We start from the raw sequence: 1,007,165 nt of genomic DNA on the forward strand, positions 1-1,007,165 counted from the left end.
TCTCACCAACTATACACTGGATAGGCAGCTCTGCGCAGATCTGCTAATTGAAGCGACTGCGCGGCCATATTCGGCTATTCAATTCAATAGCATTTTCCAATTCATTGGTTTAATGCCGTGCATAAATGCACTTAGTGAATGGACTGAAGTTGGAGGCAATTGTATTGAATAGCCTAAGGTATTCAAATTTTTGAACAGGGGTTGAAATTTTTGGTAAACCAAAATGTAACTTAGACAAAAATCTCTCTGGTCAGACCAATCAAAACTTCTGGGTTCGGACAAATCAAAATCTCTCAGGGAGGACAAAAGTCTTTCGAATCGGAGAAAAATAACTCGGGTCGGACAAATCAAAACCTCTCGGGTCGGACAAAACAACTACCCACAATCGATCGGCTCAACATCAAAAACCGCATTTAGGTTGGCAAGATCGCTAAACCCTGAAGGCTCAACGATCTCGCTACTGTTTTACATACCCTACGGATTCCCTCGGTTCTCTTTTGATTGTTAGAACCTAACTTGGAATAGAGGGTTGATTGTGGTAAAATAGATAGAAAGACTTGTTTCACCATTTATAGGAAGACAATCTAACCAAATAAAATGGAAATACTTTCTAATTTTATAACCAAATACATATACTATAAAAAAAACGCGATTCGATTTAGAAAACAAGTGTCGAGAGTCTGCCGCCTCCTCCAAAAATCAGCCCATCAAATTTGTCTCGACAAATTAGGTCTATACGATCTAAATAAAACGCATCACGCCTTCTCTACTGTTGTCAAACACGTACCAAAGCCACGTGCTCGTTGACGTCTCAACATTGGACTACGTTGCCGACTGCCGCGACACGCCTAAAAATTTAGAACCGATCCAAGAAGAATTTGTAGACGAAATTTACCTCTTTGGCTTTGTATCTCGAGAATCAATTTTGGAAGTTAAAGGCCAACTCCACCTCTTGCAAAGCGAAGAACATCGACACACAAAATGATCGTACAAACTATGTCGCTCGCCTTTTGTAGTATTTGATGTACACTGTCTCACGAAAACTGTCCACGTGTCTTACGCAACGAGCGACGGTAAATTAGCGAAAACGATACTTGCCAACAAACACTACGGCGATCTGGTTGAAGCTTAGAGAAATTTCCAGAAGCTGCCCACAAAACAAGAAATCGATCGTGCCAAAAACGCGAGCAAAAATTGTCCAATTCCAGTATCAGCCGTTGTACCCTACGCCTACTATCCAGTGCCAGGAGTTCGATATCTTGTTCCTCGAGAAAATCATCAAATACTGTTCCTACGTATACACACCTTCCGAAACGTGTTGCCGTTTTGTTTTGTTTTTTGTCTCTGGTCCAATCGACGTGTTGCATCGTTAGACACGGTGTCGCGTCGTATTGTATAGGTGGTCTGTCGACCGAATGCAACACGATCGGGTTGTATCGAATTTCTCTTAGACCAGAAACAAACGACGTCCAAGGATCAATCGCACGCAAACTTGTTCGATGCAACATAGTATGAGATCGGTGTTGACTTTGGAACAAACAATTTTGTGGGTGATTTTTTCGGTTTGTCTATTTTTAAAACATGTTTGAGTTTAGAAACTGATATTAGATGGTCGTAGATGTCGATCCATTGACTGTTGGCAAAAAGCATCGTTGGATTTTATATGGGTGTGTTTTCAGATAGGTTGTTTACTGCCATAGCAAAAAAGATCGTTTTCAAAACAAGTTTGTTTTTTAGATTGTTTTCGTTTTTGAGATGGTCTTGTAGAGTAGATTTTTGTTGTTAAGTTTTTCGTTTTGCTTCGTTTTGGAAGATTTTAGTGATCTTTTAACGACAACATATAGATCGCCGGGAATTTTTTTGAGCTTTGATCCTTTTTTCACAAATCCTAGCAACATATAAAACATGCCTTTTTGTGCTTCGTTTTCATATTTCGTATAGTAGTCTGTCGTTGAAATTGGCGGCACGTTGCAATGTTGTAGAATGTGAAGTCCTTACAGAAATTGTAGTTATTTTTTCTCGAGATAGACTTGTTTTTCGATCGTTTCTAAAAGTCTACATCTAGCCTGTTCTTGTCGGGCAAGATTTTCTCTGTTCGTCGACCATGCAATTTCTCGTTTGGTTTCATATATAGAACTTCTGAAAATTGTTGTAGGTGCCGTTTAGAGAATGTATATATTTCTGTTTCTTCAGCTCGTTCGATTTCAAAAACAAAGTTGTCGTTTTGGGTAGTGTAGGTGCCTTGCTTTTTGTGGTCGGCTTTTTCTCTCCAAACAAGACTGTCTAATGTGCGTGGTCGATGGCCAAAAGGGTTCAATGTCGGGTCTGTATTCGCGAACGGCCGTCGGTGCGTTGGCATTGCAAAGAATCGTCGTAGGAAAAAAATCGGCGGTGTATGTTTTCCACTTTTGTGAAAGACTTTTGCGTGACCGACAACTACACATTGTCGATCGATCGTTTGGGCTAGTTTCGACCAATGTTCTGATCGGTCGAGCTTTCAGGGTTTAGAGATCTTGCCAACTGAGATGCGGTTTTTGATGTTGAGCCGATTGATTGTGGGTAGTTGTTTTGTCCGAACCCAGAGGTTTTGATTTGTCCGACCAGAGAGATTTTTGCCTGACCCAAGAGGTTTTGATTTGTCAGACCCGAGAGATGTTCGTCCGACCCAAGAGATTTTGATATGTCCGAACCGAGAGGGTTTGATTTGCCCGACCGGAGGGATTTTCGCCCAACAAATTGTCTAGTTTTTGTTACATTTTGGTTTGCCAAAAGTTTCAACCCCTGTTTAAAAGTTTGAACAGGGGTGGTCGATTTCTCCCAAACTGAGATGTCTGCCAAATAGATACTTTGGAGCTTGGAGTGAGATTTTGGAGTTGAAAGGAATGAGGCAGAGGGTCTGGAGAGGCTGAGCAAGCCAAGGGAACCTATCGGAAGGGATATGGGAGTTAGCGACCGAGATTTTGGAGTATCGATTGGAAAATATAATAGAATAGAATAATAGTCTGGTGGGGTCTTTTGACAGTCTACGCAAACGTAGCATTCGCTACGTCTAAAGCAGTTTTCACAATCGATGTTGCTTATTGTTTTTTCTTTTGGTCTGACATCTCGATTTTGGGTTCAATGTTAGATCTATTCTTTTTTTGCCCTTGGAGCCTGAGGGCGCATGGATTGCCTTTTGGTCCTTGCGCAGCGATGTTTTGTGTGAGACTTTTCATTATTTTAGGGTTAAGTAGGTACCCGAGGAAAAAGTGGTCCACAATTCTTCATTTCCTACTACTCTGTTGACTTGCATGTACTCAACTGTGGCCTTGCAAGGTAAAAGGACAAGTACGTGAGTACATGTTGTTTAGCGCCCTCAAGTTTTATGTTTTGTCTAGACAGCTCGTTAGTCCTCATAATAATATTCAGATTCAATTACCCTATGTTCCTAAAATGGGCTGCTCAGATGAAATAATTTGTGTGAGATATATTGCTCTGGCTCTGAACACCGTTTAATTAAAAATTTATTAACCCTAACAGTCCAAAATCTTCCAATTCCAATATGGTTGTACATAAACTTCAGATAAACAAAAAATCCTGGTTGCAGAGGGGGCCAGATTTTAAAAGAGAAATTCGCCTCATGATGAAAAATTCATTAACCCTAGCAGTCAGAAATTCTCCGATTTTATAATAATTTTTACATACACCTTGGGGTTAATTTTAGAGCACAAACTGCTTCGATACAAATTCCTGTTTAAAGATAAAAATTGACATATTCTAAGCTGACCAACTATAGAAAAATTGTCACGTTTTTTTATTTTTAACACCCCAGAGGATTCTTCTAGAGCAGGAGCCATACTTTCAAACACGCTTGGTTAAAAACAATTTCGAAATGACATTCTATTTTAAAAATGGGGTCAAATGTCAAAGACACGTCAAAGCTCATCTTGACTCTTGATTCACAAAGCTCAATTCCCATAACATCAGTGAAAAGAGCATGTTCTTCTGATTATTTTGGCACCACATATGCATATATTCGATAAAAAAATGAGAGGCTTATGTTTCTTTTTTACTAAAAGTTTCGATTTTTAGGTGAAACAGGTCCATTTTTGTCCATCTCTGCCCTGAGCACATGGACGGGCGGATTCTGCTAAAAATTGGCAAGTATTTATTATTCAATAATGTCTACAAGCACAGCATTTTTTATCAGATTCTAAAGACCTAAAGTCAAAAGGTGTGTTGGAATGATCCATTTGTGTCAGTTTATATTTAGAATAATTAAAATTTGTAATAAATTGTATCTGAATGTGTGAAGCCAGATGGACACAGGCAGCTTCGCGGAGTGAAGGTGCTACAGCTATCAGTGAGGGTTCCACCCATAGAAATAACACAATTATTTCAGGAAAGGTGCCGTTGAAAAAATTCAATGGTAATTAAAAACAAAACAGATAACATATTCGTATGACTACATGACAGTTTATACCCTGCATGTCAACACTTTTTAAAGATAATTTAAAAACAAATTCTTAACTATTTAATCATATAGGCCTCAATAGAACGTGAAATATGGCTACTTGCGTGAACGGTTTAGTGTTCTTCATTAAGACGAGTTTAAACCCTTTCCCAACTTTTCAGCCTTTTGAACATTTTTGAACAAAAGCAAACAGCCATACTGCCGGATTTTCGGCATATCCATGCACCCAGCCACAACGCAAAGCAACCTGCGGCCGCTAAAACTACCCCCACATCCAGCAGGTTTCTCTCGACAAAGCCAAGGCGGGCGCCTCGAGGTTGCAGGTGCCCCCCACCAAACCTGGTCACATGGCTGATCCAGTGGGCAGCCTTATCGGTGGGGATCAGAGGTTCGTCGTGGAGAATTCCCGAAAGCTTCGCCACCTTTCTTCGAAAGCTGAAGGGGAGAAACCGAGGAGAAAAGTAATGATTTCGGTCGATTCTAAAGATTCCAGATGGCCCAGGGGCTTGAGAATATGTTTGATGAGAAGTTACCAGGAGATATCTAAATTACCTCCCATTTCTGACAAAAGGTGAAATTTCTTATCTTTGCAATCCCCCGCTCTAGATACTGACGAAGACGAACGAGACAATGGCCTAATTCAGCGAGTTTCCAAGAGGCTATTTGTCCAGCTTTCTGAGACATGTTGCTAAATTGTAAGGGGAGTTGAGGACAATTTAAGTTTAAAAAACACAGAAAATATGCTGTTGGGAAAGAGAAAATAGGAAATGCTGTAGGAAATAATCACAGAAATATCCAAGAAATGTGACAAGTGAAAACAGTCTGAGGTTCAAAACTGCCGATTTCTGAACACGACTTTTGATGCAGGTTCCAATCAATTGATGCAGAAAGCAAAACATGAAAGAAAAAACACCTTGGATCGTCTATGACGCGGTTGACTGCATGATGGAGACTTTCTTCTGTCATGTCGAACAAATCCAACGAAACAGCTATGCCCTTACACATCGCACGGCCAATGTTGTCGAACTGGTCGCCAAACAGTGGGATACCAACAACAGGTAGACCAAACCAAATCGCCTCGTGAAGCATACCGGAGCCACCATGACACAACACCGCCTTCACGTTTGGGTGGGCTATTGTGAAAATAACAACATTTTGACGGTTGTTACTATATACCCTGCACACTATCTAATTTAATTCGACAGGTATCGAATGGTGCACGCATGCGCCGTATGCAGATGCTAACGTCTTGCGTTCAAGTCCCATCTGACCCTGCTGGTGAGCTGTGCTCAGCATCTCTCTGACAGTGTTACATCACTTATATGCAAACTTAGTCTTGGTCCAAGACATTCTTTGTGCGGCTGTGTTGTGGACATATCAACACATAGACGACCAGGCTTACGCGTATTTTTTTAAAAAGCCTGGACGACACCATGATTGGCAGTGCGCTCAGTGCGAACTGCGCTTGACGCACTAAGATTGCACGTATTTTTTTATAAGAGCTCATAAAAAAGACGCTCTTTTTTTCTTTTGTACTGCTACCGTGCTTTCCAAATGTTGCAACCGTACTGTTTCGAATCTTCATGGCCAGTTTAAGTAAACAGAGGATTTTTTTCACAGCTGTCGAAAAATGGGTTAATAGAATTTTTATGGCATAAATTTCCTATACCGAGCGGTGAATTTACCCAAGCTTTAGTCTGGTGCCGTCTCGGCCACGGTAGCCCGCCGTCCGTCTATGCATAGAGGAAGGACACAGAAGGAGTTTGAACAGCCCGGGCTGTAACATCTGGCCAATTACCACTTTCTGGCATGCCCGGTATGTCCATAGCAAGAGCGCAGGGACGCTTGCTACGCACCATCTGTTTCACGACCACGAAACCCCTTTGTACCCTATGATCGCCGCCGCAGTTTGTCGATGGTAATCTGCATCCTTAAAACTTCGTGTACTGAGGTATAGGAAATAGAATATTCATGCCTTTGTTGGCCCTTGGTATGATCTCATGACAACATCAAATTTAATGCTTGCGCAGTTGCTTACATTACGCTGTGTGCCCTTGGCGGGTTGTACATGTAATACTCACAATAACTGAAGTTCAGCTGGCTTCATTGCCAGATTGCATGGTGCGAATGGTGTCGGTATCCCCTAACAGATTGTTACACTCGCTCGCAAACAAATTCAGCGGTCTTGGACGCCCCCTGTGGTCATCGCTGCTTCTCGCAGCTCCCACATTTGTGTTCTGCATGTGATGACTGCCGTCCTCTGCTCCTGTGTACGCCAGGAATTTCAACTTCGGGCGCACGATATCTTCGCATCGGCTGACAGTCATAACGGCAGCGAAGAGACCAAAAAGCACCATTGACACACACCCCGTAAGATACATGCTGCCGCGCGTCTAACAATTAACGAAACGAAGTTGAATGTTCTTCAGGGGAAGCGAAACAGTCGGCCACGGGACTGTACTAATTTCTGCATGTGAATTGTCCCCACCAGCACATATCAGAATACTTCCTCTCTTTTCCACGCTCAAGTGCAGATGAAATGCAATGTTTGCAAAACAGCCTTAACACAACAAGACTTTACTGTTCTCCCATTACATGTACTAGCATAAGTTCAAGATTCCTAGACTAGAAAAGAATAAAATAGCATTTTACGATACTCGCAACAATTGCTGTGAATTGACCGTTTGCCACTGTCCACTTGCTGTCTGTCAAACTGTACACGTAGACAATTTTGCTGGTAGGCCCTAAGCCTACAGGAGTATGGCACACCAGATGTCTTAGTTTGGGCTATAACCTCGTTGTAAACATTCTTCCTTTTGCTACAGAAATTACTCTCTTTTTTGAAAAGCCAACAGTAGTAATGTAAGCGCCTAATTTTCAAGACTCGCGTGCGGATAAGCAAATAGCGCCCTCTTTCGATCGAGAAAAATTCATCATTGCCGTTGTTCATTTTAAGTTGTTGTCGCTGAAAGCTTTTTTCAAGTTATCCAGAGAGATCGTGTCGTGTAAGTTTCATTTCTTTATTTGCTGTATTTATTGAATTAACTGCTAAAGAAGGCACCGCTATCCTTCCTGCCGCTTCCTATTCTGCGCTATTCTCCTTGTATACACAGGGTCTCTTCCCTGCGACGCATCTATATGTGTAGTCATTGCCCTTAATGAACTCTTTCTTCTGGAATTATTTTGGGAATGAATAGCCCCAGCTGTTTACAAGATTTTGGGTTTTGTTTGAATCATTTTTATTATGGCGTCTGTACAAAAGCGTATTCTATGAGAAATCGCTCCCTGTGATGAAATAGCGCATTTTATTCCTTATGAATTAAGCTTTTCAGTAGTAGTGAACGTTTTGTTGGCCAGTCTTAGCCAAATTCGTACCCAGTCTTTGAACACTGATGTATTGGACAGAGAAGAATAAAATTACAAACTTTGCATGGATAACAGACAGTGTATCAAAATTTTAAAAGTTCATTTACGATGGCAAAAGTAGGTCTATTATCATGGATTTTTCTCTCTCTTTTTCCTGGTCACATCGATCATTTGTATTTACCCCCCAGCAAAAAAACTAAAACTACAAGTATTGCTAGGATATTACAGGCCCCGCTTGTCCAGCTAAGATGGGGGGGGGCAGTAATCCGGCATTTTTGGAATGTTTTCTATTATTCGTCTGACTCGGCGGCGACCATCACTGATCACTTTGAAGTGCCTGAGTTGCAACTCCTTTTACCTTCCGCTATGGTCTATGTGTTTATATGTCTGTGGCCGTATCCCGGCGCTCCGAGCGGAACAAAAGAGGGCTTTTTTCATAGTACTCACCCACCTCGTTCCCATGGAAACGACCTTGCTGCGCCACGATACTCCCCGCCATCCCTTGCGCGATGTGAAGGAACGCGCACGCAACCCATGGAGACGAGGATGATACTCACCGCATAGGCGCGCGTTCATAATGAGATGAATAGCTCGTTTGACGCGCAGCACGCTGAGTACGCGTAACGACTTTATTCCTTAACGTATGGTCTTTGCGTATACGCAGACCGCGTTCAAGAACCAGTTGCTTAGACAACTACTACACCTTATAAATATTCAGGACAAGTCGGAGCGCTTCACTGGCCAATTCCACCTCTCGTCTGGGAAGTAGAAATGATAGGCAACCGTGTGAGCATCACTGATCTCTATACACTGGACAGGCAGCTCAGCAGTAAATGACTATGTGTGAATTGAAGTGACCGCGCGGCCATCTTAGGATATTCAGTACAATGGCCTCCAACTTCAGTCCAGTCACTAAAGTGCATTCATGCACGGCACTAAAGCCGATGAATTGGAAAATGCCATTGAATTGAATAGCCGGAGATGGCCGTGCAGTCGCTTCAATGCCCAGAGCAGATCCACCTCGGTGCCGTGCGGTAGCTTTTTTCCCGGAAGCACCGAAAAATCCCTCTGGAACCCGCCGCGCGCGTTAAAATGAACTCTGTGTTATTTAATCTTTACAGAACCAGTCTTGAGTTGTATCCTAATAACTATCACAGTAAAGACCCAAAACGTATGTCAGCACCAGACTATTGTAGCCTTGTTGCTATACCCAGCAAGAAATGAGACCGAGGGGTACCCCCCCCAACACGTCCAACCCCTATACACATTCCAGACTATTGTTACTTAACACATCCCCCCAAGGTGTCTGAAAGGAATTCCCCACATTCCGGCGAGACAATGACCAACACAAAGCAGGGGGGGTTCTCTCCGTCTCATACCTTGCTGCGTATGCTTGTTGCTATGTGCATCTGCACTCGACTATGCATTGAACGGAAATTTAGCAGCTGAGAAACAACAATGGCGTCTGCGAGTACAAGCAACAGTAGATTTCCGTCTTTATCGATAATGAACGTAAACTTATTGTGCTGAATAAAGACGCAAAATCTACGAAGGCAGTTACTGACAAGGCAGTTGGACTCCTGCAAAAATACTGTCAAGACAAAAAGGTGGATTTTGAAGAGGTTTCTCAGTCCGAACTTGCAGAATTGAACATTTTAATTGAAAGCAATTTATGAGGTGTAGCAAAAGAAAATTTAGCATGGTTTATTTCGGGAAAATAGTAAGAATTACTGGTCCCTCCGGGCCAGTAATTCCCACTACTTCCCCTCGAACCATGCTGTATTTGTATACTATCATCAGTCTTTCTTTTGTCGCTTGGTTGTGCACTTCAACTTAGGCCGGATACTCGGCTCTGACCAACTGTGCGCGTGCAAATTCTTTGCGCGGGGCGCTTCATGTACAAGTCAGGTTTGTGAACATGTACGCAACGCCCTCTTGCAATGATTTGGATTTTGTGTGTATCACAGACATTATAAACGCATAGATCGCCAGGTCTTATTAAAAACTACAGGGGTTTTCGTGATCTTCGCGGCGCCCGATTGAAATTTTATATCTAGAAGCTAATACACCGACCCATTATCTTCTGCATTGGCATCCACTGCACAACCTTGGTGTTGTTGCCTAGGGGGAGCTTCGACGTGTCACCAGGGAAATGCCATACCACTCGCTGAGGTAGCTTGGCCAGGCTCCGCGCGAGCATCTCAGCACGTGTCACCTCCATCTTATTCACGTGGGTACCGAGAGAGAACAGGACCACGCCGGCGTCGTTCGCGTCATTAATAAACGCCAATTGATCCTCCGGTATCTTCGGAAACAAGACCAAATAACAATGCGAAATGTCGCTGTCAATGAGCAAGAATGAATGTTTGTGGCTGCAGCGATAAGTACGCTTAATTTTGTGAGGTAATAGAGTGAATGTTCTATTCTACAATGTAGAGGAACTTTCAGTCTGATACCGAATGACATTAAACGAATGAGAGACCAGTGTCCTGGTTCACAAGACGACACCAAGAGGCAGAGTGTGGGGAGTAATTCGAAGAGACGCCATACCTGCAGAAGTGCCGCACTCACACGCACCTTCTTAACCTTGACCCGCGCGTGCATTTTGGCAAGTCACAAAACACTACAATGGGTGCGTTCGATTAGCTTCCCTGAATACACCAGTGTTACACGCAAGGGAAGCCTCGAAATGAGGCGAATCGAACGCTGCAGTGTATTCGCCGCCACGTTCCATCATGTCCATGCATGAACAGTTCATCTGTGACGTCATTACACTCGGGCAGCCTCCACAGACCCGCTCGCCAGCTTGGGTAGTGGTGGCTCACACCAGAGCAGGCACGAAGATCACGTGATGGCTAAACTAACGCTCTTGTGTAAGTTTGACTTACACATGTAAGCTAATCGAACACACCCCTTATTAGTCGAAAAGGCATATAACGTGTGCGTTCCACCTGTCCATGCACAAGTGTTGCAATTATTTGTGATTCTGGATGCCACCAAGGGCACCCTTTTTATTCTATGGTTCTTATAATCTTTTTGAACTTGAGGGAGGGTCGATCGGTCGAAGAAAGGGTTTCCCCCAAAAAATCTGTTCCCCTCCCATACGGATGACTGAATAAGCCAGGCAGAGTGCACGTACATGTACGTACTTGTGCCTTGTTTTAATATTTAGCCCCGTGAGTGCTTTTCCTTCTAGTTGGAACTAAGAAATATTCTTTGAGTAAACATACAGTGCTTGAATTTTCAAGAACTTGAGAACAATTTATGGAACAAGCGTTACTACGGTGACTAAAGCGATAAATTTGTCTCAGTCTCACTATTACTGTATACCAAGAATGCAGGGTGGTGTTGGGGAGGTTTTGTGCTTTTCTGTATTGACATTGTTCACGTTAAAAATTTTGTTACACAGTCATCTATTTCATGAGAAAAAAAGGTAGTTTTCTAAGGGGGGGTATGTTTTTACCCAAATCGTTAGGAAGAAAAATCTGCTTGACTTTAACAAGTCAAATAAGAAAGAATGCCGCGGGTACCATGCTGCTGTCAACAGCGTAACTCAGCTTGTTCGAGTCAGTGTCCAGACGTCGTGTTTGTGCTGATCAGTGTCTAGTACATGTATACGAAACTCCGTTCATGCTGCACGCTCGTTGTGATGTGGTATTGATGCTGTACCGTGGATTTCGGCTGTCGTACTTTGATGTTTGGGCTGAATCATAATGGCTCATGTCCATTTTCAACACTGTTTTTGTACTGACCCAGGTATTAAATCACAAGTGACGTTTTTGGGGCAGGATCTTCTCAGTCAGTAGAAAAATAGTTGTTTTTTATAGGTCGGAGGCCAAAAAATACAGTCGGTCGGAAATAAGAACCATAGAATTAAAAAAAGGGGGTGCCCTAATGCATCTCACGTGCACGAATATCGGACTTCGTGCATCCCCTGTCGGACATAAATCGAGGCTGTGATTGGTCGAAAGATCACTGACCATCTACTGTTTTGCTCTTACAGCGGAGAGTTCGTTTGCACAGCAAAATACACTCACCTCCTGATCGCCGAGCAGGCCGATGGACGGGTGCGCTGTGAGAATTACGTTGGGTTGCAGCGGTCGTGGGAACTCTAACAAGAAATCCATGGACATTATCCACAGCTCTGCCCCCGCCATCAGCTCAAGAGTGGATGTGTGGGTAGCGATACCGTGCTTCTCTTGCAGGCGGGAGTAACCCTGTATCTGCAACCAGTAGAGGCCTATGTACAGCGTGCTCATCAGCGTGTTGCTAACTCGCTGAATAAAAGTCATATTGTCCGTAAAATCTAGCTGGCGCTCCGGTATGTGAGCCGGGAAATTCGGTAGACCGTATCTTCAGGAATATTGAAAATGGGAAAAATGAATAACCGTAAACATGAGTTCTAATTAAGCTGAAAGTGAAAGACTAGCGAATCAGTCATTTTATAACTGATCAAATACATTTCGAGTTTTTACATGACCTATCCGTTTGCGAGTTAGCCACGCCTCTGAGGCAAACCTATGGAATTTTGTAAAGTTTGTCTGAGATTTTGTGCATCACGTGTCCATTTTGTATTCACAAACTGTGTTGATTTTTACCGCCACAGAATAATTCCATCGATCTCCTTTAAAATCTTTTCAAATGGAGATCAATGGTCAATTTGTAAGTGGTCAAGCAGTTCGTAAGTGACCTCGTCCTACATGACCAGGCACCAAGCCACTGATTACTTACAAGCTCCCCTTATGAGATGAACACCAAAGTTACGCTTTAACTCCCAGTTAAATGGTACCGTGTAACTCTATGTGAAGTGGACTTGGTTTAAAGTGCAGTGACGTCACAGAACTGAATATGAAAGTGCACCAGTAATTTACTCGTTAATGAAGTCATCCAATCACTCAAGCTACCTTTATGGTGATCCCTGTTTATTGAGCTATAAGCCATCGTCGAACCCGAAACATGATTGGCTAAGTAAAAACTGGAATTGTGAGCCAAAAAGCGCCTTTTACAAATCTAGGATTTAGCCTTTTCTGGCTGGCTTCGGTTTAGCCCCATAGGGTCATTCTACTGGACTACCACAGAAGTAGTCCGTCAGACTGGCCCTAGAGTCAGGGGCTACCATGTACGTCCCAGACTATGCACTTAATGGTGGGTTGTACATGTAATGCTCACAATAACTGAAGTTTAGCTGGCTTCATTGCAGTGGACCCATACAACACAAACCGGATCCCTAGCTTCTTGGCAAGTAGTGGATTGCACCATGTGAGATCATCACCAATCAACATGTCGAATCCTCTCGCTTGCATGGTGCGAATGGTGTCGGTATCCCCTAACAGATCGTCACACTCGCTCGCAAACAAATTCAGCAGTCTTGGACGCCCCCTGTGGTCGTCGCTGCTTCTCGTAGCTCCCCGGAGAAAAATCTTAAAGACACCCAATAGACTGCGCATTTCCCCCCGCATAGCACGGAGTGAGAACTCCTCTGAGATTTCCCGGCGTTGGTCGGGGGTAAGAGAAGATCGGTAGACGATGAAGTCGAAGAGACGAGAATCGCTTGTGTGGAGCCATTTAGTGCAGCTGCTGCTGAGCAGGAACGTGACCTCGTGTCCTTGCTTTATCAAGCCTTTTGCCACATCTATGTTCTGCATGTGATGACTGCCGTCCTCTGCTCCTGTGTACGCCAGGAATTTGAACTTCGGGCGCACTATATCTTCGCATCGGCTGACAGTCATAACGGCAGCGAAGAGACCGAAAAGCACCAATGACACACACCCCGTGAGATTCATGCTGCTGCAAGTCTAACGAATGACAAGAAGAAGTTGAATGTTCTTCAGGGGAAGCGAAACAGCCGGCCACGGGATTTCTGCATCTAAATTGTCCGCACCAGCAAATATCAGAATACTTCCTCTCTTTTCCACGCTCAAGTGCAGATGAAATGCAATGTTTGCAAAACAGCCTTAACACAACAAGACTTTACTGTTTCCCCATTACATGTACTAGCATAAGTTCAAGTTTCCTAGACTAGAATAGAATAAAATAGCATTTTACAATACCTGCAACAATTGCTGTGAATTGACCGTTTGCCACTGTCCACTTGCTGTCTTTCAAACTGTACACGTAGAAAATTTTGCTGGTAGGCCCTAAGCCTACAGGAGCACGGCACACCAGTTGCCTTAACGAGGGCTATAAACTCGTTGTAAATATTGTTCCTTTTGCTACAGAAATTATTCTCGTCTTGAAAAGTCTCCAAAACAAATTAAGCCAACAGTGGTAATGTAACCGCTTAATTTTCCAGACTTGCGTGCGGAAAAGTAAATAGCGCCCTGTAACGGTCGAGAAAAACTCATCTCGCCGTTGTTCATTTTAAGTTGGTTATCGCTGAAAGCTTTTTTCCAAGTTGTCCAGAGAGATCGTGTCGTGAGGTTCACTTTTGTTCAAATCATCGAATGATCGGGTGTTTTCATAATCCATTTGTGCTATTCAGCATACTGTTGGCTCTCAGATTATCGGATATATGTACACATGTGACAACATCTTGGAATCTCATTGAGCAGGACACATGAACAATTAACTGTTCACCGGGTTGATGTCTGGTAACAACCTCCTGGCTTCTCCTGGTAGCAAACCCAATTGCAATAGACGAGTGGTAGTGCCTAAGACTATACTGGAGTGGAGTGAACCTGTTGAAGGAGACGAGAGACTGCGTCTGCCTTCAAATGTCCGACAAGTTGACTGACCTGGGAATTTTCAGCTCAGTCAGCGGTAGAGAACTGGAGGTCCAGAGACTAGACTTCAATTTCCAAAGACTGAAAATAGATTGTTTTGCTTTGCCGACTGGCCATATTCTTTGCGCAATCTTAGGCTATTTTTGTGTGTTCCTTAATTAAGCAATCTTTGGATCACATCCTTTTGTATTAAACTATTATTGTAAGTTGATTGAATTGTTTCGCCAAACGAATTTGTTGTTAATGAAACAGTAAAACCTGATTGAACATCATTTTATTGGTATTTCTCTTTATGTCCTGCCCCAAACGGTTACTGTATGTATTAACATATCGAAAAACGGTTTTTGCCTGACTGGAAACATTTCAAATCTAAGTAAGTAACTAATGCTTTAAAATGAAAACGCCAGTGCCGTAAAATGTGCTGGGAATTGGGGGAGAGGAAATCGGGGCTGGGGGAAAGGTGGGGGATGACTTGCCCGGCTATGCAGATTTGAAAAGCGGGGAGGTGACACCATATGACTCCATAAAAAATCGATGTTCATGAGATTGATGTACATCTGTAATTATGTACATGTTTAAAATTGGGCGTTTGTAAACTTAGAGACCCTCCCGTCGTTTTATCATTGTACAAAGGAAGTCGACCTGCAAAAGAGTACAATCTGGACAATGTTCTCTTCATGATGCTGACGCCATTTCTTGTGAATTTAGATCGATAAATTAGAAGAAAATGCGCCTTTTTATCTGATTTTCCGACATTGACACGGACCTTGAAGTAGCCGTGGTTGTTTTACCCCAGAATTCCCCTCATAAATCAAAACCGTAACCTCTTTCCACAAAATGAATCCTACAGTTATCAGCTTGGAGACATCGTAATCTAGTAAGATAAGGTTTACAGATTGACGGTTAATGTTACAAACGCCCAACTACCATTCAGAATCTTACATATCGGAATGGCATGTACAGTACATCCAGAAAATTAAACACAGTGGCTGAGTTCGGGCAGCTTGTTCTCGTTTGTACACGAACAGCTCGATTTGTTGTTCGTGGGTCGATCGCTCGAACGCCGGAAATGTACAACCGGTTATTAACGCTAGTAGTTATTTGTGGCAAGCAACATGCAACATGGCAGCGTCTTTGTGCATTCTTCGGTAGTTAATGTTGGATAAATGGGCTAAGTTCTTTTCCATAAAAAAAATTCATTTCTGTCAAAACTTTCCATTGTTGTCGGCTTTGTAAAGCCATTATTGGTACTTTTTCCGGCTGTTCAAAAATCAAATCTCACGCGCTTTTCCGTGTGCTTGTGTGAAATCCCGACGAGGAGGTGGTGTGTGAACCTGTTCCGAGAACAGTAATCTCGGGTCTTGTTCCCGCCGTTCGAGCGCGAGAACACGAAATCCGTGTCAAGAACGGACCGCCTGAACTCGACCAGTAAAAGTTAAATTCGGTAGAGGGCGCTGTATACAATCAGAGGAAGACAGTAAAAGTGGCGACCATCAGCACGCCACATGCGTTGACTTACACTAGCGGGTGCCGCGCAAACCCGCTAGATCATCATGGGTTGAGCTGAGACGTCAGCGCCATGTGGCAAGAAACTAAATGGAAATAATAAGTAATATCTTTTGCGATTACACCACAATTTCCGGATGTGGACAATTTTCAAACATAATGCTCAAGTAAAGAAACCCTACTTTGCGCGGGGAGTGACCCCATGGAAGTGTAGACAAAACGAGCATTAAAAAAATAGGAAGCAGTATCATTTCATGCCTTCCATTTTGGGGATATGTCAGCTGTGTCAGGCCACTCAAGATTGACAGGAGTAAAGTCTGTTGGGTGCCATGTTCTACTCAGCGTTCTTAGAAAAGGAACAATTCATTGAGCCTGAATATGAATAGAACACAACAGACAAAAATACGCTCAGTTAAAACTACGTATATCCAAGACTGTAACAAATGTAACGATGTTAGCACATCTCTGAGTACTTTTCATATGTTAGCCTCTGGGTGTGGAAGGCCCATTAGCGATTTGAGGTATTAGAAATGGTGTGTACTTAAACGGAGTTCTGGAGGATGTCTAGCTAGCCCGGCCCTTGTTTAAGTGAGGAATTTTAGGACAAGTGTGGGGGGGAACAAAATTTGTAGATGACAGCATAATGATTTCCAGAAATCTCGAGCTTAATTTTGTCTCAAGCAACCGTTAACGTTGTTTTATTGACTTTGTTACCACTTTGGACTTCTAAGTTTTCAAAGTTGTTAGTGATTTTTGAAGTACTTTGAGCACGAAATAACTTGATCGTTACATATACATGTACTAATGTTTTTCAGCTTTGTCTAGCAAATAAATAATGGAGGAGGGTTGATGTGAGACGTCATTGTCATGTGGCAACAACCTAAGTAGATGTAATAAGTAATGTATTTTCCCTTTACACCACAATCTAGGGATTTGGGCAATTTTCAGACTGATAAGACTCAAATAAATAGCCAACTTCGTGCGGGGAGTAGCCCAGTGGAGTGTAAAAAGAGCCTTCAAGAAATCGGAAGCAGTATGACACCAACTAATGCCTTCTTTTCGGAATATTTCAGCTATTCCAGGCTACTCGAGTTTGATGGGAGTAAAGTCTGCTGAGTTGGCCGTTCTACTCAGCGTCACGATGGGAACGATGTATTGAGGCAAATGCAAATGGACGCACCGTTTCGACATAACACATTTTGTTTACCTTTTCAACAGTGAAACCTAGACGTTGTCCGCATCACAATACGACATTTAAAAGTAGACCACTTGAGTGTACACGCGTCTACATGCGTTGTGCCTGGATCTGGTCGCAAGGAAACATACAAACACACTTGGTGGTTCAGCCTGGAGTCAAATAAATCGATATCAGGTGCGGGGAAAATGTCTATTATTTTCTGACAGACACCCGGGTCAAGTTTCCATTCCAAATCGTCCTTGAAATGACGGGAAGCATAATCGGCTCCAGTGTTTTGTGAGCCGGGGAGGTGTGATGCAGTAAGGCAGATATTGCGATGCATACACCAGAACCAAATTTCCCTGGGTAAAGAATTCAACAATTCGGATTTTGAGCCTCCAAAGTGTTTCAGATAGGCTACTGCCGTGGCATTGTCTGGATTAGATGAACTACGATTCCATTTTGGCCGGCAAAGAATGATTGTATGTCTAGGAAAGCAAGCCTTAAGTTCAAGATAATTAATGTGATAAACAGTTTCCCAGCGGGACCATTTGCTCCCACCAAACGACTGGCGCAGTGAGCACCTAAGCCTTAATTTGAGGCATCAATTTTTATCGTATAATCAGGCGTGTGTCTATGCATCGATGACGGTAGGGTTATTGACCACCACTGTAAATCAGAGTTGGCTTGGTCAGAGAACACCATTTTGGCATCAAAGTTTCCTCCACTGACGGCAAACATTTTGTTTTTCTCATTTTCGATGGTAAGTCTGTAAAAGGTCCAAACGGAACGGCTAGTTCACAGGACACTAATAACCCAACAATTCTAGTAACATCCCGAATTTTCGGGGACTCCATCTTAGTAAGTTGGCGGATTGCTGCAAGGGTGTTTTCCACCTTGCATGGAGGAAATGATATGGTCATGCTTTCTGAATTAAGACGAAAACCAAGAAAAACGATATCTTGGGTTGGTGTTAAGACTGATTTCTTGGTATTGATCAAGAACCAGAGACGTTGAGTGAGGGCAGCTCTGGCTTGCACATTGTCAGCACATTCTTTGGCCGTTAGCCCTACAAGTAGCGAGTCATCTATGTAGTCACGTTATTCGTGACCCATTTGTCTCAGATACGCTAGCATAGGCTTCATGACCTTTGTAAATACCCAGGGGGGTCAAGCCATAGGCCAAAAGGGAGGCAGGTAATTTCGTGAACTTTGTCTTACAAGGTGAATCGCAGGAATTTGCGCTGCTCTTGGGCAATCGGGACTTAAAAATAGGCATCTTTTAGATTGTAGGGGGCGATTTTTACGGTTGGCTCGGGTTAAATGGTTACATCAATGTCGTAATTAAAAGGAATCGGAAGGCACCCTACATTATTTTTTAAACTTAGATACGGGCCCACAAGCAAAGACGCACTGGACAGATATTTACGTCAACAAACAAAACAAAATAAATTTATTAATTTAATGCAAAAGAATACTAGTCTTGCTTATGACGCACCACAGTCCCAGGATATCTCGCTGAACTCTTTAAGGTCACAATATAAACAGCGTGTACATGAGTACGAGTATCACTCAACGAGGGCACGGTGTTAGCTGTGATCATGGTTTATAAGACACGTTAGGTGGGCCAAAATTTGTAACAAGTGGTTTCAACTTACAAAGAAACTCCGGAACGATATATGGGTATACGCTATCAGGGTACTACAATATTTACAATATTAAACTCCACCAAGATGAGGTACGTCTCGTAATAGGCACATGCAAGAAAAACGGCATGGCAGAGTTTTGAGCACACACCAAAAAAAAAACAAAACGAATAAGACAAAAAAATGAGAACAATCAACACTTGTCCGATTAGCTGCAGTCCTCTAAGATGTCCGAAGAATGTTCGTTGATCGAGATCAATCCGGTGAGTGGTCCGAAAGAAAAGGCGGTAAAAATGATTAAGCGGAAAGTTCGACGTTTACACCGCGACAAACAAGAAAGACGACAACCGGAGAACAGCGTCACTCAGCGGGAAACGCGTGTATCATGGTGGTGCATCCAGCGAACAGTGGGTCCGGCACTACACGAAAACAGCTACATGAAGACGACTCCAACAACAGTGCAGCATTACAGGAACGAGAGTAGCGAAACTTGACACTCCAGCTACCGCCAAATCACAGTAAAAGTACGTACGTGGTACGCGCTGGTCAAATCTTCTCCAAAGTATAGGAAGTTCACCTCCAAAAGAAATTCCAATGGACTAGTGCGCAAAGTGGAAACGGCAGTACACTAAACAGGTTCCCAGACCGGGCTAATAGTAGGCGAAATTTGCGGATAAAAACGGCACAATGAATAAACTGACCGCCGGCCGTGGTGAGGTGAAAGCGAGAGAGAGGGGGAAAGTGTGCATACTCGGCCGGAGAGGGTGCGTGCAGGGAAAAAAACATGTGCATAAATATAGACTAACAATTCGGGAGCTGATTGGATAAACGGAGGGAAGCTAGTACATATTCATAAGGAAGTAAATAATCATAATAAAGGCCAGCTCCCGGGTGAAGAACAGAATGCGGCTACAAGGTTATATATCGTCTGGCTTCTACAAGATCAATGGATGCCATGTACTCCTTTGGCCGAAGTAGTTGAATAGCATCCCGAATCGTTTCCATTTTGAAATGGTGGTAAGCTACAGAAGCATTTAAGCCTTCCAAATTAATAATGGGGCGAAATGACACATCTTTCTGAGGCCTCAGAAAAATGTTAGATAAGAATTGTTCGTGTTGGATGTTTCGACAGCCAATAGCCCCCTTTTGGAGTAATTTCGCAACCTCATCAGTTATCATGGTAGGTTCATGCTCCGAAAAGCATATTTCTTTTGGTAAATGCGTTTGCGCTGGGAGTGTGGCAAATTCAATGTGGTAATGTTGGACAGCGTCCAGAACTCATTGGTGCGACGTTATTTCGCGCCATTCGGCGACAAAGTTACCGAGTCTACTGAATTTTGAGTGATAAAATCACATTGGTGCTTACTCACCCTGTGCAGGCGTGGCATACATAGTGTGGACCTCTGCACAAAAGAAGTTCAATGTAGGGTATGAGGGCGTTGTGTGGACTCGCACACGTCCACACTATGTTTTCCCCTCTCTGAAAAACAGTTTCTGGGGCATTTTTGGGGTAAAGGTTTATATCTGTGGCAAATTGAAGAGGAACAGTCCAGGAAATCTTCATCGAAAATCCAGCTCGAAGGAGTTATCCTAGTTGGAGAAAAAGGAGAATTTTCCTCAAGTTTCCTTAACCACAGGAGAACAAAGGAATGTCCACACTTTGTATGTAAAACAGGTATAACAAAGGTTGCTTGGGTTTACTTGGTCAAAGTTGGCCGTCGCCCACCCGTCGGTTTCTTTCTCTGCCACGTTTGAGGGCGCGAGTAGTTTAAATAACCCTGTCGAGTCTGACCTGATGGGCGGGGTGATTTTGCATCCCGTCTGTAGCGCTGTTTTGAGTGACTTTGCTTTGGATTAGTGAAAGAACTTTTCTGCTTGCCAGATTTTTGGCCAAGTTTATTCGTCTTTTGAATGTCTTTGCATTGTTGAGAGAGGTTATCACCGAACAGCAGACGCTATATGGGCGAACAAAGGCTGGTAAACTGGTGATTCAGGTCAGGTTTAATAAATTCCTGGCGACGGAGGTTTAGCTCGTATTTTGTGTTACCGATTACAGCCAGCGAGTCTCACAGTTTTGTGATGACAACTGTTCGTTCTCTTTCTGATTTTTGGATACCGGAAAAGCAGATTTTACCAAAGCTGTTTTTCTCCTTTCAGGTGAGCAGAAAGGTGAATCGAACGTTTTCACAACCGTGAATTCCACTTTTCTGCAAATTTTACATAGGCAGCCAAAAAGTTACCACCTGCTTTTCTGCTTGGTACAACATTGTACAATCTAAATGCTGGGATGAAAAATACTATAACAATTTCCGATTTTACAGCTGAGAAAGTGGGCCGTCATTGATTTCTTCTTAATTAATTAAAAACCTTGAATTGAAAATGAAGTAGACGTTTCTTCCTGGGAACTTTAAAGTAAAAATAATATAGCAACAAAACAACAGCTCATTTCACACATTCATGTCAGTTTATATTTTGAATAATTAACACTTGTGATAAATTGTATCTGAATGTAAAAGCCAGATGGAGACAGGCAGCTTCGCGGAGTGAGGGCGCCACAGCTATCGCGGGGACACTCGGCTTCGTGGAGTGAGGGCGCCACAGCTATCAGAATAGGGTTCCACCCATAGAAATAAAACGCCTATAATTTCAGGAAAAAGTCACTGGTAAATATAAACAAAACAGAAAACATATTCGTATGACTACAAAACAGTTTATACCCTGCATGTCAACACTTTTCTTTTTTAGATAATTTGAAATCACATTCTTAACTATTTTAATCATATAGACCTCATAGAACACGTAAAATTTGACTACTTGAGTTAACGATTTATAGTGTTCTTCATTTTATTAAGGAGAAAAACCGGAGGCCTGTTTAAATCCTTTCACAGCATTGGACATTTCACAGCATACGGACGGGTGGATTCCGCTACAAATAGGCAAGTATTTATTATTATTATTGATAATGTCTACAAGCTCAGCAATTTTTATCAGATTCTAAAGACCTAAGGTCAAAAGGTGTGTTGGAATGATCCATTTGTGTCAGTTTATATTTAGAATAATTAAAATTTGTGATAAATTGTATCTGAATGTGTGAAGCCAGATGGAGACAGGCAGCTTCGCGGAATGAGGGCGCCACAGCTATTACGGGGACACTCGGCTTCGCGGAGTGAGGGCGCCACAGCTATCAGTGAGGGTTCCACCCATAGAAATAACACAATTATTTCAGGAAAGGTGCCGTGGAAAAATTCAATGGTAATTAAAAACAAAACAGATAACATATTCGTATGACTACATGACAGTTTATACCCTGCATGTCAACACTTTTTAAAGATAATTTGAAAACAAATTCTTAACTATTTAATCATATCGGCCTCAATAGAACATGTGGAATTGGCTACTTGCGTGAACGGTTTATTGTTCTTCATTAAGACGAGTTTAAACCCTTTCCCAACTTTTCAGCCTTTTGAACAGTTTTGAACAAAAGCAAACAGCCATACTGCCGGATTTTTGGCATATCCATGCACCCAGCCACAACGCAAAGCAACCGGCGGCCGCTAGAACAACCCCCACGTCCAGCAGGTTTCTCTCGACAAAGCCGAGGCTGGCGCCTCGAGGTTGCAGGTGCTCTCCGCCAAACCTGGTCACGTGACTGATCCAGTGGGCTGCCTTATCGGTGGGGATCAGAGGTTCGTCGTGGAGAATTTCCGAAAGCTTTGCCACCTTTCTGCGAAAGCTGAAGAGGAGAAACCGAAGAGAAAAGTAACGATTTATCGTGTCATTGGGGTGTGATCCCTGGCTACATGGTGTTTCAGGTTTAATGACCTCTTGCTAGCGCCCCCCGAACAGATCTTGGGAAGAGCCACCAACGTAGGGCTGGATTGCTCAGGTGGTAGAGCACTGGTACAGTATTCCAGAGGTCAAGGTTCAAATTCCACTCCAGTCAATTTCTTTGCTTATCTTTTTAACAGTTTAAAGTAGAAAAAACAGTTAGACAATCTGCTGTTCAAAAATAGAAAACAAAAGGAAATACTATAGGAAATAATCACAGAAATATCCAAGAAATGTGACAAGTGAAAACACTCTGAGGTTCAAAACTGCCGATTTCTGAACACGACTTTTGATGCAGGTTCCAAAAGCAAAACAGGAAAGCAAAAAAAATACCTTGGATCGTGGATGACGCGGTTGACTGCATGATGGAGACTTTCTTCTGTCATGTCGAACAGATCCAACGAGACGGCTATGCCCTTGCAAACCGCGCGGTTCATGTTGTCGAACTGGTCGCCAAACAACGGGATACCAACAACAGGTAGACCAAACCAAATCGCCTCGTGGAGCATTCCGGAGCCACCATGGCACAACACCGCCTTCACGTTAGGGTGGGCTATTGTGAAAATAACATTTTGACGGCTGTAAAAATAAATAGCAGGAAGTGAGCTATCGCTATCCGTCCCGAATTGACGTGCACCCCCCCCCCCCCGCGGCAAAAGAAAGACAGATGGTAGTAAGTTTTCCAAGTGGTTTCTTGCACGAATAAGTACCATAGCCTTATAAACACATAAACTGGCGGGGCATCCTCCACTCCGTGGGCTGCGTGCGCGTTCCTTCACTAGCCCTGGTCGTGTAGGATACGAAAATGACGCTGATTGGCTGTCCGGTTCGTAAGTGTCACAAAGGCGGAAACGCCACGATTTGCAGGCTCCCATTGACTGAACGTTGGCTGAAGTTGCGCGTTAAGTTCCGGTTCCATGGTTCCCTGTAAATGCCGGAGTAAATTAGTTACGCGTACTCAGCGAGCTCCCCGTCCAAGGCCAACGTGCATACTTGTGCGCCTCCTGGCGCACCTTTGCGGTGAGTGCCAAAAAACATGCCTTCTTTCGATCCGCTCGGAGCGGATAGGGAATTTATGCGGATAGGAAATTCCAGCTATAAAATTCTATTAAGCCGTTTTTCGATTGTTATTGTTTACTTAATCTGGCCCTTGCCGATTCTAAACATTGCGGTTGCAACATTTGAAAACAAGAGATATCAGTACCAAAGAGCAAAAAGGGAAGGTATTTTTGGAGCATGTGTAATTCGCACGATTCGCGCGATTTGCACTGAACGCGTTGCTGCCCATTATTTCGCCAACTGTTTGCCCACGCTTTTTAAAATCACAGTTATACGCACAAGGTTGGTGGTCTATGTGTTAATGGCCGAGTTCGGGCGGCTTGTTCCCGTATGTTCACGAACAGTTCGATTTGTTGTTCGCGGGTCGGCCGCTCGAACGCCAGGAACAAACAACTGGTTATCGCTGGTAGTTAGTGACAAGCAACATTTAACGTGGCGGCGTCCATGTAGGCTACGTTATTCGAGAGTTAATGTTTGGATGGGCCGATTTTTTTCTATATAAACAGGAACATTCATTTCTGTTTTACGGAAAATAGTTAATGTTAAATTTTGCAAAACTTCCCATTTTCTATAGCTTTGAAAGCCATCTCTCGCACGAGAACAAGAAACTCGTGTCAAGAACAGGCCGCCCGAACTCGACTATGTGTCTGTGGTGAGTACCAAAAAAACGCCCTCTTTTGTTCCGCTCGCAGCAGATACCGCACATAATTAATATCTCATTCGATTTGACAGTAATCGAATGGTGCATGCATGCGCTGTACACATATACTAAACGTCTTGGGTTCAAGTCCCATCTGACCCTGCTGGTGAGCTGTGCTCACAAGCTCTCGGTGACAGTGTTTCATCACTGGAGTGCTAACTTAGTCTAGGTCGAAGACGTCCTTTGTACGGCTGTGTTGTGGATCGCGATTCATCACCTCCACCGCGATTAACCGATAGAGGGCGCTTCAACGTGAACAACTGCAGAGCCATTCGTGGTTGCAACACCATTCCAAATATGCGCCCATAGAAAAGAGTGAAAAATCCGACCGAAAGAGCGCCGCCTGTCCACTCTTGGAATGAGGTTGGCCTCCGTTTTTTTTCACTTGGAATTCAAGATAATGGCCAGAAAATAACTTTTAATTTCAATTTTAAGGGGCTTATACAACCATTTGGTGGAATGCATCCTATAATATCACCTCAGTCGTTGGTGTCGCTGTAAAAATGGATCAAAACGAAGAAAATCTATTTAAAATATAGAAACATTTTCCAAAAATTGAATACGCCTTATATATGCAGTTTGTCTGTTACCACTGAATGCGGCAGTGTTTTGTGCGACAATCTTATTCTGTAATCATATTTTAACGCATTGCAGTATCGATACCAGTTTTCCGAATTCAAGTGTACCATCGATGGTTCCCGGCGGTTAGGTGTTTATGTTTGTATGGTTGTTTCAGTGTACCAGTTAAACCTAGTAGACCCCCATAAAAACACGCAGCATAGCAGGCGTGATTTGCTCTCTTCTCGTTTGTTAACGGTTTAGTGTGTGTATTAAAAGCGCGGGAAACAAATACGGTACTCAAGTGTGAGTTGGACATAGTAGTGCAAATAATCGAGGCATAGCCTAGTTCACCTTACTGACTGCTAATCACATTGTCACGCTCATATTAGTCAATTTTAATGATTGTCCATTTCAAATCCTAAAAGAATCAGTAATTCACATTCATTGTAAATTCTTAACGTTGTTGTGCCGGAGAACGGTATAGCTGTAACTTAGGCGAAGCGCCTTTGTGAAGGCGCTTGTCGTTGGGAATAAAGAAAAGGTGTGGCCCTGTATGAGCTGTGTCTGCCCAGTTCTTATTGTCCCCGTTCGTCGAGGATGAAACTGGCGCTTGGGTGTAGTTGCTGCGAAGCGCTGTGCTGCGGGCCAGGCGGTAAACTGTTGCCAAAACGGATCGGCGTCGCCGGCCTTCTAAAGCTCGCTGACGTGGGCTGGCCCGACCGGGTAGCAGTATTTTGCATTCATATTTTGTATGATCCCTCCTGATTATGGAATGTCTTATTGTAAAAAACCCTTGGGATCCCCAAATAATAATGAGCTCGCGCGCAGAAATACCACCATTTGGTGAAATGCGGCTTATACTGCTCTGGCCAACCTCGTTCCCATGGGTACGAGCTTGCCGCGCCATGTTGGTTCCCACCTTGCCTTGCTTGATCTAACCCCTGGTATTTTTTATAATTTAAATATCTTACTATAATTTGTGATATTTAAATTAGGTCTTTAGTCAGTATGTTTACGCACAACGCAGATTTACGCGTGCATGACCTGCAGGAGAATACAGGGGCGCGAGCGTGTAGCTTTTGAAATACGCGTGCGATTGACTTAGATTGCGTTTATGTGTATTCATTCTGAATGCTCTTCAGCTTCACACGATCAGGGGTTAGTGAAGGAACGCGCACGCAGCCCATGGAGTCGAGGCTCTGGGCTCTGGGCAAATTCTTTTTGCGGGGCGGTTCATGTACAAGTCAGGTTTGTGAACATGTACGTAACGCTCTCTTGTAAACAATCCTCTATTTATTTCAGCTGGCCCACAGGGATTCAAAACAATGCGGTTGCAACATTTGAAAAGAAGATAAAGCAGTACCGAAAAGCAAAAAGGTGCACGTATATCGAAGCGTATGTAAACAAATAACCTACAGGCACTTTAAGTGCGTTGCGCGTACCGCGCACTGGACGCGCTGTCATTCACCGTTTCGCCCATTGTTTGCCCATACTTTACAAAATCATGGCTGTACGCGTAAGACTGTGGTCCCTGAGGTGTGTATCTATGTTTGTGAGTGGCGTACGTTTGCGTAACAGGTGTTCAATGTGTGTACGGGTGCACTGTATGTGTGGGTACCAATGCAATTGCAACGTCGGTCTTGCAGGGTTAAAACGGCGCTAAGAACGTCTTGTACCAAGACTAATGCAAGCCTCCTCAGTAAATGCTCCTACTGTAACTTGTGTAGGACAGTGGTTCATATCAACCAAGAGAAGGGTCAGTGGCAGGACATCAGTAAATAGGGACAGCAAAACAGCGACCGCCACCAACGGGGAAGGGTAAAAGTTAATACACCGACCCATTATCTTCTGCATTGGCATCCACTGCACAACCTTGGTGTTGTTGCCTAGGGGGAGCTTCGACGTGTCACCAGGGAAATGCCATACCACTCGCTGAGGTAGCTTGGCCAGGCTCCGCGCGAGCATCTCGGCACGTGTCACCTCCATCTTATTCACGTGGGTACCGAGAGAGAACAGGACCACGCCGGCGTCGTTTGCGTCATTAATAAACGCCAATTGATCCTCCGGTATCTTCGGAAACAAGACCGAATAACAAAGCGAAATGTCGTTGTCAATATACAATATATAACTATTACTTAGTATTTGTTTTGCAGGTAATTTGCATTAATTCATCACTCTTGAAAATTAGAAAATGTGTTCTGAACTTACAAAATCATATGAACTTACAAAATTACATGTCAGATGTGATAGGGACACGAAAACATTTCTTGAATTTACCCATTTACTTGTCCCTTGTTTTAATATTGATCCCCATGAGTGTTTTTCCTTCTTGTTGGAACTAAGAAATATTCTTTGAGTATACATACAGTAGTTGGATTTTCAAGAACTCGAGAACAGTTTATGGAACAAGCGTTACTACGGTGACTATAGCGATAAATTTGTTTCAGTCTCACTATTACTGTATACTAACAAGGATGCGGAGTGGTGTTGGGGAGGTTTTGTGCTTTTCTCCATTGTCAATGTTCACATTTTGTTGCAAAATAATCTATTTCACCAGGAAAAAAGGTGGCATTCTAAGTGGGGGTATGGTTTTATCCATATTGTTAGTAAGAAAAATCTGCTTGACTTTAGCAAGTCAAATGTGAAAGAATGCCGCGGGTACCATGCTGCTGTCAACAGCGTAACTCAGCTTGTTCGAGTCAGTGTCCAGACGTCGTGTTCGTGCGTGCAGTGTACATGTATGCTGATCAGTGTGTAGTACATATACTGTACATAAAACTCTGTTCATGCTGCACGCTCGCTGTGATGTGGTATTGATGCTGTACCGTGGATTTCGGCTGTCGTACTTTGATGTTTGGGCTGAATCATAATGGCTCATGTCCATTTTCAGCTCTGTTTTTGTACTGACCCAGGTATTAAATCACAAGTAACGTTTTTGGGGCAGGATCTTCTTAGTCAGTAGAAAAAAAAAGTTGGTTTTTTTAGGTTGGAGACCAAAAATACAGTCGGTAGGAAATGAGAACCATACAATTATTCAAAACAAAACAAAAAACCCCTTGCCCTGATGCGTCTCACGTGCACGAATGTCGGACTTCGTGCATCCCCTGTCGGACATAAATCGCGGCTTTGATTGGTCGAAAGATCACCGACCATCTACTGTTTTGCTCTTTATACAGCGGAGAGTTCGTTTGCACAGCAAAATACACTCACCTCCTGATCGCCGAGCAGGCCGATGGACGGGTGCGCTGTGAGAATGACGTTGGGTTGCAGCGGTCGTGGGAACTCTAACAAGAAATCCATGGACATTATCCACAACTCTGCCCCCGCCATCAGCTCAAGAGTGGATGTGTGGGTAGCGATACCGTGCTTCTCTTGCAGGCGGGAGTAACCCTGTATCTGCAACCAGTAGAGGGCTCTGTGCAGCGTGCTCATCAGCGTGTTGCGAACTCGCTGAATAAAAGTCATATTGTCCGTAAAATCTAGCTGGCGCTCCGGTATGTAAGCCGGGAAATTCGGTAGACCGTATCTTCAGGAATATTGAAAATGGAAAAAATGAATAACCGTAAACATGAGTTCTAATTAAGCTGAAAGTGAAAGACCAGCGAATCAGTCATTTTATAACTGGTCAAATACATTTCGAGTTTTTACATGACCTGTCCGTTTACGAGTTATCCACGCCTCTGAGTCATACCTATGGAATTTTGGAAAGTTTGTCTGAGATTTTGTGCATCACGTCTCCATTTTGTATTCACAAGCTGTGTTGATTTTACCGCGACAGAATAATTCCATCGACCTCCTTTAATTAAATGAAAATCAATGGTCAATTCGTAAGTGGCCAAGCAGTTCGTAAGTGACCTCGTCCTACACGACCAGGCACCAGGCCAATGATTACATACAAGCTAACTAAATGGTACCTTCACATAGTTATGTGAAGGGGGTTTGGTTTAAAGTGTAATGACGTCACAGGATTGAATTTGAAAGTGCACTAGTAATTTAATTACTCGTTAATGAAGTTATCCAATCACTCAAGCTACCTTTATGGTGATCCCTGTTTATTGAGCTATAAGCCATCGTTGAACCCGAAACATGATTAGCAAAGTAAAAACTGAAAGTGTGAGTCAAGAAGCGCCTTTTACAAATCTAGGATTTAGCCTTTTCTGGCTGGCTTCGGTTTAGCCCCATAGGGTCATTCTACTGGACTACCACAGAAGTAGTCCGTCAGACTGGTCCTAGAGTCAGGGGCTACCATGTACGTCCCAGACTATGTACTTAATGGTGGGTTGTACATGTAATGCTCACAATAACTGAAGTTTAGCTGGCTTCATTGCAGTGGACCCATACAACACAAACCGGATCCCTAGCTTCTTGGCAAGTAGCGGATTGCACCATGTGAGATCATCACCAATCAACATATCGAATCCTCTCGCTTGCATGGTGCGAATGGTGTCGGTATCCCCTAACAGATCATCACACTCGCTTGCAAACAAATTCAGCGGTCTTGGACGCCCCTTGTGGTCGTCGCTGCTTCTCGCAGCTTCCCGGAGAGAAATCTTAAAGACACCCAATAGACTGCGCATTTCCCCCCGCATAGCATGGAGTGAGAACTCCTCTGAGATTTCCCGGCGTTGGTCGGGGGTAAGAGAAGATCGGTAGACGATGAAGTCGAAGAGACGAGAATCGCTTGTGTGGAGCCATTTAGTGCAGCTGCTGCTGAGCAGGAACGTGACCTCGTGTCCTTGCTTTATCAAGCCTTTTGCCACATCTATGTTCTGCATGTGATGACTGCCGTCCTCTGCTCCTGTGTACGCCAGGAATTTGAACTTCGGGCGCACGATATCTTCGCATCGGCTGACAGTCATAACGGCAGCGAAGAGACCAAAAAGCACCATCGACACACACCCCGTAAGATTCATGCTGCCGCGCGTGTCTAACGATTAACGAAAAGAAGTTGAATGTTCTTCAGGGGAAGCGAAACAGCCGGCCACGGGATTTCTGCATCTGAATTGTCCGCACCAGCAAATATCAGAATACTTCCTCTCTTTTCCACGCTCAAGTGCAGATGAAATGCAATGTTTGCAAAACAGCCTCAACACAACAAGACTTTACTGTTCTCCCATTACATGTACAAGCATTAGTTCAATTTCCTAGACTAGAATAGCCTAAAATAGCATTTTACGATACCCGCAACAATTGCTGTGAATTGACGGTTTGCCACTATCCACTTGCTGTCTTTCAAACTTTACACGTAGAAAATTTTGCTGGTAGGCCCTAAGCCTACAGGAGCATGACACACCAGATGTCTTATATAATTTTTAATGTGGGCTATAATTTGCCACTGTCCACTTGTTGTCTTTCAAACTTTACACGTAGAAAATTTTGCTGGTAGGCCCTAAGCCTACAGGAGCATGGCACACCAGACGTCTTAATGTGGGCTATAACCTCGTTGTAAACATTCTTCCTTTGGCTACAGAAATTATTCTCGTTTTGAAAAGTCGCCAAAATAAATAAAGCCAACAGTGGTAATGTAACCGCCTAATTTTCAGGACTCGCGTGCGGTAAAGTAAATAGCGTCCTCTAGCGGTCGAGAAAAACTCATCTCGCCGTTGTTCATTTAAAGTTGGTTATCGCTGAAAGCTTTTTTTTTTCAAGTTGTCCAGAGAGATCGTGTCGTGAGGTTCACTTTTGTTCAAATCATCGATTGATCGGGTGTTTTCATAATCCATTTGTGCTATTCAGCATACTGTTGGCTCTCAGATTATCGGATATATGTACACATGTGACAACATCTTGGAATCTCATTGAGCAGGACACATGAACAATTAACTGTTCACCGGGTTGATGTCTGGTAACAACCTCCTGGCTTCTCCTGGTAGCAAACCCAATTGCAATAGACGAGTGGTAGTGCCTAAGACTATACTGGAGTGGAGTGAACCTGTTGAAGGAGACGGGAGACTGCGTCTGCCTTCAAGTGTCCGACAAGTTGCCTGACCTGGGAATTTTCAGCTCAGTCAGCGGTAGAGAACTGGAGGTCCAGAGATAGACTAGACTTCAATTTCCAAAGACTGAAAATAGATTGTTTTGCTTTGCCGACTGGCCATATTCTTTGCGCAATCTTAAGCTATTGTTGTGTGTTCCTTGATCAATCCTTGGATTATATCCTTTTTTATTATACTGTGATTGTAAGTTGATTGAATTGTTTCGCCAAACGAATTTGTTGTTAATGAAACAGTAAAACCTGATTGAACATCATTTTATTGGTATTTCTCTTTATGTCCTGCCCCAAACGGTTACTGTATGTATTAACATATCGAAAAACGGTTTTTGCCTGACTGGAAACATGTCAAATCTAAGTAAGTAACTAATGCTTTAAAATGAAAACGCCAGTGCCGTGAAATGTGCTGGGAATTGGGGGAGAGGAAATCGGGGCTGGGGGAAAGGTGGGGGATGACTTGCCCGGCTATGCAGATTTGAAAAGCGGGGAGGTGACACCATATGACTCCATAAAAAATCGATGTTCATGAGATTGATGTACATCTGTAATTATGTACGTGTTTAACATTGGACGTTTGTAAACTTAGAGACCCTCCCGTCGTTTTATCATTGTACAAAGGAAGTCGACCTGCAAAAGAGTACAATCTGGACAATGTTCTCTTCATGATGTTGGCGCCATTTCTTGCGCATTTAGATCAATAAATTAGAAGAAAATGCGCCTTTCTTACCTGAGTTAGCCGATTAGCAGCGGGAGGGTATCAGCATTGAACCTTTTTGTTAGCAGAAATCTGGGAGGAAAGTCCTTCAGTGCTAGTATAATATCTCGGTAGAATTATAATTAAACTTCAATTTCATTTTGTTTAATTAGGGAATTCTACCTCGCATCACATAGCACCTCGAACTTACTTGAGATGTTTAGATCCTCTTGAACTGCAAACAGAATCGAGTACCTCGTATCCAAATGACATTAATTAATCACTCAAAATAACTCTGAATGACTGCAATTCATTTAGCTGATGCTATCTTTTTTCTCTCTCCGAATGGCAGAGAGTGTGCCATTTGAAGTCTCCAATCGGTTTAAATATCAGGAATACATGCAAGTTAAATCTGAAGTGCAAATTTTCCAATGTAAGTTCAAATTATTATGACATTGATTATGTCAATCAGAAGTAATATACTGGCTCCAACTGAGTAGTACATGTAGATGTAGATTTAGCTCAGCTAATCTGTAAATGAACCATACGAAAATCATATTGCCGGTCCTTACATGGCATTTAACAAATAGGAAATATGTACTAGCGTCGTAATTAACCCTGGACTTACATCGACTGTACTTTCAGCAGTCCATATAGAACACACATGCACCAAAGTACATTATTTAACTTCCATTGGTGACCTGTCTAGTACATTTACACTTGTATCGCTTGCCAAGAACCGCATCTGCAAAGACAGAATTATCAGCAATACTCTTTTTGTATCTGACGAATGTGGAACATTTCGATCAGCCAGGTGTTCTCATTAATGTTTCCACTGGCACACCGCATCGGAAAGCGGTACTACAGGATGCTGATCTAGTGCTATGTGCGGTAAAGTGCATTGTATCAATACCTGCTGCTTTAAGAGTACCTTTGATCCAACGGCTTATAGTTTCATTTGAAGCAAGATATGGGACGGAGAGAACGCCCTTGCCTTTGTGTTGGTCATTGTTTGATCGGAATCTCAGGAACTCTTTACTGACTTCTAGGGGGATGTGTTAGGTAACAATAACCTACAGTGTGTATAGGGATTGGACAGGTAAGGGGGGTACCCCTCCGTCCCATATCTTGCTTGGTATATATAGTTTCAAAACCAACAGCCTTGTGTGGCTTTACGTAGCTTAAGAACAACTGTCTCTCGGTACTTCAAAGAAGTTTTGTTTGTTTGAGAGTACGTTTTCAACACATCGATGACACAAAACGAGGCATTGTGGGGGTATGATGTAAGGCAGATACTGACATGACGCTTCCCAATTTTACTCGTTTTAATAGTGAGCTTATCAATTGTAGATGTGACACCAGAAGTGGTAACATTAGCATAATCCAAATCATTACATTAATGCTAAAGTCTGACAGCGTTACCCCGACACCAAGGTGATAAGCAAAACCAATTTCATGGTAAGCTCCTTAATCTGGAGGTCTTTACTGAGTCCCGGGGACCGAAGATACTGCAGAACAACAGTCACATCCCAGGTTTGCGAGTACCGTGGAGTTGGTTGCCTTAGGTTGAATATCCCTGCTAAAAGTCCCTTGACTAGGGGTTGTGAACCCATGGTAACGCCCCCTCAGTCTAGGTGGGGTCACCGCTGATATAGCACTCCGCATGGGGTTGATACCGCTGTACTCTCTGAAGTTACATCTGATCAAACAGGATCAGTCTCTGTTTGATTACAGAAGTAAAGCCACTTCCGTAACGCAGACTTGTAACATTTCCTTGTGGAATCTCGCCAAGAGGCGAGTATGATCTGGGTAGCGTCTCTTGAAACTCCTTGGTCTCAGAGGGTTTCCCCGATAAGAGGCCAGGCCATCAATCTGAGACGATCCCGTAAAGGATAAAATCTGTCTGAAAACAGGAGAGAGAGAGCAGGTCAGTTCGAAAGGGGAGAATGCATGGTTTTCTCAATAACGAGTCATTTATGCAGTCACATGATTCGTGACCCATTTGTCTCAGACACGCTAGCATAGGCTTCATGACCTTTGTAAACACCCTGGGGCACAAGCTATAGGCCAAAAGGGAGGCAGGTAATTTCGTGAACTTTGTCTTACAAGGTGAATCGCAGGAATTTGCGCTGCTCTTGGGCAATCGGGACTTAAAAATGGGCATCTTTTAGATTGTAGGGGGCGATTTTTACGGTTGGCTTTGGTTAAATAGTTACATCAATGTCGTAACTAAAAGGAACCAGAAGGCACCCTACATTATTTTTAAATTTTAAATACGGGCCCACAAGCAAAGGCGCACTGGACACTAGAGGAGAGCAAAGGAATGTCCACACTTTGTATGTAAACAGGTATAACTGAGGTTGCTTGGGTTAACTTGGTCACAGTTGACCGTCGCCCATCCGTCGGTTTCTTTCTCTGCCACGCTCGAGGGCGCAAATATTTTAGATTACCCTGTCGAGTCTGACCTGATTTGGGATGATTTTGCATCCCGTCTGTAGTGCTGTTTTGAGTGACTTTGCTTTGGATTAGTGAAAGAACTTGTCCGCTTGCGAGATTTTTGGCCAAGTTTATTCGTCTCTTGAATGTCTTTTCATTGTTGAGAGAGGTTTATATCACGGAACAGCAGACGCGTTGTGGGGCGTCTGTGTCCAACAAAGGCTGGCAAACTGGTGAGGTTTAAAGAATTCTCGGCGACGGAGGTTTAGCTAACCGATTACTGCCAGCGAGTCACACAGTTTTGTGATGACAACTCTTCGTTCCCTCTCTGCTTTAGCTTTTCGGATACTGGAAAAGCAGATTTTTACTAAAGCTGTTTTTCTCCCTTCGGGTAGGCAGAAAAGTGAATCGAACGTTTTGACAACCGCGAATTCTACTTTTCTGCTTTTTGGATACTTGGGGAAGCAGTTTTTACATAGCCGGTCTAAAAGTGACCATCTGCTTTTCTGCCTGGTACTCGTACGATCTAAATGGTTGGATGAAAGATATTATAACCATTTTCGATTTTACAGCTGAGAAAGTGGGCCGTCATTGATTTCTTCTTACATAAAAAATTAATTACAAACCTTGAATTGAAAATGAAGTAGACGTTTCTTCCTGGGAACCTTAAAGTAAAAATAATATAGCAACAAAACAAAAGCTCATTTCACACATTCATGTCAGTTTATATTTCGAATAATTAAAGTTGGTGAATCTGCATCTGAATGTTTGAAGCCAAATGATGACAGGCGGCTTCGCAGAGTGAGGGCACCACAGCTATCAGAATAGGGTTCCACCCATAGAAATAAAACACCTATAATTTCAGGAAAGGCGCCGTAGAAAAAGTCACTGGTAAATATAAACAAAACAGAAAACATATTCGTATGACTACAAAACAGTTTATACCCTGCATGCCAACACTTTTATATAATTAGATAGATAATTAGAAGAATTAGATAGATTTTAAAATAATTTGAAACCACATTCTTAACTATTTTAATCATATAGACCTCATAGAACACTTAAAATTTGGCTACTTGAGTTAACGATTTAGTGTTCTTCATTTTATTAACGAGAAAAACCGGAGGCCTGTTTAAATCCTTTCACAGCATTTCAGCCTTCTGAACATTTTTGAACAGTAGCAAACAGCCATACTGCCGGATTTTTGGCATATCCATGCACCCAGCCACAACGCAAAGCAACCGGCGGCCGCTAGAACAACCCCCACGTCCAGCAGGTTTCTCTCGACAAAGCCGAGGCGGGCGCCTCGAGATTGCAGGTGCCCCCCACCAAACTTGGTCACGTGACTGATCCAGTGGGCTGCCTTATCGGTGGGGATCAGAGGTTCGTCGTGGAGAATTTCCGAAAGCTTTGCCACCTTTCTGCGAAAGCTGAAGACGAGAAACCGAAGAGAAAAGTAATGATTTATCGTGCCATTGGGGTGTGGTCCCTGGCTACATGGTGTTTCAGGTTTAATGACCTCTTGCTAGCGCCCCCCGAACAGAGATATTGACAAATGGGAAGAACCACCAACGTAGGGCTGGATAGCTCAGGTGGTAGAGCACTGGTATAGTATTCCAGAGGTCCAGGTTCAAATCCCACTCCAGTCAATTTCTTTGCTTATCTTTATGTGACGGACCGACTTGAATCAAGTCTAATCTTGGAATATGTTATGAGTTTGGTAGCCATCCGAACAGTCATAATAGTTCCCACCCTGCCATGCTTGTGACCAGTATTTAAAGAGCTCGATGGGATATGAAATGGTCAGTTGTTTGTAACTAGTCATATTGCTTGATTTATACATGTATGAGGCTGGATTAGCTCAATGGTTATATTTCTACAAAACTTTGACGCATTATTATTGCGCAACGTACTTTGCCGTGGCGTACGTGCGATTCTCCCTCTCTCCGATCGAGTTGTGTTGGCGCATAACATTTATTCAGAGGAGAGAGGCGGGTCCGCACAATGCCCTTGGGAATTTATTAAAAGTTAACGTATAATGCCCTTGGGAATTTAGTAAATTTTAATTTACAATCACCTAGAAACCAAACTTTATATTCTCAACTCTTGAGGAGTCTCATCTTCATAAACAAATACACTTCTAGTTATTGTCATACTCACACTTTAGATCTTCCTCCATGTTTATATTATAGTGTAGCCTATGCTGTCTCATAATTGTTGGATTGAATAATTAAATCTAATCTGATATGCAATCACGGAACATCATGTTGTACTGAATACATATATTATTCTTTGATTAATCTGTGATCACTTAGCAGTTTCCTGTCCTCAATTTAAAAGTTGAGCGGACCCACTACGTCAAGGTGGCAACACCCCCCACGTAACCGTGACATTTATAACAATTTAAAGTAGAAAAAACACAGTTAGAAAATCTGCTGTTTAAAAATAGAAAACAAAAGGAAATAATGTAGGAAATAATCACAGAAATATCCAAGAAATGTGACAAGTAAAACAGTCTGAGGTTCAAAACTGCCCGTTTCTGAACAGGGCTTTTGATGCAGGTTCCAATCAATTAACGCGGGAAGCAAAACAGGACAGGAAAAAAATACCTTGGATCGTGGATGACGCGGTTGACTGCATGATAGAGACTTTCCTCCGTCATGTCGAACAGATCCAACGAGACAGCTATGCCCTTGCAAACCGCGCGGTTCATGTTGTCGAACTGGTCGGCAAACAACGGGATGCCAACAAGAGGTAGACCAAACCAAATCGCCTCGTGAAGCATACCCGAGCCACCATGACACAACACCGCCTTCACGTTTGGGTGGGCTATTGTGAAAATAACATTTTGACGGCTGTAAAAATAAATAGCAGGAAGTGAGCTATCGCTATCCGTCCCGAATTGACGTGCACCCCCCCCCCGCGGCAAAAGAAAGACAGATGGTAGTAAGTTTTCCAAGCAGTTTCTTGCACGAATGAGTACCATAGACATAATATATACACGTAAACGGCGATCAGTGCACATAAGTCTATCTGCAGTGCATGTGCAGTGGGCGTGATTTAAAACTGAAGTGACGTCACACTTATGAACCGGATTCAGGATGAATATACATGAATGTAAAGTCAGTCGCGTGCATATTTCAAAAGGTGCGACCTCGTACTCTCTCGCATGTCACGCACGTGTAAATCTACGTCGCTCGTAAGCACGCTATGGGAACGAGGTTTTACGGCGGGGCACCATAGCCGAGACGGCACCCGACTAAATCCAAAAGCGTGAGCAAATTCACCCCTCGGTATCCACCCGAGCTAGCTGCAGTGCACCATCAATCGGCGAAAAGAAAGACAGGTGGTTACAACTTGCACACGTTCTGCGTACGGTAAGCAAAAAACCAATAAATGCCGGAGTAACTTAGTTACGCGTACTCAGCGAGCTCCCCGTCCAACGTGCATACTTGCGCACCTCGTGGCGCGCCTATGCGGTGAGTGCCAAAAAACCATGCCTTCTTTCGATCCGCTCGGAGCGGATAGGGAATTTATGCGGATAGGAAATTCCAGCTATAAAATTCTATTAAGCCGTTTCTCGATTGTCAATGTTTACTTAATCTGGCCCATGCCGATTCGAAACATTGCGGTTGCAACATTTGAAAAGAAGAGATATCAGTACCAAAGAGTAAAAACGGAAGGTATTTTGGGAGCATGTGTAATTCGCAAGATTCGCGCAATTCGCACTCAACGCGTTGCCGCCCGTTATTTCGCCAAATGCGCGGGAAATAAGCACGGTGGTCGTGAAGTGTGAGTTGGGCATACAGTAGTGCAAATAATCGCGGCATAGTTCACCTTACTGACTGCTAATCACATTGTCACACTCACATTAGTCAATTTTAATGATTGTCCATTTCAAATTCTAAAAGAATCAGTAATTCACATTCGTTGGAAATTCTTGGGTGTGATCGCCGCGAAGTGCTGTGCTGCGGGCCAGGCGGTAAACTGCTGCCAAAACGGATCGGCGTCACCGGCCTTCTAAAGCTCGCTGACGTGGGCTGGCCCAACCGGGTGGCAGACTCAGAAGAAGCTGAGACCACCACAATATTTTGTATTCATATTTTGTATAATCTCTCCTGATTATGGAATGTCTTGTTGTAAAAACCCCCTGGGATCACCAAATAATAATGAGCTCGCGCGCAGAAATACCACCATTTGGTGAAACGCGGCTTATACTGCTCTGGCCAACCTCGTTCCCATGGGTACGACCTTGCCGCGCCATGTTGGTTCCCACCTTGCCTTGCTCGATCTAACCCCTGGTATTTCGTAATTTAAATATCTTAATATTATTTGTGATATTTAAATTAGGTCTTTAGTCAGTATGTTTACGCACAACGCAGATTTACGCGTGCATGACCTGCAGGAGAATACAGGGGCGCGAGCGTGTAGCTTTTGAAATACGCGTGCGATTGACTTTGCATTTATGTGTATTCATTCTGAATAGCTATTCAGCGTCACACGATTAGGGGTTAGTGAAGGAACGCGCATGCAGCCCATGGAGTCGAGGCTCTGAGCTCGGGCAAATTCTTTTTGCGGGGCGGGTCATGTACAAGTCAGGTTTGTGAACATGTACGTAACGCTCTCTTGCAATCATTCAGAATGTGTGTGTATCACAGACATTGATCTCCATTATAAAGACTTTGGAGATCGATCAATGATCACAGACAACATTGATCACCATTATCTTGCACCAAGACTAGTGCAAAACCCCTCAGTAAACGCTCCTATTGTAACTTGAGTAGGACAGTGGTGTACATCAACCAAGAGAAGGGTCAATGGCAGGGCATGGCACATAGGGACAGCAAAACAGCGACCGCCACCAACGGGGAAGGGTAAAAGTTAATACACCGACCCATTATCGTCTGCATTGGCATCCACTGCACAACCTTGGTGTTGTTGCCTAGGGGAAGCTTCGACGTGTCACCAGGGAAATGCCATACCACTCGCTGAGGTAGCTTGGCCAGGCTCCGCGCGAGCATCTCAGCACGTGTCACCTCCATCTTATTCACGTGGGTACCGAGAGAGAACAGGACCACGCCGGCGTCGTTCGCGTCATTAATAAACGCCAATTGATCCTCCGGTATCTTCGGAAACAAGACCAAATAACAATGCGAAATGTCGCTGTCAATGAGCAAGAATGAATGTTTGTGGCTGCAGCGATAAGTACACTTAAATTTTGTGAGGTAATAGAGTGAATGTTCCATTCTACAATGTAGAGGAACTTTCAGTCTGATACCGAATGACATTAAACGAATGAGAGACCAGTGTCCTGGTTCACAAGACGACACCAAGAGGCAGAGTGTGGAGAGTAATTCGAAGAGACGCCATACCTGCAGAAGCGCCGCACTCACACGCGCCTTCTTAACCTTGACCCGCGCCTGCATTTTGGCAAGTCACAAAATACTACAATGGGTGCATTCGATTAGCTTCCCTGAACACACCAGTGTTACACCAAGGGAAGCCTCGAAATGAGGCGAATCGAACGCTGCAGTGTATTCGCCGCCACGTTCCATCATGTCCATGCATGAACAGTTCATCCGTGACGTCATTACACTCGGGCACCCTCCACACTCCCGCTCGCCAGCTTGGGTAGTGGTGGCTCACACCAGAGCAGGCACGAAGATCACGTGATGGCTAAACGAACGCTCATATCGGTAGCAAGAAAAATCTGCTTGACTTTAGCAAGTCAAATGTGAAAGAATGCCGCGGATACCATATGCTGCTGTCAACAGTGTAACTCAGCTTGTTCGAGTCAGTGTCCAAATGTCGTGTTCGTGCGTGCAGTGTACATGTGTGCTGTGTGTACAACATGTACATGAAACTGCGTTCATGCTGCACGCTCGTTGTGATGTGGTATTGATAATGTACCGTGAATTTCGGCTGTCGTACTTTGATGTTTGGGCTGAATTATAATGGCTCATGTCCATTTTCAGCTCTGTTTTGTACAGGTATTAAATCGCAACTGACGTTTCGGGGGCAGGTTCCTTTTTAGTCAGTAGAAAAAAGGTTGCTTTTATAGGTCTGAGGCCAAAAAATATAGTCGGTCGGAAATGAGAACCATAGAATTAAAAAAAAAACCAGGTGCACTAAACCGTCTCACGTGCACGAATGTCGGACTTGTCGAGCATAAATCGCGGCTGTGATTGGTCGAAAGATCACCGACCATCTACTGTTTTGCTCTTACAGCGGAGAGTTCGTTTGCACAGCAAAATACACTCACCTCCTGATCGCCGTGCAGGCCAACGGACGAGTGCGCTGTGAGAATCACGTTGGGTTGCAGCGGTCGTGGGAACTCCAGCAAGAAATCCATGGACACTATCCACAGCTCTGCCCCCGCCATCAGCTCAAGAGTGGATGTGTGGGTAGCGATACCGTGCTTGTCTTGCAGGCGGGAGTAACCCTGCATCTGTAACCAGTAGAGGCCTATGTACAGCGTGCTCATCAGCGTGTTGCTAATTCGCTGAATAAAAGTCATATTGTCCGTAAAATCTAGCTGGCGCTCCGGTATGTAAGCCGGGAAATTCGGTAGACCGTATCTTCAGGAATATTGAAAATGGGAAAAATGAATAACCGTAAACATGAGTTCTAATTAAGCTGAAAGTGAAAGACTAGCGAATCAGTCATTTTATAACTGATCAAATACATTTCGAGTTATCCTCGCCTCTGAGTCATACCTATGGAATTTTGGAAAGTTTGTCTGAGATTTTGTGCATCACGTGTCCATTTTGTATTCACAAGCTGTGTTGATTTTTACTGCGACAGAATAATTCCATCGATCTCCTTTAAAATCTTTCCAAATGGAAATCAATGGTCAATTTGTAAGTGGCCAATGCAAGCAGTTTGTAAGTGACCTCGTCCTACACAACCAGGCACCAGGCCACTGATTCCTTACAAGCTCCCCTGATGAGATGAACACCAAAGTTACGCTTTAACTCCCAGTTAAATGGTACCGTGTAACTCTATGTGAAGTGAACTTGGTTTAAAGTGCAGTGATGTCACAGAATTGAATATGAAAGTGCACCAGTAATTTACTCGTTAATGAAGTTATCCAATCACTCAAGCTACCTTTATGGTGATTCCTGTTCATTGAGCTACAAGCCATCGTCGAACCCGAAACATGATTGGCTAAGTAAAAACTGGAATTGTGAGTCAAGAAGCGCCTTTTACAAATCTAGAATTTAGCCTTTTCTGGCTGGCTTCGGTTTAGCCCCTCAGGGTCATTCTACTGGACTACCACAGAAGTAGTCCGTCAGACTGGTCTTAGCATAGGGTTGTAGCTCTATGGTCTTAGAGTCAGGGGCTACCATGTACGTCCCAGACTATGTACTTAATGGTGGGTTGTACATGTAATGCTCACAATAACTGAAGTTTAGCTGGCTTCATTGGAGTGGACCCATACAACACAAACCGGATCCCTAGCTTCTTGGCAAGTAGTGGATTGCACCATGTGAGATCATCACCAATCAACATGTCGAATCCTCTCGCTTGCATGGTACGAATGGTGTTGGTATCCCCTAACAGATCGTCACACTCGCTCGCAAACAAATTCAGCAGTCTTGGACGCCCCCTGTGGTTGTCGCTGCTTCTCGCAGCTCCCCGGAGAAAAATCTTAAAGACACCCAATAGACTGCGCATTTCCCCCCGCATAGCATGGAGTGAGAACTCCTCTGAGATTTCCCGGCGTTGGTCGGGGGTAAGAGAAGATCGGTAGACGATGAAGTCGAAGAGACGAGAATCGCTTGTGTGGAGCCATTTAGTGCAGCTGCTGCTGAGCAGGAACGTGACCTCGTGTCCTTGCTTTATCAAGCCTTTTGCCACATCTATGTTCTGCATGTGGTGACTGCCGTCCTCTGCTCCTGTGTACGCCAGGAATTTCAACTTCGGGCGCACGATATCTTTGCATCGGCTGACAGTCATAACTACAGCGAAGAGACCGAAAAGCACCAATGACGCACACCCCGTAAGATTCATGCTGCCGCGCGTGTCTAACGATTAACGAAAAGAAGTTGAATGTTCTTCAGGGAAGCGAAACAGCCGGCCACGGGACTGTATTAATTTCTGTATCTGAATTGTCCGCACCAGCACATATCAGAATACTTCCTCTCTTTTCCCCGCTCAGGTGCAGATGAAATGCAATGTTTCAAAACAGCCGTAACACGACAGTGACTTTACGGAATGTTCTTGCATCATTAATATTAGTTCAAATTTCCTGGTGGTTGTTTCTCTTTGTGGGAGAAGATCAGTCTCCACCTAGACGGGTGTAGCCTAAAATATCATTTTACGATACCCGCAACAGTTGATGTGAATTGATAGTTCGCCATGGTACACTAGCTGTCTGTCTCGCAGGAGTGCAGTCACTTTTCATAAGTCCAAATTTTACAAAAGGAAAATTTGCTGGTAAACATTCAGGAGCATAACAAGTCTAGGCTATAACCTCATCATAAACATTTTTCCTTTTGCTACAAAACTGATTCTCGTTTTTGAAATTCTCCAAAGCAAATCAAACCAACAGTGGTAACATAATGGAAAAACTTTTTTTTTTGCTTGACTGTTAACATTTCAAATCAAACTGGAAGTAACTAATGCTACTGGTATATAAAAACGTCAGTGGCGTAAAATGTGCCGGAAATTGGGGGAGGGGGAATAGGGGACGGGGAAAGGTGGAGGTGAATTGCGGGGGGGGGGGGGGAAGGTGCAGTGGGGGAAGACTTCCACACCCCTTCTGTGGAAACAGGACTCGCGAGGGCGCTGTCTTCTTCAGGAGTGCTACGCGGACGGCACCGTGACGAGCGGCTAGAGACGTGTCTGTTTGGATAGAAGTATACCGGCCGTCCCAGTACAGAGGGATCCCAATACGACGCTTTTAGCGTCGATCAGCGCACTTCCGCGGCGTTTGAAAACGAGGCTGTATGTGTCAGCTTCAATTCTTAATACGATCAGATGATTGAAAGTAAGGAGTCAAGACACAAAATACATAAAGGTATGTTAAATTAAGACTTTTCAGGCTGAAAAGTTTTGTGGAAGAGTCTTTCAGGATGACTTGACACGTAAAATCAAAAGAAAAAATTGACCGCGAACTAACGTACCCGCGATGGTCGTGTATCTTGTGCAGTGGGCGTGGTTTAAACTGAAGTGGCGTCACACTTACGAACAGTGAAGCCTGAAAGGACCAAAGTCGAGTATTGGGAAACGGCCCTTGATCGGGCCTAGGCAATCATCGGGTCTGGTATTCAGACTGTACTGATTCAAAAATTAAATACAGTAGAAGTTGAATTCGGCAGAGGGCGCTGTATACATGTACAATCAGAGGCCTTGGCCCTTTTTCAATACTCGACTTGGGCTCCGTTCAGGCTTCGTTCCCAAAACCAATCCCCGATTGTGGGCCTGAAGCGTTTAAATTAAACTTGATTACTGTAATTTCTGATCTCTTGCATCTTATTTGATGTTTCGTGGCACTGTTAGACTAATTAGTGCGCTTACAGCTTCAAAGTCAGCTAGTTAAAAAACAGTTGAAGCCTGAGACGGAGTCGAAGTGGAGTACTGGAAAATGGCCCTTGTTCGGGCTTCCAGAGCTACGGCTGGGTCTATTGTCTGCACGTCTACACGCATTTCCAATGGAACGAAGACCTAGACCTAACTCTAGACAAGAGATTCGGATGCAGCCTCTAATGACTCTGAGGAAGTAAAAATGGCGACCGTCTGTACGCGACATGTGTTGACTTATGCCAGGCAATTGACAAATTCTTTTGTTCAGAGGAAGTCTTTACCAGTAACTCGAGTAGGTAAGTGGAATTGTCGAATTTCATAGGCCTGAATGTTAAACTGCTAGTTCTGTCCGCGGGAGGATAGACTGAAAGCCTGCCCACATGTGACTTCGACCTACCACCCAAGTTAACTAGTACTCCCTTTCATAGTCAGTACAAGCATTCGTACAAGTGATGGGATTTCAACAAATATTTTTATTCTCAGAATTAGATTCAGAATATAAGGCAGCACAAACATACCCTGAGATTGTCGGTGAAAACAACAGTAACAACTTAGCGATTTCTATTACGACAAAATTTTAAGAAATATATTTCAAATAATTTTTAAATACTTTATTATTTATTAAACTTTAAAAAAATATATAAAATAATTTGTTTTTTATTCTTTAAAGGTAAAGCATATCTCTTTTTGGAAAATGTGGTGGCCCTGTTTGGTTTGATAGTGGTTGCCCTGAAATTGAAAAGTGCCGTTTGGTTTGGTTGTCCTACAGTGCAGGACCATTCAGGTGCTTGCACTGTTTGCAGGTAGAAAGAAGCTCGGACGTTGTCAGCTTCCCAACCTGGTACTGCTGCCAGATCTTGATAAGCTTTGCCTGCATTGTCTTGAATCGATTTTGCTGGTACTGGCGAAGCTTGGACTCCTTTACCAACCTCACCTGCAGGTGTCCCAGCGATGCCTCGGTGTGAAGGAGTTGCACCACAGATTCAATGTGGAAATTCATAGGGTACGAGTTGACTTGGGTACGGCTTGATGTGGGTACGACTTGACTCGGGTACGACTTAACCTGGGTGTAAATTTTGGGGTACGAGTTGACCCATTACTGGCTGTAGTGGCTCTCTTTTACAATCTGTCTCTTATCTGTCGCCACCACAGCCCTACTTCAAGGCATGTCTTAAATGCCTGAAATCCAAACTGCAGGATTGTCACAAACTTTGAATTCTAATATCTTCCGAAATGAGAATGACTCAACAATTTTACTTACACCAGCGTATTCCTGTAGTATTACTTGCTGACCATGGGCGCCACCATTTTGAAAAACGAAAGCGGCACTTCTTGCATGGGATTTCAAGGCACCTGACAGGCGCTCTGGTATACGTTGTACTATACAAAACTGGTTCCCTGTCATACCTTGCGTGACAGACGAATAAGGAACCGGTGAAATTAAATTTGAATAACATTAATATGCATGTGCTGTATCATGCTCCACACGTGCTGTGGGCGGACTGTACACAAAAAAGTGCGTGCACAACCTAAGCAATACTGTGACAACATGAATTATGCATCTGCGGCACCTGTCGGGTGCCCTGACTTCGGGTTCTTTTTAAAACTTCAACATCTAGTCTAGCTATCTGTCCATTGCTCTAAAATCCAACTTGTCACTGCCAATTACCAATGCAGTCTGCTTATTGTATGTTTAGTTTACGAATAGAAAAAGGAAAGGCCGATCAACAGCACAATTTGTGCATGATCGCCACTTACCGCACCTGCGCGCGCCAGTACCGCCTCTGCATACTGTGTTCCCGATCAGCAAAGCTCTCGTCACTTGTTCATCACACTCATCATGCCCGCAGTGTAATCGTCTTTTTTTTATTCCTCAAGTATCAGCTTCATTTTAATAAAAATCTGATTACCACAATATTGTTTATTTATACATCTTTAACCAATAAAACTCTACAAACAAATTAAACACTTCAAAGAAAGATCATTGATGAACTTACATGTATTCCCGTTCAAGAGCCCTGCATATACACAGCCTTCTACACTAACCGAGGTTATTCTTATAAAATAGCAAGCTGTGTTGCAAATTTATGTTTAAAACTGAAAAATAAAGCAGAACAAAAACTGAACATTTTAGGGGTAACCAATAGGAGGTTTAATTGGTCAGTCTGAAGCCCCCGATCTGACAAAACAGAACTGCATTTTTTATATCGGTTCGACGGCAGGCGGTACCAGTCACTGCCTCCGTGTAGCAGGCAAGCAACAGACCTTCACTGGAAATCGTGCACGCGTAGTGCATGCATGCAGTTCGAATTCCTGTACATGTGTGCACCCTACAACTCAGGAACGGATGAATTACATGTACATCTACAAAATTAACGTTGTTTCTCACTTATTTTCCTCAATTTTGCATTCCATGGTTCGTTCTGAAATTCCTAAACCCCCAGACACATAGATAAGGCCACAAAGAACTTGTAAATATGAAAAATTAGTTTCTTCAACAAGGTAAACCAAGAACAAATTAGAGCCAAATTTGTGGTCGTTTTGTACACACGTCTTAGACCCTGGACATCAGTCGTAATAAAATGAAGACAACGTCCAAGTCAACGTCTTTTGAATTTTGGAGAACTGTTGTCACTTCACTATATGTAATGTCGTGGAGCGTTAGTATGACCGATTCCGTCCACAATCGAAAAATAGGAATACTAATGCTCCACTCAGTAGAGCTAACTTAGACCCGTAAACAGGGGCCCGACTACTACTACTAGTACTACTCCACAGACCTTCCATTACTGCATTTATCTTTTGGATGGTTCCGTACAATATGGCATTTTGAAAAGTGTTCTGCCATGGTCAGGTAGTTGTACCTGGAGCAAATCTACCCCTAAAGACCCTCATACATGCACATGTCATAATGAACTTCTATAGATATCGAACATCCATGTTCAAGCGTATTTGTAGAATTTGACCTATAGTATTGTCAAAAAATGAGTTTTTTTCTACCATCCTCACCTCACATCCCTCGACGATCCGTACACATCTGCATTCTCTTGTGGCCGTACGTCACGCGACAAAACAGACGCAGTGTATTTGCCTAACGAACATTTATGTTGCTTTGGATACCAGTCCCGATAATTCTGACTATTGTCGTTAAGATTATGTAAAGAGACGTCTGGGAAATCTGTGGTCTAGGGACCTACACTAATCACATATCAGCTAATTAATCACATATGAGTTGGGCTGTCCCAACTACTGTATAACACTCCAGTTGGGACAGTCCTAACTGTAGCTGGGACAGTCCTAACTGTAGCTGGGACAGTCCTAACTGTAGTTGGGACAGTCCTAACTGTAGTTGGGACAGTCCTAACTGTAGTTGGGACAGTCCTAACTGTAGCTGGGACAGTCCTAACTGTAGTTGGGACAGTCCTAACTGTAGTTGGGACTGATGCTGAATTTGGGGGAAGCAGGTGGCCCCTAACATTAGCCCTAGCCTAGCCCAAGTGGACTCCCTGACCATACTGTACTTTATGAGAACTCAGAGTCACTAGCGAATCGGCCAGTTTGCTTTGGGTTTGGACAACTCGACCATTTGCCAACTCGACTATTGAGACAACTCGATCGTTGAGACAAGTCGACTGTCTGACCGTTGAGACAAGTCGTCAGTTGAGACACGTCCACTCAGCCCAGCCTGCCTTCGTCTGCTAAAACAACCGTGTAAAATAATGGGAGGGAATTTCATGTAGTAGATAAACGAGCCTAATTTCTGAGGTATTATAAAAATGGTGGTCGCAGTAGGTGAATCTTTGCACTATGAATCGATCTTGCACCTGTGCTGACCTAGCCATATATTTGAATACATGTATTACCTGATCACAGTTGTTTTCCTAGCTCCGGATTTTTCCTAGTTCCAGATTGCTTGAAATAAAACCTACAGTGCCTCTGTTGTGTTGTTCTTCAGTTCTTCATGTACATTCTCAGACAAGTGCCGTTTAAAATAAAAGATGAAATGTAAGCTTTTTGTTGTACAACACTTGTTCTCTGAAATTTCTAGAAAAAGAATTTTTGGCCAGATTTCCGATTCGCACCTTGACAATTTTGAACTGTTTGTCAAAAGCATGGAAGCGAAAAAAAATTGATAAATATTTACAGGGCAATATGTCACTCACTACGTGTGATCCCAAATCCTTTTTTTTTCATACTCAATGACTTCTAAGGTTTCTGTTTGATTAAAACTGGCCGAAAACTGAATGCATATTTTTTTTTCTAGTTTCCGATTGCGCATTAACTGCACACAATATACATTACAAACTCAACTTACATATACTACTATGTGGATGTAGCAGAAAGGTATGTGATGTAGTGGGTTTGTCAAGTGTGCGGCGAGGGGATAGTATCATTAATAGCTAAAAAGTCAAGTCAAAATTACACAAGATCCACTTTTTTAATTCATTGGAATTAAGAAATTTTTCATTAGAAAATCAGCTTTTCACAATGTTTCTGGCTGAAAAATGGATTTCTCGCATGGTACATTAACAAAATGGATTTCTCGCATGGTACATTAACTTTCCAGAATTGGGTAAACCAATCCAGAACAGGGAAAAGTGTTGTCGCCTTTTTCGTTGTTTTTGTATTTGCCCGAATTAAAAGCTTAGAATTTGAAAATAATTCTGTGGTATCTTTAACACACAAGGTGGACTACTGACCACATTTCACTGGAATTTAAAGATCTTTTGTAGCTGCAATCTGACTGAATATTTTTTGCGATCCGGAATTAGGAAAATGACTGTATCCACCCTGAGCTGAAGTGCACCCTCACCAGAGAAAGAGAGACGGATGATTCTAAGTTTCCCAATGGGTTCTTGCATTCGTTCAGTGTGCTAAGTTCGTTGCGTGAACCCAGCATGCTCCATGTCAAACGCACATAAACTTGACCTAGATGAAGATTCTTTTGATGTATATTGATGAAATTTCATATATATTCACAGTGGCTGGGTCAGGTAACCAGACAGGAAACAAAATGGTGTGGTCTGACTGGGTAGTTGTCTTTAGCCAAATTCGGGTAACAAAATTGTTGTTTTCTTGCTTAAGTATTGGCAAAAATGGATCCTCAATGTCTAAATGTCACTTACATATACATGTAGTTTGAAGAAGTGGACTTTGTTTCCTTATTATACGAACAGGGTGCTAAAAGTTATGAACAATGTCCGAATAATAAAAAGACATTTTCTGCCATTGGTTCTACATGTACATGATGTTTAGTGTGGATTTTTTATAGGTGTTTAATCATAGAAATACTACTCCATTTGGCAAAAAATCCACTAGTACGTGTACATGTAGGTGGTTTACAGGAATGAGTTGCGTATGCAGATGCCACTGGACTACCGGTGCCCATGCCTAAACCCTTTGAGACTTGTCTGAAAAGTTCAAAGTGTTTTTTCAGTAAACAACTCGGTATTTTCCCTCCTAAATTTTGAGCTTTTCTGGACATATTTTTGCTTTCTGATGGCTATTAAGTCACTGTGGGAAATGATTTAAATACCAGCATTCGTACATGGAACTCTACCCAGTTTACACGCCTGTGTTTTGTGTACCATTAAAATAGGGTCGAAACCATACTGGTTTTACACTGTAGACATAACCGTGATGACAGAAATGGCAAAATGAAATGTACAGATCGACCTACTTTCCAATCAGCATCTGAGAGTTACATGTATGAGGTTCACATGTGTACTTGTGAAGACAAGCCACAGCCAAACGGTTGACTTTGGCTGCAATTGATACATGAACACAAGTATATGGAATTTGGCTGCAGCCGCTTCCCATAATTTGTAGTCTTAGCCACGACTGACCTGACTGGTTGAAATGGCAGTTGGCCATAAAATGGCATGCTGGGTGTCACATGGACCATTTACAGGGCTCCACATTATTTATGCCCAAATGGCAGGAGAGAGGATTTCACACTTGATCCTAAGGTGGAAGTGAATTGCTGTTTGCTACATGTATTTTCATCATCAGATGGGGATCTACTGGGATCATAGTTTGGGTGTAATTGCATCAAGAAGCACGAGCAGCAAATGCCAAAGAAAACCCAGTATTTTGAATTTTTTTAATAAATCTTTTACTTTGCCAGTAAGCAGTTGCAAACCTAACAAAGAATTATTGGACGTTTCTTTTACCCTTTTCCAGAGGTGAGGTACCATGCCCGCTGGTTCGCTCCATTCCTGTTTGCACTTCAGAGACAAATCAAGGCTATCAAGCAGAAATATGGGCCGGAAGAAAAGAAGCCCAGATCACATCAAGAAAACTGGTCAGTCTGCTTCTTACATTAAAATTTACATCACCCCTGCTAGTGTACAGGTTCCTGCTGCAGCATTCGATTCATTGTGGCCCAACTATAGCGTCAGTCCCAACTGTAGCACTGCAGTTGATCTGACTCAACTATTGTTACATTCAGCATATTTCTCACTTTCTCCATGTTTTCATGGCTCACACCTGACAGAATTAACCAAAACTACATGTACATGTATCCCAAAATACAAAATGCCAATCTGGCATTTCATCCTTGGTACAAACCAAAATTAGATTCTGCCGGCTTGTGCTGCCCATTCATACATGTACATCCAAAGTGACACGTGTCGCATGCTATGGTACACAGAAGTGCCTTGTAACAGCTGGGTTAGCCTAACTGCAGTACCATTGTTGGGACATTTGGGTTTTATCCTTGATTTTAAATTTTTGCTCATCAATATGCAAACTTGCCTGGACTCTGATTTTGGTTCATGAATATGCCAATTTGCCTTGATTCATATTTTTGCTCATGAATATGCAAATTTGCATCACAGAAAAAAAATGAAAAGGCAGCAATGCAAAAAAGTAAAATTAAAACTTTAAAGTGCCTGCATAAGGATTGCATTAAGGGAAAAATATACTTTGTGGGCTTTTGAAACCTTAGGGACTATGATAGTGAACTCTATGCTTTTGGCAAGCGTTTGGGTGAGGATTTCACAGATGCCACATTGCGAACGGCCCTGACCGACCAAAGCTACGTGGAGCAGGAAGAGACGAGGCGGGAGGAGATGGGAGTGACGGGAGACTCGGTCAAGCTGGAGATTGAAGACAACCAGGAACTGGCACAAACCGGTGAGCAGACATGAATGGGAGGACACTAGGTGCCAGTTTATGGAGCTGGGAATGTGCGGGAACTTGCTACCCACAGGAAATGTCTTATCAAATCCCACTGAACGAGTCTTATGGTCAGTGCTGTAGTAAATCGATTTCAGCTGACATTAGACAGAGAAAACTGAGCTCTGTGATATGATGTGTTGCTCAGTCTGGCAACCGATGAAAATGGATGGTTTTTGTGTCTTCGACAACATGTAGGTCAAATTTGTTGCTTGCCATCGACATGTACAGAATCATGTGATGATTACAGCTGATGGGCGTTGTTGAAATGTGGCTGGATATTGATTCAGAAAGCAAATGTCAGCAATACTGGGCAGTTAGCCAATAAAATCCCCCTATGCTTCCTTAACCATAACTCCCCTCCCCCTTTTTGGCCCATTCTGCTAAGATTAATCCTCAAAATCCTCCAACTGCCTCCAGGTAAAGATTGGATACAGCTTTATAGTCCTCATAAATCATCTTTTATTTCTAGAATGTGTTTCTGGGAGTGCTGGCCACTGCCTCAATCCTTCAAAATCTTCGAAAATAGTGAGGAAGATTGAAGTAAATTTGAATACCGGTTTGTGAGCGAGTTGAGAATGTGGTCTTTTGCCTTCCACCCTTGCCTGCAGGTGGGGTCTTTATCTCAGACTACATCAAAGCCTACTTGAGGCGTGTCTACCCAAAACTTCCTGACGAGGGAATCTGGTAAGTCTGTGGGAAGAACCGTGCCCAGCATAGGCTCTGCATATTAAAGGGGGGGGGTGCTTTGGGCTGAGTCCAACTTACTTGAAAGCAGCTTGAAAATACACAGAAGTTTGTGGCAGGGGTCTCAGCCAGGTCTCATAGAGTCATGTGTCATTTCAAGCTGCAGCCAAGTGATTCTGACGTAGCCTTTGTCACTTGGAACCCACGTGCCGTTTGAGTTCGCTTGCTTGTCCTGTATGTTGCAGGATTTGCACAGGTTTATCTAGAAATGCTTGAATCCATGGAGTTTAGTCACATGGCCACAATGGCGATTCAGGTGTCAGCCAAGGAGAGGCACCATCACAGAAGGAAATCTTGTCCAGCATGCATTCTACAAAGCAATCTTCCAGTGTTTGTTACGACTGCGTTCTTCACAAGTGTTGTAGTGGACCCCCAGCTCTTCCTATAAATCATTGTATATCCTTAGTTGTTTGTGACCGGACTAGTCATAGACTCCGTTGCAGCACCGCACTTAAAACAGTGAAGTACGATAACGCCTTCAGTGCGCTTGTAGCCACTGGCCAGTATTCCTTGAGATTTCTCTGCACAAAATGTACCAAGTTCATGTGGTATTTTCAGGGTGATTGCATTAAAATGTCAATACAGCATGTTTTGTGAAATTAACACAGTATTGGTCTTTTGCAACACAGTGCAGTTAGTGACTATCTGACAAGACCAGAGCTTCTAGTGCATGTCGGCAGCCATCTTGGTTTGAGAGACATCATTCTGTGTGCAGTAAGTGAAGAATTAATTTTTCCTTGGCAAACCCATCCGAGCTTCTTTCTCTGAGTGCGATTTCTCAGGTTTTTTTCCCAGATTTCAGTATTTGCGATCCAAAATTTTTAGATTTGCAGAGAATAATTCAGGCTTTGCCACTTTCTGCAGAAAAAAAAAAAATCAACCACGTGTAAAATTCGCATAATGAAAGCCAGTTGGGAGAGAGGTCATGTCACAAGCCCCGAAAAGTCACACTGTTATGTTACCGTCATCGTTGCAACCTCTCTGCCCAATTTTTTTGTGGATTTTTCGTCATCCCCTAATCTCACCCCTGCGAGAGCTGCAAGGGTGTCACTGTTTGTTTCATTCCTGGATTCACTTATTTTCAAATCGTCCCTCAAGACAAAGAGTTTATCATGACAAACAGACATGTCCACTCTCCTGCTGCACCACACTTCTTGTCTTCCAACAGGGTTTCCCTACACCCCCTGAAGTCGCAAGCTCTGCTCTTCAGGCCATAGTGGGAGCCATACTTCAAGACACTGTAAGCTGGCTCTTTGACACACGTCTGACGACATTAAGACAGGGAGTCGTTTTCTGATCACAGTTAAAATTTGAATGGCCACCCCAGTGGTTTGAAGAATTTCTTTTGATGGACAATCTTGAAGATGTCCACACAGACAAATGGAATATGACGGGGATAAAATAACTGGAATTTTTTTTTTCTGTCTTCAATACATGTGAGTTCAGTAGGAATGTGTGGTATTTCTTGCCACTGTAACCTGCGGACGCGGCCCTAGTTGTTTTAGAGCACTCGACCTGCTCTGGGAAAATGAGTCATAAGGCTATTCTCGGTAGTCGTGCTTCATTTTGCATTAGACACAGCATGCTGAGCTTTTCATGATGAAAATGGACATTGGTAGGTGAAAAATGTTGAGGGTCCCCATTGATTTCTGTGGTGCAAGGTTCTTTCCCTAGCCTGTGATTTCGTAAGTGGCTCTGGTGACTTGTGACTCTCTTTTACAGTTGATCAAATGCAGCATTGATAATTTCAGTTTTTTTGTATTGAAGTGGGAGTCTGGTTCCCATTCACCGTACTGTATTTCTGAATGGGGGTAGGACGCTGGTGTATGGAGCCACGGTGTAATTGGCAGTGCTTGTGTTATCTACTTTCAGAGTGCCGAGAGGGCTGGTCTCTTTGTACGCGATTTCCTCCTGTCCCAGTTGGTGGACAAAGACATCAATGAGCTATGGCCCATCACCAATCCGATGGGCTTGCTGGTGGAACTGCTTGAAAGGGAAGGCAGAGCCCCACCCGAGGTCAGGTAGGTGTGGATGGGATGTGTGGGAGGGGGTTAGTAGCCTAGTTGTTTGGGTTCATGACTCACTATCACGGGTCCGGGGTTCGAATCCAGCTGCTGGCCATGTGTTGTGTCTTTGGGCAAGCAAAGCAGCCGAGTCCCTTTGATGCAGTATTGCCCATCAGGCTGGTGTGTTTATCACCAGCTTCCTTGGCATTGAATGACTGAGAATATTTTGATTCCCACCAGGATGGGATGCCAGTCCATTGCAGGTTGCTCACCAGTTAATGGTGGTACCATTTATATAAACTGTACTCCTGGTTGAAGAAAGGCCATTGAGGCAAAGAGGCTTGCATCTTTTAACTTGTTGGCAAAGGTCAGGTGCATAGATATCTAATCTTTAACCAAGACATAATATCCAATTAAGACAAAACATAATGTGCACCTGATGTTGTAAGTTTCGGTCAGCAACACAGGCAGTGTCGACAGTCATTTTGCAATATTTGAACATGATTAATACGCCCTGTAGCATTCAATGATGGCATGTGTACATTTTCCATAAATCTCTCTGATCTGTTTCCAAAGTGGCACTGGCGTCTAGCTGGTCACTTTACCATGCCATCTGCAAGAGTTAGGGAAAATATTTTCCACTTGATGAAACACGTGGTTGGAGGATCGCATTCCTTAGATAAGAGGAGATTGAGGGGTGAGAAAATGTAGTGATCTCAAGTTTACCCTTTGACCTCATTCACATGCTTTAAAATCAGTGCTCTGAATTTCAAATCACAGGTTTTATCATCACAAGTAGATGATAAAACCATTTCTATCAAAATGGGTCACACATTGTGCATTTGAAAACAGAAAGTCTCAGTAGAAACCCCAGGAACTAATTGTCCATACATTTACCTATTACAGGTTCTGAGTGAATCACACTGATTGTTTTCTTGAGCTTGTAGTGTTGCTTTCTGTCTTGTTGCTTTCTAGACTCCTACGGCAAGTTGGTACATCGACCATAATGCCTCTGTACATGGTGGGAGTTTACAGTGATAGAAAGCTCTTAGGATGGGGTGAGGAATTCATGACCTTTTGATTTACATGTATTTAGGTTTTATATAGATTTAATTATTTCAGTAAAACAAAAAGGGTCAAATGAGCAAAAAAATTTAGCATCAAAGACATTGAGGTTAATTAATGGTTAACTCGCAATGTGAAGACTGGTCATTTTTCCCCAAAGGTTTCTTGCTAATATTTCATATCAGGACAATAATGTGGCTGCCTTTCTATCTCAAGGTTTGGAGGAAAATTTTAAGTCACAGTAACCATACCATCTTCAAGTGTTCCAGAGACACGCAAATGCCTTCAACTTTTTGTCCAGGGGTAAATTAATTCAGCAGTAGGAACAATTTGCACATGACGGGCAAAGGCATTTTGGGAAGCATACTTTTTCTTTGGAGGTGCATGCTTTTTCCAATTTGGGTATTTCTGTTGGCAATTTCATGCATGCCAGAATTTAGAGAGACCTCCAAGGTGCACACTTCTGGGCACATCTGTGTACATTGTACGCTGACTGAAATTCTTGTATAAGCAGCGCATGTGTAGAATTCTTTCAGTGAACCATTTAATGCAGCAGGCTGTCGTTATGAATGCAAATCAAGTGTGCACTAGTCTTTTCTCAAGCACTGTTAGTGCTATGTGGATTGTAGTCCTCCTCTTGACTACAGGCTACCATCATTGGGGACCCCAATGGACATCCTGTCATCCCGCGCTTACATCGGACCATTGACCTTGTGCAAAATGACTGTCTGTGGCCTCAATGCCAATGATCTGCTCTATTATCTCTATTTTTCAGGCCCTGGGGAGACATTGGCCATTGCTGAGGAAGAAGCAGCGCGGGTTGCCCTCAAGCACATCTTTGGCACCACCGAGAACAGTCCACCCCTGCCTCTGGACTCAGTGAAGTTCAAGCAGTTGAACGTAGCAGTTGTTGAAGAGGTTCGGCGGGGACGACTAGGCGGTCAATCTGCCATTTCACAATGAGAAGAGTTAGGCAAAGCAAACTGTGACTTTGTTTGCGGGACGGTCTCAACAGTGGACAGCTATGCAGTGCACATTTTGTTAGTACTTCAGACTAGAAAGGGATGGGTTATTACCTTTGGGTTATTTTTAACATTTGGTAAACATTTCCAAATGGGTAATTCCATGAGGTTGGGGCACAATTTGTGAGTGTCCTTGTTACATAGGTAACTTTTACCACCTGTCATGATGTGTAAACTTGGTCATTTACTCTGTAAAAGTAACATTCACCACTTTATTCAGCCTTGCAAGATGGAGAATTTGGAATCCACATGCAGGCAAATAGCTGTTCATTTTTACGGAACCCACGAAACAATGGACACCGTCACAAATGGTGCCCCAACCTCATAGCATGATCCAAATGTAAAGGTTGAAACTAGACTGGCAGGTTGTTTCCAGAGCTTCTTTTGCATAGTTCCAATCATGGTCAGACTTGTGTGCAGTGGAGAGAGTGGCAAGTTACAGTTGGGAAAATTGAGTATTGTGCTTTACATTTAAATGGACAGTGTACAGTGTACATGCATTAACACCTCTCATTTTTATTAAGTGTCCAAGGAAACAAAGTTTTCGTAAAATCACTGCATCTTTTGTGGTTGGAAATCATTACTATAACAATGTTACACATCAGTGTTTCAACGGTACCTTATATTTACAGTGTATGAGAATCAAGAATAAACATCCATAAAGATGAATGTCTGGTCGACACACCCAAAGATGTTAGTGTGGGGGAAAAACACTGGCTATTTTGAAGTTTGTCACAGTAATTTAAAACGGATTGCTACAAGTTACTGTTTTTCTTCCAAATTGAAAGTTAAACCAAAAAAAAAGAAACCTCTAGACACTGGAAATTTTGGATGTTGGCCACATAAATTCCTTGAAGTTCATGCATGTACTAATGCATTCTGCTTTCCAAACTAATCAAGAATTACAGATTTTATAGACATTTGCCTTACAGCATCTTTGGAATAGGAAACCACTGATCTTTTGACATGTATTTTAGTTGAACAGAATTTTTGTTTAAGCTGTTCGATCACATGTGCAATGCAGGAGAGTGCTCTGCTGAATGTTGGCAGCAAGACTAGCATCTAGTGGGTAAACCAGCATTGCATTGTCTACAGGAAGTGAACAAGATTCTTGGGACCTGTTTTTAGAGGGTGCACTTTATTAACCCCTTCACGCCGGGACGCTTAAAATGCCGTAAAAATTGAGATCCTCTGCCCGCTTTTCAGCTATTATTCTCGGCCCACGCTCAAGCGAACACGGTGAAAGAAGGCAGACCCTGGCTCTTGTGTATATGGTAGTTGGTCTTTGTGTGTAGCCCAGAAATGAAAAGACCGAATTTGCATCATAATCACCAGCTTCACAATAGTCCCTACTTTGAAAAGAAGCAACGGGAATGTGGAAGCTTGAGTAGAGCCGCATGCCACCGAACAATCAGCCTTTGCACAGTGTAATTCAAAGCGTGCAGAGCACGCTGAGCCACAAACCGAGATTTTGCAGTTTGGCAGGTGGCCTTCGTGGCCAAGCGAGGCTGGAATTCTTGGAGTCGGCTTTCAGAAAGAAATTCCCATTGAGAAGGGGTTAACCCCTTGACGACAGCTATAGCCGCTTCCCGGTGCGAAGGGGTTAAATGAAAATACACCGACATTGTACACGTAAACATTTATAAGCTGCACATGCAAAACTAGCTAAACAACCTCAAAAAGCACACTTCCCATGATGATATTTACACACTTTTAATACAGTCAGCTCTCGTTATGATGAAGTTGTAGGGACCAGAGAAGTTACTTTGTTACAACCAGGACTTTGTTATCAAAGGAGTAGAAAAACAGAATGTGCTCGTTTAACACCATTTTATTATATCAGTGTTCTTTATACATCAGGAGTAGACTATTATTTTTTTCTTCAACTGTTTCTCAGTTGCTGAATTTACACCATTATATAAGATTTATCTTTGCACTATAAAGAGAATAACCAGATCAGAGGAATTCACATTTCGCACAGTAAACTGACTGTCAAAAAAAACTGCCCATACAGGAGTGAAAACACTGCAACTTCCAACTAATTATCCAACTATGAGCTCACAAACCAGAGCTGTGGCCAAGATAAATGCAGGAAAAAAAATGGCCAGACTGGTGACCAAGAAATGTTTGACATTGTTCATTTCAATAATTTGTGACTGGACTGGAATTGACTTGGAGCTCCTTTGGACTCGACACTGTCCTCAACTACACGTACATATAACATTTGGCATCACCAAAATATAGAGTGCTATTTTAGCATTTCTAGAATATTTACACTATGGAGATAAAAAATTAGAACGCAGTTTTCACTTCCGCAAATTGGAAGTCTTCCAAGACAAAAAAATTTACTGTGACTGCACAATGTGCACCAAGCCTTCAAAGTTGGCCACTCTGTTGCCACTCTGCAATAGCTGCAAGATTACGTCAGCAGCTTGTACTTCGTGCTCCGGGTGACTGAGAATGATCCGATGGGTAACTTCTTGCATTTCTGCTTGTGGCAAGTCCTCCGCAGCTACCACGGGTAGCTCCTGTTGGACAGCTTCTTGCATGCTGGAGTCTGCAATGGTCTGGTATGACCCCTCGGGATTCCCGTTGGAAACGTCCACCTGCATCCCCCTCTCCGTGCTGTCCTCTGGGGTCTGGTAGGAGACGCCTTCAAGTCCAGGGATGCCTTGGGGGACCCCTTGCAAGTTGGGCTCCAGCGCCACTTTGTGGGTCCTCTCGTGGTTCTTTCTGGTGCCCAGGTGAGAGAAAACTTGCTTGCAGTATCGGCACTGGTATGGCTTCTCTTTGGTGTGGACGCGCATGTGCGTGGTCAGGTGGGTGTTCTGCGAAAAAGCCTTGCTGCACACTGTGCATTTGTAGGGTCGCTCCTTGGTGTGAACCCGCTCGTGGCACAGCAAGGCGTTGGCATGGCCAAAGGTCTTGGGACAGTACTGGCACATGTAGGGCTTCTCGTTGGTGTGGATGCGCTCATGTCGTGACCGGACAGCACTGAAGTGGAACACCCTACCGCAGTGCCGACAGGGGTAGGTCGGCCTCCTGTGCACATTTCTTTCGTCCAGGTCCGACTGGTGTTCCCTTCTCTCGTGCGTTATCAGCCGGGCTCTGTTCTCAAAGACCTTCCCGCAGTAGGTGCAGAGGAGATCAGGCCCCGCTGTGCAGTGCAGCTGCTCGTGGCTCAAACGGTAGCTGGTGCTAGAGAAGAAGGAGTTGCAGCCGATGCGGCAGGGGTAAGGCTTCTCCTTGGTGTGGGTGCGCATGTGGCGCTTCAGCGTGACAGGTCCCTTCACAACCTTCTGGCACACCTCACACTGCACGTCACGGGTGTACCTCTGCATGACGTGTATCTTGTGGTGGTTCTTGAAGGAGTACCGGTCTTCAAACGTCTCGGGGCAGGAGGGGCACTTGATCACCATGTCCTCAGCCTTGGCGTGGAGCTGCTTGTGCCGCGTCAAGTGAATCTGGCGGGAGAATGTCTTGGGGCACTCCGTGCAAGAGAATGTCTTGGGCAATTTAGCCCGTTCAGGCTTTTCCCGATGAGTCTTCTCGTGCCGTTTGACATTGAAGGGCCTGGCGAACACCTTGTCACAAACTTTGCAGGACCGCCTTTCAGATGGATTGGCCGGGAGGTGGTGACTCTTCCTATGGCGCCCAAGTCGGTACTTGTTTTCAAGAACCATCCCACACGTTTTGCACTCAAACGGCTTCTTTGTGGGCAACATTCCCTCCTCCCGTTTCTTGGACGCCGTCTTCAGTTTGTTCTTGTGGTGTTGTTTCCTGTGTCTCTCCAGATCCCTGACTCTGCGGAAGTCCTTCCCGCATTCCTGGCACATAATGATGTTGGGAGGGGCCTTGGCATCTTTTCCCCTCAGCAGCCGCCGAGTTTTCCTGGACAAGGTGTCTCCTCCAGTTGTCTTGGGCTCCTGCTCAGCTTGGACCTCCCCCTTTTCTGTAATCTCCTCTTCACTCTTGTCCTCATCACTTTTGTGGGCAATCATGTGCCGGTCCAGAGACGCTTTCTGAGTGAACCTGCCGCCGCACTTGTTGCAGGTGAACTTCTGGCTTCGGGTACGGAGCTGGCGGTCCCTGCCCTGGCTAGCTACCTTCCCTTGCAGTGACACCTTGGACTTGTTACAAGCGCAGGCACTGTCAGATGGTGCTGGTCCCTGCTCAGCAGTGCTAACTCGGGTACCAGTCTGAGGCTTGCATCGGAATGTCTGCCCGTGCACGCAGATGAAAATGATCTCTTCACCCGTCCCGTCTTCATGGGTGACAGTAAGTGTACACTCCCCATCTGTTGTTGCTCTGTCACTGCTAAATGCAGTCTGTTTGCTGACAGTGTCCACTGGACCTTCACTGACTCTCATGAGGGTGTCAACAGCTACCACCTCCACAGCTTGATCTGCTCCGCCTCCAACACTGGCTCCGTCTACCACTTTCTTGCCTGCAAGTCACATGACAAATCAATAGAATAAATCTCCCGGCAGGCTATTCGTTCTTCTCCACAAATGTTCACAGGCCTCGAAATAGTGCTTGCCCAGCGTACAAATTCTAGCAAATTCTAGCTTGCTCTGGGCTACCTAAACTTGGTTCCTTGGTTGCCCAGCGGGCTAGTGAAAAATTCAGTGTTAAACCCACACAAGTGCATGTACCTGTTAAAGTTAGATCAAAATATATATGCTTTCAGTGATAATAAATACACAATCGCAAACACTGAGATGCGAGTGCATTGCTAAATGTAGTCGTGACTTTTCAAGTGCGGCCACATTGGCATGCAGCGGTACTGTATCGCTCATCACTGGAGTGCTGCAGTGCTTTTGTCCCTGTGGGTATCAATGCTGCAACCAGTGGTATACTGTTTCAAAACAAAGACGGATTACCTCCACTAATGCCAGCTGAAAAATGACGGTAATTCCCAGCAGCTCGGTCTTTTGTTTTGAGTACGGCCTTCTGTTACAAGGCCCAGCTACTTTGTCCGATTTTGGGCACCCCGGCTACGTGTACAGACCCAAAAGGCACCCGGTACAGGGAACCCCAGCACCAAGTGGTTAAATAACATCATCACTGTCTTTAAAAATTATTAACCACATTTGTTTGGAAGTTTTGCAAGCACAGAAACTCTGGACTTGTGGTCATAACAGCAGTCATCCCAAAAACCTTCACATCTGTGAAGGAATTTAAAGAAACACCATTCTCATGTGGCCTTGTATAGGACATGGCAAAATAGTGAATGAATCGGATGCTGATTCTCATGTTACTGAGTTGGCATCAAATTCATCTGGGTTAGATGAACCATGATACTTTTTAAGCCGAGACCGTAATGTCAACCAGAGTTCCAGAAAATGTTTATAGCCTTGCACTTGTCTGCTGCAGGAATAGTACAAGTACATGTATGATCAATGATTAGAATTCAAACATATGAAACCAACTGGATCGCAGAAGAATACCTGCGGTGTGTAGGGTGAGGTCCAATGCTTGTAGCGTGGGCTCACTGACCGTAGCATCAACCTCTCTCACATCACCTGTGGTTAAACTATCGCCAGTCATGACCTTGTTGCTGCTAGTTTTGCCTGTCGCAACTGCACTTTCGCTGCCTCCATTGCCCAGTATGTGCTGAGCATCACCTGTTGCAACAACCACGGTGCCGCCAGCTTCACTTGTTGCAACAACAGTGCCCAACTCGGCTTCGCTCGCTGCGACAACCACGGCGTTGTCGACGTCACTCGAGGACACCTCCACGGCATTGCCGGCCATCATCTGCTTGTAGTCGGAGATGACTATGGCGTCGGTGCCGTTACTCGTCACCAATACAGCACCCCCAGCTTCACTCGTGGTGATCAGCACCGCGTCGCCAGCTTCGCTGGTTGTCACCACCAGGGTGTCACCATCAGATTCGCTGGTGGTCCTCACAATGCTTTCTCTTGCTTCAACCAATGAATGTTCACCTGTCTCGAAGATGTCCATATCAGGTGCTTGGTTGACACTCTCCACTACCACATTAGTGGAGCTTGAATCTGGTTCCATAGCTGCTGTTAAATACCTTCGACCAAGAAGTGGTACAATATTTCAATTTGCTGATTAACTTCAAACCTACATGTAACTCTGACCCTGCAAGATCTATAAATTCCAACTGGCAATTTTAGGTTTTGCCAAATAAAAAAAAAGAATGCATAAAAAACAACCAGTCCAAACCCTCTTGAACTGCAGCAAAATAAGCGCATGGTAATGATATTTACATTAAAAGTGTGCACTGCACATGCAATGTTTGAACGAAGCAAAACAATTTTTTATTGCATTTGGGTTTTCGGAATATCCCCTTTGTACTAATGTACAAAATGTTTGAACTGGAAATCAATCGCCACTGCACAGACCAACAGCACTGATGTGAAGTTAGTTCTACATTCGATGTTCGACATTCAGTGTTGAACAGGGAACCGTTTGATATTCAACATTGAATAAATAACCATTTTGACATTCAGGACGCACACCCCTAAAAACGATGGAGTGCAAAAGGACAACCAAAAAACAAGCTGTGCCACCATGCACATCCACTCACATGTAGCTTATTTACAAGTACATCGTACATGGCAATTCACACACAACCTTCTCCCAGAGAGGCCAACTGGGACATCAGGTTTTGGGGGGTCAATGGTCAAAGAAGCTCTCAAATGTAGGCGACAGATTTTTACAGCAAACTAATTAATTTAGGAAAACTGACTACTAGTACATTTAGGTGGTGATAATTATAAAGATGAACAAAGAAGTTGATTAGAGCGGGATCTGAACCTGCAACCACTGGAACACTGTACCAACGCTCTACCAATTGAGCTATCCAACTCTATGTTGGTGGCCCCTCCCATTTTTCGGTACGCACTGGCTTGAACCCTCCCCCTTCTGTACACATGATGTACACAACGGCACCAACCCCCTCCCCTCCGTGCATACATATTTTATGGACGGCCCCGTAGGTCCTGGTCGGGGGTGTGAACAGGTGAAGTTAGTTCCTCGTTCTTCATTTGACATTCGGTGTTGATCAAGTAACTGTTTGATATTCAACATTGAGTAAGTAACAGTTTGACATTGGCAAGCTCTCAGGATGCTCATCCCTAAAAATGATCGGGTGCAAAAGAGACAAAAGAAACTATTTCTTTTCGTACCGAAAATTTGCCTCTAATGAATCTTCATATTAATACACTTTCTCATAGAAATAAATACCAGAATCAGCTTTTGTTCATCAAAAAACCATTCCAGCCCAGTATCCTTCACTGTCCAGCCCACCATTTACATGTGTCCTCCCCTGCCAACGCTCCTTGTTAGTAAACTGCAACATACTCGTCATACAGAAACGACCACTGCCCAGCGTCTTCCAGAATGCGTATACATGCATACAGGGGGTTGGAGCCATTGCATACGCCGTGCATACAAGGGGGGGTCTGAAAAGTCAACATTTCATACATACATGTACTTTATGGACGGTCCCTAGTACAATGTACGACTATCACCCTGACTGTTCAGCCTCAAATTTGGCAGGGGACATACATGTATGTACATGAAGGGTACCACTGATGGAAAGAGTTCGGAAAGAATTCAATTTTCACTGAAATGTTTACACTCTCAGCCATCACAAAGTACTAAAAGGCCCCCTAACATGTCCTAAAAAGTGAAATTTACCCGAGAAAATTCTGAAGCATGAAGGCCTACTGAGAAAACACTTGCTTCGGCCAAGTAATAGTATAGGACCTTGCTCTGATCACTGATCAGTATCATGTCTATGGGCCTGGGCTAGCTCTACTGAGTAGAACGTTAGTACATGTAATAGAATTCCTCTTTTTCGATGGAGTAATAGCGGAATACCCCGCCTCTCGAAAATGACCCCCTTGAGATCGTTGGCTACAATGTCGAAGTGGGCGTAGTGCGGCGCAGACCAAGCTGCAAAATCAAATGGGTGCAGTTGCAAGCGGGCAATGAAGCAACTGGGCGAAATGTACATGTAACTGAAGGGGATTCCAGATGGGGATGCACAGTCAATGAATGTACGCTGAATGAATGGTGATAGGAGAATAAAAACGAAGTCCAAACCAAGTACCCGGTAGCCCGCTACAATGTTGCAAAGGCGGCAATCCCAAAATGAGGCAACGGTGAAAGAATGGGGAGGGCGTGCACAGTTCTGCCCAAAGCAAGTACCCCGCAGCCGGCTACAATCTTCCCAACCCACGAATACAGGACTCGGGAGAAAGTCTGATTTGAGAACCTTATTTCCCTTCAAAAAATATCCTCCAAAGCTACGAATATAGGAGAAAGTCTAATTGACCGATTAATGAATTCAGCCGCCTATTCAAAAACGGGCAATTCGAACATGGGCAGTTCTAATTCGGGCACTTTATGATTAGGTCATGTACATGTAGGTGATGTGCTTATTTTGTGTGAGCGGTCAAGCGCAACATCGTAGCTGGCTACGATGTGGAAGAGGTGGGTGGCAGGGTATTCCGTAGCCCCACAAATAGGGCTGCAGTGGCTCGCTTTTACAATCTGTCTCTTATCTGTCACCAGTTTACAATCTGTCTCTTATCTGTCGTCAGCGGTGGCGACAGATAAGAGACAGATTGTAAAAGCGAGCCCCTACCATGACTACAGCCTAGTATTTGTGGGGCTAGGTATTCTGCAATTGTGCCTTTTCGATTTTGGACGGGATCGGTCATCTTCTACTATGTCCCTAGGCTAGAAACTACTAGGCCTATATCATGTATATGGGCCTACTACAAAGTACTACTAGTACTACATCATGTACTCGGCCTAGGCCTGCTTGGGCATGTTACATGTAGCTAAGTGACTTTTTAGGTAACGTTTATGCACAGGGGCATCAAGCATTGTCTGGACAGTACATAGAAACAAGGACATCACTTCTAGTTCTCTGCATAAACCTCATGCCCTGGTCAGCGGTACAAAGTGGGACCCGCACCAAAAATTAAAACAGCAGGCTACCATACTGTAGGAGTAATGGCGTTTGGAGTACCGTACACATTTTCCAAATGCGGCGCATTTTTACTAGACTGGTTTGTGGTGCAACACAACAACGAACCTCACTTTGGCTCACCAAAATTACGGCCACTATAACAGCATAATTCACACTTAATAGCGACCATAACTTATTCCAGTCGATCTCTGAAAGTTGCCTTAAATGAAAACACGCCCCTCTAGACACAAGAAAGTTTACAGTTTGGCCAAACTTACCCCTAAATTTTGTCCACAAAATACCTGCTCACGGACCATCACCAGGACAGCACACTTCTTTGCACAAGACTTCAAACGCCATTCGACTGGTTTCCTGTCCCAGATTTGCATGCATCAAAGAAGAAAGCACGGTTGTACTGGTACCCGTCCCGATCGATCGCCACCACAAAAGGGCGGGCAGACACAAAAGTGCGGGGGGGGGGACGCCTTAAAACTTATTGTGGAAGTAACATACGCATGCTTCACAATCTGCAGGGCCGATTTTATACATGTAGAGCTCTTAAACACAGAATTTGCTTAAGCGCGGAAAGGTTATCAGCTCATAAACTTGTATGTGATTGTCATGCTAACCAAAATTGTGTGTACCATACCAAAACTATAATGAACATCACAAGAAGCTTTGGCTAGTAACCTGGCTCGCCAAGCAACGTTTTTTCACGCTTAAACAAATTTTCACTATGAAATTGGCCCTGCAGACGTAAAGCATGTTTTCCTTCGAGTTGCTCTTTATAGTTAGTACAATGTACAACATGTACCAATTAGGGGTGGGGCATAATGGGGTGGGTGGGGTGAAACTGACACTGTAATTTTACCACAAAATGAATGGGAAAATGTCCGGCAAATTTATGAAAGAGCATCAATTTTAGAGTGCTCGTGATAAGTAACATTTTTGTTTTAGCTGCACAGTTCAACTCCAATGGTTTTTAAAGCCGCCCCTTACAAATAAAAGGCCTGCGATAAAGAGATTGATAAGTAAAATAACTTTCAAAACACTCAGAAATTAGTTGCTGGTGAGTGTCAGTTTATTTCATTTTCTAAAACTTCAAGAAATGCAGCCGGTACTTTCAAAAGAGCGGCAATGCAAAATAAAGAATTACAAGAAATGTAAAATATTTACATATACATGATTACTTTGAAAATGGATCATTTCCTTCCTAAAACATTCCAGAAATTTTATTGCCAGTTCATCATTTGTAAGGAATAAAAACCCCAATTTTGATGTGATCACGTTGATCTACTTCAAACTATGCACACCAGTTTCTTTCCACCTGTTTTTCTATACTGTTCTCAATTCTTATTACTTTCTTATCCTGACAGTCACATGCACATATACCCAACAAGATACGGAACGGAGGGGTACCACCTCCCACATGTCCAATCCCTATACACACTCTATTGTTACATGTACATGTACCTATTAAACACATCTCCCTAGACGTCCGAGAAGAATTCCTGAGATTCCGATCAAACTATGACCAACCCAAAGGTGGGGGTTGCTCTCCGTCCCATATCTTGCTTCATATACAACAATCACATTTGGTAATTGTTCAATCCTTGCAAGTGTTTTCTCAAACCTCTGCTCTTACAATAATTCTGACCTGGTTGCATTGTCTCATTTCAAACCCTGGGGCTTTTCTTTACATTTTCTTACATGTACAACATGTGCCCCACGTCATCTCCATGCATGTTTTACACTTGGCCAGGTTTTTTGGTACCAGATTTTGTTCAAAGCAATACCGGCGATTCACAATAGCACGCCACCAAGAGTTTGCAACACGCTGGCCAATCATAACCCAATGCGTGTTTGGAAAGGGTCGACAAATTTCGCGCACTGTGGGGGGGGGAGCGTTTCAAATTTTTTGGTTACTTGGACATGTTTGTACTTACTGCTTTTCCATGCACATACTAATACAGTGGACAGAGACTTTATAGTATTATGCACTTTAAAAGAACTGTTTCTATTATTACTTGCACCCATAAAAATGTTCTTTCAACCACTAGACAAAGTTCCCTCTGCTTGTACTTTTTAGCTAATTTGAAGTCAACGTATGGCAGGCGAAATAGGAGGGTACTATTTGAAGTTTGCAAATTTGAATAAATACAAAGACTTCACCTAACCTAAACTACCCCCTCCTGTTGTGTCCGTCATAGTTCAAAATGTTCATGGAGTTGTACACGCATGAGTTTGTGACAACAGTGGACTAGCCTCATACTAATCTCCCAGTCTCAGCTTAAACTGTTACTACACGCGTAATTTGCCCAAGATCTACTTGACAACTCTACCAGCTTCTTGTAGGTTGGATTCAACCAGATTACAAAATTCATACGATCACAGAATTACTGTCATTCACACCAAAGTAACAGCATAATCCAAGCAATTCATTTAAAACCGTTTCTGTCTGATATCTAGTAAAACTGACTGATTTCCATGGGTTTTATTTCAAGAAGTGTTTTTGAACTAAATGAACATGAAACTTTAAATACCCCAACTGAGCCTATCCCTGATACTTGTTTTATGTTATGTGCCACATACCATACATTCTACCAAGTTGAAGATACATGTACTTGTATACATGGGCATAAAAGCATGCATTAAGAGAAATCCGTCAAACAAACCTTGATGGAAAACCTGAAATATATCAGCAATTTTTTGTAAGCTAGCCATGAATATGTTCAGTGTTTTTACTACTGCATATGAATTAAGAGGAAAAAAATGAAGAGCCTGCATATGTGCTTCTTGCCAAACACTTTGGTATATACATGCATATTTGAAGTACAGTACATGTAGGTACATAAATGTAGCACTTATGCAGGTGCGGATCCAGGGCAGGGGGAGTCAAACTGTCCCCCCCCGCCCCAAGACAAAAACCGAAAAGGTTAAACAGTATGTGAAAATAATAAAATAACTCAAGTCAATTCAAAAACATGATAACATTTAGCAGATTATGTGTACACCAATACCACTGTAAGCAGTGTATGTCGTGTGATGTTTCATCATTTCCACTTGTCTGCAAAAAGAGGCATTAAAAAATCTCCGGCCTGACCTCCCCCCGGGAAAAATTCCTGGGTGCGCACCCGTCATGTTATGCTAAATTATTGTGAAGTTTCATTTTTGAGGAGTGCAAATGCCACTCAATGTATATACTTGGAACAGCATGTTCAAACCAATTTAGTTTGTCATATTTACAATTTAATACAAATTGTCTACGATTTCAATCACATAACCGTAAAATCTTCAATCTCCTAAGTACATGTACAACTTTTGAATGATTTTGAAGGTAATCCCTTCAGGTTTGTACCTTGAAAAAAAAACTGATGCCGAACTTTGACACAGAGTAACTTAATCAATTGTTTCAGTTTCTGGTTGAACAAAGAAAACTTTGACAGTGAAGCTGAGTTTGAAATTCTTATGGTGGGAATGTTTTTGCTTTGTGAGTTTGGGCAAAATCTCTGGCCTCACAGAATGAAAAGTGTTAGAGCTGCCAACTGAGTGTCCTAGAACAAAAAAATTGAAAAAAAAAAAAGGACAGAAACTGCCAGAATAGAACAGGGTAACTCAGGCAGTGTTTGAAATGGGCTTCCAGAGATATGGTTACACCTACTGTCAGGATGTCTCCACATATTATCAATGGGGGACAAATCTAGACCTAGCTCTAGATTCTGACACAGCATTATTTGGCAGAGTTTCAGCTCTTTACGCATGATTGTGGCTGTGCACAGTCTATGAAGGCTCTGTGTAAAATGTGAATATAAGATATTCATATTTTTTTACACTGCTATGAAAATCTTTTTAATGGGACACACTGCACGTGCATCGGGATATGTTCGGGTATGGCACAGACAACGTATGACTACTTTTATTGGAATGTAAGGTCTTCGCATCGGTTCCTGGTGCCTTGTTGAAATGATAACCCACCAGTCCCAACTTCATTAAAATACTGACATCCTGCAATGGATTTCCAAAGAGTGGGGGGAAAAGATGAAGTCACTAATAAGGTACTGCCTGAGAACAGCTCTTGAATGATAAAGAAATTAATGAATTACTAATGAACAGTTTAACTTAGATCAAGGACTATGAGGATGCCATGTGCACCAGTCCTTCAAAGTTTGATACTCTACTGCCACTCTCAAGCAGCTGCAAGATAACGTCTGCCGCTTGTACCTCATGCTCGTGGTGGCTGATATGAACCTTGTGTGGTACTGGCTCAGTGTCATGATGGATAACTTTGATCTCGGGGTGCACCACCACGTGGTGTTCCTGCTGGGGCATGTGGAATTTGGCAGCTGCCTGCTCCTGGGGAACGGCTGGTTGCGGTCCGGGTTCAGTGGTGCTTTTGTGGGTCCCCTCATGGCTCTTCCTGGTGCCCATGTGAGAGAAGGCCTTGTCACAGAAGCGGCACTTGTAGGGTTTCTCTTTTGTGTGGACGCGGATGTGGGTCTTCAGGTGAGTGGCCTGGGAGAATGCTTTGTTGCACTCTTTACAGACGTAGGGCCTCTCTTTGGTATGAACCCGCTCGTGACACACCAGGGCACTGGCATGCACGAAGGCCTTGGGGCAGAACTGACACATGTAGGGCTTCTCATCAGTGTGGATGCGCTCGTGGCGCTTGCGACCACCTTTAAAGAAGAAGACCTTGCCGCAGTGACGGCATGGGTACTCGGTGTTTGAGGTCCGCTGGCCACCCACCAGGGGCCCAATGCCGTGGTACTTGCTCTCGTGGTAAATCAGCCTGGCCTGGTTGGAAAGAACCTCCCCGCAGTGGGTGCAGAGGTAAGACGGGCTCAATTTGCAGTACATGCGCTCGTGGCTCAGCCGGTTGCTGGTACTGGAGAAGGAAGCATTGCAGCCGATGCGACAGGGGTAGGGTTTCTCCTTGGTGTGGGTGCGCATGTGGCGTTTCAGCGTGGCGGTTCCCTTGACCGTCTTGTGGCAGATGTTGCACTGGACGTCCTGCAGGCTCTGACGCTTCTTCTGGCAGGTCATGCGCTTGGTGTGGACATTCAAGAGGTACTCGTGCTTGAACTTCATACCGCACAGATCGCACTGGTACGCTTTAACGGCATGGTTCTTCACGTGGACGTTGTAGGAGAACCTGTCCTCAAACGTCTCAGGGCAGTGGCTGCAGTGCAGGACGGCACCCTTCTCCTTCAGGTGCAATTTCTCGTGCCGCATCAGGCTGCGCAGGTTGGTGAACGCCTTCTTGCAGTTTTTACAGGACAGGCTCTCGATCTGCTCGGACGTCAAGTGCTCCCGTTCGTGCCGCAGAAGTTTAAACTTGCTGCTCAGGACCACATCGCAGTGGCTGCATTTGTTGTGCTTGTTCCTTTTACAGTGCAGGCTCTCGTGTCGCTCTTTGCTCCTGATGGAGTGGAACTTGTTGCCGCACCAGGTGCACTTCTTGCGATCGCTGTCTGTGTGGGTTTCCATGTGACGCTCAACGTCGTACATCCTGGTGAACTTCTTCTCACAGACAGTGCAGGACAGGTTTTTGGTCTTGTCTTCTTTTTGCGTAGGGTCTTCCTCATCCAGGGACTGGTTCAGTTTCTCCTTTTTGTGTTGCCTCTTGTGGGCTCCGAGAGCAGAAAGTCTGGAGAACACCTTCCCACAATCTGGGCAGGCCTTTTCTTCCTGGGTTGGTTTCCTCCGCTGGGCCCTCCCCTGCATTGTCACCACTTTTGTTCTTCGTTGGGTAGTTTCTTCATCGGCCTTGTCTTCTTCATCTTCACTATCTTCATTGTCGTCATCTCCATGAGCGACCATGTGAAGGTCTAGGGCTTCTTTGTTGCTGAATCTACCCCCACACGTGTCACAGGTGAACAACTGTTGCCTATTGCGGAGTTTCCGAGCCAGTTTACCCCCCTTGACAACAGCCATTCGAGATGGTCTCTTGACCACAGTGGGGGACTTTTTTATCTTGCTGCAGGCACAGGTTTCCACCGGCGATTCCTTGACTTCATCGTCCACTGGGATGCCGGCTTGTGGTCTGCAGCGGAAAGACTGGCCATGAATGCAGACAAAGATGACTTCTTTGGCCTCCTTACTTGCTTCCTTCTCTCCTTGGCCTCCCTTGGGCAGAGGAGTATCATCAGAAGGGATACTTTCAACTTCAGCAACAGCATCTTTTGGTGGTTCACTGCCTGTCTCCACTGTGGCATCGGCATTTTCTGCTTCGGCCCTCTCGCTCTCGGGATTTGCATCAGCCATGGACAAGAGCAAATCATGGTCTGGCACCTGATGGACCTCGATGATTACATCATGTCCATCACTGGCACTGCTCGTCTGCATCTGGTCTGGAACACCGTCTACCTCGACACCTGCAACTTAAAAATAAGAAAGAGAAACAGAAACCGACATGAACTGTTGTTTGTCATGACCATTTAAATAGTGGCCATTCCCAAGGCTAAAGTAAGATATTCCTGTGTAGACTAGTATCCTGTAACTGCTCACCATACCATTTGGAAAGGCCATTAAAAAACTTCTGCTTCCAGTTTCCCGACCGACTCTAATTTTTCGGTGTGACCCTAACATTCTTACCAGCAAGTACGAAAAACAAATTTTAAAAAATCAAAAACTTCTGTTATCTTTTCTTTCTTCACAAAACACCTTTCAACATCTCTTTCTCACGTCAAAATGCTTGTATTTATACGTTTTCGTATTTACATTTGAAACTTTTCAAAAGAAACTTCCATTATTAACACAAGTTCCCTTCGCATTTATTGCTATTGATGTGGTTAAGGGGTCTACGGGCAAGTTCACTTGGAGGGACTTTCCAAATAACCTCGTCTTATGGTGAACCTTGTGTAATGCCGGCGCACATTGTCAAACTGTATTAGGTTTACCTTTGACCTTGGGTGCATCATTTATTCATCTGTAGGCCTTGCCTATCGAGGCACCAGTTCTTGGCCTGCGCGTCCAAAGTGTATACTTACCTAGGTCACTGTGAGTGCATCATGCTGTCTGTACATGTATAATGTATTCACATGTGTGGGTTTAGACACGTGGCATTAACCACAACTCCTGAGATGTGAATCATGCTCGACATTTTGTTTTCTCATTGTTGGGTATTGCAGCAGAAAGCCTCGACGATGTAAGCCTAAATTAACGTTGTTAAGTGACTAAGTTGTATGTATGTAGCTTGCAAGAGGCCAAAATCAAAGAAATTCGAAATTCTGCAGAACATTCACCAGATCTCAATGAAAGCACCGACTCTGTCCAGTGACTTCTGATCAGTACCAGTGATTTGCAGTGATGTACATGCATACCCATTTCCCTTTTCTGGTTAAATATTTGACTTAAGTGTACATGTAAGTCACCAACCGTTCTAGGTCAAATGTAGAACATCTCAGGAGCTAAAATGGCACCCCAAAAAATCATGAGTAAGGACTCGCTGATAGTGGGTTTTTTGTTTATTCTCCCCTTGATTGTGTAAAAATTTGTTTCTCCACCCAAATTTTGGCCAGAGCCATAACCAACAACCATGCTATATCATACCTGTGTGTTGTTTCAGTGTTTAGCCTTGGTGTACACATCAGTGGATATTAAAACTGTACACCATGGTATAATGGTTCTGAATTAGGCCCCTTTATTTTTTGCTTGTCAGTGTCATCATAATGCTAATCAAATGACAACATGATGAGTGAATTTGCTGATCAATTTTTTTTTCTTATTTCCTTCAGTGCGCTCCATCAGGATTTACTTGGATTAAACTTTTGAAGAGGCATTTTCAACTTTACTTGTAAAAATGCCACAAACAATGGTTTTGGCACTGCGGGTTAGTGCTCATCTTGACGGTATTCTCGTCTTTGCACAGCTCGTATTAAGTTTTCTCTCATAGGAATGTGTAAATTTTGAACGGGACTGAACAAATATGCTCATACATGTAGTAAGCGCGATCTCGTCTCAAGCGTGCTCGTTTTAATCCTGTTCGACTGTACTCAGTGTTTGCCCCCGAAGGCTTGTGAATAAACCACAAGCGTACTCGGGTGGGATTCGAACCCGAGCTCGAGTTTTTTGACTAAAAAATATTTTAACAAGATGGCACAAACTGTGAACACAGAGAGAATGGCAACGAACAGCAAGATGTAAGAAAGGGATTCCCAAAATGGTTTGACTACGGTCGTTCAAGTGTGATGGCACTGTGTGTGCACATTCTTAAGAGGTCAGCTATAGTTGATGCTTGAACTTGCCCAGGATATGCTCAGCAGTATACTCGGAACTTTTCCCTACCTCCATCTGGTGTGGTTTGGCTGATCACATGTCCTTGCTGGAAATTACCATCTATAGGCACATCTTGCCCCTCTGGGGCCGTTCTGGACATGTCGACCATAACATGCTGCGAGACCACCCCTGGTAGGCTCTCAACGACGGCAGCCACTTCGTGCATGCCGATTTGCTCTGCTACATAGGCTGGCTCCCCGTCAGTGGTCTGGCCAGTTCCCATCACAGAACTCTGCACTACCACTGGCGCTGAACTACTCGTCATGCTCTCTGCGGCGGCGACCTGGCCCCCGGCCTGACTGATCTGCATGGCCAGCTCAGGGGACACAAACTGCTCGCCGGAGATAATGCCCTGGACAATCACAGCACCCTCTGCTTTTAAATCCCCACTAGTGGACGGGGGTATAGGCTCGACATCTTGAGCCAAGGATATCTGAAATGTGGGCTGGGCAGTGCCATCCGTTTCTGCCATCCTGTTTGTGTGTCTCCCAAGCAAGACTCCTTAAAACAAAGTGGGTGTGTGCTGTGGAGATAATAATAGCAAAAAAAATTAAATTTGGAAGAAAAATAAGACAAAAAACTGTTACTGTGTTTCCCAGATAACTTCACTCTGGTAGTATACTTTTGGGAGTTGACCTTGTACATGTGCAACCCAGTTGAGATTTTCCAAATGAAATACATGTTTGGTACTTTTTGTCATTGGGGTGAGTGTTAATAAATCAAGCTGATGTTACCTGAAATATTGAAAAGTAAGGTTTCATTTGAGCTTCCATTTCCAGATTGTTTTCTGAGTGGCTGAATTTTTAACAAAACAATATACATGTAGTTGAGTTCCTGAACCGTTTGATTTCCCATTTGGTCAGTCAGTCTCCTCAGGTATACGTATTCAAATTGCAATCACTGGAAAGAGGTCTATATACGGACGCCAGTACATGTAATTACTCCCTACAGTGACCTACATGTATTAACCATCCCAAAGCAAAAACATGTCCAAAGAAGTTCAATTTAGGAGAGAAAATACAAAGTTGTTATTTAGAAAACACTTAGAATTTTTCAGACCAGTCACCTGGGTTTGTGCACAGGGTGTCAAGTGGTGTCCGTATATGGAACTCTTTCCCACTCACTGATTCCAGTAAGCTGGTACCACTAATGTGCATAATGTGACCACAACACACATGAACCACTGTTTCTAAGGATGGATTTCTGTGCCAGGGAGATGTTAATTAATTTTGGATTTTTTTTTGGGCCCTGTCTGACATGAGTTATAACACTGTATACTCTGGGTAAAACATTTCCCCAGCGTGTAAGCCATCCTTGGAAACAGTTGTTCGCACTACCCACTGCTACATCTGATTCGAACCAACCAGCTAACACCGGCAAACTCAGTGGTCGAGTGGTTACGACGTCTGCACTAGTAAGCAGGAAGTCGTGGGTTCGAGTCCCACCAGAGTACGCTTGTGGTTTTTCACAAGCCTTCGAGGGCAAACACTGAGCATACAGTGTTTTAATACAAGTCGGGCAGGGCAAAAATCCAAAATTAAACATGAACCAGTCATCATTCAGAAAAAAAAGTTGCCCTCCAGATGGGAAAATGACTTAGACTAAACAAGTTTACTAAAACTAAAACGAGTTAAAAGCTGACTACAAGTAAAATTCCACTAGAAAGTGAATTAAAGTTCTTGTTTTTCAGGGAGCTTTAATGACACAAGCTCTTGACATTAATGAACAAATAAATGGCTAAGGCCGATTAAAATTCCTTGTTTATCATCACTCAAAGTTATATTTTTGGGCCAGGAGGACCTTTGATCATTTCAAGTTAGTATTTTCCAGACTTCTCAGACAGTCTAAAAATACCTTTCTTCTAAAGTCTTTTGACTACTCAATGAATGTTCCATATCCAGTTGGGCGGTGATGTTAAACAAGGAATTAGGGTTATAGATAAAGGTAGGGGTATTGGACCACATAAGAAAAGCAAGAAATATGACTAGCTGTGTAGTTTTTTAGTGCAGTTGGTCGAATTCTCCTCCTGATCAAAAATTCCTGCTCTTACCCCACACTTCATGCACCAAACACATCAGATAATCCTATAATAAACCTTTTTGACATTCGCAATGCATTATGGGTGTGGATGACAAACAAGCAATGCATTTTATGCACAACCCTATGGGGGGAAGTGAACCAGTCAAAAATTAAGTTAGTTTTCTGCTAAATATTTTTTATGTATCAGCTCATCAACTCACAGATGCATGCGTACTGTCAGATTATACAAGAGAGATTGTCAAATACATTTTCAAATATTTGTCAAAACAAATCATCCTTAATTGCCTTTTTTAAGGGCATCAGTCACTTTACAGGCTGAAAATGAACGTGACTGGTCAAAGCGGGATGAATGACCTGCAATTTGTAATTTTGACTGGACAATACTAGAACATCTATTATTAACGAATTAGTCAAAACACGGGCCGTGACAAAAAGTGGTGTTGTTGGAAGGAATTTTCCTTCTCTGCCAAGCTTTAAACTTCGAAGTTTCTGAATATCTTCGTTCCAAATCAATAATGCAACACTTTGTCAGAAGGGGGTGGCTTGAATTGGAGTATGAAATAAAATGGAAACAGATTAACATTTTGCGGGTACACTTCTCCCATGGGGTTGTGCATAAAATGCATTGCATGTATGTCATCCAAACCCAAAATGCATTGCGAACGTCGACAAGGTTTATTAATACACCCCCTTTGGGAAAGATTCACCCTAGGAGTAGGAGTACAAGAGGAGGATCAGGCGTGTTGCAGGATATTCTATTCCAAATCGGGACATGATCATGTTAACACACAATTATATAACCTTTTGTATTCTCTCTCCGCTACAAAAGATTATAATTGTGTGCGTGTGCGGGAAGGGTTAACTTTAACATGTTTAATATACCCCAATGAAGATATATTTTGAGTGCAATGTTGCAGTTAGAGTTGCGTACAGGTACTTTGCCGAAATGTGCAATTTACGCCCTACCAATGCCTGCACAAAGTTGCACAAACAAAGCCACTTCCGAGACCAAAAATCATGCCAAATAGGCCCCGATATACTAACGGTCAATCCTAGGCTAAATATTTATCGAAATCAACGGAACTTGATGAAATTTGACAGAAGTTATGGTGACATTCCTTACCCCTGGAAATCGCAAAAACAGTCAACGTCGTGGCGTCAGTTAACAATTGCTGGTATCCATACGCAAAAAGTCACACAGCGTCTTGGCTGAAGAGCAGGAATTGCATGTTACCGGTTACCAGCTAAACGAAGCAAAATCGGTCCAACCGCGAGAGGGCAGAATTTAATTTTATTTTAACTTCCGAAGTTAAAAAATTCTTCGCATATTTAAGTCAACCACTGTGTCTTTTCTAACCAACGAACATTAGGCTTAGGGGGGGGGCGTTGGGTTGGGTGGCACTATTAAACTAATTACTGCGCTTACAGCTTCAACATCAAGTTGAGGATTGGAAAACGGCCACAGAGCTACGGTACGTACCGTTCACACTTGACAACTCGTGTGGCGCGTCTGTTCATTTTTGTCTTCTACGGTTGTATTATCCATGTTGTTTATTATTTCGCTGGTCATAATCTGGTAAAGAAAGCAGAACTGCCGCATGGCCCACCCAACCCAGCAAGGATACTAATCCAGCCCGCCAAAATAATAATAATAACACATTTCTTATATAGCACATCACATAGCACATCTCGATGCGCTTCACAGTAATATTATGAAATAAACCAATTAATGAAACAGGGGAGTTTTAAGTAGTGACTTAAATTCGTTTTCATTTTTGACAGTTCTGATATGGTGTGGGAGAGAGTTCCACAGCGATGGTGATGCATACTTGAATGAACGATATCCATATCCATATCGTTAATTCCAAGGACTTGAGAAAGTTCGAATCGCGCCCTGCTAAATACATACATTTTTGCGACCCATAATATATATATATATATTTTTTTTTAATTTTTAGTTATGGTAAGTGAGTGGAGGTAATAATTATTTACTAGTTTATCAATTTTCGTCTAATTTTTTTGTGGGATTTTCTGAAAGTTTTTGATGATAACGTTCACATCATTCGCTCGACACCCAGCCGCCTGATTCAAGGTGCTGGGTGGCGAGCAAATTCATATACCAGGCCAATTTACGACAAGCCCTGAATATTGAAAACTGAAATGTACCAATCTTACATGCATCCTTCGGTTCGCGACAAACATGCAACTTGTTCAAAAGCACATTATGATAGGCCTTTGTATAAAAATATGTATTCACAGCGCCAAAAGTTCCCCTTTTGGGTTTGACGACAACCCCCCCCCATCTCTGGTCAGCCAACGGCGGGGCCTGAAATTCTACAATTAATTTACATCACAGGCTGTTCGAGTAAACGGGTCAGGCCATTAGGCACGGGCAAAGCTCGGGCGTCCACAAGTGCACTCCGCTGTTAGAGGGAACCGTGGTCTATATGCCAACCCACGGCCGGCCCCCTGAAGGGTCCCCAAGGAATTGGGTATCTGGAACGCGGTATAGTAAGTCATTGGTAAAAGCAGAGCAAGGAACAGAGTAACTATGGTAGAAGACACTTTGCTTCAGGGGAAGTGCTCCTACGTAGGGGCGTTCTAGTCTGCTGCGACTCAGTCAAATTGACCGCCCACACCCGCCCCCAATTTTGTGTAAGGCTGCCTCTGCAGTATTTCTACAAGGGAACAAAAGTGAGCAGACTTCACGTGATAATGGGTATAAAAATATTTTTCAAAGATTCGAATTTGTTTCCCAAACGCCTTGGGATGCAGAAATTTCCCAGCATTAAGCCTGATGCCCACGGCGTGACACAACGGGCGAACGGTGGCTCGTCTCCGGCAATAGACATAACTATTTCAAGAACGCTAAATCCGCCTTCAAGCTACCACGGTACCTCCTCCATCAAACCGGCATGGAATTTCATCGTTTAGGTTTAGTCCTATAACTCAGAAGAAATCCCTTTGAACTTTGTGTTAGAAATGCTTAAAATCATAATTGTGTTGCATGCTTCTACTAAAGGTAGGTTTCGTGACGTAATACCGCCTCGAGCAGGACCCCTCACGCGTGCATTTCACACGTGAGGCAGGTGAACCAGAAAATTCCAGTTCCGACCAAAGGAGCCTCCGTTGCTAAGAAAATTGCGCCCTCTCTTGGTTTAGATCGAGGCTCACATGGAGGACGGGGCGAATTCAGGATTTTTGTTGGGAAGGATTTTTCGATTATATTTTCGTTTGGGGAGGGTTTACTGTATTCGTCACTGTTGTTGCAGCCATTTAATCTGTTTGTTTTTTCATTAACTGGACACGCAAAATAAGACCCCTACAGAGTTTATTTTGGTATATTTTTATTTTTTCACTTTTTTAGGGTGGCTTGCAACCTTTAACGACAATGAGGGGGGAGGGTTGAACCCCCTCCCCCCCCCCAAAAAACACCCCGTCTGGATCCGTGCCGGGAGCAAAACATTCCTGAAAAACATGCATGTGTCTTTCCGACATTTCACTTCAAAGAAGATTCCATGAGCTACACGCAGGGCTTGCTTAACTCACTGGAAATTCAGGTTCACTTCTAACCATGTCACACCACAAGAGATGCCGATTCTACCGATTCGCACGATATGAAAATTTGCTGCTGTCAAAGAGCCACCCTTGAGATTTATTTCGACAGGAGAAAATGCGGTCTGCAGGAAAGAAAGGCAACATGAACCCAACAAGGAACCCAACAAGGAACCAACATTCAGCAATAATGCTCGAGGACGATGGCAATAACTAATGTAAAATGCGATCCATGCTTAAGCTTTCTGCCGACGTGCCACGCTAATACGGACAGACCCAAAACGACTTTGATTTTCAAAAACCTTTTAACAACCTCTGGCACAACATTTTGCCATACGCTGCCGTACAGACCCATCCGTCATTAATGAGTTCAACATACCAAAGTTCACCTGAATCATTCGTAAGTGCCGGCCACCCAGAAAACCGTGACATCAGACGGCTGGCATTATGGGTTGGGCTTTTTAATGAGCGACTAGAGCTTTGTGAAGGGGGCGTAGCAACATATAAACTGGAATTGCATCGAAGGGTCTCCTTGAAACTCAAGAAACGGACTACTTTTACGGCGTAAGTAAAGAGCGATTTCTTCGGGGTCTTCAGATAAATTTCACAAGCACCGGGGATTAGAAAATATTGGAAATAAATAAGGATGTGTTTTTAAGGCACAGCTGAAGCAGAATACAGATACAAAATGAGCACACCGATCGGACAGAATAGGTGATCGCCGATCAATAAAATGAAAATGGATATCTTACGTGGTCGATCTTCTTTGCTTATAAAAGAGCGTGGGCAATTTCTGCCCATTATTGAAAAAGAACATTTCGCATGATGAAGTTTTCAAACAGTGGTGGCTTATTTCTCACATCGATTTTACATGAATAAAAAAGAGAGGCCCCTTGTTGTTCATTCGCGTAGGCCTATATAGAGCCCGAAAGTTGACCCCTGATGGCGCGCTTCCGGAACTATAAGATAGGAAAAAATATATATAATAGTTTTTCGTTCAGTAACTTCTTAAAAAATCCAACTCGGAAAAAGGGGCTTTGGAAAATATTTGCTAGTATATCAATTTATAGAAACTAAATAAATCACCTGACCTAAAGGAGAAATATCCTGCCAAAAATTTACCTATCACTTCCGAAAATCTAAAATGCACGAAGAACAGTGCAATGCGCCAGTCTTGTACTCAGATGAGCATTTACAGTTTGAAATTTTATGGCAGTCTTTCAGTAAAAGCCAAACTACAAATAGATCGAAGTGTTTAACACTTTTTTACTTATAAGGTGGTATACTTAAAGCAGTAATTTACTGATAATGATTCTAATAATTTATCTGACTAATTTGCTGACCAGAACTGCGCCATGTCAACTCAATGGAATCTAGAACCTATCATCTGCAGGTATTGCAATGCTGTATAATCTCGTTTTCACGTAAGCACGGGGAGTAAAAACAAAGTTGCGTGAACAAGGAGACCTAGGTACAATGCCACCGGAAGTGAAAGGTCGTTAACGAGATTCGTTTCTTACCCATCCCCAGGTGAGTTTTCCTAAATATTACTTGAGGAAAACAATGCTAAAATTCTAACATGAGTGTTTCATGGGGTGGTTTCAGTTAGGAATCATTCTTCTAAAAATTATCGTACGTGGTGTAAAATCCCCATAGGGTTCCGGAAACTCGCTGCGTGACCTTTTACTTTCATGCTCATCTTTGATATGTCCACCTGCGCACGCGCAGATTGAGATGTGGCGTCCACACCGTCCGTTCTGTTCATGCGGTCGGGGACAGCGGAAGTAGACGGGGTCGTAAGAGTCTGTACGTGGTAGAAAGTTATGTTGTCTGATTTTCCCAGGACATTAACACCCATGTAAAGGAAGAGAACCCGGAAGCTGGTTTTGAGGGTTTGTGTGCTCGGTTAATAGACCTCTATATGCATCTCCTCCGAAAAGAAATCCCTCTACTCGGCCTAAACTTCTTCATTTCAAACCTGATGTTGACTGAAGAAATAGAAAAAAATGAAGAACTGTAGGCCTATAGTTATACCGAGTAACTCGAGTAACTGGAAACTAATGAAACAATTAAGTTACTTTAAAGAGTTCCCACTCGTAATGGGTCTTACACAAAATTATTTTTAGGGGCGAGTTGTACTCTTCGTCGCGTCGTTACTTTGAAAGACAGGAATGAGACGTGATCGAGTCCCCAATAATGTTATTGGAAGATAAATGATTGGCTTGCTAATTCCAATACATGCCAATAAGATGATTTGATTGCGAGCGTACTGATGAATTTGGAGCTCAATGCTCCAGGGAACTTTTGGAGTTCCCGGTGTCATGTCCAAATGCCTGAATTTGTTTACATAAGCCGGTGGGCTTGGCTTCAAAGACACCCCTGCGAGATAGGACTGTCGTTCTCTTGTCACAGCTAAAACGGACGAGGTCTCTGGGCTTGCTCCAGGATTTAAAGGATATGGCTTTGACAAGCATTTTTGAAAACTTGATTGAATTCTTTCTGATAGAGAACGCATCAAGAGTTCGTGAAAACAATGCCGTATACGGAAACGACGATTATTAAGAAGGGATGGGACAAACTGCAGTAGGTATTCAGCGAATTGGATGATATCTTACAGTATTATTTATAATTTCCCAAAATTATCTGCTTAGCCTGTGTGAGATTCAAACCAGGGCTACTCCATGACAGTTTTTAATACGGTAAGGGCCCAGTGCCTACATACTATAAAAACCACCACCCCTAGTACCGCCCCAACCCGACCTTTGGGTAACGTGGCCACCTGACAACACCACACGAATCTTCAGGGAGAACCACATGGAATTAAACCAAACAGAGCCCACATGGAATTAAATCGATCAACAACCACGGGCTTTTACCAACAGCATGAAAAGTCATGTTCTGGTCGCGGTGTTCACACCATCACCTACCGGTATATACAGGGGCCCGGGATGGCTTCCCCCTTCCCCCATCCCTTACAACCCAGGGGCGTATATCACCAGAATTTATTAGCCCATTGCAAAACAGATTGTTCGCCCTGTTTATTTCCATCTCATAACTATTATAGAGTCAACCATTGCAAGATGAAATCGATATAGGGATATATTTATGACTCGATATTCAGTTCTTTTAGGAGATGTTTTCATCTTTTCCATCTTTCAAAAGCAATCGAGTGTTTTACTGAAGAAAGTCTGAGCTTCCGCCGTGGATGGCTCTGAACGCGTGACGGGAGAGGGGACCCGTGGGGTCTAGGCACGGCCAACCCGTGCCACGGCGCCTCCAGTCATAGCTATGTGCACCCGCCGATTTTCACGTAGGCCTGCCTTAATTTAAATGTACTAGTAATACAGAAGCAAGTGTGGATCTATTTCTGATGCGTTTAATAAGAGCGTGCTTCACTCGGCACTTTAGATGAAACATTGTGCCCACTTGTAGAAGCATGTTTTTCAATTCTGCTGATTTTCCTGTGCAAAAATATGGATTTCATAAAGGAAAATTCGAAAAAAAATCACTCTAGAAAATGTGCTGTTGTCTTCATGAAACGGATAAGTTTTTTCAATTGAATTGTCGAGAAAATTAGTGTAACTGGTCATTTGGAGCATAAATTCAACAGAAAGGTCTACAAAATTTGTATTCTTCAACTTAATGTTTAGCCTAAAAATTTTGATTCAATTTGATAACATCGGAATACGCCACGCTGACGAAACAGTCACCATCCTTCAAAGGGTTGTTTTTTTAAAAGACACCATGCATTATTTCTGGAAAATTCAATTCAGTTTCCCAAAACCGGTGCGATGTGATGGAATTTACGTATAAGGGTGAAACTTCTTGAGACAGTTGGAATGCCCCTTTTTTCAAGGGGGGACCAAAAGCTTATAAATTGCGGCTTTAGTTCAAACGGGCATCCAGGGGTATGGATATCGACGGGGTTGGGTGCGCAGATGCGGATCCATGCAGGGGGACAGCCCCCAGCCCCAACTCATTGTCAAGTTTCAGGGGCTTAAATCTCATGATTACATCTATAAAGGTTAGAAGCCCACTGAACAGCATAAGCCAAGTAGGGTCTTATACGGTCAAGAACAAAAGAAGATCAAATGTCGTCACCAACGATGACAAATACTCCAACATGTAGTAACACTGTTGTAGTCGAGTAGTTTCCGAGTACCAAGCTCTCTACCAAGTGTAACTAGTTAGAAGGGAACAAAGCTGAAGTATACGGGCCTCTGATGGTACATGTTTAAAGGTAAGATTACACAGTAAAATGACGACTTTTGTCCTAAAAACTTAAAATAAATTTTACAAAACTTGGAGTGTCTTAAGTCGTACATTAAACTTCCCTTGTGTATGTACCATCAAATGCCTGTACTCTCCAACTTTATTCTCTCTTACCCAGTTCAATATTTGGCAGAGAAGCTTGGGACTCGAAAAGTACTGGGCTACGTGTAGTAACCCTCCTTGTACGCACCCCTCCCCAAAAAAACCCCAACCCCTCAAAATGGATCTGCTCGCTCGTAGTACCCGGCCTCCTTCCCTCTTGTAATTTCACCACTCAATGTACCCTGTAAAAACGCTGGGCATATTTCGCCCAACACTGGATACCAGATGAATTGCCTAACAGTTGGGTATACAGATTACCGTCGCATTGATTCTCTCCCGATACGGGGAAAGCCTGTGCATATCATTAAAGTACCCAAAGATTTATAGAAAACACTATTTGCAATACCACTTTTTTTTTACCCATTGCATGATGTAAATCCTGGGAATGGGGCTTAGCTATTGAATTTTCTGCCACCTATTTGTTCGTGATGAAGAAAAATTAAAGCGAAATGGGAAGAATTGTTCGGACTTTCCAACAACAGAATGTATTCAATAGCGCTTAAAAGGGAGAGTAAAAAAAGACTGTAAAATGCTGTTCTTATGTAAGACTGTATATATATTTGTATCATGAACATCGCCCCTATAGTGTCATGTTGTGTCAGTCCCCCCTCCCCCACTTTTCAAATTTCCATGACCGGGCAAGTCCACACCCCCATTTCTCCACCCCCATCCCCCAAATTTCGGGCACAAATTCGCGCCACTGATCTTATTGTCCAACAATTAAGCGATTCACCTGCACCATGCGCTATTTTCGGCAAAAGCGTTTTCCTAGGCCTAAACTTAAAAATACCTAAGGACGCAACTAAACAAAAGAGACGGCTGGAGGCCCTCCATCCCAATTTGACGCTGCGACCCGTACCCACTAACCCTCGCGTCCGCCCAGAACTTGATTTACCAGAAAAGTATAGGACGCGGTGATCAAGTCTAATCCTCTCCTTCTGTAATGGACCAAAATAATTATATACTGTGGAAAGGCGAATGAATAAAAAATCAGTAAGTTTTTGATGGACTGAACAAGACAAAACAAAACAAGACGAGACGATAAGACAAAAGAAAATAAAAAAAATTGTAAACTTTTTGTTACATTAACCACTTTTTGGGGATGGCAAAACACAATGTCAAAATTTACAACGCCAACACCCATACTGGGGACACGCCCCCTGTTTTTAAACCGTGAAATGAAAAAAACAAAACAACATCAAAACATAGTTGATATACTTTCGACGCCATCGTAAAAAAATGTGTGTAATCTGGGTTCTCCTCCCCCAGAACGTTTCACCCCAAATACGCCACTGCTAGCACCATCATGGATTGAATATAAAAAATAACAGGAATTCAAAGATAAAATAAACAATTTTTTAATATAAATTATATATCGATATAAGTTAGAAGATAAACTGTAATAATTAATCTCGCCAGGGTGAGATGGGGGATGTCACCCTGCTGTATGCGCCATTTAGTCCAATCTCTTTTGGGCAAGGTGTGGTTCTCTTAATAAAAAAGAACCAGTGAGTGTTAACTCGACGTTTCGGCCAGTGTGCTCTGGCCGTCCTCAGGAGAGTGTGCCGGACTTACTATGTGCCGATCTTATTCCTCAAAAGATTATTACCCCATCTGCCCCTGCCCTTTAACTTGTCCACATGCTCCGCATAATATCTGTGTATGTCGATACAGGTTGCTGTAACTGTGAAATTAATGTTATGGTTTAATTTTTCTCTGCAGTTCTAAAACCTTTCTTTTCTCACAACATGCCAGCGAAGAAATCAGTAAGTTCACTAAACTGCCATAATGGGGACACGAGCAACTTTCCCTGTGGGAAATTTCTCTGAAACTCGAAAAGAAAGTTCGGAAATAGCGCGCTTCATTTAACGTGACGTGATAAAACTCTGCGCAAAAGGGGGGTTTCTCTTTCGCTGGTTCCACGTGACACCGTCCGATGACAGTTAGAGGCAGATAGGACCACGGGTACCAGTCTAATAAGAACTCTATTGCGATTTTATTTACTGAGAATCGGGGAGAGGGAATGAGCTGATAGGTCAAATTTCTCGTACATTTTCCCCTTCAAACCACGATGGAACAAGACGACGTATTGTTCCCAAACGACGAAGACAATCAAGAAGATGTGGAAGACACAGAAGGTAAGATTTCCTGTCACGAATTAATGGATTTGGGCCACTTTAGGTGGGGGACAACCCAGATGTTTGGATGACCCCCCTGTACGTACGTTCACCGTGTCTGTGTGTAATCGTATGCCGTGTGACCCTCGCTCGTTCCGTGTGTATGCGAGAGCGCATCGTCGGTAGCGTTGTGGCCGCCGGTCGGGGGTAAATGGCTATTTTAACCTGGGGGAATTTCTCAGCGTCAGACCCTCACGCGAAACTGACAGAGCGGCTCATGTTACGTCCACATCTCTTTGTTTGTGACTTGTAAGTTCCTATAACGATAATTTATGACCACTCTTGTTTTTTGTCAATGAAGCCATAAAAAGTTCTGTCGTAAGCCTTCATGAATAATTGAACATATGAAGATCAGCCGACAGCCATAAGTTATACTTATAGAAACTGCAATCATTTAAATGTTAAGGCTCCCTCCCATTGAAAATATGTTTATTTTTATGTTACATGATATTGAACTCCTCTTACTGTAAGTGATACGACAGAGATTATAAACAAATACCTAACCATTCCTAGTAATTGAAGTAAAAAAAGTAAAGTTTGTTGTGCCAAATTTTCTGCCTCATTAATTTTTGTATTGAGTGCAGCCATGTTAAAAAGGAGTTGCAAGGCCAACATGACAGTTCATGTACAGTGTATAATATTCGTTGATCATAAGTATTCAGATTTTTTGGAAATAGTGGAGATGCTACTGGGCCTTTTCGTTTTTTGTTTTCCAAGATTGCCACTTGTACATGTACATGTAAGTTGTAGCTGGTATTTTTATAAGTAAGTTGTAGCTTGTATGTATTGTAATTTGCATTCAAATTGCCAGCAACTTGTGTTCAAAATGATTGTTAGGTGTTTTTTTTTACAAGGATCATGAACATTGACTTCGGGTTTCATTGCTGAGATGGAAAAGATGGGGGTGGGGTGGGATTTATATTGTACGAATTCCTCTTCACATCCCAAGTGAACTGCGGGGGCCAAAGTCTGATATATAGCACTAAACCTGGCAGACAAAAAAGCTTGAAAATCCAAAATGCCAGTCAACTTATTTTATGGCCTGTTTGATAAACGATTTGTGACTTTATATTATTGTGCTAACATGTAAGATGTCATCATTTTGTCGGGCCATGACAGATTCATGTATGAGGGTGATGTCGCTGTGGGCATCACACAGTACACATAGCTGTTTTTTGTTGGTCACAAAATCAAAGTTATTTCCTTTTTTGCAAGTCAGTGTGACCATGGATTCAATGGGAAATTTATCTGAAAAATGCACATTATTTTTGCTTTAGCAGTATTAACAAAGATTTTTAGCAAAACCATAGACTTTTGGGTAATCAAAAGTTTAAACTGATGCGACTTAAAAAACGTTGAAACATGTGGGGATGATCAACTGATATTTATTACTCGGCTTATTTGACAAAGTTTCTCAACATCATCATTTTGTACTTAAAAAAAAAAGTATGACTGGTAGTAGGTAAACTTTGCTTTGAGCAAAACATAGTTTGATTGACAGTGTGTTACAGTGCCTTCAAGAAATCCACAGAAGTAAAGAAGTTGATAAAAAGTATCCTGTTTGGTCTCAAACCTTTAATTAAACTTGAAGGCAATAGAGCTTTTTGTAATCTTTGAGGCACTGTAACATTTAAATAGATGTAGATCTGGAAATTAATTTTCATACAATTTAAAGCATTATCAATTCATCTCATTTGTTAATTTCTGTTTTTATTGTTAGGCTGAATTAGGGTCATTTTGTGAAGCCAGATCAAGGTTTTTTGAAGGTACAGGTAGTGCATGGATAAAATACGAGGGTAGTCTAACTTTGAGATTTTTCATGTTGTACGTATTCGTATGAATCTAAACTGGGTCATGTTGTAAAAAGGAATCCCTTCCCCTTGCAGTGACAAAGTTGAATACTCACAGGTTTTACATGCTGGTGTACAGTATGTAAAACAATTGAAAAGAGTAAAGGACATTGTGCTGTAGCACATGTCCTAAGTACGTGTAGGCTCTACATTTTCTGTTGTTCACTATTTGCCTGAAGATGAGACCAGCTATTATAAAACAGACAACCATGAAGTGAATCCTTCAGCTTGCGACAGCATACAGCATTTTCTGTGTGTCATAGAGTGTATTTGAATGCTGTTGCTGTATCTGCCTTCCCGTCTTCAGCAAGCACCAGTGTGGTCAAGGGGCGTGTGGCCTTCCTTCCTGTTACTAGTGTTAGCTGTGTGGCATGGAAGTTACACCAAACAGTCTGCCATCCGTTGGTTCCAGTTTGACAATGCCACCAGTTCCCATCCCTGTAGAATAGAAAAAAACAACTTGTCCTCGTGTGACCTTGGCCTGAATGGAGGAATATTATGCAAATCCCGGCCTTGTTCAAAAAGCTTGGGCCCGTCTTTTCTTTTCCTCTAGTGGGGCTGGTGAGGGCCCTTGGTCCCCCCAACTGTGTGGCCTAGCCCCCCTTGGTTTGGCCTGGCCCTGGTGCCAGATTGCAGGCGGCGGAGGGACTAGTGGGAAGGACTAGGACATGGGCTTGGGGTCACAGGGTCATTTGTGAGGCGTTTCCCCCACAGCTTCCCTTCCCCACAGGAAGCGTACACGGCAGAAAGAAATATAACACTGACTGTCATTCGATAGCAAACAATCATTTGCTGGCTATAGATTACACACTAGTCTCATTGTGTGTGTTTGTTTTCCCCATTTTGAGTACAGACCTCAATGGCTAATATGACAAGTACATGTAACAATAAAGCTATAAACGGCTATTGTCATGTGGATAATATTCAAGGCCTTCCACCCCAGGACAAGGCTTTTCTTGTATTTACTTTAAATAGTAATTGGAAACAATAGGATCTAACTCGGCAGAGTGTGCTGTTTCCAAGGCAAAAAAGTTTGCACAGTGTTAAATGGTAGGCTTTTTTTGGGGGGGGGACATCCAGTACATGTATGTACAGTCAGCATAACTTCTGAGTCTGTCCACTTCTTTCTGCTGTTATATTTTTAGTCTGTATTCACGGTAAATGCTGAAGTAATTTTACTTTTCGTTTGCAGTTCAAAGAAACAATTCTTTCAGGAAGTGAAATTCAGGAAGTGATATAGAAACTAAAAGCTTTCTTCAGTGAGGCCATTTTGAAATTACCCTCAGTTTATCAATTACCCATTCTAACTTCTTTATTCCATTTAAAGTATGTAATTTAACGTTTCACTATACACTGGAGACATTATGAAGGGAATTTCTTTGACTTCTCTTGCATTTTTTTAGGTTTTGATAAAGTGGCTAGTATTCTACTAAGTTTGATTTCCAGATGAAAGTGTGCCAAAAATAATTCAGGTGTTTAATCTGTACCATTGTACCATGTTATTTTTGGTTTAAATAACATTGCTGGAATCTCTTGTTCTACCATTGTTATTGTGGCCAGCAGTGATTTGGAACACATACTCCATATATTCATTCTGAAAGTATTCGGTTTTGCTCATAGTGTAAACCAAGAAAACTCCAACGTAAACTGTCCTTGTGTACATGGTGTGTACGTACATGTACATTATTTCAGTGTTGAAATGTACATGTACAGGTTTTTTTATTCTGTGAGAATCTGTTAGATGAAATGTAGATACAGGATTTTGTAGTCCATTACAACATGCCAAATGGCCAAACTGTTTTTTTTTCCTCTGACATTTACATCACACTCACATTCTTAAAACAGAATTTCTTGCCAGTACACAAGGGTTGTGCTTAAAATGATAATAAAGTTGGCCTTTCAAAACTTTGGAGCCTTTCTTCAGTGTTGTTGGCACCCTCTTTGTCAAACTCTGACCATCAGAAGACTTGGAGACTAGTTTAAAGTTTTATTTTATGCAAAAGCCAACCTGTGAACACAGCAGTTTAGTTACTGTAACACCATTTCAGAAAAAAAGGGAAACCTTGAAAGAAATTTTGGGCTGCAAAATGTCTGGATGGTACAAGTACATGTACATTCCTGCCGTGCATTCCTCTCTCTCTCTCTCTCCTGTTCATGATGCAAGATTGTTCCCCGTTCTGCCAGTTTTGGCAGGGACTCCTCGAAACCTGCGGTATTTTGCCCTTGTCAGAGATTGGGTAATATCCAAAGTCAGACTTGCAGCACTTTTTCCCTCAACATCAGTCTGTTTGATGGAATTATTTCAGAAAATGCCTTGCATGTACCATCCCCTCCTTGTCGAGTGAGAGTTTTCTTTAAATTATATTTGGCATTTTCCCCATTTTATATTCAAGGGCATTTACCCCCCAATATGTTGTGTTTTGTAGGATGCATTGCAGGTACCGGTATTTTCATTGGTTTTTTTTATGTTAGTCTTTTTCAGTTATGATAAATCTTTCATTTTATCTTTCCAGTTGGTTTCCACTGTCCTGACAATTCTTTTTCTGGAAATTTTGTCTATGTCACAGACCCACCCACTGAACTTTCAGCATTGAAGGGGTTAATATTTAGAATGTGTTGAGTTTGCAAGGCCTAAATTTAGTCAATAAACAATCATAGGCTGCATCCCAGCGCAATCCCAATCTACTGCAAACAAGACAGGGGTCATGTTTGTTTACATAAATATTGAGATTTGTTACCCAGTTTTAAGTAGTGCAAATTTTAAATGTACTTTATTCATGATGTTCTTTGTTGTGATAAATGTTAAGAAAAACACTTAGTGTCAGATTGGCTTCCAAATATATCTGAAACATGCCCCTTATCTGGTAATTGCAGTATATTCATGTGACCGGTATTTTCTCTTTGTCGCGTGCATGTAACCGTACTGGCTAGTTGACACACAGCCTTGACACTGTATTTCAGTATGTGGCAAGAAGCTAAAATGTTTGCTTAGCAAATTTTCACGAGTCACAAGCAACATACACAGAGTGATTATACGACCAATTTGCCAATTTTGCTAAGCAAGTATTTTCTTTTCTTGGGAAATTTATGTGATAAACATTTGTAATTAAAACTAGTTGTTTTGTATCAGAATTGAGAAGTCTTACTCATCCTACTGGTATGTGTACCTGTACGTACCTGTCCTTAATTAAAATAAGGAAAAAAATTGGACTTGGAGTTGTTGAACGTTTGTGTATCACATCCGCACCACATTTTGGACTTTGATCTGCTCAATAACTTTCATGCAATGCATGTGTGGACCCCACAGCTACTGAGCTGGCCAGTGTGAACTGGTAGGGCGTCACATCAGTTCTCAGTGCCACAAAAAAAAAACCCTTTGCAAAACAGGGATTTGGATAAATACAAAGGGGGCAGCCCCTTATCATGCCCTAGATTTTTTCTATGGGTGCTCCGGCTATTTTTAGCCTGACCAAACACTTCGCTCCTTACCCCCACAAACAAGATACTACCTCCTTGAAGTTTGTACCCCTTTTTTATCACAGTTGATGGGCGTACTTGCTGGCTTAATTAGAAAACATGGTTTCATGGAGGCATCGTTTGTAACCTTGTTGGCTCAAGATAATTTTTTTAAAGAAAGGGCCATAACCACTGTCATTTCTTTTTTTTTAGGAGGTAGTTTTTGTTTTGGTCTGATTCCCCCCCATTGCTGTGTACATGTAGGTGCAACAGGTTTGTTGGACAAATTTATTTACAGAGTCCAAAAGTCTTTGTGCACCATTGATCTGAAAACACTGGGTCAACTTTAGCAGGGCATGGATGCAGGTACCTGTAGTTCTGGTCAGTTGGTCACTTAATCTCATAATTCTATCCCTTGGTTTCCTGGTCTTATCAGTTTGTCAGATGTTAGTAATGATGTACTCACCCTATTGTCACAAAATCCTTTCCCTTACATTGGGGGTTGGTTCTCTGGTACAGACTTTTGTACGGTAAGCCATATAAATAAATGTACCGGTAGGTGTCTTTGCTCTGGAGACTAGTAATTTCCAAGTTTTTCTTTTCTCTACTTCATCCTCAACCCCCCCCCCTTAATGAGTTGCGCCTTCTCAAATTTATGTGTGGCGTAGGCAGTGGCACCTGCTCAAAGTCTTCTGGGGTTCAATCGGTTTGGCAGCGGGGGCCCCAGCGCTAGTACTAGAACAAGAGAAACCCCCACATCATTCATTTTGGTGGTGTTTGTCAGCAAGCCACTCTCATTATTGCCAAAGTCATATCGGTTTCCCCCTTGCTCCTCCCCCGCCTGATAAAATGTGGTCTCTTGAGTGTCGCAACATTATAGTGTGTTATGGAACAGAAAGAAAAAGGCGATGATATTAATTTTCTTCCCCTCTCAGAAAGATCCTGATTTTGAAAGATTTTGGGAGGATGTCACTTTGTACTGAACAGAATTAGCCAATGCTGTCTTTGCAAGTGTCTGACCACGCCCACAAACGGCAATCTTGCAAGTATTGAAACATGCATGGGTAAATCAGCTGTCAAGCGGCTGATATCCAAGTGTGCTTCAAATTCAAAGGGATCCCTTTTGAGGTTACAAACATGACAAAGGGTGGTTCGCGTCAGGCCCTACTCTCTGTAGCAAATTGCATCTGTAGCCAATTGCACCAAGGTGGCATCCAATCGCCATAGGGTCTTTTCATGGATGACACCCCTCAAAAAGTTACTCAAAGCTTCATGGCAGCATATAAGCTCATGCCCTGTGTGGCATTTGTAAGTTTTACAAATTGCCTCTTGTGCATGTATCAAAGTACAATGTTGTCTTTCACACTGTGACAAAAGCATTTGTTGACTATTGTGATGTACCGTACATGTAGGGGCAACACATGGATCTCAGAGGAAGCAATGGGTCCATTCTCCCAAAGTTGATTGTCACGGCGAGTCTGCTCGGCGAGTCTGCTCTGGGCTCGCTGTCACCTGGCTTCAGGTGCACTTGGGCGGTAATAGCCCATAACTGTTTCAGTCTTTGGTCATTGAGCATTCTGGTGTTTCTGAGAAACTGACATTTTGGCCTTTTGTTCTATTCATGGTCATAACACTGGAATTGTTGGGAGGGTCAATGAATAACGACGACATGCATCAGATGGCGAATTGATTACAGAGTTAGGTGTACCGAGTATGTACACAATGATGCTGGTGTGATGAGAGCATTGAAGTACATGTACTTAATAGGTTACTTGCCATATGTTGATCAGCAGTGTAGCCCACCAAATTGTTTGGCTAAGTTTCTTGGCTCAGTCTAATAATAGTCTTTAACTGGCATTTTGCTAGAAGACTGTATGTTGTGTTTAGTTATACCTCTTAAATTCACAGACCCTTTCATCGGGGGCTGAACTCTGCACAAGCAGGCACTGAAAAACTGATCTTGAATGGACCTCAAGATCCTGACATACCTGCTCAACAAGTCAAAGAAAACATGTTATGGGGACAGGCCCCTTGTTAATATTGAAAACTGTTTAGTCCATTTTCAATTGAGGACAGTATATTGTTAACGGTCACCCTTGCTTTTTAGTTTAATTGAGAGGACTTCCTTGCACAGATCTTTTCACAAGCGGCCATTCAGTGTTGCTGATAAGGTTGGGGGGGGAGAGGAAGGAAGAAACCAAAAATCTCCAAATTTCTCCCCGTCTCAAGCAGGCCAAATCTCAGGAGTGCATGTGTCACTCAGCGTAAGCCGAGAGCATTGTAATTCTCTGTCTGATTAGAGGAGAGGCTTCAATTCGGAGAGGCGGGCGGCAGGTGGAAGATTGATGTGGATATGTCGGTGGTGTCACATGTCTAATTATCAAGTTTATACTTGCACTGGGGGAAGGGGGTTGTGAGTTGGGGGGCTGGACCTGGCGTTTGGAAAGAGGGATGGAGGAAGAGGCCCCGTAGCAGGTGCCAGGTGCTGATGATACATGTATGTCTGGGATTGTGCTCTAAATTTTGTAGGGGAGGAGGGTTTGTTGGAGATGAGAAAGTTTCCTAGGGTGCAGTCAATTAAGCGTTGTAGGAAGCATCTACAGTACATGTAAGGTACATGTACACTATGTAGTACTGGGTAGAGTTTTGAAATAGCAGTAGGAGAAATGGCCTTGACTCTTACCGCTTGGTCTGGCCTATTAACACTGCACTGTCTTTTGTGCATTGATATTTGTGGGGAAGTTCTTGTTGGCGGGTTCTGTCCTGGGAAGTTCTGAGCCAGCATTGGGGATTTAACACAAATTGGGGATTTAACACTTATGAATGTCCAAATCATTCGTTTTCATGTACCGGTTTTTCATGTACCGGTTCACGTGCAAATGAAGACTCCCCCACTTCACATCATTTGGCATCTGTCTCGCAAAATTTTGCCAACAGCAATACAACCAGGATGTAATTGGGACGAGTGCGTGTACATGTAGACATCAGTTGTATCGCAAAATGGTGTGTCCAGGTTTGCCCAAACTGAACTTCCACATAAATTTAGCAGTAAAATACACCTATATCAGTACAGTAAATTAGAAAACATACTGCAACAAATTTGCTCAATGCATGTACCTGTTAATTTTTCTTTTTCTCTACTTGTACAATGGTTTGATTTGGTGAAGTGATTTCAAAAGAGGTGCAACAGCACGCAACTTTTTACTGGAAGTGTGTGGTTACAGGCATTTTTGGATCCAGGTACCCATTTTATGTCAATATCAGGTACATGGAAATGTACCTTGGCACTCTTAATCTATAAAGAACATTTAACAAATGATATTGTGCACAATCCTGGCAGAACATGTGCCCAAAACAGGGCTCTGTTTTTGTATATATATGCAGCACATTGCTCTAAACGTTAAAGGGGAATCTCCCCCACCTTTTTACTAAAGGAAATGTTACCTTTAATTTGTAACAAAAGTACACTGTAGCTCTGTCGATCTTCTGTGGGTTTTTCACCAGCCTGATGATTTTTGGCAATTCTACCCTTTGTTAAAAAAGTTCGCATACATTTTATACACGGAATTGTTTTTACGGGTACCTGACCTGAAAACATGGAACCTTATCGATGGGCCGGTACCCAGGTACCCAGCACAGGCCTAGTTTTATTTGAGTTTACTTTAGCTGCCACCTGTCATGTTACATGTACTTTTTTGTGGTTGACCTTGTCACCAAATCTAATCGAAATGTAAAAAATACAAAAAAGGGACAAACAAACAACCCCCCCCAAAAAAGACTTAAGAAACCAAGTCCTGTTGAGGAGGACTTGTGAGCAATGACTGCATTCCAATTTACACCACTGCCAAAGTTGTCTGATTTTTGTTTGCTGTTTTGATCGTTGGGAACTTGAAAACCAGAATGTCTTAGTTGTAGAGGTTTTCTACATAGGCCTACCAGTACACGTTTTTACAAAATGGCCCAAATACTGCCTGGATGGTGTCCAGACACCCTTGGTCTCACACACTGACAGTGTACTAGTACATGAAGACGTAAGCTCACTGGCGTTAATGGTACCGGTACTCTTCACATGTACGTGTATGTAATCCTCCACTGCTTGTTTTTTATGGTCGTGATGTGCACATGCATACTGGTATACATGTACATGTATACATGTACGTTCCTAGTATGGTACATGTACATGTACCTTCCGACTCTACTGGGCATTTAACATACAAGAGGGGATCCAGTTAATCAAAATATTTGGAAACTTCTGTAGGTAACCTTTTATGTCCACTCTGAGGGGTAAGGCTAAATTTTGGAGTTTTTTTTTTTTTTTTACCCCTTTTAGCAGGAAGGAAAGTGAAATACATGTAATCTAGAGCTAAACTTCTTTTCCATGGCCCTTTTCCCATCATTTTTCAAAAATGCAAAAAAGTTTGCTGAGGGGAGGCATCACGCACCTACTCACTCACACCCAAGTGTGTATTTGCCTGCAACTGGGGACCCCCTATTGTTCCTCTTTTGTTTGTACTTACTAAACTATTTTAGAAGACCACCCATATGTTTTGTACACAGTTGTCAATCGGGGACCCTCTGTCAATCGGGGACCTTAATGTCCTCTATTGTTCAGGGTCCCCAATTGAATGCAGAAACAAACTCACGGGGGGTGGGGGGGAGGGGGAGATGGCTCCTGTTGTTCCCCCTTCTAAACCACCTGTGATAAGGTACATGCCGTACAGGTCCGTTGTAGGGATAGGGGCAATGCTCTCCTGTCCTTCAAGCACGAGCTGCCAGTAAATCCATCACGTTCCACGCCACAACATAAGACCACCCTAGATTTAAGGATCGGTCCAGCTCTCTGATGGTACACTGTTAAGACTTGCAATGAAATACTGGAAAGACAGAAAGATAGAAAGAAAAAAAAAAGAAGGCTTGTTTGTGTCTTATGGGATGGGACATGACACCGACTGTAATTTTCAGTCTTTGCAATGTGATATGATAAAGCTTCCTAGCGTAATAAACTGCCCCTATTCCATAGCAGTGCTAAATGTATATCTCTCCAGACCCCCAGGGATGATATTGTTACATGTTATTCTGTTGACCCACGATGCATAAGATTATTACTTTTCAAGTGTCGATGTGACAATAAAAAAAGGAGAGGAGAAGAAAGGAAAAATTGGACAAAATCATAAGTCTTATATCATGGCAGGATTGTGAGAGGTGCCAGATTAGGTCAAGGTTCACACACCTGGGCCTTACTGTACCCCAGGTACATGAATATGTATTACAATTGTTTTAATCTTTGTCTGTGTTTGCTTTGTTAAGATGATGTCTGTATATTGGGACTATGCTGCCGAATTCCAACATAAAGGGGTGATGTGCAGTTTTGGAAAAAAAATGGTGAAAGTTGCAAGGGAGAGATTTGGAGTAACACTCTACTGTCTGTGTGCACACAATAAACTGTGCATGTTGAGATGTTTCCCTGAAATGTGTGGGGTCAGATCTCCGCCTCAGAACTGAGTGGTGAGCTACATTCTGAATCTCCCCCCCCCCTGCATCTTGTGCATGGCATGCAACTTGAGAACTGCATGTAGCTCTTGCCAGAAATGCTTGCTGCACATAGCCTGGTAGCCTGCAGGGCTGCAGGCCAATTTGAGAATGTGCATGCCAAGTCTCTATTCAGAGACCTCTTATCCCCCCCCCAAAGAAAAAGGACCAACATTTCCCTTTTTTGGCTTAAATGGCAATCATCACAATTTCTCCTTCCTCTGAATTTTGTTTCGTGTGTGTGTGTGTGTGGACACTGTCAACACCGGTAAACTCCCCAACTTTGGTCAAGTCACGGCAAAGCTGCAGGCTAGCACCTAGCTCGCTGGGTGTAATATTATCCCCCATAATCTCGGTTCTCCCTCATCTAAGAAGAGAAGGGGCAAGAGGGGACATAGTTGGCATATCGTGCTCCCCCAGCAGTCCTCCGGGCCAATGGCATATTTTTTGAGGTCAGAAGAAGTCTGCGGTTTCATACTTCTATTCATATAGTTTTTTGTTTTGTTTTGTTTTGTTTTGAGTAAGGGAGCGCTGGTTTTCAGTGGGGCAGGGGGCCGAGGTAATGATCCTCATGCGTGGGTGTGTTGTTTTGTGTCACTGGTTTCCAGCAGAGCTTTTTTCTTATGACAGAAAGTCATATTGACATGCACAAGGACTTCTCTTCTTTGTATCAGGTACATAGTACATGTGTACTAGTACATGTATGTTAATAGCTATTGCCACATTTGAAGCTGCCATGTACATGTATTTGTGTTTGCATGTATATTCAACTTGAATAGTTTTTATGGGGTATGTGTAACATTGACCTCTGACATGGTGACATTACATGTACAACATCAACAGGATGAGATCCCACTGATAGGAGTCACAGCGTTCACCTAGACTACATTTCCCAGCAACAATAGTCACTTCTCCCTGGGACACAAAGTTTCCACCACTTGTCTGTGGGTTCGTGTACACGTGTATTCATGTATAAATGTTCCATTCATAATTGCATCATAGCACAGTGGTTTGCACCGAGGAAAAACTCCTGGGTCCAGTTTGGTGACAGTGTAGATGGGGGGTGTCTTAGCTTATGATTACCAATCTGTGCCTTAAACAGGCTCATTCCTTAGAAGTCCATCACATTGAAAAGTCACCCAATCTGAAGCCAAGTCAAAAGCATTCGTACGCATATGTATTTCATTGTCCAATTGTGACTGGTCTCGTGAAAGGACTTGTGACTGGTCTTGTAAAAGGACTTGCAACTGGTCTTGTGAAAGGACTTGTGACTGGTCTTGTAAAAGGACTTGCAACTGGTCTTGTGAAAGGACTTGTGACTGGTCTTGTGAAAGGACTTGTGACAGACCAGACTACTACACACCTTGTGCGCATGTATATGGTAGAAGGAGTGCATGTGTACTCACCAGTAATGTTGCAGGTACACATACAGTACATGTACAAATGTAAGTAGCATTTTGATGATGTGTGCAGTGGAATAAGTGGAATTCAAGGTGGGCCTGGCCTGACTGTGTGTCACACTTGAGGGCGTCCGTGTGCACGGAGGCTACTGTTTTTGACTTGATGATCCCAAATGTTTACCGTAGCAAGTTACAATGTATCCAACAGAGGCAAGTCTCAGTCCCTTTTCCATTTGTTCAGTTAATTTTACAAAGTGACAATCTATAAACTGGAGAGGTTCAAACATGTTCACCCATTTTTGTACCACAGTTGTAGAGACATACCTGGTGCACTCATCTCTTCACCTATTTTCTGGGGACTGAAACTGCTAGGGGGACAAATTGTCCCGACAACTTGGTCCTGAATTTCCCCTTAAACCTTAAGCCTTCCCCCAAAATTAACAAGGGGGAGCGCACATTTCTGGGAAAACATCAGCTACAAAATGCTGTGTGCTTTAAATGAATTTGCCGCGACGCCCCTGACCCTAGTGTGCCAGCCTTGGCAGCTTGGTAGCAGGTTCCAACAGGGGGGCCCAGCTTGGTATTGTTTGGTAACAGGATATGGTGCGATGTGGCCGTCTAGTCTTGCTTGGCTCTGGCTTTGGTTGTGTAGGCTGACACCCCCCCCCTTGGAGAATTGTCTGGCAAGAAGGCTTCAAGTTGACTGGGGATATCAGAATTCACTCTTCATGGTTTGAGGTTGTCATGTGATTACATGTATCAAATGATGTCATCGATTTATAATTCAAACAATCTGCCTCCTCTCTCAAGTAAAAAGCCCCTCAAAGAATAGAATACACCAGTGTTTGCACTTCGCTTCGTTTAATTAATTGATAAATCTGATCTCCTTTGTCAAATATTCACAGTCAGCTTACATGTACCATACTTTAGGATAAGACAGTCAAAACAACTCAGGTCAACTAGTAAGACCTGCAGGGACTGTATGGCTTCTATAAGTTTTGTTCATGTAGATAAAACAACATCCACCAAATTTGATGCACCTTAAATTATTGTTTTACATGTAAAACAATTTTCCCAAAGTTACTTTAAAAGTGGGAAGCCATGTGCAATTTGTACAGTGTAAAGAGTAAACAGTTGATTAAGAACAAACATTTTCGCAACTGTTTCTGGTAAAACAAAACTAAATTCATGGCAGACACTTGACATCGATTTGCTTGGAATTATTTGAGCTTGTTAAACTTTCTATCTTCCGTTTTTGAGATGTGGCACTCCACTCTCCATTTATGAGCGTGCATCCAGGCTTTGAGGGCTGGTGTAACACCCCAGAAAAATCACTTTCTGAGTCGAATTTGTTAAATTGAATTGAAAAAGTGATGAAGCCTCACTCTGAAACTTTGCTCAGACAAGTTGACCCTTAAAAACTGACAGATTGAACATTCCAGCAGCAAGTACTCAAATATCAGGTTTTGTGAGTAACGCGTTCATGGAATAAATACAGAAGTTTCTGGAAGACCAAAATACACATGTACGCCAAGTGATAGCTGCATGTACAGTAGTACATAGTTTTTCGTGTTTGAGTTAACAGATAGAAATCCACTGTGTTTCAGGCAGCAGTGGCTTTAACCACTGCTCAAACTTTCAGTATCCCTGGCTAACCCCAGACCCTTGCGTGACTTCCTGATTGTTTGATTCCAGGGGAGAGGGAAAGGAAAAAAAAAAGTCACACGCACACAAAAAAGTCATATTGCTGGAAGCACGTCTGTCTGGGGTTTACACATTATCAAACAGTATTGCCTGCAGTGGGTGTGTGGAGCAGGGTACTCTCTGCAGTCACGTACGTACATGTAACAGACAAACCATTTATTTTGTAAGAGGGCATTGCGGAACTTGGTTTGTACACGTTAAGGTTCACAACTTGATCACTATCAGCGTGGAGCTATAAAACACATGTTTGCAGCGAGTTCTGCTGAGGCCTGCATCCCTGTATCCGTACAGATGCAAACAAACCTGGTTGTTGATGTTGAGAAATCCAGAGCAGTTTCAGTTAATATACAGAATTTGATAGTTTCTCAAGTCGTGCAAGGAGATAAGAAGAGAGTTTTTGTCTCAAGACTTAACAGGCTTGTAACTAGTCATGTGCTGAGTGGAATTGCAACATACATGTATGCTGACTACCTATATGTACATGTGTACAGGTAGTGCATGTACATTGTTCATAAAGTGCAACTTCTGAAGTGTCATGATAAGCAAAAGTTGACCGGCTTGGATGCACTGTTTCTCTTTTTTCTCTTTCGACTCTACATCCATGTATGCACAGAACCGTTTACCCAGGCACAAACACACGTACCGTACTGAACCTGTATTGTAAACACGATCCCTGTATGCTTAATATGTCGTGTTTAGGTCCTTCCTGTTGATTCTAGGAAAAATGCCAGTGGGATTCAGTTTTCAAATATCAGTGTAACACGTAGGATGTTTACCTTTAGTGATGTGATATTACAGTCGAAACTGGAATAAGTCCAACCAGAAATCATATAGAAAACAGGACAAATTTGATAGGTAAACGTGCACCTCGAAAAAAGAAAATAAAAGAAGCAGCCAGGATGTGACTGACACGGGGCACTTCCTGCGCTAAAACAAGGACACCTTGGTTACTTGATTCCAGTCTTGGTGAGCACTGGCTGGCTGCCATTGGGCATGCATACTTATTAGAATGCTTCAGGATGAATGTCCAAGAACCCCCAGAAAAATGCTGTCATGTTCCCAAGAACTCCAGAGTTAAAAGACTGATCATCACCAGAAACGAGGGTTCCCCCTAACCGAAAAGAGAAAGAAAGAGGAGGAGACAGAAGTGTTTGTCCAAACAGTTTGCCCACCATAGTTCAGCTCCTCCAACAGCCCCACTTCCCTATCCATATCGCCCCGGCGTGAAACAAAAACCCCACTAGTCCGCACCGGTCCTGGGCCCCGGTAAGGGTACACCCGATACACCGGCCAAAGAGATACGCCTCGGATACCTTCCTGTCATGAAAGGTCGATACCACGGTGTGGGAGCAGATCCAACAACGGTCTCTGGTATCTGAGCACCGATGAAACGAACACCGTAAGCCGATACGCGCAAGCCTCTTAACCGGCGCTTGTTGCGAGGGGAAAGCGAGCCTCGCAAAGCGTGCAAGGGTACACCGGCGAGTGAGAGGCCGTAAATTTGTGCTGGCTCCCACATGTGTGCTCGGCGGTATTGGGTTTTGTCAGGGGCATTAGTCATTAACCTAGATACCTCATCGGTCTCCAGACTGGTTGGCAAGGAAGGAGAAGGGGATCTCGGTCCGCTGGTAGTCGGCCAGACAGACCTACAAATTTATAGGCCAGTTTGACAATTAATCTGGGGACACAGAAGAATGGGAACAAGTGCAGGTTTATAACAAACTCGTGAAAACATATGCGAAAGTTCCGGTCAGGTTGTGATTGCACAACGTGGTTGTGCACTGTTATGTCAAGTTAAAATGAGCAAAACCAAATAACTCATATGTCCTTAATATCGATAGCAGGTTGATAAAGATGAATTACATGTATTTAAGTGTCAATTCAATGTTAAGCCTAAAAAAAACTTAAAAGCTAATTCCTTACAAATTCTTTACAACTGCAAATTCGTTTTCTCAGGTTACCCTATATGTAAGTACATGATGTAATTCCTGAAAAGCATAACTGCTGAATCTTTCCCCTGGGTAATGATCCAGATGGATGGGATGGGATGGGAAACGGTTTCTTTCAGTGCAACATTTATGACAACAAGGATTGAAACATGATCGGGAAGAACTGGGCACAGTCCTTAATACACTGGATTGGTTCTTTCACCAGCACATTCGGTATTTAGAAGAAAACTAAGAGAGAACCCAGCAGCCATGACTGGCAGTTGGGTTTGAACTATTCTCATGGAAAACCTGTCAAAGTTGTTTTGTGCATTTTAAGGAATAAGACCACTAACAAACTCTTCCAACCACTTACATACATGGACATGTACGCTACAAGATTAGACCATGATCCAGGTTACATGTCCTCTACCCACATTTGGTTGGACTAACATTTTGCTGTTCGATGACAAGAACGCCGTAATATTGGAGTGCAACTGAGACCCCGACACCCACACACTGGTGAGACAATTGATCAGGCTGTGCAATGCAGCTTTGAACACATCCCAGAGTTGGTTGGTCTGATCATCATTTTTCCCCTCTCTCATTATTTCTGTTTCCCAAACTGTGTGTATCACATGTCACCAGACTGTGCCCCCACCACATGCAACGTGCACCGGAGCTGATGATGTTGCCAGCAAATGCAACTTGCACCTGTGAGACTTGCTCATATTCAAGCCGAGTCGCTGCTTTATGTGAAATGAGTTACATTATTACATGAGTTACATTATTACATGTACATGCGTTTGAAATGAATTTAGTGTCATGCATTGCATACATGCGTGTGCTGAATATTTCTGAATTACAGAATTCTCCTGGAAAGTAGATCTTTTGGTATATCTTTTCGGTGAAAGCGTTCCAGGTACATGTGTGGTACATGTACATGTAATTGTATTTGTAGCAATGTTTGAAGTTCAGAAAGACAATGGACCACGGAGATGTCAACCGGAGACCTGTTGATAATGGCGTGCGTGTTCTTGTGAAAAAAACACCTTGATTTTGCGCACTTATCAGCAAATCAGCATTGTCCCGTGAGCCCAAGTTTGTGGAGCCGTCTTGGCCCAAAGTATTACCTTGCAAATGTGTTTGCTCTGGAAATAAACTTTGTGCTCAAAGGATTCAGTGTGCCCAGCATTTCAACGTAACCAGCCTTCATGTGTAGGCCTACAGGTTACAATGTGTGTTCCCCACTCTGCATTGACGTACATGTACATGTGGGCTCCTTGTGCCAGACTTTCAGCCAGCACAGCACATGTACTGGTAATTGTGGTAATAACCCATGAAACTTGGAGGGAAAAAAACCTGAAGAGTTTGCTTCAGTCATCCAGATGTGTAGTTTGCCTCCTGGCTGCCCCTCCCCCCTGTAAGTTTGTCTTCAAGCCAGATGGTGGTTACAAGCACGGTGGTGGTTGGTTTCAGGTTGTAGGGAGAAGGCGTTGGTGTTGGTTATTATAATTTGGCAGAATCTGCAGTATCACTTTAAGCCAGACAGGGATGTCTGTTCCTGTATCGTGTTACGTGTTACTGTAGACTTGTATTTGAAAATCATGTAGATTGGTGGAGAGCTGCGAGGCCAACATACAGTGTTTGATAGTCTTAGTTCTTCACGCCCCTGATTAAAAACTCATCCAAAAGTCATACCGCTGTGACGACTTGTCGAGCCCTCCCCACGAACGCGGGCGCTGACAAGGCAAGCGGGCTTCATATCAGCACCCAAGTGGACACATATCCGCGCTGCCCCACTTGTTACAGTATTGGCTACAGCCGGCCCCAGGCGCTGCTCCGGTTCTGGTTTCGCCGCACAATTTGCCGAGTGCGTCTCCTTCCGGCGCCGTCGGCAGTGCGGGCCGCTTTAGGAAGCAAGCCGCGCGGTGTAAATGGCGGACCGCTGGGCAAAGTGGGCCCTAGACTCTCCCAGCTTCTTTTTTTTAAGGGGGGGGTCCTTCATCCCTCGGAGCATTCCGTGAGGTTTGAGAACGTGGACGCAGCGATGATGACTTGACATTGCATGGTTTTGATCGAGTCTTTTAAAAACACCATCTCCCCCCCATCTCTCCACCTCATCTCTTGTTCACCAAAAACTGCAGAGTGGTGGCAAGGCTGCAAGCAATGTTTTTATTATCATTGGTGCAGGAATTTATTTACAGGCATCAGTTCAGGGTTTGAAGGTGTACATAAACGTCAGAGGCTACATGGAACATCAAAGGAAACCCAACAAACCTGGTGAGTTTACTCCTTCAAAATGCCAACACGGACGGGCCATATTTTTGAAGAGTAAGTAAAGAATTTTAGTTGGATGGACTTGGAATTTTTATCAGGGAGAGGCACTTTTGTTGGCCAGGAAATGATGCCCCCTATCCCTGAACTGAACTGCGGTTTTGAGTTTGGATAACTGTTCCATTGTTTTGTGTTCTGGGAAGCAGCAGTGCATGAACATATGCTACACAAATGTTACAGACTATGAAGCTTGTCCTTGTCCATGTATGCGTATTCACAGAGTTCATATCTGTGCTCTCAGTATGCAGGAGTTGGTGGTGCTTCACATTAAATGGGTACTCAGACTGGGTCATCTTAGCAACTCGGCACTTGTTGGTGTTGACATTGACCATAACCGTAACAGATTTCCAGTCTCTAACTACACTTGTGCATGTACCGTATGTTGTATGCATACAGTAATGTACATGTAGGTGAGAACTGGGGGACCAAAAGATATGTCGGCCATAAGGGGAGGGGAAGAGACGCAAAAATTTCCTCACACATCAGCTTGGTCTGCCATTTATTAAGGCCAAATGGACAGTCATGTACAGCGTCATTATCTTGGTCAGACAAACAGGCCAAGTGGTTGGAAGACGTCAGGTGTTCAATCCTAATTTCTCCCTTTGGGAGGTTGAAATAGTTGATTTTGGCATCTAGAAGTATCGTAACTTTATCGATTGAAATGTGGGAGTCCATAAAGTAGTTCCATTATCTGCTTGGTTGTGCAGCGCATTTGAGTATTTTTGGAATAGAATTTGCGCTTAATTCATTCATTTAATAATAATAATAAGTATACGCCATAGGATTCAGCAATATTCTTCAGCAAGGCTGAATGTAGTTTTACTCTTTGTGCATGTATTTGAATGTTGGGGGGGGGAAGCAGGACCAGAAACAAGGGCAAATTGAAGTTATCAGTATTGGCTGCATGAGGCTGGTACGGTAGGAGAAATGGCTGCTAAAGTACAACACGAACAGTCAGTCGGGCTGGCATGTTGCCGTTGGTGAGTATGCACACCAAATTTCAACCTGCCCCAGAGTTTTCCCCGATTTGCGACCTGCTGAATGCATGCACCATGACTCTTTTTCCCACAGGGCACCGAAGATTTATTTTGATTTAAAACAAAGTGCATGGCAGGTACCCGTACATGTATTTTCTTTCTGCTTCCTGTTTGAAGTTGCACCTGGGGTGACCTTCTGTGAGATGATTATTGGTCCTCTTCAAATAGAATTGCACTGGAAAATTGCCAAATCATTCAGAAAGGTTCACAGATGTGTAATTGAAATTTGCAAAGAGTGAGCATTGTTTTTATCCTTACCAAATGTGGATGTGCGGAGAAGGTAACAGAAACTGATGTACATGTATACATGTTCCCGCATGATGCGTCAAATTCATTTTAACGTCTAGTCTCAGTACTTTCACCCATCACTGGATGTGCATGTAGGTCAAGATTTCTCCCTCGCAAACTGTGGTCTTCATTGAAAAAGTGAGTCCTCTTTTCCCATTCACAGAATTGATGTCCGTCAGAAATTGGCACATTTATCATTCTTCACTGCCAGCCTGGGGCAATGGCCATTATTACACCGATAATTATATCATTTCAGCATTGGCAGCTTCAGGGAATCACCGGGCGTCCACAATTACACATCAATCACTGAGCCATTTTACAGATGGGAATCTTGTCGGGGGAGGGATTGTATCCAAAAGGCTCGGGGGTTTGTGTGCGTATATGTGTATTCATGTGTCTTCGTTTCGCCCAGTGGTGATGGACAGACATCATTGGGAGAGTTGAGTTAGCAGGCATCAAGTACAACGCCAACAGGAATACAGGGCTCTGGTAGCAGTAGTTACATCAGCTCTGGCTGACGATGCCTGACCAATGCACTGTGCACATGGTGGGTTGGTTATCTAAGGAAGTAATTGTGGACAGGGTTAGCCTTGGAGGCGCAAAAAGCAGAGAGGAACATTGGCTTCTGGTGGAACGATCTCATAGCAATGTCAGAACCCAAAAAGTACAGCCTGGTGGGTGTGCGTGTGTGTGTGCCAGTATTGCCCATGGCTTTTGTATGCGTAGTTAAACAAGCAAGAGAGCCTAAAAGATCACTGGTGGCAAGCAGTCAGCTTTTGGAGAATTACTTATTTTTACTTTGGCCACATGACTGAATGACGCAGCATTATGCCGTTCATCTACATTTAGGTACAAAGTGCATGACATTTTTAATGTTCAGAGGGCTGCATATTTCATGACAAGGGAATCTGTGAAACTTTAACCTGCCAGGCCCTTCACAATTACCAGATGGGGGAGAATTTGCAGGATTAAGGAAGGCACGGCTACAAAGAATGTGCCATTGGGCTGCTGCAGAATGGTGGATTTTGAAGGATTTGGAAAGTCCACCGACAAATACAGCTGGGGAGTACAGGTGAATTCAATTATACCTGCACACTTAGGGCTGAGAATGTCACAGATCATGGAGGCCACGGCCTTTTAAATTGACCTGGTCTTGGCCTCCTTCTGTCCCCTCTAGAAACATTTCCACATGTATTCACACTTGCTGGAGCAAGTGCCTTCTTCCAAGGCACACAAGGTCTCCCCACTTCAAGGGCACGCATTACCAGCCAGGCTGTTGTGTGTGCAAAGCTCGGTGATTGCCATGGATAGGGCAGTCTGGCCTTATCAGTCAGTCAATCAATTAAGGTCTAATTGTCCCATAACTGTCCTCCCTAATCCCCAATTAACACCTGTGGCCTGTGTACACATCATCCCAACCCCAACTGTATAATCTGGTCACATAGTATGGGTACATGCGGATTAAATGGTGCATGATACCCATCAATGAATTGTACTGCAGGGTACATTTCATTGAATTGGCAGAACTGTTGTTAGAACAAGGTGGTGTGGTTGCATGTGTTGGGGGAAAGGGGAGGGGAGACACCTATATATGGCCAATTTTTGAAGTGTTGCTGAAATTCAGCAACATTTTGAAACTAGCTGTTGTCGTATGAAAAAGGTTATTGCACTTTAAAGCTAATGCAGTCTTTTTATCCCCCAAATTCGAAAGTAGGCGTACATGTAAAGTTCATGAATACTTCCCGCATTCTGTCCTTTGCAGTGTACCGGTACAACTAATTGTTTACTGTCTAAACACTTGTTTTTGCACATGAAAAAAAAAATCTAGTCAGAAGTGAAATCAAAAGTCAGGTTTCTGACAATCAAAAATTTGGAAATTAGATGCCTGAAATGGTTGGTAAACTGAAAAATGGGGCAGTTTTGCATTGTTTATGTATCACATTTGGTCAATCTGAGCCTCGCCTTTGACATTGTCTCCTGTGCTCCAAATAAAAAGGGGGATAATTAACCTGCAGTAGTATTGATGGTTGCTGTGGACAAGGATGGAAAAATGGGCTTTGTAATCTAGACATGGCCTAAAGGCTTGTACATGTACGTACATGTACTTAACAAAAATGCCGGTTGAATTTGATGTCAAGCAGTATCTGCCCCCAAACTTCATCAGGGCATAACTTACATGTACATGAGTACTTGACATTGTCACCAACCGCACTCGATGTCAGGGGTGCATGGGGGGGGGCAACAAGATCAGAGGTGATTTTTGTTTTGTTTTCAGTGTGTTTCCTCTCTTTTCCTTCCACTCTACGTGTAAAAGCAGCAAGCTAGGGTCTCAACCCTCAGAAAGGGCATAAGAGGCTACATTGAACAAAAATTCCAAAATGTTTCGCCCCCCCAAGAAAAGAACTTTGTCTCCTTCCCTGAAATGTTGTTTCTGGATCCACCTTCACTGACACATCCGTATTGAGCACTGAACTGTTCACATATTATTGAAGAGAACGTGAATCTATTTTTTTGCTAAACATGGCAGTAAGATACTGTCAGGGGGATGTATCCACATACCTTCATCCTGTCCAAACATGACCAGTCACTGTCCATTCAAAAACTGCTAGTTTCATGTCTACTGGAAGGATCCCCGTTATAGCCACCCACCTGTCATTATCTCATATCCTCCCTGGGGTTCAATAACGTTTTTTAACTCCCTTGGCAGCGTTGACCAATTCCTTTGGAATAACAAAGTTTGTGCCCCTCTGGTGAAACTCAATAGAATAATGGGGATTGGGGGACACTACGGATCGTACATGCATCTTACCTGTATGCACCAGCGGTCAGTGACAGTGAATTGGCCACCTGTAATGAAAAACTTGGTAGATTTAAAAAAGAAAAAAAAAACCAGATAACATGTTACAAATTTTATGGTGAGGCATTTTGAGCTCCGTTTTGGTTGTTAAGTGTGTTGATCAACATTGCATTCTGGGTGTAATTTAAAGCAGTCTTCATTTATCTTAAAAGTGTATCACGTGTACAGGGAAGTTAAAAGAAAATTCCTTCAAACTTGCAAGAAACTTGGCGTAGAGTGTCAACTTGGGTTACCGATGCTATTAAACCAGTTGTCACCAAAACCCAAGCCCTGTTTTTTTGCAAATAATATAATCTGGTTATGTCAGAACTTGAAGTTTTTTTTTCTTCCTCCGTGTTGGTTGCTTTCTGGATCTTCCCTCCTCCGTAATGGCGACGGCTTTTCGGTTGTCCATATTGCATCCGATACATGGCTCTCCAAATTGCCTTAATTTCCTCGACCATCGGAGGAGTGTGAAGAGTTTCTTAACGGGAAGGTAAGACTAATAGCCCCTCGGGGCTGCCTGTGGCGCACTACTTTGAAGCTAAAGACAGGTATAGCATGGCACACCCTATCCCAAGCTACCGTCCGGAGCTGTCTCTTCAGACGCTTAGCCGTATAGATCACTAGCCAGAAATTCTGCAAGTGGCCCATCCTAAAATTTCTCATCCAACCGGTTCTTAATCATATCGCTTTACGTCAGACAAATTTCACCAGAGAATGCGATCCCGGGCATGATACACTCCCGCGCCGGGGATATTTAGTAAAACAAGGTGGCAATTTCTTTGTTGGTTGGTTGAGACGGTGGTGAGCGCTCGGGCCCTGGCACGTGACGGCGGTGGAAGACAGATTTACCTACTCGAGCTGAAATGATAGATTTGTTTGTCGCAGGCCGGTGGTAAGATGAGCAACCCTCGTTTGCGGGAGAGCGATGATCACAGATTTGTTTCATTTTTTGGTGTCCACGCTCTGCAAGTATCTTTCTTGCCATCTCTGTGGACGCCCGACTTTTTTTTTTGTTTTTTCCAAGTGAAGGTAATGGTTGAACACGAGTAGGCCTGTGATTGCATCCCATCAACCCCTTTGAGTGACTAGCCAGTCCGTACTAAAGCCTCTCGTGGCACGTCGTCGCGTTGCACCGACTGACGGGACTCAGATCGCCCGACGAGGGAGGTTTTGTCACCTTGACGTGCGGAGCCTGCCAAATTGACAGCGTGGCGAAGGACACGGAGGCTAGCCAGAAATAACAATTAATTTGGCCGGGTGGAGTGTGTGTTGTCCCTCTGAATGAGTGCGTGCTTCAACCACCCGCTGCTCCTGCAGGGACTGTCGAGGATCTGGTTTGGACTGAATCGTGAAATGATGCGGTCACATGTGGGTATGTATGTGTCGCTGTGTCATGAAAAGTTCAGAATAAGTGACTGAATGAGTACCAGAAAGCTGACCACTAGCTAGACTGGTAGGATATGGTATATGCAGCTCTCCTGATGAAAAAACAAACTTGTTGGGGAAGTGTGTCATTGAGATACATTTATGTTTACAAACTCGGTGGACGTCATGCTTTACATGATAAGTGTTTGTCACTGCATTTTTTGCCTACTAAGTATCATTCATTTGCAACCGCATCAGCTCACTTCTTCTGAAGATAGAGACAGTCACACTTTGTCAAGGGCATATCCAGATCCAAATTTTCCAACAGAGCACAACTTTTCTTCGAGGGGTGAGGCAAAGAATTCAGATCTTTCAAATGTTCGCCTTTTCGGGGAGGGTGGCTGAGGCTACATTTTTGGGGCTTTGTACCATGCTTTTGGAAGTAAGAGAAGTGAAAAGAGTCCCCCTTCCCCATCACTTGTCTCTCAATTTTTTGACAAAAAAAAAATTTGGGGAGAGGGGCTTTTTGGGGGCATTGCCCCCATGCCCCCTAGATCTGCCCTTTGTATTTTGTTGCCATCTGTATAAGGAAACTACCACACGTAAGTGCACTGCTTCGGAATGTGCTTGGTAGACAGCATGCAAATTAGGGGGGTTAAATGCGTTTCTTTGATCGTGGGGTTTGTACAGAGAGAGTTGTTGTGTGGTGCTCGAGAGGAAAGAAAAATCAATTGATTGGAAAATCAAGAAACTGACAACAAATGTATTCTGTCTGTTAAATAATCTGACTCCAGTTTCTTGATGTACATGTAGTAGTCTTGTGATACTGTTGCTGCGTCTGTTCTGTTGTGCTTTTCATGTACCAGTGGTTGTGTATGCGCTGCCTTGTTCATTTGTTGATGCTCTGTAATTTTTTGTGGAACTGTCCAGAGAAATGGAATGTAGAGTGATTATTCGAATGTCTTAAGTTGAGCAGAGCACATTGTTGTGGGAGCGTGCCCTGTTGGAAACCTATCTATGCTTTAATGTTTGATCTTTTAGCAAGGAATGTGTAGCCTTCATCACATTGTCTTTGAGGTACATGTACATCTAGTAACAGGCTGTTGGGGAAAAGTTTAGGTATTAAGTAGTAGAGTGCATGAAGTGAAATACTGTCGTTTGTACCAAATATTAGTGTTATCCGTAAGAGTCAGTTCTGTCACAAGAAAGTATTGGTAAGCTAGTTTAGTTTTCAAACAACATGTGCCTAAAATAAAGCATGTATTCGGGACCAGCAGCATGTGCATGCGAGGTCTGTGCTCTAAGCACGGCAATGTGCCGACGGGCAAGTACATGTACATGTATGCTTTCTTCTCAAATGCCCTTCTGTTTTCTTTTCGAAACACCAAACTGGCTCATTGTTCATGTTCATCACTATTATTGTCAAAGCCTGGTTCCTGTCACATACTGGTACATGTACATGCACGGTGACTATTCACTTAGTTACATGTACTTCATTGTCCAACTCGCGTAGCCCGTGCTTTGCAGAGGAGTCACTGGTGTCCCCAGTTGGGAAACCTTGTATGAACACACGGCACCGGCCCCTCCACGGCAGGAAGAGTTTATTTCTTTACTGTTTGTTGGCTGTACATGTATGTCATTATACCGGTATGTTGACACATTTCTATCAGTTCACCACTCGTCAACAAAAACAAAAGATGATGTTACACAGACGACTGTGATTGGTTAAATCAATGCTAGTACCTGCACTTGTGCATATCTAGCATTTTATAGCCCGTGGTTCAGATGTTCAGTTGGTTGGTACGACCACAAATTGGTGTAGCTGATGGGCCTGATCAAATAATCTTTGCAGTCACCCCATATATGAACAATATATGATCTTTCTTTACAGTCTGTTGATAATTTCACGTTTAGACAGTGGTATTTTCTGTCTCATTTACGCTGGTGGAAGATTGTTTCAAAAGGGAAGCAAATTTGCAGATTTCAAATAAACAGGATTGACTGAAAGCACAGTGTGATGAAGTGATTGTGGTGATTTGACTGATCATCGTGCTCAGTATATATTCCCAACATTCCACTGCAAGAAATGGCAAGTGAGGTTGTTCATTCCACACTTCAAAAAACAAATTGATAATATGTTTTTGTCGGCACAGAATAGGCCGTCTGGCCATGATGATACGTTACTCTTTAGCTGTGGATTATTTATTAAAGTGGTAACTTAAATTACAGTTGCCTCACAAACTGTACCAAGTAGCACTGGTTGATAAAGATTCAAGTTGGCCTTTTTATGTTGGTTCCTTTTCAGGATCCTTTTTATTTGTCCAAGTGTTGATGTTTTCCTGCCCCATTTTCCTTTTTGTCGACCATCTTTTCTGCAGGTGGTACATTTTGGCCAACCTTTCTCTAACCTCTGTCCATATTGTACATGTAGTACTTAAAGGTTATGGCAGGTCACATCAACCTGTCGGCATTTCCATATCAGTCTTTTTTCTCTCCGTTCCTTGGATGCAAAGTGCTTTGCCGTTAAATGTCTGAAAAATGGCATTTTCACAGCTGTGCTCCAGAAACCAATCCATTTCGTTGTGTTTTGAACCAGTATTTGGATAGTTTTCTTTTTCTTGTGCTGTAAGAAAATTATTCTGAGAGTGGACGGCCACATGCACGAGATAAGGTTACGGTGACATGGTGTAACTAGTATTTATTCATGTGGCAGTCCATCTAATCCCTGTACGCAACTTGTGGTCTCAACGTCTACAAATCTCTATTGATGAATTGCATACAACTTTGGGATGGAGTAAATTGTGCAATCTCATGAAAGAATGCCTTCGAAATGTTGAGTCTGTTGCTAGAAAGGTGCATTGAAAGCACTGTTTTGTCTACGGTTACATATATTTGTATGAAGCAAATTCAACTGCAATGCATCGTTCGTTTTCCAAAGTGATTGGTGACAGAATAACAGCTTTTCAAATTCCAAGTTTTCAGTGGACGAATCAGTAATATATTTTCTCTTTCTTTATAAATGCAGATGACAGTACTATAAACCTAGAAGCCAAAGATATGGACCTGTCCAAAACCAAAGTGACCAATGCATCCACAGTGGCCAGACCACCTGGCCTCTTGGATGACTTCCGGAAGTGCATCGCTGGCTATGATGACACTGATGTGCTGAAGGAGGAGAGTGTCCCCTTTGGTCTGCTTGAGGCCAAGTATCCGAGGGGAACGGGACAAGATGTGGGACCGGCCACGCGGAAGCGTAAACACGAGAAGGAGGAAGGCTTCCGGGAAGTGACACGCTACAACATCTTAGATGGTACCATCTCGCACCACACGGAGCTGAGCGGCCTGAAAGCGGCCTTGCTGCGGCAAGATGCGCAGGCCACGCCCTCGGATAGCAATGTCCTCAGAGCGCTCCTCCAGCAGTCTGGCTCCTTGGTCAGGCCTCGAACTCCTGATGTCGACAGCGTCTCAGCGGGGAGCCCCAGCCAGGACCCGGAGTCCCCTGAGAAGTTCTACCCGTGCAAAGTGTGCAAGAAGAACTACGTCAGCAAGTCGAGTTTGCGGAAGCACTTTTGCATGCCGGGCGTGGGGCCCAGCAATGCCCCCGGCGTGCCTTCTCAGCAGCTCAACGAGGATGAGATGAGTCCCAGCACAGCGATACATGCCAAGGACGAACAGTATATGATGAATGGCTCTGTGGGATCACCAGCGCTCCTCACACCAGTTCCATCACCCTACGACGATGCAGATAAAGGAGATGATATGGCCGAAGATGGTTCCCTGACTCCTGGGGAGTTAGCCATTGATACTGAATATGGGAAGAGAATCGAGGAAGATGCCATGGGACCCATCTACTCATGTCCCTTGTGTAGTATGACATTTAGGTAAGTCCAATCAATAAAAAGAGACAGAAAATATCAACAATTACTTAAATTTAGAAATAAATTTAAAATCTATAAGTTCAAAAAGGCAAAAAATAAAAGGCCAAAAAAAAAGAAAAGTGACCCTAATTTGAAAAGATTATTTAATGTATGTGTACTGTATAATGTATATATCCATGAAAGCATGCCCATACCTGCCTTTTGCAAATATTTAAAGATTGCAAGCGTGTTCTGCAGCGGAAAGTCCTGCCATATTGTTGCCTTCAAACCTGTAAACCTTCCCTTTACTTTCATCCCTAAATGCTGTGCTCTTGATGATGTACCACACAGATAAGGGTCATGGCTGTTTTTATTTTCCAGAGATAACATGTAAATTAAACTGATGCCATTTTAGAAGTGGGTGTTTTGCATTGATTTTAGAAGAACTTGATAGGAGGCAAGATGCTTTATTCAGTCAAATTTTAATCAGTGACTTATCAATCAGTTTGCAGTTCAAATACATGATGTAATAAGAGGCAAATCAAGTAAAATTTTAGAAATTGTGTACAAGTTACTCGTCACATTTAGTTCTACTTTTGATATTTTCCCAAGGCAAGAGATGAAACTGAGACGAAAGTGTTTATCATGTAAATTGATTGATGACTGTGTCCATGTATATTGTCTTTCAGGCATACCAGTCAGTTAATGCGTCATCGTCGCACTCACACCAACGAACGTCCCTTTGAGTGTGTAGACTGCCATCAAGCCTTCCGACGTAAGTGCCATCTCAAACGCCACTGGCAGCGCATCCACAGTGGTGAGAAGCCCTTCAAGTGCGCCATCTGCGGCAAAGCATTCAGCGACCGGGACCACCAGCGCCAGCACGAGACCATCCATGGCCCCGAGACCTACCCATGTTTCCACTGTCGCTGCGTCTTTCCCTCTGAGACGTACCTCATCCAGCACCTGTCTGAGAACCCCGACTGCAAAGCGGCATTCGCCCGGGACGGCGAGGCCCCGCCCAAGCGCACACGGGGCAAGCACAAGGGCATGATGACGTCTTACAAGTGTGGCCTATGCTTTGAGCAGTTCAAGAAGCTGCGGCAGATCCAGACACACCAGCGGGTGCGCCACCACGACGTCTTCGAGAAGAAGTACAAGTGCAACCTCTGCGGGAAGGGGTTTGACCTCATCTCGGACTTGACACACCACCGGAACAATCATGCAGTCCGGAGCAAGCTGGACGTGGACAAGAACGGAGACACTGGCTACCGCCCCCAGCCGCATCACCATCACCACCACCATCATCACCAGCCCTCCTCAGCTGCAACAACGTCCAAAGCTGTGCAGAACAAGGCCGAGCTCCTGCAGATGTTGCAGCAGCTGGAGAGACGCATCCAGCAGCAGCAACAGCAGGTCAAGAAGATCGAGAGCCAACAGGAAGAGATCGAGAACGAGGATAGTGACGGAGAACAGGCCAACGCTGAGCCTCAAAACCCTCACAGCCAAATCCGCTACATCTTGGAAACATCCCGCTTGGGTGAGGGCCAGTATGGCCGCATCGACGGCGAGGGTGCCGTTTACCAAAATGGTCATAGCGAGGCCCGGGCCACCGCCCCAGTCTCCCCGAGGTCGGAGGCGGGAGCCATGGATCTCTCTCTCAGTCGAAATGCCTTAGAAGGAGGGGAGGACCACCACAGTCCGCACGGCAGAGCCTCCACTTCCGCCGCAGACAGTATCCCCAAGCCTTCCTCCACCCTGCTGGACCTCATGACCAACAACCGCCACAAGTGCGAACAGTGCGGCATCTCCTTCCTCCTGTACTCGGAGTTCCGGGCTCACCGGAAGCGGCACGAGAGAGCCCGGGTGGCCATAAAGCAGGAGCCCATGGAGACATCCGAGTACCTGGACAGCAACCCGGACGCCGACAAGAGCTTGTGCCGAGACTGCTGCAATCAGAACGACCCCACCAGCTCTTCCCTGTCTACCAGCACGAGCCCTCCCCATTCTCACATCAGTAATTCTGCAAGGTGCTTCCATCACCAACAACGTAACACAGTAGCCAAGACTCAGGAGGCCAATGGTCAAGAACTACACTACCCCCGCACCAGAAGCAGATCAAGGTAAGTCACCTGTTTTTTTTTATATTTCAAAGTTTGTTGAAAATGAAAGACGTGAGGATTAACCACTTCCTGCTGGGTGGAATATTTGAAAATGCGGGATGAGTTCCGGGGCAATTTTCAAGATTTACCATGTTCAAAAATCTTCAAGAATTCATAACTTTATTTACTGGACGTTTTCACCCACACGAATGACAGTGTGGTGGCTACCCCGGTACTCTAATCTGACGGGTAACATCCATTGACGCCCGAGTATTGCAGCCAGGCCTGCTGCCCAGTAAAGAGAGCCCAGATTGTACGGTGTTACGTATTTTTCTTTGTTCTCGCAATTGGTCCTGAATGGCAGTGGCATCTTTTCAAATGTGGCTGGTTTAGTGTACAGCTTCCCTCACCGCTGGAGCGCTTTTGTCCACACTGCCAATCTGCTGGCACTGAATGCCACAAACAGTGGTATACTGTTTCAAAACAATGACGAATTACCTCCGCTAATACCAGCTGAAAAATGATGGTAATTCCCTGCAGCAGGCCTTCTGTTCTGAGTACGGTCTTTTGTTACAAGGCCTAGCTCCTTTGTCTGATTTCGGGCAGCCTAGCTATGCATACAGACCCAAGGAGTCCGGTACCAGAAACCCCGGCACCAAGTGGTTAAAAGCCATTTTTAAAAGTTTATCATTCTTGAGGGACCTTTTATTGAACTTGGGGAACACTCCCGACTGTCAAACCTCCAGAACTTTTAACATCCCAAGATTTATTGGAAATATTTATTCACACATGTATGTACAAGATATCAAATTGTGTGTATTGAGGGAGTACTTTTGCTACAATAATTTGCTGTTCTTAAGTCTCTCAAATTTGCTGAACAATTTCAAACCGTGTGGAAGTGCGATCATGAAATGTCACTCAAGTCTGAAGGAAGTTTTATTGCGGTTCATTTTGATTCCCAGTGGAGAGGCTTATTCTCAACATACCTAAGTTTCTCTGCGGCAATACTCGAGATCTCTTTGTATCACTTCTATACACGGCTCTGCATTCCCAGGTCATGTGACATGATGCCCTTGTCGGATCAAAGCCGCGATCAAGAAAATAAGGCCCGAGCCGCCCAGTCGCCGAGCCACGACCGAGTGCTATCCTGTGAACAGTGTCTGCTCCTCAAGAAACAGCTCGTCAAGGTTCGTAGACCCCACCCAGCCCATGCTTTGTCAACAACGTATGTGAGATTCTTATCAGGAGTTGCCAGTGGCTTACAGTCCCTTTGCCATCCTTAAAAGAAGATTCATGATGGGCACTGATGTACATGTAGCTTTGCTTGGGCGTCTTATCCTAAACGGCACCTTGGGAGTGAGTTTAAGACTGAAGATGTGAGGCCCACTGAAATTAAAGTGATGCACCGGATTCTTTGAAATTTATCGCAAGTCTCAGGGGTGCACCTTACTGAAGTATTAACCATACATGTGCTTCAGGCTCATTCCCAACATTTTATTCACATGTTGCCACCGTACCTGTGTTCAGACTTTTCCTGTATACCTGAAATTTCACACAAAAAGTCTTAGCCCATTTATCGCCCTGGCAGCCCCCGAATAACACTTTAGAAAATGCCGTTACACCAACTCCAAATCTCGGGAAATTGTTTTTGTTTATTTTTTCACAATTTTAGGGACAATACAAATACAGGTCTTCAGTGTGGACAGCAAAACTGAAATATTTTTCTGAATATAGCAATCTTTCAACAAGTTTGTCCATCCATTCAAGAATTGTCAAACCTCCCCCCAAAGAAAGCTGAAAGTACAGTGTATCATTTCCAAAGTAAGGATGCTTTCAAGAAAAAAAAAAAAAATTGGCAACATGGCTCTGGGGTGGGGGTCCTGCCCCTCCCTTGCTGCCTTTACCCTACTGTAGACAATGGTATTGGGGGGGGTGTTACACAGTTTTATAAGTATATTTAGCCCCTTCCCGTAGCTGCCCTTGTGGAGAAAGGCAGGGATCTTCTGTGACTCTGCTGACTTGCTGGCATATGGCATGTTTTTCAGGAACGGAACGACAAGAAGGCCATGCGGATAGAGATCGAGCGGCTTCGTGAGGCATTGGTGAGTTTTGCCGAGGCCGCAGCCAATCATGCATCGCCGCTGCGAAGCAGCAGCGAGCTGATGGCGCTTTTCAGTAAACACATCGAGAGAAACATGGACGAGAGGGAAATTGTGTAAGAAGAATGAGGCTTCCATGGACACCCTCCCTCCCTTAAAAAGACAAGAAACGATTCCAAAACAGCGTTACTGCTGATTTACAAGAGGAAAGCAATTTTTTTAGGAAACCTTTGCTGTGCTCTGATCACGGTTTTTGGATAGCAGCAAATAAATTTTGCTGTAGTAGTGGGTATTGCAATGTAGCATTTTTAGGAAGTTAAAAGGAACAAACTGGAGTATTTTGCAAGAAATAAGTAACGAGGTACTCTGTATTAATGTGGGCCGCCAGCAACCCATGCCATGATTTGTACTATACTTGTTTTGAAAATACATGTACCAGTAATTGTTGGAAATCTGTGGTTGCTAAGGATGGTCGCCATTGTGAGCATGGCATGATGGGATAGGTGCAAGATTATTTCTTGTCAAATACACTTTTATATATATTGCCTAAACAACAAGTTTATATCAAGAAAGTATACTATAGAAAGTAGCTATAAAGCCGTACAATTTTTTTAAATAAGAAAAATTCCATAATGGATTTTTTTCCATTATTTAGTACTGATATAAAAAAGTTGAAAGAAATATTTTTGAAATACAAAGAATTTTTTAAAAAGTATTAAACTATAAATATGTTGCATTTAGTTAGCAAGTACACAACTAACATGCATTCTTTAGTACAAAAAAATGCAAGTTTTTGTAAGAGTCTCTTTTTATGTTAGTGAAGTAGTGAATGCAGATAATATTGTACCAAAGAAGTTCAAAATACACGACTCAAAATAGTTAAGGACCGCTTTTTATTTTGCCATTTGACTTTTCCCTAAAACTGTCCATTTTGATAAATGTGCATTCGATGTTTTGAAACATTTCTTAAATTTTTTACTCCAATGAGACCACCATCTAGACAAACACAAGAGTGAATGAACTAGACTCCACTCATTGCTTGGAAAAAAAATTACAAGTTAAGAAAAAAGGGGTCCTCAACTTTTTTGGAGTTGTATGCTGTCAGATTTGTGCTTATGTACCAGAGTGTTTAGAGGTGTCATTTAGCTTGACTAGAGGTCAAAACTTTGTCCTTCGGTTCACCTTTAATACATGCGAGTCACTGATTAACCACTTGCTGCCGGGGTGGTTTGAAAAATGTAGTGCGCACAAACGGGACATTTTCAAGATTTTCAGTGTTCAAAATTCTTCAAAAATTCATCATTTCATTTAATGGATGTTTACACCCACACGAATGACTGTCTGGTGGTACTCTAATCTGACAACATCTATTGATGCCCGAGTATTTCAGCCAGGCCTGCAGCCTTGTAAAAAGAGCCCAGATTGTGCGGTGTTATGTAACTTTCTTTTGTTCACCAACCTGGCACAGTGCGCTGCTGACCTCTTTTCAATAGGGACCAGATTAGCTAACAAGTGGTATTGTGTAGCTTATCACTGCGGTGGTGGAATGCTTTTTTTTCGGTGGTAATCCGCTTGCGCTAAATCCCCCAAACCCTGGTATACTGGTTCAAAACAAGGCTGGATTATCTCCACTATTGAGAGTGAAAAAACGTTGGTAATTGCCCAGTAGCCTGGTCTTTTGTTACAAGTACAGTCATTTATTACAAGGCCCAATACCCTTTGTCTGATTTCAGAGACCCCGGCCACACATATAAAGCATACATGCCCAGTACCGAAAACCCCGGCGGCAAGCTAGTGGTTAAAATGGAGAAGGTTTTAGATTTTCTCTCTCTTTTTTTGTTTTGTTTTGAGAAAGGCTTGAAGAAAAAGAAGTGCTATTGCCCTAACTTTTGTGCACAAGGTTTTTCCCCAAAAGTGCCCTTTGTAATTGACAATGATGCCATCATAATATGTATAGTTATCGGAATTTTAATTGTTTTTGCCTTTTTGAGAGATAATTTTCCAGCTTTGGGTTAGTTGTTATGACTTACAAAGACAAGTCACATTAGTAGATCCTGAGAAATCTGTAGGTTGTCAAACATTTGGAAGTGAAAATTTTCCACAGTGGGAAGAATATGAGAAGATGTTTCTGTGAAGACTATGGAATACCACACGCCCGCTACAATCTTAGATCAACTTCCTAATAGTCTCAACGCATGCCCTGTGAGTTGTGTTGCTTGTCAGTGCATGGTGTCAAAGGTCATCAGGTCATAGGGTACTTTCATGACATTCTCAGCAAAAGCCCCGTGACGGGTGTGGTTGACAACTTGATAAAATTTCCTCTGAGAGGTCTGCAAAGATTGATGCGGTGGTACGTAGAGTCAACGTGCCAGCCTTCTGATTCGACCTTGCATCCTGCACAGGGGGATATAATCCATTGGGGTACTTTTCCAATTTTAAAAAGCGGAGGTACAACTAATTTTAGAACTAAAGAACAACGTCCGGCATTTCCGCGCATTCTTACCCTGATCTGTGAGTTCTAAGTAGAGCATATTATATATTCAGTCCAGTACTTTTACTTTAGAAATCTACCATTCTCCTGTTACTTTTATAAAAACAACATGAACTTGGGTTAAAGAAATGTCTGTATGTAGAAATGTGTACTGCCAGGCCATTATAACTCTTGCTACATGTACAGTACTTTGCTAGAGTACTCTGGTTTTATAGACAGTTGAAAAGTTCCAACAGTTGATACAAAAATCTGCTAAAAATGAACTGTTTTAAAGATTGAAATAATATTCAGTGATTGACTGCTGATTTGAAAAAGAGGATGTGGACTTCTCTGAGGTCAGCTTTAGCCAATAATTGGAGAGCTCAAGAACTTCTGTTGACAGATTTAAATTTTGATATTTAAGACCAGTAGTCAATGCCAAATGACACCAGTTACTGATTGAACAGTTATTATTAATTAATTAATTGAACAGAAGGATTGTAAAATGGATTGTGTCCTGTTACAAAGAAAACAGACTGAGAGTCAATTTATTGACAGAGGAGGAGCTTTACTCATTTTTAGTTGCTGAGGTCAGCCATTGATTGAGGTCATTAAGTTATCAACATCAGTGAGTTATCTGTAAGGTTGGATGAAATTATTGTTGATTATTGATTACTGATGGATTTGGCTATTGATTAGATGTATCAATTGGCATGACTCAATAACAATTGAATCACTATTTTGCCAACCCAGATCAGGGTTTTTTTTTGCATGTAATGGTTGGCCATTGATTGATAGCCTGCCATTATACGGATTGAGTCAAACATTTATATCAGTTTTCTTGTCATCACAACATAATTTCCAGAATCCGGACACCGTTCATTCCTGGAACACTGTTCACATTCAGTAAAGCCTTTGAAGGTCACCTGTGTTATCCAGGGACAAAAAGGGGTTAAGTGTACTACTGTAGCATGTTTAAAAAGAAACTATTTCAGCATATTGAATGCCACCAATGTAGCACACCGCAACTTCATATATCCCCTCGCTGATATCAAAACAAAGGGAGAAAGTTGAACACCTTTCACAAGTTGACAAAATTGTGGAACCGAAATAGAAGACATAGCTGAGGGAAGTTCTGATCATTGTTTGCAATCTGGGTTGTGAGAACTTGCTTGTTGTGATTGTTCCAGTTCACTTATTTATGTTTTTGTTTTGTTTTTTATTCAAGAGAGAAGAGCTAGAAATAGTTTATTATAGAGTGTGAGATGGTTGCTTAGAATTCTGAAATAAGGCTGTGTACATACCTACCAAGAAACCTCTTGTAAATGCAGAAAGTTTACACGTGTACTCAACAAACAACAAGAAACAGGTCAGATATCGGTTAAACCATGTACATGATCAAATATCAGGGGACAACGTCATCAAGGGTTCCGCCTCAGTCTTTTTGATTGCTGTTAGTGGAAAGTCTACCTGCATTTTTGCATAGCCATTTGCCACCCCCCCCCTTGTTTTTTCAGCCTTAGGTCCCACCTCTTTCTCATCACTTGAGAAGGGCTTGGGTTTTGGGTGTTACGTTTTGACATGGTTCTCAAGTGAATGGACAATAGCACTTCCCTTGCTAGGGTTATTGGAGGAATGCAGCACCAGGTTTTATAACATGTTCTCTGCCTAGCAGAAAGGCATAATTGTTAGCCATCTGGTGCATTGTCAATTATGTCAAACAAAAATTGCCCTTCTGCTGGGCACACCACAGAATGATAGGACTGATTCTTTTCTCAACTAAATCTGAACTCCAGTGTAACTCGTACTCATAGTTGGCCTGTTTGTAAGTTTTAAGAATGCAGCAAATTTAGGGTTGCTCGTTGACTTAAACTGTTTATTTGAAAAAGTGCATTTCCATTTCTTATTTTTTTTTGTACTAAGCCTTTAATATTGAATTGAAATAGCCACTTTTAGGTACTATTACAAAGCTATAATTACTTGTACATAGACAAATTTATATATTGCAAAGGTACATGTAGTGAAATGTTCTTAAGGAGATTTGAAAGGAAAGGAGTATTTGTAGATTTATTCTTTTGTTCTTTGTTGTGATTTTTGGAGCAAACATGGCAAATTCCGTAAGTGAGAATAATTTTGTTTATTTTTCCACTATTGTAACATCTCCGTGACTTATAAAGAGAGTTTAGTGCTAATTTTTAGTGGAATCTGTTTAATCTGTCAACTCTGTGTTTTGACCTGATTTTTGACGGTCACATTTCTTGAAATTGCAAAGATTATACACTTAACATAAAAGCATGTTGCCATACGTAAAGTTAGTCCTTAACATAAATGTTGTTCAATTTATTTTTGTGGTTTTTCTTTTCATGTATTTGGAACAGAACAAAAGAAATCAAGCAAAAAACTGGGAGGTGTACTTTTTCAACTCCAGGGGGCAGCAGACAGCTTCGGGTATTTCCCACTGCTCTAAGACAAAGATAATTTTACTTGGCAAATTTCATGACCTCATCAGCAGACCTTTGAAATTTGAATATGGTAACTACATTTGTTGGCCATGTTAAGAGTGTCCATAGATATTTGCTAATTGGCAAACATTCTGACTGTAATTGCTGCACTGAGCAGAACTCAGCAGGGGACCAGTCACAAGCACAATTCTTGATATGACGTTTTAGCTGGGCACCTATTTTTGCCAAGCCGAATCAATGTTTAGGCAATGTCTGTCATCAGCAGCTTCAGGAAATTAGTCCCTTATTACAGAAAGGTGGGGGAAAGCAAAATTAGGAATGTAAATTCTGTCCTCTGGAAAGTGGCGAAAACTGAATTGTCTGCTTCCTCCAGATGCCAAAATTGTCATCTATACTCATTTTTTTAATCATTTTTCATTGGATGTGTTTCTATGTTTTTCATCGTGTTTTTTTTTGTTTTTTTATTTTGTAAAAAAAGAAAAAACAAAAGTAAAAAGTAAATCATAGAGCCAAAGAATGAAAAGGCAATAACTATGTTCCCAATTTTCATTGAGTTTTTTTTAGGTCGTTGACATGATGACTTGTCTTTTGATGATGAAAGCTGTGTACAGGACTTTTTGCAGTGTCTACATGGATTCAATATGAGTCACAGCTGGCCTGTGGTTGACACTGTGCTTACGGCTTCTGAGTAACTCCTGACATTGAGCAACTCGGCTTGAATACTATGTTTGGTCCAGTTTGATTTCTCAGACTGGTTTGACTGCGCCAAATTTGGAGACCTGATGTTGGCGTGCATGTTTTGACACTTCAGCTCATTAAACATTGTCACTCAAGTTTTCAAACTGTTTTTCATTTCACACTCTAATAATCATTCCTAATTCTAGTGGCAAGTGCCCGTTCATTTTGCCTTAAGCCCCACCCCTAGGCAGCAGAAGTTCTATTTTGCTGCCACAGAAGAAATGAGGAACATCCATTCTGTAGAAATTACTACAAATACTTCTTTTTTTTGGTATATTTTCAGTCAAATATATCTATAGATATTAAGGTACTCCTTTTTGATAACTTATTTATGTACTGTAATAGCTGATGAGGCATTTAAATGAAGTGCTGACTGGTACCCTGTGAGGTTGGGGCCAGGGTGAAATGCAAGGTCAGCTCTTAGCCATTGTGATAATGTACTATGAATGAGTTTAGTATTATGATCGTAAAGTTGGTTTGAGAATAAAAAAAAGAGGAGAGATCACGAGCTGGCATTTGACTGTTGGTTGGGTGTGTGTGGGGGGGGGTTGGTTCACTAGAAATGGAGAACTCTTTCTGGAAGCGGCATTGTAGTTGCCCCAGAATTGACAACCTGAAACCACCCACTGTCCTTTCCACCTGTCATGCGTGGGCGACTAAACAGCAGGTCCCCCTTTCACAAGTTTCCAATTCCCCACCCCTGGTTCACTAAAGGAAAACGAGTCAGTTGTGCAGAAAAAGTTTGCTTTGTTGAATAAGTAACCAACTTGAAAGACTGCAAAATTGAGATACAAAGGTATTTGCATGTGTGTGAAAAGTTATACCTTTTCAAATCAAAACAGGTTTCCCCCCATATTCCCAAATTTTTCTGTAAACTTGTGCCTCCCACTGCCTTTGGGACAAATGAGTCAAACTGAGTCAAAAAAGCTTGGTAGTTGGATAGAACTATTTGAGCCATGAAGAACCTTTTTCAGTTGTTAGTGCTCATTGACAACTAACAGGTTGAATGGAGCACTGTGTGCCCTTTGTAAAGCAACATTTGATTTGTTGAAATGCAAAACCAAGTTCATTTGTAATCACTGCATTTTTTTAACCCCATTTGCGACTAGTTTCTATACAGGTCATGTTAAAAAGTCAAATGTTTTAACCTGCAGTCCAAGAGTGGATTATCGCATCCAAGAGGCTAAAATGCAAGAAACTTAAACGAACGAACCTATTTTGACAAGTGTTTTTAAAACAAGTCAGCTGGAGCACTTAAGAAGATTCATGAACAAAGAAATGAACATTGCACTCGCAGATGAGACACTTAGATCACAATTTTATTCATAAATAGTCTGCTGCCAAGTCAGCTTATGTACAGTAAAGGCTACTTAACGAGGAGGATCTCAGATTACACTGAATCAGTAATTGGGTGCTGCATGATACAATGTGGCAAGCTGGCCTCACACCAGAGGAAAGACCGCTTGAAGTGAAACCCTACCGAGGGCAAAGTCTAGAATTACAACGTAGGAAAAAACAAACATACAGGTACACTTTGTGGGGGGAAATGAACACTGTGTCAGCAGAATTAGAAAAATACATTTTCTTATAAATGAATCGCACCGTTGATTTTCCATTTCAGAGAGATTAATTTCCAATTGATTTATAATCATTCTTTGAAGCATTTCTTCCCTTAAACCAACCTGGCAATATTGGCTTTACCCTCAGTCTTGTGGGTCTTCAAAGTTGTCAACGAAAGACATTACTGACCACACGTCCACCTGCAAAGTTCTTCCACAGAATTACATGCAGAAAACCCAACCCGACTGCAACTTGACCAAAACTAATTTCTGATGTTATCTCCATTTTGGGAGTTTCTTGCCTTCGTACAATCCAAAATACACGGCCTGTTTCCTGAGCCAGATTCCATTGCAGGAAAGAGATTCCACTTCTTTTGTTGGTTTTTTCGCAACTGAAAATCAAGCTAATGACAAAAGATGTGCAGCTAGGGCTTTCTCTTCACATTGCAAAATAGAATTTTTGTCTCATTTATGTTACATAAGAATATTAGCCTAAGGAGACAATACAAAGATCACAGTCAATTTGGAAATACAATGTAGTTATGTAACAGTATGCTGTCATACAATGCAATGTCCATTGTGTCTCACAAGTTTGGTATTACAGATACATGTATAATTATGATCAATTGTTACTATCCCAAATTCGCACTTATCATCAATTAGCTGTCCCAATTTTATTTCAAACAACGTTCTAATTTTGCTTTTTTAATTCTTCAGCTCATTACATGCTGCCACTAGGCACCCTCTCTAGCCAATAAATGACCCTTAACCCTTGCATTACAATGTACACGTATTTATACCCCAATGTATCCATTAGACCATTAGATGCTGGGGCAGGTTGGGGCAGTACCACAGTACGGAAAGGAATCAGTGAACAAGGAAGCCACTTCTTAGACATTGACAGATTAAAAACAGCTGTCACTTCAACAGCAAATGTCACAGTGTCAGTCCTCTGCAGTGTGAATTGTGGGTAAGTACCAGAGACACCCATTGGTCAATGTATCATGTCATAAGAAAACCCCTGTCACAAGCAAGCAGAAAAGATTTCTTTATGCAGCACGACTTCACGTCCAAGAAAGAACAATTTTCAACAACACCTAAGGAAATGTGAAGACTCTCTATTGATGGAAACGCTATACCGATAATGTATTTGTCTGAAAATAAACACATTTTGGTCATTGAAACCAACTGAAAGATGCCAAGAATAACCTTTTACTTGATAAAACTAAACTTTAAAATGTTATTCTTTAATCTGTTCCGAATGGACGGTAGTGAATTTTTTGGCTGGAAAAAAAAAGTTAGCCATTATCTGGGAAATGTGATCTATGATATCCCTAGAGGGCAGTATAACAGTAGTGAAACCATCTATCAAGACACAGACAGCATCTCTAGGGTTTTTGTTGACAGGTGTTGTCATGACAATCACACCCCGAGTCACATTTTTCTTGTATCCCTAGGTGGGAATTCCAAATTGCACATGATGAGGCCCACCTTCAGCATTTCCATTAAAAAAGAACCAAGGCTCTGATTCTTGGTCAAAAGTTTACCACATTTTACGGTCTCAAAAAAAAGACCCAAGTTAACACTCTCTGCCTCAGATATTGGATGCTTGGTTTCACTTTTCAGGCAAAGCAAAAACATTAAAAATAGAACACCTCTCTTAAAAACCTCTGAACCTGAACTAAAAAAGACCACCAAAAATGGAAATTTGCTCTGAGAGCAAAACACACCTTTTAAAATCTTTTGTGTTTGTTTTTTTTTAACGATTTTCCGTGACTCAATTTTTTTTCTAAAAATAATGTCAAGGAAAGAAAATTTAGTAACATGACTCTGCTTTTTACAGACAAAAGAAGATGGGTCACAGCGTGACCTTTAATATTAATAATTAATATTAATTAATATTAACTCGGATTGTGAACGTTAAGACATGGAATCAGGTCTCTGGTAAATTCAATACTACATTGCTAGGGTTGTCCCTGCTTAGAAACATGACAAAATAAAGTTAGACACTGAGATTCATGTACTGTTTCAACATGGAGGACTGTAAGTCATTACAAACTCCAACACTGTTCTTTCTCTGGTCACGCCAGCTTTCAGTGCCCAATCCAAAACGAGTTTTATGGCATTGTCCCGTCATTGATAAACTGAAAATGTCTACATCACTTCAACTTGACCCTATTCTTCCATATTTTCGGGGAAGTACATGTGCATGTAGAGATTCAATAGTCGCCACGTCGCCATGCCCTGTTGCAACGAGGGACAAAAAGGTGACGAGTGGGGCGCAAAGACGGCATCTGAATCTGGTGCTCAGATCAGGCTTATCTCCCTGACGGTTCTTTTCACTGCTGTTTGAAAGTTTTGACGTCAGCAGCAATGCATGTAGGATTTCAGCTGCCAGATTATGCAAAATGGGATAACCAAAAAAGCTTGTGAAGGACTTTGCCAAGATTGACGGAGGACAGTCCATGAAGTCAGTTTTGCCGGAAATGCAGTGTTGTACAATTCCGCTGATACAAAATCCTGAGTTGCAGCTGTCAAATTTTCACATATCACAAGCACTGAAATTAAAGATTCGGCATCCAATTTCGTTCAACTTTCCTTTCCTGTTTTGAAAGCATTCAGAAACTGTTTCGAGTACATTTCCAGAAAAAAAAAAGAAATGGCCCGTATGAAATTGGTTTTGTCTGACTAATCCAAAAGTGCTTTGCAGCTTCATTTGCGGTGTTGACATAAACAAGCACCAATGTCAATTCGTGCTCCTCCGACAGCTGAAGTTTTGCAGCCCCTTGTTCCAACTCACTGGTCCGGGTTGTGGACCTGATTGTCCCCCTGTCTGTCCTGCGGTCCGTCTGTCTGCCCCTCCTGCAGTCTGGCCTCTTGTTGGTCCTCTGGTCTTGCACCCTCGCCGCCCCAGTCAAACCCCCCAGGTCTCTCCTCCTCGGGGAGGGGGTTGTAATTTGCATCCTCGGGGTTCGCATCGAAGATCATTTTCCTGAGGGGGAAGGCAATCATATCTACATAACTGTCAGGTGTTTGAAAGTTTCTGGGCAGCGAACCCATGAGGTGTTTTCTATATATTTCTCACCATGTGCGCTGCTAAAAAATGTACCAAACACCAAAAACATCCGTGCTGATGCCTGCTTACCCATGGAAATTCACAAACCAGCAGCCGATTTCACGAAACGCGGCATAACTTTAAACCATGCATAAGCCTTGTGCCACAAATTTATGCCGTAGCTGCCCAATAATATTAAATTTCTTGCATGAGGACAAAAACGGCTTTTACGACGGCTGTTCTTTACCAATATAACAGCAGTCACCAAACAGTCCTTGAATCACATCCGCCCACCATTTTGAAAAAGTTCTCGTCTTTTCTTCGTCGGAACCGGACAAAAAGTTTTCTCACAGCCAAACAAGTTTATTATTACCTTCTGGAACAAAGTTGTTCGTTTCTCGTATAATCCTAAATAATTTCAGCAATGACGAGGCTTAACCAGACTTGATAAGCAAGTCAAATCGGTCATTGTCGCTTCGTTTGACACAACTTATGCCATCTAAAATGACTGTGTAAGCTATGCCATAATTTGTTGCACAAGTGTGTAAGTTTCGTGAAATCGGTCTTAATTTGTTGCACAACTTACACAATAGAATGTGGCATAAGTGGAATTATGCCACTGCGTACAGTTTTATGAAATCGGCTGCAATACACTAGGGCACTGTTCGTGACATAGACCTGCAGCTAATGTTCTGCAAGTCTAGCTAAATAAACTTTACATCAATATGGTCTATGTCATGTTCATTTTAGTTTCTCTCGCCAACATAAAGTAAAAGGTAGGGGTGGAATGATCCACTGGTCCACTCACCTGGTCCAAAAAGGGAGATATAAACCCCATATCCTGGGGATTTTTGAGTAACTTCAAACTAAACAACTGATTTGAATGACTGAAAAACTCACAGAATTTTGGGTGTTCTAAGGATTTTGAAGCCGCCGTGTTGCTGAGGGAAAACGTCTTCAAGGAAGAAGTAAACATGACCGACAGCAATGCCTGGTAAGAGCAAAAAAGTTTTAAAAACCAAATCTGTAAGAGTTATTTCTATAATATGCAATGTTTTGTAAGATTCATTGACATCGAATCCACATAATATTTCTACATTCTATTCGGTCAAACTATACTCAATTTATACTTTTTTTTTTACTCAACAAAACAATCATCATTTGCAAGTCTGACTGGTGAAATCAGTTTTGACGGCATCTTGTAAGAATGTCAACTGCTGTTTCAACCTTGCACGGTTATCATGCCTTCAACGCCAGAGCAGGTGGGTACATGTATGTGTACTATTGAATTTTATTATCAACATAAATAATACCTTCAACCTATGCAAGACCTGGAGATCAATTTTTTTGAAGTTTATGGCACTGAATGGTAGAACAAGGGCCACTCTATGGACCTGCGTCAAGTCTTTCTTGGTGTGAATAAGAAACTTTTACTGACGATACATCGGCCTCAACGATGTAGACATGTTCAAGTTTGACTCTATCGCACAGGACAGAACACAAACGATACAAAGATGCAAGTGGAAACAGATATATGTGTCAGTGTGATACTCTGGATCTAGGTTTGTCCTTCTAGAACCAACGGTGCTACATTGTGAGGTACAGAGGAAACAGAAGTTACAATATCTAGAGGTGGAGGAAAACCTGAAATATGCATTCTGGGTAAAACCCAAGGAATCAGGTAGGGACTGAAAACCCAGTCCACGTGACCGAGCTGGGAATCGACTCCCGGACTGTAGAGTTGAAAGGTGAGGACAGAAACACCTGACTCCCCTCCATACCTCCTCCACTCTTACGCATAGATGCTTCACAGAACCATCTGCATACATGTATCTCTGACTGCACTCACCGATGAAGTCGACGATGATGGAGTTCCCCAGCAGCAGGGAAAAGCCCAAGAGCACCCAGGGCAGATGGGGAGCCTGGAAGTTCATCAGACCCAGGAAGTTCATGCGGACGAAGGGGTTCCTCCGACTCCAGACGTACACCAGCATGATTGTGAAGGCCTGGCCAAGAAACACCAGGTTGACAAAGAACGAGATGATCTGGGAGGAATCTGGTTAAGGAATTTGTGGCCCAGCAATAAGAAAATGCCGATTTCTTGTCTGCCAGGAAATCCCCGGCAGGAAGTGGTTAAGAAGCTGACAAGCTTGTGTTTAGTTTGCCTGGTAGAAGGGTGTAATTGAACAAGATGTTGCAGTGTGAGCTGTTTGAGTAACTGCCTGAACAACCTTTTGCTAAGCACAAGATGAGATGAAAACTCATAGGATATTCATTGATTATCTGACAGGGTGTTTGGGTGACGAAAGCTGAAGCAAAATGAATTTGGCAACTTCAACAAGGCATACACAAGTATATGCAAATTTTCTTCACCGCTAAAATGTAAGTAAATATTGGCCCTGGCATGTTTGCAGAAGACATTCCCGAATCCTACAAAATCCTCCATCATATCAATATAATCAATTGAAATCCATAATTCTAAAGAGGGATAAGGATTGTAGTGGAATTAGGGTTCTCATCAGCAAAATATAGTCTGCCTCTCGGAATAGCAGACTGTAAGGTTGTCCTTGGATTCAGTGATAAAAGCAGTGTTCTGTCCTGATGTGTTTAAGGATACCGTCATGACAAGACCTCCGCAGAAGAACATGAAGAAGAAATCTGCTGTCCGACCCCTGAATGACCCCTCCTCCAACATCCGACAGTAGCGATACGTGAAGATCATGTTGAATAAAAAGTTGAAGCCGATTGGTCCAAAGAAGAGGAAATTGGTGATTAATCTCCATACCTACAAGTTAAAAATAAAAAAGGTAGGCCTATATTTTAAAACGGTATGTGGACCGTATGTATGAATTTGTTAACCCCTTCACGCCAGGATTCTTTTGACGGCGACTGCTGGGCTGTGGTATGCCCAGCATGCAAAGCCCTGTCCAGCAGCAGGCCCACATTGAAACCGCAGGTGCATGATGAATAGAATGTATGTGTGGTATGTACTAATCCTCACACAAAGCCGCGGCTGTCGACATCTCCCGGAGCGAAGGGGTTAATACTGATTTTTTTTCGTCAGTAAAACAGATCCTGAGACTACTGATTCAACAGAAGATGAAGGATTTTTTCTTACCTGATAATGGTTGAAAATTAAGTCTGGGTTGAAGTACAGCTGGAAAGGTGTAATGATGTCCAATTGCTGTTGAAAATAACAAAAGGGTCTTGGATAATCAAGTTATACCAGAATGTCCATGGAAAGCTGTGGTGAGGACCTTCAAGGAGAAAATTCTAGATTCTTCACAGGTCTCACCACGACAAAATCCTTGAAAAAAAACGAAAGAAAAAATGACATTCTGAAAGGAAATCCTAAATTACATTGTAGTCGAAAGCATTTTTAGATATCAATGTCTTTATTTGAAATTATTTTTTCCAGCAAGAAGGTGAACCTAACAACCACTGACTTCAAACATTTGAATCTGAGGCTACAACGTTGCAGACTTGTGCAAGTTCAAGGTTAGCCCAATTTAGGGAGTAAAGCAATTTTTGCTTTTAACGTTTAAGGGCCATCAAGCTCAATGTAATGTCCGTGTTGTGGCAGCTGGGCTCTACCGTCCTGAATCTTCCAAAATCCTCCAAGAACTCCTGACAGATTTTGAAAGATGGGAATTTATGGCTGAAGAGAGATAGTCAGGCTCCTTTTTGCAGAAAACTCTCAATTCACTTGAAACTTACCACCGCAAGTGTTGTTAGCACACATGACGTGCAGTAAGCTCTGGTGATGGGCGGAGTCTGTAGATACTCCTGTTGGAAGGTCTGATATGCCATCGTCGAGAACTTGAGGTAAGTCAAAAATATAGGACTTGGACTGTGGTCCTTGTTTTATCTGCAGACCAAGTAACAAGTAGGAAAAGGAGAGTCAAGTTGGTGGAGTGGTACATTCCTTGCATTCCCACTCAGTGGCCAAGGTTCGACTCCCACTCAGGCCGACATGTGGGTTTAAAATACGTGTAGGTCTCAGCACTGAAGATTGCTACCCATGCTGCGCCTAGCAGCAGCCACATGCAAGATGGCACTTGCTCCATTGTTGACACTGCAACGGCACTCACACGCACTTGGACACCAACGGCTGTTGCTTGTCCTTTTGCCATTTGGGCATAAATAATGAGGAGCTCCGTGATTGGTCAGTGTGACCCCCAGCGCGCAGCAGCTAACTGCTACTCCAACCAGTCAGAAATTTTCCGCCAAAGTCGGAAAGGTTGGGAGGTCTGTTTCACCCCACTACAAAAGATTTCCCTCCTTGTAAACTCCAGCTAACATCCCCTACCTATTCTGCCATGCCCCCTCCTGCGCCGAGTCACAGTTTACCATGTCCATGCAATACTGTACACTGCATGTGCATGTGATGTACATGTACGTACATGTATGCTTTATGGTCAACTCGGTCCAAAACCAACTCCGTCCAAGTCAACTCGGTCGCAAGTCAACTCGGTCCCAAATCAACTTGGTCCCATTTAGGGATTGCAGCCAAGAAGGCCACTTTTCAAGCACGGCGTAGATAGAGTCGAGTCTTTCAGGCTATAGTGTAGATGGATAAGAAGTGATGGCTCTATCCCATACAGAGACGCTCTCTCTAATAGATTGATTTTATGAATAAACTTTGGGTGCTTTTGAAAAAGACATTTATTTGAGGGTGTCATTATAATAATAATCTTATAAAGTGCCAAATCTATTAAAGAAAAATGTTCAAAGCACTTTCCAGGAACTAAATAATTAGTTAAATAATCCAATCAAAGTAAAATTTCTAAAAAAATTTGTTACAAAGAATTACATCTAAACCGAAGCCAAAACCAAGGTAGTTAAAACTTTGGACATATCATTCAATCGCATATAAAAAGATTAACTCTAAGAACCAGCATTTAGAAATCATAAGGACTAAAAAACACTAAACATAAGTTTAAAGGGAATTGAGCAACAACCAACGAACAACAGTTGAACAACCAACACCCCCCCAAAACCACAGACCAAAATTATAAAAATAAAACAACTACATTACATTAAAAACCTTCAGATAATCCAAGTAAGAAAAGATACAGAATTAATTTATATAGCATATACGAGGACCTAAAAAGCATTACAGCATCTTATCAAAAAGGTAGTTTATTCTATGAAAAATAACTACACCATAAAATAAGCAGGTATAAAAATCACTGACAAACTACAAACAGTCAACTTAACAAGAGAGACCCCACCCAACACAAACAACAGCAACAAGACATTCCCATTTAGTTTTAGACTTTGAACCTTGTTTTAACAAAATTGGTATATCAAAATAAGAAAACAAATGGACACTGTCATTTGACAAAAAAGATGTCGATCATGTTGTGTAATTGAGTTGTTCGTTTTGGGGAAATGGAGCAGCATTTCTATGGGTAAACAACCAGAATAAAATCCCAGTTCGTGCTCTGTTAGTGTTAAACGTCATGTAGAGCCTATGGCAAAACAGGCTTGTTTTCAAGGAGGACGTTGGACCCCACAGTTCTGGGCATGCCAGGTGTATACAAGCCCCACAAGTAGGGATGTGGATGGCTCTCTTTTGAAATCTGTCTCGTTTCACCAAAAATGGTCGAGCCAAGATGCGGAGCGAGCGCGGTCACTGGTGGGCTCAACACATGCGCAGTCTGATAAACACGAACGACATAAACAGCGTGACAGTCAATGGGTGGAAGCGAAACATTGGTGAGAAAAATCTCATTTTTTTTTTCAAAAATACTCCATCCCATGTTCTGAAACTTTTGTTATCCCTTTTTAAGGAGGTATAGATTAAGCAGGTATGCTGACGGTACAATTTGATTTAGGCCTATAGCTTTCTTACAGCTGTGCACCATTTCACCACAAAAGTTTGACTCCAAAACCCAATAGCGTTAGGACTCCATGTAAACCTTGTCTCCTCTAAGTCACACGGAGTATCACAGAGTTATTGACTTAAGAGTTCTTGAAGTACATCTACGGCACCTGTCAGGTACCTTGACTTCCGACGCACGAAGCACTGCCTTCGTTTTTCAAAATGGCAATGCCTATGGTCAGCATATAAATATCACAGGCCAGGTTTTTAGGGCTGTGATGGCGACAGATTTCAAAAGAGAGCCATCCCAAATGGCACAGCCCCTATGTGAGCAAGGTGTGGGGCTAGGGTAGCCTTATTGCTGATACCGCATGAGTGATTTTGTACAACTGTAGAAAGGCATTATGGGATGGGAAAAGGAGCAAACATTGCCCCCAAACATTGCCCCCTCTTCTTCCTTTCCACACTGCCTTTCTACATTAGTGCAAAATCACTCATGGGGTATCAGCAATAAGGCTTGGCACAGTAGGCTAGGCGTATGTACGCATATTTTTGTATACAGCCTACATAGGCCTGTTACGCCCCAATTATACCATAAGTCCCAACTATAGTTGGGACTGTCCCAACTGTAGTGCTGCAGTTGGGCTGGCCCAACTATTGTTGACCAATGTCTGTGGCAAATGTCTCAACATACATTATCCAAGTCAATGTGTCTCACACTTGACACAGTTTATCTAAAATGTGGTACTTCATCTGGCCCTATGATCAATGACATGACATTTGTAAACAATATCTTTGGCACACCATGCACACAAGAACTCTCTCCCATGTCTCCTGTAGTTGGGCCGGCCCAACTAAAGCACTCTAGTTGGGACTTAAGTTATGGCATGCTATATCTTACTAGTACTAGCTTATAAAGTTATAGGGGCGTTAGGCTACATCAGCAGCACGCACGATGATCAAATGGTATCAATCAACAAAACTCACCTAAGACTAAGTAATGCACTAGAAAATAGATACATTCTACAGCATACTTCCCAATCAACAAGTAAAACGTGGTTTTATTCCTGTTCCAGTTGATAAAATAACCACAACACTAGGTAATGTCTTGTAGGCTGAGCCGGCCTAGGCTACGTGTACTTACTTCCCTCGTATGGCGGGCGCCAAATGCAGCCGGATATGGGGCCTGCATTATTCGTGCCTGCTATCTGTAGCGCTACAAACCCTACACGACTGGTATCCTGGTTTTGTGTGTATCAATTATATTTCCAACCAGGAACCAAGGAATGGTCAGCACCTCTGCGCGACATTGATATATGGAACTATATCCAGAGAATAAGGTACCAGACCACTCTCTGCATGCCAAGCCACGTGTTTATCAAATTTAAGCCTTTCTTGTTGATTGGAATTTTATATTGTGTTGAATGTGTGCGTGACAAGTAAAAAAAACAACACAAGGTCTGACCATGGAGAAATAAAACACATTATTTCTCCATGGTCTGACCCATTACCTCCAGTCGTGGCATTCTTTGCACTCTGTCATGCACTGTTGCCATTCACAATTTTGTAAAGTAATGGAAACTAACGTCCACTAGTGTGTACATTAAATGTTTTGAACAAAGTTGTTCCCGTTGCCGGTTTTTATTTGTTTTTTTATTTTCTACTTTCATAGAGTGTGGTCTCAAAAATAGAGATCCCAGGTCTCCCAGATGTCTGCACTAATGTTCCACTTCGTGGCAAAGCCTTTTGCCAAGCACATTGTACAGTGGCAGAAAAGTCTGACATCCCCACTGGAATCCGTGAATTCCTTAAGCACTGTGGTGTGCAAGTTGCTGACACCATTAAATCAGGTTGGTGTATTGTATACTCTTAAATTGTATTTAATGTAAATGTCAGTAAATTTCTGCTTGGCAAGTCTTAACCACTTGCTGCCTGAGTCAGTTATCAATGTTGACGATGCTGGACTGGGCTAATTATCTTTTTTTTCCCAAAATTCTTTGAAAATTACTCTCTTCATTTACCGGAAACTTGCACCCCCACGAAGGACAGACAAAATCTATTGACACCCGAGTATTTCAGCCAGGCCTGCAGCCTTTTAAAAATCAAGTTAGATTATCTCCACTTTTGAGAGTGAAAAAATGTCGGTACGTGTTTGGAACCGGAATCCCTGGCAGGAATTAATTAAACATACATTTAAGACCGATTCAGGAGAATGGATGCCTTTAATCCTTGAGTTTTCTTCTGTAAGATGGGCCAAGTTCATTTTTGTCTTAAATGCCTAGTACATGTATGTCGTGGAGTAAAATGTAGTCAATGCATGATTGAACTCATATGTCTTCGTTTTAGAATTTCATGTTCCCACCATCCTGCTCATGTTATGGCGTATTCATTGTGTAATTTTTTCCTGATGAAGCTCCATATATTAATCTGGCGTGCCATGGCACATTTTGAGCATTTAGTGAGATATGGTTGAATAAAATTGTCCTTTTTGCAATTGCCATTGTGCTTTTATACATTGGTTATTTTCAAATTTCAGCCCATCAACTCTCAGCTTGCTGAGCACAATGTTAATACACGGTAATATTGTGCAAATTTAATAGGCAATTGTCCCAGATAAATTTTTGGTCATTGACGTTTGAGATATTGTTATCGTAATATTGTCAGATCTAGTACATAGCAAGATATCCATGTACCTGTTTGACTGATACATAATTTTTTTAAGCGCATGTATGCAAAGTAGTACATACAATTATCAAGACCCACTGCCATTGCATTGACACATGGGTGATTTTCTGTTCTACAGATACTCAAGAAGGCAGAAGTCGGACACATTTAGATGTTGAAGACAGAGGTATGCAATTTTACATTAACTTTTCCTTTTTTATTTTTGGTTTTGGTTCACTACATAATGCAATTGTGCTTGTTTTTACCACCTCACTGTTATGTAATGATTTTTTAATTGTCCATTGTACAGACAATTTAAGCAGTTTCCTTTCAATGCATTGGCATGAACCTTTTCAGATATTGCTACGGAATTGATGTGTCACTTAAATGCGAAATGGAAAATCTACAGTACAATTCCTTTTTTGTCATACTTTTTAGATTCAACCCACGTCGATGAGAGCGAAGAAGAGCTTGAATGTTTGACAGACTCTCCAGTTGAAGGTATGGCTCTCTTGTTACCTGTTGAAATTTACAAAAGTTTCAGAAATGCATGTTTAATGGAATATGGATAGTTTCTTTTCTTTGTGGGTCATTTTACTCGAGCTTATAATAAATGTATTGTTATGATTATTACAATTTCGGTTAAGCTATTAAAAAAAATGAAAAGTACAGTCGATAATGGCGGTACAGGGCCAGGCATTGAGGATGAAGGTGTTGTAGTTAAAGATAGAGGAGCGTTTTTGTGTAGGATTTATATGGAGAGAAAGGAAAATGTACTTCATTTAGTTGTGAGTGTAGCCAAATTGCCCAGATGGATTACAAGGGAAGGCATGAGAAATTAGTCAAGGTAAACTGCTGGGATATTTGTCAGAAACATGCAGTTGCTGTGAAGGGAAGGTAATAGATACAGCTGATTCTAAGGTGGCCAGATGTTGTAAATACATGTATGCTGCAGATTTGTGCAACAGATGATACCAGGGTTGCCGGCGAGGTAAATGAGAACGTCCATAAGTACCATGGTTTGGCAAAGGACATGTCAAAGTTTTTGGACTCGCGCATGAAGGTTATTCGGTTTGTTGTTGGTTTACTTGGTACCATTCTCAGATATCTTGAGAAACACTTTGACGAGATAAGCACAAATGTGATAGTGGAAATGTTGCTGAAAGTAGATTTTCTTGGCCACTGTTCGAATACACTTAAGATATGAGGGTGGGTGATCTGCCCTGTATATATTCCAATGGTATAACAAATAATTGACCGAGATGAGGGGCCTATTTGTTGAAAAAGGTGCCAAAAATCCGTGGAGATTTTTATGGTTTTATGGTTGGAGATGAGCATGGATTGTGAACTTAGCATCATGGTGAAGGGGGATGATCCACAGAGTTTTCCTCTTAAAGATTGATCAATTTGGGCACTTCAGATGCTTGTACTGGTATGATGTTGGAGGCTTAAAGGGCATAGTATGTTTTGTCCATGAACAGTGTGTTTGGTAATGTGAATTTTCTTTTGAAACAGGGAACAAATACAAATCTGCTGCAAATTGTTTGCTGTGTCCCAATATTTCTTAGACTTGGAGCAAAAACATGGAACTTCATAGTGATGTTGTGCTTGTACATCAATATCATATAATGTGCATACGTGCATGCGTGTATATGTACATTTATGAACTGGTACATGTGCATGCATGCACATTCATATGTACAGTGTACATATACATGTACATACATGTACATGTGTACATGTACAAATAATACTATTTGAAGATCATGGATTTTTTGTCATGGTCCGGTCTCACCCCTGTGTAAAAATATATGTATCGTTATCGGCCCAAAAAATATTGGCGGTGCCTATTTTACCATCTAAAATGAATTTTTGGTTGGTTAATATCACCCTTTTTCTGCTCATATGTAACCCTGAATTTTAGTTATTTATGGATAGGAATAGTTTTTCTTTTTATGTGTTGTCTGTGATATTTGCTTCACCTTTCTGGTTTGTCATTTCAATTGCTTTTCAGATTCAACCATCCGTAATGTTGACGCTGTCCTTTCCAGTGTGAATGCCAGTTTGGATGGGTTATCTGCTGTTGATGCTCAGGGTATGTATCTTTGTTCCCCAAATGCAGAATTCAGTTTTTGACCTTCCAACATTGACCATAGTTGTGAGTCCCAAGTGAATTTTTCATTTTTATTTGAAAAAGTTGTTGCTTTTGTAACTTGTTGGCTAGATAAAAAACTGCTCATGTGGTTCACTTTACTGTTAAACATTTTTTTCCCAAATATTGCTGTTAACTGTCTGTTTCCTGTCCTCAGCATGTTTCCACTACCCAAAGGCATTAGGCCTCCGTGGTTGTCTGTAGTGCATCCCTGTTTTATCACATCCACGACTTATAGACACATTTTTTTCCTCAAATTTGAAGCTTTTACTAGTAGAAGTAGCAAGTTAACTGGATACTTTTGCGGCCATGCCATGGATATTTGTCTTTTTGAATATGGAGGGTTTTGAAAGAAGTGAGTGCCCATTTAAAACCACTAAATAATTGTCCCTGTATGAGATTTCACATAATACATGTACACGAGACTACAGATGCTGATGTAAGTAGTTTGACAAATAATGCGCATTTAAACATACTTACACACACCTGATTTTTTTTTTCCTCTACATCATCACTATGCTTTCAATGTAGGCACTTTGAGTTTCCTAGAAGAGAACTCTCAACAAATGCCTGCTATAATGGCTGGTTGTGAAGAAGAAAACCCGATGTCATGCAGAAAGGATACTGGTGGTAGGAAGTCACTCCAGAAATGGAGCCGAGGACACTTGTTCATTGTCTGTGCTGGTGGGCACATTGAATACTGGCAATCCTTGTACAGGTTAGTTTCAGATTATTTCTTGCATGAGTAACCGAATCACTGTATATCATGTTTGTTGTGCCATAGTGTACGTGTGATTATTAGCTGTGTCTTTTTAATCACTTAAAAGAGATGCTGCAAACATTCCTTTGTGTTATTTGTTCCTTATGGGTAATTGCTTAATGTTGATACATGCCTATTCTTGTAATGGATTTAAAGTCCTTAACAATATGTACTTATGCCTAACACAAGCTCTAGTTTTTACTGTGGTGCTGTACTGTAGGTGAAAGGTGGGGACAACGGTCATGACATATAACACAGGCTAATGCTATAACCATACCAATTCCACATTGCCAAAACATTGTAAACAAATTGATTGCCTGACTACCGTGAGCTAAACCCATCACAAATATGGAGGGCCAGACACTTTAATTTGAGCACAATCTTGCTGAAAGGCAAGAGCCTTGTATTGGTGTTTGAAAGAAGAAGGTAAAAGACAGAGACCACTCTGTTTTGAATCTCAAACTCGAAACAATTGGCTGGCTTTCTCACTTCAGTAGTCTTTGTTAGCAGCTTAATTGCAAAGAATGAAATGAATTTAAAAGAAAACTGAATGTGACATCCCAACGAATAATACTCTGTTCTTATGGAGCGAATACTACAGTATGTCTCTCATAACATTATCCCTCAACACTGGGTGCCCATCATCTGAACATTCCTGATGCCATCTCTAGTAATCTAGTCTGATGCATGCGTACTCGCATGACATTAAACATGCACCCTTCAAAGCACAATATATCCTGAATTGTTTGTCTGTTTGGTTTCAAACATTGGGATATGTTGAAGTAGATGTGATAGTGATGAATCTCGACCTGATGTGTTGATGACAAAGTGAGGATAAGGGTGCACTATTTACAGCATGTTATGTCTTGAATTACATTTTTCATTTTTCTTTTTGTTGAACTTTAACAGAAAGCATTTTAGAGATGATAATTGACATGAATACAACATTGTAAAATTGTCAATGTTGAAGTTAATAAATTGTTCAAGGATTAATTAATGGGTCACAGTTCATTGAAAGTACGTGTACATGTTTCTGTTTGTGAAATGTGTTCCTTAGCTTGCATTTCCTTTTATTTTCTTAAACTTCAGGTGGGAGTCTCCTTGCCAGGTGATTTTAATTCTTCTTGCCTGGTTAGCAATACACCTGAAGTGTATATCGCCAACTGAGTGGAGCAAGTTATCATTAGTGTATGATAACATGTGCCATCTAGACAACATGAGAGTGGCAAGAAAGCCCCTTCCTCTGCCCTGGCCTTGGTCGCATATGTGGATGCTGCCTAAGAAATGCATCGATCATTTACAAATTCGCAATCATACAGACAATGGGTGCAAGGCCAAGTACCATCCGGACAATCATCTTGTAAGTGGTGACAACACTCTATGCTGCGAACAGACTTTTGTTTGGCTCTCTAGATATAAAAAAATAGTATGTGCCATGCCAAAATCCCACCACCTTTTTATCTGCATCGCATGGTCTCGTGTAGAAATGCATATACTAATCTTTGTTACTTGAGGGGATATAACCCCATTTTGCCTGTAGTGAAAAATGCTAAAACCACTTAATAACCACTTATAAATTTGTGTGTTTCTAGCCATGTGAAAGACCCCCTCAATGGGAAACATGTTTTCTCTAATGTTATCTGTTCAAATAAATATGGAAGCACCCAGATCAGAGGCAGTATTAATTGTCTTCAGAGCTGAATTGTAACAAGCTGAAAGTGTGTTTTTTTCTGTTAATGATAATTATAAATGTTCTTAAATAGCATCATTCGTAGCAGACAGTGAAAATATAAGGAGCCCTTGCCCTGTGTTCATAGCTACCATGTATTGTTGTTGCATAAGGTAGGTTCCCCTTGTTTTGTCCCAAAGACGCAATTTACATGCAAAATGCACTACTTGGCATGAACGGGTAAAAGCCCTTTTAGCTTTTTATAGTTGAGCCCTGAAGACGAAAGACACTGTGTTGGTTTTGGATGCTTCCACATTTATAAGAACACATGAAATCAAATAAAACATGCTTCCCAGAGGTGCATCAGTTCAAAATCTTACATCATGTTGCTTGCTCGTAAATGATGTAATATGTTTTGGTCTTCTTTCCCATTTGACCTTATGCCATATGTCAATGTGCAAGACTTTCTTCTGGGTTATGTTTTGCACGAGTGCACATTCCATACATTCTTTCCCTTGCATGGCATTCTTAATGACCTTTTGTGATTTCTTTCATGATTATGAAGTTTGACCACAGTTCTCAACTTAACTCTAAATTTTTTTCTGTTGTACTTTTTCCTAATTTCAACGTGGTAAACTTTCATTGTTTATTGAATGTTGAATGCCTTGGGATTTGTTTTTCATGCTTGGTTTTTTTTGTGCTGATTTTGTGCACAAGATAACCATGAACATTCTTTTTTTTGTCATTTGATAACATGAAAATTATTGTGGAATTCCAATTGTTTATGTACAATTCAGACTTGTCTGTTGACCTGATGTGTCATGGCACAGATGACCACGTTAGGAAATGTCTTACAATACTTGATCTAAGTATTTAAGTCCAATTCCGCTGTTTGGTTTGTAAATATGTTGTTACTAAACGTGTGCTCCTTCAGCAGTGAAAAGTTGTGTAAAGTTTATGTATTATAAACTTGGACCATCTGTGTTTAAGTGTATTTTGTCTCTACGTGTTTTAGTACACTTTATGTTGTGACTTTATTTAATGACGCGAAATTTCCTATGTTCATACATTTGTGACATTGCTGCATTTAAAGATTATTTGAAAGATTTAATACGGATTTAATATGGAAAATGGTCTGTTGACATTTGTTGGGGGTCAGTTCGAAATTACTAGGGTAAAGGTCCAGCATTAGAAACCTTAATTCGTCAACACAAACGAGTAGTGTGGTATTATGTAAAGTTAACTTGAAAGGGGTAAACCTAAATCATTCTCTGTCAATTTTTACATTGGAAAAATCATAATTCCTTAACAATACTATTAGAAACTGGTTGGAATCTTTCATATAATTATTTCCCAGAACATTTCTTTGATTAATTTACCTTAGTGACCAATGTTAAAACAGTGTCTTGTTTGATTGATATTGTGTGATATTTAATCTGTGTCCAATCAGTGTTTTATTCTTTCCATTTTTAAGTTTTGAATATGAAGTAACTTCGTGCGTTCCCAATTTATCAGTTTCATTATTCTGTTAACATTACCTGACTTACTATTGATTTTGAGATTTTCAGATTCTAATGAATACAGTTATTATTTAAAGTGCTGTTTTGCCATTTCTTAAACTGAAATCCAATTCTCACACAACCGACCTATGTTTGTCAGTGATTAAGAATATTTTTAATTGTTCAGCAGACCCCTCGAGGCACTTGCTTATGCCGTGCGTGTTGCAACTGTTTACAATGGTTGAGATATTTACAGATTTCATAAATGTGCAAAGTAATTATGAGTAATAGATGTCTGTGCATTCTCAGCAATATTACATGTTGTATGTTTAATATGATCGTAGACTAGGAAAAGCTGACCAATTCATAGAATATATCCTTACGATATATGGGAAGGGGGACCCCCGTGTGACTCAAAAGCTACACCCTATTGTGCTTCTAACCGCCAAAATCATACAGGAATTGCAAAGCTTCCGTCCACAAAAAAATACGACAATAGAGGTGGGGGTTCATTTTGCCAGGTATCGTACACATCAAATGATTAAATGTCTCCAGCATAGGCCAACTGAGAATGATAATCGTGTCCGGTGAACAGTAGTGGGTACCAACAACATGGCAACGTGTTTTGAATGTGTTAGAAACAATTAAGCCTCGTGGGGGGATGCTGTGCTGATTGATGCTAATTAACCACTTCAGGTAACCCGATTTGGCTGGCGCTATTGTTTTTGTAGGTTGCTTCACGTTCACAAATCGATGCGAAAACACCAGAGAACAAGATGGGTCAGCTTACACTTACAATTACTCCCACAAGGAATGACTTCATTTGTTCCCACAGAATTAACCACTGTGAGATTTTGTTACCACTGGACTTGTGTCTGACAGTGAATAAAAACATCTTTTGCAAATATCTGTTCATTAGTCATTCATTTTTTTTCTTAATGTCCAAACCAACTGTTGAAATTTTACCCTCAATTTCCCACCATACATAACACTTTCTTTAGACCTGAAGTATTTCATTGGAATTGATTTTAGGCATTATTATCAATATTGAAAACAATTCAAAGTGTAGGGCATTGATGACACCATTTATTTCAGCGTTAATAGCTGAAGGTACACTTTAGATCAATGCAAGTCTATCATGGTTTTGACGTCCTTTAAGCACGCAAAATTATTTTTACAAATATGGACGATTGAAGGGATAAAATTCTTTGGACACCTTTTACCATTTTCAAAATTGGAATCACCAACATATTCTCCAAAGGCAGAGCGGAAGTCATAACAACTACGCCGTTGTACAGAGATTGGGGTTGGTGATGACTGACCTGTTAAATTTTTTTCCTTTAAATTTCTGTAAGAAATTTCATTTTTCTTTTGATAAAAAGTTCAATTTACCAACACCGACGCAAACTTGCCTAATATTTCATTTTAAAGAAGTGATATACATTTAGGCTTTAAAGAATTATTACCTGGTTTAATGTTACCGATTGGGAACTCAATGGTAATGCACAAATTTATAAATTTACATCATTTTGTGCGCCAATTTTTTTTCCATGTATGTCATTTTGACCACATAGAATTTTAATTAAAAAGGTGTATATTCATGAGTTTGTGCGGACTGTTCACCGTTTGTCAGTTAGGATATCTAACCCTATATTATGATTAGTACTTTTCTCTTTCAGTTGTTTTCCTAAGGGTTCATTGTTGCCCAGTATTCACGTTACTGATGCCGGATTAATTTTTATTATCATTTACACTAGCCGAAATATTTTTTAGCCAACCTACGGACGGCACAGGCAGTGTTCGAGCACAATGTGTCTGGAATGAAAGGCCGCGTCTTGAGTTCTCGGAAACCTACACCGCGATAATTAATTCCGCCGGTGGTTAATTTCAATTGCGCGCTCCATTTTGGTAAAGTCTTCATGAAATAGGTGAAAAGGCAAAATTTTGTCGACCCTTCATTCTGACCATGTTTGTTTCTCCTTGTGTCGGTATTATTTTTCGCTTATTATATTTCTTGAGAACGAGATTGTAGGCTTGCCCAGATTTTCCCATCTGTCAGTGTACAGTGTACGATGCTCAATGAACGTACATGTAAATGTACACGAGCCACTGAACACTCAGCGTACGGGCAATGGGGCGAATCAGAATAAGCGTGTATTAACTTTTGGCAAAATGAGTGGGCAGAATTCAGATAAATTGCATTTACTTTTATATGACAGTAAACGAATTCAGGCGCCCTGTAATGACGATTCAATTAAATTTATCCAAGGAGTAACAACGAACGTACGTCCAGGTGACGCAATGTGCCTTCAACGCTGAAATGTTTTGTTTCCCTTGACACAAAGTTCGCCTACAAACATGTTGATTATCGAAAAAAATGACGGTGGCTTTTTTCTTCAAATAAAATTGAAATTTCAAGTTAAAATTGTGAAGTATTTTGTTTGTCTCCTGCGCTTGAACGCAACGTTTACACTAAGAGGTTCAGGAGATATGAGGTACAGAAAGTTGAAATCAGCGTTCAATCTGCAATCTTCCAGGCGTTTGGGATGCGGTCGTGTGGGACGTGGCTGAGCGTAAACTTTACAACACAAAGTCATTTTGGGTGATTTTTTTTTTTGAATGTGGATTTGGCTGACTTCACAGCGTGTGTTGTTATTCTACTTATGATTAAACTTAGAATTGTCTTAAAGACGGATTATATTTGGCATTCTGCCCTGGGAAAATTTTTCTAACGCTTCAATCATTTCGATTTCTTGGCTTATCAGTCTTTTTATTTTTGACTGTTGGAGTTCAAATCCTGTTTATCTGTGATCATGTCGCCTATTCCTTATTTTTAATGGTGCTACCAATAATTCACTTAATACTGGAGGCTGCCAACCAACCATCCGAAACTTTGCCTTCTACTGGTACTTTTCAAATATTCCTCAGAAATGTTTGTCAATTAAGGTATTGATGACAAAACTGAGAGGTTTGCCTCCTTGTTTAACGAATTTACCATTCCCGCGTCCACACAAGTCGGTTTAAAATTTTTGGCGCCTCTACAATCATAAGGAGCCCGGTTTTAGCACTAATGTTGCTAGTTCGATCAGTACAAGTCGTTTTTCAGCCATATTTTTTAAAAGGTTTGCCATATTATAATCAGTTGGCTGACGGTGGCCGATGACCTGCTTCACCGGTCTTGCGATTTTGCTTTGCAGGTGTGACGTTTCTCTGCATTTGATTAATTGCCGGGTGGCTATTTAGAGCTATCGTAATTCTGTCTGTCTCCATATTGTACTTCTTGATCGTTATCTCTTTGTTACTTCCATGTGAAGTATTCTCTTAAATGGACCAATTTCTAGTCCTTGAAGATGTCTACATATTTCTGTCAGGTTTTAGAAAATTTGAGGAATTTTTTTTTATTTCATTTGAGTTTGAGTTTATGTGACTCCTTGCTCAGGTAGTATTTGTGGACTGTAAATTTTTTAGGTCAGTGTTAAGTGTCGTACTGAATTCATCTGCCTTCTTAAATGTTCACATAGCTTTAGCCGGTTTCAGTTAGAGGGGACAAATTTGTTTTCAATCGTATTGCTTTTTAACAATAGTAAGTTACGGGTGGGTAATGAATTATTTTATGTTTCAATGGTGTTTATAGACCGTACTGTGTGCATCCATTTTGGCTTTGGTTGCAGAGATAAATAATTTAGCGTCATAATGAGCAAAAAATATATTCAAATTAGAGAAACGTCAAATAAATCTGTTCTAAGGCTCTTTTGGACACCAGAGAAACCCACCATTATTTATCTTTAAAAACTTTGGGCAGTCAACACGAAATCTGTCAATGTTCACTTACCACCACGGTTATTTGTATTAAATTAATTGTCGAAATATTTAAATCCTCGGCGACAATGTTACTTATGCTTGCCCAAAACGCACATATTGCGGCAATATCAATCCCGTATTGCCTATAGTTTTTTGTCACCTCATTCAATCTAAAAGTGCATTAAGTCTGACTCTTAAATAAATTGCCTTCACTCTGTATGGACTTACAACAATTGAGCTTGAAATATAAATGCAACAATTCAAAAGGCGGAGGGTTGGTCACTCGTGGCAGTGATGCATTTTATGCTGTTAAGTTTACAGTGAAAACGATTGCTGCTAGTGCGAGACAGCTTGCAGTACCCTTTCAGTTATGAAATCTCTCCCATCGCTATCATCTGAGAACTTATTAGGTCATGTGACAGAAACCGTACCGATCAGGCAATTGATACGCCTCGTAAAAACAGAGTTAATGCGGCACGTCTCCATAGAAGCTCCGAAAGTGGATTAAATGTTTGGAGCCCTATTTTCATATCATAATCTCATTCAGTGCCGGAACAAGGGTCACGAGAAGTAGGTTTGTATTCAAAGCCGTCTGAGTCTTTTAAAGACTACGAACTTAATCTGAAACAGACGATACACTTTGTATCTTCATTTTGAAAACTGATGTATGCCTAGAACGAACCTGTTTCAACTTACTCTGTGCGGTGATTGACTGGCCCTTGCTCAGTATTCTTTCTCAAGATATTATGCAGCTCGATGTTAATCAGTCAAATGTTTATGCATACTTGTGTAAGATTATTTCCCATTTGTTTAATTCCTTGTAAAAAGGCTTTCATAAATTACGTAGAATTATCGTGCACCGCGATCACCAGGGTCGTTCGGGTTGCCACCAATTAACGTCATTCTTTCCGTTTAGTTGACCTTGCGGTTGTACGTGTGGATTTGACCTTGCATTTATCCAGGCCTTGCCTTTTTGGTGTTGTCAGAGTCCATTTGGATATGAGTCAGAATTTAAACGATATTATGAGGAATCCACCAATTAAGTTTGTAGATGAGTGATTTAGTCCCAAATGTGTTTAGGCAAGTTTTGATCTGAAATAAAGATAATGGTTGGAGTATGTATGGTGGATCCCCGTGCACCCCCCTGAGAAGTTATGTACACCCTTAGTTTTAAGGTCCTGAAACACATTTTAGATGTTAACATAGGAAAAAACGATGCTCTGAGGATATCGAAGATGGGGACCAAAATGGCCACCAACTATGGTTCAAAATGGGAAAAGGCCTATATCAATCCAGCTTTTTAAAACAGCTATTAAAATTGTTATTTACATGTTTTATACCCTGCAAAATTTATTTTTGGTAATCTTTTTTCTGCCCCAAATTAAAGATAAAGGCTTTGAAGAAAAACAATCCAGACCAACTGTCAAAAATCATGTATTAGTCAAATTACATATACTACACACGCAGAATAAATTGTTCAGAAAATGTTGTTTACCGATTAAATTGTTCTCTTGTCATGTTCGTGTCCTTTTCCCTTAGACATCGATATTGGCACTGCTCACGCCTGAATTATGGCAGCCCAAATAACTATAATTGAGAAAATTGTGTGTACCTACCGTGCCAGAAATGCAGTTGTTCTTTCCAGATTTTACAAATTCATTTCTTTCTGTGCGGTCAGCCTACATGAAAATTAACATGTGCCATGCTTCAGTTCCTTTGATATAAATGATCGCAAAATTAGCTGTACTTTCTGATAAAATACTGGATGGGAGGGGGAATGGCATTTGTAAATCGTTTTATTCATGTAATGTCTCGTCTTCTGGACATCCATATTTACGGCCTTTTCACACTGAAGAACCAATCCCCAGGAAATAAATCCCTGGGAAAATCCCATGGACTTTTACCCCATCAACACCCCTGCAACCATCAACACCAGGCCCATTTTGTAACTGGCAGAGACACTATTTCAGAGGAACATCAGTTGCTTTTCACCAGGGAAAATGTTCAACCTGGGTTTTCCCCTTTAACCCCACTCCCGAGCAGGGTTAAATATTTTGCGGGGAAAAGCTTTTCCCCGGGAATTTCTGTGGTAGTGTGAACAGACGAACAGAAATTCCCCATCAATTTCCCGGGAGAATTATACACGTATGGGTAATGAAAAGGGTTTGTGGCATAATTTTTGTATCTTCTGTTGAGAAATTGCATATGTTAGACTGTTTCTTTTTTTAAAATTTAATAGTCCATTTTGTATTTTTGCAATTATAGGCACATGTATGCACCTAATTTATTAACTCCATGTGACTTGAGCAAGTATATTCTACCTCTTCTGTAAAGACAGTGAATGTTAGTTAAGTGGCAATCGTGGATTCTGAACGTATATTTCGTGGTAACTTCTTAATCAATCAAAACAACACTAGATATATGTTTCGGTAATTAATAACACTGTTACTATTTAGAAGGTCGGTTTGTCAAAGTTTTGTAGTGCGAAAATATGATGGTACTTTCCCATTTAGTAACACTTCGCCCCTGGCGGCTGGCATTAATTACTGATTGGAGTATGCCAAATTTTGGGTATTTCATGTCCGACAATTGGCCTATGGGTGAACATAAGAACATGACTAATTTTTCGGTTCGTCTCTTGACTGGTGCGTGTTGAGGACTGTTTTTCCACATCCTCTCGTAGCCTGAGCGTTAGCATGCTTTTGTCCCTTCGTGTAGGACTCCTCGGTTGCATTATGGGTGATTCTAGAGACGGAATTGTACAAACTCGCAGGTGGTTAGGGATACATATCTAAATACTAAATATACTAAATATATCAGAGCATTTTTTACTTTGTGCACAAGTCCTATGGAGTAGTGATTTCGGCCCGTGTAGGAACGTGTAGCGATTTGTTTGTACACGGTTCTATGGTGTAGGGCTTGTAGTGATTTCGTCTCCTCCGAAAAGAGAGAGTTTTTTCACTTTGCGCAGAGTCCTATGGAGTAGTGATTTTCGGCCCGTGTAAGAACGTGTAGCGATTTGTTTGTACACGGTTCTATGGTGTAGGGCTTGTAGTGATTTCGTCTCCTCCGAAAAGAGAGTTTTTTACTTTGCGCACAGTCCTATGGAGTAGTGATTTCGGCCCGTGTAGGAACGTGTAGCGATTTGTTTGTACACGGTTCTATGGTGTAGGGCTTGTAGTGATTTCGTCTCCCCCGAAAAGAGAGTTTTTTTTACTTTGCGCAGAGTCCTATGGAGTAGTGATTTTCGGCCCGTGTAAGAACGTGTAGCGATTTGTTTGTACACGGTTCTATGGTGTAGGGCTTGTAGTGATTTCGTCTCCTCCGAAAAGAGAGTTTTTTTACTTTGCGCACAGTCCTATGGAGTAGTGATTTTCGGCCCGTGTAAGAACGTGTAGCGATTTGTTTGTACACGGTTCTATGGTGTAGGGCTTGTAGTGATTTCGTCTCCTCCGAAAAGAGAGTTTTTTTACTTTGCGCACAGTCCTATGGAGTAGTGATTTTCGGCCCGTGTAAGAACGTGTAGCGATTTGTTTGTACACGGTTCTATGGTGTAGGGCTTGTAGTGATTTCGTCTCCCCCGAAAAGAGAGTTTTTTAATTTGCGCACAGTCCTATGGAGTAGTGATTTTCGGCCCGTGTAGGAACGTGTAGCGATTTGTTTGTACACGGTTCTATGGTGTAGGGCTTGTAGTGATTTCGTCTCCTCCGAAAAGAGAGTTTTTTACTTTGCGCACAGTCCTATGGAGTAGTGATTTTCGGCCCGTGTAGGAACGTGTAGCGATTTGTTTGTACACGGTTCTATGGTGTAGGGCTTGTAGTGATTTCGTCTCCCCCGAAAAGAGAGTTTTTTACTTTGCGCACAGTCCTATGGAGTAGTGATTTCGGCCCGTGTAGGAACGTGTAGCGATTTGTTTGTACACGGTTCTATGGTGTAGGGCTTGTTGGGATTTCGTCTCCCCCGAAAAGAGAGTTTTTTACTTTGCGCACAGTCCTATGGAGTAGTGATTTTCGGCCCGTGTGGGAACGTGTAGCGATTTGTTTGTACACGGTTCTATGGTGTAGGGCTTGTAGTGATTTCGTCTCCTCCGAAAAGAGAGTTTTTTTACTTTGCGCACAGTCCTATGGAGTAGTGATTTTCGGCCCGTGTAGGAACGTGTAGCGATTTGTTTGTACACGGTTCTATGGTGTAGGGCTTGTAGTGATTTCGTCTCCTCCGAAAAGAGAGTTTTTTACTTTGCGCACAGTCCTATGGAGTAGTGATTTTCGGCCCGTGTGGGAACGTGTAGCGATTTGTTTGTACACGGTTCTATGGTGTAGGGCTTGTAGTGATTTCGTCTCTTCCGAAAAGAGAGTTTTTTTACTTTGCGCACAGTCCTATGGAGTAGTGATTTTCGGCCCGTGTAGGAACGTGTAGCGATTTGTTTGTACACGGTTCTATGGTGTAGGGCTTGTAGTGATTTCGTCTCCCCCGAAAAGAGAGTTTTTTACTTTGCGCACAGTCCTATGGAGTAGTGATTTCGGCCCGTGTAGGAACGTGTAGCGATTTGTTTGTACACGGTTCTATGGTGTAGGGCTTGTTGGGATTTCGTCTCCCCCGAAAAGAGAGTTTTTTACTTTGCGCACAGTCCTATGGAGTAGTGATTTTCGGCCCGTGTAGGAACGTGTAGCGATTTGTTTGTACACGGTTCTATGGTGTAGGGCTTGTAGTGATTTCGTCTCCTCCGAAAAGAGAGTTTTTTACTTTGCGCACAGTCCTATGGAGTAGTGATTTTCGGCCCGTGTAGGAACGTGTAGCGATTTGTTTGTACACGGTTCTATGGTGTAGGGCTTGTAGTGATTTCGTCTCCTCCGAAAAGAGAGTTTTTTACTTTGCGCACAGTCCTATGGAGTAGTGATTTTCGGCCCGTGTAGGAACGTGTAGCGATTTGTTTGTACACGGTTCTATGGTGTAGGGCTTGTTGGGATTTCGTCTCCCCCGAAAAGAGAGTTTTTTACTTTGCGCACAGTCCTATGGAGTAGTGATTTCGGCCCGTGTAGGAACGTGTAGCGATTTGTTTGTACACGGTTCTATGGTGTAGGGCTTGTAGTGATTTCGTCTCCCCCGAAAAGAGAGTTTTTTACTTTGCGCACAGTCCTATGGAGTAGTGATTTCGGCCCGTGTAGGAACGTGTAGCGATTTGTTTGTACACGGTTCTATGGTGTAGGGCTTGTTGGGATTTCGTCTCCCCCGAAAAGAGAGTTTTTTACTTTGCGCACAGTCCTATGGAGTAGTGATTTTCGGCCCGTGTGGGAACGTGTAGCGATTTGTTTGTACACGGTTCTATGGTGTAGGGCTTGTAGTGATTTCGTCTCCTCCGAAAAGAGAGTTTTTTTACTTTGCGCACAGTCCTATGGAGTAGTGATTTTCGGCCCGTGTAGGAACGTGTAGCGATTTGTTTGTACACGGTTCTATGGTGTAGGGCTTGTAGTGATTTCGTCTCCTCCGAAAAGAGAGTTTTTTACTTTGCGCACAGTCCTATGGAGTAGTGATTTTCGGCCCGTGTAGGAACGTGTAGCGATTTGTTTGTACACGGTTCTATGGTGTAGGGCTTGTAGTGATTTCGTCTCCCCCGAAAAGAGAGTTTTTTACTTTGCGCACAGTCCTATGGAGTAGTGATTTCGGCCCGTGTAGGAACGTGTAGCGATTTGTTTGTACACGGTTCTATGGTGTAGGGCTTGTAGGGATTTCGTCTCCCCCGAAAAGAGAGTTTTTTACTTTGCGCACAGTCCTATGGAGTAGTGATTTTCGGCCCGTGTAGGAACGTGTAGCGATTTGTTTGTACACGGTTCTATGGTGTAGGGCTTGTAGTGATTTCGTCTCCTCCGAAAAGAGAGTTTTTTACTTTGCGCACAGTCCTATGGAGTAGTGATTTTCGGCCCGTGTAGGAACGTGTAGCGATTTGTTTGTACACGGTTCTATGGTGTAGGGCTTGTAGTGATTTCGTCTCCTCCGAAAAGAGAGTTTTTTACTTTGCGCACAGTCCTATGGAGTAGTGATTTTCGGCCCGTGTAGGAACGTGTAGCGATTTGTTTGTACACGGTTCTATGGTGTAGGGCTTGTTGGGATTTCGTCTCCCCCGAAAAGAGAGTTTTTTACTTTGCGCACAGTCCTATGGAGTAGTGATTTCGGCCCGTGTAGGAACGTGTAGCGATTTGTTTGTACACGGTTCTATGGTGTAGGGCTTGTAGTGATTTCGTCTCCCCCGAAAAGAGAGTTTTTTACTTTGCGCACAGTCCTATGGAGTAGTGATTTCGGCCCGTGTAGGAACGTGTAGCGATTTGTTTGTACACGGTTCTATGGTGTAGGGCTTGTAGTGATTTCGTCTCCCCCGAAAAGAGAGCCTTTTTTACTGTGTGCACAATTCAATGGAGTAGTGATGTCGTGCCAGCTCATGGTGTCGGAATTACGGTTCTTAATATTGAAACCGCACGTGTAGGGTTGTGTAGCAATGCGCAGCATGCATGGTGATAATGCAGGCCCCAAATCCGGCTGGGTATAGCGGGCGCTGTGGTTTAATGGTTTAGACTGGTGCTCAACTCTATATGGCAATAACATTCTTGTTTTGCATACCCCCATATGGGAACCCGATGCTTTTGCTTAGTCTTCTTCACCAGTAAACTCGTTAACCTCAATTTACAACTGGTAAGTATGGTAAGAGACTAGCCAAATATGAGAGGTCAGTGCGCATGGTCAGTCATTGCAGGTGTGAAAACAACACACTGTGCCTGGCTTCTGCCTCGATTTTTCCGTCTACGTTGAAATGCACGCATTGCGATCTGTCGCCGCGCCGGACTATACGAGTAGGATTTCAGCTGTGCAGTGAACGAGAGTGCACGCGACGTATCGTCTGTATTTTTTCATTTTTGCAGCTCGTTTTCGGGCAGTAAAATGGTATCTACCTTGTCAGGAGTGACAGTGCCGAATGGGTTTGACCCAGCGTTTGAGTATGAATTCAGTGACGGCGAAGACAGCAAGAATGTCTACCAAGAACAGGAGTCAGACGAAGGTGTGTTTTTCGCGAAATGAATGCAGTCCCACGCTTGAGCATGTTGAGACTGAGGCAGTGAGAGCTTAATTGCCGTGTGTACAGTGTTGACCACACCGTGCTTCAAAACAGCACTGCAAAACCATCTACAGCTCTTTCCCGGCAAACTCAGTGGTTAAGTGGTTTAGTGTTGGGCGTGACTATTTCGATAGCTTGCGATAGCTCAATTTTTGTATGATCTGTCAATTTTATTGCATAATTTGCCGATAACTCTCCCATCAGCTAATTGCCTTTTCTGTCTTATTCGCGGCTTTGGAACTTGTGAGATATTTTCCAAACAAAACAGAATCAATATTCATACAAAGCTGCTAATGTGAAAGTACCTTCATTTGCAGTTGCGGACAGTGGAGTAGCAGTGTTCAGCACCACATGCGGGGGTTATTTTTGCAAAGCTGTTGTAGTATAAAATGTAATAGGTCTTACTGTTTGTCATTGCAGACACTGAAGATGCCAGCGAGACTGATGCGGCTAAACTTGAAGAAGAATTCACAGAAATGAAAGAACAGTAAGATTATGTGTTCAAATTGGAAATGTTATCCTGAGTTTCTCTGATGTACCGTTTGTAATGCCAACTGGTCTAACCCTCATTCATTTGCACAAGATGTTGTCAGGTTATGTAAGTACATGTGGAACCCAGAAGTGGTTACTTCACACAGAATTTGATGTCCCAGGAAAGTTTCAATTGCAAAGGGCATGGATTTGTAGGATTTGGTTAAGGCTCATAGCAAAAATACCTCAGGGTCGGATCTTGTGACCTTGCAGACATTAGACGTTACAAGTTCAATGGGGAAAAAATATCTTAAGGTGGCTATTGAAAACTTGTCTTTGAATTGTCTTCCCCCGTTGTCAGAATGTACAAGGAGAAGCTAGCCTCGTTAAAGAAGCAACTGCAGAGTCTGAAGGATGGGTCCCATCCCGAGCTGAATCGCAAGCTGAAGAAACTCGAGCAAGTTAACAAGGAGCGACTGCGCATGGCAGAGGCGGCCCGAAGCTGCGAGGTAAATCATTTTCAAAGCAAGACCAATTCTTGGACCATATATTCATCGTGAAAAACAGCATCATGGTTTCCCTTGTAAAAGAATTTCACAACAAAATGGAAGACTCCTGCAACTATTTTTTACCTGAAACCAAAAAGTGGACCGTATAGTTATGTGGAATGCTCAACCTTGGGCATTTTTTGTGTTGCTTTTTTAATCTAGTTTATCAACTTCTTTGGTGGCATGTAGGATTTCCTTCCAATCGTAGGATTTCCTTCCAATCGCAGGATTTCAGGCTTCTCAAAGTTTTTAAATGCAGTGGCAAAGGGTACATTTACATTTGATCAAATTGCAAGCAAACTTGTCACAGCTCTACAAATCTCTAGTAGTTATGACGCTGAGGATTAAAAAAATCACTCCTCTGAATGTTGCAAGCAATGCCAAACGACAGCAGATTGATAAAATGTTCTTTTGTTGTATTTATGCACAGATTGAAGCTGTGGAGCGTGAATACATCCGAGAGAAAAAGAGCGCAGTGGCCGATATGGAGGTCAGGAAAAATTCCTTGTTTTATTTTTTTTAAACCCTCCTGGTGGATGTGGCTCGTTCCCAATCCGCTCTGAGCGGGAACAAGAGAGGGCATTTTTTCACACGGAAACGATGGTCTTTTGGGGGGAACTCACAGTATGAGTGTGCAAGTTTTTGCACATTTGACGTGGGGCGCAGTGAATACCGGCAACCGACTTATGTTGGAATGTATGGAATCTGTGTGTGCGCCCGGTGCGCGCTTGAGCCTGGTTGGAATAGGCAGTTCAGGTGATTTTTAAATACTTTTCATAAAACTCTAAAACAAAGATGAAGCTAAAGAGCATGGCATCTACATTCAAAAGGTGGAATTTTTTTCTAAATCAGCCAAGCGGTTCTCAAGATATACTTATTTCAATTCCGGAAAAGCATTTTGCTGTTATGACTCATTTATGGTGGGTTCATTTTGATACAGATTTTAAACACAGATTATAAATGCATGTATTTATCATTTAAAGCAATGTTCAATAAAAAAAATTGGATATTTAATTAGTAATTTGCATAATTAATTGTCAAACTATTACAAAATAAAGGGATTTTAAGCCTGTTTGCAACTGATGTGTCTTTTTTGGTTGCAGTTATCAAGTGGTTCTCGCAAACTCATAGCTGGTTCAAGAGATCAGTTGACACAGACTTAATTTGCATAACTAATTACAGCAAATTATCATGAAAGTACATACATTGCTCACTTATCCTATCTGCTTTGCAAAATCTCTGAACTTTTCAACATTTCTGTTACTGATCTATGGCTCATGTTTTGACACAAAGCTGTTGCATGGATTAATTACCGGTACAAGTCGAACAGACCTTACTAATTAAAATGAATTAACGCAAGGACAGTAATTTCTCCATTTGGAAAAATGTGTGCAATGCTATAGATTTTGCGCAAGAATGTTTTGAACTTTCTCGACAAGTTTTAGACGTGTTAGTGGAAACTTTTATTTCCTGTGTAATAATTATTATATGGAAATCGATTCATGAATAAATTGTACACTACATTGAATGTCATGTTAGAGTTACAGTGTACATGCCAGAGCTAAGATTGCCCATCTGAATTTAAAAAGAAGGAAATTCGTGTGCCTTGCAATCAAGTGTTGCAGGGCCAATAGTCGTATAACCTGAGAATCAGATGTCACTCCCAGCCTTCATATTGCAATGCATGTATGAATGAAAACAAGGTAAAATCCAATCCAAAGTTTCTCATTCCCTAATGAGGCATAGAAATATGCACGATTTAGGCTGTGATGCGTAAGGCTGACATGTCTGACTAAAATAGAATAAGTGCTATGCCTACGTAAAAATCAACCTGTCAAAAACCAAATATATAAACATCACTTATTAATGTTTGGATTGAGCAGCAGTTTTCAGTATGTTAAATAATAATAATAACATACCTTCCTCATACCAGCAAAAGAAAATTGACCTGAAGGAGAACCTGCTGATTGAACTGGAGGACAAGAGGCGGATGATAGAGGGCGACAGACTGACCATGGAACTGACGTCGCGTGAGTTGCGCTGCTTCCAAAAGTTTTTAGGGTAGTGCTCTTTGCCTGTTGACGCTAGCAGCTTTAGTATTCCATTGATGCATGGTTACTTTCGGCCACAGGGGATAATTCTGGGCATAACCTTAGCGGCCAAAGGCAGATCCAGCGTTTACAAGGGGGGGAGGTGGAATGCATCCCAAATTGAGCAGGAGTGAGATTCGTCAGGAGTTCTCCTGATTTCAGGTTTTTCTCATCTGGATTTTCCTGATTTCAGGATTTAGGAAATAATCTCTTTTAAACTGTAGGGTTTACCATTAAATTTCTTTTGATGAATAAAGTTGATGTTTAGCACAAGAAATGGGTATTTTAACCACTTCATGCCGGGGCATTGGATTTAGGTTGGATTTTGATAGTAGAGGGAAGCTTACTGCCCTACGGATTCAAATATGTCGGTTGTAATCGTAAGACAAATCCCAATGGTTTTCTTTCCTTTTTAAGTGGTGGACCCTTTGGAGGTAAAACCTGCCAGCACTCGCAAGCTGAGACGGCGACAGAACGAACCGGTTCCTCTACCCGAGAAGAGACGGAAACCATCACCAGATATCCTTGAAATTAAAGTGTAACCAAGGTTACATCTCACAAAATCCTACAGATAACGAATCCCGAAAACCAGTCAACATCTCAAAACACCTATTAATATCAACCTATTAATGACGACCTATTATCGTATCAAAAGAAGTCTGTAACCCTGACTTACAAAACATAAAACAATACAGTAAAGTTATGAATTAACAATTGTTAAGATGATGGCAAAACAGTTTCAATCCTCCATCATCCAACAAAATCCTTGGGATTCAATTTAAAATATTGAAGTTTTGTTATTACACTCAGTAGCTTCTTATATTTATATCATAGGAAAATTTTGTTTTGGATAGTGGGGTCTTGTCTTTAGATTTTGAATCACAGTGTGAATAATGATTTTAATTTGACAAGAGTCATCTCTCCTCCGAAGCCAAACTGAATACTTACACGGGGGAGAATTCTGGATTTGATTTCATGGATTCAAGCAAACATTAGATAGATTCCCTTGGATTCAGCAGAGTGCCTTGAGACAAATGGGATGATTAGTTAAATGAAGAGGGGAAGTTGTGTCCAGACTTACGGCACGAAATTCAACCACATTATCGTCATTGGTTGTCCTTAACCGGCCCTCACCTCAGTTTTGCTTTCTCTTATCTGACGAAGAGATCGCCAGCGATATGAAAGCTTTGAACAAAGTTAGTACCGGTAACCAACAGTTCAGGAAGAAAAAGGTTAAAAGTCAAGCTCCTTCGATCCGTTAATTGGGTAATCTGAGATTGCACTAATAATCGGGGATCCCCTTGAAAGTTGAGGCTAACCACCTGTTGATCTTGGCGTCTGGTCTAAAGGGGATCAGTTGACAAAAAAAAATGTCAGAGTACATCCCAGGATTTGGGGACAAGCCTAAACTTTGAGGAATACCTCCAGTGTAATGCTTGCTTCATCCCCACCTCCATCCCAGGGCGCTGGGAAGGGCAGCTGTTTCAGGATGCATGATGTCGCTTTTTGGGTTGAGTAGTCATTAGACCGAGTAACGAGTCATTACCTATCACTGTACGTAGAGCAAGTACACTGAGTGTGCACGTGTTGCAAATAGAACAGCACGTAACCCACTTTGCTTTGCGCACCTGCATCTGTGACATACTTCCTTCTCTAAATTCTGTGAAGGATACCAACCCTTCCTAACACCCTGTGAGGACAGTGGGGACGAATAAACACCCAACACCCCTAGCACTGATCCCTGGATAACAGTCTTGTATGCCCTTTCCTTGTGTCACACTTTTCACTGACACTTGACAGTTTGACTATGCACACTTCATGTTTACCTGTTCTTCACCTGTTCTTTAACATCTGATCTGGTCACACCCACATCTGAATGACCTTAGGCATGCTACATTTTTGGCGTGCAGTGTTGGAATATCAGACTGGCTCATTGAATCAAATGTTACTATTGCATGATTAGTCATCACATAGCTAATTCATCAACTGTTTACAAATTAATTATGAATTCGGTTTTAGAAGCCAATTTGAGTGTATTCAATCGTATGTTTGTTTCAAGAAATCTAAATCTGTGGAATCCATATTTAAAAAACTTGATACCTTCGTGCTCTCAACCCCCTAGTTTTATTTTACACCAAAACATCTGCCAGGCTATTTTATTTTCAAAGCATATATTGCACTGTAGTAATTAATGGCAACCTTTTCATCCGTCAATAGCCTGCACTTACTCATTTCTTTAACCTCCAGTAGTTTGTTCGTTTGTGTTCCATGTTTTCAGCTCAAAATTCTTTGCTCACTGCATCGCTTATGAGGGACCAGGGTGTTGGCTTAATCGAAATGTTTTGAAGGGTGTGGAAGTTTCACTTCAATGTTCACCAAATGGACGTGGGTCTTTCCCTCATCCGTTTCAATTAGAGGTATTGTTATAATATTGTTTTCTCCCAAATTTCTCATGATCCTCCAGCAAATCAAGGCAGCCTCCAATAAGAAATCTTCAGGTAAGATTTGGGTCGTAGAATACTTGCTCCACTCTCTTTTGCTAAACAACATCCAAAATATGGATTTGAATGGGATTTATTATTGTATTCACATTGTTTTGGACTCCCTTGTAATTCTGTTATCCCATTAACTGCATTCAAATCCTGCCAAATAGGTTCAGTTGGTTACTTGAATGACAGTAGATTTGTTGGAAACACAGACATTGAGGGAAACATTTTAAGGGCCTTGGTATTTTGAAATACGGTTGTTAAAAGTTGCTTGCATTTAGAAACAAATGGACTCATTCTTCATTTCCTCTTTTTCCACCCCCCCTCCCCACCACAGTTGCCCCTAACAATAAGCCCCACGCACCAACCAACAACAACAACAGCAACATCCCCAGCGGCAGCACAGCAAGTACCAGCAGCGCCCCCACCCAGCCCAAGTATGTCGTGCGTATCGCCGACAGCAAGCTGTTCTACGAGAAGCGTTGGTTCCACCGCGGCCAGAACATCTACGTGGATTCCAAGGATACGGGCAAAGTTAGCGCTGTCATCAGCTCCATTGGCACAAATGAGGTGAGTACCTGGGCCAATTTAACGCAAAAGGATCCCTTAAGGTCTGGAGTCTTCTCTCATCCAGAGAGGGGTGGATTCTACCACCTAAGATCTGGACTATCCCAATCTTGTCGAAATTTGGCCTGCGTGTATCCATTGTGAGTATTTCAGCAACCCCGCACTAGGACTTGCCCTAACTGTAATGCTACATAAACACTTATGCAGCGATCATGGACTGTGCTAATAAACGGACATCGCTGTGTGACTTGTCAGTTACACTTCTTGCCAGCTGCAGTGCAGAAGTCAATTTTTTTAAAGCAGACTTATGCAAAGGATTTTGTTGTGCTTTTTGTGGAAAATAGGACCTAGAGTAACACGTGGACTTGGGCAAAATGACAACTTATACAAGCCGACTTAGAATTAAACATTTTTATGGAAATGCATTAGAGACGATCTGGACTTTTGTAAGACTGCCAAGTTGTACAATGTTGACTAAGCCAGAGTTTACGAGATGTCTGATTTAAAAAAATGTCAATGTGACCACAACACTTCAGCATAAAAACTCACAAACAATTTTGCTCGGCACTGTAAAAAATGTGTTGGGGTGATATTGGAGATATATTGTAAAGGGGGCAGATTCTGCCTCGTCCCACCCCGGCTATTCTAGGGTTAACTTTCACCCAGATCACTCAGTAGTAGGTCTTGGGAGATCCAAAGGAGTGAGAGGGCAGAGCCTAGCCAAGGTGCGATAACTTCTCAGTGAAGGAAGGCTTCTCATGAGCAATTGCTTCCCCAGCACTGGAGTGTGAGAATCAGATGATGGTTTCATGTGCATTCGCTGTTTGCAATGCTTTATGGGCTTGATGAGCAGGGGTAATGATTTTAGTACCTGTGTTAGTAGTGGACAAGTTCACTTCATCAATACGTGTTATTACGTGTTATTATAAATGCATAACAACTGCCAGCAACTGCATAAAAATACAAAGATTCACTATTTGTAAATTGAGTATTGTCTTTGAGAATTGGCTTGCCATTGTGAGAAAATATTTTGACCTTTGTCAGTATTGGCTATTTTTGTTTTCCTGTAATTCATCCCACAGATTTGGGTGAGGAAAACGGCCGACAATCAGAAGATGAGGATCTACGTCTCCCAGATGCAGAAAGGCAAATACAAGATCCGGAAACGGTCCACCTGAGACGACAGCTCCTCCCCTGCACTCAACCCCTCCCTGTTTGCATGGACTCTCATCCAAGTCCAATGCCACCCCAGTAAGAATACATCCCAATTTGGAATACTGTACAGAACTTTGAACATTGTAAATATTATATCAGTGGTTAGGTGAAAAGTTTACATTTTTAAGATGTGACCTCAATAATAAGATACCGGTAACGAGTTTGTACAGAATTTCTGCAGTTTGTTATGAGAGACAGTCAACACTCGAACATTAACTGCAAAGATATGTGAAATAATGGGAAGAAGGCTCCTGAAAAGTCGAGAGTTTCCAGATGAAGTTGTTCCTTTTTTGAACCAAGGCAAAATGGTTGAATTTGAAGCTCGTAAAAATGTTCCCAAGTTACAAGTCTAAAAGAGCTGGTAGTTTTTGGAGCATCTCACAGCTGAGGGAAGGAGGATTTCACTCATTCCAAGATCTCGGCTGCCCAAGCCTGATCATGCTGAAACTTGGCATGTTTGTAGACATTTCTTATGTGTACATCTATGAATTTTCAATTTAATCTGAGTAATAGTTTTATGGTCAGTTGGTCAGTGCTTCACATTTATTGCCGAGTGCGCTTTGAGCACGTCACTAGGGAAAAGTTAGCGTGTCTGGTTCACCCGTCGTGGAAAACTTTGTGTCAAATGATCACGAGTCATTACTGGGGAAACTCTTCAAGGTTCAGCCCCAAAGCACAGTATCAGGGGAAATGTTGAGGCCAATACATAACTTTTTGGGAAGTCCAGAGCATAATTTTTGTAAGGAACAGAGACCTGCAGAACTTTATTTCCTGTCTCAACTAAACATCATTCCACTTCAACTCAGTCTTTTTTTTTCAGCCATGCACAATTCAATTTGTTGCTGAAAAGTTTCATATTTGGAACTTTTGTCATCCTGCAGAAAATGTGAATTGTGTTCATTTATTTAAAGGTATTGTTGGCAATGACATGGACTACAGATCTTTTGTGGACAGTTTTTTTCCATGGCATTATAAACATAGCCACATCAACTTGTGAAATAAATGATTGTGTCTAACCACAAATTCCGTTTCCATTCAACTAAATTTGTATAGTTTAGAAAAGGTGTCTGTAATTACCATGACTTGTAAGGAAAACAACTTCAAACAAATCAGTTAGTTCCATTATTGATTTTAGTTAAAGGTACTTGTCTAGAAGTCAAAGTTGTTGACTATGTTGGTATGTCTTAAAAGACAAAAAAAACACAAACTGAAATTTCTTAATAACCTTCCTGGTTTCCTGTTTGAACTTGTAGACAACTACTTCAATGAAACCTCCTTTAGACCTAGAATTTGATTCTGATCAGTCAATGAAAAATAATGACTGATTGTTATGGAAATAAACCCTATGTCTTAATATAAGTGCTAGTAACTTTCAATGAATTCTTGAACTGTCAGAACAAAAATGCAAAGATCATTTCATATTTTCAGTCTCAATACTTGTATTTGAAATTTTCAGATTTCAGATTTAACATTATCCAACTGCATGGTGTGCTGCATGAAAGTCCTGTCAACTTATCTTCATTAACCATATGCTGCCGGGGAGTCCGGTTTCGGGCACATAGGCTTTACTCACAAAACCGGGGAGCCTAAAACCGGACAAAAGACCTGGGCCTTGTAACAAAAGACCGTACTCGGAACAAAAGACCGAGCTGCTGGGAATTGCTAACATGTTTTCAGTTGTCAATAGCGGAGGAAATCCGTCCGTATTTTGAGAGATTATATCACTGTTTGTGGCATTCAGCACAAGCAGATTACCACCGGGGACAAAAGCGCTCCAGTGATAAGCGATATGATACCGCTGCACGCTAATCTGGCCCCTATTGAAAAGACGTCAGCAGCGCATTGTGCCAGCTTTGGGAACAAAACAAAGTTACATAACACCGCACAATCTGGGCTCTTTTTACAAGGCGGCAGGCCTGGCTGAAATACTTAGGTGTCAGTAGATGTTGTCTGTCAGGCTAGAGTGGACACCAGACAGTCCTTCACGTGTTTGTAAGTGTGCTGTGTGGTTCATCGCTGCGGTGGTGGAGCGCTTTTGTCCAGGGTGGTAATCCGCTCGCTCTAAATGCCCCCAACCGTGGTGTACTGATTCCAAACAAGGCTGGATTATCTCCACTTTTGAGAGTGAAAAAATGTCGGCAATGCCCAGCAGCCTAGTCTTTTGTTCCGAGTACGGTCTTTGGTTGCAAGGCCCTGTTCCATTTGTCCGAGTTCGGAGAGCCCGGTCACACATATAAAGTATACGTGTCCGGATCCGGAATCCCCGGCAGAAAGTGGTTATTAAGGCCACAAAGCTGAAACTATTTGTGACATCACTCATTTTAATTAAACCAGGCGCCCTTCGTGGGCAGCGCTGCTTAAAATAATTACAAGGGGGGGGCGATTTAAGAGCCTGGGAGAGAGTTGGCATGAACGTATGATCTGTAAAAATAGAGACGCATCACTGTGACTTGTAACAAATGCGAGGGTACTGATCGTATGAAACAACGTTACTTGAGGTCTGAAGAGCGCCTGACAGAATGTAGTCGGGGAGCTGGAAGACTTACCGTTGAGTAAAGTAACGATACTGGGCGTTGTACTTGTAAGGCTTGGACCGTCCTCTTCCCCTGGGTACCAAGAAAAAAATACAAACATGGAAAAATTGAATGAGCCCAGAGGCGACAAGTGTTCTCCAAGAGGAAAAAACTTGGGCATGAAACTGGATAGGTAAGAAAAACATTGTAATTCGTAATAGTGCAAGATTTGGTTCAGTGGTTCTGAACTTGAAATGGCTTAGTAAAACAGGACGTGAGAAAGCCTCAAGCTTACCCATTCTTTTTTGATCTAGAACCCGTCAGGTGGGTAGTTTTCAACATGATAAAAATACCAAAAGGTTAGAAACACTTCCGTTTTTATGAAATTTTGATTCTTATTATATGGGACTGTAACCGTCAAAAGTCACAATAATTATCACGTAGGCATGCGTACGTGCCCTATCACACTTTAATGTCTTTCAAAAAAGCTCTATGCCTCATAAAAAGCAATCAACAATTTCTACGAGCTTTAGATCTCAACACTAAATGAAAAGTCGATCCAAATGCCACTAAACCCTGTCCCCCCCCCCCCGATTCCTAACTCCGCCTCCTCAATATACCTGGTCAGTCTGATGAACATCTTCTCCCGGGCAAATTCAGTGGGGCCCTCCGCCCCGTCGCCCTCCCCCTCCCGTCGTGTCTCCACGTACACGTCAAAGCACATGAGCAGGCGTTGCAGCTGACTGGACAGCAGGTAGTCGTGGGACTTCTCAGTGACTAGCTCATCGTAGTGGAGATTCAGTTCTGATTCTAAATCCTGGTTTGAGAGGAATATTCGCCGTTCAACAAAAAAATACCTCCATCATCTACCTATCCTGACCATAAATCATCATACAAACTACTGATTCAATTTAAAGCCGTCCTGTTGAGGGAAGCTCCTTTAGTATCTCAAACTACATTCTGAAGTACTGGAATCCTTGCACCCGTACCTAACTTGAACTTGTTTTGCAAGTTTGGAGGAATATACCACATTCAGATGAACACTGAAAACTATTAAACCCCGACACCATTAAAATCTCAGATTTGACATTATGGCTCCTTTGTGCCACAATGTAACAATGCATAAACAGTCTACTGTGCTTATTGGACTCGTACAATAACCAGGAAGACTGCATTCTTTGAAGTAATTTGACTTTTCTTGTACTTTGTCACAATTGTGTGCTCTGAGAAGGAGTCAGAAAGGAGCATTTTTAAGACTGGCTGGGCTTTGGAAGCTGGTAATGACACGATCGCAAGTCCAGCTGGTTTCAAACGTACTTGTTGGAGACTGGTCAAGTACGTATTTATTTGGTGGAGTGTTAGTACAGCATCCTGGTCAATGGTCCCACTCACCCGGATGTCATTGTCATTGCTGTCATTGTGCTCCCCAGTCAGCGTGACACCAACAAGGATGTGAGGAGGGCATCGTGGGTAGTCCACACTCAACAACACAGCCGCTTTCAGAATCGCTGTCAAAAAAAAACAACAATGTAGTGGTTTACAGCAAGGAAGTTCGTCAACTCGTACTTTTGTTCAAGTTTGGGGCACATGAAGAATGAGAAAGGGAAATCCTTGGATCAGCTGATTTCCTCATTCTTCACTTCACATTCATGCAACTGAAAATTGAAAAACACTGTACAAAGTCTTGCAAAGACTGGAATTTCCTCAGTTTTTTTTTTTCAGTCAGAGTACAACTTGCACACCTTGAAATGTCAAATTTAAATGAGGGCTCTAAAATCCCAGGCAAACATTCCCCCAAACACACATTTGTAGAAAATACTGTAGGTTATTTTTTTCCCATTGTAGTGAACTGTAAAAGTTTGTCACGTTTTTCGGATGATTTAAAAAATCAAAATTAACCAAATCCATATTAGATGCCCTTTTTTTAGATCTGCTATTTATTTCTTCTGAAATGAAAACTAGGCTTTGTCTGTCTTCCGGCTTTTGTAGCCAACATTTGAAATCCAGGAATCAGGCCAGATCACAAGTGTCAATGACAAAGGGGTTTGAGTGGAATAAAAAAAACTCAAAATAGCTGAAATCGCAAGCACAAAGCATATATGGCACAGGGACAATTTTGAGATGTTGATGCCCTATGGTGCATTTTACAGCCTCCTGGTGTAACCATTGATGTTTTTTTCTTGTAATTTAGGCAGTGCATATTTTTAATTTTACTTTTTCTTCATATTTGTCTGAAATTCCTGAAGAGGTACATACATGTGTACGGACAACACTAATTTTTCCTTTAAAATATTATAACAGCTATCAGAAAGTGAAAACTTTCTAAAAGTGAAAAATAGCTGAGAAAATTCTGAAGCATTTACATGTACTTAGAAAACAGGTTCTTTTTTAAGAAGTCTCGTAGGTTTCTGCACAGAGGCATGAAGTGTTGTCTGTATATGGAACCCTTTCCAAATGAACTAGTAATAGGTATGCCAAAATTGTAACTATCGAGGTTTGTAGAGTGAGTTGGCCCTTTTCCCACCTGATCTGAGCATATTTTCAAAATTTCAATTCTTGAAATAATACACATCGCGTGGGTACGTCATGTACATCGCATGTCCAGGCATTTGGATTCTCCAGGTGCGGTCCGCGCCATGTTGTGTTGCCTGCCCATCACGTCTACGGTTCATTTCTACGCTGGATTTCAAACTTGAGGATCGGTCTGATCAAAGGCTCTATCCAAGTCGGAACCTCTTTGGACAATTTGTACATGTGTTGCACTGATATCACGATGAGTTTATGTCCCAAAATTGTTTGAAAGCCCATACAAAACGATGCGAAACCGCTCGAGAATGCACAACCCAAGAACCTTCTGTGCCCCTTACCAGTTGTCACCAAGCCCTCTATCACACACAGAAAGCAAAAATTAACTAACCTTACTTCAAGCCGCAAAGTTACAATGAAATTTGTATACTACCATCAGTTATAGTGGAGCTTGTTTGCCACTACTTCTGCTCACACAAAAACGGCTGCAACGAGTCCCACTGACACACATATGAATATTGATATTTCATTGGCAGCCAATCACAGCACAATGACACAATGGACCGGGAATGCTGTTTCAACACGAGGCTTTATCCGCGCCAGATGCCCGTACACAGATCTGTATACACTGTACGTATGGGCATGCACGTACATGTACAGTGTACATGTACGTTGTACAGTAGATTCAGTCGCATGCATTGCGGTGCTCCAGTACTGCTCTGTATCGGTTTGGCCTGACCATCGCATCAATAGAAACAGAAAAAAAAAAATGAAAAAAATGGGCACTTGCAAAAGGAAGAAAAACAACGAAATCTGGCCCACCAATAGCTAGACAGCGGAAAATTAAATTCAGCATTTTCAAGAAAAAAGTAGAAATCTGCTAAAAAGCGGAGATTTCACACGCCTAGACATGAAACAAATACTTTTGTCATTTTCCATTTGAGTAGCTTGTGACTTGCGATGGATTAGCACTCACTTCATGACAACTCTGACTCTCCAAAATAACTTATCCGTTGTTTAAGTATGGCCAACTATTGTTTGTAAAAACTGTGGCAGATGACAGAACCACTGAAGAATCCTTGTAAACATACCTGATCCTCTTGAACAAGTCGCCAGATAAAAATGCTGGTAGTCTTCGGCGAGGTCTAGGGTCGGAGAGCCCTTCAAGAAGGGTAGAGCCTGAAAAACAAAGTCACAGAAAAACCTGGAGTTAGAGCAATATGTACTACATGGTTCAGCCATCTTGGTCTGGCACCCAGAAGTAAGTAGATACTTCCTGCCTCAATTTCAGAATACTCTGCCTGCATTTGCTGAAGGTGTGGTACCATCTTGCAGTGTTATATTCGAGTCCATCACAAGGCCATTACAAGCCATTCAGTCTTAACCCCTTCACACTGGGAGATGGCTGTAGCCGCATGCTACACATGCAACTGTTATTCAGTGTACGGGCACATCTGTAAAATTTTTACAGGGAGCTTTGCATTGAATGGAAATCTGGGGCAACTTGGAGAGTTGGTTGATCCCTGATATTTAGTAAATGGGAATTTATTTTTTCATCACAACACCCCACTGTCTTTGATTGAATACCCTGGGTGATCTCCATGGAGCGTCGCTCGAAGCAGCAGTCTGGGCTCATGCAACACGCTTTGTGTGGGCTCGGAGCGTGATGAATACAGGCCATTGACATGGTGTGCGCGCGATTGTTTACGTCCCTGCTGGGCTCTGAACACGTGGACAGCACCCCAGCACCATGAACTAGACAGGCTAATAGACAGGCCATTGTTCAGCATAATTGGGCATTTGTTTTGTCACAAAGCAGCGTTTTCTGTAGTGCTGGATATATATTTGCTCGGCCATTTCCTGATCCTTCAGTTGCATTACATGATGTCTTAAAGTGAAGAGGAAACTCTAAAAGTGACTAGTGGTTCAGATTTCACGTCAGAAATTGAAACTAGTGACAGCGATTCTAATGGGCAACCACCGTAAGCGAAGCCTGCCAAGGTCAAGACTTCTTCGTCCATTCAATGGACGGATGATGAAAACATCTCCTGCCAACACGGCTTTCAAGGCACACCGGGTGTTCAAGTGCAAGAACTGGACAAGAACAACACTCTTCTCGAAATCTTTGAGCAGTTCTTCACCCCAGAGCTGACGTTGCCCAATTGCCAACGAGATGTACCGCTATGCCGCTGAACACGCAAAAAATTTGTCTGGTGCTTTTCTTGTGTCTGTTTATTTTATAATTATGGAGAAGATTATTAATTTTTCATGGAACGGTTCCAAGTTTACTTAGAAGGGGCTGTTTTATACCATTACATTCAGAAAGGGGATTTGAATACACCTTGCAAAAAACAAAACTTGGAATTGTGTGAGAAAAATTATGTGCGAACTTTGCACAAGATAAAAAACAGGCAAATTTTACGGGTAATGTTAACTGGGTATGAGATAAAATAAAAACTTATGAAGCGCACTCTATGTATAAGTGGGGGCTGGGCATTGATGCTGGGCATGCATAGACTACTGGGGAGCGAGCACAAGAGCCACAGTGCCCGCCTGTCGCAAGCATAGACCGTGTGAACTTAGCGGGTGCAGCACGCTCTGCTTTGGCCGAGCGTCGTTGGGTAGTTAGTGTTGTTACGTTGGCAAGGCAAGTGCTGGGTGTCTGGTATTACGTTGGACGGGATCCAAATACCCCAGCAAGAATCATGGCCACACAGAGCCGGGCTGTGTGCAGTGTGTGACCCAGCAAACTTGGCAGATAAGGCCTGGTGGCCAAGCTCGGTGTCTGCAGTTGCCGTCAGCAAAATTGGGAAATTAATCCCGGCAGGCAGGCAGGATGCGGTAAAAAAAAAAACCCGCCGTCAAGGGGTTAAGCCAATTAAAAAGCTATTCAAATGAGCTAGGACACAAGCATTCTTTGTTATTATTCACCCTTTTACTTGTGACTGGCCTTGTGACTGGCCTTGTGACTGGCCTTGTGACTGGCCTTGTGAATGGTCTTGTGAATGGCCTTGTGACTGGCCTTGTGAATGGTCTTGTGAATGGCCTTGTGAATGGACAGGTGATGGACTCGAATGCAACACTGTCGTCTTGTGAATTTGTCTTGGTAAATGACTGATGCCGGAGACGGAAGAGAAAAAGGATAACTTACTTGAAAATCCTCCTTGGTTATTTTCACCCACGATGTTAGCCTGGCTGCAATCTTGGCCGGGAACAGACCCACAGACTGGGCTGGTACTGGCACCGTATTATGCTCTGAGAAATGTAACAAATATGTAAAAAGAAACATGAAACTGAATATAAAAAAAATCATCTGTGTCAACAAGTCTCCCCAAAAATGAATCCCTAGAAAACAAGTAGCGGTACACTTGATAATTAGGACGAGTCCTAAGCTTGTAAAATCTTTAACATGTTCTTGATATGCGAGTTGTAAAACACTAATACATGTAGCTTTAATGAGACCTGGACGATTTGGCCGTACCTAAAGAGGTCAGTTGCTTTGTCAATGCCAGTCTTGCCCGAGTGCGGGATCTCAAAGCTTTCAGGGTGGACTCCATGTGGCTAGTGCTGACAGCTGTCATGGCTTTGGTCTCTTCTCTGTCCTCCGGAAGGAAATCCAGGCCGGCCAGCCACTGGGCCCAGCGGTATGGGTGACCTGTCTCGCTGATGTAGGAACTCATGGAATCCATGCTACACAAGGAGGCATAATAAACAGGTGACGTGAATCACTACAACCAGCAGTGTAAGCAGTGAGGTGGAATGCAGACTCCATGCAGTTAGAGGAGTTCAATAAGTGAATAATATCTAACTTTTCATTTTCACTGGGAAAAATTTTTTGAAGGTCTGTGTAAATTCCTGTTTGAGATAAGAGACTCCATGCTGTAAAAGGAGTGATTTCCCTCAAAAAGGTATTACATGGATGTATGTTGGGAAGTGATGGAGCACAGCGAGCTGCTATAGTGCTAAATATTGAAAAGGGAACCAGTCTGGCTACTATGGAAAATTCCTAGAATCCATGCAGTTAAAGTGAGTGGCAAAGTAAAATCCATGCAGTAAAGGCAGGCCTGGTTCTTAGAGTTCAAAAGGTAACCTGTGCCCCAGCAGCCGATTTCACAAAATGTGGCGTAACTGCCTTAGCTGCACAGTATGCATACGTTCGATTTCACGTAAAGTTGCATAGCTGCGCCACATTATAATAATATTAAATTTCTTGGATGAGGACAAAAACGGCTTTTACAACGGCTGTTCTTTACCAATATAACAGCAGTCACCAAACAGTCCTTGAATCACATCTACCCGCCATTTTGAAAAAGTTTTCCTCTTTTCTATGTCGGAACCGACAAAAAGTTTCGTAGCATTTTCACAGCCAAACAAGTTTATTATTACCTTCTGGAACAAAGTTGTTCGTTTCTCGTATAATTCTGAATAAGTTCAGCAATGATGAGGCTTAACCAGACTTGATAAGCTAGTCCAATCGTTCATTTTCACTTCGTTTGGTGCAACTTACGCCACCTAAAATGACTGCATAAGTTACGCCATAATTTGTTGCGTAAGTCACAGACTTACACAGTGCATGAGTTTCGTGAAATTGGTCTTAATTTGTTGCCCAACTTACGCGACAAAATGTGGCATTAGTGGAGTCACACCATTGTGTAAAGTTTCGTGAAATCGGCCACAGAAATTAGAGAGAAATACGGTGGCCAGTAATTCCTAGCAAGTACAATAATTTTGTTGAAGAAAGAAAAAGAAACACACACGCTTAGCAATATGTGCTACTGTTCTCAGGAATCTTACCCCAGTTTGCTAAACTGGTAAGCATTGGATGCATTGGGCGAGACTTGTCCAGTATCTCCATAATAGAGGCAGCTTAGCAGCTGATCAGGTGACAGGAGATCACTGCTGAAGAATGAAAATATGAAAGGCAGAGGAAAATTTAATTTACTTCTAAACAAAGAAATCTAATAAGCATAGATTGTAATAGCTGAACAAAAACTGGTTACCAGCTAATATATAATAGCGTGTATATTACTTTTGATCGGTTCTCTGCTGTTATTTTCTTAAAGCATTTCAGTTTTCTAAGCAATACTTTTTACTGCGTTGGGTCTAGTCTTGCTTATGGAATGTCTCATACTTAGGACGGGCAGTAAGTCTTCATTTGGGACACCTTGCTCTCATTCTAGGAATGGTTGATCATTCTATTTGGAATACGGCATTCCCATAAAAACGCTGCCTCAGAATGGTCTAACACAAAGTGGACGGTTGCCACGTTGTGATAAGCGGGAAAAGAATGCTAGAGTTTTCCAGTGGAAATGGCCCAGCAGATTAAAAACGTAACCTAGATGATAGATGATCTCTTACTCCAAAATGCAAGGCTTGCTACTCCATCAAAACAGGATAAGGTGGAAATGTCTTTTTATACCAGAGGTTAAGGGGACTAGATTAATTCTTGTTTAACAGGAAAACTGTTTGTCTCAACAACTTTGTCTGAACGTTAATAAACATAATTCAAAGACCATACAATCCATCATTTGCTCCTTCATGGGGATTTCAATTGCTGCATTACACCTTGAAAGCAACGTCTATAATTTTGGTTTGTATTAAGGGTTACTTTTTAGAAAATTCCTAACTGCATCAAATGTTCAGCTATTCTGTCCGCAGTTCTCACATTTCGAAAGAAATCATAAAAATTGTTGGAATGCTATATACAGCAGCCTAACTTCCTCCCTTGCATGTTGGTACAATATTTGCCGAGTGCTTTTCAATGAGTTGTCAAACAAATGTGTTTCAGCACTATCAACCAACCTAGCAACTGCAGGGGTCTTAGCCACAGGAGACAGTTTCAAGTCGACGCCAACCGTGACGATGTGAAGCGATGTCAGGTAGGAGAAAGTCAATGTCAACACTGAGCCGTCTGTGGATAAGAGGATAAGAAGATTAGACCCAAATAACAGGTCAGACAGTCAGGGGCAAGGGGAGGGAGAAAGGGCGATAAGGTACGAGTACAAGTTGTAAGTCAACACAGAGAAGTTTGGAAAGGAAAGAAGAAATGAGTGAAAAATTAAACCAAGAACGTACTCTGCTTCTGACTCCTCCCCAGCTGATATTTATTTGCTCAGCCAGAAAAGTTGTGAGAAACTTATGGCTCAAATAACAAATTGTGTGGTTTCAACCAAATGGTCGCATCTATGGATTAAACCTCAGTTATTCCAACAAATGTCCAGTAATCCGAATAACTGTTCTATACGTTTGACTGTGTAACATAACACCAAGATGCCACATTCTCTGGTCCTATTAGGTTTCTAAATGTTCAAATAGATCAACATCAACTCTCACTCAAAAGAGTCTTTGGACAGAGTCTTTGGACAGAGTCTTTGGACTGATTCTTTGGACAGATTCTTTGGACAGATTCTTTGGACAGGCCACGAGGTCTTACCCTTAAACTTCAGGGTCATGATGACCTGCAGAGGGTGCTTGGCCAGTAACTTCTGTCTCTTCTCTTCCAGCTTGTTTCCAATCGTCTTCCGCCGCCGCTTCTGCCGTAAAAAAAAATTCACCCAGGACAGAAATCTCTTCATAATCCTCAGTCATCTCGGTTTCCTCCTTAAAAACAAGTTTGGAAGCACGCTCCCCCCAAAACAGTGTAAATAGTCACTTTTATAGAGGGTGTGCTTTTGAAGAGCAAAGTTACTTCAGCCCACCATTCAGGTTGTATGGTAAAGTTTGATACCTGTTTTGATCTAAGATGAGAGTCCTAGGAAAGTGATAACAGGAAAGTAACTGATAAACTCGCTATGCAACACATTCTCTTTTTAACCAAAAATCTATTTTTTTCTTACCGATTGAGTAAGACTCTCCTCGTTATCGGAGTCGCTCTCTTCCTCAATGACAGGTGACGCAGAGCCAGCAGAAATCACAGCATCTTTATCACCTTCAATCTTCAGGGACATGGAGGAATCTAGCAGAAACCAAAGAGTTGCTGACTGTCATACAGAAACGCTGAGTTTCGACTTCTACAACTTCTATAACTTGTGTTATAACCTAGTAACTTCAGCTCTTGTAACTTAACATCAATTTCCACAAGTTTTGTAAGTTCAACTTGCATAAATTTCATAAGTTTGAACTTTCACAACTTCTTTCAGCTTCAAAAACTTTCAACCAAAGGTTCATGAGGTAGATCAATAATCCCTTCACCTTCTCAATTTCAAATGACACAGCAAATTACTTTGAATGATTCCAAATTATTAAGCAAAACCGGGTTGAAGTCAGTTTCCTTAAATGCACACTGCCCCCCCCCCAAACGCAAATGACTTTTCAACTGCATAAGTTGTGCATTTAGGTTACTTGGCTCTACCATCATTCCACATGTGCAAGTGCCGAAACCCAACTCAGAACAATACCCATCTCTGTTCTTATGTTACTAAAATCTCATTTGCCAACAGAGGGTGCACTACTGCCTTACCTCTAGCCTCCTGGTAGGCACTGGCCTGGACATATAGGATGTAGAGTGGTCTAGGTAACAGCTTGGCAGTCTGGTGCTGGGCACGGATCTCATGGATGGGCATGGAGAGGTACTCCTGAACAGGTATGGTGGCCTGGTGGATGGTAAGAAAGGTCATAGGTTACAGATCAAAGGACAGTGACAAAGTCAATATAAATTGCAATGTGAGTAGGCAAATCTACTCTACCACTTGGGGAGGTATTGGCAGCATACCAGAGATCAATGGAGGGTCAAAGATCGCAGCTTGCTGACAAGGTTAGCAGATGTTTTGTTCATACACAGATTCAGAAAGTTTTCTGCAAAGGGAACAAGGGGCTTAGGGTCAGGGCTAAAGTCATGGCCATCTGAGGTCTTTACACAAGTCAACTAAAAGTCCTTCCCCAAGTCCCGTGACAAAGCCCAGTCACAAGTGGCTCAGTCACAGTTATCTAAATAACTTCTGACTTGGTTCAAAACTGGACGACAGACTTCTTACAGTATTAGGATTAATCCAAAGATTCCAATTACCTGGAGGATGGTGGCTAGCTGTGGCTGGAGGCTGTCCAGATATTCCTCCTTGGTGTTTATCTCTCTTGCCAGGATATCGGTGTTGCTCTGACAGTCTTTCAGCTTCTCAGCTAGCCTGAAAATTAAAAAAAAGAAAGAAACTTCCTTAACGCAATCTGCTGTGACCCTAGTTTGGTCCTCTCCATACAATCTTTCAAGTATCAAGCATGAAACTTGCAGGAAGGAGTGGGACGGAAGGGCACCGTTGGATTTGTTGATAAATTTCTTGAGCCTATTTGACACCGATTTGGTAAAATTTAAATGAAGCACTGATAATGAAAAGATTCAATGGCTGTTCATAGGAAAAGTGCTGATGTACCAATGGTGGGAAATACATAATGGTCTTCAGCGTAAAGTGCTTTGTCCAAATGTGTTTAAGCTTTGCACAGGTGTCAAGCATGCAGGTGTCTAGGTATGTGCAAAGTTTCAATCCAATCTTTTCCCTGACCTCTTCCTCTGCTCCAGCTCCCAGTCCAGCCTGGCCAACCGCTGCTTGTGAGGGTCCTTCTTGGTGGCATGGGGGGCCGAGATCTCCGACGGAGCTTCACGGTAGAAAGTCTCAACGTCCACCAGCTCAATGTCTTCATCCTTGGATCTGAAAATTGAGGGTGTTGTCCCGAAATATCAAAATTGCTGCCCACCAAATACATCCCACATTGGTTAGTTGTTTCAATAGCGGAACAGAAAAAATGTTAAATTGCAGAACCTTCATGCAAGTTTACAAAAAAGACTGGCAAGGCAAAATGCGCCCCAATATGATACGTGTATCGCTAATCTTCCATTACAACGATGAAGATATCTCATTCTTTGTTTTCAAAGTAAACAGTAGGTTAAATTCTGCTGAAGTTTTAAAACTATTAAAATGAGTTTAACGTTTGTGTCAGAACTCCAAATCACAAAACGTGAGGCATGAAACTTTAACAAACTTCAAAATTTATGGACATAAAAACAGAAATTCAAAATAATTTGTTATGAAGGTTGGCGGGATACAGGTTTAAATTCAAGAACTGCCGCAGTCGTACTTGAATTCCCGGCATTTCTTGATCTCCTTCTGCAGGTGCATGACCTCGTACAGCAGGTTCTGCAGCTGCAGGTGCAGGCTGTCCACCCGCTGCTTGCCCCCCATGGTGGTCTCCCGCACCGCCTTGCAGCGCAGGTGGGCCACGCGGTTCAGCTTCTTCAGGGTGATGAAATGCAGTGAGGCTTGCATGCGTCTGCTGGCTATGTACTCATCCTGGGGGTAGAAAAACAGACCAAGTCACACTCTGGTTTCTACTCTTCAGCTGCCACCGACACTAAACTTTGGCTATAGCAATGAGCAGTTGGTTAAACAGACACTCTATTGAGCACAGCATAAAAAGTAGCTAATTAACCCTCCAATGGTTTAACAGCACAGATATGCATGAATGCCCACAGTCACTCTTGTGCATGTATTTTCTACATGGAACACAAATATGCAGAGGTTCAATGTCCATACGGTTGGTTGCCGGCACAAAATGACCCTGGGTCTTTTGTGCAGTCCTCTTCACTGCATTTGGTTTACTGCACAATTATGCACATGAAACAGTGAAGCACAGTTGTTGGGCAGCACAAAAGTGCAATCTGATATTCCTGTGTAGGATACATGTAGTTGGTGCAGTGCACAACACGACACAGCTGTGCATCTTTGTGCGGCTGATTAATTGACCCAAAGAGTGACTTCAGCATAGGAAGGTTAATATGCATGTAGCTAAAATTTTGGCTCTTATTTAAAATTCATGAGCTGGAACACTAACACCACCAATCCCTGATGATTTTTGGAACAAAACTTCTTGTTTGTAAGTTTTGCAACTTTTGGCCCTTCTACTGTAAAATCAAAGTCGTATCACCGTCAAACATGATAAAAATTAATTAGATTTTCTTCTGTGGGGGTTTTTAATGATGATTAAAATGTAATTAAAGAGTTCAATGGTAGATTCCCACAAAGAAAGATTCCGAAAGGTGTTGATTGGCAAAGCCTTTTCCACAGAGAAAGACACTGAAGAGCCTTTGTGTCACTGAAGCAAACCTTGAAGCTTTCTATTGGTTGAATGACAAGAAATAGCAATCTCAATTTCAATTCTGAAGCCTGAAATCTTAGCTTTTGAATGAAAAACCCATCCCAAACACACAAAAAAGGGAACAGCCATTTTCACAGTTTGAGCTTTTTTCCTTGTTCTTGACAAAACATTTCCCACCTCTGGTTATCTGAAGAGAGATACAACTTAAAATAAACTGTAAACATGACAGAGAACCCATCTATCTTGAACATGTGCAGTATGTGGCACTCTGTCAAAACGTTCCAGCATCAAAACTGCAAATCAAAATAACAGAATGTGAATTGGGCAAAACATTTGTGATTTGTCAACACAAAAATGAGCTGAAAGTCAGAATTTTAAAAAATTGAGATATTGGTGCTTTTAAATTCAGCACAAAGGGAGCTTTCCAAGGGTCTGCACATGGTACACTTAGGGTGAGGCGAAGAGACATTATCATGGCAGCTTTGTGTCTTTGTTTCTGACACTGTTTCAACATTTCTGACCGGGCACAAATAATGCTATCAGAAGAAGTTCTGAGAAAATGAAATTTTTAAATATATGATCCTACGAAATATTTACATACATGTAGGACATGGATTACTCTGTCCATATTTTTTTTTTTAAAATGGCGTCCACTTCAATATGACTTTGAACCCTCAAAATAGGAAACAGCAGGATGCGACTTTATGCTCATTTTGTCATGACAGGTCACATTTTTTTTTTCAAAATACCTACAAGGCTGTGATGCATTCAGCCCAGAAGTTGTACCTGATTTCAACTGTTCAAATATGAGTTTGTGGATACTACCAACCTTATCTTCAGCACCGCTCTGTTTGGCAGACTGAATTTCTTCCATGATCTGCCGTAGCTTGGCGCACTCGCTGCGATGGAGTTCCAGGTCTTGTTGGCCATCACGCTTCAACACTTCCTGTTCCTCACTGTAAATGGACACACCAGCGGACTCCTGTTGGATAAATGCCAAGAGAACTAGGACCAAAAATGTAGTTTTTTTGCCAAACTGAAATATTCCGGTTTCAAACCCAGACTGGCACCTCTGAATTCTCATAGAGCACCTTACACATGTAGGAGACATTTGTAGCTATTTTCATCAATCACTGTCACTCCACACCACAATTAATCAATTAACGGACGCCAACCTGCATAAGGGCAGATCCAGAACCAAACATTTGGGTGGGGGAAGGAGGACAGGCCCAAAAAGTTGGATAGTTTTTACTGTAATGTGCATGTTGGTATGGTCACCACATCCCTATGGTTGCCCCCGCAGCAAAGAATGGTTGTATATCTTAATCAGTTGTTATTTAAGGTCACAGATTTTATGATAAAAAGTCTGCCTACTGATTCACCAATTACAGTAGGTTATTCTGACCTCACGCTTTGCATAGCGTTTTCCTGCCTCAACCAATCCTGCATAAGGAAATGAACTCTTCCGACCGTTCAGGCAACGGCATGAACCTGCGCACTGCATGTCATTCAAAGTTTGGTCCCACCTAGGTCCTATAACAGTTGCGTTGCAATTTTTTCTTCAACTTTACTCCGCTATGTAAGTAGATCCTCTTGAAGAGGCAGTAGATAGGATTTTCCAAGTGTAATCTTATTTAAAATGCTGTAATTTATTGGGGTGACTTTGTGGTCGGTGAAACTCTGATGCCTGGCGAAATTAAGGCAGCTGGAGAAAAATTATAATGCGCATATTTTTAATGAGGCAGACCATGCGATGTAAGCGTATCAGTACATGTACATGCACGCCCAAAAACATGCCATACGCAAGTAGGCTTTTCTCTAACCATAATCCCCATAAGAACTGTGGTTCCCTTTGTGAAATTTACTTCCTACTAGTTCCCCTCCCTCAAAATATGACTTTGTCCCATGCAGAACTCAAATAACCAAGATTTTCACTCGCTGGTATTGCCAAGACTGAGCCATGGCTGTGGCACAGGGTGCAATTTATTTGCCCAGGGTTTTATGAATGAAAATGAGGCTCCGCCCACAGCAATACACACGACTCATCATTTGGCTTCTGTAATATAGTTCCCCCTCCGTTTTCCTAGAGGAGTATCAAAGCGTTTGCACCGATTAAACTAAAAAGTATGAAGTTGTTAACTGTACTATTGATTTTCAAGAATAACAGGCACATTTAATGTAATGGTGAATTGACACACATGCGGCCCTAAAGTCGCCACCTAAGCATGGCCAAATTAAATTTATCATCAGAAATACATCATTACATCAAGGAAGAATAAAAAACCACATCGAAATGGAAGAAGATGTACCAAAATATCTTGTCATAGCCACGAAACAAAAATACGTGATTGTTACGATTTAGGCTCAAGTGCAGATTTGGGCAGCGACTATACCATCAAGCACATCAGCCTTAGAGTAAAGCTTGCATTTTCAGTGCCCTTTACAGACACGTTTTGATGGGGAACGAAATGGACAAAAAAATGTCTTTCCTTTTTCAAGTTTTCTACAAAAAAATTGGCTCCTTGGGCAGGGGATGGAGAAACTTATTGTAATTCCCCTGGCAGTTAATCATTCTGAGGGTATAATACAGTATCATAAATATGCCCCCCTTCAAAAATGTGAACCTTATTTTCTGCCCCACAGAGCTGAACTACTTTATCATATGCATGATGTCGGAAATGCACGCGCTATTGTTAAGCCCTAGGCCGTGTCGTGTTTCACCATATGAATTGTGATACACTGACTGTGTAGGCCTATCACCATGTACACAATCGAACCTGCACTGCAGTGGGTTCTTGTGCTCGTTTCAGCTTCTTGGAATCTTTGGGCGGAGATGTTTGCGAAGATTCTACCTCCGGTTTACCCCCAAGTCTTCGCTTCTTCTTCACTGAAATGGCTGCACCTGACATTTTGCGTTCTTCTGGACTCTATCTAGGCTTATGGTACGGGGCGACGTTATTCCGTTATTCGCAATAACGCTGACAATAATGTCTATGATAAACTCCATGCATATGAGGGAGCCCAAAATGCCCTTTTTTATTAGGCTTTTTTCCAGCCAATTAACACCGACACTAACTCCACTCTGACGATTCAATTTGTACACAGAGAGCTCTTGCGCTAACTTCTCAGTCTCCGCGCAGAGAAAATTGACGCCCTCCTGGGCGTAGACTTTTTGAATCCATGTGCGTGCTTGTAGAACATTCAAAATCAGATAGAATATCGAATTGTGTATTCTACTGCAACGCTCAATCAATACAACATACGCGAATGTCAGCTAGTGCGTCTTTTGAATAAGATGCACACGCACTGGGCAATGGCACATGTTAATTCACATCTATAGCTGATTATAATGTATTTTAAAATGAATGTTTCCCTAACATTCAAGCAAGGGCGTCTGATTTTGTATGCATGTTTTTCAATGGCTGTCTTTTGATGAACAAGTTCAGCTATAAATTAAAAAGTCATTCCCCGCTGCGCGACACTATGCTATCTTTGGTGTTAAAGGACTTGACTGCTCTGAAGTGGCAGGTGTCGTACGCATCGGGCACCGATAGACTGTGATTAAAAAACGTCATGACAAAATTCAGGTGCAGTGCATGCATGCACATGCGTTTGTGTTTTTTGCGAAGAGCAAATTGAAATGCTTATTTACTGATAGTTCAGGTTGTTTGCGCAACGGCTTTGTTGGGCTATCACTTTAGAATACAGATGAAGATATGATAATAGCTGTACAAAAGCCGTACGTGTACCTTGGATCTACTCGAACAAAGTCTAACAACCGGGCTTTATAGGAAATTCTTCCGTAGTCGTATGTGATATTATCCTCAATGCATACGCGGGCATTATTGGCCTCTTGAGGGCGCTCTCAACATTTCCGCAAGTGACCACTGAATTATAATTTTGTAAATAAAGTCTGTAATTAAAGTCTTTATTTATAATTCAGTGCAAATGACACCTTGCCACGTCTCTTTTTTATGGTTAATAAGGTTCGTTTTGTCTCCAGTGGCTCTTCAATTCAAAAGTAGCCGTAGATTTACACCAAATATCTTCTTCTTCTTAGTACTGTAATGCAAACAAACTCATCAAACGGGATATACTACTGTTGCAGGTGTCTATCGAAACACAAGATAACTGACTCAACGAGGAAACATGGCAGAAAGTGACAGCCTTGAGGCTATCGACAGAGACTTAAAAGAAGTTGTGGATTACTGCGAGTCTGCTGGCCTCGACTCAGAGCAAGTCGCCGCAGATGCGAAGCTACTGTTGTCCGCAGCACAAAAACATGAAGACTCCTCCAGTTTTCAAACATTGACCAAAAAGGTTTTATTTGTAACGGTCGCTGTTACTTTGGTAGCTTTTTTGCTGCAGAATGCATGGACATTCCGGTGGTTGTCGGTGGCTGGGAAAACGTTCCAGATGAAGGTAAAATCAAAGGGGGCGTGGTAAAGCCATGAAAAGTGAAATAATTGAATGTCATTTGATAACATCAAGCCAAAGCCTACTTTTTTATCACCCAAAGAACAAGCGGTTTGGATTTATTATGGTTGGTTGCAATGGTTAATCGACATGATTGCCTGTTCGTGTTGCAAGATTGAGAAAGAGTTCCATATGGAACACATTTGATGCCCTTCTGCACAAACCTGGAACATGTCTGAAAACATGTTTTCTCAGTAAATGCTCTGAATTTTTTAGCTAAATTTTACTTTTTAGGACTTGTTATCACTTTTTGATGGCTGTTATAATGTTTTTAGGGAAAATTAGTGTTGCTCTGGATTGGTCAATCCTGAAGAAAACGGCGGTAAGCAGTTTTACTTCCATTTTTTCAAAACAGTCTTTCACAGCTGCGACTGTGGTGAGTTGGTACAAAGAGGCAATTTGCTGATGGCAGAAATATTAACAAATCCTGCAGTAGCCATCAACTAAGATTGAGCAAAGACTGAACCAAATTTTGACTTCCTTTTTTTTCTCTCAGATTTTACCATACTGGGACTGGACAAATTTGTACCATGAAGAGTGCATCGTCGCTAACCCATATATGGTGGTAGAGAAACTTACTGAAGAAGATTGCGAGGTGAGACAACAACACTGGTCATTGTACTTCCATATCCAGCCATCTGGATTCTTGAGTAATGATAATGACGTCAACAGTAATATTGTTATTATTCATTAGTAATCGTTTCTGGTAATGACACCAAGGATTCACCAAAAGTGCCCTAGGTACTGTAGCACACAAGCCTGAAGCAGCGTGTAGGGAAGAGACGGTGAGAAGCAGTTACAGTTTTAGAGGCGGGAGGAAAACCCCAGAGGAATATTCTGAGTAAAGCCCACGGAATCAAGTAGGGACTGAAAACCATATCCACGATTGGACTGAGCCAGGATTCGAACCCGGGCCAAAGAGGTGGAAGGCAAGGAAAGAACCGCTACACTAACCTGACTCCCCCCTGAATATGACCCTTAAGAAACTTGTCTTCAGACCATTTCATTTTCCCAAGCTGAATGGACTTATCTTCAAGGCTGAGTTATATGTGGTAATGTGGAGTTACTTTGATGGCAAGTACATGGTGGTTGGATACAGAACGTTTGCCCATTTTGGCCATAAATACATCAGCTGTTAGCAGTGCTGTCCTTCAGAGGGCCAAAGAAACATCTTGCTGCTCCCAGACAGTCAATGGAATTCAAGCTTCCACGCCATCGTGTTACAGCCAAGAAGTATTTCTTGCCCTTGCGCCGTTATTAACTCATGTTGACATTTAAAGCGCCCTTCTGATGACTTGTGGTCAAGTCTATTACAAGTCTTTCCACAAGGCCGATCGCCAGTAACAAAGGACTGTTTTTGTCCCTGTTCATTGGAATACCTTGTGACTTGAGAGTGGATGGCTAGTGATGGATGTATGTGTTTGTTAACCCAACAACTTCCATGGGTTGTCAAAGTGAAAAGCCTGCTCAGTGGAGCCAGGGCCAACTAGTCAACTCTCCCCATGGCTGAACTGCCTCTTAGTCCCAGCCTACCAGCCACCACAAGATCCACAACAGTGACATTGTTCAGTGGGACGAGCACTTTTCTCTCAGTAAATTGGCGCTTAATGCTGCTGTTGACGGCCTAATGCTACAAAGTGCCACTGATTAGCAAACTTGCAGCACCTTGTTCCATTTTGGTTGGGTTGGGGTTAATTTCAAATGAATCACTGTTCACCACTATTGTTGCAATTTTCTCATCTTGGGATTTTTTGTCCTCCATAACAGGTGTGTGAGACCTACGACGAACTGGATGTTGTGCACAACATCAGTATCAAAGAGATCACTGAGGATTACCTGTTTGACAATATTCCATTCATCGTGACGGATGCCACCCAGAACTGGAAGGCATTCAAAGAATTCAACTTTGACTCCTTTAAAAACGTGTGCATCATATTGGTTTTTTATTAAAAAATTTATTGGAACTTTCATAGTCACACTGTAAGCCTCATTAGCCATTTGGATCTCCATTTGCAGTTTCCTAAACTCTATCAGCACCTTGTTGTAAATAGGTGCCGTCCCATCAAATGTGGGTGCAAACTTCAGACACATCATTTTGATATCGTCACCAAACTAGCCAGAGTGTGAAGTCATACATTTGACAGACGACCCTCATCTCTGCTAGGTTTCACTGAAGTTGGCATACATTTAAAGTCACTTGCAGCATTGTAGTCTAGACCACTTAAGACCTTCCCAAGACCATGCAGGACCAGCACAAGACCTCCAGTCTGAATTCAAGTCACAAGCCTATCAAATCAACTGCAACAAAAGCATTCCTTTGTCACTGTTCAACCTGTTACTTGTGACTGGTCTTCTGACTTTTCTTGTGCTTGATCTGGTGTCTGGTGTTGTGATGGTCTCGACTGCAGCACTGGTCACTTGATCAGATTTCTTCATGTTCCATAGGATGCCCTTTTGAGCTAATTAAATTGGCAAGTAGCACCTCCAGGGATGGAAAGAATGTAGTACTTTTGATTGTAGATTTTTCATTTGGGAGTCTGGTAGGCCTTGAAATGTTTCACATTTAAGGACAAAGTCTGTTTATTTTAGTGATAGGTTGAACATGTGTGCTGCATTTGTCCTTTTACCCTCACACTGTTTGTGAGTCAAATTTGGTTTTCTCCCCAGTTGTATACGACAAACGAGGTCCTTAGGTCACATGACGTCTGTGAATATAAAGAAAGCAACAGTCAAAGACTGGCTGAGATATTGAGATGTAGCGATTGCCCCTTCCATGCCATGTGGTGAGTAAAGCAAATGGCTACGTCAACCGTGTTTGGTTGAATTTGACAGAATATTAGGAATGAGCAGTGTGAACTGACTCCCTCTTTGTTGAAAGAGAAAAAAAACATGTTGCCGAGGCATTCTGTCAGATTTATGGTTCTTAAGATGCAGTCTTTTGTTTTCCTAGGCTTAACTGTAAGCTGCCAGCCATCAAGGTCTTTCGCAGCTTCTACTATCGGCCCTACTTCCTCCCGCCGATGGTAGAATCGGCCCTCGAGAATTTTGTGGCCTTCTCGTCTGGTCGGTCTGAATCGTCAGAGGAGTTCTTGGTAAGAAGAGACACCGGGACATTGCATTTGAGCGAGATTGACCCAGTAGTAGTTACTGAATCTTCCCCTGCAGTGACCCAGGTTCAAATCCCACTCGGGTGGATAGATGGAATGAGGATATCAGTTTTAGCCCTTGCTCTGTATGTTTCCAACACTCCTTGGCCTTTCTGCATCCCCTGTAAATTTGTTCAACCTTTCTCTCAGGCAGGCCAAAAAGTTAATCTTTCATAGACACTGTATTTAAGAAACTTAAGGTGAACTTAACTGTAAGTTCACATTGTTTGCCTTTTTTTTAGATTTACTATACAAGCGACGACTTGACCTGGTTTGCTCAGATTAGAGGCACCTACCTGATTCAGCTCAGACCCAAGGCCCCTTGTGAAGAATTATGTGAGACGCTGGAAATCAACCTTCAAGAAGGACAGACAAGTATGTAGGAATGTGGAGCAGGCACCAGCATTGTTGTCGAGTCCACCACACGACCGACAAGTCCATCACAGGTCATCCAGTGTCTAGCCAATTCACTTTACAGACTATTCCAATGAGCTGTTCCTTTGTCACTGCTCATTACTCCTGGACTTGTGATGAACTCGACTAAAACAATGGCAGGCACTGGGATTAGCCCGGGATCTTAAAGAAAAATTCATGTCTTGATGTTCTGTAAGGTGTGTTTTGTAAACTCTAATGCCTTAGGAAATGTTATTAGGGACCTGCCTGACTTTGCTCCAAGTCTGGCTCATTACAGTAGATGCTGATGTCATTGCTGATGTCATTGCTAATGTCATTGCTTCAGCCTGTCCGTTTATTTTTCAGTCGTACTGACCAACGAGATGTGGGAGTTGTGGTTTGCGCCATCCAATGAGTCTCCAGCAATCGCCTTTGGATCAACAGGAAGATGGGACAGCTAAGAAACAGCCTGGAACTGAAATCTCCGATTGAGAAACCCATCAGAGAAAGTCGTTGGCCCAATGGGTGGATCTCCACTCTCGGCTCACAATGCCATGCTGTCTCATGATCATTCGTTTGCACTGTGATCAATTGCTTGCAGAGTCAAAGATGGACCGGTGGCTGCATACATCCACTGATAGCACAACACTCTCAACTGACCAACAGCCCAAGTACACAAGCCACTGTGGAGTTTGTGGCCTTCAATAGAATCTTGTACAGTATGAATCAAAATGGAACTCTCAGCATTTGTACTTTTTTACCCACATCATGCCCATATTTGTCATAATACAAAGTCATTATAATAAGTACTAATGGAAAATTTGTAATGCCCCGTCAGTCAAACCAAACTGCCTGATACATCCAAAGAGATAGACTGTTAATTTTCATCAGTGTCATCGTTTGAAGTTTTGTTCTTAAATATTTTGTCACTCTTGTCTGGTCCTTTATTTATGTGTTTTATGTTTATTTAATCATTCTAATTAAGAACTATTGATTTGATTACTATTTGACATTTTATCCAATTTTCATATAGAATTCCGTTGGACTATTACCCAGTTTGTTCATTTTCCTCCTTTGTTTTAAATTGTTTTAAATTGTTTTATATTAATTTTTGAGTTTGATCAGGGCCCTTAAGAAAAATCGTTTTGTTTAATGACAAAGCTACCCTGTGGAAATAAAACAGATATATAAAGTGCTGTTAGTTATTTCTAATGCCAGCTAAAACGAAATTTCTGGGGAAAAAAGCCTCGGGACCCCTGTGGGATGCAGTCAAGTAAATGTACTTCATAAATGTAATAATGTAGAGGAGGTGATTGCCATTGAAACAACAGGCAATATATCAAAGGCCAGTTAGATATAAACCACTAGAACTGAATATGCATGTTTTCTTGCATAAGTCTGGTATACTACGCAGCACAGTCTTGGAAGTAATCAATTAACCCTAACCCTCCTCAATCCTTCACCTGTTGGAGGACTGAGGAGTGTTAGGGTTAATATGAGTCTTTAGAAACGTTTTCTTTTTTTGTGGTATTTTTTGCTTTGAGCTTCAAAACTTTTCACGGTGAAGGTAAGTTGGGTAGAAAGGTTTCTGGTAGGGATACCTCTTTTTTTGAGTGTGTGCTTATCTGGCTCTTTTCAGAGCTTATTAATTTTCAGCTGCGAACTCCTGTTGAAGTAGACGATTAGTTTATTGCTGAAACATTAAGATGGTGTGTATTATTTGAAATATATCACAAATGTTTCGAAAGCTAAGATCTATCATCGCAGCAAGAGTGCAGTACTAAGTTAGGAAAGGGTTTGTAAACACTTTATCAGCATCTTTAAGTTATTTTAGTTGAAAGATAACGAAGGTTGTGGTAGATCCATGCACACGTTTTGCGTTTCTGATAACTGGAGCTTAAAAGCTTCCAAAACGATCTGTTTGTCTTCGGGAGTAACAACTTCACAACTCACAGATATGATCTGTGCATCTGGTGCCATGACACTTTGTTACTCAAACTGGGTAGACATTGTTGAGTCTTACACACCCCGTTACCTTGCCAGAATCTAACACACTGCTTTCTAGTCTGATCCTGTGTGGAAATAGCTAAATGATATTAGCCATTGTTAATGCATTTCTTAAGGTGAAACAATTTAAGCTTGTTCCTGTCAAAGCAAAGACACGGATTTGTGCTGAGAACTTTGAGGGATTGATGGGGAAATTTATAAATTTCTTGGATGCTAGGAATTTAAAAACGTTCACTTGGATCATTTGGATGAAACTGACCTACTGCAACTCCACTACAAATGCACAAAGTCGACGTTTGATTGACAATGAAATTTTGCAGTGTTCTCTAAATATCCAATTTCTGAAATTAATGTCTTTTCTCAGCCAATTTGTACATTTGCTTACCACCTCTTCCCTTTTAAATTTACCATTTTTTAGAGGTTCAGTAGAAACAAGAGACTTTGATGCAATCTTGTATGAAATTTCTTCTCTTGCCTTGTTTCAATTATGGCAAAAAAATTTAAAATACTGATACATTTACCAAAGGTAAATTTCGGTTATTTGATACGAATGTGTGTTTGATCTTGTTCATGCATTTCTAAAAACATGCCAAAAATGAGCAGTTAGTATTAAATTCACCTCTGGAAATGATTGGAATTTCAAGTCAGTGACCACGTGTTTTATTACTTTTTTTTCAAAGAAACAAGGAACCAGGCAGAATTCACATGAAATCCACCACTATTACAGAGGGCTAAATACATGTAATTCTTTCACATTGTCTGCTGCTAGTAAGTATGGGTGGGCCTAGTTTGCAGAAATGTCACCCTTGGTTTGTGGTAGATTGTGCCTCAAAATATACATTTGCTTCACAGAGGGGCATACTTTGATGTAGCATTCAGAAGTACTGTTTATTATCCAGTGTTGTGATAGCTACTTGAGATTTCTTAACATGTTGTGGAATGTGCATTATACCTCTGCTGTTGGGCTGGAGACCAGCCACGGCTTACCAGCCAATGGTAGGCAAAAAACAGAGAGGTCTAGTCATCTCAAGTCTGCATGTGCAAAATGTGTAAGTACGTTCCAGTGTCAGCTAGTCTACAGAGACTTTGCATGCTAGCCATCTTGCAGGGCAGTTCTTTTGTTCCACAGGGAAACCTCCTTTGTGTGAACCCTGTGGAACAAAAGCCCTGGCCTGCAAGATGGCAGCCGTGCAAACCCTCTATTGGCTGGAAAAGGTTTGCCCTGAGACTAGAACATGAAAGAACTACGTTGCAATATCAAACTAAATCCTTCATGTAGGGTTTTCCTGGCCAAAATGACACAAGACACATTTTACACTTTCATTGGAAGCAACAAAATGTTCAGTAGTTTTCTCAGAAGGTTCTGTGAAGTTGCAACCATCCACATAGCACAACTAACAAGGTGATCCTATTTTGGACAAGGACAAATGATACCAGCTTGCCGAACAACCAACAAATAGATACTTGAGGTTAAAATTGCCCAAACCTTCCCAACAAATTGCACAATAATACATACTATAATCCAAACACTGGGGGCATCAGTCCATTTCATCCCTGACAAGAACAAACCAGCTGCGATTTTATCCATCAAACTGATTTCGAACCCACCAAGATCTTGGACCCAATACCGCAGAGCTGCAAAGCAGAAAATCTCGCATGACAACTGTATTTGCTAAGCAAAAACTGGCAATGAACCAGTCACAAGCATATACAAACCATGGCTTTTTTGCCGATAACCTTTTTTTTTGCTAAACAAATTCTATCTGTGCTTAGCACACTCCCAGTTCAGATCTACAAAATTGACTCTGAAACAATCAAGTCCAATTTCACAAAGCCAATAACTATAGTCAGATTATCTGGACTGGACAAATTTACAGGCTTAGCCAGAATAAGTTAAGATTTGGCCACGACAAGTGTAGTCACACGGTATTTGGGCTAGTTCAGCTCCGACACGTTGGCTGGAAGTCAAACATGCAGCAATGCACAGTGGTATGGCTACACACTCAGTGGCTCACATAAGGGTACATGTTATTTCCAGTCGCATCCACATTTTCCAACCAGGGCCTTTTTCTGCAGCAGCTCTTTGGAACAAAAAACCAAATTCAACACAGTTCCTTCACAGACTTCACCTGGTCTGGTCTCCGGGCCTCCTTGCGCATAGTGAAAGGCTCAAGTCGCTCCTCCTCAGGGAGGACGTTGTTGAGCCTCTCCATCAGCGGGATGAGCTGATTGAGGTTCTTGGTCACCTTCTGCAGTGTGAAGGACATCTCGTTGATCTTCTGAATCCGCTCCGCCACCTTGGAGTACTTCCGCTGGCGTTCAGAGAGCAGGTTGGCCATAGCAACAGCTTCAGTGTCCACCTGGATGCAAAATTCAAAAAGTTAATTCAAGAATTAGCACATTGTACAAGCCACAGGTTTTGTGACACAAAGTTGCTAAGCAACAACAATACTTACTTAGCGAATACACCTTACCTTGGGAGCCAAGAAGATCAGTGTATTATATAGAGGTCACCATTATTGTCGAGGATGGGCAAATCACAACTGCAACCTTATTGGTTGCTACATGTGCCAAAGATTCGTCCTGATTTCCTGCACTCTGATTGCCTGGCCTATTTTGCTCCTCTGACTTGAGCAAAAGTGACAGAACTTAGGGTAGAGGGAATGGTGACCTCTCCCTCTCCCCTGAGCAAACCCCCAGGGACGCATGTGTCTTGTGAACCGTCTCTGAAGGCTGCATACTGTAGAAATGGCTTGGACATATCCAAATTAACCCCTTCGCGCCGGGAGGCGGCTAGACATGCCGTAAAAATTGAGATCCTCAGCCCACTTTTCAGCTATTATTCTCGGCCCACGCTCGAGCGAACACGGTGAAAGAAGGCAGACCCTGGCTCTTGTATATATAGTAATTGGTCTTTGTGCGCAGCCCAGAAATGAAAAGACCGATTTTGCATCATAATCACCAGCTTCACAATAGTCCCCACTTTGAAAAGAGGCAACGGGAATGTGGAAGGGTGAGTAGAGCCGCATGCCACCGAACAATCAGCCTTTTCACCGTGTAATTCAAAGCGTGCAGAGCACGCAGGGCCACAAACCGAGAATTTGCGGTTTGGCAGGTGGCCTTCGTGGCCAAGCGAGGCTGGAATTCTCTGAGTCGGCTTTCAGGAAGAAATTCCCGTCGTTGAGGGCTTAAAGAAGAAAGTTCTAGACTTGCCTCTTTGATTCTATTGACCAAGACATTCTGGTCAAAGGACACAGCTTCGCTGCACTGCTTTAGATGTTGCTGGTATCTCAGACACAAATGGAGAAGTTGCCTGCAACAAAGGAAATAAATAAGGTGTAACATTGTATCTTGTATTTGTTGTCCACTCTTTGCGGAAAGAAGAAATGGATGGTTAGAACAACAAGTATGAAGGTGAAGAAAATGTAAGTGCTAGGGCCCAATTTCGCAAAGCTGCTTAACAGCTAGCAGGAAAGTCGTACTAACTACAGCAAATTGGTCTAACCGTAAGCACTATTTCATGGCTGTGCTTGATGTGGTGGTGCTTAAGGTTGCATGTGCATGAAGATTTCCACTGTTTTGTCGCTACGTTAAGCAATTATTTCCTCCGAGTTATCTTGCCTTTTGCAGTGCTTAATGCTTACAGTCTTCAGGAAATATGCAAAGCATAGAATGTTGTGCTTAGCGGCACTGTAAGAGTGCCAAAATTTTAGCAAGTCGGCTAAAAACTCTAGTGACCTACCCTCCAAAAACCCCTTGTGGAGAACACTGCCTGATATGCCTAAAAATCCTGCCCCATCCTGATAAATGCCCCCCCCATTTCTTCTTCTAACCTGTGATCCAGTTTGTCCATGGCGCCGGTCTCCTCGAGGCTGGACAGAGAGGGTGTGCTGCGAATCAGGGGTGTAAACGTTGGGATGTCGCGCATCTTTTGTAGCTCCGATGCCAGGCGAGCATCTTCACTCGGTGCGGTCGCCTCGGCAACAACAATGATGTTATGGGCCGGACTGCCTGTAGCATTCTGGCCTTTCAACTTTGGGGATGATTTAGCCGGGGAGTTGGTTTTACCACTGATCTGTGCATAGTCTAAAGCGGGAAACAATACAGAACTCTAACAATAGAGATTTTGTAACATACAGCCTTGAGCGATATTTGCCAGGAATTTTAATTATCCAAATCTGAACTGAAACAAATTCCACACTGCAACTTGCTGTTCATCCCTATTCTATCAAAATCCCACAAAACCAGATGTTGGATTTTTACAGATATTATTGGATTGTTAGGGGCAATCATCTGGATATTAGGCTCAAAAGACTGTACAGCTACAATTTTAAAAAAATCAAGAAACAAAGAGCACTCTGAGGAAAGACAACGTAATATAAAGCAAGATTTGTCAATAAGCCTTTTTCGCGTTTATGATAATGACATTGCGTATTAACATTTGGAGAATGAATGCTCGCGATTGTTATTATTGTAAACAATCTGTTCCCCTGTAGCTTTGTTCACTTTTTAAAACTCGCACAGGGGCACTAAAATCAAGATGGCGACGGAACGGGAAACAGAATGGGCAGCATGTAGTCTCCAGGCAGGGTATGGTGAAGAAGCAAGTGAAGAACTCCACCAACAAGACTTGTAAGTTAATTTTGTCAAAGCTGTTTTGACAGTGGAAATCTGCCTTTGCCCTGTTGAAATGGAGGCAATTGGGTCACTTAAGTGTAAAGAAGCGAAGTTTAGAGCCGGGGCGTGGGATTGATGTACATGTATATCATTTCGATTGACTGAAACAGTAATAAGTATATAAAGCCAACTGTTTTTTTCCTCTAATAATTAAAGTGCCATAAAAAACCGTCGTCTACATGTCAGGGTTTGTTTGACCCTGAAGAACCCCATGCCCTGCCTAGGGTTCCCTCTATGGGATAGAGTTGTTTGTGTATTGTGAAATGGCACGTACAATGTAAATAGGGTACATGCGAATGGATGTGCACGGGGGTGGAATGTGTTTTTTGGTCCCTTTTGCACTCCATCACTTTAAGGGATGTGCATCCTGAATGCCAAACGGTTACTTATTCAACATTCGAATATCAAACAGTTACTCGTTGAACCTTGAATGTCGAACTATGGAGGAAGGACACAGTCGAATGTCAAACAAGGAACGAACTTCACATCAGTATGGGAAATTGGCTTATTGGGAAAGAGTTCCATACATCGGACATCACTTGACACCCTGTCATGCCTGTGCACGAACCCTATGAGCCTAGTCTGAAAAGTTCTACGTGTTTTCCAAGTAAATGATGCAATATTTTCACTACTAAACTTGACTTTTGGGGGGCATGTCATCACTTTCTGATGGCTCATGAACCACTGCAAGGCAAAGTGATATCTACCTGTATAGGCCTAGGCCTATACACATGCAACTCTCATCTTTACCGACAAGTACAAGGCCTCAATTGTTATAATTCCTCTAAAAGTGGAAAAAAATATGTGAGGCTAAGGGCACTTGTTAAATGGCGTGCTGAACTCATCAAATCCAAAAAAATACGTCAGTCATCTGGCCCACCTCCATGTCTGGCCTAACCTGTCGAGGTCATCGTGGTCACAGCAGAATCAACATTATTTTTTCAAACACATTCATATACCTCTCATTCCTTGCCTGTCCACAGAATAGGATGTATAGGGGATCTCATCATTTGGATTGGGTTGCCCTGACAAGGAAGAATCGGCGGATGTCCCACTGCCTTGGCTAGCTCCCATTATGAAAAACACATTTCTATCCTTGTTTAGCAAGGCTGACACTGTGCGAGCTAGCTAATCACTGTTGAATGGACGGACTAGGACAGCAAGTCTAATTTGTGATCGTGAAAGCGGTGACGAGTGACCATCGACAAATCATCCCTTGTAGTAAGATCGACTGATCGCGCCCAACACGCGTACGTATGTCTTGTTCTAATTCAACGTCTTCCGATATTTGCAACAAAACGTTGAAAAATCGCCTTTCATTTATTCACAACTTTTGAGAAATATAAGAATTGTTCGTTCGTTTGGAGACTGTAGATTTCGAGACGAAACAGAGTATAGGAAATCCCTGGGGACGAGGATATACAGGGTGTCCACATAAAAGGTATACCGAAATAAAAAAAATGGCAAAACTACTTTATACATGGGAAAGAGAAGCCCGGAGGCTGGGGGTTCGTTCGAACCCCCCCCCCTCGCTTCTGAGTTCTGCTCGTTGGTGTTTTTAGGTTTTTTTAAATTATTATTATTATTTAATAAATGTTTATTTTGATACTTAATACCCGGTAATTTTGTGAATAAGCCAACCACGCGTGCAAGCGGGCGAACTGAGCTTAAGGCAGTCATGTTTGTCATGTTGCCGTTTACCTTTTGCCTCTGCTCACGTGTTGGAATGAAGAAAAACAAATAATACACGAAGTACCGTCACACCTCATAAATCGTGTTTTGCGTCTGTTCGTTTTTCTGTCTTTTACGGTTGTGTAAGCCATATTGTTTATTACTTCATTGGTCTTTTGATAACTGTTTAAAAAACGAACTGCTACATGGGCCATCCAGCAAGGACACTAATCCAGCCCACCAAGATTGGTAATTTTGACGGCTTGAGAAAGTTTAGGTTTGACGACAAACTCGTTCGCGCGCTGCTTCACGTACCCGAGAGTGGCGTGGACCTTAACGTTGGGCACTTCGAATTTTCGCTTCTGACGTTTGTGTATGGAGCAATATTTTACCTCCAATCTCACAAAAGGTGAGATTTAATCAAACTCCAACTATTCTGATTCATATATGTCAATTTCATATACAATACCCGCTACAAAAGTTCCGATGACATTTTATTTTGGCCCGATTTTCCCGAAGTGCAAAGTTCAAAAGTTCCACTTTTGGGTTTGACGAACCCACCCCAGCCTGAGTCTCTGGTCAGGCAACAGGCCTGCAAAATAGACTGATGTTATAAGGGTACTAAAATCGGCAGTCTGACAAGTTTGCATATTTGATTAACAATGCTCAACCGTGCAAGTGTGCAGAATATCAAAATTAATGCCTTTGCTTTAAGAACACATTCTTGAAAACAAGGAACGTATCTAAATCAATATGATCTGCTTTGTTTTCGCTACTTATCTCACAAGTTCAATGTGCTGTGCCCTCCACATGGCCACCATTCCTGTCAATGCACATCTGATATTTTTATGCAATTTCAATCTCAGTACATTTTTATGTGGACACCCTGTATATTCCCCACCGGGATGAGCTATTTCTGGTTATCAAAAAATTAAAGCGGATTGTGAAGAATTTTTCAGACATCCATCTGCTAAAATGAGTTCAATATCATTCAAAAATGGGGGAAATTTAGAAAGCCATAAATATGCCGTTCTGAATACATATTATAGATGTACACCAATATCATGAACCCCGACCTCTATAGAATCATTATGGTGTCAACCCCCACCCCCCCCCTTTCAAATTTTCATGGCTGGGCAATTCAGGTTTCCCTTTCATCCAAAAGCGTGTAAAAAGCCTTCAATGGGCGTGACCACTTCCACCCCCTCAGAAAGGCTATCATAAAGCGTTACATAAAGAAATTCCACATTATTTTTAACCCTCTCCTAATAAATGTGAACCCCTTTCGACAGTGTGGCTCTGGATCTGCCCTTCATCACCCTGCGATCAAAAAGTTATAATAAGCCGTGATCGTGTACATGTATGTGTTAATTGATCCCAGGAGACGACGATGGGACCCGGATGAGTTCCTCCCGTTCGCTACATCTGCGCACAGGTGCACCCCTCGGCTTATACGGTGAATCACCTAATGATGCTAGGCAGGGAAGTTAACTGCCTCGAGCAGCAGCACCCCCTCATTGGTAGAAAAGAGTCGCGTTGGTCGGGATAGACTGGTCCCCGTCCCTATTACATGTATTAGGGACCTGTAACTAACTGCTTAATGAGCACGATTAGTCCCTTCAATTTGGATGCTGAATAATTTGTCAGGCCTTGGTGGCAAGGATCTCTAGAAATGTACAGGGGTACGATTTGGATCATTCTCAGGTTTATGGCTTTGTTCAGTTTTTTCTTCAGAAAATCCCATTAAGTCGTTTTGCTATCAGTTTCTAACCTAAGCGGGATTTTTAGCGCTTTGTAAAAAGACTTCACAATCGTGATTTTTCCTGTGCGCACGAGATTATGCGGGAAAATTCCACTAAGATTAGAAACTAATAACAAAACGATTTAATGGGATTTTCTGTAGAAAAAATCTGAATAAAGCCAGGAAACCTGAGAGAAGATTATCAAAACCGCACCCCTGTACATTTCCAATGGACGTTGCCGCCATTTGTGCGCATTCGTGCATAGCTTTAAATTTATTAGCGAAGAGTTTTAATACACGATGGGAGGTGGTGTGAACAGGGATCAAACCAGTGTTTATTGTGTTTAATTTTAGATAAAGAACAATTTATGGTGAAGTTATTTCGGGTAACGAAGACGAAAAGGCAAAACAGTCTATCAGCTCCTGCTTTATTTGTACAATGAGCGGGCATCGTTTCTCCGTTTACATAAAACCGGCAGGATTCTGCTGGTTTCATTACTCGCTACGCAAGTGAGCCCTACGTTCGGAGTGAACCAGCGAATTTTAGTTCCGACCAAAGGAGCATCCATTGCTAAGAAAATAACACGATATTTCGGTCCAGCTCTAAGCCCCAGAAGGTGATCCTGGGCTGGCTACACTTTGCAGAGAACCTGCGTGGGAACATGCAGACGGCGCACTAGAGGGCCCATGATTGTCTCCGGAAGAATGCCCAGGGAGACAGAAGAGGAACTATGCGTGACCGCCCGGCGGCTCAGAGAGGTTTCTATGAGGGTCGATTCGTTTAGCTCTTTAATCAAGCAAAACAAAAAAGGGCGTGTCCCCAAGTCGTTGCTTGTGGGAAGGTCTATGGCTATAATTGTTGGCCATCAGATTAAATGTGACATTCCGCATTCAGTTGCTACCAGGTACATATAGAAAACCTCGTGACGGTGCGGTATACCATGATTAGCTTAAACCCCTTTAGTAACTTCGGGATACTAGAAGAGAGAGTCGATCGAGGTCAATCATAAAGAAACCTAATAGCAAACCACCTTATGTACATACAGCATGCTATATGCCATTATTCACATGTACAATGTACACACTCATTACCGTTAATACATGCTTGTTCCCATCCTTTTTATACTAGCTCCATGTTCACATTTAATATGTACAGGGACCACATAGGATTGTTCCAAAGCCAGACAAAACTACTGCAAAATAATCAAATCAACATAATTTATTAGAGAACAGTGTTGGATCTACGAAAATATTTTCTTTTAGCCTTGAGGAAAAAAGTTTTCTTTCTTAGGTTTTGTTAAAGCTGGTCTGTAAGAAGACGTTCAAGGCTTTTGCGACATTGGCTGGTTGGGAGTCTAGTCCAATTGACGGAAGTCCCACCAATCTAGCGCTCGTACTCTGCATGCCCTATTTTCCCAGTCAAAATGACGTCATGCCCTGGGAAATCCCTTCGTTGAGCAATGTCGATGTCACACCGGGGCCGGATTAAGCGCACGACTGCTTAAACGAGTGCATTGTGTAGGCCTGCGAGCGATACCAGCAGTGAATAGGGTGAGCGTAAATTTTCTTTTGAGTACAGGGTTTTATGCACTTGTGTGGCTACTGCATGATTTAGTACATTGCACATTGGGATTATGCCTCGGTTCAAATTACCAATAAGCTGCCTTGATTTCACAGTGAACTAGAATTACGTTTAGACTAGGACGAGACCCGAGATTCAGCGTTCCCGAGTTCAACTTACTTCAGCGGTTCTATTAGGCAATATATTGCATTGGCTCTGTATTTTCATCCAGACAAACCTGTCTCTTAGCCTTGAGACAGCTTTATTCTCTAGCCCAAGGGAAAAAACTAGGTTCCGGAGATTAGCCTCACTCGTGTTCTACAAAATGCATGTTTCACCTGCACCATATCTGGTTTCAAACTTGTACAGGATCCCCCAATTGTAGGCCTAATACGATTGAATTAAAGCTGGGCATCCGACTATATAATGCCATCACCTTTTCAGCACAAGTGCTTTAATTTTCAGCTAAACAATCATGTAAATATTCATGTATTGCATGGATTCGGTTAAATCAATGTTTTAGTACACTCTGTTCCCAACATCCTAGATTATTGGATGGAAAGCAATTAATTTATCAAGTAAGCCGGCAGAATTGCTTAGTTTTTTAGGGGTTGCTCGGGCTCAAGGTTTGACAAAAATGATCCATGGATCGGGTCAAACTGATCAATTTGTCAATTCATTTATTTTACAGAAAAACGAATTCGAATTCAGTGCAATAGACATTTATTTTGAACTCTCAAATAAAGCGGTACCGAAAGGGGAACTAAAAGAAAAAAAGGAGGCAAGTACCAGCATTAATAAAATAATTCACTGAAACTAATTAATGAAATTAAGGTTAATAGATGGGGAAATGAGAAAAAGAGTAACATGATACTTCATAAGTATAATAATTTCACAGAGCATTACAAATCCATAACATTAACATTTGTTAATGGAATTTTGAACCACATTAAAATTAATTCCATTTAAAGGAAGATTTACAGCAAAAACCAAGAAACAGTTGATTTCACGCACTATAAAGGATGATCGATGTGGAAAGTACAAAATGTGTTCCTTAATGAACAGGCTTGCTGACAGAGTGCCTAAATATCACCCTGGTATTATTGTGTAAAGATCCGACTAGAGACGGGGCAGAGAGGGTTTCCTTATTAGTTTTTCTACTCGGGCTTTTTTTTTATTTGGTTGTTAAGAAAAGAATGCGCTTTTCATTTTATTTTATGTTGCAGACTCAATTATGGTGTTATTATGCCCCAGCTAAAGCAAAAGCCCAAATTAAGACTTGGATATAATCCCAGGTATATGTACGTAGTGCGGCAGATGGTGTCAACTGTTGACGATCCCTCTCAGGGGAATTTAGCAATCTTGTCCAGTTTTTCACCACTCACAGCTAAGCTTATCCAGCCCTTGACTCCACAGAGTTCTCATGGCAGAATTCATTAACAAGACAGATATGTGCTATTTCATTATTGCAAGTCAAGTCTTTAGATACCCTGAAGAAATGGCCACTCCGGCGGGAGCGCATGCTTCATACATCAAGCAGTATCTACCCACAGCATTTCCAGCTGTAAGTTTATGTCCAAAATGTATGAATGTAACACAATTGATAATGTGGTGTAGGATCTTTCAATGTATCAATATGTCCCGATTATTCGATATCAATTTAAATTCAATACCACCAATACCAAATTTTTTATCACATTAATAAATCAAAATTGTCGATATTGTGATGAAACTGAAAATGTTGAAAGCAAGTCAGATCATTGACAAAATGAATATCCAGTTGAAGTTAATATGGTTGTCACATTAACTCTGCTTTTAAAATTAGAGTGCAATTTAGTGGCAAATTAGGGGTATGACTGGAAATAAAAACATTGGAAAACCAGAAGCACTTATGTCTGATCCGTGTTCTTCATGGCCTGGAAATCAAACATGCGCTGCCCCAGTACCCAATCAGGGTGCCCGTAGGTGCATAACAAAATTCTTATTGGCTGAATGGCCACACGTAGGCCTACACGTACTATGTAACAAATTTTCTTCTGGGCCCGAGCAGGACCAAGAGAGAGCGCAAATTTCCTAGCAACAAAGGCTCCTTTGGCGGGAACTGCACTGCGCTGGTTCACTAACGACTGCCCGGTTAATGCATGCTTGTGGTCGGATTGCTACTGACCAAATGAGTACCAATCAACATAGCTCTTCTAAATAGACGAGGGGTGCTTCAGCCCAAGGCAGATTTACTCATGACAAGTTGATCTCTTGGTAAACGAATGAATTTTCATGTCTCTACGTGGATGCTACTTGTGCCAGTACAGCCCAAAGGGCCACTGCAAAGAGTCAAGGATTGCAGGCAGAAAATAGGGTGAGCACTAGCCATCGATTGATTTGTCCAATCTCATGTGCACACTGTATTCAGGCCCAGCGTGAGAGGACGAAGTGCACTATTAAGGAGTAAATCATGAACTTTTGCTATCTGTTTCTGTCTGTCACCGTTTCAATGGCAGGTTTTTTTTCATATTAGTCAAAACGAGGCGGTACCAAGCAGGCCTTTCAAGTTACAGGTATACCGGTATTCTTGAACATAATATCCTATTATCTTGACATTTCCAGTCATCCTGTTTTCAGTTAATGTACATGGGAAACATTTTATACATCAAAAATACTTTATTGGATTCCCAATTTGTAGATGATCTAATCTGATATCAACAAACTTCATAGCTTGTGGTGTTTTTCTTGCCAAACAGCTCTTTCAAATGTCTTTCTACTTGAAGCATTCCTTTCACTTAACATGTCAAGAAAAAGAATCATTTTGCACTGATCTTAAATCTTCAGAAAATTCTGCTAGGAGGACTCCAAAATTTTGTGCTATTGAGTAAAATCACGTCCTCCGTTCACTTTAAGGCCTTCTCTTTCCATAGGTACTTCAGCTACATGTAGGGTTTACCTTCCTCAATCCTCCTTAACCAGGATCCAAGTGTGCATGTATAAGTGTTGAACCAAAACTAGTAAATCTAGGAGGCTAGTGATGGGTCTTAGGTTTAGTAAGGTACCAATTAAAAGTGATGAAGGAGTTAGGATTAAGGAGGGTTGGGCTGCTGGTTAATAGTCATGACACTTCATCTTGGTACAGTACCAGAGGCCGGCAGAAACGGAACAAGATGCCTTACTTGTCTTCTCAACATTCAAGGATGTCCGACCAAAAATGGATACATATGGTGAGCTCATCACTCAAGCTCAAGTGGACTGTTTTTGCTGGTCAACATTACACCACAAGTTGCTACAATGAAAGTTTGCTCTTAGTCCTTGAATTGCGAAACTATTAACTGTAATTTGACAAGAAATTCTTTATGTGTGATATTGACAGCTTTATTAGTGGCTTATTTGAACATTTTTTACTTTTAGTTTTCAACGATGGATCGCAGAAAACACTACTGTGTATTGATGGCACTATCCCCGTCTACTACAAAGGTGGGCGGCGAATCTCCCTCCATATCAAACATTCCTTTTATATGTCATAGGTTAATGCTGCATAGCAGACATTGGGAACTATTTTGAGATAGAGCACCAAGTCCTCGGTAACTGGGTGTGCTTTTTTTTTTACAAAGCATTGCATTATGATCTTATTCGCTGCCTGCAATCAATTTTGTTGTAATATTCAACACCTGTGTTTACTTGGAATTAATAATGTAAACATGCGTATCACGTGGGTGAGATTATTTTGGCCGATTCTTTGCACGGCAGGCATAAGCTACAACATTCCCATCTGTATCTGGGTGATGGATACGCATCCCTACAATCCACCCCTCTGCTTCGTCAAGCCCACCAAGGACATGCTTATCAAGCCATCCAAGTATGTGGATGCCAACGGCAAAATCTACCTGCCCTACCTCTATGACTGGGACTGTGTGAGTTCTGTAATGAGTCAAATGCATACACTACTGTAAATATTCTGGCGTGAACAGAGTATTTGGGAAAAAGATGAATGTACACGTACATTAAAATTATGTTAATTTGACCATCATGTGATGTGCTTGGAGTTACTTGTGATACCCAGTTTATGATGTGCTTGAAAAACAAGAAGTATTTAAAGGAAATCTATAGAAATCTCTAGAGAAAACCAAATTTCTTTGATGATTTAGAGTACTTCAACACATTCTAGAGCAATATTGTAACACAAATAATCGCTTGCAAGACGACCATGAAGTTAGAATCGCCCTCTTTGAAGGAAAAGGTGTTGTTATGGTCCACTTAAAAATTTAATTGTTACTATTGCCTGCAGTGTCTTGTCATAAATGGGCCACTTTTTTTTCAACTGATAAAATTTATTGGTACATTTCAGCCTATTCAGTGATGAACCAGTTTAACAATATGTTGTGCCATTTCTTTGGTCACCATCCAGCCATCATCGGACCTGCACACGCTGATCCAAGTCATGTCAGCTGTATTTGGAGAGAGTCCACCTGTGTTCAGCCAGCCCTCCCAACCTAATTCTCCGCCAAACTGAGCTATCAGCCCAGCAGACACAACCAGCTGGCCAAAAGACACCTAACATATCATCTGGAGGACAGGAATAGCAGAGGCCGATTGAGATAGGGAAATGACACTGAAAATTGTATCTTTTGTAATGTATTATTCTAAAAGGTCATAAAAGCTGTCATGTAGAGAGTCTAATGACTAGTTCTGTACTGCATGATGCTAGTAGTGCAATGATATTGAAATCTTAACCCTCAATGCACTGTATGTGCAGTCACTCAGTTATTTGTCGACATTATGTAAATACAAAACTTTTGAAAACTTTTTAAAGTGGTAAATCTGTTTTTAACTCTATAATTCTATCTAAATTTTTCATTGTATTTGTAAAAAGAAAAAAATTCAAGTCAGTACCTACATGTTGCACACAGACTGCAGATCCATTAAATAATTCGTCTTTTTATATCTTAAATCGATCATCAGAAACTAAGTCAAAAAATCTAGAACCTGACCTTAGGAATGCCTATATTACCCTCCCCCCGAAAATCTCTCCCCTCCCCTAAAAAAACTTGTACTTGGCCTGAGCAATTCCTCTATTTATACTCAAAAAATACCCACGGATTCAATTTAAAATAATTATTTTTCAAAATAAAATCCTGCAACAACATTTTCTGATCATGGTGACAACTTTCAAATAAAAGGTACAATTCTTTCAAAACCCACATCGCTGAAACCAACAAACATTGCTACTTTCTGCAAACAAACAACCCCAAACTACACAAACTAGAAAGCCACTGCAACCAAGAATTCTGAGTAGAAATAAAAACTTAGAATATGAAGTAAAAGTAGTAATACAGCGACAGATATTATCTGACACCACCCCCAAAACAACCTTGTAATCCAAAATCTCAATCACTCATCAGTGACATCAAAAATAATCTCCAAACGATACTCTCGAAACTTAGTGACTATCACCACCAACAAACACGATAGTTAACATCAGACAAACCCATCAACCTTAGGAAATTTAGTCATAAATGTCATCACAGCACTATAATCGCCAAATCCCCGATAAACAATAGAATAACCCTATATAATCAATACATTATCTGCAAACCTACTATAGAAAGAAAGAAATCATTCCCTCACACAAATTCAAAACATTCCCCACAACTTCCATGTCAACCAACGATGTCCAAGAAACCGTAAGTAAGGCCTCTCCTCCATTCACACACAACGAGCTGAAGACTCCTGTCAATAAAAGATATCATTTGTTAGTCCATCCTAGTAAAAATTGTTAACATTCCCTACGACATCCACATCACTTAAAACAGCTGAAAAGAAATTCAGAACATCACCATAACCAAAGGCATCATTATCACAATATTACTGAGACAAAACACATCAATGAATATAGTAGACATTTATAAAATACAGCGGCCTTGGAAACTTTGACAGATGTGTAAAGTCTTTTCACCTAATCCAATCCATCAAAAATAATTTCACAAACTCTATTTAGTTAAGATAACTGTCCACTGGCCAATCTAACCTTACATGTGAATTTCTTCAGCCCTGGATTCCACCCTCCATTGAACTGTTCCCTGAAGTAGACAAACTTATGAACACCAACAAAAAGGAAGACTGATCACAACTTCCGCATAGTTGGGTTACTTCCCCCTCTGAAATAATCCTAGGACTCTACTTAAATTGAAATTCTTTGCAGGCAAATTTGTCAAATCAAATTTACCTGGCACATTCCGAACAGTCCCTGATCATCGATTAGTCAAATCAGGTCAATTGACACTAATTACCGTGATGATTTTTCTTTAATTTGGTTTGATTTTGAGACTTAATAAAAACTACACCCCGAGGTTGCTGATTGCCAGTATTTCATTCAAAGTTACTACCACCTGAAAGTGTAATATATGTACCTTACAATAATTATACACATTGGTCTCTGAACAATGTGCAGCTACAGTAAAAACAAATCAAGGTTATGGAATGAAAATTACTTTGAGGAAAGACAATGAGTTAATAAGTAATAGGAATGAGGTGTTACGTTACTTTTCATGAATATTGGAGCAAACAATAGATTCAAACAAAAGGTGATTTCAAAGTTGATTCAACTGTTAAAAATGGGATTTCAAAAAGTGTATTTAAATCAATAGTAGGCCAACAATGTGCATGGAAAACTGAAAATATGCTTGCTTATTGGACACAAAGCAATAACATGAATGCATGAATAAACAAAGTCACTAACTTGAGAAGTTGACTCGCATTATTTGCAACTTGTAAGTTATCTTGTAGTACTACTGTACCTCGCATTCCCTACCTGTCCGCAGAGTTGGATGCAAAGATCGTGTAGCGCCGCATAGCGGCGCAAGATGAAGAACTTCACCGCGAATACACGTAAAACGTTGTAATCGCATAGGGGCCATTTGAGCAAGCGATACACCTGCGCAGGCGCCGCGGCAGGGACGTGCACCTGGCTGGTGACCCTGCGCCGAAGCATTACCGTAAACCGCGCAGGTGTATCGCTCGCTCAAATTGCGCCCATGGTGATTACACCATTTAGGCAGAGTTAGCCATCAGTCTTGCACCTTCGGCGCTATAGAGGGATCCCAGTACGACGCTTTTAGCGTCGATCTGCGCATTTCTGCGTTTGAAAACGAGGCTGTATGTGTTAGCTTCAATTCTTAATACGACCAGACGATGGAAAGTAAGGAGTCAAGGCACAAAATACATAAAGGTATGTTAAATTCAGACATTCCAGGCTTCAACTTTAAGAGTCTTTCGGGGTGACTCAACACGTGAAATCAAAAGAAAAAATGACAGCAATTTACCGCGAACTAACAAACCTGCGATGGTCGTGTATCTTGTGCAGTGGGCGTGGTTTCAACTGAAGTGGCGCCACACTTACGAACCAGATACTGCATGTACTGTGTCGACTCCGCAGGCGCGCGCGACGAAGTTCAACATAGGGTGCGTTCGATTAGCTTCCCTGAACACACCAGTGTTACACTCAAGGGAAGCCTCAAAATGAGGCTTATCGAACGGTGCAGTGTGTTTTCCAAGGCATTCTGGGATAAAGGTCAAGTCCCCGCCACGTTCCATCATGTACGTCCATGTTCTAACAGTCTATCCGTTACGTCATTACACTCGGGCAGCCTCCAGAGACCCGCTCGCCAGCTGGGGTAGTAGTGGTTGACACCAGGGCAGGCACGGGGATCACGTGATGGCTAAACGAACGCTCTGGTATAAGTTTGACTTACACGTGTCAGCTAATCGAACGCACCCATAGAGAGCCTCGTTTTCGATGCGGATATGCGCAGATGGAGCTAATGTGAAATCCCTCTATACGATCTTTGGTTGGATGTACATGTACATGTGTGTACATGTACACGTACATGTATATCCGCCCCGGTGAAGTGCACCATCACTCGCGAAAGAAAGACAGGTGGTTGCAAGCAAAAATCGTGTAGCGCCGCAAAGCGGCGCAAGATGGAAAACTTTAATGTGAATACACGTAAAACGTTGTAATCGCATAAGCACCATTTGAGCAATCGATACGCGTGCGCAATGCACATTAATGCGCAGGCGCAGCGCGCAGGCACGTGCACCTGGTGGGCCTCCGCTAAAGCATTACCGTAAACTGCGCAGGCGTATAGCTTGCTCAAATGGCGCCCATGGTAATTACATCTTTCGGACAGAGTTATCCATCTTGCGCCTTCGGCGCTATACAATCTTTGGTTGCAAGCGGGTTCTTGCACGCGTTCTGCGTTTGCACGCGCAAAAACAATACATGCCGCAACAAATTAGTTACGCGTACTCAGCGTCATCCACGTCAAACGCGCATAATTATACTTACGCACCTCTTGACATCTTGACATCCTTTTTTGTTCCGCTCGGAGCGGATATATAGAGAGTCTCATCATTTGGATTTCGTTGCCCTGACAATGAAGAATCTGCAGATTTCCCCCCATCGCTTTGGCTATCTCCCGTTATGAAACCATGGATGAAATGTATCCGGCACCCGTGCAGATGTGGGTTTCGTTATTCGCAGCAGACAATGAACGCCACAGTTCAGGGGTATCCGGGTTCGTAAGTGACTTCGTCATACACGCGGATGCACCACTGATCGCAGGCTCCCATTGAACGAACGTTAAAGTTGCCCGTTAACTTCCGGCTCCATGGTTCCATAGGGCCTGGTTTAAACTAAAGTAACGTCACGAACCGGAGAGCATGCACAAGTCAACAGCATTAGCGCAAGAACAAACGCGTGAACCAACACGTACGCCAACGTACTCCATTCGTTTGCACGGCACTTCCTGGTTCAAAATGAAGTCACAGGGGAGGTATCCGAATCACTTGGCTACGGCTGCAAATTACACACAACTCTACGGGAACTGGCCGCGTAGCAAAGTGATTCGGACACGGAGTTTGTAAGTGTGACGTCACTTTGGTTTAAACTGCGCCCACTTCACTTAGAAGTACTTGAAAAATTAACCACCTACGTCATATAAAAAATGACGTCCGTGCATATGGAACCAATTGAGCCGTTTTCCAATACTCGACTTGGGCTCCGTCTCAGGCTTCAACTGTTTTTTTTTTAATTTCCTGACTTTGAGGATGTAAGCGTAACAGTAAATCTAATAGTGCCACAAAACATCAAGTAAGATGCAAAAAGAGCCAAACATTACAGTACTTCAATTTAAGTTAAACACTTCAGGCCCACAATCGGGGATTGGTTTCCTTCACGAAGCCTCAGACGGAGACGAAGTTGAGTATTGGATAACGACCCAAGGAACCGCAAGGTACTAAACGCGCAACTTGGGTGCTCATCCAATGGAAGCTTGCGATCAGTGGTTGATAGCTCCTCCGCTTGGCTGATCGCTGGGCCGCGGGCCGAGGCTATGTTCACACTCGATGAATGGGCTAGGATAGCAAGTCTAATTTGGGACCCAGTTTTGTTCACAACTTTATAAATAGACCAACTATTCCCCTCAAAGAATATTGGTTTAGTTTGAGTGAACACCTTACGGCACGAGCTTAAATTCAAATCTAACTCAAATGGGCGTTTTCGAAACGAGTGGATTCAGCTTACACTTCGGTTTCGCTGGTTTCTGTCTGAGTTTGAACATGTGGTTTAGAACGCCGCTTCGAAACAGATGGAGCCAGCGCGACCAAAGTCTAAGCTGATCGAATTCACTCGTTTCGAAAACGCCCACAATTTACGAAACTTCAACATCTTTCCGACGCATGCAGTTGCGGAGCTAAAGACAACTTTATTGAGTTGTGACTGCCCGACCGTAAGTATGTTTCCAAAAACATGGCATCTGATATTACAACCTCGTACTCCAGTCATGCTTACCAAGAACGACTTCATTTGCTACGTCGCGTCCACGAAAAGGTTGCACCTTTGTTCATGTTAAAGACGTATACGTGCGTACGTTCGGGACAAAACAAGTGATCACTGATATTTTCGGCAAAGATTGTGTAGCGCCGCGCTATACAATCTTTGCTATAGGTGACTCAATGTCACGGACCGTCATGACCGTTGCGCATCACCGTGTGTCGTATGCGGGATTCCCGATGGAGTTGTGAAAGATCAACCTTTATTGCCACACGTTCAGAAATAGTACAGTTTAGTGTTTGTAGATTTCAAGACGAATAATTTGATTCCGTGAATATTCTGGGAGAGCGAGTAGGAATTTGCATAAATTTTCAAGGTCTGTAATTCAATCGCAGCATTTCTAGTATAAAACTCGTAGTAATCGTATAGGAATTGTACATGATAACAGCTGGGCACCCGACTAATTTATCAGGGTTTTTAGGCCTAGGCTAGTATTAATTATGTTCAGCGCAATCTTGACTGTGTTTTACTCCTCTATGCTTGACTCTTGCAGTTGTACAAATTTATAAACTTTATCGCTAATACTGCAAGAGTGATTTTGCACAATAGTATAAAGGCATCATGGGACGGAAAAAGGGGCAAACATTTCCCCTTTTCCCTTCTCACAATGCCTTTCCACAGTTGTGCACAAATCAGCTAGGCCTATGCGGTATATTTATTTAGGGCAGTTATCCAATACTCAACTTCTTCTCCGTCTGAGGCTTCGTGTAGGAAACCAATCCCCGATTGTGGGCCTAAGCATTTAGCTTAAATTGAAGTACTGTAATGTTTGGCTCTTCTGCATCTTACTTGATGTTTTGTGGCACTATTGGACTTATTATTGTGCTGACAACCTTAACCTTTAAAGTCAGGAAGTAAAAAACAGTTGAAGCCTAAGTCGAGTATTGCAAAACGGCCTATTATATAGCACCATTCCTTCCTTCCTCCATGCTAGTACTATTAGCAATAAGGCGTATTGTAGGCCTACTCCCTCCAAAGCTAACTATCCTATGAGTGGATTTCATTCAAAAGCAGATCAAGGCAGGATGAAGTATTGTAAATTTGCGCTGAGCATTAGATTCAGTTTAATAACATCATTGTACATGTACTGTCATATTCATGGATTCCGTGAAATTCATTTTTGTGCTTTCCTACATCTGAGACTTACTGCTGATGGCAAATTAATTTCTCAAGGACGTTTGTCAGCCAAAGCATTGCTTCATTATAAATAAATAGATGGGCTCAAACTTATCTGTTTATCTTTTTATTTTACCATCAAATTCATTTTCACCATCAAATTCATTTTGTAAAAAATGGTGTGTTAATTTGCCGTTCTACAGTTCCAGTCCTACTACATGAAATTATCAGTAGATGGATGTATTTTATCAAACCCTTTTTTTTTAAATAGTCGTCAGATTACCCTGAAGAACCATGGCCACTCCGGCAGCAGCGCATGTATCATACATCAAGCAGTATCTACCCACGGCAAGTCCAGCTGTAAGTTTAGTGTCAAAATATGTGAATTTCACTATTAAAAGGTTTCAGAAATAGAAAACATTTAGTTCGCGTGAATTTTTTCAAATAGCAATAAATGCATGACCATTTAGAAATATCATAAATTTAATGTTTACTCCTTTAATTGTGACCGCAGAATGAGTGTAAAGATCCTGTGTTTCCCTGCCCAATAAAAATCCCCTTTTGGCCATCCGCGCTCCCAGGCTGATTGGATGAAGTCATCGCCAGAACATGCATAGCGCACAGTACATGTAGTATCGCACGCAATAGACCACGTTGTGTTTGATGTAGCTTAGCCAACAGGGCAAACACTGTTTCAGTTCAAAAAATACACGGATGGACTGTGTCTTATAATTTCTACCTTTAACTGAGACGGTGTTTGCCTTTGGGCCAGGCTACATCAACGACAACGTGGTCTATTGCATGCGATACTGCATGTTCTGTGCGCTATGCATGTTCTGGTGATGACATCATCCAATCAGCCTGGGAGCGTGGATGGCCAAAAGGGGGTTTTTAGTGGGCGGGGAAACGCACGATCTTTTTATTCATTTTGCGGTCACAATTAATGGGGTGAACATTTTTTGTAACCCTTTAACCCACAACACAGAGTTACATGTATATATGTCGTTAGTTTGATTTGAGAGATTTGTAGAATTGAAGAAGGTAGAAACCAGCCACCGTTTCCTTCCATGGAAGTTGAAAGCCCTTGAAAGAAGAGTTGCACAAAGCCTTGATTGCCTGAACAGCGGAAGATTTTTGGAAGTTTCAGTAAGGTGCCCAGCAAAAATTAATAGGGAGTGAAGGTTTTAGGATTGTCTCCAGCCCCAATACTGTGAGGAATCTGAAAGCTCTATTAATCATTCCACTTCAATTGCTACAGTACCAGAGGCCGGCGGAAACAGAACGAGATGTCTTACAAGTCTTCTCAACATTCAAGGATGTCCGACCGAAAATGGATACATATGGTGAGTATTTACCAAAGCTCAAATGCACTGTTGATTGCTATTTAAACTTATATCAGGTTTCACTTTGAAAAGTTGCCCTCAGTCGGTGAATTGACAAAGAATTGTTCATGGGCAGTGTGACAGATTTGTTAGCAGCTAACTTTGGACTTTTTTACATTTAGTCTTCAACGATGGATCAAAGAAAACACTGCTGTGTATTGATGGCACCATCCCCGTCTACTACAAAGGTAGGTTAACAACCCAAAACAGGCAAAAGAGTTGCTGAATCTGCATCCATGTTAGACCTTTTCTGTCTGTGCTATTGATTAAAGTTATATGAGTGACATTGGAAAATATTTGGTCAAGTCTGCTTCATGAAATTAACTCCCTGATTGCTTTTTCCCATAGCATTTCATAAAATTTTCTCATCTTCTGTATGGGTAATTGATTTTTTATATGTCAATCCCCACATGCATGTTTACTTAGAAAAATGACATGAGCACACGTACCAGGCAGGCAGATGAGAAAAGATTATTTTGGCTGATTCCATTGCATGGCAGGCACAAGCTACAACATTCCCATCTGTATCTGGGTGATGGAGACGCATCCCTACAATCCACCCCTCTGCTTCGTCAAGCCCACCAAGGACATGCTCATCAAGCCGTCCAAGTATGTGGATGCCAACGGCAAGGTTTACTTGCCTTACCTCCACGACTGGAAATATGTAAGTTCTTCAAGTCAATGAAAGAATTCGACAAGAAACTGACGACCTTTACCACGTTGTTGGGCAGTTTGGTCATACAAACATTGATTGCAAAGATGATATGTGCAATATATCGAACATGGAGTTGAAAAGTGCCTATTTTTATGCAAACCTATGCTGTGATGGTGCACGATGAAAAATCATTCCTGCTGCCCTCGTCTATGATAAATAGGCCACACATTTTGAAAAATTGGTTAAAAACAACACAGGCATGCATATTTTGGCCAATTTAGTGATGAAGCACTTAATAAATTGTTGATTTCAATTTCTTTGTTCTTCGTTCAGCCTTCGTCGGACCTGCATGAGCTGATTCAAGTCATGTCGGCCGTGTTTGGAGAGAGTCCCCCTGTGTTTAGCCGGCCCTCCCAACCTAACCCTCCACCCAGACCCAGCTATCTGCCCGGAGGGCAGCCGGCTGGCCAAACACCATACCCCTCAGGTAATACCATCTGGATTGCACAAATAGCTGAGATAGATTTGGATAGGGGAAACAAGACTCAAAAAATTGCATCAGTTTGCAACGTGTCACTCAAAAAGGTCAGGTTAGCCGTCATGTACAAAGCTTCATTCATTTGTTCAGACAAATAAGTTAATATCTGGATGTGATTTCATCTCTCATATGCCGTACTGTCCAGAATGTTCAACAATTTGACACGGGACAAGTTTTCTAGAATTCAATATTGAAATACACAGATGTGTGACAGAGTCTGGGACTCTGGAGAGAAATGATAAGCATGTTTTTAGGTGACGTCTATACTTGTCCCAATCCTTGAGTAATTCCCACTGAGTTTGTTCTCACACAGAGACTCAAAATAGCCTTTTTGGCGTTGAGTGTGTGTGTGGAGCCTTCAAGCAGCCATGGGCCACAGCCAAGCATTGTAGCAAATGTAGTTTTGAGACATCGTTTCAAAAAAGCAACAGTGCAGTACAAAATGACACACAGATCTTGAACAAATGACCACTAAGCGGTGTTATCCATCACAAGTCCCTTTCAGTCCATCACAAATCATTCAGTCTTTCCTAAGCCAATTCACAAGCTATGCAAAGGTGTTGTGACAAAAACATTCTTTGACTAGCCTTGTGAAGGGACTTGTGACTGGACTTGTGAAGGGGCTCGTGAAAGGCCTTTTGATGGACTCAAATACAACACTGCCAATAATGGTCAGCATTTTTCGAGTCCAACAAATGCTGTAAAGGACAGCGGTTGTGGTATCCTGTCATTTTAAAAAGTCAGGACATTCAGCTTAAAATAATACCCTATCTTTGACAAGCTCACTTTGGAATAATCTAGTGGTTAACACTGACTCTAAAATATGTTTCAGGGGTGAGATTTCTCAGCTTTTTAGCTGATTTCAGCTTCTTTTGTTCTGGATTTCAGCTTTTGTTCCTCACTGGCTGTGTACAAAAGTATAGGAGATTTTCACAGTTCAGCTTCCTTATGCCTTTTTTCAGCTGTTTGCAGCTATTTTTATCATTGGTCAATCTCACCTCTGATTTTTCCAAACAAGCACGCACATTCTAATCAAAGAGTCTTTTTTTTCCTCCACTCTCTTGTCTAGGCGGATACAACATGCCCATGCCTATGCCTCCTAGCACCCAGCCGAGTTACAACCCAGGCTACCCCTCCTCCACTTCCTTCCCAACCCCTAGCCAGTATCCCAACAGCTATCCCAATACCAACTACCCGAGCTCTCAGCCCCCATCGTACCTCTACCCACCAAGCCAACCTCCAGCTGGGCCAGCATCAAGCCAGCCTCACCCTACTGCCTCCGACTTACCGGTTGGTGAGTGAATGCCAAATGCATCTCTGTTTATTTTGGGACAGTTTATTATGATGTGTAGGTTGAACAGAGTATTATTTTTTCCTCTGTTCTGCCTTGAGCAGAGGTGCCCTCTCATTGGTTGAAAAGATGCCGCACTGGTCGGGAGTGTTTATTGTGTTGGTAGCAATGCAACTTAATGCATGGATGTCATAGTCGTTTGTGAACCAGTGAAGGTCAGTTCTGATCAAAGGAGCCTCCATTGCTAAGAAAATAGCACCCTCTCTTGGTCCAGTTCGAGGCCCATTCGGGGCTCAAATTTAGACTCTTCTTTTTGACATATTTCAAGAGTTGTACATAGTAAAATGATCCAGCTCAAGCGGCCATTAAGTGAGTGTAAATATAATCTAGAGCCATTGCAGGTTTGTCACTGACCAGTCACCAGTCCTCCAGAAGCTATTCAGTTGAACTGTTTCAAAATGAATCTTTGCATCAGAAATGGCCAGTAAAGGTCTTTGGTTTGATGTGACTCTATTTGCTATTGTAGCGGGGCGCCACTAAGGGTGAAGGTGCCAAAATAACAAGAACACCAACACCGGGGTTCAAGTCACTCCATTTCTTCATAAGCTGGAAGGACCAAGTGGTGTGCGGGCCAGCGGCAAGGGAGACAGCACGCTTGGGAATCAATTATACAATCACAAACATCATCACAAAAGGAGAGAAAAAAAACAAGTTCAGTAAAAGAGTGAAAAAGTATTTCCGAAGGAGATCCTATTACCTGTACCTGAGTTTAAAAAGCAGTTGTAAAAGCATTTCATCAGTGAGAATGTGTTGTCGAGGTGTGAGGGCACATCCCCCAACTTAACGCAAATCTCTTTTGGAAACACAATTTCATCACAAAAATTTCAGAATGTCCAACCAAACCGTGATGACAAAGAATTAATTCAAATTGTCATTATACAGTGTGATAAATCAAATGTTTACAGTGAAAATAAAGACTGTGGATCATTTACCCACTGTAACAAGGGATTTCTCTCCAAAATCAATTGCTTCAGAGATTGAATTCACAATGTGAACGCAAGATGGCCGCCATCAAGAAATATTACTAACGGAGGACGGAAAGAGAGTTCCAATTTACAATAAGTTTTACTGATTTACCCCATTTCCCAGCCCCATTTTACGATGCTACAGTCCCTAATATAATGGATTATTTATGATTTATGCATAACCACTTGATAAGAAAGGAGAAATTTTACCTGGAAGGACCAAATGGTGTGCAGGCCAGCGGCAAAGGAGACAGCACATTGGGGAATGGCCTGTCATCGCTTGGTGGCGCTATCACTTACCGGCGTAGTATGATTTTGGTTGATTTGCAGGGCCGGGTTCCTGCACACCCTTACACTATCCTTATGAAAATGGACTTTATGTGGGTGAGATATGTTGGGATTTGGGTAATTCCATGAGGTTGGGGCACAATTTGTGACAGTGTCCTTGTTACATGGGTAACGTTTACCACCTGTCATGACCTGAAGAACAGGTCAGCCTTGCAAGATGTATAATTTGGAATACACAGGCAGGGAAATGGCTGTTCATTTTTACGGAACCCACGTAACAATGGACACCGTCACAAATTGTGCCCCAACCTCATGAAATGACTCATTTCCTATTTATTTACACTTTGTTTGATTCTTGTCAAGGCCTTTTAGGGGCTCTGGGAATTCCAGACTCATCTTGCCAGGTTCGGTTACAAATGATCTATTTCTCTCTTTTTCCTGTCTCTAATTGCATCTCTCTTCTGCTTTTTTTTTGCAGGATCAGGTGCAAAAAGTGCCGAGCTGTCTGACGATGAGATAAAAGCATCAATCAGATCTGCAGTGGAAGACAAAATGAAACGTAGACTGAAGGACATATATGAAGGACTTCAGGTAGAGAAACTTGACAGCATCCTGATCTTACAAAGGGCAGAACTGAAAACGATAATTCAATATACACCAGTAACATCTAACAATAGCCCCAGGTGACCTCGTTCTTTACAACTTTTCTGCCTTCTCATATAATTTGATATTATTTTCATATGTCACTCAATCTTCCTATATTTAATAAGATGCTGTTTCGAGTTTCACATTGATACTTTGTTGGCTACTCTTAAAAAACCTTGTTTGTGACCCCAAAAGGTAAAACTGTCGATATGTCCTTGTGAGTTGTGCACAAAATACACCCAGGGTAGCAGGCAAACTTGACCATTAGTTGAAAAATTGTTGATCGAACTTGCCCTTGCCTGTAATGCGAACCGCTCGAGTGGCATGTCGGATAGCATTGGACACACTCTGTCCGGTTTCATTGTGCAGGCTGAAATGGACTCACTGACAATCACAAAGGACAAGCTGAAGTCAGGACATCAGCAGCTGGAAGACATGATCAACAAACTTGAAAAAGAGCAGGTGAGTGCCCGAACGCTCCTCGCATTAATCTGGAACAAACTTGACTAATGCAATTACAAATCAAACAGTCCACGTACTTCACAGGATGTAAGGATGAAAGGGATCATTCACGTGTAGGAAATTGCATTTTGGCCTGAGGTTACTCTCTGTCATACCTTTAATACAGTGAACTCTGGTTAAAGCAAGATTGCTGATGCCAGTTTTATGAGCAGAGCCGTGCTAAAATAGGACCCAGAAAACAGAAGAACCAAAGAATTCTGGAAACTTGCCCATTACACTTGTAACAGTACAAAATGACTGTAAATTGAGATCAGTCACTGAAATGTGCAGGGTTCAAGGTTCATAGCATAGGTGTCGAAAAAGATTTTTTAAAAGTTTCAATTTGAATCGGCCAGCCGATGGTTTTTCGTAGAAATGGCTCCTTTTTCCCAACAGGTTGATCTCGAGAAGAACATACAACTTTTACAACAAAAGGACGAGGAGATCCAAGCAGCTCTGAGTAAGATCGAGGGACAGGAGGAGATGAACATAGACGAGGCTATAGTACCCACTACTCCACTCTACAAGCAGTAAGCAGTTATGCTACCCAACCTGCTAACCCATACCTGCCAACCGTTCTGATTTAACGAGAATGGACTGCGGAACAATTGGGACATTCTGATTTCCATATCTGGCAAAAGAGGGCACTATTTGCAGAGAAAAGAGGGCGCTATTTGCAGAGAAAAGAGGGCACTGTTTGCAGAGAAAAGAGGGCGTTATTTGCAGAGAAAAGAGGGCACTATTTGCAGAGAAAAGAGGGCGCTATTTGCAGAGAAAAGAGGGCGCTATTTTCTAAGGCACAATGGAAGTTGTGACACTTGTATGTATGGATATGTAGTGGTAAATAGTTTTTTCTCGCATTCCTACTTATTTTGCTATGGGCTTGTGAAATAGGTGTTCCAATTCCCAACTTTTCAGTGTTGGCTGGTATGCTACCCTCTTCTCCCATTCTGTTTGTGTGTATCTGCTTCACCCTGTCTGTCACTGTCAGCTGGATTGTGTATGTCAGTATTCTTGCATCGAGCAGGTTCCCATGTCTTAATTACTATGGTGCATAGTAAAGTGTGTGGTTTCTTTCACAAAGGAAACTGGCTGTTTTGTAACTGTGTACATGGCACAGATTATGCACAGCTAAGGCTGTGTCCAATTTACTTGGCTATGGCTGAAATGGTACATGTTACCATGGAAGCCTATAGCTTAGCCACTGTTGCTGTTTCCCTTGTGTTTAATTTACAGCCTTACTCAAGTTATTCAAACCGGCCTTAATTTTCATTTGAATGTGTACAAAACAATTACTCTTGAGGGGTCAATATTTTATCCTACCTCAGGTTGCTCAACCTCTTTGCTGAGGAGATGACCATTGAAGACACCTATTATTACCTCATGGAGGCCCTAAGAAAGAACACAATAGAGTTGGAAGCTTTCTTGAAGGTGAGACTGAGGATGTGACCTTTGACCTTGACAGGGTTCCTCTTACAGTATCTGTCTTTTTCAAAATCTTGGCTTTGTGTCTGTGTTTAACTTCATCTCAATCTTCAGAGTTTCTTTCAATCATTTACCGTTGGAACCAAATTAAAGCTCTTCAAAATTTGGCCTAACATTGAACAGTTTCGTAATTTGGTGACAGAAAAATGGACCTTCATTTAGCCTGGGGTCTGTCATCAGAGGACAATAACAGGTGACTAATAACAGAGGACGATAACAGAGGACAATAACAGAGGACGATAACAGAGGACGATAACAAAGGACGATAACAGAGGACGATAACAGAGGACGATAACAGAGGACGATAACAAAGGACGATAACAGAGGACGATAACAGAGGACGATAACAGAGGACAATAACAGAGGATGATAACAGAGGACGATAAGAGAAGACGATAACAGGACAATAACAGAGGACGATAACTGAAGACGATAACAGAAGACGATAACAGAGGACAATAACAGAGGACGATAACAGAGGACGATAACAGAGGACTAATAACAGTGAAAGCTGAGATTTGGAAAACATCCCTAATGAGTTATGGCGTACAGCATTGGATGGCTAGTATGGTTAAAACAGCTGCACAGCATCAATGTGCCTGCTTTACATTCAGGATGGACACGTGAATTTGAATTCCAAGTCAGGTCCTGCGAATGTTTCACTCTGTGTTTTTCAGATATTTTTTAAATTCCAATTTTTGCAGCATGTCCGAGAGCTGTCCCGTAAGCAGTTTCTCCTACGAGCACACATCCAGAAGGTGCGACAGACAGCCGGACTAAGGGACTTAGTCATGTGAGATGGCGGAAAGACTTACCACAGCATTGTTAATGGGTGACTGTGGAAGACTTATACAAATGAGACATTTGTGGCTAGGGCTTTGGCTAGTTGTTGTGATGTGGCAATGGCGGTAGTCAATGCCACAGAGAAATGCTGGAGTCAATACCGTCTGTCCAATTTGTAGATTCTCATGTGTACATCCTTTATTGTAGGACCCTTGCCTGTACAAGTCACTTCATTCCTGAGTCATCCATCTTGAATTGAAAGTGAGGTTAACCTTGCAGATATGTTGAAAACACCGAATACATAAATGTAAATACGAATGGATCTGATGCTTTTAAAGACAAATGTAACACAACCTAAGAAAGTGAATTAAAGTCAGCATAGCCACTTTTGAGTTTAAAGCCTGGAAAACAAGATTGCCTAAAGAGGAACCCTGAACATTTTTCACCTGCATTATGTCCATATTCATCAGATTGCCAAACTGAGTGATAAAGCTTTTAAGAGCTCAAAAGGCAAACTTAGACAGACTAATCGAAAAAATGGCCTTCGAGTCGTCCGTGTGAGACAGTCACAGTGTTTAGACTAACCTTGTATTACTTTAGTCCTCACTTTTGGATAAAAGTTATCTCCATTTTCCAATTTGAAAACTATTTTTGAAAGTGAGGCAAGCCTGCCGTCATTGTAATAATGGTCTACCACCTTCCTGTGGAAGAGTGCAAAGGAAATGGGGTGGATTTTGGGAACATGATCAAAAAAGGCCATCTTGCAAATAAGGCTGAAGGGCAGCATAACCGTAAGCCAAAGTACTGTTGTATTTTTTTTTGACAAAGAGTGTCATTTTAACGGGATGTGTCTCTCTACCATTGGTAATTTGAAGTTCTTTGTTCCAGCTCTAAATTCCAATTTTTTTTTTGATTTCGTAAGAAGGGTAAGAACCTAGATTATTTGCTGTCAGGGAACTTTGGAAAGTTAGGATTAGTGCGCCAAGATGTAAGTGAAAGTAAGGCTTATAAATGCTATTTTTGTGTGTAAATATTGTATATTTTTTACGATTCTTTTACCATGTGCAACAAAGTATATATTAACTTGTTTTTGGTATTTTAGAATTTATAGACAGCTGCAAGAAAGAGTACGCTTTGATTTCCAAAGAGACAAAGGTTCCTTTAAATCAATTTGCTTTTGTTGTTTATTACTACATGTAATCCTGGATGTAGTGGGTTTGGAGCCAGACAAACGTGATGCCACGCCTCTCAGACAAATCAGAGAAAAATTATTTACAGAAATACAGAGGACAGTCTGTAATGGTGTCCCCCCAACCTCCGTGTTCTGCAGTTGAATGATTACACTCTTACATCACATCTCTTCCATATTCTCATGTCGTGACTGCCACGTGCGTTGCTGCTGAAAAACGCCACTACATGGGAAGTCAACAACACGCTGCAAGGAATGCCAAGCCAAGTCTTTGATTTCAATTCACTCCATTCGTTATCTTGCTGATAATAAAGAGGGTATTGGCATATGTAGCCGATGGGCCCGAAAATTTCTCCAGGAGGGCAAGAGATAACTTTAGTTTATCACTGATGTGTTCACCAGTGGAGAGGCATGAACTGAAGACCGTTTGGTCATGGGTGCGAACCCTACCTCGCAAGCATTGGAGTTATCCCTCCCAGGTGAAATACTTGAGCTCTCAGGTCAATAATGCATTATGAGGAATTCAGATAGGCAAAACCTCTGCCGTATGATTTCCTTTGAAAACATTCACCCTTGTGTGCGTTCCAGACTGTAGAATCCATTGAGTAACATTTGCCTGATCAGCCAATTTGGGTGGCGAATTCTTTTGTTGTAGATGTCCTTTGACTGGACCGCCTTTTCCTAAAATTTTTTGAACATAAAGCACACACTAGAACCTGACATGATGTGTTTATGCTTGTACATTGTATTATCCTATATTTACATGAAAGCTTTTTTTTTCCAATCTCTCAAGCCATAATCCCCTTCCATAGATTTACAGTCAGGGATAATCCCTTTGTTGCACAAACACTTTTAGAGCATTTAAAATGTCTAATTTCTAAATTTCTAATTTCACAATCGGATTTATACTACTTTCTTTCTTGGGTTTAACCCCTAGGGTGTATGTAAAATCATATTGAAATCGGAGGATTTGGGACTGCTAGGGTGACTGGTTGTTTGCCCTACAAGTATTTGAATGTGTTTTTTTATTTGGGAAGTGATTCAATTTTCTTCAGAAATGTACAGTAATACGCTGACAGCAGTGGTTGGGCTTTGGTATGAAAAAAATATATTAATTGTATGAAATTTGTGTGCATATATTGAAATTGTTTTCATATACTACATTTTTTAAATTTTAAAAATTCTCATACTATGTCATTCTGTATTGGGGTGGTTGTTTTGTCATCGTTCAACAAAACACAGATCTAGAATTCCACCATTTCCACGCAGTTCATAAGAAACAGTAATTCACACAGCAGTGTAATTAGTGATAAATAATCTTATCATTTAATTACATCATCATAGACAGCACAGGTAGACATTACAGACTGTTTACAAATCTACAGGGGTAAGGTATGTTTTTGCTCTTTTGTTGTATTAAGGTTAGTTTTGTGTCCTTTTCAAGGTCAACATCAAAATATTTGGGAGGTAACTCCTCTGAATTCCCAGCTATTACCGTTTGCTGACAGTTAAATCCAATTATTTTTAAAATTATTTTTCGTCATCCAACCAATCCACACTTTGTCTGATAAGATTCTGAAATTAGATCTGATTCTTAAGTAATTTGATAAGTATAATGCATTTTTTTAAACTTACGAAACAGCACCTCCACTAAACATGAGAAGACGTCAAACCAAGAAAAATAATCCTTCGCGTTTCAATTGATCTCTATTTACATCAACATAAATCCATATTGGTAAATACATTATCGATATAAATATTGTTCATAGCATGCCCAGCACGTTTCTATGCATTTACTCTTAACTTCTTTTTACATCTGTATCAAAACTGGCTCTTGTGAAATTAATATTACGTAAATACCTTCCCTAACGTTACGTAATTTCTAAGCCCTTGAATACTTTAATACAGCAATTCAATGGTAAACCGTAACCCTCTAAGCTTTTTTTCGAGGATATTGCCCAAATTCAGTTTTTACAATAATGGAAAAGTACACCATTTAATGTTGTATTCACTTACTGGGGCTAATCCGTGCAGTCGCATATTAATGAAGGACGCAGTTACAGTGAGTTGGTTGAGCCGAAGGCATGTCGAGGTACCTTAGGCAGCTGCCAAATGACCCATATCTGACCGGAGCACAACCACAGATCACAAATGTTGATTTTCGGGGAGAGAGGAATATTGGAGAACCCTAAGAAAAATCCTCCTTGCACAGGGGAAACCATTGAGCAAATCTACTCACATATGGCCGTGCTGGGAATCTAACCGAGGCCACCGTGGTGATAGGCAAGTGCTTCGTGCATTAGCCACCTGTGTCACCCACATAATACCAATTGTGGATATCAAGACCCATGTAAAGTCATACAACCAGGTCTGTCCTTACTGGATCCACCAAAACCCATCAAAGGTTTTAGATTATACCAGCCTTTGGAGTGTTAAGAGTTTAGATAACTTGTAACCTTATTAATTTTTTCACAGAGATTGTTTCATTTGTTGAGCACGGCTTACTTATTTAAAAATGTTCGTCAAGCTTTACTACTGGGATAAAACATATCAAAAAAGAAAATAAACTTCACACTTTTATAAAATCTAAAATCATTCCCAATATCGTTTGTGTTAACTTTTCTCCACTGACTGTCCTGACAATTGGCCCCCTTTTTGTTTCTTAGCAAAAAATGTTGATAGGCATATTTGATAAGCAAAATTCAGCCAGGAATAATGCAGCACTAATCTATTTCAATCGTTTTCTCTGGTAAACATACTGAGTCATTAAAAACCTTGTATTTCTACTACCATTTGACCCAAAAGACTTTTTTTTGCAAACTTCTTCAAAATTCAGTCTCACCTTCAATATCAAGCTGTGGCTTCGTGACCTGATGTCCGGGTCATAGTTTGCACGCTGTCTTGACATACTTTTAATGAAGGATACAGATCCACAGCTCTACCCATCAATGGGTACCATCTAACTTGGTCCAAGCATTCCAACTTTCAAATGACACTAGCAGGACCGGACTTTTCAGAAATTGATAACAGACAGATTTCATCAGTGGATATAACAATTGATAACTTACAGATTTCATCTACGGATGTGATAATGTATTCCGTTATGGAAAACACTAAAAGCAATTTTTGAAATTATTCCTCATACAAACCATTCTCTACAATAAATTTACCCACACATCATCGCTGCTGGTGTTTTAAGTAGAGTACTTCGTTTATCTCAAAAATTAATCTAGTAAACATTGTCTCTGTTCTTTAGATCCTGTGGTGTCGGCAAAAAGTCCAGGACTCATTGCAATAATTCCGATAGCTGTTCATATTCAACTTCCACTTGATTTAAAACTTGACTTAGAACTTTTTGCACTCTTGCCAGGCATGCTTTTCCTTTGAAAGCTTCCATTTGCTGCCAAGTCTCCCTCGAAAAGGCCAGGATTTTACAAACTACTAGAAACACCTCAAAGTTTGGATTTCCACCTCTTGTCCTGTCTTCATTCATCAGCTTGCTGATTCAGCCCATTCCAAGTTTTTCCATGCTGTTCCATGCAGTACCACACCATTTCTGGTATGATTCCTTGCCATTTCCATGTTTCTCCTGATTTTTTTCCGCCCGGGCACTAGCAAGAGTTTTCTGTCGCTTCAGGGGGGACAGAAAGAACTATTAGGAAACGAAGGCACAGACAAAGTCGGTTAACAAAATATCCCAGTTTGTTATCACTAAAGATATCAGAAAAAGTCTGTCGTTTTGGAATTTTTTCATTCTTTTACAAATGTATTCTGCATTAATTTTGCCTCCAGCAACAGAGAAAGCTGTATTAGATTGCTGAGAAAGAACAGAAAAGGAAAGTGAAACTCGAACAACAGTGGAAGCAGGCCTTAGCTGTCAGCAAGGATATTTTTTAACTGACTTGTATTTGGTTCATGGAGACGAGTTCAATTCTGTTGTGCCAACTAATTCAAGGAAAGTGGGAGACTTAGGAAAGACCATATAGATGGGGGTAAACATTTTTTTTAATATGAATAGCAGCATTCTAGCTTTCAAAACGATATTTTTGTGTCAGTAACTTAATTGACTTTATAACTGACAACCTCATCATTTGAGTCAAAAACAAAATTTTAATTTTCAAAGCTACAGAGCACTTAGAGAACCTAAGCTGTAGGTGTCATTTTTAACTACTGTAGTTAATCCAGGCTTGTCAAGTCAGCATTTTAACAATGTCATCTTTCAGGAACAGGGCAAAACAAAAAAATAATAAATAAAAACAATGGGCTGCATGTCTTGGTTTTCTCCTCCTAACTGGATGAGAAACAAAGGCTATCATACTGAGGAACCCACTGCAGGTCATAACTGAAAATCCAGTCATTACAGTGCCAAAAGTAAACATCTGTGTATCCCAAGGGCCGAATGGTGAGAATCGAATCACACACTAAGAAAGTCAAAAGTGTTGAAGACAAATAGAAGCAGGGAGAGATGGAGTAAGGAAGGCTAGAAATAAAGAGTGTAGGTAAAAACAACTTGCAGTGGAAAAAACTTTATTAATTGATAAGTGTAGGCCTACTTACTTGTCGTTGTGCTCCATGGGTTTGGTCTCAAAGGTGTTAACGCGAAAGAGTCATTCTCTTGAACAACTAAATGCTGCAAATGGACAAGTTTGAATATTTCTATGAATGTGGTAACCTTAATCAGTGGGGGGGGAGTACACCGAAAGAATAACTGCTGCTTTTATTAAAAAAATAAATTCTACTTCAAGCCTACCTTATTGGAAGAACAATTTTCAATGTTAGAAAGACCATTGTTTCTCGTTTCCCGTGGAGGGAGTTTGTCTGACCAGTCCTGATGATGATAAATAAAAAGAAAAGAAAAAAGAAGAAAATAAAATTTTGTTCCTGACTTCATGAAATCGAACATAAACTGCCTTTTGGATGAAACAGTAAAAAACTCTAGCAAAAAAAGCTTAATAAATAATATTGTGATAACATATCTCGCTCTGGGACAACAGCAACTAACTGATATCTGCTCTACTGACATCTGCCCAATGTCCTTATCAACACTTGATACTGCTTCATAACGCCAATTCCAACCTAATGCATTATTTCCCATTTTACGTTGCAAAAGCAGTCTTGGTTCTTCAGCGAACCGTAGAAAGATGCACCCCAAAATAGACAACAGGCCTGAAAACTGTTTTCGATACTCACCAATGTGGTCCTTCCCGTCTCCTTTTCCCGCTTCTTGTAGAAAGACGGCTTGTGCCAAACGTGCTCCACAATGACCACCACAAAGGACAACACGGCCCCAATGATCAGGACGTAGAAGGCGCCGGCAATCTGGTCCAGGTTGATGTCGGCCCGGGCGGCGCGATGTTTCGTATTCATGCTGTCCGTCTCATCCAGGCAGCTGGATTCCCGGTCGAACCACTTCTTACGGAGTTCTTCTAGTTCGCCCCTCTCTTGCATTTTTAAGATTCTGCCAAGAGAATGGATGACAATTACACTCAAGAATTTAGACAATTAGGAATAAAGGTTCGAGAGTTGTTTTCATTTGTTTTTTTGTTTTTACGGTCATGAAACCAAGGATTTACGAAAATGCCACAGGCACTGTAGTCATTAGATCCAAAGAAACCAACAGAGAGAAGGCAAAGGACGAAATGTTTAGGTTTGTATAAGTTGCAGGAAACCCATCGCCTTAGGTATGAACTGGAAATCAAATCGACATGCCGACCAGGAAAGTGTAACTTCTACAATTGTGAAATCATCAAAGTTGTGTCTTGTAGCTTACACCATTGATATCTCGTCTCTCCATGGAACCCCCCGCGGCGTAGCAATTCCGTATCCCTTCAGGTTGAAGGGCTTGCCCACAGTCATGACGTCACACTCCTCCTGCTTGATGTAGTCTAGGATCGGCGCGTCCCAAAAGAAGGCGTAGTCCTCTGTCTGGACGCGCTTGTACCCCGCCTCGGCGTTGGGCACCCAGGGGTCGATCTTGGAGGTGGACATGAAGTTCCACATCTTTTCGTAGATACCCTGATTCTTTCGCTTCTCGAAGAAGTCATGCAGGCTGCTGTTAAGGATGGTGCCGTAGACCACGGTTTTCTGCGTGGCCAAATCCTCTAGAGAGTTGATGGGGTTCTCCATGCGGGTGACGGTCAGGAAGGCGGCCAGGTTGGCGGTGTACGTAGCGGTGATGATGAGGGCGAAGAACCACCAGAACGCGCTCAGGACACGACCAGAAATGGACAGCGGGGAGGTGTCGCCGCCTGCGTGAAATCGAGTTATTTTGTTGCGTTTATTAACTTTAAACTGCTAATTTAAAAATACCAATAAACTGCTAAGAACGTAAATATTAACAATATCAATCTATTAAAAACTCAAGCCACTGAGTGGTTAGAAACAACAGATGACCAGCCCTAAATATCCTTGTACAACGAAACCGACATTTTTATAATGATTTAGTACTCACGCAAGTGCGCTGGTTATGTCATGAATACTGTACATTTGAAAGATGTCACGAAACTGAAGTCATGGGTGTTGCCATGGGGTTTTCTGGGAAACACCCAATAACAGCAAACTGCAAAATCACTAACAGTGGAAAGGGGTAATTTAAAAGCAAACTGATGATTTCAATTAACTGTTGTCATTTTTTTCTTTTCTTGTGATTTCCCCCCCCCCTTATTTTTTGGAGGGGTGGGGCTTGAAGCGCTCCTTGCACCGCCCCCCCCCAGCGACGCCCACTGCTGTAGACGCATATAATTGCGACTACATCAGACACCTGCACTATGCTGTAAAGTAATTTCGAATTGTACAAACACTTCGCATCAAAATTCCCGTCCCACATGACTGGAATTGGTCTACGTATTGTTCGCTTTTTAAAACATTAGGCCTAGTAATTTGAAATTGGGGCTTCCCTTCATGTTAGCAGACCTACATAGCAACTGAAGTGGACGTGCTGGGTTGATACCGAAACCCTAAGGAAACATTGACTTTTTAAGACTGAATATATTTATACAGCAATTCGCCCTTTCTATTCATCAATAGTAATTTGTAATAATAGTAACACATGCCATTTGGAACAGAAACAGAGATGCGGCTAACATCAAAACCAGGAGAGACCATTATTTGCCATTGATGGGATGGCAACGGTGGATGGCTTAGAGCCCAAGCCAAAGTCGAGACATTCAAGATCGGTACATCAATCATGAACATTTTCCGAGATCAAACGAATTCAGTGGGGAGAGTGTCACGGCTGATTATTATACCCTGTTGCATGCAGGAAGCGAAGGCAAACCACATGCTGTTCTTCAAGTCGAAGGCTTCCGGGTTGGGACTGTTCTCCCGCCGGAAACTGCTGTAAGGGCTGAGCCGGTCCACGATGTAGATCAGCACCCCGACCACGAAGAGGGAGGCCAGCACGCAGCCCCAGACCTTGATGTGGAGCGGCTCCAGGAAGGCGAAGATGTTGGCCTTCTTCTTGGGCTTTTGCATGAGGATCCCAACGCCGTAGTTCATGAAGGGCTTGGTGAAGTCCACCACTTCCTCGCGGTCGGAGTTGATGACCATGCCGGCCACCGCTAGGTCCGCCCTCTTGCGCACCACGGAAATGAAGAAAAATGGACTTTTTGAAAGATAAAAACCTGAGGTGGATCCGGGATTCCCATACCCGGAGGTGGATGCAACATGTTTATGTAAGTTAATAAATACGAACATACAGTGTGATATCCTTACTACGTAATATCCGGGACCAACTGAAATGGTTTCCGAAAAATCAGATACCAAATAGCCTTTCATGCAATCCAACCTCACGGGACACATTTTTATATTTTTTTTATATTATGAAAAACAGTGAACTTTCTCAATTTGCCCTCTTGCAAAACACTGCTTATGCATAAATTTGATTTCTTTTACCCAAATTGGCGATGTATAAAAGGTAATAGGAAGCTCTGATGCTCAAGCACTGTGATCTATGCACATGTACCAACTGAATGTAAACCAACGCATAGAATATGTGGCAAGATGCAAAGCGACGCATCCCTCCATAAGTTTAATAAGCCTTTTAGAGCAGGTAAACATTAGGGAAAGGTCTAAAGCAAACTCTGAACACAAACCTGTGGTGTTACGAAAAAAAACATTTGCACCACGAATGTGCGAAGAGATTTTCTGTGTGGGTCAGGTTCGCCGGTAATGTTTCGTGTAGTCGCATTTGCGAAAGCGTTTGCCTTTACTTGAAAATGCACATGGGTGTTTAACGAGTGCATAGGGATCTGTATTGTCTCGGTGTGACCGACTACATTGGAGTTACTGCCACAATATGTTTCTGGTTTTCCTCTTCATTATTGTGACCGAATGTTTATAATCCAGGTGAGTATAAATGAGATGAGAAAATGACTTCACATTGAAGCAAATTTTAGCGTTGCAGCAGGTGCAGTAATTGACGTCACAAAGTCTCGATCCAGCTTAGTAGGAACTGGCCCTACATGGGCCAAGTGACAAGATCACGAGGTAAACAATTAAAAGTGGGAACGTACGCAAAATCGATTTTTTAATTGACGTCACCAATTCGCGTTCCCGTTTCCTCTCACTGTGCCGGGAATGGACCGGCATAAAATTGCTAATTGGGGGCAACGGAGCCATCCCCCATAGGAGCACATTGGTCTATTTTCCTTCTTTTCACAGCTTGTAATAGACCAAAATGTAGCCTCAACCCTCACAAAGACAATAAAAGGTTATATAAAAACTTTCCAAAATTTTTGCCCTCCCCAACGATCCCCTTCGAATAAAATGGTTCTGAATCTGCCCTAGGACGACTATAGACTCTTATGTGATCACGCTAGTATATTCTACGGATGGACTGGTCCTCGTCCCTATTATACATGTATAGGGACCGGTAGCCAGCTGCGGTTTAACGAGTGCGATTAGCCCTGTCAGTTTGGGTGCTGATTATTTAAGTTTTCGTCAGGCCAACAGTAGCAATACTTTAACATAAATTACGTTTCAACCGACGGGGAGGCGAGTAAAACACAAGTACCTATCCTTGCCAAACCTCTGGTCAGTCTGGTGATCATAGTGTGGTAATTTCTTTTTCAATGATATCGTCGATAAATCATTAATGTCTGGAGACTACGTACAGGACAGGAACCAGTTTAATTCTACAGACTGTGCTTTCAATCCATGTTGGTTCGCTTACACCATAATAAACTTCCCCAATCAGGCCATTCCACGTTCCGTCGTCGTTCTTTCCTCCGTAGTTTCCATCCGGTACAAGGTACAACTCATACTTCAGGTTCAACTCCTTGGCGATTAGTTCTAACATGTCGATGCAAAACCCCGAGTACTTGTACCCATTCACTGTCTCGTCCCGATTAACGAACGGCGCCTCCTGCAGAAATTTTCCACATTAATGACAGTTAATATTACTGACATTGTTTGATCGGACGATATGTAAAAAAAATGCAAATAGAAGATTTGTTCTTTTTTATATTTTATCACCCAAATTCTTCGGTTAAAGACAAAACATTTGGAAAAGAACCTTTTCAATCGTGGGGTCATTTGCTATGTGCTTACCACAACGGTTACAATGCGAAATGTGGTGTTGTTACTGATAAAAGCAGCAAAACCTCTTGAAAAGGGTGTTTTGACCAAATTTAGACGATTTTCCGGATCCCAGCCGCCAATCTGTAAACAAAAAGTATATTATTACATATTTGCTGACACATTACTACGTAAGTATAACCTAGGCAAATCATTTATCTAATCTGAATTAAGTTGTATCAAATGTTGTAATCTTTAAAAGGTGAAGTGAAATTGATTTAAATTGCAATAATTTCTTCAACTGGAAACTTTTCAACAAGGAACCATTTCAAACAATTTGCGCAGGCCCAACTTTTTGGAGACCTGTTTTGCCTACCAAATCTTCTGAAATAAATCGGTAAGGTTTCCTTAGAAATTTTCGACCAAGTTTTGACCACCTGAAAAACGTGAAGAGGCATCAAACGAAATTACATTTTTATCGAAGCCGTCAAGGTTTGAAAGAGGACTAGATAAAGGGGTACGAATAAACAAGACGCATGTTTTTACCTTCCATGCCTTGGTCTGGTTACGGCCACTTTCTAAGGTAATGACATCCACCGCTATCTCATCGTTCAGACTACTGTGATTAAACCGCATCCGTCCCATCAGCCCAGTTGTTTCCGTCTATCCCCAAAACAAAAAAAATCCTTGTCAGCCACGCAGTTCTTGCTTTAATTATAATACTCCACGGTCATTAAAAATGACGAATATGTTTTAACTGTTTACCACTAGTAAATTTAAGAACCACAGTATCAAAGGTGTTGACTAATATTTTGTGATTCGCAAAACGTTTCTAAAAATCGATCTTATTTTGCTCTATTTCACATAAGTTCTCTTCGATGAAATTCTTTATCAATGAATGACGGGGATATCTTTAAAAAAAACAATAAAATGATCGCACTCGTTCACGTTTTCATGTCTTTGCCATGTGAATTTTCACAAAGGAATATAATATTATATTGGTCAATAACCAATAGCTGATAATCAATAATCAGTAAGCAGGATTGATTACCCTGTGCAGCATCTTCCGGAGGCGAATGCCCCCTTTCCATGATTTGGGTTTGTTGTCATAGCAATGCTGTATCTCGGGTTCAATGTACTTGTCTCGCTCAACCTGTTCGTTCAAGGCAACTGCCAATACTCGTACGGCGTCGTACATATAGGCTGCTTTGAACTGTGATGTCAGGGGATAAAAACTGGGAAAATGTTAGTCTTGTATCTTTAAAGGTAATTCACAGACTTAGTCGGAACACATCGAGGTGCCTATAGAGCAGTCTTACAGACACAACATACTCTTTAGGAAAGGGAAATTTCGTCAGCAAAAGTCCAAGTAATATGTTGAATTCTAACATTGATTCAGGCCCATATCAAATCCCCTTGCCTGAAGTGGAAGGCTTCCTTAACAAAAAAGTGACAATTGTAAGATCAGAAGAAGTTGAATGAAGTTGTATGAAGAAGTTGAATAAACGTTTGTCTCAAGTAGTATATGACTATACGAATGCAGAGGTTGGAATTAAAACTTGTCACGATCTAACCGTATGCTGTGACAAACCTTCCGGGATTTCATGTAAATCCCAATTCAGTCTTGTTTTTCCGGAAATCTTTTCTAGGAAAGCTCATGTGTGATTGTTAACTTCTTACTATAAATCTGGCACTCCTAGTAAAATCATACGCATTGGGAGACGTTCATTCTTTGGAATAGACTTGCCGTTTCTCTATTCGAAACACTGCGTTACATGTTTTGCTATAACAGAGTATATACAGAGACATATGTTTCGATGGTTTTTCCTTTCGATTATCAAACCCCGAATGGTCAGAATTGGAACCCTGTGAAAAATTCATGTTAACAGTTTGCTTTATGTTACGAATATGGCTGGACGTTGCCTTTGAGTATTGCACTTCATAATTTTAAGAGGAAAGACGACACTTCATCTAAATTTACATGCTTCCTCTTACATTCTCAGGCAAGGTCTGTTAAAACCGGCAAGGCTTAATTCAACCCAAGTTTTGGTGCGCAAATCTGGATGCTTACCTGGATTGTGTTGAGATACCCCGGCGACAAGTAAGTGGAGTTAGCGTCCTCCTCCCTGTCGATGTCCGGGTAGAGCATCTGCCAGGCGCTGTAGAACTGCAGAGGGTGGGTCTGAACTTTGACCTGTTGCTTCATCAAGGTGATGATGCCCTCGGAGCCATTGAGGAATCTCATGCCCTCTTCCTCCGAGATGTCCTGTAATTTCATGTAATTTCATGTAATGTCACGTCGTATAAAATATATACTTTTAACATCTTTAGGCCTATATCATGCTGTGTTTTCTTTGTATCAGTTTGATAGCCCCCATTTGATCTGGTAAACAGTCTTCAAATGGCACTTAGAATTCAGCCGCAGTGTGACTTTTAAGAGAGGTTATTGGAATGACAATTTCTGCGTGCCCAGTAAGCTTTGAAATGTCTTTCTGTAATATTCAGTAGTGGAGCTTACTGAGGAAATTTTGAGTTTCGTGCATCGACAATACCCAGAAATTAGCGCTACATGTCATTGCCTATATGTCAGGGGACCAGACAAAAATGAACGTAGCCTCGTTGCCAGGCAACCTCCCAGAGAGGGCATCATGCCATCAGTTGGTCCCAATTGTTATCGGACACATCAATCACCACAGAACATGTAAGCCTTACCCCGCCAGCCGTCGTGAAGCTCCCCGGCTCGCCATCTCCCATCATGTCCCAGTCCTGTAGAAACACCGAGCAAAGTATCAAAAACACCGCGTGGAAAACTGTTATTATGGCGACAGTTTGTTTCTATGATTGAAAGCAGTTACCTTGGTGACCTCAAAGCAACACCTGATACGGGGGAAAGGCTATTGAGACGGGAGAAATGTGTGAGAGGTGTGTTGAGGGTAAGACTGGGAAAATGGAGGACAAACCGGCAACAGCTGTTGTTAACGATAATTGTGTCCCTCTGTGAAAAGTGAAGGAGGAAATCCACGAAAAATGAGTGGAATCGGGGAAAACGAACCCGGCTAAAGTGTACACGTCCATGGTATTCCATAATCACCATTCACTGATCCCTGCAATATCAACTGAGCTCAATACATAATGCCAAATTATTAAGAACAAAATTTAGTTTCTCTCATTCCCATTTACCTTCCTTGATATTTTTGTTTCTCGATATAGAGCCTAAATAAGTACGAATGCATTTTCAAGAGAGTGATCAAGCTGAAATCGGTCGACGTTAAGCTTTAGCTCTCACGTGACATGCATGATAAAACCAAGATTTATCATCAAAAACCTGGCAAAACTGCTAATACTATATTGTAATTCATCATGCTAAAATTACTTAAGGGTGGAGGTTTTATCGATTTTATTTAAGCAAGCCTGGGCGTAAATTTTGGGGGATGGGGGTATGTATCCCCCTACTTTTTTGACCGGAGGTGTGCAAAATCCCTTTTCCGTGGTGAGAACAAATTTAAAGTGTATACTGAAGAATTTTTTGGACTTCCAAACAACCAAAATTTATTCAATATAACTCAGAAAGGGAAAACAACAAAAAAGCCATAAAATGTGCCATTCTGATGTAAGATTCTGTAATCCATATTGCACACGTATATCTGTATCATCAACATCATCCCCACCATCACATGGTGTTAGCCCCTCCCCCCCATAAATTTCCGGCACAAATTTACGCCACTGTGAAATACACCCGGAAATGGAAAAAAAATAAAATTCATCGACGAACTCCTGCTTTCACGAATGCCGAGGGTAATTGTTCACCTGTACGCCACACGGCCAGTGCTCTTTTAATTATTATTATGATTATTAATTCTTCTTCTCCAATTATTCCGCATGACGAAATGACTATACATTGCACGTTCAGGCGAAAATGTCCGGCGTTTATTCATGGCCTTCGTACGTACACAGGCCGGAGGCGTTCTTGTTGGAAGATTTCGTGTTCATACATTGACTATTGATAATCAACCGTGTAGATATTGTGTTATCTGTTTTCCCTATGCTCTTATGCGTCCAATCAGCAAATCAAAATGACGATGTACCCTAACAGGACGCAGACAATATCGCTACATAAAGCCGTCAAAGTTTACCTCGGTTCAACGTTCATCACTGCGCAATGCATTGGATGCCGGAAGGTGCATTTTTAAGACCAAAGGAAATAGTGCAATTGATCAGAGTTTTTTTTCTTCCATTTTTCAGCTATTCCTTATTCAATAGCACAGGCAAGGAGCGAGAATTTTTATCAGCTTTAAGTATTATAAATTTAAAGGAAGTTACCCTAGCGACAGCCTATGATTTGAAAAATTTATCGCCAATTTATCATATAAATCGTGCCGATAACGATGGGGAAATGGTTTCTTTGGGGGTTTATGTGGAACACTTTTCGTGCGTCACAGTGACGTGAATCGTTCAAAGATTAATCTGAAGGAACGAAAGTGAGCGACGAGTTAGAGAAACACAAGCAGACGTAATTCCACCATCCAATTAGCCTACGCCCAGTTGTGTCATCATTTTTGTTTTCGTTACTTCCAGAAAATTTAAATCTGACCTTCTTCATGAAGGTGTCAATACAACCCAGAAGGACAGAAAGCATAATCAATAGAGAACCGACCTCGGAAGATGTGGTGTTATTATGTAAGCAGAAACATTTTTTAAAAAAAGAAAAGAAGAAAATTGAAAGTAAGGAGAGTCAAGACTTGCCTGAGTGCATAACGTATAAATAATGCACATTTAGATTGTGTTCCTTAAACACATACGCATCAAAATTAGGTGCACAAAATCAGACAAATATGCAAGCACCAACTATTTCCATTTGACTCTTGAGTAGATGCACAGGAAACATTCTAGACGCACTCAGTACAGCTTCCTGCTTCACCAACGACATGGTTGGAATCCTCAGAGCAAACAAATGCTCAACACAATGAAACAAACATCATTCCACTCTGTAACCCGACATACATCAATGCAACAGAGCATTGTACATGCATGGAAAACAAGAAGACGTGGGCTGTTACAATACACGGTCACTCCACAATGTGCACATCTCCCCCTACGGAATTAGGTCGACCGGTAGTGTTTTGCAGGAAAAGCATTTCCCGCCCCCTTTCCCCACAAAGCGACCCGGGCCTGACTGCGCAGAGCGTTGTAGGGCATCACAGCGCAGTAACATTAGCAAAGGGTGCCGAATTTTCGCTTGAATCAGTACGACAAATATCGGGGGAGCGAGTTTCGGCAAAGGTTTCATGATTAAAACCTGGAGCATAGAAAATGTAGCAAACACTTCTGTCTCTCGAGAACGCATGTACCGCGTTTAACGTGAGGTCGTTGCTAAGGGTGGTTGTTGTTAATTCTTTGGTTCTAATATTTTACTTCAGGAAATGTCGGCCCGTCGAGGAGAAAAAAACGGGTAAAACTACTGCTTTTTTCTTGATAGGAAATGCGAGACAGCATACTTTTTTTTCTCATTCGGAGCCAAAAAATAAGGATCAGTCGGACTTTAGGACCTTAACATTTATCACGGAGCCCCAACAATGCCCCAGACAATGGAAATAAACTGTGACTAACAAAAACAAAAGGAAAAGACCTAATCACATCGTCAAATTTCGATACAAAATGCAGATCTAAACGAACCAATTTGTGTGCTAACTGCAATTGACAAACTAAACGTATAAAACGTATAGGTACATTTACCCCAATTATTAGAGACAACATTACGGACTCCAGAATCCATATGGGTCATTCCATGAAGTTCGGGCACAGTTTGTGACGGCGTCCCTTGTGACATCGGTAACTTTTATCGCCCTTTATTTTCACATTACAACAGATTAAAAGTCATAATATTCAGCAAAGATGAAGCACACCACAACAAGAACCTAGAAAGATTTAGAACAATGTCAATCTAAAATCCACATGCAGGGAAAAAAATGCTTATTTTCATTGAAGTAACATGGGACGCCGTCACAAACTGTGCCCGAACTTCGTGGAATGACCCATATCCACAAAAATGCATTCAGCACGGTGATAGTTGTTCCGCACAAATACTGATTAGTGGTTAACCTTTTCCCTAATACAGGCGTTTCATAATAGTGCACCCCCAAGAGTTCGTAACGCATTGGTCAATCACAACGCGTGGAATCTGTCAACCCTTCCCAAAATGCTCACTAGGTCGACACATTTCGCGCATTGTGATTGGCCAACGCGTTGCAAACTCTTGGTGGCGCACGATTGCGAAACACCCGTACTGATTTTCTTACCTGTGTTGTAATAATCCATTGGTATTTCCCCACGGCCATCCCAAAACGTGCAGCCTGTACACACAAAACAAACATGGTTCATGTTTCCTGCTTTGAAAAGTAATCTAATGGAATCTGGACGCCAGGAACCCTGTTTGGTTGGTAAAACACCAGTTTTGTAAATCTGTACGGTATTTTGTCACCGAATAAGGATGACATAATATGCACCAACTTGGTATGATATCCACTCACTGCCTTGATGGAGATGATGGACTTTTCGAGTATAGGCCTAGATATCGTACATCTTTTGGGTAACACACTGGTGAAAAACGCAGGACTATGGTAGAGAGGATTGGTCACAGGTGAATTTGGTGTCTTCAGTTTTTGTATGTACACTAGCAAAATGGGAAATGAAGGGGGTGGTGCCCCAATCCACCCAGCTTCCCTAACGTCGCGCTGATATTCATGCCAAGAGCTTACCTTCTAACGAAGATTTTTCAAACCTCTTACTTCCTATATTAGATCATTGCGCTCGACAAAGTTTGGCCAAAAATGGGTCTCCATATTTTACCAAATGTCTTTTCAGACCATTTGATCACAAATGTCATTTAATCGCCAACCAAAAAAAAGAAAATTTGGTCGAGTCATAAGTTCACATATTCGTGGAGGTTAGTTGAGTGGAAGGTGATATTTCGTTATGCCCTCCAAATTCCCTCCGAAGTGGGATGAGGGACCCCTCCTCATTTTGGCTACACAATCATAACTCTGATTGGACAAACCATGCCGTCTGTATATTTCTGCCAACCCACCATCAGTCCCACCCACTGATCTGCCCCAGCCATCACTGGCCCCACCCCTATTCGCTACAGACCTACCAAAACCCGAGGCAATCAATCATCCGCCCGTACACTCTTACCTGTCTAATCAGCCTCATGCTCTGGGCTCTGTCGCAGAAGGTGATCATGTGTTGGACGTCCGAATCCTTAGCTTTGTGCAAGATGTTAATCATCCCAAGCGCGCCGCTGGCCGGGTCCCTATCGTCCACCCGGTACAGCGTCACCTCCAGCGGCTTGCGCTCCTCCGATTGCGCCGCCAGATGCAGGAACTGCTGCACGTTCTTATAGGCTAGCGGGGGGAAAATGAGGTCACGAAATTGAACATTAGCGTGATTCGAACACCACTGGAGAGAGCTGGTTAATATCGGTAAAAGCGGGTGACGGGCATGTAGGATACGCCGAACGGAAATTGAACTTTGCGTGAGGCCAGAAGGATTTAATGGTGTTCTGATTGTCTCGGTGAGGTTTGAATTGGAAATGATGGGGCCTATAGATACGTATAGACTACCGGTGCAAACCTACCTTCTCCCGGGCTTAAGGTTGAGGTAAGGTTGAGGCAACTAATTTTCAGTAAAAGCTTTCACAAATATGAGGCTGAACCGTAAATCGAATGTTATTCATGGTCTGGCACAATGCCTCTATTTTGTTCCGAGAGGTTCCTACCTTGTGTCTGAGCTAAGCTTTGAACCTGACAAAGAGTAGGGTGTAACAGTGTATCACTCAAGATCGATGAAATTCATTTAAAATGTCACCGTCGACATGTGCTTATACTGGTGAATGTGTAACTAGCTAGGCCTACATTACGATTAGCGCGCAAAAGGCGTAATTCTCACACAGTGCTGTTGACCGGTAGATTACTGAAATGCAGCAGAATCACTGACCATGACTAAACCAAATCTACTTGGCACCCTCCTCAAAACATTTTATCACCTTTTGTCTGTGTGTGTTGTATCAACTAGTTCCGGTTTGGTTTGTATACTTTTTATACAGATGCCATCCGATCCGCACTGACGGTTTCAGCATTTGAGTCAACCTCGTATCAGTAATAATTATAAGGGAGAATTTTTTTAAGCTGGGTTAATTGGATAAAAAAAACAGAAGGAAAGACATTAAGACAAACATGAAATGGTTTACCGCTCTCTGAATCGTAGAACATAGAGACACTCTTCCATTTCAGCCACCATACCAAGTCCAGAACCGCTTCGCTCAGGTAGACTTGACTTGGTCGCACGTTAACCGTAAAACTGTTATGCTTTTCCGAGAGGCATTCCTCGCCGGGCACAATAATGTGGGGCACATCGAAAGAATTCGCCAGCGACTGGAGAGCTAGGCTCGTCTCGCAGCTTGTAGAAGACACAAGTGCAGCGACAGTTGTATTTAACATTGAGCATGCTGTAAAAATAAAATAAAGTTTAATTGAATTTAGACAGCAGTGCGTTGTAAAGATTCCACGAGAACTCCGTGGACGGCACAGATGATACTGACGTAGGGCCTATATATAAAAAAGTCTTCCAGGTTTTTACCTCAAGATTCACTTTGACAAGTTTGCAGGCCTATTTGATTAAAATTGATCGTGGATAGATGGGAGCACATTTAACTCAGATAGGTCTACTAAGAGTTTTTAATTGACGTTGAGAATTGCGCGTTCAATCAACTGCCAATATTTTCCCGGGAGGACTAAAAACAAGAAAAAAATCGTAGTTGGCTTGAGTGGTCACTGAAAAACGCAAAGATGCCAATACCCATCGACTAAGAAAACTTTTCTCGATATTATTCATGACAGCTGCCCCCTTTCAAAACGCCCCCATCCGTTTCCCACCCAATGTCGTCAGCCGTGACGCCATCGACGTGGACGGTCACCCCACGCACCGACTTTGAATTCTGTTATTGATTGGAACGACGAGAAGAGAAAAGAAGGAGGGAAACCAATTCGCCGGGAGAAACATATGCTTCGGACTATCAAGGCTTGAATTCATTTTGCTAGTAGTGTTTAGTTCTCGGGACCCGGTCTTAGTATCGATGGCTCGGTATGCCTGAAGGGCAACGCTCGCTCGGTGGCAAGAACGCCCGTAACAAATGCTTGCTCAACAGCTCTGGCTATCACCGAAAGGTGTCGTGCACTTTACACAGTAAAGGTTTGCACTTAGTATGAATTTCGTTGGTTGTAATGGTATGGAATCTTCAGTTAAAATCTTACTAAGCGGTTGATTTTTTTTTTTCTTCCGGGGGTTTCGTTTAAATATCAAAGAAAATGACACAAGCCACTTTGAAGCCACAATGTGAGCTCAAAGTTTGTACTAAAAGTTAGCTCTCGGCCTTTGAAGAACTTTTCTTTAAATTCGCTTAAAGATGTTGTATAGGTTTCTATGTACACGCATATTTATAATTATTAATTCCTAAATTAGGGAATGTCACATTTCTTAATACCATCGAGAAAAGGTGTCTGCGGAACGACGGATTAATTTCCATCGCCTTGTCATCCATGGGACAGTTTTCCTGCATTTATTTCATCAAATGTTTAAGTCAGAAGTTTGACCCGAAACTTTAAATGCAATTCATTCAATAGAGCCCTCATTTAGCTCACGAAAGTCATGTTCATTCAAAGGATTACTCTACGTAGACCCTTTTTCCTTTTTTTAAATTCAGTTTTTACATCACATCTGGAGTCTTAATCCGCCCTGAGCAGAAGCACCTCCCTCATCGGTTGAAAAGCGTCATGTTGGTTGAGAGTGTACCTTTGTTGGTAGCGATGCGTTTGCAACGTTTCATAGGCCTTCATGAACCAGCGATGCGTATAGTGTATACCATACAAATACCAAAGGAGCCCCCGTTGCTAGGAAAATTGCGCCCTCTCTTGGTCTAGCTTGGGACCCATACATAGTATTAATATTCGCGGTCGTCTGTTTCCTGGCAAGTCTTTATATGCATCAACTATAAATCGTAATTGAATCGGCAGCTAAAACTTTCACCACTAAGTATGTGATGGTGAGGACTGAGAGCAGTCACCTGCATTATCTAAACAGGTAATTATGCCCGGGAAAGGACTCCCAACAAAATGATTTGGTCATCCTTTAGCCATCGTTAGGCCTACCACTGTAATTTTTGACTGTTACTTTGTTTAAGAATCCAACATTACAAAATAGTATTTATGGTGGGTAGTCGATAACCCAACTTAAGGATAACAGGTGTTTTAAAACCCCTAGTCCCGATTCTCTCTCGTTTAATGATAATATGACAGTCGTTTTGATATTAATGTGATAGTCACACGCATACCAGTAATTAAGGCGCATGTTTGGACACCCAGCCCCAGGCTAACAGGTGCCAATACAACGCGGTGTATTCTTTGTCCCGTGGTTAGAACAGCTGCCACTCCATCGTGCTTCACTCGTCTCTCTAAGTGCAATGGTCCGGGAATCACGTTGTCATATTACTGGTAGCCGCGGAAAAGTAGCAATACGTTCTCTAACTCTCTGGCCACTTGAAGTGGTCATTTCCTCTGATGATGCTTTGGTGGAGCTTCCCTCTATTTGCCTTGTGGTAGCATGGATACAAGTTTTACCAGCTAACTTGGCAGTATCATAACATGACAGGCTTGATGACAAAGTGGCTGTTACTCATGTGGAACATTTTCTTTTTGGTCACTGAAAGACGACTGCATTTCACTCTGCGAACATTTGGCCGACAAAAAACATTGGTTCTGTGAACCAAGTTTGTGTGAACGTTGGGAATTTGACGTGGTTGATGTACGATGTTTTTCAGACCTATTTCGCTCTGAAAGTAATCATCTCAGGACAAAATTCAAAACTGCAAAACGATGTTATAGCGGGCTGTCTTTCGAGACCAGTCGTCTTGCGTATTGAGTGCCACACGGTATTCATTCAAGCTTCAAAATCGAAGTTTTGACTTGCATGAAAGGCCAGTTGGCATTGTGGGCAACGTGCTCATGGCTTACGAAAACTTTGAGAACCTACATACAACAGTGTGCACACGCCCATCGCAGGAAAACGTTTCATCGGCTCGATTTTTGGAAAACTTCACACTGGCTACTGCAAAGCTTCGTCAAGCGCAGCATTAAAGTTAAATACAGGGCTCCAGCCCAAACACTTCAGCTCTGTGAATTGGCGCCGTACCGAACATGAAGCATAGTAGGGAGTCCATAGAACTTGGGCTTTAGGCTTATGGAACACTTGATCCAGCCCCGCGTGCATCCGGCCAACTTAAACACACAAAAACCGTATTTAAAGTCAACATACACAAAAATATATGTACTCAAGCGTTTTGGAACATTATCAGACTTCAGAGTGTTTGATCGCTGGGGAGAATCTCAGGACTTGTTCGTGACCCTTAAAAACAAAATCAGGTGCCAGCTCTCCGGAGACATGTCCAATCAATAGCTGAGATACAAGAACCCTGGAAAATAATCTTCCAGTCGACTGACTCGGCATTGCTGCAATTTTACCGCCTGATTAACGCCGCGATTGACCCGGTTAACGTCATCGGAATTCTCGCTGGTCCCTATCAGGGTCTTCCTGGTTTCCAGCGATCAATAGAAATGAAATAACTTATGCAATTAGCCCGGAAGATAAACATTTATGGGTTGAATGCGGTGCCAGTATTATATAAAACGAGAGGGGGAAAAGAGAATAGCAGAAAAAGAGACAAATAGATCTGCTAAAACTACAGGCTAAGACTATCGATCGGGTGTAGTTAGAATAGAAAGATGGACAATAACCACAAGGCGTACATCATGCAGTGAGATTATGGTAGTCCATGAACCTGCGGGAAGTAAAATCTGCTTCACCTAACATCGGACTCTATTTGTAAATGGCCTTGACCATGTTACCAAATTTTGAATTATGCACGCAAAAGAAACAAAAATGTTCCCCTTTCCCCAAAATGCCCGTCCTGGTCAATGTCAACAAACTCAAGAAACTTAAGAAAAAGAGAAGTACAGAAATGTACATAGGCCTACAGTAAGGAGATGAGGAAGCGTGCGTTTTTGTACATGACCCATTGGACAAACGACAGGTTGACAAATGACAGCGCTGAATAAAATACAACGACAGACAAAATGGAAATACCTTTGAGCTATTCGTTATTGTGCTGAAATAAATTGAGAATAAGAGCTGTACAGTAATGTTGTGAATTTTATGGCAAGTGTAGAGAGAAAAAAATAAGACGACCATGAAAACTTCTACTAAACGTAGACCAATCCCACGAAACAAATACCACTATTGATTTCAATATTGTATTTGGCTTTAACATGTCTGCAGAATGACAATTAAACTTTATAAACGCCAGACAGACAGCGTAAACCCGGACTAAATCGAGCTTTGTTCAAAATCGACTTCACGAAATCAATATATCGGGAGATGAATTTCAGAGTACATATTGAATCTTCGATGAAAAAGCATATATTGCACTGAGACTGTCAAAACAAGCTGAGGAGAAGGTGTCTGGAAGCACCTTTCCAGGGTCCGACGACCGGAGAAGTACATCCTCCAGCCCGTTGGGTATTGAACGCGGGAATGAGATCGTCGTAAACAGTCGATAGATGAGACTGGTAACCAGGCTTCAAATCTACAAACACCAGAATTCAATTCGACCTTCGACCAATTCGTCCTTCAGCAAATACACGTGCTACAGCTGACTGACGAGATGACAACGGGTCAAGTTACTGGTATCCAGGACCAGGATTCATAAAGTTACCATCGCAGGTCTGAGAGGAACCAGTCAAGAACCCGTCTGAAGCTCAAAGCTGAAGGCAATTTCGTAAATTTTTACAGCTTTTAAGTGAGTGTCTCGATGTTCGCTTGGCATTCCCGGTCGTTTCTGTTAGGAAGCACTGTGATAAGAATGCAAAGGCATAGGCCTAACAACAATGATCAGAGAACGATGCTGATAGCTATGATCGTGATTAATTACAGTTGGACTGAAACTCTTTTGGAAACCAAATTCCACGTCGCCTCTCCCCACAAGAATTCTCAGCACACCAGGTGGATTGGTCCCATCCCTGTAGCCAGCTGCGGTTTCACGTGTGCGATTATATAGCCCTGTCAATTTGGATGCTGAGTATTGAAGTTTTTGTCAAGCCAATACCAATGCTTTGATGTTAACACGTTTCAGCGGTGAAGCGAATGAAACACAAGTACCTATCCTTGCTAAGTACCTCCCCTCTGTTGATCACATTGTGGTTATTTATTTATCAATGATTCTCGTGGATAATTCATTTTACGGCAATTTATTTCAAATCAGTGGTTACTGTGTTAAAGCTTAGATAAATGAACTATTTACGGTGAAAGTTATTTTCGGTAACGAAAAAGAAAAGGCGAAATATGCCATTAGCTCCTGCTTGATTTTGTGCATTGAGCGGACACCGTTTCCTCATTTACATACACCCGGCAGGATTCTGCCGGATTCATTACCTGCTACCGGTCCCTACGTTCGGAGGACGTCTGTAAGACGTCTGGAGACTACATACGGGACGGGAACCAGTCTACGCACTTGGTTGTACCAAAGCCCTCACACGCTCAAATAGCTAGTCCGCAAAGGGACTGCCTCAAACCTGTCTTCAAGCTACCTGCCACCGGCATCGACTTGAGACAGCCTCAGGGGAGAACTTGAAGCGAAAAAAATGGCCATCATTTGGTAATGAATTCAGATCTCTTAAGATTCTGCACATTCAAGTGCGCCGTCTGGTTTGACGTGCTCGCATAATGCTCAACTGTGGTGGCATTTCTCCATTCCCACCCACGCGAAAATTTCACTTCAATCTTACACTGCAAAACTGTGGAGTTCAGTTGACACCGGGCTGCATTAATCTAACACTGCACTCAAAAAACACACAATGATAAACACTGAGAAGTATTTTTTCTTAGCGTAAAAAGTTACGGTGCACCAAAAATGTTATTTATTTCGCTCGTTATTTCCGTCCTCGGTTAAAATAAGATTTGGAATATGATGAGATATCGTTTAATGCTATACTAATCCGGTTCAGTGTGCTGATGGCAACGCGATATCCGCAAGCAGGCAAAATAATTTACACTAACCTTCCACTAGCCGGCGCGTTATAACCTGAAAATTCTCATGGCCTTTGGAAGCCATCTCTTATTTACAGCATCTAGCTCCCAACGTTGAACTCAATTTGATTTTCTGCCAAACTTGACGGTTTCAGGTGTCTGGCGCAACACTTTCCCTGCTCGTTCCCAATCCATTTCAAGCCGTTAATTCGGGAGACGGCTCTGTAGCTTTCAAAAATTAACGCTTGAATAGAGACTAGCACGAATAAGCCGTCGTTCTGGGTGAATGAATAACTAGACTTCAAATCTTGGGGGTTACTGGAATAAAGTATTAAGTTTGATAAATGAACAAAGCTGAATGAACGTAAAACCAGTCTACCAAAAAAGAGGAGCTGGCAAAATTATGTCAGTTGAATCTCAAACTGCTTCTCCATTTTTACATTTTGTATGACATATCCGCGTGAAATAAATGGCTTTGATCACAGACACTGTCGCTGCATTCAATTTTCTCTGCAGTATCTTTCGTCCTCTATACAGAGATTAGAATATTTCAATCAAACAGTGCATACACACGACACTATTTATGACGTAAACTTTACGAAATTATAATTTCAAGTTTTCATGACATTCTATTTTCGAAAACTGGAGGTTTGTATTTTCAAAGACAATATGCCCCCTTCCGAAGAAAAGAACCACATAAATTTGTCTTTGTATCCCCAATCGATCATTTTTGCGTTATTTTTTTTTTGTTTTTTGTTCTTGTTTTGTTTTAGCTTTTTGTTTAGTTATTTTCCATTTCCTTTTTTTTTTTGTTCACCTCCAGTATAATTTACAAAACCTTAGTGTCCGTTTATTTTCATTTTAAGTTTAATGCAATGTCATTGCAAAGTGCCTCAGATGGCCTTTGGGTTTCATGCATATTTATGAGCAAAAAGTGACGTCATCTTATGTAGAAAATCTCAGGTACAGCGTCAGCTTCTAAGGTTGCCAGAAACGACGTTTTTTTGCTGTGGCTAATTTTGCATTATTTTCCTGAATTTCCCTGAGACTTAGACAACCAAACTAACAGTATAAGAATCATTTCGTGATCTCTTTCAGAGTTGCAAAAAGTAACAAGTTTGGTCTCCAGACAACCTGACGCAGCTCCAAATTTCATCATTCCTGGTGACCATGTTGGGCGCCAACTGACCAGCTGTGTTGACTTAGCCTGGTCTCCAAAACCAGATATCGTATACCAGGAGGCACTCAGCTCCAATCTAAGGTTCAAATTTATGGCATAACTAAAGAGACGAAAAACCGAGGGGAAAGGTGCTGGTAATGAGATTGGCGTACCGTGCGGCTTTAAGGTGGTTCCGGAACTTGGCTGGGAATCGATACCCGGATGCCGTGGATATAACGATTGTGTCACCGTATGTGATTATAATTTATAAGTGCGTCAATCACAGGACTTGGTCCGATGGCCTTACCCATCTTATCGATTGGCGATAACGTGGATTGCTTCGTCACTTCAACCGCTCCCTGATATCATGGTGCTGAATGCTAAACAGGGGAACTAACGGATATGTTCAAGAATTTAGACGATCGCGACCAAATTGGTAAATACCATACAAAAAATTGAAAGAGACTCTGTTGTTGAGTTCTTCTACCAAAATACTGGCCGAATTTTGCTCTTTAAGTCGTCCTGACTTACTCCCATCTTTCGGAACTATTAAGGGTCCCATGTGGGAGGGCACGACAGACTCCCCCTTATTCATTATACGTGGGTTATTTTAGAACGTAATATATGAACTGCATGGTATAAAACATGAATGCACATAAGACACACATTTTGATAGTGTTTGAATTACTTTTCGATTAAATAAAATTTCCAAAACAAAGGGAGAAGCTTCTGTTTTAGGAAAACTAATTATCTAAGTAAAGTAAATACGCATGTGAGCCATTTTTGGATGAGGGATTGTAAATACTTCACGGTTGAGAGAAATAATCTTGAGGCCTGAAGAGGTATCGTATATCTTTGGTTGTGTCATGCTGCATCGTTTTCGGCTCATCTTTCGCATGAGATGTATCTCCTTGTCCGACATACCACGGGTTCTTGTTATTCCTTCTTGTAAGAATAAACAATTGTTTGAGGAAATTATTGTTTTTATTCTAAGAAAAAAATATGCCCTGTAACAGAAGACAATGTCATCAATATTGTGAGCAAATTCCCAGCCCCGCGTTTGGTCAGAAAGCTGGTTTAGAATTACGCGTTGGAAAATTAAAGTTGAATTTGACAAGAGAAGGAAAGTATATTGCACTTATTTGTGAAGGGATTTTAAGTATACCTATAGTTTTATACAGTTATTTGAAAATATTTACGAACATACGAAATGCATTAACTTGAAGAAAAACCAAACGTAAACTACTTATACTAATTTTCAATGTGTAACCTTGGGTTCTTGGTTGAACAGTTATTTGACTACATTTCTATGATTTGAAAGGTAAACAGCCTTAGTGTGCCCTCACCCGTTTCTGATGATTTCTTGTATGCGACGTGGCAGGCTGGTGATGAGGGACTGGTAGAGGTCCGTGGAGACTTCCTCTTTAATGGATTCGACCAGTGCCTTGGCATTTGTTTACTGTTTGTCAGCAACCTTATCTTTCACAACCTCCCACAAATTTTCGATGGGATTAAGATCAGGACTATTCCCCGGCCTGTCAAGACCTATGACATTCTTTGTCAAAAAGTCCTTCACCATCAGTCTTCTTGGATTTGTGACACGGAGCGCTATCGTGCATGAATATTTCACATTTGTGCGCAATATATATGTTTTCAGCTGATTCCGCAGGAGTGTGACATATTTTGGACCATTCATGTGTTGTGGTGATAGTGTTGGGTGATAGGAAAACAGAGCAGAGGTTCCAACATGGTACTTGGCACCCCAAATCACCTGGCTTAGGGATGGTCCGTGATCCACTACGTCTTCGGAAATGGACTCTGCGTGATACAAACTGTTGCACCATTGATTCATCTGTCTAAAAATAAACCTTCATCTAGTCTTCTGCAGTCCAGGACTCAAGGTTCCTGGTAAAGCTGAGCTTCTTTACCTTCACTGCCATAGTCAAAGGGGGATAGGGGAAGGTTTGTGTGACAAGCCCAAATTCATTGCTCAAACTATGAGAGGTGCTGCTTACACCAGCGAGAAAGAAGGAAATAAAAAACAAAATTCCGGGTCGTCTTAAATCGTTTGTAAATGACTGCATATGAATTGCCTTTAAGGAACTTATAATTTCAAATTTCGTGATGTTCCTTATTTGCACGCATAATTGAATTTGGAAATTTGTTCATCTGTACTCTTATTGTAGACACAATTAAATAAAACATTAAATACAACTAGGGAAGGATAGAATGTGCACAGGTCCACAAACTTCGTGACGTCCAGACTGGCTCTGAGTAACCCCGTTTGTGTTCCCGGACTTTCTGATGAATCAGGTTCGAATTCCAGTTAACAAAGGCTATGCATGTATCATGAAATTCTAGCGCAATCGCGGTTTCTTTGCGATCAGTTGGAGTCTCCTTTTGCGCATTTAATATTCACGCACAATGAACGGGAACTCAGTTATATACATGTACCAAGGTATTAATCCCAATGCCCGTGTCTTGTAAAACAGTTGCCAATTTTCCAAGAATCCCTCTCCTGTTCGGCGCTGTAGACGTTGATGCCAACAGGATGAAGGGTTGCACGGTCGGGTATCCATGCAACCAAATGGAACCGAGTGCATCTTTCGGGATGAAATATTACCCGAATCCCCCGGCACATCTGGCGAAAATTGGAGCAAATTCGCCTGTGATACGCACTCAAGCGCAAGCGTAGGAAGTGTAAAAGTTGTCTCGGTAATTGAATCTCGCTCACAGCTGTGTTGGTATTACCTGGGTTGCCCCGTGGTTACTGCGCGCACGCACGCCCATAGAGATGTGCTCAATTGTCACCAAACGTTCCCGCCATTTCACTCGACAAACACGCGCAGGCTCGTGGCTTCACCGTCCATCGCAACGGTATAATGCTCAATGGAAGTGGAGGCCGATGCCAGACCGTATGGGTTAAGTTGTTTAATTGGGTTTTATTTCATTATAAGCTGCAAGCCAATCAGCAGGGGAGTTTTATTCGGGGTGATTTGGCGTTGCCGCTCACACGCTCTTGCCCAACACTTGCATAGCCCCCGGGCTATATTTTTTAACGTCAATTTGGACATTTACCAGATTCAACGTGAAACGACAATTTGGACATTTTACCAGATTCAACGTGAAACAACAAAAATAAGTCTTCACTTTCTCCGAAACTGGATTTCTTGCTTTCTTTCATTTAAGAATTAACTATAAATCTGTAGGTTTGTCTTGCTATATAAAATCTAGCACAGGCCATGGTGTTACACCGGAGTATAATAAAGAAGTTATCAGAATACGTGTCCAGACTTTCTGTAGAAGTTTATCATGAGCAAGGCCTAGGAAATGCAAGTCATTTTTGTGACATTTTGCAACGGCGGTGGTTGTGCCTCCATTGAAAATAACTTTAAAAATCGTGGGGGCTTCGTTTTAAATGAAGTTGCTCCAAAAGGACCCACATGCTTTTGATCAAGACTGCTTTATCTTACAGTTACAAAAATGTTACACCTGACACGCTGTGCCTGCCATGGCACAGGTTCTCATGTATTTAGTACATGCATTAGGATCTCAGTCATTCAAAAGCAGCGCAGTTCGACAGCTGCACTAACATTAAATTGATCATTAACTACAGCTTTGAGAATTAAAAACAAATCCTATGCGTTTCCCTTTCACAACATTTCACTCGCGACAAGCCTTTTTTGTGTACAAGGGGTAAACGCCAACAGGCGAGCTTTCTTACCCGAATCTTTGAAAAGGCTATGCGTGACTTTAACTACTTCGGAAAAATTCTGTCAATAATACTCACCCAAACCTTAACAAAGCCATATTAATTTTAATGGCATTTGCCCACAAGAGAGAAGTAGTCTTGTCATAATAATCCAGTAATAAAAAATTCAAGAACAGTGCAATATACGTACGCCATATACGCTTGCTAAACACTGAATGGGAACCTTCAAGTTATGCAGAGATTTCACAGAATATAAATGTTCAGCATTACCAAAGGAAAAGGAAACATTGAAGGAATAGGGACAGCGAGAGTTCGCTGGGAGCAATACGCCAACGCGCCTCCGATCCGCCAAGTCATTATTAGGCGCACGAATACCGAGTAATAATTATTCAAATAGCCTCAAGGGCGGAAGGATACGGGAGAAGGCGCTCGGTGATGTGCCTTTTAAAAGATCGTTCGGGGGCAACACGGAGTAAAAGTGGGGCCAGCCATCGCGGGTTTGTTTTAAATTCCATTTTGGTTGTTGACACTGGGCAGGTCGGAGGAAGGATTTTTGGGTCCGATATTGCCCCGTCGAGATGTTGTGAGAAGGAAATGTCCTTCCAATTGCTGGAATTGACTCCTTAGACAAGATATAAAAACAAAACCCGACCTGTCTGTAATGACTTAGGCCTATGCACGTAAATCTGGGAGAAAAAATCTTGGGCGAGTATTGCTCCAGGTTTTGACAGCTCGGTGTGTGCCGGCTATATGGGTTTTAACTTGTTTAGCGCACACAGATCGCAGCTTTTGCCATCTGAAAGGTATAAACATCAAACGGCCCAGGGTTTATCCACGTACACTGAAAAATGCAGTTTTAAATAGAGCAGTGAATTTAATATTACGGGAAAACACAATAACGGAGTTAAAAGACTGTTTTATATTTCGATTTGTCAAATTTGAGTAAAACATTACATTTTGTGAAACCTTTAAATTCCCTGTCATTTTTCATTAGTGAGTCTGTGTAACGTTGACGTTTGTTTGTGCCGGTGCTAATTTTTGTTTTAACGTGACCGAAATGCGTGTATACCCACACTCAATAAAACAGGGCGTCAGTCTTGTCCACATAAAACAGCTCTCGGAATGAAGACGCTACGCAAAATGTTTGCAAGCTGTCCTTTGGTTGACTTAGCATAAAAAAGCTCTTCTTTCACTCTAATTGCTTGATGCCGATTAGGTTGATGGCAGAGGCAAACTTAATGGACTTATTAATCAATGTCACAATGTCACAGACATGTAATAGTTTTGTTGTGTGCTATGAGCAAAACTGGCTTAGGTCAGGCAAGGAGTACATTATCTTTTAATAATAAATTAGGTTGTGAAGTGATCTCGATACTCATTTCTAGCAAACGATCAGAACATTCGACTCACTGTGTCTCCGACCATGGTCAAATGGATTTGAACTATACTGCCCCTTCGGTTCCTATGGTTACGGGCGCGAAACTTTAAGGTATTACGTCAGGGGGTATGACCATAATCATGAAAATAGGACCAGCCAATCTCAGTTCTAACGAGCTTTCTGAAAAGAAGTCCGGGTATGTACACAGTCAGTGGTATGTGGGTCTATATACATTGGTTAAAAAGCGCTTGTAGTATGTAGGCCTATATACATTGGTTAAAAAGCGCTTGTGGTATGTAGGCCTATATACATTGGTTAAAAAGCGCTTGTGGTATGTAGGCATATATACATTGGTTAAAAAGCGCGTGTGGTACGAGTTTTACCTGTATTTACATAGTTTTTATTTCAAACATTGCGACAAGTTTATAATTAGCTCTTTACTTAAAAAGCACTCGCCTTTTCACGAGATTTGTGTTTCACGCTCAAGATTTTTAGCTGTTTTTTCTCTTATTAGTTTCAATAACAATACTGGCAACAAAAAGTGGAGGAAAGAACTCTTAGGAAAATAATGATATTTATCGATAACTTAACCCATACTTTGAAGTTGAACTTCACTGAAAGTTTATTCACTTAGTCACGATTTTCACGTCCCAGCCTGCCTTTTCAATTCTAAAACATCCACTTTTGTTCCAGGTCAAAATCACCCCGGCCATATCTCTGAGGAAACAGCGACAGCTAATTTGATTTGATGCCGCTATTTCCAGGGCCTTTCGGTGTTTCTACACCCGATATCATTAGCAGGACTCGGCCGCCAACAGATCGGTCCCTGGGGGCTCACATCGCCGATGAACTTGAGACTGTGCATGTGTCCTTAAGAAAAAATCATCTCCGGACTTCCAGGATTGAATTTCATGAAAAAAAAATCATTTGTCCCGAAGCAAGTGACCTTATCAGAGAACAAATTTGATTGTGTAAATGGTGGACGACCAAATCTTCGTAGTTCTTCAGAGGTCTGGTAGATCCGATCTTTTTAGCATTAACATCTCAAAGACAGATGGTCATTGCCGGCCGTTGAAGTTTTTCAATTCTAATAAAAATTCGATTGGTGTTATATTTTATGGAGAATATCCATTTCCAATTTTTTTTATAAGACTAACCGACCATTTAAGTCTTCATGCCATATTTTTCAAACACATTTTAAAAATACAGAATGTTAAATAATGCTTTGTCCGTGCTATTTTTACTGCAGAAAATTTCTGAGCTACAATCAGCAACATTGCATAAAATTGATATTTACTCAAAACTTTATTACTTGTGTGTAATTAGAATATCAAATAGACTCCAGGAGCAGTGATCCACACTTAAAACTGAGATGCTACTTTTAAGGAAAGTTTCTATGTGCATCTGCGAGGGATGAATCTCAAATCAAATCATTGTTTGTTTCAATGGAGGGCTATTCCAATAGGGAACTTGAGACACTTGGTGGCGGCAAACATACCGGTCCTTTGTAGCAGTTCTGAGCATGCGCGCGTTGTTTTGAGCGCGCGTGCATAGGTTCTGAGCGAGCGTAACACTGTGAAGCAGGACCGGTATATGTCTGTGATCTACTCCCACAAGCGTCTGAAAGTCTCTCATTCGGTCATGACTGTAACATGTGCAATTAAAAGGAACCAATTTGAATAGGCGGGCTTAATTACCTGCTTTAACGGCTGCAAAGGGATCTGTGGAGGCTATCCTTGCCACGGTATAATCCAATCGGGTTGACGGTAAGATGTTCCCGTTTTGGTTTATATGTTGGAATGAGAGTCGAATCATCTCGTCCTCATCTGACGACGGCTGTTCTAATATTACACCTATGGAAAATAAAATACATCATGTTCATCATGGAAAAATGCATTCTCTTTTAAAGACAACTGAATTGTAATAATGAGCAATCATGAAATAGTCAAGCTTTTTTTTTATAAAAGTATAAATTTGAATATTATTTTGCTTCTTTATTTAACATGTTTTGCGTGACTATTTTCAAAAATTGCAGAATGATTCCGTAAAATGAATGAAGTGAAATAGGTAAGATATCTTACTGTCTTATTATATTAAGAAACAGGAAAACAATCAGTCATTTATAATGCCACTCGGAAGGCTGATACGATCCCTCACAGTCACTTAGGACGTGATACCACAGTCTATTCACTGTCAGACAACTCTTGAATTTAAACTGTGGTCGACAAAACTGAGAAGTGAAAAACAAAATTTGTATGTCAAATGAGTGAAAAGGGTGCAACGCCTGGCATCGCAATGAGCAAATCACACATCTCTGGTCAAAGTTGGAGCCAATACCTTTGACAATTCGACTGATCAAACGCAGACCCACACTGTAAAAACTCTTGTTAAAAACAACAACACTAACAGTTTCGAAATAACACCAAAAGTGTTAACACCGGTGAAAAGTGTAGGAATGGTCCTGTGATAACATTGGGGTATTGCGGTGCATCCTTCATCCACTCGTAAACCGCCGACGTCAGTCACTTCCTAACCTATAACCACCGAAGGTTTGAAATGAAACCCCAACGTTTTGAGAGGAACATAATCTTGTAAACTGATTACCATGATTATTGTACTTTGGCAAACCACTCGTTAATCTCTATATAGACTCAGCATAATCTAACTAACTGGAATATCATCGGCGGATTAGGCAAGACAGTTCCCCCAAGTGGTTCCAGACAACCGAACTGTTACAAATTTGCGTATAAAATATGATAATAAAATTATGAAATTAGGTCCGCTTCCAGTTAAAGATATGACGTGGCCTCTACGACACGTGCAGAATCTACCATCTAGATAACCAAACATTAAATTAACTAAAACTATACAAGATGTGACTTATTTTCTACGCCAAAATGGAACAAAAAAGCGAATTGCACTTGCATAAAAACACATTAACAGTACTGCACGTGTTTGATAAACTGGAGCAAGGCAACGATTTTAACACGTTTCTTTATAAATCAAATAAAATAACAATTTTATTACAAATTAAATAAAATAAAAAATAAAAATTCAAAAAGGGAAAGTATAGAAAATTGATTTGAGCGTTCCGTGTATTCACTAGCTTGTGTCAAAAAGAGTTATAACATCCACACCAGTCACATTTCATCGTTTATTTGGTCTTAATTTTTTTAATTTCAAGTTATTTTACAGTACTTTGCGGTCGTTTGCATTTTAAGGAGCGGATTGTCGAAATGTTCAAAAGGAATCGTGTCAAGCTCTTCAAAAATTTTTGCTTTCCGGTAAAACATCATGAAAATGATAAACATTAAAACCAAGAAAGCACGTTATTGCGAAATATCAAACTTTGATTTGAACACAACACAGTGCTGAATCTTTTCAATATTTTCGTCCACTCACACTAGACTGTTGACTCCCGACCTGACCATTATAACCAATAGTCCTCGCGCAAGTTGCTTTGATTTAAGACCAAAGTCAAAGTGTGACAAGCGCTATTCAGCGCTCGAGTTTCACCAAAGGCGTTAAAAACAACCCCTTCTTCGGTTGAATGCCATACGGGCGGTATCCAAGACGTTGTCGGAGCGACTAGTCTTACCTTCAAGGAGTCCGAAGTATCACCAATGGAGCAGATGCAAACAACGTAAGTTTTAATCATAACCAACCAAGTATTTGATCCCTTCCACGTTATATCAAAGGGTCATTCTCACAAGCCGGAACCATCACAGCCTTCCCAGACAGTCATGTGATCTTAAATAGATGGCGTGTTTTGATTCGACGTGTCACCAAACAAGCTGACAGTTCGGCTAACAGACTGTATTCATATGTAACAGCCATCTTGAATTAAAGTGATTGGGCCTATATAGCTTGGGAATCTGAGAGTAAAATAGCAGCAGTGAAATAAAAGTTCACCGCAAGCTTAAATGAAGAATAATTTTAAATTTGTGATATCTTATATCCAAATGTTTTAAGCCACATAAAAAAAGCTAAAAGTGAGGCTTGGAATCCCAAATAGTTTGGCACCACCCTTTGCAACAGATTACCTTGAATAAATTACAATAGATTCACGGAACAAGATTTAAGATTTGTGAATTAGGTCTATTCGCTCGTCGCTCACCTTCCGAACAGGATGCTAGGAAGGGCTGATGGCTTTGCACTGTGATTGGCTACACAGTGGGGACCTATGACCGCGAGGTTATCACTTCCTGTTAGTAAAGCGTTATTTAAATGTTTTGGTTCGGCAATGGCAAAGTGTCGGCCATATGATACAACCGTGGCCTTGGTGCAACCACAGTGTGGAAACTTATCTTCTCACTACGTATCACTGATCACGTGTCTTTTGGAGATATAATTTCAAATCATCGGTTATCTTGACCAGTTGTTGATGAACGAATAACGCGTAGTGAGAACATTTTCAGCAATGAGGAAGAAAAAGAAAAATATGCACCGGGCAGATATCTACAATGATCTGAGTGTCGTCAGCTGTGACCCAAGTATTTCCTTCACCAAAATCTGTGCAAGGCCATTAGCCCTTCCCAGTGCCATGTTCGGGCCCTGAGTGTCGAGCGAATTAGGGCTGTTACTCACCCCTCACTATAGCTTGGAATGTGCATATAACAGTAGCCTTATGTTGTACCAATGCACAGTGTAGACTGTGGTTTATTAACAATACTAGGTGGGGCGTATGGGGTAGATATCAATTTGTTCACAGTGAAATCACACGATGTCAGGGATTTTCAAGCGGACTACATAAAGAACGACAGCATCCATCACTTTGCGACAGCTGGTACACGTAGTTTGCATACTGTTGAAAGTATTCAAGTACCAGCGAATTACTCGAGTTTCTCAAACGTGAAACCAACAAGTCATTGGACGATTGATTGGGATGATATTGATGACGATAAAGGAGTGGGTGACGTCTTGCCTTTGACTAAACATACTTGATTCTTAAATCCATCCACATATTTTGATTACCGCACTAGCTCTTAGACAACACAGCAAATTAAACTCTCTCCCGAGCTTTTTGAGAGAAACTGTCTTGGATTTGTTTACTTGTGAAGCTGTCGCGATCTTCGTCCGTCGTGGACGGAAAGCTGTGGACACGCAATTCCAATTAAGCATTCGTACCGCTTTGTCAGGTTGTGTCAAGCTGTGTACGACTGGACAGGAAAGGAGACTCTGCGGGCTGTTCTTGGCCAGTATAAGTTTGTCCAATGAAACTGCCAAGCGGTACCTCCACTAATTAAAAAGATTTACCCACCGCCGACAGTGCGCGCTCATCACACGGCGACTTCAACACCCACTCCACCAATGACTAAATTTGCGTTCTTGTTAATGTAGCACTACGGACAATCTAAGGTATTAACTTCATGTTAAGTAGGCCTATTAGCCTGCTTTTGTTCGTTAACTGATATCGTCTCGATCTGTGCAACATTGTCTTGATTTAGCAATTTAGTAAACCGCGTTATTTTACAGGGACTATGCGCCAAATTTGACGGTATAGTGATAAACAATATGTGCATGGCAGAGTGAGATCGAATCTTACGCAGTCCTTAATTTGCCGATCTCTTGTAAACTAAATTGTCTAAAGTGAAACATTTGTTAACCCCCTTTAACCTCATCCCCAGCCCAATCCCTAATTTCAATCAGCCCAGAGGTACATTGTGGATCGAATGGATTTAATTTACTGTGAGGTATCTGCTTAATTGCTTAAAACGTGTATATGTTATAGAAAACGATGACGTCTTTGTCGACTTTCTCAGAAAAAAAATCTGCTCGCCTTACCCCCCACGGTCATTTTTGTCTTAATCTAATATGATTTTGAGAGAGCTTGTCCTTGGTCTGGAAATATGCTTCATTAAACACAACGAGTACATTGCGCTCTACTTATGTTTTAAGGATTTAACGTCACCCGACATCGCTCACTTGGCGGAGGACAGTGTCCGAGCAATTATAATAAGTCCAACTTTCCGGGCCGTGATGACGGGCCCACTCTCCTGTAGCCTCTAAGTCGGATGTGTCCACTCTCTTTACCCGACATAAATTCAATGATGAGACGAGACGCGGCGATCCTTAATTTAATATTCCTTATACATGCCGCGATATTGGATGAACCTTCCAGAGAAAACAGTATCGAGAATACCGGCAATTATGACATCGGGTATGTGAAAAAATGCAGGAAGAAGTATTGCGTTTGCAATTATACAAGATGTTACACAAATAGGGCGAATGGTGGCGACAGGGGATTTTATGTAACAGCACATTTTTGGAAATTGATGTCGCGTGCAAATACCGCCTATGTACCATTAACTGTGCTGACTTTGATATATAGTTTTTCACTCATATTTTTGTGACACCTTATGTCGCACATATTACCTTTTAACAACAACGGCATGGCGTGTTCATATTTCTTTTAAAATCCAACTAGAAACCTCCTCTGGTCGACGTACTTTCCTTGCTTAACGGTAGCTTTTGAAGGTCAGTAGAATTTAATGAACCAACAAACGTGACAGTTACAAGCATACATGTTAGTTTTAAACAATAATTGTTTTCCTTTGACCCAGACAAGGGTTAAGCCTCACACAGTACCCGGATTCTGGATCAGTCTGACCCGGAAGCTTTTAGAGTATATTTGCTAAAAGAGTCATCTTGTTATGCCAGTCTTACGCAGTTCTTCATTGTCATCATCGCAATGATCATCATTTGCCAATGAACAGAAATTAACTGAACATTATACTGACATTCAGTTGTACGTATTCCTTTTTTTATTTTGCAATGATCTTGTAAAAAATATTCTGGTATGGTAATTTTTTAGCGACTGACTGGAATATTTGATAACAACACGTACAACAGCAGAACGGTTGATCAAAGGCTGGTCGTGGTCGCTCTGCATTCACCAATTGGTTGAGAAAATCATCAAGATGCACCTTTCAAATTATTATTAAACGTCATGTCTACAACTTATGTAAATTCGCAATCCGATCGAACCTTAAGTCCCAACCTCCGTCTTAGCCGTCATTTCCGCTTCCTAATTGACATTTCAAAAGGGAAAACCAAAATTCCTTAGCCCCCCAAGGGGAAGAATTCGCTTGCCCAATTTGCATGGACCAGTGTCCCCTTTCAAATCCTTCAACCGCTACGGAGTTCGAAGTCGGTACCAAAGATTCAGCGGACCCAAATCTCCACGACGTAATCTCTCAAGACCTCGCGACCACCAAGGTTTCCCTTGCTGCAAAAGTGGACCGCCGTTTATCGGAGGACGGGTTTTTTCCCGTCTTTTATTAGCCGATCGCGTAAAATCTGATAACTCGATTATGGCACGATATTATGTATGGATACGGAACGCGGCGAGAAGACTTCGCCCGTCCCAGATCCCTAGGGCGCCCGTGATCGGTTCGAATGACAAATTGGTTTGGCCGAAGCACACCACGCGATATAATGTGGAGCACCATTCTGTTGTCTCAATCGATCCAGCGTTGGCCCCGTACAACAGAGCGAGGAGGCTGTGGCGACCAGGACTTGAAATGAATCCATTATGATCGGCAAATAAGTTCTGGCTTCTGCAAAACGTGCACTTATACATCATCTCTTCAGAGACACGAACGATCTCGTACCCACATTTTCTTCGACTTCTATGGCGTTTTTAGCCCATTTCTTGGCTTATATATTAGATTTTGTCGGTTCCACAGGCACTGGGGCTTCTGTGTCAGATAAATTTCTCAAAATCAGAAATTATGTTTCATGAAATGAACCTCAGGAAGAAGGGATCGCTCAGAATGTTAAAATTAAATACGGATACCTGCTTTAAAAGAACTGTCCCCCCATGCCAACTGTATTTGTCAGGTCTTGAAGCTTTGCCACGAAGGCAAGTTTAGATAAACATTCTGTGTGAATTTATGAATAATGTATGTTGGGGTGAACCTGCAAAATTACACCAATTTAAGACAGTGAGAGACAAATACGGTTATATTGCATTGGCCCAAAAGTCTTCATTATGTCAATATAACACAGAAGCTGATGACGTCATTTTGATATCGATGATTTCAACACCAAGTATCGAGCAGATTCTCAGAACCGTTAGGGTCAATGGGTGTTAATCAGTGAACTCCATTTCGAGTACAGGCGCATGCATATTCCGCGTCTGGAAGATGCCTAGCAAGTTAATTTGTTGCCTCCGGACGTCCAACATTATGTCAAGGAGGAGCGGCAAGTTGGGAGAACGAAACCGGATACCTCTTAGACAACATTCGCTTGTAGATGACGACAACAGCAGGAAATATGAGACTGGTATCGATTAATTAGACTGTGCGGTATCGAAACAGTTAGGGCCAAGTCGCTGTCCCCGCCCTCACTAAGGTGAGCGTTAACTAGTTGTTAGTGTTAGAGTCCTCACCGACGGTGACGTCATCGTCCCACCCACGTTTCGGTTGAACTTTATTCACTTTGGATTTAAAAATACTACTGTAGCCTAAAATCGATTATTTTTAACTAACAGCATATCATTGGGACCGGTCTCGTTTATGAATGTAACCTGTTTTGTCTCATCCTTGTCGGAAATGAATGTTCTGCAGCTTTCCAATTTTCGTCTGTACGTTTCATCATCTTTTTGCAACGCAGTGATAATGAGAATGGGAAAAATATAAAATAAAACAATGCTCACACAAACTAGCATGTTCCCCATTTGGAAATTTAGTACTGGGTGGTGATGACGAATTTTTCGTTCCAAGACTGTCACAGCAATTTATCATGCAGCGTGTCACAGTTTTGTGGATCTATATTAATATCTTAATATTTTGTTCCATTTCTCTCGTTAAGGTCAAGATGACGTCACCCCCTCTCCCATGTCCCAAGAACGGGGTTCTAATTGCACTTTTCACAAAAAGGCAAGCTCGTTTGGCAAAGCCAAAATTGTTATTAGAATATCACGATAGAGAAATAGCCAATTGAACACCGAAATTCCTTCTGCTCTGAGGTCAAAGACATCATCCTTCTACACGATGATGGGTGGACAGGGTCCCCCTTGAGCAGTAGCCGACAGACCACCGTAAGATGGCGTGGAGAGGCTAGTGAGTGGGGGGGGCGGGTGGTTGGCGGACTTTGGCCTGGCACGGACCCAGATGATGCCGGTTTGTGCTGAGGGTAATAACAGATAATATGCTGAGATGCTGGCAGCCCGCGTCGAAGCCTATCTTCTGCACCTGAAGATTGGTTGGGACGGGGATACATAAAGGAGGAGATGCCGTTTACGAAGAGACACACAGGGGACCGGAAATGCCCACTCGGGTGAAATAAAACAAACAACTTATAAGCAAACTGAAAACATCGGCGGCGAATGGACCGTTTGTACTCTCCCGGAAGACGCGACCATCATTCCCCCTCTTGAAAAGAATTTTCGAGTACTTAACAACCCTTGCGGTTTTCATTAAATGTTAACTTCGAGTCGCAAAAAGAAGTTGGCTTTAGATTTAGGTCAAATTGATATGACCGATTCACGATTCGGTTTATCTGTTTAAAGAGAAATTGAGAATGCAAATGGGCACAGGGTGGATGTGACTTCATTCTTGAAAATCACAGTAGTACTAATGTTAAGGGTTAAACAGTTAATCCCGCGGCAAAAATGGAAGAATGTGGGCTAACAGTTAAAAAGTCTTGGAAAGACTACCGGTAATGAATTTAAAGTCTCTATCTTTTTACTTGGCTAATTACACATTAGCAAGGATAGCACTCGATCGTATGACATTAAACTGTCAGTGATCAGTGAGCTCCGCTGTTCCGGACGTCGAAGATTCAAATCTTGCTCTGGTCAATTTCCGTATTCGACCACGTCTTTCTCCCCTGAGCAATCTGATTGAGAATAGACATTCTGCGTGGATACAATAAGTGGTCCTATTTTATAGATTTATGAATCGTCTGTAGAAAAATAATTATGCAAATAACTGATACGCTGAAAATAATGATTAAAACAAAGTGATTGATTTGCCATGCAGACGTAACTGCTCCACAGACGGGACTTCGACGTGCAGAGAATGCAACGTTAAAGGCCTCAAGAGTACAGCATTTATACTGCACTTTGGTGCACACGACCGTGACCATCTGCACTTCCATAGGTCATTATAATACCTCCATTGCCCATTATGGCTGTATCATTTTTCCTTTATTACACTCATTTGTTAATATTTTATCCCCAAAACTTGTGGTTTTTTGATCTGCAGAACAAAATCGAAATGAGTCGAAATTATCATCAGACGTAGCTGCCAATGGCAATGATAAAAGATTTAGGTGCGTAATAACAATCACGAAATTTATTTTATTTTACTTTCAATCTTATTCTCCCGATTGCGTGTCTTTTTTCAAACTGCTGGGTTCAATTAGTTCGTATGGATTGTAGGAGACGAAAGCTCAAGTCTCAGATGTCCCTCGCATATTAATCGTACGTTTTTGTTTTATAGATTTTTGGGTTTTAAATTATTTCATTTTAAAAAGTGACACAATGTTTTCATTGCAATGTAATGGTTATTATGTTACTAGAGCTTATGACTGGCAGCCATCTTTCCAGTAACTGCTTGTGTTACGAGGAATAGCACAGAAGATCTACTCATGTGTATTCCTGTGGAACAAAAGCTCTTACCCAAAAAATGGCTACCTTGCAGGACCTCTATATCCAGACTGCTGTTTGTACAAACAATAGGCATACAAACGTAACAGAGGCAAAAAAGCACGCGCCATCTGTAGCCGAAATATCACTCAAATAATTTTACAATATTTACAAATTCTCACGTCACTCTGCACCACCCACGAGTGTTGTACTTAACATCATCGGCATATTACTTTGATCGTTGGTGCATTTCATGACGCGCGGTCACATTAATTGAAGTTCGGACCCCCCACCCCACGGGACAAACACGGCACACCCCAGGGGATGCATCACTCACTGCGGGGGAGGGATGCTCATCGTGTTGCAATTTTTTTACACGTCGGTAGCGCAATATCGACGGTCGAAAACTGCGACCGAAATGAACATGAGCGTCCGCACATAACCAGTGAGAGGCGACCGAGCACCGGTGAAGTTCACTGCATTGTGGAGTAACCAAATCTGGCGCCCAAGAGCAGCAGCAGGAACGTTATTACTGGCTTGGATCCCGCGATGAGAAATTGACCTGTTCCTCGAAACCAGTTTATTAGATTCACTGGGAATCGAGTGACACAAATCCTGCCGATATTTGGTGTTTGGGGATTCATTCTGAGGTTAGACAGATGCGGGTTCGTACTTGGATTTCATTTTAAAAAGGGTGGGGCCTGGCTAATGAGTCTTTTATCAATATGTTTCGATTCTTTGGCCTCAAAGGATGATCTTGCCCGATTAAAAAACCCAAAAGGCTCGGGCACGCTAATCTGTGAAACATTCCTCTCTGAATGTTACTCTATACGCAAGTTGATGGCGTCACTTTTTTTTGAATTCCCAAAAGAGCACAGTGGGACGGATAAAAACCTCTAAGAAATTATGTGAGGTTGCTGACGGTACAGGCTTTGCAACAGTGTTTCAGAGACTGTACTGCTAAAGCTGTCTTAAGACTCTCACATAGCAGATCCCTGGAAGGGCCCGTGGCATTGTGTAGGGCTTGAGGCTGTGATGTCATTTCATGAAGCCCCTGCTCATGTTGGGTTTTTTTTGTTCAAACTGTGAACCAACAATTTGCTTACCGAAAATATTTATGAAAAAAAGTTGGTCACTGGCCTATTATTGTCTCGTACTGAAACAAAAATGAATAAACAAAGGAAAATTAAGACAGCGAAATAACATTTCTGACAAATTTGGTCCTGAACAACTGTGGTAATGTTGGGCCTCTTTCTGAAATAACACCACACTTTTGCTTGTAGGTATTCATATTTTCATCGTGTTGAATGAAACAAAATCTCCGGCAAAAACTATGGTTAAATGTAACAAAAAGTGCATTTGAAGGACTACCGATAAATTGAAATACATTGTATGACCCTTTAAATGGTCGAGTACTAAAGTTTGGAGTAATAACAACTCGATTCTTTTATTATCAAGTACTTATATTCTACGAATCGCGCTGTGTCGTGTGATTTCAGTGTGCGGTAAGGCTTGGTGCAATTGAAGCGTCGTGGCGTAGGGCCTTGTCGTGTCTCGTCGCATCATGGCCTGGACAACTGTGTTAATTACAAAGTTTAGTTTTGGCAAGTCTATCTCCCTGTGACTTTGCATAATCATGAGCTCCTCCGTTTTGTTCTTTCGTGAAATCACATTATTTGGCGTACATTTTGCTCGGGATTTTGATAATAAACCTGGCTGAAGATTTTGACCGCTGTGATTGCGTTCGCTGTAATCAAAAAGGTTTCATACCAAACCACTTTAATATGAAATTATCCAAATAAAACGAAAACGTCGTCCTTGTGGCATTTTGACTAAGTGGCCCAAACTATTTCCCACTTTTCCCCTGTATCTGTCCCCAGGCTCTTTTTTTTTAAATCTCGCTGAAGCTGATCGGTGCTTCGATCCCCGTTGGTTGTCCAGGGCCTATGCTGCTTACGCTTGCTATTTGCCGGCGGTAATTACGGCATGACGCTCCCGCGAAAAGGCGCAATTAAGTGAGATATATCATCCCGATGCGAAAATATCAGCTGAGATGTGGGCTCTGCTCTCTGCGTTCACTGAACCTGAAGGCGAGATGGACAAACTGAATTCTCCCATCTCATTTATCTTGAGAAGAGCAAATATGAGACTCGCAGACACCCGAGGTAGACAGGGTACATCGCAGTCTGCAGGTCTCCAGATGGGTCTCGACTTTCGCCTTTCAAGAAACATGGTGGAAGTGTCTTGGTTTGCGTCCTAACAAGTGTTACATCTTGCCTGCATGCAACCTGTTTGCGTTGCGGATTACGAGACCTGTTTTATCAGATCTCGTGATCTGAAATCTCCCCCTCTATGCAGTTGAGTTTTTAAAACCGGTTTAGAGAGGGAACGCGTGTATGATTTACCTTCAGGTCGGGTTTCGAATGTCATTATCCTTCGCACTTCTTGACTTACACTCTTAATGTTGACGTAGCCATCAAAACTATGCATTTTCGAGGAGTAATTTTAAACATTTTGACTTGGAAAACGGAAACTTGAGAACTACCCTGAGTTCCAATTTTTATAAATTCCAAACATGCAAAGTATAAATGAGAAAATGGGGGCAGTTGTAACTCCGCCACATGTCTATATCAAATCGAATTTGTCAATTGGTTCAATATAACAGTGTTAACACTGCAATTTACACTGTTATGCCAACCAATTTATTTTGCTTTCAAACGTTTGACTTCCCGGGCATTGCTGGACCCCTGAGATCTCTATTATTTTATGTTCTCCGTTGATTTCCCTTACTTTTCACTTACCAAAAAGCATGAAATGGCAGAGTATACTCTTAAATTTGTAGCAGTGGCGTTGTGACAAGGGGCTAAAGGGGGACTAAGTCATGTTTGTGGGAAGATCTCATCACGAAGCCTTCAACACCAACGATTAGCGCCGAGTCAGAAACAACACACTGCCTAGTACACCTGACGAATCTGTTGTATACGCATTCAGATGTGAGCAATTCGACTTCAAGAACTGTCTTTACTGACTATGATAAGGCATTTGACAGATTCGACCACAATGTGGCAATTGATGAATTACTAAACCTGGGCGTACGTGCATCCATCATCCCATGAGTCTTCCTTCAGGATTGGCAGCAGTGTGTCCGCTACCACCGCACAACTTCCACCTGGCTTGCAGTGAACGCTGGTGTCCCACAGGGCACCAGACTTGGCCCAGTTATTTTCATGGCGTTGGTCAATGATGTTGCTAATGGCGTTTCGTCAAACCACTGGCAGTATAAAAGCTGGATCAATGTCGCGTTTCTTAGATATAAATTAAATCGTTATGGTTTTTGAGCTAGTTTAACACATCCTGTAGAACATAAGAAAAACCATAACAATTTAATTTACACATTGATATATGTAAATACACACATGTATCGGCAGTATGTTGATAACCTCACGCTGGTAGAATGCCTGACCAAAAATCAACAAGGCCACATGCAAGAGGACCTTGATCACATCCATCATTGGTCATCAGCCAATCATATGAAACTCAACCCCGGCAAATGCAGCGTGATGACTGTCAGCTAGCTTCACAAGACAACCACACAGACTGGAACAACTTCACATCTCAAACAATGTTCTACAGGAAAATATATCCCACCGCATCCTGGGTGTCATAGGGCAGCTCAGGCGGACCTTAGATGGGATGCACACGTCCAGAATATGACATCTCGGGCCAACAAAAAACTGTACATCTTAAAAACACGGAAACGGGTTTGCTTACCTGTCAATGATTTGGTGTCCGTCTACCTTGGCTACATTAGGCCATTGTTAGAATATGCCACACCAGTATGGAATTTAGCCTTACGTTGAAACATATTAAAGCTCTGGAGAATTTCCAGAAGAGGGTCTGTAAAAGCATCCTTAACAATGAATACAATGGTTATGATGATGCACTTGTTTCTTGTGGCTTACCTACTCTCAGTCAGAGGCGAAATCAGTTGTGTATTAAGTCAGGTCGATCTCTACTAACCTCAGAACATTTTAGTACTTAGATTCCTCTGACTCGTCATCAGTCACATGGTCGTCAGTTAAGAAATTCTACAACTATAACAGTGCCTTTCTGTCGCACAAGAAGGTATCAGAACAGCCCTCTTGTAGGATTGATAAAGTTGCTTAACAGTGTGTCTAACTAAACTCATCAGCTCCGTGTCCAGCTTGTTCCGCTCACTGTATCATAGATCTTCTGTTACTCCACTGGTTGATATTTTTAAGTCAAGCTTCCTGCTTGTTTGTGTATCAACTCCTTCCCTCCTTCCCCAAAACAGCTCACCCCTCCCCCTCCCTTTGACCCCTTCCTGGCCATATCCAATATTTATGTCTCCGTCTCCCTCCGGCGCTTTCCCCTCATCTTCATTTAATTACATGTGTGACGTTTTGTAAACGACTTTGTTTTCCGTCAATTTGTATTTTTTTTTTCAATGTTACCCTTTTTGTATGTATTAACTGATATCAATGTGCTTTTTATTGCAGGGTATTGAAGGTATCAAAGGCCGTCAGCTTTCTTATAATTTTTAAAATGTACACATAAATCTATATTTATCTGTTTTTAATTTGCATGTAAATGGTATTCACAATTCTGCCACTGGCGGCGAGGAGTACAGTTAAAACTAAACCAGTAATAATAATAATACCCCTAGAGCGCCCCCTACCGCAAAATGTAGATGTATTTATGATATCTAAAAATGGAGGAATTCCTGTCACACCTTGTTATTACTCAGACCCATCAACTTATTAACCCTCTTTCTCCCCTGCATTCAGAAGTCAACCCCGATAAAAAAATGCTTGCAAAAACAAAAATGAATTGAAAAGTTTTCCATTCAGTGGAACCTTCCGTCGGCATTTCTAATCAAGCGGTATTTGCAGACACGGTGTACAGTCCATCACCGCGTATCGGGTTTCTTCATGATACGAAGTGGTTAACCTCCCAACTGGTACGAAAATTAGAAAGCATCTCGTAGCCTTTAATCGAGGCTTGTAAACATAAAACCCATTCAAAACCCCGGTTTGTTTTTCTTCAAGCTATCGAGGCAAAGTTATCGCAGATCAAAGTGTGTAAAAACAGATATGCAGAGACTGCGGATAATCGTTGGTGAGTGTCTTGCCATAAAGCATGTGTTCCTAGTCACAATATGCTGGGAAATGGAGAAGAATAACCGCGATGTTGTCGATTAAGAGAACGGGCGATGCCAGACTTGAATCAAGTCTAGGCAACGAAGGCAATACAGCCCTCGTGGTTTGCTCACGTTGTCTCGTGTTTCTTGGCCAGTGTAAATCAGTGTCATTTCCTCATACGTTGGATACTGGCGCGAGAAGTCTAAATAAGGTGACATTTACTCAAGTGAGATCGCACGAAACTATACGAGGTCCGCATCATTTGGTATACCAGGCATGACATTTTTAAAAAAATTAGTCTGAAAGTAGAAAATAATTGACCGTGTTGTAGGATACGTTCAACATATCGTTCATGAGGTTTTCCCGATTTGTCATTTTGCTAATCATGAATAATACACACTGCTTTTGTTACTAATACCTCTGTACATCTGAGAACCAATAGTATCCTTTACCGCTGTTGAGAATGTAAAGTTCGTGTTTCGAATTATAGCTTTGTGCCTTCCATATTGACACTCGGGTAATGAAAGTACAAATTGTCGTGTTTTCCACAACGAGATTCCGCATTGCATTTGTCAATGTTCCCCTTCATTAGAACAAAACGTGGGAGTAATTATTCTTTCTTGCAAAACAGAGGACGGGCAGACGGAGAAGCCGCGCTACTATCACTTAAAAATGCGACATCCTTCAATCACGTCACGGGGATAACGCCATAGATTCATCAGTGAAGGTGGAGGTGACAAAAAGATTTACCGTCATGTATTTTTATATTTAAATCATAGGTTTTCCACAAAAGGCGTCATTAATTATGTTTATTCTTAACGTCTTGGGGGGTCGCCTGTGTCACCACAACAATATAACGTGAAAAGCGTTCGCTAAACGTAAAATATTCAGATTTTTGAGTCCATGGAGATGGGAACATATAGTACCGCTATATTTCAATGTAACCTAATTACCCGGTATGTCACTTTCGGCTAGTTCACACTGGTTGCTTCATGCACCCAATTATTTATTTACATCAGATCCTAGGACGATTGCGAAAGTGTTTCAGTCCACCTTCAGCATTCGACCTTGGATCATTCGCGATCAGTCGCGTGAACTAGTATGCACACTGATTACGAATGAAACGTCAATCTTATACACTGACGCAAATATCACTAGATTTGTATACTAAACTAGAGCCGTTGTTTGTAGATGTGCTATATTACAAGTCTGCAGGTGCTGTTCTCGTCGTGACAAATGTCTTTCTCATCTGTCACAGAAGCATGTATTTGGCACCACTGTTAATCATCTTCACGGGCTGCGATTTGTCAATTTCAATTTCTGGGCAAAGCTGGATGGCACATATTTCACCGGACGACCTCACTCAGCCCCTAGTGGAAAGAGATTTTTGTACCGCTATAAGAATACAAACCTTATTAGTTCTAAACCCCAAGGGTGTATTTCAAATCATATTGAAATAGGAGGATTAAGGACTGAGGGTTAAACAAAAGGAACGGATTGCAAAGACTGCGTTTTATGTTTTACACAGTTCATTAAAGCACTGTGATTCAATAAAGTTTATTTACATAAGCAACCAGTAAAATTAAAAAATGATCATCTCTTGCTCAAAATAAACCAAAATTATATAGGTGATTACAAATAATTCTATATTTATGAACAATTAATGCCTTTCAGATAAGACTTGAAGGTTTTCATGGTGAAAGAAACTAGATGAGTAAAATGATTGCCGTTATACCATATATCAATCTCTTTCTTGAGTATGTGTGGTTCTGAGAAGAACCGGGGAATAACTTCATTTGCCCTTCATTTGGTAAAGCGTTAACATGCTATCGTTATGGTCGTTCCAGTTTTGTCTTATGTCTATCCTCCACGCAGAGTACCATAAATTATCCAGACTTAATTCTTACGTTTAAATTTCAAGTTTATACAACAAACTCAATGTATGGGTGAAGTTTTATGGACGTACAATGCCGGACCAACAAATGTCAACAGTTTTAAAACTATTTGACCGGCGAGTGTTGATCCAGATTTCTCCCCAGAGTGCACGGCAAAGAGATTTAAAACACCACCATAATGCAGACTCTTTGTCAGAATTTGAAATGCTCGATGCTGGTCTACCGTTCCCTGGACTTTTTACCCAGGAGATTATCTTCTTATTACGTATCTAGCTTCTCTCGGCTTCTCCGCGCTAATTCACTCCCTCACGCAGTGCCCTTCCTGCAACCTTTGTGTGGCCTTATATTTCTCCCTTGCACCGATCAAGTACAAAAGTGTCTGCGTTATCACAGACCGGATCGAGCCGGGGGCGAGGTAGCGGATGGATATTAATGCGCAGAAATAGTGCAGTACCTTCCGTGTTGCTCACATCAACCCAGCACTGAACTATGACCATTTTCTTTATCCTTTCTCTCCTGTTTGGATCGCTTCTTGTCCCCGTTACAAGGCTGATTTAAAAGGTCCAGCGATAGTGCACGTAGCTCTCTTTGGTGATACACGGTGACATTTATTCGTTGTTTTATCTCCCATATCGGTGCCACTCGTCCTCCGATTATGATATCTTCCCAGTGTATTTATTTTTATATTTCATATTAAGCCTGAATTTTGTATCCCTTCAAAATTTCAAATTACGATCTCAGGCTGATAAAGCTCACTTCCCTAAATACTGCCCTCTTTAAAGAAAAAACTGAAATGTCTGAATTACACATGACATACAGTATGGGACATATAATTTTGTCCTGCTATATAAAGTGTAGTTTGTATAACGTCTTGACAATCAATCACAGCTCTATCAGCTCATACACAAAAACTTTGGCAATCTGTGGCGGTCCCGATTTTCCAACTAACTTGCGGCCAATTTGCTCATTGAGGCAAAAATAACAATGTAAAATAATACATCTCCTTGCACTGAATTTTTTTATCGTGCAAGGTTTCCCTTACCATGGTGACTTCGTGAACCAATTAAATTAATGTCAAAGTATCCAAACTGAGAATCAGAAAATGGCACCAGAAATTGACAGCATTTCTGTATGTAATACGCACATCTAAAATTGCCCATGTCAATTCTGGCTAATAAGGTATGTCACAGATGTTCCGGCTCACCCCAACAATTGGTTTTCTTTCAAGGTGACCCGTAGATATCTTTGTAAAGCCACTTCAGTGGCGCGTGCGTGATGTCCGTGCTCGTTTCTCGACCATTATGCAGCAAGGTCGTACCGTCATCATAGCGTTATGGACGAAAGCAATATTGGCTGCAAATGATATAATATTTCCAAGTCAGGAAGCGCACCAGCACAGAGTTTTGACTGTGTAAGGATAAAAGTACCGCATATTGTTGCAGTATGGCTATTGTAAAATGAACTTGCAGGATGCCATTGAATTATTCAATTACTACATTGATTTACCTCGGGCGATGAAATGTATTCTTGTTTAAAAACCTTTTCTCCGGTGTACAAAAGGTCTTTAGCGTTAAGCTATAGCTTCTACTCATGCAATCACAACATTTTACAAGTGGATAACCCCATATGCCACTGTTGGCAAAAATGCCATTAGTTTATTTCATCATCGGTCGGCAAGGGAAATTTACAGTAAATTAATCATTCTCATAAATACAAAACTAAGACAGACTTGAGAATTTAGCAGGACACATTTGTAAGTGGATTTTATCGCAAATTATTGCTGAATATTACATTAGTGGTATTTTAAAGGATTTTCTTATAACTCAATCATCTAAAACCACTTTGTTAGTGTCTTAAGCATCAGAAATGATATATACTTTTTCTTCCTGAAGAGCCTCTTTCAAGATGATGGACCCACGGAATAATTGTGTTCGTCAAATAAAGGACATCCCATCTGCTTTATGAACTTGTGCAAAAGGTCACGATACTTATATACTTTTGGAACCAAGCGTGGAAGACGCAAGCTTATATACCACGTTTTAACACTTTATGGAGACTCCTTGACGTTCATGATAGGAACTCAGTATTTGTAAAACGCTCACTTTTTTGATCATACATTATGAGATGGTCTTCCATCGATCCTGAGCATATATGAACATCAAACTCGCTACTTTGATAAAATTTGAGAAGAACAGTTCATGCTTACTTTTTAAATCCCACTGCTGGAAGCAACGAACGAGAAGCAAAACGAAAAAATAAACAAAATAACCCTCTAAAAGTGCTCAGCAATTATTTTAAGCACGATCTTGTTATCACTTTGTAAACATGTTTAGAAGCTAAACATAATAATGTCCGATAACTTCTATGTTTAATAGCTAAACGCTATCCATTATTACTGTAAATGTTTACAAACTGATAAGAAAGAAGTATTTAGAAATGTGTTTACCCGATAAACACAGTTTTCGCAGTGAAAGCAAAACGCCAATGAAGAATATATATATTTTTAAATAGTTATGAAATCTCTCCTGTATGATTTTTCCAAAAAAGGTGCAGCCCAAATTGTTTCTACTATTACAATTTTCAGAAGTGTAAAAAAAATCATAAAGTTTCCGAAACTGGTTGTCCAAAACATAATTCTAGTATCCCAGTGTTCTCACACTGAAGAATCCAATCATCTAGTGGAAACGTTGTAATTGCTCGTTGAAGGGCATTGGGTAGGAAAAAAATCCTGGTCTACTTGATGTTGGTGCCATTATCGGGGCATATTCCAATTCTGGATATGTCTCTTACAATGCAGAAAGTACAGCACTCGCTATCACTGACTATAGGATGAAACACGCAAGAGAGACGTCAGGGGAATCTGACGACTAAAGTATCGATCACACTAGCAATTTGCCTTCATAGGTTTTTATTATAATTAAGTGTGGTTGAAACGTGATACCAAGTTGTTAAGCAACAACACGAAACTCATTTGTAAGATACTTCACTGTACTTTCTGGAAATCTTTATGCTTTCGTTTTTGGTTTGACTATTTCACTTTAACAGCTGCTTGTTTGCAGGATTTGCGTTGGAAGAAAAACGGGCAGTCTTATCGAATTGTACTAACAACCCGTAGCATCTCCGAAATGTGTAGGTTTGCCTCACATCCACGTCACACGTAAGCTAGCCTATTTTTATTTAGAAATTGATAATGAAACATGATTATGTATTGATATCTTTAATTGAAAGGGTTAACTTTCTAATTAGCTACAACGTCATTTCATGTCACACAATGCGCTGAAAAACGAGAGAGGAAAAACAAATAATGAAAGAAATAAATGCGACATAATTCGTTCATCGGGCAGAATCTGATGACCTTCAGCAGTGAGGTGTTAGCTGGACCTATAAATAATGGTAATATTGCCGTTCTCTTAATTGGAGGTTGTTCAGCACGCCGACGGTATTTGGTATAAACAGTCAGGCTATTTACCTTTCAACACGAAGTGGAAGCAGTGTACATTGTGATCGATGGAGTCCAGGCTCGTTGAGGAGCAAGGCGGGAAGAGTTCGCGCCACAAATGCACGTATAATCCATGCATGCGTGTTATTTCTGAAGTTCCTCACTTAGAATCAATATTTACGAATGAATTGAATACTTTGAAAGACATTTAATTAATGGATAGTACTGTACATACTTTTACTTACACTGAAAAACTGCCTGGATTGAAGTAACGGTGAAAACTGAAAAAACTCCTACAATTGGCTGATGTGTCGACCCAGTGTAGGTAGAATCAATTTTGAAGGGACTTCTAGTTTAACAACCCCTTTTTTTGGTTTGAATGAATGATAAATCAATTTTTTAGGAACAGTTGGATTGACATGACACATTTTTTGGTAGTTGCGTTTTTCATTCTTATGCTTAAGTTAAAATGTAACCTTACAATATCTCAGTGTATGAATGTATAGCATTTAGAATAGCTATATCCCAACACTGCGGTTTGAAGGAATAGGTCAACAAAGTATTTTTCATTCAGCGACTAGGAAGGAGTTACTCGACTCGGGGTAACCAACGGTGGACCCCACAGACGGTTGTTTCTAATATGGAACACAAGACGATCATGATGGACGCATAATTTACCACTTCACGAACGACTAAAATCCCATTAGCCCTAAGTCAGCACACTTCAGCATGCACGCTTCATCACAACATCTAGTGATCGGTTTAAAGTTCAAGACTTATCCTGATCGCCAGATGATACGCAGCTACGAAGTCAACAATATCGCGTCAGCCACACACTTTCTCGTGAGAAGACAATCTGTTTTGCGCTATCGCCTCTGAAGTTCATTGGGAGATCACTCGGTAATAGAAACCCTGAACGGCATCAGGAAACGGGCCGTGTAATAATCCACATCCATCACACTCTCACCAACAAAAGTAGACCGAATTCCCAATGTTTGTGGGGCTGGATCCATTTCAATATATTGCCACGATAAGCCCACCTCTTCCTCCGGGCAATTTAATATTCCAAAAAGGAGCAAAGTTGCAGATCCCTCTTCGCCCAACAGAGAGAGAGGCTTGGAATATTTGGGCGCTTCAAATGAGGAGACCCAATTTCAACACACGGTTGTGCTCTGGCGAAGTCGAGAGTGAATGTAACAGCAATGAAAGAAATATGCCACCAATAGCAGCTTTTAGATCATTCATTCTAGATGCGATGGTCCTGTGAGTCCTCTTTTCATTTTATTCCTCAACTTAATTATTGATTAAGAAATTTGTCAGAAATACTATTTATGTATCCTGTGGAAACAGAGGGCGTGTCAGTCATATCTGCGAGTCCTTCACGTACATACACTTTGAGTATTTGGAGGCATTTTGTACCGAAACTTGGTAGGCCTACGAATTTTATTTGTGTCTATTAAATATTATTATTGTTCACATATGTTGACCTCTGTTTTCGTTGAAGTTGCAGACTAGAAATTATATTAAGTACGTATTGAAAAAAAAGTCAAGCAAATGATGCGAAGGTGAGGTCCCTCGATAGGTCTCACCAGAAGAGTGTTCATGGGAGCTCGGCTTGTATGCCATGTACTGTTTAGCGCAAAATTAAGGCTACTGGCAACCGTGACTTGGTGTGTGGGAGCGGAAGGCGATGATGTTACAGCTGTCTTTGGCAAACACGGCACCACGCATCCATGTATTAGATAGCGGTCTGCATTGCCCCTCATTTTTACGGGCGCGAGTTTGACGTCGGTCCCCCCGCGTCAGGGTTCGCGTCTCGGCGAGCAAACTCAGTAAAAGCTGCTGAGCGCGTCACCGGAACACTTACAGTTATTTGCTCAATTAAAAGCGATGGGTTTTTATGAGGGCAGAACCATGATACGAGTGCAGGATAAGGTTCGCGAACTTGTGAGCGGATTTGACGGCCATGTTCAGAAGTTTGTGGAGGTGGGTGCATGCATGTGTTTTCCAGTCACAGGATGCGGCGGTAGTTTATAACTTGAATTCCGATTGGCTGATTTCTTTTAACGTTTTACATGAAATGGATTTACAGAATTCTATGTCTTCCCGGACAATAATTTTGGAAAATGTGTACATGAGTCAGCAAAAGAAGCATTGGATTTCGTGTGAATTATCAGAATGATCATAATAAATTTCTATCTCTATTGATTTAACAAATGATAATCCTTCTTCCATGAGGGTGCATTCAGTCTTTAGCAAAATTTTAAAAAATCGGCCTACGATTTGCCAGGTGTGCTTTGAATTTAGTATAAATGACATTTTTCTTTTAGCTCGAAATCGGAGACACATGCAATCGTTCCTTTTCACATATCATCAATCTATTTCGCTGAATGTGTAAACCAATTTCTCGTGCATGTGTTATTCAACGCATGTCTGATCAAACACTGAAATCCATTTATATGTTAGCAAAAGCAACATAAGTATGAGGAATATTTGAATAGAGGATTAAATGTTTAAAATACTCAAGATGACTGAACTAAAACGTAAGTGTAGCCTATTTCGCTAAGCGTTTGCCCAAATCGCATGATAGCTAAGTGTCACAGTTCACATGGGTTTCCTGAAATATCCAATAATGGCTACCAGTGATATATACGATTGATCTTCTGGATAGATTATCATTTTGATATATTGTTTGTTGCATTTCACATGGGTTTTTGTATATCAGAACAAACACACTAATGAAATGATACATTGACCAATGAATGAATCCGTCAAACTTGTATTAATTAAGATGTGTATGAGGATTGCAGACTTTATTTAAATTGAATGCAAAATTTTCAAATTAAGTTAATAATGAAACAAGTTCAATTCAGCCTTGGTCACAATAAACAAAATTCAACGAACTGGATTGCACATTCGTAAAAGGGCCTAATTAGCAATGCATACGTCAAACCGAAAGCCTTATCACGTATTTTAATCCTTTAAATGAAATGGTATGCGCATTCATTTGTTTAAATGGCTAAAAATGAAATCGAACTCTAGTTATTGCGAAAAAGAAACCAGGATATATGTCGTTCTGAATTCAGCGCAAAATTGATGTACATTTTACAATTCAAATGCAAATTTTCCAAATTTGTGAGAGAAAACCAATACTACAAAGCAATATTAGATAATTACTTTGAATATTGGATAGGCTCAACTCTGTTTACTGGGTTTGTACTAACATACTTGGTCTAATATTTGGTGGCTGAATAACGGTACAGGCCAGCCTATGTATGACCTATTATTTAAAAAAAAAATTCAAAAAATTGAATGCAAGAAAATGCTGGGATTCATGAAATCGGTGTCACTTACCAACTTTTATGACTGACGGGAAAACACGCCTCTCAGATGTGACAACGCCTTCCAGAATATACATGAGGAGGAGACAGGTTAAAGCTATCCACTGTGGTATTTCCATGGTAACCAAATATACAAAATACCACGCAATCCTCGGTACAACTGTTTGCCCAGCAAGTGCCTCCAACGACAAACAAAATTTAGCTCTCGGGAAAGGAACACCGTTCAAAGCATCTTCACGTCTGTTTTACACGAAGAAACTGATTTTGCCGGTAGTAATCGCACCAAAGGTGGCTCTGTTGTCATTCAATTCATAACGACATCAATCCAGATCATTCCCATATTCGAAAATCAGTTCGCATCTCCTTCGTGTCCACCAGTTTCTTGAAGAAATAAAAGTTGAAGGCTTATCTTCAAAGAATTATTTGATGAGGAACTCCTGTTTCTGTGTGAGCAAGCACAGGCTGTAAAATACAGATTGACTCGTGGAAATTTCAACTCCAAAAGCACCTAAATAATGAATCCTGTCAAAGCATGAAATGACAAAAAATATGCCGATATAATAAGGTTATTAAGAACTCTACACGGCGACATCTTATGGATTTGGTTGCAGTAAGGGAAAGCGACACGCCCATTCTGGTGGCCAATCTATCCGTCCATCTCTGCCAATTACCCGTGTCCCTTGTGTAACCAGACGCCGGAACTTGTCGGAGATGGCACTTGCAAGTAACGCAGCTGACTACACGCCTCTCAGCTGACAAACTAACGAGTGTGTCCCGAGCTCATATGCCAACGAAGACCGTGGGCTCGTCTACTGCAAATTAAAACCCCGCCAAAACCTGAGAACACGACTAGTTCCCAACCTTGCCTGAGATTCTTGAAGTATGAATCCCCGATCGTGGACAGACGCACAAATTGTTCCAGTTACGATTACTGCTATCCTCCAGCCATCACACCGAATCATTCCTGCTCGGTCTGGTGCGTAACCTTTCCGCGGGCCAGGTTGTGAGCACGCCGCTCGGCAGTCGGTAATTAGCGACGAAGTTAATTACACGGATCAGACGGGGCGCACACCAACTCCCATCCCTTTAAAAAAAAGAGAGAGACGAGGACAGTAATTAGGAGTGAAGTATCATCACCATCCAAGGAATTTTCATCAATTCCTTGTCAGAATCCCAGTTGGTGGGGAATTCTGGCAATGTGAACAATTCACACAAGGAGGTACTTTAAAAAGATATGAGAAAGCGAATCGCACGTATCGTGCAGCGGGCGTGTATCGCACCGACAAAGCGCAATATCGTGTGTGTGTGCGTCAAGAGTGCTGTGGCAGTACACGCCAGAAATGTGATTCGCCGTGAGACGAGAGCTGTGATTGGCCAGAGCGGTGAAGAACACGCGCAAAGACATTTTCATTTATCATAGCCATATGGTCATTGGATAAGGGATGTCCCATGATGTGCTAGCACAAGTCTGTCGTTTCGAACAACTTTAGGACTCACGGTCCCTAGCTGTCCACGACGGAGATCTCAAACAATGTATGGGTGTTGTTAAGCGAATACAGCCTGAAACTACTTGCAACTATAACGAATTGGTCATTCCGCTAGACAAGCACATTCTGGGTAGTATTCGGCCATGAAGACACGGACTTGAAAATCCCCTCGTATAATACTTTCTCATAGCCTAGTATTCGCGAGATCGGGATGACGTCACTGATTCTTAATTCTTCTCTCTGGCTGGTCAATTGGTGGCTATTCCATATTTCACACTCAAAACTCAAAGGGGCAAAAATAGTGTTTCGGTCTATGGGGAAAATCTGAATTATTGACTAAACTCTTGACCTTTACATCAAATGTGCCTGAAATTTCAATATTTATGCGCTGTTAACATCTCCCACACTGTACTGAAAAGGTCTTAGTTATTTTTTTATCATATTGCTGCAAAAAAGAGGAAATTTGCAAATCCTTGTAGAAAGTGAATGGAGAGTTGCCCCTTTGTCCAGACGTCGAATGCAAAAAAATGGAACCGCCGACCTCGAGAATTCTTCTCGTTGAGCAGCATTGGCGCTTCAGATTTGGGCTGTTGTTAGTCACCATTATAACAAAACTGTGCTATCAACAGTTTTTAGAACACCCCCTCTGTAAATTTTCAAGGAAACAATACAAGCATACAAATTTAATGGTAGGTGCATGGGCTTGCAAACAATGCTCAGTGTACCTCGAAAAGAAACAAACTTCTACCATGTACGTTAATTTGCACATGCTTCCCTGTCAACTTTTAATTGGAGGTCGGCAGAGCGGGACACTCAGGGGCATCCGGGTGTCACGTCAGATTTTAACGCAAACACTGTGTCTTCTTGGATTTAACTGCAGGCATATAAATTGATCACACGAGCCCGGTGTGAAGAACCTAATACCGCACTCAGAGAGAGAGAGAGAGAGAGAGAGAGAGAGAGAGAGAGAGAGAGAGCACTCGGCGGCCGGGCAATCTAGCGGGTACAAAGGGCGATCATCGACCGGCTACTGGCTAGGTTTACCCCGGGGGAGACGGACTTGTTTTACGCCTATCTTGGCATGCCTTGCGGTGGGATAAGCCTGGGTGGGAATGATCGATCGTGTAGAAGCAGTGATGTAGCCATTTCGCATCTGCTACAAGGGGGAGAAACTTCATATTGGCTTTATGATTTCAGAGGAATGCGCGAGAAAAACAAAACAAACATGAAGTGGACACCGAGAAAAAAGGGGGAATGAACTGCTCATAAGATATAATAAATTCGTGAATGGTCGAAGGACACACTTAGAAATCTTTCAACTCATGAAATGTCGGAAGAAAAACTGTATTTCCATGTTTTAAAGCTGACTGACTCCATAGTGACGTTGAAGGAAGAAGCTCAGCTTTTATTATAGGTTGTTTCTTCAGTTCCGGTATAGGCTCTGTAGACCATTGTGATAAAACGGAACGCAGAGCTGTGATGGTGACCTTTTTTGGAAGGGGACAAGGTGATGCTCAGTACATTAGTCTCGTTTCTATAAGTCTTTGGGTATTTCAAGCCTACCACAGGCTACAGGTCATAACCAAAACATAACGCCACGAACACTGAGTGGTTTTCAATGCGCCGAACAGCCGCAGGATGGCACTGTGACAACATTTCCGCAGAGGCAAAACTCGAACCTGATTTTATTTTTCAGCAAACTAGATGGCCAAATCGATCACAATAATTCAATGTGATGAAAACAGTTTAAATTTGGGGGGCGGGGGCAATTTTTTTCGGAGGCAAACAAAATTGTTGATTTCTTTGAGCGATTACGGCATTGCTAAGCTGAGGGTGAGGCTCAAATGGAGGGACGTTTCAGAATGTTTTGGGCAGAGAGAGGGAAATTAAATATTCCCCCAAACTGCGTTTTCCTCACGGTCTTCGCCCCTTCCCCACGATCCGCCATTGCTGTCTAAGAATGATTGCAGTGAAATTACGATACGCAAACGCTAAACCACCGAGAACAGTTTACTGAAAGCTTTAGAATTTGCTCCATTTCTTTGGTCGAAGGTACGAATTTCCTCATTTCCATCACTCTCTTTGCTTCTGAATTACCTTTACGATTTTCCACCTAACCACGTTCGACATACATAGCCAAGCCGTCTCCACGCTGCTTCAAATAATTCAGTCACGAAACGCGCGAAATCCAATAAAGCCGTTGATTTGGCGCTCTGTTGCCATGCCACACGTTTCCCGCCACTCGGGCCCGTTCTGTTGCGCAGTATATGATGCTATCAACCCCTCGGATTACCGATTAAATGTCAATCCGGTTAAATCGAGATTGTAAAGGATTAGCAACGATACGGTACGGCCAACCGGTTCAGTAAACATTTATTGTATTCGGAAATGACAAGAGTGGGTCTGCCTGCATATAATTTTCCGCAAAAAGTCGCTCGAAATATCAGGTTTTTGCCTCGTGTTAATTTTGTTTAACACAATTATTAGCCAGTGAGAGTTTTGATACTTTCTTAAGGGCTTGATTGTAGGCTTTTGGGACGGAACTTGAAATACTTCTTAAAGCAAGTTACAGATGTAACAAATAATGAAAACGGTGATTCACTCAGAGGTTTTCAGGACACCACTGATTAACAAATCAACGACCTGTCGACTCGTTCGTGCATTGACGTACTATAACAAACAAGCACCCAGTTTTAAGATGGTAATTGAATTGCGACATTTCGCAATCTGAGAAACGGACAAATTCATGCATTCATCTCAGTTTTTAGGAAATGTCAATAAATCAATGGTTGTTTCCATTTTGCCGTAGCAAACAAGTTTAGCGGCATCCGGCTGACACATTTCCACTGGAGTGGCGGCAAGATGCAAAGGACATTTTAAAATCCCACGATCCTATCGGGACATCTTTATTCCCTCTCATTTAGTGGGAAGCATTTCTAAAAGGAAGGCGGGAGGGTTCCCCCATAGTGCCTTGAGGTTGTATTATCACAATTTCTTCACTCTAAAAAAGACAGAAATTGTACGTTGCTCTTCTAAGTACTTTTTTATCCACCGTTGATAAAACTTTGATATCCACCTGCTTTGACTCCTCTTGGGCATTTCCTCAATTTACACCTTTTCAATGAAAATCGACAACATAACGAGCCTTTCACATTTTTTTCCTGGGCAAAAAACTTAATTGTTTCTTTCACTAATCATTTTTGATTTTCCAATAAAGTTGTAAAAGCTGAATTTGGGACATTTTATGCGCATTTTGGAAGGAAAAGAAATAAATTGATACATAAAGTAGGCCTGTCTCTTTTTTAAAAAAGGCTAAATTTAGGACGGGCCATGGTCCCACCCTCCAACCAGTGATGCAGTGATGGGATTTATTACGGCCACAGTCCATAGAGTTTGGGTCTATACAGAAAAAAAGAGGGAAGTAAACACCACCAAAACAAAAACTGGAAAATTGCCTGTACAAACTCGCTCTTGTTTGTCTATTTTATCATTCTTTTTTATAAAATTGATAGTTTTACAATAATCAGAAGGATCTGGTGTAAAAAAAGCAGTTATATCTGCAAAAGGAACTTGCATCGTGGGAATTCAAACCTTGTATACCGCAGTTATCAATATGCATACTTTGGCTTTCCGCGGATCTGTTCAGCCCCGCATTGCGTCATGAAACTTGCGCCGATCCTCACCTGGGGCAGCTGTTGTCGTTTATTGATGTCCCTGGACAGCTTAATTGGCCCCGTGGACCTAAATCACCCATCGAAAGAGGGGGAAAACAGCAAGTCAGTTCAGGGAGGTCGAGTTTTTAAAGCATGCAAAATAATGCTAAGAGCTCTTCCTGTTTCACACATGTAAACTACTGTCGATTGCCGATGTGAAGAGTTGGCAACAAAGTTCGTTCCTCAATTTGTTGATTTACATTGGTTGCTTGTGTACGTGTGTCAATTTCTCTCTCTCTCTAAATAACGAATTTTTGAGTTGTGAGGTTAACATCATATTCCATCAATTTCACTGCTATTTTTAAGAAAGGCAAAAATGTGGTTATAATTCATAAGAATAAGGCCGTATTAAACTTTAATCTTGTATCTGTGGAACTCTTAGGTGGTCCTTCATACGCTCCTGTTGCCTTGACAAAACAACAGAGGGCGCTGTTTCAAAGATTCGTCATAGACGTAATCTGGCAGAGTATCGGTAACGTTACAACAGAGAGTACTAGGCTGCAAAATTGACTCAAAATGGCAAATATTTCTGCCGAAGGAATAGCCAGCAAGTTGAAAGAACATCTCCAAGCATCACATGTTGTGAGTCTGAAATTCTAAGGTCTTGAATATTATTTTGTGTGTCCCCGATGGCATCTGTTCGTTCCATGCATGTTTGTCAGGGTTTTAGGCCCTTAACCGTGGGCGTGCTCACCAAAGGGGGGCGGGAGGTTGTGGATAAAAATGAGAAGACCAGTTGAGGGACTAAACTTGAATCAATTTTCAAGCAAACACAGCAAACAGAATGAAACTCCAACTTTCATGACTGTCGCAAGGAATAGCCAGAGAAGTATCCACCATAGGGCCTTTACCTCTCGGAGCTTGCACAGCTCACCACGTAGTCTAGTGAGGAGGTGATACATTTCTTCAAGTTCTTCAATTTCTTGAGCAGTAATTAATTGCACCTTGTCATTTTGTCCATTCGGAAAGGGGTCATTCCATGAGGTTGGGCACAATTTGTGACGGTGTCCTTGTTACATGGGTAACTTTACCACCTTTCATGACCTGTAGAGTAGGTTGTTTGCTCTGTGAAAATAACACACATGGTCTCTGTATTCAGTCTTGCAAGATGAACAAGTTGGAATCCACATGCAGGGAAATAGCTGTTCAGTTTTACAGAATGCACGTAACAAAGGACACCGTCACAAATTGTGCCCCAACCTCATGGAATGACCCAAAGATAAAGTTTCATTTGAGGACGTCGCTACTTTTTTCCTACAGAGGTATCCAGAAAGCAATAAATTACCAAAGAGGCAAATTTAGCATTGAAAATATTGACATTTAGTTGGGGAATATTTTGAAATTTTCAGACCAGTCTTTCAACGTTTGTGCACTGGGTGTCAGGTGCTGCCCATGTGGGGAACTCTGTCCTGTCCACTCCCCGAACCCAATGAGGATTTCTGTGTTAGCCATGTTTAGTCTACTTGTCTGGGTTTATAGAAATTTCTCGGCCATATTCATGCAGGCCTATCTCCATCATACTCCCTGATCTATGGTGTTGACTATTCCACAGAGCAGCAAGCCGCAGTAATTCCAGGGATAGTATCCACGTCATTCAGAAACCAAAGTCTTTGTGCGATACGACGGCTTATTTTCTGTTTTCGTTGTTCAATCCACCAGGAAATGGTTGATGAATCTGGGGGTTGTGGGGCCAAGTTTGCTGCAGTCATTGTCTCCGATGTCTTCAGTGGTAAACCTCTTCTCCAGAGACACAGGTACGAGTCTTCATTCTTTTCTGTCCTCAGACCTCAGTAATCAAAGACCGATATGGGCACAGACCTGTTTGAAGACTGACACAGTCATTAGGGTGGCTATGGCCATTTGTACCTTAAATGACAAGAACAAGGTGTGCACTCTTCAGGGTTTCAATTGGCAAATTTGAAGTAACAGTCAAAAATTCAGCTAAATGTACTAATATTAATTTGGAGCCACCAACTGAAGTGCTGTAAGTGTATACAACTTTTATCTCCTCGGTCACTCAGGACCACGACCAAAATTTATAAATATTTGCCATTTGGCAAGAATAGTAAGTGACAGCTTGAAACCTGACTCCCTGGGTAACAGAGATGCTTTAAGCAATATTATTTGCCCAGTGAACAGGGGTAATAATGGAAAAGTGCCTTGAGCCCCAACAGATGGTTATTTGCGTGTTACAAAGACCAATCCGTACATGTTCCTCCAAAGAAAAATCTTGTATTCTGGGAAATAACCACATCAAATACATGTAGGTATTGCCATACATTATGAGGTTTGTATTTGTACCAGTGATGTACATTCTGATGTTGAAATGTTTGACAGACCGGCATATGAAAAATCTAAATATTGTTGTTGTTGTAGTTATTTATTTTCAAAGTTTCACAGTAATTAGAACAATCTCATTGTCAAGCATTGTACTCCCAGTTAGAATTTTATTTCTCTCATTTGAAAGGATGGTTAATGAATGTTTGGCTGAGGAACTCAAGATCATCCATGCCTTCTCCATGAAGACGTTAACCCCAGAACAGTGGACAAAGCAACAGAGTAAATGACCCAGGCTTACGCAGTGGACTGCTCGGCTCAAAGCGAGACAACTAACATATTTGAAAGAAGCTGCTCACCCTCAGGAGTTGGCAACATTTTGAATGACAGAGCCTGCGCTGTCTGAATAGATTTTCCCATACTTGTCTTGTTGGATGACCTTTGCTTGTATAAGTTGAAGGAATGTATTGCATCTGTGTCCAATCTTCCACAGGGCCAAGATTTCAAATATTTAACTCCAAGTCCTTCAGGACTGATGTGGCTTGGAGGTTTCTGAATCCGTCAGATTTCCAGCTTTACACTGTCTGCCGTCAATCATTAGCTCAGTCTTTCTCTGCAACATCAATCCCTTCTTATCAGGGGACAGTGGCTTGGCCGTGCACATCAATCAGTGTAATGCAAAATTCAGGAAAGGACGTTGATGGGCTTAGTAGAAGAAAGACTTTTGAACACAGAAGGCCTGACCGCATGCATTTGAATGATTAGTTGAAAAACTTCGAGGGCCTGACTTCTTGATCCTTGCAGAATCTTTCTAGTTTGGGCCGTTTTCCAATACTCAACTTCGTCTCCGTCTCAGGCTTCGTTCCAAAAACCAATCCCCAATTGTGGGCCTGAAGCGTTTGGATTACATTGGATTACTGTACTTTTTGGCTTTCTTGTGTCTTATTTGATGTTCTGTGGCACTATTAGACTGATTACTGTGCTTACAGCTTCAACGTCAACTAGTATAAAAACAGTTGAAGCCTGAGACGGAGCCGAAGTTGAGTTTTGGAAAACGGCCCAGATTAGTGAGTGCCTCACTTACTGGGTTGTACACGTTCATGTATACTTCTCAAATACAACTACAGTCAACACTGATAAAAGAGCACTCTGCACCACCATGTTTACAGCAAGGACAATTTTAAGTCATTGTTTTTCTTTGTTTTCCAACACTGATAATAAGAGGTACTTGATATAAGAGGGAAACTTGTAAAGTCCCAACGACCTTGTTGCATCAGTGTGTCTCTGTATGTTATTTGACATTATGATAAGATTTACCAATCAGTGTTGACAAGTATAGTTTATTTTTTAAGATTTTCATATAGGCAATTCAAGTCTTGTAACGGAACATTCTTTGCAATTTATCTTGAAAGCTGTGGACAAAGAAATTGTTCAAATCCTAAAGGTGACATTGGAAAGTGTCATTCCATGAACAAGAAAAAACAGAAGTTTAAATATATGAGACTATTAAGCTGAACCCAGCTTACGAAGTAATGCATGAACGGCCTCTTATTTAATCTATTTGCATGTGTGAGATCAATTGTAATATGCCTTCAAGGCATTGAGGGTCATTCATCTGGTGTGCCAAATTTTTTTCCTTGAAATAATTAGATGTTTTCGGGGACAGTTAATGAGGTTGTTAAAGTGCCGGTGCGCCGTTCTCTTCACAATTATGCAAGGCTGTGTCTTCTAGAGATTCAATCGGCTGTAAACTCGGCCCCTGAGGGAGGGGTCATAATTTAATAGTTTTATCAGGCAATATCTTTGATTGCCAGCCGAGGTTTTGTAGTCTTCGAGGTCAGTCCACTCTGATTTATGCAGATGACAGGCCCCTAGCTTCAATGTTAACGACTTGGGCTGATATTTGATTTTAATTCAGACTCAATCAGGTATGAACTTTAATCAGAAATGTCATGAGTAACACGGTTATCTCAGGCATGATTGACTTCCCTGAAAGTGGTGAAATATTTTCATGATGCAAACTTGTCAATCTCCTTGCATCTTGTGATCTTGTGCCAAAGGCTGTATTATTTAACACGCTGCATTGACCTGGTTTTTTCATCAGTCAGCAGAAAATTTAGTGCATACCAGGAGCATCTGCTTACTGTTAGCACAGCCTTCCATATGATGCAAGCTATGCAGTGAAGGGGGACCCCCCCTCTGTTGTGTCTTCTTTTGTGTTGATGGAATCTTTGGAATTCCTTTCAGATTTCCAAGGGGGGTACAGTAGGCACAATAGCCTTAGGGTATACAGCTTGCGCCTTACATTGGGGGGTGACCCTTTACCACGTATTGTGGAGGGTATTGAGCATTTCTGTATCAACACTGTAAGCACCAAATGGGATTTAAGCATAGATTTACACTGGCAGGACCCTGGTTTGCAATTCCTGGAGGAAGTAAAAATTATGACATGTCCTGCAGGGGGTAACCATGGCAACCATAAAATATGTTCATTTTTGTTTTTAGCTAACAAGGCCCAAGGTGTTGTGAAGCATGCTCTAGGGTTTGTTATAAAGAGCAAAAAGTGATAAAACCTGGATTAAACTTGTCAAAACCATGCATTTTGTGTAAAAAATCCTGAAATCTGGAAATACTGTGAGAATCACACCTAAGTCACAACCGTGGAACAGACCGGGCCTTACAAACATTACCTCTCTTTAAAGACAAGTACTGACTCAGCGGTGAAATCAGAATCCAAGACCATGGACAGATTAAAACCAAGTTTTGCCATTTTTTTAATGCACTTTGAAGCTAACGCTGACAACATGTTATCACTACAAGACAGTAACACTCAGTTACAATAACATCAATTAAATAATAATGTTTAATATGTGATTAGATGGAGGAATTTTAGAAATTTCAAAATAACAGTTTGACCTTTAGTATGGTGTTAAATAGAGAGACTGATAACGTGCGAGAGAGTTTATCATGGCTTGGACCAAATATTTACTTCGACGACGAAGTAGTTTTGTTTTAGCTCTTGTGTGAAAAACTTCAATCCAGGTTTTTGACAAAATTCTCAGGGTTATTTTCCCAACGATGTTAAACTGAAACAACTTGACTTCTGACTTCACTTCAGATGTTCACACTTTTTGAATATTGATGAGATTCAGTCCCTGACAGAATTTAAAGTCATGCTGTGAATACACGACATATTGCAGGTAGAAGTTTATGTACTTGCATTTAACCAAGCCCTTGCCTGATGGAAGATTTTTGTTAGGTTAAATACCAAAATGAATTATGAATTATGACATTATGAATTTCGAGGTTATACAGTGTGCTTCACTCACTGAATGAACCAGCGAAAAATACCCTGCTGTCTCTCTTGTTAAACAAGGACATTTTTATAAAATATAGCACCACAAAACAAAAATTGACCCAAATTGTCGACGATCTTCCACAATCCATCAGGAGGTTTTTAAGGATTCTGTAGGATTGAGGAAGGTAGAGCCCAGCTGCTTTTACCATACGTGATACTTGATACACTTGAAAAAAAAAGAATGTTTTTGTTTTTTAGTTTATTTTGCTTTTTTGTAGGGAGTGGATTTTGGAATATTCCGCAAAAAAATGTTCTGGGCCTTTGGGTTACAAGCAAAACCCAATTAAAACTTTCAGTACTGTAGGGATAAATATGACTAGCACTTTCGTGAAGGTACAAATGCCTATTCTATATTGAAAAAAAAAAGATTAATTATATACTGACCGATGGAAAAGTACATTACAAAAACAAAACAAATTTAAGCCTCTTTTCGTGAAATGTACATTTAAAACATGTACGGGATGTGATGCCTGAAAAACAACTGAACTACGTTTGCCCGACCCTAACCCCCTAGGGTGTATGTGAAATCATATCGAAATCGGAGCATTAAGGGCAGGGGATACCAAACATGACAAGAAATGACAAAAGTATGTGTCAAGGCTTGGTGTGTGCAGTGAAAACAATTTCCTTGTAATTGCTTCAAGTAGGGCCAAAGTAATTAATAAATGAACAGGATTATACAAAAGCAACAGCTATTACTGAGCAAAAGCATGATTACATTTCAGAAATGTTAACAGAAAAGTATAAAATATTACAGAATACGAAAAGCGTGATTAAATAATCTTTAAAATGGCTTAGACAGTCACAGTACTGTACATGTTTGTATGCAGCTACGCATTCTTAGTTGCTACGACACCCAGATTCTAAGACAAGTTGCTACACATCAAGAGGCACGTTTCAGTTTGCTGTCAAGTCACGTGGTCAGAGTCACAGTACGATCCTTGAATACTACAAGGCCAGTTTTCCTCCATGGCTTCAACTCTTGACAAGTGGTCTGCGACGAATGTTGTCCAACAAGGTTAGGGGGAGATCTGTACTTTTTTATTTTACTTGCATAATGAGCTCCTGAAATCATACCTTCCTTCATCTGTTGAACAAAACCAACAAATGCAAAGTGGGACTGGTAAAAAGAGAATTCTGAACTGAAAGGAACATGATTTATAGAAAAGCAACACTCATCGGTTGACTTTCAATCAGCCTAGGTCTATTTGATTAAGAAGAGCAAATGGATCCATCTCGGATCAAGTAAATGAGCTTAAACTGCAGGCTTGTAACCAGGTCACGTCAATGAGCAAGTTTGGTACTTCAAAAGGCAAGTTCATTGTGAACCAAGTACGCATGGAAGTGGCTGTATTAATGCCCTGATAGGGCAGACCTCATGCATGTTAGTATTGCTTTTTTTCAAATGACCTCAGATAGGCTTCATTTTGGGCATGCGCTGTCGGAGCACCGAACTTGTTCACGATGGATCATCCTTTTCAAATGTCACTCTTCAATTCTGTGAATCGTGGACTAAAATACAGGGTCTTTTGACTAATTGGACCCCTTTTCTCTTTGACTGACCAGTCCCCACTGCGGGTCCGCTCTTCTCAGACATCAGCATTGGATGCTCCTTGCTGTGCCTGCATCTGGGCTTGCATCTTAGCTAGCATCTCTTGCATCCGTTTCAGCTGCAAAAAGAAAGAGGACGTATTACTGCCAACTCTTCTTGTCACTTCAAACAGCGTGAAGACCTACTGCCAAAGGTGACCTGATCCGACATCAGCCACGTCTCAATTACTTGGCTATGGCTAGGAATAATGCACGTGCCTATGGACCCAGGCAGCTAATGGCTTCATCCATTTCCCATAGGTTGCTCTGCTATTGACAGCCACAGCCACAGCCACACACATGCATTAAGCTGCAAGATTTTGTCGCTTCGCCCATACTGAGAATGACCCCTAAATCCCACTTTGTCTCTGGTGTGAGTTGCACGTCTCAACTCCAAAAACCCACCTGTGAGATAAACAATGCATCCTGAGTTTGTGAGTGATTGCATGCTGAGCTGAGTCTGTGATTAGGATTACCGAGTAAGGGACGAGTCTTTCACATACCTCATTTTCTTTCTCCTGTAGCATCTGGTCTTTGTCAGAGATATCGCCTCTCCTAGATCACAAAATAGAGCAGTGCAAGTTACACATTGCCAAATAAGGATCAAAGTAACATGAGACTTGTCTGATGACTTACAATGTCCGATGAAGCATGGCTCTAAAAGTTGGTGGGATTGGCCACAGCCTCAACAAATTTAGTTTACTGGTCCCATGAAACAAAGCACCTTGTTTTAATGTACCAAAAAATTCCAAAAAATCAGAAAAACAAAACACAAGTTCTCAACCATCCACACAAATATGAAAAAATCCCTTTGACACTTGTCAGAATGTTTCTTATCCCCCCGCAAGCAAATTTTTCCAACTGAATACCTGTGAAATGCACACTGAAGCTTACCCATGCCAAATATTCTCGGCAATTTCTAATGGATTTAATCCAGAACCACAACTGATCTTGGCCTATGTTTTCAGTCTGCACCCGCATCACTGGTGATGACCATAGCTGAATGGCTGAAGCATGGACTCCAACCATAACGGCAAGGCCTATTTATAAAGTGCAAGTTTCCCGATGTACTGCTTTTCAATGTGCTACTACCCTCGTTTATCATGCCATGAGACCAAGGCCATTTTCCAATACTCAACTTGGGCTCCGTCTCAGGCTTCAACCGTTTTTTTAACTCCCTGACTTTGAGGTTGTAAGTGCAATAGTAAGTCTGATACTGCCACAAAACATCAAGGAAGATGCAAAAGAGCCAAACATTACAGTACTTTAATTTGAATTAAACGCTTCAGGGCAACATAAGAGATTTGATTTCCTACATGGTGCCTGAGACGGAGACGAAGTTGACTATTGGAAAACGGCCCAAATTCAGCACCCAGTATCAGTGCATATCAGCCTCTGCCTGGGAAATATTCTCAGGTAGAGTAAAGTAGGGGTAAGTGACTTGCTCAAGCCACGACTGGTGCCAGCAGGATTCGAACCCCCTACCCTATGAACGGAAGTCCCAAACCCTAGCCACAAGGCCACACATTACTGCATTACACATATCGTTGAGATACTGAACTACTGGTGTGATAGCTAGGGTTAACAGTGAAGCATGATTTCCATATCGATGGGAGAAATACAGAGAGCAACGCAGTCAAGATGCAAACTCCAACACAGCCATATGGGAACATGTCAAACCAAAGTATCGCTAAAAACCCAGACATATGCAAACCAACTTCAGACAGATCGGCAAAGTTGAGCCCGGTTCAATTTTGCTGACTCTCTGCGTTGAGTCGCTGAGTAGGCCTATACAAACATGCACGCTGGCATGACGGGCGTACAATGATGTTTCTCTCGCTCAGTACCACTCATGTTGTCCATTTTCTCCTTATTACTAGCATATGCAGCCCCAATCGTCAACAAAATAGTTGACCATCAACAAATTACATCAAACTGGAGGCGACATTGCCACCTAAAAAAGGCATTTTGGTGAAAGTTTTCAAAGTTTCGGACCCTATTTTGTTTAATTTTTGGTGGAATGACATCGTGCAGCGTCTCTTCCACAACTGTCTGCCTCTTCATGTCTTGCGGTATGTGGTCGACATTGGTTACCACCACGTGGAAACCAGGCTGTACAGTTATAACAACTCCTAAAGCGAGGCAGAGCTCCTACCTGGGTGGTGGGGGAGCACGCTGGGCTGGCCTGCCCGCTCGCAGATCCTTCTCCCCGCTTCTGGCCAGCTTCTCCGAGCGGAAGTTTTCGTAGTGGACCTCGTGGGTGACCTCCTGCAGATCCTGCATGTGGGTGCTGCAAACGGACAACAGGAGATCAGCATATTCCGTAGATAAAATTACGGAAGGGTTCAAGTTAAACTTTTGAGTCCTGCAGTTGAATTCTAGTCTAGATATACATGTACACCCTGTGAATCAATAAAGCTAACTCCTCGGGAACATTCTGCTCGTAGCTTCCTTGAATCTTGCAAATTCCTCTATTGAAGAAAAAGAATGATGCAGTCTTTGTACTTTTACTCTGAAGCAGCATCAAGCCCCCACATAAACAAACAGTGGCTGGGCTCTACCTCCCTCAATCCTCAACAACATCCAGATAGATTTTGAAGAATGTGGCAGGGTTCGGCTTCATCGGTGATTACAAATGCCAGATGTATTTTTGAATTATACCGTCACATTTTCAAAAAAGAACAGGCATGTCCAACGGATAAAAAATACATTGTGATTTTTGTTGGGCCTGAAGCTTTGATGCAACTGCATGATTTTTGTCCTAAGATTGTTAACAGTTACAAAATCTTAATCCTCGATAAACACTTAATTTGAATTGGCAGCTTATTCAAGCAAAGAACTTACATGAGCATACTACGGAGCTTGATGAAGTCACAATGGTCTGGGTTCTCAACTACAAAATTAAACATCGACATCAATTGACTCATCAAGCAACTGACATCTTAAACATCAGAAAGTCAGCGAACTACAGACTAAAATTCTGTTGATTTTGAATGGCTTCATTCCACTCCACAATTAACTCTCTGCACTGCTGTGAGCAGACCTTATGAAGGGTGCAGACCACTAATTCAAGCCTTTGAGAATTTCTGACCAGCTCATTAGCATTAAAAGTGCCCCCCCACAGCATCTTTTGCAAAAGGAGATTGTTTGGCCCCCAAAATGGTGAGATTGTGTAAATCGTTGCCAGGATCAACTCCCTGGGTCTTTGAGCTTTCATATGAGGGCAGAAGGGCTAAAAACTACGGTTGAAAAATGGTCCTAAGTGGCCGAGAAAGTTGAGGGTTGCCACTTGAAAAATGGCTGCAATCAGACTTCGGAAAAATCACTTTTTGGGGGGTGATTTTGTTTTGTGGGAATAATTAAAAATGTAATTGGTTAACCCACAAAAAATTGAAAAGAAATTGAAAGATAAGTGACCAGACAAGAATTTCATTTGTGTTTCAGAAATCTCAGGGATGTTGGCGTGCATGCTATTGGGCCCTGAACGGTGCTGATTTTACACTGTTTTCAATGGGGCTTGAATTAGTGGACTGGACCCTTATTCACTTGGAAGCCATTTTTTAGAATCTTGTTCCCTGAACCTATCCTATTCAATGTAATCTGTCACGCGGGGTGGTGCCAGACTATTTGGGGTTCCCAACCTCACTTTTTTTCTAAATGTGACTTAAAGTATTTGGATTTAATTTATCACAAATTTTAAATTACTCTCAACAAAAAATTGCAGGAATTTGTGTTGAACTTTAATTTTGTTGTTATTTTTACCCTCAGGCTCCTACAAAATAAACCGTTTTCCTTCACTTTCACTTCAAGATGACCAACAAATGGATATAGTGCATTGTGAATCAGAAACAAATTAAGCCAATGACTAACCTTCGACTACACCCCAAGGGTAGAGTCTCCCTCGAACTTTGCGACCTTTGACCTCGATCATCTGACTTGAGCCGCAAACAGCGAAAGGCACACCAGCCTGAAAGTAAAAGATTCAGGTTTTCATTACTGAGGTGAGCCAGGAACCAAGCATGTAAAGACAAGTTGCTCCCAGCTCCAGTAAATTATAACATCTATAAATATCCCACTGGCCAAGAACTTAGAATTCTTTGCGTGCATCACCTATGGGTTTTGATCCCATTCAGTAATATTCAATTTTACTGGTTCCATTAGTGTTGTAGTCGAGACCACTTAAGACCTTCCCAAGACCACACAAGACCAGCACAAGATCTCCAGTCTGAATTCAAGTCACAAGCTATTCAAATGAATTGCAACAAAAGCATTCCTTTGTCATTGTTCACTGTTACTTGTGACTGGTCTTGTGATAGTCTCGACTACAAGACTGTGTTCCATGTACTGTGGGCCTCTCACCTTGAGTTGCTTGTTCTGCTCCTTGAAATCCTCATCCTCATCCGAGTCTGAGTCCGGCATCTGATAGATTCTGATGTGGTTGTCCTCAATCTCGCTCATGATCTGAAAGTCACGATAGGTTGCAAAGTTGACAGTAGAATCAGATGTAGTCCATCTTATCCCAAGATCCTTGCTAAGTTCAGTCTCCCCGGGTATGCTACTTTTTTAAACATGTACATCGGTGCCCTAGATGCGACCATCATCTGGGGACGATTTCTACTGCTAGGAAAAATTGGATGGAGCTGTGGGGACTTTTACTGGTCCCCCGCCTATGAATTAAATATTTGTGAACCAGCTGAATGGAAATGTTTTATGCTTGGCCCAAGATGCTTGGGTACCAACTGTGGTACTTGTACCGAGTGTGGACTGACATATGGGCCACGATATCTGAGCTCCAAAGATATCAGACCAAAGTGTTTTACACCCCTTGATGACACACCATCTTGAGAAGTCTCCTAGGGTAATTCCTTCACCATGTCTGTTGTGAAAAGGAGTCAGGTTGGCGCAGTGGTTCTTTCCTCGCCTTCCACCTCTGCGGCCCGGGTTCGAATCCCGGCCCGATCCACATGTGGATTGGGTTTTCAGTCCTTACCTGATTCCGTGGGTTTTACCAAAATATTCCTCTGGGGTTTTCCTCCCACCTCTAAAACTGTAACTGCTTCTCATTGTCTCCTCTCTACAGGTTTCTTCAGGCTTGCGAGCTACAGTGCCTAGGGCACTTTTGAGGAATCCTTGGTGTCATTACCAGAAATATACAATACTAATAAAGAAAGCTCACCTTAGACTTGAGGGTTGCAATCTCCTTCCTGGTGAGGGTGTCAGCTTTAGCGATGACAGGGACGATGTTGACTTTGCTGTGCAGAGCCTTCATGAACTGCACATCCAAGGGCTTCAGACTGAGAAATGAAAGTAAATATGAAAGTAAATAAGGCAGGGTGCAGGGTTATTTTGCTCTGTAGTCGTGGCTTCTCTCACGGGCACACTGCTTGAGAAAGTCATAGCACAGACCAGCATAACCACAGTCTCAACTAACACACATCTTAACATATGCAATACAAGATTTTGAAACACGATTCATATACCTGGCAAGATATGGGACGAAGGGGTACTCCCCTACATGTCCAATCCCTATACACACTCTAGACTATTGTTACCTAACACATCCCCCTAGATGTCCGAGGAGAATTCCTGAGATTCTGAACAAACAAAGACCAACACAAAGGTGTGTTGGGTGGGGTGCTCTCCGTCCCATATCTTGCTTCAAATGCCACCCTCTTTAATTGCTGTCGCATGCCAGATCTTTGTCAAACTTGGCAGACATCTGTTATAGGCTTCCATGAAAACCTTCCATTAGATCTGACATGGGGTTTTGTTGTCAGGGTTGGTCATAGTTCAACCTTTCACATGTGCTGTTGGCACATGCATTGAACACACGTCATAGAAAACAAAAAGTTGTGACTGAACAATTTCGAAAATGGGCATTTTGCATGTATTTCCAATTTGTCATGAAATCTGAAGCAACCTTTCTGCCAGGTTTTATCTAAAAATTTCACGAAGGCCCAGCGCACAATAACACATGTACTGCAACAATTCCAGAAAAGGATGAGAGTATCTTCAGATTTAAAGAAATCTGGTTCCATTTTAAGAGCTCAGAGTAATCAAAGCTTTACAGTTTTGAGGAGTGTCGAGAGGTGTGTTCTTACCCATGCCCAGTAGGGGAGATAAAATAGAAACAACAGTGGACCCTGTTATCAATGATGTTACGACGATTCAGGCCACTCTCGTCATTCAAGTAACGCTCGTATTGGTCGTCAATGTAGTGCAGGATGGGATCAAAGCTGAGAAAAAATAGTCACTCTTCCTGGTTACTGATTTCAAAATTACTTCATGGAACAAACGCCAACAAATCAGTAAACTTGGCAACAGTGAGGACTTGGTGCTTCTTTCAAAGTCAAACAGACAGAAAAAAAGACAGCTTTGTGCAAGTTTGTTCATGCTGTGTCCAAATATTCTAATGATTTTGTCATGAACCTCTCTATTCTCTACACACAGTGTGAACATATCTACGGAATCCCCCTTGGGCAGAAGCACCCCCTCGTCTGCTGAAAAGAGCCACGTTGGTAGGGAGCATTCATTTTGTTGGTAACCATGCAACCATAAGGAGTGCATATTGCAGTCATTTGTGGCCCAGTGAAGGACAATTCCCACCAAAGGATCCTCTGTTGCCAGGGAAATTGCGTCCTCTCTTGGTCCCGCTCAGGGTAGACGCCAAGTTGAAACTTCCATTTTTTTTTTTGGTGCACAGTTCTGAGCACTCACTTGAACTAATCTTTACAAAAATGCAGCTACTGCTGTTTCAACATCAGTGCTCAGAGCAAATGGCTGCCCAACTCGTGTGGGCCAAGTCTGCCATGTTCTACACTCCAAATAGGCAGAGACCTCCTACTCAGTCACGGACACAAAGTAATGCCACAAGGAACTACTTTTCCAAATGCCGTAAGTATCACCACTCACCAGTCACTGTTATTGATGGCATCTCCATAGCCCGGAGTGTCTACCACAGTAAGTCTCAGCTTTACGCCGCGCTCCTCAATCTCTACTGTCGATGCATCAATGCTCACAGTTTTATCAATTTTTTCTAAATATTGGAGATGAAAAACAGGCATACATTGTAGTATGCACTCAGGTAACTTTGCTTTGTTGGATAAAGCAGTAGTCTGTAAATCCTTCTTTCAAATGGAATTAACTCATACTTCATTCTTTTCATATGGAAATAAAAATGGCTTTATGGAAATCAGAAAATAAACAAAGATTTTGCCATGTGGTCTGGTACCTGATGCACTTGGTATATGCCTCTCAGGATAGAGATCTGTGAGGAACAAACTGTTGATCAATGTAGATTTCCCGAGACCAGACTCTCCTGAAAATTGAAAACAGACTGTATGGCTTAGGATGATAAACACGTTAGTTCACCTAGCCATTTGTGTAAGCACATAGATAACTCAACTAACAATTGCAGTTTGTGTACAGTACTTCAATGCCTTCAATAACAACTGCACAAAACCTCAATGGAATTATTTGCAGATTGCTGATCAGCTATCTACGTAAGTATTTGTTACTGACATCACCGCTCTGAATATTAATTGAATTGTACTAGTGTCAGTGACATGTTATGTTTATTGTCATTCCATGGCAACTGGTAACAGTTCTGCTACTTACCAACAACCATAAGGGTGAATTCAAACCCTTTCTTGACTGATTTCCGATGAACCTGATTGGGCAGATTGGCAAAGCCAACATACCCAGGAGTCTCTGGGTTGGAAAACTGTATTAAAAACAATTTTAAAATAAAGAATGGATAACATGCAGGTAATGAATAGTCAGTTGGTGTACAGGCAAAACCTAGTATAAAAAAGTTACATCCTTGATGTAATGCTTAATTAATGTCAAGTGTGAGAAAAAGTTGCTTGGGAGACATTTGTTTACAGTTGGTTTGCACTTTTAAAACAAAGCCATACCAAACTCTTTTGACTTTAACTTTAACCCTAACCCCCCAAGGGTTGCTGGCCCTAACCTTCCCCATTCACACAAAGTTAAACACCCATATGGGACTTTGTGCAGAGGCTGTTGGACTTTGTTTTTCTGAGGTATGCCAAACCCAATGCAAAAGCCAGCTGTTGTGGGCCTACCAAACCTGTCCCCACGGAATTAAACACTTTACTACTGTTTAATTCTGTGTGGTTGTGGAAGATTAGGGTTAAGAAACTGCTCCAGGCCCTCAAACTTGGACAGGGGAGCAATTTGGCAGACACAAGAGAAATAATTTGACCAACTGAAATTACAATCTACTCTGATTGGAAGCGCAACATCGCCAGAGACAGCTTGGTGGGAAGTTTTTCAATTGGGCTCATTCATGTGCATGGCGCACGCTCAAAAACTGTGCATTTCATTGCAAGTCATGCAAATTGGTCAAGCGTGTTCGGCAAATGCACTAAAACCGACAAATGCATGTGGTGAGTTCCACCAACCAGGGGACCCTCTTTGTTACTTCAAGCTTGTCGAGAAACTTGAACTGAAGTATGTCTTCACTCTTTTCAAATTCACACAGCTAGCTCGGGCCTGAAGTCAAATTGGATGATGCCTAACAGTGATGTCCTGTCAACCTTCCGAGTCCCTGTGATGAGGTTTCCTGAGGAAAATTGTTTGTGCTCTAAGAAGATATGCTATTGCTAAAATCAACGGGAAGCGTTCCATGTACGGACGCCAGTAATTATTCCCTAAAGTGACCTATTAGCCATCAGAAAGCAAAAACATGTCCAGAAAAGTTCAATTTAGAAGGCAAAAACCGAGTCATTTACTTAGAAAACACTTAAAATTTTTCCGACTAGTTAGTTTCAAAGGGTTTGTGCACAAGGTGTCCAGCGGCGTCCGTATATGAAACTCTGCCCAAATCAATTAAAACAACATGCAATGTATCAAACCACAGGTACCGTGTAATTCGCTACATAAAAAATACTACGTATTACGGCGGTCATGCTATTTAGCGTCAACAAGCGTCAACAAACACAAGTAGTGTCAACAACTTGAAAATACCCTCTACTGATTTAAAAGTGGTTTCATGATAGTTTAAAGACTCTAACACTTGCCACTGTATGAAAGAAACACTGAATTTGCAACCAGTTCCAGATTCTCACAGGAAAAAGAAAATTTTTCGTGATGTATGGGGACCACCATCTTTCTTTCCTCTGCTGTCCACGCGAAAACAAGATGGCGGCCGGTCGGACTGCACAAACAGGTCCAACTTTGTCGCTCAAATTTCAACACTCAAATATCATTTCACATACATTGAATTTGATAATATGTAGGAGCATAATTAGGCCCCTAAGATCTGAACATTAAGTATAAAATCTTTGCAAAAATATGCTTGAATAACTTGTTGATGCTTTGTTGAGGCTAATTGGTGCTTATTGACACTAAATACCATGACCTGATGACCCTATGGTATTAGTATTACGTACCTAGCTAGGCCTACAAATATTTAAATACTAGGCCTAGCCTATTTGGGGGAAAACATAAATAAAAGGAGACCTAAAGTAAAGTGAAAACTGACAACCGCGTGTCTGTGCTTGAACACAGCCACTGCAGTAGCGTAAGCCTTAACATGCAAAATGCTGCCTGCGAAAGTCACAATGAAACCCCTACCCCCCCCCCTTAGTTGAAACCATGGAGGAAGGAAAACAGATGCCATCAATCATGTTCATGCTCAACCTGACGCCTGATGACCAGACTAGGAGGACCACAAGGTCGTTATTTTGGCATTAGAATATCTCTCATCTACCTGTGATCTTGAATCCTTTCCAGACATGCTTCTGTGACTAAGGGAGACACAAAAGTATGGTGCTGTTTCTACTTCAAAACACCGTCTTGAGCGGGGACAAAAGCGACAATTAACTGGCACTGGCAGACCGGACAATTCCTCCACCTTTCACAGATTTTTACAGATTGAGACATCAACCTTGTCCCAGACGTTTCCAACCTTCCACAGTAATACACGTACAATACTGATAACGAGGTTGAGATGAAACCGCAATTGACCATATTTCCCAGACGTCTATTTCGTTTTTCCATACATATCCCTATATATCTCCGCGCACCAGACTGGTACTTGTCTCAAGTGACACATTCCATGAGTTCTTTGAAGCTGACAAGTACACTGTAGCTGCCAATCAAAACAGTCGTTTCCAAAACAGACACAAAAGCGCGCCTCTGGTCTGGACATTTTTATGCAGATTTTAAAAATAATAACAACTAGAACCTTTTTTGACTGAAAAAGCAATTCGTGGTAATAGAAGTGGCACCAGCTAAAAAAAGTGAACTTCGTGTATAAACTGCAACGGTGTAGGTCGTGCATGTAACGTAAATCGAGAATTGTTTTCCGGACTGGCCTACTATTGTGACACTAGGGGAAGAGGAAAATGTAAGGAAATCCTTACTTTTAGAACCCTGATATTATACTGTGACATTTTCAACTACAAAACTGGTAAGAATTAACTTTGTCCCAGCAACGTCCTCCCAAAATGACTCTTTGTATGGAATTCCATATCTGTCGTCGCCCGTCGTCCGTCGCATTTTGCTTTTTGTTGTGTCCCAATTCTGCCATTTACCAGTTCCAAACATGCCATTTTCCGTCGTGCGTCGCCCGTCGTGCGTCGTCCGTCGTGCGTCGCCCGTCGTGCGTCGTCCGTCGTGCGTCGTCCTTCGTGCGTCGCCCATCAAATGTGTTGCATAGGACCTGCAAAAGCCTTTGTTTAACAAATGACAATGTGATGATTCCATTCACTTCTAAAGATCTTTTCCGAATAAGGCAAGTACAAATCCCACCTGCAAAGCATAACTAGTCACATAATTAATTCCAATAATGCTAGACTACCCCTGCCCCTTGACAAGAAAATATCGCCTCTCTGAGAATTCAACCAAATGTTTTTTTGGGAAAAACATTTTCAGCAAAAATGTTCCGGCCAACTTATCCACAGTGTTATTCTAATTTGCATACTGTAAAAATGTGCCGACTTGTTTTCATCAAGTTCCAGGAAAAAATCTGCCAACCGATACAGATAGGCCTATTCTATCTTGTCCTCTCAATTTCACCTTGAAATCCAGAAATACTAGACGTGCTGTGGATAACAAACTGTTTATTAAATGTATTGTTTAGGGGCAATTACCACTTGGTTTAAGTTTCAGAAAATATGACGTGTTGGTTTTTGTGGGTGTGTGTGTCATGGTGGATAGACCAATGAGAACAGGTTGTCCAGCACATCAGCATTATTTATGGGGCTAACAAGTAACGTTACTGTTTAAAAGACTTCTGTGAGCCAACCTGCAAATAAAGTCATGTTTAATTTGGAGTATACAGCAGATTTCATCATAGGTATACCCGCCCTCAAAATAATGTTGAATCAGTTCGTCTCTTATGAAAACTATTGGGAATCAAACATTGTAAATAATCTATTATTTACATTCTGTTCTGTGGGATATCGTGCAGGGACAGACAGAAATATCACATAGGCGATAGACCTAAAGTCTGGCTGTTAACGAGTAAAGTTACGTCTAGAGTAATTAAGTTATCGAGGAAAAACAATCTGTCGTAACAAAAGTCTATCTTGTTGATTTATTTATGTAACCAAAATTTCATATACACGTTACTTAGCCGATGTCAGGATATTATTTCTTCTTTCAATTGGAGTTTGGTGCAACTGCAAAAACGAATAGGCCTACATGTACATCTTCTAGTTCTATTGCTAAAATGAGAGTCGGGCATGGTGGATCGATCGAACAAGAACATGTACATGTGAAACGATCAAGGGTCAAAGTTAAAATACCACTGCGCAATTGTGACCAAAAAAAACCACGGACGACGCACGACGGGCGACACACGGCGACGGGCGACGCACGACGGCAGATATGGAATTCCATACTCTTTGAGCCTTCACTTAATTGTGCCCAAAATATAGGTTTGGCCCAGACTGATGTAGGCTTAAACTGTGTAAAAAATAAAAACACGGCGCAAAGCAAAGGTAGAGTTGTCCTAAAATAAAAAAAGTAAGGATTACTCAATCTAAGTCTGTTCCTTTCCGTCGTTGAGGGTGTAACCTGATATTTATTTACAAGTCACGCTGACTGATACAATTTTGAAAATTACATGCATAGGCAGCTACATGGTATGTCTAATTTCTGAACATTGCCAACCTGATTACAAACTGGTTCGAAGTAACAAAACTAAGGAAGCTTAAATAACCATCCATGTTACCGCGTTACTGAGTTAATTTATCAGAGGCGTGTCCCGGTCTCAAAAGAAACCCCCCCCAAAAAAAGACTATTAAATCTTTTTTTCACTCGTGAAGAAATTGGAGTTTTACCCCCCCCCGCAACATAATTCCCCCGCTGTCCAGGGACAGTGCCCCCGGGCGTCAGACTGACCAAGGGTGATATATCCCACATGAACAAATATCGGACAATTTTAACAGGGCCTGGATTTCATGAACAATAGAGGTAATTGAGGGTGCTTGTGAAAAAGACTTTTTGCTGTCAAGGAAAAAAAACAGCACAGCGCCTATCGCCCAGGTTGGACGCTGTCTTCATTTCATTACGACTAACGTCCTGGCCTATCGATCCGTCGGGGGGGGGGTTACGGTCAGGCAGCTCAGGAGTCCACCTGGGCTACATAGCGCCCTCCTATGGCTAGCAGCAGCCGTGTGCATATTACAGATGCCATAGTGACGTTTGCGCGTCACTTGGGTACGGGTTACTTTGACGAAGGAGAGAAAATCTTATGAAATGTGATGTGAATGGACCAGTTTTATCGAAGGTACGTATGCGCATCATGTCACTCAATTTTCGATGTTTTTAGGAAAAGTATGATAGTGCATCAGTGGTTTGGGTTGTGATTTTAGGTTTGTGTCGGAAATAGAAATCTTCAGGTTGGTATTGCGTGTTATGAACCGCCTTGTCAACACGGTTTTACAGTCACTTGCCCCATATTCAGGGCCGGGTTTACCACTTTGCCGCACCCACAAGCTTTTTGTCCATTTGCCACTTCACCCACGCGCCGCTTCGCCAGCACAATATTTCACGTGGTAGCCTAACAATGCACGCTCTGATAAATTTCATAAGCACCTAGGCCTAGGCTATGATTAATTAACAAATCTCTGCATCTCCCTATGTCCCCTGCACAAACACCCTCCAACAAGGGTGTTTGCGCAGTATGGAGAAGCAGAAGCCTTACTGTGTTACTTCCAGGACTGGAAGGCACTACTCTGCAGGCCATACAGATTTCTGACGTTTGATGGTTCCTTACCAAACTGCATTTTGCAAAAATCCCTACAATAATAGGCCTAATAAATAATAATAATAATAAATTATATAGCGCAAATTAACTTAAAAATAAGATCAGATGCGCTTTACAAAATTAATTATATAAAAATTACAGATAAGATCAATAAAATTCAAACTAAAAATTAAAATATCACGAATATGCTCTCGTAAATAAAAACATTTTAACTAAAGATTTAAAACAATTAAAATCTTGTTCAGCTCTTATATCATTGGGAAATTGGTTCCACAGTGCAGGGGCTGCTGCAGCGAATGATCTGTCGCCAAGTCTCTTTTAAGTGGCATGTGGTGGAACCAAAAGTAACTTGTTGTTATATCTCAAGGCATAGTTGGACCTTTTTTTTATCTTAATTAGATCACAAATATGTATATAGCCCTCCAAGTTATGTCCCAAACTGCTCTTTCTCGATCAAATCTCCCAAAAATCTAACAGACTACATATGTTGTGACCTATTGTTTTAGGAGCGTGTAACCCACTCTTGTGGCCAAAATCAGAGCTTTTTCATACCAACCTTGCCTCTCATCACAAGACGATCCACCCACACCTGCATTCTGTTGCCGTTACATTTGCCCGATACGTCACACACTCTACACGTCTCAAAAACAGGTGCAGCGTAATGAATGTTCAATATTAGTCTGGATACCAGACCTGATGATTCCGACTATGTTGTCTCAGGAGTGGCTTGGGTATTCCATGCTATTCTTGCTACATGCACAGGTGCCGCACCTGCTGTTAGCTTTGCATCGGTTTACATCAAAGACAACCTCAACCGTTTCTAAATCCATCATATCCTGATATTGCTAATATTTGATCCTTTTATCTTTCCTGGCATTCTGGATGGATTCGGGGGGAGTTGGGTAGTTCTATCAATTTGTCTTCCTTTCTTTTCAGTGTTGACAAAGGACATGGGCAAAGTGGTCAGTGGGTAAAGTGGTAAATGGGCGAAGTGACCAACACCGCCAACAAGGTGTCAAAACTTTTGTTTTGTTGTCTTATTTGAAGATGGCGCACATGCTTGGTAGTGAGTATTGCATAGAGAGCCTGCAGAGTGACGTGCGAGACCTTCAGTCAGCTGTCCTTGATGTGTCGTCCAGAGCTGGTCCCATTCGTTATCCATCATGGAAATTCCCAGACAAGGTGAAATTGAAAAATAGGCCCTATTTATTTGGAACTTAGCAGTGACTGTTCTTTCATGTTCAAGGCTGTTTTTTTTTGGCTATAATTTTTTCTTCAACATTTGTGACAGATTTCCAGTGACCTGGACATTCCTGCGTTGCTGGAGGAGCACAGCTTCTCAGATGACACTGAGGACAACCAAGTTGCTCACATCATCCTGTTCGAACTTGTGATTGACAGGTTAGCCAAGTCACATGACACATTCTGTCCTATTTTTGCCGGCAACCTTCTGAATCCTCTAAAACCATTTGCAGTGAAGAAAAATGATGACAAAGATTTGTACTTAAAACTTTCAAGCGCATTTGTCCCATGCGAATAATAGTGGCCAGGATGTACCATCCTTAGTCCTACAAATAAATGTTAGTTACTGCTTAGCAGCATTTAGTGGAAATGTCTAAACAGCTTACAAGAAGTATGTATTTGCATATATAACATTTTTACTGGTTATCAATTCTGCTTAGAAAACTTTGCTATGGATACATAGTGATGTTTCTTGCTTGCAAGCTCTCTTTGGAGTTGTCCCAAGAAATATTTCCAAAACTTACCCAGATATTGCCAAAGATTCAGTAAAACTTCACTGTCAGACATTTCTAATGTAAAGAAATGTTTACAGATTTTCAGTGGTTTGAATTGTTGTCACCGTAATAAATGATCATTTTCCAGCTCCCTTAATATATCGCCAACAGACTTTGCAGAAAAGTACAGTATTTTAGAATTCTGGGTCATTCTATAAATTGCGGGTTTCATTTTTGTGAGTCTCTGTCACATCCGACATATCATTATGTAAGTTTTGAAGTCATTCTTTAATTTCAAAGAGAACTTACATGATGCAAATTAATTGCCAAACAAAAGCGAAATATTTCAAAGCCAATTTCAGTGATCTCTGTGTATCTGTATTTCCATGTCAAATGTACATAGGTCAGGTGAAGCAGGGACACAAACATGTCACACTTTTGGACACCCCAAATTTGTAGAACGACCCTACTCTCTATTTTGGAGCCTATCTGCCCCCCCCCCCCAAAAAAAGTCTCAGGTGTCTTGTCAGGAGCTGGCTTCAGAAGTGGCAGGGCGATGCAGCTTTCTTTTTTTACCCTTACTTGTTTTTTTTTCTGGAAATAATGTACGTATAAACATGCGATTTCTATCGCGATTGCTTGTGCACATAACACCGGCATTTTCGAAATTGTACATGCACACAGGACAAAAGACCACCTCATTTGTCTGGTTCTCAGATGTAAATGTATAAAACAGAACTGATGTCATCTGTAAAAGAGTGCCCAACTAAATGCATAGAGAACTAGAGGGACTCCTTTACTGTACATATTACTCAACCATAACCCATCAAAAACACGTTATAATTATGCAGTAGCAGGGTTCCAGTCGATTAAGCAAGTTTCGCAGCTTTTTGACATTGTTTTATATGCGCTGACAAGAAACCGGAGACTCTTTTTGCCTTATGTGGTATGCTGACTGTCATTGACCATCAGAGAAATTACCTGCATAGAACTGATCTGGAAGTAAGATTCTGTTGATACATTTTGTTCCTAAAATGCTCCTGCTGCAGAATGATGCTGCTTCTGCAAGGCTTCACCCGATTCGTCGAGATGCTACTGTCTGGTTCCCAAGGTCGCCCACCGACCTCCGGCCTGGTCGTGGGCTCTCAGATGTCCATCGGCCTGGTCATCAAAAAGTTCTGGAACAAGATGGTCCAGCTGAATAACCTGTGCCAACAGCTTCAAGCTGAGGTAAAGAGACAGTCATTGGGTACGGGAAAACAACTCCCTTGCCATTAGAAAACATATCTTGAGTTGTGACCAAGCTGGCATACATATTTCACATGTCCTTAAAGGTGAGGATGCATTTGAAGAAATAAATACGCTGTTGGTCCTGAGACCTGTATGTGTTTAGCCCTTGTACTAAAAGAGTTAAGGTAGCTTCTATTGGGCTGTTTAAATTGATCTCAGGAAAATTGTAGTGAACATAAGTACATTGTATTTGGTATTCTCATTAGCTACCGTATCTCCTCAAATCACCTTTCTTTGTTATGACTATGGGAAAGACGTGTAATGACTGAGTAGTATACAAGAAAATAACAACGTATTTCTCCCGTCATTTTCCTCAGAACAAAGCCAAAAGTAAAACTGTCAATAAATTGGAAGTCATCAACCAGGAACTGCAACTCCAAAGTCTTGAAACTTCCAAGGAATTAAATCTTAACAGCACTGGTGATTCCTTGAAACCCACCAACCCCAAGACTTCAAACTCCCCTCTTGCAAAGTCGCTCAGTCCTGGATTTGGTGGTTTGTTGCCGCCCAACTCCAGCAAGGATCATTCATCCGTGCCTCTTAACTCCGGAGATTCCCACAGTGCAATAGCCAAGGACATACGGACGGTTTCCTCTCAGACACTGGAGACTGCTTTTGTGCCATGCGAAGCTTGCGCCTGTGTCCAGCTGAGCTTGAAGCAAGTGGCAGACTTGATCACAGAGGTCTGCAGCTCCCAGGGGCTGCAGTCTTCGATCGCCAAACACCGGACCCAAGGAATCGACGTCACCATGACAGCTGCGGACGTGACGCGGTGGACGACCCAGCAGGGTAAAGATCTCAACCAGATCAAGCAGTGCCTTCAAGATCTCCTGGACCAAATCGACCCACTGAAATCGGACCTCTCCGCCTCCGAAGCAGAATGCTCAGAGCTGAAGAAAGGCATCAGTGAAAAGTCCCTGGAGCTCAAGAAGGAGAAGGAGGCACGGGAGGCACAGCGGAAGCAGCACCAGACCAAGCTCAAGGAGGTGGAGAGGCAGCACGCGGAGTCCATCGTCATTGTCCATCAGAGGTTGGAGGAGATCAAGAAAGGCAAGAAACGAGATGAAGAGGAATTGTCAGCACTCAAGAGGGAACTGCAGAAACAGTGCGAAGCACGACAAGTTTTAGGTTTGTAAAATGCCAGTGTTGAAAGAGTCGTAAGTTTTTCCTATCTTACAACAGAAAGACGCTTCATTGTTAAAATCTGTTCGGCTTGCCCTCCAGGGTTTGAATTTCATTTAAAAAGTCGCTGGACTAGCGATTGAGTAGGAAATGAAATTTACTGGATAGAAACCACTTTTAAAGACCACTGCATTACTTCCTGAGAAAACACCATCTTTGCATTAGCGGCCCTTGTTTTGGATTTTATGGAATAAACGAAGAATGATTTCTGTTTGATTGCACCCTCACACGAGAAGAACGGGTAACACCAACGCTGGAATGCATGGGTGTTGCTAACAAGGTTGATTTTGTACTACATTTATGTTCAATTTTAGGGATTTTCTAGAGTTATTCAGCCAAATAACTTTTACCACTGGCTAAAAATACCAGATCACTCCACTTCATCAGACTGACATCATAATCAGCGAACCCAGTCCTGTGGTCCAGTGCAAAATTCAAACCCTACCCTGTGAATTTGGATAAACGTTTGCCCTTTTTGTGCCATATACCCAAAGAGATTCTTAGGCCATGTCTGAAACGGTCTTCGAGAGCTATGGCTATGTCTGCCGTCAACATGCGGCCATGAGACCTAGACCTAGCCCTGGCCATAGGATGGGACGTTACTTTTCTCTCAGACTGTGTCTGAAATCAGATGTCTGGAATTTGGAAAAGACTTAGACAAGATTCCGATATGGCCTCGTATTATTTTTGTTTTTGCAGAGGAAATAAATCAAAGACTGACACAGGAAGCCGAGGGGAACACCTCCAATCGAGCAACCGTGCTGAGACTAGAGAGCCAAGTGCAAGAGCTGAGCAGGCAACTGCAGACAACCAGTGAAGAGTTGCAGAGTACCAGCAAACAGCTGGGCAAGGAGCAGGCTCGGAATAGAAGCATTGACAAGCACGGCCAGGTAAGTGAAGGTTCACTGTATGGAACTGTGCAGCGCTCAGATGAAGAGTAGAACTGTACTGCAAGGGTCGTGAAGGATGGAGCAGGGGATTGAAAAATTCAAGAAAAGGGCAGTTGATATGATTTCAGGAATGTGTATAGGCTCAGTGAACAGGGGTAATAACGGGCACCTTGTGGTGTTGTACCTTAAACACCAATACTTGTGGATGTGTGAGCTTATAAATAATGATGATAACAGTTTTTATGTAGTACTTCTGACTAAGATCAAAGCGCTTTCCCTTATTATCACCCCTGCTTATTGGGCCATTGGATCATTCCAAATACCATCTTAGTTCCCTGGGAAGTATACAACCCGACGAGCCACTCTATTATTATTATTATTGTCATTTTGTAGTTTATAACCTATCCACTGGGTAAAGCCCAGAGCCCAAATTTGGCCTGAATTTTGTCAGCTTAGGCAGCAGTGAGTGACACAAATTTCTCTGTTGGGCCCTTTTCCTTCCATTTTGTTTTAGTCTGCAAAAACTAGGTGAACTTCTGTCTGTCCTAATTATTTTATTTGGCAAAATACTTGCATTTTGCTCCCTACACGTAGTCTACACGAATGTTGCACTCTTCACAAGTGTTTGAAATTGTTGTGACGTGCTCAGTACATTGTGATTTTCCGATCTCAGTCAATGCAGAACAAGCATGATGCTCTGGTAAGACGAGTGGATGAACTGGACGAAGAGTGCACTGACCTCCGAGACTCCCTAGCTGAAGCAGAGGAGGGGCAGGAACAGCTGATGGAACAGCTGAAGGAAACCAAGAGGGAGGTGGAAGAACTGAAGGAAGAGCTGCAGAAAGAAAAGGTGAAGATCGGATGGTGATTTGTTGTTGTTTTGTAAACGTTCAGGATTTTCCAACCTAGAAAAATTTCTGAGGGAAGTAAAGGGTTGAGGTGTTCAGACGCGAGATTCTTTTGCCCTAAGATTTGCATTTTCTGAAATTTTGAGGTGGCTTGACATACAAGTCTCTGCTAAGATAAGCCAGGAGCACTGATCCCAGTTTTAAAATTTTTGCATGACTTGTAATTTTTTTTTCAAAAAAGGGTTGCTTTGAAGAAAATGTGCCACATGTTGATTCATTAAGGTCAAACCTGATCTAAGTCTGTTCGTAAATTGTTAATTGGTTGAAACTTTTTTCAAATGTATTAAGAATTAAGCTTCTATAGTTTTATTGCTATTCTTAAATGCCAAAATATACAGCTAGGAGCATTTTGACTTGGGGAAAATCTGCATTACTTCACAGTCAAACTTGAAATGCAGCAGGAAAAAACATGTCCTTTCTTGCTCTTTTTCTCTTTTCCCAAGGCTTTGGCTGCCTCGATCCAAGAGGAGAAGCGATTCCTAGAAAGCTCCATCTCAGACCTGCAGACGATGATTGTGACTCTAGAGAGGCAGCTTGAAGACGCCCAAAGCAGGGAGAGGATGTTGGTGCAGTACCCTGACATGAACCCTGGGATAGTACCCCAGGGTCCTGTACCGACAGGTGTGGACATTGCATGCAATCTCAACACTAAGAGTGTCATTTTACTGAGGACCTCCAGAGAGAACGTATTTTTGATAACTGATGGGTTTACCTTGGTGAAGGGAAATAATTACAATTATATCACTGCTGCTCGTGTGGCGTTCAGGTACCTTTTCCATTTTGTGCATATGGGTCATTCTATAAATTTAGGGTCCAAAAAGTAATACATTTTTGTGTCCCTGTTCACATGACCAGTGTTATTTGATATGGAAGCTGGATTTGAACCCCAGACTCTTCACTCACAAGACCAGATTCCCACTCACTAGTCCATTCCGGTTGTAGGAAAACCATCAGAAAGCGGACTGACCTGGATTGGAACCCCAGACCCTTCACTCCCAAGACCAGATTCCCCCTCACTAGTCCACTCCGGTTGTAGGAAAACCATCAGAAAGCGGACTGACCTGGATTGGAACCCCAGACCCTTCACTCCCAAGACCAGATTCCCCCTCACTAGTCCACTCCGGTTGTAGGAAAACCATCAGAAAGCAGACTGACCTGGATTGGAACCCCAGACCCTTCACTCCCAAGACCAGATTCCCTCTCACTAGTCCACTCCTGTTGTAGGAAAGCCATCAGAAAGCAGACTGACCTGGATTGGAACCCCAGACCCTTCACTCCCAAGACCAGATTCCCACTCACTAGTCCACTCCTGTTGTAGGAAAAACATCAGAAAGCAGACTGACCTGGATTGGAACCCCAGACCCTTCACTCCCAAGACCAGATTCCCACTCACTAGTCCACTCCTGTTGTAGGAAAAACATCAGAAAGCAGACTGACCTGGATTGGAACCCCAAACCCTTCACTCTCAAGACCAGATTCCCACTCACTAGTCCACTCCCATTGTAGGCCAAAAAAAAAAAAAGCAGACTGACCGACAACGTGACCAAGTTTCAGTAACTTTTGAAACTGCCCCTTTAGGTGAAGGGGACAACCCCTCTGACATGCAGCAACAGGTGCAGTCCAACAACATCCGCATCCAAATACTAGAGGAGCAGAACAACCTTCTACGCAAAAGCATCACTAAGATGCTAGCTGAACAGGACAGCCCACAGCAGAGAGCGCAGGTAAATAGAAGGATTATTCTCGGCTGCGATTATGCTCGGAGATGAGTTCTCATCCCAATTTCGGTCCCAATATTTGGAATGGAACTTTCTTACAAACCTGTCACGTGGCATTGCCCAACCAGTTTGGAGGTGACTTTGCCGTTGTTGACCACTTGTTTGAATGCAAACTGCTGTTCCCCAACAATGTCCAATTTGGATTTTCATCAATGTGCTAGGCACAAGAAATAAGCAAGTTCTGAATCATTTTCCAGGTTAGGTGCTCTTGGAAAGGGTCACTCTCTATTGTTTATCCTAACATGACCCATGAGAATAATTTTTCTTTTAAAAGACAACGCCTTTACATATAACGCCTTAAATATAGTAATTTCAGAAAGAATATTGCACTCATCTTGGCCTATTTGGCCCCCCTCCTTTGGTGAAAATAGAGAGGATGTGCGAAAATCCTCTGGGTTTGTGCACATCATGATGAAAAGTTATGCACGCTCAGAACCATAGTGTACACACAGTTTTTGCTATTGCTCAGTAACAAAGGCTCCTATCATTTTGTCATGTACAGAGTCCATACACTATCGCTTAGATTTTTTCCCCAGTAATTCATTTGATGAGTTACCAAGTTATTGAAAGTGTGCTGTGGAATTTCGAGAAGATTCAGTGATTACTAGCTGTTGCTGTCATCAAAATCATACCAAGGGGGCCTCACATCCTTGTAAGGTGGGCCAAAGATAACATGGAGCATCACTGATTTGCTAATAGGTGTCTGGCCCGGCCATTCCACTTTGGCAGTCATCATCGACGACGCTGGCAAAGGATCATCATGACAACTCCAGGAACAAGACTCCAGTTAGTCAACAATTTCAACAACACTCTGAGCAACTATACACGTACAAGTGAGAGCATCTCCCCCTCCCCTTGCCCCCTCCCCCCCCACCAATCACCCCCATCCCAGACCAACTTAGTACAAACTGTGGAAAATCTTCTTATTTGGTCATCACGGTATTAAACACTTTCCCGTAGATGAAGGATTTAATTTATAACCGTTAAATGAAAACCTCTAAATTTATCTGCTTATATTCATCCTCATTTCTCTTAGTGAACACATATTTCAATAAATAAATTTTCCTTACAGTTACAAAAGAAACAGTTTTCTCTTGAAACAGGTTTCCATCTTATTCTGAATATTCACAGGAGTCCAGCCTTCAGTCCAGACAGTCGTGCAACCACTAAGACTCTCTCGCCAGAGAGCCAAGCTGCCACTAAGCCAGGAAGCACCAGCTATCATTCCAGGAAACAGAGCCCACGCAGAGAGGTCTTTCCCAGCCACGGACTCCAGAAAACCACCCTGGTAGCCAAACCACCCCAGAAGGAAGGCCGAGATGCTAGCAGGACAAAACAAGGTTGGTTCTCTTGTGATTTGATACTTAGGCTATAGAATACTGCAGGACCCAAGTTGCTTTTTTAGGATACAGGAGGTTTCTTGTCGATGTGCTCTGATTTTTTTTTTAATATGACAAGAAATCTACTCTAAAATGATATGAAATGTTAATTCTTTGCTCCACAGAGAGCAAATCTTCTTCATAGCACAGTCTCTAGTCTTTTCTCCAGATACTAATTTTGTTCAACATATCAAGGAATAGTCCCAGAATTGATAATGATATTTGGTTTTGATGGACTTGTAGGAGGGAAGCAAACCAGTAGCAGCAGTAATGTAAATGTTGCCAAGTTGGCCGCAGCAGGAGGGAACACAAGCCTGAGTGCATACGTGAAACTAAAGCAGAGTGGTGCAATCACTGCTGGAGAGAAGTCTACAAGCAGAGCCACTGATGGTGAGGAAACAAACTCTCCTTTAAAAGGACTTTAGCATAATGCACTGGGTTCACAGATCGGATCATGAATAGCTCAGTTCCATGATCTCAGTAAAATGCAGTGTCTAAAATTGGGTGGTCATAAAATGAGGAAGAGAAACTACGGTAAAATCCGTTAATGGGGTTGTTGTGAGCTGTTACATTGCCTCGCGACCTACGGGAAAGGGATGAAGTGGCTAGGTGGCAGCATCCATCGATGTTTTCAAGAAAGTCAGACACCGTCAGTCTTTACAGGATAACTTTGTTCTCTCCCCCCATCACCATTTATAACAGCCACATTAGTCATAGTTTCTACCCATTTATGGAATGCACACAGGCAAGGCATCGTCCAATAGCAGGCCCCCTCTCAAGAGCAGACAAGGCTGGATTCACAGTGAATATAACAAGGGCTCCCATAGGTCCCAGGAGCATTACAGTCCGCTCAACACGTTTGTGTGTCCGTCCTGCGACAAGATGTATACATCGGAGCAAGACCTGGAAATCCACCAGTCCTACTGCTATAGATGAAGTCATTATGGTCTTTTTACACTACAATATTCCATCAATTATCACATGAGCACGAGTCAAACACAGAATAACGTAGTACATCTGTGTCCTGTATACCAGGAAGGCCCTACAGACGCTGCACACTATTCCGTGTCCCATAAGTGTGAGTATGATAACGAATTTATCTCCAAGCAAATTTGACACGCAGTAAAAGTACGTACACAAACGCACCACCTTTGAATTTACAGTGAATTTTGCAGCTTTGCATTTTGCTTTTAGCGTCAACATAGCGCAATGCGTTGAGTTGGAATAGCGCAGTGAACAGTGGCAAAGGAATGCTTTTGTCAGAGTTCATTTGAACAGCTTATGACTTAGCCTAAGACTAGATGACCAGTGATGGCTTGGCAGGGACTTGACAACAGCAATGTTATGTCTGTGCTGAAAGATTTTGTAAATAAAAGAAAAAGGAAATGAAAATGAAAATATCGAAAGGCTACTCGGGTTTGGAAATTCAAAAAATATTTGATGCAGCTTGGCTTTTGTAAATCAAGAGTGGGTGAAAATGACAAGGAGTCATAAGGCAATCTTCAAGGACATAGGACTGCTGTTGCTCGTGGCAGCACTCAGGTGTGATCTCTCAGACAAAAAATGCAAAGAATTTGTGCACATTCAGTTGAAAACTACTTCAGGATCTGTGCATGCGTATGGGTTTTGTCCTCCACTGGCTCCTGTGAGCAGTCTATGCAGTGCCTTCTATAGTTCTTGCCGCCGTCTTTAGGGCAGGGAGAGGGTGTGGAAATTCACCAGTTAAAAAAACTAAAGTGTACTTCTGTATGTAGCTTTATTTTTCACGTCACGATTTGTGTACATTTCAACTGTATAAAACAAGAAAATTATTTCAAAATTTTTTATGTAGTATAAAGTACTAAAATGCTTTCTGTAGATGAAATAAATTACATCATCTTTTGTAGTTTGCCCAGTGAATTCTCCGTCCATTATCTCCTCATTACAGAAACTAAGTTAAATAAGAAATGATTCTTATGTGTGAGGAATGTGCCTTTAATTGTATCAGCAGTCTCCAAATGATAAATTCGTTTTATTCATAAATTTATCAGAGTTTAAATTATTTCGTGCGTCATTTCGAAATAAAATATTTCATTCATTGAAATGATTGATTCTCAGAGAGTGGTCTTCTCTGTGTCTTGTGAAAACGTACTTCAAAATGATCCCTTATTCCTTTCTTTCAAGAACTAATTATTTTGTAATGTAATGTATTTGATAAATCTTGCGTCGGCTGCTCAACACCCCCCCCCATAAATTTCTGATAAGTGATGACCAGTGCATAGAGGGCGCTCGAAGAATGACACGGACGAACCGTACCGGTGATCAGCATTCAATAGCAGACGATACTTTTGTCTGTGTATGTTTTTGTTCAGTTAGAAAATCATGTTCGGAAAGATGTTCGTAGGAGATCTCAGTTATTACTGCAGCGCGTTTCATTTGTTAAATGGGTTGCTGTCAATATCATTTTTGGTTTTGAGGCTGTTTCGACCGTTCTGTAGTACGCTGTTCGCCAATGCAGACACGCCATGCGGACTTGACTGGGTGAGTGTGGTAATTTGTCACATCCGGTTTACTGACCGTCGTGCATTTTCGACACACATTGAAGTCCCAAATTTTTGTGGATGGCGTAGGCTCTAGCTGTCTAAATTCCACCTGAATACGAGTTCTTCCTCATGAGTATAAATTGACAATGATAAATTTATACATGGAAATGCCATGGACAAAAATCAATTCCCCAAAACACTCAATTTGCATAAAGGCCTAATTCTGTAATTTGCGTTTCAGCGAAAAACAAAGAAATAGGCCCCTAGGCCTACTACAAATACTAGCCTATTCTCACGGTTGGGATGACGTCACTGAGTCTTGAGTCTTCTCTCTGGTCAGTCAGTCGATGGCTACTCCACATTTCAAACTCAAAACTCTACGTGGTCTATGGGGAAAATCTGAATGATGGACTGAATTCTTACATGTAACCTTTACATCAAATGTGCCTGAAATTTGCAGTATGAATATATCCCACACTGTACCAAAAAGGTTTCACTTCAGTAATTTTTATAATGCTGCAGCAAAAAAAAGAACATAACCCAAATCTGGTACACTGAGTTCTTTAAATTCACGTGAACATAACTTGAATTCTCCTTACTAAAACCACTGTTGCTATACCTCGTGATTCGGGCAAGCTTTTGCTTAGTTACATGAGAGACGCCTTGCAACAATACACTGTTCTCAATGGATAAGGAGGGTAAAAGCAATCAGTCCATTCCAAAGATGGTGGTCGCTATGCGACGGCTTGCCCCGAATCATGAGGTATAGCAACAGTGTCTTTAGTCTGGGGACTTCAAATTGTTATGTTTATGTGCAGTCAGATAACTCGGTGCACCAGATTTTATTCAATTTAATTCGCAAATGGCTTATTGAGAGTTGCCCTTTGCCCAGACATGTTCTTTTGAGTGCAATAAACATGACAAATGGTGCAACCTCCGACCACGAGAATACAGCAATAGGTATCTAGGGTCAATTCAAAGTCTACTCCCAGAACTGTAAGGCAAACTCTGTGTACCTCACACTTTCAAATTTTCATTGGGTTGAAACGCCATAGGATTTTGAATGTGCCAATTTATTCTGCCTAAAAGCGCACTTTGTCAATCAAATCTTCCTCCCCCCCCAAAAAAAAGCCGCCCACACTAAATGGGTCAGTGTGGACATCCATCCACCCCCGTAGGGCCTAATAATAGGACCCCTTGCATTAACCCTAACCCTCCTGAATCCTTCACCTGTTGGAGGATTGAGGAGGGTTAGGGTTAAGGCAGCATCAGAGGCTATTCTTCATTTAATATCATAACAGTGCATGCACAAAAGGTTTACTTCCGCCTATCCTGGAGGAAGAAAGAATTTCCCTCTAGCGTGAAGTCATACGCAGGGGATATATATCTTATAAACACATGCTTTATGGTTTTTGTAACTGGGTCATGCTATTTAGCATCAACAAGCGTCGATGAGTGTCAACTAGTTATTCAAGCATAATGTGCAAAAACTTTATAGTTACAATATTAATTAGACTCCTACATATCTCATTCAATACATCACAGTTTCATGTAGGGCCTATCTGAAATGATATTTGAGTGTGGAAATTTGAGTGATAAAGTCGGACCTGCTTGTGCAGCCCGACCGGCTGCCATCTTGTTTTTACGTGAACAGCAGAGAAAAAAAGAATGGCGATCCCATACATAGCGAAAAATTTTCATTTTCCTGCCAGAATCTAGAAGCAAATTCACTTTTTCTCTTCCACTGTAGCAGGTGTTAGAGAATGTAAGGTATGGTAAAATCACTTTGAAGTCTTTAGAGAATAGTTGTTGGCATATTGTTGACGCTACTTGTGTGTGTTGACACTTTTTGACGCTAATTAGCATGACCTGTGTAACCAGCTATTTTTGGCAAAATCCAGACGTTTTACTTATGATCCTGCCTCTCTTTGCCAACGATCTGGTTCCCATCCCGTCTAAGCCCTCCAAACGTATATGATAGGGACAGCGACCACTCCAGTGATGAGGGATGTGTCGCATCATTGGCAACCTTAACACGTCTGTGTGCACATTCCTTCACTGGGAACCAACGTAGCGCGGCAAGATCATACTCATGGGAATGAGGTTGCGTTAGGTATGTTTGGAGAATCAGGAAGGGACAGGAACCAGCCTTCTTGTGAACGGACATGCCCCACAGTATGCTGCTCAGATACGGTATATGGATCGTTGGTAAAGAGAGGCAGGATATTAAGTCAAATGTCTGGATTTTGCCAAAAGTAACTGGTTACACGGTCCAAAAACCATCATGCATGTTAACCATCATGTTAAAGAGAGATTATTTAGTTTTGATCCGATTGACAAAATGCAGTTTGGGCAAAATAAATGGCCACATTCAAAATCCCTTACAAACCAATGAAAATTTGGACCTGTGAGTCACACAGAGTGTGGCTTACAGTTCTGGGAGTATTCACAGTCCAGCATGCACCATCTACCTGTAAATTATTATTGAGCTAATCAGATGCGTGCACGATGCTGAGATAATACTATGTATTTTAGCAGTACTTGGTTTTTGTACCCATTTCAGTGATGTTCTATAAATGAAGGGCCTACATCTTTTCTCTTTAGAATGAAACCAACGTCTTGTTTTTCCTTGGATGTATCCTGGTGGTCAAGAACCGGAAGCTGCCATCGTTTCGAGAGTACCTTGCGAAGATGTTCATGTTTGGAAAAGTGGCCAATGCTGTGCTCTTTTTCTATGCAGACTTCAGATATGCAATTCTGTATGTCGTTCTGGCACTAGGTGAGCAACAATGATTGTAAGCCTGACGTGTTCAACATATATCCGTCATGTGTGCATTTCTCAATCCTAAGACAACGAAATTCTTTTATTTACAGAAGTTTTATATGGATTGTGTGGTCTTAATTCATACTGTGTCATCTCAGTGAACAGAGGTCAGGAGTGAAATTTCATTGAAGTTCTTCTTTTCTTGTCTACAGTTGTGCTGATTGTCTTTCCAGAACCAATCTACTGTGGCCGTCAAAATGTCACATATTTCAACAGCAGTACATTAGAAGTAAGCTGAAACCAGACCTATTTACCCTAGCCCCTGAAGTCCAGTGCAACACCACGTAAAAGCTTGCCAGATTTGTGGTTGTTAATATTATTTTCAAATATTGAGGGAAATAACCACTTTGAATATTTTTTTAAATAGCAGTCAAATTATCCCTTGGGCAGTCACCAGAATTGTGTAAATTCAGTCTTACTTTTTTGTAGAGGAAGTACGCTCACAGAAGTGGGAGGAACCTTACCTTAACTCCCTCGGAAATTTGAATCTTCCAAAATGCTACATGGCATTCAACCAATGGCACGTTCTATGAACAGACACAAAGCAATAATGGCTGGGCTGAACAAACTCGACAAAACCACTTTCCATTTCTACAAAGTTTCTTATTGTTTAACATTTAGGAGAACATCAGCTTATAAATCAAAGAAGGCTAATCAACTCCATTCAAACCTTTTTTTATGCCAAAGATTGATCACAACTTGCTCTTCCATGTTTGCTTCTATTGTAGGAAGAACTAACTTCATCCCCCAGAGTAACATGGCTCATTGAATTCTACACACCGTGGTCAGGTAGATGTCAGAGATTTGCACCAGTCTTTGCTGACCTGTCACTGAGGTAAAGAACTATTTTTATCTGTGATTGTTGCATCCGTGTCACTCAGATTCTGATGGTGCTACTTGGAAAGGCCTACTCTCAGGGCAAAATATCAGTGATTTATTTTGACGTAGTTTTCTATTGAATTAGTGCTTTCTCTTTCTTAATAGAATCTAGTAATAAAGGTTCTGTGAAAAATCCTTTTGTCTGAGCAAAATATTAATGAATTTGTTGAATGCAATTTTCTTTTGAATTAGTATTTTAAATTTTTAATAAAATCTGGTATAAATGTTCCATGAGAAATCCTTTTGTCTGAACAAATATTGATGAATTTTGTGAATGTAGTTTTCTGTTGAATAGTGCCAACTTTTCTCTCTTTCAAAAGTATCAAATATAAAAAAATCTATGAGAAATCTAATGTTGAAATGCTGTTAATAAGATTGGCACAGTGTCTCACATTTCCCCACAAATCAAGCCACACACACCTGCTAATCTGAAGCATGTGGAGCTTCCTCAAAGAGGCCCATTCTGAGAAAAAAACATGTATGCAAATGGTCAACTATTGGAAAACGACCTGGGAATTTCCATGTAGGGAGGGTAAATGACAGTATCAACATTGCATGATCACATTTTGATACTTTTCTTGGACTCATGGACTAAAAAAATTGCACAAGGCCAATACAATTAATGTCAAGTTGCATCGATGTTCGGTAATGATAGTCACAATTAGTTTATCTACTTAAAGTTGTGTACTTTTTTGTTTCCAGCTACTCTCACAATCACCTGAAGTTTGGTAAAATTGACGTAGGCAGATACACAGATGTAGCCAAAAAGTAAGCCATGAGTTACCCACTCAGAAGCTCAAATTCCTTAGCTAATTTTGTTAGGAATATTGTGAAATCTTCATAAATATCACTGCACGGAACCCCAAGAGCAATGTCCCTTGACTTCTGAGAATCCTCTACAATCTCTTGATGAATTTCAAAAGACCTGACAGAGTTTGGATTAAGCAAGAAATCTGTTTACATGATGCCTTAATCTATTCTCCATAGAGGCTTTGCATGGGAGCCACCTTGTAGGGCAGTCCTTTTCTTCCACAGGGAAACTTCCCTGGTGGATACCCCAGTGGAACAAAAGCACTGGCCGGCAAGATGGCAGCCGTGTAAACCCTCAATTAATTTCTTCTTCTGACTTACATGCTTGGGCAAAATCTTGTTGACAATGTGTATTGGAAGTAATCATAATATACAGTTTAAAGAATCTTGTTAGAGCAATACACATAAACCTGAAGATTTTACATCAGTAACCCAACATCTCGAGCCCCTGTCAGCAGCATCTCTAATTGGATGAATTCCCCAATCTCATCGGACAGGTACAAAGTGGACGTGTCGTCGTTATCACAGCAACTACCCACATTGGTGCTATTTGAGGGAGGGAAGGAGACACTGAGAAAACCGGGCAGAAACAGCAAGGGAGCAACTGTCAAACATCATTTCACGAAGGTGGGTTAGGTGGGAATATCTCTTTAAGGTAATGCACAGCATTTGCTTTAGGTTACATGTGATAAAATGGACAGATTGGAGGATATGACAGTTGTAGCAGCTGTCATTCCGGGGATGAGTTCCCCGTTTTGAGTTTACTACCGGGAGAAAAACCCGAAGAAAAATGGCATCTGCTCTCAAATATCAAAGTACAGCTCTGTTCTACCCTGCGGATAAAACCCATAGACCACAGCTGTTCCTGGGTGCATGAAACACACAACCACTGTGTGGCGTGCGTTCCACTGGAGTAATACAACATTCCTGTTTTCTTGAAAATAGCAGCACCCCAGACACAAATTTACACCACACTTTCTAAATTACTTTCCAATAATCTACTTCATAATTTGGCAATTCCTCTTTTGTTGTTTGTGCAAATGGTGTATTTTACCACTTTTGGTAATGTTTTTGTATTTTTTATTTAAATGTTGTAGCTTTTCTCAGTGTCCATAAAATGGGTGTATTTCCCATTCCAAGCTCAGATACTCTCCAACCTAGAAAGGAACATTATGAAAATGGTCTCACATGTCTTCTTTTTCGCTTGATAAAGGAAAACATCATTAGTGATTACAACTTGGAGACCCTTTATCAAACCACCAAGAGCAAAGCACAGAAAAAGGCTGACAAGGCAGAAATGTCCAGTGATAAAAAGACCAACTGAACTCCCTAGATAACTGCATGCAATAGTAAGTAATTCCATTGTGAAACTTAAAATTTTGTTTCATGGAAAGAGTGAAGTGGGACAGGCGAAAAAAAATTATTGTTACAGGAAAAAAGCTTTTTAAAAAAGGTATTTTTGCCATAGTAGTTCCCTTGTTGATAGTTATGATTAGAGTTTAAAGATTTGTATAAAAAAAAAAAATTGCAGACACTGTCAAACGTAAATTTACATGAAATATAACTTTGTGGCAGTTGAGAACTCTTTATTAGGATCTATGCTCTGCAGTCATCTCAGTTCAGTCACCCCTTTTTAGTGATTGGTCCCATGTTTGTGTAAAGTTGTAATTGGTGCTTGTTTACAAAGGTGTTCACACAACAAGTGGTAGAATGCCCATTGCTCATCGTTATTAAAATGCAAGGTACTTAAAGAGCCTTTCTCAGGGCAAGGTTTTGATCCTGGCTTTGTATAGAGTTTCATCATTGCCCGTAGCTCAACTGCTAAGCATGATGTGATTGTACCGTTTGGATGACAGTACATCTGGAGTGTGCATTCCGACTGCAGACAAAAGTTTGAGATTTTGAAATCTGTTTTAGTACATGTCTTGGTATAGAGCATTCAAATCTATCGTGATTTATCACCATTTACAACATTGTTCTATATGAACACTGAGAAAAGTGTTGTCTGTTCTGGGGCCAGCCATTCTGCCGAGGCCAGGGGTACGGAGGAGTGTACAGAGCTGCATTGCCAAATTTTATTTGCTAAGCAAAAAAACCCCGCTTGTATTCTTGTGCTGAGCACATTTTTGTACTCGGCTGTTTCAAGAAGTTTGGTTGTTTGGGCAACAGAAGCCATGGCTTGGCCCATGCACCCTCTAGTGTTGCCGTTACCTCTACACTGTTAATTTGTTGTTACTGTAGTCACCTGAACTCCATGCCACTATGGGCAAGTCGGTACATGCACATGCTTGTCTTTTGTATTTCTAATACAATCAAATGTTCTGTGACTGACTGGTCAGTTATCTTTATCGGTTGTCAACTGGGTTTAAACTTTTGTTGTTTGCATAATCGTTTTTGCAGTCAGTTCAATTCTGAAATGTGCCCATTTCAAATCCCACTTTTTGTAAAATTAAAATTCAATAATAGAGAGGTTAATGGATTTTTTTAAAGATTTTGTCAGCTTGCTGTAGAATCTGATTTGCCCACGGCATGTGTCAGCTGGTAAATTGCTAGTCAAAATGCTTAAAAACAGCAGTTACAGAATGCAGAAAATCCAGACTGCTGGCAAGATAACCTAACCCACGATTATACTGTATGATACATTCTCCGTTCTAAATTATTTCAGTTGTTATATATGTAGCTTTTACAAACTAAAATGAAGTAATGTAAAATAAATTTGATTACAAATGAAACATTGAGAGTACTTTTGTCAGTGAGTGAGGGAATTCATTTTCATATTTGAACTGTAACTCATTGAAATGGGATTTCTTCACTAGGATTTTCCTGATTACAGGGATTTCTTCACTAGGAGTTTCCTGATCACAAGGGTTTCTTAACTAGGATTTTCCTGATTACAGGGATTTCTTCACTAGGATTTTCCTGATTACTGGGATTTCTTCACTGGATTTTCCTGATTACAGGGATTTCTTCACTAGGATTTTCCTGATTACAGGGATTTCTTCGCTAGCATTTTCCTGATCACAAGGGTTTCTTCACTAGGATTTTCCTGATTACAGGGGTTTCTTCACTAGGTTTTTCCTGATCACAAGGGTTTCTTCACTAGGATTTTCCTGAATTCAGGATTTTTTAAATAGTCTTTCTCAAATTTTGGAAAATCCTTACCTTTGATATAAACCGTGAGAAATGGGTATTTGAACTATTTCCTGCTGGGTGCTTTTAAAAATGCAGTGCCTACATTTACATACGGGTGATTTTCAAGATTTTCCATTTTCAAAATTCTTCAAAAATTCACAATTTCATTTAATGGATGTTTACACCACATTGACTGTCTGGTGCTACTTTAATCTGACAGACAACCCCCATTGACGCTTGAGTATTTCAGCCAGGCCTGCTGCTCAGTAAAGAGAGCCCAAAATTGTGAGGTGTTGCATAATTTCCTTTGTTCCCAGTGAATGCCAGTAGCGTCTTTTCAAATACGGCTGGATTAGCGTGCAGTGGTACTGTATCACTCATCGCTGGAGTGCTTCTGTCCACGGTGCTAATCCACGGGTGCTATGCTGAAAATTGTGGTATACTGTTTCAAAACAATGACGGATTACCTCCGATAAATGCAAGCAGAAAAATAATGGCAGTTCCCAGCAGCTCGGTCTTTTGTTCCGAGTACGGTCTTTTGTTACAAGGCCCAGCTCTTTTGTCCAATTTTGGGCTCCCAGTTTCGTGTATAAAGCCTATGTGCCGTAACCGGGTTCACCGGCAGCATATGGTTAAGGGGTGCCTTCAGGCAAATAGATCCTGTGCTGCCAGCGGGCCTTAAAACCTCTGGAGATTATTTCATAGATATTTCATTTTCTCCACACTGACCACGAATTAAATGAAAGAAAGCTACTGACCATCCCAACGAGTGAACTCATTGTCAAAGAGCTTGTTTCTATGTCGAAATCTGTATCTTACAGAGACAACAATAAGTACACGTAGTAACAAATTTTCCATCAAGTCATTGTTTTCCTTTTTAGGGAGGTGCAAAAACATTGCCCACATCGTCGACATTAAACAAAGAAATACACCTTGAAACCATAAAGATGTGAAAAAAATCATTGTCAAATTATTTGTCACCTTGAACTCCCCATGTTGGGGAAAAAAAAAATTACGACTTGGTGATGTGATAGAGTTCGCCGAGCTGGAATTTCAAATAATCCAAAGCAGAGATGGGTGGGTACTTGTTGCTCTTGTCCACACACTCGATGATGGCATCGTTGTCAGGGCAACCAAAGAAAGCGATGGACTGACGAGATTTCTCTTTTTCTTCTGGTGTGTTGTCCATGAAATATGGAGGCATGTGAAAACAAAACAGAGGGGGGAAAAAGTTAATTGGTTTTTGTGTACATCAGCCTGTGAGCTGAAGAGATGATGTACTCTGAGCATGAATTAAAGTGTCGTGCAGCAAGCATTGAGTGAAAGTGAATGGCAAAAGCCGACAATCCGTCTGTCCTCATTTGCTGATAGCTGTTTACATTTTGGAATCATTGTAAAAATAATGGGAGGTTACGGGCTGTCCGTTAATTATTAATTCATAAACACCTCAGACAGTCTCCTTATTCAACAATGTGCAACTTGACCATGTATTAACATATGATAATGCCCGCAGCATAAACCACTCTCTGGTACCTGGATACAAGACAGTACTCCATCCCTATTGGTTATGAGTCTGTGTGCAATGCAGCATGCATATACAAGGAGATTCTTTTGGACAACTTGCAAAAGGAATATACCATACAAAGAAGGGGGGAGTTCGAGAAAATGAAAATAAAAGTCTAAAACAAAATCGAAATCCATCATATAATGACTTCTTTTGACTCGCCGATTAAACGGTATTTATGAATGGCAATAAATATGTGGTTGGCCGGTCTCAAACTAACGTCAATGACTGGAATCTCGGAGGATGAGTCACCCATGATAACTGACTGGGGTCAGGTTTGTCCAGAGACAGACGGTAGGCACTGAAGTCAATGACTGGAATCTCAGAGGATGAGTCACCCATGATAACTGACTGGGGTCAGGTTTGTCCAGAGACAGACTGCTCTGAAGTCAATGACAAGGAATCTCAGAGGATGAGTCACCCATGATAACTGACTTGGGTCAGGTTTGTGCAGAGACAGACGGTAGGCACTGAAGTCAGTGGCTGGAATCTCAGAGGATGAGTCACCCATGATAACCGACTGGGGTCAGGTTTGTGCAGAGACAGACGGTAGGCACTGAGGTCAATGACTGGAATCTCAGAGGATGAGTCACCCATGATCAGCTAAAAGGTGTCTGGTGAATAAAGAAAATTTCAGAATAAATTTGTGACAATTTTCAAAACTACAGTATATATATATATTCACTGAGTGGTTACCGGCCCCCCGATTTTTGGAGGGGTGGAGACAATCCTAGGTGTGTGTAATTTGCATATTCCCTGCCCACCCTGCAGTACCTGACTGATTAAATAGGGTTTATATATGCAGAGTGTATCAAAAAAAGTATACAGTCAGAAAATTAACTGCAAAATAAACGTGAACATTTTTCGAAAATCTCTTCTCCTACATGGGTTGATTAGAGTATCATGCTGTTCTTAAACTTGTGATCATGAACAGATTTTCATGCCTGACTGACCTGGAGCTATTTTCCTAAATCGCTAAAAAATTGGCTCACGCAAACACTTGCTTTGCTCAGAATTGGATCAAAAGAAAACAAACTACAGTTTGCACAATATAGGCCTGTCACCAAATTCTGTATTAAGGGTTTGGTTCGTGTGCAGGTAACAGGCTGCACACTGCACGGTATGTAGCCTTGATCATGGAGAAAGGAGCGCCTTGGTCAAGGTTGCCTGGCAGAAAGTATACCTGTACATCGTACAAGTACTGATGCATGAGTGTACCTTGACCAATATTTAACATTAGACTAGCTCCACATTCTATGATGCTCAGTGGACCATGGGCCACACTCCAGTACTCCCAGTCAGCTTATAAGCCCCACTCTATGTCGGCATCTCTTAAGTCTCCTGACGACGGACAGAGCATACTGTCCGAAACATTGAGTTCCTCACGGTTCTTTTCAGAACCATACAGACTCACAAAAGAGATCGTATCCTTGCATGGTGCTACCGCAAGCTTTCCACCTTAGTTGTCTGTCACCATGAATAGCTTGAAATCCCCTCTACATAGTTCAAGTTGAAGGCCAGTATTCAGCAAATGCCGGTGGCCTGACGCTAGGCCTCAATCAAATTGCCTGCAGGGACTAGATCACAATATGCGTGACTTAATTCTCCCAATAGAGGGTTTGCTACCATCTTGCAGGCCACTGCTTTTGTTCCTCAGGGAATGCACCAATGGTACGCAAGAAGGTGGTTTCCCTGTGGAACAGGACAACTACCCTTCAAGATGGTTGCCACGCAAAGCATCAGTTTATGGCACTTGGACTAGATGGTTGGTAAATAAGCTACATGTAGGACCGCCAAATTACTTTTCGGGAAATTGTTTCAATCAATATGGCCATGGAAGAATCAGCACTTTCCGAAGTACAGGCAGAGATCGATGGGCTGCACTGGCCGGGCGGGACAACTGTGATTCTGGTCTTGGATGGCACCCAAGCTTCCTAACATTACGTTTCCAGGACGAAGTGTAGGCTTTGGTATTGGATGGGAGATTTGGCAAGATAAGAAGTGAATTTCAATTGACATCTGGCAAGGAAATGGAGATCTGGGCCAGCAACGCTTTGGGTGATTCTATTCCAGCTTTCTGAAGAAAAAAAAACCAGACAACCGGTAATAACCAAACAGCTGCAGCTGAAAAACTTGCCAGGGTTAAATGTTGAACTAAGGGAGGGTGAAAACTGCAACCAGCCAATAGTTTAGGTTGTTTCAACCCAATTTGGGAGATTGAAATTAATTTCTGGTTTGTTTTAACCAACAGTGGTTAATATCGACACATTTTGTGGGTGAAAATGGAACAAAAGTAATTCTCTTCCCAAAATTGGGTTAACGCTGCCCATATTTGGGTAGTTGCAGTTTTCACCCTTCCTTGGATTAAAATTTAACCCAGGCAATTTTTCAGTGTGGAAAACCTGGGAACTTCGCAAGGGTAGGCGAAATATTGCATATAAGTCGGTAAATAAATATTGTATCAGTAGGCATTAATATTAAAAGCTTCATACTGGCGTTGCACAAAGTCAAGCAAGCGTAGTGCGGCGTCGGCTTGGCGCCCGACACCAACAATTGCCAAAACCCCCAAACGTGGTCCGGGAAGAATTAAAGGCTGCGTCGGAATCTCTTGTCTAGAGCTAGGTCTTCACTCCATTAGAAATGCGTGGAGACGTGTAGACAGTAGACCTAGCCGTAGCTCTGGAAGCCCGTTTCGGACACGGCCTAACTGTGGGCGCAACGCGGGTGTTGGACGAAGGTCTCCTCCTTCTGATCTAAATGACGATGCGAATTATTCCGGGCTGGGAGGGTTGCAAGAGCGGGGTGAGGTTGCTCGACTGAGAATGCGAGCTTGGCGTTTATTCTTGAATGATTTATACTTCCAAGCGTGCAAAGAATTAGCGTGCTACAAAAGAAAAGTCGGTAAACGCCGGGCCCGGAGATGAAGACATGATAACGTGGACTACCTAAACGGAGAAAATAAAAGTTGTAGGATAGTCATAATCTTTGTTTTGAGTGTTTGCTAAAAGTTCATGCGTAACCAGAGTTTTTGAGAAGAGAAGGGTGTTTCGATTAGTTGCATTGAAATATGATATGGCCTATGCACTTATCGTCAACAGAATTGGACAGGTGTTTTGAGTCAAGACTTTCCCATTGGAGGGGGCGGGACAGGGGAGGATTGAAAGAGATCGCAAAAAAATGGAGTACATCGCTCAAAAATAACCTGAGAAAAAGGACTTCAGCGTTAGTCATATTCCCAATAATTAATATGTGAAGAGACCGTTAAGATGCACCAGACCTTAATTCAAGGTAAATCCTAATAAGTGGGGACAAGCGAGTAAACCTCGGCTTCAAACATTTGCACCCTATTTTTTAAAAAGTAGTTTTACATCGCTATGATGCAATGCACAGCTTCATCCAAACGTTCAGGCTGTTAAAAAGGTGAACTTAAAAAGTCTATCCCTGTCCTTCTTTGCACACGCGGGTGGGTTAATAATAACAATACATCAGGGGGGGGGTTGAATGAGCTTGAGAAAAGGTCTCTTTTAAAAGTAAAAAAAATAATAAAATGCAATGAGAAAAAATACACTAGTTTAGAAAAAACGTATCTACAAAGGTTTACCTACATTCTAAAAAGTCATAACCCAAAATGAGATTTAAACTCACAATCCAAAGTTTTTATGGTACCCCTGTGTCCTTGTTTCCGTTGATTTTAGTACCGTGTCACCCCCATTTTCTCCTAACCGAATTTTTTAAGGCCCTTTTCCAATACTCGACTCGGGCTCCGTCACAGGCTTCGTTCCGAAAATCAATCCCCGATTGTGGGCCTGAAGCGTTTAAATTAAATTGGATTACTGTAATTTCTGGCTTTTTTGCATCTTATTTGATGTTTTGTGGCACTATTAGACTAATTACTGCGCTTACAGCTTCAAAGTCAGCTAGTTAAAACAGGTGAAGCCTGAGACGGAGCCGAAGTTGAGTATTGGAAAACGGCCCCAGTGTTTTGCGCAGATTTGAATAAGGGCGCCAAGCCGAACAGCACGTGACAACTGCGCGCCATTTTATAAAAATACGCCACAACGTCGTGATCACCCTTGAAGTGCGGGATCGGCTTCAGTTTGGATGCAAGGATTCAGAGTTTAACTGCTTCAAACTTGATGTTTTATGTCCTGTTGTCTACCAACTTGCGTTTAAGAATTGCCCACTAGAGGTAGGTACACGGACACTGATAAAAAGGATGAGATTTTCGACCAAAGGCAAAGAATGGTGCATCCTGACTCCACTTCAGCGGTTTTGTAGTCTGGTACAAGCAAGAAAATTTTCAAAGTAGGGCCTAGGCCTATTTCCATACAAAATTGTTAATTTTTCTCAATCAAAATTCATGTCCTTTTCAGCATTTCTGCAATAACCAACCTTTATTGAGTTGATGTGTGATGAAACCAGTAGAGGCAGGATGCCACATTCTTTCCACACAGTTTAAAATTGGTGCTTTCAGGCAAATTCTCTAAAGACTAAAACTATTTTTCTGCCCAAACCTGAAAGTAGGTTCCAATGCCCCAGCTAAAATTCTAAAGCTCTGTATATGTTCAGTAGCCAGATTGGGAGGGGGCGTAATAGTAATAGAACTGTACAAGGAAGTTGTGTTTCGAAAAGGTTTTTGAATTCCCATTCTGCAGTCATGTTGAAAATAGCACCAACATGTGACTGACCAAAGCCAGTCGAGGGGAACAAATATTTGCAAATTCTACTCGTATATATGACTGACTTATTATGTCAGTTTGCAAGTGGGCACTAAACTTTAATAAGAGGATTTTGCAGCAATTTCTCTATGGTCTAGTACTAGTAGCAGAGGCATGAAATATCAGATTTCTCTCTTGTTTTTGTTGTGCCAAACAGGCCAAACACTTTTAGTTTTCTCACTTAAAATTAAATCTTAAGTATAAATAGGGCAGACTTATACAAGAAAGAGGAAAGACTACATCAAAACAAAAACTCAGCAAAGCAAAAAACAGAACAGAAATTACTCAAAAAAATCGAATTGAAACCAAATCAACACGTAACCTGAAAAATCTCACAGTCTTCTTCCAACACATCTGGTATCCCCTGAACTCCATTCCAGCAGTGGCAGTGAAGTAAGGTAAATAAAATAACTAAAATAATAACAAAGTAATTAATGGGAGGGGGAATGAGAGTAATCCATAATGGGGGGGGGAGTTAATAAGCATGAGCGATTGGATCTTGAGGGAACATTAAATCACACCAGGCATTATAGAGGAAGAGTATGTGAAATTGTCCCAAAATCTAGGAAAAACTATCGGGAAAATTTCAGGGAGTTAGCCCTGCTATATTGTTACCTAAACATAGCACCCTCTGGGTTTAAAAGGAACCTCAGGCCTATCTGCAAAACATACACAGGGACCACCTGTAAGTGGCACAAGGAAAGAGTTGATTGCATTGGCATTTTGTAGCTTTCACCACGAAATCGCCAGTTGTCTCCTCAAATGATTTACAACTGAATATCTGGGCTGAAGGATAAAGACAGTTGTTTATCAATTTATATTTGAACTTTATACACAGTAATACATTTATACCAAGGTTGTTTCTCAAGGGGTCGTATAGCATAACATCTTTAAAAATGAAGAATCACAAATTTAAATTCTATAAAAAAAAAATATTCAATGTGCATGCCAAAGTATAAGCAAAACTTAAAGGAATAAAACAGTATAACGTGTAATTGGTAACAACAGCAAAATAAGATAATCAACAGAGCTGTGTAAATCAAACTCACTTCACAAACAAGATCAGTAAAATGCATTTAAAGAATTAATGTCACTTGAGTAAAATATTAAATTCTACCGAATACAGTATTCATTTAAAGTATAAGCAAACGATATAGAATGAAGAAAAACAAGAAGTATATGTTTAAATTCATTTAAAACAACAGTTACTTATCAATGGAGTTCAGTTACTGATCCACTTTGAGATCTAAATTCCGGCGAGGAGGACGAGGACGATCATGTACCTTGATGTTGGACATAAACCAACTTTTTAAAACATGACACTAAAACATACACAAAACAAACCTTTGTAAATGACTGCCTTAGGATTAGAAAGAGGGTAAGAAAATCTGCTACCTGCAGTCAGCAGGGGAAAAAATTCAGAAAGAGTTCCATATCCGGTCATCATTTACACCCTGTGCATTGACTCTATGAGATTGGTCTGAAAAATTCGAATTAATTTCTAAGTAAATGCTTCAATGTTTTCACTGCTAAATTTGACTGACTTTTTGGGACATGTTATCACTTTCTGATCGCTAATAAACCACTGCAAGGGAAAACTAGTTATGTCTGTGTGGTTACCAAAAAATTCAATGCATGCATTTTTTTAACTTTGATAATGTATCCTAAATTAATTGTGATGTCAAAAAAGAGGCTGGCACCGGCACGTTAGGGGAAACTTGCAAACGTCCAAAATGGCCATTGAACTGCCAAAATAGGTATGTTACATCATCATAATGATCATGACCTTTTACGGAAAAACGAAATCAATTGTTAACCAATTTTTCCATCTTGATTGTAAAGAAATCAGCCAAAGACCTTTTGTTAAGCTTTTATTGTGCAGGCTTGCAAACTGGCACATTAGTCAGTTTATTGAGAAGAATTTGTATGCTCCTTGAGCACCCCTTCCCCCTTTGTGTGCCACCGATATGCACCTGGACAAAAGTACCTTAAATAACTCCCTCAAAGGTAGGGCACTAGTTGACATTTTGAACACTTGCCTTGGGGGATTTAGCTCTTTACTACATAAATTGATGTCATAAATTTAACCCTAACACTCCTCAGTCCTCCAACAGGTGAAGGATTGAGGAGGGTTAGGGTTAAAGACTTTAAATACCCAGGTTCCTAACCCAAACTCCATACGGTCATGTTAAAATCGGAGGATCGAGGACTTTAGAGTTAGAAGGAACAGAATTTTTGAAAAAGAAATTGAATGTTAGAATTTTCTTGGTTTAAAAGGAGTAGTTCTCAAGTGATAAGCAGCAATATATGAAAGTAAACGAACCTTTATTTCAACTTTATAAGTAAGTTTCAATAAAACTGAATATGTGAATTTTAATTTTCACTTTCACAGAATCAAGGAAGTTATGCCAACCGCTTGATGTGGAATTCATAGGAACAGGATATTTTACAAAAAAAGTTTGCATGTTCACTGAGATATAACCAATAATTGCAGCTGTGAACATGCTCAAGATCATTGACTGTATGATTCTGTGGAATTATAGATCAAGGAGCTGGCGTTCTGTGGAATTATAGTGCAAGGATCTGTGGAGTTCTGTGGATTTATAGGACAAGGATCTGTGGATTTCTGGAATTATAGTGCGAGGATCTGTGGAGTTCTGTGGATTTATAGTGCGAGGATCAGGATGGAGTTTTGTGTAAGCAACATTACTGCATGTTCACTGAGGTAAGGTAACCATTTGTTGCAGGTGTGAACATGCACAAGACCTGTGGATTGCAAGATTCTGTGGAATTGTAGTGCAAGAAGCTGGATTTTTTGGTGAAAGCAACAAGATTTGCATGTTCACTGAGGTAAGGTAACCATTTGTTGCAGGTGTGGACATGCACAAGACCTGTGGATTGCAAGATTCTGTGGATTTATAGTGCTCTGGAGTTCTCAGTGTGCAATTATAGAGCAAGGATCTAGAGTGTTCTGTGGAATAGTGCGAGGATCTGTGGTGTTCTGTGGAATTATAGTGCGAGGATCTGTGGAGTTCTGTGGAATTATAGGACAAGGATCTGTGGAGTTCTGTGGAATTATAGTGCGAGGATCTGTGGAGTTCTGTGGAATTATAGTGCGAGGATCTGTGGAGTTCTGTGGAATTATAGTGCGAGGATCTGTGGTGTTCTGTGGAATTATAGTGCGAGGATCTGTGGAGTTCTGTGGAATTATAGTGCGAGGATCTGTGGTGTTCTGTGGAATTATAGTGCGAGGATCTGTGGAGTTCTGTGGAATTATAGTGCGAGGATCTGTGGTGTTCTGTGGAATTATAGTGCGAGGATCTGTGGTGTTCTGTGGAATTATAGTGCGAGGATCTGTGGTGTTCTGTGGAATTATAGTGCGAGGATCTGTGGAGTTCTGTGGAATTATAGTGCGAGGATCTGTGGTGTTCTGTGGAATTATAGTGCGAGGATCTGTGGTGTTCTGTGGAATTATAGTGCGAGGATCTGTGGAGTTCTGTGGAATTATAGTGCGAGGATCTGTGGAGTTCTGTGGAATTATAGTGCGAGGATCTGTGGAGTTCTGTGGAATTATAGTGCGAGGATCTGTGGAGTTCTCCTACTGCATGTTCACTGAGGTAAGGTAACCATTTGTTGCAGGTGTGAACATGCACAAGACCTGGATTGCAAGATTCCGTGGAATTGTAGTGCACAGAGCTGGATTTTTTTGGGCGAAAGCAACAAGATTTGCATGTTCACTGAGGTAAGGTAACCATTTGTTGCAGGTGTGAACATGCACAAGACCTGTGGATTGCAAGATTCTGTGGATTTATAGTGCAAGTTCCCAGTGTGCAGTTATAGTGCAACGACCTAGAGTTCTGTGAAAGCTACAAGATTTGCATGTTCACAAAGGTAATTAGGTCACCATTTGTTACAGTTCTGAATGTGCACAAGACCTCTGGATTGCAAGATTCTGGCAAAGTAATGCTGCCGAATGAATGTTAATAAAGTTAGTGAACACAAAACTTAGGATATTTTTGTCTATAAACACTATTGGTATTTCTTTACACCGGGATTTTGATTGGAGTGATCAAAGTCCCCAAATCTTTAATTTTAAATGTCTGTTTCTTCAGTTTGACACATCCTGGGAGAACAAAACTCCCAGTTTAAAATGGTCTGTATAAATTTTCAGCTAAGAAGAAAAAGATTCCCTTGGATGTTTTGAAAGAGTTGAAACTGATGTCCTTTATTGTCTGTGCTGCTAGGGGCATTTTGTTTATAAAGGAATTTTTAGTGAGAACTTACGCCCATTTCAGTCAAACTTCATTCACAGAATTTGAAGAAAGTTGATTTAGTAACCCTTGACGGTCCTAACAAAATCTTCCGGTTCCAAAATAACTTTTCAAAACTCTAGGTTGATGGGGGGGGGAGTAGGGTTCAGTAAATATGCTGATAAATGTGTGTTTACCCAAATCCCCAAGTACATGCACACCACATTGCCACAGATAGTTTATATAGGATTTTCTGAAATATGTTCTCTATCTTGATGACACCTTTTGCTTATTTGTAATTGCATGTTTGTGATATCCTGCAGGTTACCAGGCTAAGGAGCATGTGTGAAAGGGATCTTTTTATCCCTACATCCTGATGCAGGCTGGGATACTAGGGCTGATGGGATCTGCTTTATCCCTGTGCCCTTCAGATCAGGATGGACTTTGGAATCAATTACCCCTACACCTGATGCAGGACCACTTTCAGCAGGACTATGGGATCTGCTTTATCCCTGTGTCCTTCAGATCAAGATGGACTTTGGAATCAATTACCCCTACACCCGATGCAGGACCACTTTCAGCAGGACTATGGGATCTGCTTTATCCCTATGTCTATCATTTCTCCATCGATCGTTCAGCTAGTACACCACCTTTAGGGCATAAATGTGATTTCCACAAGGACTTCTATACATAGTTGGCAAGCCACTTGGGGGCTAATATTTCCCTGAGTACGCTCATTACTTGTAGCTCATTAGAGGGATCTGTTATATCCCTCTGAAGACTGTGACTATGGGATCTCCTATATCCCAATGTCATTAGGGCTTAGCTAGGTGCAGGAATATAAAATGGAAGGAAAACTTTGGAGTTTATTCCAGTTTGCAGGATGTGCGGTGATAAACATCCATGACCGAGGCTCCGATGTGAGACGTGGCTGTAAACCCAGAACATGGTGAAAGACAACGGACGCCAAGACGCCCCAGATGGCTTCTCATCAGTTTAATTTTTATAACAGCATACAGGTACTTGCATCTATGCATAGGAATGGGGTATATTGCACCTCTATGAGGTGTCTCTGGCATGTAGGAAGCCCTGTTGGTATGGTTGGCAATGAATCGCTACCTTCCCAAATGTCGCTACATCATCCTGGCATGCAGTGGTGATTCAACTAACTAGGTACCAACTTAAAGCAAACAGTTTACCCTATTCGCAAAATATTTCCGCCGGAATATACCAGATATTTACAGTCAAGTGAAGTGAACAGTTATGATCTGTCCAGAATTAGCCGCTTTCTGAGAAATTTCAGTTACAATTGAAAGAAAGCCTCAGTGCGCAAATAAGATTTGAACCAAATAAGAAATATGAGAAAAAATTTCTTTACAGCGAGGAGAAAAAAAATTGTGACACTAAAGTAGTAGGCAAAGTTTATGGATTCAATTCTGAAATGTTTCCTTTCCAAAGTTGGTTTTTTAAGACATTATTACCTATGTTTGGATCTTTTTCCCTGCACAGCTTTCATTAAGGAACAACCACAAGGCCACAATATATGACAAAGATGAGAGCTTGGTGATGGCAGCAATGCTAGTAAGTACTTTTGTATACTCTTTGTATTCAAAACTACTAAACAGTTTCAATCCAGTATTTTCTACTATGAAGGAAATTTCAAAAGCAATTGGGAGAAATCCAAATGAGATTTGAACTAAACAGGAAATACAGGAAATTTCTTTACAGGGAAGAGAACAATTTGTTTCACTAAAATGGTAGGCACAATATGCATCATATTCCCAACAGTAGTGCTATTAAGACTTAGTATTTCATCATTTATTTCATAGTTTATCCCTACAATTTTCATTGAAGAACAACCACAAGGCTATCTTGATAACATACATGATAGCATTCAGCATGGTGCTGGTAAGTACTTTGTACTCAAATGAAATTTGAGCTCAATAAGAAATATGAATAATTGGTGTTATAATAAAAACTTGTATTGCCAAAATAGTTGAAGTAATTCAGTTCTGGCAAAGGAACATGCATTTCCACTCTTCCAACCCTAATGATTTCAGAATCGTTTTCTTTACGTCATTTTTTTATGCATACAATTTTCACTGATAGACACTGATGACAGCAATGCTTGGACAGGACCAAACACCGAGACATCAACTTTGGACTTCTGCATCTCCACCCTGCTGCCACTTTCATCCTAGACTTCAGCACCTTCACACGTACCCTCACTGCAATGACATTCAACCTCACCTTATCACCACATGCACCACTCACCCTTTCACCGTTCACTTTCACCCTAGACTTCAGCACCTTCACATGTACCCTCACTGCAATGACATTCAACCTCACCTTATCACCACATGCACCGCTCACCTGCACATCAATTCATGCCTCCACCACATTCACCTCCACTTTTGCACCATCACATTGGCAGCAAACATCAAGTTGTCAACTCCGAGCTGCTGCAGTTCTTCCAGCTTGGAATCTGCTCTCCTGATGTGGTCATTTCCTCCTCATCTGTCCGAGATCTGTAGAGGTTAGTAAAGCTGCTACTACGATTGTCAATACCACCAATTTTTTTTAACCCAAACCTTCCCCAACTGCACAGAATTAAATAGTAGTAAAGTGTTTAATTCTGTGGGATAGGTGTGGTAGGCCCATAACAGCTGGCTTTTGCATTGGGTTTGGCATACCTCAGAAAAACTAAGTCCAACAGCCCCTGTGCACAAAGTCCCATATGGGTGTTTAACTTTGTGTGAATGGGGAAGGTCAGGGCCAGCAACCGTTGGGGGGGGTAGGGTTAAGTTGAGACAATATAGGCAGCATATTCTTTTATCTCCACTTTTACTAATGGAAAATGCCTATTATGTTTATGAGTTCCAAAGAATGAAGTTGTAAAGGCATGATTAGTTGTCACGACAACACAATGTAAGTTGCAAGTAGGCTTTTTATTTTGGATGAATGTGTTCTGGGAATTTGATTTCTAAGTCCCGGAAGTTTTGAGGTTAATTTGATATGCCTTTTTTCGTCATCTTGCACCTCTTCCAGATGGACTCCGCACACTTACAACATGAAAGTTCCTACAACATACATGCAGGCTGGACACGTTCATGAGAAATGGATTTGCGAGGATTGTCTTTCAGGAGTTGAAACTACTCAGGAGGTCGAAGCAAAAACTGTTGCCAAGTGCCTTTTTTTCCAAATCTTCACAAAACTGATGTCCCTGATGCTCTCTGTTGTCAGTCTTGCAAGAAGACCTGAACCCAGTGCTCATACAGAGCCGTATAGCCAGGAACTTGAACTTCTGTGTCATATAGCAAGGACTGGACTTGTGTATTGTTGGAGTGGCAATGCTAGGCTTTTTGGAACCAAATATGGAATTCAGTCTGCAGCTTCGACTAGAACTTTTCATCACCCTAACTGATTTATTTTTAAAGTGTAAATCTTTTTGCAAAAATGGTTTTTGTTTCGGCACAATTATTTTTATGTAAAGAACAGTTAAATATAACAGCTGATGTTTAGGCCTAGAATTCTGGGTTTTTTTTGGTAATGTTTCAAAGTTGAACTGGAAAGACAACATTGAATGAGGACGAAGATCCAGTTTACAATCAATGGTAATTACCAAAGAAAGAAATTTATCAAAGCATTTTCAGATTGCTAGCATTACTTCAATCTAAAAGTTACTGAAACGAATGGTTTACAAGTTCAGTCCCAACCATGCTTTGAATTTACATCCAATTTTATATCCGTGCTGTTAGCACAGCGCCCTCATTTTCATGCCCCAAAATACTGCCTTTTGGGATTTTTTTTAATGCTCATAATCACTACAGCACCTCTGAATAATTTATTAACTCACAGGTGCATCACCTTGTTTCTTTAAATTTGTGAAAGTGATCACACACTTATACATGTATATCCAAGATTTGGAAAAGCTGCAACTTGCGTTTGAAATGCCATTAAATGTTGCAGGGATGCTTTATGAAAGAATTGATATTTTAATAGTAAAAACAAGTGGATAGAGCATCGTTTCTTTTGGTTCATCGGCATAGCATTAAGTGACTGCAACTCCCATACAGATGGAGGCATATTCATTACAACTGCAGACAACCTATACAAATTTCCTCTGGCAATCAGTACCACAGAAAAAGGTGGAGATTTTGACATCTGTGTTAATGCATCTCATGGTGTAAAGCATTCAAAGCGTTAAAGATATCAACTTGTGCTGTTTAGGTCAACTGTAGAGCATTTTGAAAAATGCAAATTTATCATGATTTAGAATTCCTCTGCCATTGTACGGGAACACTGAGTGAAGTGTTGAAGAGTGTTCTTGTAGGGAGGAATTTTTGGTCGTTTGGGCAAAAGAAGCCATGGTTTGGCCAATGCAGTCCTTTATGACTCGGACTTTGAGGCAACAATCCTTTGAAATCTTGTAAAGTCACTTGTGGATATTGGAAATAAGATAGAACAAAAAAGAAAACGGTATTATTAAATAACGTTGACATTTATCTCTACACAGTTAACTTGTCCTTACTGCAGTAAACTGAAGTCCATGTGCTACATTTTGCAAACAAGATCGGCAAGACTACATGTCCATGCAGGTCTTTTACATGTATAGTACATGTACAATAAAATGTTCTGTGAAGACTGACCGGTCGTTATCAATCTGATTTATAGTTTTATTTTTTCAATTTGGCAGTCAGTTCACAATTCTGAAATACGCTCATTTCAAATCCCAATTTTCAAAAAAATCACTATTAATTAACCCTTTACCAAATGTGACTTATTTCTCAAACAGGCAATCCAAAAATTTAAGAATAGAGATGTTATTGCATAAATTTCATTTCAAGGATTTGGTCAGCAAAAATGTGTCAGTTTGTAAAATTCTAACCAAAATGCTTAAAAAAATGCTGGAAGGAAAATGTGACAAGTTACTGGACATTTCTTCAATTTCAATTATTTCACTTGCAAGATATAGATTTGGCAAGATAGCAATGAAATAAAATGAGCAAAACTGACAAATTTAGTAAGTGTCCGAGCGAGGGAATTCATATTTCGTCTCTGAACTGGAACTTAATGTCCACAGAACCATTTAAACATGAGCAAAATACGGTAAGACAGTTTGTAGCTCAAATGAACATGTCCAAGGCAAAATACGGAGGTGTTTGCTTTCATTGACACATATGTACAAAATAAATACTTTGTATTAAATGACAGAAAGCTGTGGACCATCCTAACGAGTGAACCTCAGTCAAACAGCGCGTCTTTACGTTGAAATCTGTGACTATAACGCCCATTTCAGACAGGCATTCTGGGGTCATGCCGAACCAAATAGAATTAAGAGTGACTCGGGTCGACCCAATTAAATGTTAGTTTCCAGACAGACAAATTTAATACATACATACACATTTGCAATGGGTTTGGCCTATGAAAAGATTGACGTCTGAAAGCAAGTCGCTCTGGTGTCGTTCCGAATGCTTCAAAGAATTGATGATTTTTTGCCCGTTAGTATGCTTGGTTGCTCCTAATTGTTTCAGGCATCAGACTTTTTTCATACTTAATTCAAACTTGCTTTTAATTTGGTTCAGCATGACTCTAGAACGCCTGTCTGCAACGAGAGTAAATGAACCAAAAAGACAAAAGTAACAACTTGTGCTGCCAATCCACTGAGACACTTGTAGAAGTATACATGTACACGAATGCACTCTCTTTTAGGCAGTATTGCTCAAATTGCCGAAATTAAAGAACTATACCTCTAAACCATAAAGAAGTGAAAGAAAAAAATCCTCTTCAAATTTTCTGCCAAGGGTAAACTTGCCCCATTTTGAAAAAAAAATTACGACTGGGGAGTGTGGTAGAGTTGATTGAGTCGGAATTTCAAATAATTCAAAGCAGACATGGGTGGGTACTTGTTGCTCTTGTCCACACACTCGATGATGGCATCGTTGTCAGGGTAACCAAAGAAAGCGATGGACTGACGAGATTTCTCCATTTCTTCTGGTGTGTTGTCCATAAACACACAGTGCTTCTGAAGTATCAATGCACGGGAAAGCAAAACGGACATTTCTTTGCATTATTGCATGTATGCTGTGACTGGTCAAAACCATGTGGAGGGACTCGGTTTGGCCAGTTAGCTACATGTAATGAACCATTTTTCCTCTCAATTACAGTCCAAACTTCAAGTGAATAAGAGTATAAGGCTTCACTGAAATGTGGTGTCAAGTCTACGCCGTGTACATGGGGACACAGATGTTAACAGAGGCCTGTATAAATAGGGCTTATAATTCATTTACTTACAGTGGCAGGGTACATGTCTGAAGTCCATCGTGCCATCAAGCTGCCAGTGTTGATCAGAATACCGGCCTCGACCATGGGCACTTTAATATAACTGCCATCGATATTTCGAACCTGTGCAGTCCCCAGAAACAAACTCATAATTTCAGGAGGTATTTCAACAAAGATTGTACGTTGAAAAGCTGAGCTTGCATGTTTTGTGGGGGGGAGAGGGGAAATCATGTTTAGCCCTCATCATGCTCAGCTAAAGCCAACAAGGTATGGCAATAGACCCTTCTATGGATGTATGCATGGCTGATGGGGAGAGGCCTATGAGAACTTTTACCCACACAATAAGTTGTGTTGGAAACTATCATTGCTGTGGACAAAAAGTTGTCTAAAAGTCCATGATGATGACATTAGGATGATATCCAGCTCTCCTTACACCCTTCTGTGAATCTGCGGCCATCTGTTTACCAACACAGAAGCTATAAAAGCAGAACTTGACCAAATTCTGCAATCATTCAGAGTTAACATACCAGTAATCCTGGTGTTTGTTGAAACAGAAGTGTGACTGAGCCAAAGTCTGAGTGTTCACCACATCGCACCTGCTGCTCCTTGACCTTGAAGCTGCTGAGTGGAGGGTAGTAGAGTGTTCTCAGAGTCATGGCACTGTCTTTCCCGGCCTTCTGGTGGTGCTTTACAAAGTACAAAGGGTCCTATAGGCAGAAAAGGTATTCGTAAAGCTAATATTAATTGGCCTTTAGAACTCTGCTTTCTTTAACATCAGCTGAGTTTTGGTGAGCTAAATTGAAGTAAATGGGAGCCTAGAGACCTTTTTCCTGTGATGTCACAATTGTGCTGGACCGTGATGTGTTGTGATGGTAATCTACCTATTCAAGATAAACTAGTCAAGCATGCAGTGTTTGTATGTGCACTTGCACCGGGTTGAAACTGCCCATAGGAATGTATGCAATCACACGTGGCCATGGTGGTCCCCCATGGTGGTATTGTTCCATCTCATGCAATCAAGTAACATGGGTGAAAAAGGTCGATATGTAATATCAATGCCATCTGTTGGCTGGGCAAACCACCTCCAGCGGGGCCTGGGGAGGGGAGGGGGTTTCCCTTATTTTTTGGTAACAAAAGAACAGGACCAAGTGACAGGAAGCCTCTATGGAAATTTCAAGTTAGAGGGCTAAAATGCATGTATGCATGCTTATGTGTACTTGTACATGTTCATACCTAGTACATGTAAGCAGTCGTTTGTCGTGTGCTCGGAAGAAGCTCGTAAGCACTTACGACCTTCTTCTGGGAAGCATAATCGCTGCAAAAAATATTCCTGACAAAAGAACGTAGGTAAGCCACTGTTTCATTTTAATGAAATATAAAGATTTCTTTGCAAATAGTTCCAAAAACATCTCCCAAGTTGTTTGATAACTTGTTCAAAGGTTGCTTTTTGCACAGCCTCTGTTGATTTTGTATTAAATTTTATCCATTTTTGCTAAATAAAGAGAGTGTTTCTTACGCGCTTTTACCGGGAACATTTTTTTCTACTGTGATCATGCTTCTGGGCAAAAGGCGGGCACACGACGTGTTGATATGAAATGTATAATATACAGAGCCTCTGTATGCTGAACAATGCCTCTCCCTCGGTTTGGTGTTAGCCTCTTGCCCCCCTAGTAAATTTGATACTGAAATTTTGGAATGCAGTTATTTTAGGCATAACACAGCGATTCCAAAATGTTGAACTTACGTGTAAGATCAGAATAGAATCTGTGTCAGACTCTCAGGTTGATTACTTTGCCAAAAACCAAATGCCACTCTCAACACACTCTACAAAAAAATTTAACCAAGCCTACCTCAAGTTTGAGTCCATGTGCCATGATCTCCAGGATTCTGTGACAAAGAGGCAGGCACAGGCCAAAGAAATCACACATCGCGGTCTTGAAGCCAGGACAGTCTGATTCCGAGGGCCAGGCCTATACAGGAAACATTGAAGTCTAAAAACAATGCATCAATTCAGTTGTATCTTTTCAGGTGTCCACTTTAAATTTCACCTTATCCGTACGCTAGCTGGCAATCGTAAGCCTAAAATCCTTAGCAAATTGGAACACAAAAGTTTTTGTCCTTGAGTTCAATTTCTTGCAGATTGTTTTTACAGTTGAAATTACGTTGGAAATACGTACAAAGTGGAAATGCAATACATCACCAGTGGATACCGGATGAGCTTCATTTCAGGTTGCATTAAAGAGAAAATCAATAGAATAACCATGCCGCTACCAGGTATAAGTTACATGTATCTTATTGGGGTTATATTTATCATAAAGCACCCAGAAATGAAATCATTTTGTTAAGAAATTAAAATAACCTAGTAAACATGCACGCATGTGAAGGAACACGTACCACCAGCAGTCAACTCGTTCTATCATGTCTGTTACTCTAGCTACCAATTAACTTTCAACTTAATATCTGGTGCTTTCCACAGCTCTCCCCTAACCATACTTACAGCACCTGCTGTTTGAGGGCAGTAGTTGAAATTTTCTTTGAGGTCACCATGAGGTCGGTCAGGATTAGTGCTGCAGTTACAGGGTTGAGAAGTGAAAAGGGCATAGTGAGGGATAGTTTATTTTATAATCTGCTGTGCACCAGTGGAAAACACCAGGCTGATTTAACAGAGCTACTATAAAGAATATATTACGTCTGTAGCAATGTCCATCAAATGGTGGGTCACATTAGCTATGGGACAGCGCATCTTGTGGCCATGAGCAAGGCATTTTACCACAAGTAAAACTAGCTAATCAATCAAATATCTACAAGGGCATCTGGTGTTATAATGATTGCCCTTGGGTTTTTTTATAATCTTTATTTTATTGTTCCATGCACTTCATTACTCTTCAAGATCCATGGATTTGTGTGAAATGCACCTGCAAACACATGTGAACTAGCTTAATGTAATATGTACATTGTATTATTAGTAACAAAAGTCTTCTTTGGTAACCCAGAAATATAAACCAAACCACAAAAAAGCTTGATGGCAGGGGGAGGGGTAGATTTCCCCCACCTTATAAAAGGTAGTCATTTTCCCCCCACACTTTATAGGCCTACCAGCCGTTGGAGGCACATTGTAACTTCATAATTGTATTCTTTTCAATCTAATGGCCAGCGCTCCCCTCCCCACACTTTTAAAACCATTCTGATGCTGTGGGGGGGGCACTTTAACCCCTCTCTTCCCAGAGAAAATAATTTGGGAAATTAATAATGAAAAAAAAGTCCCCCCTCTGAAAACTGCGGCTGAAGCCCATATTCAACCTATTACTTGTATGAAATATTTCAGTAAACACTACCGATAACAGGACTTACCACTCGTTGTCTACTTTCACGTAACCATGGGCAGAGCCTTGAGGGCGTGGACATTGAAGCTTTACTTCAAGAGGCAGATCAAAATATTGCTTAGAGACCTTGTACAACTCCTCCACCTGTTTTCAAAAAGAGTATGAAAATTGGTTCTCCAAGGATCGTGAACCAGTATGGGTCAAAAGTGTCAGTCCCAATAATTTTAGAGACGGCCCAAAGTATAGTTCTTTATCACCTTGTCCTCAAACCCAGTTTGGCTAAAAGTCAAAGTTGTTTTTTCTTCCCCCATATCCTGTACCAATTAAGCGTTACTTCATTTGAACCAGGAACTGCATAGCCAAACGGACGGAGTAAGTGCCCGTATTGGTTCACTTTCTTGCAACTATGCCTTTTCAGCAATTAATTGTGCAGATGATGGATACTATTTTGGTACTATTCTGTCCTAAGTATAAATGTAGACATGATAGCCAACAACAACCCCTTTTGATCTACTGAGGGGCTTTTGGTGAGGGAGAGAGGGCACCTATATATAAAACCTAGCTTTTATGGCCTTTCTGAGCAGTGAAGCTATATTTTGTGGCTTTAAGCACGTCCACACCAAAACAAAATTCACCTTATCCAGGTTATCTCTCAATCTCCTCCCCCCAAATACAAAAGAAATGAAGGAGCTCCTTGGGAGAGGGGACATGGCCATATCATCGGTCCCCCTGGATCCACCCTCACCCCACTTTTTATTGAGTTTCTACATGTAGCTAGAAACTGGATCAACAATTGGAGCAGACCTTATCCTGAGGAAAGTCAGCGTTGACGATGAAGAAGAAGCCAATGGTCGTCAGCGCATTGTGTACATCATCAACAAGCTTCTGAAACTGACTGGGGTCAGGTTTGTCTAGAGACAGACGGTAGGCGCTGAAGTCAATGACAGGAATCTCAGAGGATGAGTCACCCATGATCAGCTAAAAGGTGTCTTGTGAATAAAGAACAATGTTTAATACATTTGTGACAAGTTTCAAAAGTATACGGTACGCGGTTATTTTTGTAGGGCAGGAGACAATCTCAGCTGGTGTATGCGATTTACACTGATATACCCTGCCCATCTGCACCGTAGCTGACTGATCGGATGGGTTTCACATAAATGCCAGTGTCCTATCCTCTTCATCAAGATTGCTAATTTATTGATTATCAAGAAAAGAAAAATGAAGACCACCAAATCAATATGGTGAGTTGGCAATCATGCTTGCATATACATGTATCACCGTTAGATCTAACCATGCATACATACACAGAGCACTGAAAGAAAAATGACATTCAACTGAAAAGTCTGCAATAAAGAAACATATGCAGAACCTCAATTAATTATAACCTGCCTCTGTTCTTGTTCACTTGATCAAGCTTGATCTTGAGAATTTTGCAAAGCTATGTATTGCAGACGATGATGCAACTTGATGTACAGATCAATATTACATGCTCACACAATCAGACTGCAGTTGGTTCAGTGTAATGTAAACATGTATGCTAGTGCAGTATGCAGGCCATATGCCACACTCAATGTGTACACAACACCGCCACAAGGCCACTTGTTACAGCTATATGTGTCCCAACCTGTTTACGCTGTATATGTGACAATGGCTTTCTGTCGATTTGCACCATGGAGTGACTTCAACCGTAGAATCTATATATCCCCAACTAAAGTTTTGGAGTGGGATTCAAAGATCAAGACCTCAGTGTGGCTTGACAATAGAACAAGTGCTCCAACTGTGCAAAATTGGCCGTTTCGGAGTGGGAAAAATTAGGCAGCTTCAAGGAGAAGCACTGGCTACAGCTACAAGAGCTTGGAACAGGAGAGGATCTATAGTTGATACAGGTTAATAATTGATGCATAGACAAAAATGGTGTTACAAACAACAATCTTCTAATGGTCCATATGGATATTGTTGAGAAGTCATATATTGGTCCAATGTGGCCCCAACTCGTAGCTCAGCTCGCTCAGTTATTAAAATCACAAGAACACCCTGAGAGTGGTTATTTCCAACCTGTACAGACTGGCTTGTACATGTAGTTCACACATCTTTAAAAAGGCAATGCGTGCATGCATGCACCCACGCACAGGGAAAGATTATCACAACATTAGAAATGATGCACTAACCTTACATCTAGATGTGGACCCTTGGACAAAAGAGGCCCGCATAATGAAGGCTGTAGGAACCTGCGGACTTAAAGGACAGAGATCCACACAAGGTTACACCCCCCTTTCTAGAACAGTTTTATGAGCATTGTGCAAGGTTCAAATTATCTGAGGAAAACGGAAAAGGTAGATGGCAAGACCAACAAACATCCAGCTTCAAAGAGGGTTCACTTTGCAAAGAAAAAAGTATTTTCACCAAGTTCTTATGGTACATGAAAATAAAAAAATGTCCACTCTAGGTAGTAGGTAGCGTAAACATCTACCTGTATGTGCACAATCTCAGCAGGCACGGCAGGGTAATATGTCTTGATATAATACCTTGTCCCCTTCCTGTTCAATTTTTGGAACGCATCAGGTACACTCAGTTGCTTTAACTGCGTGGCTGTTTCTTTGAAGTAAGGTGCACCGGCTTGATTCCGTGCGTCTTTACTCAAACTTTCTGACAAAGATGTGCTGTGCTTGTCTTCATCTTCTCTAATAACTAGGGCTGTGCCGAATAGTCGAATAACCGAATATTTGATTGATTGTCAAATATTTGAATATTAATTTTTTTCAAATTTGAATATTCGAATGTAAAATTCATGAAAATGAACGGAACTTTTCTTTTGTTTTTTAATAAGACAAATTGCACAATGGAGGCTTGTTTCAAGCATATTCAAATGAAAAAGTGTCAGAAATCTTACAAAGATTTAAAACGTAAATTATTCGTTAAACAATTTAAAAAATACAAATTTTCAACAGGACAAGAAGTCTTGTTCATCTCTTCATCATGCTAAATTGTGACTGAAGATACTCCTAGATGTGAGAAGCTATTATATTGATCATAATGTACAATTGTGTGTGCTACTGCAACTGATTTTATATGTGGTTTGTTCATCAACAATCTGCCGGTCGGTGCGACCGAATATTCGATCAAATTGAAGGTCAAATATTCGAATAGTAAATTATTTGAATTGACTCTGCCCTACAAATAAGGATTATCCCAGCTATTTTAACCATCAAGACCAGTAGACCGACAGCCCCTGATAAATCACGTGACCTAAAGTGGGTATCGACCCCATAGCAACGTGTGTTTTGAGTGTTGTTAACAAACAATACAGCCAAGTTACGGTACTGAACCAGCACATCAACAGTCTGAGTACGGAACCTACCGTCGGCTTTATGTTTTGGTCTGTTAGCCACATCCAACAACATCACAGGGGCTGCTCCCTTATCACCTGCCCTGACTCATGTACAGATGTAAGAAACTGGGTGTCTAGCCTAAACCATAGCTGCTTGAACATCTACAAACTGTCATCCGCACTCTTTATACTTTTTCTTTCATTGAAATAACACTTGATTATTTTATTTCTCAAAGCGTTTAGGCAATGGTATACATAGTCAGTACAACATAGACGTGATCTGGTGGTCGGAACTAGAAAGCCATTGCCACGCTGGTACCACACTTGTGAGCAGGTGGTACGGATATTAAAGCCTCTTCAATAAGCTATTTCCGAGTTAAATTTGAATAAACTCTGCCACACTGAGTTATCTGACTGCACATACACATAACGATTTGAATACCCCGGACAAAAGACACTATTGCTATACCTTGTGATTCGGGGCTTTTGCATAGCGACCACCATCTCTGGAATGGACTGGTTCCTTTGTGCCCTTCTTATCCATTGAGAACAGTGTATTGTTGCAAGGCGTCTCTTATGTAACTAAGACAAAGCTTGCCCCGAGGTATAGCATCAGTGGTTTTAGTAAGGAGAATTCAAGTTAATTGTTATGTTCACGTGAATTTAAAGCACTCAGTCTACCAGATTTGGGTCTAAGTCACTTGATGCATGATATGTGGCAAAGGGGGACCCCCTCTCTATTGTGTCTTCTTTTGTGTTGACAGAATCTTCGGAATTCCTTTCAGGCAATAGCCTTAGGGTATATAGCTTGAGCATCTCATTAGGGGGTCCCCCTTTGCCACATATCATGCTGGGTATAACCAACCGGATTTTACGACTTGCTCAAATCTTTAAGTTCAAGTTTAAGAATGTGCACGAGTGTGGTTCCAATGAAGTGTTGTCATCACCTTAGATTAGTCTCTAAGAAATGAAATTCTTTCTACACTGACATTACCTTCCCTCATATACTTACACGTCAATGCCTATAAATGTACCTCAAAATGATACTTTGAGAAAAAATGTATTCGTGATTAAGTCTTCAGGGAGATATAAATCATTTCAGTACGTAGCGCTGTTTTAATTGTTACAAGACATGAACTATTACTAAAGTGGTCTTAATATACCCTTGATACAAGAAGTTTGGAACCAAAGGTCAATGAGAAATTATAACACCATTCAACCAAATGTACATGTATTTGCCTGATAAACAAATGCGATGTTTCTGACATAAAAAAAATCGGGTTGAATGTGCCTCCAAGAATACAGCGAGGATTAAACTGCAATGAAATAATGAGATATAGGCAACTTGTTATTCCAATTTAGCCTATCAACGGATGTTAATAAATCTTGCTGAAGATCATGTTCATGTAGTCCAAGCTGGTAATGGGTGGGTACTTGTTGCTGTTGTCGACGCATTTGATGACCGCATCATTGTCTGGATGACCGAAGAAGACTATCGACTGACGTGAAAGTTTCCGCTCCTCTGGGGTCTCGTCCAAGAGCACACAGTGTTTCTTGAAGACAGAACAGTTTCAGAAAAATGCAGTTATTTCCAGTAACTCCAATATATTCAGTCAGAGTTGAAATCCAAACATTGCAACATGACGAATCAATAATGAGCCAATCTTAGGTCATACTGTTTCCAGTGAAATTGCAAGCTACTCAAACGAATGCAGCCATATCACTGTTTGTGCCCCGTTGCTTCAAATGATAGTAACTAAACTTCACATTAACTCATGATCGGCTCAATTTATAGAGCCATGCACCCAAGATGCTTCTCCTCCCACAATGCTCCCTTCATCGTTCCGATAGCTGTTGACTTACTGCAGCAAGGTACACATCTGCCGTCCAGCGTTGCATGGTGTCGCCAATGTTCACCAGTATGGCACCCTCTACCATGGGCACACTGACATAGGTCCCGTCACGTTTGCAAACCTGGATCAAAGGGGAAACAAGAGATAAAACAGTCGAACAGCCCCATTACAAGTCTGCTGTCCAAGACTCTTCATCTCCCAGAATATTATCCTTCTTTGACTATTTTGGCTTTCCATGCCCCCTTGAAACTTGGCATGCACATAACGACATGCAGAATAAGTACATCTGCACAAATTCAAGATTTTGTTTGGGGGTCATTTATAGTTTATGATCTAAAGCGAGTCGACCCGCTTGTTTCAATACATCTATGGGAAAAATTTGTGGCTGTTTGGGAGAATGGTGTGAACAATTTTCATAGAAATGGTATGAAAATGAATGACATTACTCGAAAAAGCTTGAAGGCTCGGTGTGAAAAAGAAATTACACTGTGACCATATCAGAGAAAATGCAGTGGGGGGGGGAAGGCAAATTCGAGGGAGAATAAAAGAATACCTGTAGTCCCCTTCTTTGTTGGAACAGCAGTGTGATTCCTCCACCGTCGGAGTGCTCTCCTAGCCGTACCTGTTGGTCTTTGACGGTGATGTCCCTCAGGGAAGGGTAGAAGAGGCTTCGTAAAGTCATCATACTGTCCGTCTTGGGTTTGGAATGGTGCTTCACAAAAAATAATGGGTCCTGTAGACAAGACATCCAGCATAACCCTCCTCTTCAGGTCATTTGGGAACCCACAAAAATGGGTGTTCAAACCGTTTTTCAAAAATTACGAGCTCTTTGTTTTCAAGTTCTTCTCATTTTGATAAAAATTGGGAATTACTTAGGTGAAAAATGTTGCGGGTTCCAACTGGTTTACAATGGGGAAGATTCTCTTAACCGCTTGCCGCCGGGTAAAACAGTCCCTTGAATCACAAGCTGCTGCGCAGTGCTTTATAATTTTGACTTTAACATTCGTATTCACCACACTTGTCCCCATTGTTAAAGTCTATTATGGTAACGGCTTCTTTGTTTGCCTTCAGCCCCCAGGAATGACAAACAATGGGCGGGCTGGACGATGCATTCGTCGGCCAGGCTGGCCTAGAGCCCTGTGGTCCTTCATGCCATTGTACTTTACAATACCATTACAGCCTATGGTGACTCATAGCAGTCATTCCTGTCCCCAACTTAGGCCACCCGGCTGTGTGAATTAGAAGAACGTGCTCACATTCGGGGACACCCAGCTCTAAGTGGATAAAAAGCCTGGCAGGACAGTGGCTCCAGTAACTTGTGACTAACCAATTTACTGCATCCACAAACTGCAGTAGCTATGACACATTGAAAAATGCATGCAGAACATCAAGACCTGCCATGCACTGCCTTGCCATGAAAAATAACATTTGTGTGTACACATACTTATCAGCGGGTGTAACAAAACAAAATAAAAAATTGTATCAGAAAAATGACACTATTTGACAAAAAACTATGGAACAGTTTTTAATAATCTAGATACTGAGTACACAATTAGCTCTTCATTTCTTGAAAAATGTTGCATAATTGCTTCTAAAAGTCCAAAATGGCCCTTTTTGTTCACTCTACCTCAAGCTTCAGTCCATGAGCCATGACTTCAAGCACCCTGTTGTGGATCGGAAGACATAAGTCGAAGAAGTTCCTGAACGTTGCTTTGAAGTTTGGGCATTCTGTTTCCAGGGGCCACACCTTTATGCCAAATACAATGTAGCATGGTAAATATATGTAATAAAGATTGTCAAATGGATGTGGAAGTGGCCAAGGGTAGTTTGCAGAGGGGGCACACCAAGTCCCTCCCTAAAAGAAACCTAACATTTTTCTTTATTGAAAATATTAAAAGGTGATTTTTTTTTGGTCATTTTATTTCTCTTCCTTTGAAAAGCGCATAAACAGCCCCCAAATTAGCCTCATCCCTCAAAAAGCAGGTCAAAAAAGGTTGCTTGAAAACTATATCCAAACTTTTTGGTTTCCTAAAAATCAAGTCTGGCCCCCTCGAAAATTTGGTTCTGGATTTGCCCTGGGGAGTTCGGTGGTGTGAGGCTACGAATTGCTAACAAAAAATTAAAAAACCTTACATCACCAGCAACCATGGGGTTAAAGTTGAAACCTTCCTTGAGATCACCAAAAGGTCGCTTGGGATTGGTGCTGCCATGAAAAAGTAAAATAATATGGCCAGGCATTAATTTCATAGTCACTATTGCACAAGTTAAGAAATGGCCGCATAGAAAAGGCCACTTTATTTTCAGAAAATGCACACAATTGTATGAATTGCAACAAAATACTCAGCTCACTTTTCCCTCTCAAGATGTACGTAACCATGGCTACCTCTGCCAGGGATGCGTGGGTATTTCTGTTTGACCTCCAGGGGAAGATCAAAAAATGCCTTGGACACCTGATACATTTCCTCAACCTTTACAAAAAAGACCGGACAATAAAAAACCTCTTACCAGCAGTCACAGAAATTTTGAAATCAAACATGGAACTCTGTTGCTTATTTACAAAAATGTACTTAATTATCATCATTTCAGATTGGTTTGGAATTTTAGATTCAATAGACTGGTACTTCACAAGCTGTGGATAACTTAATTTGTTTTTCTTACATGCATAATTAGTACAGATCAATTAACATATTAATTAGACTGAACTCTCGAGATGGACTCGTAGGTAGTGAAGGTAAGGGAATAAGCCTTTTTGCAAGTTAAATTTGAATAAAATCTTGTACGCTGAGTTCTTTAAACAATTTGAATTCTCCACACTAAAGATACTTATGCTAAACCGTGATTCGGGGCAAGCTTTTGCACGGGGACCACCATTTCTTGAATGAACTAATTCTTTTGTGCCCGTCTTATCCATTAAAACAGTGTATTGGTACAAGGCATTTCTTATGTAACTATAAGCAAAAGCCTGCCCCGAATTCAAATCTTCTTCATGTGCAAGAAGATAACTCAGTGCACCAGATTTGATTCAAAATCAACTCGCAAAAGGTCTATTGAAGGACATTTGCTTCTCTAAAACATTTTGAAAGTTGTGTCTCGGACCAGGTACAATTACCTGTTATTGAGGTTTACAACATGCTCCCCACTCACACAAATGCACGCTTTTTCTGAAGCTGTGAGGACTGCACGTGTTGAATGACAATTATTGTAGAAGCCCAAGACTTTGTGGGGACATGGCAAAGTGCCCACAACTTTGTTCAAAACTTCGAATCTAATGACAGAAGTCTCTAAAAGACATGGTGATGGGCTGGACACAAGCTGGTGCAAATCAAGGATTTTTTATTGCCTAAAACTTATTCACACTTAGTTCATCATGCTCTGTACCTCCTCAACCACTTGGTGCCGGGGTTTCCGGTAGCAGCTCCTTGGGTTTATGCGCATAGCCAGGCTGCCCCAAATTGGATAAAAGAGCTGGGCCTTATAACAAAAGACTGTACTTGGAACAAAAGACTGAGCTGCTGGGAATTGGCAACATTTTTTCAGTTGTCAGAGGAGGAAATCCATCATTATATCCCTGTTTTTGGCATTCAGCTGGAGTGGATTACCACTGAAGACAAAAGCACTCCGGGGATGAGTGATACAATAATGGTTAATATTTAGGACTTCCTCAATCGGATCTATGTCTGCACTTAAAAAGGATTTACTTTGTGTCTACCCTCAGTTGACACCAAATGTGCATATTCACACACGCAAAGAAACATCCCTTCAGACTTCTCCCTGCAACTCCATACAAGTATGTCGGAGACATTTCACAGTAAGCTGTGCATGAGAAATACCAGAAAAGAATTAGGCTTCACAAAATTGTACTGGGTCATCATTTCTGACCTTTTCCTGAGGAAAGTCAGTGTTGACGATGAAGAAGAAGCCAATGGTCGTCAGCGCATTGTGTACATCATCAACAAGCTTCTGAAACTGACTGGGGTCAGGTTTGTCCAGAGACAGACGGTAGGCGCTGAAGTCAATGACTGGAATCTCAGAAGACGAGTCGCCCATGATGAAAGAGGTACTGTATCCGGGAAGAACCAACGTAAAATAATGGGTAAAAGGTAATTTCTCTCTAAATTATTCATATGTAATACCAAACCACTGCAGAATGCTTGCTGACTACAGTGACCTAAAATACAAATCACAAAATATGGAGTGCCCGACGTTTCGATCCCAGTAGAATCTTTCTCAATGGCAAAATGACAAGTGGACAGGGCAAACAAGCAAGTGGGAAATCAACCCGAGCATGGATGTCATTTTGCCTTTGAGAAAGATTCTGCTAGGATCAAAATGTCAGGCCCTCCATATTTTGTAAATTATTTATAGTTATCAAACCTTACATTTCACAGTAGAGGAAGGTGCTTCGAGTAGAATGACTGCATATACATGTATATTTGCTTACTTTCAGTTAACATCATCTTTATGTGCATGCAGTTTGAAATGGTAACTTGAAGAAATTGCTGACTTGCTATGGAAACACAGCTTCGCTTTATAGTCTGGGTCATTTGTGAAAAAAAACATATTTTTTAGTTTTCCTCTAACTTCTCAAGTGTGAAAGGGGGCAAAAGAAGTCAATTTTTAATTACAAATTTAAAATGGACCAAGCACTACGGAACTTTTCAAATAAACAAAATACATGTATATCAGTGAGTTGTGAAGGTTTATGCACGGTGTGGAAGGAGGGAATGCCAATACTGATTTAATTAGTTGGCTCTTAATTGGCAGTGATTTCACTCCAGATAGATGGAACAGACTGTGATTTAGTTTGCTAAAACAAAGATACCTACTGAAAGAATCGCATATTACTTAAATACTGACCTTCCCTTTCCACTCACAATTTCAGTCAATGATGCACTGAGCAGCTGGTCTATTCACTCAGTCCTAACTGAAGACAGTGTGCGATCATCCTGACAAGTGGCATAGCGAACAAATCAAGATAGTTTTTCCCAATAAGCCATTTGCGAGTAACCTTTAAAAAAAATCTGGTAGTCCAAGTTCTCCAAATTCATGTGAACATAACAAGTTGAATTCTCCGTGCTAAAGACTCTGTTGCTAATGCTATATCACGTGATTTGGGGCAAGCTTTTGCTTAGTTACATAAGAAATGCCTTGCATCAATTTACTGTTTTCAGTGGATAAGAAAGGCACAAAGGAATCAGTCCATTCCAGAGATGGTGGTCGCTATGCAAAAGCTTGCCCCGAATCCGAGGTATAGCAACAGTGTCTTTAGTTTGGGGACTTCAAATTGTTATGTTTATGTGAAACATGAAAGCAGGACATGCCCAAATGTTAAAAGGGGGGTTTGTAGAGTCCAAGTTACTCGGACTAAGGCACTATTCATGTCTGGTCAAATACTCCTCCTAAACACCGTCAGGATAGTACACCGGCATAACCGGAAATCACTCGACACCATACGCAAAACCCCCTAAAAGACAAGTCCGGAAAAAAGCTAAGTAAATGCTTCGATATTTCCCCTACTAAATTCGACTTTTTAGGACATGTTTTTGCTTTTTGAACAGCTACAGGGGCAAATAAGTGATGTCCGCAGGGCCTAGTAGTAGAGGATTTTGCTTACCCGGTGTGCCAGATCATGAAACTTATCGCTCGCTATTCCTCCATGCCCTGTCTATGGTCAGTTCACGGAGGAATAAATTACACTGTCAGTTTGCACCTGGTGTCTATGCTGCGTCCGAATGGTGCCCCTTCCAATTTCCATATCAGTTGGCATGGCAGTGGTCATACGACTCATGTACCCAGTCCGGTGACCGGTGATACACGGTCGGTCAAGGCCGCTGCTGTATCAGCCACCTGTGTAGATGTACAATACATGTATGCCTAGGCCTTTCCAAGTGTGTGAGCGTGTATGTGTATCGCGGCCTCGATCGCGGACCACGTGTAGACTTCTTCATTTTTTAGGAGAGGGTTGTGAAGAAATGAAGTGTTTTTTTTTCTTAGTTTTTACAGCTGTTCCGTTGCATTTTGCTTGTACCAACAGCAATATATGTGTAATATAGGATTCACTGCATTTGATTTAGAATCGTGTTGTCCGTACACTGTACCGAAAAAGAAAATTCATACCAAACCCCACCATATAAATGGATCGGTCCCGGGATTGACCTGAGAAGGTCAAGTCAACAAAATACAAAGTTTGTTTGATATGACAGGTTTTGCGGCATGCGGCAGGCGGTGTTTGTGTTTTTTCATGTCGTATCGTGCATGTAGTAGGTGGAGAGCAAGATAAAAATGTTCAGAACTGAGCGTAGGAATTACTTTTGTACGTGTTTTTTGACAAACAACATTTTCATACAAGAATATAACCTGCATGTAACGTATCACAGTGATGAACGCTTTCAACAAGACTGGAAAAAGGTGGGTAATTAATTTGGCCCAGTTTCCGGACGGCATTCTCGCTGTTGGAGGTTGTTCCTTTTATTCATCGCACTCATGTCTGGGCGAAGGAGCAGCTCTACATTCACTTTGTACAGGGATTTGCATGTTTTTCTCTTTTTTTGCTGCAACATGTTAAAATAATTGAAATCTTTTCAGTACCGTGTGGGAGATATTCATAGTGCATAATAAAAGTGAAATTTCAGGCAATGGGGCCTATTTGATGTAGCCTAAAGATTAAGAGTTTACATGGTTTAGTCAATAATTCAGAGTTTCCCCATAGACCACAACATTATTTTTGCCCCATTGAGGTTCAAGTTGAATTTAAAACATGAATTATTACTAAGTTGAATGCCCCCCTAACATCAATCTACATTTGGCTGATTATATGCATTGTTGGTGAACCATGTATATGTATGCATAAACACTTAGCCTCTGTAAAGTGTTGGCTGAAGGTTAAATTGTACGGAAAGGTGTTGTAAATATTTATCAAATTAAGCACAGTTTCTCCACCACAGTGGGAACAGCAGTAAATATGTCCAAATTTACCTTTCCTTCTCACCACTCTGGCCCAGGTTCCAATGCCACCACAAGTCGTCAATCTCTCCCCCGGCCCCATATATTTATTTAGATATGTACTGCTTAATTGTTACAGATTTTGAAAAGAAAAGGATGTAGCGAGCAGCAGTGGGAAGAGATTCTTCAAAAGGTAAGAAGCATGGTTTCATCTATTATCTGCCCCTAGTAGGACCATAGAGGGTGGAACTTTCCCAGCAGTAGAGCCGTAGCTGCATTTCATTGGTTTACGAGCCACTATGAAAATTTTGTTATAAAAGTAGCATGGAAACTCCAATTGCACCTTAGGTCATTCCATTTCCCAGTGCGGGCTACCACAGCACAGTGCTCCCTACGTCCTGTGTTATCAGGTTGTGCACCACCTTTACCAGATGCCCAATTCCTGAACTCGACCTCATCAGTGCCATCCTGACAAATCCATGTACCCACATTACCTAGCAAACCAATACACCAGCAAAGAATACAGAGTCCACTAGGTTTCTCCGGTGGTGTGACTTGGATAATATGGGAGAGTGCTGTTCTTTCATCAGTTAATTGGATATTGAGCCATAACATTTACCCCTTCTCCAAAATAATGCAAAATTAATATCCATTCCAACAAACCTGAAGGCCTTCTTGCTGAAGATCGTTACAATTGATCCAAAACTTGAATGGCATCAGACACAGGAGGAAATTAGTTTCCTCTTGAGACTGTGGCACAACCAAGGCACCTCCCGTCTTGTTGCACTAATCTCTTGCTTCTAACCATGTCAGCTTCTTCATAATGGCTTTGTAACATTTGCCACACCACTGGATCCAAGGAGGAGGACATGCCTCTTTACGACCAATTGAGGCCTTCCACATCTCATGACCACCAGTAAATGTACATGTGCAGCCATCAAATGAAGGCTGATCAAGCAACAGAAGAGCTGTTTGGGCAGCATCATGTCTTTGGTTTTTAATCGTCTGATGTCTAGTGATGACATGATCAGCCTAGTTGTCAGTACGGAACTTTAATTTTCGAAGGAGGAGGTACAACAGGTTTAAGCTTGGATTTTATACTATGATGAAACCATGCTGTGAATTGAACAAAAAAGAGATCAGAAGTTAAATTCCCCTGCAAATTGAACAAGATGTTTGATCTACCAAATGTACATGTGTGCATACCGGTATAAAACTATGTGTTTTAACCACTTCCTGCCGGGGACTCCGGGATCGAAGACGTATGGTTTACATGGGTGGCCGGGGTCTCCGAACTCGGACAAAGGAAACAGGGCCATGTAACAAAAGACCGTACTCTGAACAAAAGACCAGGCTGCTGGGCATGACCGGCATTTTTCACTCTCAAAAGTGGTGATAATCCAGCCTTGTTTTGAAACCGTATACCAGGGTTTGGGGCATTGAGAGCGAGCAGATTACCACCGGAGACAAAAGCGCTCCACCGCAGCGACGATGAGCCACACAGCACCACTGCACGCTAATCTGGCCCCTATTGAAAAGAGGTCAGCAGTGCACTAAGCCAGGTTCGTGAACAAAAGACAGTTATACAACACCGCACAATCTGGGCTGTGTTTACGAGGCTGCTGGCCTGGCTGAAATACTCAGGCGTCAATGAAGGTCACCTGTCAACTTAGAGTAGTGCCTAAAGATTACTTGGTGCGGCTATAAACAACCGTTAAATGAAATGATGAATTTTTGAAGGATTTTGAAAACGGAAAAAACTATAGTCACGCCGGCCCAGCATCATCAACATTTAAAAATGCCCCGGCATGAAGTGGTTAAGGAGGTGGATGGGAAAAAAGGAAGCAGGCAGGAATGAGAAACTTTTTTGAGTGAACTAGCAGATTAGCTTGTTAGAAACTTTTCAGTTGGGAAAAGGGCACTGGTAAAAAAAAAATTGAGCCTTGCGATATGTGAGTTTATTCTTTCTTTTTGGTGGTTATAAATGAAGGTGAAAACTGAAGTTGAGAGGAGGAAACGACTGGGGGATGACAGTCTACGGAGACAAGAGGTCATCTCGGCAAGCTACGTGCCTCTTCACCAACACGTTTATACATTGCAGGTAACGGCATACTTCAGGGTGTAGCTACAAGGGGGCATGTCAGTGGATGCCTGTGCCCCCCCACCCCCTCGGTGCCCCCTCCCCATTTGAGATCTGTGAATAATCTCAGTTGTAATGCAGCGGCAGCTCCTTAGTTTCCTGTGTTTCCATTGGGCCTACAGTAGTTACGCGGACAAGTGGTAACAGCATTCTGCATTTCAAAAAATGTTAAACGTTATCGTTTTAATGGGACGGTTCACACCCGGAGCAAAGAAATTGTGCTGCAGGGTGACAAACCACTGTATTTGGAACCCTGAGCAGTATGTTAAATGCCACATTGGCCAAGACAGTGCATTCTAGCCAGTCAGCAATCTCCTTACTCGATAGATGTCATGTCACTGGCTGACTATGGCATGGGAGACTTTTGGAGCGAGAGTGAGCGTGCCTTCCATTCTTCCTATGGGGCTTTATTGCTTAATTGGGAAATCAGTACAGTAATGCTTTGCATATCAAATCAAGTTTCTGCCTTGTGTGTACCATCAGACTGGCCACTTACTGACTGTAAGATTGTCCACATCACTTGGCTGCGGCTACAAATTACTAGGACACACGAGTCTATGGTAGTTGCAGCATACACTTCCCATAGGCTCTGGTGTAATTTCAAAGTGACTTGGATGGGACTCGGGGCTCATTGCTTTATATCAATACTTCTCATTACTGCTCATCTGTGTAAATGGTCCCTCACAGATATTTAGTTTCATTAAAAACTCAAACTTCCACAAGACTCGATCATGGGGCTAATTCTGGTATTTGGATTAAGAGATGGGAGGATTTTTCTTTTGTTAAATTGGCTGAATCACAGATTGTATGGTTTATTTGATCTTCAATTCATGAAGTGAACTTTTCAAAGTGGGAATGATCGTTAGTGGTGTACAGAATTTTTCTCAGTAGACGACTGCTGTGTGAACTGAGAATGGACTTTTTTCTATATATCCTCAATTTAACAGAGGAGTTACTTTACATCAGAGTTTGTCAGCATTGTGGAATACTGCAAAAGTGAAGGGGCAGATGTGGCAGGACTTGTGGAAAAGTTACATCAAGAAAATGGTAAGAGTAACTAAATCAGGAGAGGCTAGGTCATGAAAGTTGATGAGAGTATTCAGTGCATTGCTCTGAGAACCAAATCGTTGTCCTGTTCCTCGAATCATTTCTGCTTTGGGTTTCATTCACAGCTGAGAGGGTGTTCTCGTTTCCCATCTTCACTCGCCAGTTCTGCCAAGATTTCATCCAAGAGATTTGTCATTTTGAGAGCACCGACTTGCCCAAAGGACGACCCAACACCATGAACAACTATGGGGTGAGACCATGATACACGAAACAGCACTTTTACGATAAAACTAGTTTATGGTGGTCAGGCTTCAAAACATCTCAGAGATTTTACCATTAGCCGTGCACATTTTAGATCAGGACACAGTTGTTTGCAATGTTACCTGTACCTACAAGATTTGCATGCTATGTCCAGTAGCGATTACATTGATGCCACTCCATCTTAACTAAAAGTCTCTGTGTTAACCCCTTCGCGCCGGGACGCGGCTAGAAACGCCGTAAAAATTGAGATCCTCAGCCTGCTTTTCATAATCACCAGCTTCACAATAGTTCCCACTTTGAAAAGAGGCAACGGAAATGTGGAAGGGTGAGTAGAGCGGCATGCCACCGAACAATCAGCCTTTTCACCGTGTAATTCAAAGCGTGCAGAGCACGCAGGGCCACAAACCGAGAATTTGCGGTTTGGCAGGTGGCCTTCATGGCCAAGCGAGGCTGGAATTCTTGGAGTCGGCTTTGGGAAGAAATTCCCGGCGCGAAGGGGTCAAGTAGAGATAAGTTTACATGCCCATGAAGAGACAGCCAAGTGCCCCTCAACAGTGAGCAACAAAAAGGCTATTAAGCCAATTGACCATCTGGTTCCCAGCTGTGATAAGAGTTAGAACGACAATTGAATAGAACTTCCCTGATTAACCCTAACACTCCTCAATCCTTCACCTGTTGGAGGACTGAGGATTGTTAGGGTTAATGTCTACACAAATGAAAATAAATAAAGTGTTACTAGATGTCACTGGGGAATCATGAGTGACATGACTAGACAGAATGGCTTAACAGTTACAACATGCCAGTGCATAAATGACAGCACACTGTAGGCATAAATGACAGCATCTATGCTTCATCACATACTGTAGGCATAAATGACACCATCTATGCTTCATCGCACACTGTAGGCATAAATGACAGCATCTATGCTTCATCGCACACTGTAGGCATAAATGACACCATCTATGCTTCATCGCACACTGTAGGCATAAATGACAGCATCTATGCTTCATCACACACTGTAGGCATAAATGACAGCATCTATGCTTCATCGCACACTGTAGGCATAAATGACAGCATCTATGCTTCATCGCACACTGTAGGCATAAATGACAGCATCTATGCTTCATCGCACACTGTAGGCATAAATGACGGCATCTATGCTTCATCGCACACTGTAGGCATAAATGACAGCATCTATACTTCATCGCACACTGTAGGCATAAATGACAGCATATATGCTTCATCGCACACTGTAGGCATAAATGACGGCATCTATGCTTCATCGCACACTGTAGGCATAAATGACGTCATCTATGCTTCATCGCACACTGTAGGCATAAATGACGTCATCTATGCTTCATCGCACACTGTAGGCATAAATGACAGCATCTATGCTTCATCGCACGCTGTAGGCATAAATGACACCATCTATGCTTCATCGCACACTGTAGGCATTTTGTGCCTGCAGACACGTCACATAGTTGGAACTTCAATGTGAACCTACATGTGTTACACACCATTCACAAGTACAATGCAAGGCCAAGTTCCTTTCTGTTCCATACGAGTTCAGTACAGTAACAGCATCATCAGAATTGCAGGAACTTTCCTTGGTAATCACCCTACAGAATCATGTGTCATCTTCCAGGTTTTACTGAATGAATTGGGCTTCAATGCCCAATTCGTGACGCCTTTGGTCCAGGACTATGTGACACCAGTGACCAGACTTCTGTACCCAGAGTGTGGGGGCACTTCCCTGGATTCCCACAAGGCCTTTGTTGTCAAGTACAAAGTGGGCGAGGATCTGTCCCTGGCCTATCACTACGACAATGCAGAGGTGACTCTCAACGTGTCGCTGGGCAAAGAGTTCACTGAGGGGTCATTGTACTTTGGAAACATGAGATGGGTGAGATGGTTGATCCTGAACTGGTCTATATACATGTAGTCCAAATTCCAGTGGGAAAAAGTAATTATTTCTGTCACTGAATTTTGTGGTCCAAATTAAATTGAAGTTGATTTCACTCATTTGTTTGCACTTGCAAATATCTTCACAGCACTTTCAATCAGTAAAAACGAAGAAGTATGAATCAACTCAAAATGGGAACTTTTTAATGCCGACTAAAAGTAGAAAGCTACCGAGCGATTTGGGCGTCATACAGGTAGTAGCCTTTAGTCAAGGCGATCTCCGTGATCGTTGATTTTAAGTCTGTCAGGTTTCATTTCATATATACTGGCCACAACTGTGAATCCAATTTGCAGGTCTGTTTTTTTTTTCAAGAGCTGTGTGTTGTGCATATTAACTAAAATTATTGCTGCAGTTTCCTTAAAAGACTCGAGAGAGGCTAGCCGCAAACTTCAAATATATGTAGGTGTTGCAAACAAAGTGGAAATATCAGACCCTCCAAACGTTCACTTTAACTCATTTTAGCTTAAGGAAATCACGTTAGGGAAATGCACAAACCTCCATGATCTCAAATGCCCTCGCATGTTTCCTAGATTTTTAAACCTCTTTAAATTTGTTACAACTAGAACATTTTCTGATGGTAACGCTAGTAGATTTTGGACATACCGTACACGTAGGTACCTCTGCACGAGACAGCCTGCTCAGAGTACATGCACAAACCGACCTTTGCCCTTCTGCACAGAGGTCAACACATGCACGGTGCCCTGCCAATCAGCAGCGGTGAACGCTACAACCTAATCATATGGATGCGGTCATCACAAGTGAGGAACAAGCGCTGTCCGATGTGCGATCAGAGACCGGAACTGGTAGAGACAGTAGGGTTCGGAGATGGGTTCACACAAGAGGAGGAAACCGTCAACGTGTGTGCTACTCTGTGATATCACCTGGGTTTTGAGACAAGATTTCGTACATCTGCCTCGTGATCTGCACTGGGTGTGATCCAAGTGGACGACCACTGAAGATCAATTTCAAAAATTGGAGCAAATTCTATGTTCATACTTTTATGCGAAACTGTTAACTGTTACATTTTAGGAAGAACCTAATTCAACTGTACACTCATTGCTTGAGAAAACTTCTACTCTGAAAGACAAATTTTCAGTTTTGTTACACTCGGACAAAATAGGCCATCCATTTTTAATCTAAAGAACTGAATATCCCACAAATGTCCAACACGTACAGCTACCACATCACAAGCCTATATTTTATTACTTTTTCATGACTCCATGTAATTAACTAATAATTGCAATTAATTATCAAAAACATGAACAGGTGTATTTTGGGTAGTGAGAGTTATTTTCCTGTAGAAGCTGTAGAAGAACCTGTTGAATCTTTGTTGAACATCAATCTGGCATCAGAGCACCTATGTGGTTAACAAAGACAAAGGACTGGCTTTGCCACAAGTCATTTGATTAGCTGTTGAGTCCACTAGAGGATGGCTAGTGAACAGCCGTGCGAGGACTTGTGAAGATATCATCATAACTCGTGATAACAGTAAGGAGCAGAGCCTCGTGCATGTTACAGCCAAAGATATCTTTCCTGGTGTTTTTCAGACATTTCAGGTTATTTCTGTAAAGGTTTTGCGGCAGTCCTCCTAATATTAGCTTCACTACAAAACTAAAACTGTAACAAGACCACATAAGTAAAATAAAGACAGGGTTTTAAATGAATTGTATCAAGAACACAGTTTCAAAAGAAATATTTACATTTGATGTTTATGTTCATTGAATTGAATTTCCTTGTCATTGCAGTCTGCTAAAACACCCGTGTCCAACAGGGGTGTGAGAATCCAGCTTTTTAGCTGATTTCAGCCCTTTTTGTTTAGATGTTGACCCTAAATTTTAGCTTTTTTGTACACCTGGTCTGGACAAAAGTACGGGAACTTTTTACATTGCAGCTTTTGTTAGCTGTTTTCAGCTTTTAATTTTAAGTAGCTACTCACACCCCCTGTCCAAGTTCACAACCAGCCCTTCATTTTACAAAAATGAACGGCTTGATATTGGTTAGCTGTGGCTCTTCATTTAATACGGCCGTTTCACAATAGTGCACCTCCAAGAGTTTGCAATGCGTTGGCCAATCACAGTGCGAGAAATTTGTCCACCCAATGCGCGGTTGAAAAGGGTCGACAAATTTTGAGCGTTGTGATTGGCCAATGCGTTGCAAACTCTTGGAGGCGCACTATTGTGAATCGCCCGTGTTAACAAATGTTACCTTTTCTTTTATCACAACATGAACAGAAACAGAACAACAGTCAGTCTTTAATACTGAAAACCTGGTTTTGATCTGGCTTTCATGGAAATGGTGAAACAGTAATAAAAATGGAACTAGAAGCATTTTGCTTAATAAATACATACACTTACTGTGCAAAAATCGATAGAAATTGTTATTAAACTATTAGAATGTATGCTGAGATGAGCATCTTCATTGTACTTTATTTTCATTCAGCTTGGGTTTGCCTCGCCAACACAAAACAAAAGTGCATTCCAGCTTGCTGGAATCCTTCCTGATTTGTGCCCCCCTTTGTGGTGTAAATTTTAAGCCTCTGAGTTCTGACAATACACGCATTGCATCGAGAAAGTGTTTGGAGCACTCAAACTTCAATGCATATGATACCCTGATGGCGCTGACTTTTGAATCAGTGTCATGTCTCCTTCCTCTTGGCGTAGTGGTGTCGCAGGTGGTGCCAAATGCCTTGACACATGCAGACTAGTCTGGTGTCCACATACTCTGTCTTGGCAGTAGCAAACTTGTACTGTTGTCTGCGCAAAGAAATTATTTCGTATGTAAACCCAACACACTCAGTGCTCAAGCAGGGTTCCCAGCATTTCATGATAACAAATTCCCTGATTTTTTGCTGATAGAAGTTAACAATTCTAGGATCATTATTTTGGCGTAGTCTGATGGTGTACACTGTAGGAGTTACGTTACAGGTGCACCACAGCTAAATTGATACAGAGAGTAAGAGGTATTTATGACAAGTGCACTAAGCTATACCACAAAGCCGCCATAGCCATGCAATCATCCAGAGGATCTGCTGTTTGGTATGGACACGAGGCGAGAAAGTTTGACCACTGGACAAACAATATTCCCTGCTTTTTCCCTGATTTGAGGGACTTTTTTCCAAATTGCCTGGGTTTTCCCTGACTAGAAAAATGGAATGGACCTTGGAATCCCAGGCGCTATCCACAAGTACCCCCTCACTGTTAACAATAGGATATGCCGTGCCGACGAGGGACTGACTCCATGGGTACCAAATACAGCATGCACAATCTGAAATCTCAAAAACTCGGCATCACACTGGAATTAATGAGTGCACACTCGCAGTGTGTCAACCCCCAAGGGTATGCTTACTAGGCAACAAAGTGCCCTCTCTCGTGAAACATGCCATTCAAGGAATGAAACCAATCGATCTTCCAATTCTTACCTGACCAGACTCTTTGCTTTGGCCAACTTGCCCCTTTGCATGAGACTCAATGCAATGTACAGCAGGCAGCGAGACCTCAGCATGGCATCTCCTAGGCATTCCGCTAGATACAACTGTCGGAGAGCCACCCTGCCAGCCTCCAGAGCCTTCAAAGGGGTAAAAATGAGTCAATTATACTTAAGAAGAGGCCAAATTCCTTTCAATTTTCACACATTTCAAAGGGATTTGAAAGTAACTGTGCTCTACCAAGCGTGGACAGCTATTTAGTAATACAGAATGTCCTATGAGCCTTGAGCTTGGCCAAGAGAGGGCGCAATTTCCCTAGCAACACAGGCTCCTGTGGTAGAAACTGCACTTCACTGTTCACAAGCTACTATGAATTGATGTATTACAGTCGCATCCCTACCAACAAAATGAGCACTCCCAACCAACACGGCACTTTTCAACCGATGAGAGAGTGCTTCTGCTCAAGGGGGATAGGGAGAAGTAGATTTATCCACACTATACAGCCAACATACTGAGATACACTCTATCCCTACATCGAGGAGAAAGCTCCGCCCACAGATATCAGTTACATACACAGTTATACATATTGTCGCCCAACGAGGAGTAAGCTCCGCCCAGAGTGGACAGCCACGAGAAGGCTTCCTCCATCTGCACTCGCCTGATCCATTGAGGCAACATCCGATCACTCCTGCAAGAATTAATGAAAGAATCCGAAAGCTCCATACAGTACTGTGATAGAACGGAAACGTGCAGAGGAAGCTAAGAAACTGATGAAGTGAATGATGGTGAGCGTTCAGAATTGATTTTTTTTTTTACCATGACATGCCTCCATATCTAGGAAAATGCTATAATAGAAGACTACAAACTTTCAGGTCTTCCAAGGTTCCCAATCAATCAAGTAGGGTGGGGGCCAATGCAGTGTACTGGCTGGAAGGAAGCTGAAAATTCTCAGCTCATTCAAGACGTTAACCACTTGCTGCCGGGTGGAATTTGAAGTTGCATGATGTATAACCGGGATATTTTCAAGATTTTCTGTTTTCAACTTTTTTTAAAAATCATAATTTCATTTACTGGACGTTTACACGTACACTCACACGAACGACTGTCTGGTGGCTACTCTAATCTGACAGACATCTATTGATGAGTTGGTCAGCCAGGCCTGCCGCCTTGTAAAAAGTGCCCTGATTGTACAGTGTCACATAAGTTTCTTTTGTTCCCGAAACTGGTACAGTGCGTAGCTGGCGTCTTTTCAATAGGAGCCAGATTTGCAAGCAGCGGTATTGTACCGCTCATCACTGGAGCGCTTTTGTCCCCGGTGGTAATCCCCTTGCTCTGAATGCCACAAACAATGGTATAATCTTTCAAAACAATGACAGATTTCCTCCTCTGACAACTGAAAAAATGTTAACAATTCCCAGCAGCTCGGTCTTTTGTTCTGAGTACGGTCTTTTGTTATTAGGCCTAGCTCTTTTGTCCGGTTTCGGGCTCCCCAGTTTTGTGTATAAAGCCTACATGCCCGACACCGGGCTCCCCGGCAGGAAGTGGTTAAGGATTGAACAAAGGTCTCCTGTGGGCCTTCTACCTCCGTTTCATCCATGAAGACTTTGGGTACGTCACCCTTACTGTTTAAAAATAACCAGTCCTTCCTGTATTTGCCCTTACTTGAAGCATCCCATCACCGGTGATGAAGAGAAACGTCACAGTCGTTGCTCTGAAAACTTGATTTAGCCAAGCAAATTGTACATGGACTTGGACCACCCTCTTGCATTATATCACAGCACTGTCACTGATACACCCATCCATTAAGCCCCACCCATGGTCTCTCATCCAATCACAGAGATGATTTACATAATGTATGTCTAGCATACAGGCACAAAAGTTTGTTTGACATCTGAAGCTGCTATGTGCAGTGTGACATAAGAGAGAAGCACATGTTGATTGCCTACTTATAAAGTGGGCGGGGCTAACTGGATCGGGCCATACTAGGATAACATAAATGGAAACGAAGTATGAGGGGACAACAGTTCTGAAAAATTACCATCTGATATCAGGCTCCATCTGGAAATACTTTCTGGTTCTGCTCAGCCATAATCCCAGGTATAAATGCCTACATACACAGCACTCGTCGTCTGAGGCCAAACCATAGTCTTGTTCCTTTCTCCTTTGTATCTGGAATCCTCCATTGTCAGCAGCTGCTCGTGAGTGTATTCTGGTCAGCAGATAGCATCGGAAAGAGGATGCAAAACTTCTTGATCTCCGTAACTCCATTGTAAGACAGGATGCTAGCATTGGGTCCATAGCCACGTTAAGTGTTAGACTTGCACAAGTCCCATCATCATTCTCTTCAGGATCTGCTTTGGAGTCTGTGTCTGCCAAACTGATTGTTCCTTGTGACTCTGCCAATTTTGGTACCTTGAAGGAATTGGTTGTCATGTTCCATAAATGCTTCACTTCTTGAGTGTGAGCCTTGCTCTCAGTTGAGAGGACGAACAGTTGGGACCTCCACCAATGGTCACATCCTGGCATTATTAGACTGTCTATGACGTTACTTCCACCACACCTGACTGTAACAGTGATGCACTGAATATCACTTTTATCAGGCGGTGAATCTTCAGGGGCATCCATTCTCAACTAAACAGATACCTGGAAGAAAAAAAATTGAACAAATTGATTTGCTGACAACATCATGTCTTCAAATTCCAAACAACCAGGAAATTCATGGATCAATCTCTTTCTTGAGTATGTGTGGTTCTTAGAAGAACCGGGGAATAAATCGACGTTCCGAACAGTGTACTCTGTCCGTCTTCGGGAGACTGCAGGATTCTGACTGGGAGTGGAGCTTATATGGTGCAGCATCCATTGTTCCCGCCTGCACTGTTCCCGCCTCAACGCTGCACCGAGCTAATCCCTACATCTGGATCCCTCTCTACACCATATAAGCTCCACTCCCGGTCAGAATCCTGCAGTCTCCTGAAGACGGAAAGAGTACATTGTTCGAAACGTTGAGTTATTCCCTGGTTCTTCTCAGAACCACACATACTCAAGAAAGAGATTGATATATGGTATAACGGCGGTCATTTTACTCATCTAGTTTCTTTCACCATGAAAACCTTCAAGTCTTAACCAGGAAATTCATTTTTCTGCAAATGTAATGATGTCTTTTTTCTCCGTGGCCCTTGCAAAATAAATCTACATCATTTTGCCCATACTGTTGAGGTAAATGTGACGTGACCTGAATGAAATTCTATAACAAATTTTTTGCACGGAAAATCGAATTCTAGGATTGAAAAAATTTCTTCTCTATTACCGTGCCCTGTATATTAAGAATGTATGTGCAAAATCCACATGGACAACAATCTACATGTTGGGCACAAACCCCATGATCACTCTGCACAATTCGTCAATCCTGTATGAAATTTTCAACGTCACTGCTCTTTCTTGAAACAATCTTCCTCAACCGTGAAAAAGAAAGTAAAGGTGATTGGCTGATGGAAGACTTCTGGACAAACTGTGCAACAAATATTAATGGATCAAAGAATGATGCGTGGAGACTTGGATTTGACAGATCAAGCCCAATATCAAAGTTGATTACCTTCCATTAAGTCCTGTTGTGTGTCACACCAAATCAAAACAGGACTTTGTGGGACTTACAATGTACATGTAACTAGTTTTTTCTCCTAGGAATGTTCATGGCATCATTTACAAATTTCCCAGCGCCATGGGCCATTCTTCCTAGGGCTGTGCCGAATAACAGAATATTCAATGGATTATCGAATATTTGAATATTATTTTCAAAATTTGAATATTCAAATGCAAAATTCATGAAAAGGTAGGAAAATTTTCTGTTGTTCTAAATGAGAAAAATTGCACTATGGAGACTTGTTTCAAGCAGATTCAAATGAAAAGCGACATAAATCTTACGATTCAAAAAGTAAATTTTCCTTTAAACAATTTAAAAGGAATAGAAATTAAAAACAGGGCAACAAATATTGTTCATCTCTTAAATCTTCCTAAATCGTGGCTGGAAATACTCCTAGATGTGAGAAGCTATTTGATTATAATGTACAACTGTGCGTTATTGCAACTGATTTTGTATATATGGTTTGTTCATCAACAATCTGCCGGTCGGTACGACTGAATATTCAGATATTTGATTGAATTGAAGGTCAAATAATCAAATAGTGAATTATTTGAATTGACTCGGCCCCAATTCTTCCATATCTGCATAGACCTCATTGCAAATTGTCTATTGCTTAAGTGATATGAAAATGAAAAAGGTTTTGTAACCAGATTGTTTTGCATTCCCACAATACCTTCACACTATTATTATGCGAAATTCCCAAGTGGCATTTGTGATATTAAAAACCAAGTCAGAGTAAGGACTCTATATGAATAATGAATCACCTCTTTTAACGTTTGGACATGGTCAGTGTTGTCAGTGCCAAATGTTGAAAGACGCAATTTGTGGAGTCCCATTTACTCAGACTAACTTGAACCTGACTCCTAGTGATACAAATGCTTCAAAGCTCCAGCCCCTGCCCTCCAACTCCGCCTTTAAGCTTAATAACGCACCTAGGCCCAGGTCATTTGGGCCTTGGCCTATTGTGATAGGCATGAAAGTTACTTGCAAGTTGCAGAACTCCGAGTCACACGGAGTAGTAGTGAGTAGACTCGAACATGCCGAACTCAAGTAGGCCTAACGTTAGGCCAAGCTAAGCAGGCTTAAGTAACGGGAACTTCCATGACTTCAGTCTAATGCTGTCGAGTTTACGTTTTACTCAAGCTAGGCCTACAGTATATATTTCTCTTTCAGTAACTTACATGTACTTGCGGCGCTAGCGACAGTATACAATCTTAGGTCCTCAGTTTCAGAACTAATTTCAATTGGGTATCACAGCGATACTTCATTGGTTGTCAACACCTAAGTACGTGTAAGCCCAAAGCATGACGACGTACCAGCGAATACCTACCTAAACCCAGATATGGAATTTGACCGTTTGCAATACATGTACAAGTTCCGTATGTTCCGCTCTACGAGGAGGGGGGCGTGTGGTGTTGACATATCACGGGGAGAGAGATTCGGAGATTAAAGGCCGGTTCCCAAGACCCATTTCGCCTGTTCTACGTTCGTGGTTGCCAACGCAGGTGTTTCCAGTCAGGTTACGCCCGTTGTTGACTGACATCACTGAGTATGAAGTCATTGATGGGTTGTAAACACAACAGTCGTCACTTTCAGGACTAGTCTAGTTTGTTATGACCGTCTAGTAATACAGGCCTATGTCTTACCCTTAGCTCAATAGTTTAACCCTAACCATGCTGAACCCAACAAGGTTATGCAGGATTTCAATAGTCCCTAGGGGCTTATAAGGCCTACTGTGAGCTGTGCAAACTCTGTTCCACCTTCTGTCATATCTGTATCATCATCATGGTTCTGATATTCAATCTCTATTGTTGATGTATCCTAACTTGGCCACGCGGTGCATTGGTGTTACCCCTTATGTGGCACAATTTCATTTTTTGTTTCTTGTGTTTTAACAAAAATCATTTCTAGCTCAAATTACACAGTAGGCCTAAGTGAAGTGTCATCAACCTCGTAATATTTTGATTCATAAATCTCAATTTAGGTGCTACAAATTTCAGATCAAATTTTATTTTCGCCCAATTATCTTATTGTTTTCCAACGTGCGGAATAAACTGTTTTAAAATGTGCCCCAAAATAGGAAAAGAACTTTCTGACAAACTAGTGGATGGGTATTTGAATCTCTCACATTCAAAGGATTCTGTAAATGTTTATGTGGGATCTTCGGAGATTCTTTTCAAGTGCGCCATGTTACGGAGCACGTAGCTGAATTTGAACCCAATTTCCGGACGCCAACAGTTTGAATTTCAGAATAAATTTCATGACACTGAACTTGTTCACAAATGTTCAACACCAGGTATCATGAAGGCAATAGTACCACTTTTAACGAAATGAGTTTTTCAGTTTTTAAAAAAGAGGTTTGGCAACGCTGTGGGAGGAAAGATAAGTAAATGTCGAAGTGCGCCACTTTGGGGACTGTACTATATCTTATATGTTTTACTTCAGCCCCAATGCTCTCAACACTGGGAAATTTGCTACTTTCCTAGTACGATTACTGTTAAGGCTAGTTACCCAAGCCTACTACATTTATATCTCCCTGTTAATAGTGGTGTCCTGTCGACACCCCATAATTCAAGGAGTAATCTTTACATATTCTGCTCATATTGAAAATCAAATACTTCATTGTAGTCAAGTCCATGACAAGTCCCTTCACAAAACCAGTCATAAGTAATAGGATTACTAGTGGCAGAAGAATGGTTTTGTCACAGTTTATAAGATAAGATGGCTTATGAAGAACCTGTGATGGGCCCAGCTATGACATCAGATCGTAGAGTATTTTGTAGTTTGCACATACAGTGAAATACTTTTAAAACCTTCTTAAAATGCAAGACTCGTATGAGTTGTGTTTAAACTGTCATTATTGTTGTCTTGGGTGAAAAAATTTAATTTCAGAATTTGTTTTTAGTTGCAGTAAACTAGCCACCATGTGGACTTTCAAAGCAGCTGTCTTGGGATCTTATTTTGTGTTGATGACTTCGGCCATGATAACAGACAACAGTGTCTTCCTGAACAGCCAGCTACCACAGATCAGAATCCCCCCAAAGCCGATGCTCTACCCAAGAGAATCGGAGACCCGCGAGATCAAAGAACTCAACGGACTCTGGAAGTTCCGTGCCGATGACTCCCCATCGAGGAATGAAGGCTTCAGCGCAAAGTGGTATTTACAGCATCTGTCAGAGGTACAGTTTGGAGTCTCAATTTCATGGACAGGTTGCTGTTGGCTGTTATACGCATGAACTGATCATTAGCTTATGTTCAGTCGTTAGATCAATGAGTCCCTATTTTGTAACACTTACACAGTGTTTTAGACTGCCAATCACGGCCACCTCCCTTGTCTTGTCATTTTTTTTTTTGAACAGTACCACCTGGTGTGCAAACCTCCCAACTTCTCCCATTTAATCGCAACCGTTCCGATTTTTGAGTTTTCAAAGGCTTAAAAATTCATGTCATGGCAAAAGAGGGCACTATTTGCAGAAAAAGAGGGTGCTTTTTGCTGTCAAACTGGCTGCTGTCACATATACGGGTGAGGCTATAAGCCTGCCTGGCTCCAATCTAGTGCCCATGTACGTATACCCAATGTATCTCATCGTCGTGCTTTTTACAGACACTTATGACTTACCAGGTTCTTGTGTCTCGGACCCACTCTGCACCATTTTTCCTTCAACTGAAAACATATTTGGTGAAGAAAAACAGCATTGGAAAAAGCAGTTTCAGAGGGAATCGAACTCAGGACCGTAAGATCTATGGTTCAACTCGCTATCTACAAGACTATTGTGGCAGCTTGCCGACAAGAGTTCTTTCACATGCTTGAAGGTAGTGAAAAAACGTATGTCCGTCATGCCCGTGCTGTAAATGGGTTTTCTATGCATTTGAGAGTTTTACATCTATGCACGGAGTGCCTGGCTTCTAGCCTCACCTTTACATATACATGTACTTAACTTGTTTGTACATGTAAATGTAAACAGCTTCCTTCGCATGGCTGCTTGTTTTACTGTGAGCTCCTGAAAGGAGTGTTTGGATTTTTGACTTTTGGTTGGCAGGTATGGATATGCAGTGTCCATTGACATCTCTCTTGATATGCAAGAAGTTTCAAAAGCCGTTAATATCGAAACACCTTTTGTTTTGTCATGTTTTGTTTGTTTATTTTTTTTTTCAAACAGACAGGGCCTGTGATTGACATGCCTGTGCCCTCCAGCTTCAACGACGTGACTCAGGACAGAACACTAAGGGACTTTGTCGGATGGGTGTGGTACGACCGGGAATTCTTTGCTCCGATTGGATGGAGAAACCCTGATGTTAGGGTAGTGCTCCGATTTGCCAGCGCTCATTACAACACCGTTGTGGTGAGTTTGGGGTCATCTTGAATATGGAGTGGATTTGACATAAGGGCGTGCTGTTAGTTTTCTCTGCAATTTGAGAATTTCAATGGGAGTCCCATTTGGAGTATGTCAATCTTAACTCCCTAGTAATCCATGCCAGGAACCCCTTCAAACTTCCTTGTTATCTTACTCACAAATGTCATCCAGACCCATGAAGAGAAGTAGTGCTTCAGCCCAACTTCCCTCAATCTTGCAAAATTCTCTTAACCACTACCAGCCGGGGACTCCGAAATTGGAGCCATATGGTTTATATGCGTGGTCGGGGTCTCCAAACTCGGACAAAGGAAACAGGACCCTGTAACAAAAGACCGTACTCCGAACAAAAGACCAGGCTGCTGGGCATTACCGGCATTTTTCACTCTCAAAAGTGGTGATAATCCAGCGTTATTTTGAAACTGTATACCAGGGTTTGGGGCATTGAGAGCAAGCGGATTACCACTGGGGAGAAAAGCGCTCCACCACCGCAGCGATGAGCCACACAGCACCACTGCACGCTAATCTGACCCCTATTGAAAAGAGGTCAGCAGTGCACTGAGCCAGCTTCTAGAACAAAAGACAGTTGCATAACACCGCACAATCTGGGCTCTGTTTACAAGGCTGCAGGCCTGTGGCTGAAATACTCGGGCGTCAATGAAGGTCACCTGTCAACTTAGAGTAGTGCCTAAAGTAGTGTGGCTATAAACGACCGTTAAATGGAATGATGAATTTTTGAAAGAATTTTGAAAACGGAAAAAATGATAGTCATGCCGGCCCAGCATCATCAACGTTGAAAAATGCCCCGGCACGAAGTGGGTTAAACCTGGTGGATTTTGTGACCGGTTACTGTCTCACCTTTCTTGGGCGCTCTAAAGTGGTTCACTGCTACCCTCACAGAAGGATGCTGAGAGAGTCCGATCTATTTGAAACTGATTATTCCTCTAAATCAGTGTGATCATTTTTAAAGATGGCCATTCCCATTATCTGAGCACTTATAGAGTATGCTTACAAGCCTTACCGTGCATGATAACTTGGGGAAAAACCACTTTAACACCCTTAACAACAAGAACTGTGGTGGCCCATGGCCCACAATGGTGTCATGCCTTCTTTGTTTTCAAATGAAGCAGTTTTGGTTCTTTTTCAGTGGCTGAATGGAGCTCAGGTTATGACCCACGAGGGTGGTCATCTACCATTTGAAGTGGAAATAACCCAAGGCGTGAAATACATGGCACCCAATCTGATTACGGTTGCAGTCAACAACACGCTGAGCCCAACAACGCTACCCCCAGGAAGCCTGACGTTCAAGAATGATCCAAGAAAGTAAGAGGCCTTTATCTCATCCTGGTTTTCCAAAGATTTGTTAGTCCAAGGGTTCATTAGTCAGAAAGTTCATTGGTCTGGGGTTCAATGTTCTGACAAGTCAGTAGTTTGAAAATAGATAAAGGTTAAATGATCCCAAATTCCTGTAGTCTGAATTGACGGTAAGGTTCAATAGTCTAAATTGACAATAAGGTTCAATAATCCAACTTGGTGTTGGGGTTCAACAATCCAATTTGACAAAAAGGGTCAATACTCAAAATGGGCTTTGAGGTTCCATAATCCAAATGGGCATTGAGGTTCAAAACTCCAAATGGGCACTGAGATTCAATAATCTAAATGGGCACTGAGGTTCGAAACTCCAAATGGGCTCTGAGATTCAATAATCTAAATGGGCACTGAGGTTCGAAACTCCAAATGGGCTCTGAGGGTCTAAACTCCAAATGGGCATTGAGGTTCAATACTCCAAATGGGCATTGAGGTTCAATACTCCAAATGGGCACTGAGGTTCAATACTCCAAATGGGCATTGAGGTTCAATACTCCAAATGGGCATTGAGGTTCAATACTCCAAATGGGCATTGAGGTTCAATACTCCAAATGGGCATTGAGGTTCAATAATCCAAATGGGCACTGAGGTTCGAAACTCCAAATGGGCACTGAGGGTCTAAACTCCAAATGGGCATTGAGGTTCAATACTCCAATTGACAATAAGGTTCAAATGTCCTAAAGTAGTGGCTAAGTCCCAGTTCACACAATCACCTCCGCTGACTTGTGTGTGTGCAAAATGAGTGTTAAAGGTGATGATTCACCCTGTCACCTGCAGCTGCGGAGACACTTGCCAAGATTGGTTGATGAACTCTCTACGAAACTATCGCAGAAAATTGTTTGGGGCTTATACATCCTGTGGTGTGTACTGATTAAGAATCCAGGAAATGAATTTTTCTTAGAATCATGGATATGCAAATAGCATTAGCATAAAACCCAACAAATTTTAAATCAGGATAATTGAAACCCAAAGATGCAATTTCAAGGGTTTTTAGTAAAATTTGTAAAAAATATTCCTAATTCCTGGTTCCTTTAAAGATTGTCGATTTGCGACATATCTTGGACCTGTAAGTCTGTGCTTACTCAACATGTCCTGCTTTCTTTAGTTACCCACCAGGTTACTTTGTCCAAAACGTCCAGTTTGATTTCTTCAACTACGCTGGTATCCATCGCTGGGTGCATCTGTACACCACCCCAAGGGTTCACATCAGCGACATCACTGTAACCACTGATTTTGAGGGCTCCACAGGTGAGTTTATTGTCAGTGTAAGAGTAGACTGACAAGCTATCACATACATCCCAACATGGCAGTAAATTTACTCTTTGTTGTCAAGTCTGAAGTGGGGGGGGTTATGATTGCATGCATAAATGCGTATCTCTGCTTATTTGGCATTATTTATTCTTATCTCAAATCAGGCAAAGGTGAATCAACTACTTTACAATACACATCATTATATATTGGAAAGAAATCGTCAAGTCTATTGCTGTGTGTAATTTCCCCTCTGTGTTTGTGACAACTTGAAACTCAGTTCCCAGTTTCTGCCTTCATCATTGAAATGTTTTTACTTTTAAGGGACGTGTCGCTGCCTGAGTTTGACGGACAGATTATGAATAGATCAGATGAACAAACGTCTTGTTTTTTTTCCTCTTTATTTTCCAAATCTTGCAGGCATAATGAACTACACCGTTTTGGTAGGCGGGTTAACCAGTCATTCCCCAGCAGCCACTGTTGAACTGAAAGATCCAAGTGAAGGGGGACGCGTCGTAGCTTCCTCCAAAAGTCTGTCTGGGGTCTTCACCGTCAGCGACGTCAAGCCATGGTGGCCTTACACCATGAGCAACAATTCAGCCTTTCTGTACACATTGCAGGTAGAATGCAACATAACAACCACCCATTCTAGCTTACTTTCTTACATTTTTGGCCGACATTTTTGCATGCAGAGTCTATGAACCAGACTGGCAACAATTGTTTAGTGGTTTGAAATCGCCTTTGCATGCTGCAGGGGACTAGACCAATTTGTTCCAGATCTGTGGATTTTTATTGCTCAAAACGGTGAGATTCCTTGTATTACAGTGATCAAAACAATTTATGGCCATAAAAAAAAACCAACAGTATCAAAATGTTGAAGCATTTTTTTTAAAATCAAGATAATTTCAACTAGAATTCACAATTCACAACGTCTGACTTATCAGTAAGGTTGGAGTTAAGCACCCGTATTGCACACTTAGACGAAACATGTTTCTATATTTTTTCTCTTCACTCAGCGCATACTTGATGTTATCGACCCATTTCTTTGACCTGTAAGATTCATGGTCTTAGATGTGTAGTTGTGTTTTAAAGATCTCTGTGGAGTGGTCTTGAATTATCAAGCTTTCCATCTACCAATGTCAAGGGATGTTCGACATCACTACCAATAATATTCTTTGTCATTTTTAGTGATTGGCTCCTTATCTTTTTATTTTTTCCAAATGAGTAAGTAAGTCCATGTATGCCTTTCACTCTTTCAAACACGAACTGTTCTCCACAGGTATGTGTACGAAACGGGGCCACCTCTGATGTCTACCGGTTACCAGTTGGCTTTCGCACAGTGTCTGTCAACAATAAGAAGCTGTTTATTAACAACAAGCCGTTTTATTTCCATGGCGTCAACAAGCATGAGGATAATGATGTAAGTCTCAGTGGTCATTTATCCTCAACCAAAACTTATTGCCAACAGTAACAGGGAAACATGTTTACTTTTCATGTGCTTTGTGAAGCTAATTGTGGGACCGTCACTTGAGTACAGTTACGCTTGCATAAGCATCGCCCTAGCTGGGCATGAAAAGATGAGATGTGAAAATAACATAGCGTGGTTTATCTCGGTTGAATAGTCGATGTCAGCTCCCAATCGTTGTGGAGGTTGACAGACCAGATTCCTCACCTTTGCCCCAGGGCTATTTGCTAACTTCCTGGAGCTAACATCAGCTATTCTACCTCAAACTATGCTATGTTCATATCATGTATACTGCCCTAAACTGCACACTTTACATGCCTGAAGGAGTCTAGTGAGGAACTATTCACCAGAAATTGCACATGCGCACTACTCGACCTTAGACTGTATGTGATTGTGCATTAACCTGGTGCGATGCTGAGTAACCCATATCTAACCACAAAAACACAGACATAGATCTATTTGTTTAGGGAGGAAGGGGTTATTACTTGAATCTTTTGCAGATTCTGCCACAACCAGTCTAAAAGGGAAGCACGGGTGACCAGATACAACAGTCCTGTACTTAGAGTCAAGTTTTAAATTGAACGGCAAAGCAGGAGTGCGGACACCATGTCTAAATTATTGGCTACAGTTGGAAATAATACACACTGCTATGAGAAATAAATGAAGCCGCTGCCTGGTGGACTTCATAAATGTACATGTATGTGTTAGTACATGTAGTAGTCATAGCCAAGCAATGCCAACATAGCCTTACATGGTAAAACAACAGACCAACTTTTGGTTTGGTTTCGGCTTGAAAATGTTCACTTCTGCAGTTTACCTGTTTGGAATGCAGGTTCGTATTCCAATAAATTCCATCAAAACCATTCCCTAGTTTAGACTCTTGTAGGGAGTGTTGTGTAATTCACTGAAGGCAAACTGGGTGAAAAATCAACAAGAGGCATGTTTCAAGAGTAGTGATTGATATTATGCATTGGTCAGGTACGAGGGAAGGGGCTGGACTTACCTCTCACCATCAAGGACATTAATTTGATGAAGTGGATGGGGGCCAACTCTCTCCGCACCAGCCACTACCCGTATGCTGAGGAATTCCTGGATCTCTGCGACCAGCACGGCATCGTGGTCATTGACGAGAGCCCAGGGGTCGGAATAAAACTGTGAGATTCCACAAAGCTCAACATTTCACAGGATTGTTACTCAGTTGAAAAGGGGAACTTAATGCAAATCTGTCATCTTTTATTTTAACTCTAACCGCCAGCCTACCTTTCCAGACACATGCAAAGATCCAAAGATCCAACAGGTCAACTCTCCCCAAGGCAAGACAGCCTGCAAGTCTGTTTACCTGTCACCACAAGATCCAACAGTGACATTGTTCAGTGAAACTAGTTCCCATTGTCTCAACATGGCCAGTTTGTTGGGCTGCTGTTGATTGCCCAGTGCATCAGACTTTTTCCCCCGATGGACTGTGCTGCATCTGGAAGGGTTAGGTTTAATGCAGTTCTTAATTCAGTGCACAGAAATGCATGTCCCAGTGGACCAATCAAGATGTGACTGCGCTGGTCCGGATAGCAAATAGCAAAACAAGGTACAGGGAAACCCTGTGATGCACTTCACAACTCGTAGGAGGTGATGTAATCGGAAAGAGACTTTCACAATCTTAGGCTGCATCCGAATCTCTTGTCTAGAGCTAGGTCTAGGTCTTCGCTCCATTGGAAATGCGTGGAGACACGCGACAATAAACCTAGCCGTAGCTCTGGAAGCCTGTTTCGGACACGGCCTTAGGTGAGAAAATCATTAATCAGTGAACTGCATCTGAGTCTCTAACATTGCAGTGTCCTAATTTCCCTGTTCCAGGGAGAGCAACATGGGACCTGTCTCCTTGGCTCATCACCTGGAAGTCATGATGGAGATGTACCAGCGTGACAAGAACAGGCCTTCCGTCGTCATGTGGTCAGTCGCCAATGAGCCAGACTCCACACTACCTACTGCACCGCATTACTTTGGGTGAGTGGCACCTGGCCAGAGATCAGAGCAGTTCTGAACGTGGGGGGGGATTATGAGATCATAAACGAATGTGGCGGGTCCAGAAGTGAATTTTCAGGGAACACCTAAATTATTATTTCACTATTTCATGACCTTTCTGCAGAGCAAGGCTACATTTTGGAGCTTCATACACACTTCTGAAAGAGAGAGAACTGAAATAAATGAAAAAAGCCACCTTTATCTAATTGTTAAAAGACATATTGTTTGTGCTTTTTTGGAGGAGTTTTGACTCTGTTGGTCCCCGTGGACCTGCCCCTGGTAAAATAGAAAAGTTTGGGGTTTACCCATATACAAGGCCCAGAGTACACTATTCTGGGAGCCATTAGGATGGGAGGAAGAGTTGATGCATTCAGTCCATACCCCTTCATACATTCACTGTTTCTTCCAGGACTGTCATTAACTTCACAAGGAGCTTAGACCCAACCAGACTGGTCACCTTTGTTCTCGGCGGAACGAGCGTTGAGAGGGAGAAAGTGGTGAGTGACCGATCATTTCTTTCTGAGAATTCTGGCAAAGGGGCTATGCGACCAAATTGTGCAGAATACCCACGACAATACTCGCACACGTCCTGGATGAATTTTGAGATGGACTCCTTGATCTCTGCCACACCTCACAGGCTCAGTGGTGTGACGTCCTGTGTCTGAACACCTACTTCTCCTGGTACAGTGATTCTGGCCATCTGGAGCTAGTCGAGATGCAGTCCAACACCAGCCTGTGGGACTGGCACCTCAAGTTCAACAAGACCATCATCCAGTCGGAGTACGGTGCCGACACCATCCCTGGACTGCACATGGTGGGTAGTCAGGTAGTCGTTCAGCTGCCAACGTGCAGTGGTTCCGGATGATCATTTCTAGTTGACATTTCCGTCTGTAATCGTTCCCTTTTCCAGGACCCACCTCAGATGTTCACTGAGGATTACCAGTGTGACATGATGGCTGGGTACCACGCGACCTTTGACATACTCCGCCATAACTTCCTGACTGGGGAGCTGATATGGAACTTTGCTGACTTCATGACAGTACAATGTGAGATACGCAGAGCGATTCATTGATTGGTCAATAGTTTTGCAGCTAGAACTATGAAATTGCAAAGCAAGATCTGCCTAGTAGCAGTAGTCAGACCTAGACCTCGGACAGCTCATTTGAAGGTCTCTCGGAGTGTAGTTTATTCTCCTCTGTCTCCTGGGTGCATGGGGGGTACTGGTTCCCCTCCCCCATGAAAAGAGGAGGAAATTTGCTTGTAAATACCTCGGAATTGACCCCGTTCTTCAGTTAATGGTTGATCAGTTTGCTGCTAGTGCTCTCCCCCCCCCCCGGAAAAATTCTCACCACGCCCATGTTAAGGGGTCCTTTAAATGAAATTCATAATGTGTAATGGTTCTGGGTCGTTCCGTTGAGTGTTCAAAATGGGGATATTTATGTTAGGCCATCAATTGCAGCACTTTTTTGTCTATCATGTTGCTGTGGTATTGTGTTCGCGTATCATTTGTGCTTTGTTTTTTCAACTTGGATGTTTGTAAACTGGCTTTGCATTTGGCATCGACGTCAACAAATTCCATCACCTTGCTTTGCCTTGTTACTCTACAATACTAGGGGGGGGGGAGTTACCAAGATGTTCTTACACCAGATTGAACATGTTCTCTTCACGTTGATTGTTTATCTAAAAGTCCCTGCTCTGATTGTGTTCATGAGACTGACCAAAGTTTGGATTTATTCCTTGTGACTCGTCCTCTGCTTTATGTTGGTGTCTTTGATTCCCTTGTCACAGCCGTAACCAGAGTAGTGGGCAACAAGAAGGGTGTTTTCACCAGGCATCGTCAGCCGAAGGCTGCAGCTCATCTCCTGAGGAGGCGTTACCTGAGCCTTGCTGAGGAATCCAAAGTGTAACGATGGTGAAACAGGAGCAGTGGTGGTTTAAGGAGCCAGATGGTAATGGGAGACACGAGGTGAGCGTAAACATGGAAAGGCTGCGTGCATGTCTCAGAAGGGGATCCAACCCTGGAAAGTCTTTCACGCGCAGAAGAACTACAAAACACAAACATATCTCAAACAATTGAAATTGCCGCTTTCATTGTTTTAGTTTTTTAATTCACTCACAAGAAGATTCCTGCGTTTGCACTGCAAATGATACAGTCAAAAAAGCAGAGTCACATTTGACATTTATGCACTTTGAGAAATTAACTCTCTTTTTTGATCCCAGAGTAAAGAAGGAAAACATTCGTTTTATTTTTTAAAAACGGGATTCACTTTAGTGAACCTGAAGCATTATTACTCAACCACATGGTACCAGATGTCGTGTAAACACACACAATTTTCCTTATTTGTTACACCGAGGACATGTGCACTTGTTTAAGAATCCTTCTATTTCTGCAGTTGCTGCATACACATCCTGCTTGGTTGGGTCAAAGCGCAATTGCAAGATTGCAGCTTTTTCGGTAAGAAAATCCGACTTTAATGGGCTGTAAACCTTCTTGTATCTTCAAAAATCCAAACCAACTTTTTAAACAAGATGCAACAACCACAGTTCTTTACGAAGTTGGACTGAACAAATACTGACCTATGGGCTGATGGTGGTTATTTGTTCAAGATTTGTCATTGTCACCTTTTTCACTCCGAGACATTGTTACAGACCAATATTTTGCTACAATGCCCAGCCATGGATGCTCAAATGCTTAAGAGTTCCACGCACACTCAACTTCCATTAGTATTAAGCCCTCACTGTGTTCAGAGGACAATTTCTACCGTTAGGAACGTCTGGACCGAGTTGTTGGGGCAAAAACTTGTCCCCATAATTTTGTTTGGTCCCCACAACACAAATCAATATGTAGTACCACCAATTATGAAACAAGCATGGGAGGACTTTAAGCCTCTCTGTGTGTTTAGAAATGCTGAGAATCACCCAAGTGTGGTGATGCTTGGATATCATCCACCACCGCATACAGAAATTGCCCGTGTAACTGGCACAGAAAACAATTCTTACGTGTTTTACATGTCCTCTGGGGTCAAACATCAAATCCCCATTGAGAAGTCAAGGCTGTAACGGCCACAAGTCCACTGAAAATGCACGTGCATTGAAACTAGCTGTTAGATTTGCAGTAGTTATGGTTTGATAATGAAGCATCTTATGCAATACATTAATATTCATCACAAATAATACAATCCTGTTATAATAATCAGCGTTGTATTAATCCTCAATACATTTTCTTTTTTTTAACTAACAGTGTCGTGCATATTGAAACTGAGAGGCTGGAGCATAGAATTTATGCAGTGGTATTTTATTGTGTAAACTTAACATTTTGTTACAGATATTTTTATATACCCAGCAAGAAATGAGACCGAGGGGTACCCCCCAACATGTCCAATCCCTATACACATTCCAGACTATTGTTACTTAACACATCCCCCCCCAGATGTCTGAAAGGAATTCCCCAGATTCCTGCGAGACAATGACCAACACAAAGCAGGGGGGGGGGTTTCTCTCCGTCTCATACCTTGCTGCATATGTATTTTTAAAAGCATCACTCCACATGCACTAGTTGTGGTTTTTGTGTTTCATTTTGAATGTACATCAGCAATGCACAACGCAATCCAGGTATTCCAGACTGTAAAGAATTTCAGCAACTTAACAGTACTTTCTCAGATCTTATTGGAGGAACTGAAATATAACATGCTTAATCAGGTTTGTCAAAGACAAATTTCGACTTCCTGTTTTAATAAACTCTTTTCTGCAGCACTTTTTATTGAATTATCTGATTTTTATTTCCATCGTAAGTTTGGCCTTTGAGATTGTGATCTCTATTGAGGATAAATGATTTCTAAAGTGTTTATAAAGAAACTGTGAAGGTATGTTTGTCAAAAATATTTTGTAAGAGGGATTAGAGGGGTGATTTTAAATAATAAACATTAGAAGAGAGAACTTAGTCATAAAAAGGATCTTGTGGTAATCACTTTTCTTGTGTCTATCCAGACTTTTTGTATAAATTTTGATACCAGTTCTTTCATAACCAGATTTAATGAGTGACTTGATTGAAAAAATGAACACGTACTCTGCAAATTTTTAAAGATCTATGCACTTCTAAGGAATTTAATTTTATACCCGTTAAAACAGCCAATTTTGTGAAAGCTTAGGTGAAATTATTCTGCCAAGAAAACCAACCGTTTAGTCAATAAACAGGTGTATTTCAAAAATGTTTGCCGTGATTGTTGCTGTGATTTATAATTTCCACCTAAGGAGTTTTGAAGATGGAAGTCTTGCATCTTAAAGATGCCATTCAGACTGACTCCAGACAGCAGCATGAGAGTTTTTCTGCCTCTCCTAGCCTGCCCCCCCCCCAAGATGAATGAATCCCCCACCAGTGTTCTTTCCCATGTTTGACTCCAGCAGGTGGGATTGAGTCATGCACAAAAAAATCAAAATAAAGGTTTTTCCATTTTTGGGGAGGGGGGGCACATTGGGGAGGGTGAGAAAATGACATCAGCGTTGACATCAGAACCAGCAGTCAGAACAAATACATCCAACTATACAAACTACATACATGCCGTCCACTGCTTTACCCTGATCCTTTTCTTCCAGCTTATAATGCCGCTGTACTTCATATTTACTGACCATTGGTGCCATTACTTTAAAACTTGCTTGTGGACATCGGGAGGAAAGGAAAAAAAAGCTTGAAGTGACTCCAAACTCGCACTCGGTTTCAAATACAGACATACAGTCTTGACGTTGGATTCAAATACTAGACTTGCCTCAGTCCTTTTACAGTTCAAGCTTGACCTGGTTGTTGACAGCCCAGTCTGTCCACTGTGTCTTGGTGAGTCTAGGGATGGAGCACGCAATCACCCTCTTTAATTTGCTGCAACGGGATAGGCTAACTAAACAGGTGTCTAACAGCTTGTGGCATCCGGAGACATTCAGATCTGGAAAAGAAAGAAGATTTCCAAGCAAGCACATTCCGTCAAGTCAATAAAAATCATTCAGTTGAGAATCTTCCCACAATATTTAAAAAGGAAGTTTAATCACTACTGCTATGTATGTGATAATTTATCTACAAACATGTCCAAGTTTGTGTCATAAAGCCATCAAATTGTACCTTTCCAAAATTTAATATGTATTGCAAATAACCAGGATCCATCTCTTTCCAGAGTTGAACCATTCAAGATTTTGAAACACATTCAGGTGTGGTACCACACCTCCATTTGCATCTTACCTGTGAGAGTGTTAATCAGTGGGGAGTCTTCTGACAGCAAGGTAGCAATCCCCTGACTGGTTATCAGCCCGCAGTAGCTTAAGTCCAGCTTGGCAAGCAATGGTGTCTGCTCTACCAAGACCTCCATGCTCAAATCGGTGATGTCGCTACCGGCCAACTGCAGATCCTGCAGCTTTCGCAGCTTGCTGCGATCGTCCACAAGTCCTGGGTGGTGATCCTTGATCGGTGAAAGCAAGGCCGCCAGGTGACCGTCGCACAAGCTGACCCACTGGAGGTCCAGCAGACGCAGCTGTGGACAGCTGGCCGAGCAGAGGGCCTCGGTGGCCTGGAGCTTCACCTGGGCCAGGCGGAGCTCCTTCAAGGAGGGCAGGCGAGCCACTAACCAGGTTAGCTGCACTTTGGTCATGTCCGAGCCGCTCAGATCCAGGCAGACTGGCTGTCGACGCACGACTCCTGCCAGGATGTACTTATCCAAAGACATCTTGGAGACACTGACGCTATGCCAGAGGGAAGATTCATAACACCACCAGTTCCAGGTCTTACAGACGCGCAGGCAACGACACAGGTCACTTTGACTCAGCGTGCGAAAGACTCTCATCCAGGTGCCCCTTGAGAGGCAGTGGTTGCTCCCGCTTGTCAGAGCAAAGTACTCTGGGGGCTGGGTGGTCGGGAGGGGGCGGACCACAAACTTGGGGAAAACGGTAGGCGTTTTTTTCTGCATGTAAACAGTCTCCTGCTGTTTATCCGTGGGGTCGCCATCATTTGGTGTGTTCTCTTGTGCTACCGATGTCTCCGTTGGAGAGTTCTGGTTGACGGACTCCCTGTTGTCTCGGCTAAAACGTCGCTGCTTTCCACGAAGACTCTGCATTCTGGCCTGCCGGACTTTCTGCTTTGCCAGTAGCTGCTGTCTGGTACCCAGACCCGGTTTGTAGAAGCCCATGGTGCTGCCATACCCACCAAGCCCTCTGCTCATGCCCAGCTGTTGAAGCAAGACGTAATTGTTTCAGTTTTCAAGTCATAAACATAACCAGGCAAAAATCAAGCAACTGGGAACACACTTCTGCTTGTTTCTAAAACCAAAAAAGGTCTTTATTGCTGAAATTCAGGTCCTACCATCAACTGACAAATGATGGCTTGTATGAAAACATGATATATCAAAAATCTGCACAAAAGTCAGAGAACTTATCACAGCAAAATCCAAAAATTAACAATGTTAAAGATCTACATGTTTATCAAATTGGCTTATCTGATGAGAGTTCAATAGCACACTATGTTATGGTAGAAAAATTTACAAAACTTAATCCATTGGTTCAGAGGGTATTTCTGTCCTAATGTGATAAATTTCTTCTAAACCAGAATGAAATTGAGAGAGCAATAAAGTATCTTAATATGTTCAATACATTCTACCATGTACTAGCTGTCTGCTTAAATGGAAACGTGGGCAAGGACATACTATTCCACAACATGAATGGACCAATGACATCATCACAGCCTATAACAGTTGGTTGTGATTGGTCAATGACGACAAGGCCAATATTATGCAGCTGTTTTGGTTTGATGGAGGTTTGCTCTGGTAGAAAAACCACAATGCTTTCATTAATTTTATGGCCTCCATGAGCTTTGCATGGTTATTTTCGGGGGGGTCCCAAGAAAATTCCAACCCCCAGAGATACACATGTGACCCGCTCTGCAAAAAAGGGTAATAAGTCGCGCAATGCCAAAACATGTTATGATTGGTTCTATTTGGAGAGGGCAAAAATTCTTCAAAAATGTAATTTTGTGGTTTTCCTTTAATAGCTTCTATAAAAAATTTGTTTTTTAAAAATTTGCGACTACAAACATTGATACTGATGAATACAGATGACAAATCGATCATTTAGTAAGAAATCCTTCATAGCATTGTGTTTACAAGTGCTACACTTTCTGAGCTTTTTCTTGAAAAGTGCTTCTATTGAATCCGAAAATGTGGACATACAAATGTCCATATATCTCCAGAATGCAGCACACTACATGGGTCATTCATATATCAAATTGTAGCTTTTGATGTACATAATCCAGCCATATCAACAACTCATAACCTGAATCTGGCGACTTAATACCCATTTTTCTAGAGCCGGTCACATATGGCATGCATCTGCTGTGTATATGACATACAGCCTATGACTCTTACAAAAGTATTGTCTCTTTCAGGATAAAAGTGTGCCTCGGCAGTGACAAAGTCGAGCCGCACCTGCACACAAGGTTAGTTAAAACGACTTGCTGTCAACTTGGTACACACATCTAGGTCATGCTCTCTAACAAACTTTGTTCAGTGGTGCCCAAGTGGACACACAGTTGCTTCAAAATGAATATTTTCATTAACTTAAATGATCTTTTGCTTGCAACAGTTGAGAGTTGTAAGGTGGGAAAACCCAGCCCATATTTAATCATTACAACGCATAAACATAAACTTCAAATTAGCTTTAAGAATCTGTCAGGGGTAAGCAGAGTTTTCCTTACTTTTGTGACCCAAATAACAGGATTGGAGAACATGCTATGACAAATTAACCAAAGTTTCTGGTTCTTGTACTGAAGTTTTCCTGCCAGCTGGAGGGACTCCTTAATTTCTATAAAAGCCATGTTTAAGATTACAGTTGTTTCCACTAGGCACCTCATTTACACAAATAAATGCACTGCACTTTAAGCTACTGCGTTGCAGGGAATTTTGTTGTTCTAATCCTCTGTAAGTTTCACTTGCCCAGCAAAGACCATTGATACATAACAGCAATTAAACTGTGTTCCCAGTTGCTTTGGATATCAACCAATCAAAGACCTACTCCTCATAAATATTAATGAGCTACCACATCTACACCATCACTGACTTCAATTTATGGACATAATTCCCCTACATTTAGTTCCTAGGGTTAACCTTTTCAAAGTGGTGTGGCTGTTTAGTGGAAGAGAGAGGAAGAAAATGAATGGGACCAGTTTATTAAAATATCCTTTGTATCCTGGCTAAGTCACAGTCATGACCCTGGCTTGGTATCGGCTTTCGATTAGCAGCTTTGGAAACATCAACCACGACAACGATGAGGTTTAGAAAATTGTTACATTACTGATGACACAATGTTTAGTTTGTGGAAAATTCCTGCCATAAAAGTATAAAACAGGCTTTAAAGCTCACGCAACCACTTCCAAGATCCGTCAAAATTCACCAGGTTTGATGAAGGCGCACGTCAGGCACTTTTCATGGGCCTTCAGTATAAAGAAAGTGCCAATACTTTTGGCGCAATAGAGGATTTTGATAGTTTTAGGGATATCGCTGGCAGCAATGCCTACTATATGCTCAGAGATTTAGCATCACCACAGACCTGGATGAGGTTAAGGTAAGCTTCACTGGTTATCTATCACTTATCGTTTACAAACTAAGTGAAAAAGACTGGTCCCACAGTTCACATTGATCACTGTTCGAACCTTTACGTCCCATGTCAACAAAGGAGAGATATACTAAGCAGTAATCCACAGAACATGAACTCCTGAACTTTTCCAGTGCAATCCAAATAGCCACCACCAAGGAACCAAAGAATGTCATTCCTTAGTAAAAGTAATTACTGGAATACGGAACTACGAATAATACTGGTCCTGATTCCAACTCCGAACTTTTTCAACATTCAAAAAATGCAACCCAGCAGAGCCATCATTCTACCAATTTATACAAACATTCCAACCATCTCTAGTTCTGAAACACCAAATCAAACATTACAAAATGGCCTTGACAGTAGGAAAATATTTACAACTCTGTACAACGGAGTCCTCTTTGGGTAAACACACCAGTAAAGTATTTAGCATATGGATGACCATCTGTCAATTTCGCAAGACTCAGTCATGAAGCAATATACATTGTACCCTAAGATGGCGCTCTTAATGGGAACACAGATGGAGGTGAATATATTTTAAGAGCTGCATTTATGTTTTCAGGGCACGGACACTTCCGTTTAGAAGTTGTGGATTAAAAATTAACATGACAGAATATTTTGACACAATTTGAAAAAAAAAATCAAGAATATGAACTTCAGTGTATATCTCCAATATAAGAGGAAAGCGCCCCCAAGTGGGCAGGCACACAGACAATGGAAAAAGGCTGCCTTGCACACAAGTCGTTCAACCAGTTCAACTCCAAATTCCTGCTTCGCTCAAATTTCCTCACCCAACTTCAGTAATTCCCACTGTGCTTACACAATCTGTTGGTTTCTTGTAAAATTGGGCAGAACTGTTTTTGTATTTCTTTCGTGTGCCAATTACTGTGACTTTGCCAAACTGGAAAAGGTCCTCAAACTTTCCTTGTTCACCTGTCAACAGACAAATTGGCAAGCACATAGTCCAGAATTAACAGTATCATTGTCAACTTTTCTTCAACAGCAGAGTAAGAAAAACATTATACTTCCAAAAACTTCACTTCTGTTCAAGAAGTTTCTCTAAGCATGAACGGGAGTTTCTGATGGCCCAAAAGTACCTCATGGCCTATTTCAAATTTAACAGTTCCTCAGAAAATTGATTTCAGTTTTACTACAAATCCTTCCAAAGGAGCTAATGCATCATAAAATCTGCGTACCAATAAGCCACCGCTTTCCAAAGTGGTGTGTGCTATATAGAGGGCGTGCTTTACAAAAAAAAAAATGACCAATGCCTAGGGGCACAAAGAGACCACTGGCTGTAATCAACTTTGAAATGACTTTGCTCACAGAGTGAGGGAGGGTCCCAAACCAAGAACACTTGAACAAGTTTTGTAGACATTACAACCTGCTGTGATTGGGAACGGCTTGACTGAAAGACGACGTCCAAATTACTTGGCTATGGCTTGAAATTACACATGAGTCTGAGACAGTGCGTTGAAGCCACTTTACATAAAGTCATGTATTTTTGAGCCACAGCCAAGTAAACTTGGACAAGCCCTTCAGCATAGGGCTTTGCTAAGCCCAAGAAAGGTTTGGTAAGCAAGAATAGGTTACCAGCCAGGATGCCATGTAGTGTACAGTGGCTTGTCACCGACTACCAGCTGAGTTTTACTTTTAACACCAAATCTGCTAAGCCTTGCAACTCGGTAAAATTGTACTCATGTGTTGTTAATGGGAAGCCTTTGGTCATTTGTGACCATACTGTGTAAGAGAGAGACCATTCCCAACATGTTCATATAGAGAATACGCTCCATTCCGAATGGAGAGCGGTTTGAATTTGGAGACTCTCCCTTCATTTGATGTAACTTAAATATCTTGCTCAGGGACATAAATGGCCTTGAGCCCACGTTCGGAAGACTGCCAGGATGTCTCAGTTTTGAGACATGGACTACATTACAGTATGCTGCTTGACAAGTCTGCTTGTTGCCAGCTTTCAAACTCCGGCCTATCTGAGGTATTTGTTTGGTGTGGGTCGGCTTTTCAGCCTTGGCCTTACCCGACTGCTCGACTTGACCTCTGCCCTGTGCAGCGGTGGCCGACCCTAGGAGAGATAGACAATTTTTTAAATGAGTTACAATATAATATGAATAAGAAATTTGTTTAGAGAGCCAGTTCTGCATAGTAATAAAGTAGAAATGTGATAACTGAAGCTTAAAAATATTGTTAACCTTCAAGATTTAAACCTGCAATCGATTTTGGAAATCAAAATCCATTTTTTTTTTCCCACACACCAGCAACTGACCTATCTCAGTAGAATTACATTGACGTAGTTTGTGGTTTAATTACGTGGTATACAAAATAGACACAAGATGCACAAAAGCCAAGACAAACAAAACTCAGCATATAAACTTCCCAAGAGTTGTCTTGGAGGTGCGGCTAACTCGCAAACAGCGATAGGTCAATAAGCCTTTTGCGAATTAACTTTGACCCAAATCTGGTAGGCTGAGTTCTTTAAATTCACGTGAACATAACAATTAACTTGAATTCTCCTTACTAAAACCACTGTTGCTATACCTCGTGATTCGGGGCAAGCTTTTCCTTAGTTGCATAAGAGACGCCTTGCATCAATACACTGTTCTCAATGGATAAGAAGGGCACAAAGGAACCAGTCGATTCCAGAGATGGTGGTTGCGAAGCAAAAGCGTGCCCCGAATCACGAGGTATAACAACAGTATATTTAGTCTGGGGAAATTCAATTGTAATGTTTATGTGCAGTCAGATAACTCAGTGCACCAGATTTTATTCCAATTTAACTCGCAAAAGGCTTATTGCAATTCAGAGGTATGACCGGCAGGATGAAAAGACATGCAAAAACATCCAGCAAGACAAAGAAAGAAACGCTGTGATTTTGAAGGATTTACAATGGCTAATAAGGCGTGGACTCTCTCTAAAATGGATCTGACTGTGTGAATCTCACATTTGGATTTGTTGTACAAAGTACAAAAACGTAGAAAAACTTGAATGATTTAACCTCTAATAATCCACCACTTTGGGGTCAAAATCCTTTTAAAAAAATTCTACAAAGATCTTTCCAATGAATTTCTGTTCATCTCGATTCCTGAATACCTACCCTCTTTGGTTTCTCAAGGGGCTTATCTTCAACATTAGGCTCCTCCTGTCAAAGGAACACCAAATCTGGTTGGTTTAATATTAAGATACCATTACATTAAAACTCACTACAGGACATTTACACTGGACAAGGGGTGGGCGAAAACTACTGCCAAAACACACGTCAAAAGAAATCCCTGTTCCTGACTTCCCTATTTGAGTCAGAACTTGTTCTTGTGTGTAGAAAGTCAAGTCGAGTAGAGTGAGGTTTCAACCACCGTCAGTGCTGTGCACCTGATAACCTTAGTTATCCCATCCCAAAGTTACTCTGCTCTGATCTTCCATCTGGCCACAGCAAACATGCAATCAATAACGCATGTGCCATTTGGGGTCAACTGTATGCTCAGTCAGAAGAGAGGGCTGGATGTTTGTCAGAGTAGAGGACAGATATGTTTTTGAAGTTGCTGCTGCCTACATTTCATGATGTAGGCCTCAAAACTGTACAAATGAAATTTCAGGATTTTCCAAATAGCTTTGTACGTAAAATTCTTGGCACGGGCTGTTATGTGGACACTTTTCCCTGGACAAAATAAATGACAGTTATGACCACTTACGTTCTTCCTTTTTACTGGTTTCTCATTCTGATTTGACTCTTCATTATCTTCACCCTGAAAAAAAAAAGGAACAGAAATTGTGATTTACAAAACTCAGTCTGGTCAAAAGTGGGTCCACCTTTTTAGCATTAAATCACACACACGTTTCTTCAATCAAATTTGCCCGTAAAATATCCTGAAAGTTTACATGCTGGGTTTTCCCTTCTCATACTGATGCAAGTCAAACGGCCCCTCTTGACAAAACTAGTCTGATCCCTGGGATGCAGCAGTACACTTGAATGCATATTCCAACCCCAACACTGGGGCACAAGACAACAATGGGGTAGCTACAAACCAACTTGAGCACAGGGTCACTGTACATTCAGGAATGGCAGATGTAGTCCTAGCCCACGGTTCTTATGAATGGCTTGCGCAAATACCTTTAACATTGCTGGGGAGCCTTCTGAATATACATTGTTAGGCATCTATGGGTCAACTATGATCTTGGTGTGTAGGACGTACAAATGTATGGCATGACTGCTACTGATTGGAACTCTAATACATTTCTATTATATCAAACCCTCTGCCATATTCCTCCTAAGTGAAAAAGAATACTACGAATTTGTGTACATTCCGCTGAAAGCATACAATCTACATACTATAATACACTTTTAAGCAAAACGTCAACCATGACTCTTGTGATTAAGTGGGGTATACAGCATGATCAGCAGTTCCCACAAAGAATCATGAAATCTTGTCTGAATCAGGTGTGTCTGTCTATGGCTATGGCTATGGCTACCGGCCACGTGCACCTAACACTCAACAGCCAAAGCCGATGATCAAACGCATCCGCCTACCTGGGTCTCTTTCTTGGCCACACATTTGGGGCACTGCCAGCTGTTGGCCAGGTCTTCATTGATCACGCCCTCGTACTCCGACATCAACTGCTTGGCAAGGCAGTCGGGGTGCACAATCTCATAGCACTGGTGGCACTCCATGAGGGAGCTAACCTCCGAGTCCCCTTTGACCCCCGACGACCCCAGCCGCTCCTCTCGGGTGCAGATGGCACACACGGCATTATGGGGCAACATTGGCTGCAAGAAGAAATGGGCACATTTAGTGTAGTGGTCTTCCACTGAAGACGCAGAAAACGATTTGTTTTATTCAGGAAATACCCCCCCCCCATATTGGAAACAGCTTGGGAACAAACGAACGAAATGTTCCCAGACGGAAACGGTGGTGAATGCCTTTACAAGCATCACCTAAGGACAATACTTTCATATAAGGACAAGCAAACAGCAAATTTCAAAAGAAAACTCACTGTTTTCACTCAAAAGGAGCATTCCAGTTCAAACAAACACAGTCTGAATTCTGAGACGCTCTCAGCTCGCCTTAGAAGCAAAGAATTACGCTTCGCTCAGCGAACATCGTCTGTTCAATGTGAGTAATTTTTCCTCATTCAAGAGTCATATATAAAAGAAGACACAAATAGCACAAAAATGGAAATCACAAAGTATGAAGTAATTCAAGTTTTATAAGACATCAAGCTGCGGGTGATGGGTGTAGCCGCTTGCAAGTGGCTTCCCATAGATGCACGCACTGCTGAAGCTGTAGCCGAGTCATTTCAGACACGGGTCTAGCACTCACATAGAGGCACTGTCTGGCCACGCAGGACTGCTTCATCCGCCCGGGCCCCCCATACTTCTTCATGTCCCTGCAGAAGTGGCAGTTCCGGCAGTCCTGGCTCAGGCAGTTCTCGCATTTGCGGCAGCGCGTCCGGCGGCGCCGGATCCCGTTAGACAGGCGCTTGGAGACGGGTCGCATGCCGCAGGACAGCTTGTGCTTCGGGGTTTTCTGTGACAGGAACAACAGTGCAAAGCTTAGTGAGATTGTTATCACTGATGATGAGATCAAGGACTCCTCAAAAGTGCCTGTGGCATGTAGCTTGCAGGCCTGAAGAAATCTGTGCAGGGAAGAAATCACTCAGAGCTTAGTTTTAGAGGTGGGAGGAAAAGACGTAGCGAATTTCCCAGGTAAAACCCTTGGAATTGGGTAAGGAGTGAAAACAAAGTTCACATGTTGGCCTGGACGGGATTCAAACCCAAGTCACAGAACTGGAAGGTGTTGGAAGCAATACCGTACCAACGTGTGTTTAACCCTAACCTTCACGGGCACTTTGGATAGAAACCCTGCCAGACACATGCAGTCTGCATCATTTATCAAAGTGGCTTGCCTGCCCAGTGTAACAAGATCCAACAGGTCAACTCTCCCCAAAGCAAGACAGCCTTGGAGTCTGTGGTGATTTTTACCACAAGATCCAACAGTGGCATTGTTCAGCGTGACTAGCTCCCGTTGTCTCCACATGGCCAGTTTGTTTGGCTGCTGTTGATTGCCCAGAGCATCAAAGTGCGTCAGACTTTTTCACCTGATGCATTTTGCTGCGTCTAGCAGGGTTAGGGTGGGAAAGAGCAGTGTTTACCTTCCTATTTTAAATAAAGTTAATGCCAGTCGACACATCCAACAGGGGATACACTGACAGGATGCAAAAGCTCATCAAGACATGTTTGCAATCACTATAGATGGAGTGAGTTGCAGAGGCTTTACATAAATGTAACCATCATTCTCAAAATAAACATAATTCCCCACGCCTTTCCCCAGAAACTTTCCTTAAGCCCATGAAATCCAACACTCCACAAAATCCTAATGACACATTCTTTGTGACTCTTGTTTATACGAGGGCCTTGGGACTACCAAAATTAGCTTGTATTATCCGGACCTCGTCTTACGCAAAAGCTGCCATCCTGCTCGACAAATGTATCACCAATTGACCGTTGGTAAAGCGTACATGTGTACAAGTATGCACAACTTTTTGTTTAAAGGCAAGTACGTTTATTTTATGAATTTGATTTCAAAAAAGTATGTTTAAGAAATTGAGATGTATATGTACAGTATAATGAATAAAGACTTTGTAATAAAGAATAATTATAGACGGACTTTCAACCAGTCATGTTGCTTTTGAGTGATTCTGTATCAAACATCCTTGGCCCCGGACGCCGTGATGAGATCCACATGCAAGCACGCAGTGTAAGTACATTAACATGTGAGTTGGTAACCAATACCAGAGCTGCGCTTGTTGCACATAAAAATGGGAGGAAACCAGCTATTGGTGGTGTGGACAGCAGAGGGCGAATATCGTATTTTGTTTTGGAAAGGTGTGTGGGTTTGGTGAGAAATTATTAGCGAGGGATGCACTTTTTTCGTCAAAATTTGTGGACGTTATTTTCTTAAACATTTTTGGACTGAAAGCCATGGTTTAGTCATGATTTTCTTAAATTGAGAATTTACAGAAATTTTAAAATTGGATGGGTGATATTTTCATGTTACGGTGGGGAGCGGGTAATGATTTTTTTTACAGAGGTGGGCAATTTTGGGGGCCAGGTGCTTGGTTACAGAACACAATTTTTATTAGTTTCCTTGGTCTTGGGGGAGTTTTGGGGGTGGGGGAATCAAACAAAAGATTTCTTTCGTTCACCACTGTCCTAAGTATTGTAGCGCTTTTGGGAGCACTCGCTTGTGATCAGGCAGCAGAGAGCTACCACAAAGAATTTCTATGTTGAGTACAGGAACTGCAAATGCCAACTGATCATCTCTCTTGCGGCACCGGACACAAACAGTTTGATTTTGTGAGGGAAAAGAACAGCACTGTACTACTATTAACGAATAAATTACAGAAGCACCTTACAAAATTGAATGGTCTGGCGGATTGACAAGTCGCCTTCAAAAATCACTTGTGCTAAATAGACAACAATAGATAGATAACTAACAATAGATTAGCACTCTGCCGGTGCGCTAAAAATGCTCATCTTAACCAAAATCTTGGAACAACCGAGCTCCTTTATGCATTTTTGCCCTCATAGGAATGTGCACAATTCAGTTGAGACTGGCAAAATATGATCATTTAACCTGGAGTCTCGTCTTACTCGAGCTCGTAATACCAAGAATCAACTATACTAACATTTTCAAGAGGCACTTGGCCTCAAGTTGAACAGTAGCGACTAAACTCCATCTTAATCAATCCTGTAAACTCCTCCAAATCCTCCAGGATTGAAACTTACATGTACTCTGGCTTGGACAGACTTTGGGCATTTCAGGACTGCCTCTCCTGTGACAGCCAGCGGCTGGGAGTCATCCAGATGTTCAGCTAGCATCTCCTAGAAATGGAAAATAAGAGGGTTCATACAGTCAGCATTAAAGATCTTTCTCGGTGCAGGTGCATGTTCTCAGTGCTGTTCATTCCAGGTTTTCCAGGACCACTCGGTGATGTTTCCAAGATCCCTTCAGGGACATTTACCTTTGCATGCTGTAGCAGAGAGTCAGGGTCTGTGATGAGCTCTGGAACACTCCTCTTGTTGGAAGGCAGATTCTCCAACTGATGATGTAGAACTCTCAGACCTATCAACTCATGCCGGCACAAGCTGACGTGCGGTCGCATTGGCCTCTCAGTTGATGTGCCTTCCTCTTCGTCAGGCTCTACTTTAAATTCAGGCTGTTCTGACTCTGTCTTCACTGTTGGCTTAAACGAGTGTTCCGATCCATCTGCTTCACTCTGGTTTTCATCAGGGAGGTCCCTGTCTGGAGGTTCAGATTTTATTTTCAGACCGTTCATGCTAGAGGCGCGGTTCTTGGAAGAGCTCTTTGCGACTGGATGGTGGTCCCCATTGGTCAGCATCCCACTGCTGCCACCGCTTTGGTGGATATCCACTGATACTTTGCACATGCTCTGCCTGCCGTCATTTTGATCCTCAATGTTCTCGGGCTCAGTTCTCTCAATCTTCTCTAAGTCCATCTCCTCCGTTTTGTCTGTGTCAGCCGGGGAGGCAACATCCAAATCTCCCGTCTCCTCCGTCAAGGATGCAATCTCACTGTCCTTGCCACCCACATCCGAGTATGCATCGTCGTCGCTCTGCTCCTTTTTGATCTGGAATTTCTTATCCACCTCCATGTCCTCTGCCGTATCCTCGGCCTTTACTTCACTCTCCACATCCATCGAATCATTTGTTCCTTCATCTGAGTTGTCCGGGACAGGAGGAACCATGGACTGTTCTGCCTTGGGCTTTGCAAGAAATGATTTGCCCGTCAGGGTATGAACGTAACGCTCCAGGGCATACCAGTTCATCTCCCAGAAGAAAGGGTAGCGAAATTTGAATGGCACCTAACCAAGGAATAAAAAGAAAGTGAATGATATCTGCTATGCTGTCAGGGGCAATTAAGTCCACAAATCATTTCAACTTCAAAACTGCTATCTTCTCAGCTGACTAACATCGCATATCAGAAAATACAAGCTAAATATAAATTAATTCATCATAGAACGTACATATAATTGTATGTATCAGATGCCTTTGGAAGGAACTAAAATCGATATTAAGAAACTGTGTTAATTTCCAGTAAAATACCTCCAAACTACTCTGACACAAAACTTTTTCAACAGCAAAGCTACCGGTATGCTATGTCTAAGTCTTTGTAGAGGTTTTTTTAACCATATCACGCCGGGGTGCCCGGTTTCGGACAAGTATTCTTTATATGCACAGCCGGGTTCTCCAAAATCGGGGAACTGGGCCTTGTAACAAAAGACCGTACTCGTAACAAAAGACCAGGCTGCTGGGAATTACCAATTTTTCACTGTCAATAGTGAAGATAATCCAGCATTTTTTTGAAACAGTATACCACGATTTTGGGCATTCAGTGCGAGTGGATTACCACTGGGGACAAAAGCCCTCCAACACCGCAGCGATGAGCCACACTACCGCTACACGCTAATCTGGTCCCCATTGAAAAGACATCAGCGGTGCACTGTGCCAGATTTGGGCACAAAAGAAAATTACGTAACACCGCACAATCTGGGCTCTTTTTACAAGGCGGCTGGCCTGGCTGAAATACTCGGGCGTCAATAGATGTTGTCTGTCTGATTAGAGTAGCCACCAGATAGTCCTTCGCGTGGGTGTAAGTATCCAGTAAATGAAGGTATGATTTTTTTAAGAAGACTTAAAACAGAAAAATATCCCGGCCCAGCAGAGTCAATATTTATAAATGTCCCCGGCACGAAGTGGTTAAACTTCAACTCCAGAGCTGAAGACTATTTAACAGAAGACTAAGCCCAACTTACATGTGTTCTGTCCTCAATCTGGGCTACTCGTAGTTGGCGGTGTATGTGGAAGCTGTGCAGGATGTTACCACCAAATACTAACGAGTCCTCTGGTGTGTACACGGCATGTATCCAACCTGAAATACAAAGTGTACGGGCAAGACAGGGAAACTTGTAGATAAGCTATATTGGGGCCGATTCGACTGGTCTAAATGAGCACTGTTGGCAAGTTTAGGCAGAAGACCCTTGACCATTCAGGCAGCCAGCCCCCTCATTACTGACAAAAGCACCGTGCTGGCTATCGTTTATAAAGTCCGCGAAGGGCTAGTTTCCTACAATAGCTGACACAATGCTGCTGTCATTACCTGAGGTTTCTAAAAGTGCAGTTGTCAAGTGTTTTTATAAATTATAGTCTACTGGTTACAAGGAAGTTGGATGTAATTTTTATGCACCTGTTTACTTCACTCAGAAAAAAGCAAATTTGATCGAGATACATATTTCCAATTCTAGGCTGACTTCCTTCTCTCCTCTTTTCTGAGGCAAGAATACGATAGAAGGGCCGGGAACCAGCTCATCATGTTCTACTTTGGCGACAAATCACCGTCTGTGCCATTCAAGGACAAAGCCCGCAGGCAAGCCAAATGTCTAGGTTGAGAAAGGAGGTGGGCTACAGGGAGGTTGACCTCACCGCTGGGTATCATGAAGGTGTAGCCAGCCTCCAGGACAATCTTGGTGCATTCTCGGACCCTGTCCCCGAGGAAGATGTCGGCCTGCTTGCCAGACAGGACCCAGTTCTCGTACAGTTCTAGGTTGTCCTCGCTCGGTGGAATCAACCAAAACACCTGGAAGGAAAACACCAGTGAGGATAAGAGGGAATGAACAAAAATCTTAACAGTTCTAGCTGTTCAGCTGGTAAATGGGATGAATATCTGACAAACCAGGGATTGGCCTACCGCTCTGCTTTTGAATCTTATGACTACATTGCTAGCAGTGGCATACACCAAGCGATATTATCTTATTATATTTCTTTCACAGCTTCAAGAAATGAGAGGGTTTCAGTTTCATACCAATGCAATGTAACAAACTTCATTAGTTCTTGGAGACTACAAGAGAATGACTACACCTTCTGACTCACCTTCTGACCATGAAGGATGTGGTACCAGACTGAGGTGCCACCAAAATCAATGTGGAAATCCGTGTAGCACCCTGCCACACTCATCAAGCAATACCTAATGATAAAAGAGAATATCACGATTTACACAATGGATCAGCTTTAAGCAGGAGACACAATTTCAATGAATGAGGGCAGAAAAACAAATTTCAAATTTCTAACATGATGTTGGGTTGCAAACTTCCCTGGAGACAGGTCACTCATGCTTACCAACAAGGGCAGACGTGGAGTGCGTCACGTATACTTGATAATAATTGGAACTGAAGGAGCATCTCCATAAAGTCGGAACACTAATGAACGTTCCAACAGTTCCAACAAGAGCACTACGTGTTCCAATGGAAAACACCCACTGCTCTGGGTCTATGGGTGTGCACAGTGTGTTTCCAACAGGAACGCAGTAAATCCCTGATGAAAACACAGTGTTCCCAAAGGAGCACTCCAGTGGGAAAAGGAACATTCCCACTTCTGCAACACTCTCCAATTTGCCCCAACGAGGTTGTAAAACTACTGATAGTCTCTACCAACATAATTAACTGGAAGCAACTCAAAACGAAATCAACCACAGGCCTAAAGGTCATTTACAACATCACTTCAGGGCCACAGCTAATTTGTAAAATAGGCTAACATACAGAGACTTATATTTATAACCCTTAGCCTTCCATGAAATTCTGAGCAGTTTACAGGAGACAACTTCAAATCTGTCTCATTCTTGCACCAGAAACTAAACCATGTGAACAGCATTATCTGCTTACTTTTGCACTTTGGGATATTTCATCTCAGCTAGAGTGTTGGTGCTGTCACGCTGATCCTTCTTAAGGTGCTGTGGCCAGACAATGTCCACCCAGTCCATTTGACGCACCTAGACAGATCCAAAGAAACACCACCTTCAAATGTGGTATCAATTGTAGGGGTCAAAAAGTTAATTGGAGACCACTTTAACAAGAAAATTAATTACAAACTCGCTATTTTCTAGCATGAAAGTCAGGATAGATAAAGCCCTAGACTAAATATTTTGGGGTTAATCAATTTTTTTTGGAGGGGGGAAGTACAGTCTGAATGATTTCCAGAGAAGCAGTTATATTTCTCTTCTGAAATCAAGACCAATTGTGAACGACTTTGGGCTGAAATGGTAAAGAAATCTTGAGAAATTTCATTTCAGAAATTAGAGCAAATTAATTAAGGAAAATTATCTACCGGTTGGGCAGTTGGGAGGGTGTGATGCATTTTTCAGGCAGTCCCCAAGCTTGGTTTGCCTGTGCAGTTGATCAAAATTCTCCCAGATATGTTAATGACCAGAGAGTCTGAGATTCAAATCTAGCTGCTGGCCATAAGTTGTGGCCTCGGGCAAGTCACTTCAGCCCTACTTGCTTCTCTCCACCCAGGAGTGACAACGGGTACTGGCATTAACAGGGGAGCAACGTGCCACGGTCTTGCATCTCATCCATCTGGGGAAAGGACATACTTGCAGCTATTTCGTCCCTAGGAAACCAGAACTCTAGGCCTGATAAGCCAAGGTGGCTCAGGACAGACTTGGCTTCACAAAACTTAGCACAGAAACTTTGTGATCACTTTGAAGCCTCCTTACGATACTGGGCGCCTGGACAAACTCCTCTAGCTTGGTGTGGCTGAACTCTAGACTAATGACGTTGTAGAGCTGGTCCCGCTCCTTGCTCTCATAGTACTTGGCAAACTGGGCCATGCTCATCTCCACTCCCTTCTGGGTGTTGACATCCATTACGTCTACCTGCCGCCGACTCCCTGCGTCAATTGAGCGCATCGTTATGTAAGCCCTGACTCATCCAGTAAGACCCATTCTCAACCGTCTTTTGCGCCCATAAGGAAATTCTTTCCACTTTTCAACAAAAATGGCTCAACAAGTCCCTGTAAAGGTGGCTTTAATATCCAGTGATCACAAGAATCAGGCTAGACTGGGTAACAGGTTTATGTCTCCCATCTCTAAATTCTACTGTAATGGTGGAAAACAGACCAAAAAACGTCCCTAGGTGATGAGGTCTTACTAACAAGAATTTTTAAGTAAATAAATTGATCATTTCATGAACAGACCCTCCAAAACTCTATAAATAGACGGCATCAGATTTGCTACAGTCTTCTGGGTTGAGCTGGTTTGACACTACAAACTACAATATGTGTACACAAGTGCTCTGTACTATCAACTGACCAATCCATTTTCACTCTCATCCCTCTGACAGCCCTCATTCAGATTCCTGGCACATCAAAATGACAGTAAATCAGCTTTACTTTCATTTGTATGGACACTTTTTACAAGCTTGGTCCTGGCACGCACTGAACATGCTCAGACTGGCATGGTGGCAGGTGCCTCGTTGTCATAATGACCTTGCATTTTTGAACTACTGAGCTGGCTCACTGACACATCCCAACTCACCAACATGCAGCTTGACGTCATTGACTGTGAAATCCTTGCCTGGTACCCTGCGAGTAGAACATAAAGAACGAGAAACATTCATCCACAAACGTAGCACCCATTAAGCTCTCAGCATATACCCAGTAATAATCAAAAGAGGCTGTGTTGGCCCAGCTCATGCCTTTGTTTCCTGAAATAGGACCAGTAACATTTTTTTCACTTACTGTAACCCGAATCCTGCAGAATCCTCCAATTCTGAAGTGTTACAAGCACCATATGACCTGAATCCTACAAAATCCTCCAATGACAGTACAGGGCACAGCTGCCTGAAGCCTCCAAAATCTTCTAGGATGGTACAAATTACTACTTCTGACTAGGGCACTTCCATTGTTACTCGTACAGAGAACAATAAAGCCATGCATTCATAGTGCTACAGCACTGTATGGTACGCTGTCTTATCTTTTGTATTTTATGACTTCAGAGAACAATAAGGTCATGTCCTCATACACACAGCAGCGCTGTATGCTACATCTTACTACTAAGCAGTAAGGATTAAAAGACATGTTACAAATAACCTAAATCCTCCAAAATCCTCCTGTGGTCCACTGAGCTTAGTAACCTGGATCCTATGTATTCTTCCAGAGACTGACATTCCTTATGTCCACAATCCTTCCTAATCATCCAATGCCTTGATTCTCACGTGCCCTCAATCCACCATATTCTTCCAGTTGGCTATGCGGATTTTGGAGGATTTGAGATGATTAGTTAATATTTCACTATATTTTGAGTCGCTTGTCAAAGTTCTTTTTCTCCATCAAGTGCATGTACTTCAGCCCAACTATAGTTGGGCATGCTCCCAGTGGACACTGAACACAGTTGGGACATTGGACACAGTTGGGACCTGACAAACCTGTTACCAGATGCTAAATTGAACATTCTCTTTCATATGCGAGTTAACAGACTGCTAAAGAGGATGGATTTAAAGGATGTGCAACTTGTAATGCCAGGTGACTTACTTCATGCCAAGGCCTTCGGTACTCTTAAACAGCATGGGGGTATCAAATCCCCCTTCTTGCAAAAACTTGATGGTAAAATCTGTAAAGCAAGCACATTTCAGATAGTACAGTGTATTAGGAGAACCCTGTTCACAGATATTGATGTCAAATTACTTTAACACTTCTATCAATGTTTGAATTATGAAGAGCGATAGGCGTCAACAAATGGGTTTTATCACATTCATCAACGTTCCAAGTGTAAACAAAAGGAAAGAACACATACAAAGTAATAAATCCAGAAAACTATCCATGAATGCAATAATTATACATCAGTCAACACCAAACCCAGATATTAAATTAAACAAATCAGTAATTTTATCATTCCTCAACCCATTAACAGAGACCCAACTTGGTCAGTTGAAAGATCTATTCATCTGCTACAGCAGACATGGTGTCTACAGTACCTTGTCCATTCATAATTTTGACCCATTTGGTGGTGAACTTTTCATCATTGATTTTCCTTTCCAGATTCCAGGTTCTTTTCCCTTCAATCTCATCATCTTGGTGTTCTCCTTCATTGTAGTGCCGCCTCGCCTTCACACGCTGAAATTATTTTGAAAAAAAAAAGGTTACGTTTCAAAACAAAATAAACGTTTGTCACTTCCTGCAATTTGAAGGACTCTTGCTCAATCTCTCCAAAGTTGTGAGCTGTTCAATTCATGTCCATTTTCTAGGTTGAACTTTTACTGTAACCCCTACTGATTAGAATTTCAAGCTGGCTTTGAGAGCATGTAGAGGTTGGATCAAATTCTGGCAAAGACAATATCAGTAATCTACAATTATTTTCCTACCTCAAATGTGCCAATGTCTTTCCTAAATCAACTTTCCAGTTAAATTCCAGGATTCCGGATTGAGATTTGTCACATGTAAAATGTACATGTCCACCCAAATACTCACTGCGTATGTTTAGTCACAGTGCCAGCAAAGAAACAAAAGCAAATCAGTTTCAGTATGATCAGTTCAAGGTCAACGGCCTTTTAGGTTTATGTTAGAAAGTACCCATGACCATGTGCCTGAGTATTTTAAAGTGTTAATGACTGTGAATCACATGATACGTGTGTATATCACATGACACTTCTATTTTATTATATTACTTAAAATCAGGCAGTCCTTACATTTTCAGGATACCTAGTCTGAACCCCAAGCTCTAATGTTACAATACAATTTTCTTTGGTTTCACTCCTAAATCTCAATCTGAATCACGTACTTAGTCAGCAAAGCCAAAGGCCATCGTCAGGAAACACCACACTAACCAAAAACTCAATTTTTAGTAGGGCCTACAAGTTACAACATGTACAATGCACATTCACACAGTCCAAAGATAACTCTGCAGCCCATGACCATCTTCCTTTACACAACTTATACGGTAGCTGGTCTTGAAAGTAGGTAATGCCCCAAATGAGAACTCTGTAAAATGCAGAGGACGAATCTATTTCTTCTAATTTGTCCGGAAACTGGCCAGTCCATTGTGAATCGACTCAGTGTAACGTTACATTTGTCCATTTGATCCGAGGCCAAACTACATAAAGTTCATGTAATGAGCTAAATTTACAAATAGACATAGGGGCTTCAATTAAAAACATACCAGACTTCTTCCGGTGTCTTTTGACGAGGCCATTTCAGCTCATCTTCTCATAAAATTGAGAAACAAGATGCACAATCAAAACAAAAACGCAACCTTATGCAGGTCACGCACGGTCACGTACACACTTTTGCTTTGACATTAGTCTGTAACCAACAATGCAATACGTTTAAATAAACTTGAGGTAGGGACCAGACCTCATCCTTTGAATTTACTCGTTCCCAGATTTCAACGTTTAAAAGAAAGTAAAAAGAGGTTAACAAATTTGAAGAGAAATGGGTCACGTCGTTTCGTTTCCACTGGATCCTTAATATATAAAAGCATGATTTTTCATCACCTAAAAGGCAGGAAAATATGGTACCTAACTTACCTCACCGCGCGGTATTCACCAGTGCTCACGGGTTACTCTGAGAACGAGAAAGTTAAAAAGAACATGTACGTGTACCTAGTACCTAGCAGCGCATGTATTATACGTGTATTTAACTAAAGGCCGCGCGCCAGCTGCACCGTTGTGTAGCTCGTCACGTTATATGGCTGTGTGTACTTGCGACACCTGCGGAAAAAATCATAACAAAATACATAAAAAAGTTTCTTCCGCGTAAACTGAAAAGAAACCCATTCATCCAAGGACCGCAGTGGAAAGAACCAGCAGGTCAGGCGTTTAACAAAAGCAAACAAATATCAGTGCACTGGCGGCTCGTTAGTTTCGAGTAGACTCTTTCCCAGAGACCGCTGAGCCAGAGGCCGACCGGCCAGCCACAGTGAACTCTCTCGACGCGGCCCCCATCACAACCCGCCAAGATTCAGCCCAACAGCAGCTACTCGGACTGGGTCTACCGCTCCTATGTGACCGAGATGTCCAACCAGCATTCGGTACAGGCGCTGTCCTGGCGGCGCCTGTACCTCAGCCGGGCCAAGCTCAAGGCATCGAACAGGACGTCGGCATTGCTGGCTGGTTTTGCAATGGTAAAATAGGCCAAAATATGCATTTCTGAATTTTTTTTTTAAAAAGGCCTACAACAGGAAGTGAGACGTCTATTAATTCATAGATTTATCTATAAACGCATGCTATTTTTGGAAAAAGAAAAGGAAATACAAGACAAAATATTGGTTGTATGCAGGGGAGAAATTTTATAGTTGAATCTTGGATATAAAAACAATAGTAATTATTTAAGAATTAAATCAGCAACAGTGGGAAAACTGAAGTGGTTGTTTATTCTTCGATTTTGAAGTCAGAATCACAAACCTTTTGTCTCCAGCCATATTTCTTTTTTTTCTGGTAATATCAACTTCTATATCTCTGTATAGGCTACATGTAACTCGCAGTTGACGCTAAAATCATCTATCACAAGTTGCGATTTTACATAGGTTATGATAAGCGTTAGTCTTGGTCAGTCAGTTTGGTTTTACTGTTTACATGTACAAAGTTCGCAAGATCCAGAAAGAAGGACAGTGAGAGCCATCATGCTTCTCCCTCTCCCCCAACAATAAAGGGGGAGGGATGCAAAATTTTTTTGTTTTTGAAATGAGAAAGGTAATTTTAAAGATAATTTTCTGCCCCAAAAGTGTGTAAAGAGTCCCCAAAACTAGCCTCACCACTTACAAAGGCCTTACAATTTTCCGAGTTTTGTTCCCCAATAAAATATTAGGCCCCCTGAGAATTGGGTTCTAGGTCTGCTCTTGATGATGGAAGCCGTGTTGCTATTTGTGACCAGTTACTTGAAGGTGATCGCATTTCTTGATTCAGGTTGCACTAGTGGAGATTCAACTTGATGAAAAAATTCCAGATGGCCTGATGATTGCATTCAGTGTCTGTACAACCATGCTTGTCGTCGTGCACATGTTCGCCCTGCTGATCAGCACCTGCATCCTCCCGAACATCGAGGCGGTCAGCAATGTCCACAATGTCAATGCAGTGCACGAGTCGCCACACGACTCCCTGCACTGCTACATCGAGATGGCCTGGGGCTTTTCCACCATCCTGGGCATTATCTTCTTCCTGCTTGACATCATCCTGCTCTGCTGGGTCAAGTTCCACAACTACAACAACGCGGCCGTGGCATCCACCGCCATTGCCGTGCCCGTGCTTGTCATCCTGTGCGTCTTTGCCGTGCACTTCTATCGTCGCTTGGTGGCGCACAAGTACGAACGCTCCACCAGGGGTCTGCAGGAGTTGGAGAGCATGGCCACTGAATTGGACAATGGGGGGAAGTGCGCAGCGGCGGCAGCTGTTGGCGATGAATCGCGTGTCGTACAGAATGTATGAGGGCACTGAAAAATCACAGCAGTTCTCATTCTGATTTTAGTCTTGTCTGCTGCTTGTGTATGTGTAGTTAGAATTCATTTATTTATTGCAGAAAAAGCAGAACAAAGCAAGTGAAATGGCATGTTTTGATCATTACGATGTTTAATTATCAGTCGCATGAAGAGTGCACTCTTTATCACGTTTGAGTTAAAATTTCTAATAGTCATTTTCAGGAAAAAACTTGGGGGAAAAGTTATTGTTTTATTCAGTGCTTGTCAGTTTCACATGTTTGCAGTGACTACCACTTGTCCAACACTTCACTGATATCCTAGAGGAAATGGTTATCAAAGGATAGTGTGAAGTATTGGTGCTTCACCCGATTGGTGAAAGTCAGGCATTGGCCAAAAGTTGTAGTTGTGGTAGGCAACAACGTGTACCTGTGGAAGCGAGTGGCTGTGGCCACTTCCCATAAACATGTGCGTTACGCCTTGCCACAGCCAGTTGATTCAGACACGGCTAAACACAGACACTGCCTGATACCCATGATATCCATTGACCTTGGTGGTACTATTACAGGTGTGTTACTCAACATGCACACAACACAGATACACTTTTTGATGTTTGGCAGCATTTGCTGTTTATTTTTATTTCTCTGTCTGAAGTTCTAATGAGGTGCATGAATTGCAGTAGTTTTACTGGTTGTTGTATTCTATGCATGTTTAACACAACAAAGCTTGTCATTGGCACAGTTCATGGACCAAAGTGTTCTTACATTCCTTGATACCTTCTTGTACTTTGTTTTTCACTTTAGTCTCTTGACACGATCAGACTAATGGATTTTCCAGAATGTTATAATTGCACCGTTTTCACCCTCTAAATCTGTGTATGCTTTCATTAAGTAAAGGGGTGGAATTCTCTGCAGTTTTTTTGAAGTTCGTCAACATGTAGAATGCCACAACCCTGTTGAACTTTCATTTGGTACAGAGGGTAACACTATTGATGTTGAATCTTTTCTAACCATTCACGTTATTTGCAGGGAACAAAGTGTTAATGCCACTACATGTGAAAGCTCATCTGACCTTTCTAATATGTTTAATTAGGGGTGAAAGGTGTGCGGCCTTTTTATCAGAGTTTGAAATTAGACACATAAGTGCTTAGGTAGTGTCGCCCTTTGCTTTGCCACATTAAGATCACATTACCAGTCTACTTGAAGAGTACCAAGTTCTTTACTACTAATGCATGTTACTGAATGTGGTGTGTCACTGTTGTAGCAACTGTTTACCAGTGTTTGGAAATGGTGCTGGTCACTGATACAATTGTTACTTTGCTTTTGCAACTTCTTTTAAAAGAAATTTGTAAATTATGGACAGATTTATGGTGTTTGACTTTACTTTCTCCTTCTGTGTGTTTCTTTACAAAATTATGCAAACTTTGCATATTTTTGCCCAAAGTAGATCCACTTAGTCTTGTGCTATCTTAGCCTTCAATCTATAAGAGCGAGCGGCGCTGAATGGGATAGAGCCATCACTTCTTTTCCATTCCACCTGACAAGGATTGATTAAATTTGATTTGAAACAGAAAAGTTTTCTTTAAAAATATGTTCTTCATGTGGCTATTTTTATATTATGTAATAGATAACTAGTGAATGGTTCTTTTCAATTTTCATTCCCTTATTCAATAGTTTTCCATTTTTATGAGCTGCTTTATTCTGTTTTACTGCAATTCAAATGTCCAACACAGCAGTGGGGTTATGCATGTACCTTGAAATGATGACTTGATGGTCTTACTGATTTCAGCTAAGTAATGCACTTGGAGCTGCTTCACTCTAATTTGAAAAAACATTCGTTAGATTTTGATTCATGCTTCACAGTGAAAGGGGAACTTGCCTAAACTAGCACTTGTATCACTTACAAAATGCACATTTTCAAATAGTTACTTATAAACTGGTTCAGGGTATCATGTGCCCTTAAAACACAGGCACCTATTAGTCCAGGCCAGCACAGTTAGATCAGTTAAAGTTTGAAGTTTTATTAATTATATTGAATTTTATTCGGTTTTTACATTGTGTGCTTACATAGGTTATTTCGGTGCCAATTTTTTTCCCCATGGATTGAGAAAAGTAGTTTTTGACAAGTTATTGAAAGGACATCAGTGGAGCTGGGATTGCAAGATGGAGGAAGATCTCTGGCCCAAAGTGGGGATGCTAGTGCATACTTACGTAATTAATTTCCACTATATCCCTTACATAAATTGCTACTAGACATTTAAACAGTACTGTGCCTTAAGGAATTAATGGTGTTCTTGTAGACTGACGTCATCAATATTTTATAAAGGGTTATCTGTCTTTTGTTTTCAGTTTACACAATATATTATGAATTTGTTCTACTGGTTACATGTGAAGGACGATTAATTGCTTAATCAGTGTTATAAATAGACAAAAATGAAAAAGAACTGAAATGAAATGAATAAATTAGAAGGAAAAAAACAGTCGTACCTACACCATTTGTTTTGTTTGTACAGTTAAGTTGCCAACTTGTGTAGTTGATGGGATATAACATTGTTCCGGACCCATTGACCTTTGGTGATATTTGACGCACTCACACTAGTTGAGCTTTTTTTAGTTCGTCGGCTGACTTTTTTCGCGCATTTTTGGACGTCTCTTTCCCTCATCTTTTTACCCTGGGAGTCTCATTTTCGGCGAAATTGAAATAGTGTACGCTTGGCACGGGCTTGAATCCCGGGGGTGGGAGTATATATGCCCAACTTTTGGGGGGTGGGTGGGTGGGCCATTGAATCATCCCCCACTTTTTGGTGGTGAGAAAAAGATTCAAGGAGATTGTGAAGAATTTTTCAGACTTCTCCGCAACTAAAATGCATTCAATATCACTCGAGAAAAGGAAAACAATTTTTTAAAGCCATAAATATGCCATTCTGATGTGAGATTCTGCGTGAATGCAATACACATTACAGATGTACATCAATATCAGGAACATCGACCTCTATACATGTATAGAGTAATATGGTGTCACCCCCACCCCGCTTTTCAAATTTTCATGGCCGGGGTCATCCCCCTCCCCACAAATTTCCCCATCCTCCGATTTCCGGCAGAAATTTTTACGCCACTGACGCTTGGTTCTCAGGTATTTCGTCAACCATGCACAAGAATTACAAATTCGTTCCCAGACTAAACAGATCCCACGGTGTGTACCACCCGTCACCACAATAAAACCAAAATTTCGAGGACAGGAAAAAACCTTAAAATATCCCGTACTGATAGATCATTTTCCTACCTCCATGGATAGATCAATGATCAGATGGGGTGAGAGGGCTGTATACGAAAAATGGGGCTCATAGGAAACGTTTTTGCGAGTTCTCCACTTTTGGGTGAGCCGTCGTGGGCCAAGGATACGTAGGTAGTCCAGTAGACTGGTCCCAGTTTGGGGATAGAAAAAATATATCTCGAAAAATCACATTTTGGAAAAACCGTATCTCGTAAAAAAAAAATTGAAAATATACACTCAGTCACTTTTTCAAAAAATATACTTGATGGCATTCCGGGGCTTTCGTACAGAGCCATTCTGTACACGTTGCGTCAGTTTGGAAACTGCAATGGTTTACAGACAGTCAGAACGCTTGCCATATTCTTCCGGTCGGGAGCACCATTTCAGAGCTACACCGTCCTGAGTATCGAGTTATAGAACATTTGCTTACAACATTTAATGTTAGATGAGACTTGAGGCTATGCATGGTGGAAGTACTAACTATGGACAATTTTGCGGTGACACCATGTGGATATATTTCTCTTTTGTGAGTGTGTGTGGTTCGACGTTTCGGACAGTGTTCTCTGTCCGTTTTCAGGAGAAAGAGTGCCGAACTCTTGCGTGTGTGGCTTAAGTTAAGTAGTGGTTGGGAGGATTGAGTGTAGTGAGAACTCGTTGAGGCGGAACAGCTTAACCGGTGCTTGGATCCTGATCTTGTGGGTTGCTGTTGGTGGGCTCGGTAATGGGTGTCACTGTTGACGTGGGTGTCGTGGGGAGAGGGTTGTAGACCGTGGGTATAGAGGACCCATTGGTCTGGTCGGGTAGTAGGGGGCGCCAGACGTTGCTTATGTTGTGTCTGCATATCGGATGGCTTCTCTGATGCGTCTTGGGTGCCATCTGTTGACAGGAACGATGTGTTCTGCTGCTTTCAGTCGATGATGTGGTCTTCAGCATGTGAGTGCTTCACTATGGCCGATTTGTCATAGTCTCCTCTGCGGCCGTGGGCAATGTGCTCTTTGGGTCTGGTAGAGACTCTTCCAGTCTCGCCGAAGTACACCTTCCCACATTCGCAGGGGATCATATACACACCAGCTTTGGTCTTGTGGTCTTGCTTGTCCTTGTGGGTCTGCAGGCTGGCTTGGATTTTCTTGATCATTGAGTGATACACCTTGATGCTTGCTTGACTGAGGATCCGTTGGATTTTGTGTGACGTACTTCCTATGAATGGGAGGTTGACTATGTCCCTATAGTTGGGGGGTTGACTTTGGGTATAGGAGACCCGACAGTCGGGGTGTTTTTGAGTCTTGACTTGGTACGTGCCGATGAGATTCGATGAGCTGGAGTGTCGTTGAGATGTGCTGGAGTTCATCTTGTAAGTGTTCTTGATCGCAGATCTTGTGTGCTCGTTGGATCAGGGTGCGGATGACTGAAGATTTTACTCTGGGATGATGGAAAGACGAATTGTGCAGGTACCGGTCTGTGTGGGTGGGCTTACGGTAGACGGAGTACCCGAGGGAACCATCTGCACGCCGGTGGACCTTGACGTCAAGGAAGGAAGGAGATAGAATTCCCCTCCTCCTGTTCCATCGTGAACTTTATGCTGGGGTGTTGGTCGTTCAAATGGTCCAGGAATGACTGGAGGTGTTGGGGTCCATGCGGCCAGATGATGAAGGTATCGTCTACGTAGCGAAGCCAGGTACCCGGACGATGATCTGCAGAGAGTAGTTCCGCTGTCTCGAATTCCTCCATGAACAGGTCGGCTAGGACCGGGGATAAAGGAGATCCCATGGAGGTCCTTGGAGTCGACTGCTCGAAGAACTTGTCTCCCCATCTGAGGCTGGACGACGAGACGCAAGTTAGCAGCAGGTCGTGGATTTGGTCGGGAGACTCAGAGGGGTGTGCGCTCAAACAGAGTGAGATCATTTTCGAGAAGCAAACGAGGAAGTCAGAAGGGAAACCTGCCAGGGATCCTGATGTTGGGCGTTTACGGACGGGCGAGCAACACATTGTCAACCCGCACCCATTTCGGTTCACCTTGCTCAACCCGGATGCCTGTGCGAGTAGAAGCGACGCTAACGGGAACCTTTTCTGCGTTCTGCTAGTCAAGTGCTCTCCCTCCGAGGTCCTGGATCGGAGCCAGATCCGGCAGATCTGGCGTCACCGAGGTCCTCGGAAGACGTATTCTTACGATGTTCCTCATTGGCCAGGAGCCGGGGTACTCCCAGGAACAGTTGGAGAAGGAGAATGGGAAGTTCCTCGACTTGATCCAGGAGGAATTTCGGGAACACTACCACAACCTGACGTACAAGAACTTAATGGGTCTGAAGTGGGTTACCATATACTGTAACCATACAAGTTATGTGCTTAGCGTAGACGCCGACATGATGCTTAACATTGTTACCCTTGTCCGTCGTTTGATCGACATGCCCCGGACATGGGCTTTTCGGAAGGGCATCTTCGCAAGGAGGTCCTCCCGGCCAGGAACACCGTTCCAAGTGGTACATCCCTCCAAAGGATTATCCCGGGCCGACCTACCAGCCGTTCATGAACGGGTGTTGCTACGCATTGTCGCGGAATGTGGCCGTGCTCATCTTCAAAGTTTTCCCCTTCATACCGTTCATTCGGCTGGACGACGTCTTTGTGGGTTTCGCCATGCAGCGGGGCGTGATCGTGCCCCGATATCCACCGCTGTACGAGCAGGAGACGCAGAACTACACCCAGGCTCTCATGGATGGAATTGGAGTCGAAATCCCCCACAACAGGAAAACGCTGAACAAAAAATTGCTACAAGTTTGGCATGATGTCGTTGGATCAAAGTTTAAAGAGACAGTATGCAACTTACTGACACCTCCTTGAAGATGTCGCTTAATTTAATAAACCGAAACCGTGACTCTCTTGCAATAGACATGCATGTTATTGTTTGACACCACTGATGCCTTATGCAACGAAAGGCATCGCATCTCTATAGACCTTTTTCTTATGATGTCACAATCGAGCTGGCCTCTATGTGTTGTGATAGCAATGAGTGTCTAGTGCTGTGATGATAATCTATACTTATTCACGATAAACTAGTCAACCATGCAGTGTTTCCACGTGCGCTTGCACGTGGTTGAAGCTGCCCGTAGGAATATCTGCGATCACCGAGGCCACGGCGGTCTATTGTGGTGATATCGTTTACATTTAGCGCAATCCAGTCACGTGGTGAAAAAAGTCTATTGTCGGCACTCCTCGTTCAAAATTCAAAACTTACACAATTCCTAATTTAAATTAAATCTGAAGGTTTTTGGGGAGGTACGTCTAGAAAACCAAGACTTAGAAACATTGTTGAACTTGAACTCTCCTTCAAGCTGGCGTCAATTGGAATGTAACTTAAGATTTTGCCGTGCCACCTTATTGGCGGTCTTTACTCGCGCAGGACCGATCAACTTTGAAGTGGCGAATTTTCACCTGCACGGGTGCACGTTTCATAATCTTCACAAACTAGGCTAGGCCTACAGCTAGCACTGAAGAGTGTCACCACTTTGAACCAAGTTCCTCCTCTGACAGAAGATGTTTTAGTATAATATGCTGGTGTCAGGAAAATGTGTCTCAAAATAGAATTAATCATTCGTACCGTAGTCAAAATATACCGCCAGCTTGTGTTCGTATTATGTACATAATAAGCAGTAGACAAGGATTTTTACATGGGTGATTGAGACATTGAGATTTTGCCTTATTGAATTGGGAATTGTTATTGGTAGTAGTTAATGCTGGACTTAATTAAGTATTTCCTCCAGATATGTGCGTGGATAGGCTTGGTTCATGCAAGGGGCAGGGGCAGGCCAGATTCAAAAGGAGAAAACTCAGTTTGGCATAGCCCCCGTCCGATAATTCAGCAGAATTTTTACCATGCGAACGAAGAACCTCGATCTCGTTATGTTTTTTCATCTGCATATGCACGTCGGCCTGCGTGCATTATGTAATAGGGCTACCCATGCATCGAGATTTTCTTCTCATAAGAGGTACATTACATCACTGTAAACAATTAGTAGTTAGTTATTTTGCTCAAAATGTCCAATTAATAAGTCGGGTCTCGGTGACTTATTAAATCAAGAGAGGACTAATATTTAGTCAACAGTGACTGCCTTTGGTCAAATCAGCGACTAATATTTGACTTATGTTTGACGAATAAATGTTAGTCATTGACCTGTCTCACTAATTGAAATTATTTATCGGCATTTCTGACCGTGAATTCGAAGTAGTCCTTTTAGACATAGAGCTGGACTAACCGTCAAATTGACTAATTTTCGTTTACAGTGATTATTTCTCCAAGAGCTTTCATAATTGTATTTTAACATTGTCTTTAGTGTTTCTTATTTCGGCTCGGGAGCCCCTCGACAGAGACTGTGTTTATTTTTGGTAACCCAGCGGGAGCTGCGTGTATATCCTCAAATGCTTGTGGCATTTTTGGTTATTTTAATGTCAATTTTTCCTGAAAAAGTATATAACAAAAAATGAAATAAATCAAATGAACTTCAGTACTGTCAATGGGAAAAGATTACACTTTCTCGAGAATACGTCCTATTCCCATCGTTAAACATATCAAACAGCCTATTTGCGTCTGATCTCGACTGTATTCCTGTACACTGCACGCCTATTTTAAATTTTGACACGCGATCCGGACGCGTGGTAAAACCAATAGATGGCGCTACAATCAGGAATCTATCGACTGGTGCCTTCAAGAATTTCGTGGCGTATCTTAATACAAAAGCTACATACTGGGTACCAGACGTAAATAGTTACCATGGACATGGAGCCGGAGAAGACAGCGCTGTGAAACTCGTCTTCAGTTTAAACTCCAAAAACCACATTCTTTGTAAGAAATTTGATCGTACGTACATTACATTTTGTTAGATGTCAGGGGAGAATTCAGTTGGAGCCTTTACCAAAATAAAATCTCTCTAATTGTTTCCGGTAGCATTTTAGGCTTCAGTTCCAAAACAATGAAAACTGCAGTTCCAGAATGCTTTCCGTACATGCACAGTCACTCGGCCCATTTACATTTCGCCGTCCGTGGTCGAGTGTGTTACAGCTTATAAAGCCTCTTTAAGAAAACTCTACGGCATTCACTAAATTAATGTCGGCTGTGTTGCCCCTATGGTAAATTTATACATGTGGTTGGACTAGCATTGGGTTTATTTCTCAACCTCTTCAAGTTTATTTCAAAGCAACACACACAATTCTGTTCACATCGTTCCTGTAATTGTTGACGCATCCCAGACAACCGTGCCTGGGCGATTGGATAAAGCTCGGTACGCAGGAAATTTTGTGGAAACATGCTCGCTTCATGTACGAGCAAAACAACCTAAAATTAAACTGATGAAATATATAAATACACACACAGACAAGATACTAAGAATTAACGTGAAGAAATTTTGCAACATCGATGTTTTTTTTCAATGCGTTAGATCACTTACATGGCAAGTTAGCATGTTACCAGGGTGTAGTGAATAGCATGTGTCCCGAGAGCTTACATATAATGCTGGGTTCGATTCCCAGGTATCTCCTTCATTTTGTCCCCCAAAATTAATTGCACCATTTTATATTGAGCCTCGGTTGTGTCCTGTCCGTGTTTGAAATTAAAAGTCTGTTTGTCTTTGTCTGCAGTGTCCTTCTCTCGGAGAAAAAAATGCCTTATAAAAAAGTGCCAAAGAAGAAGCAGCCGCTGTGGAAAGACTGGGACTACAAAGCCCAGAAGAAAGGTGTAAGAAACACCGTGTATTCAGTCAATGGGGATGAATATACAGGAGAGTGGCTGGATAACAAAAAACATGGTGAGTCAGGTTTTTTTTGGGGGGGGGGTTTCTAAACCTCAGCTCTATTTTCAGGCTTTTACAAGTTCTGGCTTCAATTTGACGCAAGCGGAGCCCCAAGTTAACCTCTTGCTGCCAGGGAACCCCGTTTCGAGCACCATGGGTTTATACGCTGACCCAAGGTGCCCGAAATGGGACAAAAGAGTTGGTCTGTGTAACAGACCGTACTCGGAACAAAAGACCTGCTGCTGGGAATTGCCATCATATTTCGGCTTGCATTTTTCGAAGGTAATCCGTCACTGTTTCTAAACAGTATACCACTGTTTTGAACATAGCTTGCCCAAGGATTGGTACCACGGACAAAAGTGCTCCAGGGCCCCATTGATGAGCGACACAGCATGCTAATGCAGCCGTGTTTGAAAAGACGCCACTCACATTCACTGAGGACAAAGGAAATTACGCAACACCTCACAATTCTGGCTGAAATACTCAGGAGTCAATGGAGGTTGCCTGTCAGCTTAGGGTAGCCGCCAAACAGTCATTTGTGTGGGTGTACACGAAAATGAAATGATGAATTTTGAAGAATTTTGGAAACTGAAAATCTTGAAATCGCCTGTATGTGTGCACTGGGTTTTTAAAAGCACCCAGTAGCATGTGGTTAAGACCCTCTGGTATGACTTAGTTCATGTTTGGCCATCAAAACCTAATGCCAGGTATTGCGACATTTGGCTGAGAACAGGTGATTTTCCGTTCAGAGGTGTGCGGCTTGAATTTGCTTAACATTCAAGATCAACATTTGCCTGAATACTGCTGGCAAGAGAGCACGTTAACAGTAGAGGTCCAGCAAATGGGCCACATTCAGGAGTTGGCTAAAGCCAAATATGTAAATGTGATACAAGCTCTTTAAATTCAGGCAGAATATGCGTCCATGTGTTAAGCTGCTTTGCCCCAGGCACATCTGTGCCAGCATGGTGGCTGCAAAGCTGTTGTTAATATGTTGTTGTAGTATTTATGTCACAATTTTGTAGTAAATTTGTATTGTGCTGTTACGGGAAGAGGCGTTTTGGGGCTTATTTCCAATCAGTCATTCACAGGTGTCAACCAGTAAACTGTGCATGACAGTGCTGCAACCCTTTGTTGTGGTTGCAGGTTATTGCATGTAGCGATAATGCCTGCACCTGTTGTCACAGAGTTGAAATACTTCTGAACTTTTAACCAATCTAATTAGGAATTTGGATGCCAAACCAGAAAAACTGCATTTGGTGATCCTAATTAGTTTCTCTCAAATTAAATCAACAGCCTGATATAAAGAATAAAATAAAAAAACTGTCTCTTACGACCATTTTCTAGGCAAGGGAACACAGAGATGGAAGAAGACAGGAGCCATCTACGACGGAGACTGGAAGTGTGGCAAGAGGAACGGCTTTGGCACTCTGAGCTTACCCTCAGCGGAGGGTGGCTTCATACGAGTGTACTCGGGAGGATGGAAGAACGACAAGCGACACGTAAGGCTAGTCTGTCAGACTTTGGTGATCACAGTTTTCATGAAACGTGGATGGGGAAAGCCATAGCCATAGGTACCACCGGCCATTTTCAGCAGTCTAAATCTTGACGTAACTCACTGTCATGTTTATAATGGTTTCGTGTACTGATGGTTTAGGGTTCCATGAGGCTTACTAATGACTGTCCAGTGAGAGGCACTTTATGGTTGCTACCTGCGCCTGTGGCCCAGTTAAAGTTAACGAAAATTCATTAGGATCTGTCAGAATACCTCAGCTGACAGTGAACCGAATGATTGATTAAATGGTCAACTCCTTTCCTCTGGCAAAACTGGACTTTTTCATTGCCTGACTCAACTCCAGACAACTACTCCATCGCTTGGCAATTGGTCCCATCAAATGTAAAGACAAGTCGTCCCTTGGAGACACTCAGAACAGTTGAGCTAGGAGACATCGATCAGTTCCCCTGACTTAATACTGACCACATTCACACAGCTTGCCTAAATTATAACAACTTTGATAACATTATAGCACTACAAAATAATCTAATGATGATATGTCCACCCAGGTTATATCAGCCGAGAGAATTTTGTATGAGTTGAGTTGTCTTTGTGTCAAAGTCAAGTGGTCTGAATGGTTGACTTCTTTTGACAGACAAGTTGTCTGAAGCCACGCTGCATGATCAACAGAGGAGTTGTCTGACATACTTTCCTCTGTCTTGCCCCCCAGGGCTATGGTACCAATTTCTACTCAGCTGAGGAGTACTACGAGGGCGAGTGGTACGGTGATAAGCGTAGTGGTTGGGGTCGCATGTACTTCAAAGATGACAGCATCTACGAGGGCGAGTGGTACAACGATCAGCGCAGTGGTCAAGGCATGCTCAGATTAGGTAAGCTCATTGAAAAATGACTGCGTACGCAACTCTCCAACCTACCAGGCAAAGACTTCAGGTCACTTGGAAGTATACGCAAGCCTAATGTACTTTCTCATTTCCCTGCTGTTAAACCATATGCTTCCGGGTGCTTTTAAAAGTGCAGTGCCTACATACAGGCGATTTTCCAGATTTTCCATTTTCACAATTTTTCAAAAATTCATAATTTCATTTAATGGACGTGTACACCCATACAAATGACCGTCTGGTGTCTGCTCTAATCTAATCTGACAAGCAACCTCCGTTGATACCCAAGTAGTTCAGCCAGGCCTGCCGCCCTGTAAAGGGAGCCTAGAATTGTGAGGTGTTACGTAATTTCCTTGTTCCCAATGAATGCTAATAGCGTCTTTTCAAATGCGGCTGAATTAGCGTGCAGTGGTACTGTATCGCTCATCGATGGGGATCTGGAGCACTTTTGTCTGCGTTGCTAATCCGCGGGCGCGCCATGCTGAAAACAGTGGTATAGTGTTTCAAAACAATAACGGATTACCTCTGATAAATGGACAAAAGGACAAGGACAAAAGTCTAAATTTTGATTCATATAATTTGTCACAAACCAGAAAGGGATAAATTCGATTTCCTTTTCACAACAGAATTCTGCCTTGGAAGCTAAACACTATAGTCTGTGTACAGCACTACTCGTGAAATGGACAAAAGCCGGTTTGGTGGTTCAGGTTTTTTTTTTTCTCAGAACCGGTTTTTCTATGACATATATTTCCTGCGCACAGCTGACGAGAACAGATACGAGGGCTCTTGGAAGACGGACAAGAAAAACGGCCCTGGCAAATTCTTCTACCTGGACAAGGGACAAGTGTACGAAGGAGTGTGGGTGGATGATATCCCCAAATGTGGAACCGTGGTGGACTTTGGAAGGGAAGGAGCACCCGACCCCACCCAGTACCCAATACCAGAGGTGAGAGGTGAAGACTTTGTAACCCAATTCAGACTACTGCTTTGGGAACCAAACCCCACCGAGTTCACCTTGCAGTTAGGGGTGAAGATGTTGTTTCTTTGTTACTCTGATGGAATCAGGCTTTGGACATCTTAAACAAAAACCAACTAATCTCAATATACCGAGTGGATAGCGTGCGCCCATTTTGCCGTGGACAAATAAATGATGCCTCCATGGATATACACACTTTGATTTCAATATTTCTTATAACAATCCCAAGCCCGCTGATAGATTTCTACCAGTTTGCAAGTGTGTCATCACTATTTGTGTCTTACATTTTTCTGTCCTAGGTTACGCTGTACGATCCAGCAGGTGTCCTACAAGAGGCAGAGAACATGTTCCTACAGGAGCAAGAATGACATCCATGCACCATCACAAGAGAAGTTCACGTCAGGGACAGTTCAAATGTGTTCAAAAGTAAGACTCAACTATGGCCAATGCTAGAGTCATCCTTTACATTTTGCTAACAAATCCCAACATTAATTTCTGTGCATACCAAATACAACATATTTTCCTGTTCGCCACAGATGGTTCATTCCACAAAAGGTAAGTTTGTTTTAACAATCCTGGCGTTTCTGCTTTTCTTCATGAAGCCATTGGGACATGTAAAATGATCAAGTTACTCCTCTGATGAAACCTTCCCTCTGTTACAATGCAGTCCCATTACTTTTGGTTTCAATACCTGTGAAATCAGTTCACTGCCTGAGTGAAATTAGGGCCGTGTAAAATATTTGTGACTTTGATCTCTTCCAGTGCCCATCATGTTGCAATATTTTTGTGCCTGTTTTTCCTCTTTTGTGATTTATGTATACTTGGAAACAAAACTTCAAATAACTAACATGTAGACAATCGTGGACAATTAAAAAGACCTTCCTGTACAAAAGTAAATATTTTTTATACAATGTACATAAAAATGAGCACTAGGCCAGCTGTCTGTTTACGGTTTGAAGGTGAAGTTTGTTGTATGAACTAAAGTTGAAAATGTAAATTGTGCTAAATTATGACATTCTGTTGCAGTCGTAAGAATTGAGAATTTGGTCATTCCATGAGGTCGGGGCTTAATTTTTAACAGTGTCCACTGTTACGTGGGTTCCGTAAAAATGAACAGCTATTTCCCTGCATGTAGATTCCAAATTCTACATCTTTCAAGGCTGAATACAGAGGTGTGTGTTATTTTTACAGAGTAAATGACCTATTCTACAGGTCATGACAGGTGGTAACAGTTACCCTTGTAACAAGGACACTGTCACAAATTGTGCCCCAACCTAATGGAATGACGTTTTGGTCAAAGATAAAGATATTTCCAAGTAAACTGATTTTTGGATAGTTTCATATATATTTGTAAATGTATAGCAAAACTGATATTATAAAATCTCATGCATCATGTTTCTGAAAGTGTAAATGTAAAGCTTCTCTTGAAATAAATCATTCATTTCAAAAATCTGTTACAGTACCATGGTTTTAATATAAAAAGGAGGTGTCTGCCTTACGTGACTTCATGGGTCTGATAGTCTCAGCTCAAGGCGAACTCTTGATACTCGGTGATTGCAAGGGAATGTGTCACTAGGATCCATACAACAAACCTCTGCCAAGGCCCTACGTATCGTGTCCTATCAACAATGATGCAATCAGCTGGTAGTGAGATATGAAAACAATGTCATAAACCATGAAAAAAGACCAAGGCCAAATAAAAAAGAAAAAAAAAATGTTTGTCACATGGCAACTCCAAACCACTCAGTAACCACTCCCAGTTTTAATTCCTCGCAATTCAACGTACAATATCTGGTTACAATACAGAGCTCCTCTTTTGCATATGAAGAGCACACATCGATTGTAAAAATTGTTGAATTGTGCACAGCAGTGTCATTTCCTTTTTTTGAAGCATGGACTAAAGGACATCTCCATACGCAAGCCACCTTAGAGGTACTTTTAGCAATTAAAATTCAGTACGTGTATTAATAAATGCATGAAAACCTTGCTCCTTACTAAGTCCATCAGACAAAAGCTTTTGCCTCCAAGATGGCTGCAACATTTATAATGTCCATTGTATTTCACAAAAACAAAACACAGCAGCTGAATAAAGTACACACTGCTAGTACAAACAAATCCAAAACTTAATTTCTGAACAAAATGTTGACTTCTGAAATAGCTGCATACAAATGATCGATGGCACAATAATTCTTTGGTTGTCACTCTTTTAAGTTCAGGCATGGCTTGACATGGTTCGATACTTGGCGCTTTTCAAGCACAATAGTAATTACCCCAAGCCAATGAAATCCAATACCACAATTTTCAAGATTTCACAGAATTTCAGAGCCTTGCTGTATGGCTCTGCTCACAACGAAATTTGGCATCCACAATCATTTCTTTGCCCAGAACTTCCGTGTATGTGCACTTACAGATTGAGCATGGACCATAATATCATATCATATTCAAACTCATATTATGAGTTTGTGCATTTCGGCACAAGCCGAAATTCATTGGTGTTTAACCAGTGAGATACGCTCACTGTTTATAAGGTAGGTGGGTGAATTACTTTCTCAGCATGCTGAGCCCAGAAAAAATACTTGCTTACCATTACCAGGTTACCGGCTAAAAGTGTCATACAATGTATATCTCCTGCGACCGGTTCTCAGCTGATTTTTTTGGCTTGGCACATGAATATGCCAAGTACTCCTTTCTGCTTTAGAAATCTATGGCATTGGGCCAAGAATGTCATTAGCAGACGTTCTCCAGCTGAAGTAAGGAACGCCATGATAACTAGCCCAGGTTCTGGCCACTAGCAACAGGCTCAAAAATAAACAAATGTTGGTTTCAATAGAAAAATGGTGCATACCGTTTGTAATACCTCACTCACAGACTCTGTATCCTGATTGGCCTCGAGCCGGTCACATGGCATTCACTATTTTCTCTATCTTGCTTCTCAGGGCCCAGGAATTATACCCATAGCTACCAAAGAACTGTACACATGACCACTGGCATTGTGTGTGATTGTATACGGCAGTGTGCGCTGCGTATGTTCCAAAGTGGCAACGCAACAGAGCTGGGCTCAATCAATTCATGAAGGGGTAGTTTGGAAAGACGCTGGTAAATTTTCAACCAGTTTCTTATACGTATTTAGATCAAATTAATCAGTTACCCTTTAAATAAGCCTTTTGCGAGTTAAATTTGAATAAATCTGGTACAAAGACTTCTTTAATTTCACGTGAACATAACAATTTGAATTCTCCACACTAAAAACACTGCTGCATTGATTCAGGGCAAGCTTTTGCTTAGTTACATAAAAGACGCCTTGCACCAATATACTGTTCTCAATAAATTAGATGGGCAAAAAGGAACCGGTCCATTCCAGAGACGGTGGTCGCTATGCAAAAGCTTGCCCTGAATCACGAGGTACAGCAACAGCGTTTTAGTCTGGGGAATTCAAATCGTTATGTTTATGTGCAATCAGATAACTCAGTGTGCCAGATCTTATTCAATTTTAACTCGCAAAAGGTTTATTAAGCAGAATCTGTAAGAGAGATTTAGAACACAAATATTGACTACTTTACCCAGAGTGCTCTGCAGTACCTCTTGGGGTGATCCATAAAGCGTTCTATTTACCCCCAAGGCAAGCTCAAAGCAATTATTATTTGTTTCCTATACAAGTCTCAGTTTCTCAGTTGATTTGCATCTTGTTACTTCATTTGGCAGCAAAAAAAAGTAACTTTGGAAACCACTGTTATCAGATAACCACATCTTCATTGTTACGAGCATTGACTGGTTGACCAATATCATCATTGTCAGTCTGGTGGGCTTCAGTCTCCTGACAAGCTGGACAAGAAACAGAGAAAAAAGAAGAGTCTTACGAACATCTATTGATGTTAAAACTAATATATGAACTCTTCAAGCAAGAAAGTCTGTCCGCAGGCACTGTGGTTAATCAGGCCCGTGTTCAATTCCGGTTTTCCTTGGCATGAAGTGACTGTGAATATTTCAATTTCCGCCTGGATGGGATGCCAGTCAATCATGGGTTGCTCACCAGCTAATGCCGGTACCCATGTATGTTAATGGCTGGAGAGAGAGCGAGGCCAGTAAGGGTGAAGCGACTTGCCAAAGGCCACAATTTACGGCCAGCAACTGGATTCAAGCCACAAACTTTTACCAAGAAAAATGACATTCCTGGCTGATTTTTGTATAACACATAAACTCCCACGAGTAACTCCATGAAATTGGGGCTTGGGCATTACTCTTCTGCCAAACACAATGATTTACTGGGAGGAAACACAGAGAAAAAATTCCAGTTTCGAGGAAGAAGGGGGAGAGGACTTACCTTGCAATGTTTCCTGCATGTGTGCCCGGTCCCGCTCAATATACAGACTGGCAGCCAGGAAGAACCCCCCACCAATGACGGAGAGGAATACGGCCATGTAAAGGGAGTAGGCAAGACCTTGGTAGCGTTCCAAGTAGGTGGATCCATCGCCTCGGATCAAATCAGAAACCTTCGTGATGGTAAAAATGGTTTTTTTTAATAGTTATAAAAGTAGAAATTTAGACACAACCCCAAGCTACAATTATGACAAATGCAGGGGACTGGGAATGATTTATTACAGACCTTCGCTTTTCCGTTTCAAAAATGGGTATTTTTCGTTTTAGGAAAAAATTAATTCTCCTTCAGAGTTTCAAGTTCTGTTGCAAACTTAAGCATTAAAAAAGTAGAGCAAGTTGCAAACTATGCATGGAAACTGTTTGTCCAATCTTAGTTCAACCCCCCCAGAAAAAGAGAAGAAACATATACCCTGTTTCAAAACATTCAGCAACGTTTCCAGCATTTTTAACAAGAATTTTCTGATGTGAAAATTAAAAAACTACTCAATAGTTACAAACTTATTACTTAACCCCTTCGCGCCGGGACGCGGATAGAGCCGCCGTAAAAATTGAGATCCTCAGCCCGCTTTTCAGCTATTGTTCTCGGCCCACGCTCAAGCGAACACGGTGAAAGAAGGCAGACCCTGGCTCTCGTATATATGGTAATTGGTCTTGGTGCGTAGCCCAGAAATGAAAAGACCGAATTTGCATCATAATCACCAGCTTCACAATAGTCCCCACTTTGAAAAGAGGCAACGGAAATGTGGAAGCTTGAGTAGAGCCGCATGCCCCCAGCCTCATCTCACGGCGTTCATGCAAACTCTCAGATTAAATTCCCTGTGTGCAATAAGCACATGTGTAAGCATGAACCTGTTTGCGCCTTGACTTCATTGCTAGTAGATGTACGGTGCACGTGTGAATGGCCAACGGGTGCACCATCGTGCTGTGCCGGCTGCCTCATCGCGCATTGGGCTCACGCATGCCATGGCATGTAGTTCAAATATCGGCATCGGCCGACCCGACCATGTGCTGGGGTGGAGCAATTTAGCATGTTTCCAGCACAAATCATTAATCAAAAGCAAACATTTTATAAGGATTGGGTAGGCATTTATTTTTAGTGCTGTGGGGAATTTTTTTTTTTACTTTTTATACCATGTTTACTGGGAAATTTTGCAAGTTCCGTTTCAAGCAATGGATTGAAGCATTGATTCCATCCATTTTCCACAATTGCGGAAAATTATTGGCTCTAAATATGCTGATTGCTTCACTGCTGATATGTTCATGTACCAGCTGTATTTGATTGGTGTGCTGATTAACTGCAACATTCAGTAATTTCTTGTTGGATGCATCGATTCATTAGTTGCTTAGTGGGAGTGTCATCCTGCTATTGAGCACAATCTGACTTAAAAAGGCATTCCAAAATTTCACTATTTTTGTATCAATCACTGGACCTTGAAATTTATAAAAAATTCAGTCAAACTAACGCATGTTAGGGGAAATACGGTCAGATTGGACAATAAATTACAGTGGCCATTTGATTTAATTTTGTGGAATGCCTCGCGAGGTACCAAATGAATGTTAGGCCAGTTTGTTTCGTGAGGACCCGGATTGCGATCAGTGATCCGTCGCTGGTTCACTGACACCAAAACCCGCCTAACGGATGGTGTGAACCAGTGATAGGATCACTGATCGAGATCCAAACCTGTGTGAAACAAACTGACCCATAGTCTAGAAACCATCAACAGTTGGATGATGGTTTGTTTGGCCAATAAACAAATTGATTGATATATGGTGATCTAATTTATCGATTAAATATTTACACATTGACTGATGTACTGAGTTGGCTTAGCATTCTCGAGAAAAATCTTCTGCCAAGTTGCTCTATAAAACGGGACCATCTCGTGACGTAAATGTTTCTAGATGAGCTTAATTGCAAATTCAGTTATCCTTGTTGTAAATGCATATCTCGTAAATTTAAGGAGTTCCAATTCAACATTTCTAATTCTTTACATTTTGCCTGTCGCTACCGGATTGACGCCAACAGAGGGCGCCATCAGTGTACTTACAGCACCGATGATGTACGGGCTTAGAGCGTCACCAAAAAGGTGTCCAGACAAAAGCTGTATGCCGTTGCCCGTTGACCTCCGCACGGGTATCAACACTTGCTGAAAAAGAGACAGAAGCCATGGAGCTGTTTTCACCAGTTGTGGACGGTGTTAGCTTTTGGCCCCAAAATACTGATTTCCGAAAAAAGCAATATACCATGGCCAACTGTTGATACACAGCCCAAAGCCAAAAACATTGTTTCAACAGGGTCATTTGAACAGTCTTTGTGTGGTAGGTCTTTCTGCATTTGTCAACATTCTAGAGTTCACCCACTCAGTGGCCTACAACCAGAACAGACCACGTACTGTGAAAATGTTCAGGTTCAACGCAAGATCTTCCTCAACAGAATTTTGAGACTTTTTTGTTTGTGAACCAAGTAAATGCAGGACAAGCAAATTTCAATGTCAGCAGGGTGTGAATTGAGGCGTGTTTGACGTTTTAACCCACCAGCCAGAAGATAGCCAGAATGTTTTTAGATATCCTCTGGCAAGAAGTGGGGGAACTCCAGACTTGAAAATAGATTGTCTTGCCTCTGTCTTGCATACTGTCTGTTCTTGGCCCAGAAAGATCACAGGACAGGGCGATATGTCTGCATATCGCACTCACTGTGAGACATCTCATTCTGACTACAGCACATGCATGCACTCGCGCACGGGACAGAAGAAAGAGCTTCAGGAAGCTCGCTAGTGACCGTTGTCACTCTTTTAGTCAGTTTTGCGCGGTACCCATAATACATTTTGTGATAGATTACCAAGGAAGTTGATCAATGGTCTTGCTCGAATAACAGACTTGTTCCCGTCCCTGCAGTGTATAAGGTAATACAGGGACCGCTGACCAGACTACACGACATATGAACTTGTACCCACTGGTACCCGCACTGCCTTCACAATTTAGGTTATGCAATTAAAGTGAGGAAACTGTGCATACACAGAAGATATTGTTTATGTCTGTTAGGTTAATTATACAGTTTGGCAGTAGGCCTATCGTCTTCTGAACTTCTGAAATTCAGAGCTTGTTTCTTTGGATAAATTCCTTAACCTCAACATAAATGAGATAGAGGTATGACAAAACAATTGTTGATGGCTATGATGTGGGATATGACCTTTTGAACACCCGAGGGACACATAGCGCCCCGACAACTTTGCTTAAACAATCTGTGTGGGAAAAAGTTTACAATTTTGCTTAGAAGAGAAGGGAATGGAACTAGACTTGATTGCTCTCACCATCAACATGTCAGGAACTAGTGCCCAGTTCAGGAATAAACAAATCTCTCCCAGGAGAATACAAGTCTGTAAGAGACAAAAATGGAAAAACCTTTGAAATTATTAATATTAAAACACCACCACTTTGTGAACAGTTTCCTTCTGAATATTGCTGTTTCTGGTAAAAAAAAGTTTTACTTTATGAGCACAAAGTCCATAATTTTTAATCATTACCCTACGGACCCATCTTACTTATGCCCACATCCGAGTGTTTTGTGTGTATGTCTTTTGTCTGTTTTAGCAGAGTAGATACAGGAATGACTCGTTTGAGGTCTTGTTAAGAAATCTATGGTTGTGTTCTCTTTGCAGATGGTCGAGCATGTCTTTCATCCCAACAGCAGCATTAATGAGTATAACCAAGAAAAGTATTGTTTCAAGTGTGTTTGTAGTCTCTATGCAAGAAGTATTCCAACGGACACAAGTAAATGTGACGCAGGGCCACGTCTGAGTGTGAAGCTTAAGTTTGATTAGCTTGGCTTCTTGTACATACCCATCCCAGCCCTTCTGACGTTACGGCGAAGGTCAAGCCGACAAAGAGAAATGGTGCGGCCAGTAGGTTCCCCCAGGCGCACACCAAGGCGTCGGCACGGGGGTTGTAGCGGCGATATATCTGTGCCCCCACCGTCCCTATGGTCACGCCGCTGAAACCTGCTGCAACCGTCAGGCCACCAAAGATGAAACTGACACTGCCGAAGACAATTGTGACAATGCCAGTTATGTACCCACTTTTGATCTGACTCTCACGTAGCTACTCCTCCTGGCTCAAACATGGCCCAAGTGACTGACCCGCCATGTTGGCAACTTGGGCATGTCTAACGTGGCAGCAGTAGGAAACTGAATGACAATTGACACTCTTGCAAATACTTGAGAATATTCATCACTCAGAGCATAAAAATGGGCTTTTAAAATTGTCCTGCTGAACTGTTTACATTCAAAATGGCAGCACTGAGTAGCATGTTTCCCGAGGACGTAAGATTCAAGAAGTCCTCTCTTCGTTTCATCAACTGATCACATGTTTAATTACGACAAACAATGATCACATATCTGAAATTAAATCAGAAAAATTTATACAGCTACACTAAAGCCAGTGGAGAAGGTACACTGTAGCTAGCACTATTCACTAAAGATGGTTGACGCACAGTTCAGATACTGTGAGCCTGGTGAGCCAGGGCATCGTATATTGATGGTCATTTACGATTTCTATCACTTACTTTCTGTCATCCTGGTGGTGATAGTCATAGATCAACTCCATCAGCTTAACGAGCCACAGGGCCAGACCTCCAACTACCCATGCAATGGATGTAAAGCCCAGAGTGGTGAACAAGTATGTCTTACTAGAAGATGTGAGATAAAAATACCGTAAGAGGACACAAGCCAAATCTGAACACAAACAAGTACATGTAGCTAATGTTTCCCCTGTGGGCATTTTTCAATCTGCATTTCATTCTCATGGAGGCAAATCACTGCCATGCCATCTCATGGTGAAAATGAGAAAAATAACCTTTCGGTAAGAGCAACCTGCATGCCGTTGGCTGTGCTCACAAAGAAATTTGAACATACAAGGTCAAGTGCAATTAACTTGAGCCACATTCTTTGCCAGCATTCTCCATCGGGTGATTTCTTACCGTGACCAATCTTGCAACCAATCCTGTGCCAAACTTAACTTTGAAAAAGCTAGAAAAACTGGACCTTTGAAAACCTCAAGAGAAAGCATACATGCATAATATTGAAGTAGCACAGCTAAGGCCAAGACTCCATCACTCATTCATGAACTCACTTCTTCAGGAGGGCCTTAAGGTCCTCTATATATCTCTGGCTCGAGATGGTATGGTTCCCAGTCTCCGCTTGGCCTCTGCTTGGTTCTTTAATGATGAGCATGACGCATATCACACTTGCAACCCCCAAGGCTGGAGTAATCTGACAGTAACATTGTCAAGAAAAAGCCCGTCAGTGAGGTGGGATAACACCTTACGAATAAATTTAAAATCTACCATGTCTACACATCTCAATACTGTCTTTGTCATGCAACACACTATCAACATTTGCCCTTTGTACATCTTGACACCTGTGTACTCCAGCATTATATGCCAGTTGACAAGAAGCCAAAACCACTTGAGAATCTTCACTCAATATATCTACCTCCTTGAGTACTTTCGTTCAATATATCTATCTACCCCCTTGAGTACTTTCATTCAATATATCTATCTACCCCCTTGAGTGCCTTCATTCAATATATCTATCTACCCCCTTGAGTACTTTCATTCAATATATCTATATACCCCCTTGAGTGCCTTCATTCAATATATCTATCTACCCCCTTGAGTGCCTTCATTCAATATATCTATCTACCCCCTTGAGTGCCTTCATTCAATATATCTATCTACCCCCTTGAGTGCCTTCATTCAATATATCTATCTACCCCCTTGAGTGCCTTCATTCAATATATCTATCTACCCCCTTGAGTGCCTTCATTCAATATATCTATCTACCCCCTTGAGTGCCTTCATTCAATATATCTATCTACCCCCTTGAGTGCCTTCATTCAATATATCTATCTACCCCCTTGAGTGCCTTCATTCAATATATCTATCTACCCCCTTGAGTGCCTTCATTCAATAAATATATCTACCCCCTTGAGTACTTTCATTCAATATATCTATCTACCCCCTTGAGTACTTTCACTCACTATATCTATCTACCCCCTTGAGTACTTTCATTCAATATATCTATTCCCATTTGTATCTTCATTCTTAATACTCCATCGTTTTTCCGTATCTTCAGCATATTCCAACACCTTGAGTCTCCCTGGTCAATATGCTATAAGCCCTGAAATATTTCCACTCAAATATCCTTATATGATACCTTGGGTATCTTCAATGAATACCCCTTGAGTATCTCCTGTCAATGCATTTCTTTCCCTTTGAGTGGCTTCAATCAATATAATCTATCCCATTCGACATCTTCTGCACTCACCCTGAGAGCCCATCGCCAGTCATGAAAGGCCGAAGCAATTCCTTTACCACCGATGTATCCCAGTCCACTAAAGACAACCAACAACAAATACGCCAAAGTTCTATAAAGCAATTAGGCTAGACTTTCTTTCTTTTCTTTTTGTTTTCAGATTGTAACATCTCCTAATGTTTAACTGGGCCAAGAGGGGAAAAAAGAGAGATACAAGTTTGACCAACATTTATCTATTTTGGAGGGCAAACTTGAAACAGTCAAAAGAAAATCAAGCAGTAAAATGTTGTAACCAAGTATCACGGCTCAGAGACAGAAGATCAGCTTCCCAGAGGTCTTTTTTTTCCAGTCTAAAGCCAGTTTCTTATTTACCAGCCAACAATCCGAACACTAGCTGTGCTTGATTCACGAGTTAATCTCAGTTTATTTCGATTTTGTCCCTGGCATTGCCTCCTTTAAAAAACAAAAACCCTACAGTCTAGAAATATGTCTGGCCCCCATCTTTTTTACATACAGCCGAACCTCGTTAATAAAAGCACTGTTAATATAAGATTCTGCTTAAGACAAGGAAATTATTAGGTCCCAATCCTTTCTTTTTCATTGTTTTCATTCCTGATAATACAAGGTTCCTGTTATAACAAAGTAATTTGCAAAGTCCAAAGGACCTCTTATAAACAAGGTTCAACTGTACATGCACAGTAAAAACCTCAAAACCCCAGCAGAAGGTTGAAATGTGTACAATCATTTATTGAATCCGCTAGCGTACCTGCCAACTGGTATTGCAAAGAAGTAGAACATCAACATTTGAGTACGCCGGTTACCAACAAACAGGTCGCCAATGATGGTGACCGAGATGGTGATATAGCTGGCTTCACCGACCCCCACTAAGCCCCTGACCAGGACAAACAACCAGAACATCTGCATAGTGAAATAAAAAAAATCCCCAAATTATAACCAAGTAAGTACAAATGAGAGAAGCACAAAATTCATAGCAGCTGCTTTCAAGGCAAACACGCTACTTTGCAAATTACAGGGTAATCCAAAATGTTCAGGGTTACTCAAAAAGTGCATGCATCACTCTCTGAAATACACTGAACTGACTTCTCTTCACTTAGAGGGTTGTACTTCTTCTTTGGAAAGAAACCCTGACATAAGGTAAGAACTCACGTTAGCAGGGATGAAAGAGCCCAGCAATGTCATGCCTGCCCAAAACAGAATCCCTGAGGACATGATGATCTTGCGAGAGTAGCGGTCGCCAAGGTAACCAAACATAGGTGATGTTATCATGTATCCAATGATGAAAGCCGTCTGCACCAGGCCAGCTGCTCCATTGTTGTCGTCAATGCAATATGTTTTCTGGATTGCTATCAAATTAGCTGCACAAAGGAAAATTGAATTTGTAAATTGTGAAAACAGAAATGGGACCATTGGAACCCACTTTCTCAGGAAGTTTTACTGAAGTCATTGAAAATTAATCCTTAGATTCGCACTCATGACTGGAACAAAATTGGTTTGGAAGGAAAATACTGTGTGGTGCCTAGAGTGTTTTGTATTGATACAACATCAACCTGTCATGGTTCCAGACTATACGATTATGTAAGGCATTAGCACAAGTAAGGCTGCGTCCAAATCTCTTGTCTAAGCTAGGTCTTGGTCTTCGTTCCATTGGAAATGCGTGGAGACACGTAGACAATAGACCTAGCCATAGCTCTGGAAGCCCGTTTCGGACACAGCCTCAGGCTGCATCCAAATCTCTTGTCTAGAGCTAGGTCTAGGTCTTCGTTCCATTGGAAATGCGTGGAGACGCATAGACAGTAGACCTAGCCGTAGCTCTGGAAGCCCGTTTCGGACACAGCCTCAGGCTGCATCCGAATCTCTTGTCTAGAACTAGAGCTAGGTCTAGGTCTTCGTTTCATTGGAAATGTGTGGAGACGCGTCGACAATAGACCTAGCCATTGCTCTGGAAGCCCGTTTCGGACACAGCCTAGGTCAGGAGCCATGACAGCTGTAGTGCTGTGGGCATGCATCAACATCCTCAGTCCTTGTTTTAACGGCCCAAGTGAGCTTGTGAATTTTTTTCCAGGTTCTGGGACAAACACAGAGTATACAGTGTGATGAACATACATCGGTGTAAGGGCAAAACCTGTCATTACAATTAAAATCCTCATGTCGTCCAAAATCCTCCAACTTCCTAAATGTAAAATTAAATAAATCCTCAACGGTAAAAAAACTTCAATTAGTTTTTTAACCCTAACCCCCTAGGCCTTTTTACTAGGAACCATCCTGAATCCTCCGAAATCCTCTAATTCTCAACATCAAAAAATTGCATTCAGCCCAAATCCTCCTAAATCCTCTAAAATTTCTTGAAAATGTCATTTGGAGGTGTGCCTAACTGCCCAAATCCTTCAAAATCCTCCGGTAATTCCTATTATTATGTTGAGGCAGTGCGAATGGCACTCTTGAGCTGTGCAGTTGATTAAAAAGAAATATCGGGCCGAATTTGTGCTTGACTTAGCACAAACAACATAAGGTCTAATCCACGACCTTCACGTATGGCATCCTTCGAAATCAGCCATGCACACTTACCATACACCCTAAATCCTCCAAATTCCTCCACTTTGCAGAGAAGGATATTGGAGGATTAGGCAGGGTTAGCGATAATGTGTTCCTTGACAGGGTGAACACCAGTGTTGGAGTACTCGTACTCGAGTGCAACTCTCGGAAATTGTAGCACTAACACGAACGAGTTCATGCTCCATGAGCGTCATAGTTGAATTTGTTGGCAATTTCTGATATGCAATTATTTCAAGCCTGAAAGCTTGGCTCCAGTTTTTCAACTGAGCCTAATTTTCCAGTGTGACCCTAAAATTTTCATTGGCAAGTTAGGACAAATAAAAAAGAAAAGAAAAATTCAAATAAAACTGTTGCCTTTTCTGTCTTCTTTTACTACACCATACATGTACGTCACACAGCTCTACAGCTGCACGTTGTTAAAAAAAACCATGAATGTTGCAAGAAGATTTCTGCAAGTTAATTCACAGAACTTGATCCCTTACCTATGTATTTTCTGTGTCCATGAGGTTGTATTGCTTGTACTTAAAGCGAGCATGTTTCCACAAATTTCCTGCCACCTCACAAGTTTATCACCGCCCCCTGTAGATGCACCATGCATGCTTACCACGCGATATAATAACACTGTTTGCCACTTTCCTGTAGTGATTACCTGACTAGTATGGTGTACAGTGGTGTGACTGTTCAGAATTCTTGAGCATTGTCAACTGTAGAAACACATATGTTTACAGGTGAATTGATTCAAGCAAGTTTTTACCACTTTTTATAAATGTAAACATTTTTGCACAAATAAAAGTTGAAAGTGCTAACTACTTAGGTAAAGGCGATAGTTGCATGGTGTTGCAAGTATTGACCATGTAGATGTGTTCACTTTTGCATAACATTTGTTTAAACCTTCTTGGTATTATACATGTACTGTACTAGGACTTCGGTACTTGGACTCAGCCCAGTATTCAGTCCAGTACCTGGCCTTGAATGTACTCGTACTCGGTGCTTTGGACTCAGACGTGTTACCAGTGTACTTGTACTTGGTTCAGGACTCGGGACCTGAAGTACTTGGAATACTCTGTACTCAGAATTGAGGACTCGACTCCACCACTGGTGAACACTACCTTAATCCTTCAAAACCTCCAGCGATTCCTACCATTGTGTTGAAGCAATGCCAATGATATTCTGTAGTAGTGTGGATGATTTCAAGCATACTCTGGGTCTAAATTTATGGATGAGCTTAAACAACAAGAGGTAAAGGCCTTTTGCATCCTTTGATATCTAGCCACAATTGTTTTTGCTACATGGCCTAATCGCACACCTAACAACACTGGAAAGTCAGGAAACAGAACACCAAGTGTGTGTGCAATGGGGGCACCTTGACACAAAGCCGCTACAGCCGCAGCCAAGTAATTTAGACATAACCGCTGGAGATAAACCTTTCCCAGTGGGCTGTACTATTGTGGCAGTGGGGTTGAGCAATTTTAGACATTTTTCAAAATTTATTTTTCTTCTGTAAAACTGGAAAAACCTGAATAGTCAGAGTTACTGGCCTTTGAAAAGTTTGAACGAGGTTTGATTAAACCTGAACGGCTGGCAGGTATAAGATCCTTCAAAATTTAATTGGAAAGTTACGGGACCAAGTTAAGCCATCAATCACAATGATAAAAACTTGACAGTAAGTTGTCCTGAATGCACACAGTTTTTACCTGCAATGGTATAACGGTCTATGTAGTTGAGTAGGTTGATCAGGAAGAGTATGATGGTGGATATGTAAGCCCTCACGCCAGGGCTCGTGATGGGCTGATCCCTTGCAGGGTCCTGTACCTCTGTCCTGGGCTGGACAGAGCCGTCGGCATCAACAAAGCTAGGTGAACAATCGTCAACTGCTGGGTCTAGAGGCTTCAATAATGGTTCCTGTTCCATTTCATTGCTGGCCGGCATGCTGACAGCAGTGTCTGAAGCTGAAATGGTGAATATCCACAGCCAAGAGCCTTAATGCCAAGCTAATCTACTGACTTGTCCTAGAATAAGGCTTTTAAATGATGTTCAGAAGGTCAAATGCTTCCATTGCACTACCACCTCTTGAATGCATGAAGACCAGGGATAACGAATTTTGTGAAGGATTTCGGAAATGTGAAGCACTTGTTATGCACCTGTTTGGTGCATTGGAGTATCCCGCAAAAATTGGCAGAGGGGGCAGCAGGAAATGAAAACACTCTTAACTTTACCTCTACTTTCATTTTTGCAATCACGAGGATGTGATGACAAGTGCCTTTGGATATTTTCCGTTCACAGTTTCACATACTGTAACATACAGCCAGCTTCACCACAAATGATTTTGAGAAACTGGGACTGAAATTTATTTAGTTGAGATTTCCTGGTGAGAACAAACAATTCTGGTAGTCTTGTGGGCTCTGGCTTCTTTTCCTGGCTCCATTTCTGGGCTTCTTCGGACATTTGGTTGGAAACAGAAATGATGGTGTGCCCTCCAGAAATATAATAAAGAAATAAAATAAAATATATTTAAAACAGAAGTGTTGCAGCAGTGATGCCCATCTAACCATGACAACCGTCCTTTTGTGACGGACTGTGGATTGGCCGAAGGCTTCATTTGGCTGATGGTAGGCCTCGAAATCAAATGCCCTGTACATGTACATAAAAGATCAACACTAACAAGTGACGGTGTGGTGCAGTGGGTCAGAAGACTCTGAGTTGAGATGCATCCCTTTGCTGCCAAATGAACATGCTGAAGATTTGTCATGGTTTAAAATTTCTTATTCAGTCACAAAACCCTCACTGGTCACTGCACTTGTTCATCAAGTGCTGTGCCCATAAAATAGACAAAATAATTTGGGGAATCAGAGTGAGCATGGAAGGTAGGTAGCGGATGACAAACCCTACAGTTCTGGGGGTAAATCCGATCATGATGAGATCATGGTCAAACGTGTCAAATAATAAATATCCACTTTCTGCTGATTCTGTCTAAACAAATCTTCAGCTTTGAAAATAAAGATTTACAATTTCCAAGCTATGACCGTTAGTATAATGAGACACATGTCATTTGACATGGTAAATTTAAGGCCTTTTTCAACTTTAATAGGCCTATGTTCACACATCTGTGTTTGCCTGTTCTAGTAATCGATATATTAGGCCTACCTTATCCCTGGCTTCCTTGTCTGCTTTTCCTCTTATACTCTAAGTTACACAAAATGTGACAGCATTTCCTCGATATACAAGTTGAAAAGTTACGTACGCTGCAGCAGCGCAGGCAACCTCAACAGGAAACTCGTCAAAGCAAGTCTTGGCGTTAAAACAACAGTACCAGGAACTAACGTACATGAACTAAACTTTCTAATGGCCCACAATGCAGAAATTGGGTAGCTAAGCTTCGTGTTCGCGCGTCACATGATGAACGCATACCCGGACGTCATGTGACTTGTAAGTGCGCCTGGGTCGAACGTCGTCCGATCCTCATCTACATGTACTTCAATGGCTTGATTCTTTCGCCGTGACGGTGACACGGAAGGCTCAGATTGAAAAAAACACACACGTTAGGTTTTGATGTTGAATTTTCAGATAAAAATACTTATTATTTTTGCCCTTAAATAAATAAAATCTTGTATTTGGCCATAATTTCCAGCATTTAATGGAGTAAAATGTGCTTCCTATGACCGCCTCTTAAACAACTCCAGAATTTAAAAATAGCCAGTGTCTTTCAACCTGTCGTTTGGTATTCCGACTTCAAAGGAGTGTATCGTGTAACGACATTAAACATTGACACCGACTATTCCAGTCAACGTTTGAACAATTTAAAGGAGCAATCCCGTATTGAAGTTCACGCTCGCGCTCGGACTTTTGAAATGCTATCTATTTCTACCCATGATGGCGTGAAGTAAAATAAAAGTACTTCATGTTTGAAACTGCTGAAAATGTGATTAAAAGGGGTGACATAATATCCTGGATGGACCGGTATTTCAATTCCAGAACAGATGGATATTTACTGCCTTTAATATTTGTAGTAGTCTGGTTCCCAGGGTCAATTGAAAACAACGTTCGATTTGTAAACATTATGCTGGGTGTATGACTAACCTAATTTCCAGGCGCTTGCGGCAGATTTGAAATTGTTGAACATGTCGAAAATGGTTTTCTGTTTAATGTAATTAAACTTAAGAATTTGCGCCGTTTTGAATAACTTTGAGTAAATCAAGTGCAAGAAAAAATCTCCCAGATATACTGCTTAATTTGGTAAGCTTAAGTTAAAGTTACATCTCATTACTTAGCCCCGGGTTGCCGGTATGGTACGTCATGCCGCGTGCCGGTTGCTGATCGTCATGATCGTGTACAAAATTGTGCATTAGGCTATTTTGATCATGATCATGATGTGTAAGTTTATGCATGGAGAAATAAAACAGTGCCAAGTGCAGTTGCAATGTACATGATATATCATGTACAAAGTAGTAATTGTTGGTGAGTTCACTAGCGCTGGCAATTGGCATTCACTGGACTGGTTGTTTCCTTGAATGTTGGTCAAGTCGTCCCCAAGTCATGTCGTCCCGGGTCAACTCTTCCCCTAGTCAAGTCGTCCCCTGTATAAATAATTAAATTATAATTATAGTTTTATTGCGACAATTTATTTTGGGGGATAATATTTTCTTAATTAGGGCCTACTCCTCAAGTTTTTACTGTGGCAATTTATTTTTGGGGGGAGGGGATACTTTATTTATTTTCATTTTTACTTATCAAGTTTTTACTGCGGCAACTTATTTTTTGGGGGGATAATCTTTTTTATTTTTTACTTATCAAGTTTTTTCTGCAATAATTTATTTTGGGGATTTATTAATTTTTTTTTTACTTTTCAAGTTTTTACTGGGATAATTTATTTTTTCTTTTTCTTTTATTGACTTTTTTTCTATTTATTTTATTTAAGTGATTTATTTTTATTTCATTTAATAATCATTTATCAGACAGGACTGGATTATCTCTTTTGAAAGTGTGTAAGCTCTGAAAAGAGCTTGTTGAGGGTGAAAATGAGCCCTAGAAAAATTTGCATGACAAGTAGAGTGCGTCCCAACGCAGAGCGTCCCCAACTCAGTTGTCGGCCCGTACGCCACATCTAAAGCTGCCGCGAAACACTGCCTCCGTCGGCAAAACGTCAAAAGGGTGGCCATGCGCATTGAGTCTTGCTGATGTGGAACCCCAATTATACCCTAATTGATTGATAAGCAACAATTACAAGTAACTTCATTTTACAAGAGTTTTATTATAAAATACAACTTTAATAGAATTCTACAAGATTTCCTTCACTATACTCTTAAACAATCCAGTGAAAATGTTAACTGATTTTCCTAGTAATTCAAAATACACGTAGTTAAAATTCATTTCTCACATTACTGATTCAGAGAGTTATTCAAATAAACTGGAAATGACTACTGGAAGATTTGAAATGTAAAGATGTTCAAATTGCTTTGACAATTCAAACAATTGGCCTATGTGCTCTTACATTGGCGCACACCAGGAATGGCCCTTTTAATAAATATATGTTGCACGTCTTGGTCACCATAGATTTCGAAAGCTGCCATGTAGGAGTCTCTGTCTTGTTTTTCTTCTCTTCTTCGTATGGTTGATGCACCTAAAAAGAAAATTACATGCACAGACAACGCTTGTAAGAACTAGTGGGGGATGACCTGACCCAGGGACGATTTGACTTGGGGACGATTTGACCCGGGGACGACTTGACGCGGGGACGACTTGACCCGTTTCTGTTTCTTTCCTGCATGGACCGAGTGAGTGCATGGTATTAGTAGGCCTAGGCCTACCCCAAGTTCTTTGGAGTTTGTCATCTCATCATCCATTATCTTAATTATGCCTTTCTTAAGTTATTACGCTTGGGGTTTTAGTTTAATTGTTTGATTTGTTTAGTTTTCGTTTCTCCATGTCAGTGTGTATTTTTCGTTATTGTTTTTAAGTCAATTGTGCTGCTTTCTCAATTAGTTTTATTCACTATTAGTCTTTGTTTATGTTTATCTTTCTCATTGACTTTGTAATTGTGTGTCTATACTTACTGTTTTCAGCTTTTTCCAGTTCTTCACGTTTTCTCGTTTTACAAAGTAGTAACCAACACCTTCACAAGATGCAATTCAGAATACAATTCATTCACATTTCCTTTTTTTTTCCCCTCATTTCTCAGCTATGACTTTGATTTGAATGCCCACGTCACCAAGTTCCAGAACTGCTGTAAGTCTAACTCCTGCAGACTTCTCGCCAACTTGCCAAGATCTCGCATATGGCTGGTTCCCACCATCGACGCCGGCATCCATCATATTACGCAAAGCGTCGCAGACGTCGACGTCATCACCCTTACCATCCGAGGAACCAACTTTCTGAGCAGCAGCAGCAACAACAGCAGAATTCTTCCGGGTAAGGGACAAATAGTTGCCCTGATCATCTGTCCAGTGGGTAGGCCAGGATGTGTGCCGAAACTGTCAATTTTTGGTGGGTAATTTCTTGTATCGCTAATGTGCAAAACAGCATGAATGTTCGTAAAGTTGTTTTTCACACAGAAAGAAAGGACAGACTTTTTTCTTAAGAATTTTTTTTTCATTTGTAAATAGATGCAGCATGGATGAAAGTGAAACCGACGTCTACATCCCTGTGCCTGTGCCTCTCTTGGATATTGGCATCACGTCTTGGCTTCCTCTTCTAGAACTGGGGGGAGCTTGGAGGTGGTGTAGTGACAAAGTCACTCAGGTCAGTTGGATCAATCTTGAAGCAGTACTATTCATCCTACAATCTGCCAAAAATTCAGGGCCAGATTTTGTAGGATTTTGATGAGTTTGGAGCTGTTGAGTGCTCATTCATGGTCGCATGACTCGGAGTCCTCATGCAACGCTAGCTCTGTTTGATTTCACTTTTATATGCCACACACGTTGGTACTGCTTAATGGTAAGAACTTTGCCATTAGAACATCACATGCACTTACTGTAATAGTCTATTGCATGCATCTGCTCCATTAGACAGGTAGTAGGGACGGATCTCACTGGAAATTTGTAACCAGTTTGTTTGCTGCTGTTATTATTATTGTTGTTTTGAATAGCTGAATAATTTTAATCTTTATTTTGATTTTACTTGTGTATATGTTTGTATGTAATAATGAATGTGTAAAGTGTTAATGTATGTTTTTAAGTGAGAAATCAAAGAGATTTTTACTATATGGTATATTTTCTAATGTATATGTAACAATGCTAATCAATCAATCATTGCACAGATTTATTACCAGTATTGTGGTCAAGTTATTTTCCAAGTCTATAAGTAAATATGAAAGGATCGAGGTGATGTACAGCGGAATATGAGTGTTTGAACACACAGCTGACGCAACTGGGCAAGACCTTGACAGGTTTTTCGCCAAAGTACTCAGACAAATATTTGTATATTTGGCACAAGCCCAAAAGGAGCCTCAAAAAGCTTTCAAACAAATATAATTTGAGAATTGAATTTTGGTACTGTTCTCCACTTCAATCTGCTCATCCCAGAATTTCATTTGATAACTAGAGCCTTGACTGGGTAAAAGATGCAGTCTTCCCCTCCAGAGTCTACCAGAGGGAACTTCAAGAAACCAAAGATCAGCTCCGGCTGCTGCATCAGCAGATAGAACAACTCAAGGAGCAGACGCTTAAGGTATCGCAGAAACACCAAATCCAGAGGTTGTTCCTTTCTATTTGTTTCCTTGATCTAGATCAAGCATGACACCTGTCCCAGTGGGAGCATGTGGGTATTTCCAGCGGGCCACCAAGCAGCATTTCTGTTTGATGTATTGGTTGGACCTGGTTTCACAGCCCTGCTTGGCATTAAGCAGATTGGTTTGCTAAGCACAAAAATTGCTTAACAGTGAGCATATTGTGGTGTGCTTAGCAGAAAAATTGCACAGTTATGCATAGAGATTTCCATTGTAACGTAACCCAGTTAAGCTAATTTTTCCTGTGGGGTTAGCGTGCCATTTGCTGTGCTTAATATTGCCACCATGAAACACACAGAGCTTTTGTTAGTGTAAAATCCAGTACTTAGTGTCGTGAAATTGGGTCCTGGCGTTTGCAGGACAGGAAGCTGTCCTTATTGGAATGGCCAATCCTTCTGAGCTTTGAGACACTCCCCAAAGATAACTTACTTTGTATTATCATTTCTTCATTGAGAATGGGTGGCTAGAGAGTAAAATGCTCACCTCTGCATACTGTGGCCTGGGCTCAATTCCTTCCTTGGGCCATTGTTGGTTCTCTCCTGTGCCAGGAAAGGTTTTCTCCAGGTTCTCTGGTTTCCTTCCCTCAGTAAAGAATGAACATAATCTCAAGCTATGCTCCGTGGTCCAATGTGGATCATTTGACAGTTTCCTGAGGTGCATTTAGGTGCCTTTGGCTTAAGCAGTTTTTGTGTCTTTATTGTAAAGTTCATTTCAACATGAAGGATATTGATTAAATATTTAAATGATTAAGTTACCATTGGGAAAAGGACATGCGTGTAGTTTTCTGGTAAATGTAAACATTTCCAAACTTTTTTATCTTGTGGCAGATAAAATGCAGCAAGCCAGCTCCAGTCTACAAATGCAACTGTCAAAACTCAATGCAAGTCAATCTGAGCAAATCTCATGTACTGCAACCAAGTGGACACAACCCAAAGCCCACTGCCAATAGAAGGGTGCTGCCTGGGGAGAGCATCCCCCCACCAGTGCCAGCCGTAGCCCCGCCCCCACCACCCCCACCACCTCCTCCTCCAATCACCCTGCCAACGAAGGCGCTGGTCTTCAAGAAGAAGGGAGCAGCAAAGGTAGTGTTAACCTCAAAAGCTGACAATTTGGACTGATGGGATTAATTTTTAACAAAGCCCGGATACTTACACCGAGTCCAGGAACAGATTTATGACCTCATGTTTGGTCCCAGCTTCGTCCAGTGTCCACAGACATACATGTACATGAGCAGAGTGTTATTTGTAGGCATAAATAATGCAGTGGCTGAGGGATTTCAAGGAAGAAACCTGCCATGAACAAGCCAACTGATATCAAAAAGATGCGAGGGCAGTGTCTATCCTTACATGCATTTATGGGGAGAGTTTGTTAGCCCGACCCTCTTCTTGTAAGCCTTAATCCTGCTAATTAGCCCTGACCTTTTCTGGATACTTTGGCAAGGAACATTGCCAGATGCATCGATTGGCATCTAAGGTCAGCATGGCTTGCCTGCCTAGAGCAGCAAGTCCAGTGGCCTGAAGGCCAAACAGCCTGTAAGTGTGGTCACTCTGCCACCACAGGATCCCGGAGTGACATTTTCAAAGGTTTAATGAGAATCTATCTTTGCCTGTGATAGTCCTCCAGTCAAGCTAGCACCGGCGATCAGCGACCCCTTGTTACACTGTCAGACATCATGAATGTGAAGCTGAAGAAGGTGTCTGACCAGCAATCTAAGGTATGTAAATCTTGTGTAGACAAATCCGAGGAGAGGCCATTCCTGCGGGACCATCAAACTCGCACACAAGTTTAACTTGAACATATGTGCGCAACACACAAGTTTTAACTTGAGCATATTTGCGCATCTTGACAAGACACAACCCCCTTTTGGTCAAAGAGGAATGTAACGCGTGCGTCCCACCAATGTTCAAACAGGATAGCCCTTCAGTGATGGCTTCTAAATTCCTGTTGCCGGGTTAGTCTATAACCTCGGTAACATCAGCTTGTTGCTTGTCGTGGCTTGTGGCAAGGTTTGCAATCTCTTCTAAAAGTAGCCTGTGACAGGCCTCAAAATCAAATTTCAAAGTTCCTAAAAACTAACTACTTTAACACATCAGAGGGGGTGTGGCCAAGGGGTTAGGGGTCGTGACTCCTGACCAGAGGGTCTGAGATTCAAATCCACTCGTGTGTTGTTACTATAGCAACCAACCTCAGATGCATCAAACCAGCGTGCTGTTGTAACACTGATGGACATCATGAATATCGAGCTGAGGAAGACTTTCAAGGACAAAAAGGTACTCACAGAACTGGCATATTTCTGTCTTAAAACGGCAGGACTCTTTTTGACTCATGTTCAGGTCTCAGTCATGCAACAACAGATTTTGTTGAAACTTGACTTGGAATCATCCATGTTTTGTGCACCTCTGAAGTTTCATTATAATCAGATGAATTGTTTTCAATTATAGTTACTAGTATTATACACATCAACAGCTGGGAAATCAGCGCTTTTGCCCATGTAAAATGGAAAACTTAAAAACCTGCACTGAAAATTTGACCAATATTTTGCAAAACTGGGTATGAAAAGGGTTTCAAAATAGGAATAACACATCAGTCGGTAGCCTCATGAATGTCAAGAACCAACTTGGAGTAGTGTGTTGCCTCTTGTTGAAGTTTACAGTACTGCCAAAATGAGAAGTCTTTGTTTATGGCTTTAAAGATTAAATTATAATTTTTTTTCTTTGGTTTTTGTTTTTCTTGGTGTCATCAAAGACTGGAGCCAGTGGTCAGCATGAGGTTGGAAACGGTGACCTCAAGGCTGGCAAGTTGAGGAACAGACGATCCCTGCATCAAAACAATGATGAGAATGTGAATGGTATGGTGCTAAGGAGTAGGTAAGAATCCTTGCCAGGGGTCTGAACTTTGTATCAGCGGACATTCTTTTGAATACAAATTTCCAATTTATTATTAAAAAAAAACCTTCCTTGTACTCTTGCGTAAGCTTTAACCCCTTCGCGCCGGGAGGCGGCTATAGCCGCCGTGAAAATTGAGATCCTCAGCCCGCTTTTATTCTCGGCCCACGCTTGAGCGAACACGGTGGAAGAAGGCAGACCTTGGCTCTTGTATATATGGTAATTGGTCTTTGTGCATAGCCCAGAAATGAAAAGACCGATTTTGCATCATAATCACCAGCTTCACAATGGTCCCCACTTTGAAAAGAGGCAACAGGAATGTGGAAGGGTGAGTAGAGCCGCATGCCACCAAACAATGACCCTTTTTACTGTGTAATTCAAAGCGTGCAGAGCACGCAGGGCCACAAACCGAGAATTTGTGGTTTGGCAGGTGGCCTTCGTGGCCAAGCAAGGCTGGAATTCTTGGAGTCGGCTTTCGGGAAGAAATTCCCGTCATCAAGGGGTTAAGTATACAGTTGAATCATGAAAACACAAGACTGAAAATCACAGAAGCTGTAAAATCAAGGGAAAAAAAACAAACATGAAACAGTTACAATTTTAAATTCAAACTCATAAAATTGTTCCCAAGTGATGAGGAAACCGTTTTTACATTTTTCTGCCTGGTAGGATTTCTGAGGAGGCACTACAGTATCGAGGCTGCCTACGGAAAGTGAGCATGGTCCGTAGTCCAGGTGGGACACCGCTGCGAAACAAACCGAGCGAGAGTCAGGGCACCGGACTAACGCCGCTCATGACCAAGGCTCTACGTAGGAAATTCAAGGTTCGTCTTCGAAACAGAATAACAGTGCCAGCACTGTGTGAATATCAAATGTACTGCCTTTTGCAATTCAGAGATATTTGCCATGACCAGGTAAAATGTCTGGAAATGAGACAAAGAGTCACTGCTTTCCATACCGCAAAGTTGTTCAAAGTTGTGTAAAGTTTCCAGATTCAAAATGTCTGCTTTTCATGTAAGTTTGAAATTTCTCAATTTTTCTTGTATGGAACTTGTAGCTGTTGTAGTGATGGAAAAGATTTGTTCGTTTTGTCATTTATCAAGCCTAACAAATCCCACATTTTTTTCTACATGACAGTTGGTGAGATTATGTGAATTTTTCTGTAGATGCTCGAAAGCAAGAGTACGGAAGACTGCAACTGAGCTGATTTTTTTGCCAAATTTAGCCAACTTATTTTCAACCCCTGTGGTTGTTCCAAGCAGTATTCCTCGGAATCTCTCTTTTATTTTCTCTTTCATCTTGTTTGTACAGACAATTCGGACACCATCCCCATCAACGCAACTCGAGTCCATCAGCCCATCATTTAACACGTCAAATTAGTCATACCTGTAGTCTTCAGAGAGTGCCAAATGAAGTTCTGCTATGCACCTGTTCATGTGTTAACAATACATGAACCTTGATTGATTCCACCTGACCTTCCAGTTAGTTTTGCTGACAACAAATGCAGAATGGTTTCAGAGTGACAGTGACCTCAAATATTATGCTAGGAGGTAAAAGCAGGTGTCCAAATTGAGTATTTTTTGGAAATGACTCAGATTTTGGCCATTAGCAAGTAGCAGTGAATGACTTCAGCCCCCAATAATGTTGCCCATTTTGGACAAGACCATTAGACTGTAAAAATATTCCTAACTTTAACCCTAACCCTCCTCAATCCTTCACCTGTTGGAGGACTGAGGAGTGTTAGGGTTAACATTGTCAGCTTCTGATCTTCCATATGCCAAGGGGGACATGCTCCGTCAAGAGTAGTGTCTAATTCTTTGAATGAAGTTCAGAATACATTTTTGGTTACAGTATACCTGTTGTCGTAGTTCTTGACTTCACATTTAGGCAGCAGCGTAGCCAGAATTCTGAGCGGAGGGGGGGGGCTTCACGTATAAGTGGGGGGGGGTGACTGAATGTTGGATATATACATGTACATAATCTCGATCGCATCAAGTGCAGGGGCGAGGGGGACATTTTTTTCATGGGGGGCATGCACCCCCCCTTAGCCACACCGCTGCATTTAGGTATTACGTTGTACAACTCGACTCACACAAATATGACCGCAGTGTTCCCCCCTGTGGCTGTTATCATGAGCTACTGGCTTCAATAGTGGGGTCCTGCAAGGCTGTCCTGAATAGTGGTGCATTTTTTAGCTCATTTGCGACCCAACCCCCCAAACGAGTCACAAGTGACCAGAGTCATTATCAAGCTAACAGGCCTGGAAGAGAATCTGGCTCAGTGTATATAGCAAGCCTCAACACATGCACTCACACTTCATCAGGATGCTGGACTGGAGGATATTCAAAGCCAAGAGCTCAGTTTGCTCTGTTCAACGAAAACTAAAGATTTTTTTTTTTTTTTTTTTTTTTTAAATGGCAATAAAACTAATTTTGAGGGATCTGGTGACATCTCTTCATGGTTGGTCACTGTGACAACCATAGTGACGAGATAGTAAACTTATAAAACCGAAAATAATGAAGACTGGATTAAAAGTAAATAAACACGTATGTACATTTGCAGTTAGCCCTTTTGAAAATGGACAAAATAGGAGGGCGCTATTTAAAGAGGGTAAAATTTGGAGTGAAATACAATAGATTTTTAGGAACCCAATAGCACCCTCCTGGTGTGTCTGCCATATCTCAAATAGGCCAATTAAGCATGGACCACTCATGCGTAGAGTTGGTTGGGAAAGCTAAGGTTTGTGTTGAAAACTGCTATAACTTACGCTCTGCAAAACGCAACGTGGATAGGCACAGACCCATTTTTATATAATACTTTTTAGTTTGTTTTAAATTCATTTCTGGTAACGTCTTTTTTTATAAAGTTGTTTTATTTCTCTATTGGCAAATGTAAATATGCACAGTGTAACCAGCGGCTGTATTCACATTCTGTGGATTAAAGGTTAAGGGTTAAGGTTGAATTTAACTAATACATATTACTAACTTAGATTATATTACCAACGAGAAAAAAATGATATCGTATTTTATGCTTGTAAATCTGATATTATAGGCATTTCTGTTGTGAGAGAAGGTTTCAAGCTCTGCCAGAAATAGATTGCAATTTAGCTATGCCAACCCTTCTCCCACACAATTAAGATCCAAATGAAGGAACTTGGCATCAAATTCGAGGCTAATCCTCAAGACCCTTCAAGATATACCCGAAGGCCTTGGGAGGATTTTGTAGGATTGAGAAAGGTAACAATTCAACCACTCTTAAATTTTCCAGATATTATTTTACAATACCTTTAATACGGAGACTTGGTCATTATGATTTCTAGTCAAATTCTATAATAGGGCGTATTTCCCTTTAAAACAGAAAGCAATAAATGCCTTAATGAGTCTGAGTGGTTTGAATTTCACAAAAAACAGGAATGGTTGGATGAAAAAGACAAGGCACAATTTTCAGCCACTAACATGATTCATTACAATGTTTTCAGGGTCACCCATAATAGTCAAATAGAAATTTTCTGTTGTGCATGATAGAAAATATACTCAAAACATTTAACTTTTGATAGTTTCAGCGTAAAAAGCAGTTTACTCATTTTTACGGTGACAAACTAGCACTTCCAAACGTCTACTTAATAGGAAGAGAAAAAAACGTACCTGTGAAGCACCTATCTGGGTTTAGAGAAACAATGGTGGAAAAAAGACTTGTTTTAGGGACACAGGAATTCATGGTCCCCTGCGCCTGGTCATGAGTCCACATGAAATAAGGGAAATTGATACTCAGCATGACATGGCAAAGGGGGACCCCTCCCTAAAATGTAATGCCTTTAGCTATACGCTTGGGGACTGTGTACTGCATCCCTCTGAAAATCCAAAAGGAATTTCCAAGATTCCTACAACACAAAAGAAGACACAAAAGAGGGGAGTTCCCGTTGCCGGACAGTGGAAAATTTGCCGACATGAGACAGTTGGAAACCTTTACAGTTAGCTCAAAGTACTGCACACTACTTGCTTTGCATGAACACAAGCTTTGCAACACTATCACGGACGAATTGTCAACCAGTGGTCAATTTAGACTGGTAACCTATGCATGAAATATATACCTGACACCAGGCAAAATTGACCAGTGGTTAAAAAATTGTTGCTGATCGAGCTTGTCCATACAGGTATGGAGAAAGAGGGGTGCTTTTCACTGGTTCACAGGTGTTGCTCACGTCATCAGATAACAAATCTATGCATGAACCAATTAAGGTGAAATCTTGCCTTAGAACAGCAGGGAAGTCTGGAATTTGAAAGATAGAAGTTATACTTCTTACCAGGCATCCTGCAGTTTTCCAGATCTCGGCTTTATGTGCTTCATTTTCATGAGTTTAACCTGCAATGTAACTTTTCTTCCACAAAAACAATTTATCTTCATGTGACAACAAAGGTTCAATACTTCAAGCTTAAGCCAGGGATAAAACCACACTTTGGAAAAAGACCCCAGTGATTTGTGAATGCCATCAATACCATTATTACCATTTGCAATCTTCGCATACCAGGAAAAAGTTGTACATTCCCAGAGATTTTTGCATTTTGACTGTTGAATATCCAATGGCTTCTGGATCCATTTTCCTGAGCTATGATCGTGTTAAGAACCCCTGAGCTGGGAACCAGTCATAGCCAATTTGCATTACATGACATTTTGGTTCATAATCTGTTGTTTGCTAAGCAGATTGTGCCGAGTGGCCTCATGAAAATAGCCTCTAAATGCATTGTAATCTGGAATTTTTGGTTTCAAATGGAAGCATCCTTTCAAGGAAAGATCATCCCATCATTTCAATGATTTCTTCAGTTCCATCCGAGCTATCGCCCTCCGGTGCACCTCGTCTGGACCGTCTGCCAGCCGTAGGATCCTGGCCCAGGAGAAAAAGTACGCCAGAGGCCAATCGGCACTCAGTCCAGCTCCTCCAAAGGCCTGGATGGCCCTGTCCACTACCCTCTGGGCCATGTTGGGTGCCACCACTTTGATCATGGCAATCTCTGGTGCGGCAACCTGAAAAACAAAAACAAAAAACTTCCAAAGTGGTGCCATGTGGGTGCTCAGGAATCACAACAATTTTAAATCTTTTATGGCCTTTCAGAGGGGCGGGGCTAAATCTTGAGGTTTTTAAACATTTCAGGAAAAGGTGGAAAAGATAGAAGTCCTCCAGAACAAAAACCCACTTTTTTCTTCATTCTAAAACTGACACAAAACAGTTTGTGGCCCCTTTTTTTTTTGGGGGGGGGTGCATGCCCCCACTTGCTGCCCCCAAGAATCCATCTCAGGGGTAAGAGTTAGCTGATTTGGGTTAAGATTTATGGGAATTACAGGATTTGCTACAACTTGCCTTGTTGCCAACTGTGTCCATCATGTGAGCTGCCTTGAGTGTCAGTAACCTAGCCTGTTCTATCTCTATCCGCGACTCAGCTATAGCCTCTTGTATGGTCCCCTGCTGGGCCAGGGGCTTGCCAAAGGCTACACGGTCTTGTACCCTGCTCACCATGAGCTCTAAGCACCTTTCAGCCATGCCGATTAAACGCATGCAGTGATGGATTCGGCCTGGTCCCAGTCGACCCTAGCAACAGACAAAGAAATTATGACACATCAATGGATGATACTACCCTCTCATTTTCATTTTCTGTCGCTTTGTAAATATACACGAGTAAAGTCAAATATCGCATAACTGACCTTACTGGGAGTGATTTTTTTTTATGATGCAGAATTTCTAATCCTCCATTTCCATCACGTACATTCAAAAATTAATAGGTTTTTTCCAATGTTAGATTTTGCTGTCATTTTCTCTGTTGTATATAAATAAAAGATGCTAAAGAAAAACTCATGATGATTTAACTAACATCAAACACAAAAAATGGTTGCATATTTTCCCTTTCTCTACTCTTCTACAATTGCAGTTGTTATATTTTTACAAATGATGGCAGACATGTACAGCAGTTGACGTTTTTCTCAGCTCTTAGTGTCTGTCGGCTTGACACCATCATTTTCAAGGAAAGTATGGTGAATCCACTGAATTTATCCAGGTGCTACTTGATCGCGATTCATTTGTGGCCAAATAGTTTCTGCTACCACGGCAACAGAGCTTCAGAGCTTCAATGGATCAAAGATGAACATGGACCATTTACCCAGGGATGTGCAACCGCGAGCGGCCCCAGTGCAAACATGTGCGACCTTGGTTCCATGCGTGTTACGGATTGTTATTACCCCCGCAGGCGCTCTTGACTTTCTCGAAAAAAACTCGCGACCTCATGACACGCGTTGCAGCATGTACAGTGCAGCCGTGGTTCTGCCGAGATGAAGCACCGATGCGGTGCTTAAATCTATTCATTTTGACGAATAAATCTTCTTCACTTATCGATTTCAAGCAGAAACAAAGTTTTAATGAGGCAAAATTCCCCAATTTTGTGGTACACTTTTCTCAGAATGTATAGGGTGAAATATTTTGAGCAGCATATTTTTAGACTTAAAATATTACAAGAAAACAAAGTGGTAGACAGGAATATACCGGTATGTTTTATTATTAGAGTTAATCCAATTCAATTTCTGCTTTGATATTGTGCAGGCCGTAACATGCATTGAACCAGCTCTGAGCTTACGTGCACATCCCTGGGTACATGGTCCGTGACCTAATTCGCTCTTGTCTGACTGGACTGTATGATTGCTTCACATGCTGAATTTCAATTGTCAGTTATATTCCAAAGCTCTTTGATATGACAACATGGCAATGCATCAATACAATTGTCTGCTGATTGTGCCTGTGGTCTTTTAATGGGCAGCAAAACTAATGATCCCAATCACCAATAACTCATTCCAAATTACCGAGAATTTATCCAAGTAATGCATTAATCCAAAGTGATGCCGACTCCAAAATGCCTCCAGCTCTTCTTTCCAAATGTGGACGCCCAAGTTCCAGGGAATGATCAAAGGGGGCTAGATATTGGTCGTCTCATCATATCCCTGAAACTGGCCCTTCCCTTTTGGAATTAATTAATTCAAGTAATTAATTAGCAATATGAGTAAATTGACAGGACATTTGCCAGTATCTGCAAGATCCCTGATTTCCTTACCAGTTACTTTTACATGTCTTCATTTTGCAAACTTGTACATGGGATGGGGTGAGGGAGGGGCATCTATTACCACTTGTATGGCCCTTCTATACTGTGGGAGTGTCTGACCCAGTGGCAGGCCTTGCAATTCCTGATCAAAGAGCGGGGTTCAAATCCTATTACAGGGAGACCATTGCAAGTCACTTACGCCTACACGTACAATGTACCTCTCTCTACCCACGAGCACTAATGGATGGAGGACGCACAGAGAGTTTATCTGTGGTTGATCACCCTGACAACACCGGTAATGGTTTGTGGAAATGTTTTGCCCCGGTCAGCAGGGATAAACAGACGTGATGAGCGCCCAAAACCCACCACATACTGGATTGCACAATATGAATAGCTGTCATCAGATTTTAATTCATTAAACCATTATTCCACTGCAAACACAGTGAAGCGTAGAGCCCAATTGGTTGGTTGCCATGGAGACTGACACGTTTGTTGGTTATGTAGCATGATGGAAGCACCATAGTTGGGGAGGGAAGGGGATTTTATTTGGGGGCCCATTAAAATTAAACATTTCTTTAATGTGACCACTTATTAATTGCTTTTATGAGGCCGAGGGTGAGGCGAAAGAACTTTGAACTACTTTTGAAAGGAGTGGAAAGGAAACACTCAAGAAAACCAAATTTTTTGGTCCCATTTTTTTAGGGGGGGTGGTACATGGCACCCGTTTTCCCTCTGATGAGTCAATAGTTGGAAGACATGCAAACTACATGGCAAAAAAACGAACAAGTACGTAATTAACCACTGTGTTGTTCTCTTTTTTCTGTCATTAAAGAGTGAAAATACACCCGAAATAGTAGCTCTTCATAGAATGCAGAAAGCCTGCAGCAAAGTAGTCCTTCTGTCAGTTATCCGTTTGAGTGAATAGTATTCACAAGTTTCCATGAGTGGGGGGAAATTTTTCTCTGGGGGGACGAGGAGGGCGATGAGCCACTTACTCCGTCCCCCCAACAGGTTCAAATGCAGTCTGGAGTCCATGTTCAACCTGCGAGGTACTGCTCTTACGCAGGCTTTGGTTCAATTGTACACAGAACCAGATTACAATTTGAAATTGTCCCATCTGCAAATAAGGACTGAATATAATGTGCTTTTTCCTTGCTTTGAAAATCTTCACAGTACTCAAGTGATTTATAGTAAAAGCACCAAAATAAATCAGATTTAAGAAATAATTTATTTCAATTACAATAACATCAAGGTGAATAAAACTTGTTCTTGACTTTTTCACAACACATAAAATTGTACATCTATGATTCTTCCACCATGGTTGATGAATGCACATAATAATCAAAATACGAATTACAAGTTACAGAAGAAAACGTTACTTTGCTTCCCTATCATTTGATCTCTGCATTTCACTTTCAACCTATATATCTACATGTAAGCACCAACACATTCCAGCTTTCTAGTTTGATGGTTCAAAGACAGTCTTGTGGAACTTTTATCCGAGTGAAGAATAAAAGCAATTGCAATTTTAGATCATTCTAGGGCAAAATTCCATCAAAAGTTATCTGTAAACAGAGATTTTGGATTTTGAAATGTTCCCACATAAAACATCCATTGAGAGTACAGTATATGCATAATTTTACCCAAATTGTTTGGGATGGGAACACTTTGTATTTTTAAACTTTTGTTTTCAAGCAGCTTAAAACTTTCAATGAAAGTTTAAATCTTAAATAAGAGCTACTCAATTGAATGAACATGTCTGCATAATTAAGATCTAGTCTAGGGATGATCTCACATTTCTCACTGTACATGAAGGTGCTGTGCATAACTACATTCTAAGCTGTAAGCACTCTCACCATTTCCACAAGGCCAAAAATTGTGCAAGCCTAACCGTATCAATTTCTTGCAGCCAAAAATTCAACTGCAAACTTTTTCCTTACGCATCTGGTCATTAAAATAAAGTGTACAATTACCACTTATTGATATGCATTTACTAACCTATTAAATAGAATTAAATATATTGGTTGGTGTAAGTACACTTGTTTATACATGTATATATCACAAACACTTCAATGAATATCATTAATTAGGCACACATGATCAGCCGTGGAAAATATTTTTAAGAGAAAGGTACAAACACAACATTTTTTAAAACTTGCCGCCCAGTAGAGTATTGACCAGAAACAATTTTATTTGACTGCAGCATTAAGGCTGAAGAGCCATTTTAGTAAGGCAGCTTTCTTTTTGTGCAAAAAATATGTACAGGTTTGTGCACATTCTGCTGAAAATGAGTCCCTATTTTGTTCAGTTGCAGTCAAGATGAGAAAAAAAACAAACACGTTCCTTCTCTGAAATACAATTTGATGTCATATCTCTGTATGTTTATCAATTTCTCACTTATCTTTGATTTTTCAGGAATAGCCCACAAAGGCTCTATTGCTGTGAACCATACAACCAGCCAATCCCAAAAACAAAGTTGTCTCAGAAATACCTCCTCAAAACAAATCAAACAATTCATTCCGCTACACCTTACGCTACATGTGCATCACGGCATTATCCTAGATATACATGTAATTTGAAGTGTGTGCAATCAATGCAGACCACCGGCGTATCCATGTTTGCTGCAAATCCAATGTGATGTAATGATGTATTATCTTTTGTACTGTAATAATGTAATGGATACATCGAAAATTATTTTTTTCTGCTCCAAGCCATTAAAACATAAATGGAGCAATGGTCAGTGAGAATATGAAACAAACTCGTGATCGATTGGGCAGACAGTCACAGAGTCAGGGCAACCATCGATTCAGTATGGAACTTGCTGGAAATGTCAGATTTGGCCCTCTTGCTGCCTCTGTTGTTCCCTGGCACACTCTGGAGGATGTGGCACGTTCAGTGCCTCCCTGGGTGGGCGCCTGCAGCCGAAGGCCTCAAGAAATGCAGCACGGTACTGTGCATTCAATGCACCATAGATGAATGGATTAACAATGGTGTTAGCCATTTGTGGGAAATTTCTCACCCAGAACTGATTGGATTGCAGGGCCATGTCAATAGGACTAGGTGTCTCTGCTATGCGGCACATCCACTGAACGATTATGATGGCGTGATATGGTGCCTGGCACAGGAAGAACACCACCCCATTGACAATGATCATGACTGCTACTTGTCTTTTTCTTTGTTGGACCCTCTGACTTACGCCCAGCCTACTTTCAGTGGCCACCTGCTTGACCAAAGTGTGTATGAGCCTGATGTACATATAAGTGTTACAAAGCATGACGAGGAACCAGAGACCACTTCGAAGCATTGGACTGTAATATTTTACCTTAGGCTTCACAGCGATGCAGTCGGCAACTGTTGATGGATATTCTTGATACTCATCTCCGTCGGGCCACTGCACACACCACGTGCGCAAAAGGGACACTTCTGGTATTGTAATACACACAATCATCAAGCTGACCAACCAGCAGGTTAACACAATTTTGTAGACTCGACGAGGACCCCGGATACGGAGATGCTCAAAGGGATGGCACAGAGCCAGGTATCTCTCATATGTCACTGCGGTAACAAACGCAACGGATCCACAATATCCAGTCCTGAGCACAATAAAGTAAAGGGAACAACTAGCAGAATTCACAAATGGATAGGTAAACACTGCCGGAGAAGTGACATGCCTCCAGAGTAAGAGCGTAGCAAACAGGCTCAGATAAAGCAGGTCAGCTAGAGCCAAACTCGCCAGGTATACATTTGTGTTGGTCTGCATTGTCTGACCGCGGAGCAAGACAAACAGAAAAGTCAAGTTTGCGCTTACACCAACGCATAAAAGTACAGGAATACCGACAGTGATAAAAGTGACATCTGTTGGGGTGTAAAGCCATCGAGGTGCTTCAGCTTCACTGATGTTCCGATATTCACTGCACTTCACTGATGATATGTCTGATCCCATGGTCAGTTCAGGAAAAGGTCGTGTAAGGAGGCTCCACAATCTTTAATGACTGATAAATGGCTTAGTATTCACAGAAATCCAGATGAGAGGGTTCCCAAGTCAGTTTTGTTTTGATCTACTTGCCTGACTAAACCTCTCATGTGCATGTCAGAATGATCAAAACACTGGGCAGTGAGTGGAATTTCAGCCTGCTGAGAAGCGACACTTTGTATTGCGTACTTGAAGTTGATTGAACGAGGGTCTGAGTAGCAATCCTACATATATCACAGTTCAGGCATTTTGGACAGGTTGTAAACCAAACAATTCTCCAACAAGTGAAGAATTGTGGACGCTCACGGTTACGATGTGAAGAGAACTGGTAATAAAGGGAACACAGGTTTCAGACGCCCAATGACATCAATCATAAATGAGGCAAATTTCTGGTGAGTGAGATTGAATGCTATTGCGTTTGCACCAATCATCGGGGATACCTTAATGGCACCTGAGGGCAATGCTGGAAGCAAATGAATGATACTTCAGTTATTAAAATTCAGGAAAAGTAAAAGATGCACCAATCATCGGAGATACATTAATGGCACCTGAGGGCAATGCTGGAAGCAAATGAATGATACTTCAGTTATTGAAATGCAGGAAAAAAGTAAAAAGATGCCATCGAAACATCAGGTTCAGTTAAGTAGAATCCAGACCTATGATTACAGTATGTGGCCCACTTACACAGCACGTGATAAAGGATATTCCATGGGATAAAAAAATTAAACACGGTGGTTTTTACTATGGAACAGTTTATGCCGAGTGTGAACAAATTTGCTGATAGGGAACTAAAACCAGGGATTTATAAAACCGGAGCAATATTTAAAAGTATCTTGCCTTCTGCCCAATCATCAGTCTCCTTAGGTTTGTGCCACAGACTTACTAGCATGACTGAATGCATCCTTACAATGCCTTCACTTCATCCTGCGGGGCACCAGTGTGATTGTAGAAGCCATTTATTGGCATATCCAGCAGTTTGTGCCTGGTTTGTGAATGTGAACAGCAAACACTGCATATTGCTTTGAGTTTCCTTTGCTTTTTTTTTTAGGTACTTAAATGCAGGTATCCTGCTAGAAATCGGATTATGAAAGGCAAGTGATAACGACAAATGCCTCAAAACAATGAACCAAAGAGAGGTGGCCTGACTAGAACTTGTAAAATTTGTCAAGATGTTATGCCTGATTCCATAGTGACAAGTACTATGAGTAAGTAGGCCTCAGTGAACCGCCTCTTTTTAACATTTGGACAGGGTCATGACGTCCAAATGTTAAAAGAGGTGATTCCTAGAGTCCTACTTACTCTAAGTGACAAGTATTTACAAACTGTTCCAACAGACCCATTATCCTAACTCTTGAGTTACGACTGCAACCTGTCTGGTAACATTAGAAAAAAATTAGGGCTAACTTCTATGCATTACAAACTGTTACTCTGTGAACATCTACATGTATCAACAATGGCATTTTGTGGAAAATGATTCGTTTGAAATAGAAAAACAGGTAAGCAATCCCACAAATCAACAACGACCATATCACTACGGCCATCAAGTAAGTACTGTTCATCGCTATGAGTCTAAAGAAGTATCAAGTTCCAAATATCAGATTTGGTCCTCTCGCTGGTCAAGGTCTTCTTTTGCAGGAGGATGTGGCATGTTCCATCGATTCATGGGTCTGCACCTGCAGCCAAAGGCCTCAAGAAATGCAGCACGGTACTGTGCATTCAATGCACCATAGATGAACGGATTAATGATGATGTTGAAAAGGTAAAAAAAATTTACAAACCAATATTGATCAGATCTGGGGGCAATGTCAACAGGGCTGGGTATTTCTGCTATCAAGCAGATCCACTTGATGATGTTAAATGCATGAAAAGGTATCTGGCACAGGAAAAACACCGCACCATTGACAATGATCATGACCGGCCACTTGTCTCTTTCTTTGTTGGGTCCTCCCGACTTCTGCCAAACCTACATGTACTTTCAGTTGCTACCTGCTTGACCAAAGTCTGTACGAGTTTGACACACATATAAAGGTTACAAACCATGACAAGGAACCAGGGACCACTTTGAAGCAGTGGACTGTAGAATATTACATTGGGCTTTACAGGAACACAGTGAACCACAGTTGACGGCAAGTCTTGATACTCACTTCCATTGGGCCACTGCACGCACCACTTGTGAAAAAGGGCTTCTATAGGTATTGTGATACATGCCAGCATCAAGCCAACCAGCCAGCAGGTTAAAACAATTTTGGAGACGCGTTGAGAACCACGCATTTGGAGATGCTTCAATGGATTGCACAGAGCAAGGTATCTCTCATGCGTTACCATAGTAACCAATGCAACGGAACTATAATATCCAGTCTCAAGCAGGAGATGAAAGAGGGTGCAACCAGCAGAATTTACAAATTGAAATGAAAACACCACCGGGGAAAAGGCATACCGCCAAAGGACGATTGTTGCAAATAGGGTCAGGAACAGAAGATCAGCCAGAGCCAAGTTTGTCAGGAATACATTTATGTTGGTCCGCATTGTTGGAACACGGATCAAGACAAACAGAAAAGTTAAGTTGATGCCTACACCAATGCACAAAACAATTGGTACACCAATGGTGATAAAAGTGACATCTGTTGGGGTGTAAAGCCATCGAGATGCTTCAGCCTCACTGATGTTCTTATGTGCACTGCACTCTGCTGCTGATATGTCTGATCCCATCTTGTTGACTGACTACATCTCTCATACGTATGTAAGAATGATCAAAACACTGGGTAGTGAGTGGTATTTCAGACTTCTGAGAAGCGACACTGGGTACTGCACACTTGAAGTTGACTGGACGAGGGCCTGCAATGAGTAGCAATGATGTGTATACCGCAGTCCAGGCAATTGGGAGAGCTTGTAAGCTGAACTGTCCTCAATTCTCCAAGTGAAGAATTGTGGACTCTCAGGGTTGATTATGATGTGAAAATAATGGGTAAAAAAGGAACAAGATTGCAATGAACCATTCAGACAATTGAATGACATTTATCATGAAAAGAAGTAATTTCTAGCTAGCGAAATTGAATTATTGATTATTTTGAATGCATCAGTGCATTCAGACCAATCACCAGAGATACACCCTGTACCTTAATGGTACCCGAGGGCAATGCTGGAAGTAAATGAATGATACTTCAGTTACTAAAATGCAGGAAAAGTAAAAGATGCCAATAAAACATCAGGTTCAATACAGCAGAATCCAGACCTATGATTTCAGTCTATGGGCCAATTTACATGTACACAAATTAAGCATATCTGTGGGATAAAAAAAATCAAACACAGTGGTTTTTACTTTGGGAAAGATTATACTGACTGTGAACAAACTTTGTCATAGGACAATAAAATGCAGTACTGACAAAATCTAAGCTATTTTTCAAAAGCAATTTCCCTTCTGGCCAATCAACAGTCTCGTTTGATACGTTGTCACATACAGGCTTGACCAAGTGCATCCTTATCATGCCTTCACTTCTTCTTGTGGGGCACTAGCCGCCAAAAGCAGAAGCACCCACTCTTTGGTCAAAAAGAGCAATGTTAACTGAGAATGTTCATTTTGCTAGTAGTGATGCGACCCTGATGCCTTCATTTTCACAGTTGCTTATGAACCAGTGAAGTGCAGCTCCATGCAAAGGAGCCTCCGTTGTTGGGAAAACTGCAACCTCCCTTGGTCCAGGCCCTGGGCTCATTGTAATTGTGGAGTCAATTACAGGCATATTCAGCAGTTAATGCTTCGGTTGTGAATGTGAAAAGCAACACGCTGCATTGGATTTCATTTGTTTTTCAGATAAATACATGCAGGTAGCTGAAAGATGATCAGATTGCACAACTATGATGTGATGTGAGGACGACTGCCTCCAAAAAAAATGAACCGGAATTAGGAATAAGTGGCCCAACTGGGAGTTGTCATTGTTGAGATGTTACGACTCTTTCCATAGTGAGCTTTCCGAGTAACTAGGACTCAATGACCTGTCCTCTTTTAACATTGGAACATGGTTAGAGACATCCAAATGTCACAAGAGGCGATCTACTCTGAGCAGATGATGAGAATGTACAAGTTGGTCCACCAGACAAACTCAAAGAATAAGTTTGCCCAAGTGTTTCAAAATAGTCACAGTGTTGTCCTAAATAAATTACTAACTCTTGAATTCAGCAATACGTCTGGCAATGTTGGCATAAAATTGACAGCTGATTTCTGTGCATCACAATTTGTTTTTCAGTGAAATTCTAACGTTCCAACACAACAAAATTTCTGGGAAATATCAAGTGAGTGGTCCCCTAAATGAAGAATCAACACATCACTCCGGCCATCAATTAAGTGCTGATCACGCAGTGAGTCTAAAGAAGTGCCTTGTTGCACATGTCAGATTTAGTCCTCTCACTGGTCTGAGTCTTCCCTCGAACTCACAGGAGGATGTGACATGTTCCGTTGCTTTCTGGGTAAGCTGCAGGCCCAAGAAATGCAGCACGGTAATGTGCATTCAATGCGCCATAGATGAACGGATTAATGGTGGTGTTGAAATTTGCCAGCCAGTACTGATCAGATCTGGGGGCAACATCAACAGGGCTGGGTTTTTCTGCTATCAGGCAGATCCACTTGATGATGTTAAATGCATGAAAAGGTGTCTGGCACAGGAAAAACACCGCACCATTGACAATGATCATGACTGCCACTTGTCTCTTTCTTCGTTGGGCCCTCCGACTTCTGCCAAACCTACATGTACTTTTAGTTGCTACCTGCTTGACCAAAGTTTGTACGAGTTTGACACATAAATAAAGGTTACAAACCATGACAAGGAACCAGGGACCACTTTGAGGCAGTGGGTTGTAGAATTCTACCCTGGGCTTGACAGGAATGCAGTCCACCATTATTGATGGCAAGTCTTGATACTCATCTCCATTGGGCCACTGCACGCACCACTTGCGGAAACGTGCTACCTCAGGTACTATAATACATGCAAGCATCAAGCCAACCAGCCAGCAGGTTAAAACAATTTTGGAGACGCGCTGAGAGCCACGCATTTGGAGATGCTTCAATGGATTGCACAGAGCAAGGTATCTCTCACATATTACCATAGTAAGCAATGCAATGGAGCTATAATGTCTCGTCTCAAGCAGGAGATGAAAGAGGGTGCAACCAGCAGAATTTACAAATGGATTGGAGAACACCAATGGAGAAATGGCATACCTCCAAAGGATAAGTGCTGAAAATAGGGTCAGGAACAGAAGATCAGCCAGAGCCAAGTTTGTCAGGAATACATTTGTGTTGGTCTGCATTGTTGAAACACGGATCAAGACAAACAGAAAAGTTACGTTGGTGCCCACACCGGTGCATAAAACAATTGGTACACCAGTGGTGATAAATGTGACATTTGTTTGGGTGTAAAGCCATCGAGTTGCTTCCACTGCACTTGGTAGATGATATATATTTCAGTTAAACAACCTGCAATGCAGTTGATACGACAAATCTTCAAGGACTGATTAACTGCAGCAGTTCACAGCATTCCCAATTTGAGATTTCCTTAGTCAGTTCTTATATCTTGGTCTATCTTACTGATTTAAACTTCCATGAGCATGCTACAATGCTCAATGCTTACAGCTGTAAATGCAACACTTCATTAAAAAGACTGGACAGGGGCTGGAGAACCAGTCATAAATAGCTGTCATAAACTACTCGCTGAACAGCAATTTACTCAAAGAATTCAAATGAGTAGAGTTACAGAGACAGCAAGATTGGCATGATTCAGTGGCCTGGATGGTTATAAACACAACAGGAGCAATTATCAGTAATTGGAACTGACAGCATGTGTACATCACTGCATAGACAACTAACTTCAGCGATGCCCATCTCAGGTCTAACGACCTGACAGCAAAGCTTGACGCTAAGACACAATAGCTGGGTTATTATCATGCACAATAGGCAAGAGACTGCACAAAAATTTAAACTGCCGCACTGTAGAATCCTTGCATCTAATTATGTGCCACGGGAGGGTCCCTGGTAATGGCAAGTGCACAATTATGGCTACAGTACAAATCAAGCAACGACGGTCTAAGGGTTACAGCAAGTTCATGCCACAGGGTGTGTAAATGCAATCTGGCCATCTATATACACAGGCACAGCTGACAAACTGAAACTGCAATTACAGCTCCAACTCATCCACTGGTAATCTAGCCTGCTAGTCTAATCCCCCCCCACACAAAATCCAAGAAAACTGTGCAACAATTGAGAGGGGGACCATTTAAACTTGTAAAATTATCCATGCTTCCTGAGGGCACTGTACTGAAGGTGAATAATATGCGTACGTGCAACTTACAAAAATGATTTTCAATGTACAAGCCATGAGGTCAAGACGACGTTTGCTGGTTTTACAAGTAAGTGTTCATTTGTACATCATGCTGGCCGTTTTCTGCATCATCAATGTTTTTTCTTGCTATTATGGCACAGGCTGGTTGACTGCGAGAAGCCTGTCTTGGTTGCTGTATGCATTGGAATGCTTGACGAAAGGCTGCCCGGTAGTTTGCATTCATGGCGCCGTAGATCAATGGATTCACAAAACAGTTTGTCAGTTGAGGAAGAAGAACAACCCAGACTGAATAGCTCCCGCCAAGCGCCATGACGAGAGGATTTTCTGGGATCCCTGCGACAAAACAGATCATGTAGGAGATGTTGACAACCCGAATTGGTGTCTGGCATATGAAGAAAACAGTACCATTAACAATCAGCATGATTGCAAACTGGTTTCGGACTTGTAGAACCCTAGAAGGTGTCTCATTTGCTGTGGTGTTAGTGATGTCCTTGCGTTTGTCCAAAGCACGTACAATTTGAACAAACATGTAAATGTTAGCGATCACGAGAACCAGCCACGGGATGAGCACCAGTGGCTCCACATAGTAACCTACCCAGGGATGTACTGGGCCACAAGACGCATGAACTGATGGGAATGCCTCATACATGTTGTCATCAGGCCAGTGAAGACACCGCACACTGAAAATTGAAGTGCCAGGTACTATTGCACAAGAAAAGAGGAAACCTGCCAGCCAGCAGATTCCAACCATCTTGTATGTTTGCCGTCGACTTCGAATTTCCAGATGCTTCATGGGATGGCAGAGGGCAACGTATCTCTCCCAGGAAACCATAGTTATGAGTGCTACGGATGCAAAATAGCCGACATTGAAGGCAGCATAGAAAGTGACACAGCCAGCAGAATTCCAAAATGGGAGAGAAAATGCTACTGGAGAAGCCAGATACATCCAGAGGTACACCATACAATAAAAGCTCACTTGCCAAAGATCGGCAAGTGCTAGGTGGGCCAACAAGATGTAACTCTTGGATCTCATTTTGGACAGTCGCAAGAGGACAAACAAGAAGGTTGAGTTTGTAATGACGCCGATGCCCCAGAACACTGGAACGATGATTGTAACAAAGAGGATGTGTGTTGGAGTATATGACCACTCAGAAACAGTCTCGTTGGTGATGTTCACGGTATCCTGGAGACTGCACTCGCCAGACGTTATGCTTGATCCCATGGTAGAAAAATGAGTACAAGCTGCTTATTACCAGATGTCCTTAAGTTGGGATTTACATCAAGTCTTTATTCTGATTGCTTACATGTACACACCCAAGCTCTTGAGTAATGCCTGAAATGTTGAAGGGTTCCCAACATCACATGTGTAGAATTCGTTTTGTTAAGTGTATCTCACCATCTTTTTGATCAATGGTTTCAGGAACGCTGCATCTTTACAGTAGCTTACAGCAGGCTCTATGCCGTGAAATGCAGAACTGGCTAAACCAGAAAACAGGCTGTCTCAGGGAAGATTCAAGTTGTGTCGTCAGTTCCAGTCTTGTACATATGTATACATGTGTCTTTTGACGTTTCCAAAGTGACAATAAGAATGAATGCACAGCGATACTTTCATCTGATCTTTTTGACCAACTGAACTTCACATGTACATGCAAGAATGCACGAACCCAAATCACGCTGTCAGGGAAATTTCCAATATACATGATATGCGCAGTAAACTGCAAGACTGTGACGCGTGCTTGAAACTGATTGGACGAGGGCTGATATAACAATTACACATAAATGTCACACGTCAGGTAGTTTTGACCACTTTCAATGCTATAGAAACTGGTCACAAAAGCAACATGACTGTAATGGTTGATTCAAAGGCTTAGATGACATTAAATATGAAAGCAATTTCCAGTGTGTGATAATTGAAATATCAGTGTATTGCTACACATCACCAGAGATACCCTTCATGGCGTCTGATGACAACACTCAAAGCAGCTGAGTCAGTTACATGTATTACAATGCACAACAAATCACAGATGTCACAGAAACAGTAGCAGTGCAGCAGAATCCAGGCTTGTCATCATAGTCTAGGAGCACAGAATGGGATAAAGGATATTGTACACAGAAAAACAGAACAGTTTTCAATCGGGACAGTTTACACTGAGAGTGGACAGACTGGAACATGCATTCGGAAACTTGGACAATTTTTCAAATATGTACATGTATCATGCGTCTGGCCAGTCAGCCTTTGGTGAATGAACAACAGCCATTACATAACTAAAACTACAATAAGAATGCTGATCACTTCAGCAAGTCTGATCTGGTCCAAGTGCCTGGTTGTGTCCCATGTGGCTCTTTCTAGTAGTGGATTGCAGAATATTACATATGGGCTTCAGTCAGGCAGCCATGCAGGGTACTGATATGTGTGAGGTGGTCAAACAAATTTGGACAAATTTCCAGAACCTAAAACAAAAGAGAATGTATTCAAAGGCCTAAAATAAACTCCATATAGTTTCATAGTACATTCACTCAAATTTCCCCTCTAAAATAGATCAATCTGGCATTCCGAGTCCTTCTTTACCATTCCAATGATTTAAAACCGATGTATTTCAAGACATCGAAGTTATTTTGCTTTTCCCTTTCATCTTTGTCTATTTTAAGTGTGAAGAGGTGAAATTCAGTAGAAAAGCCTGAGGTGGACCACCTCACACATGAATAGGCAGGGGAAACCCTTGCTTCACAGGAACACAGTAGGCCGCCATTGGTAGCAATTCTTGGTACTCATCTTTTGTTCAGCCACTGCACCTAACCTTTCTGGAAAAGGGTTACTTCAGGTATTATGATAGATGCAACCATCAAGCCAACCAGCCAGCAGGTTAGGATAAATCTGTAGACTTGACAGCCACAGATTCGGAGATGCTTCAGGGGATGGCACAGGGCAACGTATCTCTCATGATGCGTTACCATAGTAACCAATACAATAGAGGTATAATATTAAGTCTCAAGCAGGAGATAAAATATGGAACAACCAGCAGAATTTACAAATGGATAGGAAAACACCACAGGAGAAATGGCATGGCTGTGTGCTTGCTTGAAAAGGATTAGACAAAGGCCGGAGTACCAGTCATAAGATAAATGTCACAAACTACATGTAGCAGTTGAACAGCGATCAATGAGGAGAATTCCCTGAATAAAGTGACAAAGACAGCAAGACTGTGCTAAATGATTCAAAGGCCTGGATGGTTATTTACATAAAAAGAGGCAATTTCTAGTGTTCAGGACTGAACGCATCCGTGCATTCTGACAAAGATATCCTTCATAGCACCTGACCCAATACTTACAGTAAATGAATGATAATTCAGTTTATATTAGAATGTGCAAAAACGGAAAAATCTACAGAAGCTTTCATTGCATGACAGTAGAATCCTGTCGCATGGCCGCTGTGTTGTCTTAATAAAAACTACTAAGCCCTGATTATACCTGCAATATGTCTGGTCATGTGCGAAAAAAAATTACGGCTAATTTCTGTGTATTCCAATTTGTTTGTCTGTGTACTTTTACATACATATACAGTTACACAGTAATGATTTCTGGGAAATAATTAAGTTGGAAAGGAAAAAGCCAAGTGAAGAATCTTATAAACACAAACAACGCCTTGCCACTACAGCCATGAATTAAGTCCTGGTCATCACAATCAGTCTAAAGAAGTGCCTCAGTGCAAATATCAGATTTGGACTTCTCACAGAGCTGAGTCTTCCCTCGAACTCACAGGAGGATGTGACATGTTCAGTTGCTCCCTGGGTCGGCGTCTGTAGCCGAAGGCCTCAAGAAATGCAGCACGGTACTGTGCATTCAATGCACCATAGATGAACGGATTAACGGTGGTGTTGATAAGATGTGGGAAATTTGCCAGCCAGTACTGATCAGATCTGGGGGTAACGTCAACAGGGCTGGGTATTTCTGCTATCAGGCAGATCCACTTGATGATGTTAAATGCATGAAAAGGTGTCTGGCACAGGAAAAACACTGCACCATTGACAATGATCATGACCGCCACTTGTCTCTTTCTTTGTTGGGCCCTCCGACTTCTGCCCAACCTACATGTACTTTCAGTTGCTACCTGCTTGACCAAAGTTTGTACGAGTTTGACATACATATAAAGGTTACAAACCATGACAAGGAACCAGGGACCACTTCGAAGCAGTGGACTGTAGAATATTACATTGGGCTTTACAGGAATGCAGTGAACCACAGTTGACGACAAGTCTTGATACTCATTTCCATTGGGCCACTGCACGCACCACTTGTGAAATAGGGCTGCTGTAGGTACTATGATACATGCAAGCATCAAGCCAACCAGCCAGCAGGTTAAAACAATTTTGGTGACTCGTTGAGAGCCACGCATTCGGAGATGCTTCAATGGATTGCACACAGCAAGGTATCTCTCATATGTTACCATAGTAACCAATGCAATGGAGCTATAATGTCCAGTCTCAAGCAGGAGATGAAAGAGGGTACAACCAGCAGAATTTACAAATGGATAGGAAAACACCAATGGAGAAATGGCATATCTCCAAAGGATGAGTGCTGAAAGTAGGGTCAGGAACAGAAGATCAGCCAGAGCAATGTTTGTCAGGTATACATTTGTGTTGGTCCGCATTGTTGGAACACGGATCAAGACAAACAGAAAAGTTATGTTCATGCCTACACCAATGCACAAAACAATTGGTACACCAATGGTGATAAAAGTGACATCTGTTGGGGTGTAAAGCCATCGAGATGCTTCAGCCTCACTGATGTTCTTATGTTCACTGCACTCTTCTGATGATATGCCTGATCCCATGACGATTTTTCTAGTTCCACAAATCTCCAAGGACTGATTAACAACAGGTGTTCACAGCACTCCAGAATTGAGTTTTCTACAGTCAGTTTCTGTATCTTGGTCAATCTGACCTTGGGTCCTCGCTCTATGGTCTCGGCTGACTTAAAGTTTGTGCATGGCAGAATGCTTACAGTGGTAAAATGTAATGCGACACTGTATGTGCTCGCTTAAGAAGCATTAGACAAAGGCCTGAGTACCAGTCATAAATAAATGTCACAAACTACATGTAGCAGTTGAACAGCGATCAATGACGAGAATTCCCTGAATAAAGTGACAAAGACAGCAAGACTGCGCTGAATGATTCAAAGGCCTGGATAATTATAAACCTAAAAAGAGGCAATTTCTAGAATTCAGGATTTAGCGCATCAGTGCATTCTGACAAAGATATCCTTCACTATGTTCACAGCACCTGATGCCAATTGCTTGAGGAAAGTGAACAATAATTCAGGTAATACCCCATAAAATTCCACAGAAGCTTCCATTACAGTAACGCAGAATCCAGGCCCATATTTACTATCCTTTGGCCCATTTACACAGGGTGCCATGGAGAATTATATTCTTCAGGATAAAAATTAAGACAGTACATGTAGTTTCCTATGGAACAGTTGATATTGCGAGTGCACAAACTCACCCAATAGGGCAATAAAATGTTATTTTCCAAAGATATCATGCATCTGGCCAATCAGCAGTCTTGATAGGTATGTTGTCACGGCTGACTGGCATCACTGAGTGAATGCTTGTACATTTGATTCTTCCTGTGCATGTGGTGCCTTTGATTGGAACAATTTCGCTTTGTGTGTAAATGTGAAAAGCAATCCACTGCGGGTAATTTGGGATCAAATCTTTTCTTTTTCAAGTAGTTGGATACAGCTTTGAGAATAATTGATTTCAGGATGTAACTTCAAAACTAATCGAACTGATAAAATGACTTTCTCACAACATATTTAGTATTCTGCGGTTACAAGCTGTTACTTTACAGCAATGGTTGTACCACCATCAAATAATACTAGAAGCAGAAATTACAATGTAAAGAAGAAATTTATACCTAGTGTTATCTCATCTCATCATTTGATTAAAAAGTTCTGACACCTCTTGTGTAACTTTAAATCTTTTGGAAGTGAAAATTCCATCTTGAGTTATAAGTACCCATACATTTCAAAGTTGAACAAAGCCAGCTTGAAAAAAGATGAATCTTGCCCCCTAAAGAAATTGTAAGATTTGACAAATACCAATTCTTGCAATTCAAGCATCATCGGCTGTTATGATTTTGGAATTAATGTTTTAAAAATCCATAAAAAGAGTATATGTGCATGCATTATTTTAAAGAAATTTGTTCAATGTAAAAAAAAATTGTAAATATCTAAAAAGTTTGCCATTCGAGTAGCTTAAAGATCTTGAATAGAAATGCAAAATTTTAAACTTTAAATGAATTGGAAACAAAATGGTGTTGCAATAATGTAGCCTGAGACAATTTTGCAATTGTTGCTACGTACACATAACTTCCCTCTAAGCCGTGTCAATTGTCACTGTTACTGCAGGGTCTAAAACTGACAAACTTGATGTTTCTCAACACATTGAAAATTCTTTGACATGTTTTATAATTAATATAGGGTGTATGATAACAATTCATAACTATACCTTGAGAGAGCTTAACCATTCCTATTGGTTTAGGGCCCATCAAATGGGTGATTTTTATCAGACAAATTTACCGACTGGATTTAACCACTGCCTGCCGGGGACTCCGGGATCGGAGACATATGGTTTATATGCGTGGCCGGGGTCTCCGAACTCGGACAAAGGAAACAAGGCCCTGTAACAAAAGACTGTACTCCGAACAAAAGACCAGGCTGCTGGGCATTACCGGCATTTTTCACTCTCAAAAGTGGTGATAATCCAGCCTTGTTTTGAAACCCCATACCAGGCTTTGGGGCATTGAGAGTGAGCAGATTACCACCGGGGACAAAAGCGCTCCACCACCGCAGCGATGAGCCACACAGCACCGCTGCACGCTAATCTGGCCCCTATTGAAAAGAGGTCAGCAGTGCACTGAGCCAGGTTTGCTAACAAAAGACAGTTATATAACACCGCACAATCTGGGCTCTGTTTACAAGGCTGCAGGCCTGGCTGAAATACTCAGGGCGTCAATGAAGGTCACTTATCAACTTAGAATAGTGCCTGAAGATTACTTCGTGCGGCTATAAATGACCGTTAAATGAAATGATGAATTTTTGAAGCATTTTGAAAACGGAAAAAATGATAGTCATGCCGGCCCAGCATCATCAACATTGGAAAATGCCCCGGCACGAAGTGGTTAAACATGTTCAACTCCATTTAGACTCATGACAATCATCTCTATCACGTAGGCAGGAGTCTGCAACTTTAACATAGAGTTGGAATTTCACTTTAAGCCTGGTTAGCTGCATTCTGTGTTTGCCAAGCAAACCAATTTCAAATGGAAGGAGAATTCCATACTGTGTGCGAGGCACATACACATGCCATGGACATGGCAAAAGTTGGCACATCATGCAAAAAAAAGACAAAATCATTTAATCAGTATGAATGTTCACCCTTTCAAAAAAAGGTATACTTAATTAGATGTATAAAAGGGCCAATCCATTCAGCCCAATCCCATTATAGGACGTGCAAAAAGTGGAGGGGGCATGCTCTCCAATCGAAAAAGTGGGATAGCCACTGGCCCCTTGCCTCTGCCTTCAGTGGTCTAAACAAACTCCATACACTCCACATACGTGTATAACATGCCCTTTTGTGGCTGTTGTAACTTCCTGCAAGGAATTGATCATATATATATTTTCCAAATTTAAGTACAATTTAATACATGCCACAACTTCATGTATTACGTGTCAGCATAGTAAGGCAGTTCTCGGCTTGTGGGACGATTTCTGAGTGAGAAAGATGCAAAGTCACCTTCGTCAACAGCAGTAAGTATTCCAACATATCTACATGCCCCACTGTCTACAAATAATCTTTGTTTCCAAGAACAATACCTATTTGGAACAACAACATTGCATCAGCTACTTCTGCTCCATTTTTTCCAAACTCAAAGCCATCCTCGGCATAAAGGGAGCCTCCCCGGTTAAAAATGGTTAAAGTGTTGTCTTAATAAATTAACTACTAACTCTTAAGTTATGCCTGCCCTATGCCTGGCAATGTAAAAAAAAAATTGACAGCTTCTTTATGCGTATTCCAGTTTGTTTTTCCGTGAACGTCTATGTACACGTACAATAATATTTTCTGGGAAATGATTCGGTTGAAATAAAAACATATTTAATTTGAGCAATCCCATAACTGAAAGACAACTATACCACTGCGGCCACCAATGAAGTGCTGGTCATCGCGATGAGTCTAAAGAAGTACCTAGTTGCAAATATCAGATTTGGTCCTCTCGCTGCTCCCGGGCTTCTCTTGTACACACAGGAGGATGTGGCCTATTTAATTCCTTTACGGGTTGGAGCCTGCAGCCAAAGGCCTCAAGAAATGCAGCGCGGTACTGTGCATTCAATGCACCATAGATGAACGGATTAACGGTGGTGTTGATAAGATGTGGGAAATTTGCCAGCCAGTACTGATCAGATCTGGGGGTAACGTCAACAGGGCTGGGTATTTCTGCTATCAGGCAGATCCACTTGATGATGTTAAATGCATGAAAAGGTGACTGGCACAGGAAAAACACCGCACCATTGACAATGATCATGACCGCCACTTGTCTTTTTCTTTGCTGGGCTTTCTGACCTCTGCTGTTGGCCCCTCCGCTGACTGTTGGTGCCTGCTTGACCAAAGCCTGTATGAGTTTGACACACATATAAATGTTACAAATAATGACGAAGGACCAGGAGCCACTTCGAAGCAGTGGGTTGTAGAATTCTACCCTGGGCCTGACAGGAATGCAGTCCACCATTGCTGATGGCAAGTCTTGATACTCATCTCCATTGGGCCACTGCACACAACACTTGTGGAAACGTGCTACCTTAGGTACTATGATACACGCAAGCATCAAGCCAACTAGCCAACAAGTTAGGACAAATTTGGTGACTCGTTGAGAACCACGCATTCGGAGATGCTTCAATGGATTGCACAGAGCAAGGTATCTCTCATATGTTACCATAGTAACCGATGCAATGGAGCTATAATATCCAGACTCAAGCAGGAGATGAAAGAGGGTGCAACCAGCAGAATTTATAAATGGATTGGAGAACACCAATGGAGAAATGGCATACCTCCAAAGGATGAGTGCTGAAAATATGGTCAGCAACAGAAGATCAGCCAGAGCCAAGTTTGTCAGGAATACATTTGTGTTGGTCCGCATTGTTGGAACACGGATCAAGACAAACAGAAAAGTTACGTTGGTACCTACACCAATGCACAAAACAATTGGTACACCAACGGTGATAAAAGTGACATTTGTTTGGGTGTAAAGCCATCGAGTTGCTTCAGCCTTACTGATGTTCTTATGTTCACTGCACTCTGCTGCTGATATGTATGATCCCATCGTGGTCTTTCCAGTTCAACAACGGGTAACGAAGTTGCTACGACCAATCTCCAACGACTGATCAACTGCAGCAGTTCACAGCACTCCAGATTTGAGTTTTCCTGAGTCACTTTTTGTATCTCGGTCTGTCTGACTGAATCAAACTTCCGTGAGCATGCTACAATGCTTACAGCTGTAAATGCGACACTACATGTATGTGTGCTTACTTGAAAAAGACTGGACAAGGGCTGGAGTACCGGTCATAAATAGATGTCATAAGCTACCCGTTCAACAGCAATTCATTCAAAGAATTCAATTATGCTTAGTTACAAAGAGACCAGGACTTCCAAGAATGATTGAAAAGCCTGGATGGCAATAAACATGGACGCAGCAATTTCCAAAAATTGGGACTGACAACATGAGCAAAAGTGCATTTCAACAAAAGATACGCATCATAGTTAGAAATACCTGATAACAATGCATGATGCTAAGAAGCAATTGTCATATACAAAAGGCAGGAGACTACACCAACATTTTACAATGTACCTACATTAAAGTAGAATCCAAGCAATTAAATATGGGGGGGAAGTCCAGGTTATAGCAGATGAATAATTATGGTTGTTGTACAAATCAACCAGCCATTGACAAGTTTCTGAATGCTTTCTACCATGAGCGGGACCCAGAGATGGCAAACTTTTTCTTGCAACAGATCGAGACTCCTTGGTAACTGCACTTTGCTGGCTCACAAAGATTATGAAATGCATTAAAAACTCATCATGGCCAACAAAACCATGGCTCTTTTCAACCAATGACGGGGTGCTCCAGTTCAAGTTTCATGAATGATGATATATAAATATTACTAAGTCACTAACTTGCATCTGCCGTGTTTAAATAATAAACATTGCCTACAGCTGCTGAGGCTCATCGAAAGTAAACCAATAGGGCTAAGTCAATTCAAATAATTCACTAATTGAATATTCAACCTTTAATTTGATCGAATGTCTGAATATTCGGTCATACGGACTGGCAGATTGTTGACGAACAAACTGTATACAGAATCAGTTGCAGTAATGCACAGAATTGTACATTATGATCAATATAAGAGCTTCTCACATCTAGGAGTATCTCCAGCCACGATTTAGCAAGATTTAAGAGATGAACAAGACTTCTTCCCGTGTTGAAAATTCTACTCCTTTTAAATCACTGCATGAATAATTTACTTTTAAATCGCAAGATTTCTGACACTTTTCATTTGAATCTGCTTGAAACAAGCTTCCACAGAGCATTTTTTCTCATTTAAAACAAAAGAAATTTCCATTTCCTTTTCATGAATTTTGCATTCAAATATTCAAATTTGAAAAATTATAGTGAAATATTTGATAATTGATCAAATATCCAGTTATTTGAATATTTGGCACAGCCTTATAAACCAAGTCTCAAGTCTCCCACTGAATCTTTATTGTATGCAATTATTACTGTCTCCTATTTTGAAATATACTTTTGAATTACAACCAGCATGGTTTACATTACCTTTTAGTTGACTCAGAGGGACCCTTTCAACCACGATGTGCACATCTGTTCATTGATAGACCCATACTGTTCCAAGTTAGATAAGACTTGAAACTTTGCATGGTGGAGATAGACTAAAGAGAGGGCTTGCAATAATACCGTGTGGACAGATCTCTGTTTTAATAAGAACCATTAAAGTGTGTACTCACAGTCAATAAGAACCATACCTCTTCCAAGCGAGATCTATCTACATATTGTTACTGCAAGCCCTCTATTTAGTAGCGTAACGAGTTACTGCAAGCCTTCTATTTAGTAGCGTAACAAGTTACTGCAAGCCCTCTATTTAGTAGTGTAACGAGTTACTTTACCAGCAGTGAAGCCAGGATTTTTTCAAAGAATGGGATCTGCATTTTAATTGGGAGGAGGTGCTAAAATATTTGTTTTTCCCTATTTATTTTCTATTTTTCTATTTTTCAAATTTCTAGGTGGGGGATAAATTAGGGGTGGATATGATCACAGTAAATCAGGGTGGCCCCCAGTAATGGTTGCTAACTATCATCCAGAAAACTACCAAGGGCAAGTCCTTGTGTAAGGTAACTGTCATTGTGCATCTACCCCCAGTACCAGGGGTCTTCCTGACGTGGAAAGTGACTGTAGGCCTGGATTCTCCTGTACTGCAACTACAGAAATTCCATAGCAATGTCTGCTCCTTCTACATCAGCATCAATCATTTCTATTGGATGCACAAGAGCAGCATCACTGGCGCTTTATCTGAATAAGCTGGTACATCAGTCCTTCACACCAGAAACTGTTCTTAACACCATCCAGGTTATTGAATTATTCATTGTAGTTTTGCCATTTTTACAACCAGCAGATTTTTACTTCATTACATAACGTGCAGAGAGAGCAGTGAAGTAGGCCTCTGAATCAATCACAACAGTCATACTGCATTTGTTACCCAATGGGTTTTATACCATCAAAAGCGGTCTAAATCACCTGTTGTGTGACATTTGTATGCGATTGTTCCTTTAGCCCTCATTTAATCAGTTTCAAGCACGCAGCACACAGTGGAAACAGCGCTCATAGCGTGATTTGGGTGAGTGCATTCTTGCATGCACGTGCGAGGTTCAGTTTGTCAAATGGATCGGATGAAAGTATCGCGGTGCATTTTTTCCTATTGTCACCTTGGAAAACTCAAAAGACACCTGGATATAAACTGGACAGGAACTGACAACATTGGACTTGGGGGACTTCCCTGAGACAGTGTGTTTTCGTAACTCGAAAGCTTGGGTGTGTATATGTGAGCAATCAATTTAAAAACTTGAACTAAACCCCAACTTAAGGACGTCTGGTAATAAGCAGTTTGTACTCATTTCTCTACCATGGGATCAAGCATAACGTCTGACGAGTGCAGTCTCCAGGATACCGTGAACATCACCAACGAGACTGTGCCTGAGTGGTCTTATACTCCAACACACACCCTCTTTGTTACAATCATCGTTCCAGTGTTCTGGGGCATCGGCGTCATTACAAACTCAACCTTCTTGTTTGTCCTCTTGCGACTGTCCAAAATGAGATCCAAGAGTTACATCTTGTTGGCCCACCTAGCACTTGCCGATCTTTGGCAAGTGAGCTTTTATTGTATGGTGTACCTCTGGATGTATCTGGCTTCTCCAGTAGCATTTTCTCTCCCATTTTGGAATTCTGCTGGCTGTGTCACTTTCTATGCTGCCTTCAATGTCGGATATTTTGCGTCCGTAGCACTCATAACTATGGTTTCTTGGGAGAGATACGTTGCCCTCTGCCATCCCATGAAGCATCTGGAAATTCGAAGTCAACGGCAAACATACAAGATGGTTGGAATCTGCTGGCTGGCAGGTTTCCTCTTTTCTTGTGCAATAGTACCTGGCACTTCAATTTTCAGTGTGCGGTGTCTTCACTGGCCTGATGACAACATGTATGAGGCATTCCCATCAGTTCATGCGTCTTGTAGCCCAGTACATCCCTGGGTAGGTTACTATGTGGAGCCACTGGTGCTCATCCCGTGGCTGGTTCTCGTGATCGCTAACATTTACATGTTCGTTCAAATCGTACGTGCTTTGGACAAACGCAAGGACATCACCAACACCACAGCAAGTGCTAGTGAGACACCTTCTAGGATCCTACAAATCCGAAACCAGTTTGCAATCATGCTGATTGTTAACGGTGTAGTGTTCTTCATATGCCAGACACCAATTCGGCTTGTCAATCTCTCCAACTGGATCTCTTTGGTTGCAGGGCTCCCAGACAATCCTTTTGTTGCAGCACTCGGAGGGAACTACGTAGTATGGATTGTCCTTCTTCCTCAACTGACTAACTGCTTTGTGAATCCGTTAATCTATGGTGCCACAAATGCAAACTACAGGGCAGCACTTTATCAGGCATTCCGGTGCAGACAGCGATCAAGACAGGCTGCTCACAGTCAATCATCTTGTGCCGTGACAGCAAGCACCAGCTACGATAACACAGTGGATGCCCAACATGATTCACAAACTGACACTCCGCTGTAAAAACCAGCATGTCGCTTTGAAGAGTGAAAAAAATGCTTTCAATGTTGTGGTACTTTTCGTTCTATCAACGTATTCACAGCATTACTGTTTTCAGTCATACAACTCTATATGTACTGTATGTGTTATTTATGAGTGGCAAATTTGCAATGTTAAGTTTGTTAAGTTCATTTTTTTTTTAGCATTTAGTGTCATTTTGCAATGGCAGTGCAATTTAAAGTCACGTGTCTGTAGTATACCTGACTCACTAACCATATCCAACAACCCTTCCTGAATCTTCTAAACACCACCACTCTGTATTGTGCCAGTACAAGCCAATGGCACATTCTTTGGACTGGGACTTACTGTGGTCATACCAAGCCCACATATGAAGCAGAAATGGCTGGAGTTCTCCTGCCTTGGTCCTACAAACCCTGCCCCAAACACTGGGTGGATTTTGAAGGGGTTTGGTTTGACAAATCACATTCACTGAACACGGTAAAGGGCACAGCTGTACCAATTTGTGATTGGTCCTCTTCTGTTGTATCTCCGAGCCGGAAAAATTCTAGCCTTTGGCTTAGCAGTTTGAACAAGGTAGTTAGTGATTTGTGTCTGTACGGTTTACAGTCATGAACATTAAATTTTGGTCTGTACTTGTCATTTTAATAATGGTTATTATCCCCTCTGTAGTAAATAAAATGATGCCACTCTCCCAAGTTGGAATTTATGTTTTATCTTCACATTTACGTATGTACATTCCTGCCAACGTGAAGTTGGAAAAAAAAAATCACAAAGAAGGGTTGCCTGATTTGCATTTTTGAAACCCTTGGAGAAGTTGTAAACACAGTGACCTATACATCTGTGGTGATGTAAAAATCTGATTGCTTATCTACAATTAAGTCGTCTCTTGGTGGCTGGCTATGTTTGCCATCGTATACATGGATTTCTATCTCTTGTGTTTGGATCTCATGCGTTCCTCTTGAGCTCGCTGAATTTCTTTCTCGCAGCTTTTTTTTTTATTCATACCAGAAAAGAGAAAGAAAGAGTATAAAGAGAGGGGAAGAGTAGATAAGGAAGACAGATGGGGAGGGAAGCACAGAAAAAGAGACGATGAGACCCTTGGTGGCAGCAGTCAAATAGGTCGTTTTTGTCCTTTCTGGGTATTTGCGCACAGTTCAGGGATTGCGCTGTAGTCCTGAATAGGTGGGAATAAATATGCGCTTGGCTGGTCGTAGATGTTCATTTAAGACCAGCTTGGGAGAATGGATAGGATTGATGTTCAATCTCCCGGTGAGGGGCATTGAATCAGTGTCCATTTTCCTTTAGCAGTTTTAACAAACAGTTAAGGCTGGCAAAGCACATACATATGTATTCCCATTCAATAAAATACATTAAAAAGAATCAAAACAAGTTAAAAAGAAACTAAATTCCCAATGATATTGTTCACGGAGTTTACTTTAATTCATTTTTCAAACACCCCTCTGGCCAGTGCCTCTATACACTGGTGCTTTATGCGGGTGAAAATATCCTGTTTTGTTCAGTAGATAAACAGAAACTGTGTTAATAAAAAATACTCAACAATTAATTAATATAAAAGAAGAAATGAATGGTGTAACTTCACACTTGTAATCCAAGTACCTGTCCATGAAATTTAATGACAATTTCATATATTAATATATGTATATTTGATATCATATTTGATATATCCCTGTATTGTCACAAAATTGCCTATTTTTCCCCATGAATTTACAGCTAAGAGGGGAAAAAATCATGAAACCAAAACTGTCCTTCACTGTAATCAGGACAGGTTCACAAAATAAAGGAGACCTGTGGGCAGAGTCAAAAAAAAGTTTAAGGGAGAATTGAGAAGGGCAATGGTGGGAAAATGACGGGAAATTAATTTGGACAGAGAAATTAGATACAGAAGAATAGAGGGAAAGGGAATAAATCTGATAAAAGCAGAGAGAGGAAAATTAGATCTAAAAGGCAGAAGAGAAACTGGACAGAGAAGAGAGACAAATGAGATCCTGACAGAGAATACTCCATGTTGCTGTAACTCTGAAGTTTTCATCCGTACTATGTCAAGGCAAGTGCTGTAGTGGTACCTCTCAGGAAGCATGTCACAGACAGAAGTTAGTTCGCTTTGAAGATCTTAAAGGGTTGTAGGTCAACTCGCCCCCTGGCCGACTCACCCCTTACCAACTCGCCCCCTGACCGACTCGCCTCCTAGCCGACTCGCTCTTACCAACTTGCCCCCTATCCAACTCGCCTCCTTACCGACTCGCCTCCTGACCAACTCGCCTAAGTTTGCCAAGCACGTATGGCCGGCCCATTCACCATTTAAAAAAAAATACAATCAGTCACAGATGGAATCGGTGATTGCTGCCCTTAAAAATAGGTTCTGGGGTTTGCAGCTGGCACTCAAAGTTGAGTTTGTTTAAAGCTTGGTGGATATTCCCTTTGTGTAAAATTGGGGGTAACAATATATTTTTTTTATATTGGTAAAACTAATTCAGTATTATCGTGTGTATGGGCCATGGCGCAGCGTTTCCTGAGTATTGTCTATGGGATTTAGTGCGCCACAACACCAACACCCTACCATATTAATTAACTTTGCAAACTATTTCAGATAAAAAAATGGTACATATTAGGCATAATGCCCGGCGACGCAAACCTACGGAAGTGTTAAGGAGACATGATTTATGACAAAGGGTGTAACGGTCGCTACACACTTTCAGGTTCCGATAACTTCACAGGATGCATTTATTAGTTAACAATTAACACTAAATACTGATTTATTCGGCGAGTAAAATCATCAAGGATCACATTGTTGATCGGCCATATTGAATTATATCCCAGCATGCACTGTCGGTGTCATGACGTCAGGGGAAAAAAATCATGTCAACTGGTGCCCGTTACTTGTAAACAAATTAAGAGCACTCTCAGAGAGATTCAATTCCAAAAAAGGAATAAAAATTACACAAATAAAAAAAATTAGTAATGGGGCGTTAAAAATTGACATTAGTGTACAATGTACCACTATGACTTTATACATCACACAAAAAGCGTATATCCAAGAACCTAAATCAATTTTCGCAGTATATGTGAGGTCCCTGTTGAGTGAATTAGCAAAAGAACACTATAACTAACTAACTAACTGGATATCGGGTCACTTCAAGAAGATACAGTCACATACCCAAATATTAATGGGACGGAGGGTTCGAAGTTGTTGATCCTGAGGGTATGTTGGATGTACAAATAACCTAATCAGACAGTGGACGTAGGAAGCATTTGAATAAATAAGTGATTAGTGGTGAGGTCCGTGAGTCGTTCGTGTCGCGTCGTTGGTTAGAACCATTTTTTAAATACATTGGGCCGGCCATATTTGCTTAACGTTCCAAGGGGGCGAGTCGGTCAGGGGGCGAGTCGGCCAGGAGGCGAGTTGGTAAGAGGCGAGTCCGTCAGGGGGCGAGTTTGAAAGGGGCGAGTCGGTAAGGGGCGAGTCGGTCAGGGGGCGAGTTGACCTGACACCACTTAAAGCTGTGTTTCCCATGTGCTCTGCAAATATATTTGCCGGTGTAGTTCAGTTTAATTCACAGTTTTACAACTGAGAATTCAATTCATTATTTCGTTGTCACAGTCACTCCTTTTAGCCCCATCTCAGACTGGAGACTGGTTACCATGGCAAAAGTTTCCCTGAGCCTGTGTCAGGTTGATACTTATCTGGCCATGGTGGAGAATTCCAGAATTCCCGCTGTCCCTAATCAATTAGTTTATTGGTTGTCAGCTCCGCCCACATTCAAGACAGCTCCATGGGTCCATAAAAGCATTTTGCACAAAAGGGAACAGGAATCACTTCATGCAAAATGTTTTCCACACTCATGTTGCAAGTCAAGACAATGACACTGTCTTTACAAGTGCAGATACATTTTCCTGTCGTCACTCAAACAGATCAAGCAAAAATGTTCAATCACTCTTCTTGTCATATTATTTCAGTACCAGCTAGGCAGCCCTTAACCTTTGAAGACACTAGATAGCAGTCAGCACTGAAACGGGTACAGGTGTGCTGCCGAGGCTCATCAAAAGTAAAAAAAAATAAAAAGTCGCTCATAGTCTGCTGAGCTAATAAACTTGTTATTACTACATATAGGGTCCAGTCCACTAATTCAAGCCCCATTGAAAACAGTGTAAAATCAGCACCGTTCAGGGCCCAATAGCATGCACGCCAACATCCCTGGGATTTCTGAAACACAAATGAAATTCTTGTCTGGTCACTCATCTTTCAATTTCTTTTCAATTTTTTGTGGGTTAACCAATTACATTTTTAATTATTCCCACAAAACAAAATCACCCCCCAAAAAGTGATTTTTCCGAAGTCTGATTGCAGCCATTTTTCAAGTGGCAACCCTCAACTTTCTCGGGCACTTAGGACCATTTTTCAACCGTAGTTTTTAGCCCTTCTGCCCTCATATGAAAGCTCAAAGACCCAGGGAGTTGATCCTGGCAACGATTTACACAATCTCACCATTTTGGGGGCCAAACAATCTCCTTTTTCAAAAGATACTGTGGGGGCAGTTTTAATGCTTATGAGCTGGTCAAAAATTCTCACTTGAATGAGTGGTCTGCACCCTATATGAAAGATACCAAAAAATGGCTACATGGACCAGTCTACTGTAATCAGTTTGGAACCCCGTACAGCTATGAAGGTTGAAATTACAAGTAGAAGCTAGGAGAAAACAGCATGGATGGAGATAACACCAGTGCTGCCTCAGCGCAGTCAAGAGTGAGTGTGTGGAACCAACACCAAACCTTTTCATATTCTCGCTCTGCACAGAGAGGTAGGAGTTACAACAGGACAGCATTCTGTGTACTGGGAGTCAAGTCTTTATTGGGTTGTATGAATAAAAACTAGCAAATGCTATGAAGTTCAAGCAAACAGCAAAAGCATTTACTGAGAAGTAAAAGTATTAAGAATATGCAAATGCTTGAATTTGTAGGAATTAAATGTTTCTCTTACTATTCAGCATCTACTAATCATATTAGCAAATGCTTTATGCTTGTGGCCGACTGCACAGCCGAACACTTTTTGTACAATAGGGTTTTCGTTGCAGCACGGTGCTGTATCTTAAGACCTTAGCATGGCAGATAAGCACGATGGCAGTAATATTGATCGCAAAAACCTTGATAAAGAATATTGCTCTGCCACTCTCAAATCACTACAGCCGCCCGCATCTGGTTTCTTGAGATTCCTTCCTAAAGGCATACAGCTTGTCCTTTCGAATGGCATTCATGAACGCTGCCATTTTGAGCATTAGTAAATGCTCCTCGTTTTCAAGCTTGCCCTGACCCAGTCTTGAAAAATGTCAAGTAAATACTCCAATTCTGTGGAACTTACTCATTTTAATTCATACAAAATGAAGCAACTGCTTATTGTCAAGCGCAAGCTTAAAGAGTAAAAAGTAAATAACTTTTACGTTTTAGCAATTGCACTAAAGTAAAAGCTTTTGCTTCATTATTATTTATACAAACATGAGTAAATGCTTCAAGAATGGTAGTAAAAGCGAATGCTACTTTTTTTAGGACCCATTGATAATCACCTGGCCAAATGCTTGAAGCAGTGTTAAACCAAAAGAAAGAATTCACCAAGAATAGCCAGTTCATGCCATAGCTGATGTAAACACAAAATAGTCAAATTTCTCACCTATAAACAGTTAAACTACAAATTGGTGTATGCCAAGTGCACATGGTCTGTTCCTAAATTTACATCAGGGCAATTGATTGGAGCTCTAAAAAGATTTGATTGTCGAGGGTCTTGGTGGAACTGAAGAAGGTATTCCAAAAATTGATGACAGATTAAAAAGCAATTGACTGCATAGGAGGTTCTTTAAAATTAGGGTGAGGCATCAGAAACTATTTTAAAACTGTTCATTCGAAAATGTTTTGATCGTCAGAAAATGGCAATCGTTATAGAAATCACTAATAAACTGCAACTATTCTTAGAATACCTTTTTCTTGTGGGAGGAGCCAGGGGGGGAGAGTGATGAAACCCTACAGACCTCTGCAGCATCATGCCTGTTTTTCTACTGATGAATTCAAAGCCAAGTCATATTTGTGTCTTGATTGATTTGATGCACTGGTAGAGTATTACATGCACTTTCAATCTTGACTTTGCTGTCATCTGCATCCTTGTCTTCAGGTTTCCTCTTCCTGCAGGAAAGCGCTCGCAAGAAGGCAGCCCGGCACTGTGCATTGATGGCACCGTAGAGCAGGGGGTTTACTGCACTGTTTAGCAGCTGAAAAACAACGCTCAACCAAAGGGAGCCTCTCCATGCCGCTCCTGGTTTGGGGACCCCAGTGAGCGAAGCAACGAACACAGAAACATTTCTGATCAGTGCTGGGATCTGGCACATGATGCAGATGGCTATGTTGCTGACAATCATTCTCGTCATTTGACGTTGATTTTGTAACACTTGTCTCCTTTTATTGATAGCCTTGCGTTCACGTAGTGCACGACTGATGCGGATGCACATGTACACAACTGCAAAAATAACAAATAGCCAAGGCACAGTGAAGAGAAGTCCAGAATAATACACAACATTTGGATGGGCTGGAGTACAGGCTATGACCACTGTAGGTAATTCTTGATACATGTCATCGTGAGGCCACTGCAGACAATTCTTTTGAGCAGTTGAGGAATCAAGTGCCAATGACACACCGCCAAGGAGTCCCACCAGCCAGCAGCCTACAGTAATCCTGCAGGTTCGACACCAACTGTGCACTACACGATGTTTCAAAGGGTGGCAAAGGGTGAGGTACAGATCGTACAAGGCCATAGTTATCAGTGCCACAGAGGCAACAATGGAGGTGAAACGCACGGTAAAAAAACTCATGCAGCCACCCGAGTTTGAGAATGGGAAGTGGTGAAATACCGGAGATGCTGCATATGACCAAATGAAGTATGCCGAGGTTAGACTAAGGTATAGTGAGTCAGCCACTGCCAACTGTGACAGGTAGACATAAATGCCAGATCTCATCTTGGGCACACAGAACACAACGCACAGGAAACCCAAGTTGGTGATGACACCGAATCCACAAATGATTGGTATGATGATGGTGATAAAGACTCCGTCGCCTTGGGTATAAAGGAACTGAGAAACGTTCTCCTCACTGATGTTCCAGTACTTATCGCATTCCTCAGGCATGATGTCCTCATCACCCATGTTGGGAAATAAAGATTAGAGTTCCCTGATAAACAACAGCAACCCTGGCAATGAAAATGATACACAAATACACCTCACCAGTTTGCAGCTGTAAGAGGCATAATTTTTTCCAAGTTCTCAATGACAAGGATAACTGTTTTCTGACTGAATGGACGAGCCAGATGCCACTTCCACCAGTGAAGTAAATGCACAAGACATCACAGCAGTTTCAGATACAGTTTGAGTTTTGTACCAGGGCCGTTTTCCAATACTCAACTTTGTCTCCGTCTCAAAACCAATCCTCGATTGTGGGCCTGAAGCATTTAAATTAAATTGGATTACTGTACTTTTTGGTCCTCTTGCATCTTATTTGATGTTTTGTGGCATTATTAGACTAATTATTGTGCTAACAGCTTCTAAGTCAGGTAGTAACAAAAACAGTTGGAGCGTGAGATGGAGCCGAAGCTGGGTGTTGGACAACTGCCCAGGCAAAGAAATCCCTTCACTGAATCCCAGTTTTATTTCCTTTCTGCATTCACTGTATGCCACTACTTGTTGATCAATGGGTTTTCAGAAACACTGCGTCTTTGCTATAGCTTACCGTAGGCTCTACACCGTGAAATGCACAATTGGCCAGATCAGAAATAAAGCTGTCTCAGAAAAGCCTCCTAAAATTCATGTCATCAGTTCCAATCTTCTAACCATGTGTCTTTTGACTTGTCCATGGTGAGAAGAGAATCAGATAATGATGCAAAGCTACACTTTTCATCTGCTCTACTTTCCAAACTGAATCGCACAGGTACGTTTGCAAATGTGATAATTCCATTCTAATGAGCAGTGAAATGCAAGACTGTGCTGCGTGCTTGAAACTGATTGGACGAGGCCTGGAGTAACAACCACAATTAAATTTCATTCATCAGGTGATTTGGACTTACGATGGAATACAAACTGACGACCAAAGCAGCATGACTGTAATAATTTATTAAAAGGCTTGGATATGAATATTGAAACATCAGTGTATTAGTACAAATCACCAGAGATACCCTTCATGGCGTCAAATGGCAATGCTTGAAGCAAATGAATAAGCTATTATAATGCACAAACAAAATTGAAAATTCCACAGAAACATCAACAGTACCAGTAGTACAGCAGAATCCAGGCCTACGATAACCGTCTATGGGGCCTGAATAAAGGATATATTCTACACATTTCAAAAAAACATGCAATCATTTCCTCTTGGACATAGATTACATACTAAATGTTGACAGACTAGTCAACAGGGCAATAAACAATGATATTTAAACCTGGAAAATTTTTTCAAAAAGGAAGAACGTGTTCTGGCCCATCAGGTGTTGATAAACTTCTTGGCCTGCATTACGATTTCTAGCAAGCAAAAGTTGTCTAAGAATTAAATGAATGATAACATAATGTCGCATAGCTGTACAGTGAAAGGGGATACAGTGAATTTGCATAGGAAGGCATGTATACTTGAAAGGTGTTAACGCAGCTTTTCCAGCTCGTGATTCCTCACAGCCAAGATGAACTTCAGTAGGGTCAGAGTCATTTCTAATGAAGCGTTACTGTTTTTGCTAGAAGCAACAAAGGTTATCCTGAGTCTTTTGCTCACTGAGTTTCATCTCTGCATTTTTCTTTTGGTCCGGTGGCCATTTGTTAATCTGAAATGAGACGGGTATTGATAAAGCTTCAAGTCTAACAAGAGTCAACAACTGTCGGGCATTTGTTTCTGCTTGTTGCCCTGTTAACATTCACATAAAATTCAGCTCCATTTGATGCAGGCAAGCTATACCCTATGAAAAGTTATACAAAGACGTGTCTCTCCTGGGTGTTTTGGATGAAGGATTAATAGAATAGATATGAGCGACGGTCACCACATAACTAAACCCTCAATAAACATGCTGATCACGGCAACAAGTCTAATAAGGTCCAAGTGCCTGGTTGTGTCATATTTGGTCCTCTCCCTGGCTCAGGTTTTGTCTTGCGCACACAGGAGGAGGTAGCATGCTAAGCTGCTTCCTGGGTCGGCGCCTGCAGCGAAAGGCCTCAAGAAATGCAGCGCGGTACTGTGCACTCAACGCGCCGTAGATGAACGGATTAATGATGGTGTTGATCAGGTGTGGGAAGTTTCCCAACCAGTACCCGTTATCTTGCATGGCGCTGTAAATAGGACTGGGCATATCCGCTATCAGGTAGATCCACTCGATGATTTTAAGGGCGTGAAAAGGGGCCTGGCACAGGAAGAACACCAAACTGTTGACAATGATCATGACCGCCACTTGTCTCTTTCTTTGTTGGGCCCTCTGACCTGTGCCACTGACCCCTCCGCTGACAGTTGGTGTCTGCTTGACCAAAGTCTGTACGAGTTTGACACACATGTAAATGTTACAAATCATGACGAAGGACCAGGGGCCACTTCGAAGCAGCGTATTGTAGAATATTACATTGGGCTTGACAGGAATGCAGTCCACCACTGTTGACGGCAAATCTTGATACTCATCTTTGTTGGGCCACTCCACGCACCACTTGTAGGTTAGCGCTACTTCAGGTACTATGATACATGCAAACATCAAGCCAACCAGCCAACAAGTTAGGACAATTTTAGTGACTCGGCGCGACCCACGGATTTTGAGATGCTCCATAGGATAGCAAAGAGCAAGGTATTTCTCATATGTTACCATAGTAACCAATGCAACGGATGCAAAGTATCCAGTTTCAAGCACAATGAACAGGATGGAGCAACTAGCCGAATTTTCAAATGGATATGAAGATACTGAAGGAGAAACTGCGTAACTCCACAGATTGCTGGCGGCATGTAGGCTGAGGAAAAGCATGTCGGCTAGAGCTACGTTTATCAGGAAGACGTTCGTTGTTGTCCACATGGCTGGTACGCGGAACAAGACAAAGAGAAAAGTCACATTGGCGCCTGCACCAACGCACAAAGCAAACGGTTCGCCGATGGTAATAAAATTGACAAATAGTGGGCTATAAAGCCATTGGGGTGCTTCAGCCTCGCTGATGTTCCAGTATTCACTGCACTCCGCTGATATGTCTGATCCCATGGTGGTCCTTCCAGTTCAACAACGGGCAACGTAGCTGACACAACCAATCTCCAACGACTGATTAACTGCAGCAGTTCACAGCACTCCAGATTTGAGGTTTAATTCCAAAGTCAGTAATGGTTTTGATCCATTTTGACAGGCTTAACTTGTACTGGTATGTACAACACATCTATAACTCCATCCACCAAAGATCATGAACAGAACAGTGTTTTCATAGTGAGGTAAGTGTTGATAAGACAAGGGGTCGAGTGGCAATCATAAACTGCATCATTGCTCTCGGCACTGAGAAAGTAAGGAGAGCTATTGAAGCCCAAATCTGCTGGTACATAGAGGTCAAAGCTACGATGAATAATTCAATCATCTGGACGGCACTGAAAAGACAATTTCTGTTGTGTGGGACGGATGTACCAGCACCTTATACAACCTCTACCAAGAGAAACTTGAAAAACAGAACAATACTAGAAATGCTTGGAAAAACTGATACGTTGGCATCCTTCCATTCAGGGATGAGATTGAATAATGATAAAAATAGCTAAAAGCAGCCCAAAAAGGGCATAGAGAAGCTGAACTGTGATAATCTCCTATACTTTTGTACACAGCCAGTGAGGAAAAAAAGTTGAAATCCAAAACAAAAAAATCTGATATCAGTTAAAAAACTGAGAAATCTCATCCCTGTCCATTAAAATTCAGATCCCATACTTGTCCTCCCCACAGTGAAAGAATCCTGACTACACTGCTCGATAAGTAACTTGTTACTGTATTTACACTTGGGTCTCTATCAGTGAGACAAAGGCACATTTTTGTGGCGTATGAACATGGATAATGGTTGACAGGGTCCCCTGGCAGTGGACTCTGCTACCCTGGTTGTGGCTATTCCAGTAGTTCAAGATGGTTTTGAAGCATGCTTTAGAAGACAATAAAAGTTGCAGACAACATGGATTCAATGGGACACTTTGAGACACTTGGTGGCAGCAAACAAACCAGTCCTTTTCCACAGTTGTGCGCGTGCTCAGAACGGCGCATGCTCAAAACTAAGTGTGCATGCCCGGAACTGACAAAAAGGACCAGTTCATCTGATGCTGCCACCGTGTGTCTTAAAATCTCCCATTACTCTGAAGGAGCCAAGATCTTATGGCCAAGCCACATGTGCAATCTTCTCAAAATTGTCAAAAAACATAGCTTACTAATAAAAAGACTCAATTTTGGTTGACAAATCAGAACTCCACTGTTTAAGAGGTGTACAGTAGCATGAAGCACACTTCTTCCATGACTCACTGTAAAGACTTTGTCTTTGATATACATGTATATACATTTATACACAGAGAAAGTCACATTTATATATGACGCTGTCCACCATCGATCCACCCACACTACATGTAAATCCTTCAAAATTCACCATACTTGGTCAACTTCTCCCAGTGTTATTTCATGAAACATAACTTTTGATATCCCAGAACAAGTAGTTTGGGTGATTTTTCTTTTTAACCGAATCATCCAACTGCAAGTAATTGCAGCCAAACGCCTCAAAACACTCAACCAACATTCATGGGAGAGGTGGCCCAATGGTGGTTTTTGCGACTTTATGTTTGACCCAATAGTGATTAAAGAGCAACCCCAACGGAGGTGAAAATGGGGAATATAGTTTAATATCCTCACGTGGTATCTAAGTAATAAGTTACACATGTAAAGTGGCACTGTGACTTCTGAATAAATAGTACTAATGTGATAAACATATGGACCAATTCTGCTGGTTTTTCAATAACTTTCCACATTTTTACCATTGGTGTGCCACACAGAAATACTTTTCTGATGATGTACTACCTTGGAAATGAAAAACATCGTGACCTCCCAGGACCTGGCTTTGTGGATATGTTTTTGTACAAAGGCCTGCATGCCTGAGCTGCCAGTCTGGCCTGACGCTGTTTTTCAGAACATCGAACACATCTGTCCTTCACTCTGAACTTACCAAGCCGTATTTATCAAATGATCTTGGTACCCTTCACCACCTTGTTCACCAGCGGTGGCCCCATCGCCAGCCCGATTGGGATCCCGTTGGCACTCTGGGGGCACGATGGGATCAAAGCGGTATGGCTCTGCGCCTTGTACTTGGGACAGTGTATAACTGTAACTTCACACGTGACCGCGCCCGCTCAGTGTGTACAAGCACAGCTGGAGAACCGTTTCCATGGTGCTACATCGACAAAATCCTGGAAAAGCCGTATTCATGAGATGTAAATGAAGCGATGACCATACGCTCCTTTCACAAAAGCTAGCCATGGCACTCAGCAGAAACGGGTCTCAAAAGTGAGTTTTTTAAAACCCAAAATATTGCTGAATCTGGGTTTATGTGGCATAGATATCTATAATGGGATCCAAGTAAACATCCTACAGCTAGATTTCTTATTTTCTTCCACCGTTGGAGTTGCTCTTCAAGTAAATAAAAGCTGCGTAACCAGGCACAGTCAAGTTACAAGTTAGCTCAAGTTTTTGAAAGTGACTACAGTATTCAAGGGCGAGTCCAGGAATTTTTCGGGGGGGGGAGGTCAGGCCCCTCAGTTTATCTTTTTTATTTTTTATGTCGAATTGCTGCCAAAAGCTGGACACATTTTGTATTAATTCATTACATCGTTATTGACGTACAATTAATAACCCTTACAGGATGTTATCTTTCCATAGTTATTTGAATTGTTATGTGATCTATTTATTGTTTTATTTTCTTTTGGTGTAAGAGTGAGGGGGGAGGGGACTATCTAGATCCACATCTGGTGTTCTTGCTGGTGTTGTTATGTCTGCAATGTCTGGTAATGTAATAAAAGACAGATAATGTTTGTGTATTACGATTTCTACCTTTTATGTACATTAAAAAGGCAAGGATACAGTGATATTGCCTAGCAAAATGATTCAAGCTGAAATAAAACAAACAAGTGAACAATCCCACTAAAGAACGACAGCAATATCACTACAACCATGGAGGAAGGACACAGAAGGAGTTACAACTCTGGCACATCAAAGTGCTCGATGATCATCGCCGCCCGGTCAGACGAACAATAGTACACATTCCAAAAATGCCTGATTACTGCCTGCAGCTTAGCTGGACAAGTGGGGCCAGTAATATCGCAACAATATTTGTGGTGTTTTCTTTGGAATCAACTACAACCTATCGCAGTGACCAGGAAACAGACAGAAAAAATATCTAACGTTAGATTTACTTTTGTCATTTTGAATAATTTTTTTAAGGAGTTTTGATGCCCTTTTCCATTATCCATGCATATGTTTGTAATTTCATTTTGTCACACCAAAACATCAGTTTTCAAAGTCTTTGTATGAGTTTGGCTAAGACTGGCTAACATCATGTTGAACACCACAGGACAGTTAAGTTCACGAAAAACAAAATGCGCTGTTTCATCACAGGGAGTGATCATGAGATCTCATAAAATACCTTTTTGTGTCAATTCCGTAATAAAAATGATTCAAATAAAACCCAAAATCTTTCAAACAGCTTAGCTATTTATTCCTAAAAGAAGTCCAGAAGAAAGCGTTCGACAAGGGCAAACAATTGCACATGAACACTTCGGGTATACAGCCTGATAAAAGCAACTGCACAAGCACAAAATTTGATGTTGTTGTCAGATCATACCAAGCAACAACAATGGCATGAATATTCAACTTCCTATACTGCAGTACACAACGTTTTAGGGATGCAGATTACCAGTGAAAAATTGCAGCAATGATCATGGGGTACAAAGGGGGCTTATGGATGCAAAACGGGTGGTGAGTAGCAGGCGTGTGCTGCGCTCTGGCTATGGACATACCAGGCATGCCAGAAAGCGGTATTTGGCCAGATGTTATAGCCCGGGCAGTTCAAACTCCTTCTGTGTCCTTCCTCCATGCTAAAACTATCACTGAAATGCCGGTCGATCAGTCACAATGAGTCTAAAGAAGTGCCCAATTGGGAATGATAGTTTTGGTTCTCTCTTTGGCTCAGATCTTCCCTCGAACTAACAGGAGGATGTGACATGTTCAGTTGCTCCCTGGGTCGGCGCCTGCAGCCGAAGGCCTCAAGAAATGCAGCACGGTATTGTGCACTCAGCGCACCGTAGATAAACGGATTAACAATGGTGTTGATCACCTGTGGGACGTTTTTCACCAAATATTGACCGGATTGCAGGGCAGTGTTGATGGGACTGGGCATATCTGCTATCAGGTAGATCCACTTGATGATTTCAAGGATGTGAAAAGGTGCCTGGCACAGGAAGAACACCACACCATTGACAATGATCATGACTGCAACTTGTCTTGTCCGATCTTTGGCCCTTTGACTTACGCCCAACCTACTTTCAGTTGCTACCTGCTTGACCAAAGTTTGTATGAGTTTGACATACATATAAATGTTACAAACCATGACAAGGAACCAGGGACCACTTCGAAGCAGTGGATTGTAGAATAGTACATTGGGCTTTACAGGAACACAGTGAACCACAGTTGACGGCAAGTCTTGATACTCATCTCCATTGGGCCACTGCACGCACCACTTGTACAAGAGTGCTACTTCAGGTACTATGATACATGCAAGTATCAAGCCAACCAGCCAGCAGGTTAGGACAAATTTGGTGACTCGACGAGATCCACGGACTCCAAGATACCCTATGGGATGGCACAGGGCTAGGTATCTCTCATATGTTACCACGGTAACAAATGCAATGGATGCATGGTATCCAGTCTCAAGCAAGACATGAAACAGGGTGCAACCGGCCGAATTCACAAACGGAAAGGTATACACCACAGGAGAAATGGTATACCTCCACAGTGTGATTGTTGCATATAGGCTGAGGAACAGAAGATCAGCCAGAGCCAAGTTTGTCAGGTAAACATTTGTTGTGGTCCGCATTGTTGGAATACGGATCAAGACAAACAGAAAACTTACATTTGCAATTACACCAACACACAAGGCAACGGGTATGCCAACGGTAATGTAAGTGATATACGTTGGGGTGTAAAGCCACTGGGACGGTTCAGCTTCACTGATGTTCAGATATTCACTGCACTCGGCTGATGATAAGTCTGATCCCATGGTGGTCCTTTCAGTTCAGCGACAGGTAAACTAGGAGGCACACACCGATCTCCAAGGACTGCTTAACAAGTGTTCACAGCACTCCCGGTTGGAAGTTTCCACAGTCAGTTTTTTGTCTCAATGAATCATTCACTACACCTCTCATGTGTATGGTCGAATGCTTGCATCAAACAAAACCTTGCAGTGAAAGACACATCCACAGTTAGACTGCTATCAACATGACGAGCTGTGTTGTAAGCTTGAAACTGATTAGACAGGGACCAGGAAAGCAATCACAAATAAATGCCACAGACAAGGCCAATGGGAACTGCAATTAATAAAATGAAATTCTACAGGTAGGAAAGAGAGCAAAATTATAATAGAAGTGAACGATTCCTGGTCGGGATGGCAATGAACAGTAAACAAAGTAATTGGAATTGATGACTGCATCAGACTATTTAAACAAAACTTTGATGGATAATGCTTGCTGATGGATAAAACGTTGATGGTTCTGTACAGATGATGGCAGTGATTAAAAGCATGAACAACAATTCAGTTTAATATCATAAGAAACAAAAAGCAGGCTATTCTATAGAAACTCTAGATGCACTGCAGCAGAATCCAGGCCAACAATCACTTTGTACATCAGGAACACCACTGGTACTGGTTGATGCACAGTGACAGTTACCTTGCACAAGGACTTGCCCTTGTCAGAATACTGAACTGTAATTAACAATGCTCCCGCCATTACTGGGGGCCTCCCTGTGAGACTGTGATCAATTTCAAAGTGCTGCTTAGTGTGTGATTTCAAACTAACAGAGACCATAATGAAATAGTGCTTAAAGTTAGACATTTGTTTTTGCAAAAGGTAGCATGACTTTTTTGCCAACTGTTAAAATGGTGCCGTGAAATTGGGACCTGGCCCGGATCCACCAATGAGCTGTTTGAGTTTCTATGCAGTGGTATTGCCAAGGGGTTGAGGGTCACATATCCCACAACACTCTCCCCCCGGAAATATACTGGCCAAATGTTAAGAGAAAATAAAGATATTCTTTTGAATTTCCCACAGTCAAAATGAAGCAAAAGTAGTATAAAAAGTACAAATGGCACCATTTTGATGTAAGTACACACAACATGTACATCTGATCACTGTCCCTCAGCCCCCAACTTTTCAAATTTCCACAGCTAGACAACTTACATTATGCCCATTGCCCCTATGGATTTATGCCACGACAGCCATTGTGCTGAAAACCAGACTTGTCAGTTATGACAGCATTGATTTGGGTAATGCTACAAAAATGAGTTATTGAAATGATTTCCACGAAAACAATTTCCAGCTTCTCCATCAACAAAACACGCAACAAAGTCGCACTCTGTGGGAGATGTCATGTTTCAATACAAACGATAAATTAATCCTGTCAGCATTAGTACAATGGAAGCGACAACTCTAAAAGGTCCGACAACCCATCATAAAATGATCACACAACTGGTTACACGTGTCAGATTTGGTCCTCTCTCTGGTGGGAGTCTTCTCTTGCACACGCAGGAGGACGTGACATGGTCTGTAGCCCCTCAGGTCGGCGTCTGCAGCCGACGGCTTCAAGAAAAGCGGCGCTGTACAGTGCACTCAGTGCACCATAGATGAATGGATTCATGATGGTGTTGATCAGCTGGGGAAATAACGTCAACCAGTTCTGATTGGAACCCAGTTCAACATCAACAGGGCTGGGCGTTTCCGCTATCAAGCAAATCCACAGGATGATTCTGATGACGTGGGATATGGTGCCTGGCACAAGAGAAACACCACACCACTGACAATGGCCATTACGGCAACCTGTCTTTTTCTCTGCTTGGCCCTGTACACAAAGACTGACCTTCGATCATTTCTGAAAAATTCTTGACAATTATTGACTGTTAAGACAAGGGATATGATATTTTATCACCCAGGGGAGTCATAGGCTTGATTGAACAATGGCTGGAGTACTGAAAGATAAGTCATGAAAATTTCATGGGCTGTGTGATTTGAGTCTCCAGTGACTGAAGTAAAATCAATCAGTTTAACCAAAATGTTTCCACCCGGACGACAAGAAATACGAAGGCAGCAAATTTCTGCTAATTGGGAGGTAAACGCATGACTGCGTTTGGACAAAACAATAGAGTTACACAGATGTACCCTTGATGGCTCTGTGGACCCCCATACAATACCTGAAGCTAACAGGCAATTCTTAATACACAAAAGAAAAGTTTCCTAGAAGCTTCGGCTGTAGCACAGCAGAATCCGGGCACATAGTACCTGAACCTTGACTGGTTTCCTGGTGGTGATTGCAGCTACATGTATACCACACATATGTACTGGTACCAGGCTTCCCGCTGTAAGAGCAGTTTGAAATGGGGGGATTTGGCTTTGGTTTTGCTGGTTCTAGTCTGAGCTTGAACACATGGTTTCGGAACGCTTCTTCAAAATGGCTGAAACAAAAAAAAAGTTTCAACTGAATCCACTCATTTTGAAAATGCTCTATGACACTACCATTTACAAACTTCGGCTGAAATGCGGTTACCACGGTAACACTTTCTATCCAGTGCACACAAGGTTAGACCTGTGGGGAGAAAATGCGGGAGTAGGAGGGCAAGATAACAAAACAAAAGGTAAAATGATAACCACCTGTTTTTTTCTGCCATTTTGTCTTAAATCGGTCCTCTCTGCATTGTGCTATTAAAAAACAGCTATAGCAACCAGCAGCACAACTAACCTTAGTAGGCTGGTCAGCAATTGCTGACGAGACTAGTCCAACCGTCGTTGACTAGTATACTGAACATTGGAGCAATTGCTGACGAGACTAGTCCAACCGTCGTTGACTAGTATACTGAACATTGGAGCAATTGCTGACGAGACTAGTCCAACCGTCGTTGACTAGTATACTGAACATTGGAGCAATTGCTGACGAGACTAGTCCAACCGTCGTTGACTAGTATACTGAACATTGGAGCAATTGCTGACGAGACTAGTCCAACCGTGGTTGACTAGTATACTGAACATTGGAGCAATTGCTGACGAGACTAGTCCAACCGTCGTTGACTAGTATACTGAACATTGGAGCAATTGCTGACGAGACTAGTCCAACCGTCGTTGACTAGTATACTGAACATTGGAGCAATTGCTGACGAGACTAGTCCAACCGTCGTTGACTAGTATACTGAACATTGGAGCAATTGCTGACGAGACTAGTCCAACCGTCGTTGACTAGTATACTGAACATTGGAGCAATTGCTGACGAGACTAGTCCAACCGTCATTGACTAGTATACTGAACATTGGAGCAATTGCTGACGAGACTAGTCCAACCGTGGTTGACTAGTATACTGAACATTGGAGCAATTGCTGACGAGACTAGTCCAACCGTGGTTGACTAGTATACTGAACATTGGAGCAATTGCTGACGAGATTAGTCCAACCGTCGTTGACTAGTATACTGAACATTGGAGCAATTGCTGACGAGATTAGTCCAACCGTCGTTGACTAGTATACTGAACATTGGAACAATTGCTGATGAGACTAGTCCAACCGTCGTTGACTAGTATACTGAACATTGGAGCAATTGCTGACGAGACTAGTCCAACCGTCGTTGACTAGTATACTGAACATTGGAGCAATTGCTGACGAGATTAGTCCAACCGTCGTTGACTAGTATACTGAACATTGGAGCAATTGCTGACGAGACTAGTCCAACCGTCGTTGACTAGTATACTGAACATTGGAGCAATTGCTGACGAGACTAGTCCAACCGTCGTTGACTAGTATACTGAACATTGGAGCAATTGCTGACGAGACTAGTCCAACCGTCATTGACTAGTATACTGAACATTGGAGCAATTGCTGACGAGACTAGTCCAACCGTGGTTGACTAGTATACTGAACATTGGAGCAATTGCTGACGAGATTAGTCCAACCGTCGTTGACTAGTATATTGAACATTGGAGTAATTGCTGACGAGATTAGTCCAACCGTCGTTGACTAGTATATTGAACATTGGAGCAATTGCTGACGAGACTGAACAATGGAGCAGTGTTACGTACAGTTAAGTTACGGTTAACTGGGGTCCTTCATACAACTTGCCCACATGTGACCATTGACATTGCTGGAAATGATGGAACTTACACCATCATTGGTTTTCCGTGTTTTAAACGCAAAGAAACTGGCATTGCTGAAAATGTAACACTCCTGATACGGTAGGAGAATGAGCCATAGGTAAGAACACACATGTACAGGCAAACAGGCAGGGAATACACTCTTGCTCTATGTGGCTACTGAAGAGAATGCTTTTCACGATCCAAGAAAGATACACAGGCAACATTTTCAGGCCTTTGGTACTATTAACAAGATTCTACGAGGGGATGATCTTGCACACGCACACACATTTACTTTGTTGTAGGTAGAGTGAGCATTTCTTTCTCTTATTTCAACTAGATTTTTGTTGACAGTTTCCTGACCTCTTCTTTCCCTTTTTTGCTACAAATAAACCTGACCCTAAACTGTCTCTCAAACTTTTTCAAAGAGGGCCTGGCTTAGTGCACACCAGGTTAACACAAACCTCCATTATGTGGACCTGTTCTACTCTCATGCCTACACAAAAATGGCAAGGTTGGCACACAAGACCGAAAATGACATTCCAAAATATTGACCAATGCTTCTATCCCAAGCGTTACGTACCATTTTGGAAAGCTCTCTTTCTGCTGAATTCAAAAATACCAATATCTCAGTTTTCAAAATTCCAACTTTCAGCTGGTTTGAGGCAACAGGTCACCTTCCCAAGGCGTGTGATAGCCCTCAAATGTGGCAAGGAATTCCTGAATGTTGCTACCCACCCCCCCCCAAAAAAAAAATTGGTTCTTGGTGAGATGGTATTATAAAAACTTATATGGTGCGCATGAACACAGTGCAAACTGTGTTTTTCAATGCAACCACACATTTGGAAAGAAACTCTGGGGCTTTCTGGATTTTTCATGTTAACAGTCCCACAAGACCGGTAAATGTCATCCGTTGCAAAATATTAGTGCGTACGGCCTTGTGTAGTAATAGAAAATGAAATCTCTCTCTCTCCACAAAGGATTAAATTGGTACCTGTGAGGGCAGATATGGTTATATACTCCCCAGGGAGCTGAGATGGTTTCAGGAATGTTCAGAGATTGTGAGCCAAATGTGCAGGGATAATAATAAGATATCTATGCCTTGGAAGTACTGTGAGGTACCGTGTGCACCTTATAAATACCTTGTTATTATTATTAGTATGACCACGCATTCATTTGTCAACAAGTCACCATATTCGCCCTGCCTGTGCATCAAAACACACGCATCATTTAATGCCTGAAGAGAGCGTGCAACAAACGCATGACTTGCAGCATCACTGCTGTAATGACATCTCTACATATTAGCGATTCAGTGGACATGAATGCCCACTCAATCACTGAATAAGGTCACACAGTTCTGACTATTACAAGTGATTAATTCTGGGAATGAGTCAAATACTACATTGAATGACAAGAATCTGAATTTTGGGGGGGGGCGGGCAAATGAATATTTGAGAGCAAATTGTAGTAAAATAAACTGAAACACTTGAAGTTTTTCCCTGCTCCCACTTTGTTAATTAATCCTTCTTTTATGGCCTAGCTCCATTTCTATGATAAACAACAAAAAAAAAAAATTGGACTTCTGTCTTCAAACAATGATTAATGCGCAATATTCTCTGAAATCAAAAATCCTTTCAACATTAACTGCTCCTTGTATTTGTTTTCCTATCCATAAGCCACTTTTTGAGAAGCCACTTGTATTATTTTCTGAGTCATCAGGGAATTGGCAACGTTAGGGAGTTCAATAAAACATTCTGCGATATTTTCAGTGGCGGGTAAACCCATAATTTTACCAGGTACGGGCTATTCATCAAGAGAGTTTCAGCGAGGCTCGCTTTGTGATTATTCCCTCTGGCAGTGAAGGCAACAGAACAGTGTGACGCACAACTAAACTCAGCCATGCAAAGTTGTTTTTGTAGGCCAGCAAACAGACACTCTTGTTCCCGGGCAAAGTCACCCCTACTGTAATGGATTTCTAGAATTATCCTTAATCTTATGGATTTCCAAATTCCTCAATTTTTTATGTCCCTTACAACAAATGGAGAAAGAAGCCGTTGTACAAAAAAGTCCTTGATAACAAGTTTTGACCTCATGAATCATATATCCCTGAGCATGTGCTAAGACCACTAGTATTCATCTGTTCATTCAGACGGAAGCACAATGCGTGAAGTGATCTGACAAGTGTGGCCTACTTTTTCACTTTTATAATTCACGTACCTAACCAGATTCACAATCATTTCATTTTATTGAAAAGTACCTACATAACCGAGCGTTTGTATTTGAGTTACTGATCTTGCTCAGTAAAGCCATGAAAAATGCTCGCTTTGCCCCAAAAGTGTACGCATCCCTCAAATTTTAAATATTAAGTGCCCAAAGCACGAGGGGTGAAGCCACTCAGAGTGGGTGCTTATATGTACAAGTAATTGAACTGGCATCAGAGAACCACACAATAAGGCTATTCAACAAAGTTGGATTGATTATTTGGTGGGGGAAATTCTCCACTGTTTTTCAAAAATAAGATGTGATTAAAGCAAACTTGAGCTACAACAAATAAGAATGTTGGCAGTTCTCCCATTCATGGGTTTTGCAAGGGGGGGTTGAGACATGCTATTAACATTTTTTATGAGGCCCAGTTCTTTTGTCCGATTTCGGGCACCGCGGCTATGCATACAAACCTAAGGTCTCTGGTATCAGGAATCCCGACACCAAGTGGGATCAGCTTTAGCTGACGAGTGCTTCTCCATCCCTGGGAAATTTTACCACCCCCGCCCCTGGAAAAAAAGCAATTTGTCCCCTCCAGAAAAAAATCATGGCTACACCCATGCCATTAAAACTCTTCATACAAAGATGTCTGGGGAGATTGTAGAGATGGTAATGGTGCGACACTTGACTGCTGTACATGGCCATGATCTCTCAGTGACCTAGCCTTGGAGAGTCGCACATTGTTGGGGTTGCAAGGAGAAACATCGTGCAAACATCACACAGGGATGATACCGGTATATTAATTTGTGGTGTCAATCTCGCTGTACTTGTAGTTTGTAGGTTGACCATTTATACCCTGCCTTTGTTTTGAGAGTGGTTTTTTTCTTTCTCCGACCCACACTCTGATGCTGTCAGCGGGACAAAAAGAGTTTAAAATGGCCTCGGGTAGAACCGGGGCAGCATAATAGTAACTCACTGTTACCGTGAAAGCTTTGGGGGAGACAACCACAAGCACTAACAGCACCCTGCACACTAATTTGTAAACAAACTGTTGTTGGTGCTTGAATCAACTCAACACAGCATGACTGCTCCAGCACGACTGCTCTAGGGTGAATCTCACAGAGTTACCGAGCACATTTACAAAAGAGTGCCTTTCAAATGCAGGCTACCAGCCAAAATGCGATTTTAGTTTGTACTTCTCGTGACAGGTTCCCGGCCAATTTTCAACAAAGAAACTTTTTCTGTCAAGTTTGGTCCAGGGTTGTATAATACACATATAAAAGGCTGGAATTCTCCAGGGAACGCACAGAGTCATTTCAGCATCAGAGGAAGACAACTGAGCAAGACTTTACGTTTCACAGACCATTCAGTCAAGGTAAATACCGGCACATGTAGTTTGACGGTACATCTTTGTAGGCGCATCTCGATTACAGGACTGTGCACAACTGTCATACATCCTCAACTAAATCCCCCTTCAACAGGGGATGTGAGAAGTGGGGAATCCATGAAAAGATTTTTGCTCACAAATCTGGACTTTTCAGAGAGAAAAACACCTGTTAAACTGGACGTGACGGTCTTTTCCAATCTCACCGTGTATTATAAAGATTGGAACAAGTTTGCACCAACAAAAATTCTAAGAATTTGAACCTCACAGCCTGCTACTCATCACAGCATAATTCATTCTCGCCCTTGGTGTCTCACTAGACAGCTACTGAGCTACTGAACAATCCTACAGGTCAGTCCATTTGAAAATGTCACATCCCCAAAAAGCATGGAATATATAACCTTTCTCCAATACAAATAATCCTCTACGTGCTTTTCTTTCTTCTCAAGTCCTGCCTCTTTGATCAGTTTGACGGTATATCTGCAATGATGAAGGCATACATCTGTCTGTTCCTCGTACTGTGTCTTGGCTGTACCATGGTGATATCATTTACAGGTACTGAGCAAACAAATGCCCCTTTATTATTATTCTTTCACGACTGTTCATTCATGACTTCTGCAAGCCTTCCTCTGTGAGCAGCCTTAACATCTTCTTAATGCTTTCCATGCTGCATCCTTATAAATTACTCGCCCGATGATAGCCTTGTCAAACTTCTTTCTTTTTTTTTAAGCGGACATGGAGGATGAAGACTTGCTGAAACTGCGTGATCTTCTCAACTCCTACTTCAATGTGAAAAGTAAGTTGACGAAAAAATGATTGCCGTTCAGTTGTTTGTCTCTAGAAATCACGAAAACCAAAACACCACACTTTCACTCACTTCCATTAACAACTTCCGTGAAAAGCCAAACCAAGTTTTCACATCATTCCATCAATTTTGTGCATTAGTTTTTTTTTTATCCCATATTATGTGAAACACCCCTCTAAGATGTTAATGATTTTGTTTTCATGTTTTTAATAATTTTCAGGGACCTGCTTTACATCTGATCAATGCCAATTGGGGTTATCTTGCATAGACGGAGAGTGCACGGAATTAAGTTAGAGGGGGAGTGTTGTCAGGATTATTTCACCAGACAATGAAGGAACGGCATCTGGACAAACAATACAGTATAAACACAAGGATGGCTGATTGAAATTTGAGTTTTCTAAACTATTTTGGGGGCTTGAGAAGTTAATACAGCTTGATAGTCTTCTAGGTTAAGGCTTTCTCACAACATCTCCAACTATGCTACACTTTTAGATTGAAATATCAAAATTAGGCTTAACGTTTAGCAGGATGTCAAGGTGGTACATGTATGTTCATCCATTTCATATTGCATTATCTGGAGGTGATTTAACTGCAAAAGCTGATTCAATCGCGTAATTCATGAAAGCTTGGCGTATATTGTATGGGAAAAACAAACAACTCTAGCACGACTTTCACGCATTCATGCAAACAAATCTGTAAGTTACAGGTTGTTAAAACTTGTTTCCCTGAGACACTGTGAAAGGATTCAATGAAAGTCGGAAAGACATCCTAACTAATCCATGAAGTAAATAATCCCAACGTCAACTGACGAGCACGAAACATGATGAAAACCTACTACAAAAGCAAGATGCATGCAGTTTTTCAGGGCAAGAACTTTACAGACGGAATAGGTGGCAATCGCCTTAGCGCCCTCGTCTTGGTGCCCACTGAAATATTTCCTCAGGTAACTTGATTTTCCAACGCATGCCTTTGCGAAGGAAAAATTATCTTGCCTTTTCAAGAATAAAGTTTCTGCCCTGGCTTTCATGGCCCAACTGGTTTGACGGTTGACTTTGGTAAAAAAGACAAAGAAGCCTGAAATATGTTCCTCTTTAAAATACTTTAACCAATTGTTGTTACTCCTATATTGTTTTAGGCTTCAAATTTGCAAAACCAATTTCAAATGGAACATGAAAGTAGCTTATTGTAGTTTACGCCCAACCATTTTCTTACTTCACAAGGTTTTCTTTTTTTCTCGCATGGCTTATTTTTATATAGGTGGTTGCTTGATTTGAATAAATAGATAACAATGCAGCAATTCGGGACTTTTATATTATTTTGATTGGATTCTGTGTGAAAGAAGTTGTAGATTTGGCAGGAGAAGATGTACTTGATTTCTTTTGAAGACAAAATCTCAGGGATTAAAATGAGAATATATACCCTACCACAACAACATCATCTGGGAGCAGGGCCCAATTTCATGGCACTGCTTACGGCAAGCGAAAAATCGGCGCATATCATAGCAGAAAATTCTGTGCTTACGGCGAACGTATTTCATAGGTTAGCGAGGATATTTGGCTTGTGCGCACACGTACATCCCGTAACTAAGGATTCTGTGCTTGATGGGTTAGCGCAGAATTTTTCTGCTAGCGTGATTAGTGCAGAATGCAGATCGTAAGCGCAGAATTTTGCTGTAAGCAGCGCCATGAAATTGGGCCCAAATGGATAATAACATGGTATCCTACACTGCTCACCAATTTACCTGATTCTACTCTATTACTTGAATTTCCTGCTATCTCTCAGGTTAATATTAACCACTTCAGGTCAATCCCCTACACCAGTTACAGTCGAACCTCATTACTAAGAGCACTGTTAAAACAAGATTCTTCTTACAAGGAAATCTTTAGGTCCCAGTCTTTTGTTTTTCGTTTTCACTCCTGATCAGACAAGGTTCCTGTTGTAACAAGGTAATTTACCAAGTCCGAAGAGCCTCGTATTGACGAGGTTCAACTGTATATGCTATGGGCTGGTTTGCTATAAAATTATACCATCTGCAAGAGGCTAAAATTGAACAACTCGGACGATACATATCCCTGACACTTTTTTAAAAGCCTGGTTGTCCAGTATGCATGTATAGACATCTCTCAAAGGGCAGCTTGATGGTATAGATGCAATGGGACCCGAATGGGAACCAAGAGAGCTTGCAATATTCCTAGCAACAGAGGCTCCTTTGGTGAGAAATGCACTTTGTTGGTACACGAACAACTATGAAATGCATGCACCGCGGTCGCATCACTACCAACAAAATGATCACTCCCAGCACGTCTCTTTTCAACGGGAGAGAGTATACTTCGGCTCAAAGCGGATTCATCTAACAACTCCTGAACAAAGAATGTGTCTCCTACCTGTGCAATCTCAAAGCCTCTACCCTCCCCGAGTATGATGTTCTCTGCCGGCACCCTCACGTCCTCAAACACCAGCTCGGCGTGGCCCGCTGGCGGGTCCTCGTAGCCAAAGACGGAGAGCGGCCGGACGACTGTCAAGCCGGGGGAGTCCATGGGCACCAGCACCATACTCTGCTGTTTGTGGGCGTCTGCCGTGGGGTCTGTCTTCCCCATGAAGATGCAGACCCGGCAGCGGGGGTCCATAGCGCCCGAGATCCACCACTTGCGGCCTGAAAGGACCAGCTCGTCCCCATCTCGCCTGATGCCAGACTGAATGTTGGTGGCATCGGACGAGGCAATCTTGGACAAAAAAATACAACAAAACAGGTAATTTTCTCCTTCTAGAGCACACTTTACTGAGAGAAATGTTAAAAAGACAGCACATCTATTAATCAATACCTTGGGGACTTTTAATCGAACTACTGCGTGTCAGGTCCTGTCCAAATGATATTCACCACCCCTGTGTGGGATTACAACCTTATCACTCTTTGGGTCCTATCCAAACCATACTCGCAGCCAATGGTCTTTGATTCAGTCACAGCAATACAAAAGTATACCTTGACCTCTGGTCTTTACCTAAACCACACCTTGAACATTTCCAATGGCATCCCATAACCTGTGGTTAGCCTCGGCAAAGCACAATCACATCCTGACTTCCAGCCTGGTCTGTGCCAAACCACACCCCTCACCTTCCCTAAGGCAACCCATTTCCTAGTTTGGTCACTCCCAATGCAACCATTGCTATGATGTCACACTACTGTATAACTGTGTGTGGGTTCCGATGACAGGTATGTGGGTTCGGAGGACTGAATGTTTTATTTTTAAGCAAAAGCATGGATTCAGAACTACGAATCTTTAGAAAAGCATGGATTTGGAACTATGAATCTATACTTTCCAAATGCACTGTAAACAGCATAATTTATGCATTTGATATACCACAGAAATTTCTTTATATCATGAGTTCAATTTTATTTTTTCTTACACATTCGAGAAAATTTTGAAGATTTTTTCTTAACTAACCACGTATTATTCAAAATTTGCACAAAATTGTAAACTTACGAAAGTAAGTAAATTAACATCTCCCCAACGAAAAAAATATGTCTTGAAAATAGTTCGCGGTACCTGCTGATTCACCTGACTCGGACCTGTGGTTAAGACGTCTGCACTAGTAAGCAGGCGGTCGTGGGTTCGAGTCCCACCCATGTAAGCTTATGACTTTTTTCCCAAGCTCTCGGACAAGCACTGAGCATACAGTGTTTATTAATATATACGTTGGGTAAGGGCAAAACCTGTAACACATCATGTTAAACCTCCGCGTACATTTTCCAATGTTCATTAGTCAATCTTTCTGAAATTTCAAACTGCCTGTAACTACACCAAATTTTTATACAAAAGTTTGTCATTTAAATACATTATAATCCTTGCGAATGACTGGTCATTGGGTCATGTATTACATGTACGGTCTTCACAACTTCAACATTGAGCGTATTACAATTTGATATTGACAGTGATGTTCATGTCACCGTCATCTCCTTTCTTTGCGGCAATTGTTGATGGTGTAGGGGACCACTGAGTGCTTTTCTTGGCCATACAGTGCTTTGTCGATCTTCTTTTTCTGTCCATCACTTGCTCTCTCGTCCGCGCGGACAGCTGTGGATCTGTGCCCTGGTGTTTCACGGATCAATTGATTCCACCAAGTGTTTCAGCAGGATATAGCTCCCCGTTCTGCTTTTTTGCTTCCAGGACAAATCTTGTGAGAGAAAAGCAAAGCTTGTCCCTTGTCATCTCCAGCAGTTCTACCCAAATAAGGCTGATATCCATTTCGGAGGCTGAACCCATGACCCCAGATTTTCACTGCCCAGATGCACTTCTTTTCAGTTGACGTGGAGAAAATGCAATGATAAGGAGAATTTGGAAAGTGTTTAACACACAATCACTCTTAACCCTAACCTTCCCCAACCACACAGAATTAAACAGTAGTAAAGTGTTTAATTCTGTGGGGATAGGTGTGGTAGGCCCATAACAGCTGGCTTTTGCATTGGGTTTGGCATACCTCAGAAAAACAAAGTCCAACAGCCTCTGTGCACAAAGTCCCATATGGGTGTGTAACTTTGTATGAGTGGGGAAGGTTAGGGCCAGCAACCCTTAGGGAGTTAGGTTTAAACAGGAACCAAATAATAGTAGGAATGGTGGTCTTGAGGGAACCTGTAAGCTTTCTGCATTTTCAAAATGGTTTTGCTGATACTAAGCTGTAGGCTGACAACTGCACAGATTCGCATTATCAAGAACAAAATACAGAAACCGTTTACAAAAAAAGACCATATATTACCTCTTTTGAGATTTGAATGCAACACCAGATTTGGGCACTGGCATTCCAAATCGCTTTTTCGAGTGCCGATTTTTTGCGGCCTGTCAGGAGGATATCAATTCATCTGGATCCAAAATGTCAGAGAACTGCACTCCATTGGGAGCATTAATGGGATTGCCGACAGATAAATTTTCCTTCATAAAGTATCCAAAATGTCTTCGGTTTCCGATTCTGGAGTATCACTGCAGAAACTAGTTTGAGTCAAAAACAGCTCATTGTCTGAACTATACAAGTTGACGTCGACGTGTCTCTGCACCAAATGAGAATGTGCATTAGTTACATGGGTGTGGCGATATGCTTATACACTTAGAGAAACAATTATGAATCCACAGTTTTTCATTTCATTAAACACTACTTCCAAATTGCATTACGTAAGATCCTCAAAGACCCTCCTATGAAGATGCTACCTTTTCATCTCAATTCAACTGAGTAACAGTAATTCCTTTGACGCAATGGTTGAAGTCAGAGAATACACTCACAAGTGTGGATTCAAAATTCACAAATTCACTCAGTGCTTCGTTCCTCGTGAATTCTCAAACTTAGAATCCACACTTTCTCGTGTATTCTCCTTAATAGAATCATACACTGACCCCTCCTCTAATCTCACCTAAATTCACTCCCATAAACCTTTACCTACGGGTACCCGTGATCAGCAACACAGGATCACATCCTAACCCCTGCCCCAGCCCCTCCCAGAAGTCTTCCCCCCGGCCAATTCTTTACCTTTGGTTCACTCATAGCAAAGCAGGATCGCATTGTTCCATCCAAAAGTGGTTTCAACCACTCATCTTTCTGTTTCTGATTCCCGTATTTCACGAGGACCTCCATGTTTCCTGTGTCTGGTGCAGAACAGTTGAAGACCTATAAATAGGACCAGTCATTTTCAATAGTTTACGTATCATGACAAGCATTTCACCCTGATAGTCTCCAATGCTTCAATTCACTGTGATTTTACATACAATCTAGGGAATTGAGGTTAAAAAAGACAAGAGAAATTTATTCAGAAAACACTGGGTATTGTAGCGAGTCAAAATATGTGTTTTCAAAGATGTATTTTTTTTTTAAAGATGTATTTTTTTATGTGCTTTGCTGAGTTTAGCTTTGTTGCTTTAAATAGGAATTTGTCATTATCGTAAGATGAAAATACAACCATAATTGTGAAAACACCAAAACAGAACAAAAAAGCCCTGCAAAATCAAGTGGTCCTTAGTTAAGGTAAATCTCTAAATGTACCTTTTTTCAACCACAAATTTTCAATCACTATTTCAAAATATGCAACTGTGAGTGAGAATGAACTCTGTGAAGTACACCTACAAAATGTTTCTGACTGACCCCTCAAACATCAAGACCTACCTCTGGAGAAAATACCGACTTCCCCATCAATTCACACATGTATGCATATTCCATGTTAGTCAGGCCTGCTCCATATTCTGTGTGGGGGTCAGCCTCAAGGGGTAAAAACAAATTCCACAATCCCTCTGATTTGGCTCTATCCTGGAAGTAAGAAAAGCAGGAAATAAAAACTCATGCTTATAGCAGAAATAGTTTTAAACAGTTGGTTTATTCCAACTCTAAACAGAGAATCCTGCTGATAGATTGATAGGCTTGAAAACTGGGAACCAGTCAGGTGCAATTCAAATGTCCTCACAACTTGGCTGGTAACCTGCATGCCTATATTCACCAAATCTGTATTATAAGCAGCCCATAAAGAAGTCCCGTTTCCAACTATAATATAACTTTGCTCTGCACTGTCACCTCGGTGCTTAAAATTATCAAGTAATAGCATTTAGCATTGAGAACTTCAAGTCTACATTGCTTTCAGATTTCTAAAATGACAAGCGAGAACATGACATACTAAAAATGTGGGTGTCTCTCACCTTGAGTTGCTCAATAATAGGATGTGGATTCCATTTATTAGAGGATGACTGATGTGCAAACAGCTCTCGCTCAACCGGATACACGTACTTTGTAATCATCTCATTGACTTCTTTGTACATGGACTGGGCACGCCCGGAGAGCGCGGACACAGATATGGCAAGAACGCCTGCAATTGGACAAACATTGTGGCCATGATAAAGTTTCATTTATACCTCAACATTAAATACAATCCTAGAAAAAAGACAGAAAGTTAGAGGGCCTGATGCTTGATTTTTCCCTTTGAGAAATATCCTGCTAGGATTAACAAAATACCAGGCCCTGTAGCTTTTTTGACGTGTATTTCATGTCACTGCAGTCAGCATGCAGTTAGCAACAAGTTTGGAATTTCACATCCCCTAAAAAAGACTTGCAAGAAAACAAATTTGCATGATGTTCCAAAAGAGGGCTTTAGACCATTTAAAATGTTGGGTGAATACATGGCTGACCAGTCAAATTCCATTAAGCTTGATGATGAGTGTCATTCAAAAGTCAGCCATCTTGAATTGAAAGTGAGGTTATCCTGATAAACAACTCTGGGTATTTAATCCTGTGAAGATGATGCAACAGAATCGTATGGAATAATCTAACTGGGCTCTGAAAAACAACAGACCTCATGCAGTTGGTACTCGGTACTAGTTCCTTTAACATGGCAAGGGACCATTGAAAAACCTGAAGCGCAATCTCTCTATTCTACTGTTGAGAAAATGCAATCCTGCCTTTCGTTTTTACTCACAATAAAAAAGAAACATTTCTCATGTTTTGACTGGTTGAATAGCTCCGTGACCAGCGATACATGTAGGTCTATTTTCAGTGAAATGTAAATGTATTTGCACAACATCTGTCGACCTTTTCCAAACTCGCATTTGATCGACAGATTTTGTTTGCGCACTGTGATTGGTCAAAGCGTTGTTGCAAACTCTTGGAGGTGCACTATTGTGAAATGCACGTATATTAAAGTGTTGAATTCCACTGCCCATTCTCAAAGGTATAAAAATGAGAAACCTGCAGGTGTAGTGATGTTCCAAGTTTCTAAATACTGTCGTACTATTAATGTTCTTCTAGATCATTTCAGTGATTTCCAGTATGCCGGTCTGCTGTCTTTATCTCAAACCTTATTCCCTCAGTGCTCTCAACTTACCTGGTGCTTGTGTGGAATAGCCCCTCGTGTGTGATGTCCATGTACAAAAGCTCCTCTTGGATGGGGCTGACCCATTACTTCTCGGGGGTGTTCCTGATGGGTTCGATGATGAGGGTGACTTTGTGAAGGACCACCCTAAATTGGCCATCTGTTCTGCTAAGAGCCCAACCTTCTGGGCATCTTTGGAGCTGGCTTGCCCTTCAGGGGAAAATTATGAAAGAAAGGCTCTGAGCAATATTAAACTTTTAACGGAATGAAAGTATTTGGAACATCTTAGGAACGCTGTTACAAGGCCCAGTTCCGATTTCGGACACCCCCGCCATGCATATACGGCCTACGTTTCCGATGCCAGGAACCCTGGCGCCCAGTAATTAATAAACCGTCACGTTGTGTAATAACGTCCACTCACTTGTTCAAAAAGCTAGAGTAAGATGATCGAACTGGAACCAACCTGAAGTGCTTATTTCAAGTGGCTTAATTAATTGTAATGTAAAAACGGAACATTCTGAATCCATAAACTGGGATTGGGAGAAAGAAGAACAAAAAGAACCCTAATTCCATGAAAAGTTCACAGCCAGCATGATGCCAGGAAGTGTTCTATTTACCAATGTTGTAGTTGAGGACTTTTTTTTCGAGTACAGAGTACTGCCGAGTACTTAAATTTCCAAGTACCTGAAATTCTGAGTACTTTACCAGCCGAGTACAAGAAGTAATTTTCAACTACGAGTACTTTAAGTCTGGGTAAATAGTCAAATTTGTTTAAAATGTTTAAATGAATATGAACAATGGATCTACAAACTTTTTTGCAACTGATTGTTTTATTAAATTTGCCATATCATTCCAGAATCAGTAGTATGTTTAGGTAAAGTTGTAGATTATATTTAGTTCCAAAACTGTGTACGTGTAATAAATTTAGACTTCTTGACAAAACACAGGAAGTACAACATTTAAATGGCAAGAGACAGATCATCAGTTCTGATGCACCAACAACAGCAAAAGCTTTGACTCAGAGGTAAAATGTAAAAGCATCAAGAAGAAGCAAATGCCACTGATGCATGGCCCAATTTCACACAGCTGCTGAAGTGCAAAATTTGCTGAAGTGCCAAAAAGCTTTGCTCAAAGACACAGGTTATCAGCTAAACCGCTGTGTGATTGTCATGCCAACCAAAAAAACCAAAAACATGTAAATAACATGGAGTTGTGATTGGTGATCTGTGCTTAAACGTGGCCATGTACAATGTACTGTACTCCGGGTAGTGATGCATTATGCAAGCATAACGCTTAAATGTGGATGGGTGAAGTCTGGTTTCAAGACTTCATATTCCTTTGCCCGTGTTTTTCTATATTCTAGATTCTATATCAGATCCGGGAACCAGACCAGCTACAACTAAATTGAGTGTTACTAGTCTTGGACCCAAGATGCCTTTCGCGTTGCTGCAATCCATTATTGCATGCAGTGCGTGGTGTACGTGTACTTTACAAGGCGACACACAGTGACAGTGCCCCTTCCAGCCGCTATATCTGATGATGGTTCATGTTGCGGAATAAACAGGAAGGTCTTAGAACCAAGACTAGGAATACACCGGTGTTTTGCGTTCGTAATTGGCTAAGACGGCGACCTTGTGTTTGTCAAACCGTACCAAATATCTGTCTGTGAGGATGGATACCGTTGTATTTCAATGGCCTTGACAGGATTTAAAGGATTTTTATCAAGCACTGTTAATTGAGTACGAGTACCTTGATGCTTGAGTGCAAGTTTATTCCGAGTATTTTGCAGCCCGAGTACAAGGACTGTTGTTCGAGTACCAGTACTTGGAAATTCAAGTACAAGTAATAAACGAGTACTCTGAAAACGGTGCTCAAGTAGTACCTGAGTATGAGTACTGAGAACGAGTGCTACAACACTGCCGTTTACAAGATGGCTGCCAATATCTCTCTGCCTTTAGTACAAGTCTTAATCGTTCACAGACTACATTCCCTTTAGGACATAATTTGCCACTAGGTCAACGGCAGTTGCAGAGTTCTTACCTTGTTGAGATCTCCTGTAGACCCCCTGAAGGATGGCAGCTGCACGGAAGAATGAGAAGGCCAAGTAGAAGTCCAGGTTCTTAATGGGGGGGATACCCCTCCGCTGGCAGTACTGGGTGACAAACTCCTCCATGGTGGGGATTCCCAGTTCAGTGACGTCCAAACCGTGAAAACCTAGAGGCCCAGGATGGAAGGTCAAATGGATATTACCGTGAAGGGATGGGATTTTTGGCACAGCTGACAATCCTCATAGCAAGGTTGAAGTCAAGTACTTTCCCTGAACTTTGTTCACAACCAAATATTGAGCTATTAAGTTGCTAGATGGCACACAGTGAGGCCAGCAAATGTGTGGGCCAAAGTGAATGGACAAAGTCGTTTACATTCCTAGATACAAAGTATGTTTGATTAAGTTTCATCAGAATGAGAACAAATCAGCCAGTTTTCCCATGGGTGTTTGATAAAGTTTCATCAGAATGAGCACAAATCAGCCAAGTTTTCCATGGGTGCTTGATGAAGTTTCATCAGAATGAGCACAAGTCAGCCAGGTTTTCCCACGGGTGCTTGATGAAGTTTCATCAGAATGAGCACAAATCAGCCAGGTTTTCCATGGGTGCTTGATGAAGTTTCATCAAAATGTGCTTACATCAAGTCTTCCCATGAGTGCTAGGTGCACTCCAGTATTGTAGTAAATAAGCTGTCTTTCTTCTGGCTATGTTTCTAAGCCTGTGGTATAATTTTAATCAATATTTATCAAAATGTCCAACACCAAATTATAAGCAAAGCGACCCCCATCCTCACCATTACAATCAAAACATACATGGTACTGTAACCACCTACCTAACCACACTAACCCCCATAACTACACCACTAATTTCCATCTTCACCATCATCAGCAACATCATCACCACCTGCAACACTATCAGTACCTTTGAGAAGGGGGAACTTTGGTGAGAGATAGTAAGGCATGCAGCAGTAAGCTAGGTCCGACAGCGGGTCCCCGATGGTGGACAGCTCCCAGTCCAGCACACTGATCACCTCCGATTTGTTGGGATGAAGAATGAGATTATCCAACCTGGACAAGAGCCAATCAGAAATCCTTGTCAAAATGACAACTGACCGTGTTCTGGGCCTAATTTCTGGGAGCTGCTAAATCTCAGTTGGGAACTTTAAGCTCTAAACACTTCATTAGGGTCTGGTTTAAGCCTGTGACAGATTTCCAGATTACCAAATATGACCAGTCTGGTATGCCATTTCCAATTGTATAGTTTCATTACACGGTACTGCTACATATTCCTACACCACCTATTTGAGTAGGGGCCACAAAAATTCAAGTGACAGTTTAATGATCAATATTTACATGAATGGGAAATGTTTGTGCTTAGGAATGAGGAGACATTGAACAATATGACAGATTCTAATGAGAAGCACACTCACAAAGCTCCCCCCCCCCCGAGAAATGATGGAAGTGTTGTGAGGGCTTTTGATCACAACCAACATGACAGAGCACTAATATGCCTACTTGATAAAAATGGCAGCATCCAAAACTGGCTTTGAGAGTTATAGCTATGTCTATTGTCAACCTGTGGTCATGTATTTGCTATCAGCAAAGCCCTAGATCTAGTCCTGAATGCAAGATTCAGATGTGACCATAGACGGTACTGCGCTAATGGGGGGGAGGGGGCTGTGGAGGTGAAAGGACAACGTCTTGTTCGTTCTGGTATATACTGCAAATCTTATTGGCTCAATTCATCATGCCGTACGCTGGAGTTGGGGATTTGGGAAGATTTATAGCCTCAGATCCACTTTGTCCAACCCACCTGAAGTCGCCGTGGACCACAGAGACCATTTCCGTCTCAGGCAAATGCTGTGGCAGCCAGTCCATCAGTTTAGTCATGCTGGGAATGTCATGAGTTTCACTGGCTTTGTACTGCTTGCTCCAAACTGCGATCTGGCGGGACACATACTTCCCTGTTCACAAAGGAAAACTGTTTGAGATTAATTGAAACAACAAAGACCATATGACCGAGAAAACTATCACCTGTCTGACTCTGCATCTTTATGACGTTGTGCCAAGACTGGGTATTCTGACAATAAAACCAAAGATCACGGCCACAGGCAACGATGTCTATCTCAGAAACAATACTAAAGGCTGTTTTATAACCTTGTTTCTAGACCTAGGTTTCAGTCTTCAAAGGTGGCAACATTGGATGTTGCTCCAGCTGAGATTTGATTGGTAACTGTTGCATGTAGGAAATAAAACGTGGCTGTGAGTCTGTTACCCTGCTTGCCGAAGCCCTCCAGGCCAGCTTGCTTTATATCCACGCTGTGGATACGACACAGGGCGTCACACATTGCACTGTACACCTCCCGCCGCTCCGAGGGCTGCATGCTGGGCAGGCTAGGTTCCTTGTAGATGCGACCTTTGACCAGGTCCATAAGATAGAAGGGCGTCCCCACGATACTGGGGGAGGGTGGGGGAATATAACGCAAAGGCTCATTTGCAAGTTATTCTACTCTTCAGTTTTAGAAAGACGCCTTCCCGAAGCTTCCAAAATTCTCCATTATGCTAGAAACATACTTTTCAAGTGGCACTAAGCCCCGTATCAAGTAACATGGTTTGGCTGTTTGTTCTTAAATATTTAAAAATCTTCTTAAACCTTCTGGAGGATTTTAAGGGAACTGAAAAGTTATTGGTGTTGGGGGTTTCAAAGGTGAAATCACTTCAAGGGCACTAGGATATATCCCTCCATGCATCTTGAGGAATGTGGAAAATTTAATTACTTGCAAAATTTTTGTATTTAAAAATGAAATCACCCTCTTTTGGTGAGGGGATGCAAAACCTAAATCGAAATGTAGTCCCAATTGCTTGAATAATTACTCAGAATAACAATATGTCCCGAAAACATCTGCTGAAAAATTCTAAAAGGACCCAGAAGTTTAACTAGGACAAAGAATACTTCATCTTTCATTTGATACAATCAGAAAAAATAGACTAAACCCAATCATGATGTCAAGTGCAATACACATGACAAGAACATGACAAGAGCTAAAAAATGGTAAACCGCTTTTCCCTGGTACCCACCTGTCATCCTCACAGAGTGCCAGGAGGTCGGGAACTGGTACCCCAGCACCCCCAAGTGCCTTCATGACCTGGTGCTCTCTCTCGACGGCGTGGGCCGAGGGGAGAAGTTTACCCGGCGGCTTCTTGCGCAGTACCATGTCCCTGCCTGCGTAACCGACGTAGTATGTGGGGTTGGATTGGCCATGTTTGAACTGACGGATGTTGAGGGCGCTGTCATCACTGGTCCTAATTACACAGAAATCTAAACGTCTAATTTTTCATATTCAATTCTTAATTAATACTCCTCTGGCAATTGGATGAGACAACCCATGAAAGTCTTTTGACTTATTTCCAATCAGGTCCCTTCGTAAAAAAGACATAAAATGCAATAAGCCTATTGCAAGTTAAATTTGAATAAAACTTGGTACACCAAGTTCTTTAAATTCACATGAACATAACAATTTGAATTTGCCATACTAAAGACACTGTTGCTATAACTTGCAATTCGCGGCAACCTTTTGCATAATTACGTAACATATGCCTTACGCCCGTAACAGTTTTAATGGATAAGATGGGCACAAAGGAACCAGTCCATTCCAGAGATGGTGGTCACTATGCAAAAGCTTGCCCTGAATCACAAGGTATAACAACAGTGTCTTTAGTCTGGGGATTTCAAATTGTTATGTTTATGTGCATTCAGACAACTCAGTGGATACCAGATTTTATTCAACTCGCAAAAGGCTTATTGACTTGCGAAGATTATCAAGAAATGTTTGGTTTCAGAAGGTGGGAAGAAAACCCCAGACAAGTAGAAAATTCACAGGATCAGGTAGGAACTGGAAACCCAATCCACACACACACCTAAGTGGGATTTGAATCATGGGTGCAGAGCTGAGGGGGGTAACCACTGCACCAACCTAATTCCCTTTGTTGTTTTGTGGACTATTTGTGCAGAAAAGATGACAATGCTATAACCTGACTACCCCAAAAATTGACTATACTCTGACAACTCGATTTGCAGCATGTTGGTGGATTCTTACACTGGGTTTGATGTTCTAGTTTATAGAAAGAATGCACCATTGGGCAACTGCAGCAATTTCATGAGGGTTGTTTGCAGATGAATCCTGGTGAAAATAAATGAGGGGCCAGGAAGAATACTAACACAGCGTCATGTAAATCCTCCAATTTCAATATGGGAGTTACAATTGAGGAAAGTGCTTTTCCAGTCCTAGTAAAATAATTATGTGTCACCTGAAGAGCTCAGTTGATGGGACTGTACTTTTAAATGGCATCTAGTACATGGTTTATGCTAAATGAGAAATCCAGATGAATTTCAGTCAGATTTACCCTATATTGATTGAGTTGAGGTATGCTCGGAGTGAGTCTGTGGGTAGCTCAAGGCCTTTACGGACTGCTGTTGTGCCTTCCACGAAACAGTGCACAGGAAAGCCGAGTGTCTTGGCAAGTTCAGAAAGTGCTTGCTGTGTGTCATCAACCTGTTGAGAATGTCCAGCAGATCAAAATAAGAACCTGACAGATAAACCTGAGTGAAATTAATATCCAACTTGAGGTAGCGTATAGCAGGGTGTCGCCCTCATCAAGGTATACATGACATTTGAAGTATATTGCTAAATAAAATGGACAGGTTATACAGGCCTCCGCAAGATGAGTCCAAAGCTGGTACCTCATTGGGGTATATGAGAGGGGGGTTTACTCTCTAGGAAGACGAATTTCTCACCTGAATACTATCAATCCCCATCTTCCTAGCCCCCTTCACATTCTCTTTAAGATCATCCAGGAAGACGGTCTTTTCTGGCTTCTCCTTGAGTTCATCAAGGCAAAGCTGATAGATGGCGGGGTCAGGCTTGGCCATGCCCGCTCGGCAGGACTCAACCACCTGTTGGACAAACAATTCATGAGATACGATTTCTGTGCGTGTACATGTATGAATAAGGCTGCTGTGTACGATATGCCTACAGCGTCATACTCAAGGACCCTTAAGACCATCACATGACTCATGTCTGAACTCAAGTCACAAGCAGTTCAAATGATCTGTGGAAAACAAGTAAAACCAATTGAGAAAGCAGGAATACTGAAGAAACAAGACAATGCCTCAGTAATTTCTAAAGTAATTGTCACATTAGTCTGTAATCAAAGAGTTAGTGATGTCGTAATGAAGCATCGCTCTGTGGTCTCACCGCATCAAATAGGTCCTTGTCCACTGGAAAGAGGGAAGTCACTGACCCCTCGTGCTTCCAGTTGTTGGTCAGTATGGCCGTCTTGAGCCCCTCGGCCCGGATGCATCGGATGGCGTCCACCATCTCGGGGATGGGTTCGGCTGCGTGGGCCTCATAATAGGTCAGAAGCCCTGATGTGTCCACGTCATAACCCAGCTGTTAACAGACAAACACACGTCACAGGTTTTTCCTTGTCACAAATGCGGAAACCTTTTTCAACAAATTGGGTTACAAGAATTTGCTGAAGAATTTGGCTCATTCGGGAACAGAACAGGAGAATGTACAGGCTAGTCCAAGCTACATTACTGGTGTAAAATGGAATATCACAACATTGAAAATGAAATCTTCCTCCTCACAAACTACACTAAGGGTAAATTATTACATGTATGGAATGCCTTTTAAAGTCTTTCAACTTAACAAAATATCAAGAGGAGTACATTCTTTTATGTCGACTTATGCAAATTTGCACGATCATTAAGTGGAAGGACTGGAGACTGTTCCAACCGTGCAATAAAAGCAGACCTTCCATATATTTTGTCACCGTCAGCAAAACTAATGCTTTGTCTTGTACATTCCCACAAAAAAGAGCTTGGACTTGTTTGAAAACAGATCATTTTACTGAGGGTGATGAACAGCCTATTAAATAACACATTGAACAGGCTGAATATTGACGCAAGCCAAGAATAGGCCCTCCACTATAAAACTGGAAACACTTGACATCCCATGCTCAGGTGTGCATATTAGGTTTGTGAAAAAGTTTGTGAACATCAGGCCTCGACAGTAATTTTTTTTAACCACTTGTCCATCGGGCAAGTAACTCTGAAAAATTTACTTGCCCGAGGTAAGATTTTACTTGCCCAAACCCTGGTTTAGTTACTCATTGCTTCCCGGGACAGTAGATTCCTTCTTTGGCACAATACGAAATAAATATACATCACCCCCAACTATTGCATGTGTGCGGGGAGTGCGCAGGACTCTAATGCATCATTCATACAATTTGGGCAATGGCTATTTCTTAACCACTGGACGATTTTGCCTGGTGTCACATATGCAAAAAGTACACACCCAAAGTACCAGGCAAAAGTCACTGATGTTGAAGTCACAGCCAGATGTAAAACGGTCTTTGAGCTTTCGAAAGCTCCGCTGCGCCACACGTGCAAAAACCAATGAGGTTTGGTACCCAGACACAATGCAGTTTGTGGTACATGCATTTTCCCTTGTGTGGAAAGGTGCCCGGCTAAATGTACAGCATGCTTAATACAAACAAGTGTAAACGTACGTAATAATGCAAATAATCATACAGTTTACCACTTTTGATAAGCTTTTGTAAGGGGGGAAAAACAACTCAAAGGTAACTTTACTGACTGTTATTCTTGGCAACTAAAAACAGACACTTTTATTTCAAGAAAAAAGTACCAGTCCATCGGGCAATTTGTCCTTAATATTTACTTGCCAGAAAGAAGAAATTGCTTGTCCCGGGCAATCGGACAACTGTTAATGTCGAGGCCTGGTGCACATTTAGCTGAAAATCCTCACATATTCCATGCCATATATTTGTGAAGCAATGGATACAAGCAATCACTAGCCTCACAAAGGGGATACTTAAAGCATCGTTCCTTGCCACCTGTGCTCTGGTCTCATCCTCGATCTGGACTTGGAGTTCTAAGGAAACCCACAGCTTTGCACTGTTTGACTAATTTATCTAAACCCATGGAATACTCCCTCTAGAATATGATGCCTTGGAAGCCTGGCGAGCGGTTGCACATGCATTGTCTTTCTCTGCCTCTTGAGCACTGACAAAATGGCACCATTCCGAAGTGTATCCATGGAATGACCGCAGGGGCCAAAAAACATTCTGGGGTATAACTAAGCCCTCTTCCCACCCTATCATGACTACCTGCCGAGAGCACTCCTTGCTGAACTCTGCGTCAAACTCATCCGCTGTGATCTCTCCTCGATTGAGCCTCGTCCATGCCCCTGATTGGCCAGTCCTTCGGATCACCTCCAGGATGGTGTGAGCAGGAAGACTCTTTGCACCTCAAAATCTGTAGAGTCCACAATTTTCAAAAAGAACCAAACATTTCAGAATTACAAAATCTGATTGGCTGATGATGAACATAAATATAGTCCAGACTGGGACCCAATAATAAATGTACGCAAAAACACCTCTGGATTACCCCCAACTACTCCAACTATTCTTCTACAAACTAAGCATGTCCTCTATTGACTCAGGTTGCAAAAATGCACAGGGGCTTCAAATGCACCAGTCTGTGGGACAAGGGTAGGATTCCAGGGTAAAGAGGCATCAGCATTACTTAGTTATAGCTGAGGAAAACAAATACAAAGAAGCTAGACAGGAAATGGATGAGACCACTAGTTGGCAATTTCACTTGACACATGTGTTATTACATAAGCCAACAACTGTCCTTAATGTAGGGCTTATACAGTAAGGTCAAATAAGCAAAGTGCAGTTTATCCCCAGCTTTTTCTAAACAGAATTGGAACAAAACCAAACAAAGAACAGACAAGAAATCTTTCTTTTTTTTATTTGGGTTAAGTAAAAGAAAAAAGGAAAGAAAAAAGTTTCTGAAAAGAAAGTTATCATGCTTACAAAAAGCCCCCCAAAACGAAATGTCAAGTTTCAGGAGTCTGGCAAATTGACCCAATCTACACGATCTATAACACCAGAATGTTACCTTTGAAGATTGGCCCTGGTTTTGCGATGAGAACACCTCCCAGGTCGAATATAACCGCCCGTTTCTGAGCAACGACTGCGGACGTTCTGAGACCTCTGCACAACTCCCGCAGGACTGCAGACCTCGGTGCCTGGCGGCATGGGACTTATCCGGACGAAGACAGGCATGACAGAGAAGGCGGCAAGCTGCGGCAGCTTTGAGAAGCCTCATTTTGCTGACTTCGACTTCAGCTAATTTACTGAAGACTGGCAACGCTAATAATCGCCTACTTCTCCTGGCCTAGGACAAAAACAACACAGCCAACTATATTTGATGTATTTATGTACTTACAAGTACTTGATGTAAACTCCATGCCTTTAGAAGAGGTTTTACCCATAGTTCATGAAAACAATAAACTTGTTACAACTCCATTTTGTTCTGGTATGAATGTTAGTACGTAAGCAACTTAATCGTTTGAGAAATTCAACTGCACCAAAACCTCCGCTAAGTAATATAGAGGGTGTCAAAACCAAATCTTACTTTTTCTTAGTGTCACTTGACACATCTTTAAAACTTAGGTCCTTGTAAAATGAAACGACAAAGAAAAGAGCTACGTATTAGCGGCCAGTTTAGTGTTCCAGCTGTGGATTTGTGGATTTAAAACTTACCAAATATCTCGGTGGCAGCATGCAGTTGCAGGTGCGCCGCGGCGGTTTGTCGCAGACCCAGCGGAACTAAAACCTTACATTTTAATCATGGAGGTAGATTTCAATGCATAAAATAAATACAAAAATTTCCAACATTTGGGTTCTTATATTATCACGTAGACGTAAGTGAAATAACTATGGCGCAAATTCACAATCACTGGGAACCTCAGTTTGGGAAATTTAACCATATGTAGCTGACATACCCAGGCCCAGAGAAGGAAAATAAGAAAACTCAGCACGAATTTTACAAGATGAAAAATAAAATGGCAGAAATACCACTCAACAACTACGTTCACAAAACTGGGAGGCAGCAAGGAAAAAAACATAAACAGTTTCGTCAAATCCCATCCTCTACTCAATTAAGGCAGTTGGAAGTAGTACAGTTTCCCATCAACCGATAAGGATTGGAATGCGTTGCCTGCAAAATTTCTTGCACTTCACTGGAGACATTTAAAGATGGGTTAGCTATAAGTTTTATAAAAAATAACACGTTTGGACGATCCACGCAATGCACAGGCTGGTGCATTTATCAGATCCACAACCATACCCCAGCAGTGGTTTAAGAATGTCCGAGGTAAGTGCGGTGCCACCCTTGTCTGTCTATGGCTAGGGATACCAAAGTGCAATAGCAGCTTATACTGTAACTAAGCCATAGCCAGAAACTCTGCAATGAACTTTGGCCAGGGTGGTGATGAGGGCTTAACGTAGGATAGTACTATACATGCGTTTCGAAAAGATGGCAGAGGAAGTCGAGAGTTTGGAGAAGCTTTTGGAGGAGCATTTGCCTGCCGACAAATTGGCTGAGGCACGGCGAATCATCTATGGCCAAGACGGGAAAAACTCCAGGTATTTAGTGTCATTCATAGAGCACGCGTCACCAAAGTTTTGCTTTAGGCCTAACCTTTATTAGTACATGTACTTTAATAACAGACCTAGTTACTCGGATCGGAGGCGGACCAAGTTGTTACGTGATCTGACTCTGATCCGATGCCGAGTAACTTGGACCATAGCGAGGACGTGACTTGGTGCTTGTCATACAATGTACGATCTCCTTTCTTACTTTGGGGAGGGCCTGTAATTAATAAACATAAAAGCTGTATGCTGTAACCGTTCATACCGCCAACAGGCAACATGGCAAATGGACCGTGTCATGATAATGGGGAGTTTGCAGTTTCCTAAATCAATTAATTTTAAAGGGCCTGTTTGTTTCACATGGATCTGGATTTTGGTCAGTGATCCAAACGCTGGTTTGCACCATGTGTTTAGTGGGTTTTGGTGTTCGTAAACCAATGACCATGATGACGGATCAGTGATCATGATCAAGATCCATGTGAAACAAACACGGTCGAAAAGTACTAGTTGCATCATTATGACAGGTGTACGGGCCATAGATTAAACTGAAAGGAATTGAAGGAAGTGTTCCAAAATTTACTTAAATACCCCCACCAGAATTGGTCAGTAACACCAACATTTTTGAAAATAACTACCCAGTTGTGTTTGGAATTATATAAATGCTTGGCACAGTCTGTCAAATTACAGATTTATTTCAGTAAAATGGGTGGGGGAAAAGCAGAAAGTAGGCCTACCCGTGAACACTTTGAGTCACCACAGAAAACCTGAACTTTCTTTCCGTGTATTTCATGAAGATTTTCAGATGACGGTCTTGACATTGAAGGTTGTACCAAGCATTTGTAGAATTCTAAATACAAGTGGATGGTTGCTTTTAGAAGATTTTGCTGTTCAAAACCGATTTTGGTGGGGGTATTAAAGTAAAATCTGTCAGTTCTAAATTCATTAAAACTTCATTATGAAGATCCCCTGTTCATTTCAGAATCATAACATTTCTTTTTCAGACCCCTGGATTTACCAGAGGCGGCCAGTGCCCTAGGAAAAGAGCGTAATTTTGAATTGGTGGGGTATTCCATCGCCGCCAAGCCTGAGCAGTTACGCCCTCCTCGCATCGTTCGTATTGGTCTTGTCCAAAACAAGATTGTTTTGCCTACCACTGCACCTGTCAAAGACCAGGTTATGAGCATTTTTTTCTCATGTCATACTGTAAACTAACCCAAGACTAGGACAAGTCTACTGGACTACCTTCGTATCTTTTGTCTGTATACACCCATAGGCAAACAATCCTAGCTTCAGTTACGTTTTTTTTTCCATGTCAGAAGAGCCCTTTTATTTCATGCATTTTCCATCCCTTGTCCTCATCTGCCTCTGTATTTCCTTGAATTAAGTTAAGTTCCTTTGATGTTTGATTTTATTTTCTTACTTTTAGATGGCACATCTTGTTTTCTTACGCCTGTATTTTCTCTGATGAGGTCAAATAAATAGAAATACACGTAATTGTAAGAGTCCTTTAAACTACATTGGTTTGGGAATGGATTTGCAGCTTTTGTATCATTTCCCCCCGGCAGGTGGCTGCCCTGCACAGCCGCATTGAGGAGATAGCTGAAGCTGCTGGTCTGTGTGGTGTCAATGTCATCTGCTTCCAGGAAGCATGGAGTAAGTAGGAAGACAAAGAAAATAAAGAGGCTGTGTATTGTATTGTATTGTAGCTATGATTTGACATCACAAAAGTAATGTGGCATTTTACGTTTTCTTCAAGTATGAACTTGGCATGAGATGATTGTGGTTGAACATGCACTTCATTCGGGACAATAGAAAAAGTTGCGAAACATCACTGTCACTAACAAACACACCATCACCACTTCTGCAGTGTTGTACGTTCAGGTGTATTCCTCTCAAGTGTGTACATCAGTTGTGCTCATTCAGTTGAAAATTGGTAGTACAAATTCAGCATTGCTATTATGTAGGAACTAGTGCACTTGAACCATACCCAGGCTGCTGTTCTTTTGACCTGGGGTTGGGCTTGTCATCTCTTCCATGAGCTGAGTGAGTAGGCCTATGTGTACATGCATTTTCATTTGCGCGAGGCATTTCTGCTTACCGCGCACTCTGCATAGCCGCCTCAGCTGTGAGTGAGGTATACAGCCCAATCAGTAGATCTGTAGAGCGTCCATTAGCAAATGCCCAAAGAAATTTCAATGTGGCAAATGAGGATCTCGCCTGCTACAGATATGCCGTTTGCCTTCTGTACCCGAGAGAAAACCCCATGGTGTGAGTTTGCCGAGTCGGCCGAGGATGGACAGACCACCAAGTTTTGTCAAGAGGTAGGGAAAAGCACGCGGAGCCTAAATTCTTTACACCTTTCAACTTACATCTAACAAAAGTGGGAGAACAATCAAAGATGAAAAATTTCTTTAAATGGTGCCAACGGATTGGCTAATGACATTATGAGGACAAAAAGCATTCACATACATGTCTGTGCATACATTAAATTATCTATTCTGTGACTTTCCAAAATTCTAACGATTTAACACAATTCAAAAGAGTCGTAGAAGAGGAAGACAGAATTTCACTTTGGTTAATACAAGATGTAAAGAAATATAGATCTTGAGTACTTTAAAAAAAAAATGGACAAGAAATCAAGTCCCCCTTAAAAAAAAAAAATTATCCAGAATGAAAAATCCAACACGGTGCCAAATGCAAATTATTGTGGTGGGCAGTCTGACAGAAAATCCAACTAATTCCAGATGGCAAGTGGAGACTTGGATTAACACGTCCCGGCGTGAAGGGGTTAACAGATGATGTTCATCCTTGTTTGGGATCTTTTATAATTGCTTGTACAATTTTTGCATTCTTCAATCAGCTAGCAAAGCGCCACAACATGGTGGTACTATCACCCATACTGGAGAGAGACGGTATCCATGGAGATGTCCTCTGGAACACTACAGGTATGAAAATACTTTCTATGTCAACTTTGATTTCGTTTAACCCTCCTATTTCTCGGCTTTGATTTAGTCTTGATGTAACTCTACAGATCCTTGTAGCAGTGGGTGAAAACTCACCTGAGCTATTGCTATTCTTAAATGCTGTAGGGGTTTTATCTAAGTGGGGTTCCGTCAGTGTTGCAGAAGAACCCATCATAAGCCTCTTTGGAAGTCCTTTCACAAGTCCAATCACAGATCCGTTCACAAGACCAGTCATAAGTATCAGGGTGAACAGTGACGAACAAATGTTTATTTCTAATGACGGGTTCAGCCCTAACATCGAGGTATTTTCATAACGCTGTTTGCTCAGTGTTCAAATATACATGAACGTCGATGTAAGGGCAAAACCCATTGTTTGAAATGAACACCTCGACTCGTAGTACATTTTGAGACGAAGAAGTGCGTTTTTCACAGGTTCAGTTGAACAGCTTGTGACTCAATTTTCTGTATTAAAGACTGGATGACGAGTGACGGGCTCAACTGCAACGCTGGTTCCCATACTGCATACCCCTCTTAGGGATAGGAAGTGACTAGATACTAACCCGTGAAACCTGGTCTGCTATTTTTCTCAAGACTCTTAGAGGGTTCATGCTTGGACTCTGTTTCTGCATCAATTGAAAAAGGAAATCCCAAACACAATGATAAAATTGGAAAATGAATAGCATAAATGGGTCGGATTCGAGCCAGGGACTATGGATCTGTAGTTCAAATCACTACCAACTAAGCTATCGAAGCGAGGTAATGGTTCCGTTTTTGAAATGTCTTAAATGGTGTATATTAAGTCGCTTCCTTAGGGATAGGTTTCAGCCAACCCAGATGAAGCTCTTCGTTCAAGCCTATTCGGCTTGCAAGTTTTGTGTAACAATTCCTAGGTAGAAACTATATATACACATTATTACCCCCGATGGGACAGATTATACTAATCCCCGGAAGCTTCCCATTGTCTTTGGTAGTCGTGATCTCAAACAGTGGAGCAGTGATGGGAAAATCACGCAAAAATCACATTCCTAGGATCGGAGACTTCAATGAGGTAATTTGGGCTTAGTGAACTTCATTTGCATTTAACAAAGCACCGTAATTTTATTAATGAGAAAAATTAAACTATGTTGAAAAGTTTTTCACTGGTGATGAAATAGTTTTGGCTTGGTCTGAGTAAACACTTCTCCTCTGTCGTCATGTGCCTGATAGCAGGGCAGTCAGCCAGGTTGGGTTTTTTTTTTCACACAGCTCACAATGCAACAAAGGATTTAGTTACGTCCTCCAGCCTGGCAACAGACAATTATTTGGCGTGTGAATGTAATAGTGAAAGAGCTTGAATAGTTCTAAAGGAAATGACCACGACCCCTTTCAAGAAGACGAAACTCTACTTGACGAGTTCTTAGTTAGGCTTTAATAGAGATCCGTCTATGTACGCACAAATACTTGTGGCTAAGTGGACTATCAATAACCCATCATTTTAATGGTCTTTCTCTTCTCGGTCGTCAGTGATGTTCTCCAGTAATTTTTCCTTGGAGAAAAAAAGTTACTCCCAAAAATTCCATGCCTTTTGTAGCAGGTTATTTAGCAACTTACCGTTCCTCAGTTTACCTTAACCTTCTGCTTTCTGCTGTTCTAGTCCACTTACTATATGGAAGGCAACACGGGACACAGAGTGTTTGACACACAGTTTGGTGAGTATGACTCTAAGCCCCCAAACTCTGTGCATGAACCAAAGAATGGAAGGCAAGGTTAGGCCTTGCCCAGATGAGCATTGTTAGTGGCACCGGCTACTTTCTGTAACATGCTGTTAGCAGAAACACTGAAGTCATAGCCACATAGCCAAGTGTCCAATATAGATTTGGCATTAAGAACCATGTGGACTGGCAACCTGTTACCTAACTGTTCTTGGGTAACGTTTGAAAGTGCATCTGGGTAGGACAAAGATAGAATAAGTCAATTTTCTGTCGCTTTATAAGCATCAAATCAGTATAGCCATTATACCGAGACTTAATGACAAACACCACTTTAGAACTGGTGGCCAGCCCAATATACTGCATTTTATTTTTTATTTATTTATTTATTTCATTTCTCGGGAAACACAGGTAAACAAGATAGACAGTAAAATATAAATGTACATGATGGAACAAAGGACAAGACTCAACCAGTCCCTGATGGATAGCCCCCCCCCCAAAAAAAGATTCCTGTCTAGGGGCTCTGCATGTATAACCTCAAGGGGAACATAACTTCGTAACCTCTCGCCCCTAGCTACCCAGACTCCTAGCTAGTCCATGGGGTCACATTCCACCGACTGGCCACCTCCCTCATTATGTAGCAACTTTCCACTGAATAATATATTATTGTCTCTGCACTTCTGTCTGCTTCAGCTTATCTCTATATAGGCACTGAGCATAATGGAAAGTTTGTCTGGCCTCAAAGTGAAACTTACATTCACTATATCAATTAATCTAGCACTACAATTTACTCAAACCTACCTAATCGATATACATGAAAATAATCAATTCTTTGTAATGAGAATCGTGAATTTTCCCCAGAAACTTTGCAGTCAAAACCCACATTTCCCTGGCAGTGCAAAGTATAATTCGTGACTTTCCATGAACAAATAGCGTATTTGCGAGACAAAATATCATGTCCGATCTATGCAAAAGCTATTTAAAATATTACATTCAATATTACAATCGCAAAACAAAATCAATCATGTCAGTCAGTAATAACATTTCATCAATTAATTTCATTCAATTATCAGTCAATTTATAACTTGGGAAGAGAATAATAAAATTGGACTAATTCAGTCAACATATTAACAGAAATAAAGTTTCTGGAAACTATATCTAAAAGAAAGAAATCAGCTCATGCCTGTATTGAGGATGTCCTAATTGGACATCAGACATCCATTGGCAAAAATCATTGGCAAAACATATGAAAGTAATCAGGCACAGTCACAGGCGCTCCCTGCTGTCTTTGGTCTATTCCACTTTTTATGGGGGGTGTTTTCTATAGAAATTTCCCTCTAGAGGGGCTTCAGAAACCAATCCATCCATTGCATATATACAACTTGCCTCTGATCAGAAGCCAGTCATGATGTTGGAGATTATGCTGCTGTGCCAGTTCGCAACCCAAGTGATATCATCATGCTTTAAGAGTCGTTGGAGTGTCCAATTACAGGATTCATTTTCTGGGAGCCCCTACCAACCGGGCATTTAAACAGGTTGCTTGGCTGGGAGCAGACCTCTGAACCAATTGAAAACTAACTCAAAACCCAGTTGTTGTTTTTCCATCCAATACAACAATTTTGCTCTTGTAGGTCGCATAGGTGTCAACATCTGCTACGGTCGTCATCATCCTCTGAACTGGTTCTTGTACAGTCTGAATGGTGCTGAGATTGTGTTCAACCCGTCAGCTACTGTTGGAGCACTGAGGTAATGGATTAGGACTTACAGTTGGATGACAGGTGTGTAGGTTATAGGACATACAGTTGGATGACAGGTGTGTAGGTTATAGGACATACAGTTGGATGACAGGTGTGTAGGTTATAGGACATACAGTTGGATGACAGGTGTGTAGGTTACGGATTCAAACCTGGTGCAAAATGTGGCCTTTGTCATGAGTCCAGGCTGCGTTTGCATGTGAGTTGCTCTTGATGCATAGGGGTGCAGCAAAATATTGCTTGCGCGTTACTCTCGGATTGCATTGCGTGCATCAAGAAAGGTAACCTTTCTGCCATCTTGAAATAACTGCATGACGCTCTCACTTACCTGTGGATCAGATGCCTGATTTTCATGCACTCAGATGTATACTCGCTTCAGTATGAGTAACACACTCGAATGCAGCCTGGAACAGATGTTCTTTAAAACAAAATAAGATCTCTGAAGAATTTCTTGTACGAACAAAACATGAAGTTGTTCCACTTGTTTATTCAACAGTGAGCCAATGTGGCCCTTGGAGGCACGTACCGCGGCCATCGCCAATACTTACTTCACTGCCGCTATCAACAGAGTGGGCACGGTGAGTTGTCTGTCGCAAGGCTTTGCTGATGAACCTGAGTGGCATTTTGAGATGTTACTGGATCTTAGTATATGTGACTCGCGCTGAAAAAAGGCACATTATACTGCAAAAATTAAAAATGAGTTATTTCTTTCAGGAGATTTGACATTTTTTTCATATAATTAGTTTGATGGAATTCAATTTAAACCAACTAAGAAAATAGGCTTTGAAACAGTCAAGTTTAATAGAGACTTAGGCTTGGAAGACTCACTGAAAATCTCCTTAGTAACCAACTTGTTCCTTTTGAGCATTTTTGTTCATAAAACCTGAAACTTAAGAGATTAAGAAAGTTGCTTTTCACAAAAAGTAAAACCTGAAATTCCACAAGACGTTTTACCCTCTCAACTGTGAGCGAGCCATCGTGCAGATAGGCAAAGCGTGACTAATGTCACCTTCTGGAGCGGGCCACAGGGCCAGGACTTCCTCAAAGTTTCCGCAGCGCTTCAAATTGCGACGTTTGGAGAATCCGTTGGAGAGAAAAATGAAGCAATGTGAGAGTTTGTTGAAGAGTAAATCGAAACTGGAGGTACTGCTGTCCGAGAAATTTGTCATAAAATGGGATGAAAATTGAGCGCATGCATCAGTGCTGCAGGCAAGTCAAGCAGTGGAGTGTATCTTTCGCCCACTCAACAATCTTTTCCCACCCCAAAGATTATAGCCTCAGGTGCTCATATGAATCTGGTGGTACTAATTGCAGCGGACAACCATCTCGTCATGTGCACATGAGCATGTACTCAATTTGCGTGTTTTAACTTGCCGTGGGCTAAATGCAAACTTTGGAAGGGGAGCGCCACGTTTTAATGCAGTCAAAATTTTCTTGAGGAAGGTCAGAGCAGTATATGGAGAGAGGGACAGATATTTGAGTGGGAGAGTGCACCCTTGTAAACATATTGAGCGTGTATCTATGTAGGTAATGTCCAATTACCAAGGGCAAAACCCGTTATATAAATGTCCAATTGTCCAACTTCAATCTGCCTTTTGCATCTTACACAACCACATGTTGCAGCCGTAGTCAGGGTGGGGGGGGTTATACTGTACTATTACCCATCTTGAGAAGTGGAATTGGGATGGGTAGCAGTTGTAATCAGGTTCATGTGTGCAAGTTGGTGATGATTGGGCACTTTTTTCATTCTGCATTTTTTCTTTATGCAGGAAATTTTTGAAAATGAATTCACCTCTGGAGATGGAAAGAAAGGTGAATTTAGCATTTCTTTGACAGAATTCTCTCTTATAGAGTCCATTAATGGTTCGTGTAAAATTTCCACCAACACAACTAACAAAATACCTATGAAGCCATAGTTGAGAAAAACATTTCATGTTCCTCCCATGGCATTGCTTTGTTTCTAATGAAAAAAAAGTTGTTGTTCAAGCGGACTTGTGTGGAAATAATGAACTTGTGTTCAGAAATTAGTTTGTATTGTTTCGGACAGAGAGGTCAAACTGCAATGTTTATATGTGGACCAAGTAGACCGATCTAGTAAGCCCCGCCCAGCACGTGGGCACTTACCAAGTGCTCTTCTCCAATGTCACACTACAGGTGCCAGCCATGCGCATCAAATGCAAGTGCATGCATGTCGGGGTGCAGTGCACGCATGTTAGGTGTATATCACAGCTATGACTTGTCAGATCGGTCTGTCTGGTTCCACTTTGCTGGTTGGAAAGTATATTTTGAAGTGTGTCTTACGCAAATGACACTGAGGCCATGTCCGAAACGGGCTTCCAGAGCTACGGCTAGGTCTATTGTCTACGCGTTTCCACATATTTCCAATGGAGCGAAGACCTAGACGTAGCCCTAGACAAGAGATTTGGATGCAACCTGAGTAATCCTGCTGTACATACATGTATATAAAACCATGGGAGAAATTTGTACAATGTATTGATTTAATCAGTACACTTTCCATACCTGTCCTGTGCTCACAAGACAAATTACAGAGTTAATTGAGTACTTACCCAATTACTTTTAACATTCCCATTCATAACAGCTCACAAGGATTTTGGTTCATTCTATGGCTCCAGTTACGTAGCCGCACCCGACGGAAGCCGGACAAAGGTGAGGAATCGCTTCACAGACCTCGACGGTTTTGATTGTATTCTCACTTGCAAAGCTTTGATGACTTTGGAAGAGTTGACCTGTGACCTGACTTGACTTGGGGGGAGGGAGGGAATGACCAGCAACTTGGTTACAGCACTGCCCCCCATGAAGGTGATGAACCAGAACAAACCGATGCCTTGGATTCCATTAGGCTGTGACTTGACTTGAGACTAAGCCACCGGTCTTGAAGACACGTAAAGACTTGCGAGGACGGACTCAACTACAGCACTGATTGAAATTGTCTGTGCTAATCTTTCTGGGACTGTGTCGTACAAGAGATGGCCTGCTAGTCTTGAAGATGTAAAGACTTGCGTGGACGGACTCAACGACAGCACTGATTGAAATTGTCTGTGCTAATCTTTCTGGGACTGTGTCGTACAAGAGATGGCCTGCTAGTCTTGAAGATGTAAAGACTTGCGTGGACGGACCCAACGACAGCACTGATTGAAATTGAATGTGTAACCACACTGTGCTAATCTTTCAGGGACTGTCTCGTACAAGGGATGGTCTGCTAGTCGCTGAGGTTGATCTCAACTTGGTACGCCAAATCAGAGACCGATGGAGCTTCCAGGTAAATGAACAATTTCATTAATACATTTTTGTTTTATCAGGCATATTTCTGTACCAGGAACCTCATAAGTTTGATCTCATTAATTGGGAAAAACCTGAAAAATTTGGAAGATATTAGGACAGATTTGACCCAAATTGGGAAACTTATGCTCGGTCTCAGAGAATCAGAAACATGCCCATATTTCATCTGCTTATTATTTTTTTTTTGTAATTTTATTGAGGCGATTGTTCATATGACTTTGAATGAATATGAATACATCATTAATACATTATTGATGACTTTTCTTTGCATAGTGATCGTCAATATTTATATTTTGCAAGGAGGATTTTGCGTTCACAGAGTTGTCAACAACCTGGGTGTTTTTCATCATGGTCTAGATGCTTGGGTGAGGAGGACTCTAAACCAGTTAATTTAACGCTAACAAGATTCTGCGTCTTTTTTAAAACAGATGACTGGTCGCTATGACATGTATGCCAAGGAACTGGCCGAGGCGGTGTCAGAAGACTTCAAGCCTAACATTATTAAAGAGTAGAAGCTCACTGTAGGGCTGTAGTCACGCCCATCTCGAGTCCATCACAGGTCATCTAAGGCCTGTCTGTTTCACACGGATCTGAATGTTGATCAATGATCCCATCACTGGTTCACTCCATCCATTAAGCGGATTCTGGTGTCGGTAAACCAACCTTGTGTGAAACAAACAGGCCTCTAGTCTCAAGCCAAGTCACAAGCTATTCAATTTAACTTTATCCTTCCCCCCTCCCCGGGGTTACCAGTGGGTACCTTCGAGGGCAAATATGGTGGTTGTGTGTGATTAGCCAGTTGCATCTGAAATAGCTATATCAAGATGTATCTGCCCCAAGTGGTACCAAGAGAGGGTGCATTTTCCCAGCAGTGGAGGTTCCTTTGGTGGGAACGGCTTTTGGCATTGCTGATCAACAAAATGGAACACGCCCCACCAACACAACTCTTTTCAACTGATGCAGGGGTGTGTCTGCTCAATGGAGATACGCCCCATGGATATGTGCACATACTTGTGATTGGTCTTGTATCTGGACTTGTGAAATGGCTTGTGAAAGGAGTTGTGATGGACTGGGCCACAGCACCGGCTCACCGTGGCAGGTGCAGGAATGAACATCAAGTTGCCTCGTGCTAAATGTGAACTTTTTTTTTCAGTTAAAGTGTATTACACCTTTAATTCATATTACTGGTCACAGGTAATTTTGCCGTTTTGAAGGAATAAAGGTTATTATTTTTTTTAATTGGCACTGCACAGCTCTTTTCATGTGTAGATAAGTGGTCTTTTTCTTTTCTCCTTGACTGATATTGAAAATGTTGTCCCCAAAAGGTGTTTTTGTAATGCACAAAAATAAGGTAAAGGTCCAAATACACGCCAATGTTCCCTTTTTGAAGTAACAATGATATCAAAGCATTTATGAAGTACACAGTACCTAAAAGTATTTGTTAAATTTAAAGGCACTTATAAATAATCATTATTCCTGCTTATTGGGCTCTCAACATCTGAACATTCCTGAAACCTCAGCTCCCTGGGGAGTACACCAGCCCAATGCCGCCATATCAGGTGTACACGGCTAAACATAATAGCCATATTAGCTCTCACATGTACCCATTTACCCCTGGGTGGTGAGAGGTAGGTTGGGGTAGAGTGTCTTGCCTAAGGCCTCGGCATGTAACCACCTGCCAGGATTTGAACCCCTCGACCCCTGTAATCAGGACCTACAGAGCCCAATTGCTGGGCCATATTCTCACTGAATGAATCAAGTAGTGAATGAATATGATGCTTCAGATGCCATAGTGTGCTTCCAAACTTTAAATGTTTTGGGTTATTTTACCTATGCACCTGCTATAATCAATTCTGAAATAATGTTCTTACCTGATCTAGTCTTACTTTACCCTTGTAGAGTTATAGACTTGTTCGAGCATGACAGTATTAAGATCTATTATATTTGTCAGATATATTTACTTATCAAAGCGCTGCTTAAGATTGAATAGATTGATCGATTTTCCATCAATAAACCTTTTGGGTTTTAAAATTCTTGAATGCGGTCCTTGTAATTTTGGAACTTTTGTTTGCTACTCTCTGAAATTGTCTTCTTTTGTGATCCTATGGAGTAGATACAAAAATGTGACTTTTCTGCGTGGGTAATGCAAGATGTTATCAACGAATCGGCGGTACTGCCACAGTCACATTAGTTGTTTTTGTTTTTCCAGATATTGTAGATATTTGTTTTTCAGGGATATTATTTTTGTTTACTCAATTTGCACATTCTTTCCCCTTGAACAAATTTGTTATTATGAGCTGTTTGACAGGCCCAAGGGACTATGACTGGCCATTTGGCCTCGTATTTCTTGCATGGATGCGACGAGCGAGGGTACATCTCTTATCCCAACATCAAATTTGCTCGTTGAATTTGTTGCGCCCATTTCATGTTCCCCCCGTTGGTCAGCCCTCGGCAATGATGCGCTATATCGGCCGACCGTTTGCCAGCAGCGATAAGAAGGGCTGTACTTTGCGACTTTTTGGCTAGCTGTGTTTACAATTATATCTGACCAACCTAGAGTTTGCATCGCGCAATGCAGCCTGGAAGCTATTACAACCTATGAATAAAATGCATCGCAATACAAACCCGCCTTTGATAATGTATGCAGCGTTCGGCAGAGCCAATCGACAGAGCAGGGAAATAACTTGAGGCTGTTTAGTGTGATGTAAATCTTTTTCTCATCGAGTGGATGGACTGTGTTTGATCAGCAGATCGACTACTTTTTCAATCCTACACGCTCTTCAATTCGTTTTCAGTACGATGATGCGTTGTCATCATCCATGAGATATGACCATCTCAAAAGTAGGGCCTTAATCGAAATACATATTGAACTTCAACTACGGCAACGACCCGGTCAGTGCGTTAGTTGACGAAGACAAATGGCTGCATGTCTCACTCACTTAATAATTGTTGACTGACGATATTCAATTTGCTCCAAAACTTATTTTCCACGCTTTGGTGTAGAAACTATTATTTTTGTGTTGTGTTTGTCGCAGTAAAACGTTGTTGCGGCCTGTAGTTGCATACTTGAACATGCTGAAAGATATCACTGATGTCCGCTGGGCGCGCGTAGAATACTTCTGCTACGCTCATCATCCGTTGGTCCGAAATGGCGCCCTCAAGTTATATGTCGGACACAAAATAGAAAATTGTGCCATTTCGTCCGTCTCCCAGCGCCCGATCCAGGGGGGGGGGGCTGATGGCTTTGCACTGTGATTGGCTACAGTCATTGTGCACAGCCTGTGACCGTGAGGTTATCACTTCCTGTTAGCGAAGCGTTGTTTGAAGTTTTTGGTTCGCCAACGGCTGGCCGGCAATGCTTTGGAACTAGCAAAGTGTCGGCTGTATGATAAAAAACAGGGCCTTGGTACAATCACAGTGTGGTATCACGTGTCTTTTGGCGATATATTTCAAATCATTGGTTATCTTGATCAATTTTGGATGAACGAATAAAGTGTAGTGGGAACATTTTCAGCAACGAGGAAGAAAAGAAAAGTAACGATTGGATAACCGCCGCTTGTGTAAAGCATTGATGAGCGAGCTCGCCCGCCTGGCCGGCAGAAATCTACCCACAATGCTCTGTGCGTCGTTAGCTGTGACCCTGTGTGACTATTTCCTTCACTAAAATATCTGTGCAAGGCCATCAGCCCTTCCTAGCGTTTGGACGCTGGCCGACGAGCGAATTTTGCCATTAACCACTATGTGGAGGTTAGTCTTATTCCGATCGTGCACAGGCATATAGCGCCTTTCATCATGCAGTCCCGTGACGTGATCTAGCCGATATTTCAAGAATGACGGATGGGTTTTCATAATGAAACTTCGGCACTCAGACAATCGTCCGGTACTTAGACATGCAGTTGAGCTTTCCAAAGACAAATTTACCCATTCCCCACGACAGTAAAGAAGGCGAAGTTTAAACCCTTCAGCTAGCAAGGGGGATAAAGTCCTTTGGAACGGGCACGAACAACTCGAAATTGGCAAGGTGATTTATTTGGGGTTTCCGCGGCAGTATGCGGTTGTCTAATCGTCACGGCATGGACGATCTGAAAAATGAATATCATCCGCAGTGAATCACGTCTTGGCGCGCGCCCGGATGGCTTAAAGGGGTTGTTGTCGGGCTGGGACAGCAAAATCGCCCGCTGAACCCTGCATGCCCAGCCTGTTGGAAATGATGTCCAACCTGTGTATATGGCCTAGGGCACCAGTGTACATGTACAACGTACAGGCTCAGCAATGCGCGTCAGGTACGTGTTTACGCCAGGCCGGAGTATGTTATGAACTTAGCTTCCCACAAATCGAAAATTCATAGAGCGATGCTGAAACTTTCTGTCACGTGTGCGCGAATACTGGAGTTGGGTTTTATGGCACACCAACGACATATTTGCAGGCTCTCAAACTTTTTGTGGGCCCCCCAAATGCTTCGTAGGCCCTCGGCACAGTACCTCCAACCCGATCCTGGGTAGGCTTACGCCCACACGACCTATAAAGTGATCGTAAATAGGGCTTGTGGTATTTAGCATTAACTGACGCGAATGAAAGGAACAGAACAGACACGGAGGATAACAATTCACGGGGCTTATCTTCTGTCTCCTTCTGCATCGATATCGGTTTGAGCATTTGATAAGTTCTTTTCATCCCAATTGGCAGAACTTTCTTCACTGTCCTACCACTGACGTTTCGAGGACGATTCATTCTGTTTTTTTCGCACGACCTAGTTGTGTGCACGTCTTTCTAATCAATTCCCGGTCCTCGCTTCGCAGACGTTGATTTCCACATTAGGCATATTATGCGCCCGACCCGCTTGGCCGACGCTAACTGAAGCGTGTTTAGAGAGTCCAATTCGATAAAGGTCGGGGTAATCAGTTTTGCCGGGTGTATAACGAGGATCCTCGCTAATGGTGTGTATGGTAAAAAATCCGAAGTGAAATGTCATGGTGCTTTTTAATAGCAATGATGTAAATGGTGTCTGGGTATGCCTCAACCTATAGCAGGCCTATAGCAGGTCTTCCTCATCCGCTGCATACCAAAATAAACTTGTGGGTTACAAACCTCCACCGTCAACGAAGTGCATGTGCTGCAGTGTCCGCCTTTCGTTGGTGCTAGCGTACTACAGGCTCTGCTTGTGAAAAAAAAAATCCGTTTTAACGTGGTATTTTACTGTCACACCCTTACGTATACGGTGTATTGCTTATTTTACAGCGCATTACACCTCCATTCTCACACCAAAACATCTTGGTGTTCGGTCTAATATCAGTGAACTACTTCGTAAGCAGCTTGCGTAAACAACCGAGCCTGCAAAGCTGTAATGCCTCCTGATCAGCTCCACAATCCTCAAGCGAAGGAGTAATCTATCTTTCTGCAAAAGTTCTCAGCTTCTGGTCTGATTGCTAATTTCTAGTCTTCTCGCCCCGCATGAATGGGCGATAGCGAACCTAAGGCTCTCATGATTTCGATCAGATGTGACCAGATAATAGCATTTCATGCAGGATGAATGTAGCACGCCACGATCGATGTAGACCCGTTGAATGGACTTCTAAGCAGACCAATCTAGAACGGAAATCACATTGGGTACCCTCTGGGCTCAATTTCGCACTTTCGCTTTTTAAAAGCAATAAATGGGATTTAAGCGACGAAATGACAGGACAAGCTTCGCAAAGCGCTTGTACTTAAACATTTTTCCAACCAAAGGTCAATTTAAAAGTCAGATTCCTTGGGAAACAGTGAGTTCATGTTGTGTACAATTTTCAAAAGGGGCTTTTTAAATTAAGGTCCGAGAGTTTTGCAAAAATTCCCAGATTTCGAGACACCGGTCCAAGAAGGAAAAAACTGTTCACCCCTTCACTTTATTACGGTACCAACATGGATGAAGAATAAAGGAGTTGAGTTCAATTAACTTCACTTATTCGGATATGGTTCGGGTGATAGCCGATTCTGCTTTTACTGATGTCTATTGCCCTCACTTATTTTTCAGAATAACTTTACACCGGTATCCGTGCTTGGATTCCAGTCAATTACGATAGCGCGGCATTTGAGCATTATGGCCGTCTTGTGACACGGTGGAGCATCTCCATGTGACTGGTATGTTACCAAAGGCAACGCCTTGACCAGCCATCTAATAATACACCGCTGTCTCGCGCAACATATCCATCGAGAGCAGATTTGACAAGTCGGCTGAAGCGTGGGTGTGCCGATCGAACGGTTTACTACCCGGGGTCACAGTGATATTACGCTGGCATTAAAATCAATTTGCCCATTCTGCGACTGCTAGCCACTAAATTGCAGGAACGTATTGGCTGATCGCTGAGCTTTTTGTCTACGCTGAGAGATGCCTCGAAGAGGTCGACGGACTGGAAATGCTATTGACGATGAAGTAGTTACACAGTGGGATATAGGGGCGACCCTGGGGGTGATTAAAATGGATTAAGTGCCTTTTTTTTTTCAACACTTACTAAGCCATCACTTTTCAGGCTTTCTTTTCTTGGCCACGTATGTAGGTCACTCATAGTTTATATTGTTTGCCAGCCAAGATATACCAACTCAAAAACCTAAAGGGGTCTTTGGTGTGACATGTTAACTGTATGAAGCCTTTTTGTACAGAGCATAGTGGTGGGTAGCCGTGTCAGTCAGGTAGAATACAACTATCAAGAATCAGTAGCACTTTAATGACTGACTATTAAAGTAAAACTCTGCATAAGCTTTCGTAGCTACAGCTACTTCGTCAGATGCATCAGATTGCATCTGCTTAGGCAGAGTTTTACTTTAATAGCTAGTCATTAAAGTGCTACTGATTCTCTATATTTGTACAGAGCAGTAATAAATAACGCAAATGTGAGGCTGGGGGTCCTTTTAAGGAAAACGCGACCAGGGATTTACTCAATTTCACCCGAAGACAAATAAAGAGTCATAGTATCATCAAATAGTAGACCAAGAATTTTTACTGAAAACATTTATGAAAAAGTGATTGAAGCTTGCTTATTGCTATCCAAATAAACAACGATGAAGCAGTAAAGAGGAGAACGGCAAAGTCTACAAAAATGCAGGACTTTCTGTCATGTAAATGACGGCTGTCTTCTTGGGATGACATCACAGTTTGCCCACGAATATAGAAATCTCATGAGCGTACAAACAAATAAGGCTGTAAAATACCCTTTGAAGTAGCGAAACAAAAGTTGAAACTAAGATTAGGCCCTAAATGAGAGAAAAAAGGTTCATTTTGAAGGTCTGTTTTAACACAAATTGATCGCAGCTACCCTTCAGTGTTAGCCATGTTGAAACTATGATTGTCATGAATCATGAAGTGTAAGGACTAACTTCAGAAGCTCCCTACATCAGATACAATGTCATATGAAGATATGTATCCATAGATGCTGCTGGAGGACGCCAGAAATAATGCAATTTTCTGAACAAATTTCATTATCAGACATGGGTCGTCTAGCGCTTGATTCTTCTTGTTTTGGATTCTGGACTGGATTTTGCAAGATGAGATGAAAACGATTATTGGTTTACAATAACGAATCGCAAACAGTGTCTTCTGGGTAGTAGACTCCGTGAGCTTTTTTCCCTCGTCGGTGATTATCTCCATTCTGAAGTCTCGTCTGCAGCCGTCATCGCTGACCTTCGACGTGTCTGATTAAGGTCCTTGAAAACCGGCACGCAATCATGACGTTGGCGACTGGGAGAAACCAGGCAAGGCCGAGCGACATTGTAAGGAGTTGATTATCAAAAAGGTCGATTTGATGGCTTCGACGACTTTGGACACGTTTCATGAAGACGCTGTAGTATTCCAGTCAATTGACGTCACCAAAGTGAGCATTTGAACCAAGTCTCTCAACCGAAGGAATTTCGTATTACCAATCGATGTGTCACTCTGTCGATTGTTGTCCGGAGGTCGGAATGAGACGGTGATGGTCAAGGTGGAGCCGAGATTGAGATGGGGAGGATAGATGAGCCATTCCGAAAACAAGCTTCACGGTTGTTTTGTGCTTGTTGTCGGCGCCCTTTAGCAATGTAAGGGTTCGCGTGCGTACAGCAGTCTATTTTCGTGCTTGTCCATTATATATAATATGTTTAGAAGTAACATGGCTTTTTTAAGCTAAAACGAAGATATTTGAAAAACACTGATGTTTGAAAAACATTGTTTCATATCCGCCACCGCTTCCTTGCCCGATCATTCAACTTCAGTGACTTGAAGAAAGTACTGACATGCAAGGGTGCAAGGTGTCCCCATACGCTTCACGGGTGAATACACTCTTCCAACCATATCTCACCTGCGAACAATTCTTTTTCTAAACTGATATATTTTTATCTTCACTTTGAATTATCATCGGTCGTAATTATACGCATGGTGTATCGTGTGCACAGCACTCTAACTGCTAGTCACTTCACGGCAGTCGATGTCATATTAGTAGCGTACTGCATCTAAATGCTTTAATGCATGGGCTTAATATCAACTAGCGTTGACGTTAATTCCAATCGTCATCATCGTTCTTTACCATTTTCTGTTTGAAGATGGACTGAATCGGGGATCAGGCGTCAGGTGTCATTCATTAGAATTCAAGAGAGAGACGCCATTGCATGTGCAGCCACTTCAGTATGGTGCCCGGACGTCGAGGTACTCACCGCAGTGAAATCTACAATGGGTACCCATAACAGCACCAGAAGTCGCCCCACGTGGAACGCATTAGGGCAATGACAGTTCCCTAAGTTCGTATTAATCGGGGCAAGTCATGGCTTCGACAAGGGGAGAGGACAAGGAAAAGAAATAACTGAGTCTCTTCAGCCCACGCAGGCGTGGCATCTAAGTTAATATTCATCGATCTGTATAGTAAACGCTTTCAGTAAATCGAAGTTGTCGTTACCACTTCACACATTCCTCTGCAGAATCGCACAGGGCAGTGTTATTAGTTCCAACATAGTTCAGCTGCACCTAGGAATTCATGCCGCCGCACAAGGGAAGTGTTCCGTCGCAAATGTCGCCACTAAACCTTCGTTGCTGTTAAGTTCGTACAGCAGCGTGAGAATCGATTTTAAGTATGAATTGAGATGATAAAGATGGTTTATAAAGCTTTCGTGTCATGCGTGTTTCAACTGAGGGCTCATTTGTTTCGCATGGATCCGGATTGCGACCAGTGATTCTTTGTTGGCTCACTGGCACCAGAACCTACCTAATGGTGGGTGAAGCACCCCCACTCCCCCCCTCCGGCGACGTCCATGCCCGAAGTTACTTGATATGTACTGTTATGTGATGATTCTTTAGCTGCTTTTGTTCGCATGCTTGTTTGTTTGTTTTCCCGCGTCTAATGGCCCACATACAGAGGCAATACCAACCAGAGACCGAAATTTCATAACCAACATGTTCTGTTGTATTTAAATAGGTCCGTGTAGTATGGTGTTATAAGTAGGAATAAACGTAATGAAATGACACAAAAAAAATTATAAACATTTATTTTAACTATATTTCTTCCGAAGTAAACCTGGTTTGTTTTGTTCGCAAAAACAAAAATCCGGGATAAGGTTTCATACTCCGGACAGATCCCATTACAAGTAATTAAGGCGTTCTTGGAAACGACTCTGCCAGGTTGACCTGTATTGAGGATCCTTGGTTCCGTTACTGTAATTATCTAAACCGAGCTGCATGATAATTCTCTGTGTTCATGCACGATAACTAGCCTTTTTTTTCTTTGGAAAAACGGTTACAACAAGGAAGTCAAGACTACACATTAATCAATCATATCTCACTTAGACTAAACATTTAGCAGATACCCATTAAAAATATGATTTGTGTTTTACAAATCAGCAGCATTTTTACACGTGTTAACTTTTTAACGAGAAGTACTCCGGAAAGGTTGTGGACGTTTCACAACGGTACTGGGCTAAACTTCGTGGAGCAAAGTTCAAATGTCCCGCCGATTAATACACCTTTTAATACGCTTGAGGCACCAACATACATGGCCAAGATCGAGACCTTCAAGTTTCAAGACAATGGGGATAAGGTACCGAGACCAGGATTTAGACATACACCTGCCCCGGGAGTGAGACCACGTTGCCCCCTTTTTATTGTGTCCTCTTGTTAATGTGACGTACACAAGAGCACTACGCGAAAATCAGTGCATGTACATGCGTTGACAGAGGAAGGGTTTGGAATAGCGCCCCCACAGCAGGAAATGCGTCATAGCTAACGAACTAAATCTGGTAAGTTCTTCTGTCCGAATTAATCCCTGAATAGGGACCTCAGTGGAAAAAAATCGCCCGCCACTCTTCCCGCAAGACCGTTATTTATAAAAGCCACCGGGAGGACGCTTCACTGGAAACGCTTGCAGTGCTAAACGACATTTTCTCGACTGTCCTCATATAATGCGGGACACGTTCGCCACCTTGTGACCAACAGTAAACTAGCTCCGTTTCCTCCGTCAGAACCCGCCGGGGCTTTCTAGAGGTTCACAAGACGCCCGTGTGACCCTAGACGGGAAAAGGAAGTCGAACGTAGAGCCCACAAGAGCGCGCGACATTCTAGGGTTTCGTGTGCTGCGGGTACGGTATCAATGATGTGCAGCTCTGAGCGAAACTGATGTTGGCCTACCACGGCTGGACGCTTTTCCTGTTTAGTTTTCCTCATGCACGCTTCCTGGACTCACAACGCGCATGCATTACAGGAAATGTTTAAACCATCTGACAGAGATGCCAAACAAGTGTGATAACATTCCTGTGAACGTGCATGGCCCAAGGCTTCAATGATTGTGAAGTACATTATTTTTTGTGGGCTTGGAATTGCCAGTTGCAATGCAAAGTCGCGTGGTATTACACATACACGCTGCGAGAAATGCACCTTGTTCACTGCGACTGCCATGGCTGTGTTGCTTGATATCCATATAGCACCACAAAGATCTACAGAAGTCCTACAGGGTGCACTGAACCAATTCAAGCTCCATTGAAAATGGTGTAAAATCAACCAAAATTGGAGCCCCATGGCAGGCAACTGAAGTCCCTGAGGCCTCTCAAACAAAAAAAACAATGTGTTGTTTGGTCCTTCAGATTTCATTTGATTTTCAATTTTTAGTAGGTTAACCAATGAATTTTTCAATTATCCGCCAAAAACAAAACTCACCCCCCCCCCAAAAAAAGTCAATGTTCCCAAGTCTTCTCAGCGGTCATTTTCAAATGACATCCCTCATGTTCCTCGGGCTCTTCTGACAAATTTTCAATCCCATTTTTGGCTGCTTTGCCCCCAGATGGGTGCCCCTGAATCTACAGAGATGATCCCGGGCCATACTGGCACAATCCCACCATTTTTTGGCCCAAACAGACCCTCCTTTTCGAAAGAATCTGAGGGGGGTACTTTTTGTGCGCCTCCGCCTGGCGGAGAATTTTCCTTGACGCAGGACGACGACACACCCCTCGTAATGGTCCTATTTTGGGATTAGTATGGCATTAGGGATCGTGTTTTAACTCTGGATCAAAGCATAAGGGAGCTGCGTGTTGTAACTTCGGGCAAATCTTCACACCAGTATGCCCATTTTCTTCACCCAGGAGAAAAACTTGGTATGTTGTCAGTACTCCTCAGGCAGCCGAGATGGTTCAGAAATCTGCAAGGACCGATGAGCAGGAATGCCAATGTGTAGCGGCAGGAGCACAAAATTGACCGCACTGCAGTTATGAATACGTTTATTATCACACGGATTCCCAATGAGGTTGTTGCAGTAAAAATCACATTTTTCAGTGCTCAGTTCAGAAGCGCTTGACACGATATGGCTTGGCAACACCAAAGAACTTCGGGTTGGATTTCGTGTTTGGATCAAGTGCTGCCGATTTCACGACCCCAAAAATCTAACCTCTGTACATTACATTCATCACCTGAAATAGAGCCTGAAAGTTGACCCCTGATGGCGCGCTTCCGGAACCTTGGATAGGAACAATGACGTGCAAACATTTTAGATTAATTTCGTTGTTCGTTTTAAAAATGGGCTTTAAAAATCACCTCGGAAAAGGCCCTTGTAAAATATTTCTTAGAATATGACTTTGTAGAAACTGAACAATAATTGCCTAACCTGATAGGGAAATATCGTGCCAAAAATTGACTTCTCACTTCCAAAAATCTAAAATACCTGACGACCAGGGCAACTCGATGTTCTCGTAGGCAGATGGAAAGCTACGAAATTACATTTTACCGTAATCTTTGGGTAAAAGCTGAAATAAAATAGAGCAAATTAGGTTTATAATTTCCCAGTTTGTTAGGAATTGAACTTTAAGGAATAATCTGCGTTTTACGAAAGACTCTAAAGTCTATTACCCTCGCTGACAAGAGCTGCATCAGTTCAGCTCGACTGAATCTAGGACCCATCGACTGTATAGGTAATTATTAAATATGCGCAAGGTTATCCGTTCTCGTTCTCAGGAGAGGGCTTAAAGCGAAAGAAAACGTGCATGAACAAGGAGACCTGGGAACGACAATGCTGCATGGTGATAAGTCGTTCGTGTTTACCCAATTAGAACACAGGTAAACGTTTCAGTTGGGAATTATTCTTCCCCAAAATTTCAAACATGATAGGGTAGTCCCCTGTAAAATCCCCATAGGCGGGCCGTGCGAGGGCTCCGGAAGCTCGCTTTTACTTTCAGGGGATATCCGCTTTGAGCGAAAGCACCCCTCATCGGTTGAAAAGAGCCATGTTGGTGGGGAGTGTTCATTTTATTTTTGTTGATAGCTACAAGACCGCAACGCACGCCTTTTATTAGTCGTTCATAAACCAGCGAAGTGCAGTTCACACCAAAGGAACCTCCGTTGCCAGGAAAAATTGCGCCCTCTTTTGGTCGCTCTCGGGGCTCATTGCAAAGAAGAAGTCACATTGTACAGACCGTTTGGCCTTCCGGGACAGGCAGCAGTCTATAGTTGGCCTGCATAGTCAACTCCGCCAACTGAAATGAAAAATTATTATTGCTTGTAATGTGTACGGTGGCGCATTTCTTCGAGTTCTCCTACAAGAATTTGTTCGGCCGATGACGAAGGATCAGCACTTAATTCACGCGTGCACGACACGTAGGCATGGAACATGGGAAAACCCCAGTCCTTGATGTGAGCACATTTCATTCACTACTAATGCTCTCTGGAAGACAATAAATCGCATGCTCTTCCACACCACTGTCATTCTTTTCGTGCAAGAAATACAGAAAATAAAATGTGCTTTCAGCACGGGACATGCTGAACATATAGGTGCGATCAATTTCCATTGAAATGTACAACGCGACGCACGACACCAAACCTCCGTTGCGTCAGTCCGTCGCGTTGGGACTCGTTGCCTTCTGCAGGATGGCGTCACTTCACGCACCGTATCGTGCATCGTACAGGGACTCTTTCCGTCGTCCGCTTGGTAACTTTGACAATTGCGTCTCGTCGTGCTTCGCGCTCTTATACTCGCACGTTGCCTATAGCAGCCCAATCAGGACCTGTCTGTTATTTCTAAAAGATTTTTTTCCTTAGTCAGAGGCCTTTGAAAAAGACAAAAAGTATCCGATCAGGCAGACGTACGCATGCAAATCGTCAGTGACAGTAGCACTTGGCATGATCATATTGATTCCTCGCCACTCATGTAAACGCAGCTCACCTCACTGTCTAAAGAGACCATCATCCGAATTAAAATGGCCTTCCTTCAGCCGCCCGCGGTCGGCCGGGAGAGCATTCATTAGGAGTTTTCCACTGGGAGAACAGCTCGATAATCATTACTAGCGATTATGGGATAATGAATTGAGGTTTGGATAAAATGCCACAGAAGGGGCCATTTTAGGTGAGCTATACTTGTTATTAAAGCTCCACTGCCACCTTCTTGGACGCGCTTGCACAAATATTTTCTTGAAACGTTTTGATATTGATCAGTTTGGTAGGCATCAGTAGAGGATTTTTTATTCTAACTGGTGCCTCTGTCCTCATGATTTATCATACATTTGTATTCCTGTAGTTTCCAGACATTGACAATTTCATGTGGTGAATCAGAAAGGTAATGGATTTAGCAGTCATTCAAACGTGACCTGTAAAACCGGTGTTCCGATCTCTGGCATTTGTTCGTAATGCTGTACAGTTTCTATGGAACGTATTCGACGTGTGGAACAACATGGGCATTTGGACAACCATTACGTACTGCAGCTGGGCAGTTAAACTCTTACTAGTGCTCAGTTTTCCGGGGGAAGGCAGGGTTGGCTTAAGAGGGGATTTGATAGCCAGTCTTCTACGACAGGAGAAATATCAGAGCTGCGTGTTGACTGTGGCTGAAACTCACCTCACAATGAATCCTCACTGAGATACCGGCTCTCATTTTTGTGAAGAAATTCGGAGCCTTATCAAAGCTGTTTAGTATCGATCTACGAGCCTCGAGCTGGACCAAGAGAGGGCGCTGTTTCCTTAGCAACGGAGGCTCTTTTGGTACAACTGCGCATCCGTTGGCCCATGAACGACTAAGAAACGTAAACATTGCAGTCGCAACGATATGAACACTCCCGACCGACGCGGCTCATTTCAACCGACAAAGGGTTGCTTCTGCTCGAGGCAAATATTTTTACGTTCGAAATGTTTAAATCAAAGCCGACTGTTTCTGCCACATCGCTCCAGTTGCCTTTAACTTGGTATAGGGATTTGTTTCAATGTCAATTTGTTCGAAACAGAAAAACTTCCCCAACATGCTCTATGAACACCAAGTAAAACACCAATAATTACTATCAAATCTTTTAGATTGCCATGAAGTCATGCGCTACTTGCAGCTGATCCAGGTGTTACTTAGTGTATTGGTTTTGCCCGACTCAATTTTCCGCTCCGTATCATACAATGTGTGCGCATGTTTTTCCACCGAAGTCTCCTGCTATTGATCCCCCTTGTCATGATTACACGCTTTAGGTGCTGGAAGTCGAGGTGCACGACCGCAGAGAGACCTTGCAGAATGTTACCGTTGGCACAGTGGATTAAATCAGTGTCGGATTCAACCGAATATCGATTTTGCACGGGTCAAAGAAACAAACAAGTGTTTAAACTTCAGACAAAATTTTATACAGAACCATCGTGAGAAGCGTAAGAAATAATAACTCAATAAACTCAGTTCTGTAGATAATTAAAACGTTGCCGTTTAGTTCAATGTGTATTACACTAGCCCTATACGCTTTGCAATCACCAAGAAGCTGACAACGATCCGTACGCATATTAGACGAGCTTATCATACACACGTAGTAATAACATAGGGACCACAGCTATTTTCCGATGTATTTTACACTCTTCGTCCCTTGACAATGAAAACATGTAATTTCTGTCTACAGTCTCTGAACTCCTGGTGTTCACCTAAAACCTTGCCTGTTCCCAGCACCCTGTGGACTAACCCCCTTCACAAATTTTGTGAAGTAAGTACGTCACAGTTACAGGTGCACAAAGCATTACAGGGTCTCGTCCAATAATTCAAGCCCCATTGAAAGTAGACGGCAAAATCAGCATTGTTCAGGGCCAATAACATGCATACCAGCATCCCCGATGTTTCTGAAACACAATTTGGGTTATTGTCTGGTCACTAATCTTTCACTTTTTGTGGGTTCACAGTTTAATTATTCCCACAAAACAATATCACCCCCGAAAAGTGATTCTTCGAAGTCCGCTTGCAGCCATTCTTTCAAGTAGCAACCTCAACTTTATCGGGCACTTAGGACTAATTTTTCAATCGTATCTTTTAGTCCTTCTGCTCTCAGATGGAAGCTGAAAAACACATGGAATTGATCCTGGCAAAGATTCAGACAATCTCACCATTCCTGGGGCCAAACAATCTCCCTTTTCAAAAGATACTGTATAGCCGAACTTTTCCCGCCCACATTCGGATAGCGTCGTTGATGTTCGGGTATTTCCGGACGTGTCACATGCCTGTAGCGCACATGCAACAAATTGTTTCTCTTTTCTACGCATTTTTTGAGTTTCGTGTATGTTTCAAAGTGACGGTCAGCATTAACAGCCCGCATGTATAGGATCCATCCAGGGCTTCCCTTGTGACCCTTGACATGTTGCGTCATGATCTATTTATATCCATGGGTGATACCTGACCTAAGATTTTATCAAGAGTCGTCAGGGAATCTTTGGTCTGGGAACCAGACTACTTGCTGCCATAATGCACGCACGCAGGGCGCTAGCGTTGACTAAGTTGTTCGTAATGGACCATCGCCGTTTGCAAGTCAGCCACGTCCCTCTGACAACCTATCCGGTTCGTAAGTGACTTCGTCACAAAGGCGGGCGCGCCACCGTTTGCAGGCCCCCATTGGACGATCGCTGAAGTTGCGCGTTAACTTCCGGTTCCATGGTTCCGGCGATCAATGCATGTAACTCTATATGCGGTGCAGGTGCAGTGGGCGTGGTTTAAACTGAAGTAACGTCACATTTACGAACTGCCGGATAAGGCATTTTAAACGCTTAGTTTGAGATTTTGCGCTTCCCGCGACCAGTTTGTATATCATATGCTGTTGGACAAAGTTTCGCATGCTGCGTAGACGTAATTCTACCGCAATAGGTCAATTAGTACTCTCCAGTAAGGGCTGAAAGAAATGACGTCATACCCTCTCAAATAGCACTCAATTCCAGAGCTACACGAAGAGCGATGGGACGCGCGACGCCTAAAACTAACTGCAAGTATCATGTCTTTTCCCAGAATTCACCAGTCTTCAAGACTCAGAACGAGTAAATGCTTCTTAAGTGTGTAGCATCGTATTACTTTTTCTCTCACTTCCTTCGAGAATCTCACTCATTTCGCCAATAACTTCGCAAGGATAAACCCATGAAACTGGATCCCGCCTTTGCATCATAGCACGACTCTTCGACCTTTTGACGTTTCGCATTTCGAGAAATAATACTAACAGTTATACTTTATCTGATTGGACCGGATCGAGGCCAAAGTCTTCACGCTCAAGTTCCCCTCCCGAGACAAGTTTTGATATATCACTTTCTCTACAGGCAGGGCAGACGTCCCAGCGGGCCTTGAAAACCTCAGCCTTCCGGCTTGACACCGCGCTCTGCTCATCTGCCGTTGACTGCTGTCCATCAAAATGTAAATTGGATATAGCGTTGATTCTCCGAAAAATATTTCCCAGGAGTAGGAGAACGATGCAGTATGATATTTGGACTTCAATGATATTAATTTGGCTCAGCGTCGGTGATGTTCATTTTTATATTAGGTATGGACTTTGGACGTACTGAAATACGGACTTATTGACTGAAGTGAGCCTGTCTCTGGTTTCGTATGACAGCTGTATGGAGCAAAAAAGACAGAAGGGCAAAGTCATCACAGACATTTTATAGAGGCACCCGCATCTTTGCCTGTCTGGGGCGCCTTTTTGCTTTACTACAAAGCACGGAGTGTCAACACCCGTAATCCGAATCAAAAAGGGACAAACTACAAGCCTGGAAGAGGGAAATGATTAAGGAAAGCATATTTACCGAGCTTCGCGGAAACACGATTCACTGCGCAGCATTTGCCCTCGGGACGTACCTATCAACCTTCATCATTTTCGTTGTAGCAACACACGGCAACAAGGCGCAAAAATGATGAGGCCGTGGGAGATCTGCAGTGATCTTTCCCCTCTCCAATTCACGCCAGACTAAAATCTGCGACAGGTTTCTGAAAAGGTGTATACTCAAAGCAATGTCCAAGTCTTTTCTTTGTTCACGTTATGGATATAGTCAATTGGCAATTTCTGTTTCCTTCTTCTGCTTGCAACGACTGGATGTGCTTAAAAAAAGACGAGAACGCCCGGGTTGCTCGAAGGCAATGCGCAGTTTATTTCTCCAGTGGAATCTTTCGTGACACTGGCTTTATTATTGGTGACCGAGTCTTCAGTTTAATATCGAATAGTGCACCGTGCTCTTTCTGTAATGTCCTCGGGCGTTGCAAGACTCAACGGCCGTTGACTGGCGGTATCTTTCTACTACGCAGTTGAAAAAAGATAGTCAAGGGTTTTCTGCTCACGTTTGGTTATACTCTATCGATTTCATACTCCATCATATTTCCATCCGCTTACACGATACGTATTGTTTATGTAGGCCTATTATATAGATAGTGTTCAGAGAATTAAAACAACTCAAATGCCAGGCAAATTAATCTTGTTTGCAGAGTAATATACCAATGTCGTACGTCAAATCATCGGCTGCATCCGAATCTCTTGTCCAGAGCTAGGTCTAGGTCTTCGTTCCATTGGAAATGCGTGGAGACGCCTAGACAATAGACCTAGCCGTAGCTCTGGAAGCCCGTTTCGGACACGGCCGTCGTTTATGTGCTCATCTCGACGTCTGAGCTGTGACGGCCTACTTCAGTTTACTTCAGGATTCCAGGCCATGACGCCAAGACGTTCTTCATTATCCCAGCATCCGCTGATGATCAGCAATGAACGTGATATCCAGCTCTCATCTGTACAAGAGCGCGTGGCCACCTTGCGTGTGCGAGGCCTCCACACCACGTTGTGATGCTTGAAAATACTTTCAATTTAGGCTATTCATGAGGATTTTGGATTCACAAATCCGCCAAGTATACACTTCGAACTAAAATACAGTCGATGACTAATAACGAATGCGGAATCGAAAATGTGACCAGGAAATTTCCGTGCGGCCATCTTGAAAACGCCTACCGGTAACGCTTTGCGATGACATCATGGCACCATTATCTAAAACCTACTTAAAGAGGCTACCTTACTGACTGTACTACAGGCCTGGTGTGAATGAAACAATCTTTAGAATTGTTACACCTGACATATGACCATTTGGAAGGAAGCAATGACAGTAACGCAGCATAAGTGATGCCGACAACAGCTCCAGATTCCGCGCCAAATGGAGCCAAATGATGTGAGAATTCAAGGGAAATCGAATATGGTTGGACAAATTCCACACACAAAAAGTAGCCATTCTGCTGTTTTTAATTTTCCCTGACATACTGACATTTTAAGACGTTACTGTGCGAAAGATCCAGTTACAGAATTCGTGAACTGTTATTCAAGAAATAAAAGCTTAATAAAAATAGGCCTACTACACGAAACGCAAATAAAAGCCAATCCTAACGGAGGAATGCGTATGATCCTATACGAGTGGCGTAGCCAGGGGGGGAGGCTGGTGGATACATGCCCCCCACAAATTCCTGGTGCCCCCAGGTGCCTCCCCCCCCGGAAAAAAACTGATGAATGGATATTGAACAAGGCTAACAAAAACTTGCCCCCCCCCAAAAAAACACACCACTGAAAGCTGGTGCCCCCATAAGATGCTGGTGCCCCCTTTGTGCCCCCAGTAAAATCCTAGCTACGGCATTGGATCTCACGCAACCAATAACAAAAAGCTAGCCACACGAACAGAAAAACGCGAATTCCCGAAAGCAAAGTGCATGCTGTTGGTGAAAAAGACCGAATCAAATGGTCAATCAAAGTATACCTAACACCACCCATCACTTATGTTTGCAAAACTCGTACTCCTTTCCAGTATATGACTCATCCCATCCTTGAAATCTTTGGAAACAAACGTAATTTTACGTGCCTTAAATTTGTCAAATTTGATGAAACCACTTTTAAATGTTTTTTCTTGTACGTCGGACTATTTAAATGTTACCTTTTCACCTTTTGTGACGTGATGAGTGGTAAAACACCAGCGTTTGTAAGTAAAAGACTAGAGGTTATATTTTGGAACGTTTGGTATTTGTTGTCTCTTTCTCCAGCGCTCATACGACCTTTTTTTTGTAAAATTACAGAGGGAAATTCATTTTTCCATGCGTCGTTGGAGGCCAAAATGTACATATGAAATAGTTGTCGGACAACGTACCCCCATCGTGTAGTCCATTCTCATCAATATACAATGACAAGAGAATAAACCACAGTGAATGTACTCCCTCCCTTCCGTGACCCGGAGGGACAGCTCGTCTAATTAAGTACAACATGAGGGAGATCTAAAATAATGGTCTCTATATCCATAGTGGCCGATAAAGATGCAGCATCAGACTACATCCGTTTAAAGGAGGTTTTCCAGTCGTGCCTCCACCGATGAAGCAGGCATGAGGAGAGAGAATCCACTTTCGGCTCAGTTCACATGCTGATGTCTGACCGTGCTGTTTTGTTCGTTTTCTCGGCGAAACGTTCAAGTAAACTTTGCTTATGTGATTGTCAATGTTTCGTTCAATGCGTTTGTTCGCCGCAGCGAATTCCAATTGTCCTTGCATCAAATAAAATTCCCTCTAATAAGCTTAAAAGAGGGCGACAAGCAGCTAAGAGTTAAATACTTTGCAGCTTACAGAGGTTTAACAAAAAAAATCTATAGCTGGGATAGTCAAGGGTGGAATGGATGTCCTCTGAGGGCTAGATCATGCATCAAATGGGTGGAAGAAAGAGAGCCGGCCACACGCTGCAAGAGTAAATACATTACAGCCTATACAATGGCAGGTAGTTAAAACAAATCTACAGCTGGGATAGTCCTCGGATGGTCAAGGGTTCAATGAATATCCTCGGATGGTCAGGACGTGCATCAGATCGGTAAAAGAAGGCATGTGCATTATTTTACGTCACAGTTTAATAGGACCTTCCAATTTTGTTCGTAGCTGGAATTCCACTAGTCTGTAGTCGATCTACGCGTTAGTGCCGCGCTTAACACTGATGAGCGCTTTCCCAAACACATAATACAAACAATGAATGTTTAGGAGTGCAATGGTAAGATTAATTTCATGAGGTGACAGATGATATATTCCATTTGAATTGAACATTTCTTCAGACACTGAATAAATTATGTTTATCACTTAACGAGTGTGAGACATTCATTATTTATTTACAATGCCTGCATAAATCCTCGTCCTTTAGAAAACGAACAGGTCCCACTCACGTGTTAACGTCTGCTATTTTGCCAGACAGATTCATGTTCGATCGCCATCCACTGGTAGTAACGTACAATGTTCGACTGGTTTCCGTGCCTACATTGTTCTCCTTTTCCTTACTGGACATGAGACATATATGAAATGGGAGAGGCCGGAACCAGTCAAGTGAAGTGACGTGCTATTCAACGAGCTTCGTCGAATGGAACAAATATTTCAATCAATGACATGTGATCGACGATCCACGGATCGGATGATAGGTATTAATGCAGGGCCTACTGTATTAATTTTGATTCCGCGTTCGTCTTGTCTATTCTAGACACAGCGAAATTAATGGGTCACAAGTACATCCAGCATCCACGGCACACCAACAGCACCTGCCAGGTTTAATTACTTCCCTTTCTGTCTGTCTCATATACACAGAGAGACATCCTAATTGCGATGTAACTGACTCATCCCTGCCTTAAAATTCGAGCTACGGTATTACCTTTGACACTGTAAAAGCAAAGACAAGGGCGGACGCAGGGAGGCAACAGAGGCCATCTCCTCATGAGGGCCTTTTTTTTTTCAAAGACTAAGAGTAATCAGAGAGGGGCAATTATTTTGGTTTATTTCATCTCCTTTCCTTTGAAAAATGTGTAGAAAGCACCAAAATGTAGCCTCCCCCCAAAGACCATAAAAGTTTACATGAAAAACAAAATCAATTTTTTGCCCCCGAGAAGTCCCCCCCCAATCTTGATCCACCCTTGAGCAAAGACAGAAACGGTAATCACTCGGTAATTTGTAAGCAATACATCAGCCAATCATGGAGCATTTCGCCCATCAAATCAACCAGCACCATTTCCACTTCAACATTATTGAGAAACGCCCCAACCCAAACCTCAGCATTACTTAAAAATATCCACCAATACAGACCTGTAATCCTACTTTGGTTCTGTATAGACTTACTGGAATGCAGAAACAAGGGAGCGTTCACACGGTGTTTCCAACTCAAAAAGTTGAGTATTTTCATTTATGAAAAAATGCACTCCAGACACAAATCGTAATACCAAGGTCTATTTAATTATTTCTAGATGTACAAAGGTGATGTAAAACCATCGTAATGATGCGCAAAATGATTTACCGTATTTTTAAATTATGTCATACGGTAAATCAACTTTGCGGATCATTACGATGGTTTTACATCACCTTTGTACATCTAAGAATAATTGAAACAGATATCAGTATTAAGAATTGCATCTGAACTGCATTTTTTTCCAATTGAATGCTAACTGATCTGAGTAATTATTACGGAAAACGAATGACCAATGACCACTGCTGACATCCAAGTGAAAATAGAGATCTAAGAAGAAAATAAACAGTAAAATGTTTGACCCTGTGAAGCTTGATTGTTGGATAGACTGTTCGCCGTCTTCGGCCATCGTGTTTACACGATAGACCGGTATGTTTTTACAAACCTGCAGGGGTGCTTTTGAGCAGTAACCCCCCTAACTTCAGCGACTATGGCCTGGGTGCTAACCTTAAATTTAAAATAATAGATTCTGGCTGTCAGGAATCTAAAACGAACGACTTTCCCATCTACCGACTAAAGTTGTTTACTTTTCAACTCTACGTCTTAATTGCAAAATGGAAGTTACATTGGTGATTTTGGCGGGTTTTTTTTGGCTTTCTCATTATCACCAGAATTACGACCCCCTGGCTAACAGTGCACTGTTCTGTAAACACGAGTTACTTTGCGTTCTACTCAACGCGCTGATTAATATGAAGGCAGCGGTCGGCGACGGCAGCACAAACGCTGTCTCCATGATGACAGCTAGCGGATGTGGTATCGAAAAGGGCACCATGGAGAAAGGATTTATTGAAGATTGGACAGATGCTGTCATACTATTCCACCACAGGGACTTCAGAAACAAGGGGAAAGAAATAACTCTGGAGTGATGTGCATGTATCATTATCATAGCTGCTTTCAACTTATGCAGGCTTTTTTACGCATGCATTAATTTTTGTTCTTAGAATCGTCTTGCTAATTTGGCACTTTTACTGAGCAAAGCTTTATCTCTTTTTTTTTAAATTAAGGCCACCTATTTCCTGACCTCTACTTTGACGGCCTGACAGATTTACTTTCCAAGGGGGAAGAAATTGGGGGGAAATGTGGAAGAGAACTGTGGCGCGAAAAAGGTTCCAAGGACTGGAACAATTTAGCTGCACATTGAATCAGTATAAGAAAACGAGTGAAAAGCAAGACAAAACAACAACAACCCTGTTTTCAGGGAGCAGAGCAAATTTGGCTTGAGTCGTGAGGGTCTCACAGTTTCTTAAAACGGCTTTTAAGACCATATCGTAGAACATAGAGTCGGGTCTAATTGTCACAAAGCTACTTAACAAATTCACTTGCCAAATTCAGTTGCCAAGCAACAAGCTACCCCAACTGAGACTGACAGCCAGGACAGCAATGAAATATATTATAAAGAAATCCAACACAGGTCACAACGGTCCTGTAAGATAGTTAATTATTAGGCCTACACGCTTACTGTGAAAAGCAATGTTAATGACAGGTGGAAAACGACGGCATAAATTCGACCGTTTTTGCTTATTCGATTTTTTTTTTGCTCGGATGTTTGTTTTTGACTCGGTTTCCGTTTTCGATCTGGATTGGCGAAAATTCTGAAATTTTGAGCGCACGCCGGCTGCTCCCTTAGGCTTTCGTGTCGAAAACGTCCGGTTGCAGCGCGTGCGGCTGATTTTATCAACTCAACTCGACCTAATAACAAACGCATGAGCAGTGTCGGCAGACGCCCTTATCAATTTAATGTAAAATGGTTATTCCCGTCAAAAGTCCTTTGTCATACCTAGGGAATGCTTTTCACAGTGAATGTAATCCCATTATTAGAAGCGTGGATTAAAGGTCCTTTCAGTGTATGGCTGTTTTGGGAGTATTTTAATTAATTAATAGGGTTCAGGTTAGCTCGTTTCTACGCGGTGAATCAATCAGGCAGCTTTTTTTTTCTTAAACTGAGGAGTTTCATCTTTATGGAAAACGTCCCAGATCAAGTCCAACAACAGACGGTGTTTACATGTGTGCCCAACGTACCAGAATATAATATCAATCAAGCTCCGCGCAGACACATTCAGCTTCTTCACCGGCCGCTTTGGGATCGAGGCAATACCGTCGATAGGCCGCAATTTTCTTACTTCGCTGGCGACAAGTAAAACCCCTTGCGGGGTGAGGCGCTGGTTATCGCGCGCCGCGGGGCCTACTGGAGGTTCTTCCCCGTATAGCGCCTCGCGAAAGTCTGGCAATACAGTCGATGATCCCCGTATCTCGGGCTCACATACGTAATGATACCAAGGAAAACATAACTGGGATGAAAAAAGGACAAAGGAGGACACAGTGGTATATATTTGCCTGAGTGTTTGCACGAACCGTGAAACATCATGGGAAATGATTAACGGAGGTACCTTGTCAACCGATAGCCCTTAACTCTGTTACGTGCACGCGGCCACCCTCATGTGTTTGAGATTGTCTGCATCACAGTAAATGTTCCAAATAGTCATGTTTTTAAGCCTGTGCCAACGCATTACGACATCTGTTCATCGTAGGTTCACTTTACCACGATGCCGTATAACGCTCAAAACCAAACCATAACAAATTTTAACAAACGTTAATCAAATTTATATATCTGGCTGTCGTTTTCATTTTTTTGAGAGTCAATTCTGAGCTACTTGGGCCCTCGGTAAAACCTGTAAATTCTGGCTCTTCCTTCTATTCACTTAAAAATGAATACTGAATCGCAACCAGAATTAGGTAATGGAAATTAGCAGTCAAAGCGTGTTCAAAGTAAAGCCCGAAAAAGCCCAACATTGTTAAAAATGGACGACCCAAATTCAGTGTTACACACGGGTGGCTAGGAAGCCACGAAAAGACGGGAGTGAAATATAGGTCACTTCACAAAAGGGGAGAGTCGTGAACAAGAGAACAGCAGCTTCCTGGCATTTGGAACCAACAGACTAATTAGCCTGACTCACTTATAATATTTACCCCGTCACTCCGGTGGCCAACATAGCTTCATCAAATTTTCTGCTCGCCGCAAGCCATCAACTTCCAATAGCGACGACCCGATTTCATACACATCTCCAAGAGCATTTTGTGTGACACTTGCCAAGGCTGCAATATGAGCCTTATGATAACCCGGCATTAAAACACCCAAGCGACAGCATCCAGACCTCAGCCCTCAAAAAAAAAAACCGAGACAATTCTACTGACAATCTTTGGCAATATAGCGATAAAATTGACGTTCCTTTCAAAGATATGAGAGGATGTTACAAGGACGGACACTCTTTTCAGGCAAATAGAAATAGAATGATGCTCACACAAGTCGACCTTGGGCACAAAACGGACCTTGGAATGCACTCCTTTAATGCAACACATATATAAATTCATTGCACAGAGGATGGTGTGCTTTAAACAGGACACTTTTGCTCTACATTTCGCATCAATTGTTGACAGTGGCAGAACACATTTACGGAAGTAACTCCTTTCTCCCAAGAATTATGTGCTTTCCATGTTTGTTGCTGAATGCGCCACACATTTGTGCCGATGAAAGTGTCTGGACTCAGCGAGCGCTTCGATTTTGGAAAAAAAAGGCGAATGTCGAGAGCGCAATTTCTCACCTATTCCTCAATGACCTCGAGTCATCCGTGATTGAAAAGACAGTTTCAACTTTTAGTTCGCGTGAGTCTTAATCTGACAAAGTTCGGCTATGCAGAATTGCGGTTTGCTCGTCCAAAATTGAGCAATGGCATTTATTTAAACTTCTCGTGTACAGTGTGATCAAATTCTACACGTAGGCCCGAAATAGCATTTTAGTGCACTGCAACTACACTGAACTTTCCTGAGAAATTCTTGTGTTTTTTTTAGTAGACTAGGTCTCAACAGCATTTATGCTTATGAACAGTGAAAAATCTTAAAGATGGAATGACAAAGAAGCAAAGTAATTTATTGAAATTGTCTTGTATTATTACAACACTTAACGAACGCATTTTTGAGAGAAAAAAGAAAAAAAAAAGATTCAGCCTCTAAGTACTACACTGCAAAGTAGTGTGGCTACCGAGACAACGTTTAAACCTCCGAACCCTTTGCGCTAGACAAACTTCAAGGACGCATGGAGTGGAGAAGGAAGCCTCAAAAATTGAAAACCGTGTAAAATATTCTTCTGTTCACTCTCGTTTTGATTCAGTGGTGGTTGGGCACGAAATTGCTTTTTTGATGCGTCTGCAGTAACACATTTTTTTCGACAGCCCGATAGTACACTATAAACCTCAAAATCAAATCACAGATCACTGGTACATGGGGTGAATACCTTGATCTACGTGTTTGGCAATAAGACAAGTTCTTAAAATCCTTTCATTCTCTGTACAATGCTACTGGAATGGTACACTAATTTGGCACAGTAATTTCAGAGAGTTTGTTTCAAAACGCGTTGCTGGTCGAAGCAAAATGTCTGGCACATTACGTAGCCGAATTGAGCTCATTTCAAAACAAAATTACAAATAGGAGAAATAGGTTATTACTTTGGCTGTAGCATCCTCTGTGATTTCTCAGTAATTTTCTTTAAAGACAATTTCCTGTGCCCTTTCATAACCCGTCCACGTTGTTGCTTGCAAACCTGTATGGAAACGAACCGCGGAGGCAGCTCTTCAACAATCTACTTCCACATGACAATTATTTTCCTTCAAAACCTTCGTCTGTCAAAAAACCTGTAATACCAGCGCACAGGTGCAGAAAACCCGTCAGCCGAAACTTTGTCGATCCTTCATTATTAAATGCACTGTAACTCCCAGCACTTTGTGATTATCGTTTTCGAATGAATTTTCTTCACAGCCAGAATGAAACTTTAATACTTTCACCCGCAAGTAAAAGTGCATTCTGGCCAAAGTTTCGAGTCGAAGAAATGATACCATAAAAATGCCACAACGTGTGTAATTTAACCCATTTGGAAACCACAATTTATGCTTAACAGTGATTTTTCTTTTGCATCGCCCAAATGAGAACCACGTGCTTCTTTCCAATCATCATTCACAACCCATGACATGAATGGAAGTTAAAACATTCTTGTAAAACAGCAACACATTGACATAACACCCCAAAATGGTACTGGCGCAGTCAGCGTCAATCAGAGACAGTGATCGGCTCCTTTGGGGTCCTTAGCGTCCAATTTCTTGAGTGGGAGGGGTGTGCCCCTGGGCGTGTCTCTTGAACTAACGCCATTGCGGACTTGGTGAAACTGAGTCGCGCTGGTGTAGCCTCCCGTGAATTCGTCCATACGGTTGTCCGGTTCGCATCTCTTGATTGTAACGACGCCTCGTAGGATGACCTTGAATATGAGTCGGTAGAAAGTGCGCCTGAATTCGCGGTTACTGAAGGTGTAGACTATGGGGTTCATGGCAGAGTTGGAATGAGAGAGAATAATTGCTATGAGGAGGATGGTGTACTCTACTTTTGTATAAAGACTAATAGTATTGATGATGTGAAGCGGTAACCAAGAGACGGCAAACAGGATGATAACGATGGCGAGTAGCTTGGCTGCCCGTCCCTCTTTCACGGCCAGTGCTGAAAGTTGGCGATTCATCTCATCGTTACTCGCCACCATGGTCCGTGAAATGGCGGCCAACTGTTTCCTCACCACGCGGAAAATCCGGACGTAGACGAAAAGCATGATCAACAGAGGCGGCAGCACGCAGCCCAGAAAGTTGAAATACACCATGTACCTAATGTCGATGACCTCGGTGAAGACGCACTTGTAGTCCTCCCGCTCCGGCTGGCCGAGGTTCCAGCCGAACACCGGTATCATGCCGATGACGAACGCCAGCAGCCAGGTGAAGAGAATGACCACCGTGGCCCGTCGGGCAGTGGCCACGCGCTTGTACCTCAGCGGGGACACCACGGCAAAGTACCGGTCCAGAGCGATGGCGAGGAGGCTTAGGATGGAGCTCTGCGTCAGCGTCACCACAAAGGAATTCATGAAGAGGCACAGGTGGAAACTGTTGCGGGGTTCACCTGCGTTGGTCAACAGCGCAAAGGGAATCGCTAACAGGCCCACCAGAAGGTCTGCAATCGCGAGGGACACAATGAAGTAGTTGGTAACGTTCCGAAGACGCCTGTTATAGTACACAGCCCAGCACACCAGTGCATTGCCCAGCGCTGCAGCCACAGCAATGGGGATCTCTGCAGCCAAGCCGGCGGTGACATAAACCTGGTTGCCCATGGTGGGATATCCACCAGCGATTGGACACAAAACTGCCGACCCTTAACAAGGCTGACAAGAAGTGTGCAGGAATTTTCAGTTATTAACAAAGACGAGGTCCAACGATCAAAAGAGCCTTATCTTGAATTCGCAAAGATGTCCTCATATCAGATGTAAAATAGTTCCCTGAAAACGTGGTAACAGAAACCTTGCTTAAGCCGTCCTGTAGCCGCATCTGACTTCTGAAGACGCATTCGAATTCATTCGCCACAAATCAAACGGAGCTTACACTAATCCAACGTGCAAGAAACGGTCATCCCTTTCCTCAATGAGATAAACCGGCCTTGCGGGCATCTGCATTTTAAAACCGCATCGGTAAAATGTCAAATTCAATCCTCTGCAACATCAAGCGTTACGACCATGCAAATGCATCTGCGGATATGTGTCACGTTTCTGCTGATTCCGCCGATCCGTTGCTCTTTGAGACGAGGCGCGAAACGCGCCGCCAGGCTTGCCTGCAAAAAAAAAAACCACAAAAAACGAAAAAAAAACAGCCGGCACACGTACGTATACTGCGAGTGAAAACGCAAACACCCCCTGTTTACTTGCTCTCTATTGAGTAATAAATTTCACACAGTCAGTCTTGCCTCTTCCACCATTGACGATCAGAAGTACCCATTCCCTTGCACACAACTGGCTCCGCAAACGAGAGATGAACTTTGTATCCTAGCACCGTGTGACGCCTGACCTCAGGGTGAGGGCCACGCCCTCAATATCGATCCAACCGCCATTAGAGGTAATTCCCGGGGTGCTATTTTCATTTGTCATCCGTGCGCACGTTGACTTAATAACTTCCTTTACAGGGACACGGTGTCCCTGGGAACAAAAGACATCAACAAATTCAATTCCCTTGAGCAGTGCTATTACGAGGGAAATTACTAAGTCCCATCCATCCATCCAATAAAAGTACTCCCACCGCCACTGAAATCCGCCTATACTAGAAGATCATATCTGAAGAACTATCCTTCTGCAAATACACAATCCTTGAGCTGAACTCGAATATTGTACGGGCGGTCATACAGGTGGTTTTGCGAATCCTGGCGATTTTCGGCCATTTTGCTCATCATCGAAAAACAAGCGGCGAAATGTGATTCCTGTCTTGTCTGAAATCCTCCAAGAAAAAGAAAGAAAGTTCAAGCCGATTAGGACAGAAAGATGTCCGGCATCCCTCGCGAAAGAACCCCAGCAGCGTTGGAAGTTTCCTTCAGCTAGTGTCATCAGCACTGTCCCTCTCGAAACCGAAGAACCACGTCTTGGTTATCCTGTAAAGCGGAAGGTGAACAAGTTTACTCACACAAATCTTGAAATAGCCACGAATAAAACCGCCCACGTCTGAAATTAATCGGTACGCACAGTAAAAGGCAGCATTTGTTTCTTGCCACAAATTGCACTTTACTTAAGGCTGTTTTCCTTCTCTGCATTATGTGTTTCAGGATGCTGGCCGTAAGATGCATGTTCGGATGAGATACCTAAAACGCCTGCCGTTGTCCTCCAATTTTATTGCCTCTTCCTGAACTTATGTAATGCACAGAGTTCCTATTATTAACTGAGAAACTTAATGGATCAACATTTCAAGATTTCACATCATGAAAACAACCACGCTGTGGATCTAGTAGGAGTCGTTCATCATTCAGTTTATGTTGTCAACAATATCATGCCTCCACCTCTTGCGCCATTTCATCAGCAAGGGATTTGGCTGTAAGAGGTGAGACCTATTCTTGTCCGAATGAGATTTCGAGAAGAATAGTCTGACGCGGCAGCGGATCCCCCACTTCATTTTGTCAGACTTATCAGACGCCAACGAAGCTATTTATTATTTTTTTTAAAGGCCAATAAAGGAGACTCAGCGTGTCGACTGTCATTTTCGTTTTGTTCGACAGATTAGTCGCCAGTTTGGCCCAAATCAATCATTGCTGAGGAACAAATTACTGGACTGGAAATTAATTTTGATTAGATGGATGGATCGCGTACATGTTGAGTTGGGGGGGAGGGTGCGAAGAATCAAACCGTCATGCGTAACGGCGACGATTGGCGAATGTTTCCCACCTAGCGGTAATATTCTTATGCACGTTTTTCTGTATTCTGGTCAAATTCTCGACAATGTTGGAACAAGGGCAGATCCAGAACTAATTTTTCAGAGGTAGGACACACTGGTTTGTTGTTGTTGTTTTTTTTTTTTTTGAGTGGAGGGATTTGGAAGTTTTCTCACGTATCTCTCCAGTCCTTTTTGAGGGGTGAGGCTACATTTGGGGGCTTTTTAGAAGCTTTTGGAAGGAGGAGCAATGAGAAAGGCCACAATGTTGGCCTCTCTGTTTGTATCAGATTTTTGGCTTCATTTTTCGCCGTGCAGATATGCATGGCACCCCCAGCCACCCAATGCTCTTTCATACAGGAAATCCACCAAAAACTGTTATCGGTCCATAACACAGTGTTTAACATGCAACCGTGTACTGTTTCGGGGGTGGGGGGGTCCACGGTATCATTGGTCAATGTTCGGTCACTTGATTCAATCATGAACGAAGAATACTGTAGATTATGATTAAAAAGTCGAGGTGAGGCGTGGTTTCGGAAAGCACCTCTGTTAATCTTTTTGATTCAGTTGAGACATCAAAGTGCATGTACAGACACACCAAACAAACCACAGTCGCAGACACGTCGCAGCCTGCTATAAATTATATAGTTCTTTACACATCACTGGTTTCCAACAGGTTTGGCCCAGTAGGGGATTAGGCATAATTATAGAATCCTGCAGATAATATATGTATATTGCTACACATATACGTTCATATCCAAAGGGACTATGCACACCTCGATATCTTCGCTTCTATCAAAACTATACACCCTGCATATAAACCATGAAACAAAACTGGGGGTTTTCTAAAACACGAACAATAGCACTGAGCATGAATTCAATCTCCGCAAAAAAATTATTTCCTGGTTGGTCTTCAGAAAAAGGAAATGTCCTTGAAGTGCCCATGGAATTAAAGAGCCAAACGGTTGGAATAACATAGACCGTTCTACTTTCCCTTTCAGCAATAACACCACCGTTTGTCTTAAGGGAATACTCACAAATAGTAATTCCATGTTTAAAGCACATCTTCCTTCCGCTTCTCTGGCTTAATGGTTCCCTGGATGGGGTACAGAGAGTAGTTTTACGGCGGGCGCTCTGTGTTCTCTATAAGTGCCCTCCCAAAAAATCAATGAGGTCGGGACACTTTTTAGAAGACACGGTGACTCCGGAACCGATCTGCCTTGGTCGGTGCTAAAAACAAAATTCCATCTGTTACGAATGTGTCCCATGTATATCCTTCTGTGGGTCAGGGTGATACTCTCTGCTGTCTGTAGATCACCAGGCAAATTGGCTAAGCATCTGGCTCAGCGCGCTTCAAATGTCGCCGGTGAGCCGTTTGATGAAAGGTGTCGAGATCCACTGTGTTCGGGTAAAAAAAAGAGTGCTCCTGGACCCCTCAAGCAGTTCAAAAGCCAACGTGAGCTCGAGCACCGCTCCAGGTCCCAGGAATGAAAAACGGAGCCTGGGACTTCATCAATTAAACTGCACTTTGTACCATGGCGTCAGCGATAAACACTGCTGGTGGAGTTAGGGATAACGTAGAAAACTCCAGTGAGCTTCACCAAATTTCTGATAGTGAGGCAACGTTGGGCCGACCACCAAGAGTCCGTATGAATTGTTCCACAATGTACGGTTGCATTTATGGGCGAGTTGCAGGTTTTCACACGCTCGCTTTAGCAGTGAATTCGCCCGCAACGGGACAGGCTTTCCTAGTACCGGTCGATTTACGCGCAGAAAACTACACCGTCGTCTTTCGTATGAGAGCAGCTGTTGTACATAAGTTGATAATAGGATTGTGTTTGTTCAGAGCGATTTCTCTCAATTATCAATCAGACACGCAATTGTTTAGCCGCTGGCAAAATAATCGTTCAACGTTGCACTATACAGTCCAATTCACGGCCAGAAGTGTGGTGTCGACGTTCTTCCAGTCTAAGGGTTTCTTGTATGTACAGAGACGCAAAGGCACTGGTACATTCCGAACCCGAAAACTAGTTGCAGGTCGTCTCCATGGCAAATGAAACTGTTCGACTGATGAATGAAAGTGACGACGGACGGGGCATAACAGCCCATTAGTTCTCACGCAAGGCACGTACCCACCACTTGAACCCTTCAGAAAGCTCCTTTGTTTTTGTAGGTGACCGTCCAGCTTCCGCGACAGGAGGAGCCCATCGGCCCGCAGGATGTACTCCAAGAGCTGTGGAGGGATTGACGATCCTCTATGGTTGAAATGAATGGGGGACAAGACCCAGATGAAACGAGGTTTCAACAGTCTAGTCGCACGGATCTGACGAATGACAAACCAACAAGGTTGTCGCTTGCATCTTTACGCGAGGATTGAGCGAGGACCTAGCCGTATGCCATGCCACTTTACACATGTATGTGCCACATCCACCGAACCACCCTGCTGAATGAAACCAGCTGGCGTAGCAATCCCACCAACGATCAGCCGCACGGGTAGGAAGTTAGCACGCACGGACTGTCACACACACCGCCTGGGGTTATTATGAAGGTGTGCCCTTGAACTTGAAGAGCGCATGACTAGTAGCCCCGCTGGGCAGCTTTGTTAACGGCCGCTTTTAGCTAGATTGGAGACTTGGACTACATGTACTGAATGCAAGTGACGAGAGACTTCCGTTGTAGACATTCACAGAAAGAACACTACTGCAGGAACCGATTTCATCAGCTCAGTGGGTCCACCGTAGCGTAGGCCTAAACAAAGTTGTTTTCATACGGTGTTCCATTCCTCCAACGACATGACTTCAGGTGCTCCAGATACACGTGGCCAGGACTGAGAAATGTTTCGGGCATTCGCCAGCTCCGCTTGCATTTCAATAAAAATGACACCGCATGCCAGCATGATGGCGCGACGTTTTTCCCTTGCGAAGTAATAATACCGTGCACGCGAGTCATCAGCCCCCGACAACCACCAGACCGTGTAAATGCAGTCTAACAGCGTGGAAATAGCGCCGCCACATGGGCCAAATAGGCTGCACAATAATTATAATCATCGCACGCACAACCACTGAATCGTGAATCTGTCGAAAGACATACACCCGTCTAGAATGTCAATCGTAAGGTAACGGCGTTGCGATTTTACGCCACCAGTTACTTATGCATGAAGGTCGACACGTGGCTCTTGTTTTTTTGGGGTGGAGTGCGCGTGCTATTTTCTTTCTGTGAAGCATTTTGATAAATGTGAAAATTGCGTCACAAGACACAGCTAATGCAAATGGAAGAATCAAGCAGTAGGACAAAATGGTTCCAATATCCACGGATATAATTAACAGCATAAGTTTACGTATACACACATTTTAGGTCAAATGGTTCAAGGTGCTCATTTCAAAAGACACTCAGCCACAAGACGTTCCCTTAGCGTGCAACTATCTTAATAACACCAGAGACAGCTCGAGCAACTCACTATTTCGATCGTCGTTGTCATCCCAGAGCTAAACAAGTTAAAACCAAAACACACACCCTAGTCAACCTGAGTCGCGAGCCCGGACAACCGTCCGCACTCTCGTCTGACATGCATATTCTCTGACTTATAGAGAGGGAACTCGGCCCTTTCTGAGCACAAACCAATGCAAAGTCAAACATACGGCAGAAGGAAAGTGGCAGAAGATTCCTGACTGTTTATTCAGCCTCTTGAGATGTTCTTCAACCAGAAACCGCTCCTCTCAATCAATGCTGGCTTTACCTGTTTTGGGTAACTGCAAAATCGGTTTCGAGGTCCAAGTTTGGATGCCGCGCGTGAACGGTGCCTGCATTATAATGCGCAACAGGGAGCGCATTTCAATAGACGTTTGCCACCACTCAACGGCCTTCACCATTGGGTACCCTCATGGCAACAGCTTTTGCCACCAAGCAACAGCCTGCCTTGTCTGATACCATCGTCTGACACCTTCGTGTAAAGCCGATAAACGTGCCTAGAAACCGTGCGAATTGTCACCAAACTTTGAATTATAATTCATTTACCACCTCTCGCTAACTGAATTGAAGGCGCACAGACTCGGCACTACCTGAGGACAGTTTTGTTGACCCGGACCCGAATCGGACTCGACTAACAATTTTTGTTACTTTAATCTTGACTGGGAAAAATGACACTCGAGTGACATGACTTGACAGGAGAAGACATGACTTCCGTCTTGACTTAAACAAATTTAACTTATTGGCATAAACAATTTTTTTTTACAAAATACAAAAAAACTTTATCTGGGACTTTCTGTGTAAAAACCAAAAACCGTCAGTTTTAATTTTACCCGTGTTAAATAATTAGACACACAAGCATATTATGATGGAAATATAAGTATAGGTATCACACCTATTTGGCAAAATACCATTATGATAGATCACATCATCGACAAAACATGTCAGAAAAGGTATAAAAATGTATGGACCATGCAAATTACGACGTGTTAAATGACTTCACGAGCAGGACAATGACTTGGCTACAATAATTTACAGGAAGCTTGTGGGGAAATCGTTGGTGGGTGACTTCCCCCAACCTATCTTTTTAGACATCTCTATACACAAAACCAAGGGCACGATCTCCACCATGCTGTCTGGCTTGTCGGAAAAAGTTTCCGCCTCAGTTCGAATGAATTGTTCGACAGTCGATACTATCAATTTGTCCCAGAGTCTACTCTCATCATCGGACGGATTTTGCCCTCAGTTGACGAGAGAATTGGACACAATAGTCTTGGATATCTGACCTATACCTGAAGATCAAAGATTTGACGTGGAGCTCGTCATTTGAGCGCAAAAACTCACGCTACGTTTTACGGTCCGCCTTTGAGGACCGAGTTACATAAATGTTTTTCTTTGTCCCTGAACAGTGTTATTTACAGTACCCGAGGTCTTGTATTTCACAGCCCTAATACAAATTCGGATGAAAATGTAGCGGCAACAGACAAGAGATCGCCCCTCGGGTCGGCACGGGGCTGTTTCTTCGAGGAAATATTCGGTAAAGGGGTAATATCGGGTTGCGGAGTTCAATCCACCGCGTCACCGCGGACCCCGTTTCTATGCCATGTTGAGTGTTTGTGGGAAGGGGGAAATTCGAGCCAGCTTCCCCCTCAAAGTGTGCATCTCACGCGCGCTGCGGGCCCCGAAGAAGGCTGTCTTACCATGCGCAATTTCATACCGTATGCTGTTTCTACAGAAGGCAAGATGGGGATAGCGTCCGCGGAGCTTTCAAGTGCTAAAAATGTTGTCACAAGAGCACTCTTGAATTAGGTCCGGATTTCCGCATATTGTTTGCGCAAAAAAGAACAGGTGAGTCATGATTACCACAGGGGAAGAAAAGTAGCTTCAATTTCGCCTCTAACGAATTCCAATAATGACAAGGGTTGTTACAAAAACACTTCTTCCATCAGAAGAGCCGCCAAATGAATATAAATGAGAGAATCGCTGAATGAGATATTAGGCTTGCTTCGGCACAACAAAGGGGAAGTACATGTATACATAATCCTGGATTTACAGATCGGAACTGAGGGCGCATGATATCCATTGAATAAGCTATTTTTTTAATATTCGACCTTCAATTCAATTAGATATTAATTGGATAATCTCGGCAGTCAGGGCACCACTCTGCCATCTCTTCCATCTCTTAATTTTTAATTCCCAGGACATGCAAAACTGCGCTGCCAAATATCTCCATAATCAACGTGGGCATGCCTTTTTTCTGTGAAAAGTTATAAATCGGCTAAAGAAGGGGAACGTGTCAAGACCAAAATGAGGTTCCCAGGAAAACTGCATCCACAAGACGTTTTCAGACTAGATGAACGACCGACGAAATTACCTTGCGCGTGTAGATATTATAGTGTGGTCAATCGAATGATAGTGACACATTAAATGCAATTGATTACCCCGCTGAAGTGGTGTTACGCTTTCCGTTATCTCAGTTGTTCTGCGACGTATGGCGCAGGTTTATTTTCAGATTCTGTTGAGTTGACATCACGCAATTGTCAGCAAAGGTCATATAAAATTTTAGAATCTTTCGTAAAAGTAGAATATTGCTTTAAATTTGTTACCTTATAAATTATAAAACTGTGTAAAATGTTTTGATCTGTTTTTATTTCGGCTTTTACCGACAGACTATCATTAAATTTCAAATCATAAATGTTCATCTGCGTATGAGACTGGGGCATTGCACTGTTGTTCATGAATTTTAGATTTTCGGAAGTTATGGGTCAATTTTTGGAAGGATATTTCTCTTTTAGATTAGGTAACTTTTCAGTTTCTATAAACTGATATATTAGCCAATTATTTCAAAGCCCTTTTTCCAAGTTGGATTGTTTAAGAAGAAACTGAACGAAAAAAATATTACAAATTCTAAAATCTTTGCACGTTATTTGTCCTATCCAAAGGTTCCGGAAGTGCGCAATCAGGGGTCAACTTGCAGGTCTATTTACCGCCAAAGAGTATTGCAGGTATACGGCATACCACATGCAGAGCAAGCTATGAAAACAGAGCCAGCGTACTGTGTACGTACGTACGTATGTCAGTCCACCGCTCTTGTTCACATGCGTGCAAGCCCTGTAGTCCAGGAAAGATAATGGTATTTTGGTGGGTAACCTGGAACTAATTGCTAGCAAAGGTGTTTCTTCACAGTACATTTCTTTGAGGTATGTAGAATGACCAGAAAAAGTCCGAGCAAATCCGAGTTGCAGAAATATATTTAATTTCCATAAATTTAAAATGGCCGCCATTTTGCAGTTTTTTTGGAGCATAAATTGAAATGTGTGTCTTTAACGGGATAATTGTTATATCTACGCCCAGGTTTGGGGATCTACGAACACTTAATAACATACAATTGATAAATTCAGAATTTTTTGTCATCCTTAATCTGCATGAGTTCAACATGGCCGCCATTTTGAAAAATAAGTGTGGAATTTCCATGCTTTTTAACACTACCAGTAGGTTCTGTCCCCTAAATACAAATATATTGTAATAATATCATACATTTACATTCTATAGATAACAGAATACAGACAAGAAAATGGACAAAAAATAGCTAATCCCCTCCCCAATCCCACTTAATGTGATATTATTTCAACAAGAGTGAATTGCAGGTGAGAATTTGTGACTGGCTATGAACTAAATACGCACTTGATTTTTTTGAAATTTTTACAATGGACCAATTTCAACGTCCAATAAGCATGGTCGCTTATACCTACATGCATTTATTGGGAAATAAATTAAATTGAGAGAAGCTGATTAAGCTTAGTTGCAAAAATCCACAGTAGTCTTGGTCAAACTAATGCAAAAAAATTTAACTAAGAAAGTCCGAATGTCACATTTTGTGTATTTGTGTTCTTCCTTTCATATCGCAGACAAGATCACTGATATCAGTGAGCAGATATTAGCTCCACAGAGTCCCTGCTAATCCCACATTTTCTTTTTTCCTACTGGTTAATTGCAGGCGAGGATTCTTAATTGGTAACATGTTCAACACTATCTGGCGGTATACTGTACATGTAAAGTGAAGTCACAGGATGTCACATCAATCAAAATTTGTGACTTTTAAGTAGGTAACAAGAATGGAGGAAAGCACATACTTTTTTCCCACACAAACTGCTGACAATACAATCTGAATTACACCGACACTTAACACGGTTGATATATTACAGTTTAAGTTGAAAACTCAGAAAGCATACTTCATCCAGTGTGCTTGTACCCGAATTTATTGAAGTGCATTATTTTATTATTTTATTTATGAATAAATGTATAGGCCTTTTGTGCATTTGGTGTTATGTTTGTTTGAAATAGCAATGTCATACTCGATTTTTATACTTAGATCACTTGCTCTTTGGATTTACAATGGAGAGCTGTGGTATATGTAAAAAGTCCATCAACAATGAATCGGAATCTATTATTCTGAGGTTGATCCAACACTCACGTTCCAGAGAATGGAAGCCATCATTAGAGAACGTTCAGATGATGATCAAAAGCGTCTCTTCACTTATGAGCTATGCAGTTTCCCACCTACCCTGTTTGAGTCATCAGGCCTTTCTTTGCCAGCCAACAAAGCGGCCCTCGCAGATGTTCTTTGGAAGGAGGTGGAGCATAAAGAGCCCCTCCCTCCTGGAAGTACCACAGTGCACTATATACTTGATGGTGGAGCCCTTTTGCACCGAATTCCTTGGATGCATGGAACCACATACATGTATACTACTATTTCTCAGAAGTATGTTGACTATGTGTTAAAGAGGTATGGTAACAACCATTGTGTTCGATGGATATTCAGACCAACCAACCATCAAAAAATGCCCCACAACTACGACGTTGTGGAGGAGCTCAAGGGCCTACCATACAGTTTGATGGAGATATGTTAATGAATGCAAGAAAAGAGGAGTTCCTCTCGAATGAGGTGAACAAAACACGCTTCATCAATCTCCTCAGTGAGAAGCTTGGGAAGGCGGGTTGTTCGACAATCCATGCAAGATTTAACGCAGATCTCATAAGAGTAAAAACTGCAGTGGAGTCTGCAAGGACAATAGAGACCATCCTTGTTGGTGATGAAACTGATCTCTTGGTGCTCTTTATCTACTACACTGAGATGAATGGTTGCAATATATTCATGGCACTTGAACCGAAGGCAACTTCCAAACAGAAGAGAGTTTGGGACATAAAACAGTTGAAAACCAAACTTGGGACATCAGTATGCCGTAATATGTTGTTCATACATGCCATCCTGGGGTGTGACACCACTTCAAGGGTATTTGGTCTGGGCAAAGGCCTTGCTCTGAAGAAACTGAAGAACGAACCATTCTTCTGTGAACATGCTGAGATGTTCAACGCACTAACGTCAGATGAGAAGGCCAACGTTGTTAAGCAGGAGAGAAAGTCTTAGTGTCACTGTACAAGGGATGTCAGACAGAATCCTTGGATCAGCTTCGATACAAACAATTTTGTTCCAAAGTGGCAGCTAGAATCATGGCTGTTTCGGCACAATTACTGCCACCAACATCATCATCAGCTCAGTGCCATAGTCTGCGGGTGTACTATTAGATTAAGGAGTGGAAAGAGCAGTCCATAGGTCTTTCACCCGAAGACTGGGGTTGGATTCTCTAGAATGGGAGATATGTTCCAAGGCTCAGCGACAGAAAACCTGCACCAACAGAGCTACTAGAGGTCATGAAATGTGGATGCAAGACAGACTGTTCAACACGAAAATGTAGCTGCAAACACTCCGGGATTGAATGTACAGGCGCATGTCTTGTATGCCATGGTACAACATGCAGCAATTCATCACAATCAGCTTTTGATCTTGAGGCAGAAGATTGAACTAAAGAAACCTCCATCGTCACCATCATCATCATATCAACGTTTGAACACATTTAAATGACAGCCGCTTTGGCTTTGTGCATATATCAGTTCTGAGGAAAATGCTTTTTAACATTTCCAGTAATACAAATGTAATCAGAAACACCGGAAATATGGATAAAGGTAACAAATTTCTTAACCAGTTAATCTGCTGTCTTATAATATTACAAAAAAAAATCAATTAAAATGGCCGCCATTAGGATTTATGCAAATCAGGCATGTTCCAAATGTCCAGCAAGAATTTTACTGCAATAATTGTATTCAGAGACCTTGAAAATATGGGCATAGACACCAAAATTAGTCTCCTGCAAGTCTCATATCTCAAGATATGGTCAAAACTCTGTCAAAATGGTGGCCATTTTGAATTTATGCAAATTAGCTCGGACTTTTTTCTGGTCATTTTGGGTACACAGCATAAATGCATTCTGAAGAGAAACCTTTGATAGCAATTAGTTCTAGGTTGAATGTTAATTTTCTTGGACTACTAGAGCTGCACAGCTCTACGGTGCACGTTCACTGTGTGTAAAACATTCATTCAGAAACACAACACAAGAGCCGTTTTCCAATACTCAACTTCGTCCCCGAAATCAATCCCCCCATGTGGGCCCGAAGCGTTTAAATCAAATTGGAATACAGTAACTTTTTGTTCTCTTGCATCTTATTTGATGTTTTGTGGCACTATTAGACTAATTAGTGCGCTTACAGCTTCAAAGTCAGGTAGTAAAAAAACAGTTGAAGCCTGAGACGGAGCCGAAGTTGAGTATTGGAAAACGTCCAAGGCACCCACGTATGGGTATGGGTGAACGTACACTGGGCTAATCAGCAGGTTATGACGATGACTCATGGGATTTTTGCGGGTGACAGTAAGACAAGCCCAACGCTTTGATCGCGGAAGCTAGGGTAAAGGCGTCTCAAAGCATTGTTGGCAGCACAGTATTGACCCGCCCATCGTTCAAATGTTATCCAATAAGAGCTCGAGGAAATCACGTCATGCATCCCGAAGATATTAGAACTTTCCAGCGGAGGGTACGAGCGAATTTGCAGGTCGCACGGTCCTGGACCAGGGGCTTGAATCGACGGGTGTGTCATCGCTAGGTAGTTAAACCAAAGGTTCATTCGCCAGAGCAGAATTTATTGACCCTGCTCTAGATTTCTGATGATTTGTGGAAACACTGAAATATTTGGGGGGCTGATTTTGTCCATCAAAACCCGGTCAGAACAAACTCCAAACCAAACAAACAACGGTCTTAATTTCCCGCGCAGCCAAATGCACATATCCGCGACGTGTCAGATTTCGTAAAGCAGCCAATCTCTACATTGGTCATCTCCTGGCTGTTAACCAATAGAATTTATTCGCAGAGAAGCCATCTTTATCGTATTCCCTAAATCTTATTCGGTATAATCTTTTAGCTGGGTGGTGCCAGACTACCACTCCTCAAAAAACATTTAGACAAAACTAATCATATATTTTAAATTATTCATCATCGGCGTAAATGAAATGAATTTGTAAAGAAGTTTATTTCACTACTTTCAGTTTTTGTTCTCACATGCCCAAAATAAAAAAAAATACTGACGATAAATGTACCGCGGTTGGGCTTATTTACAAATCGGCCATATTGAATTGAAAGTGATTTCAATTCAATATGGCCGATTTGTAAATAAGCCCAACCGCGGTACATTTATGGAAAGTTCATCAGTTCATGGGAGTGCATTGTCAACATTGAAGAGACTTATACATTACACAGACAGCTCTAGCTGTATTGTACCAAATAGTATTACACACTTCAAAAATCTACACATGTATTTTACGTGTACATTGGACCTTACGTGTCTCCACAAAACTTTGTTTATACCACTAACGCAGTCTTGTAAATGTCCGAAAACAAAGAAAGAAAAAACGTCGATTCAGTTACGGTATTTTGGAAATGAACTCGTAAAGCAAATTGACTGTAAAAACTGTTCCGGCATTTTAAAAGTATAACTGTAAAATATGACTAAAATCTATTTCCATATTGTTTACCTTCAAGCTAGCCAGTTTACATGGAGCACCATTCAGGGGCCCTGAAAAGTGCACTCCTTGAAAATAAATTCAAAAGGTAGCACTGCCAGACACCAGAGCAGACGGTGCGCATGGACTTTTAAAGACTCGGCTCTCGCTCATGTCGGCGTACCATCAAGTGCTCTCACCCTGAGAGACAGTTCTGCTTGAGGTGAGAGGCATTTTTGCCGTGTTTATACACTTAAAGGAACTACTCGTGAGTCTAAAAGTCCGCACCTGCTATACCCCACAAGTCATTTTATGTCTTCACTTTTTTAGATGTTTCAAAATTTTCAAAACAAGTCCACTGTGCATAATCACAAGGTACAAGATTTTTTCCAGTCGCCATGGAGATGGCAAGAGTCGTTTTAAGGTGAGGTCAAAGCCCGCTGAAAGACGTGTGAATATACATGTACACGTACACCCAAGACAAGCGGAGGTCGTTTTTTTTGTCCCCGCCAAACCATTCAAGTTGAAAATAAAACCTCTATTTCTGAGCACCTTATTCAAACCGGGTAATAAAAACCGTTCAGATTTGACAATCTCTGATTACCAGAGAAAGGATATTTCCTTTCGGAAAAGGATGAAAATTAAAACCCTGTCAGACGAAATGATACGAGCGTCCGAGGCAATAGTAGGTTGTAGTGCTCCATTCAGCAGGGCCGATGCATGTGCATGAGCCATCGTCTATGAAATCATTTCAGAAATATGTCGTATTTGCAGACAAGGACAGATCAAGGATAAAATTAATCGGGGAGGGGGCAAAGGTAGAGTATAATTTTTGTAGGCGGGGGGCAAAATTTTCGCGTGACTTTTTAAGAATCACCTTTCTGGGCGTTAGGCGAAATATTTTTTGGCTTTTTACATGCTTTGGGAGGAAAGAGAAATGAAATAAAAGAAAAAAAAATCACTTTTCTCTAGTTGTTATTTGTAAATTTCTTTGGCCATTTTTTTTTGGGGGGGGGGGAAGAATGTCCCCCCCCGACGACAAAACTGAAACATCCAGTGGATGCCAAAGCATGTTGTACTGACATACTGTCAAAGGTGAGAGGTTGTCAACAAATTTGTCAGATTTTTGGGTATGGTGACTAGATCGATTGATGTATAGTCAAAACAGTTTTTTTTATTCGTGGGTCACTCGAAGACTTCAGAATGAGAAAAGAGAACCGTCATAGGCAGCCAAGCACAACCCTTGTATTTGATTCAAAGTTTTATCAAATGCAGTTGTGTTTTTTCCCCAGCTGTCTTGAGATTCAATCATGCCAGTGGAGGAGACAATTTGTTTTCTCCTTCTTTCGCTAGTTTTATTACTGTGAACCATAGAATAGCGATCAAAAGCCACCCCCAATCCAGCACGCCGCAGGTCCGAGTTGCAAGCAAGTTTGTTCTGTAAACTATCGCGTCTTCCCTGCCATCAATCGTTGTCGCTTTGCTTCGATTTGGAGGATGTAGACAGGGAAAGAGAGCGGGAGGAGAAATCCCTGCTGAATTTTTTATTTATTTTTTTAAATTTTTTTTGGGGCCAAAGAGACATCAGACAAAATGTAATTGAATGCCGGGTCTGTGGGGGCCCAAACAACCCCGAGTTTCTCCCTCCCAATGCGGGTGTTCCTGGTCTGGGCACGACGTGAGACGTATCTCCGGCGCGGCGCTGTACTTTGAGGAGTTTACTTTGTCCTATGTTCCGTAGCACAACATTTAGGGGTGAACACCGGACAGCGCGTTACGTTAAGTTGGTCGATGACTCCATAATGTATTGAAATAGTGGGACTCTCAAATGAAAATGATATCTAAATCATCGCTTTGTTCACGGTGAACCGGTGAATTATAGACGAAACTTCGAAATAGACTCCTACAGTGAGCCGGGTGAAGTGTTTTCTTTCGTTTCTCGAGCTAGGCATCCATCCAGGGTAGAAACTGATGTAGTGGAGACTATGTCAACAACCCGTACCGCGGCTGGATGTATTCGCCTATGGCAGGAACATACCAACACGACAGTATCGTCAACATGACACTGCTTTGAGTATCGGATTATCTATAGTTCTTCGTGGATTTCCTTGCGTATAATCGACCGCAGCAAACACTCGCATACGAAAGAAAAACAAATCATGACTGGGGTACCAACCGTACCGTGTACCAACTGTGGCCATGCCAGGTGTACGCTGTCTACGTGCACAGTCTCGATCTTATCTTGGTATGAAACTTTTAACACGAAGTGCTGTACCTCCACCCGTCTTTTTAGTGTTCTGATAATGCATTTTGCCCCTTGAAACGAAACTCGCACAAAATCACATAAATAATTAATACATTTTCTCCTGGCAAGTCGAGAAACGTTGAATTAAACAAAAGCAGGGGTGGGGTATATACAACATTGTCGTTTCTCTTTTTTAGTACTGGGTAACGCTAATAACCCCAACGCCAGAGTACCGGTAGCCTATAGGAAGAGAAATATTGCTTGAAGCTCTTGGTGTGCCAGCAAGACACAAAATTCAAAATTTCAAGATGTATTTTGCGTTAGGGAGATGTTAATTTCCCTTACCCAACGTATATTAATAAACACTGTATGATCAGCGCTTGTCCGAGAGCGTGCGAAAAAATTCACAAGCTTACTCGGGTGGGACTCGAACCCACGACCTCTTGCCTACTAGTGCAGACGTCTTAACCACATCTCCCAAACGCAAAATACATCTTGAAATCGTTCGCAGTACCTGCTGCTACACCTGACTCGGACCGGCCAGCCGCCCACTGCAAGCTCGGTGGTCGAGTGGTTAAGACGTCACGAGTAAGCTTGTGAATTTTTTTGCAAGCTCTCGGACAAGCACTGAGTATAGAGTGTTCATTAATACATACGTTGGGCAAGGGCAAAACCCGTTATAAAAATTCAAAATGTTTTGTATTAAGAGATATAGGTGTAAAGTCATGCATTTAGCCTTTTTGGGAGGCAACCCTAACCTTTTGTGAATTCTTTTCGTGAGAATAAGCAAAACGACCTTTAAAAGAAATTCACAAAATTTCACAGTATGCAGAGGCCTTTACCCCAACTTAATTCTTCAGGAGAGAGACAGTGTAATCCCTGTCGACACTTATACCGTGAAGACACACTACCGACCTCCGGACGAAGAAGCTGTGAGTAAAGTACATTTAATCAAGTCTCCGCGCAGATTGACAGAAACAAAAGGCCAAACGAATGAGCGTCTTGATATAAATTGCAAGTGGAGGCTTTGCTCAATCACTTTTGCAGAGCGGCACGCGACAGGACGACTGGGTTTGCGCTAGAGAGTAGGGTATCGAGTTTCGGGAAACTCTCTGGTCTGTACGGTACGACTAAGGATAACAATTAACAATTCAGATGGCGAAGAGTTAACGCCCGTACTGGCAGCGGCGCTTCGACATGTAGTAAGGCTGCGCACCCACGTTCGGGAGAGGTTGACGACGATGTAAAGTATATATCCTGTACCCCTTATGAAAGGCCTGAAAAGTTGTAGACACAACGAGAACACGGGAAGTGTGACAATTAAGTTGCAGTTTTGTCATAAAAAAAAATGGCATGGCGCTTAACAGGTTTGGAGGAAAATTATCACCGGCTTACCGATTTGTTTCCCAGACTGCTGGAGCTTAAGCTTGAAGTTTAATTTGATGATGGAGCTGTATCACTCGGGTGTACATCTTGAATTTTAAACTTCTGAGCTGGAACGTGCTGCTCTCGGCACCTGATCAATCAAATTATAACTCAGTATTATGCTCCTAGAATTTTGAGCCCCAATTAACTCCTAATGGCTGAAAGATAAGATGGAGCCAAAAAAAAAAGAAGAAGAAAAAAAAAGAAACTCACACCGGATTCGGTTGCAAAATGGAAAATGAGTAAAACTGATGAAATGAAACTTAACTCTTCCATGTCTGAAGGAGACAGTGGTGATGCAGCGGCATATTACTATTTGTGTCACTGAAATGGCTCAACGGCCGAAGCCCAAACATATAGTATAAATCAAGGGATTAGACAGCGAAGATGAAACTGGATATACTGCTCATCAAGGCGTCAAAGCCTCGAATGAGCGACAGTGTGACAATGTCAACAGACAGAAGAAAAAAAAAAGACGGTTGGAGGAGAAGGGGGCAACTTTAGAGGGAGACTCCAAACGTTTTGGGCAGACTAAGTTAGGAAGGGTTGGGAAACTGGCCAGCTACATGCCTTGTGCATGTGAGGCATGAAGAAGATAGGAACGATACCAACAGCTTGACAACCAATACCGGCATGTTTGGAGTTCATAAAATGCAGTGCAGAGACCCCTGAAATCACCAACAGCGAACGTTTTGGTTTGTCACTACTACCACAACATTGCATCACATTAAAATAAAAAAATAACAATTTTATAGGTTTGCGATGAAGCAACCAGATTCGAAGTAGAAACAGAATGGTTTTTGCATTCATCCCGAGCCATTCTTCAAGTTGTTGCTCTCTCCTGTGTGATTATATTTCAAGCAATGATCGTTCATCAGGCGGTACAAACGGTAAAATCCTTAACATTTCGACAACAAAACCAAAACCAAACAGGGAGCAATCATGATCCGTTCCGGGTAATTGCGCTGTGTTGGTTAAAATATTATTGGAGATTCATTCTGTAAAGTGTTACACGAACGGATCCGTTGCTGGTCTAGTCGAGAAATATTCAGGGAACGTGCCATTCAACTCCAATTATTTACATAAGGAAGGCGGAAGGAGCTTGGATAAATCTCAGGGGTACAGTGAGTTGTGGCAACGCGTCGCCCAATGAAGCCTCCTCCGAGCGCTAGTTCATTCTACTTGTCCACTGGTTCTGAGGGATGCACTTATCTTTATCTGATGGTGCGCACACCACTTAATGCAGGGTCCGAGATCTTGTTTCAAGGATATGGTCACCGACCCGAATTATCTTCAGTAAAACTAAAGGCTTAATTAAAGAATGTTAGGAACACATAGAAATTGCACACCCACGACATGCTAAAGCACTTCTAAAGCAGCGTCCGAGAGTCGTGGCTACGTCTATATGGGTATGGCCACAGTGGACGGCGGCCAGTTGCTTCTGTGGGCGCTGAGACCACAACTCTCGAAGGGAGCCTGAAAGTTTTTAAAAAAATCATTCTGCCTCCACACATATTTCTTTCTTGGCTTGTGGGGCTAGCAAGGTTCCACGCCATTTACTTCGGCTACAATCCTGTCGGTCACACTTCACCTTTGTAAGAACTCACCATGAAACTCTGTCTACGTGTTTGAACTTGCAATCAGGATGATTTTGGTTCCTAATTTTGCGATTGATATCTTCAAAGTGTGAAATTATATGAGCACGATTATTCAAACAGCTTATACCATAAAAGCACAGCTACGGCAACCACTGAGGGTGGGTGATCATACAATATCCCAAATCTCTAAGCCGTTTCTTATCCTCAGCCGAAGATCTTACCCCTCCAAGCAACTGCTGACAGTGTTAAGCTATTTTCTTTACATTTTGCCTTTGGTGAAAATGTCAATGGCCGGGAAAAAAAAAACCCCAGAAAAAAATAGATCGAGTTAAGCGTAGATTAAGCATTCATTACAGTAATTCTGGTCTGGATATTTTATTGAGACACTTTTCCAAAGACATCGTCTTAGCGTCTAACCACATCGCGATCTCGTAATTTCATCCAATGCTCGAAAATGCTGATGATGTGGCAAGTCAATACGACACTCGACTGCCAAGAAAAACAGCCGAGTGCCAACTGAAGTCTCGATTTTCATTCGTGTGCTCCTGCTTTTCTGCCCTCCACAGTTCCGCCATTCCACCCAAGGAGGCACATATATTGCCGGTCTTAATATTGTGGAGATCACGTTCCAGTCCTCTCAGAGTCGGAAATTTTCCACTGGATTTTTCTTCCGTTTTAGTAGATCTGGGGAATAAAAAATCCCAGATGGAGTTCCTCGCAGTGTGACTGTTTTATGCCTGAACCATCGATCAAGTTGAAGTGTTTCTGTGCATTATGATTTTATTGGAAAGTGTAGTACTCGGCCATGAGGTGATGAAATTTATATGTAACTTTTTCAGGCCAATGTCAGAGATCGAGACTATTTCATGGAATGATTACAACTATTCGCAATCAAGCAAAACGGTGAGTGAAAATACTGGAATTTAAACCTTGGTCAGAAAATAGTCGTTAATTTATCTCCACACATGATGTTGCCTTTCCAAATGGGTCAAGACTACATAATATGGTGCGCTTTGCATCCGGTTGTTTCAATTGCCCAGGGAAAAAGGTCTCTATTATTCATGACCTTGAGGGAAACTCAGAGCTTATGACAGATTTTTAGAATTTTTTTCTTCGCAGGACAATGAGCTCAACAATACATAGCTGACTAAGCAGGATGCTGCATCTCCAATCTATTCCAAAGAATGTGACAACCACTTCAATTGGCTTTGTCTATATTTCGTCAGAAGAGCGAGGTAGTCGGTATTTTTTTTACTTTATTTCAAAACTGAAAGCTATCCTAAACAACCGAGAACTAAAAAGAAAGGGTGTTATCCGGACAGCAGTACAATCAACAAATCGTGTAATAAAATTGACTTAAATCGCGCGCGCAAAGATCGGATAATCGCACAGATCGACCAATCGCGCCTATTATGCACAGAAACGAGGACTGTGCATTGGAACTGGTTGCCCGAGGGTCAGAAATCGGTTTTAAATAATGGGACCAGGCATCCGTCATGTCCGTAACTAACGTGGCAAAATTACTTACGGAGGGATTTCAGCGACAGAAAAAAGAAATTTTCATAAGTTTTATGGCATTTTTACTTTAAAAACCCGGCGTCATGGTGATGAAACAGATATGTTGTACGGATGTTGTAAAACCGTTTTGAGTAATACAACACATGCAATTTGAATAGCGTACATTTTCACGTATAGGGGGATCCCAATACGACGCTTTTAGCGTCGATCTACGCACTTCCGCGTTTGAAAACGAGGCTGGATGTGTCAGCTTCAATTCCTAATACGATCAGACGATTGAAAGTAAGAAATCAAGACACAAAATACATAAAGGTATGTTAAATTCAGACTTTTCGGGCTGCAAATTTTTGTTGAAGAATCTTTCACAATGACTCGACACGTGAAACCAAAAGAAAAAAAATGGCAATTTACCGCGAACTAACGTACCTGCGATGGGTGTGTATCTTGTGCAGTGGGCGTGGTTTAAACTGGAGTGGTATCACACTTTATACGAACCGGATACTGCATGTACTGTGTCGACTCCGCGAGCGAGCGAGCAAGTTCAACACAGAGAGCCTCGGTTTCGATGCGGACATGCGCAAACGGCGCTAATGTGAAATCCATCTATGCCTTCATAACTTAAGCTTCCTTCAGAGGCAGTTGAGTACCTGTGTTTTATTTTAATATCATACCCAGTCAATGCACAACACTGACAGAGAGCTAAGAAAAAAAAATAACGCAGATCAAGGTTAAACATGGTTAAATTTTAAAGAAATTGACTTGTATAGAAATTCCTCAAATGTACAAGGAATTTCTGATTTTTTGTGTGAAAAGTGCATGGGAAAATGTGCCAAATGTTCGGGAAAATATGATTTGGGGTTACAATTGTGGAATAGTTCCGCATTGAATACAGTAATCATGTGCTTCCATATGCTACGGGGGAGAGAATACCTTTAAAGAATTATTTTTCGCGAGGAGGGCTGGGTTTTCAATCCCTTAAGTCCTTGCGTAGAACCACGCTTGGTCTAGCAAAGAACAACTTTTGACGAACCATGACCAAGCATGTAATTAAGATCTCTTGTCGACATGTTATGGGTTGCGCAATGTTACACGGCTTCGGTCGGATTAACACATGCGCCTAATGAATTACAGAAGCCATTGGCTATGTGGTAAAGAGGTTGCAATCACTCAACACTGACACCTTCGTGGATGGTAACGCAGACCATTGATTCGGACAAGGCGTTACACGGCGTTGAGCTGTGGCTACGGCTGGCAACCATAAAGCCGCCTTTAAGCGCCTTTCCGAGCGTTGCGCATGCGTCAAAACCGCTCCCGGAGCGATTTTGACGGCCGATAGCAACGCAAACGTGTGTTATGTTAATGGAGTCGATTTAAGTGTCCAAAAGTGAAACGCATGAACGCATCGTGTATGCGACGCACCCCAAAACGTACATAAAAGTCGCCTTTATAACATGTGCTTGTCGTACCCATCGGTTATTGATCTGGCGCCAGCCACTTCCCCATGAAAGCCTCATAGACCTCAGGAATGCCCAGCGCAATCTTGAATCTGGCGCCAGTTTATTGTACTTCATCCTGAGTTGATTTGTCTTTGAATGAAATCCATTCTTAGAATAATCAACTTAGGAGGGTGTACAATAAATTTGCGCAAGGGTAAAGATTGCGCTGAAGACGTAAACGTGTATTATTCCATTCATTTCAACTCCACCACAGAACCAATAGAATATTCAATATCTTAGATGAAAATTACTTGATCGGAACTAATCGGCCAGCTAACCAAACAAAGATTCCATTGTCAACAGTTTTGCAGCATGCTATCCGTTTAGTCCAAACTTCCACAACTTGTCGGGCTCCTATCCGATCACTTCTGCCAGTATAACGAGTAGGCCTACTGCATTCCGTCACAAGAGGCACGAACATGTGCCGTAAACTGGAAGCAACACCGTGGACGAGTTCCCTCCAAATGGGGCAGGGTTCTCAGCTTACTGGTAGCGAGGTTTCGGGGAAATAGCAAGGCATGCAGATGATGCATCGATTACTTTATTTTTCTAAAGTCGCCTTGATAAGGCCAATTTTTAGTCACAGAATGTCTGTACGTTTCTGTGTTTATTTTCAGTGTTGGTTTCGGAACGTCTTGGTGTCTGGAAGCAACTTTCTACGGTGCCATTACATTATCTGCATTATAAAGGCCGTACTGTGCACGTGCATGCATATACTTGAAACGTTTGTTAGGTGTCTAAGGTCTCATAATGGCCGACATTTCATCCATAAACGACGGTCGACATAAATGTTGTTCCCCAACTTGCCTATCACAACATTTTCTGCTCAGTAGTTTTTATATACAATTACAACTATTACAGCGGTAATAACCACGACAGACCACAAACCATTTGGTACTCACTCAAGCAGAAATTGTTGATTTAAGCATCACCAACACAGTTGTCATCAGATCGAAAAGTAACATTCGTCCTATTTTTCTCACAAAATCAGCAGTACTCAACGGAAATGCATTTCAGCTTACTCCACAAGCCAGAGTAATCTCTTCAGTGATTCGTGACTTACACAAAAAGTGTGTGACTTCTCCGCATACAATACGACAAACTAGTACCAGTCAGCGTGAAAAAGAACCTGTGATTAGATATGGCTGGCTCCATTGAAGAATATATACCGTTGTGTGGTTCAACCACGCCTCGTAGGCGCGTTTCCAACAGGTGGTTTCCCGCCCTCTGATTGGTCGAACCTTCAGCGCGGAAGTACAGACCGTTCCTACCATTGGTTCAACACTCCGAAGAAAGGCATTCTGACTTCAGCTTTGAACAATACAAGCGTCTGTAGTTCGTTGTTATTACAATGCACAATGACGCAATGAGCAATGACGTACAATGGAGTTTTTTTTGCAATGGAGTTTTTTTTTTCATGCTTTTATAGTTTTGCTGCGGGTGAACCTTCAACATGTTTGAAAGTGTTTCGAGCTAAGCCAAGCACGTACTAGTTTACTTTGTCCAAATTAGACTCTGAACACGAAATTTGATAAGAGACAGGAAATATCCGGAATTTGAAGGCCTCTGAGGAGACGTGACCTCAAAAATATACCCCGCAGTTTTTTACAAGCGACTGAAAATTCTGTTTTCATAAGAAGAAATACCTTCAATCCACTGTAATAAGTTTACATCCATTAAATCCAATCCATTCGGTCTCTCAAACTCCCCATATCGCTTCCAGGTAAAAGCAAGCAGACAATCTGTCTGATGGAGAACTCTTCCATATGCAGGTGACCATTTCACAAATATCACTACTGTATTACATTGTCTGGAATGTGTTCGAGTCCAAGTGCCTAAAAGTGTAGCTCTCATGTTATCCCCACTCCTGCCACATTAACGATAAGATTGTCTTCACAATTTGTTCTCTGCACGTACTAACAATATTGATGAGATTTTCGCCTCGTCTTTGGCGAACTTAACTGTGAAGTAGGTAATCACCAAACCCCCCCCCCCCAGTTGATCGGGGAAGCATGCCTAATCGGGAATGCGGGTCCTTACACCCGTGGGACAGTCAGGCGAAATTGTCAGGAAGAGACCACGACCACGTCTTCCTGGCTAGGCGACGCACGTATAGTGGAAGAGACGAATCTGGTGATATTCCCGGGAGAAAATTGCCATCATGCCACAACCAATACGTACATAAAGACAATCATTTCGAACTTTGTTTCAAGCCTTTAACAAAATTACAGTCAAATGACAGACACCTGCATGCACACAGTTGACATTGGCCAATGGTGTACTAGTCTTGTACTAGTCAAAAAAGCAGAGATAGAACGCACAGGCCGTACAAATTATTGAACAAAATACCGTCAACACTCTGCATATGACAATTAACTAGTTTTATTGACCATTGCTTATCTGAGGGTGTTGATAGATTTTCAAAATGATATAGGGGGCCTATATTTTTCTCGTTTAACCGAATGAAATATAATCTCTAGTACATATACATAGTTAAAATATAACAACCTTAATGTACGGTGTAGGGTAAATTGGTTTATCTTCAAAAAAATGAAACCATGAAAATTAACGCAATTAAGTAAACAAGCCCAACATGCCTCCTTCCAAGGAACACATTTTTTTTCTTTTAGAAAACCCGATGGAAACGGAATTTAGGCGGAAATATTACAGAAGTAATACATAAATGGACCTAGTGTCAGGAAGTAGGAAGATTACAAACTGCTTAATTGCAGGGTTTTGGGCAGCGGCGTGTCCAGCATTTGGTGTGTGTGGGTGGGGGGGGGTGCCTCTTCTGTCTCATTCAACATGAGGCTGGGGGAGAAAAAAATCATAAGACTCACTCACAGTCCCCACACCCTTGCTTTATTTCATGGTGTTGTTTTCTTAGGGTTTCGGTGCTGATATTTGATAAATAATTATACCGATTACTTTCTTTCCTACTCACCTATGAAAAAAACTCGGGGGGGAGTTGCCCCCTGCCCCCCCCGCTGGATACGCCCCTGGTTCCCGGATGTTGGACTGACTTAAAAATCACTTTATATTCCTCCGTGCGATTTTTCAGTCGAATGCACAAACCACTCAACTAGGATGTAAAAACAAACGGACTTTTGGATCTGCGCGCGTGCCGAATCTGCCATCCGTGTCCGGGCATTTCCTCGAAACGGCATCTCAGCTTCCGAATAAGGCACGGAAAACCACCCAAGCTTTGCAATTCACGTCACTTCATATGGCCACGTCAGCTCAATTGTTTTGACCGCTCAAGAAGGAGGGAAAACACGATAGCAGTGAGAGGCGGAGAGGGGAAATCTTCCATTATGCCTGACTAGTCTCTGCCAACTCGTGGTTTCATTTCCTTGCTTATGATCAAATAAGGGAGTGTTCTAGTGACGCAGTCTACGTTTCCGTCATTTCGTAAAAAAATCTGGTCGCATGCCTGAATCTGTCAAGCCAAGAAGTGAACGATGCATAAGTCGAACGACTCCTGTTGTAATTTACAAAAGACCGGTAGTGCCATCAAACATAATATATTTTTAAAAATGAAGTATATTTTTTGCGACGTCCGTTTTTAGGGGATACATTTTTTTCCGACTTTCTTTGTACGAGATATATTTTTTCCAAAGTTCGTTTGTTCGAGACACACACTCTCCAGTTCCTTCTTTTGGGATCTACATGTAGAACATTGTTTCTATTTTTTTGAAACAAATCGTTTTACGATATACCAGTATATTTTTATGCTGAAGTTTGTTGTATAAGATATATTTTTCCACATCAATTTTCAGGAAACATACATTGTCAGGTTTGGATTTTTTTCTCACAAAATCAAACTTCAAAACACATCTCTTGACAACGAACTTAAAAACCTCCCCTAAAAACGAACTTGGAAACATATATCTCGTAAGAATCAACTTGGAAAAAATATACCTCATAAAACCGAACTTTGAATATACATGTATATACTTCAGTTTTTGAAAATATATACTCCAGGGTTCTTAAGAATTTAGCGGTGAAGAATGCCCTTTTAACAGATTGCATGCATGGCGTCAATTCAACGACTATCATGCACAAGTAAATTCTCATGAAAACTACCACCCTGGCGGTCAATCTTGCCAAAAGGTCTCACAAAGTAAATTACACATCACAATGGAAATTGCACGATATTGGAGGTTCGCGCGCATACAGGTTGACACGCATCAGGGCCGACCAATCATAATTGGGAACTAGCTTTTCTTCTCTGTTTCCTCATTGATGCATATTCATTTATTCGTACAACTATATATATATAAACACAGTAGAATGACAGTTCACATGTACACTTGCTACTTTTATAATACGAGCTCATCAGTGAAGTTGGCAGGATAGATAAGTTGAAAGATCAAAATATTCGGCAACACCACGAGGAAGTAACTACAGAATATACACGAATACAAAAAATACGATTAACACGCACACTGCTGCACCGGTTTCATATGAAATGTTGGCATGATATATAAAATGTCCCACCGACGTTAAAACATGCAAGCGCATGACAAACAAAGCTCGTATTATGTTCATTCAAACTTATATCCCATTTTTTTATCTTCTCGTAATAAATCTGGTCTCAAGCTTTTCGTTCCATGCAATCCAAATTTCAGCAGTCTAAACTGACGTTTCCAGAGGCAGCAAGAGTTGATTACTACGGGACATAATCGTTCATTAATATTGGAACTTCTACTTCCCCAGTTTACAGAACTGTTTATTTCGCCCAAACATTTCAAAGGGGCTCAAGTGTGATACACATTGCATTACATATCAGGTTAATTAATGGCCCAACACCTGCTGGCGAACCAGTTCCACAGCAAGGCGTGGAAACTTTCCTTAAAACCGCGGAGCAAATATATGGCGGGATATTACGAGATAACGCGGAATATTATGAGATTTAAACAAAATCGTCCTAAGCTCAAAAAAAAAAAAAAACCACAGCGAGAAAATAAGCTTTTGCGTATTTTAGTCTTTTTCATTATACATTAATAAGAATGGATAAATCATGTTTTCGAAACTATCATGTAACACTACTCGATGATACAGTTATAAAACATATCAAGGGCAAACATTTACCAGGAAATTAAACGAAAGCCTCTGTCAACAAAGACAAAATTAGAACAAAAGATCCCAACTTCTTGTCTAAGTTTCCAACCATCTCCCAATGTTTTTAAAGAATGCTTAATACACTACAAATGTCCAACAGAAGGAAGCAACGTGTTAGTAGACCTTAAAGGTTATCTAAATAATGACACCTGTTTAGACTGCAAACAGTGATCAAAAGCTCAAGGGGACGTCTGAAAAATACTGTGGATTGGATTAAATTGTTTTGTCCGGATAAAAAGGTCTTCCTACAAACAAATATATACAGAAATGCACGTATAGTTTTAAACACAAAATGTTAATGATAACATAAACTCTTATCAAACAGCATTCAAGAAATTACCCCGTTATGTTAACTTACAATACTATAAATATTTAGCTATTATTTATGGGCTTATATATATATTAAAAAAAAAAAAACACACTTCACTGTCTCGGTATGCATGACATTCCAAAAATATCTGCATGGTAAATGGACTCTGAAAACATTCCATTTTGAATGAAATCAATTCAATTCTCCACAGAGCTTAGGGTACATCTTTAGTTCCAAATTTAATCCTTACATCGAAAATATTAAAAGTAAATCATTAAATTAAATTAAAATTAAATGAAATTCAGAATTTGAATTAATTGCAAGAATTTTAACTCGTACATTATTTTCTACTTATAGCCATTTGACTTTCCACATCGTAGCTTGCTCTAAAGCAAATTGGAATGCCAGCGGCTAAACAACTTGAAGTATAATGTGAACAATGAACGTGGCTGTTATCCCATTCTACTATCAGCCAAGGAAACAGTGAAGGAAAGCCTCTAATGGATTCAATAAAACAAAACTGGAGTCTCGATTATTTTTAAGAGTTGGGCTAATTCATTAAGGACCAATTACTGTGCAGAATACTTACACGAAACAACTATCAATATGCATGCATAGATCAACTTCCTGACTCAACATAACTCTCAGCTGTACAGAACTTTACAAATTATCTACACCGCGAATAGTCGATAATTTCAATTTTAGATCATTCAGATTGAACTATTCAGAAAAATTCCCACAGATAACACAAACAACCCCCAGTATAAGTATATGCAGGTACGCAAGAGAAATGCCCTAAATGACATTCTGAAGCGTTTGCAGCCGCCTGTGATTACAATGTACCAGTTTTCATTAACAGGGCAGTGGACAGAATTTCCCATAAAAACAGTGTGTCCAATTTTCACAAAGGGTTTGAAAGGCAATGAAAACATCTGCAGCTGTGTGTGTGTGTGTGTGTGGGGGGGGTGTAATTACCAGTTTCCATTAACACCCCAGTTGAAAGAGTTTCCCATAAAAACAGTCTGTACAATTTTCACAAAGGGTTTGAAAGGCAGTGAAAACATCTGCAGCTGTGATGGGGGGGGGGAGCTTCCTCATGTGTATGGTATGGCTGTAATTATCTGCAATCCATTCCATACTTGGTAGAACTGTAACAAAATATAAGGTTGATATAGTAATTTTACAGGTGTGGGAGTTGGTATATTTATGGGTTTACTCTTTGGCAAAATTTCCATTAGGTGAAGAAGCCCAACAAAGCTATTCGCATCAAGTGTGGAACGACATCAACGATCACCAGAGCATGACAGTAAAAGGCAGCTCGATGGTTCTCTGTTTTGACAGGGAGACTCATTAATCACAGTAGCCTTATGTTCATCTTGACGATCTGACAGCGAGCCAGAGACAAGAAACTGGGACTTGAAATAATTCCCCGCAACATGATATTCTCGCCAACATGTTTGTGGACACACATATGCATATATTTCAAATTGCAATCACACTGTTTAGTTCAATGTACCGCTTCCGATATCATGAATGTGGGTATTGATGTATTTTGACACAAAGTGCAGACTTAGAATATCTGTATCTATATGCCTACATGTACATCCCAATGATTTAAGAAAAAAAAATTTTTTTTTCCAAAAGGAATTCTGGCGGTGGCTGTAGTGTTGCTCATTTACCGGTTTCTGCATGAAGAACCAAAATTCACCAGGACACAGAAACCGTTAATTTTTTAGCCACCACAGCTGCTTCCAGAGAGCAAATGAATGTGGAAAACCTTCAACAAGCAGCAGGTGTAAGAAGCCATCTGATGCATCAATCGCCACTCAAAGGGTAAGACCAGATTCCCAACATGAAAAAAGAATTAGTAACGCCCGACAAACATGACGAATCAAACATGAAAACTTGACGAGAAATACATCTGCTTAAATATTGACAACAACGAAGATGGAGAAAAAAAATTACATAGATATTGCTTTTAAACGATTAGATGGGGGGGGGCTGCTCCTCACAAGTAGTCGGGGTTGACCACAAAGCCTTTCTTTTTGGTTCCGGTGGAGCTGGTCAGGGTGGAGTCTCGGTCCTCCCCGGCAGGCGGGGAGGAGGAAGAGGCCAGCAGGTCCCCACCCGAGTCCTTGCTGCCTTTGCTGTCCTCACTGTACATGCTGCTTGGGCGAGAGGTGCTGCGGGGTTCAAACTCTTCCTCGTCAGAGCTGGCGGGGTTGACGGTGTACTTGGCTTTCCTGAGTGAGACGGAAGGGAGAGAGATATGACTGATCGCTTTTTAAAGCTTTTACTTGACTGACTGATTCTTCAACTAAGTGATGAATTTATTGATAATATGGTAAGATTGACAGAGCTAGGGAAGGGGCAGGGGGGGGGCCATAGTCCCCTACACCAAAAGGAACAAATCATTTTTGTCTTTGACAATAATGAGACACAAAGGGGATATCCGGGGACTGTTATGCTTCCTCTCCTTCCAAAAAAGCCGAAAAGCTCCCCAAATTGGCCCCACCCCTCAGAAAGGCCATGTCCAAAGTTTATCGGGTCACTGACCAATCCCTCCCCCCTAAGAAAAGTTTGTTCTGGATCTGCCCTTGTAAGGTATTAGGGTAAACTGATGTATATACTTTCATATACCTATGCAGGTGATGCATTGCTAATAGCAGGATACAATGGACCGACAACTTAAATTGGTCCCTTACAAAGTGCCGGTCAGCCACCCAGAGTCACTTTACAGATCAGACACTCCTCAATCAACACATTTCTTGTTGCCAAGGTGCGGAACTTTAAGTCCAAACATCTGAAAACTGGTTCTATCCTTCATTCCACTCATTTTGGGTGGAAAGCCCCTCTTTGCCACGGCAAACATATCCAATGAGAAAGAGACAGGTGGAGCCAACAAAATGAACAAATTTGCAGTTGCAGCTGACAACAGCCGAGTGGATATTAAATGTGCCAATTAGACGATATTTATATGCGAGGACTGGGCACTGAACTGTGGTCTAATTTCCATGTTTCTGATGAAGGCGCTGATAACTGGCACATCAGCTACAAAAGTCATTAGCCACTGGCCCCTCAAGACGAGGTTATGACCGATTACAGTTATCTGGGGATGGGAATAAACTCTTCCCAATGCCAAATCTCTCGACACTCGCCAGCGCAAGAGTGACTCGCCGGCGTTTCGGCCCACGATGCAGCCAGCGCAACCAACAGAGCGAGACCAGATATCTTGCAGTCACAACCCTCCCACTGGAAATCAGCATCGTCAACATTATGGGATTAGTCTGGGAAAACAGCGTGGCTTTGGCAAATGGAAGTGGCAAACCTGCGAATCAATAATTGACCGTTGGCAATTGAAAAAAAAAAATTGTCTGACGGAAAACGGGAAATGTCAAGATAGGTTGCACTATACATCATGTTGAGAGGGATTTTTGTCGATTTCTCAGATCACGGATCTGATATGTCCAGAGTCCTGTCGGTAAAATATAGTGTAAATATGAGTGTTTTATTTTCAGCTGCTGATAACACTTTGAGAGAAAACCTTGTTCATTCAATGACAGATGTCATGTTCAAATTTATAGGGGAAACAACAGCACGTCAATCTTGCCACAAGGACAACCTTTTCTGTTGAGGGCAGAGGACCAATGCTTCAAATGTGAAAAATGCAGTGAAAACAGATCAGTGAAATGCATACGAAGTACATGTAGTGCGGCATTCATCACCACTCATGCAACCAGACTGGTATCTAACTCTTCCTAAGTGAGACTTCAGACACAGTAAGCAAACATCATCTGTAAAGACAAACGTGCTGGAGACTGAGTCCTGGATCAGATTTGAGCAAACCTTGCGGCAAGAGACTCTGTGAAAACAAACTTATGAACTGACGAGGGAAACATATGTACATATGGCAGAACGAAAAAAGTTTTTCCCAAATTTCACAACTTCACCTACTCCTACTAACTTTTCTTTTCGTGAGGACACACAAGATGGGTCTCTACACAATGTACGTGGTGTATACGCCAAATAAAAACACCTAGAGACAATATATAATTCATATTTATATTTATCGAAAAAATCCAAATCTTACATACATTAACCAATAGTGCCACTTTCTGTATTTTTCAAATGAAGTACACACTATGAACATTCAGGTGAAATACAATTTGTGAAGAAAAAGTTGGCAAAACTATCTCAAACAGCAAAACATTTGAAGACAACTGTTTTTCAACCAAGTGTATGTAAATTGTTTGCCCCAACTGATGTTTATGTACTGAAGTGAGCGGTTTTTCACTTCATACAAGCTCTTAATCCAGAGAGATGTCTGCAGAGACATCCAGCACAATGTGTCGCTCTAACTTACCAAAACGGTGCTAAGGATCAAACGCTGCTTATTTACATGCTAACGACATCTGTACTTGTAATAGGAGAGAGATACGGCCATTCTGATGTAGTGCATGAGGATCTGAATCAGCATGACTGGGCGTGATGAGACCTTTAATAGACCAGCTTTATGGATGGAGAAGAGCTTCTCCCATGACTGATATTCACGACTTATTTTATCAAAGGCACCATAAAGCAAAACTGCGAGATCGAGGGATAAAGTCCTTCGGATGATGACGGGAAGCGATACGAGTAAAAAGGGGTTAAATGATTGCATTAGGGCTAAATTGGCCAGAACGGTTGGAAGGTCTGGTAGTGGCGCCGGGCAAACGTCAAGCCCTGCTCAAAGCAGACATTGCCCTGGTCAGTTCAGGGGGAAAAAAGTTGGGGCTGGCAGCAGATCGTTCGGGTTATTAAGCAGCACAGGTCTGAGCTTCGCCCTCATGCATGTGCAAATGGAGGGATGTAAATGCACTTCAGAACTGAACACGACTGACTTTTTGCCTCAATCGCTTCAATCTCTGTACTTGTCCGCAAGGTGTAGCGAGATCAAACATTATCAATGGAGTTTGTTAAGCATTAGAAAGTGATGCACACATGAAACCTATCTCTAGGAAATATTTTACAGGGTGTCTCAAGCATTGTCACAAGGGACAGAGGGGGGAACAAGTCAAACATTCTGAAGTAAGATTAAAGCCTAGAGAAGTCGGAACATGATTTGGGAAGTCTGCATATTAAGTGGGTTTCAAGCAAGCTGCTCTTCCAGTAAAGTTATCGACCCCAGAAGCCCTGGAACCAGCTTTGGAACCCCTGAATGCAAGGAAGGGACTTAAACCCTAGACCTCAGTCCTTCAACATTTGCAGGGCTCAGAACTATTAATTTGGGTTAAATTGTAGTGCAATCCAGAAGACCCAATGTCTTCTTGGAAGGAAAAAAAGGTTGGGTTTGTAGACACGTACAACTGGAATGTTCACACTGAGTTTCACAATCGACCTCGGTACATGAGTAATGAGTGACGTTTCACTCATGCAACCTGTTCCACCTCAAAATCTTTGTGCACAACCAATCTGAAATCATTCCTGGACCTAGCCACTGGCCATTCCTTCACCAAAATATACCTCGTCCACTCTCAACCCAACCTACAGTTACAACTCTGCACAGAGTATTTGAGACGGTGAACATCCAAGATTCAACGGCAAGACATCCAATATCCCCTGTCTGCATGATCAAGCTGTGGCCCTAGACTTGTGTTCTGCTACAGTACCTCTCACAAATATAGCTTACCGAGTCTCCTGTCATTCTGGCACAGATTACATGCACATGTGCATGGAAACAATCATATTCAGTTCATCAATACATCTATTGGTTGGAGCAAGCCTCAGCTTCTAAAAAGCGAGAGGGCTTACTGACGATTGACATGAATACTGGTCAAAACAACTGTCAGTTTGGGAATACTGAGCGAAATGACGTGGGTGTCATGTTTCCAGGGAGGGGGGGAATGAGCAATGTATTGCTCCCACGAAGTCTCTGAAAATAGAAGCCCGAGTGGGACAGAAAGTGGCAAATAATATTGGAAGTCAATTCAAGCTGATCAACAAGAGAGATTAAATGGTTGCATCTTGACACCAGGCGAATCATATTACCCCGAAGCTTATCTGCAGCATCTCAGATGGGAATGGTTGGTAAAGCCATCTGTTGTCTTTCCTGAAACAGAAGGACGCTGTCCAAGCAGCAGACAGAAATCGGAATAACCTCTGCCAAGTTGTCGATTGCCAGAAAATATTATGAGGGAAGGAAAGCTGAAAACTGCAGAAGATTTGTGTTCCATCAACTTGGAACGGGAGATACCATGTGGAAACAGTTTGGCTTGGATTACACGCTCATGTTTAAAATCTGTTGAGAGGGAAATGCACCAAAAACCAGATTTAGAGAGAAAGTAACAGTGGGTTGGGCAGAGGGAAATCGAATGGACTGATTCACCTGCCGTGCACTGGTGTTCATGTCAATCGACAGGTGAGTTGACGTGGTTTCTAATTGATCAAGTTGCATATCAATTCAGTTAATAATAAGGACTTGATCTGACGACAATATTGGTAATCAGAGAGCTTGGGCAGAACAACTTTGTCAAAGGTGAGGATTATTTTTCAAGATACGATTACGGGGGCCTTTCAAACTGGGTTGAATGCAAACAGCTGGAGAGGTCCGAGGATTTTGAAACATGATAAATTCCTGAGACAAAAAGTATTACAAAAAAGAGTAAATGTTGACTTCAGATGCTTAAGTTGACTTCAGATGCTTAAGTTGACTTACTTGCTATTTAGTCCAATTATTTATGGATGTTTATTATTGTCACACAAAGACTATTCAAATAGGGAACACAGAATTGGATACTGAAATATCCAATTCCACAGAAATCTGAAAACTAAATTTTATGTCATATTCCGAGACTTTCCAGGAGTAACATACGACAATTTCCACAACTTTTAATTTCATTTTGAAAAGAAAACTGTTTGGAAGCATGAACGGGAACACTGCCAAAGCCATTACTATGGACTGACAAGGATATAACCTGTGATTTATCGTTATTCTGTCATCACATCAAATCCGGTCCATCAAATATGACCCTTGCATCATCTTTAATATTATCAATGAGTTTCCATGCTTTCACCATGGCTTTTCAGGAAACTTGCTCCTCCAGATTGTTCAGCGTTTTCCATGGCTGCCGAAACCCTGAATATCCAGAAACAGATTAATACGGTCAGGGTTAGGTAAGCAGAGGGGACAGTGGCTCAAGACATGTAAGAATACGCATCGGGCACAGGTGTAAGATAGATGGTGGACGGGAGTAATACCAACTGCTTGCTGTGTGTCAACATTAGGCTTGGGGAGGCTATCGGATCTTATGCACCCTCAAAAGAGGGCGCTGTTAGTCACTCCCCCATAGCATTGAACTTTTTGGGGGGCCAGCCTGTAGCAGGCTGAGTGTCAAAATGCTCAGGGTACAACTTATTCAAAGGAATCAGCTTTTAATAGGGCAGGTTTACAAGAGCGTCTAAAAAGTGGGTTTGCAGCAATGGTGGAATGGACACTGGGAACATACAAATAAGGAAAGGGTGTTGTTTCTTCAATTGATGACAATAGAAAGACATCACTCTGCTGAGGGAGGAGATGAGGTGGTGTGCGATTGATCACAACAATTTCCATTCTTGGTGCTTTCATTTTAAAGGTTGGGGTTTACACCAGGGTAGAGCAGCTGAGCTAAGACACTCTCTCTGTGCAGTATAAAACCTGTGGGCCGCGTAATTTACGCTTCCTGCTAGCAGTTGCATCCAGCCTCCTCGTATGCACGAGAATTACGACCCTTGCAATGAGTGCAGTCTAATCTGGCAAAATGACAAAGGCAAGCTGTTTGGGTAATAATTCGCAATAAACTGTGTGCTTTATTGCAGCCAGCCCTCCGAGTTCAAAGCCATTCGGCTTCTAAGCGGGCGTCTCCACTTGTCTGTGTTAAAAAAGAAAAAAAAAAGAAGTCCTCATCACTCACTGGATGTCCAATTAAAAATCAATTTGCTATTTATGACCCCTTCTCACTGTTTCCCAGACGCTCCAACCTTTTCTGCTTTGCCGAGTCAGGTAACACTCTATTATCATCAGTCCCCGACGATGCTCCGGGGCCAAAGAAGGGGAGGAACTTACGGAAATTAAAACAGATGTATGTCAGGGGATGGGTGCTGTGGAGTTTCAAGGAGGATGTGTTCAAAATGGGGAGGGTTGGAGGGGAACGGACGGACAACGGGGAAGCATACCAACGGGAAATGGACAAAGGAAGAAGGCAACACTTTGAATTCAACCCGTCAGCACTGATTTGTTGATGTGATCGATAGCAAAGGGGATGGTGGCAGTTTAACGATAGACAGCAAAACGGGCCTGGCAGACTCTGCCCCGGAACCAAATAGAATCAATGCCAAACTCTCAATCGAATAACCTCAATCTAACCCTTTTTTTTGGCTTTAAGAATCAACTCTTTGTTACAGCTGATTTTAGTTTCCTGGAAAAAAATTGAGAATGAAATATACAGGTACTTATAAATTGAAATAAAAAACCGAATGAGTCAAATGAAGTAAACAAGATGTCAAGTATGATTAATGCTATGCATACACTGGAAGCTATCCCTGCTATGCATCTAAATATTTATGAATGCCCAAAGTCTGCTACAAAATGTCGTGGAGACGGTTAGGCCAATGGAAATCAAGGAGGATATTCCTCCTCAGATGCAATCGTATGAGGTCATTAACTGCTTCAAAACTCAATAATACAGTCAGCAGACACACCGGGAGCAACAGATGGGTCATCCTTTCTCGAGTCTTGGCGCTCAATTAAAAACATGGCTTGTCCCCCCAAACCCCGTATTAATTCCAGCCCTTAATCTTGGTAGATTTGCTGTGTGTTGAGTCACGGTGGTCATTCACACAGGCAAAACGACACCTTGATTCCAGGGAGTGGGGGGGGGGAGAGATAGATAGATTACAATATTCATTGCTTGATTAGGCCGAATCAATTCAGGCAATCAAAAGGGACCATCTGAATTTCAAAGAAACAGCTGTTGTGCATGAACTGCACTTTCAGACAGGGATATTTAAGCTCAGGGGCATTAAAAAAGTGCAAGTTCTATATCAAACCAGTCCAACAAACTACGGTTTGCACCTCTTACTTTGGGTTTATCTTCACCACTGAACTCTCAAGACTATTCAGCAGGGAGATGGGGTGACATGGGGGGATTCTGGTTAAACTGATCATCAAATCTTGACATTTCCTTCCAGAAAACTGAGTACAGTGGAATTATGCTTCAAGTAACAGCTTCAGGCATCGGTTTTGAGCAATGTACTGAGAGAGGAGAGCCAGTTTTAAGCTTGGCCAGGACAGGATAAGCACATATTTCAATTGTAGATGAAACCCTGGATGCCATCTCAGCTCCGCATCTCTCAACTTCCCGGCAAAGACAAGAAAAGTGTTACGATTTCTGCACAGTAAAAATCAGGGCAGGCCTCTTGAATCTGAGCCTTTCTCCATCGTCTCAGTGGTTTCTCACCTCCATCTCAGAGCAGCTGCAAGAGAGAAGAGTCTGGCCCGTAAAAATCCTGTGCAATTATCACAACAGGTGGTTTTCAGTACTTCTGGTTAGATTAGGATGGTGGCATCAGCCACGGACATTGCTGGCTACTCAATGTAAATTAGGTCTGTGCACCAGCCCTGACATGTTAGCCGCGTTTGGAGTGTGTTACTCTTAAACGTGAGTGCTTTTCCCTCAGTGCATGAATGGCGAGAGTACGACCTGTGGGTAATAAGCCAGATTATGTTCTTGATCAGGTTGGGAATAATATTCTTGCATTAAATGGCATCAAGAGGAGAGGAAGGTAACTGCCGATCGTTTACGCAATGCGATACAAGAGCAATAAGCATGCAACATGTTTCAGCCACCGGTGGCACGACCGGGAATCCAGAAAAACAAAGGGGAACTTCCCAACTGCGCAAGATTTTGGGCAGTATTTTCCAATTGTAATGGCATACGCGAGAGGTGAAAAATGAGGATATCGGCTGATCTGAGGAAAAAGTTGCCCGCCTGCTGCATCTTTGAGTCTCATGAGTAACACATGAATGCAGCCTCATGTTATTCTCCTTTTGCAGGGCACCGGTTTAGTCCATGAGAATTTTTACATGTGTGCACCACGGCATGTTGACCTTGAAAATGGCACCATTAAGCTGTCGCCGGGATGGAGACATTGGATGCTTATGCAATTATTCATGGCAGATTATGGAGCAATAGGCCGATCATGGCAGGGATTGTAAATCAATGACATTAATCATTTCTTGATGAGCTTGTTTTGATGTAGGGATACTTATAAGGGACAGGGAAATTGAATTAACTGAAAAAATAAATTGATGTAAAAATAAGAATGTTATAAAAATAAGCAGCAATATTGATCATAATAGGATTGTCTTGAAATGGAGGCAATGAAAAGACCAATTAACTTCACAGTGGAGATACGTGACTAGACTAGAAAGATCATACCCGGCAACTATGGACTGATAAAGGACATTAAACATACGTTGTATACTTGAGTACATGTCCACAGACCAAGGAGAATTTTTTTCACAGACTCTGCCACAAATTTTACACAAAGAATATTTGTCAAGTTGAACCAAGTCCGTCAAAGTAAACATTTTGCACGAATCAGGATGACAGATCCCTTACTTCACAAAACTCATAAATTCATCTTTTTAACACCCGTTATCTGTCTCCTATGTAGTGTCTAGTAATCCGTTATTTTTCAACAAACGTGTAGTTTTGCTATGTAAATCACACTATACAACTACCGGTTTGTGTTTTTTATACATATGTATTCTTCGTTTTAATTGTCCTTAACAATTTTATGTAAATTGAAATTTATTCTTATCTGTGCATATTGTTCAGTTCACTTTTTCTGTGTAGTTCTGTTGTAAAACTGCTCAGCAATTCAGCCCTTGGGCTGCTATTTGCAGTTTGAATTAAGTAAACCAGCAATAATAATAATAGATTACACCATACTTTTCCAGGCTCCTGAGGACAGCTAACGCTGTCTGAGACTTTCAGAAAATATTATCAACAACACTGCCAGCATCATCTTCTCTTCTTCGGCGATATCATCTTCCAGTGTTTTCCCCCATTCTTGTATTCTTGTATTCATTCCACCGTGTAAGACCCCTGAACAAACTTTACAAAATTGGGGAGGGGTTGTCATTACCCCCAAGTTGAAAAAGTAGGGGGGGCCGTTCCCCCATCTACCACTAGCGATTACAGTGAAATACAGAAGAGTGAAAGACACATTATGGGAACCAGTTTTCAACATCATCTGCAGGTACCAGGGGTGAGACTGACCAAAGATAAAAATAGCTACAAAAACAGCTGAAAAAAGGCATAAAGAAGCTGGACTGTGAACATCTCCTATACTGGGGTACACAGCCAGTAAAAAAAAAACTGAAACCCAAAACCAAAAAAAGCTGAAATCAGCTAAAAAAGCTGAGAAATCTCCCCCGAGGTACTGAACAACTTACCTCTGAAAGGGTAGGGGTGGGGGGAGGATCCCCTTCCACCCTCCTTGACGTTTTCTCTGATATCATTCTAGCACTTTTTGGTGTGAGCGCAGAGCTTGCAAGAGTTTTCCAGTAATGTTTTGTGGTCATTTTGATGCCATTTCTATGACTGTCAGGGAAAGGACCCATTTTGTTTCAGACAGGCCAGCCAAATAGTATGCTTTTCCCACTGACGGGCTCAATACAAGAGGGCCGACAAGTGTGGCGCCATACACTTGAGTAACAACGAAATCCATATAAATGATTGAACTGAAACTTTCTAGAGAGAGCCAAGTTGCCCTTCCATCCCGGCCGTGAGATGTCCGGAAAAGGCCCAGCTCCTTTAGGGCTTAAAAGGGTCTAGGGGAAAAAATTCCCTGTAACATTACATGGCTGCTACATCCTCTACGAGTGCGGTAAGAACTCAGTCCAGAAGGGAAGCAGCAGGGAATGCTATTTACAACCTGCGACGTCCATCAAGTGGCAATATTTGTTAAGTGCAGTTTCAATTACTGAACACCGTGGCTTGGGATGGATACCTCCAACAAGATGAGAATATTGCCGGGCAAGAAAATAAAAAGCCACAATACCAGACAGGATTTCCATTCCAGGGAAAAAAAAATTGGGACAGAGACAATTTGGTCACATTATGGGAAATTGAAGTAGGTTAAGGAGATGAAAGACACCAGTTCATACTCCTGGGAGGAGCTCAATTCCATTTTTATCCGGACGCAATCTAGAAAGAGCATCGGGGCTTTTTAGGGGGACTTGGACAAGTGAAACATGCTAAAGACGTTGGGTAAATGAGATTGCTTCAATAGGGACTAGACAACAGTGATATGGTTACGGTAGGGGAATTTCCTAATTGGATTCATGTTTGAATGCGAAGAACATGGCTTTAATCCTTACATCGGTCCTTTGCCTGAAATTTCATCAAAGTTGTGTGAACGTGATTTTTAATCGATTTTTAAGAAACACTCTCCAAAGCAGTTTCTCATCTGCTTCAAGGAGCAACCTGACGGCTCTGAACTTCTCAACAGAATTGGCATGAAATAACTCAGAGCGCTTTTAATTCTCCCCAAATATCTGTGTGTGCCAAAAAGATAAGGAGAATGAAAAAAGTCTAGGTGGCATGATGCTGATAATTGCGAGGCGGAGCCTATGTCCGTGTGCTCCCTCTGTCTGACCACCATTCTGTCACCACATCTACCAATCCAATTCACTTGTCAACTCTATAATACACCGCCCCAAGCGTGAATACCTTATTATAAAAAAAAAAAAAAACCAAGAGTGGCAGGAGAATTCAAGCTGGAAAGCAAAAGACACCAACAAATCAACTGAGTGTAACAAAAAAAAAAAGAAAAAAAAGGAAAGAGCACTGAAGCTTGGAGAGCAATAATGCCAACTGGGAAATGCGCAGGCTCATTTTGAAATGCTGATGAAAATTGAAACTGATCTCGGGCATGTGTGAACTCAAGAAAAAAAAGAGGTGAATAAAAAAAAAAAAGAGGGAGTGCTTTGCAACGAAAGCAGAGCATCCTTTGAGTGGCCGGTGGGAGAGCTAGAGGACACTTTTGAAATGAAATTTGGAAAATCTTGCGAGCTTGGGAAGGCGTATGGGGAAAACTCTCAGCACGAAGTACAAAGGAAAAAGAAAAAGAAAAGTAGAGAGAATGCTGGGGGTCACAGAGGAAATTCTATCAAAGTTTATATACAATGTATTTGATTTAGAAGAGAGGATACAATTTATCAACTAATTGAACAACTGTGCTGTTTGGGCTAAAACACAGGACATGAAAGCTTTTGCATGTCCTAACTCTTTCAACCGTCCCCTGGAGGTTTCATCCTGCGGTAATTACAAAAGTGAAAAAAAAACCCACCCAATTCTGTTTTGAAGTGTTTGTTGGCTTTGCTGCATTCAACCTGGATTTCTGAGATCCATACTGAACTATGCTCTAAAGTCAGTTTCCAAGATGACTTGGACATGTATATTTGCTTATGTTCATCAGACGCGTAAAGTATGCACCGTGTGGCCACTGACGTGCTGCATAAAATAACAATAAGGTGGCATTTTATGAAGAGAGATAACTCGGGGTCAAGGGTCTTTGACAAGGACGTTCTTCTTAGGTAGGTAAATGAGGAACAACCTGAGTATATCAATGGCCAATTTGGTCACGTCCGAATGCCAATACCAGAGGGAACCACAAAAGATCCTGGACACATAAAATTGTTTAAAATGCTGACTGAATTTTATCGAAGCATTCAAAACCTTGTTATTAAGTATGGTAATGAAGCAGGTAACTGACCTCTAAAGGTAAACCCCAAATTCACAGCAACAGCAATGCTGAATCAATAAGCAGGTAAAATCTGGGGGACTTAGGCTCACTAACAGGTGCTTGCAACTCCTGTGCATCTTTATTGAGACAAAGACACCAACATCCAGTTGCATGCTCCTGCTGTGAGCTCATCAACGCTCCCCAAAAGGTACCTAGTTACTGTTTCGGTTCCAAGAGGGGATTGAAAACAAATCTCAACGCGCGAATAGCAATGCATTCGGTGACAGTGTCAAAAATGTAGCCTCAAACAAAATGCACAGGACTCTGCAGAGAATCTGCCGATCGTGGCTGAATAATGAAGGAGAGAATCGCATGTCAGCTAGAATGCACGTAAGACAATCCAACAAGCTAATACCTGCGCAACATGGCCGCCTCAAACACTCTCGGCAGACCTGTGGAAGATCAATCTCGGATTTCCACCGAAACTGTTCTTCAGTTTCAAACTCAACTGCAACCTGACCAGGCAAAGAAAAAAAAACCCAAAACATCCAAAGAAACCTTTTCACTCTGACGCTCTCAGATCCTCTGAATTTCACCGAGATGTTCAGACAGACTTGGCAGGATTATGGGGAAAGCAGAGCCTGGGTAGTATTACCCTATGCTGGGCTGGAAGCCCTTTTGAAAGTATCAGCGCAAAGGATCTGCCTCTATTCCTCTTCAGAGGACTGGCTGGATTCAGAAAGAATTCAACGCCCGGAGGAGGATTACAAAATGGCACAGACAAACCCCCCACTGGGTTAGAGTTAACCAACAAAGTCCTGATGCTGGCGCGTGAACCTGAAAAATGCCCTGCATATCCAATGCAAGATTTGACTGCCAGCGGGACTGCAGGTTCTGAAGGACTCAGAGGAGGAAGTGCCAGAGAACCCAACAGCTTAACCCCCATTCCCTTATCTTTGTATTCTGTTGGGAGAACACATCTGTGCCCGGGGTTGAATCTTAACTGGGAGTTAAAAAAAGACCTAGAAGCATCATTTAACAGTTGGTTCTTGTGAAGGAAAAAAACAAAACAAAATAAAGAAAAAGCGCCAGAATAATTTGAAGTGATTCCTAGGCAACGGGCAAAGTCCCCCCCATTTGTGAAAGCCAAACCAGGGCTCCCTGTCCCCTAAAACCTCCCCGAGGAGCGAGGGCAAGCCTAGCGACAACATTTGGAGTACATGGAGCACCACTTGACATGATCTGCCCGGGAATCGAATGCACTGCGTGGATATGCATGTACGCCCGTACGGCCGAGGTTCTCTGCTTGCATAAAATGCACACAGATTTCAGGCGCTGCAAAAGAGTACACAATCACCTCATTTGTTAGGATTCCACTTTGACGCGGGGAGAAGTAAACATAAAACATAACGACCATCAATTACTGACTGCACCTGAAGCGTCAATGGAACTGATACAAACATTTGTTCTGGATCAGTTCTAAAATCAAACAAAAGCGACTGCAGAGGACAGCCCGTGTCACTGACATTAATCGAACATATGCTAATTTTAATGCACCACTGCTAGAGATGCACAGATTTTTTTTTAAAGCCGCTTCTGTTTTAACAAAAAGGGTCAAAGTCAGATGATACAATTAACAGCAATATTACCACTTCAAAATTTTCCATACGTTTTTACATTTGTTATCTGTCACCTAATGTGATACCACAAAATTTCCCTTGTATAATTCTCAATTTCCACATTATTTTTCTCAGAATACGTGCATTTGTACTTCATTCCAAAACAGAACTTATTTTTTCCTTACTTCCCAGAGAGACAAAGGCACTTTTCTGGTCAGTTTCAGGCCCCCCCCCGAATGGATTACAACCCCAAAAAGGTCACCCATGACGGACAAGCTCAGCACTGCCAAACAACTTGATTTTGCCCACAGCTGATGTTGACAATTTCACGGAGAGCCCCCCCAGGGAAGAAGGGGAACTTAAAAGCTACCTCTCAGCAAGAGCAATTGTCTGAAAATGAATCCCACGTATCTCATCATAATTAGGGTTACTATTTACCAACCAAACTGTCTCTATCGGGATGGAACTTAGCTGAAAGACTTTGCCAAAGGTTCACTTCTCCCAGTATCGTATCACAAATCACACCAATTTGGCTCAACCTGAAGTGGGCTAAAAACTCGACCCAACACCCTCCCCTCTTTCATCATGACTTTCTCCCCAAAATAAAGTCGCTCGTCAGGAGTTGTTCAGTGATGCGAAACATGGCTCCTGATGGTCCCCTTCCTTGCCCCCTGAGACTCCTGAGAGTTCTTGGGAAAAGTGCCTAGTAACAACGGTCCGAACGCCTCACTGGCAAATCGGCCCAAGTGAGTACGCTGCACTGTCACAACATCAATAGTACACTGCTTAAATGTCAGAACATTAATAAATAAAGTGAGCATGCTACAGAAAAACAGGATTTTTTCCTCCTCTGGAAATCCCCCAGCAGCCTGTTTGTTGGTACACATATTACTGATCCATAAATGGTGAATCTTGAGCTGCACTTGGGGAGTTTCCTAAATACAAAACATATTTCTTTTTAACAAAAAATATAACTGTATTCGTACGCAGTACATGTACACATGCCCACATGTGCAGCACCTCTTGCTGATTGAGGGCAAACAATGAAAAACACATTTGTTTACAAAATATCAAGGAAAAGGTAAACAGGCACAGAAGAAACCTCCTTCCCATTCACAGCATAGTATGTATATAACAAATACATAGTGCACATACCAAGCATCATAACTTCATCCACTGGCACTTTTGTTGCTACATGTAAAACAAGAAATTTAGGAGACAAAGAAGTATCCAAAATTCAACGTTTCAGATCACTTTTTTTGTTAACACTTTCAGCGGGACTTTGTGGTTCAGAAACAGTGAGAGAAGTGTCTGAATGAGAAGTTGTCTGAAAGCTTTATACATCCATGCAGGATAGGTTCACTGAAAACAACATGTTAAGAGCATTCAGCACTACTAAGAAAATCAGTACGTGGCGCTGCTAACTACGCTATTCACGGGATGCTAAATACATGTATTTGGGAGAGAGGGTGTGATAAGGATTGTGGGAAGGCAGGCAGTGCATGATGGGAAGAGAAATCCATGGAAGCTACACGTACACATCACAGCCATTTTGGGGGTGTTTTCCTCTCTCATTATCAAAGATACATGATTTGGAATCAACTTACCGTTCGGCGACGATCACGCCGGCTACTTTCCCCTTCGCGTAAATGATAAATTATGAACAGACCTCAGTATTTCTTTTAAAAAAAAGCCTCTAAACCTCCAACTTTGTTTCATGACTGACAGAGAGCAGGTGACTCCAGGACAGAGGCAAGTCTAATTCAACTTTTGACAGATCATTAGAGACTCTTAAGTTAGTCAAGCATAAGACTTAATCTCACACTTAAGTAATCAAACAAATAATGTACATGTCAAAGGGAAAAAACATTACACCTAAAAGGACAGCTCTCTTAACTGGGGTCTTTGGAATGGCTGACTGGTGTACATAGATGCATAGCATACATGTAGATCTTTTACTGTATCTGAACTATGACACAGTAGAGTGCTTTTGCTTGGCATATTTTTTGACAAATACCACATTAGAAAGGAGGAAAAGACAGAAAAACTTTTCTTGGTGAACTCTGATTGGACTCACAAATTCTATCCTCTGTAAACAGATTTATAATCAATTCAAAGAAGAAACAGGTAGCAAAACCTTGTGATCAAATCTTGAAGGTTTTGCTGCTTGAAAGTCTGATTTCTTCATTTGGTAAACACTTCTGGTATGCAAACACACACCTGACCCGAGTTGTTTTTTTTTTGAGCCTGAGAAGTGGTAAAGAAAAGTTACTAATATGCCTGTCTCTGGGTTCTTTGAATTCAAGAGAAAGCTTTGATGACCAAAAACACAAAAAAAGAGGTGTCAAGCTTTCAATGGGTCACTTAGCAATGCGTCTCCTGGGTCGCCCACTCCACGAGCTTCATTCGTCGCCACCTCTTGGAAATTGAAGTGCGCTATTTTCAAACAGTCTCCCCCCTTCCCCCTGTCGGTCTGCGGAATGCATAAGGGGATCGTCAGCGCTTACATGCACCTCGGCTTACAAGTGTGAGATTTCTTTTTTTATTAATGTACGCGCAACATTTACACGGGTAGGATTTAGAAAAGTGCATTATGGAAGCATGACCGCATACTGGGTGGCAGTTGCAACAACTATTGGATCACACCAGACAGTGTGAAACAATTTACTCGTCTCTGTTTCATCAGAAACAGGAAATGAATGAATCTTTTTTCTCTCTCTCTTTCCGCCATGCAGATGAATGGATATGTAATAGCATGAGGCCATTTAGAAATGTTCTGGGTTAGTTTTTGGATAATTTCAACATGTGATGAATGGATCTGGTCACTGATATCAAACTCACAATGCACTTCTATTGGTACCCTGTTAGAATTCTACATGGTGATTTGAATGATGTACATGAAGGTATAACGAAGGTATTACATAGGATTACATGCTGCTGCGTTTGCATAAACAATGCATTCTGATATTAACATCGACAGCTCTGCTGTATCAAAGACTACGCATAATAACAAGCAATGAGTTAAACATCCCATTCATGCAGTCCTACAGTGGCCACTTTCTCCTATAAAACCAATGCATTCAAGTTATTTGAGCTGTCTTGCCCGATTGGTCTCCTCTGGGGATGTTTCCAAAACCGAAACTGGGGTAACATTAGCATGTGACTGACATTGGGGATTTGTTTTGTAATGTGTAATATATGAAAAAAATACATGTGCATCAAGTGAATATTCATGATTTAGTTCAAAGAAGATCTTTGAAAACTGGAAAGTAACTTAATGCCCTTCTCTACAGCTTGATAAAAGCACGCTTGGCAAAATTCAACATTTGAATTAAAAAACATTTTGTGAGGCTCTTGCATGTTTCAATCCATCTTTGCATGAACCACCCTGGTGACAGAGGCAAGTCCAAGATTCTTAATGCGCTTACATGAAGTGCAACAGGAGTTTGACCCTCAGAGATGATCACACATTTCAGTGATTTGTACTGTACTATTGAGCATCGGGAGGAGAAAACCTACAATAATATTTACATGACCAATCTTTGCAAAGACTGAGTAATTGAAGAAAATATAGTGTTACGTTTGAGACTAAAAGAGGACCCTCTCGTGAAGTTACCCATAAAGAAAAGGGTTGACCAATTTTTCTCTGAAAAAAAAACCAGGAAGTTTATTTGGGCATTTACCTTGGGGCGGCATCTTCCGAGGCTGAGGAGAGGACACGTCGCCGTGCGAGACGCGGCGTGGATTCCAAGCTGCTGGTGCTGTCTCGGTAACTGCGGGACGAGTACCGACTGTAGCGACGACTGTATTCGGGCATGTCATCGCTGTCGGACTCAGTGCTATCATAGGAATCAAGGACAAATTTCTGAACAATAAGATAATCTGACCCGGGTTTTCTTTTCGGAAACAAGTTTTGATGACAGTCTTTGACAATCACAGACAGCCTCTGTTGGATTTTTGCCTCACGTTTACCCATATCCACATGTTTTTGTGAAGTCAATAAAGGTGACAGGCCACTGAGGTACTAAGTACATGTACTTCAAAATCAAACAGAGCCTAGGGAGTTTGGGTTAAATAAATGTCTGCAGGTGTTTCGACAGGGTCTTCTTAAATAATGATTCATTGCAAAGAACGTTAGCTCACTCTTGCAAAACAAAGGTTCGGTCCCACGTTACATGCTTGAGAGGGCACAAAGTCAGAATCAACTTGCCAGTCCAGCCTCACTTTCAACCCAACTGCACTAACAAACTGTGGTGCTCTGCACTGATTCAGAATTGTAACACCATGGACTAGCAAACTCAGACAGCTCGATCCGCTCCTAGTGGGAACAAGAAAGGTCGAGCTTTGTTTGGCATAACGATGATGTGTCCTCTAGCGGAAACTCACTGTGTCTGGGCATACAGGTTTATGACTGTTTGGGATGTGCTGGGTCCCCATCGCCAATATCCAGTGCGTGCATGAATTTCGTTGAACAGCTTCCCACCAGCCTGTCTGCGCTTTGCCAGTGAGGATGCCTTTCAACTCTCAGCGGATAAAAACTCAAACAGGAGTTTCTGACTGCAGAAATGATGCACTTTGAAAATACAATCTTACTCTTCCTCGAAAGCCACTCAGTTTCCTCAATGGAATTTGTGACATACACGTACTGAACAGAATGGAGAAAGGCTTCGTTTTTTGCTCCCCGAGGGTTATAATACATACGTATATTTTCCTAAGCAGTGTTTAGACTTGGCCAAAGTGTGTCCATAAAGTGCCAGAATTCAGGAATGTCCATGTATGCGTGGAATGACGTTGCTGTTGCTGTTAGGAGGGGAGAGGTATGCAACACACGTAGATGCAAATTGATGTACATGTATGTAGACGTGCCTGTGATATATGCTTTCTTCATTTTTCAGGGGGATATCGGTACTACGCGAGCGGCAGATCATAAATCACAGGTGTAGAGCTTCCTTTTAACCAACTGGGCATGCAGGTAATGTCTGACGGTATTGGGGCTTTCCGGGAAAGTTCGAGCCACAAATCATCCGCCGACACCTCAAATAAATGTTTGCGTCTGCAACAGGCACAACCTGGCGCTGTAAAAACACGGCCGCTTCGGCCACCGAAGCATATCTTGCATTTGTGCCGGGCACCAAACTTGTTTTCTTTTCCCCCCCTTTTAAAACCAACCATGACAAATTGGGAAGAGAAGATTGGCAAAATAAACTTTGCTCTTTCAGCACTCATGCCCAGGTAAGAGCTGGCTTGCACAATGCCTGGCATTCAGCCTGGTGTTACACAGAGTACGGGAGTGAGGAGAGTATTAGCCCAGTGGGGAGGGAAAAAAAAAGGCCTTTGTATTTCAGTGCTGTCACCTTTTTGTTTTGTGTACAATCAAATATCAGCTTTCAATCTAATCAAGTAGAGCCACAATAGCAGGAGGGGGACAGGCCGGCAGTGCTGTTATTGCAGGTTGTTCCAGTCAACAGATAACAATCACCGATTGTGGGGGCTGGAGATTTTTTTTTTTTTCTTCTCCTGTCCGTAGATGGAGATGTATCCCAGAGGGGAAAGAATGACAACCGAGCTTGTCAACTGGCTGTGTGTGCCCAGGATGATTGGCCATTAAGATATGGCTTGACGGCCCACTTGGAGGGTAAACATGGGAGCCCATGCCACGTCTGTCCGACTCATCTTTCTCATTGTTTGTTCGGGGATTTCTCAAAGCTTTCTCCGTTTCTCCTTTTGGTTGGTGTTCAAGTTGGGGCAGAATCATGAGTTGGGTTTGCACTGTTCCAATAAAGTCCCAGATGAAGTCCCTTGGACTTGATTGACCAGCCACCATGGTCCGTGGATCAATACATGCACATGGGTAATGGAATTCTTGAAGCAACGTTTGAGTGTTCAATTTGCGTCAATGGGATAAGCAACCACTGCGCGGCATCTTGGCAAGTGCAGAGGTTGGCGTTGGTGAAGTATCCTACTGAGGACATTTCCCCGACACTCGCTTTTCCTGCATCTTCATATTCTCCTTCTGTGTGCATGAACTGTGTGAGCTAATTGTACAGAAAAGGGTACTTTTTATAAAAATTGTCCAAGCTTTTCCAGCTAAGAGAAGGCACTTGTCGCTGTGATTGAAATCACGAAAGACTCTGTTCAGTTTCCATAATTTTGTGTTTAACCACATCGCACTGGGGGCATTTATGAATGTTGATTCTGCTGGGACGGGATATGTTTTTCATTTTCTTCTGTTTTCAAAATTCTTGAAAAATTCCTATCTTCATTTACTGGACACTTATACCCACACAAAGGACTGTCTGGTTTCTACTCTAATCTGACAGACATCTATTGAGTATTTCAGCCATGCCTGCTACCTTGTAAAAAGAGCCCAGATTGTGCAGTGTTGCGTACTTGTCTTTTGTTCACGAAACTGGCACAGTATGCTGCTGACCTCAATAGGGGCCAGATTAGCGTGCAGCGGTGCTGTGTGGCTCATCGCTGCGGTGGTGGAGCGCTTTTGTCCCTGGTGGTAATCCGCTCATACTGAATGCCCCAAACAGTGGTATACTTAAAAAAATACTGGATTATCTCCACTATTGAGAGTGAAAAAACGTTGGTAATGCCCAGCAGCCTGGACTTTTGTTACGAGTACGGTCTTTTATCATAAGGCCCAGTTCCCTTTGTCAGATTTCGGAGACCCTGGCTATGCATATAAAGAATACGTGCCTGAAACCGGGCTCCCCGGCAGCCAGTGGTTAAATTCTGAACCTTGAATTTGCTCTCGAAGAATTTCTCAGAAAAAGGTTGTTTATTGGCCTATTGTCACATACACGTACTTACACCAAAATAAACTGCCAAAGAAATGAAAATTTACGACAGCAAATATAAAAAATTCTAGCAGTTTTTTCTTGCACAAATCAATGCAACACTGAGGTTCAGTTCCTAGGATGACATCACAGTTTTGCTCATGAATATGCAACTTGACATTTGCATAAAAAAGGTCCCAATATACATATCAAAACAGCTACACTGAAAATAACCGTAAATATGCAATTTCAAGCATACCTGTATATTAAGGTAATTGTATTGGGTGGACCCTTCAAGACATCTGAACAGGTACATTTAAGTAGAAGATCTCGGGTTTGAATCGCACTCAATTAAACTGAGTATACGCTTATGAAATTACTTTGGCAAAGGGAGGAAAAAATAATTAAGAACTGACATTTCCCCAATGCCCCCCCCCAAAGTCCCCGAGAAGTTTCAGCTCTCTATTCAGAGGCCTTTTGCCTTCTTGGCAATCAGGCTTCCACTTGAGGGACTTCATGAAGCCCCATCTTTGTTACTCCCGATGGCCACTTGAGTCAGAAAGTAGGTCTCTCGGCATAGTATACTGGAAACGGTGCTTTTGAAATCAGGTCAGGGGGGGGGGTGAAAATGCAAAAAAAATTTAAAAAGACAGTCCATGTATTTCACCTGATTTCCACATTCTGTGATGCCGTGTTGCGGACATTTTGGTGCCTTTGCATTTTTGTACTAATGTGAATGTCCTCATATAAGTGTGATGTCTTCGCAGGCAGGAACCCAGGTGCCACAGCTTGAATGTTATCGACTAAAATTTACCAGAATTGGGCATTTTCTGCTTTGGTTCTCCAAACTCAGACAAAGGGAACTGGGCCTTGTAACAAAAGACCGCACTCTGAACGAAAGACCAGGCTACTGGGCATTACCAACATTTTTTCACTCTCAATAGTGGAGAAAATCTAGCCTTGTTTTGAAACAGTTAACCACGGTTTAGGGCATTTAGAGCGAGCGGATTACCACCAGGGACAAAAGCGCTCCACCACCGCAGTGATGAGCCACAAAGCACCACAGCATGCTAATCTGGCCCCTATTGAAAAGAAGTCAGTAGTGCACTGTGCCAGGTTCGTGAACAAAAGAAAGTTACATAACACCGCACAATCTGGGCTCTTTTTTACAAAGCTGCAGGCCTGGCTGAAATACTCGGGCGCCAATAGATTTTGTCTGTCAGGCTAGAGTGGAGACCAGACAATTCTTTGTGCGGGTATAAGTGTGCAGTAAATGAAAATAGGAATTTTTAAAGAATTTTGAAAACAGAAAAAAAGGATAAATATCCCGCCCCAGCATCATCAACATTGATTCTTGCCCTGGCAGGGAGTGGTTAAACCTGTAACTTCTGTATCCAGCAAGTGTCAATCTTCTCAGTGAACACTTTGGAACTATTTTCTGACACAAACACAAGTCCCCAGTCACTAATCCAGCTCTCCGTTAAAAAGCTTTTCCCGTGACTGCATAGAGGTCAGGGTGAACATCACTGTTCTCACCTTCCAAAATCACTCTCGCTGTCGTCGTTATCCTGCAGTGCGTGCTGTAGGTCCGCTATCCTCTTGAAGGCCAGCTTCAAGTCTGATTGCAGCTTGTTGTTGCTCTCTTCCAGGGTGTCAACTGTTTCCTCCTGAAAGAGAGGAGAACGCAACTTGGCGTAAAATGACAGGTATTTACCTACGGACATATCGATGCACTGTCAGAGTCTCTGGAGATAATCACATTGTGTTAAAAAAATTCATCTGCAAATACACTATTATTTGAAAACAAACTGGGTGCACATATCGCAATTCCCACAAGGAGTCAAAATGTGGAGAAGAACGAATATTTATCAACAATAACAGATTGAAGAAATTCTTTGAAAAAAATTTAATGATAGTAACGGGTAATTACAGCGATAACCATCTCAACTTTCTGTTCAATATTTTGAGAAGTTTTCCATTCACAGCAAAACTACGGGAAATCAGTGAGATGGCCGGTATTCCCCACTTTGTTTCCCCTGGCCAATAAATAAAAATGTTCAAGAATTAAACCAACAGAAATCTGGAGTGGAATAACCCTCTACTGAGAGACCTAAAAGAGGTGTTTCCCTCCTCACGACTAGCAAACTTTTCAAGCACGAGCCTTGCCATCAGACAAGAATTGTTGACCCTTGATAACCTCAAGTACATCCATCAAAACAACTTCTTTCTTCCCCTACCCTGATGGCCACAGAGAGCTAAAACATTAAACACTTGAATCCGGAGACAAAGTACAAACTCGTCATCCCTGGTGCCCCAAACTTTAGATCGGAGCTCTCACGTTCTCTCTCATTTGTGAAATCTGAAAAGCTTGAAGGCTTTCATTTTTGAAATGACAGCCTTTCTTCCTGCATTGGAGTGGCACTTCCAAGAGTCCTTCTTCCAGTCCAGCCAAGCCTCTTCACCGGATATGAACCTAAATGGTCCAACATCCTCTCTTTACCATGCTGAATGACTAGCAAAACTTTTGCACGAGTGTCTTTGAGTAGCGAGCGCCGACTCATCGATTTCCGCACTCTCTGATTCACAAATGTAGACTGAGTGATGTGATAAGGCTGTGAGTGTAAAGAAGGGCTTAATATGCACATAACCATTTAACTGTCAGTTGGATTTCTCACAAGCATTCTTCAATTATAAACGGAATAACGCTGTGTAATAAATTATATTCGTAGGAAACTTTTTGTGGAAAAAAGGTGGGTCCTGAAAGCAATGTTCAGAATGTTTGTTGTCTATGGTGTTCCAAATCTGCCACTTTACATTGCCTGCAAAACTGGGTTTTCAGTCCCTACCTGATTCCATGGGTTTGGCCAAAAAATTTCTTAATTGGGGTTTTCCTCCCACAATTAAACTGCTCCTTATTGGCTCATCTCTAAATTACAGCGCATTTGAAAAATAAAGGTATGCAATTTGGGCTTTGTAAATGAATAAATTATTAATTAATCAATTGACGGAGAGTACATAGGTGCACAAATGGGAGTTTAACAACAATCCATGGATCTTTGGAATGGAGGAGTCTATACTGTTGTACTTTGGTGGCAAAACCTACATCTCCTAATATATGAGTAGATGCAATCATAGCTTGTATTTTATGTAAACCTGTTTGCTCTAAAATGATAGGCAAAGGAACGAAACAAAGATGGAGGTAAACAAATAAGCACAGGCTAAGAATACGAAGTGAAAAGGCCACGCTACCCCAAAGAAACACTGAGCCAAGTTGCACCCCAAGAACATGATGAGTGATTCCATGAAAGACCTCAAGACGCTACCAGCAAGGGTCTAAAAGGAGCCTCTCTCGGCTCCCCCCCCCTCGAATACTTCAAATCCCCAGCTCCTCGAAGACTGCTCCGGTCTGGTCATAAAACACTGACCTCATAATGGAGACCAAGGACTCGTATTAGCGGAGCGCGACAGAGAACGTGAAATGTAGTGCGGTGGAGAGTCTCGCGGGTATGCGCACTTGTACGCAAGGGATGCAGCAGAGGGTCATGATGCCAGTGTGGATGGCTAGAGACTGGGCAGGAGTCAACCATTCTTTGAACTGAAATTGTGACCAGGAGGTGTACTGACTAAACGGGGGAATTCTGACTCAAGGATAGAATTTGACTCTGACAAAATACGTGCCTAAGATAGAAATGACACTAAGTAGTTTCTTCACACCTAGGTAAATGTAAGTAGGGCGAATAAATGTCCGTTTATAAATACTTTCTATTTTCATTAGACAAAGAACAGTACATGTACATGAAACAGTATCAAACAGTGGAGATCACAGACAACCTCAGCAGAGCATAAAAAAGCTACAGTTAACACAGGGCCAATAAACAAAAACTATTTTGCCATTATATCCACATCACACTTGCCTACATGTATTGATCTCACTAGGACAGCAACTCAGAAATTTCACCTATCAGTGCATCATTCCGTCTGTTTTTTTTTAATGCTCCCAATCAGTCCCAGGTGCAGATGGCCAAGACCAATTGACCAGTTTCAAAGTAAGGGCCAAAAGCATCGACAATTGAATAGGAAAGGGCAAATTCAATTGGTCCAAGGTCTGCTGACCCCTGGAAAACCTTCAAACTACCAGCCAAAGTGAATTATGCATCCCCGCCGACTCTCCCCGGAGGATTCTCTGTAACTCTGGCAAAACGTAATCAGTTTAGTCAAAGGACAAAAAAATTCCGTCGGAGAATTGGATCAATTTCTTTACAAATCCAGATCGGAGAATTACTACCGACTCCTTGGTATTTTACTGGGAACCTTTCTGAATCCTCCACAATCATTCCCTGTGAAGGAAACTAATGGTACACATTTTTGTACTCCGGTTCGGAGGGAGCGTCAAGCTCCAGGTATAAGTGCAGTAGCGGGCTCATCCTTCATGAATGCAGCCAAACGTCCTCCGCAACCCCAGGAGAGATTTGTTCAGGCTAGGTGGGTTACTACTAACTCCATCCCCTTATTTATTGGCATCTTTGTGGATGCAAAACTATTGAAATTGGAGGACTCAGGATTGTCAGGGTTTCTTGGTTTAAAGAAATCGGACGTGCCTTGCATTAATAATCTATACAAAGTGACTCTGAAATATCCTGATTCCATATATACATATTTTGGACACTTGGCAGAATGGGAAGGGGGAAACCAAGGACAATCCCCACCTAGGTCCCCCCCAAACATATTGAGAGGTATTTTTTTTGGGGGGGGGGTTATTTCATTTCCTTTCTTTTTCAAATACCTGACTTCCCAAACAGGTCATATGCCTCCCAAACACTCTTGGCTCATCTCCCTCCCCCCCCCAAATGGTTCTGGACCCACGCTTAATCTCTGATATTCATGAAGCATCAGCAGATCTCAAGCTGAATGTTTGACCACAAAACACCAAATCTTATGCCCCGATGCCACTCGCACCACGTTTCCGGCTACTGTCGATCCGATCGAACCCGGCTACTGTCGATCCGATCGAACGACTGCTGAACAGCAAAGAAATGTTGGCCTCTGTGGAAGGCCTGTCAGCAATAATCGAGTATTTTGGCTTTCGGATTGCCCTCTCCTAATCAGATTGTGTGCACTGTGTCTCGACAGGGAGGACAAATTCAGGCCGTCTAGATTTGATTCATTCGAGCCCTGGGTGCCCACTTGACAAGAAATACCGCCCGGCAACAGCGATCGCAATCAGTTTATGCTAAATAAAAAAAAAATGTAAAACGAGGCAAAAGAAGCCCCCCTTGCATGACTTGTTCGTTCTGACACTATCCATACAGTGAGGAACCATTCAGACAGATCTGCTTCCAATACAATTAAAGATAAGCAAGTTGTTTTCATGAAAGAAATAAGACAGTTTAAAGTTGTTTGTCCATAGGTGACGTTTTTGTCATGTTGTGTTACGATTCATTTAAAAACACACAGAGAATACAATAAAAGAAAAACTTGAATATCACGTTTTGGAAAATGGTCATCTCTAATAATTCTGGCCCCACTGAAAACATATTCATTGTGGAAATTTGCAAAATACTGAAAAGATTTCCACCTCTGAAACGTTTTGCTGTGGATTTTTTGCTAGACTTTGTATCTTTACAGTGCTGGCTGGTCCAAGAAGGAGTTCCTGCTTATCTATATGTAAAACCAGGTCCTTTTTTTTAAGGAACAGGGTCAATAGAAACGCCTCCACAAATCCCACAATGCACCTTTCCCCAGGCACTGTGCCAAGACCTAATGCCAAAAATACTGTGTTCTACATATTCCAGCCAATCTCAAACTGACGCATCCGTCCTGACAGCGATTGCAACAGTCCAGTGCCTACCTGAAATGGTCGGGTGCCTGCAGGGCCCATATACTGAAAAAAACTCAGTCGACACTGCATTGACTTGGTGTGTATTCAAGTCTGGCGCCTTGAGCAAACTTCTGCCGAGCAAGCTTCCGTCTGCATGGGGACGTAATTTATACCTTAGGGTAGCGTAGCGATCAACGCGCTGCACTGGTAATGAGTAGGGCAAAAAATAAACTGTAACTGTCACTGTTTAGCGGGTCCAAATCATTTCATTTCCTCTGTGGAATTGAAAGTGGTCCACAGGGCTGTTTATTCAATGTCATAATGTCTCCAGAGTAGACGTGTGCTGCTGTTGACATAAATGAACATTCTCCACTCCTGTGCGGAAATAATATGGTTGCTTTCTTTCTACTGAAACTTTACACTGACATCTCCAATGGTTTAGACATTCTTCCGTCTTTCGAAGAAAAAAAAAGTATGTGTTTCAACTTGATCTCACTATACTCCGCTAAAACTAAACCCTCTGAGCGTTTAGCTAAAAACTTTCCATCTAAAGTCTGTCAAAATCTAACAATGGTGAGGTAACGGTGGGCATGTTGTGCAGCTAACAAATATACACCTGACTTGGACACGGAGCTTCATGTGCAATGCACGTACAGTACTATTCGAGGAGGTTTTTCCGTAGCAGTAAAAGGTTTTCCTAAAAACTATCCAAACATTCAAATACCAGATGTTGTTATTCTGGATGGGCAGCAATTTCTGTGAACAAAGGAAAGCAATTCACTCTTGTTTTTCCATCTCCATATTGCCGATTCTTCCCCCCTCCATTTTTCCCCCCTGCAACCTTGGGATTACCAGTTATCTTCTCGCTCTCTGAGCATCATAGAATTTTATTTCTCCAGAATTTCTCTTGAGTATAAATTCAGAAATCGTTACCCTCAGTGAATGACAACAGGATGTATGTTGTATTGAAGGTATGGAAGAAAGAAGCCCTTGGGTTTTTTTTTCTCCACGGAAGTGCATCTATCCACATTTGACACAAGCACATTGGGGTGCTGTCGTATTGTCCAAGTCTGAGGGGCTTGTTTGATGAGCTGCGAGACGCAGGAGGGAGAGGAAATGTAAAGCGAATGGACAGAGGGAGGCTGGCGATGCAAAGATCTCAAGGAGTACATGGGACAACATAGACAGATAGATGGGGAAGACATACACTGGCAAAGAGTGACAGATGTTGTGACAAACAAGGTGATAGACATGTACATACGGGGGTGTGTGAAAGGTCAGAATTGATGTGTAATTCAGAGTGAAGTTCCCCCATTATTTCTCCAGCCTGAGAAAGAAATCAAACACATGCATTTTTGCAAGTTACACTTATGTCTACCGATTCGTCAACATATCTGGCCTTCGAATATAATCATTCTGGGAATTCTTCTAAACGTACATTGAAAAGGTGAATGTTTGCAATGTGATTAAATTAGCGACAGAGAACAAGGTCTGTGACAGGGCAATGATCAAGTTTTTGCTGGGTGTAAAAAAAAAAAGAAGGAAAGAGGAAAAATCAGGGTTGGACAAATACTGAGGCAGACAACATGAACGACAATGGATGGAAAGGGCACCCGTCTCTATGGTTCTCAAAAAAAAAAAAGGGGTAAAGAAGTAACCTGCTTGTGCTCAGAAATTCTTAAGATTGTCATTTCTTTTGTTGCTAGGAGATTTCAGACAGGGTCAGTGGTAAAAAAGAAAGGCTTTTTCCTCTGTCAGAACCAAATACTAGGGTTGGGTCGGCAATGAAAACAACAGCTTTAACGATGAATGCCATTACGGGGAGACAGACAAAAGAATAATCAGGGAAACAGAAATAAAAATCCCTTACAAAAGTGGGGGAGACACAGTCTTGCAGATTCATTACTTGAGTCATGTCATGATTATGAAGGATATTTGGAGGATTTTCAAGGGTGGACAAGGGTGCAGCCAAGCCATTTTTACTTTAAATGTAAATTGTACAACGGTGGGGAAATGACGTCCTTCAAAAATTGAAAAAAATTGAAATTTCCTGACCACTGGAGAATTTTGGAGGATTCAGGAAAATCCCCAACAGAATTGCCTTGAGGTAGGGATTAAGTGACCCCTTGTAAAGTGTGGGATGTTTGGAAGTTTTTGAAACTTCTTGAAACTTTTTGGAAAGAAAACATTCAACAGGAAGTTAGAGGAAAACTGTGTACAAAGTGAAAGACGCGGGCATTTGGGGGAAAAAAGGACACGCGCAAACGCACACTTTCTTTTTTCTTTTCGATATCAAATGTGTGACCATCTGACTGCAAACATGAAAGAATCTGACAAATCTACGGCAGTGAAAGTAAACGTGGCGCATGAAGTTCCGCCACAGCAGAGATTGCCAGATTAATAAGACGTCAGTTTGTCAGTGAATCCGAGCCTTGAAATCCATCCGACAGGGTGTAGGGCTGGCGACAGTCTCCGCGACGACATCCCATCACACGGCCACCTGTTCTAGCCAATAAAATCCAGGTGGGAAACTCGAAAGGGGAAAAGCATCCATCTTGGACTGTCTTTGCCGGAAAGCTGAGGGACTTTCCGTCATCAGCGCCAGGAAATGCAGGCCTATCGCTGTCTACGAAAGGACAAAGGCCGGCGGCCTCTTGTTGCTCCCGACGAATTTCCTCGGGCCGAGGCAGGCTGTGTTGTCAGAACTCTTCAAATTTGAGACCTCCAGAGCGTAATACAATGCTGCCTAATTTATAGGAGAGACAGATGAGAGTTTGCAAAGGGGAAGTCGGTGAGGAAACAAAGACAAGTTACCTCAAATTACCCACAAGAAAGCAGTTGCATCCTTGCAGGCTTTATGGAGTATAAATGTGACACTGAATACAGGTATTTCCTGTCAATATCGGGACACTTAATACTTTCCCATGATGGTGAGAGTATGGTGTTTCCACAATGACGGCTGGAATGGTAAGATAATTTCAACCTTGATAACTAGTCATGCTGTTGAGAAGTTGGAGAAGACCACTGCAAAAGATGCGGTGTATTTTGTCATTCTAAAACTTAATTCTTGAAGACTGATTGCCGGCCCACAATGAGTGTCTGCCTTCTGTACAGCTCTAAAAGTTAACTTTGTCTATCCAAAATTGTATCCTTCATTTTCACACATGATAGCTAAACCATCAAGACTGATGGCGTAAAGAAATAAGAGCAATGAACGTATGCAACTTTAATTGATGGATCTGTCCAGTAGAGAGATGCCCTCCAACTTTGCACGTGTCAACAGCCACAATCCAGATTAAATGAAGGGTATCATGGTCCGAGTACGGAATCTCCTCGTAGCTTTATTAAACACCTCTCTCCGTGATGTTGCCGGCTGTGATGCATCACCATCTACAAACTGCTGTTTCCTGCCTCCCCCCCCAAATGTCAGTTCTTTCTGATATCACTGCAGAACCTCCATGATAAGAGAGAGGCTGAGAGGAGAAGAAAGGTGGACAAATATGGTCACTGGGAGACCCAACGCAGTATCTACTTCACACTTTCCAATAAACCGAGGAAAAAAAGCTCAGAACTTGGGGCAATTTACGTCCCCGGCAAACAAGCCATGTTTTTGGCAGAGACTGGCTGTAATTAATCACCGTTGGCCGGACGGCATTGGACCTGTTCTGCTGAAAGAAAAGAGTCGCTGGTCAAGTTTGCCAAGAGGAAGGAGAGAGAGAGAGAGAGAGAGAGAGAGAGAGAGAGAGAGAGAGAGAGAGAGGAGGAGCAAGATAGGAAGATGCAAGAAGCTTCACTTTCCAGGCACATATGGTGAAGATTTGAAAAAGGGTAGGGCTATTAGTGTCTGGTTACAAATTGGAAAATCTACAAACCCACTCGCACTTTGCCAACATTCTTGTAGGAATGTCATGTTTACGCTACATCTAAACAGCCCTCAAACCTCTCTGAGAAATCAGCCTAATGCAAATATCAACTGGACATGCCTCGTAATGCTATGCCACTGGAGTTGATGATGAGGCTAGGCTTTGCCCTTTGACCCGTTGATTTATTCTACGTCCTGCGATACAAATCCTTAAGACTGATGAGCAATACCCTCATGGGCCTGACGGGTTTTAACACTCAAGATTTACTTTGTCGAAATCTGATCCTTCGTTTCAATTTCTATATTTGTTCAGTAGTTTTTTTTCTATTCTTGTTTTTTTTTGGTGACGGTGCGTCAGCTTAAAAGAACATGCGCTGTTGGGCTGTCACAGTGTACGATGTTTTCGCAAGAAGCACGATCCCTCAGCCTACCGCGGCAGATTTCTCGACTCATTTCCTGATTGTGTTAAAGGGAGGGGTGGTTTAACTCGCCGTGTCGGAGGGTGTTGCGAAACACGAGACTGAACAAACACTGCTGCAGGTTGCCTGGCGCGAGAGATCTGGTTGCACTTCTCTGCAAGACAGTACCACTGTGCTTGCCTCGCAGCTGAGACGATTTATCTTGGACGAAGCTCGGGAATAATTCTACAAGTAATAACCACAATTTCTGATGCCAGTGGCAGCAATCAGAGTCTGGGACCTGGAGGGGAAAAAAATTCTCAAATGGGGGGGAAGGACATTGCATTTACATATAAATTATAAAAGGATTACAATCAAGGTTGGCATGATAAGGGGGGAACCAATACAGGTTAATTGGCTAACAACTGGATTTAACTGAGACCTCATGCTGCACTCTGCTGACTATAAGAGCATCACCTTACAAGATCACTGCCAAGAAATGGTGATTAACTGCCCCATTAAAACTGATCGAATTAATAGGATTAAACTGAAGCACAGTTGATGGGCTTGGAATGGGCACCATATTGTGAGCATGCCCCAGGGCCAAGAGACAGTGCAATTAACGAAGATAATTTCAAAGGGGAGCCAGACTATTCTATGGAAGTGAATAGGTTCAGTAGCCAACAACTTACCAAGTTTCTTCATCCTACAGGGAAGTGACTAGGAAGACCAATGGTTCCAGATATTGTGAGACTTTCTGGTTAAAATTCATCAAGGTTGTGCTCAAATGTGCTCAACTTTTGCAAATTCAAAGTATGACAATTTACCAGGAACATCATAAAGTTACATATACAATCTCATTCAAGTAGAGTTTGAAATGATATTTACATACCCGTATAACAGAGAACCAGAAACAAGGCATTACAAAGATAAAGCTGTTTTTTTTCTGAAAATGCTTGACTAAAGAAAAAAATGTTGCTTAGCAACAAGAGTGAGTGGGGAGGGTACTCCCAGTCAATTCATTTCCAATGGAGAAAGCATACCAAGCATGCCCGTCAGGATTCTGACAACCAATGAGAAAAGGCTGACTCACAGTCTGGACTGCTATTCTATTCTAGCCCTGGGGGCGGGAACCAGCCTCCAAGCAGCATTATTTACATGTACTTTACTCCAGTCAATTGTAAAAATGTTGCTGCATATTTGGGTGTCCTCGAAGGGGGTGTTGCAAAGTCACCACTGGAGGAATACATGAGCACAGAAACATCACCGCACTAAAACTCAAGTCAACTCACAAAAAAAATGACACTGGGCAAAGAATCCACCTGCTCTCCTCTCCTCCCCTTCATTTTACCATCATCGTCATTTCTATTCCATTCTCCAGATACACAGGACAGTAATGGCCCAACAAATCACCATCACCTCTACTTCCTGCCCCATCATTTCCGCTCAGCTTACAAGCCAGCTGTGTCAATTCTTAACCACTTGCTTCTCATAGATCTTACTTTGGACACACTTGCCCATCTCCTCTTTATTACCGGCGGTCAGCCTTTATGGGGGCGTCATCTTGTGTGAATGACTGATGGAAATTTAGTCTGCACCTTTTACAGGAGTCATTTTTTCAAACTCTAACATTTAAAAAAAAAAAAAAAACAAATGAAGGAGAAGATAGACCATGCATTCTTTTTCCAAGACAGGCTGCTGGATGTTGGAGAACCCCCCCTTTGTAATTAGTAGCTCTCTACACAAGCATACAGGTATCAGTTTTTTGGTCGAACCCTAACATCTCAAGTATTGATCAGAATAAGGCTTTGAATTCAAGCTGAGAATTGACTGCTTAGGCCTGGCATTGAAAATACAGAATGAGTTTATAACGTTCGGTTGGAGATGGGGATTTAAAACCAGTCAAATCATCGCAGAGTCAAGTTTTGTTGCGATAAAATTCAGGGGTATAAGATCCTGTGTGTCCTCTCTGATCCATCAAGCAGATTCTCAAGTACGGGAAATCAACCCTTTTCCCAAAATCTTTGGAAAAAATTCATTACAGCTTCCTGGGGAGAATAGGTTACAGGCAACATTTTCACACAATCTTTCTTCCTGGACTTTCAACAAATATTTGCTGTCCTGCGCAAGGCAGAAAAAGATGCACCAAGCCGGTAGCATTCACGCCGATTAAACTGAGGTGTTCAGAGATGCTTGTCTACAGCCAAATTACTAAAAGTCCCCCCAAACAGGAAGCTCACTGAGTGGTGGTGCGTCAAGAATTGAGGGAAAGGTCTAGCCATCCCAAGAACACGCTGAGATCCAATTTCTGCATCTAAAAGCATCCTGACAATTAAGATGGAGTGAACTGAGATGGCAGTGTGGTTAATAATGAAGACAAAATGAATGGCCAGAGGGAGGCTAGTGGGGGTCGTGGGGAGTTGGTCAGAAGCAAGAGACTTTCAAAAAAAGGAGTCTTACAGTTGGACGCTCATGGAGCGGCTTAATATTAAAAACCAGGCCAGGGAAATGAAGTCGGACTCCGGCTGCAGATGCTTTTGCGGTTCGTGATGAACTCGAGTGCCCTCTGATGACGGTTTGGCTGAGATGTTTGTGAAGAGCTGCACCATTAATGAACCTATTATTTAGGTATACTATGAATCATAAACTCAGGCTGCTGACAGGTAGAATTTGGCAGTGGCAAGCAGCCATCTAACAGTGGTCTGGTACTGCAGGGCCAATACTTGACCTTTAACCCTTAAAAGAACTGGGGGGATCCAATGCTAGCTTTAAACGGAGGAATAAATACAGTTTGGGAGGAGTGCTTAAACATGTGATGGATGTCAAAATCTTGACTTGAACAAAATCTATGGAAATTTTATGGCACTGCTTACGACAAGGCAAAATCGGCGCTTACCATAACAGAAAATTCTGTGCTTACGGCAAACGTATTTCATGGTTATCCAGGAATTTGGGCTTGTGCGCATGCACACATCCCGTAACTAAGGTTTCTGTGGTAAGCAGCGCCATGAAATTGGGCCCAGGTTGTCTGTGCATGTTCTCAGATGGGGGGGGGTTGATCCACCAATATTGAGCTACATGTAGTAATATGGATGGTTGTAACTCTCAAATGATGAACCACTGTGCCAACGAAGTATCTCTGACTTTGCGTTCCCCATCCACTTCAAATACGAGCTGATCCATAATTGCAACCTGTCGCTAACACTCTCTGGCGATGGAAGAAGACAGACAGTCACTAAATGTATACCAATTAGCTCATTCTTTGTGTCAAATTTCCGGACGGGGTTTTTCCTTGCCAGGTAAAAAGCAAAGACGTCAGTCAAAGTAACCGGCCTGACAAGGCAGATCTTATCAGCTGCCGGGGCTTTCTCCGACAGAGAGAGAGATACCGCTCCGGTAAAGACATTTGGCCTTGGGGAAAATTGTTTACGCCCGCCGACAATTTTATTTTCACTTTTTCCTTTTTCTTTTTCTGTTGGTTGAAGAGGGAGAGACGGTTGGCAATAGATGTGACTCTGATAGAGAGAACAGGAGAGAGAGAAATCACTGAAGATGCGGGGCTAGATTAACCAGAGGGACGTGCTGAGGTTTGGGATGGGGAATAGATGAAATAGACCAATGGAAGATGAGCAGATAGGATGACTCTGAAAAGGGATTTGAGAAGAATACAACACCAGAATACTAGCAGACTACATCTGCGGCATTTTGCCAGCAGAGGACGCAAAATAGTTGTAATAGTAATATCACTTTTTATTGGACAATAAGTCATGTTTGCCTACCACTGGATTAGGGCTTCGTCTAAACAGCTTTTGCTAGTGGCTTCAGTGTCCAAACATTCAATCCTTACATCTTCCAAGCAAATGAGAGATTGCGTGAGACTCTCAATGAACGTCAGACAAGTAGACTGAAAACTTCATTGCTTACTTCATTGCTATCAGAAACATACCATGCGCATCAGTGTACCCAACTGGTCCATTTTATCCACAACAACATACATGTAATTTCATCAAGTCACGCCTTACCCATTGTATGTCAGAAAGCTAGCCATCATGTTTACAACTGCAGTATTCTGAAAACAACAGACATTGTATTTTTCTTCGCCAGGAGGCAATAACAACCACTGTTTCCATCTTTTGTGTCGTTAGTGTTCGTCGTTGATTCTACATTTAGGTGGACTTGCCAGGTGAGCCGTAGACTAAAAAGGCTAGGCCTACATGTTGGTAAAGTCAAGGCTATTAAGGTTTGACAGTGCTCTTTTGTCAACCTCAGCGTACAATCTCTTGTTTGTAAACATAATACTGTATGCCTATAACGATAGCAGACTGCTGTTGGTTACATGATGAGTGTGATATGGAAATCAGTCCCAGCTCTGAATGAGCACTACCCGTGCAATCGCCAGTCTAAATCGTTGGACATTCATTTGTTGATAAGATTTGGCACCATATCCCAGTTGCTGATCCTGCCTAGTAATAACTTCAGGATTACACATCTCCTGTGTGTGCGAAGGGGGGCGGCATAGGTCTATTCCCCATCGTGCAGGACACACTGCATGTATCGCGGATAAGTCTCCAGACCTTGCCTGGGTCTGAAATGTTAGCAACACAAAGGGATATCCCACAGGCTTGCCGGGTTTTGGGGTATACAGAACTTGTGGAATTCATGTTTCCGCAAGGAATCAGTTTTAATATTGCAAGTCTCTAAGAAAGGCCGTATTATATACTGTCTGAAGGAACAGTTCAATGTGTCACAATTTTGTTACTGTGAATCTGCTATGCAGTCCCGTTTTTGTTTTTTTTCGTCGGTGGAACGACCCGAAAAACCATTCACTATTACTGCACGCTTTCTTGTTTTGTCAGCCGACGTTTGGTGTGTGATCTCAATTGAATAACGGTCTGCTTTCGCAATGAGTCATGCTGCCAAAAATGGGGAACCCTTCCAGTTTCTTGAAACTGGCTCCAGGTTAATTGATCGCCAACTTCTGCACTTTTTGATAAGCCATCGTGACTTTTACTCCAGTGGAGTTTTACGCAAACATTTGACTGATTTTGGTCAATCTTTTCTGCTCCTTTGGGAGTTTCAGGCATTCCTAAGTGACTGCTTGGCAATTACTTTGTCAAACTGTTGTTTTGTGCTTGATGTCTTTTACACTCCTTGTTATTCACATTTTGCTCGCATAATGTAAGCTTCTGGTGTGCACGTTTTCAATTTATTTGATTTTGTTTTGCGCAAGTTTGATCAGATGCCGAGGAAACACAAGTCATGGTCTCTTAAGACTATGGCCCAGGGGTCCTTTGAATACACGGGCAATTTTCCTGGCATGGAAATTAAAATGGAAAGCAGATATGGGATGTTAAAGAACATGTATATACACAATTTTTCATAAATGCAGCATTTATACTCATGTGCAAGCAGACACAAGAAGAAAATCATGGGAAATCCATGTTACTTTAGAACAACTTACTGCTTTAGGGTCAAGGCTTTGGGGTAACAGAGTTTTTATTATTCTATTATTTTCCAGCATACCCCAAACTGGAGGGAGCAGCTCAAATTATAAATAAAATCATAAAGGAAATTGAAAGAACCTCACAGCTTTCTCCACACTGGAGGACAAATTAGATTTTGTAAAAAAAATGCATCCTCGTGGCATAAGTGTAATGGTCATGACAAAAAGCATTTTCAGATGAGCTCAGCAAATTCACGTCCGGATTTACAGCTTCTCCACTAGATAAACCCATTAATTCCTGCAGTGATTTTTCATGTATGGCGAGGGCATATACCAATCTCTGCGTGGTCTACGTGACTGTACTGAGGAATAACGCCGAGCATCCAAAAAGGCCTACTTTGCTTGTCCAGGGGTCGGAAGTGTGGGCGGGCTGGAAGATCTGATAAATCACAACAGGTTAATGGAAAGCGGACGGGAGGCTGGAAAAAGACTGGGACATCACGAGGAGAAACCAGTGGACGAGGCATGAGCACGTGCTGGGGCAGGATGATTCAAGCCTGTCGCGGCTATCGGACAAAGGCCATCTATCATCCCACATTGAATTCTGAAGGTACTGCCTTTCTGGGACAAGTCTTGCCACCAAACTGTGCTAGGGTGTGGCATGGGTTTGGTGACTAGGGTGTAGCAAGGGTGTAGCAAGCATGTGGCGGGTGCATACAAGCTAGCAAGATCGGTTCAAGGTGTGTGCTCGATTCCTGGATGTGTCACTCATCCTCAGGATTACAAGTACATCTGAATATTGATTTGTGGGTGTGGCATGGGTGTGGCCTGGGTGTGGCGAGGAAGCATGTCACATCTTACAGCACCAAACTGGTACAAAAAAAAGAGCACAACATTCATCCACGGTCTCATGAGAAACCTTCATAAACCAATTTCCTTTTTGGTAATAAGACATATGCCTACAGACTCATGCCCTTAAACTCTGCAACAAAACCTAAATCCAACCAAAACTGCAAATCTGTTTGTATGATCTCAGACCATAAACCTATCCTACAAATTTGAAAAAAAAAATTGTTATTTACCACAACGTGTCTCCCAAATACCATATTTGTTGATGAAACTTATCCTGTCTAACTATTGAGCAAAAGGTTTTAATGTGTCGCAAACAAGGAAGCTCATGGGACAAAGATTCCTCTATGAACACTGGGAAAACTAGAGTAACACTGTATTAATTATTCCTCACCATCAAATTGTGCAGTCACCTAAAATTGGCTGTGATGATTTTCAAGTTCCTGAACTCCAATAAATTTTAACTGGCAAGGTACACAGTCAGGCAGGTTAACATAAATTCCATTCTCAGGAACAATATGGCAGAGTTCTCAGTAGAAGCTACACTCCTTAGAGACAAATAAACTTCCTCCCTTGTTCAGGTGTAAACATTTACCTGATACACTACACAGAGACAGCGCCAAACCCTTAAACACACAAATATTGATGTAAATTACATGTGACTTCCTTTCCCAGTGTACACCAAGGTCAGAAAAATTATGCTCCCAAATCCTGAAAAGGAAAGGTAAAGAAATTGACATTTTGAAGTCGAGAGGGAATTAACCAATCATAAACCGGAGCTTTTAGTACAGAATTTCTTTGCTGTTGTTGTTTTACATTTAAAAACTGTTACACAACTGCATTTCAATCAACAGAATTTCTCTAGCCCTATAGCAATAGGACAGACATAAACAGTTTTGTTGTGAGCTGCATGTACAGTACATGTATGTGGCATTTTCAACATCACTGAATCTGTTTTGGGGGATTATCAACCAATGGATATATAGGCTTGAATATGGGCAAAGGCCAACCATTCATAACAGACACCTTTGGCTTTTTATCGATATCACCTCCAATGCTGCACAGCCACAAGACATGTAAATTTCTGCTGTGGTATTCACGACTACATGATTAAAATGAAGTCTGCACATTCAAGGACACGGAACACGACTTGAACATTATCAATTCCCCAAAGAGTTCCACACCTCTTGTAGAACTTGCACTTAAGTGCTCATTCAAATCTGCAAATGTAAGCTAAAGACACAAGAGAAAATCCCAAAGTGAGAGGCTTCTAGAGGCTTCCATCCACAGATTTTCGTTCCGTTCAACTGCCCATTGATATTCTCATGACAGTGCAGCCTGATTGATATCAAATGCATCATCAAACAATGCTGCGGCGCGGGGGAACCCAAAAGACGGCCCCTCTAATAAATTGAGAGTATTCACCGACACGGACATGAGCAAACACATAATGGGGGAGACGCATTTCCTGCTGACGGGTGACATTTGAGAGACGACGACGGCGGACAAGCTCAGAACGACTGAAATTAAAGAGGAATATCCACTGTATAGGGTCTTGCTTGATGAGTGTGGAATAAAGGCAGTATCGAAAGGTTGACAAGTGAACAATAACTGAGTGATTCAAACCTACAAAAATACCAATCACAGAAACTGATTCAAGAACAAAGAACCCACCACATCTGCTCATTCAAGTACACAGAATCAATCACAGCAACTGATTTAGGAACAAACAACCAATCATATCTGCTCATTCAAGTATACAGAATCAATCAAAGCAACTGATTTGGCAACAAACAACCAATTATATCTGCTCATTCAAGTATACAAAATCAATCACAGCAACTGATTTAGGAACAAAGAATCAATCGTATCTGCTCATTCAAGTGTACAGAATCAATCACAACAACTGATTCAAACCAAACGGCCAACTCCAGGCACAGAGGAATTGGGAAAATCTGAAACCCTTCTCAAGAGGCTGTGAAAAATTAGAAAGGTTTATGGCACTTGACAGCTGCTGGAGGGCGCTACTTTACACCACAACGCCACAAGCATGGCCATTTTATTCAGTAGAACACTAAAGAAAGTAGATGGCTATATCAATTTCATTGACCATTGCTATGAAACACAAAGTGTACAAACACATTCATTTCTAATTTGTTTTTCAGCTGAAACTTATTTTTTCAGGAATTCTACATTCTTAGTGTAGCTGCAAAATGCTTTCCCTTCATTAGAGCACAGATAAGTATAAGGCAGGGTAAATTACACCCTGACATGAGTGGCTGACTAAAAGGAAATAAGGGAAGGTTATAAATTACCAATTGAATGGAATTGCACAATGTGCGTTGCTAAGCAACTCGCTGCCGGATATTGTGACAATGCAGGAGCAACATGCAGACAATAAACATGTCTTCCGAGAAAGGACCGTCAGTCTATGTGATAGATCACTTGGTGCAGTAGACGTCTGAGCAGAGAGGCATGTAACAATGGCATTTATGCTTTCAAGCCAGAACCTTCCTCCATCCCCATGGGAAAAACAAAAGAAACTGGAGCACGTCAACGTGACATCTAAATGCCGAAATTTGCCAAATGTATCAAGATTTAGGAAACTGAGACAGGCTCAAGTACACTGCACTTTACTCTGAAACATTAACAAAAGCTACAACTTTGACAGTACCGAGTTAATGCCCACACTTGATAAACAAAATCCATCGTGCACAGTGAAACCAGAATTAAAAAAAAAAAATTCCCGGACAGTCTGGGGTGAACCGATGGCTAGCATGTTGGATGAAAGTCGGACAGAACTGGGCGAGTCAAGAGTACATCATCTGGGTCGGCAGGAGAGAACACTGCTTGACAACAAATGAGAAGATTCTTCGTCTCTGCTCAGAGTTATCTACCTAAGCTGGCCTTGCAATCATTCAACATTGGCCGAGTACCTGAATGAAGCTGCCCTTTGGGTTTAGTTCCTGAGTATACAGTCTAGAAACCAACTGGAGTCACTCGGCATCTTCTGGCTTTGACACTTGGTGGCAGCAGAGGGACTGGACATACTATAGCCTGGTATGCTAAGGGCTCAAGGCCACTCCTAAAATTATGAGATCATCTGAGCCCCCACAAATAGTTCCCATAACTATTGACTGCCATTTTACATCTTGTTAAGTGACAGCTGGCCACAGAATATCAATTAGATAAATGAGAATGCTGAACTTAAAAGCAGCCAAACGGGCATCCTTGTTTTCCAACAAAATAAAATATTCCACAGAAAATTCTCTTGAAAGATACACACATGTACTGCTAGAATAGAGCTCCAGACATCAAAAACATGCTACCTCTTCACATCAAACCCTGAAATGCGAGCTCCAAGTCTTTCCTCAAATGCACTTTCCTCAACGGTCTTTTCCATTTTCAATGTTATTGTCATCAGGAACATCACAACTCGAGCACTCATTTACAATTGAATGGGCAAATAAAGTCTTGATTATCATTACTGTGATAAATTAATGCAACGGTTCAGTACTTTTCCACATCTCCTGTACGCTGAGAAGGCTGCACAGAACCAATAAGAATCAAGCCAGCGTACGAAAGCCATGCTGACTTTATAGTTTGAATGAGTAGGTAAGAGTGTTAGAGCACACAGCCACACACAGGCTGGCAAGAAATGTAATGTATAAATATTTACAGAAGGCTTCACAGTGGAGTTCTTCCCCTTTTGCAAATACCTGAGACAGCTTGATCAGCTTCCTCAAAATCAATCAGACGACAAGGCCTACTTCTGCGGGTCTAGAACCCTGAGCCTCCGAAATCCTTTTGAGGTGTTCTGGGAGACTTGGATGATTTTGCATGGTTGAGGAAGTCACAGGCCAGCCACTGTTACTTGACATAGGGGCTCGATTGCAACCTCAAAAGTTGAGGTACAAATGGCAAAATTGTACATTTTCTACTGCACCCACATATATTTCGGTACACTTCTTGGACAAGAACAGGCCTTTGATTACAGTCTGCCTTGAGCGGAAGCACCCCCTCAGTGGTTGAAAAGAGCCATGTTGGTAGGAGGTATTCATTTTGTTGGTAGCGGCGTGACCGGTTGAACCATAACACATGCATTTCATAGTAGCCTGTCAACCAGTGAAGTGCAGTTTCCACCTAAGGAGCCAGCATTGCTAGAAAAATTGCGCCCTCTCTTGCCCCTTGGGCAGATACTCTGCCTTGACCTGAACCACCCCCCTTCAACAGCAAAATGGAGGTTGGTTGGTGGGGATTGTTTCATTTGGGTTCCCAGCCCGTAGGCAGATGCCGTGCATCCAAACATAAATCGGTTGCATGCATCCTGCCCCAAATGCACAAATGTGACCCACTCTTCGAAAATGAGTCTTAACCCCTTCGCGCCAGGATTCTATTGACCGCGACTGCTGGGCTGTGGTAAGCCCTGAATGGAGGGCTTTGTCCAGCAGCAGGCCCCATTGAACCAGCAGCTGCATGGTGAATAGACTGTATGTGTGGTATGCACTAATTCTCACACAAAGCCGCGGCTCTTGCCGTCTCCCAGAGCGAAGGGGTTAAGTCGCCAGGGTGTCTTTTTGAATTTGCATTTGTATTGGAAAGAGCAAATTGAGTTTTTTGTTTTGATGTATCACTCAGTTTGGCATCCTGATGAAAGTGGATACTCCATGGTGAAAAATGCTGTGGGTTCCTATTGATTTACACTGTGCAAAATCATTCTGAAGGACTTTTTACTCCAAAGTGGCTCTGGCAACTTAAGACTCACTTTCACGGAGTGGGTCACAAATGTGAGTGAGCGCACGCATCGTGTTGCCACCATTACTGTTACGTGAAGGCCCACCATCTTACAGTGACTCTGGAGTCTTGACTTACCAGTTCCAGTTTCTTCTTGTTAGCCTCCGTCTCTCGCCGCTGTCGGTCTGTCTGCTCCTCCTTTAGTTCCCGCAATTCCCTCTGCAATCGACGGACGGTCTCCTGCATCTTCTGGTCCTTGTGGCTCATGTGGTCGTGCTCTGAGCTCATCTTCTCGATGTTTTCCTTCAGTTTCTCCGCTTGGTTCTGGTTTTTTTTTACAGGAAAGAATTCAATATTTCATGATTGATTTGGTGGTGGAATTGTTCAGCGAGCCTCTCAAAGTTTGGTATCACACACATGTTCTCTCTGCATCGCCACCTAATTCAGAAGGCAAACGACCCTGATTTGAAATGTCTCTAGCTTCGGCTGCATCTTGGGCTGCAGGATGATTTTTTTGAAGGTTTATCGCTAGAACCAAAAGAAAACTGCTCCACATTTTGGGCTCACATTGAAAAGTTGATGTTTCCATAGCAGAAAAGTGAAGCTGTGTTGAGCCGTAGAGTTTTGGCTCAGGGGGCTAAATCCACAAAACTTGAAGCCTCAAACCCGAGCATAAAATCAAGGTTTGAAACCCTCCATAAAGAACCTTTCCATTCAGTGCGGTTCCTTTTCTACAACTTTTAAAGCCATGCATTTCCCAATCAACTGTTGTGTTCTCTGCCCTCTTTTCCAGTGACCTTTGACCCAGGTTGCTCTGTACCCACCTCATATTTCTGCCTGGTAGTCTTCTCCAGAGCCAGCCTGGAATCCAGATCTCGTACTCTGCCTTCTAACCTTGCCAACTGAGTCCGCTCCACCATGGTCGAGGTCATGAACTCCATTTTGCTCTGGATCTCCGAGACCTGGGAAGAAGAAGAGAATATTAAGGGATGTCATCTATTAATGTGAGAAGAGTGATTGGTTTGATCAAAGATGGTGGCTTCAAGTTACACAGAATTCAACTCTCACGGCCTAGAAACTGACATGCATTACTCATAACCTTGGCTATTTCAGTTTTTGTATAAAAATACCTGAAAAGGGCAAACGCGGAGATATCTCACGATAAACACTTTGGCTAACAACAAATACCGGACTGCAAGTAACAGGAACCCTGTCTTCGTCCGCTGGGATTTTCTGAAAGCAATGTGCTGACATGTACAGCTGTCACTTTCCATTAGGCAAAATGTTGGGAAAAAACTAGGGTAACCAACCGTGCCCTATTATTCCAAGAGGTTTATGAGTCCCACAGGCAGTGGGCACTGTACTCCTAAATCAGGTTGTTATGAGGGGGTTAAATGTAAATGTCAAAACAACATTTTTTTGTTCATTCCCGCCTCCACAATATTAAATGTCATAGATTTGTTGGCACCTTGCGTTTCAGACAGGTGTAATTTAATTACACCTCAGCTTCACATTGTCATCAACTCATATTATTGAGCTTGGAGTGGGCAGTGTGGCAACATGCTAAATTAAGTTTGGCTGCTACAGTTATGGCTGAAGAGCTTGGTTTCCCTCTCGTATATCGAAATTTCCTCTTCACAACTATCGTGTTTCTGACGATTTGTAAGGCCGTTATTGGAGCCCACAGCAATTAAAAAAAAAATGGCTAGCGGTCTCACTATCATGATTTAGTCTTCAAAGCATAAGGTTTGGGTTGGGATTTCAGGTAGAAATTTATACTTCAAATACGACAATGATGAATAATTTGGTAAACTTTGCCAAATCTTGCAGAACTGTTTTATTGATATGCTCAGGCAAATACTTTTGCCCTTTGATGATTATTTCCCATGGTTTTCTAAATATATTAAAGTACATGTATTATTTGACATTTTGATTCTCAAAGACAACTCTTTGTTTAGCTTACTGTAATATTTGGTTCAATTTTCCTTTTCAAACACTAACATTTCCCCAGACGCATGTATACATCCATTTCCTGGGGAGGCTTTCTGTCTTTTTCTAAATAAGCCTGATGGAATTGGATGTGTTTGACTGCTCATTTTTGGAGTACCTGTTTGAGGCAGGAAAACTGCCATGTGCTCAGCAAACTGTTCGTTTGTTGACTTTTAGTCAAACGGTATGAACTGTGCAAACTTAGAAATGCCCGTGGAGAGAGTCTTTGGTCAACAGAGTGCGCGGGAAAAAAAGTGCCAGGGACCCCCTGTATCTGTTGACTTAGGACGGACGCGGAAGTGGAGGAGTGGAGACGACACTTCGTTGGCACGGTAATGACTAAGCCTGGCCTGTATTGATTGGCTGCTTTGAGAGTGAGCAGCGTCTAAAGTACGAGTGACTTGTGGTTTGAAGCTGGGGAGAATCCTTGCCATTCGTAGGCAATCTTTGAGAGGTGCGCCGTGTAAGGTGTCACACACTCGAGGGCTTTCCGAAAAAAGCCGGTTGGCTTCATAGTGTTTTGTTAATTAATTAGTGTATACGCTGAACGTTGACAAAGTGTTATGTTACAAGCTCAGACCCGGGGAAGGGCATTTTGCAAGATGTTGGTGTAGGTACAAGTTGTTGATGTTTGAACAATGATGATCAGCCCACAGGGGGAGCCAATGTTCTTGGCAGGGGGGGAGGGAGGGAGAAGAGAGGTGCTTGCTCGTCAGGTGCACATCAAAGTGCACCCTCTGCAGAGAATGCATTGAAAAATGCAAAAAAATGATCGGCAACAACTTCAAATGACTCTAAAATGGAAAGAATTTGAGGCTGTATCTAGGGCACAAGTTAAAGTTGACCCCTCAAACCTCATCGACTCCCAGTTTGAAAACTGTCCCTCCATCCAACAACTAACCAATTGGAACCCTTATAACACTCAAACTGTTAGAGGTGTGCCATACAGAATTGGGGTTTTTTTTTGTCCAGAGTTTTAGGCCGTGGAAAGATATGCTTTGTCCATGGTCAACTAGCCTTTACCACAGCCAGTTCATGTCCAATATGCTGATTTTTTTGATTGGTCTCTTCAGAGGTACAGTCAATCATTTGTCATTGGTGCATTATGTTTATTTGGGTCAACAAAACAACTCAAAATTTTAAGAAGGGTGCCTAAAAACAAATCTGATGAAGTTTCAGCTCGGTGAATACTATATATATTCCGAGATAGAACAAAATTCCAGGATTTCAATTTCAGATCACAACTTGCGAAGTCACGTTTTGAATTGCGCCTGAATTCAGAGTCTGGGACATGTTCTCATGTTTAGTTGAATGCAGCTACGCGATGTCACACACTGAAGTGATGAATCGCAGTAACTGCATGCACACGTGCTGCGTCAACGCTTGTGTGCACTTTTCATGGCAGTTTTCCAAAAATGCCTCTTAAGATGCATCGTTGGAAGTGACCTTCTTTTATTGTTTTCTTCAAAATGACAGCTTGCCAGAAAGAATAAGTTCACCAAGAGTTTTGTCCCATAACCATCTTTAAACTTTAACCACTTCCTGCCGGCTGGAATTTGCATGTGCAGGATGAGTTCCTGGGGGATTTTAAAGATTTTCCGTTTTCAAAATTCTTCAAAAATGCATAACTTCATTTTAAACGTTTACACCCACACGAATAACTGTCTGGTGGCTACTCTTATCTGACAGGCAACCTTCACTGATGCCCGAGTGTTTCAGCCAGGCCTGCCATCTACTAAAGAGAACCTACATGTAGATTGTGTGGTGTTGCGTAATTTCCTTTGTTTCCCAAATTGGCCCAGTGCGTTGCTGAATGCCAGTGGCATCTTTTCAAATGCGGCTAGATTAGCGTGCAGCAGTACTGTATCCCTCATAGCTGGAGCACTGGAGCGCTTTTGTCCCCGCTGATAATCCGCTGGCACTGAATACCACAAACAGTGGTATACTGTTTCAAAATAATGACGGATTACCTCCGCTCATGCCAACTGAAAAATGATGGCAATTCCCAGCAGCTCAGTCTTCCGTTTCGAGTACAGTCTTTCGTTACAAGGCCCAGTTCTTTTGTCCGATATTTGGGCACCCCGGCTATGCATACAAATATAAGGTGCCCGGTTCCGGAAATACTGGGGGCAAGAGGTTAAAGTTAGTTTTTGAATAACTGCAGAAAATGTGAGTCTTTTGTGAGTCTGTGAAGTTCTGAAAAGAACCGTATAAGAACTCAACATTTCTGACAGTGTGCTCTCATCATCAAGACTCCTGACATGGCGCTACTACAAACTTAGTCCTGTCCCTGACGTCAGCATGCAAACCTCCAAATATTATCAACCGTAGCTACTTGTGCGCTGAAAGGCACCAAACAATGGCCACAGACTCATCCGAGGTGGGTGGGACTTAAATTCGGCCAGGCTATTTACAACCCTAGCTTCACTAATTAGTAACAGCTCTATTGTAACATAGTTTGAAGATAACAGGAAGATCCAGGCCCTAAGGGCTGTGCTTCACTTGGCTGTTGATGGCAAAGCCCCATCCCAGGTTCTGCCTTCCTTCCCAAGTTTGGTTGACGGTAAGTCAACAATGCATTAAACTTCGGCAAAGACAGCTGTGAATGTCAAACCTCAGAAGTCAGTGAAATGCAAAAAGGTACAGTACTTGAACAAAAATTCAATATTATTCTTTCGAACGGGAGAGCAGGAAGAAGGCCAGAGAGCGATCAGTACTCAAATGGACAAAACTACCAGCACCTACCTTCTCTTCCAGGTCATGTTTGTCTTGCGTTAGGTCACTGATCTGTACGATGTAGTCGTTGACCCTAGCCTGGTCATTGGAACTCTGTTTCAAAGAAAAAAAAAAGTCTGACCTTACAACTCCTCCCCTTCAAAAAATCCTCTGAGACAAAGACTAGTTGGAAAGGAAACTCAGGATCAAGGGGTGGGTTTGCTTTTTGAGGAGGGCAAACTTTGATCTGCTGCTGCAATAGCAAGTACATGTAGAGACTGAAAGGACCAAACATCCAGAATGGTCTTGATGAAAATCTCATGCTTTGGTGGCATTGGAGCCGGAGCCACCAGAATTCAAGGGCACTTACAGAACCAATGCCCGCCACCTTGACAGAACCCTCCACTGCGTGGGGTGGGGGTGGCAGTCCCTGTAATTTGGAAATTGCAGGCGTGCGAGAAAAAAAAACACTCCTAGACATTTCCAGGTGTGCAGTTTTTCTTGGCGTGTGATTTTGAGATCCAAGCTGAACAATCTGGTATAGTCATAATTCCATTCAATTCAAGAGCCCACACGAGGGGTTTGTACTTGGGCCAGTTCCAACCAAATTTGTGACATTTCATTAGAGTCTTTGTAAGGTTTTGACATGTGTAATTAATATTTTGGGTAGCCAAATTATGCACAAGCAGATATCTTGCACGCTTTCTCACAAGTTTGAATTATGTCTGGAGAAGACAGACACTGCAGATACATGTATATATGTTCATTTGTACTTGGGTAGACAGACGACTGAATCAAAGTGTGTTGGCGAATACTTTAAAGCTATCTATTATGATAATACACTGCAGATGGTAACATAACTGAGAATTATCAATTTGTCAATGGATTTTGGATTTTAATAAAATAATTGGAAATAAATCAAATTGTCCATTAAATTTTTCCAATAAATCTCCCAATTATGCAAAGTTTAAAGCTGGATCTACAAGATTTTATTAGGAAACATTAGCGTTACGTGTCTGCACACAGAAAAGATCTGCTGCGATCCATGCTGGCGTGATCTCAACGCGGCTTTCACGCACTACGTGGCGCACTGTGATTGACAGGTCTGGTCCCAGTCTCAACCTTGTCTCAAGCATGTCGACTTCTGGAGATTGTTTTGTGCAGACATGAGTAATAGCCCAGATTTCTTCCAAAAATGCCATTGTTGTGATGGGAATAACTTACAGGACATACATCTCCATGAATTCATTGGGAAAATGTGACCGAAAAGTAATGTGATCTCGTGGCTCCACCGAGCACTGCAAGGCTGTTTAAACTATGGAAAAAGCATGTTTTACTACCACCATTAAATTTTGATCTAAGTGCGTGTGTTCCGGAGCTGTCAAATGGTCTGCAATAGTCGTGTTCATTCTTGTACAAAAACCATGATACAGTCAGTCCATGTGAAGATAATAATTTTGGTTTGTCTTGAAGATGCAGAATTTCACAATGAACAAAGCTCCAAACACGGTCACAGCGGTAAAGCTAGTAAAAGGCTAGTGATCCCCAAACTCTCACACATGTAACAGAATCATTTACCTGTATTTTAATCAGTTCACAAACTGACAAATAGCAGCTCCATTCATAGCCTACCTCAACAACCACGTCCTTCCCTCTGCTTTCGTCTTTCCCCACCCTGTACCTGATGTCACCCATCTCCCACCTCTTAAAAGTACTCAAGTAGCACACAATCAGCAGTCATGCTTGTTCACTGTTATGCTATACTAGCGAGCAAAGTTTTCTGAAGCGTGTTGCGAAGTTTTGCATAGCGCACGACCGTGTTTTGTGTGAGGAAGGCTGATTGGCCAGTGACTACAACTGCTCTCAGTTTCGTCCAATGGTGTTAAGTTAAGAACTCTTCACTCACCACAGATACTGACCATACTGACAACCCTGAAAATAACCCTACAGCCCAGAAACAAAATGTCCCCTTGCGCTGTGTGTGACGTGTACTTCAAGCCCGCAGTGCAGTCTGGTGTATGTAGCATTATGCATGCAGCAATGCTTGCTCGCAACGCTGAGTGACGTACAGTGTACATGTGCTGCACGATTGTACACTGACAGAGCCGTCGCACACGACTGCTTCGCCGGGAGAATCAAAAAATGATTCTGTCATTCCTGTTAGGTAAGCCTAATGTTTGATTCTTTTCGTTTCATTTTTCTCACAAATGGCGAAGTATAATTATAAAGGAGTGTGTTACGAATTGTTTCAGGTGTGCAATTATTCACACACTTCTCGGGAAGCTTTTAGGCATGCGATGGCGTGGGAGTGCCATCGCATGCCTTAACACGAAAGGACTGGGGAGTGGGGGGCTAGCGCTTGGCATCTTTACCTGCAGCACCAGCGCCTTGTGCTTCTTGAGCAGATCGTTGAAGTCCTCCTCCTGGTCCTCTTGTCTCGTCTGGACATCGTTCTTCTCCCGGTTCAGCTGGGAGATCTTCTCGTCCGCCTGAAAGGAGATAAACATGACCTAACATAAGACACTGGGGATACCAGGGAGCTATGGGCTTTTTTCCTGCGGTGGCCATATTACAATGTACCTGACTATTCTGCTGTAGCTATAGGGCGTGCCTCACTCTGAACATTTTTTTTCATTTCGGCCCAAAAAGTGACCTGTTTATCAATATCCTATATTTGGAATTGCCCATTGGAGCACAATCCTAATTTAAGGAATTTTTTAAAAATTATACCAGGACTGTAAGACTGCCCGCATAGGACAAAGGTCAATTTCACTGAGCTATTAGTTAGACAAATTTGCTAAGATCTGAAATTTGCTGGCCAAGAACAGAGTTAGCCAAAATGTGACACAGAACGCTATGCTTGTGATTCTAAACCCATGACCAGATTGCGGTTCTCAGCTGATTTGTAACACGCAAAATGACTCTGCAGTAATTTTCTGCTTGGCAGAAATTGGGCTCCGGCTCAGTGCATATTTGCTACAGTATCCATTCATTAACTACGTCCTGAGCAGTAGAGGTCTGAATGGTTACTGTCACTGATGGACACTTTGGCCCTTTTTACATTATATGCCCACACTCAAGTACGTTCCCTGCATTGTGACAAGCTCATACAGTTGTGCACATTCAGATGAAACCCGGTTGTATGCACTATGGGTACCTCCTCAGCTCTCATTCATGAGCTACAAAGCACAATCCACAATTTGCACAATCCGACATTATCTAAAAGCGGAAAATCTTCAATGTCCCTACAAATAAAGATCCTGGAGTACAAAGGGTTAACCGAGGATAAAACAAAGTGTACAGAATGACAGGTGTACCCAATGAATGGCAAGTTCTGTACCTCAGCTTTAGCCCTGCTGACATCCTCCAGCTGGTTCTGTAGCTCCGTTAGCTCGTTCTCCATGCTCTGCCGGGCCTTCACCGCAGCCATGGTTGCGTACTGAGAATCCTCCAGCTGTTTGTCATCAGATGAAAGGGAAAAAAAAGGGCATTTGAATTCATACATATTCAGTGACCCCCACAGCCCCAATCCGTCAGTCACGCTGATTTTTTTTTGCTTGTGTCCAAAACATTTGGATTTGCTCCACAAAAAATTCTTACGTCATCAATTCAAAGAAACAGAAAATGAAACTTAAGGAGGGGGGGGGGTGAAATTTTGCTTCCCGACTTCATTTCTTCCAGTGTGTTCAGTTTTCCATCAAAGCGGTGAAAGTGGTATGTACAAAAGGCAGAGAACTACGGGAGATCAGCCATGGTTGATGGATGGGTTAGGACACGACTGTACCGATGTCGCAGGCCAGTAGTGAAGATGTTATCGAGATATCCTGGCTCTGTATATTAATACCATGGAATCCCCCCCCTCCCCAGACATGTCTGGCCATTACCTCATTCTTCAGCTGCTTGATCTTGGAGCTGCTGGGTGCCGAGGCCTTCTGCCTCTCTAGCATGACCTGGGCGTCGTTCAGCAGTGCCTTGGTCTTCTTCAGGTCTTTCCTCAACCGCCGCTCCGTGTCGCGGTCTGACGCCCGCGGGTGCTCCTGCAGCTCGGCCAGCTTGTGCTCCAGGTCCCGCTTCTGCCTCATCAGGCTCTGCCGCTCCTTGTAGTCTTCCTCTATCTGGTTCTCCAGCTGTTTCAGCTGAGAAAATGGAAAAGAGAGGCAAATCCTAATTTGTAGCAGAGCAAACATTTGCTCTGCCTGCACAGGGGTATATTAAGGTGAAACCTGTGTCCATCATTTTATACCCACCCAAACTACCTCATCTTTCCAACTATGGAAGGTCTTCAGTGGCATCTCTCTACACATCCTGAGCCTCCAAATCAATTTGAGCTAAGTTCTGCTTGTCAAGTGGCACCTCTCTCACTTCCAGCTCCTACCGAGAGGTCTTTGTTACCATCACAAATCCCACCTACAAGCATTACTACTTTGTCTTTGTCTACTCTAACAGACCTTACCTGTTCTGGAAGATGTTCCTAGACCTCCTGCATCCCCTACTGAGAGGTCTTTTTTACCATCACAAATGCCACCTTTAGGCACCACTACTTTGTGTTTGTCTACTCTATCAGCCCTTACCTGTTTTGGAAGGTGTTCCTAGATTCCTTGACCTCCTCCAGCTCCTTTTAAGAGGTCAATTCCCGTCTATATCCCATCTGAGTCTTCTAAAAGCACCTTTGCCTACTCTCCGAGCCCTTACCCTGTTCTGGAAGGTGCTTCTGGATGCTTCCACCTCCTCATCCTTGGCCTCCAGCTCCTTCTGGGAGGCCTGCTTCTGCTTCTCCAGCTGCATCTCCAGCCTGAGCTTGCTCTGCTCCAGCTGCAGGATCTTGCCAGCCTGCTCGTCCAGCTCCTCCTCTTGGTCCTCAATCTTGGCTTCCAGCTCCCGCTTCTGGCGCTTGATGGCCGCCACCTCCGTCACCTCCTTGCTGCCGTGGGAGGACAGGTCGCTCATCTCGCACCGCAGCTCCTCGATGCGCTTCTCCTTGATGCCCACGTCTGACCGGATATCCTTGGAAGAAAAAAACAGACCTTGAAAGTGGCTTGATCTCTGATCCTTTCTTGTGACGAGAACTTACTCATTCAGCGAGGGTAAATAGTTAATGAACTTCCCCTGTCTTCACCCAGAGAAGAGCCCTGACCAAAGACGAGGATTGACCCATCAGTCCCCACTTTCAAAATACACAGATAATGTACCTCACAGGAGCTTCCTTTTCCCATTGATTTCTAACCTGTTCCTGTCTACCACAAATAATGTTTAGTTTACAGAAAAGCGGTTTATGGACGAATGCGAAAGTAAACGTGTGGTAACTTGAGGTTTTATCTTGAAGTGCAAAATGCTGTGAAATAGCGTGAAACCCTGAGGTACTGCGTCCCATTGGTATTAACTATTGTCACAATAGTGAAGGAAAAAAGCACAAATTTCCTTTCCCAAAATGTACCGTTTAAGTAGAACGGCAAAGTCAGTGACATGATAAAATGTTGAAAATCTCAGCATGTTCCTCCTGGCCCTTGGTCTCTGTAGGTGTTAACTTCAACATTTCAACCGTCCCAACCCCTAAAAAAACTTCAAATCCCCTAGTTCCTCAGTTTGACGCCAATAAGTCAATTTATTTGTCTTTTACCTCCAACTCCTGCCGGAGGATATAATTGTCGCTCTGTAGGGCTTCCTTCTCTCGTTGCAATCTCTCCTTGACCAGATGCTCCGTGTGGAGATCCTGCTGAACTTTGTGAAGCTCAGCGTCAAATCTAGACAAGCCAAGCGAAATACAGTAAGCTTGACGAACAAAACCAAAAAGACATTAAACTGTGCTCCTAAAAGCCTTCATGTTGGTGTGTGTACATTTGAAAATAAACAATAAACATGCAAAGAAAAACATGGTAATGCACCTCGCTAGAGTGTAAGCATAATATTTCTCAAAAAATGCATCGGTTACAGCTTTATCGTCAATTCATACTTTTCAGGAAAAAAAATCTGGCTTTAAGCACTTGCTAAAAATCATGAGGGTACAACAGCTCTTGCTACTAATCCTCCAATTTCATAATAATAAAAGTTCTTGTGTACTACCAAATCCGCCTAAATTGGCATTCTAGGTGCTTTACACATAATAAAATCATTAAAATGATCATAGCAAAGTAAACCTTAGATCAAAAAGCAACAATTTAAAATCGACTTAAACCAATAAGCAATTTTAAGAATCTTACATGTAAATACACAAGTTAAGCCAACCAGGAATAAAATATCAATCTAAATTTACATATTACACGTTAAAAGTTCAAGTTCAAAATGTGAATTAAAACACCAAAATTTGAACAGGAAAAAAAAAGTAAATGTACAGAAACAACGTAAGAGCATACAGACACAAAATATGGACTTGGACAAACACAGAAACAAAACAACAAGAACAAATAAGACAGAATAATTTTACATACACTCTTGGGGTTAGGGTTAAAAGTGTGGCTGAAAAAAATTTCAGAATTACTCATGCTTTAAAAGTAATTCGTCAAGTACGTCACATAAACGACAGTTTCCAACTGGACTGTATGAGGTACTGAAGCAGTGTTGGACTGAAAAAAAAAAAAACAGTTTATTTACAATTGTAACCGTAACCCTCAAGCCTACTTTGGTTAGAAACCCTGCCAGACACATGCAGTCTGCATCATTTGTCAAAGTGGCTTGCCTGCCCAGTGTAACAAGATCCAACAGGTCAACTCTCCCCAAGGCAAGACAGCCTGGGAGTCTGTGGTTGCCAATCACCACAAGATCAAACACTATTCAATGAGACAAGCTCCCATTGTCTCAACATGACCACTCTGATTGGCTGCTATTGATAGGCAGGTGCGTCAAAGTGCATCAGACTTAGACTTGATGGGCTGTGCTGCTTCTGGCAGGGTAAGGGATAAAGAACTGAATTACCGTTTTTTTTCACTTTCATCACATAAATTATTTCCATGACAACTTAAGTTCAGAATCTAATCAACGTACTTACTTTCTTTGCTTCTTTTCCAACTCAGAATTCCGTGCCTGCTGAGATTCTAGGTGGAGTCTGGTATCCTGCGCCTCGCCTGTGAGTTTCTGCACTTTGCGCTTCAACACGCCGACCTGCTTCCGCTCCTCCTCAACCTCTTCCACAGCCTCTGCCAACTGCAATGGAAAGCAAGGTCATTGATTCTCATCAAACTTGGAAAAGGGCCACATAGCTGAAAATTCACTCCTTGCAAAGGGGAAACATCCTTTCAGGGTCCGATTCTAGTGTCAATCCAGATAACTTCAAGAATTTGTGTTTACGTTCAAATTCACCATCTTTGACTCACTGCATGCTGCAAGCTACACTCGCCCAGTAAGACCACTGGTTCCCCATGAGAGGAGTGAAGGTTCCTTGTTCAACCGGAATTCAGAAAAACTGATATATCCCCCAATAATCTTTTTTTTTTTCTTCCTTTTTGCTATCACAAAAAAAAAACTGTGGTCAAAAGGAAACTGTTCTATTGAAAATTTCAGGGCTGCAAAAGCAAACAGAAAGTAAATAATAACAAATACAGAAAGGACAAACAAAACCTACATCAAGTAATAAAGTTTCAGTGTCGTCCAGATAAACCTTCAATGTCCCTCAGAGTGACTGTTCTTAAAAAATACCGGTTACTTTTATTGTCCTTACCCGTCTATCTTGCGCCTTCTTGGCCGCTTTCATGCTCTCTATTTCTTCCTCATGCTCTTGCTTCAGCCGTTTCTTGGTGAGCTCAATCTCTCGTCTCGCTTGCTCATACTTGCTTCGGTAGATGGAATCTGAGTTTTAATAAAAAAAGAAGATGGCTTTCTTACTTCGTCAAATTCAAACAAACATTTGGCTTTCTTTCGCCAGTTTTTTAAATCAAGAGAACCCCCACCCTTCCTGAATTTCAAGCCCCACCCTTTGACTAACCCACTTGCACCTGCACTATCGCTTCTTATGACGATAACCCCTCCCCTTTAGGTTTTAAGCTCCCCCCATCATTTCTCACCTTCCTCCTCATCGCTGCTGCCCATGTCTCCATCCATGTACGAGGACCGCATCATTCTGGACTCCATCACCTCCATGTCCAGTCGCTCTGCCTTGCGCTGCAGATTCCCATGGGCAACCTGAAAAAAAATATAAACAGATTTATAATGCATGGCATTATGATTCCTTTTGTCACAGTAACAACCTCTCATAGACTAGAACACAGTTTCATGTCTGAGGACTGTTTCCAAAAGATGTCCTTTAGAGGACAACAAAAGAAAAAACTGTCCTCTGAAAGTAGTACCGGTACAGGCCAATATGTGGACAAGTGTTTTCAACTGTAAACCTCCCATTGTTTAAGTTGTTGGAAAATATTCTAACTGGCTTTGCGCATGGTTTGCAACAGTGGACCTTCACATCCAACTGAGGACTCTATAGTCCTTACTTATCATGAATGTTTCGTGAATATATGCCTATACAATCTCACATGCACACATGAATAAAAAGAAACAATACAGCAAAATGTGTTAGCTCTTGCACTGAATGTCGGGTAGCATGCACAATCTTATCTAAACGATCCAACTTGGAGAAAATCTTTTACACTTGCCTACCTTCAACTCTTTTAATTCCTTCTCCAGTCGCAGCCTCTCGGCCGTTTCCCGCTCTAGCATCTCAGATGCATGATTGGCCGTTGTGTGTTCCTCGGTAAGATCGGCACTCATCTCCGCCAACTGGAAAGGGAATAAAATGCCACACGTTGATCCAACATCTTCAACACTGTTGCTCTAACTTTCAATTGGAACATTCGAACCTGTTACCAATTTTTTGTACGGTTGTTTGTATGCATATGTATGTTTTTCTTACTCTGTAATCTCTGCGGAACACTCCTGACCAAATTCTCTCCAACAACTGTTTACAAGTTTGACCAAAGAAGCTTGGCTTCTAAAACTGTTAACACACTACACATGCCAACAAAACTCTGGTGTGAGGAACACGCTTTACATGTGCACTGTACATGCAAAATTACACGTCCATGTGACCACATGTGGTTGGAGAGACAAATAGCCTAAATATAGAAGCACGTCCGTCCCTGGGGAAATCATGACAGGAAAAGGAAGGGGCGGGATCTTGGGGGGTGTTCACTGCAAGTCACTGAAGGAAGGAGGAAGTTGTCTGTGTTGGAAGGGACAGAGAGTAGGTGACCTGATCTCACAAAGCGAGTCTTAAGGCCACTCTTCAGTGCTTTACTCTCCAGTCTACATTAGAAAGAGCAAACCGAGCTCTCTGTTTTGATGTGTCACTCAGCTTGGCAATCTGATGACATTGGACGTTTATGTGGGCGAGAAATGTTGAGGATTCTCATTTCTTTACAAAGTGGAAGACTGTTTTGGAAGCCCTCATCTCAACGAGGGCTCCAGCAACATGTGACTTGTTTTGTTAGGTTGGCTCACGTCTCAGTTTTGTGCAGCTGACTGTATCTTATAGTCCTTGGTGTTTGGTGTTGTCTGCTGAGGAAGCTCCAGCCAATCACTGTATACATTGTGACATGGTACCAATCAACATACATGTACATCAACATAGCTCCTACATACATGCAAATCCCCCGGGTACATACTCCCCTAAGAGCTGAGGTGGTATATAGGAATGTTTGCTGGGCCTAGTGAGCAGGGTAAGATTGTATAAAGTGCATTGAGAGTCTGTCGGTGCTGAAATGAGCTGAATATGAGAACCTTCATGTCATTATTATACTGAGTAAATCTTTATGAGCGTTATGAGGTTGGCATTTTTTTTTTCAAGCTACTCAACTCTTTCAGAGCACTGACAGTACATTTGGTAAGTCAATGACAAAAACCAAAGGTAAACATTTAAATCAACCAAACATAAATGCTGCCCAAATTTTAAATTGTCAATTTTATCGAGCACAAATGTTAGAGACCGGGGCAAGAAGTACATGTAACCTCTGTGAGATTTGCTTTGGCTTCTTCTTTATATAGTCCCATTTAGTGCACCAACAAGTAGAGGAAAAAACCCAAACAAACACAAATAAAAAAACTGGCCTGAATCAAGAGTTTCTGCAAGAGCTTACCCTTGCCTCCATCTTGTCGTGATTGTGCTTCAGCACGTTCCGTTCTTTCTCCAGCTTTTCTACTCGTAGTCGTAATTCTGTCAGCTCGTGCTGTGGTAACAAAGAAGTTCATCCACAAACTTACAGTTAGCCTAAACTTGTTTTGCTTAAAGAACATCAGAAGATAGCACGGATTCATACAGCACGGGAGGCACATTTTGAATGTGGGATTTTGCTGGAAACTGGCGGGAAACACAGGAACATCTTGATTATCCAAAATGTGAAATGTTTGAAAGAAAATTATTCAGATGCCAGAAATAACCTAACAACACGAGGATACCAAACTCACACTTGCAACATTTCTCTTAATTTGTCCAGATGCCCATATCAACCTTTTGGCTATCAACACAAAGCTGCAAGAAAATTGCTGCTATGTTTTCCTTCCTGTGATTGAATGTTTGGAAGTGTCACGCGCTTACGTCCTTCATTTTGAGTTCCTCCTCTGTTCTGTGGACGTCTAACAGCGGCAGCACCTTGGTTACCAGTCGCCACCAGGGCCAGGTGCGAACAGCAAGGAACTTGCGGACATTGCGCTGGATGGCGGTGATTGCAAGATGCTGGATCTGTAAAAATTCAACAAAAAGCCCCGACATCAGTTTGAGATTTCTGTCTTTTTTGTGGGCCACATTCTCTTTAAGTGTCTCATCGTCTCATCATTTTCTTCCTCATCTAATCTGGAAACCTGAGGGTGAATAACTTGAATCAGTGGACTACATGAGTTTGGTGAGCACAAAAAGATTTGCCTGCAGTGTTAGTCAGCTTGCCAGTCAAAATATCTGTGGACATTTACGGAACGAGTGGCTAAGGATTAGTCTTCGCTGGCTCCAGCCTTTTGAGGAGATTTCGACCATGCTGACTGGAAACAGTGAAACCAAAGACTAAGCCGAAGCCATCCATTTCGTAAACGCCCTGCGATTTAACTCTTTCCCCCGACTGGTTCTTTCTGGTGATTCAACTTCAGAAAAGAGCTGCTAAGCTGAGTACACTGCTTAGCCCACTTGCATGTGGGTAATTCCAGAAATTAGGGCTCCATTTTTTTTCTTATCCCTGTCACATCTGACATACGATTTTGTAAGTTCAGAATGCATTGTGTAGTTTCTAAGAGTGTTGAATTAATGCAAATTACCTGCCCAAAAACAGTAATAGTTTGAAATCAATGCCAGTAAAATCTCCATGTCAAAAAACAAAGATCAGATGTAACAGGGACACGAAAAGGTCATCCTTTTGGACCCCGTATTTCTGGAATGACCCACGTAAGCGCTGAGTGAAAGTTATGGAAGCTGAGAACTAATCAAGGTATGTGCACTACATGGCACTGAGGCAGATAGCCAGCTTTTGCTAAGCAAATAAGTTGTGTGCTTAGTACTTCTCTGTGCTTCAATGTCCGTGAAAGTGGGCACCGAGCATTTTCTAAACTCCTTGTCATAGCAGAAGAATGTTTGCTAACAGTAAACGAGGGCTCACTCCTGAAACTGAGGATTTTGTGCTGAGAGAATTGTTTCATAATTTCCTCTTGCACAAGTACTGTAATATGCCCAGAAAGCCGAATGCCAATCAAAAGCAAAGAATTCTCGTTAGCAAAGCTATGAAACTGGACCAAAGTCTATCTTACACACACATAATCTAATACAAACCTGATGCGTCAGTTAATTTTGGATTTTTTGCCCTGCCCGACATGTATTTTAACACTGTATGCCCAAGAGGGCTTGTGAAAAAACCACAAGTGTACTTGGGTGGGACTCAAACCTACGACCTCCTGCTTATACTAGTGCAGACGTCTTAACCACTCGACAACCAAGCTTGCCAGTGTCAGCTGGCTGGTTCAAATGAGATGTAGCAGCGGGTACCGTGAACAACTATTCCAAGGATGGATTTGTGCGGGGGAGATGTAAATTAATTTGGATTTTTTTGCCCTGCCCGACGTGTATTTTAACAGAGTATACTCTGTGTTACACGTCGCACAGGGCAAAATCCAAAATTAATTTACATCTCCCCCGCACAATTCCATCCTTGAAATAACTGATGTGTCGGTATATTTCCCCTTGTAAAATATTTCTTACCTTCTAATAGGCTTCCAGAACAGAGAGTAAAACCCTCCAGATTACACAGCATTCCACGACAAGAATATTGCGCAAATATTCAACAGTGCAAGTGCTGGGAGTGTACAGGATGTTTGCTAATTAACAGCAATGGTCATACTGTACAACAGCAATGACTAACCCATGTCCTATTGTTCATTGATCTGAGAGCTCAGAATATGGCCCACCTTGTCAAACCTGAGCCCCCTAATCTGTCATGGTGAATGTTAAGTGCACATGCACCGTTCTTCAAACAGAGAGGGTCCTCCAGTTTATTCTCTGGCAACTGCCTAACGAGATAACGTCAGGATGGGTCTTGGACAAGTTAATAAATAACCTCCCCCCTATACCATGGTGGGTGATAGACTCATATCAAATCTGACCCAGACGCTGACTGCTAATAAATAATTATGGGAGTTAATTTATGATGATTCTTAAATAAAATTAGATAATTAGATTGGGTTTCATGAAGCCCCGTTGGTGAGTGGAAATACCAAATCATTTAGCAGTACAAAAACTAGATTAAGTTCACATCGCTGTTCCAGAATTATACTTACAATGTAGATTTTGTAAGTACACATTTTGGGCAGCAACACTTACCACAGAAAATCACTCTTTAAAAAACTGACACAAAACTCTCCATCCTGGGACTGGCTTTGTGATGTGACCCTATGCTGGAAGTCTCCTTATAAGGCATCTACAAGGACGGGTGAGACCTACATGTAGCACAGTTCATGGAGCATGGCTACTGGTTCAAATCCTGCTCCTGCCAATTTTCTTAGAGATTATTTTCTTCATAAAATGCACTAATTTATTACAGATGATTCGTAATAATTGGACAAAAATCCAAGCCAGACTAGAGATGAGGTACCACCTGGAATTTTACCAGTATTTCTGTCACCGGCCTTGCATTACATTGCCTCGTTGAATGATAACGTAATATGTTTTTACAGTGGTGCATCAGCGTAATGCATCAGTGTAGTTTGAATGATTTTTTTGCAAAGGCAGGTCTTGTATGAAATGTAGTCTGCAAGGCAGCATGGATAAAAAAAAAAGCCAGTCTAAGTAATCAGAAATAAGGGAGGGCACACTAAAGATTAGACTTTTAACATTTCAAATCATGGAAATGTAGTCAAATAGCTGTGTCACCAAGATACTAAGGTTACACATTGAAAATGAACATAAGTTGTCATGATTGATTGGTTTAAGTTTGGTTTTTCCTTAGGTTAATGCATTTTGTATGGGTGGTCCTAAACTTCTGCAAATGACTCTAACTCTGTCTCTTTCACTAAAAATGCACATTTTGATGGCTGGCAACAAGTACAGTGCACACCACAACACCCCACAATGTGGCTTTTAAATGCACCTGATCTAACTATTTATGTGGTGTGTCATATAGCAATGACAAAACAAATCTTGCCGTAATCTACTTATCAACAACTGATCTAGCATCATCGGCATGAATGCAGAATGTTAAATGTTGGCAATCAGATAAATACTGTGTAATTAAGTTTATCTGCGATGAGTCAAGCATCAGGGACACCCGGCCAACTCTGGCAAGTGAGAGATGAGTGATCATAAACAGAAACAGATGGAACAAACCCCTTAAATTTGATAAGAACCTATGACCGAGCTGGACCAAGGGAAACCAAGCAAGCATTGCACAAAGACATAAACAAAAGCAAAAAAAAGGGCAGCAGTGTTACACAGTTTAGCATGCAACAAACTGCCTCAACTACCTCATAGACTGGAAAACCAGTCCCAACACAAAAATCATTGAACATTCCTGAAATCTCCACGTACTTGACCAAAGCATTATACCAGTTATAGTCAGGCATAAACACCGTAGGCCAATGACTTTGTATTAACATCAATATACTGCTTTGACTACTGGTAGGCTTCTTCACAATGAAGTGATCTTGTTAAAGAAAAATGAAAATAACATGTAAAGGTGATCAGGTACCAGACATCAATGCCAAAATCTAGTTTCCAATTTTGGCCACTCTGGCTTGATTTTCTCTTACTCAATCTGACTAAAAGCAAAATACTGTGAAGAATTACAGTGTACCAAGTGAGAGCTTTGAACTTTGTACCTTGAGTTGTTTGAATTGTTTTCTGCCCAGGTATCCTCGACAGTAGGACTGGAACTCTGTGATCGTCTTGGCTAGTCTCTCATCCCGATGGTCCTCGAGCTTCACCAGGGCACCAGGCTTGAAGAAAATCTAACAGGGGAGAGAAAAAAAACGGAAGGTGGAAAGACTTCAAGCTTGGAGTGTGATCAACTGCTTGATGCTATTTGAGCAGAGTGCCACCACTGCATGTGGGAAAGCCGCTCAACTATGAATGATGTATTGCAGTCAAGCAAACGGCAAGGCCTTGCTTACTGCAAAAGGGCAAATGACTGCTCACGGATACTTTTGCCCCAAGCAACCTATTGTCTACAAGCATACGATGCAGTGTGCTGAGGAATCAGTGTTCGTGGAAGACTGACCGTGCGGAACTGAACATTGTGCATAATAATGGCACACCATAGTCCTTTACAGCTGGCTTTGATTTGACACCATAACTGAGCAATGCACAAGAACAACGCTCTCATGTTACCAGACAAACAAGAGATGCAAGATGCTATTTCTGTCTCATACATCCACGCTCAAGTATGTCCAATTGCTCCTTCACAAAGTCAGTTATTCAAATTCAGGATTTGCAAGTTACCGGTAGATGGTAAAATGTCAAAGGTCATGTAGAAATGGTGGAAACTTTGCTCGACCCGGCCGACATTTTCGGTAAAAGAGCCAGGTTTAACAGATGCGGAAAAAAAGAGAGAAAACTCTAGCTCCAGCAACCACAAGGTTAGTGAACACAACATATGCTAAAAAAGCAATTTCCCTGTTCCCCGAAAACAAATTGCATATAATGTTTTAAAAACAACATTCACAGACAGAGCACATTGTTTTCATTGAGTGAGGTTTACGAGTAATAAGCAATAAATACTTAAACAAATATCCTGGACATTTCAATTAACACTGTGAATATCCGATACTTACAGAAATACACCATTACAATGACAGGATCATACACAGACAGACATCAATGAATTTAATAGACCTACAAACCTAAATTACCCTTCAAAGCAATACACAGCTTCATACAGTTCCCTGCATACTACTGCTCTTCATGCGCTAGTCGGCAGGCATATCCATTCTATTGTACAATGACTTCAAGTGTCCTCAACTCACATTGAATGACCTGCCACTCACCGAGCCCAATATTTACAAGACTCCTTTGTCATGTTAATGGAGATCAATTGCCAGATATATGGACTTGCCCAAATCTTAAATGGTTCAGGAAGCCTGATAAGTTGCGCGTCCATGAATGGAGACAGAGAGCTAGAGACACCTGACCCTTGTTGTCAGGTTACAGAATGGTGACATCGATACAGTCTTTGGAATTTACAAATGGGGAATAACTTCAGGTGCTCCACTGAGATGGACTGGATTATAAAGGAGCAATGATGTGGGTAGTGAAGTTCTCTGTATTTACAGTAAATGACAAGCTGATAATCTGGACAGCTGTATCTGTGATATAACTTTGCACTGGGGACAGGATGTCGTGCAACATTTATGCAGCAACATTTGCTGAACTTGAAACATGTTAAACTTTTGCAAATTTAAAGCACAAATATTTGCTCTGACGTCCCAAAACCAAGTTCGTGTTGCCTTTCATTTTAAGTACAAACTGGCCTATACAGTGCATACATGTACATGTGGGTGTACGTATTCTTATCAAAAGTATTCCACTGTGGTATCTCCGTGAAGTCCAAGCATCCATAATGCATTTCATTTGCAAAAGAACAAATAAACTGACAGGGGGTGCAATCTATGGGCCAATCGTATCTAGATCCTCCAAGGTCTCCTAGCAACCAATTTCGGAACCTCAGGCAAGGCGCAAATAAGTCCGGTAACCCAACACCTCCATGGACACAGGTATACACCAAACAGTTACCTGACTCTGAACAGAATTTTAAAGCGAAAGCTTACAAATCTAGATCTGCTTGTCAAGCCTCAATCATAGGACTTCATATCAGAAGTTTAAGGGCTTACATTAATAAATAATTCAGTTTTACTCAAGCATTTTACAAGAGTATTTTAGCATGATGAATAATGAACAAAAATAAAGAAATCGGTACATAAACAGGGCACACATGTATGTGTAGGTGTAGGTGTACATGTGCATATGCGGGCCTCTCATTTCTTGCAAGTTTTACACCTGAAAGATAAGGATCTTACTTTCCTTTGTTCATTGTTTTATAACTACATTCATCGGGTTAATGTATGCATGCATGAGTTTATTTCCATTTCTCTGTTGGTTCATAAAAGTGGGAGAACTATGGTCACTCAAAGCCTTACATATGAACATGTACAAATGTACACCAGACAATACTTAACAATACATGTATGTAATTATAGAGAATGGACGTATTTTTATAACGATATCAGCATATTGACACATTACTGTGAATTATTTCTACAACACATGCACCAATTAGCTTGTGAATTAGTGATGCAATTATGCAAATATGCATGAACCCACCTGATCACTGGGCAATGCTTGGTGTGGTTCGTACCGCGCCACCCTGAGTTTGACGTCTTCTCTGCTCAACACCACAGCAAACACTGACATGTTTGCCACCAACATGAAAACATCCGAATCAAATCAATAAAAGGACAAGCCTCCTGAGCATTGCATCAGTTACACTCATGAATATTCATCAAATAGCAAGCACAGTCACAACACCGGAGGGCTCTGATGATCAATACACTTGATGTTTCCTCCATCATAAATATGCATGACTTGCTCTCAAAAGTGAATGTTTTGACACGTCAGCCTTTCAATCAATACTTCACAGCCTGTGAGTCCCTGGAAGCTGAATTAATGAATATGCAATGAAGCTGTGTTCAAATCAAATCAATAATATTCAGCCCCATGGAGTCACCCTCATGAATATGAATAAGACCCACGCACACAGCAGTCATCATGAAGAGGCATCACGTCCTTAACAACATCATCATGAATATGGAGAGACCTTATTCGTGCCCAAGACACTGCTTGATCTGTAGTGGCAATGTGTCCACACAGTGCTTCCCTCATGATCTTGATTTTCGAGATCAAACTCAGGAGAACATGGCACCAGTATGAAGCACTATGGAGAATAGCACGTGATACATGTACATGTAGGTCAGTGAACTCACTACATTACATCAGCATAATTGCAGTGAACTCCTGACGTTAGGGAAGTGCATCGCGTAGTATACCAACTCAACATCAACAAGAGAAGCACATCTGCTCTGCTGAGATCTCCCAGGCTCGATGCAAGAACAGACTCAAGATGGCATGCAATATACAATAATCTAATTTACGACATCCCGCTTGTTCTTCCACGTACGACGATGTAAGACTGGAAGCTTTGTGGAGCAAAGATGGTCTCAATTTCCATGTTCATCTGCAGCCAATTTCCAATGCAGGACGAAGAAACACGACCCAGGGGGATGCTCATTCCCTCAGGAAATGTAAAGTGATTGGTTTCTTCTGTCATTAGACATGACAGATTTTGATCATCTGCGTCATCCAGGCTGACCACTGGCAAACAGCTAATGGAAGTGGCTACATTGCCACTATGGACAGCCAAGCTTTACTTTAGCACCAGCCACTTCGATCTGCTCTGATTTCAAGTCAAGATATTGCAACGTCTCAAATCAGGTTATCCGAAGTAGACTCTGGATCTATAATGACCCACAGGAAACCAAGACAGGTGGCCAATACAGCAAGGTGCAGAAGTCATATTTTGTGTGATTTTTTGTTGGATGATGGCCGCAGTGAGCGGGCTCCTCAGCTGTCCATAGTTCATGTATCCAGTCATCAGTAGACGCTTACATGTACTCGCAGTCTTGTAACTGAGTTTGGAAACTTGACACAAGACCTGTAAAACCAAGTCTTCAATTCCCAGAGAAAATAGAAGCTCTACTTTGACGACAAATTGCACTGCTTAGTGACACCAAGCTGAAAGAGTACATACACTAATGTAGACGCAGCACTGAAATAATTCATCCTTACAAACTTGGACAGCATACATCCCGATGTGTTATTCAAATGCCACTTGTAAGCTGCTGATGTTATGTTACAAGGAAACAATGTACACGTATGTGGCATAGAAAAGAAGCCATTGTAGTTGGCAGGGTGGTGAGAAAAGCACCATGTGCTATCACACACTTCAACCTGTCATCAGGAAATCTGTCAACAGATTATGACACAAGGCCAACATTTGGCAGGGGCTGAGATAAAGAAGACAGGAAGCTTATCTCTTTTATAAGGCTAGACCCACTGTAAAGATGTGGTCAGGCCTAGCTGGCAAATCAATGAATTATGAATCAATCCCAAGGAAAATTCCTTGCTCATTGGTTTCGTATTATGAGTGAGTTTCCCTCAGAAGCTAGAGCTTGGTCTGACCCCCATAAAGGTCCCTCAAAGTGGTCAGTGGCAAGACATCTAAATCAGCAATGGGGTCAAAGTTCACAGCAGGTTTTACAGCCAACCATTAACGCTGTATCAAAAAACATCAGCTTGGCGGAACAAAATAATGATGATCCTGGCCACAAAGGTGCAATTTTATTTCAGAGTGATCTTCCATTCCCAGCGCTGCAGCATTCCAAAGCAATTGATACATGTAGATCAGCTCTCCTCTGTTCTGTAGGCAACGATTCCTGTCTACTGTTGGTCGTGCTCCAACATTTTGTCCACGCTTGTCACACCGCTACATATAATTTATGCCAACCTACATGTACATGCCAGTACGGTCACACACTGTCCCTTGAACCAAAGGTAAATGGCTTTATTTTCCGGTCCACTAGCACTTCACACGACACCCGTTCTCCAGTACATCATCAAAATCCCTTTGGTGATGTGTGTAATCATTACACCTTCGAGCCCAGGGTCCACACGTACACATGCATGTACATGATGCTCTTCACAGATGTGGTGATGTACACATACAGAACCGGCCGCACTGTTTATAAGCACAACACCGGCTGCCGTAACTGACGCCAAATTGTCTTGGCAGGAATTCATTACTATTCAAGCTGAGCAGCTTGAGGCTTTGCATCCACAAGGCTTTGGGGATTGAAACAGAGCGGTTACCATAGCAACAGGGGATTTTTTTTTAATCATGATGTCAGTCAGTTCGTTTTGTCGTGCGTGGCATCCAGGCAGTACAAGCACCGCGACAACAAATAGACGGCATAAGAGTGACCATGTGTGCTCCTTGCTACAAAATGATAATATTGCTTAAATATAACATGACTGCTCTCTAAACATCAACAGCACACAGCTCCATGGCAACATGAATCAATACACTCCAGGGCTTTAACACTGTGATAAAACTGATAAACCAAAAACCTACTACACTCACAGTCAGGCAATAAAAAAGGTTTGGGGTCAAACTTACAAATTGTTGCACATTAAGCAACCCCCTAAAAACTCCCAGGTAAGACCAAGATAAATAAAAAGAAACCCACCCTCCCAAAAAAAGAAAATTCATGCCAGCCTTTTGGCATGAAAAAAAAAAACCCACAACAACAAAGCCTGCAATATGGGTACCAGCCACTACAAGAGAAGGGGGCAAGAAAACACAATAAAGTATGTGTGATTTGCAGTTTGCAAAGTAATGACCATCGGGCCAGCCTGTTCAAATAAACCTTTGGCATCATAAATCCCCAGAAATACGCTTTGGAGATTGGCAAAGTCATTAAACTGGATTGCCATTTCCGGAACAGTACAATGACTTTCTTGTTATTCAATCAACTTGACGTCAAAATCCATGGTGTGTAAAGGGAACGATCTTGTTTGATCGCAGGTACAGAATTTGGCAATAAAAGATTTATTGGAATATTAGGGTTGTACCAACAAATTTCAAGACAAACAAATTCACACAGGATCATTTATGTAACTGGTCACATGATGGCCAACAACAAACCAAAAATACAATTTTCAAACATCTCTCCGGTGGAGTGAAAATTGTGATGAAAACATACATGTTATGCATTCTCCTGTATTTGTCCACGCAGTGTTATAGCCAGCCCTATTTTAGTGCAGGACAATTTAGTAATGGCAAACGGAGGGAGCGAAGCGACCGGAGTCTTGCCAGTTATGGCCAGGGGTCCCCTTAAGGGGATTCTAGATCACTTTTTTCCAGTGAGTTTTCCTCTTGAAATTGATTAAGAGTTCAATTTTTTATTAATTCTTCCAGGTGACAGTATGAAATTTTCATGGTGACTAATTTTTTTTTTTCTGGGATTTTAAAGGATTTTTGTGCCTGTTGGTGGGCTGTTTCATCAAGCTTAGTGCCAGATGGTAGAACGCTGTGGTGAAGATCTCTGATTGGTGCCAACCGGCATAGCTATAACACTACAACTGTTTCCATGTTAATTATATTTTTACAATGTAACAACATCAATATTGGCAGCTCGTAAACTACCCCTGCTAACAAGACAAGCCTAATTATCTAAATGAATTAACAATTGGCTTTATGTACAAGTGCCAAGACCTTACTGACCAGATCCACATAAGTTGTATGTATTTATTGCACACAATGCCTTTTCAAAGATTTCATTTTGATCTTACTGATGAGATCCTGTCAAATCCAAAATCTCACAATTTACTACTAAAATTGGATTTTTCATAGAGGCCACTATAAAGCATTTCACTAGACAAACAAAGGGTTAAATACTTAACAGAAATATTGGTCTCAAAAGTCATGTAAATCTTCATGCTCAAGTTCAACTTTTGTATTCTTTTTAAAATCCTCTTTTAAAAAAACATTTTTCTTTTTTGGGGGGAGGGAATTTTGTAACGCAACAAAATATGTTGTTTTACCTGGTCTGAGTTACGTTAAAATTTTCATCTCTACAGTAGAGAGGGCTTAAACAATGCAAAATAATCGGGAAAATACAGAAATGGTCGGAATACAAACAACATCTAGTTACCACTGGAAAAACTAAGAATTCAAGATAAACATAGGTTTTGGGAATCATCCTTTTTCAATTTCTATTTCTTATCGGTGGGGGCGCCCTCTTGAATAGAATAAAACACTACTTATAACACATACATGTACATGCACCGTCACACGTCATTTCTTTCGAGGAACTTTGAAGTTCAAAAATTTGGTGGAAGGAAAAATATAAGAAGGGTTGACTCACCTGACTAAGTCCGAGTCTGTACATTGAGACACCCAGATCACAATGTTTGAGTAGCTCCTCAATGGCCTATGGGAATAAATACAAAAACTGGAATAATCCTGCCAAACAAAACACTCACAAGTGGCAGAGGTAAAACAAATCAAACTGTCTCCTGAGAACTTTTTGTGAAGTCTTCCTTATCACAGGAAAAATAAACCGGACAGCGAAAGAAACTTGCCACTTCTGTCAAAGGCCACACATAAAAATTCACTCCATAGAAATAAACAATTTGTGTACATAAGTATGCTGCAATACCCCTTACTAATCACATGCCTAAAAGCAAGTGATTATCTTTATAACAAAGAAGAAATTGACATGCACAGCAACTTTCAGTGTACTTTCACATCAGATGCTCCAAAGTTGTTGCAGGGGTTCCATTATTCTGACTTTTAACTGGATATTTTGACAGGATAGAGAAATCATATGTATATTTATTCATTTGTTGAGTAACAGAGAAATAAAGAAAATGAAGGATATTATATATGTACACAGTACATGAATATCCATTGATGTGCCAAAGGAATATGAAGATTTTGTAAAAAAGCAACAAAACTGTTTGATAAAACAATGTGAACTATTAACTTCAAACTTTCTATACTGTCAATATTTCCCTCTGGAAGTCAGTACTTTAAAGTTTCCTTCAACTTGATTAAATGGTCATCTCTTCTGACCTTTCTCTCATCCAGTACAGGCTCTGAAACCTTTGCAGTGGCTGGGGCAAGTACCTCAAACCTCCGACGGAACTCGGTGAACAACATGCTCTCTGGAAATCCTGTTTTAGAGAAGAAAAACAGGGTGCGATGGGGACTGTGCTGTACAGTATAAGGTCACACTGTTTGGATTGACCAATCAGAATTGAGAACTGAAGTTTGCAGCACAGTATAAGATCACATTGTTTGGATTGACCAATCAGAATTGAGAACTGAAGTTTGCAGTACAGTACAAGATCACACTGTGAGGATTGACTAATCAGAATTGAGAACTGAAGTTTGCAGTACAGTGTAAGATCACATTGTTTGGATTGACCAATCAGAATTGAGAACTGAAGTTTGCACTACAGTACAAGATCACACTGTTTGGATTGACCAATCAGAATTGAGAACTGAAGTTTGCAGTACAGTATAAGATCACATTGTTTGGATTGACCAATCAGAATTGAGAACTGAAGTTTGCAGTACAGTATAAGATCACATTGTTTGGATTGACCAATCAGAATTGAGAACTGAAGTTTGCAGTACAGTACAAGATCACACTGTTTGGATTGACCAATCAGAATTGAGAACTGAAGTTTGCAGTACAGTATAAGATCACATTGTTTAGATTGACCAATCAGAATTGAGAACTGATGTTTGGTGGTAGTTAAACATATATATATATAGGTGTAAGGAAAAACCTAGTAGAAAAGGTTGAAAGAAATTGCTTTGTCAATGGAAATGACAAAGGGGATAATGTGTACCATATTTGTGTAGCTTGGTGGACTCCAAGATCTCCAGTCCTCGGATTTGATTCCTCAGGTAGGGTACGTCGATCAGCCCGTCGGAGGTGGGCGTTGGGGAGGTAGGGGATTTGGCCCCAAGGTTCTTCAGCTCGCACAGGCCGGCGTTGACTTGGGGGAGAAGACAGTGGACGAAATGTAGGCGGGTACGACGCAGGGAGTCCACAATACCGTCCTGCGTCAAGAATGCCGGAAAAAATTCAAATCAGTTCGGGCGACACCTAACCTGAGGCTGGCTTGCTCAACTGGTCATGATATTCTAATGATCGTAGGTTCTAATTCCTCATCCGGCCAACGCCTTTGTACAGTCTAACGTCAATCGCTTACAAAACTTTACATTTTGCAGGTTTTGTGACAGCTGAAAGGTTTTTTTGAGAAACTACACAACACAAGAAACTCATTTGACAGGATTACATACAAAATGTGTTCTGTTGTGAGAATAAAAACTCTCACAACTCAAGTAATGCTTAACCCCTTCGCTACGGAGGACTGCTACTACCGCACCGTTGTGTGAGGATTAGTGCATACCACACATACAGTCTATTCACCATGCAGCTGCTGGTTCAATGGGGCCTGCTGCTGGACAAAGCCCTCCATTCAGGGCATACCGCAGCCCAGCAGTCACGGTCAAAAGAATTACAGCACGAAGGGGTTAAAGTTATGTGCCACCAAGAGGTTTCCAAAGTTGGGCAAATGTTTGCATTTTATTACAGAATTTTGCTTTCCACTTAATATAAAAAAGTAGTCCTTGGGCGTAGTGATTTAGCATTTTTTGCTTCAGGTGTGCACAATTTGAGCTGCATTTCTGTGTGTATAAATATGTTCTCTAGCCACCTGAAAGTTGCTATTTGGCTCTGTACACTGCAAAGGACCAAACCTATGCCAACAGAACTCACCACTTGGAATTTGACTTGTAGGCAGATGGACTTGCGTTTAATGGCAGCAGTGCCGCTGGACCACGCCCTACGGATACTTGACGCCCGACGCAGTGACGAGCTGCCCTCTATGCCCGCGACCGAGCCCACCATCGTACTGGGCAGGGAGCCCGCTAGACTCACAAACAAGCCGCTGATGTTATTCCTGCAGTTTCAAAATGCAATTGACTCAAAGACTCAATGTATTAAATTGTGAGACCCTCACCCGAATTATTGATTCAAACATGAGTCTACTTTTTATCTGTTAAGCACTGTATATTCAGCTCTGGTTTCACAGGAAACATCTTTAAAATTCAAATGCCTAAGATATACTCAGAAGAGACAATTACCTTCTTCTAAGAGACCTTAGAAACAGAAAAATCAACTGAATGTACCTACATAAGTGGGATTTCTAACAATCTCAATGCTCTTGGTGACACTGAATATAAGACTACCAATTTTGGAACTTAGTTTAGGGTTAAAAAAAATCATTAAAGCTACTATAGTTTGTCTGTACTTATTAAGTAAGGGATCATTCCTTCTTTGCAACAAGAACTGAAACTCAAAAACGGGTGAGGCAATTATTATCTCATGGATGAGATTGCTACTGTCTGTGTTTGAAAGGAAATTGCAAATTGAACTGAATCGGGAGCAAATTTAACAAAAGATAAAACATATTCAACAGTATAACGGAGCATCTTTCAACCTAGTGCATGTACAATTAATTTGGTGAATTGCAACAATGAACACAGAATGTGCACTCACTTCTGTGATTCCTGGAGGACGACTATTGCCATCCGGACCACGGGATGTTCCCGACAGCTCCTTAGCCAGCCAGTGGCATTGTACTGGATCGGTGTCGTGCCCTGGAAATGATTCAAGATGAAGTTGTTCTTGTCCTTACATCCTCGTAGGAGACCGTCTTCTGGAGACAACACGGATGCAAAAATACGGTCAGCAAAAAGTTCTAAAAACAGTCAGCATTTTCCTACAGATAATCTCCTGATCCATGTGTTGTGTCACTTTTGACAAAATTACAAAGAAAGTTATCGGGGAAAAATAATTTAAAACGCAGTGGATATTTGGGCATGCTGCTTCAAGCTGTGGCTAGGTTCAACCTTTCCCAAATGCACTGAAAACCCTCCCCAACTTCCTGGAAGACTTTGGAGGCTACAAGAGGGTTATCTGCCCCGAGCTGAAGTGCATCCCCAGTCAGCAAAAAAAAGACAGGTAGTTATAAGCGGGTTCTTGCTCGCGGTCTGCGTGCACTCAAAGACCATACATGCCGCAGTAAATTAGTCAAGCGTACTTAGCGTGCTACTCGTCAAACGCGCATATACTTGCACGCCTCATGGTGCGCCAATGCAGTGAGTACCAAAAAATATGCCCTCTGTTATTCCGCTCGGAGCAGATAGGAAGAAACCTTTTATAAACTTACTCTTTCTGGCCAGGTGGCCGTAATGGATGGTGATTCTCTCCATGAAACTCTCATCGGTGGCTCCAGGGAATATCGACTCCTCATCCAGCAGCCAGAGTAGCCCCTTCTGGTCCACATCCCTAAGGTCCAAGTTGGAAGACCGCATCTTTGAACAGAGGAGAGATGACAAATCCTTGAAACTGAAACTGGCAGTTATAAATTTGGCCAACATGGGAAGGAAAAACAACGCATCTTGTTTGAGGTATCCACCTGATACGATGACCGGTTACACTCAGACATACATTCTTAGCACTATGTCTTAGCACTGCGTTGTCTGGTTACTGTTTTCCCATAAAGGTCTTGGTAAGAAGAAAAATGCTACGGCAAAGTGTTTACAGATTGGAACGACCCGAACTAACAGTTGGAGACTCTGATATTTCAAACTCGCAGGAATATTTCAACAAGACAGAATCAAATTCTGCAGTCGTTTTGTAAAAACTGAAACTAATCGTCTGTCTGCGGCAAAGTTCTTACCAGACCCTGCTGTTTATCAAGGAGGTTGACCATGGCTTCTGGCGTGGTGTCTGCTTGCTCAAACTGACAGTCGATATTCTCCTGCAACCAAAAACCAGCAAGGCAAGATTAGATATATACACACAAAAAACACCACAATTTAGCTCTGCAAGGCTACAAACTTTGCAAAACAATAATTCATTAATTCTGTGTGGGGTTCAGAGAAAAAATCACACCCGGATAATAAAGGTTTTACATACGCATTCAACTAGCCGTCACTGCTAGTATCTCTAAGCTACTGCCTTACCGAGCAGACTAAGCCAGAAACTAGTCACAAGCAATACACACTACTCCAAAAAAATTGAGCACCACTTTTTTCTTGTAATTTTTTTTCCAAGCAATGAGTGGGGTCTAGTTCATTCACTCTTGTGTTTGTCTAGATGGTGGTCTCATTGGAATAAAAAATTTTTTAAATGTTTCAAAACATGAAATGCACATTGTCAGCAGTAACATACATACTTTACGTTTTGGCTGGCAACCAGTGTTTTCACAAGTACACTGTATTCACCTCTGGCCACAGTACTGCTACATTTGTGAACTGTTTGCGACTGATTCCCATCCTATTTGTTTACTATTTATCAGGTGGGACCCATAACCTTCTGTCAAAGATCCTGCCAGACCACCAAAGAAGATTCATAACTCTCCACTACGTGTTGCCCTGACCTGTGCGTATTTGTCCTGCTGCGCGGTGAACATGGCGTCGTGGAACAGTAACTGCAGGCGTTCCTGTGCATAGTTCATGCAGAGGTCATGAAAGGAGGCCCCACCCGGCTGGCCGCAGGCTGTGGGGTTTTGAAACCCTGGGACATCCACGACCAAGATGGATGACACGGTCCGATACGAACTTGACAGGGCCCTAAATGAATAAAATAGTTTGAAACGTTGAATAAAAATCTAATGTTTTCGACTAGCCGATCACCATCACGCATGTTTGTTACAGTCAAGGCAAATATTTTGTAGAAAGTTTGCACAGACAAATGCCATTCACTGTTTGAGTAAAGACTAAGAAATTCTGAAATTTTCAACCTATGTATTCCCACCAAGGGGTGCCACACCCTAGATTATTACGAGAATGCATTCACCTGTCAAGAAGACATACCATCAGTGTGCAAGTCTCATTTACTAGTCACAGGAAATATTGCACAGAAAATTCTGGAATTTAAAACAAAACAACTTCACAGTAAGGGTTGCCATAGCCTAGATCAGCCTGGAGATACACTCACTTGTTTATCAGCGACACTACCGCATTGACCAGTTCACCGTACAGCCCCACCATCATGCTCTCCAGGGCGTCCCGTGGCGTGGCCCCTTGCTCCGAGGGGTCGTTGACCACCGGTCTCAGGCTGCCGCGGGGGGCGTTACCCCCCAGGCGGGGGCTGAAGGTGTTCTTGGCAAGTTCCTCTAAGCTGATGCCCAGGAGGTGGGCGGCCTTCTGGGCTTCGGTGGGCTTGCGGAACTGGGCTTTGCTGCTCCCAGAGCCTGTTAACATGATCACAAGAGATGGTTGGTCAGTGACCAGTGCTGGGCTTTCCGATATAGGGAAATCCCAAATCAATCTGGTACAGGGGATGTAACGATGGCATTAATTAAATCCGGTAAATTTTCAGGGCTTTAAATGGCTAGTATGACACTAGTTCTCTCTAAAATATCTGGAATAGTGAAAATCTTGCATTGAGTTTTTGAACAAAATGTAGCCGCACCTGAGTAATAAATCTTCTAAAATCCAAACACATGTAAGGAAAAAAAATCCTCAACTTTGGAAAAATCCTGAGAAATCACAACTTTGCAGTAACTCTTGAAGGCCTTTTATCTCCGGGAGATGTTACGGTAAACATTTAATTTTTGCTCTTCGCCAACGTAATTTCTTCCAACCAGCCAGCCGGCTGACCCCTCTGACAAGCTCGAAGAGACACCTACACTATTAAGCAGGAGGGTCGCAGGCTTGAGTCCCACTCAAGTAAGCTTGTTAATATTTTCCCCAAAACATGGAGCTCACAGGGCTTCATAAGTTATGCCGGGAAGGGAAAACCAAATAATCAGATTTTCATTACAGGTATAAAATCTCATATAAAAATTGATTGGTAGAAACCTCAATTGGGTTCATTTTACAATTCACTCCCAATACCTAAGCTCCTGTGTATCTATTCTGAATACTAGATTACGTTCAATGAGCCAGTCTGGTATTCCAAACTTGCATGCCAAAATTGAAGCATGTCCAAGTTATTCAAGAACAGCAATACGTGCGCTCAAGGTCTGACCATATGCTGACACAAGCATGCTTTGTTTTCAAACAATCTTGCTTTTTGAAATAAACTGGCTCCTTCTTAATACATAATGGGAATCGAAGTTCCAACTAGCCTTTGGTCGCTCCAGCTGCACCCAGATGAATGATGGCAGCTAAGACGCACCACAGCGCCTTACAGTGCTCGCTGGAGAAGCCCAACACACTGCAGGCATGCAGGACCTTATTCCAAGCTGTTGTGGTTGGTTGCTTCTCCTCCGACTAGGGGGGAAAAAAATCCATTCAAAACTCTTTTCCAGAAGGTTTGTTAAGATTCACACTGTACATGCAATAAGCCTTCTGCGAGTTACATTTGAATAAATCTGGTACACTGAGTTCTTTAAATTCACATGAACATAACAATTTGAACTCTCCACACTAAAGACACTGTTGCTATACCTTGTGATTCAGAGCAAGCTTTTGCTTATAGTTAAATAAGAGATGCTTTGCACCAATACACTGTTTGCAATGGATAAGAAGGGCACAAAGGAACCAGTCCATTCCAGAGATGGTGGTTGCTAAGCAAAAGCTTACCCCGAATCACGAGGTATAACAACAGTATATTTAGTCTGGGGAATTGTTACGTTTATGTGCAATCAGCTAACTCAGTGTACCAGATTTTATTCAAATTTAACTTGCAAAGACCTTATTATCCTTATATATATTAAGCCAAAATTAATGTTTGCTTTATATTTTGATTCTCACAGACTTTTTTAACACACTGGCCTGACAAACTTTGAGAAACAAGGAAGTTTCAACTACTGGGCAATTCCACGTGCAAGTGGGCAAACTGTTACTGACTTGATAACTAGCAAACAAAAAACTGGTAGGAGAAACTGAAAGTGGACTTCAAGGTGATGGTACTACTGATTATTTCCACTGTCTTCTTTTCAAATCCTCTCTTCATAAAGAATATCTTGGGAAATGAGGTTGGTAATAGTGTGACCGACTGTCCACTTTCGTATGGAGTCACTCTTTTCTAAAATCAGGGCCTGAAGGAACAACTGAGGACCAAGACATACCCAACGCAGGACAGAGCTTGGAATTCAGTTATCAAAATGCTGTGACATTTCTACAGTTGGTCAAACTTTGGAGCTTGCTCGGCACTCCTCATTGTAAAGAGAAATATCAGGAGTGGTTCTGAAGACCAACTTACCCTCTGCAAGGGAGATATGTACACGTTATCTGGTGCTAAATGGTTCAGGAACAGCTCCTTCCTGCAATTTTACAAAAAAGAGAAAACAACACCAGAGTTCAGTGGACCTCATAAACTGGGAAGCCATTTTGGATCGTGTTCCCTGAATCTATCATATTCAATGAAAAGTGTCAGATGGGGTGGTGCCAGACTTTTTGGGGTTCCAAGCCTCACTTTCAGTTTTTTAATGTGGTTAAAAACATTCAGACACAATTTATGTCATGATTCTAAATTCTTCTGAAAGTAAACTGGCATTAAGTTGTAGTAAACTTTGATTTTGTTTCTGTTATTTTTACTCTTGGGTTCCAACAATGAAAAGTTAACTTCACTTTCAATTGAAGACGGCCGACACATGACTTTTTCATTCATTCATTTTTTTTCATGTTTTTCACAAATTTTTCATTGGGTCTAAAGAGGGGCAGAGAAAAGGCATATCCGCACTCCCTGAAACAAACAGAAATAAAGTAATTAATCTTCTAAATACATGTATAACTCATTGAGAAATATCATTGTTTACACATGTATAAGAACCTCTGCCTGCAACCTTTTCCATGGTGCACTTAGTCTATGTTTTGTTGGCAACCATTCGTTAACCACTGGATGATTATGCCCGGGGACCTGGGATTCACTCATAGTCAACTGAACTTGATTCCAGTCTCTCTTGCAAGGAAGTCAGAGACTTACGTTAGTGTCTCGTCTGCACCGCCCATCAGGCTGTAGAAGATGTTAAAAGACCTCTCACTGGCTGGGCGCCTGACCACACGATACTTCTCCAAAACCAGGATCTGTACAGAGAGACATTAGGAAACACCATGAAAAGAGTCAGATCCACGTCCAGTCCACTGAAATTCCATCGGGCTTTCCTGCAATTTCTGCTTCATTTGACATTCTAATATGCCATATTGGAGACCAATTCAAACTCAAAGTTCTTATATCGTTACACAGGTTGTTCACGCTGAACTAGTTACCACAAAACCACCAACGCCAAAACAAAACTTAAAAAAAAAATTGGCGATACCGAAAACTGCTCTTTAGAAAATCAGTGTACACATACATGTGCATGTAGCTTATTTACAATCATAAGCTATAGAGAAAGATGCATGTTATACTTCCAAACACAAACTTTGCTTAGCAAATTTCTGTGCCCAGGGGATCCGTCTTTGCCATTAAGTCAATATTTTTTCCGTGCACAGTAATTTTTCAGCGTAGCTCCATGAAATTTACCCCTTGTGCAATTAAAGCTAAATGCAATGATCTTTACAAGCCACTCTGTCCATAACGTTTAACTTTTCTTTTTTCACACAGCAAAATATTAACAGCTACCCACGGTACATCAGAGTCAAAGAAACAAGGCAAACATAAATGCAAGAGTTGGGGATTTTGATCAGAAAAAGCCCTACTGAAGAATTTTTGTTTCTGAAACTGGGTTGCTGAACACGTTTGTGTTTTTGCAGTTCAGCTCCTCCGTCTGAGCCTTAGCTTTTGCAGAAGTTGAAGGGACAAAAAAGCCGTCTACCAGGTCACCCCTCCTTGGCCCAGTCTCCTAAGGAAGACCTGGATGGCAGTGGTTTCCTGTTTACCTGCAGGGAGCCGGCGGCAATCTGTCCCATGTGGTCAAAGTCCAGGGAGAGGATCTGAGAACAGCGTGTGGCGCTGGTGTTCTGGACAGTCCGCGCGCCTCCAAAGGCGTCCACCAGGGTAGCCACGGCCTGGATCTTGTCCACTGTTTGGGGGCAAAGGTCACAGACATTCAAACTGAGTGAGGGGGGAAAATGTAAAATCTAACCTTTACTTTTGTGTAACCAGCCATGATTTCCATGCGATCTGTTTTGTCGGGTGAATTTGGGGTTGATTACAAACAGGATGGCAACTCCTGGAGAGATTCAGTAGTCATTTAAAACAGCTGAAGTTGCCCAAACCTACATGTACTTTACATGTATGGTCCATGCAAGAGATCAGCTAGTATCATGTCCAACAGTTCATAGACATCACTGGAAACTTTCAGTTTATTTTGTTCACTTATCCTCCTTCCTTTACCAAGAAATTGCAGCTCCATCATCTATCTTTGGCACCAGGCTTCAATTTCACGAGTTTAATCCTTTAAACTAAGATCCAGCAGATGAAACTCCATGTTCTTTTATGACAGGACTATTTCACTGACAAAGTATGAGGCCAGGGTTTGAAGTATTTTTCCGTTGGTTCAAAACGTCAATTGATTGGAAATCATTGCAGAGCTTGAGACGAAGTCTCATAGAAGACGAAGCTGAGATGTGGTGGGAGAGAAAGGTTCCGGCAGTCAGTCACCTGTCACCATGTTGCTGACGGTCCCCGCCACCTGGGTTAGGTACTGCAGGGTGTGCCTCGCATTCCACGACTTCCCTCCCCCGCTCCGCCCCAGGAAGACTACTGACTGGTCCAGCTGGGTGGCCAGCATATTGCGGTAGGCCGTCTGCGCCGTGGCGTAGATGTGGGGTGGCATGTCCTCTGGCTTGCATCCCTTAAAGAGCTGGATGACCTGGAGAGATGGTAACAGGATGATATCGTAAGGCTTGGTGGGAGTAGAGTGTACTTTGGTGAAAATGCTGACACCTAGCAATGCTTACAATTATAGTTATTTTTGTAACGTTACATGCTGCAAACTTGATTAAACTAAGATTGTTCTGCTTTGGTGTTAGACAGGCCTCCAAATGACAGTTAACAGTTTTGGCCCACTGATTAATGGAAATGCTAAAGGGGAAAGAAATGTACTCAGGTACAATGTCGCTTACATGCAATGATATTGACAGGTTGAAAGGGTCTCAATGGACAACATAAAGTAACATAAAACCTCAAGCACCTTTCAAGAATGATGTGGATGAGAAACGCATGTAGGAATGATCAACTCTTTCATTTTGGGGACCTTAAGTGCCTGGTGGGACTCTCTGATAGTCTGTGCCGAACTGTAAGAGATAGGGGATGGCTACATTGCTAAGAAACTATTGTAATTCCCTTAGCATGCCTGTTAAGAGACTTCCTAAAATTCTCACAAATCTACCACTGTGCCGAAACCGAATTCCACATTCTTTTGACTTTAACAAGTTTCACAGCACCATATAACATAACAGCAGCTTTCTTCAATCTTGCAAAACTCCAAATTCTTGTGATAGATTACGAAGGATCCGGAATTGAGATGGGACAAGCCAGGTTAAGAAACATACTTTATGTTGAGCATGAGGGAAAGTACTGGCATCACTTATTTACTCGCACTGAACTGTAACTGTGGAGACTTTTCACACCAAGACAAGCAAAGTGTCCAACGTTGTGTTCGAGTTTGTATCGCACCACAGTCATTTGTAAAAGTTTAAGACCACCTTGAATTTTATTGGTATTTCTGTCACTGGGTCTGCATTACACTGTCTCATTGAATGATTACTTAACATGATTTTACAGTGGTGCATAACATCAATGTAGTGCTATATACCCATTTGAATGAAATTTTTTGCAAAGGCAGGTCTTGTATGACATTTTGTCTGCAAGGCAGCATGGGTAAAAAAAGGCCAGCCAAAGCAATCACAAATAAGGGAGGGCACACTGAATATTAGACTGTTAACACGTCAAATCATGGAAATGTAGTCAAAAATGTTCAACCAAGGTGCCAAGGTTACCCATTGAAAACAAACATAAGTTGCCATGATCGATTGGTTTAAGTTTGGTTTTCCTTCAGGTTAATGCATTTTCTATGGGTGGTCCTAAACTTTTGCAAATGACTGTATTGGTTCATTGCTACATGTATCAAATCCCTTTCTAGTTTCAAGAACCTGTGGAGCTTTGTACTGAAACCCCGCTGGGAAGTGTTAGTGACTAGTCCACACAGGTGGTCAGTAATTAATCACATCCATCCATAAGGCTCGTTAGTCACTCAGTCAGGGAAGCAGGTGAACATTTCATTCTTGGAGTGCTTGGGGCTTTGAAGTGTCATTAGTCACACACAGGATTCTTGATGGTGAATCCACAATGCAGGTCACAGGCAAAGTTGGTAGCAACAAGAAGTTTTCTTTTTCAGTGTTAGAGAAATGCATTCTGGAAACCGTGCCAACTTTGCAGGTACATATTTAGATTAAGATTAGATTATCTAAAAAGATCGGTGTAAGTGTACGCCTGTGTAACCCATTCCTGATCAGCAACAAGTTCAACAGAAAGCAGCTCTCAGTGCTGGGAGAAAACAAGAATTGACCGTTACATAAGAAGTGAGAGACACTGACGGATGACCAACATGTAATTACATCGGTAAAAATCTCCACTTTAATTTACAATTCAACCTGGAGTACATACAAATTACAAATGCAGTTCCAGCGTAGTCTGAAGATTTGACAAGGACAAGGTGGAAAACACTGATCATACATGACTGCATGCTTGGGTGTGACTAGTGGAGAGTCGAAGCCAAGTGCATGGTACTTAATCAAAATCCTGCCATGAGACTCAAACTTATAAAATGCAAGTTCCAGGGCTCCCTGTGCCCATTAATATTACATCTTAATGAATAAATGTGCCTCCCAAACACAGCTTGCCTCTTCTGATAGGTCCAAAGTGTCTGATCCAGAATGATTATTACCAAGCACGGGCCAATTTCTTTCATCCCAAATATAGATTTATTTGAGCAAACATAACATCCAGAAAGCATTAAATTATAAAGATTATGTGAATTTAAAAGCTGTTATAAAAAAAATAATTAAATGAAATAAATAAAAAAAAAACCTCTTGGAATGCGGCTTGAAAGATGATGCATAGCACAATGGCAGTCTGCATGTCCAAATTTCAGACTTGACTGGGATTGCCGAAGCCTTTTTAACATGATGACTGCCGCGCATAATTTCAAAGGGGTGTTCACATTTGCCAGGCATTGTACGCATGCGCGCATATTTAATAGGTGCCTTTCAGGTGTCTACATGTACTTGAACATGAGCATTTTACAGATGTATCTCCTCAACACTGCCAGCAGGGTATTTGTTGTGCTGCCAGTCTATTCAATTTACCTTACAACGGCCTTTCATTTCCAATGAGTATACTCACAGTGGCAGAATCCAGTACACCTGTTACAATGAATATACTCATAGTTGGCAGTGTGTTTAATGCTCTCAGCCAAAAGGTACCAGTATGCTTGGAAATAAAAGTTTGAAAAAGGGGTTTTTAACTAGTTCGTATATGTTTTAAACTAGTGAGGAGCCGGGCGCCAGTAATGGCCCCTGCCTTGGCTTGGACAATTATCAACGGACCAAGATCCACCTTTTAAAGTACTAGTTTAAACTGTACACTGTCACACTTTTGTTACTTTATTAGTGCTACAATTTCAACAACAAGGTAAACACAGGTAAATTTCATTCCATGAAAAATGCAGGGCATCCTTCCTGACCTGAGGCCACATCCAGGTCGACTTAAGGTCAATGCAGAGGGCATTTATCAGATAACATTGATGAGTTTCCTGTTGGCATTGGACCACGGGAAGTACTATGAACCTTGGCGTCATCAAACAGACTGTCTGGCCTACAGACCAATGCCAGCAAAAAACCTGGTGGGTTGGCAGCATATTTGATTGCAAATTAATATTTCAGCCAGGCAGCAGATGCTGTAACCTGATTATTTCATGAGTAGCTACCAGTAGGAGTCGTATTCATTAGGATGATTACATTCGTGCCAGTTTGGTTGGCATAAATGTGAAAGTAGCATATTGTAAGCAGGGTTTTTGTACTGATTGGCATTATAAAGGCAGGAAGGTTCAAGATGGGTTATACATGAACATGCATGAGGAAATTCTATGCAGAGGACACTGCACATTTTTTCTGTGGGAAGTAAATGTAACACACGTAGTCAAGAAATCAGGGGCCAATTTCATAGAGCTGCTTAAGCACAAAATCTGCTTAAGCGTGAAAAAACCTTGCTTAAAACACAAAGGTTACCAGCTCAAACTCTATCTAATTGTCATGCTAACCAAAAGACAGCTAAATATGATTCCAAAACAATATACATCACATGGAGTTTTGGCTGGTTACCTGATTTATCAAGCATGGTTTTCTCGTGCGAGTTTTGGCTGGTGACCTGATTTATCAAGCGAGGTTTTCTCGTGCTTAAGCAAATTTTGTGCTTAAGCAGCTCTTTGAAATTGGCCCCTGCTTGTGTCAACGTCACATGATTGCGGTGAGGGAAACGCTACCGTACCTGTGCATAAATAACGGTTATTCAAAAAAGAATGTTATATTTTGAAAATGATTTGGAGGGAGATAAATGTTCATGCATATTCATGAGGGCTTAAAGTTGCTCAATTTAGATTTTTTTATGGTAGAATAAGGCAAATCATCAGTGACTGGACACACATTTGCCGGATGATGGATTGAATTTGAGACGCTAGTGAGGGGATCATTACAAAATATTGAACTTCCCCCTTGCTATAAAGCCTAGCATTGGAATTGCAAGAAGATGGTACATTTATGGTAGGAGTTCCAAAGTGAAATAATTTGAAGATTTTCCAAGGGAAAATAATCAGCCCATGACCGCACCCACGAGAAGCCTCATTCAAATCTGCCATCTCCAGGAATTGGCTATTTATGGGATTCCAGCTGAAAAGACCTTCCCAAGAGACTTATCAGGACTCAACCAACAATTCCCCCCTCTCTTCAATCGCACATCCACGCTCTTTTCGGCCTTCCCTGAGCCAGGAATGATGGAGTAAGTCTCCAACTCTTTCATCAACATGCCTCTGGGATCAGACAATTTTAGACCACCCCCCCATTTGATCACCGTGAGTCACGGTGATCAAAATAGCTCCGCAGTTGCCTGGTGCCATCTTACAGCTCACTCTTGAGGATTTGAACAGCGAGGTAAGACTAAAACTGTCTGTCCACTGCAACAATCGCCATGTGCCGTACAAATATATTCACCGGTTCCCATCGGCAACCCTGTGGTACAGGCTCAGGTACCAATGAACGTCACATCCTCAGCACGTGCCTAACATTCTGTAAACCACTTCCTTCGTGGTTGGAACAGAGCCGCGGCACATGATTCTCTGTATTACTCCCTTGGGCCCTACTTAAAGTAAACACGTTCGGATGAAAGGAACACATTATTTGTACAGCCTGAAATGAGGGCACTAGCTCTCCTAGACATTTCGATCGGGACATTCAAAGGCCACCAATTTTCCCTCAATGTGTCCCATCACCAAACAGCCTCATGGGATAAACTCAGGACTCCGGTAAACATTCCTCCAGTCCAAAAATACTAAACATATGATCCTAAAACGGAGCTCACTGGAGGACTTTTGCTGAGTTTGTCTTTCCTGGTGTTTGCTCCATGTCCATGCAGACTGCGTTTACTGGGACACTATGGGTTGTACAACATCTATCCTTGACGTTCATCACAAGGTTAGATGACCAAGATGTTTCCTTTGTTTCAATGACACAGATGGCGTATCATGCACAAAACAATTCAAGGTGAAACATGTGCTGTGGTGTGAAGTACATCCTTGTACAGACACATGCAAATTGGTTAATACAGCCTCCGATGAAAATGTTAACGGTTCCGATCTACTCTGGAAATACAGAATAAATGAACTATTTGTATGGTATTCACAAAATCTTGCTACTGACTAGTAAGGTACATGTGTTCATGATACAAACAATATTTTCAAGGCAACCACATTTTTAAGGCCCGTCATTACTTTTAGAAATCTTTGCAAATTTTGTTCCATCATGCACACCCAGAAGAATTTTTACACAGCAACAGAGAGAGTTACCAATATTGGAAACTTCATTTTAGTTTTGGGGGATTTTTTTAACTGGGACTTTTCAAGAACTATTACCCATTTTTAAGCTCACTCCAGACTTTTAATCATTTCTTCAAATGTGTTTAATTACAAAACAAGTGACAAAATGTGAAATTACACACTCTGTCGCAAAGGACGGCAAACTTGGCCAACTCATGGCTCAACTTGATTGTGCAAAATGCTGCTAGCATTTTCCCTACTTTCCATACCCAATCTCCTGCAGAGGGCGGAACGTGTATGAATGCAAGTTCGGAATAAGCCCCATCCCCCCCCTAACCTTTTTCCTAGCCACAGTTGCCTTTTATGCCTCCACAACTGACAACAACTCACAAAGGGGCAGTGGGAAGGGGGAAAAAAGGTCCCTCCATCCTGACAAATCCAATGTAAACAAGAACCTTGACACTTGAACTTTCCTGGGATTTCTAGAAAAGCTGTTGACACTGGGCCAAAGCTGATAAACTTGTCAGGCATGACAGGAATGCTAGATTTGAAGAAATGAAAGTAATGACAATAACAGGGGTGCTTATAATCACGTTTCTACAAAAACATGAAAAAAAAGAGAGGGAAAAGCTTCATACAAACATTTTTAAGCAGCTAGGTAGAAACAGTGATGAATTCTTCAAACAAATTTTTAATCAGACATAGTAATTTTAAAAAAAGTGACAATTGCAAATTTAATTTTTATTAAATTGGACTGAGTTCATTTCTTTTATCTTTGTATGGCACAGCTATTGTGTTAAAAAAGCAAAAAAGTGAGTTGAAACAATTGTGAAAGCATTTGATTTCCTAGCTGCTGAAAAAGCTTAGTTGGGTACAGTAAGTTCTTCGAAGAATTCCTCTGTAACCATACCAAATTAGATTTCAGTGCTATCACTCGGAGTGCAATTCCAAAAAGTCCACGAAGGCAAAACAATTAAAAATCATGAAAAAAGAAACGAAGAATAAGGCTAAACCGACAGTGGCAAGAACACATAAATCAGGAATGTGCTCCTGGATTTTCACGTCAAATCTCAATTTTGGAAATCCCTCCGACAGTCACCGACACAGATGGCACAAATATAAACAGAATATGGTTTCACTATTACTGTCCTCCAGCAAGACTTTCTGCCAACACATTGGGTAAATCCCACTGCCAGGGGTTGGCACACTATGTTACTGATACATATCCCACCCTCTCCCAATGAATTTGGAGTTATGCACAGGCAAATAAGGTTAGCTGGAAACTTGGGCCTCAGCGCATTATTTTCACTCCGACGCCCAGCAAGGATTCATTAGATTACAACTCTCTCCGGCCACAGAAAAAAATGGCACACTAAAATTACTAATAAAAAAATAAACATGCTTGCCACGCACACAAATCATACACAATAACATTACACATACAATAACATACATGTACCACCACTGTAGATGGACGAATTACAATGTAGGTATTTCCTTTTTGACAGTGCATTGACAAAAAATCTCTCCAGACACGCATGTACATCAGTGAACTTCAGACGGGCTTTTTATGGTGTTCACATGTACAATAATAGACCTATAAAATGAAGCATGGAAACATACACTACATGTACTTGTCAGTTGATGTGAAGACTCCACATTCATTTGTGTACATTACTTGGCCCTTGTACTTTCCTTGTTTGCAGATATGGCTTAAATGTGGACTCGCAAGCAATAGGAGAGAGATGCAACACTGCCCTCAATGGATCGGCGCTGAATTCATCAGCAAATACAACACTCCAGTTAACCGAAAAATCTTCCAGTGTCTTTATTACTAATGTGTAATAAAAACAGGCATCATTATACTGGTATGTTAGTTTTTCATATTGAGGCATTGAAGGAATATTTTACAGTGGGTTCATAAAAACAAATCATCATGTAAATTGTACATTTACCAAGAAAAAGAAACGATGGAGTTTTGCAAACTAAACACGTGTATCCAACAAGTCCACGAATAGTGCAAATAAACAGAACATGTTAGCTCTTGAAAAGAAATACTTTATTAGGTCTTGAAGATCCAAAAAAAAACATATGTACCGGTACCACACTACATCATGTACATGTAGGCTAGACAAAAAAAAAACATTTGTGGAAGAGCAAAAGATACATGTTAATGTTACGAAATGTTATGTCACAATCACACACAAATATTCAGCAATGGGGAGGGGCTACTTACTGCTGTGGCATGCTGCATATCCCAGAAGCAGTGTAGGAGGGGGGAGCCAGGGTCAAAGGTCGAGGGTCATGGGGATGAGATGGGAAGGAGCAGGGAAGTGGTAGCAAGAGAGAAAACACTGGATCGTTAAAATCTTTGGTACAGTCTTCATGGCTGGGTTTTGTTCCAGCTTTCTAGAAATGTCCTGGGTGATCAGATTTACATAAGGTGGGTTTGAACAGAATTTTTCAAGCCTTTTATGGGTTTCCCTCAAGTTTACCATAACCAGCCCAAATGTTACTTGTATGGTAAATGGGGTTGTCTGTGATAACCAAACACCAATATAGTGGTCTGTTTTCACCATGCTACAACAGGTCAAAGGGCGTGGACCTTTAAACCGATCTCAAGGTCACCTGGGAGAGAAAAATTGACAGCTGTGTGATAACCAGACATTTCTGACCTGCCAACATTCATAACATTGCTGGGGCTGGCTGTGAATGCAGGTTATACCATGGAGGTGTGATTCTACCTCCATGGTTATACACAGCCTGGCAGAGTGTTGACTCATTTATGAGTAGACACAATGTACATAAACTGCCCTGCCCTGTCAAGCTGGTATTGTATTCACAGTGTGCAATGTGCATGCATGTACATGTACATGTACTGGTATGCATGTACATGTATGTATACTGTATATATATATGCTGAAGTGCATAAAAACAATGGGCAATGCTACACATCCACGTGTAAATGTCCAGGCTTGATTCAAAATGTACAAGTACTCAAGTATTATATGCATACGTGTTAACTGTACATGTAGGCTTACATGTACATGTACATATATAGAGCAATACTGTCCAGGTATACAGTGCACATGTACCTGTATATATCTACATGTTCACATGTAAGTACCATGTACATGTAGAGCAATACTGTACAGGTATACAGTGCACATGTACCTGTATATATCTACATGTACATGTTCACATGTAAGTACCATATACATGTATGCACTCTCACGTCTGCAGACATCACTGTGTACACATGTTCCTTCACAGGGATGCCATGTTTAAGAATGCTGAATGGCAGTCGATGAAAATTTTTGTCCCAATAAGGAAATTTAGAGAAATTGAGAAGCATACAAACTTACGCTTGTTTAATTACATCCAGTGTCTTGACTGAGATGTAAAGTGAGAGTATTGGATAAACTTGGCACTCATGAAGTAACTTTGCTTTGATGGGACAGACTGTTTACTTGATTGCAGTTTTGAAGAATGGCACGGGTGAAAAATTCAAAGCAGACTCGGAGATTGATGAGGCACCAACTAACGCCTGTGTTGGTTTTCCACCGATTGGACAAATCTCTTCAACACCAGGCCAGCCACACCACAAAGGGAAATTATCAGCAGATGTGTGAACACTTAACAGAGGAACTGCACCAGGATGAATAAATGTTATTGTAGAATGTTTATTGACTCTGACAGCTCTGTTATCATTCATCTTTATCCATTATCCATGTAATGGATAAGTTTGAATAATTGAATTTATTTTTCTGGTGTATATTTCATAAAAGCCTGCGTGTACCATGTACATATACATGTCTGTATAGCACGACGCACACACTGGGTAAGTAAACAAATGTAAATCGTTCAATTCTCTATCTGACAAATGTAATTTGCTCTCTCGAGAAGCTTGTACACAAGGCCAGTAAGTTACTGTCAAATCTTTACGTAGGTCTTTTCTGGACGGCAGTTAATTTCTTCTCCTTGTTATTTGAACGCTCCATCGTGTCCACAGGCTGTTTTTTGATCAACATGTTGAACAGGTCTTGCCAGAGTGTTCACGTAAGCTGATCAAATGTATAACCATCTGGGAAACAGTGCTACTGCGACTGACTTCGTTAACTGAAGTTTCCTCTTACATGTATATGGTATGTTCAGAAATATAACTTTCCTATAGGTACTGAGTGTACAATTGACAGGTCTAGGTTCATGAAAATAAGTTCAACGTACATGTATGTACATCGTAATTTTTTTTCTTGAAAAAGGTAAGCTATAATTTATGGATACGTTCATGTATGAAGACTTCATGGTAGGCTGATCACGTCACGTTGGAGAGATTGGAAGGCATACCCGAGTTTGAATGAAATGACAAAAATAGGCTCCTAGATCTTTTCATGAAGTGACATTTGCCCAACAATGAACACGTTGGGGACATTCAGGGGCCTGCTGGATTTACAAAAGTGCGTTTTCTTCACAACATGTTTTACTCCAGTGTTCAGAGGCTGTAGCACAGGGAATTTGTGGAAAGCTTCAGGTTCAGGAATTTTCTTGCCAACAAAAGAGAAATCCACGAAAGGTAATTGTAAGAACGACTTTACAAAATCTCATTAAATATTATTTCTAAAGAAAAAATGCTGTAGGACTTAGAAAACACTGAAAATACGAACACAACAGAACACCAGGTAATAACATGGGGGGGATATGTGCCAAAGTTAATTTGCCATCTGAATTAAAGAGTTTGCCTTCCATGTAATATTTTTAAACAATGTGTAATTTCTTTACAGTCTCTATGTCATCAATTTGGTGGACGGGCTTGTCTGATGTATTTTAGCCTGAAACAGTGGAGCCACAGTGCGAGAAGGAGCCATTTATGTCACCACCTTACCTTGTCTGAATACACAGAGAGCTGGTGCATTGGGTTGATGACAACCAGGTTGCGGCCTGCGTAGGTGTGAATAAGACTGGCGCCATAGCGCTGCCGGAGGGTGTGTAGTACCCCTGACTCGTTGAGATGGAGAAGGGAGGCCAGGTCTTCTGCTCTGTCATATTGAGGAGGGTTAGCCTGAAAAGAAAGGGGAAAAAGGAGAGGAACTGAATCTTTAAAGGAATGTCGGAACACTGAAAGAAAAATACTTGGCCGATTTCAACTGAGACTGACCCCATTGAGTTCCCCTCTCTACAAAATGAGGGCCAAAGTGCCTCCTGCAAAACGTATCCCAATTTCGCCGGGGGGGGCGGAGGGAAAAGAAGCAAGGCCTTGAGCTTAGCTTGGGTTTAATGCCCAATTATTTTTGTTTCAGGTCTAGTGCATTTAGACATCTGTGTACAATATATATATTTTTTTTTCATCAAAATAATTGTGTGTAGTACTGCACCCAAACTTGGCGACTGGATTTTCAAGCTTGGTGGCTGCAATTTCATGGTGGGAGACAAGCAAAATTTGATGGGTCTCTAGGTTACTTCTACAGATTGGAGGACACTGCATTATAGGCATCGTTGGGAGGCAGGACTGCCTGTTCTACAATGTCCTCCACTGACCTTCTCCACATCTTCCTCATCCACCTCCAGGGCGTCGTCGCTGTGTACCAACTTGACCCTGATTCTCCCCTCAGCCAACGGGACGATGCCCTCATCTTTCAGCAGCTGGGCGGCGGTGAAGCCTGCCTTGTGCAGGAGCCACACCTTCTCCGCTCCTAGCCACGCCTTCTCCGAGTCGAGTTGGGCATCTGACTTGGCCTGCAGTCAAATCAGATAATAACAAGATGATAACAAGACATCGTTCTCCTACTTGCTCACCACAAGTCAGCTCCACACAATAAAAGCTGCGCAGTTTGGTTTTCTGGAAACAATAACTTATGTAATTCAAAGCCAAAGACTTGAATATTGCAAGTAAGTTCAAACAGTAGAGATACACATATTTGAAAATGAGTGCGGAGCTCAAGGCAGAGAAAGATTTGAAGGTTAGATTCCCCAAAGGCCATACTGGTAAATATACATTGCACAGTGTAATACGGTGGTGCACAGTGCATGCAACCAGTGAACCATATTACATTCCATACAGCAATCCACTGTAAATTCTGCGACACAGATGTCTGCAGGGATTCAAAGTTCTACAATACCACTTTTTGTGCAAATCCTACTGTAAACATACAACAGCAGAGCGACTTCTCTTCCTCGAAGCTTCCTCAAGTAAACTCTCCATGGGTGTCACAAAAATCATGAGCAAATTTACACTCAGTATGAGGAAAAAACTTCTCTTGTATGACAACTCTTCCTGTTCAGCTACACAGGACACATTCACTTGTATCAGTAAAAAACTCACTTGAACTGTTTCAACTTACATTTGTAATTAATTAGCCTTGTACATGTACAATGCACAACTATACATGTGCATGCGATGCAACGGATTAGTTCTGAAACTAAAACTAAGGCAAACTTAAATTCAAAACTGAAACATACGTAGACACCACGAAAGTTCAAAGTTCAGTGTTATGAAACACCACGAAGAGTCCTTTCCCTCAACTACATACTCTGTAATTTATTTCTTTCAAATAAAAATGGAACACTTATTCTGTCTGCTACATGCCATAAAAACCAACAGGCTCGTAAAACACTTGCAACCGAGGTCCTCCTAGTCAACTTAACTTTCTCACACCTGAACTCAAGAAAACAACAACAGACGACCGCTTGGTGGTCATGGCAGTGACTTAGGTCAATGACCTCAGTGAAATCAGTGACCTCAGTTCCCAAGGCTGACTGTTGCCCACAATATTTGCACTAGGGTAAATTTGACATGAAGCACTGGTTTTTTTTTTTCAAAATTCAGAACTTTGCATGAAGGAGGAAACCAGTTTGATTGTAGATGTAGATTTCTTCATCGCTTGCCCTCTGCACGGGTTTTTTTTTAGCAGAAGTCTAGTCTCCAGAGAATAGCCAAGAAACATGAGAAGCATCAATTGGATAACGTTGACTGATGATGTGGATCTCTGATGAAGACAAGTTCCCATTCCAGACATGTATCTTTCCTAATGCACTCAGCAGGATTTGTCATTATGGAGGTCTCAGCTGCTCATGTCTGGTGGAAGATGAAACACAGCCAGTGTCTCCTCTGGGCTTGAGCTCTGCCTCATCTTTAGGGATGTGGTTGCCATGGTTATGATTCAAGGAACTAATGAAGACACATTTAGAACTCCACTGCCCCAAGCTAAAATGTCTCAGCTCAGCAAAGGCAATACGATTAAAATGGACACAACCCTGAGCAGCGTGTTCTCCTCAAGACAAGGTGCCCTTCCAATGATGGCGTCACATGGTAAAGGAGGTCCGATGGAGACGCGGAAGAAGGCAGCCAAAAGGAAGGCTGCACATTCCTCAGCAGATGGCAAGATGCCACATGCTGCTTGCCATCAAGATAGCCAAGTGAGATGCTGCCACAGCCTCGTGGATGAACTTTAGAGCAATCAGTATACGTGATTTTGAGGTGACTTCGGGAAATAAGCAGGCGCATTTTTGGGCAACAGATAAGGAGAGAATCTTGCCTTTAGTTCAGAGCAGGAGGTCTGACTACAGAATGACTCCTGCCACCTTCCCACGAGCCCTTACCTCTCGGGGATGAGGAAGGACTTTCCTTAATGAAGTGCAGGTTCCATACTGGTCTGGTACCAGATAAATATGGAACACAACGAGGGGCATTATGAGTAAAGTACAGTAGTTGCTGGAGTTGAGTCTCAGTCAATGGTTACAAGACAACTACCAGGGGTCTGACTAAACACATTACCCTGAAGTCTCTTGTGACATGAAACTGTGTGGATCAGCTAGGCAGGAAGAACATGTACATGTCAAGTGAAAGTTGAAGGTACATGTCCATGTCCCCCTAACCTTTCCAAAGTGGTGCGTCAGAAGCAAAAAACTTACAACTGTACAATCGAAACAATGCAAATTGAAGTGCTTATTCCTCCAAGGTACAACTCCCAATCACATTTGAAAATTTTGTGCAAAACTTCAGGACTTGAATGTAAATATTCCATGAACACTAGTCAGAAAAACAAGGTAAAGATACATTCTGCAATGCGGAACCTTGCCTGACAACTCAAAGTCTCTCAAACAGTAAACCCAGTTACATGTACATGTATATCTGAAATAAATGTTGGCATTTAATAAAATAAATACTAGATTATCAGTGGAAAAAGAGTGAAATTATTTTCTACAGTTATCGCTTGAATATGCCTGTGTGAACAATGTACATGCGTAAGATGCATATTAGTCTCCATGCAAAGTATGGAATACTGTGCTCATATCACTACCAAAGAAGAGTCACATTTGGCTAGTTCTACATCACTGAATCTCCTGTGCAATACTGAGGCCACAGTGAACAATGTTTAACTGCCGTGCAGCCATATTGTCTACATGCGTACATGTACATGTATGTATTCTGTGAAAACACACTTTTAAGAAAATCTTCCTCTCTATCGGTACAGTGTAGATGTGTATCTTTTTAAACAACTGCACTCATCTCGAGGATACATTCCCTAAGAAGACAAATTCACGTACAGAGACTTTTGCTGGTATCCCTTTGTTAAAATAAATTAAATTTCACTGCCCTCCAGGTACCGGTACAGTGTAACTTCTAGAAAGATTTCTCCACGAAGACACAGGGTGTGTCTTGTTGGTTTGCTCCCAGTTTAGCTGGCTGCCTCCAGCTGTGACAAGGGCTTGGCTTAGCCAGACGGTTTACAAGGACCTCACAATGTGCCCACACAGCAGGTGAAATGAATGGCGCCAACCGGGACTTCTGACCTTACTTTCAGTGAATTCTAACTGAAGTGATCAGAGAAAAATAAAAACAGGGAAAACCTGGCTGACAGAATAGGCACTCCATAACTTTGAACACATGGTCTGCACGCACATACATGTACACGTACATGTACATCTGTGGCACAAGGTACATGTACATTTGTATGCAAATCACATGAGAATGTTACTGTAACCTTGAATACATGTACATGCTGTAGAATACATGGTATATTATGAGAGCAGTTCACTTTATGTGGTTGCTTTGCAAGTACATATAAGCAAAATCTTCATTTCGATGTGAGTTAATGAATATTTAAACCGTTGTAAACTTCCAACCTCTGCTCACACGGTGTATCCTCAGGCGAGCCATTTAGCTAATGGTTTCATGTACTGTATGCACATGCACATGCTATTAAACAGCCGTTGGCAAGGACTGTAAATCAGACATGTGGCCCTTGTCTTTCAGGAAGGGATGCAGTTGCATGTCTTTGCACTAGTAGGCCTACTATGGAAAATGTGGTACCTGTACAAGGCTGGAGGAAATTGTAAGGGGAGGGGGGGATAACTTCACCTCTATAAATCAATCCCTGCATGTTCCATACTTTATAAAAATATGTTTTCAAGATGTATTTTTGCGTTGGGGAGATGTTAATTATATATAACAGGTTTGCCCTTACTGTAAGGGCAAACCTGTTATATATAATTAACATCTCCCCAACGCAAAAATACATCTTGAAAATAGTTCGCGGTACCCGCTGCTTCATTTGACTCGGACCGGCCAGCCGACCCCAGCAAGCTCGGTGGTCGAGTGGTTAAGACATCTGCACTGGTAAGCAGGAGGTCGTGGGTTCGAGTCCCACCCGAGTAAGCTTGTGAGGTTTTTTCGCAAGCTCTCGGACAAGCACTGAGCATACAGTGCTTATTAATATACGTTGGGTAAGGGCAAACCTGTTATATATAAAAATATGTTGGGAATTTTCAAGATCTAAGATTGCAGTGCGACTACATATATCTCCATACAGTCTTGGCATCCAGTACACATTTGTAAACCACATGTCAAGGAAGGAAGGAATATTCTTTCAATTCCTTCCTCAATGGAACTGATTAAGCTCGATACCCCCTATCTTATACCTCAAGGAATGCTTATGAGGCTGCAGGCTGTGTAGCTTACAAGCAGCTAGGCAGATTAAATGTGAATAGAAAGGCCAACGCTGCACACACAAACAACCTCAATACAGCAAGTGTTTTCAGTTGGGTAATTCTACTCCGAGAGAAATTAAGCTGGTTCCAGCAAGGTTATGCACGTACACTTGCATATGTACCGGTACGGTACATGTACATGTACATGTACATGTGGCCAAGACTAGTATGGTCTGACAGATACACACTTTGATGTGCATACTGTACATGTACATGTAAGTACATGTACATGTATACACTATACAGTGCACAGTTCCTGTACATGATCTGTGATTGTTATTAGGCCTACTGCAATGCAGTACAACATGTTTCAATAAATGGTGCATGTGCAATTGTACATGTAACTTTTCAACTTTTACATGTACAGTACATACATGTATGTACATGTACATGTAAGTGCTGTTGGCCTACAATGTACATGTACATGTATGTACATAAACAAGGGTAGTGTACTGTACAGTGCGATGCTGCTTTAAACTTGTCTGAGTGCTCTGCACACCTGCTGTTGTGAGACACTTTGACATTTTGCAAAATACAGGTAATGTACAGTGTGCACATGATGAAGGCCTAACCGGTCCATGGGTATTTACTTTCATTCTAAGATTGTTTTACACATTTCAGACTCAATTGGAAGCCTTTATACAATTGGGAGGTTGAAAAATGATATCAGCTGTTACGAAAATTAATTAAAATTCCGGGAAAAAACTGACCTTTCACTGGTCTCAGTGCTTTTAAACGAGTTCTGCAAGTCACTGGCATGGCTGTTTTTTTGTAGTTCCTATAGACTGAAAGCTTATCTGTGCATGTGCTTTATCTGTCAGACAAACCCTGTAATATTGAAACCGAGATCCTTCTGTCTGAGGCAGATTCTGAACGAAACCCCAACCAAACCCTGACAGAGATGCACATGTAGGGACAGTGTTACACGGACCACGATTGGAGCCAAACAGTGAGCAAGCAATCCCATCCCCCCATCCTCCAAAGCCTAGGATATAACTCTGGTTTCATTTCCGACCATTACACATGACTGACACCGTGTTCAGAATAATATCAACCAGACGTGATGAGTGAAAGAAGGTTAAGGTTGTTCCAGGAAGATGAGGCACCACCAAGGGCACAGTATGGCACATCCATCATGCTACTCACACCTGATTTTTTTTATTCTTCAAGAAGAAAATTACAATGGACATGTATCTATTCATGATTTCGACAGGTAATTTCCGTTTCTCCACCTTTTAAAAGATAAAAAACTTGTATTTTTGTATGACTTATTAGACTGCATATCAGACTGCATATACGTAACATGAATCTCGCATTTAAAAAAAATGTAAATACATGGACAACCATCACTTTCAAAAAGGAAAATTTAGATCATCAATAATTTTCAAAGCAAAGTTACTGGGACTGTTTTACATCTTTGAAACAAAAAGGTTTTCCCCAATTTAATGGCTTTTCCTTCAAAAATTGCCCATGTAGAAATTTTAACAGAAAGCACACAGATAGCACTGGCATCTTTATTCACGAACTTGGTCTTTTGAAAAAAACACATTGGAAATGTACATGTCAAATTTTCTTGTTATCCAAAGCCATCCTTCTGTCTGTGCGTAAAGCCTCTTTACGAATGAAGACGAGTCTACAGGACATAATGACACATATATGTATGCATGTACCGGTATCGTCCATTTCAAAAGATAAGAATTTCTGGTATCAAACAAACAAACATGCTTGAAAGTTATGGCATTTGTTCAAATTTGAACACTTTGTGTCCACATCAAACAAGCACACTGAACTGAGCACAAGAAGGAAATGAAGGGGTTCAGTCCAGAGAACAAACTCCAAAGTTAATAATTCAATGAACTTCAAACTGGGACTTATCAATGATCCCGACTTAGGCTACTTCCGTGTACATGTACCTATGTAGATGTCGCGACTGTACATGTCTGGCTTGATACAAACGTTTCAAGCTGGAAAATTCACGAACGGCAATGAATGTACATGTACATGTACAGTAAATGGAATGAAAATCGGCAGTGAAATGTGGGGGCAAGAACAATCTTTGATTCAAATGCCACAATCTAGGATTTTACAAAATATATTTTGGAGGGGGTATTTGTTTTGTTTAGAAAAGATACAATTGATAGAGAGTTGATTGAATCCAGCAATAACCTTACATCTAACCCTCATAACAGAAAATATGGGCTTTGTTTTGATTTATGTGGTTTAACTGTATACATGTACACATGTTGTCAACCATACTGTGAATTGAAATTATGAAATATCCTGATGGAAATTTGTATGATATTGTCCATGAATGAAATATGGGTAACCGTGAAACCTGCATGAGGTGCAAAACTGTTAAATAATTCATGCTATTCAATTTGCCATGTAGCAAGAAAAATTTCATAATGTAATGGAAAGTTAAATAATGAATAATTCATGATTTTCAATTTGCCACAGCAAGAAAGATTTCATAATGTAATAGAATGTTAAATAATGAATAATTCATGCTATTCAATTTGCCATAGCAAGAAAAATTTCATGATGTAATAGAATGTTAAATAATGAATAATTCATGCTATTCAATTTGCCATAGCAAGAAAAATTTCATGATGAATGTGCCACTGTATGAACAATTTTGATAAGATGCACTGTCAAATGATGGATAATTCATGGTTGTCAATTTGCATGAAGTATTTCATGTCAATCACTGATTAATAAATAATGAATGATTCATGCATTTGCTTGGCACGTGATACACATGCAGAAGCAGTCAAGTAGTGTAGCACACATTCCAATACAGTGCCAATCCCCCGTAATAAAATTCACCAACAAGCAGTGCAAGTCTCATTGGTCATGTTGGGATGTCCTGTCATTTTGTGAATTGGAAGACATAACGACAACATGCCCTTCTCAAGGTACCTAAATTACCAATTACATGTACATGTAGGCAAGCAACGTTTGCAGAAATATCACCTTTGGTTGGTGTCAGATTTTGCCTAAAAATGTGCATTTATCCCATTACTTAAAAAAAAAAAGCTTTTAGCTTCAAATACAGAGGCGACTACAAGCAGTAGCAATTTCTCAAACTTTGTGGGTTATTCTTTTTTTTTCTCTTGTACTGATAACCAGCCACAATATCACAGGTAGACTAAAAGTCCAAACTATGATGTACCGTACATGTACATTTAAATAAAGACAAAATTTCGTTTCAATTGGCCTTTAAAGTCAGCAACAAACACACTCACTCCAAACCACAATGAATGGAGATTTTAAATTTGTAGCGGATCTTGCAAAATAAGAATGAAAATTCCAACCTTTATTTTGGACACGCAAAGCTGGCATTTTCATCAAATTTTGTCCCCACATTAAATGACCTGTAAAACTCCAACTCAAAAGGCCGAAATTCATTGCTGCCCTCTTGAAGCGCCGGTGCCGCGGTGCCGCGGTCCCACCGCAACATTCTATGAATTTATTGCCACCTTTCTGCTGAAACTGGCATTCAGATATTGGGAAGGGCATTCCTGGACTCGTGGAAAGTGCTGATTCATGAAAAGGTTATGCTCAGTTATTGTTGTGGTTAACAATGGTTGAGTGGTTTCTGAACAATAACTGTCACCTTCAGTGATATACACCTGTACATGTACCCGTATGCCACCGTATGCACCATGGGTATGTACATGTAGGAACCTATGCAAATTCCCATAGGCATGCACAAGTGAGAGCAGTGGCCCCTCGGAATGCTCCATCTGAAAGTGTTTATCTAAGGGATTTGGGATTTAACAGAAACTAAGAGGACCCTAGGAGGGCCATTTGAAAGGGTCAGCCCAGTCTAAAGTCTATGCCTGCAAGTGGTTGGGGAGGTCATGGCATTGACTGGATGTTGGATGCAGAAGGCGAAACTAGAAACAAGTGCTCAGATACAGTACTTGTGCTATTAGATTTGTAGTTAGCTCTACTTGCTTTTACTACGCCATTTAGCAAGGTCAGGTGGTCTGCCATGTGAAGACTGCCGTCCACTTTGTTCAAGTGAAGTAAAGAGGCAAAGAGTGTCTGATGTCCCACCCTATTTGCCCATGCAATCTCACCTTCTGGGTCAAAATTCTCCAACTTGGACGTTTGAAATGCGTTCACTGTCTTTTTAAGGTGAACTTAGCAAAAACCAATGAATGACCAATCTCTGAACTCACTTTCACTGGAGCATACAAACAACACTGACAAAGGAAACTTTAAATTGCAGTTTGCCGTTGATGGTTTGCTGGCATGAGTGAAAAATGCTGCATTAGTGGCAGATTAGGTGCAAAGTGTTGTTTCAAAATCAAACTTACAGCGTCATGCAGGGAACAGAAATCATTGTGATACTGCAAGAAATATGTCAGAAAAAAATGAATGCTGTTTAAATCTCTAGAATCGTCATTTGTATAAACTACTGGTGAAATGACAAATACTGTTAAGATTTTCAAGCGGTCCTATGCCAGCTACATGGTAACTTGCTGTGTACAAAAACTGACATCTTCTAAGCTCACAAATGTGACTAGATGCTACAAAACATGCCAAACGAGAGTTAAGGGCATTTTTCTCTCAGCAATTTTGTTTTAGTTGGCATCAAAAAAGACAAACTGAGTTTTTAAATGTTTCATTCAGTCTGGCATCTAGATGAAAATGGAAATATGGATGTGGATGACAAATAATGAAGGTACCATTTGAAAATTCAAGTACATTGGGCGAAATTCTTTTGAAGACCTTCCATTCAGAAGTAGCCCTTGTGAATGGACCCATGTCATTAGTATACTTAAATGATTTTTAATGACAGTAATTTTTTTTTGAAATGGTAAAAGTAAAAGCTTGAGTTATAAAATTAGCTGTATTAAAACTGCACGCATACATTTTTTCGGCGGGGAGAGGGGACAATCCACTTACCCTATCTCGTTCAATGCGAAGACTAGAACTCTGGGCGAGTGATCCTGTTTTCAGGATTTGATCTTCGAGATTCATCTCTGATCCATCTACTCCGTGTCGATGGCTCAGCTCAATCAGTTCTGGAATCGGCTGGACCTTCAACGAGACTGTATCAGTGGAGCCACGAATCTTGGCGATGATGTCGTCCCGTGGCGTGGACTCCACGTTCTCAGTGTTCACCTCCACCAGGCGATCACCTGGGAGCAAGCCGGAGGTGTTGTCCTTCTGCGTGGCGCTGGGCTCGGCAAAGTGCACGGTCCGCCGCGTGATGGCACCCCCCAGCCCACCCCGTTCCTCAATGATGCAGCGCCGCAGTGTGAACCCAAACCCGCCATTGGGCTGCCGCTGCAGCACCACGTCGCGCTTTCGCGGCGGCTTGGGCACAACAATGTCCGGCAGTGGTAAATCCACGTCAAAGGTCTTCTCCCCAGGACCAGGGCTGTGGACGATCGGCTCCAGGTAGATCTCGTCAAACTGTGACCCGCTCCTGAGCGACGACGATCGTGTCTTCTCCGCGATGAGTTCATTGTACGCCGTGTTGTCAGCGAGGATGCCCATGTCGTCCAGCTTAGTAGACACTGTCCCCGCAGACACATCCGGCAACCCGTAACTGGATTTCCCCTTCAGAATACTCTTCTTGGAACCTGAGCCTTTCTTAACAAAGGGAGGTGGTTCTGTCTGCTCCATCTTGCCGTTAACATCCACAGCCTTGTCACCATCCTCATCCACCATCTGGCTGACTGGGAACTCAAGACTACTGCGGACCGAGTTGGCACTGGCCTCGTCGCTCCCACTGGTGAACTCCATGCTGTAATTGGACTCACTGTTACGTATCTCCACGCCCGGTGCGTGGTAGCCATCCGTTCGGTCGGACTTGGCCGACTGCTGCTTCGTGATGCTGATTTTTCGGCCAGGAAACAGTCCTCGCTTGATCTCATCCAGGCGGCTGAGCTCTTCTTCCGTCATCGACTTTTCCTTGTGGCGGTCTTTTTGCTTGAAACTGTGCTTTTCCTGTTTGTCACGTTCTTTCTTCTCCTTCTTGGAGTCCTTCTTGGAATCCCGATCTTTCTTCTTAAAATGAAACATGGTTCTCTGTTGGTTGTTTCACCTCAATTCTAATGAACCTTCCGAACAAAATGGGGAAAATTAAAGCAAGAAATGAAGTATTTTCTCCAGATGAATTGCAGACACAAATTTTTAATGAAATGATTCTACTACAGCCTTATTTCAAACAACCCTGTATGTAGGAGTGATACCATTCAATGAAGAGGAATTAGCTAAATACATGTAGGCCTACACCCTAACATGACTAATCTTTCAAACTGAACTTACATCGTTTAAGCTTAGCATCTGCCCGTCACTGGGGTATGTATGTAGGCTTACATGTATAACAAGATAGACAGGATGAATTTAAACCTGTCAGTGTCATGCCCAGGGCAAGCATGACAGGAGTCACATGTACATGTAGGCCTACGACATGTACGTATAGGCCTAAGTGCATAAGCCTTATTGCTGATGCCGCGTGGTTTTGCACACTGGTACAAAGGCATAATGGGACAAAAAAGGAGCAAACATTGCCTCCTTTTCCTTCCCACAATGCCTTTCTACCATTGTGCAAAATGACCCATGGGGTATCAGCAATAAGGCTTATGTTGATAGTTTTGACTACAGTACCTTGTCAACCATTTTTACTCAATGAATTGAACCACAAATGGAAAGAATGCTGCACCCTGCCTCCATATCTTAACAAAGATCCATCATTGCAGAAATGCTGATAAGACATGAATCTCAGTATCTGGGACTAAGATAGCCCCACTAGTGTGGCACGGACTCTCACTCCCGATCCATCCTTAGCCAAACATCCGTATAAGCAATTTCGTGTCGGCGTATTGAACATTCCGGCACACCCACTTATCATCGTGGGCGCAATTTCTCTTGCACACGAACATGATTCTTGACCTTTGCGATTGCTAAAAACCATTAATTGAATGATTTCACTTGACTTGAGCATTACGTTACTTGACGACCTTATTTTAAAGATGGCGATTGAGAGAGTGAGCCTGTTAGATTGAATGTATAAAGGCAAAAAGACTGGAAAATACCTGAATAACGTGAGTGAAATCATTCAATAAATGGTTTTTAGAAAGCGGAAAGGTCAAGAATCATGTTTGTGTGCAAAAGAAATTACGCCCACGATGATAAGTGAGCGTACCGGAATGTTCAGTACGCCGACACAAAATTGCGCATACGGATGTGTGGCTAAGGATAGATCGGGAGTGAGAGTCCGTGTCACAGTAGTGGGGCTAGGACTGAGAAAAATTTCCAATTTTGTTATGAAATGGGCCTAGCCCTAGGCCTATAATTAAAAATTGTCTTTACAACCCGTAGACTTTGTACACAGCCACTGAAGTGGAGCCAGGATGCACCGTTCTTGCCCCTCCAACTTTCACCATCAATATATCAATCACCAAGATATCGGGAGACCGACACGAGCAGGGGGGCAGGGCTTGCCATACACAAAGCATGGCTAGAACGAAAACTAGTCTCATATTAATGGAACCGTGTTACAATTTAATGTAGTGAAAATCTCTCTAAAATACTCGATATACTATCAAGAGTGTTACGAAATATTAATAAAGATACTTATGTTCAAAACTCACCCTCTAATGTGGCAAGTCGTCCCACAAGTTCACAGTTTCCAGGATTTTTTTACGCCAAAGGGGTTACTCGCATGTCCTGAGACCCCAAATGGCGGCGGTGACTTGGAGAAACAGCGGCCTCTACCGATTTCATGTGTAACTTCTGGACCTATAGATGGCGCTCTCTCAAAAGCAGAAAAACACGTGTATAGTAAGCAGAAATGGCATGCAGGGACCTGTGCAGTGAGATCCGAAAATTAATTTGTGCCAGAACATAAATGAAAGTTCAGTCAGTGTGAGTGTAAAGGATGACATCATGATTATGGTACGTTATTTCTTTTACCGTGAGACGATGACATTTTGAAAAACACTGTCACAATCTCCCGGTAGTGGTCTGTGAGGCTAGTCATGCATGACTGTCTTTGAGACTTGAGTAAGTGGTGCGTGGCGCCTGGCCTGTATTATACGTAGGCTTATGTACAGCAGTCAGCAGTAAATCTTATCACATCAACCATTTGGCATGTTTGGCAGTACTTTTAGCCGCCCGTGGTTTGGCATATGTTCGGGAGCAGAATACAGAAAGATTTTACTTTAGTACTCCTGCGAAAATCAGTTTGGAAAAGCAATATCTTCGAAAATAGCTATCCAGTGGCATAGCAGTTGTTATTTTTGCTTGGCAAAACCTTCAGTTTCAAAACTTTCATCAGGAAATTTTTGTGGAATACAGGGGAGGAAAGATCGTGTTTTCTATGTTAGACATTCTTGGCACTGTATGGTGACTCAAAGGGTTCATCAAGTTCATGGGTAGGCCTCTTTTTTGTCCGGGTTTTCATGTTTTACCGAAATAAATCTGGAAATGACGGATTGCATGGATTGCGCCAAGCATACAATTCTGAACACAACTGGATACAGAATTCCTGCGGCCTGGAAAGGTCATGAAAAAGTCATGGAAATTTGTTATCGTTTTCCAGGCCTGGAAAGTCATTGAATTTTGTAAAAATGACTAAAGTCATGGAATTTTCAAGCACTCTGTGTGATTTCTATCATCAGAAATAAGTGCATAAAATGTGTGATTTTATTCGCAACTTTAAAAGTCAGAATAGTCCAAGAAATTGCATTATTATTATTGGGTCATGGATTTTAATAATTTGGTCATGGAAAAGTCGTGGAAAAAGTCGCATAATTTAGTTGTCCTTTAGGTGCAGGAACCATGGGAACCCTGCGGATAAATATTTTCAAAGATTTTGATGTTCCTAACCAGTTCTGGTTGGGGTATTCAAATCTTTCCCAGAAGACTTCTGGAAACAGGCACCTCTATGCGTTTTTCATTGCTTTTTGGCCATTTTACTGTTCATACACATACATGTACGGGGACAGCGCTATCTGTTTTTGATCCAGCCTCTTGAGGTAAATTACTGGTGATACAAATTTCACTTTCTCTGTCAAATTTTCCCATGAGGGCCATCATGAGTTTGACCTACGTGTACCTCTAGCTCTTAGTTTAATAACAGTGGTTTTTAGACCATGTGACAGACCACTTTATGAAAAATCTCAGTTTTCACTCATCAATGTCTCGTTATCCACGTGATGGTGATTACACAGTACTGTACCCTTTTTGTGCCTCATTTTGCATGTGTCTTGCCAATGGCTGAGCTGGCTCCGCATGTTGAGTGTCCTATTGGTACCAGTCTAATTCGTAAACTTGGACGCAACCTGTGTGACTCGACTCCACCATAATTATTCCACAAATCAGTCCTGGAAAGAGTTCCACTAACAGACAATAGTAAGTTTCCCTTAAAATGTTATAATAGCGGTCAGAAAATGATAACATCCTAACAAGTGAAATTTAGCTTAGACCATTCGAAGCATTTCTGTAGAAAACGTGTCATCAAGTGTTGTCCATGTGTGGAACTCTTTCCTCAATATTTTTTAAATGATTTAGGCAGTCTTTTAAGTGTTTTTGGAATATCACAATGTAGTACAGTTCATTACATTGGAGAAAGGTCCTCAGAAAGGGAAAGATTAACAGACTACGTACATTGTTGAAACTTTGAGTTTTATGTCTTCATGTACTTTAACCTTGACAGTCCTCAATCTTCCAACAGGCAAACGATTAAGGACTCTCAGGGTTAACCTTACAAGGTTTTGAATATGTACATACAATATGTACATATGATCTGGTTCCATCATGTTGAGATATTGTTAAATCCAAATATCTTAGTGTTAACCAAGGACAAATCGCCCGTGTACCATGATATTTTTTAGGCCATATTTTTTTTGTCACAGCTCGTGTTCTGTTCCTGATTCATAAGACACCTGATGGCATCTAGCCTTAATGTCTCCCCTTTAAACTATGGATGTACATGTACATGTATGTGCCTCGGACAGAAATACCCCACATCCTTTGAAAAGAGCCCCTTGGTCAGGAGTGTTCATGTCGTTGGTAGCAATGTGACCGTGACGTGTGCATTTCCCAGTTGTTAGTGAACCAATTAAGTTCAGTTCTGACCGAAGGAGCCTCCGTTGCTAAGAAAATAGCGCCCTCTCTTGGTCCAGCTCAAGGCCCATACTGTGCAGCGGCAGAGGAGACATATTCATGTGCTGCAATACTACGTTGTAGGCCTATGTGTAAAATATGTCTGTTCCCTTCACAGGAATGAACATGGAACTTCATGTTCTGCGCCACCGCCTTCATATTGCATCCGTGCAGAAGAAAGATCTGGACTTGTTCTCACATTCCCTCATCAAGCTCACCTTGCTACACCAACACACCAGGTAGGCATTGAAGGTCAAAGGTCGGCACAGACCAGCACTGTACTTACATGTAACTCATTACAAGTCCCTACAAATCCCTGTGCATGTAACTCCATCACAAGTCATTCTGTCATGAGCCAATACGTAAGCTACTCGAATGAACTGTGACAAGAGATTTCTTTTGTCATCGTTCACTGTGTTACTTATGACTGACCTAGTGAAGGGACTTGTGACTGGACTCCAATACAACGTCCAACAACTTCTTTTTGTGCCTGGACAGGTTCAGAGACTTTCCCGTTTCTTCTTTAAGCCTGGATCATTTGCAACTTTCAGTTTTGTGGTTTGATATGAGTAATTCTAAGTTGACGGTTTATCAAGTAAATTCAACAATTCTCATTCTGGAAGATGTGATCTTCAGCTGTGTGAAAAATTTCTGTGTTGCAGAGTAGAGCAATTTTTTTGACAGATGAAAACCTTTAGACTCGTAAACTACAATGCACAGGTGCAATGGACAGGCCAATCAACCCATCCCCTACTGACCCCGCCCCCCTCCCTGCCACCTCCACTGGCCCTGGTCTTATATTACAGTTTGGTCACATTTTTCAAGTCCCAGGCTCCGACTTTTTCACTTAAAACATTTTATCCGTCGGCAGACTACGTGGAAGAGCCTTTCCAGGGGTGGGGATTTTTGTCACTTTGAAAATTGCTTTCCTCATATCTTAGGTTGGTCAGTGGCAGAAGGGGGTGGGAAAATAAGTGATCAGTGCATATGCCCATGTATCCATGGCAACACAGTGTCTATGTTTGAGCTAAATTGAGTGAAATGCCGCCGTTGATGTGCTTCTTCAACACGTGAGCATTGAAATAGTGATGAGTTTTTGGTATTTGTTGCAGCTGCAAGTTTTTCAGTTTCACCGAAACCTGCGATGATTTTTCAGTTATCATCGATGAACACGGCTTTAGTGGTGAGTCTTGATGACAAACTTTTTTTTCAAACTTTCAGGTCTGTAGCCTTGCTTGATCATTTCATCGTCAGTATGACTTCTCAAAGGCAAGTTTGTTAAGGTCCAGGAATATATATTACAGTTTGATACACATTTTCGATGGGTGATCTTGGTTCCCTATTTGTTTGACTGCCAAATATCCAAGAGAATTCAGCATAGTTAGTGAAATGATATCCCTCCCAATTCCTTCTTGCATGCATGTGCTTCAGTATCTGCCTCGAGCTGAAGTACGCCCCCAATCGTTGAAAGAAAGCCAGGTGGTTACAAGCGGGTTCTTGCATGCGTTCTGCGTGTACGCAAAGACCATACATGCCGCAATAAATTAGTTACGCGTACTCAGCGTGCCCCTCGTCAAACCGAGCTGGTTTAGCCCCCTTGGGTAGACCCTCAACCCCTTGTCATGGGGCAGTTTTCTGTTGTTAGGTCAATCAGTTTTGGGGCGTTGGGCAAATCAGGATTGAGTTGTGGGGACACTGCATTTAGTCCCAACAAAGTCAGAGTAGTGACAGATGCGATAGTGACAGAAGAAGCATGTGTGTTCTTTTGCAGAGCCTTGATGCTGTCACCCCGCAAGTCATGACTGACCTGTTGATTCTTTTAACTCATTTAATGATGACAGCTCTGCATCTGGCAACCCCTCACCGACTCACAAAAGAGATTTGTCATAACGGTTCAACCTTGAACTTATCCAATATGCATATTACCAATTTTGGTCTTTCCATGCCCCCCTCTAGAGCTCCCCTCCCGGACAGAGCTGATGGTACAACCCACCATCTGGCTGGTCCTCAATGCCATACCGAGCCCCACAGACGCCGACGGCAATGCCGGACTCACCAAGACCACCAAGTCCCTCATCATGCTCCTAGCCGACCAGAAGATATCCATCTACAGCTTGTCCACGTACCAGACAGATTTCGTACTCGTAGGTGGATCCTCTGTCACCTTGGAGAGCATTCCTTCTTCAGAGATCTGTCACGTTTGTTGTTGATGCCACAGCCTTTCTATTGGACTTGTTGAAGAATGGGACATGAAATAGTTGTAGACTTTCACCTGAAACCGTTGGAATGTATGGTAATTTTATACTAAGACAGCTGTCCCACTGAGTACCAGATTGTCAAGTACGAAGTGTACTGCCAAATATGGAACTGATACTCAAAAGTGCTTGGCCGAGTACTTTTCTCCTTAAAACATAAGGTGTAGTTTATAGCTGAATTTGAAATGTATTTGGTAATCTTAAATTGGTGCATTTACTATCCATTGTCCATGTTTTCCAGCTGTGATCACTCTTAACCAGTTTAATGTCTGGCAGTAAGCTTGGTACTTGAAAAATACTGGACTACAACGCTGTCCTGTATTGCCATTCGCACAGGTCAAGTATTAGTATTTCAGAAGGTAGTACACTGATGTAGTACTCCAGAGACTGATGGTTCAAGTCTTAATTCCTTCAGTTTCCAATTGTTCCATTTGGGCAGGTGAGAGAGGAGGACTATGACCGAGTTGTATGGTGTTTGCAGCCTCACTTTGCCGTATTCCGGGAGCAGGAGGACGGTGAGATGATTCCTGTTGCACTGGAGGGAATACAGTATACATCCCCTCTGACGCCCACAGAGCCCAGTGAGTATATAGTCTGGTTCCCTGCCTTATCAATCTGGTGTGACATCAGCTAACCACCTGAGTTAACTGTAATACATGATGTAATATTGCAGAGCACTTTCTTTCATTTTTTAGGAGTGGTGTTTATTTCATTTTTAAAGTGTCTTTAACCCCTTGACGATTGGAATTTCTTCTCGAAAGCCGACTCCAAGAATTCCAGCCTCGCTTGGCCACGAAGGCCACCTGCCACACCGCAAATTCTTGGTTTTTGGCCCTGCATGCTCTCCACACTTTGAATTACACGGTGAAAAGGCTGATTGTTCGGTGGCATGCGGCTCTACTCACCCTTCTACATTCCTGTTGCTTCTTTTCAAAGTGGGGACTATTGTAAAGCTGGTGATTATGATGCAAAATCGGTCTCCATTTTTGGGCTACGCACAAAGACCAATTACCATATATACAAGAGCCAGGGTCTGCCTTCTTTCACCGTGTTCGCTGGAGCATGGGCTGAGAATAATAGCTGAAAAGCGGGCTGAGGATCTCAATTTTTACGGCGGCTATAGCCGCTTCTCGGCGCAAAGGGGTTAATGTGAATTTTTACCTGGGCACAAATTTTGTGCCACTTTATTTCCCATTTAAATGCACGAAAAGTATCTGACATGTCATTTTGGTCAGTCTCCCTGAAAACCATTTTTGAGCATTGAACATTTTCCACTCTTCCTGACGAATGGGGGCGCTGTCACTGTACTGAAAACACTGCTCATTTTGTGGAGTTTTCTGTTCAACTAGTGAACCAAAACTTTGGTCAGTGTGCTTCTGTTATGAACTGAAGCAACTACAAAGCACTAAAGTAAACAAAATGCACGATTGCAAACTATCCAAATTTCTACAAATATTGGTATAGAAATTGCCATATTAAATTGAGGTTTCTCACTTGGATACGCCACAACTTTGCTCACTAATTTCCAAGTTTTCTTTAGATTAAAAGAAAAGGCACCAAGGTGGTCTTAAAGTGGCTCAACAAGCACTGAAAAGTAGGTTAAATTGGGCACAGTGGTTAAGTCTAAGAACTGTTTGAAGAAAAATACAATTGCTTTTCCTCATGAAGTATTCCTTTTTGTACTGATGGCCAGCCAAAGTTTGCTCGTTGGCAAAACCTCTGACTTTGATGTTCCTTTCTTGGGGGGGGGGGAAGATAGGACAAATTTGGCCAGAGACTTTAACGACTCAGAGAATATTATCAAACTAATCAATTCCAAATTGATAATGAAGATAATTTTGATTTAGATAAATCAAATGATATTTGTAATAATTCTCTGTATCATTCACCTGAGCAGGTCTCAGAGGAAATCAGTAACAGTGTTATTTCAGTGTTACTTATCAATAGAAGGAATTTACAGAAAACTGGGAAAACCTTAAACTTCTTTTGGATTCAATCAAACATAAATTCTCTGTGATTGCGTTAAAAACTTGGCTAAAACATGATCCTCACAGTTACTATTTCTTGCCGGTTATCAACTCATCGTTAATACCAGAAAGGGTCCCAAACCAAGGGGTGGAGTTGCTCTTATACAGTATGTTTCCTCCAATTTGAACTTTATCATCAGAGAAGACCTCAAGCTTCCAAGTGAATCCCTTGAATCCTTTTTTTGTGGAAGTGTGCAACTCAAAAGCCAAAGATATTATTTCAGGGGTCGTACACCAGTCACCTATGGTTGACCATGATGCATTTATGACCATTCTTCAGTATATTTATTCTCGTATTGGGCCCTCTATAAAAAAAACTTGTATTATCGCTGGTGATTTTAATATTCATTTATTAAACCATATGAACTCATGCACTCAGTCATTCATCAATCTACTTACATCTTATTTTTTTCTTTCATTAAACCTTCTTTAGTTTTACAGCACAAATATGCACAAGTGCCCAAGGTCACTCTCTTGCATGTCGGTGCAGTGCACAACGCAACACAGCTGTGCTTCTTTGAGGTGTTTACCAAGTGACCCAAAGAGTGACTTCGGCATAGGAGGGTTAATTAGCATACCAACCCATATTACTAATACATCTGCTGCACTGATAGATAATATATTTGTTAATACTTTACCTTCACCCAAATCAGGCATTGTATCGACTGATATTTTTGATCATCTACCGATCTTGATGTTTATTCCAAGATCAGATGGCTCATATTCAAATCACCAAAATGCCTATTTCCTGTTTGCCCGTAAGTTCTCAAACACTAATCTGGAATTATTTAAAGAGCTATATGCCACTGATTGGTCTGAAACTCTCAGCTGTGTGAACCCAGAGGTCATTTTTGACACATTCATGGACTCATTCAACTCTTTATTTGATAAGTTCTTTCCTGCTATTCAGCAAAAACAACTTAAGAATTTTAATTGCTGGCCAAATTTGCCATGGATTACTTCCTCACTATTGAGATCCATTAATAAGAAAACAAACTGTACCATAAGTACATGTATTTTATCTAATCCCACATCTTTAAGAAAAAAGAAATATACAAAATATAAAAATTGCTTGACGGGCCTACTTCATAAATCTAAACAAATGTATTATACACGTCAATTTGACTAAGAACAACGTAACTTGCCTGTTTTGTGACAATGCAGGTTGAGACAGGCCCTTTATTCTGAGAACACTTTAATGTGACCAGCTTTTCATGACAACGTGAAAGTTACACAGGTCAGGGGTCAAGCATGCCAGGCATCTCTAGGTGGCGCTATACTGCCAGTGGCAGAGTACACTCAACATTGCGTAACACTTGGAAAATAATTAATTCTGTCCTAAACAAAAGCTCATTTCTACGAGGTGATATTATAATCTCTCAAGGTAAATCAGCTAAAGACCCCGTTGACATTGGTAATTGTTTTAATGATTATTTTATTAAATCTTTCCAGTAGTATACTGACTGAACATTCAGCTAATAATTTTAAGAATTACTCAATACACCCTAATCCAAATTCCGTATTTTTTTAACCAACAAATGAATATGAAGTAATTGACATTGTTAACCACTTCCTGCCGGGGACTCCGAAATCAGAGCTGTATGGTTTATATGCGTGGCCGGGGTCTCCGAACTCGGACAAAGGAAACAGGGCCCTGTAACAAAAGACCGTACTCGGAACAAAAGACCAGGCTGCTGGGCATTACCGGCATTTTTCACTCTCAAAAGTGGTGATAATCCAGCATTGTTTTGAAACCGTATACCAGAGTTTGGGGCATTGAGAGCAAGCGGATTACCACCGGGGACAAAAGCACTCCACCACCACAGCGATGAGCCACACAGCACTGCTGCACGCTAATCTGGCCCCTATTGAAAAGAGGTCAGCAGTGCACTGAGCCAGGTTCGTGAACAAAAGACAGTTGTATAACACCGCACAATTTGGGCTCTGTTTACAAGGCTGCAGGCCTGGCTGAAATACTCGGGCGTCAATGAAGGTCACCTGTCAACTTAGAGTAGTGCCTAAAGATTACTTTGTGCGACTATAAACGACCGTTAAATGGAATGATGAATTTTTGAAGGATTTTGAAAAACGAAAAAAATGATAGTCATGCCGGCCCAGCATCATCAACGTTGAAAAATGCCCCGGCACGAAGTGGTTAATAACCGACAAAACAAAACGAGTTCACAATATGACTGCATTAGTGCCTCCATCTTAAAAAGTTGTATTAGTGCTATAAGTAAAGCCCTTACTCAAGTTACTCATATAATTAATTGCTTCCTTTTCAGCCGGTGTTGTTCCCTCACAACTAAAAATTGCTAAAGTTATTCCAATTTTTAAAAAAGGTGACCCCACTTGTGTTAACAATTATAGACCTATTTCTATGTTATCATTTTTCTCCAAGATTCTTGAAAAATGTCCTTATGCGCGTACAATTAAATTTCTTGACAAATACGAAATGTTCAACTCATCACAGTATGGGTTCCGTAAAAAGCATTCAACCACCCATGCTTTACTAAACCTCATAAACAAAGTCTCTACTGCCATTGATGACTCCAAACTTACCCTGGGCATTTTCCTTGATCTCTTTAAAGCATTCCATACTATTGACCACAAAATCCAACTGTACAAACTTTCTTTTTATGGTGTTCGAGGAATTGCCATAGAGCAGTTTAGAAGCAACCTTTCCAATCATATGCAGTTTGTGTCTATTAATGTCTTAAATTCAAAATCGAGGCCTCTTACTCACGGTGTACCTGTAGGATCAATCCTTAGGGCCCGTTGCTTTTTATAACATACCGTATATTAATGATTTCATGAAGTGTTCTAAATTGCTTTCCTTTATCTTGTTTGCTGATGACTCAAATTTATTTTTCTCCCATAGCAACCTTAATTTCCTCACCAATATAGTTAATACAGAACTTAAATCTGGTTCAGAGTCAACAGATTGTCCTTAAATATTACCCAAACTGGTTCTATGCCCAGTAACATTACAATCAGCAATTCTGTTATTACCAAAACGTATTGTAATAAATTTCTTGGCCTATTTACTGATTCGGGACTTACGTGGAAAAATCATATTAATTACTTGTGTGAAATTGTCGTTTAAATTAGGCACTTTTTACCTAGTAATATTTTGGAATCTTCTTTACAATGCCTTAGTTGTCTCTCATCTTAACTATGGCCTACTTGCTCGGGGTAGTACTTCTGCCACTAATTTAAATAGACTCTTTTTGTTACAGAAAAGAGCCTTGCGTTTAATAAATTTTGCTGATTTCTATGATCATACGGATTGCCTTTTTATCAAACATAAGACCTTAACACTTAATGATATGTACAGTGTTCAACTTTGGTCTCTGATGTATCAGTGTACAAGTAACAGGTTGCCATCTTCTATAATGAGTATATTCAGTCAGGATCGTGAAATTCATTCTCCATATTTGATATAACCGTACTTCTCTTTCTCAAAATACCGTTAAATATAGCGGACACAAGCTCTGCAATTCCCTCCCTAGTCAATTTAAAGCTTCTACAAATCTATCTTTAAACGATTATTTAAATCTACCACAATTCAAACATACCATCAATCACGCCTTTGTTTAACTTACTTTATTTCCTGTGGTTTGGATAAGCCTGCTGATCTGTAGTGCTTTTTTTGTTGTTTTTATTTATGTGTATATGTATTAGATGTTTTAAGTGTATTTGTATTTCCCCTTTACGGTAATGTTTAATGTAACGGGCTCGTCATGCGAAAAAGCTTTGCTTCCTTATGGGCTCCCCTGTGGTATCTATAGGCCTGAATGACATTGCTAACGAAGTATTTACATGTAATTTGAATACACATACTGTAGAAATAAATACGGAACTTAAATTTGAGAATCTGGAGAATGCTTCAGGGTAATGGGCCCCCTCTTTGCATCAAAGGCCATAAAATGTTGCAACACTTTCTTTTTTAATGGATTTCTGGTGGAATTTTTCATCAGGGAAATGTGACACTTAATATGAATCTACATGATAACAAGCTTCATGTTTCTCACTGAAATTCAGAATCGCCGAGACCCATTGTGCATTACTTCCAGAGCCCAGACAACCATTTCCTGGTGACAAGTCTCCAGCCTGAACTGCTGTCACACATAAGCATTGCACTGCTGCAGCTCATGTTTTATTCAGACAGGTAACAGTCGGAGTTGTTGTTAATCCTTATCCCTGAATTATGGTTTGACGTCCTCAAAATAAAAGGTTGTCTTAAAATTGAAATTTGAGACAATCTAAGGGGATATTGATTGTGGAAATCTAGATGTGGAATGTTTGCTAGATGTGTGAGACTTGCATTTGAGTCATTATTACAGTCAAAGTCCTAGTTGAAAGAGTTGAATCCGAGTTATATTTCACAAAATCTGGAAATGAATGGAGTTCAGTTTTTTGAGTCTGCTAAACTCAGATTAATTGATAAAATTTAATTGTTCTGTTCATATGGTGCAGGTAGAGATATTATACAAAAACAATCAACCCTACAAAAATAGAATGCTCACTCATGGGATTTTATTCATAATTGGCACATGTCAGAATTACTTGCTTCTCTGTAAAAATAGCAGTAACCATGAGGGCAAAGTTTTGTGCTGTATGTTTGATTCAAATTCAAGGTCAAGGTTTGTCCAAGTCCTTTTTCCATAGTTTGATGACCAAACTTTCAACTGTAACCTCAAAGTGGACAATAATTCAGACCGTTTGACAAGTCGCCAGGCACTTGACTTGACTAGGACTCAAGTTCATGTCAGGTTTCTAGTTGGACAGCTGTAGCACAGGAGCTCATATTGGGATTTGAGAATTCTGTTCATTGGGAAAAGTTGCATCCTACAAGTCAAATTTGACATTAAATACAAGTACATTGTCAGTTTAGAAACCTTTTGTTTTCTAATTATCTGTTTTCAGCTTTCTTCCGCCACCGAAGGAGGGTCATGAGCGATTCTTGTCTCTGTCTATCATTAATGACCGGATGTCATTGGTCGTAGATACAGAGTCCTTAGCATTGTGAGTTCTTACCTCTGTTTGTCTCAGTGTTTGACAAAAGCCCAAAGGTGTATAAAGTGGGATTTTATCTGGAGCATTATGGCCAGGTGGTCAGTTGTGCCAAATTCAAGAACAAGTTTTTCCGGTGGATGCGGTTTTGAGTCCAGGCAGTGGGCTTGCAGCGTGTGTCCATAAGCAAGACAATTTGTCAGGATATTGCTTATCTCCAGGAATTACAGAGCTGAGCATGGGGGGGAGTGGTCAGGTTGGGTAGTGCTTCTTTTCTCACCTTCCACCTCTGCGACCTGGGCTCAATTCCTGGCTCAGTCCACTTGTGGATTGGATTTTCAGTCCCTACCTGATTCTGTAGGTATTACCAAGAATATTCTTTTGGAGTTTTCCTCCCACCTCTAAAACTGTAACAGCTTCTTATCGTCTCTTCTCTACAGAATTCTTCTTCAGGCTCACGTGCTTCAGTGCCTAAAGCTTTTGAGGAATCTTTGGTTTCATGACCAGAGGGACTTAACAATAATAATTGTAAAATAGTGTCTTGCCGCCCGTCAGTCACAGTGCAGTCACTTTCAAAGTGACACTAATTTGATTCTTAACTTTGTGATTTCAGCAGAGGAAAAGCGATCTTCAGATGCCCCATTTTAAAGAGAAAACTCATTCCTCTTAACTCACTAAGTGCATTATCTCACCCCCGGGGTTTTACTCGTCACATTGCTGTCATCCTTAATTGTCAGTGGTATCCTTCTGCCAGCCTTCGGCTCTCCAATTTTTGGGCAGCTCTCCTGCATTGTTTATTTGTCCATTTGCAGGTTCCCCCCTGGTAGTGTCTGCACCGGGACTGAAGAATACTGGAGAATGATCAAGATAGGCAATCTCCCCTTAGGCTTTGGTAAGCACTTGGCATCAGCGGTCCCCGTTTTACTGATCCAATCAGGATGTTTACTTATTTAATGTTATGCAGATAAGAAGATGTATAAAAAGCAACGTGGGGTATCAGCTTGATAATTCATTTTTTTCTGGGGGCGGGCGGGTCGTGGAATGAGAAACACAGTACAAGATGACCAGCAAGGTCAAAGGAGGGAGAACAGAACGTGATGTATAATGTTTTACAAAAAAAAATAAAACTTTGAATTATAATTGAAAAGGTAATAGTAAAACGCAGAGGCAGGAGTCAATAGAAGTGGATCTCTTAAAACCATACTGTTCCCACACATGTATTGGAGTCATTGTCAAGTCCAATTGTGAGCTCACCCCTCCAAAAAGGTAACATTTATTTCATTTTTCCGGGAGATGGTGCTGGTGTCTTTCTCGTCTTTGTTGAAATATTTCTGCAGTATGTGTCATTCACGGAACAGAAAGCTCCTACCGTCTGAAATACAAGCCTGATATCTCTTCCATCTTCTGTACTGTTTAATTACTTGTAGTTGCCCCTCATGCACATAGTTTTATCACATTCATGACCTCTTGAATTGACCTGTCAGTTGACCTTTCTTGTCTCAAATTTGCTGCGTCATAGATGAGAGTGGTATAGCTGCCCAGATATCGGAACCTCTAGCCGAAGACAACATACCCATGTATTACATCAGTACCTTCCTAAACGATCACACATTGGTAAGTGTCTGACTGATCAGTTGCATATCTAGTCAAGTGTCATCCAACTGACCCCCAAAGTCCCACAAGTGCCCAAGATCACAGATTTGGATTCGGAATCCACCAGTTGTAATTTTTGTCCCTTTTTTTAATAGGTCTCCGAGCTTGATATTGATCATGCACTGTCGATTCTTAAGAGCAAGCAAGGACATAATGTGACGGAATTATCATGACTCTGGGGGATGCCAGCAATCCGTCGGAAGGTTGATAACTGATGACATTGTCAGACATAAGGGAGCAAAAGTTTATATAACAGGTTTTGCCCTTACCCCAAAAAATACATCTTGAAAATAGTTCGCGGTACCCGCTGCTTCACCTGACTTGGACCGGCCAGCCGACCCCGGCAAGCTCGGTGGTCGAGTGGTTAAGACGTCTGCACTAGTAAGCAGGAGGTCGTGGGTTCGAGTCTTACCCGAGTAAGCTTGTGACTTTTTTTCACAAGCTCTCGGACAAGCACTGAGCATACAGTGTTTATTAATATATACGTTGGGTAAGGGCAGAACCCGTTATATAAATTCACATCTCCCCAACGCAAAAATACATCTTGAAAAGGAGCAAAAGTTGTCGCATTGTAATTGCTCGTATCTGTTCAATCTACTTTCAACTCAGTTGCAATGAGCTAAGATTGATGGGTCTGCAATTTTTGTTAGTCCAAAACTCTCGGGAGTACATGAGAGAGCCACAGCCAAGAAAACAAATCAAACCAATCAAAGTTAATGAACAAAGCGCTGTCGCAGGTGTGGATTCCCTCCGCGGCTAGATACGCACGAGGATATGGTTGCATTTTTTTAACCGTTTGCTCGGAGTTCAGTTTTGCAGACGGCATAGGGGTAAAATTGAGTGACAACCATGATATTTGGAACACTGGCTGATTTTCCCTGGTAGCCAAGGATATATTTTGTGCCCCAGGGAAAGATCAACCAATGGTCTATGGATGGTCTTCACTCCCAGTTGCTCTGATACGGTCATATGTTTTGTAAATCGTGCAGTTGAGTGCCCACGTGCACTGGCGGCGTGCCTGTAGATATTCCAGTTTTCATTGAATGGAAAAATCCCCAGGGGATTTGTACAGAATCATGTGCCGCTTACTGAATTTCATAAATTAATTAGAGCACTTTGAGGCATTTTCTCTTCGTGGGATCACCTTTACAGATTTTTATTATCACCTTGTGTATTGGAGATGTCTGTGGTCTCTTTGTTGTCTGCGTTTCTTCCTCTGTGGTATGTCTCCTTTCGAGTTTCTGCCAACCAGCATGGAAATTAAGGGGGGGGGGTTCTAGGGGAGCCCCAGGATAAAAAAGAAAAGAAAACAAAAGGGAAGAAAAAAAAAAGAAACAAGCAAGAGAACTGACAAAAAGGAGGAAGGGGTGAAAAAAATACCAATTGGCTTGAAAATACCTCAGAATTGACCCCGTTGTTCTGTTAATGGTTTATCACTGCTGACAAGCGCTGCCTCCCTCCCAATCTTTGTGGTGCCAATGCTAGTTGCTCTGTGTTTTTGTTTTTTCTGAGTTTTTGTTATTTTATGGCTTCATGACTAAGACATATGCATGTGTCTTAGGTACTTGTATGTATAGCGTCTTCTTTATTACTGCCAAATACTGAATAAAAAGGAACGTAATATCTTCAATACTGAAATAACATTTTAAGAAATGAAGCCTTTGTCATAGGTTTTCTGTATAAAAGTATACATGTTCATTTAGATTGTAGTTTTATTAGAACTGCTGGAGGACTTGTTTCTTGTAGGTTTTTCAATGAATTTTTTCCTTCGAACCTACATGTAAACTTTTGGTCTCAAATTTAAGAAAAAGTCCTATAAACCGCTCATCGTTTTGAGTGATCTGGAATGTACAACACTTCTGTCCAGCGATTGCAATGTTCTCCAAGGTCAAATTTCAAACTTTATGGGGACTGATAAAATGGGAGGGGAGGCTGAACCTAAGGGATTCAGGACCCACTTTACAACTCCACCCCCAATTTTTTTTTATTTTTAGCTCTAGTCCAGTACTTATCTGGTTATCTAAGAGGTATTTTTTTTAATTGGAAGCAAACTAAGGCATTTGTAGACAGCTTTTCTCATCAAAATAATGTTGCATAAGATGAAATGTTGCAGAGTGTAATGCAGCAACCAATATGCTGAACTTGGGGGACAGATTTTCAAGAGTGGTGGTTCCTTTACATAATCATGGTGGGAGAACAGCGGCCCAGCTACCTCAGTGGATTAGCGAAGGCTGCATGGAACTATTAAGCTTTATATTATTGCACAAAACTTGTAGGAAGTGTAAAAATCCTTAATTGAGAGGGATATACTTATCACATTGTGCCTTGGATAGCTGCAATTTCACAAAGGTTCGTTTGTCGAGTTTTACAAAAATGAATTTGCCTTATCACAGCAGTCAACATTTGTCAGATGCACATGTTCATTTGTAAATTTATGCTACATTTTTGTTTCTGCTCGTCAAAGCTGATTTGATACAAATGTAGATGATTATTGTACCAGCAGAAGGAAACGATGGAAGAGCTTATAAGCCACCAATGCTATTTCTAATTAGTAACTGATTAGCCAGTTTACTGTAAGCTTTAAGCTCAATCACATTTGGGATTTTCTTTTCCGTGATTGGCTTCACAGTCAAATCTATTTAGTGCTGACTGAACCGGAATGACTTGCAAGAGGAATTTCCGATTACATTTCCGTGTGTGCGCTCAATGATGCACAGCATATGAGAAAAATCCAGCAGAATTTGAAGCCATAAGTAAATCAAGGACACTAGGACAGCACATCCTCCAAGTCCATCTTGAAGTTCTTTGATTTGAATGAGGTCATGCAGTTGAAACAGGTTCAGGAGACAAATGAAAAGACTGGTTGGCCCTGACAGGAAAAATTATTGACTGGTCACTGCGTCAGCTGCGGAGTTTTGAAGAGGTTTTTTGTACGCCTTTTTTTCTATCTCGATTTGATACAGAAGGAGCGTAAACCCTCGGTGGAGCCAATTGATATCTTGTGAATAAAGATGTTCCATGCATTGCACTAGAAACATGTCAATTCCACGTACATGTGGTTTTATATGCGTGTATAATATATTGAATTTATTAACATATCTTCCAGAAGAGAAAGCCGGATTGGGATTGGGGGATTTTTTGATTTGAGTTTTGGTTTAGGACTTTGGCTTGGCAGTGCTAATAATAATTCTCATAGAATCCATCAAAAAGAAAACTGGAAAACCATAGCATACCGGTAAGTTTGCACAAACAAAAACAAGCCCAGTTAACTAGAAAATTTCACTAGGAATTATTCTAACAGCATCTTACTTCCTAATCAAATTTCCTGCTGAGAATATTGAAGTTGATGATAAATTGACTTTTAGCTATTGACTGTTGCTGTTTTTTTGGAAAGCCCTGTTGGTTATTTGCTGGACAGGCTGGAAAAGTTTTGGTTTTGACAACTGCAAAGAAGTGTGATTGTAACAAGAAACCCATCTGCACTCTCTTTCCTCCAGTAATAATTTTTTTTTTCAATTATGTAAGTCACCAGACTGGTTACGGCTCAAGCGATGCGATGAAAGTAATGAGTCAGACCAACTGTTCAACACAAATATGCAGCTGTCCGTAGCCTAGATGAAATGGCCCGTGCTTCAAAGAAAGTGCGTATGTTAATTTAGTCAGCAGAGTCAAGGGAATGACTGTTGGGAATTGGCTGTCGGTCCGTAGTGACGGAATGAAATTGAATACTGAGCATTGTATGCCCCTGCTAAACCCTTATCTGTTTCCCATAATTGCCGGTGATGAATTGAAATAATAACCTTGTCCTTTGCCGGAACATCAACGCTTCATGAGTTGCTGAAGTTCTTCTGCATGTGGCAGGAGGGAGGGAACTAATTGGAAAATTGCAGCTGCTGGCATTGCCTGACAGGAATTCCCAACAGCCTCGGTGAACTGCTTTCTCAGTGGACCGTTAATTTTCAATCTGCAGAAACAACGAACAAAGAATTACAGCCAAATTCTAGGAGTTTCACATTTGGAAAGATTCTCTGAAGCACTCGGCTGAAGTGTACATCTGTTGTTCTCCTTGTCACCCGTAATAATAACACACCCCAAGAAGTGTGTCTGGAAATAATTCCTCCCCAAATGCTTCTTAAATCAACCTCCAAATAAGTAAACTTAATGAAGAATATTTGAGAGTAACGTGTACTGAAAGTTCCTCCGCCTATGGATTAATATTTTCACACCTGCTACCGGTATACACCTTGCATGTATGCACATAACATGTTCTGTCTCTTTAATAATAGGATGAAAGCAGATATGTGATTCGTTCTGTGAAAATGAGTCACATGTTGCCAGAGCCACTTTTGAGTTACAGGCCTTTGAAAGAATCTTGCAGAGTGTTTAGCAATAGGAATCCTTAACATTGTAAAATCAACACAATGTCCATCATACCAAACTGAGTTACACATCAAAACAAAGCGGTCAACTTCCTCAATCTAATACAAAGTGAAACTGGCTCTGGTGACTTGTGACTTGTTTTCGTTAAGATCTACACAATGTGCATGTCCATCATACCAAACTGAGTTACACATTAAAACAAAGAGCTCAAATTCCTCAATCTAATACAAAGTGAAACCCAACTGGCTCTGGTGACGTGTGACTCATTTTCACAGAGTGGGCCACAAATACAGAGACATTGTACATGTAAGATCATGTTGGGATGCTATACACCTACGGTATTTTCGATGAGTTTTTCACCATATTTTAGGCACTGTGTCTTCTAAGGGGATCCACTAAAGTATAGGTGTCCATACAAACTACTTGATTGTGATTGGAATAGCACATGTGCCTTTTAAAGATGCCAGCTTGCAGCTGCAACCATGACTTGTATATGAGTGTTATCGGCCAAGTAATGTCTTCATGATCAAGTTTCAACAGAATGTGCACAAACCCCCCAGCTTCACTTTGTGCTTCAGAAACATCTATTCTTTGCTATAAATCAAGTCACAGAAGTATTTCTGTTTTGCCTTTTTAGAAAGATTCAGCTAGGATCACAATTTCATTCCTCCAACTTTTTATTCTAGGTTACTCATAGTATTTTCTTTTTCTTCTAATGGTTGCAACTTTTTTTTGAAGTCTGCGCTGATGAAGACCACGCTAGAATTTGGAAAAGTGTCCAGTTACCATCTCCACCCATCCTCCCCATGCTCGCAAACTTGTTTTGCCTGAATAACTTTCCAGATAATGTTCCGATTGGCTACAGCCTTGATCTAGTTACTGAGAATGGATGCTTGGTAGGCAGAGCATAAACGTCAAACACTCACCATTCCAGTTAACCTGTCAGTGAATTGTCCAGCCATTTGGAGCAATCATCCAGTCCGGGGCCTTGTGATCTATTCATTGCTTCTCAAAGCTGTGCCATCAATGCCCGGTGACCGTGTCTCCCTTATTGGAAATCGGACTTTGATTTGGTTTGTTTCTCGCTATCTGTGGAATCACTGGTGGTAATTTGAAATTTGCAGTCAGCAGTCTCGAGAAAAAACCCAAAATGATGAAGTTAAAGATCTTACAAAGAGCTTTTTTAAGGAAGATTTTTCTCTTGTCGTGGTATACCAAAGATAGATCTTTGGTTTCAAGAAGAAAGACCATTGCAAATCTTTGTCGAGATTCAAATGTTTCCGGTGTTCATTAGGTCAAGTAGGTTTTTGTGGGGGATCCCCAAACTGGACACGGAAACTGGTTTAAATTTCCTTTCCTTGTACCAGTAATGAATTTCAGAATAACCCTCCACAACTGAAAACAAATGAGCAGGATTCAAATCTGCAGCCTCTGAACGTGACACTGGAGTTTAACTAAGAACTAGTTTTAGTACAACAAACAGTTAACCTTAGTTAACTAATTTTACCTTGAATGTAGGATTTGGTTAGACTATTCCGGACTATTTGGACCATTTTGGTTAGCTTGTGCCGTCCCTTGGCTATTGGCACAGATGATTGAGGCTCTGTGAAGTCTTGGGGGTGGCTCGGACAAGCATACGTCGGTGAAATAATGGCAGTCATGGTCTTTATATGATGTACATGGATCGGCGGATCCCTGATGTTGTAGGCAGCCCAGTTAATCTGTGAAGCCCGGAGAGAGTCTTTAGCTGCCGGGAATCCCACTGGCGGAGTTGAAGCCTCGTTGTTCTCCAACCTGTGTAGATAAAACTACAGGCGGCTCTCCACAGCGTCGTCCTGCTCTTGCGATCCAACTAGCCTTGGCGATCTGGACGATGGGTATGGAACTACCGTAACTGTGACGAGCACCACTGCAAATCTCCCCCAAATAAATAATTTCTTATCGTTGTATAACATTCTGATAATTTCACGATTTCCTTTGTGTTTGGCCTTATCTTGTGAATATAATTGAAAGTTTGAGATATTTGATTAATTTGGTTTGTTGCACCTGTTTAAAAGTCATACTTCGTGGGAAATTTACTGATTTTTGCTGTATAAGTGTCACCCTTCAGTGTCAGTTTGAAGTGTCACTTCGAAGTAAACCTGGCTAATTTACTATATATCCTCCGCAGTGCGGATGGATTGTGTGGTTAGAAATTTTAATATTGAGCCTTGAGAATTGACCGGCAAATTAAGGATTCTAGAACTATTTTATATGAAGAAAGGTTGTACAAGAAACTGACAGTTTTATAACGTGAATTGATGATTGAGCACTGCAAATATTGAGTAATTTGTATAAAGGAATTTGACCGTGTAAAATGAGAATTGGTCAGGAAATTTAATTGTAAGATAAATCTAGTATGATTGATGAATTCGCCGTTTTATGGTCATGGGCCAAGTTCTGCATTGAGGGACATTTTGACTATTTGCTATTTAACTAGGATCCTTCAAACCAACTAGATTTCCCCTGCAATTTCAAGTTGTGCATAATTATTGCTTTGAATAAATTTAGATGTATATATTGTAAATATTAAAATTTTGTGTGAAGTGATCCTCTTTCTAGAGTTCCCATAGACTGTGACACTGTGCATCTCTTGTCCTTGAGACTGCATCGTTACTGTGCATCTTGAATATCTTGTGTGCACATTTTACAGATGGTTGATCAGGAAATTGAATTTTCATTGATTACACTGCAAAATTTTCTGAAATTTGATAGTCTACTGCTTAGATAAGGCTTTGTAATGGCACTGCATCATTTCTTGAGGAAGTAAGCTCCTTTTGTTCATCTGCGAGTTCTCATAGTGGGTAAAGTGGCACAGATATTAAAGGAAGGGATGTGGAACTGCCTCCCCACTCTCCCGTTAACCCCTCCCCCCACACAAACCCAGTAACACTGACAGATGGAAAGTCAGAGTCATCAGGAGTTGTCAGTTCAGCATTCAACAAGTGTTTTGGACAACAGATTCAAAAGAGAATAAAAAGGGGTACCCATTGCTTTAGGGAAAATGTACCAAGTCTTCACACAGGAGGGGTAAACAATTTCATTAATTTCTTCACGTAACCTTTCATGTGACTGGCCCCACTTGTCTGACTTGGGGATAATGCCCCCCCCCCCGACCTGTCCATTAAAAACGGATGCCTGATGGTCTCACAAATGTACACTCTCCCTCTTTGAAAATCATTTTGCCGTCATCGTGCTCACTCAAGAGTACCCTCTGGGTAATTGCGCCCTAAGCTTTTTTCCAGTGACTGAGCAATTTCCATTTTCATTCTGTAACGGGGAAGATAGATATTGATGATAAAATTAATGCACTGGTATAATATGATTATTCCTTGGATCACAATATGGCCGGACATTAGCAGCCATGAAGTGCACATCCAAGTGCTGCTAATTTATTGTGTGTTTTTCTCTTCTTCGAGCTTGTAAATCAAAGGTGGTCTTCACCATTTTAAAGGAAGCACTTACTATTCAGCATCAATAATTCTATTTAATACTTTCTCCCACTTTGCTTTAATATCGTTCCCACTTCCCCACTTTGTTTAAAAAGTATTTTGCCTCTTTTTCATTTTACAGTTTGACCTGCCTAGCAACAGATTACCACATGTAGGCAAATTATCTACACAAGTGCTAGTCTGTTATTTTGCCCAGGGCCCTTTGAAGTGACAAAGCATTTTCCTGCCTGGTTCATTGAGAGAGAAGATAGATGGGCTGGTGTGATCAGAGGACTGTCAGTTGCATAGGAAGCAAATATTTAGATTGTGCCCACATCCCTTACACTTAGGGAACTTCCACTACTGGGCTTTCTGCAATCAAAGTTGCCTTTTTGTTCATGGCGCTGCAATGATTTCTCACAATAATTGCACATATGAGCCAGGAAGTTGATTGGAGTTGGGATGTCAACCTCTGCCTTCCGGAACACTCTCCTGACATGTTTATTGAACAAAGCTTAATAATTTGTAGAGTATAATCGCCTGAAACTTGCGGGTAGGTATAAAGTAATTTTTAAAATCTGTTTTGTTTGTCAAACGTACATGTGGTGTCAATGAACAGTCCATTCTTGCCAGATGTAATATTGTGCTGTTAGGAGAAGTGAAGGGGGGGTGGGAAGAGATTCATCACCATTACCCCCACCTCATTCGAAACAGCTCCATCTTGACAGTTTCCTCTGCCCCACCTGAAATGGTAATTGTTTGCGTGGGAATGAGTGAGCAGGTTCATAATGATACCTGCCAGGCGGTGATAGATTGTGACGTAGTCTGGTCACGCTCTGCTGGCGCTGATGAGGATGAGAAGTGTTTGTCCAACGCTGCATGTTGGCCCCTCTAATAAGCTTCATTCACTGGGGGAATGTTCACAGGAGCAGACTGTGTATTTTGTACTTCAACTATCAGTGGCTGGTTTGCTTTGCTGTAACCTCTGAGGTAGGTAAGTGTGGATGTTTTATTATTAATTTTTATTTATAACGGCATTGGTTCAACTAGGGTCTAACTGAAGGGCCTGCATGGCCTCCAGGTGGTTTGGGGCATTAAGCATATGCTAAACTTCTAATTGCAGGTGTATGAGAGGGGACAGTGTGGGGGAGGGTCATTTGCCCCCCATTCATCCCCTCTGTGCATTAGAGTATCACACATATTTAACTCTTTTTTAAATGCATGATAAATCAATGTACCTTAACTAGATTCCTGGCTGACTCAGATGTACTCGGTGTTAATTAGCAGTGTCTATGTACACATGTTTTAATCCATGTAACTGGAATCTGCTGTTGGGATGAATTGGTTGTCCATGAATTTTTCAAACTTAACAGTGAAGATTTTTTTGGTTGGTTTGTTCATTTTGGAAGCTTCTCATGTATGAGCCAGTGTGTTAATTAAAACTTTCGTTGACACAAACAGTCAAAACAGAGACGTGATGTTCTGATGAGGGAAACCCCTTGATTTTCCAAGCGGTTAATATTTGTTTTGTGTACTGCTAAACCTTTACAAATGTACAAGGACTTCCCAATGGACAGTTTCCTGTGACACTCAGGAATTCCTGTTGTTTTCACCTGAATCTGTTCCAACCCTCCTGAACCCAGTATTTGTTTAGGTTCTGTCATGATAATGTGTTGACATGACAGTGACATATTTGTAGTTGGATATTATATCTGTCTGGTTTATTAAAAATGGCTTGATGTTAGTGCTGTAGTTAAGTCTAAGTTCTTTATAATAGACCAGTCATAAGTAACCGTGAAAATGACCAAGAAATGCTACTTTTCACGAAATCATTTAAATAATTTGTGACTTGGCTCAGTCTGAACGGACTGTGAGGAATTTTAAAGGACTTGCAGAGACTTTAAATTTGCGTAGGACTTGACTGCAGTAGTGGTTGGTGTGCTTGTGTTTGGGGAATCTTGGTAAGTTTTAGCAAGATTAAGCCCGTACTTTGAATGACTTGGACAGTGAGTGCTTTAGCTTTAAGACCTACATGTGATGCAGGAAATGTGGGTATTCATTCACAAAATGTAGAGGGACTCCAAGTCCCTTGAATTTGTTATGATACAGTTGTTTATCTAATTCTAATACAACCATCCATAAGTAAAACCCTGAGCATACTTGCAGTTTTTCTTTTTTTCTGGCTCAGTTCCAAGCAACTACACCTTTTCTTGGTTAATTTGTCTGACTGAAACAATTGTTAGAAATGTGGACATACAGGCCTACTAGGAAAGCCTTGATACGCCAGATTCACATTAGTCACCTATCTTCATACCGGTAGTTTCAGGTTCCCAGGTTTCAGTCTCAGTTTAAAACTCACATCTCCTTTCTCCTAATTACTCATTTTTCTCTCAGAATTAGACGGTTGGATTTTCAGTAGCGAGATGAAAGCAGAGATGACAGCTGTGAAGTGGTGTGTACTAATCCCTGCTTTGATCCTGGCATCTCTTCTTGTGGCACCTACAAATGGCATAAGTGAGTTGAATGTTTCAGTTTCGCTTTCCAAATTTTGATCATCATTCTGTCGATATTTGACTTATTTGTTTAATGAGCTGATTGCCTGTATGTTAATACCAATGAAAATGAAGCAGGACCACTGTACATTGATAAGTCTCAAAATGTCTGACCTTCTCTGTCCGATAAGAGCCAAATGAATGTCTTCCAAATTTGTGCTGTAAAAATTTCAGTTAACTGTGCACGAGGTACCTGTGTAAAGTTTAAGTTCACACTGAAAAACGCCACTCATTCCATAGTTTAACCAGTGAAACCATTTTGTTCATGCTAGAATACACACAACTCTTGCAAATTGGAATTTGCATTTGTAGGACTACATGCGGGCGGAAAGTTATGCACTGTAACATACTTTCCTTTGATGAATATTTGCTTCATAAGAAGTGATGCGTATTCAAGATATTGTTTTCTAATGCTTGATGGGAAGAGGGATAAATTTGCAATTAAATGGCAGATTTTTGTGGATTTCTTTGAAAATTTGGGGATTGAGAAGAAAGGGATGGAAAATTACGAGGACACTGTCTCTAAATTTGAAATAAAAATCTAAGGAGAATATCACCAAAGTAAAATTGTATGAAGGTGAGGTTTGAATGAGGGGGGCATCAAATAGTTTGAGATTACTTGATTTTCATTGTAGACCTCTAACTTGATTTCTTTTAACCCAAGGGGAAATCATGTATCAATTTCATCATTGATATCCTCAGGGTTGGATTAAGTGTTCCATGAGTCCTAGGCTTTACTCCAACCCAGGTAACTACATAGAGCTGGCAAGCAACGGAACCTTGCATTTCATGTTAATGCTAAGCTGTTCACTAGCTAGTTTGATTTAAGGTTTCAAAAATTCAGAATTCAAAGAGGAACTGAAACAGTGGTAGTTCCATAGAACCTCAAAGTTTTCGTCGGCCCCATATAGGTACAGAGCCTACAATGCTTTTTTGGTTAATCTGGTCCTTGTCATCTCTGCAGTTGACACCATTCCCCCAAAAGTCACCAACTGCCCCCAAGACATACACAGGACCGTCCCCCTGGGAACCCAGGTCACCCCTGTCTACTGGACCCATCCCAAGGCAGTGGACAATTCTGGAGAGGTGGCAGTCAGCTTCAACTTCAGGCCTGGGACCCCGTTCCCCGTTGCCCGTTTACCAGTGCGTTACACCTTCAACGATGGTGCGGGGAACCAGGCCATTTGTCAGTTCTGGGTGATAGTAACAGAAGGTAAGTTATCCCTGAACAAGATAAACTGGCCAATTAATTGCTATTTTTACCACCAAATAACTTAAATGGGCATGTATTGTGGAGAAAATTTTCTGTAATTAAAACAAGAGAAGTTGAACTTCTTCAATTCAGCCAGTTTGTAGTGAAACTGTTGGAGATAAAACTAAGCATTAGTTTTATTTCAGTCTCCAGATTAAAAAATGGTGGTGGAATTGTGTTCAATTTTGATTGCCTCGCCATCGCCGATAATTCTGAGCAACCAAAATAGAAACACATCTATATTAAAGACCCTGGTATTGCCAGTGTCATTTGTGGAGTAATGTTAACAGCTGAAATACTGGTTTCAAATTGCTATCATAGAAATTTGGTAGTGTTGGCGTGGCATGTACTGACACAGCAAAACAGTACATACTTTGGTGAGAAAGGTTCACATACATTGTATCTGTACTTGGCAAGCAGAATCTGTTGTGCCTTGTTTATTTTCCTTACTGCATGTTTTATCGCGCCCCATCTGCTCATCAGTTGGCCAATTAATGATCCAGCCATAGGGTTGTCGGCACATACCCCATTAATAGGACATTGTACAGATATATATGTGGGGAACATAAAGCCTTTCTACTCACTTTGGTGTTCAATTTTTCACTTCAAGACAGATGTGCACCCTGTTTGGAAACGCTGGCTTTAGTTCCGCAGTAGGAAAAAATATGGGCTGGGAAGAGGGTATCTCCTTTGGCCCTAGGGTTTCAATTGATGAAGCCAAACTTTATAGATATGGTACTTATCGGTTTTAAAAAAATTGTGTACATGGTACATCAGAGTTATTATATATTTGTATGTCAAGAAATATATGCTTTATAACAAATTTGCTTAAGTCATAATCAATTTTCAGTCAAAATTATCTTCAGACCTTGTCGTTATAAAACTGAATATGGGCAATATACAGACAAGTGATGAAATACACACGCATGTACAGCACAGTTATCAAATAGTTGTTGTTGAATATGATTTGCTTTAATGACCTCTCTGCTCTAGTCATAAGTTTTCCTTTGAAAATATCAACAGCACTCAATCAGGAAAGCTACCTTTCTTTGCCACAGACTTTGTAATGACTCAAATTGAGTTTGAATCAAGTCACAAGTGTCTGAATTTCAATTCACTCGAGTCCCAATGGGTAAATGACTCAACTCGAGTTACTTTGAGCAAATGGATGGACTTAACTTGAGTCCCAAAACTTAGTGAATCATTACAACCCTGCCAGAGGTTTGATTCCCCCTTCATTAATTCAGTACCTGTAACCAAACTGGAAAAGAAAAGTCATTGCAGTGCACTGCCAGAAATCAGACTCACGGTGATCAATCATTTAAAAAAGGTACAATTTGGAGAAGGAAGACCTTGTATTGAATGGGATGATTGAAGAGAGGCTGCATGTAGTGTAGCAGATAGGGTTAGTGTGTTTTGCATGGCCATTAAAACTGTGATGGGATGCGTACCTGTCATGCCTGTATGTGTGGTCTCTTGAACCCACCTGTCAGGACCTGGAGGCTTTGCTCTGGATGAGGAAAGGTCGTTCTTTTTTCAACTGATTGGAAAGTCATGGATTGAATGTCTCAAGGGACAGTGGAGTAGACGTGACTGCTTGTGACTGGCCTGACTCAGGCCTTCTTCATACTTACTGTATCTGTCAATTGCGATAGTGTTTTGGGGACGATTTCAGGAGGAGTTTTCATATCAGGTGTATGCTTATATGTAGAGGGCTCATATTGACCATCTAGACAGTCACTGGTGCTAAACTGAACCCATCATAATTCAGCTAAGATTCAGTTTCATGGAGAATGGTTCAAAAGTAACCTTTTAGCAAATGATTTGTTAGTCACGCTAAGCATTCCCTCTGCTCAACAAAGTTGTGTTTTTCGCTGTTACATGACATTAGCTCAAAAATTTCACAACAGATTTGCTCATGAAAGCAATTGAACAGCACAGGTAAATTAATATTAGTGTTTTTATATTGGGCCATTTGTAAAGTATTTATACCCAAAGGGGGTAGGGGGGTTGGTGCCGTTGCGTACACCATGTGTACGGGGAGGGGGTTAAAGCCAGTGCGTGTCGAACACAAACCGAAAATTTGCCTTTAATGAATCTTCATCATATCAATACACATTCTCATACAAATAAATATCCGAATCAGCTTTAGTGCGTCGAAAAACCATTCAAACACAGTATCCTTCACCGTCCACCCCACCATTTATCCTCCTGTGCCAATGCCCGTTATCTGATTATTAGTAAACTGCAGTATTACTCATGACACAAAGACTGGCAACGTCTTCCAGAAACATACAGGTGCCCTCACCTGTGCAAAAGTACATGTATAATGCATTACATTGTAGCTAAAATGTACAATCCTGTAATATTCCCACAGTTGAGTAAAAGTCGACCATCGATGATCTTTATGGTTATTACTCTTGATGCATAATCATGGGGGGGGTGTTGTTGGAGCCCGTGCATGAACCATGGGTACAAGGGGAGGGTGGCCTGAAAAGTTGGCATTTCCTACATACATACTTTATGGACAGCCCCTTATAGGTTTGGATGCTGTGCTCAGGTTTTGGTCACCAGACTTTCCTCGATCTTAACTCTTGGAGTGGGACCTCCATGTGGGTGGTTTTTTGGACAAATCGTTTCAGAAAATTGACTCTAACGGTCAGGACCCAGGATGACTTACAAATCTGACTCAAAAGACTTTGAGGGAGTCTTTTGCATGTATTAAGTGTTGTAATTGGTTCAACTTTGATTTGTGTGTAGGTTTATTTCACGTTAAATTATTTATTATTCCGATTTTATTTGATTTAAATTTATGTAATTTTGCTATCTGCATTGTTTTCAGCTCGTTTCAATTGTACCACGAAAACGATTAAGCTTGGTCATCCATCTGCCTCAGCCTCACAGAGAATTACTTCCCCCAATTACCCAATGGAATATCCCAAGAACACCAACTGCCAGTGGGAGGTGTGGACATCAGCCAGCAATGGAACTGTGTCCAGTGGAATCCTTTTGAAGATCCAAGAAATCCAGCTGCATCCAAGCGACATCATTGCCATGGGAGTGGGATTTGGTGAAATGGTAGCCTACAGTGGAAGGGTCCCTCCACGGATGTTACTTTATCAGTGGGTGGGACTTAGTATCAGCTTGCAAACAGGTGGTGGAAGCTTGGCAAAAGTAAAAGGCTTTGTTGTGGAGGTAGAACAAGTTGAAATTCAAGGTATTATTCTTTGACACACAGTCCTATCTGAGCTTGTTGCAATCACCTGCTGTTTTCTCTCTTTTTTGAAGCTACTGAGTAATGTTTCTGTTTTTTTTGTTTTATAAAGAACACTTGGACATCTACAGGTAGATATTCAGGTTTTTATACAGTTATTAAACTGCACTTGTTAAAAATTCCTTCAAATATCTGTCTTGTTTTTCTGTAATGTTTTTGTTCCTTGTTTCTGTCTGATAAACTTCCTACAGTTGAAGTATAGTTTTCTTCAATCCTGTTATAATGTTACAGATGTGATTTCAATTTGCCACGATGGTTACCAGTGCAGAACGAGTATCATCTGCATTGCCCGCCGGTATCTGTGTGATCACATCAATGACTGTCCTCTCGGAGATGATGAGGAAAACTGCCGTGAGTTAGATTACAAGAAATTTGTCCTCACTGTCTCTCTTAACAGGTCAGCTCTGTCGAAATGGCCTGATCAAATGTACCTAACCAGTCAATTACCAATGGCAACTGATGCATGATTAGATAGAATCAGAGCAAAATGATTTGTGGTTCCGTTTAATTATGAGTTTGAACTGGCCTATATAAGCATACACTTCTAATAACATTTCTTCACAAAGTTTAATTCCTGCAATTAATTGGAATGCCAGGATTGGCATCAGATATTTTAATCTGGGGATCCACATGAGTAGACTGTCAAACAATTTGCCTTAAACTGGAGACCATTTTTTTTATCTTCATAGGTTGACTTCTTGTAAATAATCTGTTGTAAATCATCTCTTTTTTATCACTACTTTTCTTTTTAAACTGTGCATTCCTAAACCAACCCAACCTGAGCTGACTAATATTTTATCCCATGATGCAAATGTAGGATTTTAACCTCTTGTCTCGACTTCATCCACAGTGTCTTCTTCTCTGTGATGAATGAGGACCAGGTCATGAAGCTTAATTTTTGTTCGTCAGTGGCTTTTAACTCGATTAGCAAAAAGTATGTTGTGTTTTGCCACGTTTGCTTTTCTTTCTGGTGTGAGCCAAGAAAAGAGGTTGTTAACACTTTAGGTTTTTTGTTTTGTTTTTCCTTTGTTGTTGCAGTTACGTGCCCAGAAAATGTCACTGACCTACCCTTTCAGTTGACCTTTGATCCCAGTGACGCCTTTGACCCTAGTGATGCCCTCCATAGCAACGCCTACAAGTTGAATGCATCCAGTGATTATTTGGAGTGGTGTTTCAATACCTCTAATGAGTACAATATTACTGTAGAGTTTCCTCCAATGGGAAACGACTACTTATTAATTCAGGTATTTGGAGAAATAAATATAAAATAGACTTTTCTGTCTTGTAACACTCACAATAACATTACATGGGTGACAACATGAACAATTTCGATGCAAATCTAATTCTAGATTTCTTTTTAATTTGACATTTTGTCGCAGAAATTAGTTTACAGAAGTTGGTAAAATCTTGGACAGGTTTAAAGGAACCAGGAGATGAATTTTTCTGAGAATCACTTTTTGTGTATCTCTGTACTCTTTTTCCATGTATGAAGACTGTTCTGGACAAATGAGGGCGCTTTTGCTTTGATGTAAATCAAGGGAGACATGGTTCAGGCTGCATGTTTTCCTGTTAAAATTGTGAACCCCAAATTTGGTATCTGGGAACATTTCTGTGAAAAGGATTTTTGCTGGATTATTGCCATATTTATACACAGCAATAAATTGCCAAAGAAAATAAAATCTGCCATCGTAGTGGTTAAAAAATCTTTCAATTTCTGTGCACAAATCAGTGCAACATTGAGATTCAGTGCCTTGGACGACATAACAGTTCTGCTCATGAATATGCAAATATGCATTAGCATAAAACCAAAAAGCATCAAAATATGGGTTAAAATCGCAAAAAAAAACATTTAGAATAAGGTTAATTAAAAGATGCAATTTCAAGGGTTTTTATTAAAATTTATTAAAATACTTTTATTTTCTGGTTCCTTTAAGTGTCTTGGAAAATATTTTGATTATGCATTAATTGAGGCTCGGTGCAGTTGTCCTCAGCACAGAGGTGACCAGATTTTCCCAATTATTTTACCATAGGTGTATACATTTATTTTTTTCCATTTTGACATTTTGCTGTATTTTCATCAGAACCCATTAGACCCATTTGGCCAAGATATGGTGGCCTTGAAGAGACACAGCACAGCACGTTCCCTCAGTTACAGTGGCAGCTCCTTAGTGGTGAGGCTGTACTCAGACGTGGAAGTAACTGGTGCAGCATTCTCCATCACAGTTCAAGAAAGCCTGGAGAAAGGTGACTTGGTGTTGTTCGTGAGAATGGTGGAATTCAAGCTTTGAATATGCTGATTTTACAATACCTGATGCAACTGGGTAACTTTGCCTGTACAACAAAGTTAGGATCACTTTACAAGAGTTGCCAAGAGCTTAAATATTTTGCTGCATAGTGTGGCATTACTAATCCCTGTTTTATGTGGAAGTTTCTTGAGGCAGCAAATACACATCTTTGCATTAACAGCAGTGGAAATTTGTTGCAGCGTATAAATTCACTGTAGAAAGACAATCATTGTTAAGCTTGCTGTCACTGAACTCGCAACATTTTGTACATTCTCAGCTGTGCTTCTTTGATTGGGAGAGATTTTAGAGTTGCTGTGTGATTCATAAGAAGAATCAAGCCAAAACCATTTTTCAGGGGGAGGGGGCTGAGTTAATTTAACGACTATTTTTGTGTGGGTGAACGACCACAAGAACATCAAATCACAAAAGCTGTGAACTCCCATGTCAGAGTTGTTTAAATTGTTTAAAGAATGGGAAACTTGAGCCTAGTTTTGTTGAATCTGGCTATCCAACTTGAACAGAACCACCCTCATCAGTTGAAAAGAGCCATGTTGATCGGGAGTGTTCATTTTGTTGGTAGCACATGCGACGGTAACTGACACATACATTTCATAGTCATTTGAGAACCAATGAAGTGCAGTTCCTACCAAGGAGACTGTGTTGCTAGCGAAGTTGCGCCCTCTTTTGGCCCCGTTGGGGGCTCACAAGTTTTCTGACAGCTGCTCACCTACCCACCAGCTGTGCTGATTGTGTTTCTGTTTCCTATCTGTAGGCTATTGTGAACTGGGATACCAGTGCGCAGGTTCTCGTTTCTGCATTGCTCTCAAGAATGATTGTGATGGAGTAATGGACTGCCCACAAGGAGACGATGAAGTCAACTGCACACGTATGTTTCAGAGGGAAATTATTAACTGCGCATGTCCCATTCTAGGGTCATTTGCATACGTAATGAGGGCCATGAGAATTCGTGCCAGGCAAACAGCTGCTTCATTTCATGAAATTTACGTCTTACTTGAACTTTTTTGGAAATAAAATTTCCTGCCCCAAATTATTTTCATGGTAACACAAGGCCTTTTCCTGATGTATTTTTTTAAAATAAAATTGAGAAATAGTACCAGAGTGGTCAAAACGAGTGATTTGTGTGAAAGCTCTTTTTGTAAGTGGTAGTTTGTTTACGTTTTGATGCGATTTTTGAAAGCCCAAACAAAGAATTTGAAGTATTCCTAAAGTTTTCGAAAGCGGGCGGCGGTGGAGAAAGGTGTGAAGGTTTTAGATTTACTGACGGTTTTCCGCTAGATTTTTTTCTCAACCTGACCGGACACGTTTGCATATCGACCTAATTCAGCACCAATTCCTTTTATCCTGCATAATCTTACGGCCTTGTGAGTGTATAAGAAGTCAGTGACTCAAACAAAAGATGAACACAAACGTACAGTAAGTTAACATGAAGTTTATTATTGAAACCGAGGTCTATCTGTTATTATAACATTGCCAGGAAATGTTGAACTTCACGGTAAACATCCTCAGTTTTACGGACACTGGCTCTTTTCTGGATTTGAGAAAATAATCAAAGCCATGAATTTAGTTCATCAAAACATTCATTTCAGGTTTTAAAGGAATAATTACTCTGAAAGCCTCTGCTGTCATTCAGATAGCATTTTTAATTTTACATTCATTTACAAGTAAATAGAAAGATGGAGTTTATAATTTCCACATTCTTTTTCATATATGAATGAGAAGATTAAGGAAACTTATTTTTCAAAAGTCTGGCTTTTTTGGTATACTGTTGCTCAGAACCACACATACTCATAAGAGATATATTCCTTCGCATGGTGCTTCCGCAAAACTTTCCACTGAATGCTGTTATAAACTTTCAAGTATTAAACTGTTAATATGTTTGCTGGACAAGTGTGAACACATGTTGTGTAGAGCCATCAGTGATTGATGTCACTTTTTATTAGCTTCCTTGTTGGATACCTTATAACCCAAAATGATCTCTGCTTATGGAATGCCTTGTAATCTAGAATGGGTTGCAAGAGGTGCTATAGCTATGTTTAATGTTCACATACCGCAGTAAGACGATGTCCTAAGTCCTGCCTCTGTGAGGGATCGCCAGGCAACCTGAACATCACCTTCTGCCGAGAAACCTGGAGCCCCGAGCTGTCCAGATCTGCTCCAGAGGTCACAAGTAAACTGTGAGTGTAGGAAGGCTGAGACTAGAATATAGCGAGGGGTATGGGATCAGAAAAGAAATGAGTTCAGTGTTTAGACAGCATGTGCTGGAAATGAAGTGTGTCGTAGCTCAATTTGGGAACATCAAGAAATGCTGCTGTATGTCAGCTTACCTGACCCGACCCAACCTGACTGACCTGCTTGATTTTTTAATCAAGCTTTGTTTTTGAATGACCTTGCATTTTTAAAATACAGAATTGGGTCATTGAGTCAGCTTAGAAGTAGCATAAAAAATGTAGACTGCTGTAACTAGTACGATTATTTAGTGGAGCAATATGATCTGCAGTACCTACATTTTGTAAAATTTAAGATGGAGGAGCAATGCCTTTGAGTTAGGGCTGTACCAAATATCAGGATATATGATCGGTTATCGAATATTTGAATATTATTACCTGAATTTGAATATTCAAATTAAAAATTCATGAAAAGGAGAGGAGAACTTTCTTTTGTTTTAAATAAAAGAAATTGCACTATGGAGGCTTGTTTAAAGCAGATTCAAATGAAAAGTGACAGAATAATATATCTTTCGACGATTCAAAAAGTGAATTATTCATTAAGAAATTCAAAAGGAATATAAATTTTCAACAGGGCAAGAAGTATTCGTCTCTTAAATCTTGCTTAATCACGGCGGGAGATACTCCTAGAAGTAAGGAGCTATTACAGTGATTATAATGTACAGTTGTGTGCGTTATTGCAACTGATTTTGTATAGTTTGTTCATCAATAATCTGCCGGTCAGTACGACCGAATATTTGGATATTCAATTGAATTGAAGGTCAAATATGCGAATAGTGAATAATTGGAAGTGACTCAGCCCTACATTGACTTTGATTCCTTCGGGATTGAAACATCACAGCTTCCTTCCCCCTTGTACAAATGGAAATTCTAATTAGAAGAGAGTGGTGCAACAACATTCATATTTCTGCACATAAGCCACATACCACGCAGACCTTCAAGTCTCATTTAGGGAAGGTATTTGCTTGAATTTACTTACAGGGAGATAGCCTTGAAGAACATGGGAAACATTGAATCTGGATTTTTTGAGGGTCTGACCAATCTAAGATATCTGTGAGTATATTTCGGCCATCTTGAAGTTGTTTTAGCCGAGGAAAAGAAGCAAGTTGGCAAAGGAACCCTGTCTTCTCCAAAACGTTAAAAAGAATTAAAAAATAAAAGACTCTGGTTGCCTAGTGTATTTACATGAATCTTTGTAATAAGGTTGTCACTTTGATTGTTCTTTGTTTATAAATTGGATACAGAAAAAACCAAAACAAAATTTACTCAAACATCATCAGCCACTGGTCTGCCGTATAACAAGACCAAGTAGGGTGTCAGGTTGAATATATGCAATGTATAGTACTACACACTGCTGTCAGGAAAATAAGACTGAATTTCAGTAAAACTCTACTTCAAAGCAGATTGACTTCATGTTTTGATAACTCGATCAAAATCAGCCTTTTCCTGGGTAGGGGAAAAATGGTAGATAATTTCATAGCTCCATTTTCTCTGGCAAGTATCTAGGTTAGTCTAGCCTTATTTAGACTGTAGGTTTTATTTTAGAAATTGAAAGTGCTAACACTTAAAAAACGGTACTGCCACCTTTCTTAATTCGGGTTGAGAGATGACGATTCTTAAGTGGATGAACAGACTGTTTAAGAATTTAATTATGGTATCTTTTTTACAGACTTGTGACATCTAGTAATGTTACCAATCTTGAACCTGGTGCATTACACAGCTTGGACAAGCTGGAGTATTTGTAAGTGCACCCCTTCTTGTATTAATAATTGGATTATTGGAATTTGCCATTCTTGGGTGGGATAGTGTTCTTCCATATTTAATGGTCCTGAAACCACCATGAGGTTGACATGTGTGATTTCCCATGGGGCCACAGCTCAATAGATCACCTCCCACCCGACTGTCATAGGAGAACACACATGTAAGCAAAGCATGACATCATTATATTACATGTACATGTCTATAAAAGCACTTCCAATCATTTTCATTTTTTCACGTCAATAGAATTGTGAGGGGATAAAAATTAAATGTACAAGAACAAGTTTCATGCCAAATATCTCTTTAATCGAGTTAGAATCAACTATAACGGCAATATCCAAATAAAACCATGCCTAGGTGATTTAGCTCTGACTGATCCTGCGGTCAGTGTGACAAAAGCTGGGCATCAAATTTCTGCTCACATCGTTCTGACCTCTGTTTTACCTTTTCTCTTTCGCTTCTGTTTTCAGGAAACTACCAAACAACAAACTGACAAGACTTGGCGGTGATGTTTTTGCAGACGTCCCCAATCTTGTGGAGCTGTAAGTATACCTGTGTCAGGTTTTTATTCTGAATTTCTATTTGACATACACCAAAAAGCTAATTCACCACCTAGCCATTTCCATTTATAAAGCTGGATTTATCAATGCATTGTTAATTAAGGCAGGGGAACCTGCACTGATGATGTTGGTCATTCAAATTCCACCTTTGAGTTGTAACATGCAGTTTGACTTCATTTGTTACATCGCACCACAGGCAGCTAAAAAATAATGAGCTTGTGGCGTTGGAACAAGACGTTTTTCGAAGGCAAACAAAGCTGGAGAAATTGTGAGTATCTCGTGTATTCTACCAAATAGAGAGATCTTTGCTTAAAAAGTACAACATAGGCCTGTGTGCTGATATCCTACCTTGATTACATGTATGTTTTCTGATGGGGCTTTGAATTCATAGTCCCACTTAGCTCCTATCCAGTCCGAGCAGGAACAAAAGAGGGCGTGTTTTGAATGAAATTGACAGTCCTTTGGTATGCATTCATTACAAAGGCACGCAAGTTTGTGTGACGCTCAGCATGCTGAGTACACACAACAAATTTAGTTGAGAATCATGCATGGTCTTCGTGTGTTGGAAAACTAAGTACCACCTGTCTTTTTTTGGCCAGTGAGGGTGCACTTCAGCTCAGGGTGGATAGGAAAGAGTTCCTGTGAGTAAAGTGTGACATCATCAGTATATAGTGTGATTTGGCAACCAGGATAAGAAGCCATTACTGCTGTGGCACGGTGCTCATGGACAGGTGGTCTGAGCACATTGCATACCTTGGTAACCAACAGGATATCATGATATACCAATAGAACGCATGCATCAAGTTGAAGAATGCACGTTTGGGTGCTGTTCCCTCTACTGTCCCGGTGTTTTCTCTGATTAGTTTATATGCTTGTGACAATCATTTGTTTCATTTTTAATACTGTGTACGCCATGTGGATACATAAGTAGTGAGAGAGCAGATTTATTTAATATAATGCAAGATTTATGATATTTTGTGCTCCATATGGGCTCTGCTGCTGAGTCAGAAAGGGCATTTCCAAAGTAGCAACAAACCTGTGCAGTTAAAATGCTACATACGGATCTTTGGCATTTACTGCATTTGACTGGAATTTCAAAGACTTGTTGCCGATCGCAAATCAAAATTACAAATAAATCCATGAGAAATTGAGAAAGGCATTGATAGGAGAGGCTGAATGACTCGGGAGGACTCGGATAAATTCAGCTCTGACACCGGTTTGAGCCACACTTCCTTCAGTTTCCATATATCACGTTGGTTTAAGCCACACTTCCTTCAGTTTCTATATATCACATTGGTTTGAGCCACACTTCCTTCAGTTTCCATATATCACGTTGGCTTGAGCCACACTTCCTTCAGTTTCCATATATCACATTGGTTTGAGCCACACTTCCTTCAGTTTCCATATATCACATTGGTTTGAGCCACACTTCCTTCAGTTTCCATATATCACATTGGTTTGAGCCACACTTCCTTCAGTTTCTATATATCACGTTGGTTTGAGCCACACTTCCTTCAGTTTCTATATATCACGTTGGTTTGAGCCACACTTCCTTCAGTTTCCATATATCACATTGCTGTACTTGTTTGTCATCCAGGTTTCTGCAGTACAATCATCTTACAAGCCTTCCTTCAGACCTGTTCAGCTCTTTACATCAACTTCAGTATCTGTAAGTATAGGAACTCTAAACTATTCTCAGTGGAGTACAAGTCTGTGAGTTTGTTCTGGCTAGTCAGTTTACAGTGCAGTACAAGCCTGTGAGTTCTGGCTAGTCAGTTTACTGTGCAGTACCAAGCCTGTGAGTTTGTTCTGGCTAGTCAGTTTACAGTGCAGTACAAGCCTGTGAGTTCTGGCTAGTCAGTTTACAGTGCAGTACCAAGCCTGTGAGTTCTGGCTAGTCAGTTTACAGTGCAGTACAAGCCTGTGAGTTCTGGCTAGTCAGTTTACAGTGCAGTACAAGCCTGTGAGTTCTGGCTAGTCAGTTTACAGTGCAGTACAAGCCTGTGAGTTCTGGCTAGTCAGTTTACAGTGCAGTACAAGCCTGTGAGTTCTGGCTAGTCAGTTTACAGTGCAGTACAAGCCTGTGAGTTCTGGCTAGTCAGTTTACAGTGCAGTACAAGCCTGTGAGTTCTGGCTAGTCAGTTTACAGTGCAGTACCAAGCCTGTGAGTTTGTTCTGGCTAGTCAGTTTACAGTGCAGTACAAGTCTGTGAGTTTGTTCTGGCTAGTCAGTTTACAGTGCAGTACAAGCCTGTGAGTTAGTCTGGCTTGTTAGTTCCCTGTATTTGTATTTTTTGTTTATTTAACGGGGTATTCATTTGAGTCAATGTGAAATTACAGATTCTTTGTTCTTTTGTTTCTAGATATATACACCACAATGATTTAACCCACCTCCCAGCAGACATATTTGAAGGACTTGCGAAGCTACGATTCTTGTAAGTTTCCTTTTTTTCCAAATATCTTTTATGTATTGGTGTGTCTTGACAACCAAATAACTGTTGTGTGCATACCGTTATTCGTGTGGGCTTAGGAGTCTGTATATTATACCTTTGTTTAATATTATAAATATCATTATACAATTTAATTCTTCATCTTATGTAAAAAGTACTGTAATGGCAAACCTACTTTATGTATGGCAAAGAGAGATATATCTCTAGAAAGGACAAAATGTCCTCTTTGCAATGGTAGACAGCTTGTAATATTATTGGCACAGAGTGAACAAACCAAACCGATGTTGAGGGTACTGAAATAGTTTTTTTCCTACAACTGACCCATAAGAGCCATCAATTTGGTATGGTCACAATTAAATATCTTTTAATATCTTTGTAGGTACTTGCGTTACTGATCACAAGAAATTAATAATATGAATTGATACCTTTTGACAATTTAATGCTAATTGCAACTATTCCAAACAACTTTAGGTGAACTTCAACTTACATTAATCACTACTTGTTGAAGATTTTATCATTTACAGGGGGCACAATGCCCTTAGCCATGGTAGAAAATATGTAGAATCAGTTTCCTTGATGTATATATGAAACAGCATTTTTATAATATAACTTTACATTCAGGAAGGGCAAAAACCCCGCAAAAACCTTCATGGGGAAAACACAGGGAAATTCCCATCCGGCTCTGACTTTGTTGCAACAAGTTAACTGACTCCGTACATCAACTTACAAAAGCAACTGAATAAATAGTGTGAAAACGTTGGCTTAATGAGAGTAATCCCTGATACCAAAATGGCGGTGGGGAAGAGAGATGGAAGCTTAACAGTGCATCACTGACGGCAGCCAAGAACGAAATGTGACCTACCAGGGTACACTACTTGGCTAGCCAGCTTTCTTGAACTATTCTCTATTCCTATTACAAAGGACTGCAAATTCACACAAAAGAGGAAATGCATTTGGCTGAGTGAGTTATCTACTTCGTTGGTCCTACGCCATTAGATGATTACTTAAACACCGCCAGGCTTAAACAACTTCTCAGCTTTGCAGCCTTGCTTTACCATGCATGCTGTAATATCGACACGTTCTTCACAAATCAGATTAAGTTTTAATCTTTATTTTTCATTGTATTACTTATTAGAACCTATAAGTTTAGGGGGGTTAAAATGGCTTAAAGAAGAAACTAAATCACCGTGTTTGTCTCACATCATTTTTGCTACAGGAGGCTGATGTCTAACAGACTTAGTCGATTCCCCCCTGGCCTCTTTCAAGAACTTGTGGCCCTGGAAGAAATGTGAGTAACGGTGTTGCTCACGAGAGAACTAGCAAATAGCTGTCAAAAGTCAACATTGCATCCTTGGAGAAAGAAAGCCAGTGAACATCTGGTGTTACTGCTCACGATTACATGCACTTGAGATCAATGAACAGACAGTGAAGGAAAGCTTGGCATAAAAGCCAGTGGTGACGCTATACTCAACGGTGTCGAGTTTTTCAGTGCAGATATGAAAATAGAAAAAGATACTCAAGCATGAAGCAAAGCTAAGCACAATCCCTTTATACATTCATGCTCTTCTGGGGTATTTCCTTTGTTCTTGTGTCTACTACGAATCAGCTGTGATGCGCGGTTTCCAAATCGCTCCCATTTGAACCAGACTATCTTTTCTGGATTGATATTTAGACCTAATGTCCTTTACATAAAATACTTCAATTTTCAATGGATATGTATATCATGGAAATTCCTCCTTCTTGAGTAAATCTCAAAATTCTTGTAGGGTACCATTCAAGTACCCCACAATGACAAGGAATGCTCTTTGTGTGGTGCTTCCTATTGTTTTGGTATCCCACAAGGCACCATTAACACATGTATGTGTACTTATTTTTTAGCCATTTTGTTGTAGTTCAGGTAAGTAAGTGTATAAAGCCGCAGTATTTGACATGGGAAAATGCAGAACAGCCAAAAGCAAATTCCATCGCCCAGGAAATTTGCTATCAATAAATTACCACTTCAGCAGCTGATCTTTTCAACATACTTAGCTAAAAGCAACAATTTCTCACCCTGTTGAAGTGTTTAGCATATTTGACACTTGTTGGGCAAGGCCTATTGCATTCATCTTAATACAGAATTTTTAAAAGTGTAATGTACTCTCTGAGATAATATGGAAAATGTTTGATGTGTGTAAATTTATTTAATGTCTAGAGATATTTCAACCAATGGCATTGCAGAGCTGGTGGGTGGAACACTCCACGGACTTGTAAAGCTCAAAAAAATGTAAGTGCAAAAATCATCAAATAGCATTTTAATGAAAAAGAGGCAAAATGTTAAGCATGTTGGTTGGATAGGGTTATTTAAATAACACAAATTTATTGAGACAGGTTTATTTTGAAATGTTTTGCTTTTCTGGAGATAAATTACAAAATGCCGTTTGTGTTGGAAGTTTCAATGCTATTTCCATTTTTTTCTCCAGGTCAGTTGAAGGAAACACCCTTGCTCAGTTTGAAGACAATTTTTTCAGCAATTTTACACACCTGGAAGGAATGTAGGTCATCATCTGTTTTTTGTCTCGTCTTAAAATGTTTCTTGCATGGTTGTGCAAGTTTAAAACTTCAAGATATTTTTTAAATCTATGGTGCCAATATTTTTTTTCATCCAACAGTTGCCTGATAATTTTACTCACTAAATACTGCTTCTGCATGGTTTTGATAATTTTTTGGTCAAGTGAAGGGGTTCACATAGTTATCATTGAGCACTACGGGTGATTCACAATAGTGCACCTCTAAATGTTTGCAATGCTGTGGCCAGTCACAATGTGGGAAATATACCGATCCTTTCCAAAGACACACTGGGTTGACAGATTTCGTGCATTGTGATTGGCCAACGCGTTGCAAACTCTTGGAGGTGCGCTTTTGTGAAATGCCTGTATTTAGACTGATTTTTTGTTTCTGCAAATTAGATATGCCCGGAACAACAGCATCCGTTTCATCCAACCAACTTTGTTTCAAGACCTTGTCAATCTGACTTGCATGTGAGTGCTGTACGTATTACAAACAGCGGGTACTAAATGTCTCAGTGAAAAACATCATCAGAAGAATTGTCACATTGCTAAGAAGGTAGCTGTGCATATCCCAATAAATATGTATCTGCCTTTTAAGTAAAAATTCCTTGTGGCGAAGGAGTTGTGCCTGGAAAATTCATCTCAATTTAATGCTGATACGTGGCGTTTTGAAAAAACATGAAGCATGATAAAATTGTTTTAAGGCTTGTCTTCAAAACTTTGTGGTTTTATTTTTAATTTTGTGAGCATAATAGCAAATTTTTTTTTAAATGTTAAAGTTACTAATAATTGACGATTTTTCCAATCCAATAAATACCTCCTTAACCGACAGTGATCTGAAGAACAACCAGCTGTCAGAGTTCCCCCATGATGCATTGCAAGGGCTGACCAGACTCGGCCAGTTGTAAGTTTCCCTTCTCAGAGAGTGGACTGGTCTGTGCTTCAATGTTGCCTAATCAAATTAGACAAATTGTTGGTGGTTAAGTGGCATTAATGAGTGACTTATGTTACGACCTTATGGCTGGGGTTTAAATCTCATGATGCTGATCAGTTGAGTTCCTTCATCTCAATCACTGCTTTGGTAGATTTTCTTACCTTATCACGGGATGCATTCCTGTTTTGTTGAACATTTGACCTTTGTTTCCATGTTTTCAAGGCTCATGAGTCAGGTCTTTTTGGCTGTGTAAGCAGTAACAGTTTTACCTAATTTGCCCTCGTTCTGCTTTGAGTATCTGAAACTATCCCAGACTAGATGACGTAATGCGGTACTCAACCCCCCTCTTATTGATCCCATCTCTCCTCCCACCATCATCGATGAACTCACTGTCTGGTGTTTTTCACTTTCTTTCTCAGATACCTGTCGGGAAACCAACTTTCCAGTCTGGACCCCCGTCTCCTCAAGGGACACTTCCAGCTTGATAAATTGTAAGCACCGTACAAAAGCCAAGTCTGCAAGTCAGATATATACAGAGGGAGATTTCCCTAATTACAATTCTGAAGAACTTTAGTCTAAACATTTCAATAATGCTGTGTGCTATGCTTCAAGTCCTTATCAAGCATATACTCAGAAAGTGGAATTTATGCCCAGAGTGCAATCTAGGCCCAACTGACTGTGTGGAAAAGTTACATGATAAGCAAAAATGTGCCAAGAACCAGTAACAGTCATGCATTTTAGCTGGTAACCTGCAGATATGTGCACTTGGTAGCTCTGTGAATTTGGTTGCGGGGCACAGCTCTGTGTGAAGTGTTTGGGATTAAAAAGATTCTAAATAAGCGATAGAAAGTTTTGAGCTACAAGAGATTTAAATATGAGGAAGGTAAGGTTTTTGAATTTATCAATTGTAACTGTTTCCATCTTTCCATCCAACATCTGCAGGGAACTTCAGGGGAATTCCTTGACATCTTTGCAGCCTGGCCATTTTAGAGATCTCGGCCAACTGACAAGTCTGTGAGTTCCTTTTTTTTTAGCTTTCAGTTTTAACCATTTAAAATATATGACATAAGTGAGATTCGGCCATTTGCCTGATTTTAACTTAAAAGCCCCCATTGTCCCTAGGATTTCCTTGATCACTTTGGAACTTCTATTAAAACAAATCACTGTTATTAAAATGCTTGGCATGCTGAATCATCAGGCAGTCACTGTCAGGTTTTCAAGTGGAAAAAGCCTCTTTAAAATACTAAACTGCTATTTGCTGTAAGCAGTCAGTTCATTTTTGTGTGTGACATATCCGCTTGTAGATACCTATCAAGTAACAACCTAATGGAGCTAAAGAAGGGAACCTTTGAGGGGTTGGTGTCAGTCTATGATTTGTGAGTATATGATCGAAATATTGCATTCATATTTATATTGCTCAGTTTTGCTCTCTACTGGATGCTAGGACGTTTTCCTTGCAAGGGTGGAATGTTCTATTTGTATTTTACTGCCTTATGGGAATTCATCAGCAAGTGATATTACGGCAAGACCTTTCCTACACTGCAAAATACTTGTAATTTTACTAATGATAGGCTACTCTTTCAGAACAGATAAAAATCACTCAGTGCTGTTTAGAATTTGTACATTAGCCCTAGAAGTCCTCAATCCTCCCATTTCAATAGGATTTTACATACACCATCAGGTGCTAGGGTCAGCTGATTCCAGTCTTCTTGATCATTAATCTTAACTTGGTCCAGTGTGTTGCATTTAGGGCAGTGAATAACCTAACCAGTCATCAAAGAGTTGTTTCTCTCTTTTATTTCAGACTCCTGGATTCCAATGACATTGCAAAGGTGGAACTCGGTACCTTTGTGGGGCTGGACACACTTGGCACTCTGTGAGTATCATGATATTTTGGGCCTATCAGAATTGAGGCATGACTGGTTCAAGGCGCTGCAGCAACGTTAAGCCGTTGTCTATAAGCATTCATCTTCAGACAACGTGGTTTATATTCTGTCTTGTATGAGTCTGAGTGGTCCTCGCCCATCAGTCACAAGTCAGTCAATCGTAAGTCAAATCAAAGGTGTTGAAATAAACTCTGTCAAAGACAGCGTCCCTTAGTTCAGTACTCATGAGTTTGAACTGCACTTTGGCGTATGATTGACCTGCAGTGTTATAGTGGAGTCCAACATACATACCTGTAAGTCCCTTCATAAGACCTGTCATAAGAAACAGGGTAAGCAGCTAGAGACCATGGAATACCTCTGTCACTGTCCATTGAAAAGCTCATGAGTTGGCTTGAGACTGAATGGCTTGTAATGGATTAGTCTTGCAGGGACTGGTGATGGGCTTGACTACAGCATAAGTGACCTCTGAACTCAAGTGTGTGTTCTCCATTCTAGAACTGATGAAACAGTTCCTTCAGTCAACTTCTCAGGATATTTTCTCTCCTGGACCTGTAGCATTTTACATCGGATAAATGGAAAAGTGAAAAAGCTCTTTCTGGCCTTCTTTCATTTTTATATCAAGGGACCTAAGGAATAATCGGATCACTGAGTTGAAGGAAGGAATCTTTGATGGCCTGACCAACCTACGTCATCTGTAAATATTCTTTGCCGTTGAGTACATTTCTTTCAAAGCTCTCTCCATGGTGTTCAGAGCTCAATATTCCCTTGTAAGGACCGAGTCCAATAAACTGAACAGGAGACTACCAACAGATATAAAATGAATGTATGCCTTTGATTTTTCATTTTAGGAATAAAACTTATAACTTTTTGAAGTTATCATTCACACAGTTTCAAAATCACAGATGTTTTTGCTCATAGAATGGACACCCCATGCATTGTAGGGAAACACTGTCTCAGAATGGAACATTTTGATCAACCTACATTTTCATCTAATTATGCCAAATAACCGTGGAAATTTGTCTTTGTTTCTTACCCCGTTGCAGCTACCTTTCTGGAAATCCTTTGCAGAGAATTGATGTAACAGTGTTTGATGTCCTTCCCCACCTTAGAACTGTGTATGTGTGTGCTTTTTACTTCTCATGCCAATGATTTTTTGTCTAAAAATCTGCACAAATTTAGATTTCCTAAAAATAATCAAGTATGAAATGGAATGATCATCTTTTGTTTTCACTAAACTTCCAGAATACTGTGAAAATCTTGTTATTCATACAAAGCACAGGGATTTTTTATAAACGGAACATTGTGAATTTCTCAGGTCAATTCACAGATTGATAAGAAATGGTGATGATACATTTGTCAACTGAATGGTTCAGGAGTTAAAATATAAACAAGTCCAATTTTTGGGGAAGGGGGATTTCGTTTGGATTTCATGAGAGCAAGTTGCATGTCTATAAAGTCTGCAAGTCTTACACAGAGGATACAGATGAAATATGACTGTGTGTCTGTTGTTCAACTGACTTTGCATTAAACTGTGAACTCATTTTGTTGCTGTTCAAATATTACAGCAAGACGGGTAACCATGCCTTGTGCTGCCTTCTCAACTCGGCTGTTTTCTGTGATGTGAATGCTAAACCGCGCCCCCCATACTTTACCTGCAACCGTCGCCTGTTGACACAGGATGTCATGAAAACATTCATTTGGATTCAGGTCAGTTGATGACAAGTTTTCAGAGGTTTCAGTTATTCCTAAATTCTACTTTGACTGTTTGCTGTTTCTTGAAATCTTTTTGGTCAGGTGTTTTACTTAATGATTGTATTTATTGATTTGTTTCATGGCTTTGCTTTGCATATTATATTAGACTAACTAAATTTCATCTGCATGATTTGTTGCCTTTTGTAATCAGAGTTGTAATGACTTGACTCAATGACTTGACTCGAGTCTCACTTGAGTCACAACTTTTGATGACTCAACTCAAGTCTCGACAGGTAAAGGACTCAAGTCTCTGAGACTAAATGACTCAACTCAAATCTTTTAGGAAGACTCAACTCAAGTACAAGCTTATAAGACTTACAAGACTCGAGTCTCAAATTTTAGTTGGTTAGATACCTGTCACCCTAACTTATTTTCAGTATCTCTAAATGGAAATAAAAATACCAACATACGACTTAGGTGTAGTAGTGTTTTTATTGTAGTTTGTTCAAAAATTTGTGCCTTAAATTGCCTCGCGCTAAGATCTTGACTCAACTTGACTACACAAGGTGACTCAACTTGACTTCTTGACCTTATGACTCAACTCGAGTTACAATGTTAAAGTGACTGGACGCAACTCGAGTCACCGAAGTTAGTGACTCATTTCAACTCTGTTAGTAATGTTTGCTCTCAGAGTGATACACTGTAATTTTATGTTGTGTAGTAGCTGGTAGTAATTATAGTTAATTGGGCATTTTTTGGAAACAGAATCTTGTCAGTCCTGGAACCACAACCCTTTTGTGAAGTGTCAGTAAAAACCTTTAGTTTTGTTTCCACTTTCCATTTGAAAATAGAGGATTCGAATCTGAGCTTTGAAATTTCACTGCAGCTCTGTAACCTGCGATGTTTTTTGTTTGTTCCATGTTGTTTTTGTTTAACTCAGAAATTTAATCTGAACCCTGTGGAAATCCCGTCCCGCATTCTCCCATTTGACATTTTTTGGTCTGTTTAATGTCAGCTTCCATTCCTGAAGACTGGTTGATATGATTTCCCTTTGTGTAGGTGGTTTTTGCAATGACTGGAAACCTTGTGGTGTTGCTGTGGCGAGGGCATGAACTCCGTGGCCACAAAAAGAAATCTCAGACTCTCTTGATCCTCAACCTGGCAGCCTCGGACCTCCTCATGGGCCTGTACCTGTTGATCATTGCGTCGGCAGATCTGCACTTTGGGGAGGATTTCTACATGCAGATGGCTTCATGGCGGTCGAGCCTGACCTGCAAGTTTGCTGGGGTCATAGGGCTGGTGTCCAGTGAAGCTTCGGTATTCCTGGTCACCTTGATCAGCATTGACCGTTTCCTTGGAGTTGTCTTTCCCTTCAGCCACTTCCGGATGTCCAGTCGCTCTATGGCCAAGGTACTGCTGGGGTTGTGGCTCTTAGCTCTGGCCCTGAGCGTGACGGCCAGTGCCCTGTCTGCCACCAATGACGATTTTTATGAGCTGTCCAATGTCTGCTTGGGGCTGCCACTGTCCACAAAGCCCACGAACATCACAACCAAAAGCCAGATGTCCAAGTCCATCATGGGTAATGTGAGGGTTGAAGAGGTAGATGCCTCTGGCAATAAGCCTGCCTATCTCTTCCCCATCGTCCTCTTCCTGGGCATCAACCTCGTGAGTTTCCTCATTGTCTTTCTCTGCTATCTCGGCATCTTTGTTTCAGCCAGGGTCTCCTCAAAGCAGTCCGCCCGGCCAGCTGACAAGAGCGAAGAGATCCGACTGGCCATCAAGATGGGGTTGATTGTGGGTACCGATTTCTGCTGCTGGGTACCAGTGATTATCATGGGGATCCTGTCCCAGTCTGGTGTTGTAGAAATTGAGCAGGTAAGCTGAGATTTTCCTTCCATGATCTCTAAAACGGAACACGTATTCATTGTCCTCTCCCCCAGGGCCCCGTGGGAGAACAGTTCATAAACGATGCAATTTTAGCCTGGTTGAATAAGAACAAATAAGCTTCCCTTGTCTATCTCTTCCTAACTCTTAAACAACTCTTGCAATGATGTCCTCCATTTAGACAATGTACGCCTGGGCTGTCATCTTTATCCTCCCCATCAACTCCTCCCTCAATCCTTGGCTGTACACACTCTCCACCATTCTGCCCACCTTCTGGACAAGCTGCCAGCGCACCAGCTCTACCGACACAGGCTCCAGCTCATTGTCGGCCACCCCCAAGGCCCAGCTATCCAGGTACAGCCGAGGGAAGGAGCAGCGATCCTCCTCCACCCCGTCCAACCCTGGACCTGAAACGGGATAGAAGCTGTCTCTGAAACAGCAGAAGTTACCACAAGGGGATGTCTTGCCCCGTCTACACTTCTTCACCTTTCAATAAGCCAGGGCTGCATTAACCTGCTTGGCAGAGCCCTGGTGTTGGTTAGACCTGGTCTGACGATCACACGGGTACGAGAAGATTAGATAACTTCAGTATCAGGATGTAAAAAATATGCTGTGGGTGTAAGAGTGCACCCGTCATGGTGATGCTGATGGAACATGCCAAGTTCTGCATGGAGTGCAAAATTTCAGAAGATGAAATAGTGGTTATTTCCTAACTTTCATGTGAATGGCATTTCTATTTCCATATTGGTTACTGGACAATTAATTTTGCAGTTTGTTCATTCCCAGAGGCAAAATTGGCAAATCTAGATATATGCATGTGCAGTCGGAACATCATACTAACTTGATACCTCATTTTGAGAGGTACTTTCCTCCAAATGTGCAATATTCTTAGTGAATGAAAGTTGTCTACTATTTTTTTCTCAAGAATGTAAATTACAAATGGAGTATACCCTAATTAACAGTTTTTCTCAGTGTTTAGCAATTTTACACATTATTCAGTTATTGCATGAATTTTTTCTCTCTGAAAGATAAAAATTCCCCTTCAAAACCTTGATGCTAGAGTTCTTTAAATATACTTCGATTAATGAATAAATATTGAGCGTTATATCCTCAGTTATTAAAATATTAACACAAAAACTGGTTTCAGTGGGGTTTCAACCTGTGGCGTGTAGATGGATGTGCCGTGTCCTTCGACATCGGACACCTGAATACATGGGATTCCAGCCTGTGCTGTCATTGTAAGGTCACGTATGCATCACTTGGCTGTAGCTTGAAATTACACAAGACTCTGTGGGACTGTCTATTATAGGCGGCCAAATGGCCCAAAATTAATTTTACAAAAAATAAATCAAATTTGTTTAAGAATTTTTCTAATGATTTGCGTTTAGCTTCGTTATTATCAATTGCAGTGAACTGTTGGTGACCTTATGTTTCGACAGTTCGTTTTCTTTTTTTTCTTTATCAATTATTTCGTATTTTGATTTACTGTTGTCATGTTAGGAACTTTTGGAGGCATATTGTTTTCACATGTTGATTATTTATTTTCAATAATTGCTTTTATGAATTTTTGTGTGTGTTTGCTTTGTGTTTTACTATTTACATTTTGATAAGAAAATGTTCGCCCGTAATCGTTTATTTTGGGTGAAATCAATTTTGGGTTCTTTTGGCCGCCCATTGTCTGTGGCCACTACCCTAGACTCGTTCATAATTTCTAGTCGTAGTCAAGTCATAAAAAGAGTCCAGTGAGTCTCTCTATAGATGTATTTCATTGAAATAAGCATTTCATAATTCATATGCTACTCTGGCACCCTTCCACCTACATTAACCTAAGGGTAGCAAGTTCAAATCCTGCTTCAGTCAATATTTTTGGCTGAGTAAAAATATTGACAACAAGCGTATTTAGTCATGTTCCGTCGTGGTTCATTCGATTATAAATACATCTGGTGTGTCAAACACTGGTGGATAGGGGTAAAATGTTATTGATTAATGGGCAGTTTAAGGGGATGTCTAACGCGGTAATGCATTGCAATCGGGAATCTGTTTCCTGGTTATTATCTAATTCATTTAAGGTTCCAACTTTTGTAACTATGTAGGGCCTACATGTACTTGCATTCTGTGTTTCCTTGCTCTATGCTTGCACTTTTTGCGAGTGGCGTTGCGCGCGGTTTATTGATTGCTACATCTGGTTGTCTATGAAGTGAACAGAAAAAAAACCTGAACAAATCGCTGACAACGTTTGACCCATCAAGAGCAAATTTGCAAAACACTCAGGAAATTGTGATTTACGGAGCTGGCATGCGAGCTGCGCTGTGCCATTCCCCCGGGTTCGGTGGGGAAACTTTTAGCGCGTAACACCGACACCTGTCGGCCGTTAAACGTTCAAAGGGGACGGCGGGCAGCCCGGGTCAAGGGCGGCGAAGTTCTCCCGGCAATAAATTTCGGGAAGCGTTTCATGTCTGCCGCCGTTGGAACATTGGGAGAGAATTCCCGCGAGGTGACTTGTATGACTCCTCGCCCTTTCACTGTGTGTTTTTGTGGTTGAGATTGAATGATTTGATGATGAAAGCTGCTAGGCTGTGAAAGTTGAGTCAATTCCAAGTTGGAAGTAACGAAACATTTTCTCGTGCAAAACTGCTTTGGTGACATGTTTTTAGCTGGGAAACTACCGTGCACTCTTTACCACGAAACTGAAAGAAAATGCCTGAGGTAATGGCACGATTACATGTACGCTGATACAAATACTGGCTAAGATTGTGATGGAATAGGCTAAGCCCAGGCTGAACAATCTAAATGCACAAGCACAAATTTTTAGTCTCATTTACGTTTTGAAGAATTGTAAGTGCTTCTCACATAATTCGTATTATATAAACGTTAGACCATAGATCATGTTCTTGAAAATTACTCGGGAAAACGTTCTACCTCCCCATAGGCTGTTGTTAAACTAGGGCTATGGATATTTCATGTTCCTATGTACTCCGTCCTGCTTTCAGTTCAGTTAAACATTCTCACTAAATAAGACACAACTTCCACCAGTTCTAATCGAAACAAAAGTAGTAAAAAAAGCAGGAAAAAAAAAGCAGGATCCCTTATTAGAGAATTGGAGATAAGAAACAGTCATAGTTGGAATGACATTTACGTTTGGTGGACGCACGTAAATTCTTCACTCAAAGCGTTAGAAAACGACGCTGCACGAACAGTGCAGGGAACCATTTTTTCCCGCAAGAAAAAAACAAACACCACCCTGCTCGTTACAAAATATCATTCCACCTGTCTATCATCGCCCTCCTAAATAAGCTACAAGGGTAAACAATTTGCGTTTTTGCACCCCAGCACGGGCCGCTTAAGCTGGCGGCACCCTCATAGAGGTTGCCGACGCCAAGGCCGAGAGATCTCCGCACTGGCGCCTGAGTTTGGGTCCACAGGGGTTGAGGCAACGAAAACACCGACTCCTTGTCGCAGTCTGGCCCGTCACATGCGCATTCCGCCTGTGGTCTTTTCGTGGGGTGTGTGTCTGGTAACTGCTCATTGTCTTGTACATGCAGTTCGATTTCCATTTTATTGATTAAAATCTGTTATGAAATTTTCGCGAGTGACGTTTACCACCTGTCTCAAACACAAACGACCTGGCAGCATTTCTCCAATATGACATATTTTGTACTGTTCATATTTCTCCCGATTATTTCCTGGCAAAACAAAGTCGATTGTCTTTTACTGTTTAGTAAGAATTCATGTTTTTCACGACAGACGCTGCATTATATAAAATCTGCATATTTTATCTAACTCAATTCAATATTGGCCTACTTAAATGTTACTCTTAATATACATTACTTTGAAGATTAAAAACGAAAGTTTTGGCAGATAATGATTCTTTTATGGCAAACGAAATGTGACTTTATTTTCAAGTTGAACTTCGTGTCCTATTCCAAGTTTAGGTTTGGCTTATAGTGAATTGCATATTCACGACTCAGGAAATGGAGAACCCAACCGCTCTATCGAGGCCCCCTGGGCTTAGAATTAAAAGGCCGGGAAAATGAACTCTGTTCAGTGCGGATCGTCGCCAGTAAATGAACCCCCTGCCCATGTAGATTAGACATTTGTTACCCTACCAGCCTTGCTTTACGGATTAGGTCATTCCAAGACTTTGTACCGCAAGTATAGATGATCCCTTCCAAGCTGCGGCTTCCAACAATCCCAGCTGGATTTGACTTTAGGAACTTTAGACCATAAATCTGCCAGCTTACTGCTTTGTGTCTGGCAGCTATTGCCGGCCGCATCTTTGATTCCGCGTTACTTCTTTTGTACGGCCAAGTAAAAGAGGATTATCGAGGTGTTTTTCCCTCTTCATCCTCAACTCCGGGTGAGGAGGTGATGCCGCCTGCTACGTTTTCAGCGTTCGCTTCGGTTGACTTTGTCCATTGTGCTAGGGGGATTACACTGCGTTTGTTCGTGGTGTTAAGGCGGCGCATATGATACTGGTATATTGTTCAGAGCAAATCCGGAAATTGACGGCAGAATCGAGGCATGGATTGAAGTCTTTTACACCGTAAATCCGACAAGGACATGGAAGGAAAATGGATAGTAGAATCTGTTATAGATGTTCATGTTTTCATGAATATATCATAGTACCGGATTTCCGTGGGGGTGGGGTGGGGGGTGTAACCCCCATCTGTATCCGTCCTGACCACAGTCGCATACGTGTACCGTGATGTCTTTCAATGCCAGAAATAGAAACTGATGGTTGAAATTTCATCTACAGCCCTCAAATTAAATTACTCTGCAAAGTAGGAAAAACGCATTCGGCAAAATTCGGAAGACAATGTCAACCGATCCTGCAGGTCTGACTCATTCTCGGCATGCTTTACGGCTTTTATTCGCCTCCTGTCAGAAAGATAAGCTCCACCCCAGTCTTGTTGAGCTTTATAAGAAAATGAATGCTTCAGGACTATTATTTTCATTAACACTGGGTAGTCAACTACTCAACTAGTAGAACACAACTATGTCCTGGCATACACAACTCGACTGAGAAAACACCTATCTCAAGCTTGCTGCATCACAGAAACTTTGTTCTTTTCAGTTTCGTCACTCCGTCGTTACTGAGGTAAACAACGTGCATGGCTATCGTGACAACGAGAGGTAAATACACCCCCACTTTTTCGGAAAACTTCCGTGTGTTGTTCCAGGGAAAACACTCTTATTCACTCTTTGTCATCGCATGTTTTCAAACGATGATTCACATTTTGGTGAGGCGTAATAATAGTGGGAAGTTAGATGGCCTCGCTCTAGCGTGGACGACGCAACAGCCTGAGGTCATAGACGAATGCAGTGTATGGCAGGCCTAACGGTGTTGCTGCCAAGAAATCACTTAGTCATGAACGCTGGGAAATACCTGTTTTTCCGCCGATTCTGTGTACCGTACGTGCCACTAAACATTGCGCGCGTGATATGTGAGACATATGATTAATGTTGCCCTGTGCACGCATGCGGGGGCTTGTTGCCAAACTGCGGCTTGATATCATGGCATCGCTTGTGCACTCTGAACCAATCAAGACGTCTTAGAATCCAACGTCACACATCACCATCCATGACGTCACATCCATTGATAAAAAAGACACCGTTGTGCAGTGCCGCAGTCTAGGCTCACGCGTAAACTGGGAGCTCGCAGTGAGACACCTGTGAGAAAGTCGTTAAGTCATCTCAGAGCACTTGTCCCTGGTGGGAGTTACATCATTTCAAGGTGAAAAACAGAGGCTGCTGTGTAACCCGCGTCAGCTTTGACAACCACTGGAAAAAAGCCCGTCGACAGTTAGATACGGACGCATCGGAGAACCAAAGATGTCAGACTTGTCAAGTGTGTCTCTGGGTCAGTGGAAGTTGTGGGACGGGCCTCAGTATCACCGGTTCTTTCTGGGGGTCTGTGTGTCTGTGGCGCTGACAATGTGCGTGAGCCTTTATTACTACTTCGTCAAAGTGGCTGATAGGTGTACGTGCAGGACTCGTCTGGATGGTAAAACAGTCATCATTACAGGTATGTTTACGACTTCTCAATTAATTGTTCTTTTTTTTCTATAAAAAAACCCGAATGAGGTATTGGCTCACATCGTTATAGCCTAGGCCTACAACAGGACTGTTCCATAATTTTTCAGGCTTTATTTGACAAAGTAATTAAATGGAACACTGCAAATTGCTTGGGATGTCAACTTTTATTCGACTTAAGATATATGGAAAGTCTTTACTGAGGTTTCAATATTTTACTGAGAAAGCACCATTCTTCAGCATAAAAACACACCCACTGGTTAAACCACCAGGGAATTTTTAAACAGTGGCTACAGATGACAAAAATGTTGTATCACCACTTCTTGTGGGTTCAACACTTTCAATATTTACACTTCTTATTAAATTTAATCTATGGGGGAAATCATTGATTTCTAACGCGGGAGCGAGGGCGGCGACGGCTGGCTAGACCACCGCCGGCGGAAACTGGTTTAGCCCCGGAAACGTCGGGGTCGATTGTGCCGGCCAAAATGGACGGGCACGGCCGGACCTGGGTAAAGCGCGATGACAGCCCCCGGTCGGGCCCGTGCGACCTGTGCCAATGACTCACCCCGACCGTGTTCGCCCCTACGATTTAACCACGAGTCATTAGTGCTAGTGGCCTAATCGGTCGGTAGTTAGGAAATAATTTGGAGGGTGTTAAGTCGTTTATGACTTGATTTATTGGGTGGTGTGTTCAGTCACAATTGACACTTGTCCTCATCTCAACTTCTGCTGTGATACAGAGGGCTTTGTTTGTCCACGAATTAAAAAGAAATTGAATTCCTAACGAAAACACAGTTGAATAGCAGAACCGATTTTCAGTTTTGGTGACCTTTTGTCGTATTTTTTTATTTATTATAGTATTCTCCTTGAATAAATTGCTCTATTATTTTGGTTTCCAACCCGAAACTTTAGAAACGCACAAGAGTGGGTTATAGTGCACTCAATTCCTCTTCCTACAAAATGGGTAAATCCACTTTCCAATAAAACTGTACTGAGACTTTGGCGAAAGATCCACTGCATAGTGAGACAGTAAACAAAGCACACCAACAACCAAGGCAGAAATCACAGTAAAAAGTGAACACTGAAAAAGCAAAACCGCAAACGGTTCTCAATACTTCTCTAATCATTCGCTCGTTAATTTCGCGCCCTCTATAATTTGTCATTAATGGGTCCCTACCTCCTCCCACAAGCATAACAATTGTTATTTGACAGTGGTTGCCCCTTGGCCTTGGTTTCACCACGGTTTCACCATAGAGCAAGGACCCATGGCTTCACTTAACTCTTCCGGTTGTGGTGTTATTTCTCCTTCCACAAATCAGGACCTATCGCCCGCAATCTTAAAGAAAGGACCCTCCCAGCGCCATATCGGTGTGAAGCGTTCACTACAAGATAGATGCAAAAGCACTCTACGGGGAATAATACAATGTATTATTAAACAATAAAGACGACCCGAAAGGAATTGTTTTTCATGGGTGATTGTAAAAAATTATGGCACCACGATAGGCCTATAACGTGCGTCTATCACAGTTGTTTTGATGTGTGGCTATATACGATCATGGAGGTAGGAAGAGATACTCATTGTATTGGATGGCTTTCAAACAAACAGATTGAGGTTTCAAACCAGGAGACCGAAAGTTCTGTAAATATTTCTTGCCGCTGAGAGTGTGTTATTCCCCATCCCCCACCCGAAATTCTAGCACAGCGGAAGAGAAGCGACACTGCTTCGATCGTGGCCGCAGCTCCACCGGAAACATGCGCAGGCCAGGGGGACGGGCCGATTACACGCGGCACGATTTACACGTTCTGTTGCGCAGGAACTGCGGGCTGCTTTGTTCCTCTGCTGAGTGGGAACGTGGTTGGATACTTCGGGGATTAGAGAGAAAAATTCCACCGTGGTTTTGATTATCAGTCGGCTGGCGGTGACGTCACAAAGCTGGCACTGTTCGCGGTTTGTGCAATGTGAGCTAAATTTGCGGGGATTAATTTCGCGATGTGGTTCAATGAGAAGTGGAAGAAGTGTGATGGGCAACCGTGTTATGGGGAAGGACTTCTTTTTCCTGTTTACGTTTGAACAGCGCAATTTGCGATACATAGAACAGAAATCGGCAATCACGTGTGTTTATCAATACGGCTCACGGTTAAGAGGAATTTAATAACTTCGACGGTGTGGTTTATAGTGATCTTGTGTTGACCTCACTCAGCCCTGTGCAAGTAAAAGTTCTTTGTCAGTTAGGAGTCACCAGAAAGAGTACGACTAGGGCTTGAATACTTCGCTATAGTTTACGAGTAGGACTTGGATACTGTGAACAGGACTTTGCCTTGAGTATGAATAAGGACTTGAATACTTTGCCTCGAGTATGAGTAAGGACTTGAGTACTTTGCTGCGAGCACTTTACCGTGAGATCGAAGAACAAATAGCCATGATAGTTTAAACTACTTTATGAAATATTGACAATAAAATTAGGAATGCCTTCACAGGGTATGTACCCAAATTCCAATACGCATTTTGCTCCATGAATTTATTTTTTGTCCTAGGTCCCTGAGTGTTTCCTCTATTGCGAGTTGAGAGGACCGATGTGCACCTCAGAACGACTTCTTATTTGCTTCACCGCTGGAAAATTTTGCATCATGAAAATTAATGATTACAGCAAGCAATGGGCATGGTCAATCCATTTGCATACGGTCCAAGGACGACCTGTTCTTTAAAATACCCCTCTTATCCTTGTTCCAATCTGTTTATGCGAGTTCCTTTCGAATAGGGCAAGTCGCAGTGATCTTTTGTCTAAAACGCGACAGAAGCTGATAACATCCCGTAAACAATGCTGATAAATAGTTCGATCAAGTTTCACATCATGATCGACCATAAATAATAAGGTGCAATATGATCATATTGTTGTGTCTTATTTTCACATCAATGACGATAAAGGCAATTGTAGTTAATAGAGGATTTTCTTTATTGATGTGTGCACGTGTCCTACTTTGATGTCATGCACATCATACCGAGGAAACGATAGCGTTCAGTGTACAGGCGTGACACAGGCAAATTATATTGCTGACCAGATTTACTTTGCTTAGCGTAGATCCTCTGGTCCAAGAACCGTGTATTTCGTATAACATTGTCTTTTCTTCTCGGAATAATTTGCGTCGTACCAAAGGCCTGCGTGAACCGCCGTGAGCCAGGTCCTAGGAACTTCTTGTTCAGTGGACTGCAAACGCTGCTGTGTCGATTTTACACCATGGTGGTCTCCAAACCTAGACAGGCCCCCAGTGCCGAATACTTGTGATATCTTCGCTGGAAGGGTTGTTCTATGACGATACCAAAAATAAATGTAAAACACGTTTAAAACAAGAATGATTTTTCATATTTGCGTAAGAAAAGCATTGTTTTGAGCCAATCATTCCTATAGCGATGTATTTTGATTCTTCGGCAGCATTACGCTTGTGATAGCGCCAGAGGTTAAATAGGATCGTTTCTGTTGATGTAATGGCCTGAGCGCAGCTGAATAGTATCCAAGCTTCAGCGGTGCCACAAATTGAGAAATTCTTTTTCTGTTGTTGCCCAAAAGACGCAAACAGGAAATCTTGACCCGGCTATAAGGATCGAGAAGGCAAGAGGGGAACCGTAGGTCTAACGCAATCATGTTGAAAATGAAAAAAAAAAGAAAATGGCCCGTGCTTGCCAAGTGCTTCAGACACCTTTTAGAAAGACTTCCACAAGACCGAGACAACACTTTGGATCTCCCCCTGCGTGCTACGTGACTGCGAGCGCGGTCCGATGTTCCTGTAATCGATAGAGGAGTCCTCGCCGCACACAGCGCCTGGGGGCCTCGTCCGAGCGCCGGCACTCCCCGTGCGTGATTTTTCCGAATTGTTCCCCCCGCCCTTCTCAAACCCTTCAGCTGTGACCTGGTCGATGTCCCCGCTGTGAGACGATGCCCGGGTTTCGTGAGAATTGGCGGCACAGCTCTATGAAAGGTCCCCACTGTGCCCACCTTAAAATTTGGCTTTCGATAACTTTTCACAAATATAACCTTTGTGCTTCAAATTATAGCATCATGTTTAATGAGCCATGTTGCTGGTTGGGGAGAGTACATTTTTGTTGATAGCGACGCGACCACAATACCCATCATTTCGTGGTCGTTCGTGAACCAGCGAAGTGCATTTCGCACCAAAGGAGCCTCTGTTGCCAAGAAAATTGCGCCCTCTCCTAGTCCCACTCGGGGCGAATAGACATTGGTTGCCATGCTTGATACATTTGTAGAACTATACCCCTCAAACACCCGATCAAATTGCGCAGTAGGGTCCTTTTTGCCATCCGTCCAGCTTGGGAATATCCTTCAAGGCAACCCCAAGGCCTCGACTAGCCTAGAGTGTTTTGCGTGGATGGTGGAGCCGCTCGTTGCCGGGCGGGCCTACACTTGGGTCGATCGCCAGGGCAGGGATTAGCAGATTTGTTAACACAACAGGGAGTGAAATCTGACCCTAATCCGTTCCCAACAGGCTTTCTAGGATGGCAGAACTTAGTGGCATTCCTTTGCCCTTGCGGGTTCGCTCTCCCCGATAAAATGTCTCACTGCATGAACGCGCATCCACTAAATCCCAACATCATTGGGACCATGGAGGAAGGAAAAGGACGTATTTCTCTCAGCCCTCGCTGAACTGATCACCTCCCCACCCGTAGCCCCTGTGTGGTCGAGGAGCGCTTATAGCTTCCCTACCTCCTCTGCGAACTAGAAAATTTTGCGTCACTTGAGAAATGTTTTCCGTTTACATTTGGCGCCGGAATGTCGAAATGTCGCTCTTCTCGACGGGCAGCAGAAATCTGTTCTGAATTGCTTAATAGCTTAAAATGTTCATTGCAGCCATGTTCCTCATGCCCTTGAGATGAGGAGGACCAAGCCGAACGTCCACCTGCTTCAGTCGTCTCTGTCGTCACGAGATTCGAACCTTACACGTCCAATTTTCCTTCGGGTCGGATTTGGGCACGTCCCACCACACGTGTTCGCGCGTTGCAGTTCATTGCGCGTTGACACGAAGGTCGTACACATGTACGTGGCCAGTCTTTTCCCACGATTTGATTTCTTTTGAACTGAGCCTTTGCCTACGGAGCCCATACACTCATGTAGCCCAATATGTTCCCCTTTCTCTCTTAAAATTTTCAAAGGTTGTCGCCCTACTTCTGACTTGACATACTATCACTGAACACAAGACCAGGCGGCGTTTCTCTCGTGTATTTTTCTTCCGTAAAAGTGTCTAGATTGTCAACCCACAAGTAGCACCTGCGTCTTCACTCTCAGACCATGCGGAAGAGATTTAACAGACTTCGAAGTTGGGTGTTCCCAGGGTGTTTTGAAGTGGGCGCGAGCATGAATGTTGCATATTGTCAAAGCCTAAATTATGACCTACTTTGACCAAAAGAGCGAATCATTTTGAGGAAGCAGACAAGTGAGAAAAATACTCGTTCAAAAAGAAATGCATGTAACTCTGTTGGATTGAAGGAATTGGCTTTTTATGTTTAGTGGAATCTCTCCCCCGGATAAGGTGGGTCTTCACTCTAAAGTAAGACACCGAAATTATCCACTTCGACGTTTAAACGCGTTCATTTATACACCTTCTCATCAGTTGTAATGGCTATTTCCCCCGTCACATATTGCGCGACGCTGTGGTCGTAAAATGTTGAACTCCAAATTTGAAAATGTTCAGAGGCATTCACTCACTGAGAAATAACGACGTATAACTAGGGGTAGGCCTATGACTTGCGCCTCTGACCTTAAATCGAGGCCTCCTCTACTATATTAAAAACCCGCTCAAAATTTGGCGGGGGGAGACTTCCTATTGCGCCCCTGAGCAATGCGCCCATACCATTTAGTTACTGCTCAATCAGAATATCAGGAGACCCAGATTCGCCGCCGTGTCGAGTATTTGTTAACTTTGGATGCTACTCATACATACATGTACATGTGTGTACGGTACGTTGTCGGTAAACGTACGTATCGCCGATAGTTGCTGCAACACGAACAGTTGTGTTGTGTGTACAAATTCCAGGCCTGTGGAGGGCATGTCACTTTTTGGATCACCAAAACTATTGTATACGTGTCACTTCGCGGTCCAACCGAAGATGTGAAAGTAATTTGGGAAAAAAAACTGTCCAAAGAAACGAGCGATGAAAAAGCCAAAAGCAAGCCCGGACCTCGGCCCGAGTCGCGAATGGCGGCCGAGGAGGCCTCTAGCTTGCATTTTATTGATTTTTAAATCTGCCACGCCACCCAAAATTATCGTCAAAAAAAGAAGCGAGTATCATATATCATTTATGAATCGAAAACACTGGCCCCTAAAATGAGTTCTCCGTTACCTTCTGGAGGGAGTTTTAAGAAGTATTTATCCAAGCTGTAAAGCCCTATTATTGTACGCTCTCAAGTGTCTCCCCTTACAGTTTACAGCTCCTGAAATAACATTGTCCGCTGTTGTTTTTCTCTCGAGGCCCGGAGTTTGTGTAAAGTACCAATGGGGGAGCACAACCTTGCACTTTGTTGAACTTGAAGGAAAAGTGCGGAGAAGCCTGAGGCATTGGCAAGGCGACACCCGTTTTATTGCCTCCAAAAATTTGGGGACGGAATGGAAACCGGTACACACCCGCTTGGGAGTGGATTTTGTTGGCTTTACAGCTCGGTCGGTTTCCATAGTTGCGCATTCTTCATTGTAACAAGTTCGGACAAGCAGACTTAAGGAAACCTTTACAGGAGATTGGAAAATATCGCCCTGTGTTAATGTGCTTGTTAGAGTTTGGCGACTCCTATGTTTGGAAACTCGTTCAAGTCGATTAATCGAGCCAGTGTTTGTGAATCCATCAGACAGTCGCTCTGCATCATACCTTTCAATAAAATCAACTGATTGAAATGTAAATTGCTCATGATTTCGTATAGTTCTGCGCAACGGCAAGTTAATTAGGCGTTCCTTAAAGCCAGTATTCTTAATTCTGTGCAAGTGTCAACCATGTTAGTCCCCAGACAATGGACTTGCATAATTATTCACGCATGCGCATAAATGGTCATAGCTGCATAAAGCATTTGCAGCTCATTAAAAATGAACAAACTTAACCACGGCCATTCTCTCTTATTTTCTCCAGGAAACTCTCTGAAATCGTCATGGATACTACTTTCTAGTCTAAGTGTGTTTTATGATGCACAAAATAAAGAATTTAAGATTATTTTAGTCCCGGAAGCTTGAGGTGGAATTCACTCTAAAAACACTTGGGTCAGACTGACTCGGAATCTGGGTCCCATGGGGACTGATCCTTTTCCAGGTTAAAATGACCTGCTTTGGGTAATATTTGACCCTTTGGTCAAAAAGTAGGTTAATTTCAACCCGGAAAAGGGTCACGCCCCATGGGACCCAGATTCCGGGTCAGTCTGACCCTGGTGTTTTTAGAGTAAAGGAAACCAGCAGACGTCTTTCCTTATCTGCTAAATAAATAACTTGATTCAGCTTACCGTGCACCAATACTTTAATGTTTTGTGAATGTGCTTGCATCTTCTGGGTCTAAGCACCTTGGCTTCGTTGCCGTGTTGGGCTTCATCTCTGACTTTCAAACTGCTTGCAATCATGATGTTCGAAGTTTAATAACGAAGTACTTTTGCTATGTCGCTGTTGCAAAATGTGACTTTTTATTGAGCTTGAAACTTCAAATGAAGGCGAGAGGGTATGAAAAACAGGCAAAACCACGAAAGAAGTCGAAGTTTAGAGTTCAAAAACGGTAACCAAATGGTCCCACAGAACCCCGAATTATACAATAGGCCTAGGCCTATGTGTTAAAGCTGGTGTCGAGCCCTTCTGATCCATTTTGTTTTCTGTCACCCGTGCATAATTTGCATATACATGTACGTGTATATAACTGCAGGTGCCAACACAGGAATCGGGAAGGAAACAGCTATTGACCTGGCCCATCGCGGGGCTCGTATTATTCTGGCTTGCCGATCCGAAACCAGAGGGTTAATAGCTGAGCGGGAAATTCGGGAGACGACGGGCAACAGCCACGTGCATTTCATGCGTCTGGATCTGGCTAGCTTGGAATCAGTGAAGGAGTTCGCCCAGGAGTTTTGCAACAGGGAGGATAGGCTGGATATTCTTATCAACAACGCGGGTAAGAACATTCAGCCAGCCATTCTCTAATATTCTCCAACACTGCAACAGTCGTTCTCTTTCTAAAATAATCAATCCCACCACTTGCTTTCCTTGAAGAGCATGCAACAGCCACCATTTTTTTTTTCAGAAATCACTACAATAACATAAAGCATAAAGTCTTTTTTAGACAAAGGTACCAAAGTAACCAAATAAAACCAACTCTGTGTGAATCCTTCAAGCGGTCCTTTGCTTTGTTAAAAGGCGTGATAAATGACGGCAGCACCAAAACAGCGGAGGGATACGAACTCAGCTTCGGTGTGAACCATCTGGGCCACTTCCTACTCACCAACCTGCTGCTGGCCAAGCTGAAAAGTAGTTCCCCGAGCCGTGTCATCACCGTGTCCTCCGATGCCTACCAGCTGGGTCGCCTGGGGTTCCTGGACGGGGAGGAGCTGGGTGCGAACGAAGGGAGGGTCAAGTTGTACGCTAGGAGCAAGCTTGCCAACCTGCTGTTCACCCATGAACTTGCCAAGACCATGGAGGGCACTGATGTATCTGCTTTTGCTCTGCACCCTGGTAGGTTTCGAGATTATCGGCCGATATGTCACCAAATCACACAGTGCGCGCGTTTTCCTGATTCCTTTAGCAGCACTCAAACTGTGAAGATTAAGCTCAGTGGGCACAGCCAACACAAGAAAAGAAGGGAAAAGACGTGACATCCTTTTTTTCGAGAGCAAAACGACTCCGTATGTTTAGTTTGGTACAACCATCTTTGACGAACTTGTTTTTATCGAGTATCGATTCATTTTTTCCTTGATGATTAAAAGTAGCTGAAGCCCTTTTGCTATCTGTTTCCATTATGGTAGTATCGTTTTGTTCCTCTTTTACGGTTTAGATAGGGTTTGTGGGTCCTATGATATTACTGATGAGTCCCGTTTTCTTTCATTTTTCCCGCTTCCGCTTAGGTTCCATCGACACGGATATCAAGCGCAACTGGGCTTGGTGGCTGCGTGCCATTGCGCCCATCATCTCTTTCCTCTTCCTGAAGACGACGGCAGAGGGCGCTCAGACTACAATCCACTGTGCAGTCGCCCAGGACCTAGAGAAGCACTCTGGGAAATATTTCAAAGGGTGCCGGGTTCAGAAAGTGGCATCAATGGCTCGAGATGATAAACTCTCCAGGAAACTGTGGCGAGTCAGTTTGCACATGACTGGGCTGACAAACACATGAGGTCATTCGTAGACCCAACTTGGGACTCCTGTCATATTTATTTGTATGCAGTCTGGTTATTTAACTACTGATTTTTAAAGATCATTAGTTCGTCGACACAATTCTGTATACGTGTATTCAGAAAAGGATGCAGGCGCACCTTCATCTGAAGAGCTTTATGTTTTAAAAAGAGCTACAAATGCACACGTATTTATTTTTGCAGTAACTTGGCGACTTATCTTACTGTCTATACCTAAATCTACGTGTAAGAAGCAAGCTGTGTTTGCACGCGTTTATCCCCTAGGGAGGGCGTAGGCCCACGCGTCCATATTGGAAGTAGCCAGGTAATGCCATTTATGAATCGGTTACTTAGAAAACTACGGCTTTGCTTTTGGGCCAACGACAAGCTGTTGTGAATATCCATAGGCACCAGACAAAATCACTCATTTTGGACAATTTCCAGCTCAGTTTAGAGTTAAGTTTGCAGCAACGAACGTGCAAGAAATTATGAAAACATGTACATGTATTGAAATTGGCTCGACTCTAAGACACATAATTGTTACTTGAGTTGTTCAGCCAATGATTTTTTGTACAATTAGCTGCTCTGTTTCTAGACGCATTAAATAAAACAGGGTCAGCAGAAAGTGTCCAAAAACATGGACTCTGTCGAGAAAAACAGCTTTTTTAGTACGCCTGATGCATGTACATGTATTTGCTTCTCGCGAACAAAATGGATGAAAAGGTTGATGCACCGCATCATAAGCAGTGAGAGCATTTGGGATTTAAAAAGTGCTAGTATTGTAAATCTTTTTGACATTCGCCATCATATTAATGTTATGAACCATTGTTTTACCGATGATTCTGAATCGTAAATGAACTGAGTTGGGCAAGGCAGTGGAAAATAAAGGAATAATCATCGAATTTCGAGAAGAAGACAGGTGTGTCCTTTAAGAATTACTTCTGCTTTTCGGCTGTAAACTCAACAACAAACTCAGACAATTCGTCGAAATCAGGGTTGAGTTGTTCCTTAACTCGCTCCTTCCAAGCAAGTAGCTTTGGGTGTCCGGCGAGCAAATCGGTCCGACTTCGAAGGAACCAAGTGATTTGCATGACCTGACAGGAAAAAAGAGGGAATCGTTATAATGACGGGTATTTTTTCTGTCTGCAAAAATCTAGACGAATGAACACACTTAACGGCTATACAAAGAGCACCTCGTTCAAGCAGCATATGTCCGCAATGCTGATTTCATCCGAAGCAATATACTTCTTGTCTCCAAGAAACACCTTCTCGATAGTTTCCAAAGTCGTGCCGATCGTCTCAATACTTTGTGCCAGCTGGGTTACGTAGGTAGGATTTCCAGTTGTCTTGAGCGAATGCAAGATCTTGGAAAAAGACGAGAGATGCAACAAAGTAGCCCGGATGATGGCTTTTGCAACTAAGACACAAACACACAGCAGCTGAACTACAATAGTGAAAACTTCAAGTAGATGTTTCGTTGGGTGGTTTGAAAACATGGTTTGAAAACCGATTTGATGATGGATATCGCCGATGGCAATCTGTATTTTGCAGAAAAATGTTGAGTACAAGTAATTGTAATAATTTGGTATAGGAGTTGAACGTGCGACCTCCAGAACACTTCGAACACTCCGCCATCGGAGTCCCAAGGCGGTAGTGTCCACGTTTGAGGACTTTAACCAAAGTAATTAAGGTTTCATGCCCTTCAAACTGACAAGCTTGATAGTGTACGCACCAGGCCAGCTTCAATACTCTCTTTCCGGATACCAGTGTGCTGCCAGTCCAAATACTGGTCGATTTTGGCGCGAGCCTTCAAGTCTTCTGGGTACCAGTGATCGGCCACTTTGTATCTACGTGCCAGATACTTCAAGATCGCCGTACTGCAAACGAGACACCAACCGGAGACGGGCTTAAATTCACTGGTACCACCGCAGTGACTGATAACAAACTACAAAAATCGTGTTAGGCTGCACAAACTGATTCTGGGTGCAAGTTGAACTGACGCGAACGAGCACTCCGTGACGTGTCTACTACGCGGACATTCACATGTTTCTTAGTAGCGATGCATTAACAACATATTCACGGGCTAATCCCCCTTTCTCCATCCAGCGATTATCGATTAAAAGGTTTTCTGAAATCCAATACATGTCTAACATCAATGTCCACTCACCGTCTTCTCTTCCACATTTAACTAGGATTTGCAAAATCGTTGCAAATTTCATGTTCTTTTTTAAGATACACAAAAATTAATCCCTTTTCATGTCATGACATGGGCCTACAATCGACCGAACTAATTTCAGGGTATCAATTAGTCACTGACGTAAACATCGCAATGGAACGGAAAAGCCAATCTCGTGTCCTAAAACGAGAACAAAGAGTCTTTGTACATAGGCTAAAGGCTTGTATTATCTCTCATGCACACAATGAATGACCCAAATGGTTTTTTACTAATAAATTTGATTATGCATGCAGGTGTAACAATTGGGCATGGCAATAAATTGACATGAGCAGAAGCATCCCCTCATCGGCTAAAAGAAGCAATATTGGTCGGGGGTGTTCATGTTGTCGGTAGCGATGCGACCGTACTCGTGCATTTCCTAGTCATCCGTGAACCAGCGAAGTTCAGTTCGGACCAATGGAGACCTTGTTGCTTAGAAAATTGCGCCATCTCTTGATCCAGTTCGGGCTCATGGGGTCCAAACTACATGCCTTGGACATTTTCTCTCACGTTTTAGGATTTTCTTATTTTTTCTTTTCACTGTTTCTTCTTTAGAGAACCCGGTAACATTGTCACGGCTACCACGATTTTCATGGCTGAGTCGTTTAGTCATTTTTTTCCCAAGCATATATGAGTCATCGTTCCGCCATGAGAATTGCTTCCCATTTCTTATACTTTTCGCTGTACATGAGCGTCTCCGGGGGAGGGGGACGCCTTTGCTTAACTTCTCTGAAAGATATGGTATGTAGAAAAGGACGAAAAGAGACAAAACTTCAAATAGTAAAAAGGGACGCAATATTGACCTCACGGGGAAACGTTTCTCCCTTGAAAAAGTGGCTACCCTCCCCAAAATAAACAATCCCTGGAACGCCCATGCCGCTATACAGTGTCCACCAAGAAGAGTTCCGGCCGCCATAGCACATATATAGTTTTCAACACTCATCTTCCATTTTGTGCGTATTTATTTAGGGGGGGCACTATGAAGCAATTACATATAGACACCTGGAGTCCATGCTCAGCGTGCCACAAAACCCGAATAGTTAATTACCCTTCGGACAGTTTGAAGTCATCATCTACGATGCTGGGCACTACAGCTAACGGATTGATCGCCAGGTAGGCGTCTTGTTTATGTTCACCTGCATGATAACGATAAGCGCGTGATTAGAAGACGCCTTTCAATACGCTGTCAGTGGAATACATCTACCTGTAAATGATAAGCTCGAGGGCCTGTTTGTGTCACACAGACCTAGATCTCGATCAGTGATCCTAACGCTGGTTCGCACCATTCATTAAGCAGGTTTTGGTGTCCGTTAACCAATGACGGATCACTGATCATGATCCAGAGCCGTGTGACACAAACACGGCCTCTGCTTTGCGTTGCTGTTCTGGATAGCTCATATATTTGCCTATCAGTGGCTGTTAGTACAAAAGCAAAGGAATACGCAGGAAAGCGAACCAGTAAAACATCCATTTTTCTTCATGTACACTCGCTTATGATTCACAGACGGATGTCTTTTCTGTAAGACACGTTACAAAACCTGTGATACTGATAGATGTTCACGTACATGGATATAAAAGGAAAACATTGCCTCCGTCGCCGTCCCCAGGCTAAAAAAATATATAGAAAATAAATTTGATCCGTCGACGTTAAAAGAATGCGCTTCAATGTCCTGATCCTTACGGGATATTACCTCATTGACAATTACAGTCACAGTCAGGGTAAAACTGGTGTCCATAGAATCCCTGGGTTCTCCGAAATAGTATCTTTTCAGCGACTTCAACATCAGTGATTTTTGAATTCATCATGAGCTGCACTGCAAATCACCCCCATGATTTGACACTGTGAAATGGCTATGAGTTGATTTTCGATATGTAATGAGGTAGAAACTGATGGTTATTTCGCTGAATCACTTCCTCTCTAGGTTTGTGCAGAAAATTGTAATCCAGACCACATGAATTGAAAACGGATTTCAACACGTGCGGGTCATCATGTTACAATAAGAAGTGCATGTATTCTGAAAAAAACATATGCCGTTTTCCAATACTCAACTTCGGCTCCGTCTCAGGCTTCAACTGTTTTTTAACTAGCTGACGTTGAAGCTGTAAGCGCAGTAATTAGTTTAATAGTGCCATAAAACATCAAATAAGATGCAAGAGAGCCAGAAATTACAGTAATCCAATTTAATTTAAACGCCTCAGGTTCACAATCGGAGACGTAGCCCAAGTCGGGTATTGGAAAAGGGCCCAAGTCAACAGTATGCATGACTAAACTACGATGTGCCAACATTGGGCACTGCTATGGTCACATACCTTGGAACAGCTCGACAGTTTTCTCCGTAAAGGGAATCTTATTTACCCTGCAAAACAGGTACACACTGCGAGATGGCTGGGATACACGATGCCCGTAAACCGTCAACGCCATGGCGAACATAAAAGGGTCAAACCCGGGCCTGGACAATATCTGGGGGGGGGGGGGGGATATTCGCATTCACGTGAGACATGTGCACAGCGGCGACAGCATCTCAGCGATTAACAGGCTAAGCATTAAAAAGCAGTGTTAAGGCCCAGGGGGCTTCTGTATTGGATCGGAAAGAGCATATACATGTATTTAAGATTGATAAGATTTTGACAGAATTAAGCCACAGGTAATTCAAGAAAATTTATTGTCACAACTGGGGCCGTTTAAAATGCGAATAAACCACAGGTTTATATTGGATGACTAACTTAGAGCTAGAGAGGTCGAATGCATAATCCACCGTGACCGAGTGTAATTCCATGTATGACAGTATTCGACTGAAAGTGTTATGAATATATCACCAGATTGTCAAGTATAAAAGGTAGGTCAAATCTACTGGTAGCTAGATAAGAGGCACCACAATATTGATAGTCGAGACATTTCCTTTTATGGTGACAGACAAAACTGACTTTTTTTCTCACCGGCGAATGCTGCTCTGCCCCAACAAATTATCAGTTTCAAATCACTCCTACAGGTCGATTGAAATCTCCTCTTTTATAAAATGGCAACAAACTTGCACAAAATACCTTTTTTTTCTCCACAAACCAAGATTCAGCGCACGATCAGCAAGACGAAGGCTGTGCGCCATTTTGACTTTTTAACGAGGTAGAGAAATAATGGGCTATTGTTTTTGAGTAATACTGCCCTCTTTTGATCAAGTCAAAAAACAAACTGCCATCTATTGACCATAGAGGATATGAAAGACACACGAGTTTACGTTGTGTGTAAAATTGTGAGGAAACAAGGATTCAGGCATTTTTGTTTTCTTTTCTGTTTTTCTTAATTTTCCCTCTTTGTCATTCTTTCTGACATAAAGAACACCAGGGGTAGGCAAAGGCTTCAAACCTTATCATCGATCATTAGATTGCTTGTTGCTTTTTGAGTATGAAAATCTGGATTTTGTGCCTGCCCGTGATTGAGGTCTGGGCAAAATTCCACTAAGTGAAGAGACTGATGATATCAGAGATACGTCGAATCGCGGGACAATATTGTGGCAGGTCGTGCCGACAGCGTCCCGGAGTTGTTGTCGGTCGACATCAGCGTATGGTTCATTCTGAAGCATCCAGGCCCGTTTGGGGGCAGTCTACAGCCAGGTGAAGTGGAGGAGCAACGCAGTGGCGGGCGGTAAACTGTCTACAACAGAATACCACTAGCGCGCCCTCAGCCTCGGGGAGGCCAAGGGGAAAGGGTTGGAGACAGTTGGGCACAAGAATCACTGAACTTAGGTTGGCACACTTTAATTCAGTACACTTCAACGGGCGCCACATGCATCCGTCACATCACCAGACGGTCAGGATATGAGCCCTAAACGGATCTCGTTCCCATGTAACGTTATGCCTTGGTCCCTTTACAGGTATAAAATGCAATTGCGGCTACATGAAATGTTCTACAAGGGTTTGAAGCCCGTGAATCGCGCTCCTCAGACAATTATTTCCAGTGATACCTCAACTTGAGCTAATGAGGACTGATTCCACAGTAAGTCGCTATACTTACGGGGTACTGTTACTCATGCAAGTCCGCAGCAACACATGAATGTTGCCTCTTCAGCGGGACTCTACAACTCCGAAGCGGACCGCATGCTGGATGGAACGGGCACGGAGCGGAACCTAACAGACTCGCTTGGCGCGCGCTCGCTGTCACAGTGTCAGCTTCCCGTCCAAACAGCCTACATGGTGCAACACATGTTGGACCCTGGCTGATGACGTCCGTATAGGCACTTGCCTAAATTTAACCATGGTAGCTTTGGGACGGTGCTGCTAACTTCAACTGCCATTGCGCTACACATTACGCGAAGTCATTGCACAGGCAGTTCCGTGAGAATGTTTTGCTTTGATGTTTGCCTGAAAATGTCAATGTATTTACGAATAAATTTCAACATATTTCCACAAATGACTGACAAATGTATTCTAGTTGATTTCACAACTGTTTTTTAATTAAAAAAGAAACCGTAGGGGGCATGTATGGTCGTTTAAGGGAACCGTGCCTGTGTAAGTAAAGGACGCCCTCATCCGTCTATTTTTTCTTATGCAATAACTCCTGCAGGTAGCCAATTTACATGAAGTTTTACTTTTTGTTTGACCTGGAGCTTCCCCGTGCACTGCGAATAAACACCAGGGGGGGGGGTTCTCTTGGGGTGGGGGTCTCGAAGAGCGTAGAACCATTCTCTCTGCATTTCTCTGCTATTAATTTGCAGGGAACATGGCTTTGGTCATGCTCCTAAATGTGAGAGAGTGTCAATGCTAGAAACTCCCAGTAAATAATTATTTTTGTATTTATAGGATCTTTGGTCTGGGCTGGTCCGCCGCAGACGCATTCCCATTTGCGGTTATACGTATATGTTTTTCTGAGGCAAGTTGTGACCAATTGCCTCAGCCTCAAGCTCAGCTGGAAGGCAACATGAGGGCTGTGAGGTGGCATAGGTCACATGATAGAGACGGTTGTGTGGGGAGGGGGAAGTGGTATCTGAAGGTTTTTTTATTGTAAGTCACATTGGTGGTCTTTAGCTTCTCAAGCAACTTTCGCCATACAAACAAGAAGGGTTTCAAGAGTATGGTCTGGGATGGCATATTTCTTTTATGTAAGCAACCTACGGCAATGATGCTTCAAACTGTCCGCTTTCATTGGATGTTGAAAAGGTTTTATATATTGTAACAAAAAACTTAATAATAAGGAGACGAAAAAGATGGACGGTGACACGGTTGGTCCTTGTCATGGACGTAGAATCTACCTCCATGGTCCTTGTGAACAACCTCAGCCGGGCTACCTACCCCCCCCCTTTTTATCAGGAAGTGCATCGATGTACGTGTTCAGTACATGCAGGCCTACATGTACATATACACGTCTTTCAACTCTAGATCTATGTTCGTGCCTGGTAAAGGTCAAGAATGCCAGTTATGGGGGTGTATCCTCAGGGGCCAAACAGAACAAACTAGTCTGTGTTCGCGATTCGTGCATGCTTTGATACGTTTTGGTCCAAAGAACTGAAGCTGTTTACAAAGTGCAGTTTCAATACTTTATACGGACTTGCCCAGGTCAGCACATTGTCTCACTCTTAGGAAAAAACACTTCTAAAGTCGTCTGAATTATTGTGGCAAGCAAAAGGGGAACATTCAAGGAAAAACCCCGAACGGAATATTGAATAAAATTAGACCCCAATAACTGCAAAAGTGATTTATCAAAGGCACTTGAACAAAGGCCTGTCTGCATTACGTGACGTAACTTGAATGTGCACACATGGCGCCATGTTATTTTCTCGATCACTACGAATGCTTCTGTGACTGCGCCTGCAAATGTGCAGGGCGCTAGCGCAGCGTACATGTACAAGCTGCACCCTTGAACTTTGAGCAGTGGGAACTTTGTCAAGCATTTTCGAGCTATGAAGTCGTCAGAATGGGTCAACGGGGTATTGTCAACTATATGTTTCCTCGTTATTGTTGGCCCAGTACCGGGCTGGTCCGATACGTGCAATATGGCACATCCACTAAAAAAGCACGACTTGTTGACGCTGTTATTCACGATGAATGGAAATTTTACGACTCTAAATACCCCACATGATCTGCATTTTTTTGTTTGATGAATCAACGTCCACGAATCTGCCTGTTACCACAAAGCTATCAGACCCAGACATCGGCAAATATGGCAACTCATTCATCGAGCATTATTGTTTAAGCTATTCATAATGTCGAAGATCCCCGGGAGATACTGCATTGTATCTATTGGTTTACAAAAACAAAGATTGCCAAACACAAACAGCTGAAAGGGTCACTTCCAAAAAAAGAAATATACGCTTTAAAATACATTTATAGGCCTACATGAGGGCCATTAGACATGCAAAAGATAAAAAGCAAAGGTCTGTCACGGTGAAAATTTAAAAGTTTTGTGCCAACACTGAGGAGTTGACGATTTCTCCGTTCAGCCAAGGAGAGTGGATCAAACTATAAGAGCTTCATTGAGACAGTACTTCTCTCCAATAATATCTCTCTAAGATATGAATGTTAGTTGCTTCCCAAAAAAGCGGCTAACCGCTGATTCATATGTATATGCATGTATACGGAAGAAATCAATTACGAGCTTGAACTACTAAGAAATGTGCTTATGTGCATGAAGATAGAGACTACGTTGAATAATTATGCCCTTATGATGAGACATAATCCAAATAATTATGACGCGTCAACCACAATGCAGTGGCCCACGACCCGCAAATGCACTCTGAGAAAGCAGCTCAGAAAGATGGCTGAGTTTAGAAAGTAGCAAAAATATTTTGGGATGATAAACGAAAACACTAACAAACAACCCTTTACACGTCAATTTTCAGATGAGTCAGTTGACAAGTACAATCGGGTTTTTTTGACACAAATGAAGACTGACGTGACATTTTGAGCAGTTAATCGCTTTATAATCAATGTCTGTAATTTTCCAGGATCACCTGAACGACGTGCAAATTAAATTTACATGGATACAAATCTTTTCTTAAGAAATGCAAATTACTCCTTCGTGAGAAGAACTTGTTCACTTAGGAGGAACTGATTATCGATGCAGCAACACGGTGATTTGTGTAGTCTCGTAATCTTGAATACAATGTAGTATTGTGTAATTATTTTCATAAGGGCTTTGGATGTTTTTTCGTGAAAGAATGCACCAGCTGACGTTACAACACAAGACCTAAGGTAAAACAGTGAAACTAAATTGTATGTCTATCGTTATAACTGTTTTTAAGCTACGTAGGCCTAACTGTCGCGAACAAAATGGGGAGCTTTGTTGCAATGGATTAAAAATTGGATGACATCACTTTAAAGTGTAAAAACTACATTTGCAGGCAACCTAGGTTTTGCAAACATTCGCTCTTTATTTATTAAAAGCATTCATGACTTTCCTTTTCCTTTTTGTTATGGAGTGGCATATGCACTGATTGGGATATGAGAGTCGAGTCGAACAGAGACACTTGCTTAATACAGTCCAAATTGGGGAGCACTAGTGCGTATTTCCTGCAGAATTACAAGAGGTCCGTCTGTGGATTGGCAGCAAACTCAGAGAGAAGCTTGAAAACCTCATCGTAGTCGGGATTGAGCTTCTCCACAGCTCTCTCCTTCCAAGCAGCGAGCTTTGGGTGGCTGGCCAGCAAATCGGTGCGACTTCGGAGGAGAGAGACGCTCTGCATGACCTGGGAAAAAGGACACGAAAATAAATGTAGAAGGGTGCCAGAGGAAGGGCGGCTATTCCCGAGTTTCGGTAAATTAATTTCGTGTCTGCAAAAATGGTAAATGGTTTGAGTAGGAAAATCCCGAACCATATTATACAGTCGTGCTTGAACCAAAAACTTGCCGGCCGACATGTTAATATAAAAACCTACTTAGAGTAGAGATCGGTCCGTTACAAAAATAAATTTTAAACGAAAAGTGATGTACTTTTTAAAACTATCCACCCTTTCTAACATCAAATTCCTAAATGACATAAGCTGGTGATCCATTCGCGAATGCACGTTCATATAAAATTTCGGTGCTTGCATAAACTTCAATCTGGTCGCGGAACACTCTTGGGGCCATACTGGTTTGTCATCATCGGTGTCCTAGGGATTTCACAGGAAAAGGCACTGATCTGAAATGAAACTTTAATAGGCTAGATTTCTCAATAACTTGCATTAAAATGAAAGAATCCCTTTTTTTCTGTATATACGATGTTACTCTCCTTGCAATGCGCCCAGGATTTGTCGGCGGGTGGGCGTGAAAGCTCGGAACGGAGTTAACCCTTACAAAATAGCTCATGATCTCAAGCCTCCTCCCTTGCGCCACAGGGGACTACGTCATGCGCACAAGATTATGTGTGTAGAAGGCACTCCGGTTCGTAAGTGTGACGTCACTACAGTTTAAACCACGCCCACTGCACATGCATTTACATGCATTGATCGCCGTTTACATGGAAGCATGGAACACAAAGGCGGACGCGCCACGGTTTGTAGGCTCCCATTGGACGATCGCTGAAGTTGCGCGTTAACTTCCGGTCGCACTGCAGTATTCTATTTAACAGAGCTATGCTTTAAGACACAAGGTGTATATTTTATCTTCAGTTTTCATGGAGAAACAAATTGAAAACCTGCTCAAACCCTCCCCCGGCGCCCCCAGTCGCTACTGCACTCTCCGGTGCATTAATTGCAATATGTAGGCCTACCTCGGACAAACAGCAAATGTCGGCGATGCTGATTTCATTCGAAGCAACATACTTCTTGTCCCCAAGAAACACTTTCTCGATAGTTCCAAGAGACTTGTCGAACATCTCGATCTTTTCGGCCATTTCGGCTTCGTCGATCGGCTTTCCACCCATCAAAGGGCCTAAGAATAGCTTTAAAAAGACAAGACAGATAAGGCTGTCAAAAATCAAGAAGTTCAGTGGCTGGATAATGATTAGGTTTCATGTTTAAAAAACTTGCACACGTACAACTGAACTTGACAGGATATAGATCTATGGCGAAGTTTAAAACCACTTTGCGCCGGGCTCATTAATCCATGTTGATTCTGCTGGGCCCGGTGATTTTTCATTTTTCTGTTTTCAAAATTCTTTAAAAATTCATATCTTCATTTACTGGACGTTTACACCCACACGAATGACTGTCTGGTGGCTACTCTAATCTGACAGACACATCTTTGTAAAAGGAGCCCAGATTGTGCGGTGTTATTGTAATTTTCTTTTGTTCCCGAAACTGGCACGGTGCATGGCTGATGTGTTTTCAATAGGGGCCATATTAGCGTGCAGCGGTATAGTATCGCTCATCACTAGAGCGCTTTTATCCACGGTGATAATCCGCTCACGCTGAATGCCACAAACAGTGGTATAATCTTTCAGAACAATGACGGATTTTCTCCTCTAATGAAAACTGAAAAAATGTAGGACATTCTCAGCAACTCGGTCTTTCGTTCTGAGTACGGATTTTTGTTACAAGGCCAAGCTCTTTTGTCCGATTTCGGGCAGTCCGGCATTGTGTATGAAGAAAACGAACCCGAAACCGATATCCCCGGCACGAAGTGGTTTTAACACATTATACTTCAAGCACAGCGATTTGAAATATCGATTCAACGATAACATGTTGATCATCACATATACCGTCTGAAATTCGAAAGCATCGAACTCAGTTTTTAATAAGTATTAATACAATCATAGAACTTGCAACCTCAACAGCACTTTTCAGGTACGTCGCCAAATGAGCTTTTGCACTCTGTGACAACACTCTGTACTGGTCTCCAATTGGACAAACTTTAATCAATGTGCTTATAGGCTTTGTGTCTAATTCAAGAATTCATCGGGTTCGATGGTGTACGTACCATGAGACAATCAATGTTGGTTTTACGAACACCAGTGTGCTGCCAGTCTAAATACTGGTCGACTTTGGCCCGCACCTTCAAGTCTTCTGGGTACCAGTGATCGGCCACTTTGTATTTGCGCGCCAGATACTTCAAGATCGACATACTGTAAACGAAAAACCGGCCGTAGACTGGCTTAAAATTCACTGGAACCATATGGCCACTGCTGCTCAGCACGAGGTTCACAACATTGTCTCAATTGAGCAAAGACCGTACGTTAAAGGTGGTTGGTTGGACTGGCCAATATCAATTAGAACAATTTAAAAAATGAAATAAGAGGCAGGTATTTTTTCGGTCTATTTCATCCCCAAAACGATAGCTCCGTTCCAAAATTTATACCCCCTCCTGACAAAAGTCGGGTTGGTCCTCGAAATTTAGTTCCGAATCCGCACTTGTCTCAAGCCTTCAAGCTCTAGTGCCAATCACTCGGCCTTGCCTTGAAGGCTTCTGCTCATTATCATCTGATTCTGTACATTGATGCTGCCTCCATGCGATCAAAATAACCTCGCTGCGCAACTGGCAGAGGTAGACGTACAAGTCTGGGCCGTTTTCCAATACTCAACTTCGTCTCCGTCTCAGGCTTCGTTCCAAAAACCAGTCCCCGATTGTGGGCCTGAAGCGTTTGAATTACATTGAATTACTGTAATTTTTGGCTTTCCTGCATCTTATTTTAATGTTCTGTGGCACTATTAGACTGATTACTGCGCTTACAGGTTCAAAGTCAGCGAGTTAAAAAACAGGTGAAGCCTGAGACGGAGCCGAAGTTGAGTATTGGAAAACGGACCTGGATTCAATGGCCAGCATGTCATGAAAGTTACAGAGACCTAGCCTCACAATGAGACTGCAGAGGTACAACATACCATTCAGACAGTTTGAAGTCATCATCCACGATGCTGGGCACTACGGCTAACGGATTGATCGCCAGGTAGGCTTCTTGTTTATGTTCCTCTGTAGTAGGAAGTATGTGGAGTAAAAGTACATTAGAAATGCCTAAAAAACGACCGACACATTTTAATATATTTGTCAGTAGTTTAAGGCCATTTTGAAAGAAACAGCCAATATTCTTTTTCTCTCGCACTGTCGCTTGGTGGATTGCCCCCCGGAAGGACCTTATCGTCACTGTCACACGAGGTGTTTAGAGGTGCAGTTGGAGCGGCCAACCTATAAACTTCATGGTTCCTCTTTATTTGCGCTTAAGTATCTTCTATAGCACCGTATTGCACCTACACTACACAGACTTATTGACATTGCCGAGTATAACAGTGGAAGTCAACATCAGCTTTAAAGTTAGTTTGGTTCCTATAGATAAAGTAATTCAGCTACATGAAACATCTTCGAGAATACGGTACCCGATATAGCTCGTGAATGTTTACATTTCCACAATGGGAAAGAGTTCTATACACGGGCATCACTTGACATCCCGTGTGAAAACCTTGTGAGACTGATCTTAAACGTGTTTTCCTTTCCACTGCTAAAGTATACTTTTCAGAACATGTTACCACCTTCTGATGGCTTATAAACCATTGTAAGGGAAAATAAGCCATGTCAGCAGATATGGAACTCTTACTTCACAATTTGCCTTTCGTCTCTGATTTCACCATAAGCCATGCGATCTTGATAAATTCACTCTCTTTTCCCATGGTGTTCGGTTGCTTGTTGCCATGACACAAAATGCGCGAGCACTCATCCATATATGTAGATTTTAAGGTTCTTCTTTTGTCCCTCGTTTGTTCTATTCATCTTCCAAACTCCCCAGCGTTTACCTGTTGGGGGCAGTTTATTATTTGTGGGATCCTTTATTCCTATTGTACGCTTTGTTTTCTCTTCCACACAAGGATCCTGGTACACGCACTGCATCTCAAGACTGTCACATTGTTCCCGGGCGTCAAGTTCTGTTTGTCTGTAACGTACCGGACCTACAAGTCAGATGAATAGAAGGGCTGTATGGAGCGCCCTCATAGAGGACATGTTTGCTATTCAGATTTAATAACAATGAAATACTAAAGGGTGTACTCAAGCGTATCAGACAGGAACAAAGACCTGTCCTCTGTGAGGGCATTCCATGCAGCTCTCTATTGTCGGGAATTACTTTAGCGTATAGCACAATACGGCATGTCGGGAAGTGCATGCCTTCCGAGAACATATGCCACGTCGATTTGGAAAAAAAGCATATCATTGGCGAAATTATGATGTAGCAGCAGAGGGCAATGTTATTCTAATACATACCGTGCAACAAGTCAACATTGATCGTCGTGTGAGGAATTTTCGCAACCTTACAGAACAGATAGACACTGCGAGAAGGCTCGGATAGTTGATGTCCGTAAACCGTCAACACCATTGTGAACAGATGACGCTCAAACTCAGCCTGAGCAATATCTGGGGAAAACAATCGCATAACTGGTACAACCATGAGGGAAGTTTTACAATAAACTCAAACATAATCTTGTCCACTGTTAACACTGTTAACACTACAAGCGATTGGTTTCCCTTTGAATCAACTTGTTCAGAAAAATAAGTAGGTTTTAACAAGAACTGTAGGCCTACTAGTACTGCTTTGGTTCTAAACATTGTAACGGCAGAGACGCAGAACAGGCACGTTCTCGTTCGCTTATATCAGATTGTTTTTGATTAGTTTGGGGACGAGAAGTGCGAGGGGAAATAACCGGGGAACAAGGGTATTAACTACCGACCCTGACGGATCGATGCCCGTGGTATGTGCATATACAGGCCTAAAAAGAATTCAGAGCAAACTTACCTGTGATTGAGTGGTTCTAGTAGTAGTACATGTAGCACACTGTACTCTGCAAAAAATCTGAGTGCAAGAGGGTCAAGCGCTTTGAGTCTGCGGCTTGTACTTGGTCTTTGTAATACGCAAGTCATGGGGTAAAGCGCAAGGGTCAAGTACAGTGAATATAACACAGTTAGCCTTGGCGATAGGCGGGCATTGCTTGTTTGGACACGAGTCTGATGTCCTCACGCTCCAGCAAAGACGCTATGTGGACCTGGTTGTTGTGTGGACTTACTCAGGTCCAGTGGTGTAGTCATGTATCGGCGGCAAAAATAGGGATTTTCCTCACTTTATACACAATTGTCCTCTTTTTTCCTCTCTTTGGGAAGAGGTAAGTTGTGGCTAATATGACAGAGTTGTTGACTCGAGTCACTTGACTTGGACTCGAGTCGGACTCGGGGCGCTATTTTTGTGACTCGTGACTTGACTTTATCAGTTTTTGGTTTGTTACTTGACTCGGACTTGCAACAAATGACTTGTGACTTGACTCGGACTTGCAAAAATTAACTTGTTACCACCTCTGCTAAATAAAGATGATTTTAGATTTTCTCATCTTGTAGCTAAAAACAATTGCTCACACCATAACCCAATCCATGTATTCCCTCGTCTGTGGGAGAAACTCCAGTCCCCGAAACCCTTCGAACTGCCTTATCGATGGGTTCTCAGGCTCTCACAATTTTTAAGACAGCTTAAATTGCGGTGTAAACTAAGTTAACAATTTAAAAAACCCATTTTGCTATCTAAGATGAGTGTAGTAATTCTTTGGTTTGTCTGTTTAAATCAACCAGAGATATTCCATCTACAATCTGTTCTTCGTTCCTAATTGTCAATTAGTACCGTGTCTCTAGTGTAAACTATACCTTGACGAAACCAATGTGTAATGTCTAGAAACTGGCCGTTCGATGCTGTCAAATTTTCTTTCTTTTTTATCAACCTTTATTTTTTTTCTGTATGCCATTTTCATCTCTTTACCTGGCTTTCTGGCCTGGCTTTTAACGATACTTGCTTAATTAATGATTTCTTTGTGGTTTTACTCTCCTTGTACTTTTTTAAATGTAATATGATGTATCTCATTTCTTTTTTTTATTGATGAATGTCCTAATGTTTTTACTTGTTGTTTGGGGCTATTTGCCTTTTGGCAATAGTGATTCGGTTCACTATCTTAGCTCCTGTCATCTTGTCTTGAATTGTGTATTTTGTTTGGTCCGATTTGATGATGACGAACAGTAATAGTCAAAGAAATCACATGAAAAATGCAGCTCGGATGTTCAAAACAGGCGAACACTGCAGGACTCACAAAACAGGACAAGCTTACTGTGTTGACATTATTATTTCCGCATAGCTGATATCAATTGTACGGTGACCTGTACGACCTAAGTTGGTTTCATTCTTCCGATGCTTTTTGGAATGTCTGTATGCAACTGTCTAGTGCGTGTGTAGACATCAGCCTGTTATTCACCCAACCACTCGATCATTGCATTGACTCGGGTTGAACTTTGTTCGCCTTCTCACACAAAGCTATCAGGGGTGCATGGTGTCACTTGAAATTTGCTGACTGATTGCGTGTTTTTGTTTGCGCTTTATCTGAAAGAACCGGACATAGATACATGCTTCAAAGAATTACAGCTAACTCGGAACAATCATTCCGGAACTTAAACCTTGGAAAGCAGTGCTTTCAGAGACACAAAGCATTAAATCACCGAGTACGCCTTTACTGTAATTGTCAGAAATCAAAAATAACCACTTTAAGTCAACCACCAACCGCAGGAACACATTGACGAAAAAAAGTGCCGAGTTGCTGAGAAAGGATAGAGCTGTTAGTTTGGGCACGATAGCAGGCTATTTGCAGACAGAGCTGAGAAATAAATAGGGTTATTTGAACCAAATGAATATTCGTGTCAAATTTATAACTAAATATATAAATTAATGAATAGGCGTAGTTGTTAATATATTCTTTAATGACCAGACTGTTAGTTTCCAAGATCATTTTTATGACAGGTCAAACAAGTTGAGATTAATAAAAATAATTTCCAAATACATGCAATATTTTTTTCATGAGGACTTCATAATCACATAAAAAGAACTGTACTTTGCATAGACCACTCTCAGTGTACCTATAATTTGTATGGGCGGCCAAAGTGTGCAGAAGTAAAACCTTTTGGTTGGTTTTCGATTTTACCTACAATCCGTTCAAAATGGATTATTCTCATTGATTTAAAATAAATTTGTATTTTCGTTTAGCATTTAGTGGTACGAGTCAGGAGTTCTGATAGCTGCGCTGGATTTTTTTTACATTTTGTAAATTATTCTTTTACCGTTGCACCCGATGGCCAGCCATAGTTTTAGCTGCCACTTGCAGGAAAAACACGATTGGGACGTCAAAGAGCAGATCCTACACAAAACAACTTGGGAAATGCTTAAAGAGTACTGCTGTACTATAAAATTTTGTAGGGCCTAAACTATCAGAAGCCCCATTGGTCACAGTTTTAGTACTTTTTGTTTATTAATCCTCTGGTGAGAACGCACTATCGTCCCCGCTGAGACCACTAATGCAATGTCGTGTTTGAATCAGCTGTTTTCATGACCACTGCTTTGGGTTTTTGGCAGTACTTAACACGCCGCTATGAATGGCCCGCCGGTAGAAAAGGGCGCTCATTTTGGCACAGCGTTAACCACTTGCTGCCGGGTGCTTTTTTTAACCGTTACATGCGCTGCCGGGCGGTTTTTTCATATTTTCGTTTTTCAAAAATCTTCAGGTTCATACTAGTGAGAAATAACATAGTCTGGTTCCAAAACCAAAGACTCCCTGATGTCACTTGACAAATCTTAGGTTTGGTATTATCTACAGATATAAATAGATCATGACGCAACATGTCAAAAACCCAGGGAAAACCCCGAGTGGATCCCATGTTTAGATGTACAATGCAGTTTGTTAATGCCGGTGGTTACTTTGAAAAACATGCAACAAACTCCAAAGAAGGCGTAGGAAGGGAACCGCATAGTGTTGCATGTGGGAAACAAGCAAAAGAAAATATTATGCGTACAGACACAGCCGGAAATATCCGGCGAACATCAACGATGCTATCCGAATGTGGACAAGACGGGCTCAGAATACTTCGGCTATTTTTGGAAACAGTTTTGGTCACTTGGCATTTGGCGATAACGGACCACAGACATATAAACGCATAGACCGCCAGGTCCCATTTAAAACTACAAGGGGTTTTCGTGACCTGCGCGGCGCCCGACTAAAATCAAAACTATGGGCAAATTCGCCCCTCGGTATAGGGAATTTACGCATAGTTGAAGAATTCCAGTCATAAGATTCTATGAAGCCATTTTTTGATTGTAAAATCCCTCTTTTTACTTAATCTGGCCCCAAGGTATTCAAAACAATCAAGTTGCAACATCTAAAAAGAAGAGTTAGCAGTACAGAAGAACAAAAAAGATGAACGCTTTTGGGGAACACCATGTAAACAAATACAGGCAATAGAGTACCGAGGTGAATACGTCACGCGCACAATTAGTGTGTCAAAGGCATTAGCGCGTTAACCAGCGCGTGAACAAACACGCGCGTACTCCATTCGTTTTACACTGCACTTTCTGGTTCACAGTGACGTCACACTTCGGCACTCTATGTGAGTGCGTTACATCCGTCGCTTCGCGCGCTAACTGTTTGCCCATACTTTTTAAAATCACGGTTATACGCGCACGACTAGTGGTCTATGCGTTTATATGTCTGAGTACCGGACCCTTTATTCGACGACCACAGTCGGAGTCATTGCATCTGGTATCCAGACTAGATCAAATAGTCGCGCTGTTAACAGACTGATTCTTTAAGCTCTGACCAATCACAGCCGTGATTTATACTTGACATGCGTGCACAGAAGTCTGACATGCGTGCAAGAGCGTATAATACCTGGAACACGTAGCGCGTTTCGAATCGCCGCTCTTGACAAACGCTCGAGAGACAATGCAATACAAAATGGCCGACAAATCTCGGATTTGCACTTATTTGAGGATCATTCGGAAGATGAATGTGAAACAGATGAAAATATGGCCCTCACAACAGCGCTCTTTCTGGGGAGAAGAGAACAAGACTTTATGGGTTTACCGAAAATGATGTAATTCTGGTCGTACAGGAATAAAAATTTAGATCACATGGCGTCTGTCCCCAGGACCTACCCAGTCCACCATTTTGTTCTAGCCGCACCTCTCTCAACCTTCAAACAACCGGGGATTGAAAAAAATCGATCCGCGATTATCCTCTCAGGTTTGTAGGCCACGTTCGAGACCTCTGTTCTTGTGTCGGGTCAACCCAAGTGATGTCAAGAACCGGTATTCAAAAAAGCTCGTAGTGTGGCATTGGAAAAGAGTCACGTGATAAATGCCCACGTGCGCACTGGGCGGGGCTTACTGGACTAGTCTATTCGCAAAAGCGGAGCACTTTTCATATCGAGCGCAATTTCGCTGTATTAGCCCAATTTTTTGTAAAACAAGTCAAGATTTCAGAATGTCATTACTTGATTTTAACATCGTTATTCCTGAATGAATATGTTTGTATCGTATCTCTTGGCATGATTGAACGAGGATTTAAAGTATGCTTCTGCAAATAAATGCACATTGCTGCTCTGTTTGGCGTCATAGGCCTACTAATACAAGAAATTGAGAAATTGCCGAATTAAATTGGTTCCATATATGTCCAAATAATTGTTTTCAAAATGACTTTATTTATTTAAAAAGATCCTGCCTTTCCCCGCCCACAAAAAAATCCCTTTTTGGTCGTTCGCGCTCCCAGACTGACCTGATGACGTCATCGGCAGAAAGCCTACATGTACAGTGTACATGTACATTGCACGATTGCTTACAGTATATGCAGTATCGCACGCTTGCAATAGACCACGTTACGTTGGAGGTAGCTACGTTCGAGGTAGAAATTAAAAGACATAGCCCTACTCTGTGTGTATAATTATGGTTTTCAGCCTTGCATGTTTTCTACCTAACAGGCGCTCGCTTGCAAACAAACACCAATTACATGCGTGCACATTTAAGATTCTCGTAAGGTTTTCAGTATTGTTGACAACAGTTTCATAGAAGCTTATAATTCTTGTGTCTGACGAAATCCGCTCGAGAAACATGGCTTGAACTTAGGTTGAAGTTGATCAAATCATAACGTTGGAGCATACATTTCATTGACGCCGTTGTCCGGCGAGTTTGTCACCAAATTCGACCAATCAACGGAAAATGACTTTATTCTGATTGGCCGCTACGCTGCGTCGTATAAAACCTGCATGCACGCTTGCCTTCACGGGAGCACGTGGCGGAGTACAGTAGAACGTGCGATATATACTCAGACTACCTCGGAGAGGGTTGTTGTGAAGTCGGAAATCCACACAGATAAAAGAATGGGAAAGGAACACTGATATGACATGAGGATCGGGATCAAGGAATTTGCTCAAAATAGAATTGGACTTAATCTAATTATTCAATATTACCAATTAACACACAAACGAAATTAAATGACATGGATGTCAAAGAATTATACAATGTTAATTTAAACAAATCATAAGTTGGCTATTGGGAGGGGAGGTACCTCCCTGAGTTGAATCCTAAGCCGCCAGCCTGCCGAGAACCAAACAAATCCGAAGACGCGGGAGTTCGTATCTGTTATCGGCGACCTCGGACGGGAGCGGAGCTGGACAATGATGACCAGTGGGCGAGGTCTAGCACTCGACAGATGACTTGTAATGGAAGGGCGTGGTACCGGCGAGAAAAACATGGCAAGACAGCAGACCACAGTTTGCGGTGATGGAACCTAGCTGGTCTTGCCCTGGCGGCACGGCAACGAAAAGACGGTCCAACGCAGACGACAGGAAGGCATGATGATGCCATGTGCCCATGCAAGGAGAAAATATCCCTGCTTGTCCACCCCCAGCAAGCTGAAAGCTCAGAATGCGCCAAGGAATTCCCAATTTCCAACACTTTTAAAGAGCAACTCAAAGGAAAACATGTTTTCTCTAATTTTATCTGTTCAGCATCCACAGCATCCACATCGAACGCAGTGTCATTTGTCTTCAGAGCTCAACTGTAACAAGCTGAAGTGGGCTTTTTCTGTTCATAGAGAGATGCGAATTCTGGACATGCTGAATGTAGATTGCATCATTCTGAGAAAACAGAGAAACCGAGGGGAACCCGCGCCCTGTGTTCGGAGTGGATAAACCCTTGTGCATACCAAACTATGGCTTCAAACAATGGCTACATGCACTGTTTGACATGCACAAGGTTTATTCACTACGAACACAGGGCGAGGGTTCCCCTCGTTTTCCATATTTTGTCAGAATGACGAAATCTACATTCAGAATTCGCACCTTGGCATGAACAAAAAAAGCCCTTTTAAGCTTGTTATAGTTGAGCTCTGACGACAAATGACTCTGCGTTTGATTTAGATGTTTCCATATTTATTTGAACATATAAAAATCAGAGAAAATATGCTTTCCTTAGAGGTGATCTTTAAGTCCGGTAGGGAATTTTAAAGTCCATTTCACTGGTCAAGAATGTGTCAGACCACAGCACAGGAGCAGTTCATGGAACAACAGCAGGTAAAGCGAGGTAAAGACAAGTATGCCAGTCGCAGAGCGACTGGCCCACTTAATTTACACAACCTACGCAAAACTTTACATTACTGAATTCTTAATTCCTAACAGGGTAGATAAATTCAAATGAAACTAAGCAAAGTGTTCAGTATATAAAAAGATCTTTACTGAACATAAAGGAAAATAGGTGGCGATATCGCCTGGCTGTTACATATGTGGCCTGAATTACAAAATGGAGGGTTGAACAAAATAATTAATACACGGAGTAAAATTTACTCCGGAACACCTTGGGCGCTCTACCGGGTACCAGTGATCGGCCACTTTGTATTTTTGAGCCAGATATCACAAAATCACCATGCTGTGGGCAGAAATCAGAAAGATACTAACTTAATACCCATAGTATACACACAGTTGGTGTACTGAAGCAGAGCATTTTGTGCTGATATAGGCTATTTTAGGCGCTGACTAGATGCCTATCGCTCTGTTCATACTTGTAAGTTTTACCAGTCACAAAAGATTTCTTTCTTGAGTCTCGCACCACATTATCATTTTGAACGTTGGTTCACAAAACATACACACAACCTCATCAAATAAGAAAGAAACTTGCTCTCTTCTGAAAGTGTATATGAAAACGAAGTTCAAGTACAATTAGGAAATACGTAATCGACAAAGCATTTTGGGGGTAGCATTATTATTCTGTGAGAGAAATGGAATTGGAAGAGCGGAATTCAAGTTAGATAATGAGAATATGGATACCGGGGCCCGTTGTCATTTTAACCATGCTATTTTCTTGGGAGCGTGGGCGGGGGAGGGCTGCTCTTTAGCGCACAGTCGATGTTCAACATTAAATTAAACCTACTTAACCCCCAATCGCGATTACCATTCGAATATTTTGAAAAAAAATGCACGATGGACGGTACTTGGCCTGCAAGGAATTGATCTCCAGGTAGGCTTCTTTGTTTTTGTTTATCTGCACAGTGAAGAGGACATGGGTAGAGTGATCAGACGAGGCCACAAAACCAGTACACTACACAGCTATTCTACTAGACCGCTAATTTTTTCCTTCCTTACAGGGCCCTATGTAAGAGCGGCTATCTGCGCATGCATATGACTTCATGTTTTCCTGAGCACTCCGTGCACGATACCCATGTGTATATGGAATTCTTGTGAGTCACCCATGTGACGTGACCTAACTTCCTGCACCAGACTCTGTGAAGGGGCTTACCAGTTCAGAGATGTGTTTATGTTGAAGTGAGTTCTTACTTCAACGTGCAGACTTGTAAAGGAAAAACAAATCGAATCTACTGGAATTAAATATCGGGGGACATGTATTTCTTCCTTATTTTGTATTTTTTACTTCAAACGAAAAATCGCTAAATTTCTCACATTTCAGTGATTGCGACATCTTATTAAAAAACAACGCGAAACAAGTCGACATTTTTCTCAAAGTACGGAATCTTCGCAATCTTACAGAATAGATACACACTGCTAGGAGGCTGGGAGATCAGATGTCCATAGACCGTCAACACCATGGTAAACAGGAAAGGCTCAATCCCTGAAACAAATAAGGTCAATGATATTGGCCGCAAATGGCGTCTAATTAAGCATCCGAAAGATTCTAAGTATAATGCTTAATATCAATTACGCATAAAATTAGTGAGATAGATAAAACTCATTGTAGATAGCATGGGTGTAAATCCCGAGGGGATGGGGTATATCCCCCACTTCCTCTTTAGGTGGGGCATGGGTTATTGAGTTATCCCCCACCTTTTGTGATGAGCCAAAAAATCAAAGCGGATTGTGGTGAATTTTTAGAATTTCCCAACGGCTAAATGTTTGCAACTCATCAAACGGGAAAACATTTCTTAAAAAACATAAATATGCCATTGTGATGTGAGAATCTGCATGAATTTGATACACGTTACAGATGTACATTTTTTTAATGAACATCGCCCCCTATATAGTATGTATGGTCTAGCCCCCCCCCCGCCCCAACCCGCTTTCACATTTTCAATTTTCATTGCCTTGCAAGTCACCCCCCCCCCCACCTTTCCACATCCCACATCCTGCGGGAGGGGGGGGGGGGCGCACGCCCCCGTGAAACATCGTCCCCCCACCCGCCCCCACTTGCATAAGCGTTTGAAGCCACAGTACATTGCTTGCCACCAGTTTTTCAATGATACAGACGCTCTGCTGCCTCAGTGTGTCCTAAAACTCAACTTACCTAGAGTGTCCACCAGTGTGTATGCCTAGGGGGACTGCAAGACATTGCACAGTACACGAGTCTACTGGTGCAATGTTTGGTACAAGACAAGGTCTTGGTTTTTTCGGGGGGGGTAACAACTTCAAAATAATGCAGGTTCCAACGGGGTCACTATGGGTCACTTTCTGTGCTGTTGCGTTCCTGCTGCTCAGCTTTCTTTCGTGTGCAGATGACCATACAATTTGACTTGTTCCAGGGGGGGGGGGTTATTACCGGGAAGGAGGCAAAACTTGGGGTGGGGGTGTGGGGTGTTGGTTGGGGAGCACTAACCACTAGCAAATTGACAATCCATCGAAAGTTGTATTTTCCATCAAATCTGAGATTTCCCCCTTCTTCTTTCCCTTTTTCGTTTGTCGTTTTCCTTTTGGTTTCCTTTTTTCCCCAAGGGAAAGGGACAAGCGTCCTCTGCAACGCCTGTGCTGGGCTCTACAGTTTTTATAAGTCACCAAATGTTTCAATTCAAGTCAAGTCTCAGACTTGTTTACTTAATGATGGTCATTTAGTCAACGAGTCGAGTCAAGTCAGTGTTTCGTCGATCGAGTGTAGTCAAGTATTTAGCTCGAGTCAACTGAAGTAAATAAATTGAACCTAATACAACAACAACAAAAACACTCTAGAGAAAAGTTTAGGTTTGGCGTTTTTTACTCACATCTGGGTAAACAACGGGTTAAAAAAAAATCTTACTTGTCATGAAATTGAAAAGAAGTGCCGATGATTGTTATCCAATAACGAAGCAAAATTTAATCCATCACAACTCCAAAACTTAATTTCATTATACTAAACAGTTTAATGTGGGATTCCATCTATAGATGTGTTTGAAACCAAAACATTTTTTCAGTGAAATCAGGGCATAGATTTAGCCGACATTCCAACAAGAGGCTCACTTACTCAGAAATCACTAAAACATTTATGAAAACATGAATTGAGGAAATGCACTTTAAGTCCGGTTCCGGGTTAGCATTACAGTCGACCCGAATCGGACTCCAGCTGGGGATGACTTGAGTCAATACAACTTCGTAAATCTCCCTTCATGCCAGATTAGAATTTGTTTTCCCGTACCACGCAACACGTGACGGTCTCTATCTCGGTAACACACGAATTCACTTGGCACTTTAACGGTACCGCTTTTTGAAACACAAATTTATTAATAACTAAGTTTATAATAACATCTCTTAGTGTTGTAACATGCGTGGTAGAGTAAAATAGGTGCAGCAGCTGCTCGTGACATATTAACACAAGACTATTGAGAAATGGCCAAATAAAACTTTTTCCCTTTACGTCAAATCACTCATTTTATAATGAATTATACTAATTTCTAGCAAATACACAGCGGAAAACGTTGCACTGAATTAAAACGTAGCAAAGACACCTTACGAAATATTTGCAACTCTTACTTTATGTTAAGGAATATTATATTTCTCTTTTTCCTTTTAATCACTGCATCTGCTTGGATCGTATATTCGGTCGTGCTAGTCAAGATAAAAGGCAAGTTTCTGTGTACGATAATATGGAGAACGACGATGTACTTAGCTCCACTACTTCTTTTGGTTTTTGGCGCCAAACTCAATCATATCCTTATAAACATCGTCGTAATCCGGGCGGAGTCGCTCCTCAACTCTCTCCTTCCAGGCAGCGAGTTGTGGGTGCTTGGTCAGCAGATCGATCGGTTTGACCGCCATGATTTGCATCAGCTGTCAAGAAAGAGATGTCAAAATATGCCGGCTGCAGGTTTTGCAGTCCTTAAGTCCGCTTTATTCATCTGCTTACGTTTGGCTCTTACAAAATATGCTTCAATTAACACAAGCTCTCAAAAGTGAGTTCGTGTAGCTTTTCAAGAAAAAAAGGTTGCTCCTGCGTATGTGTCAGTGACGCGGTCACCATCTCATTTTAGTTAACACTGTAAAAGTGTCATGTGTATTTCATATACACTTAGGCTGGTGCCAATTCGCAAATGTGCACTATGATTTGGTGCTGTACTCGAAAATACGCAATGGCTGATTATCTGGACCCAAGTTCGTCATTATTAATAAAAATGAATACATTTAGTATATAACAGGTTTTGCCCTTACCCAAGTATATTAATAACACATTTAGTATGTTCACAGAAACATGAATAGGTTGGTTTTGTTAAACGTCTTGCATTTGAATGAAAAGTAAAACGAATTTTGTTAGTCTGTAAACAACGGAGTAATTACCTCCGACAAGCAGCATATGTCGGCAATGCTGATTTCCTCTGAGGCAAGGTACTTCTTATCTCCAAGAAATACCTTCTCGATGGTTCCGAGAGTCTTGTCAAATGCTTCGAGATCAATGGCCACTTTGGCTTCGTCCATGGGCTTTCCAGTAAACAAAGGCTGCATGACCTTTTAAAAAATGACCAACGTGAGAGTCTCAGAAATGGATTCTTGGCACTGTTTGCTGAACTCGATATGAAATAGGTGCCTTTGAAATAACGACAAAGGCGCTCATCTCTAATACGGGCGATTCACAATAATGCGCCTCCAAGAGTTTGCAACGTGTTGACCAATCACAGTGCGCGAAATCTGTCGACCCTTTCCAAACGCGCATCATGGTCGACAGATTTCGCGCACTGTGATTGGTTAACGCGTTGCAAACTCTTGGAGGTGAACTATTGTGAAACGCCCATATTATATGGTTCTCATATTTTTGGCCGGGAGAAGGGTCGTTCAGTCAAAAGTATCTTGGTTGTGAAATTATTTGTCGAACCGACGAAAGAAAATTGGGTTACAATATAGCCTAGCTATTACAGATGCAGCCGCAATTATCAAAATGAAATGGACAGAATAAGGTGTGGGACTGGCTTTAGAGCACTTTTCAGGCTCGCTACCAACTGAGCGAATATAGCCCTGTGTCGGAGGTCTTACTTTTCGATCCAAGTTTAAGTAAAGCTTCATGCCCTTGAAAATAATACAAGAAATGCCTTATGTTGTACATACCATGTCATGGAAAACGTCAATGCTTGCTTTCCGGATACCAGTGTGATGCCAGTCTAAATATCGATTGACTTTGGCCTGAGCCTGCAAGTCGTCTGGGTACCAGTGATCGGCCACTTTGTATTTACGCGCCAGATACCTCAAAATCGTCATACTGTAGGGTAGAAACCATGCAGTACTACCTGAAACTCTTTGGGTACATCTTAGTACTACTTAAGGGATATCTGCAATAGAATTTCTAATAAAAACCTTCAAAATGCACATTTTTGTCCCAGCTGACCTTATTCTCAACATTTGTTTCACGATTTTATAGAGTACTTTACTGCCAATTTTTACTTTGAAAGAGTATGTTCATATCCATGAGCAAAACTGCGATATCATCCTAGGAAGAAAGCCATAATGCTACATTCATTTGTGCGCAAATAAACTGCATTTTACTCGCCTAAATTTTTCTTTTCTTGGGTAATGCATTGTTTGACATAGCTAAAAGCAAGCAATGATCCCCTTTCTCATCAGGAATGTATCCATTGACTAAATGCTGGGTTTTCAAACCAAATAGGAAAACCTACGCCCTGTAATGTGACCTTCCCTGGATGACATCACTGATACAAAGGAGGTTTCCCTGTGGAACAAAAGAATTGCAATGTCCTGCAAGATGTCAATTGTTCTCGTCATAGCTGACCATTTTAAAAGTTAATAAGGTTGTCTTGAATCTGATAAAACACGAACGCCTTGAACCAAGACCATTTAATGTACAACTGATATAGGCAAGTCAATGTACATGACGTCCCGCAAAATGAGGAAATTCCAAATTCAAACTGAGACCTGAACATCGTCTGTAGTTTCAAGTTTTTGTTCAGAGAGGATATCAAACTACTTTTAGAAACAGAATAGGCCTAGAAATAATCCAATTTCAGAGTAACTAGCCAAATTAAAGAAATACCACCCTGAAATGGGAAGAACCAAATATGTTTTTGGAATATAACCTCTTGATACCGATATCCGTAGTCCTTTTTTGAATCATTTTTTTCCCGATGGAGGGACTCATGCACCAAGGAGTCGATACTGAGCATTCAGTGAAATCTGCTTGACCCTAAGCCATGATTACCTTTCGCCGAGTTTGAAGTCATCATCTACGATGAACGGCACTTTGCCTAAGGGATTGATCGCCAGGTAGGCTTCTTTTTTCTGTTCAGCTGTAGTGCAGAGGAACGTGGAGGCAATGGTCACATAAAATACAAACACGCCAAGTGCATTCACCTTCGCTTGTTCCCATCATCCTTAAAAGATGCTGAGATGGACAGATATTCCATTCTCCATTTGTTTTTTGAGAAGTCAACTTGCATCCGGGTCAACATTTTCGCGTGCGCGTTGCTGCTGCGCACTGAACGTGATGCAGTATTAAAGTATATCGACGAGAATATAATATCAAATCAGTGCTCTGAAAATTGTGATTGCATATGCTTTTTGAGTCAGCAGCTGCGACGAACTTCCATCAAAAATACCCGCGTTATAAAGCTGGCGACCCGAATGGATTCTAGTCCCGCTGTTATTTCCGCGAACAACCTCACGCAAGATCTCGCATCTTCTTGAATTGAAACTGTGCCTCTTCTAATCCTTTGCTGCATTATCTCATTCGTCGATCTTCCCCAATTTGCTAAACACATACCGTGCCACAAGTCGACATTGCTCTCAACGTACGGTATCTTGGCAACCTTACAGAACAGATAAACATTGCGAGAAGGCTGGGACAGTCGATGTCCATAGATCGTCAACACCATGGTGAACAGGAAAGGTTCGAAACCTGAACAGTATCCGAGGAAAAATTTATGGCGTACAGTGAGGAATACAGAACTATTTTAATAAGGGTAAAAATTACAAGCATAAAGAGTGCCCTGGGGGGCATATAGAAGTTACATTTCCGGTCATAAGGGAGAAACATTTTGGGTGTCTTCTAAATGTTCTGAATGTTGCAATTCAGCTGGTTTACACAAAAATGAAACTTGTTCGACTACCTTCATTTTCTATCCTTGGCTTGCAAGTTTTTAAATGTATTTCTTTTTGTTTCATGCTGATGAAGTGCTACACTCATGAGAAAAACTGATGACGTTGCAGGGAGAAATCCTGACCACTGCTGCACTGACATGATGCGTGCATGCATGAAAAACGATGGATTTTCTGAGTTCTGACGCATGCTTTTGCTGTCTGAATTCCCTATCTTTGCTGATTTATTAGCCACCTTTTGTGCCTACATCTGAAACGCCTCCCTAAGTTACTATTTTGCATTGTTATTACATGTCTCATTAAACGAGAATTAGTTTACTTTTATCATTTTTATATGCCTATAGTACCATTTGAACGCTCCGCAGACGAGAATGTTACAGGTTCGATAAAGAACTGGTATACTGCGTTTTTTCTTAACACTGATGGCTCTCTTGGACTTGTATTTGATATCGAATCATTGCTCCAGAACCCTTGTGCTCCGAACAACATTGGAAATTTACAATGTGAAAAAGAGAACTTGCTCGCGTAGCAACTGTGACGCACCCACACTGCTACGACGGGCAGAGAACAGCACAGCGTGGATTTGGCACGGTCCCCTTTTCTCCGTGTGTTTCACTTATGTCTGTGACCCCAGCCTTAAAATAAACACAAGCTGACGCCTTTCTGCGTTTAGTAAAACCGTTCTTACCTGCAGTGTTGCTCAGTGTGTATGTGTCGGAAGACTGCAATGCACTCACTATGCACGAGCTTGTGCGGTACAGGAGAGATGTCTTCACTGCCAACAAGTTAATGCAAGGTCACCAGGGGTTATCTCCGTGGCACCCAATCACGGATATTGCTGTATTGTTTTCTACGCGTTATTTAAATCAGTAGGGCAAATAAAAGTATAAGTACAGTATATAGCGTTCATAAGGCACTCTAGTCACGCCAGCGTATCTGACTAGACTTGGTTCAGCAGCTTCCCTTAACATTAGCTGCGAAACGGGCTTGCAGCCAACGAGGGCGCTGTGTTAACCAACGGACCAGAGCTGTATATACGGAGAGGGCAGCGTCGACTTCAGATATACTTATCATAAAATCGCGAAGACAAAGATGAGACCATGAACTAAGAAAAACAAATTAAGTCCGGTTCCGGGTTAGCTTTATATGGTAGAGAACTACGAGGTGGGAGTTCGTTACACAATGCATGTTTGTTGTATCAAGGAGGAAGGACAACAGACGTCGACAGCCGGCATTTTGGACATGCGTGTAGGATATACCGTACTCGCGACATGACTCTAATACGATACACCGGCAAATCACTTCAAATATTTCTCGCAAAGCTGTATACTATTGTAGTGTCAAGCCTCTCCCGCGTCAGCGAGGGCGCGCGCTCCTCCTCAGAGGAGGCGGACGGCACATACCGCATGGTCTCTGAGCGGCTGGAGACGAGTCCGTTGGGGTGCAAGAATATCTATACCGTCCCAGTCTGAAAACTCCGTCTGTTATGTTGGACATCAGTAGGTCTGACGTGATGGCCCGGTGCCTCGTGACGTATCCAAAACGACACGTGACTCGGAAAATAAGACGGCTTGTGACTTGAAATAACGACCCTCGGATGCCTGACTTATGTACAACAACAAACTGGCAGCTGGTTTATTCCTAAACGCTACTTCAACCAGTACATCACTAAAGGGCGCTCTTAATGGGAGGACTGTGCGACTAGACTTTCACAAGAGCAGTGAGCACCACAATTACTTGTGCGTTTGGTGCCACAGGGACCTGAATAAGTCTGTAGGGCTATCTCACTCACAACTCGCGCTGCGAGATAGCGATCCACCCATTAATCTAGCGTAAGCTCCCCCTTACCGCACCACCAAATAGGGCCTAGTCCCTCAACCTGCTTCTCAACGAAACACGCACCAATCGGGACTCGGAACTGGCCACGCTAACGGCCCTTACACAACGTACAAGGTGTTACAAACCTTATCTACTAGCCCACTCAATTGCTTGCTCTGCCTAAACCACAGCTCTGGGTTTGTTATCGCACGATCGATCCAAATGCAAGGTATAACACAGTCCGTTCGCACTTGATATAGAATACAGAAGTGTGACGTCATGTAGAGCCAGTAATATAGTACCGAAGTGAATTAGTGTGTAAAAGGCATTAGCGTGAGAACCAGCGCGTGAACCAACACGCGCGCGTACTCCATCTTTTTGCACTGCACTTTCTGGTTCACAGTGACGTCACAGTGACTCGAGTCTAGTCGCAAGAAACTGTGACTCGAATCGGACTCCAGTCGAGTCATGGACTCGAATCATTACACTACCACTTTGCAAGATTAGACATTGGTTTCCCATATCACATAATACGTGACGGTCTCTGTCTCAATAACAGGAATTCACTTGGCACTTATGGAACCGCTTGTTGAAACAGAATTTTTAATAAATAAGTTTGTATCGCATCCCTTAGTGTCGCCGAACATGTACATAGTGCAGCAGCTACTCTGTCTCGTCACATACTCTCACCATACTATCGAGAAATGGCCAAACAAAAATGTTTACTTTCAAGTCAAATTACTTACATGTATCTCAAATGAATTATGCTCATTTCTAGAAAATAAAATGTGGAAAACACTGGGCAGAATTAAAAAGTAATGACAGCACCTTTAAAGAATGTTGTCACCTATTACGTCAAATTAATATATGTTTATTTCTTTTACTCCTTTCAATCACTGCATCTGCTTGGACGTATTTGGTGATGCTAGTAAAAAAAGAAAAGGCCGTTTCCTACATATGATAGAATATGGAGAACGACGATGCACTCACTGACTTCCATTACTTTTTTAGGTTTTGGCGTCAAACTCAAAGAGATCCTTAAAAACATCGTCGTAGTCCGGGCGGAGTCGCTGCTCAACTCTCTCCTTCCAGGCAGCGAGTTTGGGTGGTTGGCCAGCACGTCGGTCCTCGTGGAAGGACTTGCATCAGCTGACAAGAAACAAAAAGGGAAAGATGTGCAATTATACCATAGGAAAGACAAGTAGTCACCCTCTTGCTTTTGCTTTTGCAGTCTTTCCGTCTGCAATAACTTCAGTGCGTCCCAAAACAGGATGCAAGCAATTGTAAGCATAACATGCCAACTGGTGGTATTTTCAACTGACATAATTTTAAAAAGAAACTTTTAGCTTGACGATGGTATGAAATTTCATGTTTAACTCCTTTTACCAATCCAGAGATATGCCTCCGTAACAACACAGGCATTCCAAATTGAGTTTGTGCCACTTGAACGCAAACATCGACGCAGATAGTCCGGAGAGTTGGATCAGATTGACTTTGCCGACTGTCTGGGTTGAGCCAGTCGCCAGAGAATGCCTATCAGTCCCGAGCTGGACCAAGACAGGGCGCAATTTTCTTAGCAACGGAGGCTCCTTGGGTGGGAACTGCATTCCGCTAGTTCACAGACTACTAGCCTACTATTATTGGCAAGACAAAGGCGGGAGAATTAAGAGCATTGTCAAGCGCGGAGTTTCCACCTGGCATTTGAAGTCGAAAATAAAGCACTACTTGCTTGCATCACTTTTGGGACACATTGTAAATGTCATGAAAGGATTTATTGAAAGGTTCACGATTTCCTCATGCTTGAAGCCGAAAACCAAATTAAGTTGTTATGGTGCTACCTTTTCTATGTCCCCACTCATTCCCATGAGGGATATTGACTGATATGTTGTCTTAACAGCAGCCACTGCAACCAGAGGCTGAAGCTACTGTCATAGACTAGTGTGTAAGTTCAAGCTATAGCCATGTAATTCAGACAGGCCAAAACTCAATCTATTTCAGTGACTATTTACCTATCCAGGCTGGTGCCCATTCACGGATGTGCACCTTCGACTGGTGGTGTAGTTAAAAATACGCATTCATCTGGTCATAATGCGGGAACAAGTTTTTCATCGGTGCGCATAAATACAGTTAGGCCTGCTGTAGATCTTCGCTGAAACGTTAACGTCTTGGTTTGACTGAGAAGCAATATGAATTTTGTCGGTCTGCAACCGTGACGTACATCTGTGCTGGGAATTGGAGGGGTTGGGGATGGGGAAGGGAGGCGGGGGCGACTTGCCTGGCCATGAAAATATGAAAAGTGGGGGGGGGGACACCATATACACTATAGAGAGGGCGATGTTCATGATAAAGATGTACCTCTGTAATGTGTATCAATTTCATGCAGAATCTTACATCAGAGTGGCATATTTATGGCTTTTTAAAAATCTTGTCCCATTTTAGTGACATTACAAACAGTTCAGTCGTTGGAAAATCCTCAAAATTCTTCACAATCTACTTAATTATTTTGTCCATCACAAAAAAGTGGGGGATGATTCAATAATCTATCCCCCGCTCAAGAAGTGATGGGGGTATATATACCCCGCTATTCCCCACCATTTACGCCCATGTTCTGTCAACAACGGAATAATTACCCAGCAAATATCGGCGATGTTGATTTCCTCCGAAGCAACATACTTCTTGTCTCCAAGAAACACTTTCTCAGTTGTTCCGAGAAACTTGTCGAATCTCTCGATTTTTTCGGCCAGTTCGGCTTCGCCCTTCGGCTTTCCAGTCCGTCGCGGCGTTACGACCTCGATCAATAAAGATCAAAAAAGAAATTCTTAGCATTTGTCACTACCCACACATAAAGCTTAACTTGATCCGAAAAAAACAGTGCTTTGAAATAACGATACAGGCGCCCCTGTTTGGGTCTCATATAGTTTTGTCGGGGGGGATGGTGGTTAGCAAAATTGGAAAGTTGGGGTACCAAAACCGTGTTCGCCACGCAAAGTTGCATTGTTCTGAACTTGAAAGATAACAGGTGACATTATCACTCATATATCTCATGAAGACTGAATTATATATATTACAGCTGAACGAAGTAATACATGTGATGTTGGATTTTCTCTAGAACAATTTCCAGGCATTTTCTACCAACTGACTTTTCAAGTCAGACGACTGTAGTCTCGTAGTTTGATCCAAGCTTGGTTAACATGGTGGCTTCTTGTCCTTTCGACAACGGTAATATATTTGATATTCTACGTACCACAATAAAGAAGACTTCCCTGGCGGCTATGAGGAGTCCAGTGTGATTCCAGTCAAAATACTGATTGACTTTAGCCTGTACCTTCAGGTCGTCCGCATACCAGTGATCGGCCACTTTGTATTTACGAGCCAGATACCTCAAAATCGCCATACTGTGAGGCAGACACCAGGTACCAACGTAAATATTTTCCGGTTGACACGCCTGGTATGTACTGTCCCAAGACGCTTGTGGTTATATGATTTAATTTGTCCTAATTTTGATTGTAATGATAGTGCACTGACTAGATGTCAATCCTTCCGGTTATACTTCAGTTACCAAAATTCTACAACAACTATATCGTGCCGAATCAAACCTCTGCCGAATCAGAAACGAAAAATTGCTCCCTAATTGTGCCTCAATCTTGGAAAAATCATTTCAAAGTTCCAATTTTTAGGACGTATATTTAAATGGAAAACTAAATGATCAAGAAATACATGATCTACAAAGTGATTTCCGGGTTATTATCCATCCAAGAGAAATACTGCTATGGAACTAGAAGAGCAACATTCAAATTGAATAATGTGAACATTGATATCGGGGTTCATCGTTGTTTTTAACTTTTTATGTATTCTTTAGTAGGGTTACTTTTCTTCATACAGTAGACACCCAGTATTTATTGTAGCCTTACTTAGGTTACTATCACAATTACCTTTCGGCAAGTTTGAAATCATCATCATCCACAATGAACGGCACTTGGCCTAGCGGATTCATCATCAGGTAGGCTTCCTGTCTCTGTTCATCTGAAAAGACGACCTGGAGACATTGATCACCAGAGAACTTATAATCAGGCAATCAGTACATCACTTCGATGTGCTACAAGTTTGCCAATCCCCGCCACCCTTTCAGGGCGCTGGGAAGGGCAGTTATTCCAGGAGATATGGCATCATTATCCCATAGACCTGGAGGAAAAACAAAGCAATAGACTGCCAACTCCAGCGGGCGCGCTCGCTCTTGCGTCAACCGGAAGTGCGAAAGTTAGCGGCACGGATCGTATACCGTTTTGCTGTCTTCCTTATGTTAAACTCTGCTGCGCGCTCTATGTGTGAATAAAAACTCAAAATGGCAGGAATTTCCCTGTAATAATGGTGCAGCTGTTGGAAGCAGCGCCTAAAGACAAAAATAGGGTTGAGTTTCAATGGTAGGCCTATACCAAATATCATAACATACCGGTGCATGTATGCTATCTCATCCATTCATGCCCATTTTTGCGATTTTTTTCCACAAATTTGTTAATCGCACGCAAACAAAGGCCAACCGGAAGTTTCCTATGCCGGCAACTCCGGCAGACGGAATATATACACCCAATACGCGGTTCGCCCGCAGGAGTTGGCAGTCCATTGTTTTGTTTTTACTGCAGGTCTATAATCATTCCAAGCACTCATTAGATATCGACTATTTAAACAATGACGGGGATCAAAAGGCCTTTTGTGAGTTGAATTTGAATGAAATCTGGTACACTGAGTTATCCAATTGCAAATAAACATGTACAATTTGAATAAAGACTAAAGACGCTGTTGCTATATACCTCATGATTCGGGGCAAACTTTTGCATAGCGACAACTTCACCAAAATGGACTGGCTCCTTTGTGTCCAATTCTTATCCATTGAAAATAGTGTATTGTTGCAAGGCGTCTCTTTTGTAACTAAGCAAAAGCTTGCCCGAATCACTAGGTACTGAACCAGTACCTTTAGTATGGGGAATTCAAATTGTTAATGCTCATGTGAATTCAAAGAGCTCAGTGTACCAGATTTCATTCAAATTTACGTCGCATAAAGCTTATTGCGCGTGACAGGTGTGCATTGCATGCACATGCACTGATTAGATAATTCACAATACGTGTCGCGTTAGTAGATGCGACTTACTTCATCCACAAGATTCTGTGAAGGGCGGTGAATCACTCTCCCCTGGTAGATGTGGCTGAGTATGAGCACATTCTTATATCTTAAGGTACTGACCAAAGAAACCATCTGGAATCTTTTGTAAATTTAAAGTGCAAGGAACATGTAGCCTATTGCTTCTGCTGCATCGTTTGCAGCAAAGGCAGAATCTCAGATTCCTCAAAATTACACATATTCTCACACCAAATAAGAACATACCGTGAGCCAAGTCGACATTTTTCTCAATATGCGGAATCTTGGCAGCCTTACAGAACAGATAAACATTGCGAGAAGGCTGGGACATCCGATAGCCATAGACCGTCAACATGGTGAACAAGAAAGGTTCAAACCCTGGACAAATAGTCTGAGATTGATAATAAAGGTCATAAAAACGTCCAATTAAGTACATGTACATAGAATATTATACCTTACCGTATGGATGATGTTGGACGTCTTATTTGGCCATAGAGCCATTTCAAATGTCTCTGATGTGTTTCTGGGCGTAAACCCGTTCCAACGATGGGGAGTCTTTCTTAAATTGCCTGGCCCCACGCAGGTTTGTTCATACACAAGTCAACAGAAATGTCCATACCATACTGAGTACACGTACACTTTTGGTTCCCTCAGACAGTCTCCCTATTCAACAACGTGTAACTTGACCGTGTATACATTTGATCATGCCCGCTGAGAAGTGAGAATGCCCCCTGCCTAAATCACGATGCGCTCTTCATTTCTTTATTTGTACCGAAAAAAGAATCAAACGAAACTAATATATACAGGACGAAAGTGAAATAAATCTAAAACGAAACAAATATATAAAGGTCGAAAGAAGTATACATAGAACGATACTAATACATAAAGTATGAAACCAAGCTATAAAAAGGGCAAAAGTACATTTAAAGGACAAAGGTGATTTATATAGGAAACTACTAGAGAGCGAAAATAATATATTGGACAAAACCAATGAACAGAGAGAACGAAACTAATATAGATAGCATGAAACTATTTTATAGGACTAAATTAACATGTATAGGATGAAACTAATATGTATGGAACGAAACTAAAAAATATAGAACGAAACTAATAATTATTGATCGAAACTAATAGATATAGAACGAAGCTAATAAATATAGAACGAAACGAAGAAGAGGACGAAGCGCCGCCACCTCGATGCCAGACCGGTTGTGATACAGACCAAAATGTAAAATATCTACATGTAGAACGAAATCCTAAACAATATATGACGAAAACGTAAAACAAATAAGACGAAGCGCCATCTACCGACTGGTCGTGCCGCGCGCGCCATATCCAGCACGGAAAGTGTGCCACGGACAACACTTGATGCCCCTGTGCACAAACCTGTATGAGACTTGTCTGAAGAAGCCCTGTTTTCTAAGTCAATGCTTCCGAATTTTCCTTGCTAAATTTCACTTTTTGGGACATGTAATCACTTTATGACGGCTGTTGTAACATTTTAAGGGAAAATTAGTGTTGCTTGTAACTCTTATGGAACTCTTTCCCATTACACTCTTGATGATACGGTAGACGTCACAACATTTTATACTTGTAATAGAGATTTGTCGAAATGAGTGGAGCTGTGATTCTGAACCATGGCTCAAGAGCTGGAAAATAATGTGAACGTTCATGTACCAGAAGTAGTTGACAACCTCCTTTAAAACCCTGCTTTCCATGAAATGGGCAAAGGCCTACTGCTACGAGTGTCAGTTTTAATCGCGTACATTGACACTGGCACCAGTGCCCCTCACGCATGTTTCAATCCCATTCGACGAGTGAAAATTAACGACTTCTACCGTGTGCGTCCTTTATATGTTTGTTTCATTTTTTATTTATTTTACTTTCGTCCTAAATATATTAGTATCGTTGGATATATAACTAAAACCACAAGTTGGCACCTGGATACGAGACAGGTCAAGACGGGGTCAAGACTCTTGCGCGCGTGGCTCGCCACGCGTGCGCCAAATCCATAATTGTTTTGGATAACTTACACAAGGAATTTACCATAGAATGTTTTTACCCCGTGCTATGCCTTACTCCTATTTTATCCCACACACCAGGGTAAACCTGTACCAAACTGTCTGACCTTATCCTATGTTTATCCTTTACCAAAGGTCATTCTGTACTATAATTTTTCACCCCGCACCTCATTCCTATTCATATCAATATCATATTATTATTATTATACTTATGCATATTAATGACCTTTCTCTTTTTAGGTCAAAGGTCAAATTGTGCTCAATATGCCCCTCCCCACTACATACAGAACTCAGATTTTCACGGTAGGATAGCTGATAAAATAGCAGCATGGATTTGGGTTACAAAAAACAACAAAATAATGATCGTTTAAAAGCGGAGCGACAGACGAAACATCGTGCAGAACGCACACGCACTGCATGCTCTCGTGAACCACGACCGGTGAAAAACGATCGTCGCCAAGGCGGCGGTTCTGTAAGCAAAATTGTTTTTCTGCAAGATCTTCAAGTAAACTATTTCAGAGGTGTGTGAATCGAGTCCATGGCAATTTTGTGTTTCTGAAAATGAAGCCTGTTTTTTCTAAATTGTGGAAATGCTTTTGCCTAGGTGAGTTACCGTGAGAAATGCTTTTGCCTAGGTGAGTTACCGTGAGAAATGCTTTTGCCTAGGTGAGTTACCGTGAGAAATGCTTCAATTTCGAGTCACTCAGTAACCAAGACAAAATGCGAGTCAGTAGCAGTGAGGAACTTCTTTCACGAATTCCCGCGCTCGATCCGTACAAGGCCCGTTTCACGAATGGATTCTACGGGCCCTTGCGTTGTTATGTCAGTGAACAACCCCATTGAGCAACTGGCATCTTTTGGAATTAAAGTTGGACCTCTTTTCTTTATACTTTGCTGCGTGTCTAATTCTCTCCTCGTCTGATAAAAATATAATGTGTCTCAAGTTACATTTTTCTAAACGCACGGAATCTTGGCATCCACGAATAAGAAAAACACTGCGAGCAGGCTGTGAGGAAGGATATCCATAGACCGTCAGTACCATGGTGAACAAAAATGGTTCGAAACCTGAACAGTATCTGAAGAAAAATTAATGGCGTCCAATTAGTCAAAACAACTTTAGAAGTGGTCAAATTACTAGAATAAATAGTGTCTCGAGGACACATAGCACTCATAATTTATGGTCATATCAGGAAAATTTTCCTTCATATACATGCATAATTAAACTGGTATACAGTCATCCTTGGAAACACCACATTTTCTTTTCAACCTTCATTTTGTAATTTTGTTTGCTATTTTCAAAGGTATTTCGGAGCCTTTTTAGCGTTTTATGCAAAGCACTGCCACATTCATGTGAAAAACTGACGACGTTGTAGGGAGAAATCTTGACCACTGCTGCACTGACATGATGCGTGCATGAAAACCGGTGGAATGTGTAACACAGGTCTTCGCTGCCCAAATTTCCTTTATTGACAACTAACGGCTTGAGGATCTGGCAATAAGCCAACTAACAACGTATACCGCTCCTCAGGAAAGTTTTCAATAGCAAAATTTTAACAGAAAACCTATAAACTGAGCAGAGCCCTCCCTGGTTGACATCATGGCAACAGCACCCTATACTGTCCGGAAAAGCAGGGATAGATTCCAAGCGAATGTTCGATGAGGATAAGGATTTCTGTCGATGAGGATAAGGTTTAGGACATTTATTTGGGATATGTTTCTGGGGGTGGGAATGGAGGTCAACATTTGTTTGTGTGTACGTCTGAAATACCTCCAGGGCACTTTTCCAGTTGTTATTATTAAGTCAACAAATAATAATTTTATGAGCAATTATTCTATCTTACCGTTATAATACTATTCGAATACTACACGAGCTTTTTTTTTTTTACATTACTGGCTCCCTCGGACTTATATTCGATATCGTATCATTGAAGTTGGAAGTACGTTGGCAATTTACACCGTGAGAAAGCAAATGATCGCGTAGTAAATATACCATTGCGTTCAACAGGTGAGGAACAGCACAACATGGAAGTGACAAGTTCCTTTTTCAGCGTCTTACCATTACGTCTGGGACCTAACCCCCACAACGGACATGCTGACGCCTTTCTGCGTTCTAAAACTGTTCTAACCTAAAGTGTGTGAGTCGGAAGACGGTACATGAGCTTATTTTGTGGTAAGATTGCTCAGTACAGGAAGAGTCTGTGCTTCTGCCAACAAACTCAAATGCAAGGTCACGAGGGGTTACATCCGTGGGACGGGGGGGTTATCCCCTTACATGTCCAATCCCTATACACACTCTAGACTATTGACCCCTAACACGTCCCCCAGATGTCTTAAACGAATTCCTGAGATTACGATCGAACAATGACCAACAAAAGGGGGCAGGTGTGCTCTCCGTCCCATATCTTGCTTCATATGTATCCGTGCATGGCACCAAATCACTGATGGTCATTGTACTGTACGTAAAACAGAAATCAGTTGGCCATATACAAAAAAGTAACACATTTGGCGTCCATGCGGCTTCCAAGGAAAATTCAGCAGCTCCCCTCACAATCTTTAGCTAAACATTGGCTAAACAGTGCCAATTTCGGACCCCATTACATCCAAATTCTCAAAATTGGAACCTGTGATTCCGGGCCAGAGATTCAGTGCCATATTTTATTCCATTGCCCAATTCCACGCCTCTCATACAACTCTCTAATACAGCGTATTTTGAGTGTATAACTTTCATTAATGAGCTTAGCCGACATATTTCTGGCCTTTTTGCGTGGGTGCACCCCTATGGTTGGAACTGAACTTCGCTGGTTCACGAACGACTAAGAAAATTAACTCCCGACCAACCGATGAGGGGGTGCTTCTGCTCGAGGTGGACAGACTCATCAAATATTAGGCGCCGTCAGGATTACTACGGAGGCACTGCACTCTCACGAACATTCTTCAGTCGGACGCACGTGTGGCAAATTACGACTCCCTATTGGTAAAAGGCGCATGCAACACATGCGTACCACCTGTCCACGAGCGTTGTGTGACTGCAGTAATGGCTTCTAATTCTGGTCGTCGAATTACACTATACATCAAAATTAATTGCATTAATGTGAGCTTCGTGCTTACACCTAGTAAATAAAAAACCGAGAATACGTTGCTCAAATTTACAAGTAACGAGATTACCTTTCGGCACATAGGCCTATTACTGCGAATATGTATGAATTTTTCTTTGTTTGCATATTCAATTACTGCATTGTACCTGTTAGTGTGGATTTAGTTATATGCCAGCCTAGAATGAAGGCAAGTTGCCTCATTACGTTCAAGTAACAGTGCCATTAATTAATGGGTTCCATTACTTCTTCAGCTGTCGGGCGCCGTGCTTAAAGAGATCCTTAAAAACTTCGTCGTAGTCGGGGCGGAGTTGCTCCTCAACTCTCTCCTTCCAGGCAGCGAGTTTTGGGTATTTGGCCAGCACATCGGTCCTCGTGACCGCAAGGACTTGCATCAGCTGACAAACAAGAAACAAAAAGGGAAAGGTGTAAAAATTCGCCAGAGGAAAGACGGTTGTAAACACTTATTTGAGTCTCTGCGGTCTTTCAGTCCGCAGGCCAGTGTATCCCCAAACAAGGTGCAGGCAAATACTGTCTATTGTAAGCATAACATGTAAACTGCCGGTATTTTAACTAAGGTGATTTTAAACAGACTCTTTCCGCTTGATGATGCTTTTAATTTCATCGCAATTTCTTTAGCCAATCCAGAGAATAACCTTTGCTCTGAAAACGGATTAAGTGTCAAATGACAAAAAGGGTTAAGCCTGGTTTCTATATCAACGAATGATATGGAAACACTATCGTGGCATACGCAAAAATCGATGCAGACAGTCTGCAAAGTTGGACCAGGTTCAAAGCCACCAAAGAAGGTCAATACGTACAAACACGCACGCAGGCATAATGGCTGTACAAGGTGTGCCTGCCGCTTAGTACCATTCATTTTGCTTATTTTCTCCTTACACAGCCCCATTTAGCAGACTATAAACAAAATACATCAAGCTGAAGTATCCGTTAAGCTTCAAGAGACGATATTGTCACTTAAGAAATTTTCGGACGTCGTTTTGTTAATTGATTTTGGTGGGACTACGTCAAGAAGCGTCTGTTGTACGACTTTCTGCGTGTTGACGTCTTACGTGCCGTCAGCGTTCGAGGACACGTTTTTCATCATTTTGCATATCTACAATTACCGCGGAGTCATTGATAAAACGTCAGCGTCTTGGTTTGAATGAAAGGTAAAATGAATCTCGTTGGTCTGTAAACAACGGAATGATAATTACCCCCGATAAGCAGCATATGTCGGCGATGCTGATTTCATCCGAAGCAACATACTTCTTGTCTCCAAGAAACACTTTCTCGATGATTCCGAGAGTCTTGTCGAACGTCTCGAGATCTTTGGCCAGTTTGGCTTCGTCGACTGGCTTTCCAGTCCGTCGCGGCGTTACGACCTCAAAAGAGACGATCAATACAAAAATCCAATAAAAGAAATCCTTGGCATTTCTCAGTATACTGGTACATAGATACAAACACAACCATAAGTTTGATCTGAAAATTGAACCAACGATAGAGCCGCCCCTTTTGAATGATCTCATATTTTTTGGGGTGGGGGGGTACTCAACACAAATCAAAATCTTGAGTACCAAAGTTACATATTGATAAGACCTGAAGCTATGCATGGTGGAAGTAGTTAGGTAGGCTTGCGGTTGCACCATGTACAAGAAAATATCCCTTTTATGAGTGCGTGGTGCTGAGAAGAACCGATAGTGGACACTCGACGTTCCGAACAGTGTGCTCTGTTCGTCTTCAGGAGGGTGACCCTGAAAACTCAAGTTACATATTAAAGGCTAAATAAACTTATACAAAGTGTTCCATGTAGGAGTGTGTTGCTCGGAACTTGAAACTTGAGTGACCTTATCATCAATAGCTATACAGGTACAGTTCTTATCATTGAAACTAATGCGAGGTACGTTTCATATTGTACATACCACGTCATGGAAAACGCCTCTTGCAGCTGTCTGGAGACCAGTGTGATGCCAGTCTAAATACCGATTGACTTTGGCCTCTACCTTCAAGTCGTCCGGGTACCAGTGATCGGCCACTTTGTATTTACGAGCCAGATACCTCAAAATCGCCATACTGTGAGGCAGAAACCAGACCGGAATTAACTTTTATTTCTGGTCGACACACCTCGTATGCTCTGTCCCAAGAAAACTGTGCTAACATGAGCTAATTCTGTCATATTTTGATTATCATCATAGTGTAGTGACCATCTTTCTCGTCATACTTACACGTTCTATAAATCACGAAAGTTTTTTTAATCTAGCACAATTACGTCTTAAATCAAAACAATATCAAGCGTGGATCGTGAAAAACCGTCTCAAGTTTCCAATTTTTAGGACGTATGATGGAAAAGTTATTTTATGTTATTAAGAAATGCACTTTCAAAAAAGTGATTTCCGGGTAAACATTTTATTATTCATGCGAGGGAAATACTGCTATGATACTACAAAGAGTAAAATTCAAATTGAATGATGCGAACATTGATACCGGAGTCCATTTCATTTTTACCATTCTAAGTATTTTTTTAATGAAGGGGGGGGGGGCTTTTCTGCACATAATAGCTATCCAGTATTTAATGAAGCCTTAGCACTTAGGCTACGACCATGTTTACCTTTCGGCAAGTTTAAAGTCATCATCCACAATAGACGGTACTTGGCCTAGCGGATTGATCGCCAGATAGGCTTCCTGTCTCTGTTCATCTGAAAAGACGACATGGAGACATGGATCACAAGAGAACTTAATAATTTTTCAATTAGTGCATTACGTCGCTATTCTACAAGTTTCCTGGTCTGCACCGGCCCGCCCTTAACGGGGAGATGGGAAAGGCGGCTATTCCTGGAGACGTGACATCATTATTCCAAGCACTCATAAGACTCCAACTTTTTAAACAATGACAAGGGTGAATTCCGCGTGACAGGTGTGCACCGCGCGCACATGCACTGATTAGGTAATTCACAATACGTTGCCCGTCAGTGGACGTGATTGGCCTACTTCTTTCACATGATTCGGTGAAGGAGGTTAGTTACCCTTTCCAAGTAAATGTGGGTGAGTGGCAGCAAGTCCCCAGGATTTAACGTACAGACAAATGAAACCATTTGGAATCTTTTGTAAATCTAAAGTGCAAGGCACACGTAGCCTATTGCTTCGGTTGCGTCAATAACAGCAAACGCAAAAGGGGAGTCAGGTCAGTGTAAAGTGGCTCTTTCCCCGCCTTCCACCTCTGTGACCCGGGTCTAAATCCCACCCAGGTCAGCATGTAGATTGGGTTTTCAGTTCCTGCCTGATTCCGTGGGTTTTCCCTAGAACCATGAGTGTCCTTTTACCTCTAAATCTGGACGTTTCTTCATCATCTTCTCAATGACCACTTCATCCCGTCATGAGCATTTCCATTGGATGAACAGAATAAATAGATGAATAAAAATACCTTATTTCTCAAAATTACACATATTCCCTTCATTGTATAAGAAACATACCGTGGACCAGGTCGATATTTTTCTCAACGTACGGAATCTTCGCAACCTTACAGAACAGGTAGACACTGCGAGCAGGCTGGGACATCCGATGTCCACAGACCGTCAACACCATGGCGGACAGGAAAGGTTCAAACCCTGAACAATATCTAAGATTAATAAAAAAGGCCGTAAATGACATCCACTTCAGTACATGTATATACATATCTTACTATATAAATGTTATTGAGAAATGAGCTATTAATAACAGATGTGGCCATTTTTTGAAATGTCTCCTTATGATGTGTTGGTGCCGGAAGGCAACAATTTCTGGGCGTAAACCTGCCAGTTCCAAAGGACGGGGGGGGGCGGTGACTTAAATTGCCTGGCCCTACACAGAATCTTAACCCCGGCCTCACCTTACATCAAAACGACTACGTTAATGCTTATGTACTCTTTCAGCATTTATTTTGGTTGTTGGGACGCTCGATAAATACCTCCAACTTCTTTTTTGATTTAAAAGCCCACCCCAAAGTCAAAATATGGGACATATACCCGAAGAAGGTGTGCTCATGCACAAGTCTACGGAAATCCCTATACTATACTGACTACACGTGCACTTTCAGTGTCCTTCCGCTTTAGATGTCACTAGTAAGTAATAGAAATGATTATTTAATTATTTTCAATATAGAGTTTTTTCAAAGTCTTTGACCGTTCTGCAACCGATGATGGTGCCAAAATCATGAAATGGACGTTGTCAACTCCATAACCTGCGTCTCTATTGAGGACGAATCAAAGAATTTTTAGCGCTCAGCTCCGTGTCCACACTTAGCGAATACGATCGCTCGTCGTCATTACACCCGACCTCACACAGAATCATGAAACAGTCGTTGTGGAATGAGCTTTAACAGGTACATCCGGTTAGAACTGAGAAATTCAATGGTTGTGCATACCGCGAGTTGCCAAGAATACGCCCCAGCTGACCTTATGAGTGTTTACCTTGATACCTTGACAGGAAGGGAACAAGACTTAATTGAGTGATATTGGGCCCGACGAAATGCCTGAAACTTGGGCATAAGCCTACCGCCAGTTTCTACAGAAAGCGTTTTCCAGCTTTACCTATATACAATAATTGTGGCGGATCTATCTTCCCATGGCGTAAGCCTTGAAGCGCTGAATACACGTACTTGCACCTAATCCCACCCCAGCCTTAAAATGATACAGATACATTGGTGTCTCTATGTGCCTAACTCACCTGTGGTGTTGATCAATGTGTACGCCTCCGTCGGCTGACTGCGAGGCGCGGAACCCCAGCTAGTTCAAAGGTTACTACAAATCAAAGCTTTGGCAGCAAACACAAATGCAAATCGCATGCGAGTGACGAGTTTATCTGCGGGCCGGGTCACTACTTCCTGAACAGTAAGGCACTATGGGGTCACACGCACACACTTTGCGTCTGCGGCTGTTGAGTGTGAATGCAGCCAATTCAGGCAATTCGTTATAACCATCCATGGCTAAACAGTAATAGCGCCTCCAAGAGGTTGTCACGAAGAGAGTAATATTTCACGATTACGGTCGACAAAAACCAAGGTCAACGCAAATCGTGGCATGTCAGGGAAAAACGTTTGGGGAAATGTTTGAAGGATTACGACACTGACCAACTCATTAATAAAATTCTAGTTTATGTGAGCATCGACGCGTGCATACATGACAACAAAACAAAACAAAGCAAAACAACAACAACAACAACAACAACCAAAAAACCACTTCAAACCCTAATATCATAACCATTTAGGCATTAAGTTTCTTCTCAACATTATAATTCAACATGTACATGTATTTGTGATCATGTATACTCGGTTCCCATATTATCGCGGTATCGGAAATTTGGAATGTTGCGTAGCCAGTGAGATCCCAATCGGCAATATTCGCCCAGGCAATCAATAATTTATTGCCTGAGAATGAGTTTCCTTAGACAGAGAGAAGAAATCTGCATGTTTCTGTAAGTTTTCAGAATTACTTAAACGCCACCCTGCCCTTGGGTATCCATTGCTCATTTCCCATAATTAAGTCAATTTCAAAATGGCCAAAGGTAAGGGCACATTTTAACTGCCAAAATGCCCATTTTGTTTCGGAGTAAAAAAAGGGCTTCTGCGTTGAAAACCAGTGCGTGCGTAAAGCGGGCCCTCGCACCTACCCTTCGCGCCTAGGGCAATTAGCAAATAATTATGTCGGCTATATTGTCGAAATTTTTTGCTTTTCTAATACAATTTGAAGGATTTGCAACGGATATTTAGAATTTTGAATAAAATTGTTCAGGTCTAATCAGATGGTAATAACTCTCGGAGAATTAGAGCTCAGAAAGAAGAAGAATATCTTCAAATCATACCGAAGGCAAACCCCTTTATTTTCCAGATATCTTTCTGCACACTGGAAAGACCGGCACAAGGTACACAAACACTGTTTCTAAACTGAACTTAATTAATTAAAAGTTGACTCTCTTAGAGAATTCACTTCGTTACTGAAAAGCTGTACCGTAACCGTATGGTGAGGGCTTACCCCATCTTGGTCATGTCTAAGGCAATGCTTCCAATCGGCTGTTTGTGGCTATGGCCATAGTTTTAGAGACCCTATTACGCTGTTGTGGAAAATCCACAGCCGTACACCACTCATTTTACACAGAGGCTAACTAGTATCCTAATCTTTGTAACATAAATTTATCTAAGCACGCAACTACATGTATATGCAAATACCCTAACACTGGCCCGTAATTGCGATGCTGTAAACCTTTTTTACCTGTTTAGGCCCTAATGTTTGAGTTTAGTGCCAATTTAAAACAAAGAACTGTATAAGGACAACGTTCCTCGGCAATTTTTGTAAAGCAATACAGCTAGAAACTTCAAAGAAAAAAAGAAACACACGTAACTCTTACACACAATCCGGCGCCTGTACATGGTGCCTTGAGGGTTACCGGAACAATGGAAGGTACTCCACAAGGTCAGTTTTGATCCTTGAGGTGTACTAAAGTGGTACCCCACAAGAATTTCACGAAATAGCTATTTCAAATTTACTCAAAAAGGGGAAATTTTCAAGTGCCATTCATCCATCGCAGATTGAAGTGTTTTATATAAGTGACATACGGTCGAAATTTCAACCCAGGAAACTGAATTTGGTTGAAATGGCAGCGATGTGAAGTTTTTTCCGTGTTGTGTGGGAGTTTTGTACACGAGAACAAAGGAAATACCCCACAAGTGTACATATGTAGGGCAAGGGTTCGTAAGTGTGACTTCACTTCAGTTTAAACCACGCCCACTGCACATGAACCACAACACTGTATTCATCGTCGTTTACTGAAACCATGGAACCGGAAGTTAGCGCGAAACTTCGGCGATCGTCCAATGGGAGCCAGTGGCGCGTCTTCCTTTGTAACGAATTTACGAACCGGATAACAAAATGTACATGCATCATAATTGCCTAAAGTAAAAATGTGGGTGCTTTAAGTAAACTGTAATTTTTCATAAGTAGGATCACGTACATCTGAGGAGAGTCTGTATATTTCGTGATCCGGGTTACTTCTTCTGTTCAGAGGTGAACTCAAAGAGAGGCCTGAAAACCTCGTCGAAGGCAGGTTTCAGTTCCTTGATTGCTCTCTCCTTCCAGGCGGCCAGCTTCGGGTAATTGGCCAGCACGTCGTTCTGCTGGATCGTGACAACTTGCATCATCTGCATACACGAGGTGACAAATATTTCAAGGAAAAGACGTAAGAAACTCGAGTGATTTGTAGATGTTTTCTCATGGCCGTGAAGAATTGTAAACAAACTTGAAGAATTTGGGGGTAAGCCCGAAAAAACGTTCCCTGTTTATTGTATAACAAAATGGGCTACCAATCAAAAATACATTTATTCTTCATTTTCTTCTCTTTTTCGTAACGGTCAAAATGAAACAAAATGATGTGTCATGGTCCGATGTCTGTTGGCCTTATAATTCCTATTAGTTAATAAAAAACAATTTACTTTGTTTTAGCGCACAATCCGACTACCCACCGCTACTTATACGTGTGCTTGCGTACCAAATGCGCCATGCTATAAGCAGGTTGGTTTCATAGGATCGTAGCATACGCTTGGCACACTTGTAAGCATACACATAGCATGAAAAACGCCCTCACTTGCCACACAACAGAGATCCACTGCTGTGGTGCGCAAGCTAAAAACAACTTGCACAAGGAAAATACCATAGAATGGAAAGGGGTGTTCGGGAAAATGAAAGTAAAATTCTATAACAAAATCGTTGGAAATCCATCATATAATTGACTTCTTTTGAATCTCTGACTAAAATAGGTTTTGATGAATGGGAATAAATATATGTGCTAGGCTGGCTCAGGGGACTGAACATGACTACATGTAATTGCGTCCATTCTCCTGAGCCTGTCTTTAGCACACGTTTAAGAACGGCCAATCAATGTTCAATCCCTCGGTAATGACTTTTAAAGGACACTAATTTTCATTTTTTTAAATTAATTTTTCACCGTTCTGCAGCCGATGCTAGTGCTAAAATCATGACAAAGACGTTGTTGGTTTCATAATCTGCTTCATCTCTAATCTGAGGAAGGATCAAACAATTTGAAATAACGCTGAGCTCGACGTCGATGTCACACGCGACCTCACACAAAGGTGAGTCACTCTCCAAGGCCTCTTAGTGAGGCTTTCATGCTGAGTATTCAAGAAGAAATCCACCAAGTACCAATTGTCTTGAAACAATCGTTCTGGCACAAGCTTTGACAGGTGCATCGGTTTAGAACCGACAAATTCAACGGTTGTGCCTCACCTTCAAGGATGGCAAGATGAACAGATTGTAGTGTTTTCTTGAGAACTCGTTATCTTCATGAAGTTCATTTAAATAACGACGCACATTTTGGTCAACATTGCGTGTGGTAGGTACAGTTGATTGACCATCGGTTCTGCAAACATAACAGTCCAAGTTCCCTGCAGCCTCGAAAACCTACTTTAACAGAAAGCTTTTTATCCAGAAATATCTGGAAATTATCCAGCTACATATGATACATAACCATTTTGGGCAGTCATTTGAAAGAAAAACGAGCTTTTTGGTGGTCGGTAGTTTGCCGGCATAACGATCTCATATATTCTGAAATAAATATTGATACATTTATGTAGATTAGAAGTTAGTAAGTAGGCCTTTAAGGAATTCAATCCAAGTTATAATCAAGTCCAAACTACACGTTAACATACCATCTTCTGTTAAAATTCAGGAATTTTACCGGTTTACTAAACAAGATTTTGTTGCCTGCAATTGTACTCTCAAATAAATTTACAAATCTTCAATATTCAATAAATTGATCACTCCCTCAGTTGTACGCATACATTATTACATGTAGGCCTATCATTGCAGCGTATGTTTAATTACACACTTACAAATCGTATGCGGGATCGACACCCCTGGAATACACGCAGTGAATTGTATTCAAGATGGCTACTGAAATAAACAAGTTAGCGGGAGGTTTCAGGGTTTACAGCGGTATTCTGGTGCTGAAAATACAAAAATACACCGCGCAACTATAAGAAGATAAACGTCACAAATAACATATCACAACTGGCAAATACGTTTACAAACTCACACATAATTCCGTATAGCTTGCATATGCCCATGCAAAACACGACGATAAATCTTCCAAATATCGACTCAACTTACGAACAAATACACTGCGTCACGACAGTGTTGCAATAAGTTTCCCAAGTCACGTGAGAAAAAGTATAAATAAATACAAAGTGATCTCAAATATACATTATGGGCACATTTTCTATCTTAAACATGACGAAAACGCAAGTGAACTTACAGTCTTCAGCTTCCGACGGCGTTTAACGAAGACTGACCCGAATTGGAATTTCCCGCACTGACATGCCCAGTAAGATCACGTGGCAAAGGAATAGCGCGACGTGATTGGCTGAATGATACCACATGACTTAATATGCATTGCAAATTACATACAATGAATAACAATACGTAAAGCAATGTAAGAACCGTGTGGCCTGACATCATATGCAAGTTTAACCCAGTCATAAAAAGGAATCTTCAAAGGCAACAATTCGCACAAGTCGAACCCAGCTGGACTAGACAATGGGTGCGTTCGATTAGCTTACACGTGTAAGTCAAACTTACACGAGAGCGTTCGTTTAGCCATCACGTGATGTTCGTGTCTGCCCTGGTGTCAGCCACCTGCACTACCCCAGCTGGCGAGCGGGTCTCTGGAGGCTGCCCGAGTGTAATGACGTCACGGATGGACTGTTCGAGCATGGACGAGGCGGGGACTTGACCTTTGTCCCAGAATGCCTTGGAAAACACACTGCAGCGTTCGATAAGCCTCATTTTGAGGCTTCCCTTGAGTGTAACACTGGTGTGTTCAGGGAAGCTAATCGAACGCACCATACTGTACTATGCAAATTACACTACACCAAATCGCTACAAGTAAAATAACGTACCGGCGACGATAACACGTGGTAAGCCTTGTTTAGTACAGGACAGAGTCTGTGCTTCTGCCAACAAACTCAAATGGAAGTTGACGAGGGATTATATCTGTGCCGTCAAATCACTGATGGTCATTTTGCTCTACGTCTAAGAGAAATCAGTGGGCCATATGATATAATAGTAGTATAGCTGGCGTCCATGCGGTGCCCTAGTATAAGCAGGAATGTTCAGCAGCATACACTAGAACTATATGGGGGTAATGGTCATGATAAAGATGCACAGGTACATCTGTAATGTGTATCAGATTTGTGCAGAGTCTCACATCAGAACGGCTTAGTTAAGGCTTTTTATAATTGATGTCCCTTTTTAGTGATATTGCAATTGATATTGATATTTAGTTGTTAGAAACTACTAAAAAATACTTCCACAATCTGCTGCAATTGTTTTGCTCGTCACAAAAAAGTGTGGAAGGATTCAATAGCCTACCCCACCTCAAAAGTTGGGGGGATATATACCCCACCCCCCAGGATTTACGCCCATGGTTTTAACCAAAAATCATCGACTGTAATGCACAAAACAGCTTAGGAACAAAATTAAGAACTGTGTATTGTAACATTTTGTAAACGTATTTATCAGGGGCTCATTCAGGCCTCATTTTTATTTTGCATTTGGAGGATCGGAATTTGTTTCTGTCTTTTTCAATTATCGCATTGTATATGTCGGAACAAATTTAACCTGGCCTAGAATGAAGGCCGTTCCTCAATACATTTAAGTAACATCAGCGTAGTGAATGGTCTCCATTACGTCTTTATAGTTTGGCGCTAAACTCAAAGAGATACGTAAAAACTTCGTCGTAGTCGGGGCGGAGTTGCTCCTCAACTCTCTCCTTCCAGGCAGCGAGTTTTGGGTGCTTGGCTAGCACGTCAGTCCTCGAGACCGCAACGACTTGCATCAGCTGACAAGAAACAAAAAGGGAAAGATGTGCAATTATACCAGAGGAAAGATGAGTAGTCACACTTACTCGAGTTTTTGTTGACGTTCAGTCCTTTACAACTTCGGTCTGTCCCATAAACGTGGTGTCTATTGCTGTCTATTGTAAACATGCCGGTAACATGTCAACTGGTGGTACTTTTGACAGACATGATTTTAAACAGACACTTTTAGCATGATGATACTTTTGAACTCTATTGTAATTCGCCAATCCACAGAATATTATTAAAAGCACTAAAAATTGATTTTGTGTCACATGACAAGGGTTCAGCCTAGTTTTAAATCAACGAATGATATGGAAACACTTTATCGTGGCAAACGCAAAAATCTATGCAGACAGTCTGCAAAGTTGGATCAGGTCCAAAACCACCAGAGAAGGTCAATACGTACAAACACGCAACCAGGCACGACGGGTTTTTAACAGTGTGTCTGCCGCTTAGTCCCATTCATTTTTCCCATTTTCTCCTTTAACGGAGGAAGGAAGATGCACAGCCCCAGTTATCAACAAGATAGTTGACCATAAACAAATCACATCAAACGGAAGTATCAGTTTGGCTTAAAGAGACGATATTATCACTTAAAATTGCATATTATGCGAAAAGTGCAGGAGATTCGGACGTCGTTTTGTTAATTTTTTGGAGGGATGACGTCACGCAACGTCTGTTTTTCTGTCTCTGTGTTAACGTCTTGCGTGTCGTCAGCGTTCGGGAACAAATGTTTCATAATAGTTTGCACAACTATAATTACTATAGAGTTGCTGAAACGTCAACACCTTAGTTTGAATGAAAGGCAAAATGAATCTTGTTGGTCTGCAAACAAGGGGACAATAATTACCCCCGACAAACAGCATATGTCGGCGATGCTGATTTCATCCGAAGCAACATATTTCTTGTCTCCAAGAAACACTTTCTCAATGATTCCGAGAGTCTTGTCGAACGTCTCGAGATCTTTGGCCAGTTTGGCTTCGTCGACTGGATTTCCAGTCCATCGCGGCGTTACGACCTCAAAATGACGATCAATACAAAAATCCAATCAAAATAAATTCTTAGCATTTCTAAGTATACCGGTACAAACCTTAACTTGATCCTAAAACAGGAAGCGGTTCTTTTAATAAACCAACGGTAAAGCTACCCCTTTTAAATTATCTCCTATTTTTGGCGTCGGAGGTGGGGGTAGTCGGCACAAGTGAAAATCTTAGTACCTAAGTTACATAATAAGGCGAAATATACTTATGCAAAATGTTCCATATTCGAGTGTCTTACTCTGAACTTGAAACCTGAGTGACCTTATCATCAACCGTTATTACAGATGTTTTTGTCCTCGAAACTAATACAAGACATGTTTCATATTGTACATACCACGTCATGGAAAACGTCTCCTGCAGCTTTCTGGAGACCAGTGTGATGCCATGCTAAATACCAATTGACTTTGGCCTGTATCTTCAAGTCGTCCGGGTACCAGTGATCGGCCACTTTGTATTTACGAGCCAGATACCTCAAAATCGCTATACTGTGAGGCAGAAACCAGACAGGTACCAACGTAAATAATTTCTGGCTGACACGCCTTGTATGCACTGTCCCAGGAAAACTGTGCTAACATGAGCTAATTCTGTCATATTTTGATAATTATCATAGTGAAGTGACTAGATGTCAATCCTTCTGGTCATACTTACACGTTCTATAAGTCACCCCAATTTTTTTTTTATCTAACAAAACTACGTCTTAAAAAAGACCATACACCATACCCCGCCGAATCTGAGATGAAAAACTGTTCTCTAATTTCTGCATCAATATCAAGCACAAATCGTTAAAAATCGTCTCAAGTTTCCAATTTTCAGGACGTATAATGGAAAGTCATTTGATATTATTAAGAAATGCACTTTCAACAAAGTGATCTCCGGGTAAACATTTTATTATTCATGCGAGAGAAATACTGCTATGATACTATAAAGAGCAAAATTCAAATTGAATGAGGTGAATATTGATACCGGAGTCCATTTCATTTTTACCATTCTAAGTATTTTTTCAATGAGGAGGGGTTTTTTTCTGCGCATAATAGTTATCCAGTATTTAATGAAGCCTCAGCACTTAGGCTGCGACCATGTTTACCTTTCGGCAAGTTTAAAGTCATCATCCACAATAGACGGCACTTGGCCTAACGGATTGATGGCCAGGTAGTCTTCATGTCTCTGTTCACCTGAAAAGACGACATGGAGACATTGATTATGAGTGACCTTATAATCTTGCAATCAGCACATTACGTCGCTATTTTACAAGTTTGCCCGTCTGCACCGCGCTCATTGGGAGATGGGAAAGGATACACAGCGTGTATATCCAGCAAGAAATGAGACCGAGGGGTATCCCCCAACATTTCCAATCACTATTATACACACTCTAGACTATTGTTACCTAACACATCCCCCTAGATGTCTGAAACGAATTCTTCATATTCCAGTGAAACAATGACCAACACAAAACAAGGGGGGTTCTCTCCGTCTCATACCTTGCTTCATGTGCCAGCACAATACGCGGTAAGGGGGCCCCATGTAATGCACAAACTGTATATCCTAAAGCTATTGTGCCTACTGTACCCCCCTTGGAAATCTGAAAGGAATTCCAAGGATTCCATCAACACAAAGGAAGACACAATAAAGGGGGTCCCCCTTTGTCGTATATTGCACATCATATGGGGAAAGGCAGCTATTCTAGTAGACATATGACATCATTTTTCCAAGCACTAAGATTCCAACGTTTTAAACAATGACACGGGCGAATTCCGCGTGCCAGGTGCGCACTTCATGGACATGCACTGATTAGGTAATTCACAATACGTGTGCGTCAGTGAATGGGATTGCCCTATTTCCTTCACACGATTCGGTGAAGGAGGTTAGTTACCCTCCCCTGTAGATTTGGGTGATGGGAAGCGAGTTCCCATATTTTAATGTACAAACAAATGAAACCATTTGGAATCTTTTGTAAGTCTAAAGTGCAAGGCACACGTAGCCTATTGCTTCGGTTGCGAACGCAAACGCAAAAGGGGAGTCAGGTCAGTGTATAGTGGCTCTTCAAGTTCCCCGTCTTCCACCCCTGTGACCTGGGTCGATAACCCACCCAGGTCAGCATTGACCTGGATTGGGTTTTCAGTCCCTGCCTGATTCCGTGGGTTTCCCTGGAGCCATGGGTATTCCCTGTACCTCTAAAACTGGACGCTTCTTCATTGTCTTCTTAATGATCACTTCATCCTGTAATAAGCGCCAAAATTTGCCATTGGATGAACCGATATAAATAGACAAATAAAAGTGTCTTATTTCTCAAAATTCCCATTCGTATAAGAAACATACCGTGGAGCAAGTCAATATTTTTCTCAACGTACGGAATCTTCGCAACCTTACAGAACAGGTAGACACTGCGAGAAGGCTGGGACATCCGATATCCATAGACCGTCAACACCATGGCGGACAAGAAAGGTTCAAACCCTGAACAGTATCCAAGTTTAATAATAAAAGCCGTTAATGACGTCCAATTAAGTACATGTATATTCACTATCTTACTATCTGAATAATATTGATATATACACAATTAAACCAGCTGTGGCCCTGTTTTTTAAAGGTCTCCTTATGTGTTGGTGCCGGAAGGCAACAATTTCTGGGCGTAAACCTGTTCCAAGGACGGGGGGGGGGCGGTGACTTAAATTGCCTGGCCCTACACAGAATCTTAACCCCGGCCTTACCTTACATCAAAACGACTAAATTAATGCTTTTGTACTCTTTCAGCATTTATTTTGGTTGTTGGGACGCTCGATAAATATCTCCAACTTCTTTTTTGATTCAAAAGCCCATCCCAAAGTCAAAATATGGGACATATACCCGAAGAAGGTGTGCTCATGCACAAGTCTACTGAAATCCCCATACTATACTGACTACACGGGCACTTTCAGTGTCCTTCCGCTTTAGATATCACTAAGTAATAGAAATGATTATTTAATTGCCATTATTTTCAATATTGAGTTTCTCAAAAGTCTTTGACCGTTCTGCAACCTATGATGGGGCCAAAATCATGAGATAAACGCTGTAGGTTCCATAACCAGCGTCTCTATTGAGGAAGAATCAAAGACTTTTTAGTGCTCAGTTCTGTGTCCTATTTGCGAATACGATCGCTTCATTGACGTCACAACTGACCTCACAAAGAGTCATGAAACAATCCTCGTTGAACGAGATTAGTATGTTCGGTCCCCATAGACTGTGCGTGCATTCAGTTTGTGTATTCGCGCATGCGCAATTGTGGTCGTCGGCCTGAAAATTTTCTAGCAGACGACAAATATCGGGGGTGACCCATGTGAGGAATTTGTCCTGCCATTTCCCTTGAAAACTTTGCGCATGAATAAATTACCAAGAATCTGTCAAACGGTGATATTTAATAGCTTCTAGGATAAAATATCACCGGGAAAAAATCAAAGAAATGGAAAATGTCAATTTTACGACAAAGGATAATCATGACAAAAATTTCGTGTTTTTTTACAGCTAACTTTGTGTCTAATTTTCACACTTTTGCCGGGTTTACCTTCAAATAACTTCGATGCCACATGAACGACTAGTAACTCTCATGAACAAAACCGTTTATTAGAATACGGTAGCATCCTTGATTTTGTTCTCATTGTATACTGGACATTGTTTGCGTATTTTCTGAATTTTCTTGTGAAATAAAAACGCGCGGGTTGCTGATTTCAATCCACCTTCAGCGAGGGATAACGTCGTCCTTTTGCCTCTGCGATATCAATCATATTTCTGGCAGTTTCCTGGAGGCATGAAAAAGCAGTCCAACTGGTGAGTTTTATTTTAAGTATCTTCGCATTCGATCATGTTACATGTTATTATTTGTATGGACTTTCAAGAGTAGGTAATTTCAGACATAATATGACTTTTTGAGCTTTTTTCTTGACGAAGCTCCATTTCCTGGAGTTTTGTGAGATTGTAAAAACAAATTAACTCAAAAAGCAACAGTGAAATACACGAACAGATTTCCAACCAAAGTGTATTATCAATAGTAAAATATTATTTTGTACATAATGTGTTTTATACTTGTAATTAAATTGTAAATGATATTCTTTTTTATGACTACACGGACCATTCCTAATAAGTTAGGTAATGTGCGACATATTACAGTAAGGGAATCGCTGTCCTACAATTAACTTTAAACCTGTAAGAAGGAAACAAAATTTCAAGTAATTTACTGGGTTTTTTTCTTTAAATTTCAGACAGTTCTTTGTCATCATCCCTGTTGACTGTCTAAGTTTAGTACGCTTGATACACCCTGATAAAAATGTGTACATTGGAAATAGCTGCTTCCCGCAATCTTAATTTCTGAGCACATCCCCTCGGTAACAACTTCTGGGCAGAAAACCCTTTCTCGAACTTCACTATGTGCTCCATTGAGACCATATTTTGTCGTTTTCCGTGTTTTTCACCTTGCTTAATTAGTGCCCAATTTTCACATTTTTATCAAATTTTCCTCAGGTCATCGGAGATACTGTCTGGAAGACTGATGAATCATTTGTATCCATCAGTTCATTTCTTAAAAATCGACAGCCATTTATCTGAAACGCGGTTGGCTTTCCATGCGGATCAAATTTCCGCACTGAGTCCAACATGCCCGACAGCAGTCGGCAAAAATGAAATGTCCGGATTTGGGGCATGGCATATATACGTACACGCACACCCATGGATACGAACGCATTTCGGTACGAGTTGACAATTTACTGCATGGCACCAATACGTACAATGATGTCAAATTGCCTGACTAAATGGCACAGACAAACACTTTCCGTTCTCGTTCATACGGTTTCCTTCTTGCATGATACTTGCTCATTAGAACGTTCACGATATTCCTCAACATTCAGAAGTAGAGAAACGTCAGGGAAAACCCGGCAAAACGGGGAGAAAATCCCTTCTAAAATGTTGCCTTCACTTCCACTTTCTGACTCTGTTACTTCGGAGGTACGTGAGAAAGACGGGGCAAAACTTTGGCAGAAAATGGATTTTTATCGTGCACAAGTTAGCAAAAGGGACTTTTAGTGTATAAATATGAATTGGTAAGGAAATGAAAGCCAAACAACTATATCTGATCTTGATGTTTATCGATTACTTTCAGGGTCCACCTGTTCGAGTCGAGTCATTTTCCTGGCTTCTGGTTAGTGGGATTCAGTACGCATGCGCACAAACTGCGTGAGGGGTATGAACATACGTGATAGACAGGTGCGTCAGGGTCAGGTTAGAAATGACAGAAGTTCAACGATTGTGCATAGGGCAAGTTGCCAAGAATCGTCCGCCATTGACCTGGCGAGTGTTTACCTTGATACTAGGAAGGAAACATTTAAGTTCAGTGATATTGCATGGGCCCGGCAAAATGCCAGGAATGGGCATAGCCGGGTCTACCGCCAGTTACTATAGAAAGCGCTTCCAGCTTTACATGTATACTTATTGCGGGTCAGCTCCCCGTGGCATCAGCCTTAAGCGCTGAATACATGTATTTGCAGCTAGTCTGCCCCCGGCCTTGAAAGTGACACAGACGTCTCAGTGCGTCCCGGAACACAACTCACTTGTGGTGTTGATCAATGTTTACCCTCGGCTGACTGCGAGACATCGACGATACACGAGCCACTGAGTTCAAGTGTTACTACAAATCAAAGCCCTGGCGTGCAAACACAAATGCGAACTGCGTGCGAGTGATGGGGTTATCTGCAGGGTCACATACACACTATTTGCGTTCACGGACACAGCTGTAATTGAGTGTGATACTGTTACGGTCAAGTTCGCCCCAACCACATGCATATGTCCCAACTATGGACAGTCCCAACTATAGTGCTGCAGTTGGGCTGGCCCAACTAAACAAGTTGCAGACCATCTGTATAAAATTTTGTAATCTTCTCAAACTTTATGCAGTTCACCCCTAACACAATTCATTTATGGCACTGAATCTGTACAATTTTTTTTTCTAAAAGCACAAGTTGATGTAAACAATGGCACACGCACACACTGAACTTGTCATTCTGAGCTTTTGTTGGGTCGGCCCAACCATAGAACTGTAGTTGGGGGCGCAGTTTCCCAATTCAAGGAAAATTCTCCGACAACAGGGGGCGCTTAAAAAGTACCCCTGCAGATTCTTTCAAAAAGAAGGGTCTGTTTGGGTCAAGAAATGGTGGGATTGTGTCAGTATGGCCCAGGATCATCTCTGTGGATTCAGAGGCACCCATTTGGGAGCCAAGCAGACAAAAATGTGATTGAAAATTTGTCAGAAGAGCCTAAGGAAGGTGAGGGATGTCATTTGAAAAATGGCCGCTGAGAAGAATTGCATGGGAACATTGTGACTTTTTTGTGCGGATAATTAAAAAAACCATTGGTTAACCTACTAAAATTGAAAATCAAATGAAATCTGAAGGACCAAACAACACATTGTTTTTTGTTTGAGAGGCTTCAGGGACTTCAGCTGCCTGCTGTGGGGCTCCAAACTTTGTTGATTTGGTTTAGTGCACCCTTGGGCCGGTCCTAACTATAGTTGGGCCGGTCCCAACAATAGTTGGGACTAATGCTATAGTTGGGGCGTAACAATACCAACAGCCTTCGCGGCTCCATACGATCTTTGGCAACAGCCAATTCGGGCAAATCGTTAAAACCATCCACGGCTAAACAGTGCGCCTCCAAGAGGTTGTCACGAAGAGAGCATTATACGCTGCAGTTACCTTTTTTGAAACAGAAATGGACGTGCAGACATTGATGAAACCTCCCCATTCTTGAAAGGCTTTCTAAAATAGGCATGCAGAGGTGGACTCTTCTTCAGACCAGGACTGGCTGTTCGCGAATGGTATACGGAAATAATTCCATGATCCTCTGAGAAGGCAGATTCATGGGGTGGATTCAGTTAGGAATTAATTTTCCAAAAATTATCGAACGTGATAGAACGGCCCAACGTAAAATCCCCATAGGAGGACCGCGCAAGGGTTCCGGAAGCTCGCTGCGCGACCGTTTACTTTCAGGCTCTATACTTATCCACTAGCAACCGTCCATTTTTGTCATCCATAAAACTTGGGTCAACCGAATGGCCTGTACGCCCTAGTCGTTTTTTTTTGCTAGTTTCTTAATTAAAAAACATTGTACTACCAAATACAATGAACTCCCATTTTAGCCAACCTGGAACATACCTACGGAACAATATAAATGCCTTTTTAAAAAATACACGAAAACAAAAAAACGACATTCGGTAGAGGCCGTTTAGGCTTTCATTATAGGACACGTTACGTAAGCCTCCAAGGGTAAAAGAATGCCCCTCTAGACGACTACCGTTTCAAAAATGTTTGTTTCATTTCCTTAAAATGCCAAAATATGCAGTCTCCGTTGGTGGTGAAGAAATTAGAGACATTTGTGGATGAGGACTATTTCTTGCATGGTGAGGACTACGTGGTGGTTTGCGCCTTTTCTGAAATAACCATCTTGCGTTCCATCTTGCGCTCCTTGCGCTGTGGTGTATATAATTTTGACCAGGAGGTGACGGAAGAAATCGTCGAATCTGAAACGGAATACATTTTATACTTTTAAGAAGAATATCTTCAGTCAAATCATACCGAAGGCAAAGCCCTTTATTTTCCAGATATCTTTCTGCACACTGGGAAAACCTACACGAAGTACACAAACACTGTTTCTAAACTGAGCTCTAAAAGTTGACTCTCGCAGAGAATTCACTTCGTTACTGAAAAGCTGTGCATTGACCGTATGGTGAGAGCTTAACCCCATCTGGGTCATGTCTAGGGCAATGCTTCCAATCGGCTGTTGCTACAGTTTTAGACCTTTTTACGCTGTTGTGGAATATCAACCGCCGTACACAAACCCTCTCCTTTTGGAGAGAGGCTAATGATGTGGCCTATCCTAATCTTTGTTACATAAATCTAGGTTTAAGCACGCAACTATGTGCAAATACCCTAACACTGACCTATAATTGTGATGCTATAAACCTTTTTTACCGCACCAGCTGCTCTGTGGATAATTTTTGAGTTAGTAATGCCAATTTAAAACAAAGAACTATATCAGGACAATTAATGTTCTTCAGTAATTTTTGAAATGTAATGTTTATAACGCAATACAGCTGCAAACTTTACAGAAAAAAGAAACACACGTAACTCTTAAACACGATAACAACATGTACATGCATAATTGCCTACAGTAAAAATCTACGTGCTTTAAGTAAGGTAGAATTTTTCATTAGTAGGATCAAATTTCGTGATCCATGTTACTTCTTCTTTTCAGAGGTGAACTCAAAGAGAGGCTTGAAAACCTCATCGAAGGCAGGTTTCAGTTGCTTGATTGCTCTCTCCTTCCAGGCGGCCAGCTTCGGGTAATTGGCCAGCACGTCGTTCTGCTGGATCGTGACGACTTGCATCATCTGCATACACGAGGTGACAAATATTTCAAAGAAAGGACGTAAGAAACTCGAGTGATTTGTAAGGTGTTTTCTCATGGCCGTGAAGAATTGTAAACGAACGAAAAAACGTTCCCTGTTTAATGTATAACAAAATGGGCTACCAATCAAAAATACATTTATTCTTCATTTTCTTCTCTTTTTCGTAATGGTCAAAATGAAACAAAATGATGTGTCATGATCCGGTGTCTGTTGGCCTTATAATTCCTATTAGTTAATAAAACCACAATGTAATTTGTTTTAGCTTTGCTTGAGTAATAAATTACCGATTTGAACAACGCATGGGATGACATGGATAAGTTGTTATTCAAGTATCTTCGTAGCCCTTGAAAAATCAAAACTTCTCTGAAAGACGATTCATTTTTGAAAATAATCGTTTCAAGAAACATTTGTGAAATTTTATAAAATTTTAATTTGTTATAATTTTTCCAATCCGTTGTTTACGTAAAGATGTGTCTGATTCAGCAAATGGTTAAGAGCAACACTAAACATCTGTTCGAAGCTGGAGCTTTCAATCGACATGTCGATAGGTCAATGCTCCGCAAAATTGTCTCAGTTAAATTTGAACCCTTATAGGTATAGAGAGGGCGAACACTGCATTATGCAGTAGGAGATTTTTATTTTCAAAGAATAAGATTCTGTTTTATTTGACACAAAAAAATGGTTCAATACTGACCCATTCTTTTGCTTCATTTTAAACGTCAAAATTGGGCGGACAAAACCCATTTGGGTGGTATCTTCCACCGTCGCTTGGGTTAAATTTAACCCAAGCAATTTTTAGTGTGATCCACAGATTACGGCCATCTGCGAATTGAGGCAGATCTCAGGCAAAGAAAACTAGCATGGATCTTCCCTGGACACCGTACATGTGATTTTTCCCTCGTTGTGCAGCATTGAGAATGAAAGAGTAAAATGAATTTCATTGGTCTACAAACCTATCCCCATATTGTTTAGCTTTATAATCATAATTACCTCTGACAAGCAGCATATATCGGCAATGCTGATTTTATCTGAAGCAAGGAACTGGTTGTCTCCAAGAAACACCTTCTCAATAGTTCCGAGGGCCTTGTCGAACGCCTCCAAATCTTTGGCCAGTTTGGCTTCGTCGACTGGTTTCCCAGTAAAAATAGGCGTCAAGATCTTGAAGAAAAAACAAAAATAATTGACGAAAGATGCCACAGTCAAATAACCAAAAACTGCCCGTAGAGGGTGTCCTCTCAATGGAAACCCGGAAACGAAGACAAATGTTAAGCTACGTAATCCAATGATCATTATTACGGCTGCATCATAAACTTAGCGAAATATGCTTCCCTTTGTCTTTCTTGGAAAAAGACCCTGGAAAAAAACGCTCTAAGGGAGGACTAGCTCAGTCAAGCAGCAAAGAGCTGAGTTTAGATCGGTATTCCAACAGCGCATGCCCAAATTGAAGCGTGTCCGGTGTCATTCGGGAACAGCGCTAGCGTGCGCGCGCAGGACCACATCCCGGCCATGAGCAGACACCGACACATGTTGTTTCTCACCAATGACTCTGCCTTTTTTGAAATACCGATCTGACTCGTACGCTTCGGTTCGTACCACAGGTTTTCTTTGTTTAGAGCCTGGGTTTCCTTGTTTCAATACACCCCATTAATGGCCGCTTGTACATAAAGAACACACAGTAGAAGTTGCAAGGAAAACCGGTCAAAGTGCTTTGAAATAACAAAAGTTCCGTTGACTGATGGATTAAAAACACTGACCAAAGAAATTATGTAGTACACTTGGAATTCTAAGATTTAATTGACCTTTACATTACAAACTTGCAGATCATCAAACAGTATACAGACCTTGCCGACGAAAACATCGATGCCTGACTTTCGGATACCAGTGTGGTGCCAGTCCAGATACTGATTGACTTTGGCCTGTACCTTCAGGTCTTGCGGGTACCAGTTGTCGGCCACTTTGTTTTTACGTGCTAGATACTTCAGGATCGTCATACTGCAAGACAACAAGCAAACACAGACTCCCTCACGTTTCTGGATAGTACCGCAACCACAAACTGCTCGAAAATCTTGCGGTAGTCATGCACTGCATAAGAGAATCTTGTAAAATCATGCATGGTGTACCTGTTGGATGCTCACCGTCGTTCACTTTGCTTTTACCCCAATTAGTTGCATTACAACATATTTGTATCTCAACATTCAAGTCTTGAACCAAGACTACGTGCTTCGGTTTGTTTACTACCTTTTGAAGTAAACAAATTCAGAAAATGCCTAGCGACTGGTGAAGCAGTCTCAAACAAATTATTAAAAGTTAAATTTAGAAAAGCCAAAATCCAGTTTATGAAGAATTCTTTCTTGCGGTACAGGGTTTGTTCGTATGATCTGCAACATTGAGCCGAAAAGGGCAATTGTGTAGGGATTTAAATCGCTAGCCCGTGCATGCTCATAACATTGTCTGTGGCCGTTTCCAAAAAGGCTATCATTCTCCGAGGCATTATCTTTTCTTGGTTTTGCGTAAGTACCGGGAAATCCCGGCACAACTGCAACCACTCTACCATCCACGTCTAGCAAATCCCTTCTTGGGAATCGTTTTATTTTCTATTTGGAGTGATCTGCACCAAACAGAACGGTGTCACAAAAGCGGTGCTATAATTACCCTTTTCAGTTTTGCGCTGTTATGAACAATGAAAGAACGATCGAGCCTCTTTTGAAATTAAATCAGGGAATTGCAAACCTAACCGAAACGTTTTCAGGTATTAAGTTATGGCACACACTTTAAGTTAAATCTTTTTGGTCAATCTTTCATTTTTGGTTCAATTACAATGGAAGGGGGGCTTTTGGCGAAATTTGGCATAATATGGTCACCTTCCACAAAGCAGTTCTGAAGTACTTCATCAAATTTTCTATAAATTTCATGATGCCTATTCTCCAATGCAGAAGTTTACAAAAATAGAAAGTCATAATTCTGTCTGGCCCCTCTGATCAATTAACTAGTTATGTTTGTGGGTCAAAACAATTATGTAAGGGCATACAAGTCGTGATTTGGATAGCGCACGCCTTCCGGAGGCCAGCAGCTCACAAGCCCGTAAAGTGACTCACGCCCATTTTCGATCACATGTATTGCTAAGGACTCAACATTACACAGCATGCAAAACTTGACCCTTAATAACCATTTACCATTCTGACAATTTGAATCCATCATCCACGATGCTTGGCACTGCTCCCATTGGATTAATCGACAGGTAAGGCTCTTTTTTATGCTCCTCTGAAGTGTAACACAAAATAGGAAGAATAGTAAGAGAACATGAGAAAAGGTTTACAGAGACATGTAAGTACTTTGATGTGGCCGTTCCGTTTAATATGCTCTTGGGGTATATCCATTTCAAGCAGTGTCCAGTAGGTTTGTTTTTACAGAACAGCGTACCTTTCGACATGTCGACATTTTTCTCCGTGTAGGGAATCTTAGTAGCCTTACAGAACAGGTAGACACTGCGAGAAGGTTGGGAGAGCGGATGTCCATAGACCGTCAATACCATGGTGACCAGAGCAGCTGCGGATCAAATCCTGAATATCTGGAAAAAACTGTATCAATTGAAAGAAGTTACATGTAGTAGAAAAATGGAACCGAGACCCCGCATCGCTTAAGTGATATAAACTTAACGTTGCAACAAGACAAACAAATGCCTGACCTTACTTGATTGTATAGCTGCGATAAGTCACAGGTCTGTTATAAGTACATATTTTTACATCGTTAGACAAGTGCAACAAACCCAGCCAATCGTATGATCCACCTCGTCGCCAGCTGCGAGGTTTGCACACGTTTGGTTGCCTATGTCCACAACATCGTACACACAGCACTAAAAGCATCGGATCTGTACCAGCTACGTACGAGGTCGAAGGTCACGCTTGAGTGCTTACCTCTACAAACCAAGTCCACCCTTCAGAGCCATTCTTAAGCACGTAGCAGTTACCCGTGCCCCCAAAACGTTATATCAAACAAGGTTGCACCATAAAGCGTTTCCCACACAGAGGGTTCACGCAATTAGCATTTAATGATGGTGTCAATATCTTCCCTCGAAACTTTTAACATTTCGAACCATGCGCAGGAGTAATTATATTCAAATCAGTGAATGGCACTTTTTTTGGAAGATGTATTTTGGGGGGGGCACATCAGAAATAAAGCTGTACTATAAAACATAAAAACCACTGCCCTGAGAGTCTTCCATACCCACAAAAATGTTTCATCTCTTTAATAACTGTCAAAATGTGTAAATTGCGCTTTGATATCGTTCTGCTCCTGGCTTTATCAACGCCTTTTTATTTTTATCACCATGATCAAGGCACATCATAAACGGTTATTCGAATAATACTATTTTGCACACATAATTTCGTAAACGTGTTTCTATAACTGATAACACATCATTTTGTATACAGAGGAATCTGCTTTTGACATTCAAAATGTTTCATGATTTTAGTGGCGATTTCATCGGCAGCGACGGCTTCAAATGGTCAGCTTTGTCGCTTGCTTCAAGAATTGTCGTAGATTCTCCACATGCCGGGTGCGCCGTCTCTTTGGCAATGAGAATGGTGTTCTAAATACCATGAGATGATGTATCCTGCTTCAACAATACTTCCCTATATATAGCAAGGTAACCATGCTACTACGTGCGAAAACGAAGCGAATTTGAAACCTGAACATTATATCTGCATGTCGTCACAATTTCGCGTTCGTGTTCGCTTTTGCGCAGAGTATGAACTGGCCTTAACTCCTCAAATACGCCTGAGGACGCCCTCAAAACTTGAGTGCTTTGTGATTTTGTGATCGGAGAGGATCCGTGCCGCATTTGGCCTACAAATTGCACTTACGTATGACGAACGTACTCATTACTTTTCATCTACAGTTACTTTATTTAAGAAAATGATTTCTATGTCTGTTTTCCATACTTGTCTCATTTTCAATATGCAGGGTTTTTCATAAACTCCCGTTCTGTTACCCAAGTACTCCTCACTTTGCAACAGTTTACCGATAGCAGATTGCAATTGAGTAAGCCTGCATCAGCGTTAGAAGATTTTCTTTATGTACACTATCCGTACATTTGTTACCAAGCCTGATACACCGCGCTAAACCTGCTTTAAGTCTGAGTACCAAATAGGCTGGCCGGAGTCCTTCTGGAGTCCGGGGCAAAAGTGTTGATCAGGCTACTCTGAGTTGTGTTGGGATTACACACACTAACAAGGTGTCTGGCTTTATTAAAGTGTGCCATGATTATTTTTGTGGCATCTTTTTTGCGTGTTACATTTGCAATAGCGCCATTACTTACAAAAGAAAGTTAGGCTTTCCCTTTTTGTGATGAAAATACCACGTCGTAGCCGCCAACTTCGTCAACGATCTCCATGCATTTTGTGTTGCTGCACCGTTCTCAGAAAGGTCCCGTTCATTTGGAATTGGTTTGGACTTGAATTGTTATCAGCAATTCTTTTGAGCAGCCCCTAATTTTAGGGGTTCATTCCCGAGTGACCCAATGGGCGAGCACACCTCACTGGCAGACACTTTCATATCATGGAGCTATAAAACACATCGAAGTATGCATAAAAATGGAAAAAATAATGAGCATGTGCATTCAACTCACCTGTTAAATTGGGCGATGATGAAACAGTTGATCAAAGTGCACAGCCTCGGCTCAGTGGACACGACGCTAGGATGCTCGTTTCATATGGAGCTTGTTACGTGGCTCTGCACAACTCGGAGCCAAATTGCAAGTCACGGATGTAATTTTCGGGCACTAGTAAGGCAAACACGGTCTGTTTGCGTGAATGATTATGTAGGCGGTTTTAAATGGACGCACGGAACCACCGTCTGTACTCTGCCCACATGGACCTTCCAGTGATTGTGTGCACCATCAAACAAAAAAAGCGTGCTGCGCACTGTTGCGTAATCTTGTTGACAGAAGTCATCAGACTTACTCAGAATATTTGCTTCAGGGTTTGAGATCGAAGATGTCTTGCAAAAGTGACTGCGGAATAATGGTGAAAACTAAAGTACCCCGACTTGAAACAGGGCCACTTTTAAGGCAAACAGAGACCAATCTCTCTGCGAAGGTAAGAGTCATTTTAAACCTCTCTGCCCTCCGTCTCCAACACTGACCTGGTATATATGACGACAATGCAAGCGCATAAATTTCGGAACCAAATGGTAAACCCACGGAGGAATAAGAACACTGTCCAAAGCAAAGTCGGCAAAATGACTGATACTGCCCAGGATGTGTGTAATAAACACTACTGCAACAATCAGTCCAGGCAGTCGCTGCCATCACTGCATGAAAAATGAGCCCGTAAACGACCCATCAAGCAAAATAACCAAGACTGGCCACACCCATCCCCTTGCAGTCACACAGACCATGGAGGAAGGACACAGTGTCTCACGGCTTCAGGATGTGCCTCTTGTCAGAGACCACATCGTAAAACAACATGAGACTGGACGATAAAAGAGTTGTGCACTCATATGCGCCATCCCACGCCAAGAGAAGAAGTGGATCGAAAAACAATACACGATTGTTCAGTTCCCAGTTTTAAATTGCTAAATAAAACTACCCTCTTTTCGCATAGTGTTGGCATTAGAGATTTGGGAATGTACAAATTAGACTTGAATACTGAAGAATTTGGACCCCCCAACATAAAAGGGGGAATGAGTGGTCAATCAGAAGGGTTTGAAGCAAACATATCTCCTGCATTATGTGCACTTTGTTCGTTCATGGAGGTAGGAAAAGACCTCCTTGGTTCATTCTACACTGAGCTTGAAGGGCGACCCCCCCAAAAAAAAACCGTGAAAAATGTTCCTCAGTGTTTGCTTCCTTATGGATCCATGTATGAAACGCTCAAGCTTCAAGTAATTGAAGTTTCTGAATGATTGGCGAACATTGTTTTATGATCAACCACTAAGTGGCTATTGGTCAATGATGTGGGGTGTTCATGTATGTGGGCAGGCATAGTGAACACGATTAACGTTCGTGTACTTGTTTCACTGAAGCATTCCGTCGTACATTTCAAAATTGCACGGGGGGGGGTTAATCTGCACATAATGATGCAACATATGGGGCGAGAGACCCCCCCCACTTTTGTGTTGGTCATTATTTGATCAGAATCTCAGGAATTCTTTAACGACTTCTGGGGGATGTCTTAAGTAACAATAGTCTAGAGTGTGTAGGGATTGGACATGTGGGGGGGGGTGCCCATCGGCCCCATATCGTGAACGGTACCAATCTGCAGGACCTTTGAGTAAAGAGTGGCGGTGTGTCTACTGCGCTGGTGCTTTGTTACGCACACGCACGCAAGCAGGCCACAAAATCACCCTCGTTGACATTTCAGTGCTTGAGTGCGTCACCCACTCTTTTCCAGAGAGGAAAAACACCCTTTGAAAAGCCACGTGAAGGATTACCTTCTCAACAAGTCTTCCACCCTTTTAGAAAGGGATTTGAATTTTTGATTGACTTTTCCATCTAGTCAGAATGAAACCCAGTGAAGCAACCGCCACTCTATTCAAAGCACTACAATAGGGACCGCTCGAAATGTATGTAGGCTAACGATTGGTGTTTTTTTCACTCTTTTACATTAAACAAAATCAACGTATGCAGCGCCCTCTACCTAATGCGTTGTCTCAGTGACAGTAGTCACCCATTTTGGGCCACTCAGAATTTGTTTCGGGCAAGGACGATTTTCCTTCCTCCATGCGTAAAGAAAGAATGTTTATGAAGGGTAGTGGGTAATCTGCACTGGACTGTCAAGCCCCAGTTGACTGATATGGAAATTAGGACTCATCGCCTGCGGAAGAAGTCTTTCAAAGAAGCGACTTCGGATTAAATCCAGAAGCTTATTTTGTGCTTTGAAGTGTTCAAAACAGGGACACTTTGAAGCAAACCAAACAGAGACTGATCTCTCAGGGAGAAAAAACTCACATACTTGTAGAATGTCGATCGACCCCCCACCAACATTTTAACCCTGGGTACGACTTTGCAAGTGTACATGTTGGAACCAAATCAGTAAAATTGTTCAAATCAAAGTTGGCAAACTGACCATATTGTCCGTTTTATATAAGACTGTAAACTATTCGTGAAAGCATAGTGAAACAGTGGCGTTGCTAGAATTTTACGGGAGGGGTACAAAAGGACACCAGCATGGGGAGGGCACCAGCTTTCAGTGGTCCAATTTTTTGTTAACCTTGTTCGATATCTATTCATCCGTTTATTTTCGGGGGGGGGGTATCTGGGGAACGGGAATGTGTGTGTGTGGGAGGGGGACGTGCCCAAAGGCCCCCCCCCCGTGGCCACTGTGATGAAAGCAGCCAAGACTGGCCGCGTCCACCCCCTTGGATTTTAAGCTGTTGTGAAGGAACTTCAGACCGGAAACCATACAGACGCAGAACCACACCCGTTCATTGTATGCTTTCAGTGCAACACTATTCCGAAGAAACGTTAGTTTGCATTTGACATCCCTTGTAGATTTATGAATAAAAATGCTTAAGTTTCAAGTAGAAGCTTCTGAATGACGGCAGAACCTCGTCGGGTTTAAGTTGTCAAAGGCTTTGAATTAATTTCTCTCCACTTGAAATTACACGATATTTATGGAATGATCACATAATCTCAGGTCACAGGCAATTAATACGGACACGACCTTATCCGTCGTTGAAATATGGCACGCCCAAGTCATCTGAGCAAACTATTTTGCTAAATTACACTACAAAAATGTGCAGACAACGAAGAAATTGAAGCAGGCGTACTTCGATTTCTGGACTTCAGCCAGAACCATTTACTTTGCTGCCACTCAATAATATGTCTGTTAGTAAATAGGTTTTCTAAACTATATTCATCCAGCTATCTTACCCTACAAAGACAAAAAGTGACCATGTTTTGGCACTGAAGAGCTGCTCTAAGACTCCGGAGCCATTGATATGTTAAGCGATGATTTGGCACACAGCTTTCACGTAAACTCGTAGTCTGAATTATACAAGTCCAGATTTGAGTACATGCAGGTAACTTAATATCAGTAAAAGATGTAATATATAAGTCTGTATCGTGTCTGTTCGTTGTGTATGTTTTCAGGGCTCTGACACACATTCGCTTTTATTCTTATAAAAACGTGTTTTTCTTATGGTAGTTACTGCTTCATTGTAGATTAATATTTTAGTATAAAGAAGTTCAAACAATGAAAAGATTTTTATGCAAGAACATTAGTGTATATACAGTAAACCTCGGATAAGTTGGATCAAATGAGAACGACCGATTTCACCGGACTTAGTCAAAGAAGACGAAATTCATTACACAGTCATCGTCAGCCATTATAACGGCCACACAGCCCACAAAAATATGAAATAAAGTAATATCACAGTGTTTCTAACGTCAGACATCATTTCATTTCCACCTTTCATATAATGTACAGAAGAAACTCACAGCATGTTTCACTGATTGAGCCACACGAGTCTTTACCGTATAGCCTTTGATCAAGGCGCCCGCGGCAAAATGGATAGTCGCTCAAGAGCGAGGAGCTGGAGGAGACTAGTTTAAGCACCAAACCAACGCACGAAGAAAGACTACACGACGAACCGTACGCACGGCCCGCGCGCATGTGGAGTTCTGCCCCACGTAGCTTATGTTTTATTTACATTTGCTACCGTTTCAGTAGCAGACACGATATATGCGTATGCATAAGTCTCCACCAATCAAAACGATCGCCTCTGTCGCGCATGAAATAAATTATTCATCATTACAATGGCGCGCGTATTCAACACCGCGTCCTTTCCGGCAGAGGCGTAAGCTCTAGTAGACGACAATCTCTTTCAGAATTGCCTACAATATGCAGCACCGAAGCTTGGGATTCCGATCGACAAATTGAATGGTTCAGAGAAATATGAATAATTCATAACCATTAGCAATTGAATAATTCAGATAAACCACTGGAAAAAAAGCGCATGCATGGTTATTTTCGGGCTTGCATGCAGTTCGTCGTGTGGTCTTGACTATCCATTTCGCCGTGGGCGCCTTGATCACAGGCTAGTACCCGTACCGTACAAGTTAATACTTTCCTCAGGCCATCACCATGTACGTGTACATGTACATGTACTTCGGTAGCTTTGCTCAGCTGTACTTACCCTAGCCACCTTATCCAGTAAAGATGCAGTCTGTGATCACGTGGGCAAATAAACGTTTTTCCAGCCGGAAATCAAGTTCACTCATGCTGTATAGCAATGGGAGCGGAGCAAGAGACGGAGCTCAAGCCAAGGTTATAGGCTGATACGCGAACTTTAAAAAGTACGATGAAAGGCCTATTGCAGATACCTCTGCTGTGAAAACCCAGTGGAACTAGCACGAAAATGATTGATTTGGACAGGAAAATACCGAAAATTCCCCATATCCCTTTGTTTACTAGAATGACTAAATGTACGAAAATCTTTTTTTGGTCAATCCGATTTAAAAGAAGGAAAACACACAGTATTTTAATAAATGATCCGGGTTGATTTGTCTGACAAAAGCGAAAGTCCAACTTTCGCGATCCGACTTAGGCAAGGAATTTTATTAAGAACCACTTGAGAAGTGAAATGTTCCAAGCGATTTTATCTGAGGTAAGCAAAAATCCGACTAAGAATCTGCCTTATCCGAGGTTTACTGTACTTTCTTGACTGAATTACTTCTTCAGCTGTTGGGCTGTAAAATCGAAGAGGAGCTTAAAAACCTCGTCGTAGGCAGGTTTCAGCTGCTTGATTGTTCTCTCCTTCCAGGCGGCCAGCTTCGGGTACTTGGCCAAAAGATCGGTCCGCTGGATCGGGATGATTTGCATGATCTGCCGAGATGTAAGGTTAGGGGATAGGAATCTCGTTAGCTTATAGCTTATGAAAAATACGTTCAGGTATTGCAGGTGTGCCATAAATCATACACAGCTGCATTTAGGCACAAATAAGTTTGAACGTCACTGTCCGAACGTTAGATTTTGGAAAGATTAGAAGTAATAACTACCTCTGACAAGCAGCATATATCGGCAATGCTGATTTTATCTGAAGCAAGGAACTGCTTGTCTCCAAGAAACACCTTCTCAATAGTTCCCAGGGCCTTGTCGAAAGCCTCAAAATCTTTGGCCAGTTTGTCTTCATCGATAGGCTGTCCACCCATAGGCGTAAAGATCTTGAAAAAAAAGATGCAAAAGTCCAATGAACTGAAATACCTCGATAAAGGATGTTTTTAAATAAATTTAGGAATGCAGCTGGACGTAACAGAATTAGGTGAATAGATCTGACAGAACAAAATACATATACATCCCATTTAAGGGAGTAAATGCCCTAATAATTCTTTGAAATTGCAGCCTCCAAGTTACTCTAAAGGGTAATACGGGCGATTCATAATAGTGCGCCTCCAAGAGTTTGCAACGCGTTGGCCAATCACAAAGCACGAAATTTGTCGACCCTTTCCAAACGCGAAGAAAGGTGCCCTGCAGCTTTTAAGACTTGTCATGTCCTTGAATTGGAGGCAAGACAGGATTAATACTTCTCTTACCATGCCGACAAAAACGTCAACGCCCTGTTTGCGCAGACCAGTGTGATGCCAGTCCAGATACTGGTCGACTTTGGCCCGCACCTTCAAGTCTGCCGGGTACCAGTGATCGGCTACTTTGTTTTTACCAGCTAAATACTTCAAAATCGTCATACTGTGTGATTGGAACAAGGGAACAAGACACAGACGTGATTTAATTTCACTGACACCGCTGCTAGCGCTAAGGAAATTCTGTGCAGATATTAACACAGCAGGTAAAAACCGATTACTAACATCCATTATGACGTCATGCACATGGTATGCCTTCAATTTTTAGATATGGCGTGTCCTTTTTTAAACAGTCAGCATAATCAAAATTGTGCAAAAGTGGAGATCAATAAGTAAAAAGGTAGCAAGAACTATTGAGGAACTTAAGAATCACGCATGTGGACGAATCCTCAAAGAGGAGCAAGTATTCATGTACACGCCAAATATTTACGGATATTGGCGTCAGAAACCGAAAATTAACATAACGGGTTTGGAAAATTTTGGTCAGTTTCGCAATTTAAGTCACGCGACAATGGCAGCTATCAAGACTAAAAGATCTTCAAAATTGTAGTCTCTATCTTTTAGTCTGCTAACCAGACTGTCCCAGTACTGATCGGTGACAATAATCATTTTGCGAATGAAGCTGACGTCCAGTTTCCAGTCTTGAATCTATCTTTACAAGAATGTCTTGAGGCAGGTTGATTTGAGTTTCTATGACCGGTCAGTCTAGACTGAAATCATTGGTTAATTTTTTTTTATTCAAGCTTGGAGTTTAAGGACATTACATATTGAGAAAGGATTGAAAAAGGTGAACACTTTTGATGACATAAACAAGAAGGGAACGACACGCCAAGCGTTCGGACGGCAAATTATCCCTGACGGGACCGAATGATATCACAGACACATATATAACGCAATACATCAAGGGGCTGCGAGACAACACAGAGTTTTCAGAAGTTTAGGCAGCTCTCGTAGATTTCGATTATGGACAAAACTCAGTTAGGGCTCAGATGTAGCACAAAGGACGAGGCTCCAGCCTTTAATGGTGACAAAAAAAATTAATGTTCGGCCGACGGATCACTGACTTGCATTGCCGCCTGGTTCGGCATCATGTCAGGGACAGGCTACATGTATACACATACATATTCTCATCTGCGTTTAAGATACACAGAAGGAAGCCTTATAAAGCACTGCCTGAAGATCCCCACCAAATTGAGCGGGGGGGGGATTACCCCCAAACAGAAATTCGAACAATGCTTACATGTTGATACAAAAGGCATTTCCAGCTGAGTATTGATTTCGCGTTTGGACTAGTCTGCACCACAGAGCATGGCACACAAACATTGCGCGGAATCGATCGCCGTTATTCTTGAAAACGTTACTGACGGGTACACAGCAACATTGTCCCACCAGGCTTTCTTATGCGCATGTGTACAACGTTTTAAGGAGCAATTCTCTTTGCATGATGAGTGTAGTTATGTAACATTTCGGAATTTGCTTTAGGCATCGAGCTGTCGCGGAAACTCGATGAGATGGGCAGCTATGTACAAGTAATCACAGACTACAAGATTGAGGGTTAGAAGCCAAGCTTAGGATTTTTAAACATAGTTTCTGCAATTCTCGCTAAAATGATTCAGTGGATTCTTCATCTTTTTTAGATTTGAACTTTTTCATAATTTATTGTCAATAGGGATAGTAACGCACGAGAACTAGTCATGCACGCAAACCATATACACGCAGCGCCGGGCATGCACGAACAAAAATCGTTGGGATGCTGTCGTCAGTACATGCAATAAGAATATAAAACAGACGACTTGTAATCATCGATCATGCATTTACCACTCTGACAGCTTGAATCCATCGTCCACGATGCACGGCACCGCCCCCATGGGATTAATCTCCAGATAAGCTTTTGTTTGATTTTCACCTGCATGGAGGAAGAAATAGAACGAACAAGCTTAACAAGGGTCAATGCAATCACTACTGGAAAGTAGTGCCTATAGTAGTACCTATACCTATAGTGCCTTTTTATAATAGTACCTATATAGTGTCTATTAGTTACCTATAGTAACTACTTGAGTACCTTTATGGTACCTACCTGTAGTATCTACATGTACTATACATAATGCCTACACACAATACCTGTAGGAATATTAATGGAATTGGAGTTGCTCTGTGATGCAAAATGGGGCAATTTCTCTATGTTATTTTGGAGCGCATTTTGGACATCGTCTTTTTGTTTGGACGAATTCAGTCAATTATTATGCGCTAAAGGAACAAAATGTAAACCTAAAAATTCCAGCTGGCTACAAAATGTGGGAGGATACATACGGCATCCCTCCACTTCAAAAAGGGGAAGTCCCCTCCATTGATTGCCATGCCGCTTATGAAAGCGTATAGTAGGGGAGAGTTAGAAAAAAAGATATCATGCAATCCGTAAGTTATGACTCGACTTATTTATAACAAACTGACTGTACGACGTCAACTAAGTGATCCAAACAGTATACCTGTCATCAAGTCGACCGTTTTCTCTGTGAAGGGAATCTTAGCAACCTTACAAAACACGATGACACTGCGAGAAGGCTGTGAAAGCCGCATTCCGTAGACCGTCAACACCATGGTGACCAGTAATTAGGTTCGAGACCAGTGAGAAAAATCTGCGGGGAAGAAAATAATCACATCCACCGGAATGGGCCACTAAATTGGGATTTTTGGGCAAGAAAAATATAGCAATATCTATTTCAGATGCGTGAATAATCGCGCTCTTTTACGACAGTTTGATCAAATTGATGTGCTTGTCCTAAACGCGCACAAAAATAGTCCTGCATAATTTGGAACATTTTAGCCAAGCAATTGAAGAGGTGCAGCGCGCACTCGTAATTCGCTTTGCTTTTATCTGTGTCAAATCTTAGCGGGCTGGGAATCGCCAAGCAACAGCCAAGCGTGTGCATGGTGTGATCTTGTGAACGGCTGCAAACGAGGTTTCGTCTAGCGTTAAGGAAACACGTTCTCATGCACACATGGTGTTGTAAAGCGAAAAGGCAAACGTCGCGTGTGAGTTCGAACGTCGTGCTTATGTGAGGTTGAACGTCGCGTTTGTGAGTGGTCAGGGCCAATTTCATGCATCTTTATAGCATAATTTCTTTCCCCTTTACAACAGCAGAATTACCAACCAAAATGTCCAAGTGTTGCACATTGCTTGTGACTAGTGTTTAACATAAAAATAACATGGATTTTTAGCTAGTAACCTGTTTTTCCTGAGCAAGACAATAATACTATGCTAAGCAAAGTTTTGTGCTTAGCAGCTTCATGAAATTGGTCCTGACCACTCATAATCACGACGTTCAAACTCACACGACGTTTGCCTGTCCGCTTGAGGATACCACACCTACGTGCCATAAAGGTGTTACCGTGCGTCGAGGATCACAGGGCCAAGGTTTGAACAAGCATACAGTACTCGGCACATGTGCTGTCGGCAATACACAATTCAGACTGGCAGGTGCAGTGCAACCTAAGAAGTCCAAGGTATTCTTGAACCAAACGTTCTGCTGTTCATTTTAATCTCACCATGGAGGTACGACACAATATGCATTAAACCCACCTGCAGAGTGCGGGAAACGGTTGACTCGCGTGCACAATCCCGGGCACTTGGAAAGCGAATGAGTCGGTGTGTCAGTAGATAAAGCGAAAGGCAGGGTTGTCGTGCCTGCGGCGAGGAGAGTCAAAAGTGCAAGTCATAGCAGTAATTCATAATACCCAATGCAAATAGAGCGATAAGACGATGTTCATGCCCCGCAAAACGCAAGTCATGGAGGGGTCGTCCAAGCTGGCAAGTACAAAACCCACTCAATAAATAAAGGGTCTGTGTTCAAAGCTGGTAAGCTGAAAAAAAAACCAAAGAAACAAAAAACAACAATAATTAAAAAAAAAACCCAATAAACCAAAACACAACACGGGTATCGAGAGGGGGAGAGTGGGCGCTTAATTCCCCCCCTCCGAAAAATTGTAAGCAGCGACGCCTGTGCTTAAAAATGCAAGTCATAGGGAGGTTGTGATCCACTGGGGCCAAATACAGTAAATAATAGCTTTCGTATTCACGGTGCATATTAAATAAGGGTGCGCTCAAGCACAAATGGATGGGGAGTGCGCCGTGTTTATTTATGGATCCCCTGTCAAGGACGGATTTAGAACCAATATTTCGGCGCACGGTATTTTCATGCAACCTTGCATGACATTTCTGAGGGGTTAGGCTAGATTTGGGGCTTTTTACACGTTCTGGAAGCCTGGGAAATGAAGCAGGCAATTTTCAGGGGGGGGCAGCCCACATTACCTTCTGCCTTGGATCCACCCTTCCCCCCAGTAGGTATCAGAGTAACTGCCAAAATACGTTCTGCACACCATGGGTCAGTGTTACACTGAGTGATTGTGAAAATCGTGATTTCGACAAGCAATCCATACCCGAGAATGACACTTTCCAGTGCCAACTTTAGTAAGTGGAGATGTTGCTGTAAGTATTGGAAGGTACGGACAAAGCACAAAGCACAGGCCTAATCCTGATATTGGTAAACTGGAAAACGTAAATTTGAATATACATGTAACTTAAATGGAAAGTGTAGAGCCTGATTGCGATTTGGTCTTTGAAATTTGATATTGTGTGTCAAAATATTGTCAACATTCCCTTATCACTTTTTTTGTAAAACTCAATTCTGTGATTTTTTAAATACATACAAATGAATAATTATGAAAACCGAGCCAAAGTAACATATACATGTACAGGGAACACCGTGAAACAAAGGCACTGAACTCTCCCCACAGATCTGTATCTAACGTAAGCGATATTACTTCCGTCACTGAGACTGACGGAGTAACGTTATGCACTTTATAAGTCAGTTAAAATTTTTACATTGCTGCTCGTCTGATGTTTAGTTTTCAAGGCGTATTCAATCCTCAAGATTTTCCCAAATAAAGTGTATTTGCAGGCAAATTTCTGGTCCCACTGTGCATTATTTATTGCCATTCAGTTAACGTAAACGTGCCGTGCTTTTCACCGATGTGTATACTTTACAGCGTGTTCAAAACTGTGCAGCTAGAATGGTTATACTGACACTAGAAAAGTCGATCCTATAACCCCTGTTCTCATGGAACTGCATGGGCTCCAGTCAAATTCAGAATTATTTACAAAGTGTGTCTCTTAGTTTTTAAATGCATCAATGGTATCGTCCCGGAATACAATCAAGATATGTTAATTGTCACCGCTCTGGTCTTAAAACGTATTTTTATTGTGTATCCGTTTTATTATAAAATAATCCGTATTCTTTTGAACTATTTTATCCAGTGTATCTCAGTATTTTTGCAATTTAACTAATTTATTCATGCTTGATTTTTATATTCTACAGTGTAATCCAATGTTAAGGACTAAATTCTAGTTTTCATATAATATTGTATACGATTTAAGTTGGTTTTCTAATTAGTTCTTAAATTAACGATTTTCTTAATTTCCTTGTGATTGCTGTAATTTCTAAGCTTTCTAGTTTTAAGCGCCAAGGAACATTAACTTTTTAATGGATTGGCGCTTTATGAATGCATTATTATTGTTATAATTAGTATTATTATTACTTTATTTTTAAAAAGTTGAACATCCATCATCTTTTTGAAGTGGTGGCTGCCAATTGCAAAAACACCACCCTTTGTCGGCACTTTAAGAAATGACATTATTTGTTTCACTATCGGGATTTTACTTCGCGTCCCTGAATAGTGATCTGACCAGCCGGGCTCGTGTGTCTCTTGGATGTGTCAATGCGTCTCTCTTATCGCAGTGGAATATCGCAGCAGGACGGAGAGCGGGAGATCGCGCGACAATTGTGGAGCAGGAGGAAGAGACGAAGACTGCTCAGATGGAGAAGTATACCGACTGATCTCAGGCGTCAGGTAGAACTTTGACTGAGCTGCATCGAATATTGCAGAAGTACGTGTAGAGTACTACCTCCCATGATGATTGTGAGGATTGTGAGGATTCTGATTTATGATTAGCTGAAAGAAGCTTATTGGGTAAGTTAGATAATAAACGGAGCATGAGGCTTAATTCTCAAACCCTCTAGGGAAACATTGGAAATGGGTTCGTCATGTATTGATGCATCCTTCATCACCTGTGAACTAAAACGTTGACTTGAGGTCGCGTCCAACAGTTTTAACTTCCGAAGACAACAATGCATGCACCAATATTGATCCACTGGAAAATGGCTTCCTCCGATTTCCTTGACTTTTTCTGCAACTCGGTGCCAGCCACGTCACAGCGGGCGTAGCCCAGCAGTGAAGGCGAAACCGAATTGCAATGTATTGTCTCCGCTTAGTGGCCACCATGGGAATTACCTGCACTTATGACGGTAATGGAGGTTTCTTCATTGAACAAAGGTTCCATAGGTTTCTCTATGAACAGTGGGCCACAACCTGGATTGCTCGTGTGTAGCATGGGCGGAGATTTCTTGTCACATTGTGGGGGAGATGGTTTCTGAAAGCTCAGCACGGCGAGCCTCCATCCCAGGTGAGATCGTGACGCCGGCCAGTGCGGAGTGCGGTGGTGCAGAGCCAAGGTACGCATAGTGAGTGACTTGAAAAGTGGGGAATGGTTATATTGGGAACCCCCCCCCAACAAGTAGGGAGGATATATCCCCAATCACCCCGGGATCTCCACCCAAGGGCCAAGGTGTGTAGTATTCCCAGCCGCCTCCTCCCGCCCGGCCGCCACAGCACTCACTGGACGACGCGACCCAAGCCACCTATAGAGGGCGTTCATCACACAATACAGAATATGGTTCCCTGGGTCTCGTGGTGGGGTGTACATATCAAGTGTATACACGGGGAGAACGAAAACCAGAATCTGGACTGTCGAGGTTGAAGCTGGTTTCCGCTTCCAGGCGTCTTCCATTATCATCTTGGACTCTGGACGCTGCTAGTCTCAGAAAGGTGACAGTAAAAGGTGCAAACAGAAGCCTTTAATTATTCATTAATATATGCACGCGCTAAAAATAATGGCACAGTTGGAAACGCTGTTATACGTCATTGACAGCTTCATGTGTCTCTCCACGAAGGCGTGGACTCTCGCAAACGTAGGCCCATACAGTTGGCACTGATGGAAGCTAGGGGTAAGGAGTGGTACGGATTTCCGCCCAACAATAATACACTTTGCAATCAGAGTGGACAATCCACGAGTAGGCGATAACGATGAAAAGCAGGGTCGATAAACCTGGGAGTTATTCCATAGGTACTGCCTTGAGACGTTCTGGCAGACCAGCGGTCTCGTCAGGTACGACATCACGGATAGACTGATAAAGGGTGTCAGGGAAAGGCATTCTATTTTTTTGAGATCGTGATACTTATAAAATGAGGTCTTGTTGCGAAAGGGTTGCTTTAAACTGTGGACGTCGGGGATTTCATCTCCCCTTACTTCCGTCCCTAAAAAAAAAAACTTCGTAGGGTTTGCACCAATGAGGCCTGGGTTCGAGTCCCGGCTTGGCCCAGGCTTTAAGTGCATTTGGTTTCCAGTCCGTACTCGCTCTCGCAGGTTTTCTCCGGGTACTCCGGTTTCCTCCGGCCTCAAAAACTGGACCCATAACTCTGTAATATGATGCTGATTAATAAAGGTTATGAATAAACTTGTAGTTATTGGCGCAAATAGCCTGAGTAACGCTTGTCAAATATTGAACAAAGGCCAACAGGTTCCATCAGCTTGTGACCTGTCAATAATTCACTGTCCAGTCCGGTCAGAGTCGACAAATTCATATTCAAGCGCCACAGCGATGCATGTAGGTTTAAGCGTTGTCAAATTGATTCAACAGAGATGCCAGTCAAAGTTCATTGTAAAACTAACATGAAGGCCGCGCATGATCAGGAGCTATCACGATTTCGCCAGAGGATATATCTGCGTGACTTGGCGTGGGCTGTGATCCAGAGGCAAGGGACCAGACGAGAAAGGGGCAGGTCCATCTATTTTTTGATGGAGGGGGCGACAAACGCATATAATCTACTAATCTATTCGCCAACATTTTTCATATAGTACAGCCTCCCTTTGACGGCAGCAAAATATACAAATATGCCAAAATTCTTGTACATGAAAGGAGATGAAATCTCAGAATCTCGCTCGACTGAAACTGCCCAATTAGCTTGTCATACTGAGCATGCACAGAGCAAGATGTACGTTTGCCCCTGCATGTCCTAGTAAAACCGACTTGTTCAAGCCGGGATCCTGTGTTTACATGCACTTCGTACGGGCTTATCGGATACGGATACCTTTATTCACACAACTCACTTTACCCACCGATAGAGGCAAACACTTTATAACCGATAGGCCTATGTTTCATTGGCACGTTCACGTATGTGCAAAACATACTATAACACCAGTGATCCATTCAAGTCCATTGGATGTCTGACATTCGTCGAATAAGGGTATATACTGGCAATATATTGTGTTTAAACTTTTCCAAAATGGTGTCTCCAGAGCGGAGGATCTTGAAGAACCTTGTTGCAGTTTGCGTGGTGTTTGCTCTCAGTTCCCTGTGCTTCAGTTCGCTGCAAACGCTCCAAAGCACCTTGAATTCCTCCAAAGGACTGGGCTTGGCCAGCTTAAGTTGTACCTACGCGGTGGCCACCATATCTGCCCTCTTTATCTCTCCTGTCCTAATCAGGAAAGTAGGACCACGGAAGACTGTAATACTTGGCTCACTGGGTTATGGCATCTACGCGGTCAGTAACTTCTACCCTCGATTCTACACCGTCATCCCAGCGGCCATTCTCTGCGGTCTGGCTGCAAATCCATGCTGGGCTGCCGCCTCCACGTATCTGAACATCTTAGCCGCCAACAAGGCGTACCTGTCTAGTGGGGTAGCCGAGGTGCTCACAAATCGGTACTTTGCCATGATGCAGATGGCGTGGCAGTTGTGCTACGTCTTCTCGACGTTCCTGGTATCGAACGTCTTGACGAGTCGGATGTACGGGGAGGATGAGGGCTTACTGGAAAGGAACTTCAGCCTGAGCGGGTGCGGCTCCCGGGACTGTGGGGCCGAGATACCGGAGGATGCCGTCGGGGCGGTCCAACCACCGCTCTACATCATCCAAATATTCCTAGGGTGTTACAGTGCCTGCGGATTGCTCCTGGCACCTCTCACCGGGATCCTATTCATGGACGAGGTGAAACCAAAGTACTCCGTCGTTACCGCTGGGGAGCAGGTACCTCGTTCCACTGACTGGCTGGACGTGTTCCGAGCTCTGAAAGCCCCACACCTTCTCATGTTGATGCCTTCTGCTTCATTCGTTGGTGTTCATTTCTCCTTTGTGATGGGCGACTTTACAAAGGTATGTATATATATTACAAGTATTTTATTTCAAACTGACGTCTGCCATAAAACAAGTAACTTTTCATTTTCATATCCAAATCTCACACCTCAGAAAGAACTAAAGTGACGTTGCGTTCAGATATTTTTCGCCATGGTCTAACCTATCGCCCAATTAAAACATTATCCAACCCATTTCTGCGCATAAACATTTAACAAGCCACATTTAGGTACTTACTTGTCTAAACTAGAACCGCACCTGATTTGCATTAATTGCCTGTAACCATGAAGTGTGGTAAGAAAACGTTCTGCCGGATACAAACAACAGAGTTAATGTTTTATTTGCTGTGTAATAACTGTTGAGCCATGATCACATGTTGCATTTTCCTTGCTCTTTTAGTTGGAATATAAAAAAAATGTAAAAAATAAATACATGTACATAAAACTTTTGAACTTAAATGTGTCACATACACAGTCTTTTGTTGGCTGCACCCACGGCATACACGTTATCGGTTACGTCATCATGGTTTTTGCATCCACCGACACCCTGTTCAACGTGGTACTCGGCTGGATCAGAGAGTACGTCAGCCGGGTAGTGGTCACCACATTTTCCGGGGCTCTGGTTATGACCACGCTGGTGGTATGTTTACTGTGGGATCCAGAGACGGGAGAAGTCTGGCACCTGTACCTCCTAGCCGCAGCATTTGGGATCAATGATGCCATTCTGCAGATCCAGACTAAAGGTGACCTATGCAGCTCTATGACGACAAAACATCATATTGTTCAATACCGTAGACTGTACCGTATTTTTGCCTATATCAGAGCCTGCTGAACTATGACCAGCCGTCACACAAAAGAACGTGTTTAATTCACATACCATTAAAAATTTTACGCAGCGATCAAATCACCCAATACTAAATACTACTTAATGTTAATTTTGGCCCTCTTTAAAAGTAACGGGGCAAATACACATTTTGAGGCAAAACGTTACACCAGTGCATGGTTGACGTGTCTCCAAATTCGGCCACCAAGTAAAACTATGTATTTATTTTTTCCCCTGTAGTCTTCATCAGCGTGCTGTTTCCATCCAGTCAGGGGCCGGTCTTCTCGGCCTACTTCACCTTCACCGCTATTGGCTTCGCTGTATCCTTTGGTGTCAGCATCCCAACTTCCATCTGCGTAGCGTATAAAATCTACGGCGTCATCTCCTTGTTGCTTGTATCGCTGTTGCTTTACTACATCGTTGAGATCCGATTCTGGATGCAAGGCGCTGCGGCAGATGGCATCCGTGACGACGCAGTCGAAGACAATGTGGAGAAAGACGAAAGTATTAAGGTGCAACTAAAAACGGATGGTGGCGCTGTTCGGAGCCGCACATCTAGCGTTTGACGCTGTGCTGATTCCAGGTATTGCCAAGTATCCTTGGAAGGAGTTAGTTTCTGAGATATGAGCAACATATAGTTCCCAGGGTGATCAGCGGCTTGTCCTCGCAGCTATCTGTGCTATGATAAATGAAGTTGAGAACAAAGTAACCCCTCTGGACAAACGTTGAGCTAGGTATCAATAGAACGTACACCAGTGCAGAAGTCCGGCTAATTGAGAAACGCCCTCTTTTAAAACGCTCAACCTACATATGTGCCATATCAAGAGTTGCGCACATAGGGTGGAAAGAAAAGTTTTCCGTTTCCGATGGCTGTTGACTCACAGCCGTTTCCATTTTCGGCAAGAATTTATGCAGGGTTCACCAGACTCCACTGACAATGTGCCTTTTAGATCCAGGAACATGCCATCATTGGATCCGATGGATGACTGGAACGCCATAATGTATTCACCCCCGGCATTATTGATCTGCGTAAATTGCAGAGCTCAGGCCCTCAGGGTTATCACTGCACGTTAATCACTTTCACTGGTCACCCAACGCCCTTACAGCGCCCTGGAAAAGCCAAATGCGTTTTACAAATTTTTGTGAAGGAAAGAAGTCGCAGCTATGAGACACCCTTTGTGACGTTATCAGTATATACGTTAAAACAAATAAATAGGTGATGAAATTAGACGCAACAAATGTATACAAGAAGACAAAAAATATTCATAGAACCAAACCAATATATAAAGAACGACACAAATATGTACATGACCACATAAATGTACATATATAGGGTGAAACTAAGATTGAAACAAATGTGTCAATGGGAGCAAAATATACATTCAGGTTGAAAAGATGTCGGACAAAACAAATATAGGCCTACAGAGGTAGGTCGAGAGTAAATTTTATGTGTGACTAAATAAATATACAATCGAAAATGTAGAACCAAAATCATAATACAAAGCAGAAGAGTTGTAAACTTAAGGTTGTACTTACAGAACAAAGCAAGTTGCGATTATGGACCGGTCCGTTTACGTTATATCGTGATATGGACCGGTCGACAGTGCACTCCTTCGCGTTATATCGACCGAAGCAAGTTTGCAGGGAAAGAGTGAAGCAGGCCGCACTATGGGCATGCGTATCCATGTATGCTGAGATGTATAGCAATGACATTGGAAGGTAATAGTGACCTAACGTAAAACCACCACGTGCAGTGAGTGCTCAGGGTTGCAACTAGCCTATAATTTTTGATTCGGAACCCGGATAATTTTAAACCACGCTATACTTTTACTTTAAAACGACGTCCAACAACAGAAACCTTTTCTGCTTGGCGGTACAAAATGATAGGTCTTACTGTCTTTGAGACACTGCATCGAGCTGTGCTGGAAGAACAGTCCAATTGCCGATGACATCTTAAAGTTTCCCCGACTACATTCTTTTATCAGTTGTATGAGGTGTACATATCACTTAGTGTCAAAACAATATATGTGCTTTCACCATCACTCAGGTGTGAATTTTGCGTTGACACCCAACATGCAAGCAGCCAGAGTTACATAGTCAGTTACTGAGAACCGGAGGACGGCCGTAAAATTTGTTTGGTGTCGTATTTAGGAAATCTACGAATCACCATAGAATCACGCAAGTAATACTCCTCCTGTGAAATGACGTCCTAAAAATTACGGCCATAGATCTTTATTGGCCTCTGTACTGAGTGAATACGCGGCTTCATCAGACCGAATATAAGGCCTATATGGCGAATCGTCTTGATTGGAAGTTCGCTTCAATGACCATGGATTGTTTTGTCTTTTTTTCACGATGCACCTCATACATTTTTATATATTGGTTTGGTCCTATAATGTATCGATTTAGTCCTATAAATGTTTGTTTGTTGTTGTATATAAGTGTTCCGTATATCTGTTTCGTCTTTTGTTTCATAATCTTCGACGTATATTCTATTTGTTTACTGATAAAGTCACTAAAGGAGCCTCGTTGACGAGCAAAGCATCGTGAGTTTTTCTCTGTCCTATATGTGCGCGTAGGCATTCGGTGCGCTCGTGTCATGCGCCTGTTCGAACTATCTCCGTCCAGAGCGCTCCACAAATTATGCATTTGCCCTTGGGCAGCGGCCTGCACTGAAATGTTTAATTAGTCAATCGGGGTGAAATAATCGTCAAATAGGGGGGAAAATATTAGTCATGCAAGCATTTAGTCAATTGACTATCTTGAGCAGGAGACTGACGAATTAAAAAAGCTGTAAGACCAATCCTTAAAATAGCTGGACAAATTAAAATTTGTGAAAGACCAATCTGCTTGATGGACTATTTTACCAGACGTGAATTGACTAACGTACATCGTCATGAAAGTATTACCTGACGAATTATTTTTTGCACGACGAAGTTGCTGACAAACTTTTTCACTCAGAACTAACCACAGCGATAGAGCGCGAAAATTGTGCGACAACTTTGGTCAATTTTGACAATTTGAACTTACCGGGTTTCACAACCTTTCTCGGTGGTTGCACGCATAATAATATCAAACAGTAGGGACTTCTGGGGCAGTGTATCACACCATATACACGAACTGTATGCGGCGAACGTTTACGACGCCTCTTCGCCATATTGCATTGCCAAATTGACTGAGCTGGGCTGGGTCAAGCTGTGCCCCAGAGATACGTGAAGGTGGGTATAAATATACATGTAGCACATATCAAATGTAAAGTAAAAAACAAATAGGTCTAACATGTAGGAAATTCTACTTTATGATATGGCCGGACCTTCTTATCTGCAGTGAAGGTAAGGCTTGGTAAAAGTGAAGCGGGCGCGGGTAGGCATGGCAGGCCCAGTCATGCGCATGGAGGCCTGACGTTACACCATGGAGGAAGGAGTATAGCCTAGGCCTACATGGTATAGGCCTAGGGCATGTAGGGGCCGGAAAGAGTTCCATATAGGCCTACGAAGTTCACTTGACACCTTGTGTGCAAACCCTATGAAACTGGTCTGAGAAATTGTAAGTGTCGACTATGAAAATGCTTGTATTTTCTCACTCCTGAAATTGACTTCTATGACATGTAATTGCTTTCTGGGGGTTGATTAATCATTTTAGGGACAAATGAGTGAACTTCGTATATGGAATTCTTTCCCTAGGGCCAGTTACTTTTAGTGCCCGGTTCCCATAATAAGACAACAAAGTCCACTTCTACAAAATAAATGAGATTTTGAACTCTAGTAGGCCTAGTAACGTTAGTCATTCTTCAATCCTAACATGTCTGCTTTAGAAAAATTTCACTGACATTTGCTTTGACACAAAACCATGCTTGCGGGATCATATCTGTGACAGCACGGCAAATCATCTGCCTGTTTTGCCTGATTTTGAGGAGTCTATAGGTATTTCCATCCAAAGTCAATTGAAGAATTTAAGTTCCTTCCTTTTTGCTGGACATAGTGCTTTGAATTTTCCAAGCTAAATTTGTCATTTTGTTTCAGTTTCTTTCTGAGTTCCAGCGCCTTCATGGCACATCAGGGGCAGTCGAGCTGATTCGTCAGGGCCTAAACAAGTATGGAGACGGGATACTGAAGCTCTATCAGGGCCGGTGCTGTCAACAGAAGGATGGAGAAGATGAGGAGCTCTCAACATACATCAGTGATTCAAATGGAGACAGAGGTAAAGGAACATTGTTTATGGTTTCCTTTCCTTTGGAATGACAAAATGAAGATGATTTTTTTCTTTCTGTGATTAACATATCTGTGGTCATTTAAAACTTCAGTTGATTTCTTTTTCATTTTTCTAACAAAATTGAGTTGAGTTTTACACACTTGGTTTCCTGTAGTTCCTCATGAATGTGCCTTTCAACATGTTCTTGATTGCCATTTTATGATTTCTGTGATAAAATACCTGTTGTCTAAACACACAGTTCAAACGGCCTTTTCACTTCACCTCACCATGGTTTTTTTTCTAATAATTTCTTGTAAACTACAGATGCCCTAGAGAGAGCTACTACTTTAGCAGTTCCAAAGCTCCTGAAGGAAGACATATTCGCCTACCAGGATGATCAGGTAAATGTAATGAATGTAATGATGATGGATTTTGCATGATACTTAACCCATCGCTGACTGGAGATGGCAAAAGCCGCCGTGAAGACTGAGATTTCACAGTTTTATGTGGAAGGAATGTGGAAGTGTGCATAGAGCCGCATGCCACCGAAAATGAGCCTTTTCACCGTGTAAAAGGAAGCGTGCAGGGCACGCAGGGCCATTTACCGAGAATGAGCGGTTTAGATATTGCTATGGTGGAATTTTCCTTTAAAATATTACTGTCTTTGTCACATTTTTCCTTCATTAAAATATGCCATGGAAACATTTGCTGTCACTTTTTCACCAGAATGATGATGGCAAGTGCAGACCAGCAGTGTGTGTCATCATGGATGAGAAAAGTCTACTCACATCAGCATCATTCAAGTTGATGGTCGAACGGGAACAAGTGTGCTGCTGTGGCGATATTGTAACAGCTTTCGCGTGCTTTGTGAGTGCTTTCTACGTCTTTCATTTGAAGTACCCTGTAACACACATCAAAACACTGGAATTCACGCAGATCGCCTTACTGGGTATTAAGGACAAATGTCCAGTTCAGAAAACGGTACTCACTTTGATATCAAGGTTGAACAAGTTCACACAAAAGAAAGAGGATTAAGATGCCCCAACCCAGTGACCAGAGTCAACTTGTTTATTGTTGTTACTTGTTAAAAACAAGTTTTAATGTTTGTAAGTTTTAAATACAAGTTTTAAAATTGGGTGGCGCGGCAGAGATCTATGTCGGGAACTGGGGGTATAGGGTTCTGTTAATGGACATGTGTAGTACTTCAGGTTTGGACAATGATATCAAATGTGAACTAGGTAAGGTTTTCGGTAACACCATGTACAAGGAAGAATCTCTCCTTGAGTGTGTGGTTCTGAGAAGAACTAGTGGTGAACACAGTATCATACGGTTCGGAACATTGTGATTCTTCCTTGTACATGGCGTTACCACAAACCTATCCTAGTTCAGTACCTCCACCATGCATAACTTCATTGCATACATACATGTACAGTCTTGTGTTTGATTATGATGTGAATTAAGATGTCGAAGAGTTTATTAATAGAGCAACTAAAGAACTGTCATTAAAACAAGTTTTAAAATTACGTGACATGTGGCGGAGATCCTTGTTGGGGACTGTGATGGGGGGTATGGGGTTTGGGGAATAGGGTGTTGTTTGGAAATGACTTCAACTTGAAAAAGGGGGGGGGGGGCTTGCTGACACCACAAGGCAGAATGGCCTGTACATGCTTGCAACTTCATCCACATGACAAATTACCAGCTTTTGATTTTTACTTAATCTCTAACTTTCAGTGTGATTGATTTTACCTTGAATGTCAAATCCTTATTTTAAAAAAAATTATTAAATCATTCGTCCTTCGGTCAAAAAGGTTAAGCATAACCACCACCAGGGATATCGGCTCATGGGCCACACACGCAAACCATTTCATAAGGATCCTCCAACCGAAGGTCTTTTAATGAACACGTGTAGCACTTGAGGTTTGCAGAATATTACATACATCATGTACATTGCATTTTGATGTAAAGTCCTCTACCATAATATATGTACTGGAATATTATACAAGTTCATTTTGCCTTATCAAAATGCATTTCTAGCATATGATAGTATGGGTTGATGTTTTATTGAGATGTAAAAAAGTGGGAAAGATTTATTCAAACCTCATTAATTTTGAGATAATAGAGACTTTTTTGGGGGGGGTGCTATTAATCCATTCATTTGTTTTGTATGTAGCTAATACAGGAGAAAGATTGTAGACGCTATTTCACAAATGAGTGGAACTTGGTTTTAAGGGAATGGGCACCACATAAATTCAGAGATAGTTCACTGGCTCAAGAGAAAAGAATTTTTAAATGTTATGGTTATGGACATAAACTGTGATATTTTATTTAAACCTCAACCTAAATGTATATTGTTGTCATTGCACTTGACATGTTAATACATGTAAATAAATGTACATATACATGTTATTCCAGTGTACATATAAGAAACAAGTTTGAAATTTTGAAATGTATTTCAAATTTGAACAATGTTAATATACTGTATTATTAAAGTGTGATGTCAACTTCCAGACTTCAATTGAAATATTGAGTCCTGTGTTGTTTGTTTTCATTTCTGGAATTGCGTTCAGTGTGACCAACCAACATAGTTTCAGCATAGTTCAATTAGAAGACAAATTAATTCTTTTGCATTACTAATTAATTTTTGTGCATTACCAATTAATTTTTGTGCATTACTAATTAATTTTCGTGCATTACTAATTATTTTTTTGTCATTACTAATCACTTCAGAAATTAGTCAAATAAGACACTTTTTCATGACTAATTATAATTAGTCAAATTGCTGGTACATGACTACTTATTTATTGGTCAAATAAGACAGTACCCATGACTTTTTTTTATTAGTCAATTGACTAAATAAAATTTTCAGTGTGTAACGACGGTGGGTTAAGAGCGAAGTTACTTGCCATGCACGTAATTTCCAAATAGAGGGTACTTTTATCATGCTCCAATTTCTGGTTAAAATCTGTAGATTTCAGTCTTTTTATTTTTAGTAACATAATCCTCCCGAGGTCATCCCTTGATCATTTGCAAAGCCAAGCAAAAATAAAATGCTCTTCAGGGCACTGACGGGGCTTATTTCACTACGAGAATAAACAGTCACGGTATGTTTAATCATACCTCTCCCACAGATTCTGCTTAAGTTAAGTGATAACGGATTAATTTTTATCTTCTTTGAAAACGTCAATTTAAATACAAAATCTGCGGACAGTTTGCCAGCAACTCTTCCAAGCTTGAACCCGGCTCTTTAGCGCTAGCGCTTTGGAATGCACATGGCCGTCACCAGTATGCATTTGCGCACAATGCCAGTAGTCACTGCGTCCAGCCCTTCGGTTGCTGTACGCACGGGTACAGTTATTTTCCCCGAGACAGCTACAATAGCGAATGCCAGTTGGCTGTCTCATGCTCTGGGCCACTCAAGGTACAAAAGTTGATGTATCATCACGTGTAGAACTATACGAAGACACCGTGAAACCCATCAGCGGTTTATATGATTGTTCTTCAAGTGTTACTGATCTGGGGAATTTCCTTCCAAATCCAGTAGGCCTACACTGTTACCCGACAGATAAAACGAATAATTCTTGAATATAAGAAATTATCAATCCCCTTTTGAACAAAAAGACAAAAGTCCTGCAAGCACTAGGCCTATTCTTGAAGCATTTCTGAATACATTTCACCAAGAATGAAAATATTGCTTGTTTTATTACGAAGATAAATGTCTCGCTTTGTCGTTAGAATGTTGTCTATCTACTCTTCATCCTTTGTTTAAATACGCTGGAGTGTATGACTGAGAGTCTCAGCTCATGTGTGGCATCCAAACTTTTCTGAAAATGATTTATTGAATGGCTGTCAGACCCCTCTACCAGATAAATCAGTTACATTATGTAACCAGTAATAAATATGCTGGAATAAAGAACAGGAAATGTCGAAGTAACCTTAAGCTCAGCATAAGCTATTTTGCACTCTGCACCCATCTGTGACTGGCTGCACCATCGCATGACTAAAAAGGCCCGCGCACCCCAAGACAAGAGGGATCAGATTGACCGCATCAAGGTCTACATCGGTGATGGGGTCAAACGGGAAGAAACGTCGCCATAATCAGTCATGACATCGACAGTCGTAATTCCGTATGAATATACATGCACACGTTCATTTATTTGCGTAATCTCTATGAATCATGTAGATAATTTCGATTTCAGTAACTTCCAATGTTGACAACATGTAACTACAAGGTAGGTAGGTAGGAGAAATCTAATACGTTGGCGCCAAAATCAGCAACGGAGTGGCCACATTAACTGTTCAATCATTTTCCAAGCTGATAAACACGAAATCGTGCTGTAATTAATAACATCCACTAACCATTGTAACATTATAACACGTACCTGCTGCGAATGCCCTTTGAATAAAAACGTGAAAAATCCAAGGCCCAATGTTAGAAGTAAAAGAACTGTACTTTTTATGAACGAAATCAAAAGAAAGGAAATGAATTTCGAAGTTATTTGCTCCACGCTACAACAGACAAAACCCAAATCTTACGTCGAACCGAATTTTATTCTGTCAAGAAATTAAATTGTAAATAAAAAGGAGGAAAAACAAATGAGAAAACAAAGACTGAAAATGAGAGCATAAACCAATGTTTCCAAACAGACACCAAATCGATTTGAATAACTGAACAGTTACTCCACGAGCAATACCCATGACTCATGAATCAAATTCAAACCGGCAAAACCTCCTCGGCTACGTAAACACTTGCTTCTGTAAACTGAATTTGTCGTTTTCAAACGTCGTCCTAAAACAACCTAAGTTTTCCTTAAAGTGGTTGGCATAATTCCCCATAACCAGAAAAAAGAGGAAAAAAACGCAAAAGAGAAAAGAGGAAAGGAATGCCTTCCACACATTGGTGTATAAATCTTTGGTATAAGAAACAGCCGAATTCCACAACTGTCCACTATTGTCCCGATTAATCATGAATGAATCCTTTTCAGGAAGCAACAATTTCGTGAACTTCCCCAGTGTTTGTTGAGCTACACAAAACACGCAGCGTCCTCATCAAACACACTGCTATTATTCCATACACTATTTCATCTCTTGAACTGAACATGCCACAAAGATACCCTTCATCCAATAACTTTACAAGTGTATGAAACCGACACGATCCCCTTTTCACGGCTGCAGTAATACTGAAGTCAAGTTTGTCAGTTGTTCCCCCCTTTCGGAAAAAATGCGGCACTTTACGTCTCATTCTTTCTTCATTTATATTTCAGTTTCGATGAAACAACGTCCATTTTTATTGGCATGCTTTTATATTGAAATGCGCGACATTTTAAGGCCTACTATTTTGAATATGTAATAATCTTGTAAATGATTACATATGCACTTAAAAAAAAAACAATGTGATTGTGCTTAGAGTGGATTTCACAAAAAGCAGCTTCATCCTTGTTGAATATCGATTTTCTACGATCAAAAATGTTGACTGCCCAGACAGACCTACATACCAATAATATTTGAATAATCTTCTCCGTGGATATCCCTGTAAATCTAAAACTAAATATATTTTAACTCACAGTGGCAAAAAGTATGAATGCCACTTAAGTGTTTAATTAACATTTAAAATGTCACTATCACTTGGCAAACCAAACAATCACGAAATCACCTGTTTGTCCTCAGATTGGTGACTGCATGAGACATTTACAATGTGTCCAACAATTTTACTAGAAAGAACTGAATGACAAAGAACATGTTCTTTCGTTTCATACGTTTGCAAGCTTAAGAACCAATGCCCTACACAAAAGGATCAACATGATCCATGACTGACCCTGTGATGTGTCACATGTCGTGTCACATGATACGTCACATGATAAGAAACTGACTGTAACTGGAGAACATGGTACAGGAAACTGTGCGTCGCTAAGCAATTTCAAAGTGTCAATATATACCTGACACTCTCTCACACACTGGTTAAAGGGTACATGCAGGGCAACTGCTTTTTAACCATGACCATTAAAATAATAAATTTGTCCTTTTCAATTAATCTTACCTGCAATGTTTGTTTTGCTGCGTTAAAAGTTATTTTGGTGCACTTTAGCTTTTCATGCTTATGTCAGTATCCGTTTTCCTGGCCAAACTGTGATGCTTTTCTGGGGAGAAAAACGTCAACGCAACATTGAAGTGTGCACAAAAATCCGCTAGAATTTTTGGCAATTTCTTTTTCTTTGGTGATGCGTTCTTGAGTAAGTAGATGGCAGTAAGGCAGCGAGCAACTCTCTCTCATAAAATGTTTTAAATTAGCAAATTAGCATTCGCAATTTTACATAGTAAAACCTATACACTGACCAGTGTCTTCCCCGAATGATATCACAGCAACACTACCCTCCGTTGTCAGAAAAAGCACGGACACTTTCAAATGTTTCAAAACATACACTTTTCAATACACCAAACCTCAAAAAGGACGTCAAGTAACTTAAAAAACTCGAAGAAAATAAACGAAGTTACATGAAATGTGCGTCTACGACAAATTCACTGCCTCAACCCTTTCAGTTGAGGGGAAGGGTAACACGATACAACACATGAGATGATTGCCAATAATTTTTTGCAGTCATTTTTCAAAAAAATCAATGATATCGATTTGAAGAATGCCTACAGTAACATTAACATGCAGAATTAGAAGATCCATATTTACCTGAAATTGTACTGAATTGTATGTTTTTTGTTCCTTAAGATAGGCAAACTCTCCTGGCTATATACTGCATGCCTTGTTTATCAGATTTTTGGGGGGAGAGTTGTACAGGCTTAAGCTTTGTTTGCACTAGACTTTCTTGGTTAAACTTAAGAGACTTTTGCACATTTAAAAATACTACATCCAATGCAGGCAGTCGGTGAAATGTCAAATCTGTCAAGTGTCATCTTCAATTTTACCTTCTGCAGCAGATATTTACAGGGCCCCACTGGGTTGTGGAAGAATGACACTATCAGCTTTATGTTATAAAGAGTCCAATATGGACCTCCACTGTAACATAAAACTTAGATTCTGATCATGTGAATGGGTCAGGGCATGCCCATATGGCCTCTGCTGTTTCTCGTGCATGTGCCCACACAGTACTATACTTATACGTATACGTATACAACACACAATGGACGACTTCACAAGAAAAATTTTAGTAAGCTTCTTGCTTTCTTGAAGCCACATCTGGTGTCAGATTATAAATGACATGCCACCAGATGTTTGAAGTGACCAAGGGACTTGCCGCGGGTCGCAAGTAATCCATGTGCAATTGGAAGAATAACCGCGACCGAGTGTTAACAAACTGTAACGTCTTACACTGTTTCGTTCAATGCAAATGTGGTTCAGATGTAATGCTGTAAGTTAGCCCTGAGCTAAAAACACAGAGGATTTTTCTGTCCAACTTTTAAGGGTGCGAAAGTGTCATTGGTTTCTAAAGGAACTTTTGGAGGATTCCTGAAGGCTCTGGAAAAAAAAAACAACAAACCGAAAAAGCCATCAAGAAATCTGCAAAGCTGTGTGTCAGTATTGCAGTCGAGTCCATCCGCAGAAGTCATCCCACAAGTGCCTTCGCAAGACCAGTCATACATAGGTTTGTGGACGGTGACAAAGGACTGCTGTTGTCACAGTTTATTTGAACAGCTCATAGTTGAAGACTGGATGACTTGAAATGGACTTGAGACGGACTTACATAGATTACATACATAGGCAGGTTTACGGCACTGTTACATAATGGCTTGCAAATATGCTATTTTTTATTAAATTTTGGATGAATCTGGAATAATCCATGCAGAAACATGGATTATTCCTCCACCTTGTGAAAAAACCCAACGCCATATTGTTGGCACTTCATCTTTCTTCATACAGGGCTGCCAACGTTTATGTGAGAGTATAGGCGGAACCATACGTAGTGCTGGAAGCCGATTTCAGTCACTAATGTGTAAGTCCTGAATGCTCAAAACACAATGCTGCTATGATGACAGTTGATCCAAGTTGTTTGCTCTTCAATAGAAAGAATGCTTGCAGGTCCAGAAATCATGTTATCAATGCTTAGTTGGGAGAGGACATAGAAGTGATATAGGTTAAAGCGTGATAATTCTAACATGGGCCAAAGAGCATAAGAATAACTTGAAATGTGCGAGTCTCGCACTCAATGTGTGAGAACTGCAAGCCCTGTATGATTCCAATTGACAGACAGTAATACCATCTGGTCTGTGCGTTCTTCAATCCTGCAAAATCCCACAAAAAGTGCTCAATGGATTTTGAAGGGACTGGAAGGTTTCAAGGTTAATACTCTTTTCAGCAGCCCCGCCTGGCTGCTCCTTGTACACCGGCCTCCGTATCTCAGATGCGGAAACTTTCGTGCCGGCCGTCGATGTGTCTGAGTCGCAGGTAGAGGTCGGTTCCGTAGCCATGCATGGTCTGCAAGACCAGAGACCCGCCCAAGTACTCCGCATAGGCTTTGGACACAGGGAGGCCGAAACCAAACCTGGAAAAGTCAAGGATCGAAACAGCATTTCATAAAAAAGTTTTTGCTTGATTTTGGCTTGTTGGGGGAAAAACTTGGTTTTAATGATCAATCAGAGATAAAGAAGCAAAGCAACGACAACAGTTCACTTGAAGAGAACTGGGATAGGAAACTACCTTGCTGGTTGATTTCTGATCAATGATACAGACAATTGTCAGACTTCCTGTGCATCAGAGTGTGATTCGATGAGGCGTAGATACCAGTGAAATATCCGTTAGGGTAGTGTGTGAGGGGCAGAGAATAGGGAGTTTTGACCCCAAAAAATTGATTTGGTTTTTCTGTCCGACTTTTTCATTCCAAACAATCTGTGTATGTTGGTGCTTTCAGTTCTGTTTGATTTTTTAAAAGGTTAAAAATGGTTTGGGAGGGCGGGGAAGCTAGATGTCCCCTCCCCAACCAACTAGAACAGTTGTCACTGCTTACTGTCAAGGAGGAACCACCACACTACTGTGAAGTGTCTTGGAGCAGGAGTTTGGTTCTGAGATGGCTTGAGCAAAAAACCTTGCGACTTACCCACAGAAGGGCCCGGCGGTGGGCCCATTGTTCGTATTCGTCAGAGCGCCGAAGGTGCCTCCTGTCACCCGCGGGTCCACACTGTCCTGTGCAGTGGTAAAGTGGTAAAGGAACACCTTGTTGACGTGACTGTGCGAGATGCCGCCCCCTCGGTCGGATATCCTGCCCAAAAAGAAAACGTCATTCGCAAATAAGGTTTTACAGGTGTTACCCGTTGTCTGCTGAATGCCTGGCAAAAGAACGTTGTTAAGCTATCTCCTGCACTATGAACTGTCTGGAAAACACAATAATCTAATGCCCTCCTGCCAAGCAAAAATCAAAGTATGCTTTCTTCTAGCAGTAACAGAACTTTGACTCTTTTGTTCCAGGTTCTGCCCCTACATGGCCCAGATATTCACACCATGTTCTTGATGTAATCTGAGAGTTGCAAATAATCTACTGCCTGAGTGGGATTTGAACCCACAACTTCCTGTTTACTAGCGCACATGTCTTTACAAGCCTGTGACTTTTGGCAACTCTGTGAGACCACACTGAGGATACAATGTGAATATGTACGACGATGTAAGGGCAAAGGCTGGTATAACATTCACACCGGACACTAAGCTAGATTAATATCGTCCAAAAAATTTGTCTGACTTGTTTTTGCACCTTGCAGGGTTGTGACGTAGAAGTTCGTCGTGCGCCCGGCAAAAGGTCGTAAGCACACTTACACCCTTTTGCCTGGAAGCACGATCACAGTAGAAAAAATGTTCCTGGTAAAAGGGCGTAAGAAACACACTCTCTTTATTTAGTAAAAACAGAAAAAAAATTACTACAAAATCAACACAGGCTGTGCAAAAAGCAACCTTTGAACATCTTGTCAAACGACCTGGGAAATTATTTTGGAACTATTTGCGAAGAAATCTTCATATTTCATGAAAACAAAACAATTGCATACACGTGTCCTTTAGCTGGGAAATATATTTTTGGCAGCGATTATGCTTCCCGGCAAAAGGTCGTAAGCGCTTACGAACTTCTTCCGGGCACGCGACGAGTTGGACTGTTAAAAAGCCCTGTGTTTTGCCGGAAACTAACAATGTCCACACATTTCATTCAAGGTCTTACACCATTTTGTTTGCTAGTCTCTTTGACCCAAGCTCTAGAGACTCCAGGCACAAGTTGGCCCCTCAATGGAGACCCAGAGAGATATTTAACAAACCCTAGAATTGCACTGCAGGTATCTTTACATGGGTGAATGAAACCGTTGTTGGTATTTCCCGCTGTGGAAGTGTGTACTGTGAGTTCCACACAATCGTCACCCAGAAACTGTGCCCCATCAATCACTTTGTGCATAAAAGCAAATGGAGGTTTTGCATGCATAATTGAAATTCCAAATCTGGGGGGGGGGGAAATTTGACTAGTGTTGTCCTACTTCTGCTGGAACGGCATTGGCAGAGCGCTGAGCCAAGCTACCTGATCACAAAATCCATGTCACTGTTTGCGATGGTGATCACCACATCGGGCAGGTTGTGCGGCGTGTCCAGATGACTCTCAACAGTTGCCCTTTGAAAATGAGAAAAAACCTGTCGCATTAATGGAAGACTTTTGAGATGACAGGTAGTGGCAATTTCGAGCGTGCATACTGCGTTGACCTGATCTGCCTCCTTCCACTTGGAGTATAAATGGGTAACTGTGAGAGCGGGCATGGCTATTGTGCTTAACTTTTTATGCCCAAAATGGCAGCATTGAGCTGTAAAACCCGAGGGAGCTGAGGTGTACTGTTTCAGAATGTTTATGGGTCTGGTGAGACTAGCTCCCTGCATGTGCACTGTTCCGAGAATGCCTCACACAGTTACATGTTGGGGCACAAGGACTGTCTTAAAGCCTCTTCAAACCTGGACAGATTAGCCACATACAGCCATGTGAGAGGAAAATATGAAAGGGGATTGTTCCATCCGGAAAATCTCTGCTGACATGGGGCATAATCAAGCCATCTTTTGCCAAGCGAGCTGTGTGAAAAAAAACCCGAAACTGTCCAATAATGGCAAACGCTCCTCTGCCAGCCACACCCTGAAATGAAGCCGAGTTCTCACAAACAGATGCCATTTTATTGGGGTTCTGTGACTGATCTGGATGTATGGAGATTTCAGAACCATTTCAAACACTAGCACATTATGCCCATATTTCACTGTCTGACCTCCATCCACAGAGGATCTCTGCATCACAACATGATATGTACATGCTACTGGGTATCAGACCTACCTGAGTGCATTCTTAATCAACTCTGGCAGCATGTAGTCAAGTGGCTGTAGGATATATGGGAAAGTGGCCCCAGTGTGCCCGTTGATGCGTACTCTTGGGGTAAAACCATATCTCATTTCACACTGTTCTCTGATACCAAAGACAGAAAATACCGTGAATAAAACAAGGGTAATGTCTTAACAATGTTTTTTTTTCTTAACACTACTTGGCTTTACCTCCGGGCACTTTGCCTGATTGTTAACCTCTATGGCTTTCAAGTTGTTTACTTTAACAGCGAGGCTTACTTTGCCACTGGCTGCCAGTTACATCGACATCGGTACTTGCATTTACACGTAGTTTGAACACTCTAGGCCTAAAAGTGGTTTTCGTGTCAGGGATGAAGCCTGAGAGGATCTGAGTATTTTAATCCCCGACCCCCCCCAAAAAAACCCAAAAGCTGCTGCTTTAAACCAACAGGCAAATGAAAGGTTCAAGAATAACGGTATTTCCAGAAATCAGGGGTCCAAAATTGGGACCACTGTTACATCTGACCTTTCTTATTTGGCATGGAAATATCATCAGAATTGATTTCAAACTATTACTGTTTGTTTGGCAGGTAATTTGCATTAATTCATCACTTTTGGAAATTAGAGAACGTGTTCTGAATTTATAAAATCATATGTCTGATGTGACAGGGACACAGAAAAAAAAATGGACCCCTAATTTCTGGAATTACCCATAAATCATGGATTACGCTTGCTCAAGCTGAAAAGACTTTTAGCTAACATGGTTGAGATGCCTCACGATAGAAAAGCAGATGGAGCGAATCAAATTTTATTGTTTGGAGTTTCTACGTATGTTATTGTTTTGATATCAGTACGGAATATTAACGCGAAGGAAAATACAGGTACATGTATACAACTTGATAGGAAAAAGACTTCATTTCAACAAGGTTGCATAATACCTCAATTCATTTACACGCACACCTGCAGAAAGTTCACAGTTTGTGGTTAATCTTCGACTTGTAATTGCCATGTAACCTGAAGACGCTTGTATTAGTTGCATAGATTCCGTGTCAAAAGTTGTGTAAGACTTCAAAGAAAAGAAGGTCAGTTGGACATTTCCAGCGGTTTAGGACTAGTTGCCAAATTTTCACGGTGGGGGAGGGGTTGTCAAATGACCCTCCAGTTTATACAGGGTTCAATTTCCAGCAAATGAGTTGGATTAATATACTGACGACAAATTACAATGCAGCATGAAATGAGAACACATTTTCATATTGACCTTTTCTTTGAGAGTCTGTGACATGCTCTCGGGAGTCACATGAGGACATTTTCACATTTTCATATTGACCTTTTCTTTGAGAGTCTGTGACATGCTCTCGGGAGTCACATGAGGACATTTTCACATTTTCATATTGACCTTTTCTTTGAGAGTCTGTGACATGCTCTCGGGAGTCACATGAGGATATTAATATAATTATTATCAATTTCTAAAAACGTCTACTTCAAATACATGACATCAAAGTTCTTTATTTTTTTCTGTGCCCAACACCATGTCTTACCTCGCAAAATCTGCCCACTTTTCAATCACCTTCCTCAGGGACATTTTGGTGCAAATGATTCCAATAAAATCGTTCTGCATAATAAGAACAAATCAAGAGGAACTTGTTCACAAGTATACCGACCGTCATATCAACGCACCAGAACACACACAGCAGTTTACATGCATGAAGTTGTTAAGGTAGAGAAATGGGGTTATGGTTACTATAGTAACCGATGAGTTCATGTCCATGTTTGAGACCCAAGGAGGAAGTAAACAAAGCGGTAAAAATTGGTCTGTTGAGTTCAGGCAGTTGAAAAATCTGTCTCCTATTCAGCTAAGACAAGTCTTGTGGCGGGAAATTCTTAAGGCTTGCTAGAGATGCAAGCCATCATAGAGAGTCACAAGTATGTATGGAGAATTTTTGTTCTTTTTTCTTTTTCTTGACGAACCATGTCCTGGTGGAGGCTCAGGTGGTGTTCCGCCAACATCCTGATGCCCAGGCGGGAGGTCAGAGTCCGGTTCAGGAAGTGGTGGATCAAGTTTTCGTCCTAGACAGAAACGGAAGGCATAAAATGAATGATGCTAGGGGAGCAATCTATGGAGGACTGGCGTCCCACTGGGGGGGGTTGGCTAGGGAGCAGAGAAATTTCGGAGTCATTTTATGTCAAGGATACCGCAGAGAGACAACATCCTGATGATCCTACTTCCTTGTAACAGATTTCTGCATGTGTATGTGTGGATCACGAATACCGATACACCGAGCAAAGAAAGCACAGGGTTCGAGTCCAGCCTATGGAGTTGCGGTGTCTGTCCACAAACTCTCCATCTACTGACGGCATGCAGAGATGACAACTGAGGTTGCTTCAGGTGAAAATGGAAGCATCAAGCTGTGTCCACTCAATGCCATCGGAGACGTATGGTTTATATGCGTGGCCGGGGTCTCCAAACTCAGACAAAGGAAATAGGGCCCTGCCAAAAAATCCCGTACTCTGAACAAAAGACCAGGCTGCTGGGCATTACCGACATTATTCACTCTCAAAAGTGGTGATAATCCACCCTTGTTTTCAAACCGTATACCAGGGTTTGGGGCATGGAGAGCGAGCGGATTACTACCGGGGTCAAAAGCGCTCCACCACCGCAGCGATGAGCCACACAGCACCGCTGCACGCTAATCTGACCCCTATTGAAAAGAGGTCAGCAGTGCACTGAGCCAGGTTCGTGAGCAAAAGACAGTTATACAACACTGCACAATCTGGGCTCTGTTTACAAGGCTGCAGGCCTGGCTGAAATACTCGGGCGTCAATGAAGGTCACCTGTCAACTTAAAGTAGTGCCTAAAGATTACTTTGTGCGGCTATAAACGACCGTTAAATGAAATGATGAATTTTTGAAGGATTTTGAAAACAGAAAAAATGATAGTCATGCCGGCCCAGCATCATCAACATTGAAAAATGCCCCGGCATGAAGTGGTTAAAGCTCACCGAAGTATATGCTCTTCTAAACAAACTTCCCTTGCAAAATTCTGATCAAGCATGCAGCATGCTTGTCCTTCCCTCGTTGTAAATATGACTTGGTGTCGTTGCAAACTTACCTTGATGTGTTTCTTGGATTCCCTGAAGCCCTCTGCTAGGTGGGTGACAATGTCTTTGTGGTCATCAAGAAGCCCCTTCACCAATCGGCAATACCGAAGCTCTGTGTCACGGTCAGTGACCTGAGGGAGGGAGGGGGAATTAATCACTAAGTGGATTACCTCTGTGCCAACCCCCAGCTCCGGAAAATATTCTCCAGGAGCTTGGGTACAAAAAAAAAATCCACTTGTTTCTCTGTTTGATGTTTGCGTGCAATTCATCAGCAAGTCTAGACCATGGATCAGGCGAAAGTCTGTCTGACAAATACAATTTACCGGACAGTGTTGGAGAAAAAAAAGATACCATCAGAAAAATAAATATACAATGTAAAAAAAAATCCTGCCGCTGTGAAAAATCTGGTCGACTGGCAAAAAAATCAATTTTAAAGGAAACCTGCAGTACGTATTCAGCTCAGTTCAGTACTGTACATTGCAAAAGAAGCAATCAAATACTAGTTTTTATTGGAAGTGAAAAGCTGGTCCTTTTGCAATTCTTAGACAATACATGTACTTTCATCAACACATGCATGAGGGCGCTCTTTTGATATTATCATACAAGGCGCACCTTGTCAAAAGAGCATGAGAGCAGCACCAAAATAAAACATAATAATGTTTGAAATATTGGCCACTGCTGTTGTCCAAACAAGCTGTGTAACATAAAAGCAAAGTATAATTGAAACCTACCCCAAGAAAATGTTAAAAACCATGATATCTATGTTGCAAAAAAAGGTATGGGGACACTTCTCTTCGGCTGTGAATGCTTTGACTCATTAATATAGAAATCTTCATCAACAATAAAATTCATCATATTGAAATTTCTCTTTTTTACTTCTGAAAACAGAGGTTGAAAGTAATTGGGACATGCAAATACACTGTGCTTATGCAATCAAGTCAAGAAAGTCCTGGTACATGGTTCCTTTAACTCTGAAACGTCCTAGTTTACAGTGTGGGCCTTGCTTGATTATAAGGAGGCCAGTGTTTAAAGAAACATCCAAATCGAACGCACTGCCGATTGTTTTCACAGCGCAACTATAACGAGCTAAAAAGGGCTTTTTTCCTGTTCATGCCAAGATGCGAATTCTGAACATGCTGAATGTAGATTGGGTCATTCTGAGAAAACAGAGAAAATGAGGGAAACCCTCTCCCTGTGTTCATAGTGGATAAACCCTTGGCCATTGTTTGGCATGCACAAGAGAATTATCCACTGCAAACACAGGGCGAGGGTTCCCCTCGTTTTCCATGTTTTCTCAGAATGACGCAATCTACATTCAGAATTTGCATCTTGGCATGAACATAAAAAAGCCCTTTTAAACTTGTTACAGTTGAGCTCTGAAGACAAATGACACTGCATTCAATTTGGATGCTGCCATATTTAAAATCAGAGAAAAACATGTTTTTCTTAGAGTTGCTCTTTAAAATCTCTCCAATACAATGAAATACACATAGTAATTCTTGTCCAGATGCCACTCACCTGGGGGAACTCTGACAACATGTGGAATGCTCGGATATAGAGCTCATGCACCTGGAGGATTGTCGGATTGCAGCCCACAATGAAAGGAAGGCCTCGGAACTCGGCGATGCGGTGGGCAACTCGCACGGGCAACTCCTTGTGCAGGTACTGGGCACTTCGCTGCAAATTGGGCCCAGAAAGTCAGGAACTCTGATCAGTATACAGACAACTGGAACTCCAAGGAAACAGGAAATGAACAACTGCAGCACATTATGAGTAAAGCTAGAGATTGGTTTCATACATTTTGGTTGAAACTTACTTTGGTATGGTTAAATGTTTCAGACACTATGAGGAATCTGTATGCTGTACAATCAGGACAGTACAGATGGCCACTCAAAGAACAAAATGCACACTTGTAAGTTAAGAAGACCTTGGAGGCTTGGATATGGTGCTAAGATATGGCTCACAAACCAAAAGATCAGATGTGTTTGTCAAAGCAAAATGCTCAAGCAACCATACCAAATTAAAACTGGCCAAAAAAAAAAGTCATGACAATATTTTCAAGTCCTCTTGATGAAAAAATTCTGTCCCTGACTGGAAAATTGAGTAATTGTTCATCAGATGAAAGTCTTTGAGTTACCAGAAGGTGATTGCCATCAGGTGATTTGCCTGTGTAGAGAAGTGTTGCTGGAGTAAGGCGAACAGATGGCTGTGGAGAGCATAGAACCATTGGAGGAAGTTAAAAAGAGGACGAAGGACCGACAGAGGGTGGAGGGTGCTTGACTTAAGGCCGGAAGGAAAGTGAGGTGGAGTTTGGGGCACAGTGATGGAACGGATGGCTAGAGCTGATAGACATTGGCTGGAGACAAAAAGTTAGACCTGGCAACAAGGGAGAGATGTGAAAGTGTGCTTCTGTTCGAGGATGGGTACATTGACCCTGCCCACTGGAAAGCACTTGAAATGGGCAAGAGCCTGGAGGGATTCCAATTGACAACAAAATGTTTGGCCTTTCAAACTACGCATGTACCAGTAGTCAGGAGAGGAAGGAGTAACAGGTGAAAATGAGCCCTGCGTTGCCTTTCATGTCATGTAATGTTATATGGATTCCAGTGGATCAAAAACTTCTGAACCATGGAGCATTTGAGAACAAATATCTCTCAGGAGCACAGATGTTTGTATTTTCTGTTTTGACAGAAATGAACTTTTCCTTGACAGAGTGATTTTCAATGAAACAAAAGAATGGGTCTTTTCCTTTATTGGGGGGGGGGAGGAACTGGAGAAGAGGTCAGGACTGAGTTACTGTTGGGAAGTAAGGATAAATGTGTTACACAATGACATAAACTGTACATGAAAATTAACAAATAATCAAGTAACCATAGTAAAAAAAGATTTTGCTGATCAATTTACAGAAAAATGCCAAAACTGTTCCAAATTCCATTCAAAAGACACTAACAAGCATTGTGTAGGTTACACCCAAAAGTTACTTTAATGTCTTTGCGTACAATTGCAGATATGAGACTGGACAAGCCTATTTACTGTACGTGTACATGTATCCATGGTAACACCTGCATCGGTGGGATTGTTAACATGACATTGTGAACATGCTACAAAGAACGCTTCGCTTCAGTAGACAGCAAAGGAGACCAAACATGTAGAACGAGGTGCGTTATATGCATATTATGCGCAGGACACAAAAAGTACGTACTGCACACTTTCTGAGCATAATAGGTATATGACCTGAGTCGTTCTGCATGGCCTCCTTTCTGTCTATGGCTTTGCTATCCATGATCTATCATCTGTTACATACATGTATGATTTGTGCATTTTTTTTTCAACAGGCAACAACAGTGTGTTTTGTGTGTGTGCGTACGGATGTGTGAGTTTTTTTTAATCAATCTTGACTTTATTTCCATCCAAGACAGATACACAATAACAAACCATGTAATTATCATCACACAAAACACCAAAGCAAAATAAAGACAATATAATACAAAACAGAATAACTTTTCCTTCCCCCAGACGGAATGAAGGCTGGAACTACAGACGGGCACGTCGAGAAAAAGTGTTAGAAGAACCAACGAAAGAAACGAGGGACTAGTTCGTGGTAGTGTGCACGCGGACGGCAAAAAATCTAATGGATGCACCTTTACAATTACATTTGAAATCGTTGGAGGAAGATATATTGAAAGCATACCTTTGTGGCCGCAGCATCTATTGCAGTCTGGTTGTAGAATGACACCACCGGTCGCGACTTCTCTTTTGCCAGGCTGTAATCGTGGACCACGGATGACGACCGCATACCCGAATAGGCCAGTTTGTTGGGCCGAATGAAATCCTTGGGCTGGTCTGTTTTCGAGTTTCTGTTTTGGCTCGCACAGGCCCTGCTCACGTTGCGAACACTGACGGCTGTGCTACGGCGAGCCAGCTTCTGAAGCTGGGTGAGGGGTGTGCTCGTGCCTGCCATTTTCGGAATACACTGGCAAAATACACTGGCTACCGATACATGTACATGCAGTGCTCTTGATTTTGAAAACTGTACTGAAGAAACTCTCCTGTATGTTGATTTTCCACAGATGAATTAACCACGCTCAAGTACAAATCAATCCATTGTTGACCTAAAGCTGTGATTTGATTGAAAAGAAAAACGAGACACATGATTAATTCACTGTTTTACATGCATACACATAGCAATCATTAAACCTTAGCGTGCATTTGAAGGCATCATATCCTACCACTCGTCCATACAGATATACAGTACACTTAACTGACCTCCCATGATAAACATTACACAATTTGTTGTCTCAAGAGAGCTGTTCTGCAGATTCATACCCCTGGAAGAGATTTTTAAGCAAAATAGGGACTGAGATTTAATTTTGGGTGCATTCACATTTCTTCGAAGGTTTTGTTATAATGCAAATAAAAACAGAGATACTGGTCTAGTCTGGTTCCCTTTTTCAGACATATACATGTACATGTATAGCAATTACTAACTCCATATGCACATGTTCGAATACCCTCTCAGGGGGACCTGCAGTGCGCTTACACTTTGAATACCCTCTCAGGGGGACCTGCAGTGCGCTTACACTTTGAATACCCTCTCAGGGGGACCTGCAGTGCGCTTACACTTCGAATACCCTCTCAGGGGGACCTGCAGTGCGCTTACACTTCGAATACCCTCTCAGGGGGACCTGCAGTGCGCTTACACTTCGAATACCCTCTCAGGGGGACCTGCAGTGCGCTTACACTTCGAATACCCTCTCAGGGGGACCTGCAGTGCGCTTACACTTCAAATACCCTCTCAGGGGGACCTGCAGTGCGCTTACACTTCGAATACCCTCTCAGGGGGACCTGCAGTGCGCTTACACTTCGAATACCCTCTCAGGGGGACCTGCAGTGCGCTTACACTTCGAATACCCTCTCAGGGGGACCTGCAGTGCGCTTACACTTCGAATACCCTCTCAGGGGGACCTGCAGTGCGCTTACACTTCGAATACCCTCTCAGGGGGACCTGCAGTGCGCTTACACTTCGAATACCCTCTCAGGGGGACCTGCAGTGCGCTTACACTTCGAATACCCTCTCAGGGGGACCTGCAGTGCGCTTACACTTTTTTCCTACCTGTATAAGCTCGCTGATTTTACTCTTATTGTAACTTTTTATCGTATCATAACTCTGTGGGTGTATAGTTTTGAATGTACACATTATGCATTTCACAACTCAGCAACTATAGTTCTGAACAACTCCTGGCAAAGCAAACGCTTTCTCCAGTCTGTACATCAAAAAGGTTTTTCTAACCTAGGCCTAGGTCGGGGCCTGCAAGAAACTCATAATTTTTTAAATGACTCTGGCTATGATCACCTTTTTCATTTCTACTGTGTAAAAAAGTGACGTCCACTTCAGATACTTAGCCAAACCATGCTTGCATACATGTCTGGTTACCTTCGTGTAATCTTGGAGGGGGGAGTTCAAGGTCATGAGACTAAATTGGCCTTCACTTAAAATTGCCTCTAGGTTTTTCAGTTTCAGAAAGAGCAACCAAAGAATCAGTGTACACCTACAATGTACACCTACATGTACAATGTACACCTACATGTGTACAATGTACACCAATATGTACACGTACAATGTACGCCTACAATGCTACATTGTACTGAAAAACAGAAAAGGGCTTTCAACTTTTTGAAAAGCTTAAGTTAAAAGCTAAGAAAAGTTAACTTCCCTGTCAGGCTACTTCTTAGTCCAAATTGTATATTTGAACATTTGCGTACTGAGGTGCATTTTTTAAAACCGGTTTTTCTCTGTAAAAAAAAATCAAACCATTTAACCTCTCTTTCATTTGGAAAATATCAAAATTGACTAAAAGACCAACAGAGACCATATAACAAGAAGCTTCTAGGGCTCTGAAGTTGGCCCTAAACACCTGCCGTTACAGACTTTGCACTGCGTGCTTGGTTTGCGTGCTTCGCACATGAATTCTTGGTTCTTCAAGTCGTACTCACGCATTTCATTTTGCATTCCCTCTTTCCCCAACCCAAGCTAAAGCCCCTGATGGTCATGCTCAAATACAAGGAAACACATGAAAGGTACATACATGTACATGTATTAAATATGCATGCATGTGTACATGTACAATGCTTGGCAAATGAGAATGCCCCTCAATGTGTTCATACGCCGCCATCGTTGAATAATACCACACAATTAATACCTTCTCTTCACAGGACAAACTTAGGATGCAGCGTAAGATTGTTGTTAGTTAAAAGGACGCACAGCTCCCCAAAACAAGGTGGTACATGTATGTTTGAATCTGTGAGCCAGCATTCCCCTAGAACTGTGGGGTTCGTTGTCCACCGTACTCCTACAAACGAGAGAGTGCATAAGACAACGAGCCTCACAGTTCCAGGGCAAAGTGCAGGGGGGGTAGGCCTGAATCAGAATTTTTTACATATCAACCATCACAAAGCAATACCATGCTCTAAAGTCAAATTAAACAGGCCAACATGGCATAATAATAAAGCATTCAGAGCACAAGCACGACAAGGATCAAGGTTTCAAATGATGTCCAGGAATGGAACTCTTGCTCCAAGTTGGATGGTACCAACTTCGACCTCCCTCCAGTATAAAAGGAAAGTTCCTCAAAATATGGACCATCAGATAATGTTCAACTTTGGGAGTTCATTTTTCCTATGGCGAGAACGGCAGTGAATTTATTCCCAATGTTTGATGAAATGAAGGAAGTCATGGCTGATATCTGGAACAATGATGGCCGTGTCCATCTTTCAACTTACTTGGAGTTAATTAATTAAAGTCTTGAACGTCAGCATTTTTGACAGACATGAACAACCTGTTGAAATCCTAGCCAAATAAAATTTACCGATGAGTGATAATCCCCGGGGTGATTTTACACAGATTTATATGTGGTGAAAGGTGATAATATGTAGTCATATTAAAACCACAATCACGAAATTAAAAACTACCTCTAGCAATTAATCGGGTCCCCAAGTCAGCAGTTACAAACATCATTCGGTTCTGTAAAAAAAAAATCGACTGCAAAAAAACGGCGAGTAAAATCAAAATTGATATACATCACAAGCTTTAAAAGAAGTGCAAAAAGCACCCCCCACCCATCACCCTTTTACGACTGGACCGATCACATTTTCTTCAAGTATGTTTCCGAAACTGCAGTACAAAATACTGATCGTGGCAATTTTGTGGCTTCCATCATTATCTCACGGTGACGTTAGAGAAACCTTTCGCTGCATCGTGGTCTGTTTGACCTTTGACATCAACTCAGACAGTGCACCCTCTTTTTCATTTGATATTCATGAGCCCCTCCTCGCCGCAATTTTTCTCTTCGTACCAAGCTTTCTCGAAAGAAAATCGGTCATACTGAAAGATTTTCGAAAAAAAACATCCGAGACATAAAATACGATTCATGATGAAAATCTAATGCTCAGAGTTGTTAATTTTAAAGTACACATGTAATTTTCAGCGGGGATATCTAAAAAATACATATAAATGGCAACATGAACATCGCACAAGGAATTTCAAGCACTACATGTGACAGCGTTTTTGGCATTTTCGAACGTCATGCATTTTTTGTCAAAATTCTCGAACGTCATAATTCTGTCAAATATGACGTTTGCAATGAACACATTGAACTCATTACACTGATGCAGCCAAACTTAAAGGTTATTTTCGGTGGTTGAAAGGTATAAGACCTGGCAGATATACTGGTATCATGGGTACAGTGAGAGTGATTATAAATGGTAAGAGAATGAAGAGAACCAAACTTTTCTCATCATTTTTCGTCAATTTTGTGCTCTTTTTTTTCATGGCTGATATTTTTTTTAAGTTATTTCTCAGGTGCTTTAAATACATCAATTGAAAAGTATACTGAATTCTCATTGTTGAGAGAGGCTTTCAAATCAAGTCCTCTGGTGCAAATACATGTACTTTGACGTGAAACTTTCAATGAATTCAACTCCATTTGATTTACACTGGTAGCCAACAAAATGTACACAGTATGCCTAATTATCCCCAAATAATCATTTTTATAACACTGAAGGTGCTAATCACTCTTAGAAATTTTGAAAAATGACATGTGGAGTTGCATTTTGGTCCATTTCAAGAACATGCCAAAATATAAAGGAAGGAGTTCCATATTTGCCAACGCGACTTTGCGTGACCTCGGGTCAGGGTGGGGTAAAAACAAATGCATGCATGGAAAAAGTGCATTCACTTCGGGCTATTTTCACTGCCAAGTCATGCACAAGTCCCATGATTGCCATGTTTGCCCCTACCTAGACCCATAAACAGCACCCGACGAATACTCCTCCGTCGTATAGTGGGCTCTGTCCCGATTCATAGGGATATCTGGGGGCATAACTAAACATCCGCTTGATTTTATGAGCTTAAATTTAACCGGTGTGTTCACTACTTACGGTGTCAACTATCCGCTAGGTTGCTAATTGTAGAAAACTCGCCTTTTCCTCATTGGAGGGAAAAAATGTTGCCCTTTTTTTGCCGTTTTCCCACTCCGCACAAATTTTGCCCCACTTGCACAAAACTGACGGCTGTTTCGTCGCTTTCATGTCACGTCACAGAGAGCGAGCTGCGCTACCAACAATTTGCCGAAAACAGCGTGTGTGGACAGGAAACCAGCCAAGGGCGTTGCGTATTAGCTGCGACACAAAACAGCTGTCATTTTCTACAAGTACTTAGATCGACAGGTACTCTCGCAGATCTGAATGAGATCCGTTGGTCCTGAAGTCTGGGTGCAAACTAGACAGGCTCTCGTACAGGGTACCCTTACTTAACCATACAAAGGAGTCTGTGTAATGTACAAGTCAGGAAAAAATTTGTATGGAGTGGTAAAACGGCAAAAAAAGGCAACAATTAGCAACCTACATGTAGCCGAGAGTTTACACCGTAAGTAGTGAACATGCCGGTGCAATTTCAGCTCAAAAAATCAAGCAGATGTTTAGTTATGCCCCAAGGTATCCCAGATAAAACTTTTCGAAAGAAATCCCAATGAATCGGGACAGGGCCCAGTATACCACGGCGGAGTATTCGCCGGGCCCTGTTCACGGGTCTAGCCCCTACCTGGTAGTGGTAGCTCTGTGTGCGTACCCCTTGTCTAGTAAAGTAGTAGGCCTAGGCCTATGTCTGAAAAAAGTGTTTTCTAAGTAGGAAATGCTTCGGAATTTTCTTTGCTAAATTTCACTTTTTAGGACATGTTATCACTTCCTGATGACTGTTATAACATTTCAAGAGAAAATTGGTGTTGTCCGTAGGCCTATGTGTAAACTCTTTCCTTGAAGTATTGTATATGTATTGCGCAATCCGATCATGCATTTCAACAACGTCTTGGAACAAGCAAATTCTTCATTGACATGATCTGGGCCAAAGCCTGAATTAATAAAGACCCATGCCAAAATAGAATAGCTACGCCATTGCAAATGTCTGAAATTTACAGATGTGTCTTACCGTCTTCTGCTTAAAAGCTGGAGTGTAGAAAGCGGGTATTATCAAATTACAGCAGTCATGAACCAGGATCAACGATGCTCTTTCGCCAGGCTGATTGCCAGAATTTATGCTGGTGATCAGCCCACACCGACGGGTACCTATCTCAAAAACATGTGCACTATTCGTGATGCGTGGAAGTGAGTCTGGGTAGCCTGCAATATTAATACTATTGATCCGGCGCAGGGAGCGTGTTCGGTTTGTTGACATCGGGTGAGTTGATAAGGCCTTGTCCAATATGGGCATTGTCTGCGGCTACGAGGACTGGAGCGTACACCGTCATGTTGCAGGGTGAAAAAAAATAAGTCGTAGCCACAAGAAAAGGCAATTTGGGACGTGGCCTTCAAACCATTGTATTCGTTATCATGACGTGACGTCATTTAGGTCAACCGTCTTCATTTCAACGGAAGTAGTTGAACTCAACAATCTTGTCACGTCTCGTTTCTATCGCGTAGCGTGGGTTATGATATGCGGACACCCACCTCTGCGTTATTTACTCTAGGCCTAGTACCACTGACAGTCCGATTGAAGATCGTTATGAATTCAGAATCGGGTGCTTCCCCGGCCCGGCCGGGTCGAAGGCGGAGGACGGTTATGATACTTCTCCTTTTGCCAAGCTTATACATCATTTTATTCCCTTGATAATACGGGGCGGATCCAGGATTATTTGCGGGGGGGGGGCTGGGCCAGGCCGAAGATGTTTTTTTAAACCCTAATTAACAGTCCTCAATCCTCCAATTTCATTATGATTCTATATACACCCTGGAGGGTGAGGGTTTAACTCATAATAACTGAGGAAATATCAGAAATGAGTGAAATTGAGAAATTAATGCGTCAATACTGAATTATTTGAAAGTCTCAAGTGATGTTCATGTACACGTATGTGGATATCCGCATGCAAAGGGAGGGCGTGCTGGGGTGCAGGCCAGTAATTAGGCCGAAAATTCAGTGCTCGCGCCAGCCAAATCACAACCTGCACTCAAATTCTCTACAAGAAAAGAAACAAAGAAAATTACGAAAGAAATGACACAATGAAAGGGGATGAAAATAAAGTAAAAATTCTCTCAAAACAAAATCGAACACTGCCTTATATGAGTGTTCGTGGTTTATCTGTTAGTTGCTGATGAGAAACCCCCCGCCCATTGTTTTTAAGGGTTGCTGTTAGACTGTAAAATTATTTACAACTTTCCACACCTTTTCCATTTTTACATCGCAGGAATATGGGCGTTTCACAAAAGAGCGCCTCTAAGAGTTTGCAGTGCGTTGTCCAATCACAATGCGCGAAATCTGTCGACTCAATGTGTGTTTGGAAAGGAAAGGGTCGGCAGATTTCGCCCACTTTGATTGGTCAACGAGTGGCAAACTCTTGGAGGCGCACTATTAATAATTATATTTTAGATTCAGCTGGTCGCTGTCAACTCTCATACGAGTTTTTCCCTGGACTCTACACAATGTCCAGTCCGGGCCGCATTTTTAAAATATTATTACACACATGGGTATACTCCATGTAACTTCCTATGGAAAAATTGGTTCTTTGGAGAGGAGACTAGTTTTACAGCCTCGTGGAAGTTTCCTATACCCCGTCAATGTCGGACTTGCCTTTGAAATACAAACCCGCCAGAACCCCGATTTCAGCCTTTATCCAAATTGAGTTTCCCTAGCGTGTAAAAAAAAAATCGTGTCGGAGCTCACACCCGTGATTATTTGGTACTAAAGATGTGCACTAATCCGCATCCTAGTCAAATCCTAGTCCGACCTCGGATCAGATTGAATGTGGTTAATAAGTCGGATTCAGATTGATACGGTAAGATATGCAGGACAGGATCGGATTAATCATCTCTCCAGTAATCCGGAAAAAGCCAATAAAAGACGATTTCGTTTTCAATTTGTTTCAACTGCGGTGAATTTGAACCTGTTTGCCATCGCAAAAAATGCGGTGAATTGTTTGACTGAGCCAGGGAGTCCAACGGATCGAATCGGATCAGATTAGATAGAGCAATTTTTGGCAGCATTACTAGATGCAACGGAAAGTCCTGTGACCTCGACTTCCAGGGTAACTGGAAGTGCACTGATAAGGGATTATAACTCCAAAACGAAAGGATATCTTACACCCAACCAAATTACCAAAAAAAATTATCAAAAAGTCTTTAATATTTGATGTTAAAAGAGTGCATAGCTGACGTTATGACATAAAAGGGCACCCTCTGGCGGCATATCAAATGCAGCTATTGCTTCAGACTTGAGATCAGCTCTGTTCGCCATAGTGTCATGAAAATGGTTGAAAACAACTTGTTAGATATCCAGGAAGTTAGTGAAGGGACAAGTTATTGAAGGGACAAGTTTCAAGATCTCCTCTTTATTGGACTTCGATTGTCTTCAGTTGGAAGTGGGTGTCAGTGTGTGAAAACTGCGCTAATCAACGATTTCGGTTTCACGAACCGGCAGCCGGTAGTGCGCGTGCACATCGGACGCTGAAGCCGAATATGCATGACGATATGACGCCACGATATGACGCCCAGTCGCTTGTTACGGAAACTAAGCGCGGAGTAAAATGCTTTGAAATGTTTGACATGAATTTAATCCATCCATAGACTTGCTACCTTACCCCGAAATTTACTTAAAATTTGTTTTATTAACCAGCGGAATAAAGACCGGAAACAGTTCGTGAAAACACGTAGTACTCGGTGCAGCGTCGGCAAGTGCCGCCCCATACCGGGTACCAGTTCGTGAAAACACGTAGCACTCAATGCAGCTCGGCAAGCGCCGCACCATACCGGGTACCAGTTCGTGAAAACGAAAATTACTCAATTCTCTAAACAGCACACAACTTAAATCCCCTCGCGTATACGACTGAACGTCTTTTGTAGATGAGACCAAGAAGATGTGCCTAAATTATGTAATCTTACAAAACTGGAATCGATATCGCCCGGTCACCTCGTGTTTGTGTGAAACGAAAAAAGTCCCGTTTTGGTACATACTAATGATGTGGGTTTTTTTTCTTTCAACTGTCAACAACTGTTTCCTTGAGAACCATATGGTCATGTCCAATTTTACCCACGTGGGTAATGGATCGTGCAACGCGATGAGTGGCTATAAAATTCAGAGTCGTGCTAAGCTTAGGCTACTCTTCTGTCTTGGTGAACGGAGCGAGACTTGGTGCATTACGACAGAGACTGACTTCATCGGTGGGTAAAAGTGTGGGCTAAAACTAAACATTTCACCATGAGGATTCAATCGGTTAACAGGTAAAAAATCATTCGTACATTTTTTTTTCTCCACTGTATTGATGGCGTCTACTTTTTCCAGTTTTTTGTTGTTGTATACTGAGATATTCTCAGGACATAACTGTTGTATTATCTTTGGATTGGGCCTTACCCTGAGAAATGTTCACAAATTCTGGCTGCGTTTGTAACCAACCAACAAAGAACTGTCCGAATACCACCAATTCCTTCCGCTAGCTCAAGCTGAACAGCGTGTTTATGAGCGTGAAGAAGAAAATGTATGCATGCCGAATTTTAACATCGACGAACAAACATGCTACCCTCTGTATTGTATCCTGACTATAAGCATCCACAAGTTAACCAGCCGCGCGTGTTTGGCACGAAGCATTAACGTCCAAAGTCTGATACAGCATTCTATCACTCAACAATTTCCCGCACATTGACAAATGCCGGGCATCCCGGAGAATTGTTCGCATTTTCTTACGGCGTTCACGTCTCTGTTCAGGGTTTGTGTAATCTCCGTGGCGTGGTTGGCGTGCATCGCACTGGCATTTCACACCGGCCGAGAGGACGCCTACTCGGTGGGCGATACCACGGAGCTTGACTTCGACGCTGCTGGTGACGTCGAGCTCTTAAACGAGCTGGAGAAACAAATCGCCAGTGCAAAGAAATGGTTTGCTGAACAAGAATTAGCAACGACAGCAGGTGAGCAATATTTAACACCTTTGAAAAGAATTGAAGCTCTTTTTCTGGTCTCTGTGGCACACAATCAAAGATGGAGAACGTATTCGAAAAAAAATTGCCTACAAAGTTTTTCGTCTACAAAAATATTGGAAAGGGTTCTGCGTTTGGCTTTCAAGATTGTAATGATGTCTGATGATGTCGGGCGTCAAATGTAAGCTCAATTAGTTCTTAAAAAGGGTAAAACATTGCTGGGGAGCTAGGTTTCATCCGTCTCGCTGGATATATCACTGGTGAACCTGCCGCGTGTTTGTAAATTATTACGAATTAATAACAGCAAGAAAATCATTCATTGTATATTGAACATTTGCTATTAGGCTTCTTTGCTTGAAAGTGTTGCCTCCATGACTAAGACTTTTTATTTGTGTCAGCAATTTTGATTGGAGCCTCTTTGTTGTGAATATTGATGGTTTAATTGATATTGCTAAAAAATGGTGACACTTGTTTTAGTTTGGAAAATTCAATTATCGAAAGAGTAAAACTGAGCCAACGACCGCACTGCACGGTAATGTTCAGCAATATTATTGGAATTTGTAGGGAAGCGACTCGTTCTCTACAGTGATTTGGAACACTGCATACTCGGAAAGTGATCATAACATTTGATGGCTAACAATCAACATTTTCAGGATTCTGCTTGAAAATATTTGTAGTTCTTATCCTTCTGATCCTTTTCTCGATCCAAGAGGGCCGTCCGAAAGAGAGAACAAGACGTGACCCCCACGACCTGCTCCATCACTTCGGATTTACGCACGCGCAGTCAAAACTACTCGCGAATGCTGCGCGTGCGTTGCAGAACGTAAGCGGAATTTACAGAAGGTAAGTATTCGACCCTCTTTTTTTACATTTTTTTCACGAGTCACCGAATGTTGTAACTGGAGTCGAGTTGAGCAATTTTAAAGAAGTTACTCGAATCGAGTCGAATCATCGGATGGTCGAGATGGTCGGTCCAGTAGAAATCGAATCACAAGTGTGCGCTTGAGTCGTGTCGAGTTCTTGATTTCACAGGTACTTGAAGACCATCTAATAATATTTGAAAATAATAGACCTTTTCATTAATAAAATATAATTTATGTGCGCATGGCATGTGGAGGCAAACAGCTTGAGCGACCCATTGAAAATGTACAAGGCCTGAATTTCAACGTCAGTTTCTCCCAGCTTCTGCACTTTTTTCACTTTCGTCTTCGAAAAACCCTTTAAAGTTATTACTGCCATTACTTTCTGGTCTAAAAGGACTAAAGAAAACAGTCTTTGCTTTTCGAAATTAACAGGACTCCTTTCCAACCATATACAGTTCAATAGGAATGTACTTCAGGGTACTATGCACCACTTGTACTACGCTCAATCGCGGGCTGAACGCGAGGTGAATTGCGAGCTATCTGGGGTGCATGGGTATGTTTCGCTATATATATACGTAACGTATCGCGAAATTTGTTAGCTCATATACACAACGGAACCCTACTGATTTCTTGCGCCCTCGTGTGCTTCAAACGAACGAAATTTTTCAAGTTTTTAATTTGCTCTCCAAAAATTCTTCTCGCACCTGAAATTATAATAGCTATAATAATTTCAGAGGGTTTTCCGAAGAGGGTTTACTGAAGATCTTGACGAGATGTTACGAATGAAAACGAGTTACAGCGTGCAGTAAAGTCGTACCTTTTTTTATAAATGTTATAATAAACAAGGTGTTATTCATATAATTTTATGTTTTGTTATTCATGTAGTCTCGTAACTTTTAATTATAATTTTAATTGTAGTTTTTATATAGTTATTACTGTGTTATATTATTTCTGCTATTTTGATATTTATAGCGCGCTATTGAATATTGTTAATAGAAATAAGGCGCTTAAGAAATGAAGCAAATGTTTAAAATGTCAAATGTTAAAATTGTTTACAAAGTTCAGTTGTGTTTTGTGCAATTATTATCAATGAATCAGCATCTTTGAGAGGTCTTCTGCTGTCAACACGAGTAGGATGCCTGCGCATTACACTCAGGTCCACGTCGTACTCCAGCCGTTCGAGCGCTCAAGATTATATTTACGTTAACACGAGTATATCTCGCTCGAACACACCCTCGGCGTCTTCAAAGAAACCAGTCGAGCACGTTGGCTTTACCTTCGGTTTAGCTTCGGGTCTGGGGTTATTTATTAACCCTAACAATCCCAAATCCTCCGATTACAATATGATTTTACATACACCCTAGGGAGTTAGGGTTAAGAATTAACATATGTACTGGCCAGTAATCCAAAAGCTAGAGCGAGAAAAATGGAATTATAATAGGATATTTTTCAGTAAGCTTTAAGTGTGAGCGCCCAACTCAATACACAAAGTATGCCCACTCTTCATAAAGATTCGATCCACTTCCAAATCAGCTGTTACAATTTGAGACCCGGGTAGTTGAAGCCTTCAAATAGATTTCGAGTCTTCTGATGAATTACTCAGGTCTTTCTGCTTACTTAAATGTGGAATTTCAAAGTAAATGTAATTATGATTTCATTGTATTTGTTTTGCAATTGTTATCACACATTTTGATTGTTCTGAATTTGGCCATTAGCAGGTCGCGGCCGGTGAACAAAATTATTTAGAACATTTTGGAAAGTGTATTGAAAATGTTGAAAATCTTTTTATTATTTTGGAAGTTTCGCGACTTTTAAACTTTAAAATAGAATCATGTTGGAATTTTGTTTTTGATTGAAGAAAAGCAGATTATTACTGAAACCTTTTTCTCCCAGAGTCTTTTCCGAGCTGTCCCCCGAGGGGAAGCGACAGCTATGCGAGGCCGCTGGCTATGAACTCACTGCGGACGACTGCCCTTCTTCAACCAAGTACCGCACCATCGATGGCACATGCAACAATCTCATCAATGTGAACTGGGGAAAGGCGTTCAGTCCTTTTGTGCGCATTCTTCCGGCTGCATATGCCAACGGTAACTAACTTGATAGTCAACTCTAGGAGTCAGGATTCATTTGAAAAGAACTTGAAGTTACGCGGTGTCTCAAGCGTAGGCCGTGTCCAAAACGGGCTTCCAGAGCTACGGCTAGGTCTATTGTCTACGCGTCTCCGCGCATTTCTAATGGAGTGAAAACCTAGACCTAGCTCTAGACAAGAGATTCGGATGCAGCCGTAGTCTCGGAAAACCTATACACTTGACAATAGGTGATAGACCCCGAAAGTTTAACTCTACAGGATTTACTCAATAACGTTCATTTATCAGCTAAGATAATCAACACACATTCTGACAAAGGTACCTGTGGTAATGTTATCCTTAAAAAGGTGTTGCTTCAAATATGTTGCCCTTAGATTATCAAGAATTACTGCTGTGCGCATGCGTGATCAACTTTTGTTTCCTTGAACAGATTCGGCCGCTCTGAGGCTTGCGAAGTCTGGAAATCCACTCCCAGGCGCTCGTGACGTCAGCATGAAGCTAATCGAAAACGAGAATAATGTGAAAGCCGAACCCTGGACGGTCCTTATAATGCACCTAGGGCAGTTTCTGGACCACGACATAGACCACGCAGCCCTTCAGAAAGGTAACTGACGGTCAGTTTTAAGAAAGCAAGGGAAAAATTAGTCATCGATGGTACTAATAAAAATGATGCACTGTGCATGTCCAGATCATTACAACATCCATACTTACGTAGACTTTTACTGACATTTTCTTCCTAAACAAAATCTGATTTTGATTTGATCTGACCTTTTTGTCATACCTCTCCAGTTAACTGTACTTGCGAGACCACTGACAAGTGCTTACCGATCGCTATACCGGAGGATGACCCGTTTTTCGAGCAGCCCTGCCTCAGGTTCGCCCGCTCCGTCCCCGTTCCCGACGCGAACTGCAACATCGTCCCCCGTCAGCAGGTGAATCAGATCACGTCCTTCATAGATTTGTCCCAAGTCTACGGCTCAACTCTGGAGAAAGCGATGGAAATGAGAGATGTGAGCCAAGGTGCGTACTGATCGGTTGAAAGTATTCAGGCAAGGAAGGCTTCTTCGTCTTTCTGTCTCCGTTTTCTTAAAGGTATGCCTACTTGACCCTGGTAAGAAGCGTCTATGAGATCGAGACATCAATGATGCCAGCAGGGTTAGGTCTAGGTAAAATTATTCTCCCTGTTGGAGGGACAGTATCCCTACACTGCGGTTTGGGTACTACCGCGGTGACATCCATTCATTCCTGAAATATATAGTTCCCTAGTTGCACTTGGAAACAGCCCATTTTAAATTTCCAGTTACTATTGTTATTTACATGTTATGTTTATGCTTCGCGTGGTAATTATGATGAGTGATCTTGAGAAGTAGGATTTTGTTGTCGATCTTTCATGCAGGCAAAGGTCTGCTGTTAGCCATGGACGACCCAAGTAACAGTGTCGGGAAAGAACTACTACCAAACGATGAGGAACACACAGACTGTGTCTTCGCTAACCCATTGGTTAGATTTATGTACTAAATGTCCAATCAGTGTACATAGGCCTATCGTATTTGTAACGATGATACTGCATTGAGTTATTGCGTGCTAATATCGGTGCCAAATCTGTGTGCATGCGCAGACAAATTCACATCGCTGATCATGCATGATAACTTGACCGGCCATGAAAGGAAACTAAAAGAAGCATCAACAATGTGCTGTGACTTTGTTTCCTTTTTAATCTTGACAAAAATCTCCAGAATCGTAGGTATACGATTCATACATCGTCTACACACCGGGTCCTTATCGATGATATTTACATCCATGGTCTCAACTTTCTTTCGACTCCATCGATTGCAATTCAAATGTGGGGGTTCCCAGTCCAAACCTTAATGTATAGGCAATGGTCATTCTCACCGCAACGCAGACGACCCTAAATTCAGTTAGAGACGGCACTGATGTACGTTATATACCAGTCTTGCACCAATGTTAGCTCACGAGGAATTATCACAACCATGGATACGCTATTTTGTCCTCTGCAGCTGAAATGCGGCCTTGCCGGGGACGTGCGAGCGGCCGAGCAGCCGGGCCTGACCAGCATCCACACCATACTGCTGCGGCAGCACAACCGCATCGCTAAGAGACTCTCGGAGTTGAACCCTGACTGGGACGACGAGACGTACTACAACGAGGCACGGAGAATCTGCATCGCCATGTGGCAACACGTGGTTTATAATGAATATCTACCCCCTCTTATGGGATCCCAGAATGTAAGCGTGCCTTCCTCTACGGAAACTTCCTCAGTGAGGTTTGACTTACTTGGTGTATCTTTCCAGCCGATCGGATCTGTGTTCCTTGACATGAAAAATTGATATTTTTCATCATCTTTAGGTGGAATGCTAGTTCATCGCAGGTTGCTCTCCCCGCTAATGCCTATACCCGGTTTTACTCCTTGGTAGAAAGAAAAAAATGAGATGAAATAAAATACACAGTCGATTGACCGGTTCCATAAACAGAAACAGTCCAAGGTCGCTGGCGACTCGAAAACTTCATCCAGAAATATTCGAAAATTATCCAGCTACGTATGATACATAACAAGTTTGGACAGTCATTTGAAAGACGAATGCTAGCGAGCTTTTTTTGGTGGTTAGGTATTTTGCCCGGTTCCGCCAACCACGCCATCTGTACCGTAGGTCTTGTTTTTCCGACACAGAAGGACGTGCGCCATACCAATGCTGAAAGTGCGCATTGTAACATAATCTTGCATTCAGTTTGTATCCAATACACATTTGAAAATGTACAGAACTCATATTTCTACGGTTGGATAGCTGATGATTTCCGATAGCAGAACGGATTTTGGTTTGAACAAAGTTACCGCGATGATCGTTTAAAGAGCGACAAACGCAACGTCGCGCAGAGCACGCACGTGCTACTGTTGTAAGCTGCTATCAGCGAAAAACTATCGTCACCGATCTTCTTAATTTACAGCAGCAGTTCTGTAAGCAAAACAGGTTTTCTGCAAGATCTTCAAATAAACTTTTTCAGAGAAGTAAGAATCGAGTCCCTAGGAATTTTATCTGTCTGAAAATGAAGCCCTTTTTTCTGAATTACGAAACTAGACAATCAATTGTATAACCAAAACTACCATTTTCAGCAAACTCTGCCTCTCATTGGCAAGGCTTGTAATCGGAATCTATTTGAAATGGTCGAGGCTCCAGAAATGCCAATCCCTGTTTATTAAAGCGTCTTGATTTTCTTTTGCTATCAAGATGGCTAAGCACGGTCTCCGAGTTCACCCGGACACCTTTTTCTACGGATATGACCCTTACCTCAACCCCGGCGTCTTCAACGTCTTTGCGGCAGCGGCTTACCGTGTTGGACACACGCAGGTGCCTTCCACACTGTTGAAATTGGACCGGGACCATAATGTGGTGAGTTTAAATTGAAAGAACAGACAATTTCAGCCATCATGTAAACTAAGTTGAATTCTTTAAACATTGCCGTTTCGTAAGTGTTACCGCTTTCAGTTCCTAAAAAAAGTACGCAACCGGATTCGAAGCCTCTCATTTCATGTTGATTCTAAGATTTTCAGTCACAAGATTTTTTTGTGCTGGGAAGCGCTAGCGCCTTTGAAGACTCTCAATATTCTGGCGTGCATGGAACTGCCGGCCAATATAGAAATACACAGATTCAAAACCTTGCACGCGCCTCCACCGACATGGTATGCTTACTGAAGTGCCTTTGCCCATCATGTTACGTCACGTGAAAAACCTCCATAGCTGCACGCTATATCTAGTTTGAATTCAGTGTTCCAAACGCGAATAAAGAGAAACACTATAAACATTTTAAGAAAGTGTTTTATCTAGGTCCTCGAAGTTTGCTCGAAGGCCCTCGAAGTTTTTCTTTCGAAGGCCCTGTATCACATTTGTGCTGTTTCTACCTATAATCGAGCCCTTTGTCTTATCCTTCTCCTTTAGATGGAGCAGGTGTCACTCAGCGAGGCTTTCTTTAACGCCACTTACATGAACACCTCTCACGGTCAGGGAGGCTTGGAGGCCTTCATACGAGGCATGGTGGCTCAGGCAGTGCCCAAAGTGGACCTAAGCATGACTAACCACTTGACCAAGCACATGTTTGCAGATCCCCCTGGCGGGTAATATAGGCCTATGTTTTGTGTAAACATCACAGTTTTCAAACAATTTTTAATTTCGTCTGCCTGCCCTCATTAGCCCTAACCGAGCTTTTCAAGAGGCTGTTGGCGGTGTACCCTATCATTAATATCTCGCGTGTGATGACAAGTGCGAGAACACATATAGCTATATCAATGCCTTGAATCAATAGGACAAAGTTTTCCACCCCAAGCAGTGGAATACATGTGATTAACGTGATAAAGCTCAGGAATAGGGTTGCACGTGCTTCGTATAGCCCTTACCGTCGGTACTCCTTGGGCCCTATACTCTGCAAGGAGCACCAGCACTACCCCCAGAACTGTGGGGTCCGACGCCCGCCCCGCTCCCACGGGGCAGACGTCGGACTCCACAGTACACCAGCACCATTGTTATGATATACATTGTATTGTAAGCCACATGTGCAATCTAGTTGAAATCTTTCCCTAAATTGACAAAAATTAATCAAAAGGAGACACTAAAAACTTTAAGAAAGCTATCTTATGTGAGTTCGGTTGTTCAGGTTGAGAGTGTAAGCTGTGTGTTTTTATGGTGCATACATTGTGGTATTTTAGGCCCCAAAATGTATCATAGGTCCTTGGCATAATATGGCTCTGTGCATGCAAAACCTGTTTCTGTCACAGGGAAGGCCTTGACCTGGCGGCACTCAATATCCAGCGGGGCAGAGATCACGGCATAGCAGCGTACAACGACTGGCGTGTGCACTGTGGCTTGCCTCGGGCGTCAAGCTTTGATGATCTGAAGGATCACATGACGGAAGCCACCGTCCAGAAGTTCAGGGACGCTTACGAGTGAGTTGGTACCTAGTCTGTCTTGGTGTCCCAGGTGCCTCGCTTTATTTCATTTCTCCACTTAGCCGTTCGAGGAGCCGCAAATAGAGATGGCCATGTAAAGTCAGGTACATGCAGTGTGAAGCAAAAATCGGCCGCGGCCGGTTCCTAGAATGCTTCGTGTGAATACGAAGGGAATGTTATCTCAAATTCACAGTGGACAGTTCATGGTTCAACTGTTGACTGTGACTTGATGAACATTTCAAATTCACGGCTCAGTTTCACAGCGAAATGCCCGAGGAAGAAGCCCGCGGGTAATACATTGTAATGCGTACCTCATTAAGGACCTAAAGGTCAAAGCTTCAGCAGCAAGGCAGGGCATAGGCATAAAAGGAAGAAAAAGGGAAACAGGTTGAGCGGACTTCAGTGGCGCAAGGGGTCGGGGGAGGTACTTTACTATGAAAGTGTCGTATGTTAACGGCGGTTTTGGGAGGGGAATGATAATAGGTGTTGGTCTTGTCTCGCAGTGACGTTGATGACATTGACCTGTTCCCTGCCCTGATCGGCGAGGAGACGGGAGACGGCCAGCTGATGGGACCCACCTTAGCTTGCCTAGTGGGAGAGCAATTCCACGCCCTCAAGTTTGGCGATCGGTTCTGGTACGAGGACGGAGTTGGGGATCAAGCTTTTACCAAAGGTGAGAAAATGCTTTTCAAATTTAAAATGTAGTTTCCAGTTGATGAGAAATTAACAAAAGTAAGTGGGTGGGTGAATAAGCCCAGTTAACATAAAAAAAAGGACTCGAGAATAACGGTACGTCTTGTTTAGCAATCATTTCATGTTGCCTTTCAGATCAGCTCACTGAAATTCGCAAGGCAACCTTTGCTCGCCTGTTCTGCGACAACATGAACGATTTACCAACGATTCAGCCGTACGTATACATGGAACCAGACGTGGGCACAGTACCATCAGATTCGTAAGTAGAATAGTGCCTAAAACTCTAATTAGGGCTTCATTCACCTAATCACATTATTGACAGTGACAGAACCTTGCATGCTCGCTAGTTTATTATGCCAGCACAAGACGGATTTCATTTAGAATTTGGCTCTCGAAGAGTACTTCATGCATTTGGAAACTTTTCAGTTCGATGTTATGGAAGCATGGGCCGTATCACAATTTCTTGACTAAGGCACGTCTGGAAGCTGTCGGCTAGAGGCTTCACAGGGCTTTCTAGTAGTAGAGACTTTCTAGCTCCAGCTGTAGCAAACCAACTGGACGCAGCCTGGGCAACCAGAGCTATTATACCAACCAGAGATACCTTTGAAACTATCCACGATATCACTGAAACCTAAGCAAAATCTGTTAATAAATGAGCTCAAAAGGAGTTTTAAGAAGCAAGACCGCCTCTTCCACCGTCTAGCCGAGAGGCTAAAAGGTTTAATACCTGTCGGTGAAAGTTGTTGATTTTATACCGATGTTTCCGTTGGCAGCACCAATTCGTTTTACGAGTACAGCAAGGCTAATGACTTCCCCAATTCTAACGGGGCAATGCCGGGCTTCTTCAATGGACGGGTGTCATGCAGTGATACAGCGACTATTCCCCAGCCTTCAGTCGAGCCATGGAAGGAGGGATACGGTGAGTGATGACTCTCATTGACTTGCAACGCAGGGGTGCGAGGTTCGAAACCCAGAAATCAGTAACAATCCACTGATACTTCAGCCCAAGACACTTCATTCTATATAATTGTTTTCTTCTTCGTCTTCGAGAGGTAACTCTACATCCTCGCCACCGCAAAGAGGCCTGAACAATTTTTGAATCGTCTCTAAACTTCGTCTCTGCTTTGAGAAACAAATACAATCACATTCTCTCTGAAGCACGAACGACTTCATGTATATGCCGATTTGTCAGTGATGTCATGACTTTGAAAAGATTAACGAGAGTATTTAATTATTTCATGTCCGTCCATAATCCACACGTCACTTTAAAAAAAAGAGGGGCCCTCCTTCAATCACATAGACCTACATTTAACTTTGAATTTAGCGTAATCGGAATCTTTTTGCTTCCACTCCAGTTGAAAGCGATGGTGCGTCCGGTGGCCAGGACCTGCCTTTTAGCCTCCGTCAAGAACACGTGATCTGGTACCGGCTGCAAGACCAATCATAAGCCTCTTTTAGCCAGGCGCCATGTCTGTCGGCACACCGATAGCCCAATTTCAGGCTCTTCAGATTTTGATTGTTTATATTTCCGAAAGCTAATACTAAAATTTTACGTCTTCGTGTGGTGACTGGAGGTTTTTTTGGAAATGAAAAGGGTACATTTGCACAGTTTCTGTTTTGCAAATTTTAAAACCTTGTTTTTTGCTATGAATTTGTGATTTGTTACCTCTGCTGAGAAGAGAGCAGAGTGGGGGCAGGGACATGCCCCTCAGAAGAGGAGAAAAATATACGTTTTGGAAAAATAATTAAGGTGATCGGTTGGGTCTACTTCATTTCTCCTCCTTTAAAGTATGTAAGAAGCCTCCCAAAATGTAGTCTAACCCCTAAAAAAGGCGATAAAAAGATTCATAAAAAGAATTCCATATTCGTTGGCCCCCCTCCGAATAATGTGGTTCTGCATACATCCTTACGCTGGGGCTCTATACCACGGTACACTCTGAATGAACTTTCCGTTTTTCCGAGGAAGTAATTGGAGTAGTGAATGGTTAACTTTAAGAAATTTAATTCATGATATGTGATACAAAACTTCTGCAAATTGCTTGCTGACTACAATGACCTAAAATACAAATCCCAAAATATGGAGGGCTTGACGTTTCGATCCTGGCAGAATCTCTGTCAAAGGCTTTTGAGAAAGATTCTGCTAGGATCGAAACGTCAGGCCCTCCATATATTTTGAAATTTACTTCATATTCAACTGACCAGTTTGACTCATATTTAACGGTGAAAAGCAGAAAGAAAACATATAGAGACAAGAATGATTTACCACAGACTGGGCAAAAATTACTACGACTGAAATTTCAGCTTGGTGGACAATGCAGTTTTGTGGAGTTCTGTTTCAAAAACAAAACTTTAACTCCTTGCCAATAAAATAAAAAATAAATGGAGCCCTATTGTAATACTAAATGCATTAATGTTATGTCTTTGCATTTAATTTTACCTCCAAATATAGTTTGTGGCAAGAAAACTGACTAGTAGAAATATCCATCAGTGGGTTTTTACATGTGAGTCGTATTTAGGTGTCCGTCAAAAATGATTTCAAGTAGTTTACATTCAGTGATTTAATTTTGAAATTTGCCAGACGTAAGTTTATGGATTTATATACCAAACAGTGCATGAATAATCAAATACCAATAATAGAATATATTGAGAATATTTTCAGAGAAATTATCAAAAATTACATAATAAACCCGTACACTTTTTCAGACGTCGTTAAAATATTTGAGTTATAAAAAGTTGAATACTTTGATTCATGAGACTTACCCATTGGTTCATCGAGCAGAGTGTCAAAGAGCATGGAACCATAGCCAACTAATTTGTGCAAACTTTTTCATCCCAACCCCCCCCCCCGGCCAAACAACGGCCTTGTAAGAGCCATGACACAACACTCACTGTGACAGAGATCTTGAGTCTCCCACAGAGGGTCTATTGAGTGTTTGACCGAGTTCGGGCCACCAAAGATGGTGCCTAGACCAAAGGTTTGAAGCCACTAGGAGTCATCTTTGTAGCCTAAACATGGTCGCACTTTACGAAGGCTTCGAGCCTTTGGTCTTGATGCACTAGCCAGTCAGCGCACGTTATCAGTGGTTTCACATAGCTCCACAGAATTCCTTACCCTCATTCTACACAGCTGGCCAGCAGTTCCTTGTACCTGTCCATGTTCACACTCTGGACCACCGTCCGCTTCCTCTTGTCGGCCCAAACGGAGTGCCAGTCCACGATCATCTGGCCGCGGGTCAAGCCCTCCAGTGACACGGAGCAGGGGCAGAGCTTGGCGTCGGTGATTATGGACGGGTCTATGGCGAGGGTGACGGCCAGGGCGTCGCAGCAGTTCCAGCCCGTGCTGTCGATGCAGAAAAATTCTACCTTCAGCTGCAGGATTGAGACGAAAATCACGATGGTTACTCAAAAGTCAAGTCAAAATTCTGAAGCAAGACTCATAGTTTGAAAGTATTGCCAGTGGGTCAGCCAAATGACATCATAGGAAATCATTGTTTTGGAATCCCAAAACTAACCATGCCAATTCATAAAGTTTCTGCGTAATCCACTACGGGCGGAACAAAAGAGGGCGGATTTTTTGGTACTCACCGCATAGGCGCACCATAAAGCATGCAAGTTTGACGCGAAGCATGCCGAGTACGTGTAACTAATTTATTCTGGCATGCATGGTCTTTGTGTACACGCAGAACACGTGCAAAGGCCTGCTTGGAATCACCTGTCTTTCTTTTCGCCAATTGGGGGCGCACTTCAGCTCGGGGTGGATAGAACTAGACCTTGAAGGTCAGGGGTAGCTGCTGAAGGTTACATTTAAATGCAGGAATTTTCTACCAGTTTTTAGCCCTACACACTTTGCATATGTAGGTAGTTTCTGCCAGAATTTACCTCCTGCACATAATGCTACATGTACACAGATAACTGAAACTGTGAACCAAGAGGGTGGAGGAAGTCTACACCCCCTTGGCTCCTCTTGAGCTCCGCCCCTTCTAGTACTTTTCTGGGGTATATAATGTACTGAGAATCTGACTCAGTTCTGAAAAGACATACGCTGATGGAATGACATTCCTGTTTCCTGCAAAAAGGCTTAGGCTGCGTCCTAATCTGTTGTCTAGAGCTAGGTCTAGGTCTTCGCTCCAATGGAAAAGCATGGAGACGCGTAGACAGTAGACCCAGCCGTAGCTCTGGAAGCCTGTTTTGGACACGGCCTAAGAGTTTCTCACTCTCACTCTCATCAAACTTTGAAAGAAACAGAGTCAAGCAAAATCAATTTCCACTTTCCAGTACAACATTTGGAATAGAACCTACACAACTGGATATAGAATAAGAGAAATCATTTCTTTCAAGGGAGGAATCGAAACTGAACTGTGGTCCTCAAAGTCAAAAGCCGAGGAAAGAACCACAGCATCACTGACATGATGCCAGTGGCAATGAATTTCCTAATGGACGTGGGTAACCCACCTTCTCATCGCTCATAATCTTGTAGCTGTGCTGGCTGATGGCGTGCAGGAATCGGCTCTTTTTGGTTGGCTTCTGCATCAGCCCGTCGATCCATTTCTGGATACAAGCAGGGAAAAAATCAACCAGTGAGTCACACAAATAAAGTGTCTGTACACTGTGCATTTTTCTCGTGGCCTGAGCCACATGTACCATTCCGCTATTGTGAGAAAAGCACAGAAGACCGTGTAGATCATGACAACTCCCATGCTATTGTCCATCATGCACCTACTCGGTGGGGTGCAACTTCTTACTCAGGTATTTACACGAAAGACTTGGAAATGTTACTTATCTTGTGTAGATATTCCTTTATTTTTGTGTAGCTAAAGAAGTTTGGTGAGATAATACCCATTTTTCTTGCAATGGGAACACTCTTCTATGCTGGAGTTTTGTTGATGGGTTTTCATGACTGTTCCTCTGCCTTTTGCTAGCGATAACCCTGATTCAAAGTGCCTCTAGAACTGTTTTCCAGGAAGGGGTTAACCTCTCTAACCTAAATTCTCTAACCTTTGACCAGGCATCCAAACAAATCACTTCTACCCCGCCTCATGCCCTGATTGGAAAAGTTATTGACTCTAGAAATACAAAACAAGCTGGTTCATTGTTGTCAGATTGGAGGAATTCTTGGGGGGGGAACTTACAAACGGTACTTCTGTTGCCATGGTGAGCTCCCATGTTACCATGGTAACAGGGCACTGGAAACTGTCCAGGACAATGTAGGCTGCTTCTGGATCCTGGTAGAAGTTGTACTCCCCGCAGGGGTTGGCATTGCCTCTACCTGTGGATTCACATGGTTCAGTACTTCCGATATCCAAATTTCATACAGTGAAATTCTAAGGTAAAAAGAATGTCATGGAATGTTTTGTCGTAACCATCATTTGAAGGTTCAAGGCTACATGTATTCCAGCCCGCATGCGCTGAACACCACACTGGAAACAGTATACATTTTTGGCTGACCCGTTTCTGAAAAATGCGCGCTGCGAAAAAACAGTCTTGGTTCACAAAATGTTGGGGGGGGGGTGGATTCAGCCCCTCCCCCAAGCTCTTTTAGGGTTAAACAAACGTTGCTTTGTAACAGGCCGCTGATAAATGCTGATGTGGGATATAACGAGTAGATCCAAAACACTAACAAATGAGAAATTACAGTCCTCGGTTTCTCACTCTCCTCTTTCACTGAACTGCAGTTTTGTCTATCAGTTCAATATTTTTGACTGACTATGGGCAGGGTAGTTTACATGTACGCTAACTCTTACCATGCATGTTACCCCCCATGATGAAGACCCCTTTCAACTTGGCCGAGAAACCCGGCGCCATTTTTTCCGCCAGGGCAAGATTGGTCAGGGGCGCTATGGCAACCAGCGAGATCAGCCCTGGGTACTGGTCGGCCAGCGAGATGAGCATGTCCACAGCATGTTCAGAGCGCTGGTGACCTGGGTCGATAGTGAAGTCCGGGGGCGGAGGCACATCCCCCAGACCGTCCTTCCCGTGGAAGGCTGTCTCCGGTAGGTCTGTCAGGAGGGGTTTGGGGGCACCTTTGTAGACAGGAACCTGTGAGGGTGCAGGGATCCAGACAAAACAACCAGAAAGGGGGATGCTAAATTTCGCCAAGAAAACAAGTTGTCACAAAAATCTGGGAAGAATGAATGCGGGCTACCATGAAAGTTTACATGCATTCTTTCATTCACATCCACCACTGCTTTGGTCTAACCAGGGAATAAATACTTTTATGTTCTCAAGAAAAAACAGTCAGCAAGTACAGACACATAAGTGAAGCGCTGTAAATATCCCTAACCCACCAAGTTCCAATAAATCCAATTAGGAGGTTTCAGAGGGTCTTGTAGATCTAGGAAGGTAAAAAGCTAGCCACTATGTTGTTTTACATGGGGCTTGACAGCCCTAAAGTTTAAGTCCAATGAGTGTATCGGTCATTCCCTGAATTCTGTAGAACAAAATCAAGGAGATTTTTTGTGCAAATGCCTGAAGAGTTAGGCTAAAGTGGAACTGAAGACACAAAGTTATGCCTCTGGCAGATCTAAAGTGTGTAGGACTATCTTTACCAACACTTTTTCCTGGCATCCATTAGAACCGTCTGTTTTTTGAGGATGAACAAATCAACAAGAGGGACTCTTTTGAGTAGTTCCTAGTGATACTGACCTCCGGTCTGTCACAAGCATCCAGCACCCGGTGCACATTGTACCACAAGCATCCAGCACCCGGTGCACATTGTACCAAACCTGGTCCACATTCACGTTTCCCTTGACACAGGTGATGGCCAGCACCTCCGTGTCGTGGTTGCTCAGGGCAACCATGAGAGCGTGGGCATCGTCGACTCCCGCATCACAGTCAATCACCAGGAGGTTCTTCTTCTTGGAGGACATCTTACCAGTCTACTTCTTGATACGACCTGCGTGAAGGAGCAAGACTACATTTTGCCTCCAATTGAGCCTCGGTGAATGTTACTTCTGGATGAGCCAAGACAACTTCTGGCTGTAAGCCATACAGAAAAAAAGAGGCCTAAAATTGCTATATAATACTGAAAAACCACTGACAGCTGGTGCATGGCAAACTCCTTGGCACATGATGTGGGTTTTCCAGGGTAAGGTGGGGATCTACAAACTTGTGATGTCATTTCTTTATGCAAGATGCAGAAAATGAAAAAGAGACAGAAAAGGGGATTTCACAGAAAAGCCATGAATTTTGGACTGTGGACCTGACAGACTTTTGGGATAAATCTTCGTCTGATTCAGTAATATGAAAATTCCATTCACGAGTAAGATGAAATTCAGAACGTCAGCACTAGTGCAACTGTGGTCTTTAGCATGCTTAGTTCCCTTTCCAAAATCTGTCAGAGCCACAAATCGTACACAGGTGAAACATCCTGCAGTAAAACAATGGATGAATACTGTAACTTTTGGGGGTAAAAAAACAAACATTGTGATGGACCATGGAATAGAATCTGCCACCATGAATTGGGAGATGTATGTATGCTTCACTATCAGCAACAGGTAAGATAGAAATTACGCTCATTTTTACTGCCAGTGAAGTGAAATAATTGTGATCTATCACTAGTTGAAAAACAATGCCACTTGGACGAAGAAAGAAATAAAATGAAAAAAAAAAGAAAAGTCTATGTGCTGGTCATCAATTTGAAATGGCATTCCTTTTGCACAAAGTGCAATTTGCTTGCAAAACTAGGGACTGTATGGAGCGCCCTCACAGAGGGTATTTGGAAAGCGTTCTATGCACGGATATCATTAACCCTGTGCACAAACCCTACAACTGGTCTGAGAAATCCTCAGTAGTTTCTAAGTAAATGTTTTGATATTTTCCCTACTAATAATGATGACTCATCGCTTTCTAATGGATATGTCACAGTAGGGAAGACTTAGTGATGTTGGTAAGATGGAACTCTTGCCAAGTTTTGTTGTATAAATTCAATGACAATGGAAGAACAGGGGGCAAAGGTCTTGGCTATATCACACACATATCAACACAGGAACAAAGATCTGTCCTCAGTACACACCTGTGCACGTCCTAGGTTGTACTGGCCAGTGAGCTTTGCAGACTCTAAAATTCGATTTGTTGATGCACAACTTAAGTTCAAATAGTAAGAAGGTTGCATACTGACTCCACATTAACAGCTTTGTAACTGTACGAAGTCTACAGGGGTCAAGCAAATTTTGCAAGGCGTTGTTACCTACTGTAATGTTAGGCAGTAGCCTAGCATGCCTCTCCGCAGTAGAAGGGCTACTAACGTTAGTAGGCCTAGTAATAGTACACGTAGTTGTAGTAAGCAGGCCCAGTAATAGCCCCATTAATGTGGCCTACGGTCCGCTGCACTCCTTAGCCATATTGCTTGGGGAGAGCAGCGTACCGTATACTAATAATAGCTACCTGTCCTAGTAATGACTGACATGTGTGATCAATAAAAAGTGAAGGCAGGATGCAACATTCTCTCCTTTAATTCACTTACTCCTAAAAAGCCAAGGACGTATGAACTCCACAACCAATGGCGTGACGGTGCTTGAAAAATAGGAAAAACGCAAATTCACTGAAATTTGTAACTTCAGATGACCATGCAGAGTGCAAGACAGCCCATTACTGAGTTAAGACGCCACCAAGTGATGTGAGCCAGGCCAGGCCTGGCCTGGACGGACGGCTTGACGTGACCTGGCCGAGTTCGGGCGGCTTGTTCCCGTGACGTATGTTCACGACGAACAGCTCGATTTGTTGTTCGTGGGTCTCCGCTCGAACGTCGGGAACATACATCTGGTTATCACAAGCAACATTCAACATGGCGGCGTCCATGTACGTTATTCGAGAGTTAAGATTTGGATGGGCTGAATTCTTTTCTGTATAAACAGGAACATTCATTTCTGTGTTACGGAAAATAATAAATGTTAATTTTGCAAAACTTCCCATTGTCTACATGGTCTAGGCTTTGGAAGCCATCTCTCTACCTTTTGCAACTGTTCAAAATCAAAATCTCACGAGTTTTTCCGTGTGTTCCTGTAAAACCCTGACGAGGAGGTGATGTGTGATCCTGTTTTTTTTTTATGTAAACCGAATGTATTGGAATGTTGTGTAAAGCGTCGGCCTGGAGAGTGTTCAACTAACCGTGTCAGAAAGTTTCGTTGTACGCCCTTGTGGGGAGACGGTGCTTAAATTAAGAATTTCACGAAAAAGATTTTTCGAATTTACTCAAAAAGGAGGAATTTCCAAGGTAAAGTTATTTTATACTTTTCGCAAATTGAGGTATTTTACTGAAGGGACCGTGGTTGAAATGTCAACCCAGGAAAGCCATAGTCTGGTTGAATGGAGCGATTTGGAAACTGAGCTTCACACACTAATTTTTTAATACACAAGTACAAAGGAAATTACGAAAGCCCAATCGTACAATTTTCGGCCTGACACTAATTCGCTGAACGAATTACTAATTCGTTTTACTAAATTTTTATTCCAAAATTTACTTATTCGAAAGAAAGAATTACGTACTCATCTACAGAGTCCCCAAGTGGCACTCTTTGTGTTTTTTGTGCGCGTATGATTGCAGGCCGGTTCACTTTTCGTTTCAATTTCATCGGTGTTAGCCATGCGAATTTTCGCCTTTTCCCGAAGATACCCGCAAAGAGGATGGGGTTTTATGAAAGAAATAACCCGAACTGAAAACTACCAGTCGAAATCCGTGATTTCTAGAAATATCTCTATGATCCCTCCTGATTTTGGCATGTCTTATTGGAAAAACCTGTGGGATCACAAAAATTAATGAGCTTTCGCGCAGAAATCCAATTATTTGGTAGAACGCACCCATATATGCGATTAGACGTACGCAGCATGCATGCCGCGAAGCACATGGGAATCAACGCAAAACAGCGCCATCTGGAGGCTCAAGTAATTTGTATTTCGAATTAGTGCCAGACTGAAAATTTATACTTCATTGGCAAACGAGTGGGGGGGGGGAATCTGCCTTGAGCAGAAGCTCCCCCTCATGAAAAGAGCCGTGTTGGTCCAGATAGGAATTTCGTTAGTAGCGATGCCGGCGACCATCAGAAGTGCATTTCATAGTCGTTTGTGAACCGGCGAAGTGCAATCCTGACCAAAGGAGCCTCCCTTGCTAGGAAAACTGTGCCCTCTCTTGGTCAAGCCCGGGGCTCATATATGGTTCGTATGTGTGACCTCACTTCAGTTTAAACTAGGCCCACTGCACATGCACAGCACATATTGATCGCCGTTTACATGGAACCACGGAACCGGAAGTTAACACGTAACTTCAGCGATCGTCCAATGGGAACCTGCAAATGGTGGCGTGTCAATCTTTGTGACGAAGTCACTTACGAACCGGATAGTGACATAAAAGACGCGGCAACAGGAAGCCAACACAAACGCTATGACGAACCCTACGCCCACTCTGGTGTCTTAGAGAAGTCGACCATGATCGTGAAAATTCATGACTTGAAACGGAACTTGACTGTGTGCCACTTTCAAGTCACGTTCTGCCTCGTCTTGTCATCAGCGCTGCTGCTGGTTGTTGGTCAAGTGTGCATAACAGTAGGCCAACTGACACCCGGAACTCACATGAGCAAGCCAATATCAGAAAAACTGAACTAGGCCCATGATGGACGGATTTCGCGTGATTGGGTCAGAGAAGCATTGAGGCTTAGGCCGACACTACAAATACTAAAGTAGGCCAATAATTTTTCAAGCCATGACGAGAAAAAAGAGACGAGACGAAATCATTATAAAGATTGGTGCATCAATTATTTGAAGACTAGGTGGCGCGCACCCCTGTTTCTGTGTCAAGGTACCTTATATATGAAGCTTATAGATGTAATCTTTTATATAATTTTCCTTGCTTTAAAGGCCAACAGAATCAACCTGTCGATTTTCATGTTTTCGTCATGTATTATACCTTTTAGTTTTGATTTCTATCTTCTTATTCACATAAATTTTGCGTTATTTTATCTTCAAGTTAGTTACCTTAAAAATTACTTTTTTTTATCTGGGAAGTGGTTCGGGATGGACTGTACAGTCTTTGCCACAACCCTTGACATTATCAGAAATTGATAAATAACTACATAGAATTAAGTTAATATTTGCTGGCAGCAGAAATCCTAGCCTACTTTTCTCTTTTCACGCAGCATTATTGATTGCACATGTATTTTAGTTTATAAATTGATTTGATACACTGATCCCTTTGAACTGCTTGCTTCTCAAATACTGAGACACACTGTTCACAATTTTGGGAGTTTCACAGTGAGAAGCGACTGTACTTGTCTCGTACGGGAATAAAGTACGGTGGACGTACGGTATTCACAACTAGCAGGCGTTTTAACCATCAGGGTATTTTTTGTTTTCGTTTTGCTTGCAAGATAATTCACGGGGGAAATTGCAATGTTGCCACCCGTGTGACAGCAGTGCAGATTATGAATATACCCAGGGGCAGTTGGCAGAGAATGAGAGATCAGGGGACAAGGCGCCGGAGGAATACTCAAGCTCAAGCTGTTGGAGGGCCTCAAACTAAAGGGGAAATGGAGCACGAGCGAGCGAGAGAGTCGGGGTGCCCAAGGGGGTCTCAGCCGCATCCCCTCGATATTTCAATGTTGTGTTGATGCATCATTTAGTTGGTAGGGTGGATTTCTGAAAAATTATGCATTCCTGCCTCGGATTACCGACCTAGCTGAATAGGCCGTTGGGTGTCATCCGCTGCTGAATATCTCCCTGGCTTCAATGCTTTGCTTTTGCCCTTTTGGATATCCGAATAAATCATGAAATGGCGGATTGGAGAAACCTATGCAAGTTAATATTGCGAGCCTCCCATCTGCGAATTACCCAGTAATTTGTGCATGGAAAGATAATTTTGGTCATAATTTTCATCTGATCAAAGTGCGATTTTTCACTATAATAAACAAAAAGTGAGGTTTCGTTGATAACACCTGCCTCTAACGCCCGAAGCTCTCCACCCCTCAAACACATTGCGTCAGGTATATGATATCCTTGCCCGAGGCCAAAAGTAAATTCCTAATCCAATCTGTTGGGGGCAAAAATTAATTTTTATGGGGGGGGGTATAATCCTTTGTGACCTTTCTGAGGGTTGAGGTAAAATTTGGGTTTTTCACGCTTTACAAAGGGCTGCAAGAAAAAGGAAAACCCCAAAATATCGGGGTTTTTTGGTCGCATTAAAAAAAATACAAATTAATAATTGTTTTCCGTTGGGGAGGCAATTACCCCCCCCCCCCCCATTTACCCTAGGTCTGCCAATGACCAAGAGTTTCATGTTTCTAGTTGCCCTGAACGAGCGAGCGGCCGTTGCGGTAGACAGTCCCTTGCAAACCTGTACTGAATGCCTTTCCGACCACCGTACGAACGCTTCACGTACATGTGGATGTACATGTCCCAGCGAAGCAGCAGCTGACGCCGTCGGTTATCCGACAGACTGACCGACTGCACGCGGGACTTTAATATCTGGTGCTATAATAAGCTGCCCAGTTCAAAAGAAAGGTAAGGCTCGCTGGCTCATATGCAACAAGGTATGAGACGGAGAGTACCCCCCCCCCCCGCTTTGTGTTGGTCGTTGTCTCGCAGGAATCTGGGGAATTCCTTTCAGACATCTTGGGGGGGATGTGTTAAGTAACAATAGTCTGGAATGTGTATAGGGATTGGACATGTTGGGGGGGTTACCCCTCGGTCTCATTTCTTGCTGGGTATACGCTGGCTCGCTTGGGGGAACACGCAGACACCCTTGGTCACAGGGGGCTTTGGAAACATCCCAATCTCGTGCGCTCGCCGAACATCTCCGGTATTGAGTCGGCAGGTGGCTGAGCAGCTGCGCTATTGGAACAATCGCGCGGGGGGATCATCAGCCTTGACGAAGAGGAGACCTGAGGAGGAAGATGGGGATTGGAGAGTCTGTGTAAATGTCTGAAGAGGTTGCTTGAGAGGATTCGGTTCATATTCTTGGCGCTCACACAGAGAAAAGGCATTCAATACAGTTCACCAGAAAACTTCCATTTTTTTTTTAAAAACAATGACCGAGCATAGGGCCAAAGTCTCACTTTCCAACAAAGCAGATTTAAGGACAATATAACGTCGGTGACGTCAATGTTGGGTACAAGATCGGTACTGCTTTTTGTAAACTTCATGAATCACAGGAATAATGTTTATTCAAATTCTGTTTTTGTGGATCCAAAGGCTTTCTGAATCTCTAGTCCTGATTATATAAAGTTCCTGTTGAATGAAAAACGCTTAATATTTCTCCCTTTTTTGTCGTCGTTGGTAAAAACTGTCATTTCTTAAATTCGGAAAATAAAACCCGCGTGAGTAAAAATTTCTTTGTAAATGTCTGCACAAGACATATGACTTTCGCATAAATAGTTTCGTCATAAAATGAGATCCAACAAAGACAGCTGGGATTAATTCAATTTCAGGGAGAAATTTCATGAATGTGTGACGCGTTGACTCGCAAATTGAATAGAAAGAATGCAATTTTTCTCGTCAATTACCGTCTCGCAGGAGATCTCGTTTCCTGAACACCCCCTCCGGGATTGAGCATGCCTTTCAATGAGTAGTTTGCTTCCTGCTGGCCTATTTCCCGCCAAAATGTCAAGGATTACTTAACAGAATGGCACTTCGACGTTTTTAACGACCTCGTTCGGTCAGTCCGAGGAAAGAAACGTGCCTCAGTCAAATACCAAGGGCTCAAATTGAATGGACGGAATATCAAGTAGTTTTCTTCGCTTTTTTTCTCAATGCCGATTTGTTTTTTCAAAGTATCGAAGTTGTCTAAAATCCAAGTTCATTTCTCCGAAAGAGGTTAATGGATTGATTCGAAGTATCGGGGGAATAACTGTAAAGCGGCCGTTCGAGGGAAGATGTCAAAAGTTGTTCAAATCTATTGTCGAGACTTTATGCTTTCAAGATCTGTTTTGTATGCTACACGACCACTGAAAGCGGAAAGACCAACGAATGTCAAGTTACAACCGGTTCACACATCTTGCATTCGAAAGGCAAATAATATTTCAGTTGCAAATTTAAAAAGATTAGATGCCTTTCGATTCTTTTATATTTCGCTGCAAATGGCTTCTTACATCAATTTCGCATGAAATGTAAACCTACCTTTTAATTCGTCTCTTAAAATCAGTACACTGTACTCAAATGAGCAAGTCCGTTTCTACACGAAAGCCTACGATGCGGACTTGGAGCATGTTCAAATTGCAAATATTGTAAATATTGAGACATGTCTGCAGTAGTGGGGGGGGACTATTGGGTACACTTTGACCTTGAAATAGGAAAAGGTCACGTATGATAAATATGAATGAGGATAGGGTGAAACCTTGAGTACAATTTGACCTTGGGTAGGGGTATAACAATGGAGTAGGGGTAGAAATACGGTACGAATTGACCTTGACTGTAGAGGGAGAATATGAACATAGTGGGTTAAAAACTTTGGGTACAATTTGACCTTGCTGATAATAAAAAATAGTGGATGAGTCATACAGTGTGTGATGGTATACGGACTGGCCCACCAGGCAATCCTAAGGGGTAATAAGGAGTAGGAAGCGATAATCCCTATACAATAGACAGCTCGTGCCGCCGGTTAATGAGAGAGATAATCTTTAGATAATAGACTGTATGTAGTGGCTGAGCTGTGTCGGCGGACTATTGTATTAATGATTACATTGTGTACGTTGGAAGTGAGCGTTGGTCTGACTTAACCTTTGGACACTAAGGAAGAGAGGGCGCCCACATGCTAGCGGTCTTTGGGTTTGGCTTACTATGGCTACCGAGATTCGATCGATACGGGAAGAAGACTCTATTGTCCCTAGCTGAATTTTTAATCCTTTGAACTACAGTGTTTTACGTCTCGTTACCCTGTACATGTATACGTTTCACAAATTCAGTCAGAGCGGAGCATTACTGTTGTTCGTTATTGCGGAACCTAAATGTAAAATACAGCATTATATAAAATTAAGAGTTCTGGGGGTGGCATGACGTCAGTTGGGATTTTTAATACGTAGCAAAGGGGTAAATTTATTCGTCGTGCTGTGGAATATTGTGCAGAAGTTCCGGCCAATATCCGACCTGAAAATTATCATTCGATAGTCATACCGATAAGTATAACACAAAACAAATTCAATGGACTTCACATATTGGTTTCTGGTAGGTTTGTACTGGTACCGTTTTATTTCCCGTTGTTCATCATTGATTTTTTACAATAATTATCTTAGTAATTTTAAGAATTACTACAAAGGTGATTACCGGAAGTTTGTTAACTTTGAAATCAGGGTTATTACATGTATTCATTATTTTTGGAACAATTTGTCTCTACAGACTGTTATCTTTTAGGCATGCTCCTCTTCGTCATGAAAACAGTCCGGCAAATTTTTCAGCATGTTTAGGCAAAACTCTATTCAAGGCTTTGTTGACGTCCATGCCTTTATCAAGTTTTCCATCGAGATCATCCACAATGTCCTTGTGAGTTTCATTTTCCCTCAAATATAGGTAACTTGACAGGAACTCCTTATAGTTGTCGAAAAAGTCTTGTTTGACGGCCCAGAGGGTCTTTCTGTTTGCCTTCTGCCTGGCTTGATCTTCATCCATGCCTTCGTTGACGTACTTGTCATATTTTTCATCCCTCATTTCCCTATGTGTTTCTCTAGCTTCAGTCAGCCAATCTTGGTAGGCGGCATTGTCTTCCAAATCTGAACTGTCTTCATCCGAGGTTTCGTCATCGATCTCCTCAACAGAATCCGAGTTTTCGTCAGCTTCATTCATGTCTGATTCCTCCTCACCATGGATATTTTCCATGTGCCTCTCTAGATTAAACTTCCGTCCGAAGCATTTGTCACACTGGTGACAAGCATATGGCTTGGCTGTATAAATACCATTCATGTTGACTCTGCGAAGGATGACCTTTAAATGACACGAAACAAGTGAAAGCGTTCCATATATCCTAAATATACACGTATTTACTACTTCTGATTTGCATATTTCATTGTTTATTTTTTTATTGTTTTATTGTTCAAATTGGTCTTTTTATCGCTCAAACTACTCTATGCATTGCTCGTTTACTCGTTTTATTACTCTTTTACTCTTTTCATTGTTCAAATTGTTCTTTTTATCGTTCAAATTGATTTTTGTTTTTTTTTTAGGTGTAAATTGATCTTTTCATTGTTAAAATATATTCTTTTCATTGCTCAATCGGATCTCCTATTTTTATTGTTCAAAACAAATTTCATATTTTTCAATTGGTCTCTTTATTGCAGAGGGAAGAAAACGCCAAGCCTACACAGTCCAATGAGATTACCAATGAGATTTGAGCAATGAAAAGAATATATTTAATATATATAAGACAGTTCAGATTTGGAAGACAATGCCGCCTACCAAGATTGGCTGACTGAAGCTAGAGAAACACATAGGGAAATGAGGGATGAAAAATATGACAAGTACGTCAACGAAGGCATGGATGAAGATCAAGCCAGGCAGAAGGCAAACAGAAAGACCCTCTGGGCCGTCAAACAAGACTTTTTCGACAACTATAAGGAGTTCCTGTCAAGTTACCTATATTTGAGGGAAAATGAAACTCACAAGGACATTGTGGATGATCTCGATGGAAAACTTGATAAAGGCATGGACGTCAACAAAGCCTTGAATAGAGTTTTGCCTAAACATGCTGAAAAATTTGCCGGACTGTTTCATGACGAAGAGGAGCATGCCTAAAAGATAACAGTCTGTAGAGACAAATTGTTCCAAAAATAATGAATACATGTAATAACCCTGATTTCAAAGTTAACAAACTTCCGGTAATCACCTTTGTAGTAATTCTTAAAATTACTAAGATAATTATTGTAAAAAATCAATGATGAACAACGGGAAATAAAACGGTACCAGTACAAACCTACCAGAAACCAATATGTGAAGTCCATTGAATTTGTTTTGTGTTATACTTATCGGTATGACTATCGAATGATAATTTTCAGGTCGGATATTGGCCGGAACTTCTGCACAATATTCCACAGCACGACGAATAAATTTACCCCTTTGCTACGTATTAAAAATCCCAACTGACGTCATGCCACCCCCAGAACTCTTAATTTTATATAATGCTGTATTTTACATTTAGGTTCCGCAATAACGAACAACAGTAATGCTCCGCTCTGACTGAATTTGTGAAACGTATACATGTACAGGGTAACGAGACGTAAAACACTGTAGTTCAAAGGATTAAAAATTCAGCTAGGGACAATAGAGTCTTCTTCCCGTATCGATCGAATCTCGGTAGCCATAGTAAGCCAAACCCAAAGACCGCTAGCATGTGGGCGCCCTCTCTTCCTTAGTGTCCAAAGGTTAAGTCAGACCAACGCTCACTTCCAACGTACACAATGTAATCATTAATACAATAGTCCGCCGACACAGCTCAGCCACTACATACAATCTATTATCTAAAGATTATCTCTCTCATTAACCGGCGGCACGAGCTGTCTATTGTATAGGGATTATCGCTTCCTACTCCTTATTACCCCTTAGGATTGCCTGGTGGGCCAGTCCGTATACCATCACACACTGTATGACTCATCCACTATTTTCTATTATCAGCAAGGTCAAATTGTACCCAAAGTTTTAACCCACTATGTTCATATTCTCCCTCTACAGTCAAGGTCAATTCGTACCGTATTTCTACCCCTACTCCATTGTTATACCCCTACCCAAGGTCAAATTGTACTCAAGGTTTCACCCTATCCTCATTCATATTTATCATACGTGACCTTTTCCTATTTCAAGGTCAAAGTGTACCCAATAGTCCCCCCCCCACTACTGTCTGCTGCCACCTAGAGTTAAAAGGCTCCCTACACTTTTCGGCTTTGCCAGTGAATGTGGTTGGGGTAGCCTCCACCTAAACATCGAATTAAAGTTCCCGGCACTCATCACCACTAAGAATTCTCAGTGTTCCCGTTTCATACGAGGAGGTAATTACTTCCTCTCACCTTGTGTCTCCAAGCACGGTCTGGAGACGTGTCTGTTGAGGCATGCCGTGAACTTGAAGGCTTGGCGCCACGATTTTCTTGAGACTTGAAGGCTCCGTCCTGCGGCACACAGGGATATGAGCACGTTCCTTGTCTCTGGTGCCGCGTCGGAATATGGAAAATTGGGCTTCATCTCTGTATGCTGTCCGTGCTCTTTGGGCCAAAGAAGACAGTCCAATAACAAAGGAAAATACAATGCTCCAAAAAGTCACCATCTTCCAGAAACGTTCCATATTTATGTACTACCGCATTTGACATTACCATAGAGCGCTTTCCTTTTGCAAGTTAAGGTACTGTGTTGTAAGAATTTGAATTAAAGTGAAACCAAAACATAAATGGCACAAGTTAACAGGCCTATCATATAAATGCCGCCCAGTGGCAGCCAACTGTTTGCACCTTCTTCATGTCCTCATTTCTGTCTACCTCTATCACCCAGTTCGTCTTTCTCCACTTGCGGCCCACGCGTCGCGCATCCCGCATCCAACCTGTTTTTAACGATCCTTATCCATCGCCGGCGGTTATATTGTCTCCTGACTGGCACCAGGCTACGAGAACTGATCCATTCATCGGGACGATCGTCCTACACGTTGCCCCGATTTCATGAATTATAGCCCGTTGCAAATTAAATTTTTTTGCCCATGCGGCTCAGGACAGTTTTAGTTCACCGAAAATGGCTTGAGGGGGGCCGAGGAGGAGATTATAGCGGCGGTAATTGTCAAATTTTGGCGGATATCAGCGCAGCAGACGAACCCTGGGCAACTTCACTCCGTTACGCCACTGAAAGGGACCAGCTTCTACAGTGTCCTAGTGATAACACCTCCGTTGCATGGAGCGGAATGTTATTAATTTTTCGTGCAGGTCAAGCCTTCGAAATTCCTCCAATTATTAGGTAGACACTGTTCTGAATGTGTGTATCCTCGAAAATAACTGCCTAAAAATACACACTGAAAGATATTCCGACTCATTTGTCAAAAATCAGGGTGACCTTTGAGCCCTTTGCGGTGTGGAGTGTCAGGTTTATTCGCAGTGCTTTTTCGCCGCTGACACCAATACAGCTCCCAGTCTCTTCATTACTGCAGCGTTATTGTCCCAAATCCTTTTAACGCCAGTTCATTACCCCATCAATCAGGCTAGATAATTCGGTCGATCCTCGGTTGGAATGAGGCTGGTACTCTCAACAGTGTCGGTGCGGAGGTGTTGGAGATTCAGTGACGGTTGCTAAATCTCTGCGTGCTCAATGGTTACTAGATCTGGAACAGTATAATCATGAGGTTCCGAATAAAAACAACGTGAGGAAAATGATTGGTTAAAAGTGCAGCGACGCGTCCTCAGAGTGTGCCGGTGAAGCAGTTCCTAAAATTTGATTGGCTAAAAAACCTCGACAACTTGCACCCGTCCTGTCGTGTCCCAGACAAGCAACATATCAGAACCTCAATTATCCGTTTCAAAAGCCGCAGACTTTTGTGACATCCTTATCCATTTCGCAATTAGCATTCACCTGAGGTTGTGTTTGACGTCATTCCCTTCCCCGCTCTTAAAAGTCCAGATTTCCTCACGTCTAGCCCTCGGTTACCGATACAAAATGCTTCTTCGACCAAAATAGTTTCTTTCGCCAACCTATATCAACCTTTTAAGACTTACACCAAGAAGGGGGACCCCGAACACACTGCTCTCAATGGCAAGACTTGTAATTTGATCCCACTCCCAGCTTCCTAGTGACGTAAAGGAATCGCAGTATCGTTCGGTACCAAAACGCAGGCACCTTTATTGGTCAACGCACTACGCACAACCGCAGAAAACAATACGGGGATCGATAATATGTCTAAATAGAGTTACCCGAGTGTCGATGACGAGTGGACGGCTAGATACGAGTGTCGTATAGAGAGGGTTTGCTCCAATTTGTATTCACGCGTCTCTCTGCGAACCCACGCCCCTCACTGTTGGAAAGGTCAGGCGATGCTCAATGTAGGGCAACGGTTCTTTATCCTAGTATGTTGAGCTGCTCCCACCGCAGTAAACGTGACGGTGGCATGCACACTTAGTCTACTCTTAGATTAACTTTTGAAGGATGCTAGATTAGCCTATACTCCCTGGGGGTGGGGGCGGTGTGCATTTAGAGACTGAGGTGTTTGTCTCTAGTTGTTTCTGTTGATGCATTAATGTTAACGATTTGTCATAACTTGTGGAATTCAGTAATGGCTTGGGGTTAGCATTTGCGTCTCTGCCCCTCCAAAACTATTAAAAAAATAGCTACCTGCCATGCCATCTTAATTCATTTGAATTAATCTGCGTCACTGACAGAATACATATGAATAGAATAAGCTTAAATTCAAATAAAACTCTTCGTTCAAAAAAGAAGCGCTCCCTTCCGACACAAGGATACCGGGTTGAAGTCTTCACAAGACATTTCAGTCAACGATCTTCGGTCGAGTGACAAGACACAATCTATTAAAGTGAACGATGAGCGAAATGACAAGATGTATCTTCGTCTTCTTACTTGTAACAGACTCCATCATCTGACAACAGTGCATGATAAAGAGCACCTTACACGCACCACTTTACCCGGAAATTTCGGGAAAACTTGGCACAAAACACATTTTGCACAAAACATTCATCATTTCAGAAGCAGTTGAAAACGTGTAATTCAGTCTAATTATCAATATTCCTTCTTCGCAACCGAGGCAAATCTTGAGGCAATCCCGCTAAAAGGGGTCCGAGACAGTACACCGCCGACCGATAAAGTCTTTGTGACTGGTGAAGCACCGTTTTCCTCCAAACAAACAAACAAACAAACAAACAACCCAACACCCCCAACGAACGAACGAACAAACAAACAAACAAACAAACAAACGTAAAACGATTGAGAAAAATTCACACTGAGAAAAAAACAATCATTACGCTCCACACACTGACATCCTCGATGCGATGAAACAAGCCGTACGTAATGGTAACTCCTCGGTTGAAATTGGCTGCGTATAATTTGTTTGTTTTGTGCACATACTCAACGACTGTTCGCAAGTATGTCCCCCACGGGCTGACGGTAGACTTTACACAGTTGTCTTCCATTCCGGCATGGAGGAAGCAACGCATCTTACCAGGAGCACCGAATGGTTGTCCCCCTATTATTAAAGGTCGGTCCCTACTCGCTGCTTCTGCCGGTGGCCTGCATTTTTAGCAGTGTCAGTGGCAATATACACACAGACCTACTTTCTAACAGGGCCAAGGCACAGTTGGACGGAATTTATCATACGGCACGGGAGAAAAAAAACATACGAATCACGTTCATTTTCTGTTTATATGCGAAACCCAATCCCCTTTCAATTTTGGCGCCAACATATTCTGTAATTAGTTCACCAGATCGCTTGCAAGGCCTGTCGTGTATCATTGTGCCGTTGGCAGGTGCATTAAATTAAAGATAGCTGATATAGCACGGACTCAAATTACTTGAATAACTTTCTGCCACAGTTATCGTTGTCCGGAGTTCCCACTTAAAAGCTTGGTAACTCTGCAAGTTACATACACCGCAAGAATGAGTCTGAATGGCACGGAATTGTTGTCCCACCGGATTATCCCGGCAGCATAACAGCTGCAACATTATCTTTTTTATACCTCTGCCCTGAACGACATCTTTTGGCTCTGACGATGACAAATGTGCCATGCAACTCACTCATTGGATTGATTTTATCGTTTTATGGAAACGCAAATTATAGACAAATGTCAGTTCTTGATTAAGCTGGAGAGGAGCTTTTCGAAATTGTAACGGTAGTCTGCGACTGCATTGCTTTTTATGATCATACCAAACTTCACGCTGAGTGAAAGCTTCAAGCATTTGGAAACGTTAGTTAGGAGTGATTATTAGTGTGTACCATAGCTGTCATCTACACGATTAAGTAGGTCTGGCTGGGATGAAACCATCACACTTTCCTCGGTGAACTCCACCATGCGAAATTATTATTTTAATTCTGTGTGTGAGAAAAACGTTCGACTTGGCCAAGGCCGGGACAGTTTGTCGCAAAGACGGCAACCCCGTCTCAGTGAAGAAGACGAGGCAACGCCAAGTCAAAGCGTCGAAAGATTTCATTAATCAAAAAAGAGGTAGAAAAAGTTGGACTAAGCTTTCCAACTGGTTCGGAGGGCGACGCGCGTTATTTGCAGGCCGTGTTTTTCTTGCTGCTGTACAAATAGGCCATGAGCTAACACGCGGGCTCCAGGCATTTATCGGCGGTGGGGACGCGGTTACTATCTGCACGCTTGGCTGATGATGTCCGTATACGGCGCGGAAAAGAAAATACTCCCATACAGAGGCGTGTGTGATGACTTTTTCTAAAGTAATCAACCGCGGTTGCATTTAGGAATTGGAAAGGGGAGAATCTAATAAAGAAATCTCCAACGTAAAGATGAATACTGGTGATGATCCTCTACTGATAACCTGTGTAAAGTGGATAGGCATGATTTTAGAACTAGATTTAAAAGACGAGAAAGCAAGCGCATCTTATCTCCTATTTGGCGGATCATTTTTACGATGGTGGATGCCGTGCATGGGAGAATGCGTGATCATTTAAGAAGCAAGTGATAATATATTGAAAAGGGAAGCGGTTGTCTCATATTGCGGTGAGAAAAGTGCAGATATTTTTTGGAAGCCTTCGAGATCGATGGATCCGGTGCTTGGGCATTTGGGACAGATTTCTACCCACAAGTCTTGCGTCATAATACCGGTACTGTATTGGCTTACTTTACGCTGACAAGTAGAAGAACAGAACATTGTAATTTTGCAGATCTCTATGCTAAGCAAAAAGTGAATAAATGAAGAAAACCCAACAACTGAGTACCAGTGACAAGCAATGCGTATCTTATGGCATTTTCACTGGTAACCTGTTTTTAAATCAAAAGGTTTGCACAGCAAACGAGCCATACTTCATGGCTGGGCAAGCGGCATGACTTTTCAGACATAGCTCAGAAGATTTGCGGTGACCATCGTATTCTAAGGAGAAAACCTTGAAGAAGTAATACAAACATTCTCACAGGCCAAAATAGACCTATAATATAATGACGTTACGCTCTTTGTAAACAAGTGCTTTCCACTTGACACTGAGATAGCATACAATATTGATCGCATCTCCGTAGGAGAGCATACATGTCAACAATGGGATGTGTTGTAAGTCTAAATATATCGAAGTGTTGATTTTAATTGTTACATTGTGGCGAAGATTCTACGTTGGTACAGCAATCGTCAGTGTCATGAAATTGAACCCAGGATCGTGGCCGTTGCGAGGGGGACGGGGCACTTGACCCACGGGGGAAAGTGAAAACGGGAAGGGGGGAATGGGAAAGTAAAGAAATAGAGAAAGACAGTAACATTGACTCCTTTCAATGCACTGCACTGTTAATGCTTCATAAATTCGTAGCTGACGAGTGCTTTGTATCCCCCCCCCACGAGATTCCCATGTGCCACCGGGAAAGAGGTGGTTTGCATCCCCTGCAAATTATCCTGGCTACGCCCATGTCTAGGATGTATATGCTTACATCGTTCATCGTCATGAAGAATTGGCTGAACATTCGGCATTATTCAAGGCGGCATTTACCCAAAGCCCACTTCTATAAGAGCAAAAAACAAAAAACAAAACAAAACAAAAAAAACTTCAGACGATACATGCTCCAATTCGGCTCGTCACTCTGGCTGCTACATGGGAAATTTCAGCAGATTTGGGAATTGGCGTTGTAACATTAATTTGAGCCGAAGTTAAATGGTTGAAACCCAAGCCCTAAGCGGCAGACGCGAGGGTGTAAAATTTTAGTCCTCGACAAGGCAGACAGAAAAAAGAGAACTACAAACGCCGTATCAGAGTGGACAGGGGAATGTAATTGCATATGTAATTGCATATATGCAAGCGATATTGTAAGTTAATTCAACAAGACAATCGGAAATATAGACCCAGATCCCTGAGAAGAACTGTCCTGTAGGTTGTTTTCAGAAATGGCTCCAGAGCTTTTGAAATTCACTCCGGGCTTTCGATTCTGTATCCAACAACTATTTCGTGTATGCTTGCTACACTGTGTAATAAATATATGTGTATTCATCTCTGGGAAAAACATTCGCTCTGCATACTTCACTTTTATTCAGGGGAGTTTTGCAATTGATTTATTAATTTATTCAATGCAATTCAAAGCAATATCAAAATACGGATCTCGTGTCGATGCCTTCAATTTCGATACCAGTAATTCGCCACGGGTAGACAGCAGCAGCTACCAACAATGTCCGTTTCATACGTGGCCTGAAGTAGGAGCTTTCTACCAATCAACAACCTCCGTTCCGTTTATGATCAACAGCCTGCCACTGGCTGGAATGCTAGGCCGCTCAAAATACTGTCATGTTCACGTTAATCAATGGTAGCCCGGGATGGGCCGTGCGACGAACGGGAACTCCCCGTCCAAATTACCATTACACCCGGAATGTATTGCCATGATTGTTCGTGGGGTTAAGTCGACCGTCCAGCTTTAACGACCGAAGGTAATAAACCACGGCTGACGAAACGCTAAATAGAGAGGAGCCATATCGTGTTAAAACACTAGCTTCCGGAACACTTCGTGGGCCTCGATCGATGCTTCACTGTTTATCTGCTTCCAAGTCTGTGAGAGTTGAGGACTATATTAGCCCTTAACCTCTCACTGAACCCGGCATCTGACAGTATACGCGCTGAACAGTAGTGTAGTCCGCCTACATGACGTGAAAGTGCATGTCCACAATGGAGTCGCCTCCTGTATCAGGTGGCAATCTTCCTGTGAAATTCTCGGAGGTTTATAGTTTTGATCTGAGATAGAATTTCCGAGCCCGCGTGAAACGGCAGTGATATGCATGCGTTTAGTGTTTCTCCAGGCACCTGTTATTTAAGGAAATTGGAAATTACACAATATTGCGTTACAGGTGTATTCTGTACACAAGACAGTTTTTTTTGACAGCTCCTTTGAGGTCTTTTTAGCTTCTCTATTATATTCAACAAATAGGACTTATTATAGAGACTACACATCGGTATTCACATTGTTCAATAAACAGTATTTTCACATGTTTTCAGCATAGGTGTTTAGTCTCTGCTGTGTAAATTCAGTGGACGCATGATATTACGTATTTGTCGTACACTTTCATTTCTGTGCAGTTTAGAGCAAGCATTTGTAACCATCTATTTAGAGTTACTGTCGAGATAAGTCTGGGGAAGATCATAAAGAAATCTGAACAACGTATTGTTAGATCATCCTAGAGATTCCTGTGGGACGCCTTACTAACAACATATAAACAAGTTCTTGGCATTATGATCCTCAGTCAAAAGTTGACAGCCAATGACCTCAGACCGTCACCGTTTTCACGAAGAGCCACACATGGAGATTGGGAAGAAAAACTGGTTTTTGAGAAATCGCCCGAGAAGCTTCTACGTCAAAACTGGAAAACACCAATAAAGAACAATTTTATGCAGTACAAAACCCTAAAATGATTCTTTGAGAGATAAATTTTTGCCTGAACCAAGTCATTAAATGAACAGAGTGGTTAAATGCCGAAATCAATCAGTAAAGACGCGTGTCCGTTCGTGAAAGCATAGATCTACGTTTTCCTACGTTTTGGCCCTTCTGTGTGAGGTGTTTTTCCATAAGGAGGGCTGGGGCACACGTTTTCACGCGCGCACCACTGTAAATGTAACAAAGATGTGTGGCTCTTCGTGAAAACAAAAATTTGACTTTTACGTCAATAGGTTTTGTTTGTGTACGAGAGGCGGTCAGATTTGTGTCTCTTCATGAAAACGCAAATGCATTTGCCGAGATTTCGGCCTCTAACAACATGAATGTAATCGAAATCGAAAAAAAGCTAAAATTTCGACATGTGTGGCTCTCCGCAAAAACGTTCACGAGATACACAAAAATCTAGAACTCTACAAAAACAACTTCGACTGAACAGAGAAAGAATATACGTACATCTCGGACATAATTAATGGGTAAACATGCATAATAATGCCCAGGAATTTCAATGATTAATTTACGGGTATTTGAACAAGAGGAAAGTTCTCACACTATGGAAGAATTTCTTCTAAAGCGTTCGGCTCTTTTTTCCAAGATCTTAGCATAATTATTGTTGCCCAGTATCAATCTATACTTGTAAATTTTTAAAAACTGGGCATGGCAAAATTCTCGACCGAAAGCTAATCTGACGTGTGCAATTTTACCAAGAATGCTTTAGAGGTTTTGTTCTGTTTTGAATTGGATAACACGTGACCTATCTGGGAGAAAACAACATTGGCGCCATGTACGCGGTCCTGGAGAATCGAAACTTCCAAGGAGACGCATCACACTAACACGACCATGAGTCACTTAGAAAAATTACTTCAGCTGCTCTCAGAAACCTCGACTTAAAGTTGGCCGCATTTTTTCATTGATGTAATTTCCTTTCCAGCAAATTTTACCGTAGATACTTCGGGCTTGTACTCTTTATAGAAGACCGTCTCAGTCAGTATCATTAAAATGACAATTAGTGACGCGTTTATTCATAAACATCAGTTTTTGTCTAATGGGGAGTACACAAAAGCATGGATGTCGAGGACCAACCACAATATCTCCTTTAAGGTCTCCGTTGATTGCAATTGGCTCCGCTTGACTTGCCTGTATTGAATTACATAAATGGCACTCTTTAAGTTGTAACGGGACAGGAGGCCCCAGCGAGGTCTTTGATGAAGGACAAAGATTTGGTCTTTTGGAAAATGACTGGAATGGTCAGAAATAACCCACATCATCTGGAGTCTGTCATAAATAACAGACAGATACTCGAGCCTCTAAATCTCATCTATCAGCCCATGTACCATCATCTCTTCAATCAGCGTCTTGGTACCCCGCGCAGAATATAAAACTCCCGTACTTACGGACGTTTTTCTATTATAATCACCAATTTGGGGGGGATTTTCAGCGTGAAAATGCCGTGTTGCGGCTAATCCTTCACCAGCCGTGCATGTCTTAAAATATCGCGACGTTGCACAAGTTACGGCTATTAGAAAAGTGCACCGCCTCGCGTCTCCGTAAAGTCTCGTCGTTTGTTGAGGTCAGCTCGCGTGCAGGGACACGAGAGATACATGGAGCGGTGTGTAATGGGAAGTGCGGTCCAGGGGTACGGGCGTTCAAGTAGCATCGGACGTCGCGCACATTTCTCAACCATGGAATTTATCAATTCGAATCACCAGCCCGGGACAGTAACTGCAGCGCAACGGTCTTGTAATCAAGACAACTAGTGTCCAAATATTCAGTACCAAATACTCCTAACACATTACGCTATTAGAGAGCAATTCTTAGTCTAAAACTTACTGAAATTCATGGCGCCAGTTAATGACAACTCGGTCTAAAATTAGCCTAGAGAGGCAGTGTTCTTTTTTCTTACATTGTTCCTATGTACGCAATAAAGTTTACCAAAATGCATTATCGCTGTCACCGCCCCCACAATTTCCTATCGGCTAAAATTCTTATCACCAGTAAATACCAGCTGAATGTTCAGTCTTGGGTGTTGAACAGTGGCACGGCAAAGCACTTTTCCCCTGCTGGCCTGCGACATTTCGACACCGCCTTCTCCACCCTCCTTGCAGCAAATGTGTTTTGGAGAAAGTCCAACATGCAGCGAATGGCAAAACACTCATGGGGGCTGATGAGAGGTGGGCGCTCATGCAAAGCCGGCGGGATTATTCACAGTTCTCACTTGCACATGGATGCTAGAATGTCAGTGGTTCGTTGGACGTGAAGGCGCACAAAAGGGCAAGTCTCGACCCTCAAGCTGTACCAACACAAGTTTGATTTGCAGTGAGCAACATTACGAACAACAAACGCGTTTTCCGGCAAAACTGCAGTGAGCGTTCCGCGAGATCAATCAAATCCTCCAAGCCACCCCCTCAGGCAGTGGACCATAATTATTCAGTTCCAAGGGGACTTTCAAATGCTTCTCTAAACAATGATGTGTTCCACACTGCCCCCAAAGAACCCGGGAAAAACTACCCACCTTGCTTGCGTCGGGCGGGCATACGACGATAGCCGTATGTTCTACCCAAATGAACTTCAATCATTTAATAACTGACCATTTTCTATACCTTGTACTTGTTAAGTGAACTCAGAAATAAATTTTCTTTTGTAGATAATGACCTTCATGTCGTTAAAAGTGTGCTGTACGCCGCATACCCCTTAGTTAATAGCAAGTTCTTGTTAAAGAACGTGCTATCTGAGTTCACATGGTGGCAACCCGCTCTACTCAACCGATGCGGCAACTGTTCAACTCTTGTGAGAAAAAAGGCCTCCTCCAAGCCAAGCCAAGCGTTTCCTGAGTAGAGACGGAAAGCCTACCGGCTTGATGAAACCACGGTGCCCCGGTGAATCTCTCAGGCAGTATACCACAGAGCGTCCTGTAGCCGCGGCCAGAGGGACAGAAAAACACTTCACCCGTGCTACCTTGTCTTTAATCACTATGACACCCGAGTGCATATTGGGAGAACACTCCAAATGTTTCCGGTCGGTAGGTCGGTGCGGCGAGATTGCACATCGCCTGGGCGCCGGCACGGTGTCGTATTTACCTCGCGTCTCAGTCGTTTCATCCGTGACAGATGGCGCTCACGTCGGCTCCTTCTGTACCTTATTAATTTGTCGACAAGAAATGCGTTCGATTCTCTAACAGCCATTTGAAACCTACTGGCAAATTGTCACCATGTTTTCGAGTAAACTGGACGCAAATTAACACAGCAGCAAGAAAAGTAATACGTGGATATAATATACAAACCTGTTAGCACATCCGACATTACGCGGCTGCCCGGAGCAAATGGCACATGGGTTTAATAAAACTTCCAAAGGTGTGCAGATACCCAATTATGTCATAAAAGCTCTGTTTGACAGTGGTCATGTATTGGGGAAACTTAAGATTCAATATACATCTTGGTTTCATTTGGATGTGCATCAGAGAGCCCGCTTCTCCACTGTCTCTAGTGGTTTTATTCAAGTCAAATAATTATTAACAAGTTTTCCTGAGGGATTTTATTCCTTGGAATTTTAATGTAGGGCACACTTTCGCATTGTACCACACTACTAGTTTGGGAAAATTTGAGTCTAGAAATCACGACATTATTTTTTTTTTGTCTTTCGCTACGGAGTCGAAGCCACACTGTAATTCAATATAGTTACATCGATCCACAGGGACCCGTACCCAATGTCAGTGAGTAGATATACAAATTCATCATGGAATGGATCTTCGACACGAATGCGATTGATAGGACTGTCGAGGTGCATTCTAAAAAGCGTGCGTACATATCAATACGTTGGCCGTCCTTCGGGTGCACCTGATGAGACATTATAAAAAAGTTAAGGTCTTCGTGAGAAAGCATGAACCACTTGATCGATGCATGCAGAGTTCATATGCGGTTCTGATATTATGAACCTGAAGTCTATCGGCCGGCGAGTTCCAGGTCAGGAGGTCAAGTGATAAGATGCTTCCCTAGGCAAAAGAACGTCGGTTTAATTTGCTGAACTTTGCAAAACATGTATAAACCCCGAGGTCATTTACCACGCAGGGAGGCGGCACATCAAACTATAGCAGTGGGCGCTCAATTTACGTGTGGGATGGAATGATTTCATGATTATTAATCCAATGTGGTTTAATCACATACCACCGCTGCAATGACCAGACTAGCGGGCAAGGAAACGGTCAGCGCCCGTCGCTTGTCCGTTATGCTAAATCAGACCAGGTTATACAATTTCGCGCCCAAAACCAACCGACAGCAAGAAGGCGTAGACTAATAAGGTCAAACGCTTTAGCAGACACGGCCGCCGCGCGTTTGTTTTACTGCGGCACAAGGCAAACTTGTCCCATTGCCAAGTGTAATTGCGAATGGGACAGCCCTGCAGGCAAACCATGCATCTCAATGTAGTTAATCAGATTAGGGAGTAAAATGCAAGACGAGTAACCTTGACCAAAAAAAAGCGATTACAGAGTGCCAGAAGAATTTAAGATGGGCGTGGGATGAAAGGAAGGTAGTCCAATCATGTAACAGTATTTTTGCGGGATGGAAAGAAAGAATGGGAAATTTGGTATAAAAGAAAGGGAATATTTCAGTCGCTCGGTATACGCACTTGGAGCTAACGCGCTTTACCATTTGTCCGTTGGCGTATTATAATACCGTGTCATCGAAGATACCTCTTTCAGATAGACTTTTGAACAAGTCAAAGAGCAAAACAAGTCAGTGTTAGGAAAGGAAATACAGTCCAATGCAAGTTGTCGAGAAAAAGAATGACGCGAGACAAGAGATGCAAATGAGTTATCTTGCACATAATCAGTACCCTTATGATTCAGTGCAGCTTTTGATAATGAGGTGAAGCGAACAAAATCTGTGGAAGTTGGCAATCACGAATGGGCTAGCTTATCCAATTTCATTTCAGACGCGTGCCTTTGCTTATTATCCAAATTTCCTGTACCAAATCTCAGCTTTGGAACTTCATTACATCATGTTGCCAACAATATCACAAACGTATTCACATTCGAAGGCAGATGACACTATACGAAAATAATGCCTTTCCTGAAACGATCGGCACGATGAAAAGAAAGGCTTGCGAGTCACTTTAAATAAAAATGAGTCTGTCTAATTCAAGGTTGGTTTGGTAATGTAAACGCTGTCATTCGTCGCCTAAAGCAGAAAAGACACAGTAGCGATATACTGTGATGTGTTAATGTTGTTGACTGCTTGAGAAATGTTTAGGGAGAGACATTGTGAATGCAGTTGACGCACGCATGTTTTTCCTTGATTTGTTTTAACTGGTTGTCTGCGATTTTACGTCATAGGGTAACCTATCTGTAAATGCACACCACTGGTTCCCTGCTGGAGCAGTTATTTACTTGAGTTGGTTACGGTATGGCTGCACGTTGCTAGTGTGCTTCCCAAAACCTCGTATGCTTCCCGCCAAATTTGCAGGATCCGGTTTGTGTCATGTTGTTTTGATAAGAGAAGCCAAGTGCTCTTGACTTCGGCACAACAGACGACACGAGATAGCAGGGGCAGATGGTAGAGCAGGGGCTGAGTAAACGGCGCGTTAATGGAGACGGTGTAGGGGGTTACATGGCCTTGGTTTTCTGATGCGTGATGATTATTCCGCAACTTAAGAGCACAGATCGTCAGCGGATGCTTTCCTCTTTTTTTTCATCAAGTCGAGAAGGATTCCTGAAGGGATGCAGGAATACCACGAATTCAATTTCAATAATTGACCGTGTTTTCGTCTGGTGAAAGGGGTCGCCTACAAAGGACAGAGGCGGCAGACCTGCAGACGCGACCTTGCGTGATTGCTCAAACTGGCAGGAAGTCAGAATCGGAGGAAATCGTTATTGACATTTTCAGGAGCCAGTCGGAAGGTGAAAAATTAATTTCCTGAATAAAAGAAGGTTGTGAGTGTGCCCATCCAGAACTGGAAAATAAACCGGGGCATTTTAAATAAAGACTACAAAGCATGTTTTGATTGAATACAGCTGGACAACACTATAGCTACAAAGATGACGTTATGTGGAGCATGCACAAAGGCTGCAATTGAGTGGAGTAAAACACTTGGGCCGTATAGTCGGCATGTATGTGAAGTACATGAACAAGGAAAGTGGTTAAAACCAACTTGTCTAAACTAGTAGAAAGGTCGACACAAGGGACATCAATAAGCCCGGTACTGATGTTTTAATCTAATTGGGTCGAAGTTATGAACCGTGGGTGTAGAGCGAAAGTGTTATTTTGTTTTCATCAGTGTTTGGGGGTTCTGTACCTCAGACGTTCGGCAATTGACATGGCCTTGTCGCCTTTCCGTGTCAAAGTAAGAGCTTAATGTGTTGCAATGTTGGAGCAATAAGTCTAAACACTGATCTGGAACCCCCAAAGTAACCTCTTCATCCAGAATGCTTTTTAAATAAATAGTGTGATCACTGGTCTAACACACCGATTCTATGATTTGCCTACACATTAACTTCCATTGGCTTTAATTTATTAAACTCTCCGAAACCTTTCCCACTGTAATGTAGAAACAGTAGCGTACACATAAATATTTGAAAAAAGTTGAAGACATTTATTCATAATCTGAAATACGATAACTCATTGTCTTTAACTGCATGTAAATAATCACCCCACGTTGTGTACATAGTACTGAATGGGCCCGGATTCTGGAATAATGAAATTATATATATTTTTTCATTATTTTTAAATTACATACACGAAAACATGAAATAACTGCTCCAGTTTATAACAGTATAAAAAGAACAAGAAAAATTTAATATTAAACAATTCGAGGGACGCAACCTCTGAAGAAACGCGGCCTTCTGTCAGTAAAATTCTATGTGTAATTAAATATTTCTGCCAGGCGTGGGCTTTGTATATATAGAAAATTAAAAAACGTGTTTTTTTTGTAAACATGTCAGCACTCTCCGAGAAAAAAAACGCCAGTTGGATTTGATAATGGCGAATATTCCGGCCTTTGTCAATATGCAATTTGCTTGAAGGCCGCAAAAAGCAACGCACGTTATAATTTTCGCTCGAGTTGGGCAATCGAAAGGAAAGAAAGGAAGCACATTCTTGTTAGTGAAGGGCCGTTGACGATTCAAATCAAATGACATTAGTGTCCCATAACGAGTTCTTTTTTCAGCGCTATCGTCTGTAGACTTCAACCTCCAATGGTATAGTGTTGTGAAAGGTGGCCACACGACGCCATGCAGTAAGGTTGCCCCATGATGATCCGCCTCGAGTTAAAGTGCACCCCAAGCGGCAAAAGAAAGACAGGTGGGTGAAAGTTTTCCAAGCGGGTTCTCGCACGTGTTTTGCGTGTCTGTAAAGACCATACAGTGAGGAATAAATTTTTTCGTCACCCGTACTCAGCAACAACAACAAAAACAACAACAACAACAACAACAACAAACAAACAAACAAAACACACGCACTCTTTTGTTGCGCTCGGAGGGGATACCATTTCTTCCGTTTCCGTAGCTTCTGCATATTCACAAGAAAGGTCCAACTCCACTATTTTGTAACAGGAGAGTTTAAAACCAAAATTGATTTCCTTTGCAAATCCTTCAGAAAATATTGAGTTTTTTTCTTTGAACTCAAAAAAGGCTTTATTGGAGTTGGGCCCTTCTTTCAGTTGGGTTTTCAATTTAATAACTTTATTGAGCACAAGAGTCAATACTTCAATTCATTTCGTGTTGTCAGGGTGAGGGGGATCCGCGCGATGTAGAGCGGGTGGTGAAGCGTTCGGGTAGCCTCTTCTACTTGTCACTGAATTGTCGATTTTTTTCTCTCCGGCCGTCCTTGAATGCCCACTGTTCTTGAAACTTCACCGTTTCTGAACATGTCGTCGGCAACACTCAGGCTGCGCCATGGGGACGAAAAATTAACCCCCAGAGTCCTCAGTCCTGTAACAGGTGAGGGATTGGGGATTGCTAGGGTTAAAGATTGTCAAGATTGAAAGATCAAATATGCTGCTCAAAATACATACACGGTTCCCTTCTTGTTTTATTGAGACAGCCAGGGATTGTTCGTCCATAAAACCAATATCACATGCGCTTGGTAGAATCACCTGGAACTCATCACGAGATAAGTTGACTTCCTAAGTGCATTTTACTTGGACGCTGATGGCCGCTGAAACGTAAAGGCCATGTAAATATATATTATGAATGGATTGTATACAAGGAGAGAGATCAACACGAACAAGCTCACACAATGGCTACTGAAGATGTGAGAACGGTCCGTTGCCACAATGGCAGAAACAGAACTCGGGGGTCCGCATCTCTCTTTTACACGATAACGACACAAATCATGCTAATGTGTCCCTTACTCGACAAGGCTGACGCCTTAAGGGTACACCCACCGTCTTGATTACCACGGGTAACTGCGTCCATACATCCATTCCTTATGCTTCCCGTCTATACTCTCCCTGCTGACGCGTCATGTGTGACAGCATTCACGGGGCTGTCATTTTTATGTGTATCACTTGAAGCTAATCAGACGAATCGGACATACTCAAGCTGATTAAGTGGTTAGCTCAAAGCCACGCGCAAAGTGACCCCGTGCGAGATTCCGCCATTAAAAAGGAAAAAAAAGAAGATTCCCTCTGACGACTACACGCTCCCGCTCTAAAGCCGGCGGTGTGTTAGTAATCACATCCCGGGTCGATAAACACATATATTCCCTCAGCATTAACACTCAGGTTTTATTGAAGTCCAAAGGACTCCTGAAGTCCTTATAGCAATCCCCGCGGCAACTGCTGAGAGGCGATACCTTAGGCGTCAATTAACGTAACCGATCTGATTGGTTTTGATATACAAATAAATACCTCGCGATAAATGCATGCATGGCGCCACAACCTGCACCACAATAACGTTGAACCTCTTCATGGTACAGTCTAAACAATTCACGTGCGTGTGATTATACACGACTTGAATCAAGACTAGCAACGTTTCCAACACGACATAGGCCTAATGGTTGTAATTGCGGTAAGTCAACACAATCGAAGACAGACACTAGATACTGACTACAATTACGAGTGTATGCTGCAAAGAATTTATCAGTTCTGGAGGACAGAAGTGCAGCGAGCAAGCCGTCTGAGTTAAGTACAGGTGCAGGTTACGAAAATGTCGAACATAACACAGCAGTGTGTCAAAATTTCATAATGCCTTGCGGTTGTTAATTAAAACAGACTTTGAACTTAGCGTTGTGATGTAGTATGGCTTGAGAAACCATTGCGGAATAAAGAGCCAAGGGCGATACGACACGTCCGTTTCGGAACTCTCTCTGTCGCCTCACAGTGATGTTTGGCCTGAACTGCATAATTATTCTCAGACTGATCTGAAGTATGAAGAAGCTAACACGACTGTGACATCCAGCCAGATTAGGCCTAATAAACTCTTGGAAAATTGTTTGGGTACATCATTAAATTTCCATTAAACTGAAGGACTGTTCAAATAATTTTGTAATTAAGTTGGTCTGCGTATTTTTGCTATGTCACCCCCATAATTATTTCTACCATTTACAGCAATACATGTTAACATTAATTATCAAGGCGCTATTCCATATTTAGGTTTTTTTGGTAGGTTGCGTACACGATGCGTTCATGTGTTTCACTTTCACGGACACAAAAATCGACCCCATTAACACAGCACACGTGTGCGTTGCGTTCGGCCGTCAGAATCGCTATTCTGACGGATACGCAACGCATGGCGCAAGTGTTGACGCGTATATGGAAAAGCGCCTTAATTCTCCAAAACTAAAACAAAAAAGAATTGGACTTATTCTAGTCGCCTGGTGGACACTTCAAGAATTTGCTCTAGAGGTGACAAGAGTTAAATGAATTTTGCAAACGTTATAGGTACGGTTCGTGGGGAGAGGCTGTGGGAACAGTGAATTTCCTGACCTCGTACTTTGGATTTTGTAACACACAGAGATCAAGTCTAATTGGTTTGTGGTTGTTGGTGAACTTCATTTAGCTAGCAGGCCCTAAAGCAAAGACCATAAGTAGTTGTAATCATTTTTTATCAATCTCTTGAACACAGTATTTTAGCGCATCGCACAAGATCAATTTGTAGACTACAAAAAATTCTATAAATCCAAACTGACTACAGACAAACTTCCACTATCGTTAGGCTTGTCTATTGGTCTGTTTGAAAGTCAGCAGGTGGCTATACGTCCGATGCGCATTTAATTGTCCAATCTGCAAGTGCGCATGGACATTCGAACGGTATGCTTTTGGTCAGCACACATCTTCGAAGATGTGTTTCAAAGACTGTCCACCTAGGAACTGAATCCTCGGAAAACGTATCAATGAAGCCTACTTTTCTTAAGTCTTTGAAACGATGACTCGGCGCTTCTGCATCACCAGCCCATTTTGATACCAGTTATCATCCGCGTGTAGCGTTTGCGATGCTATTATTTTTTTTTTTTTGGTACAAAGACAAGGCCACACTAGGCATAAAATTCTCCAGAAGATGAGAGCCAGAATAAACCAAGAAACAATTTTGTTTAGGTGGTAACGGCATTTAATCGAGGGTGAATAATGACCCAACGGCCAAAAATAACGAGATAAAGATTGGTACCAAACTGAAGAAAGCTAGAATGCACACCCTAAACCACCATCTACTCCTACTACTTCTACTGTACTCTCCTACTAATTGCATACACGCTCCGTCCAGGGTTATCGTGGCTTTGATGTCTTCGAAACATTTTCGTTAAGCGCATTACCCTAGACGTCTGTCAGAGTCAGACGTTCCTTGCGACCTTCAGAGCGCTGCTTAGTCACCTGCCGTCTTTCAATTTTCGAGACTTTCCATTTCAGTTCAATTGCGGACCAGCAACGTTCTCTACTCCGGGTCCTTATATTTCCACCATCGAGTTGAGGACACTGATTTTTGTTGAAAAGATAACAAGCCATACAGGAAATCATCTAAGTAAAGTTCTGTCTTGTCTACGAGACCGTGGAGCCATTGAAAGCCTAACGATGAGTGCTTGAGTTAATCCACCACAATGACCACGAAGTAACAAATTGGTGCCGGTTTTTCAGAATTGCAGGGGGTACGCGCACACGACTTTCACCTGCTCAGTGACAATCATCACATCAGTCCAGCACGAAAAGGGAATCTTTTCAATTAAGATAATGAAGCTGAACTCCGAGCGGGGTTCCTCAACCTTTTGGGTTTTGCATGTGAGTTTCTGTTGGAGAATTCATTTGTTAGGCGATGTTCTCTTGCTTTTCCTTCGACTATAATTCATTGTTGCCTGTACTGCTTATAATTTGCCTTTCTATGACCCTCTCCCATTACAGTTTTTTTCCTTTGAAATCTCAGTGACACTGAAATGAACTTTATTACCTTTAATTGAATGTGCACTTGTATCTACATGTAGTTGAAATCTTCGTACGCACGGGCAAGACCCGTGAGGTAATCGGCCATTCTCTCACAGGGGGTCCACTGAGCGACCACGCAAGCGGACAACAATATTGACGGGCTTTTGCGAATCGAAGGGCCAGGGGTCCTGAGCTTGATTACGAGGGGTGTATTCCTCTTTATGTTTCCCATCGATCATGGAGTATTTATGGTCTTATGAATAAGGCCTCGCGGACCGTCTCCGGACATCAGGGGTCGGGTGCGAGGTAATCTAATGCCGGAAATTCTGCCAGCTTACGGCGGGGATTTGCGCGGTGAATTTTAATGTTTGGTGCACAGCTTATGAGGAGAAATCCGGCTTTGGGCTTGTAGAGGTCAGTTTTGAACATTAAATGCTGACATTAAAAGGGCAAGGTTTATTAATGGCAGCTTGAAACGCAGCAGATTAAGAAATTACTGTGAACATCTTTGCAGATGGAAAACAAAATGCTCCGATGATAGCAGAAAAGAATGGACCATCTTTAAACGTACGGCCCAGACATGCGCGAGTTGATGTTGTTCTTGCCGTGTTACTATAGCAACCCCTGCCTCTGGAGCAAGTGTGATCTATGGGCTGGTTACTGCTGCATGGTCTCCATGCAGTAATGTACAGGATGTGTCAGCCCGTATTGTTGTGCCAACTAGCGTCTCAGATAGGACGCCGCTAGTCTCCAGCACAGAATAAGCGTAATAACTTCGCTGACCAATAGTCAGAATACATGGACGGCACCTTCATCGTTGGCACCTTATTCAGAGTGTGGGTCACTCTTCATCGGGAACATTATGACTACACAAATGAAGGAAGCTTGACAAATGAACTATTAGGACTAACCAAACATAATTTAACGTAGCAAAAACTTACTACACAAATGAAGATTTGATGTGCCCCGAGGACAGGCTGACGACCATGAACGCCCGTCGCCTTATATAAGCTTTAAGCCTTAATTTATGCGAAGTCACATTTCACGCTGTGAGAATAGAGCGTGACAGTTGACCCCTAATGGCGCTCTTCCAGAACCCTTTGGTAGGAAAATTACCAAGCAAATATGTTAGCATTTACGAGTTGTTTGTTCCTTTGCTTCTATAAAAATTACCTCAGGAAAAGACCTCTATCAAATATTTGCTACCCCAGATTAATTTATAGAAATTGAAACATAACCTGACATGAAGGAGAAATATCTTGCCAAAGACTGACCTCTCACTTCCGAAAATCTAATGCACATGAAGACCAGTGCAATTTGGTGTTTTAGTATATACGAAGATGAAGGGTAATGAAATTATATTTTATGGTAGTGTTTTGGTAAAAGTTGTAATAAAAGAGGTCAAAATATTTTAAAATTTTTTACATTTTTAAGGAATACACTTAAAGGAGCCATCTGTGTTTATACGAAAGATTCTAAATTTTAATTGACTCTTAAAGTTTAGTGACGAAAACTGGATCAGGTCAACTCGACTAATTCCAGAATCCATTGACTGCAGGTAGGTAAATCTTTGCAATGTTTTACAATCTCGTTTTTACGAAAGCACATAGAGTAAAAACAAACGTGCATGAACGAGGACCCCTGGGGACGATAGTGCCAGAAGTGGAAGGTCGTTAATAATATTTTGTTTTGCCCATTTCTGGGTGACTTTTCCAAAGCATTACTGGGGGACCACAAAGGTAAAATTCCGTCACTTGGGATAGTTTCAGTGAGGAATCATTTTTCCAAAGTTTTCGAGCGTGATAAGACGGTCCCATATAAACTTCCCACCGCGCGAGGGTTCGGGACGCTTGCTGCGTGACCGTTTAATTTCAGGCCCTACTCTAATTCTCCAGTGTGCATAGGTAGGCGCATTATCAGCTTTTGGCAACGTGGAAAAGGTTGGGTACGATCTACTTCTAGGTTAACAGGAATTCTTCACAGATGTAATAACCGAAAACTTGGCGTAAATTCTGTTTTCTAATGGTGCAGCATATGGACTGTTTGGCTGGTATAATTTACTCCGCACAGAAGCGCTAGGTGGCGCTTTGTAGCCTCGTGAGAACAACCACCACTGAAAGACTACTACAGGTTCGAGCGACGACCATGTGTCGATCACCGGTTGATTTTTTTCCTGGTAGCCTATGAACAAAATATGGGTACCGGGTAAAATCGACCAATGGTTGACAATGGTAATGAACTTGTTCGTGAGTAAGTACGTATGCTGAACACCAGTATGCGTTTATAGCACACAGATCTGATAGGACACAAGCCCTCGTCAGCGTGGGTGCTGGGCGAACATGGTAATGTATGCCGCAGTGTGTTCCGTATGCCGCAGTGTGTTCCGTATTCTGGGTGCATTCAAGAGTTGTGGTAAAACGCCTATATTGGTATTGGCTTGTCCTTCGTAAACAAATGCACATTATTGAACTGTTGAAAGCGGCCCTGGTTGCAATGTGTGAAGACATTGTTATTGGAACAGTGTAAACCAAATCAAACACTCGACATGACACTTTATGTATTTCTCCCCTGGTTGTCAGCGTTATCAACTTGTGGTGCTTGGAGCCTTTGGTGATGCTAGACCAAATTCAAATTCCACACAGACTTGCTGTAAACTCAAGACCATCCTTCTGACGCACCGTGGCATTGCAACAGTTGACGAGGCAAAAAGACTACTTCATATACCAGGCCTCGCCGGCCCATCCGCCCATTTTGACCCAAATTGTCTTGACTTTCCAACCGAAGCTTCTTGTGTCCTCGGAGTATATATCACTCTGGTGTCGTTTCGACCTGACCTTTAATCTCTCAGAGCACCACCTCGCCGTTAATCCAGTCCGAGATTCCCACACCAGCCCAACTTTGCCCGGTCTCCGTGGAGCGCAGCTGGCTCCGTAACTGAATTACCCGTTCCCGCCTGGCCTGACCATCTCATGGCCACTGCCTTAAGAGCTTAATCGCATTATCGGGGATGAGAGATCGCCCGAGAGCTAGACCATTTTGTTGGAAGGACGGTAAACACTCGAGCTGGACTAACTCATTTGATTTCGCTAACCCTCGCCCGATCATTTTAGGTACGCACTCTGACAGATCGGAGATGTGCAATTTTTGTTTGCACAAAACTCAAGACCTGTGATTTATTTCCAAGGTCCGTGCGCATGACGTGGTTAGAGTTATCAGAAGTTTCCAATAGAATACTTTCGAGGACATTTTTTTTTCTTTTAGCCATTGCTGTCTTTGCTGTGTGGTTTGGTTTTCCTTTTTAAAGAAAGTGATGGTACAGAAGCACGACTGGGGCACATAGCCTTTACCCTCTGCAAACTTTACCAAAATGAGTTCAAACAGACATCAGCAAGAGAAGTGCAGACTCTTCATTGGAAATAATGCGATGTGGCCCTGCCGTCAATGTTGGAGGATTAAACCACTTTCATTTCTCCCCACGGGGCAACAATTCACACTTAACCGGTACAAGCCAATCTTATTATATAGAGTGCATCTTTGGATATTAAAGTAATCAGAAAGCCCGCTAGTGGGCATTTAATTCACAGGTACCACACTTCCGCGAGCGGAATAAAATGTGTATGCAGACCCCATTAGGAGCCACAACTAGGCCTAAAACTTAAAGATTTATTCATGTATTTTCTTTATCACGGCGCTTTGCATCGTGCCGTCACGATGTCTGAATTCCTCCTTAAAAAGACAGCTCCAAGACGTTTGGACGTAACTTCGTACTTCAATTTGTGAGACTACACTCGTAAAGCGGGCTCTTCAGCCGTGGCACAATGAAGGTACATTGAAGCCTGCATGTTTCTATATGGTCATTTGTAACACAGATGGTCCGCAAGACGTGAAGACGCAGACACGAAAGGAAGAGACGGTGCATGACGTCATTCCACGCCAAAATTGAAACAGAACGGTGTTCAAAACTCCGGGATTTTTTTTGGCGGAAAATAGGCTTTTAGATTGATTGTGCCGTCTCATGATGCCAAGCCTGTACTCAAGTTTCCCGCATTTCATTAATGGTCAGCTACATACGCAATATTTACGCATTATTTACGCATTATAAGGAGAAAATGGACAAAATTCGTGGAACAAAGCGAGAGGGAGATCGTTGCATACCTGCCATGCCAGCATGCGTGTTTGTACGGGGATACCACGGCTACTCAACGCAGACAGTCGGCAAAGTTGAACCTGACTCAACTTTGCCGATCGTTCGCGGACTGGTTTGCGTTAGTCTGCGTTGTCGTCGGCGACACCTCCGTTTAACAGGTTCCCATGTGTCCACCAATCCACACTGTAGTTACGTCGATATGGAAACCAGACTTAAAAAACAAGCGCGGCAACGGCGTATAAGACACATCAAGAGTGGATGAACCACAGAGATTTATTTTTTCAAATATACCGTGCTGAGACTCTGTGTCTGGCTAATCGGCGTTTACGTTGGGTATGACGTCGTGGCCTGGGTGCTATGTCATCATTAAAATAAATACTAAACAGGTTTTCACTTTCTGTCACCGCGAGCGTAAATGGGTCTTAATAACGCATATTCTTGATCCATTCATAGTGCGGGGTTTCGCAATCGATCCACGGGCCCGTTCTGAAAGCCTTTCAAGGCTAGTTTGTTTCACACAGACCCAGATCTCGATTAGTGATCCTGTCGCTGGTTCGTTCCATCCATTCGGCCGGTTTTGGTGTCAATGAACCAGCGACAGATCACTGATCGCGATCCAGATCCGCGTGAAACAAACCATAGAGCTAGGAACACACTGGCCCTCAGAGACGTGTCATTAGTGACATGCGCAGCACTGTCACTGCTGTCATCGCTCATGCACGTAAATTTCACACTTTGGCACACTACACTCAGCAAGGAATCGACTTTGCTGCTTGTTGTCCTCTGCCGCACGGCCCGCACGGTAAATCCGGCATTCACATTTCGTCTTAAACGATTTTCATGATTTATGAGGTAAAGCCTTTTGCATGTGAGCTCACCCTCTATCGTCGAATTCGGTTGAAGTGCAAATGAAGTTTAGGTTTGATCGATGACGAAGCAGGTGCAATGCTTCTACTTAGATAACCGCCCAGAAAAAAAAGTTCAAACGGTTCATCTGTCCTCCGTGTTTTCACAATATCACTTCGATCTGCATAAATCAAGGGAATTCTTGAGACCTACAATGCATTAGATGCGTCAAGATGACGTCAAACCCACAGTGATACCATGGAGAAAAATTATCATTACCCTGAGAATTATTTCACGCTGTTGGGAAGCAGCATGCCAAGCCCTGGGCCATTAAAAGGCCCCATCTTAATGGAAATGGATCTTACGGCTCGCATTTAACGACACCGAAATTAAATGTCGGTAAACAACCATTAGATTCAGTCGTCCTTCATTCGTTCAACTCAGGTGCATGTTTATCTCGCCGGGAAGTAAATAACAGTGTTGAGTCTGTTCTCGTCGTGTCGACCCCACGGGACTTGTGAACCGTTCCTTCACCCCAACGATATCTAGAAACACGAAATGCCGTACGTGGTATTTTACACGGACACTGTACTGGTGTGAGCAGTCTTAAGGTTTTTCCAAACTAGAAGTAACAACTAACACATCATGACGCTTGCCATGACGAAGGTATTGGTCCAAAGCTTTCCCTCGCGTAAATGCACGCAAAGCAAACTCACGGACGCCTGTACGTCTGGATATTTGTCATATGTCCATGGGGACTATTCATCACTGCTTGTATTTGCCAACTCACTCTCACCGAACCAAAAACGCAGCCCCTATTTATACCAAATCCCCACATGACGAGATTTCTTATTAATGATTCCCTTCTCATCCAAGACACATTAAGAGAAATTGTATCGTAGCAAGGCATACAGTATCCTATATCCTGCCTCTTGTGAAATACATTTTGCTTCAGATGGATATTGAACACGCATCTAATTTCTTTTCATAAATTCCAAGCTGTAATGCCAACGAAACCGACCAAGATCCATCTGGTGTCTATATTATCCTTCGATTACCCGCCAGTTTACAATCACACAGCAGGAGAAACCTCAAGTCATTTGTCATCTCTTCCCGGGCATCCATTATGCAAAACAATTCGGCGACCTTCTCAGAAAAATTAGAGCGTTTACTCGAGATCCGTCTCCGGGCATTATCTCATCTGTCAATAGATTCTGTCCCGCTGCCGAGGGCCGGCTTAATGGCACGGGGTGGGACGTCTTGGGACGTCACGGTGGACTGGGGGGGGGGAATCGACAACAAATATAAACCCAGAACCTGCAGATATCTTGCATGCAGACTGCAGCTGTGGTTCACAGCTCTGACTGGGACTCGTATACACCTGTACTCCATATGTGGCCAGAGTCTGCAGAAATATCAACTTTTGGTTGGTTTTCGATTGTACCTCAAACTTATTCAAAATGGACATTTGTCCCACTAATTTTAAATAGGGTTGTAGTTTCATCTAGTACATGTGTATTATTGTCTGGTGTCCTGATAGGGGTACCTTCTTACGGAGGGGTACCCCCTTACCTGTCCAATCCCTATACACACTGTAGACTATTGTTACCTAACACATCCCCCCAGAAGTCTGTAAAGAATTCCTGAGATTCCGATCAAACAATGACCAACACAAAGGCAGGGGTTCTCTCAGTCCCATATCTTGCTTCATATGCCTGATAGCTTCGTGGGATTGTTAACACTATGTAAATTATTCTGTCTCTTTTCTACCAACGGCCACTGACCACAGCTTTAGCAGCCGCTCACAGGAAAAAGACGACGGTGGCTTCAAAGAAGTAGACCCTTCAAGGCATATGCTAGACACCAACTGCCAGCATCATTTCGGAGTGAACACCCTTTGAAGAGTAACGTTGGGCTGTTATTCCGACACTAAGATATCGACGAATTGGCAAGACTGCTGATATTTTTTTATTTTGACACCGAAAGAATAGCGGCTACTCTTCTTTTCCATGGCCCCATGGGAAAAGCCATGTCAGTTCTTGCTCCACTTATTTGGCAGTGATGAAGAACGCAAATCGATGAACATGATCACGGGGTCCATGCCACAGGCCGTCGTCATTCTTCCTTCTTGCCCCTACAGGGGGGGTTACGTCACTAAAAGTGTGCTCATGTCACTGAAAGTGTGCTCACGTCACTGGAAGTGTGCTCATGTCATTGAAAGTGACTCAGCAATCAGTTCCCGTCCATCGTCTGCCGATAAAAAGCGTGTGAAAATAATGCCCCCCCCGCTTTTCCAACCTGCTGCCACGTGATCGTTAATGCCCGCCGGTGTTGTATCCAATTGCAGCAATTGATTTTCAGGGGGTTTAAGGGAGTTCAAATCCTCTCTTGGGCTGTAAAATAAGCAGGAAAAAGTATAAAACAATACGGGCGATTCACAATAGTGCGCCACCAAGAGTTTGCAACGCTTTGGCCAATCACAACGTGCGAAATCTGTCGACCCTTTCCAAACGCGCGTTTGGTCGACAGATTTCGCGCACTGTGATTGCCCAACGCGTTGCAAACTCTTGGTGACGCAGTATTGTGAAACGGCTGTATTATAGAAAGTTGTTAAATCCTATACTCTTAGCTGCCTAGCCTGGCAAACCGTGCCGCAAAAGATGCCAAATTGTTATGTAATGGGTCACATTTTATTTCGAAAATTACCAAGACCACAAGCAAATAAAACAAAAAACCAAAAGCAAACATCTCAGAATTCCCGACGCCTTACAGGGTAAAGTCAGATCGATGTCCACATCTATACGACAGGGAGGCCAGGTATGTCTCAAATCTTTGTAACAATAGACGGCATGAAGTGACGAATTTGTGATATATATCAGACGCAAGGACGACACGAGAGATGTGAAGTACTTTGGCGTTAATATTAATGTGTTCCGAGCATTCATCACTTGGGACACGTAACTCCGGAAATCCTCTTTCCGTCTTGCACCATTACACGTTGGGGACCAGGTTTCCTTCGCAAAATTCGTAGAACGTGTGGGCCGGAGGATGTCATTTATCAGTGCGATCATTATGACAAAATGGGTATTTTGGCGGCAGATGAGTCCAGGACTTTTCTTCCACGTACGTGGAAGTCGAATTCGATTGCACTTGAGTCGGGGCCTATTAATTGTTATCGACTTGCACGTGTCGACCGGCGCCGCACATTGGTGTCGTGCTCGGGGTGACATGACTTGATGCCAGTGCGATTCGGCACAACTGACGTTGTCAATTTCATCGAGTGCCTGTTACCTGAAACTTAATTCATCAAAAAAAAATCTGGCTGCAATCAGCTGAAGGAGATCTGCAAGAGAGGCAGGAGATGGGTCAGTACAGAGTTTAATGCAGGTATCAGTTTCACTAAGCGATCAAACGACGCGGGGAGATTTAGGAGTGATTGCCAAGAATCACTTGAGCCCAGCAAGCAGGAAATCTGAGCCCACCCAATGGACAGTCATTCCTCCCCGCAAGATTAATTGATTCCAAATTATGAAGGGGATGTAACAAGTCGGTTGGGCGCAGCTTTGGGGATCTCATCCGAATTTCAACCTTGTTAGTTTTCAATTTCCCTGCATCATATTCAGGAGAAAGCCTAGTTTGTCCATCTCAAGACGGAGCAGATTATTCAAATACATGCGTTTGAGACCCCTGGTGAAGCAGTGGATGTCGTGACGAATAACAAGGAACTAAAAATAGTCTCTGTCAATTTTCCACGAAAGGATGACTACAATCGCGCTCTAAATTCCGGTGTGGTTGCTACGGTGCTAGCAGCGTAATTACAATGCAATTAACAGGGAGCGTCTGCGGAGAGAAAAGTTTTCATTAAATTCAGTCAGACCAACTACGGAAGCTTAGGAGCCACAGGCAAAAAAATATCGAGTTACTATCTCGCCGCGGCGAGTTGACTTGGATTGCTTTTGCACTTGGCCCTTATACACTTCCGTAGATCAGCAGTTTTTGTCTTTTAAAAATATCTACGCAGGCATCACAGCAGCAAGGAGAAGCACAGACTTCGCTTGGAACGGGTATGAGCCTCGAGCTGGACCAAGAGAGAGCACCATTTTCTTAGCAACAATCTTGTTTGATTGGAACTGTACTTAGCTGGTTCACGGACGACTATGGACTGCACGCGTTACGGTCGCATTGCTACCAACAATATGAACACTCCCGACCAATATGACTCTTTTCTGCTCGAGGCTGATACTTCCCCTGCCACGCCTGCAATCCATTCTGTCTCAATACAGCCATTTTAAAAAACTGCATTTTTGTGTCCCAACAAATCTCATTTTTGAATGTCGGTTTTGCTATCTGAAAGAAATTTTGGACCTCGCAATTGCATGTTGTAGAGTGGGTTTCTTCATGTTTTCAGTTGTGTGAACTATAACAAGCAACATATGCCCAAGTCAACTGTTATACCATGCACAATGTTTCTGCCTTTAATTGATGTTCTTGCTTGGCAAGGTTGGAACACAACACAGATTGTTTGCTTTGTCAAATTTTTTTTTCGTGACAGGGGGCGGACAGGGCGCAAACATTCCAACAGTTCGCTCCTATTTGCGGTGTGGAAAGAGACGGATCACGAACCTCCCTCGCTCTCAAGTTTCCCTGGGTTAAAAAACGCGGGAAGAGACACTATGATTCACTGCTACAGAGCAAACAGACGGACGTACATTACCATGCCATCAATCACGGCGGGAATCAGACTGTAAGCTGCAACTAATGAACAGACCTTTACACCCCTTATTTCAATAACCATTAAAAAAAACTGGACAGACTGGTTTCGAACTAGAGCTTTTCAGACTTGCACTGTCGAAAGATACGTCTCTCTCCCGCAGTCTCTGTGAATGGTGTATTTTCAGTCGTGTCAGTATAAATCTTGTTTTATCTAGGCCGCGTTACATTTCACGCGCACCCGCGAACACAAGCCCGATATGCGTCATCCGGAGTTCCGATGCAATTGCAAATTTTGAGCCGATTGAAAGCATTCGAGCTCACTGCCAACACTGATGTTCAACCATGTTTACTTGGCGGATAATACAATGAGTTCGCACATCCTTATACCCGCTAGGGAAAACGCACTAAATTGCACCTGACAACCACAATTTAATGCAACTTTGCCCCTGTTGATGAGAAGGATCGAGCTAAATGCGAAACATAAATGAAAGACAATCATGATATTGGTACATACATAGAACATTAGAGTTAAATGGACTTTCCTGCTCATTCGTTCTCTGGAAGCCCAAGGCAATAACGAATCAGTAATAAAGCAGTCTACACGATTCACGATTTGTAGCGACTCTAATGTAAAACGTGCCACTTATTTCAATATTTGGATTCTAGCGATGGGTAGCGTGTTCTGTCGAGGCATTATAAAGGGGGCTTACACCTTGTCCAACACTGAGCAGTTAACGGGCGGCAAGGCGAAGACGCAGCAATGTGACACATGCACTGCTATAGAGTTGGACAATACGTGAAGCCCTGCAGTATTGGCCGAGAAAAAACTACTACCCAAGAAAGAACTTTCTTCAAAGTCGATGAATTAAAAATTAAGGAAATGCATTCAAAACCAGTCAGAGAAGATTCATCTACTTCGGTAGAGGTTTCCATTATGAAGTCATGCTCATCATCAAATGAAATTTAGCCTGCGACAATCACCTTCTTATGTAAACAATCAACATGGCTGCCAACCTTGCATTAACATCTTGCGGTTACTTCAGTGAAACAAAAATACCCAAACCTTTAATACAGGCATACCAATTTGAAAGGAACGAAAATAAGCACCAGTGGCCTTACTAGATCTCTACAATTACTCCATTCGTCCGCGTGCTCAGGAAGCGGGCATTACATTCTGATCCAGCGATCCAAACCAAGATTATGTGTCTCAAGAGAGAACAAAGAACCGCTGACAAAGAAAATCACGGCGCTAGAATCGACGAGATAAAAAAAAGCTTCTTTTCTTTCCATCGGGCATGCCTGAGTACCGTCATGCAATTATTTTTTTTCTTTTGCCCAAAACTGCTCTCATTTTTAACCGAATGAAGAAAAGCATTCCGAAAGAGAATGGCAAGCAGCCTTCGGGTCTACTGAGTGCTTGATGGTAAATTTCGGATTTATTTAGTTGACCATCATCGCCAGCTGCATTCAGTCGCAACGCGCCAATTTTGATTATACCTAATAAATTTATGCACGACTTTCTTCAGTCACTTACAAAACCAAATTTTACTTCTCGCTAGATCCTGGTTTGCGTGCCGGTCCCGTGCATTTGTATAGTCTTTCTCTTCTTGATCTTTTACATTCCTGTTTGGTTAGATGCATTAAAAAGTGCACTTTTTTAAACAATTGAAATTATTCATGCTTTCCTGGTCAACTGATGGCGCTGTTGCTGTGAAGTCATTTAGGGAAGACATGGTTTGGTGCATAGGTGTTTCTGTTCAAATTGTGAGCCCAGAACTTGCGTATGGAAAACATTTCTGAGATTGGGATCGATGCTTGTTGACTGCTATGCGCATAAACAGAGAATCGACAGAGAAGAGAATGCCGAGTCCAGCCAAATCTTCAGAAATACAGGACTGTTTTGTGTACAAACCAATGTAACATTGAGGCTTTCTTCCTGAGATGACATCACAGTTTTGCCCATAAATATGGCAAAAGGCAGCAAAACATACTTGATATAATATAGCAAACGTTGAAAATTAGGTTAGCTGACCATGGTGCATTTGACGAAATGGATTGCATGCAAGTACCCTTTTAAAATGGTGCATCTTTCATCACCGATGGTATTCTCCTATGGAATTTTGGCTAATTGTGGCACGTTCTGCGATCACATTTCTTGTCAACTTCCATCCCTCATCACCACAATGTTACGAAAGGGTTAAAACTGGCAAGTGACTGAAATCACGAGAATTGGGCTTTAATATGCATTTCATCAGAGTTCCACCTCAAATTACCCGAAGGAAAAAAATTTCTGCGAATTACTATTCAGTTTACCTTCTCGAAAACAAAAAGAAAACTCCCTGGTAACCGAATAATTTAGACACTACCAGATCGGGACTATCATTCCACTGAACTTTGTCGATGTCAGGTAAAATCCTTATCCCTGTACGATGTTGTGGTGCACAGTGCATCCGAGGCTCGCGCAGTACGGATCACCGACTCTGTTTTGTCGGGGAGTCAATATATTTCGCTTGTCCGCATTTCCACGGCCCGCATGAATCGCACTCACATCCGGTTTGCGGGGTTGGCTTCGGAATCTTGGTTTCCGTGAAACAGAAACTGTCTCGATTCGAAAAATCACGCCGTTCCTGATCTGGAGATCAATTACAACATGGCTTCGTTCCTGGGCCTCGCGCGCGATATCGAGGAAAAGTGCAAGCCATCCGGGTTGAGCGTACTTCAGCCCAAAATCCCCTGATAGGGGATATTCTGCAGTCGGTGCATATTTTTACAGGTTGGCAATGCTTCAAAGAGATCGACAGGTTTGAGCCGTGTTGAGTTCAAAGAACATGTACAGAGCTGAAAGATTTAACACTCTTTGGCTGGTGAATTGAGGGGCCAGTGAATCGCCGAACGGCAATCCCATTTTTGATTTCAATCAAACAGTTAAAATAGATTGATTGAGCCGACAAATGCAGAAACTGGTCTTGATACAGTTTGTCGTGAATACAGGGAACACTGTCCAACTTGCCGATTGAAAGTTGTTTCATGTAGCAGTTCCACTAAATTACAATGACGATACCGGGTATACGTTGAATGCGTTGTGGTATACACCACATGCGTTGTAATGCCGTTCGACAATATCTCCACACTTCAGCAGTAATCATTTCCCCTAAAATTCAATAAATTCAGAAAAAAAAGGGTATGTTGGATGTTCAGGGGGAATGGAACGCTGGGAGAAGCCTTGTACATCTTCATAAAAAAATCTGATTCGCCGAAGCCAGTACTATGAATGCTGCAAAGTGCACTCTCCGAGAAAAAAAATATAGGTTTTTAACAGTGTGATTATTGTACGAACGTATTTGGCAACGTAATTACCGGCCGAAAAATAAACACCATACCGCTTGTGCGAAAATCCCCATGGAAATCTATGTACATGATTGAAGCGGCCCCTTTCTCCACAACAGAATCAACGCACGACTGTATGTGTACATTCAGCCGAAACTAAGATTTGTATGACCAGAACAAGGAGCTGTTTTCGAACCTCGGCTTCGTATACATTTTGCCTTCTTCTGAGTTGTTTTCAGACTCCACAGACTGTGCAAATTTGTATTTTCAAAATGGTCAACACCTTCAAGGTCTGCAAACGGTTCTGGGGCCTGAGACGAAGCCACAGCCGTTAAGGAATCCAAGTTTTGAGAAAACCGACAAAATGAAAGACTGACACTCCCACATAGTTGCTAATTCGTGACCAAAAAGTGGCAAGCGGATTTAGTTCATGGTTGGGAGCTAGGTACACGAACTGAACAATATTCAAAATATGCGATTCTCCTTTCGGTCCAACAAAATGATGAATGTGTTTCCTGTAGAAACTGACCACTGTTATGCAATATGTTGCCGATCATCTCTCAGGATAGTCATACAGGAAAGGGTTGCCTGGCGTCGACTTCCTTATTGTGTCCGCGATGTTGAAATTGAAAGCAAGACTATACGTCGTCGTTTCGGAAACTTTAGAGTAGAAATAAAAGCAGTGCAATAAATTCCATTCGAAATTATTACCTTCCACTCTGATGAATTATTTCAAATGTGTACTAATTCGAGCCACAAGTGAAAAAAAAATATTGAAAGGGAGGCTTGGAAAGGAAGCCAATCATAAAACAGCTGGTACCATCCCAATTAACAGTTACACTTTAGCGAACAAATTTAAGGAACAAGACCGAAAATGGCGTCCTCGTGCGTTTGGTTGTCTGGAGCAAAAACTATACACTGATTTGGAGAAAGATCGTGGGGAAGATACAAAACAGCATACCGACCAATCGCGAATGGTGTGATTTTTCTAAACTACTCAAATATTTTTCCCTTTAATTATTACTTTAACGCAGAAACAAACTGCGAGCCTATTGAATCAAATCCAATAAGAGGAACTGCTACATTGAGGGCGAAATTACCCGTTTGCGCTTCTGGCTCACGTACCACTAAGCACAGTAATACCATCCATCACCGCATGGCACGTTCAAGAGAGGATTCTAGAAAAACATCCTCGGAAAAAAGTACATTTGCAGCTTTGGCACGAAATGGGAGCCGTTTGTCGAACCTGATTAAGACTCGGTTACGATGACTTCATGTCACACGATGCGCGGTTATTGCTCCCGCACCTAATACATTATGAAATATGAGGAATCGGTGTCGCCGGGAAAATCTCCAAGAAGGAAGAGTGTTTTCTCGTGGAGATGGAATCAATATCATTAAATCTTCACTAGCGTCTTCCACAAACTGCGGCCGGAGTTCTCGCCCAGGTCTTGTCGTCAGTCGAATCGTACCCTTTACAGGGGGTTCGGATGGTGTTAATTCTCCAATAAAACTGCATCCTAAGGTGTTCTTAAAGTTAAACCGTGTACAGGTTGCCCACTGTCCGTCTCTGAATAAGATTTCCAACGTGATAACTAAAGTCAAAGGAATATTATTCTGTGGTTCTTCGGGCAATGGGCAGCAGAATAATTTCATTTCGGGTTATCCTAGAATGTCGTTGATCACATCAGTCGGCCTGAAAAGATGGGAAAAATGCAAAACCCGGCGAGGATTAGGAACAACGAAGAGATTAAGTTGATACACACCCTTTTCGGATTTCTCTTGGCTAATTAAGGACAAAATACACAAAAATGGCAGCAGGAACATGCTTAAGTGTGACCAAGAAGCCTTACAAGGCCAGCACAAGGCTATAGAAAGAGACACGTGCTGTCAGCATTGACTAAAATATACACCTATAAACTCGAGCGTCCCCAGCCCATAAGCGACGATAAAAAACAGAGCAGGACAAAATAGGTTTCTGTGTTGTGCCAGTTAGAATGATAAGAAAATTCAGAAAATTCTCCGATTTTATTAAATGCAAATTTTCGAAATTGGCAAATTGATACATCTTTTTGCCCGAGAAGCCTGATGTAATTCTATTCTAACAAGCCTCATGAAATCATCGAAACGAAAAATGTAAACACGAAAAGATTACTGATATGTTGTAATTTACATATTATTAAATAGAATTATAATTTTAAAGATATATATCCAAAAAATATTTTCTTCAAAATAAGATACAATTCGAAACATTTTCCCTACTTGATCTTTTAAAAAATCTTTTTAATAATCATCTTGTCAAATTTACCTCCATTTCTAATCTAATTTTAGTCTGAAGAAAAATGAAATTGAATTATTCATGCCCTGATAAAAAAATTGAATCTCTGAATTGTTTTACATTATTTTTCAATTTGTGTCGGGTTGGCGTCCTTTGTTCATGCAATCATACGTCCTTGTGGTATACCAGATCGATACAGAAAAGAGTTCAAGCGATACACTGAGTCGACATACATCATCGCAATAGCTTTTTTCCATGGCTTTTCAGCCTTCATTACAGAACAAAGCACAATATGGATAGTAGAACCTTTCCCACAGACGCTGCATATGGAAATAACAAAGATATTAAATCCCGTAGGAGGTGTGCTCCATTAACGGGCTGTACCGGTACTGAACAATAAAAAATCTACAGGGCCATTCTAACGCAGTTAGCATGTGAAATTAATGTTTAACATTTTGAACGAAACAACAATTAAACCTGACGCACGCTAAATTTTCTGGGGAAGAAACGACGATTCACATGCTAACAGAGTACCGCCGTCTGCAGTAGTATCCCCCATCAGATAATACATTTCGATTTTCCCTTCCTAGAAAAAAAGGGTAATAAAACATTCTAGTCTCTTCGCATGCGAGGAGAGACATGCGGAGCAAAATGACACACTATCTGTCGGTTGGACACGCCGGTACCCACGTGCACGTACACTGTACATGTCCCGGGGTAACAGTTCATAAATTAGCTTCGCGCGGGGCATGAGAACGTCGCCTGAGATTGAAGTTTATAAAATATAACAGTTATTCTGGCAGGTCTGTTGTCAAAGCAGGGAGGGGGAATTCAATGTCGCGCGCCCAAACGTTTTATGATGCGATACAAAAAGCCATCCACAATTTATTGTGACTTTAGGGGACTTGGCAAGGAGCCAAGCTACATCGAACAGAACTGAATGAGTGTAAGTCAGCCGCCATTTTGAGAAGTCACCAGTAGACCTATCTGTGTGAAAGGGCTATGCAGATACGTTTTGTTTGAGGTATGATTTTTATAAATATCACGAGGACGAAGACTACCAGAAGGATTTGGAGGTTTCAGCTGGGTTAACAGTACACAAGCTACCATCAGAAAAACTTTATAAGCACCATTTGCATCGCAATGAAAAGGCGTATATATTATAAACTTTCCCTTGATAAATCACAATTCTTCATACAAGATGACTAGAGTCTCTGCCTGGTTTTTTTTTTGTGGGATCACTGTATCGTATTTTCTATCCCTGGGGGAACCCGCCCACTCTTATGACCATATGCGCTGTGGTCACATTATTTTTGTCTTTATCACACCATTGATAACTTTCAAAGAGCGTCTATACAGACTTTGGTGAGCACAGCAAGTATTTGCACAGTAAACATTCACAGAGCATATTTTCCAGCAATACGCATTAACATACTGTTCCAAAGCGGCTTCTTTGTTTCGGGGACTTATTCATTTCGCACCGTATAAGTCTGTTTAATTGGATGATGTAATGCCAACAAGGGTCTTCAAGTAACACGTCGATGCCTCGCAAATAAACGGACAGATTGGAATGAATCTAAATTGAGGTTGAAAAAAAGAAGTCAGTTTCTAACGATTAACTGCGATAAGTCCGAACGGAGGAGTCTTTCAGCTTTAAATGAAATGCCATAATTGACGATGATAAGCATTCCAGAGTAATTAAAAAATTATACACGCATACAAAAATTTAAAGGTTGTTTCCTCATAATTCATCTCCTGTTTAATTTACTGTTAGCAGGATTAACCAATGAAATGTGGAGAAATTTCCAACCGAAGGCGATGGCCCCTAAAAATGGTCTTGAAGCCCATTGACATTTTGAAAACTGATGCCTGTAAAGTCCATTATAAAATAAGCGGCTACATTTTATCAAGTTTTCACAGAAATATGAGCTGACAGTCCTGTTGGTGGCTTTAAACCCGTTTCTGTACTATAACCCTCCCATTCACGGAACATACAATGCTCTACGAGCAGAGCACCAGTTCAACAACCGATGTGCAAATCACGATTTGGTTTGCGCACCGGCAGGCTCTTTCGAGTCTAGTAGCCATAGAGAGCAAGACTTGTGCATTATACGAACGTCATGTGAATAACCAAGAGTATGGCTATTAGGGAATCTGTTTATAATAAGTTGTATCAGGTTGGCTTGCCGTAATATCTACGGCAAGAGCGAATTTCGACAGCTTTGTAATTGAAAAGCAATGCCTAGCCTGTCCCCCACCCTAAAAATGTTGACACTAGACCCTTCGTTTGTGCTTTGCAGGCGAGAGGGAAAGAATCAATCCAAATTTGGATAACTGGAACGGAAGAACTCCAGGCAGATTGAATCTAAAGACATCTCAGAGGTGTGGATTGAAGGAATATTCATCAAACTGACCAATTTCGAGGCTGTGACTTTAGCCAGAAAGATGAGAGAGCAAATACTGGGGAGTGAATACGACCCGGTCGATGGGCTGCGGGAAATCTGACGATTTGCCAATTTGCAGAGAGCAGAAATAACGCTTTCGCAAGAAGGTTCCGAGTTCACGCTTGCACGAGGCGACATCACGGTCGACTACGCAGCAGCAAATTGAAAAAGAAAAATTGGCCTGAATTTTTGCTTATTGAGGGCTTTTTTCCCTGGATTTTTGAAACCTGCGGGAATGATATATATGTACTGAAATCTGCCAGCGACTAATGTGACGCGTTGTCGTTTATTATGCCCGCGTGTAGGTGCTAGGGAAAATATACGCCTGAAATGTTTCGTATTAAGAAAATTGATTGATACAAAGATATGAATATAACGAATGCGATATTGATGGAGATCTGCTGTACATCAGATATGCAAATATGTACAATTATTCATGTATGCTGGTAGCTTAGTGATACTGTGGGATTGTGAGTGGACACTACAGACAAGGCTGAACGTTCAACCTGCAAACGACAATAGAAATCAGCTTAACGACTGCATTTCCCTTGAGTGATGGCGGATTCATAGGAATGTACAGTGCTTGTTGTCGCTGGCTTAGCATACATACATCAGTAAACAGAAGTGGTCTTGAAAACGTGAGTTTCAACAACCGAGGTCGCTCAGCACGCCAAAATGGCGCAGATTGGTGATAAAAACGATTCACTTTGTTACATGATAGCTGAGCCCACCAAGCCCAACGTTACATGCTCTATGGTTACGTAACCAGGACTTGAATTCCCAGTATCATCCTACAAATGCAAGGTCAAAAGTTAGATCAAAGTAAATCGCATTGTTTTGCCTGAGAAAAAAAAAGCGACGACAAAAGGAGTGACTCTGCTTGATAGAATTCGTTTCAACAGCCTGACAGTAGGGACTGGATGACTTGTGACGCACTTTTGATAAGTTTTGTGGGAACCTGTGAGGACTTGACAAATAGAAGGCTGATAAAACCCCATTGAAGCACAACATTGATTAGATTAGATCGGATTGAATTGGACTGCAACTAAAACTGCACATCATAGAAAGCACGCCTCAGCCTCGAACTCAGGTACAAGTCAGGATTCAGTGACACGAGAAATTCGAAGTTGATGGGGTTTTCCTAAAACCGACGGGTACACATTTTCGTTGAGCGACACAGGTTAAGAGAAATCGTAATTCTATTTCCCAGAGTTTGATGGCAGTAGTTACTTCCTGCTCGTCAATATTAGTTCAGCACCTGAAACCAACTTCATTAACTCTGAGGCAATACGGGTCCAAATTTGATGCGTGAAAAAAATCATACAGGTTCAATTCAATAACTTAAGCAACAATATGAACGAGAATATGGTTAATACAGGGATCCTCGGCGAATTCAACACACGTGCAGTCTAGAACGAATGAAATGTTGTAATCATGAATTACATAGTAAACAAAAATGAAAACCGGTAGACCAGCGAAACCTTAGACAAAACGGAAGTATCAATCTGCACAACATACCTGACGAAAGTGTTAACTTCGGCTGGAATATATTATAACTTGCAGGGTTTTAAAAGAATGAAAGGGTATATTTCAAACGCTAATGATTAGGTTATAGGACAAAGACCTAAATAATACACTGTAATCTTAAAGTACACACTGAATTGGTCATTCAATGTCCAGTAAAGCAGGACAAATATCAATGAATTATTGCACAGCTTTTACACACCAGTATTTCGATAAGGCTTACTGAAGAGTTCATGCACTTGGAATTCCTTTACCGTTTTGTATCAGTCTGCGGGATGAATCCCTTGAAAATGGGAAGTGTCACACCTTGGAGACACTCGTTATGTCGAGGAGGAAAAAGATAACACCTGTCGCCTACGCAAACGGAACATCCCGGGGGCCGACTTGCAGACACTGACAGGCAAAACAAGGGAAGGGACGCAAGTAAACAGGCCGGCTGATACTTTCCTCACTTCCCCAGCAAGTTTTGTCGGTTGGCAGAGATGTCCAACTTGAAACGCAGAAGGGAGTTGTCACGTGGAAGGGTGTCACCCGTGTCCAGGCATAAAGAAACCGCTCGGGCGTTCTCTGGAAGATGGAAGTGCTGACATGAATCAGTGATTAGGACGATGATTTTCCTGGTTGAGTGAGGATTACAGGATTACATTATAGAACATGAGCAGTGTTTCCAGGCACGCAGTGGTAATCTACGAGATCTCGTCTGACCTTCCTTGTTGCTGTTCCCCATTGTTACAGCCCTGAGTGCCTCATTAAAGAGCGAGCCCACGTGCCAGTTGTACTTGGCCGAACACTCCACGTACGGACACTTCCAGGTTTTCTTGACTATCTGCGATATGTGCCTCCGCGGCAGGTTGGAGAGCATCTGCAAGTCTTGCTTGTTGCCCGCCACGATGACGGGGATATCGAAGCCCCCCTCGGCCTCGTAGCAATCCAGAATCTGCTGCCGCAGGTCCTTAATGTACTGGAAGCTCTCCTGGGACGTGATGTCGTAGATAAAAATGAGGGCCGACGCCGTGCCAATGGCCATGGCATGGGACTGCAGCTCTTCCCAGCTGGGCCCGGGTGGGGCGGTCGTGTCGCCGGCCCTGTAGTCTAGAGGGGAGTACGGGATGACGGGAATGTCGATCAGGTTCATCTCGAAGAGCTGGTTGTTGGCCACCACGGCCGTGGTGTAGATGCAGGCACTTGTGGTGGGGCGGTGTTTTTGGACAAACTGACACCGGCAGTATTGTTCAATGAGCGCCGTCTTGCCTACAGAGGGAGCTCCGAGGACAACCACGTCCAGCTGGTCCATATCCACGGACAGCTGATCATAGAGCTCACAGAGCGACTGCAGGGACACCTGAGGTGTCATTGAGTGTTGGTGGCGGTCACTCTGCGGCATGCATGCGGTTGAAGTGGGAGGCACAGACCGGGTGAATACACACAAACACACAGCCGCAAAACTCTTCCACGGAGATACCTGTGTACCGCGTGTTGGTTGTGAAGATGGCGGAGATCCGTATCTTAATGACGCCGAAGGTCCCCCGTGTGATGCGGTCAATCTCCCTTTGGTGGTTTCCACCAATGTACGTGACACTTGCACGTCAGCCAAGCACGCGCACGCAGCCGAGGTCTGATTCATCTAAACATTGTCCTCGTATCATCCTGCGTGCCCTGGTGTACGGCGGCCCACGCGCGTGCATTTTAGAGGTTTTCATTCCCATTGGATGCGTGTGCCGTGTGCGATCCACCCTCTCATGGCTACGAACGGTGTACTGCTGCGAAGTGCACATTGGCATCCCCTTTGTAGATGCGGGTAAGTCCCTCCAATATCGAGTCACGTGGTCACCGTGCCAGATGGTGTCGGTCTGTGTGCTTTCGCAGCGTTGCCTGGCTTCGTCCAAAGGCAATGCATTATATCAAAAGCCTCGGCAACTTCTCCAGAGAAAGAGAGGGGTTGATTTCATTTCCTGAAGATTTGCTCCGGAAAGCAGGTTGCTTCCACTCACAGTGTCTATGTTTGCGCTGTTTCATCCGAATAAAAACGCGGGCAGACAGTACCATCTCAATCCTCACTTGCTGATCACATGATCCACGTTCCCTGGCAATCGGGGGGGCAGCTTGTGTCAACTCACAACGCAAGATCGGAGAGCAGCACGACGGAACACTGCTGACGTATTCGAGAAGTGAGCGTCAGGCACTGGCCGATTCGCTGAATTGCCCGTGCACCCCCTGAGAAGGAAAAAAATGTCCACTTAGGAGCCAGCAGCGTGAGCCCAGTCCAGCTCAGCATCCTTTTGCTCGAGATGAACGCTAAGAGCCATGGCTTGTCGAAAAGTTCGCAGCTTATTTATCTTGAAACCGTACCTCTTTGAGTTGAAGCATTCTTTCCATTTCATCGCCAGGCAAAGACTCGGTCATATTTTGTTCAGCCGGGGAGTATTTCATGACAGGCCATCTCGGCTCTCAGAGGCCTTGAAAACCGACGCTGAAGACCCCAGGACTGGGCCGCGGCTGGCAAAACGGTCATCCAATATCAGCCCGCTGCTGAAAGTATCGATTAGTTGGCAAACCTGCAGAACAGCACCTTGGGGAGACAGCCAGTTGAGTCATGTTAGGCCCAGTAGCGGCTGAGTTGGTTCACATGATATGTCACTACGGACCTGCACTGCGCATGGTCAGGGTTGTGCTCCTCTCATTTTTGATTGGCCATTATTATCAATATTTGAAGGTGTCAGGACGGTGCATGAACATGTAGATGGCGCCTTTTTATCATTTCCCATCAACTGATATCTTTTTCTATTTGTCATCGATCAGAAGCTGCTTGAATTACTCCATAAAAATACCTTCCCAACCACGATTCATATCGACAACTGGGAATTAGTTTTAAAAGTTCAGTTAAAAAAATTAATGTTATAATAAATATTTCAAAATAAGTATCACTTTCAAAGGATAACAGAAAGCGTAAGTAACTTAATTTCAATATAAAATCATGCTCAATTTTGTTGAAACAGTGAGTATTATTATTTAACATTTGCTTGTTATATTATTCTATGTGACTTTATGTCAAGTCATACCATGCCATGAGATGTCATGTCATGCCACGCGATGTCATGTCATGAGATGTCATGTCATGAGATTTCATGTCATACCATTTCATGTCATGATACGACATGTCATATCTTGTCATTTCGTTTCATTTCGTTTATGTCGCTTCGTTTCATTTCATTTACTTATTTTTGGCATGCACAGTTTCACTTTAATGTACTTATAATAAAGTGAAGGGTCAGGTAGCTTTATGCAAAGAGATAAAATATTCAGCGGTGATTGGAATGCAGCAGACACAGACTCCAACTACTCAGAGTCAGACATGACGGTGTGACTTTGAGAGCGGTAAAGACCAGCAGCAGTAAGTGCATACATTACAGTGACAGCCTCAGGCATACATGACTGCAATTCCATATTTCCATGCCATAATGGCTACAGTACTGCATTATATGTCATCCCACCTTTCATTTCCATTTTTCCAAACCATTAAACAATCTATTGAAAGCCGATGGTGCATGGCAGTGTGAGGTACGTCCAATTTCAAAGGTACTTTTTTAAATTTTTGTTTGTTTGCTCGTTTGTTTGTTTGTTTGTTTGTTGGTTGGTTGGTTGGGGTGTTGGGGTGTTTGTTTGTTTGTTTGGGTTTTTTTTTGGGGGGGGGTGGCTAATTACCAGCGGGTTTATTATTTTTAAAATCGCATCCTGTCTCGTGTTCGATAAGTTTCAAACCAAAGCACTTATCAGTTACAGTTTTTTCCGGTCGATTTGCTACCGTCACGGGTAAATAAAAAATAAAAAAGTCTGCTTTGGGCCGCATTGGTAAAATTTATATGGAATTACTTTTCAACAATATAACTTTGCACAAAAATCCTCTGCCAATGAGTATCTCCAGCCAGATGTTGAAATAAAAAACACGAAATCTTTCTATAAATACCTTTGATTATGCAGACGAGAAAACAGATTTTGAGTCTTGGGATCTCGGGCAGACTGAATGTAACAAAACGGGTTTTTATAGTCAAATCACCACAGGTACTTAAAAGCTATATTTGGGCGAGGACTTCTCTGGAAAAAAAACACAAAAATTTTATTTCAACCAACCTGACGAGATTAAGTCTTGTCCCCGTGGTTGAGACTCCCCGTGCGGTAGTCGACTGATGCCTTGAGGAGATTCTCAAAAGCCCCGTCGACCGCGTCATTGCTTCGCCAAGATATTTATACCCGCCGTGTGTAATACTCCCAGCACCCCTTGAATACTTTGATATGATACGAGCCACTCCTGGGATCTGCCTTTGTCGGATTTTCCTCGGGATCAGTCACTTGTTTTCCTCGTGTAGTTCTTTCAATATGCTTTGGAAGATAGGGGGCGTATAGGGCCTATCCCAGGGGAAACTATTTAAAGAAGAGGACACGCAAAATTACAACACTTGCTTATGTTTTGTATTTCGCTTGTCAACATGTTATTTTTTTGGGGGGGGCACATGCCCTTATATTCGCTCTACAAAGTGGGTATATTTCCAAGACAGTTCTTTTGTTTTCTTCCCATGCTAAACGACAACAAGAATTATTTCTCTTGAGTTGCCAAACAGGCAAACAAAAAATACAGAACTGGGATATCCCAATCGCAATCCGAATTCAGAATAGGGCCTATGAAGTCCAATCCAGAAGCGGAATCACGTTCAAAAGGGTAAAATAAGCCCTGTACAATAAAATCTGGACCGATTATCAATAGGGCAAACAAGAACTTCAGTCATAATGGCCAAGACTAAGCAAGCATTACCATTTTGGTTTTCTTGTCCGTGAGCCTACAGGCGCCAAGTGTCATCCGGGAACTGCAGATATTGCTACTGTAGCCGTACAAAAGGAGGTACCAACCCGGAAAAAACGAGAGAAGTGCTATATCAGAGAGGTCAACGCTCATCTTGGACCCGATGCGATTTTCCTTTGTTCACTTTCTTTTTCTTCCATACAACACAAGCGACTCGAAGAAGGATTGCCCTGGGTTTCTGAGAAGACATCATGCTAATGTACATGTCGACGACCAAACCGCACCGCGTTGTAATTGAATTACCGCGTTATGAGGGCGCTTCTCCGTCACGGTCGTAAGGGTCTGGCCAAGAGATAAACGAGCGGAGGAGAGTAACGACAGCCCAGGATTGCATTTGGAACATTATCGCCCCGTTGCAGCGCTGGGTTGTTGGGGGATTGATGTCTTCACCAATCATCATCATAATGACGGGCCGTCAAAGCAAGCCAATTTATCTTTTAATGCGCTCCAATCTCGTCCATAATGGATTTGTTCTGCTCCATTTGACAGTGTTTGACGTGGATTTAGGGCCGTAGACGCTTTTTCCACTGACGATCATAATACAGCTGTAGATTATACATGTAGTTATTCACCAAACTAATTAAATTTGAAGCTTATGTCCCCGTGTCAAAGAATGAACAAATAATTTTTTATAAATTGGAATCATCTGTAACTCCTATCTGTTTTTTCTTCTAAAGTTAGGCCCTATACTGTATACGCCTATTGCACATTTTCAAGCTTCGGAGATGTGCTGAGCGCATGTGCTGACGGAAGAAGTTTCCAGAAAAAAAAATGGGTTTACATTGTTTAATGCGCCCGATGAATTATGTGCCAAAAACATACAACTTAACATGAGTCAAAGTTCAACCTCTCAGCAACCAGTGTCACATGAAATCTGGACACCTATGATACTCCATCTCCTTGTCCGCACATGTACTTTCAGCCTCTCCTGTCCCTCATAGTTTTCATTGATCCCTGCTCTAAGTACGGCGTATTTATAGACTATATATACGACTCCGCATTTCACACTACACTGGACCGCAATGGCCGGAGCAATACGGCTGCGTGTTCGGTATCTGGTTTGCAACATGTATTCTGAAAACGGCAAGAACGGGGGAACTATTTGACAAGGAAAGCCACCCGAAGCATATGTACAACACACAGGGCAATAAAGGCGCAGTCCTCTCCCGAACTGAGACAAAAATACCAAGCTTTCGAGCCTTCGAGGACCACTCAGACACTCTTTCGAAGCGAGAGTGGGTCCTGACAACGGGCAGACGAAACGCGAAAAGCCTCGCAGCTTCACAATAGAGATTCACGTGGCGCTGCAGCAAACCTCTGTCACATTGGAACGTCCGCCATGCCAATCTTCCAAACATATTCAATAAATCCCTTTTGTGTGTCCGTCCCCCCGAACATACAAGCCGGCAAGTACGTGCAGTGAAGCGTATATCTTGTCCATTACCTTGAGGTGGGCTATATTACCTAACCTTTTATAACATGGGGGAAAATGACATGCTCAATTAACTCAGGAAATACGATTCCAGGATCAATTTAAACTTAAACCTTTCGGTAATTGCATTGCCAACCACGAGAGTGTAACTAATTGATAAAAATGGAAGATTGATTTAATTTCATTAAACGTAATTTCATTATGCGGACGTAGTTTATCATTTGACCTGGGACTGAGCGAAAGATGCATTATTTGTTTGTTTAGCTCGGGGAAATATATTGTCAGGAAATGAAGGGCTGTGTGCTCGGTGAAAATAGAATATTTGAAATGCACGTTATGTAAGTAAAGGCACCAAAATGATTGTGATCGACATACGATACGTGGATTTTTCAATGCCAATACGGTTTTAAATAAAGCGGAGGAAGGTAGGTATGCTGAATACACGTGCAAGAAGAGGACTGGTGCAGCACTTACCAACAATGAACACTGGAAAAAACGCAGTAACCACCAGGTTCTGCCTGCTCCGGGCGATTCACAAACGTGCGCGAAATCTGTCGGCCATTTCCAGGCGCGCATTGGGTCGACAGATTTCGCGCATTGTGATTGGCCAACGCGTTGCAAACTCTTGGTGGCGCACTATTGTGAAACGCTCGTATTATAAGAGTGAACCAGAGAGACGAGAATCATCGTGAAATAATACATCTTCTTTTTGACGCTGGTTATAGGGATCAAATGACATTACTCAGCGTTTTATCAGAACTCACCATCAACAGCCTTATCGAAACAATCCAAATGCTGAAGAATATACACAGAAACGGGAAAATCAAGGCCTTCCGAACTGCAAGCATCTATTTTCTCGGCACGTTGCTTCACAAGTGACATACTTCGCTAACATGCTTTCGATTTCACTCGAGTGCTTTTTGCAAAGGCTCTGAACCTTTTACAGAAGTTTTTCTGTAAATAATTCAATAATTGGACGGGTGAAAATAAGATCTGACTTACTCTCCTGGCAACAAACAGCCTCTGACTTCGAATTGTCTTCACAAGTAAAGCAAATAATGTTTTAGTTCCCCCTGCCCCCCCCCTCTGATCTTTCCATAATAATGTAGTCAGCCCTGGCGGTTTTGAGAATGTCGAACGCTGGTTAAATATATATGACTGCTTGATCAAGGAATTCATCGGGGGCTGACAGGCTCTATGGATTTCACGATGCGCCGTAATCGACTGGAAATATCTCGAAGATTGCAGCAAGGAGCAAAGAACCATACATCGGAGACGGCAGAACGCCAACCGAGCTCGCTGAATTAATTACCAGCCGACAAATCAACCGGATGATTTTTTCCCTCTTCAGCCAAACGCGCCATTTATCACAAACCAAGGTTTCAGATACTGCCGATAACACACTAAGGGATGGTGGTCAAGTAAGCGTGGCCAAACATGATGTGAAATTCTTCCCAATTAAATCACCTGTTCGCTGGGACAAAGCAACACAGAAAATACGGTGAAAATCGAGAAGCCTTGATCTTGTGGAACGACTGTGTGTTGAAAATAAAACACACACAGTAATATATACATGCATACTGCCAGAAACGAAATCTGAAAACATCAAAGATTAAATACAATAACCAATGACTGAAGCAGAGCTGTTAGCCTTTTAGAACTGAACACGCAATGTCGTAAATCAATTATACAATTATGTCAAATTAGCTTTAATGTATCCTGTTAATTTCATTTCCGCTAATATCGAGGGTAACTAGTTGCTATTGTTTCTCTTTTATTTATTTTTTTTTTTAAAGTTAGAACTGATTAATGATTCGAGGGCCATTTCCCCAATTTGACCGCATCAACTTGATCCCGGAGATTCCAAGGCCCACACGGTTGCAACCTCCAACGTCCTTTTTGCTTGATCGCTCCCCAACGTTCAATACAGCCAATACCACCGAGGTTAGCTGGGTGTGCGGTTACCGGGAGAAGGAACGCAGAATACCAGGTACGGTACGGCGTCTCCTTATTTTGCGCTAATTTCCGTTCTCTTAGTCTGTTCCGACTGAAGCATCCCGCACGTCCCCTCGGGCCGTGGACATTTTTGGGCTGTCACATTTTGTTTTCTCCACGCTATCGATGTCGCGTGGGGGGAGGGTGTAAACTTGTCGCGCTCGTTGCGGTCAAGGGGTACACCGTGCGGTGCATCCTGATCTTGTCGGTCGCCCTATTTAAAGAGTCACACTTGCCATCTTGCGGTTCGCCACAGCCTCAGCTGCCTCGCCCATTACGGTTCAAAGTGAGGTCTGTGGCTAGAGAAGACAAACACTTTTAACTAATCAGTCAGTACCCTTCTTCGAAATGGTACCTGTAGTGTCTACAACACTATGATCTAGCCAAGATTTGCCCCAACTAAAGCGACACAAACCGGCTCTGGTGGATATCCTTGTGCCTCGTTACATTCAGGCTTCGGATTAAGAGGTTAGACACGGTCTTTCTTCAAATAATCCAGGAATGGAGCAAGGGTTGAATAGCAGTAATATGGAGTGCAAAGCACAGGTCGTGCCAGGATGTCTGTTTTCGGTTATCGAAGATATTTCAGTCTTGAACTGGTCGAGATGGCAGTACATCACGCACATGTTTTTGATCTGGCTGAACGAGTTAAACGTCTGTGGTAAATCTTAGCGTGACTTGCCCTGATTAGAGTGGGCCAGTGGCCCTCCAACCTAATCACCTTCATTACATTCAACACCAGCCTTTAATCAAGCTGCAAAACATAAAATTATTTTTCTAGAAGGACAAAAAAAAGTTCTATAGGCCTACTGCAACCACAAACTAAAAAGTCAGAAGTGCACCATTGAGGTTAGTTATCAAAGCACGGGTTCCTTTCCATAAATCCATCGTTGGTGTAGATTCAAACTGTAGCGAACTGAAACATCGGGGGCTTCTAAGGAAACATGCAATGGTCCTTCAGCTCAACTTCTTATCATGAATATTACTGTGTATTACAAAACCAGATCTATCTAAATACTTATTTTCATTGGAAGAATATGTATTGTCTCAGATAAATTGATATATATTTCTGTTGATTCAATTCCCATCCCAACGAACACTGTATTCCTACCCCACCCCATCCAATCCCACCCCAACCCTACTCACCTCGACTCCATCCCCTCCCCCCGTATTTCTTACACCCCGTCCCACACTACCCCAATATTTACCTTTTCAATCCCACCCAGTTTCAATTCCCTCACATGTATTATTTCCCTTTTTTTTAAGTTTTCTGTTTGTTAAACATACGTAATTGATGATTTATTTTTATTAAATATGTATTAACCGACTTAATCATATTTTTGAGTTTAAGTATAATTTTGTGTCTTGTTTTATAATAGTATTTGTCAAGACTATTTTGTATATCTTTTTGAATTACATGTAATGTACTTTTATTTACTGTCACAGTCTTACACAATTCCGCCTTTGTGGCGAGACGACTGATATAATAAACCATTTAATAATAATAATAATAATAAAGTGAAAAGAAGGCAGCAGTTTTAATTCTTAGATAATACTTTCATATCCACGAGGGCGTCATTTTAATATTGTCATACAAGGCGCTCCATGACAAAAAGTTTAAGAACAGCACAGATATCTGTCCTTCAAAATCACACCTGTAATGTTTTGAAGGCATCGGCAGCTACTGTTGTCTAAGCAAGACGTTTAACCAAGCATGAAGTAGAACCTACTCTCAGAAATTGTAGAAAAGTGTGATATACACATTGCATAAAGCTAGCTATGGAGACACTCCTGTTCTGCCTTTAATGACATCACACTTGGCTCACGAATACGGACAACTTCGTTTGCATTAAATCCAAAACATTGAAATGTCCCCCTCTTGGTGGTATACAGGCTGTGGAAGGTCACCGTCACTTGTAAATAAAGCTGATGTTCGTCATGTATTCAAGTCATGAAAATCGTACTACATGGTTCCTTTAAAGACGGGCTCAATCGCCATGTCGGCCCGAGTGCTTGTTTCGACCAAGGTACGTCGGTTGAATGTGCGCTTGCATTGATGCCGATGCCACCACTGCGGCGGGTGCGACATAAAAGTTGACGGGATAATCATCATAATCTTCAGATTGCACAGGCGTCCCGGGGCCTGCTGACGGGTGGCAAAAATCCGAAATCTAGGGCTTGTAATCAACGTGTTTACCACTTAGAATCCCTGGATAACTCACTCAAGACCCTGCCATTGCTGAGAGCATCGCGCTATCTTTATAATGGACTTACCCTGCGGTGCAGATATTGCTTTGATATAATGAAGTTGGGGGGGGGGAGAAAACTGAACCAGTAGCAGTAGAGCGGAAGATCTTCCTCTATTAATTTCCTGATGTGGCCTTTTAGTGCATAGTATGAGAGAGCATTCAACTGACTACCATCTGTTCACCTTTTTCACTCAGTTTTAACATTTTTTATGCATTTGAATCCTAACATCTCTCTGTAGCTCTGAATAGCAGCAGATATCGAAGAAGTCCCCTCACACAATGTCTGTACGTTTGCTGGTAAATATGGCTTTGAAGTTGAATTAACCATGGTTAGATTTCACCTGACATTTAATTGAAAAGGGTTCCCTCTAAAATACGGCGCGGTTTCCGCAGAGCACGTACAGATCCTTCAGGGATGTCCGCGATTCAAGACCCCCCCCCCTTTATTACGACAACCTTCTGTACACGCAGACGGTATAGGCCTAGTCATGAACTCAAAGCCCATATCTTCGTCCGCCCGTCCCCCCCCCCACTGTATCTGTATCAAAAGAAAAATATTTTCGTCCGAGAACCGGAGACGAGGTGGATGACAGAGGACTTGTAAGGGGATCCGTGTATTTCGACCGCCGGACGGGTCCCGGGTCAATTGTTAATTGCAATCGCCTGCTTTTAACGGGACCCCGTGTAGCACTTGTGGTTGTTTGCGCAAGGGCCAAGTTGCTTGAAAGTGGAGACAGAACAAGCAAATGGCTGAAAGCATAGGCACGCCATCAGTGGGGTAAGGTTGATCTGTGCTTAAAATACCCTTACCCGGTATGCGCATGCGCATGTAAGACTGCAAGCTACATTCATTTTGTTTGCTTCGCAGACGATACATGCATAATGGCAGAGTTTTCAGACGCTTGGTGGCAGTAAGACTAGTCCCATATCGAGACCGGTCCACTGTTGTTCGAGATACGATTTATGCGCACCTGCTCAGAAAACGTAAACAATAGTAGACCCGTCACGTTGGACCACTACACTGCACATAAATCGGTGATTTACTGCCGCCAAGCATGTCTCAAAAGTCTCCTAGTGTACGTGCAGCTCGGGGTAGGCACGTTACAATGGGTCGCAGACACAGCACGCGGGTACGTGTTAGTCTAGTAGGCCGAAGCGAACAGACGCGAGGGCCCACACCCGATGAAAAGGAAAAGATGGATGAAACAAAGTCGACATTACCTGTCATGTGAGACCTGAAACATACTCCGCATCTATTGAATTAGTGTATTACTGAACTGCATGGTAGATCTTGAAAGCAGCGCGTGGTCATGGAGTATAAAGTTCCCCTCCTTTGCGACCCGATGCTGCGTATTGGGTTGCTGCGCTTCGCTCAACGGTTCATTTGCCCAAAGATATTTGCGATTTGGCCTCCTGACCAGCATCTCCAATTTTCTTTCAGAGTTAGGTATGGATTTGCCGAAGTGGTTGGTGCGTCCATATTTGAATCTTCAGATGCTGTGGTGATCCTTAATGATACACGGATCGTTGTTTTGACTCACGAGGCGGGCAAGCTACAATCTGAATCGCGATTACCGACTGACCTCTCCAATCACTGCCATTCCGATGGAGCAGCGAAGAAATTTGGACAAGGGGGGATTTAGACCGAACACAGATTTTGTTTCAATTTTTGTTCATGTCGACTCCATTTCGAACTCGTAGAATCTCGATCCAGACTCAAACTGGTCATTTTTCCTCTGGCTGCTAGCTTTAATACGATTTTCATTTCCATTCACAAATTAATGAATTTGTATTTTCAATTTCGTCCAGTGAAGTCGATTCAGGGCACTTGCAGGGTTTAATGTCGTCAGTTGTTAAGACAGTTTCAAGTTTCGGTCAACAGAACTCTACGTATACGCATAAACACCATTTTGACGGAGGAGAATTCTATTTCGTCTCGCTTGCGCCGAGCTGCGTTATTCAGCAAACAAATTCCTCCTGCGTCGAACATATTGATTATGTTTACACCATTTAGTCAAATCTCACTGTTACTCAGCAGAATGCGTACATCTCGCTGGTGAGGATGTTCTTTCCCTTTGTTTTAACTGTTCTTCTGTGATCAGTGAAATTTGTTCTCTTCCTCGATACTGAGAAATTTATGTTTAGGCTACATTCTCTTTGCAGTGCATTAAAACTCCTTCTTAGCGTGCGAACAAAATTTGCGTTCAGTCGCGCTTGAGTAAAATGGGAGTAATACATCTGGCAAAAGTATCAAAGAGATTGGCACAAGACGAGTTCGATTTCTGAACACCTCAAATTTGTGACCCCATGGACGAATTTGAACTGTAATGACGAATGTTCTCGACGTTATCTTGAAATGTGTTGACCAACTTTTGAAATTTAATGGATAAAGACGAAATTGTGGGGTTTTTTTTAGCATGGGTGGGCTTTTTTTCCCTGGACTAAATTTTAAATGTAATGAGGTGAAGCGGATTGAGAAAAGTTTTGAAATAGCCGTGAAAACCGCTAATAAAACAAATTGACACCATCCTAGTACTCTCTGGTACAAAATATCATCGAGATAGAAAGGTGGTATTGATCGATGGGGCATTTTATAATGTACAGGGAGCTACAGTCCTTCACTAAAAACGCGGAACTGTTCACAATATTTCTCTAATCTCCTGCGATCGGTGTTGCCATGGAATCCGTCTTCAATATTATCACACCCACTGTAAAACAAATATATATCTGTCCTTTTTTAGGCTCCCAGACTCTACCGGTCGATATGTTGTCACCCATCACAACTGGCATTTTTTTATTTGAGTGCATTTCAGCGGAGGGCACTCAACGCGAAGCTTCCGCCTTTTCTCCATTTTAAAAAAAAGATTTTATGCCTTTCCCCCGTGTATCCCTCTCGTCGAGATTTGAGCAGCGGACTGCGCTTGGCGCTCGAACTTAACATGGAAATGGCATTTCAGGACAGAAACAGTCTTGAAGACCCCCCCCCCGCTGTCCAATTAATGCCTCTATCTTATAGGGTGTCCTGAAAGCTGACGGAAAATAAGGTGTTTCCTGTCGACTGGATGGAGACGAAAAAAAAATATCTCAAAGGTATTGAGGGTGGCGACCGTGAAGTAATCACAGCGCTCATCGGCCGAGTAAATGTACCTGCTGTATATATGTATAAAAAAATACCTCGCTGGTACCGTCACACAGAGGCCGGGATGAAACTGGGTTACTTGGCAACTAGGCACTTGAAAGATTGATGCAGAGATCTTATTTAGGGCTGTCTGTCCCGCCGATATATTAACCTACAAATGGGGGAGGGTTGCTTGAGAAAGGGATTGCAGGGGGTCGATGCCTTGACATTAACAGAACAATTTGGCTGTGTGGGAAGGCCTGATCGTCAGACCATGGCAAAGATGCTGCGAGAGAACTCTTGCAGTTCGTTAAGTCATTTCAGTTTACTATTCAAGCACGCCAAAGTATGACTCTGTGTAAATGGACACGGCAAAGCAAGGAGTTAACGCCCTCTATTTTAGCCCTAGCGCGAAGCCAATTTTCACATTATTGATTCTTTACTTGTTTCTCTGCACAGTCGAATTTTGGCCGAAATCAAAATAGCAACTTGCCGACCCCTTTGGGCGAATTCCTTCCAGACGTTGATAAAACGATGACTTGAATCGCCCATAGTGAAGTTTATGTTACAAAAAAGTCCTTTGCAATAAATGCCTTAAGTATTAAACATTTATTAACAACTTTTGCTTCATGAAGAAGCGAATTCTGATACCTTTGCCATACAAACATGAGTCCTGCACGTCATGTTGCCGTAGGGAAATGACATGCCATCCCAGTTCCGAAGACTTTAAAACCAGGCGCCGTTCTGGAGCCATTTGTTTGGGCGATAGCTCTTTCGCACATGGCTTCATCTTTCGACTTTCGCCACTGCGAACCCAATATTTTCCACCCTTTTATATAATTTGTTTTAATTTTTGCCTTTTTTGGGGGGTAGACTTGGGGGGAATTCCCCCCCCCCCTAGAATCGCGCTTGTTTAAAACCCCTCACCTCACACTATCTGTCATTCGGGGCACGAATCCACTAATCTGCTCCTGGTTTTCGTCTCAGGTCAACAAACTGCAATAGCCGAATTGTCCGCGGGCATTAATGTCACGTTCGAGGATATGAAAGCAAGGTCGGGGAAGCGAATTAAGCAATGACTGCAACCGTCTATTGACCCGAGCTATACGAGCACACGCTCCCGTTGGCATCTCCATTTTGTAGGAGAGAGATCTCCACACACCCACATGCCAGGGTGGGAGTTGCCGGGGGGAGGGAGCTCGTGCGCTACATGTGGGTGGATGGCTCGGTGTCGATAGTGCGGCCTTTTGGCTAATCACGAGCGAAGGTTAAAGGCAGGCAGTTTGTTGGAATCTCTTTCAGGAATCCTGTAGTGTGGTTCGACAGCAAGAATAAGAAGCCATTACTACCTTGGCACACCGCTCGTGAACAGGTAGTACGCGCGCGTTATGTACCTCTTCGACCAACGGGGTGTTGTGATTTGCCAAATGCACGCGCGCGTCAAGCTGAAGAATGAGCGTGTGAGTGCGATGCCACTGCAGTTACGGCGTCCAATCGGATTAGTATCTGCCTCGAGTAGAAGCACGTTGCAACGTGCTTGTCCCTACCAACGTTGGTAGGGAGCGTTCAATCTGTTGGTAGCGATGCGACTGTGATGCGTGCGTTTCGTAGTCGTTCGTGAATCAGCGAAGTTCAGTTCCAACCAAAGGAGCCTCCGTTAATAGGGAGGTTTAGATGCACGTATTACGCAAACGTGAACGCGACAATTTTTTTATTGCGTGCGCGGGCTTCATAATTCTGCCTGTTTGAACGTTTAGATGCGCGTCCCGCACAAAATGTATGTCTTCTAATGAACGCTCGAATAAAAGAACAAATGATCAATCACATTTGGTAAATGTCTCAAAAGAAGTGCAATCAGTCATCACTAAGATTTGAAGCTTTGCATAATCGATGAAACATGAGAAATGGGTTTGTGGGTACACCATGGAATCAATCTCTTTTGGACGAGGTGTGGTTCTTAAAAGAACCGGTGAGTATAAACTCTGAGTTTATACTCGTCGGTTCTTTCAAGACCACACCTCGTGAGATTGATTCCATGGTGTACCCACAAACCCATTTCTAAATCAACCATCATAAGCCAAGCATGAAAAAATCCCAGTTGCATAACCTTTGCACTTTCCAAAAATGTCCATTTCATATCAGCTAATGTTCAATGCATAATTTTAAACCCTCCGAAAAAGTTGCAGTTTCTCACGTTTTGATCCAACGTGAACTTCCCATGTTTCACGTATTGAACGTCCGTGCAAACCACCCGTAAGAGACAATAGGCACAAAGCAATGACGTCAGCAGGAGTCCACACTTTTTTCGCGTTCACGTGGAACATGTAACTAAACTCATTTGCGCTGAAAACAACGCCCTCTCTTGGTCCTTCCCGAGGCCCATTTAGCACGGTGCATCTCCATGTTAACTGCTATCCTGAATGTGCAACTGGTAGCAATCACAGACAGGTCTAGTCATGCCATCTCCCTACATCTCCTTCTCCTAGTGGCTGCTTCAAGTTTTCATACGAGGCAACGCACGTGATCTTCGACTGGAGATAGAGGTGAGACCTCTTTTTCTTATAGATTATTGCCATATTTTGAACACTAGAGGTCCCAGCAATGGCCGACATGTACCGGTACGAAATTGGTGCCCCAAAATAGGGCTGAACTTGGACATACGAGCCGGCCATATTTTCATGCTGATAATTCTGTCTTTAAAGGTATCAGTCCTGGGCTTTACGCTGTTCTACTGCTGAGTCAGACTCAAATAATTCAGTTTTTTAAAAGTTCGACACGGCAATAGCACGGCGTTTAGCGCAATTTAGCTCTGACAGGGTATGCTACGCTGTCGTCGTTCCAAGTGGCAGCGGCACGACACTGCTCTATTTCAGTTTGGCGTTTAGCGCAACTGCCGCGCCATTGCCGTGCTATTGCCGCAGTCAGTTTCATTAGGCTAAGTTCGGCACGCCATTTTTGGCCGGTTTGGGATCAAGATTTTACACAAGGGGGAGAAAAAAAGTCTCTCTCTCTATTAAAAAAAGAATTGGGCTCGGGTGATGCCGAGTCCGGTACGGTACAGAATGGGGCATTACCGCACTGTTCTGTACTGCACTGCCTCTTACCGCACCGCCATCTACCGCATGTACCGCGCGGTTTCGTACCGCTCCGCGTCCTAAGTTACCGCATGGCACCGTACTGCACGGTCTCCTATCGTGCCGCACTGTACTGTACATCGTGGTGCAACTTTGACTGACATAGAACCTGTCTGTTGCTGGTTTGCCGGTATAACCACGGTTCTGGCAGTAACTTATTGCGGATAGTTCTGCGCTAACGGTGAAATCCTCCCCAGAGGATACACGGTGGACATCTACAACGACTTTCTGTATAAGGACAGAATGGACATCATAAACGAAATGGGCGTTGCCAGTATTTTTTTCCGAGGGAGCATTTCAGCAAAAACAGATAAAAGATTAATGGCTGGAGTGGGGTCTTTTCAAAGAGTTTTTCCCGAGCAAATTAGTTATTTCCATCCCCCTCTTGTTTATTTCATTTGCATTTCCCCTTTTACCCTTGTTCCGTTTTCCATTTTCCCCCGTTTATTTCATTTGCATTTTCCCCTACCCTTGTTCCGATTTTCCTCCCCCCTATTTCATTTGCATTTCCCCTTTTACCCTTGTTCCGTTTTCCATTTTCCCCCCTTTATTTCATTTGCATTTCCCCTACCCTTGTTCCGATTTTCATCCCCCCTATTTCATTTGCATTTCCCCTTTTACCCTTGTTCCGTTTTCCATTTTCCCCCTTTATTTCATTTGCACTTCCCCCACCCTCGTTCCGATTTTCATCCCCCCTATTTCATTTGCATTTCCCCTTTTACCCTTGTTCCGTTTTCCATTTTCCCCCGTTTATTTCATTTGCATTTTCCCCCACCCTTGTTCCGATTTTCCTCCCCCCTATTTCATTTGCATTCCCCCTTACCCTTGTTTTCCATTTTCCCCCGTTTATTTCATTTGCATTTTCCCCCACCCTTGTTCCGATTTTCCTCCCCCCTATTTCATTTGCATTCCCCCTTACCCTTGTTTTCCATTTTCCCCCGTTTATTTCATTTGCATTTCCCCTTTTACCCTTGTTCCAATTTTCATCCCGCCTATTTCATTTGCATTTCCCCTTTTTCCCTTGTTGCGTTTTCCATTTTCTCCCCTTTATTTCTTTTGCTTTCCCCCCCCCTTGTTCCGATTTTCACCCCCCCCCCCATTTCATTTGCATTCCCCCTTACCCTTTTTCATTTTTGTAAAGTCTGGTGCTGGACTTGAAAGTATTAGCGTGGCCAGACAAAGTTGAGTTGAAGGAACGATGCGGTCACAATGGTAACTGGTTCTACAGTGTTTTATTTAGAAAATACGGACTAATATCAATGGAAGTCAGCGAGGAAGACTGAGTTGAAGACGGAGAAAAGACTAGCGGATCGGGAAGACTGACCATGAAACATTTTCGGGGTGATTATATAGAGTTGGATGCAGGCTGGGTAGTATGACTTGAAACTGTGGTCGTAAAATTATGGCCTAGGAGTATTGTGGAGTGGGGGCACTACTTGGAAATCTACCACAAACAGGAACTTCATCAAGATCTTAATTACAAAGGTATTGAGCAAAAGTTGGATCAAGGATAAGTGAATGATGAGCGCACTTACGCCCCCCTCACGGTGCCCCTGATAAGCGCTGATTTCTGTGATTGTAATAGGCTCTTGGTAGGCCGCGCCTGTCGCAGAAGCGACAATCGCCGCCTGACCGCACTGTGCACGATTCCTACGAGTGCGGTATCACAGAACATAGTTTCCGCATACACGTTTCAAAGTTCACTGACTTGAAAGCCGAACTGAGAGATTGCCATGGTATTATAGGTCCTTTCGAATGATTTATGATGTAATAAGGCAGATCTGATATCATTCCACGCAAAGGAACCGAGTTGTAGCTTTCAAATATCAGATAGAAACTAATCACTCTTTGTTTTGATGAGACAGGTCGTATAAGAGTTTTACCAACCCAGCAAGTCACCCCACCACATCGGCCCATTTCTGCTGAACACTTGAGGGCGCTGATTCATCAAAGGCTTACGTCGGCAAAGACATTCGTTTTAAATTACAGTGTGTTTTTACGAGCAGTGCTGTGAATGCCTGGATTTAATTTATCGTAAACTGTCTCACTGCTATTTGCACCACGAAATAGCGTCGTAAATGCGCGTCGTAAACGCCCCTAGTGGTCGGAAACAAACAGCACAATTTATTAGTTAAAGTCATCCTGCTTCTGGGGGAAGAAACTCTAGATTTTGAGGGATCCCTGAAAAGATAACGAGCCAAGGTGGTGTAGACTTCTTATTTCAGAGATGGACGATTCTAGCATCAGTTTCAGTGAAACGAGATCGGCACTAGCACGGTTTACTGATCGGACATGGATGCAACAGCGGACTAATGAGATCTCGTTGCTTATCCACGGCAGTTTTACCCGGCATTCTCCAACTGTCGATGGAATAAATTTATGGAATTGAATTTTGTGAGACTTTGGGTATTTATCGGTAAGTATTGCGGGTGAATTTACGACAGTGGTATAGAAACAAAAACGTCGGACTCCCTTTCACTAAATCCATTAATATTTTCTTCATTCTGTTGACCCTTAAACGGGACCAATATGCAAATGGTTCTGAAATAGATTATTCTGCCGAGTTATAAAAGTGTGTCAGTAGGCGTGCGCTTGAGACGAGATGTGGCGGCCGTTTTGTCTGTTGGTTAGAACCCAGAGGATGACGTCGGGGGTGGACTTTCCATCAGAAACAGTAAGAAGTGCGACGTACCTCAGCCATACAAAAAAAATTAAGAGCTTCGAAAACTCGTGTAACTAGTGTAAAACTCGTTTCGTGTAACTAGGCATTAGCACAAAATGCGAGGTTCAAGCGAACTTACTGGTAGCAGTGCCATGCAATCGGCGCTTGTTCCTAGGGTAGTAGGGTCTATGTAAACCACATGAGGCCAAGGGCCTGCAAAACATTATCAGAAGGCCCTGCGTCGCAGATGATTAAGTGGACCGTACAAATATGGGGGAACATCATTCTTCTATGGTATGTTTGGCTCACCTGCACGGCATGCAAGAAAATTCGTTTAACTGTGCGCTTACCAAATCTTCAAACGTCGACCTATCTGATTTCATGTTCGCGATTGTTGGTGCGTCTGCTTCAGATGTGGAGGGCTCTAATGCCCTTGTTCCACTGAGTGAAACTGGTTCTGGATTTTTAAGAAAAAAAAGGGTAAGAGTAATACAAGAAACCACTCTAATGAAATTTGCATTGTGGATGGGAGAGGGCGTTCGACACAAGCACGTTCGAGGGTGCACCTACGTAAATAGGCGCAAGAGCCGCCACTTGATCTCATTTTACTCAAACAGTACTTATGGTGTACTATTTACGACAAACATTCTCTCTTTAGCCTCCATCCAGGCGACGTAACTACACGACGCGACGGCACGACGGCTCCCACGCGTCCTGCCGTCGGGTCGCACCGTCGCCTTCTTATCATTACGTTTGTTCACATACGACGCGTCGCGTCGTGCCGTCGCCCGTCGCGTCGTGCTGTCTTAGGTCCTTTCCTTGTTACATTTTTTCCTGCCTAAACGTCGCCCCTTCCGTCGCCCGTTGCGTCATGCTGTCGTGTGTAATATCGTACGTCGTGTCGTGCATTGCGTCGCCTGAAGCACGACACAACGCACGACACGACGCGCGACGCGTCGTGTGCTGTCACCCTTTGTTTCATGGTGTTTATAGAGGGCGCCTTTACTGTTTTCTTTCATTTCCTTTCCCCGGCCCGTGCTTGCACAGTACATGCCATAGGTGCCAGGCCTTGATTCTGTTGTTCTTTTTCGTGGATTCTTTCTAACTTTGTGTTTTCATTAAGAGTGATTTGTTGAAGAAAACTCTTTTCCTTTTTTTAAATCAAATGTAATCAGAAAGAGCTTCGCGATTAATCGGCATTGTCGAGGAAATATATAACATTAACGTCAGCCACAACGTGTTTTAGCTTTTCCTGATCTAATTCTTATTTTTCTAATATTTATTGTAAATCCATTCTAAGATACAATACACCAATCATTATTACGTGCTTGCAAAAATGTAAATGCGGATCTGATGAGAAATTAAGCGCGAGGCCAAACAGAGAGGAAGAAAAGACACCGTCACAATGGTAGCAGGATCTACAGTGTTTTATTAAGAAACACGCCAGCGGACTAATATCATTGAAAGTATGGTGCTGATGAAGTTAACGAGGAAGACTAAACTGAAGGAAGTCTGAAGACTGAATATTCTGAGGGTAATAATATAGTGCAGGCTGGATGGTAACTACCTGAACCCATGTTCAAACTTGTACAATTGTAGACAAGTTATCTGGAGGAGTGAGAGAATTACTTGGAAACTGCTGGCACGGATCACAGAGAAATATTTATAAGGTTACAACTTTACCATAAATGGGAACTTCATCAACGGTCTTAAAAAGAAATTGGTCGGACATTCGAACAAGGATCAGCCGGGTAAATTAAAAAGTGAAGAATTCTGGGCTTACACTTATTATGTGAAAGCACCTACATACCCAGATTTTCTTTTTGCTCGTTTTCATTTTTTTTTGGATAAAATATGACAAAAACTAATTCAATTTGATGAACAGATGAAACAATCCCCTGAAAAAAAAAATCAACGCCTGCAGCTCAGGGCATGTATTTTGCAAGTGCTATGGACGAAAATGAGAGAAAAAAAAGAAATCATTGGCTGGGAAATTAACGAGTAACGAATTCTGAGCTTGCGGTTTCCACTTGTTTTGAGAGAGCAGTTCCTTCTTATTCGGATTTTCTTTTGCTCTTTTATCATTTTATCGATAAAATATGACTGAAATAAATCCAGTTAATGAATCGATGAGATAAAAACAATGGAAAATAAACACGAAAGAGCGAATTGCATGTACTTTGCAAGAAAGGTGGACGGAAATGAAAGCAAACAGTAAAAGCGCCCTCTATAAACACCATGAAGTAAAGGGCGACAGCACACGACGCGTCGCGTCGTGCGTCGTGTCGTGCGTCGCATCGTGCTTCTGGTGACGCGACGCACGACAGTACGATGCGACGGGGGACGGAAGGGGCGACATTTAGGCAGGAAAAAAATGCAACAAGGAATGAGCCTAAGACAGCATGACGCGACGGGCGACGGCACGACGCGACGCACGACGCAACGTGTCGTGTGTACACAAACGTAATGGCAAAGAAGGCGACGGTGCGACCCGACAGCACGACGCAAGGGAGCTCGCGTCGTGTAGTTGCGTCACCTGGAGGGAGGCTAAAGAGAGAGAAATGTTTGTCGTAAATAGTACACCATACAAACTATAAACTCAAAATATTCTGCATCAGAGAGTCTTAAAAGCCTTGAAATTGAGGATTGTAGAAATATGACACTGAACCTCTGGCCTGGACTTTAGGCTTCTAATTCTGAGCAATTGGGTGCAATCGGGTCCAAAAGTGGCACGATTTGGCCATTTTGCAGAGGGATGGTTTTTCAAAATGGCTACTTATCTGGGCAGGGACATTTTCTTCATTTTAGGGGAGGTCTGCTTCGGGTGAAAATTTCTCAAAATTTCATTGATCAACCTCCCGAAACTTGAAAGGAAAATGAAAGGCGACATTTCGAACACCGTTTTTCTCTGCAGCCTGAACACCTGTGATTTTTAAAATAATTATGAAGTATGGAAGTTTATCGTTGCTGCCTATGAGAATATATTTGTTGCGGTGTACCCTCAATAGCTCGACACAGTCTGAGAGAACGAGTGATGGCGCCCTACCGTTTACGGAACGAGTTGGAGAGAATCGGTCCGGTTTATTCTAAACATATAGGCAGTAAAATGTTAAGGTTCAGCCAAACAAGAAAAAAATGGTAAAATAAATAATGTTCTTGAAAGTGCACATTAAGGGGAAATTTGACAAGAATAAATTAATGAATTATTGGGTACTTACCCTTCATTTCATTCATTTTTGACAAGAACTTCACAGAATATGCAGTTATTTGGGGGAGTGGAAACCGTTTACAGGAGGTAATTTTAAAATTAGTACATGTAACAATAAAAGTCATTCTTTTTCCAATAAAATAACTGTTGATTAAGTAACATGACTTGCTTACAAAATGTCTGGTCTACTTTTCAATTTCTGTCATTGAGATTATCCCTCGCCTTTTTGTCCCTCAGCATCAATAATTGAGGCCGGAAAACACTCAAAGCGAGCGTGCAAAGGAAGAAAATATGACGTCGTGAAACATTTGCAGCGACACTCCACTTGGGTCAAAATTTGCCCAAGTGCCAGTGACGTAAATTTGTGCCAAAAGGGGGGGGGGTTAACGGACGGTGATTTGTCGAGTGGGTGTGTGACTTGCCCGCCCACAGAAATTTGAACAGCGGGGGATGGGGGACGCCATTTGACATTATATAACGGGCAATATTCATGATACAGATTTAAATCAGTAATGTGCATTACATGCAAGAATCCTACATCAGAATGGCGCATTTAGGGCTTTATTATTGTTTTCCTTTTGAAATGATATTTGAAGTTGTTTGGAAGTCTGAAAACGTTTTCACAATCCCCTCTAATTTTTGGCTCACCAGGTACCCGAAAAAAGAAGAGGATTCAATAGCCCATCCTCCCAACTCAAAAAGTGGGAGGGAATTCCCGCATTTTCCTTCCCCCTGATCTACGCTCGTGCCAGGTTCTGTGAATTCGCAGAAGGAATGGGCCTATTTGATATGTCATCTCCGTTTCACTTTGTTGTTTGCTTTCGCGCTGCTTGTTGACCACCAGCCAACTGGTGCTAGAACGGTTGTTGCTCTCCGAGCAAATTCCATTCCTCGTTTATCCTACAGCAAATTCAAGGCACGTGAGAACTGAACTCCAAGTGATTAATTAAACATTCATTTTAATCTGATTCACCTCTAAGTATTTTTTACATGGGAGCGAGCCAACTGATTCAATCTCGTTAAAAGCAGTCGTTTCTGCATTCCATCAAACCCGTCAATATAGTGATTCACCCACATTAAAGTGGCAAAAAGCAGTTGGCAGAGCTTTTCATCTCTTTATTAATAAAAAACCTTCAATACGGTGTGTCAACACGGTTTGATGTCCCAAAAATGGCCCTCTCTGGCGTGGCAACATACAGCACCACATTTTCTGAATTGGATCTTGATTTTAAAAGCTTGATCGGCACTTGACAAGAAGAATTTAAGGCGGCTCACACGAAGGGTGTTCGTCCCTTTCGAAGGCCTAACCTCTTTATTCAAAAGTTGAATTCAATGGTATGTAAGTGTAATTTAATTTAATAGAAGCGTCGTCACGTTATGAAAGGTTGAAAACGAAGACTAGAAGCTGAGAAATCGATTCGAAAGCGAATTTTTACAAAGATCTTCAAAATGGAATAGATCTCATTGTTATCGTAGCACGAGGATCTCACGCACAACGAAGAAATGTCTTACGAGCAAACTATCACTTGCAAAAAGACATGCTACAGAACTAACTCATTAGACCTCAAAGTTCAAAATAATTAAATATTCAAAATACAGTAGCTTAATAGCACCATCATTTACACCACCGAGATCGGAAGCGATGTACAAATAATTTATCAAAATGTTTAACAGAGAGGATAGCAGTTGCTGGAGCTCAGAGTTGCTCAAACTGTCTTACCGTAAGTCTGTGTTATTTTCATGATCATTACAAGTATTCAGTAGACGTTGGTATACTTTCGCACAATTTGATTTCCGTGAAACACCTGTCAAATGCACTTCTTGCACAATAGCGTCAGAGAAAGTGACATGATGGTAAGTGCTTAGCCGCTGCAACTTTCGTTCACCCAACAACCTGCAGGGGTGTGAACAACAGATGTCTGCACGATGCAGGAAGGGAAGATGTTCTACGGACCTACCCATGTCCACAAGAGGGTTCCCCTTCTTTGAAAAAAAGAACTTTAGAGACATTTATGGGTCAGGATCATCGTCGTAAAAGGAAGAGGGACAGTCAAGGAATCATTTTACAAAACTCCAGGTAAAATCTGTGTTCCCAGTTCAAGAAAAATGAGTATTTTCACCGCAAGCACTTCTCTTGGGCCCAACACTAACTACAGTCAAACATAGAGGTGTCCTTCCTCTATGGGTCAAACAGCCTTGGTTGAGCTAAATAATGGATGATTATAGATATTTAGCAAGAATGCTGCCATGCTTGTCTTGTTCCCTGTAGACGATCGACAATAGTAACACATCTTCACAAATCGATAAAAGCGAACAGACTATTTTTCCTTCCAGCCTCAGTTTGGTTACATTGAGGACTATTAGATATATCTAAACGTAGGCTGCACATTAAATGCTTTCTTTTCCCACAAATAAGATTCCCAAATTCTCTTCTTGGCCCATTTGCATTCTATTTGTTCTCACCAATGTATAATTACTGCAGTGGTAGATAGCGCCAGAAAAAAAATAAATAATAAAATTTAACATTCATGTTGCAAGGTATAAACACAAAATATGTACCGGTAATACAAAACTGCTGCAAACTGCATGCTGGCTACAGTGAAAAAACATATCACAAAATATGGAGGGCCCGACGTTTTGATCCTAGCAGAAACTTTCTCAAAGGCAAAATCACAAGGGACAAACTAGCAAACTGGGGATCAACCAAGCATGGACGAATGCAGGAGGACAATAGGAAAGGTCAAGAAAGATGGTGGCTGGATAAAGGGAGAAATGGGACTGCTTGCATGTTCAAGCCATGGGGTGTACGTATGGTGCGGAGGCGTTTAATCCATAGCTTCTCCCTGTTGAAGCCAAAAGCATCTTTACGGTGTCCAAGTGATTCTATGTCCTGTGAGATCATGTCAGGCATGGAATGGTTAGGAAGGTTGTGTGAAGTGATGGCCCACAAGGGTATCTAGTCGTTTGGTGTTGACCGTAGCGCTGTGGCCATAGAAACCCTTCTTGAGACTGTTCACAGTCTCGATCTCCAACATATTGAACACTTCACACCCTGCCAGAGATGCGATATTTGACATTAGAAGAGCTACAAGTGATGGTGCCTTTGGTTCTGCGGGTGGTACCGGAGGAGTGTCCAGAGAATGTATCTGATTCCAGGACATGGTTCTGGCAAGCAACATATCTGTTAGAATCACAGTTGAACGTGCCTTGCTGGGAGGGGGAGGGGTATCCAAAGGGGGCACCTCTGCCCGAACGGTAAGGTTCCGTAGGTTGCGGCGGCGCCTGTAGGCCACAAGTGGGGTGTCTGGAATGGCACTGCCTGGCAAGGCGGTCTGCAGTGTGGAGGATATGATGATGATTGTCATTAATTATTTTGCGGAGGGGAGGAAGACGCGGGTGAAAAGTGGTGACCAAGAGTACCTTGGGGATGGTTTCTTCACGGGGGGTCTTCTCCTTGAGAGCAAGACTGCGGGGGGGTTAAACTACATGTAACACCAAAGACAGAAAAGGGTTGGTTTTGCTTTGCAAGGTTTCTGCAATCTGTAGTAAATTTTCTTGTTTACCAACCACTGAAGCAGAATAATGGCTGACCTAAATTGGAAAGTATTTTTCCAACCTCAAGCAGTGACACATCAGGATTTAACTCTAGGATTACTCATCCGTAACCCTACAGTTGCAAATGTGCTACTTTGTCCTGCGGAATTCCATGAAGAACATAGGATTTGGGGCATCAAAAACTGACAATCTCCAAGAACAGTAAGCCTAAATCTTACAGAATTCATGATGTTGAAGCAAGCACAAGACAAACTCTATACCAACACTTCAAGTCCTGAAACGAAAACGCAACGGTGTGTGTCACAGTAGTAATAATAACTGGATAATGTATTCTACAATTACCGTTCTATTCCTTTTAGGATTGAAATGTTCGACACAGCAAAAGAAGGAGAATGTGAGGAGAGTAGCGAGGGACGTTAGTAATTTCCACTGGGTGCTTTTCCTTTCAGTTTGCTTGTTTACATCTTGTATTGTTGCGCATTCCTTACGCGTTTATAAAAAGGTAAACCGATGAGTTGGAGAAACCTTGAATTTAAGTACATTGCCATTTGCCATACAGGCAACGTGAAAAGAAAAACAGGCTGCCTGCGTTAATTACCATTTAGAGGCAATGCATCCGTTTATGAAGTCAACGTCAAAGGATGTCACTCGGTGATTACAAGCCTGACAACCTTAATTGAACCATAAATTATTGTGACCGAAAAGTGTTGCGACAAACAAGTGATATTAACTATAAAGGGTTTATATAAGATGATTATTATCTCAAATAAAATTTTTGTGCACTTTTCGGTTCCTCTCAGATTATGTTACAACTATATGACATTCTGTCTCGGGAAAGTGCACTAGAAACAATCAATCCACACTTTTCCTGAATTCTTTTAAACGGCAAGTAAAGTCCGATCTGGGGTAACTATTTAATAATTAGTGGATTCTCCTCTAAAGTCTGACAAAAAAACAACGAAGTTTGGACACTTCAGAAAGTTTTGATGTTGCAATAATTACACTTTACAGTTCTTGCTCAGTGATCAGATGTCAAATTACCAATAACTAGTGTCCCAAACCAAATTGGTAACATTGCGCTCAACGTAATGTTCGGGCCGCTGAATTAGATTTCAGACGTTCACGTTTGTTTCAGAAGAGACAGCGTCATTTTGAAAGCATCCTAACCACATGCCAATCAGTTTAATAGTGGTTGTTCAATTTAGTGGTCGGTTGGTGAATTAATGCTTCGTTGTGTGCAAGTTTGGGTTTTCCTTTTCATTTGTGCGCATTTAAGTTTGTATACGTTTTTGCATTCAAATGATGGGATTGAATTCAAGATGCAAGATTTCCTGTTATTTCAACCTGGGTTTTCTTATTTTATTCACTAATGTATATTGCAGTAATAAATGTTACCGCGTTTTTATATCCAACCTGATTCTTTTCATCTATTCAAAGTGAAAAGTACAGCCAAACCTCGTTAATAAGAGGTCCTTCGGACTTAGCAAAGATCGTCATTAAAAAGGAGCCTTGTATTATCAAGAATGAAAATAATGAAAAACAAAGGATTGGGGCCTAAAGGTTTCCTTGTTATAAGCAGACTCTTGTGTTAACAGTGCTTTTATTAGTGATGTTTTACTGTTTATTTTGCGTGAGTAGCCCACTTTCTGACAGGTTTTTCCGTTCTTAAGATTCTTCCTACTTGGAATCTTCAGCATTTTATTTACTGATGCTGAGATCAGAGTTCAAACTAGCCTTAGATATTGCCTTCGGCGCAGTGATCAAAGGTGTGCAGTGATATTTTACAACTGCGCCAATTCTTCGCGAGATCTCTTGGAAAGTCCATTTGAAACCTGTCTTTGAATAGTATGTGTGCAAGACAACATCTATTTCCAAGCATGCATGCTGTCGAGGAAGTGGAATTGTTTCCATCTTCTGAAGTTACTCCCTTGAGGAATTGCCGATCGTTGACTGCTCGGCTCACATGGGGGTCGACCAACTGATGACGCCACACTAATGTGTCTGCTTTCCCGTGGTGCTCAGTGGACGTAACTAGGTTATGGGCACCCACTGCACTGGCTCCATAGGAATGTCTACCTGTTAACAAGGTGTGACATCTTCAGTATATTGGCCTGTAATGGCGAAGTAAATTTCAACAATTCCAATGGTGCCCAACTGATGTCTACACTTGTTCGCAGGTTTGAATTTTTGCAGCCTACACGAAAGTGACAGTAAGACAAAAGATTTACCAGCTCGTTTGAGGTTGTCAGGCCTTCACCGACCGTCCCCCAATCCATCAATGACCATGCATACCCTGGAAACGACGTTCCATGCCAGGACAGATTGATAATAATGGTAATGATGAAATAAACATTTCATGACACGAACAAAGCATGAGTCCATTACCGCATGAATGGATTAGTTCGCATGATGCGAGAAATGTCACAGTGCCCGTTCCGCCACATGCGTTTCAAAGCCACTCTCGAGGACTTTGTTTTCTTACGCAACAAAAGGTTAGCATTCCCTAGAGGGCAATAACGCTGTCTGGATGACACGATTACAGAAGCAGCATATTCAGACATTCGATGCAAACTGTGGGACAGAGACCCCCCCTTGTGTTGTCATAGTTATGCTGGTATCTCATTCTGAGGAAGTCTTTTCAGACATCCGGGGGGGGGGGGTGTTTAGTAACAATAGGCTGGAGGTGTATAGGGTGCCTGGTATACTGGCCAGGTCTTTAGTCGTTGGAGGGGGAAATGGATTACTTTTCCAAGAAAAACGACGGTCCTGTTTTTTCATCAGTGAAAGAATCCTCATCCTACCCCACCCCAAAAAGAAATGTGATAACGTAGTACTGTTTCTTAAATGTTGGCACTTTCAAGCCCTAAAATGAAATACATGTAATAATAACTTTTTAAAATGGCAACGTGTGTCGGAGGAAGGCAGCTTGCCCTCAGCCCACAATCAACTTCCCGCCCCATGAGCGCCTTTCTTTTTTTGCTTCGCAACGGTAGTGGGTAACCCCCTAGGGTGTACGTAAAATCATACTGAAATCCGAGGATTTGGGACTTTTAAGGTTAGATTGATTGTCACACCCATTCCCATATTTTTTCAAGGACCTTACTTTAAAACGACTGGCATATTTGAGTTTCAGTGTAGAAACCGTATCATATGCCACATTTACTTTGTTCAACCATAGAGAAAGGACAAACCGTTTACACTAACAGAGGGGCTGCATGAAGCGCCCTCACAAACGCCATCGTTTCATTTCAATTCAATGGCCCTAGAAGTACTGAGGGTCTACTCATGCATAATCCTGAGGGACAAAGACCCGTCCTCATTGTTGGGGCATACCATGTTTACTGCATTTTTGTGTGCTTAACCTCCATAAGTATAGTCATTTGTCTTTCTTTCAAAAATACATGGGTACGTTATATATAATCATGTATTACTTATATGTGGTTATATAGGCAAACTAAAATCGTTGCATTCAGCGGTTAAATTCTAACAACGTTCAATATTATTACATTTCTATTGAGGACAATTGAGTCTTAAGAGCAGTGTCTACGAACACAATGTACTTACTTGTTTTTACATTGGGTATAGAGGAGCTCCTAATCGTTAGGAATGCTCAACCAAGGACCACGTGAATAATGCAACATCAAACGTGTCAAAGTCCTACCACTGATGAACCACCTTCATAACGAGCTCTCGCACGGCATGTCCACCTGCTTTGCGTCTTTTAATTGAGCAGGTGTGATGCGAAAGCCAGGCACCATGAAAGGCAGGCTCTCTTACATCTGCACAATTCCCTCGTGGACACAATGCGGTTGGGCGTGACAGGGTGCGACTCCAGCACAAAGTGGACAGGTTAGATCTCGATCGTGGGCCAAATACCCAACTGTTCATTTGTCGTTCTGGAAGACGTGATTGTTGCCTGCCGAGCAAAGTTCAAGTGTATCTAAGGATATTGGATTCTTTGGTCGAAGTCGTTTCCCATGTTTCAGCCAATATGCGAGAAAAAAACAACGAAACTGTCACGACAGCAGCGCAGTGCTTGTAAATGCAGGTGAACATGTCGATTGTGCTCTGGGTGAAGGCACTACACAACGCATGCAGTTTCAAAGGTAGGCCTAAGGGTTGTACTTCATAAAAGCGTGATCGCTGCCCTTCGCTATTTTCGAAGAAAAATAAAACATGGTTTCGGACTGACCATAGGATGTGAAACTTCAATCTAATCGGACCTTCCGAGAGGAAGTACCGGTTTATGTGTTCAAGATTTTAGCCGTAACATATTCATTCATGTCTAGAATTCATGCCATGTCCAAATGCAACTTTAGGAATTTGGGGTAACCTTTACGGAGAGAGTTCCATACATGGACAACACCAAGTTTCCCTAGAAATGTTATAATAACCATCAGAACGTGATAACTTATCATAAAAGTCCCGAAGCATTTACTTAGAAGACACTGCGTTTGTTTGCAGGCACTCATAGGTTTGTGCACCGGGGAATCATTAGTGTTATACGTATATGGAACTCTTTCCACACTGACTGGCTGATATTTAATTCCATATGTGTCATTTCTCATCATGGTAAAAATATGCTCGAAGCTAGAGGACGTTGTGACAACTCATCCAAGTGGTGTTGAAAATTCTGTAAGGTTTACTTGTTCATCACGTCACGGTCTGTCTCAGGAAAAAGAAAAGTCGCGCGCGAGTCGGATATTGCTCAATACAAAGAAACCGAACGCATCATTTACCGCTTGGGAATCTATTCTGTTTGAAGCACATTTCCACCAGTGAGTGGAACAATTACACTCTATTAAAAAGTCCCAACATTTGGAATATTACAGACCAATAAATGTAATATATTCTATTGAAGGCACTCGTCCTCTTGTACGCGTATTTCCATTCCGAATTCCGCCACGACATATTCTATTTTTTGGACTGTTTCACCGTGGACCATTTCACCGTGGACGATTTGACACACAGATGCGCAATTTCAGTTCAGAGTCAGAGCTGGTTCAAAGCGTGTTACGGCTGGCAAAGTATTAAAGGAGAAAATATTAACATGACACTGGATTGCGTAACACTTCCAGCTACGGCAGCGCAAGGCAGTGTCTTCGATGAATAATGGTGATGTCACGTACGCAAAGCTGCGGTCAAAATTAAGTCCACACCTCGCAGGAAGGAGTGCTTGAAGTCCTAGTTCATAGATTGTCTGTACATCAGGGTTTTTTTCAATGTTTTAAGTCAGAGTATAACCTTGCAAAAGGTGTGATAAGCCTACTCTTTTATCGTGTACATTCTGAGAAAAGTGTGTACCACAAAGTTGCCGCATTAAAACGACATTTCGTTTTACGTCGGGTTTCATGGTGGGTAAACTTATGGAAACTGTGTTATCAAAATATAATGATTAAAAATATTGATGTAATACCTTCACAAACATACAAAATGCATTAAAAAGTAACATCAGGCATCCTGGGGTGTATTTCAGAAATACCCCCGCTGGGGGGGGGGGGTTAAAAGTTGATGCCGCTCAATATTATTGTCAGATATTTTTCACAAACTGTGGCCAAAAATTACTTACATGTGTTTAACTTTTACAATAATTTTACTGATGATTTGATGAGTTAAAAACACACCAACGTTGTTTTCGAATATGCAACTACGTCCTCAAAATAAACATGAAACAATAACACTGAGTCGCTTTCGAGAAAAACAAGCCCTAATTTTATGAAGATTTGGTTAATACATGTAAAGGGCAGTCAGGAATTGTGGATTCAAAATGATGGCCCCAATCACGCGTACGTTACTCTGAAAAAATGGACATCTTTATCTCGGAAGGCAAGAAAAAAACTGTTGGAAATTTCTGCATGTCTTTTCTATTTAAAATGATATGAGAACGCTAGTTTGTCAAAACAAAACGAGTCAACTGAAACTTGGGGACAACACGTATCAAGTGGTCGCGAGTTTTCTCGAGAAAAGTCGAGAACGATTCGCATTACATGCATGGAACCGAAATCGTTCGTGCTTTTGCACCGGAGGAGTCGCTCGCAGTAGCGCGTCCCTATTTTCAGTAATATGTAGGCCTACATGTATATCTTCAAGACATTCCAAATGGCAAGCTTAATGTAAAAAACGTGGGTCTTTGGAATCTTTGCGTGTTGAAATCTTTGCAAAGTTTGGTCGAATTAGAAACAAATTCACTGTATACTCCGGCTTCCACCTTTTGAAAGCATCTGCATCATTTTCATTAAGAAGGAAACTTGGGATGAATTTTAAACAAAAAGGGTACCGTACAAGGCTTTTTTAAATACCACTTCCTGATTATTCGGGGTTCATTCAATTGATATAAATCCACAGTTGTTTTTCTTGCCAACATCTGAAAAAAATTAAGCGCACGAGAAAGATAAAAGTAGCTCTGCGGAGCTCTGGGAAGACTTTGTGCTTTGAATTCGCTGCCTAAAAGAGCTGGTCATAGGTACCCAGTTCTTACGATTATATACTGTCAATTGTAAAACCGTTGAAAAACAAATGGAATGAAGCACGCTTTATGTGCATTCTACCTAACGAAATTTATGGAGGTTTGACAAGATATCGTGCGGCACGAACACCATCTTGCATCGATGTTTGCCATCGAAAGTAATTTCATGCCTTGCTTGGCGCCATCCCTTTTTCGCGTTTAATAACCTTAGCAATGTTGGATGCGTTGAATTATTATTGAACTAAGCTATTGTCTGTCTCACTAAATTACACGGGTGTTCACGATTGAAAGTACTGCCATTAAAGTGGTAATTATTTAAAAAAAGGAAATTACCATTCTTTGAAAGAAGATGAATATAGATTTTCCTGGGTTTTTTTTAGCACTTATTTCATTTAAATTGCTTAATTTGAACAAAGGTTAATTTCGTCAAGGAGGGGTCTTTCGCCCTAAATGTTGATTCCAATTTCGAAATATCACTACTAGATTTCACTTCAGAGCATTGTAAATCACGAAAAAAAAACACTTATTCGTCCCTATTTATCGTCATTTTTGTCTTTCTCTGGGAATGGCATTGAAACGGAAAAGCAAATTCGTATATCAGCGCCACAGCACGGTATGGTACATTGTCTTAACAGCAGTAGATTAGCGCGTCAGGGAACAATAAGGTCATGCACTCATACAAGCCGCAGCACTCCATGCTACCTTTTACTTCTGAGTAATATTTGGTGCTCTCGTTTCCGTGTGTTGACAATAAAAGTGCTGTTTTCGTTTATTTCAGGTGTGATTCTGTCAGAATTGAGCCGGAAATGTAACCTTCAACGAACTGCACGTTGGAAAAAACGAGGTAGCATTTTGTTGACGCCATGGAAATTCTTTTTTTGTCAGCCAAGGATACCTTGACCAATGGCAGCCAAACTATATGATCATGTTGACGTGACGTACAGATTATGCGTCATTTGATTGGAGGGCTAATCACGTAGGCCCACACCACGAGTCAAATATAACGCTTGGGATCTACAGCTGAGCGCTGGAACTCTGATCGCACTGCAAAATTACATGCACGTTGTCATGCAAACCAGCACCGTATGTTTTGAACGGCATCGGGAAGCACAACGTCACAACCAGTGATAGACAAAAGCCGAATAACACTTCACAAAACTAAAGCAAACTTAAAACGCCATGGAATCTGAAATCGTGCAAACTGACCTTACTGAGACAGAGGTGCTGATTACCGATTCTCCCTCGTCAACTCCCGGTGATGATGCCGTGCCACCTTCAACCTACGCCCTGGCGGTGTCCGTCGCTTCTTTGATGGCCCTGTCGACGGTCACCCCAAACGCCATGATAATCACACTAGTTATCGTCGATCGCAAACTGCGAAAACTCAGCAACTATTACATCATCAGCTTGGCGACAGCCGACTGTATTGTAGGAGCTGTCGTCATGCCCGGCATGGCGTCCTACTCCATTTTAGGATTCTGGGCCCTCGGCGACATCGTTTGCGACTTGTGGATTACCGTCGACTTCATGTGCTGCACCGCTTCCATGCTGAGCTTGTGCATGATATCGCTGGACCGTTACTGGGCCATCACTAAGCCCCTGAAACACATGGGAAGACGCAGTCGCAAAAGGGCACTGGTGTACGTCGCTTCAATCTGGCTCGTATCGGCCATCTGCTGGGTACCAGCGATCATCGCCTTTCGCGTCGTGTCCGGAAGTTTCATAGAATATGACTGTGTCTACCTCACACACCCAATATACGTCCTTATTTCCGCTGTAGTAATATACTACACCCCCATGGGTGCGATGGTGTACCTCTATATCAATGTATACTGCTCAGTCAAGGGGCAGTTTAAATCTCTTGAAGAATTTGAGCGCCCGTTGAGCGAAAAAGGCGAGAAGACGCAAGGTGCTCACGCTGACGATTGTCTGAACAATTCAAGCCTGAGTAACGCCACCGATCTATTCACTAATGTGTCGGAGCTATCACTACAAGAATTGTCCACATACACGAACAAGGGATTCAGGGCCAGTACGCAATCTTTGCATGGACTCCAACGGGAATCGGTGGTGTCTCTTGAAGGCATTGAAACCAGTGGCACCGATCTTGGCATCATGCGGTCTGATATCGACACCGGCGCGCCTTCGGACAGTAGTGGGATGCACTCGGCACAAACGGGCGACGTAACACTGACTTCCGTGTCGGGTACTGTTGCCCAAAGCCAAGGGGAAACCACGAATGCTGAGAAGATGAGGAAGCTCCGGCTGCAGAAGGTCCAGCTGAAGCACGCTGCGATTAACCGACGAACCGCGCGGACCCTCGGCATAATCGTCGTCTTGTTCCTGGTGTGCTGGCTTCCCTTCGTCGTAATGTTCCCCATCAAAGCGTTTTGCAACAACTGCATACTGGGCAAACTGTACGACGCTTCATACTGGCTGGCCTACCTGAATTCCACCCTCAACCCCTTTCTGTACGGCTTCAGTGCGGACTTCAGGCGGGCCTTTATGAGGTTCTTCTGCAAGAGGTGCGTGGCCGTCGCGCACGACGTGTCGACAACCGAAGACGTGAAGGGGGTCGTCAACCAGATCCACAAAAACTAATGGCGTTGCACTTTTTGTCCTCAAAAACTTGTTCACATGTAGCGAATCTCGAATAACCGATTGGAGCAGTTGACGTAACAACTGATAACACAGTGATACTGATGCCATCCCTCCCATTTCCGATCATCCAGTGAATTATTCCATGCACTGACATGCGTGCACTTGACAATAATTAGATGTAAATATAATTTGCACACAATTTTGTTAATACATGTACAGCAAACCTGATGACATAAAGCCAATATGCATGTACTTAATATTAGTTTAGTTCAGCACATGATTCGAACTGTTTATTTGCGTATAAAGTAATCTGTACAATACTTATGCGAAATTAATAACCTTTAACCCTAACAGTCCCACATCCTCCGATTTCAATATGATTTTACATACACCCTACGGGGTTAGGGTTAATACAAAATCCAAGCACTTGCACAGTATTAAACTTTACAAAACAATGCCTTGATGTATCCCTGGTGGAAATTTGTGGCCCTTGTGAAAATGCACACAACCTATGTACAAGCCAAAGCTTACGTGCTTTCAGTGCCCCCTTTGAAATATTATGTGCATCCTAAGCCGGGTGCTCCCTAACAGGTTTCAATCCAGTAATGCCACCAGCCCCGCCTGTCCAATATGTATCAGACTAGTTTAATTCCTTTTGGAACTCTTAAATATATTCTAAGACTCTCATAGCCTCTTCACCAGAGAGGCGTCCATCACAGTGTGGACTGAACGAAATAGTGGAGGGACTTTTCTCCTATTATGTGTACATGTACATTTAACAAGGAGAAGCAAGCAACAACCGAAGTGTAAAATGGCGGCCAGTGGCGTCGATACTGGAGGGGATTTACGACGTGCTGTCGACTCTCGTTAATACGAGGGCCTCGGGACTTACTTAAACTAACTCTTTTCTTTGGTAACGTGCACCATATCCATTTTGCAGACAATTAAAACTGTGCAATGACTTCAACGTGTATTAAGTTGCCTCATGACTGTGTTTAATTTAACCTGAATCAAACTTGTAAATGAACCGGAAATCAGACTTGTTAATGGGGCAAAAAGTTTTTGACAAGTCGGAATCGAGTTAAGGGATGTGGTTTTTTTTTTTTTTACAAAGGGAAAACGCTCATCCCTTTGCTGCCATAAGAAAATGATATCAACCATAACCAGCCGGGCGGGAAATTGTTAGCTTCTGTCGGCAGCTGTCAAGAAGCAAAGTAATGTGTTATTTATGTCAAACAAGTTTCTTGTCGTACTTTTCACCTGCGGTTGTTCAATATACACCCCCCTCCTAGATCGGTTTTGTCGATGCCTGCTGAGGTTTAGGGCAATGAAAACAAAAAAGTGGATTCGGGTGCCCTCCATTTTCTGACGGTTATTAACATGTATCGGATATCCGCCTGGGGCGTATTTTTTTCCCGAACGAGATCCAACAGTTTCGAAAGAGGGCGTCCTCTGTGCTTGCATTATTCATAATTCTGACCATGTCTTTAAGGAGAGGTTATCTACATTGGAATAAGGTTTTGAATTCATCAGAGCTTGGCAGCTAATGTGTGGATTAGTCGGGAGTGTTCCCGACTTGAAATCCTCCGTCTCAGGTTCGAATCCTTTCTCTTGTTTTACAACTCTTTTTTTTACACTTGTAATTTAACAAGTGAGAAAGGAACCGTTCTCACCATAAGTTTGGTTTGAGGTGAGGTCGGGAACCATGTGTTGAATATGCATGTATATGTAACAGACCTATCTCAAGACAGGAAACCAAAACCGTTTGGGGAAAAAATGTACCCAGAGACTCGTCACAGCCTTAGGCCGTGTCCGAAACGGGCTTCTAGAGCTACGGCTAGGTCTATTGTCTACGTGTCTCCACGCATTTGCAATGGGTGAAGACCTAGACCTAGCCCTGGACAAGAGATTCGGATGCAGCCTTAGACCAAACTCCTCGGTGCCATGTGGTTTATAGAAGAATTCGAAAAAGCTCGTGACACCATCCACGTCCCTTGCAAGGCGCACTGGCTCCCTGTCATTTCTCTCCTCAGTGCCCTACACAACAGACGACAATTAGATAATGCAACGAATATATATCCTCTCAAATCTGCAGGTATGCAACACCGACCCGTATCATTCAAATCATGAAAAATCAGCTCCCTCTAAAACAGTATCACTAAAGGTGAAGTTCCCGCGAAACTCGGGAGACAAATTAAGCCAACCCGCATCTATGGCAACGCCGTGTTGAGCGCTAAACAGGTTTACTCAGGAAGTCTATTGACCAGGAAAAGGGCTCGTTGACATAATGAAGGCTAAATTAGCAGGAACATGACGTGAAAAGAAATGATGTGCGTCAACAAAGCGGCAGTGGGTCTTGTTTCCAAGAGAACGGAGTATTCATAACACGTTGTTAGGAACATCATGGCCCTATTCTCCTTTGTCCCGCCTTGTGTCTAATCTATATTTTCTCGTGAGATCTCGCAGTGTTTTGAAGTGATACAAAAGTAATCCAAACGATTGAAAACGCAAAATGGGTGGGGTGTTGATAAATTGCCACGTCTAACGACAAATCACATTATGTAACTGATCAATCAGCACACCTGCAAAAACAAGCCAGGGGATAATGGGGGAGGGAGGCAGTCGTCATTCGGGGCAGCACTGATGAGACTTTAAAAGAGTGGGACGCTAGACTCAAAGCGATTGACCTGGAGCAAGAGGGGTAGCCTGTCTGTAAAGAATCCTCGAAGTTTCTGGCTAGGGAATAATTGAACACTAGGCCATCTGGTGCTTGATGGTACCGCTACACGGAAGCCTATTCTGTTTGATTTAAGATACAACTTCCGAACATGAATACTTCGTGAATCATCTCCAAGCGCTATACAAAACAGATAGATTATGAGAAGCCTAGAAATTTTACTAGACGAGGGAATACACTAGAAAGCTTAAATGTAATCAACGAACCACTCACTGCTGCTTCTACTCAACTTTCACAGCCCTTTTGTCAGTTCTTTCGATGTTTAGTAAAAGCTTTCTAGGTTCTAAATTGAAGGAGGGGCCACGCAATTTAAAGGTCGAAATGACGCTCTGTTGAAATGCACGAAACCTTGAATAGGAAAATATTACTGTATGAACTTCCCCAGAATAAGCTTGAAAAGCTCAAATTTGTGATTTGGTTGAAGTGGGTTTTGTCCTTTTTGAAGTATCACAGATCGACTTATTGTACAACAGCTCTGACGTCTGAGATTCGTTAACTACATGAAATGGTCCATTCTGCCTCAGTACGTGTGTTCACAAAATGTGATAATCTTGTTATGTGATTCAGTCAGTGAGGCTTTCATGGGAGATTTTACCTTGCCTCTCGACTAAAAACACGTAGTCCGATTTCCTGCCATAATAGGCCCTAATGAGAGACTCGGGTAGAAGCCAGTCGATAAAAATCCCGATATCTCTTGGGTTTTGCCGGTCAGCAATACTTGCTGTCAAAAACGATCTTCCTGCGCTATCATTATTTGTATTCCCCATGAGAATTTGTTCCGAAGGATAATAACAGTCCAATGGGAGACGTCCATGCAGCAGGAGAAGAAAGACCTTTTCAGAACGCTTTCATGGCCCGAACAAAAAGTTACCGGTACGTTCTGTGAAAGAAGTGAAAAAAGAGGGAACTTTATCAGGAAACCTTGGGTTGTTGTTGCAAGGTATGCTTGGTTAATGACAGAAAAATGAAAGGGTTGCAAAATGTCTTTTGAAGAGACAGTTCCTCACCCTCTGGCTTTTATTGCTTTTTCAAAGGTTGTAATATCCTGTTTGAGCAGAGTGGCTGTTTTCTAGATAATTTCTATTTATTTTAATTAAGTAAAATCCGACGGGAAGATGTGCAGTGGACCTCCAGTGACAATCGGTCTTATTTCTGATGGTCTGTTAATGACTTCTGAGTTCTTCACGCAATCCCACGTGAGCAATTAAATCCTATAATCCCGCGTGTTGAATCCCGAGATATTATATTAGGCCTTTATCGTCAGTGGTGTTGGCGGAGGGGGTTATAATGTACAGTATGTTAATTTTCTTTCAATTTTTCTCGGGATGCTTCGTAGAATAATGTTATGCATTTTGATCGATTCATTTGCAGTTATCGGATTCGAGCTATCGGAACAGAAGATACCAGAGAACGCAAAGTGAACAGGTGTTAGAAGAAGAAAAAGTAACAGTCATCAAAACTGATAATACGTTTGATTTCACAAGACTGTTGTCCAAAGACTGTTTTACGAGCCAGTTTCAAGACAATGGACGCAGTCGGGCAATATCAGAACATGCATCGGAGGCATCATAGGGAAGTTCGAATTACGCCTAAACAGGCGAGCAGCTAACGAGAAGTGTTGACAGGAAGCGATATGTCACACATTTTACATTTACACAAAGGATATAAACCGGTCACTCGGTCGGTGGCGTCATACCTCACGTGATCACCGTTTGTCTGAGCATGTTATCTTTGAGAAATCGCTCAGAGGTATGAAAACTCCCACTTACTGCTCCATTGCACGGTTGCCAGCTCTCTGACAGTTTACAAATTCCATTCCAAACTCCATGTACATGTATATGTACATACATTTTAAACACATCTGTTATCGCGGATCCGTTTAAGGGCGCCTTTACATGTGCACGTATATACAATGCGTTCATTCGTTTCACTCTCACGGACACAAAAATCGACTTCATTAATACAACACGAGTTCGTTGCGTTTGGTCGTCAAAAATCGCTCTGGGAACTATTTTGACGGATACGAAACTCTTGGCGCAAGTGTTGACGCGCATACGGAAAGCCGCCTAAACAATTAAGGCCCTTACTTGCAAACTATGTCCTTTGGAGGCGTAGAGATATTCATTATCATTATAAAGAATAAAAAGGACCCAGAGCAGGCAATTACACGAACGTGTCCGTGCTCTCTTCAGGGGCAAAATGCTCGGCTCTGTTCCACACACCACGCTGACACAGTGCACACTCTGACGGGGAAGTTAAAACTGTTTGTCTTCCTTGTTCACAAAATATCGTTTTACAACGATTGGGGGAGGGGCAATGGCGTGCGAAGCCCTTTGCGTTTCACCATATCTGACGTGTATGTGGGGGTACTAATGACCCAGTTCGGTATTTCATACAAGCAAGGTCATTCGGGAACAAAGCACGCGCGCAAGTCTGATGGAATACCGACTTGGCACGCGCTCCATGTGAACGTATGACAGAAATTACGTTCCACGCTTAAGTTCACCATGACGAAAAGTTAAAATTGACCCAGGCCTCATTCATGTCACCAGTGAAAACCAATTGTCAAAAAAAATCTTCAAACTTCCAGATTTTCTAATACAAGATATTACCCGTACCCTCCCCAATAAAAAAGTTGTTTTATTAAAATAACTTCTTTTTCCCAGAAGAATTTGACATAGGTTTACATTTGGCCGCCGTTTTTTTAAACTTCCAATGCGTTATTTTATAGAAATGCATATATTCCTCATTGTTCGCCATACAGTGTGTTTACCTGGATTTGTCGGATATTAATTTACCAAAGATGACCATTGTTAGCTATCCACATACGGGCCCTTTTCGTCACCAATATTTTGCAATAAATACCTTTTTCCCCCAAGAAGTGCCTTGTTGCCTGCAGTCATGAGTACCAATTGTCCTTTTCTCCGCAACGGCCCCTTTCCCGTTTTTCCTCACAAGCGCACTTCTTATACTGTGCCCTCTACATAGTTATGTCGCCGTACCGATCCTGCACCGCCACTAAAAGATGGTGTCTAGCCCCCTCCCCCCTCGATTTTATGGAGGGGGGTAGGCGATGAAAACCCCAGTCTAAATTCTAGCAAGGATGCCAAATGCCCTTCTCGCGGTCTCATCCCACAGTCGAAATGACCGTGCCACGCCAGTGGCTCTGGTGAATTTTTTTTTATAGAAAACTAATACTGTGACTAGTTCATGGCAGCAGCAGCAACAGAAACGTAAGAGATTGTTTTGAATTATGTATCGAGTATACAGCCAAAACATAAAGCACTCCCACACATTTCTGCCACACAGGTACAACACGTACAATTTCTGATTTTAAACAGTGGAGGAAAAATGCATGCTGCTCATTACTTTCCCCACCAATATATAGTCGTCTTTTCGAGCCGTTATTTTGAGAAGTTAGTCCTCCGATTTGGTACATTTTGAGGCGTTTCCTCTTTTTAATGCAAGTCCCATGAGGCGGGGTTTCCGGTACACTGTCCCCATCCCTCGCACTCGTTACTTTACTCATGGGTGTGAGTCTTGGAGGATGGCGCATGTATCACCTCACCTTCTGACGGAGGGGATGGGCTGTTGAATCATCCCTTACTTTTTCGTGAAGCGAGAACAAACTTAAAGGGATTGTGAAGACTGTTTCAGAATTCCCGACAAACAAAATTTAGTCAACAGCACTAAAATGGGAGAACAATTTTTGAAAGCCATAAATACGTCGTTTGATGCAAGGTCCTACAGGAGTGTAATCTGCATCATGAACATCGCCCCCTAGTGTCAGCACAAATTTACGCCATTGTCTTAACTTCAGTTTTCATCGACATACTACGATGTTCATAACTTGACATCCAGTGGACTGCACTAGCTCTTCAGTGCCTGCAGAGGGCGAAATCAGTTGATTACTCCGGCAAGAAAGTACAATGGGCTACTGACGAGTCATTACACAGACGTACCGTGTTTTAACAGCGCCCTCCGCAAGATAGAAATTTTGGATGGACTATTATTTTGCAGCTACGAAAATCAACCGGTCATATAATTATTATTAAAAATCATACTTGGTTTCGATAGAGTAATGTCCCGAAAAACAGCGCATACATTTTCAGGATTTTTGTGACCACTGTCTCCATGCGTTCTGATTTGCAATTTGGCCAATCCGTGAATGGGTGCTCTTTTGCTACGTCACATTTTTGCCTGCAAGTGGTTGGCAGTATAAGGTTGGCTGTCAGTGTCAAAACAGTTATTCACAAAGTGTAAAAAGACAGACAAACCATATTAAAATAACCAAATACAAGCAGTAATTTAGTAAATGATTTTATTTTCATCCTTCACCGGATTATCAAATTTGCGTTTTAGGGCAAAATCTGTTTTAAATTCAACCAAAGATGAACTTTCTGACAATTGTCCATACAAAAAGGCGGTCAATGTTCAGAAGACTATACACTTTTCTCTTGTTTCCAAATCCTAAGCGCTATTGTGTTTGCAACAGCTTGACAACAACCAACAACCTCAATAGGCACATTTTATCAGTGTTAAACTTGGAGGCATTTACATGTGGCATTCCGCAGGGATACCTATTATTTGTTTTAAGATTTAGTTGAGATTTTTAACACTTGTTGAATTGTTCATTTGGTTTTGTACTCACGGCCTGTCGCAGGTGGCAAAAAAATGAGTTTGTGGCGTGGCCTAAAAGAAACCTCTGATATGCGGCAATACCGATATCATGTAACCTCAAAGCCACGCGGGTAATCAGGCAGGATGGACGAGAGTGAATTCCCAATGCTCTTTTGTCACTCTCGGTGCATCTACTTTTTACAAGATCCTGAAATGCCTATCTACGTGCTACAGTAGAAGAACTGTTAGTTCCGAACGTAGGACAAAATATCCCACGCCACCTCTGAAGAGAAAAGCTATAAGAAGGTCAAGGAGGTTTCTGAACATTTGATTGGCTCATTCCGTTGAGGTCCGTATTTCATGACTGAGTCAGGATGTTCCAAATGTGGAATCGTAATGATGAGATTTTCTGTCTAACACCTGCTTTTTCTGCTGATCACGTTTCATTCTGACAACCCGCCCCCACGTTTCAAATCCCAAATGCAGCCACATATGGCCATGATGCCTCATGACAAGTATGAAAACACAATGGTTATCGCTTATCTGGGATAATTGGCCAGGCATCCTTCAGGCAGGAGGGAATTGGAGAGGAAATGACATAATGAACTGCAGGCCCCTTCATCAAATGTAAAACATAATTGCGTCAGGGACGATCATTGTTTTCCCCCCAATTATGATATAAATCACGATGGCGACAGGTGAAAGAAAACAGTAAAAGGGATTGATTGCATTGCACAAGACGCAAATGAGGTGTACACTTGCTAAGCAAATGACACAAAAATATGACAACATGTTTTCCTGTGGAATAATCAGCAGGACTCCTCGAAAATGTTTCATCTGGGAAATGGCAGAATGACAGAAACAAAATAATACATATGTATGCTTAATGCACGGTATTGTCTACAGAAAAGAGGACAAGCAATGAAATTTTGCATCGGCGACGTGCAATCTTCAAACTGAAATTACAATTACAAGGGAATAGAAAGCCAAGACATTAAAGGTGGAATAAGGCATTCAGGAAAGAGTTTGACAGCTAACCATGGAAGTCCGTCGTCGGATCATTTTCCAGGGGGAGGTAGTTTTCCCAGGCAGGGGAATTTCCGGGGGGAGGGGGTTCCGGAGGGGGGATCAGCCAAAAACGGGTAAACCAGTCACAGTGGAAGAGAGTCACTTTCGAGGCTTTCCAAGAAAACCGGTGACTTTAATCCCCTTTCATCTCCTTTTTACTTCTTTTGCCTTCTTTCCCCTCTAATTTCTCTCCGGGGGAAACACCCCTTGCTCCACCCACTTGCGACGCCCATGTAGCTAACGCGCATGTAAAATAAGAACACTGAAAGATGATAGCAGCTATTTTAGGATGTTTGAATTGAGATCAAAATGGATCTAAATATATTTTTCCCAGTCCCTGGCAAATTCATATCATCGAACGGCTTCTCTGACCCTCTGCCTACGCTCTTCGAACTTATTCTATATATTCAATAAATCTGGAAATCTAACAAGAATATATTATTCCATTAAAATAACGCCTTAGGAAAACGTCTGTCTCACAGTGATAGTAATCATTGACGTCGCGAAAAGGAACTCCCCCCTCTCCGCGCAAAAAACAGAAAAAGAACAAGAAAAAAACAACAAAGTAAGAGAACGACAACAAGTGATGACCCCTTTTTTGCTGCTGTAAGTGCTTTGCCGCCCCCGCCTCCTCCCTGGAAAAAAATCCCGCCCCCTACCCTCGAAAAAAAACCAGGCGACGCCCACGCATGATGCTAATGCAATCTTTGCATCAAGTGCATGAGCGAACTACGTGGTTTAGAAATGACCCGCAGTTTACGAGTTCAATCAAGAGCAGTGGAGCGAATGCAACAGTCGTAAATCACGGCTCGTAGCTTGTATTAGACTGTGCGGAGTTGGTAACCATATATACACAAGGCAATTTGGGACCCTTTGGTTACGCCATATTTTCCCACTCACGATCGCGTTATGACAAGTAAACGGCCAGACACTAAGCAATGACACTGTGACATTTAACTCGAGTGCGTAATACCTGCAATGCTCTTTCTGCCAATGCCTTCATTTTCAGTTTACAAAATAGTGGCTCAGAAACTTCAGATGCAAAGGCATAAATTGGTCCATTTACGAGGGAACGGAGATCTTATTTTCTGCAGAGGGCAGCCTTTACGTTAGTCTGAACGACAAAATGCTATCCGTTTTCTCCAAGTTCTTAACTGAGGGTTCAAAGAGGGCATATACCTCACTGGGAGGGGTGCCCAAATGCGTTCATTATGTTAAACGTACCGTAGTACAAGGCCGGGATTCCCAGGCCCAACTAGCATGAGTTTAATAGATGTACTTGTTCTTGCGTCAAAAGTAAAAACTGTCATGGGAATCATGAATCAAGTAGCAATGGAGCAATATCACCTGCCCAGAATTAGGTAGCCAAAAACAAATTTCAAAAATCACAAATCTTGAAAACTGTGTTATATCGAAAACTTATTCTACAAGTCTAGATGGCCAGGAAGATGCTTTAAATTTGAGCACCATAATGTAACTTAGAATGCTGCTTGATGCAGGTGTTCAGGCCTTTCCGCTCCGAGCGTAACAAAAGGACGTTTTTTGGGGGGGAGGGGTGGGTTGGGTTGAGTTTGTTTCTGCATTCAATTGGGGACCCTGAACAATAGAGGACAATAAGGTCCCCGATTGACAGAGGGTCCCCGATTGACAACTGTGTACAAAACATGTGGGTGGTCTTCTAAAAAAGTTAAAATACAAACAAAAGAGGAACATTAGGTGGTCCCCAGTTGCAGGTAAGTACAAATGGGTCAGGTTTTGGTTGGGTTAGGTTGGGTTGGTTTTGGTACTTATTGCATAGGCGCGCCATCAGGGTCGCAAGTAAATGCGCGTTTGACGCGGAGCACGCTGAGTATACGCTTAACTTTATTTATTGCGGCATGCACATTTATATAATTATGGTCTTTGCGTACACGCAGAACGCGAGCAAGAACCTGCTTGTATCCACCTGTCTACTTTCGCCGATTGAGGGTGCACTTCAGCTCGGGGCGGATTGACAACCAAGCTTTTACACTTTTATACAGACAGTCTCCCTACACGTAACAGATGATGTAATAGTAACATACGAGGCTCTGTGTGTGATCTTTGGTTGACCCAGTATGGCGGTCTTAGCTGTCTCCCGGTCTCAGCGGTCCCCCCTGACGAAGCCGGACATTTCAGCACGACACAAGCACGGTCTCGTTGGTCGTCCGTGCTGAGATGTCCGCATGACTAACTTGCGCGGTACTATAAGCGGTGCCATTATCTTTGGCGTGGGCCTGCGCCTATGTACATGTACAGTTCACGTCACGTACAACGTGAAGCATGCATGCACTGCTCAGCACGCCACTTAAATGGACGACTTTCCCTTTGTGCGCAGAGATGGCATGACGTATTTTTACCATATTCGGCAAGGGGGACCGCTGAGACCGGGATACAGCTAAGACCGCCACACCGGGCCACGGGTGAGTGACCTCACTATAGTTCGGAATATTCTAGTTGTACATTCTGGAGATTTCCTGTAAGATTATGTAATGATTAAAGGTCTATTTAAGAAACTTACATAATGTTAAGAACTTTGTAGAAACTAAGAAATTTCAAGAAGAATAAAAGACGGGCTCTGGCAGACAAGGACAAAGAGAGAGACACACACCAAGAGAGATTTTGGGGGGCAATTCTACCAATTCTACCGCAGGCTGTGAGAGGTCTTCGACTTGTTGACTTCTGCTCCATTTCAGCCTGGGGTGGCGAGTCGTCTGTGAAGCGACACTTGTAAGAAAAGTTAGTCCAAACGGAGTGAAGCGCAGAGCTCGGAATTTGGTTCCAGAAGAGACAATTTGTGAACTGAATCCAGTTCCAGCTTACGGCATCATCAAGTTCCCGTATTTGCGACGGTCATCACGCCCTCGTCGTTTGGTCCCGAGCCCAGTCATTCTTATTCGACGAGGTCTTCGTCCCTATTGCAGCTCACTTTTTGCACCGTCAAGGACTGAACTGTTGCCGCCATCCGTGGAGTCCAGCACTCTTCACTTTAGTGCCTGCCAAGCTCTCGCCCGTTACACCCTCTGGTTTATTTTCTTGATTCTTTATCCTTATCATTGTAAACTAGTTCCAGTCAGCATTTTCTTCGCTGTCCTTATTTTTGACTGGCTAAGTGTATTATTCTCATTTAATTATAATTGTTTATTTGTTCCTTGTATCAGTGTGATCTTGTTCTTTGTTGCATCGGAGAAATTTGAGGCTTGAGACTAATCAGTTTGGAGTTTTTCGGATCGTAACACACTGGGCACGTGGTAGTGCGTTAAATTGACCCTGGTCATTGTGATACCGAGTCGATTTTCATTAACGATCGACGATAATCAATTAACCATGTCAAACAATGCCTCCTGCCCCGTCTTGAGCGATCTAATAATCCCCTTGCTGCTTACTCCGTGTCTGAACATCCGAGCAAATAATTACATAGCGCGCAATTAAAAGAAAACACCGGGGTACACCTTGTCATGATAAATAACTGATTAAGCCCATGGTAATGTGTAAATGGAAAACACTAACATGCTCCGGGTTTAATCAATGAAAATTACTGTGGATGGGTTGGCGCCTGAGGCTCAAGAGGAGCATGACGAACGTTTGGTAATTATTGATAATAGAGAGTTTTGGCAGAAGTCGCGCGTGCGCCCGTCCCCGTAATGTGACACGTATACGTTCTTGTACGAGGTGTGCTCTACTAGTTTCGGCGATCAGTACGCTTGTGGGAGAGTGATCAAGCGTGACTCGGATTTCTGTACTTTTACTCTCTCTCTTTTCCCCATGCGAACAACCCACAACACTTAAACTTTCAGCCAAATCTCTGTTGGTTGATGTTTTTACACAAATGCTGGAGAAATGTTAAAACGACATAAACACAATACGTACGTGAAACGACTGCTCTTCACGTCTAAACGTGTCCGTGATCGTCACAACAAGAAACTGTTGCGCATGAATTGATGACGTCAGCAGCGAAATCTCGACTTCACGTTCACTGAGGCCGGGTTTCTGCCGAAACTCTCTAATAATAAGCCTAATGATGATGCATAGGCCTATACAGTGGAAGTTTCTGAGGATAGTAGGTTTTCCTCTCAGAACATCGTTTCAAATCAGTGAACTACCAAATTTAAATCAGGAAGTTTACGGCAATCATGCATCCTTCAATCTGTAAACGTTATTTAGTTCCCTTTGATATGACATTAAATAGACAAACTTCTTCATCTTCTTCATGTAGTCACCTTAACTATTAAAGGCCCGATCTGTAGATCCTCCTGGCGAAACAACATATTAAGACAATACGGGAGATTGACATCAGTAGGCCTACACTGTACAGAAAGACGCTTCCAGGGTTTAATCTCATTTCTGTACCAACGTTTTCAAAACTTTTACCGACATTTAGATTATTTACCTTGAAATGCACTTGGGATTGTATGTCGTGGGTTAAATGTGTGAAAAAGTGTAATGTCACAATCCTAGCATGAATCGTGCTTAGAAGACTATTCCTAAATCATCCTCACGTGACTTAGGTATTACATCAACGCACCACTAACACAACAAATTATCCCACGCAGAGTGAGAGAACGGTATACACGACTCAAGGGCCAAGTCCCGAAGACAGACACCCGTGTGGTCACGACATCTCAACGGGTGACAAATCAAGGTCAATATTCCGTTGACAGACGAACGCTGGGTACCAGTGGCGTGCGTCCACCAATTACTGCTTGCGGTCTCCCATGCCTTTAACAGGTGGGTTTATTTTCCGCTGGTGAACACTGTCTTCGAGCTCCGCCGTCAGTCCTCCGCTCTCGTTCTCACACAGCTCATATACCCCTTCAGGCTGTCTAACCCTGGGAATGCATTGTACCACTGCACTGTAAGGCACGAAGACCTCCATAGCCTGATATCGAAAATTGTCAAGAAAAAACATCCAAACAGTTTTCCGCGTGCCATTCTGACTTCCTTATCGGCTGTGAACTGTGACGTTGTTTCATCATTTTGTCATGCATGGTAACTTTTCATTGTTTTCAAATGGATCTGACGCTGGATTTGGTGGTAGGCGGTAAGTGGAACACCATCGTGAGATGAATGCGAACATTGTTAGTAACATAGTCGCCCTGTGCATTAGACACTAGAGAGAAAAAGTACTCATAAGTATTAATTCATTGGCTGAGACTCGTCAGGTCCTCTAAAATGATTCTTGCAGACTATCTCCAACAAAGGATAATCCACGAGACTTATACTGTCTCGTAATTGTTGACGTCACTGGCTCTGTTGCGCAAGGTGGTATAACGCGGCCGTAAATCAAATTTTGACAGCAAAAAAAAAAAAATTCCCTCAACATGCTTTAATAATAAGGGCCAGAGGGCTTGAACCTATCACCTGTGCGTGCCACTGGCAGTACATCACCGGGAAGGAACAAACTGCCCTCGGGCTGAAAGAGAGTGAAATTTGCGTTTTCTATCTGGATTCGTACATTTAAGCGTGATTTAAGAGTTCTCTGTTCCCACAAGAGCTACCTTTGGTTTCTCGAGTTACACCGGTTTTTATTTCCGCCAGTTCTTCAGCACAGCGGTACAAGGAAGAACTGACTGATGACTTTCGAATTCAGCACTTCTCTTTCGAAGAGGAAGTTCTAATGTTCAGTGGTGTGTAGGGCGAAGATATTCAAGCGATTGGCTTCCGTGCAGCTAGCTTCAGAAGCGACCATGACCCCGGAAAATGACACCCTAGAAGTCACGGCTGTGTATTTCGCAGCGGAGATATTCTTCTCTGTTGTGGCCCTGTTGGGCAACAGCTTAGTCCTGGTCGCCTATGCACGGTCTACCCGGCTCCAGACGGTCACCAACTACTTCATCGTCTCGTTGGCGATAGCAGACCTCTTGGTCGGACTCCTGGGGGTCCCTTTCGCCCTTCTGACCGCCAAGGGTCTCCCTCATAACTTCCACGCTTGTCTTATCATGCTGACTTTCTTGCTGTGGCTGTGTGCCACGTCAACCTTTAGCTTGATCGGAGTGACCGTCGACCGGTACGTGGCCGTGGCCTACCCGCTCCAGTATCACTCCATCGTCACCAAAAGGCGGGCTCTCCTCACCATCCTTGGCTCCTGGATCCTTGCAGGCATCGTGGGATTTTTACCAGTGATTGGATGGAACCAGGGAGAGCCGGAGAAACCACAGTGCCTTTTCATGCAAGTGATAGACATGAAATACATGGCTTTTAATTGCCTGCTGGTAATTGTCCTACCATTCAGTGTGATGCTGGTCCTTTACGGGTTCATATACAGAGCAATAAGAACACAGGTAAGATTTATGTAATGATAATGTATATTGTCTGGCGGATAGGGTTCCCATGCACCCCCTGGATATATTTTTCTAACTTACATTTTTAATATCCTCAAAGTGAGTAGTTAATAAGTATTGATGTTCCCCACGTCAAATATTGTCCCACGGGGTTCGTTTAGAACCATATCTACCAACACACATTAACTGTTTTTCGAATCCGCCCTGTGCCCCTTCACCTGACTATAAACACCGAAGCCAATGTCTAATGTTTTACGAAAGTCTGACCAGTCAATTCTACATTAGAAATATTTCAATAGCAGCAGTGTACAGTTAGTATCTAACGAAAATTAAGCACTAAATGAGCCCATTTGTCAATAATGTTTTTCATAATATAATTCAGACAGGCACCTAATAATGGTCTGGATACCAAGGTATACTAAACTTTTATCTCCCAACTCTTTTTGACCAAAGTGCAAGAATTTGGATTTGTAATTTTGAATTACCTGCGATGATAGACGTATAAGACATGTACCTAAGTACACGGTGTTTTGCGTTATGAATCTACCTATAGCTATAGAACAAGGTATGAAATGGAGTGATGTGTATTGTACACCACGGGCAATGGACGGTTTTATTTATTTACCATTTTTGCAGTCGGGATCGATTTGATCTCTTCAGATAAACAGTGGAGCAACTTTTATTGAACCGTGGCGTATGTCATTCGAGCAAAATCAATGTCCAAAACACTGCTCAAAATTCCTGCCCTATCAGAGGAAGAGTTCTGATCATCCGATCGTTATCTTTTACTTCTCTCTATTAATTAGCAACTGTTGGGTAAGCTCGCGAAAAAAAAAGCGACGGAGATTTTCGGCACCCGACGTAGGAAAAGAAATTGACATTATCGGCTAGCCTCGTTCATCTGTTCTAACAGTGGAGTGAAACCATGCCACAAAACAGCACTCGAGGACTCAAAAATGTTCGACGTGACAGCGAAATAGCAGTGGCACCCAAAAAAATGTCGATCTGCGGACCCTAGCGACTTTCAAGGAACAAGATATTAAATTTCGTTCGTAAAAAAACTGCCTGCACACTGACCAATTACGAAGAACTTCTCACTGACAAAAAGCGTGAGTGTTTTTTTTTACATGCATATTCATGCCACAGTCAAAAATACGCCCGTAACTGCGCTGCCAGGATGCCGAGACTCCTGACCATTAACTGAGCCCCATCACGTCTTGGTGTGCCACAGGTTTCATCTCCACAGGCGCACACACACCATACAACAGTAGCTTTTGGCATCGGTTTCAAATACTGTTGATTTCCCTCATGAATCTCCATGTTGCAGAGGGAGGCTGTATCAACATCAGCTAAAAGGGATTCATTTACGGGCCATGTTGAATGCCGTCGGGTATACACATGACTAAATGTTTACGCCAAACCGTGAACGACTGCGTACCAGCGCCGCATTTTCCTCCGAGTGAATCGTGGAAATAAACAAGGCCGCCACTTTGCGTTGATTGAACGAGCAACACGTCCAAATGCCAGGCCGGGCGATTCCAGTAGTGATTAGACTACAGGTGTATTGCCAAAGTTCAATGTTCCGTCCTGTTTTTCCTTTGTAGCTAACTCTATAGTCTTACCGATTGGATCCCCGTCGATCTGTGCTTTATTAACATTGGGACACGCACTCCGATTCGCCGTTTTAACCATTTGTTTTCCGTTACACTATCGAGCAAAGTAATGATCTTCACGAAACCAAAGAAGCCTTGAAATCAGGAATGTTTGGGACATAAATCGCATTTCCAAGATGGACTCTTGTAGATTAATCAGTGGTAGCGAAGAATCTATGAACTGGAGCATGAAAATGCCCCGTATAGACAGACAGAATTCCTACTTGAGATAATACAAACTCGATCGAAAACAAACTATCCTTACCTTGCATCCCATGTCCCGGATATTAATTTACAAACCAAACTAATGTGTTGGAATTATCACCTCTAATTTTTGCCATAATCAAAATGAAAATATACGATTTGATCAGAATTATGTCATGCTACATGAATGAAATGAGGGCTATTACGCTGCCACAATACTAATGATGGTTCGCTCAGTGCTCTGTCTAATATTGAACAAATTCAACCATTTGGGGGAAATTTGCCGTCTGGCAAAACAGTTTGAATCGGTTAGAGCAAGTATCCACTCCAAGGAATGCGGGCAGTGGAAATAGCGCAGCAAACAAAAAAGCCGGGAGTAATTCGGCCTTTGCCTGCCGCATGCAGGCATGCTGCTAATCAACGGAAACTCAAGCGATATGTAAACGCCCTTTACAAACAGGTGTGTAAATATGCTTTCAACAGAAGAACTCAACGCTGGCTGTTCAAACAAGATTGCATCGGCAGGATCCATGCCACGCTTGCAGATTTCATTTAGGCTTGGAAGCAAAAATATTAACTGATGAAATCGGACATTGAGTAGGTTTGTTCTTCTGCAGAAGGCAACCACATTATTCCTTCTATTCTGTATCGTGCAAGCCCGCGGGAACGGGGGATGCCGTGGGTGCTGAAGTACCCCTAACTTTTTTGGACCGGATAGCTGGTGTACAAAATAGCACCCCCCCCAACTTTGACCACGTCAAGCTACAAACCTAATCAAACTCACCAATGTCAGAGATCCACCGAAAAACCCTAGATATTTATGATTTTACAACCTTAGCACCCCCTTAGAAAAATGAGTTGCCGCGGGCATGGTTTTGTACCCCAAAATGCTCAGTTATTCAGACCATCATGAGGGCCAATTGATTTACTGTACGTTTGTGAAGATAGCTCATTGGTACACACACACCTGGGAAAAAATCTTATGTTTTCAAGTTCATGAAGTAGGCCTGCACGATCGGTGACCGGATAGTCGCAAGGTCCCTTATTTCGCCACTTACTGTGAAAACCAATCAGACTTGACAATCCGCCGTGAAAAGAACAGCCCCCCCCCATCGGCTTTAAAGAGCCATAACGGGTCGAGAATGTTCATGTTGCTGGTAACAATGCAACGCTTGCATTTCATGTTTTATCGTGAACCAGCGATGCGCAGTTAGTACCAAAGGAGCTTCCGTTTGCTCATCACTCTTGGTCCAGCTCGGAGCCCATAGGTGGAGATATAACGTGGCGACTACACGGTCACAGACGTTAGACACAATTCCTCATTAGAAAGGGAGGGGGAATTCGATTCTTTTATATCACAATGATTTCCATGTATTTAAATAAACCCAACAATGGGTAGTAATCAGAAATTGTCCCACGCTAATTACTGATGAGAGGATCGCTAAAATGATCCCAAAGCCATAATGGTGGGGCCGCAACCCCAAATGCTTTGGTGTGGTAAGATCAAAACATACGGAAGCACAGAAGAACCACAACCAAACACAAATGCTTCCCAAGTTCTATCTGGCTGCAGCGACTATTTATCTGGCTACGGCGATTTACTATCTGGCCGAGTCGAGTTTATCTAGCCGCAGCCAGTTATCGTCCCCATTTTCACGCGCGTATGCAAGCATTTTTTTTGGAAGGAAGCTGCAGGTGCATAGCTCTATAAACCCAACAGAGGTTTATAGGGGGCGCGGGCATCCACTGTCGGGCACGTGCCCCCCCCCCCGTAGTTACGCCACTGTTTTCACGACGAGACGACTTTGACGCATAATTGCCACCTCTTCACATTCAGATTTTTTTGCAAAATCAGCTACACTCTTGGTGAAATCATTTTGATTGAATCTTTTCAAATTAGACGTACACGTCGATCTCCGTCGGGCAAAGTTCAATTAATCCATTTTTTTTTGTTTGACGAGGGGGCGAAAGTTGTGCTCAAATCGGATAGTCTAATGTAATACATGCACAGTTTGTTATTGTAAGAACGCATTGAGAAATTGCTTTACAATGTCTGGCTTCATTATTCTGTACAGAAGAAAGTTTTTATATTTAAGGTTTTGAATATTTTGCATATTGACAAAACCATATCTACACAAAAGAGAAAAACATATAAAGCACTTAATCATCCATGAAAACCTTTCTAAACACAAATTTATATAGGCGAAATTCTCTTTTAGTCTAAGCAGGCAATTTGAAGAACAAGCCAGCAATGATGAATAAACTAATAATTGTAAATGTATGAAAGGATAAATAAGATCATGAAACTCATTTTCATACAAATGGCTACCTTCATGTTCGAGACAATCTTTCCCTTTATCTTCAAGCAAGCCTTTCCAAAAGCCCCTTCATCGTGGAGGCGAATTTCTGGTCTGTTGAAACACTGGTTTCTAATTACAGCGAACATTTACATTCTGTGTAACACAAATAAGCGAAACGGATCACTAATGTAATCATTCATGTAATGTATTCATCAATCCCGTATTCTTTTTGCAGGTATCCCCATCAGATTTCCACGAACTGTTCTTCCTGGGGGGTGGCGGAGCACAACATTTTGAAAACTAAGATTTCCTCTCGTTGGAAACCAAGTTCAAAGCAATCCAATCCCGCTGTCATCCTGCTTCACCCTAACGACACATTGTACCAAAAGGGCTCCCTATAGACTGTTTACATCCTCAGCAGGATATTCATACGCCGCGCCATATATGACTCGCCGTGGCCAGATAGCTAACTCCCCGGATATAAACTCTCCAACGGAATAATTCGTCGAGGCGGGACAAAACGATTAAAATTTTCTGGTTGTGGCCTTTCTACGCCTCTCTCGAAAGCACAACTGACGGACGAAAGAAAATACAAATGTGGACAGGTGTAGTAGGGGTTACCTTGAACACTTTTTAGCACTCGTGCGGTTTACTCACGAAACAGCACCCTGCCATTGCCACGCGCACAGGTATATCAACTGATCAGAGGCTCTCAAACAGTGGGACGGTAAAAACGTTTCATTGACAGAAACAAAATTCAAGGGTCCAACTTACAAACTAGAGCTGACAGACTAACTGTGACAGTCCAAGTCATTACATCTCCAGGAAACCCCACCGGCTGGTGGAGACAAGTCATATCTCGTCTTCCTATACATTGTACAAACACGGTCGTTGGAGAATTCGGGCTAATTTGTGTTGCAGTTGGTGATTCCACGCCCTGAAATATTGTCCTTTTCCTACATATGCCTACTTTTGTCTGGACAGCATTAAAATGACGCTGCTTGAACGGCTGCCAAGAATGTTGCATTAAACTACACGAATTTCATTCTTCTTAAATCTTGTAAGCCTTAATGAAATTGTATTGATAGTGACTACAAGATAAATCCTCTAGTTCCAAGTCAGATTTTTAGACCCTTTATAGAGTCAGCAATACTCCAAAAAATACACTGCTAGTGCTACAGTGCAAGACAAGACACAGGAAACACCGTCCGGATTATTTTTGGCTTTCAAAATGACGGATCATTAATTTCGACAACAGGTTGGCCCCTTTCCTGGAAAGTTTGTCTCATTTCATGGGGACCACAACTTTACAGAAAATCTATAATAGTCACTTTATATGATATGATATTTTTGAAATTAATATTTTACCAATCGAGTCAAATTTTTTATTGGTTCCGGAACTCCGAGTCCCATATAAGATCGATCGGGTCAGGCCCCATCGGGGACCATACAGGATCTGAATCAGATTTGCCCCTCTGTAGTCTTAAAGACCGATCCATCGCAATGGTCCAACTATAACAGCGAAGTGTTTAAAGGCTAGCTAATGCACATAGACAGTTGTAAGAGGGCTTGTATTTCATGCTGCCCCAGATCTGATTCACTGCTTTTAGTGTGAAACGCTGGCGTAATAACGCTGCCATGTCGCGTCGTCTTCCTATTTGGAGTACTAAACCCTTGTACGTAATGTCGTTCGAATTTCAAAATTTCTCTTTCGAGTGTTGATATTCCTTCAACGACGGTACTGGATGTCGGACTGACGGTTTGCCCCTTGTTCATCATTCCAAGTCGTGTATTAAAACCCTCTCCTGAAAGCCCAACAAACCAAGGCGATGCTTGGCAGTGATGGTGTCTCCATATATGAAGCCAATCTATCTCCAAATAGATTCTCAGTATATTGACAAACGATGCTTATCGGTTCAAGAAGATGGCATGATTTACGCGCCCTTTCTTACAAAGTCTTCACTTTGGTGCCGGTAATCCTGGATGATGGTATCACAACTGTTCAAGAGAAAACTGAAGCAGTGCACGTCCATTTCAGCAGAATAATCTTTCCTTTCACTGCATGAACCAGGTAAATGATTACTACCTGGACAAGAAGTCTTGAAATGAACTCTTTAAAAGCATACCGTCTACGTGTCCGTTGGTAAAACACTGCAAAACTACGTTCCTGATAATTGCCACTCTAAAAACCAAGCGTTTAACTTCAAAACACGAATCTGTAACACTTTTTAAACATTTTGACATGTTTATAAATAAACACATACGACATGTTTATATGATGAACACACTATTTTATTTAATAAACAGGACATATGTTTATGATTAGATATATAGATGTGTTTAGCGTATGTTAGGTTTTTAAACACTATTGAATTACAAACCCATTTGTGTGTTTATTACTTAAACGCCTAAACAAGTGTACAGGCCATAACACTTTTTCATACACTTGGACACGTTTATAAAGGGTGCCGTGTTTACTAACTGCACATTATTAGGTAACGATGACAAACACGTGTTCAAGTCATACGCAGTGACGTGAAGATTGGCAATTAAGACAACTGCTACAACTTAACACGGGAACAAAAATGGTTGAAATGCTGCTGACAGACCTTATTTTTTGGCAGAAAATTATATTATCACCCACCCGAGATGCTGAAATATCTCTGCTCGTTATATGCACCGACCTGTGTAAGAAACAAATAGTTGCAACTCTGATCAGTCCAATTTCTCATGAAGCAAGGTATGAGACGGAGAGAACCCCCCCCCCCGCTTTGTGTTGGTCATTGTCTCACTGGAATCTGAGGAATTCTTTTCAGACATCTGATGGGGGGGGTGTTAGATAACAACAGTCTAGAGAGTGTATAGCAATCTGATATGTTGCATGGGTAGGCCTACCCCCACAGTCTCATTTCTTGCCGGATATACAATTTCTCTACATTTGCAACTTCTCGTCTCTTAGGGTGCGTTCACGCGGTTACTCCTGTTAACACGAGTAGGATGCGTGCGCATAGCTTTCGGGTGCAGGAGCATAATCCCCCTTTAGCGAGAGTATACTCTCGCTGACCCTAGGGTCGTACTCCAGCGGTTCGAACGCTCACGAGTATCCTCGTGTTAACGCGAGTAGCCTCTCGAACGCACCTTTAAATGCTGATGGGCGGTAGAACTGAACGTATCAACTAACTGCAGTGTTCATTGTTGGTGTGATAATCAAGTGATTATCTCCTCTGCATCCATATGTTATATCAGCTTAAATTAACCACTTGCAACATGAGATTTGAACTGCATCGGCACAAAAGAGTATTGGCGGGAAATAATGGAATTCACGTTTTAAGCCGCTATAAACAGACGTTTAATGTCCCGATGATAAACACTTTCCATGCTAAACTCGTTCACGTCTAAACGCACCGCGTGCTCAAATGTTTAGTGTTTGTTTTTTTACAAACGCGTGCAATTCAAAATATCATACAGCGTTAATGTAAAATGCAACTTAGCTTCTTTGCTGCAGCCAGCAGCCTCTCTGTCAATAACCGACACGAGTCACCAGATTTCGTGTTAACGTTTTCAGTAATGCCCCATTGAATTTATCGGTTGCATTTATCGTTAATTAGGCGCTAAATTTAATAGATTAGACCGACCGAAATGATATGGCTCGGTTTTCTAAAAAAATGTACAAAGTTCGGTGCAGCCAAAATGATTCCATTAACGAGATTAATGATAGGACGGCGTTTCTGCAAGGCAGCCACGCCTATACACGATGATGCGGAGACGGCCGTTGACAACGACACGCAGCACTCCGACAGCCGCGCAACGGTTACTGAGTGACAGTCGTCTAGTGTGACACTGAATACCGGTTCGCCATTAAGATTGGAGTCGCCTCGGCTTGTAATCAACGCCATTTTTATGAGTTAAAGTTTACCAATGAATGCACAACGGCACATTGACCGGAAAGGAAACCTCAGGTGAAAATGGAGAGACAAAAAATAACGGTTCATTAGGTCTACTGTGGCATGTCAGATTTGCGTTTGACTTTAAGGAAGGCAGGGTCATGTTGTAGTGTACTGCTATTAATCAGACGTGATGCGAAGCAAAATTGAATTCGTGTCTTCAAAGCATTGATTTACACCGGAAGCCGGTATCTTGTGTGATGGGATCATCATTTGAAATAATAAAGAGGAATCAGATCTACCATTTTATCGAAAGAAAATAATTTTCAACTGTTTCAAAAGGTCAATTGTTTTTTCGACAAGAAAACGCAATGTTAGCAGCTTTTGGCCGGTCCCGAGTACTAATCGGGCACTGTACGACTCTTGTCTGTGTGTCTGTGCTCCATCATCGCCCAACTCATTGGGAATTTCGGATTGATACATTGACGAGTCCCCCTCAACGAATGAGCAGCCTGGCGCGTCACGGAAAGGTTAAAGGTCAACTATTTTGGGAAACTGGTCAGGGGTTAATTATGTTCGTCGTGGTAGCCAAAGCCAACCTCGAAGCAACCAGCGCACGTACGGCACGGATCCAGTTGTATAATCAACAATGATGACATGTCCCATAAAACACAGTTTTTATTATAAACTGTTACAGACGAGGGCGAAAAATAAAGTGATCACCGTGACCTGGGAAGAGTTTGGTCCATTTTAGAGAGCGCCAAAATTTTCTTCTCTCAACTTCTAGGTTAACGTATAGCTTAACGTCAAATGCCGTGCATGCCGTCTGACTCAAAGCAAAGATGGACAACAAACAAATTCATTAAAAAGTTTATCTTTGGGTCGCTGGCCTTTATTGTTACAATTCAGACAATTCAGACACGAACTCCAAACTCGACCGGCGCGCCCCAGAAGCAGTTTATATGACGCCTGATTTCCCCAGCACGGATTTTCATCCGATCTGCATCTCCATTTGTTGATGAACGTTTCTGAAACCGGCTCATGACAGGTGTTACTGACAAACTGTGTTGACAGTTCGAAGCTTACGCCCATCATTGAAAATGCTATAAATAATTTAAACAAAGATAAATAAACCACGATGCACAATTGGGTTTGCGAGTGTGCCATTCGGTTTTACTGATGGACTCGAATTCCCCCTGCACTCTTCAAAAAGTGGAAGGATCCCAGTATAAAATACATATTATAAATCAACAAGAACTCATCCAAGAGTCCTCTGTATATAATAAAGCAGTGTTGTGATATGCTTTAATATGATATACCAGAAACTTTATCTTTGTAATTAATACTCTCATGGTGAGAGACGGAAAGTGACATGGGACCCAAAAATGGCATGGACAGCACTGCAACAGTGTTTGAATGGAAAAAATTCATCCACGTGTCTTGGCATTTGATATGTATTTCGTTACCCTTGGTCTGCAAAAATTGCCCATTTTTAAAAAGTATACCAAAGGTCTTCGACCCACTCATCACAGCCCTCCGAAATTGGTGTCACTTTTCACTGTTTTCCTGCAGTATCAAAACTATCCGGTTCGTGACTTCGCCATACACGCGGACGCACTACTGATTACAGGCTCCCATTGGTCGAAAACCCAAGTTGCGCGTTAACTTCCCGTACCGTGTACATGTAACTCTATGTGCAGTGGGCGTGGTTTAAAAGAAGTGAAGTTATACTTACAATTCGGATTGTTCTTACTTTGACCTGTTCTTTATAAAACCACTCAAACATTATCGAAAGTTTATAAATTTTCGATCGTAAAGTATATCATTGGACCGTTATCATTTTCTATCCTCCAAAGCTCTTACTAATCGGGCATTACTTCTTATAGCAGTGCAGCTGACCATGCATCGCGTACTTGATTGGAGTCAGCTTCAGTAATACACGAACGTAGTCTCCTCTCGGGCTGCAGTTTTATGTTAAAAATGGGGGCGGGTGGTTTAATTGAGAGTTGTTGCCTGTGATAAATGATTTTCGACGCACCACCTGCTGTCAGTTGTTTTCATGAAATTAATCTTCCACTCATGGGGAGGTGGGGTTGTCTGTTCTATTTTTTTTAGGTCTTCATCGAATGAAATGACAACTTTTGACGATGTTTTATCTCCACCTTTTACATGTAGGAGAAACAATATCCGAGTTAGTTTTGAACAAAATTTAGGACAACCATCTAATCATGTGAATCTAATATTTGAATTCATCTGGCTCTTCCTAAGAGGAAAACACATTAAACCCCTTTGGTCATGAAAAATGGTAACTTTCATTGCGCACCTCGCACGGTAACTGATTGAATATGCGTATTGTTTGTGCTTGGTAGCCCGTAATCTTAGAAGTCTTTTGCAGTAGGAAACATCCGGACATTTGTTCTAACTCGCTGAATACGGTTCTTAATCACTGCCGTTTCCACTGTTTAAGAGGGACGGTCTGAGTTGCATTATACGTGTCTATCTTTCCTTGGCCGAATACTTCTGTTCTTCACCTATATCATAATAACTAATCCCATGACGTGAAGTGTTTGTTTGCACAATTTTTGCATAGTGTTCAAACTTCTTTACCTGACCAAACCAGCAACTGGCAACACTGGCGCTTACTTGCCATGACTGAAAGTTTTCAGTACATGTACTTTATTGGTCAGATTAGGGCGCCTTTTACATGATTAGACTAAGAATGTGAAGTTCAAGGACTTCCCTCAATATTCAAGAGCTCTCCGTGAAAGACATCGCGCCATTATCTCAGCATCCGCGTGCTATGACGTCATGAATGCTTGGCCCCTCTATTATCAGCTAATGCCGGGGTTTAGGCACGACTCAATTAAGCTCATGGCATCCAAGCTTACGGCGCAAAAACTGCGCAGTCCTCGGTCAAAATGAAAGCTCAACCCAGGTTGAGTTGAAAAGTTGAAACCATCGTGCGAAAGGAAAGATTAAAGAGCCACACAACTTTGCAAAACCTTCTGAATGAACTTGCCGAGAGTCCGTCAAAAGCAGTCCCTCTTACGTGATTGGATTTCTTCCATCTTTTTTTGTTCCGGACTGTCACTTTGCCACGAGGAACGATGATGTGATATTGCTTACGATTGCCTCTTTATTTTGCTGAAATATGTTTTATTCATTCGCTAATGTTCTCATTTATTCGCCAGAGTAACAAAGTCTACTTTCGTGGCAGTACCGGTATCTTTCAAAATCACGCTGTAGTTTGGAATTTTGTAACAGGGAAATCTATCAGGTGGTTCAAGCTTTGGCCCTTCGCATTTATCCGGGGTTCTGTTGCCTCTTGACTGCGTTGGACTGCATCAAAAGTTCAAAGAAACTGCGTTGAACTTTTACCCGCTCAACATTTCCCTCACTATCACACAAACAAATAGAGTGTCACTCACGTATCACCACTATTCGGCCTCCATGCTGGGTCCTGTCGTAGGCAGAACACAATATCATATCTCAATATCAACACCCAAACAGAAGACGCATTCCCTGGGATTTCATCGGCTTGACCAACATTTCACAATCACGCCCCCCCGCCCGCCCCGCTCCTCGTGCCGACCAGACGGCCGCAGTCAATCATCGTGCGCCGGTAAATTGAGATGCTGGGAGGAAGCAGAGAGAGAGAAAAAAAAATCACGATCTCCCCGGCTGTCCTGAGAGGCAGGATAGCCAATCTCTGCAGGCCAGCTGCCGTTCGAGTTCCCTTGAAGCAGTATCGTCATACAAATCTGAAAATTGGCGTGGTGAAAAAGGTGTCTACCGTGACTCAGTCAGTCTGGGGGAGGGGAAGTTGCCGCAAAAAAGTCAAGCCTTTTCATCCAGCGTGCAATGCTGTCAGCCATTTCGATGAAAACAGTCATTCCCCTTTCTTTGGTTTCGCAGTAGGAAAGATTCAAACCAAGGGTGATCGGGCGCATCGTGTAATGAAAAGAGCCAGTCATTTTGTCGAAGCCATGTGGACATGCTTGCGTTGACTGTCAGATTTGTCGCGTTCGTGTTTGTCCGACATCCCGTCACCGGACTGATGCTGGCTGTGAACACTGTGCGACATCAGTTGTTGCTGTAACTTATCGTTCCTTGCAATGGTAATAAAACAAAGTAATATGAAACAAACACGAATTGGTGATTGGACTTGACACCATTAATGCAGTTTTTGCAGGATATGCTCCGTGGTGCAAAATGTCAATCTCCAATGCCAATTTGAGCACAGTTGAAGGATAAATGACTGATTTTCATGCATTTGGAAACCCTGATTACTGTCCCTGATTTTTTTAACTCTAGTATGATTTTGCATATTCATGTAACAAATTCATTACTGTCAAAGGCTAACTCTTCAATAAATTTCAATCAACTATTGTTCATTCCAACCACACGTCAAATGTACTTTTGGTCAGTTTCTCTTGAATTTAAAATGAAATCACAGCCCTTCAAAGGCAACAGTACTTAAATTCAGCCCTGCAGTGGGAAGGATCACAACACAATACCAACAAATGAACGAGTGGCCCCTGAACCAATGTATCATCAAAACCAGGCTGACCGGCTCCGATATTAAGCAACTGTCCCCGGCAATTTTTGCAGTGATTTATTTAGTGAAATGAAGTTTCCAAAGGCGCTTGCTCAATCAAATTCTACTCCGCTCCTCAGGGCCTTTTTCCCATCAAGCTTTTTTTTCTAAATTGACCTTTGTCCGCATGTGTTCGAAAGCACCATTTGACGCGAACACAATTTCGGCGCGTAAATTGCCTGGTAACTACGGGCTCGGAAATAATTCAGCTGGCTTTGCGCGGATAGTCCATAAGGCGTTTTTTTGTACTTTCAGGTAAACGAGGTTAACTCGCTTGGGAAGAAGTGATGTAAAATGACGTAGGGTTTTTTAACCTGGATCTTTGTAAGTGACGTCGCTTAATAAATAACATGGCCCAGGGCCGTATCGTGTGATGGTATAAGCTTCGTTTGAGTTACTCAGCAGAAACGATTCTCCTCACGTAAGGCCCACCACTCTGCCGGGCGACACTGGAAATTTAAATTGATATCAAACATGTCTGTTGTGTTTGTTTCCTTTTTGCGTTTTGGGAGCGCTGCTATGGTGTATTTACAGTTTTCGGTAACCATAGACACCATGCGTCCTCGGTCAATACAGCAGAGGGCATTGTTTTACAGCCGAGTTTGCAGGTTCTCGCGCACTAATCCAAACGGATTAGATAAATCATAGAACAGAATGACCAATCCTGTATGGGGTTGTCTTCGTATCTCCTTATGTTACAATCTTATTTTCTTCTTGGGAAATTTCAAAAGCGTGAATTATAACTCTTTGTGTTCGAGTTTGATGTTAGCATGGCCACACTTGCATGTTGTTGAGCACAGCAGCAGAAAGGTAGATTTATAACACTGGGTTATATCAAATTTCAAACCTCAGGGAAAGAATATGAAAAATAAAGATTACGACAGAATAACAGCTTGGTTTGGTTGTGTTTGATTCTGTTTTCTATTGCTCGTTCCAGCTCCGACGCATCGGCCCAGCAGGTGGTATGAGTTCTAACACGTCAAGTGTCAGCTGCGGTATTGCCATAGCCAACTCCAACATCCGCAGGAAGCGTCGGTTCTCCGCCTATAAGCGAGACGTGAAGGCGGTCAAATCCGTGGGGGTCATCATCGTCATTTTTGCCTTGTGCTGGTTCCCGCTCTCCATCATCAACTTGCGGACGGCCCTGTGCCCGTCCTGCAGCGTGCTGTCGGTCACCATCTTCGACGCTTTTATTGTGCTGTCCCATGCCAACTCGGCCATCAATCCGTTCATCTATGCTTACGGGAAAGACTTCCGGGTGGCGTACAGGCGGACCATCTGCAAACTCTTCCCGTGGTGCACCAGGGCGTGCCACATCAGCGCGGGACCGGTCACTACCGTTGGTGCGGTCGCCGTGGGCGTGTCAATGCATTACGGTAACGGGGGAGAAAATAGCTTAACAGACGACGGGTATCGGACATGAATCGAACAACAAATTGGATCGATTCTGACGGTGTGCGTCAGTTCTTCAGTTTAATGATGAAGCTTTTGAAGAAACCAGAGATAATCGAAACATACATCTCTGCCCTGGTAACGCGTGCAAAACGTCTCTAAAAATGCCTCTCCTTAAGCCCTGGAATATGAACAGGACCTACCACGAGACGAAACAAGAACATCTTTCAAGTCTTAAAATAAATTATAAATATTGGACTCAGGAGAGTGCTCACTGTGTTTAGAGGGATTTTGCACTTTTGTGCTCTCTGAACAATAGTGATCGATAGCAGGTAAACAGTCTGGTAAAGCTTGATCAATTATGTTCCAACAATTCTTGCACTGAAATTAATTTACTGTCTCTGTTACCTGTACTCGGGCAGAAAGGCGATAGATGACCGATGACACTTTACTTTGCATCTCTGCAAAGAATGGTGTCTGAATTAGTGTCATGCTGATAAAACAGCGCATCAATTTAGGTATCATTACACGAATGAACCCATACATGAATGCCAATGTCTCGTTTAGCTCTCTCGAGAAAGACTAAAGAACGGGTACAGTGTATCTTGCCTGTGACTCTTTGAAACGATCTGGTTTTTGACGGCAGTGTTTTAATGGTGGTAATGGATGCATGAACATCAGAAAAACTGGTATGAAATGAATACCGTGAGGTTTTTTGTCGTGGATGCGAGGTTCAATTAGGATCTCTCATGGCGTCAAGTTACATCGCGCTATGGATCCTGAAACTTTACCCGTGTTGGCGCACTTCCTCGAATGTGAAAAGTAACATGCACAAATTTTTAATTTGCATTATTTGTCGTTCATATCCTTCTACAAAAAAAACACCTCCGAAAAATTATTTAAGAGCATATTAATTTTACTGCCTGAACTGAAAGTGAAAAATTGGCCTCTCACTTGGACGCTCCATATGGTGTTAGCTGTGGTGGTAATGGCGGTGGTGGACTTTATGGTGGTATCAGCGGTGTTTGTGGGGTGATGTTAATGGTGCGGTAATTTTGTGGTGATGACAGAGGCGGTGGTGAATTTTGATGGGGGTAGCAGCAGTGATGGAGTTAGGTTGGCAATGGAACCGATGAATATGGAGCGTGGTGAATTAATATTTTCGGCTTTACTTAAATTTACAATTTGTGACCTTTGGCCTCCATGTGAGAGCAGCGAATTTAGCCCCTACTTGTGTTATGTCTGCACGAGACAAAAGAGCGAATTTTGGACTACAAAAGAGCGAGTTTTAGACTACAAATGAGCGAGTTTTGGACTACAAAAGAGCGAGTTTTAGACTACAAAAGAGCGAGTTTTAGACTGCTGAATTTCTTTAAACTGTTTTCTTTAAAGACCACCAGTGTAAAATATTTTTGGCTGTGCAGTTTATTTCCATTGATTGACCTGGGGAGGTTTCCTGTATAAACCTCTGTGCACAAACCAATATGTATATTGTTGCTCTTATGAAACACTAAAATTGCGCCACTTTGATAAATGTTGCACCTGTATCACTGTCATTTAGAAAGTATACAACGCTGGTCTGAGGCTGATTTTAGATGAAGCTGAAATCGCTACTTGCAATTGGTTTTAAATCTTGCTGGCAATACTGAAAATTAAATGTTGTTATCGCAGGAACCAAAGTACCTTACGGTGACAACCAGTAATTAATCCGCACAAAATTCACAGCTGGTTTCCTGTGATTGTTCACGCAATCCTTCATTGACAACCTGTCTGCACTAGGGACATCAATAAAGAATGTTTTTAATGGTAGCCACTGGCTGCATGTATGTTGATTACCAAGCCCAGCTGTTACCCACAGCAATAAATCAAACTGAATGTTTTCCTGCATGTGCAGGAAAGACGGTGACTGCAGAGCCCGCACGAAAATACTCCATCAGACCAACCATGAATTTTCCATTATTTTACTTAATCAATCAATTGGAGTAGGCCAGTTTCTTTTAAAACGGAGCAGAAAAGGAGAATTGTTGTCTCTTTGTACATGTCTCTCTATTTGCGAGTGCGCTGATGACTGCAAATCCCGGGTTTTCAATTAATTATTGAGGTACAGATGTCGCAAAGCACTGTGGGTAGGTTACTGCCAGGATTAGAGTATGCACGTCCCGTAATGACTTGCGTCATTAACACTGGAAGTTTGGCTCCCAAATCGGCTGCACTGCAGCGGCCCAAATGAGATTTCAAATTAATGAGAGGTCTCCATTGCCCTTGGATATATAGAGATGGACCGCTGTGAAAATTATTTATTGGATAGGGTGATTCCCTAGATTAATCCTCTGTTATAATTAGTACAGGGAGCCACCACAGTCAAAAAGCATGTATATGACGTGATATCTATCTTAGATGCAGCGCGTGCAATCCGCTTGTTTAAAAGCTAAGAAAATTGAGTTGAAACATTTTACGCATTTCTAATATTGGGATGCATTCTGTCCGAAGTATGGAAAGTGGCGGCAGCCTAACCACTTATTGCCTCCAAATGTCGGACGCTTCCTCTCTGCAACTTGACTATTTTATCGGGTTGACCACTGTTGCCCCAAAGAGGGCGCTCTCTTTGGCCGTTGCCATACACATCAATTCGCAAGTCAAAATGTGTTTTTAAATACTTGTCACGTGCTGCTTTAATCAGAGTGGTAGTGTCGTAATTCAAGATTGCAGGTTTTAATGTCACTTACGCTTTACACTTCAAAAAGTAATCACTAAATAAAATTAACGTGCGAGGGTATTAAATAACAGATCTATTGTCAACATTTGTATGATTCACAACTCATTCATAGAGCCGTTTATTTTTTTGTCCAAATGACTGACAAATTGACTAGGGTATCTGTATTTTTTAGGAAAATAATCCCTACGTAATGTGTTTTGGGAGGCTTCGTATTAAATGCCTTGTACACCATTTTTGGTGTCTTTTTTCTGCAATGCCACTTTTGGTTTTACTGTCCTCGGAAGTGGCTGAACATGTCGGACAAAATCAAAGGGTTAAAGTCTTCCCACATGCATCGCCCATCCGCTGGGATCTGTGCCCATGTCATGAGTGCGTTCACTCGATGGGAGAGCCACTTTAAAAGGTTTCACCGATCACTGTCACCCTATCATACTGTTCCATGTGATTCAGTCAACAGTTGACATTTCCTGATTGCATTACTTAAAGGCGTACATTGGACGTGAGTTGTGCTCTGGATTCCACAAATCGTTGCTTTTTGTGTCACTCTTTATAATTTACCCGTTTGTTTATATAATCAAAGCAGCGAGTCGACTATTTTGGATGAAATCACCAAGTAAATACGGGAAGTATGACATTAGGATATACATGTATCCGTTACAAGAAAGTCAAAAGAAAAAAGAAAGAAAGGAAGCCAGAAATTTGTACAAGTGAAGGAACATCAGAAAACTATTGAAATCTCGAACTATTTGTTACTGCCTTACTTGAGAGGGAGAAAGAAAAAAAAGAAATCGTACTTTCCTACAGAGTCTCCAATTTCATTCACTGGTTTCCTTGAAGTTAAAGAGCTTTTAATATTCGCTAGATTTGAACTCCAAAACGTCGTTTTCATCTATGGTATCCTTCACTAGTCCAGCTTGGCAAAGACACTTTGTCTTTATGAGAACACTGTTCTAAAGGGTACACATGCCGAACTCGACTCAAAAGATGTGAATTTTATTGCTGCAGGTATATGTCTCCTATAGACTCGTCATGGGTTGTTAAAGACGCTTCATCTGAAATGTGTACACAGTTTAAACGCCTAATGATATTCAAATACCTAAACAATTATTATACCGGAGCTGTGTATAATAGGCCTACCACAAAGCTCGCTGAGTCAGTTAAATGGCGTTTTAAAATGGTGGGCTTCGAGTCGGGCAAGTGGAATTCCGTTTGGCGTTAGCCAACAAAGTTTTTTTCCCCAGGTAGCCTTGAGCGGAAGCCTGGATTCTAAATACAGAAAAATGTACAGAAGTGGTGACGAATAACCCACAAGCAGTGAATCACTTCCTGATAATCGTAAGACCCACAACCTGTTTGAAGACAAGAGAACGTATGCGGCAGTTCAGCATTATACAAGAGAAGCTTAGCGTATCGTTCGTAAGTCTGCTGGCAGACTGACACTGACACTTTGCACATGAGTTCTGAAACTTCTCTTCTCTGAAAAAAAACACCAGTGGGATTTACCATGCCCATAATGCAAGTTCTTGGCCTTCTTCTTGGGGCTACCCTACTGGGGAAACATGGATTGGTTACTTCGCAAGGCATTTGGCAGCAGATGGGAGCCGGTTACCAAGGGGGTGGACACCAACCAAATCCAAACCCTCCGCAGAGACAGGCACCGGCACCGCCTCAGACACCAAGGCAGGGCCCGGGATACTACCCAGCACAGCCCCCAGTCTATGGTCCAGGGTCGGGTCCTGCTGCACAGCCCCCGATCTCCGGCCCCGGCCAGGGGCCTGCCCAGCCTCCAGTCTACAGACCCGGGCAAGGGGTCCCACCGCAGGGTCCGGGGCAAGGACCGGCCCCGCTGCCACCGCCCACTAACTCCAGGGTGAAGTTCCTCATTCTTGGGGCGGGAGCAGCGGGTCTCCAGGCCGCCGACACTCTCATCTCCAAGGGAGAGACCGACTTCTTAGTCCTGGAGGGCGCAGAGACCTACGGAGGGCGCATCCGGGACATTCCGTTCGCCGGAGTAAGGGTGGAGGTAGGAGCTGATGCTCCTCGGCCCAAGTCGGAGGCTTTCGACAGTGCAGTGAGAGGTCTGGGAGGCCGCCTTAGACTGTATAAACCCAACTGGCAGTCTCTCAACATAGTTAGCGAGGAAGGCATCACCAATTTGACTAAGGTTGCCCTTCAAACCCACGCATGGCCAAGGGTAGGTCTCATCACAAGTTCATAGCTCAATATCCATTTTAATCAATGCCGCATGAAGATTAACATGAAGATCCACTGTTTCTTCACCAACACGATGAGAAGAACCAAGCAGTTAAGATGATTTGGTCGTCTGTACTTTGATACAATGTAGCTACATAATGAAATATTAAGACCCAACAATTCCGTTAAAGCAATGGTCCAGCATCAACGCCACTCTAGATACAACCAAAGTTCAGATTCTGTAAAGATGCAACTGTATATTTTACTGAGAACAACCAACTTGCCAAAGAGCCTATACCGTTTTCGCGTCGGTAAGACATACCGCAGTCGTTTGGTTCCATACGGAATAATGTAGCTTTGCATGCATGGATCGTTACGCTCTTCAAAGTTCTGTCACCGGACACAGCCATCAACCTGCTATATCAGCATAGCAATACAACACTGCCTTTCCTATTTGAATGATTGCATCTTATCATCCAAAAATGATGTCCCTCTGGGGCAAAGATACCATAAAACTGTCAATCGCTGTTTTGTAAACTGAATTAACTCTTTTCACCACAGACTTGGATGATAAAAAGAGCTTCATAGTGAGAGTTAGTAGTAACTTTATAAGCATTATAGTAGATATAAATAAGGCTCCTTAATTATCCGTTCATTCTTCACACCACGCATTAAGATTAATTTAGTTTACTCACCCCAGATTTGTCTGTGAAAAGTAAGGTGCGTGTAGGGATGAGAGAAATAAGATTTTGTAAATCATGAGAGGTCTGAACGCGTGGCTTTTTTTGCTTAACTGAAATTTCATTTGATTATCCAGCATACCGTTGAAGTTATAGTTATAAAGCTAGGCAATTTGTATTTCAAAGACAGCTAGAATGAATTTAAATTCGGTTAAAAACTTGTTAACTGCAATCAAATCGTGGGAGGAAATTTTGAATATGATGTCCACTAGCATACAGGTAGGGATGCTTTTTACGGAGGTTGGCACAGCGGTTGTATAATCACTGCTAAATGTTTAGGATGCAGTACCTCTGAATAAATTTTCCCCTGACATATTCCATGAAAAGGAATAGAACCTATTACCACGACAGGATGTTTTTACAAATTCAAATATCCAGATTTTACCCAATTAAATTTTATTTCCGGAGTATCAAGAGGATGTAAGGCCGCATCATGGGTATATGGGCACCGTAGAAATTAGGCAAGGTTAACCTCACCTATCATCGGGTTTTAGGAATGAAAAGTGATTAAGATTGTAGCCTCCGATTTGATAAACACGAAGGATAGTAAGGAGAACAAAAGGTCACATACAAGGTGGCAGGAAATACTCAATAATGAAGGAGGAACTGAGTAAAACAACAGGGGATGTTTGAGTTTTAGCAGTTTCAACAATACAGAGCATTAAGGTCTACGCTGTGGCTCATGATTGTGTGGTTTGAAGGTATCTTTTATACACAACTGGATGTCATATTGTTTTTCATTATTTCATTTTGAATTTTAAGATCCGATTCAATTCCTGACTTTCCAGTCTGATTTTGCAGTCGGTACGATTTATTCGCATGCAAATCTTCGAGAGAGGTTGTTACGACGTAGTTTTGACCTACTTTATTTCGGTGTTCACTGTCAGTCATTCACGTGCCGCTTTTCGGTCATGTTGATAGTTAATAAGTCATGTTTAAAAAGATTATTTTTAAAAAGCTCCACTAAATTAAAATCGTACCGTTTTCAGCATTTTAGAATGTGTTGAAAGGTCAAATAAACCTGTCAAAATTAACATATTATAATTATTTTCGTTGCAGGTTGCATACACCGTGATCGAGGGCTTAAATCTAGCCGAGGAACTAATCGAATCGCACGACTCAGACATGTCGGTGAGGGCGGCCTTTCAGAGTCTTGGCTGGTTCCCGACCTCCCCACTGGATAAGACACTGGAGTGGCTGCACTTTGATTATCAAATGGGAGACGTACCACGGGTGAGTACGTCAAGGAGAATGGAGGAGGAACAGTACTAGAGATTCGTGTTAACATGGAGAAAGGGTACAGAAGGAGATACAGCTCTGGCGCTTCAAGGTGCTCGATGATCATCGCCGAGCGGTCTGAGGAACAATAGTTAACTTCTTAAAATGCCTGATTACTGCCTGCAGCTTAGCCGGACTAGTGGGACCAGTAATATCCTAGCAATCGTTGTGGTGTTTTAATTAATCTTATTGCTGTGACCAGGAAACAGAGAAAATCTCTAACAGTAGATTTACTTCTGCCATCGTGAATATTTGGAGAATATTTATTTTTTACATTTTTATACTTTTTTGTCACTCCAAAACTTCAGTATGTTAACCACCACAGGACGGTTAAGTTCATAACAAACAAAATGGGCTATTTCATCTCGAGGAGTGATCTTGAGGTTCGTCGTTACAAACCTACAGTTATCTTCAAAAACTTTCGATTCGTTACACATCTACAATTTTGTTTTATTCGTAAAAATATTCTAGGCCTCCCCTTTAAAAAAAGAGTGACGTCACAGAAAGTGTAAGTTAAATTAATCGCGTGTGCGAGGGGGCTATTCAAGAGGCATGCACTTTCTTGAAGAGCCCTGGTCCACGGAGGTCCCCCCCCTCTGACCCCACTCAATTTAAAATTTCAAACTTCTAAATCAGTCCTAGAATGGTTCTTCTGTGATCAAACTTGCTCTTGGCTAAAGGGAAATGCCCTTTCGTGGTTTATAATGTCCATTTCTGCCCCAACACACGTGGGGAATCCGTCAACATGAGAACATTTCTCTTCTGGAGTTCTCCACCTGTAAACCTGTTCACACACACGCAACATTAAAGATTTTTTCCAAAGAGCATAAATTTTTTACACTGTGGTTGTAACAATTCTTCAGATGGCCTCCCTTAAAGCTCATCGTTTTGACGCACCAGAGCTTATCGTCCAGCGAGGACCGAATGCTAATCCTCACCTGCAGGTGACCGATCAACGAGGCTTCAAGTCTTATTTTGACGCCACAATGCGCCTCATGAAGGACCCTATGCACAGGTTTGTGTTTGCTCTGTTTAACCTCGTACGTTTGTGTCTTTCACATTCAGCAAAATCAGACTCTGCACTTGAATTCTTACTTTTACCGGAACGCATCTTTAAAGTTTTACATTTAAAAGTATTTGCTGCTGAAGTACATTTCTGGTAAACTACAAAATAGTTACAGCGCCCTCAGTCAGCAGGAAGCAAACACGAGAACAATACGGTATTTTCTTCGGTCCAGTTCGGGCGGCTTGTTCCCGTATGTTCACGAACAGCTCGATTTGTTGTTCGCGGATTGGCCGCTCGAACGCCAGGAACAAACAACCGGTTATCGCTGGTAGTTAGTGACAAGCAACATTCAACATGGTGGCGTCCATGTAGGCTACGTTATTCGAGAGTTAATGTTTGGATGGGCTGAGTTCTTTTTTATATAAACAGGAACATTCACATCTGTTTTACGGAAAATAATTAATGTTAATTTTGCACAACTGCTTTGGAAGCAATCTCTCTACCTTTGAAGCTGTTCAAAAATCAAAATCTCGCGATTTTTTCTCGTGTGTTCCTGTAAAACCCTGACGAGGAGGTGGTGTGTGACTCTGTCCCGAGAACAGTGATCTTGAGTCATTTTCCCGCCTTTTGAGCGCGAGAACAAGAAACCCGTGTCAAGAACAGGCCGCCCGAACTTGACCGACGATATCATCGGGCGATACAATTTGTACTAAATTGCACGTGGAACGACATTAAACAATGGGTTGAGTTTTTCAATGTAAAAATTATCCAGGATAAATATTAAAAATCTAAGTCTTGCAACATCATTTGCTTTGAAATCATTTACTTCTTCACTTGCAAGGCGCGACAGAAACCTATAGACCAGTAGACGAATCCTGTGCTTAAGCAACAAGAAAAATTCTTACCTTTTTTCTTTGAGAGCTGGACCACCGTAAATATTGAGAACTCTGAAGTGCTGTAAACGATGTTTATGTACATTCTCAGGAACAAAATTCTATTCAACAAAGAGGTGGTTGAGGTGAACTACGGCAGTCCCAACCACATCACCGTCACCTGCCGAGACGGCTCGTCGTACCAGGCCGACTGGGCTATCTCTACCTTCAGCCTCGGCGTACTCCAACGTCAAATCGTCAAGTTCACGCCGGAGTTTCCCGGCTGGAAGACACGCGAGTTGAACCGCTTCACCATGGGCGCCCACACCAAAGTCCTCATGGAGTTCCCCAACACCTTCTGGGGCAGCCGGGAGTTCGTCTTGCGCGTGTCCGAACGGAGAGGCCACTTCCCGCTGTTTGTCGATCTTGGAAAGAGGAGTAAGTCTGTCCAAAAGTTTCGAATAAAATGGAAGTTGTTTTACTGTTTCGATTTGTGTCACCGTCCTTAGCACACCCACTAGGCCACGTCCTGAGGTCTTCGGCTTTATCAAAACGCTCCATAACAAGGAGCTGAGACAGTCAATGACAAAAACGTCTAACATTTTTTCTGTCTTGATCGTTCAAACGTCAACTTTACCTTTTAACAGACGTCTTGTTACGAGGTGTAGTCAACATATACAGCGGGCTGAGTGCGTTTGACGATCGATAAATTGGAAGACACGCATTTTGAGAGGTGTTAAACTGTGTTTATTATATGATCTCGGTATTTGTGTCTTTAAAAATTTCTTGGAACCACAACCTTAATTTATGTACCACCCTTACAAGCTATGTGTACAAGCATTTATCGTTTAACTTTTCTGGATAAATTTAACACAATGAGCAATCGTCTGATTTCCTGAAACTAGTTTCCCCCGCTCAAAATGATTTCGCCCAAAGTTTCCTTGGTTATTTGCATATGAATAGAATCAACTGCAGCACAGGTGTTTTCCGAATAATGCCATGTTGAACGACATAGTCTAGCACTATTAACCGTCACTTTACACGATCTGTTTTCCATCGGTCGTGACTAATATAGCATTGGATAAACTTTATGAGTAAGGTTAGACAAATTATAAAACAAGTACGTTCCAGAGATGTGTATACATAATGAGTTGCCATCAAGTTCATGAAATCTGCAATCATTATTTCACGTTTACTCTACAATTTTCCACTGTTTAATTTATTATTATTTTGTTGCAGTCCCCGAACTCCGTCGGAGTGACCGTCACGTCCTGATGGCGGAAATCACCGGTGACGAGGCCCGTCGAATCGACGCTCAGTCCCCTCAGCAGACCAGCAATGAGATCATGCGGGCTCTCCGGCGGATGTACAAGTTCAACATCCCCGACCCCATCGCCATCCACGTTTCGGGCTGGAACAGCAACCCGCTCACCATGGGCTCCCACAGCCTCTTCTCACCCACGCTGAATTCCAACTGCTTCGCTAAGGTTCAGGCCCGACTCGGGAGGTTGCTTTTCGCTGGCGAGTACACCAGTCTCAACTTCGGCGGTCACATCCAGGGCGCCTTGCAGAGCGGTGAACGGGAAGCAAACAAGGCCTACCTGTGTAGCACTGGCGGGACTTGCCCGGAGTGGTTCGAAGGGATGCAGTGTGCCTGTTCGGGCACACCTCCTCCGGCTCTGAGTGGTACATCTCGTCCCAACACTGAGGCACAAAAGTTGAATTTGACATTTTGCCTGGTGATCATTTCAGTCCTTTCCAGGCTTCTAAAGATTCTCTAATATTTTCCTTGTCGGTCGACAGGCCTTGAGAAAATAATTCAATTTCCACTCATGATAACACAATGGTGTTGCTATTTTGATTGCCACCTGTCATTGATTTTACAGTTTTACTAGGCAAATATTAACGTTTTAACCATAAAATTACATATGCGGATGATTTCATGGCTGAATCTTGCGCTTATTATTTGATAATATATATTTGTTATTTTTACCTGTCACGTACTTCGACAAAGATTTGTATAAGACTATATGAAGGTCAGCAGAATCAAAGAGTATACGGGCGTTTTGATAAACGAACATTTTATGTAAATAATGCCACAAAATTTAATTTGTATATTAAAATTTAAAACAAACTTACAGACTGATCTATGCTGTTCCATAAGTATTTCTCTATTAAAGCAAGGATTTTACCAAAATGTGCATGTATAACAGATGATTATAGTTCATGATGTGACTTGTAAAAAAAAGTTACGACTGTGGCTAAAAATAATACGTGCACCCATATTGAAACTGCTTGCCAGTGGCTGCACCCACTTACCGTAGATGACTGTGTTACCCTATAAGCTACAGCCAGTTGATTTGAACTCGGGTCGGACTCGGAATGTTTCACTCTTTGTGGATTGCAGGACGCCCTCAACTGAAAAATGTACCAAGACATGACTATAGGTTTTCTGTGTGCTTCGTTTTACCGCTGATGTCAACGTAAACAAATGCGAATGAAAAAAATTGATTAAAAGAATAGGATATGGAGCGATTGTAAGCCATTATAAGTGAATTCAGTGTCCCCGCTGTTACCGTTACACGTATTTGTAAATTTTTGGGATTGATGGGAATAGTTGCGACTGGCTCCCCCTCACATTCCGATGTGGAGAGACTGCTAGCGAAGCGCGCTTCACTCTTTTGTACACCTCAGAACGACCAAAGCGAGCCATCCAGACATTTTAAAATGGAGATCACTGTCTTGTTCCTTTATGCAGGACAAACTAACGATCTGTTCTTCAAGAAGCGTGCATTATTGGTTCGAGTTCTCCATGGGATTCGTCCGCCTGACGGCCAGGTTTTAACACTGGTTTAATGCGTGTGCATGACGCCATAGACGTATGACAATTACCGTTATAGATGTATTGGCAGCACCATATGCGTTTCCTTTTGTTTCTTTTCAAGTAGATTAGCATCACTAAGAACTATGTAAAGAGAGACAGAGAGAGAGTTTCGACATGAGTGCCTCAATTGTTGGAACCAAAATGGTGGATTTTGTGTCAGTGAACATGGACACTTAGCACACAACAGCTGCATGCTGTACTGCACGCATAATGAACAGCCATTTTGGTTCCAAAGTCTGAAGTTGGCGTAACTCTTTCTATATACGACTCTGGCATCTCTCTGAACTGTGTGCTCGACAAAAATTACCAACCCATGTATTGATCTGGTGCCCACAAGACCTCACGCGTGCCTGTGACGCATTTCCTTCGCAAAATGTGGGAAAGGCATTAAACTTTCCCTGCGCCCTGTAAGAGGCTGAGGTTTGGGAACGAGGGAAATGTTTTGGTTTGTGTGCTCCTCGCCCTTTGAATAAAGGACAGAAAAGTTGACTACAAACCGGACTAACTGCAAACTGGGCTTTAAACTTGGATCTGGAAGTCTACTAATTAGGTTATATACATGCTGATGATGAACGTGGTGTTGATGTGGCTTTACACTTTGTAGTCAGCCTATGGGATATCAATGTGTGCACTATCGAAGGACAACACCTGCCCCCAGAATATGAATAATGCCTGTATCTGTGATAATTAAGTATAACACAGTTACTCAATATCCAAATGGCTTCATATAAAACAAATGTATGCCTGTCTTGGATGTCTCCGTAATATGCTTCGCCCAAAGTCGTTTCTTTGCATGAATAGCAGATAAAGTGTTTCGACATTTTATTCGCCGTTTGCGAGCAACACTTCCTGGTTTGAAATCGATGACTAACACACGGGAGAAAACAGCGTGGTGGTCGGGTCTTGTTCCCCGTATACATGTAGAATGTATAATGTATATTCAATTTAGAGCGGAAGCGTCTCTTAAAGACGTCTATTAATAGCAGAAGGAAAAGACGCTTGAACTCGAGCCACCCGTGTCTGGGGTCGAAGCAATCCCACGTCGAATGAGCGGAATGGACTTCTTGTAACAGACAAATGGCCAACTCCTTCGATCCAACTTCCTAGACTGCGAAGAGATCACAGTCAGTGAAAATATGAAGAAATATTAACGATTAGTTGCTTCAAATTCCACGTATATGTTAAATCACAATAATTATGAGGAATCTACGTAGTTGTTGGCTGTTCTCGTTGATCACTCAACGTCAGTCCAGGAAGGCATTTTTACATTGAAATACCATGGTAACACCAATGCACACGTCATTTCTGACCGTGACAAACCAACAACGGCGATGGTATTGCCGTTACATGGCTGTGTGGTATGCCGACGTTCCAAAGGAAAAACCACATTTCCGCTGTGTAAACTTTGGCGTTAACTTAGCGAGAGGTCTCAGTATGTTGGTTGACTATCACAATGTGATTTCACACTTCAGTACAGTGGCGTACCTAGGGATAAATTTCCAGGGGGGCACCCAGGGTTGCACACATTTTCCCAAAGCGGTGCTACAAGAAAATTAAGCTGCACCTGCACTACATTGCAAATTTTGTATTCACAAATTTCAGGGGGGGGCACCCGAGGGCACAAGCATCCGCGGGGGGGGGGCACTCCCCACCCCCATAATAACGCTACAAGTAAAGACACAGCACGTTTCTATTTTTGCTAACGGAAAATCATTCATTAGGTCCCACTATAGGGTCCCACTAAAAATGACTCAAACCTGATAAGGGCTGGGTCCCCGTAACTTCAGTAAGATCACTGAAACTTAACATGCTGAGATGCTGAAATCAGTGACAAAATTACAATAAACGTAAAGCCTAAACGACAGTTGGAACACACGTGTATTGGATTACTGAATACAGTATTTTTGGCACAATCATGTCTGTATGACCAGTTCTGACGAATCAGTTCTGTGCCTAATGAGGCACATAGATCTGATGTGACGTGTCCAGTCAATAACTCCCCCTAATTCAATGGGTAAACCGACTGTCAATCAGATACTGAGAATCAAATGTGAAAGTCAGGCCCATGCACGGTCTGTGTGGCCAATGGTCCGTAGTTTGGCTTAGTTTAGTCTGCATCATTGTGCAGAGGCACTTGTTATTCCGGCCAAACCAAGCCTGACGGTTGACGTCTTCAAGAGAGTATTGTCGTGGTTCTCCTTACAAAAATCCTTTCCTGGAGCTTCCAACTAAACCGCGAGATAAACAGATCAAGTGACAATAATGGTAAAATCAGATTAAGATGTCCCTCTCGTAATGAATGCTACTGCTGGCCGCTCTAATCACGTTTAGTTTCGTAAATGCCACGCTGGAAGAAGAGGAGTATGCGTATAGTGGATTCGGAGAAATGTGGGAGAAAGTATGATCGTATATTGCCTTATTTTGTCACTGTATCGACTGGTTGGAGTTACTGTTTATTTGCTGTAGACTGGAACACTGAAATGAAAGACACCATCCTTCAACCCTCAACATAATGTCAGGAAAAACGCAGTGGGGCTACATATTTCAACCCTGGAATAGACACGGCATCATCGATGAAGATTGGATGAAGGCTGTGACATTGGAGAATGTAAGTCTTCAGAACGGCCCCTTTCCTACCCCGAATTTACAAGCCATTACAACTTGGACGTCGCTTCAATCGGTACCGCTGCGAACCACAAAAAACAAAAGCGGCGCATGGCTAGTGCTGAGCTTCGATGGTGGTCTTACTTCACCTTGAGAAATCATTTTAGTTAGGCAGTGAACACATGCAGCCTTCATCTTCAGAGGGAAAATAATGCACTTGACTGAGGATGATGTAAATTTTCAAAATACCAGGCCAGTGAGTGCACCTAGCCGGCGAATGGGACGACCTATAATGGAACACATGTATCATAAAGGGGTTAAAGTCGTTCCCCACCCATGGGGTTATTTTGATCAGCCGAAAGGTCTTTTTTTTCCTCTCAGTGATCGCTAAATTAATGTATTCGAATTCAGCGGTTGGTAGCCAAGACTTTGTCATCTGCGATGATGCAAAGGACAGTGAAATACAGGTACACCATGAGGAGAAGTGTGGAATAGGCTGTGATGGAACAGCTGTCGAGTAAACCACATGACGTGCAGCCATACGAACAATTTGGCTGATGAATACTGTGCAGTTACGACACCGTTAACCGAAGGCGGGGTCCCTTATGCTTTCCTCGATTGAGCACTTGCAACGTCTCGGCAATGACTTCGTGCGTCTCGTCCCGATTTCAAAGGCCCCGTTATGCGCGTTGCACGAGCCTTCCACACCTCTGACGGATGACCATGCGAGACATGCAACTGCTTGTTATGTAGGCACGGAGACAGGAGCCCACATGCCTAAGTGGACGAAGTGGAGAGTAATTAAACTATGAGCAATCGTCGAATTTAGCGCATGTCAACAAGGGAGAGGCAACGCGGGTGTATATTCGTATTTGCTGACTAATTGAATTCGAAAGGGAGACGCGCGCACCACCGCCACGGGGTTGAGAAAAATATAATTTACTATGATCGAATCAAAGTTGTGAACTACACGTCGCCTCGACCAGTCAGGAACCGTGTCCACTATTTGGTCAATAATAACGGATGACGGGATGCCGCTGAATTGTTTGTTTCCGGGGAGGGACCGGTAGCTTAGCTACACCTGTAGAAAGTTCCTGGTAAAAGCTGTTGTCATCAGCAGGAGGGGAATAAAAGCCTCGAGCAAACGTGATCCGTTGAAAGTACCACACAAGGCTATGAAGTGGCAGGACAGCCGATGATGGATAGCGTTAACTTTTCCATCACCACTGAAGCCGCGGAGTGTTCCAACCAGACCAAGGTGAGCGCCACTACGGCCGCGTCGCCGGCTGCCGGGCCGCGCTGTCGATGGCCCGCACCCACACCCAATTGGACGGCGGCGTTCGAGGAATGGCAATGGGCATGGCCAGCGCACATCTATCTTTTCCCGACTCTGTACCTCTGTCTCTCCATCTACATCATAGTGTGGTTTGTCACCGGGTGTTCCAAGGGCTCAGCACGGGAGAATGCAGAATACCGCGGGAATAGGAAAACCCCGCGCCTGAATTCCACACTGCACGGCCTGGTCCTGGTCTCCTGCGTCACTCGCTGCATCTTTCTGTATGCAGATCCGTATGGAACCCGAAAAGTCCTACCTTGCCCCCTAGGTCCAGTCTTGTGGTCGTGTGGCTGGCCTTTCATCACGGCATCGGTCAGCGTGCTTCTCCTCGTCCTCCTGGAGACAACCAAGATGTCTCTGGCCCCTCCCAAGTTCCAGAAGCCAGGGGTCCTCGCGGCCATCGTCGTGCCCTCTCTCTGCTTCGTCTTTGTGGCTGACTTCCTCGTCGCCTACGACAACTCCACCAAGTATGCCCTTCTGGTCTGCCAGGCCATGTTCATCCTGTGGGGCTGCCTCCTGGGCATCGGGTTCCTGGTGGTAGCCTGGAAGATGCGCCACATCGTGGCCAACTCGCAAGGCTGCGTCACCAGCCAGGAGGTCGGGGTGCAGGAGAGCGGGCGCCTCAAGCGCCTCAACGACATCGTCCTGGCCTGCTCGGTCATCGCCCTGGCTCTCACCTCCATCAACCTCTACGCGGTGGTCTCCATCTACGTCTCCCACTTCCGGAGCGGCTACACCGCCCCTTGGAGATGGATGATCTTCCAGACCTGCCAGCGGTTGCTCGAGGTGTCCATTGTCATCGTCATCTTGCTGGCCGTTCAGGGAACCGGTAAGTGGAGCAAGAACAAGGTGGCACCTCCGTCGTCAGCTGTCACCCGAGCAGACTCCATTGCTCCCTCAATGAATAATCCTGTGTAAACCCTCTTTTCTGGTATACCACATAATACAGTCTCATCACTAGAAAATTAAACTTTCTTTATTAATTCTTTTTTCATAAACGGATAAAAACTCTCTTGGCAGACAAGCAGTGACGCATGAACCTCACGACCAGCAACACCACCATGCAATGAACTGAAGACGAATTTTTCTCGTAACAGAAACATTTCAACCTCGGTGCTGTTCTCGAAGGACACACAGACCTCGCTTTGGTCAACGCATGTCTCTCGCAATCAGTGTGATTGAGATGGAAATGACTCTAACTTCGTTGAAAGAACGCTTCAACTACACTGTACATTGTAATCGACATTAGGACTTCAACTTGCAATGAGTGTGACTGTCATTGAACACTTTGCATGTTCCACACCGTCGTTAATGAGACCGTTGTCCGCTAAAACAGGGTATACGCGTACAGTTACGTGTAAAACTATCACTGTAGTGTAATGTAACATTAAATGTTGTGCATTGTGCCAGTATTGACCATTATTGACCTTCTAATGGGGGGGGGTGTTGAATGAAATTCATAGTTATGTCAGATTCTGAGCCAAACAGTCACGCATTATTGGCCATGTCCTTTTCCTGGAATACGGATGAAATTTAGCGCCGCAACAGTTGAATAAATCTACGTGATTTTTCTGGGCTAATTTCAATATAGGCCTACACCTACCTTTTGTCACGGAAATGTATATTCCGTTATGAAATTTAGCTTTCATCGAAAAAAAGTAATTTATGATTTGGTGATTTGTGCATTTATAGTTGGTGTTTCATACACAATGCACAACGAGCAGTAAAGCGCACGCGTGTTTATAAACCACATCTTTGCACCTCACCACACGAAGGTGATTCCATTGTACAAGAAGTAAACACATTCGATAGTTTCCACTTATCCCATAACCTAGAATGTGTTTTGAATTCACTTACTACTGTGCCCCCCCCCCCACAAGCTAGTGCCGCATGTGTATTGAATTCAATCACCAAGCAGCCAATGCCTGTTAAGTACGATAGTTAATGTTTTGTAAAGACGTCTAGTGGTCTAGGTCATGTTTAAAAGTGGGGATAGTACTGGACTATTCTGTTTGTTATTGTGTCACCCTTTATGGAAGTTTTTGGCAGATCCAAATATATGTACATTTAGATATATGTACTCATATTTCTGGTGGACATTTTGGAACGAGACCTCATCTGTAAGAGCCAGTACCACACGCAACGGGTATTGAAGGTTGTAAGAATGTTATTCTATCACTTTCTTCAATGAGGAACTGTGCGCCACGCTGTGCTTTAGTAACACCTTTCATTTATTAGTTTTGGCCAACAGTGAGTTTAATCATCTGATATAATGAGCAGGAGGGTTTTTTTTATTAAATTCCCCAGCTGGTGGCAGAGCTGGAGAACGCTCGACATCACGACAAAAGGCTGCTAAAAACTGAAAGCTACGCAGAATGCTTAATGATGCATACAAGGAAACGGAATTTTAAAAAATCCGTCATGTTTGTACCTGTCAATATAGCACAACACAAGCTCAACACCAGCATAATTGAACTCGATTTCAACTTATTTATTGCACAGACTCTATCAGGAAATTTTCCAGTCATTGGTTTTTATAAAAACAAAGATATACATCCAACAGCCACTTCATTACAAAAATAAAACCTGTAGGACTAAATGGCTGACGACACGGACGTATATGAAAAAAAACCTGGAAAAGAAGCCAACCAGCGGCCATTTTACCGAACCGAATACAAATGCGTGGGTTGGCTCCCTTCTGTTGGGAAGAACAAAGGCGGGCATTGCCAGGAAAGCTTTGTATTTGGCTCGGTAAAATGGCCGCAAGTGGATTCAATGACTCTATAAGCTGATTAAGGGCACTGCGAGTCCAGATTTTGTTATACACGTCCGTGGCTGAAGACCTGAGAAGGAAACAAATTATTCACTGCAAAACCGGTTCATTTGGGGTTTCATTTAACACCCTCAGCGTTCATATAGAACAGCACCCGGCCTGGTGTTTTCCTATAGGGATAGTGTTCGCAGTGTTTATATGGATTACTGGTTACTGTTTTATCCATAATTGACTTCAGTCGGAGACTTTTCCATATACCGACTAGCACTGTTTTTTGATCCCGAAATCTCTGCGCTTTCCTGGTTACTGAGATTTGTACAACTTGATTCAATCCACCCACGTTTTCCGTTGAGAGGGCTTTTGACATCGTTTGCAAGGGGTATACTGCCCCGACATTTGCAGCTTTAAGCAGGGGATTAGCTTTTTGGCTTGCTCTCAAATTTTATGTTTGTTGATTAATGATCAAGCGTGGGAAATGAAACGCCAAGGAAATCATCAATTTGTGGACACCGAACCGCTTTGTTTCCCAGTGCGTGCCGCCGGCGTATAGCAAAAGGGCCGATTGAAGAACAGGACACCGGTGGAAAGTGGACCTTCCTTTCTTTTGCGATGAAATGAACCTTCCGTTTTTCTTGCACTGCCAACACTGGGCCCATATTTTAAGCTGCATCTTTATTGATGTTTTTCCTGACTGCTCCTCTTCGTTTTGTTGCAGATAAGCCTAGCCCCCTACACCTGTTTTTTTCAGGGAGGGTGACAAGTTTTGTGGACCAGGGGAAGTCTCCCAAACCTGCTCACTCTCTGCGCTGTGTGGATATGCTTTGTTCCCTGATCCATACAAGTAATGATGTGCCCTTGCACGTTTTCAGACTTTGTCCACGGCGAGAGACTCTAGCCTCCCTCCACGTTTTCAGCGTGGGATAGTCCTCTCTGAGTCCGGCCCCCTGCCCAGTAAAAAAAATATGACCCAGTGAAAAAAGGTGACCATAATAAAAAATAAGACAGTGGCCAGATGTGATTGAACAGACGGCCACTGAATAAGAGGAAGTCTGAGTTATTTTCCAACAAATTCCAACAGTAAATGTGACAAATTTAGTCCGATTTTCTGTTGTTTGAAAGGGAGACATTCAATATAAACTTGCGTCTGCCTTTTCGACGTCACTTCATTTCCAACATGGAATGAATTGCATATGAATGATTTTGCAAAGATGGGAGTTATCAAAGACACGAGTTTGATTAAAGCGAAAGGCAGTGTTGACAACACCCGTTCCAGTAGCCTACTCATGCTGGCCGCAAAGAGCAACTTTTCAATTACTCCGGTTATTTATTTATACCGTTACGTCAAGTCGAAACGCCTATATGCAACATCATGATCAGGTAGTGTCTTTGGGAACGTCACGTACAGCAGCTGTGACAACCAAGAAACTGCGGAACACGATGGTGGATGTTGAAAGAAAAATGGCCGTCTTCTCTTTACTTACACGATAAAACACTCAACTCATCTCTCTTAATTTTGGCGATAGCGCTGCACGAGAATTGACGCTCGTTCCTCACCTTTATACAGGATATCTGAAACCTATCACGGAAAATTTACTTCAACGGCTCAATGTGAATGAAGTCGTTATTAAGCCTTGTCACGGAAACATTCTCTGATAGAATCCATTAGGATATTTTCGTTTGTACTCCTATCTACATACCCCAGTCTGAATGCAAAGTGAACAGTTTCTCTCTTAGCTGTCTTTGACACAACATATGTTACCATTTGGCGAGCAAAACCATGCATCCTGTTTACTTCTGACTGAATGTCATTTTCTATATTTTAGAACCACTTCATTGGAGACAACGACGTCCTGGAAAAACCAGAGATAAAAATTTCAAAAAGGCTCTGGAAACCTGTGCCCAAAAACTGCCAGAGCTCTTCTCCTTGTTGATGTTGGACTTCACCTAATAAATTTATCACCAATTCCATTGGCCCCCTTTAAAACTCCCATCCTGACATTCTAGATTACATAACACACCTGCCTACTGACCAATCAGAAGCCAGGTGTTATTCGAATACAAGACAATAATTTCCAGCTTTGCTACGAACCGCGGGAAATGAATAATATTCAATACATTAGTTGGAAAACAATTATTTTAAATTTCTAGGTAGGACTGTCATTCATCTGGCTTTCTCCCGTGGCAAGCACAAGACGCTTACTGGTGACAGTTAAGAACATAACATGGGAAAAGGGAACTAAGTGGCAAATATGCATATGGGCCTAAATCCCTAGGGATGGGGGCGTGTACCCCCCCACACGCACGCACTTTCTGAAGTAGGGGATGGGCTATTGAATCAACCCCTCCCCCACTTTTTGCCATTAGTAAAAAACTAAAGTTTGTTCTGCCAGAATTTTTCAGACTACCAACGACAAATGCATTTATTATTACTCAAAAAGGAAATAACAATTTTAAAAAGCCACGAATATGCCATTTTGAATACATATTACAGATGTGTAGGCCTACATTCCTATCATGAACATCGACCTCTGTTAGAGTCATATTGTGTCACCTCCCCCCCACTTTTCAGATTTTCGTGTCATCCCCTCATTTTTCCCCATCCCCGTGCCCCCTAATTGCCTGCACAAATTTGCACCACCAGTGACAAAATAATAATTTATGTTAACGTTTTCGACACACTCCCCCCCCCGATATCTGAAGCCCCTCGCCAAATTTATCTTTCTATGTTTACTTTTATCCCGAACTGTCAGAGCTAGGCACGGTTGTTCACTTCCTTTCAAACAATACTGACGCCTGTTCAATCTCTGCTCCGGAAAGTAACTAATACGAAATTGTCGATGGTCAATATATCAGACATCAACAATTCGTATCCTGCGTTGGCCGATCAAACAAATCAATTCATGACGAAGACCATCTGATGGTTTTTTAATTGTCTTACCGAGCGTCTAGGTAATAGCCTCCAAACTAAGATCTCATAATAGTAAAGAATCCCGAGGCACGAATGTCTTGAAGAACTCCAGCTTGTATGTTTAACTTCACGTTAAAACATACAGCTCTTTCCTACAGCAAAAAGTAGAGCTGATATGAACAGAAAGTGGAAAAGATGCCTGGTTGTCTCTATCTTCGAGGCAGGACCAAAAGAGATTTGAGTGAATCCCCGTCAGGGGGATGGACTGCACGTGTTTGTAGGCCAGGATTTGGTTAGAAGCACAAAAATTACATTTTATTCTTTGCCAACAGAAGGGCCTGGGACATAAATTGTAAGCAATTGTCTTGTGACAAGATCTCAGAAAATTTATATCCATCTAGTATACATAGAGAAACAGCAAAAGAGGTAACGCGTTAACGCGTTCTCAAAGGCCGAGAACTTTTTATCACTACAACAGACTCGAGAAAACCTTTTTTGACCTTGTTTTCCTGTTTTCAGTTTGAAAACTATTTCAACATTATGAACAAATTTAGAGCACTGAGGGACACAAAATGCCGCGTATCGGCGTTCGAGAATTTAACACATAATGTGTGGCTGCTAATGATGTTTACAAAGTGATGGCAAGACCGCGTTTAATTGCTACGTACGGTTTTCAGAGTGTTCCTGGAATATTTGTTCTTGATTTTCTCCCATCACAAAATCTGACCATTTCTTATTGTCACTAATCGTCATCCAAATTGGTGCTGGCGCTGTTGTATGAATATGAAATGAAATAAAGATAAGTGATCTCGCTTCTTTTTCCCATCCAACATGAGTCCTCACAACTGGTTCCATATGCGGCCATCAACTGCGTCAACGTCTCTTGAAACTGCAGCGTGTTCAAAACAGGAGCAGTTGAATATTTTTGGGGGGGCATGCAGGGCCTAAGCTGAAACAAAGAAAGAACACAAATGAAACCAGTTTCTTCAACAACGATTTAGAACCTCCTAGTGTGCTGACACATTCCCTGTGCATTTTGCCAAACCTGTATGGCAGGATATCTGCATGGGCATCAATAATTTTTTGCAGAGGTGAAGACAGGACAGTGGTGCCAGAATCTGAAGAGATTTAATCCTTATGTTTGTCACAGAGGTTATTCAGTCTAATCTGGCGACGGTTAACATCAAAATGTCGTCCCGGGGCCACCGTAGAGTAAAATTCCCTTGTTCTTAGACGAAGCTACTACACCCCTTTTCTTCGGCACTGTCCTTCCACACAACTCTTACAGATCAAACTGGCTTAAAAAATTGGCGGAGGGCGTGTACACACTTTTAAGAACGTTTTAATTTTCATATCCGCAGTTGACGTATTAACACGCCGTGCTTGGTTGGTCAAAGCGAAATTTCATACCTACAATCGATCGACTCCCATATACCTATTAGAATCGAATAAAAAATAATGACTTCACACACTTGCACGTTCTGTACACTTTAGGCCCCCTACGTCATTTCACCTAAAAACTGCAATGTAGGGTCCTTCCTCGCCTAATTTCATTTTACCTCGACCACTGAAAAGAGACTACAAAATTGAACTAAAATTCCTTTAAGAAAACGCCCTCAATATTTTGAACTAACTTCCTTCTCTGCTACATAAATGGATTCCTCTCTTTGGAACAAAAATCCTGAAGAAGTTGCACTCGAGATTCATTCGGCATGTCATGCGAGGGCGCTTTCAGAAAGGAGGCCATTTTAGATCACAAATGTCCACCACGAAAATGTACCCCTGTGAGCAGACTGGCTGTGTGTTCAAGTAGGAAACAATTTGTGCTGCTTATTTTTCGATCAGTTACAACCCAACGCACAGCAGCAAACTATGTTTTCCGTTGTGTGCATTTTTCATTAACATTCATATTGATTTTCATTGGCATTCATACTGTGACATGCTGAACACTTTCAATGTCATTCAGGTGGCGTGAATGAAGTTTACCTCGGGTAAAATGACAAACCTTTAATAATCCAAAATATTTGTTCTCCCACGTATGTGGCTTGTAACATGCAGCGTTTAATCACGCGGACATTTTTCACGGTTGCGTTACACCCTAAGGTTCATGTCTCCTCGCATTCGATCGATACTTTTTCGAACTGTACATGCTCATTAGGCCCTGAATGATAGTTCCTGAAAGGGCTCAGCCCGGACAACGATTGGTTGAAGTTCCCCCATAGAACCATGCGACCATCATCCTCGAATTGAAGTCCACTTTAAAAAAAAATTAAAGCAGTTTTTTAAAGTGACACAGTTCAAGAATCCTTTCTCGTCTGTTGTGTGAAGTGATGACCTGACTTGTTTGATTCTTTCATCAGGACCAACTGATCCTTCTTCGCAGGGCAGGATACGCTAATCTCAACCTTGGGAATACGTGTAATGAAACACAGAGCTTAGCTGGGTCGAGACTGACACCTGACTAATTTCAAATGCTGGAATTTTCATGTTTCTCAGCTACTAGAGCGATATCGTTCATTCTGATCCCTACACAAACCACGTCAGTACAAGTTTTACTCTGAAAGCTGCAATACCTTTTCATGAGAACACTATTCTAAGTTTACCCCATTATTTGATCATGACAAAACTATTACGATTGGACGTTGTCTTGGTTACCAAAAGTGCGGTATTCAGCTTCGAAGCATGCGCCAGAAAATTATATTATTTCAATGAATGCATTTGCAATCATTTCCTATCTGCGCAGCCTCTGGAAGTGCTTAAATTAATAAAACCGTGCGATGTATTCAATTACACGATTGTCACATAAAAGCAGCACATTAATTTCGCGATTCATTTCGCCGCCTCTCGTGGCTCTTTGGAGTAAATGTGGAGTTATTGGCACAGCTGCCAGACCGGAAAAAGGGAAATATTCGAACCAAGGGTGCGGACTGAAACCTGCCTCCGTTCACTAACAGTGCTTTTATTTCAGTCCAAACGCTTCACGGCTCATATTACAACTGTCCGACCATCAAACTTGTGCCTCGCGAACTTTAAAAGGCCTTTCAGTAACGGAGTTATAAGCCGCGAGAATTGTAAGTCGCAAAACATACGCGTGCATCTACTAGTATCAGGATGGACAGTGTATGCGCCATTAATTAATTAACACGGCAAAGTAAAGAGAGTAAGGCAGAGGCGTAACCCACCACAAATTTCCTGTGCCCCCAGGTGCTCCCCAACAGTCATATGCAGCAAGGTATGAGACGGAAAGAACCCCCCCCCCCGCTTTGTGTTGGTCATTGTCTCGCAGGAATCTGGGGAATTCCTTTCAGACATCTTGGGGGGATGTGTTAAGTAACAATAGTCTGGAATGTGTATAGGGATTGGACATGTTGGGGGGGTACCCCTCGGTCTCATTTCTTGCTGGGTATAGAAAGTTGGTGCCTCCCCAAGATGCAGGTGCGCCCTTGTTCCCCCATTAGTAAAATCCTAGCTACGCCACTGGAGTAAGGCAGGGCAAAGCACCGAAGCAAGGGCCTTAAATATGGATGCTGACAAAGAGGAGAGCCGTGCACCTTTTTCATTTTTTTGCCTTCCTGGCGATCGCCCGATGTGACGATCCCCAACTTGAAAAGACAGACGACAAACGTAAATACCCCCCACAGTTAAACCCCGTGTAGAATCCCTTCTTGACATTTAGATATAACGCGATTTCTCTTAAGCATCGTTACAACCTTCGTAAAACACTTCGAGAGGGGAAAAGCCGCTGATGCACAAAACATTGAATTAAAAAGATCCAAAATTATGTTCCGCTTGACAAAACATGTCCTATTCACGAGAAATACACTAACTTCTGACACACGAGCAAGGTGAGATCTCGTCTAATGTTAGGGGTCCTTCAAAAATCGTGCACGGATCGCATCCCGCGACCTGCCTCCAAACGAGTACCTGCTAACGATCCTACAAGTTTGCTTCGAGAGCATATTTTCGAAATTGTCAGTGTTAGTTTTCAAACTCTGACAGCTGGTTGCCATGTCTTACAGTTACCGTGTCCAACCAAATTGTGTTTCCATATTTCAAAAACAACACGAAGTTTGAGAAAAAAACAAAAATTACAAACATTCTAGTCAGACTCTAAAACAGATCAAACAAACAAAATTGATAAGATATTGTAATGTAACATAAAAGTTTTGTTTTATCGTCAATGTTATTATTTCAAAGATGGATTTGCGCCGGGGAGATGAAATTAATAAATTTTGGATTTTTTGCCCTGTTCGACGTGTATTTTTAACACTGTATGCCCCCGAGGGCTTGTGAAAAACCACAAGCGTACTCGGGTGGGACTCGGACCCACTACCTCCTATCCTGCTTACTGGTGCAGACGTCTTAACCACTCGACTGCCTAGCTTGCCGGTATATATCGCTTGGCTGGTTCGAATGAGATGTAGCGGCTGGTACCGCGAACAACTATTTCAAAGATGGATTTGTGCCGGGGAGATGAAATTAATTTTGGATAGTCAATGTTCTTGTTGAAAAAGCTACGAGTACAGTAGGCGTATTTTCCTCATGCAGCGACTTGATTTGCTGTTGGTCCTAACAAACTTTAAGAAACTGTTAATATTGTAGAGTGGGGAACACCTATGCCCTTCATTGTGGCATCATTGGCCCCTACCTAGTGTGCCGAACATAGCATGCGACAATCCTATGATACCAACCTGCTTATAGCATGGCGTATTTGGTGTGCAAGCCCCACTTACAAGTAGCGGTGGGTAGTCGGATTGGGTGCAGAAACACCATACTTCTTGACTCGAGGGAGAATTATTAAACAACAAACCAGAGTAAAAGTTGCAAATAGCAGCATCTTGTAGAACCCCTCTTGACAGAACGTGACAACAGGGTGACAAAGCAGGTGTTATGGGCAGGTGTTATGGCTATATCGTGACATCTTATGACAAACCCCGTGTGATGGGGAGAGCAATGTCCACGGCCGTGTGATACCATACAGGTGACAGACGGTAACAAGGTGACACAGGCGGATGCTAAGGTACTCTGCGCCACCAACATCTTCACATTGACGCAAGGCGCGTGACGCCAGACAATTCTCATCGGGCCGCCTGCGCACATTTCCGGATTGCTTGGTGAGAGACCATCTCAGCGAACTCCCGACAAGTCACGTCAAACGAGATGCCGCAAAGCTTTGTAAGGAATCGCTCGTAGGATAAGAATTCAATCCAGCGCAAGTTTCAGACACCATCGTCCGTAATAATCACTAGGGAATTGGCAAAATGCATCTCGTGACGAAGCCACGGAAACCGTCTGTGCACAGGAATCGGACTGGGTTTCTTCGTCCCCTGTGGAGTAAGAGACTGGGTGA

General features: G+C 42.0%; 57 protein-coding genes, 5 long non-coding RNA genes and 1 pseudogene across 123 annotated transcripts; 31 read left to right on the plus strand and 32 right to left on the minus strand.

Annotated features, from left to right (window-relative positions):
* Positions 1–3,266: 3,266 nt before the first annotated feature.
* Positions 3,267–13,768, minus strand: LOC110976681 (2-hydroxyacylsphingosine 1-beta-galactosyltransferase-like). The gene is made up of 5 exons (XM_087141595.1): positions 12,989–13,768; positions 11,857–12,172; positions 9,893–10,124; positions 5,367–5,586; positions 3,267–4,888 (listed from the first exon to the last, which is right to left on the minus strand). The coding sequence occupies exons 1-5, from the start codon at positions 13,600–13,602 to the stop codon at positions 4,591–4,593; spliced, it is 1,680 nt and encodes a 559-aa protein (XP_086997721.1). The 5' UTR covers positions 13,603–13,768; the 3' UTR covers positions 3,267–4,590.
* Positions 13,769–21,314: 7,546 nt separating this feature from the next.
* LOC110976680 (2-hydroxyacylsphingosine 1-beta-galactosyltransferase-like) lies at positions 21,315–30,176 on the minus strand. The gene is made up of 5 exons (XM_087141624.1): positions 29,317–30,176; positions 28,228–28,543; positions 26,856–27,087; positions 23,031–23,250; positions 21,315–22,602 (listed from the first exon to the last, which is right to left on the minus strand). Exons 1-5 carry the CDS (start codon positions 29,928–29,930, stop codon positions 22,305–22,307), a joined length of 1,680 nt encoding a protein of 559 aa, XP_086997750.1. The 5' UTR covers positions 29,931–30,176; the 3' UTR covers positions 21,315–22,304.
* A 1,827-nt stretch (positions 30,177–32,003) lies between these two features.
* Positions 32,004–33,867, minus strand: LOC147798244 (uncharacterized). Its single transcript, XM_087141219.1, has 4 exons — positions 33,810–33,867; positions 33,413–33,537; positions 33,125–33,322; positions 32,004–32,761 (listed from the first exon to the last, which is right to left on the minus strand). Exons 1-4 carry the CDS (start codon positions 33,865–33,867, stop codon positions 32,510–32,512), a joined length of 633 nt encoding a protein of 210 aa, XP_086997345.1. The 3' UTR covers positions 32,004–32,509.
* A 973-nt stretch (positions 33,868–34,840) lies between these two features.
* Positions 34,841–42,335, minus strand: LOC147798245 (2-hydroxyacylsphingosine 1-beta-galactosyltransferase-like). The gene is made up of 5 exons (XM_087141602.1): positions 41,539–42,335; positions 40,402–40,717; positions 39,034–39,265; positions 36,749–36,968; positions 34,841–35,569 (listed from the first exon to the last, which is right to left on the minus strand). Exons 1-5 carry the CDS (start codon positions 42,150–42,152, stop codon positions 35,272–35,274), a joined length of 1,680 nt encoding a protein of 559 aa, XP_086997728.1. The 5' UTR covers positions 42,153–42,335; the 3' UTR covers positions 34,841–35,271.
* A 1,385-nt stretch (positions 42,336–43,720) lies between these two features.
* On the plus strand, positions 43,721–56,376 carry mrpl44 (mitochondrial ribosomal protein L44). The gene is made up of 9 exons (XM_022230189.2): positions 43,721–43,963; positions 49,851–49,971; positions 50,617–50,804; positions 51,458–51,533; positions 52,223–52,307; positions 52,762–52,833; positions 53,466–53,614; positions 54,575–54,657; positions 55,440–56,376. Exons 1-9 carry the CDS (start codon positions 43,870–43,872, stop codon positions 55,625–55,627), a joined length of 1,056 nt encoding a protein of 351 aa, XP_022085881.2. The 5' UTR covers positions 43,721–43,869; the 3' UTR covers positions 55,628–56,376.
* LOC110976568 (uncharacterized) lies at positions 56,183–76,166 on the minus strand. The gene is made up of 6 exons (XM_022229945.2): positions 76,083–76,166; positions 72,929–73,442; positions 68,775–71,022; positions 61,882–61,890; positions 61,137–61,729; positions 56,183–60,133 (listed from the first exon to the last, which is right to left on the minus strand). The coding sequence occupies exons 2-6, from the start codon at positions 73,389–73,391 to the stop codon at positions 58,032–58,034; spliced, it is 5,415 nt and encodes a 1,804-aa protein (XP_022085637.2). The 5' UTR covers positions 73,392–73,442; positions 76,083–76,166; the 3' UTR covers positions 56,183–58,031.
* Positions 76,167–78,771: 2,605 nt separating this feature from the next.
* On the plus strand, positions 78,772–123,034 carry LOC110976669 (uncharacterized). Of its 8 annotated transcripts, none has more exons than XM_087140943.1 (6): positions 84,389–85,026; positions 103,123–103,212; positions 111,824–112,679; positions 113,345–114,778; positions 115,812–115,944; positions 116,803–123,034. In XM_087140943.1, the coding sequence occupies exons 1-6, from the start codon at positions 84,960–84,962 to the stop codon at positions 116,974–116,976; spliced, it is 2,754 nt and encodes a 917-aa protein (XP_086997069.1). In that variant the 5' UTR covers positions 84,389–84,959; the 3' UTR covers positions 116,977–123,034. The 8 variants fall into 8 exon arrangements, with proteins under 8 accessions (XP_086997071.1, XP_086997069.1, XP_022085848.1 ...); XM_022230152.2 differs by lacking the exon at positions 103,123–103,212 and adding an exon at positions 108,458–108,805 and having other exon boundaries at positions 84,888–85,026; XM_087140944.1 differs by lacking the exon at positions 84,389–85,026 and adding an exon at positions 98,459–102,352.
* Positions 123,035–123,824: 790 nt separating this feature from the next.
* On the minus strand, positions 123,825–134,131 carry derl2 (derlin 2). 3 transcript variants are annotated; one of them, XM_022230117.2, is made up of 7 exons: positions 134,112–134,131; positions 130,858–131,008; positions 130,259–130,324; positions 129,758–129,925; positions 128,990–129,185; positions 128,041–128,131; positions 123,825–127,077 (listed from the first exon to the last, which is right to left on the minus strand). In XM_022230117.2, exons 2-7 carry the CDS (start codon positions 130,948–130,950, stop codon positions 126,882–126,884), a joined length of 810 nt encoding a protein of 269 aa, XP_022085809.2. In that variant the 5' UTR covers positions 130,951–131,008; positions 134,112–134,131; the 3' UTR covers positions 123,825–126,881. The 3 variants fall into 3 exon arrangements, with proteins under 3 accessions (XP_022085809.2, XP_022085808.2, XP_022085807.2); XM_022230116.2 differs by having other exon boundaries at positions 134,002–134,119; XM_022230115.2 differs by lacking the exon at positions 134,112–134,131 and adding an exon at positions 133,955–134,105.
* Positions 134,132–134,268: 137 nt separating this feature from the next.
* LOC147798246 (uncharacterized) lies at positions 134,269–142,616 on the plus strand. Of its 4 annotated transcripts, none has more exons than XM_087141120.1 (7): positions 134,269–134,307; positions 134,640–134,817; positions 135,771–135,818; positions 136,070–136,132; positions 137,646–137,726; positions 138,315–138,501; positions 139,633–142,616. In XM_087141120.1, the coding sequence occupies exons 1-7, from the start codon at positions 134,284–134,286 to the stop codon at positions 140,054–140,056; spliced, it is 1,005 nt and encodes a 334-aa protein (XP_086997246.1). In that variant the 5' UTR covers positions 134,269–134,283; the 3' UTR covers positions 140,057–142,616. The 4 variants fall into 4 exon arrangements, with proteins under 4 accessions (XP_086997246.1, XP_086997245.1, XP_086997244.1 ...); XM_087141119.1 differs by lacking the exon at positions 134,269–134,307 and adding an exon at positions 134,325–134,538; XM_087141118.1 differs by lacking the exon at positions 134,269–134,307 and adding an exon at positions 134,325–134,395.
* Positions 142,617–152,320: 9,704 nt separating this feature from the next.
* On the plus strand, positions 152,321–161,017 carry suds3 (SDS3 homolog, SIN3A corepressor complex component). 2 transcript variants are annotated; one of them, XM_087141260.1, is made up of 10 exons: positions 152,321–152,560; positions 153,038–153,104; positions 153,450–153,597; positions 154,067–154,126; positions 155,570–155,666; positions 156,144–156,245; positions 156,861–156,922; positions 158,191–158,224; positions 158,550–158,782; positions 159,862–161,017. In XM_087141260.1, exons 1-10 carry the CDS (start codon positions 152,443–152,445, stop codon positions 159,955–159,957), a joined length of 1,017 nt encoding a protein of 338 aa, XP_086997386.1. In that variant the 5' UTR covers positions 152,321–152,442; the 3' UTR covers positions 159,958–161,017. The 2 variants fall into 2 exon arrangements, with proteins under 2 accessions (XP_086997386.1, XP_086997385.1); XM_087141259.1 differs by having other exon boundaries at positions 152,323–152,560; positions 156,861–156,958.
* Positions 160,717–178,133, minus strand: thoc5 (THO complex 5). 2 transcript variants are annotated; one of them, XM_022229935.2, is made up of 16 exons: positions 177,894–178,133; positions 175,946–176,098; positions 174,100–174,311; positions 173,526–173,672; positions 173,039–173,153; positions 172,493–172,625; positions 171,870–171,988; positions 171,467–171,566; positions 170,836–170,944; positions 169,828–169,929; positions 168,515–168,723; positions 168,185–168,288; positions 166,125–166,212; positions 163,900–164,015; positions 163,128–163,324; positions 160,717–162,600 (listed from the first exon to the last, which is right to left on the minus strand). In XM_022229935.2, exons 1-16 carry the CDS (start codon positions 178,023–178,025, stop codon positions 162,537–162,539), a joined length of 2,100 nt encoding a protein of 699 aa, XP_022085627.2. In that variant the 5' UTR covers positions 178,026–178,133; the 3' UTR covers positions 160,717–162,536. The 2 variants fall into 2 exon arrangements, with proteins under 2 accessions (XP_022085627.2, XP_022085625.2); XM_022229933.2 differs by having other exon boundaries at positions 169,828–169,932; positions 177,894–178,132.
* An 817-nt stretch (positions 178,134–178,950) lies between these two features.
* On the plus strand, positions 178,951–185,781 carry LOC110976563 (uncharacterized). The gene is made up of 8 exons (XM_022229937.2): positions 178,951–179,102; positions 179,225–179,538; positions 180,089–180,187; positions 181,360–181,515; positions 182,260–182,375; positions 182,543–182,684; positions 182,981–183,113; positions 183,498–185,781. The coding sequence occupies exons 2-8, from the start codon at positions 179,266–179,268 to the stop codon at positions 183,590–183,592; spliced, it is 1,014 nt and encodes a 337-aa protein (XP_022085629.1). The 5' UTR covers positions 178,951–179,102; positions 179,225–179,265; the 3' UTR covers positions 183,593–185,781.
* Positions 185,776–203,310, minus strand: LOC110976564 (BLOC-1-related complex subunit 5-like). Of its 2 annotated transcripts, none has more exons than XM_022229939.2 (4): positions 203,125–203,310; positions 188,972–189,224; positions 188,352–188,451; positions 185,776–187,498 (listed from the first exon to the last, which is right to left on the minus strand). In XM_022229939.2, exons 1-4 carry the CDS (start codon positions 203,132–203,134, stop codon positions 187,241–187,243), a joined length of 621 nt encoding a protein of 206 aa, XP_022085631.2. In that variant the 5' UTR covers positions 203,135–203,310; the 3' UTR covers positions 185,776–187,240. The 2 variants fall into 2 exon arrangements, with proteins under 2 accessions (XP_022085631.2, XP_022085630.1); XM_022229938.2 differs by lacking the exon at positions 203,125–203,310 and adding an exon at positions 190,775–191,027.
* On the plus strand, positions 194,450–201,524 carry LOC110976565 (tumor susceptibility gene 101 protein-like). Of its 3 annotated transcripts, none has more exons than XM_087140775.1 (7): positions 194,450–194,778; positions 196,262–196,352; positions 196,839–197,144; positions 197,304–197,343; positions 197,913–197,997; positions 198,524–198,687; positions 199,182–201,524. In XM_087140775.1, the coding sequence occupies exons 3-7, from the start codon at positions 197,053–197,055 to the stop codon at positions 199,284–199,286; spliced, it is 486 nt and encodes a 161-aa protein (XP_086996901.1). In that variant the 5' UTR covers positions 194,450–194,778; positions 196,262–196,352; positions 196,839–197,052; the 3' UTR covers positions 199,287–201,524. The 3 variants fall into 3 exon arrangements, with proteins under 3 accessions (XP_086996901.1, XP_086996902.1, XP_086996900.1); XM_087140774.1 differs by lacking the exon at positions 194,450–194,778 and adding an exon at positions 198,185–198,250; XM_087140776.1 differs by lacking the exons at positions 194,450–194,778; positions 196,839–197,144; positions 197,304–197,343 and having other exon boundaries at positions 196,238–196,352.
* A 1,429-nt stretch (positions 203,311–204,739) lies between the features above and the next one.
* On the plus strand, positions 204,740–218,155 carry LOC110976590 (tumor susceptibility gene 101 protein-like). The gene is made up of 12 exons (XM_022229992.2): positions 204,740–204,981; positions 206,053–206,141; positions 207,040–207,124; positions 207,286–207,351; positions 207,664–207,827; positions 208,152–208,305; positions 209,426–209,650; positions 211,439–211,551; positions 211,975–212,067; positions 212,503–212,636; positions 213,435–213,537; positions 214,296–218,155. Exons 2-12 carry the CDS (start codon positions 206,076–206,078, stop codon positions 214,386–214,388), a joined length of 1,296 nt encoding a protein of 431 aa, XP_022085684.2. The 5' UTR covers positions 204,740–204,981; positions 206,053–206,075; the 3' UTR covers positions 214,389–218,155.
* LOC110976589 (glutamate receptor ionotropic, kainate 2-like) lies at positions 216,970–271,175 on the minus strand. 2 transcript variants are annotated; one of them, XM_022229988.2, is made up of 17 exons: positions 269,903–271,175; positions 247,156–247,311; positions 233,325–233,582; positions 232,271–232,479; positions 231,376–231,429; positions 227,792–227,845; positions 227,151–227,345; positions 226,131–226,292; positions 225,626–225,742; positions 225,113–225,223; positions 224,736–224,927; positions 222,811–223,135; positions 221,334–221,811; positions 220,754–221,021; positions 220,314–220,391; positions 220,121–220,193; positions 216,970–219,194 (listed from the first exon to the last, which is right to left on the minus strand). In XM_022229988.2, the coding sequence occupies exons 1-17, from the start codon at positions 270,006–270,008 to the stop codon at positions 219,175–219,177; spliced, it is 2,856 nt and encodes a 951-aa protein (XP_022085680.1). In that variant the 5' UTR covers positions 270,009–271,175; the 3' UTR covers positions 216,970–219,174. The 2 variants fall into 2 exon arrangements, with proteins under 2 accessions (XP_022085680.1, XP_022085678.1); XM_022229986.2 differs by having other exon boundaries at positions 216,970–219,215.
* On the plus strand, positions 246,513–249,906 carry LOC147798247 (uncharacterized). Its single transcript, XR_015426314.1, has 3 exons — positions 246,513–247,224; positions 247,494–247,525; positions 248,866–249,906. It is a non-coding gene; the product is annotated as an uncharacterized LOC147798247 (long non-coding RNA).
* Positions 271,176–275,512: 4,337 nt separating the features above from the next.
* Positions 275,513–279,966, plus strand: LOC110976624 (bolA-like protein 2). The gene is made up of 3 exons (XM_022230069.2): positions 275,513–275,671; positions 276,749–276,843; positions 277,557–279,966. The coding sequence occupies exons 1-3, from the start codon at positions 275,606–275,608 to the stop codon at positions 277,654–277,656; spliced, it is 261 nt and encodes an 86-aa protein (XP_022085761.1). The 5' UTR covers positions 275,513–275,605; the 3' UTR covers positions 277,657–279,966.
* A 150-nt stretch (positions 279,967–280,116) lies between these two features.
* septin2 (septin 2) lies at positions 280,117–292,230 on the minus strand. Its single transcript, XM_022229944.2, has 13 exons — positions 292,051–292,230; positions 289,932–290,037; positions 289,546–289,632; positions 289,227–289,350; positions 288,416–288,550; positions 287,491–287,608; positions 286,674–286,775; positions 286,185–286,281; positions 285,159–285,207; positions 284,470–284,604; positions 282,818–282,869; positions 282,288–282,394; positions 280,117–281,811 (listed from the first exon to the last, which is right to left on the minus strand). The coding sequence occupies exons 1-12, from the start codon at positions 292,075–292,077 to the stop codon at positions 282,314–282,316; spliced, it is 1,113 nt and encodes a 370-aa protein (XP_022085636.1). The 5' UTR covers positions 292,078–292,230; the 3' UTR covers positions 280,117–281,811; positions 282,288–282,313.
* Positions 292,231–294,957: 2,727 nt separating this feature from the next.
* On the plus strand, positions 294,958–306,803 carry ccdc157 (coiled-coil domain containing 157). 3 transcript variants are annotated; one of them, XM_022229941.2, is made up of 13 exons: positions 294,958–295,077; positions 296,605–296,739; positions 296,849–296,958; positions 298,343–298,523; positions 298,901–299,711; positions 300,465–300,655; positions 301,329–301,505; positions 302,007–302,184; positions 303,142–303,287; positions 304,041–304,174; positions 304,473–304,681; positions 304,964–305,110; positions 305,466–306,803. In XM_022229941.2, exons 1-13 carry the CDS (start codon positions 295,042–295,044, stop codon positions 305,654–305,656), a joined length of 2,646 nt encoding a protein of 881 aa, XP_022085633.2. In that variant the 5' UTR covers positions 294,958–295,041; the 3' UTR covers positions 305,657–306,803. The 3 variants fall into 3 exon arrangements, with proteins under 3 accessions (XP_022085633.2, XP_022085634.2, XP_086997644.1); XM_087141518.1 differs by having other exon boundaries at positions 295,074–295,189; XM_022229942.2 differs by lacking the exon at positions 296,605–296,739 and having other exon boundaries at positions 294,967–295,077.
* A 192-nt stretch (positions 306,804–306,995) lies between these two features.
* On the plus strand, positions 306,996–314,493 carry tmx2 (thioredoxin related transmembrane protein 2). Its single transcript, XM_022230179.2, has 7 exons — positions 306,996–307,240; positions 309,847–310,021; positions 310,219–310,295; positions 310,795–310,901; positions 311,648–311,713; positions 312,253–312,382; positions 312,969–314,493. The coding sequence occupies exons 1-7, from the start codon at positions 307,082–307,084 to the stop codon at positions 313,077–313,079; spliced, it is 825 nt and encodes a 274-aa protein (XP_022085871.1). The 5' UTR covers positions 306,996–307,081; the 3' UTR covers positions 313,080–314,493.
* Positions 314,494–316,671: 2,178 nt separating this feature from the next.
* LOC147798248 (uncharacterized) lies at positions 316,672–317,992 on the minus strand. The gene is made up of 2 exons (XR_015426564.1): positions 317,670–317,992; positions 316,672–317,065 (listed from the first exon to the last, which is right to left on the minus strand). It is a non-coding gene; the product is annotated as an uncharacterized LOC147798248 (long non-coding RNA).
* A 2,514-nt stretch (positions 317,993–320,506) lies between these two features.
* On the plus strand, positions 320,507–327,424 carry LOC110976628 (uncharacterized). Its single transcript, XR_015426558.1, has 5 exons — positions 320,507–320,640; positions 323,562–325,060; positions 325,743–326,438; positions 326,929–327,000; positions 327,249–327,424. It is a non-coding gene; the product is annotated as an uncharacterized LOC110976628 (long non-coding RNA).
* Positions 327,425–327,538: 114 nt separating this feature from the next.
* On the plus strand, positions 327,539–330,442 carry LOC147798249 (uncharacterized). Its single transcript, XR_015426459.1, has 2 exons — positions 327,539–327,955; positions 328,468–330,442. It is a non-coding gene; the product is annotated as an uncharacterized LOC147798249 (long non-coding RNA).
* On the minus strand, positions 330,072–337,177 carry LOC110976625 (uncharacterized). 4 transcript variants are annotated; one of them, XM_022230073.2, is made up of 8 exons: positions 336,649–337,177; positions 335,829–336,013; positions 335,053–335,168; positions 334,199–334,268; positions 333,552–333,671; positions 332,229–332,408; positions 331,714–331,824; positions 330,072–331,444 (listed from the first exon to the last, which is right to left on the minus strand). In XM_022230073.2, exons 2-8 carry the CDS (start codon positions 335,994–335,996, stop codon positions 331,253–331,255), a joined length of 957 nt encoding a protein of 318 aa, XP_022085765.2. In that variant the 5' UTR covers positions 335,997–336,013; positions 336,649–337,177; the 3' UTR covers positions 330,072–331,252. The 4 variants fall into 4 exon arrangements, with proteins under 4 accessions (XP_022085765.2, XP_022085763.2, XP_022085762.2 ...); XM_022230071.2 differs by lacking the exon at positions 336,649–337,177 and adding an exon at positions 336,410–336,618; XM_022230070.2 differs by lacking the exon at positions 336,649–337,177 and adding an exon at positions 336,414–336,617.
* A 1,366-nt stretch (positions 337,178–338,543) lies between these two features.
* Positions 338,544–346,092, minus strand: LOC110976627 (uncharacterized). 4 transcript variants are annotated; one of them, XM_087141306.1, is made up of 9 exons: positions 345,820–346,092; positions 345,080–345,151; positions 344,085–344,265; positions 342,555–342,673; positions 342,339–342,408; positions 341,833–341,952; positions 340,759–340,938; positions 340,216–340,326; positions 338,544–339,905 (listed from the first exon to the last, which is right to left on the minus strand). In XM_087141306.1, exons 3-9 carry the CDS (start codon positions 344,250–344,252, stop codon positions 339,729–339,731), a joined length of 945 nt encoding a protein of 314 aa, XP_086997432.1. In that variant the 5' UTR covers positions 344,253–344,265; positions 345,080–345,151; positions 345,820–346,092; the 3' UTR covers positions 338,544–339,728. The 4 variants fall into 4 exon arrangements, with proteins under 4 accessions (XP_086997432.1, XP_022085766.2, XP_086997431.1 ...); XM_022230074.2 differs by having other exon boundaries at positions 345,063–345,151; XM_087141305.1 differs by lacking the exon at positions 345,080–345,151.
* A 282-nt stretch (positions 346,093–346,374) lies between these two features.
* On the plus strand, positions 346,375–354,962 carry ogfod2 (2-oxoglutarate and iron dependent oxygenase domain containing 2). 2 transcript variants are annotated; one of them, XM_087140693.1, is made up of 7 exons: positions 346,375–346,613; positions 347,287–347,340; positions 349,138–349,248; positions 350,235–350,334; positions 350,460–350,584; positions 352,241–352,429; positions 353,173–354,962. In XM_087140693.1, the coding sequence occupies exons 1-7, from the start codon at positions 346,488–346,490 to the stop codon at positions 353,431–353,433; spliced, it is 966 nt and encodes a 321-aa protein (XP_086996819.1). In that variant the 5' UTR covers positions 346,375–346,487; the 3' UTR covers positions 353,434–354,962. The 2 variants fall into 2 exon arrangements, with proteins under 2 accessions (XP_086996819.1, XP_086996818.1); XM_087140692.1 differs by having other exon boundaries at positions 346,376–346,613; positions 352,241–352,498.
* LOC110976579 (uncharacterized) lies at positions 353,736–360,909 on the minus strand. Of its 4 annotated transcripts, none has more exons than XM_022229968.2 (5): positions 360,804–360,909; positions 358,021–358,625; positions 356,556–356,670; positions 355,977–356,122; positions 353,736–355,311 (listed from the first exon to the last, which is right to left on the minus strand). In XM_022229968.2, the coding sequence occupies exons 2-5, from the start codon at positions 358,605–358,607 to the stop codon at positions 355,194–355,196; spliced, it is 966 nt and encodes a 321-aa protein (XP_022085660.1). In that variant the 5' UTR covers positions 358,608–358,625; positions 360,804–360,909; the 3' UTR covers positions 353,736–355,193. The 4 variants fall into 4 exon arrangements, with proteins under 4 accessions (XP_022085660.1, XP_022085663.1, XP_022085661.1 ...); XM_022229971.2 differs by lacking the exon at positions 360,804–360,909 and adding an exon at positions 360,607–360,794; XM_022229969.2 differs by lacking the exon at positions 360,804–360,909 and adding an exon at positions 360,555–360,794.
* Positions 360,910–360,977: 68 nt separating this feature from the next.
* On the plus strand, positions 360,978–374,282 carry gusb (glucuronidase beta). 2 transcript variants are annotated; one of them, XM_022229964.2, is made up of 13 exons: positions 360,978–361,171; positions 362,528–362,801; positions 363,783–363,965; positions 365,122–365,297; positions 366,448–366,590; positions 367,011–367,210; positions 367,870–368,010; positions 369,034–369,209; positions 369,907–370,056; positions 370,484–370,571; positions 370,712–370,888; positions 370,985–371,120; positions 371,863–374,282. In XM_022229964.2, the coding sequence occupies exons 2-13, from the start codon at positions 362,547–362,549 to the stop codon at positions 371,979–371,981; spliced, it is 1,944 nt and encodes a 647-aa protein (XP_022085656.2). In that variant the 5' UTR covers positions 360,978–361,171; positions 362,528–362,546; the 3' UTR covers positions 371,982–374,282. The 2 variants fall into 2 exon arrangements, with proteins under 2 accessions (XP_022085656.2, XP_022085659.2); XM_022229967.2 differs by lacking the exon at positions 360,978–361,171 and having other exon boundaries at positions 362,697–362,779.
* Positions 372,161–394,865, minus strand: LOC110976555 (lysine-specific demethylase 2A-like). Of its 2 annotated transcripts, XM_087140690.1 has the most exons (19): positions 394,710–394,865; positions 393,529–393,667; positions 393,086–393,164; positions 392,091–392,137; positions 391,272–391,444; positions 390,439–390,545; positions 389,651–389,744; positions 389,204–389,357; positions 388,537–388,652; positions 386,725–387,585; positions 386,489–386,584; positions 384,021–384,227; positions 383,231–383,467; positions 382,395–382,448; positions 381,803–381,847; positions 380,729–380,773; positions 375,299–376,277; positions 374,838–375,008; positions 372,161–373,148 (listed from the first exon to the last, which is right to left on the minus strand). In XM_087140690.1, exons 1-18 carry the CDS (start codon positions 394,740–394,742, stop codon positions 374,848–374,850), a joined length of 3,627 nt encoding a protein of 1,208 aa, XP_086996816.1. In that variant the 5' UTR covers positions 394,743–394,865; the 3' UTR covers positions 372,161–373,148; positions 374,838–374,847. The 2 variants fall into 2 exon arrangements, with proteins under 2 accessions (XP_086996816.1, XP_022085616.2); XM_022229924.2 differs by having other exon boundaries at positions 372,161–375,008.
* Positions 394,866–395,179: 314 nt separating this feature from the next.
* On the plus strand, positions 395,180–399,450 carry LOC110976556 (protein orai-2-like). Its single transcript, XM_022229926.2, has 2 exons — positions 395,180–395,672; positions 396,454–399,450. Exons 1-2 carry the CDS (start codon positions 395,562–395,564, stop codon positions 396,970–396,972), a joined length of 630 nt encoding a protein of 209 aa, XP_022085618.1. The 5' UTR covers positions 395,180–395,561; the 3' UTR covers positions 396,973–399,450.
* A 2,950-nt stretch (positions 399,451–402,400) lies between these two features.
* LOC147798250 (beta-1,3-galactosyltransferase 1-like) lies at positions 402,401–403,067 on the plus strand. Its single transcript, XM_087141221.1, has 2 exons — positions 402,401–402,537; positions 402,662–403,067. The coding sequence occupies exons 1-2, from the start codon at positions 402,401–402,403 to the stop codon at positions 403,065–403,067; spliced, it is 543 nt and encodes a 180-aa protein (XP_086997347.1).
* A 1,901-nt stretch (positions 403,068–404,968) lies between these two features.
* On the plus strand, positions 404,969–410,826 carry morn3 (MORN repeat containing 3). Of its 2 annotated transcripts, none has more exons than XM_022230160.2 (6): positions 404,969–405,081; positions 405,858–406,024; positions 407,354–407,508; positions 408,232–408,391; positions 409,162–409,346; positions 409,676–410,826. In XM_022230160.2, exons 2-6 carry the CDS (start codon positions 405,880–405,882, stop codon positions 409,742–409,744), a joined length of 714 nt encoding a protein of 237 aa, XP_022085852.1. In that variant the 5' UTR covers positions 404,969–405,081; positions 405,858–405,879; the 3' UTR covers positions 409,745–410,826. The 2 variants fall into 2 exon arrangements, with proteins under 2 accessions (XP_022085852.1, XP_022085851.1); XM_022230159.2 differs by having other exon boundaries at positions 404,975–405,066.
* A 293-nt stretch (positions 410,827–411,119) lies between these two features.
* LOC110976621 (protein spinster homolog 1-like) lies at positions 411,120–426,288 on the minus strand. 6 transcript variants are annotated; one of them, XM_087141521.1, is made up of 13 exons: positions 425,780–426,288; positions 425,016–425,109; positions 424,330–424,584; positions 421,229–421,437; positions 420,828–420,979; positions 420,074–420,140; positions 418,878–419,017; positions 418,312–418,434; positions 417,591–417,786; positions 417,062–417,127; positions 415,799–415,897; positions 413,698–413,866; positions 411,120–413,198 (listed from the first exon to the last, which is right to left on the minus strand). In XM_087141521.1, exons 3-13 carry the CDS (start codon positions 424,562–424,564, stop codon positions 413,110–413,112), a joined length of 1,545 nt encoding a protein of 514 aa, XP_086997647.1. In that variant the 5' UTR covers positions 424,565–424,584; positions 425,016–425,109; positions 425,780–426,288; the 3' UTR covers positions 411,120–413,109. The 6 variants fall into 6 exon arrangements, with proteins under 6 accessions (XP_086997647.1, XP_022085755.2, XP_086997649.1 ...); XM_022230063.2 differs by lacking the exon at positions 425,016–425,109 and adding an exon at positions 425,185–425,266 and having other exon boundaries at positions 425,780–426,287; XM_087141523.1 differs by lacking the exon at positions 425,016–425,109 and having other exon boundaries at positions 425,961–426,288.
* A 398-nt stretch (positions 426,289–426,686) lies between these two features.
* On the plus strand, positions 426,687–436,791 carry LOC110976547 (proline-rich protein 11-like). The gene is made up of 10 exons (XM_087141524.1): positions 426,687–426,868; positions 428,811–429,040; positions 429,235–429,370; positions 430,172–430,297; positions 431,183–431,437; positions 431,971–432,069; positions 432,533–432,625; positions 433,101–433,222; positions 433,907–434,060; positions 434,548–436,791. Exons 2-10 carry the CDS (start codon positions 428,907–428,909, stop codon positions 434,614–434,616), a joined length of 1,188 nt encoding a protein of 395 aa, XP_086997650.1. The 5' UTR covers positions 426,687–426,868; positions 428,811–428,906; the 3' UTR covers positions 434,617–436,791.
* A 1,716-nt stretch (positions 436,792–438,507) lies between these two features.
* acad10 (acyl-CoA dehydrogenase family member 10) lies at positions 438,508–505,880 on the minus strand. Its single transcript, XM_087141223.1, has 16 exons — positions 505,769–505,880; positions 504,915–505,054; positions 502,979–503,173; positions 502,519–502,677; positions 502,128–502,276; positions 500,802–501,026; positions 499,999–500,180; positions 499,537–499,687; positions 498,646–498,791; positions 497,720–497,893; positions 495,692–495,889; positions 494,514–494,680; positions 493,990–494,130; positions 493,360–493,497; positions 490,230–490,568; positions 438,508–438,820 (listed from the first exon to the last, which is right to left on the minus strand). The coding sequence occupies exons 1-16, from the start codon at positions 505,878–505,880 to the stop codon at positions 438,554–438,556; spliced, it is 2,883 nt and encodes a 960-aa protein (XP_086997349.1). The 3' UTR covers positions 438,508–438,553.
* Positions 448,181–451,951, minus strand: LOC147798251 (kappa-type opioid receptor-like). The gene has a single exon (XM_087141734.1). The coding sequence runs from the start codon at positions 451,834–451,836 to the stop codon at positions 450,676–450,678; it is 1,161 nt and encodes a 386-aa protein (XP_086997860.1). The 5' UTR covers positions 451,837–451,951; the 3' UTR covers positions 448,181–450,675.
* LOC147798252 (kappa-type opioid receptor-like) lies at positions 462,232–465,219 on the plus strand. The gene has a single exon (XM_087141526.1). The coding sequence runs from the start codon at positions 462,862–462,864 to the stop codon at positions 464,026–464,028; it is 1,167 nt and encodes a 388-aa protein (XP_086997652.1). The 5' UTR covers positions 462,232–462,861; the 3' UTR covers positions 464,029–465,219.
* Positions 468,866–472,087, minus strand: LOC110976616 (somatostatin receptor type 4-like). The gene is made up of 2 exons (XM_022230059.2): positions 471,805–472,087; positions 468,866–471,268 (listed from the first exon to the last, which is right to left on the minus strand). Exon 2 carries the CDS (start codon positions 471,222–471,224, stop codon positions 470,097–470,099), a length of 1,128 nt encoding a protein of 375 aa, XP_022085751.2. The 5' UTR covers positions 471,225–471,268; positions 471,805–472,087; the 3' UTR covers positions 468,866–470,096.
* LOC110976620 (uncharacterized) lies at positions 486,427–489,142 on the plus strand. The gene is made up of 5 exons (XM_087141527.1): positions 486,427–486,450; positions 486,906–487,031; positions 487,490–487,595; positions 487,771–487,836; positions 488,066–489,142. Exons 1-5 carry the CDS (start codon positions 486,442–486,444, stop codon positions 488,137–488,139), a joined length of 381 nt encoding a protein of 126 aa, XP_086997653.1. The 5' UTR covers positions 486,427–486,441; the 3' UTR covers positions 488,140–489,142.
* Positions 505,881–507,071: 1,191 nt separating the features above from the next.
* On the plus strand, positions 507,072–518,995 carry upb1 (beta-ureidopropionase 1). Its single transcript, XM_022230058.2, has 13 exons — positions 507,072–507,245; positions 508,253–508,424; positions 508,817–508,904; positions 509,478–509,572; positions 510,112–510,196; positions 511,186–511,262; positions 511,848–511,902; positions 513,534–513,648; positions 514,153–514,234; positions 515,426–515,468; positions 516,256–516,323; positions 516,850–516,936; positions 517,385–518,995. Exons 1-13 carry the CDS (start codon positions 507,121–507,123, stop codon positions 517,466–517,468), a joined length of 1,176 nt encoding a protein of 391 aa, XP_022085750.2. The 5' UTR covers positions 507,072–507,120; the 3' UTR covers positions 517,469–518,995.
* A 7,432-nt stretch (positions 518,996–526,427) lies between these two features.
* On the minus strand, positions 526,428–567,954 carry LOC110976613 (adenosine receptor A1-like). Of its 6 annotated transcripts, none has more exons than XR_015426369.1 (4): positions 567,700–567,954; positions 562,156–562,276; positions 537,838–537,948; positions 526,428–537,366 (listed from the first exon to the last, which is right to left on the minus strand). XR_015426369.1 is itself a non-coding variant. In XM_022230053.2 (3 exons), exon 3 carries the CDS (start codon positions 545,089–545,091, stop codon positions 544,000–544,002), a length of 1,092 nt encoding a protein of 363 aa, XP_022085745.1. In that variant the 5' UTR covers positions 545,092–546,392; positions 562,156–562,276; positions 567,700–567,954; the 3' UTR covers positions 542,203–543,999. The 6 variants fall into 6 exon arrangements, 3 of the variants coding, with proteins under 3 accessions (XP_022085745.1, XP_086997138.1, XP_022085743.1); XR_015426368.1 differs by having other exon boundaries at positions 537,793–537,948; XM_022230053.2 differs by lacking the exons at positions 526,428–537,366; positions 537,838–537,948 and adding an exon at positions 542,203–546,392.
* On the plus strand, positions 553,029–556,971 carry LOC147798253 (uncharacterized). The gene is made up of 3 exons (XR_015426370.1): positions 553,029–553,686; positions 554,625–554,729; positions 555,000–556,971. It is a non-coding gene; the product is annotated as an uncharacterized LOC147798253 (long non-coding RNA).
* Positions 567,955–569,163: 1,209 nt separating the features above from the next.
* On the minus strand, positions 569,164–675,006 carry LOC110976551 (unconventional myosin-XVIIIa-like). 4 transcript variants are annotated; one of them, XM_022229915.2, is made up of 39 exons: positions 674,886–675,006; positions 672,187–673,349; positions 671,595–671,627; positions 662,818–663,015; positions 662,165–662,341; positions 659,519–659,530; positions 651,855–652,065; positions 651,131–651,273; positions 650,235–650,335; positions 649,512–649,572; positions 648,433–648,577; positions 647,298–647,553; positions 646,738–646,930; positions 646,036–646,116; positions 645,523–645,667; positions 644,850–645,009; positions 644,067–644,250; positions 643,132–643,345; positions 642,347–642,447; positions 641,637–641,702; positions 634,482–634,610; positions 630,730–630,873; positions 630,272–630,361; positions 628,797–628,916; positions 628,208–628,325; positions 627,865–627,992; positions 627,196–627,350; positions 625,831–625,954; positions 624,906–625,217; positions 624,098–624,349; positions 623,554–623,667; positions 622,586–622,702; positions 620,244–620,327; positions 616,334–616,471; positions 615,648–615,833; positions 595,942–596,072; positions 591,304–591,459; positions 589,228–589,259; positions 574,358–574,474 (listed from the first exon to the last, which is right to left on the minus strand). In XM_022229915.2, the coding sequence occupies exons 2-38, from the start codon at positions 673,309–673,311 to the stop codon at positions 589,250–589,252; spliced, it is 6,114 nt and encodes a 2,037-aa protein (XP_022085607.2). In that variant the 5' UTR covers positions 673,312–673,349; positions 674,886–675,006; the 3' UTR covers positions 574,358–574,474; positions 589,228–589,249. The 4 variants fall into 4 exon arrangements, with proteins under 4 accessions (XP_022085603.2, XP_022085606.2, XP_022085605.2 ...); XM_022229911.2 differs by lacking the exon at positions 589,228–589,259 and having other exon boundaries at positions 569,164–574,474; XM_022229914.2 differs by lacking the exons at positions 589,228–589,259; positions 671,595–671,627 and having other exon boundaries at positions 569,164–574,474.
* A 320-nt stretch (positions 675,007–675,326) lies between these two features.
* On the plus strand, positions 675,327–725,385 carry LOC110976682 (uncharacterized). Its single transcript, XM_087141224.1, has 39 exons — positions 675,327–675,668; positions 677,519–677,639; positions 678,513–678,583; positions 679,357–679,544; positions 680,095–680,236; positions 685,727–685,853; positions 686,612–686,710; positions 687,511–687,590; positions 688,218–688,312; positions 688,447–688,516; positions 697,064–697,195; positions 698,596–698,715; positions 699,718–699,966; positions 702,848–703,222; positions 703,511–703,630; positions 704,318–704,523; positions 705,361–705,523; positions 706,337–706,450; positions 707,639–707,759; positions 708,792–708,863; positions 709,480–709,551; positions 710,039–710,110; positions 710,325–710,396; positions 711,726–711,797; positions 712,491–712,562; positions 713,794–713,865; positions 714,769–714,840; positions 715,037–715,108; positions 715,523–715,594; positions 715,956–716,027; positions 716,477–716,548; positions 717,000–717,071; positions 717,362–717,433; positions 717,862–717,933; positions 718,566–718,637; positions 718,987–719,058; positions 719,509–719,650; positions 720,695–721,510; positions 721,701–725,385. Exons 1-39 carry the CDS (start codon positions 675,665–675,667, stop codon positions 721,938–721,940), a joined length of 5,019 nt encoding a protein of 1,672 aa, XP_086997350.1. The 5' UTR covers positions 675,327–675,664; the 3' UTR covers positions 721,941–725,385.
* Positions 725,386–726,860: 1,475 nt separating this feature from the next.
* Positions 726,861–737,821, plus strand: dhrs13 (dehydrogenase/reductase 13). The gene is made up of 4 exons (XM_022229980.2): positions 726,861–727,544; positions 735,453–735,695; positions 735,938–736,252; positions 736,642–737,821. Exons 1-4 carry the CDS (start codon positions 727,352–727,354, stop codon positions 736,905–736,907), a joined length of 1,017 nt encoding a protein of 338 aa, XP_022085672.1. The 5' UTR covers positions 726,861–727,351; the 3' UTR covers positions 736,908–737,821.
* LOC110976587 (glutathione S-transferase theta-1-like) lies at positions 736,929–743,340 on the minus strand. 3 transcript variants are annotated; one of them, XM_022229983.2, is made up of 6 exons: positions 743,130–743,340; positions 741,431–741,581; positions 740,169–740,256; positions 738,638–738,782; positions 738,099–738,269; positions 736,929–737,999 (listed from the first exon to the last, which is right to left on the minus strand). In XM_022229983.2, exons 2-6 carry the CDS (start codon positions 741,549–741,551, stop codon positions 737,841–737,843), a joined length of 684 nt encoding a protein of 227 aa, XP_022085675.2. In that variant the 5' UTR covers positions 741,552–741,581; positions 743,130–743,340; the 3' UTR covers positions 736,929–737,840. The 3 variants fall into 3 exon arrangements, with proteins under 3 accessions (XP_022085675.2, XP_022085676.2, XP_022085677.2); XM_022229984.2 differs by lacking the exon at positions 743,130–743,340 and adding an exon at positions 742,163–742,237; XM_022229985.2 differs by lacking the exon at positions 743,130–743,340 and adding an exon at positions 742,058–742,210.
* Positions 743,341–745,293: 1,953 nt separating this feature from the next.
* Positions 745,294–751,956, minus strand: LOC110976586 (glutathione S-transferase theta-1-like). Its single transcript, XM_022229981.2, has 6 exons — positions 751,743–751,956; positions 751,214–751,363; positions 749,848–749,935; positions 748,949–749,093; positions 747,801–747,971; positions 745,294–746,796 (listed from the first exon to the last, which is right to left on the minus strand). The coding sequence occupies exons 2-6, from the start codon at positions 751,323–751,325 to the stop codon at positions 746,629–746,631; spliced, it is 684 nt and encodes a 227-aa protein (XP_022085673.2). The 5' UTR covers positions 751,326–751,363; positions 751,743–751,956; the 3' UTR covers positions 745,294–746,628.
* A 9,296-nt stretch (positions 751,957–761,252) lies between these two features.
* LOC110976675 (glutathione S-transferase theta-1-like) lies at positions 761,253–766,443 on the minus strand. Its single transcript, XM_022230162.2, has 6 exons — positions 766,275–766,443; positions 765,252–765,386; positions 764,691–764,778; positions 763,586–763,736; positions 762,824–762,991; positions 761,253–762,319 (listed from the first exon to the last, which is right to left on the minus strand). The coding sequence occupies exons 2-6, from the start codon at positions 765,361–765,363 to the stop codon at positions 762,164–762,166; spliced, it is 675 nt and encodes a 224-aa protein (XP_022085854.2). The 5' UTR covers positions 765,364–765,386; positions 766,275–766,443; the 3' UTR covers positions 761,253–762,163.
* A 245-nt stretch (positions 766,444–766,688) lies between these two features.
* On the minus strand, positions 766,689–773,022 carry LOC110976545 (uncharacterized; annotated as a pseudogene). Its single transcript, XR_015426450.1, has 5 exons — positions 772,644–773,022; positions 771,337–771,472; positions 770,559–770,799; positions 769,948–770,193; positions 766,689–768,743 (listed from the first exon to the last, which is right to left on the minus strand). The product of XR_015426450.1 is annotated as an uncharacterized LOC110976545 (transcript).
* Positions 773,023–776,003: 2,981 nt separating this feature from the next.
* LOC110976638 (glutathione S-transferase theta-1-like) lies at positions 776,004–786,969 on the minus strand. Of its 5 annotated transcripts, none has more exons than XM_022230094.2 (6): positions 786,949–786,969; positions 781,122–781,267; positions 780,260–780,347; positions 779,574–779,724; positions 778,869–779,036; positions 776,004–778,049 (listed from the first exon to the last, which is right to left on the minus strand). In XM_022230094.2, the coding sequence occupies exons 2-6, from the start codon at positions 781,231–781,233 to the stop codon at positions 777,894–777,896; spliced, it is 675 nt and encodes a 224-aa protein (XP_022085786.2). In that variant the 5' UTR covers positions 781,234–781,267; positions 786,949–786,969; the 3' UTR covers positions 776,004–777,893. The 5 variants fall into 5 exon arrangements, with proteins under 5 accessions (XP_022085786.2, XP_086996793.1, XP_086996794.1 ...); XM_087140667.1 differs by lacking the exon at positions 786,949–786,969 and adding an exon at positions 786,527–786,588; XM_087140668.1 differs by lacking the exon at positions 786,949–786,969 and adding an exon at positions 784,633–784,789.
* A 1,410-nt stretch (positions 786,970–788,379) lies between these two features.
* LOC110976637 (glutathione S-transferase theta-3-like) lies at positions 788,380–795,600 on the minus strand. The gene is made up of 6 exons (XM_022230091.2): positions 795,162–795,600; positions 791,908–792,042; positions 790,676–790,763; positions 789,926–790,076; positions 789,402–789,569; positions 788,380–788,532 (listed from the first exon to the last, which is right to left on the minus strand). Exons 2-6 carry the CDS (start codon positions 792,017–792,019, stop codon positions 788,386–788,388), a joined length of 666 nt encoding a protein of 221 aa, XP_022085783.2. The 5' UTR covers positions 792,020–792,042; positions 795,162–795,600; the 3' UTR covers positions 788,380–788,385.
* A 1,564-nt stretch (positions 795,601–797,164) lies between these two features.
* LOC110976641 (glutathione S-transferase theta-1-like) lies at positions 797,165–803,873 on the minus strand. 2 transcript variants are annotated; one of them, XM_022230098.2, is made up of 6 exons: positions 803,640–803,873; positions 801,434–801,591; positions 801,187–801,274; positions 799,855–800,005; positions 799,004–799,171; positions 797,165–797,995 (listed from the first exon to the last, which is right to left on the minus strand). In XM_022230098.2, the coding sequence occupies exons 2-6, from the start codon at positions 801,543–801,545 to the stop codon at positions 797,843–797,845; spliced, it is 672 nt and encodes a 223-aa protein (XP_022085790.1). In that variant the 5' UTR covers positions 801,546–801,591; positions 803,640–803,873; the 3' UTR covers positions 797,165–797,842. The 2 variants fall into 2 exon arrangements, with proteins under 2 accessions (XP_022085790.1, XP_086996795.1); XM_087140669.1 differs by having other exon boundaries at positions 801,434–801,581; positions 803,640–803,872.
* Positions 803,874–806,782: 2,909 nt separating this feature from the next.
* On the minus strand, positions 806,783–813,382 carry LOC110976697 (uncharacterized). 2 transcript variants are annotated; one of them, XM_022230192.2, is made up of 6 exons: positions 813,172–813,382; positions 812,078–812,227; positions 811,410–811,497; positions 809,547–809,697; positions 809,013–809,177; positions 806,783–808,839 (listed from the first exon to the last, which is right to left on the minus strand). In XM_022230192.2, the coding sequence occupies exons 2-6, from the start codon at positions 812,187–812,189 to the stop codon at positions 808,684–808,686; spliced, it is 672 nt and encodes a 223-aa protein (XP_022085884.1). In that variant the 5' UTR covers positions 812,190–812,227; positions 813,172–813,382; the 3' UTR covers positions 806,783–808,683. The 2 variants fall into 2 exon arrangements, with proteins under 2 accessions (XP_022085884.1, XP_086997702.1); XM_087141576.1 differs by lacking the exon at positions 813,172–813,382 and adding an exon at positions 812,981–813,112.
* Positions 813,383–817,670: 4,288 nt separating this feature from the next.
* On the plus strand, positions 817,671–825,222 carry LOC110976544 (N-acetylglucosamine transporter UNC93A-like). 2 transcript variants are annotated; one of them, XM_087141038.1, is made up of 6 exons: positions 817,671–818,918; positions 819,372–819,639; positions 819,960–822,937; positions 823,742–823,919; positions 824,235–824,311; positions 824,637–825,222. In XM_087141038.1, the coding sequence occupies exons 1-3, from the start codon at positions 817,989–817,991 to the stop codon at positions 820,283–820,285; spliced, it is 1,524 nt and encodes a 507-aa protein (XP_086997164.1). In that variant the 5' UTR covers positions 817,671–817,988; the 3' UTR covers positions 820,286–822,937; positions 823,742–823,919; positions 824,235–824,311; positions 824,637–825,222. The 2 variants fall into 2 exon arrangements, with proteins under 2 accessions (XP_086997164.1, XP_086997165.1); XM_087141039.1 differs by lacking the exons at positions 823,742–823,919; positions 824,235–824,311.
* A 2,795-nt stretch (positions 825,223–828,017) lies between these two features.
* On the minus strand, positions 828,018–847,949 carry bckdk (branched chain keto acid dehydrogenase kinase). Its single transcript, XM_022230050.2, has 11 exons — positions 847,774–847,949; positions 841,984–842,410; positions 840,430–840,498; positions 839,811–839,969; positions 838,304–838,423; positions 837,163–837,261; positions 836,733–836,806; positions 835,190–835,318; positions 834,401–834,490; positions 832,949–833,110; positions 828,018–832,396 (listed from the first exon to the last, which is right to left on the minus strand). Exons 2-11 carry the CDS (start codon positions 842,251–842,253, stop codon positions 832,252–832,254), a joined length of 1,317 nt encoding a protein of 438 aa, XP_022085742.1. The 5' UTR covers positions 842,254–842,410; positions 847,774–847,949; the 3' UTR covers positions 828,018–832,251.
* Positions 847,950–850,399: 2,450 nt separating this feature from the next.
* LOC110976659 (immunomodulatory peroxidase-like) lies at positions 850,400–862,994 on the plus strand. Its single transcript, XM_022230134.2, has 15 exons — positions 850,400–851,054; positions 851,536–851,735; positions 852,455–852,587; positions 854,501–854,694; positions 855,125–855,298; positions 855,484–855,714; positions 856,091–856,194; positions 856,713–856,940; positions 857,940–858,101; positions 858,648–858,823; positions 859,481–859,648; positions 860,155–860,324; positions 860,480–860,603; positions 861,118–861,263; positions 861,700–862,994. The coding sequence occupies exons 1-15, from the start codon at positions 851,032–851,034 to the stop codon at positions 861,789–861,791; spliced, it is 2,325 nt and encodes a 774-aa protein (XP_022085826.2). The 5' UTR covers positions 850,400–851,031; the 3' UTR covers positions 861,792–862,994.
* On the minus strand, positions 855,540–869,135 carry LOC110976660 (inosine-uridine preferring nucleoside hydrolase-like). Of its 5 annotated transcripts, XR_015426487.1 has the most exons (10): positions 868,806–869,135; positions 867,030–867,236; positions 866,987–866,997; positions 866,086–866,380; positions 865,474–865,610; positions 864,797–864,892; positions 863,457–863,713; positions 858,000–858,071; positions 856,990–857,121; positions 855,540–855,677 (listed from the first exon to the last, which is right to left on the minus strand). XR_015426487.1 is itself a non-coding variant. In XM_087141416.1 (8 exons), exons 2-7 carry the CDS (start codon positions 867,208–867,210, stop codon positions 863,459–863,461), a joined length of 975 nt encoding a protein of 324 aa, XP_086997542.1. In that variant the 5' UTR covers positions 867,211–867,236; positions 868,806–869,135; the 3' UTR covers positions 855,558–855,677; positions 863,457–863,458. The 5 variants fall into 5 exon arrangements, 4 of the variants coding, with proteins under 4 accessions (XP_086997542.1, XP_022085827.2, XP_086997540.1 ...); XM_087141416.1 differs by lacking the exons at positions 856,990–857,121; positions 858,000–858,071 and having other exon boundaries at positions 855,558–855,677; XM_022230135.2 differs by lacking the exons at positions 855,540–855,677; positions 856,990–857,121; positions 858,000–858,071 and having other exon boundaries at positions 862,322–863,713.
* Positions 869,136–912,206: 43,071 nt separating this feature from the next.
* LOC110976623 (ras-like protein family member 10A) lies at positions 912,207–920,029 on the minus strand. The gene has a single exon (XM_022230068.2). The coding sequence runs from the start codon at positions 918,099–918,101 to the stop codon at positions 917,118–917,120; it is 984 nt and encodes a 327-aa protein (XP_022085760.1). The 5' UTR covers positions 918,102–920,029; the 3' UTR covers positions 912,207–917,117.
* A 26,433-nt stretch (positions 920,030–946,462) lies between these two features.
* Positions 946,463–952,725, plus strand: LOC110976622 (putative G protein-coupled receptor No18). Its single transcript, XM_022230067.2, has 2 exons — positions 946,463–946,791; positions 949,930–952,725. The coding sequence occupies exon 2, from the start codon at positions 950,331–950,333 to the stop codon at positions 951,750–951,752; it is 1,422 nt and encodes a 473-aa protein (XP_022085759.2). The 5' UTR covers positions 946,463–946,791; positions 949,930–950,330; the 3' UTR covers positions 951,753–952,725.
* A 12,136-nt stretch (positions 952,726–964,861) lies between these two features.
* Positions 964,862–982,314, plus strand: LOC110976672 (adenosine receptor A2a-like). Its single transcript, XM_022230158.2, has 3 exons — positions 964,862–965,236; positions 965,734–966,476; positions 980,051–982,314. The coding sequence occupies exons 2-3, from the start codon at positions 965,883–965,885 to the stop codon at positions 980,534–980,536; spliced, it is 1,080 nt and encodes a 359-aa protein (XP_022085850.1). The 5' UTR covers positions 964,862–965,236; positions 965,734–965,882; the 3' UTR covers positions 980,537–982,314.
* A 1,261-nt stretch (positions 982,315–983,575) lies between these two features.
* Positions 983,576–991,851, plus strand: LOC110976671 (uncharacterized). The gene is made up of 5 exons (XM_022230157.2): positions 983,576–985,415; positions 987,214–987,387; positions 988,296–988,447; positions 989,423–989,748; positions 990,550–991,851. Exons 1-5 carry the CDS (start codon positions 984,726–984,728, stop codon positions 991,089–991,091), a joined length of 1,884 nt encoding a protein of 627 aa, XP_022085849.1. The 5' UTR covers positions 983,576–984,725; the 3' UTR covers positions 991,092–991,851.
* Positions 991,852–994,317: 2,466 nt separating this feature from the next.
* Positions 994,318–998,596, plus strand: LOC110976701 (uncharacterized). 2 transcript variants are annotated; one of them, XM_022230200.2, is made up of 2 exons: positions 994,318–996,963; positions 997,155–998,596. In XM_022230200.2, exons 1-2 carry the CDS (start codon positions 995,994–995,996, stop codon positions 997,163–997,165), a joined length of 981 nt encoding a protein of 326 aa, XP_022085892.1. In that variant the 5' UTR covers positions 994,318–995,993; the 3' UTR covers positions 997,166–998,596. The 2 variants fall into 2 exon arrangements, with proteins under 2 accessions (XP_022085892.1, XP_086997725.1); XM_087141599.1 differs by having other exon boundaries at positions 994,322–998,596.
* The last annotated feature ends 8,569 nt before the right edge of the window (positions 998,597–1,007,165 follow it).

Source organism: Acanthaster planci, linkage group LG09, assembly GCF_054643075.1.
Source record: "Acanthaster planci isolate LZ-2023a linkage group LG09, COTS_SCS, whole genome shotgun sequence".
NCBI lineage: Eukaryota > Metazoa > Echinodermata > Asteroidea > Valvatida > Acanthasteridae > Acanthaster > Acanthaster planci.

Excerpts from the sequence above, each read along its gene's own strand:
- LOC110976681 (XM_087141595.1), bottom strand. The coding sequence starts at position 13,602 with ATGAATCTCACGGGGTGTGTGTCATTGGTGCTTTTCGGTCTCTTCGCT. Across the intron at positions 12,173-12,988 it reads CCAGCTAAACTTCAGTTATT|ATACGGTCTACCGAATTTCC; the intron begins GTGAGCATTACA and ends ATATTCCTGAAG. Across the intron at positions 4,889-5,366 it reads CGCGTCATAGACGATCCAAG|CTTTCGAAGAAAGGTGGCGA; the intron begins GTGTTTTTTCTT and ends TCTCCCCTTCAG.
- LOC110976680 (XM_087141624.1), bottom strand. The coding sequence starts at position 29,930 with ATGAATCTTACGGGGTGTGTGTCGATGGTGCTTTTTGGTCTCTTCGCT. Across the intron at positions 28,544-29,316 it reads CCAGCTAAACTTCAGTTATT|ATACGGTCTACCGAATTTCC; the intron begins GTGAGCATTACA and ends ATATTCCTGAAG. Across the intron at positions 27,088-28,227 it reads GCCTGCTCGGCGATCAGGAG|ATACCGGAGGATCAATTGGC; the intron begins GTGAGTGTATTT and ends TTGTTTCCGAAG.
- LOC147798244 (XM_087141219.1), bottom strand. The coding sequence starts at position 33,867 with ATGCCCATTTTTAAGTCCCGATTGCCCAAGAGCAGCGCAAATTCCTGC. Across the intron at positions 33,323-33,412 it reads ATCAAACAGAGACTGATCCT|GTTACCATGGGTTCACAACC; the intron begins GTTTGATCAGAT and ends GACTGAGGGGGC. Across the intron at positions 32,762-33,124 it reads TTATCACCTTGGTGTCGGGG|CACATCCCCCTAGAAGTCAG; the intron begins TAACGCTGTCAG and ends ATTGTTACCTAA.
- LOC147798245 (XM_087141602.1), bottom strand. The coding sequence starts at position 42,152 with ATGAATCTTACGGGGTGTGCGTCATTGGTGCTTTTCGGTCTCTTCGCT. Across the intron at positions 39,266-40,401 it reads GCCTGCACGGCGATCAGGAG|ATACCGGAGGATCAATTGGC; the intron begins GTGAGTGTATTT and ends TTGTTTCCGAAG. Across the intron at positions 35,570-36,748 it reads CGCGTCATCCACGATCCAAG|CTTTCGCAGAAAGGTGGCAA; the intron begins GTATTTTTTTCC and ends TCTCGTCTTCAG.
- mrpl44 (XM_022230189.2), top strand. The coding sequence starts at position 43,870 with ATGGCGACCGTCTGTACGCGACATGTGTTGACTTATGCCAGGCAATTG. Across the intron at positions 51,534-52,222 it reads CTTCCTGACGAGGGAATCTG|TGCAGTTAGTGACTATCTGA; the intron begins GTAAGTCTGTGG and ends TTTGCAACACAG. Across the intron at positions 54,658-55,439 it reads TAGAAAGCTCTTAGGATGGG|GCCCTGGGGAGACATTGGCC; the intron begins GTGAGGAATTCA and ends TCTATTTTTCAG.
- LOC110976568 (XM_022229945.2), bottom strand. The coding sequence starts at position 73,391 with ATGGCAGAAACGGATGGCACTGCCCAGCCCACATTTCAGATATCCTTG. Across the intron at positions 71,023-72,928 it reads CCAAACCACACCAGATGGAG|TTGCAGGTGTCGAGGTAGAC; the intron begins GTAGGGAAAAGT and ends CTTATTTTTAAG. Across the intron at positions 60,134-61,136 it reads CCTCACCCTACACACCGCAG|GCAAGAAAGTGGTAGACGGA; the intron begins GTATTCTTCTGC and ends TGTGACTTGCAG.
- LOC110976669 (XM_087140942.1), top strand. The coding sequence starts at position 110,202 with ATGTTCATCACTATTATTGTCAAAGCCTGGTTCCTGTCACATACTGGT. Across the intron at positions 112,680-113,344 it reads TTGTGTAGTATGACATTTAG|GCATACCAGTCAGTTAATGC; the intron begins GTAAGTCCAATC and ends ATTGTCTTTCAG. Across the intron at positions 114,779-115,811 it reads CGCACCAGAAGCAGATCAAG|GTCATGTGACATGATGCCCT; the intron begins GTAAGTCACCTG and ends CTGCATTCCCAG.
- derl2 (XM_022230117.2), bottom strand. The coding sequence starts at position 130,950 with ATGGCATATCAGACCTTCCAACAGGAGTATCTACAGACTCCGCCCATC. Across the intron at positions 130,325-130,857 it reads TGCTAACAACACTTGCGGTG|CAATTGGACATCATTACACC; the intron begins GTAAGTTTCAAG and ends TATTTTCAACAG. Across the intron at positions 129,186-129,757 it reads GCGGAGGTCTTGTCATGACG|ATCATCTCGTTCTTTGTCAA; the intron begins GTATCCTTAAAC and ends GATTCCTCCCAG.
- LOC147798246 (XM_087141118.1), top strand. The coding sequence starts at position 134,327 with ATGCCAAGCCACGTGTTTATCAAATTTAAGCCTTTCTTGTTGATTGGA. Across the intron at positions 134,396-134,639 it reads TTTTATATTGTGTTGAATGT|AGTGTGGTCTCAAAAATAGA; the intron begins GTGCGTGACAAG and ends CTACTTTCATAG. Across the intron at positions 136,133-137,645 it reads GACAGACTCTCCAGTTGAAG|ATTCAACCATCCGTAATGTT; the intron begins GTATGGCTCTCT and ends ATTGCTTTTCAG.
- suds3 (XM_087141259.1), top strand. The coding sequence starts at position 152,443 with ATGGTATCTACCTTGTCAGGAGTGACAGTGCCGAATGGGTTTGACCCA. Across the intron at positions 155,667-156,143 it reads GACCATGGAACTGACGTCGC|TGGTGGACCCTTTGGAGGTA; the intron begins GTGAGTTGCGCT and ends TTCCTTTTTAAG. Across the intron at positions 158,783-159,861 it reads GCTCCATTGGCACAAATGAG|ATTTGGGTGAGGAAAACGGC; the intron begins GTGAGTACCTGG and ends TTCATCCCACAG.
- thoc5 (XM_022229933.2), bottom strand. The coding sequence starts at position 178,025 with ATGTCAGGTGCAGCCATTTCAGTGAAGAAGAAGCGAAGACTTGGGGGT. Across the intron at positions 172,626-173,038 it reads AGCTAGCCACCATCCTCCAG|GCCACCATACCTGTTCAGGA; the intron begins GTAATTGGAATC and ends ACCATCCACCAG. Across the intron at positions 162,601-163,127 it reads ATGTTCATCAGACTGACCAG|GGGAAGAGGACGGTCCAAGC; the intron begins GTATATTGAGGA and ends CTTGGTACCCAG.
- LOC110976563 (XM_022229937.2), top strand. The coding sequence starts at position 179,266 with ATGGCAGAAAGTGACAGCCTTGAGGCTATCGACAGAGACTTAAAAGAA. Across the intron at positions 180,188-181,359 it reads TTACTGAAGAAGATTGCGAG|GTGTGTGAGACCTACGACGA; the intron begins GTGAGACAACAA and ends CCTCCATAACAG. Across the intron at positions 181,516-182,259 it reads ACTTTGACTCCTTTAAAAAC|TTGTATACGACAAACGAGGT; the intron begins GTGTGCATCATA and ends TTTTCTCCCCAG.
- LOC110976564 (XM_022229938.2), bottom strand. The coding sequence starts at position 190,889 with ATGGGAGCTAGCCAAGGCAGTGGGACATCCGCCGATTCTTCCTTGTCA. Across the intron at positions 189,225-190,774 it reads GGACAGGCAAGGAATGAGAG|ACTATGCACAGATCAGTGGT; the intron begins GTATATGAATGT and ends TTCCCGCTTTAG. Across the intron at positions 188,452-188,971 it reads ATGGACAAACTGGATCACAG|GCAACTTCTCCATTTGTGTC; the intron begins GTTAGAAGAAGA and ends CCTTTGTTGCAG.
- LOC110976565 (XM_087140774.1), top strand. The coding sequence starts at position 197,053 with ATGAATTTTCATGTCTCTACGTGGATGCTACTTGTGCCAGTACAGCCC. Across the intron at positions 197,145-197,303 it reads GATTGCAGGCAGAAAATAGG|TCAAAACGAGGCGGTACCAA; the intron begins GTGAGCACTAGC and ends TTTTCATATTAG. Across the intron at positions 197,998-198,184 it reads ACCAAAAATGGATACATATG|TTTTCAACGATGGATCGCAG; the intron begins GTGAGCTCATCA and ends TTTTACTTTTAG.
- LOC110976590 (XM_022229992.2), top strand. The coding sequence starts at position 206,076 with ATGGCCACTCCGGCAGCAGCGCATGTATCATACATCAAGCAGTATCTA. Across the intron at positions 206,142-207,039 it reads TACCCACGGCAAGTCCAGCT|TACCAGAGGCCGGCGGAAAC; the intron begins GTAAGTTTAGTG and ends CAATTGCTACAG. Across the intron at positions 208,306-209,425 it reads CCAAACACCATACCCCTCAG|GCGGATACAACATGCCCATG; the intron begins GTAATACCATCT and ends TCTCTTGTCTAG.
- LOC110976589 (XM_022229986.2), bottom strand. The coding sequence starts at position 270,008 with ATGGAAATACCACAGTGGATAGCTTTAACCTGTCTCCTCCTCATGTAT. Across the intron at positions 225,743-226,130 it reads TCCGGAAGATGCTGCACAGG|ACGGAAACAACTGGGCTGAT; the intron begins GTAATCAATCCT and ends TTTTGGGGATAG. Across the intron at positions 219,216-220,120 it reads CCCATGGAGCACAACGACAA|TTCTTTCTGTCCCCCCTGAA; the intron begins GTAAGTAGGCCT and ends GTTTCCTAATAG.
- LOC110976624 (XM_022230069.2), top strand. The coding sequence starts at position 275,606 with ATGGCAAATATTTCTGCCGAAGGAATAGCCAGCAAGTTGAAAGAACAT. Across the intron at positions 275,672-276,748 it reads ATCTCCAAGCATCACATGTT|GAAATGGTTGATGAATCTGG; the intron begins GTGAGTCTGAAA and ends TCAATCCACCAG. Across the intron at positions 276,844-277,556 it reads CCTCTTCTCCAGAGACACAG|GATGGTTAATGAATGTTTGG; the intron begins GTACGAGTCTTC and ends CTCATTTGAAAG.
- septin2 (XM_022229944.2), bottom strand. The coding sequence starts at position 292,077 with ATGTCTGGAAAGGATTCAAGATCACAG. Across the intron at positions 287,609-288,415 it reads ATCTCCCCTACTGGGCATGG|TCTGAAGCCCTTGGATGTGC; the intron begins GTAAGAACACAC and ends TTCATTTCTCAG. Across the intron at positions 286,776-287,490 it reads TTGCAACCCTCAAGTCTAAG|ATCATGAGCGAGATTGAGGA; the intron begins GTGAGCTTTCTT and ends CGTGACTTTCAG.
- ccdc157 (XM_022229941.2), top strand. The coding sequence starts at position 295,042 with ATGAAATGTGATGTGAATGGACCAGTTTTATCGAAG. Across the intron at positions 301,506-302,006 it reads AAGAGCTGCAGAAAGAAAAG|GCTTTGGCTGCCTCGATCCA; the intron begins GTGAAGATCGGA and ends TCTTTTCCCAAG. Across the intron at positions 304,175-304,472 it reads GAGCAACTATACACGTACAA|GAGTCCAGCCTTCAGTCCAG; the intron begins GTGAGAGCATCT and ends GAATATTCACAG.
- tmx2 (XM_022230179.2), top strand. The coding sequence starts at position 307,082 with ATGTTCGGAAAGATGTTCGTAGGAGATCTCAGTTATTACTGCAGCGCG. Across the intron at positions 307,241-309,846 it reads CGCCATGCGGACTTGACTGG|AATGAAACCAACGTCTTGTT; the intron begins GTGAGTGTGGTA and ends TTTTCTCTTTAG. Across the intron at positions 310,296-310,794 it reads TCAACAGCAGTACATTAGAA|GAAGAACTAACTTCATCCCC; the intron begins GTAAGCTGAAAC and ends CTTCTATTGTAG.
- LOC110976625 (XM_022230073.2), bottom strand. The coding sequence starts at position 335,996 with ATGGGTGACTCATCCTCTGAGATTCCTGTCATTGACTTCAGCGCCTAC. Across the intron at positions 334,269-335,052 it reads GTGAAAGTAGACAACGAGTG|CACTAATCCTGACCGACCTC; the intron begins GTAAGTCCTGTT and ends CTGTAACTGCAG. Across the intron at positions 331,445-331,713 it reads CAGACATGTACCCTGCCACT|AAGCACTGTGTGTTTATGGA; the intron begins GTAAGTAAATGA and ends TTGATACTTCAG.
- LOC110976627 (XM_087141305.1), bottom strand. Across the intron at positions 342,409-342,554 it reads GTACATCTTGAGAGGGAAAA|CACCAATCCCAAGCGACCTT; the intron begins GTGAGCTGAGTA and ends TTTTCATGGCAG. Across the intron at positions 341,953-342,338 it reads ACCCCATGGTTGCTGGTGAT|GTGTGGCCCCTGGAAACAGA; the intron begins GTAAGGTTTTTT and ends TTTGGCATAAAG.
- ogfod2 (XM_087140692.1), top strand. The coding sequence starts at position 346,488 with ATGTTCAGAACTGAGCGTAGGAATTACTTTTGTACGTGTTTTTTGACA. Across the intron at positions 349,249-350,234 it reads AACACGTTTATACATTGCAG|AGGAGTTACTTTACATCAGA; the intron begins GTAACGGCATAC and ends TCAATTTAACAG. Across the intron at positions 352,499-353,172 it reads ACTTTGGAAACATGAGATGG|GTACCTCTGCACGAGACAGC; the intron begins GTGAGATGGTTG and ends CCGTACACGTAG.
- LOC110976579 (XM_022229968.2), bottom strand. The coding sequence starts at position 358,607 with ATGGATGCCCCTGAAGATTCACCGCCTGATAAAAGTGATATTCAGTGC. Across the intron at positions 356,123-356,555 it reads GCGACAATATGTATAACTGT|GCTCTGGAGGCTGGCAGGGT; the intron begins GTATGTAACTGA and ends ACCCCTTTGAAG. Across the intron at positions 355,312-355,976 it reads AAAGCAAAGAGTCTGGTCAG|ACAACAGTACAAGTTTGCTA; the intron begins GTAAGAATTGGA and ends TTCTTTGCGCAG.
- gusb (XM_022229964.2), top strand. The coding sequence starts at position 362,547 with ATGTGGACTTTCAAAGCAGCTGTCTTGGGATCTTATTTTGTGTTGATG. Across the intron at positions 363,966-365,121 it reads CTCATTACAACACCGTTGTG|TGGCTGAATGGAGCTCAGGT; the intron begins GTGAGTTTGGGG and ends GTTCTTTTTCAG. Across the intron at positions 370,057-370,483 it reads ACTGCACCGCATTACTTTGG|GACTGTCATTAACTTCACAA; the intron begins GTGAGTGGCACC and ends TGTTTCTTCCAG.
- LOC110976555 (XM_087140690.1), bottom strand. The coding sequence starts at position 394,742 with ATGGCCTCGTCAAAAGACACCGGAAGAAGTCTG. Across the intron at positions 386,585-386,724 it reads CTCTGCTACAGCATGCAAAG|GAGATGCTAGCTGAACATCT; the intron begins GTAAATGTCCCT and ends TTCCATTTCTAG. Across the intron at positions 380,774-381,802 it reads CCCTTGAGAAACCAAAGAGG|GGTCGGCCACCGCTGCACAG; the intron begins GTAGGTATTCAG and ends TATCTCTCCTAG.
- LOC110976556 (XM_022229926.2), top strand. The coding sequence starts at position 395,562 with ATGTCCAACCAGCATTCGGTACAGGCGCTGTCCTGGCGGCGCCTGTAC. Across the intron at positions 395,673-396,453 it reads TGCTGGCTGGTTTTGCAATG|GTTGCACTAGTGGAGATTCA; the intron begins GTAAAATAGGCC and ends TTCTTGATTCAG.
- LOC147798250 (XM_087141221.1), top strand. The coding sequence starts at position 402,401 with ATGTTCCTCATTGGCCAGGAGCCGGGGTACTCCCAGGAACAGTTGGAG. Across the intron at positions 402,538-402,661 it reads AAGAACTTAATGGGTCTGAA|GGCATCTTCGCAAGGAGGTC; the intron begins GTGGGTTACCAT and ends GCTTTTCGGAAG.
- morn3 (XM_022230160.2), top strand. The coding sequence starts at position 405,880 with ATGCCTTATAAAAAAGTGCCAAAGAAGAAGCAGCCGCTGTGGAAAGAC. Across the intron at positions 407,509-408,231 it reads GGAAGAACGACAAGCGACAC|GGCTATGGTACCAATTTCTA; the intron begins GTAAGGCTAGTC and ends CTTGCCCCCCAG. Across the intron at positions 408,392-409,161 it reads TCAAGGCATGCTCAGATTAG|CTGACGAGAACAGATACGAG; the intron begins GTAAGCTCATTG and ends TCCTGCGCACAG.
- LOC110976621 (XM_087141523.1), bottom strand. The coding sequence starts at position 424,564 with ATGCCGGCCAGCAATGAAATGGAACAGGAACCATTATTGAAGCCTCTA. Across the intron at positions 420,141-420,827 it reads TTTGCAATACCAGTTGGCAG|TGGACTGGGATACATCGGTG; the intron begins GTACGCTAGCGG and ends GGTTGTCTTTAG. Across the intron at positions 413,199-413,697 it reads CATGCAGGAAACATTGCAAG|CTTGTCAGGAGACTGAAGCC; the intron begins GTAAGTCCTCTC and ends TTTCTTGTCCAG.
- LOC110976547 (XM_087141524.1), top strand. The coding sequence starts at position 428,907 with ATGGCTGGTTCCCACCATCGACGCCGGCATCCATCATATTACGCAAAG. Across the intron at positions 429,371-430,171 it reads GTAGTGACAAAGTCACTCAG|AGCCTTGACTGGGTAAAAGA; the intron begins GTCAGTTGGATC and ends TTTGATAACTAG. Across the intron at positions 432,626-433,100 it reads AGACTTTCAAGGACAAAAAG|ACTGGAGCCAGTGGTCAGCA; the intron begins GTACTCACAGAA and ends GTGTCATCAAAG.
- LOC147798251 (XM_087141734.1), bottom strand. The coding sequence starts at position 451,836 with ATGGGATCAAGCATAACGTCTGGCGAGTGCAGTCTCCAGGATACCGTG.
- LOC147798252 (XM_087141526.1), top strand. The coding sequence starts at position 462,862 with ATGGGATCAAGCATAACGTCTGACGAGTGCAGTCTCCAGGATACCGTG.
- LOC110976616 (XM_022230059.2), bottom strand. The coding sequence starts at position 471,224 with ATGGGTGATGAGGACATCATGCCTGAGGAATGCGATAAGTACTGGAAC.
- LOC110976620 (XM_087141527.1), top strand. Across the intron at positions 487,596-487,770 it reads CATGGTGATATCATTTACAG|CGGACATGGAGGATGAAGAC; the intron begins GTACTGAGCAAA and ends TTTTTTTTTAAG. Across the intron at positions 487,837-488,065 it reads CTCCTACTTCAATGTGAAAA|GGACCTGCTTTACATCTGAT; the intron begins GTAAGTTGACGA and ends AATAATTTTCAG.
- acad10 (XM_087141223.1), bottom strand. The coding sequence starts at position 505,880 with ATGCCTGTCTTCGTCCGGATAAGTCCCATGCCGCCAGGCACCGAGGTC. Across the intron at positions 497,894-498,645 it reads AAAGTTCCCCCTTCTCAAAG|GTTTTCACGGTTTGGACGTC; the intron begins GTACTGATAGTG and ends CTGGGCCTCTAG. Across the intron at positions 495,890-497,719 it reads CTACAGGAGATCTCAACAAG|GGCAAGCCAGCTCCAAAGAT; the intron begins GTAAGAACTCTG and ends TTTCCCCTGAAG.
- upb1 (XM_022230058.2), top strand. The coding sequence starts at position 507,121 with ATGCGTTTCGAAAAGATGGCAGAGGAAGTCGAGAGTTTGGAGAAGCTT. Across the intron at positions 508,425-508,816 it reads CTGCACCTGTCAAAGACCAG|GTGGCTGCCCTGCACAGCCG; the intron begins GTTATGAGCATT and ends TCCCCCCGGCAG. Across the intron at positions 509,573-510,111 it reads CCACCAAGTTTTGTCAAGAG|CTAGCAAAGCGCCACAACAT; the intron begins GTAGGGAAAAGC and ends TTCTTCAATCAG.
- LOC110976613 (XM_022230053.2), bottom strand. The coding sequence starts at position 545,091 with ATGGGCAACCAGGTTTATGTCACCGCCGGCTTGGCTGCAGAGATCCCC.
- LOC110976551 (XM_022229911.2), bottom strand. The coding sequence starts at position 673,311 with ATGTTTCATTTTAAGAAGAAAGATCGGGATTCCAAGAAGGACTCCAAG. Across the intron at positions 647,554-648,432 it reads TGCAGCTGGAGCGACCAAAG|GCTCTGGGAGCAGCAAAGCC; the intron begins GCTAGTTGGAAC and ends TCATGTTAACAG. Across the intron at positions 627,351-627,864 it reads AGAAGGCGCAAGATAGACGG|TTGGCAGAGGCTGTGGAAGA; the intron begins GTAAGGACAATA and ends TTTCCATTGCAG.
- LOC110976682 (XM_087141224.1), top strand. Across the intron at positions 679,545-680,094 it reads ACCAGACAGATTTCGTACTC|GTGAGAGAGGAGGACTATGA; the intron begins GTAGGTGGATCC and ends CCATTTGGGCAG. Across the intron at positions 713,866-714,768 it reads CTTGTGGCCCTGGAAGAAAT|AGATATTTCAACCAATGGCA; the intron begins GTGAGTAACGGT and ends TTTAATGTCTAG.
- dhrs13 (XM_022229980.2), top strand. The coding sequence starts at position 727,352 with ATGTCAGACTTGTCAAGTGTGTCTCTGGGTCAGTGGAAGTTGTGGGAC. Across the intron at positions 735,696-735,937 it reads TATTCTTATCAACAACGCGG|GCGTGATAAATGACGGCAGC; the intron begins GTAAGAACATTC and ends CTTTGTTAAAAG. Across the intron at positions 736,253-736,641 it reads TGCTTTTGCTCTGCACCCTG|GTTCCATCGACACGGATATC; the intron begins GTAGGTTTCGAG and ends GCTTCCGCTTAG.
- LOC110976587 (XM_022229983.2), bottom strand. The coding sequence starts at position 741,551 with ATGTTCGCCATGGCGTTGACGGTTTACGGGCATCGTGTATCCCAGCCA. Across the intron at positions 740,257-741,430 it reads AACTGTCGAGCTGTTCCAAG|GTGAACATAAACAAGACGCC; the intron begins GTATGTGACCAT and ends GTTATCATGCAG. Across the intron at positions 738,783-740,168 it reads GACTTCAAACTGTCCGAAGG|TACGGCGATCTTGAAGTATC; the intron begins GTAATTAACTAT and ends TCTCGTTTGCAG.
- LOC110976586 (XM_022229981.2), bottom strand. The coding sequence starts at position 751,325 with ATGGTGTTGACGGTTTACGGACATCAACTATCCGAGCCTTCTCGCAGT. Across the intron at positions 749,094-749,847 it reads GACTTCAAACTGTCTGAATG|TATGTCGATCTTGAAGTATC; the intron begins GTATGTTGTACC and ends TTTCGTTTACAG. Across the intron at positions 747,972-748,948 it reads CCAACATTGATTGTCTCATG|CTATTCTTAGGCCCTTTGAT; the intron begins GTACGTACACCA and ends GTCTTTTTAAAG.
- LOC110976675 (XM_022230162.2), bottom strand. The coding sequence starts at position 765,363 with ATGGTGTTGACGATCTATGGACATCGACTGTCCCAGCCTTCTCGCAAT. Across the intron at positions 763,737-764,690 it reads GACTTCAAACTCGGCGAAAG|TATGACGATTTTGAGGTATC; the intron begins GTAATCATGGCT and ends TCTACCCTACAG. Across the intron at positions 762,992-763,585 it reads TTGACGTTTTCCATGACATG|GTCATGCAGCCTTTGTTTAC; the intron begins GTATGTACAACA and ends ATTTTTTAAAAG.
- LOC110976638 (XM_022230094.2), bottom strand. The coding sequence starts at position 781,233 with ATGGTGTTGACGGTCTGTGGACATCGGATGTCCCAGCCTGCTCGCAGT. Across the intron at positions 780,348-781,121 it reads AAATATCGACCTGGTCCACG|ATGAACAGAGACAGGAAGCC; the intron begins GTATGTTTCTTA and ends TCGTCTTTTCAG. Across the intron at positions 779,037-779,573 it reads GAGGCGTTTTCCATGACGTG|GTCGTAACGCCGCGACGGAC; the intron begins GTATGTACAATA and ends GTCTCTTTTGAG.
- LOC110976637 (XM_022230091.2), bottom strand. The coding sequence starts at position 792,019 with ATGGTGTTGACGGTCTATGGATATCGGATGTCCCAGCCTTCTCGCAGT. Across the intron at positions 790,764-791,907 it reads AAATATTGACTTGCTCCACG|GTGAACAGAGACATGAAGAC; the intron begins GTATGTTTCTTA and ends TCGTCTTTTCAG. Across the intron at positions 789,570-789,925 it reads GAGACGTTTTCCATGACGTG|GTCGTAACGCCGCGATGGAC; the intron begins GTATGTACAATA and ends CGTCATTTTGAG.
- LOC110976641 (XM_022230098.2), bottom strand. The coding sequence starts at position 801,545 with ATGGTATTGACGGTCTATGGACATCCGCTCTCCCAACCTTCTCGCAGT. Across the intron at positions 799,172-799,854 it reads TCGATGTTTTCGTCGGCAAG|ATCTTGACGCCTATTTTTAC; the intron begins GTCTGTATACTG and ends TTTTTCTTCAAG. Across the intron at positions 797,996-799,003 it reads ATATATGCTGCTTGTCAGAG|ATGATGCAAGTCGTCACGAT; the intron begins GTAATTATGATT and ends TCGTGTATGCAG.
- LOC110976697 (XM_022230192.2), bottom strand. The coding sequence starts at position 812,189 with ATGGTGTTGACGGTCTACGGAATGCGGCTTTCACAGCCTTCTCGCAGT. Across the intron at positions 811,498-812,077 it reads AACGGTCGACTTGATGACAG|GTGAAAATCAAACAAAAGCT; the intron begins GTATACTGTTTG and ends TCCTCCATGCAG. Across the intron at positions 809,698-811,409 it reads GGATTCAAGCTGTCAGAGTG|TATGACGATTTTGAAGTATT; the intron begins GTAAATGCATGA and ends CCAATCACACAG.
- LOC110976544 (XM_087141038.1), top strand. The coding sequence starts at position 817,989 with ATGTCTGACATTCGTCGAATAAGGGTATATACTGGCAATATATTGTGT. Across the intron at positions 818,919-819,371 it reads TGATGGGCGACTTTACAAAG|TCTTTTGTTGGCTGCACCCA; the intron begins GTATGTATATAT and ends TCACATACACAG. Across the intron at positions 819,640-819,959 it reads TCTGCAGATCCAGACTAAAG|TCTTCATCAGCGTGCTGTTT; the intron begins GTGACCTATGCA and ends TTTCCCCTGTAG.
- bckdk (XM_022230050.2), bottom strand. The coding sequence starts at position 842,253 with ATGGCAGGCACGAGCACACCCCTCACCCAGCTTCAGAAGCTGGCTCGC. Across the intron at positions 839,970-840,429 it reads CTGATGGCAATCACCTTCTG|CGAAGTGCCCAGTACCTGCA; the intron begins GTAACTCAAAGA and ends CCCAATTTGCAG. Across the intron at positions 832,397-832,948 it reads ACCGCCGGGCCCTTCTGTGG|GTTTGGTTTCGGCCTCCCTG; the intron begins GTAAGTCGCAAG and ends TGACTTTTCCAG.
- LOC110976659 (XM_022230134.2), top strand. The coding sequence starts at position 851,032 with ATGAGGATTCAATCGGTTAACAG. Across the intron at positions 854,695-855,124 it reads TCCGGCTGCATATGCCAACG|ATTCGGCCGCTCTGAGGCTT; the intron begins GTAACTAACTTG and ends TTCCTTGAACAG. Across the intron at positions 860,325-860,479 it reads GGATCAAGCTTTTACCAAAG|ATCAGCTCACTGAAATTCGC; the intron begins GTGAGAAAATGC and ends GTTGCCTTTCAG.
- LOC110976660 (XM_087141416.1), bottom strand. The coding sequence starts at position 867,210 with ATGTCCTCCAAGAAGAAGAACCTCCTGGTGATTGACTGTGATGCGGGA. Across the intron at positions 864,893-865,473 it reads TGGCAACAGAAGTACCGTTT|AAATGGATCGACGGGCTGAT; the intron begins GTAAGTTCCCCC and ends GCTTGTATCCAG. Across the intron at positions 863,714-864,796 it reads AGATTATGAGCGATGAGAAG|CTGAAGGTAGAATTTTTCTG; the intron begins GTGGGTTACCCA and ends TCAATCCTGCAG.
- LOC110976623 (XM_022230068.2), bottom strand. The coding sequence starts at position 918,101 with ATGAATCAGACCTCGGCTGCGTGCGCGTGCTTGGCTGACGTGCAAGTG.
- LOC110976622 (XM_022230067.2), top strand. The coding sequence starts at position 950,331 with ATGGAATCTGAAATCGTGCAAACTGACCTTACTGAGACAGAGGTGCTG.
- LOC110976672 (XM_022230158.2), top strand. The coding sequence starts at position 965,883 with ATGACCCCGGAAAATGACACCCTAGAAGTCACGGCTGTGTATTTCGCA. Across the intron at positions 966,477-980,050 it reads ACAGAGCAATAAGAACACAG|CTCCGACGCATCGGCCCAGC; the intron begins GTAAGATTTATG and ends TGCTCGTTCCAG.
- LOC110976671 (XM_022230157.2), top strand. The coding sequence starts at position 984,726 with ATGCCCATAATGCAAGTTCTTGGCCTTCTTCTTGGGGCTACCCTACTG. Across the intron at positions 987,388-988,295 it reads AAATGGGAGACGTACCACGG|ATGGCCTCCCTTAAAGCTCA; the intron begins GTGAGTACGTCA and ends ACAATTCTTCAG. Across the intron at positions 989,749-990,549 it reads TGTCGATCTTGGAAAGAGGA|TCCCCGAACTCCGTCGGAGT; the intron begins GTAAGTCTGTCC and ends ATTTTGTTGCAG.
- LOC110976701 (XM_087141599.1), top strand. The coding sequence starts at position 995,994 with ATGATGGATAGCGTTAACTTTTCCATCACCACTGAAGCCGCGGAGTGT.